At 38.8% G+C, this 1,037,601-nt stretch overlaps 22 protein-coding genes, 6 long non-coding RNA genes, 3 other non-coding genes and 1 pseudogene across 44 annotated transcripts; 16 read left to right on the top strand and 16 right to left on the bottom strand.

Annotated features, from left to right (window-relative positions):
* Positions 1–24,058: 24,058 nt before the first annotated feature.
* On the top strand, positions 24,059–27,805 carry LOC149500393 (uncharacterized). Of its 2 annotated transcripts, none has more exons than XR_016324973.1 (2): positions 24,059–25,064; positions 25,235–27,805. It is a non-coding gene; the product is annotated as an uncharacterized LOC149500393 (long non-coding RNA). The 2 variants fall into 2 exon arrangements; XR_016324974.1 differs by having other exon boundaries at positions 24,059–25,129.
* Positions 27,806–29,676: 1,871 nt separating this feature from the next.
* On the top strand, positions 29,677–43,358 carry LOC114240217 (putative peptidoglycan muropeptide transporter SLC46). Its single transcript, XM_028170688.2, has 7 exons — positions 29,677–30,791; positions 34,650–34,809; positions 35,523–35,624; positions 36,185–36,322; positions 36,781–36,864; positions 41,737–41,893; positions 43,203–43,358. Exons 1-7 carry the CDS (start codon positions 29,952–29,954, stop codon positions 43,273–43,275), a joined length of 1,554 nt encoding a protein of 517 aa, XP_028026489.2. The 5' UTR covers positions 29,677–29,951; the 3' UTR covers positions 43,276–43,358.
* Positions 43,359–43,427: 69 nt separating this feature from the next.
* LOC114240216 (proton-coupled folate transporter) lies at positions 43,428–54,215 on the top strand. Of its 2 annotated transcripts, XM_028170686.2 has the most exons (7): positions 43,440–44,510; positions 48,082–48,241; positions 49,260–49,361; positions 51,177–51,314; positions 51,689–51,772; positions 52,375–52,531; positions 52,760–54,215. In XM_028170686.2, the coding sequence occupies exons 1-7, from the start codon at positions 43,689–43,691 to the stop codon at positions 52,884–52,886; spliced, it is 1,590 nt and encodes a 529-aa protein (XP_028026487.2). In that variant the 5' UTR covers positions 43,440–43,688; the 3' UTR covers positions 52,887–54,215. The 2 variants fall into 2 exon arrangements, with proteins under 2 accessions (XP_028026488.2, XP_028026487.2); XM_028170687.2 differs by lacking the exon at positions 51,177–51,314 and having other exon boundaries at positions 43,428–44,510.
* LOC114240219 (lysosomal proton-coupled steroid conjugate and bile acid symporter SLC46A3) lies at positions 54,149–76,960 on the bottom strand. 4 transcript variants are annotated; one of them, XM_089736657.1, is made up of 9 exons: positions 76,920–76,960; positions 76,602–76,712; positions 63,749–63,788; positions 62,933–63,092; positions 61,760–61,861; positions 60,051–60,188; positions 58,195–58,278; positions 56,881–57,037; positions 54,149–55,665 (listed from the first exon to the last, which is right to left on the bottom strand). In XM_089736657.1, exons 3-9 carry the CDS (start codon positions 63,752–63,754, stop codon positions 55,626–55,628), a joined length of 687 nt encoding a protein of 228 aa, XP_089592783.1. In that variant the 5' UTR covers positions 63,755–63,788; positions 76,602–76,712; positions 76,920–76,960; the 3' UTR covers positions 54,149–55,625. The 4 variants fall into 4 exon arrangements, with proteins under 4 accessions (XP_089592783.1, XP_089592785.1, XP_089592786.1 ...); XM_089736659.1 differs by having other exon boundaries at positions 76,602–76,708; positions 76,920–76,949; XM_089736660.1 differs by lacking the exon at positions 63,749–63,788 and having other exon boundaries at positions 76,920–76,954.
* Positions 76,961–86,740: 9,780 nt separating this feature from the next.
* LOC114240226 (5S ribosomal RNA) lies at positions 86,741–86,859 on the top strand. The gene has a single exon (XR_003624490.1). It is a non-coding gene; the product is annotated as a 5S ribosomal RNA (ribosomal RNA).
* Positions 86,860–88,437: 1,578 nt separating this feature from the next.
* LOC114240220 (putative peptidoglycan muropeptide transporter SLC46) lies at positions 88,438–102,150 on the top strand. The gene is made up of 7 exons (XM_028170690.2): positions 88,438–89,359; positions 89,454–89,613; positions 89,857–89,958; positions 91,556–91,693; positions 100,222–100,305; positions 101,490–101,646; positions 102,031–102,150. The coding sequence occupies exons 1-7, from the start codon at positions 88,541–88,543 to the stop codon at positions 102,098–102,100; spliced, it is 1,530 nt and encodes a 509-aa protein (XP_028026491.2). The 5' UTR covers positions 88,438–88,540; the 3' UTR covers positions 102,101–102,150.
* Positions 102,151–103,001: 851 nt separating this feature from the next.
* LOC114240234 (U5 spliceosomal RNA) lies at positions 103,002–103,116 on the top strand. Its single transcript, XR_003624495.2, has one exon. It is a non-coding gene; the product is annotated as a U5 spliceosomal RNA (small nuclear RNA).
* Positions 103,117–104,844: 1,728 nt separating this feature from the next.
* LOC114240205 (lysosomal proton-coupled steroid conjugate and bile acid symporter SLC46A3-like) lies at positions 104,845–119,188 on the bottom strand. Its single transcript, XM_089736655.1, has 7 exons — positions 118,196–119,188; positions 112,365–112,524; positions 111,302–111,403; positions 108,315–108,452; positions 107,516–107,599; positions 106,043–106,199; positions 104,845–105,594 (listed from the first exon to the last, which is right to left on the bottom strand). Exons 1-7 carry the CDS (start codon positions 118,988–118,990, stop codon positions 105,519–105,521), a joined length of 1,512 nt encoding a protein of 503 aa, XP_089592781.1. The 5' UTR covers positions 118,991–119,188; the 3' UTR covers positions 104,845–105,518.
* A 10,904-nt stretch (positions 119,189–130,092) lies between these two features.
* On the bottom strand, positions 130,093–140,072 carry LOC114240099 (lysosomal proton-coupled steroid conjugate and bile acid symporter SLC46A3-like). Its single transcript, XM_089736995.1, has 6 exons — positions 139,172–140,072; positions 136,947–137,106; positions 136,081–136,182; positions 133,091–133,228; positions 130,745–130,901; positions 130,093–130,296 (listed from the first exon to the last, which is right to left on the bottom strand). Exons 1-6 carry the CDS (start codon positions 139,946–139,948, stop codon positions 130,221–130,223), a joined length of 1,410 nt encoding a protein of 469 aa, XP_089593121.1. The 5' UTR covers positions 139,949–140,072; the 3' UTR covers positions 130,093–130,220.
* Positions 140,073–144,020: 3,948 nt separating this feature from the next.
* LOC114240235 (U5 spliceosomal RNA) lies at positions 144,021–144,132 on the bottom strand. Its single transcript, XR_003624496.2, has one exon. It is a non-coding gene; the product is annotated as a U5 spliceosomal RNA (small nuclear RNA).
* A 2,589-nt stretch (positions 144,133–146,721) lies between these two features.
* On the bottom strand, positions 146,722–175,404 carry LOC114240201 (lysosomal proton-coupled steroid conjugate and bile acid symporter SLC46A3). Of its 2 annotated transcripts, none has more exons than XM_089737002.1 (7): positions 174,499–175,404; positions 155,244–155,403; positions 149,921–150,022; positions 149,167–149,304; positions 148,724–148,807; positions 147,455–147,611; positions 146,722–146,884 (listed from the first exon to the last, which is right to left on the bottom strand). In XM_089737002.1, exons 1-7 carry the CDS (start codon positions 175,276–175,278, stop codon positions 146,812–146,814), a joined length of 1,494 nt encoding a protein of 497 aa, XP_089593128.1. In that variant the 5' UTR covers positions 175,279–175,404; the 3' UTR covers positions 146,722–146,811. The 2 variants fall into 2 exon arrangements, with proteins under 2 accessions (XP_089593128.1, XP_028026473.2); XM_028170672.2 differs by lacking the exon at positions 174,499–175,404 and adding an exon at positions 156,619–157,567.
* A 2,099-nt stretch (positions 175,405–177,503) lies between these two features.
* On the bottom strand, positions 177,504–193,847 carry LOC114240091 (lysosomal proton-coupled steroid conjugate and bile acid symporter SLC46A3). Its single transcript, XM_028170523.2, has 8 exons — positions 193,692–193,847; positions 192,605–193,509; positions 189,494–189,644; positions 187,626–187,727; positions 186,833–186,970; positions 185,934–186,017; positions 185,388–185,544; positions 177,504–183,875 (listed from the first exon to the last, which is right to left on the bottom strand). Exons 2-8 carry the CDS (start codon positions 193,400–193,402, stop codon positions 183,737–183,739), a joined length of 1,569 nt encoding a protein of 522 aa, XP_028026324.2. The 5' UTR covers positions 193,403–193,509; positions 193,692–193,847; the 3' UTR covers positions 177,504–183,736.
* Positions 193,848–208,358: 14,511 nt separating this feature from the next.
* LOC114240141 (proton-coupled folate transporter) lies at positions 208,359–214,717 on the bottom strand. Its single transcript, XM_028170588.2, has 7 exons — positions 213,851–214,717; positions 213,244–213,385; positions 212,825–212,926; positions 211,451–211,588; positions 210,889–210,972; positions 209,609–209,765; positions 208,359–208,848 (listed from the first exon to the last, which is right to left on the bottom strand). The coding sequence occupies exons 1-7, from the start codon at positions 214,658–214,660 to the stop codon at positions 208,776–208,778; spliced, it is 1,506 nt and encodes a 501-aa protein (XP_028026389.2). The 5' UTR covers positions 214,661–214,717; the 3' UTR covers positions 208,359–208,775.
* Positions 214,718–217,683: 2,966 nt separating this feature from the next.
* On the bottom strand, positions 217,684–229,304 carry LOC114240143 (lysosomal proton-coupled steroid conjugate and bile acid symporter SLC46A3). The gene is made up of 7 exons (XM_089736596.1): positions 228,487–229,304; positions 227,015–227,174; positions 226,079–226,180; positions 219,886–220,023; positions 219,409–219,492; positions 218,367–218,523; positions 217,684–217,895 (listed from the first exon to the last, which is right to left on the bottom strand). Exons 1-7 carry the CDS (start codon positions 229,249–229,251, stop codon positions 217,775–217,777), a joined length of 1,527 nt encoding a protein of 508 aa, XP_089592722.1. The 5' UTR covers positions 229,252–229,304; the 3' UTR covers positions 217,684–217,774.
* Positions 229,305–247,572: 18,268 nt separating this feature from the next.
* Positions 247,573–568,681, bottom strand: LOC114240187 (uncharacterized). 3 transcript variants are annotated; one of them, XM_089736651.1, is made up of 10 exons: positions 568,526–568,681; positions 508,997–509,118; positions 446,973–447,181; positions 415,109–415,244; positions 317,728–317,861; positions 300,485–300,652; positions 299,143–299,259; positions 298,395–298,572; positions 252,019–252,085; positions 247,573–250,969 (listed from the first exon to the last, which is right to left on the bottom strand). In XM_089736651.1, the coding sequence occupies exons 2-10, from the start codon at positions 509,046–509,048 to the stop codon at positions 250,954–250,956; spliced, it is 1,077 nt and encodes a 358-aa protein (XP_089592777.1). In that variant the 5' UTR covers positions 509,049–509,118; positions 568,526–568,681; the 3' UTR covers positions 247,573–250,953. The 3 variants fall into 3 exon arrangements, with proteins under 3 accessions (XP_089592777.1, XP_089592779.1, XP_089592778.1); XM_089736653.1 differs by lacking the exon at positions 568,526–568,681 and adding an exon at positions 531,571–531,983; XM_089736652.1 differs by lacking the exon at positions 568,526–568,681 and adding an exon at positions 531,041–531,539.
* On the top strand, positions 363,645–436,689 carry LOC149500391 (uncharacterized). The gene is made up of 2 exons (XR_016324972.1): positions 363,645–363,728; positions 436,628–436,689. It is a non-coding gene; the product is annotated as an uncharacterized LOC149500391 (long non-coding RNA).
* On the top strand, positions 380,810–381,616 carry LOC149500392 (uncharacterized). Its single transcript, XR_016324999.1, has 2 exons — positions 380,810–381,010; positions 381,209–381,616. It is a non-coding gene; the product is annotated as an uncharacterized LOC149500392 (long non-coding RNA).
* LOC149500390 (uncharacterized) lies at positions 515,733–517,057 on the bottom strand (annotated as a pseudogene).
* A 24,789-nt stretch (positions 568,682–593,470) lies between the features above and the next one.
* Positions 593,471–641,634, top strand: Ir40a (Ionotropic receptor 40a). The gene is made up of 15 exons (XM_089736687.1): positions 593,471–594,022; positions 596,386–596,479; positions 605,921–606,016; positions 607,450–607,586; positions 617,061–617,220; positions 618,035–618,141; positions 619,413–619,506; positions 620,410–620,568; positions 627,881–628,034; positions 628,639–628,871; positions 632,251–632,410; positions 635,011–635,107; positions 637,953–638,103; positions 639,523–639,616; positions 639,967–641,634. The coding sequence occupies exons 1-15, from the start codon at positions 593,835–593,837 to the stop codon at positions 640,158–640,160; spliced, it is 2,118 nt and encodes a 705-aa protein (XP_089592813.1). The 5' UTR covers positions 593,471–593,834; the 3' UTR covers positions 640,161–641,634.
* Positions 629,601–631,741, bottom strand: LOC149500389 (uncharacterized). Its single transcript, XM_089736688.1, has 2 exons — positions 631,503–631,741; positions 629,601–631,348 (listed from the first exon to the last, which is right to left on the bottom strand). Exons 1-2 carry the CDS (start codon positions 631,511–631,513, stop codon positions 630,931–630,933), a joined length of 429 nt encoding a protein of 142 aa, XP_089592814.1. The 5' UTR covers positions 631,514–631,741; the 3' UTR covers positions 629,601–630,930.
* An 83,908-nt stretch (positions 641,635–725,542) lies between the features above and the next one.
* Positions 725,543–735,197, bottom strand: LOC114240150 (Kinesin-like protein at 67A). Of its 2 annotated transcripts, none has more exons than XM_028170598.2 (9): positions 734,361–735,197; positions 733,806–734,024; positions 733,434–733,639; positions 732,951–733,110; positions 732,225–732,369; positions 731,654–731,835; positions 730,493–731,408; positions 729,741–729,875; positions 725,543–728,722 (listed from the first exon to the last, which is right to left on the bottom strand). In XM_028170598.2, the coding sequence occupies exons 1-9, from the start codon at positions 734,913–734,915 to the stop codon at positions 728,601–728,603; spliced, it is 2,640 nt and encodes an 879-aa protein (XP_028026399.2). In that variant the 5' UTR covers positions 734,916–735,197; the 3' UTR covers positions 725,543–728,600. The 2 variants fall into 2 exon arrangements, with proteins under 2 accessions (XP_028026399.2, XP_089592776.1); XM_089736650.1 differs by having other exon boundaries at positions 725,543–728,671.
* Positions 735,198–736,905: 1,708 nt separating this feature from the next.
* Positions 736,906–740,633, top strand: Or-36 (olfactory receptor 36). Its single transcript, XM_028170569.2, has 5 exons — positions 736,906–737,983; positions 738,068–738,167; positions 738,520–738,624; positions 739,426–739,581; positions 739,950–740,633. The coding sequence occupies exons 1-5, from the start codon at positions 737,205–737,207 to the stop codon at positions 740,001–740,003; spliced, it is 1,194 nt and encodes a 397-aa protein (XP_028026370.2). The 5' UTR covers positions 736,906–737,204; the 3' UTR covers positions 740,004–740,633.
* Positions 740,634–775,568: 34,935 nt separating this feature from the next.
* Srp72 (signal recognition particle 72) lies at positions 775,569–785,985 on the top strand. Its single transcript, XM_028170610.2, has 13 exons — positions 775,569–775,728; positions 776,061–776,295; positions 776,581–776,725; positions 776,966–777,156; positions 777,612–777,749; positions 778,388–778,520; positions 780,025–780,204; positions 780,906–781,067; positions 782,361–782,576; positions 783,621–783,718; positions 784,799–784,900; positions 785,260–785,364; positions 785,816–785,985. The coding sequence occupies exons 1-13, from the start codon at positions 775,626–775,628 to the stop codon at positions 785,949–785,951; spliced, it is 1,944 nt and encodes a 647-aa protein (XP_028026411.2). The 5' UTR covers positions 775,569–775,625; the 3' UTR covers positions 785,952–785,985.
* A 651-nt stretch (positions 785,986–786,636) lies between these two features.
* On the bottom strand, positions 786,637–790,948 carry LOC114240127 (putative rRNA-processing protein EBP2 homolog). The gene is made up of 5 exons (XM_028170568.2): positions 790,685–790,948; positions 790,397–790,617; positions 789,389–789,547; positions 788,010–788,157; positions 786,637–787,030 (listed from the first exon to the last, which is right to left on the bottom strand). The coding sequence occupies exons 1-5, from the start codon at positions 790,736–790,738 to the stop codon at positions 786,680–786,682; spliced, it is 933 nt and encodes a 310-aa protein (XP_028026369.2). The 5' UTR covers positions 790,739–790,948; the 3' UTR covers positions 786,637–786,679.
* Positions 790,949–801,272: 10,324 nt separating this feature from the next.
* Positions 801,273–819,702, top strand: upSET (SET domain-containing protein upSET). 3 transcript variants are annotated; one of them, XM_089736649.1, is made up of 12 exons: positions 801,273–801,435; positions 802,083–802,202; positions 802,912–804,611; positions 804,689–807,050; positions 807,129–807,307; positions 807,947–808,091; positions 808,704–809,148; positions 809,237–809,325; positions 809,409–810,791; positions 812,294–812,462; positions 815,493–815,618; positions 816,243–819,702. In XM_089736649.1, the coding sequence occupies exons 2-12, from the start codon at positions 802,164–802,166 to the stop codon at positions 816,275–816,277; spliced, it is 6,672 nt and encodes a 2,223-aa protein (XP_089592775.1). In that variant the 5' UTR covers positions 801,273–801,435; positions 802,083–802,163; the 3' UTR covers positions 816,278–819,702. The 3 variants fall into 3 exon arrangements, with proteins under 3 accessions (XP_089592775.1, XP_089592773.1, XP_089592774.1); XM_089736647.1 differs by having other exon boundaries at positions 809,222–809,325; XM_089736648.1 differs by having other exon boundaries at positions 802,005–802,202; positions 809,222–809,325.
* A 109-nt stretch (positions 819,703–819,811) lies between these two features.
* cwo (transcription factor cwo) lies at positions 819,812–867,540 on the bottom strand. Of its 3 annotated transcripts, none has more exons than XM_028170698.2 (10): positions 866,932–867,540; positions 830,427–830,547; positions 830,138–830,240; positions 829,859–830,056; positions 827,991–828,152; positions 827,280–827,474; positions 825,650–825,849; positions 823,673–823,807; positions 823,179–823,269; positions 819,812–822,671 (listed from the first exon to the last, which is right to left on the bottom strand). In XM_028170698.2, exons 1-10 carry the CDS (start codon positions 866,982–866,984, stop codon positions 822,478–822,480), a joined length of 1,452 nt encoding a protein of 483 aa, XP_028026499.2. In that variant the 5' UTR covers positions 866,985–867,540; the 3' UTR covers positions 819,812–822,477. The 3 variants fall into 3 exon arrangements, with proteins under 3 accessions (XP_028026499.2, XP_028026500.2, XP_028026502.2); XM_028170699.2 differs by having other exon boundaries at positions 830,436–830,547; XM_028170701.2 differs by lacking the exon at positions 830,138–830,240 and having other exon boundaries at positions 829,859–830,042; positions 830,436–830,547.
* A 4,693-nt stretch (positions 867,541–872,233) lies between these two features.
* On the top strand, positions 872,234–878,270 carry LOC114240100 (ADP-ribosylation factor-like protein 8). Its single transcript, XM_089736646.1, has 5 exons — positions 872,234–872,455; positions 873,199–873,279; positions 873,822–873,895; positions 874,876–875,037; positions 875,901–878,270. Exons 1-5 carry the CDS (start codon positions 872,333–872,335, stop codon positions 876,022–876,024), a joined length of 564 nt encoding a protein of 187 aa, XP_089592772.1. The 5' UTR covers positions 872,234–872,332; the 3' UTR covers positions 876,025–878,270.
* Positions 878,271–884,790: 6,520 nt separating this feature from the next.
* On the top strand, positions 884,791–894,553 carry Arl8 (ADP-ribosylation factor-like protein 8). The gene is given in 5 exon segments (XM_089736645.1): positions 884,791–885,331; positions 885,942–886,161; positions 892,075–892,749; positions 894,043–894,175; positions 894,178–894,553. Coding segments are annotated over 5 exon segments (1,419 nt in total). The 5' UTR covers positions 884,791–885,176; the 3' UTR covers positions 894,414–894,553.
* On the top strand, positions 887,939–888,920 carry LOC149500388 (uncharacterized). The gene is made up of 3 exons (XR_016324970.1): positions 887,939–888,082; positions 888,166–888,413; positions 888,518–888,920. It is a non-coding gene; the product is annotated as an uncharacterized LOC149500388 (long non-coding RNA).
* Positions 891,149–891,769, bottom strand: LOC149500387 (uncharacterized). Its single transcript, XR_016324971.1, has 2 exons — positions 891,628–891,769; positions 891,149–891,331 (listed from the first exon to the last, which is right to left on the bottom strand). It is a non-coding gene; the product is annotated as an uncharacterized LOC149500387 (long non-coding RNA).
* Positions 894,554–900,783: 6,230 nt separating the features above from the next.
* Positions 900,784–902,320, top strand: LOC149500385 (uncharacterized). The gene is made up of 2 exons (XR_016325042.1): positions 900,784–901,061; positions 902,178–902,320. It is a non-coding gene; the product is annotated as an uncharacterized LOC149500385 (long non-coding RNA).
* A 1,615-nt stretch (positions 902,321–903,935) lies between these two features.
* Positions 903,936–1,037,284, bottom strand: cdi (serine/threonine kinase). The gene is made up of 9 exons (XM_028170537.2): positions 1,036,531–1,037,284; positions 925,711–925,832; positions 918,124–918,325; positions 917,326–917,411; positions 913,486–913,615; positions 912,423–912,548; positions 911,871–911,983; positions 911,265–911,374; positions 903,936–911,095 (listed from the first exon to the last, which is right to left on the bottom strand). Exons 1-9 carry the CDS (start codon positions 1,036,900–1,036,902, stop codon positions 909,777–909,779), a joined length of 2,580 nt encoding a protein of 859 aa, XP_028026338.2. The 5' UTR covers positions 1,036,903–1,037,284; the 3' UTR covers positions 903,936–909,776.
* Between the last annotated feature and the right edge of the window lie 317 nt (positions 1,037,285–1,037,601).

The following is a 1,037,601-nucleotide window of genomic DNA, read 5'->3' as shown; positions in this document are numbered from 1 at the left end:
GATAAATAAATTTAAGTTTAAGGGTAAATATTGACATTGCGAGTCGGGAATTAAGCACTCATAAATGATTTAGAAGAATCCATCTTATCTCGTTTTGTTGCCTTCGAGGTTATTACACGATAGTTCCATCAGATTGTTATTCTACATTTTTTATTCCATCGTAATTGATACTATTTGTAAAAACGAGCTTTAGGAAATTGTGAGTTTTAATTTTAAACGTTGTTTAATGGTGACCGAAGTCCATAGACATCACAACTGAAAGGACGCCACTCAGCTTTCATAACAGCGGCCTCACCCTTCAAACCGAAAAGCAGAAGTAGATTTTACTAAAGTCCTTACCTTTCTTCTGACTTATCTTTCTCTACCCCCTTCTAATATCCATCTTGAGCAAATACAACTAAAGCATCTTAAGGTTGCTGCCATATTCCTACCAAATTCTGCCGCGAAGTAGTCCTAAAATTGGACCATGTCTAAGGGCGCGGTTAGCCACTCTATAGGCCTAGGCGTATCTAATCGATAAAATGTTGTTTGGCGATCCATCCTACCACGACATGTGGGCGATTGAATCACGTTCAAAGCAAGCAATTTGGAAAATGCTCCACTAGGGAACTCGCTACGTAATTCCCCCGAGTACGTGTGGCATAATGTAGCAAGCAGCGATAAAGTAACAGCTTCCGGTCTCTGTTAATGAAGATAATTAATGTATTAATTATTATAATAATAAAAGTAACTACCGGGAACAAATCACGCACGTTCTTCCGGCCCTAATTTAGGATTTTCCTGTGTGATGGGTACCAGAGACTGGGTATATAGAAAAATTATTAGACACAGAGTAAAAAAAACTGTTAATTTTTTTTGTTTATAGCATAGATGGGTTGACGAGCTCACAGGTCAACTGGTGTTAAGTGGTTACCGGAGCCCATAGACATCTACAACGTAAATGCCGCCACCCACCTTGAGATATAAGTTCTAAGGTCTCAATATAGTTACAACGGCTGCCCCGCCCTTCAAACTGAAACGCATTACTGATTGACGGCAGAAATAGGCAGGGTGGTGGTACCTACCCGCGCGGACTCACAAGAGGTCCTACCACCAGTAATTACGCAAACTACAATTTTACGGGTTTGATTTTTACTACACGATGTTGTTTTTTTACCGTGGAAGTCAATCGTGAACATTAAATTTGTTAAGTACGTATTTCACTAGAACAATAATTGGTACCCGCCTGGGATTCGAACACCGCTGCATCGCTCAACACGAATGCACCGGACGCCTTATCCTTTAGGCCACGACGACTTAACATGTTTTGCGACATTGCAGAATGTTTGCCCGATGTGGGAATCGAATCCACGACCCTCAGCACTACAGTCAGGGCCGCTAGCTACTGCACCGCCGTACAAAAGAAGCTTAGATATACAAATAGACCATCATTTAAAAAAAAACACGTGTGGTACTCGGGGACTGCAGCGGTAAAGCTATTGCATAGCATTTTTTAACTTATGCAATTATAATTAGACAATAATAATTTAATATTAAAACAATAATAAAATAAGACCACGCTATGTTTATAAACATTAACAAAAGCAAAACATTAACTGTCTCCTTCACAATCATAAACTAGACCGCGTGAGAGAGAGATGGGCAGGCTTTTCATGATGCGCATGCAGTGCGACGTCACGCCGCGCGCTTATTCACAAAAACTACACAAGCGCAACGTGTGAATGTGTTGAACGTGAGCTACATGGTAGGCGGAGTGGTGGTGTAAGGTTTTATTTTCGTTACGGAATTTCCTGACTCGGTCGCCGTGCTCAAAACCCGCGATAAAAGCTATGCAATAGCTGAAAAATGGTACATCTATTCGACTAGAATTATTGTTTGACGACCGACGTTGGTTAACTTAGTAAAAATTCAAACTTATTTATATATACGTATAATTTATGATATTTATCGATGCAAAAGTATTTTCCATGTGTGTATCAGGTTCAGTGCGGGCACAAACATGAAACAATAGACAAGCGCGCGGTTGAGTTATTGGTGTCAAATTTAGAACAGCCACTGACTCGCTCGTTGAACCAAAGTGAAAACTGCATAGTGAACTAGAATAGACTTAGGTTGTTCAAGTCCGTATTATGTATATATTTTTCAGAGTCTGGGGGGATATTTAAATTATTCCTGTACATCTGAGATCTTTAAATTAACATCAAGATAATCTTTTTTTTATTCATTTGAAACCTCTTTCGTTATAAAGTATATTAACTATTTAGTTTATATTGTTGGTACAGTCGGATTTTATTTGTTTCGTGAATAAGTCGTTAACCCGATTTATGATAAATATTTATCGACAAAGAAAAGATCTTTCATCGAGCGGGTGCAATTTCTCGATATACAAACGGGATGGTCCGAATGCTATTTTTCGGGATTTTATTTATGAAAATTGATCCTGAAAATGTCGTTAGCGCGATTCAGGGATCTGTCCAATATTTTGTGTTCTATAGTAGCTACAGCAGCTAACCCACAAGAACACAAGCTAAGAATACAATAGGTAACTAAGAATTACGTTTACTGGAAATTTATTTTAATTTAATTTACTTAAGAATTACATTTACTGGAAAAGGCAGTACACTGCTGTGTACATTGAAAGATAAGATACCTGATACACACAGTAAACTGATGTGTATTGTCTTTTCCAGTAAATGTATTAGATATGAGGGGCCGGCGTGACCGCAGCAAAGGGACGCTGTTTTGGCGTGCAATTACTGTCGACCGGTGATGCATGCCCATGTCAGTATGAGTAACGGTTTCCGAGTGACTAGGCGGCGAATAGTCCGGACTCGTTCGCTAAGGTTGGGCTCACACGGCATTGTCCTGCACGTTTATTTACAGTATACGTCTTAACGAATGAATAATGGCACATACATTGTTTTTTTTTCAATGCTTATATGGATGGACGAGCTCACCGTCCACCTGGTGTTAAGTGGTTACTGAAGCCCATAGACATCTACAACGTAAATGCGCCACCCACCTTGTGACATAAGTTCTAAGGTCTCAGTATAGTTACAAAGGTTGCCCCGCCCTTCAAACCGAAACGCATTACTGCTTCACGGCAGAAATAGGCAGGGTACCTACCCGCGCGGACTCACAAGAGATCTTACCACCAGCTTAAAACAATTGTACATAGTTTTCGACGTGCATCCTAGCCCATGCATCAGCCCGTTGAGTTTCTCGCCGGATCTTCTCAGCGGGTCGCGATTTCAATGCGGTAGTAGATTCATTCCCGAAGCTCTGCTCTTGAGCTGTTAGTTAGGTCTCCTTTGGAGACGCTCGGGCAGCTGTTAGCAAATCCCACCGCTCCTGGCTGAGCCTTTGCTCGTCTGTCCTGGTGAAACGGGAAATGCCTCCGGGCCACCAGTAATCCATCAATCATAAAAAAAAACATTGTACATAGAACCATTCACACGTAGTGCACCGCTTATGCGTTCAAACGAATACTCAACGGACTTGTCAGCAAATCGAATGAACTTTAGCGTTGCAGTGGCGCATAGTATAGCTCTGTCTCGTTCACACGTTTGTTTTTACACGAATGAAAATATACCGTATGAACCGGGTGACGGTACGTTAAAATAACGAATACAAGGAAAACGTGCAGAACAATGCCGTGTGAGCCCAACCTAAGGGTGCGAGACTGAAGTATTAATTGAAATCAGTGTACCCTCACTATTGTATACATTACGATTTACTTACAGGTTGAGTACGATTTAATTACAGGTACTTGAAGGTACAAAGATGATTGTCTATCCGGTTATTCCCTAGATGATATGGGTACACGTCCCCAGATCTCATTAGCTACTGCTGGTAGGTGCATACCCTTAACTCGTCAGTTAGTGGACACAGTAATAGCAATACTCTCTCAATGACTCTCTCTCCATATACTTATTGCTTTCGATCTCATTTTCTCCCAAATTTAATTATGTTATTGTCAGTTTTCTAAGCACATCCTACTTATTACTGCCGGGCGACCCTGTGAGAGGTATTAAAGCTGTTATGTAATATGATTGCGAATCCGATCCCATGTTTCAAGGTAGGCGGTGTAATTCATTTTGATTATGGGCTCTGGCAACCATTTTGTGTGAGGCATGTGGACTGGCTTGTCAATAATATTCAAAATATTGATTTGGTAATAGTAGATATTGAGCCAGTCAGATAGTAGATATTGAGCCAATAGAGATCTTTCCGTGACTTGGTATCAGCTGTAGTAGCTGGTCAATTTTTATCGGAATTTGAACTGTCTTGCACTTCATACCGACGAAGAGTTCGACGAGCAAACTAACCCATAGACACAGTTCACTGAGTTTCTCGCAGGATCTTCTCAGTGGGTAGCGATTTCGATTCGGTGGCAGATTCTGCCAAGCACTGCTCTTGCTAGGGCTAATGTTAGCAAATTCTCTCAGATTGCGCCCGTGAGCTCACCTACCTGTCCGTGTCGGAGAACACGTGACCCAAGCCGGTGAAGGGCCACGTGAGTATATTTCATCGTGCGGCAATAGATTTATTAGTCTCGAAGACCCTTCTATTTTACTAGTCCTAACTAGATCCGACCGGTGATTGTGAAGCGAAGTCCAAATTGTCTTACAATAGCCAAACAAAAGTATTTTCTAAACCGATATGCATTAAGTTTATTTTAATACATAAACCTCAAAATCAGCTACACCAATATTCAACACCAGAAGAACAAGGTATGGGTATAAGTTTTGAAATTATCAACTTTAACGCGCTCTTGAAATTTTTATTAAATTTTAATAGTTATCATAGGTATATTAAACATTAAAACCAATTACCATCAGATATTCAATTGTTTCCTAATGATTCTTCTCCACCTGATAGTTGTCTGGAAGAGATCTCTCTTAGCGATAAGACTGCCAATTGTACTTTTTTGTATTTAATGTTTCGCATTTTTATTATTATTCTGTGTACAATAAAGCATACTCTCTCGCTCTCTCTCTCTTTCAATTAATATAATATACTTGTTATCTTAGATATTATGACTAGCGTCGTCTTAATATGGTATCATTTGATTGTATGTGTGTGTTCGAGACAACAATTAGGCGGACCGCTTGAGTTAATCAATATTATCAGACGTGGCTTCCTACCTTGTCGGGTGCCCGCAGGAAATGATATATAACATCCTAAATATAGTGGGCGGTAGTGAAATTATCTCGCATCGTCGCTTGCCTGTCTTGGTTGTAGATATATTGTTTTTGACGAGGGATTTTGGGGTAAATAGAATTGGCTTAATGCATTATGATTTACTTACGTTTTGGTACGTAATTGATAGTAAAATTGAGATGACCCATGCCTCATGGTAGGGACTGTAGTCATGTTGTCAGGTCTACGGGTTTCAATGTCCACTTAATAAAAATCGGGTCGTGAGCCGTTTCTTCGAGCGATAGTAAACTTAATTATAATAGGATATGGCTTAATTTACATTATATGGATTAATTTGACTTTTTCGTCTTTTACATCAACTTTAACCTCTTCAGAGATATTGGCACATCATGTACGGTTTTTTTTAAATTATTTATATGTATACATATGCAGAGATATCGTTTTTTCATTATTAGTCAATATCTTTGTTAAATTTTTTTTAGTTATTGAATTGCTTTCAATATAAAGTGAATAAAATACAGTAAAGAATAAATTAAATTAATTTGTTTTATACATAATATAAAAACGTTTTTGAAGAAGTTAATAATTATGTATGATTTTCCTTTTTTGTCAAGCTACTGATTGGAAATGAACCGTCTTCGTTCCAGAGTCGAACTAGCGACGTATCAATTGAGAGGCACGTACAATAGCGTTGGGCTACAAAGCTCCAATGCATCGTTCTCCCAAACAAATTTTTACTTTAACGAACCGTTTTTAAGACTGTCTTTTGAACTCTCTAACTTAATTCTTGGGATCCTTGAGTAATTATGCTGCGAACGGAAAATATTTATAATCTGGAATAAGCTGGCGAGGGACGGTGTTCAACAAAATATGTGGACACAATAAACAACACAATGTTAGCGGTTGGCAGCCTTTGAACAAATAAATAAATCTAAAGTAGTTAAGTGAAATCGCTTTCAGGATAGGAATTGGTTTTTTAATTATTAGTTTTTTTTTCATTTTCATTTTGAGTCTAGCGATTTTTATAGTACTCAAAATCGCCGTGCGCTGTCTGGACATTTATCGATGTCAATAAGTAAAAAAATAACATTTGAATCAATTCTAATAATACTTACTTTCTACTAAAAAAAATTAAAATCTATAAACAAAAGCACAAACGAAGGCTAAGGCAGATATTAAAATATAAACACGTTTATTATTATGGCACGTTTAGTTTATGCACAGGCTTGCATAACATCGTCCAATGAAATGCTAGAGGTCTCTTACGCTCCATATTGCGCACAGGAAATTAAATCCTTTTACCATCCATCCGTCTAGTCTTTTAAGTTCATTTTACTTTGCCTCGTTTTAGACACATGTACTATAGAAATCTACTCTTTAACGCTATTGGTTTATGGGCTATTCTTGATTGTCCGGTCTATTTTTGATTGTTCTGATATCGGAAGAAAGTCCACTGTAACACCTAAGATACGAGATGTCATTGTCCTCTTAAAAAGGTTCCTTAGGGCTGGGCCAGCTTTTTTTAAACAACTTGACTTTTATTGGTGGTCTTTTGAGCCAGCCTGGGTAAACTATGTGAAACCAGAATAAGTCGTCGAGCCTACTGGAGTTAGGTAAGTAGGGTCAGAAAATATTAAAATTTTTTACTAGTAATAGGACGTCTAGTGAGTCCTCCGCACGGGTAGGTACCACCGCGCTGCCTATTTCTGCCGTGAAGCAGTAATGCGTTTCGGTTTGCAGGGTGGGGCAGCCGTTGTACTGTAAGAACTTAGACTTTAGAACTTATATCTTAAGGTGGGTGGCGGCATTTACGTTGTAGATGACTATGGCCTCCTGTAACCACTTAACATCAAATGGGCCGTGAGCTCGTACACCTATCAAAGAAAAAAAATAAAAAAAAACTGTTAAGTCATTATCGATTTTTTTTAAATTTAACGCGAGGTGAGACTCTATTCTCTAACTGTCCTTTTATTCAAAGCGATCCTTATTCCTAATTCCCTATCCTAATAGCAGTATTTATAATGTAGATATACCCACTGAGTTTCGCGCCGGAACTTCTGAGTGGGTCGCGATTCCAATCCGGCGGCAGTGCTCTTTTTAGGGTTCTCTCAAGTTGAGGCCGTGAGCCCACCTAGCGGTCCCTGAGTAGTTGGAATAGCCCCTTAACCTACCGGCGATTAGGTAGGGAGTTTTTTTCTTTTTCTTTCTTAGATGGGTGGGCGAGTTCACAGACCACCTGGTGTTAAGTGGTTACTGGAGCCCATAGACATCTACGATGTAAATGCGCCACCCACCTTGAGATATAAGTTCTAAGGTCTCAAGTATAGTTACAACGGCTGCCCTACCCTACAAACCGAAATGCATTACTGCTTTACGGCAGAAATAAGCAAGATGGTGGTACCTGTCCGCGCGGACTCACTAGAGGTCCTACCACCAGTAAAAAAATGTAGATAGCCGCAAAGCTTAAAAGCTCAGATTCTGATGAAACGACGTTTTAGGAACGGCTCAAAGGGTTACACAGCCGTAAGTTCGAAGACACAATGTGACAACCCTAAGAGTGGCAGGGTCGCATCGACTGACTATATAGGTTCGTATTTCAGTCGAATGCACATTACGTCTCATGGCTATTCTATAAACAACATTAAGGTCTTATCTCCTACCTGTCATTGTACTTTTAAATATTTCATTGTCTGTTCATTACCTAAATGGCGTGGCTATAGTATTATATTATACTATTATGTAAGCTGTGTTATTCATTCACTTTAGTATCGTAATATAATACGCGCAGATATTATATTTAAGATTACCCACTTATCTTTTGTATATATCAGGTATATATTTTATGATTCAAGCTTAATAGTTTCCAGATGTTTTTTTAACAGATCTAAAAGCGTCTTCGTAATATCAACAACCAGCGAGAAGCATATAAAATACTGTATTAATGAAAATACTGTATTCGTTTTTATGAAGAAATTTGCAAGTTTAAAAATAATGTCGGTAATCTCTATTAGTTCTGCGGTTCACGGAGGTCAGATAATGGCCGACATAATTCTAGGATCGAATTTTATGTAATGTTGGGGATGCCGTGTAAATTCTAGAGTGTCTGTGCGGTCTCGACCGTGGCTATTGGTAGCACCCGTGACGCATCGGTGGCCAGGTCGGACTAATGTGGATACTTCTTCACATATTTATTTTCCGGTAACTTATATTGTCTGCAGTTTATGAAGACTAATGGAGCGCTATTTTTTTTCTCTAACTATGCGCTGGTAGCCTAAGAGGCTATTTCAGCTACTCCCGGAGGGGCAGGTAAGCTCACGGGCTCAACCTAAGAGAATTTGCCAACACTAGCCCTAGCAAAGCAGTGTTTCGCAGAATCTACCACCGCATCGGAATCGCGACCCACTGTGAAGATCCAGCGAGAAACTCAGTGGGGGAGCGCTATTAAATATGGCCGCTCCAAGTACACACGTGATCCAGCTGATGCAGTGACCGTCGACGACCTACTCATGTCTGACTCGAGATGTCTTGCAGCTTTTACATTGTAATTTCTACAGGTTCTAGCAACCACTTAAAACTAGGTAAGCTCCTTCGACCAATGCAATAAAAAGGCTTAGTAGCCCATTGACCGCGTCGTTTACTCATTATAAATTGCTGCAAAGGCACTACCACCCACGATGATAAACGTTTAGTAGTAAAAATTTAGTCCCTCCTCTATTCTCAAGGCGGGTGACATTATTCAAGTTGTGATATTCCCAGGTTCCTGCAAGTATATAATATATAAATTCGGGAACAATAGCAAGATAGATAGATGGGCAGCCGCTTAACAAGGCAAGGTAACATTCATAAATTTAGGCAGCGGGTTGGCTCTGTCCCTGGCATTGCTGAAGTCCATGGGCGACGGTAACCACTCACCATCAGGTGGGCCGTAAGCTCATCCGCCTAGAAGGGCAATAAAAAAAAAGATACCTCAAAGTAAATCGTAGTTCAAGTTATCGACAGGCTTTTGAATGTCTTATCTTATGTAACATTTCGCATTATAAGCCTCCATTTTACCTCCAGACATTCTATAATTAGAGGTATCCATGTTAAGTGTTCAGATATCCATCGTAGGTACATCGGCGAAGCGCCACCCCGTCTCATCCCTGCCGCTTCGACCACCAGACATTATTTATACGCCGGCGGCGCCCTAACGTGACATATTTTAAAGCGACCGTTTTAATAAGTCGCCTTTAACCTGCCGCCTCGGATGTAATAAGGAATGGAAGTGACAGATTCCTATTCAGTTTGCCAGAGTTAATAATGCCTTTAGTGATCTACTGTCACTCCCTAAAGAAATATTAATAATTGGGATCATATATCTAACTAACTAGCATCAAACTAAGTACGTTTTAAAAACAATCGCAGTTAATAAAAAACTTTTAGCTGGTAGATGCTTGGGTCTCGCTAACGAGATAATATATTTCAGATATGTTTGGATATAAATATATACAAATTCCTAACCATTGGGACCATCAGTTTACCATGGAAGATCTTCCCTCTGTCGATACCCCTAGAAACTTAATAAAAACTTAAAACTTAATTCATGACACTACAGCAAATACGATGACGTCAGAGGTTTTTTATTATTATTGTTTAGATAGGTGGACGAACTCACAGCCCACCTGGTGTTAAGTGGTTACTGGAGCCCATATACATCTATGACGTAAATGCACCACCCACCTTGAGATATAAGTTTTAAGGTTTCAGTATAGTTACAACGGCTGCCCCACCCTTCAAACCGAAAAGCATTAATGCTTCTCGGCAGAAATAGACAGGGCGGTGGTACCTACCCGTGCGGACTCACAAGAGGTCCTACCACCAATAACAACATAGAAAATAGAGACTAAACGATTTCATGGTTTACGTAGAGTCAGACTGGAAGCCACTGGTGGTAGAGTGTATTTTGAGTATGAACATGTACCACCGTCCTATTTCTACCAAGAAGCAGTCACATGTTTCGGTTTGAAGGAAGAAAGTGTTGTTGCTTAAGACAATTATGAGTTCGACCTCACAATATGTCAAGGTAGGTGAGGGCATTTACGTCTACAGGCCTGAAAATAATAAAACGTAGTTCGCGAGTTCGTTAACTCATCAGTTTCAATTCTGTTCAGACGGAGATTTTTGAAGTTATACTTCTTTAGGCGCGTTATGAAAAATTGATGAGAGTGAAATTTTACGATGCGCGCGCACCGTGACACAAAATTAACAGAAATGAAGTTGCCCACAAGTGCTCCAGTACAATTGAGGTTAACTATCCGTATATATTATTTAGTAATATAAATGACAAAATTATTATTTAATATAATTCATACTAAATATTATTAAATTATTAACGTTAAATATTTATTATTAACTATTTAATATAAAAAAAACGAAATAAATTTAATAAAAATAACGCTTCTTACGCGCGTACATAAGTACACGCACCCTTTTTTTATTACATAGGTGATTTATATCATATACATACGAGTATACGGTATTAAATGTTTGCCGGAGCCCATGGACAACAATTGCTACCTTAAAGGTAGGTTATTCGTTGTATCGTTTATTTGATATTGGTATTCCAATCTTAGTCACTCTCTAGTCTGGTTTTTATCATGCATGTACTGATTTTTTTCCGCCATCTTTTTGTAATGTAATTTCAAGCTTGTTAACTTTAGCAGTTCCTGAAGTCGCACGATTAGATTATCATACAGACTAGATTGGTGAATAAATTTCCGTTCAATACAAGTATCGTCATCATTATCTTGGGCCCTTTGGTACCCACTGCTGGGCACAGGCATCTCCTCTTTTGTGCCACAATGTTCGATCCCCCGCCATTTTGAACCACGTCTGCCGCGGTCCTGACTATATATTATGCAAGTATCACTTTAATGTATTCAAATAATCTCCGGGAGCATATTCTGAAATGAATACCAAATTCATAGTCTCATTTGAAATTGAAAATGCCACGTTATAAAATCGACCCGTTTCTTTTACGGCTATAGATTCTTCGAGTTAAGGTGACTTCTGAAATTGCTTTGGTGCTCACTTGATATTTAGGTACCGTTCCATGGTAGATAAAGGTCTCGCATCCAGTATAACTTTACGTCTTCGTGAGGTCCCTGGTTACGGCGAATAACTTGCCAGGAATTACCCTCGCTGCCTAAAATCTAAAGGTATCTGTGTAGTGGCATCTGCCGCTAATTGATGCGTTATGTTGAGAATAAAAACTGCCCGATTATACGTGAACATTAAAGCTAATAAATGCACGTTCTTCCCGATTTTTGTTTAGTTTGTTTGTGTTTGGGATTTTCATCCTCGTTAGCAACATTGCATTCCCTTTTGTCCTTCAGCACTACATCTTTCCACCTCTTTTTGGGTCGGAGACCTAGAGGTAGACCATTACAAAGAACATTTCCACCTGGACATATTATTATGTATAGTGCTGGAAGACCAGAGGGAATGCAATATTGCTGACGAGGATTTTTTTTATTGCTTAGATGGGTGAACGAGCTCACAGCCCACCTGTGTTAAGTGGTTACTGGAGCCCATAGGCATTTACAACGCAAATGCGCCACCCACCTTGAGATATAAGTTCTAAGGTCTCAAGTATAGTTACAACGGCTGCCCCACCCTTCAAACCGAAACGCATTACTGCTTCACGGCAGAAATAGGCAGGGTGGTGGTACCTACCCGCGCGGACTCACAATAAGTCCTACCAACAGTGAGAAGACAAGTCGAAGACAAAGCGGAGTGCAGGAGTAGAATAGATAAAGCTGACCCCACCACCATGTGGTATAAATAGCTATGAAGAGAGAGAGAGAGCTGTTGGGATTATGACGTAATTTTTAAAAAACAGACTTTTTTTTTTTTGGTCAGGTGGAAATCGCCGGACTTCCGCCCTCCCCTGGGGATGGAAGGCGGGGCATGTCGGAGTCGAACTGACTAAAACCTCCTGTCGCTCAACAACCCGCGTCCGAACCTCGCATGAGACAGAACCCATGAAAAGGCAAAGGGGGGAAAGTGAAGCGTTTAGTGCGGAGCACATCTCTCCCATCACCCTCCCCCTCGGAACGCCGGACCAGCGGTCGTCGGCGCCACGACCACCAGCCCTCTCGGTCGGCAGGCTATCCGGAGCCCGCCTAGATGGCGCCGGTTAGAATGGGTTATCCTACGGAATACTCCGCTGGGTCAGAACCAGCGTGGGTCGAGGATAGCCGGCATTCCATCACCCGGATGCTCTTGCGTAAAACGCGTGCAGAGCAGCTTGCACGTCGTCTTCTTAGGCCCCCTCGCCGGTCCCCAGACCGACATATGAAGGGGACCCGAAATACTTAGAGGGCCAGGGCTTGGGCGAGATCCGCCTCCCTGGCCCCCGCTCGACGGCGGCGGGCTTGCGCGTCTCTCACGCGCCCCGCCGCCTCCTTCTGCGAGATGGTGCACTCACAGAAGTCGAGCATCGCCTTCCAAGACTCGTCGTCGCCGAGCATCGATGCCACAACACTCGGCAACGACAAGTCGTTTCCTATTTTTGCGACGAGGACACGGCGCCACCCCTCCCATGCGGGGCAGGCGACGAGCGTGTGCTCCGCCGTGTCCAAGTCGCAACCACAATGGTGGCACTCTGCCGTCGGCTCGGCTCCGATCCGGTGCAGGAACTCACCGAAGCAACCATGCCCAGTGAGCACCTGCGTGAGCCGGAAAGTGAGGCGTCCTCTGTCACGATTCACCCAATTCACAAGAACTGGGCGAATCGCCTCGACGGTCCTACGACCAGCCGAAGGATCGGCCAGCCGTCTGGACTAACAAACAGACTAGAGTTTTAGTCTCTAAATCGTTTCTAATTCAAAGATTTTTCTTAACGCCCAATTGCATGCTAGGTTAGGTGGATGGCGTCGTTTGCGTTGCTGTTAATGGGCTACATATAAAACCAGACGGTACGATATCTCGTTCAAAAATCACACCAGGAAACACGCAATTAACCCACTTCGCCAGTAATAAGCAGAGCCCAAAATCGCAAATCAGTTTTATTTGTGAATTCTTCGACTTTTAACCTCGAACGGAAATCTTTACGCGGCGAAACGTTTCGTGATTTACAAGGCAATTAAGTTTTTAATTTCAGCCGGAAAAGGTCCATAGTCCGCTGTTATGTTTTTAATAAACGCTGGCGCGGTCGTGAGGTGCGACCGTCGTCGGTTCACAGTGAAATTGAAAAAGTTAAGCGACAAAATCTATCGGTGCGGGATCGCGGTAATACTGCGAACTTTGCTGCGCGGGTGTTGTGACGGCGATATGTTTGTTCTGTAATTGTTTACTGAGTTATTAATTAAAGTATACCTTTGTAGGTTTTTGATAAATAAAAAAACAACTGCATTTACGTAATAATATTTTTCGTTTATCCGAGTTTTTTTATTGCCTTTGTAGACAGACGAGCATACGGCCCACCTCATGGTAAGTGGTTACCGTCGCCCATGGACTTCAGCAATGCCAGGGGCAGAGCCAAGTCGCTGCCTACCGTTAAGTACTCTCCACAAGCCTCGTTTGAAGAAGGATATGTCATAGCGCTCGGGAAACACCGTGGAGGGGAGCTCATTCCATAGCCGGATGGTACGTGGCAAAAAAGATCTCTGGAAACGCACAGTGGATGAACGCAGTGGCTCCAGGTAGTATGGATGAACTCTACTCCGGTGGCGGGCGGTGCGATGGTAAAAACGAGATGATGAAATCAACTCAAACACTTCGACAGAGCACTCCTCATGGAACATACAGTACAAAATACACAGGGAACCGAAGTCCCTCCGCAGACCCAGAGGTTCCAAATTATCCGTGAGAATAGATGTGTAGGTTTGATGTTGCTAATTACAAAGTAAAATTTGTGAACGTTTTTTTTTTGCTTAGCTATTGTTAATCATCTCGAGGGGCTATGCTAGATTAAGCGAACGTGTAGGTGAACTCACGGGGCTCAGCCTGTTATTAAAACGTATGTAAGCGTCAATTTTGTGGACCCGATAATCAAAGTCCGGAATAGCATCCATCGTTTGATTTAAGGGATTGCTTCATTCCAGAAATTAATGGGTACCGCTTGATTTTATGATTGCGAATACTTACCCAGCTCTGGAATATCAGCCCTACCGGTTATGCTGCTGCAACGGATTCGGTTCCGTTTTGAAGAATAAGTAAGAAGGGTAGGATCGTTATACTAAAGCACCCAGAAGTTGGAACCTTGTTCTAATGTCTTAAGGCTCACTCCGCCGTAGCGCTCACTTATACTGTTCATGGATTTGGGTGACAATCAAGTTCGGCTTGACTGCCGATTATATTATAGCTCATAAAATTATATATTTTGACTACTTATAATTATAATAGCAAGATTAATAGTTAATAAATTAACAATGATAAATAGATTTTGCTTTATTATAGATAAATGTTCATACTATATAATTATTACATAACATAATATATTAGTATTGTATTTTAAATGAAGATTCTTAATCAACCAACCAGTTGTAATGTAACTGAAAAAAAAAATATTCAAAGAATTGAATCACATAAATTTTCTATACGGATTATTATATTTGTTCGATTTTGAAATGAACTTTTTTGGTAATTATGAAAAAAATCAGACCTAAGAAAGACAATAAAATCGAAATTCAAAATCATTGATCAATTTAATCTGAAAATAAACTCTACAGCCCGTTCCGATGAGAGCCACAGTCCTGAAAAGAACCAGCAAAGAAAAGTCAGCGTGATTGTACTTGTAAAATAATAAATTCCAGTATAACTAAACAAACAGTGTGTTTACTGTAAGTTCAATGAACTTTAGTAGCACTAGCGGGCAGGTATATGCTGAGGCGGGCACAGATTCCAGTCGAATGCCGCAGGAAGTTAGATGAAGGATAAATCAATAGCAACTAAAGACTTACGGCAACTTCATGAACTTTGATGTTTGTATGGGCATGTCACATCCTCGCTCTATATCCGTGCGAATATAATAAAACTCTAAATGTGATTCAGAATATTTTCGCACTGTTAATCGTAAAAATTGTTTTGATCTGTTACTTATTATAAATTGTTTAAAAGTCTTTTAACGTTTAACCTTAAATTCTTAACAAGTGTTCGAAATGATACTACAAATCTATTTCAGAAAGAAAGAGTCGTTTTTTTTAATATATGTATTGTAACTTTTACCAGGGTTTGGATGATTCACAGGCGCTATTGCTAGACGCGTTTACTTATGGAGGGTGTTGTGAGATGCGACCGTGAATAAGGAATGTTTTTAGAAAAAAATAACGTATACATAAGAAATTATGTACCTAATGTATTTTTCTTAGACATGATTATTGCTACTTGGCATGACATGGCTATGGACATGGCTACTTTTGCAGTTTATTATTTAATTACGGTTTTATTATTATTACAGTTTATCGGTTTTATTTTTGGCGTTTCAAATACTCTACAGTTTTCGTAGTCACCGACGATTGACTAAGGTGGAATTTTTGCTACTTTTTCGTAGTCACCGACGATTGACTAAAGTGTAATTGTTGCTACTGTCTTATAATGTAACACCGAAGTAGATGCGCGTGTGTCGTGGGCTGTTTCAAGTGGATGTTTCAACGGCAGCAATACCGGAAATATTGTCGATAAATCTAAAATAGATCAATTTACACTCTTGTATAATGTAATCCTATGTAATAAATGCTATTATCATTTTCGAAATTATGTTTTAACTGTCTTTATGGTTTTGTATTTAGACAACTAATCGACTGGGAGATTTGAATTACTTCAACACCTATGTTAACTTTTTAAGTAAAAAAAAGATGTGTGGTGTCGTGGGACACCGGATAGGAATGAAGTTCCTTATTATAAAAATATTAATTTTAAGTTCTATTCGTGGTATAAAGAAAATAAAACTAGAGGTTTCGCAACAACCCAGGGTCGTTCGGTAACGTGCGAACTTATTGTGGTACACTTCATTCACGGTTGTTTGTATAAGAGTTTGTATATTGGGCAAACGAACGCTCTGAGATCGTGGGCAATTAATGATAAAAAAATATGTTATTACAACGTTAAGTCGTACACTGTGTGCATTACTAATAAAAATCTTACGTTACGGACGTTTTTTTTTCGGTTAGGCTACCCCTCCGCGTCGTCTCATAAGGAACTTCGTTCCAAAAACGTTTTGCAGTCAAATCGTAATTAATAGTCACCTAATTGTCTCAAAACTAACATAAACATTTGGATTTCCGAAAGGAGTTATCCCACTGTTACATACAACACTGTGGTTCGAAAATTTATGTTAGTATTTCCCTGTAAGCACACGGCAGCAACCTGTATACCTTTTAGCTAAGTGTTTCATGCGGGCCGCGGTAACCATTCCAATATTGAAAACTTTAACTCGCCAATTTTAAATTGGCAACTCTATTTTGTACTGTACAGGTAAGTGATATTGAATTTATGTATGGGCAGTTCAAATTTGTTTTTTCCTAATATTTTACGTGTGTTTTCGCAGTGGACGGGTATACGAAGTTACGAATCATAGATATTAAGTTGTCGCTGGACCAACACAAATGTCAACGCCCACGTTGAGATATGAGGTGATGTTTTGAGATTGGGGCAGCCATATGAAACAATTAAGGCTTTGATCATATCTTTTAAGATGGAAGATGTTCTCGGTATCATAGCTATTGGTTCCGATGACCACTTAGCACCAGGTGGGCTGTAAAGTCGTCTACCCGTGTAAAGAAAACTAATATTAGCGTTTCCGGGATGAGAAAATATTGACAGCATGTGTGGATAATGAATACTTTTATTTATTTATTGCTTAAGTGGGTGGACGAGCTCACGGCCCACCTCGTATTAAGTGGTTACTGTTACTGGAGCCCATAGACATCTAGAACGTGAATGCCGCCACCCACCTTGAGATATGAGTTCTAAGGTCTCAAATGTAGTTACAAAGGCTGCCCCCACCCTTCAAACCGAAACGCATTACTGCTTCACGGCAGAAATAGGCAGGGTGGTGGTACCTACTCGTGCGGACTCACAAGACGTCCTACCGCCAGTAAAAACAAGTCTCTCCGATTCGAACAATATGCAATCATTGTTCGATTGACAATTATTTAAAAATAAGAAACATCAACGTGAAACGTATTTTAGAATTCCGAAAAACGCGATCTCTTATCTATACTAATATTATAAAGAGGAAAGATTTGTTTGTTTGTTTGTTTCGAATAGGCTCGGAAACTACTGGACCGATTTGAAAAATTCTTTTTCCATTAGAAGCCGACATTGTCCCTGATGAACATAGGCTACTTTTTTTTAATTTTTTTTTAATTTTTTTTTTTTGTTTTCATGTGTGTTTTAATGTTTCCGAAGCGAAGCGAGGGCGGGTCGCTAGTCAATATTAATTTGAGAAATTCCATATTCAAGTTCAGAAGGCGTTATCCGTCGGTAATCTCGGCTAATTATTCCTTAAGGACTCAGTTAATCGGTTGATCGAGCCCTCAGGCCAATCACGCGAAGTTCCCTCCTCGAGTTAGCTCTTAACTGCGAGTATATCCGCGTTATGTTCGATAGCCACTTACTATTTAGGAAACAAGATATCCACGGTGCTTAGTAGTTAATGGGTACGAAGTTTGCCCGTTTAAAATTGTAGATTGACTTGTAATCGTATTTGAAATTGTTTATGGGAGATAAATTGATTTTGATGCTCGTAAACGTATAAGATTGGAGCATGCTGGTTAAATTGGTTTCATTCTGATTTAAGCACGTTAGATATAGGATTTTAAGTCATTAATTTTACCGCGTATTATTCGGCGGATTTGGAATGAGCTTTCCTGCACAGTGTGTGTTAGTTCCAGACGCGCAGGTATAATAATTCCACATAATTCTGCCATGAAACAGTCAAGAGTTCCTCTTTCTATTCTACAACTAACTAACTTAGACATTACTAGCCGTACTCGACCGCTTAGCTGGGCATTTAAAATTAACATTATTATTTATTGTCATTATTATTACAGAGTCCGACACTCATATAAATATTAGCTTATCCATTAAGCACATGTATTTTCTACATGGATACCAAGTTTCAAGTCAATCGGTTGCATGGTTCAGTAGTTATAACGGAACATCCGTACAAACCACTGTAGATTTATATATTAGTATAGATATAGATGTTTCAAGGTCGGTGGCGTCATTTCTGGTGCGACTTCTATAAGTTTTGACATCCAACAGTCAAGTAGATCTAATGATTTTGGATTGGTGTCATTGGAGACCCTCTGATATTATAATTTAAAATTTGGCGTGGTATGTTCTATTAACATATTCGTTAACAAATTCATAGTATGATTTCAGATCTGTTTAAGATTTTTTTTTATTGCTTAGATGAGTAGACGAGCTCACAGTCCACCTGATGTTAAGTGGTTACTGGAGCCCATAGACATCTACAACGTAAATGCGCCACCCACCTTGAGATATAAGTTCTAAGGTCTCAAGTATAGTTACAACGGCTGCCCTGTCCTTCAAACCGAAACGCATTACTGCTTCACGGCAGAAATAGGCAGGGTGGTGGTACCTACCCGTGCGGACTCACAAGAGGTCCTACCACCAGTAATAAAGATAAGCAATAAGATTTACGAATAACAATATTCCGGAAAACAATAGTTAACCAGTAGGCCGGTTTTTCCGTTGCCGAAGTACTCCACACAAATAGACTTAAGTTCGTACGTTAAACAAATTGATAGCGTAGTTGTCGCATCCGGAGTCTGTCCCCGAGGGCCATGTCGTTAATGTGATCGTAAATTGCTCTTCCTTGTAAGCTGCTTGGCCTATGGGCCTCAATCCGAACTGTGTAACAAATTTGATGATAATACTTTATATGAATTGGCCTGTTCTTATGTATGGCGGCGAAACATGGGCGGCAACCAAAAGGAACGTGCATACCATTCAAGTTGCTGAAATGAAGAGGCTGAGGTGGATGTGCGGCGTGACTAGGCTCGATAAAATTCGCAACGAGTACGTGCGTGGAAGCCTAAGTGTACGGGACATCGCCGACAAGATGCAGGAGAGTAGGCCGAGATGGTATGGTCACGTGAAAAGGAAGCCGCCTGACTACGTGGGAAATTTGGCGCTACTGCTCGACCTCCCCGGTCGAAGACCTAGAGGTAAACCCAAGACAAGGTGGAGGGACGTAGTGCTGAAGGACAAGAGAGAATGCAATGTTGCTGACGAGGATGTCGAAGACAGAGCGAAGTGGAGGAGTAAAGTCAGGAAAGCTGACCACACCACCATGTGGGACAAATAGCTAGGAAGAGAGAGAGGAAGAGAGACTTTTTATGAATTGAAAAGTATACACCGCCTAGAATAATGTAAATTAAAGAAAAAACCGTGTCATGAGTTTGTCTGATCAGACGAACAATCAGAAGTAAGTGAAGCAGTAATGCGTTTCGGTTTGAAGGGTGGGGCAGCCGTTGTAACTATACTGAGACCTTAGAACTTATATCTCAAGGTGGGCGGCGCATTTACGTTGTAGATGTCTATGGGCTCCAGTAACCACTTTACAACAGGTGGGCTGTGAGCTCGTCCATGCGTCTAAGCAATAAAAAAAAGTAATTTGACCTTCGATTCTATTCTTCCAAATTATTCCCAACTACCGCATCTAGTTTCCCCATTATTTTGGTGATAGAGGGCATTTGCAAGTATTGTTTCCGCTAGAAAAACAGTTTTCGGTTGCGGTCTAATAGCTATGTTATAATTCTACTCAGCCTTCAACCTTATATTTCAAAGAAGAGGCAGGCAGGGGCATTCCCGACCAATCACCCCAAGTGAACGAAAGGCCACTATTCACCACTGAACAACCATGAATCTTGCGTTTATTCCAGGTAACACTAACCGCAACAATTCCTATAGATCAAATCCGTCACATATCTTATTTAGCGCATTAATCCTTTTGCATTCAGCACCAATCTACAGAAGATCCGAGTGTTGCCAAACAAGGGGAAACAGGTAAGCGATCCATTTGCGAGTAAATCCCTTGTAATCCTGAAATGTGTTCAGTGTAGGTGTTGTACTCGAGTTATACCGTGTTACCGGGGTGCTATCTGTAAACCGAATATTGTCGATGAAAATTACGCGCCATTTTCATTTCAGGGAAATTATTATATTCGTTTGATTTCAAAGTTTGGTACACTTATATCTGAGAATTTTGTATCTGACCTAATATCAAAACTGGTGGTAGGACCTCTTGTGAGTCCGCGCGGGTAGGTACCACCGCCCTGCCTATTTCTGCCGTGAAGCAGTAATGCGTTTCAGTTTGAAGGGTAGGGCAGCCGTTGTAACTATAATAGAGACCTTAGAACTTATGTCTCAAGGTGGGTGGCGCATTTACGTCGTAGATGTCTATGGGCTCCACTTAACACCAGGTGGGCTGTGAACCATCTAAGAAATAAATAAATAAATTAACGAATCATACAGATTTTACCACGAATGTCGTCTGGGTACTGTTTAAAATTGACTTCTTGTGAGAGTTCATACAACACTGCGGTACTTGAGTACTCTAAATAGGAATTAGAGAGGAAAGTAAAAAGGTGGGTGAAAAGATAAGACAAAGTAAAGATAAAGGTAACGTAAGATAAAGGTACAGAAGGCTAATGTGTAAGTAGTATGAGGAAGTAGGTGGGTCGTGGTGACATCAAGCTTATTACATCGAAAACAGAGTACGCTGCTTATAGGTGAATGCTGTTGTATGTCATTAACACCTAAACAAGGATCTCAAATTAAGTCCACGTTGAAGTCTAATATATGAACTAAAAGTTCTTTATTGATAAAGGTAAGGGTACCAATCGAATTTTAATGCGTTTTGATTTGTTTATTTTATATAACCAACTAATTCCTATTCTGTTTTGTTAGTGGTAGATCTAGAGCATTCCCCAGGAGAGTTGATGGCCCAATACTTTTCAATTTAATAAGTTAAAAAAAAGGGTGCGTGTACTTATGTACGCGCGTAAGAAGTTATACTTTATTGTTATTAAATTTATTCCTTTTTTTTTAATTTAAAGTTTAATCAATTTGAAAAAAAAAACGATTAAACAACATCCTCAAACACGCATATTGGACATTCCTTTTCTTGACATCATATAAATTCGGTAATTCTCGGTACGGTTCGGAAAGCTGACCTGCGGCTATATTCAAACTCGCCAAGTTACGTCGGTCGTATTGTAATGAGCGATTTAGTGGGCAACTTCATTCTGTTAATTTTGTGTCACGGTACGCGCGCATCGTAAAATTTCACTCTCATCAATTTTTCATAACGCGCCTAAAGAAGTATAACTTCAAAAATATTATTAAAAGAAAATAAGTAACTTTGGCAGTCCTAATCTACGTGAACTTTGAAATCGTTACAAAACAATATCCAACTTCAAATTGTTGAAGTTCAGATCTAGTTGCTTTATTACAAGTCGGGGATTAAAGGTTGAATTAGCCGACCGACGTGGGCAGATTAACAAAAGTGTATATCAAGTAATGCGTCGCCGGGGCACAAGTGAGTGAGCACACGTACAGGCAATTTGAGGAGTCACGGAGTCGCACAGAACTTTTCCGTGAGTAGGGTGGCTATGTGATAAAGAATCCCGGTCATTTTAAGATAATGATGTGCATTTTGAGGATTTTTTTGCTTGAGAAGGCATTAGATAGGTGGTAGGACCTCTTGTGAGTCCGCACGGGTAGGTACCACCACCTCGTCTATTTCTACTGTGAAGCAGTAATGCGTTTCGGTTTGAAGGGTGGGGTAGCCGTTGTAACTATACTGAGACCTTAGAACTTATATCTCAAGGTGGGTGGCGCACTTACATTGTAGATGTCAATGGGCTCCAGTAACCACTTAGCATCAGTTGGGCTGTGAGCTCGTCCATCCATCTAAGCAATAAAAAAATAATAATAATAAATGTTGTGCATTTTCAAGTTTGTTGTTTGAGAAGGCGTTAGATAAGAACGTCAATTTCTTGTCATCTCAAGTGCTAGTGACATCATGGGAAGTGACAAGGTTTGCTAGTGAGGTGTCTTCGATTTACAATCGAAGAAGTAAAGATGAAGGAAGCTTTGGAGCTCGTTTGGAACCTTAAGAGAGACTACGTCTTTATACCGTAAATTCCATGGTGCGTGCTCTTGGAAATTGTTTGATATGGCCTCATTATCTTCTTCTTTACCCGTACCACGCTATCTACCAGCACAGAATTTCTGACAACCTGTAACCACTGGAACCGGATAGCATTACTGCCTCGCTGCAGGAACAGGCCGAGTGTTGGTACCTACCGGGGTCAGCTCATAAGACGCTCTACCATCATTAATGACACAAATTCAAATTTTACAACTTTATTTTACACGACGCTGTTCTTTCTTCTTTGAAATGATTCGTGGAAATGTATTAAGTAAGTGTTTTATTAGAACAACACGCGTATAACCTTATCCCTCACTATTAATGCAAGGGGGGCTTATCCATACCTCTAAAACTACAGCTGACTTTGAAATGTTAGCCTAGAATAACCTAATCCGTACTCTCTCCGTGAGTCTCGTTAAATGTGACTACGAGATATTGCGGAGAACAGACAGCAGCGTTTTCTATATATTAAATCAATTTACTGAATCATAGGATCCGATGGAATCACTCCAGCTCGAAAGGTGGGATTAATTATACAATATTATTGTGACTTCGGTTCTAGATCTAAAGCAGGGTAAGACAGTATTCGGGCCATGATGTCCATGTGCTACGCTTACCACTAAATATTAGATGGACTGTGAGCTTTTCATTCTTACTACACAATTAAAAAAAATACGGGCCTTTTTTTTTCCAGCAACCCTATCAATAGACGGTAACGAACTGTAGCCAATTGCTGATCTTTAAATGCCTTTACGTGAGACTAGACTCGAAGGAGTAACTTCGGAATTGACAGGAATGTCTTGAACTACGAAATAAACATATATAATGCTCTTTTAACAATTATCATTTTCGGAAAAAATATATATTCAGGTCACACCCTTCTTCAATATTCCATAATTCAAGTTGGTTGTAATCTTCTGTATAAATATCGCGTAAAAGCACGACATTACTGGACAATAAACTGAGACAATTTACATAAAAGAATAACGTCCCAATCTATGATTTTTACGGCGGTTTAATGTTGCCATGAATCAGTGATAAAAAACCCTTTTTTATCCGTTGTCCTTTGTAAAGGTGACGTATGACGTTTTGATTTTATTGTAGTACTGTACAGGGTTGCCAGATAACAGAAGTTAAATATACCGTTTTTATATCCATTTTTATGGGAATTTGCGATACGGAATAAAATTAATTGATTTCAGAGAAAAGTAATTCTTATTACGTTTAAAAAAATTATATATACCCATGTCGAGTGTAACTCAGAAAGCTGGGAAGCATGTTTTAAAAATTCAAATTTAGACAAGCAACAATTTAGAATTGAACTGAAATATTTCTTGTAAATTTTTTGTACATTGATAGCTTATCGACGTTGACATTGATCTCATTGAGAGACATACTTTACTGTTGGCTTTAGAAATACAACGAGTTCACCGTTTTATGTAAATAAATATAAATCAATAAAGAAATACCCTGTTTCTTTCGATATTATAATTCATCAAATCTTTTGAAGTTATACTTCTTTAGGCGCGTTATGAAAAATTGATGAGAGTGAAATTTTACGATGCTCGCGCACCGTGACACAAAATTAACAGAAATGAAGTTGCCCACAAGTGCTCCAATACAATTGAGGTTAACTATCCGTATGTATTATTTAGTAATATAAATGACAAAATTATTATTGAATATGACGGCGTTAACGATATTTATGTTATACAGCACGTGCTATTGCACTCACACAAGCGAGGCGCGCCGGCCGTGTCGTTCCACTCGTAAACAACAGCTGCAACAGAAGTGACTCATAAGCCAGCTGCGCCGGCTAGTATAAAAAGGCGGAACGTGCCTTGAAATGAACATTCGTTCGACTGCGTTTGCCCGGTGCACTTACTATATCGTTGTTACGTTGTGTGATTCAGTGACTGTTGTACGTACTGGTTAAAGTTGGACAAGTGTTAAAGTGAATTGTCAAGTTAACATATTGTTGATTAAATCAGAAACCAAAGGTGACTTCGTTTTACTTGGTGTTCAACAAGATAATATCTACCCTCAAGCTTACATCAGAAGTGAGATCAGGACTCTACTCTCACTGGCGTGACGTGTTTGAACATGTTCGAAGTACAGCAAAAAAAACATGATGCAGATCAGAATACTAGTAGTGGTACGCCACAAGAGCGTGAATGCAGCATACGTAAGTCGTGTAATAACGTCTCTGTTACCTCGATGGAAGATCTGAGCCACGAAGAAATCGTCACATCTTACGTTCTGGCTCATGTTGCCCAGTTTGACTGTCGACTTCATCACATGGCATTTACTAACGGAAATACAACACGTAACAAGCTATTGCAAGAAATTAAGGCAAGTGCAAATCTCAAGTGAAACTTCGATCGCAATAATGGATCTGTCATGACGAGTGGGTAGTTCCGACACGAATCGTTTTTAAGCCAATGACTACTGCTAGAGTTACATGGCACTAGTACAGTAAACCAGGACATGAGACTGTGAATTGTCGCTGAAATTTTAGAATCTACTCGATTCAATACCAATAACACTACACGTTCGATGACTTCGGGCTCCAGCAAGCAAGCAAACAAGAAAGCAAGCAAGTTTCCGTGGGGAAGAAAAATTGACACATCTGAAGTCGTCGTGACCTGTAAGATAAGACGTCCGGTGCGTTCGTGTCTGGCGATGCGGCGGTGTTCGGGTTCCGCTGGCGGATGCAGGTTTTTCCGGTGAAGTGCGTGCTTGTGCGTGCTTGACATGTGTTCGCGGTTGGCTTCCTCAGTGTGGGAGTAACATCGTGTAAGAGAGGTGGAACCCGTAAAATTATAGTTTGCGTGGTGGCTGGTAAGATTTGTTGCGGTAAGAAGTTTGCATGGTGGTAAAATGTCTTGTGAGTCTGCACAGGTAGCCGGAGGTGAGACTTCCGCGGTCGCGGCCCACCCAGTCCGCGAGAACCGGGCAGATCGCCTCGACGGTACGGAGGCCGGCTGACGGGTCCGCCAAACGACGAGACCACGCCTCCAGCACGGACTGCCGATATTGGAGCCCCCGCGCTACGGCTGCACTTGCGCTAGGGCGCGCCGCCTCGTAGGAGACTGTGAGGTATCATTGAATAACTGCGATCGCGCGCTGCCGGCGTCGCAGCGCGGCGACGTTCTCGTGGGTAAGGACGTGGCACCAGACGGGTGCTCCGTATAGTGCCATCGACCGCACGGGTACCATCACCCTGCCTATTTCTGCCGTGAAGCAGTGGTGTTTTTCGGTTTGAAGGGTGGGGCAGCGGTTGTAACTATACTGAGACCTTAGAACTTCTATCTCAAGGTGTGTGGTGCGTTTACGCTGTGGATGTCTATGGGTTCCAGTAACCACTTAACACAAGGTGGGCTGTGAGCTCGTCCACACATTAATACGAAGAGCATAATCAAACTAAATTAGATACGAAGTTTAAAGGGCCGTTTAAAGTAGTTGAAGTATTGGATGGTGTCGATTTAATTTTGACTCTCACACATTCGCTTAAGGCTCGAGCTGCTACTTGCCTCACAAAAATACAGCCTGCAAAACCTGAACAACCTCCTCATCCGTGGGCGCCCGGCTCTCGCCTGCAAGTCGGCTGTTACGTGTGCGGTGATGCGAGCCATGTAGCTTCTGGGTGTTCCATGCGCTACAAGAAGAAAAACGACACTGCTCCAGGTGCTGTGGCAGGTCCAACCAGAGACGTCAACGTGTGTTCCAGAGCTTCAGTGTGTTACAGATAAGTGGTTTTGGCTCCCCCTTTATGTTCCATTCAGGGTCAGACTGTAGTCTTATAAAACAAAGCCATAGTAATTTATTCAATGGTAAGCGGTTTCATGAACAAATCACCGTAGTCACCCTAGACACGTCCTTACGGATCCATCAGATCCAATAACTCTTGCATTAGATACCTTCAGCTCTAACACTAGGAGCAGGCTGAGGAACCCCAGTAATCGTACTCGTCGAACTCGACAAAGAGGTCGACGTGCAACCTAACCCATGCATCAGCCCACTGAGTTTCTCGCCGGATCTTCTCAGTGGGTCGCGATTCCGATCCGGTAGTAGATTCATTCGCGAAGCAATTGCTCTTGAGTTGTTAGGTCTCCTGCGGAGGCGCTCGGGCAGTTGTTAGCAAATCCCACCCCTCTTGGCTGAGCCTTTGCTCGCCCACCCGTCCTGGTGAAGCAGGAAAGGCCTCCGGGCCACCAGTAATCTTTCAATCATCTGCAGTTTTGGAAAACGATAGGTATAAGTTGAGATATGTAAATGGTTCTAGTGTACAAAGTTCCCCATGAAAACTTACGCGAAGTACCTCGAGGCCCGTCAGGCCTACTAGAAATTTCTGAAAATTATAGTGACGATGACGTGACGGCGTACACAGATGGGTTAATTAATCTTGTTCGTGAAACTGATCTTAATGATGACGACTCTATCACTGACAATAGAAGCGACATTTTTGTCCGCAAATAGCGATACAGCAAACATAGTCTGTGGGTAGTGATACAATGTCTGTAAGCTCAGGCACCTCAGGTGCAGGTGTTGGAAATGTAGAAAACGATGGTCGGTCTCGCACTATTTCTGAAGAAATTCCGTATAAATGTTCTGGTTTAAGAAATGTTTTAACAAACGCTACCGTACACGCAGATTAAAAAAAAAAAAAAAAAAGAGAATTGTATGTGGCTAGAGAGATGTTAATCCGGACTAGCAAAAAAAAAAAGAGGAAAAAAAAAAAAAAAAAAAGGTGTGAAGTCATTGAAGGGTCTGTCCGGTCCAATGGCTTGGCTATAGGGATTTTCATCCAGATTAGCCACAACAATTAGCTACAGGGATTGCGATTCGGTCTAGCATTATCCGGTCCAGTTCGAAAAACTGAAGGGATAACAATTCCGGTCTAAGTTAAAAGGGACATACTTACATACCTGAAGAGTTTTAAATGAACTGGCCCAGGTATGTAAGCAGTCTGAAGGTTATTTATAGCCAGTATAGGATTTTCTGAAGAATTATGCGAACCGAACCGTACTAGATTGTTAATATCATAGACCACGTTTTAAGTTGCATCCGTTAATGTCAGGATGAACGAACACGTTTGTTGTTCACAGACATACCATAAGAATGCGCGCACGAGGACGAGCGCACGTCAGTATGGCCGTGACGGCGTTAACGATATTTATGTTATACAGCACGTGCTATTGCACTCACACAAGCGAGGCGCGCCGGCCGTGTCGTTCCACTCGTAAACAACAGCTGCAACAGAAGTGACTCATAAGCCAGCTGCGCCGGCTAGTATAAAAAGGCGGAACGTGCCTTGAAATGAACATTCGTTCGACTGCGTTTGCCCGGTGCACTTACTATATCGTTGTTACGTTGTGTGATTCAGTGACTGTTGTACGTACTGGTTAAAGTTGGACAAGTGTTAAAGTGAATTGTCAAGTTAACATATTGTTGATTAAATCAGAAACCAAAGGTGACTTCGTTTTACTTGGTGTTCAACAAGATAATATCTACCCTCAAGCTTACAAATATAATTTATACTAAATATTATTAAATTATTAACGTTAAATATTTATTATTAATTATTTAATGTGGCGGATAGCCATCATACAACGCAAGATAATTGACAGATGCCTGAATCTCGCTTACGACATTTTCAAGATAAAGCGCATATATTATACAAGTTCCGAACAACAACATTCGGACCGTCGGTCTACCGAGCAATATCACCCGCTCGGTGCAAGATCTTCCCTTTGTCGTATATCTCTACAACTGGTGACCTGCGACGAGATGTGAACACGCAACCTTCTGATTCATCATCAGCGCATCAAGAACTTCGGCTACCACAATTCACAGAATGAAGTTGCCCACTAAATCGTTCATTACAATACGACCGACGTAACTTGGCGAGTCTGAATATAGCCGCAGGTGAACTTTCCGAACCGTACCGAGAATTACCGAATTTATACGATGTCAAGAAAAGGGATGTCCAATATGCGTGTTTGAGGATGTTGTTTAATCGATTTTTTTTCAAATTGATTAAAATTTAAATAAAAAATAAGAAATAAATTTAATAAAAATAAAGTATAACTTCTTACGCGCGTACTTAAGTACACGCACCCTTTTTTTTTCATAGATCTTTTGAGTGATAGTAAAAATCTTGCTCGAAACTACTCGAAGTAATATGACCATTTGTTATTTTTTTATTTCTTAGATGGGTGGACAAGCTCACAGTCTACCTTCTATACAAATATGAGTTAACTTTTACGCGATCGAGAAGTTAAAACAACTCGCACTAAGCACACAGTAATACCACGGACAGAGCCAAGCCGCTGCCTACCGTAATTAAAATGTAAAACTAGTTAAATCTTAAAACTAAATAATGTACAATTATTTGCCAATTTTAATACATCACTGATATTCTGTAAGCTGAGTCTCGACGCGGCTCACGTCACGTGACCTTGCGTTGTGTCTACTCATTCGTATTAGATATCAATGCTAATACGACAGACGGAACATTTCCTTGTCTATCAAGTACGACTATAAATATCCTATAATATTATTTACTTTGAAAATCTCAGATAAATAAGACCTATAATTAAGTGTTATGAAATAAATGCCTTTCTATTTCGAGTTTTTTTTTATTGCTTAGATGGGTGGACGAGCTCACAGCCCACCTGCCACCTAAATGCGCCACCCACCTTGAGATACAAGTTCTAAGGTCTCAACTTGAGATTCTCAGTATAGCTACAACGGCTGCCTCACCATTCAAACCGAAACGCATTACTGCTTCACGGCAGAATTAGTCAGGGTGGTGGTACTTACCCGCGCGGACTCACAAGAGGTCCTACCACCAGTAAGTATGGTACCAAAGTAGTAGTGTAGTACCACCAGTGTAGTACTAAATCGAGCGAGGAGTATAATATAGCCTATAGCGACGCGGGCACCATCTCTGTTATCAAATGATTTTTACCTTTATTCTTCCTTAATCTTCCATTGCGTACATTCCATTAAGGCTCCCTTATAAATATCATACAAGAAAATGCCACATCAATATTTGATTCCTCAATGCTTATAAAATCAACATTACAAACTTATTAGGTACAAAATGGCTGTTTTAATAATCATGATTACAGTATTTTAGCAGACATAAGTACACCTTGAGTCGAATCGTTCAAATACTCTTAATCTGTACCAGGACGCATCAAGCGTACCTTGACCGTGTACTAATAGACTCGCACGCGTACCCAGCACGTCAGATCACATCACTCTAATGGGATAATCGGCTACCTACTGCAAGGTTGTGACGCTCCAGGCAGTCCTGTGAGCTCCGGCCGCCCCGCTGCCAGTCGCCTGCCCGACACTACGCCTGCCCAATTGCCGCTAATGACACCATTCGAACGCGTATCCGTTCAATGTACTCCCAAGTCAACAGGGATCATACAGTTTGTGCTCCGACACGATCTGAAACATATCATTAAACCGCTCCGAGAATTTTTTCAAATCAGTGCTATGCCGTGATCCCTGGAGGACGTACCGAAAATGATCGCGGAAAGGTGTGGAGAGACGAGAATGCGCCCCGCGGGAGGACGTGCAAAAAACGGGACGGCTCATTCGAATGATAACTATGATTGATTGGACTTTAACTGTTGAACAACAGCCTAACGTGATGAATGGAATAAACGCATCCGCTGGGAAACCGGCGGCCGTGGAAACGGGGAAAGACGAAGCGAAAATTAAAAGGTCCGGCGTCAGAGAGAAATTGATGCAGATCAGATCGAACATTACGGTGGAACCGATTATTGCGTGTTACATTATGTCTAATGTGTTCTCGGGACTCGCAGTGCAAAATCTGAATTTAGAGAAGGCGTGCCGAGTGAACTTGGGTTATAGCGATGAAGTGTGTTCGGCACTGAACAGACGGCAGACTGAGAATTACACGATGGAGGAAGCAGAGGTCCAGAAACTAACGGCATCCGTGCAAGCGTGGAAGAATATTGTACAAACAGCATTTCCGTGCATTCTCGTGTTATTTGTAGGCTCTTGGAGTGACAAAACTGGAAAGAGAAAAGCGTGCATATTACTCCCAATCGTAGGGGAAGTACTCTGTTGTACTAGTTTTATTTTGAACACGTATTTCTTCTATGAATTACCGTTGGAGATAACGGCCCTATCGGATTTATTTCCGTCATTAACAGGAGGCTGGATAACTGTGTGCGTCGGTGTATTCAGCTACATTGGAGATGTGACTACGAAAGAAATGAGGACATTCAGGGTGGGCGTGGCGAATCTCTGCATGTCCCTGGGGATTCCGCTTGGTATGTCCCTGAGCGGTATACTACTCCAGAAGATTGGTTACTACGGGATATTTTTGATATCAAATTTTCTGTATTTGACCAGTTTCATTTACGGCTGCATTCGGTTAAAAGATCCCGTAATATCAGAAGGGAGGCACACGGTGAGTTCATGTTCAAATTAGCACGGAAATAATTGGATTAAATGTATTTGATAGAAGTTTTACTGGTGGTAAGACCTTTTGTGAGTCCCGTGGGTAGGTACCACCACCCCGCTTATTCCTGCTGTGAAGCAGTAATGCGTTTCGGTTTGAAGGGTGGGGCAGCCGATGTAACTATACTTGAGACCTTAGAACTTATATCTCAAGGTGGGTGGCGCATTTACGTCGTTGATGTGTATGGGCTCCAATAACCACTTCACACCAGGTGGGCTGTGAGCTCGTCCACCCATCAAAGCAATACAAAAATAAAAAATAAAGAACTCGTCCACCCATTCATAAAAAACTACTAAACTCTGTTTGCACTCTATCTATATCTTTAATATTATAAATGTGTTTGTTTGTCCTTCTTTCACGTCGAGGCGAAACAACGGGCATGATTTTTTCAGTGATAGTTAGAAGGATAACATAATACACCGAATCAGCTCATTTCCACGGGAAACTGCATTAACACTTTTCCTGGACCCCGTGAGCGAAGCCGCGGGTGGCAGCTAGTAGATTTTAAGCTCTCAAATCGCAACACCGATATAAAGCATGATAGTCTGCAGTGTGTAGTGTCAAGTCGTTTGTCCATTATGACATTTCTAATAAATAAAAAATACAAAATACAAGAACAAGAGTTCAACATTGATTTAGCATTGTATTGAAATATTAGTTTGATGATCTTTGCCAGCTTATAACTGTTTTACTTTTTCCTAGCCTTCCGTCTGCGGCTGCACCCGTGTTCATTGTAATTCTTAAAATAAGTCGAGCGTATGTTTTTTTTTTTTATTGCTTAGATGAGTGGAGGAGCTCACAGCCCACCTGATGTTAAGTGGTTACTGGAGCCCATAGACATCTACAACGTCAATGCGGCACCCACCTTGAGATATAAGTTCTTAGGTCTCAAGTATAGTTACAACGGCTGCCCCACCCTTCAAACCGAAACGCATTACTGCTTCACGGCCGAAATAGGCAGGGTGGTGGTACCTACCCGTGCGGACTCACAAGAGGTCCTACCACCAGTAAGTCATGCAAGCTTACGAAAACAGTTATTTTTTTATACAAAACCACCATAGCTTCAGCTATTTTATCGACATTATTTACAAATCTATACTACTAATATATAAATCTACAGTGGTTTTTACGGATGTTCCGTTATAACTACTGAACCATGCATCCGATTGGCTTCAAACTTGGTTTCCATGGAGAAAATACATGTACTTAATGGATAGGCTAATATTTGTATGAGCGTTGGACTTCCTACACCAGTTGCCCCCCAACTGGTGTAGGAACTGGTGTAGGTGGCGTTAATGATGAGAATCTTTGTGGGGGTGAGAAATGATAATGTTAATTTTAAATGCCCAGCGAAGCGGACGGGTACAGCTAGTTACATATAAAAACCATCCTTAATTATCGCTCACTCAAATCGGTTGCGTGCTTTAGGATAAGTAAGCGTGTAGACATATAGACACAAACTACGACTACATATTGTAAACAGTATCTAAAGGCATTTCAAATTCGCATCGCATTATAAATAAAATTTGTAAAGAAAATGTATACAGTTATAATAAATCAGTTTTCAATCGGCTTTCGAGTACAGAATAGATGTTATATTGTACAATACTTCAGAGAGATTCGCAGTGGCGTTCAGAGCTAGTTCTGTGTTTAAGTGATAAATTGCTGTGAGCTCGCTACGCAAATTCTAACGAAGGGGAACGTAACGCAATCGTTTTGTGCGAGGATCGGACGAGGTGCCACCTTTTATACCGCCGTAGGGCTTTCGGAGTCACCGAGTCTGTTATCTGTGTATCTAAATCGTCGGATTCACGAAAAAACAGATAGCGAACGTCAATACCCAATTCCCTCACTAATATTGAAGTTTCACTTGAAAATTTAACAACCAAATATGTGTATTCGATAACGGATGTCCTGAACCCCAAAATCGAGACAGACGACACGTAAAAAAAATTAGGTGACCTTTTAGTACAAGCTTCGTTGTGTAATTTTTATCTCAGTTTTTTTTATGGGTACGAATGCATTCGCCGGTCGCGTGTTAGGTGGTCACTTTTTTTCTTACCTATACTGATAGCCTTGGGAGGCTATTTCAGCTTCTCCTTGAGTTGCAGGTGAGCTCACGGGGCTCAAACCTGGAGTGTTGCTAACACTGGCCCTAGCAAGAGCAGTGCTTCGCAGAATCTACCACCGGATCGGAAACGCGACCCACTGAGAAGATCCGGCGAGAAACTTAGTGGGTTGTGTCTATGGTTAATTTACTCGTCAAACCCTTCGTCGCAAGCGACGGGTTCGACCCGTCACCAGTCCTCCAACAGCGATCCGGTGGTAGATTCTGCGAAGCACTGCTCTTGCCAGGGCAAGTGTTAGCAACACTTCCGGTTTAAGCCCCAGAAGCTAACCACCTACGCGTGAGGATAAAGCTGAACTAGCCTTCCAAGGCTATCAGCATAGGTAGTAACAAAACACAAAGTGTACTTAGCACACTTGTCCTGATTAGTTGTGCGCGCATGGCTTACGTTACAAGCCAAATTTTTTACTTGTTTTTATTTATTGTGTATCTTTTCTTCTTTGCTTGCAATGTGTATGGTGTGCCTAATAAATAAATAAATAAATAAATAACGGCTGTCCCATTATTCAAGAGATACGTAGGGTGATGGTACGAACCCGTGTGTGTTTAAAATACGCTTTACCGCCACTAATTAGATTTCTGTATCGAAACTGTGATATAATTTTTTTATCTCAGGTATTATTATTAGTGTTATTAGTGTATAAAGTCTCTCTTCACTCAATAGATAGAAGATGAACTAATCCGTCTATCTAAGCCAATAAAAAAATCCAACAATAGTCCGAAACTGCAGGTTTAAATTTTTTTCTTTATATATTAGGTACACAATACTGGATAAAATGTACATACATTAACAGTTAGCTTTAATAGAAATATGAATACATTGTTCAGTTCACCCTTTTGGGTGTAAAAACAACTTTAATTATAATAATACCATATTATAGATGTCTATGAACATTGGTATCTTGCGCTTACAGCTCAGTCGCTGTTCTTGTAAGATATCGGACTCAGGGCTGGGAATTTCATGTTTTAAACAAATTATAAATACTGTAGTAGCATGTGAATTGCGATAATAATATATTCTCACGTGTATCTTGGTTTGTTTGACGATGTATTTAAAATGTTGTCTACATTTTTAATACTATAAAACGAATATCTACTTGGTCTGCCGATGTGAAACAGTAATAGAATTTAAAGTTTGCGAGTGTTAATGTTGGCTCGTTTTTTTTTAAATTTTATTGCATACTTGGGTGGAGGAGCTGGGCTGTCCACCTGTTATGTGGTTATGTGGTTACCGGAGCCTATAGACATCTACAACGTAAATGCCGCTACCCACCTTGAGATATGAGTTCTAAGGTCACAGTATAGTTACAACGACTGCCCCGCCTTCAAACCAAAACGCATTATTGCTTCACGTCACGAATAGGTCAGGTGATGGTACCTACCCGTGCGGACTCACAAGATGTCCTACCACCAGTAATATTTTTCAAGCGGCAATCTTTAGTTTTTAAATTAAATTTAGTTATTATTTGAAAAATCCTTGTCGGCAGCACCATAGACGAGAGACCCATTCGAAGCTAAGATCTGATCCAGTCCGTCGATATGCAAACTGACAGTTACCACAATGACATTACCTACTCGTGCCGACTCACAACACCTACCACTAGTCCTAGCACCAGTAAAATAAAAATCTAAAAGTTAGGTATTGTCAATGTTGTTGTATTTTTTATTTTAATTTTTAGGAGCAACCGGTTGGTTGTCGCGGATGGATATGTTCATTCTTTGACGCCCGCCACGTGAGGGAGACGTTGACGGTGGCTTTCAGAACCGGCCCACGGCGGAGAAGACTCAGGGTCTCGCTGTTAATTGTTGTCGTATGCGTTATATTCGGACCTTTACACGGTGAGTCCAAGTATGCTTGCTTAGCTATAGGTAGGTTTTTATTATTTTTATTGTGTAGATTATGAAGAGGTCATGGCCCTCGTAGTGTCGTTTGAAGGCTTAAGAAATGAAGCTAGAGTCTCAGCTGGAATGAATGATTTAAAGTCGTCCATAATTGCTGAAGTGTGCAATTTCGGGTATCACTTAAAGCCCAGCGGTACTTTATGCCAGCACGGGTAAATATAATTATGGGGTATTTTGGATGGCTGATGTTCTAATGCTATCATAGGTTATCATTATACAAGTTAGTTCGTCGTTCTATTACTTCAGTGTATTAAGAACATATTTTTGATAATCTATCTATATAATATATATAAAAATGAATTGCCGTTCGTTAGTCTCGCTAAAACTCGAGAACGGCTGGACCGACTTGATTAATTTTGGTCTTGAATTATTTGTGGAAGTCCAGCGATGGTTTAAAAGGTAGATAAATATGAAAATGCTCGGAATTAAATAAAAATAACAATTTTGTTTTCCCTTTGATGTGTCCTCCGTCGGACAGATTTCTTTTGTTAGTTTTAAGGTTATTTTATACAAAAGTTTAGGTCTTTTATTTATCGATTGAGTCACTACGCAGTCTGCCGGGTCAGCTAGTTTTCAAATAAATATTAGTAAAATCACAACGGTGAGTTTTAATGGTTTCGTCACTAATTTTTGTTTTTTTTTTTTTTCAGGAGAAATGAATGTTTTGTATTTATTCATGAGGTACAGGTTTAATTGGGACGAGGTACAATTCAGTATGTTCTGCACGTATAGCATCATCACCAATTTAGTGGGTAAGTGGGAAGTGGCCGTCCAGTATGTGTCAGCCGTCTTCGGTACTATGCGAATCTTATAGCTCTGACATATTAGTTAGACGAACGAAATGAATGATACATAAAAAAAAACACGTGTGGCATTCGGGAACTGCCGCGGTTAAGCTATTGCATAGCTTTTTTTTTTAATCTACTTATGCAATTATAATTAGTTAATAATAATTTAATGTTAAAACAATAATAAAATAAGACCACGCTATATTTATAAACATTAACAAAAGCAAAACATTAACTGTGCCCATCACACTCATAAGCTAGACCGCGCGAGAGAGAGATATACTATACTGAGAACTCAGAACTTATATCTCAAGGTGGGTGGCGCATGTACGTTGTAGATGTCTATGGGCACCAGTAACCACTTAACGCCAGATGGGCTGTGAGCTCGTTCACACATCAAGCAATAAAAAAAAAATAAAAAAAAAGATGGGCGGACTTTTCATGATGCGCATGCAGTGTGACGTTACGTGTTTCGATGTCGAAAACCGGACAAATTAAAGTAACCCCTTTTCATTTGGGTACAGGTACATTGTTCTCAATCAGCATATTCAGTGACTTCATGAAGCTGGACGACACTGTAGTGGGCATCATCTCTTGCACCAGCAAGATCTTTGCGTCTCTAGTCTTCGCTTTCGCCACGACCACTGCTGAGATTTACATAGGTATGTCCCGACATAACGAATACAGACATAAACATTTTTCGACTTCTTTATCCTGTGTTTTTATTTATTACCCTTGTAGTCAGACGAGCATACGGCCCACCTAATGGTGATTGGTTATCATCGCCCATGGACTTCGGCAATGCCAGGGGCACAGCCAAGCCGCTGCCTACCGCGTCTTTATTTAGCATATTTTTTCTAACTTTACTGTTATTATGTTAAAAGGCTATTAGGAATTTGAATTTTAAGGGTAGTCGTTTTTGTGGCGAGAAAATCCTAACAACATAGTTGAGTGTGGACAACCTTTTTCTTAAATAACAGTGTTTTCGTGTCTTCAAAGTTAATATGTATTATTATTGTGTTAATAACAATTGCCCTTATCTAGATAATTTGGGTTAAAGGCAAGAAGAAAAGGCCTTAACATGAAATAGTACGATCTCTTATCTTTTATTCTGTTTTAGCTCCATTGGTAGAGATATTCAATGGTACATCGTTCATCGCAATGCGCTCAATAGCGTCAAAGTTAGTGACGAGCGAGGAGCTGGGTGAGTGACTGTTTCTTAAGCGACTATTGATCTAATTTCACCATCCCGTAAATGTTAATGCGATTTTTTAACTATAGGAAAAATAATTTAAATAATTATTTGAAATTCGAAGATACGAGGATATTAGAGGAAATTCTAGAAAATATAAAAGCATAACATATAATAGTTTCTATTTAGACTCGCCATTAAGGCTTTTTTCTTGCGATAACCGACAGTCTTTCTCATTAAAGCCATGAAAGGAACTTTACGAATGTCAAAAAAAAAAAACCAAGTCCCTCTCTGTACTTAAATTTTATTGAAGAACAAAATGTATTTAACATAAATAATGAATCTGACAAAAAAAAAGTTGTCTGATTATATTTTTTAATTTGCACATTTCTGTTGCTGTTTATGATAGTATTGTAAATATAGATATCGAAGCGCCACGAACAAACTTTATAATCGGCAAACGATAAATATGAAAGCCTAAATAAACAAACAGAAATCGATTACCGTTATTATTATTTACTTTGAAGAATAGATACGTTGATTACAATACTTTGATTCGTTCAAGTTATTACTTTGTTCGTAACAAATAAAAAGTATTTTTTATAAATTAGAAGACGTAACTTCGGTAGATCCTTACGGTCCTTATCGTGCTACGCTATAACTGAAACTGATAAATGAGAATTGAGAGTTTAAAAACACAGATGTGGCTTTAAAATGATGACAGTAAAATTAATAATTTATTTAACGAAAAAGTCTGGTGAATAATTATGTCACCTTTATTTAAGCAATACCTAAAATGAGCATCATCTGAATTTAATTTCATTTAGTTATTCCACAAGGTTATTTGCCACGAGCGAATTAACCCATAACCCACTGAGTTTCTCGCCGGATCTTCTCAGTGGGTCGCGTTTCCGATCCGGTGGTAGATTCTGCGAAGCGCTGCTCTTGCTAGGGCCAGTGTTAGCAATACACCGGTTAGAGCCCCGTGAGCTCACCTACATGTTTGGGCGAAGCTGAAATAGCCTCTCAAGGCTATCAGCATAGGTAGAAAATAAAAAAAAAATATTAAAAATATTAACAATTAACCCAAAATATAGTGGTATTTAAAGTACATATATTTCCGTCTAGTTATTGGAAAATACTGATATTTTGATATATTTTCTTCCAAAATTGTACTGAAAAAGATATGTGTTATGTATAAAAAATACAGGCAAAGGCTTTGTTGTAAATCGTGCTTATATCACAGAAAAAATGTATGAAATGGCTAATCGTATTTATATCACAGAAAAAATGTTTAAAATGACTAACCAAGAAAAGTGTTTCAATTTTGCTATTAAGCTATTCGAAGCTATGTTCAAGCACAGCTTTGTTTAGAAATTTATTAAAACTTAAATTACACTATCTTATTTTAAATGCGTAGGTGCGGTGAGATATTTGGGTTACGTGATAAAATGAACTTGTCAAACCGAAACAGTTCTCAACGTTTTACTTCAAAGAACTAATTCACACAACTAGGTGTAGCTCATTGATGTATTGAAACATTAATTACAGTAATTTACTTGAGACGTAAATTGTTTGTCATTACGAACAACATTTACTTTATTACACAAACAATTAAACGAAATGAATGAGACAAATCACTTTGTACAGATATTAATATACTTTATACGACGTTAGATTACTTAATTATCCCAGAGTCGACTGGTACTGGTGGTAGGACCTCTTGTGAGTCCGCACGGGTAGATACCACCGCGCTACCTATTTCTGTCGTGAAGCAGTGATGCGTTTCGGTTTGAAGGGTGGGGCAGCCGTTGTAACTATACTGAGACCTTAGAACTTATATCTCAAGGTGGGTGGCGCACTTACATTGTAGATGTCCATGGGCTCCAGTAACCACTTAACACCAGGTGGGCTGTGAGCTCGTCCACCCATCTAAACAATAAAAAAAAGATTTGATTGTCTCTTAAAATAGCTCACGATAAATTACACAGACGATGAAAAAGAATACAAATTTTGTTCAGTCACAAGAAAGTATTATAGTTTTATACTAGACTAAAGGTGGACGTAATGTTTTCCAGAAAAACAAAATTGACATCTGATCGTAGCGATACCTACCAGACCCAATTGTAAAATAAAGCCATCGAGGGATCTCAGGTGGCTTTTACAAAATAGGATACTGCAACAATAACATATCGATTTATAAAAAAAACTATCCGTACTCACCCGCTTCGTTGGGCATTTAAAATTAACATTATTATTTATTGTCAATATTATTAGCGAGTCCAATACTCATATAATATTAGCCTATCCATTAAGTACACGTATTTTCTACATGGATACCAAGTTTCAAGTCAAACGGATGCATGGTTCAGTAGTTATAACGGAACATCCATAAAAACCACTGTAGATTTATATGTTAGTATAGATTTGAATTTACTTGTATACTGTTAGATGTTATATGACAAAATAATACGAAAGTACCTCTGTCCGTTTGTTATGCCCAAAACATTGACTTGGTTTTGAGGAGATTCGTTATGAAAATGTGTACTTGCCATTTTCGAAAAAAATTGACCTCCGATTCCACTGTTGGATATTCGACCACATGATATGAAGTATAATCCATGGGGGACGAAGCTTTTTAAGCGAAAATTATCTTCTCTAAGCGAAAATTTTCTTCTTTTTAAGTGTTTGTATGTTACTTTTCTTTGCTTTCCGAAACCATTAGTGATGGTATTTGGTTCTTTTATTCTTGGCGCTCCAAAGAATGTTTTTTATAGTACCATCAATAAGGTACGTGACGCAGGATTAGTTTTAAGAAATCAATTTTTTTACAATTATCGATAATCGCAGCTGAGCGTGACCCGGTTTCATTAGTCAATTATAGGATGTAGTTTTTTTTGTAACGTAATATTCTTATTAGTGATGCACACAGTGTACGACTTAACTTTGTAATAACGTACAAAGAATAACATATTTTTTTATCATTGACCACGATCTCACAAGCGTTCGTTTGCGCAATACACCAACTCTTATGCAATCAACCGTGAATGAAGTGTACCACAATAAGTTCGCACGTTACCGAATGACCGTGGGTTGTTGCCGAACCTCCAATTTTATTTTCTTTGTACCACGAATAGAACTTAAAATTTATATTTTTATAATAAGGAACTTCGTTCCTATTCGGTGTCCCACGACACCACACATATTTTTTAATTTTGTAGGCAGTCGTATATACTGCCTACCTGATGGTAAGTGGTTACTGTCGCCGACGGACATCAGCAATGCCAGGGGCAGAGCCAAGTCGCTACCTACCGTTAAGTACTCTCCACAAGCTTAAATCTGACATAGAACTGAGCCTGTATAATTAATTATTTGTAATAAGACTATAACAGATTATAACTTGATCATTTTGATGACAAGAAGACGACGTTTATACTAGCAAATCCACGAACAATGTAGTTTAATCAAAACAGATTTAGTCTCCGGGGCATTCGTGAGCTCAGTACAGCGCCAGGCCTTTGTGATTTCAAGGAAAATAAGATTGCTATTCATAAATTTTATTGTCTGCGCTTTTTAACACGCGTTTATTAGCTAGGTATGTACTAGTGTGTTCCTTTTTAATACGTTTTTATTAGCTTCAGACGTATGTATGTATGTAACGGAATCTTTGAACATGATTTTGACCCCCTTCAAAACTTCGGATTAACTTGAAATTTGGTATACTTATTAAGGACCGATGACGATTCAATATTAAAAAGAAATTGAAAAAATTGAAATTCAATTAACAAAATGAAAAATAAATAATAGTTTAAAAGACTAACAAAATACGCTTTTATAGAAAATCCAACTAAAAATAGACAATTAATTTTAATAAATCTGAATTAAAAATACTGTAAGAAAAAATGATTTTCCATTTAATTGACTCATTACTTAACGTTCTGAAGCTAGGCCAAATTTAAATAATTACTCAGGGATGTACTGTGCTGACCGTAGCTAATGTTTGTTGTAAAGGCACAAGAAGAAATCTGTGGTTTATAAATATATAAATATAACACGTTTAAAACCAAGCTGCGTGAATATTTTGCGAGATTGTCTACGCACTTTGACGTTGGCATTATAAAACTCAGTACAAGAGTATTATTGGTGTATTAAATGAGAATTGAAAATAGATTTCTTTAATGGCTTCGTTTAAATGTTAATCGTGGAAGATTGCGAATTATACGCGAAAGTGGTTACCGTGATGCGTTAGTATTAGCTTGTCCAACGGCTAAAGTAAATTAGTAAACATAGATATTGTTGTACTCTTATCGATTTTGGCGAGTCGTAGACAAAATTAAAAATAAAATTTCCGATTAAATTTTGAGTTTTTTTTTGTTATTGTATCGTTGCCGACATTTCGAATATTTTAAAGTTTTCCGGGGCCACTGTCGACTAAGGTGTTATTTGGTCTAAATTTGAATATTATGTTGCAGCAGTAAAAGTAGTTTTAATTATCACACATCATCGGCCTATAGCAGACCGCTGTTGGACATAAGCCACTCCATTGAACACGATCTTCGGCTTTTCTCATCCAGCTCTTGCCAGCCACTCCGCATTTCCAATTAAATATGTTCTCGTTACTCCACACATCCATCGAAACATTCACATCTCTGCTGCATGCAATCGCCTTTCATTCGCCACTTAAGCTACTTTAGCACCTTTGTTTATACTAATTTTTTTTATTGCCGTTTTAGGCAGACGAGCATACGGTCCACCTGATGGTGAGCGGTTACCGTCGCCCATGGACTTCAGCAATGCCAGGGGCAGAGCCAAGCCGCTGCCTACCGCTAAAACTGCTACTAACAAACATAGATACTGATGTTCTAAATAAGTTCGTGTATCCAGGCAAGGTGAATTCTCTGTTCGGTCTGGCGGAGGCGATGATGCCGCTGGTTTACGGACCGCTCTACTCCCGCGTCTACATGGCGACGCTCAACGTGCTGCCAGGCGCCGTCTTCCTGCTCGGAGCCGCCATGACCGTACCGGCTGTAGCTATTTTCGGGTATGTATTTTTTTATTTTGGGACGAAGTTCCTTATGAGACGATGCGGAGGGGTACCGTAACCGGGTTAAAACGTCCGTAACGTAAGATTTTTATTAGTAACGCACACAGTGTACGACTTAGCTTTGTAATAACGTACAAATTAGTAATGCACACAGTGTACGACTTAACTTTGTAATAACGTACAAAGAATAACATATTTTTTTATCATTCATTGACCACGATCTCAGGGCGTTCGTTTGCGCAATACACTAACTTTTATGCAAGCAACCGTGAATGAAGTGTACCACAATAAGTTCGCACGTTACCAAATGACCGTGGGTTGTTGCGAAACCTCCAGTTTTATTTTTTTTATACCTCGAATAGAACTTAAAATTAATATTTTTATAATAAGGAACTTTGTTTCTATCCGGTGTCCCACGACGCCTCACATCTTTTTTATTTATTTATTGCTTACGGTGAGTGGTTACCATCGTTCACGTCAGCAACGTCAGGGGCAGAGCTAAGACGCTGTCTACCATTTTTCCGTACTTAATACATAATAAAATATTTAACTAAGTCTTTTTTAGCATTGGACTTCTTAACATCAAGAAACATTCGCTAGTCTTTACATATATTTAATTGGTGTAAAGTTTGGTTGTAAGGTAGAGGCCTCTATGAGCTCCGGTTTCCACTTAAAATCCTGGTAAACTTCCAGAAAATGCAAGTCTAAAACGACACCTACAATACTACTAGTTAATTTCACATACTTTTCGCTGATTCATAATATTTTTATCTAAAGAGTACGTGTTATTATTATGAAATAGCTTATGTACATGTTAAGCCGTACGTAATAAAACAAAATAATTGCTCGTACCTCATATTTACCTCAGTACAGCCGGTGGCAACGTTCTTAAAATAATTTCGAATTTATTTTTTTGTTAATGGTATACAATTCAAAATAAATTTTAGTCTTGTGAATTGTACGAAGAGGATTCGCCATGCTTAGTTTGGCCGTTTTCCGAACGAGGAAATCTCATACTTATTAATTAAGTAGGGAAATAAAAAGACAAAGGATAGTTCTCTTTTAAATAGTTAATATTGTTGTCGTACGATCTGACAGAATTCTCAAAATAAATTAAATCACGTACTATTAAAAATACATTATTAACGATAATGTATTTTCTTAATTGCTTTAAATTTTGGAGACGATTTTCGTGTTAACGATTTTTTTAACATAACCAATCTATTAACTAGGTTCCATAAGTACGTAGTCTCGTTTGCTTTAATAGTAAGTAGTATGTTCACTGCTGTTTCCGCTATCGTTCCAGATGGATGTACTTCGAGCACCAGCTCGACAGCAAACAAGTCGAAGAAATTGACGATGTCAATAAAGACGTTTAGTTATATAACCGGACTATTCAGCATTTATAATTGTGAATGTGCAGTGTGTTTAGAGTGTGACTCAAATAAAGTAATAAAATATTTATTGGATTTTTATTGGTGACTGTACACGTCTAGATCATCTTTGTTTGACGGTTATTTAAATTGAATATCGGCCGTGGCGAGTTTATTTTCGATTTCTCCGAGTGTGTTTGTGGACGCATTACAGCGATATGGCAACATAAGTGTGTTTGCTCACACAAATTCGAACAATAGCGCGCCAGCGGAGTCCCAGAGGCGGCGGCGGCTCAACCGGTAATTCAATATCGAGCGTTTCTGTTAGTGATGCGTACATCGCTCTGACAATTCGATGGGACTTCAAAATCAATTCTACACAATATAACAGAATAAAAAAATTGTGTTACAAACAAAATATGGAAAAGGCAGCGAGAAACGAGACCGCAATAAAAAACGATAATATGAATTCGCAAAAGGAAGAATCGCCTTTAAGGACTGAATCTAAAATAGAGATACAACGAATGAATTTCATGGAGAAAATTAGATATGTAAAATCGAACATAACTGTGGAGCCGGTGTTGGCATTCTTTGTGATGCCGAGTGTATTAGGAACACTTGCCATTCAAAATCTAAATTTAGACAAAGCTTGCCGAGTCAACTTAGACTTTGGCGACGATGCATGCACTGCGTTGCGCCTGAGAAAACGAGCGAACTACACCTACGAAGAGGACGAGGTCCAAAAACTAATAGCCTCGGTGCAAGCTTGGAAGAGCGTGATCCACATGGCGGTGCCCACGCTGCTGATTCTGTTTATAGGAGCTTGGAGCGACAAGACCGGAAAGCGGAAAATTTGTATGTTGATGCCGATCCTTGGGGAATTCGTGACGTGCCTTTTGAACATAATGAACACGTACCTCTTCTACCAAGTCCCGGTGGAGTGGACCGTGTTTATGGAAGTCATTTTGACCTCATGCTCGGGCGGATGGCACACGATGTTCCTTGGCACGTACAGTTATTTGGGTGATATAACTTCGAAGGAGACAAGAACTTTTCGTCTAGGGATCTTGAGTTTGTGCAGTACCGTTGGCTTTCCTATTGGCATGGGGCTTAGCGGCGTGCTGCTGAAGATTCTCGGCTACTACGGAGTCTTCGTGATATCTGCGAGCTTGCAGTTGCTCAATTTTTGTTACGTATTGTTTTTTATCGAGGACCACACTTGGCTGGCGGATACAGAGAAGGTACCTACGTGATTTTATTTATTGCTTATTTAGGAACATCATTTTTTTTCCTTGTCAGTTCGAACCGTGTTGACACCGGTCACATATGTAACGGCATACCTTGTGTGACTTACCTCTTAGTTTCAGTAGTGGTAAATTATGAACACGGTTTCAAATCTTTAGAAAGTATAATAAAAAAGTAAAATTAATTGTATTCGATAGTGCTTAGTTCTTTGTTTTCTTCGACGACTCTTGTCTGAGTGTTTGCATTTGTGGTGATGGCGTTGTATATACGGTGGTTATCCATTTTCTATTTTCGGACGTTAAAGCTCACGATGGCAATATAAATAAAAAACATCCAAGTGATCTTATTACCCATAAGAGTCTTCATGATAGTAGTGATGTGAATTGTAGCAGGCAGCAGCTTGGCTGTGCCCTTGGAGACCCTTGTTGTCCTTGTCAGCAGCACCATAGACGAGAGACCCATTCGACGCTAAGATCCAGTCCGTCGATATGAGTTATCCAAAGTGACAGTTATCACAATGACATTTCCAGTATCGTATTAACGTTATTATTTGTGAAGAACGAGTGATCAATAAATAATACAAGTATAACATTATATGGGTCTTGTGTATCTATGTCGTCGTCGTCGTGCCCTAAGGGATAAGACGTCCGGTGCATTCGTATCTAGCGATGCACCGGTGTTCGAAACCCGCTTGCAAGTACCAAGTTTTTTAATGAAATACGCACTTAACAAATGTTCACGATTGACTTCCACGGTGAAGGAATAATATCGTGTAGTAAAAATCAAACCCGCAAAATTGTGATTTGCGTAATTACAATGGTGGTAGGATCTCTTGTGAGTCCGCACGGGTAGGTACCACCGTCCTGCCTCTTTCTGCCGTGAAGCAGTAATGCGTTTCAGTTTGAAAGGTGGGGCAGGCGTTGTAACTATACTGAGACCTTAGAATTTATTTATAATCTCAAGGTGGGTGGCGCACTTACGTTGTAGATGTCTATGGGCTCCGGTAACCACTTAACACCAGGTGGGCTTTAACCTCGTCCACCCAACTAAGCAGTAAAAAAAAGACTAGTATACCGACCTAAAACTTAAAGTTGTATTTTGATATCAGTGATTCTGATCAGGATTTTAGAGTAAAATAACAAAATCATTTTATTGTCCCTCATGTGTAGACTATATATTTCAAGAAAATCCGTTTATATGACTGTGTATGTCAACCCGTAGAGATTATTTTTATTTATCAATTTTCTAACGATATAACTGAGATACGCATTAAAAGGCAAATTACAATGCAAAATTGCTTGCTAAATAAAACATCAAACAAACCAAATGGTTTACACAACAAGTTTCCAATTGAGGTTCAATACGACAATCATAGTATGTCATTTTTTAAACAGGCCTTTTTATTTACAAACTTCAGAATCTTTTATTTACAAACGGATCGTTTGGAACCTCTGGGTCTGCGGAGGGACTTCGGTTCCCTCTGTATTTTGTACCGTATGTTCCATGGGGAGTGCTCTGAGGTATTGAGATGATACCGGCATCTCGTTTTTACCATCGCACCGCCCGCCACCGGAGTAGAGTTCATCCATACTACCTGGAGCCACTGCGGTCATCCACAGTGCGTTTCCAGAGGTCTTTTTTGCCACGTACCATCCGGTTATGGAATGAGCTCCACTCCATGGTGTTTCCCGAGCGCTATGACATGTCCTTCTTCAAACGAGGCTTGTGGAGAGTATTAAGCGGTAGGCAGCGGCTTGGCTCTGCCCCTGGCATTGATGAAGTCCATGGGCGACGGTAACCACTCACCATCAGGTGGGCCGTATGCTCGTCTGCCTACAAGGGCAATAAAAAAAACTATTCTCATTCTGTAATTCATTTGTTTAAAAACATTTTAACTTTCAATATAGTCATCATACATTTAATATTTTTTAGTCAAATTATACTTTATTAGTAAGAAATCCTTACTAGGATATTTTCCGAAGGCATCCGAAATACTTCTTTTATTTTTGATGGGTGACGAGCTCACAGCCCACCTGGTTTTATGTGGTTACGGCAGCCAAGAGACATATTATTATATAACGTAAATGCCGCCACCCACCTTGAGATATCAGTTCTAAGGTCTCAGTATAGTTACTACTACTCAGACTACTATTAAGACGGCTATGGTTTAATTCATAAGTCACAACGACTTGATTGGTTGTTGACAAGGTCATCGACCATATCAACGGCGGCTCTTACACCCCAACATTTATTTTATTGTTTAGTACAATAATAAGGCTTCATTATCGTCGATTCGATTCCTATTTGAAGCCCTGTTGTGGTACGTATTTTAAGCTTACCCGAGGATGTGCCAATATCCAATGTTCGTCTGGTTGAAGAGTATCCATCGTTATACGATACTACGGAGACTTTTTTTTATTGCCCTTGTAGGCAGACGAGCATACGGCCCACCTGATGGTGAGTGGTTACCGTCGGCCATGGACTTCAGCAATGCCAGGAGCAGAGCCAAGCCGCTGCCTACCGCTTAATACTCCCCACAAGCCTCGTTTGAAGAAGGACATGTCATAGCACTCGGGAAACACCGTGGAGGGGAGCTCATTCCATAGTCGGATGGTACGTGGCAAAAAATACCTCTGGAAACGCACTGTGGATGACCGCAGTGGCTCCAGGTAGTATGGATGAACTGTACTCTGGATAGAGACTTCCGGACCCAGACTTAGGCTGGGCTGGGTGCCGTTTTTATGTTATGATGTCTTTGGGGTTAATCTTAATTCAGATGGACCGTAGGCTCGTCTCGCCATCTAGAGCAAAAACAAATATAGCACAGATTGCGTCCGCCAGCGGTATGGCATGATAGTCATGTCATTGTGAACAAATGCTGATATGTTTTATTTATTTATTACCTAAGCAGGGAAACGAGCATACGGCCCACCTGAAGGGAAGTGGTTACCGTCGCTCATGGACGTCGCAATACCAGGGACAGAGCCAAGCCGCTGCCTACCGCTAAGCACTTTATTACTACTTTCATTTATAATTCCCGCAATTCCCGCATTCGATTCTGCTATTAGACAATACGTAAAATCAAATATTGTAGGATCATATTTTTGGTAAATTTTTTGTAAATTAAAAAGCGGACGGTTAGCGTGGACGTTAGAGTGGATGGATGTGTATGGAAATGGTAGTGCAAGGTAGAGGGAGAAGAGATCGACCGAAGAAGACATGGATGGAGTGTGTGAATGATGATATGAGAGAGACAGGAATGAGTGTTGAGATTACGGCTGATAAAAGAGAACGGAAGAGAAAAATTAGCTGTGCCGATCCCACCTAGTGGCATAAGGTCGAGAAAAAGAAGCAGATATTTTTAGTAACACAACTTGCAAGATGAGCAGTCACTGTAAAACTGAGCAAACGTAAAACGCGTATACTGATCTGAAAAAACAAAAATCCGGCGCCACCAGATTAAGCACGGCATGAATTTAAGCGTCGTCCCCCAGCGAAAAACATGAAATCGGTTCCTGCGTGACCGTGTTAAAATCGAAAGCGGTCTTTAATCAAAATTATTTGCAGGTCAAAAAAACAGGATGTGGCGGTTTCCTGGTGGAATTTTTCGACTTTCGAAGCTTCCGAGAAACATTGGAGATTACTTTCAAGAAGGGGAAAAATAATAGGAGACTAAGAATGTGTTTAATATTGATGGTAGTTTGCTTGAACTTCGGACCAATGTGGGGTATGTAGATGTTGGAATATTTATTGGTAGACGACTTGTTCATGGACCTATGTTCGACAAAAATAGACAGAGTGCGTACGATAGATATGAAAACACCGGTTTTGTTATTTGTTTTATTTGTGACTAGCTGACCCGGCAGACTTCGTAGTGCCTCAATCGATAAATAAAATACCTAACTTTTGTATAAAATAAACTTAAACCGAACAAAAAGAATCCGTCCGACGGGGGACACATCAAAGGAAAACAAAATTGTTATTTTTATTTAATTCCAAGCATTTTCATATTTATCTACCTTTTAAACCTCTGGACTTCCACAAATAATTCAAGACCAAAATTAGCCAAATCGGTTAATCGGTTAATCGGTTCTCGAGTTTTAGCGAGACTAACGAACAGCAATTCATTTTTATATATAGAGGTAAGCTAATACACAGACAGCGTTTCATTACGAAATCGCTACATAAAAACTGCAAAGCCAATAAATAATTCCTCGTTGATAACGCTGTATGTGTTATAGGATAAAGAGATCAGGTAGTAGAAGCACAGGAACAGGCTCTTTGCAAGCTTTATAGTTTTCGAATGTATTATGGATGTCAGAATCACAAAAGAGTTTGTCTTTTGTTCGAGTTCAGACAAGTTCACCCAGAACGAAATGTCAAATACCCCTCAAACGGGGTAGCCGGAATTTGAACGGATCCCGGCGTCAGGGTAACTAACCTCTGACGTGGATATCATTGAGGATCGTGACCCGAAGATACTGGTAATTAAAGGAATATTGTTTGACAAGCATTGGAGTAAATATTGATAATGTTTTGTTTATGTCTGTTTATATTAAGTTTGTTTGATGTATCAAAACACTATTACACTAACATAAGCATGAAACATAAACTTCTATTTTATCAACAGTCGTGTTCCGTAAGGTTACTTAATCTTAATTAATTCGAAGTTATTGTTTCTATTGTTATCTTTCACATGGTGTAAAGTGATTAAACTAAACATTTAAATAATATTTTCATTTTAGGTGAATTAGGCATAACTTACATCTTTACTCGTTACCAATTCAACTGGGATGAAGTGACGTACAGCATTTTCAACACTTACAGCTTGGTCACCCACTCATTAGGTAAGTTCATTAAAAAAAAACTTCTGATAATTAAGTTAAAGTTGAATATCGAATTCGCGGTTTTGTATTGATATGATATTGGGTCTTCTTAATGATGTGTGATAGTTACATATCGCATATACTGTGCGATAACGTCACCCATGCAAATTATATAATTTTTCAGGAGAAACATTGGAAAATTCAACATCTTATTATATATAGTTGTGCTAGACTAATGAATTAAAAACGATAATATTTAAACTACAACTTAAGATTTCATCAGTAAAAGCAAACATCTGACTGATATAACTAATATAACTATTATGAAATGTATTTTCTCATACTCAGTTCAGTTTTAACAAAAATTGCTTAAGTGACTTTATATTACCGTATGTACGATATGTGAGTTATGTGATATGTGTAGGAAATTGGTAAGAAAATAGAACCAAGATCCCGTTCTTTGACGTTCTCGAGTTTTACTTCCTATAGAGGGATTTCAAGATAGGCTTTTTGTCTGGTGGTAGGACCTCTTGTGAGTCCGCACGGGTAGGTACCACCACCCCGCCTATTTCTGCCGTGAAGCAGTAATGCGTTTCGGTTTGAAGGGTGGGGTAGCCGTTGTAACTATACTGAGACCTTAGAACTTATATCTCAAGGTGGGTGGCGCATTTACATTGTAGATGTCTATGGGCTCCAGTAACCACTTAACATCAGGTGGGCTTTGAGCTCGTCCACTCATCTAAGCAATAAAAAAAAAAGGCTATGTATCATAATCCATGGTGTGGTGCACTTCATATATTGTATACCAGCGACCCGCCCTCGCTTCGCTTCGGAAACTGTAATTTATTATTGATTTCTCCACTATTTAATGGATGTTATTATACATATAAGCCTTCCTCTTCAATCACTCTATCTATTAAAACAACTGCATCAAAATCCGTTGCGTAGTTTTAAAGATTTAAGCATACATAGGTATATAGGGACAGAGAGAGCGACTTTGTTTTATACTATGCAGTGATTCAACGTATTTCAAATGCAACCCTTGAATGCCGTCCATAATAATATCCGGTAGATAACATTTTCATGTAACGAACGTCAACTGTATCTTGAAAGCTCTTGACCGAAGTTCGCGAGAACAAACAAGCCGAAAGCTAATAAGCTGCCGTCAAAGCCACTGCTCATGTTTGACGCAACAACACGGCCGCCGGAGGCTGTTTCAATCTGTACTGTTTTGATTTGCATTTATATTAGTTTAATCGTGTTTCAATTGTAATCGATAGAAAATTAAAATATCTCGACTGTCTCATATATACAAAAAAAAAACAATAAAGATTTGCCGTAATTAACGATAATAATCGAATATTTCGTGTTTCTTCCTCCATCCTTTCTTCCTTCTTTTCGCCCGGTAAGGCTGGATCACTAATCAAAGAATTAGTTTCACTCGAGGATAGAATAGAAGTAAATTTCACTCTAAGTATTAATTAAGTGTCAATTAGAGATGACGTCACTACGATAGAAAAATTTTTTTTGAAGTAAACGCAAGAATATTTTTTGTATTAAACTTTTTAAGTTACGCAAGAGACTAATATACTTCTAGAAAGCTTAGTATAATTGGGAGTGAATTACACGATTAGAACACTTCCTCGTTTGATTTACTTCTACTTTCTCTATTCTGTCAATATTGTTGGAGTTGTTAGAAGTCTAGCTTGCCTGTAATATGTGATGGTAGACAGAAAGATTGGTGTAATATAAAATTACATTTTTTATACTCAGCCGACAAAGAGATATCGACCTCTTCTCGAATGTTATTAAGCTTAACTTTGGATGTTTTTTAAGGTACGCTGTTAAGTATAGGCATTATCAGCAAGAAATGGAAGGCGGACGATGCTGTTTTGGGGATAATTTCAACTAGTAGCAAGATTTGTGGAGCACTGGTATTGGCTTTTGCAAGGAATGGTTTTGAAGCATATTTTGGTATGAATTTTATTATAACCTCATTTTCTCATTTTTTAACAACGCCGACATACCATTTTGAGGTTCTCGTGGATCGCTGCACGTTAACCACTGATTAACATACATGGTTTATTACTAAAACTGCCTAGTAAGTTAATCGGGACAGGGTATCATTCCCCTACACCACTAATGAGGTACTATGAATGAAGTTACGGGTAGTGGGTTGTATTAAACTTCTATGGGTATCTACCATTAACTTGTCTATTTTACGATTAACAATGTGTTCCAAAGGTGGCGTAGATGCATTACAACCGGCCTTATGTTCTCGAGTCGCACCAATCCCATATTTGAGGTCCGGTTTAAAATAATAAAGTTAACCTGAAAATTTTTTACAGCACCACTTGTGGAGATTTTAAATGGTACCTCAACTATTGCTTTACGGTCAATCGCATCGAAGTTGGTTTCACATCAAGAACTAGGTGATTCTTTTTTGTTTATTTGATATTTTTGTTCTGTTGGAACTATTTCAACAAAATCTGCTGTATGGTTTATAGGAGCCTATGGCAAAAGGGGAGTATTATCAAAATGGCGATAACGTTAAAGAAAAAAAAAACTTCTTTTCCTGTTATAAACAAAAACAGTGGTCATTTAGTTTTCATTGGTTATTAGTACATTTTATACTTTATGTAGAAAAGAAGCTTTGGTATCTTTTGTGGTGAGTTCGCATAGATTACGTAATATCCTATATACTGCTACCGCAAAGCAATAATACATTCCACTTTGATTTGATCGGTAGGAAACTGCTTACGAATTCCTAAACTTCAGCGGCTTATTAGTGGAGTCCACACCGCGAATTTTACCACCCGCTTTGCGACATTTTGTCGAAGTTTTGATTGGGTTTGACACCGAAACATGTAATGGGTTCTTAGCAGGAGAGTGGTTCTATGCTGACAAAGCACGCTTCCACCAGTAGCTACGCATATAACGACCCAATATCTTATGTTCGATTAAGGAATTTGGTTTTATGGCGCGGAATTTTAATCCACATAAAGAACTCAGTTTGAAATCGCTGTTTTTTCAGGTAAAGTGTTCTCACTCTTCGGGCTAGCGGAGACGACGATGCCATTAATATTTGCGCCTTTATACACCAAGGTGTATGTGTCCACCCTTCATGTGTTGCCGGGAGCCGTTTTTCTACTTAGTGTTCTTTTTACGATACCAGCGTTAGCTATTTTCGGGTAAGTTCCACAAATATACCTTGAACCAATAGAAATTGTTCTTCTGCGTATCTTAAATTTTATCTAAGTATCTTTTTATATGTATGTAAACAGTTTTTGATTATTTTAATTTGATATTACCAAGTAATCTGGGATTTTCTTGGTAGAACTAATTTTAAAGTGCTTTATCGTGGCGTTGATAAAAACCTATTTAAGGTGGAATTGTTTTAATAATTTCTTTCCCCGCAGATGCTTTTACCACCAGCACCGGAAAGAGAAGAAAGAGAAAAGACTAAACTTGAACAGTTTGCCTGCCACAGGAGAAGAGTGCAAGAAGAGCCTAGCTGAGAAGGCAAAAAATATCAATATCGTTTGATGTAGAGACTATAGAAGCTACAAATCTTTTTGTTCCAGTCCATCAATAAACCTAGGCATAGTTTGACTTCGAATTTCGTTTCAAAAACTCGTCGTAATGAAAACTAAAATGCTTTAAATTTTAGCTGATTTTCATAAACGCAATAAAGGTTAATTTTTATTTCTTCAAATAAAAGTTATCGAGTATAGGCCTTTGAAATTGAAAGATATGAATAAGGTTTATTTGATCATTGTATTTTTTCATTCATTATGTATTATCGAGCTGCCTGTTAAAACTGTGCCTTTATAGCTCATGTTGTTACCCGTCTTAAATTAAAGCATTATCCACGTTATATTTAGATTTGGCTGACGGTTTCTGTATTGACTTGTCGTCATTACTTCTCGTAAGCATTTTCGGATTGGCAAACCAGGACAGGTTTTTGGCCCAATATATAAGAAGCCCAGATTTCTTGTATCGGCTCTGCCAACTAATTGATTCCAACAAATACTTACCTATCTATTATAGAAGTCTTACATGCTGAAAAATAATTAACTTAAGGTAATAAAACTGTAATACAAAATTTGGAAAGTATTTAATGCTGGTGTGAGTTCACGGCCGTAGGCAGACGCTACCATAGTTTCTAGTTCTGTTGCGAAGTAGTCGTATATGACACGTGTGGGACAATGCTTATATTGTTTACAATGGAAGACACTATACAAAAAAAATCCCGGGAAGATTAAATTTAATAAGGCAAGCTAATCTAGCCACAGACGTCTGTGCTGTAGTAGAATAAATCCTGAATAATATTTAGTGGTTCATACTCCACATCTAGATTCTCTCAACTCTCAATCTTCAGGTTTTCTTTACAATATTATAAATCGCATTGCTTCCATTGTTTTTGTTGTCACCTTTTTTTTAAGGATTTTTTTATTAAGGATAGCGTTAAATGACATTAGTTAGGTAAATACTACGAGTAAATGTCCTTTTATCAATCAATGATTTCCGTGTCAGGAATTAAATTCAATGTTTGTAGATTTAAGTTTTAACACGAGCGCACACACGAAGAATTTCAATTAGATTTTCGCATCGGAAGTTCCGTGATTCCTAACTTAAACAAAAATGTAATTAGGAATTTTCATTAAATCGAATTGCTACTGATATCATTTGTAAAGTTGGCAGATCCATGTACTTCAAATGTTTCGAAGCTATTCTGAATTTTCTCATAGAGAAACCTAATAAGTGTTTAAACGTGTCATGTGTGCCGTGTTTATAAAAAAGACCTGTTTTGTACTTTGATGATATTTTTATTTTGAAAATGAATACATTGTAATTAAAACTAAATCTCTGGGTCTTAGTGGTTTTCTTTCCTTTTGGTATAATGTTGGGCTATTTCGTAGGTAAGAATGGATACAACCATCTCGCTTATTTTTGCTGCTAAGTAGTCAAGCAGCCATGCGTACTGGTTTAAAAGGTTGGGCAACTACTTGGATATAGCACGCAGTTGAGATTGCGATCTACACTACCTTTACGGTCGCATTTTGTGTATATCTACACAAGTAATGAAGTTTGCCTGTTCCGAAATAATATGGAAAATCGCATGCGCAGTTATAATCCATCGGGTTTGGAATTAATTTCACTCACATTGTAGTATAGCTCGCCGGGTGTCTTGCCTCGTTAGTCTAGTAGTGGACTAGTAGTGGTCTAGTAGTGGTAATAGTGGAATCTGATCGAGACTTAAGTTTGCTTCCTTGTCAGCGTCAACATCTCTTTCGAATGACATTCGAAGTCGTATGCTTTGTGCTTCTCGTACGAGGGATGTTGAATGGGATTGTTTATTATTACTTCACGAGTATTTTCAAATTTTGGGCTTCCGGTAGTCTTCAGCGCCAACCCTTTCTGTCATATCCTTCAACTATAGTCAACTAATGTGTCAGTCTTCTTTTCTGTGAACAGCTGGGTTGACCAGATCTCGGCTCACCTGGTTTCCGACGGTTTTTGGAGCCCATAGGCACCATAGAGTGAGTTTCACTACCTTGATCAGTTGTACGTCACAGTTGCATAGGAATAGCGCTATTCCTACTAACTACCACGCCGCAACTGATAAATACTTCACCGTTCAAAGACAAGACAGTGGTATGAATATTTTCTGTACAGAATCAAACAATGGCAATGCACAGTTGGAAAATAAGGCTAAGACGCTACTACTATAGATGGAAAAAATGTCCGTTTTTGCAGAATATCCGTCGGAGCACCGTCATTTGTTAGGAATGTTAAATTTCATGACAATTTAGACCGAGAACTCATTAGTAAGTATCGCAAGACAGCATCAAAAGGCTTCTTGCAAAAGCACGGCATGTTAACCTTCTAGTCGCAGTCGTCGTAAATTAAGCTCCTGAACAAGATGACGCGTCAGCGAACAATCGTCGTCGCTCTAGAAACGCTCTTTCTGATCCTCTCGATCTATTCTCTGTGATTTTGGGCATTTCCAAAGGTCCAACTCGCTCAGTTTCTCGCCAGATCTTCTCAGTGGGTATGATTCCCCACCTATCATGGTGAAAGCAGAATAGCCTCTACTGGCAGATTGGTAGCCAAAATAGGTAAATAGTAGTAAGTAGAAAATCGAAGAAAGTCCCATACACTGGTAGCTTTCGATATATAAGATCGAGAAAAGTGTTCTGCCTCAATTTCGTGATAATTCGTATTGGAACTGATGAAAGGGATTTAAGAGTGGCATTTTTGTTCTACGTAAGAAGTATTTCATTAGGTGTGTATTTCTTTCCTATGTCGGGAATACAGCCACCTGTAAAGAGAATTTGGCTTATTTTTTTGTTTATATAAATGAAGTTTTAAATAGAAATGATACAAAAGTTTGTGTAACACTAGTCAACCTACATACAGTTCTTAATTGTTTTTTTTTTTTTTTTTTTTGTTGCCTTTGTAGGCAGACGGGCATACGGCCCACCTGATGGTGAGTGGTTACCGTTGCCCATGGACTTCAGCAATGCCAGGAGCAGAGCCAAGCCGCTGCCTACTGCTTAATACTCTCCACAAGCCTCGTTTGAAGAAGGACATGTCATAGCGTTCGGGAAACACCGTGGAGGGGAGCTCATTCCATAGCCGGATGGTACGTGGCAAAAAAGACCTCTGGAAACGCACTGTGGATGACGGCAGTGGCTCCAGGTAGTATGGATGAACTCTACTCCGGTGGCGGGCGGTGCGATGGTAAAAACGAGACGTTGGTATCATCTCGAACAATTCCTCAGAGCACTCCCCATGGAACATGCGGTACAAAATACAGAGGGACCCGAAGTCCCTCCGCAGACCCAGAGGCTCCAAGCGATCCGTGAGAATGGGATTATCGACAATCCGAACGGCTCTCTTCTGTATGGATTTTATTGCAACTGTGTTTTATTGCAACTACTTTGATGTTTCTAAAGCTAATTATAAGTATATAGTGCCCGAAAAACAAAACAACTAATAATCCAAATGAAAAAACAACAATCTATACGAGTATTCTGACTTAATTTGTTTTCATTCTGGTTTTCATTCCTGCCTGTCGTTCGGGTGGTTTATAGATCCCAAAGTCCAAATTATCTGGAGCCATTGAACACACAGACACTGGATTATTCACTGCCTCTTTCGAAGAAGGGATTACTTGAAGTCGCTAACTTATTTACAAGGCTATGTTGCAAGCTTGCATGGGTGTCCCGAGCAGTCACAAACAAGTCAGTGGGTAAACAATTAATTGGCAATTGACCTGCTGTCTTAAACTGGACAATTGCATTAAAATTTCGGTGTCTAAGGATCCAGGTAGTTTACAAAAAATAAACAAAATTAAGGCAAGGCAATCGGTGTGCCCGGTCCGAGGTAGGGCGCCGGGTGTGAGTGGCAGGAGTTTTAAGTGAGGTTCAACTGCCACATAGCCCACCTGCCGCGCTGGTGGGGAACCGGCGATTTTCTCCTGTGGAAAAAAAAGGCAATCGGTGTAAGGCAATCGATCGTTTTTCACACTCACGTGAATACGAAGGCGACAGGAAGAGTGAGTGCCCCTCCAAGCAGGAATACTGCACCCGGCAGAGCGTCCATTGTAGCCGTGTACAGTCGCGTAAACATTGGCACGAACATTATCGGCATCAATACCTCAATCAGGCCGACTATTGAATTTAGTTTACCTTGAAAAATTACAAACATTAGCTGTGTGTGTGTTCAGGGAAAGTTTGGTATTCAAAAACATTTTAATGATACGTTGGTCACTTCGATCTCATGCCGAAAATTGATATGAAACATTTATCTCATGATGTTCATAGGTTCCTATGACTTCTATGCAGCCTTAGAGTTTGCATAACTACGATAATTGCTGTGCCGAGCCAATGTACTTTATTACTTTAAATTCTAAATCAATTTACAATTGTATTTGGATTATCGTGCGTTTTAGTTATGATAAAGACGATAATTTGTAAAAAACTGTACTATATACTGTTGTAACTTACACTGCAGTTTTCACTATATCGTAAAATGCCTTTTTGATGTTCAAAATATTTAATTTGTCCAACGTTCTTGACAAATTTGAAGAAGGCTTTCATTGATGATGAGAAATATGAGATGGTTTGGAGACGAGATGAGATGAGATGGTATAGATTTTTTTATATTTGATTCACTCATTTTTCTGTTTCTCTATATGTGTGAGTTGCACAGATGTAGTATATAGTAGTAGATGAATTTTTATGTAATTTTTAGTGTAGCGTTAAGGATATTCTTGAACTAAAATAGTTTACTGGTAGCGGATCTTAGGGCCTAACTGGAGTTGTCAGTTTTTTATCAGAATGTTCCTTAAATATTCTATTGTAATTTGGAACATTTTGGTAAACAGTTTTGTTACGACAAAAAGTAATTCAGAATATTTTTTCTTTATCGCAGGAAAAAGTTGCTAGACTTTGTTATCTGTATTCAGCTGTTACGGACCAGAGTGAGGCATAAACAACTCCGTATGCCATGAAAAAGAAATGTATTTCATTCTTTCTGAATTACAAATCTAACGCGATTGAAATCATGGCACTAGTATGTAATGAGATATACCTATATATCTAACAAATTAAAAAAATGTGGACTTTGTTTATGTTTTATAACGTTATAAATTTTTAAACGTTGTCCCATGTGTTGTCTTACTCTTGAAGGCGGAACGCTGAGTTGACTCTCAACAAAAATAGGCAGGATGGTAACCGCTACTCGCTATCGGCTTTTGGAATTACCAAATTATGGTTATGTATTTAAAACGCACGTGTGAGCTTATATAATTACATTCGTAATAATAATAATAATAGCATCTCACCTATTTCGTTCGATTCCACCAGTTTCGAGGATATCGATCTTATTACAAGCATTGATGTTGTGCTCAGTATGTCAACAACGGGTGCTGGAAAATATGCACGAATAAATAAGCATCCTTTGTTACATTGTTAAGCAGTTGCATATACAGTTGCATATGCGGTAGGCAACGGTTTGGCTCTGCCCCTCGCCTTTCTGAAGTCCATGGGTGACCACTCACCATCAGGAGGGCCGTATGCTCGTCAGCCTACAAGGACAATAACAGTTACTGGGTTTTTTTATCGAGGGATTACTGGTGGTCCGGACGCCTTTCCGGTTTCACCAGGACGGGTGAGCGAGCAAAGGCTCAGCCAGGAGGGGTGGGGTTTGCTAACAGTTGCCCGAGCGCCTCCGAAGGAGACCTAATAACTCAAGAGCAACTGCTTCGCGAATGAACCTACTACCGGATCGGAATCGCGACCCGCTAAGAAGATCCGCATGGGTTACGTTGCACGTGGACCTCTTTGTTGAGTTCAACGAGTACGGTTACCGAAGTCCCTAAGCCTGCTCCTAAATCACTGGGGTGTAAATGGCACCATCCACATAAAGAAAAAAGTTCGAAGTTCTTATTGCACTGGAAATCTGGTAGCTCGCTGTGGCCGTAGTCATCATAGAACACAAATATTTGACAGATACCTGAATCTCGCTATTAACAGTTGCAAGATAAGTATGAATATAACATACAAGCTCCGAACATTTGGACCATCTAGGGGGCAGTTTTACCCGATCTGTGGAATATCTTCCCTTTACCGTTACCTTAATACCACGAGTTGAAATTAAGCCAAGGTTAAATTAATCTCACAGTGAATAGTCAGATCGGGTGTTCAATTGCACATGTTGTGTAAAACTCAGTGAAAACAAAATGGACAGAGCTGGTTCGCTTTAAGTAAGCAGAAAGAAGAGAAAGAAGAAAGAACAGTATGATATTATTGTTGAATCATTATGCATTCGTGAACTACCAGATAAAACTATAAAAAAATATGTGAATAAATTGAAAACTTCAGTTGTACATTAATGACTAGGCATTGAAATGCAGCTCGACGATAATTTGTTTTATTGATAACTTTTATCTGATAATTAAAATTCAGTTTGAATATCTTATAGGTACATTACTCAGATATTAATTGCAATAAGTCATTTTATATCACTTAAAAAGAAAAGAAATAATGATGTATTTGTTAAGGCGCAACCTACAGCAATTGTGACTGCGACAGTTGTTATCATATCGCTTTGTGAGGTGTAATACCAGGCTCGCAATGCCGCATTTAAAGGATTACTCACAATCTGAGGACCGATTGAAGTGGATGGAATTCTCGCTAACTGTGAAGATTGATAGCCTAGTAATAGCATTAGATTAACCAACACTTCGATAAAGCGGCACGACACGAGAACCCTCTCATCGTGGCCGCCGGTAACTACATTCCCGATCCTACGGAAAGAGTGGAAAGCAGTCGACGTCACCCAAAACACGTCATTTCGGATCCTCCCGATCCACTAACGGTGCTTTTAGGTACCTCAAGCACCGGTCACCGTTCTCGTCGAACCCGTCACTTGCGACGAAGGGCTCGTCGAGTAAATTAACCCTCAGACATAGCCTACTGAGTATCTCGCCGGATCTTCTCAGTGGGTCGCGTTTCCGATCCGGTGGTAGATTCTGTGAAGCACGGCGCTTGCTAGGGTTCGTGTTAGCAACGTCGTCTGGTTTGAGCCCCGCGAGCTCACCTACTAGTTAAGGTTACAAGGTTACGCTGAAATAGCCTCTCAAGGCTATCAGCTTAGGTAGGAAAAAGAAAAAGAAGATTAACCAAATTCGTTACTTACCCACACAAAAGATTTGCACGTTTGGAGCGAAACAATACACGAACGATGAAGTAATTTTACTTGTCGTCGACACGATGCCGAGTAGTGAGTCGTGCCACTTCAAATACTTGCTTAAAACTACAGTGGAGAATATTGTACCTGAAATAATTTCAACACAAAATTCGTATAGTAAATTTTTAATGATATGAATTTTACAATTTAAATGTTTTTGGATTTTTATGGAGCAGACTACGTAGTTTTAAAACTGGTTATGACGATTTTACCGGATAAAATGATTTGGGTTCGCTGCAAGGCGCTTTGAACTTTATTTGCTTTTGTTATAATAGATTCTTGTATACAGTGTTCAACTGAAAATTGATTCATTGTCTTCTATTTTTCAAAATAGCATCATTCTAAGCTTAAAGTAGCCCGATCCAATCTTCCCGTGGGTATCGTAAAAGGCGACTAAGAGATTTAAGGGGTAATGGGCAAAAGCATTGTGTACAGTTCCGATATATTGCGACCGCAAACCAACACTCATTGGTAGCAGAATGTATTGTGACCTTATGTGTAGGTATCACCAATCTCCTATTTGTTCAGCGAAGCAACAATATTAGGACAACTTTTGTTCAATATAATAGAGACTCCAGCTAGTGTGGATGGGTGGCAGTTTATATATTGCCATGTCCATCTATAACGTTTTGAACACGTTCAGTGTCCTTAGTGCGAGTTTTTTAACATTCTCGATAGCGTCAAAGTTAACTTAAATTTGTCTGCAGTAAGAACAGCGCCCCTAACGGCAAACGTAGGCAAATGTTTCAACTCCATACAAATATGAGTTAACTTTTACGCTATCGAGAACGTTAAAAAACTCGCACTAAGCACACGGAAGTACAGACGTAGCGATCTACTATAGTGTAGCGTATATTCGTGTAGGTACATCTCATCTATCTACCGAGAAACTTTGTTGATTTCATTTATAGAAGGAGTATGTTTCAAACACCCTCCATTATGATAACTTGACTATCGCCACGCTGAAAAAGTTACGGGCGTAGCTGTAAATACTTAGCTTATTAGATAAACATTATTACCAGCCGTGTTATTTATTATAGCTGTCTTTATCGCTACATACAAGTCATTTTACAATCTAATCTAATAATGACATTGGCTTTTTAGAAAAATTAAAACCATACATATACATAATAAAATATAGTAAGTATGTAACGTAATACAAAAAACTTTTTTTAATTCTATTTTTGGGTTGAATAATCACAACCCATCTAGTGTGAAGTGGTTATCAGAACCTATAAATAATAGAACATGATGGCTTAAACCTCTCTCTCCCAAGAGTCCGATCCCCTCCGAAGTCAGAACCCGGGCGGGGTAAGTAAGGGGGTAATCACGGTCTACGTTGCAGCCAAACGCGCTCACCGCAAGGTCTCACCTAAGGGCGCCACGCCGAAAAAACATAAAGACCACCAGTCACTCATACGCACGTTTTTTAATTGCCTTTAAAGTGATAAAATTTACCATCCCTCTGATAGTGAGTGGTGTCCGTCATTCATAGATATTCGTGATTAGGGCCTGAGATCTCTGCAGATATGACGGCTTGAATGGAAAAAGAGGACACGCTGCGCTGATCACGCATAGTGTCTGAAGGGCCAGGAGAAGAAGAAGATATTTATATCTGGTAAATATCTGTAGTTGGAACGTGAAACAAAACAACTTACCAACGATTGTGGCAGCAAAGTTAAATGTCTGAAAAAATGAGAACTGCATTTCGTTCCAGTTAAATCTGTATCTTACGAACAGATATAGAACAGCTTTTTCACCTGGAACAAATTTAAATTTAACATTTTTGTCAAACTACTATTTTAACTATATTATATGAATTATTTCAAAAAAACTTCATCGAATTTTTACTGGTGGTAGGACCTCCCGTGAGTCCGCGTGGGTAGGTACCACCACCCCGCCTATTTCTGCCGTGAAGCACTAATGCGTTTCGGCTTGAAGGGCGGGGCAGCCGTTGCAACTATACTTGAGACCTTAGAACTTATATCTCAAGGCGGGTGGCGCATTTACGTCGTAGATGTCTATGGGCTCCAGTAACCACTTTACATCAAGTGGGTTGTGAGCTTGTCCACCCATCTAAGCAATAAAAAAAAGGATTGACTTTGAAAATCTATTGGATCTTGCTTAAAATTAATTTAGATACGAAGCTAATTTAGATCTTTTGTTGTGGTTGTTTGCATTTCGGGACTAATGTTCTCAAACCCTTTCTGTAATTTTTAAAGTATTAGAAAACAAATATTATTGACCAATAAAAGTTGATAATTATATGCAATTTATATTTATTAAGTGACAATGTAAATTTTGAAGTGCGCAAGGTTCCAGTTTGCGTCAGTCCACGATACCACTTCGTCACGTGAACGATAAGTGGGTCTGATCGGTTTTGGATGGTTTGATAGATAGGTATGATATCACGGCATGTCCCAAGAAGGTATTACCATCTTGCGAATTTCTGTCGGGAAGTATTCATACATTTGACTCTGTAGGTTGAATAGTCCTTATAAAATACAATTGAGATTCCGATCTCATATCATCTAACTAAGTAAAACCACCTATATTATAGCCATAGCTTATATTTAGTTCATATTTAGGTATATATCAACATTAAAAAATATTTTATTTTAATATTTAGTCATTTAGTATACTATATTTGCTTTGTGGAACTTCCTTCTTAAATTCCTGTTTAATGAGACTAGGGATTCTCTGAATGCTAGATTTTTTGGTCCACAAAAAGCAATTTCTGCTATTTCTTCGATATAGTTTTTCTTAGTTGCTTTTTCAGTAGGTATTAGTTAATAGAGTTTCAAATTTAATTTATTTAAAATTAAACGTACCTTCAATAAGTCCGTACAGCAAGCAAGCGATCATAAATATAATGGCTAAACAAATGCGACGATTGTCTTTTGTCTTTTTAAATAACACCATGAAGCAATCTGTCACAGCTTTAGGCTTGAAGAAGTCTTTTGCGAATTGGATACAGCCTTTGTTGTCATACTATAATACAAAAGCATTCAAAAGGATTTTAGTGTACGACAAAAGTAAAAATGTTACTCCAATGGGGAGTATCTTTGGGTGACCAAACTAAATTTTCGAAGCTAATATCAGTACAGTTGTTACTCATTATATCAATTGGCTCATTAATATGTGTAATAGTCAAATTAATCCTTAGGATTCTTTTATATTTTCAAAATAATTCTAGTAATTCCCACAGGGGATCACAGGCTTGGAATCATATTTTGATTTATTCAAAGATACTTTGAGCTCATTTCTCAGATTGAGTGGCGAAATTTACGTTGTGATATGTGTGATTTCAAGTCGTGCACCCGTTTAGAGCAATATAAATAACGTATCGATAGGAATACTGTTTTGACCTTAAAGTTAAGATGCCTGCTAGAATCATATCGATAAAATCCCACAGGCAGGTTTTTCTGTATATTCATTAATAATTTTCACAGTGAAAAAAATACATCGATTATCAAAAATCATACACTCAACACAACACAAAAATCATATAATAATTTGTTTAATTTCCGCTGATATATAGATAAGCCAGTGAGAGTGGGTATCGTCCTACATGTTTCTGCAATGAATGATTTTCGTAATCAATAGAAAAAACTACGATGGAGAAGCATAGTAAAATGTTTACTCACCCTCATAATTTGTTCTTTAGTTCTCAACTGATCTTTAATCCTGAATGTCAGATACAAAACATTTGAGAGATGCAAAAATAAAGCTGATCCATAAATAGCATAATACCCGAAATACCTCAAAATTATCCCCGAAAATGCCAAACCTAACGGCATCCCAGAAAATGTAAGCACATTTACAAATCCTAGCCTCTGTGTTCTATTATCCGCGGTTGTTATATCACAAACGTAACTAATCAGAGCTAAGAATATAACAGAAATACCACCAGTAATCCCCGGGAAGAATGTATCAAAAAATATTAGAGCTTCAAGAGGAATTTCGTAGAAGAATATCACATTTAAAAGGTTGCTGATGTTTTGGAAAATTTTCCCGACTAAGGGAACTAGAATGATGGCTTTTCTTCTGCCTGTCTTGTCGCTCCAGCCTCCAGCAAACAGCAGCATAGGGAGCGGTAATACTGACTGCAAAGTACTTTTCCACAATAGCTGAACTGAATAATGCTCCTGGACCATTCTCTCGTAATCAGTGAAGTTATTCGATTGGTTTTGCACTCTCAGTGAATCGCAAATCACATCATCTAGTCTGAGGCTTACTCGGCAAGTTTTCTCTAAGCCTAATGTCTGTGTTGAAATGTCTGATAGTATCATAGCGAACATAAACATGAACGCCACGGGCTCTATAGTAATATTGCTTAGTAAGTATCTAAAGCCTGTTTTCTCCTTAATTTGAACTTTATTTGGAGTGTTAAGTTTTTCAATTACTTGATCTGTTATTACTTCATTCGGTGCTGCGGCCATTTGGATTTATTTTGGTATATTTTTTATTTCTGTTACTATTTCAACATTTAAAATCACAATATTAAAGATCTTGAAAATTCACACGACTATAAAATTGATAATTGTTACAAAATTGCACGTTTTACTTAAATAGCATTTCTAGACTAATAACTATCGCAAATTATCTGATTACAATGATAAATTGTATGATAAAATATCTATGAAGTGTTCATAGCTGCAAATCTTATTCAGGCTAATTTGTAGTTTTCAAAGTAGTTTATTCCCACTGTATAATCATTCTGAGGCGTGAAAAAGGTGGAAGTATCAAATAAATTTTGAACACAGAATACGTTAACAATTAAATCATAACCAAAATACCATACTGAAGATGTAAAAGGTTCTAAATGTGTGGTCAGAATTTATGTTCTCCTTATGATGGCACAAAGGTTAAAATATTTAAAAAAACGTGAATGTAATTGCAATTGTACATGTAAAGACGTGGAAATGTTAAAAACCTTTGAACACTTAAAAATCTTTGTCCAATTTCAAGAAAACTCCAGATGCTATTCGCTTATTATGTATTTTGTGCAAATAAAGATATATACTTTGACCAATAAGTATTTATGTAAATTATTAGAAGGCAGTCAGTACAATATTAAAATTTGACGAAACACTCGTTAGCGGTGATAACGGGAAGTATGCAAAATATCAGATATAAATATATATATATATTTTTATTCTATTCTATCAGCCCATGGACGTCCACTGCTGGACATAGGCCTCCCCCAAGCCTCGCCACAAAGACCGGTCCTGCGCTGCCTGCATCCAGCGGATCCCCGCGAACCTCAATAGGTCGTCGGCCCACCTTGTGGGAGGCCTACCCACGCTATATAAATATCAGATATTAGTAGAATGAAAATGTTAATTCAGTAACCATAAAAGCTTCTCGCCTGATCTTCTCAGTGGGTCGCGATTCCGATCCGCTGGTAGATTTTGCGAAGCACTGCTTTTGCTAGGGCTAGTGTTAGCAAATTCTCTCAGGTTGAGCCCGTGAGCTCACCTACCCGGGCGTAGCTGAAATAGCCTCTTAGGCTACCGGTGAATAGGTAGGAATAAAAACCATAATTGTAGAGGAAACAAAAGTATCTTTTGCACTAAAAGCATGTACTGGTGGTAGGACATCTTGTGAATCCGCACGGGTAGGTAATACCGTCCTGCCTATTTCTGCCGTGAAGCAGTAATGCGTTTCGGATTGAAGGATGAGGTAGCCGTTGTAACTATACAGAGACCTTAGAACTTATATCTTAAGGTGGGTGGCGCATTTATGTTGTAGATGTCTATGGGCTCCAGTAACCAGTTAACACCAGGGGGCTGTGAGCTCGTCCACCCATCTAAGCAATAAAAAAAGTAGATAGTTTTATTCAAATTTATTATATTGATCTATTATTCACTATATTGATCTATTATTGAAAATATTATACAAAAATCATGTTACGTTAATAATGAATGTGCTATCATCGGATATCTGCTAATATTACTCGTACTATGTCACGACAACATAATTAATTTTGAAACATTCTCCGTAGATAACACTAATAGAATTTAGAATAGTTATACTCAAAAGTAATAAATATTATTAACACTGTTTTAATTATTCACGTAATGTATTGCCTATAAAATCTATGTTAAATTTCAATTAAATAATTTAGTGAATTTGAAATACATTTAATTGATATTAAATGGTACGTGAAGACATTTGGGTACAATACACTTTGATAATTAAATGTTTTGTGTTAAAGTCGATTATATTACATGCATAAAATTACAATGAAGCATTGAATAATGAATAGGATAAAGGGGAGTTAACACCGATAAACTCTTTCAGAAATATGTTTATGAATATTTAAAAATGTTTTTATTGCCTTTAGAATCATGTTGAGACGAATAGCCTCATCTTGGCCGTGAAGCAGTAATGCGTTTCGGTTTGAAGTGTGGGGCAGCCATTGTAACTATACTTGAGACCTTAGAGCTTATATCTCAAGGTGGGTGGCGCATTTACGTTGTAGATGTCTATGGGCTCCAGTAACCATTTAACACCAGTTGGGCTGCGAGCTCGTCCACTCATCTAAGCAATAAATAAATAAAACTTCATATATCGAGGTAGGCAGTAGTGCTCAGTTGTGTTGCAATTTAAATCCGCAGAGACTTCAGTAGCCACTAATTATCAGGTGACTTGTGCTATCTCAGAGTGTAATTCAGTTAAAATCATAAATCATAAAACAAGTCTAGTAAACCGCAGATACAATGCCTTACCAAAGACCTTTTTACCGCGTACCACCCGGCTTTGGAATTAACTCTTCTCTTTGGTGTTTCTTGAGGGCTATGTTTAGGGTATGTTAGGGTATGTAGGGCATGTTCTTCTAAAAGCGAGATTTACTAAAAGTACTAAGCAGTAGGCAAGGGAACCGGTGGTCGTGTCGCTGGCGGCCGCCGGTCCGGCGTCTGTGGGACGGCGGGATGGATGTAATGTGCTCTGCGTCAATCCTGTCCCGTAGTCTCAATAGCCCCGACTGGGCTCCGGCCCGGTCCGGGGTAGGACGCCGGCTGTGAGCGGCAGGAGTTTTTAGTGAGTTTCAACTCCCACATACCCCAACTGCCGCGTGGGTGGGGATCCGGCGATTTTCTCCTGTGGAAAAAAAGCAGTAGGCAGCCGCGTGGTAGTATTTTGGCAGCGACTCAGCTCTGCCCCTGGCATTGCTGACGTCCATGAGCGACGATAACCGCTCACCATCATGTGGACCGTACGCTCATCTGCCTAAAAGACCAATAAAAGATACGAAATTAATTCTACCGAACCCAAGGGGATACAGTTTTAGAGTTCAACCGCTTCGAGTTCCTCTCCCCAACGAAACTTTTTAGAAAATTTCGTTTTTAAAGGAATCGAAAGCCCTTGACAGAGAAATGTCTAGACGAAAATAAAATATTTGCACAGCGCGAACGCTAATTACGATTTTCGTTAATTGTTTGTTTTTGATAAGAAAAAATATTTTTACAATAATCCCGATCCACGGTTAACACGATGATAAGAAAAATAAAAAACTAAGTTATATACGCGATATAAGCTGCTTTCACACTACGCTATACTATAGTGTCATATAGTATAGCAATCTATACTTGGCCAATAATATATAGTACAGTACCTACAGTGTGAACGTGTCCATAGCAATGTATGGTGCGCGATATTGTTGTGCTATGAGCTATATACTATATGCTATTATATTATAGCGTAATCTGAAAGCGGTTTTAATCTCGCCGATTTTATAGTCATTACGATATTTTCAATATTTCGAATACTTTAGTTTCTGTGGCCGCGAATGACTGGAATAGAAGAATAGATAGATAGAGAAGAATATATAGTAGCATATATTATTTTCTCTTCCTCTATTATCTCTCCCGGTGAGAATCGGGTACTTTTGTCCCGCGCGCCACGGACTAAAAGCGAACTTTTCATCCTGGTTGAAAAAAATATTGTATAAGCACCTAGGGAGAAAAGTAGAACATCCCTTCGGTGCGTAATTTATTTTTACATGTCAAACTAACGGGAGTTTTCATTATTGTAAATAAAGAATTCACACAATTCGATACGTGAGTTGTAAAAGGAAAAATAATTAATTTCTTCTTCTTCTTCTTTGTCGTTTCCTCATTACTGAGGGTTGTGACCACCTTGGTCCAGTTTTTGCACCAGCTTCCTCCAATGTTGCCTGCATTCGGCCTGCTTATAATAAATTAATAATTAATTGGGTCACTAAAAAAAGCAAAGACACCCGACCTTATAGTTCGCTATTCTGCGATCCATTTTCGCGTATCCGTCACGTGCTTTAAATCAACTACGGTTCCATGGCCATTGATTGATCGGCAACGTCAGATAGCTTTTCAATATTCCGAGGCGGTAAGGGTCGGGGTGGAACAGGAATATGTAGTGAAATTTTCGAAATGCTTTTTTTATACTTTAAATATATTTATATATTTCTATTTAAATATATTTATATATAATACTAGCGACCCGCCCTCGCTTCGCTTCGGAAACTGTAATTTATTATTGATTTCTCTACTATTTAATAGATGTTATCTATACATATAAACCTTTCTCTTCAATCACTCTATTTATTAAAACAAACCGCATCAAAATCCTTTGCTTAGTTTTAAAGATTTAAGCACACATAGGGACAGAGAAAGCGACTTTGTTTTATACTATTTGTAGTGAAATTTTAAAATAAAATATTTAAAATATTTATAAGGTGATTTAGCCCGATGAGTATTATAGTAAGTTGATAATTTTGTTATACAAAATAATATGTGTGTTGGCTTGAGGGTAGATATTATCTTGTTGAACAGCAAGTAAAACGAAGTCACCTTTGGTTTCTGATTTAATCAACAATATGTTAACTTGACAATTCACTTTAACACTTGTCCAACTTTAACCAGTACGTACAACAGTCACTGAATCACACAACGTAACAACGATATAGTAAGTGCACCGGGCAAACGCAGTCGAACGAATCTTCATTTCAAGGCACGTTCCGCCTTTTTATACTAGCCGGCGCAGCTGGCTTATGAGTCACTTCTGTTGCAGCTGTTGTTTACGAGTGGAACGACACGGCCGGCGCACCTTGCTTGTGTGAGTCACTCCTATTGCACGTGCTATATAACATAAATATCGTTAACGCCGTCACGGCCATACTGACGTGCGCTCGTCCTCGTGCGCGCATTCTTATGGTATGTCTGTGAACAACAAACGTGTTCGTTCATCCTGACATTAACGGATGCAACTTAAAACGTGGTCTATGATATTAACAATCTAGTAGGGTTCGGTTCGCATAATTCTTCAGAAAATCCTATACTGGCTATAAATAACCTTCAGACTGCTTACATACCTGGGCCAGTTCATTTAAAACTCTTCAGGTATGTAAGTATGTCCCTTTTAACTTAGACCGGAATTGTTATCCCTTCAGTTTTTCGAACTGGACCGGATAATGCTAGACCGAATCGCAATCCCTGTAGCTAATTGTTGTGGCTAATCTGGATGAAAATCCCTATAGCCAAGCCATTGGACCGGACAGACCCTTCAATGACTTCACACTTTCTTTTTTTTTTTTTTTTTCTCTTTTTTTTTTGCTAGTCCGGATTAACATCTCTCTAGCCACATACAATTCTCTTTTTTTTCTTCTTTTTTTTTTAATCCGCATGTACGGTAGCTTTTGTTAAAACATTTCTTAAACCAGAACATTTATACGGAATTTCTTCAGAAATAGTGCGAGACCGACCATCGTTTTCTACATTTCCAACACCTGCACCTGAGGTGCCTGAGCTTACAGACATTGTATCACTACCCACAGACTATGTTTGCTGTATCGCTATTTGCGGACAAAAATGTCGCTTCTATTGTCAGTGATAGAATCGTCATCATTAAGATCAGTTTCATGAACAAGATTAATTAACCCATCTGTGTACGCCGTCACGTCATCGTCACTATAATTTTCAGAAATTTCTAGTAGGCCTGACGGGCCTCGAGGTATTTCACGTAAGTTTTCATGGGGAAATTTGTACACTCTATTAGAACTATTTACATGTCTCAATTTATACCTATCGTTTTCCAAAACTGCAGTAATGTTGAAGGGACCTTTACATTTTCGGTCAACTTACGAAAACAAAATCCCCAGCGGAAAAGAGGTTGACTTTAGCTTTGCCTCGACTAAACCAAGCTTCTGTTTGTGCCCTTTTTTTTATGTTTTCGCCGGTCTTCGACCGTGCTAAATCAAGATCTAATCTAGAGGGATTATCACTCTGTTGAAATTTTAAGATATTTCAAGTGAACTACCCTGAACGGCAAACGTCTATTCTATTGGAGTAAACCTTGTTACTCGACAACGTGCACTATTAAGGGCGAGTTGAATATCCCCTAAGTGCTCTTACCATCATGATTGGGTCTAAGTTACTTACAGATCAAAGAGTGACTTGTTCATGAAACCGCTTACCATTGAATAAATTACTATGACTTTGTTTTATAAGACTACATTCTGACCCTGAATGGAACATAAAGGGGAAGCCAAAACCACTTATCTGTAACACACTGAAGCTCTGGAACACACGTTGACGTCTCTGGTTGCACCTGCCACAGCACCTGGAGCAGTGTCGTTTTTCTTCTTGTAGCGCATGGAACACCCAGAAGCTACATGACTCGCATCACCGCACACGTAACAGCTGACTTGCAGGCGAGAGCCGGGCGCCCACGGATGAGGAGGTTGTTCAGGTTTTGCTGGAATATCGAAAAAAGTTTGAGAGCAGTATCTGTCGCAACACCCTTCGGCACGATGCCCAGGTTTTCCGCAGAAATGGCAGCTTCCACGGAAAAAAACTTCGAGAGCGTTTTGGTTCTGTATCAGGATCTTCGTTTTTTCTTTTGAGGGTAAGCCACGTAATGTGTGAAATAGACGATTTTTTGTGGTAATAACGACAGAGTTCAATTCCCGACGGATTCTTTCATCACACTGCGACAGTATTGATATAACAAATCCGGTGGCTATTTGTTCTGGCACATTAGCGTCGGGAATCTTCTTTATAAGTTGCCATAGCCGGATACCGGCTTCAGCTGGTCCCTTTTTGCTTTCCATTTCAAATTTAATAACCAGGTCGAAGTGGTCTTGCATCATTAGATAATTTTGTCAGCATCTCTTTAATAGTAGGCCAGGATATCTTACCAGGCTGTATTTTTGCGAGGCAAGTAGCAGCTCGAGCCTTAAGCGAATGTGTGAGAGTCAAAATTAAATCGACACCATCCAATACTTCAACTACTTTAAACGGCCCTTTAAACTTCGTATCTAATTTCGTTTGATTATGCTCTTCGTATTAATGTGTGGACGAGCTCACAGCCCACCTTGTGTTAAGTGGTTACCATAGACATCCACAGCGTAAACGCACCACACACCTTGAGATAGAAGTTCTAAGCTCTCAGTATAGTTACAACCGCTGCCCCACCCTTCAAACCGAAATACACCACTGCTTCACAGCAGAAATAGGCAGGGTGATGGTACCCGTGCGGTCGATGGCACTATACGGAGCACCCGTCTGGTGCCACGTCCTTACCCACGAGAACGTCGCCGCGCTGCGACGCCGGCAGCGCGCGATCGCAGTCAGAGTTATTCAATGATACCTCACAGTCTCCTACGAGGCGGCGCGCCCTAGCGCAAGTGCAGCCGGAGCGCGGGGGCTCCAATATCGGCAGTCCGTGCTGGAGGCGTGGTCTCGTCGTTTGGCGGACCCGTCGGCCGGCCTCCGTACCGTCGAGGCGATCTGCCCGGTTCTCGCGGACTGGGTGGGCCGCGACCGCGGAAGTCTCACCTCCATCTACACGATGTTACTCCCACACTGAGGAAGCCAACCGCGAACACATGTCAAGCACGCACAAGCACGCACTTCACCGGAAAAACCTGCATCCGCCAGCGGAACCCGAACACTGCCGCATCGCCAGACACGAACGCACCGGACGTCTTATTAAGATAGATAAGACCTGTAAGCAGGTCACGACGACTTCAGATGTGTCAATTTTTCTTCCCCACGGAAACTTGCTTGCTTGTTTGCTTGCTTGCTGGAGCCCGAGGTCATCGAACGTGTAGTGTTATTGGTATTGAATCGAGTAGATTCTAAAATTTCGGCGACAATTCACAGTCTCATGTCCTGGTTTACTGTACTAGTGCCATGTAACTCTAGCAGTAGTCATTGGCTTAAAAACGATTCGTGTCGGAACTACCCACTCGTCATGACAGATCCATTATTGCGATCGAAGTTTCACTTGAGATTTGCACTTGCCTTAATTTCTTGCAATAGCTTGTTACGTGTTGTATTTCCGTTAGTAAATGCCATGTGATGAAGTCGACAGTCAAACTGGGCAACATGAGCCAGAACGTAAGATGTGACGATTTCTTCGTGGCTCAGATCTTCCATCGAGGTAACAGAGACGTTATTACACGACTTACGTATGCTGCATTCATGCTCTTGTAGCGTACCACTACTAGTATTCTGATCTGCATCATGTTTTTTTTGCTGTACTTCGAACATGTTCAAACACGTCACGCCAGTGAGAGTAGAGTCCTGATCTCACTTCTGATGTTGGCTTGAGGGTAGATATTATCTTGTTGAACAGCAAGTAAAACGAAGTCACCTTTGGTTTCTGATTTAATCAACAATATGTTAACTTGACAATTCACTTTAACACTTGTCCAACTTTAACCAGTACGTACAACAGTCACTGAATCACACAACGTAACAACGATATAGTAAGTGCACCGGGCAAACGCAGTCGAACGAATCTTCATTTCAAGGCACGTTCCGCCTTTTTATACTAGCCGGCGCAGCTGGCTTATGAGTCACTTCTGTTGCAGCTGTTGTTTACGAGTGGAACGACACGGCCGGCGCACCTTGCTTGTGTGAGTCACTCCTATTGCACGTGCTATATAACATAAATATCGTTAACGCCGTCATGTGCGTATTGTGTTGCTTTAGTTTTTTTTGTAACTTAAATTTCTAAATTTCTCTTCTCTGTTCGCTTTCTACCTATATGTGATTTTGATTGTGGAAACATATTTGGTTATTGTTTTAGCAATTTTTTTCAATATTATATGTTTGTATTGTACTGTTTGTTTCCAAAATAAATACCTAGTCAGGTCACAAATTCTGTCACATGTTTAATGTAAAATAATTGAAGCAAGTTTATTCATTATGTAACCATTCATATACCAAAATGAACTTAACAAAACATAGATTCTTATGACACTAAAGTTTATTCAAAATGACCTCCGTGATTTTGAATCCAGGCATTCAATCTGCGCGGCCAGTCGTCTATCGCAGCACGAACGAGGTCCATGTCAATATCGGCGGCTGCCTTAATCAAGGATGTCTTGAGTGACTCCAAATTGGGATGAGGCTTTGAGCACGCCTTTTCGTCCAAGTGTTGCCATATCTTGTAATCTAACGGATTCAAATCTGGACTGGAGGAGGGCCAGTCTTCGTGCCGGATGAAGTCGATTTCACGCGCCGCCAGCCAGTCTTGTGTGCTCTTCGCTCTATGAGCTGGCGCCGAATCTTGTTGGAATACCCAGTGCCTGTTATTGAACATGGTATGAGAAACAGGTTCCACAAGGTTTGTCAGGACTGTATTTTGATACACAACTGCATTCGTTTTTACACCTTTCTCACAAAAATGTACCTCTGTTAAGCCCCAATAAGAAACTCCCAACCATACCATGAGCGAGGATGGAAAATGACCTCGTTGGACACGCGGAATACGGTTGCTCGCTTCTTCACTAATGTGTGCGTACACCTTATCATTTTGTTTGTTGTAGCTCTCTTCTACGGTAAAAATTTTTTCATCCGAAAAAAGAATTTCCCGATATATTTTTTCCCGCGTACCGCTTCAACAAAGCGCGGCATCTCTTCAGTCTCAGGTCCATTAGACGAGCATTCAAACGATGTCCTGTTTTTCTTCGATATGCCCGAAGCCCTAAGTCTTCATTTAACACCCTTTTCACCGTGGTTCTGCTTAACCCCATCTGAAAGGCCAACAGTTTCTACTTACGTTTGGGATTTCTTTGAATTCGCGCCTTCACAACTTTTATCACTGCTGGAGTCCTAACAGACCGAGGGCGACCACTTCTTGACCTGTCATCTATACTCGAGTCTTCATTGTATCGTTTGATGGTACGATAAACGAATCTTTTGGTTATATTCAAAATTTTCAGTATGTTAAAAATTTGAATTGGCGCGTAACCGCAACGATGCAACGCAATAACTGCAACACGGTCTTCTTTAAGCGACCATTCCATATTTAAAAATGAGTAAAATTCTAAAAGTGTACATTTTTATTTTCATGAACAATTCAAAATTCGAATTCAATAAACTTTTTTGTGGCCAGCATTCTAAAAGAAAAGTTTTTACTGTGTGACAATACTTATGACCTGACTAGTTAAATACATTTTTCACACACATTATCGACAATGTATTCGTTATTTTTTTCGGAATCCAACGAAAGGAATGTTGAAGCGTCCGTTGTCTAATCGTTAAGACGCCCGGTGTTAAAATTTTAATTTAATTGTCGAATTTTGATACCGCTGTCAAAAATAAAGACTCGCACGTTCTTAAAGCGTAATCACAAACAATTTCTAAGATGAAAGAATTTTTTTTTATTGCCCGTGTAGGCAGCCGAGCATACGGCCCACCTGATGGTGAGTGGTTACCGTCGCCCATGGACTTCAGCAATGCCAGGGGCAGAGCCAAGCCGCTGCCTACCGTAATGCCTGTGCTTCGGTATCCGCTTACCAAGAGACGGGTTGGTGGCTCGTTCGGAAACAAAGAAAACTTATTCACACGCAACCCTAACCGGAGAACAGGGAAATTTTGAATAAGTCGATAAATATTTATGTCACTGCTAGTTTTTGAGTTATTGAAACTATGCAGTTGCTATTCATAATAGAAAATTTATAAGCGCTAGAAAGCATCTGTTTTTACAACACGATTTAATGCTTTAGTAAGTAAATTCTAGGAGTTTATTTGGTTTGCTGAAGATGATTAATTTTTTTTTATTGCTTAGGCGGGTGGCCGGCCCACGGAGATCACGGCCTACCTAATGTTAAGTGGTTACCGGAGCCCATGGACATCTACAACGTAAATGCCGCCACCCGCCTTGAGATATGAGTTCTAAGGTCTCAGTATAGTTACAACGGCTGTCCCACCCTTCAAACCGAAACGCATTACTGCTTCACGGCAGAAATAGGCAGGGTGATGGTACCTACCCGTGCGGACTCACAAGAAGTCCTACCACCATTGTTATTTTTCCAGATGATTCCCTTTTTTATCACCGTCTCACTCCACCAGAGGCGATTCCATCCATGTTTTCATCTACAGTACATTTCAAAAGCTCAATGTGCTTCGCCTCTAGAATGAAATCTACGATTTTCCATAATTTTCGCTGCTGCCCAAGAACTTAGCCTAGGTACTAGTGGCTACTGACTAATATACCTTATATTGTTGCCGGTACCATTCTGGCCTATATTTGTCGTATAGAAATCATATAATTTGGCTCAAAATCAATCAGCGTATCAGTGCGAGTAGGAGCCGAGAAATTCCCTTCCACAAGAAACAGCCCGGCCCGAGCTTTGTTCTGTTCAATGAAGTATCAAAATTACCAAGTACCATTTCCTCTTTCGAACACACACATGCTTCCGCCCTTTAACATTGAAACTCCCGAGAACTTGAAACACGAAACTGGATCTCAATCATAATTACATAATAATTAAGTTCTAATAGTAATCTCATTTTATTATAATTAGATTAGTATTCCACGTTCCACGCCTCGTATAAAATCCTAATAATTATATAACTTATAATATATTCGTAAATTATACGAAGTCACGCTGAAGACGAAGTTAATCAGTAAAGATATGGAATTCGAGTTAATTAACTCTCACCCTGAGAATGGGAATAATTGCGTGGTTTTACAGGTGTGCTATCCAACGCTAGCTAGCTGGTAGCTTCTGCTACACAGGCTAACTCTGTCTATTTTCACCATATTCTAGGATACGCATGGTTGTATTGTTTATATTGTGCTCTGAGGAATTGTTTGAGATGATCCTATCATCTTGTTTTTACTATCACACTGCCCGCCACCGGACTAGAGTTCATCCATACTGCCTGGAGCCACTGCGTTCATCCACAGTGCGTTTCCAGCGATCTTTTTTTGCACGTACCACCCGGCTTTGGAATGAGCTCCACGGTGTTTCCCAAGCGCTATGACATGCCCTTCTTCACACGAGGCTTGTGGAAAACATTATACGGTAGGCAGCGGCTTGGCTCTGCCCCTGGCTTTGCTGACGTCCATGGGCGACGGTAACCACTCATTACTCATTTCTCTCTCTCATTTTTCATGACTCTTCATCAACTCATTTTTCATGACAATGGCTGATGATGTGTGATAATTAAAACAACTTTTACTGCTGCAACATAATATTCAAATATTGACAATTAATACCTTTTTTATTGGCCTTGTATGCAGACGTGCATACTGCCTAGCTGATGGTGAGTGATTGCCGTCGCCAATGGACTTCAGCAACACCAAGGGCAGAGCCAAGCCGCTGCCTACCTAGACCAAAAAATTTGTATTTTATTACAAGCTATAGCCGTAAGCAAGTTCCACATCGCTCGCTCGCTTCCGTAGACTCCGGGCTAATTATTTTGAACTTTACAAGACACCCCTAAAAACTCTTGATAAACGGAATGCTTGTAAGTGAAAACCGTTGTTTTGCTCGCACTGATTTCCTTAAATCTAAATAACGGCCGCGTTACGTACAATTATAAATTCGGCCGGATGTTTTGCCGGTTGAATTAATACTGACAAGTTTCGCACCGGATTACGGTAGCTGCGTATGCGTTTACAGGGTTGCCATTTATAGGATTTTCAAACTGCTAAAAAAATAATCAGGCTTGGAATAAACGGTTCAATGTACAGACGAGGTTTCTGTCAAGCTGTGGTATTTTTGTGACAGATACGATGACGATAAAGAGCAGCTGCAGAGTTATTTCTATCGCGCATCACCATTATTTGCCTAAACTTTTTGTTGTAGGTACATATTTTTATTGATAGATCTTGAAAGTAATATTAAACAGAAGGTACCGGTATACTAGAGTACGACTGATCTCCCCTGTTCTCAATCGCGAGGAATCTTTTCATGCTTAATGTGACTATCTATCTCTACGGCACTTATTCTTCCTGATCTTTCTGTAATATTAATAACCGCGCATTGGGTTCTTGATAAGCTATTCCTGATTCTTTATTTCTGTACTGCTGGGAAGGTATATATTGAGTCTATGCAGGTTCGTATCTTGGAAACCAGTTTAGAAGACAGGAATCAGGGATGATCGACCAAGAACAGAATATGCAGATTTTAATTATTGCGGTATCGTATGGTACAGCCGTTATACGAGACTTAGAAGTTATGATTCAACTGGATGGGATGGCTGTATGTTATTCTGTCTATGGGCATTGGGCTCAGGTTTGCCACTGCCCCTGTTAATACCATATATAACTTTAAATAGTTTAAGTAATTAATGATTAAATTACTGCAAAAACCGGCGCGAGGCAGCCCTGAAAACATATTTTGATTTAACGGAAGCGTTACTAAGTAAATCCGAGATTAGATTTTAATTATTGTTTTGGTTTGTGTATCAATGTAATGGGTTTTGAATGACTTAATACTATGGAATTTACGAACGTTTAACAATAATTGCCATTGATTGGGGCGATTTGGTCGGCTCTCTTAGTGACATACACATTGTTGCAGTAAAAGAAACCTCTTTATTATGCTATTTAAGTTTATATCTTATAACTGACGGTATTAAGTAGTGTGATTTTTAAGTTGCGCAGAAGATTTCTTTGTCTACCTCTCCTTGGTTTATGGGTACATCGTAAATGCCACGATCCACTTTCAAATTTTTGTTCAAAAACTCTATTGCATTAGTACGATGGATATGCTCCTTTCAGATGAGAAAGCATGATTATTTCGCAGCAGAAACCGATCGTTACGTGACGTTACGTGACGTTACGCTACCAAACTATGACCGAATCACACCCTTCGCTCCTGCTCTACAAGTCTTATGTTTTCAGGTTCGAAGACCGTGACTCTTTGAATACTGTCATCATGGATTATGTTCTTCCACTTAGTTTTATCAAATACGGCGTAGATAGCGACAGATATGCTTGAGCTCATCAAGGCTTTACAGGTGTGCATCTGCTGATACGTTTTCCTTGCTTTATGCCTTTTACTCAAAATTTCTCGAGCCATTCTTCAACCCTACAAGACATATACAGACTTTTTTTTATTGCTTAGGAGGGTGGACGAGCTCACAGCCCACCTGGTGTTAAGTGGTTTCTGGAGCCCATAGATATCTACAACGTAAATACGCGACCCACCTTGAGATATAAGTTTTAAGGTCTTAGTATAGTTACAACGGCACCCCATCCTTCAAACCGAAACGCATTGCTGCTTCACGGCAGAAATAGGTGGTGGTACCTACCCGTGCAGACTCACAAGAGGAATCTACCACCAGTAAGAGAGGTGTACTTGTTTTGGTGATACTGAAAGATATCACAGCACTGGCTCTGCTGTGACTCGGAAGGATAATCGTTTAGCATTTGATTTGTAGTACATTTATTTTTGACAAATCAAAGCGCTCGTATTAATTTACATTATTTAAATTAATTAATCGACTCGTCAAATAATAATTAGGGTTTTTTTTTTTATGGTAAGTGGTCACCGTCGCTCATGGACGTCAGCAATGCCAGGGGCAGAGCTAAGCCGCTGCCTACCTGTGGTAGCACGGATGTTTGCACGTAAACAAAATTCACCATTCTACAATTCAATTTCCGTTTAACTTTCATTTACTTCTGACGTAGCTTGCTTGTTACTTCGATAAATATTTAAATTCATTACGAAGCTGTCAATCGAAGTATTTACTGAGCACTTTCATTCATACTTGAGCACAAAAGCTCCTATTACGGCCCCGTCTGCAGCCGTAGTTCATACGATCTTAGACGGTTAGGTTCGGTGAGAATTACGGTACTCGATGTCAAATTATGACGTAGTGAAGAAATTTTTTTTAGTGAGTTTATACTCATTTATACTTACTCTATGGTGGGCGCATCACTAAATGTATTAACTACAAGGATCTATTGAAGCTATACGAGAGTATCTGTAGTAGGTTACTGGACGTCATTTCGGATCCTCCTGATCCACTAACTGTGCTTGTCGGTAACCCAAGCAGCGGTCATCGTTCTCGTCGAACCCGTCACTTGCGACGATGGGCTCTGCGAGTAAATTAACCCACAGACACAGCCCACTGAGTTTCTCGCTGGATCTTTTCAGTGAGTCACGTTTCCAACCCGGCGGTAGATTCTGCGAAGCACGGCTCTTGCTAGGGTTCGTGTTAGCAACGTCATCAGGTTTGAGCATCGTGAGCTCACCTACTCGCCCGGTGACGCTGATATCGTCTCTCAAGATGTTCTGTTTAGGTAGGAACAAAAAAAGGTTAATGGTTAGATGAATGGCTTAGGAAGCTATGGAAGACGACATAGAATTGGTGAAGTCAGAATTAACTCTTTCCGAGCTTTGTCTCGATACAGAGATCGGGCGATAAAGCATTTAAGAAAATAAACTAAAATAAAATAAAAAGTACACTTAATTAGTCGGCCGAAATATTTTTTTATATTTACTTAGTAAATATTCACAACTCTGCAACGTTTTTATGGTCGATACGGCATTCCTAGACTTATCGCGAACATTCTCAGGAAGGCTAGTCGTTTCGAAATGTGTTTCCGCCATTTGATAATAGATGGCGTTGCACAACTCGACGGTTCTCGATTTTCCTAGTTATTTTAATATTCGTTTCTGCTATTCGACGATAGATTGCGTTGTTCTTACCGGCGTAACATTATCACGAAAATGCTAATTCACGGTGACCCAAAAATGAGATTTGATCGCGAAACTTTCATTTTTCCTTTATAATGAATTTTAATAACTTCAATGCGTCTTTAAAGAGTGTAATCCTTCTATTTTTATTATTGGTGTACGTTGCACTTATCATCTGTCAAGTATTGACAGCGTGACTCGTGACAACTGTTGAAATGGCGGGCTAGCTATTCAAAATCTATATATATATAAATGATTTGCTGTTCGTTAGTCTCGCTAAAACTCGACAACGGCTGGACCGATTTGGCTAATTTTAGTCTTAAATTATTTGTGGAAGTCCAGAGAAGATTTAAAAGGTAGATAAATATGAAAATGCTCGGAGTTAAATAAAAATAACAATTTTGTTTTTCCTTGTGTCCCCCGTCGGACGGATTCCTTTTGTTTGTTTTAAGTTTATTTTATACAAAAGTCTTTTATTTATCGATTGAGGCACTGCGGAGTCTGCCGGGTCAGCTTGTCAAATATAATGATGACTTACTTCAACGTAAATAATAATAATTAATAATATAACCTAAACGTCAGAGACATATGACAGCAGTAAAAATACGAAAAGTGTCTTCAGTATTCAAATCAAGTAACAGTGATTTTCACGATAAAAAATATCTAGTGATCAAAATATATTTGCTATTTGAAGTGATCGTGGCTTAAAATCGAATCGAGCATTGCGACTGTGCCGGTATTCAAATACCACAGATAAATACCTCTTGTGAAATATGATGACAGATATATTATAATATGACATGACATGATCTGTGCAATAAATAAATAAAAAATATAAACTAGTGAAATAAAAATCAAACCCTCAAAAATTGCAATATGCGAAATAACTAAACAATTGAGACACGGACCTCGAGTCTTAAAATGTGCGACGGCATTCACGTTGTGATATTTATGGGCTCCAATAACATCAAACAGGCCAGAGTTTGTTCACCTGTTTCTACACATTAAAAAAATAAGGAAGTTGTATTGCAAGATTTCTCCGTAATTTTGTTTCGCAAAGATAAGATACGTTTGTTTGCTTGGATGTGAATTGATAGAGTGTTAACATTTTAAAATAATACCAGTGAAAGCTTATGTATCCACTCCAACTGGTTGCTAGAATGTGGCACTCAAACTTTTTTTTAATTTTTTGGTCAGCGTTTCTCAAGTCTAACTTTCACTTTATAGATAATTCAATTATATTTTTTAAGCTGTTTGGTAGTCATGGCCACCTTTACCTGCTTGATGTTGAGGGATTACCGGAGTCTACCGGATGAACTATGAACTAGTCGGATGCCGCCTCCACCTCAACACAGATTAGTAACATTCTCGAATCCACTAAATAACGACTGCATTAAGCTTCAAACGGAATCTATCCTCTTCTACCTACAGATAAAGGCTTATACAGAGTGTATCACTAATTATAGTTTATAATACTAAGTTATCCCCTGGACTGACCAGATCCGTACTACCCTCGACACCACAGTTCACGATGTTCTACACTCGGCGGCAGATAGAGGCAAATGGCGTGAAATGATCCGGAATAAGCTCTTGTTGCGACGAGATGGTCACAACCCTCAGTATTGAAGAAACCCAAGCAAGAAGAATAAGATCCCCGTATTGGAGTTGAAAAATTTCTAATTCCTGACAATAGTTGTCGGCTGCTTCCTTACAACTCTACTGTGTCCCAGAAGCCAACGATGTCGGATCAGACTGACATAAAAGACCGCCATTATTCAACCTAGATCGTTAATTATTTTCAAAACAGTATTTAAAATTTGAAAACCTCATTAAGATACGCACGAACCGGCTCACATAAAGGGTTTTGAAATAATAAAGAAGGTAATTTTCGCTTATTCATTAAATGTAATTAGAAGCGGAGCGATAATGACGGGGCTTGCCTAAATTAATAACATGCAAAATAACAGACGAGTCAGTGGTTGTAATGTGTACGATGCGGAGAGCTTCGTAAGGCTTAACGACCGTGCGTTGGATTTCAGTGGTACTTAAACTGTTCCTTAGCACTGTTTGCTGTAAATAACAGGAGGGACAATGCTAAGAGGATGACTTAAAAAATGGCTCAGTAAAATGTTTACGTCGGCTGTTTCTGCTGAGGCTAACAATGTTAATTTTTTGACCACCTAATAATCAAATCCTTGAGCCATCCTACTTCTTCTGTGTCGTCTGTCCATTGAAGCAGTATCATTACCTATTAAATAGTAAATAGGTAATGCTATCTTGCTTAGACTGGTGGACGATCTCACAGCCCACCTGGTAGTAAGTGGTGACTGGAGCCCATAAACATCTACAGCGTAAATGTGCCACCCACCTTGAGATATAAGTTCTAAGGTCTCGTATAGTTAAAACGGTTGCCCCACCCTTCAAACCGAAACGCATTACTGCTTCACGGCAGAGATAAGCATAGTGGCCCATAGACATCTATAATGTAAATGCCGCCATCTACCTTGAGATATGAGTTCTAAGGTCTCAGTTTTACAGTACAACGGCCGCCCCACCCTTCAAACAGAAACGCATTACTGCTTCATGGCAGAAATAGGCAGGGTGGTGGTACCTACCTGTGCGGAACCACAAGACGTCCATCACCACCACCAGTAATACCCACATTTCCACGGGTTTTCTAACCAAATATTATAAATGCCTCAAATATTAGTGATAAAGCATGTCATGAATCTGCACCGGTAGTATCCACTTTCCTGTTGACGAAAGGTGAGGTTATTTCAAAACGAAATTTGTGTTCTATTAATTTAAATAGCGCGGAATGCGAAACGGCCATTTTGTGTTGCATCAACAATCAGCGATTTGTGTTTGGTTACTGAGAACGCAGCATTTAACGAATTCGGGGACTTAACGATTGGTTACGCTGTTGAGCCGGTTTTTTTTGCCATCGACACTCCTTTATACAAACCGAAAGTCAGACCACCAAAGAAAGGAATTGTTTGAGATGATCCCATCATCTCGTTTTTTACCATCGCACCGCCCGCCACCGGAATAGAGTTCATTCATCCTACCTGGAGCCACTTCATCCACAGGGCATTTCCAGAGATTTTTTTGCCACGTACCATGCGGCTTTGAAATGAGTTCCCCTAAACGGTGTTTCCCGAGGGTTATGATATGTCCTTCTTCAAACGAGGGTTGCGGAGAGTACCTACTCAGGTACACAGCGACTTAGCTCTGTCCTGGGCACTGTTGACATTCACGAGGGACGGTAACCATCTCCGTGACTATCAGGTGGGCCATATGCTCGTCTGCTTATAAGGGCAATAAAAAAAGCAACATGACAGCTGCGACTCAGCCATGGGTTAAGGTATCTTAATCGTAGACAATGAGATATTTTCATGCAAGTGGTTTTTTTTTCAAGTTCAAAATTAAAATTACTTACTCGATAATTTATTTTTAATCTCTAAGTCGATCAGATATTATTTGGATTCGGTAAAAACACAAAGTTTGAGAGCCACATGTCCAGCAATTCCAGTAAGACTGCTGAAATTCCTCGATACAACTTTAAGAACGTAATATGATTTACGATCGGCTGTTTGTTGAATCAAGGCTTTTCGCGACTTTAATAAGTTTTATAATTATCAACTCTATTTTGACATATCGATTGCTATTTAAAACGAGCTGTTTTTTTATTTGTGAGGTTTCAAACATTGCAATCGGTGCGACAAACTTATCGAAACAAGAATTGTTAAGGTTTAATACATACTAATGGTCCTCCGGTAGTCGAAATTCGACTATAATTAATTAAAATTATAAGTTTGTACATTATTATGTTTCTATTGTCAAAGACAATTAATTTATTTCCTATAATCACCGATTTCGCCAAGACTACACTATAGACCAATAATATTAAAGACAAACAATATTAATCTATTCTCAACTTGACCAAAGACTTTAAATAAAAAACTTCAGAGGTGTCAAGGGCCACCCGGATGGAACGAAGTTCCTTTCGATTAATTAGTGAAGGAATTGTAATTTTTTTTTTAAGATATAATAGTAAATTACGGCATTATGAAGAAGAAAAAGACAATACTATGAACTAAATTACTATTGTTGAAACGCTATCTCGAGAAACTGTACTCATTACGCGGACCAATCGGATACGAGCAATGTCACGCGATAAGCGCCTACACGTTGATTGGTCAGAATGACGGATCTAAAAAGTGTCGTGACAACTTTTCGTAAGAATTTTTTCCGTCTAGCCCCCTTTCACAACGCGCGATAAGGAACTTCGTTCCAATAACAAAAGTTTGACAATAAACGAAGAGTATATAACTAGTCAGGTCATAAGTATTGTCACACAGTAAAAACTTTTCTTTTAGAATGCTGGCCACAAAAAAGTTTATTGAATTCGAATTTCGAATTGTTCATGAAAATAAAAATGTATACTTTTAGAATTTTACTCATTTTTAAATATGGAGTGGACGCTTAAAGAAGACCGTGTTGCAGTTATTGCGTTGCATCGTTGCGGTTACGCGCCAATTCAAATTTTTAACATACTGAAAAATTTGAATATAACCAAAAGATTCGTTTATCGTACCATCAAACGATACAATGAAGACTCTAGTGTAGATGACAGGTCAAGAAGTGGTCGCCCTCGGTCTGTTAGGACTCCAGCAGTGATAAAAGCTATGAAGGCGCGAATTCAAAGAAATCCCAAACGTAAGCAGAAACTGTTGGCCCTGCAGATGGGGTTAAGCAGAACCACGGTGAAAAGGGTGTTAAATGAAGACTTAGGGCTTCGGGCATATCGAAGAAAAACAGGACATCGTTTGAATGCTCGTCTAATGGACCTGAGACTGAAGAGATGCCGCGCTTTGTTGAAGCGGTACGCAGGAAAAAAAATATCGGGAAATTATTATTTCGGATGAAAAATTTTTTACCGTAGAAGAGAGCTACAACAAACAAAATGATAAGGTGTACGCACACAGTAGTGAAGAAGCGAGCAACCGTATTCCGCGTGTCCAACGAGGTCATTTTCCATCCTCGCTCATGGTATGGTTGGAAGTTTCTTATTGGGGCTTAACAGAGGTACATTTTTGTGAGAAAGGTGTAAAAACGAATGCAGTTGTGTATCAAAATACAGTCCTGACGAACCTTGTGGAGCCTGTTTCTCATACCATGTTCAATAACAGGCACTGGGTATTCCAACAAGACTCGGCGCCAGCTCATAGAGCGAAGAGCACACAAGACTGGCTGGCGGTGCGTGAAATCGACTTCATCCGGCACGAAGACTGGCCCTCCTCCAGTCCAGATTTGAACCCGTTAGATTACAAGATATGGCAACACTTGGAGGAAAAGGCATGCTCAAAGCCTCATCCCAATTTGGAGTCACTCAAGACATCCTTGATTAAGGCAGCCGCCGATATTGACATGGACCTCGTTCGTGCTGCGATAGACGACTGGCCGCGCTGATTGTAGGCCTGTATTCAAAATCACGGAGGTCATTTTGAATAAACTTTAGTGTCATACGAATCTATGTTTTGTTAAGTTCATTTTGGTATATGAATGGTTACATAATGAATAAACTTGTTTCAATTATTTTACATTAAACATGTGACAGAATTTATGACCTGACTAGGTATGCGTGTGTGTGTGTCAAATACATGGTAGCGTGTGTCATGTTTCTTTTATTGATTTAATGATTTTTTAAAGGCATAATTAAAAAAAAATTGACATTCTGCACTCCTTCTCTATATTCTCTATAAGTGTGAGAATATTCATACTCCTCCGTCCGCGCTATCTAAGTATAAAGAAGCAAAAACTTTGTATCCCTTTTTACGTAAATTGTGCGGACGGAGGTGTATGAAAATTTCCACACTTATAGAGAATATAGAGAAAAAGTGCACAATGCTAATATTTTTTTTAAATAATGCGTAAAAGATACATTAGATCAATAAGGAAAACATTACACACACTACATACTATGTATTTGACGCACACACGCATGAATACTATTTATTGTCAAACTTTTGTTCTTGACGTTTGTGGTCAAATTGAGAATAGATTATATATTGTTTTTGTCTTTATTAATATTTTTTTATAGTGTAGTCTTGGCGAAGTTTGTGATTATAGAAGTATAAAATACAATCATAATAGTATACAAACTTACAATTCCAATTAATTATAGTCGAATTTCGACTACTGCGGGACCTCAGGTTTTCGTAAAAAGGGGTACAAAGTTTTTTCTTCACGTATTAAAACATATATAGATTTACTATATTTAGAAAAGGAAATATGATAAATCAAGGAAGTAAGTTTTACGTTTGTGTTTACAGTTTAAAAATAAAAATACAGTCAAATGAATAAGCAAATCACTTCCAATCCTTACAATATAGAGATTCGATTTTTACAATGTCATTAAGAATGCAGCCATAAATGTTTTACAGGAATTTTTAATCCGTTCTTTAAAACTAGCTTTTCTTTAAATACAGGCTAGAATTAACATTACCAATACTCGTAGTTTCTCGGATAAAGCTGTATGTATAACACGTCATGTAAAATAACTTTTTATCTGATATTGTGTCATTTGTATTCTGATTTAAAAGTGTTATTGAAGTCTAAATAGAATATTATACTTTAATAATAATTTTTATTTTTAATTCAAAAGTTTAACTATATGTAGCCTATTATTTTACCTAGCCATCCAGCTAACGTCCATACCACGTTGAAAACACCGGTTCTCGTCCGATCACCGAAGTCAAGCAACGTCGGGCGCAGTCAGTACTTGGATGGGTGACCGCCTGGGAACACTGCGTGATGTTAGCCTTTTGCTTCTTAAGAAATTCTGAAACTATCACTTCATTGAAATTATCATTAGTTATAATTTCTATTAATATAATACAACAGTTTTGAAATATTTCTGTGCGTGTTGGACTTCCTACAACAGTTGCGGGGGCGTTAATGATGAGAATCTTTGTGAGAGGTGAGAAGTAATAATTTTAACTAGAGGTCCCGCAGTAGTCGAAATTCGACTATAATTAATTGGAATTGTAAGTTTGTACACTATTATGATTGTATTTTATACTTCGTAATCACAAATTTCGCCAAGGCTACACTATAAAAAAATATTAATAAAGACAAACAATATTTAATCTATTCTCAATTTGACCACAGACGTCAAGAACAAAAGTTTGACAATAAATAAATAGTATGCATGCGTGTGTGCGTCAAATACATGGTATGTAGTGTGTGTAATGTTTTCTTTATTGATTTAATGTATATTTTATGCATTATTTAAAAAAAATATTAGCAATGTGTACTTCTTCTCAATATTCTCTATAAGTGTAGAAAATTTCATACTCCTCTGTCCGCACAATTTTCGTAAAAAGGGATACAAAGTTTTTGCTTCACGTATTAATATATAGATTTTAAATGCCCAGCGAAGCGGACGGGTACAGCTAGTTCGTTATAACAATATTGTTAATTCATTATTATTTTTTTCCTACCTAATCTTGTAGCCTTGAGAGGCTATTCCAGTATAACCTTAACTAGTAGGTGAGCTCACGGGGCTCAAACCTGACGACGTTGCTAACACGAACCCTAGCAAGAGCCGTGCTTCGCAGAATCTACCACCGGATCGGAAACGCGACCCACTGAGAAGATCCGGCGAGTAACTCAGTTGGCTGTGTCTTAGAGTTAATTTACTCGTCGAGCCCTTCGTCGCAAGCGACGGGTTCCTAGTAGAAGTACCTAGAAGCACCGTTAGTGGATCGGGAAGATCCGAGATGACGTGTTTTGGGCGACGTCGACTGCTTTCCGTTTTTTCCGCAGGATCGGGAATGTAGTTACCGGCGGCCACGATGAGAGGGTTCTCGTGTCGTGCCGCTTTATCGAAGTGGGTTAATTCATTGTGACTTTAATTTTAACGACAAGGAAACATCACAACAATTAGCGAACCAAAATAGCTTTAAAAATATCTCTCAATAGTTGTTCGGGACATTAAACATTACTAATGATTTTTGTATTACACGCAATGTAAGATAAATATAAATTGAATAATTCAGCGGCCTCATGGTCGGTATTGTTTTCCGTTCGTCACGTAGGTACTTTAGACTAGTAGTTCATTACGGGTTGCTTGGGAATGGTGTTATGTCATGTGATGCCAATCATATGAAAATAATCATGCGTTTTGATATGCTCTATTTATACGAAGCTAAAATTAAGCAACAAATTTTGCACTAAAAAACGGTACATAGTTCCTTTGTTTTCTACAATTATATCATCTTTTGAATACGCCGCATCGCTGCAATCACGTTCAGAAACAAACATCAGTTTTATCTAACTGAGACACTAATACTCCACAAATATTGAGATTTATCGAGTACTATTATATAAAGAACAAGTAAATACGCGAATATAATCATTATAAATGATTGTTCGACAACAGTAACTGTTTGATTCTCATTAAATTCACTATCGACCACAAAAGTATCTATTATGCAATACAATGGCTGTTAAAGACCTGAAAGTTTGTGACGATGAGGAGTGCTCGAAAGGATCCCACGAAACATGCCCGTTGAAATCAGAAAACGTTCGCGAAATAAAAAAGCTTACATTCAAACAACGATTGAAATTAATAAAAAATAACACAACCGTGGAGCCTATAATGGCTTGCTACGTGATGCCCAGTGTTCTGGCCTCACTGGCGGTCCAGAATCTGAGCTTAGACAAGGCTTGTAGAGTCAACCTTAATTACTCAGACGAGGTCTGCACGGCTTTAACATTACGACAAACGGAAAACTACACGGAGGCGGAAGAAACCGTACAAAGACTGATAGCGAGTGTCCAAGTTTGGAAAAACGTTGTGCAAACGGCTATACCAGTATGTGTGATATTATTCGTCGGGGCGTGGAGCGACAAGACTGGTAAAAGAAAAGCGTGCATTTTGCTGCCGATAGTTGGTGAATTTTTATCTTGTTTGGGTTTCATCGTAAACACATATTTCTTTTATGAATTACCTGTTGAAGTGACGGCATTTACTGAATCTATTTTCCCGGCGATCACTGGGGGATGGTTCACGAATTTCATTGGTGCCTTTAGCTATGTAGGTGATATAACTACAGTGGAGAACCGAACTTACAGAGTCGGTTTGGTCAACATGTTTATGTCTCTTGGTTATCCGATCGGCAGTGCTTTAAGTGGGATTCTATTGAATTTGATTGGCTACTACGGCGTTTTTACGTTGTCAGTAATGCTTTACTTGTTCAGTCTGGTCTATGGCTACTACTATTTAGAAGAACCGAATAAAGTTGTCGCAGAGAAAGAGGTAAAAATTTACGAGCCGAGTTATAATTAATTATGTTCAGATGTTTAATTACTTGATGTGATTACTGAATTCGCTACCCTCATTGTGTTTTCAGAGCAAAAAGACTGGTTGCGGAAGTTTCTTAAGAGAATTCTTTGACGTCCGGCTAGTTTTGGAGACTTTTAAGGTGGCATTTAAGAAGGGGCCAGGAAATCGACGATTGCGTGTGGCTTTACTGCTAATAGTGGTCTGTGTCGTATTTGGACCAATGCATGGTAATCTTAACTACAATCGTTACAGACAATATAAGATAGCGTTGTTTTATGCTTCTTTCGCCGCGTCTTGCGTTGATAATTTGGAAGCAAAGGCGCACTGATTTATGGCTAAGCCTCAAAACTCAAGGTGGATAAATACATTTGGCGAAAGACTGTAAATTTCAGTTATGAAGACTTGTAAGCTCGTAAAATTGTCCGAAACTTTGGTCAATGATAATCTTTAACACTAATCTTATATTACAGGTGAGTTCACCGTGATGTATCTGTTCGCGAGATATAGATTCAATTGGAATGAAGTTCAATTCAGTTTTTGGTCTACATACGCTATGCTGACTAATTTAATAGGTAAGGATAACTTTTATATGAGTCTTTGTTTAATTAATGAATTGGCAAGTATAGATCAAAATGGTGGGCCTGCATTTTTAAGGTACCCTCAACTTGCCTATTTCAGTCGCGAAGCAAAAGCCTTACCTTTAAAAGGAATACCCTTTCCTCCAGTTGGACATTTTAAAAATGCCTTTTAAATAAATAACCAAATATTCAATCAACATTTACAATAATAATACATGGTTATGGTCCATGTGGTATTAAGTGGTTACCGAACTCCACAGATATGCGTGATATGCGCACTGAAAGCTTCAAGCCGGAACACATGGCTGCTTTTTTGTTCCTTGGTGACCCTCTATGGGTTTGGTGATGGGCCCAGAGGGCTTAATTAGCACGGAACCTACCAGGAAGGGTCGGATTTGCTAACAGCAGCCCGAGTGCCTCTGCAGGGGGCCTAGTAGCTAAGGGCAAGTGAATCTATTATCCGACCTTTTTTTTATTGCTTAGATGTGTGGACGAGCTAACAGCCCACCTGGTGTTAAGTGGTTATTGGAGCCCATAGACATGTATTTTTTTTTTTTTATTGCCCTTGTAGGCAGACGAGCATACGGCCCACCTGATGGTGAGTGGTTACCGTCGCCCATAGACTTCAGCAATGCCAGGGGCAGAGCCAAGCCGCTGCCTACCGCTTAATACTCTCCACAAGCCTCGTTTGAAGAAGGACATGTCATAGCGCTCGGGAAACACCGTGGAGGGGTGCTCATTCCATAGCCGGATGGTACGTGGCAAAAAAGACCTCTGGAAACGCACTGTGGATGACCGCAGTGGCTCCAGGTAGTATGGATGAACTCTACTCCGGTGGCGGGCGGTGCGATGGTAAAAACGAGATGCCGGTATCATCTCGAACAATTCCTCAGAGCACTCCCCATGGAACATACGGTACAAAATACAGAGGGAACCGAAGTCCCTCCGCAGACCCAGAGGTTCCAAACGATCCGTGAGACCGAGATTATCGACAATCCGAACGGCCCTCCTCTGTATGGAGTCAAATAGAAGAAGCTGGTATTTGGGAGCCCCGGCCCAGAGATGGGAGCAGTACTCCACGCGAGGCCGGACTTGTGCTTTATAAAGCAAAAGCCTTTGTCCAGGCGTGAAGTACCGCTTCGCTCTGTTGAGGACTCCCAGCATTTTGGACGCCAACTTGGCTTTGCCTTGCAAATGACTCCGAAACTGGACATCGTTCGAAATGTCGACCCCAAGTATCCCAATACTCTCGGAAGGTTGCAGGGTTACATCTACAACGTAAATGCGCCACCCACCTTGAGATATAAGTTCTAAGATCTCAGTATAGTTACAACGGCTGTCCCACCCTTCAAACCGAAACGTATTACTGCTTCACGGCAGAAATAGGCAGGGCGGTGGTACCTACCCGCGCGGACTCACAAGAGGTCCTACCACCAGTACCCGCTGAAAAGATCGTAAGAAGCTCTTTGCGCTGATGGTATGAGCTAGGTTTTACGTCATACTGTTCGAGCAGTTCACTGCATAGGTAACTGTTCACAATAAAGCCATTTTATGAGTTAAAACATAAACTTATGGAGTTTCATTTCTTCAGGTACACTGTTCTCGATGAGTCTCTTTAGCAATTACCTGAAAGTAGATGACACAATACTAGGAATAATATCCATTATCAGCAAAATCATGGGAGCTTTCGTATATGCTTTCGCCAGGAACAACTTGGAGATATATATCGGTGAGTAATCATGATACAGGGCCGAGATTAGGGCTGCCGACTTTTGAACGTTTTATAACTATATAATTTGTTAAATATTATTTTCAATTTGTACAGTATTTGATAATAAGTGGCGTAAAATCACACTGACACTTTTCACTTTATAACATATAGACGGGATATCTATATTTTTTTATTTTTAATAACTTTATTTATGTACTTTTTCATTCTTTTGTTTTTCGAAATCGCCGGGCGTCTGTCCAAGCGTTGGGGCGATCAAACCTACTAAAATTCTTTGTGGCTGAACGTTTCGCGTCAGAACTAGGAAGGCAAGCCCTGAGCAAGGGACGCTGTTAGCGTGGTGTGCAAGCTTATCAGCGCCACGACTACCGAGCCACTTGTTGTAGTTTTGACAGAGTAACTTAGGCTTCGCCTACTTGTATATCCTACGCTGGTCCACAAACAGAGTTTGGATTATTATACGATACATAAGATGAATAGATAAGTAGACCTTAGCTCTTTTAATTAAATGCTAAAGTGTGCCAATTAAGTGCCATTTACTACTTCTAGAATTATTGTTCTATTTTTCCGCTCCGCATCCCAAATAGCGAGGGGGTGACCCTAAGTCCGGTATGAGGTCCATTTGTTTCGGAATAGTGCATTCTGTGATTTGTCTTCGTGTCAAGGTGGCCATGATTTAATGCAGTGCAACCGTAGCGACAAATTTACCTAAATTATTTGTAAGCATTGAGATAATAAAAAAATCTGTTTTTATTAACCAAGTGAATGTGTGTGTAGAATTAGGTTGTTATAAATATTAACAGTAGATAAATGAGATTATGGCCTACGCGGTGTAAAGTACATATCCAGTGATTGGAGTCCAGAGACAACTTGAATGTTGCTCCCCATCTTTACAAATGAGGTCAAAGACTCTATCACTTTATATGACGCCTGTCCCGAAATTCGAAGTGAAATGCATAATTATCTTAGCGGCAATAAGCAGGATCATGGTACCTTCCCGTAGGGCTGACACCATACCCTGCCACCAGTAAATGCCGATTGACGATATAACACTCAAAGAACGTTGCTGCACATTCTGCAATGAATCTCCCAGCGTATTTAGCGATACCCAAGGAAAGAGATGGGGTTCCACTCTACGATACCACACTGGTTGCGTACTAGTATACAGGTTCGCGTAGTTGGTCAACTGCTACCAATCTACACAGTTTATTGGTGGTAGGACCTCTTGTGAGTCCGCACGGGTAGGTACCACCACCCAACCTATTTCTGCCGTGAAGCAGTAATGCGTTTCGGTTTGAAGGGTGGGGCAGCCGTTGAAACTATACTTGAGACCTAAGAACTTATATCTGAAGGTGGGTGGCGCATTTACGTCGTAGATGTCTATAGGGTCCAGTAACCACTTAACACCAGATGGGCTGTGAGCACGTCCAATCATCTAAGCGATAAAAAAACACAGGCTGTATAAGAAGTTTCCAGAACGAAAAGGGCAATAAAATATTACAATACGTTCTGTTGAGATTGATTCGACGATGGTTTTAAAAACTTAGGCGAGAATGCATCACGGTCTTTCTTTTTTTATACTGCCCAGGCTAAGTACCGAGCTTCCTTGGACCGTTTTATTGATAATATAATATTGGAAAAAATATTTATTTATATTTCAAATCACTAATTAAATCCTACACGGTGGTTCTAAAAGTTTTTATTTGTAATTTTCACTAGATATGCTATTATAGTATGGTTTCGGATTTTGCTTTAGAAGACAGACAAGCGTACAGTTAAAGTGATGGTTAGTTGTAAATGATGCTTATGGACAACAGCAAAAATAGGGTTCTATAAAGTTCAAGACTTTTGTAATTTTGCGGCTTAATTTTAAATTCTCGATTCGAAATTGCAAAAAATAATTGCAATTTTCAAAATTTTGAACGAACTTGTTTATGTTTAAATCTTTGTCGTAATTGATTCGCCGTCATCTATGAAATAAAATAAAAATAACTAAAAATACTCACGTAACAAAAAAATTAATAGATGAAACAAAAAACCCAAATGGATTAAATATACTTGTCTAATTAAAACGCGAAAAATAATAATTCGAACGTTATGCCGGCCACTCACATGCGCGTGAACATTTGTACATTGTATACGGGCTCTACATTCGCCCGCGAACCGCGGCCGCGAATCACGGCCGCGGTTCACGCATGAACACGACGTGAAAAACATAGCCCTCTACACACGCAACCTTTCGCATTTACGTTCGCGCATTTGACTGAAATGGACGTTGAAGTTGCTGCTGCTCTGAAATTGTGCGCCTTAGCGTGTTACAATTATACGTTTATAAAATCAAAAAAACAAATAAAAAATAAATGGAGGAGAAGAAGGTGGTGGATGACACAAATCCATCGCATCAATCCTTAACTTTTTTTCTATACTTTCTGTAGCTAGACATTAAGGAATCCTTTTTCTTCTTTAAATATGGCACAGGAATTTCCATAATTGCACTAATTCTCAGCCATGCATCATGTACTTTATTTTTGTTTTTATGATCTCCATGTTGAGCTTGCCAAAGCACGGGCTCAGCATGATAACATTCAAGGAACGTTAGTTGCTGATCGTTACTCCATTAGATACTCATGACGTCCGCTTGTCACTGCGTCTCGCACACAACTGCGAACATACCCGGGTGTGGATGCCTTCGCGTTCGCGCTTCGCAGGCCCTTTGTCGCGGGCCAGAAAACCGCCACCGGACGGGGAACGCCGCGAAGCGCGACCGCGAAGTCGCGAAACCATCCACACTCGCGGTTCGCGCCCTTCGCGGACATTCGCGCCGCGAATGTGGAGCCGGCTTTACGAATGTTCGCGCGCATGTGAAGGGCTGTCAGACATTCATTCGCAAACTTAGCGGCTGTGCAAATGGGTTCGGTATTCAATTTGCGTACCCGTTTGGGCTTCCTACTACACTTGTTTACGAATGTCTCACGAATTTCTCGTCTTTTTTAATTCGTCAATAGAACATTGAAGAGAAAAAGAGTTTTTAATTCTTTCTTAGGCGTCATTAACGGTCATTCTGTTGTTATGGGATTTCTTTTGAGGGTCCCATATGGTCGATTCATTTTGCAGGAGTTCAATGAACTCCATCACCTTGGTGTTGTTTCAATCCATGATGAAAGTACGCTACACAGTAGACGTCACGGACTATGAAAATGGCGAAACGTCCGTTACCTTCGCAATCGTGGGCGCAACTGGTCACACGGTTGTGTGGGAGACTACGCGAAGGATCGGGGTTCGCGCGCTTTGATGTCCGTTAAAAACCGAAACAGCTTGGAAAGCCGCGAATGCAGCTATAACTTTGCATAATCATTTGCAAATGTCGTCCTACACTTGTGGGTTTGCGTATTCGTGCGAATGTGAGTGACCGGTATTACTAAAGGTAGTTCCAGCGAAAACGCTTTAATTAAATACAAATATGATTTATTATTTTACTATTGCCTGCAATACGGTCTGCTAGCATTTTACGTATAATTTAATAATTTATTTTACTCTTTAAGTCTATTTCCATTGTGTTGATGTATAATTGAAAAAAAATATTTTCCTGCCTATGTTGATAGTTTTGAGAAGCTATTTCAGCTTCGCCTTGACGTGTAGGTGAGCTCACGGGGTTCAAACCGGGAGTGTTGCTAACACTGGCCCTAGCAAGAATAGTGCTTCGCAGAATCTACCGCCGGATCGGAGACGCGACCCAGTGAGAAACTCAGTGGGCTGTGTCTGTGGGTTAATTTACTCGTCGAGCCCTTCGTCGCAAGCGACGGGCTTGGCGAGGACGGTGACCGGTGCTTGAGGTACCTAACGTGTTTAGGGCATTTTTGTTCGCTGATATGAGCGAAAACAAAAATATCTTATGAGAGCTTATTAAAGTCGGCTACGCGTCATAAGAGACTAACGTTAACAATAAAATATTGAAACGACTCGAGCTCCATCTGTCGTCCACAAAACAACGACCTCGAATTTACAAGGCGATCGGACAAACGACAACCAGCGCATACAAAACAAACAGTGTGCTTAGAGCGAGTTTTTTAACGTTGTCGATAGCGTAAATGTTAACTCAAATTTGTATGCAGTTGGAACAGCGCCCCTAGCGGTAAACGAAGGCAAACTTCCAACTCCATACAAATTTAAGTTAAATTTTACGAACATTAAATAGCTCGCACTAAGCACACTGATCCCAATAACTACATTTTGCGTTTTAAATGTGAGTTTACATCATAAAATTAATAATTGAACAGCGTCTAATCAAATATTTAATAGTGCACATTAAACCCTTTCACACAACAATATCTGCGTAAATAACAATGTAATATCCGGACGAGGGTTCCATCGTAAATAGCAGAGTCGTGTTTGAAAGTTTAGGTAGTTCGTAAGTTTACGTGGCAACTTACACGGGTGTAGGCCGTGCACCGAGTATTGGTTCCACGAAGTAAATCACAACTACTTATGAGGGTTTACACTTTCATTGGCTTCGACGTCCATAGAGTTTTGTAACGTTTAGATTCGTCAAGTGTTATTAGTTCTCTAAACTCATTGTCAAATTCAATCGCTCATATTACGAAATGAAAACATTGGGGTGGGGCGAGCTGAATTCTCTTCAGTTCAACACTTTTATGACACAGTTATGCGAAGAAGGACCCTTTTGTCATGGCGCAGCAATTTATTATATTATATAAGGAGTATCCCTGCAGCTTTCTGCGAGTATAGGGCTTCTGGGGGTCGATGTTTCGAGCGATGTTGAGTATCGGAGTCATTTGGAAGGTAAAGCCAAATTGGCCTCTAAAATGTTGGGAGTCCTCAACAGAGCGAAACGGTATTTCACGCCTGGGCAAAGACTTGTGCTTTACAAAGCACAGGTCCGGTCTCGCGTGAAGTACTGCTCCCACCTCTGAGCAAGAGCAGAAGCGGGCTGTTCGGATCATCGACAGTCCCGTTCTCGCGGATCGCTTGGAACCTCTAGGTTTACGGAGGGACTTCGGTTCTCTCTGTGTTTTGTACTGTATGTTTCATGGGGCATGCTCTGAAGATCCACTCATCTCCTTTTTACCATCACACCTTGGAAGGTGTCCGGAACACCGGTTCATTCATATTATCTGGAACCGTTGCGTTCATCGACATTGCGTTTCCAAAGATCTTTTCTGACACGTACTGTCCAGCTTGGAATGAGCTCCCCTCCACGGTGTTTCTCGAGCGTTATGACATGTACTTCTTCAAAGGAGGCTTGCGGAGAGTACTCAATAGTAGGCAGCGGCTTGGCTCTGCCACTGGCATTGCTGACGTCTCTGAGCGACGGTAACCGCTTGCCATCAGGTGAGCCGTATGCTAGTAGGTAATGATTGTATGTACCTTGAGTACCTGATACCTGAAAATTTGTCATCTAAGCAAGGTAGCAGGTAGGCATGCGTTCTTAGTACATACTAACACTACGCAATCGGCCACATTTCGTTCGTCAGAAAATACGTGACGTCTGGGAGCCCTGGGATCTTGGACTATAAGTACACACAGTGATCGTGAAGCGCGCGTCTACTGCGCAGATAAAGCGATACAGACGCGTTGTGGTCGTAGCTTTTACGTTTTGATCAGATCAGTTTAGTTGTACAAGGGCGCGGGTAGTCGGGGTAGTGCGACGGCGTGAGCGCGCGCCCACCTCTACCCCTACCCCTTTGAACGCAATACAAATGAGCTCCACACTTGCGTTTTTATCGCGTTTTACGCGTGCTTGAATCTATACAAACCCAAAAATCGGCATCTACGGCGCAGATGACGCGCGTTCCTGAAACACGTCTCGTCTGCACGTTTTAAATACGCCGTGTGCTAGGTACCTAACGTCATAAAGAAGAAGAAGAAGTTTTAGAAGTCGTCGTGGCCTAAAGGATAAGACGTCCGGTGCATTCGTATCGAGCGATGCACTGGTGTTCGAATCTCGCTGGCGGGTACCAATTTTTCTAATGAAATACGTACACAACACATGTTCACGATTGACTTCCACTGTGAAGGAATAACACCGTGCAATAAAAATCAAACCCGCAAAATTATAATTTGCGTAATTACTGGTGGTAGGACCTCTTGTGAGTCCGCACGGGTAGGTACCAGCGCCCCGTCTATTTCTGCCGTGAAGCAGTAATGCGTTTCGGTTTGAAGGGTGGGGCAGCCGTTGTGACTATACTGAGACCTTAGAACTATATTTCAAGGTGTGTGGCGCATTTACGTTGTAGATGTCTATGGGCTCCAGTAACCACTTAACACCAGGTGGGCTGTGAGCTCGTCCACACATCTAAGCAATAAAAAAAAAAAAAAGCTAATGAAAAATTTCATACTCATGAATTCAATTGAATTATTATCACGGAATTATCAGTATTTTGTATCTATCTTCTATCAAAGACGGAGATAATTAAAAATATTTTTTTTTTTTCGATTAATTAACGCTTGGGCCGATCGTGCCTCTCTATCGCTTGTTCCGCGCTCTCACTTGCACGCTCAGGCTCAAAAGAACGTGACACTCTTTCATGCGTGCAGCCGGTGTTCATCGATTTAAACAACTTTATCACGTCAACTTCATTAAATTTTCGAAAAACTTGAGCTTTTCGGGGTACTGTTTTTATTTGACGTGAAAACGACTTTTTTTAATGAAATGAAAACAAACCAGCGTTTGAAAACATTACATTTCAATAACTAAATCTTTATTAATATTTCGACCTTTTATCTTCTTCTTTTTCTCCACCTTATTCCACTATGTGGGGTCGGCACAGCTAATTTTTCTCTTCCATTCTCTTCTATCAGCCGTCATCTCAACACTCACTCCTCTCTCTCTCATATCGTCATTCACACACTCCATCCATGTCTTCTTCGGTCGACCTCTTCCCCCTCTACCTTGCACTACCATTTCCATACATCTGCTATTTATAATATTTATTAATATATATAATTTATTAATATTTCGACCTTTTATGTTGTTATTTTATTTATTCTTTATTTGTACACACTGTTAATATAATACAGTAATTGCGATAACATATAAAAAATGGCGAGCTTAACTCAACAATTGTTAAATGGATGTACAAAGGAATATTTAAATTATTTATTTAATTTTAATCAGAATCTTCTTTTAAATTTACTAGAAAACGTAATAAACTTATTAAAACAAATATTGTACTGCAGTATTTGTAGTAGTTCATTTTATTTATCTTAAGCACATAGCAAATATGAATGGCAGTCAAACAAACTGATAATTAAGTACGTAAATTGCAGATAAGAAGTGCATGAGATGTCTGCGATTCTCTAGTTATAAATTTTGTTGTTTATTATACCTACTGGATTTTCAATGGTTCGCAAAATAGCTGAAACAACACGCTTTGTAGAATTACAAAGCGCGTTGTTATTAGTGATGAAGGTAGAGTAAGTTTTATTGTTCACCTTCATGAAAAAAAAGGATAATATTAAATACAGGAGCTAAGTATTAGTTACGAAAGATATTTCATATGGATTTTGCAAGTTGTTTATTGAGAATGTATTTTAGAATGAAATCTCGCTTTGAAATTATTCAAATATTTTTCGGAACAAAGTCGTCTCCATGCCAATGTCGACGGTGAGAATGATGAAGGTGACTTACAAAATCGTCTGCTTACGTAACAGCAAGCGGAATGTTTTCATATCATCTATACTAATATATAAATCTACAGTGGTTTTTACGGATGTTCCGTTATAACTATTGAACCATGCATCCGATTGACTTGAAACTTGGTATCCATGTAGAAAATACATGTACTTAATGGATAGGCTAATATTTTTATAAGTGTTGGACTCCCTAATAATAATAGCAATAAATAATAATGTTCATTTTAAATTCCCAACGAAGCTACGGCTAGTCTTTTATAAAATTTCGTTTCGGGCGCACATGTAACGATGCTGTACAGCCGAATGGAATTACGTACTTGTAGAGTGCGCCCACTGAGTTTCCCGCGGGATCTTCTCAGAGGGTCGCGATTCCGATTCGGTGGTAGACTCAGCGAAGCACTGCTCTTGTCAAGGCTAGTGTCAGCAAAATCTCCTAGGTTGAGTCCATATCGTTTATACCCCTAGGACCACTCTGGGAATCCCTGTTCTAGTACAAATCGGATAGTAAACCTATACTAATATTATAAAGCTGAAGAGTTTGTTTGTTTGAACGCGCTAATCTCAGGAACTACTGGTGCGATTTGAAAAATTCTTTCAGTGTTAGACAGCCCATTTATTGTGGAAGGTTATAGGCTATATAACATCGCTCTAAGACCAATACAGGTGGAGCACCAATAAAGAATGTTTCAAAATAGAGGTTTAAATAGCTCCTTAACATTCTCTATTATTCAAAAATATTTTTACCCTCTACGTAAATGAAGACGCGGGTAAAATTTAGCGTTGTGCCAAAGTAACTATTCCACGCGGACGGAGTCGCGGGCAAAAGCTAGTTATTTATAAAGACAGAAAATTAACAGATTTTCTTTTTCACGCAGCTCCGTTGATGGAAATTTTAAATGGAACATCATTCATAGCGATGCGATCGATCGCAACGAAACTGGTGAGCGGGGAGGAATTTGGTAAGTTAATCAATACAAATAACAGCATTATTAACTTACATTAGGGTAAGATGTGTGCCACAATCCTGCCTATTTCTACTGCGAATCAGTTATACCATTTCATTCTGAAAATCGGGATAACTGTCGCAACAGCATAATCTAGACTATAAGATTAAGTTTCAAGATGGACAATACATCTTACTTTGTGATGACTATTGTCTTGTGGATCTACCGAGAACAATTCATATGCTTAATTTAATAAGTGGTTTCACTAAAAAGAAGATGTAAATTGCATACAGTAATACATAGACACTTAATTTTTGTCCCCAACTGGGCAGCCATAATTAAATGATTAATGGTAATTTATGAACATCTTCGATATCGGGCTCGTGAAAAATTGAAATTCTGATAAAGCTTAGAAGTGAGGATCAGGAGGAATTTTCTTCTGAATCTTACTATAGAAGAAAGCAGTGGCTTACTGTAGTGGGAATGGAGTTTGCTCTGTGGATGATAATTGCTGCGGTTATGAAGAGAAGATAGTGAGATCATCTCAAATAACTCCTCGCAGGACTCTTGAGGTTTTGATTTCATTTAACTACTTCTAAACGACTACTACTAACATCATTATCATTCATTATTATCCTGCCCTTCTCCCAGTCACCTGGGGTCGGCGCAACATGTTTTCTCCTTCTATACTCTTCTATCATATACAGTTTCTTCGCTCACTCTCCTCTTACCCATATCGTCTTTCACACAATCCATCAATTTCTTCTTAGTTCTACCTCTTCCTCTATACCCTTCCACATTTATAATTAACATTCTCTTACCAACCTCATTTTCATTTCGTCTCATCACATGTCGATACTATCCCAAACGCGCTTTTCTCAGCTTATCTGTCACAGGTGACACTTTCAGACTTCCTCTAATATATTCATTCCGTATTCTATCCATTCTCGTTACTCCACACATCCATCGCAACATTCGCATCTCTGTTGCATGCCTTTCATTCGCCACTTTAGCAACTTAGATTACACTATTTTTATTTCAATTGTAGGCAGACCAGCATACGCCCCACCTGATGGTGAGTGATTATCGTCGCCCATGGACTTCAGCAATGCCAGAGGCAGAGGCAAGCCGCTGCCTACCGCTAAAAATACAACTAACAAACATAGATACTGATGTTCTAAATAAGTTCGTGTATCCAGGCAAGGTGAATTCTCTGTTCGGTCTGGCGGAGGCGATGATGCCGCTGGTGTATGGACCTCTCTACTCCCGCGTTTACATGGCGACGCTCAACGTGCTGCCAGGCGCTGTCTTCCTGCTCGGAGCCAGTTTGACTTTACCTGCTATTTTCATATTTGGGTTAGTGTGACTTTCTTTTTGATGTCATAACGGCTGTCTCATCCTTAAAGATGGTACGCGTGATTATTTTGCGGCGGTAATAGGCAGGGTGGTGGACCGCCAGGCTGGATGGTGGTATAATAATATGGTGGATTTCGCGTATCCGTTTACGGAATACAAAATGATATACCGGCTGTACCCTTAGTCACCTTTTAAGACAGTGCAATGAAGTTTTTTTTTACGGTCATCGGCTACCTGCTTTTGAGTGATTATTGATACCCATGGACATTGGCCAAGCCTTTTCCGTATAGATAAGGCTCCCACTTTCGCCAGTTCTTTTTTTTTTAAGAATCTTAAATGTCATATTTGATGACACGAAAAATAATTAAACTTTTTAAATTTCAGGTGGTTGTATTTTGAACATAAAAAAGACGCAAAGAGGAAAGTAAACACAACATGTGATTCGGAAAAATAATAAAATTGTATTAGTTTAAAATTTAGGTTCTAAAATATATCTGATAAGCGTACACTGCTTTTTTATTTCACACAACAGAATCGTTCCTCTAAACTTTGAACCGACCCTAATGGTTCATTTATTTATTATATTTTGTACACACAGCTGTTAGAAGAAACACAACAATAAGGATACAGAGCACAAGGGCACTACTTATTTTAGGTTGAAATCTCTTCCAGTAGACCCGCAGAAGGAAAGGAGAATTAGGAACACAAACTTAGTGCATACAGTAAACATTACATAGTGGATTGATTACAAGATACAAAACAATATATAGACATACAAATAAATACACACACATATACATATTATACTTACTTTATACTACTATTATTATTATTAGCGGTAGGCAGCGGCTTGGCTCTGCCCCTGGCATTGCTGAAGTCCATGGGCGACGGTAACCACTCACCATCAGGTGGGCCGTATGCCCGTCTGCCTACAAAGGCAATAAAAAAAAAAAAAATACATTATACAAATATATACATATATACTTTTATTTAATATGTTATGTTCTTTAACAGATTTCTTGAACGCTGCTATGGTTTTGCACGCACGTATGCTTGGAGGAAGTTAATTCCAAAGTATAACTGCTTGTACAGAAAATGAAATGTGTGTAACATATTATTATAATAGGTAAATCTGCAGTTAAAATAATTGTAGTATTATTGTACTTACCTTCGAGCTTTATATCAACATAAGTTACATTACAATTTACTGCATGTGTAATATCATTTATCACTGTCAGCGTCTGCTTCTTTAAAAGCTCCGAATACCGCCAACAGATGGCATTATTCGGGCTTCTGAATCGCGCATTCATTATTTGTTAAAGGGCATTTAAGTAATTTTTTTAAAATTTGTTAAGCATCTCTGGTTTCCCTTCAGTACGCTTAAATCTTTCGCCTTTTACTAAAGATTTCCGTGGAGGGGAACACTCAAATGAGTCTAACTTATTTTTGATGCCTCACTTTGGTGAGGCTTGTAAATTCCACACAGTCACAAATTTCATACAAGACAAGAATGAAATAACAAACACACTTCAACTTCAATCTTTCATTCGCTCATCAATTCACGATTACATGTCATGAGACAAATGAGCTAGTGATATCTAGTGAGCTAGAACTGAGTTACTGATACATTCGGAGCTAGTGTGAGTTAGTCATACATTCTATCGGTGTGAGTGATATATATCTTTTATATCACTCACTCAGGAACAACACAACTTTAACTTCAAGCGAAGTTCATGTTTATTTTTGAGACGCGAAATATGTGGGTCATAAGGAGCAGGATGTTAGTACGCATCTATGGACTCGCAAAAAACTAATCCTGTAAAAACGAGACCTGAGTAGAAATTTACGTAACACCGGGTAGGTGTTAGGACGAAGTTAGTAATTAATTTTTCGCAAACTACTTTTTTGTTTGCTTTTTCATTTAACTCCCATGTTGAGACAATTATCAGTATTAAAACTGATAGGCGGGATTGAAATAAAGGTAAATTATGATGCAAATATGATCCCAACAGTATTCTGTTTTTTTTTTAATTGCTTACAACGTAAATGCGTCACCCGCCTTGAGATATAAGTTCTAAGGTCTCAATATAATTACAACGGCTACCCCACCCTTCAAACCGAAACGCATTACTGCTTCACGGCAGAAATAGGCAGGGTGGTGGTACCTACCCGTGCGGATTCACAAGAGGTCCTACCACCAGTAGGATTTTACGGATGCCTCTCGCGCAAGATGAATTATTAGAAAAATTCAATTTACGATTTATTCTCAGATTCTGGGGAGCGATAAACGTTGTTACTGGTTTTTTTAATGACCAAATAAAATACAATAATAATTATTAATAATTTTGTCACCAAGCCTAAGTTCTTTTTTTATTAAAACACGAGTGCTCAGTAGCGAGACACCTCCTTGAATGGGGCTTAACTGTTTGAGACACGTTAATGAGGCAAGGTGACGTGTGACGTCACTCCATGAGCGTTTCAGCACCCTCTCGACTCCGTGAATTAAAGCAGCGCTATTTGCAGGATTCTCCGTGAGTTTTGTGTGTCCTGAATTAAATGCATTCTTGACTTGGAGTTTTTCGAGGCCTTTGCTAGACGTAGAAATGATTAAAATTCGTCGTCGTCGGTGACCACGACAATGGTAAGCTTTTAAATATTTAGTTGTTATTATATATGTAACGAAAAACCTTTTTATGTGATTTTTAAATAAAACCATTTTAGTTTAAAAAAGAAGGATTTTTTTTCAGCACATTTTTCTTCATTATACTATCTATGATTGGGACTTTTTGGCGGGAACGCGAGGAGTGAAGTTGTGTGATTTGTTTTATTTTGTCTATTTAGTGTTTCTTCGGGTTTAAATGTGTAATAATGGTGGTTTATTAACAGTTTAATATCTGTGAAAGTGCACAAATGTGGGAAAATGAAACAAAGCCGCTGGACGTAACTTCTTGGGATCCTCCAAAGAGTCCACTGCAAAAATCTTAGTAAATGACCACCATTTTACTGAGATTATATTTCATCCCATTTCATTTCATTTAATTTCATCCCAGTTGATTAATGTCTTAAATTAATTATCTTCATATCATTTCACTCCATAATATCATTTTTCATAAAAATATGAATAAAAATTTAAAATAAGAAATGACTTAAAGGTCTCAGTCACCAAGGTCATAAAATCCCTTAAAAAAAAATCTGTCATTGAGAAAAAAGACGAGTATATTTAATTCAGGAATACTTTGTTAACAATAATTTGTGATAATAAAGGCTTTAAAATATAGTTTTCGTAATATAGTACAGAAAACGCAACTACGTATTTTATTATTGTTTAACCACTTATAGAATATTCCATATCATTATACGTCATCCGAGTGTCTTCGCAGAGTCCTTGAATACTTCGGTCACATTGCACTGAAGGATGGCGGCAATCTCGAGAGGCTCATCGTGACTGGTAATGTAGATGGGAAAAGACCTCGGGGGCGCAGCCCAATACATTGGTCCGACCAGATCCGCACCGCTCTTGATTCCACGTTTCACAATGCCCACCACACCGCAAGAGACAAGAATAAATGGATAAAGATCGTGCGTGCGAAGGTGATTCAAAAGGGTGGTCAAGACCCTCAGCAATGAGGAATACGACGCAAGGAAGAGGAGATACGTATATTTCGTAATTTGTAACATGTGGATTGGAAGGGGCATTTGGGAACTTTTTAATTCTTTTTTAGGTACGGCCCCCTTGAAAAAAAAGAGGGCTGAATCTCATTCGCGCGGTGTATATGAGTCCGGACCACGTCTTGACGGTCCAGTGATTATGTTTACGACACGCGAACACCAAAAAAAATACAGTGAAGATTTATGTGCAGTACATTTTAATCCTACGTAAGAGGTATTTCATTAGCTATTTTAATTTTTTCTTTTTGTACATCTTTCCTGTGACGCCAATACAGCCATCTGGAGAAATAGAAGAAAAAAAAATTAGGGGAATAGTCCCATACGGTCATTTGGTCCCAAATTAGAGTCAAGGAAACCAAACTGGAAACTAGCGACATAAATTTATAAGCATATAAATACTTAAATATCTTTAACCATTTATTATTCATATATATTAAATATACGGTTATAGTATTAATATAATAAATAATTTTTAAATCACATTATTATCGTGATTGGACATCTCAATAAAAAGGCCGGTTTAGTCGTAGGGTGTACGGAAATACGTCATTATTTCCCGGCTCTTTATGACAGGGATTGTCAAAACTTTTTTTTTTCTAGTTACAGAGTATATTGCAACCTATGCGTACTCACGATTGGCAATGGGATCTGATTTATGAGCCATTGCGGCAGCTTACATTAGCGGAAGTTTGAAGTTAACTGAAAGTTTAACGTTTTTCACACTCACATGAATACGAAGATGGAAGGAAGAGTCAGTCCTGCTCCGAGCAGGAATATTGCTCCCGGCAGGACGTCCATAGTAGCCGTATACAATTGCGTAAACATTGTAACGTATATTAACGGCATCATGACTTCAAGTTGACCGACTATTGAATTCAGTTTACCTTTAGAGACAAAAAATATTAATAAGTTTTTTTTTTAATTGCTTAAATCGGTTTACAAGCTCACAGCCCACCTGGTGTTAAGTGGTTACTAGAGCCCATAGACATCTACAACTTAAATGCCGCCACCCAACTTGAGATATGAGTTACAACAGTATAGTTACAACGGCTGGCCCACCCTTCAAACCGAAACGCATTACTGCTTCACCGCAGAAATAGGCAGGGTGGTGATACCTACCCGGGCGAACTCACAAGAGGTCCTACCACCAGTAAAGTAATCACTGTTATACTTTAACGGCTTAATCTCGCGTTTATTTAAACCATAAAAATGGTACTGGTGTTTACGTTCCCGACATTAAAACTGAGAAATAGATTTGAAGATTTTATGATATGCAAAAGGTCTCGTGGCTGCAATCCGATACGCTGGTCTGACCAAATCCGTACAACACTGCATACAATAGTCTACGATGCCGCCGAGAACAGAGGAAGATGGTGACACATCATCCAGAGAAGGATAATGGGAGGAGATAGTCACGACCCTCAGACATGAGGAATGCGATTCAGTGAGGAAGATGATATGCTAATGCTCACGCGCTCATTACTTTGTCTTTGCAGTACCATATCATATGAGGTCGACTCGCCCGGTTACGCTGAGATAACCCCTTTATCAGCCGTCCAGAATTCAAGTTGTTAATGTCCGCTGGTTCCGGTAACCACTTATGTACCGACCAAGTCTAAGTAACGGATAAAATTTGTATTGTAGTAATTATTATGTTTTTGCTGGTGGTAGGACGTCTTGTGAGTCCGCACGGGTAAGTACCACCACCCTGCCTATTTCTGCCGTGAAGCAGTAATGCGTTTGGGTTTGAAGGGTGGGGCAGCCGTTCTAAGTATACAGAGACCTTAGACCTCATATCTCAAGGTAGGTGGCGACATTTACGTTGTAGATGTCTATGGGCTCTAGTAACCCCTTAACACCAGGTGGGTTGTGAGCTCCTTCACCCATCTATGCAATAAAAAAAGGAAAAGAAAAAAATTGTAAGGATCTGACTGAATTGGTTTTGACGTGATAACGTCTTATAAATCGACGAACACCGGCTGCACGCACAAAAAAGTGTCACGTTCTGCGTAAGCCTGAGCGTGCAAGTGAGAGCGCCGAACAAACGATAGAGAGGCACGATCGGCCCAAGCGTTGTCTTGTGACATATGTATCTCTTCTCGCGTGACGTCAGAGCTAGCAGTTCGAATAGTTCTGCTATTGACGTTATCACGTAAAACTATCGTCCGTAAACGGACCTTAAAGACAACCAATTATTTACCTATTTCATTTGACTCGACCAGCTTTGAATACATCGATTTTATTGCGAGCATTGCAGTTCCGTTCAGAATGTCCACAACCGGTGCTGGAAAAGAAATGTTTTTATTTGTGTAGACGTGTAGGTCAGACGGATTCACGGCCCAAGTGGAGTGGTTACTGAGTCTATTGGCTCCACTTATGCTCCTACCGACATTATTTTGGACTATAGCTTCGGAAATGGCTATCCCTCTTTTCATACAACCTTTGACTTCTTCTTATTTATCTGCGGGATTCGAACACCGGCACATTCGCATCGGTTTACGAATGCATTCTCTTATCATTTAGGCCGCGAAGATTTCAAATACAGTAATCCCTGAATTTATTTTTTTACATCAAATATTTATTGAAGTTATACTTCTTTAGGCGCGTTATGAAAAATTGATGAGAGTGAAATTTTACGCTGCGCGCGCACCGTGACACAAAATGAACAGAATGAAGTTGCCCACTAAATCGCTCATTACAATACGACAGACGTAGCTTGGCGAGTCTGAATATAGCCGCAGGTGAACTTTCGCACATGTACACTCGTAAAAAAAAGTGTTATTAGCATTCATTTTATAGTAATATAAATGACAAAATTATTATTTAATATAATTCATACTAAATATTATTAAATTATTAACGTTAAATATTTATTATTAATTATTTAATATTTAAAAAAAAAGAAATAAATTTAATAAAAATAAAGTATAACTTCTTACGCGCATACATAAGTATACGCACCCTTTTTTATATCGGTTAATACCAGATTCTTCACTTACCTATATATAAGATTTGCGCGTTCGGCGCGAAGCAATAGACGAACGATGACGCAATCTTACTTATCGTAGACGTGATTCCCAGCAGGGCGTCGTGCCACTTCAAGTAATTGCTCAACACAACTACAGCGAATATTGTTCCTGGAATCAATTGAAACCTTAAGTGACCTACGGGATAGTAGTTCTTCGAAGTTCAGCTTCGGCCACATAGTCATGTGTTTGTGAACGCATGACCTGCCACTAGGGCAGACTTCATCTCAATTAACTCAAACTGTTGTGTGATACCGCGGCGAATGAACTCTGTGTCCTGAATGTTATTATTTTTTTATTCTTTTCTATTATTTCTATTATCTTATTATTTATTATTCTATTATTTTATTATTATTTTCTGTTTCTTTCTATTATTTTCACACAGCTACAATGATGACAAGTCCAGATCGGAATTCAGAATTGGAATTTATACATGACATTGTCTCCGACCTGATGAGAGCTGCGTAATATTGTATGACTTTAAGGTTCATCTCATCTCCAGATTAAAATTAGACCGTTTTTAATCTAACTAAGTCTTCCTTAGTTAATTATTAATATTAGCATAATTAGGAGTTTGATGACCTTGTTTTCAGCACAACTTGTATGATTAAATTGATGTTATAAAATTTATGTTTTTACTGAATGTATCGCAGGGATCTGAGATAAATTGAATAGAAGATAGATTTTTAAACAATTTCAATATTTACGAGAACGGTTGCTAGATAGAAATATCAGATCATTCAATGCACCGGACAGCAATGGCTTATTCTTGACAAAATCTTAGTACTATATACAGCTCTCAAATACTCGTGTTTGCGACATTAATACCGTCAACAAAAGTTAAATATGACATTAAAATTTACACATCGATACAAAGGCATACGAGGTAATATTGGAGTTTAAAATAGCTTAAATATTGCGGCATAGCGATACATCGGGCATCACTAACCAAAAATTATGAATTCCTCACCATAGAAATCTTCACTACGAGCGGAAGATTTTTAATGGTTGGAACCATCGGGCGAAGCTGAAACAGCTTTATCGGGCAATCAACAACGCTAACTCTCGAGGTGCTTTTAAAGTGTTATAAACAAACAACAATAGCGTGATTTAGATGTAGGCACAGCGCCATCTATTAGCGATATTCGAAATCATTCACCAAAAGTTGTTACCTAGTGACCCTAGTGTCATATTTTATGACCGACGTTATTTTATAATAGGTGAAGTAAAAAGTGTACATAGTTTATAAGTTAAGATATTTTTTTAGTAAATGTTTTATTTATGTATCTATAAAATAAAGATAATCGTAAAGATTTATATCCATATCTATGAGACGAAATTGGATGGAAATACTATTACAACAGAATTAAGGGAATCATTGATTTACAGTTAATTATAAATCAATTACTGTTAAAGCAAGTAAAACTATGTATTCATTTTAATATGTATTATCCTTACGTCAAGTTAATTTAAAATTAAGATTATGTCAAATCTTTTCATGTGTTACTACATAATATTATATACTCTACTTTTACGACATAATAAAATAATAGTTTCTTGTTGTCCTTTGATAAATAACAAACATTAGGTAAGTAATGTTTTTTTTTTATCGCTACATAAATAGACTTCCTATTTCAGTCTACCTATCTCCTAGGTTCCTCGAGGGACTATTCTGGCTGGTTGGCCAGCTCACTGCTAGGCCGGGACATTGCTAACATTTGCCTTACTTCGCATCTACCACCTGATCCGAATCGCGACCCATTGAGTGTTGTGTCAACGGGGATACGAGGTAAACGTCTACGTTGTGCTATTATAACGGGCACCGCATCCTTCAGATCGGAAAGCATGAATGCTACGCACCACCAGTGCAACGCGATAACTAAAATACTGCAGCACTCATAGCAAATTTGAAATCGTACACGAACTCCGATACAAATATTAAAAACACTTTTACTGTTTATTCTTCACAGATTTGGATGATTTCAAAACAGTACACACCAGTTTAGGCTTTCAATTGTTTGCCACTTCGACAAAGCGACACGACACGAGAACCCTCTCATCGTGGCCGTCGGTAACTATATTCCCAATCCTGCGGACAGAATGGGAAGCAGTTGACGTCGTTCAAAACACGTCATTTCGTATCCTCCCGATCTACTGACGGTGCTTTTAGGTACCCCAAGCACCGGTCATCATCCTCGTCGAACCTGTCGCTTGCGACGAAGGGCTCGGCGAGTAAATTAACCCAGAGACATAGCCCACTGAGTTTTTCGCCGGATCTTCTCAGTGGGTCGCGTTTCCGATCCGGTGGTAGATTCTGCGAAGCACGGCTGTTGCTAGGGTTAGTGTTAGCAACGTCGTCAGGTTTGAGCCCCGTGAGCTCACCTACTAGTTAAAGTTACGCTGAAATAGCCTCTCAAGGCTAGGCAGCTTAGGTAGGAAAAAGAAAAGGTTTCAATACACCATTAAAAACAGTAGGAGTATGTCGGTAAAGAGGTTCGGTAGGGTGCGACTTGGCTCTGCCCCTGGCATTGCTGAAGTCCATGGGCGACGGTAACCACTCACCATCAGGTGGGCCGTGTGCTCGTCTGCCTATAAGGGCAATAAAAAAAAATAGACCGCGAGAACGTTGTGGCTCTTTCTCCAGTGGCGCTGCCCCAGGTCACTTGACAGAGCTCTAAAGTCTATTATGGTTTTCGGTTAACTTTTTGAGAAGATCCGGCGAGAAACTCAGTGGGCTGTGTCTATGGGTTAGTTCGCTTGTCGTAATTGACGAGTTCGACGAGGATGGAGGCCGGTGCTTGAGAGACCTAAAAGCACCGAGAGTGAATCCGGGGGATCCGATAAGACGTGTTTCGAAGCGACGGCGGCTTTGCGTTGCCCCGTAGCGGTTGGATCAGCCGCTTCACCTGGGCTATTTTTGCGAAATACATAATATGTATATATTATATGTAAATACATACCAATCATGTTGACAACAAAATTATAAGTCTGGAACAGGGTGAACTGCATCTCGTCCCAGTTAAATCTGTATCTAAGGGACAAGTACAGAACGGAGACTTCACCTGGAATTTGTAAATTATACATTTTCAATTTTCAATGTAGGCAAATAAAATTAACTCGTGGGATCGAATACTGGGAATATGGATTTTAGCTAATTACATTGAGTTTCGAGAGCTTTAATAAGGACATTATTGAAATTCCTGCACAGTTTTTAATCACTAGACAGGCACTAGCTCACAGCATATTTTCTTGTCGAACCCGTATCTTGCGACGAAAGGTTCGGCCGGTAAACTAACCCATAGACACAGGCCACTGAGTTTCTCAATGGGTCGCGTTTCCGATTCGGTACTAGACTTTTTTTAAATTTTTTTTAACGCTTCTATAGGTGGACGAGCTCACGACCCACCTGGTGTTAAATGGTTACTGGAGCCCATAGACATCTACAACGTAAATGCCGCCACCCATCTTGAGACATGAGTTCTAAGGTCTCAGTTTTGACAGTACAAGGGGTGCCCCGCCCTTCAAACCGAAACGCATTACTGCTTCACGGCAGAAATAGGCAGAAATAACCTAAGTGTGCAACACGGCAGAAATAACCTACCAGTGCGGCCTCCCAGGATGTCCTACCACCAGTAATTACGCAAATTATAATTTTGCCAGTTTGATTTTTATTACACGGTGTTATTACTTCACCGTGGAAGTCAATCGTGAACATTTGTTAAGTGCGTATTTCATTGGAAAAAATTGGTACCTCCCGGCAGGATTCGAACACCGGTGCATTCGAATGAACCGGACGTCTTATCCACGTTAAGGCCACTACGACTTCAAAATTTCAAGATTCTAGGGAGCACTGCTCTTGCTAGGGCTAGTGCTAGCAACGCCCCCATGTTAGAGCCCCGAGTGCTCACTTACACGCTCGGTTACGCTAGCATAGCCTCTCAAGGCTATCAGCATAGGTAGAAAAAGAGAAAAAAAAGAAAATATATATATACTAGTATTTTTTTACTTCAACGTTCAACTTACCATATACAGGTCCATACAACAAACAAGCCGTCATAAGTATAACTAGTAAATACAAACGGCGGTTGTGTTCAGTCTTTTTAAATAGCACTTTGAAGGAATCCCTCAATGTTCTAGGGTCGAAGAACTCTTTTAAAAAATGGCAGCAGCCTTTGTTGTCGTACTGAAAGAATTTTTGACAATTTTTTAGTGTATTTCAATCATCCTCCATTAGTTTCTTAGTTACGAACGATTTGACCAGGAATTTGGTAAGTTTTATAAGTTAACCAGCTGACCCTGCAGACTTCGTAGTGCATCAATCGATAAATAAAAGACCTAAACTTTTGTATAAAATAAACTTAAAACAAATAAAAGGAATCCGTCCGACGTGGGATACATCAAAGGGAAAACAAAATTGTTATTGAGCATTTTCATATTTATTTACCTTTTAAACCTTCTCTGGACTTTCACAAATAATTCAAGACCAAAATTAGCTAAATCGGTCGAGCCGTTCTCGAGTTTTAGCGAGACTAACGAACAGCAATTCATTTTATATATATAGACAAAAATATCAAAATATAATTGAAGATAATTGAACTGGTGGTCATGAAGACGGGCAGTCCCGGCAAAAGAGCCCAACGGTCCGATCACAATATTTTTGTTTACAACTGAGGTCTCATATTCATATTATTATCCTAAGAGAGGGACGGCCTGTATTTAAAAAAATATATAATAACTAGTCACGCACGGTTATCGGGCCTCAAATTAGGATTCCCTGTGGTATGGGTACCAGAGACTGACAAAAATACTTAATATATACGTTTAAATAAGTATATACAACACCCAGATGAAGAGCAAACAAAACTGTTCAACACGCGAATGTTTGCCCGATGTGGGAATCGAACCACTGCACCACCGAGGCAGTCAAATTTGAGTAAGAGCTTTTAAAATTTCAAAAGTTACGTTTCGCCTTGTTTTGATGACGTCACTGCTATCTGTATCCGTCACTAGTGGCCCGCCCTGGCTTCGCTCAGTTGTTAAACAACAATTTCAAAATTAAAAAAAATTATAATAACAAACTTGTACATATTTGCGTCAGGTTACTAAAAGAAGAAAATTATAAAGAAAGTTTGTATATTAATGTTTTAATGAACTTTTATTTTTGTATTAATGTTTTTTTATGTTATATTGTTTTTATTTTATTTTTAATAAGTATTATTTCCTTAAAAAGGTCATACATACAAAACAAATGCTATTGAATTTATTGAGTCAGAGCTTTCCTGCAAACGATTTCAGATTATTATTTTTTTTTAAATAAAAGGACACTTATTGTGGCATAAATATAATAGTTAGACATATGATGTGGCGACACTTTTTCTACATAATGATTTGTTCTGCAAAGTCGCATTACATTATTTTATTCTATTATCAATAATTTTTGTGGCGCACGCGATGTAAATAATATTTTGGGTAATCTTTTTACACCTTGTGTTACTTTTATTGGAGTTTTAGTAAGGATATCTAATTTTTTTTAAATTTAATATAGCCTATGTGACTCAGGGCTACACTCAGCTACACTATAGCTTCTCAACAGCGAAAGAATTTTTCAAATTCGCTCAGTAGTTTTGGAGCCTATTCAAACAAACAAACAAACAATCAAATCTTTCCTCTTTATAATACTATTCTTTATAGATCTGTTATAATCAGATACCATTTCATTTGATTTAAAACGTTTTTTGGAGTTAAGCTAATAAAATAGTTCTATAGAAATAATTTGACCTTACTGTTGAATCATTTGTTGATAAAAAGTTTTAAAATTCTATGTTTCTATCTATCGGGCGTGGCATGTTATCTGTCTGAATTATGATTACATTTTGGAGTTTTATCGTTGTAACTTCAATTCGACAAAACGTATTCGTTTCGTAATACGTAAACGTATTCGTAAACTAGCTGAGTCCCGCGATGCTACTCGCGGTTATTGTCGTGCCGCGGGTGAGACCGCGGGGCAAAGCTGGTCTACAAAAGTAGCCTAAGTTATTCCTTATATCATCAGACGAGACTTTCACTGATACGTATCAGTGAAAAACTCGTCAAAATCGGTCCGCCGTTCCAAAGATAAGCCGGAACAAACAGACAGACAGACAGACAGAAATTGTAAAAAATGTTATTTTGCTGTATGTATATATACTTAATCTGGCCATAAATACTGTTACAAAGGAAAACAAAAAAAAATCTATGGCAAATAACATTTATTACTTTTACAGTGTGTTAGTTTAATACATAAGTATAAAACAATTTAAAGTATAAAAAGCTTATTCGAAGTGGTCTCCATTGGCTGCAATACAGTTCTTTAAACGTTGAGGCCAGTTATCAATAGAAGCACGCACTCTTTCCATGGGAAAATTCTTCACTGCCAATCGTACGGATTGTTTTAGGGACTCCAAATTATCATGGCGTTTAGAGCAAGCCGTAGTCTCTAAAACTGATCATAAATCATAATCCAGCGGATTAAGATCGGGACTAGACGACGGCCAGTCTTCAGCTCTGATGAAGTCCGAAATGTTCGTTTCCAACCAAGACTGCGTAGACCGAGCTTTATGATCTGGCGCCGAGTCTTGCTGGAAGGACCATTCTTGATTATTGAACACGGAGTTGTTAAGGGGCTTCACTACCTTCTCAAGAATGGTATCTTGATACACTTGTGGCAATGTTTTGATACCTTTTTCACAAAAGTATGGCTCAGTCACTCCTTCATAGCTAATACCCCACCAAACCATCACTGAAGTCGGATAGTGCCCACGTTGCACTCTGTCGACTAATTGGGAAGCTTCCTTAGAGCTTTGAGCATAAATACGATCATTTTGTTTATTAAAATGTTGCTCAATTGTAAAAATTTTCTCATCCGTAAACAAAATTTTTCTATGGCCTCCCTTTGCGTACCGCTTCAGTAGTTGTTTCGATTTTACCACCCTATTCTCTTTTAAATTATCAGTTAAGAAATGACCAGTACGTCTCTTATAGGCTGCAAATCCTAAGTCATCTTTTAAAATACGCGACATGGTTCTAGGTGCTATCTTCATCTCCCGAGATAAAATCTTTTGTTTTCGGACAGGATTTCTTCGAATTCTTTCCCTTACTGCTTTGACCACCCTTTTCGTACGAACACTACGTGGACGTCCAGATCTTTTTCTGTTACAAATAGAAGAGGTCTCATTGCACCTATTAATAGCCCGGTACACAAACATTTTACTAATACCAAGCGTATGGAGTTTTAAAAATTGCATTTGGCTCCATACCTACTTTGTGTAATGCAATCACAGCGATTCGGTTCTCTTTATCACCCCACTCCATTTTAATATTGCAAAATATTGTACAATTTATTGGCGTCAAAATGAGAAAACTCAATGAGCAATCATATAAAAATGACAGATTCCAAATTCAAATGTAATATTTTGTTTATTTTTAATTGTAACAGTATTTATGGCCAGACTAAGTATTCATTTTTTTTTTTTTTTTTTTTTTTTTATTGCTTAGATGGACGGACGAGCTCACAGCCCACCTGGTGTTAAGTGGTTACTGGAGCCCATAGACATCTACAACGTAAATGCGCCACCCACCTCGAGATATAAGTTCTAAGGTCTCAGTATAGTTACAACGGCTACCCCACCCTTCGAACCGAAACGCATTACTGCTTCACGGCGGAAATAGGCGGGGTGGTGGTACCTACCCGCGCGGACTCACAAGAGGTCCTACCACCAGTGATTACGCAAATTATAATTTTGCGGGTTTGGTTTTTATTACACGATGTTATTCCTTCACCGTGGAAGTCAATATTATGCATGTAGTAAAAAGCGGTTATTTCAATATTACAAACAGACACTCCAATTTTATTTATATGTACAGATATGCATTCTTTAGACTTTAGATATGTCCTGCTGCTATACGACTCATGTCCGTATCTTTAGACGTTTCGTAAAATAGTCCTCCACTCTTAACTCATCCGATGATGCTCGAGAATTCCCTCCAAACTTACTCGAGTTTGGTATTTTTAGTCAACCATTACAATATTCCTCAACTGTCCTCGAGTGAGGTGATAATGATGAAAATTTGATCAAGCTAGCATCAAATCCATAGAGTTCTGTAGTCTATGGTCATTGTTTAATGTCAAAGTCAAGCTGCCGCTGTCTGTTTGACACTAGATGAACTTGTTTGATATTTTGGTTGCTGAGTTATTCGTAAATATGTGTGCGTGTGGTAAATCTGAAAGTGTATTATTTATTTTCTAACCTATTATTATTTTAGATTTCGGATCCGACTTTGTATTTTTATTCGCCGCTTTTGTGTGATTTTGATTGCATCGTGTTGTTGAAGTGCTTTTCCACAACCACCAGTTTATTATTATATAAATAAAACTTATAATCGCATTGATTTTATTTATCAGATAATATATGACTCTTATGTAGGTAAATAAAATAAAGAGTTTCAAATGTCTAACCTCGAACTTAATAAATATTATCAAAATTGAATTATTAATAATGCGCGAATCATGCACAGATCCAGGCCATTGCACAACAATATCATATATTTCCATTTGCGGTCCACATACTATTTGGACATTGATAGAAAACCAGCCTTGAGGAACGTTCAAGGTACGTCGCGACGTACCTTGACTTGACAGTTCGCCTACTTCACCCCGGTTAGGAAAATTTTCCAAGGACGTTTGAGTGGAGTTTATTTTTACGACTAATCATACCAAAACGCGCGTTGGAGGTTGAGTCGAGTCGAGTTAAGCTCGTGTAAACGACTAAAGATACGGGTGTCAGAGTACGTTGCTGCCCATTCTCTGGTGAATCTTTTTAGCGTCTTTCACAACATTGTGGAGACTTGCGAGTGGTGGTCGTATATTAGGCTGACACACATCCAAACGCATTGAAACGACGGCTATCCTACTTAATAGTATCGTTTAATCGGTTCATTGCTTTGCTGCAGAAATAGGCATGATAGGCAGAACTAGTCGCACGACATCTGACTAGAAGAAGCTAGTGTTTTTAACTTTTCCTAGTTATAATTAATTATTAAATTAATTAATTAAATATTATAATGATATGTCCACGTCCACGGTGAAGGAATAACATCGTGTAATAAAAATCAAATCCGCAAAATTATTATTTGTGTAATTACTGGTGGTATGACCTCTAGTGAGTCTACGCGGGTAGGTACCACCACCCTGCCTATTTCTGCCGTGAAGCAGTAATGCGTTTTGTTTTGAAGGGTGGGGCAGCCGTTGTAACTATACTTGAGACCTTAGAACTTATCTCGAGGTGGTGGCGCATTTACGTTGTAGATGTCTATAGACTCCAGTAACCACTTAACACCAAGTGGGCTGTGAGCTCGTCCACACATATAAGCGATAAAAAAATATTATATTTTATATTAATTTATAATTAACTATTTAATTAATTAATAAAATACGTACCTACGGCTTGATTTAGTCAATCTTTGAATAAGTAGGTAAAATACGCAGAAGAGTATGTTTCTTTAACAGTTTTAGCGTCGTGGTTCGGTAGGCACGCGTAGCTTCTATTTAAAATACTGTATATTAGATTTGTAAATTTAGGGCAGACTGATGTCATACGAAAATGGCGACTCATGTATTTCTTGCTAAATGTTAGAGTTAGCATATTTTCCAATACGTACTTTCGATGATGACGCACGACCTTGTGGTCACGGATGGTACTGACGTTAATTGATTTCGTAAATGTGATGTTTGCAGTCCACATCTCTTGTCAGTACTTTCTATCAACCTATTCCAGCGGTATGTTATTAACGAGAAGCGAAAAGAAATAATTACTCACCGTCATAATTTGCTCTTTAGTCCTCAATGGGTCCTTTATCCGGAATGTCACATACAAAACGTTTATAAAGTGCAGAAAAAGAGCTGTTCCATATATGGCATAGTACCCAAGATGCCTCAACATTATCCCGGATAACGCCAAACCTAGCGGCATTCCGGCAAACGTACACAGATTGACGAGTCCCAACCTCTGAGTTCTGTTTTCCGAGGTAGTTATATCGCAGATATAATTGAACAGCGCTAAGAACATTATAGTTGTGCTCCCAGTGATCCCCGAGAAGAATGTATCAAAGAATATCAAAGCCTTAAGCGGGATTTCGTAGAAGAACACCACGTTTAAGATGTTGCTGATGCATTGAAGAGTTTCGCCGATTATGGGAACTAGAATGATGGCTTTTCTTCTGCCTGTCTTGTCGCTCCAGCCTCCAGCAAACAGCAGCATAGGGAGCGGTAATACGGACTGCAAAGCGCTTCTCCACGTTAGTTGAGCAGAATAATGCTCTTGGACTATTCTCTCGTAATCGGTGAAGTTATTCGATTGGTTTTGTGCTCTCAGTGAATCACAGATAGCATCTTCGAGTCTTAGACTCACTCTACAAGCTTTTTCTAAGGCTAAAGTCTGTGTCGACATAGATGACAGTATACTAGCGAACAATACTATGAACGCCACTGGTTCTACTGTAATAATGCCCAGTAAGTATCTAAAGCCAGTTTTCTTCTTGATTTCAACATTATTCGGAGTGTTCAGAGCTTCTGTTTCTTGTATAGATATTTCTTCATTTAGTGTTGTGGCCATTTTGTTTTGCCTTTCCCTGCATTACTATATTTCTATTATGTTTTAAATAATGCCACCTTTTAGTCACACCTTTCAAAAAGTAATTGTATTGTTTACAATTAAAGGTTATTTGCTAATGTAAATACAACATGAAAGTATTGATCAATAACGATTCCATTGTGTTTTAAACAGTAACAGATACGAGATTTCACTGAAGTTATATTTTTTGTAGAACACTAGTGATAAAATACAAGTTATCTGATTATAATAATAAAGTGAAATAAATGTCTATGAAGTTTTTTGTGATATGGATAATTGTATATTTGGTTACTGATTTATGTATTTAATCTCAGCAATTGTATTTTACTCCCGATATTTGTATTTTATTATGTTTTTTAGTTTGAAATGTTTTTTTTGTCGGTAATTTCTGTTTTTTTTTTCTTTTTTTTTTTTCGTTCAATGTTTATTGAACGTTTTTAGTGATGTGGTTGGTAAAAATGAAAAAAATATGTAAAAATACTGAAAACTATTAATACGGTATTTTTTTACGTTTAATGTTAACGTTTTTATTGTCATTACATAGTTTCTGAAGTTTCGAAAACTTTTGTTTTCTTGGTCACAAATAATCTTTGAAACTCAAACAGAGAGTAACATTAAAAAGGCCGGGTTAAACGATAAAAGTACTCTTAACGATTTTTATGTCTTGAGAAAAACGAAAAAACTACAAAAATTTAATTATAAGAGACAGATCGCTCGTAGGATTATCTGGACTTTTTTTATGATTGAAGTATTACTGGTGGCCCTGAGGCCTTTCCAGTTTCACCAGGACAAGTGGGCGAGCAAAGGCTCAGCTAGGAGGGGTAAATGGGAGCAAGGTATCGATACACATACATGCTTATAGATTAATATCCTACCTACATACACACATATATTAAACACCCAGATAAAGATCACACGCATCTGTTCATCACATGACTGTTTTCCCGAAATGGGTACCGAAATTTAAACATTACATACTTATAGGTTTTAGTTATTAAAATAATGTATTTCTTTTGGAACAAAATTCCTTATGGGACGATGCGGAGGGTTACCCTAACCGGGAAACAACGTCCGTATCGTAAGATTTTTATTAGTAATGCACACAGTGTACGACTTAACTTTGTAATAACGTGAAAATTAGTAATGCACACAGTGTACGACTTAACTCTCTAATAACGTACAAAAAATAACATATTTTTTTATCATTCATGGACCACGATCTCAGAGCGTTCGTTTGCGCAATACACTAACTCTTATTCCGTGAATGAAGTGTATAGTCCTCGGCACGTAACTTGGCAAGAGTCGCTGGATGCGCAGAAGTCGTTTTTTAGGTCTCTTTGGTTGTCAAGCGGGACGCGGGGAAAGACGTAGCACCGTTCCGAGCGTGCGATTGGTGAGTCAGCCGACCCTCCCCTCCCGCACCGTGTCCACGTTCCGTTCGCTCCTGGTTACACATGCGCCTACTAAAGTTGTAGGAGCCCTTTGTTTATATTGAGTATTTGTTAGTTGTTGTGCAGGACGGATACAAACAGTAGATGTGAAAGGTAATAGATCTTCAGGCACCTTGTTGAAAATGGGTGTACCTCAGGGTTCCATTTTGGGTCCTTTTTTATTTCTAATATATATAAACGATTTACCTAGTTTTATTGAGTCCCGACACGAGGTCGTATTATTCGCAGATGATACATCTTTATTATTTAAAATTAAACGACAATTACAAGTCTATGACGAAGTGAATGATGCGATTTCGTGTGTGGTTCATTGGTTCCGTATCAATAACCTATTATTGAATAGTAAGAAAACTAAATGTATTAAATTTACTTTAAAATGTATTAAACCATCTTTAAATGTGAGACAAGTGGATAGTGATGTAATTGTTTCTGAGGAATCATTGGAGCTTGTTGAGTCAACCGTATTTCTTGGTATAACAGTGGACTCCAAACTGCAGTGGGGACCTCATATTCATAAATTGGCGAGTAAGCTCAGCTCTGCAGCATACGCAGTAAAAAAAATTAGAATGTTAACAAACGCGGACACGGCTCGTTTAGTTTACTTTAGTTACTTCCACAGTGTCATGTTCTATGGCATTTTGCTATGGGGCAATGCGGCCGATGTAGAAATGATATTTATTCTGCAGAAAAGAGCTATACGTGCTATTTATAACATGCACTCAAGGGAATCCCTGAGGGAGAAATTTAAAGAAATTAAAGTTCTCACTATGCCATCCCAGTACATTTTTGAAAATTTGATGTATGTTCGTAAACATATTGAGGAGTTTCCTAAACAGTCGGATATACATAATAGAAATACTAGGAACAAACACAAGCTTGTTGTGCCGATGAGTAGGTTACATAAGATACGAAATTCATTCGGGTGTTTGTCTGTGCGCCTGTACAACAAAATCCCACATGATGTTCAGAACCTACATATACATAGGTTTAAGAAAACTATTAAAGAACATCTGTGCAATAAAGCTTACTATAAAGTCAATGATTATCTAGAATATTGCACAAAGTGGGTTGCAAGTTGCTCGCTCCAGGCATTTCAATATTGTAGTAATTGTTACGTTATAATACTCAGTGTAAAAAATTCATATTTAAAAAAAAAACTAATATTAAAAAATAAATAAATAATAATTTTATATGTAAAAAAAAAGACATGCCCGCTGAGTTTCTTGCCAATTCTTCTCAGGACGGAGGCTAGTTCTTGTGAATTGGCGGTAGTTTTTTTGACGTTCAACAAGTATGTACTTTCATTTATGTTGAATAAAATTTTTTTGATTTGATTTGATTTGTTATTATTGTTTTAAATTTAGTTTTTGTTACGAGTTTTATTGTTTTAAGTTTGTTTGCAATGCCAGGACCAAATACCAATGACCAATAGTCGATTCAGTCACTGAGCGTTTTATTATTTACGCCAGTGATGACAGCGACTCTTCGTTATGTCGACAATGAGGAGCCAACTCCTTCCACCAGCTCAGGTGCTACCATAAATTTAATCCAAGGGGTAGCACTATTAGAAAATGATAGTGACGACGGTGACACATAATTTTTAATATTAAGTATATTTTTTTAAATAAACTTCTTAACTTTTAATTGTATTTTATTTATAACACCTAATACGTTTCACGAATTCCTCTCTTTTCTTTAACTTTCTTCTAAACACACAGGCTTAAAAATAAATTATGGCAAATAATTTTTTTAATAAAATAAAATTAAATTATATGCGGGCAATAAAAGTAACCATTTTTTTTGTTGCAATGTGCACCATGCGCGACATTACCCCCACTACACCAAAACCTTGCCAATTTACGTGCCGCTTACTATACCACAATAAGTTCGCACGTTACCGAATGACCGTGGGTTGTTTCGAAACCTTCAGTTTTATTTTCTTTATACCTCGAATAGAACTTAAAATTAATATTTTTATTTTGGTGGTCGTTGATGGCGGTTGTAGGGTCACCAGTGCCGGGCGGCACAATAAGGAGTCCGTATTAGGATAGACAGTTTATTACCCAATTCACGGACAGTATAATCTTATACCTTTAAACGAGCAATTCTTGCATATTATATATTAATATATATATATATAATCTGAATCTCGGAAACGGCTCCAACGTTTTTCATAAAATTTAGTATACAGGGGATTTCGGGGACGATAAATCGATCTACCTACGATTTATTTTCAGAAAATGTTGTTTTATTCGTGTTTTCAATAATCAACTCTTCCCGACATCTATTGGCGAATAATAATACTATTTTTCTGGATTGAGGGCAATTAACCAAGATGGTCATCATCTAGTAATATTTAATAGAAGGAGACAGTACGGAGAACAAAAGCACAGATAAAGCAGTAGCAAGTTCAAACACAATAATAGAAAATAGACAAAAGCAATAGATCGCAACAAAGCAAGAGAGTACGCGTAAGTCGAGGAGTGACACAGTCTTAGCGTGGTGTTGATCAAACCCGACTGGCCGCGAGCGACGGCCGAGTCGTGTCGCAGGCGACGACCAGTACGTGCCTAGACTGCCTAGTTCTGTACATAGACTGGGTCTTTGCTGCATACTAGCAGTTGCGCCCGACTATGCTTGTGTAAATAATATAATTTTGAGTAGTGTTGTGAATGTATGGTTGTTTACAATTACAAAAAATTACAATTCCTTCACTAATTAATCGAAAGGAACTTCGTTCCATCCGGGTGCCCTTGACACCTCTGAAGTTTTTTTATTTATTTATTTGGGAAACCAACAGTATAATTCAAACAACACAATTCAGTTATAATATGTATTTAAAAAAATAGCTAAAACAATAACCAAACATGTTTCCACTATCAAAATTACATATAAGTAGAAAGTGAACAAACGAAGAAAAAAAAGAGAAATTTAGAAATTTAAGTTAACACAAAAAACAAAAGCAACACAATATGCACATATTATTATGTACATCAACTTACACTATAAAACTAAGTAATATTTATCGGACAAGCAAAAGATGCCAGCATTAGAGAACTTAGTATCATACAACCACTGAAGTACAAGGTCTATGCATACAACCTACAAGATCTACGGACAAAAGAGTTAGAAGCATATTTCGTTCAGAAAAAATAAAAAAGATAGAAGCATATTTCCTATAGTATACCTAGTGCCAAGGAAATATACAAGACGTTAGAGTTTTCAGAAATCCTCCATAAAATTATGGACACTCTAGCTGGCCACGCAATCAACGAAATAAGTGTTAAAAATGATAAAGATTTAAAATTATTATCTATTGAAGTTTTAGTGGGTTTTTTTACTTCGACTCCGCGATACTATCCGGTTGGTAAAGGGACCGTGAGTCATGGAATATCTTTATGAAGTTTAAGTGATTCATCAACTCTCCGGTGTGACTTCCAGTAATTTTTACCATGGTATGTCAAGAACGTAAATCTTCATGATTACCAATTAGAACCGATACATATTTGAAGACAACGATAAATAGAAAGCTTCTTTGAAAAACCGGTACGTACGTCACGGTAATCCTCTTATTGTGGTTCGTTCCTGATCCTGCGGACCGAATGGTAAACAGTCGACGTCGCCCCAAACACGTCATTTCGGATCCTCCCGATCCACTAACGTTGCTTTTAGGTACCTCAAGCACCGGTCACCGTTCTCGTCGAACCCGTCGCTTGCGATGCAGGACTCGGCGAGTAATCTTCTCAGTGGATCGCGTTTCTAATCCTGTAGTAGATTCTGCAAAGCACGGCTCTTGCTAGGGTTCGTGTTTGCAATAACGTCAGGTTTGAGCCCCGTGAGCTCACCTACTCACCCGGTGACGCCGATATGGTCCCTCAAGACCATCAGCTTAGATAAGAAATAAAAAAAAACATGTTGTTGCGGCTTCTATGCACATTATAATCCACACGACGGGACAACATTTAGCAGCTCTCGTGTCTTGTCGAATCCTCTGGATCAACTCTCGGCTTTTTAGGCTCTTCTAACGTCCAACCTAGTCCACTTTAGGTAGCCGAAGCTGACAGCACGCTGATGATGTAGTATGAAGACTGCAGTTGATCGTGTCGGGATTACCGTTTTGGGATTTAACGATAAAGGGATGATCTTCCACTGAGTGGGTCATATTGTTTGGTATACTGATGTTCCATAATGGGTTTTTTTCCTACCAATGCTCGTAGCCTTGAGGGGTTATACATCAGCTAGCTGAGTTTCTCGTCGGATTTTCTCAGCGGGTCGCGATTCTGATCTGGTAGTGGATTCAGTCGCGAAGCTCGCGAACACTTGAGTTATTAAGTCTCCTTTGGAGGCGCTCGGGCAGCTGTTAGCAAATCCCACCCCTCTTGGCTGAGCCTTTGCTCGCCCACCTGTCCTGGTGAAACTGGAAAGGTCTCTGGGCCAACAGTAATCCTTCAATTCTACAAAAAAAAAACGTGTGGATTGGTAGGGGCATTTGGAAACTTTTTTAGATACGGCCCCCTTGAAAACAAAGAGGGCTGAATCTCATTCGCGCGGTGTATATGAATCGTGACGGTCCGTGATTACCTAACGGACAGTTCGGTGATTATGTTTACGACACCCGAAAACAAAAAAAAAGATGTGTGGTGTCGTGGGACACCGGATGGGAACGAAGTTCCTTACTATAAGAATATTAATTTTAATTTCTATTCGAGGTATAAAGAAAATAAAACTGGAGGTTTCGCAACAACCCACGGTCATTCGGTAACGTGCGAACTTATTGTGGTACACTTCTTTCACGGTTGTTTGCATAAGAGTTAGTGTATTACGCAAACGAACGCTCTGAGATCGTGGTCAATGAGTGATAAAAAAATATGTTATTTTTTGTACGTTATTACAAAGTTGTCTTAAACTGTGTGCATTACTAATGAAACTCTTACGTTACGGACGTTTTTTCCTGGTTAGGGTACCCCTCCGCATCGTCCCATAAGGAACTTCGTTCCAAAAATACAATGAAGATTTATGTGCAGTACATTTTAATTCTACGTAAGAGGTATTTCATTAGTTATTTTAATTTTTTTCTTTATGGATATCTTTCCCGTAACGCCAATACAACCATCTGTAATAATAGAAAAAAAAAATTTTGGGGTATAATCCCATGCGGTCATTTGGTCCCAAATAAGAGTCAATGAAATCAAACTGGGAACTAGCGTCATAAATTTACAAGGATATAAATACTTAAATATCTTTAGCCATTTATTATACATATATATTAAATATACGGATATGGTATTATTACTTAGTCTGGCCATTTACAATTAAAAATAAACAAAATATTACATTTGAATTTGGAATCTGTCATTTTTATGTGATTGCTCATTGGGTTTTCTTATTTTGGCGCCAATACATTGTACAATATTTTGTGATATTAAAATGGAGTGGGGTGATAAAGAGAACCGAATCGCTGTGATTGCATTACACAAAGTAGGTATGGAGCCAAATGCAATTTTTAAACCTCCATACGCTTATATATTAAACACCAAGATAAAGATCACACGCATTTGTTCATCACATGAATGTTTTCCCGAAATGGGTATCGAAATTTAAACATTACATACCTATAGGTTTTAGTTTTTAAAATAATTTATTTATTTTTATTAATTAATTTATTTATTTGGTAAACCAACAGTACAATTCAAATATAATACAATTCAATTATAATATTTTAAAAAATAGCTAAAACAATAACTAAGCTAAAAGTGAACAAAGGAAGAAAAGAAAGAGAAATTTAGAAATTTAGGTTTACACAAAAAAAATAAAAGCAACACAATACACTTTTTACGTTGTAGTTGTCTATGGGCTCCAGTAGCCACTTAACACCAGGTGGGCTGTGAGCTCGTACACACATCAAAGAAACAAAAAAAAAAAAAACGCACATATGATTATGAACATCAACGTACACTATAAAACTAAATAATACTCATCTGACTAAATCACCTTATAAATATTCGAAAATAGCATTTCTATATGCTATAAGTGACAAGCAAAAGCTGTCAGCATTAGAGAACTTAGTATCATACAACCTACAAGATCTACGGACAAAAGAGTTAGAAGCATATTACATTAAGAAAGAAGCAAAAAGTTAGAAGCATATTTCGTATAGTTATATCTAGTGACAAGGAAATAAGATGTTAGAGTTTTCGGAAAAGCCTCCACAAAATTATGGACACTCTAGCTGGCCACGCAATCAACGAAATAATTGTTAAAAATGATAAAATTTTAAATCTATTTCAGTTTTAGTGGGTTTTTTACTTCAACTCAGACACTATATTATTTTATTTATTTTATTTTATTAGGAAGACAAACAGTGAACTTATACTATATAAAATCTAACCTTACAACTAAACACCATTTAAATGTCTCCGCGTTTAAATAACTACAAACGATTGAGGCGTCGCATCGCCTAGAATTAAATAATTAAAGTAAAACGTAAAACAAAAATAACAATAATTTGAGGGAAATAAAACAGAAGAACGTAGTAATTAGAAAATAATTAATTAAATATTTGCATTCAACCATCGACTGACTAATGTTCTCCTAATACTCTTAGTGGAAGTGTTGAAAATGTCCAGTTCAGGGCAGTCAGCTAGAGCATTGAAACTGTTAGCAGCTCTTATAAAGTATGCATTACGTCTGTACTTTGTACCACCACGAGGTACTCCGAGACGAGATGATTGACGGCTCTCACGCATTATGGATCTCTTTTTTTATTGCTTAGATGGGTGGACGAGCTCACAGCCCACCTTGTGTTAAGTGGTTACTGGAGCCCATAGATATCTACAATGTAAATGCGCCACCCACCTTGAGATATAAGTTCTAAGGTCTCAGTATAGTTACAACGGCTGCCCACCGTTTGAACCGAAACGCATTAGTGCTTCACGGCTGAAATAGGCAGGGTGGTGGTACCTATCAGTGCGGGCTCACAAGAGAAGTCGGAGCACGTTGCTAGAATTGGCGAGTGACTAAAGAGCTATTCCTCTGGGAGCCGTGCTTTTTGGTCGCTCGCCAAAGCTGCAGAAGGAAACTTTTGCAGGTCTAGTCTCCCACCACTACGCAAGTCCGATGACAGTCTGGCCCATAGTGCCAAAGAGAAGACTGACCTTCTGGTCAAACTCTTCGCCTCGAACTCGACTGTGGATGACGGGGGTGCCACACCACCGAACATCCCCCGGTGTGATAGTTCCCTGCCGGAGATCTGCTTCACACAGTGTGCAGTCAAGCGGGAACTCCGACTCCTGGACGTTCATAAGTCGAGTGGGCCAAACGGCATCCCTGCAGTGGTTCTAAAAACGTGCGCCCCTGAGCTGACACCTGCGCTAACGCGTTTGTACCGCCTCTCCTATTGCGCTAACAGGGTTCCGTCTTCATGGAAGACCGCCCACGTCCGCCCTATCCCCAACAAGGATGACCGGTCGGACCCATCGAGCTATAGGCCTATCGCGATAACTTCCTTGCTTTCCAAGGTGATGGAGCCAATAATAAATATACAACTCCTGAAGTATGTTGAAGATCGCCAGCTGATCAGTGACCGACAGTACGGTTTCCGTCACGGTCGCTCAGCTGGCGATATTCTTGTATACCTTACTCACAGGTGAACTGAAGCCTTGGAGAGCAAGGGCGAGGCTCTTGCTGTGAACCTTGATATCGCGAGGCCTTCGACAGGGTTTGGCATAGGGCACTTCTGTCGAAGCTACCATCTTACGGAATCCCCGAGGGTCTCTGCCAAGGGATCGCTAGCTTTTTGGATGGGCGAAGCATCACAGTCGTTGTAGACAGTGGCTGTTCTGGTACCATGACCATTAACGCTGGCGTTCCACAAGGTTCGGTGCTCTCCCCCATGCTTTTAATCCTATATATCAATTACATGCTGTCTATTGATAGCATGCATTGCTATGCGGATAACAGCACGGCGGATGCGCGATATTTTTTGCTTTGGTATTTGCTTTATATATTTGATTGAGCGATAATTGCTTTGGTACGTAAACCTCTAGTGTTTTGATAATAAATACTAAGCTTTACATTTGCCATTTGATAAGAATTTTAATACAATAGCTGTTATAAATCGCAATAAGCAATTTTAAATGTAATATTATAAACAATAATAAAGGATAATATAAATTGATTTTAATAAATGTACCAAGGTAATCATTTTTACGACCAAAGTAATTCAGTAAAATAAAACGATATTGTAGAAATAATGAATACCCAAATTCTAAAAGTAATACATATTTTTCTCCTACCTACGCCGAAAGTTCGGTTTTCCTCCCCCTGTACAGGGAAGAAAGTCGAACTTTTCCTCCCGCTGTACAGGGAAGAAAGTCGAACTTTTCCTCCCTGGGTACAAGTGCGCATGCACGTCAGTGTCTGTGTCTGCTCTCACGCACCTAAAATTCTCCGCCATTGTTGTGCTCGGGTAATTTGCAATATTGTGTTTAGTGTAAAAGTGAAATAAACAAAAGGCAATAAAATTTAATAGTGAAGTATTAAACAAAGATGAGTTCATCAGAAAGTTCTTATTCAATTAGTAGTTGTTTATTTAAAACTACTACCAATTGAATTACTAGGACATTTCCTCCCGCGTGTAAAATTTCAAACACGCGGGCAAATGTACTATTTCTGAATTTTACTAACGGTCTCCAGGATCCTGTAGGCTATCGGTGCGCCTCGAAAGATAGAGGTACATCGAGCCAAGTGTTGTAACGCACTCTTGGAGTCAGTCAGTGTTACAAAATTACCGTATTCAAATGACTCGACATAAGACACTGATTCTGCAATTACAATTACAATTATGATACTTTAGCTTTTAATTTAACTTAAATAGAACCTTGCGTCTGCGGGTTGAGCACTGCCAAGCTAGACCCGTCCCCTTCCTGCGATCCATCAGTATAAGTTAAATTGCATGTAGGTACTTTTTTTTAATTTTTTATTGCCCTTGTAGGCAGACGAGCATACGGCCCACCTGATGGTGAGTGGTTACCGTCGCCCATGGACTTCAACAATGCCAGGGGCAGAGCCAAGCCGCTGCCTACCGCTTAATACTCTCCATAAGCCTCGTTTGAATAAGGAGGACATGTCATAGCGTACATTTTACGAAATCACTATTATAATTACGTTTAGCCTTTCCCAAATCATCGATATTAACATTTTTCGCAACAACCCACGGTCATTCGGTAACGTGCGAACTTATTGTGGTACACTTCATTCACAGTTGTTTGCATAAGAGTTAGTCTATTGCGCAAACGATCGCTCTGGTCAATGAATCTGAATATCTTAAAAAGCATGAATTTTATATAAAGCGTGTTTTTTAGTTTTTTTAAACTATTATTTATTTTTCATTTTTTTAGTTGAATTTATAAATATTCAATTTTTATTTTTATTTTTTTTAAATATTGTATTGTCATCGGTCCTCGATAAATCTACAAAGTTTGAATGAAATCTGACCGTTTAAAGTGGGTCAAAATCGCGTCTAAAAATAAAGCGTGTAAAAAATATATTATTTTTTGTACGCTATTACAAAGTTAAGTCGTACACAGTGTGCATTACTAATTTGTACGTTATTAAGAAGTTAAGTCGTACACTGTGTACATTACTAATAAAACTCTTACGTTACGGACGTTTTTTCTCGGTTAGGGTACCCCTCCGCATCGTCCCTTAAGGAACTTCGTTCCAAACATACTATGAAGATTTATGTGCAGTACATTTTAATTCTACGGAAGAGGTATTTCATTAGTTATTTTAATATTTTCTTTATGTACATCTTTCCCGTGACGCCAATACAGCCATCTGCAGTAATAGAAAAAAAAAATTAGGGGAATATTCCCAAACGGTCATTTGGTCCCAAATTAGAGTAATGGAAACCAAACTGGTAACTAGCGACATAAATTTACAAGGATATAAATACTTAAATATATTTAACCATTTATTATACATATAAATATTAAATATGCGAATATGGTATTATTTTAATATACAATTTAAAAATCACATTATTCTCGTGATTAGACATTTCAATAAAAAAAACGGTTTAGTCATAGGGTGTATGGAAATACGGCATCATTTCCCGGCTCTTTATGACAGGGATTGTCAAAACGTTTTTTTTTCTAGTTACAGAGTATATTGCAAGCTATGCGTGCTCACGATTGACAATGGGATCTGATCTATGACCCATTGCGGCAGCTTACATTAGCGGAAGTTTAAAGTTGTATGAGAGTTTAACGTTTTTCACACTCACATGAATACGAAGAGGGCAGGAAGAGTCAGTGCTGCTCCGAGCAGGAATATTGCTCCCGGCAGGACGTCCATAGTAGCCGTATACAATTTTGTAAACATTGTAACGTATAATAATGGCAGCATGAGTTCAAGCTGACCGACTATTGAATTCAGTTTACCTATAGAGACAATAAATATTAATAAGCAATCACTGTTATATTTTAAAGGCTTAATCTCGCGTTTATTTAAGCCATAAAAATGGTACTGATGTTTAACGTCCTCGACATTAAAACTGAGAAATAGATTTAAAGGCATTTTATGATATGCAAAAGGTCTCGTGGTCGCAATCCGATGCGCTGGCCCGACCAAATCCGCACAACTCTGCATACAATAGTCTACGATGCCGCCGAGAACAGAGGAAGATAGCGAAACATCATCCAGAGAAGGATAATGGGAGGAGATAGTCACGACCCTCAGACATGAGGAATGCGATTCAGGGAGGAAGATGATATGCTAATGCTCACGCGCTCATTACTTTGTATTTGCAGTGCCATATAACATGAGGTTGACTCGCCCGGTTTCGCTGAGATAATCCCTTTATCGGCCGTCCAGAAGTCAAGTTGTTAATGTCCGCTGGTTCCGGTAACCCCTTATGTACCTACCGACCATGTCTAGATAACGGATAAAATTTGTATTGTAATTATTAAGTTTTTGCTGGTGGTAGGACGTCTTGTGAGTCCGCACGGGTAAGTCCCCCCACCCTGCCCATTTCTGGCGTGAAGTAGTAATGCGATTCGGTTTGAAGGGTGGGGCAGCCGTTGTAACTATACAGAGACCGTAGAACTCATATCTCAAGGTGGGTGGCGGCATTTACGTTGTTCATGTCTATGGGCTCTAGTAGACAAAAAAAAATTGTAAGGACTCTGACTTTAATTGGTTTTGACGTGATAACGTCTTATAAACCGATGAACACCGGCTGCACGCACAAAAAAGTGTCACGTTCTGCGTAAGCTTGAGCGTGCAAGTGAGAGCGCGGAACAAGCGATAGAGAGGCACGATTGGCCCAAGCGTTGGCTTGAGACATATGTATCTCTTCTCGCGTGACGTCAGAGCTAGCAATTCGAATAGTTCTGCTATTGAAGTTATCACGTAAAACTGTCGTCCGTAAACGGACCTTAAAGACAACCAATTATTTACCTATTTCATTTGACTCGACCAGCTTTGAATACATCGACTTTATTGCGAGCATTGCAGTTCCGTTCAGAATGTCCACAACCGGTGCTGGAAGAGAAATGTTTTTATTTGTGTAGACGTGTAGGTCAGATGGATTCACGGCCCAAGTGGAGTGGTTAATGAGTATATTGGCTCCACTTATGTTCCTTCTGAAAGTATTTTGGACTGTAGCTTCAGAAATGGCTATTCCTACTTTTAATACAACCTTTGACTTCTTCTTTTTTATCTTATCTTCATTGGCCGCATGTATCCCGTGGTAGCGTTCGAGTTAAGAGCCTATAGATATCATATAAGTCTTGGTATAGTTAACCAAGATGTTCATTATTGACCCTGATAGACCGTCAGACTCACAAAGTATGTGATGCAGCTTACATCTTCAAATTATTGAATCGGCTACTATAGCTACCTACCTTCTTTCTATGCTTACTAAATATTGCGAACTGAGATCCACTCTCAAAATAATATATTTTTTTAAATCGTTATTTACCAAAGATTCGATCTCAGTGTGTAGGAAATCGAGAATTATTTTTTCTTTTTCGGATCGGATGCAACAATAACTAATTACTCAACAGATATAAGATAGTAAAAAAAATGTGAGCCGTCACGGGACGCCTGGCAGATGTGAAACATCGACATTATTTTGTAAAAGTAATATGCAGAAAAGAACAGATTGTGATAGGAACTAAATATGTCATAATGATAAACTAAAATATTACGAAAACATAATTTGTTTTCAAGTAAAACACAGTTTATGTGTACTGTAGTAAACAACACTGTATACACTACGGAGTATACTCTATAGGTATCCGAGCTCAGTGTAGCGAGAGAGATGGCTTAGCGCCGGATCGAGTGGGAGAGAATCGCACAGTCGAGGCGACGCGTCGCCACGGCATGCGTCGCCACGGCATGCGTCGCCACGCCAGAAATCGGTTTTACGTGCGGCTATAGATGTTTCACATCAAAAACATTTGTTGCAGTTATGTCGGTTCATATTGCATTCGCGTTCTAGTAAATTGACGCTTGTGTGGCGTAAGTTACTGATTGCAATGTTGAAGATTTCAAATACAGAAATCACTGAATTTATTTTTCATATCTAATATTTATTACATCGGTTAATACAAGATTAGTCGCTTACCTATACATAAGATCTGCGCGTTCGGTGCGAAGCAATAGACATACGATGACGCAATCTTACTTATCGTAGCCGTGATTCCCAGCAGGGCGTCGTGCCACTTCAAGTACTTGCTCAACACAAATGCAGCGAATATTGTTCCTGGAATCAATTGAAACCTTAAGTGACTTACGCGTAGTACTTCTTCGAAGTTCAGTTTCGGCCACATAGTCATTTGTGAACGCATGACCTGGCACTAGGGCAGACTTCATCTCGGCTAACTCATTGTGCCGGACATCGATACTATTCGGCTCAATGACGATTATTCTAAAGATACCGCCGCGAATGAACTCTGTGTCCTGAATATTAAGGCAATATTTCTATTATTTTTTTAAAAAAGATTTGAAGGGCCCACTTCGGTAGAATGTTGCTTTATTTTTCGTTTCGCCGAACCTGATGAAGGCTGCGTAATATTAACTATATATGACTTTAAAGTTTATTTCATCTCTAGACTAAAGTTAGACCGTTTTAATCCAATTAAGTCTTAATTACTTAATTATTAATATTAGTAGAATTACGAGTTTGATGACCTTGTTTTCAGCACAACTTGTATGATTAAATTGATGTTATAAAATTTATATTTTACTGAATGTATCTCAGGGATCTGAGATAAATCGAATCGAAGATAGATTTTTTTAAAAATTCAATCAATCGATCGACCTAAGACATCGTTAGGCGTTTTTATCTGTTTGACGACGATATTCTGAACAATATTTACAGGAACGGTTGCTAGATACAAAATCAGATCATTCAATGCACTGGACAGCAATGACTTCTTGACCAAATCTTAGTTGTTCGGTTTTCAAAACGGTAGTATGTTTGATTGAATACAATCTGTGGCATAGCGATACATCGGGCATCGGGCATCACTAACCAAAAATAAGAATTCCGTTCCACAGAAATCTTTACTACGAGCGCAAGATTTCTGAGGGTTGGAATCATCGTCCGGTGAAGCTGGAATAACCTTACGAGGTAACCAACAGGGCTAAGACTCTCCAGGTGGTCTTAAAGTATTATGAACTAGCGGCCTGCCCCGGCTTCGCTCGGGTCTTTAACAAAAATTTTAAAATAAAAAATTATAATACACATACATGGACATGACGTGGGAGGAGCTAGAACAGACTGCCCAAGACCGATATAAATGGAAAAATTTGATTCGAGCCCTATACCCCAGCAGAGGGTAATAGGAAAGAATGATGATGATGAATACACATACATTAACCCTTATATTTGCGTCAGGTCTCTAAAAATTTAAAATTATAAAGATAGTTTGAATTTTTTTTTTAATAAACTTTTATTTTCATTTATATAATATTTATTTTTATCTATTTTTTTAATATTTTTATATTATCATTTTTCCAATTTTCGTAAAAAGGTCATAAATACAAAACAAAAGCCATTGAGTTTATTGAGTCACAATTTCCTTGTATTGGCTGAGCCCTTGCTCGCCCACCTGTCCTTGTGAAACTGGAAAGGCCTCCGGACCACCAGTAAACCCACAATTATAAAAAAGCTTGCAATTATATAAATTATAAAAAACGATATTTGACGTTGTTTTATTTTTTTTTAAATAAATGAACACTTATTGAGGCATAACTATAATAGTCAGACATATGCTGTCGCTACACTTTTTGCAAATGTGTGTTCTACAAAGTCGTAGTACATTATTTTAATCTATCATCAATAGTTTTCGCAGCGCATGCGATGTAAAGAATATTTTAGAGAATTTTTTTACACTTTGCCTTACATTATTGGAGTTTTAGTAAGGACCCCAATTTTTTTAAACAAATATATAGCCTACGTCACTCAGGGATAGTGCAGCTTCCAAACAGTGAAAGAATTTTTTAAATCGGTTCAGTAGTTTTGGAACCTATTCAATACAAACAAACAAACAAACAAATCTTTCCTCTTTATAATATTATTATTATAGTATAGACAAGCAACGATAGCGTGATTCACATGTAGAAGCTTCGTGTCGTGGCATCGGCTGGCAAGGTTATGGCCTCAATATTTTGGAACACAGAAGGGAGGGATATTGTTGATTGATTACTTGAAGCGTGGAACCACTGTTACAGGCCAATATTATGCAGCTTTAATTCCCAAGTTGAGGAAAGTCATCAAAGAGACAAGGAGAGGGAAACTTCGAAGGGGCGTGCTGTTTCATCACGACAATACCTGCGCACAGGTCGGCTGTTGCGATGGCTGCCATTCGGCAGGTTCGCGTCGAATTGGTTTTTTTCGTACCATAGAGTATGTCGTTTTCAGTACTTTTTGATCCTTTCTCGTACAATACCGCAGTACCCATAGCAGATTCGAAAACGGACGCGAACTCCGATAAGCTCTCCGACAAATATTACACTTTTATTGTTTATTCTTCACTGACTTGGCTCATAATAAAACAGTGCACACCAGCTTAGGCTTTCAATACAGCTTGCGAGAATGCTGTGGCTCTTTCTCCGGTGACGCCCACGGGAAGAGAAGAAGTGGCGTTGCCCCAAGTCACTTTACAGAGCTCTAAGTTCTATTATGGTTTTCGGTTATCTTTTCGAAAAGATCCGGCAAGAAACCCAGTGGGTTCTGTCTATGGGTTAGTTCGCTCGTCGAACTCTTCGTCGTAATTGACAAGTTCGACGAGGATGGAGACCGGTGCTTGAGGGACCTAACAAGCCTCGAGAGTAACTCCGACAAGACACGTTTCGGGCGATGGCGGCTTTGCGTTGCCCCGTCACGGTCGGATAAGAAACGTGTCCAATAGACTGGATCAAACACTAAAAAGACTGCCGCGCCGCTTATCTTCAATGAAGTTAGTTCTTTTTTTCCATTTTCATTTCGTTCTCCCCTGAGCCTGTATCTTCATATCTTCGAGCGATGGCGGCTTTGCGTTGTGCCGTTGCGGTCGGATAAGCCGGTATACCTGGGCTATTTTTGCGTAATACATATATGTAAATACTTACCAATCGCGGTGACAATAAATTTATAAGTCTGGAACAAGCTTAACTGCATCTCGTCCCAGTTAAATCTGTGTCTAAGCGACAAGGGCAGAACTGGGACTTCACCTGGAATTTGTAATTACACATTTTCAATGTAAGCAAATAAAAATAACTCGTGGGATAGTTTCTCAATGGGTCGCGTTTCTGATTCGGTACTAGATTTTTTTTAACTTTTTTATAACGCTTAGATGGGTGGACGAGCTCACGGCCCACCTGGTGTTAAGTGGTTACTAGAGCCCATAGACATCTACAACGTAAATGCCACCACCCACCTCGAGACATGAGTCCAAAGTTTTCAGTTTTGACAGTACAAGGGCTGCCCCGCCTTTCAAACCGAAATGCATTACTGCTTCCCGGCAGAAATAGGCACGGTAGTGGTACCTACCCGTGCAGCCTCTCAAGATGTCCTACCACCACGCACTTTATAAATTTGCGGGTTTGATTTTTATTACACGATGCTATTCCTTCACCGTGGAAGTCAATTGTGAACATTTGCTAAGTACGTATTTCATTGGAAAAATTGGCACCTCCCGGCAGGATTCGAACACCGATGCATACGAATGAACCGGACGTCTTATCCACGTTAAGGCCACTACGACTTCAAAATTTCAAGATTCTGCGGAGCACTGCCCTTGCTAGGGCTAGTGCTAGCAACGCCCCCAACTTACGTCTCAAGGCTACGAGCTTAGGTAGGATTTGATGTTAAGTGGCCTCCGGAGATATCACCTCGTAAAGGCCGCTATTTAATAATCTGATACCAGCTTATTAATATTAATAGTATGAAGTAACAAATACTATTAATTTTTTTTTTACTTCAACGATCAACTTACCAAGTACAGGTCCATACAACAAACAAGCCGTTATAAGTAAAACTATTAAATACAAACGGCGGTTGTCTTCAGTCTTCTTAGATATCAATTTGAAGGAATCATCCATTGTTTTAACATCGAAGAACTCTTTCAAAAAATGGCAGCAGCCTTTGTTGTCGTACTGAAAGAGTTTTTGACAATTGTTTAGTGCATTTCAATGATCCTCCACTAGTACCTCATTTACGAACGAGTTGACCAGGCATTTGTTAAGTTTTATAAGTTAATATCAAAAATCATTGAAGACAATTGAACTGGAGGTCATGAAGACGGGCAGTCTCGGCAAAGCAGCCGATTTAAATTATTTTTTTGTTGCTATATTTATTTCTTTTTTTGATATTTTAATTAGCATTTATTTCCTTTAAAAGGTCATACATACAAAACAAATGCTATTGAATTGATTGAGTCAGAGCTTTCTTGCAAACGATATTTGAAGTTACTTCTTACTTCGGGGGTCGTCGTACCCCCTTACGGGGGCACGGAACGGGCCTCGGGGCGAACCCCACTACCAGGGCAGAAGCTCCCTGCCACACAGAGCAGGGGTGGAGTGTAAGCAAGACGGGATGTGGGGGGGCTGTTCGCAGCGTGTACGGCTGCAGAGCATCGACAAATATATATACATATATATAATACGATGGGCTAGTTTGGTGACGGCATGATGCCCGTGGAGAAGTCACCCCGGCGCCGGCCGCTGTCCTCTGCTTCCTAATGTATTTTTTTTTTTCACTTGGAACTACAGACTAACTAAACTAACTATAACTACTATGTACAATACAGGGACAACAGTCAGCACCGTGGGGCCCGCCACCGGCTCCAGGCCGCGGCCCCACCTCTACAAACCAGAGGGGGGGCCGCGGCACTAGTTAGGCGCTCACCCGCTCAGGGCTCACCAGAAGGGGAAGACCGTCGCGGGGGGGACCGACGTTATAACACTCCCCAGACGGGGGAGTGGTCCATCCACGCGGGTGGTGCAATGGGTCCCCATAGGGGGGCACCCCAACAATGTGGGGGGAAATGACGAGTGTGGACAGCTCAGTCCCATGGGGGCACTCATTATGAGCACTCCCATATCACTCCGGTTATCTTGCAAGGGGTTCTAGTAGCTCCCTTGGTAGCGCCCGACCATCAGGTGGTCTGGCGTGCAAGGGAGCTAAATTGCGGAGATGCCCTTGGGGTCCACCGTCAGCCGAGCGACTCCACATCTAGATTCCGGGCTATTACGTAATTTATGACGTAACTGCCTGCTCCTAGTATCGCGCGAAGACCCAGATTTTGTGGTACCTGCCCGCGCGGACTCTCAAGAGGTCCTACCACCAGTAGTTACGCAAGTTATAATTTTTTCTTTTTGGTCAGGATGAAATCTCGCCGGACTTCCGCCCTTCACTGGGGATGACGGGCGGGGTATGTCAGAGTCGAACTGACTAAAACCTCCTGTCGCTCAACAACCAACGTCCAAACCTCGCATTGTGGAGAGACATGCGAGTGGTGGTCGTATATTAGGCTGACACACATCCAAACGCATTGAAACGACGGCTATCCTACTTAATCGTATCGTTTAAGCGGCTCATTGCCTTTCTGCAGAAATAGGCATGATAGGCAGAACTAGTCGCACGACATCTGACTACAATAAGCTAGGTTTTTTAATTTTTCCTAAATTAATTAATTATATATTATCATTAAACATTATGTCTTATATTAATTTAATTAGCAATTTAATTATTTAGTTAATAAAATACGTACGGCTTGATTTAGTCAATGTTTGAAAGTGTGTGATAAAACTCACGCAAAATACATTATTCCATAGCGAAACTCAACAATAAAAATTACAAGTCTTTGAATAAGTAGGTAAAATACGCAGAAGAGTATGTTTCTTTAACAGTTTTAGCGTCGTGGTTCGGTAGGCACGCGTAGCTTTTAGTTAAAATACTGTATAATAGATTTGTAAATTTAGGGCAGATTGATGTCATACGAAAATGGCGACTCATGTATTTCTTGCTAAATGTTAGAGTTAGCATATTTTCCAATACGTACTTTCGATGATGACGCACGACCTTGTGGTCACGGACGGTACTGACGTTAATTGATTTCGTAAATGTGATGTTTGCAGTCCACATCTCTTGTCAGTACTTTCTATCAACCTATTCCAGCGGTATGTTATTAACGAGAAGCGAAAAGAAATAATTACTCACCGTCATAATTTGCTCTTTAGTCCTCAATGGGTCCTTTATCCTGAATGTCACATACAAAACGTTTATAAAGAGCAAAAAAAGTGCTGTTCCATATATGGCATAGTACCTAAGATCCCTCAACACTATCCCGGATAACGCCAAACCTAGTGGCATTCCGGCAAACGTACCCAAATTGAGGAGTGCCAACCTCTGAGTTCTGTTTTCCGAGCTAGTTATATCGCAGATATAGTTGAACATCTCCAAGAACATTATGGTTGTGCCCCCAGTGATCCCCGAGAAGAATGTATCAAAGAATATGAAAGCCTCAAGCGGGATTTCATAGAAGAATACCACGTTTAAGATGTTGCTGATGCATTGGAGAGTTTCGCCGATTATGGGAACTAGAATGATGGCTTTTCTTCTGCCTGTCTTGTCGCTCCAGCCTCCAGAAAACAGCAGCATAGGAAGCGGTAATACGGACTGCAAAGTGCTTCTCCACGTTAGCTGAGCAGAATAATGCTCCTGGACTATTCTCTCGTAATCAGTGAAGTTATTCGATTGGTTTTGTGCTCTAAGTGAATCACAGATAGCATCTTCGAGTCTTAGACTTACTCTACAAGCTTTTTCTAAGCCTAAAGTCTGTGTCGACATAGATGACAGTATACTAACGAATAATACTATGAACGCCACTGGTTCTATTGTAATAAAGCCAGTTTTCTTTTTGATTGCAACATTATTCGGAGTGTTCTGAGCTTCTGTTTCTTGTATAGATATTTCTTCATTTAGTGTTGTGGCCATTTTGCATTATTATAATATTTCTATTATGTTATAAATAATGCCACCTTTAAGTCACACCTTTCAAAACGTAATTGTATTGTTTATAATTAGAGGTAAATATAAAATGAAAGTATTGATCAATATATTACGGGTCCATTGTATTTTAAACAGTAATAGATACGAGATTTCACTGAAGTTATATTTTCTGTAGAATACTAGTGATCAAGTCCACAAGTTATCTGATTATAATGATAAAGTGGAATAAATGTCTATGAAGTTTTTTGTGATATGGATAATTGTATATGTGGTTACTGATTTATGTATTAAATATCAGCAATTGTATTTTACTCGCGATATTTGCATTTTATTATGTTTTTTTAGTTTGAAATGTTCTTTTTTTTTCGGTAATTTCTGTTTTTTTTTTCGTTCAATGTTTATTGAACGTTTTTAGGGTTGTGGTAAAAATGAAAAAATAAGTAAAAATACTTAAAACTATTAATACGGTTTTTTTTTTACGTTTCCTATTTACGATTTTTTTGTCACTAGGGGTCCCGCAGTAGTCGAAATTCGACTACAATTAATTGAAATTATAAGTTTAAACATTATTATGGTTCTATTGTCAAACACTATTATAATTCGATAATATAAACACAGTATTCGCTAAAACTGCACTATAGATCAATAATATTAAAAATAAACAATATTAATCTATTCTCAATTCGACCACAAAGAAACATAACAAAAGTTTCCCAATTGACAGTAAACAAAGAGTATATTTCTATGTATGTGTTGTGTCAAATACATGGTAGTGTGTGTAATGCTTTCTTTATTGGTTTAAAGTGTTTTTTATGCAAAATATTAGCATTCTGTACTTCTCTATATTCTCAATAAGTATAGGAAATTTCATACTCCTCCGTCCGGGCAATTTTCGTAAAAAGGGGTATAAAGTTTTTGCTTCACGCATTAATGTATAGATTTTATTGTTTCTGAAGTATCGAAAACTTTTGTTTTCGTGGTCGTGGTCATAATGTGACCTACTGAGACTATTTAATAGTCTTTGAAAATCAAACAGAGAGTAATAATAAAAAGGCGGGGCTAAACCATAAAAGTACTTCTAATGATGTCTACAAAAATTAAATTTTAAGAGACAGATCACTCGTAGCATTATCTGGACTATGGGAACAAGGTATCGATACACACACATGCTTATAGATTAATATCGTACCTACTTACACACATATATTAAACACCCAGATAAACATCACACGCATCTGTTCATCACATGAATGTTTTCCCGAAATGGGTATCCAAATTTAAACATTACATACTTATAGGTTTTAGTTTTTAAAATAATTTATTTATTTTAATTAATTTATTTATTTGGGAAACCAAAAGTACAATTCGAACATATAATATTTAAAAAAATTGCTAAAACAATCACCAAACATTTGTTTCGACCATCAAAATTACATATAAGTGTCACACACAAAAAAGTGAACAAAGGAAGAAAAAAATATATTTAAGTTTACACAAAAAACAAAAGCAACACAATACGCACATATTATTATGCACATCAACGTACACTATAAAACTAAGTAATATTCATCGGACTAAATCACCTTATAAATATTCCAAAATAGCATTTCTATATGCTACAAGTGACAAGCAAAAGATGTCAGCATTAGAGAACTTAGTATCATACAACCTACAAGATCTACGGACAAAAGAGTTGAAGCAGGTTAAGAAGCACATTAAGAAAGAAGCAAAAAGTTAGAAGCATATTTCGTATAGTTATATCTAGTGACAAGGAAATATACAAGATTTTAGAGTTTTCTAAAATCCTCCATAAAATTATGGACACTCTAGCCCTCCACGCAATCAATGATCTAAAGTGCTCAAAATGATAAAGATTTGAGATTATTATCTATTGAAGTTTTTGTGGGTTTTTTTTACTTCCGATACTATTCTGTTGATAAATGGACCGTGAGTTATGTAACATCTTTTATTCATCAAGTCTCCGGTGTGACTACCAGTAATTTTTACCGTGGCATGTCAGGAACGTAAATCTTTACGATTACCTCCAATTGGAACCGATACGCAAGTATCTGAAGACAATGTTAGTTTTTTTTTGTTTTTTTTTATTGCCTTTGTAGGCAGACGAGCATACGGCCCACCTGATGGTAAGTGGTCACCGTCGCTCATGGACGTCAGCAATGCCAGGGGCAAAGCCAAGCCGCTGCCTACCATTAATAGATACCATTATAGAAAGATAGAAAGCTTCTTTGAAAAAGCGGTACCTACGTCATGGAAATCCTCTTATTGTGGTTCATTTCCGATCCTGCGGACCGAATGGTAAACAGTCGACGTCGCCCAAAACATATAAATATTTTAATACAAGGTATGAATTTGAGACTATATGTCGAATAAATAACATAGACTTTAAAGATTGCAATGAAATTATAAAAAAATAGGAAACATTTAATAAATTAATCATACATTTAAATGAAATTATTTATAGTCTCAAAAAAATTAATAACACTTACATATAATTCAATGCACTGTGTTTTACATTTACTATACATGTTTTTCTTTTTTTTTTTTAACTCTTTTATTTTCTTTTTACAATTTTACAAAACATTATATTAACCATTTACAAATTTACATGACATCTTAGTTGCTTTCATTTACATATAAATTTATATATTATATTTATATATTGTTCTACTCAAAACCCCCTTATCGTATATTATTTTACCTCTCATTATAATCATTGTATTCAAATATTTAAATACCTATGCATCTTGTTAAATTTCGAAGTAGTCAATAGCGTCGAAATTTAATAAAAGTATCCATCAGCTTTTATAAAATAAAAAAAAACAGTAGTCCTACAGCAGTACTTCGTAGAATCTACCACCGGATGGGAAATGCAACCCATTGAGAAGAACCAGCGAGAAACACAGTGGATTGTGTGATCGAACACAAGATACTTGACAGATGCCTGAATCTCGCTTACGACATTTTCAAGATAAGCTTGCATATATACAAGTTCCGAACAACAACATTCGGACCATCGGTCTACCGAGCAAATGTCACCCGCTCGGTGGAAGATTTTCCCTTTGTCGTATACCTACAGAGTAACCCTAGCAAGAGCAGTTCTCTGCGAGAAACTCAGTGGGCAATCAAACAACGTTCATAAGCCGACATACGTATTGCTATTTTATTACGTGTCACTGAGCTCAGCTTCCGAATATATTTGTTCATAATAATACATAAAGGCGAATTTACATTACGAAGTTAGTGGCATGAAATTAATTTCGTAACATTAGTTTTACCAACAATGGCGCCGTTAGCATCAAAGCTATATTTTGCTATATTCAATGTAGCTAAAGAAATGCCTATAGACCTATAAACTTAAAAAAAGGCTATCAACAAAAAAAAAGTTGGTAGATTCGAGGATGGTCAACAAGAAGGCATTTAGGTGCAATGAAGTTAGTCTCTGAATTAGCAGATGAAGATCCTGAGAGCAATAAAAACTATTTTCGAATGAGTGAATTTTATTTTTTACTGTAGGTGTTTCCGGTCCCATAGACACCCTTGTCGCTGATATTCATTAATAAGATCTATTTTATTTTTCTGTACTCCATCGTTGGTTTGCCATTTTCAACGCTTGAAGCGCGTCCGAACTAATAAAACACACGTCCGCACAGCGCAGGCCCTTTCGCGACATTAGTTTCACGTCGCGTCTACACTATGAAATTAGTTGCATGAACTCACTAATTTCACCAAAAAATCGCGCAGGGCACGAAACTAATTTGCTTGCATGAAATTAATGCATGCATTACGAAAGTATTAAATTACACGTGAAACTGTTGGTAAAACTAATGTCAGGAAATTAGTTTCATGCCACTAATTTCGTAATGTAAATTCGCCTTTAACTCCGCATAACTGTCGATAATTATTGCAAATCTTAACGCAATTGTGCGTTCCGAGGACTTCCTTTCAACCCAACCCAAGGATCATCCTTGGGTTTAGCGAACCTGATCGATCTTTGAAAGATGGTTGGTACGGAAATCGACGGATTAACGTTGTTATAAACCCACCGAGATGGGCACAAAAATATTATAGACTCATTTGAGTGTTCCTCTCCACGGAAATCTTTAGTAAAAGGCGAAAGATTTATACGTGTTGAAGGGAAACCAGAGATGCGAGATTTTAAATTTCTAGAGCTTATAAATAATTTTTGACAAATAACGATAGCGCGATTCAAATGTACATACAGCGCCACCTATTGATACGATTAAAAACTATTAAGCTCCACAATGTCTTGACGTCATCACACATGAAGCAGGTGTACAGAGTATTGCGTATAGCACACGGATGAGTAACTTCACGTCTTTATTTAATATATTCACATATATAGTTTGTCGCGGGGGTCATTGTCTTTTTCCCTATAACTACTGCTCTTTGAGATTTTAGATTGGCCCACAAAACATTGGATAGACAGATTGCAAACGAGATAAATTAACATATTTTCTGTAATAACGCTTTAAATAATATTATTTAAATAGTCGAAGTATTCATAGCGGTATTTGTTTTTGTTTGGTGACTATTCATGTGCTCTAGGGTTATCAACAAAAACATTGGAAACAGTTTCTTTTTTATCACTTTTACGAAAAGAAAGAATTCAATACATGAATCTAAATCTTAAGCTGTCTGTTGTTATGGTCAAATCGATGCCTCCAATGAACACTACTCTAACTCAAAATTTTGAAATTTTCGTTTTTCACGCAAATCGCTTCACTATGTTAAAATTATTACAATTAATCATTATTGATGGCGTTCGAAACAAGAGTAAATCAGCTAGTTACACAAAAAAAAAACCATAAATATATCTGCAATAATAAAGATTTTATCAACTTTTTTCGTTTAAACGCTCCTCCTGTAAATCTACGAATTTGGAGTTAGCGTAGTTTTCCTTGGAGTCATCGAAATTAGGTCGCTAATGATAATTTAACCAAATGACGTGAGTTTTTTGTACACCTAGGCAGCCCTTTGTAGTGTTTCCAGTAACAGATAGTTATATTATTAATTATTCGTCTTCTTCAGAGTCGGTATCTTCATTTCCGAAGGTCGCGTCTAATTTGAGGACTGTTCCGTGTTTATTCGTTGCACAATCTTTTTCCACGTGCCCTATCTTCGGCATTATGTAGTGCTTCAGGTGTAGGAATGCCGGTGAGTGATGCTATCAGTTTTGAATAACGGGCAGGTGATCGACCACCTGGTCTTTTTCCGTAGACACGGTCTACTACTATCTCAGCGGGGTATTCCGGAACACCAGCGGCACCGCCTGGAGCGGCCTGTCCGGCTGCCGTACCGAGACGGCCGACGTAGAATCGTTAAAAACCAACATCTGCAGACCGTCATGTCCCACATACCCCGCGCGTCCCCTAGGCGCGGGGACCTCGTAGGAGGTTCGGCATCCGGCCCAAAAAAAATAAGGTAAATGGCCTACTACTATCAGCTTATCGAGGTTGTCAGGATTTTTGCGAGCAATGTGTCCAAAGTAGTTAAGTATGCAATGCTAACAGATTTAAAAAAAAAGCTAAGGATGCTAAATTGGCACCGGAGTCCATAGACATTATCAAGATAAATGCCACCCCCACCTTGAGACGAGAATCTAAGTTCGTAATAGTACAACGGCATCACGGCTTCTGCCAATGGGCAGGGTGGTGGTACCTGTCCATATAGGCTCAGACGACGCCTCACCACCTGTTAAATATAGTATTAAAAGTAGCACTTAGAGACAGTAGTAGCAGTAGCAATATCAATAGTAGATTGCTGTTTATTTTGATCGGTGAGTCGGCGTTGAGTAATACACTTGTCACTAGGTTTATCGCTCAAAATTTCGACGAACGCCTTATCCTAATCCTGAAGTATTAGCCGATAGCCATCACAGAAATGAGAATGAATGCCTAAATCTCTTTAGTGGTATTTTCAAGAAGATTTCATATATACAAGTTCCGAACAATAAATAACACTCGGACCGTTGGTTTACCCAGCAATTTCACCCGCATGTTAGAAGATTTTCTCTTTGTACTCCCAGGAACTGCTATGACGTAAGATAAATTATATAGATATAATAAAATAGAAGGCGTTTATCTGTCTATCTTTCAGCCTACAGACGACTACAGATGTCCAGTAGCATAGGCTTCCCCCAAGCCTCACCACGACGACCGCCTTCCGCCACTTGTGTCCAGTGGATTCAACAGGTCTTTGGTCTACAGTATGGGAGGTCCACCCACGCTACGTCTTCCGGTACTCAGTAACTACTCGAGAACTTTTCGGCCCCAGCGGTGATCAGTTCTACGAGCAAAGTGTCCTGCCCACTACCACTTCAACCTCGCAATCCTTTGGACTGTGTCGATTATCTGTATTGCGAATGTTCTCATTTCTGATCTAATCTTGCAAAGAAATTCCGAGTCTTGAGAGATAAGGCCCATTGTGAGGCGAACACATTATTTTTTCTTATTTTTTTATTTATTCCTTAGATGGGTGAACGAGCTCACAGCCCACCTGTTGTTAAATGGTTACTGGAGCCCATAGACATCTACAACGTAAATGCGCCACCTACCTTGAGATATAAATAAGTTCTAAGGTCTCAAGATAGTTACAACGGCTACCCCATCCTTCAAACCGAAATGCATTACCCGTGCGGACTCACAAGTGGTCCTGCCACCAGTAAAATTACTTATGTATATATTTACATAGACTCAAATTCGGTACAATCAAACATCTAAAAATATTATAGAGTTTTATTATACAAAAAAATTGCAGATAACATATACAACTAAACATTACTTATAACACTTAAAACTAATATTAAACTAATCAGGAGATTGATTTTCTATTTCGGATTTCGTTTTCCTTAGACTTAGCCTGTGTTCGACAAATAGCCATCTGCAAACGAGAAGAAAGAATAATTTTAAATTGGAAATTATTAAAATTAAAATTAATTGATGTTTTAATTTAAATAGAAAAGTAATATAATTATGATTACGAATACTTTTTTAAATTTGCATTTTTAAGATGATCTGTGTAATTTAGTCTAATTAAATTGGTTAAGCAATTAACCAATTGGAAGAGGAACCAACCAGGAAGAGGTAGACCTAAGAAGAAATGGATAGATTGTGTGAAAGACGATATGGGTAAGAGGGGAGTGAGCGAAGAAATGGTATATGTTAGAAGAGTATTGAAGGAGAAAACATGTTGCGCCGACCCCAGAAGGGCAGGATAATGATGATGATGATAAATTGGTTAAGCAATCGAAATTTCTCTGACATGAACTGAGCTCATTTTCCTGTTGTTTTATATTCGAAGACCCTAATCCCAAGTTACGTGGTATTGATTCTTGTGTCCTTGTTTTCCTGAAGTCCACTCCGAATGGATACTGAATCTCGACGGAGTCAATAGACATAAAATCAACTATTCGACCAAGAAAAATATGAAACGAGAAATTTTTACACTAACATGAAAGCTCCAACAGCTGGTAGAGTCATGAGAGCGCCCATCAGAAACACAGCCCCCGGTAGAACTTCCATTGTGGACGTGTAGACTTTAGTGTAGAGCGGTACGTATAGTAACGGCATCAGATTCTCGGTCAAGCCCACGACTGAGTTCATTTTACCTAAAATGTATTCGTAACATTAAAATACATATTTCAGAAGATTAACAACTATATTTTGGATTCAATGCACCGCCTTTCTTTCTCTTGAGACCGAAGCCATATATTGACTACGAAGGGGAAATGAAATAGTAAGCTAAATGATTACCCAATAAAGGATAAGTGATTGGTGACGTCAGCGACTGATGACGTCAGCCACACCGACTTTATTCTATTCGTTGTTCCTTCCATAGTGACGACAATTAAGACTAACTTTTCAAATGAATTCCATTTATTGCATTGCAAGTGTACAACGATAGCAACAGAAAGCTCCGCAGCGTTCGGCTGCTCGAGTCGGAATGTATTGTGCATGTTTATAGTAGAAAAATGGCGGAAGGTTAGTCATGAATTTTCTTGAATACCGTCTTAAGCAATTGTTTACACGCGTTGAACTTATAATGAGTAACCAACAATATCAACATTAAGGAAATCGTTAACTTTAAATAATCTTAGTTAACTAAATAGTGATGTTGGGCCGACTTAAACATATTATAATAATATAATAATATGTATACAAAGTCTGACAATCGAAAAGAAATAATTTTGGTTTACGTTACCTGAATGACTGAGGTTTGATATAAATTAGGATTTCTAGCTTATAAAAAACTCAAATAATATTATAGTATTCTGCAATGTCTATTAAAGTCTACTAAATGAAAAGCTTACTTTGAGTTATATTGGTTATCTAAATGAAAACCAAATACTCATAGCTGGCCATGTTGGTCTTTAAATTCTTCGTATTAGATTTAATTTTTCCAAGAGTAACGAGTAGAAAAGTTTTCTTAAGTTTTGGAATGAAGTTCCTTATGGGACGATGCGGAGGGGTACCCTAACCGGGAAGAAACGTCCGTAACGTAAGATTTTTATTAGTAACGCACATAATGTACGACTTAACTTTGTAATAACGTACAAACTAGTAATGCACACAGCGTGGTTGCGAAACCTACAGTTTTATTTTCTTTATACCTTGAATAGAACTTAAAATTAATATTTTTATAATATCCGGTGTCCCACGACAGCACACATCTTTTTTTTTACAAAATTAATTTAGAATTTGATAAATCACCGCTTTTTACCGAGTTCATCCGGCTGCACCATCTTGGAGAATATAGACCTCATTGCCAAAAGCGCTGTTCCATTCAATATTTCCACCAGAGGCGCTGAAAATAAAATTTATAAATATACACTAGCTGGTCCGGCAAACGTTGTTTTGCCGTATGAATTATGTCTAGGAAAGATAAATAACCTAGATACCGACTGCAGCGCCATCTGCCGGGCTGATTTGTGAATCTAAACCGTCCAGGATGCCATGCAAACGCATACAAAAAAAATCAATCAAATTGGTCCAGCCGTTTAGGAAAAGGTCAGTGACAAACACACCCACAGATGAAATATATATATAAAGATACATAAATAAGCTAAATTTCAAATAAAATTTTGCAGAGGTAGTTTTTACGTAAAAGTAAAAATATTATTAAAAAAAGATGAATAACGCAATTGGGATAAATACGAAACTTACCAATAAAGAATATTTTATCGTTTGGTGCAAAACAGTAGACGAAAGATCCCGCTATTTTACTGATCGTCGATATTATGCCCAATATTGAGTCGTCCCATTTGAGGTATTTGCTAAAGAATAATATCGAGAAAATTGTACCTGGTAAGAAAGTGGTGGATGTTATTGATATTAACATTATTAGTAGCAGGTGGGTTATAAAGTACGTGATAACGAAGCCCATAAATGCAGCGTCTAGTTGCCGAACTTGAAATTTTAGATTTAAACTTCCTATCCTTATTTATTTAACTTGGTATTTAAAATCGAAACACTAATTGGATCTAGAAAATATCCCTTGATCAGTTCATTAGAAACAAAATTTATAAATATATAATGTTTTAATAAATGGGCTTAAACTTGTTATTTTCTGTAATGGTGACGCAGCTATTTCGAATACTTGTTATATTAACGCTAATACATATAATCCATGGGCTGATAATAGTAGTAGTGAATAAACGATAATTGTGATATAGCTAATCTATTCTATAATATAACTAATCTATTCTATGATATAACTATTCTATACTGTATATACTATACTAATTTATTCTAGTTCTAATACTACATTACCTACCTACCTACCTACATTAAAAGGCTTAACAGAGCACAAAGTCACGTTGTATGATTAAGTTCAATGCAGATCCAAGCAGAAACAAGAACGATTGTCAAAATTTGTTTGTTTGTTTGTTAAACATCAACATTGTGTCTTAAAGCTTACCAACTGTGTGCGTTACAAAGTTGTATGTCTGGAAAATACTGAATTTGATTTCATCCCAGTTGAATCGGTAGCGGGTCGACAAATATATTATAGATACTTCACCTGAAAATAATAATTTTATTTGATTCGATTAAATCATTGTGAAAAACTGCGGACGATAAACGAATGAAAACCTAAATAAGTATGTGTAGGTTCGAAAATCATGTGTGATCAATGATAAAATAAAGAGAAGAGGAGAATGTAAGGAAAAATGGAATAAAAAAGTCATAAAAAAAATATCGTTTATATTTAACGTGAAATTCCAGAAGACATCTAATAGACGTGGATTTTCCCCCAAGATTATATGAGACTTTATTCTGTAAGTTTTGGTGGCCTTTTTTTATTGCACTTTTATGTAACATACTTGAGACCTTAGAACTTATATCTCAAGGTGGGTGGTATTTAAAATATAGATATCTACGGGCTTCGGTGACCTCTTAACACCATGTTTGAAGTCGTCGTGGCCTAAAGGATAAGACGTCCGGTGCATTCGTGTTGAAGCGATGCACCGGTGTTCGAATCCCGCAGGCGGGTACCAATTTTTCTAATGAAATATGTACTCAACAAATGTTCACGATTGACTTCCACGGTGAAGGAATAACATCGTGTAATAAAAATCAAACCCGCAAAATTATAATTTGCGTAATTACTGGTGGTAGGACCTCTTGTGAGTCCGCGCGGATAGGTACCACCGCCCTGCTTATTTCTGCCGTGAAGCAGTAATGCGTTTCGGTTTGAAGGGTGGGGTAGCCGTTGTAACTATACTGAGACTTTAGAACTTGTATCTCAAGGTGGGTGGCGCGTCTACGTTGTAGATGTCTATGGGCTCCAGTAACCACTTAACATCAGGTGGGCTGTGAGCTCGCCCACCCATCTAAGCAATAAAAAAAAAAAAAAAAATGTGGGCCGTGTGCTCGTCCAACCATCTAAGCAATAAAAAGTAAAATAAAAAAACTCACTGGGTGAACGAACTCAAAGTTAGCCAGGTGTTAACCGGTTACCGTGGAACACAAGGCGAAAGCCAAAACCCCCTTTGAGACGATGTCTCTGTTGCTTTTTTTTAAAATATGATTGTAGGATTACTGGTGGTCCGGCGGCCTTTCCAGTTTGGCCTTTCTTTTCCACCAGGACAGATGGGCGAACAAAGGCTCAGCCAGAAGGGGTGGGATTTGTTAACAGCTGCCCGAGCGCCTCTGAAGGAGACCTAACAACTCAAGAGCAACTACTTCGCGAATGAATCTACTACCGGATCGGAATCGCGACTCGCTGAGAAGATCCGGCGAGAAACTCAGCGGGCTAGTCTCAATTGTGTTCTATCACGCCCCATGTGCTACCTACCTACACATTCGCGCTTGCAATGCGCCCTACCATGAGTTCTTATTCAATTTGGTCTGATTCGGTGGTGCAATAGTTAGCTGCCCTGGCTATCGCGTCGAGGATCGTGGGTTCGATTTCCACATCGGTCAGGCATTGTGCGATGAACAGGTCTATTTGCTATTTGTCTAAATATGTATTATCTATATATTCAAACATTTATTTACGATTGTCAGTCTCTTGTACCAATAATACAGGGAATCCTAAATTGGGGCCCGATGACTATGCGTGATTCGTTTCCACTTATTATCTTATACCTTTAAACGAGCAATTCTTGTGTATTATTAAATACTTATAAAATTTGAGTTATTGTTATATAGTAAATTTTACGACTTCATTTTTTATTACACGACTTCATTCCTTCATCGTGGAAACATGCGTGTTTTTTTCGTCCTAATCATGTCTTATAGCGTCCATATCAGAAGGTTGATTCGTAGAGCATATCAATATCGATAAGCCAGATGACGATGCAATATTTTGTTAAGGAAAAAAAAAGAATCTAATCACTGATAAAGTTTGTCTGATATCATAATAGATTAATAGGAGTGTTAACAGTACGTTCGATGCTCTGAAAGCCGTACCCTTAATATTCCGGATACGATTTGTCGATTGGGATGATGCTTCGATTAAAATGCATGCTGATATTTCCAATATTTTAATTAGCCACATTCTATTATTTACTGTATATTTTTAGTGCCGCCAATTGTAAACGAGCAAGTCCCGAATTAAGTTATTAAATCTTTAAATCGAATTAAGTTATTAAATTGAAGTCGTCGTGGCCTAACGGATAAGACGTCCGATGTTTAACGGCCGTCTGGTGTAGCGGTAAGTGACATGGTCACTACACAAGGGGGTCGCGGGTTCGAATCCCGCCAAGGGAAGATATTTGTATGATAAATATAAATGTATTTTCCAGGGTTATGGATGTATATTAAATATATGTATGTGTATAATAAAAATCTTACATTTATATCCGTTATCTGGTACCCGTAACACAAGTTTTTTACGAACTTATCACGGGACCAGTTAACGTGGCGTGATTGTTAGTAAATATTTATTTATTTATTTATTCGTGTTGAGCGATGCACCGGTGTTCGAATCACAGGTGGGTACCAATTTTTCTAATCAAATATATACTTAACAAATGCTCACCATTGACTTCCACGGTGGAGGAATAGCATCGTGTAATAAAAATCAAACCCGTAAAATTATAATCGGCGCGGGTGGGTACCACCACCCTGCCTATTTCTGCCGTGAAGCAGTAATCCGTTTCGGTTTGAAGGGTGGGGCAGCCGTTGTAACTATACTTGAGACTTTTAGAACTTATATCTCAAGGTGGGTGGCGCATTTACGTTGTAAATGTCTATGGGCTCCAGTAACCACTTAACACCAAGTAGGCTGTGAGCTCGTCCACCCATCTAAGCAATAAAAAAAAGATATGAACCTACACAAACAATTTTCTATGTTTATTCAACCAGTATCTAAAATAAACATAACTAGAAGAATTTTAAAATAACAATGCAATACAGTTAAAAATGTCAACTCTTTCATAGTCGTATTCATAAATATCCACGAAGCACTATGTCATATGTACATGTTAAAATACCGCACCACGTAGATTTGTCGTTGTTTAAAAATCAAAGAATGACGAAATGGTAAGGTAATTTTTTTATTTATTTTGTAACTTTAAATTACCATCGTTCCGAATAAGGTGTGAACAACATTAATTTAAAGGCTTATTACGTATATACCTATCTTATCTATAGTTGTTAAAATGCTTTGAAAGATAATATTTAGGTTAAGCGTAATAATTATGTTAAATGTGAATAGTATCTTCTACTGCGATCTGTTTTTTGATAACAATTTTTTTATTGTTTAAGTCAGTGCGTTCATTGACTGCCCATCTGGTGTGAAATGTTTACTAGCGTTTAATAATGCACATGCTTCAAATCGAAACAAATAATTGCTTTGCAGCAGAAACAAGCATGATGGTGATGGTTACAATGAATCAGAGTTATGCCACTAGTAAAAACGCAAATGTCGGATATTATTTTCAAGGATGATAACTGTGATATAGATGACTGATCGTAAACTACATACAAGTATAATCAAATTACAACAGCCACGCTTTCAAAGCTTCACTTCAGCTCAGCTTTAGCTTTAAATTCTACATTTACACTGTTTTAAAAGTAAGAATTTTTAGCTGATTTCGTATTAAATAAATTGTGTTAATATGTCGCTTGATTCTCTTACCGTTTTTAATTTTAACCCTTTAACTGCCATGTCAGTCAGTCACTGGTGTCCTACGCGGCGCACTGGAGTAATTACGTCGATTTCTTTTACTAAGCGCCTGGATTGCCTAACTCTATTGTTCTATTTGCTCTATTGCCTCTATTGTTTGTTAATGTGTATTTTAGTGTTTAGGGTCTCTTAGAAATAAATTCATTCTCAGTATCGTTCGGTATCGTCTTTCCCGGAGTCTACTAGATATCCCGGTGCCTTAGTAAGAAGATCGAAAAGAGAAATCGACATAATTACTTCATGCGCCACGTAGGGCACCGGTGACCTACATGGCAGTCAACGTGATATATCTAAATTCAAGAAGGGAGAATCCAGCGAATTTCTCGCAACAAGAAAATAACTAATAACGTACGTACCACAACATAATTATTGAACTAAAGTTATTTGCTGTTTGACGATTTATCGAGAAGTCGCTTAGTGTAATATTTTATCACTAATTTGTACGAAATTAAGTAACTCAGATAATAAGTTTCATTATTACAACTTTACAAAATTTCTTATCGCATGGTTACGTTGTTCGTTTGCAGCTGACCCAAACATTGGGCCATAAATTCGAAGATTAAATGTAATAGTTTAAAGTTTTGTCAGCGTATTTATTCTATTTACTTTGCATGGTTTGTTTTCTACTACTAATTAGCTTATTGTTTTATATTTAGACGGCGATGGAATGCAACATATCGGTCGAGCAACAATAATAATCAGAAGAAATAACATATTAAATTGGATATTGAAAAGTTAAGTAATATTAAATGGTCGATTAACAAATCGATTAGGCGGAAAAGTATGATAGGTGCACATTTTTGCGTTATATAGACAGACCGAGACGTACAGCCAGTTGTTCTTCCAGTGGCTGTGTCTATACACCAGGGATATTTGTACCTATCAAACTTTTTCGTGCTATTTCATTTAATAATCAACCAATTACTATATAAACTACTCTTTTTTGCATACAGTCGGCTGTCCCAGTTTTGGATGTATGGAATTTAAGGATATGGTGAATATCTAGGGTTGATCCAATGAATTTTTAGAGAGCCGTATTTAACAAGAGAAGTTGAGAATTTTGTGTCGGAGTGTCAAAAGTTCGGGGTGTTAGTTTTAAATTGGTAAAAGGCCTAAGTCTCACCAAGGTATCGAATGACAACAGAAGGAAATAGAGAATATTATTTACTATATTTAGGCATGTTTATATTTTATCCCTTTTTTATAAATCGACAATGGACTATGGTAGTTGATTACAGCTACTAAGAATATTTTTAGCTTTCAGTGTCATCCATTTTACGGTGAAGGAAGTTTGGATCTAAGTTCAGCAAATAAGTTAATTGCTGGAACCAAGACAAATGAGCTTTCTATTGGGTCACCTGAACCTCAAGGTTCAATATTTGCGTTTGGTCGTTGCTGTGGATCTTGCTTCAGGTGCTTTAACGTTGGGATTGATGAGCGGACAATCAACCGAACACTTGTTTTGAATATTGCCCAATTAGTTCAATAATTGGTATAAAGGCTATCTCATACTTCATACGCAGCTAGATCACAATCAAGTAGAAAAGTGACCGGCGTCCCTTTTATCTTACTACCAGTGGAGATAATGTATCATAGACATTGAACTTACCATACATTGGTCCAAATAAAACCGTAACTACTGCCAGAAGAATACAAAGACGGATTCTTCTATTGTTCGGTGCTTTCTTGAAGACAACGCCTACTGTATCCTTAACGTTGGCGAAATCGAAGAATGTTCGAAAAAAGTGGCGTATTCCTTGTTTATCGTGCTGAAAAAATACAATTTAAAGTAACTTCTCGAAGTAAATAATTGCAGTAAAGATTTTGTATCGGAAAACACTAAAGAATCATGAATTACTAAAATTGTTGAAATTAAAATTTATTTAATGCGGAAATAAAATTTAAATGATTTCTCTTAAAACAGCTGATGGGAAAAAATGGGAATACGCATACAGAATATATTCGTTCTTTGATACCTTTAGTAAAGCTTATGGCAGTATTAAGAGGGAAAGTCTGTAGCTTACACATAAAAACTTATCGTCTTAAGAAAAGCTATCACTTAATTGAAAAGAATATGTGATGAGTTTGGAGGCGAACTTATGAAGGCTACTGGACTTAAGCTAGGCGGTTTGCTGTCGCATGTACCACGTGTGTTATCAGAAAATGTTCGTTACTTAATAGCAGTTTACGATTAAATGCGCAGTATAGAATCATATATTAAGTTGTCCACCTAGCTCTTTTCACGCAGTCTAGAAGTGTATTTTAGTGTAACCTCAGCTAATATTGTTTGGCTCAGAATTCACTAGTATAAAACGAAACATCTGTACGTACAACGGTACAAGGATTCTAGACAAAAAAAACACGTCTCCGGGAGGTGGTACGGCGATGTGGACTACATTTAAAATTAGAGTTTTAAATATCTAAAATAAATTTCAGATAAAAGTACAAGAGAGGAAATCGACATAGAAGAGACATTCTTACATAGAAAGAGTGATCAGACTAATCTTGGTGAACGGGGGAACCTGAATTTTACTCCTACAGAAGAAGATAAACTCGTAGTTGCAGAGACAATAATAAAATGTATATGGTTTTAGGTCCATTCTAAAAGGAAGAATTAAATCGAAGAGCGGAAAAAATTCCTGAAAATAGAGAAGCTTCTTGCCCAGTCAAATAGTCAATAGGGAGAATTAAAAGATCATTTGGTTAGATTTGAGGAGGATCGTCCAGACAAGTGGGCGAGCCTCTCCTTTGAAAATGGCTGGAGAGGTGTCACAGAGTTTAAAATCGTTAGATTGATACTGCAAAGGTGGAAATGTGTGATTTTCGAGTCTCTGAGATAGTGTAAGGCTGACTGGTAGTGTTCTGTAATTTCGAAGGCCAGGCAGAAGTAAAGCAACGGCCTAGTCTAAGTCTATATGTGAGCCGTGTTATCGAGTAGTAAGTGTCATTGTAATCAAATTATTGATGACGCTTAGGCAGTTTACCTTCTTTTGCTCTTTATTTCTTTTTGGATCCTTCAATACAAATATGCTGTACATAACATTCAAGCTGTGAATTGCACCAGCTAGTCCGTAAGATCCGTAATAACCGTATTTCTTCAAGAGTATGCCGCTGAGTCCCATACCAACCGGAAATCCAACTGTCATACAGAAGTTTAACAATCCCATTCTGTAAGTACGGTCTTCACCGGATGTAATTGCAGAGATGTATGAAAAGGCAGTTAAGATACCTACACACCAACCACCCGAAAAACTTTCTAAAATAGCTTCACTGAACACGAGAACTTCTACGCTTAGCTCGTGGAAGAAATAAACATTTAACATATTATTAATTGTAATCAAGAATTGCCCAAATATTGAAATTGTCAGAAACACTTTCCTGTGTCCAGTTTTGTCGGACCATGCTCCGACTAATAAGGCGATCACGCATGGTATCGTGGCGGAAATATAAGTTCTTTTAGCCATTACAGACGCTAGCAGTTTCTGAGTCTCTTTTTCATACTGATTCTGACTGTTGACATCTTGCAGCTTTAGGGAGGTGCAGATTTCATCTGAAAAATTTAAGTTCACTCGGCAAGCTTTTTCTAAGCTTAAGTTTTGGGTTGTCAACATTGAAATAAGACTGGACATGATGAGGAATAACAAACTTGCTTCCACTGTCATGTTTTTGATTAGATGGCAGAATTTAGCACATACGCTTGGTTGTGAGACTTCTTTAACATCTTGGCTTCTTAATGGATCGTCTTCAGTGAATTCATCTTCCTGTTTTTCATTTAAATTTTCTTGATTACCGCCTGTCATGTTGTTAATTAATATAATTGAAGACTAACATTCACTTCCGTCTAGAACGACGGCACTGTCTGAACTGATATATTGATATTGTTGGGCATTATAATATAATATGTGCGAATCAAATGATAATGCTAATCGCAAGCTAAGTAGCATTTTTTGTAGTGACGAATTAATTATGTTTAGTGTATATTATACTAAATTCGATAACGTACAAATTATACACGAAAAGGTTCACGTGTTTCTAGTAATCAGCGTTAATAGATAAAAATATATTTATTTGATACATATTGATAAACACAGTTATGTTTATTGTGTTGTTTTTTTCTAAAAATCTATCTTTGAATTTTTGTTATATATTTATTGACTTATAGACTTTGTCTTTGTTCTCTTAATCTAAGTTAATTAGTTCAAGGCGTTAAAGACAAAGCGTCAATTGAAGCAAATAGTATGCTTCAATTTTCTTATCTATAAACATTTTTAAGCAGAGTGTAAATTCTTTATATCGTCTCTCGATATAACGTAAAACTTTCCATAACGTAGAATTTATGTTTATATTAAATTTGGTTGTTTTACTATAATATCAAATAACCACTTAATAACAAAGTCAATGACTTTGATGTGTCGAAATTTTTGAAATGCCTGTGGTCGCATTCACACACAGACAAAGGTAAGGAAACGGAGTAGTAAAGGAAAAGAATTTTACATCGGATAAAGGATAGGATCAGCAGCAAAAGAACAGTAATTAATAAATTAAATCAAATACAATATTAATTATATACATAATTATGTACTTATAATTGTATATTATTTACAGTAAGAAATAAATATAACTTTTTATATACATTATGATTTAAAGATGAAAACAAAACAGGAACAAATGTAGGTAACGGAATACTGGAACAAGGATCAGAGTGATCAAATAAGATGGAGTGGTTATACTGAGGACAGGACAGAATGATATGATTTAAATCACCAATATTCAGACCACACTCACACATTTCATTATCAATAATATGAAATCTGGTAAGATGTGCTGGGGTACACACATGACCCAATCTCATACGAATAAGAGACGATGTTTCCTTTTTATTAAATTTCATTTTAAAAAACCATGGTTTCAGTGGTATTTGTGGGCTGTATGGATAAAAAATATTTACCCTTAATTAAACTGCTCTGAATCCAAAGATCAGCCCATGATTTTCGAAGAAAAGAAACAGGAAGTGAGGCCAAATCATGATAATTATTTTTATACGAATTAGCATTGCCATCTTTAACGGCTTCATTTGCTAGTTGGTCTGCTATGTCGTTACCAAAAATACCAGAATGTCCAGGTATCCAACCAAATGACACAGACAACCCTAATTGCTTACATATATACAGCAAACTCCTAATCTCAATAATGATAGGAAAAATTAATTTGTTTTTTAATGGATATTTTGGAGAGCTTGAACTGCTTCTATTGCTTGCTATTGCTTTCTATAAACCATTCAAGGCGAGTTTTCACCAAATGTTCACAGAGTTTTATCAAGACCGAAGACAATGCAATAAGACGATATGAGTTTGCATCAGAGGAACTCTTATTAGGTTTGAGAATTGGTATAATGATCTGGTTTTTCCAGCGTGGAGGAATAGAACCGGTTAACATGAATGTATTTATCAATTTTAGGATATATTCAAGAGAGTGGTCACCTAAATGAGAGATGAAGGAATATGGGATTCCATCGTCACCAGGAAAAGAGTCTACTACTGAAGATTGTATTTTTAATTTCATACATAGAAAATGGATTAGCGAGACCAGAGGGTTGAATGGCATCAGAGGCATAACCATTTTTTCAGGAACAGTAGTAGGGGCAAGTCTGTCCAGGAATTGATTATTTAATGAAGCCGGGAGAAAACCAGAAGAAGTTTCAGTAAATGCACACCTGAATCTTCTAATATTACGCCATACCACAGAAGGACAGACATTAGGAGAAATAGAGAGACAAAAAAATTTCCAGCTATCTGCTTTTTTCTTTTTGAATAATAAACTAGTGGCCTTAAAAGCATCTGTAACCGGATCAAAATTTTCAGATGTACAATTGTCACAATATTGGAGCTCAACTTGTTTTCTTTTTTTTTTGCATCCGAACATTCTTGATCCACCAAGGTGGAGATGGAATAAAGCCCAGAGCACCATTTTTAAGCGGAAAAGTTTGGTCAGCTACCTTTATAAATAATTTCGTTAGTGCTTCAGCACAAACTGATTCTGAACCATGTGAGATATTAGGAAGAGAAGTCATCTTTTGTTCTATCTAATATATAAAATTCTCGTGTCACAGTTTTCGTTGCCATACTCCTCCGAAACGGCTTGACCGATTTTGATGAAATTTTTTGTGCTTATCCGGTATCTATGAGAATCGGCCAACATCTATTTTTCATCCCCCTAAATGTTAGGGGTAGTCCACCCCTAAATTTTTATTTTTATTTTTTAGACAAAATTTTTAATTTCTATTTTTTTATGATACAGCATACAAAAATACATACAACCCTAAATTTTCACCCTTCTACGATCAACCCTTATTTTTTATTTGCTAATTAAAAACTAAATTTTTTTGCAAGAATTTTGTTTTTATTTTGTCATGACTTAGAATAAAAAAATTCATATTACTCTGAAATTTTCACCCCTCCACGATCAACCCCTATTTTTTATTTGTTAATTATAAATTTTAATTTTTTTGGCAAGATTTTATTTTTTATTTTGTCATGACTTAAAATAAAAAAAAATATATTACTCTCAATTTTCACTCTTATACGATCAACCCCTATTTTTCCATCCCGATTTTTATTTTTTATTTTCTATGCACAGATCCGCAATAAGGTTGCAAGATGGCAATCAAATATTATAATTGTAGTATGATAAATTCTTATTCAGAGTTTATAATTTCAAGTTCCTTTAATTATGATTTTTTTTTAATTCAGTTTGATTTCCTGCCCTCGCCGGTCGACTACTGATCAACTATCAATCGATCAGTTATCCCCGCCAGGTGTCACCACTCATCCAGCAAACATCACGTAGTAGGGATGAGGACGAAGCCGGTCTCCTGTCTTACTCACTATACATTTTTCAGCCATGTTTCTTTGGTTTTATTTGTGTATCAATAGTATGTTCAGTAGGTCTGAGAATCGGCTACTATCTATATTTCATACCCCTAAGTGATAAGGGTTGTTCACCCCAAACATTTTTTTTTTATAATTTTTTTGTTGTTGTTGTAATGAGGTATAGTCCCCGGCACGTAACTTGGCAAGAGCCGCTAGATGCGCAGAAGTCGTTTTTTAGGTCTCTTTGGTTGTCAAGCGGGACGCGGGGAAAGACGTAGCACCGTTCCGTGCGCGCGATTGGTGAGTCAGTCGACTCTCCCCTCCCGTACCGCGTCCACGTTCCGTTCGCTCCCGGTTACACATGTGCCTACTAAAGTTGTAGGAACCCTTTGTTTATATTGAGTTTTTGTTACGAGTTGTTATTATTATTTTAAATTTAGTTTTTGTTACGAGTGTTATTGTTTTAAATTTGTTTGCAATGCCAGGACCAAATACCAATGACCATAATTATAGTCGATTCGGTCACTGAGCGTTTTATTATTTACGCCAGTGACGACAGCGACTCTTCGTTATGTCGACGATGAGGAGCCAACTCCTTCCACCAGCTCAGGTCCTACCATAAATTTAATCCAAGGGGTAGCACTATTAGAAAATGATAGTGACGACGGCGACACATAATTTTTAATATTAAGTATATTTTGTTAAATAAACTTTTTAACTTTTAATTGTATTTTATTTATAACACCTAATACACTTCACGAATTCCTCTCTTTTCTTTAACTTTCTTCTAAACACACAGGCTTAAAAATAAATTATGGCAAATAAAAAATTTAATAAAATAAAATTAACATAATAATATATTATATGCGGGCAGTAAAAGTGACCATTTTTTTGTTGCAATGTACACTATGCGCGACATTACCCCCACTGCACCAAAACCTTGCCAACTTACGTGCCGCTTACTATATTATGTGGTTGAATGAGGTTTTTGAGAATTTTATATATTAGACTAGAATTTCCCTAGAAATCTTATTTAAGGCAACACAACGTTTGCCGGGTCAGCTAGTACTTATATATTATTATTACATATATATTGTTGTGTGGTCGTCGTGGCCTAACGGATAACACTAGAGTTAGAGTTGGCGAGCGATTGAAGAGCTATCCCTCCGGGAGCCGTGCTTTTTGGTCGCTCGCCAAAGCTGCAGAAGGAAACTTTTGCAGGTCTAGTCTCCCACCACTGCGCAAGTCCGATGACAGTCTGGCCCACAGCGCGAAAGAGAAGGCTGACCTTCTGGTCAAACTCTTCGCCTCGAACTCGACTGTGGACGACGGGGGTGCCACACCACCGAACATCCCCCGGTGTGATAGCTCCCTGCCGGATATCTGCTTCACACAGTGTGCAGTCAGGCGGGAGCTCCGACTCCTGGACGTCCATAAGTCGAGTGGGCCAGACGGCATCCCCGCAGTGGTTTTGAAAACGTGCGCCCCTGAGCTGACACCTGCGCTAACGCGTTTGTATCGCCTCTCTTATTGCACTAACAGGGTTCCGTCTTCATGGAAGACCGCCCATGTCCACCCTATCCCCAAGAAGGGTGACCGGTCGGACCCATCGAGCTACAGGCCTATCGCGATAACTTCCTTGCTTTCCAAGGTGATGGAGCGAATTATAAATACACAACTCCTGAAGTATCTTGAAGATCGCCAGCTGATCAGTGACCGACAGTACGGTTTCCGTCACGGTCGCTCAGCTGGCGATCTTCTTGTATACCTTACTCACAGGTGGGCTGAAGCCTTGGAGAGCAAGGGCGAGGCTCTTGCCGTGAGCCTTGATATCGCGAAGGCCTTCGACAGGGTCTGGCATAGGGCACTTCTGTCGAAGTTACCATCTTACGGAATCCCCGAGGGTCTCTGCAAGTGGATCGCTAGCTTTTTGGATGGGCGGAACATCACGGTCGTTGTGGACGGTGATTGTTCTGATACCATGACCATTAACGCTGGCGTTCCACAAGGTTCGGTGCTCTCCCCCACGCTTTTCATCCTGTATATCAATGACATGCTGTCTATTGATGGCATGCATTGCTATGCAGATGATAGCACGGGGGATGCGCGATATATCGGCCATCAGAGTCTCTCTCGGAGCGTGGTGCAAGAGAGACGATCAAAACTTGTGTCTGAAGTGGAGAACTCTCTGGGGCAAGTCTCCGAATGGGGTGAATTGAACTTGGTTCAATTCAACCCTATAAAGACACAAGTTTGCGCGTTCACTGCGAAGAAGGACCCCTTTGTCATGGCGCCGCAATTCCAAGGAGTATCCCTGCAACCTTCCGAGAGTATCGGGGTACTTGGGGTCGACATTTCGAGCGATGTCCAGTTTCGGAGTCATTTGGAAGGCAAAGCCAAGTTGGCGTCCAAAATGCTGGGAGTCCTCAACAGAGCGAAGCGGTACTTCACGCCTGGACAAAGACTTTTGCTTTATAAAGCACAAGTCCGGCCTCGCATGGAGTACTGCTCCCATCTCTGGGCCGGGGCTCCCAAATACCAGCTTCTTCCATTTGACTCCATACAGAGGAGGGCCGTTCGGATTGTCGATAATCCCATTCTCTCGGATCGTTTGGAGCCTCTGGGTTTGCGGAGGGACTTCGGTTCCCTCTGTATTTTATACCGTATGTTCCATGGGGAGTGCTCTGAGGAATTGTTCGAGATGATACCAGCATCTCGTTTTTACCATCGCACCGCCCGCCACCGGAGTAGAGTTCATCCATACTACCTGGAGCCACTGCGGTCATCCACAGTGCGTTTCCAGAGATCTTTTTTGCCACGTACCATCCGGCTATGGAATGAGCTCCCCTCCACGGTGTTTCCCGAGCGCTATGACATGTCCTTCTTCAAACGAGGCTTGTGGAGAGTATTAAGCGGTAGGCAGCGGCTTGGCTCTGCCCCTGGCATTGCTGAAGTCCATGGGCGACGGTAACCACTCACCATCAGGTGGGCCGTATGCCCGTCTGCCTACAAAGGCAATAAAAAAAAAAAAAAAAAAAACGTACGGTGCATTCGTGTTGAAGCCATGCACCTGTGTTCGAATCCCGCAGGCGGGTACCAATTTTTCTAATGAAATAAGTACTCAACAAATGTTCACGATTGACTTCCACGGTGAAGGAATAACATCGTGTAATAAAAATGAAACCCGCAAAATTATAATTTGCGTAATTACTGGTGGTAGGACCTCTTGTGAGTCCGCACGGGTAGGTACCACCGCCCCGCCTATTTCTGCCGTGAAGCAGTAATGCGTTTCTGTTTGAAGGGTGGGGCAGCCGTTGTGACTATACTGAGACCTTAGAACTATATCTCAAGGTGTGTGGCGTATTTACGTTGTAGATGTCTATGGGCTCCAGTAACCACTTAACATCAGGTGGGCTGTGAGCTCGTCCACACAGCTAAGCAATAAAAAAAATAAAATAAAAAAATATATACGGGTTTTAAAGGTATCCCAATCAGCATTATTAAGTCGATATTTCAATCTAGGAGAATGTCTAAATGAAAAATTAATATGAAAAGAAAATCTAAGAAGTAAAGGGAAGTGGTCACTACCATATGAAGAAGAAAGTGTAGACTATGAAATAGTGGAAGCTAAACTAGGAGTACAAATGCTTAAATCAGGGACACTTGAGCCTTCATTGGGAGAGATCCGTCGGGTCACAGAACCATCGTTGAGAAAGCAAAGATTATGGGAGTCTAACAGTTCAATCAATGAAACTCCGTATGTATTGGTTGTTGAACTGCCCCGAGAACTATGTTGACTGCTAAAGTCGCCTAATAAGATAAAAGGCTTAGGAAGAGTAGAAATGATAGAATCAAGTTTGACAAAAATAGAAGAACTTGGATGAGGGATATATATTGAAAAATAGCAGATATAATTTACAATAGCAGCAATAATTGAAAAATCATTACTGTGAGAAGGAAAGTGAGAAAAAGGAAAATGATGTTTGACTAGTAAGGCAACCCCGCCATACCCGTCAATACGATCTTCCCGGAGATAGGTATATCCAGAGTATCTGAAAGGAGCACCTGGTTTTAGCCAAGTCTCCAGTAGAGCGAAGATAAAAGGTTTATATTTATTTATAAGATAAATAATATCACTTTTCTTAGACGAAGTACTTCTACAATTCCACTGTAGAGCTTTGGCTTGCTTGTCCATTATTAATATAATTTGGTAAGTTAACGATAGTGTCAATTAAAGAGGCAGCGTTGGACGGTTGAAGAATATTAGACTGTGATAAAGTATTAATGAGAATTTTAATGAGGTCTGCAATTGATTGTAATGTCGATTCATTATGGTTATTTGAGTTTAATGCACAACCATTTCTGGGTGAGGGCATATCATAGTCGTTAATTAATTCTTGTTGTGTTTTTTTGTCATAACCTTTAGATAGCTTAGAAACAGATTTTGGTTTAAGAAAAACAGTCTTTTTGTAAAAGTTACTGAAAGGTTGTTTATGAGGCTGTTCATATTGAGGAGTACAAATAGTAGAAGCCCCGATATTGGAAGAAGAAAGTAAAGCATCAGCATAAGATATTTTAGAAATGGGTGCATGAATTTTAGATGCTTCAGCGTACGAAATACATACAGCTCTTGGCCATAGTTTCTTTAATGGCTTTTTGGCGCTCAAATTCTAGACATCTTTTACTTGTGGCAAAATGGGAACCTTGGCATAAACAACAGTATGCATCTTCCTCTAGGATAGAGCACTGGTCAGCAGTATGGTCTTGGCCACACTTGAAACACTTTGGTTTTGACCTACATAACGCTTTTACATGACCAAATATGCAACAATACAAAAATGTAAAGATCAACTGGGAGAGCAGTGTAGCAAATAAAAATTCGCTTAGGTAGAATTTCCCCATCAAATGTGAGAACCACAGTTTCAGTAGCCGTAAATTCACTGCCATTACTATGATACGCCGTCTCATTCTTCTTACTTTTAAAATTGGACCGCATCCAACAGGTAAATTAATATTTTCCATAACTTCTTCATCTGACCACTCAGCAGGTATACCTCTTACAACACCCATACGGGTCACACTAACTGTTGGGATAAAAACCATAAACTCGGCTGATTGCAAAGCAGGGCTGTTTAGGAAAGAATTTGCGTCCTGGTAATTATTAAAAGACAGAAACAGTCTATTACGGCCAATTCGTTTTAAGCTTCCGCTAACAATGTTGTGGATAGAATTCCTTTTTAAAAAGCGACCAAAAGCAATATGGTGAACTGTAACATTATCATTCGGAGCTTGCTGCATTCTTTGCACATGAACAACATATGGTGCCGCATCACTTGTCTGATAAGTTAGTCTAGCTACTGATTCTAGTTTTTTGTACTGATTGGAATTCAGTTGCGAGTCAGTGAACTGGGGAGGAGTACTACTTTGGGTGTGCTAGGTTTTACAGATCCATCGGTTTCCATTCCACATTCCTCATTTGAGATTGTTACATTATAACCGACCCCAGGGACTTCTCTGCCCCCAGGGTCATCAGGCAGCTCCATAAGGAGCAAAAGTTAAGAAAAAAAAACTTACCAATAAAACTCCTACTTCAACTCTTAAAAAAAACTTAAACGAATAGAACTTAAAAAAAAAAAAAAAAAAAAAAATATTTCAATACACAAACTATACTAAACTACTGATCCAAATCAAAAAAACAAAATAAAATTATATAAAAGTCGAAAAACGCGTGCGTCTGCAATTGAGTTTCTTGCGCTTCTCCTTATCCATTGTTATTAGTTTACTAGACCACTAGAGATTTACTAGAGCAATGAAAAACATGCAAGGGAAGCTACAGGGAAAGTCTTTCAAAAAATAAGGAAGACAAGGTCATCTCGAGATCAATTGTTAAAACCGTAGCTGAAGAGCTTACCAAATAGGCATTGCCGACTTTAAGCCATAATAAAGTTAGCTGGGAAAGTTTTAACATCGCCATACCGTTAGCGTTACCGGCTAGCGTTAACGGTTAAGTTTATGAAGAGAACCGAGATTCTCATGTCTATACAAGTATTACTAACGACTGGATTTATAAAGCATTCTCGCTCACGACTCGGTCGTGCGCGGACGTGCTTTCCGATCCGTGGCCCGCTTGCGAGCTGCGTCTCTGAACTCACAGTTGTGCTCGACAGTGTAGTGACCGTGAATACATCGTGCTTACAATTCGGTAGTGCGGACGTGCCGATCCGTTGGTCGCTTGCGATTTGCGTCTCGGAGTCCATTTTTGTGCGCTAAAGTTTTGTAACCGCGAACCCACCCTTTACCAACTGCCTTTTTCAAGGCAAAACCAATCGCTACGTTCAGGCTTCCTGTGGCACTCACAGGCTAGCGATTTCCTAACCCTTCCCAAAACAACAGTCTTTTTCAAGACTAGACCCCCGCTCGCGATTCTGCCTGCTGTAGCACTATACAGCCCGAGCGGGTTCCTTTCCTTTTCCCCGCCGATTGCCGTTTTCACGGCATAGGCATTCCCCCCCCTGCTCCTTGCTGTTCTGCAGCACAGGGGGGTTACAAATCCTATCCGGGGCCTCGCCTTTCGGCGAGTTCAACAAAAGTCCCGGGGCCGCCCTCCCCGGGCAAGAAGACCGAAAAATGGAAGAAGATAGTGCTAGTGATATTGTCGGGTTCCTCCGGGATAGGTACCCGTCAATTAGGGCCGAGTACCTAGAGTTTAGGGCCGCCCGTGGCAATCCCTCCCCCCCCGCGTCCGTCGCCGCGTACTTCAAACGTGCCTCGGAGGCACGCCGCGCGCCCCCCGCCGCCGCGTCAAGTTCGAGCGCACGTTTCGACGTAGCGACTCACGAAGCGCCTAACGCTACCCCCACCCCCGCGCCCGCGTCGACTACGTCATCGCGCGTTTCGTCCGTCGCGACCTCGATCGTTTCGAGTTCAGGCTCCGATACAGAATCGGAGATGGATTTCGAATCCGCGTCAAGCCCTCAGCCTGGAACTTCGGATGGGTTCCAAACCGTAACGCGCGGTAAAAAGTGTACTCGCGCCGTGGAGTCCCGGAGCTCCACGACGAAGCAGACTAAATCCGCGACCGCCTCCCGCCCGCAGGTAGTCGTGACACCGGAGTCGGACTCCGCTCGCCGTGTAACCCCACCGCCGCGTCCCAAACCCGCGCCCGCTCCTAAAGTAGCTGCCCCGCCCCCGCTGATTCTCCAGGAAAAAACTGCGTGGAACCGCGTTTCCCAGGCCCTTCAGGCAAATAAAATTAATTATACCCATGCGCGTAACGTCGCGCATGGGATTCAGATAAAGGTCGCAACGCCGGGCGACCATAGGGCCCTCTCTTCATACCTCCGAAAGGAGAACATAGGTTTTCACACCTATGCTCTTCAGGAGGACCGCGAGCTCCGCGTAGTAATACGCGGAGTCCCAAAAGAGCTAGATATCGAGTACATTAAGGAGGATCTCACCGCTCAGTCCCTCCCGCTAGTTAGTGTGCACCGGATGCACAGTGGGCGGGGCAAACAGCCCTACAACATGATTCTAGTAGCGCTAGAACCCACCCCGGAGGCCAAAAAGAAGATCGCATGTCTCACGACAATTTGCGGCCTATCCGGGATCTCAATTGAAGCCCCCCATAGACGTGGCACTCCCGGGCAGTGCTACAGATGCCAGCTTTACGGCCACTCGGCTCGTAATTGCCACGCGCGCCCCCGCTGCGTAAAGTGCCTCGGCGATCACGCCACATTAGATTGCTCGCGAGTTAGGGAAACCGCGACCGAACCTCCAAGCTGTGTCCTATGCCTTAAGCAAGGGCACCCCGCGAACTACCGTGGATGTCCTAGGGCTCCGCGTAAACGTCCGACCCACCCAGCCCCCCGAACCGTCGGCCCAAAGACTTCGGCGCCTTCAGTGCCGAAACCCGCCTTCGTGCCGGCTGCAGTTCCCACGGTCTCGGCGTGGAAAAAGCCGCTGCCGTATACGAAGGCGGGAGCGCAAACCGCACCCCCGCCCCCGCTCGCGACACGCCCCGCGCCCCAGCCCCTGCTCGCACCTCGACCCGCGCCCGCGTTCCTTCCCCCGCAACCCTCTGCCGCCAACGACTTCGCGCTCGTGCGCGACTTCGTCACTGCGGTCAACTTCGACCGTCTGCGATCGTTCGCAGACGCTATCCGTAGGTCGGTAACCCCCGAACAGCGACTCGCGGCCGCGTTCGACCACATGGACGTATACGAGTCCGTGTCCCGCACTTTGTAAACCGTTTACCGGTTTACCGGTAACCAATGGCGCAAAAAGGTAGAGAAAAACCGTATTCCCTTACGTTAGCATTCTTTAATGCTAACGGACTCGCGCGGCAACGCGATCAAATTTTCGAATTCCTCCGCGATAATCTTATAGATATTCTATTAGTGCAGGAAACCTGTCTGAAGCCCTCGCGTCGCGACCCGAAAGTCGTGAATTACGCCATGGTTAGGAATGACAGACTCACCGCCTCCAAAGGCGGGACTGCCATTTACTATAGGCGGGCCCTGCACGTTGTCCCTCTCGATACTCCCTCGCTCTCACATATCGAGGCGTCAGTGTGCCGTATCTCGCTGACGGGACACCAGCCGATCGTCATCGCATCCGTTTATCTCCCCCCGGACAAACCCCTCCTGAGCAGTGACATCGAGTCACTGTTCGGCATGGGAGACTCCGTCATCCTGGCAGGCGATTTAAATTGCCACCACACTAGGTGGAACTGCCATCGTACAAACGTGAACGGTAGGCGTCTCGACGCGTTTATAGACGACCTCACCTTTGAAATAGTCGGTCCCCCAACTCCAACATGTTATCCGTATAACATCGCGCTCCGTCCGAGCACTATAGACCTGGCATTGCTTAGGAACGTAACTCTGCGCTTGCGTTCCATCGAAGCAATGTCAGAGCTCGACTCAGACCACCGACCTGTCGTTATGCAGCTCGGTCGCCTTCACAACCCAGTCACTGTTACGAGGACCATGGTGGATTGGAATAAGCTGGGCACGTGCCTAGCCGACGCCGCTCCGCCAATCCTCCCTTACGGCCCGGATTCGAATCCATCCCCCGAGGACACCGTCGAATCCATAAACATCATTACCGATCACATCTCTTCCGCGATCATTAGATCTTCAAAAGAAGTCGATGTGGAGGACAGCTTCCACCGCATCAGACTGTCCCCCGATCTTAGGAATCTCTTAAGAGTTAGGAACGCGGCAATCCGGGCCTACGATCGTCTTCCCACGCATTCAAACCGGATTCGGATGCGTCGTCTACAACGCGAAGTCCACTCCCGCTTAAGCGACGCGCGTAACGATAATTGGCATAGTTATCTAGAACAACTCGCGCCCTCCCACCAAGCATACTGGCGACTAGCTAGGACTCTCAAATCCGAAACTACCGCTACTATGCCTCCCCTCATACGCCCTTCAGGCCAACCACCGGCATTCGATGACGATGACAAGGCTGAGCTGCTGGCCGATGCACTGCAAGAGCAGTGCACCACCAGCACTCAACACGCGGACCCCGAACACACCGAGTTAGTCGACAGGGAGGTCGAGCGCAGAGCTTCCCTGCCGCCCTCGGACGCGTTACCCCCCATTACCACTGACGAAGTTAGAGACGCGATCCACAACCTCCAACCTAGGAAGGCACCCGGCTCCGACGGCATCCACAACCGCGCGCTAAAACTCTTGCCAGTCCAACTGATAGCAATGTTGGCTACAATTTTAAATGCCGCTATGACGCACTGCATCTTTCCCGCGGTGTGGAAAGAAGCGGACGTTATCGGTATACATAAGCCGGGCAAACCGACAAACGAAACTTCTAGTTACCGTCCGATTAGTCTCCTCTCGACGATAGGAAAAAATTACGAACGGCTCCTTAGGAAACGTCTCTGGGATTTTGTTACCGCGAACAAAATTCTCATAGACGAACAGTTCGGATTCCGCTCTAAACACTCGTGCGTACAACAAGTGCACCGCCTCACGGAGCACATTCTGATAGGACTAAATAGGCGTAAACAAATCCCGACCGGCGCCCTCTTCTTCGACATCGCGAAGGCGTTCGACAAAGTCTGGCACAACGGTTTAATTTATAAACTGTACAACATGGGAGTGCCAGACAGACTCGTGCTCATCATACGAGACTTCTTGTCGAACCGTTCGTTTCGATATCGAGTAGAGGGAACTCGTTCTCGTCCCCGTCAACTGACCGCCGGAGTCCCGCAAGGCTCCGCGCTCTTCCCGTTATTATTTAGTTTGTATATCAATGATATACCCCGGTCTCCGGAGACCCATCTAGCGCTCTTCGCCGATGACACGGCTATCTACTACTCGTGTAGGAAGATGTCGCTGCTTCATCGGCGACTCCAGATCGCAGTAGCCACCATGGGACAGTGGTTCCGGAAGTGGCGAATAGACATCAACCCCACGAAAAGCGCAGCGGTGCTCTTCAAAAGGGGTCGCCCTCCGAACATCACTTCGAGCATCCCACTCCGTAGTAGGCGCGCAAACACCTCCGCCGTTAGTCCCATCACTCTCTTTGGCCAGCCCATACCGTGGGTCTCGAAGGTCAAATATCTAGGCGTCACCCTCGACAGAGGGATGGCATTCCGTCCCCATATAAAAACGGTACGCGACCGCGCCGCGTTTATTCTAGGACGACTCTATCCAATGCTTTGTAGTCGAAGCAAACTGTCCCTCCGTAATAAGGTAACTCTCTACAAAACTTGTATACTCCCCGTCATGACGTATGCAAGCGTAGTGTTCGCTCACGCAGCCCGCACCCACTTGAAATCCCTTCAGGTTATTCAATCACGATTCTGCAGGATAGCCGTCGGAGCGCCTTGGTTCCTTAGGAATGTGGATCTCCACGACGACCTGGAGCTCGACTCTTTTAGTAAGTATCTACAGTCGGCATCGCTGCGCCATTTTGAGAAGGCGGCACGACATGAGAACCCTCTCATCGTAGCCGCTGGAAATTACATACTCGACCCAGTAGACCGAATGGTAAACCGTCGACGTCGCCCAAAGCACGTCATTACGGATCCTCCTGATCCATTAACGGTGCTTTTAGGCACCACAAGCACCGGTCACCGTCCTCGTCGAACCCGTCGCTTGCGACGAAGGGCTCGACGAGCGAACTAACCCATAGACACAGTCCACTGAGTTTCTCGCCGGATCTTCTCAGTGGGTCGCGTTTCCGATCCGGTGGTAGATTCTGCGAAGCACTGCTCTTGCTAGGGTCAGTGTTAGCAACTCTCCGGTTGAGCCCCGCGAGCTCACCTACTAACGTTAGGGTGAAGCTGAAATAGCCTCTCAAGGCTATCAGCATAGGTAGGGAAAAAAAAAAAAAAAATTAATTTATAAAGTCTGGTTTAAATAAAGAAAAAAAATTCTACAAACGAAAATTTTGATGCTGACGAAATGGGACTTATTTCTTTTTAGAGCGTGGACTGTATTTTAGTGTGCTAGTTTCAATAGAAAACTAGATTCAGAGCAAAGGATTTTTATTTCTCGATTTACAATACGTGCACGTACGACCAGAATTTTTTGTACAGCTGCAACTAACTGTGTTGCCATAGTTATTAGTGTATTCCCACATTTAAGAACGAACGTATAAAATTGTATGCATAGGATTGCCCTAAAAATTTTCAACTAACGCCTAATTAGGCGCCTATTGTACTTTAAAAGGCAAAGTATAAAAATGTACCGGAGGAAAACTCTGTAAAGAGCATGCTATCTTGTGTCTGCTAATATCGATGGCACGAAAAAAAAAACATTTATCTCTTGGTCATAGACAAATCGAAAAACTGATCTCTTCTTTTAATAGGAAACTGGCTGACCCGGCAGACTTCGTAGTGCCTCAATCGATAAATAAAAGACCTAAACTTTGTATAAAATAAACTTAAAACAAACAAAAGGAAACCGTCCGACGGGGGACACATCAAAGGAAAAACACAATTGTTATTTTTATTTAATTCCGGCCATTTTAATATTTATCTACCTTTTAAACCTTCTCTGGACTTCCACAAATAATTCAAGATCAAAACTAACTAAATCGTACCGTACCGTAAAGCCGTACTCGAGTTTTAGCAAGAGTTTTAGCAAGACTTCCTTTGTTTGTCCATTTGAATGGCTTTGAATTTTATTATGATGTATTAACACTGTATTGGTGATTGAAAATTGAATAATCACTTATTTTTTTTAATAGTTTTAAGTATTTGATAACTATACCTTTAGATCGAACTTAAAGATATAATTTGTTTATACTCTTACAGTGCCGGCAGTAGCTTTATTAATTGTCATAAGATGTTACTCCAGATGCGTTTTCTTAATATCCCAAAGCTATGGAGCAAACAGTTTAAATTATAATACATTTACATATCTAGTCAAGTAATTGGACAGATCAACTTCAAGACTAGGTAAAGTTAAAGAGTTGCCGAATTCTAATTATAATGTATTGTGAATGTCGCTGCTAATCTTAATATACAAGATTTAATTGGAATTAAAGGAAAGGCTTTTGACCATTCACAATAGTCTTGTGCACCTATTGAGACGCTTATATGAGAATGATACGGCCTAGGTGCGCGCGGATGACGTTCTCTCTGGTAACTTCCATCCAAGTGCTGGGGTTCGCCAAGGTTGCATTGTATCGCCGCTCTTATTCAATGCGTACACAGAGATCATAATGCGCATCACTTTGGAGGACTGGACAGATTGTGTAGCAATTGGGGGGTATAGGATTGCAAACTTGCGATACACAGATGATATATATACCACTTTGTTTGCAACTAATGCGCAATGCTTGGGGCAGTTGCTGTCGAGGATGGAACGTGTGAGCCTTGAGTTTGGATTGAGAATTAACCGCAGTAAGACCAAGGTGATGATTGTCGATCACGCTAAGAATAACTCGCCGGACGTGACTCAAACAGCGGGTTGCGACGTAGTCCAGTCCTACATACATCTTGGGGCTTTAATCTCAAATAATGGCGGATGCGTGGACGAAATCAAAAGGTGCATGGCTGTCACGAGGTCGGCGATGGACGGGCTGAGTATGGAGAAATAGAAACATAACCAAAACCACAAAGATCAGGCTCGTTAGAACACCAATATTCTCAATATTTCTATACGCTGCTGAGATGTGGATCGTTCGAGACGTGGAAAGGAAGAAAATAGACGCTCTGGAAATGTGGTACTGGAGAAGAATGCTTGGAGTTTCGTGGACCGACTTTCGCACAAATATCTCGATACTTCAGGAACTCGGCATTAAGCAGCGTCTATTTGCTATAGTACAGTCTCGAATGGTAGATTTCTTTGGACACGTTTCGCGACGAGATGGCCGGTCCATAGAACGCCTCGTTATACAGGGAAGGGTTAATGGTACAAGACCGCGCGGGAGGTCATAAATGCGGTGGACCGACCAAATTAAAACTGCAGTGGGAAGTCCCCTAAATGAGTGCAGTTGAATGGCCTCAAGCAGGGAGAAATGGCGGGACATCGTGAGATGCATCAAGTCTGCCCCTTCTAACACTACATGACGATCACGACCACCCTGTCAAGAGTGACACGATTGAGAAGAAGAAGAAGCATAAGTTTTGTGGGTTGATTCTTATCACACCATGCTATTCATTGATCGTGGAATTCGTTCGTCAACACGTGTAAAGTACGAATTAAAAATCTGAAATTTGTCTGTGGTATTCGAATACTGGCATATTCTCTTTGCTCGATACTAGTAATTGGGTGTCTTATATTTAGGCCACAACTTTGATTGGACGAATGGACCAACCCACATAACCTTATAAGCGTGTCACCATTAGTCAACCATTATGCACTTTCCAAACTTACCTTGTTTGTAAAAATAAAATTAATTGTTTCAGTCAGAATTTGATATGACCATTCATATTTTTGTGTCAAATGATCTGTTTTACGATATCGAAGTCAATTTGGCAAATTTTAAAATAAAACAAATACAAATGCATGTACTTACATTCACAGAAGGCTTGTAGACATCTTTTAATCTGTACTTTATGTACCACAGATTCACTAGATGAAGTATAGTAGAAATCGTGTAAACTGTTAAATATCCGAAATTCTTCAATACAACACCCGATGTACTCAATCCAATAGGTATACCAACGCATGTGAAAAAATTCACTAAGCCAAGCCGATGCGTCCGATTTTCGTTTGTAGTAACATTACTTATGTAAATAAATAGGATTAGGAACATGCCGCTCCAACCACCACAGATCGCTGGAAAGAATGCGTCGAAAAAAAGAAGAACTTCTACAGGTATATCAAAGAAGATCACATTTATAATGTTACTAAGGCATTGAAGTATCTCGCCGACTACGGGCACCATCATTGGCACTACCCTTCGTCCAGTTTTATCGCACCAGCTGCCGATAAATGGTAATATTACACACGGTAACAGAGATTGTAGGACGCTTCTCCAAGCTAGGCGATCTGCTAGATACTGTTGCACTTGTTTCTCGTAGAAAGTCACGTTTTGTGAATTTTGAAGCCGAATCGCGTCGCATATTGCACTGTCGATTTTGAGACTAACGCGACAAGTTTTTTCCAAGCTTAGCGTCTGCGTTGTGACAGCTGCAAATACACTAGAAGACAATGCAATAAATGCTACGGGTTCCACTGTTATAATATTCTTCAATTCATTAAAACGTTCAACCACAGTCTTCCTTTTGAATTTACCGTTTTTCGAATTCAGTGGTTTGATCTCTGGATCCTCTTCTGTTTGTTGTCCAGCCATTGCTGCTAGATTTACGTTCTTCGAAAAAAAGTAGTAATTTAAAGTAATGCACACAGTCACTTGTTCTTGATATGAATGCGATAGTGCCTTATATCGTAATACATAGATAATTGATAGTATTGTGTGGCCAATGATAACTAAGGACCATAAAATATAAATACTACAATGTAATTCGTTGTCTAGATCAAATACATATAACCTACTTGCTCAATAAAGATCGTTCTGTTTTGATTGGATATGTTAATCAGTCACATTTAATTCACTTGATAAATAATTCCAAATTTGATAAAGTTCATTTATAATTCTGAAACGCAATGTTTGTTATTGTGCTTGAAACGTCAGGTAACTACGAAGGATAGGGCGGGTTTTTCCCATCAGCATGGTTCTGATCTGCTGACGCACTGCCTTTATACGTGGTGGCCCTTTATAGAGCTACCGTATAGGGGGTCTATTGCTGCGTCATTTGAGTCACCTTCTTCAAAGTGACTTGCCTATTGGTAGGGACGCCGCCCTGGAATCGCTATACTTCCATATCCGGAGAACGACATCCGCGTCCCATCTAAAGTCCTAATTTTGGCGATCCGTATTAGCGCCTGGCCAATCTGACGAGAGCACGGTTTCGGGCAGTACTTGCGCCGTATTGGAACTGAGCCGGTAGCAAAGTGCTATATCACTGTGGATGCAAATTGGTGTCACGATCATGATCTACATCGCATGGGCCTCTTTCTGGGCGCCGTGTTCTCGTTATTCAAATCGACGCTGTTTTGAAAAAGATGACAATATATTGTTCTGAAGATGCTTTCTGAAAAAGCTACCGAATTTGTTTTTTTTGCTTAGATGGGTGGACGAGCTCACAGCCCACCTGGTGTTAAGTTGTTACTGGAGCCCATAGATACCTACAACGTAAATGTGCCACCCACCTTGATATATAAGTTCTAAGGTCTCAGTATAGTTACAACGGCTGCCCCACCCTTCAAGCCGAAACGCATTACTGCTTCACGGCAGAAATAGGCGGGGTGGTGGTACCTACCCGTGCGGACTCATAAGAGGTCCTACCATCAGTGAAACCGAGTGACCGCACTCCGCGGCTATTGCCTTAATAATCTTTAGAAATTGCACGAGTCATTTTTCCACCATTCGAGTATAAGCATTTCCAAAAAAATATTCATTCGGTTTGCTTGAAAATATAATTTGAATTGTGAAGGACATGCAAACCTCATAATCGCATGCTCGTAACATGATTTTTGTTCATTGATAATTTAGCGTTCTTTATAACTACTTTATTGAATGCGATCAGATATTCTAAATTATATGGGCCTAATTTTATGGTATTATCATCGATGATACGGATAAATAGCCTTAGAGATACAACTAATCTTTATATCTTTGTGGCTTAAACAATTTTTTTTAAATAAGTTGACATACTTTACCAAGTAGCTTTGTGATGTTGAATAGGTATGTTTTTTTTTTTTTTTGCTTAGATGAGTGGACGAGCTCACAGCCCACCTGGTGTTAAGTGGTTACTGGAGCCCATAGACATCTACAACGTAAACGTAAAACGTAAATTTTCTCACTTTGATATAGGTGGGGTAATACCTAAATTGATTTAGAGGAAATACCTGGGCATTTAAGTGTAGTAAGGCATGCGTCTCGAGTACAATATAGCATTAGTATGTACTTGCAATAAGATATGTACTTTAAAAAAATATTATGTGTTATGGGTGAGAATTTCCTTTCGCATATGTCTTTTGTAAGAGATGGTAGAACAGTGTGTGTGTGTGTGTGTGTGTGCGTTTGCGTGTGCGTGTGCGCGTGTGTGTGTGTGTGTGCGCGTGTGTGTGTGTGTGTGTGTGTGTGCGTGTGTGTGTGTGTGTGTGTGTGTGTGTGTGTGTGTGTGTATTGATCGTAAAGAGGGTCACAATCTAGAACAACTGATGGTGACAGGAAAGGTAGATGGTAAACGTCCCAGAGGACGCAGTCCCACGACATGGCCGGACCAAATACGATCTTCTCTAAGCATCAACTTCCACAATGCCCTTCATGAAGCTGAGGATCGCAGCAGATGGAGGGAAATTGTACGAGAGAAACTGATGCAGCGGGGGAGTCACGACCCTCAGTAACGAGGAAAACGACGTGAGGAGGAGTACCGTGTGGCTGTATTATAAGATTATCTGTGATAGTTACCAAATTATACGTGGACACATTTTTGTAATAAAAATTAAATATCCAGATAACAATATATGTTTTTATTTCATATAATCTCCTTATAAGTAACACAATAATATCTGCTGACGTCACAATTAGTAAGCATAAGATATACAATACTACATATCATTATTTAATCAAACATACAGTACTCCATTCATTGTTTGTTTGCTTGCTCTCTATGCGTTCTTAAGTCATTCATCCGACTGTGATAAAACTTGATACAGCTATTGCTACACAGTATGTGGTGCCCGAGAAGTTACCAGAAACCGATGTTTTTCAACCAATTAGCGTTAATCACCGCGAAACGGACTTTTTTTTCTTACCTAAGCTGATAGATAGCCTTGAGAGGTTATGCGTGACCTAACAAATAGGTAAGATCACGGGGCTCAAACCTGACGATGTTAGTAACACTAATCCCAGCAAGAGAAGTGCTTCGCAGAATCTACCACCGAATTGGAAACGCGACCCACTGAGAAGATCCAACTATTATTTATTAAAGTATCGGGATATACTGGTCATTAGTTATCATAAATCTAATCCAAATAAATTGTATTAAAACCGGTGTAAGGTGGGTAATGAATAGATTGCTATTAATCAAACGAGTGTACCGTTGAAGATATATTGTACGACGGGGGTTGTTGATACACATTATTGTATATCTGGTACTATTATTTTAATAAAATGACCATAGCTGGTATCAAGAAGAAACAAAGTCATATCTGTTATTTTAAACTAGCTGACTCGGCAGACTTCGTAGTGCCTCAATCGATAAACAAAAGACCTAAACTTTTGTATAAAATAAAATAAAAACATACAAAAGGAATCCGTCCCACGGGGGACACATCAAAGGGAAAACAAAATTGTTATTTTTATTTAATTCCGAGCATTTTCATATTTATCTTTACCTTTTAAAACTTTTCTGGACTTCCACAAATAATTCAAGACCAAAATTAGCCCAATCGGTTCAGCCGTTCTCGAGTTTTAGCGAGACTAACGAACAGCAATTCATTTTTATATACCTATATATACCTATATAGTTAGATTAGTTTCATAATCGCAGAACAGATTTCACTACTATAAAACTTATCGAGACTATTGAAATAGCTCATGGATACTAATAAATGGCATTTAATATTAATACGTAAACTTATCAAATGGAAAAGTACAGACTAAGGCTAAAACTAAAAGCAGTTGATCTCTACCACTGACAACATGCAAAAGGAAATTGATTGAAGAATTGCCAACACATGGAAGAGGTATTGGTCCCTTAGTGAAGTTATGAAGGAAAAAGAGATGTCCATAAAAGATAAAAGAAAAATCTTTAACTCATGCATCCTACCCTGTTTGACGTACGGTTGCCAGACATGGGCGTTAACCGAAAAATTAATAAATAAAATACAGGTATGTCAGAACAGCATAGAAAGAAGTGTCACTGGTGTCAAGAGAAGAGACAAAGTAAGATTGTCGGAAATAAAAAGACTTACTAAATTTAAAAACGCAATCCAAATAAGTAGAACGCTGAAGTGGAGATGGACAGGACATATCTTAAGAGAGAAATACGAGAAATGGACGAAAATAATTACAGAGTGGTACCCACGGGATGGCTGTAGAAAAAAAGGAAGACAGCCAAAACGTTGGGAAGATGAAATAAAGAGTGTAGCCGGCCCGCATTGGAGTCGAATGGCCAAAAATCGAGAATATTGGCAATCTTTAGAGGAGGCCTTTGTCGAGAGACAAGCTGTTTTTTAAAACCACACCGAACGCCGAACGGAATAATTAATTATAAGTTGCACTTAAATTTAATTTATTATTAAGTAATGTATTAAGTTAGTAAAACAGCAATAAAGGCTTATTATTATTATATACAAAAGCTTAGGTCTTTTATTTATCCATTGAGGCACCACGAAGTCTGCCGGGTCAGCTAGTAATAAATAATAATATAATATTTGAATAGTTTTTTCGGTGCACTGTTATATTGCAAAATCTTATCGCTATTCAGTTTGGTTAAACTTATAAGCAATAAGCGTTACAGGTTTTTATCAACGCTTAAAGATTGTATCTTAGTCCACTAGTCGGATACAGTTATTAGGATATACACAGGATTAGATTACTCGGGTTTTCACCTTTTATTTTTCATTGGAACGAACCTAATATTGTTATTTTATATTTACTAGAGGTTTTTTTTTTTTTATTGCCTTTGTAGGCAGACGGGCATACGGCCCACCTGATGGTGAGTGGTTACCGTCGCCCATGGACTTCAGCAATGCCAGGGGCAGAGCCAAGCCTCTGCTTACTTTTTTTTTTTTATTTCCCGTAGTAGTCGAAATTCGACTATAATTAATTGGAATTGTAAGTTTGTACACCATTATGATTGTAATTTATACTTCTATAATCACAAATTTCGCCAAGACTACACTATAAATAATAGTAACAAAGACAAATAATATTTAATCTATTCTCAATTTGACAACAGACGTCAAGAACAAAAGCTTGACAATAAATAGTATGCATGCGTGTGTGCGTCAAATACATGGTACGTAGTTGTGTAATGTTTTCTTTATCGATTTAATGTATCTTTAATGCATTATTTTTAAAAAATATTAGCATTGTGCACTTCTTCTCTATATTCTCTATAAGTGTGGAAAATTTCATACTCCTCCGTCCGCGCAATTTTCGTAAAAAGGGATACAAAGTTTTTGCTTCACGTATTAATATATAGATACAGTGATAAAAACCAAAGAATACGAGTATGTATACGCGTTTAGTAACTGTGAAAAGTGTGTCACTATAGACTTTATCTCCAACTCTTTCACGGATAATTCAGGTCACGCTAATCTATACATATATTTTATCCGTATCTTTCTAATTTTAATATCTTTTCGTTATCGACATAAGTGAATAAATACTAAAAATTAAAAAATGAACTTTTTTACTGATTGTTGTGAATATATCATAGATAGGGTTACATGCTTACCCGCTGAGTTTGTTTCGCCGGTTCTTCTCAGGACTGTGGTTTTTTTTGGAACCGGTGGTAGAGTTAACATTGTTATTTATATTTTGACATTCAACAAGTATGTTATACTGACATCTAAGTTGAAATAAATGATTTTGAATTTGAATTTGAATTTTGCTTAATTTTAAAAATGAAGCCTAAACACAATCCTAATGCGATTGTATGGTTATTTATGCATTCTAAACAATATTAATACCAACATGGAGCTAATGCGTTCTGAAATAAAGAAGACCGTTAACTAAATTCAATTTGTATAGGAACAAATCAGATTAGCAAAACTCGTCGAAATATAGACAAAGAATTTTTAAAAGCCTAAAAGCCTGAACAACAAAATTCATTTCTTATTTATGACTAATGAGTCGGATTGGGAATGAAATTTTAAGCAATGTTAATACATAACCCCAGGAATGACCTGATTTTAAAAATGAAATTTAGATAAATTAACTTTTCTGCCGTTCATTAGTTATACAAATTAATATTGGATAAAACTATTATGGCTTTAACAAGAAAACTGTATTTTTACGATCACAGGCATTGTCAATTGATTTTGTTAATTGAACAGCTTGAAAATCGGAAAAGGGAAAGCGTTTGGCACCGTTCCTAAATTCAAAGTAAACTTTGTCTATATTAGATAATAGTGTATCTATTAAATTTCTGACAAGAAAGTATTGTTCTATGGGATTTGGGTTGATTGTTACATTATTTACTTCGGTTTTCGCAAGTCATTGACATAACTAAAACTACTTTTGCAGTTTTATATCGCTTTTAATAATTCAATTTTACTATATCCGTAGTTTCGTGGTTGCAGACAATTGAAGTGTTGTCCTTTGACAGCTAAGAGGGCTATATGGCTAAATAGACATCTGAAGTACTTTCTAAAAGCATCAGTAAAATTATCAGATTTGTTAATGAGCTGGCAGTGCTAGAAAGGAGCGAAAAATGATCGATTTTTATATCCCACGAACGAGTAAACGAGATTACAGCCCACCTGTTGTTAATTGCTCATCTTCTTCTATATCGTTCCCTCACTACTGAGGATCGCGACCACATGCGTTTCGGTCTGAAGGGTAGAGCAGCCGTTGTAACTATACCGAGACCTTAGAACTTATATCTCAAGGTGGGTGGTGCATTTACGTTGTAGATGTCTATGGGCTCCAGTAACCACTTAACACCAGGTGGGCTGTGAGTTCGTCCATCCATCTAAGCAATAAAAAAAATGTGACGTTCTTTTTTTTTTTCTTTTTTTTTTATTGCTTAGGTGGGTTCTTCCTCTGTGTTCGATCATGGGTGGCACGGACCGCATGGTACAGACTCCCACCAAGTGCTTCTCTTACTAGATCTGACCATCTAGTTGGTGTTCTGCCCACAGCGCGTTTGCCCTCTATGCGATTCGCAATTATGATGAGCTTCTCTAATTCATGTCTGGGAGACCGCATGATGTGTCCGAAGAAGCTCATAGCACGTTTCCGGCAGATGGAAGAGAGCCCTTTTCGTATGTTTAGCTCCCTTAGAAGCTAACTAACTTAACTAACTACTGTTTACAACAAATATCGGGTCAATTATATACGCTCACCTTATTAAATGAAGTTGAAGTCTCATTTACATCGCATATTTATTATCTGCTGTCGAGTCCTAAAAACGCCTTAAACGATCCATATTTTTTTCTTAAATAACTAAACAGGAGGCTTTATTATAAAAATAATAACAAGATTATATCGATAGCTTAGTCATAGTATGAAAAATTATATATTTATTTCGTATAAATTTGTAATAATATTCTAAATATATAAAAAAAAAAATTACACCCTATGAAGGGTTTCTCAATTAAGAAAAACAAGGTTCACACTTTCACAAAGTTTTTTCTATCGCTGCATGTGTTTGTGTGTGCACTGTGTGCGAGAGAGATGGCGAGATTCATTCTCAGTGTATACTCATCTCTACTTCCTTCTAAGTAATCGATTTAATTTATATTCATAATTGCAATTTAGTTATTTCGAGTCGTATGATAAAACAGAAAATTCATTAAAAACAACAAAAATGTGTTAAAACATTAAAATGATCCTTAAAAAAAGTTAAGAATTTAATTAAATAAATATTTAACAAATTTACATTGTTTTTCGATTCAATGAAAACAAAATTTAGTTTATTTTGGCCACAGTCTTAATCTGTTTAATAATTACCAGTAAAGTTTTAATTAAAACTTATAAAATTTCGACGTCTGAGACTTTTTTGCTTAAATATGATGGGCGGTTTTAAAATTAGTTCTAAGCTGTGAAATAACTCATGAACACGCTAGATGCTGCACACGCATATCTTGGAAAATAAATACCATTCTATAAAACAAATTACCATCGCCTTTATATATAGGTAAATGAAAAAAATAGGAAACCATTCTATCTCAGATTACCTTCATGTGTACTTGACTATAAAAGAACTGTGAAGATATCATAATAAGTAGTAGATAGGTAGAACTATGATATAATATTTGTGGCTCACTTCTTATCTTTCTCTAATAAACAGAGTTAGAAAGGGATGAGTGATCCCTCAAGTTTCACATAGCTTTTTTTGTTCTTCAAGTAGAGATTAAGTGGAAATTGCATAATCTGGCTAAAAAAATTACGACTGTGATACAAAGTATCCGTTTTTTCCGCTCTGTTGCGTTAAAAAAAACACAAGTTGCCCTAAGCGGATTAATTAATATTAGCCACGTAGGATAGCTCACTTTTAATGAATTTTAAATATTCTGAGAAATACAGACTTAGCACAAACCGTTGATGATCTTACATCTGTCGTCTCTTTTCTCCCTTTTTATAAAATTTTAAACGCTCAGCTGGTCGCACGGCTACCGGACAAGCTGGCACGAGATTCCAAAATTTAAACCCCAAAATAGAACAAGTTGTATTGATATTGCCATTAATATTGCCAGTTGTTAATGAAATTATCGAAAACGGGATAACGTTATAAGAAGAAGAAGAAGATATAGTAAAGAAGAAACTAAGCCACGATGACGTTACAGAACCTGTTTTTACCATTGATGCAACGCAGCGAAGCGATCTATGAAATATATTACAAACTTTTAAGGACTTCGAATATTGAAATTATCTCAGTTATTGTTTTGTTTTATACTCATTTGTAACTTTTGTCGAATTAATTATTAATTATTAAATCGTATCAGTCAAAATCCAATTGAAACAATTAAAATAATTACGCATTCATCTTAAATGATTTGTCATCGTGCTATAGACGAACATTGTTTTCTGGAATATTCGATAGTTCAGATTTATTTTCAATATCTATCGCTTCTTTTTTCTCTTCAGCTTCGAGAGCTCTCTTTCTTGGACTCTTCTTTCCTCTTCTGTGTTGTATATAGAAGAAGCTGGACACAAAAAAAGAGGAATATAAATTTTTGAACCAAATAACATGACTAATTTTATCTATTATATTTTTATATTTGCGATGACGTTCTGTATGATCAAACTATGTAAAATTCAAATAATGTGAAGTAATCTATGACTTTACAGTATTATTGTTTTGATTGCACTAAATATAAATCCTGAATATGAACTTCGTTCTCATAGATTTCCCTAGAGAACAATTCGAAGAGTCTCGTACCTAGCGGGTACCAGTACACCTTAGCAGATATTTCCATGATGTTGATTGACGTCGCAAAATAGAGGACACGGCACGCATATACGTAAAGTAATTCATCTGATTCTCTTCATTCGATCTTCTTCATAATGCATTCATTCATCAACTGAACCAATTTCTCATGTTCCTTTTGGAATATTATTTTTGGAAACAAGTTTAGGGTCAGTAAATATTTAATATAAGTTAATTCAGAAGAAGATTATTAAATAAATAAAAAAAATTACTTCAAGAGTCACGTCAATTAAACTCAGTCAGTTAGTAGGTAGATTAGGTAGTATTAATGTTGAACTTTTGACGGACGGACGGAGATGAAGAACATATGAAGGAATAGAGTCGCATCAGAGCGACAAAATAAAAATAAACTGAATTAATTGGTCACACTACGTGAAAAAACTAATAAGAAAGAAATAAATCTGAATGTAGAACCTGCTATTGCTTTTTTGAAGTCGGTTAACCTTTGGTACAAATTTGTTTCAAACGTTTTTCGTATATATGTGGGCAGTAAATGCTTTACAAATTGTATCGTACATACGATTGATAATTTACATAATATATTCTATGTTTATAAAGTTTCTACGCAAGCAAGAGGCATCTACGAAATTTATCCATTCAATATAACTAATTTACGCCTTATTGTTCAGCGCGGTGGATCAAAAATCGTTAATTATGTTTTTGTAAATGAGATTAGGGTCGACGTGTTTTGAATTCTCTTTGATATACTTGTTATGATTCAATTTAGCTCCATTCATGATTTATAACACGGTTCTGGAATCTTCCAGATTTCATCTTCGTAGAGAGAGAAAGGTTCACGTGCGTCAATTGGTTTTCAAATAGAAGACGCTTTAATTCAAGTTAAACATTAATTTTATGAATTTGATTCATTAATAAATAAAACAGCTGTTAATTAAACTGTGTTCTCTATACTCTATCTATAAGTTACAATATATTGTAACTATAAAATAATTCATTATGAAAAAGAAATAAATGATCCAAATGAAAAAAAATCCCATTTGATTTTCCCGTAGTCACCGTCGCTTCGGGGCATTGACATTACTAGAGATAATAATCAACTATTGCCCAAAATTATTAATTAATTTAGAATCCCTTTGAAATCACGACATTTCAATACATTTTTGAAACGCCGAGAACGGAATTTCACTCTGTATATTTGGTAACAGCCTAAAATAGCATTGTGAAAACCCGTACTAAGGGATTTTTTATTTTTTAAAGTCATACTTACGTGAGGATCATTGAGGGAGGTATAGTAATGATAGCACTGGTCAAGAAGACAGCTCCAGAGAAGACATTTAATGTTACCATGTACAGCCACGAGTAGAACGGTAGGAAGATCAGCGATGCCATAGTCTCAGTCAGAGAAAATATTGAATTCACTTTTGCTGGAATGCGACAAACAACTTTAATTTATAACATATTTAAGACACGACTATTTAAGCTATCAGAAACTCTGCATAAAATATTGTTTATGCGGCATCATTAAAGAAAGAATATGCGCAACGAAAGCACGCAATGGAACGTTAACTTGTAGCATTTGATCAAAATAGTTTTCTTTTATCGGAATGAAGAATTAAAACTTCCCATTTGAATAGGAAACTTCAAAATTCGAAATTTAAAAAGAAATTCTAAATTCAAAATTTTTAGAATCAATTCCATCAACGTACATTTGGATGGCGTTCAAGTCACAAAATAAATTAGGTTTGATACATCAAGCGATACTCATAGCGAAGGCTTTTGACCAGTAAATAAATTCACAACAATCTGGGCTCACCTATTTCTTGTTTTTCCACTATTTTTGATGCAATCGACCTAAGAGATGTAAATGTCGTTGCGTTCAATATTTCAGCTACCGGAACTGAAAAGTGTTATCGGATTGTTAGTTGTTCGAAACTTACGATGCACTTACTAGAGTTTGAGCCAGGGGGGCTGCTGAATGAACAAATATATTCAGATACTGTATCTCTACCACAAAGTTTCCAAACTAGAGCTTTGAATACCATGATTGTATCAGTGTTACCTATGTTAACAATGTTACCTTACTGGATGTAGGACCTCTTGTGAGTCCGTACGGGTAGGTACTACCACCCTGCCTATTTCTGCCGTGAAGCAGTAATGCGTTTGAGTTAGAAGGGTGGGGCAGCTGGTCTACTATACTGAGACCTCAGAACTCATATCTCAGGGTAGATGTCTATGGGCTCCGATAACTAATTAACAACAAGTGGGATGCGAGCTCGTCCACTCATAATTGAAAAAAAAAATGTGATTGACTTAAAATTTTACTACTCAAAGGCATGCACGTTCTGGAATATATGAGCTTCGGTAACAGCTTAACGTCATTTGCCTCATCTGCTCATCATCATCATCAACCTTTATCTGCCCACTGCTGAACGTAGGCCTTCGCCAATGCCTTCCACAGAATGCGATCCTCCGCATAATAAATCAACTCAACATCATTAAAAAAGATCATGATCATTATGTTATATTAAAACTGAACACTATCAAACTTCATTGTTTTCTAGGTTACTTGGTTTTTAGATTCTCTATAATGCAGTTATGCTTGATGTTATTTTCTTCAAAAACATTTTTACATCCTAATGGATTTTTGAAATATATTTTTGTTTAAAAAAAATAATACGACAGAAAAAGTAACATTATTATAGAAAAACTTACTTAAATACATTTCAATATCGCTTTGAATGAACGCAGTCCAGATAGATCCAACGAACTTGCTGATGACAGAGATTAGACAGAGCAACGAATCATCGATCTGTAGCCGCTTACTTAGCACCGTTATGGAGAACATAGCACCTGAAAATAAATAAAGTTTACTTGTGATTACATATACTTTAGCTTCTCTTGTAGGAATTTTTGAATGACAAGCTCATTGTCTATGCTTAGTAATTACTAAATTTCCAGAATAACAACTTGAATAAAATTGGTACTATCCGACTGAAATATCCATGTCTAAATTACACTAGAAGGCATGCTTAAACACCCAACATGAAAATTTGAGGTGAAGCAGTTACACATGACGTTATTCAACCCTAAAAACTGGAAGATATGTTAAATTTGCTACAGACGGAGACTTAGAATTTAATTAGTGATCGCAATAGGCCAACCATAGAGGATATTCAACTACCCTCTAACAAAAACTCGTTTCTTCTCTAAGAGAGCGTATCCTAAAAGGCTGAGGCTTTTATTACTGGTGGTAGGACCTCTTGTAGGTCCGCATAGGTAGGTACCACTACCCACCCTATTTCTGCCGTGAAGCAGTAATGCGTTTCGGCTGGAAGGATGGGGCAGCCGTTGTAACTATACTGATACCTTAAAAGTTATATCTCAAGGTGGGTGGAGCATTTACGTTGTAAATGTCTATGGGCTCCAGTAACCACTTAACACCGGGTGGGCTGAGAGCCCCACCCAGTCCACCCATTTAAGCAATAAATCAAATCTGATGCCTTACCGAAAGAATGTAAGATAATGGAATAGCTGATATAGAGACTGAATTTGACCATGTCCCAATTCAAGCGGTTCCTTACGAATAGATAGAAGACTCCATGCTCCGCTGGAAAAAACAACAACATGACTTAATTACAATAGTTTATACGCTTTTAGATAACAAGACAAGTGGATTCAGTGCTGGCACTTCTGAACACTCACGATAAAATTTCATATCTCTTAAAGAAGGCTGAACACATTTTAATATCTACGCACACTCCACCTGCGACCTTTTGAATCAATGATATTAGGTGAAGTCGTCGTGGCGTAAAGGATAAGACGTCCAGTGCATTCGTATGTAGCGATGCACCGGTGTTCGAATCCCGCAGGTGGGTACCAATTGTTCTAATGAAATACATACTTAACAAATGTTCACGATTGACTTCCACGGTGAAGGAATAGCATCGTGTAATAAAAATCAAACCCGCAAAAATTATAATTTGCGTAATTACTGGTGGTAGGACCTCTTGTGAGTCTGCACGGGTAGGTACCACCTCCCTGCCTATTTCAGCCGTGAAGCAGTAATGCGTTTCGGTTTGAAGGGTGGGGCAGCCGTTGTAATTGTACCTTAGAACTTGTATCTCAAGGTGCGTGGCGCATTTACGTTGTAAATGTCTATGGGCTCCAGTAACCACTTAACACCAGGTGGGTTGTGAGCTCGTCCACTCATCTAAGCAATAAAAAAAAAGGCATACTATGTAATTTTCATAAAAAAAAAAAGGCATACTATGTAATTTTCTGAATACATATTTTACATTAAAATAATATCGGAGTCTTTGAATAAATGTACAAATTAAATTCTAGTGTACATTTAGATCAACTGTACCTCTAAAATATACGGTACCAATACGTATACATACCACATCAACTACAAAAGTATACAACTACAAGATGTATTTTTAAATTGAATCACTTATTGCCTGTATATTATAAAATGTCATCAAAGTTAAATTATATTAAACAATGCCACCGGAATCAAGGGATATAATCTTTTTCACTTTTTTATAAAAGCAAATAAAAAGTAATTTTCAATGGAACTATAACATTAAAAAAATGTTTCGTCACAGCTTTAATGTTATTCTTTAAAAGGTGCGAGTGCGTCGGGCTTATTGGAAACCATCAGTCACTTTATAGTTCTTATAATTTTACTTTTTTTTTTGTAATGAAAGGTTACGGTTCCAATTAAAAAGGTTTTGAAGATGACGATTAAGGAGAATATAACGTTCATAGTGATCGTTATATATTTGAATGCGTTTCCAGCGAATTAATCGCGGAAAGATACGATTCAATAAAAAAACATTTCGAAAACACTACAAAAGGTAAGCTTCACATTTTTGAAGTGAAACTTCTTTAAGCACGTTGAGAGTAAAATTTAACTCGCGACAGATTCGTTACGGCTAGAGAGAAAAGATACAATTTAAAAAGAGCGAGAGTGAGAAAATAGATAGGGCGTCTCGCGAACCACTCGACCGTGGAGAGAGGGAGAAAGGAAGCTAGGTCGTTTCTCTTATACACATTCTGCTTACTAGATGGCTTGTTATTAGTTTCTCATTGCTCCTGTAGATGACAGTAACATTTATTAACTATCTTATTATTTTTTTAATGAAGGACAAAAAAATATTTATTTTTATATAATTTAAAATATATATAAATGGTGAAGAGGTCGTTTTTCTATACACAGCATTCCCTAATACATCCCAAATTTGATTAAGGGTGAAAAATGAAGAAAACCACAATAGTACAACAACGCTAATTTCACTTCTTTCACGTGCACCAAGTTGCACGCGCATCATTTCTTTAACTTAACAAAGATACTTAACAAAGGATACGTACATGAAGTTGGTCCGAATAAAATGAAAACACAGAACAAGGTGAGGAGAACTTTCATCCTTAAATTTGATTCCCGTTTCTTGAATGCCACCATAGCTGTGTCTGTTACGTGCGATATGTCCAGGACAGCAACTTTCTTGCTGTCTCGCTCTATCTGTAAAACATTAAGCATCAATTTTCGCAGCAAACCAATATGGTAAATTAATAGTTATTTTAAAGTTAAATGCCTCTACTGGTATATCATTTAGCTCTAGGGTAGTTGCTGGCCATACAATGATTTGTATGTAATTCCTGCAATTAATCACAGCCAGGACCATAGGTACGCAATGTTTATTGTTTTGTCACCAATTATGAGATATATGAACTCTGTTTAAACGAGTAATATAATTTTATTGTAGTCTATAGAATACACGTTGACATTGGCGAGTATTAAGGACTCTGCTAACTTATCTCTAGATTACGAAAATTATAAAACCAAAAACTGTTCATTCAATTCATATTTGCGTAGTGTTTCTTTTTTCAAATTAATTTGGAAATAACCAATGCTGATTTCGTTATTTGATCGTGTATTAACAACGTGATTATGTTTGGCTTAAGATAAGCTTCAACTCATTTTGTAGCCACCTGTATTTTAAAATATTTAGTGGTAGCAGATATAATTTTTTTTTAGATCCGGAACCACCTGATGTCAGCGTCGGAACGGTACTTCGATAAGGCTATGTGTCATCCGCCGCTGACTCCCCGACTCCTGCCCACGCAACAATCAGCCACCGTCGACGCCCTGGACACGTTCCTACGGAGCCATCAGATCCTATAGCTTTTGCATTAGATGCCTTCAGTTGTAGGAGCAAACTTAGGGACTCTGGTTACCGTACTCGTCGATCTCGACTAGTACGGTTACGGCAAAGAGTTCGATGTGCAACCTAACCCACACATCAGCCCGCTGAGTTTCTCGCCGGATTTTCTCAGCGGGTCGCGATTCCGATCCGGTGGTAGATTATTCGCGAAGAAGTTACCTATTAGTCGTTAGGTCTCCTTTGATGATGATACTCGAAGGGCCTATGACCAGTAACCTTTCCTTAAAAAAATATTTTTATTTGCACAGGCTTAGAATTTGCTCATAATTTGGAATTTTTGCTTTTTGCACAAAAAAAGCAGATGTCAGTATCAGGATAGGCCAAAAGAAATATTTTATAATTTTTTTTTAATAATTCAATTATTTTGTTTATTCAGTCTACATTACTTATCATCATTATTAGAACATAGCTGATATTTACTTTATCACTGTTTACAAATATTTGAAGTTTATTTAAGATTTTTTCATCTGAAAGATGATTGATGTAAGCACTCTAACGAGTTTACGGTCACTTCGTTTGTCCTCCACAACTTTACTACGCTAATATTATTTTAAACTACGTTATGGTCTGTTGATTTTATAATGTTTTGAATCACTACAATAACACGTTATGGTGCCACCACTGTCATGGACTTTGGATATGTGTAGCGTGTATATCTATAATAATACACATACACCAAAATATTGTAAACTATGTTTCACAGTCTCAGCAAGACTTTTACGATGCACTTACTTATTTTAACAAGTTATTTGATGTTGTTTTCGTTCGATTTACGAGCTCACAGACCACTTGGTGTTAAGTGGTAACTGGAACCCATAGACATCCACAAAGTAAATGCGCCACCCACCTTGATATATAAGTTATAAGGTCTCAAGTATAGTTACAACGGCTGCCCCACCCTTCAAACAGAAACGCATTACTGCTTCACGGCAGAAATAGGTAGGGCGGTGGTACCCACCCGCGCGGACTCACAACAGGTCCTTCCAACAGTAACAAGTACCTCCAGAAAATCTCAGAAGAGACACAGTAGGTTGTGTCTCAGGGTTAAAATGCTCGTCGAACTCTTTGCATAAGACAAGTTTAGACGTACACTCATACTGTCTGCACCATTACCCAGTACGGCGACGGATCAGTGCGGAGAGGGAAGAGCTATTCCTCTCTCGTTCCGCCGCGTCCTTCTGCGAGATAGTGAGCTCGCAGAAGTCGAGCATCACCCTCCAGTGTGCTTAATGTAAGTTTTTTTAACGTTCTAGATAGCGTAAAAGTTACCTGAAATTTGTATGCAGATGGAACAGTGCCCTTAGCGGCAGACATAGGCAAACGTTCCAACTCCATATAAATTTGACTTAACTTTTACGCTATCGAGAAAGTTAAAAAACTCGCACTAAGCACACAGGTCGCGTCGCTGCCGTTCATCGTAGCTACGACGGTCGTCAGGACCTCAGCTATGATATGTCTAGGTAGGTAGCTCCGCAGTGTCCTTCTCATCGCGTGTCTACTTTGTACTTGCGGTTTGTCTAATTTGTCACGTTTTTTCTTTATTGTATGTTAAACCCATTTTTAAGCTAAGAAGTATAACGGCTCATAACTTTAATAAATTATGATGCTTTTTTATATACATATTATATTAAGTTTTTGAGGGACTTGCGACATTTCATAATTAAGTATCAATAACAATGGCGAAGAATGTATGCCAACGAATGATAATAATCCTGTTGTTTAATCAAAATTATCTGGGTATTACAAACACTCTGCTGAATAACTACTTACTATATTACGATAGTCGCTATCAGCAAACAAGTGTTGCAAAAGAAGTCGATATACGCGTGTAAGTAATTCAAAGTTTTTACTGGCAAAGTAAAGAAAGTCCAGCCAGAAATTCAGCATGTAGTCAGCAGCAAACTTTAGCCTGTTGGCATCCAAATCTTGCTGTCAATGCTTAAGCATGACAGCATTTTCTTCTTATCTCAAAAATGCTGTCAATGCTTAAGCATGACAGCATTTTTTTCTTTTATATTATAATTAATTTTCAATACAAAAAAGGAATGAACTTTGATCACAAATAATATTAATAAAAATATTATTATAGTTAAACAATCTCTAGGATGTACTGTTAAGATCCACTAAATGGAGTATGACATATGAGCTATATAAGAAATATATGGTTTATTGCAAAATTAAAATGTAGAGTGATATCTGTAATTTTTTTTGCTTGTTATTAATACTTATTTTAAATAAGATGTAAACTTAAACTTACCGGAGGCAAGCCTTTTTCTTGTAGCAGAATATCAGGTTCCTTCAAAACTACGGTCCCATAAATCAGGACAACAGTAAACATGATGCTAGTTGTCGAAAATATGCCATAGTAACCCATTCTTTGTAGTAAAATTCCACTTAGCCCAAGACCTATTGGCAGACCACATGTAAAGCAAAAGTTCACAACTCCAACTCTAAAAGTGCGGGTTTCTTCTGAAGTTATGTCACTGATATAGCTGAATACACCAAGAAACATCGTCACCCAGCCACCAGTTATGGCTGGGAATAAGGTCTCTAAGAACACTGTGACTTCTACTGGGATTTCATAGAAAAAATAAACATTGATTATATTATTGATGGAAGTTAAAATTTCACCGTAAATCGGTAATAGTATGCACAATTTTCGCTTTCCAGTCCGATCGCTCCAAGCTCCCAGAAATATAATTATGATGCACGGTAACACGGTTTGTAAGACGCTCTTCCAGATGTCGATGCTAGATATCAATCTTTGCACTTCTTTTTCATATTCCGAGTAATTGGTGCTTGTTTTTTTTATTAATGCATCACATACTGTGTCGTTGAACTGTAGACTGACTCTACAGGCTTTGTCCAAATTAAAATTGCCCATAGCAAATCTTGATATCACACTCGGTATAATGAGTCCGGCTAACAGAGGCTCCACGGTTATGTTGTCTTTTATATAACTCAATTTCTCTGCAAATGTTTTAATTTGATTTTGAGCTTCATCTTTGTTCAAAGGACGCTCCTCGATAACATGTTTCTGTTTGTTTTCATCCATTTTTCCGTTTTCACTGGATAATATAACATCAAGCTAAGTCCATTGTTTGTAAATAGCCACGACCGGTCCTCACTGTTGTATTGTTTGGTTTGACATCATGTCTGCGCCTGCAAACGATACAGTGATTGAATTTATTGTGTTCCTAGCCGACGTATTTGTTTGATATCAATTATGGCTTGATAACGACGGTCGCGTACAATAGCAATTGATAAAAGGGCTTTTGTTCTGCCTCTAGTGAGATTAACGTGGCTTAAACTGGGGAATGACAATTGCAGTTGACTTAGCTCACCTTCACGTTTCCATTGTCTGCCCATCGGCGGTTGGACATAAACTGAAACCGGCCAAATTAGTCTGCCAATTTAAATAGTGCAGCCTCATATTATGTTGTGGACCGGTCTTATTTGCTCGCGTGTTCGTGGTTTTAGTTACTTACACAGTGGCTCGATCTGGGTAATTCCTATTGATATATATGATGATGTAAGCTAATATTTGAATATTTGGTAAAGAAGTTATTGCTTAGGCGAAAAAAAAAAAAAAACAAACAATGGACTTCCATATATTTTGATAACAGTCCGCTAATTGCAAATCAAATTATACTAACAACAATCGGTGACATGTAAAACATATTTTACTTTAGGATCAGGATATTAATGATATTCAAATATTAAATGAGCCTCAATTTCAATGTTATCAATTAACTTTGTTTTTTTAAATTAATTAATTTATTACATTTAATTGTACACAAAGAATTATCTGGAATGACTTGTATTTTTTTGTTGTTTTTATTACTTAGACTGGTGAACGTAGCCCTGATGGACGTTACCACTGTGTTGGTGTTCAAATCCCGCGGTCCCGCAATCCCGCAGAACTAATTTTTGTAAATTGAATTAGGTACTTAACACATAGTCACGACTGACTCTCATCATGAAGGAATAACAATCTATATGTAAAAAAATGATTTGCTGTTCGTTAGTCTCGCTAAAACTCGAGAGCTGTTGGATCGATTTGGCTAATTTTGGTCTTGAATTATTTGTGGAAGTCCAGAGAAGGCTTAAAAGGTAAAGATAAATATGAAAATGCTCGGGATTAAATAAAAATAACAATTTTGTTTTCCCTTTGATGTGTCCCCCGTCGGATGGTTTCCTTTTGGTTAAGTTTATTTTATACATATCTTTAAGTCTTTTATTTGTCAATTGAGGCACTACGAAGTCTGTCGGGTCAGCTAGTATGTACTAAAATTGAAACCCGGAACAAATATATTTGCGTAATTCATTTTTTACTGGTGGTAGGGCGTCATGTGAGTCCGCACGGGTCCCACCCTTAAATCCGAAGCGCATTGCTACTTTACGATAGATTTCTATCGTAAAGTATCGGGGTGGTGGTACTTACCCGCGCTGGCTCACAAGTTGCCTTACCACCAGTAAATTGATTTTATTGATGATACTTTCGTTAATGAATTAATTTCTACGGGTCAAAATTTTATTTTAGTAACTTTTTTTGTCTTGGAATACTAATATCTACTAAAAGCCTTTAGGCTTGATCACGATCGCACTTCTCCAAAATGAGTCTACTAGTTCTCTTATACAATGAGTAACGGAAATTTCGAATAGACGTTTGAGATGACGTGGGTTACATACCCATATCCTTTGATATCAGCTAGACTATTACATATTAGATTCCATAAGTTATGATCGTTCGGTTTGATAAAATATAGATATACCTATATTTTGTATTATTATTTGGGGTATTAGGCTTAGACAGGAATCCTATTTAGATTACAAACACGAGATTCAATTAATAGCCACATAATACTACGTGTGCATTCATCATATAGATTGACTGATTAACTTGAAACAACTGGTTTCCTCGACTCGACAATTTGCGTGGACATCAATAAACTGTAATTAGACGCACGGAAACGTCATGGTACGTTGAACGATAAAAATGTCGCGAAAAATATATACAATTTGGCTGGAAAATTGCAATAAATTTTCGATAATTTTCAGTGTGGCGTTCATTGTGTTGATTCCGTCACGTGCGTTTTAAAAAACTTAGCCTCTAATTGATAAAGCGCTTAAACTATTGAAGCAATACCAGTAAACAATGAGCTATCTGAGGAATTTTTCGAGATAATCCCTTTTTAGTATATCGCCATATCGACCCTGTAGACATCTAGAATTACTGCATTCAACCACAATATGTTTCCAAAGATCTGTTTTGCCACGTACCATCTGGCTCCAGAATGAATTCCTCGGTGTTTCCTGATGTACACGAGCGGAGGTGACTACATAAGGTGGGCTGCTTGCTCGTATGCCCAAAGAGGCAATAAAAAAAATCCGAGGTGGTCCGAAATGGAAAAAAAACGGCGGTCTTTTAAATACACATACTTAGTCTGGTGAATCTGGAGATCTTGGTGTAAAATTTTATCTGTATCTGTGGCCAAGTACGCCTTTGTCAGTTTAAAATCCTAGCTAGAGACGCATGGATTAATTGCAGTAGATATCAGCAGGGCGGTTATACCAACTGACTAAAATCGTCGCTGACCAATTTTAAATCAAAGTAGAAGTAAATACAGTAAAAAATTCTTTGCACTTTTTCACCATCAGGCGTAGATGTATGTAGGTATACAGAATAATTTTAAAACGTATCTGATGAACAGTCCTTTATAGTCTAAGTACGTACTGATGCTCGCTACATTGATCAATAAACTCGACTATTCTTGACAATACAAAGATACCAATTACCTACTTTAGCCTTAGATTGTCAGATGTCACGTACGTCGATTCCTTGTTGTTTGTTGTTCAAAAATAAAATGTTAAACAGACAAAAGTGGAATTGCGCCACCGCAATTTAGATTCTTTTGCCAAGCTAATAATGATCATAATAAAAATATACTCAATTCATTCTTATTTAATAATCCCGCAGTTTTCTATATAGTTGGTATCTAGCGAAACGGTAACAGCTGTTATTTACATTTAGACCTCATATTTTATGTGTGGTTGGCTATTCTGCTCATGACATCTTGTAACTACTAAACACCAGATGGAATTTTAGATCTTAAGAACCAATCTAAATTGCGAAAGAGCAACACCGTCAAGACGCTTCTTCGAGAAACAAGCTTATATACAGAACAAACACCTAAAGGCTTCTAAGAAATTGAAACAATCAAGAAGTTCGGGATTATCCGAAATCAGTTTGGCAAACTTCCTTTTGATGTGTGGTAGATTAGTACCATCGTTTATTTGGTACAAAACAAAGAGGCAGTCTACATCTCCACCGAGTATGCACTTGTATTGCAAGTGCAGTGTGGGACGGTCACCTACCCGATGGAACCATGACCTGGAGAGAATCGCTGGGTCACGTTGGATGCAGGTGGCAAAGAACCAGCCGCACTGGAGATCAGTTGGAGAGGCCTATGTTCAGCAATGGACAGTGGACGGGCTGAGATGATGATGATGATGATGACACTCGTATTGTTGGCGTTTAAATTTTTTGTACTACATTATTATTATTTTTTATAGCTTAGATGGGTGGACAAGCTCACAGCCCACCTGGTGTTAAGTGGTTACTGGAGCCTATAAACATCTACAACGTAAATGCGCCACCCACCTTGAGATATAAGTTCTAAGGTCTCAGTATAGTTACAACGGCTGCCCCACCCTTCAAACCGAAACGCATTACTGCTTCACGGCAGAAATAGGCAGGGTGGTGGTACCTACCCGTGCGGACTCTCATGAGGTCCTACCACCAGTAATACATACATTGCAGCTTCATTTTTCGTTCCATATTTAAAAATTTTACTACTCTATTACGTACTATTACCCTTTATTTACTTTACCCTTTATTTTCTGATTATCTTGAAGTCATAACCATGTATACACCTTGCGAAATGCAATCACTGGTAATTGTATCCCTTCATAATTTACGTGCGTTACCGTCATTAACCATTAGTAAGCCTTATATACCACATTTCGATAAACACACTAGACATTGTGTAGATTTCAATCAGTAATTACGATTATCTGCTTATAAAGTGTGTGAGTGTGAGTGAGTGTGTGTGTGAGTGAGTGAGTGAGTGAGTGTGTGTGTGTGTGTGTGTGCGTGCGTGTGTGTGTGAGTGTGTGTGTGCGCGTGTGTGTGAGTGTGTGTGTGTGGTGTGTGCGCGTGTGTGACTGTGTGTGTGTGTGTGTGTGTGTGTGATTTAAAGTCGAGTTCAGCATTCTCTTTTATAATAAACATTATAACAGACATGTTTGATTTCCAAAAACGTCAACATCCATTGTAAAGGACTACTTTGTGTAGATAATATTAAGATTGTTGTCAGACAGAGGGCCGTTCGTAAAACTTATGTGAAATCCATATCCAACGTGATTAGAAGACACACTGCGCAGAATGTTGACCATCGGTCTACCGAATATCACCCGCTCGGTGGAAGATCTTTCCTTTCGTCGTATATCTCCAGATTTTCATTGTAAAATATTTTAGGGTGTGTTGTATTAACTTAAGAATATTGGAACGTGAAATCGATAAAGACGAGCCAAAGTATTCTAAATGGTGCTTTTAGTTACCACAAGCACCGGTCACCGTCCTCGTCGAACCCGTTGATTGCCACGAAGGGCTCGAAGAGTGAATTAACCTATAGACACAGCCCACTGAGTTTCACGCCAGATCTTCTCGGTGGGTCGCGTTTCCGATCCGGTGGTAGATTCTGCGATGCACTGCTCTTGCTAGGCCCAGTGTTAGCAACACTCCCGGTTAGAGCCCCGTGAGCTACCTACACGTCAAGGAGAAGCTAAAATAGCCTCGCAACGCTATCAGCATAGGCAGGAGAAAAAAAGCGGTGCAGACTCCATATACTGTGGGATAAGGGCAAGAAGAAAAAGAAGAATACGATTGTTGATAGAACAAATCGAATGTCTCATTCAGCCACGACGCTTGCTTAAAACTTGTCATGAATTATGTTTAAGAGTACTTAAGATTTGCAGCCTATTGGCTACGTATTGTTTATTTGTATGTTTTGTTTGTAATGTTTGATAGTGGAAGACACTCTGCTATCAGGCTAAGCGATTAAATATTAGGTTTTTACTTGTGAAATTACTGTTTAGTACACAGAGATTTCCATTTTTATAAATGTTTTTAAATGGTATCAATGAAAGTATGGACCTATACCATCGACGAATATCTGCCAGTGCATTGGTAATTCAGTGCCCATTCTTGAAGAAGTCCGATTTGCGGTAGCCAGCAAACTCTTCAAAAGCATTTCGAACTGCCTGTACTGGGTATTGATTTTTTTCCTGTGAACGAGTTGTCAAAATTTTTGAAAAAAGTAGAAGTCTGTTGGCGTAAGGTCTGGTGAGTGTAGCGGAAGACACAACACTTCCGACTTTGTTTTCTAATCCGCAGTAACGCTGGTTTCATTTCGTAAGAAGCTGTGATGTATTAAGCCGGTACTAAACTACCAGTGACTATGGGTCTTTTATGGGTAAGTTTTAGTTCGAGACATTGTCTAGATATTAAAACAGGGTCTAACCTAGATGGTGTCCGCTTATGGTGATCAAAAAGATAACACTTTATATCACAAGCGACAATGCCGTTCAAAATCTCTTCGTTTCTTTGTTTCTTTAGCAACAAAAAGCAACCTAAACGCATTCTTCGTCCTGGCGATCTTTGAGCTTGGGCGTTGCCCACTTACCAAGTTTTTTTTAGCTTGTCATGCTTACCCAAATTGACCAATACTGTTTCGATGCTACCATTGTAAGCTGCTACTAACTCAGCGGCAGATTGAGTGTCGTCAGCTTCCACCATCGTTGACTTTGGTTTTCCAGAATCACGGGGTTCATTTTTTGGATCAACATTTCTATGTCGGAACCATTCAAACCAATGACGAGTTGCGCGTTCGTTTGTAGTTATTAACTAAGTACACGTCATCAATGCTGTGAGCCATTTGTGTGTAATTGGTACTGCGACGGAGCCCGTATTCTATATTTACTCGTATTTGTATCGTGTCCAAATTGATGAAAGGTATTTTATCTTTTTACTGGTGGTAGGACCTCTTGTGAGTCCGCGCGGGTAGGTATCACCACCCCGCCTATTTCTGTCGTGAAGCATTAATGCGTTTCGGTTTGAAGGGTGGGGCAGCCGTTGTAACTATACTGAGATCTTAGAACTTATATCTCAAGGTGGGTGGCGCATTTACGTTGTAGATGTCTATGGGCTTCAAGAACCATTTAACACCAGATGGGCTGTGAGCTCATCCACTCATCTAAGCACCAAAAAAAAGGTATACAAATATAGTGATAATAAAACACTAATTAATTAACAAATAACTGAATTTGAAAACAGAATTCCATGTGTTCAAAATAAAAATTCATCGATTACATAACAAATAGCCAGTATTGTAAAATCACAACTTAACAGGTTTATTATTTAAAAAAAAAAAAATTAGGTATATTATTTAAAAAAAAAAAAATTACCTACAAAATGTTGCGAACACCTGGCTTGGCAGTTCAACTTGACCTTATATCAGGCTACTAATATACATAAAAGAGAATATTCGTATTGTGTGTGTGTGTGTATTCGTTACATCTAAGTCTAGATTTAACTTTGAATTTCGCCGACATACGTACGCATAGGCTTTGATATAATTTAATACGTTCTTTATATGTAAAGAGGGCCGCAAAAGTGCTTGGATAGTACAGTGATTTTTTTTGTGCGTAGACAGGGAATGAACTCACATGGTGTTAAGTCGTTACATGAGGTCAATCACGTGTATGACGCCATTTTGAGGCATGAGGTCTAAGCCTATATTAACGGCTGTTCCACCCTTAAAATGGGAACATGACACTTCTTCGCGGCAGCAACGGATAGAGTGCTATGCGCGTTTTCCGAAAGTAGCTACGCGGCCAGTAAATACGCAAATTGTATTTCTACGATCACAATAGATAACGCTCTTCCATTTTCGAATTTCAGTTAAAAAAAAAGGTTTATTTTTATAAAATAAACTTTGACAAACATCACTTGTTAGAAGTTATGATTTTATACAAAAATCATTTTCTATGACGGAATTCGATCGTGAGACTTTTATTTCACGATTTAACTTCTCGAACGCTGCTCGACCATTTTAAAGTATTTATTGGTGGTTGAAACTTGAAATAAGAGACCACTATGAATGAATATTTAAGACTATAATTATCATATTAGCCAAGCTGAATATAAGTGTAAATATTATATCTATACTAATATTATAAAGCTGAAGAGTTTGTTTGTTTGTTTGAACGCGCTAATCTCAGGAACTACTGGTACGATTTGAAAAATTATTTCATTGTTAGATAGCCCATTTATTGAGGAAGGCTATGGGCTATATAACATGTCATCACGGACCAATAAAAGTGGAGCACTGATAAAGAACGTTTCAAAATATTTACTCCCACTACTATTTATTCACTTACTACGTAAATGAAGTGGAGACAAAATTTAGCGTTATGCCAAAGTAACTATTCCACGCGGACGGAGTCGCGGACAAAAACTAGTTATTTATATAAGAAATTTATATATTTTGGAGAAGTAGGCATTTAATACCGCTACGGTACAATGAAAGAGTGGTTAGGTAACAAACACAATTAAATATTTATTGGGTAGCTATCTACTATGCGTGTATCAAATAAACCCACCGCCACCATCTATATCGTTCCCTCACTAAGGATCGCGACCACATGTGCCGTTCCTCCACTGTGTTAGATCATGGGGAGTATGGACCACATGGTACAGACTACTACTAGCTGCTTCTCTCAGACTGGCAGGGAGTTTTTCACTCGGGTAGTGGGGTTCGCCCCGAGGCCCGTCCCGTGCCCCCGTAAGGGGGTACGATGACCCCATCTTACTTCTTACTAGATCTGACTATTTGGCTGGTGTTCTGCCCACGGCGCGCTTGCCTTCTATGCGACCCGCAATTATGAGCTTCTCTAATTCATGTCTGGGAGACCGCATGATGTGTCCGAAGAAGCTTTTTTTTTAAAGGCTTAGATGGGTGGACGAGCTCACAGCCCACCTGATGTTAAGTGGTTACTGGATCCCATAGACATCTAGAACGTAAATGCGCCACCCATCTTGAGATATAAGTTCTAAGATCTCAGTGTAGTTACAACGGCTGCCGCCCCACCATTCAAATCGAAACGCATTACTGCTTCACGGCAGAAATAGGCAGGGCGGTGGTACCTACCCGTGCGGACTCACAAGAGGTCCTACCACCAGTAAAGCTCATAGGACGTTCCCGGCAGATGGCAGAGAGCCTTTTTCACATGTTTAGCTCCCTTAAAATGGACTAGTTAGTTCTCAAGGCAGTCTACGGTATTCGTAACACGCCACCATCTATTATGTTTTTATTAAAATAAATTCAACTGCTTATAGGATTATAAAATTTAAGATATTGTGTAATTCTGCATTCGACTGTACCTAAATTGGGATGAAAGAATGTTGTCAGAATACACGTGGGTCTACGATATTTTTTTTTTTTTTTTTCCTACCTATGCTGATAGCCTTGAGAGGCTATTTCAGCTTCACCCTAACGTTAGTAGGTGAGCTCGCGGGGCTCAACCGGAGAGTTGCTAACACTGACCCTAGCAAGAGCAGTGCTTCGCAGAATCTACCACCGGATCGGAAACGCGACCCACTGAGAAGATCCGGCGAGAAACTCAGTGGGCTGTGTCTATGGGTTAGTTCGCTCGTCGAGCCCTTCGTCGCAAGCGACGGGTTCGACGAGGACGGTGACCGGTGCTTGTGGTGCCTAAAAGCACCGTTAATGGATCAGGAGGATCCGTAATGACGTGCTTTGGGCGACGTCGACGGTTTACCATTCGGTCTACTGGGTCGGGTATGTAATTTCCAGCGGCTACGATGAGAGGGTTCTCATGTCGTGCCGCCTTCTCAAAATGGCGCAGCGATGCCGACTGTAGATACTTACTAAAAGAGTCGAGCTCCAGGTCGTCGTGGAGATCCACATTCCTAAGGAACCAAGGCGCTCCGACGGCTATCCTGCAGAATCGTGATTGAATAACCTGAAGGGATTTCAAGTTGGTGCGGGCTGCGTGAGCGAACACTACGCTTGCATACGTCATGACGGGGCGTATACAAGTTTTTTAGAGAGTTACCTTATTGCGGAGGGACAGTTTGCTTCGACTACAAAGCATTGGATAGAGTCGTCCATTGATATACAAACTAAATAATAACGGGGAGAGCGCGGAGCCTTGCGGGACTCCGGCGGTCAGTTGACGGGGACGAGAACGAGTTCCCTCTACTCGATATCGAAACGAACGTTTCGACAAGAAGTCTCGTATGATGAGCACGAGTCTGTCTGGCACTCCCATGTTGTACAGTTTATAAATTAAACCGTTGTGCCAGACTTTGTCGAACGCCTTCGCGATGTCGAAGAAGAGGGCGCCGGTCGGGATTTGTTTACGCCTATTTAGTCCTATCAGAATGTGCTCCGTGAGGCGGTGCACTTGTTGTACGCACGAGTGTTTAGAGCGGAATCCGAACTGTTCGTCAATGAGAATTTTGTTCGCGGTAACAAAATCCCAGAGGCGTTTCCTAAGGAGCCGTTCGTAAATTTTTCCTATCGTCGAGAGGAGACTAATCGGACGGTAACTAGAAGTTTCGTTTGTCGGTTTGCCCGGCTTATGTATACCGATAACGTCCGCTTCTTTCCACACCGCGGGAAAGATGCAGTGCGTCATAGCGGCATTTAAAATTGTAGCCAACATTGCTATCAGTTGGACTGGCAAAAATTTTAGCGCGCGGTTGTGGATGCCGTCGGAGCCGGGTGCCTTCCTAGGTTGGAGGTTGTGGATCGCGTCTCTAACTTCGTCAGTGGTAATGGGGGGTAACGCGTCCGAGGGCGGCAGGGAAGCTCTGCGCTCGACCTCCCTGTCGACTAACTCGGTGTGTTCGGGGTCCGCGTGTTGAGTGCTGGTGGTGCACTGCTCTTGCAGTGCATCGGCCAGCAGCTCAGCCTTGTCATCGTCATCGAATGCCGGTGGTTGGCCTGAAGGGCGTATGAGGGGAGGCATAGTAGCGGTAGTTTCGGATTTGAGAGTCCTAGCTAGTCGCCAGTATGCTTGGTGGGAGGGCGCGAGTTGTTCTAGATAACTATGCCAATTATCGTTACGCGCGTCGCTTAAGCGGGAGTGGACTTCGCGTTGTAGACGACGCATCCGAATCCGGTTTGAATGCGTGGGAAGACGATCGTAGGCCCGGATTGCCGCGTTCCTAACTCTTAAGAGATTCCTAAGATCGGGGGACAGTCTGATGTGGTGGAAGCTGTCCTCCACATCGACTTCTTTTGAAGATCTAATGATCGCGGAAGAGATGTGATCGGTAATGATGTTTATGGATTCGACGGTGTCCTCGGGGGATGGATTCGAATCCGGGCCGCAAGGGAGGATTGGCGGAGCGGCGTCGGCTAGGCACGTGCCCAGCTTATTCTAATCCACCATGGTCCTCGTAACAGTGACTGGGTTGTGAGGGCGACCGAGCTGCATAACGACAGGTCGGTGGTCTGAGTCGAGCTCTGACATTGCTTCGATGGAACGCAAGCGCAGAGTTACGTTCCTAAGCAATGCCAGGTCTATAGTGCTCGGACGGAGCGCGATGTTATACGGATAACATGTTGGAGTTGGGGGACCGACTATTTCAAAGGTGAGGTCGTCTATAAACGCGTCGAGACGCCTACCGTTGACGTTTGTACGATGGCAGTTCCACCTAGTGTGGTGGCAATTTAGATCGCCTGCCAGGATGACAGAGTCTCCCATGCCGAACAGTGACTCGATGTCACTGCTCAGAAGGGGCTTGTCCGGGGGGAGATAAACGGATGCGATGACGATCGGCTGGTGTCCCGTCAGCGAGATACGGCACACTGACGCCTCGATATGTAAGAGCGAGGGAGTATCGAGAGGGACAACGTGCAGGGCCCGTCTATAGTAAATGGCAGTCCCGCCTTTGGAGGCGGTGAGTCTGTCATTCCTAACCATGACGTAGTTCGCGACTTTCGGGTCGCGACGCGAGGGCTTCAGACAGGTTTCCTGCACTAATAGAATATCTACAAGATTATCGCGGAGGAATTCAAAAATTTGATCGCGTTGCCGCGCGAGTCCGTTAGCATTATAGAATGCTAACGTAAGGGAATACGGTTTTTCTCTACCTTTTTGCGCCATTGATTATCGGTAAAGATTTTATAACGTACGCGACACGGACTCGTAGACGTCCATGTGATCGAAAGCGGCCGCGAGCCGCTGTTCGGGGGTTACCGACCTACGTATCGCGTCTGCGAACGATCGCAGACGGTCGAAGTTGACTGCGGTGACGAAGTCACGCACGAGCGCGAAGTCGTTGACGGCAGAGGGTTGCGGGGGACGGAACGCGGGCGCGGGGCGAGGTGCGAGCAGGGGCTGGGGCGCGGGGCGTGTCACGAGCGGGGGCGGGGGTGCGGTTTCCGTTCCCGCCTTCGTATACGGCAGCGGTTTTTTCCACGCCGACACCGTGGGAACTGCAGCCGGCACGAAGGCGGGTTTCGGCACTGAAGGCGCCGAAGTCTTTGGGCCGACGGTTCGGGGGGCTGGGTGGGTCGGACGTTTTCGCGGAGCCCTAGGACATCCACGGTAGTTCGCGGGGTGCCCTTGCTTAAGGCATAGGACACAGCTTGGAGGTTCGGTCGCGGTTTCCCTAACACGCGAGCAATCTAGTGTGGCGTGGTCGCCGAGGCACTTTACGCAGCGGGGGCGCGCGTGGCAATTACGAGCCGAGTGGCCGTAAAGCTGGCATCTGTAGCACTGCCCGGGAGTGCCACGTCTATGGGGGCTTCAATTGAGATCCCGGATAGGCCGCAAATTGTCGTGAGACATGCGATCTTCTTTTTGGCCTCCGGGGTGGGTTCTAGCGCTACTAGAATCATGTTGTAGGGCTGTTTGCCCCGCCCACTGTGCATCCGGTGCACACTAACTAGCGGGAGGGACTGAGCGGTCAGATCCTCCTTAATGTACTCGATATCTAGCTCTTTTGGGACTCCGCGTATTACTACGCGGAGCTCGCGGTCCTCCTGAAGAGCATAGGTGTGAAAACCTATGTTCTCCTTTCGGAGGTATGAAGAGAGGGCCCTATGGTCGCCCGGCGTTGCGACCTTTATCTGAATCCCATGCGCGACGTTACGCGCATGGGTATAATTAATTTTATTTGCCTGAAGGGCCTGGGAAACGCGGTTCCACGCAGTTTTTTCCTGGAGAATCAGCGGGGGCGGGGCAGCTACTTTAGGAGCGGGCGCGGGTTTGGGACGCGGCGGTGGGGTTACACGGCGAGCGGAGTCCGACTCCGGTGTCACGACTACCTGCGGGCGGGAGGCGGTCGCGGATTTAGTCTGCTTCGTCGTGGAGCTCCGGGACTCCACGGCGCGAGTACGTTTTTTACCGCGCGTTACGGTTTGGAACCCATCCGAAGTTCCAGGCTGAGGGCTTGACGCGGATTCGAAATCCATCTCCGATTCGGTATCGGAGCCTGAACTCGAAACGATCGAGGTCGCGACGGACGAAACGCGCGATGACGTAGTCGACGCGGGCGCGGGGGTGGGGGTAGCGTTAGGCGCTTCGTGAGTCGCTACGTCGGAACGTGCGCTCGAACTTGACGCGGCGGCGGGGGGCGCGCGGCGTGCCTCCGAGGCACGTTTGAAGTACGCGGCGACGGACGCGGGGGGGGAGGGATTGCCACGGGCGGCCCTAAACTCTAGGTACTCGGCCCTAATTGACGGGTACCTATCCCAGAGGAACCCGACAATATCACTAGCACAATCTTCTTCCATTTTTCGGTCTTCTTGCCCGGGGGGGGCGGCCTTTGTTGAACTCGCCGAAAGGCGAGGCCCCGGATAGGATTTGTAACCCCCCTGTGCTGCAGGACAGCAAGGAGCAGGGGGGGGGAATGCCTATGCCGTGAAAACGGCAATCGGCGGGGAAAAGGAAAGGAACCCGCTCGGGCTGTATAGTGCTACAGCAGGCAGAATCGCGAGCGGGGGTCTAGTCTTGAAAAAGACTGTTGTTTTGGGAAGGGTTAGGAAATCGCTAGCCTGTGAGTGCCACAGGAAGCCTGAACGTAGCGATTGGTTTTGCCTTGAAAAAGGCAGTTGGTAAAGGGTGGGTTCGCGGTTACAAAACTTTAGCGCACAAAAATGGACTCCGAGACGCAAATCGCAAGCGACCAACGGATCGGCACGTCCGCACTACCGAATTGTAAGCACGATGTATTCACGGTCACTACACTGTCGAGCACAGCTGTGAGTTCAGAGACGCAGCTCGCAAGCGGGCCACGGATCGGAAAGCACGTCCGCGCACGACCGAGTCGTGAGCGAGAATGGTCTACGATATCAGGCGCACCTGTATATATATATAATATGAGTTCACGAGAAATTTCATCTATTCCATCTTCAACATTCAAATTGTTAGTGAAATTATTATGATTTTTTTTATTGCATATACGACATGGACGAGCTCACAGCCCACCTGCTGTTAAATGATAACCGGAGCCCATAGACATCTATAACGTAAATGCCGCCACCCACCTTGAGATATAAGTTCAAAGGTCTCAGTATATTTAGAACGGCTGCCCCACCCTTCAAGCCGAAAGGCATTACTATTTCACGGCAGAAACAGGCAGGGTGGTGGTACATATCCGTGCGGACTCACAAAGGTCCTACCACCAGTAATTACGCAAATTATAATTTTGCGGGTTTGATTTTTATTACAGGATGTTATTCCTTCACCATGGAAGTCAATCGTGAACATTTGTTAAGTACGTATTTCATTAGAAAAAATGGTACCCGCCTGCGGGATTCGAACACCGGTGCATCGCTAAACACGAATGCACCGGACGTGTTATCCTTTAGGCTACGACGACTGCAAAATGGATGGATTGGGTCCACCGGATTTATTCCTTTTTAAAATACACATACCAGGTTACCAGATGTGCTTACTTAATATTTTGTTCTTGTGGTTAGGTAGACGATCCAGTTTGTATTAAGTAGTATCATAGATTCAAGACAAAGGGAAGACTCTAAGACCCTGTACCAATTTCGTTGAACAGAACTTCCACGCCGAAGTAATTCGAGTCACTAAAAATTAAATTAACGAAGCGGTCACTAAATTACAACCCAACTTAAAAACAAGTTTATTTGGATATCGAGTGATAAAAAAAATGTTTGAACAAAAGCCAGAAATTGAAATATCGGTTTTCTGGAAGTGAAACTGACTTGCAGTTTTTGTGAAAAGTATTATTATGGTTTGAAATTTTGTATATGTCGGAGAAGCCACACTATTAACACCATCGTCAGACATCATAGGGGCGAATAGGGTGTTCGAGCTAAGAGAAATATTCAGTACACCAATCATGGTTGTTGTCTTAAAACAATTTAGAAATCGTACAAACGAAAACAAATGACAGTTGTTAGGACGGATGCACCGCTCTTTAAGAAGGCTGGTTGGTGAGTGTAATGGCGTCTACGCGCCTCCATCGGTTAAGCTCTGTCGAAGCACGAAGTTAGCCAAGTTCCGACGATACCGCAATCGTGCTGCCATCTCTCGGGAATCGTGCTGCGTTTTGTTTAGCTACCAAATTAATGACCGTCTCCGACATTTATGAGGCTACTTTCGTACCGGTCACCCTCCTCGTCGAACCCGTTGCTTGCGAAGAAGGGCTCGACGAGCAAATTAAACCATAGACACATCTCACTGAGTTTCTCGCCGGATCTTCTAAGTGGATCGAGTTTTCGATCCGGTGGTAGATTCTGCGAAGCACTGCTCTTGCTAGGGCCAGTGTTAGCAACATATCCGGTTTGAGCCCTATTAGCTCACCTACATGTTAGGATGAAGCTGAAATTTTAATAGCCTCTTAAGGCTTTCGTCATAAGTAGGAAAAAAAATATTACTAATAACAAAAACATATTTATTGAAGCTATGTTTAAAACTATTAGTGAATGTAATAAAATTTGCCAACTTAAGTGACTCATAAAAAGTAGTATGGCTTATTTCCGATACGATAAAATAATAAAACTGGTCTTAGTAGAAATGTCACTAATAAATTATGCAATGTAAACAATTTTTAATAATAAAAAAATGCAGCTGACTCACGTCTATATAGCAAAGATAGTATCGAGTAAATTAAGTTGCAAAAATGAAATAGCACTTAAGCCTAGCTTAACATAATCAGATATTGCACTTGAGGTTGATTATTGTCGTTTCTGCTTCGAAATCGTCTCCCTTAGCAAAAAATTGTTCCCTATTGTATCTAGCAAGATAGTCGTCTAATAATGTTGATATATGTAGTTTAAGTAGATACGGTATTGTTAGGAGCTATTATTCAGCTCGATTTCTTTCTCGGGATTTCGTAATTCCAGCCTATGTTTTATGAAGATCCATCTGTAAAGAGATTCAATTATTATTTTATGTCAACAATCCAAAAGGAACAAACGTAAACAATGAGATGAAGTCTGAAAGGTACTATGTCATCAGGGCGATGACGTGTCTAAGGAATTAGCCAACCATTCTGAACTACCACGTTAGATTTATTTATATAGAATTGATATATGCAGAATTATGGAATAATAGATTTTTTTTTCAGTAACGCATAGTCTCTTCATCATTAACTTACTCCTAAGTGATAAACCAGTAAAAAATTTGAGAAGTGCAACCTTAACACGTGCAAGCAATGCTCACGATTGACTTCCACGGTGAAGGAATAACATCGTGTAATAAAAATGAAACCCGCAAAATTATAATTTGCGTAATTACTGGTGGTAGGACCTCTTGTGAGTCCGCGCGGGTAGGTACCACCGCGCTGCCTATTTCTGCCGTGAAGCAGTAATGCGTTTCGGTTTGAAGGGTGGGGCAGCCATTGTAACTATACTTGAGACCTTAGAACTTATATCTCAAGGTGGGTGGCACATTTACGTCGTAGATGTCTATGGGCTCCAGTAACCACTTAACACCAGGTAGGCTGTGAGGTCGTCCAACCAAATCTAGCAATAAATAAATAAAAGCAATATTTATTGACTAGTTTAAACAGACAAAGCTAGGATATGCCCTACTTGGGTTAGTGGCTACCGAATTCCACGAAAAAGACTGACGCCACCCACTTTGGGTTCTGGTTTCAACCATTACATCTGGAAACTAGACTTACAGTAAAATGGCTATAGCTGGAATACTCATGAGGGAGCTATAAAGGTATACGGCTCCAGTGAATACTGATACAGTACGCGCGTATATCGTCGAATATGTGGGGTCGAAAACCAGAGCTGCCAATGTCTCCACCAGACTGAACAAAGAGTTCATTTTACCTGAAAATATTTGAAAACGCATTAGTGTTATCATAGCAATAATTTAAAACAGCGCATTGATGAAGTGCATTAATTGAGACCTAACCGCTCACACGTATTTAATTCGATTAAGGTAAAGCTTTATCCAGCTGCCGTTGGACATTGAGAAGCTTTTGCAAAAGTACGAAAGTTTCCGTGCTGGTGACACAGCAGTTTTCTACCACACGGCAGACTATTGAGTGGCAAAATAATGAAATTCATGTTTTTTTTTTGTGTTTGTCGTATCACTCTTGTCTCATGTGTATAACCGCCTTTTTTTAATTGCTTAGATGGGTGGACGAGCTCACAGCCCACGTGGTGTTAAATGGTTATTTAACTTAGGTTGTTAGGAGCCCATAGACATCTACAACGTAATTGTGCCACCAACCTCGAGATATAAGCTCTAAGGTCTCAGTATAGTTACAACGGCTATCCCACCCTTTAAACCGAAACTCATTACTGCTTCACGGCATAAATAGGCGGGGCGGTGGTACCTACCCGTGCGGACTCACAAGAGGTCCTACCACCAGTAAAAAAACTTATCTGCCGATATGACTCGGTCGGTCCATCGCATAGGCAGCCTTCTACGCGGTCTGGTGTCTTCTACTTTGCCCCTGAACGGTAAGGCTCTATGGAGTTATTTTTATCCAAGTAAATTGATAATACGTATAGATAAAAGCAGCTTAAATAGATGATGTAATTGTTCATGGCCCAACGGGGAAAACGATTCACCACCTTTTTTTTCCTACCTATGCTGATAGCCTTGAGAGGCTATTTCAGCTTCACCCTAACGTGTTTAGGTGAGCTCACGGGGCTCAAACCGGAGTGTTGCTAACACTGATCCTAGCAAGAGCAGTGCTTCGCAGAATCTACCACCGGATCGGAAACGCGACCCACTGAGAAGATCCGGCGAGAAACGCAGTGGGCTAAATTCACCACCACCATCATCAACTTATATAGACAAAACATATAACAGCATATTAATTGTTAAAACACTGAAATTTATATCTATTAATACGTACCCTGACATTTATATTTGAATCACGATAACGATAACGATGCGATAACGTTTATCTACAAGTGTAATTTTTTTAATTGTCCTTACCCATCTCTTCGCTAGGAATAAGTTTTGAAGCTAACGATCTCAGTGAAGTATACGTGGTTGCATTCAATATCTCTACAATTGGAACTGCGGACAAAATATATAAGGACCTTAAAACGTTTATATAACATATTTGCATATATGGTTAGTGCAGGCGTTTTATCACCCTATTTTATTGCATAGGCGCTTGCACAAGCCAACACTATGATGATAGATAATTACCAGAACCTATAGATAATACAACGTGAATGCTCTCCTCTACCTTGAGATATGAGGTCGAAATTACAATTATATTACCCAGCAATTTCATACTGTTTCCTACTGGAACGTATGGCTGCCTTACAGTAGGAATAGGTCTTTTTGATTGCACGTTGCTGTCTCTTCATCGTGATCATTATTTATGGATACGTTTTTAAGTACGTAGTTCCTTAAAAAGTTGGCATCTAGCTGTCTGCGGGGTTTGTACACCGGCTTAATTGCATCGCCCGATATGAGAACACGTACAGGCGTCTTTTAGTATAAGTCTCGACCACTTGCGAATTTTTTCTTTAGATTAAATACCTACTCGTGTACATTTGGAAGTCGGTTTGGACGAATATCATGCTAATACTGCCTGCCAATTTGCTTAGGATCGAGATGAGACATAGCACTGAATCGTGGAATCCCCAACGCTTGCTGAAGACACTGATGGAGATAAGTGCCCCTGTAAAAAATATTTCTGTATTATATATTTATATTTTAATTAATATAATGAAAAATTATTTTTAAATACTATTATAGTATTCAATCTTAAGATATTTGAGGACCTGCTATTGTAATAGAAAGATTTAAAACAAGGAAAGGCCAGCAGGGCCTTTTCACTGCAATAGACATAAAAAACAATGAAATATCGTTTCTATTTAATAAAAGGTTGATCTTGTCTAGTCCTATCGCTTATTAATACAAATCTAGTGCTCATTATGTTTTGGGATTCCAGTTTTAGATTAAAACTGCCGTAATTAAATGGTGGGAGATATAGGCAACATAATTGGAATATTACTGTAGGGGCTTACAATAAGCCCAACCACCAGCATTTTGTAACTTTATAAATTTTTCACGTTTGATTTTTGCCATACAATATTTTTATCTTTTTTTTTTCTTTTTTTAACCTACCTATGCTGATAGCCTTAAAGGCTATTTCAGCTTCGGCTCAAACCGGAGTGTCGGTAAAATTGGACCTAGCAAGAGCAGTGCTTTGCAGAATCTAGTACCAGATCGGAAACGCGACCCACTGAGAAGATACGACGAAAAACTCAGTGGTATTTGTCTGTGGGTTAAATTTTTACCATAAAATCAGGGTTTCATACTTTGTGACGGACAGTGTTGAGCTTCTCTGTTAATACCGAGTATATCAACTAATCAATATCAATACGTACAGTAAAACAGTAGATATCGGTGTGTCCTGTATATTGAAGAAACGTAATAATAGTAATAATAGAAAAAAGATAATCGGGGAAGAGTAATAGAACATAAGCAAGGGATATTTATAATCCTTGTTTGTCCCGTTTGTTTGTTAATTATGAAACGGATTTTCTTGTAGTTTTTTGTAGGTAAACCGATATTAAATGCGCGAGAACAGGCTTTGTTTCATTAAAATCGGCTGTCGAAATAAATGTTATCGTATTATGAATTTTACTTTTAAATTGATTTAATTCTCGAAATGATTTATGATTTAAGAAGTAACATGGTAAGTAAATAAAGTCATTATATCAGTGCGATAGTAACGTTTGTTATGCTTTCAAACCGAAACCGCTTAACCGATTTTGATAAGATTCGTTCTTGAAATAGACATTTCAGAAAGAATATACGGTACTTTTCATCCTGCTGCTGACAAGGGTATTTGACCCCGTAATGTACAATGTAAAAAAGTTAGTACAGAATGTTAGAATGGATTACTTACCGAAAGAATGTGTAATGATACTGTAGGTTGAATATAAACTGTATTTAACTGCATCCCATTTTAATTTGTATCTCAAATATAGATACGTAATTATTCTTTCACCTGTAAACAGAAATTTAGAAATTTTAGTGGAATAGTAACTCCTATGTTACTTATTTGATGGGTGAGATAGATTGTTTCAGTGCATTTAATAATGAACTTCGACCTTATAATTTAGTTTTGACGGTCGTATTTGCGTTGCGCAGTTTTTGGGAACTTACATAGTACCAGACCACTTGGAATTTTTGCTATCTATGTCACTCCTATCTATTAGAATTTCTATAATCTCTTCTATAATGTCTCGTATAATCTGCCTTTAAAAATACTTTCCAATAAGACATCTCACGTAAATGCTTCTATAGAGAAGTGAATGTACATACCATGATCGGGTCCATATATTATGGCTACTACTAATAAAGTCAGTATTATTTTTGATCTAAAATTCCCTTGACGTTTCTTGAAAGCGACAGAAACGGTTTCTTTCACTAGCGATATTAGATCAAAACAAGATACCGATTTAGGCTGAAAAGGAAATAAAAAAAAAGTATTAAGAAAGTTAGCTCATTTGTTTATTTTTGAAATAATCCAAATGCAATACAAGTTGTGGTGCAAATTGATAATACGAATGAACAAGTACACGTTTAAACAAGTTCTTTGTGTGATTAAGATTAATGTTGTGAATTAAACGTGATAGAAACCTATACGGTTGCCCTATCCCTAATAGATACTTGGACAGAGATAGACAAGATGGTTGTGCCTTAGACTAATGCCTAGGACTTACACCAATAGTCTATGATCCGTAAATTAGGCAAAAAGTCTGTAAGTGGTTCAATCATATTAGGTATGATTGTATTTATTTAGAAAATAAACTTTAAAACTATTTGAACTACGTTCAAGTTGAATTATTTATTTCGGGCGTCTTATCAATTACACCATGGATGCGTTTAAATTGATATTAAGATGGGATTTATTAAAAATATCTCTTACCTTCTCATCGCTTCCAGTATTAGGTTTCGTGTTACTTTCCAAACAGAAATAGCCGTATAAAAACGTAGCGAAATACAATGAGCCGGATGAAAAGAAAATGCCATAATAGCCCCAGTATTTCAATAAAATTCCACTAAGAGCTGTACCAATAGGAATTCCGGCCGTCAAGCATAGATTCACTAAGCCCACTCGAAACGTTCTCGATTTCTCATCAGTAATATCACTTATGTAGCTGAATACTCCTAAATATACTAAAACCCAACCTCCGGTGATGGCTGGGAATATCGCTTCTAGGAACATTGTCATTTCGACTGGAATCTCATAAAAGAAGTAAGTGCTCAATACATTGCTCACGCAGACCATAAATTCGCCGAAGATTGGGAGGAGTATGCAAATTTTTCTGTTGCCCGTCCTGTCGCTCCAAGCTCCCATGAAGATAACCAGAAGTGTGGGTATGGCGGTCTGTATAATAGTCCTCCATGATTCAATATGTGAAATTATTTGCTGGATCTCGGCTTCTTGAGTTGTGTAATTGCCTTTCCGTTCGATCAGTGCGTCGCAGACAACATCTCCGAACTGTGATTTGACGCGGCATGCTTTGTCTAAATTCAAATTTTGTATCGCCAATCTGGCCAAAGTCGAAGGTATAATTAATCCTGCGAAAATTGGCTCCACTGTTATGTTAGATTTGATTTCGCACAGTTTATCAAAGAAACTCCGATTCTCGAATTCGTCTTTATTGTTCACATTATCTTTTTCATTAATTGGTACTTGTTCGTTGATTTCTTCCTTTGTATTTTCACTTGACATTTTATTGTCTTCGTCTCGAGATAGCTTAGAGTATACTGATACGAGAACATTATCACGCGTGAGAGTTCATTTCACTCTGTGCCTATAAAATAATTTATAGACACATTCACATATAGCTTGTTCCGTTTTATTTGTGATTAATTTTCGTTTCATAATTAATTTCAGACTTTTTTTTTTTATTGCTTAGATGTGTGGACGAGCTCAAAGCCCACCTGATGTTAAGTGGTTACTGGAGCCCATAGACATCTACAACGTAAATGCGGCACCCACCTCGAGATATAAGTTCTACGGTCTCAGTATAGTTACAACGGCTGCCCCGCCCTACGAACCGAAACGCATTTCTGCTTCACGGCGGAAATAGGCGGGGTGGTGGTACCTACCCGTGCAGACTCCCAAGAGGTCCTACCACCAGTGATTACGCTATTGCTAATGTCCATGAGCAACGACAACCACTCACCATCAGGAGAATAATATGGTCCGTTTCCTACAGTGATGATAAATAAAAATATACAAGACTTCTGAAATAAATCGCGTAAGCTACAGTGAAATCCAATCAAAATGTTGTTGTATGGTTTAAAAGAACTAAGCCCACATACGGACAAGTCAGCGATTTTATTTCATGCTATTGAGTTCAGAAAACTAGAGGTCCCGCAGTAGTTGAAATTCGACTATACTTAATTGGAATTGTAAGTTTGTACACTATTATGATTGTATTTTATACTTCTATAATCACAAATTTTGCCAAGACACTATAAAAAATATTAGCAAAGACAAACAATATTTAATCTCAACTTGACAACAGACGTCAAGAACAAAAGTTTGACAATAAATTGTCCTATGCATGCGTGTGTGCGTCAAATACATGGTATGTAGTGTGTGTAATGTTTTCTTTATTGATTTGTTGTAGCTTTTATGCATTATTTAAAAAAATATTAGCATTGTGCACTTCTTCTCTATAGGTATTCTCTATAAGTGTGGAAAATTTCATACTCCTCCGTCCGCGCAATTTTCGTAAAAAGGGATACAAAGTTTTTGCTTTACGTATTAATATATAGATCAACTAAAGAAAAGACACAAAAACGAACAAGAACGACTTAAGAAAATCATAATAAGTAATATAAGCGACGATTATGAAGAACTTAAATTTATTTAAATTTTTATAGCATCCTGCTGTACAAAAAATGTATTTTAATTGAAAATAATTACTTAATGTTTGCGTTCTGTGTTTGGTTAGCTACTGCAATGTGATGTAAAGATAGCGACTGTAAATAAGATATTACAATCAATCCTCGGCATATTTGTTCTTTGATACTCTACTTGCGCACTGTACCGAGGCAAATATTATGTGTCTTTGGAATAATTAAAATTATGTATAGTTTTTCCGCGTTTAAACATAACGTTTTTTTTTTTTTTATTGCTTAATAGGGTGGGTGAGCTCACGGCTCACGTGGTGTTAAGTGGTTATCGGAGCCCATAAACACCTATGACGTAAATGCCGCCACCTACCTCGAGACATAAGATCCGAGTCTCAGTTTTAACAGTACAAAGGCTGCCCTACCCTTCAAACCGAAATGCATTACCGCTTCACGCTAGAAATAGGCAGGGTGGTGGTACCTACCCTGCGGACTCAAGATGTCCTACCACCACCAGTAAAAGATTAGTAAAACCGATTTAAAAAAAAATCCTATTGAATAGGACTCTACTAATGTTAGAAAGTGGTTGGAATTGGACAGACTTTTTAAGTTACTAGATTTTTTGTGTAGTCTATTTTATCAGCAATTACCAAATGTAATACTACGAGTATAAATTAAGATATCAGGTTAAATTACATTAATATCGTGTTTCTTTTATCGGTTTCGTCACAATAGATAATTCTTGCTTTGAATTTAATCAGTCCTTAATTTTATAGGAAATTTCGGAAAACACATAAAATACATATCTATTAACATACATGGATGAACTCTGGAGAGTAGTTGTGATTTCTCTCTCATATAAGATCTGGGCGCCTATACTAGGTTGGCTATAACCTAGATTTTAATTATTATCATCGTCCAAATTGATGTTAATATATTAAGTACATTATTACAGTACAAGTACATTACTGTACTAATTTCAAAGGTCGTGTATGTGAAGAAGAACTAGGAAATCGTTTAATGACTTGACACAAATTATTACGTCAATAAATAAATAAAGAACTTGGAACAAATCACGCACGGTCATCCCAGTCCCAATTTAGTATTCCCTATGTTAGGGGTACCACAGACTGATATACATAATTATACATTTAAATATATGTGTAGATATATAGATAATAAACTGCCAAACAAAGAGTAAACAATCTGTTCATCAGAAGAATGTTTTCCCGATGTGGAAATCGAACCCACGACCCTTGGCGTAACAATCAGGGCCGCTAACTACTGAACCATCAAGTCAGTCGCTTAAACAATACACCTGAAAGTTGTACAGAGAAAATTCGTTCCTCCTCTTCTTTCTCATCCATCCAATCAATAGATTTCGCGATGATTGAAGACATTTTGTAAAACATTGAGATAGAATTTCTAGTGGAAGAGCTCGTTTAGAAAATAAAAATAAAAATCGAATACGGATCATAGATTGGATGGGTATTGATATGTAGTTTGAATATTAATAAATAATATTAGAATTAATAATAAATAATAATATGACGTCATTGAAAATATCATACAAAATGTTAAAGCTACTTTCTTGACTAACCTCATAGTTGGCTATGGCAATATAATATCGGTTGGCTATTGCATAGATAAAAAAAGATATCCTGTACAATCCTTTTTATGTAATCACTTGAGTTATTAAGACGTTTAAACATATAAGAAAAAGCAGTACGGAGACGTATCTAATGACACCTTATTGAAATAAACCAATTGTTTATAAATTATGTAACACATACTAAGGAAATTTTGGTGCAAGGTTAAATTATAATCATCACTTGCCCTTCAGAATTACAACTCAGTTTTTAGTCGCTTTCAGTTAAATAAATAATGCGATTTAACCATGATACTTTACTATATAAATATTTATTACTTTGAATTCTCCAAATCTTATCATTACAAAATTTCTATTTGTAGATTCTGTGTATCATGTGTTCTCATTCTTTGATTTGGTTTTGCCACTGTCAATATCGATTTTCTCTAGCCGCTCAATAATAACGGTACATTTCGTTTTTTGGCAACTCTTTTTATGCTGTAGATAGAACCATCTGTAAATAGAATTTCAAGTTAATGTTTTTTTCTGGATTGAACATAAAAATAAGATTATTATAATTGGTGTGTCTTTTTAGAGTCTTAATGTTTTTGGTATTGGATATTTCACTTCATTATATTATCTATATGTATAAAAAAACGAATTGCTGTTCGTTAGTTTCGCTAAAACTCGTGAACGGCTGGACCCATTTGGCTAATTTTGGTCTTGAATTGTTTGTGGAAGTCCAGAGAAGGTTTAAAAGGTAGATAAATATGAAAATGCTCCGAATTAAATAAAAATAACATTGTTGTTTTCCCTTTGATGTGTCCCCCGTTGGACGGATTGCTTTTGTTTGTTTTAAGTTTATTTTATACAAAAGTTTAGGTATTTTATTTATCGATTGAGGCACCACGAAGTCTGCCGGGTCAACTAGTATTTAATAAAAATGGTTTTTAATGATAAAGATATTTCATTATGCAATACAAACCCGAAAATGATAACAGGTGGCACAGCCAGAATAGTGCTGACGTAATAAATAATACCGGCGTTTATTTTAACGGTGAACATGTAGATCCAAGAGTAAAGCGGACTAAACGTCATGGACGTCAAGACTTCTATAAGATTAAAAACTGAAATCATTTTTCCTGGAAGCAAAAGGGAGCATGTAATTTTAAATAAAGGTAAATTTAAATGACGGAGACATTTAGGACCGGGCATATTATTAAATTGTTATTGTAGATGCTATGGAATACTTTGAGGATTTGCGGTAGGCAGCGGCTCGGCTCTGCCCCTGGCATTGCTGAAGTCCATGGGCGACGGTAACCACTCACCATCAGGTGGGCCGTATGCTCTGCTGTATACAAGGGCAATAAAAATAAAATAAAATAAAGGATATGAGGGTGCGCTAGTATGTCCTTGTTTATATACTGCAGGATATAACAAATAGCTCAGTAAATAAACTTTCATTTTTTGTATCCAAACTATTCTGTCAATCATCTTAGTTCATCTGTCAATGGAATAGTGGGCTGTAGTCAGATGTTTTTATCTAAAGGTATAGGTCATTTTGTCATATTAATATTGGAATTATTTGCAAATAACCGGGTTATTCATTTTAATTACAAAAGAGTTTTGATTCTAATACGCACTTATGCATTGAGACCGCTAGTCTATATTTTATATACTAGTAAGCTATCAATTATGATAGAATTAAATCTATTCCAATATTATAAAGAGGGAAGATTTGTTTGTTTGTTTGTTTCGAATAGGCTCCGAAACTACTGGACCGATTTGAAAAATTATTTTTCCATTAGAAGCCGACATTGTCCCTGATGAACATAGGCTACTTTTTTTATTTTATTTTTTATTTTTTTTGGTTTCATGTGTGTTTTAATGTTTCCGAAGCGAAGCGAGGGCGGGTCGCTAGTAATAAATAAACAAATTAAAACCAGGAGAAAATTATAACCGCCAAAATAAACAAACCTTCGAAATGGCCTTAATAATTAGAAATCATTAAAAAAATCCTTACATACCCAGTTCATCACTTGAGACTAGTTTGGATGAAATAGATCTCATGGCTGTGAAAGAAGTAGCATTGAAAGTTTCTAATGCGACAGCTGAAATTAATTATTGAGATTACTTTCCTTTTCCGTTTACTTAAAAATGACTTGTTTAATATATTGCTTTTTTCTGGGCATGATAGGCTTGAAAAGTTCAAAATCCAACTGGTCACTGGAGTCTGAACATTAAAAAAAAAAAAAAAAACTTGAAATCGGAGTCTCAACCGTACGGAAATAATAGTATCTTTGTTGTAGAAATTGCCGGGGTGCTTTTGGCTAATACAGGCAGGAAAGTATTGAAATTTTGAGATCCTATTAGAATTCTTCCGCGTGTATACTCAGCAGGGTTAAATTTCAGATTGTAATTAATTACGTGTGATTTTCAGACTGAATAAAAATGCCCTAAGCAATTTCAGGACAGTAAAATTAAAGAGTAATTCACAATCTTACCTATATACATTTCTTTGGTGTTTCTAGCGAATCCAGTAGCAAGGCTTCCAATTATTTTACTACAGTTCGAAATCAGTCCTAAAACGGAGTCATTCCATTGCAATCTGCGGCTAAACAGACTTATTGAAATGAATGCACCTGAAAGTTACAGAGATACTTAAATCATTCCGATAGAGGCACCCGTCACATGCGGACGTGCTCATCGTCCACTCGATCGCCCGGTCTTTGTTCGCCCGGCTTTTGTTAGCCCGGCCATTGTTCGCGCGGCCTGTGTTCGTGATACATCTGCCGACCAAGTGTGTTTCCTGGAAGCTTTTATTTGTTTTGTTTTAGTTATTTTTGTGTTCGTGGAACATTTGCCGACAAAGTGTTTTCCTGCAAGTATTTATTTGTTTTGCTTCTTTTTGTAATTTCTGTTTTGTTGTGCTTTTTCTTTGTCCTGTAGTAATCGCGCCGCATTGCCACCTGTGTTCAATAGAACCGCTCAGGTCCGAGAAGTTGGGGCCTCGCCGCAAGGCGAGTGTTTTCAAGACCCAGGGCCGCCCCACCTGGGTACTCAGCGATCATGGACGCTGTATTCGTGGAATTCCTCCGACTTCGTCACCCACAGCTCGCCTCAGAGTTTCTGGCTTTCAAGGCCAATCACACTGCGAGCTCTCTCGAAGACTCCGCCGTGCTCGCTGCTCCTGCGTCGCCTGTACCTGCGTGCAAAGCGTCTACATCGAGCACCGCAGCCTCCGTCGTGCCTGCCGTTCCCGCGTCGCCTATACTGGCGAGTAAAACTACTGCGTCGTCCGCCGTGGCCACCGTTCCAGCAGCGCGATCATCCGCGGCCTCCGTCGCGCCCTCCAAAACTCCTGCTTGTAGGTCATCTGCGCCCGCCTCCTCGTCCTCCGACTCTGACTCGGAGATGGAGGTCGACCTCGCCCCCGCCTCATCGACGGATGGATTCACCCTGGTACAAAAGGGTAAGAAGCGTGCCGCGGAGTCTCGAGCTCTCGCGGCCGCTAAAATTAGCAAAGCCGCGAACGCGTCGCGCCCCCGCCCTCAGACTCCCGTTGCGCCTCCAGCCCGTGCCACTCCGTCGCCGCGACCGGTGGCGCAATCTAAAACTCAGACCCCTCCCCCGGTTATCCTTCAAGAGAAGGCAGCTTGGGACCGAGTTTCCCTGGCCCTTAAGGCCAAAAATATTAATTTTGCCAGCGCCCGTAATCTCGCCAACGGGATTCAAATAAAAGTAACGACACCCGACGACCATAGGGCCCTCTCAAGTTACCTCCGAAAGGAGCGTATAAGTTTCCACACTTATACGCTCCAGGAGGAGCGCGAACTCCGCGTTGTCATACGTGGAATCCCGAAGGAGCTAGATGCCGATCTCGTCAAGGCAGATCTGATAGAACAAGGCCTACCAGTAAATTCCGTGCACCGCATGCACACCGGCCGCGGTAGGGAGCCATACAATATGGTTTTAGTCGCCCTCCAGCCTACCCCCGAGGGTAAGCAAATTTTTAACATTCGGACCGTCTGTAGGCTCTCCGGTATTGCCGTCGAAGTCCCCATAAAAAAGGCACTCCTAGTCAGTGCCATAACTGCCAACTGTACGGGCACTCTTCCCGTAACTGTCACGCGCGCCCCCGATGTGTTAAGTGTTTGGGCGATCACGCCACGGCCCTCTGCGCTCGCGACCAAAAAACCGCGACGGAACCGCCTAGCTGTGTCCTGTGCCGAACACAAGGTCACCCCGCGAACTACCGTGGATGCCCCCGAGCTCCAAAAATAAATCGCCGCGTCGCCCGTCAAAACCGCCTCCGAGCTTCCGGCTCAGACATCAAAGCCACGGTACCCTCTGTGCCGAAGGCTAAGCCTGCTTTCGTGCCGGCGTCGGTGCCCAGCGTCTCGGCTTGGGCTAAACCGTTGCCGTACACGAACACGGCTACAACTCTCTCCCCCGCGACTCGTCCCACCCCCGCGATACGTCCCTCCCCCGCGACCTGCCCTCCGACCGCGTCCGAAAACCTCGCTCTAGCGATCGACTTTTTTCAGTCGATCAACTTTGAGCGTGTTAACGCTTTGGGTGACGCCATTCGCGCCGCCTCCACTGCACAACATTTCATCGCCGTTGTGCAAGAATACGCTGACGTATACGCGTCGTTAAATACGTACGTCCTCCCCTCACTCCGCCGGTAATCAATGGCGTACATTAGTAGAATAAAACCCTTATCCGTAACAATAGGATTTTTTAACGCTTACGGTCTCGCAAATCAACGTGATCAGGTTTGTGATTTTTTGCGTGACCATCAAATTGACATTTTCTTAGTGCAGGAGACCCTACTTAAGCCCGCGCGCCGTGACCCTAAAATCGCGAACTATAACATGGTCAGGAACGACAGGCTCTCTGCCCGTGGTGGTGGTACCGTTATTTACTATAGAAGAGCCCTGCATTGCGTCCCGCTCGATCCTCCCGCGCTCGCTAATATCGAAGCATCAGTGTGCCGAATCTCACTGACGGGACACGCGCCGATCGTTATCGCGTCCGTTTATCTTCCACCGGATAAGATCGTTCTAAGCAGTGATATTGAGGCGCTGCTCGGTATGGGGAGCTCTGTCATTCTGGCGGGCGACCTAAATTGTAAACACATCAGGTGGAACTCACACACCACAACCCCGAATGGCAGGCGGCTTGACGCGTTAGTCGATGATCTCGCCTTCGATATCGTCGCTCCGTTAACCCCGACTCACTACCCGCTAAATATCGCGCATCGCCCGGATATACTCGACATAGCGTTATTAAAAAACGTAACTCTGCGCTTACACTCGATCGAAGTAGTTTCAGAGTTAGATTCAGACCACCGTCCCGTCGTCATGAAGCTCGGTCGCGCTCCCGATTCCGTTCCCGTCACGAGGACTGTGGTGGATTGGCACACGCTGGGCATCAGCCTGGCTGAATCTGATCCACCATCGCTCCCGTTTAACCCGGACTCTACCCCGTCTCCTCAGGATACCGCTGAAGCCATAGACATCTTAACATCACACATCACCTCGACATTAGATAGGTCATCGAAACAAGTTGTAGCGGAGGACTTCCTTCACCGCTTCAAATTGTCCGACGATATTCGGGAACTCTTTAGAGCTAAGAACGCCTCGATACGCGCCTACGACAGGTATCCTACCGCGGAAAATCGTATTCGAATGCGTGCCCTACAACGCGACGTAAAGTCTCGCATCGCCGAAGTCCGAGATGCCAGATGGTCTGATTTCTTAGAAGGACTCGCGCCCTCCCAAAGGTCTTACTACCGCTTAGCTCGTACTCTCAAATCGGATACGGTAGTAACTATGCCCCCCCTCGTAGGCCCCTCAGGCCGACTCGCGGCCTTTGATGATGACGAAAAAGCAGAGCTGCTGGCCGATACATTGCAAACCCAGTGCACGCCCAGCACTCAATCCGTGGACCCTGTTCATGTAGAATTAGTAGACAGTGAGGTAGAACGCAGAGCCTCCTTGCCACCCTCGGATGCGTTACCACCCGTCACCCCGATGGAAGTTAAAGACTTGATCAAAGACCTACGTCCTCGCAAGGCTCCTGGTTCCGACGGTATATCTAACCGCGTTATTAAACTTCTACCCGTCCAACTCATCGTGATGTTGGCATCTATTTTCAATGCCGCTATGGCGAACTGTATCTTTCCCGCGGTGTGGAAAGAAGCGGACGTTATCGGCATACATAAACCCGGTAAACCAAAAAATCATCCGACGAGCTACCGCCCGATTAGCCTCCTCATGTCTCTAGGCAAACTGTATGAGCGTCTGCTCTACAAGCGCCTCAGAGATTTCGTCTCATCCAAGGGCATTCTCATCGATGAACAATTCGGATTCCGTACAAATCACTCATGCGTTCAACAGGTGCACCGCCTCACGGAGCACATTCTTGTGGGGCTTAATCGACCAAAACCGTTATACACGGGAGCTCTCTTCTTCGACGTCGCAAAAGCGTTCGACAAAGTCTGGCACAATGGTTTGATTTTCAAACTATTCAACATGGGCGTGCCGGATAGTCTCGTGCTCATCATACGGGACTTCTTGTCGAACCGCTCTTTTCGATATCGAGTCGAGGGAACCCGCTCCTCCCCACGACCTCTCACAGCTGGAGTCCCGCAAGGCTCTGTCCTCTCACCCCTCTTATTTAGCTTATTCGTCAACGATATTCCCCGGTCGCCGCCGACCCATTTAGCTTTATTCGCCGACGACACGACTGTTTACTATTCTAGTAGAAATAAGTCCCTAATCGCGAAGAAGCTTCAGAGCGCAGCCCTAGCCCTAGGACAGTGGTTCCGAAAATGGCGCATAGACATCAACCCAGCGAAAAGTACTGCGGTGCTATTTCAGAGGGGAAGCTCCACACGGATTTCCTCCCGGATTAGGAGGAGGAATCTCACACCCCCGATTACTCTCTTTAGACAACCCATACCCTGGGCCAGGAAGGTCAAGTACCTGGGCGTTACCCTGGATGCATCGATGACATTCCGCCCGCATATAAAATCAGTCCGTGACCGTGCCGCGTTTATTCTCGGTAGACTCTACCCCATGATCTGTAAGCGGAGTAAAATGTCCCTTCGGAACAAGGTGACACTTTACAAAACTTGCATAAGGCCCGTCATGACTTACGCGAGTGTGGTGTTCGCTCACGCGGCCCGCACACACATAGACACCCTCCAATCCCTACAATCCCGCTTTTGCAGGTTAGCTGTCGGCGCTCCGTGGTTCGTGAGGAACGTTGACCTACACGACGACCTGGGCCTCGAATCAATTCGGAAATACATGAAGTCAGCGTCGGAACGATACTTCGATAAGGCTATGCGTCATGATAATCGCCTTATCGTTGCCGCCGCTGACTACTCCCCGAATCCTGATCATGCAGGAGCCAGTCACCGTCGACGCCCTAGACACGTCCTTACGGATCCATCAGATCCAATAACCTTTGCATTAGATGCCTTCAGCTCTAATACTAGGGGCAGGCTTAGGGACCCCGGTAACCGTACTCGTCGAACTCGACAAAGAGGTCGACGTGCAACCTAACCCATGCATCAGCCCGCTGAGTTTCTCGCCGGATCTTCTCAGCGGGTCGCGATTCCGATCCGGTAGTAGATTCATTCGCGAAACAATTGCTCTTGAGTTGTTAGGTCTCCTTCGGAGGCGCTCGGGCAGTTGTTAGCAAATCCCACCCCTCTTGGCTGAGCCTTTGCTCGCCCACCTGTCCTGGTGAAACTGGAAAGGCCTTCGGGCCACCAGTAAACTTTCAATCATAAAAAAAAAAAAAAAAAAAAAAAAAAAAGATACTTAAATGACAATACTATAATGTTTTACTTACATAGGGTGTCTTTAAGCCTGCACTAGTAGGTACTAACTACCACACTGCCTACTTCTGCCGTGAAATGCCTTTTGGTTTGAAGGATGGGGTAGCCATTGTACCGTAAAACTGAGTCTTAGAACTTCTATCTCAAGGTATGCGGAATTTTCGTTGTTATAGAGCCCATAGACGATGAGCTCCTCAAATTGGTAATATCGGATTAGCTCTTAGCCCTTCTACCCACTTTCTTTTGCTTTAGAGCAAGTATTTATTTTGGTAATCGCATATCAGTTTTCTACTAGCATTGCCATCAATCGTAAGGATCAGAAATTTTATTTTATGTATCTACGTACATACGTCAGAATGAAGATAATTCAGATAGAATTATTCTACTTGAGTACATTGCTAAATTATTAATGTTTCGTTCCAGTTTAAATAATAATCCCCAACACTCACATAATACCACATAGGCCTCTTTATTATTATCTCTTCTTAAATTAGCCACATATTTGAACAGTACTCTGGCCGTCTCGATTTGCTAAAAACCCTGATAATATGCCATTTAATGTTTACGCAAGTGATCTAAACAGATTTAAATTTAATATGTATACATAATAAAACTTTACTGCTAATGCTATTCAAACTCGAGCTAATTGTGCATTTATTGCATCGTATTCCGTAGCTATATTTCCAAATTCTAATTTCGAATTTGTAGCCTAAATATCTAATCGCACCTTAATTAATTCTCAAGTGATTTTAATCGTACCTACGAATGACAAAATCAATAATAAGTGTTTTTGGACATATTGAATTTGATATATCCGTATTTGATTTATTAAAAGGACATACCCAATAAGTGTATGCAGATGTAAAACGTGTTGTAGAAACTGTAGTTCAGAGCATCCCAATTAAATCTGTAGCGACAGAAAAGATATTTCACTGTATTTTCACCTGAAACCATAATAGTGCTATGCCATTATTGTACCTAGGTTGCTTAATGAACTTATTGGTGAGGTTAAGAATAACTAAAAATACGAGCTAAAAGCCTAGTCATTTGTTAATGTTAGTGTAATCACTATGTTTATTATGTCTTAACGATTTCATGGTGATTTCATTTAAAAAAATGTGGCAAGTATAAAGTTTTGTTTTTGATGAAAAAAAGAAATGAATAATTTAGGGAAGAAATAAAATTACTTAGAAAAAGTTTGATGATAAGGATAAGGAGCTTTAATTTGTGCTCATTTAATACGAATAAAATTTTCTAGAATTAAAATTAGTTTTTCCGAAAACAACTACAGAATCAGAACAAGATAATTCATGCACGCCTTTTAGTGTCATTTTTTATTAATATAGATGACACTTATGTTTATTTCTAGTCTCTTTATTTATTTACTAGCGACCCGCCCTCGCTTCGCTTCGGAAACATTAAAACACACATGAAACAAAAAAAAAAAAAAAAAATTAAAAAAAGTAGCCTATGTTCATCAGGGACAATGTCGGCTTCTAATGGAAAAAGAATTTTTCAAATCGGTCCAGTAGTTTCGGAGCCTATTCGAAACAAACAAACAAACAAATATTTCCTCTTTATAATATTAGTATAGATTCTTCTTAACATTTTAACAGCAAAAAGGACAAACTAGCAAAATTGCGTGATTTGGTTATCAATGATAAATAAGTCTATGCGAATGCTACCAAGCTTACTTATGACATTGAGTTAGGATATAACATGTACAATTGTGTATCTCCTTAAATTTTTACATGAATAAAAATAACAATTAAGCCCACCAGTCGAAGATCCATAAATGAAAGCGATCATAGCCAGTATCAAAATAGACTTTGTCCTGCGGTGATTAGGTCCTTTCTTGAATGCGACGTTTAAAGTGTCCTTGACGTGCTTTATGTCGAAGAACGACTTAAGAAAGCCGCACGGGCTCTTAGCTTCTTCCTGGAAGTATTGAAAAGATGCATTGTCCTTCGATTCGACTTAGTATGTATTGAAGTGGAAGGTTTATGGCTTTCTCTCTGAGGAAGTTGGTAATAACGATTAATGATAGTAGGTTCTGTATTATTGGCGCATCGGGGGTTTAGGTCAGTACAAAAAAAATTTTTTGGACAGTAAATGTATTATTTTATAAGTAATATTTTCACATACAACACTAGTTGAATACTAGCTACCTTGTGACATGAAGTCTAATTATTAACTTAAATTAAATCTTTGATTCTATAAAATGGAAGAAGTCGTCGTGGCCAAAAGGATAAGACGTCCGGTGCATTCGTTGTTGCGATGAACCGGTGTTCGAATCTCGCAGGCGGGTACCAATTTTTCGAATGAAATACGTACTTAACAAATGTTCACGATTGACTTCCACGGTGAAGGAATAACATCGTGTAATAAAAATCAAACCCGCAAAATTATAATTTGCGTAATCACTGGTGGTAGGACCTATTGTGAGTCCGCACGGGTAGGTACCACCGCCCTGCCTATTTCTGCCGTGAAGCAGTAATGCGTTTCGGTTTGAAGGGTGGGGTAGCCGTTGTAACTATACTGAGACCTTAGAACTTATATCTCAAGGTGGGTGGCGCATTTACGTTGTAGATGTCTATGGGCTCCAGTAACCACTTAACACCAGGTGGGCTGTGAGCTCGTCCACACATCTAAGCAATAAAAAAAAAAAAAAAAAATTAGCTTTGCAACAGAAATAGGCCAACCCTCCTTTTTAAATATCAAAATATTTATACAATCGATGACGCTGACTGACGTACAACCTTAGGAAAAAAATTGTTAATATTTCTTCATGCAAAGGTAAGATCTTGGACGGAGACTGTGTTTTTTCTCGGAAGATTTTTGATATTTTAAGGTTTTGAAAATGAAGTAACTGCTTAAGCGACTCCACTGTTTATTGTTATAGGATGATGTAATGAATGTGTCTGCTGCTCTCTATCAACTAGGTACTTAGAATTCTCAAATGTTTACTTACAACAGTTAATTGAAATTATACTTATTATCAACGCACATCGTGAATTTTTCATAAGTTTCTGCTACCGCTAAATTATAATGCCCCAAAGAAAATTCAGTAGCGCCAAATTTTTATAGTGATACTTAATTTGAATAGAAAACAAACAGTATTTCTTTTGAACTTAATTTGGGTATATTAAAAAATAATTCAGTTTCTTAAATTTTGCAGAATGAACTAAATATAAATAAACAGATTGTATCCGTAATTGATTATTTCTTTTCGATTACTAATATCACCTACCTTTTCATTTTTCTCCGGCAAACTTTGTACTTTATCTTTTATGTTCACGAAACCATAAATAATACTAATTAAATATAGCAAGCAGCTCAAAGAAAACACTCCGTAGTAGCCAGCGTGTTTCAAAATAATACCACTTAATACTGATCCAATGGGAGAACCAGCCGTCAGACAGAGGTTGGCGATGCCCACTCTAAATGTTCTAGTTTCCTCACTGGACGCATCACTGATATAGCTGAACACTCCCATATAAGTAGCAACCCACCCACCAGTAACAGCAGGTAAGAAAGCTTCAAAGAACGCCATGACTTCTACCGGAAACTCATAAAAGAAATAAGTGTTGACCAAATTGCTGATACATGCGAGAAGTTCTCCTATTATTGGTAAGAGAATACACATTTTTCTCTTTCCCGTTCTGTCACTCCACGCTCCGAGAAAAAGTATTAAGAAACTTGGCATCGCTGTTAATAATACATTTTTCCATGTTTCTATACCAGCTATCAGTTCTTGGATGTCTAATTCTTCTTTTAAGTACTTTGTTCCCTCTCTATTTAGAAGAGCATCACAGATTTCCTCTCCGTAGTTCTTGTTGACTCGACAAGCTTTATCAAGACTAAGATTTTGGCTAGCTAATTTAGTCAGAACACTAGGTATCACGTAGAAAGCTAAAACCGGTTCGACCGTTGCGTTTTCTTTAATGTAAAGGTATTTTTCTTTGAGTGTTTTTTTGTCGGGGACTTCTGCCTTTAGTGGTTCGAGTTCAGCCATTTTCGTTGGAAATGAGATCGTGACTGAATATACGAATTGTCGTCTATTTGTTTCATGTTTGCAATCTAAATATTAACTCGTTTTATTGATAGAACATTTCTGTTATAGCACTTATCAGTATTTCAAAGAAACACGACTGTTGTGCATACAGTGCAGTGTTTGTTTCAGTATTAATTCTGTTCTGCATTAAAAGTCACTGTTGATTGGCTGCCTAACTTGAATAATAAATGAACATCAACGTGTTTCCCATGTTTCGTCAATTTTACTAGAAAAAAATATATTAAATACTCGGGTGTCTGTTAGACCCCCGGTGAAGGTCAAGGGGCGACCTGAGGGGTGAGGCCGCGCGGCGCGCTACCAGCACTCTAGCGCGCTGCCGTGGAGTGAACAGAGCGACCGGTCGACGGTGTATCGCGTCCCGACCCGGCAGGCTGGTTTTGGTCCAGCGGGGTATTCCGGGACACCAGCGGCACCGTCTGGGCGGCCCGACGGGCTGCCGTACCGAGACGGCCGACGTTTCAGAGCCTTCGATTGGCCTCGAAGGCTCCGTCGGCTGGGCGTCCTTGGGGCGAGCCGCGCCGTCTGGTTGTAGTGTAGACCGCAGTAGCCGCCCTACCTCATCCGGGTTCTGACCTCGGAGGGGATAAGACGTCGGGTGTAAGAGTGCAGGCGAGTCGTTTAGTGGGTGGGCCCTAAAATCCTTGGGCCCGCGGTCTGCTCACAACACCATGCAGATCGTTGAGTCTCACATACTCCGCGCGCCCCTTTTGCGCGGGGACCTCGTAGGAGGTTGGCACTAAAAAGGGTGTCGGTTAGAGATCGTTTTCAGCGATAAGTTCGTCCTTTAGTTATAAGTTAAAATTTTCTGATTTACTTTTATGTATTCTGTATTATGTATGTATCTGTATACATTATCGTTATTTTGGTATACCTATGTAAGTGCAATAGTGTTGTTTATTATACATATTCGTTTCCTTACTTATTCCTCTATTCCTTCTCTTCTATTTTTTTGTTCCTACCTATGCTGATAGCCTCGAGAGGCTATATCAGCGTTACCCTGGCGTGTACGTGAGCTCTCGGGGCTCGAACCGGAAGTGTTGCTAGCACTAGCCCTAGCTAAAGCAGTGCTTCGTAGAACCTACCATCGGATCGGAAACGCGACTCACTGAGAAAATCAGGCGAGCAGCTCAGTGGGGTTTTTCCTTCTTCATTAGTTGAGCAAAACATTATTACGAGTTCAGTGACCTATTTAGTTTATCATTTGTGTACTCGAAGAAGATGTCAACTAATCAAAATCATCGAGATTTAGCTGTAGAATGAATAATTTCAAACATTAAATTGTCAATGCTTCAAAACCGTATTTAGAAGAAACTTTGGTTTCTGAAATTTCCCACAAAAACTGTTGTAATTAACTTTGTTGCTTAAATATATGTATTTTTTTTCTACTTATTAGTGTTTGTCCTGTCGAGGTTCGGACGGCATGTCCACCGGCTTTATATGTCCGTACACTATTGTGTTTATGTAGGGTGACAATGCTTTAGAATATCTTCATAGTTATTATTGAATCATAAATATATGTCCATCCTAAATATTACAGTGCTTTTGTATTGATCTTAAAGGTCACATACGTTTTTTTAAGAAAATAAATCAAAAAGATTTGTAAGTTTATTTTATCTGCCATAGTAACACTTACTTTAATGTGCAGTTCGCATACTTCATAACAATTTTTCGTGATGTTTTTTTTAAATTTTGTGGTTTTCCCTTTCTATCATTTATTTATTCCTTTCTATGACACACTGAATTGGAGCAGAGTGCATTCCCTCTATCTAGAACCGCTATGCTCACCAACAGATAATGACAGAACATTTTTCTCACGAACTTTTGTTATGAATATCTCTCCACGGTCCAGCACTGATCATTGTTGAGGGAATTATAAAATTGGATGTAGCGGCTCTATTGTGTCGTATTTCTTTTTTTTACATGGGTTTTTGCTAATATGGGTAGACGAGCTTACAGCCCACCTGGTGTTAAGTGGTTACTAGAGCCCATAGACATCTACAACGTAAATGCGCCACTCACCTTGAGATATAAGTTCTAAAGTCTCAAGTATAGTTACAACGGCTGCCCCACCCTTCAAACCGAAACGCATTACTGCTTCACGGCAGAAACAGGCAGGGCGGTCTTGAACAAAGAGTACCGAGTGAACAAAAACTATTATATTTTATTTGAATCGTATAATTATGTTTATAAAAGCATGGTCACAGTACGATCCATTGAAAAATGCAGCACGGTCTCCGCTTGTGGGGTCCCTCGGCTCCATTGTTTTCTAACTCTAATTTACTGCCGACATATTTTCTCTCTTGAACTTAAATAGTGGGCTTTCGCTATTCTTACACCTGCACAGTATTGTGGAAATGAACAAAGTAATTCGCTCCTTTATGTTCCGGTCGTAATTTCTGTACTGCAAAATTTTATCAGACTTCGTATTATTTCTAAAGCACTAAGTATTCATTTCTTATCATTGTAAATAAACAAGGGTTGATTTGGTAATATATCTGTAAGCTTGAGGGTAGACATTATCTTGTTGAACACCAAGTAAAACGATGTCACTTTTTGATTCCTGATTTAATCAACAATATGTTATCTTAACAATTCACTTTAACACTTGTCCAACTTTAACCAGTACGTACAACAGTCACTGAATCACACAACGTAACAACGATATAGTAAGTGCACCAGGCAAACGCAGTCCAACGAATGTTCATTTCAAGGCATGTTCCGCCTTTTTATACTAGCCGGCGCAGCTGGCTTATGAGTCACTTCTGTTGCAGCTGTTGTTTACGAGTGGAACGACACGGCCGGCGCACCTGGCTTGTGTGAGTCACTCCTATTGCACGTGCTATGTAACATAAATATCGTTAACGCCGTCACGGCCATACTGACGTGCGCTCGTCCTCGTGCGCGCATTCTTATGGTATGTCTGTGAACAACAAATGTGTTCGTTCATCCTGACATGAACGGATGCAACTTAAAACGTGGTCTATGATATTAACAATCTAGTACGGTTCGGTTCGCATAATTCTTCAGAAAATCCTATACTGGCTATAAATAACCTTCAGACTGCTTACATACCTGGGCCAGTTCATTTAAAACTCTTCAGGTATGTAAGTATGTCCCTTTTAACTTAGACCGGAATTGTTATCCCTTCAGTTTTTCGAACTGGACCGGATAATGCTAGACCGAATCGCAATTCCTGTAGCTAATTGTTGTGGCTAATCTGGATGAAAATCCCTATAGCCAAGCCATTGGACCGGACAGACCCTTCAATGACTTCACACTTTTTTTTTTTTTTTTTTTCTCTTTTTTTTTGCTAGTCCGGATTAACATCTCTCTAGCCACATACAATTCTCTCTTTTTTTTTTTTTTTTTTAATCTGCGTGTACGGTAGCGTTTGTTAAAACATTTCTTAAACCAGAACATTTATACGGAATTTCTTCAGAAATAGTGCGAGACCGACCATCGTTTTCTACATTTCCAACCCACAGACTATGTTTGCTGTATCGCTTTTTGCGGACAAAAATGTCGCTTCTATTGTCAGTGATAGAGTCGTCATCATTAAGATCAGTTTCATGAACAAGATTAATTAACCCATCTGTGTACGCCGTCACGTCATCGTCACTATAATTTTCAGAAATTTCTAGTAGGCCTGACGGGCCTCGAGGTACTTCACGTAAGTTTTCATGGGGAAATTTGTACACTCTATTAGAACTATTTACATGTCTCAATTTATACCTATCGTTTTCCAAAACTGCAGTAATGTTGAAGGGACCTTTACATTTTCGGTCAACTTACGAAAACAAAATCCCCAGCGGAAAAGAGGTTGACTTTAGCTTTGCCTCGACTAAACCAAGCTTCTGTTTGTGCCCCTTTTTTTTTATGTTTTCGCCGGTCTTCGACCGTGCTAAATCAAGATCTAATCTAGAGGGATTATCACTCTGTTGAAACTTTAAGATATTTCAAGTGAACTACCCTGAACGGCAAACGTCTATTCTATTGGAGTAAACCTTGTTACTCGACAATGTGCACTATTAAGGGCGAGTTGAATATCCCCTAAGTGCTCTTACCATCATGATTGGTCTAAGTTACTTTCAGATCAAAGAGTGACTTGTTCATGAAACCGCTTACCATTGAATAAATTACTATGACTTTATAAGACTAAATTCTGACCCTGAATGGAACATAAAGGGGAAGCCAAAACCACTTATCTGTAACACACTGAAGCTCTGGAACACACGTTGACGTCTCTGGTTGCACCTGCCACAGCACCTGGAGCAGTGTCGTTTTTCTTCTTGTAGCGCATGGAACACCCAGAAGCTACATGACTCGCATCACCGCACACGTAACAGCTGACTTGCAGGCGAGAGCCGGGCGCCCACGGATGAGGAGGTTGTTCAGGTTTTGCTCACAGTCTCCCACGAGGCGGCGCGCCCTAGCGCAAGTGCAGCCGGAGCGCGGGGGCTCCAATATCGGCAGTCCGTGCTGGAGGCGTGGTCTCGTCGTTTGGCGGACCCGTCGGCTGGCCTCCGTACCGTCGAGGCGATCTGCCCGGTTCTCGCGGACTGGGTGGGCCGCGACCGCGGAAGTCTCACCTCCGGCTACCTGTGCAGACTCACAAGACATTTTACCACCATGCAAACTTCTTACCGCAACAAATCTTACCAGCCACCACGCAAACTACAATTTTACGGGTTCCACCTCTCTTACACGATGTTACTCCCACACTGAGGAAGCCAACCGCGAACACATGTCAAGCACGCACAAGCACGCACTTCACCGGAAAAACCTGCATCCGCCAGCGGAACCCGAACACCGCCGCATCGCCAGACACGAACGCACCGGACGTCTTATCTTACAGGTCACGACGACTTCAGATGTGTCAATTTTTCTTCCCCACGGAAACTTGCTTGCTTTCTTGTTTGCTTGCTTGCTGGAGCCCGAAGTCATCGAACGTGTAGTGTTATTGGTATTGAATCGAGTAGATTCTAAAATTTCAGCGACAATTCACAGTCTCATGTCCTGGTTTACTGTACTAGTGCCATGTAACTCTAGCAGTAGTCATTGGCTTAAAAACGATTCGTGTCGGAACTACCCACTCGTCATGACAGATCCATTATTGCGATCGAAGTATCACTTGAGATTTGCACTTGCCTTAATTTCTTGCAATAGCTTGTTACGTGTTGTATTTCAGTTAGTAAATGCCATGTGATGAAGTCGACAGTCAAACTGGGCAACATGAGCCAGAACGTAAGATGTGACGATTTCTTCGTGGCTCAGATCTTCCATCGAGGTAACAGAGACGTTATTACACGACTTACGTATGCTGCATTCACGCTCTTGTGGCGTACCACTACTAGTATTCTGATCTGCATCATGTTTTTTTTTTGCTGTACTTCGAACATTTCAAACACGTCACGTGAGTCCTGATCCCACTTCTGATGTAAGCTTGAGGGTAGACATTATCTTGTTGAACACCAAGTAAAACGATGTCACTTTTTGATTCCTGATTTAATCAACAATATGTTATCTTAACAATTCACTTTAACACTTGTCCAACTTTAACCAGTACGTACAACAGTCACTGAATCACACAACGTAACAACGATATAGTAAGTGCACCAGGCAAACGCAGTCCAACGAATGTTCATTTCAAGGCATGTTCCGCCTTTTTATACTAGCCGGCGCAGCTGGCTTATGAGTCACTTCTGTTGCAGCTGTTGTTTACGAGTGGAACGACACGGCCGGCGCACCTGGCTTGTGTGAGTCACTCCTATTGCACGTGCTATGTAACATAAATATCGTTAACGCCGTCATATCCAAGGGTTGATTTGGAAAGCTTTGAGGTTTCAGATAACGAATCGATAGGATTCATGGATTTTTCGTAGACAAATCAAAAAGCTCACGTTCCGGTGTTAAGTGATTTCTGGCCATAAGTGGTAACTCTTAGTAATAACACTTTAAATACCGCTGTCCTCCTCCTCAAGACGCTGGCTGGCAAGACGCTGGTTAATAATAATAACTATAATAATAATTGGGCACAAATCACGCCTGGTCATCCGGCCCCAAATTAGGATTCCCTGTGTTATGGGTATCAGAGGCTGACATACATACTTATATACGTTTAAGTATATACATATGTAGATAATAGACATCCAGACAAAGAACAAACAAACCTATTCATCACACGAACTGTTGCCCGATGTGGGAATCGAACCCACGACGGCCGCTGGAAACTACATACCCGATCCTGTAGACCGAATGGTAAACAGTCGACGTCGCCCAAAGCACGTCATTACGGATCCTCTCGATCCATTAACGGTACTTTTAAGCACCACAAGCACCGGTCACCGTCCTCGTCGAAGCCGTCGCTGGCGACGAAGGGCTCGACGAGCGAATTAATAAATAGACACAGCCCACTGAGTATCTCGCCGGATCTTCTCAGTGGGTCGCGTTTCCGATCCGGTGGTAGATTCTGCAGTGTTAGCAACACTCCGGTTTGAGCCCAGTGAGCTCACCTACACACGTTAGGGTGAAGCTGCAATAGCCTCTCAAGGCTATCAGCATAGTAAAAAAAAATTATTATGCCGGAACGCAAGACATCTGTTGTTTGAAGGATGAGAAAGTTCCATATATTGGATATGACCGCTCATCCTTAGTAGACATTTTAATCACGAAGATCTAGCGATTTCTTAAACATCTTGAACGTTTATTTTGCCTCGTGGACGGTAACAAATTTTGTTCAATAAAAAAAAACCGGTGTGCTTGAAATTAAGTGCATTACCGTTGATACCGAAGATAAACTTAAAACTTCGTAATATTTCCATTCATTTCACTAAAAGCCACTCACGACATAGGAAAAGATGTTGAACTCGAAAACGAGTTCACGTGAAGTTTTAAGTTCGAAAGCTGCGCTTCCCTAACTCACGCCAAGGGGAATAACTGGGTTTTATCTTCTCTAAGCTATTTCGAAGATTTTAGCCTTCATGATTCTTATGTTATGCTTGGTGTTTTATGGCGTACCTATTTGTATTTATAGGGATTTTTTTTACCTGGTTGTTGTTTGTTAGAGCTGTCCCGAGATGTATTTTTGTTAAAACACAAACGATAGATGAGCAGAAAAGCGCGCGGCTTCACTTGTTGTCAAGCAGTTACAGAAACCCATCGATATACTAAAAATGTTTGTTACAGAAATTTATGCTAATGTTTATTACAAAAATTTATGCTAATAAATGTTTTTTTTTTTGTGAGTTATGTTTTATTATTGAACAGCTAGTTGTTGAATAAAAGCCCACTGAGTTTCTCGCCGGATCTTCTCAGTGGGTCGCGTTTCCGATCCGGGGGTAGATTTTGCGAAGCACGGCTCTTGCTAGGGTTCGTGTTAGCAACGTCGTCAGGTTTGAGCCCCGTGAGCTCACCTACTAGTTAAGGTTCCGCTGAAATAGCCTCCCAAGGCTATCAGCTTAGGTAGAAAAAAAAAAGTTGAATAACAAAACATTAACAATTGTTTTGGTGCCACAGTGAAACGGCGAACAATAATAATGAAAAAATACCCAGTAATTATTTACTGATTATCATATTATTATCTTGTTCATAAAATTGAATCGATGCTCACAACGTACCGAAATCTTCAATTTCTAATTAAGCAAACAATTCTGATACATCAAACAAATGTTATTCAAGTAAACTTTACCGTTCGTGAAGTTTATTACAAAACTACTGTTATTACAAGAGATAGATCAAAAATGAGAATTTTGTAAACTTTATTGTTCACCAATAAAATCTTACATTATCCGCGCGGAGGGTGGTACAAGACAAAAGTGATAGCGTCTAACTTTAATTAAACAACATAAATAGATTTATCGTACTTAATTTTATACGAATCTTTAATAGGATGGTAGCTTATTAAATCCTCATTAAGTCTGCCACAATGGGTAGTACGCATGCTATCTTTTACACGTGAAAATGTGAGATCCATTCAATACCAGAAGCAGATTCCCAAGGTGGCTACAGGCAATGCCAGGACATAGTTGTTAACTAGAGAGTACATATTATGTATTCATAAGTAGTACAGCATAAATTTTACAAACATCACCTTTCAGATCCTTCATTAAGGAAGTTACTTTAGAACACATACAAAGTACGTATTAACTTAGAAAAGAAGAAAAGATAGCGTAATTGCAACAAGTTTAACTTGATATAATTATACCATGCATCTCATCATTCAAGATACGACGGCCTCATGAACATATCCTTATTATTTTAAATCGAAACATACAAATACTTACCGCTAAATGTCGCTACTGGAATTATGAACCAGATAGACCGAAGACCTATTGAAAATCCGAACGCACTGGATATCGATTGGAGAGACCTATATTCAGCAGTGGTTAGCCTTAGACTGTGAGAGATAGAGAGACTTATCATCTATATATTAATACGTGAAGCAAAAACTTTGTACCCCTTTTTACGAAAATTGCGCGGACGGCGGAGTATGAAATTTCCCACACTTATAGAGAATACCGAGAAGGAGCGCAAAATGATAATATTTTTTTATAATTAAGCATTAATAATACATTAAATCAATAAGAAAACATTACACCCACTACCATGTATTTGACACACACATGCATATATACTCTTTTGTTTATTGTTAAAGTCTGTGGTCAAATTGAGAATAAATTAATATTGTTTATCTTTATTATTATTTGTCTATAGTGTAGTCTTGGCGAAATCTGTGATTATAGAAGTATAATCAATAGTCTGAAAATAGAACCATTATAATGTTCAATAGTCGAATTTCGACCGCGGGACCACTAGTATGGATTAAGAGGTACGCAATTTATCTCAATTGTATTTATATCTGGAAATAAATTTAAATTAACATTTTTTTTTCGTTCGTAACATGCACCGTCACATAAAGGGTGTTCTCACGGCGACGCTATGCGACTGCTCGGCTATACGTGCTTACTGAGCGAAGTCAAAGCATGCCGGGCTCCCGACGACTATGTGACACTTGAAAACTCGAGGTAATGTTCGCGCTTTTAATACTAACAGCTTCAGCCGTCGGGAGTTCATGAGATTTCATTTCGCTTAATGCGATGTGACGTAGGAAATTTGTACTCGAGCATAGAGTGTTTTCACTAATTTTGTAAACTGCTAATTTATTGCTAAAGGTTTTTGTCAGAAGAAACTGTTATTGTAAGGATAAATAATTATAGCAATTAAAGGTGTTTGGATCTTTTTTTATTTATTGCCCTTGTAGGCAGACGAGCGCACTTCAGCAATGCCAGGGACAGAGCCAAGCCGCTGCCTACCGTTGCCTATCTAACTGACAACTGGTGTATTCGGTAAATCGAAATATGCTGATATATGTATGTGTGACTTATACCTCGTTATAAGTGAGCTTAATTAACCAGTTACCGAGTTCCAGTGATAGCACTCGAAAAACCGGATATAACATAGACAGTTTTGTATGCTCCTAACATCCTACCCACGATCTTCAGTCCTCCCGTGAGCATGGCGCACTGTAATATCAGGTACCCATTAAATTTAAAAAATGTGGTAAAATGTCGTTAAACAATAATATGTGTTAATCCCTGCACCATAAAGTCCTATAAATTAGATGACATGACCGTAAGACGTAGTTAAACATAATTGAAATATCACATATATTTATTAAGATATTGCATAGCTTTTATCGCGGGCCTTGAGCGCGCCGACCGAATCATGAAATTCCGTAACGAAAAAAACCTTACACCTCTCACATCGCCTACCATGCATGCTACCAGCATACCATGTAGCTCGCGTTCAACACATTCACACGTTGCGCTTGTGTAGTGTTTGTGAATAACCGCGTGGCGTGACGTCACACTGCATGCGCATCATGACAAGTCTGCCCATCTCTCTCTCGCGCAGTCTAGCTTATGAGTGTAAAGGGGACAGTTAAGGTTTTGCTTTTATTACTGTTTAATATAGCGTGGTCTTGTTTTATTATTGTTTTAATATTAAATTATCATTGTCTAATTATAATTGCATAAGTTGATGAAAAATGCTATGCAATAGCTTTACCGCGGCAGGTTCCGAGTGCCACACGTTTGTTTTTTATTATTTTTAAGATTTCAATTCTATATGTCTGCTTTTAATTAAAATTCGATTTATCGTTTAGATTACGGTCTAAAAATTAAATTTAAATTCTCCGAAAATTTGAATGGATAAATTTATTTGAATAGCATTGAATACGAAATGGGTAATTCGAATATTACGAGAGGCGGCACGAAGTAAAATAGGGATGAAAATATTCGCGTATTTTCGTGTATTCCTTCATTTGTTACGTGACTAACGCTTCTCAAAGGGGCTTATTACGTTTGACAAGATCCGCTGCGTGGTTCCGTATATTTATTTATTTATTTGCTTGGACGACTCGACTGGAGGATCGGTAGACCTGAATTTGTTTTGGTTAGGAATTACTCCTCCCGTTTTTTATCTCTGTGATTTACCGGGAAAGCTTAGTTATTTCATCAGCTTATTCATTTTGAAGTCGTCGTGGCCTAAAGGATAAGACGTCTGGTGCATTCGTATCTAGCGATGCAACGGTGTTCGAATCCCGCAGGCGGGTACCAATTTTTCTAATGAAATACGTACTTAGCAAATGTTCACGATTGACTACCACGGTGAAGGAATAACAATTTGCGTTGGTAATTACTGGTGGTAGGACCTCTTGTGAGTCCGCACGCGTTGGTAGGCCTATTTTGGCCGTGAAGCAGTAATGCGTTTCGGTTTGAAGGGTGGGGCAGCCGTTGTAACTATACTGAGACTTTAGAACTTATATCTCAAGGTTGGTGGCGCATTTACGTTGTAGATGTCTATGGGCTCCAGTAACCACTTAACATCAGGTGGGCTGTGAGCTGATCCACCCATGTAAGCAATAAAAAAAACCACATTCATTATTATCACATATTAATTCCTTCAACTATTGATAGCTATTCTTAGAAAATTACGAGTCAGCGGTTGTTACTTGATCTCATTCAAGAGCCCGTCTCGTTCTGATACTAGAAAATATCAGCTACAACGATATGCCCGTATTGGACTTGTTCTAAATTAGTTTTTTAAATTAGTTGTATTTTTTTTTCTACCTTACTTATTTATTATTTTACTTTATTTTCACTAAGACAATATTTATCTTTATGAAAATTTTACCATTTTCACGACTGTTTATATCGATTCAGATAAGTACATCTTGGCGTCAGGGGCGTCATGGTTTTCATACATAAGATCTATTATAATGAAAATACAATACAATTCTATAAAACATTACTTGTTTATTACAAAAAGCCACGTCTTAGTTTTTACATAATCAGCCATTTTGTGATGGTTATAGCAACTACAACTTCTTTTATACAAACAAACGGAATTACTGTGAAACAATTCATAAAATGTAACTTAATATTCACTATGAATATTTTAGTGATTTTTACATGACTCTGACATTAATTTATTTTACATAAATTATTTTTAACTAATATAAATTAACATTATTATTATCCAGCCTATTAATAAATGGCGACAACGACATTATTTGCATAACAATTACAATACTTAATCAAATTAGTAATGTTAATTATATCATAATTTATGATTAATATTTATGTTTTATTAATATTTGATTATTTATACATTAATTTGTGTTTTTAAACAATAGTATAATCATTAAACATACTCTGAACATTTTCACGTCAAAACAGCGTCTACTAAATATTAGATATGGTAGAATCATCTTGCTAATAATAAATACATAATAACATAGAAGTAGTGGTCCCGCAGTAGTCGAAATTCGACTATAATTAATTGGAATTGTAAGTTTGTACACTAGTATGATTGTATATTATACTTCTATAATCACAAATTTCGCGAAAGCTACACTATAAAAAAATATTAATACAGACAAACAATATTTAATCTATTCTCAATTTGACAACAGACGTCAAGAACAAAAGTTTGACAATAAATAGTATGCATGCGTGTGTGCGTCAAATACATGGTATGTAGTGTGTGTAATGTTTTATTTATTGATTTAATGTATCTTTTATGCATTATTTAAAAAAAATATTATCATTGTGCACTTCTTCTCTATATTCTCTATAAGTGTTGAAAATTTCATACTCCTCCGTCCGCGTAATTTTCGTAAAAAGGGATACAAAGTTTTTGCTTCACGTATTAATATATAGATTAACTAAACTATAAATAATTTTAATTATTGTCAATAGTGGCGTTTGCTTTGCGCCCATATAGACTAATAAATATAAGCGAATAATGATTTTAAAAGGCTAAACAATGTGTTGATTTATAAAAAAAATATCAGCACTCGACGATATAAAATACACCACAAGTTTAGACGCAAGAAACTATAAAACATATAATATGTGTTTTAATTGGGAAAATCATAATTACTCAGAAAAGCATTGAAACTGTTTGAGCTATATTTACCGATTCCATTATCAGCGCACGGCAAATCTTTTAGTTACTAAGCAATTACATAGAACAATAGATGGGCTGGAGTTAATATCTATTTGGAAAATTTTCATTGAAGTTAGAACAACAAATGATGTTTAATATCAAATAATAATCGTAGAATTAATAGCGCTAACAACAAATACAACAGATCAGCGAAAACAAGATTAATATTTATTCTTAGTCACAAAAATTATAAACATTTCAATTTTACGCTAGACAGAGAACGAACTATATTGGAAAATGACGTCAGAACTGCCTCCTAATAATATTAGACCAAGCAATGTTCAGGAAAATTATTTGACGATCCCTTTCACTGCCACTATTCACTTTGATGATTTCTCAGAACCATAAGCTTATTCGAATTATTGCTTTGCATAAAATGTAATGAATAATTAGCTGGGAACAAATCACGCACGTTCATCCGGTCCCAAATTAGGATTCTCTGTGTTATGGGTACCAAAGACTGACATACATACTTACTACGTGTAAATATATGCATATTTAGACAATAAACACCCAGACGAAGCACAAAAAAACTTTTTCATCACACAATGATTGCTGGATGTGGGAATCGAGCCCACGAACCTCATCGCGACAGTCAAAAGCATTGACTACTACACTACCGAGTCAGTCAATTAAAATACATCAATTTAATAGTTTTATAAACTTATAGTGTGTTGTATTACATTGTCTATTATTTTTGTTTTAATAAGAGTGTCGAGATTTTAATCAATATTCGAGCATTGCTTCTCCTGCTGTGTACGAATGTAATTGAATCTTTGATTCAAGCTAGGTAGCCAATATACGTTTTTTTTAAGATGAATATTTACTGGTGGCCCGGAGGCCTTTCCAGTTTCACCAGGACAGGTGGGCGAGCAAAGGCTCAGCCACAAGAGGTAGGATTTGCCCGAGCGCCTCCGAAGGAGACCTTACAACACAAGAGCAACTGCTTCGCGAATGAATCTACTACCGGATCGGAATCGCGACCCGCTGAGAAGATCCGGCGAGAAACTCAGCGATTCATGGGTTAGGTGGCCAATATACGTGTTAAATGTATGTAGTAACGTAGTTTTTTGTAGTTCAATAAAGCAACCCTCTTATTAAGCTTTCTATACCACCCCAAGTTGACTGCTAGGGAATATCTTAGGTATTAAGTCCACCATTTTACCCTTGAGTATAAAGTTAAATAAACAACACAAAATCCATATAAATCATTTACGCTCCCACACTCGTCAGTCATGAAGTCGAACTAATAATTATATGTAGTATATAACGCTGCTTTGTCCCTCAAATCAAACTCGACTATTTCGCTTTAGAAATAAGCGCGTTCAATATATCATTGTAAACATCGTTCTGTCATGTCATATAAAGTTCGTTTTATTGAAAAACATTGATATCTGTCAAAGGTTTTGAGCTCTAGCAGTTGTATCACTCTAGGTATATTAATACGCCTGAGGGTTCTATTCATTAAGTTACGGATACTCTGGTTAAAATCATTGTAATGAAGCCGAAGGCGGAAGATATTTTATAACAATCAAACAATATTTTTAATAATCTTGTTTTGTTACCGTTATGTAATGTAACAATTTTGAAATATACGAAGCGACTTTCAATAGCGATCTCAAACGTTATATTTCAACATAAACAAATACTTCAAACAGCCCTAACCCGTTGTATTTACTTGTGTAATACTTTTGATTACACGGTATCTTAGTATCTGCGCCGTAATACCTTCAAACGTTTCCAGGTAATATTTGCAAGCGGCCGTTTGAACATTAAGCGCCACAATAAAAATTGCTACAGATCATACACATTTTAATATGAAGTAGTGAGTGATCCACGCGGCTTCTATATTCAAATTCGCAGCTTACAGTGAGTCTTAGGTATGGAGCGTGTATACTGAATCCATGTATTCCGGTAGAAGGCATGTGATGGGCACGCAGGGCAGTTTAGGGTAACAGGTTCGGTCACTAGCCGATCTTTTTGGAGTGGCAATTTAGCATATCCTCTTCACATGGTATATAGAAAGCTCAAAGATTTGATTTCTATTTTAAGATGTCATGGTGACGAAAGAATACATGTAACTTTTGTTTTGGATATTGAGTTTCGGCTTATTTCGTAAACGTGGCACCCGAAAACCACAGATAAATAGAATCAGTATAGCGGATGTTCTATCTTTTGAAAAAAAAAAGAAACATGTGTGCAATTCACACGTGTTAGTAGTGAAACCTTCAAAAATTAAAGTACAATTATCCTAAATGTCTAAGTTTAAGTAAGATTTTGTCATTAGTAAATAATTGTAAATCATCTTTTATAGTATGGGGTAGCGCCCTCTGTGAATCGATATTTTAACGTCACGTATAATCCTAAATTGAAATTCACTACATGAGGTTTCATACGCACGTTAGTATTAAAAAATCTCATAGATGGCGCTGTATTAATTTTTTTCGACACTTCCGTTGCATCTGTAAAAATGTCACCCTCATGCGCCTAAAGAAGTTTCACTTCAAAAATGCAGTACTGCTTTGCGGCAAACATAGACAGACAATTTGCACATATCAATTTGGTCTCACATTGTGCTCTACAACCAGAAAAAATTTATTTGGATTTGATTAGGGTTTTAATTGATTAAAACTATGTTTAAGGCTTAATAGTTAAGGTGTAATAGTGCACAATTTACTTGCATTCATTATTTTCATTATATTATTTACGACACTTCGATTACTTTACAATTTTCGTTGTCACGGACCAGATTTGTCAAACGTCGGGAATCTTTATTTATTAGATATTTCTTTCTATATGAGAAGAAACGTAAATGTCAAGATATTTTTTTTTACAAAATTAGATGGCAGTTAACAGGGCATTCATGTATCTGCGATACCTTAGTCATCCGCAGCTCGTAGTCTCATAAGCGTGGGCAAATAAAAAGTGAGCCTTCTGTATTTCTATTTGTTTCGGGACCGCGTAACATTTTGCACAGTGGTACATCTGAGCGAGTTTACGTAGCGTTTAATTGTACCGCGATAATCTACTGAGATTCCGTCATTAGTGGGTTGTCTTACACGGTTATTGTAGTGCCGATGCTTCCTCGAGAATGTCATGTTTGTTTAAAAGGCCTCAACTTAGAAAATATCTTTCGATGGTGTGCCTGCGGAATTTTTAGTTTATCTTTGCGTATGTATATAAATACAAAAATCTAGAAAACTGTACTGTAAACTTAAGTGGTAGGACCTCTTGTGAGTCCGCACGGGTAAGTACCACCACCCCGCCTATTTTTGCTGTGAAGCAACAATGCGTTTCAGTTTGAAGGGTGGGGCAGCCGTTGTGACTGACTACTTGAGACCTTAGAGCTTATATCTCAAGGTGGGTGGCGCATTTACGTTGTAGATGTCTATGGGCTCTGGTAACCACTTGACACCAGGTGGGCTGTGAGCTCATCCACCCATCTAAGCAATAAAAAAAAACATTGATAGTTCAATTACCGAGTAATTATTTACTTTGTCCGAAGCATGCAAAAAGGTTTTAGAATCCAATGACACCTTATTTAATCATACAATTAATAGACTTAAAATTATCACTTTACATATTATGTAATCAGTTCGTCACCACGAACATTTAACATTAGATTGAAGGCATGTGTTCTCTTGTTAATTGTTTAGGTGGATCTAATTAAGTATATCTATCACGCGGAGCAATGAATTTAGGCAGACGGGTAGTGCCGGTTTTGTCTGGGCGATTACCACTGTGAGAGACTTTAAATATGCTTTTAGATTAGAGGTAAGGGCGTTTTGTGAGCCCGCACGGCTTGTTACCACAATCGCGCCTATTTCTGCCGTGAAGCAGCAATGCGTTTCGGTTTGAAGGATGAGGCAACCGTTGTACTATAGAACCGAACTTGATGTCAATGGATTCCGGTAACCACTTAGTGCCAGATGGGCACGTGGGTTTGTCTATCCACTTAAGCAATAACAATAAAACACGTATGGCACTCGGGGACTGTTGCGGTAAAGCTATTGCATAGCATTGCTTATCAACTTATGCAATTATAATATAATTAGACAATGATAACTTTATATTAAAACAATAATAAAATAAGACCACGCTATATTTATAAACATTAACAAAAGCAAAACATTAACTGTCCCCTTCACACTCGTAAGCTAGACAACGCGAGAGAGTGATGGGCAAACTTTCCATGATGCGCATGCAGTACGACGTCACGCCGCGCGCTTAATCACAAACGCTACACAAGCGCAACGTGTGAATGTGTTGAAGGCGAGCTACATGGTAGGCGGAGTGGGAGGGGTGTTAGGTTTTATTTTCGTTACGGAATTTCTGTATTCGGTCGCCACTGTCAAAGCCCGCGATAAAAGCTATGCAATGGCTTAATAAATACTATAAAAGTATCTTTATTTGATCTACATCCTTGGTTACAACTATACGTATGATTTACACGAAGGAAAACGACAAAACAATTGCTTTCACTAAATAAGTATCGTAAAATAAAATTGTATTTGCAATTATAGTGTTGTAGAAACTGAGAAATGTATCTTAATAAGAAATATTGAAGTAACTGCTACCTTCATTTTAGAGCTGCAGACTTTATTCTTGGAATTTCTATTAGTAGGTACATAACTAGGTAGAATTTCAGAGCAAAGTACTCCTAAATTACAAAGAACAATTACAATAGAAGCGCTCTCCTAATGATTTCTTAACAAGAACTTGTATCTTAACTTTAGCATATCGTCCATAAATAACGGGTCTAACTGCTTAAAATATTGAATTGTCATCGGTACGTGATAAGTGCGCCAAATTTCGAGTTAATCCGACGTTTTGAAGGAGATCAAAATCACTGTCAAAGATTCCGTTACATACCTACTAACATATGTATGAAGCTAACAAAAGCGTATAAAAATTTATAGTTAAACTATCTTATTCAAATCTAATTTTAAATGGTGACCAGAATTTATAGATATCACAAATTGAATGCAAACTTTGAGACCGAAACCAGAGACCGATAAACATTCTTAAATACGTTTGAATATATGTATTAAGTTGTTTATGGAAGCAGAAAAAAAAACTAAAATTGTTGCTCTGTAAAAAGTAATTTATTTTGTCAAATGAATGACTTGCAAACACAGCTTACTTCAATACTTAAAATTACTATAGCTGCATATGTATGTACATATATACTAAACTGTAAAGAGAAACAATATTTACAACTTCAATATTTAAGATGTTTTCACAATCTAAAATATTCCTTTTTTATAAAACCATATTGTCTTTTTAATCTATAAAGCCAGAGACAAGTTTCCTATCTATACTAATATTATAAAGAGGAAAGATTTGTTTGTTTGTTTGTTTCGAATAGGCTCCGAAACTACTGGACCGATTTGAAAAATTCTTTTTCCATTAGAAGCCGACATTGTCCCTGATGAACATAGGCTACTTTTTTTTCATTTTTTTTATTTTATTTTTTTGGTTTTATGTGTGTTTTAATGTTTCCGAAGCGAAGCGAGGGCGGGTCGCTAGTATGGAATAAATGTAGTGTCAAATGCTACCACCATAGATAACACTATTATTTCTATAGTCTACATTACACCCAGGCAAAGAAAAAAAATATTTTGTTTATCACGCAAATTTTTGCCCGATGTGGCCATCGAAGCCACGACCCTCGGCTCAGCAGTCAGGGGCACTACTGCTACACCACCGAACCAAAGAGTCCGCCAAAGAGGAAGAAATAATACACAGCAGTTTTATATAATAATTTATTTATACGACATAATAAAAATCAACACACATACATTTGAGCAAAAAAACAAATAACAAGGATTCGTTCGTATAAAAATTTATTGAATACAAAACGAAAAATTCTATTTTACGTCCTTACTACATCTTAAAGTTTCTTAATGTAACACAAAAGTCACTTAAATCTTTTAGACCACTATGCCAATGTGACTTACATACCGTATTTTTAATATTGTCTACATATATTTTTTCGTAATTTTTATTTATTTATTTAATTAGTTTATACATACACAATATTTTAATTGTAAGTAGATGGTTCATTTTGGTTGAATCAGCTTAACATACAATAATGTGGGACTTAGAAGATTGCCAGCAGATGACGTCACAATTTTCAGCAATCGCTTCACATGGTAAAATTGTGATTTCAACATCAAATTTAAATAATAATAAGCGATTTATTTTGATTTTCCCGACTGTTAATAAAACTAACTCGTGTCCTGTAACAAAATTTCTATTTAGAAAACCTCTCCTAGTACAGGCTTGTACGCTTAAAAGGAGACTCCAATCATTGTATTGTTTTGACTCGCTTTTAAAAATAAAGTTTTTTGTTTTTTTGTTTTGTGACCTCAAATTATAAAACCGGCATATTCGTTTCCATTTCAAACCAGCCTTTGAATATATTGAGTACGATCGTTTTTAATCTAAGTAGATAAATTGAAATCTGTTTGGTTCCTACGTCATAATTCCCACATTATATACGATCGAACTTCCCACAAAATCCTATCGCCAATTATTATTAATCCAAGCTCAATCTTTCTTCAAGAAAAATTGATTTTTGACAGCTGGCAGTAGTATAGCTGGTATAGCTACCACATATCCCTAAGCGTCGTAAGGACACAAATCTTCTCATCCAAAACTTGCTTGTTAGGCTAATAATTATTCTACAGAACAGAAACGCAATGAGCATATATCATTTAATCTCAACGTGGTATACGAGGAAGAATTCACATGCTACGAGTGTTCGGGAAGATCCACTCGTTACCTTCTGGTTAATAATTTATCTTACTGGTACTAAATCTTCAAAATCCGGCTCGAAGGACCATGTTCGGGAATTACAGAATTAAAATAATATAAATTGGGATAAAAATTCAAAGCGTATATTTTTAACGTGTCACGCACTGCTCAGATTGCGCGGTAAAAAAAAACCACAGACTATATATATTCAGGCGCCTGAACAACGAGTATATGAATGAAATACTTATACAGCTTAAACTCAAGTTTAATCTTTGCACTTTACGATCGAGTCGAAAATTTTTTTTGGAAGTACATAATTCGACATCTAAAAACGCGTTGTAAAATAGCACAAAAGTTTGAAATTTATGATCCTGGATACCTCATTAAGCGCTTTCTGTACGTTAAGCCTTTTTGCTTATCTCTATATATAGATGTGTCCAGGGTCAATTTCATATGTATTCTTATAACAGTCTAAGGAAAATAATCAGTTTTTTTGGTAAATTTGTTATATTTCTAGGCCGTTTCTTACAAATATATTATATGTACAGAGATAATTAACATTCACTATTAAGTTATTAATGCTTCATACGTAGGTACGATCCGAGGATGTGATGTTTAATTAAAAGATTATTAGGAAATTAAGTGCTATTGAATTTATTGGAGTTAAATGCTCATTCAAGAGTGCTATCAAGATATTATATTACATCATATAGTATAATTTTGTGGCAGCTAATCTGCTGAATTTGTAACAATATCAACGGTTAAGAAATGGAGTCACATCAAGTTGATTAAAAAAAAAAATGTCAATATTAACACACACATATTTTTGCCATAACATACTCATCACATTTATGTTACACAAAATTTTACATAAATATAAATATTAATTAAACTCGATAATTTACAGTACGACCGCTAATTATTTTATTTATTTATTCCTTACTTAGCATTGAATAATAGAAATTGGCATAGAAAGTAGCATTGAATCTTTGAAATCATCAAGTGATATTATCGACATTGTTCCTTCTCTTTATAACGCGTTTGCAGTCGGCAAAGCACAAAATATAGTAGGACAATTGTTAATTTGATTTTGTACCATATTGATTTGACGTTGATAGGTTAGGTGAATTCAGCTCGTGTGATTGTAGGGAGCTTTTAGATATTGCTTTTGATACACAAGATTTACTTAAATGCTTTGATAGAACGTCTTTTCTTGATTCCAAACCGGAAAACTTGTTAGCTTCCCGGCAGGAATAAGCAGTAAATGTTAATATTTGGATTGTATTCATTTTCGTCAGAAGTTTTTATTGTCATTTACAGGGAGTCCAGATCCGTGACAGAAGAAAGGAAAAATAATAATATAATTCAATTTAATAACCAATAAGTGTTTGATTAAAGTATCTTCAAGGCAAACTGAGCAAGAGAAAATTCTATTCCTACACTATAAATAGGCTTATAAATAGTACTTTGAAAGCAAACACAACGAATAATTTAGACATATTCCATTTTCTCAACATCCAATAAACTCCAGAAATTAACGTAATTCACAAGTTTTACTAATGATTACACTACTTTATTTTAGTATTTTTTTATTATACATTTGGCCAACATTGGTCGTTGTGACAGTGACAAACGTTGGATCCAATAACGTGAACCATAAAATATCGTAATACAGAATCGAGATTATCGATTTTAATTATTTCGATTATTTTATGTAATTTTACTCGGCTTCATTTTCAGATGTAAATGCATCAATTTAATTGTAAATTCTAAATGTCAGTATTCAAAATGTTAGTCATAAGTTCATAAAGATAGCTTAATTTGTATATTTCTTAAGCATATGTCAATGAACCACAACCATAAACTTCTAGACGGTCTGTTTTGTTCAATCCACATCGACCAGTGCGGGGACATCCCTATATTATATTCATATCGATTTTTCCTACTATACACTACAGATCACATAATTTAGTAAGAATATTTTTGTTTTGTTATTATATATTTACATATTCGATTAATATTTTAATGTATTTTTTTATTTTTTATTAGATCGTTGTTGTGAATCGATTTTGGGATTACGAAAAATAATTCCGTCTAAAGCCTTTCCTTATAAACAATAAAACGAAACTTATATTTGCAATGAAATCAATCGTCCACCAGTTCGGTGAACTGATGACCATTTTTATACTACATAATTATGAACCAAACCGATTATAATTTACTCGAATGTTCGCGAAAAACTGGTTCCGCATAAACCGATAGTGCCGATTCTTCCAAAACCGTATACATAAAATCTTCCACTATTATTTTCTTCGTGTTTATTTACAATGCTTTCTTGAGCGCCACTCAAAGGGCTCGGTCCGAAGCCAGACATCATCGCAGAACGTGCCTGAAATAAAAAAAAAACATTCTTTAAATTCTAGGGCGCAGAAAACAATTATCATACGATTTTGTGACGCAAACGAATAGTAAAAAATCACGCGAGGAATGAATAATACAAAACTCCACTAAATAACGTCAGATTAAAACTTTACTATGACTTAAAATTACTTTCACAGGTTTCCTGAATAGCTTTTAGGGAATGCTTTGTTGACATCATCGTCATCGTAAGACGAATGCCAAGATTAAATAACTGATCGGAAGACATGTAGTCGGAGGCTAATTTCCATCGCGTTTTGTTTTCTGAACCAAGACTTATTTTTTTAAGGACTGAACGGGTTCTTTCCGGCGGTTGTTACGCATTGATATCTCTGGATTTTCCTTGCTGAGGTAGGTGGTAGGTAGCAGTTCACGGCTGATCTGTTGCTAAGCGGTTCTTTAAGCACAGACGCATCATATTTCAATTTAGGACACGAGATAAAAGCCTCAATAAGATTGTATTATTTTGCGATTGTCAAACTTTCGAAACCAAAATATTGTTGACTGCTTTACGGCAGAAATAGGTTTTATTATATATAATTAGCAGTATCTACCATATCCGGTACAATAAATACATCGATTAATTATATTAGAACAGTTAGTGATACTACCTAAAAACAACATCTTTAAACATAAAAAAGACTGTATCTCTGTATATATGTTCACATAAAATTATCTTACGTAGTTTCTGAACCGTTTTATGGCTTTTATATTTACAAAAATACATTCGATGACGGGCGAAGCCGCGGGTACCGTTACTACAATATAATAATGATATAATATTAAAATCATGATTAAAATCATCATATACGGTAGGCAGCGGCTTGACTCTGCTCTTGGCATTGCTGACGTCCATAAGCGACGGTAACGACTCACCATCAGGTGGGCCATATGCTCGTCTGCATACAGGGGCAATAAAAAAAACGTATAACTCAAGATAATATACTAAAATTGTAATTCAAAGAAGATTCGTTGCAAAATTTCCTTAACAGATTTACTGTCTTCGCACCTAATACGTACCATAAGCTACTTGTAGTGATGGTGACGCAGCAAAACGAGATGAGTACGGACGATGCGGACGCTGGACCTGTTAACAAAGAAGTAATCGTGAGTCTCAACATAAGAACCCCCTTCGTACGGTCAATAATTTGAATCTCGCAGTACAAGAGCAATACGGTAGAGCCTTGTTCCGAATACAATCTGCTAGTAGCAATCTACAAAGCAATGCTCTCGCTAGGGCTAGTGTTAGCAAATTGTCTCAGGTTGAGCCCGTGAGTTCAAATACCCGTCCGCGCGAAGCCGAAATAGCCCCTAAAGCTACCAGCGAATAGGTAGCGGAAAAAACAAGTCCTTGTTTCCCTCTGTGCTTCATACCGTATGTTCCGTAGGCGGTACTCTGGTAAGGCTTTGCTGATATCCTACCATTGTCTACCATCACACCATTGAGATTTGTGACGCTCTATCTAAGTGCATTACGATTCGGTTACGCTACGAATCTTCTGGCATTGAGATAAATTATTTTCTCCATTGTTTGATAAACGCTTTATCACGTATTTCTTCTAAAGAGGCTTGGTAGCAGCGTAGGGCAGACGTTTAGCTGTCTGATTGGTATTACTGGCGTCCATGAGAAGCTAATTAGTCGCTATAGGTATGGCGTATTGAGGACAATAAATAGATCCGAGTCAGAATAATTTTGTTTACGCTAAAAGTTAAATTTTATCGTCATTTATGAACGGTGACTGATAGTAACACGATATAATTATGTCTAACAGACATAATTAATTTTTTCTAAGCGTAGACAGACTTGTTAACTTAGTATCGAGCTTTCGCCAAAAGTTATAGATGGCAAATTACACGAATGCTGTAGGGAGAAGAATTGAGTCTTAAACTCGTTGCAAATATTATTTTTTTATTTTTTTTATTGCTTAGATGGGTGGACGAGCTCACAGCCCACCTGGTCTTAAGTGGTTACTGAAGCCCATAGACATCTATAACGTAAATGCGCCACCCACCTTGAGATATAAGTTCTAAGGGTCTCAGTATAGTTACAACGGCTGCCCCACCCTTAAACCGAAACGCATTACTGCTTCACGGCAGAAATAGGCAGGGTGGTGGTACCTTCCCGCGCGGACTCACAAGAGGTCCTACCACCAGGAAACAAGAGGTCCTACCACCAGGAAGAAATTTCGATTATTTGGAATATTTGAGGCCTTAGCCGAATCGGCCGAATGGATACCCCACTCTTGAAACCAGATTATTAAATGACAAAAATAGGGAGAAACAGACAGAACGGTATTAATATTCGTGTCGCGTGACTGCTATTGGCAGCCTAAATGGCAGTCCACGTTATTCTCAAACTAGTCTGCCAACCACTGAACAGAACATTTCGTTGGTACCCTAAGGGGCTATTTCAACTTCACGTGGACTGGTAGGTGAGCTTACGGGCTCAACCTAAGAGAATTGTTAATACTAGCCCTAGACAGAGCAGTGTTACGATGAATTTACTGTCGAATCGAAATCGCGACCCATTGAGAAGATCCGGCGGGAAAATCTCGTGCATTTAAAGTTGCTAAGGATGCTACGGTGGCTAAAATACATTTTCACATCGAATGAAAGACTACACGAATAAAGATTTGTGCACCACCTGGTTAACTGGAAAATACGATCTTAAAATCAAGTTAGAATTCGTTCAAGTGCTCCGAAATCCCTAACTAAAAAACCGATATAGAAAACGCAACATTATTTCAGTATCTCGAACACATGTTACCACAGAGATCTTTATTTAATAAACTTGATCAAATGAACAATAGATTTGGGTCATAGCATGTACAGTATTAGGAGACGCCCGAGGCTGGACCCGGTGAAATATCGCGGACCTTTGTAAACGTCGTTAGGGCTGATCGATTCCCGGTTATCGATATTATGACTATCGATCTGTGTGGATTTACCCTAGTACGTATGGAGCTAATATTTGCTAGTATATTAGTGTCATTTGTAAACCTTTTGAGCTACTAGCTTTTGGTGTAGAAAAACATTTGGAACTTGTGCGATATTAATGTTGTGCCAGTGCCGGATATAAAGTAATAACTAGCACATTGTAGTTTGTAATTTTAATTATTCTTATATTATCATTTCTTACTCTTCTATGGTCTGGAAAAATAGCTATCTAAGACTACAACCCCTAGGGTCTTTGTTGACATTCCTTTGTATATACTTCGTCTTCAAACACCACTCTCGTTTCCAAGTTCAGATTTATATTTGTTACAGAAATTTTGCATTCATGGCTTAAATAATATACTAATTGTATCCAATGTGTCTGTTGTCAGCATGCGTTACACAACACACTTTAGATTGGGGCCGTGGAATATTTAAAGCATATTTGCTAAAGATACATTAATTAACTTATACAACTTGTGGTCTAGAGATTGTTTAGTGGACACTTTTAATTAGTGCTATTCATTCTTAGACAATGAATATACGAGCAGCCCAATATTTAGTAGTTACCGGAGCTAGAATACACAACAAGAATATCACCATCCAGTTTGAGACATCATCATCGAAATCTCAATTGTTATTTATAGTGCTTGTACAACTTTGGAATCTCGAATGCATGATTGATTTGTGGCGAAAATGGACAGGATGACGCTATCTCCCCGCGTGGGCTTACACTGCGCAGCACCACCACTAAATGAAACTTGGTAATCCCAAGACTGATGGTAGAACTGGTGTTAGGACCTCTTGTTAGTCCGCACGGGTAGGTACCACCACCCCGCCTATTTCTGCCGTGAAGCAGTAATGCGTTTCGGCTTGAAGGGTGGGGCAGCCGTTGTAACTATACTGAGACCTTAGAACTTATATCTCAAGATGGGTGGCGCATTTACGTTGTAGATGTCTATGGGCTCCAGTAACCACTTAGCATCAGGTGGGCTGTGAGCTCGTCCACCGACCTAAGCAATAAAAAATAAATAAAAGAAGACTGTGGTCAGAGAAAGCTGCTGTATTCTCCAGTTAATACCTTAGTCGCTCACAAGAAGATGTGAGGTACTTTAAGCAGCCACCACAAAGCCAACTTCCCTTTGCTTGAACATCAAACAACAAAGTTTCTTGTTCTGAACATATAGTTGTAAAGTCAATACGTGATTGGTTTATAGTGGTATTGCACTCCAATGGCCTCTGAAATACACGAGTCAATTGATCCTGATTAAAACTTTTACATCGCTTTATATATTACTAGCGACCCGCCTTCACTTCGCTTCGGAAACTGTAATTTATTATTGATTTCTCCACTATTTAATGGATGTTACATGTACATATAAACCTTTCTTTTCAATCACTCTATCTATTACAAAAACCGCATCAAAATCCGTTGCGTAGTTTTAAGATTTAAGCATACATAGGGACAGATATAGGGACAGAGAAAGCGACTTTGTTTTATGCTATGTAGTGATTTTACATATCCTTCTTTGTATCGTTGACCACGATCAGATTTCCCAAAGAATATGACATTTTATTCTTTTCTGCGCAGAAAGGACTTCCGGTAGCTTGATATCTATTTTCTCTAATTTAGGGTTTTACGATAAGTGAATTTAAAGCTTTCTTTAATTCTTTTTTTAACGACTTGCAAAAAGCTATCAAAACAATTTGAGTTTCCAACCCATCGATATATTACCACGGTAATGGTATGGTAATGGTAATGGTAATATATCGATGTTCCAACCTCACACATGTATGTCTGACAGCAAGATTGATGATAATTTCTACTTTCTACTGTTAAATTCCGTTATATCTTCCGCAGAATCCTTCTTACTGGTGGTAGGACCTCTTGTGAATCCGCGCGGGTAGCTACCACCACCCTGCCTATTTCTGCTATGAAGCAATAAAGCGTTTCGGTTTGAAGGGCGGGGCGGCAGCCGTTGTAACTATACTGAAATCTTAAAATTGATATCTCAAGGCGGGGGGCGCATTTACGTCGTAGACGTCTATGGGCTCCAGTAACGGGCTGTGAGTTCGTCCAACCAAGCAATAAAAAAAAAGGAATCAATATCCCCTCAACAATTACATTCTCCTTCCCAATATCTTCTTGCACCTCAACAACTCTGTGTAATACATGTAAATGGGAACAATGTCGTCTGTGGTTCATCGATAAGCGGCATTAAAAATAAACGACCCAACCCTACGCGAATCACAATATCGTATATATCGATCCGAAACACTCCAACAATGACCAGTTTTTGTCAACTTCTAAAACAGAATTCTGTAATAAATGACTCGCCAGTTTCACTGTAACTATGTAATTGTAGATTTTCTTGTGGCCTATTTTTGTGATGTTCGACTTTAGTCAAATGTATAATGTAATTGCAATTATATACATATATTTTACTATATATATACTAACTAATACTAGCTGACCCGGCAAACGTTGTGTTGCCATATATAAGATTTCTAGAGAATTTCTAGTGTAGAAAAAAAATTACTGACTTATTGGAAGTGTATAAGGATGTGGAATATTAGTGAAAAAGGCCTGGAGCGCTGTGAACGATGAGGGAATGTTGTTTAAAAATAACGAAACAACAAACATTTAAAAAAATATATATCAAAAAAATAAAAATATTTTTTTTGGTGTGAACACCCCTTATCACTTAAAGGTTAGAAAAATAGATAGTGGCCGATTCTCAGGCTTACTGAATATGCATAAAAAATTTCATGAGAATCGGTCAAGCGGTTTCTGAGGAGTATGGGAACGAACATTGTGACACGAGAATTTTATATATTAGATATAAATCTACAGTGGTTTTTACGGATGTTCCGTTATAACTACTGAACCATGCATCCGATTGACTTGAAACTTGGTATCTATGTAGAAAATACATGTACTTAATGGATAGGCTAATATTTATATGAGTGTTGGACTCCCTAATAATAATGACAATAAATAATAATGTTAATTTTAAATGCCCAGCCAAGCGGGCGAGTACGGCTAGTATGTAATATTAGCCTTTCATTAGTTTATTTTTGAAATAAAAACCATCGTTAAAATTTACGAGCGTGGGTATTGTACCTCAAATTTATAGCTGACCACCAGTTAACCACCCCACCTATTTCTCCCATGAAGCAGCAATGCGTTTTAGTTTGAAGGGTGGGGCAGCCGTTGTAACTATACTGAGACCTTAGAACTTATATCTACAGGTAGGTGGCGCATTTAAGGAAACGCATTATGGGCCCACGGCAGATTTTTTATTTTTATTGCACAGATGGGTGGACGCACTCACAGCCCACCTGATGTTAAGTGGTTACTGGAGCCCATGGACATCTACAATGCGCCACCCACCTTGAGATATAAGTTCTAAGGTCTCAAGTATAGTTATAACGGCTGCCCCACCCTTCAAATCCAAACGCATTACTGCTTTACGGCAGAAATAAGCAGGGCGGTGGTACCTACCCGCGCGGACTCACAAGAGGTCCTACCGCCAGTAATTACGCAAATTATATTTTTGCGGGTTTGATTTTTATTACACGATGTTATTCCTTCACCATATAAACTTAACTTCATATTAGCTCACGGTACACTAAATGAAAGGCGATTATAGCAGCGCACCTTGACCCTTGAGCTCTCTTTGCGTTTTCGTCATGATTACACGACGTTATAATTTCATCGTGAAATACACTCGTGACCATCTGTTAAATGTTTATTATATTTAAAAAAAAATGGGCCTTCCTACGTGATTTGAAAATTGTAATAGCCACATCACTCGATATGAGCACACCGGGCGTCTTATCATTTAGGTCTCAAAGACTTATGAATAATTTAATATACGTAACATTACCAGCTAATTTCGCTTTGGCGTTTTTATGCCCACAAACAGAGTAATTTATTTGAATTATTATCGAAATGAAAAAAGCGTTTCAAATTCCGTTGAGCCTAAACATATGGTATAATCATTAGCTTTAAAAGATAATTTTTAAAACTTTAACTCATATATGAAATCTTCACAAAAACGCTTAAAAACGTTAAAACGATTATCCGGACAATAAAAACAATAACTAGCCGATATCCGACAAATAACGGAACGATGTTTCATCATACAAGTAAATACGCTCAATAGAATAAGCTATAAATATAGCTTTATCTTTATTCCATCCACTGTACAAGCAGTCTCGATAAACAAAGCCGATAGTTTTGATAGAGATGTGACCTTTAAATAACGAGAAGTTTATCGTGAAAACAAAGCCATCGCGAAATGCAAACTTTGCATAATAATATGTGCTATCATAAGAATATCTGTTTTGTCTTTATGTTATACGGAGTAGGGTTCTATATATAGTTTAGTGAGCATTTAAAATTGTAAAAACGTTTTTTGTGAAATTATTTTATTAGCTATAATAGGAAAGTGACCTAACCATCTACTTCGTTTTAGCTCTTTGCTGCAGAAAGTCGAGCGATTTTATTTTGCACAAACAATTTAAGAACGCATAGAATGACAATCTATAGACTGTATGACGTAGAATTTATGATTACACGTAAACATTATTATTTTTATGAAAAACTAGCTGACCCGGCAGACTTCGTAGTACCTCAATCGATAAATAAAGACCTAAGCTTTTCTATAAAAAAAAACTTAAAACAAACAAAAGGAATCCGTCCGACGGGCGACATATCAAAGGGAAAGCTGTTATTTTTATTTAATTCCGAGCATTTTCATATTTATCTACCTTTTAAACCTTCCCTGGACTTCCACGAATAATTCAAGACCAAAAATTAGCCAAATCGGTCCAGCCGTTCTCGAGTTTTAACGAGACTAACGAACAGCAATACATTTTTATATATAGAGAAAATATACATTACGCAGCTAAGTTATATTTCGCTTGCATATCCTATAAATGTCAAAAGCTATACCATAAATAAATGCGCATGTGTTTGTGACCTTTTTTTCCTTCCTCCCTAAGCTGAGATCCTTGAGAGGCTATTTCAGCGTAACCTTAACTAGTAGGTGAGCTCACGGGGCTCAAACCTGACGACGTTGCTAACACGAACCCTAACAAGAGCCGTGCTTCGCAGAATCTACCACCAGATCGGAAACGCGACCCACTGAGAAGATCCGGCGAGAAACTCAGTGGGCTGTGTCTGAGAGTTTATTTATCGTTGAGCGTTCGTCGCAAGCGACGGATTCGACGAGAACGATGACCGGTGCTTGAGGTACCTAAAAGCACCGTTAGTGGATCGGGAGGATCCGAAATGACATGTATGGGGCGACGTCGACTGCTTTCCGTTCTGTCCGCAGGATCGGGAATGATTGTGACCGCTACAGCGAGTTTAGCACGTCAGAGAAATAATTATCTTTGGAGAAATTTCCTTTTAACAAACGACGGTATACTGATTTTATTTCACCATACAAACTGTGCAAACGAAACTCGATAATCTGTCAATGACATCACTAGTCACAAACACAAACACAAATACTTCTTAAAGCATTTGCAAACTACACTTAGGCCATTTGGCCTTATTGTGTGAGTTACGATCTCTGCTTTTTTATGTATGTATGTAATATATTTATTCATAAAAAGTTACACTTACATTCAAAACATGCCCCGCAAAACTGCTTACGCAGTTTGACTGCAGTAACTCGCTTTATACAAACATAGCCTATAAACCATTCAACTAGCTTATACTATAATAACACAATTAATTTACGTAAATGGTTACAACGTATTTAACAAATGTTTTTTTAATAAGCTTTTAAATTTAGCAAGTATAGGCTCACGTCTTATGTCCTCGGGTAAACTATTGAGTAAGTATGGAACACGTTTTTTTAACGTTCTATCTCCATAGTAATTTTGCACCATGGGTATTTCAAATTTTCCCTTGGACATTGACCTTGTGCCAGTTTTATGTTGCACCAAGTTAGTTAAACGATCCTGTTTACTATGATTGTTTACAAGTAGAAGATATTTATGTTTCAGGCTAGCCGGTAAAATTTTACATTATAACGCGACGGGACATTTCCGAACGCACCCTTAATTGAAATCAGCGCGTTCCGAGCGCGTTCCTCGGAACGCGCCTCAACCGGCCGTGATTGGTCCGCGACCGCGCCGCCATCGCAAGCCGCCACTGCGCTTGCGCATTATGGACTGACGCCGACGCGCTAAAACGTTCTCCATTTTTTGTATTATAATTATTATTGTTGTTGCGACTTGTGTGTGCGCGTGCGCTTATAGTAAGATTGATTAAAGTGTTTGTTTTAAAGTTAATCATAATCATTAAACCTCTCGAACGATTATTCGACGTTTTATTCCAAAGTAACCCACGAAACACTCATGAATATTAAAACATATTTTATATAGTTTAGAGTAATCTCCTTTACATTGATTCTTTGTCTTTTTATTTACGAGTAATTTTAAAAATCTTGTTTAGAATTTGCTTAGAATAAATATAGATTTAAATTTAGCATTGTTGCCACAAAACATATTTTATTAGTCAGTATTAGCTTATTTGCGATAGGTGTGTCTTACTGGTGGTAGGACCTCTTCTGAATCCGCAACCTTAGAACTTTTTTTTGTTGTTGCTGAGATGGGTGGACGATCTCACAGCCCACCTGGTGTTAAGTGGTTACCGAAGCCAATAGACATCGAAATGGGTCACCCACCTTGAGACATAAGTTCAAGGTCTCAATGTATTACAACGGCTCGCCCTTCAAACCGAAACGCATTACTGCTTCACGGCAGAAATAGGCAGGGCGGTGGTACCTACCCGTGCGAACTCACAAGAGGTCCTACCACCAGTAATTACGCTATTTCTGAAACATATTTAAATTACTACTGTATAATAAGACGCTCAGGTCTGCTGGTATTTAACTATAAATCAATTTAACTTTAATCAATTTAAAGTGTTGGAAAAGTGAAGCCAATTTGTTTTTAATTCATAGTGCTAACATATAATCAGAATCCAGAGTCACTAATAGCTAGACATCATTGAATCTTCTACGAAGCGCTCCCCTGCTTAAAAAAATCTTAATAATTAATAATAATATCACCTGAGATCCTTTTTTCGTGAAGATGAAAACACAAATCGAAACAAACCGCCAGACCTCAATTTACTATTAGTTCTTTCTGTGAAATGTAATCAACTTAAGAAACGTAATCAATACATAATTTTATATCAAAAAGTCTAAACTAATTTCATATCAAACAATTATGTTGACCGAGACAACTTGAGTTGTCTGTGAGTGACCATGAAAACTGTAAAATATTCGACACGTTGGAAATAATAAAAATTACAATGATTAAGAACTTGTAAATTGTAAAAAAAATTGTCATTCATTTTTCAAAAGTCGTCGTGGCCTAAAGGATAAGACGTCCGGTGCATTCGTGTTGAGCGATGCACCGATGTTCGAATCCCAGGCGGGTACCAATTTTTCTAATGAAATACGTACACAAGTGCTCCTACCACTGGTAAATATCTCTCAAGGTGGGTGGCGCATTGACGTTGTAGATGTCTATGGGCTCCAGTAACCACTTAACACCAGGTAGGCTATGACCTCGTTCATCCATCTAAGCAATAAAAAAAAAGGTGTTTTCGTTTTAAACATTTTTGCTGGCTCGAGAATTACGAGAACAGAAAGCAATTATGTGTACTGCAAGTGGCACTCAAGCTAACCTAACTGTCACCTCTTCACATAAATAATACAGGGCAATAACAAGGCAAGTTAGCTACGGCGTACCGCTGTTATTGCTCGTCCTACCATTAGGGATGATCCTTGAGATATTGTGTCTTACTGTACTTACAAAATTACTTTTTGTAGTTATACTTCTTTAGGCGCGTTATGAAAAATTGATGAGAGTGAAATTTTACGATGCGCGCGCAGCGTGACACGAAATTAACAGAAATGAAGTTGCCCACTAAATCGCTCATTACAATACGACCGACGTAACTTTGCGAGTCTGAATATAGCCGCAGGTGAACTTTCGCGCATGTACACTCGTAAAAAAAAGTGTTACTAGCTTTCATTTTTTAACGTTAAATATTAATTATTTAATATTAAAAAAAAAGAAATAAATTTAATAAAAATAAAGTATAGCTTCTTACATAAGTACACGCACCCTTTTTATTTGTTTTGTTAGAGCATGCTGTTAATTATGGCGCCCCACCGTAAATTAGTTGGAAAAGTTACCAAGCACTATTTGGCTAGTGACACTAAATTTCATGCATAGTCCTTGGGTGTTTTGTGTTATTTGTCTCCAAGATGACAGCCTATTCTAATTTTATATTATCATATCAGCAGTTTACTCTGACGTGCAAAGTGTTTGCATAGATAAATACAAATACGGTTCAACAACACTGCAGACTGTCGATCTCTGAAACATTTATTTATACAAGTCCGTAGAGAGATCTTTAGTTTACAGACAAGACCGTCTATAAAACTTCTTCATAATACTGTCAGGTTTATTAATAGAATCATTCTATTTATTTACATTTGCGACTTCAACCCAACTTAAATGAAGAGTTCAAAGATTAAGATAATCTCCAAAAATTTTTGTCGATGGATCTGATACGACAACTATTTATTTTACGCTAGTACCTAAATGTTTTTAAGTAGCTATTTGAAACAAAGCAGTCGGTGTAGATAGAGATAAGGTCCAAAATACGTTCATCACCAAGGTCTCTTCTTGAGCTTCTTACAGGAAATATTACAAGAATACCTTTAAATGTAAAATAATTTAGACGTAATTATATTTTACCCCCTCTTACTGATGTATAATTATTTTAAAGGTGTTCTTCTTCTATGTTTAGAAAATGAAAGTAGCTTTCTAACTAGTGAAATATTTTAGATTCCCACGTCGCCATAAGTTTTTTGAATACTTTTATATTACTTGTTGGATAAATTAATACATAGTTACTTTTTTTAAGCTTTATGAGTTAGAAAATGAGTATAAATTTTTTTTGTGTTGGTCACTCAATCAAAAGTTTAGCAAGCCGTGCGTCGTACCTATTTATTTTATTGATAAATATCTATGCAAGGTAACTTGCAGTGAGAGTAACTTCAGAGATTAGGGTTGTGCTCTTAGTCTTTTAGTTAAGTAAAACTAGTGGTCCCCCGGTAGTCAAAATCCGATTATAATGAATTGAAATTATAAGTTTGTACACTATTATGATTCTATTGTCAATATACTATTGTTTGCGGTAGGCATCGGCTTGGCTCTGCCCCTGGCATTGCTGAAGTCCATGGGCGACGGTAACCACTCACCATCAGGTGGGCCGTATGCTCGTCTGCCTACAAGGGCAATAAAAAAAAAAAAATACTTCTATAATCACAGATTTCACTAAGACTACAATTTAAACAAATATTAATACAGAAAAACAATATTTAATCTATTCTCAATTTGACCACAGAAATAAGAATGCAATAAGCAAGGCATAAGGCAATAAGAAAAGTTTGACATTAAACAAATAGTATGCATGCATGTGTGTGTCAAATATATGGTAGTGTGTGTAATGATTTTTTAAAATTGATTTCATTTTTTTTTTTCATACGCCTCTATCCGCACAATTGTCATAAAAAGGGGTACAACATTTTTGCTTCACGTATTAATATCTATAAGTAGATTATACATTTATTTATCGAATTACCAAACCGCTAACCAAATCTGTGGTTGTCGAAACAATTCGTGATATTAAAGTTAACCATAATTTTTTTACTGTTAAGATAAGTGAACATTTTCACGGCCTAACTGATATTAAGTGGTTACTGGAACTCATAGTCATCATTACAGGAATGCCACCTCTCACCTTGCTATATGTTAAACCGTTGCTTCGATTCAACCTGAAAGAAGGACAAACAAACAAACACAGGTTCACATTATTAATACTAATATTAATGAAATAATGAGCATGGATTTCATATTTATTTCAGAATACCAGCTTCGCTTGGTTACCCATCGTAGTCTGAATTAATGAAAGTCTTGTTCTTAAGTTGTAGTATTGACTAAAGTGATTGTTTATTAACAGATTACTGTAAGCATAAGCACACAATGCTTCTCAAACTGATCATTTAATATTACGAGAATTCTATTATACAAGTGACTTAAAATATATAATTGTAAGATTTACTGGTGGTAGGACCTCTTGTGAGTCCGCGCGGGTAGGTACCACCATCCTGCCTACTTCCGCCGTGATGCCGCCGCCAGTCATGCGTTTCGGTTTGAAGGGCGAAACAGCCGTTATAACTATACTGAGACCTTAGAACTGATATCTCAAAGTGGATGGCGCATTTACGTCGTAGATGTCTATGGGCTCCAGTAACCACTTAACACCAAGTGGACTGTGAGCTCGTCAACCCTTCTATGCAATAAATAAATAAAACCAGTACGACTGTAATCTTAACGGATTTCACTAAGGCAATTCTTGATTTGTATATGACTACCCGCATTAACAGTCGTGACAAAATCTTCCGCCGAAGTCACGAGACAGCCCTGCTACCACACGAAGCTCCCACGTGCGAGTCAGAAGCCCCTCTCGTACCTAATGCGACATTCTTACGTGACAACGATTTATCCGGCGTGTATTGTGCGCCCTTAATTTATGACACCGCTTAAAACCGGCCCGGACGAAATTATTTTCGCTTATTATTCAAACCGGACGAAAATTCGGGGGCGGAGTTTTTGTGGGTTCGAGAGAATTCTTTTTCTGTTACGGTGATGTACGACTTTAGTGAATTACGTTAAACAAAACCTGCACGCGCGTGTGTGTGTGTGTGTGATTGTAATGTTACAATAAAGGATTATGTGTGGATGTGGATTATTTTACTGGTGGTAGGACCTCTTGAGAGTCCGCGCGGGTAGGTACCACCACCCTGCCTATTTCTGCGCTGAAGCAGTAATGCGTTTCGGTTTGAAGGGTGGGGCAGCCGCTGTAAATATACTTGAGACCTTAGAACTTATATCTCAAGGTGGGTGGCGCATTTGCGTGTGGATGTCTATGGGCTCCAGTAACCACTTGACCCCAGGTGGGCTGTGAGCTCGTCCACCCATATAGGCATCTAAGCAATAAAAAAAATATTGAATTTTTATTGGCGTAAATGGCATAAGTTGTGCTAAGGGCATTTCTGAGTCTGGCATAGTAAAGTAAAAATCACTATATCATCAAATATATTATTGAATGAAGATTCAATTGCGTCCATCCTACAGTCCAAACTGAGTCGGTTAAGTGCCGCCTATCAGAAATTAACGAGACAATCAACTCATTATGTCTCGGGCTGAGTGTCGGCAATGATGTTGTCATGTCAATGAACTCCGTTAATAGATTATCATGAGATTAGCCGTCATATTTACTCACTCCCAACTAAGCCTAAGCATGCAAGTAAAAATATACATAAGTTTGTTTCGAGCCATAAAAAACTATTCCAATTTAATTGCAATATTAATTTAATAAATTCGTAATAAATTAATTAATGCAAAAACGATAACACATGTAGCTACAATTTTAACATTACAAAGAGTCCCACGGTACAAAAGCTCTTCCTAAAAACGAGAAAATAAAGAAAGCATACCCATTAAACAAATTGTGATGTCTATTCTCGTTCCCGGGCAGACATAATTATCCCGGATAAAGGTTGGATATAACATAATTATACCCGGATCGTGACGCCCTCCAAGCCTCTTTTATCTAATGCGTTTCTACAAGCAATTTTTTTTTTATAATTATTCTTTTCGTCATCATGTCTTAATTCAATTGGGCATAGCTTATTCAAGATAACAATGAACCCAATTTGGACTATTTTGGTAACACTTATTTAAATTAGCTGACAATTTATTCGTATTGGTTGGGCTGTATTAATTATCACAATGTGAATGCTGCCTTTTATCCTTAAGTATAAAGTTGAAATTTCGATCAAAATCTCATCTCAAACCATTTAGATGTTTACAACAAAAACAAACTAAGCTCGTTCCATTATAAAGCATCAAAGCAAGCTCACGAGACGCCTTAACACCAGTAGCCTGGCATCTATCTACCTACGCGGATTTATACCGCCAGTGAAATGTTTTGTGACTACGGACGAATGTCGCTAAGTAAAAAAAAAAACGACGAATGTTAAAGAAAACAATTGATTATTCGACGTCATGTCTGTGACCATTGGTAACCAATCAATATAAGGTAGACCCCGAGCTTTTCACGCATCTGGGCTCTAAATTAAACTGGCTAACGACTGCCCCATCCTTCAAACCGGTAAAACTGGCTAAAACTTTTACTGGTGGTAGGACCTCTTGTGAGTCCGCACGGGTAGGTACCACCACCCTGCCTATTTCTGCTATGAAGCAGCAGTAATGCGTTTCGGTTTGAAGGGTGGGGCAGCCGTTGTAACTATACTTGAGACCTTAGAACTTATATCTCAAGGTGGGTGGCGCATTTACGTTGTAGATGTCTATGGGCTCCGGTAACCACTTAACATCGGGTGGGCTGTGAGCTCGTCCACTCATCTAAGCAATAAAAAAAATATGAACAAACGGGTTTCGGTAAAATTGCTGCGAGCTTTTTTCCCCGACTACGCGAATCAAAATTAGCGCATTCAATTAGTGACGTGCTTTTGATTGTCATTTAAAAAATAATAATGATTCATGATTATTAAATGAATGAAAACAATTCTATCGAAGAACATACCGTCTAATGAATCATTGAGTTCCGAGTTTCGGTTTCATTGTAATTTATTATGAAACTTGTTTACGCTTCCCCTGACGGCTCCTTGAAATAATTATTATCGAGATATTTTAGCGTTTACGGAAAACGATCCGACTGCGATGTAAATCTTGTGGATTATGAAAACAATAAGATACTCCGTTGTTATTGTTCAATCGTTTTTGATAGGTTTTCATTACGTTATCGCGTTACCGACGATACGGATTTGGCTTTATTAGTATTATTATAACTCTAATTAATTCCCATTCTTATGTTGGTTATTCGTCAATCGATGGTAAGTTACGGAACCCGTTTTGCGTCCAAAAAAAAAAAACAAAAAAGAGTTTTTTTTATTGCTTATATTATGAGCTCACAGCCCACCTGGTGTTAAGTGGTTACTGGAGCCCATAGACATCTACGACGTAAATGCGCCACCCACCTTGAGGTAGAAGTTCTAAGGTCTCAAGTATATAACTTCGCGGGTTTGATTTTTATTGTTATTTTCCTTCACCGTGGAATCGTGAATATTTGTTAAGTACGTATTTCATTAGAAAAATTAGTACCCGCCTGGGATTCGAACATCGGTGCATCGCTCAACACGAATGCACCGGACGTCTTATCCTTTAGGCCACGACGACTTTTGAAAAATGAATGAAAAAAAATTTTTACAATTTACTGTAAGTTCTTAATCATTGTAATTTTTATTATTTCCAACGTGTCGAATATTTTACAGTTTTCATCGTCACTCACAGACAACTCAAGTTGTCTCGGTCAACATAATTGTTTGAAATTAGTTTAGACTTTTAGATATAAAATTATGTATTGATTACGTTTCTTAAGTTGATTACATTTCACAGAAAGAACTAATAGTAAATTGACGTCTGGCGGTTTGTTTTGATTTGTGTTTTCATCTTCACGAAAAAAGGATCTCAGGTGATATTATTATTAATTATTAAGATTTTTTTAAGCAAGGGAACGCTTCGTAGAGATTCAATGATGTCTAACTATTAGTGACTCTGGATCCTGATTATTTGTTAGCACTATGATTTAAAAACAAATTGGCTTTACTTTTTCAACACATTAAATTGATTTATAGCTAAATTAGACAAAACTCAGCCCTGACTGTCTTATTATAAAGTAGAAATTTAAATATGTTTCATAATTATAATTTGCGTAATTACAAGCAGCAACCCTTGAGCTATTAGCCTGCCTCCGGGGATCCTTTTTTTTATTATTTTTTTCCACAGGAGAAAATCGCCGGATCCCCACCCGCGCGGCAGGTGGGGTATGTGGGAGTTGAACCTCACTAAAAACTCCTGCCGCTCACAACCGGCGCCCTACCTCGGACCGGGCCGGAGCCCAGTCGGGGCTATTGAAACGGCGGGACAGGGTTGACGCAGAGCACATTACATCCATCCCACCGTCCCACGGACGCCGGACCGGTGGCCGCCAGCGACACGACCACCGGTTCCCTCGTTCAGCGGGCCGAGAGCCCGCTTTGATGGCGCCGCGTTACACCTTCCTCCAGAGCGGTCGGGGGAACGCGGTCTACCATCACCCGGCTTCCTATTGCGGGTGAGCGTGCAAAGCACGCCACCCCACGTCTGGGTCTCTCCCCGCACAAAACGGGTGGGACCCTAGCTCTTAGGGGGCCAGGTCACGGATACGACCCCGGTCCCGACCCCCTGCTCGGCGGCGGCGGGTTTCTGCGTAGTGAGGAGAGCTTTCCCTCACTCGCCCCGCCGCTCCGGGGACCCTTGGGTGATTTTCAGAAATTCTCCCCTCCCGGTAAAGCCCTCGAGTTCGACCACCCTTTCTGATTAACCGGCAAGGTCATCAATAACTATTGGTGGCAGGACCTCTTGTGAGTCCGCAAGGGTAGGTACCACCACCCCGCCCATTTCTGCGTGAAGCAGTAATGCGTTTCGATTTGAAAGGCGTTTGGCAGCCGTTGTAACCAACTGTACTGAGACATTAGAACTTATATCTCAAGGTGGGTGGCGCATTTACATTGTAGATGTCTATGGGCTTCAGTAACCACTTAACCTAGGTGGGCTGTGAGCTCGTCCACCCATCCAAGAAATAACAATAAATAAAAAAGATGCTACTGAATTTCGCTTAAACTCGCTAGCCGCACATATGCGGTTAAGTTAAGGCTTAGCGTCCACGAGACACCCGGGGCTAACTTAAAACCGAGATTAAGCGTTGTTTAACTCAACACACGGTACACGTGTCTCGGAATCTTAATAAGCGTTAATTGCCGAGACGCTTCATGGATTCCGAATGCGAGATCCCGAATTAGGTATGGAAGGCAGATTGCTTTGAAGTCGCGAAGAATTCAAACGTATAAATAATTAAAATAATTATGAAGTAACTTGATGTATTAGAATCAAATGTTAATGACTTTCGGATATTACTCCGATTTACAATTCAAAATTTATCTTCATAGGCTAATTTCGTAAAAGAAACGATTTTTTGGGAAACTATGTATGTGTTAGAATTTTTTTTTTACTGCTTACATGGGTGAACGAGTTCACAACCCACTTCTCAACGTAATTGCCGCCATCTACCTTGAGATATGAGTTCTAAAGTCTCAGTATAGTTACAACGGCTGCCCCACCCTTCAAACCGAAACGTACTACTGCTTCACGGCAGAAATAGGCGGGGTGGTAGTACCAACCCGTGCGGGCTCACAAGAGGTCCTACCAACAGTACAAGAGGTTCTGCCACCAATACGAGTGATGACCTTGCCAGTTAATCAGAACGGGTGGTGTGACTCGAGGGCTTAACCGGGAGAGAAGAATTCCCAACAATCATCCAAGGGTCCCGGAGACAGGCTAATAGCTCAAGGTTAGCTGCTACATGAGTGCATTTATCACCGATCTGCAATCGCACGACGATGAGAAGATCCGGCGAGAAATTCAGCGGCCTGATGCTATGGGGTAAGTGCTAACTCTTCGCTTAGTCTGACAAGTACGCTGACTTATGCTTTAATTAATACCTATTACTAGCCTCCAATCACCTTAACACGTTGATTTATCAAGCAAACCTCTAAAAAAAGATGTGTGGTGTCGTGGGACATCGGATAGAAACGAAGTTCTTTATTATAAAAATATTAATTATAAGTTCTATTCGAGGTATAAAGAAAATAAAACTGAAGGTTTCGCAACCATGGTCATTCGGTAACGTGCGAACTTATTGCGGTACACTACATTCACGGTTGTTTGCATAAGAGTTAGTGTATTGTGCAAACGAACGCTCTGAGATCGTGGTCAATGAATGATAAAAAAATATGTAATTTTTTGTACGTTATCACAAAGTTAAGTCGTACACTGTGTGCTTACTAATTTGTACGTTATCACAAAGTTAAGTCGTACACTGTGTGCATTACTAATAAAAATCTTACGTTACGGACGTTTTTTTTTCAATTAGGGAACCCCTCCGCATCGTCCCATAAGGAACTTCGTTCCAAAAAAACCCATTCGACTTATGGTTAAATTAACGTGAGTAACATTATAATCTTTAGAGCAAGCAATTAAATAGCTTCATATACTAAAACATAAATAGCTTGGTACCAGGAAGTTCTTCGAGCTAAGCGTAAGTAGGGATCTTCAAACTTTTCGACCACTCATTCGTAAAGTTGCATGCCGATAAAAAAACACTTAACGTTCAAACAACGAGGGCAAACGGAAAAAGTTAGTTACAGGCAAAGACAAAAAGAAACAGCCTAATGGCTGCAAGTTTGGGAAACACTTTGGCTAAACATTCCCTAATGGAAATGGAAGAGAGCCAGCCAGCAACGGGAATCAGTTGTTTTTTGTGCGAATTGCGTTGCCAAATTGTCGGAGGAGCGTTTTTTCGCCTTGCCAATTTAATATTAGATTGATGTGTTGTTGAATTTTTAAATTACCGGCTGGCGAACGGAGATTAATTGAACAACGGCCTTCTATTTTTGAAAACAGGACGCCGATCGGAACATAGGCGGCAATTCGGGAATTTTAAACGAACCTCACCCATAACACAGACAAACATTAAGCCCACAGTTTTTTTTTATTGCTTATATGGGTGGATGAGTTCACAGCCCATTTGGTGTTAAGTGGTTACTGGAGCCCATAGACATCTACAACGTAAATACGCCACCCACCTTGAGATATAAGTTCTAAGGTCTCAAGTATAGTTACAACGGCTACCCCACCCTTCAAACCGAAACGCGTTACTACTTAACGGCAGAAATAGGCAGAGTGGTGGTACCTACCCGTGCGAACTCACAAGAGGTCCTACTATCAGTAAAAAGTTGCTCATAAGTGACCGACCTTAGCGTGTCTTTGGATCGCGATTGAAATTTTATTTGTAAAATTCATTCACCCGTATGAAACAGTAAAAAAAGTTGCGTAATAAGTCAGACGCGAGCCGCGGGCGATGCAGGTGTTCGCAACGACCTCACTTGATTTACTTGCTAACTCGCTAACGGCTACACCGCTTTATTAGCTGCTAAAATGTTTCGCACCCCCGAAGTTTACAACGAAATTTACGCTATGACGTCATCGGTAAACAATACAAACTTTTTTTGGAAACTCCGTAATCGAACTCGCGAGAAAACCTCCTTTGAACGTTATCGTGGAGCACAGAGATTTTAAAGGACTTTCATAGAATTTCCCGTTGCACTAAGTTAAGTCATTTGTTACAAACATTTTTAATTCTGAACTCGAACATTTTACAAATGGCGGACAGGGTTTTTCGAAAGATTTATCGTATGTTGTCAATGGTTTCTTTGAGATTACATTACATGTAACTATTTAATGTCGCACGATGATTTTACTTTGCAAATACAACTTCAAAATACTGATTTTTAACAACATAATAATGGTTCCCGCGAAAATCAAGGGAAGCTTAAATGCTGACGAGCAGACGGTGAGCCGTTGCTGATATAGACATCAGCTTTAACAAAGGCTACGTTAGGATACAGCTGAGCTAATTGTCTAGGTATGACGGCCGTCTGGTGTAGTGGTAAGTGACATGGTCACTACACAAGGGGGTCGCGGGTTCGAATCCCGCCAAGGGAAGATATTTGTATGATAAATATAAAAATGTCTTTTCCAGGGTTATGGATGTATATTAAATATATGTATGTGTATAATAAAAATATTACATTTATTTCCGTTATCGGGTACCTGTAACACAAGTTCTTTACGAACTTACCACGGGACCAGTTAACGTGGCGTGATTGTTAGTAAATATATTTAAATATTTAAATATATTTAAAATATTTAAATATTTAAATGATCGAAGCCCTTATCGTTACTGCTGGTAGAGCGTCTTGTGTGTCCGCAAGGGTAGGTACCACCACCCTGCCTATTTCTGCCGTGAAGCAGGAATGCGTTTCGGTTTGAAGGGTGGGGCAGCCGTTGTAACTATACTGAGACCTTAGAACTTATATCTCAAGGTGGATGGCGGTATTTACGTTGTAGATGTCTATTGGCTCAGGTGACCATTTAAACACCAGGTGGGCCATGAGATCATCCTTCCATATAAACATTTTAAAAAATCACGGTCCCATTGCAGAAAGGATTAATTGTTCAGGTTAATTTTTTAAATAATTTTGCGTTACGCTCGAAGGAACAAGTGTTATATAACAACACAATAACAAAAAACAGATTAGTAGAATATAGTAAGTAGTCTAGATAAGCTATTCAAAATTCACATGAACCAACAATATTACCAGATAAACATATAGTACGTAACGTTGCCAAAAGCACCAAGAATCACAAGTCAGCGTACACAAGTATCAAGCAGCGCAGTCGGCATATTCAAATACGACAGTCAAGTGAAATATTTACACAAACTGGTAGAACGGGAGCCGATGTAGTTATTGTGTTATTGTTCTGTTAAACGAAAGTGGAACGTAAGCAAACTTCGCCCTTAATTAGTCTATGGTAAAGTTCATGTTTATTCGAGAGCTTTATTTATTTTCCGTCGTAATTTAAAGTTGGCTTCGATGTTTTATAATGGAAAGAGGGTTTAGTTTGTTTTTGTGGTAAACATCTAAATGGTTTGAGATGAGTTTTCAGGGTACGTTCGTTATGAAAGTTTTCTTTGGATCGAAACTAAATATAAAAAAAGAAACGTGTGGCACTCGGGAACTGCCGCGGTAAAGCTATTGCATAGCATTTTTTGTCAACTTATGCAATTATGATTAGACAATCATCAATCATCAACAGCCCACAGTCGTCCACTGCTGGACATAGGCCTCTCCCAATCTACACCACTGAGCCCGGTCTGCTGCTCTCCTCATCCACTTCTTGCCGGCCACCGTGCGGAGGTCATCGCACCATCTAGCCCGGGGGCGTACCACGTTACGTCTTCCGCTGCGCGGTCTCCACTCGAGAACCCGTCTGCTCCAGCGATCGTCAGTCCTACGGCATATATGGCCAGCCCACTGCCACTTCAGCTTGCTGACTCTTTGAGCTATGTCGATGACTTTAGTTCTCTGTCGAATAATCTCATTCCGGATTTTATCCTTCAGAGAAACTCCGAGCATGGCTCTTTCCATGGCTCGCTGAGCGACTTTGAGCTGACGGACCAACCTTACTGTTACCTTACGGCGTTCGGCAAACTGCGTGGAGTCTTTTCATCGCATATACCACAGTGCCTGAAAACGAAAGTTTTTAACCAGTGCGTCCTGCCGGTAATGACTTACGGAGCCGAAACGTGGACACTCACAGTAAGGTTGATTAGACAATAATAATTTAATATTGAAAACAATAATAAAATAAGACCACGCTATAAACATTAACAAAAGCAAACCATTAATGTTCACGATCGACTTCCACAGTGAAGAAATAGCATCGTGTACTAAAAATCAAACCCGCAAAATTATAATTTGCGTAATTACTGGTGGTAGGACCTCTTGTGAGTCCGCGCGGGTGGGTACCACCACCCTGCCTATTTCTGCCGTGAAGCAGTAATGCCTTTCGGTTTGTAGGGTGGGGCAGGCGGTTTACTGTAAAAACTGAGACTTGGAACTCATGTCTCTAGGTGGGTGGCGGCATTTACGTTGTAGATGTCTATAGGCTCCGGTGACCATTTAACATGAGGTGGGCTGTGAGCTCGTCGTCAAGTAGTCAATAAAAAAAAATGAACAAACGAGATTCGTTAATTAGCTAATCAATGTTTTATTAAAAACGTTTCAATGTACATATGAACTGTTTGCTTAGATGCCAACCACGGCAATAAAGATAGACAGACGGCCCGGCCCATAAATAGTATGCGTAGAGAATTTTAATATTCGTACAATTTTTTTTATATTACAATGGACTATCGTAAATAATAAAGCGGCTAATTATTTATATCTCAATGTGATAATACATTATAAAAGTTTGTGACCTAAATTCTAAGATCGACTAAGATACGCATTTTGATGCGACTATTTCTTTGAACTAAACTTATTTCTATTATAATATAATAATGTATATTTATTTATTAAAGTAACAAGGACTCATTATGTTTATACATCTATGCTGTTATTCAAATGCTATCAGGCTGATACCAATTTTTCCAATTAAATGCACCTCAATACTATTACCAACTAAGGGCTAAGTTAGTGAGCACTGTTTATTATTACGCGGTGTCTTAGATTTAATCTGTAAAACCGGTACAGCATCGGTATTTGATTCCGTAACCATTAAACACCGGATTTCCCACGAACTACGTCAACCTATCTGCAGCAGTGAAAACCGGTTACAATCTTGAAAACCGGAACATGAATGTATATTCAGGAATCTTTGTTCCTAATGAAAACGATACGAACTGTTGAAAACAATATTTATTGTAATATTTTTGTATATAATGTACAGAAAACTGCAAATAAAATTTTTATTTTTTAATTTCATTTATATTCGATTTCAATAAGACTGTTATATTTTAATATTAGTGTCGGACAGTGCGCTGTGTGTCCGTGTCGTCGCACGTGAGCCCACTCAACAACAGTGTTATTATTGCGAGTTCTTTAACGTTCTCGATAGCGTAAAAGTTAACTCAAATGTGTATACAGTTGGAACAGCGCCCCTAGCGGCAAACGTTGGCTAACGTTCGAACTCCATACAAAATTTTAGTTAACTTTTACGCTATCGAGAACGTTAAAAAACTCGCACTAAGCACACGTGACTGATTGTTACGTACAGCCAATATCAAGTCAAGTCGAAGCCTGTATTTGCGATGAACGATGAATACGGTTTCCATTGACGTTAATAACTTGTTGAAAAAATCTGTCTTTCAAAGTAAATCTAAGTTCTCATTCAAATTTATTCTGAAAATTAAAAAATATTTGCAAGTGAGAAGAAAAAGTTGGAATCTCTGAAGCCCTTGAAGCGTTTAATTCCCGAGATTCCGATGTAGTGACAAATGTTAGGTTTTTCTCGACCCGTGATTCTTTCTCAGAACGCTTGGAGCCACGAAAACGCAAGGACGATACGCGGTGACTTAGCGGAAGCGATTTATAAGTAATCTAAATCACGCATGTTCAATATCTTTTATTTTAAAGTATTTGTTTTTCTGTAAAAACTAGAGCTATAACAAATATTGTAGGTGCTGTATCACTACATAGTATAAAACAAAGTCGCTTTTTCTGTCCCTATATCCCTATTTATGCTTAAATCTTTAAAACTACGCAGCGGATTTTGATGCGGTTCTTTTTAATAGATAGAGTGATTAAAGAGAAAGGTTTATATGTATAATAACATCCATTATGTAGCGGAGAAATCAATAATAAATTACAGTTTCCGAAGCGAAGCGAGGGCGGGTCGCTAAATCATCACCCTGTATGTCAGTTTAACAAACAAAAATAGTTATTATCGCTACTGAAAATAATTTTAGGAAGTCGCGGATGTTCACTAAAAAAAAAAAACTATGAATTTCATAAAATGTTTGTCAAATAAACCAAAATGTAGGTTTGGAAAATATTCCCAACTTTAAATAAAACAATAAAGGCTTGATGATGATGACAATGATAGTGATTATTTCAGCTTCCATCATCGATTTTCAAATCGGTATCTTACATAGTTCAGTGTCAGCCGATTCGTTATGAAATGCATTAAAATTTTCAAACCGAATCGATGCATAATATGAAAAAAATGTATTAATTTCCCGCCGAGTTTATGGCCCCAGTTACGCACCTCACATAAACCCGATCTCCGGACAAAATTCAAATAGTACAACAGTGAGATTGACGGACGGCGTGTGATAACTCTCAGTACGCTGTTTGTTAAATCGCCAACGTAAAATACTTGATTCTCTTGACGACAGATATATACGAATTTCTGATACTGACGGCCAAACCCCATTAAAAAAAAGCACCATAAGCAGTCATGCATGAAGTAATCTATTTTATTTGTAAAGCTTATGTTCTTTTCTTGGTTTTTGTGCGTTACACAGGTAGATGATAATTTAGCGCGTAATAACTTAGCCTTTCTTAATTAATACATCTAGAAGTTGCAGTCGATTGGTTGAGACCGCGAGCAAAAGTTAAACAAAAAAGACACGATTCGCTTTTTTTTCTTCTTACATGGGTGGACGAGCTCACAGCCCACCTGTTATTAAGTGGTTACTGGAGCCCATAGACATCTACAACGTAAATGCGCCACCCACCTTGAGATATAAGTTCTAAGGTCTCAAGTATAGTTACAACGGCTGCCCCACCCTACAAACCAAAGCGCAAATGCTTCACGGCAGAAACAGGCAAAGTGGTGGTACTCAACCATGCGGACTCACAAGAGGTTCTACCATCATTCGTGCAAAAAGCAAAAAACATTTTCATTGAAAACAGAACATAAATGCGAATTGCGCTTAAAATACGTGTAAGACATAAGATGAAAATTTCATATCCAGTCAATTTTCCAATAACCGTACGTGAGCAAGGTTAATATTGAACGAAACTATTCTAAGGGGTGAGTCTTTTAACGATGAGAGGTATTCTCCGGGGCATTTCAGCAAATTACACAATCCGACTATGTTGTTTCAGTACACGAAGAATTTTCTCTGTCTTTGTTTGAACTTGTCTTAGGCTATGTTTGAGAGGCAGACGCTATACCGCACCCAGATGTATAGTCCTTATAATCCTGCTGTTTAACTTGAAATAATCTTCAAGTATATCTGAACAAGGACTGAGGAATTCCGAAATAAATTTGATTTACATATTTTTGTAAGACGACGTATAAAATTCCATGTGGTAGTTTCTACCGCTTAAAGCGTTTTGGTTTTAAACATGGGATTTTAATTAATTAAAGCCGTTATACTATATTGAGACTTAGATCTCATGCCCTAAGGTGAGTGGCGGCATTCTCGTAGTTACGTCTATGAGCTCCGGTAACCGCTTAACACCGGGCGGGCCGTGAACTCGTTCACCCTTCCAAGCAATGAAAATCTAGTAATTTGACTTTACCGAGTAGATATTTAGAATGAAATAAAAAAGTGATTTCGATGCTGTTGAGTTATCATAGCTATTTCTGTATTTAGGTTAACATGCTCACGTAGTATAAAGTAGTAGTTACCAATACACTAATTTTCTATATTCTCACTCTGACTTGTCTAAAGCTTACATTTCTACAGTAGTTTTCATGAGAATTTTTATTTCTTGAGCTTAATAGCTTTTTTATCTTATACTTTTAAACGAGCAATTCTTGTATATTAATATATTTATATAATTTGAATCTCGGAAACGGCTCCAATGATTTTCATAAAATTTAGTATACAGGGGATTTCGGGGGCGATAAATCTATCTAGGTGCGATTTATTTTCAGAAAATGTTGTTTTATTCGTGTTTTTAATAATCAACTCTTCCTGACATCTATTAGCGAATAATAATACTATTTTTCTTAATTGACGGCAACTAACCGATTTAAAGACACAACAAGATGGCGTTATAAAAAAAACCGGTTATCATCTAGTGTTTACTTTAAGCAACAAATAGAGCTTTTCATCATTCCACATCTGATTGTCTTTTGTAATTAACACCTTTTGTTTTTGTTTTCTATTAAATATCACAGAAAAATAAAACACTAATTAATTCATTAACTTAATCCATCACAACGTGACATCAGCGCAACATGTCCGATTACAAAACTCAACGCATCCGTGATCCGCCGACGAAAAATTAACTTAGGAAACTCAATTATAAATTTATTGAGTTGTGCTAAGCAAACGAATTAAGCTCGGGCTTCGCCCCTCCTAATTAGTTAAGTAAACGAGTGACGAACGCGTGAAAAAAAAATAAACGGAATCCCGACGCCGCGGTTTTGAACCTTTCCCGTTGTGTGTACTTAATGTTTCAACTGGGTATTTTGATACCGAAATTTCTGGACAGAATTCCTTTTGCTGGTGATATTGTGTCACGTGAGCCTGCAATCTGTGCTTAGGTTTGATAGGACGGCCGATGTACTATACAACGGAGAAACCATGTCTCGAGTTCATGTTGATGGCATTTTCGTTATCTGCAGGCTCAGGTAATCACCGTAGGCAGCGGCTTGGCTCTGCCCCTGGTATTGCTGAAGTCCATGGGCGACGGTAATCACTCACCATCAGGCGGGCCGTATGCTAGTCTGCCTACAAGGACAAAAAAAACGTGTGACACTCGGGAACTGCCGCGGTAAAGCTATTGCATAACATTTTTTATCAACTTATTAAATTAAAACTAGACAATGATAATTTAATATTAAAACAATAATAAAACAAGACCACGCTATATTAAACATTAACAAAAGCAAAACATTAACTGTCCCCTTCACACTCTTAGGCTAGACCGCGCGAGAGAGAGATTGGCAGACTTTTCATGATGCGCATGCAGTGTGACGTAACGCCACGCGCTTATTCACAAACACTACACAAGCGCAACGTGTGAATGTGTTGAAAGCGAGCTACATGGTAGGCGGAGTGAGGGGTGTTAGGTTTTTTTCGTTACGGAATTTCATGATTCGGTCGCCGCTCTGAAGGCCCGCGATAAAAGCTATAAGCCAAAGCTTAAAAAAAAAAACTTAACACCAGCCGGGCCATTAGCTCGTTCATTTATCAAAGCTGTGGCAGGTAGCCCTCATACAACGCAACATAATTGACAGATGCCTAAATCTCACTTACGACATTTACATTTAACGCAACCTTGTTGGAAGTCGCATTACAAGTTTCACATCTAAAAAAAAAAGTCTCTGACTTTTCTTGCTCCATATTTCGATCAGCCTTCAATGTAGACTAGAATGTAGACAGAGATGCGCTGTTTAACAAAATTAATTATATTTTACGAAACAAAAAAAATATTCATTACTTTTATTTAAAGGTTACTAGTGAAGCCCGGTCATGCTTTAATATGAAATACATACATAATACATACGATTTTTTAATCGTTTTCGTGTGCCATCTATTGCACGCTAACGGTATTATTCAAGAAACTTTGAATGAAAGGTCAAATCAAATGTATAAATTTATCGTGTAAATTGAGTAAAAGTCATCCACTTTGATAAAGCGGCACGACATGAGAATCCTCTCATCGTGGGCGTCCGCAAACTATATAGCCGATTCTGCGGACCAAATGGTAAGCAGTCGACGTCGCCCAAAACACGTCATTTCGGATCCTCCCGATCCACTAACGGTGCTTTTAGGTACCCCAAGCACTGGTCATCGTTCTCGTCGAACCCGTCGCTTGCGACGAAGGGCTCGGCGAGTAAATTAACACTCAGACACAGCCCACCGAGTTTCTCGCCGGATCTTCTCAGTGTGTTGCGTTTCTGATCTGGTGGTAGATTTTGCAAAGCACGGCTCTTGCTAGGCTTCGTGTTGGCAACATCATCAGGTTTGAGCCCCATAGCTCACCTACTAGTTAAGGTTACGCTGATATGGTCTCTCTAGACCATGAGCTTAGGTAGGAAAAAAAAAGTCCATTGAGTATCGCATATGTGTATGTACGTAGAGCATAAAGAAGCTTCAACTTGAAAGCTGCTACGTGAGACGACGCAGAAGTCTTAATTGGCCCATTGACTCGGCTATGTTATTGGAACGCATAACATTATTATAAAATAGACTAGAATGATCACTGGCAGCGCATAATACGTTTTTTTTACATAATTGCCAGTAGCCTCGGGAGTCTATTCTGGCTTTACCCAGACGAATGAGCGACCTTATGGGCTCAGCTAGAAAGAGTTTAAGAACATTCACAATGCGTCCTAACGCCACTTAGTATTCTCGCTAAAATTGAATTCAAGTTTTTTCGTTTCGACCATTAAAGGGATATAAGAGCAAGCGGGTCAATTACTGCGAAAGTGAATTCTATAATCGAGTTTATACGGGCGATTTAATTTCGTACGATACGTTAAATTATTACGGCGCACCCAAGAACCGTGATTCTATTCGAATCATTCGATTGATCGATTTAATTTTCAATTCTCGAATCGTTAAGCCGAATAATTCACTCGAAGCTCACGTTCTTCACGGGATTAAGTTGAAAAAAGTTGCCATCCATTTGTATCCAATTTAAAAACGTATTAGAAGTAAATACACTTTATATTTTAGCGGATAACGTGGCTCCGGATCGGTAAGATCGCGGAACGCGGTTAAGGAAAATACCCACTTCCCAGCAGGCCGGGAGATTTAGCCCAAATCGAATTCCGTTCCGTCCGGAATGGCCTTAATTTAACGGACGAATTTGTCTAATTCCAATTCTTATGCTGTGACAAATGTAGTGATTTTTATTCAGCCTCCGTCTTGACTACGGAGTCAACAGATTTTTTAGGGTCCCATCAAATTGCTAATAAAGCTTTTGTTGACCGAATACTAAAATGAACCTTTTCCCGACACTCAGATCGGTCTCATTTGACGACGATGTAATTTTAAAACTACATTAAAGTTTATCTTCGGATTAACTCGGATAATTTTTAGATTACGAAATTTTCGCTTTCTCATTTCGTTGTATTAATTTCATAATTATAGATAGTTAACGGCAAACTAGGCGCCTAAAACATGTCATTTCGGATCCTCCCGATCCACTAACTTTGCTTTTAGGTACCTCAAGCACCGGTCATCGTTCTCGTTGAACCCGTCGCTTGCGACGAAGGGCTCAACGAGTAAATTAACCCACAGACACAGCCCACTGAGTTTCTCGCCTCTTCTCAGTGGGTCGCGTTTCCGATCCGGTGGTTGATCGGCCACGGCTCTTGCCAGGGTTCGTGCTAGCAACGTAATCAGGTTTGAGCCCTGCTAGCTCACGTACTAGTTAAGATTACGCTGAAATAGCCTCTCAAGTCTATCAGCTTAGGTAGGAAAAAAAAGGCAATTTATATTGTCTACAAAACGGCTTACATCCCAATTTGTTTCGTTTAAAAACCAGCAATAGGCTCCTGACTTCTTCGAAGATGAAAAAGCCAATTCAAAAACTAGAGAAAACGTTCTGTCAACTGCTGGTATTGTCGAAATTTGTCATTCACGTCAGCCCGTCCCTTAGTGTCAGTTGTTCTCCTCGTACTAGATAAGATTACGTGACAAATAGCGGTGTCTGTCATTCGAGTTTTTATTTGGATCGCTGGTTAGTATAACTTACGAGTTGCTCTACGTCTTGATGTCGTGGTTTTTGTCTGGCGGGTTTTCTAGACGCTTCGCTATCCGAGTTAAGATGATTCGAGTTTTTAGTTGCGTTAATGTATTTCCGCAAATTGCGCGTGAAATGAAAATTTTAACATTAATATGCAGAAATGCAGAATCTTACGTCATACGTTAGTAAATTATAAACATTATAGTGGTATGTTATGTATGGCAATGGGAGTAAATAAATTCGTGAACAAATCTTTGTATTCATTAAAATTACCGGTAAGAATATTTAAATAACCATATTCTTAAAATAAATTTGCAAATATTTTAATATAATATATTGTTACATACATATACAAAAAGAAAGGGCGTGAGTTAGGGCACCAGTATCAAGATTATTAAACCCTTGTTCCTCATAGGGTATACATATTTCTCAGAAACCATTTTAATTACTAACGTTATGTAATTTGCTTTAGTAGTAATTTAATTTATGAGTGATAGTTTTCGAAAATTTTAGGGCGGGGAACAAATAATTTTAATATCTACACAATATGTCAAATAGCATATGAGAAAAAAAAACTAAGAATAAGAAATGTAAACAATTAACTTAATATTTCACTTCAACTGTGCGTAAGGCCTTTTTATTTATTTATTTATTTAATTATTATTTGTGGTCATAGATTAACAAAGATTAATAGGTTAATATTAATAAATGTATCACTATGTCCTGCTAGTAAAGCGTACAAATATTAGGTGTAAGTATAATCTACATAAACATATGAAACTTAAATTATAATTATTTAACTCTAATCTACTTTATTATCTAAATTATCTAATGCTATCGTCTAAATATTCTGACATAGTATAGTAAGCGTTATCTTATAAAAATACTTGCAATACTCGCTTAAAATCATGTAAATCTACCGTCTTCAAAAAGTTTATAGGTAGTTTATTAACCTAGCCTATACGCACTTTGCGATATGCTATTTTTTACAATACTTCTGTAAAGAAGCGAGTGCCCGTTACAAAACTATTTGCCGTTGAAATGTATTGACAATGCCCTCTTCGTACAAAGGGCTTTTCATGTTACGTTTTGCCAGTGTCATTGATTGATTTAGGTATAAGAAACAGAGATACAAAGTGACACTGTCAAGGACATTTGTTCCTTCCGATATGATTCTGTTCGAGGTTCGCAATTATTTGATGATTACGTAAAGGGGATTTTCAATTGATAAATCGTTATTTTGAGATTGACTATATCTACCTGATTTAAACATTACAAATAAACCACTTTCTATACATAAATTACTTCGAAATGATCGGGAAACAATATTCATAGTTATAATAATTTCATATTTAAGAGCTTCAATGTAATACAAATTTTAAAAATGTTCAATGAACTTATTCATTTTTTTTATTTTTTTTATTGCTTACATGGGTGGACGAGCTCACAGCCCACCTGGTGTTCAGTGGTTACTGGAGCCCATAGACATCCACAACGTAAATGCGCCACCCACCCCGAGATAAGTTCTAAGATCTCAAGTATAGTTACAACGGATGCTCCACCCTTCAAACCAAAACGCATTGCTGCTTCACAGTAGAAATAGGTAGGGCGGTGGTACCTACCCGCGCGGACTCAGAAGAGGTCCTGCCACCAGTAAAAATTAAAAATTTTAATTACATGGAATTTTAATTACAGTAAAAACTACATGGATGAGTGAATGAACTCAAGGTCAATTCGGTGTTAAATGATTTGGAGTACTCTATAGATATAGTAACGTTGAAGGCGCTATGAGGTATGTCTCAATTGTTCTGTTTCGTGGCATGATGATGGTAACTACACCCGTTCGAACTTACAATACCTCAAACGTGTCTCGACCAAGTGATTGAACTTACGCTGTGATGTCTATACAATTTGATAGCCCATTTAAAGCATTGAAAAGTATAGCAAATACGGGTTTTTCATGAGAAAAGCTATATCAAAATACGTTTTTCACTGGTGGTAGGACCTCTTATGAGTCAGCACGGGTAGGTACCACCACCCCGCCTATTTCTGCCGTGAAGCAGTAATGCGTTTCGGTTGGAAGGGTGGGGCAGCCGTTGTAACTATACTTGTGACCATAGAACTTATATCTCAAGGTGGGTGGCGCATTTACGTTGTAGATGTCTATGGGATCCAGTAACCACTTAACACCAGGTGAGCTGTGAGCTTGTCCACCCATCTAAGCAATAAAAAAAGAACAAAAAATAAATAAAAAATTAATAAGTTCATTGAACTCGTTTAAAATTTGTATTACATTGAAGCTCTCTAAATATGAGATTATTATAACTATGAATATTGTTTCCCGATCATTTCGAAGTCATTTATGTATAGAAGGTGGTTTATTTGTCCACCCATCTAAGCGATAAAAAATAAAAAACGTTCTCAAATGAAATTTTACAACGAAGCACTTTTAAAGCTATTCGCATTCTCTTTTCCCGTTACCCTCTGAACCTTCCTTGAGCCACTAAATAATTAAAGCATGCATTAGTTTTCGTTTACGGAACTTGCATAAACGATCTTTGCGCGTTTAAGTATTCTTTGAATATTTGAGGACGCCATTAAGACTCGCAAAGTTACGTCGGAGCTCGCATTTCTAAACTACCCACTCGATAAATTGTGCCGTGTTTCGCGAATTCGTTCACGGTCTTGACTCGATTTAGAATTTACAAATCTTCACCCGATAGTTATCTATATATTATATAAAAATGAATTGCTGTTCGTTAGTCTCGCTAAAACTCGAGAACGGCTGGACTGATTTGGCTAATTTTGGTCTTGAATTATTTGTGGAAGTCCAGAGACGGTTTGAAAGGTGAATAAATATGAAATCGCTCGGAATTATATAAAAACAAACAATTTTGTTTTTCCTTTGACCTGTCGGACGGATTCCTTTTGTTTTTTTTTACAATTTTTTATACAAAAGTTTAGATCTTTTATTTATCGATTGCGACACTACGAAGTCTGCCGGGTCTGCACGTTCTAGAGTGAATCGGTATAAAAGTACTTTATATTGGTAATGCTAAAAGTTTTGATTGATCAATTTGTTTTTGTAAATTTAAGATGTTTTTCTTGCCTATTCCGCCGAGTAGATGCAGGAAGAGGTGTTTGAATTTTCTGTTATATCTCTCAATAGACAGACTAATTTAAAATCCACCTAATGTAAAGCGTTTTTTTTATTAGGTTCACATAAATGGATAAAATCTGCACACATAAACATTGAACTTATTTAGAAAAAAATATATACGTTACAGAATCCACCCTCTTGGGTGTGAACACATCTTGCATAAGACTTCATGGACTTCAGCAGGAACACTGTCTAGATATTAAGTCAAAGTCTCGGGTTTTATAGAAGTATATATATACTTATATACTGTCTATTATTTGCTAGTACACGAATTGTTCAGTTTCTATTAACAGCTAACAAGCGTAGCGGTTTTTTTTGTAGGGAAATATAGTGTCTTAACAATTTAAGGTTCCTTGATAAAATGGGTCAGAACGACACATGTCGTGCATACACATACGAGGAAAAAAAACACGTGTTTGGAAAATTTTCTTGACTACAAAACAATGTCACTTCCTCATTCGGCTCGACGTATTTGCTGGTTTTGTTTGTTCTCAACGGGGAAAGACTTTCAATAAATACAATTATTTATTTTAATAAAAATAAACATTATGTTTTATCGCTATTTTACAAGTAACCTGTAACGGCCGTCTGGTGTAGTGGTAAGTGACATGGTCACTACACAAGGGGGTCGCAGGTTCGAATCCCGCCAAGGGAAGATATTTGTATGATAAATATAAATGTATTTTCCAGGTTTATGGATGTATTTAAATATGTGTATGTGTAAAATAAAAATCTTATATTTATTTCCGTTATCTGGTACCTGTAACACAAGTTCTTTACGAACTTATCACGGGACCAGTTAACGTGGCGTGACTGTTAGTAAATATTTATTTATTTGATTGTCAATCTGAATAAATAATATGCATGTTTCAAATTTTAAATCCTTTCGTCTTGTTTAATTTTTCAATGCACTTCTTTTCCGGGGTGTTCCTGACTTCACTCTATATTTCACGACTACCTGGCATACCTAGACTTTTCTAATTGTCACTTTTGACTTCGTAAAACACCCGAAGTATTTATACTGGTTCAGAGTATTTATTTGGCCCAACGAATTTATGTTGGCCCAAAGTTGTTTTGTATATTGGTGTTTGTGTTTCGGCTTTGGGAATAGCTTTTGGCTACCATAGCTCGTAGACACCAGAATATGAGGGGCACCACCAATGACCGAAGGATTAATTGTATGGCATTTTTTAATCCTCAGATACTACTATTTTGAAATGCCATGGAAGGTTGATGAGTCTACGGCTCACATTATTGCAGAGCTATCAGCAATTATGGCGGGGGCTCAATCAAGTTCCTGCCCATCCCAAAGACCGACCGACAGATGTCTAAAGCTGACCCAACTGCCATCCAATAACTTTGAAGATTCATTCTTTGAAAGTGGATTTCATCTTTTAATGCCAGGAAATCATGACGTAAATACCGAATGCATAATGAGGCTGAAAGCCGGTTCATTACCTACGAAAATCGGAAATTAATTCTCGGCCGGTATTCGAATGTTAGTTACACTGTTTGGCTTAACGGTTAGTGCGGTTTAATAGTGCGTTGTCGATGGCTTGCAGTGATAATGTTGGCATTACTGTTTCAATGCAGGGTTGACAACTTAGGAGATTAAATATTCTTTAATAAAAGCAAAGTCTCAAATGAACAATAATTTTATTAGTCTTCATACAGAAGGCTTATAGGCCTTTGTAAAGCTGCGATTATTCATTATGAATAAGACTGTAAGAATTTTTCAAAGACCATAAGCATTGTAATTGATATTTCAGAGACACACCATTGGATTTTATGCGGGAGAGCGTGAAGAGCAAAATCGTGTAAATTGAATTATTTTCTTAACTTGTTTTTTCCGTAGATGGAAATGTTAGTGGCTGATTAGCCGTTTAGTATCTGCAAAAATGCATAAATGGGGGAAAATGAAACAATTTCGTAGAGAGTGCTTCTCGGATTCAAAGACTTTACTCGCGCATTCAAAGACTTTACTAAAGTTTCCCATTTCACTAAGACAATAATCTTATTGCTCCTCGTCTCGTCACATCGCTAATCGATTTCATGCTGTTGTAGTTTTAAACTATTGTATTGCATTAGATGTAGGTTTTTTTTTTTTCTTTTTTTTTATTGCATTGATGGATGGACGAGCTCACAGCCCACCTGGTGTTAAGTGGTTACTGGAGCCCATAGACATCTACAACGTAAATGCGCCACCCACCTCGAGATATAAGTTCTAAGGTCTCAGTATAGTTACAACGGCTACCCCCACCCTTCGAACCGAAACGCATTACTGCTTCACGGCGGAAATAGGCGGAGTGGTGGTACCTACCCGTGCGGACTCCCAAGAGGTCCTACCACCAGTGATTACGCAAATTATAATTTTTGCGGTTTTGATTTTTATTACACGATGTTATTCCTTCACCGTGGAAGTCAATCGTGAACATTTGTTGAGTACGTATTTCATTAGAAAAATTGATACCCGCCTGCGGGATTCGAACACCGGTGCATCGTAACATACGAATGCACCGGACGTCTTATCCTTTAGGCCATGACGTCTTCGAAATCAAATAATTTCAGATAAATCAGTTCCATATCATGTTTGTCTTTGCGTATCATATATCATCTTATACCTTTAAAAGAGCAATTCTTGTATCTATAATCTGAATCTCGGAAGCGGCTCCAACGATTTTCACAAAATTTAGTATACAGGGGATTTCGGGGGCGATAAATCGATCTAGTTACGATTTATTATCAGAAAATGTTGTTTTATTCGTGTTTTCAATAATCAACTTTATCGACAATCAATTTTATGACTCTTCCCGACATCTATTGGCGAATAATTATACTATTTTTCATAATTGAAAGCAACTAACTGCTTTAAAGACACAATAACACTAAAGCTATTTCAGCAGATGGTGTTGTTAAGCCACCCGAAGCCAATGAGCGTTTGGTTTAAAGTTAGACCAAGAAAATGAATTGTTTATTTATATTATTTAACAAACAAAAAAAAATACCGGTCATCATCTAGTAATAATTTAACACAACAACTTTCATGCTAAAGCTCGTGGTTGCTTCGTGATAAAATTTTCAGGTTGCTGGTACTAATCCGCCCGGGCTCTTAACAACAGAATCAACAAATTATCTAAAGAGAACTTTTTTTATTGTCTTTATAGGCAGGCAAGCATACGGTCCACCTAATGGTTAGTGGTTACCGTCGCCCATGGACATCAGCAATGCCAGGGGCAGACCCAAGCCGCTGCCTGCCGCACCGAACATAAAATACTCGTAGTAATTATCTAAAAAAAACCTAACAAGTAATTGACCAGCCAACAATATGAACTGAAACAACACGATCAAAATAATTTAATCATTTATTAATTAACGATTTCGTTATAATCCATTCGGTTAATTAATATACGATGTGTTACAAGTTAATTTGTATACGTCATCCGTCAATTTATCAGTTAATTAATGCATGCTTAATAATACAATGTGGAATGTTTTTCGTTATTCTATAATGAAGCAAACAGTGGATTTCACATAGTATGGACATGCTTACTGGTTCCACATATTTGCTGGTGATAGGACCTCTTTGCCAACACCACATCTCGAACGCTTCTATTTTTTTCCGCTCTGTTGTTCGAATCGTCCACGACTCTGCACCATAGAGGAAAATCGAGAAAACCAACGTCCGGACTAGTCTCATCTTGGTAGCATTGGAGACTTTTCTGTCCTGCCAAATACGTGTAAGCTTGCTCATCGCAGCTTTGGCCTTCTTCCTTCCTTCTGTTGATCTCCCGTTCGCTTCCCCCCTGGTCAGTAAGTAGAGATCCGAGGTAGACAAACTCTCCAACAAATTCTACGTTCGAGAGTCACGCCTGTCCTAATGAGTTGACTGGCCTTATCAATAAGCATGACTTTCGTTTTGGACCTATTGACAGTGAGTCCCACCAGCCCGCTCTTATGCTCCACTCTGCTGAACAGATCGGCGAGCTCCCTCTCCGAAGATGCAAAGATCCGTCGTCCGCATATCTCAGATAACTGATCTTTACTCCGCCTATATACCGTGGACCGCCAAGAGAACAAACAAATCTGTCCTCGAGCAACTTCGTATAGAAACGAGACTGTCGACGATTTGCTACCAGAAGGTTCTTGGTTATTTTGGTCATATTGCTCGGCGGCTACCAGACAACCTTGAAAGATTGATTGTGGTGGGCAAGGTGGAAGGGAAAATACCCGCCGGCCGGCCACCAAACCGTTGGTCGGATCATATAACTGCGATCACTGGACTCTCTGTTGCGAACGTCCTGAGAGAAGCCGAAAACCGAAGCAAATGGAAGCTGAGGGTACAAAGAGCCACGAAGGGCTTTCAAGGACACGACCTTCAGGAATGAAGTATTCGACTAAGAAGAGGACCTCTTGTGAGTCCACACGAGTATCCGCCGTCCTGCCTATTTTGAAGCAGCAATGCATTTCGGTTTGAAGAGTGGGGCAGCCGTTGTAACTATATTGAGACCTTAGAACTCATATCTCAAGGTGCAATAATAAATAAAAAATAATTGTATGAGACCCCGCGATGGTATCAAAGGTATCAGGCAGTCACCAAAGCTTCTAGTCATGACAATATTAACACTGTCATCCACCTTGAAATTACTGTAAATAATCGACGTCGCCCTAAATACGTCATCACCGATCCTCCCGATCCATCAATGATATTTTTAGGTACCGCTGAACCCATCACTGGCGACGAAGGGCTCGCATACTAACACATAGATAGACACAGCCCACTGAGTTTCTCGTCGGATCTTCTCAGTGGGCCGAGTTTCCGATCCAGTGGTAGATTCTACGAAATACTGCTCTTGCTAGAGCCACTGCTAGCCGTACTTCCGTTTTGAGCCCCGAGAGCTCACCTAGACGCTAGGGTAAAACTGAAATAGCCTCTCAAGGCTATCGGCATAGGTAGGTAAAAAGAAACTACTATGAACTACACTTTAAAATTAGAACGCAGTAAATTTCCGTATAAATAGATAGGAGAAAAACTGTTTTCTAATATCAAACAAATACAAACAATCTATCACGATCATTCATTCCACTACCATTCCATTTTAGCTTCATTTAAACGACAGTATAAAATTGTTTGGGTGCCAAATATGAGCATTGACTCAAAAACATCTTTTAAAACTAAGATCGTGTCAAAGGTGAATGGAAAGGAGTATGTTGGGCGTGACACTACAAGACGGCAAAAGAGCAGCAGATATTCAAATTTTCTCGTTGTTTATTTCTGATAGCAATATTTTATCCTACTATCTTTTTACGTAATTTAGAGTATTGTTGCTAGTAAAATATTTTACGTACCGACTTATAATGATATGAATAACAATTTTTTTCAATGGCCAATTTTCCTATTCATCTACTTAATCGTTTTTCTAATTGGACATCTTTTGATGTCTATCATTTAATTTGCTAATATATGTCAAACCATTGTTCAGTATTAGCAATAAAGGCTATACGTTACATAAAATTGTATAACTCTTTAACATTATTGCTTACGTTTAACGCGTCGACGGCGGAAACATATATGTGCATATATGTAATACAAACATTCATGTATTGCGACACATATATTACGAGCGGTAACTATTGTCTGTATTACGAATGGCCGGAACGTGAAAATTGTTTTTTTTTTTTTGTTAAATATTCGTAGAAGCGCTCCGGTAGTCGTTTGGGGGTTAAACGAATTTTTATGGCTTGTAAATCATTTTGGTGATGATATTGTATCGGTGTATAGCTTTTTTTTTTCGGTGTTATATTTGCCGAAATCCGAATAAGCGGTTCAGCACAATCAAATGAAAATGATGTAACATATTTTATGACGAGTTGATCTGTGAGACTTCTCTTTAAACTAGAGGTCCCGCGGTGGTCGAAATTCGACTATAATTAATTGGAATTGTAAGTTTGTACACTATTATGGTTGTATTTTATACTTCTATATTCACGAATTTCACCAAGACTACACTATAAGAAATATTATCAAAGACAAACCATATTCTATTCTCAATTTGACAACAGACGTCAAGAACAAAAGTTTGACAATAAATAGTATGCACGCGTGTGTGCGTCAAATACATGGTATGTAGTGTGTGTAATGTTTTCTTTATTTATTTAATGTATCTTTTATGCATTATTTTAAAAAAATATTAGCATTGTGCACTTCTTCTCTATATTCTCTATAAGTGTGGAAATTTTCATACTCCTCCGTTCGCGCAATTTTCTTAAAAAGGGATACAAAGTTGTTGCTTCACGTATTAATATAAAGATATAAATGCCGTTCATATTGAAATGCCTATTTAAGGTCAGAAGATTTTAATGGTAATTATCTAAGCCTCTAATTATAGACCCATTCAAACTATCCTCTGGCTTGAAGGGTCAGACAGCCATTGTACCTACGTTTCAAATTGGGCAACAGCTTTGTCGCGGTGATGTTTATGGACTCTTACAATTAAATGAAAGTGAGTTTCCTATCGTTGGGTATTGATAAATGAATGAATGATATGTTGATATCTAATGTTAAAAGTAACAGTTTATGGGATTATTTTTAATTTCGCACACAAGGTAAGACCTTGATGTTTCTTTAGTTAATTTTTTATTGTTGTATTATTGGTATTTCACTGTTTTAGTGGCTTAGATGATGAGGCTAGAAAGTGGTATACCCTAAACTTCACTACATGCATATTGTCACTCATTACAAGTTAACATTCATAGTATATTATTTTATAATATTCATAGTACATTTATATATTAATGCGTGAAGCAAAAACTTTATATCCCTTTTTACAAATATTGCGCTAAGGGAGGAGTATGAAATTTACCACACTTATAGAGAACATAGAGAATGAGTGCAGATAATGTTAATATTATTTTTTTAATTAAGCATAAAAATACAAGAAATCAATAAAAAAAACATTACACGGTTTCTTTTTACAATAAAATCATTTTTTCTTACACCATTCTTAATTCAAATTTATTAAAATTTATTTTCTATTTTTTAGTTGGATTTCAACTTTATCTCTTTTTTTTTTTAAATATTGAATTGTCATCGTTCCTCAATAAGCATACCAAATTTCGTTATATACATACGTATGTAGCTAATAAGAGCGTATTAAAACCAATATTGTTAATACATCCAAAATATCATTAATCTTTTTAAAACCCCCATTACAATATGCAGATGCAAACCGTCTAAATCACAATTATATTAAACAATTTATTCGTTAACAAAGGGCTAAATGATATTCATTAACCTAAAACAATGTTAGAATTAGAATAAACGTTACACGGAATGAGTGCCGCCCTCCCAGGTTAATTTCGGAGCGGTTAAATAAGAAATATCTTTATTAAAAAGCTTTGTTTTGTAATTAGGGGGGCGTTTCGGGCCGGCCCAACATTAGCGTAATAGCGCTAATGGGCAAAGAGATGGACCGTAGTGATGGGGTGAATATCTATCGATAAGTTTGTTAGTATCGCTTTGTTTGGTTTGGCGGCCTCGTCGTCCGTGGTTGTAGGATCCTCGTATGTCCTAGATGCCCAGGTAGGCTTTCCTATTGATAAATTAGCACTGCAGCTTACAGACATGGTTACGTGAACGCGGCTATCCATCTTGTGAATAAGTTTACCAGTGAACTAGTTAAAATCAGTTAAACCACAAAACATGCTTCACGAAATTCAGTTTCTCCTACCATTGGGTGTTCATAATTTGCTGTACCACCAAATAATACCACCAAAATAAAATATTTTTAATATCACGAATTAGTTAATTGCTTTGCATGTTTATCGAGTCGACATAGTCGAGTATTATGAAGATTATTGAAGGATATAATTTTTTTCGCGTTTTCAGTTTTCATATTGTGAAAATAGATATTTTAAATAAAAGTTATCGATAGTTAATCGTTAATATCGATACACTTTTTCGCAGCACAAAAAGCTTAAAGCGTCCAAAATTATTTGTCGTAAAGAAACGAAAAGCCATAATTCTCGTTAATTATTGTTTAATTGTTACTTTTCGGTTTTTTTTACGAACATCTTAATACTAATATTTGACTTTATTAATTAATTAACACGTTTTTCTACTCTGTGTAAAAGTAAGATTAATTTTGAAAAATACTCTTATTCTTATATTCATATACTCTTTACGATTCTTGGTCAAAGATTTTCAAAACTCATTTTGTATGGAACCTCAGAATTCATTTGAAACTACAATGTGTAATTAGTGAAAACTGTTTTCTATAATTTTACACGAAGACATTTACCTACGTTCTGAGATCAATTTAAGTTACTACTAAGTTTATTTTAGATTAGCTGAGTCCCGCGATGTTACCCGCGGCTATTTCCGTACCGCGGATGATGCCGTGGGGTGAAGCTAGTCTAAAAAATTGGTTGTCTGCAAAGTCGGTTTACTGAGGATAGTTGTACGTGACAACGTCATAAGAAAATACTGATGGAATGGTTTTATTTTTCACTTTTCACTGAACTTCATACTTGACGAAAAGATGTAAATGTATTATTGTATAGCAGCTGTCCACGCGGATGCATCGCTTACTCAAGTAGGAGAGAGACAGATGTCGAACGCCGCCGAACGTGGAGGCCGATTGTGCCTCTTTGTCGCACGTTGCGCGCTCTCGCTTGCACTTCAAGCCTTAAATGGAACGCTTCAGAGCGAGGTGACGCCGCATGAGTCATGTTTTTTCGTGCGTGCGGCAGGCTGCATCGAATTACCTAGTCAGGTCATAAGTATTGTCACACAGTAAAAACTTTTCTTTTAGAATGCTGGCCACAAAAAAGTTTATTGAATTCGAATTTCGAATTGTTCATGAAAATAAAAATGTATACTTTTAGAATTTTACTCATTTTTAAATATGGAGTGGACGCTTAAAGAAGACCGTGTTGCAGTTATTGCGTTGCATCGTTGCGGTTACGCGCCAATTAAAATTTTTAACATACTGAAAATTTTGAATATAACCAAAAGATTCGTTTATCGTACCATCAAACGATACAATGAAGACTCTAGTGTAGATGACAGGTCAAGAAGTGGTCGCCCTTGGTCTGTTAGGACTCCAGCAGTGATAAAAGCTGTGAAGGCGCGAATTCAAAGAAATCCCAAACGTAAGCAGAAACTGTTGGCCCTTCAGATGGGGTTAAGCAGAACCACGGTGAAAAGGGTGTTAAATGAAGACTTAGGGCTTCAGGCATATTGAAGAAAAACAGGACATCGTTTGAATGCTCGTCTAATGGACCTGAGACTGAAGAGATGCCGCGCTTTGTTGAAGCGGTACGCGGGAAAAAAATATCGGGAAATTCTTTTTTCGGATGAAAAATTTTTACCGTAGAAGAGAGCTACAACAAACAAAATGATAAGGTGTATGCACGTTCCAGAGATTTTTGGTACGAACTTTGAGGTTTTTTTTACCTGATTTCGATTAGGTTTTATTGTGCAATTCGCCCGGTGAGTAATATGGGCTCGAAGATATAAAATAGACGTTATAAAACTGAAATCAAGCTGCGAGGAAAAAGGGCTGAACTATAACGCGACAATAAATGCGGTCTCGCACCTTACTGTATGCTGTCAGAGTTATAATTGCATTCGCCGATTTCTGCCGTAAAGCCGTTTCGGTTTGAAGCCGGTGTAACTATACTGAGACCTTAGAACTTATATCTCAAGATGGGTGGCGCATTTACGTTGTAGATGTCTATGGGCTCCAGTGACCACTTAACACCAGGTGAGTTGTGAGCTCGTCCACCCATCTGAGCATAAAAAAGGCGTATCCATATATTCAATTTGGGACCGAACATTGCACAGCAGGCGTACTGTTTAAGCAAGAGACTTAGAACTTATGTCTCGAGGTAGGTGTCTATGGGCTCCGGTAACCACTTAACACCAGGTGGGCTGTGAGCTCGTCCACCCATCTATCCAATAAAAAATAAAAAACGCGCATACTACCCGCCGTATGTTACTGTTACTGTAACAAAAACCTTTCCTGATGCTGTTTAAGTTTTAAACAATTAAGACAAAAAACAGAAATAAAAACATAAAATATATACACAAGCTAATGAACATTAATCAATTGATTTAGAAAATTGTATCCGATATGCAGTACAGTTTATAATTAATAGGGGTATGTTTATTCAGTGCAATTGCATACAGTATATCGAAACGGTTTGGCTTAGCGATTATTTTCGGCTCACCAGGCAAAGACCTTCACAGTTTGTACACGCGAACAGGTTTCAGTTCGTGACACTAGCTCAGATGCGTTAACTTGGATCTATTTCGGTTCACTGTATTTGAATAAGCATACGATAAATGGTTCGATAACAGTTATATTGCAAATGTAAAAGCGGTCCGTAGCGCATTTGGCGTTAAATAAATACCGTAGTCCATGGACATCATAATGCGAGCGAATAAAAAAATAACTATCTCCATATATTATTTTTGTTCACAAACGAAGGTACGTCATTTTGAAACGGTACGAAACATTCAGTAATATTGATTGTCAAACCCGGCAGAAAACGGTAACATATTGTCTTCTCTATGTTGAGAAGAAAAATCCCGTTAAAAAGTCATCTCATAGCTCGTCAATTGTTACAAAAAAATCGGTTAGTAGAAACAGAAGAGAGACAAATGGTAATTAATTTGTTTGTTGATATTTAAGAGAGAAAAAAACAAACAACAAACAAACAGTTGCTACGAAAAGAAAAAAGAAAATTGGTCGACAAACACTGAGGAAAATGGTAATTAACCGTTTTGTTTATCTTAAACAAAAACAAAGGAAAATCGATTGACAAACCCGGGAGAAAATGGTACTTAACTATTATTTCTTACACAGATTGTAATTATATTTCCTAGCGGTGTTTTAGCCAGAAAATTGGTTTATCAAACCACATTTCCTTTGCCAGGATCTTTTATATTACTGACAGAGATATTACGAGAAAATAGGATCGGCTTAGTAATGAGCCCTGTGAAGATACAATTATACGGGACGTAAACATTAAAGTTTTTTTTTTTTCCTTCCTATGATGGGGTAAGCTCACGGAGATCTAACCTGAGGACGTTGCTAACACTAACCCTAGCAAGAGCAGTGCTTCGCCAAATCTACCGCCGAATCGGAAACGCGACCCACTGAGAAGATTTTTTTTTTTTTTTTTTTTTATTGCTTAGATGAGTGGACGAGCTCACAGCCCACCTGGTGTTAAGTGGTTACTGGAGCCCATAGACATCTACAACGTAAATGCGCCACCCACCTTGAGATAGAAGTTCTAAGGTCTCAATTATAGTTACAACGGCTGCCCCACCCTTCAAACCGAAACGCATTACTGCTTCACGGCAGAAATAGGCAGGGTGGTGGTACCTACCCGTGTGGACTCACAAGAGGTCCTACCACCAGTAATTACGCAAATTATAATTTTGCGGGTTTCATTTCTATTACACGATGTTATTCCTTCACCGTGGAAATCAATCGTGAACATTTGTTGAGTACGTATTTCATTACAAAAATTGGTACCCGCCAGCGGGATTCGAACACCGATGCATCGCTAAACACGAATGTACCGGACGTCTTATCCGTTAGGCCACGACGACTTCGCGAGAAACTCAGTGGGCAGTGTCTGAGGGTATCTTTTTCAAGGTACGGTAATACTACGGAAAATACCATAGTTTTTGTTTTTACCAAGCTACGTACAATGTTTGATAAACACGTATTGTTTTTAAATAGGCTTTCACGATTTGTCCTTACGTTTTTTATTGCTTTTATTGCTATTGTTGGTTGCTTATATGGATGGACGAGTTCACTATCCAGCTTTTTTTTACAGTAGGTACATTTATTTTCTATTTTTAGTTGATTTTCGTCAGTGACAAAAACGCACGAAAAAACATGACTCATGCGGCGTTACCTCGCTCTGAGGCGTGCATGTTTTCGTCAAGTATGAAGTTCAGTGAAAAGTGAATGTGGTGTCAATTGTTTATAGCAACGATAATTACGATAATTGAAAAATGAAACCATTCCATCAGTATTTTCTTCTGACGTTATCACGTTCAACTATCGTCAGTAAACCGACTTTACAGACAACCGATTTTTTTAATCTATTATTTTAAACGGTAAGTACATCATAGCATTTAATTTAATTTTTTTTAAACGAGTGAAATGGTTTGAATTTGTGCCTTAGTACTGTGTTATACAATAAGGCATGCTGCAATAGCTATATTAACATGATTGAAATATAATTCAACACTTTCTTTTCTGAAATCATCTCAAAAAGCCGCAATACCGATTTTCTCTATCTTGAAGACAATATTTATATCCTAAGTTATATATAACTTTCATTTCAAAATGTAATAATAGCAATAGTCGCATCAATATTCGCTTCATTTCGATACTACAGAGATAGCTTTATAAGCACGAAATGCAACTCTAGATGCAACGTTACAAGAATGAAATTTCGATAAACGAAATCCGCAAATAAGTTCTGCAAGCGAAATTCGATTTACCTAAAAGGTCCCCCGTTGAAGCTAAAGTTGTGAATTGCATAACTACATAGTTGGTTGCAGTCAATATTTGCGGTGTTGAGTGGAATCCGTTTGTGATCCTCGCATTGAAGCGATGTTTGTATGAGAATATGAAAATATATTTGTACACGACTGTCCCTGAAGGAGTGTAATGCTTATCGAGTGTTTGCAATATTTATAACTACTGATACCATGCAACCCACGCTTTTTTTTACAATAAATTCATTTTTTTTCTTACACTATTTTTAATACATATTTATAAAAAAAAAATGTTTCTATTTTTTAGTAGGATTTTCTATAAAAGCGTATTTTATTAGTTTTCTTAAACTATTATTTATTTTTTATTTTTTAGTTGAATTTCAGTTTTTTTCAATTATTATTTATTCAATTATTTTTTTAATATTGAATTGCCATCGGTCCTTAATAAGTATACCGACTTTCGAGTTAATCCGACGTTTTGAAGGGGATCAAAATCATGTTCAAAGATTCCGTTACGTACTAACATACTAACACATATGTAACGTCTGAAGCTAATAAAAGCGTATTAAAAATTGAAAATTAGAGAAAGTTAAATTCGTTAATGAAATCGTTACTTTTTTGAACGCAAAATTGAAAACAACCCAAAAATTACTTTATCAACACGCAATGTAATATAAAACACGAAAAATACTTTTAAAAAAAACATGATCAATTTATTGACGCGCGCGAGATCCCTCTGCCGCGTCCCTAAGTATTACCGAATTAACTGAGCCGTGACTATGCTGAAAGCTTTCAGCTCATGATTAACACTGAATCCTCTTTAAATACAACGATAAACGAATATTGCACTTAAAATATAGCTGAATGTATTTTGTTTGGTTTTATTAATTAGCCGTTTTGATGAAGTCCAGTGTTTTTATTGAAAAATTAGAAGTTCAACAACTCACACGGTCGAAGTTTCGTTAATAAGTTTTCGTTTAAAGCATTTAGTATTTTGTAGAGAAATAAAAAAGTTTAGCCACATCAATGTCGTTCAATGCAACTCATAGCCAAAATTGACCAATTTAAAAAATATAAATAGTTCTAGGACTAGCACTAAGTTAATTAAAGACATGTGTCCTATAAAGTTATATTGTTCACTTTTAATTGTTTTCGTAGACAGGCAAGCATACAACCCTACTAGTGGTGGGTGGGAATACAACATTTTATGTAGACTCAAAAAAATCCTTGATTTTTACTAATGGTATGGATGGTGTGCCATAAACTTCAGCCAAGGCATAAAATAATTGATAAGACATTCATTAAAATACTGAAATTATCTGAGAAAATTGTTTGGTTTAAAAAATTGATTAAATATTAACCTTTAAATATTATTATAGAGTTTAAGCTTCAATATGGCAGCCCTATAAAGTCTACTCCATCATTCACACGCTATACCCAAATAAACGGATGATAGTCGTTCACAATGGTTTCCATTTCAACATACCTCCAGCGCTGTCTCTAGTGCCAAGTACAGAAGCTATCTGCGGCCGTTCCTCATTGATGACCAGCTCCGCCTGCTCGCTGTAGACGGAGTGGACGCTGGATATGCAGGTCAACCGTAGTTGGCCTCGCTCGAAGCTATCCGGTCTAACCATGAACGACAGTTGGCTTATTGACGCCACCTGATTGAAGAAGAGACAAATTGAAATTATCGCACACACCGTGAGTGATTGTAACAAAATAAATAATAGTTTAAAAAAACTAACTAAATACGCTTTTATAGAAAATCTAACTAAAAATAGAAAATAAATTTTAATAAATTTGCATGGTATCAGTAGCTATAAATATTTTATGAACAGATATGAGTATAAGGGTTATTTTGATAATATCCTGAAAAGCACCCCACGCTTTTTTACAATAACATAATTTTTTCTTACACTATTTTTAATTCAAATTTATTAAAATTTATTTTCTATTTTTTAGTTGGATTTTCTATAAAAGCGTATTTTGTTAGGTTTTTTAAACTATTAGGTATCTATTTTTAATTTTTTTGTTGTTTTCCAATTTTTATCAATATTTTTTTTAATACCGAATTGTCATCGGTCGTAAATAAGTATACCAAATTTTGAGTTGATCCGACGTTTTGAAGAGGGGCAAAATGATGTTCAAAGATTCCATTACAAACATCCATACGTCTGAAGCTAATAAAGCGTATTAATAAAATCGACTCACAATAAATCACAAAAATATACCTTATTCGAAGTTTGTGTAGTGGGTATTTGATCTCCGGTGTCGTCGTCAAAGGAAATGTCAGAGTGACGAGGCGTCGGTAATACGACGCTGTCTTGACTTGGCAGCAACTCGCCATCCTAAAAAACAAATGAAATGTGAAATTTATAAAAATACGTTTTTAGTGATATCTGCCATCTTTAGAAAATTAGACTTTTGAAGTAATCGTGGCCTGAAAGATAAGATATCCAGTGCATTCGTGTTGAGCGATGCACCCGTGTTCGAATCCCACGCGGGTACCAATTTTTATAATGAAATACGTCTTAACGTTCACGATTGACTTCCAGGGTGAAGGAATAACATCGTGTAATAAAAATCAATCCGCAAAATTATAATTTGCGTAATTACTAGGGCCTCTTGTGAGTCCGCACGGATAGGTACCATTTCTTTCGTGAAGCAGTAATGCGTTTCGGTTTGAAGGGTAGGGCAGCCGTTGTAACTATACTGAGACCTTAGAACTCATATCTCAAGGTGGGTGGCGGCATTTATGTTGAGGATGTCTATGTCACTACCCCCAATACTACTACGTACTACGATAATTATAATTGGAAAATGTCTTTCTTTGTCTCCACCTTATCCCACTAGGTGGGGTAGGCACAGCCATTTTTTTATTTTTCATTCTCTTCTACCAGCCGCCATCTCAACACTCACTCCTATCTCTCTCATATCATTATTCACACACTCCATCGGTGTCTTCTTCGGTCGACCTCTTCCCCCTCTACCTCACATAATATTTCCATACATCTCCTAGTCACATGCATCTCCTCTCTACGCACTACATGTCCATATCACGCTAACCGTCCGATCTTTAATTTGACAATCAGCGGGGCTACTTTCACACTTCCTCTATGTGATTAACGTTCACTCTTCCAATGTAAAAATTTGTAATTTGATTTTTTTTTCTCGATAAGAGGATCCTAAATTTTAAATAAGCAACAACCCTATTCCAAGTTACTTTACGGTAGAAATAGGCAAAATCGTGTTTTTGGTATAATCTAATTGTAATTGCATATACTGGTGGTAGGACGTCTTCTGAGTCTGCGCGGCTATGTACCACCACCCTGCCTATTTCTACCGTGAAGCAGTAATGCGTTTCGGTTTGAAGGGCGGGGCAGACGTTGTAACTATATATGAGACCTTAGAACTTATATCTCAAGGTGGGTGGTGCATTTACGTTGTAGATGTCTATGGGCTCGAGCAACCACTTAACACCGGGTGGGCTGTGAGCTCGTCCAACCATGTAAGCAATAAAAAAAAAATCGTGCCCAAAGAAGAATTAATTATTAATCATGTAACAGATTTTACCTGTATAGTATCCACAAAAGGACCAAACGCTTTCCATGGACTGAATATAATGTTAGTGTTTTCTTCCCCGGCTGGAAGATTTCTGGAAGACTGTGGCGTGTCTATCGAAGGAATCAGAACTACTGGGCTGGGCAGGATTCTCTGTTGAATCACAGGCTTGCCTTGGATCTGTGAAGAAAGAAGATTGAAAATTCAAAATTGAAATATGTGGCTTAACAAATATAGAGCTTCGAACAACGCTCCTAGTCTTAAGATTAGGAACGCATGACTAACCTTTTACTATTTCAAAGTCAATTCTTACAATAATGTATATCTGTACTATTATTCAGGAAGTCATGCAAAATTAATATATAAACATCGCACAGAGTCAGTTTTGTACTTGATAATTTATTTCATTTGTAACTAATTGGTATTTAAAACAATAAACTTCAAATACCAAGCGGCGCAGTTTCGTATTTATCGATAAACACTGAATTAACATAGAAATATATAATAAATAATATTATAAAGAGGAAAGATTTGTTTGTTTGTTTGTTTCGAATAGGCTCCGAAACTACTGGACCGATTTGAAAAATTATTTTTCCATTAGAAGCCGACATTGTCCCTGATGAACATAGGCTACTTTAAAAAAAAAAAAAAAAAATATTTTTTTGGTTTCATGTGTGTTTTAATGTTTCCGAAGCGAAGCGAGGGCGGGTCGCTAGTATATAATAAACGGTTAATGTTGGTTTTAAAAATGGTTTCGTGATTATGTAGACTTGGTCCGGTCTTGTGTTCATCATTATGTTTTTTATTTTTTATTGCCTAGATGTGTGGACGTGCTCACAGCCCACCTGGTGTTAAGTGGTTACTGGAGCCCATAGACATCTACAACGTAAATGCGCCACACACCTTGAGATAGAAGTTCTAAGGTCTCAGTATAGTTACAACGGCTGCCCCATCCTTCAAACCGAAACGCATTACTGCTTCACGGCAGAAATAGGCGGGGCGGTGGTACCTACTCGTGCGGACTCACAAGAAGTCTTACCACCAGTAATTATGCAAATAATAATTTTGTGGGTTTGAGTTTTATTACACGATGTTATTCCTTCACCGTGGAAGGCAATTGTGAACAATTGTTAAGTACGTATTTCATTAGAAAATTGGTACCCGCCTGCGGGATTCGAACACCGTTGCATCGCTACGAATGCACCGGACATCTTATCCTTTAGGCCACGACGACTTCAAAGGTATGTTTCAAAGGTGTTGCTATCAGTTCACAGCTCGACATATTCTGTGTCTCGGTTTGTTATTATTATACTTTACTGATGCTTCGATTTGTATTTCTTATGGAACTAAAAAATATAAACTTTTGACAGACACAATAGAGCTTTCTTTTCTCATATAAAGATAAATATCTTAATATAATTGATCTATATATCGTTATGCTTTACATTTGGTGACTTAAAAATAACTGGGCAAGTGAATTAACTTGAAACCTTAATCTAAATCTAAAAATTCATGACATTTCAAATAAAACTCAAAAATTCCTATAGCATGAATTTAATGATGATTTTATGCTATTCTTTAATTCATTGATTGATGCTTAATGTAAAATTTAATATTCACGACGTTTGCTCGATAATATATTTTAAATATATCACTATCGATACGATTTTAATCGAGTATTGACTTCATCACTAAACGCAAAATCAGTCTCTTGTTAATTATTAACGGAATTATCATCGGATGCCTTATAAATTGAAACAGCTCATAAATCCTTGTTCTTGTACAGAGAGATCTTCTATCGTCCTGCAAATAAGCCGGTTTCACCTAAAATATATTAGCAACTATAGCGGAAATCATACGATCGTCCACGATGAATGGGAATAGGATGTCATTATTCTGGAGTTCGTACAATATTGTGGATTTGTATGAATTAAAAACGCTTTCTAATGTTTCATTATATAGACAAACATTATTCTAATTTAGCGTTAGTTATGTATGTACTTATCTTTAAATTAATACGTGAAGCAAAAACTTTGTACCCCTTTTTATGAAAATTTCACTGACGGAGGAGAATGAAATTTTCCAGTTTTAGAAAATACTATTTATTACAATTATTATATACAATTATTGAGAATATATAGATAGAGAAGAAGTGTAGAATGTTTTTTTTTTTAAATAATGCTTAATAACTAAATCAATAAAAAAACATTACTCCGTACGCACGTACGTACGTAACGTACGTGAGCACGTATTTGACACACACAAGCATATAATCTCTTTTGTTTATTGTTAGTCTGTGGTCAAATTGATAATAACTATAGATTAGTATTGTTCATTGTTAGTATAATTTTTGATATCATTTTTTGTTCCATCCCATTTAAAATTTATTTTTTTCCACTCCAATTAACTTAAATTCAATCCAATAATAATAATAATAATAAAGAAGCATTCAAATTAAAACTGGTTAAAGGTTGTGCCATGATAAAAAGGGGCAGATGTATTAAAAAAAAAAAAATGTGTGCAATTCACACGTGGTAGAAGTGAAACCTTCCAAAATTAAAATACAGTTATCCTAAACGTCTTAAGTATATGTAAAATTTTGTCATTAGTAAATAATTGTAAGGTAGCGCCCTCTGTGAATTGATATTTTAATTTCACATATAATCCTAAATTAAAATTCACTTCAAGAGCTTTCATACACACGTTAGTATTAAAAAATCTCACAGATGGCGCTGTATTAAATAGTATGTATATTTCTGTCTCATTCTTTGCTGGCTTCATCCTACACATTTTTGTATTTGTGTCTCTTACCTGTCGTTTTTTCCGTTGCATCCGGTTTGAAATCACAACGATTCTAAAGAAGTTTTCACTTCAAAAAGTATTGTTTGTCATTAATAAATATTATTTGTCTATAGTATAGCCTTGCCGAAATCTGTGATTATAGAAGTAAAGTATTTGTCAAGAGAACCATAATAATGTTCAAACTTTTTTAATTTAAATTAATAAATACGGTCGAATTTGGACTACTGGGCGACCACTAGCTCATATTCATTCATGACCTATGGTTAAAAGGTGAATTCGTTTCGAGTAATCTAAATGTGGAGGTCAAATCCTGTACCAATCTTTCACCAACTTTGTACAAGTATGTACACGGATCTGAATGATGTATGTACACAAATGACTTTCATGAGCTACCTCATCATGAGCCATCAACCACTCGTTGGGAACTCGGAAGCTATGTCCATTGCTGAAGAAGGAGGAGTAACACACTAGTCAAACACTTTCATTTTGAAACATTAGGTAAGGGTGTACCTACTTAACGAAGGATTAATAGTCTATAATAATATTAAGACTGTACAATTTCTGAGTTATCCATTTGGTCACGGATCCAGAAGTGCAATGCATGGTCAAATAGGCTAATTAATTAAAATTTAAAGAGTAAATCTAGGCAACTCAACGTATTTGTATACAAGCGTATATAAACGCGACGCTGACAAGTATCAAATGGCCGATATTACGATCAACTTATTGTTTCCAATTTCTCTGTCACCGCAAAGGCTCATGACATTATTGTCACACGACATTATGATATTTATCACAACTTTCTCTTCGGAGGACTTTGAAATTGTACGCGATTTGTAAAGTTCATTTACATTTTGTCGTTATTATAGTATTAGTTATGACGGACAGGTATATTATTATAAAGCGACTGTATCCTAAAAATAATTAAGAGGCATTTTTATATATATACCACGTTTGTAAAACCAAAAACACATCATAAAAATCTTTTTTTATTTTTTTTGACGAGCTCACAGCCCCCCTTATGTTAAGTGGTTCCCGGAGCCCATAGACATCCACAACGTAAATGCGCCACCCACCTTGAGATATAAGTTCTAAGGTCTCAAGTATAGTGACAACGGCTGCCCCACCCTTCAATCCGAAACGCATTACTACTTCACGGCAGAAACAGGCTGGGTGGTGGTACCCACCCGCGCGGCCTCACAAGAGGTCCTGCCACCAGTAATTACGCAAATTATAATTTTGCGAGTTTCATTTTTATTACACGATGTTCATTTTTATTACACGATCAATCTTTTTCGAGTCAACAAATTCATAGGAGTCTATGAGAAATTTCCTATCATCCAACAAATAATACTTACAGAGCCACCCGCATTCTGACGTTTCACGTGACGTGACAGCCCGCTTGTCAAACGAAACAAAAGGGGGTAAAACTATTGGATTTATCGCTACACACTGCGAAATGTTTTTTGATTAAAAGTTTTTCCCATTTCCATCTGTCATTCAGGCTTCCGTCGAAACTGTGACTGTTATAAGAGTTTATTTTTAATTGAATGGTTTTTATAAATCTTGTTCGCGTTTCAACAAGTCGAAATCTAAGTTGGTCTATACTTTCGGATGTGTCTGTGAAATGGTTACCGGGTACCATAGACTGCAAAACTTGAATGCCTCCGCTCACGACGAAACTTGTGTCAAATTTCGTTTTTTTTTTTTTTTTTATTGCCCTTGTACTTCGACGAGCATACGGCCCACCTGATGGTGAGTGGTTACCGTCGCCCATGGACTTCAGCAATGCCAGGGGCAGAGCCAAGCCGCTGCCTATATTATTGTGAAATGAATGTCTGTCTCTCTCTTCAAACCTGAACGTATCACTGTTTCGTATTAAAATTGACGGGATATTGCTATCCATCCGTACGGGTTCCAATATCCAAGATAGGATTTAGTGAGCACGGAATTAAGGCGTTGTGTAGGGAATTACAGCCATGACACGAATTTAATACGAATCTATATGCGTGTATGTTTGTGTGTGTTTGTTATATTGTTACGAACCATTTTGCGTTTCAGCACAAAAAAAGTTCCCAAAATTTCTTGACAGTAGGTAGACAGATTACTTGTACACTGTCCAAAGTTTGACAAAGCCATCCCTATCAATACTTGTCGAGAAGTTGTTGTTGTTGTTTGAGGAGAAATTCCTTTTTAGACAATTTTTACATTAAATCCTTCGGGCATAATACAATATCAGCATCTTCTTTGTCAAAACCCGCAATGAATGCCAAAATAAAGTTCCCATTTTTTGTATGCACTGGAAGGTGAATATTATAACGGCAACCATTGCCTCGCCCGAATTTGACCAATGTTCCATCAATAGCAAGCAGTCTACAAGGTACGAACCCAATAATATATTATTTCTCTCAGTACAGCTGGAAACACGGTATCACTCACTCAGTACCAAAATGAGCGTGTAACTACTTTATTAGAACAAATAACCTAACTTAAGACAAGTTTTTGATCCACCTGGTTATGGGAGGAGCCTATTGTTTAAGCCTAAGACCAAATAAATTCCATCAGAAAACCCTAAACAGCCAAAATTGACCAGATATTGCGATGTATTGTTTAGTTTGATACCGCAATATTACGTGAACAGTCGGTACACACAAGAGTCTGTCACGTAGCCCAAACTCGAACTTTTCTTCCTTAAGAAATATATTCCTTAAGAATATATCTTGCAATCATTGAATATCACAACTACCTGAGGCAAAAAGACGACTGTACATAAAAGAATAAGACGAAATTAGCAATACAAAGAACTCGTCGGTTCTTGAATAAATTCTCCCAAGCGCTACGCTTGTATCAACTGAAGTACGGTATTGAAAAATTGCTTCGATTATTATGTAGAAAAAATATCAGTAGAACATTGGTAGTAGAGGAAGTTCTCAAATATGCGCTCATTTTGAGCGTACACTGGTATAAGTAAGCTATGAAAATTGTTTAAGTCCCAATATGAGCACTGTGAAAATGAAATCCTGTCTTCTTGTACTAAGGTGGGTACACCTTTTGCACTGTATAGTATGTTTTTTTTATTGCTTAGAATGGATGGACGAGCTCACAGCCTACATGATGTTAAGTGGTTACTAGAACCCATAGACATCTACAACGTAAATGCGCCACCCACCTCGAGATATAAGTTCTAAGGTCTCAGTATAGTTATAACGGCTACCCCACCCTTCGAACCGAAACGCATTACTGCTTCACGGCGGAAATAGGCGGGGTAGTGGTACGTACCCGTGCGGACTCCCATGAGGTCCTACCACCAGTGATGAATGTGGGTTACGGTTAAACTTTGTTGGAGTACTTATTTAAAAAAAACCTTTTTTTTTTATATCTCGGGCCGGGGGCCGAACCTCCTACGAGGTCCCCGCGCCTACGGGGCGCGCGGGGTATGTGAGACTCAACGATCTGCAGGTGTTGAGAGCAGATCGCGGGCCCAAGGATTTTAGGGCCCACCCACTAAACGACTCCCCTGCACTCTTACACCCGACGTCCGATCTCCGTCCGGGGTCAGAACCCGTTCAGAGTAGGGGGGTTCCCGCGGTCAACACTACAACCAGACACGCGGCGCCACCCCGAGGACGCCCGACTGACGGGTCGTCGAGGCGATAGTCGACGACCAACGACGTCAGTCTCCGCGGTACGGCGGCCCTACCAGGCCGCCCGGGCGGTGCCGCTGGTGTTCCGGGATACCCCGCTGGGCCAGAACCAGCCTGCCGGGTCGGAACGCGATACACCGCCGACCGGGTTGCTCTTCAACAGTATGTTCGGCGACGACAGCGACGACGAAAATGCGGACCGTATCGCAGTCCGCAGCCGCCGACGAGCCGTCCCGTCCTCCTGGTGCCAGCGCGCTAGAGTGACGGTAGCGTGCGGCGCAGCCTCAACCCCCTTAGGTCGCCCCGTGACCATCACCGGGAGGAGACTGCCTCCTCATAGGGGCTGGAGCTGGACAAACGCCCTCCTCCGACCCCCGGCCCGACGGCGGCGGCACGGCGCCGAGAGGGAAGAAGAGCTCTCCCTCTCCCGTTCCGCCGCCTCCTTCTGCGAGATGGTGGACTCGCAGAAGTCGAGCATCGCCTGCCAGGACTCGTCGCTGCCGAGCATCATAGCCACGACGGTCGGAAGTGACAAGTCCGGTCCTATTTTTGCAACGAGGACGCGGCGCTGCTCCGCGAAAGCGGGGCAGTACGCGAGCGTGTGCTCCGCCGTGTCCTCGTTGCAGCCACTGCAGTGGTGGCACTTCGGCGTCGGCTCCCTCCGGGCGACGAGGTGCAGGTAGCGACTGAAACAGCCGTGTCCCGTGAGCACCTCACCCAGTCCGAGAGGACCGGGCGGATCGCCTCGACGGTCCGTCGCCCGTAGGCGGGGTCCGCCAGGCGGCGAGACCACGCCTCGAGCACGAAACGCCGAGATTGAAGCTTCCGCGCTCGAACTTCTGCCGAGCCAGGACGCGGCTCCCCCCTGGAGCGGAGATCGCATCACCACGCGTAATCCGCAGCGAGCGCCTCCGCTTCTTTTTTATTTATTTTTTTTATTTTAAAAAAACCTAAGCCAACTGTTCTTAGAGCATCATGAAATGAGGTTCATTCCAAAGTCGGATGGTAAGTAGTAAAAATGTTATACGCAACGTGGATGAACACAAAGGTTCCGAGTGGTAAGGAAGAGCTTTACTCTAGTAATACAGATATAATGATATAAATAATCGAATATATACAAACACATAGTCGACATCGGTCTTCTTAGTTATAGGTATCGCAACATATCTGGCGTATCTTTTCGAGAATTTCTGTATGTGGAAACGGTTGTGTGTGGTTGTCATATTTATGATGTGCAAATAAAGTGTACTTACTCTACTTTATTCTAATATTTACTGGTGGGACCTCTTGAGAGTCCGCGCGGGTAGGTACCACCACCCTGCTTATTTCTGCCGTGAAGCAGTAATGCGTTTCGGTTTGAAAGGTGGGGCAGCCGCTGTAACTATACTTGAGACCTTATAGAACTTATGTCTCAAAGTGGATGGCGCATTTATGTTGTAGATATCTATGGGCTCCAGTAATCACTTAACACCAGGTGGACTGTGAGCTCGTCCACCCACCTAAGCAATAAAATTATAGACCCCATAGGTTATATGCGAACAGGATTATCACCAATAAAACCCCTTCAATATGGAGTCAATTAGAAGCTAACACTTATGGGCCCGCGAGCTGTTGATACTTGAACCGAATAAACAGATGTAATGACATATTTTTTTACATACATAATATTACAGAGAAAAAAACAGTCCTTAATAAATAATAACCAGTGTATCCATAATTCAAATATTCAACAAATTCTCTGTTTATTGATATATTCCGTTCAATCATTTTCATAATTTCCAATAAAAATACTTTGAGGCTTAATATCATATTATGTTTGATAAATGTAATTGATATTCATGTAAAACTGGATTTGTTTTACATTCACGTTTTTTCTTTGGAAAGGTGTGAAACGTAAACAAGGCAATATTTTACCGAAGAAACTCCTGGAAATAACACATCGAATATATATGTAATTCCTTAAGGCTTACAGTGGCTATGATTTTAGGAAATATATTACAGGACTGTGCGGGATTTGTAGTCGGATTCTTAACTGTTTTTTTTTAACTTCCTTTTCTAGTAAACTCGAGAGGTTATTTTGTAGATTCACCGCATTAGTGGTGAGGTGAGCTCACGGGGCTCAAGCCGGGAGGGTTTAACTGCTAAAAACGTTATAAAGGCTAGGGTATTAAAGCGGTTTTTCGTTGTAAAAATTTTTGCTTGACCTCTCATCAAAACGCTTGATTTTAGTAGCTTAATTATAATTAAAAACACAGTGATTGTGCTCTGTCTTTATAAGTACTAACTGTTTAATTATGTGTTCGATATTTTTTTGTTATTTAACAATTTTATCTTTTGAATAGACAATATTAGTCTATAGCTACATGCAATAAAAGCGTAGAATCCAGTTTTTCCGAAGCCCATAGATATTTACAACGTAAATGCCTCCACCCACCTTGAGATATGGATTCTAAGGTCTCAGTAAAGTTACGACGGCTGCCCCACCCTTCAAACCGAAACGCATTACTGCTTTACGGCAGGAACAGGTAGGGTGGTGGTACCTACCCGTGCGGACTCACAAGAGGTCCTACCACCAGTGTGATACAATAGAAAAGTAGAAAATAGAAAGAGAACCAACAAAGTATTAATCTCTGTCTATATGTATATTATTCATCGGCAGACGGAAATTAATCAAGATCAGAATTAAATATTTTTTATAGATTTAATATATACACGTATTATACAATTTAATATATATTTGTTTAACATTAACTTATAAGTATATCACAAACCAAGTCAGCTTTTAAGACGAGCGAAATCATAAAATCTAAAATATGATCGTGTGTTCAAACACTACACCGTATTATTATACCTACAACAGTTTTTATCTGCATCCTTGAAACATTACATACACAAATAAACGTCCGGTGATCCTGCCTTGCTATTATCTTCTCTATCTTGTTATCTTCTATTACCTGGCTGCTAGAAAAGCACAATTTTGTACTTATTGTTACGCACTGGGGTTCGGGATAAATAAATGTTCCATCAAAGTACAACTTAAAACTGTATGGATCACTTAGAACACTCACAGAATACTTTAAAATTCTTAATTCACTTCTTCCGCTTCGCTTCGGGTAATGCAAAATTCGTTTGCTGTTTCGCTTCGAGTAGTTCCGATTACTCACTGACTGTGTGCCATCTCTGCAACGCTTTTGTAGTCGATATGACATCCCTAAAATCGTCGAGAACATTCCTCAGAAGTCAAGTACCTTCGACGTGTGTTTCCACTATCTGACGATAGATGGCGTTCTCGTTCTCGAGCGATCTAGATGTTACTAGGTCCTTCGATATTCGTTCCGCTATTGGGCGATAGATGGCGTTACTCTTACCGGCGTAACATTACCAAATAAGATTTTTAATCCAAAACATATTCTGACTTGGCTTTAAGCAATTGTTTTCCAAAGCCACATTATCCGAGATGCGTCTCGGCACGGGAAGCCGTATGGAGACACTAACTGAGTAGACGTGTGCCCAAGGGAATGCGGAAATAATGCAAGAAACAAGAGTGCGTCGTGGGAATGCCAAATGGAACAATGGCTCGGTTTTTCAGTTGGGACGCGGCCTTATCGTTTTACTCAGAGATATCTATAAATTCGTTCTGTAATCCGCTTTCGAATGGTGCTTATTCGTATTCGTTAACGTTGTGCTTAAGAGCAAAACATATTTTCTTTGAAGTGATTTAGGACGCGTGTGCTTTAGAATAAAATTTTAGAAGCCGTCGATCGGTTAGAAAATAGTCTGTCTTCTACAAGCTTGAAGTAACCACGAGGTAGACCACCAACATGTAGACAATATTACTTAGCAATATTAAATAGATCGCATAGTATATGCAAAATATGTATATGATGAATGGCTTATAATGTAAGGTTTATACTGAAAACCTTAATCTATACTAATATTATAAAGAGTTTGTTTCTTCCACTGCGTGCGCTGCAGAAACGGTTAAAGTTTCGCTAAAATAATATAATGTAGGACAGAATTGCTCCCCTTTAAAATATCTAAAAAGAAGTCTGCGATAGCACATGTCTATATGTTATGGTTGGCTCACTATAACGTTTCCTATGCTAACCAAATTTGTTCTAAAATAAAGCATTACTTGTGAACTATTCCACGCTGACGAAGTCGCGGGCAAAAGCTAGAATCAAATAATTTGAACTACAAATGTGGCTTGAACACACAAAGCCGCACCCTAAATAACTATTTTCAAAATATTTTCACAACAACAATAAATAAACTACAGTTGTCTAAAGTTTTATTCGTGAGCCGTAGTTTAAGTTAGCTGCTATTAAACGATAACAAAGTTCTGAGACAGTTTCCGAAAGTGCCGTTTTGTGCCCGCTTCGATGTACTTAGAACTGAGTCTAGAATTAGATGGATGACCGGTTGTGGGTTTTATCTAAATATACTACTAGTAGATTGCATTACATTCTACTCATGGTAGGACCACTTGTGAGTCTGCACGGGTAGGTACCACCGCCCTGCCTATTTCTGCCGTGAAGCAGTGATTCGTTTCGGTTTGAAGGGTGGGGCAGCCGTTGTAGATGTCTATGGGCTCCAGCGACCACTGAACACCAGGTGGGCTGTGAGCTCGTCCACCCATCTAAGCAATAAAAAATAAAAATAGTACTTGGTTCAGAAATAGTCAGGATGTAAATTAATTATGATTTTTTCCAGTGAATCAATTTTAAATATATAGATCTCAATCGATTATCATTATTTGCTTTTTCTTAATTTATTTTTAAAAGTTTCGTTAAATCAAAACAAATGAGTATGTGCTCTTAAAGTTACTACAAGTACTTTTATCAATACGTTCATTCATTCATGATGAGGTAAAATAAAATAATAGTACTGTTATTAATATTTAGAGTTAAAATTAGAATTTAAAATAGTAAGAGCTCTTGTGGACAGAAAATTAATAAGTGATTTGTTTTACTTAAGTGCTAACTGACAACGTCCAGAGCTGAAACCCAAAAAATAAGCAATATATACCAAACAATGTTACCACCAAAACACTTATAAAAGTTCCAAAAATCTAATAACGTCCTGACAAATCGTTTCTTATAGATCTCGAATACATTCAGATCTTAAAACAAATCTAATAAAACAAGTCCCCTAAAGTTACCAAGAAATTATAAATATGAATCAAGAACTCGGGTGATACACCAAAACGCCTGAAATGGCCGAGCCCCACCGAGGCTTCTAATGGGCCCGGATAAACCTTTGATCCCCTCACAGAATCTGGCATTTAATTACGTTGCCTACGTTGTTATCCGCGGATAGTATAAATAAGGTTTCCTTGTAATATTTCGTGATGTGGGTGTGTTGTGACAAGTTTGAGGTTATTAGCCAAGGAGCAAAAATTTATTTGGTTAATTATTTTTAGTGAACGCTTAATCTTTGGGGTTAATAAAATTTCATTACTGCAAATAATGAAAACCTTCTTTCGAGATGATGGTAGTGAAATAATATTATTTTTATTTGTGTCGCGCGTCTAACCGTAGTATGGATCATAGTTTGCTTATATCATGAACCGATAGAAATCATACTAACGTAGCCGACCCGTTTGTGACCCAAATCGGTATATAATAAAGTGGCAGAAATAGGAATGAGGTTAGAAACAACCCAAAATAGCTCACTATTATTTGACATAGTAATTGGACAATAAAAAGAGTAGTAAATACCTCAACAAACAATACATAGCGAAAAACACTAGTAGGTAGACCACATCCTAAATCAATATCAGATAAGGCAGACTACTCTAATAAAGGCTAATGGGAAAATATTGGTATTAAAGCCTAATAATAAAACATGTAACACATAAATTTACTAAGAAATACAAAAGACTTTAAACGCATGCCACTTTAATAGATTTGGTTGTCTATTTAATTTTGCGAATAAAAAAATAACCAAGACTTCTGATGAACGCTTCAGGCATGAAACTAAAGGTCCGAAAAATTAGTCCCAAAAATAAATCATTTCAAAGGTAATAAAAACATTTTGTCCCTCAGGGTATGTCAACTGAAATGACAGCCCGTACACAAAGGGACGGTGAGTACGTTTTCCCTGATGTTCACCACAAACCAGACTAGAAAGGGTCATTTAAATATACCCCCGTCGGGAGATAATTTTCTGTCAATTTCGAATTTTAAAATATGGAAATTTGCGGATTAGGGTTTAATTGAATGTACTCAGAATTATTTTAAAATTTGTTTTTTGAAATTTGATTATAAATTTTTAACAGGCTATATTTAAATTTTAGGAAATTGGAAAAATGTTCAATGTTTTAATTTTACGCCCACATCATGGTTTTGGGTTTTTTCGAAAATATAATTTATTTTAATTAAAAGGGTACTTTTCTGACGTTATTGACTAGAATGGAGTTTAACTGCATTTCTGTGTTAAAATATCTGTATAATCGTAACGGAATTTTTACACAGAAATACCAACATACACTACGATTTTCTTAACCTAGTTCAAAGAAGAAGGAGGCTCTCAATTCAGATCGTATACATATTTTTTTACTTCTGTGTGTGTGTGTGTGTGTCTTGTGTTAACTAGGTATTATTGTTTTTAAGTTTAGAACCTGCGTGATTTAAATACTCACAAAGTCGTATCGGTTTATACGCGTATACTGGGCGTCTTATTAAGTTCATTGTCAACGAAAGAATCAAATGTTTCAGTATAATAGTAATAATTTAAGAAATAAATAAGATTATAATTATCATCGTCATAATCCTACCCATTACTGAAAGTACAAAATTCAACTTTCCATAATTTTAACGGTGCCTAGGTGTACACTTCGTTGAAAAGGCAATCGTGGAAGATTTGTTGAACTACTACACTTTTTAAAACTAAAAGAGAAAACGAGAAAACTTTGCATCATAATAGTTTAGCGAATGTATTCGGCGTATTTTGCACGAGGCTTTTAGTGATGCCTCGTTTGTGTGGAAGCGATATTTTAAATGTACCGCCAAGAATACTGATTCTTACGTAGACGGCATTGTTATGTAGACGACAAGTTTTTAAGTGAATACTCTTTGAGCGCTTGACAAAGATCCTAGTATTTTCTATTACAAACAAATTTCACTGGTGACTTTTGCAGTTATGGTTGGCCGGATCGTGTGTTCAATTTCCGTGAAGTATCTGAAGTATGAAGTATTTTGAAGTCGTCTAAATACTTCATATTTTAGAAGATCTTGAGACTTCCGGTGAATTTGCATCTAGAAATGCACCGGTGTCCATTTCCACTGGCAAATTTTGTAACGAAATGTGTACCGAGCAAATGTTAGTATGTGAGTTAGATTGTAAATGTTGACGATTAACTTCCACATGTATCTTTACGCACAGGAAGTCTTTCAGTACCTGTTAGTTACTTGCCGAGCTGCCATGAAACTTATAAAAATACAATTGCTAGTATATCTTAAGATACAAATTAATACATACAAATATTGATAGATACAAATTAAGGCACGAAAGCCGTGATACAAGTTGTTGCGTCGACGCCCTCCCCTAGTGCTCCACCGCTCTACAAAACACGTACGAACGAAAGCTTTGATACACTTTTTTATTTTTTATTTTTTTTTCCTACCTAAGCTGAGAGCCTTGAGAGGCTATATCAGCGTAACCCTAACTTTTGTAGGTGAGCTCACGGGGCTCAAACCTGATGACGTTGCTAACACGAACCCTAGCAAGAGTCGTGCTTCGCAGAATCTACCACCGGATCGGAAACGCGACCCACTGAGAAGATCCGGCGAGAAACTCAGTGGGCTGTGTCTGAGAGTTATCTACACTCAATAGTAGAATTTTGATATCGACATAAAATTAAAATCCCAGCAATCGCATCCCCGAACTTTTTCGTATTGAAAGTATCTGGATACATAAATGCTACTTCCAAAAACAGAATTAAATGCAGCTTCAAAGTACAAACATTAAGCACTTGAGGCAGCAATGAGAAATTTGAAACAGCGAACGAATTATTCAATGAAACTGCCTTTAAAGTCCTCAGTCATAAATCGAATAAAGAAAAAAAAAATTGTGTGTGTGCATGTCACACACAGTAGAAGTGAGACTTATAAAATATAAAAATAATCACAAGGATCAACTACTCCGCAGTGCAATGGAGCAGCCGCACCCCGGGGAACCGCCTGCATGATCACGGTATTCCGACGCCAGGTAGGTATGATTTAGTAAGAGAAATACGAGAACGTCCATCAACTGTGTAACATCTCGTCACCGCGATTCAGGAATTGTTGAATTTACGTACAGCGACATCTGTTGATAACAAACTAAATAGAAATAAAATAAACATGGCGCGTAACGGAAGAAATTAAGATGGCGCGTAACCGAAAAACGTTACATACGTTTTTTCCTCGCTACGTCGATAAAGAAGTTTCACTTCAAAAACTCTGTTATTCTAAATCCGATGATTCGCACGGCCGGTCGCAATGCCAAAACACGTACAGAATGTATTTTTGAAGGCACCGGATCCTGTCCATTTGGAGTGTTTGCACGAGACGATGCCTCCGTCGGAAACTCTAAGCTTGTTTTCGTCGAGTTGAGAGCAAAGTTCTTTGTGTACCGCTCGCTTGAACGTTTAAAATCCGTTGTGAAATATCGGAATGTTTGTTCACCGGTACGTAATGGTCTTAGTCGACAGCCTCGATGTCACATTTTAATTATGTTACGGAATCACTAAAAATCATTTTACTTCTATACTATCATTATCAAGTAAGTTTTCCAGTTGACAAACAATAGGATTCCAAGAAACAGTCCTATTATTTGCATCATTAACCACTACGGTATTTTAACTTCGACATTTCTTAATGACGATTTTCGTAACAGATAGTTTCAATAGTTTTTGGTAACAGAATGGCATTGTATTGCGGCTATTTTTTATTAATATTTATGGCCATTGCTTACTCGATCTATCAACCTAGAGAAAATTTCCTGATATTTTTTAAGAATTATCCTCAGACTTCAGACTCAGATAATAATTGAGACTAAAGCTCCGAAAGTCAAGTAAAATTTTTGTTCCCTTTTCTAATCTTTGTGCACTTGCTCAGATACTAAATGGTAAACAATCCGCCGTTATTATACTCTGAGAGTAAAAGAAGTCACGTACATTTTGTAATCGACTTAAAGTGCATCCATGACTGGTTATAACCCTACATCTTAGGTCTGTGGGGTGATTGTAGCGAACTTTAAATAATCTCTTCCTATTCTAACAATAGTGTATCAATAAGCCACCAGAGCCTCAACTCATTTAACAAAACAAAAAAAAACAAGATAGTCATACCCATTCCTAAGTTTAAAATTTACTAGAAAGATTTACCAGGAATTAATCACATTGTGTAACCACAAGCATTTGATCTACTCGGAAAATAAGATCATGTACAGTCATGATTTCTTATTTACAGTGTGGGGCAGGATCTATACAATTGAGGTTACAACCTCATGTTTTAAAGGGGGTGGTGGCATCGACGCTATGATGCCTTTGTACAACTTCGAAACTTCGACCCGGTATTATTAAGTAGCCATTTTCCAAAACATTATAATGTTTAAATATCAACGATACGATATATCATTTTTGCGATAAACAATTTCAAAACCAACTCTTCAGATTATCATCTAGATATCTGACTTTAAGATCGTAGAATGAGACCGCAAAAAGCCAAAGTATTCATTTATTTCAAAGATGGATCAGTTTCATTAAAATCCATTCTCTTGCAGGATTTGATCCGAACTTTTTCTCGGAAACAATGAGCGAGCCCACTCATTTATCAAGTCGAGACGTCACGTCACTCGCTCCCGAGGGACGCGGATTGTCGTCGGGGGCTGTACAACAACAATGTTCTTGTTTAGATTAAAATCAACTACTTTTTATGATGAATTTTAAAAGCTGTCATACAAATAATAATATGTTTTGATAATTAAATAGAGAATCCCTGTTTTAAGTAGGGAAACGAGCTCATAGACCATACTATCACACCATACTATCTATCTATCTTTATACTATCTATCTTTTTGGTGGCTACAGGAGACCAGTATAGAACACAACAGAACACTGTCTACCTGTCATACTCTTATAACCATGACTCTTGCGGATTCATAATACTTACCACCAGTAAAAAGAATTACTGTTTCCAGTTGTTGTACTAATATTAGGCCAGTTTCGTGTATTTTCAAATCTCGAATTCAATTATAAAATCAATTTATACAAATGGTTTAGCGTAACCATTTATTATTGACACACATATGTATGTCGTTTGATCAGGTTGGTTTTGTTATTGGTGTAGATGTGTTAAGAGGTTTGGGGGCGAGCCTATACCAAAAAATTATTACCATTTCTCAACTTGCTACGTGCATATTGGAATAATAGCTTTTTTGGTTTTTAAATCAATGACCTAATTGATTCGCGATAGGAAAAATTTGAGTCTGAACTCCGAGAGATCCAAGTGACAGTGCTCAGGGTAGATTGCTTATAGAACAGTTGAATGATTGGCCCTTCTGTACACCGGCAGGAGCTGCATAGATACAGTTGAATAAGGCGGACCGACGCCGACGACCTGCTGAAGGGCTGAGGGTTTGTTGGATGTGGGCAACACAGAACCAGTTATTGTTGCGAACCATGGGGTAGATCTATACCCAAATTGAAAACCGACTTCGAGTCATAACATGCCCATAATTATGAAAATTCATAAATTTGCATTATCATATAAATCAGGTTGTGTACCTTCATATTATAACAGTGGGCAGAAACACAGTACTCACATCTCTTCCGTTTAACAGCCAGGTAATATTCGCTGGAGGATCTGCCGGCGGAGACGAACATTGTGCTCGTAGAGAATCTCCAGACGCATACCAGCCTTTCTCAGCTTTGATGATCGGCTTCTCTGGAGGTAATTCTGTGGAAGAAGAGAATTTGTTAATTATATATATACAATTAAAGCTATTATAGTACTAATTTTAATTTTGATATTCGTATAGAATATATAATATACAGGGTTTGCAGAAATGCATTAAGTTCTATAATTATATAAAGACGTGATCCAATTTAATCATTGACTATGCCAGATACCTTGGTTCTTTTGCAAAATTCCTGATCCGATTTCGCAAAGAAACTCCTAGCTTAGCGCTCTTCGTTGCTCTCCTGTAACCTTGATCCTTCTGATAAGCCTAATTTTAATTTAATTACACGATGCTAGTTTTCGTTGCCAAAGTCGTTGTTGTATTAATTTTAGTAATAATATTTATAGCAGTAATCGTTCTAGATCTGTATTTGCATGGAAATATTTAAACTTGTTTGTGGAATTTCATTTTCAAATGACATGACATTTTTAGTTAACCACGTACTAATTAAATCAGCTAAAATTACTTTGAAGAATTTTAAATCAAAATTTTGAGTCGCCCTTTTGATGTAAGAAGGTGAGTGTTTGAGCGAATATTTTTCTGTGTAAATTATCTCATTACTCCAAACGAAATGACAAATTGAGTGTTTTATTATGATTACGTCTGCGAAACGAGGTTTGAACACTCAAAAATTATACCTTTCTCAACCGTTTATTACTTTATTTGAATTTTATAGGAGCAAAGAGACGAGTTTCATATTGTATGTTTTTAAGGTAAATAAAGTTATTCTCTTTTCTTTGTTTAACGTTTTAATGAAGAAAATAAGTTTGGCATTTCACTGGAAGCTTTATTAGACTGTGACTTTAATAATTAGAGTTATTATAGGAATCGCTAATGTGAGTGACTCAAACATTTTAGCAACTGTTGTCGGGTCTGTTCCTTCTAAGCTTTCGATGAATTGATGTTTCAACGTCTCAAAATAGGTTAAAGGTCTAGAAATATATTTTCTCACAGAAAAATGGTTGTAGTGGTAAATATCTTCGTTTATGTGATATGTGTGATAGAGTATCTCGGCCACGTGCTCAGGAACGATCGATACATGCTGCTGCAGCTGATAATTATGGGCAAAGTGGACGGAAAGAGACGTGCTGGGCGAAGAAAAAAGTCATGGCTCCGGAATATCCGGGAGTGGACCGGTATTGCCTCCGTCGAACAGCTGTTCCGGCTGGCTGCTGACAGAAAGGAATACAGAAAGCTAACGGCCAACCTTCAGGATTGAAGAGGCACTGGAAGAAGAAGAAGAAGAATGTGATAGTTACAACAAATATTATATCTGGAAATTAGAACCATTTAACGTAGATTTTTTTTCCAAAAACTCTGATTTAGTGTTTTTTCAAGGTCTACCTAAAAATTTTAAATCAACTACGTAATTAATCGTTTTTCCAACACTGGCCACATGTTTACCTACCTATCTATACATGAGAATTGCAAATTTAAAATTTTAAAAGTTTTAATAATGGATATCCGACCTTCTTGTCGAGATATAACAACAAAAACAAACAGAGAACAATAAAAAACATCCACAAGATTATCACAAAGCGTTTTGGGACACACGACTTGATACAAGACGTACTATTCTAAAAGGGACAGCATCTCTGCGAAGATTTACCTTAAGATAGGGACCGGCCGAAAAATTTTACGCACTCCTCCAAACAACCCCCATAAGCCACCCTTAACCCTGGTCCAAAAGAGCTAACCGTTTACAAATCTACATAATACCATCCTCGTGTTATTGTGGTATTATCAACAGCAGGTACGATTGTAGTGGGATCTTAATTTTTGAGGATACGCGAAATGGAATGATATTAGGATTATAAATTTTCAACAGTATGTCTACCAGTGAATTTGTATCTCACTGTTGCATTAACTTTGTAAAAGATGATGGTATCGATAGTAAAAAAGAATATCCGAACTTGGAATTGTTTAATTCGTGAAGTCGCCGTGATAGGTACCAATTTTCCTAAAAAAATACGTGTTTGATATTATGTCATGTTCACGAATGACTTCCACGAGGAAGGAATAACATCGTGGAATAACAATCAAACCCGCAGAAAATAATATTATAATGTATTTTATTATTGATAGTACGGCGACTTTTGTGCACGTAAGGGTAAGTACCGTCACTCGCCATCATTCTGCTGTGAAGCAGCAATGAGTTTCGGTTTGAAGGGTGGGACAGCCACTGTACTTTAAAACTGAGAATCAAAACTCATGTCTCAAGGTGGGTGGCGGAATTTACGTTGTGAATGTCTATGGGCTTCACTAGCCCTGTGGGCCGTGAGCTCGTCCATCAATCTTATGAATAATATTTCGAACGTTAATTATTAATTTAATTCTACTGCCTGCATGGGTAGGTCCCATTGTCCTGTCTCTGTGCACCCAACACCTACTATTGAGTACTACGTCGAGTTCATAATATATCACAGTGACTTTTGCTTTCAATGGGTAGACAAGTTTACAACTCATCAGATGTAAGTAGTCACAATAACGTGAATGCCCTCGTCCGATGATATATGACGAGTATGCGCGACGACTAGCGTATGCTGGTAATATTATGCGTAATATGGTCAATCTACACTCACCAGCTACTAGTAATTACGCTCTAGTGATTTTGTGGATTTCATTTTAGTACGTATTTTTATTTACTTTTGTATATTTTACTTTTTAAATAAATAATTTTATTAATACATATTAAATACTTAACTAAGACAAATATTTGTATTTTCCCGAAGGTAGAATGATTAGAATGGGCGAATCACCTATTAAAGCTTCATATCTTCTTCTTTCTTCAGTACTCTAATTATTGAAGTTTCGATTCAAAATATTTAATAAAATCATGTATATTTAGATTATTAATCACTGAAAAAGATTATTTTGGTCGAAACATATTTAAAGACAATTACGTGGCCCGAACCGGGACCGCTCCTCCAATTATAATTCGGACCCCTTCTTGTTTATTGGCTGTTAATTTCGTTTAATATCAAATAAGTGTACAATAAAATAAACGCGAATACAAGAGGTTTAATGAATAATACAGCACCCCAGAGCTGCTAAAAGGATTAAAATCTCCAACTCGGCTTTTGAAGGTTTTATTTTCATTACGAACTTTATTTCAGCTGTCTAGACTCAATATTTCATTTAGAACTCCAATAAATCTGGTCCATGTTTCTGTGCTAAAAATTTGCTGTGCTTATTTAACTGAGTGCCAAATTAAATTTCCTATTGCAAAGACCTGATTGATGAGTTGAGCTCTTCAGCATAACAATGCTTACTGAGGTATAAGACAAACATCCAGGTTAACAGGTTCAGGCAGTTCCAAGCCTCCTAGAGATTTATAGAAGAAAAAAAACTTATCTACTAGACTGTATTCGACTATTAGCATTTAATCTACATTAGCAATCAACTAAACGACGTCTTAAATCCACACTACGAGAAATCCGTGAAGCAAACGTTTTTCAATTTACCTCCCAGAATAACTCTGCCTCCAGCCGAAATAATATTTACCATGAGTCCCGGGGCATGTGATGGGCTCGTTAGCGTAGCTTTCCACTTTTGTTGAGTGTATTGACTTTGCCAGTTCGTTGGAGCCAACAAGAGCCAATGTTTTATATTTTTTTCGAGATGTCTGACGAGTGAAGCCAATGGCAGGGCAATTTTTTTTAACACCGCTGTGCTCCAAAGATTCGTTGCATTTTAAAAGGTTGTTAAAGGATTATTGTTATCAGTGTGGTGCTAATTATTATTAGGGTTTGGAGTTGAAACTGAAACGATAGAGGCTGTGGTCCCAAAGGATTAAGCTGTTAGGTATTTGCAATAATTCAAAAATGTATTGATAATGAAAAAAATTTTTGTTTTAAAATGCTGCTGGCGATATCCTTACCTATTTAAAATAGCTTCACTCAATTTACCTGAAACCATAGATATCTGGAAACAGCGTCAAACGGCAAAAGAACAAGGTAAAAGTAAATCTAATTGAAGACGTCGAAGGAATGAAAATATAAATCGTTCTGACGATAAAACAGAAAATCTTTCACACAAAAAACGCAAAATTTTATTTAATGCGATGACATCAAAAGCGTTCGCCTTCTGCGACAATACCTTCCACGTGAATAACTGTTCCGTCATTTTCTGTGCTACCTTTGTTTATCATAAACATTGAGAAGCTATTTTCCTTTGGGGACTGCCTCCTGAGGCGTTCAGATTGACTCGTTACGCACTATAAGATATCATCTAAGAAAAGGCAATGCTACTTTGAAGTATTCTTATTGCGAATATCTTTGCCTTGCGTTCCTTATTGGCTCTAAAATTAAATTCATGCTTCTGACTTTAAGTGGACTTATTTAATATCCATTATTATTTATTGTCGAATCTTATTTTAGATGGAATCTTACAAATTTTTACTATTAATTTTGTGTGTGACGATAGCGAATTTTATACTATCAAAAAATTCGTTTTCAAGAAGGACAATCAAAGGCAAAAGGAACTTAAGGCCTTTTTTTTTTTTTTAACGCTGGGGAATCCATTTACGGATACCCGGTCGAGGGGGGTAACGGACCGGGTTATGTCGGACTCCGGCGCCTCCTGAGAGGAAGAAGGGGAGAAGAGAAGGACCGAGGTCCTTCACCTCCCCCAATTTCTCACAGGAGACTACGCCTCGAAAAAGGCGCGCGAATCACTTGCCCCGCAGAACGACTACCGACTAAACCCCATCGAGCTCCACCACACCGACTACACGAAACTTACGGTACCGCGATGCGCGCCGAAAGTCTCGCCTTAGGCGGTACCCGTACTGATGTTAAGACGGGATTTCATCCCCGGGAAAATCCCGTAGAACCTCGTCTCGGGAAACACACCGTGAGCGGCGCACAGGAGCCACCTTGCACCGCTTCACCACCGGACCAACAGTCGAGTGCCGGGCGCCCCCGCACCCGGCACTCGATAGTCCCTACGAGGGCTGAGCGGCGGCCTCTCGCACGCGCCGTCCACCCCGCCTTCTGCGCTGAGGAGCCGAAGAGGGATCCCATTCCCTTTCGCGCTCCTCAGCCTCACGAAGAGCCATGACCAAGTCACAGAACCCAGCCATGGCCTCCCACGAACTCCGGTCCTCTACCATACGGGCGACGATAGCCCTCAAAGAGAGGTCCTGCCCCAACACCGCGACGAGGTTTCGCCGCGGGTGCTCCCACCGTGGGCACGCTTCTAGCGCGTGCTGGGCGTCATCGTTCGGGTGCCCGCACTGGTGGCAGCCCGGATGTGGCTCCCTTCCGCAGACTCTCCACAGATACCTCCCGAAGCATCCATGCCCCGAAAAGACCTGGGTGAGGCGAAAGGAGAGCTCACCGTGTCGCCGGTCCGACCATGCCTCCAGCACAGGCACCAGTGCCTCGAGCGTGCGCTGACGAGTGGCCGAAGTTCGGCCGAGCTCCTCCAGCAAGCGCTCTCTCCATTTGGCATACGCCAGACCACGCGCAGCACGCCTCCATCGATCGACAACCGACGGGCCGGGTGTCCGTTCCCGAGTCGAGGACTGTGTTCTCCGTCGGTATGTCGCGGCCAAGATTTCGGCCTCGAGGTCCCACGGTAAGGATCCGGCGAGGGCACAGGCCACATCCTGAGAGATGGTACGGTACCCCCTGATGACCCTCACCGCGAGCGCCCGCTGAGCTCTGAGCAGCAGAGCCGCGTTTCGCGCGGTAAGTGCGGGCGACCACACGGGAGCACCGTACAGGGCCATACTGCGCACCACCCCCAGGTACAGTCGCCGGATACCGGCGCTGCATCCACCAGTGTTGGGAAGAAGACGGGTCAGCGCACCCGCCGTCCCCATCAGCCTTGGAACCAGCATTTTGAAATGGTGGTCGAATCTCCATTTGCTGTCCAACACAAGGCCCAAATACTTGAGCTTCGGCTGGACAGCAATGGTGACACCCCCGACTACGAGATTCGCGCCTTGAGGCGGCCCCTCCCGAGCCGAGTGGAAGCACACTGCTTCGGATTTATGAAGGGCCACCTCGTCTCTTTATTCGACTCACCACAGTCGCTACACCTGCTACAGCCAGGATGGCTGCTGACCGGTAGTCGTCTCCGCGGGTCGTCACCAGCGTGTCGTAAGCGTAGCAAACCACTTCGACGCCAGGCAGGTTAGCCCCACGGAGGACCCAGTCGAAGCCTTATATCCCACAGGAGCGGACCCAGTACCGACCCCTGTGGAACTCCCCGCGACACTGTTTTCCGTCCCCACCCACTCCGCTCGGGGAAGATTACAGTCCGCCCTGAGAGATAATCTTCGATCAGATTGCGGAGACCGGTGGGCACGCGGTGAAATCGTAATGACTCCATGATCGTACTCCAGGGGATCGTGTTGAAGGCGTTGGCTATATCGATTGACACAGCCAATAGCACGCCCCCCCCAGAGCACGCCTGGTCGGTAAGGTCACGGACGCGCAAGACCGCGTCCACGGTCGACCGAACTCTCCGAGGAACTTGAGGCCTAACGAAAGATTTCTACATTAGGAGTATTAAATATTTTTACAATAAATTGGAATTTCTACGAAACACTGAAATGTGAAAATGTAAAGTAACGTATCCGGATGAATTAAAAAAAATATGAAATCTGTCTTCTTTGGTAATTTTTTTTTTTTTTTTTGGTCAGGAGGAAATCGCCGGACTTCCGCCCTTTTCTGGGGATACTGGGCGGGGTATGTCAGAGTCGAACTGACTAAAACCTCCTGTCGCTCAACAACCAACGTCCAAACCTCGCATGAGACAGAACTCATGACAAGGCAAAGGGGGGAAAGTGAAGCGTTTAGTGCGGAGCACATCTCTCCCATCACCCTCCCCCTTGGGACGCCGGACTGGCGGTCGTCGGCGCCACGACCACCAGCCCTCTCGGTCGGCAGACTGTCCGAAGCCCGCCTAGATGGCGCCGGTTAGAGTGGGTTACCCTACGGAATACCCCGCTGGGCCAGAACCAGCGTGGGTCGAGGATAGCCGGTCCATCACCCGGATGCTCTTGCGTAAAACGCGTGCAGAGCAGCTTGCACGTCGTCTTCTTAGGCCCCCCTCGACGGTCCTACGACCAGCCGAAGGATCAGCCAGCCGTCTGGACCATGACTCCAGCACGGACCGCCGAGATTGGGCCCTCCGCGCTCTGACCACACTGGGGCTGGGACGCGCCACGCCCCGGGCACGAAGTTCAGCCCGCCACTTATAGTCAGCGGGGAGCGCCTCCGCTTCCAGAACCCAAGGCGGCGTCCCAGCCAGTACACACGCCGCCTCAAAGGAGATGGTGCGATAACCACGGATGACCCTGACCGCGATGGTGCGTTGCGGCCGTTGCAGCAGCTTCGCCACCCCCACGGCCAGGGACTGGCCCCACACGGGCGCCCCGTATAGGGCCATTGATCGCACCACCCCCGTATAGAGACGGCGCGTCACCTGGTCAGGCCCCCCGACGTTGGGTAGAAGCCGGCTTAGCGCGCCGGCCACCCCCAACAAACGAGGGACCAGGTTCTGAAAATGAGCACGGAAGGTCCAACGACTGTCCAGAATGAGGCCGAGGTACTTCAACTGCACCCCGACCCCGATACGGACGCCTCCAACCACGATATGGGCATCGACAGGTGGCACTCTCCGGGGCCTGTGGAACCACATGGCCTCGGATTTACTGAGCGCCACGTCGAGGCCCAATCTCCTAATTTTGCCGACGACATGCGCCACCCCAGCCGTAGCAAGACGGGCAGACTCAGCAAAACTCCCCCCCCGGGCCACGACCAACGTGTCGTCCGCGTAACAGATTACGCTCAGGCCCGGGAGGAGGGCACCTCTCAGCACCCAGTCATACCCGATATTCCACAAAAGGGGGCCGAGCACCGACCCCTGTGGAACACCGCGCACGACTGGGAACTGGTGCAGGATCCCACCGTGTCCGGTACACGTGACCGATCTGTCCTCTAAGTAGGAACCCACCAGCCGGCGAAGGTAGGGGGGCACTCTATGTCGTTCCAGCGCCCCCCCTATCACGGACCAGGGCAGGGTGTTAAATGCATTGGCGATATCGAGCGACACCGCCAAAGCCACCCCACCCCTGGAGACGGCCTCCTCCGAGAGGGCCCGCACGCGAAGGATCGCGTCTACCGTTGAGCGGCCCTCTCGGAAGCCATACTGCTCCGCCGACAGATCGGGTCCCACCCCGACCAGATGCTGGATGATGCGGGCTGCCAGAATGCGTTCCAGCAGCTTGCCCACCTCATCCAGCAACACGATGGGACGGTACCCGGCGGCAGTATCCGCCGGGCGCCCCTCCTTTCTCAACAGCACGAGTCTGCCCGTCCTCCACGATGAAGGAAACCGTCCCGACTTGAGGCAGGAGTTGTAAAGTCTCAAGAGTCGGTCCCCTAGGGCACCAAGAGCCAAGGCCCAAACCCGGCCATGGACGCCATCCGGGCCGGGTGCAGTGTCCTTCGCGCACATTTTGCGAACGGCCACACGGAGCTCCGCCCCCGTTATATGGGGCACCTCAGCAGGGACTTCGCCGTCGTAGTCCGGCGGCGCGTTCATAGCGGGAGCGACAAATCCCTCTCGCTCCTGCGGGAAAAGCACCGAGACGATGTCCCGCAGCTGCTGAGGCTGGAGACGCTCCGTGATCGGGGGGGTCCATGGGCGCATTTTATTGCGCACCATATGATAGGGCCGCCCCCACGGATCCTCATCCAGCGTCTCCAAGAGACCCTCCATGTGTTGGTTCTTGGCTCTTCTGATGGCCAGCTGCAATGCCCTCTGCGCGACGCGGAATACGCCGTGCAGCCGGGCCTCTGCTGCCGCGAACGCAATCGGATCGTTGCGCCGCGGCAGGCGGCGACGGCGATGCCTGGCGCACTCGCGCCTCGCCCGAACGCACTCCACGCGGAGTTGCGCAATTTCGGGCGACCACCAGTACGCCTGGCGATTAGGAAGTCGAGGGCCGATCCGGGGCATCGACGCATCACAAATGCGACGCATCGTGTCCCGGAACCACCCTGCCTCACCCTCGACCTCGACCGGGTGTGGACGCATGGGCGCCCACGCCGCCACCATAGAGGCCTCCATCAGGAGCTCCTTATTCAGGCGCTTCAGTGCCCACTTGGGGAATGACCGGGACGCACTACGGGGGTGGTCCCCGTGGACGTCCGCGACTGCGGAGCGGGCGGAGAGATCAAACCGAATATATCGGTGATCTGACAGCGTCTCCGCCCCCTCCAAAACCTTCCAGTCGCAGATACGGCGTGCGATGGCTGGGCTCGCGAACGTAACGTCCACAATAGACTCACCCTGCCACCGCACGCAGGTCGCAACCGAACCTCTATTCAACAAACAGAGGCCGGCCGCGTTCGCCCACCTCTCCAGTAGCCTACCACGAGCGTCCGAGCGGGGGGAGCCCCATGCGACAGACTTTGCATTGAGATCCCCCGCGAGAATCACTGGACGGGGAGCGAGGCGGCGAGCAATCGCCCCGATCCCGCCCAGGAAATGCCCGAACTCGACAGTAGGCCTGTTCGGAGAGAAGTACGCCCCGATCACGACGGTCCCTTCCAACTGCACCGCGACGAACCCTTGGCCCCTGGTCACCATCGCCAGCGGGGGGGATCGCCGCGTCTCTTCTTATGGCTATGGCCGCCAGGCCGCCATCGTCCCCGAACCAGCAATCATTTGCCGGGGGAACGAAATATGGCTCGGCGACCACAGCCACATCTATAGACCACTCCGCCATACTCTGAGACAGCATTTCCTGAGCTCTGGCGGAGTGGTTCAGGTTTCCTTGGAGGAAGCGATAGGTGCGGTCCATTACTGTTGGACCACATCCATCGCTCCCTCCCCTTCACCGCTGCCCCCACCCTCCGGCACCGGTGCCGCAGCGGGGATTACAGCGTTGGCCAGTGCTCCTCTGGCCAACTTTCTCCTCTGCCGGCGCTTTAACTTCCGGTGCCGGTTGCGTTCGGTGTTATCACCGGACGGGAGGCACGCCTTTCCTCCCGCCCGGTGGTTAGCCCCGCGCCCAGCCGCAGCGCACAGAGCGCAGTGCGGGGCGGCCGCGCAGGACGCCGCTTTATGGCCCGGCTGGCCGCAGCGGAAACACAGACCGCTGCGGTCAATCGAGCTAGTGCACCTGGCGAGACCGTGTCCGGTGCTAAAGCACCGGAGGCATCGCCAGGCGCGTGGTTCAAGCAGGCGCACGTGGGCCGCTATCCAGCCCACGCGCAGCCTGCCTGGATTCCCCGACGGTCCCCCGGGCGGAGGAGCAGCCAGGGAGGCAGCCGTCTCCAACGGGCAACGCACCCACACTGAGCTGGCCCCGTTATAACCACGGCGCAGCTCACCCACGGTTACATTCTCCGGTGCACAGTTGCCCTGGGTAGCGACGGCCGCTCTCACCTCATCCCTGGTGGTGCAGTCGTCCAGGCCGGTCACTCTTAATTCCGCCGTTTTTACCGGCCTGTGCACCCGCACCTCCTCCTCAGGCAAGACCATACGGAGCTTCGCCGCCAGACGCTCCGCGATGCCGGGACTATCGGCACCGGGACACTCTAACAGCTTGGCCCCATTGGCCGTCTGCCTGCTGCGGAGGCCCTCCTCCGCCCCAATCTCGTCCAGGTTGACGGCTTCACGCGCCCGGGCCATCACATCATTATATGTGATGCCCTTGGCCTCAGCGGCAGGCAGTAAAGTTAGAACCACTGCCGCTGATCGCGGCGCCCGCGACGACTTCTTCCCTTTCTTTGTTTTTTTGTTTTTCTTGGCGGCTACAGGTGCTCGACCCTGTTGGGGTGCAGCCTGAGCCGCCATGGCCACTGGCGCTCTACCCATTTGGGGAGCTGCCAGTGAGGCCTTTTTGGCACCCCGCCGGGCCACCACGTTCCACCCCTCGTCCATGTCTGACGGGGGCGGAGGCAGCGGACGGGACTGGGGTGCTTGTGATGGAGGCTTCGCGTTAGCGCCGCCCCCTCGCTTAGTTCGATCCCGTCCCGGGCCCGACCTGGCGGCCGGAGCCCGTACGGGAGCGGAACGGGTGGCCAAAGCACCCGTCACCGCCGGTTGCCTAACGTCGGCCGAAACAGTCACTCTCGCCTCGAGAGCCGCTAGCCTCCCGCCCAGCTTTTCTACTACAGCCTGGACGGTGCGGTTGATGACCTCGTCCAGGCTGAAGGTCTTCGGTTCTGGCGGAGCCAGCATCCGTGGCCCCGCGAGTGCTTGCTGCCGCGCGGCGGCGGTCGTCTCTCTAGAGCGCGGTGACGGGAGACGCGGACGCTCCTGTGCCGCACGCGGTGGTGGCAGCACAGGCCACTGATCACCAGTCAGCGCCGGGAGACGGGAGCTCCGAGGGGCTCCAGCGACCCAGGACGTCGCTGCTCCATCATCGGGCCGTTGCCGAGCTTGGAGCTGTGCTCGAAGTCTCGAATTCTCCGCCATCAGCTGTACCACCTGGTCATTGGCAGAAGCAACTGATGGCAGAACTTTCGAGACCTGCGAGACCACTTCTCGCAGTTTACGACCAGCGGCAAATTTTGGTAAAAAAAAAAATTGGTAAGGTACAATGCTGTTAATGCATTTTTTTTTCCGCAAAACGATTTCGATAACTCCTTGTTTCTGCAAGATTGTGTGGGATTCGCAATTTTATTATCGATTGTTCTTAAAATTTAATGTCAGTAATGCAAATATGGATCGTCTGTATACACGAAAATAGAATCTGTTCAAAAATAAGTCAATAACATTTTAAATTCATTCTAGACAGAGTGCACACTAGTAAATAGTAACGTCAGAATTAGTGTGCACCATAGAGAATCTACACCAATACTCTTTTAGCTAAAAAGAGGAAAGCGTCCACTCTTTGTCCCAACAAAAAACTTGAAGCATTTTAATTATCTTAATAAATCAATTAAGGTTGCCTTTTTCATCAACACTCAATTTGAAATATAATAAAGCGAAAAATTCTTATTGCGTAAATGGGCAAGCCTGCTCTTTACTTTCTGTGAAGCAGCTACTGAAGCCCATAGATATTATAAAGTGAATTCCGACGCTTTTATTGAGAAGCGTCTCAGGCTTGAACCAGTTGTTTTATGACAGAAGTATCTAGAATGGTAACACGTGGTAACACAATGAATTGGAGGCAGAAAGAGTTAGAGCTGGAGTAGGTTGTTAGGAGGACTACAATGTCACTACAACTTGATTCCTGTACGCTAATGAATAACCACAACCTACCATTAGAGTCTCTGAACAGCACTCAAATTTAGGAACAGCTACCATTATACCACCGCCCTGCCTATTTCTGCCGTGAAGCAGTAATGCGTTTCGGTCTGAAGGGTGCGGCAGCCGTTGTAACTATACTGAGATCTTAGAACTTCTAACTCAAGGTGGGTGGCGCATTTACGTTGTAGATAACTATGAGCTTCAGTAACCACTTAACACCAGGTGGGCTGTGAGATCGTCCATCCATCTAAGCAATATAAACAAAAAATTCACCATTTTTTGCATAACATTTGTTATTTAATTGGCATACTAGTTTAAATAAATACGACACGGGTCAACTAACCTCGTTTTTTTAAAAGCGTTTAAATTTTAACTTGAAACCGAAATAATCCCCAAAACAACAATTAACAAAAGTGCTATCTGTAACAAACTACACCAACATTTAACATTCCAAAGCCGTGCTTAAATACGAAACTTTTGACATAATCTGCAAATGAAATATACACTTGAGAGTATAGTTTTAAAAGTAATGCGAAAAGATTAGTTTACTAGTTTGATAAATGAGGTCACCGATGGGACTTTATGCTAATTAAATATTTCACGTGATTAGCATTTTTTGTCTGGTTCGTATTCTCGAAAGAAAACGTGTAACTGATTTCAGCTACTTTCATTAGCTTTTTTTTTTTTCCACAGGAGAAAATCGCCGGATCACCACCCGCGCGGCAGGTGGGGTATGTGGGAGTTGAACCTCACTAAAAACTCCTGCCGCTCACAACTGGCGCCCTACCTCGGACCGGGCCGGAGCCCAGTCGGGGCTATTGAGACGGCGGGACAGGGTTGACGCAGAGCACATTACATCCATCCCACCGTCCCACGGACGCCGGACCGGCGGCCGCCAGCGACACGACCACCGGTTCCCTCGTTCAGCGGGCCGAGAGCCCGCTTTGATGGCACCGCGTTACACCTTCCCCCAGAGCGGTCGGGGGAACGCAGTCTACCATCACCCGGCTTCCTACTGCGGGTGAGCATGCAAAGCACGCCACCCCACGTCTGGGTCTCTCCCCGCAAAAAAGGGGTGGGACCCCTAGCTCTTAGGGGGCCAGGTCACGGATACGACCCCGGTCCCGACCACCTGCTCGGCGGCGGCGGGTTTCTGCGTAGTGAGGAGAGCTTTTGCCTCACTCGCCCGCCGCCTCCTTCTGCGAGATGGTGCACTCGCAGAAGTCGAGCATAGCTTTCCAGGACTCATCGCCGCCAAGCATCGATGCCACGACGCCAGGCAGCGACAAGTCAGGTCCTATCTTTGCGAGGCCTACTTATATCTATCTACCTTCGTAACGGGATATTTCAATGTAATTTTCAATAACTTCAAGGTACCTGATAAGGTTGATAATTTGCACACGTATCAGGGTCCTTTTGCCGAATAGCTTTCACCTAATATCCTATACCTTAATTTGGTTTTTATTCTGAAAACTATATATATTAGAACTGATGTGATTGATTTTCTTCAATTATTCTCCTAAGTCTAGAATCTATGGAACAATCTGTAATCTGTAAGCGTAGGAGTAGTATACCAAACGAAGTTGACCCTGCGCTTTATAAAGCAGAAACTTTTATCTAGACGTCAAGTACAAAGTCCCTTTGTTAATGTTTCCCAACATTTCAATTCAGATTAACACCAACTTCCGAATAGCACTGATTTTGGACACCACTGTCTGTCCAAAGTCTCGACTCCATTCCAATACTATTGGAAAGTTCAGGCATACTATCTGTGACGGATTCTAATTCACAGTGAATAATTATGCAAACTTTTTACTGGTGGTAGGTCCTGTTGTGAGTCCGCCTGGGTAGGTACCACCATCCTACTTATTTCTGCCGTGAAGTATTTCTGCCGAAAAACAAAAAGTCGAAGAAAGAAATAGCATCCTTCAAATACATATTTTGATTTAATCATTCAATCATTTGGTGGCTTCGTATAAAGTAGCCATCTACGGCGCATATTTCGTAAACAAACGTTAATTAAGTCAAGTTGTACCACAAGAGAGATTTAAATTTGACACGTTTGTAAGACGCATTATTAAAGGCAGGACCGGACTCGTAAAGCGGTGTTGGTGGCAGCCACTTAACCAGACTCCTCACTCATATTTCGCGTTTCGCGCGGCCTCGATAAAATAGGGCTGACGGTGAAGGAATAGTAATATTAATTTGTGTAAGCGGACTGTATTGTTGAAATTCAAGAAACTAAATATGAACGATAATATGAATAATTTGGATGCAGGTGGCAACGGACCGGTCGCTCTGGACATCAGTTGGAGAGGCCTATGTTCAGCGGTGGGCAGTAGACAGGCTGAGATGATGATGATGATGAAATATGAACGAAAGTATCATGCAAGATTCTGTCGTATTTGATTTGTAGCTTTCAATAAACAGTTGGCATAGGTGTAATCATCTCAAAAGCGACTAATCCTTTAATTTATAATTTAATACTATCTTAAAAGACTACATAAGTTTGAAGAGTTTTTCTATATATCCTGAAAATTTTATTGAATATTGACCACACTAGGACTATAGCTTCTCAGTAGGACGCGTGTCCGATCCTATGGTAGATTTTGCGAAGCACGGCTCTTGCTAGGGTTCGTGTTAGTAACATCGTCAGCTTTGAACCCCGTGAGCTCATCTACTAGCCCGGCGACGCTGACATGGTCTCTCTAGACCATCAGCTTAGGTAGAAAACAAAAGCATTCTCGAGAGGACTATAAGACATTTTCCAGTAATGTCCAGCACTATCTGACTATTACTCTTTAGGAGAAAAAACAGTATTTTATTGCACCGGCTGAGAAATTTTTGTATTTGTAAAAATAATATAAATTATAATACACTTGAGTGTGAAAAGGAGGTCCATCAGCCCTAGCTACAGTTGAAAGTTATGACGTCACAGGTGGTGTGGTGAAAAGGCGCCAGTCGACTTTGTAATTCAAATCCGTCCCAGTGCTCAGGTAGAGCGTTAAGGCGAAGCAATATTTAAATATTACGGTATAATATATACGTAAAAATATCTGGCATTTAATTTCTAGTCACTTAAAGATTTATGAAACTTCCATGATCTTCTATGTCTGAATTAACTACGTGATTATGTCACAGTTGGATCTTAATACGGCATAACTACTGTAATTGTACTAAGCATTTGTCGTACTTAACCGTTAGATTAGTTTTTTAAATAAGAGCTTGAAAATTTAAGTAATCATTGTTAGAGAGCTTGCATTTGTTAGAGCAGTAGTATACACGGGTCTTTCATGCGTGGTGGGATGTTCAGAGATTGAAACATGACACCACCACGTGGGGTTTTATATATGTATCCTTTTTATTTATGCCATTTCGATTTAAAATATGCTCATTCGATTTTTTTTTACCTTAGATGTAAGCATAGATATGTACTTCTATCTCACTCTTTGTAAGAAATAAACTACTCAAGGAGAATAAAAGCAAACTTCTGCAAAAGTCACTAGCACGGAGAACAAAAAGAGATGGGAGAATAAAATAAAATAATCTATTTAAAAATCTCATCCTACCACGGTGTAAAATTTTGTTGGACCTTGAAAGTTAAGTCCAGGAAAGGTTGAAAGTGTTTTTTTTTTGTTTTTTTACTTTAAATTTAGTTAATTTGCTCAATATACATAATATATTATATAGATAAGACTCTGCGGCCTTAATTTTATATTTAATAGTGAAATTAATGAATCATCGGGATCACAAGAAAGCCATAACCAAGTTGAAGACCACCAGCGTTTTAATAAATATGAAATGTTGTAATTTTTTATCACATACAAAAACCCAAAACTTTCTGCGTGAAGATTTTCTAAGCTCATTATTTCCGATACCCTTACGTTTCTAGAAAAACTTTGAATAATCAAAGAATGATTTTTACGAGCGAATAAATCGGATTAACATATTTTTGTGAAATTTCAATACAAATTGATTTACGAAGTGAATTATGTAAATTAATTCATTGGAGCATAAATTTTGAGCGTGATATTCTGATAATGTTAGTTCTCATGCAGTTATTACAGTTCGAAAACGTTCACACTAATTTTAAGGGTAAAACTGATTTCACATTTGTCATAAGTACATGAAAAGTATACAACAATGATCCTTCTCCTCCTCGCGTCGTTTTCCTCGTTATTGAGGGTCGTCACTCCCCCGCTGCATCAGTTTCTCCCGTACGATTTCCCTCAATCTGCTGCGATCCTTAGCTTCATGAAGGGCACAACAATGATACAATCCTTCAAAAGAGCGTCGTAAAGGATTTAGGAATTTTTAAATATCAAACATTTACAGTCTCACAAAGTTAAATAAATAATTACACTATGATTTTATGCCGCGAATTCACGATATTTTACAGTAATTATTTTAAGTAATGACAAGTACCTACGAGACATTTTTATCCCTACCTAATCGTTGGCAACCTAAGGGGCTATTCCAATTACACGCGGACCGATAGGTGACCTCACGGGCTCAGCTTGAGATTATTGCTAATACTGGCCCTAGCAAGAGCAGCGCTTCGCTGAATCTACTGCCCGATCGGAACTACGATCCATGGTGGTAGGACTTCTTGTGAGTCCGCACGGGTAGGTACCACCACCCCGCCTATTTCTGCCGTGAAGCAGTAATGCGTTTCGGCTTGAATGGTGGAGCAGCCGTTGTAACCATACTGAGACCTTAGAACTTATATCTCAAGCTGGGTAGCGCATTTACGTTATAGATGTCTATGGGTTCCAGTAACCACTTAAGATCAAGTGAGCTGTGAGCTCATTCACCCAATTGAGCAATAAAAAAAATAAAAAAAGCAATAAAAAAAAATGTATTCGTGTTTGTACTAATAATAAGGACTGCCATTTAAATTAACAATATGTTACTTTTTCTTTTTTGTATTGCTTAGGTGGGTGGACGAGCTCACGGTCCACCTGGTGCTAAGCGGTTACCGGAGCCCATAGACACCTACAACGTAAAGAACTTAATTTATGTGTATTATCTATGAAATGCCGCCACCTACCTTGAGATATAAGTTCTAAGGTCTAACTATAGTTACTTATCACTTGAGCTAATATAAATTTTTCAATTTACAATGAATTATAGGAATAAATCACAAAAGTCACTAAGGCAACGAAACTTAATCACTACGATACTCGAATTTGAATGGTTAATATAAAACTTGGGGGTGACAAGAAAAACACATTTGTGGGGTCGAGAACTTTCGATTCAACAATGGGGCGCATTCGGGCACACCGGTTCTTGTACCGAGCTTCGGCCGATATTGAAATCCGTCCCTGGATTAATAGAATTTGCAAGTTAGCGTTGAATATGGCCCGGCTGGAGGGTCGACCGGCGGTATTAAGAAATCTATTATTATCGGGTGGAGAATAAAAATGCGATTAAGTTTTTTTTTTGTATTCAGGTGTTGCGTAAACATTCATAGTTTCGCTTAAGTTTTAACCTTTAGAGCGCGAACCATCGATAGATCGACTCTCTATTAATGCGTATACAGTGCGGAGCGTCGGAATACCGACTAGTACGAAATTTGATTATAGCTATTAGGTATCGACCTGTACGGACGTGTCTTAGCGCGCGCATGTATATTCTAATTATATTTATATTATAAATAACCATTTCAAATAATTTTGCTGTGAATTCAGCATTGATTGTTTGATTTTTGTGTTTTTTTAAGTTAAACTTTTATATAGGGTTTTTTTTTTCAAAAATCCATTAGGCATTTATGCAAAATATGTAAAATTATGTTCAGCACTTATTTATTATTTATGATTTACTCAATTATTTATGAAGTTCTATGGAATGATAGTATGAATATATTTTTTAGTTTGAATTATTGGATAGTAGATTGTGAGGAGTGAATAACTATGCAATTAGTGAATATAGGAATTGATACATAAAAAAAAAACAAAAAATATATACATAGCACTACCGAGTTATTGTAAAATTACTTAGTTATTGTAAAATTATAAATAAAGACGTGGAAAAATAAGTTTTAATTTAATCCGATTTATTTATTTCGTCAAATTAGTATACGAGTATGATCGCTTAGGTATTAGATTTTATCGTGATTAGCCCAAAAAATGTCACTTGTCTCAGTATCCCATTCAAGAAATAGTCACGTGAGATCGATATGACTACACCGAGCATCTTATCTTAATCCGATTAAGTTATTTCGTCAAATTAGTATACGAGTATGAAGGCGTAGTTATTAGATTTTATCGCGATTAGCCCAAAAATGTCACTTGTCTCAGTATCCGATTCAAGGAATAGTCGCGTGAGATCGATATGATTACACCGAGCATCTTATTTTAATCCGATTAAGTTATTTCGTCAAATTAGTATACGAGTATGAAGGCGTAGTTATTAGATTTTATCGCGATTAGCCCAAAAATGTCACTTGTCTCAGTATCCGATTCAAGGAATAGTCGCGTGAGATCGATATGATTACACCGAGCATCTTATTTTAATCCGATTAAGTTATTTCGTCAAATTAGTATACGAGTATGAAGGCGTAGTTATTAGATTTTATCGCGATTAGCCCAAAAATGTCACTTGTCTCAGTATCCGATTCAAGGAATAGTCGCGTGAGATCGATATGATTACACCGAGCATCTTATTTTAATCCGATTAAGTTATTTCGTCAAATTAGTATATGAGTATGAAGGCGTAGGTATTAGATTTTATCGTGATTAGCCCAAAAAATTTCACTTGTCTCAGTATACGTTTCAAAGAATAGTCACGTGAGATAGATATAACTACACCGACATCTTATCTTAATCCGATTAAGTTATTAAGTTAAATTAGTATACGATTCTGAACACGTATTAGGTTTTATCGTGATTATCCCAAAAACGTCACTTGTCTCAGTATCCGATTCAAGGAATAGTCGCGTGAGATCGATATGACTACACCGAGCGTCTTATCCAACGGGCCACGAATGCTTTCTGCTGTTAACCCGACTCGTACAATCAGTTTATAGACTCCTTTGGTCTGCGGAACGATCGATGTAGTTTACACGGTCTAGCATATTCGATTTTAGAATCGAGTGATTTATATCGGCGATCCGCGATCCACCCGCTTCAGCAGACGCGGTAATCGATATCGCTTCACTTTTATTACGTCCCCGCCGGCGTTCCGTAACGATTGCCATTGCAGAATTCGCGCAAATGAATTTTTCGATATTCTCGCTCGAGCTTGTTTTCAAAGTTAAATTTTTTGAAGCGACATTATTTCCTTTGATTTATTGCCGGGTCGTCTCTTGATTAAGTTTTTTTTTTTTCTGTTACACCGTCCGTACCTTCAGACCCGGTTGACTTTTACTTGTTAGACTGAGGCTATTGTAATTTTATAGCAAAATTAGCGGAAACTTTCAGTTTGTGATGAAGTTGTTAAAAATATTATCTCTATATATTTACTGTGACTGAGAATATTGTACATTCGTAATGACTTTTTATGTTTTGGGAAACGAGGAAATTATCAGACGCGATTGAGTCTTACGCGCGATCTTACGCGTTGGGGATTTGATGCAGTTGAGCCAACTAAAGCCCCCTTGTAATCAATAACCCGTATCCAACGGCTTGGATGGAGCAGAATTAATCTGCGGCAGGCTGAGGAAATGGCTCTACGACTACATACCACCGCTAAACCAGTGTGGGTCGAAGAGTACGGTCATGCGTCATCCACTTGTTCTTTTGGAGAATGCGTGTAGACTTATATGTCATATTTTTAGGACTCCGCCACGATCGCCAAAACGAGATACGGTGGGAACCCAAAACACTAGGAGGGCTAGGATTGGGGCAAGATTCCCTTCCCGGCCGCTGACTACTACGTGTTTTTCGGTGAGAAAAGCAAAGAGACAAGAAAGAAGAACAGTTTTTACAACGTCTTCACAAACTTCATGCTCTCGTTTTTACCATCGCACCGCCCGCCGTCGGAGTAGAGTTCACCCATACTATCTGAAGCCACTGCATTCATCCACAGTACGTTTCCAGATATCGTTTTTGCCACGTACCATCCGGCTTTGGAATGAGCGTCCCCTCCACAGTGTTTTCCGAGCGTTAGGACATGTCCTTCTTCAAACGAGGCGTGTGGAGAGTACTTAACGGTAGGCAGCGGCTTGGCTCTGCCCCTGGCATTGCTGACGTCCATGAGCGACGGTAACCACTCACCATCAGGTGGGCCGTAAGCTCTTCTGCCTATACGGCAATTAAAGAAAATGGCATATCGAAGTCACTGAAACCTTTCAAATTCCTATTTCAAACAACAAAACAGACCTACATTAAGTGCGAGGTTTAAAAACGACTGACGAAAGGCGATAACAAAATCGTATTTGTCGAAATAACGTCAACAAGTTCGCGGGCGATATGTCTCGTGCAAAGTTTACGTCGTGGGACCCATAAAATGCAATTTGTAAGGGTTCAAACCTTCTTCAAAACAATTTCTGCCGATATCTTAATACGTCCACATGTGTTTCTGGTAACATATTTTGCTGCTTTTATTTTTGTTCGGCGCAACATAAATAAGGTCAGGAATAACCCTTCGAGTGTCGAAACGCGCGGAGGTTAGATTTCGATTCTTTTTAAGTGTGGCCTTTTTATTTATCCGTAATTTCTTTTTTGGGTTTGTTTTGCTTTTGCTATGACGTTGGAAATATAAAACTATGGGAATGATGTATAAAAAATATTATTGCATAACCATTAGTAGATGGTAAAGAGCGTAATTTTTAGGCCGTATGGTGCATGAAGCAGTTTTCTGAGAATTGTTTTGAGATCACTACGTCATCTTGTTTTTATCATGGCACCACACCCAGTTTTTCTATTTTTTTATTGCTTAAATGGGTAGACAATCTCACAGCCTACCTGGTGTTAAGTGGTTACTGGAGCCCATAGATAGAGATCTACAAGGTAAATGCGCCACCCACCTTGAGATATAAGTTCTAAGGTCTCAGCATAGTTACATGTATAGTTGTATCCATGAAGTTCTTTAACCACTTCATGTCTGGAGAAACATATCCATAGAAATAGTGGCGGTATTATGAGGCAATGAAGCAGTGGTTCCGGCTTATTTCTATCGATAAACGCGGGGTGCACTGAAATCATAGACATCCTAAAGAAATGGCTGTGACAGAACTGAATCCCACTGGAAATCTTAATCGTTATTACCATTATTATAATGCACATATTATACAAGTTTCGAATAACAAAATCGAGACCGCTGTTCAACTGAGTAACAACATCACTAAGTTCAAAATGTGACTTTAGTTAATAAACACAAAATATATACCTGATAAGAATCTGGTAAATTTTATGAGCCCAAATTAAATCTTATACCTTTAAACGAGCAATTCTTGTATATTAATATATACCTATATAATCTGAATCTCGGGAACGGCTCCAACGATTTTCATAATATTTAGTATACAGGAGATTTAGGGGGCGATAAATCGATCTAGCTACGATTTATTTTCAGAAAATGTTGTTTTATTCGTGTTTTCAATAATCAACTCCTCCCGACATCTATTGGCGAATAATAATACTATTTTTCTTAATTGAGGGCAACTAACCGCTTTAAAGACACAACAAGATGGCGTTTTAAAAAAAAACCGTGCAAAGTTCGGTCATCATCTAGTTAACACTATACGACGACAACAAGAAACCGCCTTTCATAATACATCACACCACAACTTCAATGTAATGAAGAAAACGATCTCAACCATCCTCTGGGAAATAAAACCGATGTTGTCTTTTCTTGTGCAGTAATAAAAGATACTATGAGCTACGTTTCGTGATTTCGTTCGTTCTTAGCTGAGAGGTCCAAGGACCCTAATGTCAGGACGTCAATTCCAATGATAATTTTGATACGTGAAAAACATAGGTATGCGAATAAGCTCATGGAGCGCCTAATGTTGAGATATTAACGAAGTCAATAAAAATAACATTGTTAATATCATGCCACGTGAAGTCTTAATTGTGTTGTTTGTTGGCTGCTCCTCACCCTTCAAATAGAAATACATATAATAACAGAATAAATAAACTATCCATATCATTCACAGAATTGGTGACCTGAAATGATAGTAATTTATTTATATTATCATCGAACAAAAGATTTACTTAATTATAAAAAAACACAATACTGACACTATGATAACAATTTTAAATTTAAAGCTTAATAAGATATGCTCGGAAATAATGAATTAAAATAGTGTTACAGCGACATCACAATTTAGGTGCAAGCGTGTTAATGAGATGCTTTCAATACGCTCCTAATTCTCCGTATCTTGTAAATATTATGTTCATAGTTATTATATAACTTACTGTTGCGTATAAAAAAATATTACTAAAAACTATTTAAAACATCTGTACATCTTCGGCAAAATTAAAGCAAAATATGCCTCCAAGAGAAATTTCAATATATATTTTTTAATAAAAACAGTAGGTACATTCGAAGAATTTAATAAAACATTATTTCGGATGGTATTTTTAAAATGAAATCACAAGATGCTATTAAAATATTTAGCCAACATTATTTCCAAGGCGGCCTCGAGGAATGCTCGTACAACATCGCGAGGTGGGGCCCGGTGTTTGTCGGTGTGTGCAACGTTCTCTGGATTAATGGAATTTCTCTTGCGCCATTTGGCAGAGCTACTTACACTCATACCCCCGCGCGATATTGAAAGGTTGCGTAAGGCTTTATAATTCAACGCATTAGTGCAGATATTGCGTGTCATGCATGTGTTGTTTATTTACCTTATTAATAAATCACATCGCTGGGGCCGGCTGTGTGTTCATAACCTCAATTATTTTTTTCAATCTGGTATTAAAAATTAGTCAATTAAACTTAATTTTTTTACCGTAGCTATTTAGATACTTGATCCTTACGACTCTTTGTGTCGCAATTCTAAGTGTTTATTGGAACACATCACACGAGTTAATTTCACAAGACCCTAAAGTCCTAAAGGAACAGAAGCTTGATATTTTGGTCCAAATAAGAGTAGCTTATAAGAGCTTTTTTTATTGCTCTTGTAAGCAGACGAACATACGGCCCACCCGATGGTGAGTGGTTACCATCGCTCATGGACTTCAGCAATGCGACGGGCAGAGCCAAGCCGCTGCCTATAGTTACATATTCTTGCAAGGCCGTCACACTAACGGAGTGACTATAATGTCCCCAACAGATGGTAACTGCTAGAGAGTCTATTGAAAGACTTTTTATACTTTAGCTCCTTTTTTTAATCAATCTTCCCTGTAGTTTACTACATACTATTTCATTTAATCATTAACTAAGCGCATTCTAATAAACCGCCACTTTTGTCTTCAAAGCCAATGGAATTGTAATGAAAGAAGACAATCTTAGTTACCTCGACGGGTCTAAGAGCATTTTGATTCCTATGCTTTTGTTTAGGTGATTAGTTTTAGACCTTTGCGATTTTTACACAGGTACATTAAGAAGAAAATACCAAATTCTGTTGGACTAATATGTATTGCTAACAAGCTGACCCGGCAGACTTTGTAGTGCCTCAATCTATATCTATACTAATATTATAAAGAGGAAAGATTTGTTTGTTTGTTTGTTTCGAATAGGCTCCGAAACTACTGGACCGATTTGAAAAATTCTTTTTCCATTAGAAGCCGACATTGTCCTTGATGAACATAGGCTACTTTTTTTTTTTTTGGTTTCATGTGTATTTTAATGTTTCCGAAGCGAAGCGAGGGCGGGTCGCTAGTCGATAAATAAAAGACCTAAACTTTTGTCTATATCTATACTAATATTATAAAGAGGAAAGATTTGTTTGTTTGTTTGTTTCGAATAGGCTCCGAAACTACTGGACCGATTTGAAAAATTATTTTTCCATTAGAAGCCGACATTGTCCCTGATGAACATAGGCTACTTTTTTTTAATTTTTTTTTTGTTTGTTTCATGTGTGTTTTAATGTTTCCGAAGCGAAGCGAGGGCGGGTCGCTAGTATAAAATAAACTTAAAACAAACAAAAGGAATCACAGGGCAAAGGACACACCAAAGGAAAAACAAAACTGTTATTTTTATTTAATTCTGAGCATTTTCATATTTATCTACCCTTTAAACCTTCTCTGGACTTTTACCAATAATTCAAGACCAAAATTAGCCAAATCGGTCCAGCCGCTCTCGAGTTTTAGCGAGACTAACGAACAGCAATTAATTTTTTTATATATAGAAGAAGAAGAAGAAGAAGAAGATGATATTCAATGTTAGATTATTTAGCCCTTTCGCCTAACAAGACTTCTCTTTGAAAACTTCTATCTTCCCATTCTATCTCTTCTGTCCCATTAAAAGCATCAATTCTTTCAACCATTGGAATTATTGGAGGTATATCCTGAGCTATTGATATATACTATATAAATAACTCAATCCTAAAAGCTACAAATGCACAAGTTTTTGATTTCTTGTTCTCGTACATACCACGAACCTAGTTATTTTACAATTTTTTAAAAGGTGTGATAGCCCTTAAATTTGAATTGAGACATCAATTTCACCTTTTAAGGTTGCAGTAGTTACTTAATACAGTCAGGCTACTACGGCCATTTAGAGCAATAAAAAAAAGAACAAAAGAACTCACTCTCCACCTATATATTAATTTAATCTGACTTGTCTTCGCGAGACGTCGATCAACCGATTCTGCGCCTACAGCTTTTTGTATCAAAGTGGGTTTTAGCTTATCACCGCTGTCAATCAGTATAAAGAGAAGAATGGCCGACTCCGCTTCGGATGGGCGGAGTGTTGACGTACTGACAGACAGACGGATTACATTCAGCGCTGACAAATGCTCCTTTTACGGAATAAGGATTATGGACTTTACGCCGTCGGTTTAGGGCGAAAATTTTGTTTCCGAAGTTTTGAATATCTATCTAGTGTTTTCTTGATACGGATTTTATGAAAATTAATAATGGTCGAGTAAATAATTGGATGGTTTGAATTTTCAAATACATTTTTAATTTAATTTCAATTGGAACTGTAATAATTCTGCAACCTCTCAACTCTAGCTGTTGATTAATTAAGATTTAACGTGGAAACTGTTTCGCATCCATTATAAGTCACTAAAACATATCAGTCATTTTTCAATAATATTTTGATTGAATAAAGTCTCCATCAACCTGGTATGATTAATCAGGTCAAATAGCTACCGGAAATCATAAATATCACAATGTGAATGCCGCTACCCACCATGAGACATGAGAACAAAGTCTCAATTATATAACGACTCTACTACCTTTCAAATTGCGGTAGAAACAGGCAGTATAATACACTAGATAATATTCAAGGCACACAATAAAGTTCAAAACGAAATCATCACTAACAATTATTAAAGCCTAACAAAGGGTTTTAGAAAGAAAAAAAAGATGCGCGTGCAACTTGGTGCACGTGAAAGAAGTGAAACTTCTTTTGCGGTGTGTAGTATTGTAGGTGCAGCTTGTTGTGTAGTATTTTGGTTTTCTTCATTTTTCATCCTTAAATCAAATCTCTCCTGTAATAGGGAATGCTGTGTATAAGAGAAACGACCTAGCTCGCTTTGTTCTTTCCCTCTCTCCACGGTCGAGTGGTTCGCGAGACACTGTATCTATTTTCTCACTCTCGCTCTTCCTAAATTGTATATTTTCTTTCTAGCTTTTCTTTCTGTTGCCAAGTAAAATTTTACTCTCAACGCGCCTAAAGAAGTTTCACTTCAAAAAAAACATATACAGGCACCTACACCAGTCGCAGCCGTTCACGATTCCAGACACGTTCCAGCAATTTAAATCCGAAATATCACTTAGTTATTTACATGTGGCCGGCGCGGCGTTGCGAGAACAGTACTGGGTACACACTGAATTAGCATTGCTAATCTAACTTGCCCGAACCACGACGTGTCACGTGGTTTTTGTTGTCTAAATTACGACGCTAAGATTACTTAATGCATTTAGAACTCTGAGTGCGTTTCCGCTGTTGTTTTTTTTATATAGCGCATCTTTTTTATTTTGTTTTTTTATTGCTTAGATAGGTAGATGAGCTTGCGGCCCATCTGGCGTAAAGTGGTTGCCGGAGCCCATAGACACCTACAACGTAAATGCCGCCACCAACCCTGAGACATGAGTTCTAAGGAGTCAATATAGTTACAACGGCTGCCCCGCCCTTCAAACCGAAACGCATTACTGCTTCACGACAGAAATAAGCAGGGCGGTGGCACCTACCCGTGCGGACTCACTAGACGTCCTACCACCAGTAATTACGCAAACTATAATATAATTTTAAAATGACGTTTCAAAATATACACTTTGAAAAACGTTAAACGACATACACATAATTGAATAGGAAGACCGCAGCTTAATCCAGTAACACTAATGTAGCAATAAAACATTCCGAAAACACATCTCACATGCATTACACCGGGTATCGTCGGTCCCTATAAAAAGCCGCCATAGCGGGCCGAGTGAAATTATTATAAATCTTCACGATATTAACATAGCACGAGACTTTGCTCTCCGAAAGATATTCGGTCGGTAAGTGGGTTGTAAGTCATCTGTGCCCATGTTCCTATACCCCTACTCTTTGTTTACGATGCCTTTCGAGCTGTTAAATTATTCTAGTTTATGAGTTGGGATCGGTTAATGTTTTGTTGTAATGGATGAGTCTTTCATGTGCCTTATAGTAAGTACTAAGTAGCTTTAATGGAAATTGAATGATTAAGTGATTAGGCGTCTACGTGCCTTTAACGTGTTACCCATGCGGTTAGCGTGGTAAGAACAAGTGATGCGTAGAGAGAATATGCATGTGACTAGGAGATGTATGGAAATGGTAGTGCAAGATAGAGGGGGGAAGAAGTCGACCGAAGAAGACATAGATGGAGTGTGTGAATGACAAAATGAGAGAGAGAGAGGAGTGAATGTTGAGGTGACGGCTGATAGAAAAGAATGGAAGAGAAAAATTAGCAGTTCCGACCCCACCTAGTGGGATAAGGTGGAAAAAAAGAAGAAGTGATTAGGTGCCTACTTTTTACGCCTTTATAGAGATAATGATGTTGAAGAATAACAAGCGGAAAGGTCAGTGCCCTCATTACGTTATTTTTAATGAACTAAAAAAATGCATATATCTGCGATACATTTACTAGATGAAGCTATAAGATTTTTTTTTACCGATAGCTCCTTGAAGAGTGTGCATTTTGAAAGACACGCGTTACATTTTTTCGATATTAAGAGCTTTTTATTTCATTCTCTGTTTCATAAATGACTGGTCATTTTGTAAATGCATTTATGTAAAATCAGGAACCAGCAAATGCACTGTCATATTTTTTACAATATACGTCGCAGTCCGATTCATATCATTTAAAATGATAAAAATATATGTATGTATTAATTAATTCAAGGTTATAAACTATGCAAAATTACATCAAAATGCTTTCACCGATTTTTATGCACTCGAATAACAAACATTTAATCATTCAAACTTAGACAACAACAACTATAGATTTATAAAAATATAGATTAATGACTATGTTTTGGAGGAACGCTTTCGTCGTGTTACGCCGCTAAGAGTAACGCCATCTATCGCCGAATACTCAAACTAATATCGAAGGATCTAGAACGCTCGCGAAATACAACGCCATCTCTTGTTAGATAGCGGAAACACAATACTCGACTTGTGTGGAATATTCTCGATAATTCTAGGGATGTGGTTCGGCTATAAAAGCGTTGCAGAGATGGCACGCAGTCAGTCAGTAATCGGAACTATTCGAAGCGAAACAGCGATCGGATCACCTGAAGCGAAGCGGAAGAAGCAAATTGAGAATCTTAAAGTGTTCTGTGTGTGTTCTAAGTGTTCAATACAGTTTTAAATCGTAATTCGGTAGTATTTTTATTTATCCCGAACCCCAGCGCGTAACAGTAGTATTTTTCAAGTGGTTTTCATCTCTATCATACCTGTCTGTATTCTATCCATTTTTGGAGTCAGTATCTTCATTAAATATTTATGAGAAATCATTCCTGAGTGTCGCTCTCGAATACTAGAAAATTCTAAAGATATTAAAGTTTCATTTGTTCATTATCACGCACTGTACATATATAAGGTACGAAGTATTAAGGAGAACAAATCATATCAGCTCTTTACTTGTGGTAGAGCATGTACCACCATGCCATTTTTTCTAGGGGGAAGCAAGCGTTTCGGTTGGAAGGGTGAAACTGTCGTTGAACTAAAGGAATTGAGGCCTAGACCTCATGTCTCAAGACACAGGGCTACATTCATGTAGATGGTGGTTTTTATACCTCCGATAAATAATATAAATACCAGATAGACAATGAGATAATTCAATCGTGAATGCTACAAATATTATAAAATCTCGAACGCAAACGAATGTAATCTTTTATATTTCGATCGAATTGAACTCATGGTAAGGACAAGGGCCGATGCTCGTTGCCAACTATTCCGCAGTAACAACACAGATATAAGTCGAATGGATCCTGCTGAAAGGTAACGACTGGCTTACGCGCGCGATATTTTACATCTTTCAACGCTACTTCACAGCGATATAAATAAGTATAAAAAGAATTAGCGTTCATCTAGCAATGACGTATTAAAGCGTGCGTATGGTTTTTGATGCGATTGTAAAGGGTGTTAATGGCCCTTTATAAATAAAACAAGTTAGTTCCGATTTTGCTCCGTATATTGTCACAAGTGTCTGACGTATCCGGTGGTTTTTTTTTTCTACCTAAGCTGGTAGCCTGGAGCGACTATTCCAGCGTAACCGTGGCTAGTAGGTGAGCTCACGGGGCTCAAACCTGACGACGATGCTAACACGAACCCTAGCAAGAGCCGTGCTTCGCAGAATCTACGACCGGATCGGAAACGCGACCCACTGAGAAGATCCGGCGAGAAACTCAGTGGGCTGTGTCTGAGAGTTAGTTTACTTGTCGAGCCCTTCGTCTCAAGCGCAGGAAATCGGGTGGGCTATGTACGACTGACTATATCAAGCGATGTACAAACCGCATGCGCTACTAAGCCGTGTCCCTACACGTGCACCGAAAATAGAAGATAAAGTATCTTTGGAACTCAATGTAAACAGTAATATGATGTTAGCGATAGAAAAGATTTTTTTTGCTGTGTACTCCACGATATGTATAATAATAGCGGCTATTGACCTGAAACTTATTATTGCTTCGCATTGTATATACAAATGCTGACATTTTCTACCCGAGTCGGATCATATTGCGTCCTCCCACCAGTAAGGTGGGTGGTAGGACCCCTTGTGAGTCGGCACGGGTATGTACCACTACCCTGCCTATTTCTGCCGTGAAGCAGTAATGCGTTTCGGTTTGAAGGGTGGGGCAGCCGTTGTAACTAATCTGAGATCTTAGAACTCATATCTCAAGATGGGTGGTGGCACTTACGTTGTAGATGTCTGTGAGCTCCAGTAACCACTTAACACCAGGTGGGCTGTGTGCTCGTCCATCCATCTAAGCAATAAAAAAGGGAAATTTCAGAGCACGTTGCTGCACCCAAGTTGCCCCAATTTTACCACGGAAAGCTTAAATTATCCGTCCATCCGATCGTTTGTCCGAATACACAGACTTTATCATTTTGAAGCTACTAGAACTAATGCCCCATCTGCAGGTCATAGAATTAGTTTCATTACGTTATTTGCCTATTAAATATCCTATCCCTATCTTTCTTAAACATATAAGTGTAGTTACCAGCAATACCTAGTGGTATAAGTGATAAGTGGTCAAAAATAGAACTGTCCCAAGTTGGTCTTTCATAAACTAATGTTTCAAACGTTATTTATGATATAAGCCATCGATAACGTATTCATCTATGACGGTCAAACCGCAGGCTTAACTGTCACGTAAGCCGTCAGAAAAAAAATTACAAAGTAAAATTTGAAACAAGGTGTATTTACTTTCGTAATTCAATTTCGTCCAGCATTTTCATTGGCTCTAAAATAATACAACCTGAAACTAAACGTTACAGTGTGAACGCGCATTTTTCTATGCAATATTTCTTCGGCGCTACGCTAACGGAGCTGGGCTGGATAACCTAGCTAGTTTAATGAGTTTACTCCATCCACGTCGTCCAGTACTACATAGTGGCGTACTACACTTAGCTATTTAGTGTTATAGCGTTACAGCATACAACGAGAGAACTTTAATGTAATAAAGAAGATTGTATTTAAAATTGAACTTAATAAACTCGTATGTTGAGTACAAAATGAATTGGGTGTTGTTGAAACTGTTGAATCTAATACGTGCTGCTTTTAAAAGAATTAGTATTTGAGGAATGAAGCGACCGTTGTCTTGACATGAAACTGAAATTCAATATTTTCTCTTGTTCGTATGTCGCAGCCATTTTAGGTGTATGAACCGTTATACAACGTTGTACAGAAAAAGGTATATTAGGGGTGGCACTAATAAAAACTGTATGAGATAAAAGAAAAAGAAACGTAAAAAGTAGAGTATAAACTATACCTTCTTATGCCGTATGGATATAAACGCTTATAAACGTAAAAAGTAGAGAAGTATAAGAAGGTTTACAAGTGGATGAGATATGCACTTCTAAGTATCAAGAAGTAGATGCTCCCTTCCCTCATACTTTCCGACCTACAAAGAGAAAGCTTCTGGAAAAATTGCGATAGTACACTAATAAAATTTTCAAAGAAAATTGATTTAATATGCGATATCTTCGCCACCATGTTCCTAGTCCAATTAACCAGCACTACGGCATTTGTGTTCAAAAGAGACTTAAGGCGTGGTTGTGTTTCTGTTATTAACGGTGTCATATGCGAATATAGCCACTAACCATTACGTACATAGGTAACTAATTATATTATCATCTGTCTTCTATGGCTATCAAGAAAATATATTTTGTCAACTTTTTGTTACCGGTTTTATTTCGGAACTTAAGCTAAAAATAATGATTAGTTTGTTAGTTCCAATGAATTTTAATCGATAACGTTTATTCCAGAAGCACTCACATATTTCTTCGTAACCAGTAACACGGTCGGTTCCACTAAGTAAAGTGCTCGATCTTAGCATCAAAACACACTATGTCGACCGCAACGAACATTTATCGGCGCCGCTTCTAATGGACCGGAGCCATTCTCATTAATACATTCGGCTTAGTCACACACTTTAAAACGTAAATACCTTCATTGACTTTAGCTTGATATAGTTTCTTTAAAGGCGTTAATCAATTAACCGATTTTTTTATTTTAAATATGTACACACGTTGGGAACGATAGTGTCCTAAATTGAAGAGCGCCACGATCTGACAGTCGCATACAAAAAAAAATGTGGCACTCGGGGACTGCCGCGGTAAAGCTATTGCATAGCATTTTTTATCAACTTATGCAATTATAATTAGACAACAATAATTTAATATTAAAACAATAATAAAATAAGACCACGCTATTTTATAAACATTAACAAAAGCAAAACATTAACTGTCTCCTTCACAGTCATTAGCTAGATCGCGCGAGAGAGAGATGGACAGACTTTTCATGATATGCATGCAGTGCGACGTCACGCCGCACGCTTATTCACAAGCACTACACAAGCGTAACGTGTGAATGTGTTGAACGCGAGCTACATGGTAGGTGAAGTGGGGGGATGTTAGGTTTTATTTTCGTTACGGAATTTCTTGATTCGGTCACCGCGCTCAAAGCCCGCGATAAAAGCTGTGTAATAGCTTAACAATCTAAATAGCTTTAACACAGGGCCTTTTTTCCCAATTTCATGATCAGGGTGTCAATGAATTTGGCTGAACATATTTATCTAATACACATGCATAGCTTATTGATTTGTTTCTTTAGAGATACGACGACTTTACGAATAACGAAGTCAAGACTAGCTGCAATTATTATACCAACGAAAAGAGCTACTTCTAAAGATTTATATCGAATAAAAATAAGGATTTAGCTATCAGCGAATTTGCTTCGATATTGGGTCAATAATTAGATATAAAAGTACTTTGATGTTTGGCAAATTCGATTTTCTACTCAAGTGTTGCTCTCTTGTATTTAATGTGTCTTGAGTCTCTAGAAAGGTTAAGTGGAAACCCTGAGATTAGGAAGGTACCTTCAGAGAAAGCTTGAAGAGTCCACCTCTGTGAGTGCGTTATAAAAATTCATAGGTTATTGGTTATGCAAAACGTGTTTGTATTTTATTTTCTTACTGGAATTACGGACTCTATATACTATATAGGTAAATGGTCTTATATATCTTAGGTAAGTATAGTTTTTGAAGTAACTAAAATAAATTTTCTGCACCGATTAATAGTGAAGGAACTGATTGCTTTCTTAGAAATACAGAAAGCATTTTTTTATGTAATGAAACCCATGACTTACGCACAGAATGAAATGAAGAAGAGGCTCTGGTTTTCTGATTACCAGACGAAATAATTATCACCTGATCGTGACTCGTCACTAATGGACCACGCCGCACTGACCTCAAGGCACTAACACACCCATGCAGTTGCTCATCTTAAATAACCCTTTTAAAACCTCGACAGAAGAAAGATGTATTAAAGGTTTCTGTTTACAACCAGGAACTACAGCACAGTAAGCGACGAACTTAACTACAGAGGAGAACGCTGAGAAATATTCGTAAGTTATTTAAGAAGCCATTCCAAGTTTTTTTTTCTTGCCATTGTAGACAGACGAGCATACGGCCCACCTGATGGTGAGTGGTTACCGTCGCCCATAGATTTCAGCAATGCCAGGGGTAGAGCCTTTTTTTTTTTATATATTTTTTTTTTATCCTACCTATGCTGATAGATTTGAGAGGCTATTTCAGCTTCACCCTAACGTTAGTAGGTGAGCTCGCGGGGCTCAACCGGAGAGTTGCTAACACTGACCCTAGCAAGAGCAGTGCTTCGCAGAATCTACCACCGGATCGGAAACGCGACCCACTGAGAAGATCCGGCGAGAAACTCAGTGGGCTGTGTCTATGGGTTAGTTCGCTCGTCGAGCCCTTCGTCGCAAGCGACGGGTTCGACGAGGACGGTGACCGGTGCTTGTGGTGCCTAAAAGCACCGTTAATGGATCAGGAGGATCCGTAATGACGTGCTTTGGGCGACGTCGACGGTTTACCATTCGGTCTACTGGGTCGGGTATGTAATTTCCAGCGGCTACGATGAGAGGGTTCTCATGTCGTGCCGCCTTCTCAAAATGGCGCAGCGATGCCGACTGTAGATACTTACTAAAAGAGTCGAGCTCCAGGTCGTCGTGGAGATCCACATTCCTAAGGAACCAAGGCGCTCCGACGGCTATCCTGCAGAATCGTGATTGAATAACCTGAAGGGATTTCAAGTGGGTGCGGGCTGCGTGAGCGAACACTACGCTTGCATACGTCATGACGGGGCGTATACAAGTTTTGTAGAGAGTTACCTTATTACGGAGGGACAGTTTGCTTCGACTACAAAGCATTGGATAGAGTCGTCCTAGAATAAACGCGGCGCGGTCGCGTACCGTTTTTATATGGGGACGGAATGTCATCCCTCTGTCGAGGGTGACGCCTAGATATTTGACCTTCGAGACCCACGGTATGGGCTGGCCAAAGAGAGTGATGGGACTAACGGCGGAGGTGTTTGCGCGCCTACTACGGAGTGGGATGCTCGAAGTGATGTTCGGAGGGCGACCCCTTTTGAAAAGCACCGCTGCGCTTTTCGTGGGGTTGATGTCAATTCGCCACTTCCGGAACCACTGTGCCATGGTGGCTACTGCGATCTGGAGTCGCCGATGAAGCAGCGACATCTTCCTACACGAGTAGTAGATAGCCGTGTCATCGGCGAAGAGCGCTAGATGGGTCTCCGGAGACCGGGGTATATCATTGATATACAAACTAAATAATAACGGGGAGAGCGCGGAGCCTTGCGGGACTCCGGCGGTCAGTTGACGGGGACGAGAACGAGTTCCCTCTACTCGATATCGAAACGAACGGTTCGACAAGAAGTCTCGTATGATGAGCACGAGTCTGTCTGGCACTCCCATGTTGTACAGTTTATAAATTAAACCGTTGTGCCAGACTTTGTCGAACGCCTTCGCGATGTCGAAGAAGAGGGCGCCGGTCGGGATTTGTTTACGCCTATTTAGTCCTATCAGAATGTGCTCCGTGAGGCGGTGCACTTGTTGTACGCACGAGTGTTTAGAGCGGAATCCGAACTGTTCGTCTATGAGAATTTTGTTCGCGGTAACAAAATCCCAGAGGCGTTTCCTAAGGAGCCGTTCGTAAATTTTTCCTATCGTCGAGAGGAGACTAATCGGACGGTAACTAGAAGTTTCGTTTGTCGGTTTGCCCGGCTTATGTATACCGATAACGTCCGCTTCTTTCCACACCGCGGGAAAGATGCAGTGCGTCATAGCGGCATTTAAAATTGTAGCCAACATTGCTATCAGTTGGACTGGCAAGAGTTTTAGCGCGCGGTTGTGGATGCCGTCGGAGCCGGGTGCCTTCCTAGGTTGGAGGTTGTGGATCGCGTCTCTAACTTCGTCAGTGGTAATGGGGGGTAACGCGTCCGAGGGCGGCAGGGAAGCTCTGCGCTCGACCTCCCTGTCGACTAACTCGGTGTGTTCGAGGTCCGCGTGTTGAGTGTTGGTGGTGCACTGCTCTTGCAGTGCATCGGCCAGCAGCTCAGCCTTGTCATCGTCATCGAATGCCGGTGGTTGGCCTGAAGGGCGTATGAGGGGAGGCATAGTAGCGGTAGTTTCGGATTTGAGAGTCCTAGCTAGTCGCCAGTATGCTTGGTGGGAGGGGGGGGTAGAGCCAAGCCGCTGCCTACCGCTTAATACTCTCCACAAGCCTCGTTTGAAGAAGGACATGTCATAGCGCTCGGGGAACACCGTGGAGGAGAGCTCATTCCATAGCCGGATGGTACGTGAGAAAAAGACCTCTGGAAACGCACTATGGATGACCGTAGTGGCTCCAGTTAGTATGGATGAACTCTACTCCGTAAGTTGCTACTCATGATTCCCTTTTAACACGAAGACTGTCCTAAAATGAAAATTCAATGACAACAGAAATTTAATATAAAAATTGCCACTCCGGAAAAGCCTTAATCATTTACAAACTCGTACATAATATATACGTGAGAGTCGTCCTTACGCTGGATATAATGGAAAAAATTCCCTAAGCATTAATATTCATAAGCTGAAACACAGCGTGGGACGACCCTGGGAATGACACTCGGGCCAGAATTGGTGTCGACTCGTTATATGTATTTGTGACGAGGATGGATTTTATTTTCCTTGTTCTCGAAGGAGAGATCACTAATTTTCTTGTGCAGCTCAGTTTTTATTTTTATTTGTTATTTATTGCGCTAAAAGCATTACGCTCACGGTTTACCTTTTGTTGAGGGATTAGCGTAGCACATACAGATCACATAAATGATACTACCAAGCGCGAAACCCAATATCGAAGTCTCATTTTTAATATTCAACGGCTTTCCCACCCTTCAAACTAGAAGATATAGCTTCAGAGCAGAAATAGGCCGGACGGTGCTATCTACATCTTACCACCATTTAATGCCAGTGGCAGTCACAGTTTGCTGGTATAAATCTCAGATAATAGTACTGTCCATTCTGTGTGACTTCCCTAATCGCCTCTTACGTGTGTGAAGAGATGTGGTAATGCTGTTTGTTCTAGACAGACTCTGGTAGCAATATAATTGTATGAACAAGATTTCAGCTCTGATATTACAAAATAAAATTTTAAATATTAGTTGGATTGAATTTACAATTGAATGGCTCTCCCGATATTATTATATAGGTTCAGACTTCAATCATATTAATACTACAGTCAACGAGCGAAATTTGCTGCATGATTATCTTGAGCTTTTGATTGGATCGATAATCGATTTGTCTATCTTGAAATGTATGATTATCTTGAACCCGACTCGATTATCTTGAGCAGTTTTATGGGCTCTAAGTTATGCCATTTATACAAAAAGGTGCCGGTTTAATTTATAATTCGTAATTTGAAGTCGTCGTAGCCTAAAGGATAAGTCGTCTGTTGCATCGTATCTAAGGACGTTTTGTGAGTCTGCACGGGTAGGTGCCACCACCTTGCCTAGTTCTGTCGTAAAGCAGTAATGCGTTTCGGTTTGAAGGGTGGGGCAGCCGTTGTATTATAACATCTAAGCAATAAATAAAATGAAAAATACCCAAATACCAAAAAACCTTTTTGTACTTATTTTCGCTTTTGAAAGCTTTGGTATTTTTCTGGGCAGACACAATGAGAGGCCCTATTTCAGCACTAACCTATTAACTGAATTTGTACCGAAATTTTTAAAATAACAGAATTAAATCACCACGTGCAATATACGTGGGGAACTTAGAATGATGAATTAAACATCTTTTAGGGTTATTAGATCGGCTTTATACGCTTTTAGCAGTGCTGCTATAAATATCAAAATTTAATTATTGATTCTCTTACCATAAACATTTATACTGGGTATAATTATCTGCCCGAACCTTTTTACATGCACGTAAACATATAGGTGGCATCGTAGAATGCTCAAAAGTTCCAATTATATAATTGGTACATTTACATATAAGGGCATTATAATATATAGGACTCATTTAATTTATAAAAAAATCAATGGTCTTATGATGTGGTTATATTAATCGAATTAATTGTAAACATGTTTTAAAAGATAAGGAATACAGAAATGCAGAGCTGTTCGCTTTAAAGGCACCATTTCCAAAGGCAAATCGAGACATAAATACTAACAAATTAGAAATAAACAGAATATGCGATTAATTTACTAGACTAGGCATAAATAATTTACTGGTGGTAGGACCTCTTGAGAGTCCGCGCGGATAGGTACCACCACCCTGCCTATTTCTGCCGTGAAGCAGCAATGCGTTTCGGTTTGAAGGATGGGGCAGCCGTTGTAACTATACTTAAGACTTTCGAACTTATATCTCAAGGTGGGTGGCGCATTTACGTTGTAGATGTCTATGGGCTCCAGTAACCGCTTAACACCAGGTGGGCTGTGAGCTCGTCCACACATCGAAGCAATAAAAAAAAAAATTACTAAGATTCACGTATGTTCAGGAGTGGTAACACGAAGACAGTTGGTAGATGCGGTTCGTGATCCCTCTAGAGAGAATAGCATAATATGTCGATTTTTAGTTGTCATACAATGCGCGCACCACAAAAATGTTACTATGAATATGATAAATCAACTGCCATTTTTAATGTTATTATTCTGTCAAAAATCCTTGGCTCTACTATATATTTTCGTATGTCAACGGTAAGCTACGAACACTCTACGACAAAATGACGTAGCATCACGTAGCCAGAGGCTCTACGCCGTAGATTCTTTCGGAGAAATTATGATTTGTTACAACAACAAAAAATGGGCACTTTATACTAAAGCGTATCTCTGTGTTCACCTTCCCTATCTCTGTGCTTTCGGTGCCTTGAGTATAATAATTTGAAAAATTCTGCGATCTTTACGTAGTATTATAATTTTAAACCAATACACGTATGGCTAATTTTCACATATTTAAAAAAACCTATATTCGTTCAACTCGCCTCTTAATTATGTACCTAAGTAAATACACAAAAAACTAAGAAAGCAAATCAATTATTCAAAATTATTATATTTATATATAATATAAAGCTGAAGAGTTTGTTTGTTTGAACGCGCTAACTTCAGGAACTACTTACTACTGGTCCGATTTGAAAAATTCTTTCAGTGTTAGATAACCCATTTAATGAGAAGGCTATAGGCTATATAACATCACGGTAAGCCCAATACAAGTAGAGTACCAATAAAGAATGTTTCAAAATAGGGGTTTAAATAACTCCTTATCATCCTATAATTCAAAAATATTTTCACATTCTACGTAAATGAAGTGGGAGTAAAATTTAGCGTTATGCCAAAGTAATTATTCCATGCGAACAGAGTCGCGGGCAAAAGCTAGTTTATATATTATATATAACTTAAAATGATTGCAGCGCACATTATCTGTGCTCGAGTTGCTTTTTCGCGAAGCTCATCAGCCTGAAAGTTCAAATCGATTTTGATATCTGTGTCAATTTTGATCCGTTTAAATCCGGAACGCAAAAGTTCCTTTACCGGGTATATTATTAACTTCGTTAACTGCTGCTACTTGCCCGTGCTGGCACAAACTAGATTTAGATTAAACTGAATCTTCGTTCCAAGAATTACGATACGTATTTATATATTTTAAATAAAATACTGTTGTGTTTTTTGTGGTAAACTTTTTAACATTCCCTTGATCTTTGTTCAATTGCTGTTAAAATAATGTGAAAACAAAAAACAAATTTTATACGGTGCACATTATATTTTTCATTATACTATATAAACTAAATTAATACTTAGAAAACATAAAACAAGCCTTTTCTTATATACAATAAAACTATAATAATCTTTATCTGATTAACTGACGATTTCACGAAATGAGAACTTTTCCCGATGAGAATCCAGTAGTTCCTAACTAATATATAACAGCTATATATATGTATATAGATCGTAATATCATGAAATATGAAATATGATCCGGTGCCTAAGCTATAGGTGATGGCTATTCGAATTCATTTTTTATGCGGCTTTGAAACAATACACACTGTACATGCAAAACTTAAGGCCATACTGATATCTTCCTTTATACTATTCCATGTGACAGAAGACCGATTCTCTGTTGGTTTTTAAATAGCGTGACGTTAGACATGCTGACGTCAGGCATGTTGATGTCGGGCATGCTGACGTCACCACCCACATCATAAGGATTGTCGCTCATGCTTGACGAAGTAAAAAATCAAACTTGCTTACTGTTAGCCGTTTATTTCTCTTTTACAATATTCAAGAGGGCGGATCGCTTTTGCGGTTCATAAACTGTATAGTTGGTTTCTTTTCTGTCTAGCTATTGTGAGTAACTCGAATTTCACGCTTAACAAACCCAATGGTCCAAAAATCAACTGAACATTTAAATAATTTAACTATTCATCCTTGCACCAACATACATGTTTATAATTTAAGACCATAGTATTATAATTAAATATAAATATCGGTCCGAAGCCTAAGTACACGAAAAAAAACCTTAGTATCTAAGTCTTAGTATCGGGAACTAATTCATTATAGGAATTGATAAGATGATCCACCATCCCATACTAGCTCATAGTACTACTTCTAAATCGTTCCCTCACTACTGAGGATCGCGACCACAAGTGACGTTCTTCCACTGTGCTCGATCATGGGTGTATCATGATCATGGTACGCTCTACTAATAACGCAAAAATTGCGATGTAAACAAAAATGAGCTGAACTTTGAAACATTGCCAAAGAAGCAAAATCAGAAAATACTAGATAGATTACGTTTTAACTTGTATATTGTGTTGTAGAACAAAACTTGGAATATCGGCAATAAATACACGACGACAGGCCACATCCATATTTCTCAGTCCACAAACTGCGAAAAACGACAGAATTGTTATGATTTATTTGCACGCGAATCGTTCTTTTTATGCTTTCCTTTGTCTTTTATTGGCCTATGAGTTATGGAGCCCTTAAAACATGACTATATGATCCGTTGGAACAACAAGGAAGGAACGATAAAAAGGTTTATTGGAATTAATTGACATGTCGATGTGTGGAAATGTGCGAGGTTTCCAAATAGTTCGCGTTTGGTTTACAAAAAAAACATGTCTGCAGTTTGATATGTACCCAAAATGCTCTATCATGAAACATAAATTATCAAAATAAAAACATTGTTGACAATATTTTTTTGAATGGCATACATTTAATTATATTAATTTAAAATTCCTGGAAATACCGTTAAAAACCGTCTTAATATTTCATTAAAAATCGCACCTTAGTCAAGGCATAGAGTGATCATTATCCACTAACAAATAAACTTTTGTTATAATGGTGGGGCGTATGGGCGCGGGTAAATACCACAATTTTACCATCCTCCATCAAATTACCTGATCTTGACCTTTTTCCAGATGAAATGAAAGGGATCTGTTGTAATAGGACAGTAATATAACTTACGGCTGAACCGATATCTCTGACGTTTATTCGTAAATTGGCAAATAAATCGACACAAAAAGCAATGAAACAAGGAATATCACAAAGTGATAGACATTCTGAAGAATCAGAACATACTGCGAGTGTGAACCACGACGCCGCGATAAGTTACACGCTAGACTAACTTCTGATTGGACACATTTCCTCGTACTTATTTGCGATAACTTGTAAGGCCCCCTCCAAAAGTAAGTTAAGGCACCGAGGGCGCTAGTGTCGTGATCGAAAGATTAGGCACGCAGATATACTGAAAATGGAAGAGACTCTGTCGCGAATAAAGAATAAAAATTAAATCCTTCGTTTAAAAATTAAATCATTGCTTTTTACCGAACTGCATTGTCGGGACGATTGTTATACTGTACAATTAATTAAGTAAGAATGTTAGAATTTGCATATCATGATTCAATTTACGGAGCTCTGATATCAACTTATCTCAAAACTAACTGTAAATATGACCTGCTAAATATGCCAAAGCATCTAGATAGAAATATCCGTGACCCACCTAAAATATCCGACATACTCTTTTAATTTGGAATGGTAACTTTAAATTATTATTATTATTATTTATTGCCTTTGTAGGCAGACGAGCATACGGCCCACCTGATGGTGAGTGGTTACCGTCGCCCATGGACTTTAGCAATGCCAGGGGCAGAGCCAAGCCGCTGCCTACTGCAATAGTGAGTCTTATACGTAATTCGTGTGCTGCATTTCAAATGTTCTTAGATTTCTTTATTGCTAATATTGGTAGACAAGCTGGCGGTAAACTTGGTGTTATATGGTCACTGGAGCCCATAGATATCAACAACCTAAATACCATCATCCACCTCGAGACATGAGTTTTAAGCCTATTTTTTTCAGTACTACCCCACCATTTGATTGTAACCGAAGCTCATTACTGCCTCACTGTAGAAATAGGCAAGGTGGTGGTACCCCAACGGCCTACCACCAATGTCTTTCATGGCATTCGATAATGTTAAACCACAATTGCTTCTACCACATTTGTGATCTTCGAAGCGAAGTCTATTATCGTCAAAGCCACTTCCACTATTTACATATCCGTTGCACTCAGATTCAGTTACTCGTTGAATTTTATTGAAAATTCGTATTTCGTCGCTTTGGTAATGGGCAATCAGGACCGGCGTATTACTTGAGACGTGCTCAATTGAGTGCATAGAGTTCGTCGAACTCAAATCTTAGCATTAAATTTATATTAGGGAGAAAAGAGAGAGAGTTGGATAATTCTTTGTTTACTGTGAATGAAGTAAGAAGAATACAGTGTGCTGTCTAATTTAAAATATGTTTCCAAGGATTTAAAAAAAATTGTATAGCCATCCTAAAGTATCTGCTGTATATATAAGTATTTAAATAGTATGAGTATAGTTATTATAGTTATATCGTAAATCTTATATCTTTAAACGAGCAATTCTTATATATAAATATATAATCTGTATCTCAGAAACGGCTCCAACGATTTTCATTAAATGTAGTATACAGGGGATTTCGGGGGCGATAAATCGATCTAGCTACGATTTATTTTCAGAAAATGTTGTTTTATTCGTGTTTTCAATAATCAACTTTATCAATAATCAACTTAAACATAAAGTTATATTTTTTTATTTAAAGAAAATAACAAATAATATAATACAATTTCAATATGTAATTCGTATTTAAGTATCATTCCTAAAAAACACAATTTATCAACAAAAAAAAAATAATAGGTATATATCGGTCATCCTCTGAGTGATAGTGATATACTTTATATAATATACAAGACGAGCGTTTGACAAGACGTCTACCTGTCAATAGTAAATAAAATATCGCATTATTTAGGGCACACAATAATACACCTGGCTGTTTAAAACGACTCCCGCAAAAACTTCGTCGAAGCGATAAACCTCCCCAGAAGTGCCAACAACAACTGTATAAAGTTTCAACTCCGATGGATAAACAACCCGAGGATTTTATTTAATTATTAAAGTAGTGAAAACGTTATACAATGCGCTGTGACTATAGCGAAATGTTAAATGAAAAAGTTAAATTGTCGAGACGTTTGTTTGAGATGCAACCCAACGTCACCTAACAATAAATGTTATTATTCTGTATTATATACAGTAAGACTTTTTACTGACGGTAGGATGTTTTGGAAGTCCGCACGGGTAGGTACCACCACCCTGCCTATTTCTGCCGTGAAGCATTAATGCGTTTCGGTTTGAAGGGTGGGGCAGCCGTTGTACTGTTAAAGCTGCGACTTGAACTTATGTATCGAGGTGGGTAGCGGCATTTACGTTGCAGATGTCAATGGGCTCCGGTTACCACTTAACACGAGATGGGCCGTGAGCTCTCCTACCCATATCTTCTATTTTGGTCTTGAATTATTTGTGGAAGTCCGGAGAAGATTTAAAAGGTAGATAAATATGAAAATGCTCGGAATTAAATAAAAATAACAAATTTTGTTTTCCCTTTGATGTGTCCCCCGTCGAACGGATTCCTTGTGTTTGTTTTAAGTTTATTTTATACAAAAGTTTAGATCTTTTATTTATCGATTGAGGCACTACGAATTCTGCCGGGCCAGCTAGTAAGCAATAAAAAAAACCAATATTATCACATATTATTTAAGCATATGTCCTAATACCTTTAGCTATTTTTCTAAAGTCATTGTGGCCTACAAGTACTCGTACTAAGCGATGTGAATGTGACCGGGTCAGGTAAGGAAGTGCGCACTTACCAGCCGTTTACGAATGCCATCGAGTAATAAACATCGAACTTAGAACATTCACAAACTTTTGTGGTCATAGGGCGCATTGTAAGCCCGCACGGTTAGGTAACAGAAGACTGCCTATTTCTGCCACGAATCAGTCAAACTTTCGAGATTCGAAATGTGGGAAAACCGTATACATTTTGACTTTGTTTTCATGTCTCAAGATGGGTGATGATGATATGAGGGCTTTAGGCTGCGGTTACCAATTACCACCAATTACCCTGATACCTATTAATGTAATATAAATTGATTTGGTGTCTATCGTAAGTAGTGGTAAGTGTAAGATTTGCTACAAACTGGAGCTAGTAGGTAATCAAGTCTCTATTAGGGATTGATGGTGTATTTTTGAGTCAATGAACATTCTTGAGTCCGGTAATTGGTAAACGTTTCACTCACGATATCATTCAATCAAACTTCAACATCAATAAAATGATAGTCGCGTGTCATTACATCAAACCGTAATTATTATTTTTATTACCCTTGTAAGCAGACGAGCATACGGCCCACCGATGGTGAGTGGTTACCGTCACCCATGGACTTCAGCAATGCCAGGGGCAGAGCCAAGCCGCTGTCTACCAAATGAATATACGAGTATTGTACTTTTGTTTGTAAAAAGTTAAATTTACAAATAATATCATTAAATGGTCCATGTGGTTGTTCATTGCGGTTGTCGAAGCATGATATAGATTGCAGTTAAAGGGGTACCCAATCTAGATCTACTTATTATTATTGTCTATGTGATTCTTAGCACTATAAACATATGACATAAATAAATATTTTATTTCGTTTTTTGATGTTCACTTACCAGTAATAAGGCTTTACGAACATGTTTATTTAAGAGCATATTAATACGTGAAGAAAAATCTTTGTACCCACTTTTAAGGAAAATAGAGCGGACGGAGGAGTATGAAATTTCCCACACTTAAAGAGAATATTATAATAGTGAAGGAGTGCAGACTGTTAATCTTTTCTTTAAATTAGGCATCAATAATACATTAAATCAATAAAAAAACTTTACATACGGTACCATGTATTTGACACACACTCATATATGTAATATATTATTATACTCTTTGGAACCTCTGGGTCTGCGGAGGGACTTCGGTTCCCTCTGTATTTTGTACCGTATGTTCCATGGGGAGTGCTCTGAGGAATTGTTCGAGATAATACCGACATCTCGTTTTTACCATCGCACCGCCCGCCACCGGAGTAGAGTTCATCCATACTACCTGGAGCCACTGCGGTCATCCACAGTGCGTTTCCAGAGATCTTTTTTGCCACGTACCATCCGGCTATGGAATGAGCTCTCCTCCACGGTGTTTCCCGAGCGCTATGACATGTCCTTCTTCCAACGAGGCTTGTAGGCGAGGAGAGTATTAAGCGGTAGGCAGCGGCTTGGCTCTGCCCCTGGCATTGCTGAAGTCCATGGGCGACGGTAACCACTCACCATCAGGTGGGCCGTATGCTCGTCTACCTACAGGGGCAATAAAATAATAATAATAATAATACTCTTCGTTTATTGTCAAACTTTTGTTATTGCTTAAAGTCTGTGGTCAAATTGAGAATAGATTAATATTGTTTATCTTTAATATTATTTATCTATAGAGTAGTCTTGACCAAATCTATAGAAGTATTTGCCAATAGAACCATTGTTCAAACTTATAATTAATTTCAATTAATTATAGTCCAATTTCGACTACTGCGGGACCACTAGTTCAAATAAAATTACCAGAGCATCAGAAGTAATTAAGAGTTATAGTCACTAGAAAATTTATTTAAACGACACTTTCTTGCGAAGTGCTGACAAAGTGTATCTCTTTTGACTGCTGCATTCCTGGTACTCAATCCTGCTTCAATTGTAATTTTACATTGTTGCCTATTTGCAGTGAAGCTGTTTGAATTTAGGTAGCTTACAAAGCAATGTAATAGATGATAGGAAATAAATAATACTTTAAACATTCATCATACTATATGAGAGCGCGACTGGTGCCATGTTGTTTTTATGGGTTGTTGACGTCATCATTTTTGAAATCGAATTGAATTGCAATGCATTTTAATTGCATAACAATAACAACAAAGAGCTCTTTTTCGTTTAGCTGCTCAAGTAGGCGCATAAGGCCACTCGTATTTATAATAGCAAAGTGGGGGTAGTTAGTTCATGAATTCTCTTGAACTAATTTGGGGACTTTTTGGCGGGAACGCGAGGAGTGAAGTTGTGTGATTTGTTTTATTTTGTCTATTTAGTGTTTCTACAGGTTTAAATGTGTAATAATGGTGGTTCATTAACTGTTTAATATCTGTGAAAGTGCACAAATGTGGGAAAATGAAACAAAGCTGCTGGACGTAACTTCTCGGGTTCCTCCAAAAAGTCCACTGAAAAAATCTCAGTAAATGACAACCATTTTACTGCGATTATATTTCATCCCATTTCATTTCATCCCAGTTGATTAATGTCTCAAATTAATCATCTTCATATCATTTCACTCCATAACATCATTTTTCATAAAAATATGAATATAAACTTAAAGGTCTCAGTTACCAGGTCATAAAATCCCTTAAAAAAAGAAATTGAACTAATTTATGTGTATTATCTATGCTCTTGAATACCGTCTTAAACAATTGCTTACAATTTTTTTTTATTGCTTTAATGGGTGAACAAGCTCACAGCCCACCTGGTGTTAAGTGGTTACTGGAGCCCATAATAAGCAATAAAAAAAAAAAAAAAAAAAAAAAAAAAAAAAAAAAAAAAAAAAAAAAAAAAAAAAAAAAAAAAAAAAAAAAAAAAAAGGTATAGTTACAACGGCTGTCCCACCCTTCAAACCGAAACGCACTGCTGCTTCACGGCAAAAATAGGCGGGGTGGTGGTACCTACCCGTGCGGACTCACAAGAGGTCCTACCACCAGTAATGCAGAGTTCAATCTGACGTTTTAACGTGATTAGGCAGACTATATTATGTGCGTATAACCTATCTGATAACCGATTAATATCTAAAACAACGAACACAGCGAATATCGTTCACTATCGAATAAAATGAAACAAACATTTAAAAATGAAGGCAGCTTCGAAAAGAGTTATCCCGACAAATATTTCCACTAACGAGTCGGCTACGAACGAAACTGTTCGGCGTGTAAAGATAAAAACACAAAGAGAATCCCCGCAACGTACAGATGCAACCGTAAGGGGGTACGAACGAACAAATTCTGAATTCTTCAATAACTCGTCGAAGTATCCGAGTGAGGTACCGTACACACTGGATCGAGATTTCACTGCGTTTTTTTTTTGTTTTCTTTATATTTGAATCTATTGAATCATTTTCGGAGCCGATTTTAACTTATTGTATGTAGTTATCGTTGATGATTAGCGACTGATTTTTATATTTTATTTTTTATTTTTATTGCTTAGATTGGTGGACGAGCTCACAGCCCACCTGGTGTTAAGTGGTTACTGGAGCCCATAGACATCTACAACGTAGACGCGCCACCCACCTTGAGATACAAGTTCTAAGGTCTCAGTATAGTTACAACGGCTGCCCCACCCTTCAAACCGAAACGCATTACTGCTTCACGGCAGAAATAGGCAGGGCGGTGGTACCTACCCGCGCAGACTCACAAGTGGTCCTACCACCAGTAAAAATATATTACACCAGTAAAATTATAACAATTTCCGGCAGTGAACGCGGCAATTAGCTTTCACAAATGAATTTTTGATAGTTTGTAATACTGGTAATCTATACTAATATAAAAATCTACAGTGGTCTTTACGCATGTTCCGTTAGAACTACTGAACCATGCATCCAATTGACTTGATCTATACTAATATATAAATGTACAGTGGTATTTACGGATATTCCGTTATAACTACTGAACCATGCATCCGATTGACTTGAAACTTGGTATGCATGTAGAAAATACATGTAATTAATGGATAGGCTAATATATTTATATATGAGTGTTGGACTCGTTAATAATAATGACAATAAATAATAATGTTAATTTTAAATTACCAGCGAAGCGGGCGAGTACGGCTAGTTAATTAATAATATGAAAAAGTTAAACAGTAATGCTATTACAATCCTTTTGCTATTGCTTAAATGGATGAAATGGCATACAGTAAGAACACTTCTTTTAAACTAACCCATCACACACAGCCCACTGAGTTTCTCATCGGATCTTCTCAATGGGTCGCGTTTCCGATCCAGTGGAAGACTCTGCGAAGCACTGCTCTTGCTAGGGCCAGTGTTAGCAACGCCTCCTGGTTTGAGCCCCGAGAGCTTACCTACACGTTAGGGTAACGCTGAGATAGCCTCGCAAGGCTATCAGAACAAAAAAATAAAAACTAACTCATATATATTTCAACGTGAAAGTCATCACAAATCTTCAGACATGAGGTCTAAATTTCAATTGTATAGTATAACGGCTGTTCCATCCTTCAAACCGACACGCATTACTACTTTACGGCAGAAATAGGCAGGCTTGTGGTACGTGCACGTGTGTATTCAAAGGGCTCGACGAGTAAATTAACCCATAGACACAGACCACTGAGTTTCTCGCCAAATCTTCAACGCAACCCGCGTTTCCGATGCGGTGGTAGATTCTGCGAAGCACTGCTAGGGTCAGTGTTAGCATCACTCCAGCTTGAGCCCTGTGAGCTCATCCACTAGTTAAGGTTACGCTGCAATAGCCTCTTAAGGCTATCAGCTTAGGTAGGAAAAAAAAAGAAAAAAAAGATCACCCTGCTGACTTTTACTACACGATATTAATACTTCATCGTGGAAATCATTCGAGAACGAATTTGATTAGAAAAATTGATACCCACTAGCTGGATTTGAACATTTATATGAGTACACCGGACGCCTTATCCTTTAGGCCACGTTGATTTCAGACGACCTGTATGTGTTGAGGCCTTGGGACGTTAGGTATAAAGTTTGATATAAGGTCAAATAAATTATCGTGACCGCTCTGTGCATTTTGTTTTTAAATGAACTAAAAGTACTTAAAGTGTTGTTTTTTTTCTATTCTTTATTAGTTTTGTAAATAAATAAATATTTACTAACAATCACGCCACATTAACTGGTCCCGTGATAAGTTCGTAAAGAACTTGTGTTACAGGTACCAGATAACGGATATAAATGTAAGTTTTTTTATTATACACATACATATATTTAATATACATCCATAACCCTGGAAAAGACATTTATATTTATCATACAAATATCTTCCCTTGGCGGGATTCGAACCCGCGACCCCCTTGTGTAGTGACCATGTCACTTACCACTACACTAGACGGCCGTTTAAAATAATTTAGAGGTGATTAAATGAAAACTCTCTGAAAACCTCTGATGACATTTTTTCTTATTCTAAATTCTTTAAAATATTCATTCTTTATTCTGAAGATTTTCCAAAATTTTCTGAATTTTTCCTGTCATTAGTTTTAAGGTCAGCTACTAAAGAAATCTCACGGCCCAGCTAGCATTAACTAATGGCTTGAAACGTGTAATCAAAGTCTTAAAGGAATATAATTAACTCATTACTAATTTATATTTCATAACAATCGTTTGCACAGTTTTACCTAATGTTTTTACAGTATACATTTATAATTCTAAGTGAAATTCGACTTACGAACATCTAAAAACCCCCCAATAGAAACTCCTTCACTCTGCAAGTGATAAACTACACCAGTGCGTTTAGTGCGAGCTTTTTAACGTTCTCGATAGCGTAAAAGTTAACCTAATTTGTATGCAGTTGGAACATCCCTCCTAGCGGCAAACTGCCTACGTTAGCCGCTAGGTTAACTTTAACGTTATCGAGAACGTTAAAAAACTCGCACTAAGCACACAGAATATAAAAAATTAATTAAACATACTGATGAGAAAGTATTTTTTTTTTTTTTACTAAGCCGATTTATATGCGAAGAAAAGAAGATACACTAAATCGTATACGTCGGAAACGGCAAAGGAACAAACTGAAGTCGGTCAGGAACTTGGTTCTCGTGAAAGCGCGATTACCTATGCAACGTACATTCGAGCACGCAAAGTTTACCTATGAAAAACTTTTTAAGGACTCCGACCGAAAGGATACGTTGCAACTTCGTGTTTTTCACTGAAATTTCGATCGTTACGTACTATCGAGCTTTCGATGAGAACGTGCTATTTGGTTTCACTGCGTTCGAAGCACTTCCGTTGTTGTCATAGTTCGTTGGGAATTCAGATTATTTTTCGAACATCAAACTGGAAAGTGATAAAACGATAGAGCTTCCTGGAATTAGGTACACTTGATTTTTATCACTAAATAATTGTGAAAAGCTCTCAAGTTTCGAGTACCGAAACTGGATATTACCAGGAAACGATGCTTTTTTTTATTGCTTAGACAGGTGGATGAGCTTACAGCCCACTTGGTGTTAAGTGGTTACTGGAGCTCATAGACATCTATGACGTGAATGCGCCCGCCACCCACCTTGAGATATAAGTTCTAAGGTCTCAGTATAGTTACCACGGCTGCCACACCCTTCAAACCGAAACGCATTACTGCTTCACGGCAGAAATAGGCAGGGTGGTGGTTCCTACCCGTGCAAACTCACAAGATGTCCTACCATTATTAATTACGCAAATTATTATATTGCGGGGTTGATTTTTATTAGGCGATGTTATTCCTTCACCGTGGAAATCAATCGTGAACATTTGTTAAGTACGCATTTCATTAGAAAAATTGGTACCCGCCTGGGGGATTCGAACACCGTTGCATCGCTAGATACGAATGCACTGGACGTCTTATCCTTTAGGCCATGACGACTTCCATTTGTAATGCATTAATACAAAGATGAACTCAAATATTTTCTGTTAAGTAGTTATCATAGCCCATAGATACCACAACACAGGTTCCGCCATTCATCATCAAACGAACGAAATCTCCATTTTAGAATAAGAGCTAGCTCACCCTTCAAGCTGGCTTGCCAGATTACTCAGGAAGCTGGAGAATGAAGTGCGTGACTTATGTTGAAAAAAGAAAGATAGCTATATAATCTGCTATAAGTCCACGGAGCACTCCTCACAGAATTAATGGTAGAACCCGCAAAGAACCACACTCCTAAAGTAACATCCTATTTTATTGTGCTATCATTATCATAGTCGGTTGATCTTGGCAGAGCAGTCGTGGTCATGCGGAATTCTTGTTTATTAAAGATGGTTTACAGATGGTTTCCATAGTTGGCGAAATGAGGCTTAGCGCACGCACTCGTTAAGTGGGATTTCAGTAAGGTCTTTCACCTGATCAGTCCAGCGCATGGGGATTCGTCCACGAGATCTCTTACCATTGACCCTACCCTGAACAACAAGATTCTCGATAGACTCTGCTGGCCGTCGCGATACGTGTCCAAAATATCGAAGAATCCTGGATTGCACTGTCGACGACAACCTTTGAGAGATATTTAGTTCTTTTAGGATCGAGGCGTTGGTGCGATGCTCAGTCTAACATATACAGATGTATACGAGCACCTTAATAATCCTAATCGTTCGGCCGAATAAAAAAACAAATACTTTCTAATAACTTCCTCCACTTCTTTTGTTAGCATCGATGACTTGTATACTTTCAATTGGACGATTGTGTCGCTGTGCCTATATCTGCTGTATTCGAACGTTCCGGTCTTCCATTCTGATGGGCCGAGATACTTTTAACTCAATTACAGCCGATACTCCAACTTGATTCCTTAAGGCAGGCGTTCATGTTACGCCGTCAATTGATCACTACTAAATCCTAGATTGAAGTAGTAACCAGATTTCTGGATTTGTATAAACAGACCCAATTACCGCCAACAAAACCGCGTGTTTTGTTAAACCCCATACACCCGATTCAGAGGGACCGCCGAAGCGCTATTCAGTATTCAGTTTTGTATGGTTATAGGAGGGCTGAGAACTCTCGAGCTGGCGTCAATACTCCAGTCTAATGACACAACTACGGCACACGATGATTTGAATAGGGAATTGCGGTTATAGAGAAATCGTAATGTTTTGCTTAAGTGACGTACTCCTGATGAAGAGATGACTTGATTGACACCGCCCGTCTTCCGATACCATGTTCTGCAAGGAATGTTTTCAGATCAGACCATATAGGCTGTTTTGAATTTATATCTGTTTAGATGGATAATAATAATATACTCGTAAAACTAATGTTTGCAATTAGACCAAAATCAGAGTTGAGTTTCGTTAATTTTTTTGTTAATTTCTCAGATAGATGAACGAGCTCACGGTCCACTTGGTGTTAAGTAAGTATCAGAGATCATAGACATCAACAACGTAAATGCCGCTAATCACCTTGAGACAAAAGCTCTAACTTCCAGTTTTTACAATGCAACGATTGTGTTATATTGAAACTAAAACTTATTGAAGTAAAAGTCGACTTAATACAAGTAGATACAAAAGATTATTGAAATTATTATTTTTTACAATTAATTCATGCTTATTTCATACATCTATATATTAATACGTGAAGCAAAAACTTTGTATCCCTTTTTACGAAAATTGCGCGGACGGAGGAGTATGAAATTTTCCACACTTATAGAGAACATAGAGAAGAAGTGCACAATGCTAATATTTTTTTTAAATAATGCATAAAAGATACATTAAAAAAATAAAGAAAACATTACACACATTACATACCACGTATTTGACGCACACACGCATGCATACTATTTATTGTCAAACTTTTGTTCTTGACGTCTGTTGTCAAATTGAGATTAAATATTGTTCGTCTTTGTTAATATTATTTATAGTGTAGTCTTGGCGAAATTTGTGATTATAGAAGTATAAAATACAATCATAATAGTGTACAAACTTACAATTCCAATTAATTATAGTCGAATTTCGACTACTGCGGGACCTCTAGTTATCTTTATTACATTTCAGTAATCTAGGTACGTTAAGTGACTTTTAAAACGCATTATATTTTTATATATCAAATAAAATATATAAGTAGAAAAAATAGAGCAAAATTTTATTTGAGTTAGTATCCTACCAGACAATTCAATATTACTCTGTACTGTATGTAACATAGCTTACCACTAATATCATACTCGTGGATCGACATAAGAAAACTGATCCAATAAAGAATGCAAATCGCCCGTCTCTGACGAAAATATAATATTGGCTCAGACGTTTATCGTGCAAGAGTATTTTGTCAACGTCGAGCGCCTACTTAAACGAGTCTAGATATAAAAGCAATCTAAAGCCTCCATCAACCACATTCCGTCGCTTTTGAACATCGAAATACCGAAAAATTCACGCGGAATATTAAACAAAAAAAATGTGCGTGTGTGCAAGTCACACACGGTAGAAGTGAAACTTATAAAAAATAAGAATAATCGCAATGGTCAACCACCAACCACTCCGCAGGGCAATGGAGCAGCCTCACCCTGGGGGAACCGCCTGCATGACACGGTATCTCTACGCCAGGTAAGTATGATTTAGCAAGAGAAAATTTCCCTTCTGTTATCAACAGATGTCGCTGCACGTAAATTCAACAATTCCTTTTTTTTTTTATTGCTTAGATGGGTGGACGAGCTCACAGCCCACCTGGTGTTAAGTGGTTACTGGAGCCCATAGACATACACAACGTAAATGCACCACCCATCTTGAGATATAAATTCTAAGATCTCAGTATAGTTACAACGCCTGCCCCACCCTTCAAACCGAAACGCATTACTGCTTCACGGCAGAAATAGGCAGGGTGGTGGTACCTACCCGCGCGGACTCACAAGAGGTCCTACCACCAGTAAAAAGTTTCTTTTACGAAAATTGTGTAGACGGAGGAGTATGAAATTTCCCACACTTATAGAGAATATAGAAAAGGAGTGCACAATGCTAATATCGACGCTTGAAAGGCAATCCTGACTAAGCGACAAAAGTAGGCAAAATGAGTTATATACACCATTGGAATCGTCTGATTTTTCTGCGTCGTTTAGTATAGGTTTCATCACTCTGTGACGTGTTTTATGTCGCTTAGATATGGTGTGATTTTCATAAAAATGCAGAGTTTTTTCCTACCAAACGACAAAAAAAAAGTTATTTTAGAGACATCCTGCAGTTAGGACATTTTAATAATTAGGTATTATTTACTTAGTCAGTTATTCATGTTTTTAAATTTTCATTTGTTTGTATTTATTTATTTTTACTTGTTATGAAATTTTTCTTTCAAACCACTTAGTAGATTTTACCTATACAAAGTAGTCGTAATTGGTACAGTTATACAATTTAACTTGAAACAAAATGGAATAATATTGAATCTTAGATAGTTTTACTTGTTTAACATAATACCCCTTTCCATCTGTAAATATTTGTACATGACAACATTTCTAATAACTACGTCGCCTAGATAATTTTACTTGATTAATTTCAATGGTTACTTTTGGCGCTTAGTTATGTTTACCCGTAAACAAAATATAATTTTTTATCGCTAAGGAACTGCGCTAGTTTAAATACGTCGCGTGGGTATGCGCAACTAGTCGCGTACCACGTTTTGGCGGGCTGGTAAAAGGTGACATTCGTAAGCTGGGCGTCGCTTAGTAAAGTCGTTTGTCACATTATTTTGCATTTTGTTCCCATGAGGGAGATGTGAACCACCAAATAAGACCAAAGAAATGACTATAGATTCCGTAAAAAGATTTATCAAAAGTTTACAAAGTCGTGGTGGCCTAAAGGATAAGGCGTCCGGTGCATTCGTATGTAGGGATGCAATGGTGTTCGAATCCCGCAGGCGGGTACCAATTTTTGGAATGAAATACGTACTTAACAAATGTTCACGATTGACTTCCTCGGTCATCGTTCTCGTCGAACCCGTCGCTTGCGACGAAGGGTTCGGCGAGTAAATTAACCCACAGACACAGCCCACTGAGTTTCTCGCCGGATTTTCTCAGTGGGTCGCGTTTCCGATACGGTGGTAGATTCTGCGAAGCACTGCTCTTGCTAGGGCCAGTGTTAGCAACATCGTCAGGTTTGAGTCCCGTGAGTTCACCTACTAGTTAAAGTTACGCTGATACATCTTGTGAGTCTGCACGGGTAGGTACCATCACCCTGCCGTGATTTTTACCGTGAAGCAGTAATGGGTTTCGGTTTGAAGGGTGGGGCAGCCGTTGTAACTATACTGAAAACTTAGAACTCATATCTCAAGGTGGGTGGTGGCATTTACGTTGTAGATGTCTATGGGATTCAGTTACTACTTAACACCAGCTAGGCTGTGAGCTCTTGATCTGAGCACTAAAAATAAAAAAAATACCAGCGGTACCTTCGCATTACTATCGTCAAGATTCGAGCAAAGTTTACTTTTCTGAAGAAATTAGAAATATCTACAACTTATACAAACTATACAAAAAACACAACATGGATCAGGGCATGCATATTGTAAGCGAGAGAATTTTTCGTAAAATATTCCAAGATAATTTCAACATCGCATTTCATGTACCTAAAAAAGTCAAGCGTCTTCACTACGAAAAAAATTAAAAATCCTGAAAAACTAAAGTGAAAAGTAATAACATGAAATAGAAAAAGAAGAAAGCCATACCCGTTTTAGAGCCCACAAAAATATACACCGAGATGATCCGTCATCTCATATGCTAGTTTCGGAAAAAGTACTCAACACGCCTTTTGCACAATCTATGTTTTTGTATTATGCTCGTAGTAGGAAACTAGCCGTATGTAATTTTTGTGTTTATGAAAGTTACTACTGGGATGTTTTTTGTTACTACTGGGATGAAAGTAATGGCAAGCGTGGTGCCAATGAGATTGCAACTATTTTACATAAATATATTCAGTCCAGAAACGTTACGCGATTACTTCTCTATTGCGACTGTTGTCCAGGCCAAAACCGGAACCATACGGTATTAGCAATGTTGCATTCATCATTACAGGAGTGCAAATATATCGATATTATTCAAATAAACTATCTATTGACGGAACACACTTACATGTCGATACCATGCTATTGTAGAGAATGGATCAAAAAATACCACTGTTTACGCATCATCACAATGGTTTACAGTATTTTCAACAGCTAGGCAAGATTCATCGCCTTTTCAGGTGGAAAGACTGAGCTATGAAGATTTTTATAAATGGGATAGTATTAGTGATAAGTACTTCAAAGGCAAGATCCGTGTTATGACTTTCCAAAAATACAAGCAAAGCGTTAAATACAAAACATCTATGAATGCTTCTGCATCATCTTTTGATGTCGAAGTTCAGCCTAAAATCAAGTTATCACTGACATCTTGTTATAGGTCTCAGTTACCCATCTCAAAAGCCAAATATGATGATTTGCTCAAACTTTGCACTGACAAAGTCATTCCTAATTGTCTTAAACAAGAGTTTCTGAGCATTCCACGTGCACGACATTGTACGATATTGAAGATTGTGATCGATTAACAAAAAATAACAAGATCTCATGTCGCATATCTATCGTATGCCTTTGGAGAGTGATTAAATTACAATAGTGTTGTTAAGTTTGGTTATGTTTAATAACAGAATACAATTTATTATTGTTTTTGTTGTTGATTTACTCTGAAAACTAGAGCTTTTATGAGTTTTAATAATTCTCTATTGTTTTTAAGACTGATGAGGCAATAACTAGATTTTGGTATTATATTGGAATACACTACAATCTGTTATGGTTTATTTATTTAATATTGTATATAATATAATAGTAATAGCGTGATTTTGTTACAAAAAAATATATCCCTATTGTCTCTTACAATAAATGTTTATTCATAAATGTCTCGCTCTTTTGGTTTCGCTCTTTTGCATGATTTATCAAAGTAATTTATTACATTTTAGTTCAATTCTTTACACTTTCTACATGCATAAAAAAGTGGAATAGTATTTAGATACATTTACTCGATTTGTTGTGAACTATGGGATCACTTTAGTCCAATATACCCAAAACGAAACTGTAAGCTGTGCGAATTTGTCTAACTTTACATGTTACTGAAAATCTTTCAACGATAGCTCATATTGTTTTACACGTTACTCCAAATCTTTCAATGCTGGCTTAGATAAGTTTACTTGTGACGAGAAAACTTTTATATAAAATTCAGATAATTTTACCTGTTTATCAAATTATGGACAATATATATAAGCGACAATAACTGCTATATACACAAATGATAGGCAATAGCCTTTAAGTATATTCGATGGGCAAAAAAAAACTATATCTAGGTCTGTTAAAATAATTTCAATCCTACAGTTAGATTCGTTAAAATATTTTTTTTTCCAAATATTTCAACTTTAAATTGCTCTACTGTAAAGTTCACGCATTGTCGCTTAGTCATGTTTGCCTTTCAAGCGTCGATATGTTTTTAAAATAATGCATAAAAAATACATTAAATCAATAAAGAAAACATTACACACACTGCCATGTATTTGACACACTCACATATGTAACTAGTCAGGTCATAAGTATTGTCACACAGTAAAAACTTTTCTTTTAGAATGCTGGCCACAAAAAAGTTTATTGAATTCGAATTTCGAATTGTTCATGAAAATAAAAATGTATACTTTTAGAATTTTACTCATTTTTAAATATGGAGTGGACGCTTAAAGAAGACCGTATTGCAGTTATTGCGTTGCATCGTTGCGGTTACGCGCCAATTCAAATTTTTAACATACTGAAAATTTTGAATATAACCAAAAGATTCGTTTATCGTACCATCAAACGATACAATGAAGACTCTAGTGTAGATGACAGGTCAAGAAGTGGTCGCCCTCGGTCTGTTAGGACTCCAGCAGTGATAAAAGCTGTGAAGGCGCGAATTCAAAGAAATCCCAAACGTAAGCAGAAACTGTTGGCCCTTCAGATGGGGTTAAGCAGAACCACGGTGAAAAGGGTGTTAAATGAAGACTTAGGGCTTCGGGCATATCGAAGAAAAACAGGACATCGTTTGAATGCTCGTCTAATGGACCTGAGACTGAAGAGATGCCGCGCTTTGTTGAAGTGGTACGCGGGAAAAGAATATCGGGAAATTCTTTTTTCGGATGAAAAATTTTTTACCGTAGAAGAGAGCTACAACAAACAAAATGATAAGGTGTACGCACACAGTAGTGAAGAAGCGAGCAACCGTATTCCGCGTGTCCAACGAGGTCATTTTCCATCCTCGCTCATGGTATGGTTGGGAGTTTCTTATTGGGGCTTAACAGAGGTACATTTTTGTGAGAAAGGTGTAAAAACGAATGCAGTTGTGTATCAAAATACAGTCCTGACGAACCTTGTGGAACCTGTTTCTCATACCATGTTCAATAACAGGCACTGGGTATTCCAACAAGATTCGGCGCCAGCTCATAGAGCGAAGAGCACACAAGACTGGCTGGCGGCGTGTGAAATCGACTTCATCCGGCACGAAGACTGGCCCTCCTCCAGTCCAGATTTGAATCCGTTAGATTACAAGATATGGCAACACTTGGAGGAAAAGGCGTGCTCAAAGCCTCATCTCAATTGGGAGTCACTCAAGACATCCTTGATTAAGGCAGCCGCCGATATTGACATGGACCTCGTTCGTGCTGCGATAGACGACTGGCCACGCATATTGAAGGCCTGTATTCAAAATCACGGAGGTAATTTTGAATAAACTTTAGTGTCATAAGAATCTATGTTTTGTTAAGTTCATTTTGGTATATGAATGGTTACATAATGAATAAACTTGTTTCAATTATTTTACACTAAACATGTGACAGAATTTATGACCTGACTAGGTATAAATATACTCTTTGTCTATTGTCAAACTTTAGTTAATGCTTAAAGTCTGTGGTCAAATTAAAAAAGGGTGCGTGTAATTATGTACGCGCGTAAGAAGTTATACTTTATTTTTATTTTTTTTAAATATTAAATAATTAATAATAAATATTTAACGTTAATAATTTAATAATATTTAATATGAATTATATTAAATAATAATTTTGTCATTTGTAAAAAATGAATGCTAATAACACTTTTTTTTACGAGTGTACATGCGTGAAAGTTCACCTGCGGCTATATTCGGACTCGCTAAGTTACGTTGGTCGTATTGTAATGAGCGATTTAGTGGGAAACTTCATTTCTGTTAATTTAGAGTCACGGTGCGCGCGCATCGTAAAATTTCACTCTCATCAATTTTTCATAACGCGCCTAAAGAAGTATAACTTCAAAAATAGGTCAATATTGTTTATCTTTAATATTATTTGTCTATAGTGTAGTCTTGGCGAAATCTGTGATTATAGAAGTAAGTCTTTGACCATATAACCACAATAATATTCAAACATATAATTTCAATTAATTATACGACTAGTACCGAAAAATTCACGCGGAATATTAAACAAAAATAGAAATACCCTCACCGGGCCGTCTCCATGCAGTATTCAAAAGGAACATTGTATAGATTTATTTTAGTGCCGAAGTAAAGGTCACTAAACGCCCCCGAGTCGACCGATCAAACGAACTTAAAAACAAATTCACAGTTCCAGAATCGACGCAACTTCGAACTTTATTCGGGACCCGAGGGCGCTAATGGCGGCTGCCTCTAACAAAAACCCGCTTGATTAAAATCGTTTGTCGTAATAAAACGAACACTAAAAAGTTACAACCGTACGAAAACGCGAGAGCGAGCCAGTTAAATCGATCACCAATACTGATCACGGGGACAAAAACTTAACGGACCACGCCCAAGATTACGTACCGTTGCCTAGTTTAATATCATGAAGTACAGTTGAAATATTAAATTGTAGGGCGACTTCAGGCCGGCTCGACCGTCTCGTGCTAAATGAGCCGTGAACTGCTTCCAGTATATTTTATTAGCGCTCCTACCTCCCCCGCCCCCCGCCGAGAAACGTGTACCCGCGCCTACCCTATTTACATTCACGGCTAAGCCAGCGGCGTGTGAAATTTTATTTCTTCGACAATCTGATACGAGATTAGCTGTAAATTGAGTTTATTATGAAATCAAATATGCATGTCTCCCAGTCTGGCCGTCTCGGCAACTCTTACGGTTCAACGGATTCATAAATTCAGTCGATCTTTTATTCTCTCGACCGATTCTTTCATCTAAATGTTCATGTTGATCGACGTTGCCCTAAAATGTAACGTGTATTTTTCTCTCTCTCTATTCTTGCGTAGTAAAATGAATTATTGCTATTTCAAATGAGCAGAAAGAAGTCAATTTGAATTGACTATTGTCGTGGAATTCTCGCGTTATATCGGGCGTAAAGTAGAATTTGTTTTATGCCGACTTTGTTTTCCTCCGGCAAAAAAATGTTATAAAGGGTTGTCAGGGGCAGACTTGTTTTCGCGTAAACAGGTAATTGTAGAGCTTTTGTGCCTGTTTTGCGTTGTTTCCTCGGCGAGCCTTTTGAAGGGTGAAACGGAATGTCGTGCGGCACAAACATGTAACTAGCAGGCTCGTTTGCTATTCTGGTTTATGTACAGTTTCGATTATATTACATAGCATTTGGTGACAATGCGGTGCTATATAAATCCCTAATAAGTAGTTTCCAAAGCAAGAATATTTTATTAATAATATTGAGTTGCGGTCATATTCTACTACAGTTAAAAAAAAACGTGTGGCACTCTGGAACTGCCGCGGTAAAGCTATTGCATAGCATTTTTTATCAACTTATGCAATTATAATTAGACAATGATAATTTAATATTAAAACAATAATAAAACAAGACCACGCTATATTAAACATTAATAAAAGCAACATTAACTGTCCTTTTCATACTCATAAGCTAGACCGCGCGAGAGAGAGACGGGCAGACTTTTCATGATGCGCATGCAGTGTGACGTCACGCCACGCGCTTATTCACAAACACTACACAAGCGCAGCGTGTGAATGTGTTGAACGCGAGCTACATAGTAGGCGTAGTGGGGGTGTCAGGTTATTTACGTTACGGAATTTCTTGATTCAGTCGCCGCGCTCAAAGCCCGCGATAAAATCTATGCAATAACTTAAAATGTCTAAGTTCCTATGAATAAATTATTATTTCTCGAACCAAAATTAATGTATGAATTCTGATGAAATTTCAGAATGCTATATAGAAATTGATTTATTTCCTACTAGTCATATTTATAATTAGTCAACCTGAAGAGATATCCACAACGTCGTTTTTTGTTTTAAACAAAATGTCGGATACATAAGATGTACTAGGATTATTTGCAATGATGAAGACAAGCGGAATTGGTGATGATTTCTGACACGAAATTTACATGTCATAAATTGAGGACATTTAAAATTATATATTTTTAAGCTATTGCATATAGATTTTATTGCGGGCCTTGAGCGCGGCGACCGAATCATGAAATTCCGTAACGAAAAAAACCTTACACCCCTCACTCCGCCTACCATGTAGCTCGCGTTCAACACATTCACACGTTGCGCTTGTGTAGTGTTTGTGAATAGCGCGTGGCGTGACGTCACACTGCATGCGCATAATGAAATAATTGATTTCTTTTTTTTTTGTTTTAGATATTTGATTTTTTTAATGTTTAATAAAGCGTGGTCTTGTTTTGTTTTAATATTAAATTATCATTGTCTAATTATAATTGCATAAGTTGATAAAAAATGCTATGCAATAGCTTTACCGCGGCAGTTCCCGAGTGCCACACGTTTTTTTTATGAGTAGCACGAGACTCATTTACGCACAATTTTATCATTAAAATACGTCGCAAATATGAGAGCAAATTCTGAAAATTTAACACCTAGAAATTATCCAAACAGCGCAAATATATCACGACTTTCATAAATTTGTTTTCATAAATGAAATCGTACTTCCTAAAACTCATTTTTAGCACCTTATAGTGACGCTACGTTACTCAAATATCATAAACAGGGAAACGGTGTAACAGTCCACAGAACAATAACAGTTAACAGCCAAACTGGATATAACCGGATTCATCCGGATATAACAGGTCATTACGGTGGCCAATTAACGCTTTGAGACTTGATGATACATCAAACCGTTTATGTTTGTGTTCTATGTTATTTGAGTGGTGGATCTATTAATTGATGTTATTAAATGTATGGGGAGCGATACGTTTGTATTGGATTATCGAATAAGGCTTTTGTTGTATATAGTAGTGGTTTGGTAATAGACTTAGTTCTGAATTAAGGTTTTTTTTTTTTAAAACAACATAACCCAATCTTTAACGTATCCGACACCCAGTTTATGTGTACGATAACAATATTTTTCAGCGGTAAATTCATTTCAAACCGTTGATGAAATAGTAACATTGTGTAATAAAAATTAAGCTTTTTTTTGAGCACCTTGAGATATAAGTTCTAAGTCTCAGTATAGTTACAACGGCTGCCCTAACCTTCAAACCGAAACGCATTATTGCTTCACGGCAAAAATAGGCACGGCGGTGGTACCTACCCGCGCGGACTCAGAAGAGGTCCTACCACCAGTAAACTCGTAAGATTTATAAAACGTATTTATAGGTGGTAGAACGCGCTGATAGGCTCACAAGGGCAGATGCCACCATCCTACCTTTAACTGCCGCGTTATACGTTCCGGTGAAGGTAAAGATTTCGTATCTCAAGATGGGTGCCAGCGTTTATGTACATCGTGGTTCTAGTAGTGCCGATGAAGAATTAATACCAGATGATCTCTTACTTCGCTCGCCCGTCATTTGCAAAAAAAAAGAGCTAGGGTAATTTGTGATTTGGTTTATACTAGTAACTACTAAAAAACGATTGGATGTACGAGTTAGAGAAAATATTATAAGGTTAAAAAAATTTCAAATAAAAATCTTTGATTAATCATGACCATGGCTTCTTTTTTATACCTTAAATGGGTGATAAAGCTAAAGACATATCTGGTATTCATTGGTTTCCGGATCTCATAGGTATTGTAGAGATATACGACAAAGGGAAGATCTTCCACCGAGCGGGTGATATTGCTCGGTAGACCGACGGTCCAAATGTTGTTGTTCGGAACTTGTATATATGCGCTTTATCTTGAAAATGTCGTAAGCGAGATTCAGGCATCTGTCAATTATCTTGCGTTGTATGATGGCTACCCGCCACAGTATCAAAATGTGAATCCCACCACCCACCTTTAGACATGAAGTCTAAATCTCAATTCTATAGTACATAATAATATAACTATGCACAGACCGTTATGACTGTCGGTACTTGAACCGTTGTACCATGGTTCACTTGCGGACTAAACAATAATAATAATAATAATGGTTGGTTCGAAGTAGGTATCAGTGGAATGGAATATTTGAAAGGTATTCCACTGATAACTACTTTTAATAAATGTATACTTTTTATATGATTGGCTTGGTTAATTTTAAGTTTGTTTCAATGATACTATGTACACATATGGACTTATTGTTGTCTGAAATAAAATAAATCATTCATTCATTGCCGCTGCATGGCTGAAATAGGCCCCACAAATGCCCTACCACAAATAGCCCATAGTTATTGTATATGCCCATTGAAAAACTTAGTCATTTTCAGAAACGATTCGCTCGCTGCCTGATACCTTTATGGCCTTGACCACTGTACCATAGTCAAAGCGTATTTGTTAAAGCTATTTCGAATTTGAGTTAGATACACAGATTCCTATCTCGTACTGTATATCCGGTATATGCAAACATAACTCGGAGCTATTGGATTTAAAACGACTAATTTAAACTAGTGGTCCCGCAGTAGTCGAAATTCGATTATAATTAATTGAAATTAAAATTTTCAAGATTATTATGGTCCTTTTGTTACAGATTTCGGCAAGACTACACTATAGACAAATACTTGTAATATTAAAGATAAACAATACTAACCTATTCTCAATTTGACTACAAACTTTAAGCAATAACAAAAGTTTGACAATAAACAAAGAGTATATTATGTGTGTGTGTCTTCGATCAATAATACTACTAGATTCGCGATTAGCGCTTCAAAAGCGGCCCGAAAAATAAGACCACAAATAAATTTGTGGTCTTATTTCAAATTAGTATGGTCCAATCATAGCCAACACTAAGACGTCAAAACGCTGCAATGCGCGTTCAAAAACTGAGTAAAAAACCACCGTAACACCAAGGTTTTGGAAGGAATATCTTTTTTTGGTAAATTTATATTATTAAGTGTTTTTCATAAAATAAGAAACACAATTATATTGTAAATAAAACACAATTTACGAATATTGTAATTGTTTGGCCAATGTTTGCAACAAGGCACCAACTATTGTAACAAACATCACCTATTCTTGGACAGGGAATGCATAGAGTAGTTTTGTTATTTTATAATGTTATTTTTGTTTGTAGATTTCCTAGTAGCCCCTTGTCGCTGTGCACAATGGATATATATTGTCGCGAAAGAAAGAGAAGAAATATAGAACCCTTATAAAAATTCTAGAATTGTTCAATGGTGGTGGCAAATCAATGCAAAAAAGTATTAAAAAAATTTTATATGTATGTGTAAATATTTTAAGCGTATATGCTGAAAAGGATTTGTTTTCTGGGGGAAACGAACACAGCCATAAAATAAGCCTAAATTAAACTGATTATAGAAAAATTCATTGATATAAGATTACATTATATTTGTAAAAAAGAAACCGCTCATATAAAAATGACTTCTAAAAGACAGCTTTATAACAAACTGAATCTGTTTAAAGGTAATTAAACCTACATTATTGTTTTAATTACTTCTGTATAAAGAATACGTGGAAAACATGTTTCGTGTTTCCTTTCATATTTTTTTTACTTTATTCAATTTTATTTTTTATCACCTATTTGTTGTAATAGCGGCAATGTAAAATATTATCTACTACTTTTTTCAATCGGTCAAAAATAGTTGCGACCATACAAAACAAACCTAAAACAAATATGTATATTCTGCAACTCTATGTCTTTCAATACTTACTGTGTTCTGAGCATTGAAATGTAATACCAAGAACTACATCTAGTTCCACAATACAATAAGCACGAAATTTCAAACAAATATTTTTAACCTTATAAATTAGGCTTTAAGTATCATTTTAGAATAAATATTTTTGTACTGATGACTTTTTATGTTCAAGTGACATTTTAAATTTATTCCATAATATTCTTTTTCTGACGAAAAGACCTAAATACATATATTTTGCAATGGTAATTAAACTTTATTTTTAAGTATTAAGGTTTATAATAAACTGAAGTCGTTAACATTATTAAACTTTTTTCTAAGAAATGAAGATGTTTTCGTGTCGGCAAACGTGGCCACTGGAGCGTCTTATTTTTGTTCCTGATCCTTAATCTAGTACTATTATTGATCGAAGGTGTGTGTCAAATACATGGTAGTGTGTGTAATGTTTTCTTTATTGAATTAATGTATGTTTTATGCATTATTTAAAAAAAAAATATTTGCATTGTGCACTTCTTCTCTATATTCTCTACAAGTGTGGAAAATGTCATACTCCTCCGTCCGCGCAATTTTCGTAAAAAGGGATACAAATTTTTTGCTTCACATATTAATATCTAGATAATATTATTATAATCAATGAATTTGTTAGACTTTCAGCGAAGGTCGGCTTGATAATTGAGAAACTCCCTTTTCCTGAATCAGCTATCACTATAAGCACATTCTCTCATAATACGGCGTATTACTCGAAGCACGAACGTCATAAACCAGGTCTTCGGGCGATAATGCGTAATTCATATTCTATATTATTCCCAAGCTCTGAGAGTTATTACTCTCTTTGTCGGGGAATTTATTAGGAATCGTCTTAAGGTGATTTGAACCGAGAATGTGAAGGATAAAGTTTATTTTCATTTGGCTCAATTTGTATACAGACTCGTTTTTTTTTTTTTTTGATATCGAACGGTTCCCTTCTTACATGCTTTTAGGAATTTCAATAAATCTTATCACACTAACAAGGTACAATCGAAAAATGTTGTTAATGTCACTGTTATCAATTATGAATCATTTTTTGTACTTACTTTTTACGCTGATTGGAATATCCAGATTCCTTTAGGCTTTAGAGCATGATGCAGGCCCATATGGACACATTCCATTAACCCACCTTTTTTCCCTATCTATTTGCTGATAGCTTAAGAGGCTATTCCAACTACGCCTGGACGGGTAGGCGAGCTCACGGGCTCAACCTAAGAGAATATGCTAACACCAGCCACTACCACTGGATCGGAATCGCGATCCACTTAGAAGATGCGAGGAGAAACTCAGTGGGCTTTTTAACCCACCATTTTTGCTACAAAGTGGCCTTTCGCTCCAGTTTAGAGGGTAATCTAAACTGGAGGACTAATCAGTCATGAGAGGGAGAATTCTAAAGTGATATATTGGGGAGCGATTTCTTCCTACCATAACTGTGGTATAACTTAAAAGAATCTAGTACCGGTATTTGAAAATAGCCGAGTTCACGTGCCTATATACAAGTTTTGTATTTATGACAATAGAATACGACTGTCACCTGATACGCCTTCCTTCTGATTCTAATGTGAAAAAATCTTCACAATCAGGAAAATATTCGTGGTCGAAATATTCCCGGCTGTCATCAACAAAGGCTGCAAGTAATTTCCATAAAAACCGGGCAGCATGCACATCACGTCCACACCCGAGGGACAAACGTTAAAGTTGGCCAAATAAATTAAAATTCCCATTGCAAGTCTCGCTGTGAAATCGTGAGGAAATTGGGTGTTCTGTTGCTGCAGCGTTCGCGTTGAGTGGAATTCTGTATCCCTTATTGCATTTTGGTTAATCGAATTTGTATACAAAAGGTATTTAAATGAATTGTTTGATGTGTTTCAAGTGTTTGGGATGTCGAAATTGTTTTGGCGGCGTGAATGAATTTTAAAATGTCTGGAGACTAATATGTCATCCAGCCTATTCGAGTTGAATGAGGACACCTTTTTTTTTAAATCATTCGTACACCGCTTCTTCACACACGTCATCCGTGAAGGACAACTATCGTGCCATAATAATCACATCCACAAAGTTTATGAATTTACCTCAAAATATTGGCAGAAAAAAAAAACTATTGAGAATGAATATATAAGTGAACCAGCTCACAGCCCATCTGGTTCAGCCCATTAATGGTAGGCAACGACTTGCCACTCACCATCAGGTGGGCCGTATGCTCGTCTGTCTACAACAGCAATAAAAAAAAATGTGTTAAATAATCCCCAAAACTCGTAACTATCAATCATAATATTTTTTTTATTCCCTTTGTAGGCAGACGGGCATACGGCCCACCTGATGGTAAGTGGTTACCGTCGCCCATGGACTTCAGCAATGCCAGGGGCAGAGCCAAGCCGCTGCCTACCGAATGACTCCAGCCTGAGACAAAGTCTAAGAAGTCTTAATTGCCCAGAAATAAGCAAGGTACCTTTCAGCGTAAAGAATTCAGGCATATCAGCTTAAAGAATGGGAGAACCGTTTAAAATTTTAAAATATTTCACTGAATAAAACGCTAACTAAAACTTTATAAAGCTTCGATCGAACTAAAAAGTCCTTGAGATTAAATAGGTATAGTGTAACGTGCAAATTAATTGAGCTTCGTATTTATTACCGAATCGACCGCAAGTCAAATGCAAGCACCAAGTAATAGATGCTTGGATTCGGAGATAATTGGTATCCGAGACCACAGGTCGATGGGCGCGGTTCTTGATACCATAATCCTCTTTACATAACTAACTGCATTGGTTGAATTCATTAAAGTAATGGGTCTTGGATCAATGTGGTATTCAAACGATGTGAATTGCATTATATACTCGATGTGAAAAAGATATAGTTACTAAGGTTGGGTTTTTGCCGCATGATAAAAGAGCTTAACAGATAAGAGTGTCAATAGCACTTAAAAAATTAATAGAATGCACTACTCTTTAAACCCCAAGAAATGCTTAGTTTGAGGCAAAAATGTAAATTCCTCACTTTCAAGATATATAAAACGAAAATTATTTGTTTATTTGATAAATTTTGGCAAGAAAATAAGCTATACGCATATATACTTATGAGGGCAACAACAAATGAAAAGTCTTCAACCGAGCAAGTGAAATAGCTCGAATGTTATCGTTGGGAGCTTGTATATATGCAAACTCATACCATCTCGTTAATGAGATTCCATGCTAGCTACATACTGTTAAATAATAATACTCGGCTTTTTTTTTTACGATCCATCACCAAAACCTTACCACCCTAACCTACCTATAGCCACTACCACATAAATACTATCTTTCCATCTTGAAGCCTAACATGGATAAGATGTCCATACAAACGGGCTCATGGAGAATAGACTCATATATTTGTATGTTCAATTATATGTAGGGCAGATTAATAACATATTAGATACTTCGGCTCGATACTAATTCAATAGCTACTAAAAAAATAAAAGGAACGACATCTTCGTTATTTTAAAAATCTACAATTTTATATCGAACATGATTGAATTCCGTTGAATCAATGTCCATTTTCTCTTCTGTAACGTTCGTAAATCGTCCCTTTGTCACATTTCTAGAGACCCATATCAGGGGCACCGTGACATTTCAAATAGGGGTCAACTATCCATATCTTAGGCATCTGCATTTAAAACGTAAAGCCCGTGCCACTGGCTCGGGCATTTTGCCAAATCTGGTCTCCGAGCTTGCCAGTAACCCGCGGGTCAGAAGGGCAAGTATGGTTATTTATTGCCCAGTTAACTCTAATCCTAATCTTTCGGGAGGAATTCCAGAATATTCCGGATACTGTCCTAAAGGTGAGAAGCTACTGTGTAACTACACTTACGTATATTACAGCTAATCGCGAATAACTTTGACTATCCTTATTAATAAAATAGCTACCTTTATATTTTTAATTGTCCTAATCTCGATTAGGCTTATCATTCGTTTTCAAATTAACTTAGATGAATAATGAAAATGTAAAAGGCCCCTCTAGATGCCATTAAGAGGGCTTCGCTGATAAGTATTCAACAGATTTACCTCGACCCGAACCTTGGAACGAAAGTGGCTAATTGACTCATTTTCATTTGACCTATTATAATTTCTTAATATTTGTATATTATGTTCTTATATAGCACTAGCTGTACCCGGCCACTTCGCTGGCCATTTAAAATTAACATTATTATTTCTCACCCCCCCCCAAAGATTCTCATCATTAACGCTCCCGCAACTGGTGTAGGTAGTCCAACACTCATATAGATACTAGTCTATTCATTAAGTACATGTATTTTCTACATGGATACCAAGTTTCAAGTCAATCGAATCCATGGTTCAGTAGTTATAACGGAACATCCGTAAAAACCACTGTAGATTTATATTATACTAGAGATTCCGCAACAGTCGAAATTCGACTATAATTAATTAGAGTTGTAAGTGTGTACACTATTATAATTGTATTTTATACTTCTATAATCACAAATATCGCCAAGGCTACACTATAAAAAAATATCAATAAAGACAAACAATATTTAATCTACTCTCAATTTGACCACAGACGTCAAGAACAAAAGTTTGACAATAAATAGTATGCATGCGTGTGTGCGTCAAATACATGGTATGTAGTGTGTGTAATGTTTTCTTTATTGATTTAATGTATTTTATATACATTATTTAAAAAAAAATTGCATAGTGCACTTCTTCTCTATATTCTCTATAAGTATGGAAAATTTCATACTCCTCCGTCCGCGCAATTTTCGTAAAAAGGGATACAAAGTTTTTGCTTCACGTATTAATATATAGATTAGTATACATTATTAGGGGCCATTGAGATTATTTTATGAGTATTGTATAAATATTTAACAACAAAAATTCACACCTATTTAGTATGCGGTTCAACGTAAATAGCAATATCCCTATTGCGGTGGCTTTAATACGTAAATCACATCGCTTAGCTAATGCAGTTTAAAATAGTTCATTCGAAATATTCCATTCAAACGGGCTTTTCAATTATGTCGTTTCATTTTAAAGCCTACAAAGCTTTGTACGTGGCTCTCTAACGCGAACCGACAATTTTCGAACGTTTTATGCGCATTTTGAAGCAATTGCAGTAATTCTGTGATTATTTTTGATTGTTTTGTTAATTATTTTTGTGGAATTGATATTAAATTTATAATAAGAATTTCATGTTCGTGAACAACGTGAAAAATTTAATTAATTTTGTTACGAGGATCCCGTAGCAATAAATAATATACCAAGGTTTATTTATTAATTTTGGGAAGATTATTGTTAATCATGTTTTTTAATTAAATTTGTTATTGTTATTATTATTATTAATTAACACTTTTTGAAATGATTTTGTTAAGTTGAGAGAAAATTCGTTAGATGTACCGCAGTAGCCCCGAGAGCCATCCACGGATTCGTTGATAGCACATTACTAGTATTACAAAATCGACAATAATGCCAATTACTGGTCAATTACTGGCAATTACTGCTGGTGGGACCTCTTGTGAGTCCGCGCGGGTAGGTACCACCGCCCTGCCTATTTCTTCCGTGAGACAGTAATGCGTTTCGGTTTGAAGGGCCGGGCAGCCGTTGTAACTATACTCGAGACCGTAGAACTTATATCTCAAGCTGTCTATGGGCTTCAGTAACCACTTAACACCAGGTGGGCTGTGAGCTCGCCCAACCACCTAAGCAATAAAAAATTGATGATATACAGCAATAAAAAGAGGACATTGCATTCCAGTCTTAGTTTTGTTAGAACATATTGGGAGTCCGCACTGGTAGGCATTATCTTACTGGTTTTTTCTGTCACAAAGCAGTCCGTGTATAGTTGGAGCTCCTTGGACTCGTGTCTCAAGAATAGTGGCAATTATGTAGTGACGTCTATTCTCTCAGCCATTTTTAAAACTAGTGGACTGTGACAATTTACCCGTAATTATGGTGTAATATTAAAAAGTATCTATATATTAATACGTGAAGCAAAAACTTTGTATCCCTTTTTACGAAAATTGCGCGGACGGAGGAGTATGAAATTTTCCACACTTATAGAGAATATAGAGAAGAAGTGCACAATGCTAATATTTTTTTAAAATAATGCATAAAAGATACTTTAAATAAATAAAGAAAACATTACACACACTACATACCATGTATTTGACGCACACACGCGTGCATACTATTTATTGTCAAACTTTTGTTCTTGGCGTCTGTTGTCAAATTGAGAATAGATTAAATATTGTTTGCCTTTGTTAATACTTTTTATAGTGTAGTCTTGGCGAAATTTGTGATTATAGAAGTATAAAATACAATCATAATAGTGTACAAACTTACAATTACAATTAATTAATAGTCGAATTTCGACTACTGCGAGACCTCTAGTCTAAGCAATTTGGCAATTTTACAATTTACGTTTTCATTTTACGATTTTGTAACAGAAATGTACACAGTAATCCTGAATGCATCGTACCGGTCGTGTGGCGACTTAAATAGAGCGGTCTGCAATCAAGACGGGACACAAAATCCTATTTCGTAAACTGTGGGCCAGGTGGCTGGAGCAGGCAATCTCGTTTGTCTTGCTTCCGTACTGCCACAATACCTAATTGCATGGAAGGTTCATTCCGTAACAGAATTAAGTGAACCTTTCGTTACCATTAGAAATGCAATAAAATTCTTTTGCTTTTGCACTTGGTAAAATAATAGATAATAGTGGCCCCGCGGTAGTCGAAATTCGACTATAATTAATTGGAATTGTAAGTTTTTACACTATTATGATTTTATTTTATACTTCTATAATCACGAATTTCGCCAAGACTACACTATAAATAATATTAACAAAGACAAACAATATTTAATCTCAATTTGACAACAGACGTCAAGAACAAAAGTTTGACAATAAATAGTATGCATGCGTGTGTGCGTTAAATACATGGTATGTAGTTATCTTTTATGCATTATTTTAAAAAAATATTAGCATTGTGCACTTCTTCTCCATATTCTCTATAAGTGTGGAAAATTTCATACTCCTCCGTCCGCGCAATTTTCGTAAAAAGGGATACAAAGTTTTTGCTTCACGTATTAATATATAGATAAGTAATAGTTTTTGAATTGAACTAGTTCAATTAGTTTACATATTATTAGTGAAAATTAAGTGCAGTGCTTGCTGGATTTCACTGATATACGAACGTAATTGTACTTTTAACAAAAATCTGGTGTCTTCGAGTCGTTAAGTAAAAAATAAATTTAAAAATAAAATAATCAATAAATTTAAAAAAATCTACTTTTAACAAAAATCTGATGTCTTCGAGTCGTTAAGTAAAAAATAAATTTAAAAATAAAATAATAGATAATAAATAAATTAAAAAATTTAAAAATAAATAATTGTTTTTAAAAACTTACAAAATACGCTTTTAAAGAAAATCCAACTAAAAATTAGAAAATAAATTTTAATAAAATTGAATTAAAAATTGTGTAAGAAAAAATGATTTTATTGTAAAAAAAAGCGTGCTTCTCAGGATATTATCAAAATAACACTTCGACTCATATCTGTTCATAAAATATTTATAACTACTGATACCATGCACCCTACGCTTTTTTTACAATAAAATTATTAATTAAAGCGTACTTTGTTAGTTTTTTTAAACTATTAATTAATTTTCATTTTTTAGTTGAATTTCAATTTTTGCAATTTTTTGTTTAATATTAAATTGTCATTGATCCTTAATAAGTATACAAAATTTCGAATTAATCCGACGTTTTGAAGGGGGTCAAAATCATGTTCAAAGATTCCGTTACATACTAACATACATACGTCTGAAACTGATAAAAGCGTATTAATAAAAATAAAATCCGCATTAAATAAAATCTAAGCGAGTGTTTTCTCTGGTATTATGGGTACTGAAATATAAGTACGAGAAATTAACAAGAGATGCCGATCTAAATTCATGGTATGATATTCAGAGCTTCTTATTATTAGACCAGCACGGTGTTACTTATTAAGAGTATTAACAATTATTAAAAAAAAAAAACTACAACAATATCCCCCCCCCCCATTCAGAATTCGAACTCGGGTTCCCAGATGGGTTGCGGCAAACTTTACTATCTTCGACCACCGAATCACAAATATCCCACCCGTTCCCCAGGCATGGGAGTCTCGTGGGAGATTCTGCCGACTCGAAAAAAGGGGAGTTCACTACACGATGTCTATGAGTTCTTATAATCAATAGTCGTGAGATCTTTCTCCTAGCGATATAAAAACAACCTTAATCTAAAAAAAAACTTGCGCTTGGTTCCGTATCAATAATCATAACAATCTAATTAAGTTTCATTGTAACATAGGTGCGAACATTCCGTTGCTCTACGACATTGTGGTTATGGTGTCGACCTACCGGATCACTAATTGGAGCATTTGCCCCCGTAATCCAAGTAGCCAATTTAATTTGTGCTACGTCGGGGATACGCACTGTCATTGTTTGTCAGGCCAGACACGTGAGACTATTGCATGTTCCGGCAGTGAAACTATACACGATGACTATAGTTTTGATGTTGTCACGTGTATTGCTACTAAAATAGTAGTAATGTTTTTGTTCATTTGTATTTTAAGGGATGACATCGTACGCACCGTACTACCTGGTAGTGGCGTAAGTTGAGGGAGTAATTGAAGTTGTCGTGGCCTAACGGATAAGACGTCCGGTGCATTCGTGTTGAGCGATGCACCGGTGTTCGAATCTCAGGCGGGTACCAATTTTTCAAATGTTCACGTTTGACTTTCACGGTGAAGGAATAACACCGTGTAATAAAAATCAAACCCGCAAAATTACAATTTGCGTAATTACTGGTGGTAGGACCTCTTGTGTGTCCGCACGGGTAAGCACCACCACCCTGCCTATTTCTGCCGTGAAGCACTAATGTGTTTCGGTTTGAAGGGTGGGGCAGCCGTTGTAACTATACTGAGACCTTAGAACTTATATTTCAAGGTGGGTGGCACATTTACGTTGTAGATGTCTATGGGCTCCAGTAACCACTTAACACAAGGTGGACTGTAAGCTCGTCCACCAATCTAAGCAATAAATAAAAAAAAAACTAAGATAGTAATGTTTTTGTTCATTTTTACTTTATAAGATGAGATCGTATGCACCGTGCCACCTGATCGTAGCGTGAGTAACGTGTTCCAGTTTAAAGAGTAGGAAATCCGATGTGCTACAGTTACTACAGCCAAACTACAGCTACAAGAGTCCAGGAGCTCGTGCTCCAACGTGAACATTCACCGTAAGAACTGAGGTCGAAGACCCAATTATATTGTAGCTAGCTATCGTCTCATGTTCATCATAATTTTTCATGTCATCTTTCAAACCAGAATCCATAATTACTTTAGAACTAAATAAATTAGTGATATTTACACATGTGGTAATCACAATACAAACTTACACTAGTAAAATTTTGAGCAATTTTAGACAACAAATAAGCTGTTAATTTGTAAAACCCTATTAATCAATTGATATATATTATAAAATAGACAAATATAGAATGTCTATTAATTAAAAATAATCATTTTTTACTATCAGTATCTAATTGTATATTAGCTTACATATACGTTTCATTAGGCAATTGTGCCCCTTGGACTACTAATACCAATGAGCGACAGTAACCATCAGATGGGCAGTAGAGTGTCTACAGCGGCAATAAAAAAGCTACTAGGTATTTCAATTACAAGTTCCTATTCTAATGTGTTTTCTGTGCAAAATAAAGCATTACCTATATTTATCTCGACAACTCAAATCAAAAGGCAGCTCACGTGTAAAACTTATTAGCCGTATACTTCCTTACAACATATCCGTGTTATAAGTGAAATAAGGGTGCGTTCCCAGTAACGTAATAAAATGAAACATTCTTACAGGCCATTAATATAATGACTGGTGCGTTTAGTGTTTTTCTTCGTTCGAAAAATATATAGAAACTTGCGCAGATAATAAAACTCGCACTTTCTCATGTCGAAAAATTTGAAAATAGCACGAAATAATACTTAACGATTATTTCTGGTAATGAAGATACCAATGAAGCTGCCCGCTTCGAGAAATAAGATTAGATTTTCAATTGAATTGTAACTGAAGTTATATTCAATTATAATAATTGAAAATTGTAATCTCATTCGTCGTCTGCCCTACTTTTAAAATAGATCGTATAATTATTATTCTGCAAAAATAAATAGGCTATTGGTACGTACATACGAGTATGTAATTGAAAGATGCTCCGCCAATGGTACTTAATTTGGCAACTAAAACGTAAGGCCTTTTATTCTATAAGAAAAAATATGTAGACGTTTGAAATAAAAGTAGCTTGAGACGTCGAGGATACGAAAGATCTTCACCATCTTCATCATCATCATCATCAACGTCCGACCCAACGCGCTCAAACCTGCATCACTCCAGCCTTTTTTTTTTCCGGGCCGAGTGCCGAGCCTCTTACGAGGTCCGAGGCAGTTCACCACCCCTGCCTTGATAGGCAGGGAGTCACGAGCCTGGGCATAGGGAGATCCCCGAGGCCCGTCCCGCGCTCCTGTAAGGAGACGCGACGACCCGAAAGAAGAGGATACAAAAAAAATTCATTTTCAATTCATTCGATGCAGTATGATTCTTACAAAAACATAACACTAAGCACAAGCTCAGCAACAATAAGCACTCACGGCACAACTGATGGTTAACGGACCCGTTAATAATATAATGTGGATGCATCCACATACTACTTTGAAACATTAGATCCATGTCTCAAATGTATTTATAACTGCTGTCCCAACCTTCGGACCGAAAAGCATGACTGCTACGAGGTAGAACAAGGGAGGGAACTGGGATATGCCCGTGCAGGCTTACAATACACCTAACCACTATTCTAGTTTATATGACAAGTGACATGGGATGACATGGACATGTGATGAGACTAAATGACTGTCTGTTAAGACAGTTTTAACTATTAATGTGGAAGGCTTTAGAGGCAGAGGTAGACCTAAGAGAAAATGGATCGATTGCCTGAGAGGCGATATGTGTAAAAGAGGAGTGAACGAAGAAATGATATATTATTATGATTGAGGAGTATGGAAGGAGAAAACATGTTGCGCCGACCACAGGTGACTAGGAGCAGGGCAGGAAAATGACATGACAAGTGATATAAGCCAATCTTAATTTGTCGATAAAGATATCTAAGACTAAGAATTGAGCATATCAATTAATAAAATCGACTCCAGAAATTCTCCTTTTTTATTGCTTAGATGGATGGAAGAGCTCACAGCCCATCTAGTGTTAAGTGGTTACTGGAGCCTATAGACATCTACAACGTAAATGCGCCACCCATCTTGAGATATAAGTTCTAAGGTCTCAGTATAGTTACAACAGCTGCCCTACCCTTCAAACCGAAACGCACTACTGCTTCACGACAGAAGTAGGCGGGGTGGCGGTACCTACCCGTGCGGACTCATAAGACCACCAGTAATATAAGCCTTTCAAATTAAACACAACCAAGATACAATAAAATAGTATCATAATCGCTTTTCGTACAACACTAACGTCGCGCCCTACAGCGGTTTACCCGCATTTGATGTTAAATTAATTGATATTTGTATGTTGGCAATAGGCGCCTAATGAAATGATAACAATCTTGTTTTCGTACGTGGTTCATTTTCGTTGGTTGGTTCTTTTTGATTTGAATTTTTTCTTTAGCTCCATTCTAATTTGAACTTCAGTAGTTAACACGCTAATAAATTTTCCGCGTTCGATTTTTATTATACGATGGTATTCCTTCGCCGTGGAAGACATTCTTGAACATTTCGTCTTCTCGCATTAAAACTGTTTAATCTCAAAACTAAGTTACTAATTTTACAGGAGAATGCTTTAAAGGTTTAATATTTTTAATATTAATCATCATTTGCAGCATTTAATTTTTATTTTTTACCAATTACATTATCAGCATTTTAAAGTAAGATACAACTATGTATTGATTTTGTTAATAATAGTCAAAACATAAGTAAACTAAAAAAAAAACTAAAACTAAGATACGCTCTTTTGACAGTATTTATGAGAAAAATAATGGTGGTACAAAATGTTTACGCATATTATTAACACATGTCGAATATTTTGGAAATTGTACATTTTTAATGCGAAAAGGCGATTTGCTAAGTACGTTTTGCATTAGAACTGTTGGTACATTTTTTACGGTGCCACTGGTGTTCCGGAATAGATTCCCCCTAAACCAGACCAGCCTACCGAGACGGAACGCGATACACTGTCAACTTGTTACTCCGGAGAAGCTCCATAGAACTGCTGTCATGCAGCGCACTAGAACGCAGGTAGTTCACCGCGCTATCTCTCCCCCTCAGATCGCCTCATAGCCTTCACGGGGGGAGAAAAATTGGCACCTGCCTGCGGGATTCGAACATCGGCACGGTCACACGATACGAAAGCACCGGGCGTCTTATCTCGTAGACCACGACGACTTCAAAGCTCACTCACTCGCTTCTCGGCCTTTTGCCTAAGATCATTTTACTGGTGGTAGGACCTCTTGTGCGTCCGCACGGGTAGGTACCACCACCCTGCCTCTTTCTGCCGTGAAGCAGTAATGCGTTTCGGTTTGAAGGGTGGGGTAGCCGTTGTAACTATACTGAGACCTAGAACTCATCTCTCAAAGTAGATAGATGTCTATGGGCTCCGGTAAACATTTAACATCAGATATGCTGTTAGCTCGTCTACCAACCGAAGCAATAAAAAAAAAACTAATTTCTCCCACGAAACAAAATTGCGTGCTCCGATTTGAAACGTAGAACAATAAATCCAAAAATCACATTAAGGCTCTGTAGGTACCGTCAATAAAATATTATTCCAGGCCGCACAACCCTAAATCAGAAATAAATAAAATTGATTTTTCATCCCGCCGAAAAATTATTTACGATCAAAGTTCGGTACACGTCGAACTCTTATAACGCAACGTAATTTCCATTCATCAAAAACGTTCGTATACCGAAGTTCGTGGCCGTAACTAAAATTACTCGATCATAAATCATGAAAACATCTCCGTGCATTAATAACCCGTCAACGGGCTATGTTCGAACTGTGCGGTGATGTCGTAATATAAGCGTACAGCGATACGCGTTAATGGAGCTAAAAATAAAAGGTTATTGCTTATGTAGAGATGACCATTAATTTTGTCTGTTGGAGAGTGAGGTACAGAGATCATGAGGAATTAAATCTTCTTTTTTTTTTCTCCACCTTATCCCACTAAGTGGGGTCGGCACAGCTAATTTTTCTCTTCCATTCTCTTCTATCAGCCGTCATCTCAACACTCACTCCTCTCTCTCTCATATCGTCATTCACACACTCCATCCATGCCTGCTTCGGTCGACCTCTTCCTTGCACTACCATTTCAATACATCATCATAAGGAATTAAATAGTCTCTAATATTCTGCAGGATATGTACGCCTCACGCCACTGAAGTGAAGTTCATCCAAATTGCGTTCATCCACAGTGCGTTTCCAGATATATTTTTGCCACGTACCATTCAGCTTTGGATTGAACTTTCCTCCTCGGTGTTCTCTGAACAATAAGTCATGTCTTTCTTCAAATGAGATTTTCTGAAATTACTCAGCAGTAGGCATTACTTAGCTGTGACTCTGGTATTAGTGACGTACAATAACCACGGAATCCACTCAGCATCAGATAGGTACTTCAAGGACAATAAAAAAAAGGATTGTGTGGTTTTATGAAACCACGGTAAAATGAAACTTTTTTTCACATTATAGACATTTAACTCTGACAAACAACATTTACATTAAATACTGACGAAAACAAAAACAAAATAGCGTGGAGCACTGGCACAAATGAGTAATAGTCTACACACTACACGGTCAGCTGCTGCGAACTTTAGGCGCCACCATATTGGCCTCGGCTGCTCTGACGAGCGCTTTTCACTTTATCCCTACTCCGCGGCCGACCGTCACGTGACATGCAACACACGGACAAAAAAGTTTGAGACGATGTAATAAAAGTTACACAAGTTTAATAAAAAAATCGCATTATATAATCCAAAGCTATTCAAATAGAAGCACGTAAAAAGTAAAAATGTAGCTTAAAGCTAGCATTACACCAATACCCCAGTCCGTGTCCAAGATTGAAGTAACATCTACCTCGCATAGCTGTATTACAAGCTAGTTCAAACAATGACGCGATCCCGTAGTAATTAAGAATACGAGACCGCATTAATGATAATATAAATTGCACCTTAAGCGCTAGCTCTTAAGTGCTAAGTGTGATTGCAGTTATGACGTTTCTCACCCAATACCATTAAATGTACCCCGCCGTAAGCTGAGTAAGCCGCGGCCGAGTGGTTTTATCTTTAATATACTTTAGTAATTATTTTTAAATTGTTTAATTAAATGATGGATATTTTTTTTGGGAAATCATTCGAGCTGTATAACCGCATCTGTTAAGTGGTTTCCAGAGCACATAAACGTTACAGCGTGACCTCAAGAAATTTAAAAGTTCATGGCCTCACCAATTCATCATTAGTTGGGGTGGTGGTAACTACGCATGCCACTTCCAGTATGACTAGAGAAAAAGTTTATGCTATAATACAAAGCGTTTATAAATAACAGGCATTTTCTTCGTACAGCTGATTAAAAAATAATCAAAATTCAGATTCGCAGGTAATACATGAATTAAAAAATCATAATTAGCCGTACGAAGATTTGAATAAGAGACCCTATGTCATATGTGTCTAATACGCTATATGTAGGTATAATCTGCTCATCACATTTATTAAAAAAATCACCCAAAAATCGATAATTATACCAAGATAAACACAACGAAAAAAACTGAAAACTACGATCTTTCTCGAAGTTAATCTTCTGTTAACTTATCCAGGCTTGAGCTTTTTGACGGCAGCTTAGAAAATAAAGGACGAGACCATCCGAAGCAAATCATCTTAAAAGTTAGTCCACTTCAAAACATCGGCATTAACTTTTTGATTTTATTATGATCGCGACGGAGACAATAAACCCTAAGAAACTTTATCCGCTTCTTAAATCCTTTCGAAAGTATATTTAAGTAGCTTTAGATAAGAATCTGAGGGGACTATTTTTAATTTCATTAAATGTTTAACAATATTGTTGAGCCAATTTCGTGCTGTAAGCCTGGATATCACCGCTTTTTAGTCTATTACTTTCAGGTATCGAATGGCACCACTTAAACCAGTCCCAAGGACGTTGCTTAGCACCACTAAAGACTGCAGAATCGGCAGCAGTATTCCAGAATGTTATACCACCACGATGACACTAAATATCACTAATACATTCGGACACGTTCGGTATATTTTAGCTACGTGCACTGCTATCTCCTGGGTTCTTACTGCGGAATAATGTTGCCGATGTTGAATATGTTTTCATTCTACAGAAGAAGGCCATTGATGCGATTTACAATATACACCCGAGGGAACCCTTTAAGGATAAGGAAAGCAAAATTCTATTATAACTTTAATTTTTAAATTATATAATGGTTTTGTTAGTGTCTAGGGTTATTATTTGAACAATATAAATTACTAGCGCTGTGAATACTAGGCTTACTTTACAGACGACTAGGATACGTAAAATAAGCAACTCTTTTATGGGTTTTTGTGTGCGCCTTTACATCCATGAAGAATCCATGAAGAAATATTTGTGCAGTAAATAAGGTATATACTCGTATATGATCAAATCAATCGATCACCAACAAAATAGTACGGTGTGAGAATGAAGGGTCGTTATTTTTTTTATTGCTTAGGTTGATGGACGAGAGCTCACAGGCCACCTGCTGTTGGAGCTCATAGACATCCACAACGTAAATGCGCCACCCACCATGAGAGGTCTCAAGTATAGTTACAGTTACAACGGCTGCCCAACCCTTCAAACCGAAACGCATTAATTACTGCTTCACGACAGAAATAGGCGGGGCGGTGGTACCTACCCGTGCGGACTCACAAGAGGTCCTACCACCAGTAATTACACAAATTATAATTTTGCGGGTTTGATTTTTATTACACGATGTTATTCCTTCGCCATGGAAGTCAATCGTGAACATTTGTTGAGTACGTATTTCATTCGAAAAATTGGTACCCGCCTGCGGGATTCGAACACCGGTGCATCGCTAGATCCGAATGCACTGGACGTCTTATCCTTTAGGCCACGACGACTTAATTTTCTTTTATGTATAATTATTCTTATTTAAGCCTACTAATATACTATTTTTAAAGTAAACTGTAACAGACAAATGGCATTTAGTAATAAAAAAAGATTCGCTCGTGGTTCTTAGGGATGCGGTTTCTTTAGACGCGTTGGTAGACATAACACTTGTTGACATTCAACAAGTATGATTTGTAAGTACGTATGATATTTCAGTTGAAATGAATGATTTATATTTAAAAATAGCCGACCCGCCCTCAGCGAACATTAAATTTTATTATTCATAGCAGAGTCCCACGATGTTACCCGCGGTTATTGTCGTATCGCGTGTGACGCCGCGGGGCGAAGCTAGTCTAAAAAATTCTTATATCATCAGCTACCTATCACTGAAAGTTTCGTCAAAATCGTTCCAGAGATTAGCCGGAACAAACAGAATAGACAGACTGACAAAAATAAAAAATAAAAAAATTTGGTATATGTACTGTGGTATACATACTTACGCATTTAGTAAAAAGTGGTTATTTTATTATTTTTGAAGGCGCGTAAATCCTGCCTACTTCTGCCGTTAGCTGTTAACACAGTTAAGGCTTCGAGCTTATGTCCACACCAAGCTTTCGAACTAGCCCACAGAAAAACTTCTTGAATGCTATTGACAATATATAAAGTTCAAAATTGATAAACGACTAAACGTATTTTTAGAAATATTTAGTTACTAGCTGTTGCCCGCGACTTCGTCCGCGTGGAATAGTTCCCAAATAATGATTTGTTTTAGAACAAATTTGGTTAGCATAAAAAACGTTATGACGCATACGTCGCAACCTTTTTTTAGGTCTTTTAAAAGGGAACAATTCTGTCAAACACTATTTTAGCGAAACTTTAACCATTTCTGCAACGCACGCAGCGGAAGCTCTCAAAAGGGAAAAAAACCCGATTTTGAAACATTACTTATTGGTGCTCCGCTTGTATTAGTCTTAGCGTGATGTTATATAACTTATAACCTTTCTCGAGAAATTGGCTATCTAATACTGAAAGAATTTTTCAAATCGGACCAGTAGTTCCTGAGATTAGCGCGTTCAACCAATCAAAGAAACAAACTCTTCAGCTTTATAATATTAAAAAGTATAGATGAAGAACTGATATTGTTATCTCAAAACGTTTCAAGTTCGTCACACACAAACCATGAAGCTATCGCGGGAAGTCTTTTGTAAGTTACTCAGAAAACAGCGCTTAACTTCCGTCAGAAATTACGTTAAAAGTTAGCTCTCTCGGAAACATTAACACCTCTTCACGAAGAAAAGAAAAGAATGAATAATTCGTGTACACAAAATGCCCAGTTCAGGGTTACTGCAGAATTGAAAATTTATATTTGTATGACTTTAATTGGGAGTGAACTAAAGAAATGTTGATTTTTGGAACGAAGTTCCTTATGGGACGATGCGGAGGGGTACTCTAACCGGGAAAAAACGTCCGTAACGTAAGATTTTTATTAATAATGCACACAGTGTACGACTTAAATTTGTAATAACGTACAAATTAGTAATGCACACAGTGTACGACTTAACTTTGTAATAACGTACAAAAAATAACATATTTTTTTATCATTCGTTGACCACGACCTCAGAGCGTTCGTTTGCGCAATACAATAGCTCTTATGCAAACAACCGTGAATAAAGTGTACCACAATAAGTTCGCACGTTACCGAATGACCGTGGGTTGTTGCGAAACCTCCAGTTTTATTTTCTTCATACTTCGAATAGAACTTAATTTTTTTTTATAATAAGGAACTTCGTTTTTTTTTTTTTTTTTTATTGCTTAGCTGTGTGGACGAGCTCACAGCCCACCTGATGTTAAGTGGTTACTGGAGCCCATAGACATCTACAACGTAAATGCGCCACACACCTTGAGATATAGTTCTAAGGTCTCAGTATAGTCACAACGGCTGCCCCACCCTTCAAACCGAAACGCATTACTGCTTCACGGCAGAAATAGGCAGCGCGGTGGTACCTACCCGTGCGGACTCACAAGAGGTCCTACCACCAGTAATGACGCAAATTATAATTTTGCGGGTTTTATTTTTATTACACGATGTTATTCCTTCACCGTGGAAGTCAATCGTGAACATTTGTTGAGTACGTATTTCATTAGAAAAATTGGTACCCGCCTGCGGGATTCGAACACCGGTGCATCGCTTCAACACGAATGCACCGGACTTCTTATCCGTTAGGCCACGACGACCATAATATCGTTCCTATACGTTCCTATCTGGTGTCCCATTTTTTTTTTTTTCAGTTGTTTGGTTTCATTCAGAGATGATTACACATAACTAGTCAGGTCATAAGTATTGTCACACAGTAGAAACTTTTCTTTTAGAATGCTGGCCACAAAAAAAATTATTGAATTCGAATTTCGAATTGTTCATAAAAATAAAAATGTATACTTTTAGAATTTTACTCATTTTTAAATATGGAGTGGACGCTTAAAGAAGACCGTGTTGCAGTTATTGCGTTGCATCGTTGCGGTTACGCGCCAATTCAAATATTTAACATACTGAAAAATTTGAATATAACCAAAAGATTCGTTTATCGTACCATCAAACGATACAATGAAGACTCTAGTGTAGATGACAGGTCAAGAAGTGGTCGCCCTCGGTCTGTTAGGACTCCAGCAGTGATAAAAGCTGTGAAGGCGCGAATTCAAAGAAATCCCAAACGTAAGCAGAAACTGTTGGCCCTTCAGATGGGGTTAAGCAGAATCACGGTGAAAAGGGTGTTAAATGAAGACTTAGAGCTTCGGGCATATCGAAGAAAAATAGGACATCGTTTGAATGCTCGTCTAATGGACCTGAGACTGAAGAGATGCCGCGCTTTGTTGAAGCGGTACGCGGGAAAAAAATATCGGGAAATTCTTTTTTCGGATGAAAAAATTTTTACCGTAGAAGAGAGCTACAACAAACAAAATAATAAGGTGTATGCACACAGTAGTGAAGAAGCGAGCAACCGTATTCCGCGTGTCCAACGAGGTCATTTTCCATCCTCGCTCATGGTATGGTTGGGAGTTTCTTATTGAGGCTTAACAGAGGTACATTTTTGTGAGAAAGGTGTAAAAACGAATGCAGTTGTGTATCAAAATACAGTCCTGACGAACCTTGTGGAACCTGTTTCTCATACCATGTTCAATAACAGGCACTGGGTATTCCAACAAGATCCGGCGCCAGCTCATAGAGCGAAGAGCACACAAGACTGGCTGGCGGCGCGTGAAATCGACTTCATCCGGCACGAAGACTGGCCCTCCTCCAGTCCAGATTTGAATCCGTTAGATTACAAGATATGGCAACACTTGGAGGAAAAGGCGTGCTCAAAGCCTCATCACAATTTGGAGTCACTCAAGACATCCTTGATTAAGGCAGCCGCCGATATTGACATGGACCTCGTTCGTGCTGCGATAGACGACTGGCCGCGCAGATTGAAGGCCTGTATTCAAAATCACGGAGGTCATTTTGAATAAACTTTAGTGTCATAAGAATCTATGTTTTGTTAAGTTCATTTTGGTATATGAATGGTTACATAATGAATAAACTTGTTTCAATTATTTTACATTAAACATGTGACAGAATTTATGACCTGACTAGGTATTATTTCACGAGTTATAACCTAACTTATAAAGGCGGTACCAAATCAAACTTAGGTTACGTATTATTGGGATGCTGTAGAATTATTTCTATATTTTATTTGACGAAATTCTTTTTTTTCCTCACGACATTTATACTAATATATGTAAGTATGTATGTCCGGATTTTGTTAGTCAATCATTCTCCAAAGTAGTTCAAATCTTCATGGCTTTGGATTCTAAAATTTATTTTTTAGCTTGCCAAACGAGATGTTGGTCAACGTCTAGTATATGTACATATTATTAGGTAATAGCTTTAATATATGACAGTGTGTCCAATGATTAGTGATTTTACGTAAATACGGATTTAGATATCAGCCGATAGTTGACCATTCATCACTCGTATGCTTTGAGCTTTGTGTTCAATTAATATTGCTGTGAAAGTTTTATTTTCCTATCGTCGATTAGCCAGACCTAAACCTTTTTATTATAAGCAGTTATTACCATAAATTCCACCACTAAAGCGCTCTCTTTGAGTTAAGATCTTTCAGTTGAATTTTTCAAATTAGAACCCAGGACTGCTCTGCTTTAGAAATAGAAAGGATCGCGACCACATGTGATTTTCCTCCACAGTATTTGATCATGGGTGGCATGAACCGCATGATATAGACTACCACCAACCGTTTCCTTAACCAGATCTGACCCTCTGTCTGGCGTTCTGCTAGTGTGACACAGAGTGACACAGGCAACTCTTTATCCAAAAAAAATAACACGTGCTCTTTCCGAATTAGAAATATTAAGCTAGGCGGGTCTAGAATGCTAATATTATTATATTTTAAATTAAGCATTTATAATACGTGAAATCAATAAAAAAAATATTACCCACACACACTACTATGTATTTGACACACACACAAATATATTATATATACTCTTTGTTTATTGTCATACCTAGATAATACACTTTTCTTTGTCAAACTTTTATTATTGTCTGTGGTGAAATTAAAAATAGGTTAATATTGTTTTTATATTGTTATATATTGTTATCTTTAATATTATTTGTCTATACTGTAGTCTTGGCGAAATTTGTGACTATATAAGTATAATAGTTTTTGACAATAGAACTTTAATAATATTCAAACTTATAATTTAAATTAGTTATAGTCAAAATTCGACTATTGCGGGACCACTAGTTAATGTTAATGTCTACACGATCCAGTGACCATTTAAAACCGGAAAAGGCGTGAGCTCGTTCACTCGTCTGGGCAATGAAAAAAGAATTACGTCACTGAATCCTCGGGTCTCTATCGATAAAATCATACTTGCGCCATAAAAACGGCCGGAGTTGATGAAAACATTTACCATGAACGATGTCCGTGCATAATATTTTTCTCGCGCTCGAACGCCCCTAGAGGTGTCGACGCAGAGCGGAAGTAGGCCGTTACGGACACTTCCTGAGCCGCGGGCGGCACCTGCCGGCTACTCGACGAGTTACCCTCAACATCCGGCTTGATTTGCACCACCTAGTTCTTTTCATAGCGTAATTGAGTGTTTTAACTCGTACTCTATGGCTTGTTTCGCTAAGGTAAACAATAAAGTTTTTTTTAATTGCTTAGATGGGTGGACGAGCTCACAGCCCACCTGGTGTTAAGTGGTTACTGGAGCCCATAGACATCTACAACGTAAATGCGCCACCCACCTTGAGATATCAGTTGTAAGGTCTCAGTATAGTTACAACGGCTGCCCCGCCCTTCAAACCGAAACGCATTACTGCTTCACGGCAGAAATAGGCAGGGCGGTTTAGGACGAATAATAAATCCCCAGCTGTTTGCTGGTAGCTTGTTGTATGTCGTATGTCGTACCACTCTTGTCAGAGTGGCCATTGTCGTCATCCAGTATCATTGATGTGGACAGATGCTATGCGCCTCACCAGCAATCGCCACTCCTCCCGGTTTGTGGTGAGTCTGGTACACTCATGCAAACAGCCGCCAACTGCCGACTTGATCTGGTCAGTTTATCGCACGGGCAACCTTCCACGCGGTCTGGTACCTTCTACTTTTCCCTGAACGACAAGGCGCTCTATGGAGTCATTTTCTCGCCGGGTAGTTGAGGGTGCTATTAAATTTTAGGGCGAATAATAATTGCCTACCTCTTCGCAAGTAGCTTAGGAGGCTATTCCAACTAAGGTATGACTGATAGGTGAGCTCACGGGTTTCAAGCTGATAGAGCTTGCTAGCTGATCCTAACAAGAACAGTGCTTCGCAAAATCTACCACCGGATCGAAATCGCGTCTCACTAAGAAGATCCGGTGAGAAAATCAGTGTATTGCGTTTAAGGATAGGATAAAATTTATGAAGACTTTGAATAAAGTTTTTAATAAAATCTGGACGTTTGTATATTCGTGCTATACGACTTTGCTTCGAGAATACGCACTTACATACTGCCTAACCTGAAAGTGAAAAACAGTTAATCCAGAGACGAAGCTAAGCCGTTGCCTTATTAGCATATGATTTTAGATTCAGTTTCAACAAAAATGTGTGCATTCCCACTAGTTCGCGATGGTCACAATGGAAACTGAGATTCGGCTAGCTGATACAAATACAATTTATTCAGAATGTTTCTATGAATGTTATTACTAAAGTGATCTTGCTTCAGCAAAAACTGCGAAACGCAATTATATATTATAACTGACCATGCCATCTATTGCGTAAATGGATGAAAGAGCCGATGTCCATCTGGTATTAAGTGGTTACCAGAGTCTATTGACGTCACAATGTAAATGCCCATCTTAAAATAGGTCAATGTCAGGCCTTGAAACAAGTTGAAGCCTTAATTGTATAGGATCACGGCTTAGAGTGGAATGCTTTGAGGCGGAAACAGGTCGGATAGTTGTTACTACCCATGCGGGCTCACAAGACGCCGTACCATTGACCACTCAGCAATATTTAAAAATAATAGTCTTTCACCAGTTATTTAGCAATTAAAATAGCTACGTAGTTTTTTTCTTCTATAATTTACATAATTAAAAACGGCTTATAAAATACATTTGGTTGAAAAATGTCTAAGTGTTAAATGCTTAAAAACAAATTTAAAAAAAACATGTGTTATTTTTCAAACGATATCCACAATTCGAACGCAATTATGCAACAATTATCAAATCTAGTCCGTTCTTTATAAAAAAAACTTTTTTTCAGACGGTACCCACAACTAGAACGCCTTTATGCAACAATTATCAAATACAATCGGTTCTTTTTAAAAAAAACTATTATTTTCAGACGGTACCCACAACTAGAACGCCTTCACGCAACAAAAACACTAAAGTTATAGTCACATCCGCTCACAGAAACTACATATTAAGGCGCAGCGACAACGACCAGCCGACCCGCAAACAATCCACACGTAACTCGAAAACGTTCAAAAGATCGTTATCAAAACGATAATCGGCTCGACCGAATCGATTCCGGTATAATAGTGCCAAGGGACGAAATGAGGAACCCGTAAACAGTCACCATGTCGGATACTCATCAATAATAAATCGGTTCGGTACACGTTTCATGATGCTGTAACCGGCGGGAGTTCGCGAGCGCCCTCCTCCGTCGATGCATGAACGAATATAAATTTACATTATTGATGCGTAATGAGACGACGGGTTTTCGAGTATCGATATTATTTAAGAGAATCGATATCGTTCGAAAGACCAATCGATCGGTTATCGATATCGGTCGAATGACCAATTCGACTATCACGGCTCTATTGGATGTGAGGATATAGATCATATCTAATATTCGTTTCAATTCTATTAATATTTTTTGTAACAATGAAGATCTTTTAATAAATTAACGTTGGCTTTTAATCATTTGACTGCCATGTAGACACCGATGCGGTTGAAGCAATTATTTCGATTTCAAGAGCAGAAGGAGAATGAGATTAACGATTTTAAAATTAACGACTGAGACATCGCCTTTAAAAACAATAAATTTTAACCAAATCACTTCACAAAAAAAACAAATTGCCAATACGTACGAAATTAAACATTCGTTATTTTCACGCAACAAATGTAAATACACAAAAAAAATGTTTTTCTGTTTTGTCGATTATGTAATTTATTTTGCATCACTATTCAACGAGTATCGATAATGTGAGTTTCGTTGGATTCCAGCGCGCATTCTCTGCGGGACTGCAGTAATTTGATGACAAGCAAACTATTGGAGTTGGTATTACGAATAATTAAAAACCAATTATTTGTTAGGGATTAATTCTGATTTATTTTCAAGTTCGTTTTTTTTTAAATTGCTTACATGGGTGGACGATCTCAAAGTCAATCTGGTGTTAAGTGGTTACTGGAGCACTTTGAGATATAAGTTCTATGGTATAGTTAAAACGGCTGCCCCACCCTTCAAACCGAAACGCATTACTGCTTATGAATACTGTTCGGACTGTTCAAGTCCGTTTCATACTATTAACTAATTCAGTTATAGTTCAAGCGTAATTTAATAATACACCAAATTTACCTGAGGCTCCGCCCGCATTTATGGGGTGTCGTATTCTCAAGAAAAACATTTTTTTTTTAAATATTTCCTGAATAAAATTAATTTAGATCGTTCACAGAATTAATTCTTTACCTACCAAAATTACAGTTCGGAAATAGTTTCAGCATACCTTAAGTATAGAGGAGGCCACGACCCTCAGCTTTGAGGATTATCGACGCAAGGAGGACCCTATGTATCGAGATAAGCGATGCTTGTCTATTGAAACTAACTATCTTCCAAAACAATAAAAAATCAAATTTCATAATGATCCTAGCTTTAATATAATTAAATACTCGTTGCAGTTAATCCGAAAAACATTAACTTAAAATATAAATTATGTCACCAATGTCTTTTGAATATTTTATAACTATACTGAGACTTTAGAACTCATATCTTAAGATATATGGGCTTCAGTAACTACATAACACCAGGTGGCCTGTAAGACCATTCTCCCAAAATAGCAATTAAAAAAAATATAACGGCCTTCTGGTGTAGTGGTAAATGACATGGTCACTACACAAGGACGTCGCGGGTTCGAATCCCGCCAAGGGGAGATATTTGTATGATAAATATAAATGTCTTTTCCAGGGTTGTGGATGTCTATTAAATGTGTATGTGTATAATAAAAATCTTACATTTATATCAGTTATCTGGTACCTGTAACACAAGTTCTTTACGAACTTATCACGGGACCAGTTAATGTGGCGTGATTGTTAGTACATATTTATTTATTTATTTTAATAAGCCATATAAAATAGGAACAAATATTCATTGTGTAAGTGCCGTTTATTAGATACCAGTTTTATTGCATTTTCGTTAAAAATATATGTTTGGTTGTCGGTAAACAAAGACGTGATTAAAATAACTTTTACTTTAGACCAACTAGAACAATAAAGTGTATCGCTGCAGTGATTTCAATAGAATTTCGTATTACCCACCCAACGGCTTCACATGAACACTGAATATTGAATCACTGAAATGGATCTCAAAGGATTTTATTGAGAATAAAATAGTCTTAAATTGTATAGGACCTCCAATATATACTGGATAGCCTCTTATCTGCAAACTCAAGTGACACGGTCCCTGTTTCGAGATAAACAATCCGATCACAGCGAAAACAAAATAAAACGGTCAAACAATGTAATGCCTAGAATAGCTCGGTAAACTTTCCTGCTTTTGGATCTTTAGACATAAAGAGTTAAACTGGCTTCGTATCCTCGATCATGCGATAACTACCCTACAAATAATACTCGAGGTAAAAAAACAGAACATTCTCATACTAGTAGTGCTACTCAAAGTGCTTAATTAAATATCAGTCTATATGCATACGGAGTCAGTTCGGGCCAATAAAACAGTAGGTTGCTTCACGCAAATTGGATTTTAATTGCATCTTTATAAAAACGTCTATAATAAAGTACACGTATTTCTAAAGAAGTTAAAATTATCATTGATAGATGGCTTTATCCCTTACATACGAAGATATAGAAGAATTACTGGAGTAGATTACACATTTTTACACATTTTTGGTAATGAGCAATTTATATATTAGGTATTAACACGCATCTACACATACACTCAGACATACACACACACACACACATACACACACACACACACACACACACACACACACACACATACACACACACACACACACACACACACACACACACATACACTAATTGTACTTCTAGATTTTGAAATAATATTGTATTAATTTGATAATTGTATCTAAAATTAATTATTATAATGTGTTTATGAAATATTTAATTTATATGTTATTGTTCCTTGTGTGTAGGGGTTGGCGTTGTTATCTGCAACACAGTCTATGACTACAGCAGATAACATCGTTTCAATATTTGTTATTATGATTAAAATTGTATGTTTTTGTAATAAATAAATAAATAAATAAAATAAATAAAAATAAATAAATAAATAAATAAAACATACAAGTCGTCAATCTTCCGAGTCAGACTATGTGTGTCTTCCGTTCCCGGTCGGCGGTGTATCGCGTTCCGACCCGGCAGGCTGGTTCTGGCCCAGTGGGGAATCCCGGAACACCAGTGGCATCGCCCGGGAGGCCTGGTAGGGCTGCCGTGTCGCGGAAACCGGCGTCGTTGGTTGTCGACTATCGCCTCGACGAACCGTCGGTCGAGCGTCCTCGGGGTGGCGCCGCGAGTCTGGTTGTAGTGTTGTCCTTGGGAACCCTTCTACTCTGACCGGGTTCAGACCCCGAACGGAGATCGGACGTCGGGTGTAAGAGTTCAACAAAAAAGTCTGTCTTCCGTTGCGTCGCGTAACTAACTACCCTCATTTCTTCGCTCAAATATATGGATATATAGTTTTTATGATGATCACGACCACTCTACCTAGAGTGCAAACGACTGAGAAGAAGAATGTTAAATATTCATTCGCCTTCACTCTCCAACCTTCTAATCCGATATCTCTTATCCCTCTCATTGTCATGGTTCATATCTTCCATTCATCCATAAATAAAAAAGAAACAAAATTCGTACCATTCTTTGTTCTGGTAGTCAAGCGATTTTCTTTTCCGTTTCGTAGCTTTTACCTTAGATTTGTTGAATTTTACAAGCATAAATAAATATATAAATTTATTTAAAACTCTCATTTTGATTTGTTATTTATGAATATTAAAATGAACGAGAAATTTTTATACATAATATTAAACTGGAGTTTAAAAAAAAAAGGCCAGCTGTTACATCAACACAACTGACATTGGCTTAAATTATAGCTTTTCGAGATTTTTTAATAAGACTGTCTAAGCTTTTGATGACTGTGACTTGGCTTTACGCATATTTCCACAAATAAAGTTTACGATAACAATTCTATTACTATTAAACAAAATAATATAGTAGCGAACCATATTCTCCCATGAAAACACTGTAGTTGGCTTAAAGGGAATGGAAGCAGTTTTTATTAAAAAAGGATTTCAACAAAAAAAAAATTAATGCACAAAGGCTTCGGTGCTCGTAGCCACTTTGAGCGGGCGTACGAAATTATCTTGTTGCGTTTTAGTGTTGCAAATTTTAGTAATTGCCTCGACGGATTGTTTGCAAATTGTCCACATTGTTTTTTCAGGTTTTAATGAAAATGTAGATGTATGTGCCTTTTTTAATAATTACTGTCTCTCGCATGGCTGCTGCCAGATGCTATTATATATCATACGTACATTAGAATTAAAAAGTTTCAGTTTTTTTTTATTGCTTAAATGGGTGGACGTTTTCACAGCCCACTTGGTGTTAAGTGGTTACTGGAGCCCATAGACATCTACGACGTAAATGCACCACCCACCTTGAGATATCAGTTCTAAGGTCTCAGTATAGTTACAACGGCTGCCCCACCCTTCAAACCGAAACGCATTACTGCTTCACGGCAGAAATAGGCAGGGCGGTAGTACCTACCCGCGCGGACTCACAAGAGACCCCTAGTAATAACGCAAATTATAATTTTGCGGGTTTGATTTTTATTACACGATGTTATTCCTTCACCGTGGAAGTCAATCGTGAACATTTGTTGAGTACGTATTTCATTAGAAAAATTAGTACCCGCCTGGGATTCGAACACCGGTGCATCGCTTCCACACGAATGCACCGGACGTCTTTATCCTTTATCCTCCACGACGACTTAAAATCCTAGCGAAGAGCGTATATTTCATTATATTTATTCACGTCACCAGAGATACAGTCTTTAAGTGCTCACCGGCCGCTCTTGGCCTAAAGTTGACAGTTTAATTTTTTGCCATCGCCCACGCCAGTCGTAACCTACATTTCCCATTAACGAAAATTCATTAAAAAAACTTCACGACCCACAAAAAATCTTATGAAAGCACTGAATACCATCAATTTCATGGGTTCTCTCGTAAAAAATGGCCTAAGCTCGTAAAATACTAAAAAGTCTACGGTTTCTTAGCTAAAAAAATAAATTTTACAACGACATAAATCCGTTCGTTGCTTTTGTATGTAGTAGCAGTGATTCATTTTGTCGGGTCAACCCACGGAATATACCTGTTAAGAGTATTTTTTTGATATTGTATTATTCAAAGCAACAATTGGCAGTGTTATTGCGTGATACTAGCCCACGCTGTAAGGTGTCAATACTCTATTCCTGCCGCGATGTGGGACAGTCGTTAAGCAATGCACGGTGGAATTCACGTTGTTAATGTCTATGGGCTCTATGTATATTTTTAGCCTGTATTGTATATTGTGTCCTTAATCTATATCTAATATATAAAATTCTCGTGTCACAATGTTCGTTCCCATACTCCTCCGAAACCGCTTGACCGATTCTCATGAAATTTTTTATGCATATTCAGTAAGCCTGAGAATCGGCTACTATTTATTTTTTATACCCCTAAGTGATTAGGGTTGTCCACCCCTAATATATTTTTTTTATTTGGACTTTTTTTTTGTTAGAATGAGGTATTATGTGGTTGAATGCGGTTTTGTTATTTTTATTATATATTTCCTCATCGTTCACAGCACTACATACCTCTTTCACTCATTTACCACATCCTTATACACTTACAATAAGTTAGTTTTTTTTTCTACACTAGAAATTCCCTAGAAATCTTATATATGGCAAAACAATGTTTGCCGGGTCAGCTAGTATATATATAAAAATGAATTGCTGTTCGTTAGTCTCGCTGTGCCACTGACCGACATAAGTGGCTAACAATTACAAAAAAAGGTCACAGGCGGGCGCATCACGATGCTCAGCAATGAGCGATAGACTGAAGGAGGAGGAGTCTCGCTAAAACTAGAGAACGGCTTTACCGATTTGGCTAATTTTGGTCTTGAATTATTTGTCAAAGTCCAGAGAAGGTTTAAAAGGTATATAAATATGAAAATTCTCGGAATTAAATAAAGTTTAGATCTTATTTATCGATTGAGGCACTACGAAGTCTGCTGAGTCAGCTAGTAAATAAATAAATAAAACAACGTAAAGCCAGATTGACTTTAAGCTCGCCCAGATAATCATTATGGTACAAAACAATATATTTAAATTAAACTAAACAAAATTTCTATCATTTGGTCACCTGAACTAAACTAACTAATTTAAGTCCAACGGAAAACTTTAATAACGAATGAAACTTAGTTCAATATACACCCACCCGCAAGCCATACACGATCCGATACGCCCGTATTTTCTCAGAAAGCTCGCTTTGAAATTGGCTAAAAAGTACGAACTATAAACATTTCCAACTACACAACATATTTATCTCGGTTCCCCATTCCAAATGTATCCACATAAAAATTCACTCACATTTTTTCCCGTACTAAAGTTTCAGGCTTAAAAACATCCGGTATGGCCACTAAATTAGTTATATTCAAAGGAGATGTTTTACCACGGATACCCGGCAAGTTCGACCGTAAAAAGCCGGGTAAAGTTTGCCCGGATATTTTACCCGGGTTCGGAAAGGAGCGATATAAAATTTGTGCCACTTTCCGAGAGACGATGCTGTATTTTAGTATAATGATTGATATTGGAGATGATCGTTGCTCAGACGTTTATGAGCCGCGGTGGTGTCATTTTTTGACAAATTTATTGAAATAAACCTAAAAATATGTATATAACATTTGTTTTATCTAGACGTAGATATATTGTATCTGCATGGTATTTGATGTCTGAGTATCTAAATCTTGATGCTTTTTTCCTCTTATTAATTAGGATCATAATACTTAATGACATGTCGTGAGGCCGTACTTCTCTTCCCGGTTCAATGTAATTTGACTTTTAAATAATATCACAAAGTTGTCGGCAAAACCTCTACGTTGTGACGTCTACGTGTTATTATATCCACTCAACAGTTTCGTAAGATGATTCTAATTTACTGAACATTTTATTACATTACAGTTTAATAACTGAAGTGTACTCAATAAGTCTGTAATATAAAACAGTAAGTCCCGTCCAAATTCAAAAATTCACAATAATATTTTTTGGGAGCCTGTTCAAGCAATCGTTCTACACTTTGACCCTCGGAATCTTTTCTGCCAGATTACTCTGCTACATACATAGTGGCATGTTCATTTTAATATTCTGGTTTTTTTTTTTAATTAATGACTAATACTGGCGGGACTATTCCAAAATCGTTCAGCTACGTAGCTTTGTTTTCTGCAAACATTTCCAAAACCAGTAATAGTACAGCTCCAATACAGGACTAAGTTCATAGTTTTCTGGCTATAAATATAATTTCCTTTATGCATCATATCTTACATAGAATCGGGCTACTTATCAAAGCAGATGGGTATAAGGAACGACAAAGAGAAGATCCTTCGTAGGGCGACTGATATTGGTCATTTGGCCGATATTGTTCAGAACTCGTCTATTAATATGTGCATGCTTATTTTGTAGTTAGAGTGATTCCCTACTCTATTATATACCTACCTACACGCGATACCAATGCCACTCTGCGCTTCATTATAAATCCATAGTAATATTATGCAATACCTCATTTCTTCTTGTTTGCACTAAACTAATAGTTACTGATCACCTTCTTTATTGTAGTGACGCGTCATTCGTTTTACGGGAATTACTGATGATTTGGGTAACTGCTCACCACAAGTTAGGTCATAACCTCGCCTGCTCATCCAATAAGTTACATTACATTTAACATTGTTGATTTAGCGACGCGGAATTCGTGACTGGTAAAAGGCGAAAGGGATTTAACAGCAACCAATATAATCAAGCCAGTCTTTTTTTTCAACGACATAATGATATTACAAAATTAAATAACCTTTTTTTTTTAAACGTGCAAAAGATATAGGTAAACAGAATAATTTCAAACCAGAAAATTCAATTAATATCCGTTCGAAAAACAAATATGACCATCCCGAATAATATTTATAAAACGGCAACACACATTTCATGTTTTGTTTATACGAACTAAATAATTCAGGCAGACGAGGTTGCCAGGGTTTCCGATACAACAGATACCGAGTATTGATAAAATGCTGGATAGACATGTTTATTATCGGTATCTGTGTAGTGCAGGCGAAGACAGTGGGTTCAAATGCACATGATGAGATTTTGAAAGTAGAGCTACTACGGCTTAGGATTATCATAGTCATAATATCATTATTATTATAGTTATTTGTACTTTCTTCCATTTATCAAATGTGCATCAAAATCAACTGATCAACGACACAATAATTTTCATATAAATATTATATAATTTTATAGACATTGTATGTAATGATTGGATGGATAAATTTCTAGAATGATTGTCGTGTAGAGTCGGTATTGGCTCGAATTGAAAAAATTGGTAATAATATTTTTTTTTAAGTTGACCTGTTATAATTCCGTAGTTATATAAAATATTAAGTAATGTTATATCATACAGAGTAAAATATGTATTACAAAAAATTGACGACTCGACACAAAAAATACTGGTACTATAAAATCATTCGATTATTTTTCTTTTTTGGTCTTATATTACGGAACAAACGCCCGGTGACGCTGATATTATGGTCTCTCTAGACCATCAGCTTAGGTATAAAAAAAGGAGAACAAGTCCCTCATCTATTTGTAATTTTGATAAGCTATTTTTAATAATTAATTTAAAAAGTGCTAGGGACTCATTTAATTATTATGTGTGTAAGCTAGTTATGATAAGTAGCCTTAATCTTGATGAGCACATCGGTAATGATTAGTGCACTGTCTGGTCCTAAGCTGTGCGCTACAGTTTTGTGATGAGACAGCGATATGGCGGATCGATGGACCCGGTTCTGCCATGCAAATCGGTCCCCTGATTCGTTCAGCTTATAGACACTGCCTATGATAATATCGGGCTATTGCTTCTTCGTGGAGAAACACGATTTACTGTGTACTCGATTTATGGAATTTTGTTGTTTGATTACATCTTGTCTAGTACATTTATTTTTGTTATCTTTGTTGAGAATCATATTAGTAATCATAGAAAAGTATACCTACAGTCAGTAATTCGGACAGTTACGTAACTTATTTATAGCGTTTGATATTTGTTGAGATCAGAAACATAAAATCGTTTTCGTGAATGGCCTTCTTTAAGTTATTCTTGTGGTCTCGCTAATAATATTCGTGGCTAATAATATTTCGATGAATTAATCAAACGAAATATCTATATCTATACTAATATTATAAAAAGGAAAGATTTGTTTGTTTGTTTGTTTCGAATAGGCTCCGAAACTACTGGACCGATTTGAAAAATTCTTTTTCCATTAGAAGCCGACATTGTCCCTGATGAACATAGGCTACTTTTTTTTCATGTTTTTTTATTATATTTTTTTGGTTTCATGTGTGTTTTAATGTTTCCGAAGCAAAGCGAGGGCGGGTCGCTATCTTTTATAAAATGGAAGTATCTTTAATATTACAGGCAACAGCGTGGGCCTATACACGTGGGTAATTATCCTATCTATTTCTGCAGTGAAACAACCGGCTTTCACGTTGCGATCTGTCTGAGAGGTTACCTCGATGACAACTAAATTATGAATGGGCACTAAACTTGTCTTTGAATCTGCAACAGTAAAAAATCACCTAATCTCACTAACCCAAGAACTTTAACAACTTATCATCACGGGTTAAAGACTGAAATGAATAGAACAATTGACTGGAGTATCCAAAATTTATACCGGTTTTTATGTTGTCTTGTTCAAATGTGTCTGTGGTTATCCCATTTCGATATCGAATTTTTAGACATCATACATCATAATGTTAATAGTCGTAATAAAATTACATTTATACATCCACCATATTTTAGCCGCAAAAAGTGAACATCGATATATTTATAAAACAGCCGTAGCATTATTTTGGCTCCACCTTGCATCGTATTCCCCAACGCCCCAAGTGAGGGTCGTAAGCAACCTTCTGTATCATTTTCTCACACACGATACTTTCCATCAGTTAATTGGAAATTAAGTTTATAAACTGAACGAAGCTGTAAAAAATTATGAAAGTTATCGTAAAACACTCACCAACAACATGTATATACGCGGAGCGGACTTGAGTGTGGAATGAGGGTGCGTCGGCTGACACTTCACAGCGGTACCTGCCGGCGAGCGCTCGCGTCGCATCGCGTAGCACGACCTGCTGGGACGTCGACCTTGACACCTGCGATAAATTTCACATTTCATATACAGGGTGTTAAACTTGGGAGTAAAATTAATATGCTATTATATTTTTAAAGCGTATCACCGAGCATGAGTAAAACAAAATATAGATAAATAAATGTTTTTCCGATGATCATCTTTTAGTCTATAGCCTAGTAAATAGAGTCCTCAAACTTTTCCACACTATCACACTCATCATAGGGCATATTGTGAGCCATCATGAATCTGTCTAATACTACCACAAATTTACACATTCCGGTTTCAAGGATATGGGATAATCTAATTGAATATGCAATTTCGAAAAGGGCACATGTCGCATATTTTGTCAAATACGTTTTTTCATATACATGTAGTTTTGAGGCTTACCTACACCCATTTTATAATAATTCCAGTAATTTTCAATTGCTAACTAACACTAAAATATATCTCAAAAGTTCATATTTTAAATTTTACACTGCTTTAGAAAATTACCAGTTTTTTTCATTTCCTGAACATTTTACATTTTCGGAGATGTGCCCTTATCGAAATTGCATATTCAATTGAACCTTCAACCTCATAACCCAAGGACAGCGTTTTTTGTAACCAGTCGTCACTGGGCAGATTATCAGAATCTGATCATAATATACAGCACGAAGCCTAGTTAACATTATTCTTTGCATGCATAATACCATACAAGCATAACAGGTTTTGTGTCGCCGTTCGGTCAGTTTCACAGCGCCGCACGTAATTAAAACAAGGTTTTTCCTACCCTGTGTCCGACAATATCCTGTGTCCCACTTTCCTTATTGATCTGATATCGGAAAATAGCACACGATTTTATTACAAAAGGGTTCTGTAGACGAACAGTCGTTGTTTTTATTGAAGAGGAAATGAAAATGAGAACAGTATATATATTTTTTTTCCTTTAATCTATGTTTCCTATTTTTAAATTAGGTTACATGATTTTGCACTAATACAATGTTGACTATTTGGTTCTTTATCAGAGAAAACGAATACCTGATACCACCTTAAGCAATATCCATTACATCATCTATTCAAAATCCTCCGATCCCACGACCCTAACTTCTTACCGATTTTACTATTGGTAAGTTATACCAATTGTAAAATGATAATAACAATACTGAATGAAGACCACGACCGCTCTGACAAGAGTGATGTGACAAAGAAAAAAAGTACTCCCATAAAGGTACCATACTCCCGTAAAGGTACTTTACATACGTTTGCCGTGAACATTTCGCTTTGGAGGAACATTCGTGTATCCGTGAGTTGAGATGCTATTGAGTATTTGTTTCATGTTAAGTCTCGAAACAAATGGGATCAAGTGTTCAATTTGTTTGTCATGTTGTATGTACCTAAATGATAACCGAATAACAAGATTCCAGTCCAGTATTTCTAAAATTTTCTTTTATCGCTCATTATTTTCTATTCTATCATCCGCTTTTCGTCTCAATTCTATTTTCAGCAATGATTATATTAGTTTAGTTAGTAGATGTTTGCTATGACTTAAGGATATAAATATGTATTTAATGGAAGCTATCAAAAGCATTATATTGGATTCAACTATTTTTTCTCTCGCTCAAGCTTCCTTATTCCGCTCGAGATTGAACCACTACAACCAGTAATCATTCTAAAGTTCGATCATATGAGCTTTCTGTCGGCCATCCCGGTCGAAGCCTAGCCAAACCTCCAAGGGTGGTGCCTTTGGCATATTTTCTAACAATTACACTAACTATATTATTATGTTATATAACGAACTATATGACGATCACATGAACTGCAGTGGACAGGCTGAAGAAAATATGGAAAAACAGAAACACCACTGAAGCCTTTACTAAAGCCACCACTAAAACTCTTGTTTTCCCCATATATGTATTTATACGCTGCGGAGACTAAGCGGCAGATCGAAAAAAAGGAGGGCGATGCTCTGGAAATGTGGCGCCGGAGACGAATGCTTGGTATTTCATGGACCGAACTTCGCAAGGTGCTAGGACTTGTGATTAAGGTGGTAGGACCTCTTGTGAGTCCGCGCGGGTAGGTACCACCACCCTGCCTATTTCTGCCGTGAAGCAGTAATGCGTTTCGGTTTGAAGGGCGGGGCAGCCGTTGTAATTATAATGAGACCTTGGAACTTATCTCAAGGTGGATGGCTCATTTACATTATAGATGTCTATGGGCTCCAGTAACCACTTAACATTAGGTGGGCTGTGAGCTCACATCTAAGCAATAAAAAAAACCAATACCTCCATTCTTCAAGAGCTCAGCATAAAGCAACGCCTATCGGCGGTCGTATATGGACGCGTACTATCATCTTTTTAACATATCTCCCGGCGAAGAAATTACTCCATAGAGCGCCTTGTCGTTCAAAGTAGGAGGCACCAGACCGTGTGAAAGGATGCCCATGCGATGGACCGACCAAGTCAACTTGCTAGTTGGCGGTTGTCTATATGAGTGTACCAGGCTCACCATAAACCAGAAGTGGCGAATACTCGTAAGGCACATAACATCCGCCCACAGCAATGATACTGGACGATGACCACGACCACTTTGACAAGAGTGATACGACAAAGTAGAATATATACTAATATTATAAAGCTGAAGAGTTTGTTTGTGTGAACCCGTTACTCTCAGGACTACTGGTCCGATTTGAAAAATTCTTCCAGTGTTAGATAGCCCATTTATCGAGGAATACGTCACGCCAAGACCAATACAAGCGGAGCACCAATAAAGAATGTTTCAAAATCGGGTTTTTTTCCCCTTTTGAGAGCTTCCGCTGCATGCACTGCAGAAACGGTTAAAGTTTCGTTAAAATAATGTATGGCAGAATTGTTCCCCTTCAAAAGATCTAACAAAGAGTCCGCGACAGCATATGTCTATACTTTATGTTAAGGTTGGATCACTATAACGTATTTTATACTAACCAATTTTGTTTTAAAATAAAGCATTACTTGTGAACTATTCGACACGGACGAAGTCTCGGGCAAAAGCTAGTGCTTCATCATCATCATCATTTCAGCCTATCGCTGTCCACTGCTGAACATAGGCCTCTCCAATAGATTTCCAGTGCGACCGGTCCATTGCCACCTGCATCCAACGAGACCCAGCGCTTTTTACTAGGTCGTCGGTCCATCTAGTAAGTGCTAGTGCTTAATAAAGTATTAATAAAAATTCGATAACAAAGATCTCATTATTTCTGTCGTGAATCATTCATGCGTTTTGGCTGTTAGTCAGATAATAATTGGATCCGATAGGTACTCGTTACTCACCAGGCGAACAGTTCCCAAGAATATATATACGCATTCTATAAATAGCTACAGAATGTGTCTTTATTCAAACTTTACTAATAAAAATATATATTAGCCCTGATTTAAAGGTCCAACTTCACACCTCGAGTCAGTACAACAGTACCCTAATAAAATTCTGCGGCGCTCACCCTTGTTTACTGAACACGATCGTTCGCTCATTTTAATTTCTTAGTATACACCCGTATTCTCCCTTTTCTTCGTGTAATAAAAGAGTTGACCGTTATTGCACCTTCTGTTTATAAAATACTTGGAAACAGTAATTAGTAGTGCAGTGTTCATTAAGAAATAGCTTGTTAAGAGAGTTGTTTGACCTTTCTGTTTTTCTTCTTGTGTACGTTTTTTCCATAAATTCGGTTCGAACCAATTTTACATAACATAGGATAGTGTAATAATAATCAAACCCGCAAAATTATAATTTGCGTAAATACTGGTGATAGGACCTCTTGTGAGTCCGCACGGGTAGGTGCCACCGCCCTGCCTATTTCTGCCGTGAAGCAGTAATGCGTTTCGGTTTGAAGGGTGGGGCAGCCGTTATAAATATACTTGATACCTTAGAACTTATATTTCAAGGTGGGTGGAGCATTTACGTTGTAGATGTCTATAGGCTCCAGTAACACCACAACACCAAGTAGGCTGTGAGCTGTTCCATCCACCTAAGCAAAAAAAAAAACCGTGAAAAAACGTCCGTAACGTAGAATTTTTATTAGTAATGCACGCAGTGTACGACTTAACTTTGTAATAAAGTACAAAAAATAACATATTTTTTTATCATTCATTGACCACGATCTCAGAGCGTTTGTTTGCGCAATACACTAAACTCTTATGCAAACAACCGTGAATCAAGTATACCTACCACATTAAGTTCGCACGTTACCGAATGACCGTGGGTTGTTGCGAAACCTCCAGTTTTATTTTCTTTATACCTCGAATTAGAACTTAAAATTAGTATTTTTATAATAAGGAACTTCGTTCCTATCCGGTGTCCCACAACACATCTTAATGTTTAATATATTTTGTCTGAATATTTCAAAAAGCTTATTTATAATCAAGGCTTTTTATATTTTAATTAAGTTTAATATTTCGATCCGGTGGTAGACTCTCCGAAGCACGGCTCGTGTTAGCAATGTCGTCAGGTTTGAGCCTCGTGAGCTCACCAATAGTTAAGGTTACGCTGATATGGTCTCTCTAGACCATCAGCTTAGATGTAGGAAAAAAAAGCTTTTTGTATTTTAATTAGGTTTAAAATGTACGGCACATTTCGCGTCGCGCAGAGGGCTTTGCAGCTGGCCATCAGAAGAGCCAAGAACCAACACATGGAGGGTCTCTTGGAGACGCTGGATGAGGATCCGTGGGGGCGACCCTATCATATGGTGCGCAATAAAATGCGCCCATGGGCCCCCCCAATCACGGAGCGTCTCCAGCCTCAGCAGTTGCGGGACATCGTCTCGGCGCTGTTCCCGCAGGAGCGGAAGGGATTTGTCGCTCCCGCTATGGACGTCCCGTCGGAAAACGGCGGCGACGCCCCTGCTGAGGTGCCCCATATAACGGGGGCGGAGCTCCATGTGGCCGTGCGTAAAATGTGCGCGAAGGACACGGCGCCCGGCCCGGACGGCGTCCATGGCCGGGTTTGGGTCTTGGCTCTTGGTGTCCTGGGGGACCGACTCTTGAGGCTTTACAACTCCTGCCTCGAGTCGGGACGGTTTCCTTCATTCGCCTCACTTTCCGGCTCACGCAGGTGCTCACTGGGCATGGTTGCTTCGGTGAGTTCCTGCACCGGATCAGAGCCGAGCCGTCGGCAGAATGCCACCATTGTGATTGCGACTTGGACACGGCAGAGCATACGCTCGTCGCCTGCCCCGCATGGGAGGGGTGGCGCCGTGTCCTCGTCGCAAAAATAGGAAACGACTTGTCGTTGCCGAGTGTTGTGGCATCGATGCTCGGCGACGACGAGTCGTGGAAGGCGATGCTCGACTTCTGCGAGTGCACCATCTCGCAGAAGGAGGTGGGGGGGCGCGTTAGAGACGCGCAAGCCCGCCGCCGTCGAGCGGGGGCCAGGGAGGCGGATATCGCCCAAGCCCTGGCCCTCTAAGTGTTTCGGGTCCCCCTCATATGTCGGTCTGGGGACCGGCGAGGAGGGTTTTACGCAAGAGCATCCGGGTGATGGAAGGCCGGCTATCCTCAACCCACGCTGGTTCTGACCCAGCGGGGTATTCCGTAGGATAGCTCACTCTCACCGGCGCCATCTAGGCGGGCTCCGGATAGCCTGCCGACCGAGAGGGCTGGTGGTCGTGGCGCCGACGACCGCCAGTCCGGCGTCCCGAGGGGGAGGGTGATGGGAGAGATGTGCTCCGCACTAAACACTTCACTTTCCCCCCTTTGCCTTTTCATGAGTTCTGTCTCATGTGAGGTTTGGACGTTGCTTGTTGAGCGACAGGAGGTTTTAGTCGGTTCGACTCCGACATGCTCCGCCCGCCGTCCTCAGTGAAGGGCGGAAGTCCGGCGATTTCCTCCTGACCAAAAAAAAAATATATATATATCCCCTCCAAGCCTGCCGTAAGGAACTTCGTTCCAACAATACGAATATTTGTACGCTTAATTTTTTTTTAACAAATTAAACGAAATTATAAACAAACATCAAGTGATTTCGCAATTCTCACATTGCTCGTTACAATTCGGCATCAAAGACAACTTTACCGACGAACGCAAAGTCTCTAATAACAATTAGCTATTATATACATTTCTTTCACAAAACATTCTCCGGAATAAACAGTTACTTACTATTTCGGAAGAAGAGGAACAGATTACTTTTATAGTGCAAAATAAAATTTTAGTACGGACTAGTTTCCTTCGAGAAGTTTCGATTTTATACGTATTATTCTTATTCACGTAGCAGGGACTTTGCTCTGGAAATAATAGCTTTGTTGACGTGGAAAATCGTTTGGTGAACTCAACGGATTGATAAGCAATATTGTTGCGAAGTCAGCGCGACTTAGATTATCCTTAAATGACTCAATAAAATATGTGTGAATCGTTCCAACGTTTAGTTAGAATATGTGATAATATTGATGTAGTTCTTTGAAATAGAAAACGGTTTTTTATTACATCCAAGTTCATAGTCTACTTAATTTCGAGTCATTGGAAGAGGGTTGCCAAACTATTTTGAGACCTAATGTAGTCTTAATATAGTCTAAATAATCCAAACGTATAATTGCTTCATGGGTGACTGTATATTTCACTTTCAGCTGTGGTACCTACCAAATTCAACTAATTTTATTTAGGTTTTAGTTCTGAAGTCATCGTGGCCTAAGAGATAAAATGTCCGGTGCATTCGTGTTGAGCGATGTACCGGAATTCAAATCCCAGGCCGGTACCAATTTTTGTAATGAATTACGTACTCAACAAATGTTCACAATTGACTTCCACGGTGAAGGAATAACATCGTGTAATAAAAATGAAACCCGCAAAATAATAATTTGCGTAATTACTGGTGGTAGGACCTCTTGTGAGTCCGTACGGGTAGGTACCACCACTCTGCCTATTTCTGCTGTGAAGCAGTAATGCGTTTCGGTTTGAAGGTTGGGGCAGCCGTTGTAACTATACTGAGATCTCAGAACTTATATCTCAAGGTGGGTAGCGCATTTACGTTGTAGATGTCCATGGGCTCCAATAACCACTTAACACCAGGTGGACTGTGAGCTCGTCCACCCAACTAAGCAATAAAAAAAAATAGGTTTTAGGTATATTTTCGCAACATCGATATAGTGCATCGCAGTACTATTATCATATTTTCTAATATCCCCACTATTTTCCACCAAATATACTTACCGTCTATCTGCGAAGCAGAGTTTGAAGCCTCACTTTCGTTTGAATACCGACGGCTCGCAGCAGAAATAGGCACGGCTTCTCTCTCGTTACTTGTGATTTTGAATTTATATTAACAAAATTCCTAGTGCGGCTTCGTCTCAACTCATTAATATCCCAAATGCACACACAGACATTTTAGCTTTAAAACTCAAACGTTTCGTATGAAAGCTACGTAGCCGTCCGCTTTGGAACCGAAGCTTGGAAAAAGCTCATTACATACCGTTCAGTAGAAACTGAGTGGATTCGGAACAAACAGAAACATTTAAGCTTCCTCTCCCGGCAAATCCCTTTTAGTTATTTCACCTGAATTCTCCTTTTTTTTTTTCTGGACATTCCGACGTCTTCGTTAGATCGTGCAATTCAGAAAGATTATTTTCGTTTTTTCCGAGAAGCGTGCTCATTACGACTGTCTCGCATAGCAATCATTCCGATTTGTAAATTTAGATAATACCAAATACGTGTGTAACAGTGGCCATTTTACGGAATGAATAATTTTTTCTTTCAATTTTTCGTTTTGCATTCTTATCAACTATATCAATAAAAAAGCGTCGACATGAAAACATTGAGAAGAAGTGCGAGTAATACCGCGACACATCAGCGTCTAAATCGAGAATGTGCCGTGGGCAGCTCTTAATTATTATTTTTTGTTTTTTATTGCTTAGATGGGTGGACGAGCTCACAGCCCACCTAGTTTTAAGTGATTACTGGAACCCATAGACATCTACAACGTAAATGCGCCACCCACCTTGAGATATAAGCACTAAAGTCTCAAGTAAGTTACAGCGGCTGCCCCGCCCTTCAAACCAAAACGCATTACTGTTTCACGGCAGAAATAGGCAGGGCGGTGGTACCTACCCGCGTGGACTCACAAGAGGTCCTACCACCAGTGAAAATTATGGATATATCAAGCTGAATGGCTCCAATCAACACCCGGCAGACTCTGAGCATGAGCCTCATTTATTAAAGGTAATTTAGCAGTTTAAGCAGCAGATCGACGTAGAGAAATAGACGTGCTCATATTATTACAAACTTCAAACGCATTCGAGAACAAACAATTTTCTTAGGTAGTTGAATAAAAAAGAACCGCTCCTACGATTCTATTAGTCTTCTTTCCCTAACATTATTATAGCAAATATTTCACATTACATTGCGAAGTAACTCGCGTCCCGACGTCGGCGCGAGGCAACGTTCCTTGCTTGCCAAATCACCGCCATCAACACACCATAGCACCGTATTTGTGGTCAAATAAAAAGCATTACAACGAAAAATACTTTTTTTTTATTTGTATACATTTACATGTGAGTTTTCGCGTGTAGTTATATTAGTGTACATAAAAAAAATGAACTGACTATTTCGGGAATTAATCTTGTATACACTTTATTTGTTTGCTTTATTCGTTGCCTCGGATTCTGAATATTACGTAGTAAATAAGGTTTTCCTGATCAGAATTGTTTTTCAAAAAATACTCATGTTTCTAATATGTAAAAATATCCATTCGAAACAATATAGTGATTGCCTATGTATATAGTTACTTATATTTAACCTCCTATGCTTGTATACAATCGTTAAAATACGAAAACTGTATGTGAAAACAGATAGGCTAGACTTCATAATATTGTCGTTTCAAAATTTAAAAGTCAAAGTTCAAATGGGTTGATTTTCAAATTAACTCTGTCGGCTCCGTCGAGTAATTCGTAATGAATCATCGTCAACTACCATTTATATTTCCATCTCGACTCACATAAACCAATAAAATACATAGCTACCTATATTTTTCAAACTATAAAGGCAACTTACTCAGGTTTACTGGTGGTGGGACCTCTTGTGAGTCCGAGCGGGTAGGTACCACCCTGCCTATTTCTGCCGTAAAGCAGTAATGTGTTTCGGTTTGAAGGGTGGGGCAGCCGTTGTAACTATACTGAGACCTTAGAACTCATATCTCAAGGTGGATGGCGCATTTACGTTGTAGATGTCTATTGGCTCCAGTAACCGCTTAACACCAGGTGGGCTGTGAGCTCGTCCACCCATCTAACCATTAAAAATTAAAAATTAAATCTTAAATAACAATCAATAGGATTTCAATAAAGCCCTAAAATCAAAACAAGAATGAAATGATGACATAAACGCAATTCTACTGTCAATTAACCGAAGAATGCAAGCCTCCCGTTATAATAACACAAATATGTTCCCCATTCCCTCGACCCGAAGGTGAATGAAGCAATTCCGAGGGGCCTAATTGGCGGCGGAAGGTTCCCATCTGACTACCGGCTTTAAGTAAGATTAAGTATGCAGTAGCTTAAGTTATTAAGTTTAAATAATGATTAACGTAAAGACGTGGACTTGGTTTAAAAGCAAATAAGTTATTTTACTTTGTTTTTTTTTTTTTGTAAAGATCATGAATTAATCTTAGCTGTTCCAAAACTTGTGACTATAAATACCTTAGTAATATTGCTTAGTAGAAAACTTTCAAGGTACTAAACTCACCCACTTATGTAATACATATTAATATATACTTACAATAACTTAAATACCCCCAAATATTCTGTTACCATTTTTCTCGTTAAAATTAATAAACTATTTTGATTGTAATATATGTAATATATATTTTGATTATAATATATCACTGGTGGTAGAACCTCTTGCGAGTACGCACGGGTAGGTACCACCACCCCGCCTATTTCCGCCGTGAAGCAGTAATGCGTTTCGGTTCGAAGGGTGGGGTAGCCGTTGTAACTATAGTGAGACCTTAGAACTTATATCTCGAGGTGGTCGGCGCATTTACGTTGTAGATGTCTATGGGCTCCAGTAACCACTTAACATCAGGTGGGCTGTGAGCTCGTCCATCCATCTAAGCAATAAATAAAAAATCATACGGGTATTATTAAATAAAAATAAAACGTAAACGAAGACAGACCGAACAGCTTGTATTTTCTAATACAAAACCACGAAAAAAAAAAACTTTTGCATTTAGCTCCTCCTGTCGCTCAACTACCAACGTCCAAACCTCACATGAGACAGAACTCACGAAAAGGCAAAGGGGGGAAAGTGAAGTGTTTAGTGCGGAGCACATCTCTCCCATCACCCTCCCCCTCGGGACGCCGGACTGGCGGTCGTTGGCGCCACGACCACCAGCCCTCTCGGTCGGCAGGCTATCCGGAGCCCGCCTAGATGGCGCCGGTTAGAGTGAGCTATCCTACGGAATACCCCGCTGGGTCAGAACCAGCGTGGGTCGAGGATAGCCGGCCTTCCATCACCCGGATGCTCTTGCGTAAAACGCGTGCAGAGCAGCTTGCACGACGTCTTCTTAGGTCCCCCTCGCCGGTCCCCAAACCGACATATGAGGGGGACCCGAAACACTTAGAGGGCCAGGGCTTGGGCGAGATCCGCCTCCCTGGCCCTTTGCATTTAGCTAATGTGTTTTTCTACAAATCTATACTTTATTGATATTATAAAGCTGAAGAGTTTGTTTGTTTGAACGCGCTAATCTAAGGAACTACTGGTCCGATTTGAAAAATTCTTCCAGTATTAGATAGCCCATTTATTGAGGAAGGCTATAGGTTAGGCTATAGGATATAACATCACGGTACAACCAATACAAGTGGAACCCCAATAAAGAATGTTTCACTATCGAGGTGTAAATACGTCCTTAACATTCTATAATTAAAAGCTTTTTTCACTTTCTACGTAAATGAAGTAGGGGTAAAATTTAGCGTTATGCCAAAGTAACTATTCCACGCGGACGGAGTCGAGGGCAAAAGCTAGTATATCATAAGTTAATGAACGGGATCTGTGGCATCAAAAGAAGGCGAGAGAGACTGCTGGCCATTCGCATTACGTTGCTGTTCCGAGTTACATTGCGGGTTCACGAATTATAGAACTTAACACACGCATTTTTAAGATTAATTTCGACTTTAAATGCTATTCTTCACGTTCCGAAATGAGTTTATTCCTGCTTCTGCTTCGGCAACGATCTGCCTACATTCTGTAAGTATGTTTCAATACGTATTTTTATCCATCAACGTCCTTACGAGATATTTTTCAGAAATAATATAAATTAAGCGCTTATTCTAAAAAAGTATCCAAATAAAACGCAACTTGTAAACAAGAAGTTCGATATAAAAATTCACAACAAAATGTTTTTGGAACTTTTCCGTTGTCCTTGTTTTGCGAGCGTCAGAGGATAACGAATTTTACCTTGATCGCTATTTTACATTGAACCTTGTTTATACGTGGCACGAAGACTGAAATTTCCGTGTAATTCTTCTCAGAGCGATGACGTATGAATGAAGGATTCATGAAAATATCTGAGCTCAATCATTTACGACTAATTCGCTTGGTTTTTGTTTGACAAGAACGCAACGATTCCCGCGAGCTTACCAGTGCAAATATTTTAAGGGCATAAGAATGTTCATCCTATCCGGGTATAGACGGGTAAGTGTCCCGGGCCACCTCAATTACTACCACTCAGCTCTCATCCCTAGTCCTATCTTATTTTTTGCAAGGCTGGTCATAGATAAGCCCGATACTTCGACCCTTAAGGTTATATGTGACATACCCGAACACTACCGTCAATTTCTAAGCACCGCTCGCGTGAACTTTTACATTCAATTTTTTTTTTTCATCTTTTTTGTATGTTCAATTTCAACAAAAATCCCGGTTGGCAGTGGCAGGCGGGACATATTCTAAGGCTGTACAAGCAATTACTAGCATGTTAAATAATATTATAGAAAAGCAATCATACGATTTGATGGCTTAAAAGGTTACAGTTATCTAAGCTCAATCGAAGCTTCAATTTTGTGTGTGTGCGGTGATAGTCTCTTAATTATCTTTATGACCGTAGCTGCTTAAATCTGCAGCTTAATCTTAGTTAAAAATGGCTTAATAATTAATTGCCCTACACACGTCATTACGGGTCCTCCCGATCCATTAACGGTGCTTTTAGGTACCTCAAGCAGCGGTCACCGTCCTCGCCCAGCCCGTCATTTGCGATGAAGGACTCGGCAAGTAAATTAACCCATAGACAGCCCACTGAGTTTCTCGCCGGATCTTCTCGGTGGATCGTGTTTCCGATCCGGCGGTAAATTCTGCAAAGCACTGCTCTTACTAGGATCAGTGTTAGCAACACTCCCGGTTTGAGCCCTGTGAGATCACCGACTCTTAAGGCCTCTCAAGGCTATCAGCATAGGTAGGAGTATTTTTATTTATTAAATTCACCATCTCTACAATGCTCCTCATGTTCGAAATCCAAAAATTACTTTATTTTCAAAGTATAGAGACAAGATTTGGCTGCATTAAAATAAAAATCATTCTTCATAATATAACGCACATTTTTTCAATGGAAAACAATTTAATACAATTAAAAAAAAAAGCTTAACTATCACACAACCAGAGTTAAATGAACTCTAATCTCGATAATAATAAGGACGGTTCTCAAATGTCACCTGGAGAAGAGTACGAGTCTAACAGAGCGTTAAAGGTGCTACAGGACGCATAAAGATAACGACGGGCGCGGGCGTACCCACTACAAGGGCATACCATTAAAACCAGACTATTATGCGATATAAAGGGTTTACGTGTTTAACAAGGAACAAGAAAATAGAACGCTGGTTTTTTCCCAGCATATATGGACAAACGTATTCAAGTCCAAAAGCAAATGATAAGTGTTGAATCACTCGTGAGTACCAAAGTAGGGGACCTTAGAATATTAAAGACTCGAAAGTCATAATTCTAAAAGGAATCCATAACCAAATATTATTGGTGGTAGGACCTCTTGTGAGTCCGCGCGGGTAGGTCCCCACCGCCCTGCCTATTTCTGCCGTGAAGCAGTAATGCGTTTCGTTTTGAAGGGTAGGGCAGCCGTTGTAACTATACTGAGATCTTAGAACTTATATCTAAAAGTGGGTGACGCATTTACGTTGTAGATGTCTATGGGCTCCAGTAACCGTGGGCTCGGCCATCCATCTAGGCAATAAAACACGGATAGCAGCGAGCAGAACTCTTCAGTGATTTGATTTGATTTCAGTGTTCATAATTGAACATATAAGATCACCACCTACCCAATGTTAGTCTATCACTTAAGTTACGTGCATGCAATGGTAGACCTTAATTCGATGTTATTAAAATATTAAATTTCGAACGGATGGCGGTAATATCATCGTTCTTACGAACCCTTGCTTCAGCATTACGCTGGCTAATTGACAGCATTAATAAAATGGAAACGGTTACATAAAATAATAATTAATTGCAATCACCGAGGTAACCCGACTACGAAAAAAACGCGATCAAATCTAATAAACACGCAATAACGGTTCACGACAATGAAGGTGTTACGATTATCGTTACAATCCGAATCGATCCGATCCGATTTATGGAATGTACAATATTTGTATTGTATTGAGGTCTCGGCTATCGGATTTTTGTTAGTGAAGCACAAACGTTATTATTGAGATTTCGGCTTTTATATACTGCGGTAATCACCTAACGCCAAGTGGCCGTCAAGCTTTTTCAACAATCTACACAAAAAATAGTACATTTTGTTTGCCACTTTTGCCAATTTTGTTTGCGTATTTGCTCATAAAAAAACAATTTAACTGTTTTTTTATTTTTAAATAAACTACTACTAATTTAATAATAATTTTCTGATGAACTCATCTTTGTTTAATACTTCACTATTAAATTTTATTGCCATTTGTTTATTTCACTTTTACACTAAACACAATATTGCAAATTACCCGAGCACAAAAATGGCGGAGAATTTTAGGTGCGTGAGAGCAGACGTAGACACCAACGCGCATGCGCACTTGTCAGTACCCAAGGAGGAAAAGTTACACTTTCTTTCCTGGACAGCGGGAGGAGAAGTTAGACTTTCTTCCCTGTACAGCGGGAGGAAAACCGAACTTTCGGCGTAGGTAAGAGAAAAAAAAACAATTCTGAAGGAGCCCGAATAACACTCAGATGTCATATGCTGGGCGGACGACGTAAGAATATCCTTCAAAGTATCGTCAATCACTGACAAGATTAAAGAAAACAGACTTGATAATATCGCCACACTATGCAACGAGAAGTTAGCTACTTAATTAAAATAGTCCTCAAAATTAACATATAACAAACAGGAAGCAGACCAGCTTCTTTGCGGCTGCTTCAGAGAGAGGCTTAAAAGAAAGAAGTGGACGGTTAACGTGGCATGGACAGGTGATGCGTAGACAGGAGATGCATATGACTATTAAATGTATGGAAATGGCAGTGCAAGGTAGAAGGGGAAGAGGTCGACCGAAGAAGACATTAATGGAGTGTATGTATGACGATATGAGAGAAAGAGGAGTGAGTGTTGAGATGACAGCTGATAGAAGGGAATGGAATAGAACTGGAATGGAAAAACTGGAACTTAAAAGAGCACAATACGTCATCATGGACAACCCCCCCGGGACACCAGTGCGTTCAGGATATCCTTGTGTGTCGTGTGCTGTGCAGAAGTGATCCTACGCGAGAGTGTTTCATCTGGCGTCAGCTGTTTCGGCGCGGTAACGTTCCGAGCAGCACAAACGAGGGACCCGGGAACAGGTGAGTTGATTGACACTATTCTATTCTTAACATTGGTTAATAGCGGGTAGGTGTCGATCAGCCTGTGAAAGCTGCGAAGCCGTTTTATTTGGTAATAAAACTGGTTTTCGTGAGCGCCATCGAGTCTGGCCGCCCGTGTCTGTTCCCAGTCCTCCCCTACCCTTCGGGGTTAGGAGAGGCTGTTTCTAACACCCGAAGGCCAATCCTGTTGCAGGTCGGCGGTGTCGGCGCCCTTACAGGTAGGTCTTAGGCTTAAGTATCTAATGTAAGTTGTGTATAATTGATTCCATTTAGATTTCATTTCATCTTGGTTGTAAAATTCAATTCCTTTTATTCCCTTTCTAATTATTTTCATTATGTTCATAGTTAAATTTCAAGTTTTAATTTAAGTAGTAGTGTCGTCTCGCTCTTAGCGAATAAGAACTAGTGGCTCAATTATATACAATTTGCAGTTCAACGATTTTCATTTCTACCCACATAAACCGTGATATTTTTTCCAAACCATTTAAACATTTTTGTATTAAACTCTATTCAATCTGGCATACCGACCAATACTAATAAGCTGTCCCCGTCGATTTATTATCATCCATTATCATCTATCTTAAGCACCACGGTTGCAGGCTGCGGTTCCCTATCATGTCTCCTTCCTATTGGTATCAGTAATATAATTTAGTGTGGGTTTAAACCTGACGGTTAGAGCCGCTTGTCCGTTGAACCCTGGATTTCCTGATCCAAAACTTGTCCTTTTGGATTTTAAAATCTGGGGCGAACCGAACCTGTGAGCTAGTGGCCGGATGGTCTGTTGTCTGGTCTTTAATTATAATATCGCTTTAACTATACAAATTACCCTTAGTTATACCTAGTTATTACAGGTACGATTTTAATTTTTATTTTCTCTTTATTTTTTATTATTTTCTATTTTCTATTAATCCATTATATTATTTCCTACTTTATTACCTTGTTTTATTACAATTAATAGTTAGTTAGTTATCTAGATAATATTAATATTTGATAGGCGCACGCGGCCGCAGCCGCCCAACGTCTCGTTATCGTAGTTCGTATTTTTACTGTTGTTTACTGTTGTTTATTATTGTTTATTGTAAATTCGGTAGTTTAGATTAGTGTTTTGATTATTCGTAATAGTAATAGTTAATTGTATTAATACTCACCACTTTTATAGTTATAATTAATCGATTAGTTCTCTTGCTTTCGCTTTTTAATTGCTTCTAAGTTTGATTTAATTTAATTTAATTTAACCAAGTGGATGGATCGATAGGGCCAGTACCGGGACCGATCGACCAATAATTCTGGCACTCCTATTCTTAGTGGGGGCGATTCAATGACCGCGTGACTTTTGCTCCAAGGATAGCCAAGCCATGTCTGGTGGGGCTTCTCCCCCCATCGTCAGCACACCCGGCCCGTCCCGGAAGGGACGTCAAGCAATGGACGAATTATACGCCCGTCGCCCAATCCCACGAACCCGACCGGTCCCGATGGACCCCGGTAAGGACGATTCGGCCGGACCTTCGGTCCCGGCCCGGGTCTCCCAGGGGATCGGACCGGGGGAAGGTTCCCTTCCCTTGTCGACCGATTACCCTGGGACTCCTCGGCCGAGAAAGAAGGCCAGGTCTGAGTCCGACCGGGGCTCATCGGAGGACCAAGACAAACGACCGCGACTAGGTCCCTCCTCTAAATCGGAGGGAGAGGACAGCGAGGCCACGTCCTCCTCCCCCTCCTCCTCCCAATCTTCCACTCCTGACTCATCACGATCCTCATCCCCTACTGGGAGTCCCATCCCAGCAGTCAAACCTGTTCCCAAACCGAGGGCCCCCGTCAGGACAGGGGTAGCCCCACGCCTACTTAGATCCCCTCCCCGATCCCCCTCCCCTACCATTTCCCCTATCCTGGTGGATTCGACTCGAGGTGCCCCCGCCCTAAGCGGCACGGCGGGCAATCTGGACTCTACCAGATATATGGACCTCGAGTCCACCAAAGCCCAACAACCCATCCCCTCTACGTCCTACGCGACCATAGCCGCATCACAACCCCCAGTAGGTACACGCCCCAAGCCTACCCAACCGCAAGTTCCCCCACCCCCGAGGCCGAGGGGTCGGGCTCAGGAGGAGCTCCGCCGTCATCCACCTATCATGGTGGAAGCTCTCCCGAACTGGTCTCGCCATATGGCGGCCATTAGGGAGCGCCTCGGTAGGGCTCCTTCTGCCAGACCCCACGGCGCCGGTTTCCGCTTCCTGCCGTCATCGGCGGAGGAGTACAGGGTGATCCAGGACTATCTTTCGAGGGCCTCCGCTGCAGACAAAACCATTAAATGGTTTTGCTACGCGCTGTCGGAGGAAATACCCTCGAAGGTGGCTGTCCGGGGTCTCCCTGCGGACACCGATGCGGCGGAAGTAACGAACGCCCTCAAGGAGCTGGGCTTTCCTGCCCGATATGCCCGGTGCATCCAGGCCAAGAGGGGGAGACAGGGCTGCGTATTTTTCGTGGCTCTGGACCACCTCTCCAAGGGTGACCTCGCCCGGCTGTATACAGTTAACGAACTGTTATACTTGCCGGGGGTGACGGTCGAGGGATGGCGTCCAACCCGGGGACCTGCGCAGTGTCACCGCTGCCAGGCCTTCGGGCACGCGTCCACGAACTGTCACCGTGCGGTCCGCTGCGTTCGATGTGCCGGCGAGCACATTGTGGCGGACTGCCCGAGGCCAAGGGATGGCCCATTATCCTGTGCTAATTGCGGGAAGGACCACGCCGCCATCGATCGGCGGTGTGTGGTCTACCGCAAGAGGGCCAGGATGATGGGAGTAACCATCCCCCCTCCTGTTCCACCGGTGCCACGGCCCAGGAATGTCCCAGCTCCAGCACCTGCTCCTGTCGTCTCTGCACCCATCCCCAAGGGGAAGGGGAAGGGGAAAGGGAAATCCTCCCAAACCCCAGCCCCTCCCCCCCTAGTACCTATCCGTCTGTCTCGGTGGTGGAGGCTGGGCCGTCAGCGGCCACGTTGATGGCGCAGGCCAACCCACCGAGGCAGCCAAATAAACCTACCCCTACTCCTCGTGGCCGAGCTAACATCGCTCGAACAACCGCGATCATGCCCCACCTCAGACTCAGAGCATCGGCAACAAGAAAAAGGAGAAGAATAGGAAAAAGAAACTAAAAAGGAAATTGAGGAAAAAGAAAGAAAGAGAAGAAGTTAACAGGGGTACTGCCGAGCCCATCGTGCCGGATTCCCCACCCGCCCATGCTGAGGCGATGATCATCAATGATCAGCCACCTCCAAGCGTCAGCCCAACACCTGAGGCTCCCTCAATCGAGCCTAATTTAAACACACAGCCCCCTCTCCCCCCCCGCCCTCAGCGCGAGCAGCGCAGCGGTCGGCAGGCCTCACAACCTGCCGGCTTTGCTGCATGGCTTCTCGCGCTCTGGGAGAAATTGTCCGAGGTGGTCTCCGGAGTGATCCGTGAGATCGCCTCGGGAGCCAGCCCTTTCGGGGCTCTCTTGTCGGGGTTCTACCGAATGATTGCGCAGTTCAATGGCTAGCCAGGAACTGCGCATCATTTATTGGAACCCCGGCGGGGTAAAACCCCGCAAGAACGAGCTCTTGGTTCTCGCCCGGGAGTACAACCCTGAGGTTGTGCTCCTGGGCGAGACCAAGCTACGTCCTCGGGATGTGTTCAGGATTCCAAACTACTTCATGTACCGACGTGACGAGGTGAGTCCTGCCGGGACGCCGTTCAGGGGCACTGCGGCGCTCGTCAGGCGAGACGTGGTGCATGATCAGTTGGATTTGCTGGCCTTCACATCGACAAGGTCGATCGGTGTGAGGATCCACACCTCGGGGGGAGATATGCGGGTTTATGCCGCGTATAGACCCCCGGGGCCTGATTTCCACCCCGGGGACATAAGACGGGTCCTGAATTGCGACAGCCGCCCAGCTCTGCTGGTCGGGGACCTCAACGCGAAGCACGTCGCGTGGGGCTCCCGACTTAACTCAGCAGTGGGCAGGCGGCTGTTAGAAGATGCCGATAGGGGCGACTACTCTGTGGTCGGCCCCGACGAACCCACGCACATTCCGACCGCCGCGCAACTCCAGCCCGACGTGTTGGATGTGTGCGTTCATAAGGGGCTACGGTGCCCCTTAACTATTGAGGCACTGTACGACCTGGGTACCCCCCATCTCCCTATCCTGGTCACACTGGGAATGGGGCTCACCCGGGTTGCGACCTCGCCCCTACGACCGAAGGTCGACTGGGAGCTCTTTAAGAGACGCCTAGTCGACCTTCCCGCAATTCAGGACCCCAACACCCCTGAGGGGGTCGACGACGCGGCAGTCCGCCTTGTCGACTCCATCAGGGGAGCGATCGACCAGGCGACGACTCTTGTGCCCAGCGGCGGGCCCAGAGGTATACTCCCGGCCCATCTGAAAGCGATTATTCGCCGGAAGAGGGGCCTGAGGAGGCTCTGGGCGACAACTCGTTGTCCCAGGATCAAGCGCGAGCTTAATGAGCTGGAAGCGGAGTTGGCGGCGAAGATTAGCTCCTATCGGGGCTATGCGTGGGAGGAACGGATCGAGGAGGCCCGTGAGGACCCCTCGTCCGTGTCCCTCCACCGACTTTGCCGCCAGCTCTCAAATCGGCCTGCCCCGACTTGTCCACTCGTGGACGAGAGGGGCAACCGATGTTTCTCGGCTCAGGCCCGCGCCGATGTCCTGGCCGTAATGCTGGAGCGGCAGTTCGCTCCAAATAACTCTGCACCCTCAGAGGCCGCATTCCACCAATCGGTGGAAGAGAGCGTAGCAAGCCTACTCTCCTCCCCGGTGCCACCGTTGGGAGATGGTGATTTCATCACTCCCAGTGAATTGCGCCTCTCCATCAAGCGGATGAAGAGGCGCAAGGCGCCGGGCGAGGACGGTATTCCCTCCCTCGCATTTTTCCACTTCCCCGAAACGGTCGTGTCATTCATGACACGACTGTTCAATTCCATTCTGTCCACAGGACACTTCCCGGGAATTTGGAAATTGGGCAAGGTTATTGCCCTGCCCAAACCCGGCAAGGATAGGAGAAATCCCTCCAGTTATCGTCCGATCACTCTGCTGTCGCATATGGGCAAGTTGTTCGAGCGGCTGCTGCTGAGAAGGGTGTCGCCGCACATCCTTCTCAGACCCGAGCAATTCGGGTTTCGCAGCGGTCACTCGACAACGCTGCAATTGGTCCGCGTTATGCACCACTTGGCGGATCGGTCCAACGCGCGCCAGTACACGGCCGCAGTCTTTCTCGATATCGAGAAGGCCTTCGACCGTGTCTGGCATGCGGGACTGATCTACAAGCTGTTGCAGAACACGGACCTCCAGCACGCCTATGTGCGACTGCTGGGGTCGTACCTGGAGGGAAGATCCTTCCTTGTCGCGGTCGAGGGCGCAAAGTCGTCGGTGCGCCCAGTCACGGCCGGAGTTCCCCAGGGAAGCGTCCTGGCACCAGTCCTCTACGCTCTCTACACCAACGACATTCCCACGCTTGAGGGCAACCTCCAAGCATGGGAAGCCGACGTGAAGTTGGCGCTGTTTGCCGACGACAGCGCCTACTTCTCGTCCTCTAATTTCCCCTCTGCGGCCATTTCGAGGATGCAGAGGCTGTTGGACCTACTGCCCCAGTGGCTGGACCGATGGAGGGTCGCGGTCAACGTGGGGAAGACCGCGGCTATCCTCTTCGGTCCGGTCCGCACAAGAGCCGTCCCAGGACAGCTCAGTCTCCGTGGAGTCAATGTCGAGTTTAGGCCCAGTGTCCGATACCTGGGAGTCAGTATCGACCGGAGTTTGAGGATGACCGCCCACGCCAAGTCGGCGTTGGCGGCCGCCCGCTATGCGAGGTTTCTCCTCCGGCCGGTGTTGGCCTCCGGGTTGCCGACCAGGACTAGACTCGGCATTTACAAGACGTATGTTCGTTCCCGTATCACGTACGCAGCTGCGGCCTGGTATCACCTCATCCCGCAGATCATGCGGGTGAAGTTACAGGCCCAGCAGAATCTGGCTCTTCGCACGATAGTCGGAGCAGGGCGTTACGTCAGAAATGACGTAATCGCCCGGGATCTAGATGTGGAGTCGCTCGAGGAGTTCATTCGGAGGCTAGCTCGTAATATGTACGAGCGGGCTGACGGTGGACCCCACGAGCATCTCCACAATATAGCTCCCTTGCACGCCAGACCACCTGATGGTCAGGCGCTACCAAGGGAGCTACTGGAACCCCCGGCTATGGTAAGATAGTCGGCTTAACCGGAGTGATATGGGAGTGCTCATAATGAGTGCCCCCATGGGACTGAGCTGTCCACACTCGTCATTTCCCCCCACATCGTTGGGGTGCCCCCCTATGGGGACCCATTTTCCACCCCGAGGGTGGACCACTCCCCCTTTTGGGGAGTGTCTTAAGTCGGTCCCTCCCCGCAACGGTCTTCCCCTTCTGGGGAGCCCCTAGCGGGTGAGCGCCAAACCAGTGCCGCGGCTCCTCCTCTGGTTTGTAGAGGTGGGGCCGCGGCATGGGGCCGGTGGCGGGCCCCACGGTGCTGACTGTTGTCCCGCTTTGTATATATTGTAAATAGTAGTAGTTAATAGTTAGTAGTAGTCTAGTATTAGTTAGCTATAGTTAGTAGTTAGGAAAAAAAAAAAAAAAAAAAAAAAAAAAAAAAAAAAAAAAAAAAAAAAAAAAAAAAAATTTAGATTTAGGAAGCAGAGGACAGCAGCCGGCGCCGGGGAGACTCCTCCACGGGCATCACTCCACCCAGGAAAACAAGCCCATCGTATTATATTTAAGTATTTATTTATTTTGTCGATGTAGTGCGCCGAGACGCGCATAACGAACAGCCCCCCCCTAGTATAACATCTTGCATCCACACCACCCCTGCCCTGTGTGGCAGGGAGCTTCGTCCCGGGCAGTGGGGATTGCCCCGAGGCCCGTTCCGTACCCCCGAAAGGGGGTACGACGACCCTTCTTCTTCTTCTTCATGGACAACCCAAGATAGAAGATCCTGAAACAGATGCACGAAAAAGACGCCAAATAGCATTGACAATAAGGCAGATAAAAGAAGGAATAGATTTTACCGTAGTATTTAATTCAGAACTTTACATAAGTCGACCGATAGAAATGCATTCACAAAATATTTCACGGAGAACCTTATCCCCAAAATTAAAATGTTTTATGGAACGGCGACCTAAAATCCAATGCAAATTGCTCTTGTACCTATCATAATCTACACGTGTTGGGTCAAAGGGGCCATAAAGGGATTTTCTGTAAGACAAATATTTGGTCTGACCCTCTGCTCTACCCCGGATTATACACGGATAGTTAGTCGTGCGTTTAAAGTTTAGCAGTTTTGTTGGTACATACATAGCTGCCTTGAATATTTTCAATTTTAAACGTGACAATGGTCAAGATTTTTTATGCGGTCAATTTTGTGTGTTGTACAAATCGTAGCCACTAAATGAAAGTGTGCTTTAATGGTTTAGTCTTAGCGTTTGTTTTCATTATACGCAACGGACCGTGTCGTCCGTGATTATGAAAACTGCTCAGTATTCGAAAAGTCGCAAATACTGTAGTGACATTAAAAAATGCAAATTTAAACCATTTAGATAAGTAGTTTTTGTTTTGTTATTGAAAATATGTAGATGGAAATTTGATGAAAATAAACTCTTTGGCTTCGGAATTGAAGACGTGATACTTTTAGATCATTATGTGTATGAGATTCGTATCCGTCAGCACATTTACCATTGGCTCATCATTTAGATAAAGAAAATGAAATAGTCATCATGAGGTACTCACCTTAAATTGGCTATGATGTATTCGATATACATGATTAGAAAATGATTTGAATTATCCTGAGACCTTAGAACTCATATCTCAAGGCGGGTAGCGGCATTTACGTTGTAGATGTCTATGGGCTCCGGTAACCACTTAACACCAGGTGGGCTGTGAGCTCGTTCACTCATCTACGCAATAAAAAAATAAAAAAAAACTCGTTCACACAAAACATCTCCTTAGTTCAATTATGAAAACAAATCGCCACTCCACGTACTATACCCAAAATAGGCAGCGGCTTGGCTCTGCCCCTGGCATTGCTGAAGTCCATGGGCGACGGTAACCACTCACCATCAGGTGGGCCGTATGCTCGTCTGCCTACAAAGGCAATAAAAAAAAATACTACCACCATTAAACAAACAACATCTTGAAAACTACCTTACATACAAAACCAACTATTCGAATTGTATATATTATTATTATAAATATGTATTTGAATTTTCATCTTCTGTCCCGTTCATATTCATTCTTAAGTATTTCAATTAGAGTGAGATAGATGTATGTATTCAATAAGTTTACATTCCAATCTCGTAGATTATTGAGCACTACAATATTGCGGTGGCTCGGTGCGAACGGAGCCGAGAAGTAGGCAACTTCGCTAATAAGCAAAACAACTTTGAAACTAGCACAGAGCTTCCGAATTTAATACTCGAAAGTTTTTGGTCTGAAACATAGGGCTTTTGTTCAAATTTAGAATAATATTAATTGCTCATACTATAACATACTACGACTGTCTAAGAAGATTGGACGCTGAATTTTTTTTTTATTGCTTAAATAGTTAGACGATCTCACGGCCTACTTGGTGTTAAATGGTTACCGGAGCCCATGGACATCTACAACGTAAATGCTGCCACACACCTTGAGATATGAGTTCTAAGGTCTCAGTATAGTTACAACAGCTGCCCCAACCTTCAAACCGAAAGGCGTTACTGCTTCACGGCATAAATAGGCGGGGTGATGGTACCTATCCGTGCGGACTCACAAGAGGTCCTACCACCAATAACTACGCAAATTATAATTTCAATTTTTATTACACGATGTTATTCCTTCACCGTGTAAGTCAATCATGAACATTTGTTTAGTACGTATTATATTTCACTTATTTTTTTTGGTCAGTAGGAAATCTCCGGACTCCCACCCTCCACTGGGGATGAAGGGCGGGGCATGTAGGAGTCGAACCGACTAAAACCTCCTGTCGCTCAACAACCAGCATCCAAACCTCGCATGAGACAGAGCTCATGAAAAGGCAAAGGGGGGAAAGTGAAGCGTTTAGTGCGAAACACATCTCTACCATCATCCTCCCCCTCGGGACGCCGGACTGGCGGTCGTCGGCGCCACGACCACCAGCCCTCTCGGTCGGCAGGCTGTCCGAAGCCCGCCTAGATGGCCCGGTTAGAATGGTCTATCCTACGGAATACCCCGCTGGGTCAGAACCAGCGTGGGTTGAGGATAGCCGGCCTTTCATCACCCGGATGCTCATGCATAAAACGCGTGCAGAGCAGCTTGCACGTCGTCTTCTTGGGCCCCCTTCGCCATGTGAGGGAGACCCGAAACACTTAGAGGGCCAGGGCTTGGGCGAGATCCGCCTCCCTGGCCCCCGCTCGACGGCGGCGGGCCTGTGCGTCTCTCACGCACCCCGCCGCCTCCTTCTGCGAGATGGTGCACTCGCAGAAGTCGTGCATCGCCTTCCACGACTCGTCGTCACCGAGCATCGATGCCACAACACTCAGCAACGACAAGTCGTTTCCTATTTTTGCGACGAGGACACGGCGCCACCCCTCCCATGCGGGGTAAGCGACGAGCGTATACTCTGCCGCGTCTAAGTCATAACCACAATGGTGGCACTCTGCCGTCGGCTCGGCTCCAATCCGGTGCAGGAACTCACCGAAGCAACCATGCCCAGTGAGTACCTGCGTGAGCCGGAAAGTGAGGCGTCCTCTGTCACGATTCACCCAATTCAAAAGAACCGGGCGAATCGCCTCGACGGTCCTACGACCAGCCGAAGGATCGACCAGCCGTCTTGACCATGACTCCAGCACGGACCGCCGAGATTGGGCCCTCCGCGCTTTGACCACACTGGGGCTGAGATGCGCCACGCCCCGGGCACGAAGGTTAGCCCGCCACTGATAGTCAGCGACGAGCGCCTCCGCCTCCAGGACCCAAGGCAGCGTCCCAGCCAGTACACACGCCGCATCGAAAGAGACGGTGCGATAACCACGGATGACCCTGACCGCGATGGTGCTTTGCGGCCATTGCAGCAACTTCGCTACCCCCACGGCCAGGGATTGGCCCCACACGGGCGCCCCGTATAAGGCCATTGACGGCACCACCCCCGTATAGAGACGGCGCGTCACCTGGTCAGGCCCCCCGATGTTGGGAAGAAGCCGGCTTAACGCGCCGGCCACCCCCAACAAACGAGGAATCAGGTTCTGAAAGTGAACACGGAAGTTCCAACGACTGTCCAGAATGAGATCGAGGTACTTCAACTGCACCCCGACTTCGATACGGACGCCTCCAATCACGACAGGCGGTACTCTCCGGCGGCCTGTGGAACCACATGGCCTCGGATTTACTGAGCGCCAGGTCGAGCCCCAATCTCCTGATTTTGCCGACGACATGCGCCACCCCAACGGTGGCAAGACGAGCAGACTCAGCAAAACTGCCCCCCCCGGGCCTCGACCAGCGTGTCGTCTGCGTAACAGATTACGCTTAGGCCCGGGAGGAGGGCACCCCTGAGTACCCAGTCATACCCGATATTCCACAAAAGGGGGCCGAGCACCGACCCCTGTGGGCCACCGCGCACGACCGGGTACCTGTGCACGATCCCACCGTGTCCGGTACACGTGTCCGATCTGTCCTCCAAGTAGGAACCCACCAGTCGGCGAAGGTAGGGGGGCACTCCGTGTCTTTCCAGCGCCCCCCCTATCACGGACATTATATATACTAGAAAAAATGATACCCGCCTGTACGATTCGAACACCGTTACATCGCTCAACATTAATGCACCAGACGTCTTCTTATCCTTTAGGCCATGACGACTTAAAACCGCGAACTTGATCGTTTTTAAATGTAGTTTAAAAGTAAAATACGTATAATTGATTATTGTCTAACCATCATATACGTAAATTACTATTATAATCTTCCAAACTACCAGGTAGCTGATACTTTAAATATGCACTGCAAATTATACACATTTAAATTTAGCATTTTTTTTAAGTTTTTATTAACATGTAAATACATATCAAGAGCTGAAAGGGTTTTTGGTTTAAGCGACATTTCGCTTAATACGCGACATTTATCTTTGTAATTATTATTAAAGGTACGTTTTGTTTGGTATTGGTATCAATAGTTCGATGTTTTCAATTGAACTTCAATTGAGTTTACTTCATTGAAATAGCTGAAGAAGCTTTTTTGTTATGATATTTGTGTTTCCAAATTTTAAACTTTAAATGACTTTCCTGTGAATTTGCAAAAATGTCGTTTAAATCAAATAGTCTTTCGCCCATCGATATGTAAATCAAGACACATTACGAACTTAGATAAATAGTATTAAAAAAAAACGTCCGCAGTGGCATGATATGTTATTAAAATAACTAGTGGTCCCACAGTAGTCGAAATTCGACTATAATTAATTGAAATTATAAGTTTGAACATTATTATGGTTATATTGTCAAAGACTTATATAATCATTATACTTCTATAATCACAGATTTCGCCAAGACTACACTATAGACAAATAATATTAAAGATAAACAATATTAATCTATTTTCAATTTGACTACAGACTTTAAGGATTAAATAAAGTTTGACAATAAACAAAGAGTACATATACATATGTGTGTGTGTCAAATACATGGTGTGTGTAATGTTTTCTTTAATGATTTAATGCATCTTTTATGCATTATTTAAAAAAAATATTAGCATTGTGCACTCCTTCTCTATATTCTCTATAAGTGTGGGAAATTTCATACTCCTCCGTCTGCGCAATTTTCGTAAAAAGGGGTACAAAGTTTTTGCTTCACGTATTAATATATAGATTTAAATTTAATATTTAATTTTCACCAGCATACATTATTAGTGCGTATTTCAAATCGGAAAGAGGAGGTGTGGCTTGAGGCGGGGAATAGTGGTTCAATGAGATTTCCGCACGCCTCATCGACGCCTCGCGGGATCCTAGGGCTGGCGCGCATTTCGGACAAAGGTTGAGCCTGGCCATTCAAGGGGGAAATGCCGCCAGTCTCATGGGCATGGAATGGCGGGATGGATGTAATGTGCTCTGCGTCAACTCTGTCCCGCCGTCTCAATAGCCCCGACTGGGCTCCCGCCCGGTCCGGGGTAGGACGCTGGTTGTGAGCGGCAGGAGTTTTTAGTTAACTTCCACATACCCCACCTGACGCGCGGGTGGGGATCCACAGATTTTCTCCTGTGGAAAAAAAAAGCCTCTTGGGCAGCCTTTCCTGCGAACGCCGCGATTTGAGGTCGATTTTTTACAGTATCTAGTTTTATTTTTAGTTTGGTATAAGTGTATAGTTTATTTAGTAGTTTTAAACTATTCTGTCAGTATATAGTTGAAACTTCAACATTATGGGTGACGGAATTCATATAGTTATCAATATCAGTAACTATTTTCGACCGATTGGATCATTGGCTCATCCATCCGTGTGAAACACCAAAATAATAAACAATTGTAGCCACTGAAATTAATATATACACGATCGGATATATACTGATACATTAACAAGATTAAATTAAACACATTTTAATTTTAATGTCGGAAACTGCCATAATAATTAATACTCGTATATGGGCCGATAATTTCATCCATTAATATACATACATCTCTATTACATATCTATTAATATACTAGTGGTCCCGCAGTAGTCGAAATTCGACTATGATTAATTGAAATTATAATTTTGAACAGTATTATGGTTCTATTTATTGTCAAGGACTTTACTTCTATAATCCCGAATTTCGTCAAGACTACACTATAGACATATAATATTAAAGATAAACAATATCAATCTATTCTCAATTTGACCACAGACTTTAAGCAATAACAAAAGTTTGAAAATAAACAAAGAGTATCTATCTGCGACTGTGTGTGTGTCAAATACATCGTAGTGTGTGTAAAGTTTTTTTATTGATTGAATGTATTATTAATGCATAATTTACATAAAATATTAGCATTCTGCACTCCTTCTCTATATTCTCTATAAGTGTGGGAAATTTCATACTGTTCCGTCCGCGCAATGTTCGTAAAAAGGGGTACAAGGTTTTTGCTTCACGCAATAATATTATTATATAGATGCGTGAAAATCACACCAAACCATAAAAATGCCGAAGCCAGATTTCGAAGGCTTTTTTTAAACTCAAATATTAAGAAGTTTTCGATGAAAAACATCGAAATCGAAGTGTGCATGACAGAAACAATGTTTGCATAAAAAAATAAAAAAACTAAAGTCGGTAAACAAATTCGCGTACTAAATTCCTTTTTATTATTCAAAGGTAAATATGCAATGGTCCCAAAACCGTAAAAGCTATGAGCCTGTAAAATATAACAAAAATACCGGATCGTAAACGAGGGAACAACATTAACGACGCTAGGTTATTTGTGGCTGATTGGTTCGTGTTTACTGGTCGTATTTACATCTCCGAGACGCACTTTTGGGTTTGAACCACATTTATGTACGATTAGTAAGCTCAAAACGAAAGTCATGCTTATTGATAGGGCCAGTCAACTCATTAGGACGGGCGAACTCTGAACGTAGGATATGTTGGAGAGTTTATTTACCTCGGATCTCTACTTACTGACCAGAAGGGAGGAAGCGAACGGGAGATCAAGAGAAGGACTCAAATGGCCAAAGCTGCGATGAGCAAGCTTACGCGTATTTGGCGGGACAAAAAAGTCCCCAATTCCTGCTCCTAGTGTTAAAGCTGAAGACATCTAATGCAAGAAAAATCTGACTTTGAAAAACAACCAAATATATGTTAAAAGATTATTAATTCGTTACCACGAAAACTGTGAAGTGTTTGAAACGAAGCAAATAATTTAATGACGATAAAAACGCGCAGTGTCAATTATATGAACGAGACGGATTTTTTTTCTTTTATTTTCTTTTATTTAGATTCACATTTATCAAATAATCTATTCATTAAAGGACACAGATTTATAGTTTCAACCGTAAATCGTATCATCTTAACAATGGCTCACAATAAAACGTGAAACTGCGTTAACGACCAATAAACCTGTTTATTGGGAGACGTTAAGTAAAATCGGTTATAGGTATTGAGTCAGGTTGTTTTTCATTATTTTTTTTCAATCTTTGATAGGCTCTTTTGGTTCCAGGGAAACATCTAATTAAAAGGAAGATTTTTTCTGGAAGATTAATTGAATTGGTGAATTAGCTGTCTACGATAACAGTGTAGTCGGTATTATTATTCTTGTTTTTACTATTGAAACATTAAGTTGGTATACCCATCTGTTATCAATTAAATTTTTAATTAAACAGTGTCTCAAAAACTGCTCTTTGACACGAGGTTGAAGCCGTTGAGTTTCGTTTGAAAAATGACCATTCCCATCGTCAATCGTGAACCATACTTAGGTATTTGTTACAATAAAAAAAATTGATCTACCTATAAAAGCACGATTCTAAAATATATGATAAATTAAAACTGAATATGATTTAATATAACACGTTCTAAAATATATAACAAATATTGCCAAACTATTATTTAGCACGTGTATCGACTATCTTATCATTATATTATGAGGCCACATAATCTTAATAAAAACGGAAGCTTCATTTAAAATCGCACGACAACATACGGAAAACGTTTTCAGGAATTCATTATTTACCATTAACCAAATTATCTGGTATTCATTAACATAAGTTTTCCTTGGTATAACGTAATAAGATAAATTCTTATCATTCACAGTTAACTAAATTGACTCCAACTAAAACAATCACCACAAAAAAAAAACAAAAAACAAACTAAAGAATTCCACCCTAATTCCTCACCATAATTCCTTATCGTTTATAGTTAACTAAACTACTATAATCTAACAATATTTTCCTCGTCATACTGTGAAAATATAATTCGTATCCCATAATTCCTGCTGTACAACACTTATTGGGTTTATGAATAACCGAATTGAATTTTTTAAGGCGAGCTCAAAACTTTATCGTTTCTCTTCGTTTTAAGATTTCTTTGAGTTTTATTTTGCTGTCGTTTTTAAAGTTATCCCTTGTTATGATTTTGAGTTCGTAACTTTGCGAACATTGTTGAAAAATTAAAAATTCTCTTTTTACTCTTAGTCTTGTACCATATGCGTATGAGGAGCTGTATCTTCTCTCTCCATCTTATGTCATTGCACCGGTTGCGATTTGCCCTACTGAAACCGCAGCTTTCATTGAAGAAATAAAGTTAAATTGTAGTATTAACATACTTTTTTGAATGAACTATTTTGATATATTACTCATTAATCGTGCATCATTTAGTTATCATTTGGTTTGGTTATTTATTAATGTGAAATTTAATAACACGAGCATAATTTATTACTATCAAACAGTTATAATAATATTTATAAATATAATTTAATAGAAAAATAATGTGTAAATCATATAATTAATTAAGCTAATTAAAACTTCTAATTCGTAGTTCTTTGTTTTGTAATTTGTTATTTTATTAAACAGAGTAAGCTTAAACTGTAAAATAAGTTTTAATTTTGTTTACCGACGACTCGCGAATTTAGATAAAAAGACTAATTCCTCTAATGTATTTAAAAAATATTTTATGTGTATCTCTCAAATACTCTCAATGCATCATCGTAATAAAAGCTATTGCAAACTTATGATCTTAGTGATTTTGAACTTTTTACGGACTGTTGTAATGGCTCTTCAGGGAAAGCTTTTACCATTTAAACATCAACTAGATAACAAGAAGTGACAAGTTACCCCGCGAGTAGTTTCAACAAATACTTTTATTGATCTGTATTTCTTCGACAGCTACATCGAAAAATGGCCAGGAGTCCTAATTACTTAACAAACAATAACTTCTAAAGCTCTAGTCCAGCTTTATAAGCCCATTGTACCCAAGATGAAGATTCTCAGTGAAAAATTGGAAAATCTTCACGATATTAATTAGTAGAAAATTCGAGACGAAATTCAAGGATGCTCAGATTAATTAAGATTTTTACTAAATGTAAGCAAATAGACTAATTAAATTCTTTAATCTCGAATAACCTATAAAATTACAGGATAAATAATTAGATTTTTGTAAGATTGAGGATTCTTCACAGTAATATAAATTGAGAATCTTAATTACAGAAATCTGAAGTCGAGTTTAATTTTAACTAGCTTTCATTAGACTTTTTAGTTTTTTATACTACCAACACATGACTCTTTTCTTGTGGACGAACAAATATCCGTGGATAGAAGATTCCGGAAGAACTGGGTACGCGCCCCTAGACTCCATGAAAAGTCCCCTCACTGTGCTACTTACACTTAATTATTTCAGGGCTCATGCTGCGGTCCTTATTCTTTTTTTAGTAAACAAACCCACGTTCCACCAGTATTAGCCAGGACTCATACAATGACATGACAACGTGATTGTGGTAATCCATCATTGGAGGTTTGTTTGAAATCTCCCTAATTTGTATTACGGTAGTCCCACTAATATAGAACGTATACCTATGGTAGGTAGAAGTAGGTAGGTAGTAGATGCTGATTGTTACATTATTTAACGGCCGTCTGGTGTAGTGGTAAGTGACATGGTCACTGCACAAGAGGGTCGCGGGTTCGAATCCCGCCAAGGGAAGATATTTGTATGATAAATATAAATGTCTTTCCAGGGTTATGGGTGTATATTAATTATATGTATGTGTATAATAAAAATATTATATTTATTTCCGTTATCTGGAACTTGTAACACAAGTTCTTTACGAACTTAGCACAGGACTAGTTAACGTGGCGTGATTGTTAGTAAATATTTATATTTATTTATTTATTATAATATTTATGAGCTTTAGTAACGGCCGGAAGAAACGTAATTCGGATGGACGCTGCTTTTTATGGTCACGAAGCTTGAAGGCCCAAGATTAAGCTATAAACTAAATTTAAATTAAATTTAGAAGAATGTACTCACGTCCACATCTATACCAGGCTGCGCGAAGATCCTCGTGAAGGGATATTCTTTAGGTAAATAGCTGAAGAATTCCTGCCTTCCCCTGTACCATTTTACGCTGTACAAAGTTTCGTTGCCTTCCAAAGTCCATTTGCAACCGAGGAGTACTGTGTCGCCGAGTTTTACAGCAGATGGCGCTATCAGCTGCACGTCTCTTAAGGCGATGGTATCTGCAACAAGCGAAAGTGCATTAAATACTTTTATTTCAATATGAGGAAATGCAGATACTTCCTATACGCCCTCTATACCAATGACATCCTCACCCTGGAGGGCCACCTTCGGGAGTGGGAGGAGGTCGCGAAGTTAACCCTGTTCGCTTATAACTCGGCCTACTACGCGTCCTCTCTGTTCTCCTCTGCAGCCATCATGAGGATGCAGAGGCTTTTGGATTTACTGCCCCAGTAGCTGGACCGTTGGAGAGTCGCGGTCAATGTGGGAAAGACCGTGGCATTACGGTCCGGTCCGTATCAGAGTCGTCCCAAGGAAACTCAGTCTCCGAGATATGAATGTAGAGTTCAGGACCGCGGTCCGGTAGCTCGGATGCGATATCGATCGCTCATGGTCGCGCACGTCAACCGAGTTATCGATCAGACTCGCGCGGCCAGGTTCTTGTTGCGGCCGATACTTGCGTCTGGGTTTGCGATCAGGACCAGGCGTCGCCATTTACAAGACATACGTCCGTTCCTGCCTCACATACGCTGCTGCGGCCTGGTATCACCTGTTATCGCCGTCCCAGCGATCTAGGGTGCAGACCCAGCAGAGTCTTTCCCTCCGTACTATCGTCGGGGCTGGGCGGTACGTCAGAAATGACGTTATCGCCCGAGACCTAGGTTTGGAGTCGCTCAGGGAGTTTGTGACGAAAACGGCCCCCATAGGCATCTCCACAACATAGGCGCGCTGCACGCCAGACAACTTAATGGTAAGGCGTTGCCGCGGAAGCTACTCATCCTTTGATGTTCAATTATAACTTTTAAATGGTTTATAAGTTATTTACTATAACCGAAATATTTATTTTATTTTAACACTAGTTGTACCCGGCAGACTTTGTAGTGCCTCAATCGATAAATAAAAGACCTAAGCTTTTGTATAAAATAAGCTTAAAACAAACAAAAGGAATCCGTCCGACGGAGGACATCTAAGGAAAAACAAAATTGTTATTTTTATTTAATTCCGGATATTTTCATATTTATCTAACTTTTAAACCTTCTCTGGACTTCCACAAATAATTCAAGACCAAAATTAGCCAAATCGGTCCAGCCGTTCTCGAGTTTTAGCGAGACTAACGAACAGCAATTCATTTATATATACCTAAGAAGAAGATAGATTTCATTTTATTATTTGCATCTCAACATAAGTATTTCGTTTTTCGTTAAAGGCTCAAAAACATGGCTTCCTCAATCCTTGTCAATTAAATTCTTTCGTCACACGAAAAAACGTTCAAGCGGAACAATTAAATACATCTGCTCAAAAAAAAAACCCTACGCGTTTCTGAATTCTAAGAATCCGATATTTACGTGGAAAACATGACATGAAAAACATTGGAGGCACCTCCTGTTTGCTCCTCACTTAATCGGGGTTCACGAACTCAATATGAGGGCCGATATACAAACAGTAAATCAATTTCCTAACGTACGGAAACATTAGCCGAAATGTCCTATTTTCATTTTCCTTTCTCGATATAATGCTCTGTGTTTTGGTCCTTGATTGGATGCTTAATGGTAGCGGGAGATATTTATAACAATAGTATTTTGTAAGAGAAATAAAACGCATTTCTATTAATTTTACTGTTGATTGAAGGTACGACGGGGTGGTTGAGTGTATTGTCATTATACAATGTAAAGCAAACTACAACATCTAGCTGCTTAAAATTAAGAGGATTGACAGTTCGTTGGGCCGTATAGACCAAAAAAGACAGTGTAGGATAGTTTCAATCATCTAGCTTACTTTTAAATACTGGCCAAGTCACCATTACTTTATTTATTTATTTCCCTTGTAGGCAGACGAGCATACAGCCTACCTGATCGTGGGTGGTTACCGTCACCCGTGGACTTCAACAATGCCCGGGGTAAAGCCAAGCCGCTGCCTATCATTAAGTACTCTCCACCTGCCTCGTTTGAAGAAGGCATGTCATAGCTTTAAATTATTTCACTATTGGAAATTCACGTTTTACTGGTGGCAGGACTACTTGTGAATCCGCGCAGGTAGGTACTACCGCCCTGCCTATTTCTGCGGTGAATGCGTTTCGGTTTGAAGGGTGGGGCAGCCGTTGTAACTATACTGAGACCCTAGGACTTGCATCTCAAGGTGTGGGTGGCGCGTTTACGTTGTAGATGTCTATGGGCTCCAGTAACCACTTAACACCAGGTGGGCTGTGAGCTCGTCCACCCATCTAAGCAATAAAAAAAAAACATTGTAGGATAGTTTCAATCATATAGCTTACTTGTATATACCGACCAAGTCACGATTACTTTTTTTAATATATGGTGTTTTTTTATTATGTTTTTTTTATTATGATGGTGAGAGGTTACCGTCGCCCATGGCCTTCAGCAATGCCAGAGACAGAGCCAAGCCGCTGCCTACCATTAAGTACTCTCCACAAGCCTCGCATGTCATAGCTTTAAATTATTTCAATATTGGAAATTCCCGCCGCAACTCGGACCACGCACCTTGCGTTTTGACCGCAAACAATTAGATTAGTGTAGACGTCGTCGAATAACGCAATTAGACAGAACGAACCCGCCGCAGATTTATTTATAATTACACCTTCATACAAGTAATTTTCGAAACAGATCCCTTGCTAAACAAAGGCTTTGTTTCTTTGGTATATGTATACAATTGCGTGTGATTTTCAGAGTTATTAAACTCTTAGATATTTATTAGATAGGCTGTAAATATTTTGCTAACGGGTATATTAAAGATTGTTTTCGCTAAAAAGGATTATAGGCTAAATAGGAAAAGGTTTATTTCCTAAGGAGGATTAGAAATTTTACCAACTTTGTATACCCATTCATTAAGTTGGCATTAAATTCAGAATTCACAAATAAGCAATGGCCGTATGCTAATGTAAGCTAAGGGAGAATAGACAGGCTTTTTATGAGTACTATACCAGTTTATTTGTTTACAGTTACGCCAATTGACACTTACTGGTGGTAGGTGTGTACATAGGTCACACCTAGTGATTGGGGTATCCGCGTCGCGGACGGTGTGATAGGGTTGTGGTACCTCAGCTTCGAATTGGTGGATCGTTATAACTTCTGCGCTGATGGCGACGAACTGCTCGCTAACCTGACCCATGTCTAACGTCAGGAGAAGAGAGTACAAGGTAAGGCGCCATCTACATGGGCATGGTGTGGTCGATGGCACTTTACTTGCGGGGGGCGAATTGTGGCACGCCGTGGTTGCTACCGATCATCGTGGTTACAATGCTCGGCAGCGAAGAGTCCTGGGAGGCGATACTCGACTTTTTCGAGTACACTATCTCGCAGAAGGAGACGAGGGAACGAGAGAGGGAGAGTTCACCTCTCTCCGCACCGATCCGTCGCCATTAATTCGGAGACCGGAGAAAGACTTTCGCTTGGCTACGACACTTGTGGAATGCGACCTACTCCGATCTCTCTGATCTGAGGGGGCGTTGGGCCAACGAGTCCCACATATCCGATACGATCTCTAGGCCCAGGAATAGATCTGTATATAGGTGTAGTGGCAAAAAGAAGTACTCCAGTTTTTTTTTTGTTTTGTATAAATATAATATGCCTATATCCTCTTAACATGTACTAACTGTATATACTGACTTATTAATATTATAAATGTTAAAGTGTGTTTGTTTGTTCTACTTTTACGTTGAAACGAACCAACGGATTTACTGGATTTCTTTTAAAGTGATACTTTTAGGTCAGGAGAGTGGCATAAGCTATCTTTTATCCCGAAAAAACATCTCATTGCCTCAGGAAACTGTGTTTTATTTTCTTTAGAAAAATTACCTGAAACTTAGAAAATGTAATTGATACTGTTCCTAAGGTGTGGGCGAAACCGCGAATAGCAACTAGCAGTATTATTAACCTACTGGTAAAGAATGAATTATAAGAGAAATGTCTTGATTATATGTAGATACCACGGTCCTTTGTGTTTGAGCTATGAAGTGGATATTCGTTTCGGTTGGATAATTGGAGTATCTAATTATTATACTACACAATTGAGACATTATCTAAAAGTAGATACCGGTATTGACGTTCTCATGTCTATGCCTCTAGAAACCTTTTAATACCAGATACACCGCAGTCTCATCTACTAATTTAATAGATTAGCTAATTACCTCTGTGACCTTTGTAAGGGATCTCTTTGTAACGGTTAATATAAGTTATGTATTACGGTATAAGATATGTGGTAAATGCGCCGCCATACGAACTACCTACACTATTTAGCCACAAATCAGTCCTACTAAAAAATATATGCATAGATACATATTTATATTATTTAAATATTTTCTGAGTTTTTCGGGGGTCATTATGTTTTTAACGTAAGATCTTTCGTCGAAACTCATACTTCTTTGTATTGTCAACGGGTTCGATTAAGCGCTGAGATCCAAGTGGGTGGTGAGCTCAAAGCCACGTATTTACCCTCAAAACTAAAAAAAAAACACTACCGTCCCACAGACTTTACAACAAGAACATAGTTTTTTTTAAACCTACTTTTTTGCCATTTTTTTAATACAGTGAGTTCTCGATCTTGATGTTTGCAATAGCGTCAAAATATTGAAAACCCGCTAAAACTAAAAATCGTGTTGAGAACCCGTTAAACAGTACAAGGAATACTGACACTTATAGATGTAGACTTAAGCTTGAAGTTGTCGTCTACGTATATCTCTTGAAACCGGAACGCTAAACGATGAACACCAAATTGCTTCGCAGAAAAATATAGCCACGTAACACCTTGTAGTAAACTTGTGTGTATGTTAAAAGTATTTAGGAGGTACGTGTGAGTTAGATGTTTGTGTATTTCAGTAGATAAAGATACAAATCTATTCTCAAAAAACCTTTACTTGGTTATTTTTTATTTCAGAACAAGCAGTAAGGATAATAGAAAGCTAGAAGGAATTAGGTAGGAAAATAGCACACGGTTCCTGCAACTGTTACTACCAATGACAGTTAAGTAGTGGTTGCAGTTGTTAGAGTGTTCAAGTTCAAGTTCATACCCGTAATATCTTATTAAACTGAACAGGATGCTATCAGGTAATGAATGATCTAATAAATTCTAATATAATATATGACATACATTAGAAAATTGAAGGTGCAATTTGTTTTTAGCAGAAATCGGCTATAAATCTTTTTTACTTGCTTTTCTTGATCTGCGGTCTATAACGTACATTCTTTCAGAACGCTTAAACAATTTCCATACAGAATTCCATCAAAATCGGAGTACTGGACTAGCCGTTAAAATGTAACCAATACACAGAGCTACTTTCGTGTTATGTATTTGGTGGAATGCTGCCGTAAGATCCATCGAGAAGCACGTCTTTACACACTATACCTATAAATGATAAACTGAACTCATTCCGCTGTCTAATAAAAAGGTATCTAATAAAATGCTATATTTGTGACTTTACCTCCCCGAAATGAATAGTGTTGGTTAACTGATCGAACTAAAACTTTTATAGTTGTTGGCATTACGGGCAAGCATTACACCAAAATAAGTCAAAAGAAAAAAGGTGGCTCGCGAATACTTTCAATGAAATGGTTTAATTTATATTGTATTTTGCGATATACACAACGGAGCGTCACCGAATTTCAGGTTAATGCAATAAAATTGTGTATCCCGAACTCGAAATTGTAAAGATAAATTGCTTTCGGCCACATTCCGCTGCGTCTCCGTTGAGATTTATAGAAAACATAATTGTTTTAGTATCGCACGACTGGCCTATTCCAGTAATGGACGGGGCCTCTCCTCCTGACTTTATTACGCCGTTCGTACGCGGTGCGTTCGCAACTGGTACCGACAAAAAATAAATGCTGTTTCAATTTCTTGCAATATTATTACGCGTTGAGACTCGGGATAAATAAAACTTTCAGCGAAGTACAAATTAAAGCTCTTTTTAACACTTAAAGAACACTTTACAATTCTCAATTCGCTTCTTCCGCTTCGCTTCGGATGATCCGTTCGCTGTCTCGCTTCGAGTGGACGCTTTTACTAACTGCCTTCATGTCATCTCTGCAACGATTTTATAGTCGACATGACAAGTCTACAATTATCAAGAACATTACTGGTAGAACCAGTCGTTTCGATGTGTGTTTCCGCTATTTGATAATGGATGGCGCTACTCTTCTCGAGTGTTCTCGATATTACTAGTTCTTTTGATATTCGTTTCTGCTATCTCATGACAGATGGCTCTATACTGACCGTCATAACATTACTTTGTAAAATTGCATCGCGTTAACGAGTAAATCGTTAATTATCAAATTTAAGCTCAAACAAACAGATCAAACAAATATAAGATCACAAAATATGTGCTTTGAATTCTATACGTAATTCAAAACTGTCACTGCAAAGTGGGATATGTGAACCCACAAACATGAAGTAAAAAAATTGTCAAAACATTTCAATTTTAAATTTTGCATCATTACCCAGTTTATACATAAAAAAGTAAACATTTTTTATTCTAAAATACAATGTTTTCCAAAGCTTAAGAATAATAATAATATAATATATTGTAAACAGAATAATGAGCACGATGTTTAATCTTAAAATTTGTTTTAATTGTGTTCAAGACTCGCGAAAACTGAAAAAAAATCTAATCATAATCTATCTTTTTCTTTGACACTGTCAATTTGAAACTCGATTGAAGGAATGAAACGCATCAGAATCCAAACTACTTCACGTTTATTGATAAAGCTCTTAGAATACAAGCCACGTATGAGCATTATCACGGTGGGGAGCACACAGGAATCTACGTCTTTGGCGTACATACAGCCAATTTAGTTTCACTTGTATCATTTTGTTCACGAATGACTTCCAAAATTAAGGAATAACATCGTGTAGTAAACAATAAAACTCGCAAAAATTATAATTTGCTCATTTACTGGTTATAAGAACTTGTCTTATGGGACCGCACGGGTAGATATCACCAGCTTGACCATTTTTTGGTACAATACTTCCCAATCTAAACATTCTAGAATTCGTTATTATGATTGTCTTCTTTTAGGAATTACAAAAAGATACTCTTCACCCACTCTCAATCACTACAGAATTAAATAAGGTTAATCTTTTTGTTTACTTACGAATAAATAGACTTATTATTTATTAGTAGCTCTTCACACACAAAACTTATTTACATTAAAAGACTGAAGCAACATGATATAGAGGGAGTTGGTGACTGATGGTGAGGAATGAAGAGTCTGAGAGAATGACAGTCGTCGTGGCCTAAAAGGATAAGACGTCCGATGCATTCGTGTTGAAGCGATGCACCGGTGTTCAAATCCCGCAGGCGGGTACCAATTTTTCTAATGAAATACGTACTCAACAAATGTTCACGATTGACTTCCACGGTGAAGGAATAACATCGTGTAATAAAAATCAAACCCGCAAAATTATAATTTGCGTAATTACTGGTGGTAGGACCTCTTGTGAGTCCGCGCGGGTGGGTACCACCACCCTGCCTATTTCTGCCGTGAAGCAGTAATGCGTTTCGGTTTGAAGGGTGGGGCAGCCGTTGTAACTATACTTGAGACCTTAGAACTTATATCTCAAGGTGGGTGGCGCATTTACGTTCTTGATGTCTATGGGCTCCAGTAACCACTTATCACCAGGTGGGCTGTGAGCTCGTCCACCCATGTAAGCAATAAAAAAATAAAAAAAAAGTCTCCTGCTGAGGAGCGTTTTCGACACGATGGAAGACACAAGACTTGCTTAGTGTTCAGGGCTGATGTCAGATATTTAAGCCGGAAAAAAAAATCTATACCTATAAAGTTGCCGTAATAGCACTGGCCATTTGGAACGTAATTTATGTACGCCAACAATGTTTCGAAATAACTTCTCCACGTTATTTCGGATCCTCCCGATCCACGAACGGTGCTTTTGGTACCTCAAGCAGCGGTCATTGTCTTCGTCGAACCCGTTACTTGCGACGAAGAGTTCGGCTAGTAAATTAACCCACAGACTGAATTTCTCGCCGCATCTTCTCAGTGGGTCGCATTTCCGATCCGGTGGTAGATTCTACGACGCACACAGTCTAGAGCCTCATGAGCTCGCTTACTCACCCGGTGAATCTAGTATGAACCCCTCGAGATCACTAGAATAGCTAGGAATAAAAAAAATCTAATTTCAAATATTACAAAATATGACATTCTATTTTAAAATTTATTTATTTGTTTATTGATTAGTATTTTGTTTTCATTACATTCGTAATAATTTAATTTAAATATACACGTAAAAATACGAGTAATTATGGAATTCTGCTGTCGTAGCAAATTTCATAACTAGACAAAAGTATCAAAGACGCAAGTCTGTTCAATAAATTAATAATGTTTGTTTGTACCAACTTTGAATATTGATAGACATAAAAATGAATAGCTAGTGCTTAACATCTATACTTTATCGGGCATTTTTTTTGTATTTCTCCAGTGATTTCTGAACCATTTATCTGATTGTGATACAACATAATAAATAATTGTAATTCTTTCAGAGTACCATCTAGAGTAGTAGTATTAGTAGATACTAGAAGTAGAGTAGACTGATGATGCTTATTTGTAGTTTCAACAATCGTGGAAGTCGTAATCACATGTACCTAATGTTTGAAGCGTTATCGTTTAGTAAATCGGTACTTACTCTGAAATCAAGCCTCGGCATGATCACTACTAATTCAGTACTACATAGTCCAAGCGCTTCAAATATGACGAAAATTAAATATTGCAAATACTGTCCTAATAGACTTGGCTACAGAATGAAAGCCTTGTTGTAATGCAAATAAAGTCTAAATCGGTAGTGGCTACTGTACGTTAACAATACCAGGAGTATAATAGCCCAACGCTGATGCGAGGCATGAAATAGTGCTCTCCTTAAAAGCCTCTTTCGCGATAAATAACTGGAATGTACTCCACTTAAAATTCACAGGCAGCTTTATTGAATCGAACTACCGGGAGTCTAGTAATACCTCTTTTAATTAACGTCGGTCGCTTTCGAGTTTACGTGCAATAAAACTTTATAATTCCATGTCAGTTTACTTTAGGGGCCTTGACTAGTAGTAAAATGTTTTATTGACGTTTAGAATACTTCCTTGGAATAAATGTTATCATCTTTTTCCGCTTCGCAAATTACGTAAATTTTAGTTTTATTTTGTTCTCGTGGCTTAGTCGTCTACGGTATATTTTCTGGAAGTTTCAATCTAAATTATTTTATTTAAAATTACTTCTATGGTTTAATATCACGTTTTTATTGTGGTTGTATTATTTTTCGACGTTACAACTAATTTAGAGTTTTCGGTCACGGTGATATTAAAACCTAAAAGTAATTTTAATTATATTTACTGGTGGTAGGACCTCTTGTGAGTCCGCGCGGGTGGGTACCACCGCCCTGCCTATTTCCGCCGTGAAGCAGTAATGCGTTTCGGTTTGAAGGGTGGGGCAGCCGTTGTAACTATACTGAGACCTTAGAACTTATATCTCAAGGTGGGTGGCGCATTTACGTTGTGGATGTCTATGGGCTCCAGTAACCACTTAACACCAGGTGGGCTGTGAGCTCGTCCACCCATCTAAGCAATAAAAATAAAAAAAATGGTAGGACCTCTTGGGAGTCCACACGGGTAGGTACCACCACCCCGCCTATTTCCGCCGTGAAGCAGTAATGCGTTTCGGTTTGAAGGGTGGGGCAGCCGTTGTAACTATACTGAGACCTTAGAACTTATATCTCGAGGTGGGTGGCGAATTTACGTTGTAGATGTCTATGAGTTCCAGTAACCACTTAACATCAGGTGGGCTGTGAGCTCGTCCATCCAGCTAAGCAATAAAAAATAATAATAATAATAATACTTCTTTGCCTGACCAATTCTTCAGACTCATGAATATTTAAGGTACTGTCATACCAATTGTCGCCTTGTGGACTACACAAACACCATCTTGAAATTCTTACAAAGCGTTCCGTGCGTCGGGTCTGCAGACTTTACTACTTCCCCATACTATCAAGCTCTTGTTCCAATAACAGTACTCACTCAACACTATGATCTATCAATTTTCAAGCTAGGTTTATGGAAAGTCTGTCTAATGCCGGTGTCCATGATTTGCGATAACCGCTTTCCATCAATTGGGCCTCATGCTTGTCTATCTTTAATAGCAAAAAAGATATTAAGACGTGAAAAAGTAGCGTGGTACTATCTACTACCCTAGCTCCACAAACTACTCTGTAACCAATTAAATGTTTAGAATTCACCACGTATTTCTACACGACTATATTTGGTACATGCTAACTAATAACTATTATTATATGAGTATAACTAAAATCTACCTCGAGCCGATGAAATGAACATAGAATAAATAACTGACAGGCAATCAATACAAATTGAATTCCAATGAACGAAAATATTCACTCGAGATGCCCTCAAAAGATTTAATAGTGAATACCATCCAAGCAGACAAGAGAGGGTTCTTAATTAACCCAAATAAGAGAACCCAAGTGAACAAAGTACCCGATCGAGTCATTCCTACGTAACAGAGTGAACCGCGAACAATTTTGGCAACATTTAGTAATGATAATTTCACTTCTCTTAATTCAACTTTGATCTATTAAAAGATAAAATAAGTATATTTGATGTTATTCTCCCTCTTTTGGCATTGCGCATTCAATCTTTCTTACGAATCCAACATAATCATCCTACAGTTGAATATTTTCCAGAAATGCTGTGAACAAAACAATTTCGAATTTTGTCCCCAGATTGCTCCTTCAAATCTATGCAGGATACAAACATGGCCACTCGGAAAATCCAAATAGACCAAAAACTCGAAACGACTGACTACCGTTAACTGAGCTCTCAAAGCTCGGAGGCAGTATATATCTAGGACCAGTCTATGTTGGTCATCATTCGGTGCCATCAATGGTGCTGTCGCCAGTTTGGCTTGAAGTTTTTAAAATGCAAATTGAAATCTGGTTTCGGTGGCACACGTGTTTTCGGCATTCCTAAATCTAGCACAGCTATTTCGTACGGTTTGAAGTGTTAACTAAATTGCAAAATACATCGATTTGACTTACTGCATACAAAAAGCCTACTCATTTTTCACGGATTATGTATCAATTGAGCAAGTGAGCAATTGGATGTTTTCAAGAAAACGAACTCTTAATTTTACTGAAATTTAATCCAATATTTTTGGTTCGTGAAGTATATACACACACCTTCAAGTAACATAGCGTCCCTACGTAGGGTAGCGTAGAACCTGTTATAGCCAAAACCTGTCATATTAATAATTTGTTCTAAAGGTAGAAGTCAAAGTCGTCGTGGCCCAAAAGATAAGACGCCAGCTATACGAGCGATATGCATCGAGCTATGCGATTATGTCAGTGTTCAAACCTCGCAAGCCGATATCAATTTTGGTAATAGAATATGTATGCAAAATTTATAAATTTTCGTAGTTGTTGTACAATTGGAACATAAACCTCAAGTATTAAGGTGGGTGGCAGCATTCTCGTCGTGGATGTCTATTAGCTCCGTTAACTATTTAATAAGAAAAAAGGATAATAAACACTGAAGAGTGCTCTTCTAAAGTAGAGCATCATGCCAAAATCCATATCACAACATTAGCTTTAACCATCAACGATATCCTGTCCCACTTAAGGTCAACGCCATTTCTCAGTGTGAGAAGTTATACGATTATATATTATATTTTAAAGAAATAAATTTTAATCACTATTTGAACATGTATTGAGGATCTTCTAAATTTACTATTATCTTAAACGTTTCTAAGCCGGTCACGTCAAGGCAAACTCAGTCAATCAACCCGTGCCCGAAAATAATAAGAACGTTAGTATAAAAGTCTTGGACCTTATCGCTGGCTAGCAGCCGTTCTACACAAGGGCCACCCGAATAAATATGGATTAACCAGAGGAATATAAGGACGGCATACAAGTAAACCCTTGTTAGCTATGTCTGAAGGACTGAGGGGCACAATGTTGGCGCCCTTTTTTATAAAACTGCCCCAAGGAAATGCGGGTCTGAAACGTCCCTTGTCAAAGTTTAAAGAATTATTTTTTTTCGTCGAATTTACTGTTTAAAAAATTATTTTGTAGATTTTTTTTAAATAAGAAGTTGACTCCAACGCCTTTGGCATTGATTTTTCCAATTTCAAAGTATGAACAAAAATAACAGATGCTTAAAGAGATTTTTTTTTTACTAAATACAAATAAATTTGATCAGTTTTTTCATACGCGAATCTGTGATTTTAAGAACAGAACAAACAAATATTTATGTTAGACTAACTACTTTAAAGATAAATATTATTAGAGATAAAATATTACACAGAATATTTTAATGTTTAGAATAGACTAAAGTTAAATTTTGTAGATTATAACTTTGCTACATAACTTCTTAAGTGAATGTTGGTAAAACGAATATAAACTTAGAAATTATTCCTTTTAAACTGGCAAACTGCCGTCAAAATAATCACCGGGTCTGTTTGAATTCAAAATACCCACTAAATCACTTACTCACGAACTCAAAATTTAATGTATCACGACAACTGAATATTCCGCAAACATTTCCACAACAACTGACAATAATATGCGTGAAGAACGTCACACTAACCCATTTTCAACTTTGTAACAATCCGAGCATAGTCGAGCTGTAGACTAAAATGTTGCAGTAACTTAGTTCGGAGTTTGACGTCATTGTTTATGTTTGACGTACACCAACCTAGAAGTTTATGTTAATTTGCTTGCTTAATCTCACATTTTGGTTTAGAGGTACATACTACATAAGTAGCATTAAACTATTAATGTATCGTTAACTAATAGTCATACGCGAAACATAAATTCTTATCATTAGTTATTAGGTCGCTATTTTGCAAACCAGTAATGCAAAAAAAAAAAAAATTACTGGTGGTAGGACCTCTTGTGAGTCCGCGCGGGTGGGTACCACCACCCTGCCTATTTCTGCCGTGAAGCAGTAATGCGTTTCGGTTCGAAGGGTGGGGCAGCCGTTGTAACTATACTTGAGACCTTAGAACTTATATCTCAAGGTGGATGGCGCATTTACGTTGTGGATGTCTATAGGTTCCAGTAACCACTTAACACCAGGTGGGCTGTGAGCTAGTCCACCCAACTAAGCAACAAAAAAAAAAAGTAAAGACAGCTTCCTGAGTTCGCCCGAACCTTTGAATCATGCGCCGTTACTTCATTTGCATTTGTGTATCATCATATCATTTCTCCTGATATTAGGAATTATTATTAGTAGTGCCTTAACTTTCACAATACAATATGAAATAAACCTTTTTTTTTTTCTTTTTCAGCTTTTTTCACTTTGTCTATTTCTGCCGCGATATCATGTCTTTCGCTTTGAAGGACAGCCGGTATCTAATACTCAGATATAGAGATTTCTGAAGGTTACTTCCGGCATTGACGTTGTGATATCTATCACGGTTAATCTACCCATCTGAATCAATCATCATCATCATTTCAGCTTATAGCTGTCCACTGTTGACAAATGAAATAAAATGAAAGGCATTTATTTCACGCAATTTAAGCCCATAAAATTTCACATACAATTACATAACATCTAAATCAAAATACATACAATAAAATTAAAATTACAATCTATCAGAATGACTAAAAACAAAAACAAACAAAAATAAAAACCAAATCAAATGAAACCGAATCAAAATTCAAAATCAAAATCAAAATACATAGATATTACGTATAATATAAAAAATATAACATAAAATCTGAATCACTAAATAATCGTAATTGCAATTGCAGCCACACACAGCAGTTGTTCGATTGGATTCGCTGTTAGAAATACAGTTATTAAAATTATTTTGTTTATGTGTAAACAAACGCGTCGTCCATAATATTTTTATACTATTACAGAGCTGTCTAGTTTTGCTCTCCGTAACTAGAACGCGAGTCACTCGACAATCTAATTTAGTACAGAGAGACGATGCCCACGAGGATACAAATGTCGAATGAGAACTGGTAATTACCGTCTCTGATTTAGTATGAATTATTGCGATTAGATTCAAAATAAGTTGTAATAAGATAATTATGTCTAGCGATGAGAAGTTACACGTGTAAGTAAAAAAGGAAAACAGATTATTTATGGCACTAAATGATAAAACAGATAAATAATATTTAAAAAAAAATCAAATGCTTATTCATTAAAGTCGCTTTGTGAACGGAAGGATTGCGATCTTTTGTCTCTTTTTATATCATTTTATTTGTTTTCTTTGTATCAAATAAATTTGCTGCAAAGAAACCCTTAAAGTACTTCGTTCTATATGAAAACCAGTGAACTCGCAAAAAAATATCCCGCCTTCTAAATGTATTTTTTTTCTTTTATTACTTAGATGGTTAAACGAAATCATAGCTCACCTGGTGTTAAGTGGTTACTGGAGCCCATAGACATCTACGACGTAAATGCGCCACCCACCTTGAGATATAAGTTCTAAGGTCTCAAGTATAGTTACAACGGCTGCCCCACCCTTCAAACCATAATTATAATTTTGCGGGTTTGATTTTTATTACACGATGTTATTCCTTCACCATGGACGTCAATCGTGAACATTTCAATTCATGTTAAATAAAACGAATTTTACCTGATAAATTTCTCTCTATTACAAATATTTTTCATCTAATTTTATTTTCCCTTTACACAAATATTTAATTTTCAAGCACGAAACTTAGTAACAAGTCACTAGTACAGGTTTATCAGTACTGAATTACGTTCAGTAAGTTTTGTGAGTGGCAGTATTGTTACTGTCTTTGTCTACAGTTCTAGTCCACAGCGTCAAACTTGCGGCAGGGAAACACTTAACTGTTTTATGCGTACCTAAACTTGTATTGTACGTTCATTAATTCAATTTCTGTGGTTCCTCGCTGAGCCTGAATTACTAAGCTTTGATATTGTCGTTTGTTTGTGGAACTAATCTTAAGATCCATTCCGCTGTAGATGGAATTAGCGACCAGTTCATTTTAGTACTATTCACACACGGTCGATACGAGTAGATGACTAACACAAAGAACAGAATATTTTGAATGCATTTGAATATATAATGAGATGCATAATATTTGGAAGCTAGCTTTCTACATCTTTCTCTTTTCTTCCTAATATGACGGTACTTTGTCTCACCTCACGATGAGTGGTCACCTTTGTTCGTCGACACCAATAATGCGGATTGCACCGAAAAGTTGCTACGACTGAAGAGGCAGTAAGCAGCGGCTTAACAGTGGTCTTAATATTGCTGATAAGCGATGGTGAATACTTTCATATTTTAATTATAATTTAAATAGACGAGCTCGCGGCTTTCCAAGTATTAAGTGCTTGATGCCCATAGACACTATCAACGTAAATGCCGCCACGCAACTTAAGAAATGAGCTCTAAGGTCTGAGTTTTTACAGTACAACGGCTGCTCCGCCCTTCAAACTGAAACATTACTGCTTCACGGCAGAAGTAGGGTGGTATCTACCCGTATGGACTCACAAGTTGTTTTACCACCACTTCCCGTCAAGTAAACCATATGCTTCTCTGTCTACAAACTACAATAGCAACAAAAAGGACTTTTCAAATCTCGATGTCATATTTAAATAGCAGCATCTAAAAATTGACCGCGTATCAAATGCTTCTTTTCTGTCGCTCAGTCCAAAATCAATTTACTAGATTGTTGGCTGAACTCCAAAGCTGTGTGTTTGACGCGACTCTCGTCAAAGGAGCCTTTGACGTTTGTCTCGTGGCGTTGCTTCGACAAGCACTCTTATATTGATAAGAGAAACAATGCTCGAACCGCGATGGACTTCAGGGATAAACGTCGTCATGAAGGCTTATGCATTTTTCGACGCGCCACAAAAGTTCAGCAACTTCAGTGATTTTAATTTAACGATTCTTAACCTTCACCATGTTTTTCGAAATTGGACCGTAATGAGTGACACCTCATGACTTAGATTCAAATTCAGTTATTTCTTTCATACTCTCTTTTGTTGCTTTAGACCTTTTGTTCTAAGAATGAAAAATATATGTTTCCAAAATATTTTTTATTGATCGAGGTACAACTTAACAATAGTTGCCTCAGAAAAAAAATCGGTTGATAAATCGATGAGAAAGCAATAAGTATAATTCAGTAACTGTTTTAAATAAAGAGAAGAAGCATTTTATATTCGCTTTGAATATACCGTAAAGATCGAAAAAGCGTGCTATTAAAAGTATTGTGGTCTCAAATAAGCAGATTAGTATCTGGTTTTAATCAATATAAAGGCTATACGCACATTAATACTGCTGCCAGCCTTTATTTAAGACAAGTCTAAGAATTTTAGGGATCAGTGAGCTGGGTACATAAATAGGCGAGGGTTCTATCACTACTTTAATACTAGACAAGGATGATTAAATTTAAAAAAAAGTTAATCATATTAAACGGCCCCAAGATAAAATCTTCTCCAGTGTGTGTTTAAAGGTATTTAAGCATACTCTCCGTAAGCCCCGCTTGAACAAATAGATGTCATAACACTCGGGAAAGACCGTAGAGGGGAGCTCATTCCAAAGCCGGATGATACGTGGCAGAAAAGATCTCTGGAAACTCACTGTCGATAAACACAGTGGTTCTAGGTAGTATGGGTAAGCTCTACTCCGATGGCGAATGGTTAGATGGTAAAAATGAGATGATGTAATCATCTCAAACAATTCCTCAGAGCACTCCCCATGGAACATGCGGTACAAAATACAGAGAAAACCGAAGTCACGCCTTAGATCTAGAGGCTTCAAAATTTTTTTTGTCTCGATTGTTTCTATTCGCTTTTCCTCGCCATGGAAGCCCTATACAAGCACGCTCCTCCCAACTCGAATAACCGATAACGCAAAAATTGAAATAATGAAAAGATAATAGATTCGTTTGAAATTTATTTTTCGACAGAAATTAAATTTCAATTATAAAATATGGTATGTAGGTCCTTTTTTGTTGCTTAGATGGATGGAAGAACTCATTGTCCGTCCGGTGTTAAGTGGTTACCTGAGCACACAGACATCCACAACGTAAATGCCGCCACCCACCATGAGATATAAGTTCTAAGGTCTCAAGTATAGTTACAGTTACAACGGCTGCCACACCCTTCAAACCGAAACGCATTACTACTTCACGGCAGAAATAGGGAAGGCGGTGGTGCCTACCCGTGCGGATTCACAAGATGTCATTCCTGCCACCAATTTTTATCTTCTTTATATGTTTGTTATTTGAGTTTGTGCGTTCAACGTTAAAAGGCAAAAGTAATCATTCACACTAATGAAATTTGGTTATTTAGAGATCTAACTGTAACAGGAAAGGAACTTGAAGAAATATCATGAATCAAAAAAGCATCGTATGCACCCACAATTAAGGCTCGTTTTCCCAATTTACACGGAAATCAACGGTACAACCATCGGATAAATTACTGAGTTAGGAAACCGTTGGTGATTTATAGAAGACATAATTGGTTCGCATTGGTCAAGGTTGGTTGTGCGCGCCAATGGAAACTAAATATGCGGATATGAGTTCTGCTGTTATTTATAGGATGATTTTATCGAAGTCGTTTATATCAAAGGGTGATTTCAGGACCGGCCCGGTGGTTTTACTGGTTTATAAATCACATTCTTCGTTAGGTCAGAGGTTGGAACGGTAACAGCATTTATCAATTGCTGTCTTAATTATTTCAAACCCTCGAAAAATAATAAAAGAACATAGTGTGAAGATCGAACAATTTAGTAAATCATTTTGAGACACGCTTAGGGCAGGAAACTGCAATATGCACAGATCTTTTAGTAATAGATATATCTCCAGTTCCCAAATTTGAAAACAAATTAGCCATACACCACTGAGCTGACACGATTGAATATAGAAAGGTGATGGTACTCAACTTTGGGAACTCTGTACACGATGTATGTATATTTGCTCATAATGTAAAGCTTATACCTGATTTATAGATAAAATATGATTTATAGATAAAAAATGAATTCTTAATGAACAGGGTGTTCTTCTCATTTCCTTTCAGCCATTTAGTGGAATCAGCGCCTCAAGTGCCCCCTGGCATAACTTTATTCAAATTAAATTTATAGATACCGACATTTTAAATTGGTAAAATTGGCGGTTCAAAAAGGAAACCTTTCTGTTAAATCTATAAATAAGTTTAAACTATAGGCTGATCATAATACCAGACATATTAAATCGAATTAAACCCAAATTAATAAATACACCTCTGTGCGTGTAATTGAAAATTCCAGATACAAATTGATAAACACGTGAACACGTTTACGACTATTTAAGGCATTATGTTCTAGATCGCGCCCTAAAAGGTTTTATCATGAAAATAAGCCCGATACCTGACTCTCTTATTTCAAAGGCAAAAAGGTCATAATCCTAGTTTCCCGCAAAACGTTCTTTTACAACAATATACGGAGACGCGTAAAAAGCGTCGGTTTACACAGAGGTATCATCGCGTTGTCAATGCTCCGAGGTATTAGGGCTGGGCAAATTTTAACTAGTAATTTTTTGGCCAAAATTAATTTAGCTCTACCAAAACAAAGGTTGACTGAGAGTCGCCCAATGGCAATAAAAAAAAGCCTTCATTGGCAAACTGCAACAACACGAACCGAATATTAGGTCACGGGTATAATAAAATATCCGAAATGCAAACTAGTGCGTGCTCCATTCAAATATTATTAGCATAATGATGCTCATGCCGAAATTCGCATTGAATGTGGAAATGGAAATATTATAGTAATGAGGTCAGCGAGCGAGTTCCAATTTCAATTTAATGTGCAACGATATTTTGAACAATGCAGTAATAGTACACTGCTACTTCTGCTGGTAAAAGAAAACCCTTTGACCCATTTGTTTTGCTAATCGAGGAATCTGGAAGGGCGTTAACATTTTTTATAGATACTAATACCTATTAGAGGAATGTAAAATGAGAAACATTATTTAGCGTATTCAAGGGGTCGTTAATTGGATAGATATATAAGATGTTTTGATTTTATTGGAATAATCACAGGCGTAGGGCAAAATCAGTAGAAAAATAGTAGTTTCTGTAATATTATTACGTATCGCCAGCTGATTCCACATTCACATTTAATAGAAATACTACAATCACCTTGTTTAATCTGTGTTAAATAATAAACAAAATTTTAGATTGCTGATAAAAATGAATGCCTTTGAAAACATTATTCTTTTGTGAGAATCGGATAACAAATATAAAAAATGAGCTTACTTTATAATCATAAAACCGGTTAAAAGTGAAGTTTCAGTATTCATTGTACTTGACTTTTTATACTAAAAAAACACACCATTTATTTGTTACACGTATTGTATTTGTACACATTGGTGAGAAGGTATTCTTTGCTAGACAACAAAAGGTAATGCAGCAAAAATAATTGTAGTTTCATCGATACATAATACACCATATATATACACATATTCCAATTAAGGCAACAAATACAGGCATGTAACGCATACATAGAACTACCCACAAAATCCATAAAAACTAGTGAACATAGATTTTTCGTAATATCAAAAGTAACATTCTAATAAGCTCAATAAAAACAAATAACACATAAATTCAAGATGAATCCGCAAATTTTTTCAACATTTAATAAATAGTGAATATTGAAAAAAATCTCGCAAATAACAAAGTGACAACCCTTAACCGAACGTGGGTTCAGAGGCATGTTTAGAGAGACAACAAGCGTTACTGCGCTCGGTTTATAAAATCACTCTTTGTGCGTTAAACGTTGTGTTTTTTCTAACATTCCGTGTTTACCTGTATCATTGAACATTTTCCGAATGTTTACTGGCAGTTGTTTTCGAGATGAAATCGAACATAGGTTTTTGAGGACAAAGGATTTTTTTATTGCAAGCGGTCATCTAACGTTAGTGGCGACGGAGACCATAAAACTCACAACGTGAAAACCTTGAAAAATGTTTTACTGTCTTAACGGGCATATGCTCATGCATACGATCCATTTGTTTGTGATGGTTCATTGATGCTCATGGACGTCAGTAACGTCAAGGGTGCAGCTGAGTCGCTACCAACAATTTTACGAGTACCCACCCCCCTCTTCAAACTGATATGGTTTGTCAGTTTGTGCCTGTGCTCAAAATACACCATACGATTATGCTATTCCAGTAAACATTTAAGCTTAAAACACGCCATCAACATTTGAGCCGACATAGATGGATAATTTTAAATACAGCGTCCATCTTATTTGTTTATCGATTTAAATATCCAGGTTATTTTATTATTGTACATGGATGAGCGAAAGTGCTCACGGCCCACCTGGTGTTGAGTGGTTACCGGAGCCCACAGAGTTCTACAACGTAAATATCACCTACTTTGAGATATGAGTTCTAAGGTCTCAGTATAGCACAACGGCTGCCCCACCCTTCAAACCGAAACGCATTACTGCTTCACGGCAGAAATAGGCAGGGTAATGATACCTACCCGTGCGGACTTACAAGGTGTCCTACCACCAATAACTTAGCTATGATAGCCCATTATTATCACTACTGAAAGTCACTACTCACCTTTCATATCGAAAACATTAGCGCTATCCGACAAAAATGGACAGGAAGGAGCTACATATTCTAGCTAGCTGACACTACCACCGAACACCAGCCATTACGCAAATTTAGCGGGTTTACTTTTTGTTACACGAAGTTTGAATGTGGAAATGGTACATGCAAACATGTTAAGCTCGTACTACCTAAGAAAAATTGATACTTATCTGCACGATTTACGAACCAGCATAATCATTTTTTTTATGATTGAAAGATCACTGGTGGCCCGGAGGCCTTTACAGTTTCACCAGGACAAGTGGGCGAGCAAAGGCTCAACCAGGAGGGGTGGGATTTGCTAAAAGCTATCCGAGCACCTCCGAAGGAGACCTAACAACTCAAGAGCAACTGCTTCGCGAATGAATCTACTACCGGATCGGAATCGCGACCCGCTGAGAAGATCCGACGAGAAACTCAGCGGGCTAATGCATGGGAAAACATAATCATATACTGGGCGCCTTGTCTGAAGTATACAATGACTTCACGAATATTTTTTTTTCTTTATTGCTTAGATGGTTGGACGAGCTCACAGCCCACCTGGTGTTAAGTGTTTACTGGAGCCCATAGACATCTACAACGTAAATGCGCCACCCACCTCGAGATACAAGTTCTAAGGTCTCAAGTATAGTTACAACGGCTACCCCACCCTTCGAACCGAAACGCATTGCTGCTTCACGGCGGAAATAGGCGGGGTGGTGGTACCTACCCGTGCGGACTCCCAAGAGGTCCTACCACCAGTAAATGAATTTATTAACATTATTAGTATTGACGTGGATTTCGTAAAGAAACGTAGTTGTTACTCGATTCACTTTGGCTGAAAATCGTAAAATTTAAATGAAAAAGGTTTTCCTCATACAACGCTACGAATTCTCGTTCAAAAGCTTATCAATTATATGTTTACAGCAATTTTTGTTATCGTGAAATGTTTTCTCTGTAAGGAATTAAATGAGTCGTCGGTATTATTAAAAGTTCGTTAAATAAAATCAGCAATGTATTTCTCGATTCCGTTTGAATTTTACTTTATTTTATTTAGGTAGGTAGGTAGGCATACGATACGTCTGCCAATAAATGCCTATTGGCAATCCCAGTAAATGCCTATTGGCAATCCCAGTAAACCGGCATATTACTCAGAAAATGCCCACTCTCCGGCTAATTATGATACCTACGCATAGAGATGAGTGATGCTATTCTAGCCCAACGACACACAAATACAGCGCTGATAGAACAATATATTTAATTAATCGCAGTAATCGCTTCGTAATCTAAAGATACGTCAGAAAACAAGTTAAAGAAATAAGAAATACAATTCTAAAAACTATTTTCACACCGAATGAACCGGGCGTTTTATTTCGCTAGGAAAATAAAAATAAAACCGAGCTTATAAAACTATTTGTCTGCGTAACGCTAGTTTATCCCGTCTCGTGCGGCGCCTTCAACGTTTTAAATTTGAATCTTAACTCTACTAGGAATGTTATAAAGGATGCCTCGGATTTTTTTGTTTACAAAAGAATTTATTGTTTTATTTAACCAATGATCCAAAGTTATAAAAGTGCTGATGCCGCTACTTACATGCTTAAAAATTTACTAGATATTGATAAATTGTAAATTTTTAGAAATTATATTTAAATTCGAATTACATATTGATAAAATGATGACATATGAATAATGCTTTTCGATCTTACCGACAGAATAATAAAAAAATATGAACTGTTTAGTTAAAAAAAAATCTAAATTATCGATTTAAAGTTGATTATTGAAAACACGAGTAAAACAACATTATCTGAAAATAAATCGTAGCTAGATCGATTTATCGCCCCCGAAATCCCCTGTATACTAAATTTTATGTAAATAGTTGAAGCCGTTTCTGAGATTCAGATTATATATATATTTATATACAAGAATTGCTCGTTTAAAGATATAAGATAAGATAGGGCACTTCAATGCAAGCCGGCACTTAAGTGTCGTATTGCGGGATTCATTCGATTATACCTAATTACAAATAATGTTCAATATTTAATTCCACTAAATATTTTTTATTGCTTAGATTTGTAAACGAGCTCACAGCCCACCCGGTGTTAAGTGGTTACTGGAGCCCATATACATCTACAACGTAAATGCGCCACCCACCTTGAGATATAAGTTCTAAGGTCTCAAGTATAGTTACAACGGCTGCCCCATCCTTCAAGCCGAAACGCATTACTGCTTCACGGCAGAAATAGGCAGGGCGGTGGTACCTACCCGTGCGGACTCATAAGAGGTCCTACCACCAGTTGTTTTATGTGAGCATTTAATATTCTATTTAACTGTTTTCATCTTTAGTATTTAACAATAAAGCAACGCAGCACAGTGCTCTCCGAACTACCCTTGGTCGGCTGATACAGAATCCCTCAGACATTAAGTCCGCCACTATTTTGTACAAAGTTGAATAAATAAACAAATTTGTCTGGCAAAGAATTTATATACCAGTCCTTAAAGGTTTATCCGAGAAAAAAAATACAGCGATGAGTCCTAAAATGATCATTCGTCATAACGGTCTCCGCCGTGACAGCTGTCCACGCACACACGCACACAAGAGAAACATCATAAACATAGCAAACATTCAGAAACAATTACAGCAAATAAAAAAAGATACTTGAAACACAGCCGTAGGGCCTTCGACAAAAACAAGTTCATATTTAGTGACAGGCGACACGTTCGCGCTGGAAGTTTTGGCCGACCCTTTATTGGCTAGACGCTCGCTTGAATACAAAACAGTCGCCAATGACTCGTGCGCTCGTGGAGATGACATATGTACGAGTGGAATTATTGAATTTGTGAAGTTTAGGTACCAGATGATGTGGGAATGTTTCGGCTATTCCAGGGGTTCCCAAACTTACTTTGTCTACTGCCCACTTTGAGAATAAATTATTTTTTAGCTCACCCATTTTTTCAGAGAGCTCAGTCGATGGTAAGAGTCCTCCTAGATGAAATCGCCTCCCAAGCTTCTACACAACGCCCCTTTTTTTTGGTTGTCCATTTAAGCCTGCAGCGCCCACAAGGGGGCGTTATCGCCCACATTGAGAAAGGCTGGGCTAGTCGAACAAAGCTGGCGGGACATTCCAGTTCACAGTTTGAATTATCATTGACTTTGGTTCCTGATTTCCTGAATTAGACATTAGTTTGGCACTAATTCAAAATAAATTTATCGCTATTTTCGCCAACGAACCAACATTGCTACTAAAGTATTTATTCAACGAATTCTACTAGCAATACTGATAGGTTGTACCGAAACTAGTTCTTAAGCGAGATAGTAACAAGCTCGCTAACCTAGCTACCTTTGTCTTGGATGGCAGTAAAAACGGAAAATAAATATCTTACCCGACTGCCCGATAAGGAAACTAAACTTTCAAGTAAACACATTTCGAATGATCTAAAAGTCATAGCCTAAACAGCTTAATGATTACATTTATGTGATGTCTATAGAAACGTAACTCTGAAAGAAGCTTCAGAAATTTTTAATTAAGTACAGCGTCTGTAACTTCGAATTAAAAGGTATTTAATAGATGACATTGAATTGAAATGAATGATATTGAAAAAAAACTAAAAGTATTCAATACAAGCGTAGACTCGGTATGTTAGTAAAAAGATTCACAAAATTCGTGTGTTGGTCTAGTTCTATTCCGAGGTACAAAATAATTTCTCGGCCACACCTTTGTAACTCTTATGTAATCAGTATTTACAGCCAGGGTCGTAAGAATAGGAAGGAACAATGAAATTTAGGCAGCCTTAAGGAAACGGGTGGGTAGTTTTGGAACTTGCCATAATTTAACCGCAATAAATACTGAGGGAAACCATAAAGTGTAGCGAAACAGACTTAGTTCGGTTTTTTTTGTTGCTCTAATCGACTGTAGAAAAAGTGTTTTCCGTTCATAAATTCGTTGACATTTTTGTGTTCAATTAAATTGACAAAGCTTGATCACTAAAATATTGAAATTAACGCTGGATCTTACGGCACGTATGCATGTGACTAGGATATGTATGGAAATGGTAGTGCAAGGTAGGGGGGAAGAGGTCGAACGAAGAAGACATGGATAGAGTGTCTGAATGACGATATGAGAGAGAGAGAGGAGTGAGTGTTGCGATGACGGCTGGTAAAAGAGAATAGAAGAAAAAAAATAGCTGTGCCGACCACACCTAGTGAGATAAGGTCGAGAAAAATAAGAAGATGTTATTACGGCACGTGCTTTCCGTGTGGAAACTTTATGATTCGGTAGACCGCATGCAGCAGTGGGCTAGGCTGTGCCATTGGCAATGACGATGACCGGTCACTATTTATTAACATTAATAACGCCATAGATGTCAGCTATATCTAGGATGCTTCATAATATTCCATCGAAAGATAAGTAGGAAATGCTCTGCTTAATTACTTAGTTCCAGAGGCATACTCTGTAACTAACAAAACTGAGCAAAGCTTAACAGAATTAAAACCTATACAATTTTCTTATCCCGACAGGATCTATTTTGTTAAAATGTTAAAAAATCAAAAAGCCGAGGTCATCTTTGTTGTCTGAAAAATAAAATGAAACTGTGTATATAGTACAAAACTTGAATAAAGGATAAAATGAAATATAAAATTATATTATGAGGTCATTTAAGATCACACCGTAGCTGCGTGAAATGATGCAAGAAAATAAATGTACAACGACAATAACCTCTCGGTTAAACGCAGGGAATTTATTGAGAATTCGATGGATTATAAAGAACTCGAGAAGCAACGTCCAGCAATTCTGTTTCATCTTCCCAAGCTTATACATTGTATTACAAGTTTAAATCCGAAGAAAAACTATAACTAATAATAAACTATAAATAATTAATACGACTTGACACCTAGCACTCCCACTAAAAAGTCCCTAAGCTATAATATTATTTCATTATTCTTCACTAACCATAGACTTAGAACTCGGATGCCTTATGCGAAATATATTTTGTATAGACAGTTTCAAGCCAAACCGAGCACGCAACGGCGTTACCGGATCATAAAAATTACAAAAGTTTAATCAACTTTATCATAATTTATGTCATCATCATTTATAAAAAAAACAGGTATCGTAAAATCTCTTCCTACTTTTTGTTTGATATAAATCAATGAACTATGAAGCTCAATTGATATGAGGGAAAAAGAGAAAGAATTATTTTTATTTCACTCGTTCTGCTGGTCGAATTGTTTTTTTGTGAAAATGTTCTTTGTTCAGCGAATTTAAGACAACCAACGTCCTCTAATCATTGAATATTCGTCGAAAAGAATTGCTCACTCAATTTTCATACCTATTATTACGTTTCCCGTGAAACTCTTTACAATTTATCGATGTTCCACCGTTACGCAAGCCCAGGAGCTCCCCAGTTAAGTTATTTGACCTAAAAGAAGTTATTTTCGTGCAACTTTTAAAAAGACCTTGGGGAATTCAACTTTCAAATATTTAAATTAGTAGAACCCTCGTTATTGATTGAAAGGGAACAAAGCATTTTGAGCTTCAACGACTTTAATGAAGTAGGATAATTTTGAAAATTTCAATTAAGCTCACATTTTACAATACGACAGTACTATGTCTGTGTACTTAACATTTTTAATTCAGAAAAAGGAGATCCTGAATATCCTTCATATAATTCATAATAGAACCGTATTCGAAGAAGAAAATCATACCTTGTTTTGGTTAGAAAAGTAATTTCTTACATTCGTTAAGTGTTTGACGCAAATTGTTTCAGAGTATACCCTCGTATCCTTTAACCACCTCATCAACAGGATCCGCATTTTTTTTATTATTTTCCACATGAAACCATTTTTCGAAATTAACTCTCCTCTTGTGTATTTCCATCGAGCTATTCCTTTCACGCCCATAAAGTATTGATTACTTTTAGTTTGTACATGGCCGTATTTCCAATTCCAATTTGACCATATTTAATTTTCTCAAGGCAAACGGTAGCATTTACATTGGAGTGTTAAGCATGGAAGAAGTAAGTAACCATTTAAGATATCAGGTGGGTTCCGTCTGTGAATACAGGACAATAGCCGACAAGAGACTGGAGATCCGCAGCTAAGATGAAAATTGGAGGTCAATAATATTTCCCGTTTTTACAACATTGCGAAATTGACCACTAGGGGGTATCGTCGTAAGATAAGATTAGACTGGCCTTACTTCGTCCACTACAACCCTACACAAACACGATTACTATTTGCGTTCTTTGTTTACTCAGGGCAAATTACACCACCAAAGGGCAGGTTGCTCCCGTGCGGCCCATCCCAAGATTCCTTAGTTAGGTGGAACAAGCAATTTATATGGAAAACATTTCTAAATGTGTATCGTTTAAGATAAGATCAACTATAGCGGATGGGTCATGAAACCGGCGATAAATGTAGCATCCCATTTATACCTTGGCAATAAAGAATGGGAGGTGGTTAGTTTTAATGGCCCTATTATTTTATTTTGATAATATATTGCCAACAATCACTTTTGGAGGTATTATATTTTGTAATCTAAGAAGCAGAAGAGCAGAAGTGATAATTGTTTATCTTCGAATTTGCTTGACGTTAAGTGCTTCAACTCTACTTCATCTTCTTGCCTAGAACTAATTATGTGGAGTCTGCGCAGCATTTACTCTTTTTCATTTATGCCTATCATACGTCATCTCTGCACCTTTCTTTCGCATTTCTTTTTTCCCACAGTACTGTACTTTACAGTATTTTACTGGTGGTAGAACCTCTTGTGAGTCCGCGGGAGTAGGTACCACCACCCCGTCTATTTCTGCCGTGCAGCAGTAATACGTTTCGGTTTGAAGGGTGGGGCAGCCGTTGTAACTATACTTGAGACCTTAGGACTCATATCTCAAGGTAGGTGGCGCATTTACGTCGTAGATGTCTATGGGCTCCAGTAACCACTTAACACCAGGTGGGCTGTGAGCTCGTCCAACAGACTAAGCAATGAAAAAAAAAAAAAAACTTTAGCACTTCCCCTCTTCACATTACCGTCTAATTACATACCCAAGGTCTTTTGGGCCACAAAAAATTTAGCACTCACAATGAAATAAATTCATTTAATATAAATTCTTTACATTACATTCTCTTCTTAGCGACTGTTGTTTTCTAAAAGTAAACCCTTTTATTGTAAATCATAATAACACAGCTAGCCCGCTAATTTCAAAGCCCACACAATAACAGAGATGAGATTGGTGAAATTCAGCAAATTCCTTAGGTAGGCCCGACGGCAGAGTTCAAATGTTGGAATTGACAACCTATAAATGTAAAACGCCAATTCAACACAAAGCAATATTCGAAACAATTGAATAAAGAACATAAGACACTGATTGACTAAAAAACATATCCCGAATCCACTTGAACTAAATAGTAATTGTGAACTATCTAATAGATACGTAATGTAATGATAGTAGTAGTTAGTAATTTAGTTTTGAAGTTTTGGTTTGAAGGGTGGGGTAGCCGTTGTAACTATACTGAGACCTTAGAACTTATCTCAAGGTGAGTGGCGCATTTACGTTGTAGATGTCTATGGACTCCAGTAACCACTTAACACCAAGTAGGTAGCTCGTCCACCTACCTAAGCAATAAAAAAAATTGTAGTTTAGTATATTACCATCTAAAAGGATCGCCAAAGTACTTTGCCTCAGTCTCCAATGGCAGTTTATCTGTTCAATGAAAATTATTCGAAATGCGGGAAATTATAAATAACTAGCTGACCTGGCAGACTTCGTAGTGCCTTAATCGATAAATAAAAGACCTAAACTTTTGTATAAAATAAACTTAAAACAAACAAAAGGAATCCGTCCGACGGGGGACACATCAGAGTTATTCAAATTTTTATTTATATTTAATTCCAAGCATTTTCATATTTATCTATCTTTTAAACCTTTTCTGGATTTCCACAAATAATTCAAGACCAAAATTAGCCAAATCGGTCCAGCTGTGCCCGAGTTTTACCGAGACTAACGAACAGCAATTCATTTTGATATATATTATATAGATAAGATAAGATAAGATAAGATAAGAAAATTTCGAGACCAAACTATCAAATTGTGTTAAAGTGTTTTTTTTTTGTAATTCTATCCAGATTCAAACCCTGGGTGCTATTTTTGATACACGTGTCTATGAATACAGGATTCGGCAGAGCATAGGAGATATTTTTAGCTTGGGGTCGATAAATTTTGAAGTCGTCGTGGCTTAAAGGTCGAAACGTCTGCTGCATATGTATCAAGCGATGCGACTGTGCCAGTGTTCGAATCCCGCAGGCAGGCACCATTTTTTATAATGAAATACGTTCTTAATAAATATTCACGAACAAGCTCCACGATGAAGGCATAAATAATATAGTGTATTATAAATGAAACCCACAAAAACAAAAGTTGCGTAATTTCTGGTGATAGGGCCTTAATTGTGGTGCACACGAGACTTTTTTAGTTTAAAAATGGAGACTTAGAACGTGTTATGTTGTTGATGCCTATGGGCTCCAGGAACCACTTAACACCAGGTAGGCCGTGAGCTCATCCATCCATATAAGCAGTAATATAATGGTAGAACGTTCAATACGGTCTTATATGTAAAGGACATTTCCTTAACAGCGCTCGAACTTAAAAATAAATAATAAAAAAACTGTTTAAGACATATTGCCACAATTTTTATTTTGTTTTAAAGAGCATTCAATGAGATTATGTATGGAATATAATTTCAGCCAAATGACCGCCACGACTCAGCTGTAGGTAGTGTATCTTGGTGGACCAATTTTGTATGACACTTCACATATGGGGCTCAATTTCAGGAAGAGCGCGAGCTATGTTGGCCTTCAGAGTGGCAATAGACAATAAGTAGACTGTGGTTTGTCTGCATAGAGATTTCACGTAGCCGCACAGAAAGAAGTCGAACGGTGTTAAGTCACACGATCTCGGTGGCCAGTTGATGTCGCCCCCATGCGAGATAACGAAGTCCTTAAACTTCTCATTCAATATATTTAATGTTTTCCGTGTTGTATGGAAAGCGACACCGTCCTTTCGGAACCACATGTTTGTGAGATCCATATCATCTATCCTAGGCCACAAAAACGTCCGATATCGGTCGCCATTGACCATGTGCACATACTTACAGAATCCTGTTTCACTCTCGCGTAATGTGAATTCTATAAAGGTGTTTACTCTCTCTATCTGTCTTTCTCTCTCTCTATTTCATTTTAGTGTTACTTTTTCCTTTCATCAAGTTACAAATCGCAACGGTGCTTAAAAGATTTTCAGTTCAATATCTAGCACATACACTATCTATACACAATCTAATCTCGCACAAAAGGGGGATTACGTTGAGACGCTTTCGGTTCAAACAAGGCACCGCAATTAGCCGACGCCCGACCGAGTAAGGCTTACGCAGTTTTATACAAGCCAGCGATTACCGCTTGTCGTACAGTTTAGCCGCATTTAGCAATGTTTATAGCGGTCATTGACATTAAAAATAGTTTCGAAAACAATTATACCACATGGAACTCGCTTTAGTCTGATTGTGCCCTGGGGGACCGACTCTTGAGGCTTTACAACTCCTGCCTCGAGTCGGGACGGTTTCCTTCATCGTGGAGGACGGGCAGACTCATGCTGTTGAGAAAGGAGGGCGCCCGGCGGATACCGCCGCCGGGTACCGTCCCATCGTGTTGCTGGATGAGGTGGGCAAGCTACTGGAACGTATTCTGGCGGCCCGCACCATCCAGCATCTGGCCGGGGTGGGACCCGATCTGTCGGCGAAACAGTATGGCTTCCGAGAGGGCCGCTCAACCGTAGACGCGATCCTTCGCGTGCGGGCCCTCTCGGAGGAGGTCGTCTCCAGGGGCGGGGTGGCCTTGGTGATGTCGCTCGATATCGCCAATGCGTTCAACACCCTGCCCTGGTCCGTGAAAGGGGGGGCGCTGGAAAGTCACGGAGTGCCCCCCTACCTTCGCCGGCAGATGGGTTCCAACTTAGAGGACAGATCGGTCACGTGTACCGGACATAATGTGATCGTGCACCGATTCCCGGTCGTGCGCGTCGAGATCGGTGCTCGGCCCTCTTTTGTGGAATATCGGATATGACTGGGTGCTAAGGGGTGCCCTCCTCCCGGGCCTGAGTGTAATCTGTAAATTGACATTAAAAATAGTTCCCAAAACGATTATACCTCATAAAACTCGCTTCAGCCCGATTATTGCGTAATTGTGACCCATATTAGTAGAAAAAACGTTATCACTAGTTCACTTTTTTCCCCTACCTATTTTCCGGTAGCCTTAGGGACTATTTTAGCCACGCCCGGACCAGTAGGTGAGCTTCCGGGCTCAACCTGAGAAAATTTGCTAACACTGCAGTACTTCGCAGAATCTACCACCGGATCGGAATTACAATCCACTAAGCAGATCCGACGAGAAACTCCGTGGGCCGTGTCTATGGGTTAGTTCGCTCGACAAGTTCGACGAGGACGATGACCAGTGCTTGAAGAGCCTAAAAGCACTGAGATTGGACCCGGGGATCTGACAGGATATGTCGGATGACACCAGCTTTGCATTGCCCCGTCGCCTAGGTCGGATATGTAATTAGCGACGGTCACGATAAGGGACTTATTGTGTCGCGCCGCTTTTTGAAAGTAGCGCTCTGACGCTTCCTTTAGGTACCTACTTACATATCGGCTTTATATTTAGGTCGTCGTGAAGATCGACATTCCTCACGTACCACGGTGCTCCGACGGTTATCCTGCAGACGAGATCGGAAGACCCGGGGTAAATTTATGGGCATGCAGGCCGCGTGAGTGAACACTACACTTGCATAGGGACGGAAAAGAAAGTATAGTAATTGAGGCTATTTATCTCATATTATAAGGTCGAAGTTCACATTTATTGGGGTGTTCATGATCTCCGCTTAAAAACCAGATAGTTACAAGTAAGCCTATTCAACATGAATTTTTTTTATGCCTTAAGCGACATAGTTCTACTTAAGATGGTTTTTTACACGGTACAGATGTTCAATGTCAATGTAAAAGACACGATTAGTGATCATCACACAGGAAAGGACAAATTGAAAAAAATACATAGCCATTTAACAATTATTTTTGCCATAATCAACCTAATTAATTGGTAAACTTGCAAGTCGAGGCTCTACCTTATGCAGGCATTCGACAATGCATCACAGCTACTAATATCAAATCAAAAATGAAAAAACAGTTTTTGTATTCGTTGGTAATAAAATTGATCACGATCACTATAAATTAAAATTGAAAAGTGATCACGATTTATAATATAAATCGAGGGGTGAAAGGCTTAAGGGAAGTTTAAAATAAAAAAAAATCCAAAAAAACTTCTTCCGCTATTTCAATGAAATTAAACATAATTGAAGTTTAATTAAAAACATCGAATTGTTGATGATAATACCAAACTAAACGGATCTTTAATTACAAAGAGAAATGTCGCGTATTAAGCGAAATGTCGCCTTAACCAAATGCCTCTTTCACCCCTCGATATAAGAAACAAATTATTTCGATATGCTGTTACGTCAGCTATACGTCAAAAACTTCAACCATTCAATGTATTTAAAATACACACCGACTTCACTAAAGAGCCTTCAATGTCTGTTGACTAAGAAATTATCCATAAATCTAAGAAAACAGTTTTCTTAATAAATACATCTACACTCGGTAAACGTTGAGCGTATGAACATTGTAAACGCTCGTAAAATGTATAGTCATTTTCTAACAATATCTCGGATACCGTTCTCCCGACGATTCACCGAAGACCTACATTTGTGGAAACTATCAGTTTACCATGTTTATAAAGCACTGAATTTTCAAACGAAGAGTTGAAATGAATAGAAGACGGACATTTCAATTTTACTTTGTTATTTTTCAAGAAGCCATTTGTTTTCTTTAACGACAATGAAACTTTTAAAAGTACGTGAACTGCTATAAAGTTCTCAAATAGCCTTATCGTGGAAGTAGTTGGTCAAAATGCGTTTGATAGATATATACGTAATAGTTTAGAAACTTTAGGATCTACAAGCGGTAGAGTTTCTTGTGAGTCCGCTCGGGTAGGTACCACCACTCTGTCTCCTTCTGTCGTAAAGCATTAATGTGGTTTGAAGGGTGGAACAGCCATTTTACTGCAAAACTGAGACTTAAAACTTATGTTTCAAGATGGATGACGGCATTTACGCTATTAAGGGCTCGGGTAACAACTAAACGCCAGATGGACCGTAAGCTCGCCCACCCATCTAAGGAATAAAAAAGCTACCCTCAAATCTGTGTTTACCTAAAAAATTCTCGTCTTCAACTCGATCCTAAGCGTCTCACCCAGTCCACCGCTCGGCCACAACCACTGTTACTACTACGCGACTACATAACAATGAAACTTATCTACTTTATCATATATTATTATATATGATACCTACGGAGTTGGATGTGAGGGAACACATCCCACTGAGCTTCTCGCCGGATCTTCTCGCGTTTCCGATCCGGTGGTAGATTCTGCGAAGCATTGCTAAGGCCAGTGTTAGCAACACCTCCAGGCTTGAGCCCCGAAGGTTCACCTACACGTTAGGGTTACGCTGACATAGCCTCTCAAGGCTTAGGTAGGGGAAAAAAGGGCCACGAAACCACAGAAGCAATCTGCGGACTTACTATAACAATGACACGACCTCCAGAGGCAAGTGATCGTCCGACCTATTGTTTTAGTTTTATTCTTAGATTTTCTGCTCGTAGCTTCACCCACGCGTACACAACACTTTAGATTTATACCATACGGCCGGAGACGCGCGCTCAACATTGCTATAAATCTGACCTATATTCTTTTCCGGCATTCAAACTGTTTCCATGCCGAATTTCATCAAAATCGGTTCAGTAGTTTCGGCGTGAAAACGTCACGGACAGGCAGAATTCATTTCGTATTATATAAATTTAAAGGACAGATATTTTTTCAGCGTCCAATTTTCATGAACCAAAGCTTATATTCTGCTCCAGTATGATATTTGTCCACATATAAAAACTGCACTAAAATCTATTCAGCATTTTTTCTATTTGCGTGAGTACACAAAAATATAGACAGATAGAATAGAATTATAAAAATCTTGGTTTTTGTTCGACATCCTCTTTATTTACCTATGCACTGTTTATTATTATTTTAAATAATGTAATAATATACAATAATTAATAATCTACATGATTCTATGGTTTTGTATTATAAATTATATTCAATTTGCTCGTAATTTAAGAGCTGCAGTAAAAATAAATACTCCTCCTATCATAGAATGTTTATTTATTTTCATCAAAAAACCATTTCTCATTTCACTAAAGTAATTATCAATTAATTTGTCTGATTACCATGAAAATAAATTTAATTGCACTCACTTGATCGATTAGTAATAAATTTGGATTACAAAAGAATCTATTTTTTTTTTAATTGAAAAGTGAACGTTCACAGGGCCACCCTGATGTTAAGCGACTACAATAGCCCATACACCTCACAACTGAATGCCACCGATCAGCTTAAGACATGAGACAGATTGTTTGTTTTTTTTTTGTTTTTTTTATTGCTTAGATGGGTGGACGGGCTCACAGCCCACCTGGTGCTAAGTGGTTACTGCCCTACCCTTCAAACCGAAATGCATTACTGCTTCACGGCAGAAATATGAAGGGCGGTGGTACCTACCCGCGCGGACTCACAAGTGATCCTACCACCAATTTGCATTATATTATAACGATTCTCCCACATTTCAAAATGAAACGGATGGCTGCTTCACTGCAGAAATGTGCACAATTATGATATGAATCCGTGCGGGCTTGTTAAACGCCATACCATCAGGAATTATGCAGATTAAAGAAAAGCACCTTCCCAAACGCACAGCCATCATCATCAGCCAGATGGTTCACACAGAGGAATCACTTACCACGACCCGTTGCTGCAACGCTTGTCAGCTAAATACAACTTGTTGTCAATAGGAAAGGTCGTCTCCTTGTCGCACTTAATAGACCTAGCATACTGACGATTCGTCCTACCCTACCACAAGCAATTAGGCGATTTTTTCAACCATCTCTTGAATGTAAAAAATATTTTTAAAGACAAATTCTCCGGAAACAATCTTACCGGTTTAACATAACAATGGTCTCGGGACGACGTGTGGCCCACAAAAGACGTATTGTCCGACAACTGGGAACGACTTGTTGGCTATTCAATTGTGATTTGCTTTCCTGTGTACGGGTTAAATTGTTTAAAACTGTATGTAATGCGGACATGATTTTCCTGTATTATAATTTTAAATACATGACTTTTAATTAATATAATATGTTCATGTACAATTTTTGTTTATAAAAAATCATCTATCTTCCCACATAATATACCAATGGAGGAATCATTGGAGTTAATGTTACAAAATGGTCTCCGTACTACAGAGTCTACAGCGACGATATCGAAAGGGTGCAGAAGAAGTTCCTAAGAATATTAGCCTATCGTCTGCGGCCAGGTCGTTCAGACATAAATTATGAATCCAGACTTGCTCTTTTCCAAGTCCAATCTTTGGAAGCTCGCCATAGGTATTTTAATTTAATATTCTTATACAAAATTTTACACTCCCATATAGATACCATGAAACTGCTGTCGAATATTTCTATCTACATCCACTTCAGAGCCCGGAAATCGCATTTGGTAAACCTCTTTGCGTTACGGACATATCAAAATAATATCATACTATAACCCTATGGTAAGAATGGTCAGGCAATATAATGATTTGGCTAAATGTCACGATAACCTTCATATCTTTGAACCTAGACTCAGGGGATTTGTCAAATGTGTGAAGGATATCCTATTTAACAATGGCTTGTTATCAATATCTGTAATTTCAGTTGTGTTTTCAATAGCCAAATATGCCAATAGCCAGCTATGGACATTAATATGGTTTTGCTGAGTGCAGTTACAATTAAGATTGCAATCCAGATTAGATCGAGGTACTACTTGTACGATTTAGCTAATGTGTACTGTAATTCAATCACGATTCTGCAGGATAGCCGTCGGAGCGCCATGGTTCCTTAGGAATGTGGATCTCCACGATGACCTGGAGCTCGACTATTTTAGTAAGTATCTACAGTCGGCATCGCTGCGCCATTTTGAGAAGGCGGCACGACATGAGAACCCTCTCATCGTAGCCGCTGGAAATTACATACCCGACCCAGTAGACCGAATGGTAAACCGTCGACGTCGCCCCAAGCACGTCATTACGGATCCTCCTGATCCATTAACGGTGCTTTTAGGCACCACTAGCACCGGTCACCGTCCTCGTCGAACCCGTCGCTTGCGACGAAGGGCTCGACGAGCGAACTAACCCATAGACACAGCCCACTGAGTTTCTCGCCGGATCTTCTCAGTGGGTCGCGTTTCCGATCCGGTGGTAGATTCTGCGAAGCACTGCTCTTGCTAGGGTCAGTGTTAGCAACTCTCTGGTTGAGCCCCGCGAGCTCACCTACTAACGTTAGGGTGAAGCTGAAATAGCCTCTCAAGGCTATCAGCATAGGTAGGAAAAAAAAATGTACTGTAATGATTGTAATTTGTTTTGTGCAACAACAAATAAAAAATAAAAAACTAGTGGTAGGAATTATTTCTGCCATGAAGCAGTAATGCATTTCGGTTTGAAATGTGGGGCAGCTGTTGTACTGTACAAACTGAGACCTTAGAACTCACGTTTTGAGGTGGATGGCGGTATTTACGTGGTAGATTTTTATGGGCTCTGGTAACCACGTAACCGTGGGCCGTTAATATTATATAAACTCACGTCCTTACGGATCCATCAGATCCAATAACCTTTGCATTAGACGCCTTCAGCTTTAATACTAGGAGCAGGCTTAGGGACCCCGGTAACCGTACTCGTCGAGCTCGACAAAGAGGTCGACGTGCAACCTAACCCATGCATCAGCCCGCTGAGTTTCTCGCCGGATCTTCTCAGTGGGTCGCGATTCCGATCCGGTAGTAGATTAATTCGCGAAGCAATTGCTCTTGAGTTGTTAGGTCTCCTTCGGAGGCGCTCGAGCAGCTGTTAGCAAATCCGTCCCCTTCTGGCTGAGCCTTTGCTCGCCCACCTGTCCTGGTGAAACTGGAAAGGCCTTCGGGCCACCAGTAATCTTTCAATCATAAAAAAAATATATTTATACTTATTCAAGTAGACTCGCTACAAATATTTGGTGAAAAAATATATATATGTTATAAAACCTTATTTACGTCTTCGCCAAACAGATTACATCTATCTATGCTATGTCATATGTAATTCGACAGCAAAGGGTTCCGAATAAGAACAAAGGAATGGATCTGTTTTACAAAAGGGCTTTCCGTACATTTGGTTTTCTGTGTTCTTTCATATAACAAAACAATTACCATTAAAATAGTAACCTTTCTGTGAAAAACAAAACAACCCGCATTTAACCAAGAAACTCCTTTTGAAGTTTAATACATATTGTAGCAATGAAGTCGGTGGTGAAGAGACATAAAGTCATTATAATGTGTCAATTAACATCGTTATTGAATGTCGAAACTGTACAAGCTCCAACAAGAGTTATTATCTTAAGAACTACCGCAGAAAATACAACGGGCGTGTCTTCTTTATCATTACGATCTTGTTTGATATTTAATATCAACTGAATTAGACACTTTCACTTCGTTGTTTTGAGATGTTAGACAAAAAATACAATTTTATTAAATTTACTGGTGGTAAGATGTCTTGTGAGCCCGCGCGGGTAGGTACCGCCACCCTGCCTATTTCGGCCGTAAAGCAGTAATGCGTTTCGGTTTGAAGGGTGGGGCAGCCGTTGTAACTATACTTGAGACGTTAGAACTTATATCTCAAGGTGGGTGGCGCAATTACGTTGTAGAAGCCTTGAAGTCGTCGTGGCCTAAAGGATAAGATGTCCGGTGCATACGTGTTGAGCGATGCACCGGTGTTCGAATCTCGCAGGCGGGTACCAATTTTTCTAATGAAATACGTACTCAACAAATGCTTACGATTGACTTCCACGGTAAAAGAATAACATCGTGTAATAAAAATGAAACCCGTAAAATTATAATTTGCGTAATTACTGGTGGTGGAACCTCTTGTGAGTCCGCGCGGGTAGGTACCACCGCCCCGCCTATTTCTGTCGTGAAGCAGTAATGCGTTTCGGTCTGAAGGGTAGGGCAGCCGTTGTAACTATACTGAGATCTTAGAACTTATATCTCAAGGTAGGTAACACATTTACGTTTTAGATGTTTATGGGCTCCAGTAACCACTTAACACCAGGTGGGCTGCGAGCTCGTCCACCCACCGGTAATTTAGATTTAACACCTTTGTTTTCACTACCTATTCGCTGGTAGCCTAAGGGGCTATTCCAGCTACGTGCAGACTAGTAGGTGAGCTCACGGGCTCAACAGAAAAGAATTTACTAACACTAACCCTAGCAAGAGCAGTGCTTCCCATAATCTACCACCGGATCGGAATCGCGACTCACTGAGAAAATCCGGCGAGAAATTCAGTGGGCTATGTGTATTAGTTAGTTTGCTCGTCGAACTCTTCCTCGTAATCGACGAGAACGGTAACCGGTACTTGAGAAGCTTAAAAGCACTGATGATCCGGGGGATCAGACAAGACAATATGTTATAGGTGACGGCGACTTTGCGTTGCCCCGTCTCCTGGGTCGGTAATGTTTAGCACCGTTGATAATCTATACCCTTGATAATCTGAGTTAAGAATCGCTTGTCTGTCTGTCTGTATATAATAAAATATCAAGTATTATCGTCAGCAGCGATTTCGAACATAATAAAGTAAAATAAAATAATTTTTACTAACAGATATTAGAGTATAATGGTATGAAAGTACGTAGACGATGACGGTTTTTTTTTTTTGATAAATTCATAAAGATAGAAGAAAAAGAGTCATAAAGTTGATTATTGAAAACACGTATAAAACAACATTTTCTGAAAATAAATCGTAGCTAGATCGATTTATCGCCCCCGAAATCTCCTGTATACAAAATTTTATAAAAATCGTTGGAGCCGTTTCCGAGATTCAGATTATATATAACTAGTCAGTCAGGTCATAAGTATTGTCACACAGTAAAAACTTTTCTTTTAGAATGCTGGCCACAAAAAAGTTTATTGAATTCGAATTTCGAATAGTTCATGAAAATAAAAATGTATACTTTTAGAATTTTATTCATTTTTAAATATGAAGTGGACGCTTAAAGAAGACCGTGTTGCAGTTATTGCGTTGCATCGTTGCGGTTACGCGCCAATTCAAATTTTTAACATACTGAAAAATTTGAATATAACCAAAAGATTCGTTTATCGTACCATCAAACGATACAATGAAGACTCTAGTGTAGATGACAGGTCAAGAAGTGGTCGCCCTCGGTCTGTTAGGACTCCAGCAGTGATAAAAGCTGTGAAGGCGCGAATTCAAAGAAATCCCAAACGTAAGCAGAAACTGTGGGCCCTTCAGATGGGGTTAAGCAGAACCACGGTGAAAAGGGTGTTAAATGAAGACTTAGGGCTTTGGGCATATCGAAGAAAAACAGGACATCGTTTGAATGCTCGTCTAATGGACCTGAGACTGAAGAGATGCCGCGCTTTGTTGAAGCGGTACGCGGGAAAAAAATATCGGGAAATTATTTTTTCGGATGAAAAATTTTTTACCGTAGAAGAGAGCTACAACAAACAAAATGATAAGGTGTACGCACACAGTAGTGAAGAAGCGAGCAACCGTATTCCGCGTGTCCAACGAGGTCATTTTCCATCCTCGCTCATGGTATGGTTGGGAGTTTCTTATTGGGGCTTAACAGAGGTACATTTTTGTGAGAAAGGTGTAAAAACGAATGCAGTTGTGTATCAAAATACAGTCCTGACGAACCTTGTGGAACCTGTTTCTCATACCATGTTCAATAACAGGCACTGGGTATTCCAACAAGATTCGGCGCCAGCTCATAGAGCGAAGAGCACACAAGACTGGCTGGCGGCGCGTGAAATCGACTTCATCCGGCACGAAGACTGGCCCTCCTCCAGTCCAGATTTGAATCCGTTAGATTACAAAATATGGCAACACTTGGAGGAAAAGGCGTGCTCAAAGCCTCATCCCAATTTGGAGTCACTCAAGACATCCTTGATTAAGGCAGCCGCCGATATTGACATGGACCTCGTTCGTGCTGCGATACACGAATGGCCGCGCAGATTGAAGGCCTGTATTCAAAATCACGGAGGTCATTTTGAATAAACTTTAGTGTCATAAGAATCTATGTTTTGTTAAGTTCATTTTGGTATATGAATGGTTACATAATGAATAAACTTGTTTCAATTATTTTACATTAAACATGTGACAGAATTTATGACCTGACTAGGTATATAAAAGAATTGCTCGTTTAAAGGTATAAGATTTATACTAGTACGTAAATACGAAAATATTTCAAAATTTTAGGATTTTTTTAATAAATAGACAATTGACAGCATACAAATGGAACATGCAAAAAGCTTATTTCAAATGAATTTTCGGACGTGAACTTTCCAAGAATCTCTTTTATTGTTTCCGTTGAGGCTTTCAGAATTAAATTAAATGTGGACGCTTTATTTTAATGTGTTTTTATACGAACAAAAAATACTGTAAATTGTAAATGTGTTTCTTGTTGTGTTAAGTACTTCAACTGCTTTTTATATTCATGTTTATTCATTTCTATTAAATACTCTTGGAACTCGGTTACGCTCCGCTGTGACTGTCGCTAATTGTATAGAAAACACCGATTTCCCAACCTTGCAGGGAGAGCAATAAGCAAACTAGCATGGACGGTTCTATATCTTAATAAACTTACATAAAAATATATACTTATAAACACGTGAAAAATAAATACAATATAAGATAGACTTATAAAAAAAAAAAAAAAAAGCCTTTTACTTCGTACAAGTGACATAAAAACAAAAATGAATGCAATACTTAACTAATAAATAATGTATCTGTTGAATAATATTAGGTATTATTTCCCACTTGCAAGAACCCCTCCTCAGGTAAAGGCCTCCTCCAAGAATAGCCAATCTTCTCTGGATTGCGCAATTTTGACCCAGTTTGTAGTTGCTACTTTCTTTATATCGTCTTCCCATCTAGTATATGGTCTTCCCCTCTTTCTTTTTCCTAGTGGACGCATCCATATTGTTATCTTTTTTGTCCATCTCTGGTCCTGAAGGCGTGCAACACTTCCAGCCCATTGCCATTTTAAAGTTAAGGCTTGAACTAGATAGGTAGATGATAGACTTATATACGCTTAACTGCAAATAAACATTAAAAATATGCAAGTAGATCTTCTAATATTAAAAATAGCTTCACGTTATCGCATTCGCTTTTGTGCGTAAATTCAGCTCGAGTGAACATGCATTTATCTGTTTTATATTCTACACGATAATAGTACTTTATAGGTCATCCACATAAAGGGTTTCCGCTCGTTCAACAGTGAAATCTAGTGATAAATCACCTACACATCACTGTTCGACATCCCGGTGAACCGGGTCTGGCGTAAGCGACAAGCAAAAGAATTTGAAACAATTTTTACGGTAGTTTTGGAACAAAGTTCCTTATGGGACGATGCGGGGGTACCTTAACCGGGAAAAAACGTCCGTAACGTAAGATTTTTATTAGTAATGCACACGGTGTACGACTTCACTTTGTAATAACGTACAAAAATAAAACATATTTTTATTATATATTTTTTTAATAAATCATTGTGAATAAAATAAAATTGATAACTTTGTAAAGTAGTTTTTTTTTTATCAATAAAAAAACCATAATAAAAAAGATATACCCGATAATTATTTTCTTTATACCTCGAATAGAACTTAAAATTAATATTTTTATAATAAGGAACTTCGTTCCTATCCGGTGTCCCACGACACCACACATCTTTTTTTTAAAATCTATCTTTGTTGTAGCTAAACGTTAGGCATACGTATCGAGCGTTTAGCATATGATGCGCTGTATTGTACTAAAATAATATTCTGTTCCAAATTAATCTCAGTGTACATGTGAAAAGTAAGTAAAAATCAATTCAGTAGTTCTGTGGATATGCGCCTAAAAAGAAACAATCCTACAAAAGAATAAAAAAATAATCGTTTTTTTATGTTTATATTTCAATAGCCCTTTACTATTTAATATACACACCCGATTTACTTCTTCTTTCTTTTTCTCCACCTTTTCCCACTAGATGGGGTCGCCACAGCTTATTTTTCTCTCTATTCTCTTCTATCAACCGTCATCTCAATACTCACTCCTCTCTCTCTCATATCGTCATTCACACACTCCATCGATGTCTTCTTCGGTCAACTCCTTCACCCCTTTTATCCACACCCGATTTTACTGATTGGTTATGTATAATTTTTCGTTTCATCATTCGCTTCGGTCAAAGCCGTACCTCTTACGCGCGTATACGTATGTACTTCTGTACGATTAAGATCACTGCGATTCGTGATCGCGATCGCTTATGCTTTAAGCTGTCGTCGGATAATAGTCTGCCGGGTGATCACATTGTAGGCTGAATATTAATCGACGATCACCACGCCCCGCCACCTGCTTTAACGCACACACATCAATCTTACTGTCACACGAATTACTGACAATCTCCGTGTCATCTTATATCGGTTTTATACATAAGCCGCAGTAAAATGTCGATATTTACGTTATTTTATTGATTAAAATGTTTGCTATCAGCGTAGATGGCGACAAGTCACTGAACCTTGTTTAAAAAGGTACTTTACTTTCGTAAAGTCGTCGTGGCCTAAAGGATAAGACTCCCGGTGCATTTGTATGTAGCGATGCACCGATGTTCGAATCCCGCAGGCGGGTACCAATTATTTCTAATGAAATACGTACTCAACAAATGTTCACGATTGACTTCCACGGTGAAGGAATAACATCGTGTAATAAAAACCAAACCCGCAAAATTATAATTTGCGTAATCACTGGTGGTAGGACCTCTTGGGAGTCCGCACGGGTAGGTACCACCCTGCCTATTTCCGCCGTGAAGCAGTAATGCGCTTCGGTTCGAAGGGTGGGGTAGCCGTTGTAACTATACTGAGACCTTAGAACTTATATCTCGAGGTGGGTGGCGCATTTACGTTGTAGATGTCTATGGGCTCCAGTAACCACTTAACACCAGGTGGGCTGTGAGTTCGTCCATCCATCTAAGCAATAAAAAAAAAAAAATGAAGTTAAAGTCCCATTTTCTAATAATGTTACCCTGCTCTTCAAAGCGAATAATTCTCTGCGTAAAACTTGTATGAAGAACTCATATACTAACTAGTATATGACACGTATAAGTCCCTTAAGATTCTCATATATATTAATATTAGAAATAGTTTAGATGCTAAACATGATGAATTTTCTATCAAGTTCATAAATAAATTGTCATAATTTAGTGCCGTCTCAGTAACATTTAATCACGAGTGAGCACATAATTTATTTGAACTATTTAGAAGAATATAGAGCATTAAATAAATTTTGTTTGCTAACAAACCGATTAAGCAACCATTTCAAGAGACCTGGCAGAATTTGATTTAATTAAAAATAGTTTCGACTATTTGCCGCTTAGCATTGTACTTTGAAGGTGATTTCCAAAGACGCCCTGTCTGGGTCATTGCTGGTATTGTTATTATTTGAACTAGCTCAGCCAGCTATTGAAGTTAATTCTGTATGAGATTATATCACGTATCTGATGTTTTAGAACGATTTCATGTTTTGAGAACAAACTCGATTTGTTTGCCGAGTAAATTGAGTCAGTAATTATTTCGAGAAATTTTGCGTAACGTGACCATAAAATTCTCAGCTAGAACTGGTTTGTTTGACTTTACCATTAAATCATTTTATGTATCTACTCATTACGAACACAGCGTTTTCTGCAAAGCATGACTTGACGTGCATGTATATTATTATTATTATTAATACTTTATTTCAGTTTTTTTTTTAAACCATAACATTTTGTTAGTAATAATTACTTATAATATAATATGTTATTAACTTAAAAAATCTAACACATAACTATCATTATATACATTTTATACCATTACATTTTTTTTATACTGTAGTGAGTGATGCCACGGTGCCAAGTCGTGTACTTAAAGGCAGATCCCAATTTTTATAAGTAAACTAGCTGTGCCCGCGACTTCATTCACGTGGAATTCAACAAAAAAGAAACGGCCTAAGTGACTCCTTGTTATACCAGCTGTCTGCCAGTGAAAGTCCCGTCGAAATCGGTCCAGCCGTTCCAGAGATTAGTCGGAACAAACAGACAGACAAACAAACAAAAATTATAGAAAATGTCATTTTGGTATACGTGTCGTAGTATATGTACACATATACTTAACGCGCGTTCATACAAAAGAAATTACATTTCGTAATAAAAGTCAAAATAATTATTTTTCTTCTTAATCTTCTCGCTAAATCGGTCGTCTATTCAGAATTATTTAGTAAAACTGTGTGTACTGGGCATGTAGATTTGAGTTTTTCTTATGAGTTTCTGTATACTTCCCATAAAGATCACGATATGAATGCAGTTATGTTTACATTATATAGGAAGCATTATACTGTATACTTGTTGTTTATATAATATGTATGTATTATATTGGTTATATTTATCTGTACGTATTTCCTATACGTATATATATTGTCATTATGTACATTTTAAAGTATTTTTACAATGTCCTTAGACTACGATAGCCTTCCCCTATTTCCAAAACCTTCTCAATCCAAAGGTTGACTGGAAGAGATCGCTTTCAGAGATAAATCCAACCGTTGGATATTATTTTAAATTTAATTTATCTCATTCACTATTTCAGTATATTGTCGTTATTTTGTTATTATACATGAGTACAATAAAGTATTGTAATAAAATAAAAAAGGGTGCGTGTACTTATGTACGCGCGTAAGAAGTTATACTTTATTTTTATTAAATTTATTTCTTTTTTTTTTAATATTAAATAATTCGTAATAAATATTTAACGTTAAAAAATGAATGCTAATAACACTTTTTTTCACGAGTGTACATGCGCGAAGGTTCACCTGCGGCTATATTCAGACTCGCCAAGTTACGTCGGTCGTATTGTAATGAGCGATTTAGTGGGCAACTTCGTTTCTGTTAATTTTGTGTCACGGTGCGCGCGCATCGTAAAATTTCACTCTCATCAATTTTTCATAACGCGCCTAAAGAAGTATAACTTCAAAAACATAAGCAGCCCTTAATGGTGGTTGCGCGTCACAGCCATACAATACCAATCAAATGAAAGCCTTCATTAATCGCATAAGACAAAGCCAGAAGTAACCTTGTCAATTCTTAAAAACATACGCAACACATAAATAAATATAATAATAATAATAAATAATTTTTTTTTTTAGATGGGTGGTCGAGCTCACAGCCCAACTGGTGTTAACTGGTTACTGGAGCCCATAGACATCTACAACGTAAATGCGCCACCCACCTTGAGATACAAGTTCTAAGGCCTCAGTATATTTACAACGGCTGCCCCTCCCTTCAAACCGAAACGCATTACTGCTTCACGGCAGAAATGGGCAGGGCGGTGGTACCTACCCGCGCGGACTCACAAGTGGTCCTGCCACCAGTAAAGCCAGTTTAAATCATATAATATATTTCAAATTGAATTTCTTTCAATTAGTAAGCGCTAAACGTTATTAGTCATGTCAGTATTTATTTGTTAGTTTGATCTAAAACATTCATAATTACACAAAGAGATTTAGGCATCGAAATTTACAGCAGTAAATTTCTTAGCAAACAAAAGAATACCTAATTTCCTTTTATGCATAATATAATTTCATTTGAAAGCGAAATGTATGAGAATACACCGTTAATTTCAGATCAAACGGACCGTCTGCGTAAAGAGGATCTTTGAGGGATGAAAAGTATTTTTTTTACTTATTTCAATGAGGAAAGTTTGACGTTCATTTGTAATATAATGTTTCATGCTATCGAAATCAAAATGTTTTTGCACAAGTAAGCATTGAGAGATGCTTTTAGTTTAAGCCGCTACGGATTTGCCTCTTACGGAATGCGTATTCAACACTGAGAGGAAACGTCATAAGCCTTACTCCTTTCCAGAGACGTATACATCTGATAAAGATGACTACAATGAAAATAAACAAACCTACTGACACAATTTCAAACTAAGCGAAGTATTCGTCATTCATATACTCGCCAGATGTACTGTGAAAACCGGATTTGCTTCGTCCGGTTTGAGCCCCGTGAGCTCATCTACTAGTTCCGTGAATCTAGAATAACCCCTCGAGGTTACTAGGAATAGGTAGGGAAACAACAGCTATTGCAGTTTTATAAGACAAACTAGATTGCTTTGCTCGTTTTTTTTTGATAACGCGATCGTGTTGTGTCTTTAAAGCAGTTAGTTGCTCTCAATAAAAAAAAAAGTATTATTATTCGCCGATAGATGTCGGGAAGAGTTGATTATTAAAAACATGAACAAAACAACATTTTCTGAAAATAAATCGTAACTAGATCAATTTATCGCCCCCGAAATCCCCTGTATACTAAATTTTATGAAAATCGTTGGAGCCGTTTCCGAGATTCAGATTGTATATATATTAATATACAAGAATTGCTCGTTTAAAGGTATAAGATAGAATACTCTTAACGCCTACAGAGCATACCTAAAGACATATTTTTCAGAACTACGTCCGTTTATCTGAATAGGTTCTAAGCTGCTTTTGTAACTTGGTAAGTGAATAATATTTTGCACCAGAGACACAGCCAAGACTGACTGCAGCCGAGGAGTATTTTCAAACCTATGAAATAGATAATAAACGCGAAACAGGAATGATTTCAGGAAATGCATTGTGTATAACGTGTGGACCGCGGTAGTATATATCTCATTCAATAACTAACTTCCAAGTAATTGAAATCGTTACTGGTGGTAGGACGTCTTGTGAGCCCGCATGGGTAAGTACCACCACCCTGTCCATGCGCACCTGGTCCTAAGTGGTCACTAAATGCCGCCACTCATCTCAAGACATGAGCTTTAAGGTCTCAGTTATAACAGTACAACGACTGCCCCACCTTTCAAAACGTGTCGCATTACTGCTTCGCGGCTACTACCGTACCTGCTATTGTGTGCTTACAATATGCCCCACCACTAGCGTTTTAGAGGGGGTTTTGTAAGCAACCACATTAAACCGATACGTACATACTATCCTATGATTTTCGAGTACAAGTAATCTTGCATATTGGTTAGAACAGTTAATATGTGCCAAATTATATTACGTCCTACGATCCTATATGTCCCACTAAACATTAGATTCGCGATGAGCTCTTCAAAACATCACCGAGAATACAACCGGCAATATATAACGGCCGTCTGGTGTAGTGGTAAGTGACATGGTCACTACACAAGGGGGTCGCGGGTTCGAAGCCCGCCAAGGGAAGATATTTGTATGATAAATATAACTGTCTTTTCCAGGGTTATGAATGTATATTAAATATATGTATGTGTATAATAAAAATCTTACATTTATATCCGTTATCTGGTACCTGTAACACAAGTTCTTTACGAACTTATCACGGGACCAGTTAACGTGGCGTTAGTAAATATTTATTTATTTATATATATGGCCGTGTGGTGACGGCATTAGAATACTTTTGTCACCACCCCCATTACCATCCCAGGGGAGTCGTAAGAGGCGACAAAAGGGAAAGCATAACACACAATATTTACTAGTGTGAGAGAAGGAAAACTCGAAATTAAACCCTGTACCAACCCGTCTAGCCAGCGTGGTACCAGTAGGCTAATAAACCTCCAAAATGGTTGCACACCACAGAACCAGGCCCCTAGTCCCCGGCGGCCCCGCTATTCCTGGTTACGGTAGCGGCCATGGTAACGGCGGGGCAAGGGGTGCTAAGAATCCCCGGTAGAGATCCGGCTACCAATCCCCCTTCACAACGACAACTGGCCCTGGTGACATACAACGTGCGCACTTTGAGGTTGGACGAGAAGCTAATAGAGCTAGAAGAAGAAATGAACAAGTTGCGCTGGGATGTTATTGGTTTATCGGAGATCCGAAGAGAGGGGGAGGATACGAAAACCTTACAGTCCGGCCACTTGTTCTACTACCGGGAGGGAGAACAGAAGTCCCAAGGTGGTTTTGGGTTTATCGTCCACAAATCTCTCATAAACAACATTGTGGCCATCGAAAGTGTGTCGAGTAGGGTAGTATACCTTGTCCTCAAAATCTCAAAGCGGTATTCGCTGAAGATTGTACAGGTATACGCCCCATCGACGTCACATCCAGACGATGAAGTGGAAGCTACGTATGAGGACATTAGTAGGGCCATACGTAACTCCCAATCACATTTTACCGTTGTTATGGGAGATTTCAATGCAAAACTGGGCCGTAGAGGCGATGATGAGTTGAAAGTGGGGCCATTTGGATTTGGGCAGCGGAATCCCAGAGGACAGATGCTGGCGGACTTTATGGAGAAGGAAGGACTCTTTATGATGAATTCTTTCTTCAAGAAGCCGCCACAACGGAAATGGACCTGGTTGAGTCCCGACGGTGTAACAAGAAATGAAATTGACTTCATCATGAGCACCAACAGACAGATATTCAACGATGTCTCTGTGATCAACAGTGTTAAAACAGGAAGTGATCACCGAATCGTCAGAGGCATGTTGAATATCAATGTCAGACTGGAAAGATCGCGTCTGATGAAGTCAATGCTTCGACCGTCGAATGCACAAATCCAAAACCCCGAGAGCTTTCAACTCGAATTGGCTAATCGCTTCGAATGGCTAAACAGCTGCGCATCAGTGGACGATGTAAACAGCAGGCTGGTAGAGACTGTCCGTACGGTAGGGTCCAAATTTTTCAAAACCCACCGTAAGAATAGACCTCAGAAACTATCCGACCACACCCGAAACCTCATGGCTAGTCGACGTTTGATGACGCTCCAAACTTCGGAGGACGCTGGGTCATATAGGCAACTCAATAGACATATCATGAAGTCCTTGCGACACGACCTACGCTCCTTTAATACTCAGCGTATCAAAGAGACGATTGAGCGAAACCAAGGCTCTAAAGTGTTCGCAAGAGACGCTTCTATTGGGCAAAGCCAGCTGACGAAGCTGAAGACCGAAGATGGACGTGTAACGTCGAATAAGTCAGAGGTCCTGCGGGAGATAGAGAGGTTCTACGGGCAGCTGTTTACCTCGGTCTCAGCTGAACCGCAAGGTTTAGCTGCAGACCCTAGAGCCAAGCTAACCCGACACTACACCGAAGACATCCCGGACATCAGCCTGTACGAGATTAGGATGGCTCTCAAACAGCTTAAGAATAACAAGGGACCGGGCGAGGATGGAATTACTACGGAGCTTCTGAAAGCGGGCGGGACGCCGGTACTGAAAGTCCTTCAGAAGCTCTTCAACTCCTCTTTGCTCGATGGAAAACCGCCACAGGCATGGAACAGGGGTGTTGTGATCCTGTTCTTCAAAAAAGGTGACAAAACCTTCTTGAAGAACTATAGGCCCATAGCACTGCTGAGCCATGTCTACAAGCTGTTCTCGAGAGTCATCACGAAGCGTCTCGAACGCAGGTTTGATGACTTCCAGCCTACCGAACAAGCCGGTTTCCGAAAAGGCTACAGTACCATAGACCACATACATACGCTGCGGCAGATTGTTCAGAAGACCGAAGAGTACAATCGGCCATTATGCTTAGCGTTTGTGGACTATGAGAAAGCCTTTGATTCCGTCGAAACATGGGCGGTCCTTAGATCTCTCCAGCGGTGCCGTATTAACCACCGGTACATCGAAGTATTGAAGTGTTTGTATAATAACGCCACCATGTCAGTCCGAGTACAGGAGCATTGCACGAAGGAAATCCCTGTAAAGAGAGGAGTGAGACAAGGAGATGTGATATCTCCGAAACTGTTTATCACTGCTCTGGAGGATTCCTTCAAGCTCCTGGAATGGCAAGGACTTGGCATCAATATTAACGGCGAATACATCACTCATCTTCGGTTTGCCGATGACATCGTGGTCATGGCAGAGTCGCTGGAAGGTTTAGGGCGTATGCTCGGTGACCTCAGTAGGGTTTCTCAACAAGTGGGTCTTAAAATGAACATGGACAAAACAAAAATCATGTACAATGTCCATGTTGCACCCACCATAGTTACTGTTGGGAGCTCTACTCTTGAAGTTGTTGACGAATATATATACCTAGGACAGGCAGTCCGATTAGGTAGGTCCAACTTTGAGAGAGAGGTCAGTAGACGGATCCAACTCGGCTGGGCAGCGTTCGGTAAACTGCACAACGTCTTCTCGTCCAAAATACCTCAGTGCCTTAAGACAAAGGCGTACAACCAATGTGTGTTACCAGTGATGACTTACGGCTCGGAGACGTGGTGCTTCACTAGGGATCTTTTTAGAAGGCTCAAAGTCGCGCAGCGAGCTATGGAGAGGGCTATACTCGGCATTTCTCTACGTGATCGAATCCGAAATGAGGAGATCCGTAGAAGAACGAAGGTTGCTGACATAGCCCGTAGAATTAGTGAACTGAAGTGGCAATGGGCCGGCCACATAGCACGAAGAGAGTACGGTCGATGGGGCAGAAAGATCCTGGAGTGGCGACCACGTACTGGCAAGCGCAGTGTGGGACGGCCACCTACTAGATGGACCGACGACCTAGTAAAAAGCGCTGGGTCTCGTTGGATGCAGGTGGCAATGGACCGGTCGCACTGGAAATCTATTGGAGAGGCCTATGTTCAGCAGTGGACGGCGATAGGCTGAAATGATGATGATGATGATATATATATAACCCTGAAAAGCTTTAAAAAATCATGTCATAATTCTACCTGTTGCTTTTACAAAAACTTTTGTTGTTACCGAATCATATTTATTAGAATGAATTATGAAACTGGATATGAATTACGTAGCTGAATTGGGTAACCTCAAATCAACTTCCAAGATCTTTGAACCTTCGTCTTGAAGCTTCACAACGGGTTCCATCTTCAGTTTTCACTTAAGAAAATATGAAAGTGGTACAACGAATCTACCTTTATCCTTGAAACGTCCAATGAAAAGTTGATAACGGGATAATAACATAAAGAGAATGACAAATGGAATTATTTACCGAAACTAAGCCGAATTACAATAAAATACAGACTATTGTATAAGTTTCGACATCAATCTGAACTTTGTATTAGAGTATTTTGTGAATTACAATGAAATAAATATACAGTATTAGAAAATATATATAACAAATATTAACTGATACAATACTAATGTCAAATTAAAGTACTTTTAAGTTTAAAAACTCCAATGCCCATAATATTTTCGACGCTTAGGCCGACGTCGCCCTATACACGTCATTACGGATCCTCCCAATCCATTAATGGTGCTTTTAGGTACCACAAGCACCGGTCACCGTCCTCGTCGAACCCGTCGCATGCGACGAAGGGCTCGACGAGTGGATTAACCCATAGACCCATAACCCACTAAGTTTCTCGCCGGATCTTCTCAATGGGTCGCGTTTTCGATCCGGTGGTAGATTCTGCGAAGCACGGCTCTTGCTAGGGACAGTGCTACCAACACTCCCGGTTTGAGTCCCGTGAACTCACCTACACGTCAAAGAGAAACTGAAATAGCCTCTCAAGGCTATCAGCATACGTAACAAAAAAAAAAGACGCTTACTTAGTTCTTTAAAAATATAGTTTACCAAACTAATATCTTCACCATTATCTTGTTTACAAATAAATAGATGTTTGACAATATCATTCAGCGAAAATATTTCTTTTTATTCATGTAGGCTTTTACTAGTAATTTTTAAATCATCATGTTCTTCCAAGCAGCTCTTCACTTCTAACCAACTTCGAAACAACTTTAAAATAGTAATCATTAAAAAATATTATTAAGCTATTTATTGCATAGCATAATCGCCATTGACATTGATGCCCAGCTTACTCTAGTCCAGAGTCTTGAAGACATCCTCGAGAGCAGCAGTGAACAGTTTCGGTGATATAACGTCACCCTGTCGCACCCCTCTGTGAAGCTCAATCGGGTTTGTCTGCTGGTTTTGAATCTGGACATATTAGACAATAATAATATAATATTAAAACAATAATAAAAGAGAACGACATTAACAAAAGCAAAACCTTAACTGTCCCCTTCACAGTCATAAACTAGACCGCGCGAGAGAGAGATGGGCAGACTTTTCATAATGCGCATACAGTGTGACGTCGCGCCACGCGCTTATTCACAAACACTACACAAGCGCAACGTGTGAATGTGTTAAACGCGAGCTACATGGTAGGCGGAGTGAGGGGTGTAAGGTTTTTTTCGTTACGGAATTTCTTGATTCGGTCGCCGCGCTCAAGGCCCGCGATAAAAGCTATGCAATAGCGTAAAAATCACAAGGCAACGCTTCAAACGTTTCAGCGTAGCCGTTTCAATACACACGAGGACGGTCAATCCCATGTCAAATGTCCGTTCCGCTGCAGAGAACAATGCAGACAATAACGCATACCGCTCTCCGCACTTATTTATGAACTGTGAAGCTCGTATTTTATATCCGTGAAAGCGTACAAATGTATTCGAATTGTTTCGGGGACATTTTTGATGATGGTCCTTTGAATTGGGCCACTAAAATTTTTAGACTGAAAGATAGATAGCTGTCTCATATATAAAGCTGTCTAGTTTTGTTCTTTTTTTTTTAATTGCTTAGGCGGGTGGGCGAGCTCACAGCCCACCTGATGTTAAGTGGTTACTGGAGCCCATAGACATCTACAACGTAAATGCGCCACGCAACTTGAGATATAAGTTCTAAGATCCCAGTATAATTACAACGGCTGCCCTACCCTTAAAACCGAAATGCATTACTGCTTCACGGCAGAAAATAGGCATATAGGGAATAATAGGCATATCTATTAAGTTAAACAAAAGCTTCGTTAGTTCGCGCTGTAACAAACTAATACTATTATTAATATAAGCATTTATAATACTTATTATAACTGTATATGTTATTATAAATTATTATAATTGTATGTTTATTAATAGTTACTGTAATACATGAGCACTGCTTCACATCTCTTACTTAATAAATTAATTTTTATCCACTAATAATAACAAATCGGAGTTGAGCTATTGCAACCGTGACAATAGTTAACTTATATATTTTTTTATTGCCCTTGTAGGCACACGAGCATACGGCCCACCTGATGGTGAGTGGTTACCGTCGCCCATGGACTTCAGCAATTCCAGGGGCAAAGCCAAGCCGCTGCCCACTATGTCATGTCATGTCATATATTTAAGGTTCTCTCAAAACTTTAAAAACATATTTGAATTAAGTAAAAAATATAATTAGGACAAGACATTTAAAAGAAGTGTTAGCATCTTTTATACGCTTTATACATAATAACATAGAATGAGGTTGGTAAGAGAGTGCTAACTATGAATGTGGATGGATACAGAGGAAGAGGTAGATCTAAGAAGAAATGGATGGATTGCGTGAGAGACGAAGAAAGATATGGGTAAGAGGGGAGTGAGCGAAGAAATGGTATATGATAGAAGAGTATGGAAGGAGAAAACATGTTGCGCCGACCCCAGGTGATTGGGAGAAGGGCAGGATGATGACATAATAACAGAGAATAATTCATAATAACACTTTATAGGTACATAATATATAATAATACAACAGAAGGGTTTTTAAAAATACGCACTAATCAATCCTCCAAGTAGTCTTATAATTGTTTTTTTTTTCCATTAAAATCTCGGAAACTGTATAAAGCTGGTCACTCTGCAGGACTTAATTAAAGCTATTCGCAGTCCGCAATTCTCTTTATTCCGAATGAGTAATAGCTGGACATTTTTACAGAATACACCTAAATAAAACGCAACGCGAGACACAATAGGCAGGCTATAGGAAACAATTGGCCCCGTAATTTATGTTGCCACAGCTCGGCGGTATCACCAGGGTTACCACAAATTGAAAACCAAAATCGATATTGATTTAAAATATTCGATTATATCTGATAATAGCTTTTGTTTAATCAGAATCATTATTATTCTTTTGTTAGTAAATGTTGTCTTAGTAAATTTAAATGCTTATTACAATTTTAATATCATTTTATTTTATTAACTAAAATTAGTAACTTAGAATCTTCCCGTTTTTTATAATAAACGTAATTTTACGTACTCCATTTACACAAACAGTGATATGTTTTTTTTTTCTATCTAATCTAATCTAATCTCTCATCTCGCAATCAATCTCTCGTCTAATCTCGAATATCTACCATTGACAACACTAATAGATTAAAAGATTTTAAATCATAGTCCCATACTCGGACTTATACCGCTTGAATAAGGAATACTTATAATACTACAAGGACTAATATACAATCAAGAATCGTGTATCAAGTTAGTTGTATTACTTACCATAAAAACAACTATAAAATTTTAGTATGTATAGTTCTACTAAATCGTATCAATAGGATTATAAGGCAACCCCAAGCTATATAGGCCGCACTCATTGCCTATTTACATACATCATTTTCTGCTGAAGTCAACAGTTCGGTTCGGGGGGACAACGTGACCAATCCATAAACACATTGTACGAGCAATGCTCTTGTTTACAGAAGCTTCCATATTATAATATGAAGTATTTTAAATTGATAAATTTGACGTTTTGCGTGTGCCAAAATTTTTAATAACCAATTGTTTCAATATATTTGTGCCACACAATTACAAACCTAAAAATACATTAATTTTCATGGTAGTATATACAAGATGAAAAACCACTGTTCCTTTTTTATGATTTTGGGTTTACTGGATTCCAGTTTTACAAGGACAGGTGGGCGAGCAACGGCTCAGCTAGAAGGGGCGGGATTTGCTAACAGCTACCCGAGAACTCCCAAGAGAGACGTAACAACTCAAGAGTAGCTGCTTCGCGAATGAATCTACTACCGGATCGGAATCGCGACCCACCGAGAAGATCCGGCGAGAAACTCAACGGGCTGATGTTTAGGTTAGATTTCTATTCTTTGTGCGTGATCATTCCACACCAGACCATAGATAGCCATCTATTCTAATTATTTTAAATCTATTTCGAATCAAAATTTTAGAACGGCATTTGTGAAATTCTAATCCTCACCTTTAACAAGTAACAAGAGCAAATTTCAAATAACATATTTTTAGGGCGATTTTCAGAAATCGAGTCCACCTAAGCACCAATAATTCAATCGATCGCGAACTGAGTTGAACAAGGACTTATACACAATCTCAGAACGTTGTATGTAGGTTCGGAATGCCTGGCAGTATTTCAGTGTGGTCAGGAAGCAATTCGCGTCAGATTTATTACGCGAGCGTCGATTAGACGATCGAGACGTTTGTTTGTACAGAAACCGATGCCAAATTTATGTATGTCGGATTTCGAAGACTTATCGTTTGAATATTTGATTGAAGTGAATATTATTTTAAGTGAATATTATTTTAGTGTCTCCTTTTAAGCTAAACTAATAAGAAGAATAATTTGAACAGTCAAAATGATCAGTAACTCCTCAAGATTTAGGTTCATGTTATCTACTGTCGCTACATTAACAACCTTTCTTAATAAACTGTTTCTCTTTTTTTTTTCACTATCAATAACACTAAATCTCGTCAATAGCTACTAAAGAAAGAAATAGATAGAGAAAAAGTTATCTAATACATGTGTGTTGGTATGTTTTTTTTTATTGCTTAGATGGGTGGACGAGCTCACAGCCCACCTGGTATTAAGTGGTTACTGGAGCCCATAGACATCTACAACGTAAATGTCGCCACCTACCTTGAGATATAAATTTTAAGGTCTCAGTATAGTTAGAACGGCTACGTCACCCTTCAAACCGAAACGCATTTCTGCTTCACGGCAGAAATAGGCGGGGTGGTGGTACCTACCCGTGCGGACTCACAAGAGGTTCTACCACCAGTAATTACGCAAATTTTAATTTTGTGGGTTTCATTTTTATTACACGATGTTATTCCTTCACCGTGGAAGTCAATCGTGAGCATTTGTTAAGTACGTATTTCATTGGAAAAATTGGTACCCGACTGCGGGATGCGAACACCGTTGCATCGCTAGATACGAATGCACCGGACGTCTTATCCTTTAGGCAACGACGACTTCATAATATCTTCTGAATGGGTCGGGTTTTCCCTTCGGCGGTAGTTTCTGTGAGGCACTGCTCTTGCTAGGGCTAGTGTGGGCAAATTCTCTCAGACTGAGCCCGTGAGCTTCTCCTAGCCGTCCGCAAGAAACTGGAATAGCCCCTTAGCTACCATCGAAAAAAATATAACCTTAGAATTTTTAATGCAAATTCAGTGGCTATGATATTATTCCACTTTTGTTCTATTACAATATTAATGCAAAAGTTCTTGGAACAGAACTTCCATAATAAATAAAATAACTATAAGTTACGATTTCTCATTAAACTTATGTATGACTTCTAAGTTAGTTTGACGAAATTCACAGTGAAACCTACAGAGCCTAAATGAGTTTGTTTAAGAAAGTAAGAAAGAAAAAAAAGAGAGAAATTTCGAAAATTACTTTTCAAAGTTTTCAATTACGATTCATTGTTATTCCATAATTTGATGTATTTTACGTATTTTAATGAACTATTGTAATTTACGCTTTGAACAAAAGTGAACATGTACACGATTTTATGAGGGTACCTACATAAACAAATAAACGCACAAGTTGTATTACAAAAGTTTCAAAACAACCTACGCTGAGGTTTTTATGACTGGCTCGGTGGTAGCCTAGTTAGCAACCCCTGACTATTCCGCCAAGGGTCGTGGCTTCGATTCTCACATCGAGCAAACATTGTGTGATGAACATAATTATATAATAACACAGATCTTAAATTGGGGCCCGATAACCGTGCGCGATTTGTTCCCGTTTATTATTATTAGATTAGTTATTAGGTGTCATTCTACAAGCGGGTAAACAAGATCAGTACCCCTATACCATATATACCATAAATCATTAGGATTGTATCTACTCTTACGGACCTTACTATATAACACAAATGATTAGGTAAATCTGTAAATTTTCTAGAAGACATTGTAAATTTTTTTGTTTCATGGAAAAATTCGTTCTTGAACTCATGGTAGGTGCGTATTTCTTATTGATACCTGCTCGATGAGTATCTCAACAATATCGTATATATATCGACACCATAACACCGGACATTACAGCGTTTTTAATAATTAAAAAAACACGTGTGACATTCGGGGACTGCCGCGGTAAAGCTATTGCATAGCATTTTTTATCAACTTATACAATTACTTATATAATTAGATAATAATAATTTAATATTAAAACAATAATAAAATAAGACCACGCTATATTTATGAACATTAACAAAAGCAAAACATTAACTGTTCCCTTCACACTCATAAGCTCGACCGCGCGAGAGAGAGATGGGAAGACATTTCATGATGCGTATGCAGTGCGACCTCACGGCGCGCGCTTATTCACAAACACTACACAAGCGCAACGTGTGAATGTGTTGAACGCGAGCTACATGGAAGGCGGAGAGTGGTGTTAAGTTTTTTATTCGTTACGGAATTTCTTAATTTGGTCGCCGCGATCAAAGCCCGCGATAAAATCTATGCAATAGCTTTAAAAAAACTTTATACGAACTGAACAGTCTAATTAAAAAAGCTCGACTTCAGAAGAATCTGAATTTGAGAATCTGAATTTTATGGTCGTCGTGGCCTAACGGATAAGACGTCCGGTGCATTCGTGTTGAAGCGATGCACCGGTGTTCGAATCCCGCAGGCGGGTACCAATTTTTCTAATGAAATACGTACTCAACAAATGTTCACGATTGACTTCCACGGTGAAGGAATAACATCGTGTAATAAAAATGAAACCCGCAAAATTATAATTTGCGTAATTACTGGTGGTAGGACCTCTTGTGAGTCCGCACGGGTAGGTACCACCGCCCCGCCTATTTCTGCCGTGAAGCAGTAATGCGTTTCGGTTTGAAGGGTGGGGCAGCCGTTGTGACTATACTGAGACCTTAGAACTATATCTCAAGGTGTGTGGCGCATTTACGTTGTAGATGTCTATGGGCTCCAGTAACCACTTAACATCAGGTGGGCTGTGAGCTCGTCCACACAGCTAAGCAATAAAAAAAAAAAAAAAAAAAAAAAAAAGAAAACAATATTCTTTGTGACGCAAAAAATAAAAATTTAGAATCTCAATTTCTTAGGACGAAACGTCTCTCGTAGCTAACGTTCGAACGTTAATATTGAAAGCGAGTATTACTAATAACGGCGTCGGGTCAAAGAGAATTCAGCGGAAACTCTGCAAGAAAAGTTTCATCGGCATAACGAATATTCGATTCTGTGAAGTAAGACAGTAATCAAATCGGACATTCGGTTTGTGAAATCCCTTTTTGTGGGCAAGGACTTGGGCCTGGAAGTTTATTCAAATATTCCTATGATATTCAAATTTTTTTTGACGATTATTGTACTGCAAATTTTTATACATATACTATAATACTTTTTTGCAAATTATTTGTTTGATTTAACTGAAATTTTTTAATTATTTTGGCTGCCATTTTTTTTTTTGTGTTCTACCTATATCGGTAGTCTAGGGCGTTATGCCAGCGTTACTGGGCGAGTATGTGAGCTCACGGGGCTCTAACCTGATGAATTTGCTAACACTAGCCCTAGCAAGAGCTTCGCAGAATCTACCACCGGATGGAAACGCGACCTACTGAGAAGATCCGGCGAGAAACTCAGTGGCTACAGGAAATATTAAGAATAAGTATGCCTAAGCTTCTTGGAGCCTCTGGGTCTGCGGAGGGACTTCGGGTCCCTCTGTATTTTGTACCGCATGTTCCATGGGGAGTGCTCTGAGGAATTGTTCGAGATGATACCAACGTCTCGTTTTTACCATCGCACCGCCCGCCACCGGAGTAGAGTTCATCCATACTACCTGGAGCCACTGCGGTCATCCACAGTGCGTTTCCAGAGGTCTTTTTTGCCACGTACCATCCGGCTATGGAATGAGCTCTCCTCCACGGTGTTTCCCGAACGCTATGACATGTCCTTCTTCAAACGAGGCTTGTGGAGAGTATTAAGCAGTAGGCAGCGGCTTGGCTCTGTTCCTGGCATTGCTGAAGTCCATGGGCGACGGTAACCACTTACCATCAGGTGGGCCGTACGCTCGTCTGCCTACAAAGGCAATAAAAATAAATAAAAAAAAACAATCTTTTTTACTATGGTAATGAATCTATTTGGTATAGTATTCAAAGCTACCAACAAATCTACCTCCCAAGCGAGACTGTTAAAAATATAAAATAAAAAACAAAAAATATATTGTGTATTATTATATATAGGTACATACCTCATCCATACACAGTATTAGTTGTTTAATGTAAATTGCAAGTAAACAATGTAACTAACTTAAAGGGATCGCAATCCGCACTGGACCCATTGACTTTATCTAAGGATTAGCAATGTATCTAAATTGAATGTATATGTGTTTGTTTGTCGATGTGCTCGCGCATGGTTTGCCGGTTGAAGCTTTAGTTCAATTGCTCACGCAGTTGACGATGGTCACAACATATATAATAGCGGAAAAATTAAATAACAAGTCATGTTTGTTTCGCCTGTACTTTTTGTGATCACACTATGAATAAACATATTACATGACATATGAAACAAATAATTTTGAATTTGAAACATCTCTGCCTTCCTACTAGTAAAAACATCTCCGCCTTCCTACTAGTAAAAACATCTCCGCCTTCCTACTAGTAAAAACATCTTCGTTTATCCCAAATTGTATATCTTTATCTTCTAGTTTTTATGGTTTTGTGATATATCTCCTAAGCGTGCACACAAAAAACTATATCCAACGAAAATTCGATATCTGATCGAACAAATTGAATAATATTCAGACAGATCGTGGATATTAAGGGGAATCACATTTTTTACTCGGACACCGATCTTTTTCTTCTCAGCTGGACGCTCGCGACGAAATGAAGGAAAAATTCTGTATGTTTTTCCCTTATCAGTGGCCTAATGTTGATCGATTTTGAATTACTTCAGACGTTATTTATAAAGTCCTCGTGACCATTTTAGATTATTTTTATTACTAGCTGACCCGATAGACTTCGTAGTGCCTCAATCGATAAATGAAAGACCTAAACTTTTGTATAAAATAAACTTAAAACAAACAAAAGGAATCCGTCCGATGGGGGGGACATCAAAGGAAAAACAAAATTGTTATTTTTATTTAATTCTGAGCATTTTCATATTTATCTACCTTTTAAACCTTCTCTGGAATTCCACAAATAATTCAAGACCAAAATTAGCCGAATTGGTCCAGCCGTTTTCGAGTTTTTTAGCGAGACTAACGAACAGCATTTCATTTTTATATATATAGATTATATGTATAAGTCAAAATGTGATGTAATGTTTTCAATATAGAGACTATAATGGATGGATGGTGGCGTATAAGCCGTTTATAAGTCATCTTGTGGTCATAGACAACGCCGACCAATTCAAGAATATCTCTCATTATATTAAAAATAAGTGGTCAAGTATCCACGATTTAAGCCATTCGAATTTTAAATAAAAAATGAACTAATCACAGTATGAAAAGTCGATGCAGCAATTTTTCGGAGAAGGTTTTTTTTTTATAAATAATTAAATAAAAGCTATGAGAGGTTGAGGCAAAACAGAAGCAGACAAATAAATAAATACACGATTTACAGGATTTTAAACGATAAGAACGATGAATTTATATTGAATGATCTGCATTGTTCTTTTTTAAAACTATTTTAATGAAAAGTACCTCAAACCTTGTGTATTTGTTGGTTAAGGTTAAATTTTTAAAAGGAATGTTAAATAGAACTGAATTCAAACTTAGAATAATTTTGAACGAAATACCTTTAAGTTATGAAACAACCTCCAAATGAAACGCAATGATGGATCCATAAGTGATACCGTTTTACTGTTCTGAAGAAAATTTTCTTGTAGCGAATTACGTAACGAAGTGTTCGGAAATATGAGCTGCGGTAGATAAAATGTAGATTATGCCACCAAAGTACGGATCCACACGAAAGAGAGAACCGTTAGATACAGAGTTTATAAGGATATTGGATACAGGTGCAAGGAAAGATAAATACAAAATGGAACGATTGATAACAACGGTCTGTTTGTAGTTACTAATCAGTAACCAATTAATCAATGTTTATATGAAAAATTCGTTTTCGACTTTATGGAATTATCACTTAAGTTGAAACTGCGTTGACGTAGTAAATCTTTGACTATCAACGCGTATTTAATCAGAGATTAACTTAGCTAGCTATCTTTAATTGCATTAAGCTTGATTTACGCTTGGAAGACCTCCAATGCTGGAAGTTAATCAGCTAAAAGCATTTTCACTATAATTAAGAAAGCAGTAGAGTTAGGTTGAAAAAAGAAAAGTTTGCGAATAGTATTGAAGTTTTTTTAAATCTAATGCTTAATTAATAGATTTGCCAACTTAATATACAATTTTTTAGCAAGCGTTTTAAATGCAACTGTTGCCCGTGCCATTAACATTGTCAAAATTAACTGTTGGCAGACTCTTGACTACGAGCAAACATGGAATTTGAAACCTTCACAAATTTAGAACATATTGTAGTTTTAGGTATTTTAGTCGGGTAGAAGAGACAGAGAATCTTCTGATGTTAAATGAATATCTGGGCCTATGAGCATCGTAACGCGGTCCCCTCTCATAGACATAAAGTCTTCATCAGAGTAAAGGTCATTTTACTCTCAGAGAAGAACGCATGACTTTGCCACAGAACTAATCAAGACAATAAAACCTACTTATTCTTTTCCACCTGATTGTTGTCTGGAAGAGATCGCACTGAGCAATAAGACCGCCAATTGTACTTTTTTGTTTTTATTGTTTTGCATTGTTTCTTTGGTTCGTGTATAATAAACAATACTGTCTCTCTTTCTATTTTTTTTTTGCCTTTTATTAAATATGTTAAATTAGTCTAATCTTCAATGCTGCGGGTCGTAGCCTTATGAGGTGCTTTTAGGAAAATAGGTATAGTGGGGTCTCATGTCCTGCCGCGGCTTTGCTTTGGGAGATTTAGTTTTTCGAGGCCTCTGAAGCTTTATTTGGATCCGGCTAAAAAAAGAGAATAAAATAATAAAATGCCGTACCTGATATCCACGCCAAGACGAAAGCGAAAACACATAAGCACGGGAACCCCATTGCTGTTTCAAACAAACTACATTACACTTCACTGGAATCAACGTTCGTCATTATGCTGTCACCGTTGTACCTGAAACAAAAGACAATAGAATAGAATTAAATCTATATATTAATACGTGAAGCAAAAACTTTGTACCCCTTTTTACGAAAATTGTGCGGATAGAGGAGTCTGAAATTTCCCACACTTATAGAGAATATAGAGAAGAAGTGTACAATGCTAATTTTTTTTTTAAATAATGCATAAAAGATACATTAAATCAATAAAGCAAAACTTACACACACTACATACCATGTATTTGACACACACACATAGTCTTTGTTTATTGTCAAACTTTTATTATTGCTTAAAGTCTGTAGTCGAATTGAAAATAAGTTAATATTGTTTATCTTTCTTGGCGAAATCTGTCACTATAGAAATATAATAGTTTTTGACAACAGAACCATAAGAATGTTTAAACTTATGATTTCAATTAATTATAGTCGAAGTTCGACTACTGCAGGACCACTAGTTAAATTAAAAATATTGGAAAAAAATCAAAAATTAAAAAATAACATAAATATGGCTAATTCTTTCAGTGGGGCATTTAAGGTAAATAAATAATTAGACAATTTGGGACGGTATTAATATAGGTAACTAGCTGGCCTGGGAAACGTTGTTTTGCCATATAGATTATTTCTAAGAAAGATAAATAACCTAGATACCGACTGCAGCGCCAACTGCCGGCCTGGTTTGATTATCTAAACCATCCAGGGCGCCACTTAAACGCATACCAAAAAAAACATTCAAATCGGTCCAGCCGTTTAGGAGGAGTTCAGTGACAAACACACGCACAGAAGAAATATTGAATAAATAAAGATAAGTGTTTATGTGAAGTGAACAACCAAGCACAACACAAGTACGCTAGGTACATACATTCATACTTTTTTTTTATTGCTTAGATGGGTGGACGAGCTCACAGTCCACCTGGTGCTAAGTAATTACTGGAGCCCATAGACATCTACAACGTAAATGCGCCACCCACCTTGAGATATAAGTTCTAATGTCTCAGTACAGCTACAACGGCTGCCCCACCCTTCAAACCGAAACGCATAACTGCTTCCCGGTAGAAATGCACACAACTTAGAATACATGTACATAATATAACAATATTTTCTTTTTACCAAAGGGAGTAGACTTGATCCCTACTTCGTAGAACTCCCGCTTTCGCAAATATCTTAATTATCCTGTCATTATTCCTGCGATTGAATTCTAATATCACCCTTTTTCGATGCCACCCTCATACTACAAACTTCTTTTATAATTTAAAGTCGCGCTTTCGCGAAATTTATTCCTGATAACGTATTGGATATCTAATCTATGGAAAATTATCTATAAAATATCTGCAAATAACGTTTTAACAGACTTCAGTTGTACGCTTGTCTCAAAGTATAATTTTTAATATTATATAAAAAAATTCAAAAAAGTTTGCTCTTATTGCAAGTCTGTACATCATCTCAGCCTATCCACTGTCCACTCCTGAACATAGGCCTCGCCAATTGAAGTCCAATGCGGCCAGTCCAATGCCACCTGTATCCAACATGACCCAGCGATTTTCACTAGGTCGTGGGTCCATCTGATAGATGGCCATTCCACACATCAGAAAGAAGAAAATCCGTAGAAGAACCAAAGTAGCTGACATAGCCCGCAGGATTAGCAAATTGAAGTGGCAGTGGGAAGGCCATATAGCGCGAAGATTGGACGGCGAATGCGGCAGAAGGATCCTCGAGTGCAGACCATGTAAGTCTGTATGATGTTACCAATTTGTACAACATTTTAACATACATAATGTTACTCGCTGGGGTTCGAGATAAATAAATGTTCCACCAAAGTACAACTTAAAACTATATTTATCACTTAGAACACTCAGAGAACACTTTAAAATTCTTAATTCACTTCTTCCGCTTCGTTTCAGGTGATCCGTTCGCTGTTTCGCTTCGAGTAGTTACGATTACTAACTGACTGCATGACATCCCTAAAATCGTCGATAACATTCCTCACAAGTCGAGTACCTTCGATGTGTGTTTCCGCTACCGCTGACAATAGATGGCGTTGTACTTCTCGAGCGTTCTAGATATTACTAGATCCTTTGATATTCGTTCGGCTATTCGACGATAGATGGCGTTAATCTTACTGGCGTAATAATACCCAAAAAAAGATAGTAAGCTCTATCGCAGCTATTTTCCACTACCCTTCATTTATTATACACCAATTGATAAATTGTTTTCGTATCAACCTAGTTTTTAATTAACCGGAACACCAAAACATATAAACGATACAAGCGTCAGTAAAAACAAGCTTCCCAATTAGTGCTCTCTCATAATTCAACTTGATAACTCTAAACAGAGAAATAAATTTCTATGCTCAAACATTTGCGGGTGTTGACAAACTAAAGGCTCTGCGTGATTTATGTCCATTACGTGGCCATCAGAATTACTGGCTATATGATATAACGTGACTGGACTATCTGGACCTATTGTTTCTTCTTCCACTTTATATCATAGTAGAAGCATCCTTTGGTTTTATTAAATTTTCATAAACAGTGTTACGTTACGTGTTACGGCATGGTGTTACGTCTTGTTCATTTTACCTTACAAATCTATCGCGCTTTCAAGTCCTACGAAGGGAGATCCTAATGTTTCAACCAAACGGAGACTTTAATTCCATATTTTCTTGGTCAAGTACTGGCGGTTTTAACTGGTGATAGGGCCTCTTGTGAGTCCACACGGGTAGGTACCACCACCCCGCCTATTTCTGCCGTGAAACAGTAATGCGTTTCGGTTTGAAGGGTGTGGCGCCGTTGTAGCTATACTGAGACCTTAGAACTTATATCTCGAGGTGGGTGGCGCATTTATGTTGTAGACGTCCATGGGCTCCAGTAACCACTTAACACCAGGTGGGCTGTGAGCTCGTCCACCCATCCAAGCAATAAAACAAAAATTTAAAAAAGTATAGCGAACCTACACAAGTAAGAACACACTCTATCCAGCCTATTTCTATGTTAGAACAGTCATGCGTTCGGGTTTTAAGTATTGGAGAGCCCTGGTACAATTTTAAGATTTCATGCTCGTGTCTCAGAGTAGACGGCATATAAATTGCACATAAATTTTGTTAAGTCGTCGTGGCCTAAAGGATAAGACGTCCGGTGCATTCGTTGCTGCGATGCACCGGTGTTCGAATCCCGCAGGCGGGTACCAATTTTTCTAATGAAATACGTACTTAACAGATGTTCACGATTGACTTCCACGGTGAAGGAATAACATCGTGTAAGAAAAGTCAAAAACCCGCAAAATTATAATTTGCGTAATCACTGGTGGTAGGACCTCTTGTGATTCCACCCGGGTAGGTACTATCACTCTGCCTATTTCTGCCGCGAAGCAGTGATGCGTTTCGGTTTGAAGGGCGTGGCAGCCGTTGTAACTATACTGAGACCTTAGAACTTATACCTCAAAGTGGGTGGCGCATTTACTTTGTAGATGTCTATGGGCTCCAGTAACCACTTAACACCAGGCGGGCTGTGAGCTCGTCCACCCATCCAAGCAATAAAACAAACATTTAAAAAAGTATAGCGAACCTACCCAAGTAGGAACACACTCTATCCAGCCTATTTGTATGGTGGAACAGTCATGCGTTCCGGTTTTAAGTATTGGAGAGCCCTGGTACAATTTTAAGATTTCATACTCGTGTCTCAAGGTAGACGGCATCCAAATTGCACATAATGCCCGTGGATAAACAAATTTCTCAAGACGGACGGAAGAAACGCGTTAAAGTTTTTATGTGTTCCGATAACATATCTACTTCTAAATGCTAATAAAAACATCCGTCAAACTAGCTTTTCATTTCAACGAGATAAAAATCATCATGACAGAAATATCTGAATGAATTTCCTATTGTTACAGAAATGAACCCGACATATTAAGCTTCTGTCATAGTATTGATTAAAAAACGCTAATTTTTTTTAGAAAACGTACGGTAAATACTGTTGTACTGCTTTCTACTGCAATTTTCCATTCTAGTTTGATGGGACTCCGCTACATACCTCAAAATATTTTATACTTTGAGGTCTCATGGCTTCCGAGGAAATGGCTTTCGTGTTTTGGAGTTTCTTCATGGCTATCATATTATTATGGCACAAAGCACAAAATATTACAATAATCATACAATAAATACATTTAAATTAAATATTACATATCGACGCTTGAAAGGCAAACGTGCCTAAGCGACAATAACTGCTTTGTACATAAATGATAGGCAACAACCATATTCGGTGCGAAAAAAAAAAATATTTCTAGGTCTATTAAAATAATTCCAATCCTACCGCTAGATTTGTTAAATTTTTTTCCAGGTATTTCAACTTTAAATTAGTCTACTGTAAAGTTCACGCATTGTCGCTTAGTCACGTTTGCCTTTCAAGCGTCGATATGTTTGTTCTTTGAATGTTGTACGTGAATTTCTCCGGTAATACTTTTATCGTTAAATCTCTATATATGAAAACACACTTTCAATGATGACACCCGCATTTCTTAGAACTGAATAAGCTAATATACCGGGAACAATCAATTACGGGACGTCTCATAACTCTTCTTCTACGTAAAAAACCTCAGTCGGTCCGGTGCAATCGAACCGCACATAACAAGCGCGACCCAACTCAATCCGGGCTTTTGACAAAGAATCCTGACCGGTCCGTGATCCGGCGACAATAAACCGGCCGATATTGAGCGCGGACAATAACCGTCAGAGCATAAAAACCGGATATAAAATGTTAGTAATGCCCGGAAAAGTTAATTAAATAGATCCGGTATATTTTTATGTAAGGAGAGCGCACGTTGTGTCCGTGGTATGGAAGTCGGTCGTTGATCGGGATCTGTGGTTGACTCACATATAATTATCTATATGATTACTTTTGGAGCATAAATAACGTACATATTTATTTTGTACCAGCTTTTGCCCGCGACTTCGTCCGCGTGGAATAGTTTACAAATAATTGTTTATTTTATAACAAATTTGGTTAGCATAAAAAACGTTATAGTGATCCAACCTTCACGTATAGACATATGCTGTCGCGGACTTTTTTTTTTACATATTTTAAAAGGGAACAATTCTGTCATACATTATTTTAGCGAAACTTTAACCATTTCTGCAGCGCATGCAGCGGAAGCTCTCAAAAGGAAAACAAACCTCGATTTTGAAACATTATTTATTGGTGCTCCGTTTATAGTAGTCTTAGCGTGATGTTATATAGCCCATAGCCTTCCTCAACAAATGGGCTATCTAATACTGAAATAATTTTTCTAATCGAACCAATAGTTCCTGAGATTAGCGCGTTCAAACAAACAAACTCTTCAGCTTTATAATATTAGTATAGATTAATTAGTAAAGTGTTTACGAATGACTACCAAGATAAAGACATGCGTGTTAAAACAAAGTATCTGGGATCGCCAAACAAAATACGTATCTATATAATGTTTTATCTATTGTAGTTCCATGTATTATGTATTGTAGGAAGTATTATGTATTGTAGGAAGTATCAGTGAAGTCGTCGTGGCCTAAAGATAAGACGTCCGGTGCATTCGTGTTGAAGCGATGCACCGGTGTTCGAATCCCGCAGGCGGGTACCAATTTTTCTAATGAAATACGTACTCAACAAATGTTCACGATTGACTTCCACGGTGAAGGAATAACATCGTGTAATAAAAACCAAACCCGCAAAATTATAATTTGCGTAATCACTGGTGGTAGGACCTCTTGTGAGTCCACACGGGTAGGTACCACCACCCCGCCTATTTCCGCCGTGAAGCAGTAATGTGTTTCGGTTCGAAGGGTGGGGTAGCCGTTGTAACTATACTGAGACCTTAGAACTTATATCTCGAGGTGGGTGGCGCATTTACGTTGTAGATGTCTATGGGCTCCAGTAACCACTTAACACCAGGTGGGCTGTGAGCTCGTCCATCCATCTAAGCAATAAAAATATATATATATATGTCGCATCCGGGTCAATAGTTCGGAATATCAACGATACACAAACGTCAAAGTGACAGAATGGCCGTGTCGTGGTTGACGACTTTTAGTAATATTAAGACGGTGGTTTTGATTATTATTTTAAATGATGAAATGTTGTTTTGATAAATATCACAAAATGAAGGGTAGACTCCGTAACGCCACAGTTATAAAATGGCGGTACGTGGACAGAGTCGTGGTATTCGTGTCAGACAGTGATTCCGTCCGTTTCAGTCAGTCAGTCAGTCAGTCGGTCTGTCGGTATGTGCAACGAAACTGTCGGTTTATCCTGTCATTGTGAAAGTTGTGTGTGTTGAGTTTCAATAATTATTATTCAAAAGGTTTTATTGACTTTTTATAAACTGAGTTCAATCAAATACGAGTGATGACGGAAGCTACCGCTCAGCCATCCCTGGTGCCGCCGACGACATCAGAAGTGGGATCAGGACTCTACTCTCACTGGCGTGACGTGTTTGAACATGTTCGAAGTACAGCAAAAAAAAAACATGATGCAGATCAGAATACTAGTAGTGGTACGCCACAAGAGCGTGAATGCAGCATACGTAAGTCGTGTAATAACGTCTCTATTACCTCGAGGGAAGGTCTGAGCCACGAAGAAATCGTCACATCTTACGTTCATGTTGCCCAGTTGACTCTCGATTTATCACATGGCATTTACTAGCGGAAATACGACACGTAACAAGCTGTTGCAAGAAATTAAGGCAAGTGCAAGTCTCAAGTGAAACTTCGATCGCAATAATGGATCTGTCATGACGAGTGGGTAGTTCCGACACGAATAGTTTTTAAGCCAATGACTACTGCTAGAGTTACATGGCACTAGTGCAGTAAACCAAGATATGAGACGGTGAATTGTCGCTGAAACTTTAGAATCTACTAGATTCAATACCAATAACACTACACGTTCGATGACTTCGGGCTCCAGCAAGCAAACAAGAAAGCAAGCAAGTTTCCGTGGGGAAGAAAAATTGACACATCTGAAGTCGTCGTGACCTGTAAGATAAGACGCCCGGTGCGTTCGTGTCTGGCGATGCGGCGGTGTTCGGGTCCCGCTGGCGGATGCAAGTTTTTCTGGTGAAGTGCGTGCTTGTGCGTGCTTGACAAGTGTTTGCGGTTGGCTTCCGCAGTGTGGGAGTAACATCGTGTAGGAGAGGTGGAACCCGCAAAATTGTAGTTTGCGTGGTGGCTGGTAAGATTTGCTGTGGTAAAAAGTTTTCGTGGTGGTAAAATGTCTTGTGAGTCTGTACAGGTAGCTGGAGTGAGTCTTCCGCGGTCGCGGCCTACCCAGTCCGCGAGAACCGGGCAGATCACCTCAACGGTACGGAGGCCGGCCGACGGGTCCGCCAAACGACGAGACCACGCCTCCAGCACGGACTGCCGAGATTGGAGCCCCCGCGCTCCGGCTACACTTGCGCTAGGGCGCGCCGCCTCGTAGGAGACTGTGAGGTATCCTTGAATAACTCTGACTGTGATCGCGCGCTGCTGGCGTCGCAGCGCGGCGACGTTCTCGTGGGTAAGGACGTGGCACCAGACGGGTGCTCCGTATAGTGCCATCGACCGCACGGGTACCATCACCCTGCCTATTTCTGCCGTGAGGCAATGTGTATTTCGGTTTGAATGGTGGGGCAGCGGTTGTAGCTATGCTAAGACCTTGGAACTTGTATCTCGGGGTGGATGACGCGTTTGCGTTGAGGATATCTGTGGGGTCCAATAACTACATAGCACCGGATGGGCTGTGAGCTCGTGCATAGTCCACCCATGTAAGCAAAAACATTGCCACGAGTTGCCGCCGAGGCAAATTGATGGCGCGATGTCATCGACGGCTGCGAGCAACGCAGCAGCGGAGCGACGCCGTGACGTGCCGGTAGCTGCGTAACATCGGTTATTTTGGTAAATGAGAAAAATCTGGTGAGTCGTTTTATTTTTATTTGGAATCTGGTGCCGAATGTTCTCTTGTCGAGAAATCTATTAATAGTAGCTTCATAATTCAGCAATTTTATACGATGGTTCTCATAAAAGGTTACTGTCGATTAGAGTCACAGGGATGACTGTCGATTAGAGTCACAGGGATGACTGTCGATTAGAGTCACATGGATGACTGTCGATTAGAGTCACATGGATGACTGTCGATTAGAGTCACATGGATGACTGTCGATTAGAGTCACAGGGATGACTGTCGATTAGAGTCACAGGGATGACTGTCGATTAGAGTCACAGGGATGACTGTCGATTAGAGTCACAGGGATGACTGTCGATTAGAGTCACAGGGATGACTGTCGATTAGAGTCACAGGGATGACTGTCGATTAGAGTCACAGGGATGACTGTCGATTAGAGTCACAGGGATGACTGTCGATTAGAGTCACAGGGATGACTGTCGATTAGAGTCACAGGGATGACTGTCGATTAGAGTCACAGGGATGACTGTCGATTAGAGTCACAGGGATGACTGTCGATTAGAGTCACAGGGATGACTGTCGATTAGAGTCACAGGGATGACTGTCGATTAGAGTCACAGGGATGACTGTCGATTAGAGTCACAGGGATGACTGTCGATTAGAGTCACAGGGATGACTGTCGATTAGAGTCACAGGGATGACTGTCGATTAGAGTCACAGGGATGACTGTCGATTAGAGTCACAGGGATGACTGTCGATTAGAGTCACAGGGATGACTGTCGATTAGAGTCACAGGGATGACTGTCGATTAGAGTCACAGGGATGACTGTCGATTAGAGTCACAGGGATGACTGTCGATTAGAGTCACAGGGATGACTGTTGATTAGTCACAGGGATGACTGTTGATTAGAGTCACAGGGATGACTGTTGATTAGAGTCACAGGGATGACTGTTGATTAGAGTCACAGGGATGACTGTTGATTAGAGTCACAGGGATGACTGTTGATTACAGTCACAGGGATGACTGTTGATTAGAGTCACAGGGATGACTGTTGATTAGAGTCACAGGGATGACTGTTGATTAGAGTCACAGGGATGACTGTTGATTAGAGTCACAGGGATGACTGTTGATTAGAGTCACAGGGATGACTGTTGATTAGAGTCACAGGGATGACTGTTGATTAGAGTCACAGGGATGACTGTTGATTAGAGTCACAGGGATGACTGTTGATTAGAGTCACAGGGATGACTGTTGATTAGAGTCACAGGGATGACTGTTGATTAGAGTCACAGGGATGACTGTTGATTAGAGTCACAGGGATGACTATCATTGAACACTTGTAGTCACAGGGATGACTATCATTGAACACTTGTAGTCACAGGGATGACTATCATTGAACACTTGTAGTCACAGGGATGACTATCATTGAACACTTGTAGTCACAGGGATGACTACCATTGAACACTTGTAGTCACAGGGATGACTATTATTGAACACTTTGAACACTTGTAGTCACAGGGATGACTATTATTGAACACTTTGAACATTTGTAGTCACAGGGATGACTATCATTGAACACTTGTAGTCACAGGGATGACTATCATTGAACACTTGTAGTCACAGGGATGACTATCATTGAACACTTGTAGTCACAGGGATGACTATCATTGAACACTTGTAGTCACAGGGATGACTTAGTTACTGTGTACATGAATTGTATGGGGAGAACTTGCAGCAGTAGTAAATCACTTATTTTCGTTTGTGTAATCTTTCAATGTCGTTATAGAATTTGTGATGACACAAGACTTTTATTTAGTAGAGTGGTCAGATATGGCCGAGCGTGAATGATACTGTGCGGTATTGGCTTTTGTTTCAGATTAACACACGAGGACGTGTGTAACACAGGATGGCCGTGTCGCATCCGGGTCAATAGTTCGGAATATCAACGATACACAAACGTCAAAGTGACAGAATGGCCGTGTCGTGGTTGACGACTTTTAGTAATATTAAGACGGTGGTTTTGATTATTATTTTAAATGATGAAATGTTGTTTTGATAAATATCACAAAATGAAGGGTAGACTCCGTAACGCCACAGTTATAAAATGGCGGTACGTGGACAGAGTCGTGGCATTCGTGTCAGACAGTGATTCCGTCCGTTTCAGTCAGTCAGTCAGTCAGTCGGTCTGTCGGTATGTGCAACGAAACGGTCGGTTTATCCTGTCATTGTGAAAGTTGTGTGTGTTGAGTTTCAATAATTATTATTCAAAAGGTTTTATTGACTTTTTATAAACTGAGTTCAATCAAATACGAGTGATGACGGAAGCTACCGCTCAGCCATCCCTGGTGCCGCCGACGACATATATATATATATATATTATGTAAATATGTTATATAACGGATATTAAGTCTATTTTTTATTGTTGTAAGAATTAATTGATTCATTTTTAAATACGTTCGTTTAAATTCTGAAACTATTACTCATTCAAGAAAATAAAGCAATTGAAATACTACTATTAAAATTTAAATAGTTCATAAAATAAAAATTAGTCAAGTAAAGAAATAAATTGTTTTCCTAAACATATCGAAAATTGCACAAGACAGTACAGTACTTCGGTGTAAATAGTAATATTTCTTTAGAATAAGCATATCTTGATATGTTTTCGAACTAAGTAAGATACTGAACTTTTTATCCCAACGATGATTGGGTTGGTTAGTGGGGATTGATTTATGCGCAACGTCAGTTGTTAGTTAAACAAAAATAGTTAAAGTTAACTATTTACTTACTTGCTACTTTTTGCTTACTTACTTATTTACTTATTCTTAATGTTACGTATCTCAACATAACGGTATTCAAGAGAAGCCATAACTATATTACCCCCACTTTCTACTATAAATCCGAATGAAATGTAATGAATGGAATTGATTGAAAAACTGAGTCTTACTTACTGTCACTATGGAAGGCTAATTATAATCATAAAAGAATGGTTTCAGCAACGCTGACGTCATTGTTTTAAAAACGCCATGGAACCAACGGTATCCATCATATATATTCTAATTTAATGTAACAAAACTTTTCAACGCGGTATTCAAAGTTGTTCCTAAATTATTCTCATAGCAACTCACCTCTGTATTCACCGAATTAAAAACCATTGGAGAAAACTTTGCTAAATGACGTTTCGGAGTACTAGTAACCAAGAGGTTCATGGCCATCATATATTATGCCTAGACGCCGTAAGCTTAACCCGAGTGATTTCCGTTAAAGCTTAACATTAGATAAATCAAGACCACATCTCTATGATTTTAGCTTTTAAAGCTTTCTTCAAATTGAATTACTTTTCAAATTAACTAAAATGGTCGTGACCTAAATGTTAGGCTTCCGGTGTACTCATATCGAGCGATGCGACAGTGCCGGTGCTCAAATCCCGCAGATAGATACCAAACTTTCTAAGGAAGTAAATATATTATTATGTGTATATTATATATCTATTTTTATTGCTTAGATAGGTGGACGAGCGAACGACCCTCCTGATGTTAAGTGGTTACCGGAGCCCATAGACATCTACAACGTAAATGCCGCCACCCATCTTGAGACATGAGTTCTAAGGTCTAAGTATAGTTACAACGACTGCCCCGCCCTTCAAACCGAAACGCATTACTGCTTCACGGCAGAATTAGGCAGGGTAGTGGTACCTAGCCGTGCGAACCCACAAGACATCCTACCAGAAGTACATATATATATACCTTACAGATTTTATTGATCAATTAAAATAGTCAGATTTTATAAATTTGACCTGTTTTAGACGGGAAACAATCATGCGTTCTGGTTTTGAAGACTGGGATCGTTATTACACAGTAACACCACTTAAAGATCTTGAAACGAGTACATTGGACGTCTAGCATTTAGGACCCTAACCACTACAAAATTATATCAATAACGCCATTATTACAAGACAAATATTCTAAAGCTCATTCGATTTTAAAATTTCGTTGTAAAACGCCACGCTTGTAGTAAGTTCGAGATATTAATTAGACAATATTTATTTATTCAACTTCATGCACAAAGGTATAATGGCGGAATTAATGCCTGAGGCATTCTCTTCCAGTCAACCAAAGGTGGTGTAGAGTCCTTTTTTTCCAACCTATACTGATAGCCTTCAGAGGCTATTTCAGCTTCTCTTTGACGTGTAGTTGAGCTCACGAGGCTCAAACCGGGAGTATTGCTAACACTGGTCTTAGGAAGAGCAGTGCTTCGCAGAATCTACCACCGGATGGGAAACGCGACCCACTGAGAAAACCCGGCAAGAAACTCAGTGGGCAGTAGAGTCCTATGATAGGTGCATTACTCATTGCGAAAATAACAAAATAGATAATAATATTACATACATATATAAACACATACACGATATACATATATATATATCATCACACACAACAGCGTACGCAATATTATATCATGATAATAATATGAAATTTACATCATAATTACATTAAAATAGTGACGGCTATTTTCGTTACGCGACGATTTCTATGAAACCCCTGCTAACTTCCAAAACCACCAAAAGTAATGGTTTTTAATTTAAGAATTAGAGCCTATGCGGAAACTCCGTAATCCGACAAAAATGATCTTCAAAATAAATCTGTAAGTCCTTTATTAAACCCGAGTCAACTTAAACGTCACGATCCGAGATTCCTATCTGAATGGCTTTTAATCTGTTCAATAAACTTGAAGATTAACGATAAAAAAAAACATTATCACAGTCATATTTCAAGTGGATACCGGTCTTGTCCAGCCCCTGGGCCTGTCATAATGGATCACTCTTCTTAACTGATGGATTTTAATTTGCCCCCCCCCCACTCTCAAAGGGGGAGGGAACAACAGACCGAGCGATCGTTTTAAAAGCTATTTCGGAGTTTATTTTTGCAATGGCTTTTAAAATATTACTGATTGGTCGTTGAGATTTTTTCGAATACAATGTTAAATCACATTATGTCATTGGATACAATAGGCTTGTTAATGCGACACATATTTCGGAGAATGCGGTTGTGTTTCCGTAGTTTATCGTCACTATTACTCACTATTATCGTTACGCAGTGGAACAGAAAAATAAAATGGTCTAATAACAGTCAACAAACCAACTGTTCTTAATTGAAATTTATTTAGTAAGTTTAGCCTGGGTAGAAATTATTTTATAATCAATCATCATTCTGGGGTCGGCGCAACATGGTTTCTCCTTCCATACCTCTCTATGATATACAATTTCTTCGCTCACTCCCTTCTTACGCATATCGTCTTTCACGCAATACATCCATTTCTTCTTAGGTCTACCTCTTCCTCTATATCCTTCCGCATTCATAGTTAACACTCTCTTACCAACCTAATTTTCATTTCCATCAGTTTTCCATCAATAAATTAAAAAACAAAACGACGAAATTTAAAAACACTACTACATTTCGAATTTCCAGTCAAACAAACCGTAATAGAAGAACTAAATAAAACTTTATCTGGTTGAAATGAACCTAAGAACAACTCGAACAAAGGAAATGTAGCGACAAAACACAAAAGCCGCGAACTCGAGTTGCGTTCGGACAATCGAGGCGACATCGCGACGAGATATACGCGCATTAAGTCCCGATTGCAATCTTTTAGATGTTTTTTTTTTTATATATATTATAAAATACTTAAAGAATAAAAACATTTTACTAGCTATATACTTTACCTTCGAAGGCAAACAAGCATATGGCGGGCCTAATTGTGAGCTGCCAAGTGAGTGACTACAACAGAGGACTCTTTCATCTATACTAATATTATAAATAGGAAAGATTTGTTTGTTTGTTTGTTTCGAATAGGCTCCGAAACTACTGGACCGATTTGAAAAATTATTTTTCCATTAGAAGCCGACATTGTCCCTGATGAACATAGGCTACTTTTTTTAATATTTTTTTTATATATTTTTTTTGGTTTCATGTGTGTTTTAATGTTTCCGAAGCGAAGCGAGGGCGGGTCGCTAGTCTTTCAATAAAAAGGATGTTTCATAGCTCTTCCCACATACGTAATTTTTGATTCAGAAGTCGTCGTGGCCTAAAGGATAAGATGTCCGGTGCATTCATATCTAGCGAAGCACCGGTGTTCGAACCCCGCTGACAAGTACCAATTTTTGTAATTAAATACTTACTTAACAAAATTAAATGTTCTCGATTGTTCCACGGTGAAGGAATAACATATTGTAATAAAATCAAACCCGCAAAAATTATAATATAATTTGCGTAATTGCTGGTGGTAGGACCTCTTGTGAGTCCGCACGGGTAGGTACCACCGCCCTGCTTATTTCTGCCGTGAAGCAGTAATGCGTTTCGGTTTGAAGGGTGGGACAGCCTTTATAACTATACTCAGACCTTGGAACTCATATCTCAAGGTGGGTTGCGGCATTTACGTTGTAGATGTCTATGGGCTTCGGTAACCACTTAACATCAGGCGGGCCGTGAACTCATCCACAAACCTAAGCAATAAAAAAGTATTTGTAGAGTTGGAAATAGTTTAACAAAGATCTTTCCTGGCAATTATTTGTCAAATACATCACAACCTGAAAACTTGTAGACAAAAATGAGGCATTAAGTCGAGTTCTCAATCGTAAGCAGGTGTATCTCCAAACCAGAAGTGGTTTCGCAATTGAAGTAGGATTACTCTCCTGCCCATGTGGGCTCGCAAAATATCCTACCACTAAAAATTACACAAAAAATATGTATATATTATTATTTTAGTTTTTTTTGGACGGGTCATAGACCATACTTATCTAGGCGTTACCTTGGTACCTTGGCATCTTGGTACCTAGGTTATCTTGGTACCTAGACAGGTACCAAGATAACGCGTTAGGTACCAAAATAACGCGTAGATAAGTCTGGTCCGTATGATCCGTCTTAGATAATTTAGCCAAATTTCCGTAACAGTACATAGATAGTCTCATAAGTATTTCATGATAATCCACAGCTTCTTCAAACAGTAGAACATACAAACAGAAATAATTTATGATATTCAAAAGCAGAATGACGTCACCGCCTACGAGCAATACACAGTTCACGCAACAAAATTCTATTCAAAATAAGAGAACAAAAATTCCCTCAACCCACAAAATCTGGCCAAACACAGCCCACAGTTTCAAAACTACAGCGTGCATAATTTGGCACGCCCCAAAGCTCCCGGCGCAACGATTGCTACTGACAGTATCTACCTTCCAGTTTTAAATGCACACACCGAATTACTACTGTTTCACCTACCTTTTGTTTTTCGGTTAATATTTTCAAAATATGCACCTGACTTTATCTGCGTATTACGTGTTGGAGATCGTACGTAGTAGGATGACATGCAAAAACGGGTTGCTCTTGTATGCCCCGAAAAAGGCAATTTAAAGAATAATTTTTGCTTTAATAAATTAGTGCAGCATAAACGTAATTTAAAATCCCGTTAGCTAATTTCGACTTAGTGCCAAACATATTATTATGATGAGTGTAGTTGAGTGTAGTCGTCGTGGCCTAACGGATAAGACGTCCGGTGCATTCGTGTTGAGCGATGCACCGGTGTTCGAATCCCGCAGGCGGGTACCAATTTTTCAAATGAAATATGTACTCAACAAATGTTCACGATTGACTTCCACGGTGAAGGAATAACATCGTGTAATAAAAATGAAACCCGCAAAATTATAATTTGCGTAATTACTGGTGGTAGGACCTCTTGTGAGTCCGCGCGGGTGGGTACCACCACCCTGCCTATTTCTGCCGTGAAGCAGTAATGCGTTTCGGTTTGAAGGGTGGGGCAGCCGTCGTTACTATACTTGAGACCTTAGAACTTGTATCTCAAGGTGGGTGGCGCATTTACGTTGTGGATGTCTATGGGCTCCAGTAACCACTCAACATCAGGTGGGCTGTGAGCTCGTCCACCCATCTAAGCAATAAAAAAAAAAAAAAAAAAAAAAAAAAAGAATTGGAAAGAAAAAAAAAACAATACTGATAAATCAGTTTATAACAAACAAACGACTAGCTGAAGCGTATGAAAAGAAACCCATTAAAAACGAGTTAATAAGTAAATAGCTTATTAGAATCAAATTTAACGTTGGTAAGCCTTAAGTATAACTCCTGACCAAAGATGCAGCTATGTATGCCGCTACTCCATAACATTTTTTTCGAGGAAATACAAATGTCTTTAATACGTGTTCCACTAAAATCATAATTTATATGTATAATTTATCATGTTAGTATGGACATATTGTAAGCTCACAAGGGTGAGTACCAGTATCCTGCCTATTTCTACCGTAGAGCAATCACGCAATCCGGTTTGAAAGATGGGAAAGCCGTTATACAATATAATTGAGTCTTTGAGTTCTCATGTAATAATGTGTCAAGAAGCAGCATTTACGCTGGGATTGCTTTTGGCTCGAATTGACTCTGACTCTGACTGTATATTATAAAAAAACCCAACACAAGCCCAAACATGTACCATCAGCCCATTGCATACTCATACTTCAATGTACTAGAAATCTTTGAGAAAACATCATCTTACCGATACGATAACGCTGCCAAAGTTTCTGAAATTACGAACGACACCGTAAATGTAAAAAATTAAGGAAATATCAGCTATTTATTCGTCGCTGGAAAGTTACCATCAGATACAAATCCAACGATAACTTTCCCCGAACTCTGGCCAACTTCGACGAGGGGCGTTGACGGAATATTCTCAAGGGAATTACGTAATTTTTTGTGCCTTCATCGGGGGGTCGAAATTTTCTTGAGTCTGCCCTCGACTGTGGTAGATTTCGTCCTAATTAAAATAAATATCCTTCGTGAATTTCGAATTAATCATATTTCATTTTAACGAATCTGTGGACCTTCCTGATGCCTACTTAAGGTTCGGTATTGATTATCCATTTAATCTTGACTTGAATTGGCAACTTAAACTCCACTTATGACCGAAATGGTGTTTCTGAAAAGGCGGTAAAGTAATTAGAATTGGGAAATGCCTGAAAAGTTCTACTCGAATAAAAATTACCTGCTTTGATTTTGCTTGACATGTCCTGCTTTAAGCGAGGGTATAAATAGATTTCTGCGATAGACATTGAGATTGCTAGTGTTCATAAGCAATGGCAACAGTAAGTACTCACCATCACACTAAAATTCGAAAACGCGTAAAAAACTGTGGCGGGTAGCCATCATACAACGCAAGATAATTGACAGATGCCTGAATCTCGCTTACGACATTTTCAAGATAAAGCGCATATATACAAGTTCCGAACAACAACATTCGGACCGTCGGTCTACCGAGCAATATCATCCGCTCGGTGGAAGATCTTCCCTTTGTCGTATATATGTAGGATGGCGGAATAACGAGAAATGGATCTCACCTTATTTATTTTTATTTTTTACACAAAGAAACAACAACATATCACTTTTACATCTTACCACCACCACACACCCTAATCTTTTTTTTTCTGACTACCTACTGACTTTGACAGCCCATCCACAAATTGGGGTTGTCAGATTTAAATAAAATTAAATTCTAAAAAATACTCCACACGGCCGTCCTGGTTAATCATCTGACCCAGATGAATAATTTTCTTCCGACGTAACCCATGGTTTCATGAAATCAGCAGAAGAAGTCGTGTTGATTGGACCTTCTGTATTTCCAACTTTCTTCACAACATATCGGTCATTTCCTTTGTTTTTTAAGATTTCGTAAGGTCCTAGGTACTTAGGAAATAATTTACTGCCTTGAGAGAACTGCGTTTTCTTGATTGCTACTAAATCGCCAACTTTGTAAGACGTCGCTTCTTTTCTCTTTCTGTTATAATTTTTTATGTTTTCTTCTTGTATCTTCAGTAGCGATTCTTTAGCTTTTTCTCTCAGCTCTTGTCTTTTTTCTTTAAACATTTGTATTTCTTCTTCCTCTAGTAACTTCTTAAGTTCATCATCGTCTTTATCTTTTATTTTAGTGCCAAAAAGTAGTTCAAATGGCGTCATTCCTATGCTTCTTTGGTAGGTACCATTCAGACAGCGTTGTACTACAGACACACGGCGGTACCATTTGGTCGGATCATCAGCGCTGAGCTTGCTCAACACGGCAATGATAATCTGATGAATCCTTTCGACCTGGCCATTTCCTCTGGGTTGTCCTGTAGTAATCGTATAGTGTGTAATATTTTCATTACGGCAATACTCTTGAAATTCATTTGCAGTAAATGCGGCGTTTCGATCAGTAATAATCCTTTCTGGTGACCCGAAAGTTTGCTGTTGCAGTCTTAACTTTTCTACCGTCTCTAGAGCGGTAAGAGTCTTAACAGGGTAAATCCAGGTAAATTTGGTATAAGCGTCAACAACGGTGAGGATATACTTGTAATTTTTATGAGTAGATGTCAAAGGTCCGAGATGATCAATGTGGTATGTTGATAATGGAACATTGCCTTTGTCTATCGGGTGTAATAGTCCTTCCCTTTTACCTCTCTTGTGCGATATGAGAATGCATTCAACGCAGTTATCTATAACTTTTCTTATCTTATCTTGTAAATTCTCAATATAATATTCTCTGTTGATTAATTCTTCTGTTTTTGTAATACCAAAGTGTCCTCTCTCATGGTTTTTACGAATGACCTCGTACTGCATTTTCTTAGGTATAACAATCAGTCTATTTCCTTCCTTCTCTTTGTAAAGTATGTCTTGCTGTATAATGTAGTCTTGATAATTTTCTTTCTCTAAAATTGTTTTTATTAGTCTTATTCGTTCATCTTCATTCTGTGCTTTCCTCAAACGAGCCATCGTTTCAGTGAGAATCAAACAAACTGGATGTCTACTCAAAGCGTCAGCGTGCTTCATTCTGGATCCTGGCCTGTGTTCAATTTCATAATCGTATTCTTCGAGGAGCAGAGCCCAACGGGCGACTCTCGGTGGCAGATCCTTTTTTTGCAAAGTAATTGTTAGGGCAGAACAATCGGTTACTATTTTAAAATGTATTCCCAAAACGTAAACTCGGAACTTCTTAATAGCAGCAACTATAGCTAAAATTTCTAAATAATAGCTGTGATATTTCCTCTCAGCTGGAGTCGTTTTCTTACTCATATAATAAACAGGGTGCATTAGATTGTCTTTAGGGCATTTCTGTAATAGGACAGCTCCGTATCCATCCATGCTTGCGTCTGTATGAATTTCTGTTTCATAATCGGGGTTGAAAATTTGGAGAACTGGCGATCCACATAGTATTTTCTTTAGTTCAATAAAAGCCTTTTCACATTCATCGTCAAAATTGAACTCGGCATCATTCTTCAAAAGATTCGTTAATGGTTTTGCGATCAAAGAGTAGTTTCTTACAAACTTTCTAAAATATCCAGTGAGTCCGAGAAATGATTGTAGTAATTTTACATTGTGTGGTATTTTAAATTTAGACACCGCGGCAATTTTTTCTTTTGATGGCCGAACCTCATTATCTTTAATGACATAGCCCAGATACTCTATTTCTTTTTTCATGAAATGGCATTTCTTGTAATTAAATTGTAAACCAAATTCTGCAGCTCTTTTAAATACCTTTTCTAATTTTATCAGTCCTTCTTCTTCTGTCTTTGCTGGAACAATAAGATCATCGAGATATGCCAGGACAGTGCTATCTGAGATAAGATCTTGAAAGATGTTATTGATGAATCTTTGAAATACAGATGGTGCTGTGCAGAGACCGAAAGGCATTTTAAGAAATTCGTACTGGCCTTGGGGCGTAACAAACGACGTATACTTCCTGCTATCTTTATGGACGTTAACGTGCATGAATCCATTTTTCAAATCTAGCGTCGAGTACACTTTCGCTTCCTTTAGTTTGTCTATTTGGTCTTCAATCAGTGGTAATGGGAACCGGTCTTTTATTATCTTCTTATTCAGTCTTCGGTAGTCTACGCATAGTCGGTAAGTTCCATCTTTCTTATTAGCTAGTACCACAGGGCTTGCGTAGTCAGATTTGCTTGGTTGTATTATCTCTTGTTCTATCCATTCTTTTATCTGTTCATTAACCGTCTTCATTTCCAGGGGTGAAAGTCGTCGCGGATTTTGATGTATTGGTTCGTCGTCGGTAAGTATAATCTTCATTTCAACGTTACTTTCTCTCTTTACTTTGTTAGGTTTATATTCTTCTATTATTTTTCTAATTTTCTCTGAATTTTCTGATTTAATTGTATCATTTTCATTGTAGATATTTTTCTCTTCAGTTAATAGCGTGAGATATACAATTTTTTCAACAAAAATCCCATTCGCAGTAAAATTAACTTCAAATTCTCTCAATATAGGGTTTCCCAAAATCACATTTACAGGTATGTTATTATCTTGGACAATGTAGAATGTTATATCAGCGTAACAATCATCTATTTGTATTCTTGCATTAAAGACTCCTTTTGTGTATACCTCCTTTTCAGCTATACCTGTCAAGCATATCTTAGAGTTATTTTGATTATTCAGTGCGTCTTTCGTAATCCTTTCAGCTTCAGTCATCCTAATCAAATTAACATCGCTTCCTGTGTCTATTAGCGCTATCATTTCTGTTTCATTAATCTTTATCTTCTTGTAGGGAACTTTCTCTTCTTCACTTTTATTTAGAATGTTCAGAGTCTTCTTGATTTTATTACTTGTACAGTCTGTAGATTTGTGGCCAAATTCGTTACATTTAAAACATTTGATTCCTTTTGGACAGGCAGGTGCTTGATGGTCCAAGTCGCCACAGTTGAAACACCTTTTCACATGAGTCTTCTTATGGGTTATGTGACTTGCAGACGACTGGCCAGAATGAGAAGGTCTAGCAGACATCTTCTTTCTAAATTCACTATAGATGTCCAACTTCTTTCGAAATTCTTTTATGTCTGTTACACCGTACAGAATTGCTTTATTGGCTTCAATGTCACGAATGCCATCTATGACGTATTCTATTAGCGCAGCGTCCTCAACTTTACCATGTAGGGCTAACTCTTTCATCGACAAGAAGTATTGTTGATATGTCTCGTCATTCTTCATTTTACGCGAAGCAAGTTTTTTGTGTACAACCGCGCTGTTAATTTTGGGACCGAACTCTTCTTTAAGAGCATTCTTCAAGGTTGCGTAGTCTTTTATCCTTCCCATAGATCGTAAGAAAAGCTTGGCAGTTCCATCTAAGAGTCTTTTTGCGTAAATCAATTTTTCGACTTTAGTCCAATTCATGATCTGTGCCACGTCTTCGAATTCGTCAAGAAATGTCTCAATCGGGTAGGTGTCATCTCCGGTAAATATGTTCATCGACTTCTCCAAGTCTTTGAATGAAATATGCACGTCTACTTCCTGTTCCTCACCTTCGGCATCTTGTAAGTCTTTTTTCGGCGGCATCGTGATGCTTGTATTAATCTTAGACTTCTTTAGGGATCTACTTCTAATCTTAGGGCAAAACGATGGTCTTCCTGGACTTATTAAAGTTTTATTATATCTTCAACATCAGAAAATGGACGAAAATTATCACATCAACACATCCTCAAAAACTATAATTTCCGTATTTTTTTTGTAATGTGGCAACATTTTTCACCAGTGTCGGTAAAACAATTCTTCACCTTAAGTTATCAACTTTGAATGATTCAACGTTTTTCGTCTTCAGTCTTCGATCCACTTCAAATCAATATTTTAGCCAATCCCGGACGAGCCCCCAAAAGATGTAGGATGGCGGAATAACGAGAAATGGATCTCACCTTATTTATTTTTATTTTTTACACAAAGAAACAACAACATATCACTTTTACATCTTACCACCACCACACACCCTAATCTTTTTTTTTCTGACTACCTACTGACTTTGACAGCCCATCCACAAATTGGGGTTGTCAGATTTAAATAAAATTAAATTCTAAAAAATACTCCACATATATATCCCCAAAAAACCTATATCTTTACGTACTTTTAAATAAAATAATGTATTTGAATGTACTTAATTAAAACTTTCCACGTCGCCTTACGAAAATAATTCTTAAGTGATATTGTAAAAGGTTTTAAATTTTTAGCATAACTTACCAATTGTTGTCGGTCCAACTTGTAAGAGGCCTATCCACTTTTTTTCCCCTACCTATGCGAATAGCGTTGAGAGGCTATTTCAGCTTCTCCTTGACGTGTAGGTGAGCGCACGGGGCTCAAACCGGGTGTGTTGCTAACACTGGTCCTAGCAAGAGCTTCGCAGAATCTACCACCGAATCGGAAACGCAACCCACTTAGAAGGTTTGGCGAGAAACTCAGTGGACTTCCGTGACGCGGTCTCCAAACTATACAAACCATACAACAATAGCCACCATTTATTCTACCAGCCATGTGTCATACATACCCACGTCCCGTTAACAAGTGTTTCCAATTATATGTGTTTTAGTCAAAATCCTAGCGCTCCCGAGTTTGCCTAACTAATCCTTAGGTTAGGAGGATCAGTCAAAGGCCGAAACTAATTTGTTATCCGGCTTTAGAACTTACGATTGCTTAATTCGGTTAATTAAACATCAAAATTGAATTTAATGAAATTGATCTTTGGCTAGTCAAATTCTATTACAGGGACTTACATTTTTCTTGCACTAACATAGATGCGTAGACGGTCTAACTGATGTTAAGCAGCTACCAGCAGAACCTAGAAAACACCGTAACGTGAAAACCGGATCTTGCACACTAGCCAACGCGTGTTTTACATTACTTAGGTCCATAGACATCTACAACGTAAATGCCGTCTGCTTGATATATGAGTTCTAAAGTCCCAGTACAGTACAACGGCTACCCCACCCTTCAAACCGAAACGCGTTACTGCTTCACGGCAGAAATACGTAGGGTGTTGGTATCAATCCGTGCAGACTCACAAGACGTCCTACGGTCAGTAAGTGTCAAAACAACACATTAACCAAACTTTTCGACATAAAACTACATTTAACATAACATGAATTAATTGGGATCAAACCCAGACTCTCTTATAACACATATAAGCACGTGACGATCGCTTGAAGCCGGTATGATAACTGGACGTGTCGCAAATAACAGACTTGTCAGATCATATAATTGAATACAAAATTGGTACAATTTGGCGCTTCGACGGATCTGTACCATTCGCGTAGAAGATTGCAGATATAAAATTTTAATGTCAAATGAACTGCGAAAATTAAACTAACAATTTTATTGGATTTCGTTTACCACTAAACTATTTATTTATGCCAGGAATTTCCGCGTTCTGGTTTGAATTTGATACAATATATTTCAGACTTCGAGTTCATGTACCAAAGCGGTATTTGATGTCTATGGGCTTCAAGAACCATTTCACACCAGGTGCACCGTTTGCTCCTTCACTCATCCTTTTTCATTATTATTATTATTATTTTTTAATTGTAACATGTTTTTTCCTTTATTGTAAATATTTTTATTTATTTAAAAAAAAGAAAATATTTAAGAAAAAACAAAAGAAAAAAAAGCCCGCTGAGTTTGTTTCGCCGTTTCTTCTCAGGACTGGACTTTTGGAACCGGTGGTAGAGTTAACATTGTTATTTGTATTTTGACATTCAACAAGTGTGTCATACTGACATCTAAGTTGAAATAAATGATTTTGAATTTGAATTTGAATTCATCTTCTTTTTATTGTTATTACCGTCATCCCACATCACGTGGATCGGAACAGCATGTCCTCATATCACGCTACATAGGGATTTGCCGTGAGTTTTACGATGGGCCGACTACCTGACGGCTAACATATTATATATATCTACCTAATATATCCATTGCATCGTGTCATAGAGATGGACATTTTCGATTTCGTCTTTTGGTGTTTATTTTACTTCATTTGTTTCTATACCATAAAATTAAAATATTACATTATTCGATTCTCAGTATTTTCATAATTGTATCTAAATTACATTATTAAGAAAATTTATTCTACTTTCACTAATGTAGGCAATAAATAAAAATATTATTTTACACTTCCAATTCTTAAACATCAATGTGAGTCAATTTAAAAATCAAATGACGTGCTGATTGCATGCTATCAATTTAAGCTTGGAGACTTTTGCCACTCGCTTCTGCCTTACATTACGTATTCTTTTCTTTTTTTATTGCTTAGATGGGTGGATGAGCTCACAGCCCACCTGGTGTTAAGTGGTTACTGGAGCTCATAGACATCTACGACGTAAATGCGCCACCCACCTTGAGATATGAGCTCTACAGTCTCAAGTATAATTACAACGGCTGCCTCACCTTTCAAACCGAAACGCATTATTACTTCACGGCAGAAATAGGCAGGGTGGTGGTACCTACCCGCGCGGACTCACAAGAGGTCCTACCGCCAGTAATTACGTAAATTATAATTTTGCGGGTTTGATTTTTATTACACGATGCTATTCCTTCACCGTGGAAGTCAATCGTGAATGTAAATTCAATGTAAATAAATTAAGCTTAGCACCCTATAAGTATAGTGTTCTCGTTTATTATAATGTAAATTCGTTAACTTCACTTTTAAATGCATTTGGAATACACAAATATGATATCATCAAAATCGCACCAAAATTTGGTTACTAACAAAATTTACGAGTCACGAATGAACGAATCAGTGGCAATACGAACAATACTATATAAATCTTCGGAGCAATTTCAGATGCGATCTCGCGAGCACGGTACCTTCCTTGTTATCGTTGAGATGTGTATTCTTAATAAAACTGTTTATTTTGTTCGCTCCTCGATAAATATTTTATGTGGTCACGTTTGTAGCGGCGATATTGGCTTTTCGCACGTTTTTGATCTTGACTAGTTTTCGTTCGGTGACTTTTATTGTAGAGTTGATGATTGACTATTACGCTGGTTCGTTTTGATCGTTGACAGATTCTTTAACTCGCACTTGTAGATATGTAAATATTTAAATCTATACCTATTTTTAAAGTGAAACTTTTATTACATCATCTCAAACTTTTTCGTATGTGTGTTGCATGTCGCGTGACGGTCGGCCGCGGAGTAGGGATAAAGTGAAAGGCGCTCGTCAGAGCAGCCAAGGCCAATATGGCGGCGTCTATAGCTCGTAGCAGCTGACCGTGTAGTGTATCTTACTCATTTGTGCCAGTGCTCTACGCTATTTTGTTTGTTTTTGTCAGTGTTTAATATAAATGTGGTTTGCCAGAGTTAAATGTCTGTAATGTGAAAAAAAGTTTCACTTTTACCGGAGTTTCATAAAACCACACAATCCTTTTTTTAATTAATAGTACGTGTTATTCGCAACTGTAGACCCGTCTGACGGTGAGTGGTCACAATCGCTTATGACAGCCACGAATACCAGGGCCATATCCAACCCAACAGCTTAACAACAAACAATTACCTACAAAAATATTTCACTGGTGAGAATCATTGATTCTTTAAAAATTTCCATTCAGTTCCGACGTGACTATGCCAGCCCCGACTATTTTAATGGTAGTCCACCAATCGACTGTGGAGGAATTCGTTCGGAATTCGCTTTGTAAATCCACGAAAACGTCCAATATCGATGGACGCTGAAAACTGGATACAAATTCGTTCGTTCCGTCGAGGCTGCCGCAATAAATAGCGCACTAACGTTCTGCGAATGAACCATTTGGTTTTTTGGTATTTAACGATAGGCTTTTTTTTTTGTATTAAAGCGTTATTCATTTCGAAATGTGACGTAGCTTGGATGCAGTTAACTAAAGTTAAACTATGTGAATGAAGCATTCGATTTTTAAAGATAATTGAACAGGCCACAACAGGTAAATTCCCGAAATACGCTGCAATAATAATTATTGTAAATAAACATGCCTTAACAAAAACCGACTTCAAATAGAAAAAAAAGATGTTCCAAAACAAATTAATATACACTAAAAACAATAATCATCGAAATCGGTTGGCGTGATATTGAGTTATTGAATTATACATCAATTTGTTGCGCACGTACTTAATGCAAATTTAAGACTTATATGATTTTCTCATGGATACCATTATCAGAACTAGACTAAATTAAAATGGGACCACATGGGAAGCTTTCTAATAAAAAAAGAATCATTAAAATCGATTCACCCAGTTAAAAGCTATGAGGTAACAAACATAAAAAAATATACAGTCGAATTGAGAACCTCCTCTTTTTTTTAAGTCAGTTAAAAATGGACAAGCACATTTTACTCACAACGTATTATAGCTTAAATGCAAGAATCACAAGAATCATTCCACTGCACTAAACAAAAGGGAGACTACGAGCCAGTTTCAATGAAAATAATTTAAGAAACTTCTCATACGCGACTCCAAAGTTGTTATTATAAAGTGGGCCACTTGAAATACGAAGGCGTAAAGTCACAAGTCCACTTAAGCTGGCGCCGAGCGACTAGTCAGATAAAACGATGTTACATGAGTAATGGTTTCTAACGCTGTAACGAAAGACTTGAATTATAACCGTATTGAGAACGGATGTTTTTTCTATTGTTGCAAAAGTTCTGTGGGGCCGTGAAAGTGTAATGAAGTTGTTTGATGAATTTCATAATTCATTACCTTCGTCTGTAGTAAGAATGCGCAGCGTGCGTGAATGAATGAAGTGTGTCTACTGGTGGATATAGTGGATATAGCACGCACACTTTCCTTAATAATGGCGTGGAAACAGTAGAGCTTTATTTAAAAATACGAAGAGGGTTCGTTTCTTTTTCGGTTCCATCAGCATTTTGACCGGATAGGTTTGGTATCAATCAAGATAAATGAACAAGATCGATGATACTGAGATGTGAATTTTGTTAATTATTATATTTTAAGTTCAAAGATTCATCGCTAATTTTTAGAATAAGATGAGTGACAGAGGCAGAAATCCAGTGCGCTGGTCGGACCAAATACGCTCCACTCTCAATACCTCAGTCCACGTTGCTATCCACACAGCCGAGGACAGGCAGGGATGGCGCAAGATGATGCAGGAGAAAGTGATTAGAGGAGGCCACGACCATCAGCACTGAGGATTATCGACGCAAGGAGGAGGAGGAGTGACAATTGCGATTTATCAGCTCGCTTGAGCTTAATCTAATTAAAATGAAGAAAAAAACGTATCTCTTAACGTATTCATTACACAATTAATAATCCAGTATATTCTAATATTTTCACATCACAATCCAGCTATGGATTTTATTGCGAAATTAAGCGCGTAACATAGAAAAATGGTTTTTATAACAAAACCGTAAATCACAAATCAAATAATTTAAATCGAATACAAAAACGCGAAGTAAACACATTAATCAAACAACCAGAATTAATCACGCTTTAACGGATAGTCCGACAATCGTATAAATTTAACTTTTGTTCGCTAAACGTCGCTAACAAATTGGCTAAGCGTTGTTTGTCAGCCACGCGGCTGGCCATAATTCTTGATTAGCTACCGGCGACAATTAGCCGAATGCCTTATTTAGTGTTAATGCCTGCAACATTTCACGCGGAGTCGATTTTCGGCGTTCGATGCTTCTTAGATTTATGAGCTAAATTTCGGCGAGTTTTTTTTGGAGGCACCAAATTTTCACGCAATCTTACTGCTGATTTGGAGTTTACCATTAATTAAGAGTTTCCAGGAATGACGAAAGCAAAGGTTTTTTTTTGTTTGTTTTTAATGGTTCTCTAAGCCCTGATGATAATTCTTTTTAACAAAGCTAAACCAAATCCACAATTAGGAAGATATTGCTTATAAAAAACCAAAAGCTACATATGACGTCGCGTTGATTCTAATGCGCGCGTGCGACGGAGATAGAAAGATAATATTACACTTTTCTAATGTTCCAAATTTCGCTGTTTTTATAAAATATCACTTCAATAGTACTTATCGTCCGTGTAGGATAACTGAATTAAATTTAAATTTAAATTCGCGAAAATGAAACACTAGAAATTGTATGTCTCGGAATAGTTACTTTCACGATGATCTAAAAGTATCGTTGGTGAAAAAAAAATCTGTCATCATAATCAGCACTTGCCAAATTCACTCTACGACAAACTTTAACAGTCAAATGAAAGTCGAGATTCTTTTCAGCATCTAACGACACAAAATCGACTTCTCAAACAAGATTCCGTGTCATTATGAAAACGCCTTCACAAAGTCAAAAGGTCAACGGTCGCGGATAAAGGCCGAACAAGGGGCGAGCGTGCGATACAAAATAGTTTTTTCATTCCATTACCTTTTTTATCTGATAGTCGTTAAGCTGATTACTGTTGCATCCGCCATGGATGGCGTACAGAGCGCCACGGACGGTGCCACTCCTCTCTTGCTGGACGTGAGCAGTAGGTTTTTTAATAAGATTGTTAAACAAGCCCCTCGATAACACTTCAATTAAAAAGCCCTAACTGAATGGTTTTAATTCGAAATTCATTTCCCTTTAATGTTCGTTTGGGAATCTTAATTTTTTTATTTCTTTGCAGCTGAATCAGTTTTAATTTCGTTACGAAAACGAAGAATCGGAGAAATGACGGCTCTCACTCTCATAGTGTAAAGTTCGGTGCTTTTTCAATTACGCTAATAGGACTCTACAAAGCGAACATTTTCGCGATACAAACTCATACTTTTTCATTCGATTTTCTTTAATGAAGTTGAAATGTAACTGAAAACACTTTTGCAATATCAAGTTTCTTGGACACATTTTCAGTAATACAATTTTGGCTGTGCGGCTACGGCCTAAGCCTCGTCTCTTCCCTTGAGTGGCTTAAAAGGCAACCAAAGGATTCATCGAGTCAACGTTTTTTGAGTAGGTTAAGCCGACACGGATTGGTACCTGCCTATTTCTGCCGTGAAGCAGTAACCCGTACCGGTTTGAATAGTGGTGTTGCCGTTATACTGTAAAAGTTCCTCCCCGTCGCTTGCAATGAAGGGTTCGGCGAGTAAACTAACCCATAGACACAGCCCACTGAGTTTCTCGCCGGATCTTCTCAGTGGGTCACGTTTCCGATCCAGTGGTAGATTCTGCGAAGCACTGCTCTTGCTAGGGCCAGTATTAGCAACACTTCCTGGTTTGAACCCCGAGAGCTCACCTACACGCTAGGGTAACGCTGATATAGATACAGTAAATAAATAAATAAAAGTAAAAGTATTGACGTACTGGCTCCGATAACCGCTTAACACCAGGTGGGCTATCAGCTCGTCCACTCATTCCAAGCTATAAAAACCCAAAATACCAGCAAATTTCAGTTTGTCTATTACCCACTGCACGAATAGATTAGCAAGGAACACTTTTAGAGAGCTGTGATTACAAAATTCGATAAGATATCGAACTTCTTCTTCTTCTTCCTCGTTTTCTCATTACTGAGGATCGCGATCACATGAATGTAAGTCTTTCGATGAAGATCGATCCGCTGCGAAGTTGGCTGCCTGTCGGATACAGCCTCCAACACCAACTTTTTTTTTGTAATGAAATACTTACTTCAAATGTTCACGATTGACTTCCACGATGAAGGAATAAATAACATCGTGTAATGAAAACCAAACCCGCAAAAGTGTAACTTTTGTAATTACTGGTGGTAAGGAGGTTTTGTGAGTCCGTACGAGTAGGTACCACCACCCTGCTTATTCCTGCCGTGAAGTAGTAATGCGTTTCGGTTTGAAGGGTGGGGTAGCCGTTGTTACTATACTGAGACCTTAGAAATCATATTATAATCACAAGGTGGGTGGCAGCATTTACGTTGTAGATGTCTATGGGCTCCACTAGCCACTTAATATCAGGTGGGCTGTGAGCTCGTCCACCCAAACAGTCAGCGCTATAAAGTAAAACATAAACATCAAATTTTAAACAATTCATACATAACTAAGATTATAACTACAATAAACTATCACGAAAGCTCCGTCAACTCGTCAAAAGCTCGTAACGATTAATGAATACAGTCAAGTGTCATCGGTAGGGCCGGTCGGTATTTTCAGCTAGAATGAGGAAACAAAACAGCTCGACCCTCGATCGTATCTCTGATATCAAATAAAACGTACCCAATCATAGTGTGACCATGAGTTTTTAATCCAAGACATGATGGATGTTTCTAGATTTGAATCGCACATTATCCTATTAGCCAGTATTGGGTTACAATCGAAGATAAGTAGACGGAATGGGTTATAGATTTAGGAGACTTACTTCGCCCTGCTGCGAACCTCTACTATGTAGATTAAATGATCTTAATTATTAAGAAATCTTACGTCTGTATTTGACTATCTATATATGAATATGGAGAAGGAGTGTAGAATACTAATTTTTTTTTTTAATTATGCATGAAAATTACAATAAAACAAAAAACAACATTACACACACTACCATTTATTTGACAGAACACACATATATATACTCTTTGTTTATTGTATAAACTTTTGTTATTGCTTAAAGTCTGTGGTCAAATTGAGAATACATTAATATTGTTTATCTTTACTATTATTTTTCTATAGTGTAGTTTTGGCGAAATCTGTTGACCATAGAACCATAATAATGTTCAAACGTATAATTTCAATTAATTATAATCGAATTTCGACTACTGCGGGATCACTAGTAATAATATAAATACATACATATGATTACAAATATAGTAAAAAAAGACACACATATTTATCGTATTATCGTTTCGTATTATGTATACATATAGAATATATAGAAATTTTAATGTACTTCTTTAAAATGAAACGCATTACTACCAAATTTAGAAGTATTCAAACAAACTTCGAAAACGTTCAATGAAAAACAAAAACCAATGCTACCCTACAAGCGTATTTACGTCGTAACTCCATTCAAAAATCAACTTTATTCCGTTGATTTTAACTCCATTTCCGAAGGCCGGATCTCGATGCTTGCATCGTTTACATCAAAGATAACTTCGTAAGTGAGTTTTAGATCGAATGAGGTCTGTGCTTACCCTTATATTAGATATCAAGTCACGGCCTCCTCAGTGAGAATTGGCCTTACCAGGCTAGGAATGTTAATATGAAGGAGAGAATAGTTGACAAAATAGGGTCCGAAATATTGGCTATTGTGTCAAAACAGTACTGATTTATTTGCGATATGGCGTATTTTGTTACCCTTTGTTTTAAAGGTAATTTAATGGTTTGCATTATTTACCGACGACAAAGGTGTTCGCCATTATCATTCTACATAATCAATACCTAGATTGAATCATTCGTGATTATATAATATACTATCCATGGTCTTTGTAAATAAGACACATTTTAATGAAGTTATCGGGATGATTTTGTGAATGGCGTTTGAAACTGACTCATAGATACCAATGATTGGCCCTTTGTCGCTTTGCTAGGATCTGGAGAGCTCAGCCAGAAGTCAAAATCCGGTGTGTGGCATCAACTGTGGTTTTGTTGCAGTGAAATGATACCCACCAATCACAATTTTATATTTAATTAAAGAGCGATCAATTACAAATGTTAATAGCGGAGCACCCAGCGTATATCTATCTCGAACTCAACCGAATTTTTTTTTTAAGGGATTTTATGACATGGTAACTTAGACCTTTAAGTCATGTCTTATTTTAATTTATATTCATATTTTTATGAAAAATGATATTATGGAGTGAAATGAAATGAAGATGATTAATTTGAGACATTAATCAACTGGGATGAAATTAAATGAGATATTACGGGATGAAATATAATCTCAGTAAAATGGTGGTCATTTACTAAGATTTTTTTCAGTGGACTTTTTGGAGGATCCCGAGAAGTTACGTCCAGTGGCTTTATTTCATTTTCCCACATTTGTGTACTTTCACAGATATTAAACAGTTAATAAACCACCATTATTACACATTTAAACCCGAAGAAACACTAAATAGACAAAATAAAACAAATCACACAACTTCACTCGTCGCGTTCCCGCCAAAAAGTCCAACTCAAGCGAATGAATACATTTTGCGAGTACCGTCGAATATTATATACCTATATAGTGCGATGCTCCAGCGCAAGACCGTAATCAGCGCAGGGCCGCACTCAGGCTCGTTATAGGTGTAAATAACGGTAGGCAGCGTCTTGGATTTGCCCTTGGAATTACTGACGTCTATGAGTGACGGTAACCACTCAACATCAGGTGGGCGGTATGCTCGCCTGCTTAAACGGGAAACAAAAAAAAAACTTAGAAGCTTCCATTACCTAATAGATAGTCTGGGTATACGTGCATACCGCGGTATGAGTAAATCGGAACTACACAATCCCGGAGTCTAATAAATAATTTAAAATGAATACATGCTCGATGCGAACATTCCTGTTTTATTATCAGCATTTTTCTTTTATCTAATACTATAATTCTATTACACGCATTTACAAACGATTTTACCGTTAACAAGATATTTTTTTAATAAAGTATACTCACTATGTGAGTATTTCTTATTAAAAAAGTAGAGTGAGTAGAAAATTTGTAATAAAGTATCAAATTGGCTGATGTTTGCCAATAGAGGTAAATCTGAATGGTCATATATTATATATACTATACTAGCTATTTCTACCGGGAAACCTCTGCTTTCCGCTTTAAATAGTAGAATATCCTAGTAATATTTTCGCCGTACAGTAACTCATGTCTCAAAAGGAGTGGTTCACATTTCAAGGTCCGTTGGCCATCAACCGGTAAACCTCAAAAATAGAAGAAGAATTTTGTTTACGAATCGCGAAGACCTAATTAAACAAAAATGAATTGCTGTTCGTTAGTCTCGCTAAAACTCGAAAACGGCTGGACCGATTTGGCTAATTTTGGTCTAAAATTCTTTGTGGATGTCCAGAGAAGGCTTAAAAGGTAGATAAATATGAAAATGCTTTTATTTAAATGCTTGCTGAAATGCTTTTATTTATCGATTGAGGCACTACGAATTCTGCCGGGTCAGCTAGTTAAATTAATAAATTCCAAGCCTCTCGAAACTAACGTTTTGATAAACCACAATAATATCGTCCACGACTGATCGCATCCAATTGCTAAGCCTAAAAACACCATCCTAACTAATTCTTCCAAATTATATTTTTCATGCTTACTTCGTAAAGAAAAAGATCTCGCGAGAGAACAAACAAACACTATTTTTTGTTTCTTACGATGCAAATAAACATAAAAGTTATACAACCTCCGAGAAGGTTAAAACGTAGCCGCTGGAGAACTACAGGAAATCTTTTCTTTTGCCCTCGAACAACAAACACGGCAATTAAATAACAAAAAGTATTTCCTGGTTTCGTTCAAAAACAGTATTCGTTTTACGAAGTTTGAGCCCGGGAAACATGGAGCATATTTTTGTTAGTTGTTAAAAAAAAGGATAATTGTTTTTTAGTATAAGACTATTTTATTCAATCTAATTATGCTGTGATTTGAAAAAAAGCCTACACCAATTAAGTAGCTTCAGACACATTCGTTACATGTCATATTTAAGTATTTAGAAATGGAAAAAATGTGTGCAATTCACACGTGGTAGAAGTGAAACCTTCAAAAATTAAAATACAACTATCCTAAATGTCTAAGTATATGGAAAATTTTGTCATTAGTAAGTAATTGTAAATCATCTTTTATAGTATGAGGTAGCGCCCTCTGTGAATTTATATTTTAACTTCGCGTATAATGTGTTCTATCTCATTCTCTCGCCGGCTGAATCCTATACATTTATGTGTTTGTGTCTCTATGGACTTATTTTTTCGTTTCATCGAGTTTGAAATCACAACGATTCTAAAGAAGTTTCACTTCAACAAAGGTATTCTTCACGTTTCCCTTAATTGAAATATAGTAAATGAAATGTAATTCTCTATGCAATTATGCAGACGTATTCTAGAAGTTGCACGAAATTTCTAGACGTCTGTTAATTTGGTGCCGTGTTGTGTTACCGGCTGCGCACTCAAATAGGGCACTCCAATTAGCATATTTCGTATGAATTAAAAGTTAGAACAACATTTCCGTTTACATGTGCTTTTATGTATTATTTTACAGAACGGGCTTAGTATACCTAACCTATTTAAAAAAAACACACACACAAAAACTTACACAATTTATGGACCACCTTTGGTAGTTCTTCATCATTTCAATACTCAATATTTCGCCTATAAATCATCACTTCATATCCTACATACAGTAGGCAGAGGTAATTATGTTGTGGTGCTAGTGAACTGTAAAAACTTCTTATTATCAAGAGAACTGTTAGTACGACCCTTCTGCCAAAAAAAAACGTGGTACAAATTCTCAAAAAAAAACCAAACCCAATGACAGCCAAGTAAAATAATAAATAATCTATACTAGGTTAAAATATATTTTAAATTAAACGGATATTTGATTCATTCAACTACCAAACATGTACAACTACGTAATATAACCCTTAAACAATTTTACTGATGGTCACAATTTGCAAGAAAATATTTGACAATTTAAAAATCATACAAGGTTCGTTTAAATATATTGCGACATTGTTAATATGCTTTCAAGTAAAATACTAGTTTGATATAATAGAATAAAATTATAACGATCTATCGTTACTGCGCTGATTTCAACGCGAATCTGATGACGTAGATATTTAAGTGCGCCTGCACTTTGCAGAATTGATTGAAAGCGTACTCTAATTTGAATATTTCAGGTTAATTTCTAAGTTTTACTATTTCGATTTTTTTTTTCAGCATCTCTATAGTATATAACAAAAATCACATGCCTTATGGTTTGCCTAAATGAGCAGACGGCTGGATATTTCGTGTAAATCAGCTCGGTAATAGGAGGCTGTTGAGTCTACTGTGTAACAGTTGAGTCTACGACTGATATTTTCTTTTCATTTTATTTTTTATTTTTTTATTTGCATATATCGATGGTCGATCGAGGTCACAGCCCCCCTGGTTTTATAAGTGGTTAACGGAGCCTATAAGCATCTACAACGTAAATGCCGCCACCCACCTTGAGATATGAGTTCTAAGGTCTCAGTATAATTACAACGGCTGCCCTACCCTTCAAACCGAAACGTATTACTGCTTCACGGCAGAAACAGGCAGGGAGGTGGTTGGTACCTACCCGTGCGGACTCACAAGAAGTCCTACCACTAGTAGATATATTTATTTGTAGATATATTTATAAGAACAACATTGTTATTTTAAATAAACTATATATACTATATATATATAGTATAGTTTATTATATAATTAAAATTAAAATAACAATGTTGTTCTTGAGTCAAGTACGTCACGAATTTTCAGAAAAGCTACTGACCTTAACGATCATTGCCCGAAGCGGCTATTCTCGCTCAATTTTGTTTTGATTGTATAAGCCTGAAGTTAAATTAAAAAAAAAAACTTAATTAACAAAACTCCGTTAGTTGTAAGTTTAATAGAACGGTATTTTTGTGACTTGTTATTTTTTCTTAATATTTAAGCTATTGCATAGCTTTTATCGCGGGCTTTGAGTGCAGCGACTGAACCAAGAAATTCCGTAACGAAAATATAACCTAACACCCCCACTCCGCCTACCATGTAGCTCGCGTTCAAGCATTCACACGTTGCGCTTGTGTAGTGTTTGTGAATAAGCGCGTGGCGTGACGTCACACTGCATGCGCATCATGAAAAGTCTGCCCATCTCTCTCTCGCGCGGTCTAGCTTATGAGTGTGAAGGGGACAGTTAAGGTTTTGCTTTTATTAATGTTTAATATAGCGTGGTCTAGTTCTATTATTGTTTTAATATTAAATTATCATTGTCTAATTATAATTGCATAAGTTAATAAAAAATGCTATGCAATAGCTTTACCGCGGCAGTTCCCGAGTGCCACACGTTTTTTTATTTTATTTTAATACTATTTTATTAAATCCAATTATGCTGTGATTTGAAAATAGCCTACACAAATTAAGTAGCGTCGGACACATTCGTTACGTGTGAAATTGAAGTATTTAGTATGGAACAAAGATACTATTCTGCGCGTTTCTCTTTATTGAAATATAGTTAATGCAAGTAATTCTCTATGTAATTAATAATTATATAGATAGGTAATTCTTTATGCAATTTATAAAAATTACATAATTAACAAAACTCATTTGATTGTAAGATTAATAGAATGATATTTTTGTCATTAAATTAATTACAATCAAGTTCAGCTAACCACAAAGACTGCAGCATTTTATTTCACGTTAAATACATTAATTTAAATGGCAGTCAATCTTGTAGACTCTCAGAACTGAATCTTAAAATGCGATACTATTGGTATGGTTTTTTCAGCGTCATCATAAAATAACGCAGCAAAAAAAGGTCCAAATTTAAATGCAATATAATTATAGAACCGAACATGTACGACATCTAATAATATTTTTATTTATCGCTTATATGTGTGGACAAGCTGACGGCTCACTTGATTTTAAGTGGAGCCCATAGATATGTACAACGTAAATGCCGCCACCCACCTTGAGAAATGAGTTGTAAGTTCCCGGCTGCCCCGCCCTTCAAACCGAAACGAATTACTGCTTCACGACAGAAATAGGCAGGGTGGTGGTACCTCCCTGCGGGCTGTCGTCGCCCGCATGTTAGAGGATCAGGGCTCGTGGGAGGCCATGGCCAGGTTTTGTGACCTGGTAATGACGTCCCGTGAGGATGAGGAGCGTGAAAGGGAGTGGGATCCCTCTTCAGCACCTCAGCGCAGAAGGCGGAGTGGGCGGCGCGGGCGTGAAGCTCCCGCTCAGCCCCCGTAGGGACTATCAGGTGGCGGGTGCGGGGGCGCTCGGTACTCGATTGTCAGTCCGGTGGTGGGGCGGTGCAAGGTGGTTCCTGTGCGCCGCCCACGGTGTATCTCCCGAAATGACGTCCTTCGGGATTTTCCCGGAGATGAAATCCCGTCTTATCATCAGGACGGGTACCGGCGAAGGCGGACTTTCGGCACGCACTGCGGTACCGTAGGTCTGGTGTAGCCGGTGTGGTGGATCTCGATGGGGCTTAGTCGGTAGTCGTTCTGCGGGGCAAGTGCTTCGCGCGCCTTTTTCAAGGCGTAGTCTCCTGCGAGGAATTCGGAGAGGTGGAGGACCTTGGCCCTCCACGTCCCCCTCTTCCTCTCAGGAGGCGCCGGAGCCCGACATAATCCGGTTCGTAAACCCCCCCGGACCGGGTATCCGTAAATGGATTCCCCAGCGTTAAAAAAAAAAAAAAGGGTGGTAGTACCTGCCCGTGCGGACTCACAAGACGTCCTATCGCCAGTAAAAACCATTTAGGCTACCTTAATAATATTCATGTGCTATAAATAAAAAATCTGTATCTGCGATTTTGGAATGACGGCTACCTTCAAGCACTTTCCGTCAAATATTTTCTATTTCAACATAGCTACCGCTACAAGCTTAGCCCTTCGTTTTTAGGGTTCCCATACAAAATTTATTGTAACTTTTTTAATTGCACTTTTTTAATGGGTAACATTGTTGCAAACGGTGTAACTAACGGTGGTAAACGCGTTCTTGAGTGAAGACTGAAGAATTGGCAAACGCAGTGCAGTGAAGTGATGATCAATGCAGGGTGGCTGGCAGGAACTAGATGAGAGAAGCCGAGGACCATGCTCAGTAGCTAGCAATTGGAGAGGCCTTTGTCCAGCAGTGGACTGCTATTGTCTAGTGGCTGATGATGATGGGCATTGTTGACAGACGATTTGGAAGTTTTTTTTTTATTGCTTAGATGGGTGGACGAGCTCACATCCCTCCTGATGTTAAGTGGTTACTGGAGCCCATAGATATCTACAACGTAAATGCGCCAACTACCTTGAGATATAAGTTCTAAGGTCTCAAGTATAGTTACAACGGCTACCCCACCCTTCAAACCGAAACGCATTACTGCTTCGCGGCAGAAATAGGCGGGGTGGTGGTACCTACTCGTGCGGACTCACAAGTGGTCCTACCACCAGTAATTACGCAAATTAAAATTTTGCGGGTTTCATTTTTTATTACACGATGTTATTCCTTCACCGTGGAAGTCAATCGAGAACATTAAAATTTGTTGAGTACGTATTTCATTACAAAAATTGGTACCCGCCTGGGATTCGAACACCGGTGCATCGCTCAACTCGAATGCACCGGACGTCTTATCCTCTAGGCCACGACGACTTCTTACTTAATTGTTCTTACGTAATTACTACTCATTAGAACTCACAATGCGTCCTATTGCCACAAATTACGCATAAAGCAAAATCGCGTTGTAGACTCCTATATATGTACATCTTCTAATCTCATTAAGTTCAGTTATCTTAATTTCATCCAACTAATCTCAAAACGAAACCGCATTGTATTAACGAAGCCTCCCACCCCGACTCCACCATAAAACCATTTATTTTCAGACTCGCTTCCGTTGAGAATTCCTCCGCAATCTTAATATAAACGCTCACTCATTCCGTTCTGATGCTCGGAACTTCGTTTGAAACCAGTTAGGATACAAGTTTTGATGAAAACACACACACACAGACCATACTAGAATGAATAACACAAGCGGACGGGTCAAACACGTGTTAGACAAGAGCTCCACCTCATTTCTCAAAGTGAGTGATGGCGTACAGGTTTTGATGTCGATGAACTCCCAGATAAACTGTATATTTTTTTTTTTTTTATTGCTTAGATGGGTGGACGAGCTCACAGCCCACCTGGTGTTAAGTGGTTACCGGAGCCCATAGATATCTACAACGTAAATGCGCCACCCACCTTGAGATATGAGTTCTAAGGTTCTACCAGCAGTAAAAATATATATAATATAATATAATAGTATAATAACCTAAACCTAAACAAAAATGCAATGCAGCAATGAAATTTCCCATTTTAGCTTAGTTGCGGCAGCTATTAGCAGCTTAGTTGGTATGTATGTATATTTGTTTGCGTCTAAGGTAATCTTTAAACCTCATTTTCAACGAATTCAAGACGTCCAATTAACTTGAATATTTCCATGAGTATCAAAAACCGATGATAGTACAATTATTTTGGTAACTTCGCTGTAATATCCTGAACAATATCAACGGGATATACAAAAAGATGAATTTAATTCTTAGTTTGGTTCACTATTTAAACGTATTTTTTTGTTATGTTTTTTAAGCCCAAAATCTTATATCTTTAAACAAGCAATTCTTGTTTATAAATACATATATATAATCTGAATCTCGGAAACGGCTCCAACTATTTTCATTAAATTTAGTATACAGGGGATTTCGGGGGCGATAAATCGATCTAGCTACGATTTATTTTCAGAAAATGTTGTTTTATTCGTGTTTTCAATAATCGACTTAATCGATAATCAACTTAAACATTAACTTTTTTTTTTATTGAAAAAAAAATATATATATAATATAATATCAATATATAATTCGTATTTAAATATAATTTCTATGAAACACAATTTATCAAGGTCATCCTCTAGTATTATTGAAATTAATTATTTTTTAGAATTTGTTATAATTAAAATTTCATATCTCAAAACGGATCACATAAAATCAGTTAAGACAACACGTCTGTTCATTCACTACAAACAATATAATAGCGCCACTATGAAAAGAAAAAGAAAAAGAAACTAAAAGCATTCGTATGATTTTCAATTATAAACTTTACACGAATGAAACCGCAAGACTTTTTTAGTTAACATTGCAAAATAACTTGTTTCCAGCGAATAAAATTAAATGAAAACGCAGTGTTTAATCCCAACAAAGGTTATGGGTTTGGCTATAAATTTCGAACGCCGCTTAGCACTAGGTGTGCTTTAAGCTCAACTACGCTTTACAGACTAATTAAAGTGGCATTATAGAATTTGCACCGAAACACTAATCCCACTTTAACTTAACATTGCACCTAAAAGATTAAGATGGATAGCTTACCCCGAACTTAGGTGAACATTCAGAATTGAATTAAGCTACGCGCTGCCAACTTAGAGCTTAGTAATCTCGAGTCAAACTTGCTTACAAGTTACAATTAGCGGGCGCGGGTAATTTAATTTCAACTAATGCATTCCGCTTGTATTTCGATAGATATCTAAAGTGCACTTTAAGACGTACGAATAAAGTTTAATTATAATTTGCGTAATTACTGGTGGTAGGAGCTCTTGTGAGTCCGCACGTGTAGGTATCACCGCCCCGCCTATTTCTGCCGTGAAGCAGTAATGCGTTTCGGTTTGAAGGGTGGGGCAGCCGTTGTAACTATACTGTATGGGTTTCAGTAACCACTTAACACCAGGAGGGCTGTGAGCTCGTCAACTCATCTACGCAATAAAAAAAACAGCTAGATTACGTGGTTACGATGTAAACATACCAATTAATTATGTAGAAGATATTATGCTTAATACAAATATTAATAAACATATGTATACACATTCAAAGTTATCAAAAGACAAGACGTATAATTATTCTAATGAATAGCCCAGTAATTCACGACTGTTTCACAATAATTTTACGAACAAACACATGTACAGCAAATTGTCACGTCCGCTCAATAAATTCCAGGTAACTTTGTGATATGTGTGAGCACACCGGCGACTTTAGCGCCGCGACTTTGCCACTCAATATATTGTGAATACAATTACGAACGAGTCAAAATCGTGAAATATTTTATATGGGAACTAGCTTTTTTTGCCCGCGACTTCGTCCGCGTGGAATAGTTCACAAATAATACTTTATTTTAGAACAAATTTGGTTAGCATAAAACACGTTATAGTGAGCCAACCTTAACATATAGAGATATGCTGTTGCGGACTTTTTTTTAGATCTTTTAAAGGGGAACATTATTTTAGCGAGACTTTAACCATTTCTGCAGCGCACGCAGTGGAAGCTCTCAAAAACGAAAAAAACTCCGATTTTGAAACATTCTTTATGCTCCGCTTGTATTGGTTTTAGCGTGATGTTATATAGCCTATAGCCTTCCTCAATAAATGGGCTATAACACTGAAAGATTTTTTCAAATCGGACCAGTAGTTACTGAGATTAGCGTGTTCAAACAAACAAACTCTTCAGCTTTATAATATTAGTATAGATGGTAATGTGAGTTCTCGTCGGCAGTAGAATTCATCAAGGATGAATATGTCGTCTAACGAGAGATCAGAACATATAAATAGCCATTATACAAACATAGACATAAAACCTATTAACATATTCGTCTAAGGAAACCTATTCCAGCTACGCTTTGACTGGTAGGAGAGAGCTCTCGGGGCTCAATCTGAGAGCGTTTGCTAATATTGGCCCTAGCAAGAGCAGTGCTTCGCAAAATCTACCTCCGGATAGGGATCTCCATTTTAATTGCCGTAACTGGATAGCCCATGGCGCGGCTTAACTCTAAACAATCACACGGACATGAAACCTGAGTGCTATCCGATTTTCAGGCCGTCACGTAAGGGATAAGAAGCTCTGTGTACTCACATCGCGCGATACGACTATAGCAATGCTCAAATCCCGCAGGCAGATACACCAATTTTCCTAATGAAATACGTACTTACCACATGTTGATGTCTTCCACGACGAAGGAATAACTTCGGGTAATAATATGAAACCGGATAAAATTTATAAATTTGCATGATTACTGTTTTTTGCTTATTGCGTGGCTGGGTGAATGAACTCATAAGCCAACTGATCTTAAGTGGATACCGGAGCCCATGGGCATAACAACGTGAATGCCACCACCCACCTTGGAACTTGAGGTCTATGTCTCAACGTGGAAGTAATTCATAAGCATATGTTATTAGAATAAATTGGTACTCAATAAGTAATACACCGGACGTGTCTTAATTTCATAGGGTGTATATAAATCTTTACGGGTAGGTATCGCCATCATATCCTATATCTTTCACGAAGCTACTAGCATGCGAACGATAGGATAGCCGTTATGCAATTCAGTCTTAGAACTCCTCTCTCAAGGGGGGTTATATTCACATTACGATATATATGGGATGTGATAACAACGGCATCGGATAAATCGTGAGGACGTTACCATCGAAATAAAAATATAAAAAAATTAAAAATAAATACTTTGAGAGGCTTTCATCTCATACGCGCTGGAACAGCTTTAGTTTTCAATCATATAGAGATGGTATTCAGGGCAGAAATAGGAAAGACGATGGCTCTTATTCGTGCAGGGCTAGAGCAGTTGTATCATTACTAATTCTCAGCTCGATGCTATTTTCTAAACATTGACTTTACTGCACGATAACATAATCAAAGCTACATACTATTAGACATCAACCATGTTGATGCCGCAGCCCATTTTTGAGTTCTAAGCCTCAGTTTTTAGAACACAATGACTGCGCCACCTTTTAAACTGAAACGCGATTTTTTTTGCCTACCTATGCTGATAGCCTTGAGAGGCTATTTCAGCTTCTCCTTAACGTGTAGGTGAGCTCACGGGGCTCAAGCCGGAGTGTTGCTAACACTGGCCCTGGCAAGAGCAGTGCTTCGCAGAATCTACCACCGAATCGGAAACGCAACCCACTGAGAAGATCCCGCGAGAAACTCAGTGGGATGTGTCTATGGGAAACGCGTTACTGATTCCTACCTAGGCACACAAGATACCCTACCACCAGTAATTACGCAAATTATAATTTTTGCGGGTTTGTTTGTTATTCTTTGATCGTACAAGTCATTGGCGAACATTTGTTAAATACGAATTTCATTAGAAAAATTGTTACCTGTCTGCAGGATTCGAACATCGGCACAGCCGTATCGCTCGATACGAATCTTCCGGTCGTCTTATCTTTTAGGCAACGATGGCTTCATTTATTTGTCATTTTGTATTTTTCATTTTGTACGTTCGGTATCTACCCGATATTAGCATATCGATATACAACGTCGTTATTTCGAGACACACCGCAAAATCTATCGTCCTTAATGAACTTGTCTAATTATAAGTACTGAAGTTTATATTCTACAAAACTATATAAGTGTCTCGTCTGCAACTCGCCGACACTAGCTCGTTCTGTTTAATACGAGACAATAGGTCAGGAGGCACAATAGCCAAGTTCGAGCACAAAACCAATGTAGACATCTCGCTGTCCTTTGTGACTGCGAATCGTTAGGAAACTATTCACGCTGAGACTGAAATTTTAAACCGCTCGTATAATAAGGATTCGAAAGTTCTCCGCTTTTTGTATTAATTGTTTAACGATGTTAGCGTAACTTTAATTTCATGCACGGATTCATCTTGTTAACTCAATATTTAATTCGCTTCATGATAAAAAATGGAAATATTTTTTATTGGTAATTTTTTTTTTTATTGCTTAGATCGGTGGACGAGCTCACAAACCACCTGGTGTTAAGTGGTTACTGGAGTCCGTAGATATCTACAGAGATCCCACAAGCTCTAAATATTATTTGCCAATTTATATAGAGATGTGTGATTATGGCTTCTTGAGATATAAGATATGAATTTTATTTTATTCAGTTGTCTAGAACTTTGCTCCTTTTGCTTTAAAGTTCTCGACATAAATAAGTAGGGGGGTGTACCTTTCAGAGAGGGCTTACAATAACGCCCTATCACCAGTAAATTCTAATTCTTTTTTATTTATTTTATTTATTGCTTAGATGGGTGGACGAGCTCACAGCCTACCTGGTGTTAAGTGGTTACTGGAGCCCATAGACATCTACAACATAAATGCGCCATCCACCTTGAGATATAAGTTGTAAGGTCTCAGTATAGTTACAACGGCTGCCCCACCCTTCAGACCGGAACGCATTACTGCTTCACATCAATTTCATTCAATTCAATCGCACAATGTTGGTAAGATACACAGAGAACACAATTGACTATGATTCGTTGAATTAATTATTTACGACACCCGTAGGAAGAGATAGGGTAATGGTATTAAAGACCGACAGATATTACATTCACTTAAATCGCATTGCGCATCCATACTTAACATTGTTTTTTTTTTTTTTTGCTTTTGATGTGTGGACTAGCCCACCTGGTGTTAAGTGGTTACTGGAGCCCATAGACATCTACAACGTAAATGCGCAACACACCTTGAGTTATAAGTTCTAAGGTCTCAGTATAGTTACAACGGCTGCCCCACGTTTCAAACCGAAACGCATTACTGCTTCACGGCAGAAATAGGCGGGGCGGTGGTACCTACCCGTGCGGACTCACAAGAGGTCCTACCACCAGTAAAGACTTGTAATTGTATTACCTATTACCAGTAAATGTATTACCTATCACTTTTAAGTGATACACACTCGTATATATATGATAGTTCATTTTCCACCTTGATATTGCGACTTTCTTATTATAAAAATGGCAACTAGATGAGAATATAATATTATTTTATTAAATCAATATTCTTTCGTTAGAAATTTTAAAAATTCCGTGCACGTGGAAAGGTTCCAAAAATTTTCGATCCTTTTTTGGTTTAAAACGCTTTTACGATGCTTCCGATAGAATTATAGTCCATTGCTTTTATTGTCGCTCAGTGTCGAATGAAAACGAAATAAAAACTAGCGTTGGACATAAAATAACGATTTCAAACTGTCTTCCCTTATCACCGTATTTCGACGCTCGTAAAACTAAGTTTCAGAAATGATTGCGTAATTTATTGCATTCGATAAAAGCTTCTCAACTTTAATTCTCTTACGGTTTCAGTCTCTTTCAGTTTGCTGAAACATTTTTTTTTTGTTTTAAAGATAAAATAAACGAATATTGAAACATTCAAGTATTTCGGCTGTGTGGTATTTGGATGGTTGATCTAGAATACCCTTCCGTCTTACCCATAGGTGTCCTTAAGCAGGGACTAAGGGAGGATTTATCAGAGAAACAAGATACTACGATGAGTTCGCACGATTGAATACCGGAGGCGCTCGGGTAGCTGTTAGCAAATCCCACCCCTCCTGGCTGAGCCTTTGCTCGCCCACCTGTCCTGGTGAAACTGGAAAGGCCTCCGGGCCACCAGTAATCCTTCAATCATAAAAAAAAAAAAAACTATTGGATACCACTATCCCACCGATTTTTACTGCGAAGCGATTCGTTCTTCTTTTTTTACCTACCTTTGCTGACAGCCTCGAGAAGCTATTCAGCTTCTCCTCAGCTCAAACTGGAGTGTTGCTAACACTGGCCCTAGCAAGAGCAGTGCTTTGCCGAATCTACCAACGGATCGAAAACGTGACCGATTGAGAAGATCCGGCGAGAAACTCAGTGGGCTAAATGCGTTCACGCTTGAAGAGCCGTTATGCAAGCCAATTAAGACCTCGAGTTCAAGTCGAAGTTTGATGACGTCATTCATGGTACCATATCCATAACCATTTAATATCAGATGGGCCGTAAATAAAAGAATATATTATTAAACACATTTCATACTCTAGTGAATGGTTAAAGGTGATCTGAAGACTTATATAAATCTATTATTCATACTATCTATGCTTATATTATTATGACCAGACGTCCCTCGGAACGAGGTGATCAAAATCTTGCCTCCTTTTCTTACACATCTTCTGCCTCAACGGAAGTTAGGCGTTTAGAGAGAGAGAGAGAGAGAGAGAGTATTCTTTATTGTACACCAAAAAAACAAATAAACAGTGCGATACATTAAACACAAAAAAGTACAATTAGGTGATTCGACGAAATTTTAATTCGGATGCGAAGCGCTGCTACCCTAACAATAACACTGTGACCTATAACTAAAGTGAAATAGTTACATGTAAAATCATGGAACCATCTATATACATATAAATAAAATTAGAGTGTCTGTTTGTAATATTGAAATAACAGCTTTTTATTACATGCATATGAATATACTAGCGACCCGCCCTCGCTTCACTTCGGAAACTGTTTTTAATTTTTTTATTGATTTCTCCACTATTTAATGGATATTATTATACATATAAACCTTCCTCTTCAATCACTCTATCTATTAAAAAAAAACACATCAAAATCCATTGCGTAGTTTTAAAGATTTAAGCATACATAGGGACAGACAGATATAGGGACAGAGAAAGCGACTTTGTTTTATACTATGTAGTGATATACGGTACATACACCAAAATAATATTTTTTACAATTTTTGTCTGTCTGTCTTTTTGTTCCGGCTAATCTCTGGAACGGCTGGACCGATTTTGACGGGACTTTCACTGACAGATAGCTGATGATATAAGGAGTAACATAGGCTACTTTTTAGACTAGATTCGCACCGGCTTCACCCGCGGTACAACAATAACCGCGGGTAACATCGCGAGACTCAACATCCATAATAAAATTTAATGTTTCCGAAGCGAAGCGAGGGCGGGTCGCTAGTCAATAATAAATTCGTAGTTTAGATTATTATAGTGAGAATTCAAAAATGGACAAACTCAAAGCGAACTCTCTTTTGTCGACTGTATCGACTGCATCAAGAGCGTTCCGCCTTTTGTGATCTTCCACCGGAAAAACTTATTCAACTGAAAATGCATCACCTTTTATCTACGGAGCGCCGTGCAATTGTCAATTTTAGCACTCTATATTCTTCACTACACCTACAGTATGAGTTTATTGATATAAGAATAATATATATTTTTTTATTGCTTAGATGGGTGGACGAGCTCACAGCCCACCTGGTGTTAAGTAGTTACTGGAGCCCATAGACATCTACAACGTAAAATGCGCCACCCACCTTAAGATATAAGTTCTAAGGTCTCAAGTATAGTTACAACGGCTGCCCCACCCTTCAAACCGAAACGCATTACTGCTTCACGGCAGAAATAGGCAGGGTGGTGGTACCTATCCCCTACCTAAAAAAAGTTCGAAGTTTTACGTAACATTTTATTTTGCTTTCGTTAAAGTGACTTTCTCTGTCAATGCGATTGTTGATGTATTTTGTTTGCGAAAGTAACGGATACTAAATAATGACAGTCAAACATTGCCGATAATTGATTTAATTTCATTTGATAATTGATTAACGAATCGATTTAAAAAGAAATGTAAAAAAAGATCATGGTGTCAAACCACTTTATTTATATGTAGTTAAAATACACCGCAATGCTTATTGAGTGATATGACATGTCCTTGTTGGGACTATGTGACCTTTATGATAGGCAGTGGCTTGGCATTGATGATGTCCATAAAATAACCGAGTTGCCATCAAGCGTTCTCATCCTTCATTCCACATAATCAAAAACACAATAAAATCCAATAGATTTTGCATTCTTCCTCATCAAGTCTACAAAAAAATACATCCCATATCTTAATTATTTCACAGCGAGGCGTCTCACTTAAGGCGTGTCTGTACTTGACTCAGTTCTCCGTTAAGAGTTCATAGAAGTAGCGGGTGAACAGCTTTTAAGTTGAAAATTCCCGGAAACAACCATTGAGTGTGTGTGGTTCTTTTGTAGGAGTTAACGTGTCTCGGGAATGATTTTCCTGGAAAATGTTTAACTTGAGGAATTTTTTATACCGAATAAATATCATAATGGGATAATAGAATCATCGCACATAGCCGCAATTGTATATCGGCTTACGTTTGGATCAATCCATGGGATATCTATATATATAAAAATGAATTGCTGTTCGTTAGTCTCGCTAAAACTCGAGAACGGCTGGACCGATTTAGCTAATTTCGGTCTTGAATTATTTGTGCAAGTCCAGAGAAGGCTTGAAAGGTGGATAAATATGAAAATGCTCGGAATTAAATAAAAATAACAATTTTGTTTTTCCTTTGATGTGTCCCCCGTCGGACGGGTTCCTTTTGTTTGTTTTAAGTTTATTTTATACAAAAGTTTAGGTCTTTTATTTATCGATTGAGGCATTACGAAGTTTGCCGGGTCAGCTAGTTTCTTAATACTATTTAATTTTTTTTATTCCTTAACTGGACTGGACGATTGTAAGCTCCATAGAGATTAACAACGTAAATGACGTCATCCACTTTGAGACATGAGCTTTGCGTCTCAATTCCACAGTACAAAGCTGAAACGCATTACTGCAGAAAGAGGCAGGGTCATGGTGCCTACCCGTGCGGGCTCATAAGACGCCCTACCAATGAAAGATTCGTAGTCAACCCTTAAGAGCTATTGAGCTTTTGAACATAAAATCACCTCAGTATTTTCTTAGGTTTCGCTGTTTGTAAACAAGATTAAAATCGCTTTAAACTCTTCTAAGGATATTGTGTTTCTTACACAATTTTCGGATACTTCGTTTTACTAATGTAACGCAATGTTACAACAAAATTGTAAAGTAAAATTGTTTAGTGAATTATTTGAAGATTTGTGAACAATAAACGATTAAAACTACTTTTACCGTTTATTCTTGGGTTTTTTATGTTATTTTTATTATTATTTCCGATGTTTCGAATTATTTAATGATTAATATCTATTATTCGATGATTAATGTATCTATTATTCGTCGACATTCGAATATTGTGCTAACTACCGTATGTTTTCTTTTTTTTTATTGCTTAGATGTGTGGACGAGGTCTCGGCCCACCTGGTGTTAAGTGGTTACCGGAGCCCATAGACATCTACAACGTAAATGCCACCACACACCTTGAGACATGAGTTGACGCCGTGATGTGTATCGTGTTGCGAACTCACCGAATGCGAATTGTTAAATCGTTACTTAGATTGGCGAATCGATATAGTTTTCTGACCATATTAGTACACAATTTCATTATTACTGTTTCGATTTTTTTATTAATCCACTTTAACAAAAAAATAAATATATGCTACATAATAGAACTTACCGAAAAACTGACTGACTGACTCCTGGTAAAATAAACTCAATACACAATTCTACAAATTCAATATCTCGGGGATGTTTGGTGGGAGACGTATTTTTTTTATTCAGTTTCTGAAAAGGGACCGATCTTCTAAATACACGCTTAGAGCTAGAAAATTTTCTTATTTTGTTTGATTAACATAAAATGTAACTTGTATTGAAACAAAAAAAAAGGTTGAATTTATTCTGCTTCATTTTAATATTATTTCACGTTACATTAGCAGCAAAAAGTTTAACAAAGACGTAGAGAAGACAACACAGGCTATAAGGTATAGATGAGCAGATAAGCTGCCAGCTGCGACCAGACGAGCATCTAAACCATCTAATGGTGAGGTATCTCAGTCGCCCAGGAATATAGGCAAAGTTCAAGGTGCGTGGAATAGTCATGCTCTCCGAATCGAGAGATGGGAGAGCATCTGGAGAATAATATTTATTCATTTGTCTCAAGTCTTAATGTAGGCAGTGGTATTCCAGTCATGACTTCTATGATCCTCGGTACATAATACACTAACTTTCTCTTTGAGGCTCAGATAGATATTTGCTCAAACATTGATCGTATGAGTTTCGCAATATTGCTAAGGGATATTACCTGTCGCTAAATAGGTATTAGAACTAGTAGGTTAGAAAACATGATCATAGACAAAATCTTGCCTGCCCATGTTTTTTTTGCCATCAACTCTTAGACAAAATTTATTATACTGTTTATTTTTCTCGTTTAGTACCAAAAAAAAAACAGTTTGTCTTGTAACGCAATTTCCCATGCCGCAGTAAGACAAAGCTTTCCTTATCTAAAGTAATTATATCAGGACGAGACAATGGCTGGCGTCCACTTTCAGAAGTATTCCCCTCGTGTCCCTCGCAAATGTAACTCTTAGGTTACGTCACCAACGACCGAAACTATACTATTTTAATGTCGTTTTAATGAAGAAAACATTGAAAGAATATAAATTACGCCACTATTTTTTTTTGTTTGTACGCATAGAGCTTACTCCATAAGTGACACTGCGAGTGAACTTCGAATTTTCGCGACTCTACTTTCGACTATATCCCAAAAGTAACACTAATTTACTGGTGGTAGGACGTCTTGTGAGTCCGGACGGGTAGGTACCACTAACGCGCCTATTTCTGCTGTGAAGCAGTAGTGCGTTTCGGCTTGAAGGGTGGGGCAGCCGTTGTAACTGATACTGACACTGATAGCCGTTGTAACTAATACTGATACTGATACTGAGACCTTAGAACTTATAAATCAAGGTGGGTGGCCCATTTACGTTGTAGATGTCTGTGGGCTCCAGTAACCACTTAACACCAGGTGGTCTGTGAGCACGTCTATCCATGTTACCAATAAAAAAAATAAAAAAATATCACATGCAACTTTCATAAGGAATATATTTTTAATATGAAACTATTTTGTTCGCCTTTTAGTTTAGTCCGCAGATTTTAAGTTTTTTCTAGAACAGTTATATAACAGCTATATAAGGTACAGCTATAGATTTTGCAGAACTAACTTGTCCTTAGTCGTTGTTGCCCACTGAGTTTCTCGCCGGATCTTCTCAGTGGGTCACGTTTCCGGTGGTAGATTCTGCGACGCACTACTGTTGCTAGGGCCAGTGTTTACAACACTCCGGTTCGAGCCCCGTGAGTTCACCTACACGTTAGGGTGAAGCTGAAATAGCCTCTCGAGGCTATCAGCATAGGTAGAAAAAAAATCGGTTGTCTGTAAAATCGGTTTACTAACGACAGTTGAACGTGACAACGTCATAAGAAAATACTGATGGAATGGTTTCATTTTTCAATTATCGCAATTATCGTTGCTATAAACAATTGACACCACATTCACTTTTCACTGAACTTCATACTTGACGAAAACATGTACGCCTCAGAGCGAGGTAACGCCGCATGAGTCATGTTTTTTCGTGCGTGCAGCCGGCTTCATCGAATTATAAGACGTTGTCATGTCAAAAAGTCGTTGTTCATGGAAAAATAATATACATTTTGAATACATTACTTTTTGGAGAATCGCCGGAAGCTATTCGACTCACGTGCTCTGTGTCACACGCGGGATGCTTCAATTGATGTAAGCTATGACTTACCTATATACATACACAAATTACAAAGCATTTATTTTTTTGCAGAAAACAAAACAATTAAGTACTAATTTCTTGTGGGCGTGTCAACTGAATTTCTTTTCTTTTGTTTTTATTAACAATTGACGAGTTTTGAAAAAAAGTCGGTAACAGATTTTTTAAATGCTAATAACAAAATCAAAAAGCAAGTATAATTACATCCAAATATTTAGATGTCAGTCATTATAGTCGCATTTCTATTATTTTACGAACATTAGTTTAAATGAATAGAAAACAAACTTGACCAGAAACCCGCAAAAAGTGGACTAGTAAAAAATTTGGTAATACATACATATAAAGTCGAACACAAAACTTTCATATTTCTATGTTTTTAGACTTCAATTCGAATGTATTCCAGCAATGTATCGATGAATCTTCTTCTATAAGTGCCTATATTCACGAGCAAAAATGACCAGAAAATTAAGCTAGTTAGAAGCTCGTTTACCTACCACATCATAAACCTGGATACATGTCGAACCACCATGAAGGGAGGCGTAACAAAACAACTGCTCATTTTGATTCAAGAGGTCTAAATCTGAATTTTACTGTAAAACTTATATGAAATTATCTGTTGAAAGCATAACTGCATCACTTCAGGTGAAGGCAGGATGACACCTATCCATGCCCGTTCACAATGCGACCTGCCACCACTATGCTATTTATAATTACGCAGATTAAAAAAAAAAATCAATTGCGATTTTTTTACACTCAACACTAGATGATGGTGGGATGTGTTGCTATTTCTTTTTCAGCCCACACACGTCCAATTCTGGACATTGGCGAACCCCAAAGTTCGCCATCAAGACCGGTTCTGCGCAGTCCGTATTCACCGTACTTAATAGCTTACCTTGTGGGAGGCTTACCCACTCTGCGTTTTCCGGTTCGAGGTCACCTGTCAAGATTTTTTTGGCCCTGGTGGCTATCTGTTCTTCGAGCAAAATGCCTTGGCTACTACCACTTCAACCTCGTAATCCTTCAAGCTATATCGGCTTAAACAGTTATGGTGTGGTTTACGTATGCAAAAAGAAATCGCAGCGTATAACTTCTGCGATCGTCTAGCTGACCAAGCGACGAAGAAGAATGTAACAGGATCGAAAATCTCGATCCTGTTACATTCTTCTTCGTCGCTTTCTTCATTACTGAAGGTCGTGTCCTTGAAACTTGACCGTGATCTGTCCCGTGAGCTATTGCCGCCTCGTCCAGTCCTCAGCTTCTTGTAAATCGGTTGCGACTGGCATCCCAGTTCATTAGTGGTAATTTGGTCACATCAATGGCTAGATTATCGGCCACGGGATCTCTTTCCTTCCACTTTGCCGGTCACAATCACTTTGTCTAAGTTATCCGGCTTTCGGCGGGCAATGTGACCGAAGTAGCTGAGAACTCTCTGGTAGATCTGCTTGACGATATTCTTGTAGTGTCATGTAATGTTTAGTCAGGCTCTCATGATTAAACATTACATGACACTACAAGAATATCGTCAAGCAGAAATGCTTTTCGTTTTATGTAGCCGTTTTATTAAATTACCTTCAATCATCGGTCTTTTACCGAATCACTGGGAAAAAAAAAAAAAAAAAACAATTTTATATCAACAGCTCTGTAGTTTTAAACGAGTATACGAAATTAAATATGTGACTGGCTCAAGGAAGCTCTAAGCCAGACGGGAGTATCTTTATTCGTCTTTCTATACGCAATGTAAAATCTTCATAGCAGCATTCAAACGCACTACGAATGTTTCTTCTTAGTATATTAAGATCAACAAACTGATCATACAAACTTCACCAAACACAGGAACAATGAAAAACGTATAGCCATGTAATACAATAGCAACAGTTCTATTATCGCTTTCATATTGGACTGTAGGACATCCTTAATCAAAGACATTTCATGAAAACAATAGCTTTCTGATGTTTGATAGAACACACGGTCGTCTTATCGAGAATCTTTAATATTAGTTTATTGAGTGTACCCAGGTTATCTTTCTCCCTTTGAATTGAAACAACATAGGTCCGTACATAATTAATACGGAGCAGGTAAGTTAAATTAACCGAAGTATTTGAGCGGAATTAACATCGGGTAGACACCACTATCCTATCTATATCTCTATCGTCTATACCTCCGGTTTCAAGAGTGGGGCAACCATGAGATACTGCATTCGTGGAATAATACAACATCTTTAAATCATATGGTGATTTCATATTGTGTTTAAAGGTATATATCTATTTATTGTATGTACGTATTTCCTTTAATAATGTGTTGTTAATAGTACACCGCAAAATAGCTGCTGTATCTTTATCTGTCCAGAATTTCGGGTAATTAAACGCCTAATATACAAACTTATCTGCTTGTTGACTGTTTTTTGATATAAGTTGTGTTTTAGTGTGCAATAAAGTATGTTCTCTCTCTAACTATATATACAGCCGTCAACCTCAAAATTGCTGGATAGTAAAAAATCAAAAACATTTTTTTGTTTTTTAGTGAATTGGCTGATTGTACTAGACTTTTAACTACATGCAGTTTGCTGTTGCGAGTATAATAATACTCAAAGACAGATCTAACGTAATGCAGTACATTGAAGTTAAAATACGGCCAGTTTTATTACTTGTATTAGTCAGGTCAATTTTACAAACCGCAATTAATAAAATAACAACAACTAAACACTAAAAATTAATTATCAATAATAATAATTTGATCCTGGCACTGTTTTCTATTAAATAAATAAAGGAAAGGCTGATGACCGTAAAACAAAAGGTACAGTGCCGGCCATCTTGGAGGGCGGTGCGTAACACAATAGACGCACCGTTGGTCATCTTGAAAATGTCATCTTTGAACTAGTTATAAGCGGTTATACCGGCATTTGTCACAGATAGGTCTGTAAGAAAATAAGGCGATATGACGTAAGCGTCATACGATGTGGAGCTGCTTAGAGATAGGTACTTACCTACTCGCTACACTGTAATGCAGTAATTTCGTATAAAATAAAATAAGCATCGTGTTTTATTTTCATATTTTGAAAATTGACATACTCATCGAAAACTTATAGTATACTGCACGGAAACGTTTATTATATTATATTAAAACTCGTAATCGAAGCTCAGTGGGCGTCCATGAAAACAACAAATCTAATATTTATGATCGAACATGAAACAAAGACTGAGAGAACAAATTAATTAGCGCCTACAACTTGAACGCACTTCATTCGCATTGACGTAACGCTTGCGTTTGACAGTTGACAATACACAAACGTCAGATCATAATTGTGATCTTGACGTTTCGAATTTCGATAGCGATACCAGTCGGAACGTAACGTTTGAATGACAGGAGTGTATCAATGAGCGCTGAAATAGTTTTACTAGGTACACCCAGTAATTTGTAGGCAGAATTAATCATTGTTTTTAGAATGAAGTTCTTTATGGGACGATACGGATGGGTACCCTAACCGGGAAAAAACTTCCGTAACGTAAGATTTTTATTAGTAATGCACACAGTGTACGACTTAACTTTGTAATAACGTTAAAAAAAAACATTTTTTATCATTCATTGACCACGATTTCAGAGCGTTCGTTTGCGCAATACACTGACTCTTATGCAAACAACCGTGAATGAAGTGTACCACAATAAGTTCGCACGTTACCGGATGACCGTGGGTTGTTGCGAAACCTCCAGTTTTATTTTCTTTATGCCTCGAATAGAACTTAAAATTACTATTTCTCTAATAAGAAACTTCGTTCCTATCCGGTGTCTCACGACACCACACATCTTTTTTTAGCAAATGTTTCATATTTAACAGCCTTAACACGCTAACTGCTATGTAGGTCACCGGTGCCCTACGTGGGGCACTGAAGTAATTATGTCGATTTCTCTCTTCGATCTTCTTGCTAAGGCATCGGAATATCTAGTAGACTCTGGGAAAGACGAATCTGAAGATACTGAGAATGAATCTATTTCAAAGAGACTTACAGACTAAAACATAGCTACATTAACAAATAATAGAAGGCAAAGCTAGGCAATCAGGGTCCTTAGTAACAGAAACCGACACAATTACTTCAGAGCGCCGCGTAGGTCACCGGTGACCTACACGGCAGTCAACGTGTTAAGTTAAGAATATTAATTATTATTTATTTTATAATCAAAATTCAAGGTAGTTTAATAACCTAAAAGTACATATTATTATCGGCAACACGCTTCGTCAGATTATAGAAACAGAACTATCAGCAACATGCTTCGTCAAAAAGTACAATACTTATTTTCAGCTACAAGCGTTGTCATAAGTAACATATAGGTCCACGCTAACAGCAATGCGCGCGTAGGCATCGGCTAGTCAAACAAGCCACTCTGGATCGCACCTGGCCCGAAAGTACCCATTACGCTAGCAGCATTGCCACGCTGTATGGCAATGGATAATCTCTGGACCAGGTACGACCCAGGCCGAGGGTCGTGGCCTTTCTCCCTGAGGCGGTGTCCAATTGCGACAAGTTAAGAATGTTAGTTGTGTTATTAGCGCGAGAAATACGTATACGAGACATCGACAGAGTTATAGACCCGCATGGCAAATGGCTTCAATAAAGGTGAAATAAATTGTGCATCCAATACATTTTACTCTGTTTGCTTATCAAGTTAACGAATTATATTTTTTTATTTGAAATCCCTGAATCGGTATTATTTGCGACAGAACACAGATTCGCGACTGACAACACTAAATTCGTTTTATCAATTATACACACAAATGTATATTCAAAAGCCAAGGAGATGAAATAACCACTTTATAAGCATACTAGCGACCCGCCCTCGCTTCGCTTCGGAAACTGCAATTTATTATTGATTTCTCCACTATTTAATGGATGTTATTATACATATAAACTTTCCTCTTCAATCACTCTATCCATTAAAAAAACCGCATCAAAATCCGTTGCGTAGTTTTAAAGATTTAAGCGTACATATGGACAGACAGATATAGGGACAGAGAAAGCGACTTTGTTTTATACTATGTAGTAATTAACTCATTGTCTGCCGTGCTAATTAATGGACCATAATACCAATAGAGTCACAAGTCAAAGGCCATAAGACATATTAACAACAAAATAAGGTTAACCGTATTTTATGGTACAATAAAACATACTACATACTACCAATACCATTGGATTAAATTTAACTTAGATAATTGTTCGAAGATCTTATGGCTCAAAGCGATATGTTTCAGACATCCTATAACTGGCTAAAAATAGTGATAATTGATAGCGCACTTACGGTAATTAAGAAAATTTTATTAGACCCGGTAGACTTCGTAGTGCCTCAATCAATAAATAAAAGACACATCAAGGGAAAAACAAAATTGTTTGTTTTTATATAATTCCGAGCTTTTTTATATTTTCTCAAATCTTTTAAACCTTCCCTGGACTTCCACGAATCATTCAAGACCAAAATTAGCCAAATCGGTCCAGCCGTTCTCGAGTTTTAGCGAGACTAACGAACAGCAATTCATTTTTATATATAGAGATTAATAGCAATGATGTATTTTACCAAAAAAACATTTAAATTTAATTAATTGAAATGATTTTTTAAATTTTATTTAAAGCAAAGCTTAATCTTTCAATAAAGTTAGAACTGAATATAATTTAAACAAGAGTCAGAAAAATAATTAGAAACGTGACTCCGAAATTACGTAAAACGTAATCACCGACTTTGGAAATAATATTTATTTAATCTCATTATAATATCAAATGTATGTACGAACAAACTTGATGCTATTTTATATATATATAAATATAATATATGTTTTATATAACATGCACGTGTATCATGAATACCATAAATAAAAAGCTATGTTCATCCTTCATTTATCAAACCGGTCCAAAAAATGAATACTGCGATTTAAGAAAAAAAAGTTGACATTAATTATAATGTAGCTTTGATTCCGATATCTTTATGATTTAGCGGATGGAACACAATCTATTTGACAGATACCTGAATCGCGCGAACGATATTTTCAAGAAAAGTTTACATGTCTTAAAGTTCCGAGTAATAACTATCGGACAATTTCCCAGGTTGGTTGATGATCCTCCCTTCTCGATTCTTTTAAGTAGCTATATTCTTGGAGACCTTTTTTTATTGCTTAGATGGTTGGACGAGCTCACAGCCCACCTGGTGTAAAGTGGTTACTGGAGCCCATAGACATCTACAACATAAATGCGCCACCCACTTTGAGATATAAATTCTAAGGTCTCAGTATAGTTACAACGGCTGCCCCACCCTTCAAGCCGAAACGCATCACTGCTTCACGGCAGATTTAACGGGGTGGTGGTACCTACCCGTGCTGACTCACAAGAGTTCCTACCACCAGTACACAGTCTAGTCACATCGTTCAGTACAAGACCACGGACTTGTCTACGTCGGACTTATCTATTAGGCCACGACAACTTCTTAAGTTCTTCACTGTACTGTTGTTAAATACGTTGAAAATAAACTAAAGAGAGAAAGACGACAGCTGAACTTAATCCGTCATCCCTCTTCACATCTAATTAAATAAATACACGTTGTATTTTACTTTTATTTATAAAAACATCTCAGACGCCATTACCACGCTTAGACTCCAGCGTATTTATCACTATGTTTTTCTTTCTTTCTCATTTCCTTTTCCAACAAAGCGTTTTGTTAAAGTTTTTTTTTTTTAAACTCTAGTAATTTATCTTTAAGTCCGAGATAAAAAGCAAAGAAACCTAAACCCTTTCCATCCAAGTTCTGTTTGCGGAACGACCTCAAAACACGCGCTTGCTTAGGCCCACGACACACTCGCATGATTAATCGTCAGACCGGCGCTATGTTTACCTGAGCATTAGAACTCGCATCAATCAAGTTTTAACTTAGCGAACGAATTTCGGTATGTTTTCCTTTGTCCGAGAGCTTACTAGAAATTTGTTCACGGCATTGTTTGAGGTGCAAAGTGATGGGTAACGTCGAGATTACGACACGGGAATGGAAATAGTAATTAATCGATTCGAATTTGTTTGCTTATTGAATCCGTTTGTAGCGATTGTATCGATGTTGGTGACTCGATCGAAGCCAGTGGCTTCGTCGAAGATATTCGATGTTCGGAAACTATTCACGTCTCGAATATGTTTCCACTGCTCATTAGATACGAGATAATCTAGTTATATGTGCGTTATATTTTGTACATTAATAATTACCACAGTAATAATCAAATATAAATAGTAATTGTGGATAAGATAAGCATTTTTGTACATATACATGAATTGTATAATTATTGATGTTCACTTAATTGGTTTATTATTAGCTATTTAATACCTAATTAATGTAGTTGTCATTATTTTAATTATTTTCTGTTGGAAAACTTCTCTCTCCATTTCCCACCTCATATCTCGCTACTTGTCTCTACTGGTTTCTCGCTAAGTTATTAAATGATTGTATCACCATCGATCCTTAATGCGTGTGCCGATTTTCAAGGTAATCAAACGTTTTAAAGTCGATGAAAATTTCGTTAAAAAATTACGTTAAATACCAAGCCAATAAAAACGGGTTACAAAAGAATTCATTTAGGTTACATAAAAATTAGTTGACTCTCATTAGAAAAAACAGTAATTGTCAATTTACTAGTAGTAGCCATGATTATCATCGGAAGCTCAGTCAAGTAATCGTCTATTGAAACGAATTCTATTAAAATGAATATCGGTTTTTTTTTCAAACGTAGCTGAGTATACGTCTAATTATTTCCTCAAGCAACAATTTTATTAAAGGAATTCCAGGGACCCACACTCTTAATCTTTTGAAATTGTGTGGCTTTCTTTGAAACGCATTAAATACGAGTAATATATTACTTTTTTTTCATCCTACCCACACACGTAAAAATTTGTTATGTATATAGCTTAAACATAAATATATCTTTTGTTTTTGTTTTATTGCGTTTATTATAATAGTGTACCTAATGTATTATAATATTCTGAGTATATCACAATTGTTTTAAGCGTAGTTGCATCTCGCGTTTCTGTTGAGATGTACTGCGAGTGCTAATATGTATATAAATTAATTAAAAAAAATGTAATAAAATAAAAATAAAAATTATGAAAAATATATTTTACAAATATTGTATATAGCTCTTGTTTAGACTGAATAAAACAATACAATAATATGATAGTCATTCGCTGATTTCGGTATTCTTGTCATTTTAAAATACTATTTTATTTATTTATTTCGGCAAAGTAATAATATATAAATAATGATAAAATAGTTCAGCTACCTGTTTTCTTTTTTTGAGATGGTTAATATCAGTTTAGTAATAGACAGATAATTTTTAAAAAATAACTAAATTGTTGTCATTAAAATCTATATCCAAAAATCGAGTTATTCGATCGATTCTAGCTCAGTTAATTGCTTATTTTCTAATATGACTATACTTACTATAATAATATATACATAAAACACTACTATTAATTTCACGTGTTCTATCTGACTATAAACAATTCATTTTAGATTTTTAACTGACATGAATTAGTACAATTACCACCTCTTCTTTCTGGCGATAAATTATAATTCTTAATTTTCCTACTATTAAATTAATTTTGATGAGAAGAGTATAATAATAAATTGAGGAAAGCATAGTAATTGAAAAGAGAAATTATCAACGAATCGTGAAATTTTAATTTTACAAAACATTTATAGTATTAATTCGAATCAAAACACGCGACTACAAAGCAAAAAATAAATAAACAAATAAGTAGTAACAGTAGCTGCTGGAGAAAAGGAACGAACTCATAATTCTATATAAGAACATATTTATTTAATAAATACACAAAAACTTACCGTGATACACACACTTATATCACGACTGACCACAGCACTGCACTTATGCGTATCACAGGAACGTCACTAGAACTTGTACGTAGTACGCGGTGTTACGCGCGCTCGTAGCTACAGAGATGCGCTACGAAGCGTAGCACTAGCTACGACCGACTCGGCAACACTGAGCTACGTCGCCGAACGCTGCTACTACAACCCGGCGCGCGCATCTTAACGAAAACGCTAATTCAAACACATTTATCAGGCTAATTCAGCAAATTGGACTAAATAATGACGTTACACAGCCTTCCCCCTGTTTGTTGAGCCAGTCAATGGTGTTAATAATATCGTCTTCTGTTCATAAATTAGTTTAAAGTTGATTCACTTGGTGTTCCGCTGTTTCGTGATTTATACGGGGTCCAGTTCGGAAGCGGATTACGCGATTTGTGAAGCCCTAAATCTCGCTTAGATTGTGTACGGATTCATTACAGAGCTCGCTGCGCGTAGAGCCTCACTAGTATGAGTCTTAGAAAAATTTTATAAATACCTGATTTCGGTAAAATATTCCATTTACGATTACAAACGTGATTTTATACCGACAACATTTGTTTTGACGAATAAACGACCAAATAAAATTGCTCGTAATTACCAAGATAAACGAATTATGCTCGCGCGAAATTGGATACCGTTGGCACATAAATTCGTGGATTCAGCGAAAAGATGAAATACTACGTAATGTTTTTTCGTGATTCTCATTATCAACTTTTTAATTGCATTACGAAATTTTGGTTCGACAAAAGCTTTCGCCCACGGTTTTACGAGCGAGGATTAGGGGTTAAATCGCTTGACCCCTTCAAACTTTTCTTGGTTAAAATGTTTGATCGTTGTCTTCATGCAAAACTCTGTCGGATTAATATAAAGCATTATACTCGTTGGATTGCGCTATCAAATTGACCAACAAAAAAAATCAATCTGACACTTCTAAATTGGTTAGTGCTGCCTAGAATTGCCTGTCGGTATCCGAGAGCATCCGGGTGATGGAAGGCTGGCTGTCCTCGACCCACGCTGGTTCTGGTCCAGCGGGGTATTCCGTAGGATAGCTCACTCTAACCGGCGCCATCTAGGCGGGCTTCGGATAGCCTGCCGACCGAGAGGGCTGGTGGTCGTGGCGCCGACGACCGCCGGTCCGGCGTCCCGAGGGGGAGGGTGATGGGAGAGATGTGCTCCGCACTAACGCTTCACTTTCCTCCCTTTGCCTCTTCATGAGTTCTGTCTCATGCAAGGTTTGGATGTTGGTTGTTGAGCGACAGGAGGTTTTAGTCAGTTCGACTCTGACATGCTCCGCCCTCCATCCCCAGTGGAGGGCGGAAGTCCGGCGATTTCCTCCTCACCAAAAAAAAAACAAAAAAAAATAAAAAAATGCAACAGTATTGTTGTACTGTAATAGTAACAAAGATAGGACGCATTAGGTACCATATAAGCTCCATCATTTTGGCTACTTCTCACTCGTTGCTATCAAAGTCAGCTTAATGGGCGGGACGGTCATTAAATGACGCTTGTCCATGAACAGCAACTACTTAATACCATATGGGCACAGCGGTACTTCGGGCAAACCAAAATAAAACGATTATTAATACAATACATTCCAATTCATTGTAAACGGGTTCTACGATACACGAATCACGAAGATGAAAATACAAAACTATTAAATGCCACATCCATTTTTTTTATGTTACGATAAAAAGTCAATCTCGTACGAACTGATCTACATAGTTCATTTCAGGACCGCCATCATGTTATACCGCCGCACTTTTCGCGTGAGGTTTTTTTTCTACTAACGCTTTGCACTGACATTTACTCTAAATTATATATATATAAGAAATTACTACAAAGGAATGGTCTATGGAAAGGGCATTATTGCACGGTTTTTTTATTTATTTATTTTATACCTATTCTAGTGACCTCGAGGGGATAAATCTAGTATGAACAATGGGAATCTAGTATGAACTATTTTCCGCCATGAAGCAGTAATGCGCTTCGGTTCGAAGGGTGGGGTAGCCATTGTAACTATACTGAGACCTTAGAACTTATATCTCGAGGTGGGTGGCGCATTTACGTTGTAGATGTCTATGGCCTCCAGTAACCACTTAACACCAGGTGGGCTGTGAGCTCGTCCATCCATTTAAGAAATAATAAAAAAAAAAATAGATTCACCGGGCGAGTAAGTGAGCTCACGGGGCTCTAAACTGACGTTTGCTAACACTAGCCCTAGCAAGAGCAGTGCTTCGCTGAATCTACTACCGGATCGGAAATGCGACCCACTGAGAAGATAGCACGATAGACTGACGGCTTATACATATATGCAATTTCTTGACATTTTCGGTAAGGCGATTCCAATTTTTTCCGGATTTCTTCTTTACTATATCACTCACTTCTAAACTTAAGATTATTAAGTATAATAGTGTTCGTATTCTGATTAGCTATAAGTGCCAGTGCCGCTTGAGGTCTGCGATGAGTCGGCACTGCACTTTAATGCGTCAGTTCCAAGAATTGTCTATGCAGTCCAAAATACGAATCACTTACTCGCACCAAGTAAATCTCACCTATTAGCGCGTCAATACAACTTAGAACTTACAGAGAAATCCTTATCTTTCCCCTTTGAAAATGCAATATAAATTTTGTGCAACACCAAAGGAGCTACCCACGTGAAATCCATCCGGAGTCAGGTGCTAAAACACAATGATAAACTGACCTAAACCGGGTGGCGTATTCGCAAAGCGCCTCAGCCATAAACCGAACCTGTTTCGATATGAACTATACCTTTTCACGACGCCAATAAAATGCTCTAAAATACATTTTTGTGCACTACCAAATGCTAGTCTTCGTGGTTATGAGACAGTCATAAATGTTGTACGGGACATTGTAAAACATGAACTGATAGGTAATATTATTTTGCGGATAGACTCAGATTGCTTCGGATATTTGATTATGAGGTTTACTGGAGTACTGCAGTGGAGATGCTCCTACGTGCATCTCTCTATACTTTTAATATATTTGATTGACCGTATCGATTTCTATCTCAAGAATCTCTACAGAACCAGGGGGAGGGCAGCTGAGAATCTTAGTGAAAATTGTTTTTTTTCCTTTTGGTCACCTCATGAGTCTTACTGGTGGTAGGACCCCTTGTGAGTCCGCGCGGGTAGGTACCACCACCCTACCTATTTCTGCCGAGAAGCAGTCGAGGGCAGCCGTTGTAACAATACTTGAGACCTTAGAACTTATATCTCAAGATGGGTGGCGCATTAACTTTGTAGATGTCTATGGGCTCCAGTAACCATTTAACACCAGGTGAGCTGTGAGCTCGTCCACCCATCTAAGCAATAAAAAAATTATCATGATAATCGGTGTCGTCGCTGACTACTTTCGGACTCCGGACTCACATTGAAGCCAGTCACCGTCAACGCCCTAGACACGTCCTGACGGATCCACTTGATCCACAAACCCTATTAGACGCCTGCAGCTCTATCAATAGTAGCGGGGTCCCTAGACCCTGGTAGCCGTACTCGTCGAACTCTCGACTATCTTTGTAGTAGATATTTGATTTTCATGATCCAGTTTGTTCCTATTTCATACAAGTGTGTCTATTTCTGACGTGTTTCAGTCATGCGTTTCAATTTGAAGTTTTTTTTGTTGTCGTTGTTTAGATGTGTGTACGAGCTCACAGCCCATCTGGTGTTAAGTGGTTACTGGAGCCCATAGACATCTACAACTTAAATGCCGCCACCCACCTTGAGATATGAGTTGTAAGGTCTCAATATAATTACAACGGCTGCTCCACCCTTCAAACCGAAACGCATTACTGCTTACCGCAGAAATAGGCGGAGTGGTGGTACCTACCGGTGCAGACTCGCAAGAGGTCCTACCACCAATAATTACGTAAATTATAATTTTGCTGGTGTTCATTTTTATTACACGATGTTATTTCTTCACCGTGGAAGTCAATCGTGAGCATTTGTTAAGTACGTATTACATTAGAAATATCGGTACCCGCCTGCGGACGTCCGGTGCATTCGTATCTAGCGATGCGATCTAGCTTATCCTTTAAGCCACGACGACTTCAAGGGTGGGTAGTATAGCCGATAATAGAATTGAGGTTTTGACTTCTTGTCTCAAGGCAGTGTCTTTCACGTTGCATCTTTGTGATTGCGTAATCCACGTCACGCCAGACGTCTACTACACTAATACATGATTTATTAAAAAAAAACCGCAATCGCTAGAAAAACAAACCAATTAAAATCACTAAAGAAACAGAATCCGCAATTTCGTTAAATCATATTTCATCATTTTTTATCGAAACAATTTAAATAGAATACACAAATAAAGCTTCTATAGAACCAATTTAAAAGCATATCCGTTTTTAATTAAAACTGCTCGTACTTTTATGATTTAATCGCGCGTTTATTAATATGTTTTAAATATTAAAGTCGTTTAATGTATAATTTTTTTTTCATGTTTTTTTTTCCATGTTAGCTTTTTACACAAGTGACGAAATTCTGTGATAGTAAACAATTAATAAACTGCAATCGTCTCGTGAACCTTCTTTTTTGAAGTCGGTTTAAAAACATCAATATAGTAAGCATAATTTAATAAGTTTTAACTGGCGTAGTTATTCGCATGGGCAGACGTTGCTGACGACCCAATTAGTATTTAGTGGTCACCGAAGCCCATAGATATTATATATCAACACAATCTTATGTCTCAAGGTAACGGGTAGCCTCCATCTACCTTGAGAGAAAAGATCGAAGTTAATTGTATACACGAGTATTCACAACAGACTCTTCATATCACATAATTACTTCGCCATATAAGTATTCAAATTACATTCGATATTCGAACAATCATATTGCTAATCATGAATAGGAAAAAATATACCGGTTGTGTACCATATTATATTATGTTTGTCAGCCAATTTTTTTTTTAGATTATATTGTTAATAGCTATTTACTAAAAAACGGTCACGAAAACTGCAAAATACAAAATCTAAATATCAATAATTTTAAGTCATACTTTATATAAGATTTTATTATACATTATTATGAAGCCGAAATAAGTACCTACGCACTTTGTAAATACGCGACCAGAAGTCAAAAGCACTGGAGACTAGACTTAGTGTCGCAAACTCGGTCGAAGGAAGCTTTTAAGCCTTACATTATACTGAACTGCGCAGTAGAGTTACGTTTTATTTATGAATTTATCATCAAAATTATAATATTATTTTTGAGAAATGTTAAGACTTATTTTTAGCAATTTTAAATTTGCTAAAAATAAGTCTTAACATTTTAAGTTGTTAAAATTTAAAAAAAAAATCTACATATCGCCTAGTTAATATAATAACAACACGGTTTCATTGCGACTGTTAGGTTCGAATGGTGGTAGGACCTATTGTGAGTACGCACGGGTAGGTACCACCAGCCTGTCTATTTCTGCCGTGAAGCAGCAACGCGTTTCGGTTTGAAGGGTGGGGCAACCGTTGTAACTATACTTGAGACCTTAGAACTTATATCTCAAGATGGGTGGCGCATTAACGTTGTAGATGTCTATGGGCTCTAGTAACTATTTAACACCAGGTGAGCTGTGAGCTCGTCCACCCATCTAAGCAATAAATACAAAAAAAATGAGCTTGTGTGAACTGAGTAGATTTGCCCTGTTCAGATTGAGCCAATTTCAACTTTAAGAAATTAAGTTGGGCTGAGATGTAAACGGAAGCATCCATTTTATCATGTCTACAGGCTTCGGAAATCGCTCATCGTTAATGCTGCGAGACCTTCATAAACACTGATTATTCATTAAATAAAAAATAAAAAACGTTGTTGTTTATTTATTTATTTGGAAAACCAACAATACAATACAAACATATAATATATTAAAAACAGGTAAACAAAAAGCTAAACAAGTTTCCACCATCAATAGCACTTATGTATGAGTAGAAAGTGAACAAAGAAAAAAGACATTTACACATTTAAGTTTACAAAAAAAGCAACACAATACGCATACATACATAATATGTCCATCGACTTATATTTTATGTATACATACATGTGTATGTGTAATGTGTGTAAACTAACTAATACACATCGGAACTAGCTCTATGGATAAGAGTATATTAAAGGTTTTAAAGTCCACAAAATAAAAATTTCATAGGCATTCTTTAATTAAAAAATCCGTACATTATTATGACAACAAAAGTACAGAAACATATTTGAAAAGCCGCAGTCAAATCTAAATGGGATAATGTAGAATTTGTTTTTTTTTTCTTCATAATAAGTATGAAATATCTTTGTTTAGGAAATAAATAAATAGGTAAAACTCAAAAAAATATGTAAATATTAATATTCTTCTAGGGAACTGAGCTCTTTATCCACTTCGTTTTAATGATGCTGTAAAGAATAATTTATGTTACATCATTAGTCAATGTAAGCTAACAGAGATCTTTAATAACATTAGGTATTTTATTGAAAGATATTCTGATGGTAGATTGAATTAAAATGTTTTCCTAAGCGAAAAACAGGCTTACCTCGAGCATGACTGCTCTCGCTGCCCTATCCACCAACGTTGCAAAATAACCAAGATAAATGTGGCGCTATATTTCTTGGCAATGATGTGAGATTTTGAGGGACTAGTCCATCCTCAAATATGCTTTCCGGTTTGAATACTGAGACTTCAAAATTAGGCCTCAAGTTGAGTGACGGTGTTCGCGTTATGATGATAAAAATTATTTTTATAAATTTACTAGCTGACCCGGCAGACTTCGTAGTGCCTCAATCGATATATCAAAGACTTAAACTTTTGTATAAAATAAACTTAAAGCAAACAAAAGGTATCCGTCCGATCGGGGGACACATCAAAGGAAAAACAAAATTGTTATTTTTATTTAATTCCGAGCATTTTCATATTTATCTACCTTTTAAACCTTCTCTAGACTTTCACAATTAATTCAAGACCAAAATTACACAAATCGGTCCAGCCGTTCTCGAGTTTTAGCGAGACTACCGAACAGCAATTCATTATTACATACATATATTATAGACTATAACTTAGTGATAAGTGAAGGGGCTTGGTTATAAAAACTTGTTTGTGAATGTTCCATTATATGGAACGGCTGTATAAATTTCGCAACAGAACGCAAAACAGCTTCAAGTCAAAAATAGTCAAAACAGTGCAATCCGAGCAAGTTGGCAATACCCGTAATGGTAACAGATAATACGCGCTAATTAATAAATTTTACGTGTTTCCTCTTTTTTTTTGTTGCTTAGATGGGTGGACGAGCTCACAGCCCACCTGGTGTTAAGTGGTTACTGGAGCCCATAGACATCTACAACGTAAATGCGTCACCCACCTTGAGATATAAGTTCTAAGGTCTCAGCATAGTTACAACGGCTGCCCTCCCCTCAAACCGAAACACATTACTGCTTCACGGCAGAAATAGGCGGGGTGGTGGTACCTACCCGTGCGGACTCACAAGAGGTCCTACCACCAGTAACTTATTCCGGGACATTGTTCATTAATTTGGAGATTACTCGTATTAGCTACGTATTCGGTAATAAAAATTAGGTACACTGCAGCATTTGAAATCCGGCGTAGTCACATCCGATACCGGAAATTCGTATAGGATTCTTCTTCTTGCATCGGTTTCCTCAATACTGAGGGTCGTGACCAACTCCTCGCAACAGGAGCTTATTACGGACCATTCCACACCATTTGCCTCTATCTGCCGCCGAGTGTAGAGCATCGTGAACTGTGGTGTCGAGGATTTTTTTATTTATTGCTTAGATATGTGGACGAGCTCACAGCCCACCTGATGTTAAGTGGTTACTGGAGCCCATAGACATCTACAACGTAAATGCGCCACCCACCTTGAGATATAAGTTGTAAGGTCTCAGTATAGTTACAACGGCTGCCCCACCCTTCAAACCGAAACGCATTACTGCTTCACGGCAGAAATAGGCAGGGCGGCGGTACCTACCCGCGCGGACTCACAACAGGTCCTACCACCAGTACGGATCTGGTCAGTCCAACGTGTCGGGCCTCTACCTCGTGGTCTCCTTCCACTTATAGGATACGAACTCCAAAAAAATGCAACTTTATTTAACTTTTCGTATCGGGGCCATAAATAATGAGTGCCGGTGCGCCGAGTGGTCGCGCTCTCCGTTGATAAATACGGTAACGCGAAATTTACGCCCCTGGGACGCATTACACTATAATTACAAGGAATTATGGCGCGTTATCATCAAGCTTTGCGGCTGAAGCGGCGACAGAGATATCCGTTTATTGCCCGCTTCGAGTTTGTATGTGAATGTTGTTGCTTTAGAAATGCTCGGGTTCTAAGTTTAGGAATATATGTATAAAGCTTTCCGTCGGATAAAGATTCGTGGAACAGGAAAGTCATGGTGATGTGGAATTATGACCGGAGATTTTTGAGCCGTAATGTACAGCTGAATTGTATTTATCATTTCGTAAATAATAATATAATGAATAATAATATGATTAATAATTAATATAATATTAAAAGTACTATAATCTACAAATATATACATACAAATATTTACTAATTCATTATATTATAATTATTCAATTTTGTTATAATGAATATTGCCGGTGTTTGGTAGAATTTATTATTTATTATTGCTATTCAATTAAACTATATATACTTTGAAAAAAATTATAAAGAATTTAACACGTTGACTACGATGTAGGTCGCCGATGCCCTACGTAGCGCAATAAAATAGTTATGTCGATTATAAGATAATTATAAGCTGAAATTGTAAATTGTAAACATTTTATAATACAATCTACGTCCCTAAACTGGTATTTTCTTTATGCTATCGGTTAACTGTATATGTGTAATATATATCTTCAAAAAGCAAACACAGACTGAGAATGGAATCCAAACACTGACAAAATTCAACTCAAGAACAATGAGAAAATCTACATGATATATTATATATATTTTTTTTTCTACTTTTTATTGCTTAGATGCGTGGACGATCTCACAGCCCACCTGGTGTTAAATGGCTACTGCAGCCATACACATCTACAGCGTAAATGCGCCACCCACCTTGGGATATAAGTTCTAAGGTCTCAGTATAGTTACAACGGCTGCCCCACCCTCCACACCGAAACGCAGTACTGCTTCACGGCAGAAATAGGCAGGGTGGTGTTACCTAACCGCGCGGTGGTTCGCGTCACCTTAACAAATATGCCATTCAGTCTGAAATTTAATACAGTTTTCATAATCTACAAAAATTGGGGCAAACTGGATAATACGTATCCAGTTACCGCCACGACTAACAACATCACAAGCCCCCGACAAATGTTAACGTATATATCAAAGCGTGTACATGTCAATTTGTTATGGTCTATGAAAACATTATCAACATTCTATTCGGATAATGCGGATGCTATTCCGAGCTCCTAGAGCACTTTATCTCAGTCTTATTTTTTTCCTTATTTTTGTGTGTATTCGTTTGGTTTTTTTTTTTCAATTTGTATACACTTAAAAAAAATCCAGATAGGTTTCCTCAACGGTCTTACTGAAAGAGATTTCAATTCAGGGTTTTCTATTATGAAAATTCTTTGTCTCGATAGATAGTTTTACAAATCAAAATTATTAAGATATAACCAAAGGTTTTTTTTTTTAAATCTAATAGCAGCGTCACCTACCCAGTCTAATTGTAAATACATCAAATGGAAATCTAAAGATAAATTTATCAAGCTGATATCCAATATCAAAAACTCAATCACTACATAGTATAAAACAAAGTCGCTTTCTCTGTCCGTATATCCCTATGTATGCTTAAATCTTTAAAACTACGCAACGGATTTTGATGCGGTTTTTTTTAACAGATAGAGTGATTGAATATTAAGGTTTATATGTGTAATAACATCCATTAAATAGTGGAGAAATCAATAACAAATTACAGTTTCCGAAGCGAAGCGAGGGCGGGTCGCTAGTAAAAGCTACAAACCAAAGATGAATTAATATTCGTTTTCAAAATTTTTTTAAGTAAAAACAAGACACCGTTTTGCGATTTTTATAAAGTAGCTGTAAAATAAAATCCTCAATTTATATACTGGTTCGACCTCGCAGGATCGAACCTCATCTCTTAAAAGGTTTCCCCGATCGAGCCCCTTCACCGGGTACTGCCAGCTCTCCAGAAACTTGTAAACCCTCCATGCGATCTTGCACTCGACTGCGGAGCTTTTCAAAACGAACCCCTAATGTGTTTAATTTCAAAAACATTGTATTCTGCGAACTCTTTTAAGACTTCATAATTATATTCTTGAATTTCTTTTGTGATTTTTTTTTATTTATATTCAAAATGGCTTCTTATTAACCTTGGTCAACAGGTCCAGATTCTAAAGCAGTAAGTGGAAAGCAGTAAGCTTGGAAACGTACACAGAACTTTCTGATATTTGAGAGCAAAAATAACCATCAAATAGTTGGTGGACAGTAAAATTGTCTCCCCTGTTACAATATAACATAATAGTTAACATTTGTCCAAGTATAAAAAACATTATTTTATGAAAATCACCCCAGCATAAGTTTTTGGCCGATACCCAAATAAACCTGATGGACTGGTGGTACGACCTCTTTTGAGTTCGCACGGGTAGGTACCACCACCCTGTCCATTTCTGCCGTGAAGCAGTAATGCGTTCCGGTTTGAAGGGCGGCGCAGCCATTTTACTGTTAAAAGTGAGACCTTAGAACTCGTGTCTCAAGGTGGGTGGCGGCATTAACGTTTTAGATGTCTATGGGCTCTGGTAACCACTTAACGCCAAGTGGGCCGTGAGCTCGTTCACCTATCTAAGCAATAAAATAAACCAACCGACAACAAATTTAAAAATATTTAAATAGGATCGTAACTCATTTCTTGTAACAGCATTGAATACTACTGACTCACTTTTATTAGTCTTTTTATTTTGGTGGTATTGAGGGTGAGTATTGCCAGTCATTTTAGTTTGAAGTGTGGGACAACTTTATGCAATCCTTAACCTCGGATCAAGACAGGTGACGGTATTCGCGTTGTAATATAAAATAAGTGAAAATCAAGCTCTCTACACTATTTTAATATATTTGGTACTAGCGACCCGCCCTAGCTTCGCTTCGGAAACATTAAATTTTATTATTGATAGATGAGTCGCGCGATGTTACCCGCGGTTATTGTCGTACCGCAGGTGACGCCGCGGGGCGAAGCTAGTCTTAAAAAAGTAGCCTAAGTTACTGCTTATATCATCAGCTATCAGTGAAAGTCTCGTCAAAATCAGTCCAGCCGTTCTAGAGATTAGCCGGAACAAACAGACAAAAATGTTATTTTGGTGTATGTACCATATATATACATATGGATGTAGTAAAAAGCGGTTATTTCAATATCACAAACAGACACTCCAATTTTATTCATATGTATAGATGAAATGTTAGAATTGAATTTCAACAATGGATTTCATTTTTTGACAGGTTTAAAAAAATTAAAATGTTTTAGGTGAATTTAAGTTAGATTAATTTAGATTTAGTAAAAAGTTTTTAGTTTTGAAAAGCGCCTATGATTCTGTTCTATTAAGTTAAATTCTGAATATTTTAAATGTTCTTTTTTGTGTGAATATGTGAAGTTCGTTACAAACATTCTATCTCAATTTACAGCATCAAATAACATAGTTTAATAATGAGAAAACTCATTTATTTTGAAAGGTTTCATATTAAAGTTTAGTTTTGCTAAAATTCACGCGTCGCGCTAAGTATTTGAAAAAGCAGGGCACATTTCTCGAAAAAAAATCTCACACAAACTCTGTCCTGATAATTGAAATTAGGTCTAGGATAGTCGTCTCATTTTCGACGAGTAGATAATTGTGGGCAATATTCCCCGAGATTACTCTTTGTATAGCTTTCATATTAGATTGATAATGTGTAGATGAAAATATTCATAGAGGGGACATTTCAATGAACTTTTACTTGATTTATTTTTATTTTTTATTGCTTAGATGCGTGGACGAGCTCACAGACCACCTGCTGTTAAGTGGTTACTGGAGCCCATAGACATCTACAACGTAAATGCGCCACCCACCTTGAGATATAAGTTCAAAGGTCTCAGTATAGTTACAACGGCTGCCCCACCCTTCAAGCCGAAACGCATTGTTGCTTGACGGCAGAAATAGGCAGGACGGTGGTACCTACCCGTGCGGACTCACAAGAGGTCCTACCACCAGTAAATAGTCAACCAAATAGGTTATCAAATTGTGCTCCCCATAAGTCAGTAAATAACATTCTATCCAACGTAACTTTAAAACAGACATGCACTTATAGTAATGAAACAGCCAATGCCCGTTCGTCCAGTATCGTGCAACAAATAACCGGCGACTTGTAATGCATACCGCGTGCTAAAACAATTTTAACTTGATGGAATTTAATCGTAAACTTCTTGTGGTCTGTAGTACGTTATACTTTGGCTGCGTAAGCTCCTCGCGTGGTTTTGTTCAGACGCTCAATTGGTTGAGTGGCATTAATTACATACAAAATTATAACTGCCAAATAAAATAACTAAAATTTAGGTACATATTAGTGAAATGGTGCTCGAATTTTGCGATAAGACTACTTCGGTAATGAGTTTTTGATTAATTGTTCATAGTTTCAGAACATTAGGTATGACTTGGAAAAATAGTTTCGTTGATTAACAAGTGTGCATGGAGCATATATGTGTTTGCCGTAAAAATATGTTCGGTAGTGCTTGGGATGAATTTTCTATTACAGTTTATTATAATATGTTGTATTATATATTATTGGATTTGTCTTTAAAAAATAAACCCAAAGACAAATGCCGCCGGTGCTCGCGTGATCATCACTGGAAATAAAAATGGCGTGTTATCCTATTACGCAAATACGGATTAGTCGCACACCACTAACAAAAAAAACTTATTTTTTTTATCTAAAGCATTCTTTTTTAAATAGCAGAACTCTAGATACTTAATCTGTCTTGAGGTTTTTCCAACCTCTGGTGGTTAGGTGCATCGTAAACCCACATTGACAGATACCACTATCCTGATTACTTCTGTCTTGAATCAGTTACGCATTCCGGTTTGTAAGGTAAGATTAAATGCTATTGAGTCTTCGACCTCAAATCTCAAGGTCCATAACGGTACACTTGATGTCTATAGGCGTCGGCAACTATTTATCACCGAATGGGTTATGATCATGTTCACTTAAAAATCCGATTTACAAAAAGCCAAACTTCCGCAAAAGAACTAAACAAGTGTATCACATTCGTTTGCTATATCGGGTTCGACGACCGTATGTATGTACATATTGGTGTCCGCTTAATACAAAGTAAATCAAGAACAGACAGAGTCAGTCCTTGACCTAAAAAAGACTAAAAGAAAGTATAGTTGCAATACTTTCCTCCGTAGTCTTCATAATGAAGAAAATAATTTTTTGATCAATCGCTGGACAAATTAAGTGAAATGTAGTGGTTTTTTTTTGGCCATAACCTAAAAGCATTGGTCAGAAATGTGAGTTATTTATAATCAACCGGGATGACAGACATGGGCCTCGTCGTGGTTCGACCAGCGGCGACTTGCCCGAGGGCAGACCCCCCAACCGAACCAACAAACTATGACCCGGTTCACTAATTGTGTAGATTTAATTTCGCGTATTTCCAGACACATTGTTGTGTGTTTCGGATTTACTCTTCGTTTCATTTTGTCAACTTAATTGTTTTTGAAGTGAAACTTTTTTAGAATCGTTGTGATTTCAAACTCAATGAAACGAAAAAATAAGTCCATAGAGACACAAACACATAAATGTATAGGATTCAGCCGGCGAGAGAATGAGATAGAACACATTATACGTGAAGTTAAAATATCAATTCACAGAGGGTGCTATAAAAGATGGTGAGATGTTACACAGTTGATAGACGTTCTCGTATTTCTCTTGCTAAATTATACTTACCTGGCGTAGGGAGACCGTGATCATCCAGGCGGTTCCCCCAGGGCGAGGCTGCTCCATTGCACTGCGGAGTGGTTGGTGGTTGACCCTTGCGATTAGTTTATTTTTTATAAGTCACATACGGTAGAAGGTATGTGACTTGCACACACACACACTTTTTTTTATCCGTAGACATTTACAGGAATGTTGAAGAATAAATTTGCTAAGTGGAATTGATTGGTCATAAGTTCAATTTTATAGTGCTTATTAAATTTAACTTAATAATTACAGTTGAATTAATTATGTAAATAGAACTATTGTTTTTAAACAGGGTTTTTTAAACAACGCAACTTATCTTCAAATCATAAATTGGCATTTTGAATGCTGACGGTTTCATATAACATGATTATCAAAAATTCTAAGACTTACACGATTTTTTTGTACCGAGCTATACCAAGGAGAATCTTGAAGGAATTTAATCATTACACAGATTCGTGGTAAATGTGATAACAATTGTGCATTGGCGGCTTCCAAACTTTATCATTATCTTATATTGAAGGGTCGGCCCAATATATATTTTTTTTATTACATAGGCAAGTGAACGAGCTCACATCCCACCTAGTCTTAAGAGGCTACCGCAGTCCATATATCATATTATGCATGCCTCGACCCTGCTTGAGACTTGAGGTCAAGCTGTATGTATAATGATTCCAATAATTATAATTTTTCCGAGTTTGTATTGTTACGCCGGTAAGAGTATCGCCATCTATCGCCGAATAGCCGAAACGAATATAAAAGGATCTAGTATCATCTAGAACGCTGGAGAAGTACATTGCCATCTATTGTCGGATAGCGAATACTCGACTTGTGAGGAATGTTCTCGATATATCTAGGGATGTCGTCTCGACTATAAAAGCGTTGTAGAGATGGCACAAAGCAGTTAGAAATCGGAACTACTCGAAGCGAAACAGCGAACGGATCACCTGAAGCGAAGCGGAAGAAGTAAATTAAGAATTTTAGAGTGTTCTGTGAGTGTTGTAAGTACTAATACAGTTTTAATTTGTACTTTGGTGGAACTTTTTGTTTATCCCGAACCCCAGCGTGTAACAGTTAATTACACGATATTGTTCCTTGATCGAGGAAGTAATCCAAGAAAGTGTATTCAGTACGTATATATTTCATAAAAAAATTGTTGTATCTGCCCCGCAGATCACTCTCGATAAGAGTACAACGGCGCCTTATCCTTTAGGCCATGACACCTTTAAATTTACTTCGAAAAATAAGCATTCCAAACTATATACTTTCAATGATTGAAGTCACGAACGATTTGAAACTATAAGCTTGCGCCTTATTATATTTAATACGCTACTTAATATATTACTATAAACTTGTTCAACACTAGGAATGCCTCCTAGAGAAATAAACTAAATAAAAGAAAGCGTAAAAAAATAATTAAATTAATCAAGAATTTGCGTAATTGCTGGTGATAGGACCTCTTGTGGTCCACACGGGTCGGTACCACCACCCCGCCTATTTCTGCCGTGAGAACAATGCGTTTCGGTTTGAAGAGTGGGGTAGCCGTTGTAACTATACTTAGAACTTAGATCTTATGTCTCAAGATGGGTGACGCATTTACGTTGTAGATGTCTATGGGCTCCAGTAACCACTTAACATCAGGTGGGCTTTGAGCGCGTCCAACCATCTAAGCAACAAAAAAAAAAAACAGGTTAGCTTATTTTGTTTGTAGCGCAGTTTTTGGCGAACCTCTTTCTTTGAAATCTACAACGAATATTTAAAAAAGAGCCTATAATTTTATTTCTATTTTGGCAGAAGTTTAAGCATCTACGAACTTCTAAATATTGGTAAGCAGTTACATATTTCCAGCCAGCCATAATTCTAGAAGAGTATATCATATCAAAGCATTCATTAATCATTACACATATTAACTTTCAAGATTACCGTCAAAATTTATAAGTAAAATCTACCTACTCCTTACCTAGCCAGCCTCAGGAGCTACGAGCGATAAATGATTTTATACTTTAAGTTGTGAACGTAAGCTCCATTTTATGTTGTTTGATTTCAACGTCGGTACAAAGTATAAGCTTTAACGAATATTCTAAAGTTAATTCTATATTAGCACGGTAATAATTTCCCAACTCAATTTTATCGACTTCAAAAATATAATTTATTTTAAAAAGCATAATTATTAATATAGGAACGTAATTATATATTACCGTCACATTCGTTTTTTTGGACGCTGGAGAATCACAATTTACATATACCCGACCCTAGTCTGACCTGTGCCTGATGGAGGCAGTAGGTCCATCGGAGTTGTCCCGCCTGATTGGTTTCGCTCAGTTGCAGAGGCTGCGGTCGCGGGTACAGTCACATCCTCCCTCCTCGTTCTTCTCAGGGACCTAACGCAGGCCTTGCCTCCCGATGTGTGGTCCGCTGTTTTCCGACGGAGGCGCAGACGTCGCAGCGCAGAGCTGACATTCGTTCCGATGCCACGTGGCTGGTCTGACCGCACTGGTAGCAGTAGTAACATTACCGTCATATCCCTACATCACATTGTATCAACGACGTCACCTCGCCAAATGAGATAAAACTCTCAGCAATATAGAAATAACGCCTAGTTTTCCATCTAAACCGAGTCACTGGCGATGTTGGTAATTCACCACATACATCGATCGATAGGATTAAGGATTTCTGCAAACACAAATCATTAACAAAGTACATTAAAAAAGGAATACCTTTCAGTTTAAAAAGGTTTGAAGGTAGGGGTTGTAACTATGCTGAGACCTTAGAACTTATATCTCAAGGTGGGGTGGCACATTTACGTTGTATAGGTAGATTTCTATGGGCTCCAATAACTACTTTTTTACTGATGGTAGGGCCTCTTGTGAGTCCGCGCGGGTAGGTACCACCACCCTGCCTATTTCTGCCGTGAAGTAGTAATGCGTTTCGGTTTGAAGGGTAGGGCAGCCGTTGTAACTATACTTGAGACCTTAGAACTTATATCTCAAGGTGGGTGGCGCATTGACGTTGTAGATGCAGTAACCACTTAACACCAGGTGGGCTGTGAGCTCGTCCACACTTCTAAGCAATTAAAAAAAAAGAAATAAAAAAAATTAAATCGTCTTTTTCGAGAGCGATTCTACTCTAAGTAATGGTTAAATAGCATTTCACCATGCAGTTTCATTATAACATACAAACAATTGTATTAGTCCCCGAATAAATTAGTAAAACTATGGATAATGTTTCTACACGAATCATCTTCTTAGATTAAGTATAAAAACTCACTAAACGCTATCGCTTGTCGATTACAACGTATTAGGTCTAAGACAAAACAAGGTAGTGTCACCACGGGGATCTAGGTGTAGTATTTCCTGCACTCTGTCAATACGACCCGGGATGGAGCAAGGTAATACCCGGTGCCGAGACAGCTTTGTGCAATATTGCAGATGATACTTAATTAATTATGAAGTCTGCGGATCGTAATAATGGTAGGTATGCAGGAAGGATGACTAGATCACGCTAATGGCAATCTTCATGAATATGAGAAAATACTCGCACAGAATAATATTTTTGCATCTATACTAATATTATAAAGAGGAAAGATTTGTTTGTTTGTTTGTTTCGAATAGGCTCCGAAACTACTGGACCGATTTGAAAAATTATTTTTCCATTAGAAGCCGACATTGTCCCTGATGAGCATAGGCTACTTTTTTATTTATTTTTTTATTTTTTTATTTTTGGTTTCATGTGTGTTTTAATGTTTCCGAAGCGAAGCGAGGGCGGGTCGCTAGTATTATTATAAAAATAAACAAATATTATATTATAATTTTGATATATTATATTATAATTCGGTTGTATATTAAATTTAGAAGGTTATGCTATTTACATGTGCGAAAATTGTATTCGAGACGTTGAAAAATATTAACTATACGTGTGATATGTCAGTAGAGGAAACTAATTTGCTTTTGATGCTTCAATTTATTTATTTTAGTTCTTTTTTTATTGCCCGTATAGGCAGACGAGCGTACGGCGATCATTATGTTATCTTGATGTTCCGAACAATTGTAGCATCGGATGGTATTCTTCAAGTATTTATATGTACTAGAGGTCCTCCGGTTGTCGAAATTCGACTATAATTAATTAAAATTATAAGTTTGTATACTATTATGATTCTATTCTCAAATACTTATTATACTTCTATAATCATAAATTTCGCTAAGACAAATATTAACAAAGACAAACAATATTTAATCTATTCTCAATTTGACCACAGACTGTAAGCATTAAGAAAAGTTGTGGAAAAGTTTGACAATAGACAAATAGTATGCATGCGCGTGTGCGTCAAATACATGGTTGGTAGTGTGTGTAATGATTTTTTTATTGGTTTAATGTATTTTTTATGCATAATTTAAAAAAATATTAACATTCTGCCTACATCTATATTAACATCCTTCTCTATATTCTCTATAAGTGTGGAAAATTTCATACTCCTCCGTCCGCGCAATTTTCGTAAAAAGAGATACAAAGTTTTTGCTTCACTTAATAATATATATAAGTACATAATAGATAAAAATGTTGACTAGTAATAATTGGCATCCTGCAAAAGGATTCATTTAGAAGCAATTACGCATCGAATTGGTAGATTTTTTCGATTGAGGAATCGTGGGGGCGTGTTCATCAATGCTGCGAAAGAAAACGAGGTTGTGTTTGTTGGTGGTTTAAATTACTGCATGTGCGTTTCATGAGTAGCTTATTATCAGATTTGCAAATTACGTTATTTTTTTTATTGCCCTTGTAGGAAGACGAGCATGCGGTCCGCCTGATGGTGAGTGGTTACCGTCGCTCACAGACATCAACAATACCAGGGGCAGAGCCAAGCCGCTGCCTATCGTTTAGTGTTGAAAGTTTACTTTTGTCATTGTGACGTGATTTAATTACGATTTTAATTCTTTGTATTTGTATTCATTCATATGATTTGTATAAATCAATAAATAAAATCAAATATATAAATCTTGACCACAAAACTCTAATGGCGTAAATATACGGCAAAATTTGTAACATAGAAACCTTTAGAAGATAATATATGTACTTTGTTTTTCTCTTCCTTAGTAACGATCCACCGGCAGCAAAAATTACGATATTAAAAAATAAGTAATCTTATACTTAAATTATTTAAATCTTTAATACACGCATCAGAACCAAAGTACAAATTGTATAATTTAAAGCGTTAATATCTGACCTTATTCCTCTCGCGAGATTAATAAGGAAACATATTTGCAGCGGCCAAATACGTTGGTTAAATTATTAATTCCATGATAGCTGCACTAAATATTTATGGAAAATTAAATGAGTATGGTATTTCGTGTCGATAAATAATTCACGTGCTTTTGAAACTCTGACAGCTTTCGTGTCTATCAACAATTACATGATACACTTATAAATCATCCATTATGTTATTATGAACGAAATGAAAAATATATCAGTAAAAGCCATAATGAGTTTAAAACCAGAAAATTAAATATATAAAATGTACCAAAACCATTTGCTTTTGACTGGAACAACACGTATGGTTAAACATGAGTGCCATTACCACTTTGATGACATGAGGTCGATGTCTCAATGCTAACGCATAGCGACGGCACGACCAAGTATTCTAAGTAAGATGGCAGTAACTACCCGTTACTAAGGGATGCATTATGCCCCATTATACCATAATATTGTGGAATCTTACCCATTAGGCTAAGGTCATTCATTTGATAATTCACAATGTGACTATTGTTTTAACACTGCACCTTATTACTCCTCTTTGAATCGATAATCCTCAATGCTAAGGCTCGTGGTCTCTCTGAATTACTCTCTTTTAGACTATTTTTCGCCAGCTCTGTCTATCCTCGGCCGCGTGGGTAGCATCGCATACTGAGGTGTTGAGGGGTTGTTACTATCGTCCGTTATATATTTATTGGGATTGCCCATGTCGACAAGGAATAGAAAGGTTACAAATAAACTATTCCCTACCATTTAATCTCGTTCGCAAAAGTACATTGCGCTCCAGTAATACCATAGATCATTTATTCATCTTATGTCCACACCTAAAATAAATCCGCATTTCATAACTCGTTTTACGTCAACCCTAACATTACGTATTATTAATAGTCTGAAGTGAAACGAAGGTGTTCCGCCAAAGCAACACGGCAATGCTTTCAAGCGATCGGTCACCGGGACCCCGCCAATGAAAAGTAGCCACTTAAGTCGTCAAACGCCAATCCAATGCGCGCCTACTACGGGGGTTATAGTTCACTGCACGGTCTCAAAGATTAAATACTCGATGTAGATGTATCGGAGACGTTGAAACTTAATGATTTAACTAGATGATGACCGAGCTTTGCTCGGCTTTTTTTTTTTATAACGCCATTTTATTGTGTCTTTAAAGCAGTAAAAATAGTATTATTATTCGCCAATAGATGTCGGGAAGAATCATAAAGTTGAGTATCGATAAAGTTGATTATTGAAAACACGAATAAAACAACATTTTCTGAAAATAAATCGTAGCTAGATCGATCTAACGCCCCCGAAATCCCCTGTATACTAAATTTTATGAAAATCGTTGGAGCCGTTTCCGTTTTTCAGATTTTATATATATATAGGTACAATAATTGCTCGTTTAAAGGTATAAGATGTATTTTGTTTTTCTATATTAATGCCACTGGTGTTGTTAGAGCCGCCGGTATTATAGACTTCTTATATGAGGCAAAATGAGCAGGACTACATGACCAGTGTTCTTAGTGCGACTTTTTTAACGTTCTCGATAGCGTTAGCGAGTTAACTCAAATTTGTATAGAGTTAGAACGTTTGCCTATGTTTGCCGCTAGGGGCGCTGTGCCAACTGTTAACTTTTACGCTATCGAGAACGTTAAAAAGCTCGCACTAAGCACACTTATGAGATTCACGACAATTATCACTTCGAAACACAATTTAATTTATATTTTCCTTTAAATTATATAACTTCTTCTCGGCAAAATAGGTGGAATGGAACCTACCCGTGCGGATAATTGTGTAAATTAATAAATTTGGAAATGTTATTTTTATTACACAAAGGTGGTGTGGTATAAAATATTTGTGGAACTTCAACAGTAAGTTTACTAAGCACTTGTGTTACCTACATCGAAGTGCAAAGCTTCGTTTAATTACCGCCTACAATTGGGCTTACGATGACAATAGCTTGCATGAAGCGTGCGTTAATGAAGAAAACATATGAGGCCTTCTTTCCGTATAAAAGTACATATCTTCTGAAACCCGTAAAGCGTGTTTATGATCACCTAGAATAATCTACTGGAATACGTTTGCTAGATTTCACATTCTACTTCTAACATATTTTGAAGTGACTTAGCGACTTATATTTTAAATATGAGTGTGAGTACTGCTCATCAACAAATAATGATAATCAGGGAATCAAGTAACACAGGATCATCTAGACCCTAACTAGGAGTCCCTGTGCGTGACCAAGTACCGAAATGCATACTTACGTACGCTTTTTTTTAAATAAATACATGTTTTCAAATTTAACATGCAGACAATAAGCACACAAACCTGTTCATCATACGAATGCTTTCCCGACGTGGGAATCGAACACGTGACCTTTGGCATAGCAGTCAGGGCGCTAACTACTGCACCGCTGAGTTATTCAGTAGTAGCAAATCCACATATTCTCTTTCGGGAAATTCATTAACGTCACGAAACCCAATGTAGGTATTTGTTTAATTAACATTGCTTTGAAAAGTTTGGCACATACAAGTCTCTGAATGGAATGAATTCATTCTATATGATAGTCCATCCAACATTGATTCAACATCGTTTTGGCTGTGTAGTCTCGGCCATAAGAGTACCACCATAACTGTTTCAATGGATTTCTTAAGAGGTGACCCATGAAAATTTTGATCATCCCATCAGTAATGCCATCGCCAATTGGTAGCAACTGACGGTATAACGTATAGTAAGCCCGCACGGTTGGGTACCATCATTCTATGTAATTCTGTCGCGAAGCAATGGGATAGCCGTTGTACAATCCAACCGAGGTTTCGCAATTATGTCTCAAGGTGGATAAAATTACACTTCGTTTTAATCACACGAAACTTGGATCTGTTGTTCGCCAATGCTGCCTTGCGGAGGAAATGATATAAACTAATTAGAAAATGCTGAAAAGTTGTCTTCTTCCGCCGATATGGTTATTTGGTCTCCGAGCTGAGGTGCTCGATGAAGTTGATGAAATGATGATTAATTAATATATTTAAAAAAGAAATGATAGGTTGGGGAAAAAGTATTTTCGTATTATAGTATGTATGAACTTGTAATAAAATCTCTTTGGCTATAACTATTTGTATCTGGCTGAATTTAAATCATTTAACGTTAAATTTTAAAGAAGATAATTCCAAATTCAAATTAGGAAAATGTGTGATTTTTATTTATTTTGCGTACTGTCAAGATGAGTGAATCTAATGAAGGAAATCGATAAATTTTAAAATTTTACTAAAAAAAACCCGACAATTTTAAAAAGTTATCGAACAAAATGTTATCTATATACTTTAGTTAAATGTAAATAAACTATATTAAAAAATGTTGTGAATTTTCGTAAAAAATGCGAAGAAGCTTTTCCCCAACCGTATACAATTTCTAAGCCAAGTTAAAATTTTGTGTACTCAGGTTCCTCTAGCCATGAATTCGTTATGTAGTCACTAATATTATTATATCTCATGCAAATATATGTATGTGTATAATGTAATATTCATATTAATTTACATGTATATTACATTAAGTAATCACTAATATTTCACTAAAATCTCCTCCCAAATAACATAACATACCATCGGAACAATGCTAACAACATCACAACTAACAAACTCACCTAACCAAAAGTTTATGCATTAACATAATTCTCAAATACAATTCATAGCTCGGTCCACCGAAACATGATTCTGTTTGTATATTAATTATGATAACAAGAACTTTCACGATCGCATTTAAGCACGTGGGTCATCTGGTATACTATAAAAAAAGGAAATTTCTAGAAAAAAGATATATATTAACGAACCACGCTTAAAGGTAACAACACACAACATAATTTTTTTTAGTGTCCAAGGACTACTTCAATCGCTAACTTTTCTGATTAACAACACTAGATGATGACCGAGCTTTGCTCGTTTTTTTTTTTTGATAACGCCATCTTGGTTATTTGCCCTCAATTAAGAAAAATAGTATTATTATTTGCCAATAGATGTCGGGAAGAGTTGATTATTAAAAACACGAATAAAACAACATTTTCTGAAAATAAATCGTAGCTAGATCGATTTATCGCCCCCGAAATCCCTTGTATACTAAATTTTATGAAAATCGTTGAAGCAGTTTTCGAGATTCAGATTATATATATATTAATATACAAGAATTGCTCGTTTAAAGGTATAAGATAAAAAATCGCTAGTTTTCGATACTTTCATAAGAGTTTATCTCATTACCTAGTCAGGTCATAAGTATTGTCACACAGTAAAAACTTTTCTTTTAGAATGCTGGCCACAAAAAAGTTTATTGAATTCGAATTTTGAATTGTTCATGAAAATAAAAATAGTATACATTTAGAATTTTACTCATTTTTAAATATGGAGTGGACGCTTAAAGAAGACCGTGTTGCAGTTATTGCGTTGCATCGTTGCGGTTACGCGCCAATTCAAATTTTTAACATACTGAAAAATTTTAATATAACCAAAAGTTTCGTTTATCGTACCATCAAACGATACAATGAAGACTCTAGTGTAGATGAGAGGTCAAGAAGTGGTCGCCCTCGGTCTGTTAGGACTCCAGCAGTAATAAAAGCTGTGAAGGCGCGAATTCAAAGAAATCCCAAACGTAAGCAGAAACTGTTGGCCCTTCAGATGGGGTTAAGCAGAACCACGGTGAAAAGGGTCATAAATGAAGACTTAGGGCTTCGGCCATATCGAAGAAAAACAGGACATCGTTTGAATGCTCGTCTAATGGATCTGAGACTGAAGAGATGCCGCGCTTTGTTGAAGCGGTACGCGGGAAAAAAAAATCGGGAAATTCTTTTTTCGGATGAAAAAATTTTTACCGTAGAAGAGAGCTACAACAAACAAAATGATAAGGTGTACGCACACAGTAGTGAAGAAGCGACAACCGTATTCCGCGTGTCCAACGAGGTCATTTTCCATCCTCGCTCATGGTATGGTTGGGAGTTTCTTATTAGGGCTTAACAGAGGTACATTTTTGTGAGAAAGGTGTGACAACGAATGCAGTTGTGTATCAAAATACAGTCCTGACGAACCTTGTGGAACCTGTTTCTCATACCATGTTCAATAACAGGCACTGGGTATTCCAACAAGATCCGGCGCCAGCTCATAGAGCGAAGAGCACACAAGACTGGCTGGCGGCGCGTGAAATCGACTTCATCCGGCACGAAGACTGGCCCTCCTCCAGTCCAGATTTGAATCCGTTAGATTACAAGATATGGCAACACTTGGAGGAAAAGGCGTGCTCAAAGCCTCATCCCAATTTGGAGTCACTCAAGACATCCTTGATTAAGGCAGCCGCCGATATTGACATGGACCTCGTTCGTGCTGCGATAGACGACTGGCCGCGCAGATTGAAGGCCTGTATTCAAAATCACGGAGATCATTTTGAATAAACTTTAGTGTCATAAGAATCTATGTTTTGTTAAGTTCATTTTGGTATATGAATGGTTACATAATGAATAAACTTGTTTCAATTATTTTACATTAAACATGTGACAGAATTTATGACCTGACTAGGTATTATTCGATATAGACGCTCATAAATTTCTGACAAACACTGTTAAAGTTAATATTTTGTTTGACCTCGGTAAAATTAAATTAAATTAAATTAAATTAAAAGACTTACTGTTGGTAGGACCGCTTTAATCCGCGCTTGTAGGTACCACCACCCTGCTTATTTCTGCCGTGAAGCAGTAATGCGTTTCGGTTTGAAGGGTGGAGCAGCCGTTGTAACTATACTGAGACCTTAGAACTTATATCTCAAGGTGGGAGGCGCATTTACGTTGTAGATGTCTATGGGCTCCAGTAACCACTTAACACCAGGTGGGCTATGAGCTCGTCCACCTACCTAAGCAATAAAAAATAAAAATAAAACAAGTAAAACTTCATTGAAATGTCCCCTCTATTAATATTTTCATCTACACATTATTAATCTAATATGAAAGTTATATAAAGAGTAATCTCGGGGAATATTGCCCACAATTATCTACCCGTCGAAAATGAGACGACTATCCTAGACCTAATTTCCAAATAAGTGTGTGAACGAAAAATGAAGCCGTTTTTTCTCATGCTGTTCTTGCTGTTGACAGATGCTGATTGTTTTTTTGATATAAAAGAAATAATCTCGGATAAAATGACGAAATTACCGAAAGATTTCAATGTAGCTATAAAAGATATAGCCGAAAGCTTACCTTCTAAAGAAATGACTGTGGTGAGAGGGAATTCGACAAATATTAGGTGAGTTTCCACAAAATATCACTGTGGCCTGATTAATTATTAAACATTAAAATTAAAATTAATAAAAAAGTGCGCGTGCAACTTGGTGCACGTGAATGAAGTGAAACTTCTTTTTCGATGTGTAGTATTGCGGTTTTCTTCATTTTTCATTCTTAAATCTGATTGCTCTTGTAATAGGGAATGCTGTGTAAAAGGAATGCAACATCTTCAATATTTATATTATATATTTTTTAAATTATAAAGAGAAAAATAAATATATATATTTTTTTAAATACTTAATTAAAATATTGGACGCTAATCGTTACTAACGCTCGCGCTGGCCTGTAACAGATATACTACCCGCATGTGTTCGAGTGCCACGCATTCACTCGCTCTGTCTCTTTCTATTCCATGGTACCGTTAAACGTTTAACGCAACCTTGTTAGAAGTCGCATTAGTAGTTTCACTTCAATTATAACAACAATTGAACACAAATCACACACGGTCATTCGGCCTCAAATTCGTATTCCCGGTGCTATGGGTACCGGATACTGACATACATACTTATATACGTTTAAATATACACAAATATAGATAACAAACACCCTTACAAAGAGTAACTAATCTGTTCATTACACGAATGTCTGCCCGATGCGGGAATCGAACCCAAGACCCTGGGCACATCAGTCAGAATCGCTAACTACTGCACCACGGAGTCAGTCAATATAATAGATGATAGATATAGATCTATACTAATATTATAAAGAGGAAAGATTTGTTTGTTTGTTTGTTTCGAATAGGCTCCGAAACTACTGGACCGATTTGAAAAATTCTTTTTCCATTAAAAGCCGACATTGTCCCTGATGAACATAGGCTACTTTTTTAATTTTTTTTTTAATAATTTTTTTTTTGTTTCATGTGTGTTTTAATGTTTCCGAAGCGAAGCGAGGGCGGGTCGCTAGTAATAGATGATTTTGAAGTCATCGTGGCCTAAAGGATAAGACGTCCGGTGCATTCGTGTTGAGCGATTCACCGGTGTTCGAATCCCGCAGGCGGGTACCAATTTTTCTAATGAAATACGTACTCAACAAATGTTCTCGATTGACTTCCACGGTGAAGGAATAACGTCGTGTTATAAAATTTAAAACCAGCAAAATTATAATTTGCGTAATTACTGATGATAGGACCTCTTGTGAGTCCGCGCGGGTAGGTACCAACCACCACCCTGCCTATTTCTGCCGTGAAGCAGTAATGCGTTTCGGTTTGAAGGGTGCGGCAGCCGTTGTAGATGTCTATGGGCTCAAGTAACCACTTAACACCAGGTGAGCTGTGAGCTCTTCCAACCATCTAAGCAATAAAAAATGCCATGAGCTAATAGTGTGGTGTTTGGATGGTTTTATGAACTAACATGGTCGGGTTTTTTTCGCTGCAAAGTAATCATACATTTTTGACGTGACAACGTCTTATAATTCGATGCAGGTGGCTGCACGCACGAAAAAACATGCGGCGTTACCTCGCTCTGAGGCGTTCATGTTTTCGTCAAGTATGAAGTTCAGTGAAAGCTTCTTCCATTTGACTCCATACAGAAGAGGGCCGTTCGGATTGTCGATAATCCTATTCTCACGGTTCGTTTGGAACCTCTAGGTCTGCGGAGTGACTTCGGTTCCCTCTGTATTCTGTACCGTATGTTCCATGGGGAGTGCTCTGAGGAATTGTTCGAAATGATACCGACATCTCGTTTTTACCATCGCACCGCCCGCCACCGGAGTAGAGTTCATCCATACAACCTGGAGCCACAACGTTCATCCACAGTGCGTTTCCAGAGATCTTTTTTGCCACGTACCATCCGGCTATGGAATGAGCTCCCCTCTACGGTGTTTCCCGAGCGCTATGACCTGTCCTTCTTCAAACAAGACTTGTGGAGAGTATTAAACGGTAGGCAGCGGCTTGGCTCTGCTCCTGGCATTGCTGACGTCCATGAGCGACGGTAACCGCTCATGAACGTCCCACCATCAGGTGGGCCGTATGCTTGTCTGCCTATACGGCAATAAAAAAATTAAAAAAGTGAATGTGGTGTCAATTGTTTATAGCAATGATAATTGCGATAATTGAAAAATGAAACCACTCCATCAGTATTTTCTTATGACGTTGTCACGTTCAACTATCGTCAGTAAACCGACTTTACAGGCAACCGATTTCTTTTCCGTTGGGCAAGATTCTCTAGTAATAGAGAGTTCAAAAACCAATTTCTCTAGTAGAGTTTCAGTGACCCCTCTAAACCAGAAACATCATCTGTTGTATTTCGATGACAACAAGAACCAGGACCCTGAACTCATCGCGACGTCAATAAAAATCATTTATTTAGATAACATTATCCTTTCCAGATCCCAAGATATATTTGAGTTACTACGTTTGCTCTGCCAACATAACATTCAGGTTGTTAACCTTGATATAGCGGCTATGGAAAATAAGGAAATGGTATGAATAGTACGCATATCTAATATTTAAAATAAAATTTAACCTTAATAAAGCTACTTTTACGGATTAATTTCGAAAATACGTGGGAAAACGCGATATACTATGTACTAGCGGTCCCCCGGTAGTCGAATTTCGGCTACAATTAATTGAAATTATAAGTTATAAAGCCTATTATTATACTTCTTATAATCACAGATATCGTCAAGGACAAACAATATTAATCTATTCTCAATTTGACCACAAACTTGGAACAATAATTAAATTTTGACAATGAACGAAGAGTATATATGCGTGTATGTGTCAAATACATGGTGGTGTGTGTCATGTTTCTTTTATTGATTTAATGTACTATTTAGGCATAATTCATGAAAAAATTAGCATTCTTCACTCCTTCTCTACATTCTTTATACTTATAAAGGGAAATTTCATACTCCTCCGTCTGCGGAATTTTCGTAAAAAGAGGTACAAAGTTTCTGCTTCAGGTATTAATATATAGATAAACAGTAAAATAACTTTTAATTATGTTTATCATTTTATTTTACATATATTTGGTAGATTTGCTGACATTGACCAAGCTGTTTGCCATCTATTTATTTATAATTTATTTTTATGAAAATGCTGTCTTCATTGTATCAAATAAACAGTATCTTCAGAGACCATTTTAGCGCATGACATCCCGCTCTGGAATGAACTCCCATCCATTCTAGAGCCAGAGCACTATGACCAAATCTTTTGCTCGTGTAGTTTAACTGTTATTCAGAAGGTCACTATAGGTTCTAGTCTTTTTCTTTTTTTTTTTTTTTCGGGTAGAGGGCCGAACCTCCTACGAGGTCCCCGCGCAAAAGGGGCGCGCGGGGTATGTGAGACTCAACGATCTGCATGGTGTTGTGAGCAGACCGCGGGCCCAAGGATTTTAGAGCCCACCCACTAAACGACTCCTCTGCACTCTTACACCCGACGTCCGATCCCCTCCGAGGTCAGAACCCGGATGAGGTAGGGGGGCTACCGCGGTCAACACTACAACCAGACGGCGCGGCTCACCCCAAGGACGCCCAGCCGACGGAGCCTTCGAGGCGAATCGAAGGCTCTAAAACGTCAGCCGTCTCGGTACGGCAGCCCGTCGGGCCGCCCAGACGGTGCCGCTGGTGTCCCGGAATACCCCGCTGGACCAGAACCAGCCTGCCGGGTCGGGACGCGATACACCGTCGACCGGTCGCTCTATTCACTCCACGGCAGCGCGCTAGAGTGCTGGTAGCGCGCCGCGCGGCCTCACCCCCTCAGGTCGCCCCTTGACCTTCACCGGGGGGAGGCCGCCACCTACAGGGGCCGGGACGTACGGGCGTATTCCCGCCTCCGGCCCCCGGCTCGACGGCGACGGATCGGTGCGGAAAGGGAAGAGCTCTCCCTCTCTCGCTCCGCCGCCTCCTTCTGCGAGATGGTGGACTCGCAGAAGTCGAGCATCGCCTTCCAGGACGCGTCGCTGCCGAGCATCGTAGCCACGACGCGCGGCAGCGAGAGGTCCTCTCCAATGACCGCGACGAGGGCGGCGCGTTGCTCGTCGAATCCAGAGCAACGCGCCAGCGTGTGTTCCGCTGTATCTTCCTCGTCGCGGTCCGCGCAGTGGTGGCACTGCGCCGTCGGTTCCCTTCCGGCTATCTTGTGCAAGTACCGGCCGAAACAACCATGGCCGGTAAGCATCTGCGTTAGCCGGAAGGTGAGGCATCCGCGGTCGCGGCCCACCCAGTCCGCGAGAACCGGGCGGACCGCCTCGACGGTACGGAGGCCGGCCGACGGGTCCGCCAAGCGGCGAGACCACGCCTCCAGCACGGACCGCCGAGATTGGAGCCTCCGCGCTCGAACTACTCCTTCGCCGGGGCGCCCTTCCCCCCTAGAGCGGAGGTCGCTACGCCACCGGTAATCGGCAGCGAGCGCCTCCGCCTCCAGGTCCCAGGGTGGCGCCCCGGCGAGCAAGCACGCCGCCTCGAAGGAGACGGTGCGGTATCCTCGGATCGCCCTGACCGCGATCGCGCGCTGCGGACGTCGCAGCGCGGCGACGTTCTGGCGGGTCAGGGCGTGGCACCATACGGGCGCGCCGTATAGTGCCATCGACCGCACCACCCCCATGTAGAGGCGGCGCGCCACCTGATCGGGACCCCCGACGTTTGGAAGGAGCCGGCTCAAAGAGCCGGCCGTTGCCATCAGCCGAGGGCCCAACTTCTCAAAGTGAGCGCGGAAGTTCCACCGACCGTCCAGTTCGAGGCCGAGGTACCGAAGACCGGTCACCCCGACCCCGACGCGGACGCCTCCGATCACGAGGTGGGCACCCACAGGCGGCGCTCGTCCCGGCCCGTGAAACATCAGGGCCTGGGTTTTGTCGAGCGCCACCTCGAGCCCCAACCGTCGGATCCTAGTGACGACGTGTGCCACGCCTGCGCACGCCAGACGGGCAGACTCCCGGTAGTCCCTCCCCGGAGCCACGACCAACGTGTCGTCGGCGTAACAGATTACGCTCAGCCCGGGGAGGGGTCCCCGAATGACGCCCCGCAGGACCCAGTAGTAGCCGATGTTCCACAGCAGGGGGCCCAGGACGGACCCCTGCGGAACACCGCGCTCGACGGGGAAGCGGTACATCGCCCCACCGTGTCCGATGCACTGGATCGACCTGCCCTCGAGATAGGAGCCGACCAGTCGGCGGAGGTATGCGGGGACGCCGTGATACTCCAGCGCCCCCGCGATCACCGACCAGGGCAGGGTGTTGAAGGCGTTCCTTACATCTAAGGATAACGCCATCGCCACCCCGCCCCGGGATACGGCTTCATCGGAGAGGGCCCGCACGCGCAGAATTGCGTCGATAGTCGAGCGGCCCTCTCTGAAGCCGTATTGCTCCGCCGAAAGATCGGGACCCGTCTCGGTCAGGTGCCGGACGATGCGGGCCGCGACGATCCTCTCGAGCATCTTGCCCGCTTCGTCCAGCAACACGATGGGGCGATAGCCCGCGGGTGAGTCCGCGGGGCGCCCGTCCTTCCGCAGAAGGACCAGTCTGCCCGTCTTCCATTTCGACGGGAACCGTCCCGACTCGAGGCACGCTTCAAAAAGCCCCCCGAGCCGGTCCCCTAGGGCCTCGAAGGCCAAGCTCCAGACCCGGCCGTGAACGCCGTCAGGGCCAGGGGCCGTGTCCTTCGCTCTCATTTTGGACACGGCCGCATGGATCTCCGCCCCCGTGATAGGGGGAGGGGGCTCCTCGGCAGCGGGAACGCTGGGGCGACGTGGAGGCGTGCCCCACGTGGCGTCCATCTGGGGGGGCTCAAAGTCCCCCCCCGCTGCCGGCGGGAAGAGTGCCGCAACAATTTCCCGCAGCTGCCGAGGCTGGAGCCGCTCGGTCACCGGGAGCGCCCACGGTTGCAGTTTCCTGCGAACCATCTTGTATGGGCGCCCCCAGGGATCTTCGTCGAGCGACTCCAGGAGAGTCTTCATGCTCTGCTTCTTGGCCTCGCTGATGGCCAGCTGCAGCGCCGTCTGCTTTTGACGACAGTCAGCGTGCAGCTGGGCCGCCGTCTCCGCGAACGCAGCGTCGCGACGACGGCGGCGGCGGTGGCGTGCGCTCCGGCGGCGCGCCCTCACGCACTCCTCTCGGAGTCTTGCGATCTCGGGCGACCACCAGAACGCACCCCCACGTGGTGCTCGGGGGCCGACCCGGGGCATGGCGGCATCACAAATGTTTGCCATGCTGCTCCGGAACCAGTCGACCTCCGCATCCACGTCCGCGAGCCGCGCGGGTTTTGGCGCCCACGCAGCAACAGCGGCCGCCTCCATCAGCAACTCCTTGTTCATCCGTTTCAAGGCCCACCTGGGGAACGAACGGGGCGCACCTTGCGGGAGCTCCTCCTCGCCGCGGGCGCCCGCGGCTGACGACGATGACAAGGAGGAGGCGGAGAGCTCGAATCGGACGTATCTGTGGTCCGAGAGCGTCTCCGCCCCCTCGAGTACGCGCCAGCCGCGGGTGCGGCGCACGGCGGACGGGGACGCGAACGTCACGTCCACGTGAGATTCCCCGTTCCACCGCACGCAAGTCGCGACCGTGCCTCTGTTTAGGAGACAGAGGCCGGTCGCGATCGCCCACTCCGAAAGGGCCTCGCCTCGCGCATCCGTGCGGGGGGAACCCCAAGCCGTGCACTTGGCATTGAAGTCCCCCGCGACGATGACAGGGCGGGACCCGAGGCGGTGTAAAAGCGCCTCGAGCCCGCCCAGAAACCGCTCGAACTCGGCGAGGCTCCTGTTCGGAGAAAAGTACGCCCCGATCACAACGGTCCCGTCGATCCTAGCCGCGACGTACCCGGGTCCCCTGGCCACCATTTCCAAGGGGGGTAACGCCGCGGACTGTCTCAACACAATGGCCACGGAGCCGTCGACGTCCCCCATCCAGCAGTCCTGGTCGGTGGGGACGAAGTACGGCTCCGCAGCGACAGCGACGTCGATTGACCACTCCGCCATGGTGTGGACGAGGAGATCCTGTGCCCTGGCGGAGTGGTTCAAATTACTTTGAAGGAAGCGATGGACACAACCCATTACGGGGCTACGTCCATCGCTCCCTCGTCTGTCCCGCCCTGCGGCTCGACAACAGCCGCGGCGGGAACTGACTCGCCGGCTGCCCTTGTTGCAGCCGGCTTCTTTTTCTTTCCGCCCCTCCTCGTTTTTGTAGAGGAGGGGGTGGACTTGCAGGCCGGGCCCCCGGCCCGGTGGTCGGCCTTCCTTTTAGCCGCGTCGCACAAGACGCAGTGCGGCGCGGCTGCGGTGCAGGAGGCTGCCTTGTGCCCCGGTTGGCCGCAGCGGAAGCACAGGTTGCTGCGGTCCACTGTCGAGGGGCACTTGGCGAGGCCGTGGCCGGTGCCGAAGCACCGAAGACAGCGCCACGGCCTGCTCTCCTGCAGTTGCACGTGGGCCACAACCCAGCCCACGCGCAGCCATCCTGGGCTATCTGAAGGCCAACCCTGTGGAGGGGTGGCCAGGAGGTTCGCCGTTGCGATGGGGCAACGCGCCCACGCCGTCCGGGTACCGGAGTAGGTTGCCCGGAGCTCCCCGACTTTGACGTCGGCGAGGGCGCAGTTGCCCTGCGACGCGATGGCCGCGGCGACCTCCTCCTTCGTGGCGCACTCGTCGAGGCCCGTAATCTTCACCTCCGCCATTTTTACGGGCCGCGCGATGCGCACCACCTCGGGGTCCGGCAGGATCTCCCTCAGCCGGGCCGCCAATTTTTCGGCCGCGGCGTTGGTGTTCGGGCCGGGGCACTCTACCAGGCGGGCCCCGTTGGCCGTCTGCCGGACCTTCAGGCCACCCTCCACGCCGAGGGCGTCCACATTCACGCCACCGCGCGCCCGGGTCATCACCTCGTGATAGGTGATGCCCTTTTCTTTTGCGGCCGGCAGCAGCTCTACGACCACTGCAGCAGACCGCGGGGCGCGCGGCCTTCTTCGTCCAGTTCGACCCCTCGGCTCCGCTCGACCCTGTTGGCGGGGAGCGGTGGCCGCAGGGGCGGGCTTGGGGCGCGGCGCGGCAGGCGCCGCTACCTTTTTGGGCCCTCGCCGCACTACCGTCGTCCAGGCCTCATCCATGTTGGCCGGGGCGGGGGGCAGTGGGCGGGGCTGGGGGGTCAGTGCCGGTTTGGCGGCGTTGACGCCTCCCTTCTTCTTTGTCCGGCTCCTGCCGGGCCCTGCCTTCACAGGCTGGGGCGGAGCAGGAGCGGACGCCGGTTTTCTTGCAGGGGCCGTGGGTGCCGGCACCCCCGCAGCCGCGGGTATAGGTGCAGCCGCAGTGGGAGCTCGCGCGGGTGTCGCTTTCTTCCCGCTGTATGTCTTTACAGCGGGGCGCCGGCACAGGCGCACTGCCTTTCGCCTCATGGGCGAGGGGCGGCCGCGCACGCTCCACCTTCGAGCTGCGCGCCTCCTGTATAAGGAGCTGCCGCCTCAACTCTTCGGCCTCGCTGAGGCCTTCCACTTCGGGCGGAGGAGGGACAGGGGCCGAGCTGCGTTGCCGCTCGATGAGGTCGGCAACCATCGTTCGCAACTCGGCCATGTCCACTTTAAGTTGCCCATTCTCCGACTGAAGATGCGCATTCTCAGTCGACACTTGCTCAAGGCGGGCGTGCAGTAGGGCCACTTCCTGCCGCAAACCCGCCGTCTCGGCGTTTGTGGTGCGGTCCACGACGTCCTGCAACCTTTCCTCTAGTGTGGCGGCCGCCGATTTCATTGCCGACACTTCGGAGCCCTTGAGGCCTGCAGTTGATTTGGCCGCTATGGTCGTAACTATTTCTCCGACTATTTGACAAGATCGGAGGGGGTCAGAGGGACCCACCAACGTCAGGGACCGCTGAAGGCGCTCGATCTCTCCGATTTTGTTTTTTTTATTTTTTGTCTCACTGCAGGCGGCCCTGGACTGCGCCGAGGAGGCAGCGTCCAGTCCGCAAGACGACGGCTTGTCAAAATCAAATCCTGTGGCGGGCGACGCCGCAGCAGTCGCCGGCCCTTCCGCCAACGCCATATATTTGGCACTGGCAGGCTCGCCCTCCGAGGAATCGGACGGAGCGGAGGACGCCGGCTGTCGAGCCGACTTCCGCTTCCGCCGAGTCCGCTGCCGAACACAATCGGCAAACAGCGCCGGTGTCTCCCTCCCACTGGACACGTCGCCCCTCACGGAGCTTCGCGCCGAGTGTAGTGAGATGAGGCTGTCGCACCTCTCCAGCAGCACGGTGGGGACTCTGTCCCTTACGCGACCCGTGTTGTCGCCCCCTTCGTCGTGGCAGTGTTTGCCCCCCCCAGAAACGGTGGGGCAGCGTGCGGCCGATCGCTCGACCGCACGGAGGGATTCTCCCCCCGCGGAGCGGGAGGTACCCTCCTGGGGTAATAAATTTTTAACAGGTGCCATTTTTTTCATGTTTCCTTTTTGATTAACCAGGGGTCGGTCCCCTGGGGTCTGGTTGGTACCCTCGGGACTGGACTCCCTCCAGCCATTCATCCCATCGCCGGGCACCAGAGCTTAGGATTGGGGCATTTTTTAAAGAGGTTTACGTCCTCGCGGCCCCGTGCCTCGCGGCAGCGGCCCCCGTCCCCCACGCGGTGAGGATTACGGGTTGGCCGGCGGCCCGCCGAGTGCAACGAGCAACACGACAGACCACCGCCCGACGCTCAAAAGAGCAACAACCACGAAGCCACGCCGGTATACCGGTACCCCCCTCTGGAGGGCGTGCCCCTGTAGCCGAAGCCGGGGACATGGCGACCAGCGGCCGGAAGATGCATAAGCAACGCCGGCTCACTACTCCATCAAAAGGCAGGCCAAAAGTGGCCCACCATCTCCCATGGGTTACGTCCGAAACGGGTCGGACGTGACCCAAAAACAAAAAAAGGGGAAGAAGGGGGAAGAGAGAGGGAGCCTGAGCGTCTCCAGGAGGAACACCCTTCAGCGAGTGAAGGGCGTGGAGAGCCCGCAACTCCCCCTGCTGGTTTTGGTCCGCGTCATCCGATCTCTTTCGTTGCAAAGCCTAACTAGGCTACCCTACACCTACACCTAACCTACCTCCCTAACACCTAAGAATCCTTGCAACGAAAAAGATCGGACGATACCCCTGGGAGTGGGACTGTTCCCAGAGGATCCCGTTATCCGCCACCTACGGACGCGCCCGGTGGAAGTCCAGCAAAACTCCCCCACAGACGGAGCCCCCGGCCACGCAGAGTGCGCGCCGGGGGGCCCGCCCAGGTCCCTCGGGACTATAGGTTCTAGTCTGCATTATCCTTTTTTTTCGGTTAGGGGGCCGAACCTCCTACGAGGTCCCCGCGCAAAAGGGGCGCGCGGGGTATGTGAGACTCAACGATCTGCATGGTGTTGTGAGCAGCACCACATTTATGAAATGACCTTTTTTTATGATTGAAGTATTACTGGTGGCCCGGAGGCCTTTCCAGTTTCACCAGGACAGATGGACGAACAAGGCTCAGCCAGGAGGGGCGGGATTTGCTAACAGCTGCCCGAGGGCCTTCGAAGAAGACTTAACAACTCAAGAGTAGTTGCTTCGCGAATTAATCTACTACTGAATCAGAATTGCGAGAAACTCGGCGGGCTGATGCATGGGTTAGGTTGCACGTCGAACTCTTTGCCGAGTTCGATGAGTACGGTTACCGGGATCCCTAAGCCTGCTCGTAGTGTTAGAGCTGAAGGTATCTAAAGCAAGAGTTATTGGATCTGATGAATCCGTAACGGCCATGACAGTGACTTGCTCTTGAATTACTCCCCTATGAGGATTCGAGGAGTAGTTATCGTTGCCGCCGCTAACTACTCCCGAAATCCTGATCACGCATGAAATGACCTATATACTACTTACTAAAGTTTGTTTCTTTCGATGTTGTTGTCGCCGAAAGAGCTAGAATTCCGCAAATGGTCAATGCGACGACAACTAGATATCTCGTATCTATAATAAATACTACAATGCGTTCGCCGGCAAGCAAGCTGAAGTGGCAGTGGGCTGGCCATATATGCAGTAGGACTGACGATCGCTGGAGCAGACGGGTTCTCGAGTGGAGACTGCGCAGCGGAAGACGTAACGTGGGACGCCCCCTGGCTAGGTGGTGCTATGACCTCCGAACGGTGGCCGGCAAAAAGTGGATGAGGAGAGCCGCAGACCGGGCTCAGTGGTGTGGATTGGCAGAGGCCTATGTCTAGCAGTGGACGACTGTAGGCTGTTGATGATGATGATGATGATGATGTCCGCCGGTTCGTTATTTTATGTTTCAACGGATTTACAAAGGGGCTTATAGTTTATAGATCAGAGTGACGGAAACAACTGTCCATCCCGGGAAAATGCAACGTGTTTCATTCTTTTCAAATAAGCACCAGTGAAATCGCAGGACATGTGCCGTGTGCGACATACATAAATAAATCAAATAATATTTATGAACATCTGTGATATTATAACCGCCGAGGTCAGGAAGACGTGGGGAAGCATATTGCATCGAGTGATCAACATTTCCAACCAATGAAAAGACTCCAACCAAAGAAAGAAGATGATATTATTTGTAGACATTTACAGATGTTTTACTGGTGGTAGGACGGTAGGATGGTAGTCCGCACGGGTAGGTACCACCACCCTGCCTATTTCTGCCGTGAAGCAGTGATGCGTTTCGGTTTGAAGGGTGGAGTAGCCGTTGTAACTATACTTGAGACCTTAGAACTTATATCTCAAGGTGGGTGGCGCATTTACGTTTTACATGTCTATGGGCTCCAGTAACCACTTAACAACAGGTGGGCTGTGAGCTCGTCCACCCATCTAAGCAATAAATAAATAAATAAAATTTTCACAACTTATATTTTAATTTTTTCGCACAGGATCTTAGCATCGCCTTTACCAAGTAGAAAGTATTTTTCGTAACTGTATATTATTAATGTAATTCCTTTTTTCAGTATTACGGGTACCTGAAAAAAGCTTTAGACGTCTCGGACGAAAGCACTAACTTAATTTTGTGCGAACCGTATGAATGTGAGAACTTGCTTCTTGAGGTAATTGGTTTGTTATTAAATTATATTACTGCTTACATAAATAGTAAAACTTTGGCGGATAAATAAGATGCCTATTGAAACGAATAAAGGTGCTTTATGTAGAACAGTGAATGACACCACCACCACCACACAGCATCTTGAGTTCTCATCAGTCACATTATTCGTCTTTTCTCATCGAAGTCAAATATTACAGCTATATCTGTCTCAAAGCAGAATATTTCAGTCTCGAGAATGAGATAGCTGTTATTTATTTATTTGGGAAATCAACAGTACAATACAAACATATGATATTAAAAAAAATTGCTAAAACAATAATCAAACATTTTCCACCATCAAAATCATATATAAGTAGAAAGTGAACAAAGGTAGAAAAAAAAGATGATAAATTTAGAAATTTAAGTTTACACACAAAACAAAAGGAACACACATATTAATATGTACATGAACTTACACTATAAAACTAAGTAATACTCATGTATGTAATACATTTGAAACTTTGACTTCACGTGATAAGGTTTGTGGCGACATATACGGTAGGCAGCAGCTTGGTACGGTAGGCAGCGGCTTGGCTCTGCCCCTGGCATTGCTGATGCCCATGAGCAACTGTAACTACTCACCATTAGATCCACCACCGCCCAACACCACTCACCACCGTATGTATACTTATCTGCCTACAAGGGCAAAAAAAAAAAAAAAAACCTTTCGTTATGTCTCTGGATTCGGGTACTCACCAAACTCCAAGTATAGCAATATAACAAAAAAGTAGACCTACTTCCTAGACTCTACCTCAACTATAGTCAAAAACTATCAATCGTTCTAAGTAAATTAAATTAATTAAATTAAATAAAATTATTTATCATAGAGGAAAGAAAATTTTCGTTAAGGCGATAGTTTTAAACATTTTTTGTTCAGTTTAAAAAGTCATACTGCAATATTTAAATTATGCTAATTTCAAATTTTAAATAACACTGGAATCTGTTTAGTTCAATTCAAACAGTATCCATTGAGAGTTTCAAATCGATTTGTTGCAAACTCATTCCTCTTTCTTTGCCTTATAAATAACTCGGTTGGTTCTTGCAATCTTACGAAATTGTTCAATACTCTCGGAATAAATAACAGTAAAAAAAGAAATCTCATTTTCTCTATATGTTTATCTGGAAACCAAGTAAATAATGCAAAAGTTATTTACATAAGTATAGAAAAAAGTTGTTTTTAGATGCGACTTTCCTCGCGTAAATATAGTTTTTTTTTTATTTTGTGGATGAAAGATTTTTTTTTATGTATACATTTTTTTTGTAACAATTTAAATGATTTTCATTGAAGGTCAATGCGCTATTGAAACCGCAACCTTGTATTTCAAAATGGGAGATAACATTCAACTTGTGATTTGTATGAGTCCCGGTACTAAAAACATTTGAATTTTACTTTTTTAGTTGAGGGAGAACAACTTGATTCATCGAACGATACTTTACATATTTTTCTGGCCATACGGATCGGTTAGCGACAGATTCCTGAACTCGATGGTGGAAGCAATGAGAGTGGCCGTCATCACAAATCCCAGGGAGAGCGTGTAAGATTACATTCTGTTTTTCTTTAGGAGCATTGTTTAAAATTTTTGGCGGTTGACGATCTTACGTCTCACCTGGTGCTAAATCCTTGCCGTCGTCAATGTACCTCAGCTATATCAATAGCATGGTCAAGCTGTTTTCCACTGCGAAGGGCTTTTTTAAATACGGTTTAAAAATGAATACGTTAGGCGATTCACACATTGGCGACGCGACCAGGCGAGGAGGCGGGGGCCAGTTTTTTTTTAATTTTTAAACCTAAGCTGATAGCCTTGAGAGGCTATTTCAGCGTAACCGTGGCTAGTAGATAAGCTCACGGGGCTCAAACCTGACGACGATGCTAACACGAACCCTAGCAAGAGCCGTGCTTCGCAGAATCTACCACCGGGTCGGAAACGCGACCCACTGAGAAGATCCGGCGAGAAACTCGGTGGGCTGTGTCTGAGAGTTGATGGGTGGCAGTAGATTCCGCGCGTGGCAACGAAGCTAATCTGCCTCTTCGAGCATATTTTACCGCACCTCCGCACCTGATCGCTTTGTACGCGGTCCAAATTAAAGGTTACTTTCCATTTGGTCGTCGTAGTGTTAGTTATTTTACAATGGGCAATACTGAACTCATCCAAGACGTTCAATTTCGTATATAAATCTACCCGCGGACGTACTCCCGCGCGCTGCGCGATTTCGGTGTATTGGACCTGGCGCGTTTTCTATGCTAATTGATGTACTTGCATAGTTGCATACAATATTAAAGTCTGCCACTCCGCGCCAAGCGACGGAGCGCGGAGCAGTGTCTGAATCGCCTTATAGATCTCAAGGCATATCGCAAAAGAATAAAATAAATAATAAGATCTTAATTTGCTTTTGCAAAATGTAGTATTTTATTTATTTCTGTAACCCACTCAAAGAGAATGATTTTTAAACGTAGACGTAAGCGTACCTTGAATAGTTCTGTCCAACAATTCATTCTATTTGAATTATTTCTGTGATCGTTGCCAATTCTACACGTGAAAGAAAAGATACAGTAAGTACTAATATTATTATTTTTTTTAATTGTATTTAAAATTAGCAACGGGCCAATTCTAGTACTACATATTTATATATACGCCTTCAAAGTTAGCATAAATATGCTAACAGAATTCGCCTCTATGTTTTTTTTACTACAGTACACTGTGTACAGAAAAATATATATATATATGTCGTAGGCGGCGGGGCCAGGGATGGCTAAGCGGTAGTTTCGTCATCACTCGTATTCGATTGAACTCAGTTTAGTCAATAAAACCTTTCAATAATAATTAGTGAAACTCAACACACAACTTTCACAATGACAGGATAAACCGACAGTTTCGTTGCACATACCGACAGACCGACTGACTGACTGACTGACTGAAACGGACGGAATCACTGTCTAACACGAATGCCACGACTCTGTCCACGTACTGCCATTTTATAACTGTGGCGTTACGGAGTCTACCCTTCATTTTGTGATATTTATCAAAACAACATTTCATCATTTAAAATAATAATCAAAACCACCGTCTTAATATTACTAAAAGTCGTCAACCACGACACGGCCATTCTGTCACTTTGACGTTTGTGTATCGTTGATATTCCGAACTATTGACCCGGATGCGACACGGCCATCCTGTGTTACACACGTCCTCGTGTGTTAATCTGAAACAAAAGCCAATACCGCACAGTATCATTCACGCTCGGCCATATCTGACCACTCTACTAAAGTAAAAGTAGTGATTTACTACTGCTGCAAGTTCTCCCCGTACAATTCATGTACACAGTAACTAAGTCATCCCTGTGACTACAAGTGTTCAATGATAGTCATCCCTGTGACTACAAGTGTTCAATGATAGTCATCCCTGTGACTACAAGTGTTCAATGATAGTCATCCCTGTGACTACAAGTGTTCAATGATAGTCATCCCTGTGACTACAAGTGTTCAATGATAGTCATCCCTGTGACTATCAAGTGTTCAATGATAGTCATCCCTGTGACTACAAGTGTTCAATGATAGTTATCCCTGTGACTACAAGTGTTCAATGATAGTTATCCCTGTGACTACAAGTGTTCAATGATAGTCATCCCTGTGACTACAAGTGTTCAATGATAGTCATCCCTGTGACTACAAGTGTTCAATGATAGTCATCCCTGTGACTACAAGTGTTCAATGATAGTCATCCCTGTGACTACAAGTGTTCAATGATAGTCATCCCTGTGACTACAAGTGTTCAATGATATCATCCCTGTGACTACAAGTGTTCAATGATAGTCATCCCTGTGACTACAAGTGTTCAATGATATCATCCCTGTGACTCACATATCAACAGTCATCCCTGTGACTCACATATCAACAGTCATCCCTGTGACTCTAATCAACAGTCATCCCTGTGACTCTAATCAACAGACCTTTTATGAGAACCATCGCATATAGATTTCTCGACAAGAGAACATTCGGCACCAAAATCCAAATAAAAAAAATACGACTCACCAGATTGTTCTCATTTACCAAAAATACTCGATATTACACAGCTACCGGCATTCGCTCCGCTCGGCCGGTGAATAGTTGACCCATCGAGCGCCGACAGACGGCGCTTGCGTCCCATATCTCGTATTGGCTGCAGCAATCACGTGTTGATTGCGACACGGTCTTCCTGACTGTACACGTCCTCGTGTGATGGTTAACCTACAATCAAAAACATCCACGAGAACACAAGTCATCAAAGCTTTAAACTGTTTTTAACCAAATAAAACAATAGGGTATACAAAGTTCACTATTCAGCAGCCAGAGCACGTACCACAGTCGTTCATCAAACCTCAAATTTACTCTGTACAAATCAGGCATAGCTTACAGGAACTCAGATCAAAGAAAACTTCCGAGTAAAAATATCTAACGCCACGGCTCTCCAGCCGACCAGCAATCGCAATTGCCCTCATGATGCGCATCCACAGCGTGGATCGCCCGTGTGCATCACCCGCTGACTACACACGATGGTCTTTACAGACCCCGACCTCCGCCAGAGCCAAACGCGCACCGCGCACCCACGGACTACTTGAGTTGCCTCAAGAGACACCGATTTCTACCGGGCTACGACTACGTAATAGCTACTGGTACGGTCGAACACAATACGGCCGATAGACTATCCTTACTCGAGTTTTCACCACAATTTAAGCTTGCTCTTCATCATCATCATTTACATCAACCTCGACTGGTATGTGTCATGCTGGCATTTTTCTTAGCCTATCATGTGGGTATTTGTAAGTACGTTTTGAATTTAAAGCTTTCAATGTGTAACGGTCACCATCCAATACTTCAACTACTTTAAACGGCCCTTTAAACTTCGTATCTAATTTCGTTTGATTACGCTCTTCGTTTTAATGTATGGACGAGCTCACAGCCCACCTTGTGTTAAGTGGTTACTGGAACCCATAGACATCCACAGCGTAAACGCACCATACACCTTGAGATAGAAGTTCTAAGGTCTCAGTATAGTTATAACCGCTGTCCCACCCTTCAAACCGAAATACACCACTGCTTCACGGCAGAAATAGGCAGGGTGATGGTACCCGTGCGGTCGATGGCACTATACGGAGCACCCGTCTGGTGCCACATCCTTACCCACGAGAACGTCGCCGCGCTGTGACGCCGGCAGCGCGCGATCGCAGTCATAGTTATTCAAGGATACCTCACAGTCTCCTACGACGAGGCGCGCCCTAGCGCAAGTGTAGCCGGAGCGCGGGGACTCCAATCTCGGCAGTCCGTGCTAGAGGCGTGGTCTCGTCGTTTGGCGGACCCGTCGGCCGGCCTCCGTACCGTCGAGGCGATCTGCCCGGTTCTCGCGGACTGGGTGGGCCGCGACCGCGGAAGTCTCACCTCCAGTTACCTGTGCAGACTCATAAGACATTTTACCACCACGCAAACTTTTTACCACAGCAAATCTTACCAGCCACCACACAAACTACAATTTGCGGGTTCCACCTCTCCTACACGATGTTACTCCCACACTGCGGAAGCCAACCGCAAACACTTGTCAAGCACGCACAAGCACGCACTTCACCAGAAAAACTTGCATCCGCCAGCGGGACTCGAACACCGCCGCATCGCCAGACACGAACGCACCGGACGTCTTATCTTACAGGTCACGACGACTTCAGATGTGTCAATTTTTCTTCCCCACGGAAACTTGCTTGCTTTCTTGTTTGCTTGCTTGCTGGAGCCCGAAGTCATCGAACGTGTAGTGTTATTGGTATTGAATCTAGTAGATTCTAAAATTTCAGCGACAATTCACAGTCTCATGTCCTGGTTTACTACACTAGTGCCATGTAACTTTAGCAGAAGTCAGCCGCTTAAAATAATTCTTGTCGGAACTACCCACTGGTCATGACAGATCCATTATTGCGATCGAAGTTTAACTTGAGATTTGCACTTGCCTTAATTTCTTGCAATAGCTTGTTACGTGTTGTATTTCCGCTAGTAAATGCCATGTGATGAAGTCGACAGTCAAACTGGGCAACATGAGCCAGAACGTAAGATGTGACGATTTCTTCGTGGTCAGATCTTCCATCGAGGTAATAGAGACGTTATTACACGACTTACGTATGCTGCATTCACGCTCTTGTGGCGTATCACTACTAGTATTCTGATCTGCATAATGTTTTTCTGCTGTACTTCGAACCTGTTCAAACACGTCACGCCAGTGAGACTAGAGTCCTGATCTCACTTCTGATGTCGTAGGCGGCGGGGCCAGGGATGGCTAAGCGGTAGTTTCGTCATCACTCGTATTCGATTGAACTCAGTTTAGTCAATAAAACCTTTCAATAATAATTAGTGAAACTCAACACACACAACTTTCACAATGACAGGATAAACCGACAGTTTCGTTGCACATACCGACAGACCGACTGACTGACTGACTGACTGAAACGGACGGAATCACTGTCTAACACGAATGCCACGACTCTGTCCACGTACTGCCATTTTATAACTGTGGCGTTACGGAGTCTACCCTTCATTTTGTAATATTTATCAAAACAACATTTCATCATTTAAAATAATAATCAAAACCACCGTCTTAATATTACTAAAAGTCGTCAACCACGACACGGCCATTCTGTCACTTTGACGTTTGTGTATCGTTGATATTCCGAACTATTGACCCGGATGCGACATATATATATTTGTTAATTCGTCACAAAATATATCCAACGAGTTGAATTTGTGTGGCGTATTAATTAAACAGCATTAATCAGATGAAATGCAAACCTCGACGCGGTTAAAGCAAACAGTGCAATGCGCGACGGAGTTTCACCATTTATTATGGAAGCTTGTTGTTTTTTTTTTAAATCTGTATAGCTCGATTTAATTAAGAGAAACAGATTTCCGTAAAACAATATATATATACATACAGGTAGGTACCATCACCCTGCCTATTTCGGCCTTACTGGTGGCAGGACCTCTTGTGAGTCCGCGCGGGTAGGTACCATCACCTTGCCTATTTCTGCCGTGAAGCTGTAATGCGTTTCGGTTTGAAGGGTGGGGCAGCCGTTGTAACTATACTGAGATCTTAGAACTTATATCTCAAGGTGGGTGGCGCATTTACGTTGTAGATGTCTATGGGCTCCAGTAACCACTCAACACCAGGTGGGCTGTGAGCTCGTCCACCCATCTAAGCAATAAAAAAAAAAACAAGAGTTCATCTTTCCCTTGTTATAGACTATGAAGTACAAACTATACATAGCCTTGGTGTGAGTTTAGTTTGATAATTAACTTAAACTTTCAAGCTAACGTCTACTTGAAATTGGTATGAAAAGCGCTCCAAGAAAAGCGTCGAGGATTTGTTTTATGCGATTGTGAGTTTTTTCGTAAACTTTGGGATATTTTTATAAGCTTTGGCTGTGTGGTGCTGAAAACCCAAAAGCTCTTGCCGTGGATGTTTTAAGTCCTGGAAGTCCACTAAGGTGAACTGGAGAATGGACAGCGACGTTATCTGGGTATTTTTTTTATTGCTTGGTGGTAGATTATGGGAAGCACTGCTCTTGCTAGGGTTAGTGTTAGTAAATTCTTTTCTGTTGAGCCCGTGAGCTCACCTACTAGTCTGCACGTAGCTGGAATAGCCCCTTAGGCTACCAGCGAATAGGTAGTGAAAACAAAGGTGTTAAATCTAAATTACCGGTGGGTGGACGAGCTCACAGCCCACCTGCTGTTAAGTGGTTACTAGAGCCCATAGACATCTACAACGTAAATGCGCCACCCACCTTGAGTTATAAGTTCTAAGGTCTCAAGTATAGTTACAACGGCTGGCCCACCCTTCAAACCGAAACGCATAACTGCTTCACGGCAGAAATAGGCAGGGTGGTGGTACCTAGCCAAGCGGACTCACAAGAGGTCCTACCACCAGTAAAAACCAAACCGCGATCACCAACATGCGTCTACTAGTAGGACATATTGTAAACTGGCACGTGTAGACACTTCCATCCCGCCTATTTCTACAGCTAAGCAAAATGCAATATAATTGACGCCTCATATCTTAAGTGTGCATTTATGTTGTGGGTAAGTTCACTCGTTATTTAAAAACCCCAAAATAACTGTCAACATAACTGTTTCTCTTAATAGCCCAATTGTTGATGGTAAAATGATTTTTACCTATCTTGATGTCCGCGGTCTTTTCTATGTACAAGCTCATCTGTATAACGATAACCAATAATATTTGGGCACATAACTGTTCCATATTTCTAATTACAATTGAAATGAAGCCTTAAAATGTCTATTCAATTTACATAAGCGGTAGATTGAGAGTCTCTTCTTTCAATTTTATTACAAGTCGGTTATAAAAATAATCTTCTATAGCTTGACTAGAGGTATCGGCTGATTTCACGACAAAGCACCACTCGCCTTAGGGTATTTCTAAAAATTACTTTCCTCCCCCGTCTCGCCCCTCGTCAGGGGCACAAGAATACAAAGCTCTCCACGATCACGTACTTAGTAATTCGATTGAACAGAACGACGATTGGGAACTGGCCGAAACATATTTTAGTAGCGCCAAAATAAATATTTATTCCGTGATATCGAATTGTTTTATATTAAATTTTCTATTTTTATTCAACTTGATTTATCGACGGAAACGCAAAACTTTATAACGGTAAAAACAATCACAATGGTATTTTTATATCTTTATATTTTTATATCTTCTTATAATAATTAGATTATGGAGGCTGTGAAGAAATTGTGAAAATGCCGAGAAAGGAGAGGTACTCGTGACTTGCTAAATGAAAAAATCGGGATAGTAAATATACTATTTATGAAAGATATGCTATCATATATATTTTTTATTGCTTAGATGGGTGGACGAGCTCATAGCTCATGTGAAGAAACTTTAATAAATACGAAACATAATTATGACTGACACTTCTAACACAGCAGTGGTGATTACCTAGTCAGTCTTGATTAGATAATGGCCCTAATGTCTAAAACAGCACATGTATTGTTACTGGTAAAAATAGAAAGTTAAGGCTTGAGCTTGAGGCTTGGGTTGGTTGTGATAAAGATTTTTTCTACAGTGACATTTTTGATATGGATTTATAGAAAATTTGAAACATCCAAATAATCCCGAAAGGTTGGGATTTGCAAAATTGATAATAAGAATAAAGTAGAAAAGCCTAATAGCAGTTCTAGGAATTTTTTTGGTAATATTTAACATACCTCCATTATTCCGAGTTCATTTTACTAATCCAATAGCGATTATCAATCTTATTGAATAAACGGAAAAAAATATAGCTTAAGAATATTTTGTTTCATACGGGTTTTTTAATTTTTTTTTATTGCCTTTGTAGGCAGACGAGCATACGGCCCACCTGATGGTGAGTGGTTACCGTCGCCCATGGACTTCAGCAATGCCAAGGGCAGAGCCAAGCCGCTGCCTACCGCAGTTAAGTGGATTTTCATCACACAAGTCTAATATTAATCACACCAATACATTTTTAGTGTGAATCACCACTATAGTTACAGGACCATCTTTGTGTTTCCTATAAGCTTAATCATTAATTCCTTTTGTTACTAAGTATTTTCATTCATGTTTATTTTCATAAGCATCGTAAATTTACGCTTTAAGCGACGTTTATTTATAACGAATTAACGTTTTTACGAAATAAACGTTTTCCTGGAAATCATTCAAGGAGTAGATATTCTAAGAACTACTTCGTTACTCGCTCAATGTTATTTGTGAAAGAGAAATTGGGGAGAATTCATTGGAATCGCAAAAATAAATGAAACAAAGCCGTTAGTTATAGCTTTGGCAGCGTGGGATCATCCACCTCAACATTGTTTGTCGTTTTTTGTGCAATTAAAGTAGTATTGTGTCTAGGAAAACGGATGATGGATTTTGCCGAGCGTTGAATGTCATTGGTTTATCTATACCTTCTATACTAATATATAAATGCTATTCGTTCGTGAATGTTTGTTATTGTTGCTGTTAGCTCGGACAGTATCTTCGTTCTCCTAATTTTTTAAGCTTACGTTCCGATTCAAAGGATTGCAGCTGAAGTAGCGAGACTCGTACTGTAGTTTCGAAGCCCTTAAAGAACGTGGTCGTCCTGTAATAAGCACAACAAAACGGCCAGATCTTCTCCCTCTAAATTAATCAAACTTTCCAACGGTATCTATACTAATATATAAATCTACAATGGCTTTTACGGATGTTCCTTTATAACTACTGAACCGTGCATCCGATTGACTTGAAACTTGGTATCCATGTAGAAAATACATGTACTTAATGGATAGGCTAATGTTTATATGAGTGTTGGACTACCTAATAATAATGAGAATAAATAATAATGCTAATTTTAAAGGCTCAGCGAAGCGGGCGAGTACGGCTAGTTGTCATATAAAATTAATAAATTCGTGTATTGGACTAACCCGTACCTACTATGTTGACTATTTGTGCGACAAATCTGGCATACGTTTCAATTTGAATAATAACTGTTACTATATTTTATATTTCAACCGCATGTCTCAGGTTGGTGGCATATATGTAACCACCAGTCTGCTAGCGGCCCGTAGGTCTGTCCACCTATCAAGTGTAATATATTTACAGTTCACAATGTTGACTATTTTTTCCCACAGCTATTCTTATCGTTTAAGTGTACTGTCTTATTTTTCTACATTTGGGAACTACCCATCTAATACCTGTCAACAGAGAAACTCAATATTGACAGCTGGTGGTAGGACCTCTTGTGAGTCCGCACGGATAGGTGGTACCACCGCCCTGCCTATTTCTGCCGTGAAGCAGTAATGCGTTTCGGTTTGAAGGGTGGGGCAGCTGTTGTAACTATACTGAGACCTTAGAACTTATATCAAGGTGGGTGGCGCATTTACGTTGTAGATGTCTATGGGTCCCAGTAACACCAGATAGGCTGTGAGCTCATCCACCCATCGTAAACTACTTATCAATGCTCTCAGTGTCAATGTTTTTTAGGTTCCGAATATACTACAACCAAGCGACTCCCAACAGACTGAATCATCTATCTTTGGTCAATTGGTGGGCTTTACGTTTATACAAGTCACCTCTTTTGCCTTCTGCTGATAAAGTCTACAAGAACTTCAGAGAACGAGTTTTTGATGTACCCGTTCTCCACGTAAGTCGTAATCAATTAGTCTATCCAATACTTTTGTAACCTCAACCAGCTAAACCATCAACGTAATGCTTATCTCAAACCTCTACACAAATCTCCAATTATAAATTAGCAATTTTCCGTGGTCTATACAACTAAAATTGAATTTATGCACCATCTAACAGCCACATAACGGGAGATGTGTGATATGTGAGATAACCTTTTGTTATTCTGCAAGCAAAAAAAAACCTATAGAAAATCATTTTTAATTCGTTGCGCCAGACAAAGGATTTTAGAAAATAGTAAAAATGCTCATACATTTTATTGATAAAAGTATTTTAATATGCATTTAAAAAGTACTAGTGGCCCCGCAGCAGTCGAGATTCGACTATAATTAATTGAAATTATAAGTATAAACATTATTATGGTTCTATTGTCAAACACTATTATATTTCGATAATATTATCACAGTATTTGACAAAACTACACTATAGATCAATAATATTAAAGACAACCAATATTAATCTATTCAATTCGACCACAGACTTTAAGCAATAACAAAAGTTTCCCAATTGACAGTAAACAAAGAGTATATTTTTATGTATGTGTTGTGTCAAATACATGGTAGTGTGCGTAATGTTTTCTTTATTGATTTAATGTATCTTTGGTGTATTATTTAAAAAAAAAATTGTATTGTGCACTTCTTCTCTATATTCTCTATAAGTGTGGAAAATTTCATACTCCTCCGTCCGCGCAATTTTCGTAAAAAGGGATACAAAGTTTTTGCTTCACTTATTAATATATAGATTAAATTATTTATATTGAAAAATTATTGTAGGCTCCGCCGTGGCACTTCGTGAAATACAACAACGACTCTTCCATCAACGTGACAGGCGGACGCGATGACAAACTACTCAAATTGATAGCTAATAAATTGAACTTCAGGTAGGTAGGAACGTGAAACGTCACGTAAAACATCACGTTCGTCACGATATCGCGTTGCTGTGTCATCAAATTAGTTGTAAAATAATAGCATCAACTTTAAACTATAGTTGTAGTCAGTACATCTGTAGAATATCTCCCCATTAACGGTAATTACATAAAAATACTAGCTGACCCGGCAAACGTTGTTTTGCCATATATAAGATGTCTAGGGAATTTCTAGTGTAGAAAAAAAAACCTCATTCAACCACATAGTGCCTCATTATAACAAAAAAAAATGTCCAAAAAATAAAAAATAAATGTTAGGGGTGGACAAACCTTATCACTTAGGGCTATGAAAAATAGATAGTACCCGATTCTCATATGATTTTTTTTTATTTTAAGTCATGACAAAATAAAATAAAACTTGCCAAAAAAATTTAAGTTTATAATTAACAAATAAAAAATAGGGGAAGGGGGTGAAAATTTACGGTTGTGTGTATTTTTGTATGTTGTATCATAAAAAAATGAAAACAAAAAAATTTGTCTAAAAAATAAAATTTTGGGGTGGACCGGACCACCCTTAACATTTAGGGAGATGAAAAATATTTGTTGTCCGATTCTCCACCCTGGCCGATATGCACGCTAAGATTCACAAAAATCGGTCGAACCGTTTCGGAGGAGTTCAATCACGCACACCGTGACACGAGAATTTGATATATTAGATTGTCCAAAAAACTACAAGTTTAATATTAACATTGGATTGACGAACATGACACAAACTATTGTATTCTTTCTTCATTTTATAAGTTGACGAAGCTACTGCAAATATCGGCATAATAATCAACCCATTTTTCAATTTAAATCATATAGAAAGCTACCTTAAAAATATATTCTTTTTCACTCTACGTTTAAACATAGTGTTGCAATTCGCGTCCAATACCCTAAATGTGTTCATAGACGTTTTGCACAATGAGAAATAATATCGTGTAAATACAATGAAACTTAATAATAATGCGTAATTCCTGATAGAAATCACTGTGAGATCGCATCACTAATTTCTACCATCACCTTTCTCCTCATTTCTTCTTCATTCTTAAATTTTCACTTCACACTTATATTACACTTTCTTTATATGATGTCTATGTCACTAACATGGGCTGAGAGCTCGTTTAACTATCTATGTAATAAAAATAAATCCAAATCCTAACACAGCTAGTAAATTTTTGTGCGTGTGTCAGCTCATGTATCTTGTTACTTCTGCATACAAGTTCTGGTTACTTCATTACCTATAGGTACAGATATTATGATCCCCCGGACCGAAGTCAGGGATCTGGCATAATTGGGAATGGAACTTTCAAAGGAACTCTCGGTCTTATTTGGAAACGGGTAAGAACTTGTGCATCATTCATAACACACAAACAAACTTCTTATTTCTTTGCATTACGATCATTGCCAGTTTGAAAATATTTTACGTTTTGCTTCCAGAGTTATCTAAGTTTTAATGAAGACTGTTCTGTCTCTTCTGTTTTTGATTGATATTGTAGAAACGATAAAATCTAAAGTTCTAATAAATGAGCAACTGATATAGCTCTGTTTGAGTGTTTTCTGGTAGATCTTTATTTGTTGTTTTACTTAAATTAATATATAGTATTATATAATAATAAATATTAAACGCAATCACGCAAAAATATGTTGAATGGATTTAAATGAAATTTCACACAAAGTTTATTTATAACTTTATAACCGGGATTAAAACTGAGTACTTTTGTTCTTAAATGACGTTACCCAGGCAGTACAAGGTATTATAAATACGACAGTGTGATTACTGATTCATATTTTTACGTATCTACAAATAAACCTATCTACAAATTGACTATGAACCAGAGAGTATAACAATAACCCTTCATCCCGAGAAAATATGGCGTGTGTTATTATCAAGTTTCGAATCACATCTTTACTAATATATAAATCTACAGTAGTTTTTACGGATGTACCGTTATAACTACTGAACCATGCATCCGATTGACTTGAAACTTGGTATCCATGTAGAAAATACATGTATTTAATGGATAGGCTAATATTTATATGAGTGTTGGACTCACTACACCAGTTGCAGGGGCGTTAATGATGAGAATGTTTGTGGGGGTGAGAAATAATAATGTTAATTTGAAATGCCCAGTAAAGCGGGCGGTTACAGCTAGTCTTATATAAAATTTATATGAAACCCAGAAACAGTACATATCTATGATGCTGAAGAAAACACATTAATCATCTTAAATTACGACATAGCAAGCGGATTTCTTCTTGGGGGACGTGACAATGACTTGGGAGCGACTGCAGGCTGTCGAATTTTCATTCTTGACACTCGCAGATTCTGGTGCCTTCTTAACCCATGCCCCGGCCAAGCTAAGCGAGACCTTAGCCATCATTAGACCTTTTCGTTGGGAGGTAAGAACGTGGAAACAATGGAACTATGTAGTTTAATTTCAGAAGAGAGGGTCTTATTTCCTTTTTTAATCTCATTGTGAGAGTTTGGTAAGATTTTGTTATTATTTCTTAGTTCCTGTAAGTTTTTGTCTTGTCTTGTATCTACTACTGTATGTAGTAGTATCTACTGGAAGACTCTAATTTCTAGATGAATGAAAAATAATATTCCAACTACTTACGAAATAAATATGTATGAAAAAATATAATGATTATGTCCAGGGGTAAAAGGATCCCGGTCGTGGACGAGCTTGCAGCGCGCACTCTGCGTGCTGTGGGTCTCGTCTGCGGGGGAGTTGCTGGACTTCGACCGGGCGCGTCCGTAGGTGGCGGATCACGGGCCTCTGGGCAATAGTCACAGGGGCATCGCTCCTTCTCTCTCGTTGTGTTACGGCGGGAGAGATTGAGCGACGCGGACCAAAACCAGCATCGGGGGTTACACGCTCTCCTCCCCCTTCACTTGCTGAAGGGTGGTTCTCCTGGAGATGCGAGGGCCTCCACTTTTTCCCTCTTTTCCTTGTTGTTTTATTGTTTTGTTCACACTGTCCTTTGGTTATTTTTATTTATTTATTAATTTAATTTAAGTTTCAATCTGTCTCTTTCTCTTCTTTTGTTTCCGTTCATTGTTTTATTTTACACGATTTTCTATTCTTCTTCTCCTGTGGTTTTATTTTGATTTTATTTGGTTTTATTTTTATCTTCTTTCCTTTTATACCCAATTCTAAGCTCTGACACCCGGCGAGAGAATGAATGGCTGGTGGGCGACCAGTCGCTAGGGTGTCCCAGGGAACCGAACCCTGGGTTAAAAAATATATAAAAAAGATATAAATGTAATGGCTAGTTTTAAAAAGATACTACCCCAGGAGGGTACCTCCCGCTCCGCGGGGGGAGAATCCCTCCGTGCGGCCGACTCGTCGGACGCACGCTGCCCCACGTACTCTGGGGGGGGCAAAAACTGCCTAGACGTCAGGTCCGGGAAGGACGGAGTTCAGAGGAAGATGTCCGAGAAGGACCTTGAAGTAAGCTCCTTAAGAGCCAATGTCGTGTCAGACGATGACATGGCCACAGTCGGTTCGGCCCAATCGTCGACCCGCTCGTCGCCGACACGACGACAGCGGAAAAGGGTCCTTAATATAAGCTCAGACGGGTTGAGCAGCAGCTCCGGTTCGGAGGCTCAGGGCCCGTCAGTTGCGAAGCCCAGAGCCGTGACGCCATCAAAGCGTGGAAGGGGACGCCCTCCGACCACGAGGCAGTGCGTTAGCATGGCTGCTGCCAGGAAGGCGTGCCTTAGGGCCCATAGAGAGGAGAGGGAGTTCACAGAGAGCGCGCGCACCACGCGCCAGAAGAAGAGAGCGGCTGAGGGATCTGTCCCTAAGCCTGATGCCGAGCGTAGGCTCCATCAGAGTGCTGAGGTGGCTCTGACGGTGGCCGCCAAATCTAGTAGCCCGAAGGGCACGTATGTGCGTGCATTGAAGGAGTTGGCGGCCACCGTCAAGGAGGCCACGGAGGACCTTGTGGGCCGCACCGCAACTGAAGAGGCTGAAAGACTGCGTGCGATCAACGCCAAGCAGGAGCAGGAGATCCTACAGCTTCGCAAGGAGCTTGATGAAATTAGGAGGGAGCTGGCTACGGTCTCGCAGGTGCTAGGAAATGCACCAGCCGCAGCCCCGGCCCCAAACACCGAAGAAGAAGAGGAGGAGTTGCGCCTCCAGCGCATTATGCGAGCTGTCGGCACGATGCTCGACGCTCGCTTTGCGGGGCTGGAGGGACGGCTTCTACCGGAGCCGCGAATGCGACCATCGCTAGCGGCGGACAGGCGGAAGAGCCGCGAAAAATCACCGGACCCTCCTATGGTCGTAGACGCTACACTGAATTCGGCACCATTATTGAAACCAGTGCCACCTACAACATCGGCGAAAAAGAGGATACGAGGCCCCAGAAGAAAAGCCACTGCGCAAGTGGCTCCACCTGGAACGCCCACCCTCCTCCCGGCTCCAGCTTCCTTGATCGAGAGCTGGTCAACGGTCACCCGTAGGGGCACTCGGCCGAGGGAGGGAGCAGTGAGGACGGTTCCAGTGGTAGCACCCGCTGAAGCGGGAAAGAAAAACCCGTCCTCTGCAAAGAGGAAAGAGAAAAAGCTGCGTCCTCCGCGCTCTCAAGCTGTTGTGCTCAAGCTGCAGCCGGAGGCTGTAGAAAGAGGACTCACATACCGCAGCGTACTCGCCGAAGCGAGAGCCAAGGTGGACCCCGGGGCACTCGGAATCCCCATCCAGCGCATCCGGTCTGCAGTGACTGGGGCCAAGGTGTTGGTAGTGGAAGGTGCTGATCAGAGCGCCAAGGCTGATCTCCTGGCCCAAAAGCTTCGTGAGGTTCTGTCCGCGGAGGGGGTCATCGTGACCCGGCCAGTGACGACTGCAGCCATCCGCATCAGCGGGCTGGATGACTCCTTGACGCCGGAGGAAGTAGCCGCTGAGCTCGCCCGGATTGGCGAATGCACTCTTGAAGCGGTGAAGATCGGAGAGATCAAGTCTGGCCCAAGTGGGATGGGTCAGGTGTTGGTTCGGTTGCCCGTCGCTGCCGCGACGAAGGTCCTCGCCATACCGAAATTGAGGGTCGGTTGGAGCGTGCTCCGCGCTCATCTACTAGAGGCTAAGAAGCTACAGTGCTTCCGATGCCATGAGCTAGGGCACGTGAGCGCTCGATGTCCGTCGTCGGTCGACCGCAGCCGTGATTGTTACCGGTGCGGCCAGACCGGCCACGTAGCGTCCGGCTGCTCTCTGGCGCCACACTGTGCTGTATGTGCCTCTGCCGGCAGACCGGCGGATCACGTCTCCGGGAGCAAGGCTTGTGCCAAGTCCCCGAGACCGAGACCTAGAAGAGGAGCTTCCGCTGCGCTTGAGAATGCGCGGAGGCAGCCCGGTACGGCTATGGAGACATCGAATGACGCCCTGTTATGACAGGTGTCCTTCGATTCCTGCAGGGGAATCTCAATCACTCTGCCAGAGCTCAGGACCTTTTGTTCCAGAGCATGGCAGAGGGGTTGACCCATCTTGCGGTGGTCGCCGAGCCGTATCGGGTTCCTTCGAGCCCCGATTGGGCAGCCGATTTGGAGGGCCGAGTGGCTATCATCCGACGTTGTTGTGTAGGTGCTCCGCCCAGGTTCGACGTTGTCGAGAGAGGTTGCGGCTTTGTTGCTGTCCTCTGGGCCGAGGTATTCATATTGGGAGTGTACTTCTCCCCAAACAGGACGCTCGCCGAGTTTGAGGTTTTTCTCAGCGAGCTCAGCCGCGTCGTTGGGAGGTCGCACTCCCAACGGATACTCGTTCTCGGGGACCTTAACGCCAAGTCATTGGCTTGGGGATCCTCGAGGACGTGCCCCAGAGGTAGGGCGGTGGAGGAGTGGCTAGTCGGAAGCGGTCTTCTCGTCGTCAATCGTGGCGCAGAACTCACGTGCGTGCGACGTTTGGGCGGGTCCGTGGTTGACGTTACATTTGCCACGCCCGACGTGGCGAATCGCGTACGCGGTTGGGCCGTGATGGTCGGCGAGGACACGCTCTCCGACCACCGCTACATTCGTTTCGGTGTCGCAGTGCCTCCGGCGGAGTCTATCCAGGGCTCTTCCTTGCTCGGCGGTGGCGGCGCGGGGGGTCCTCGTTGGGCCCAGAAGCGCCTCAACGTCGAGAGGTTGTGTGAGGCGGCTGTAGTCCAGGCATGGCGTCTTGACTCGCTTGGTGAGCCAGCGGACGTGTGCGAGGGGGTGGAGCATCTGCGCGAGGCGATGTCGCGGGTGTGCGACGCCGCTATGCCTCGCATTAGAGCTCTCGCTCCTAAACGCAGAGTCCACTGGTGGACTGAGGAGATCGCTAGCCAGCGCCGGTTGTGCGACGTCAGTCGTCGCGCATACCAACGGTATCGACGTCGAAGAACGCACCGGGACCCCGATGAGGAGGACCGACTGTACGAGGTGTACAGGATGGCCATAAGGGCCCTGCGCGTGGCTATCGGGGAGGCGAAGGAGGCTGCTTGGAACGACCTACTAACTTCGCTCGACTGTGATCCGTGGGGGCGGCCCTACAGGCTGGCGCGCAATGTGCTCCGCCCTTGGGCCCCCCCCGCAACCAGCACCCTGCCGCCGGAGACATTGCAGCGGGTAGTCGGGGGTCTGTTTCCGGATTTTACCGGGACGGCCTTCGTCCCCCTGTGATGACGACGATGCGGGTTGCTGATGGCGGGGAGCCTGCGGACGTTTCGCAGGCGGAGTTTGAATCGGCTGTGCAGAGGATGCGGGCGAAGCGCACGGCTCCCGGTCCCGATGGGATCTCGTCCCGAGCGTGGGCGCTCGCCTTGACGGGCGATGGTTTGGGGCCTGCTCTCCGAAGGCTGTTCAGCCGGTGCCTCCGTGAGGGCAGGTTCCCAGAGCCATGGAGGACTGGTCGGCTCGTCCTTATTCCTAAGGAGGGTCGGCCACGTGACGAACCGAACGGGTACCGCCCAATCGTCGTGCTGGACGAGGCCGGTAAGCTCTTCGAGCGCGTCATCGCTAATCGCCTTGTCCAGCACCTGGAAAACGTTGGGCCTGATTTGGCTCCTAACCAATACGGTTTCCGGAGGGGTCGCTCGACCGTGGACGCGGTCTTGCGTGTCCGCCATCTCTCCGATTGTGCGTGCTCCGAGGGGGGCGTGTTGTTGGCTGTGTCGATTGACATCGCCAACGCCTTCAACACGATCCCCTGGAGCACGATCGTGGAATCACTTCGGTTTCACCGCATCCCCAATAGTCTCCGCACCCTGATAGAGGACTACCTCTCAGGGCGGAGCGTGATTTTCCCCGAGAGAAGAGGATGGGGACGAAAAACGGTGTCGTGCGGGGTCCCACAGGGGTCGGTATTGGGACCACTCCTGTGGGACATCGGTTTCGACTGGGTCCTCCGCGGTGCTGGCCTGCGTGGCGTCGACGTGGTGTGCTATGCCGACGACACGTTGGTGACTCGCGGAGCTGACTACAGGACCGCAGCGATCCTTGCAACGGCGGCGGTCTCCACCGTCGTTAGCCGCATTCGGAGACTAGGCCTTGAGGTGGCCCTCCACAAGTCTGAGGCCGTATGCTTTCACCCGGTTCGGAGAGGACCCCCTCCGGGCGCGACGCTCATAGTCGGTGGAGTATCGATCGCTGTCCAGCCGAAGCTCAAATATTTGGGCATCGTGCTGGACAGTCGATGGCGCTTCGACCACCATTTTGGTGAGTTGATTCCGAGGCTACTGGGCATGGCAGGTGCGTTAGTCCGTCTTCTGCCCAACGTTGGTGGTTGCAGCGTCGGTGTCCGACGCCTGTACCTGGGGGTCGTGCGCAGTATGGCCTTGTATGGCGCTCCCGTGTGGTCGCCCACACTCTCCGCACGCAATGCGGCGCTGCTGCTCCGAGCTCAGCGGGCGCTCGCGGTGAGGGTCATCAGGGGGTACCGTACGATCTCCCGAGAGGTCGCCTGCGCCCTCGCTGGTTCCCTTCCTTGGGATCTCGAAGCCGAGGTATTGGCTACGGTATACCGGCGCAGGACACAGTCCCTGGGTCGGGGACGGATACCCGGCCTGTCGGCTGTCAGTCGGTGGAGGCGTGCTGCGCGTCATCTGGCGTACGCTAAATGGAGGGAGCGGTTGCTGGAGGAACTTCATCAAACCTCAGCCACCCGCCGGCGCACTCTCAAGGCCCTGGTGCCCGTGCTGGAGACATGGTCAGATCGGCGACACGGCGTGCTCTCCTTCCGCCTTACGCAGGTCCTCTCGGGGCATGGCTGCTTCGGGAGGTACCTGTGGAGGGTTTGCAGGAGAGAGCCACATCCGGGTTGTCACCAGTGCGGGCATCCGGATGATGACGCTCAGCACGCACTCGAAGCGTGCCCGCGTTGGGAGCACCCGCGGCGAGATCTCATCGCGGTGCTGGGGAGGGACCTCTCCTTGCGGGCTGTCATTGCCCGCATGCTAGAGGACGAGAGTTCGTGGGAGGCCATGGCCAGATTTTGCGACCTGGTCATGGCCTTCCGCGAGGCTGAGGAGCGCGAAAGGGAGTGGAATCCCTCTTCGGCTCCTCAGCGAAGAAGGCGGGGTGGGCGACGCGGGCACGATGCTCCCGTTAATCTCCCGTAGGGACTGTTGGGTACTGGGTGCGGGGGCGCCCGGTGCTCTGCTGTCGGTTCCGTGGTGAGGCGGCGCAAGGTGGCTCCTATGCGCCACTCACGGTGTCTCCTGAGACGACGTCCTGCGGGATCTTCCCGGGGATTGGATCCCGTCCTAATGTCAGGATGGGTACCGGCGACGGCGAGCCTGCGGCGCGCATTGTGCGGTACCGTAGGTTTCGTGGAGTCGGAGTGGTGGAGCTCGATGGGGTTTAGTCGGTAGTCGGTTTTGCGGGGCGGGTCCTGCGTGGTAGACGCCGCGCAGCGCCTCGCGCGCCTTTCTCAAGGCGTAGTCTCCAGGTAGGAATTGGAAGAAGAGGAGGACTTTGGTCTTCCTCTTCTCCCTCTTCTTCTCTGGAGGCGCCGGAGTCCGACATAACCCGGTCTATTACCCCTCTCGACCGGGTATCCGTAAATGGATTCCCCAGCGTTAAAAAAAAAAAAAAAGGGGTAAAAGGATATTTGGTTTCAGCCATATTTTTGCAACTTTACAAGAGAGCCATTTAAAGTTTAAATTTTGGAAAAAAAAATAACAAAAAACTTATTCATCCATTTTATAGAAGTAAACTTAATTGAAGTTCAATTAAAAACATCAACTGTTGATGCTAATGTCAAATAAAAGGCACCTTTAATTACAGAGACAAATGCGCATATTAAGCAAAATATCTCTTAAACTAAAAAGGGTTTCACCCTTAGAATTACGTATTATAGATTCGACGAATTATAGTTATTACCTACATTAATCCATTCAGAATATTGAAATTATGAAAATTCGACCTTGAGCTTCTGATGTTGAGAAACAATTTTACTGAGACAAAAATTATATTTTAGATATATGAATGTTTCACGGGACCAATTCACTACATTACACCTAACATAACAAAGTGACTTTTGTAATGAAATATATAATAATAATGTAAGAAAAAATATTTATATTTGCATCTGATTATTTATATCTGATGATATATTTAACAGATGAGGAGCACCATGCTCATTTAATCCTTTAGGCTATTCTGCATTCCGATCTCGATCCGCAATTTGACTACAAAAAAATGGTACTCACAATTATTTCACAAATGTTCTCCCTTTTTTTATACAATATTCAGGTTTGGCCATTAGTATGTGCGACTCTATTCATCACGGGCCCCGCGCTCTGGATTGTGATAGCAGCACCGTCGCTATGGCAACGGAAAAAACGTGATCAGATGGGACTACTTAACAACTGCTGTTGGTTCACAGTCACCCTGTTTTTGAGGCAATGTAAGTGAGTCGGATGATTAATTTTTGGCCAACTTCAAAAAAGGTGGAGATTCACAGTCGACTGTAACTTTTTATATGTGTTCGCTCGGAACTTTTATCTATGTGAACCGATATTAATGATTTTTTTTTTATTTGGCAGCTGATTTGGTCCCATATTATAAAGATCTGACTCGTAGATTATCCTTAATAATAGATACTCGACTTCGGCCACATTGATGATATTTCTATTTTATGTCGTGAAAACCCATTTTCAATTATGTTTAAATTTTGCATTATATACAAGCTATTGAGAAATTGTAGTAATTAAAGCTGTAATAGACTGCTAAGTTAAATTGAGCTTGAAAAAATATTCATTACCAAGCGTGAATACGTAGAAAATTCAAATATCGCGACTACTTCACGCGTCACGCTGTGAGGGTTTTTCTGTATTTTCGTTTCTTTCAAAAAATATTAGCCAGTACAAATATCTAGTAATATCTAGTAATCTAGTAATTTCCAATACCAATAGGTACTAAACAAACATTTCCTCTCTATCTACGTTATCATATTCAAAGTACCCCATAATTATTTTAATTTCTCCATACTGAATATTTTAAATCAACAGCTTCGACCAAGGAACCGTCTAGCACCCACAAGGCACGCCTGGTAACCGTCCTCATTTCGCTCGGTGCCACGTACGTGATCGGCGACATGTACTCAGCCAACCTCACTAGTTTACTGGCCAGGCCAGCTAAGGAACCACCCATAGGGACTTTGCCCGCTTTGGAGGAGGCGATGAGAGAACACGGATATGAACTGGTGGTGGAAAGTCATAGTTCTTCATTGAGTATTTTGGAGGTGAGCTTCAGACTATGAGTTCAGACTATTAAGCTAACCGTACTCGTCGAACTCGACAAAGAGGTCGACGTGCAGCCTAACCCATGCATCAGTCCGCTGAGTTTCTCGACGGATCTTCTCAGTGGGTCGCGATTCCGATCCGGTAGTAGATTCATTCGCGAAGCAACTGCTCTTGAGTTGTTAGGTCTCCTTGGGAGGCGCTCGGGCAGTTGTTAGCAAATCCCACCCCTCCTGGCTGAGCCTTTGCTCGCCCACCTGTCCTGGTGAAGCTGGAAAGGCCTCCGGGCCACCAGTAATCTCTCAATCATTAATAAAAATAAATTAATAAAACTATTAAGTTTGACGCCAATATGAAGTCCCATAAACGTAATATGAATATTATTTACTTAGAACTTAATAAAGAATTATGTGTGGCCAATATGAGAAAATATGAGCACAGAAACAGAGAATTAACTAGTCTATGTAGACCTAAAGCTTCTCAATAATCAATTATGATAAGATATCGAAAATTCTTAGAATTCTCAATTCTACTTTTACAATTACAAACACGTTGATTTCACCGTATTCTGATTTGTTTCTTCTCTGAAGCCAAAGGCATTTGTGATCGGGTCAAGATTTTTCTACAGCCAGTGTCTAACTGAAATAGCTCCTTAGAGTACCACCGAAAAAGCCTTGCATGAGTTAGGGTGCGGGGAAGTGCAACATGCTTTTTTAAAGAAACGACAGAGCTACCGTTTTAGGCAGAGGAAATTAGGGACTGATTTATTCATAAAGTTCTTATGCTTATATTACAAACATGGGGTTTACATTATTCTATTTCCTGATATTTAATACAGTGAACTTTATGCATGTTGTCTAATCCTAATTACTAAATTAAACAGTGATGATGTTGTGAACGTTATCTGGTTACAAAGCGCTATAGTCTAATAGGCTGGTTATGACTACATAACTCCTCCCCCATTAATGGAGGCATATTGACAGGAGCTGTTCTTCCTCAACTTCGAGTTGCTGCTGTATCAGGAGACGCGCCGACCTGGGTTTCCACCAGTCCTTGAGAATGGCTGCCCCAATTACTACCAAGTGTATTATAATGCATAGGAGTATTGATTGCCAGCTGTGTGTTCTGGGGACGCGAATGGTGTCTGTTTCCGGGATTTCAATCTTCTCTGACTGTGTCAGAGCATTCTGCGATTTATCCAGCTCTACATTATCTAAGCTTATTGTTTAGGTGAAATTTGTTTATTATGGTGTGCTATTGTTTCTTTGAAATTGATGTACCGCTGATGCGTCTTTAATATTTTGTCTACTATTTGTACATTACAGTTGTTATTAGCGGTGATCAAGAAGATTCCTTTGCTCCTTTGTTACTGAACGTCGTTAATACAAACTGTTTTCACGACTTCTTCTTGTTAAAACAAATCTATGAATTACTATCTAACTATTTAATATCTTTGATTTGTTGCACAAAGGTCTTTTTATAGGTCGCTATAGCGTAGATGCAGTTATGACACTTTTGGTGTTGTTTCAACTGGGCATTGCAATTGTTTAAGTGTAGCAAAGTTTACCACTCCAGATGTCTGCAAACGACCGCATCTTCTGTGATCTCGAGGCATGGCTCATGGGGATAGGCCAATTCGTTATTTCCCAAGATAAGTAGGTTATTTTTAGGAAGAAGTATTCGGGATGCAGTAAAGGTGAAGTAGGTTATAGGGTTGTTCTGCAACTAGTGGGATATGCATTATCTATTTAATTTTTTTTTCAATTTACTTTAGATGTTGCAACCATATTACATTCATTGATAATAAGATTTCACATAAAGAATAAAAAAAAAACAACAATTTCGGAATAAAATATAAAATATCTTAATTTAAAACTCAATCAGAAGAATCATTGTTGTTTTGCTACCATAAGACGGCCTGTTCTAGATTTTCTACATTTTTAAGTTTAATAAAAATGACTGTAATTGGATTTAGTTTGTCTAGGAATATTTCCAAAGATATTTTCTCATAGTAATCGTATTTTTCCGGATTTTTGGATATTAGTGCATACATAAGTAGTCTTATTTTTTGCCAAACTGGTCTATTGAATTATTATTTCTGGAGACTTGCATTAGTTCTTGCACAAGTTGCATTTCGGTTCTAAGTTCACCGAATTTTTTATACAATTCTTCTTTTATATCTATCCCGGTTTTTGCACCTGGGCTTTGTGACAAAGCTTCAACAACTTTATCACTTAATTTATTTCTAATAAGAAAAGTTATACTAGGGTCTTCGCTATTAGCTATTAAATTTAGTACATTATCCACATTTTCACTATCGATGTAAAATACGAGCGTTCTGCTGCTACCATCGTAGCTTGGTAACAGTTTAGAGAACGTGGAATAATCGGTAGACACCGCTGGTTTATGCTCAGTAAAGGTTTTATCATTCTGAGTCCCTTTGTCGCAAGACATTTTAATAGAGCGAGGTTCGAGATCGCTAAAAAAGAAAAAAAATCCACACTAATTATGTGTATTTACACAATGTATGTTTATAACAATACCAATTCATACTAAGAACACCACAAAGTTGTGTATGGAGAATTAGGGAGAATGGTAGAAAATCTCGGGAATTAACAGAATTATATGCTTACCCCACGAGCATTGCCGAATTTTAGACTGGAGATTGTGGTGAATGTAACTAACTGCCTCTGCCTCTGCTACTGCCCAAAGACTTCTTGTCTACTAGCTACTAGCGTACTTTTTACTGAATTTATTTTATAAGTTCTATACAAATATATACGACTTCCTGATTGCACCAGTTATAATGCGGGGCAATGAACCGGCTTTAAAAAAAACGACAAAGCTAACGTTCAACGCAGAGGATGATTAAGGACTGATTTATTAATAAAGATCTTATGCTTATATACTATTACAAACAAGGGGCTCTCATTATTCTATTTCCTGGTATCGAATACAGTGAACAGTATGCGTGTTATCTAAGCCCAATTATGAAATTAAACAATGATGACGTTGTGAGCGTTATCTGGTTACAAAGCGCTATTTTGTAACAAACCGATTGTGAGTACATAACTCATTTCTTTCATAAAAACAAGATGCAATGTATCCCATAGTGTACGGTTTTTTTCTTCTTTAATTGATATAATAGTGATGTACAACATATTATAGCATAAGATATTGTTGATATATTTAAATTTGCTACGCCTAAATAGTTACCAAACGTCATAGATATCAGAGAACGTAGCTACCTCAGCGGCGACGTAAATTCGAAATCCCAATGACACAACCTTGACCCGACTTTCAAACCAGAATTTTGCACCACCATAAAACCACTACCACCACTACCAGCACCCATAAAATTAATTTCAAGAGTTAATCTAGAACGGAACCGGAGTATACGGTCGTCTTGCTAAACTGATGAAAAGACAAAGGGTCCAGCGAGTTCACAACGTGGAAGCCGGAGTCAGACTCGTACTCAACAGGAGACGGGTCGCGGTGCTCGGCGGGCGGGAGACCCTTTACTATGATACTGAAAGATTCGGTGAGAACGAAACCCAAGCATTTATTATAGAGTAATTCTAATAGTGGACTAAAAGGACGTTATAGATTGTACAAAGATAATCGCGGGACGCGTTTTTTTTTATAGCTTTGATTTGTTGGATGGGCTCAGAGACCACCTGGTGTTTTTTTTTTTAATTGCCCTTGTAGGCAGACGAGCATACGGCACACCTGATGGTGAGTGGTTACCGTCGCCCATGGACTTCAGCAATGCCAGGGGCAGAGCCAAGCCGCTGCCTACCGCTTAATACTCTCCACAAGCCTCGTTTGAAGAAGGACATATCATAGCGCTCGGGAAACACCGTGGAGGGGAACTCATTCCATAGCCGGATAGTACGTGGCAAAAAAGACCTCTGGAAACGCACTGTGGTGGCTGCAGGTAGTATGAATGAATCTACTCCGGTGGCGGGCGGTGCGATGGTAAAAATTAGATACCGGTATCATCTCGAACAATTCCTCAGAGCACTTAAGTGGTTACTGGAGCCCATAGACATTTACAACGCAAATGCGCCACCCACCTTGAGATGTAAGTTCTAAGGTCTCCGTATAGTTAGTTACAACAGCTGCCCCGCCCTTCAAACCGAAACGCATTACTGCTTCACGGCATAAATAGGCAGGGCGGTGGTACCTACCCGTGCAAACTTACAAGAGGTCCTACCCACCAGTAAGCGTTTTTTAGCACTATCGAAGACACAGTACAATACGGCCTAATGGTCTTAAGTAGTCACTATCATAGATAAAAGTGATTGTAGGGGCACAATCGAGTCACTGGTTACAGCTTTTATTATATATTTTTTTTCAGTCATTAATTTGCTCAATTACAATCATTGACACAATTAGTGAAATTTTCAAATAGTTTAGTCAAGAATATTTAATTATTGAAATTGTTGCGGCCTAAAAAATAAGAGGCTGAGGAGTGTACTCCTGTCGTAGTATGTGACTTTGCCGCTATTCAAATCTGATACACAGGCACTATTTTATCTATTGATATATGTACTGAACACGCACTGAAGTATGATTTCCATGATATCTATATACCTAGTCAGGTCATAAATTCTGTCACATGTTCAATGTAAAATAATTGAAACAAGTTTATTCATTATGTAACCATTCATATACCAAAATGAACTTAACAAAACATAGATTCTTATGACACTAAAGTTTATTCAAAATGACCTCCGTGATTTTGAATACAGGCCTACAATCTGCGCGGCCAGTCGTCTATCGCAGCACGAACGAGGTCCATGTCAATATCGGCGGCTGCCTTAATCAAGGATGTCTTGAGTGACTCCAAATTGGGATGAGGCTTTGAGCACGCCTTTTCCTCCAAGTGTTGCCATATCTTGTAATCTAACGGATTCAAATCTGGACTGGAGGAGGGCCAGTCTTCGTGCCGGATGAAGTCGATTTCACGCGCCGCCAGCCAGTCTTGTGTGCTCTTCGCTCTATGAGCTGGCGCCGAATCTTGTTGGAATACCCAGTGCCTGTTATTGACATGGTATGAGAAACAGGTTCCACAAGGTTCGTCAGGACTGTATTTTGATACACAACTGCATTCGTTTTTACACCTTTCTCACAAAAATGTACCTCTCTTAAGCCCCAATAAGAAACTCCCAACCATACCATGAGCGAGGATGGAAAATGACCTCGTTGGACACGCGGAATACGGTTGCTCGCTTCTTCACTACTCTGTGCGTACACCTTATCATTTTGTTTGTTGTAGCTCTCTTCTCCGGTAAAAATTTTTTCATCCGAAAAAAGAATTTCCCGATTTTTTTTTCCCGCGTACCGCTTCAACAAAGTGCGGCATCTCTTCAGTCTCAGGTCCATTAGACGAGCATTCAAACGATGTCCTGTTTTTCTACGATATGCCCGAAGCCCTAAGTCTTCATTTAACACCCTTTTCACCGTGGTTCTGCTTAACCCCATCTGAAGGGCCAACAGTTTCTGCTTACGTTTCTATTTCTTTGAATTCGCGCCTTCACAGCTTTTATCACTGCTGGAGTCCTAACAGACCGAGGGCGACCACTTCTTGACCCGTCATCTACACTAGAGTCTTCATTGTATCGTTTGATGGTACGATAAACGAATCTTTTGGTTATATTCAAATTTTTCAGTATGTTAAAAATTTGAATTGGCGCGTAACCGCAACGATGCAACGCAATAACTGCAACACGGTCTTCTTTAAGCGTCCACTCCATATTTAAAAATGAGTAAAATTCTAAAAGTATACATTTTTATTTTCATGAACAATTCGAAATTCGAATTCAATAAACTTTTTTGTGGCCAGCATTCTAAAAGAAAAGTTTTTACTGTGTGACAATACTTATGACCTGACTAGTTATAGTAGCACATCGCGTGATAAAAATATTAAAGAAAAAATCATAAACTTTTCGTAATAGCTGGTGCATTTTTATTATTCCCGTTGTAGACAGACAATCATTCGGCTCACTTTATGGTAAGTAGTTGCGGTCTCTCACGGACATTAGCTATGGTAGGGGCAATGCCTAGCCGCTGCCTACGACACGACACGACACGACATATCACCTGCCAAATCCCAGGCAAAACATTTACTTTTTTCAGGTTCACATAATTTTCACCTGAGTGAGAAGCTGTATACGAGATACTCCGCCATCGCCTTTCAAATAGGCAGTCCGTATTTGGAGACTATTAACAATGTGTAAGTACATCTATATATTAATACGCGAAGCAAAAACGCTGTACTCCTTTTTACGAAAATAGCGCGGACGGAGAAGTATGAAAGGGGATTGCCCACTCTCCATAGTGTGCTAGGCCCAAGATGGACATCAAATATTACTATAAAAATGTACTGATTCAAATTCTTAAATGTATTGGATATCTAAAAAATATATTGAAATTGACGCCACTATTATAAAAAATATAATAAAAATAAAAACTCGTTTTGAGGTTAATTTTCTATATAAATAAGTGTCGGATTGTGAGATACTTCAAGAACTTTTCTTTTCTTAATGTTTAAGATGTTCCTAATTTATTTTTATCCAATAGGGTATAAAAACACACTTAATTCTTTAAATATCTATATTTTCTTCATCTTCATACACAATTAGTATCATCTAAAAATAGCAAAGGAGAGCATATACACGGTTTTAAATCTCGGTCAGGGTAAAACCACAATTCACACAATGTTTTTTCGTCGTAGTATGAAACGTTATTGATAAAAGTAAAATAAATCGAAGAAAAATCAAAACACATCCATTTTGTACGCAAGCACAACACCACAAGCAGCAAGCGAAGTGTCAGTCAGTCAGATTAAATTCAGTGTTGTCAGTATAAAGAAAAATAATTACATGAAATTCATATATCGATTATTTTTTTAAATAACCGATAATTGATTTATATCTTAATATTTTTTTACGAGTACACATTATTTTTTATGTTTTTGTTTTAGTTGTACATATTTAAATAACAATACTAGTAAAGTTTTTTTATTGCTTAGATGGGTGGGCGAGCTCACAGCCACCCTGGTGTTGCTAAGTGGTTACTGGAGCCCACATACATCTACAACGTAAATGCGCCACCCACCTTGAGATATAAGTTCTAAGGTCTCAAGTATAGTTACAAGTTAAAGTCCAATGGGTATGTCTTCGATGTTATTTTATGTGCATAAAATCCATTAAAATCGTTTGATTAATGATAATACTTAAAATGATTTATTTATATGTTTTATTTATATACTCAAAATATTTACTTCATACGTAAAAGGATTTGAAGCTGGCAATATTTTTCCCGCAAAAATAAAAATCCTTGTTTTTTCAATAGAGTTACTTTTTTTAAACTACTTATTGTAAACTATAGTGGCGCTTATTTGCAAGAAAGTAAATGCATATTTATTTATGACAAAATTAATGCACTAAGTATTTTTTCTATAATCTATTGTCCGCTTTGGGCCGAAAATGGGCCATCCCCTTTCCCACACTTATAGAGAATATAGAGAAGGTTATTTTTTTTAAATTATGCATAAAAAATACATTAATTCAATAAAAAAACATTACACACACTACCATGTATTTGACACACATACACATATATTATACCTATACTCTTTGTTTACTGTCAAACTTTTGATATTGTTTATAATCTGTGGTCAAATTGAGAATAGCATAATATTATTTATCTTTAATATTATTTGTCTATAGTGTAGTCTTGGCGAAATCTGTGATTATAGAAGCTTAATAGTCTTTGACAATAGAACCGTAATAATGTTAAAACATATAATATCAATTATTGAATTTCGACTCTTGCGAGACCACTAGTTTTAATTATTGTTTGAAGAGATATATAGAAAATGTAGAAGGGAAATAATGATTTTTTTTTCTTTTCTTTCTAATGTCTTAAAACACAAATCAGAGTCCATCTCATTTATTAGTGGTAACCGCTGTTCATGAACACGATCTATGCCAGGAAACAGCTCAGCCACTGTTCACCGTGTATACCATAAAAAACAGTTTTATTCATTCAAACGTTTCATCGAAACCGATATCTGTGGCCCATTGATGAACCACCTGGCAGATACGGGATGGTAAACCCTGTCCCGCCGTCTCAATAACTCCGACTGGCAGGAGTTTTTAGTGAAGTTCAACTCCCACATACGGAATCGGGATACGGGATCCGGCGATTTTCGCCTATGGAAGAAGAAACCTCGCAGATAGCTTGAAAGGTCCTGTTTCGTCTAGAAAACATTATCCTGAATACATATTATTGTTTTATTTGACACAAAGTTTACGAGGAAGCTACTATATGACGCCTGCCCTTCTAGAATAAGAAAGGGAACTGGTAGGAAGGTTAAGATATGAGGTATAACTACTACAGATTATTGAGGAATTCGAGGAGACTGATGTAGCATTTACGCTACTACTATCTACTGGTGTACTATCATCATCATCAACCCACAGTCGTCCACTGGACAACTGGACATAAGCATCTCCCAATCTACACCACTGAGCGTTGAATAGTTGGACTAAATATATCGTAACAATTTTTGGTAGATAACGCTTGACTAAGCACTTGACATGGCTTATCTATAAACGGCTAATACCAATCATCGTCAAACAGGGCATAAGCAAGTTTAAGCAGTAACAAGTTTAAACTAATACAATTCAACGAATAATTAAATATATATCAGTGTTGTCATGATAGCCTGAAAAAATGTTATCATAACTACAGATTAATTCCGGTCGTTAAAGAAATTGAGAAGTCATTTTATTTTTGCTTAATGCTATACCTCGTCCATTAATATTCTGACAATAACTAAAAATTCTTAGTAAAATAATAAAAGGTTAATCAAATAACAACAATTTTATTAATTACCTAAAATATATTTACTGATAAATTTTAAGCTTTGTAATGGCAACTCCCTGGTCTTTACGATCAATCAACTTATACACATTTTTTATCTGAAAGTAGTGTCATAATAACTGTAAACTTGTAACATACACAAAATTTTGTTATTGTTGTACAAACTCATCGGAGATTATCGTTTCCAGAGTAATGACGTTATTCGAAGCAGGCATCCTCGGCAAAATGACGACAGACGAATACAAGAATCTTCCAGAACAATCCAGAAGATCCGAACCAGTAACTGAGAGTGAAAACTTAAGCACCGAAAAAACTGGAGAAACTGCTGCAGTCACTCAGGTATCTCATCACATTCCCCACATTTTAACTTCATTTTAGAGAAGGGGCTATCCATAAATTACGTCACACGAATTTCAGAACTTTTTAACATCTCTCGTGCTTGTCACATTTTCGCCAAAATGTCAATTTTTTTCTTATAAGCTATTGCATACATTTTATCGCGGTCTTTGAGCGCGGCGACCGAATAAAGAAATTCCGTAACGAAAATAAAACCTAAAACCCCCGCCACTCCGCCTACCATGTAGCTTGCGCTCAACACATTCACACGTTGCGCTTGTGTAGTGTTTGTGAATAAACGCGCGGCGTGACATCGCACTGCATGCGCATCATGAAAAGTCTGCCCATCTCTCTCCCGCGCGGTCTAGCTTATGAGTGTGAAGGGGACAGTCAATGTTTTGCTTTTGTTAATGTTTATAAATATAGCGTGGTCTTATTTTATTATTGTTTTAATATTCAATTATTATTGTCTAATTATAATTGCATAAGTTGATAAAAAACGCTTTACAATAGCTTTACCGTGGCAGTCCCCGAGTGCCACGCGTGTTTTTTTTTATTAAATAACCCTTAATAAAATCACACTCTAAGAGCACTCCCCAAGTAAAACTTATTTAAACCCTTAACATTGCGAAGTCTCGTGAGTTTTAGTGTCTCACTTGCATTCAACGTAGTAACTAATATTAATCTGTGCTGCTAGTGTGCTTACAATGCCACACTTGAAGTTGAATGTGCGTGCCAGATAATTTCATAGCCAGAACGCTAAAGTAATAAATAAAGATCGAGTTCGTAACTTTTTAAAGATTTTTATTCATATATAAATTTCGCGTTTTAATGTTTTAAATTTTCTTGTGACGTCACCACAAATATTTTGTCACATTCCGGTAATACCCTCCCTCCCATTAATGTGTGACGTGATAGATCAGCCGGCGCTAGCTTCCTTAGGGTTCATACATAGATGTATGAACCCTAAGGAAGCTAGCGCCGGCCCTGACAATCTGGAACCCAGAATCAACATAAAGTTAATAGCTCCACATACATACGGCAACCCTAAGTATAAAAGTTTTTGGATACACGATCCACCCTTTATAACGCATAAATTCTTCGTTACAACTTCGTCGATCTGGTGATAGAACGTCTCGTGATTTCGCACGGGTAGGTACCATCACCCTGTCTATTTCTGCCGTGAAGCAATAATGCGTTTCGGTTTCAAGGGCGGGGCAGCCATTCTACACCTTAGAACTCATATCTCGAGATGGGTGGCGGCATTTAAGTTGTAGATGTCTATAGGCTCCGGCAATCACTTAACACCAGGTAGGCCGTGAGCTCGTTCGCCCATCTAAGCAATAAAGTACCATCTCGCATGAGCCTCACTCCAGAAAACATGCTACAACCGGCTATAAAATCTTATTAAAAAAATTTCAGATCCAAAATGAAACTTCGAAAGGTTTAGAACCAGTGTCTTTGACAATGCTACGTGGCGCCTTCTGTCTTCTTGGCATTGGTCATCTTCTCGCCGGTAATTAATTAATTTTAATAACAAAGTAACCTAATCAATCCATTTAACTCTGGTCAATTACTTTTAAAACTATTTAAAATGATAATTATCCGTGAACCAATTGAACGCTGCTATTTGTGCGTTACAGTTTTATTTTTATTTTACCATCTTTGTAGACAGACGTGCTAATAACCCACCGTGAGTAGTCACTGTTGCTCATGGACAAGCCCAGCGGCAAGCCAAGACTCTGCCTACTAAATTATTGTATTAGATATTTCAATGTTACATTCCAAAATGAGCCACATCATTTTTACTGACCACATTCGTAAGAAAACATACGTTTAATAATTTGCTAACCATCACTGATTCAGGCGTGACTCTCCTCATTGAAATTCAGCTCTATCGTCGCGCAAGAAAAAGGGCATTACCACCACAAACTCGGAATCCAACGAACACTTTCAAGGTAAAAGCAAAAAAGTGCATCCTAAGAGGCTGGAGAAGAATCAAGACTGCCGCCATTTTAGCGATCGATAGAGCTTTGGCCCTTGATCGTGGCATTGATTAAAGTGTTTAAGAAGACAAAGAAGAAAGATGAAATAAAAAGGGAACGCGACTTTTACCTTGTCTAGCTATCCTCTGAGTTTCCCAAACCTTGATGTAAGTCCTCACACGCGTGGTGTGTCTGTTATCTTAGTGGCCTTGTTTACCACAAAGAGGTAATTGAATTGAAGGTAGATATATCCAAATATAATACATAGAGACTTCAAAGGGCCATGGCATTTTATTTAACAAAAGGCACTAAGTCAGTTCATTTTAGTTAAAACCATATTTGAAACACGGGAATAGAAGGCACATAAACATTGAAATTAAATGTCATCGCCCACCTAAAGACATCATGATCTTAGCTTAGTTCGCTTCGCTTCTAATACTGCGATTATACGGATATTAGTCAAGATTTAATCAGTCTTAATTTCATTCATTACAGATTACCTTAACTTGAAAGTCTCATTGTTTAATACCAATTATTGTATTTTATTTGAACATAGTCCATTTACTTTAATTAATTGTAATTAATTTTACAATTAAATTTCTTTTGTATTGTTACTTGCAAAACGTTGCCTGTATAACCTTTCTTTTAACCTTACCTGTAAAAGTTTTCGTAAAGCTTAACGTAATAAGCATGTTGTGTGCGACTGTGCAATGCGAATTTTGTGCAATTAGTTACAATTACTTCGAAGTATTAAACGCTAGTTATTAATAGCTTAAACGAAAGCTTAATTGAGGACGTTAATTAAAAAAAAAGAGTTATTAGAATTTAATTAAATAGTTATTAAGCAAACTGAAAACGCAATACTAGTTAGTAGCAAAAATAACTTTGTAACAATGAATAAAACATGAAATAATCATTCCAGTAGTACCTACGCACATTTTACCGCCATTTAAAAAGTCTTAAACCGAGACGGATCACCAACCGTTAGATTAACCGTTAGAAAACAAAGATTTCGACAATATTAAAAGTATAACCAATAAATAACATCTCACATTATAAATAAAAAGCCATTTAGTTCAATTAAGTCAAGCTAAATATTATTACTCGAAAAGGCAGTCCAACAACACTGCTAGACTCGCGTTCCGCAAAGCAAATCTTCATGGTCTGTATTTTTAATACAAAATGCTCAAACTAAGCAGCTTAATTTAAATAACACGATTCAAAGTAATGTCCAAGTAAATGAGGGCATAAAAGCCAAAACAAGAGCCTCTAATTCTCGGGGCTGATCCGTCGAGGACAAACAATAAAATAAATGTTCTATTATAATAAAACACAAGAATAATATGGCACTAACGTTTCTACACACAGTTGTGGTCTGTACAAGATGAACTTTGCGTAGTTTTAATGTTTAATTTCAAAACATAGATTGTTAAGTGTCAGAATGTCTGGATGATGTTTTTAGAATAGATACCGAAACCATTAAACTCGTAAAAACAAATATTTTGTATTATTATTATTTACGAGATATAAACATGAACAATTTATATAAATAAACATGCACAAAGTCTTAGAAAACATGCACAAAGTCTTAGAAAAAATACAAAATACCATCGTATACTTTAAGCTGCGATGACTCTTTGTTTTTTTTTGGCGTAGATTGATGCACGAGCTTACAACCCACCTGCCGATAAGCTACTGCCGGAGCCCATAGATATCACTGCGTGAACATCGCCACCCATCTTAACTCATGAGGTCGGAGTCTCAAAAGTATTCTATCACGGCTGCTCTGCCAAATTTCCACCCTTCAAACTGGAGCGCATGAATTCGCGCAAAAAATAGTTGTAGGATGATTGTACCTATCCCTGTCGGTTCAGTGTGTTTCACACTCACTATAATCCCAGTAGATCCACAGCCCGCTGGCTGTCCCAGTACCCTGGTGCTCGGATAATGGTGCATCCCATTCTCCGGATAATCCCATAGTTGTCTTTTATAACACCCACGGGAAGAGATGAAAACCGAATTTTTTCTTGATTAATAAATACTAACTAGTGGCCCCGCAGTAGTCGAGATTCGACTATAATTAATTGAAATTATAAGTTTAAACATTATTATGGTTCTATTGTCAAACACTATTTTTATATTTCGATAATATAATCACAGTATTCGCCAAAACTGCACTATAGATCAATAATATTAAAGACAAACAATATTAATCTATTTTCAATTCGACCACAGATTTTAAACAATAACAAAAGTTTCCCAATTGACAGTAAATAAAGAGTATACCTAGTCAGGTCATAAATTCTGTCACATGTTTAATGTAAAATAATTGAAACAAGTTTATTCATTATGTAACCATTCATATACCAAAATGAACTTAACAAAACATAGATTCTTATGACACTAAAGTTTATTCAAAATGACCTCCGTGATTTTGAATACAGGCCTTCAATCTGCGCGGCCAGTCGTCTATCGCAGCACGAACGAGGTCCATGTCAATATCGGCGGCTGCCTTAATCAAGGATGTCTTGAGTGACTCCAAATTGGGATGAGGCTTTGAGCACGCCTTTTCCTCCAAGTGTTGCCATATCTTGTAATCTAACGGATTCAAATCTGGACTGGAGGAGGGCCAGTCTTCGTGCCGGATGAAGTCGATTTCACGCGCCGCCAGCCAGTCTTGTGGGCTCTTCGCTCTATGAGCTGGCGCCGAATCTTGTTGGAATACCCAGTGCCTGTTATTGAACATGGTATGAGAAACAGGTTCCACAAGGTTCGTCAGGACTGTATTTTGATACACAACTGCATTCGTTTTTACACCTTTCTCACAAAAATGTACCTCTGTTAAGCCCCAATAAGAAACTCCCAACCATACCATGAGCGAGGATGGAAAATGATCTCGTTGGACACGCGGAATACGGTTGCTCGGTTCTTCACTACTGTGTGCGTACACCTTATCATTTTGTTTGTTGTAGCTCTCTTCTACGGTAAAAATTTTTTCATCCGAAAAAAGAATTTCCCGATATTTTTTTCCCGCGTACCGCTTCAACAAAGCGCGGCATCTCTTCAGTCTCAGGTCCATTAGACGAGCATTCAAACGATGTCCTGTTTTTCTTCGATATGCCCGAAGCCCTAAGTCTTCATTTAACACCCTTTTCACCATGGTTCTGTTTAACCCCATCTGAAGGGCCAACAGTTTCTGCTTACGTTTGGGATTTCTTTGAATTCGCGCCTTCACAGCTTTTATCACTGCTGGAGTCCTAACAGACCGAGAGCGACCACTTCTTGACCTGTCATCTACACTAGAGTCTTCATTGTATCGTTTGATGGTACGATAAACGAATCTTTTGGTTATATTCAAATTTTTCAGTATGTTAAAAATTTGAATTGGTGCGTAACCGCAACGATGCAACGCAATAACTGCAACACGGTCTTCTTTAAGCGTCCACTCCATATTTAAAAATGAGTAAAATTCTAAAAGTATACATTTTTATTTTCATGAACAATTCGAAATTCGAATTCAACAAACTTTTTTGTGGCCAGCATTCTAAAAGAAAAGTTTTTACTGTGTGACAATACTTATGACCTGACTAGTTATTTTTATGTACCTATGTGTTGTGTCAAATACATGGCAGTGTATTTAATGTTTTCTTTATTGATTTAAAATATCTAATATGCATGATTTAAAAAAAATATTAGCATTGTGCGCTCCTTCTCTATATTCTCTATAAGTGTGAGAAATTTTATACTCCTCCGTCCGCGTAATTTTAGTAAAAAGGGGTACAAAGTTTTTGCTTCACGTATTAATATATTATAGATAAAAATAGTATTTAAAAATATTCTGTTCGTCTTCGTCGCTACTAAATCAGTGGCGCGAATCAGGATTGCAATCTGCGACCTTGGTAGCTCTATGATGTTGAACAACGGCCGTGTTACTCGTAAGCAAGTCCGTAACATGCTCACACGAGAACATGTGATGTAAACACGATACGCTACCGATAATGAGATGTTAAATATACGAATAATAACAATGAAGTACTACGTCTACCTTCCTGATTTCTCACTACATACACTACATACATGTAGTACACGTATGTAGTGTATGTAGGCAGGCATGAATCAGGAAGGAATGTATGTCAGGTTTGAGCCCCGTGACCTCACCTACTAGTTAAGGTTACGCTGAAATACGCCTCTCAAGGCTCTCAGCTTAGGAAGGAAGAAAAAAAATCATGTAATAACTATAAAAAACGTCGAGATTAAATCGCAATGGTAATTTTTATATTCTGTTAAAATAAGATTACGGTTCATCTTTTATTTATTTATTCAATAAGCAGATGAGCCCAAAGCGCACGTAGACACTAAATAGTATTAATATCGACATTTTATAAGAATATGCAATATGACTAACAATCCCTATATCGACTGGTCTCATGTTACAACCATCATTCTCCTGCCCTTCTCCCAGTCACCTGGGGTCGGCGCAACATGTTTTCTCCTTCCATACTCCTCTATCATATAACATTTCTCCGCTCACTCCCCTCTTTTTTTTTTATTGCCCTTGTAGGCAGACGAGCGTACGGCTCACTTGATGGTGAGGGGTTACCGTCGCCCATGGACTTCAGCAATGGCAGGGGCAGAGCCAAGCCGCTGCCTACCGCTTAATACTCTCCACAAGCCTCGTTTGAAGAAGGGCATGTCATAGCGCTCGGGAAACACTGTGGAGGGGAGCTCATTCCATAGCCGGATGGTACGAGGCAAAAAATATCTCTGGAAACGCACTGTGGATAACCGCAGTGGCTCCAGTTAGTATGGATAAACTGTACTCCGGTGGCGGGCGGTGCGATGGGAAAAACATCATGGTAAAAACCTCTTACACATATCGTCTTTTACGCAATCCATCCATTTCTTCTTAGGTTTACCTCTCCTTCCACAGGATCAGGATAAGGATATAGATCCTTCCACATTCATAGTTCATTTTCATTTCGTCTCGTCACATGTCCTTACCATCCCAAGCGCGCACTTGTCAATTTTTCTGTCACAGGTGCCACTTTCAGACTTCCTCTAACATATTATAATATAATACAATATTAAATGAATGCATACATACATCTCATATGACAATATTTACAATATTAAATGAAATTAAGCAATAGCATAACACACGTCCCGCATGTTAATTAAAGAGTTCAAAAATTACGACGGTCTTGTATTGGTAGTCGAGAAGCGAAATCCAAATATATCGACGAGAGGTGCAGCTGCCTCATAGTTCGCAACTTGTACGGACACCGCTTTGCGGTTTGGTCTCGGTTACAAGCGAAAGCGGAAACGTAGCTTCGATTATTAAAAAATATTACGCCAAATTAATTTAACAATGAAAAACCTGTAGCAGTGTCCTGATGTGACCAAAGGGTCATTTCCTTTGAAATATTTCCAAATATTAAACCGACTTGATTGATTATTGATAAGTTTCTGTCAATGGCTTAAGGTAAAGGAAGATGAAGAGCAAGAGTCGAATCTCTATTTTAAAATAATAAAGCGTAATATGATTGTTTCAGATAATCACATCACCTCCTTTCTCATATCATTAATTACCTAATAATAGTATAGGTATATTAATAATAATAGTATAGGTATACTACCCAAAATGGTTGTGGCCTTCCTCCACAGTGCCTTTACATGTTGCCAAATACCATTGGGATCTGAAATGAAGTCCCCTCTACCATATTTCTTGAGCATGACATGTCCTTCTTCAAACAAGGTTTGAACGGAATCCTTGGCTATAGCTAACTTGGCTAAGTCCAATTTTTTTTTTTTTTTATTGCTTATATGGGTGGACGAGCTCACAGCCCACCTGGTGTTAAGTGGTTACTGGAGCCCATAGACATCTACAACGTAAATGCGCCACCCACAATGAGATATAAGTTCTAAGGTCTCAGTATAGTTACAACGGCTACCCCATCCTTCGAACCGAAACGCATTACTGCTTCACGGCAGAAATAGGCGGGGCGGTGGTACCTACCCGTGCGGACTCCCAAGAGGTCCTACCACCAGTGATTACGCAAATTATAATTTTGCGGGTTTGATTTTTATTACACGATGTTATTTCTTCACCGTGGAAGTCAATCGTGAACATTTGTTGAGTACGTATTTCATTAGAAAAATTGGTATCCGTCTGCGGGATTTGAACACGCACGAATGCACCGGATGTCTTATCCTTTAGGCCACGACGACTTCCCGACCGTCCCATTGTTGATATCCATTAGCATCAGCATCTACTGACCATCTGGAGGACCACTTCGCCGTTTGCATATGTAAACAATAAAAAAAAATAACATGTTTTTGTTTGTTAGTTACGAAATTGAATGTTTTATGCGGAATAGTGAACAATGTTTAATGCCGCTACGAAATCTATAATATCGATGACGGACCTAGAGTTCTAGTGAAATACAAATACTTAATGAATTTTCAATTAGATCAAAATTTATGTCAACTAGCAAATCTTATTTACCCCGAACAACAAAAGAAAAGTGAAAAGAAAAGAAAAAAAAAGTATATGAAAAACACAAACCTCTTTTGAATTACACGGGTCGGTAACAGCTGCACATTAAGCTTAGGGCCAAATGTTTCCAAATTCAAAGTTTATTAGGGACTCTAGCAAAGGACGGTCATACGTACTTTAATAATATTCCACTATCTACATTATATTAACAATACAGTGTGTGGGCAGAGAGTCAATTCATGTCGAAAACTTAAATTTCATTTAGTTCTAGACTTCAATTAAGACTATCATAGTAAATTTGTTAGAGCCAATGCAGTAATTACTATGTAAACATATTTTTGGGTGATTAAAAATGCGTCATCGGTCAGATGAGAACTAATTTATTCATTAACAGAAACATTAATTTTCCTCAATTCTTTTTTTACTATAAGCTTATTGAAGGCCGAATTCCACATTGAAACGTTATGGTTTGAATACGAAAGCCATTATTATATTATAACTAGCCGTACTCGCCCGCTTCGTCGGGCATTTAAAATTAACATTATTATTTATTGTCATTATTATTAGAGAGTCCACTCATATAAATATTAGTCTATCCATTAAGTACATGTATTTTCTACATGGATACCAAGTTTCAAGTCAATGGGATGAATGGTTCAGTAGTTATAAAGGAACATCCGTAAAAACCACTGTAGATTTATATCTTAGTATAGATACCGTTGGAATGTTTGATTAATTTAGAGGGAGAAGATCTGGCCGTTTTATTGTGCTTATTACAGGACGACCACGTCCTTTAAGGGCTTCGAAACTACAGTATGAGTCTCGCTACTTCAGCTGCAATCCTTTGAATCGGAACGTAAGCTTAAAAAATTAGGAGAACGAAGATACTGTCCAAGCTAACAATAACAAACATTCACGAACGAATAGCAAAAACAATCTGGAGAAACGCACTGTGGTCTGTGGTTAATAAGCACAGGCTTAAGAAAAAAAAATGTGATAAGAAAATCAATTGTAATCCCACAAATTAAGTGCGAATGAACAATGAATCACATCAACATTTTAATTAACGGATTCATGAATCTCGAAATATTTCGGCTGAGACATTTTCTTAATTAATTAACTGAGATCATTATGTTTGAGCCTTCAAACGATAATACACAATAGGTAATCTCGTAATGAGGGATTCGTATTTTACACGAGTTAATGGCTTCCGGAATTTAAGATAACAATTAACGGTTAATTCGAGTAATATCTAGAAGTTCGAAATAAAACAATATTTTTTTTTGACAAGTTGAACAAAAAATTGGATTGTCACGATGGTCAGGTTTTCAGCGCTCGTATTGCGGATGCAAGAGTGGGGGGTAAGCAGAAATCGTACGGACTGAATCCTCCACTGTCGTTCAACAATCTGCCGCTGAACTTCAGAAGAGATTGAACTCAACCGCCGCATGTGAGGGACAAGGTGACACGTCTAAGACGGAGTGTGTCTTTCTTCGCCACCCTAAAGAGAATGCCGAATCGCGGTGAACGTTGATGCCACATGCTCTAGGCCTCTCTGTGGATAAACTATCTAAAACCTGTCTAGATTTCATGGTGCCTAAAGGATAAGACATGATAGACACTTCATAAACTCATATCCAGCGATTAAATGTTCGCTAATTACTTCCAGGATGAATAAATAGCACAGTGCTATAAAAATTAAATTCGCAAAAATGATCATTTAGGCACGTAATTTTTACACAATTGATACATAGACCTGAAGTCTTCAAAGTGGGCGGCGGTATTCACGTTTTGATGTCTATGGGTTCCACCACTTGACATCAGGTGGACGTGAGCTCGTTCAGTCATCGTATATGCAAAAAAAGTATGCCACGGTGTTCTACGCGGGCTTCGTATGATAGCTCATAATTCCATAGAACATTTTAAGTCATTTCCTTAGGTCTGCCCATATAACTTTGTACCATGGGTACTGTCACCCACCTTGAGGCCATCTCAGTTGCATAACAATAACAGCCATTATCATCTTAATTTTGTAAAAATCTAAAAACAAATAACCAATTTAAAAGCAGACAAGCGTACACTGAATATGTCAATCAGAAGTATTTTTTATGATTGAAGGATTACCGGTGGCCCGAAGACCTTTTCAGTTTCACTAGGACAGGTGGGCGAGCAAAGACTCAGCCAAAAGGGGTGAGATTTGCTAACAACTGAACGAGCGCCCGCGAATCGCGACCCGCTGTGAAGATCCGGCGAGAAATTCAGCGGGCTGATGCATGGGCTACGTTGCACGTCGACCCCTTTGTCGAGTTCAACAAGTACAATCAGAACTCACCGACGCTTCGGCTCTACAAGAATTGTAAATATCAACAAACATACAAACGCTGCAAATGAGACCCCACCTCAAATCGTTTTTGGTTAAATTACAAAAGACATCGCTCCTAACATAATAATGAAACTCCTAATAAATAATTATTAATTCAATTTAGTTATTTTAATTTCAATTTGAAATGTATGCGGACTTTAAATAAATCGATTTCTGCACATGTCCTACAGTATTCCCTTACGCTTTGCTGCGATCAAAACAGTGTATTTGTTCAAGATTTTTGGTTATTTTCGAAAAAGAATGAAAACATGCTCAGATAGAGCACAAATAAAGGGAACGAAGACTTGTCATTTAAGGGAACATGACTGTATTAAGGTTTTTTTTAGTAAAAAATCTATTGAGTAAAACTTGTCTTGTATTTTTTTTTGGCATCGGTATATGTGATTGACGTATGTTATTACAATAGTCCCATATTTCGTTGAAGAAGTAAACATGCGTTTCTATTTGAAAGCCGTCTACAAATATTTCTATTAAAATTGAGACATTATATTTCGAGGTAGTAAGTACTCATAGTAGGTACGCCCTTACATCTATTTTTTATTTACTTTACTTACTATTGTATTTCATAATGATTCTACAATTAAACATTTAAAATAATAATCAAACTCAAACACCATTTGAACAATACAGTATACGCACATTAAGCTTTTTACGAAATCCATTCAATTTGAAGTCGTCGTGGCCTAAAGGACGTCCGGTGCATTCATATGTAGCGATGCAACGGTGTTCGTATCCCGCAGGCGGGCACTAATTTTTCCAATGAAATACGTACTAACAAATGTTCACGATTGACTTCCACGGGGAAGGTACAACATCGTAACATAAAAATCAAACCCGCAAAATTATAATTTGCGTAATTACTAGTGGTAGGAGGACCTCTTGTGAGTCCGCTCGGGTAGGTACCACCACCCCGTCTATTTCTGCCGTGAAGCAGTAATGCGTTTCGGTTTGAAGGGTGGGGCAGCCGTTGTAACTATACTGAGACCTTAGAACTTATATCTCAAGGTGGGTGGCGCATTTACGTTGTAGATGTCTATGGGCTCCAGTAACCACTTAAAACCAGGTGGGCTGTGAGCTCGTCCACCCATCTAAGCAATAAAAAAAAATTCATTCGATAAAAAATATGTACCTACAGTTTGTTGGATTACTATATCATAGTTTGTACTTCTAAAATAATACCAACCAGACTTGTGACTGTTTCAATGTAAGTGACAAAGTCAAACAGCAATGTTTTGAGCGGTTCATTGAACCGAATAATAAGCGAATTATAATTCAAATTTCATCTTTATTCACAGAATAAAATTCGAAATACAAAGGCACTGCAGTAAACAAAACAATCGAATACCGCTCGGTACATAAGTCTTCACGGAAAATTCGACCTTCTGATCAAAGTCAAAGGTCGAAAGCATTTTGATCAATTTTATCGTCATGTAAACATTTACACAGACATATATTACGTCGAAATTGTTTTTTATGAGCCTTATATTTATGAGTTTACGAGCAAATAAAGAACAAAATACTATTTTTATGACTGTTTACTGATAGTGAACAATATCCACTGACCACAAAGAACGAATCGTATTGCGAACATAAACATGGAAATAAACAAAATAGCATGTATTTTTTTTATATAATGTATGTTGTGGACAAAATGGAAGACTTATAGAAATTGTTAAGTATCTCAATGATGATTATTTGAACTTAATTTATTCAATACAAAAAATATGTAAGATAAATATAAATGCGTACCTATTTAAATATTCTTAAACTCTTATAACCTTAGCAAATTAAAAAAAATTATTTTAACAATGCCTATCCATTGCTTACGGTAACGCGTAGAAAATTCTCGACAACTTAAATCACAACAAGATGAAGCCGCGTCTCCATATACATAATATGTTATTTTATATACAACAAAATAAAATACATATAAACAAAACAAGAAAATCGACTTCACTGAAATAAAATGATGAATTTCATAAATAATGGTCGATGACCATTAAGGATGCATTATTAAGGATAACTCATTTAAACTACCGGTCAGATTTAGATAAAAAAATTAACGTATAAACATGAGAAGTAGCAGTTTTTAAATGAAAAAATACTAATCAAAATCTATTAATCTAGAAAAATGTAGTCCAATTGAGAAACTCCTTTTTGTGTAGTCGATTACAAAATCACATCGATACATCTTGCAATAAGATTCTTACTTTTCTTCAATGTACAGACACACCAGATTCTACTGTTTTTTTATGTGTATTGATAAGTAGTTCAGATACTTTTTCCCGAATAAACATTAAATCAGAGTGGTTTTCGTGAGATTATCACGGAATCCTTATCAGTATACTGCGCGATGTAATTAATCAACCTTCACAAGTCGTCGGGCCACTCTGTATGTATTAGTTTTGTACAACGATATGTCACTATAATAAAACACTGGAAGAGCTCTTAGTATAGTTTTATGATCTTCAAGAAAATATTAGTGGTGATAAATTTTAGTTTTATAGGTTGTGATATTCTGCGGTAATTACTGGCGATCAGAAGTGTATTCCTACGGTAAAACGTATTGTGAGCACACTAATAGGATTCTGCTTAGATCTGCCATTATATGTAACAGAATTAAGACGTCATCTTTTTTTATCGATGGGAGGACGAACGCACAACCCATCTGGTGTTGAGTGGTTACTGGGGACCATAGACATCTACGACGTAAATGCGCCCCCCACTTTGAGATATAAGTTACAAGGTCTCAAGTATAGTTGCAACGACTGCTTCACTCTTCAAACCGAAACGCATTACTACTTCACGGCAGAAATAGGTAGAGTGGTGGTACCTACCCGCGCGAACTCACAAGAGGTCCTACCACCAGTAAAATATACTTTTTTATCCCTACTTAATCGTTGGTCGGGCTAAATTCGATCTTACCTGAACATCAAGTTCCAGGATGCCCTCCACGAAGCCAAAGATCGCAGCAGATGGAGGGAAATTATCCATAAGAGAATGATGCAGCAGAGGAGTCACGACCTTCAGTAGTGAGGTAAACGACGCAGGGAAATTCGTCTTCCCTGTGCCTTCGTTGGTATACGGCTAAGCCTAAGAGGCTATTCCAACTACGCGTGGAGCGACTTCATCCTTATTTCTCAAGATGAATAGCGACGTGCAAACTGTGATATTCAGAAAACCATTTCAGACCAGGTGAACTTTGATCTTAACATACAAAGCAACAAAAATAAGGTGTCAATTTGAATAACATTAGAAAATATGTGTAAGTATGCAGTATAAATATATCTATCCCACTCTGTCGCAGGCTAAATCCTATAAATGTATATGTTTGTCTTTTTTTAGTTTCTTTTCTGAGTGGAAAAGAAACCTTCAGAAGTATTCGGCGTGGTAGGCCGCGTTCCCCCGACCGCTCCGGAGGAAGGTGTAGCGCGGCGCCATTAATGCGGGCTCTTGGCATGTTGACCGAGGGAACCGGCGGTCGTGTCACTGGCGGCCGCCGGTCCGGCGTCTGGGGGACGGCGGGATGCTCTGCGTAAACCCTGCCCCGCCGTCTCAATAGCTACGGCTGGGTTCCCGCCCGGTCCGGGGTAGGGCGCCGGCTGTGAGCGGCAGGAGTTTTTGGTGAGGTTCGACTCACACATACCCCACCTGCCGTGCGGGTGGGGATCAGGCGATTTTCTCTTGTGAAAAAAAAAATCTCATTCCATGGCAGGCTAAAAATCGTTTTGATGTAAATTTATGTCGCTTTTCGATTGTCATTATCAAATAATAGTGTTACAGATTACATAAGAAGTATTCACTTCAAGATTTAAGTGCGAATTCCGAGCTTTGAGAGTAAATGCTCACCAAGTAGCAAATCTTCGCATTGCTATAAGACACGTACACAAGTACATTAGACACTGTATAGCCATCATACTAAGACTACATAAATAATAAAAATCTTACGTTACGGACTTTTTTCCCAGTTAGGGTACCCCTCCGCATCGTCCCATAGGGAACTTCGTTCCAAGATACTAATGTAACTCCCTTTGTTCTTCATTATGTCTCTTCTGGTCGCATGACATCCCCGTTACTCCACACCTGACTTTATACGGAGTAGACAGCTCGTTAATTTCTCGGAGACATTAATATTGCATTACTCAGCCACAATACGATGAACGAACTTCACTATGTATGTAAAATACATGTACATATTATGTTTAATTTATCAGGTAATATTTCGTACACTGCGGCTCTACATTCGTTAAATGTTTAACATATAGAAGACTCGATTCATTTGACGAAATCTGATCCATTGCTTATGATTATCAGCGATAACAACCTGTTTACCCCTGAGATGTACCTCAGATGTGAGTGTGTAACGATTTATAAAAAACAGCAAAAACCTGAATCGCCCTAACAATAACTTTAAAAAAAACTAACCTTAATATATTCCTTATCGCCATAATATGTTGGTTGGCATACAAACGTCGCGGAAATTAGTAGTCACAGTCACTTATGGACAGCCAAACAGCTGCCTACCATACTAAGGCTAGACACGCCCACAAATACCATAATTACTTGGGCTCGGAGGCCTTTCTAGTTACACCAGGACAGGTGGGCGAGCAAAGGCTCAGCCAGGAGGGGTGGGATTTGCTCACAGCTACCCGAGCGCCTCCGAAGGAGTCCTAACAACTCAAGAATCGCGACCCGCTGAGAAGATCCGGGGAGAAACTCAGCGAACTGATGCATGGGTTAGGTTGCACGTCGAACACTTTGTCGAGTTCGACGACTACGGTTACCGGGGTCCCTACGCCTGCTCCTAGTGTTAGAGTTGAAGGCGTCCAAGGCAAAGTTTATTGAATCTGAGGCATCCGTAAAGACGTGTCTGGGGCGTCAATATCTTATACATGGACCGTTCGTTCGATTACATTTTATAATAATTTAAGTTTAATTATAAATCGTCAACTAAAGTTTAAGCCAACCGAACCGATATACATTTTTGGCACACAGAAACCGAAATGATTTGGGTATTTGGCGTAATTATTCCACATAAATTGAAAACAATTAATAGACAGATCTAGTTTTTGTTCCGAAATAATTTTACAAGCTGCATTAAATTTCAGTATTTAAATGATATGGACTAAAAAATCTTAACCGGACTTTCGTGTGTTATATTTACTATCGTTATATAGACGAAACACATACATATGTTTTGTAATTTGGTAACACCATCTAGTCACGCTATTGATATAGACTATCAACATATAAATCCTTATTTGAGACCACTGCATCGCAATGTGTATGTCGAATAAAATGAGGTTATGGGTGTAAATAAAAGGGAAGACGTGATTTCAATGTATGTAATTTACATGAAATACAAACCACTAAATCGTGGCTTGGAAGGAAGGTATGCAAATGAATTTTACTAATGAGAAGTAAGTCATAATTATTTCACAACTTTTAATTTTGAACTCACAAGAATTACCTAGTTAAACATTTTTAAATGCAAACCGACATAGATTGTACTCACAATGTTTCCTTTCCGAGAGCTGGAGCAAAAGTGCCGGTGTGACGCAGGTCACTCCCTTTTTATACCATTTGTTCAACACCATAACATTTAGAGTTACCCACAATATTTTTACAAAATAATTATTAAGGTAATCGATGCAGTTTTACTTTGTTAAATTGATTTGATTTTATTACAATTGATTTTAAAATATTAGCACTAAAATAATCTATCAGCGAAAGTAATTCATGTCTTAGATTTGACCAATCACAATAAATGTGACTACCACCATTTTAACAAAAATGGAAGTAGTTAAAGGAATTCGGCCTCGTAGTAAAACATCGCCTAATTATTAACGACATTGACATTGCGACATTGTTCACAAATCAACAAATCGTCATTAAATAATTTAAACAATAATTTTATAATGAATAAACTTAAAATCAAGTTTCTAAAAATCGTTGCGGCGACATTCTAAAAATCGTTGCGGCGACATGTATAATCTGAGATATTATTAAAATTGCCGCGAAAAGAAACTTTTTGGCGAGAACGCGAGGAGTGAAGTTGTGTGATTTGTTTTATTTTGTCTATTTAGTATTTCTTCAGGTTTAAATGTGTAATAACAGTGGTTTATTAACTGTTTATAATCTGTGAAAGTGCACAAATGTCGGAAAATGAAACAAAGCCTCTGGACGTAACTTCTCGGGATCCTCCAAAAAGTTCACTGACAAAATCTCAGTAAATGACCACCATTTTACTGATATTATATTTCATCCCTTATCATCTCATTTCATTTCATTTCATCCCAGTTGATTAATGTCTCAAACTAATCACCTTTATTGCATTTTATTTCACAACATATTATAATTTTTAATAAAAATAAGAATATAAATTAAAATAAGACATGTCTTAAAGTTCTTAGTTACCAGGTCAAAAAATCCGCTGGATAAAATATGTATAGTTAATTATACGCAAATTAGTAGTCTCATATATTGAGGGCTAGCTGAAAAATAGCAGACATCCGCATTCTGGTACGCGATCACCATTATAGCCGAGAATTTTCGAATTGTGAAGAGAAAAAAAATCCACGTCCACGAAGAAAATGCTGGACAGATTAGTGTACTTGTCTCTTGTCTTATAATTTTAATTCCATAGAGAGAAATAGGTCAAGCTAAATAGCCCAGATTCGACTACACTTCGTATTGATGGTAAAAAGTTAACACAATAACAAAACGGGCATAACTATGGACATAATGTAATTTTTTCGATAGCGCGTTTAATGCAAAATGTTCAAAGTATTTCAGTTATAAGGATTCCGAGTGGAAAGTTCGATTTCTCACCAGAGATTAATTGTTCGGATTTTTCCTATTGTCCGAAACTTCTTGTTGACGCTCCGAGCCCCCTTTTTATGAAATTCACCGCGCATTGTTTCGACCGGATTTATAAAAACGGTCAAAAAAAATTGTTATTATAAAACCAAAAACGTTTTCATACTGTAATCAAGTTTTCAAAGGATTTTGTTCTTTATTGCCACCGAATAAAACTCATCTTCATTTATTTGACTGTAAACATAAATGTGTTAATGAAACGACGAGGTCGCGTAGGATTTTGTTTTTCGTCGGTCATTTAAAACTTTCATTAGTGAATTCGCGTTTTAAAATGTTCACTTTACATTTTGTCTTTTAATTTCTTTAGAATGTATTTAAATACTTTAAGAACTGTTTTATTTGAAACTACATAAATGTTTTTCTATAGTTAACCTTTAAGCGTCTACATTTAAACAATCTTATACTTAAAAGTATTCTCATTTGTATGACAATATTCCGAATTTCATAGCATTAGGGCAATTTAGACTTCCTGCATATTTAATAGACATCCAATAGCAATATCGATTTAATGCTAAAGACAACGTCTTCTTTCATATATAATAATACACAGGGAATTGTGACCATAGAGAGATTTAACGAGCAAAAATACCGGTCCGCAGTGGTTCGAATGTTGTTGCTTAAAACTTAATGATCTTCATTGCATATTATAACTAAGGACAATCAAAAAGACATATCCAAATCAAACAACTGACAACTTATTAAACTTTTAATATAAACAGTTTTTTGACGTGACAACGTCTTATAATTCGATGGAGCCGGCTGCACGCATGAAAAAACATGACTCGTGCGGCGTTACCTCGCTCTGAGGCGATGTGAGCGATGCATCGGCGTGGACAGCTGCTATACAATAATACATTTACATGTTTTCATCAAGTATGAAGTTCAGTGAAAAGTGAATGTGGTGTCAATTGTTTATAGCAACGATAATTCCGATAATTGAAAAATGAAACCATTTCATCAGTATTTTCTTATGACGTTGTCACGTTCAACTATCGTTAGTAAACCGACTTTACAGACAACCGATTTTTTTATGATTGATGGATTACTGGTGGCCCGGAGGCCTTTCCAGTTTCACCAGGACAGATGGGCGAACAATGGCTCAGCCAGAAGGGGCGGGATTTGCTAACAGCTGCCCGAGCGCCTCCGAAGGAAACCTAACAACTCAAGAGCAGCTGCTTCGCGACTGAATCTACTACCGAATCGGAATCGCGACCCGCTGAGAAGATCCGGCGAGAAACTCAGCGTGCTGATTCATGGGTTAGGTTGCACGTCGAACTCTTTGTCGAGTTCAACGAGTACGGTTACCAGGGTCTCTAAGCCTGCTCCTAGTGTTAGAGCTGAAGGCGTCAGATAAACAGTTCAAAAGACGAGAGAACGTGAAAACATAAAAAATAACTGAAGAACTCAAAAGCCAAAAAGAAAATTGTAAATGAACACCGAGATACATTTTGTAAATCGCAACCGATCGGGTACTCTGAATATATTCGTCCCACATATAAGTTAGCCAATTTGTTATGCTAAAGCCGGCAGCCTCCATCAGCGGACCCTACTCCGATTGGGCCTACGGGCTCGTGCAGGGCCGCAAGTAGATGCAGTTAGATAACCTAAAAAATTTACGTTCATAATTAAATTTTGATTCTTTTTATTCAATTAATACCGGAGTCGCAGAAGACGTTAATCCTTCCACCCACCTCGATACCTCAACTCGAAGTCTAATATATAATATTCGAATCTAAAAGTTGAATAGTATTGTGGTCCAACTCTTTAGTCCATGGCAAGCAGCATGGTAAGTAGGCAGCGGCTTGGCTCTGCCCCTGGCATTGCTGAAGTATATGGGCGACGGTAACCACTCACCATCAGGTGGGCCGTATGCTCATCTGCCTACAAGGCCAATAACAAATAAATAAAAGAAAGTATGACTCATTCCCGATAAAAATATAATAGATACCGTAAATATGAGGTTAATAATACCTACACGAGCGGCCTTGCAATTGATCCTACCAACTAGTAAGAATCCTATTTGCAAATTTCGATGATTTATTTTGTTTTACGATGTGATCTATTCAACGTCTAAGTACTTTGTGAATACATTGTTGAGTATTCAGAAAAAATATTAATTGCCTTGAAAATTTAAACTACGGTATAGTCGCATCTCATCTCTCTTGCAGCAAAATTATCAACATTTAGGCCTCGATGATTTGAAGCTTGGTCCGTACACGGAGTTTCAAAACACCACTGTGTGCTTAGTGCGAGTTTTTTGACGTTCTCTATAGCGGAAAAGTTAACTCAAATTTGTATGCAGTTTGAACAGCGCCTCTAGCGGCAAACGGAGACATACTTTGCAACTCCCATCAAACTTGAGTTAACTTTTACGCTATCGAGAACGTTAAAAAACTCGCACTGAGCACACTGCATATATAAAATAAATTTACATGTTCATCGCGTTGACAGAAAGCCCTCGTCTATATCTCCTGAGTACAACCCTGGCTGTGATGGATCAAACTAAAATACACAGCCCGCACTCGTCCATCCACGAATGGTTTACAAAAAACGACGTTTAGGATCCCGTGATATGTAAAAAGCCCACAAATGGGAATGAAAGTAATCTCCACATGTCATTTTCTAGACAATCCTAACGCCTCCCTAGGTGATAAAATACCGAACTACATAATACTCGTAGATTCGGCTAGAATTTCGATTATTGGCAACAAATTCGTGTGTTAGAGTCTCATTATGGGTAATGAGGTTGGCGGTGACAGCAACAGATTCCCTACTAGTCATCATAAGTACTAGAAAATGTTGAAAACATTATGAAATTGTATTTTCTTCGTTTCGCGAGACGTTTAAATATAATTTAAACTACTTTTACGTTTGTCCGTCTACTGTGACCACTGTAAGGTATTGGAAAAGTCAGCGGTAAATTTAATGACAATAAAAATGGGATATTAAACCGTAATGGTAGTTTAGTTTATTATTGTAAAATCTGCTTAAAAAGCCGAGGTTAAAGGAAGGAACCGAAGATCGGGTTCAGTGGCGAGCTTTGGGGGAGGCCTATGTCCAGCAGTGGACTGCCGCAGGCTGATGATGATGATGACTGAGGTTGTCTAATCGTTGACACTAATAACATTTATACTATTAGTCTAAAAAAAATTCTTAGTTTTGCCGACCGTTCTGTATAATTAAGTGTTACAACTGCCAAGTAAATATATTTAACTGATTCCGAACCCTGAGGTTAAGCAGTCTTATAGCTTAGATAAATATTTCAATAATAATTAAACAGTTTTTCTATTGACTGTACGCAGACAAGAAAACAATATCAGAACAATGTACATATTACTTTTATTATTGTTTTTATGGCAAAAGTTTTTAACCTTTCAAAGGATCTTTCCAGTGAATGTCACAACTAAGCATGTATGAATCCTCACCTGTTTGATGGATTCACTAGGGAACACGCTGTGTTTACAGCCTTTTTTGAGCAGGCCGGCAAACGTTCGGAAAATCGTTTCATTTATATCAAATATGAAGTGGGTAAGATTTAAAGGCTTTCGGCTCTTGTTAGTTTACGTCCTTTGAAGTAAAAGGCTGTAAGGTCGGCACTAAACCTGGAGCCTTCTAATTTCGTTTGATTCGAAGAGCTACTCTTGTTTAGTCTTGGCGGAAAATGTTTTATGTAAAGAACACGTGCTTTCGTTTTTCGTACTCCATCTCAAGGTTAAAAGGGTTTTACTTCACAAGACATCGTAAATCAAAATGGTACTAGAAGCTAAAAATAAAGATTATTTTCTTATCTTAAATGTTAACTTATGTACCTAGTCTTGCCATAAATACTGAGACAAAGGAAAAAAAAAATTCTATTGCAAATAACATTTATTACTTTTACAGTGTGTTAGTTTAATACATAAATATAAAACAATTTAAAGTATAAAAAGCTTATTCGAAGTGGTCTCCATTGGCTGCAATACAGTCCTTTAAACGTTGAGGCCAGTTATCAATAGAAGCACGTACTCTTTCCATGGGCAAATTTTTCACTGCCAATCGTACGGATTGTTTCGTAGGTAGCGGCTTGGCTCTGCTCCTGGCATTGCTGAAGTCCATGGGCGACGGGCGACGGTAACCACTCACCATCAGGTGGGCCGTATGCTCGTCATCCAACAAAGGCAAAAAAAAAAAAGGGACTCCTAATTATTATATTAATGTAATATGTTGTTTATTTTTAATTGTAACAGTATTTATGGCCAGACTAAGTATTATTGTTATATTTTTTATACAGATTTTTAAAAGCAGACGAGCTCATAAATCTCGTATTGTATGTATTAAGCTGTTATCAAAGCATTTAGACTCCATTGCGAAAATTCATTATATCACCATAGTCTATTAAGCACGTATTGATTTTCCATGTGGTAGGGAGAAATTGTAAGTTCACAGCAGTGATGCTCGATTTTGAGTTGTTTTCACTGCAACTGTGCCAATTAAGAACAGAACCTCATGTCTCTGGGTGATGTTCGGCGAATGAAATTATCAGTTTGAAAAACTTCAACTCGGAAGGTTTTATGATTACATCCCAACCGTTTTGAGACAGATGTGGAGAGAGATTAATCAAGGTTGGAGCCAACACATTAAGGAAGTTTCGATGAATTTAACCCCATCGCTTGGGGCCAGAAAAAAAGATTTCTTTACATTGCCAATTTTTTTTAAAATACTATTACGCTCGTATTTTATTAGATGTTTTAGGAATACTAGAGGTCCCGCAGTAGTCGAAATTCGACTATAATTAATTGGAATTGTAAGTTTGTACACTATTATGATTGCATTTTATACTTCTATAATCACAAATTTCGCCAATACTACACCATAAAAAATATTAACAAAGACAAACAATATTTAATCTATTCTCAATTTGACCACAAACGTCAAGAACAATAAATAGTACCTATGCATGCGTGTGTGCGTCAAATACATGGTATGTAGTGTGTGTAATGTTTTCTTTATTGATTTAACGTATCTTTTGTGCATTATTTTTAATAAAATATTAGCATTGTGCACTTCTTCTCTATATTCTCTATAAGTGTGGAAAATTTCATACTCCTCCGTCCGCGCAATTTACGTAAAAAGGGGTACAAAGTTTTTGCTTCACGTGTTAATATATAGATAGCGATGGCACGGCGGCATTTAGTAATTTGAACTACTCGAAGCGAAACAGCGAACGGATCATCTGAAGCGAAGCGAAAGAAGTGAATTACGAGTTGTAGTGCTCTGTGGGTCTTCTAAGTGTTAATACAATTTTAATTTGTGCTTTGGTCGAACTTTTATTTATCCCGAGCCCCATTGCGTAACAATACTATAAACCCCACTAACAGTAACTACGCAAGGTGATAATTTTTTTCGGGTTACACTGTATTACATTGTTACTCCTACATAGCGGAACTAATGCATGACCACATGTGTGCCTTTTTATTAGTAAATACTATGATTAATATAGATGTGAAACATTATAATAAATCCCAATACATATATACTTCAGATAAAGATGAAAGTTTTGCGACACAACAAATATGAAAAAAGAACCACTTCAACGAAATCAAATGAGAATGTAATCTATGTAGTCAAAGTTAATTAAATATGGTAATTAAGGACAACTCAAAAAGTACTAGTCAGATTTTGTTAAAAGGCACTTAGCGGTAGCTTTCAAATAAGAGAAGAATAATCAAACTCACTAAATGTAGAAAAAAGGTCTAAGGCAACACACATATCAAAATACAGTAAAATTTAAAATTTCCTTCCTCCTTTTTTTAAAATTTGTTAAAAGATACCCGTCTGAAGGGTTTCTCAAAAACATTTTATTTAAAAAAGTATCTATCTATAGTGTTAATAGTTCTGTTACCTATTTTAAAAAAAATATTCACGGAATGAGTTTTCGTGGCCACCCACAGAAACGAGCGTCTTAAAACATTTAACGTAGCTCTCGAGCCATCCTTAACAAGAACCGAACATTGTGTCCGACATGTTTGTACCCAGGGTCATCCCGCCCGCCCAGGGTCAACCCAATTAATAGGGCCACTTTAAATAACACTGTCTTACTTCACTCGCAACCTCACAACTCGTTAAACATGAACTTTGATCCTTTTAGTGGCGTCGTATACGTTAAGTATATACCAAGTTTTCCTTTATAGCTTGTCAGTTAAGGAGTTGAAATGCATAAGTCGATTTAAAGGTTAAGCTGCTAGGTCCTTCTGACGTACTTACTGGGTTATTTTTAGTATCCTTTATTTAAATAACAAGAAAGACAGAAAAAATGGTATTGACAATTAGTCATGTCATGGTTGGTTGTCTCGTATTTCTACCTAAGCTAATAGTCTTAAGAGGCTTTGTCAGCGTAACCTAACAAGTAGGTGAGCTCACTGGGCTCAAGCCTGACGACGTTGCTAACACTAAGCTTAGCAAGAGCAGTGCGTCGCAGAGTCTACCACTGGATCGGAAACGCGACCCTCTCAGAAGATCTGGCGAAAAACTCAGTGGGCTAATTTTATTACGATATGTATTAGGAAAATGTGATGTGATATGAATTAATTGTTCTTGCGATGGAACAAACCCGAGCTTCCTTCAAGTTACTTAGCATCGTACGTCAAGTAGTCATGTATATTTATTTTTTATTTATTGCGTAGACAGGTGACCGAGCTCACGGCCCTCCTGGTGTTAAGTAGCTACCGGAGCTCATAGACATCAACAATGTAAATGCCGCCATCTATTTTAAGACATAAGATTTATGCCTCAATCGCTAATGACGCTGTTTATATTTCTTGTGTCTAATTTTTTATTAGACTACAAGTATGTTATTCCTTCATCGTGGAAGCTCGTACACTCGTCTATGCAATAAAAAAAAAATCCAAAGAAAGATAATGGAAGGAGATGGTCACGACCCTCAGACATGAGGATTGCGACTCAGAGAGGACGATGGAAGAAATCTTAGACCAATTAGCACTTACATCATGCTATAAGCCATAGAGGTAATACGCGTTCCGGCGTGACAAAGCCACGTTGTGAAAATAAATGATTTCTTACGTAGGGCCTTTTATTCCCATGAGTATTTATCTTTTTTTTTTATTGCTTAGATGGGTGGACGAGCTCACAGCCTACCTGGTTTTAAGTGGTTACTGGAGCCCATAGACATCTACAACGTAAATGCGCCACCCACCTTGACATATAAGTTCTAAGATCTCAGTATAGTTACAACGGCTGCCCCACCCTTCAAACCGAAACGCATTACTGCTTCACGGCAGAATTAGGCGGGGTGGTGGTACCTACCCGTGCGGATTCACAAGAGGTCCTACCACCAGTAATTTCGCAAATTATAATTTTGCAATTAAAGTATACAATCGCTTGAAATATTATTTCTGTGATTAGAAAGCCAGTTGAAGTTTTGTTAAAACGTAAACACCCATTATTATCCTCCATTCTCGCGATTCGTGTAGACATAAATAAAATTACTATTACAGTTTGACCACGATCATATTATAATGATAATAAAAACGCGAGATTTAAATGTAAAAACTCTTTTAATTATTTCATTAGGGATTTCCAAAAAAAAAAAAGAAAGATAAAGGTGGTTTAAGCTTTGCAGTTACCAAAACGAATTATGCGACTGAATGTAAACTAGAAAAATACATTTGAGTACATGCGCGACCGCCGCGCCGGTGCGGGGCTAATTCAATTTAATAAAACGCGACGAGTTTAATTCGTTATTTCTCGTAATTTTTTGACTGTGTTATTGTCTGGTTCAATTATAAATGCAACTGAAATTTTGAATAATGTAGTTCCTGAAATACGTTAAGTACGGTCATGGTGGTTTTTTTCATTGCTCTTCTAGTTAGACGAGCATACGGCCCATCTTATGATGAGTACTGACTGTTTAGGGCAATCCTAAACATAGAATTTTATATGATTGTTTTTAAATGTTTTGAAGTCGTCGTGGCCTAAAGGATAAGACGCCCGATGTATTCGTATCTAGCGATGCACCGGTGTCTCGAATCCCGCAGGCGGATACCAATTTTTCTAATGAAATACGTACTTAGCAAATGTTCACGATTGACTTCGACGGTGAAGGAATAACATCGTGTAGTAAAATCAAACCCGCAAAATTATAGTTTGCGTAATTACTGGTGGTAGGACCTCTTGTGAGTCCGCACGGGTAGGTACCACTGCCCTGCCTATTTCTGCCGTGAAGCAGTAATGCCTTTCGGTTTGAAGGGTGGGGCAGCCGTTGTGACTATACTGAGACCTTAAGAATTTACGAGTATATTTCTAGGTGGGCGGCGCATTTGTCTATGGGTTCCAGCAACCACTTAACACCAGGTGTGTTGTGAGCTCATCCAACCATCTAAGCAAAAAAAAAAGAAAAAAAAAGTGGGAACACACTAATAAGTATGGCAACACAGTTAGTTGCAGTTACAAAAAATTCTGGTCCTACGTGCCCGTGCTGTACATCAAAAAATAAAAATCCTTCGCTCTGAATCTAGTTTTTATTGAAGCTACTCGTAGCACCAAAATACCGTCCACGCTCTAAACAATCACCGTCGCTCATGTCGTCAGTAATACCAGCGGCAGAGCCAAGCCGCTGTCGGGAAAACACCGTAAAGGGGCGCTCATTCTAAAGCCAGGTGGTACGTGGCAAAAAAAGATATCTTTGGGGGCGCATTATAGAGAACGCAATAGTTCTGGGTAATTTGGCTGTATTCTACTCGGTGGCGAGCGGTGCGATGGTAAAAACGAGATGACGGGATCACCTCAAACAATTCCTCACAGCACTCCCAATGGAATACAAAAAGACCCGAAGTCCGTCCGTAGACCTTAAGTTTCCAAACGATCCGTGAGTACGGTATTATTGTTGCCACCCTACCGCCTGTATCTGCTACGAAGTTGACATGGGCTCCGATTTGAAAGATGAGAAAGTCGTTAAACTGTAGATACAATCAGGATGTTGACTACAAGCCGCCATGTATTGAGCATTTGATATTGACATTGACATGTTGACTTTCTGATATCTCCCTCTGTAACCGATCGCTTGATACCATTCTAGTCGCGATCTCGTCCACCGAACTAATAAAAACTCAATACTGTTCCGCTACAAGCTCTCCGTACTCCAAAGCTTCTTAACACGAACCGAGACGATGTTTTTATTCACGCGATGACTAAAACATTCGCTACACAGCGCCGCACTTATTTACATAGTTCTCATTCAGAGTCAATTTAAAATACCGGATATTGAAAAACCGACAATCTGCGGCATCGTAAAATAACAAAAGGTAGCGGAAATTAGATCCCGCTCAAACGCCACCCGGCCTCTTGTTCGAGACCCGGGTAATCCATTAAGATTCATTAATGAAGATCATTATAAAATTAACAAAGTAGCTAAGGAGTTTTGCGTAAAAACATTTGAAAGAACTTAGTTGGCCCGTTAAAGATTTGGAACGTGATGGGATTTATTTAGAGCTAATCCTGTTATCTAAGAGTATGCGCTCGGAGTTAGTTAATTAATGTTGAAAGGTAAGTTACTCTCACCTTTTCTGAGGAGGATAATGTAATAGCAGAAATAGGTGTGATGATACTTGCGTGCTCACAATATGTTCAAACTTGATGGTGTGTTTTTTTGTTGATTTTCATAACATGACTTCTGTTCCTTCGCAGTGAAAGCCGTCGGTGAGCGCGTCTTAGGTACATATTAGCTGTTTCTTTAATTGATTACGAAGCAATATGACCATACTGTCTATTTGACGATCCAAGCCGCTGCCCAGAGCTACTAAATTAAATACTAAAATACGAGCTACTATAATTAATCTTTTTACACCCAAATTGCAATAATAGTTTTTTTTTTGTTGTCTCAGGTGTCACTCACAGGAAGTTCCAATAAAGTTTTCTAGGAAATCAAATCATGACAGAACAGAACGCGAAAAACGGTCCTACTGGTGATAGGACCTCTTGTGAGTCCGCACGAGTTGGTACCACCGCCCCGCTTATTTCTGCCGTGAAGCAGTAATGCGTTTCGGTTTGAAGGGTGGGGCAGCCGTTGTAACTATACTGAGACCTTAGAACTTATATCTCAAGGTGTGTGGCGCATTTACATTGTAGATGTCTATGGGTTCCAGTAACCACTTAACACCAGGTGGGCTGTGAGCTCGTCCACACACCAAGGCAACAAAAAAAAAAAAAAATTATAAGAGAAAACAAAACTAAAAATAATAAACCTCTTTAGTTTGAGTCGGGTCAAAAGAAAACCCTTAAATAATACTGCATCTCAAAAAAGCAATGCGAGTACAGAAACCACAGAATTTATTCTATTTTCAGGTGTGTCACGCGGAAACGGGAGCACGAACACATGCATTTTCTCAGCTAAAGAATTCAGTAACGCGTGTATACGAATGAATAATATAAGGAAATTCCCCGAGAAAACGTTCTCGGCGGTGTATTTAAAATTTTAGGAGCGTAGGTCGACGCCAGAACGGCCGCTTAATCAGAAATAACGGAGTAACAAAATTCAATAAGAGAGATTCGTGAAATACGTTAAAATGAAAAATATTAAATTCAGGAGACAAAAAAAAACGGTATACATTTTATTCGCTGAGGGGAGAATAAATAATTTGATTTAAAAACTTGCGACTTGGCGGGCGAGGCGAACATTTCACGAGTTAAAATTGAATAAATCAGTGCCTTATGACATAATCAACATTCCTGCGGTATTAAAAATCTCATATAAAGCCACGCGTCACGTTTGTAATAACTGAGGATACAGAGTTATGAAAAAAGATTACGCGAAAAGTCTTTTGTCGGGAGCTACATGTGAAATGATAAGTTGACTTATTGCGTATACAGCTCTCGACGGCAAAATTAGTTTGAAAATTTGTAATGAAAAAAATGAAAATCGTGCGTTAACCCAAGGTCTCTTTCTCATACATACTTGTGTACTAAACCCGCGTTAAACTCTCGTATATATATCTAAAAGTATTGCTTTTTGACGTGACAACCTCTTATAATTCGATGGAGCCGGCTGCACGCACGAAAAAACATGACTCATGCGGCGCTACCTCGCTCTGAGGCGTTCCATTTAAGGCTTGAAGTGCAAGCGAGAGCGCGCAACGAGCGACAAAGAGGCAAAATCAGCCTCCGCGAATAAAAATTAAAAAAATTTGAAAAATGAAACCATTCCATCAATATTTTCTTATGACGTTGTCACGTTCAACTATCGACAGTAAACAGACTTTACAGATAACCGATTTTTTTTATCGTCACTATAGGCTGACACACATGGGCCACCTAACGATAAGTGATAACGGTCCTGGAATGACCAGTGCCAGGGAAATAGCCAAGCTGCGGCCTCTTTATTATTGATAATGATTTTGTATTAGTAGCATTTATAAATCTGTTATAACACATTTACATATATTGTCAATATATGTATTAGGTATGCTATTTTTATATACATACGTTATATTATTGAGTATGCAATGTATATATTATGTCCCGTACTGCATTTACGTAAGTATTTTAGTAATTTATAAGATATAGTAATAATGTTAATTCAATTGCAAATTGCATAGAATTCTAATTACCACACTCTCGCTTTTTTTTTCTGCCTATGCTGGTAGCCTTGAGAGGCTATTTCAGCTTCACCCTTACATGTAGGTGAACTCACGGGGCTCAAAACAGAAGTGTTGCTAACATTGGTCCTGGCAAGAGCAGTGCTTCGCAAAATCTAACACCGGATCGGAAACGCGACCCACTGAGAAGATCCGGCGAGCAACTCAGTGGGCTGTGTCTATGTATTAATTCGCTCGTCGAGCCCTTCGTCGCAAGCGACGGGTTCGACGAGGACGGTGACCGGTGCTTGTAGTACCTAAAAGCACCGTTAATGGATCGGGAGGATCCGTAATGACGTGACTCTCGCTTCTACCAATTTTTTAAGTGAAACTGACCGTCTGTTTTTTTATTACATTCGTGATGTATTAGCCTCTTGGTGTGCAATAAACTACATTGAACCCTATTCTATAGTTATTTTAATAAATTAAATGAATAAAATCAATATGCTGATTCTTAGTCGAAATCAGAGACGAAACGATCTTTGGCTTCGACGATAGAAATAACTAGAACGCATTACTGGATAAAAAATCACAACGGCGGATAAGGGTACCAAATTAAAACGTTCACCAGCAGCCCGTATTTACAAGTTGAAAACCACAAAAACGTCGCGGAGCCATAAAACCCGACGTAAAGCAGTGTTCACTAAAACCGCTGTAACGTATACGTGCGAGAAACGTAAATAATCCAATTTTCCACGACGTTGCAGCTCGCCAAAACAGCTAGTTCGGTAGTTTTTTTTTTTTTTATTCCCGCAAAAACAAACGCTCATTTAGGGTAACAACTGTTTTTGAGTTTAGACTCTTTTATTGCCAACGAACAAAGCGGTTTACGTTATTTCCTATTTTATGGCCCTACATGGCATTAGATGGGTAAACTGGTGTTAAGTTCACTGGTGGTAGGACCTCCTGTGAGTCCGCACGGGTAGGTACCACCACCCCTGCCTATTTCTGCCGTGAAGCAGTTTTAGCAGGTAAACATTAGTACATTTTGAATTTAGTGATGGTTGATACCTAGGCTGCACTAAAAGTATCGGGAATGGAATATTTCTACTGTTCCTGTCATATTAAAATCTTTTTAATTGAAAACTCCTTGGTTTTAAAAATCGAATACCATTTATTTATTTAAAAAAAGATTCTCGGTCTTGTCACGAGGTTTTGTCAAACTTGTTTAGTCGTTAAGAAAATGGAATTGACTCGAGAAAATTCAAGAACGATGATTTATTATGACTTTCGAAGTGGTTTAACACAAAAACAGTGTGTTGACCGGATAATTTCTGCATTTGGTGATGAAGCCCCATCCAAAACCACAATTTATCGCTGGTTTGCTGAGTTTCAACGTGGACGTGTCAAGCTCAGTGATGATCCCCGTCAAGGTCGTCCAAAAACTGCAGTCACCCAAGAAAACGTTGATGCTGTGCGTAAGCTGATTGAGGAAGATCGATATGTGACATACCGCGAAATTCAGGCAACTTTAGACATTGGCATGAGTCAAATACAAATAATCTTGCATGAACAATTAGGTGTAAAAAAATTTGTTTTCCCGATGGATACCGCATTCGCTCTGTGAAGAGCAAAAAGCGGCTCGCGTTACTTGGTGCGTCAGAACTCTCGAAAGATTCCACGCAGAATCCTCAAATGCTGTATACAACATTGTATCAGGTGACGAATCCTGGATATACGCGTACGAACCCGAAACAAAAAACCAGTCACGAGTTTGGGTGTTCGAAAATGAGTTAAAGCCAACAAAAATTGTTCGTTCACGGAGTGTTGCAAAAAAAATGGTGGCCACGTTTGTCTCCAAAACCGGCCATGTTACGACTATTCCTCTTGAGGGACAAAGAACGGTTAATGCAGAATGGTATGCTAGCATTTGTTTGCTACAGGTCGTTTCTGAACTCCGTAAAGAGAACTGCAACCGCCGCAACATCCTCCATCACGACAATGCGAGTTCTCACACCGCGCACAGAACAAAAGAGTTTTTAGAGCAAGAAAACATAGAATTATTAGACCATCCGCCGTACAGCCCCGACCTAAGCCCTAATGATTTCTATACTTTCCCTAAAATAAAGAATAAATTGCGTGGACAGAGATTTTCATCACCTGAAGAAGCTGTGGACGCCTACAAAACGGCCATTTTGGAGACCCCAACTTCCGAATGGAATGGTTGCTTCAATGATTGGTTCCATCGTATGGAAAAATGTGTCAAATTTCGCGGAGAATACTTCGAAAAGCAATAAATACATTTTTAAATAGTAATGTTGTGTCACTTCGTTAATTCCCGAAATTTTCAGTGCCGCCCTCGTACCTTAATAGCAGTTATATTGGGTCTCTATACATTTAAAATATTTACAAACATCAATTATATTTATATCTTTTTTCAGATAGCAGATATCAGAGATAGCAGAGATCAGATGAAGCAGATTTTTCATAAGGCGGAACAGAGGTTTCTACAATACTTCTGAGGCTTCAACCTATCTTGGTAGGTTGTGGCATACAGATTCTAGTGTCAATTGGTTTAAAGCAGTCACGTATGCGCGTATCCCATTTGTGCTTACGCGAAGGTGTGCTTATAATGCTTATCTATATATATAAAAATGAAACCCGTTTTCCGTTGTCACGACATAACATGAAAACGGCTTGACCGATTTGGCTAATTTTGGTCTTGAATTATTTGTGGAAGTCCAGAGAAGGTTTAAAAGGTAAATAAATATGAAAATGCTCGGAATTAAATAAAAATAACAATTTTGTTTTCCCTTTGATGTGTCCCCCGTCGGACGGATTCCTTTTGTTTGTTTTAAGTTTATTTTATACAAAAGTTTAGGTCTTTTATTTGTCGATTGAGGCACTACGAAGTCTGCCGGGTCAGCTTGTTATTAAATAAAAACACAACCAAAACAAGCGCACATTCTGTTCACCCTGTTTTTTCCAACTCCTAAAACCGTCACTAGAGAGCGCTGTAATACGCAAATCCGTTGTCATGATACCCTTGTCATAAGTGACACGGTATCCTAGATTATTGATTTTTTACTTTAATATACAAGTTTTTCTAATCCAAGTTTATTTTAATAATCATCCCTCGGAAAGTCGAACATGGTCCAATACGAGCCGGATAAGAAAACGACCAAAGATATTTAAGGCAAAGATTAATTTCAAAAGGTCACCTGCGTCTAGAATAACAAAGGAATATATCGAAACGAGATTGCAATTATTGGAACAACACTGGTTAGTTTGAAGAAAATCACCAGAATGTTATATTGGGATGCGAAAATAACGATTATAGCTATTAAACAAAAGGTACAATAACAAACGTTACATCGCGAACAGCATTCTGGCCAGGCTGGTGGGCCAAAGGGCTTTATCTTCAGAGTCATCCAACGGTGTTAAACAAATACTCGATACGACAAATGATTACTTGCACGCTTTATCTAACCTTGGTATACCTGTATCGACATGGGACATCTTGATTATATATCTCATCACAATAAAATTGGATAATGAATCCCAGAAACAATGGGAACAAAAACTAAGCGAACAGGCTGATCGATTGCCTACACTAAGCGAGTTCCAATCATTCCTGGAATCAAGATATCGAGCACTCGAGTTTTTAGAACCAAACCAAAGAAGAGAGTTTAGAGGCAAAGATGCAGCGGATAAACCGAAGGTATTCAGCGTGACGACGTCTGTATCCTGCCCATTCTGTTCGGGACATCACTTGCTTTATCAATGCAAGAAATTTGTACAAGAAGCCATCGGGAATCGCCGGGACTTCATCCAGAAGAGAAAACTGTGTTTCAATTGCTTCGGAGCTAACCATTCGGTAACACAGTGCAAACGACGCACGGCTTGTCGGTGCTGTGGCCAACGTCATCACTCGCTGCTGCACCAGGAAGGCGGCACTCACAATCCGACCCTGGCGGGTCCTAGTCAGCCCACTAATCAACAGCGGGAGCCAGCACAAGAACCGCAGGCAGCGGATCACGTGGAGCGTGTTGTCAGCCATTTTTCTAACAGTGAAATGAGATCAAGTAGTCAAGTAATGTTAGCTAGCGCATTAGTTTATGTATCCAACAAGGGTATGTATCACACACTTAGGGCATTGTTGGATCAGGGCTCTCAAGCCTCGTTTATTAGTGAACACGCAGTTTAACTTTTGCAGCTTTGAAGGTTGCCAGTTCTAAGTACCATATCTGGTTTAGGAGGAGAAAAATCTAGTATTTCAGTAAAACATATGGTTCAATTTAAAGTACAGTCCACATATAACTCTTTTAGCTATCCCGTTCAAGCCTATTTTTTAAACTGCCTAACATCCACTCTTCCTTCACAGAAAATTCAATTACAGGATTGGCCGGAATTGTTGCAATTGCAGATGGCTGATCCAGGATATGGTACACCAAGCAATATAGATCTTCTACTGGGCGCTGATGTGTATGGTCAGGTTTTGTCAGAAGGCATATTGAGAAATCCACCTGGAACCTTGACAGCTCAAAATACACAGCTGGGATGGATCCTGTCGGGACGAGTTTAAGTTAGTGGGGATACTCCTTACATTATTAGCGCACATACCCATGACAACTCAATCAATGATTTGCTGCGTCAGTTCTGGGAGATTGAAACTGACTAGCATCATCCACTTTTATCCAAGGAAGAAGAATCCTGTGAAAGATACTTTGAATCCACTACAACTAGGGACAGTTTGGGTCGTTATGTTGTAGGTCTTCCTTTTCGCGACAACAATCCACTTGCTCAAGAAGAAACTTGAAAATAATCCATTCTTGAAGCAAGAATAATCCAAGGTAATAAATGTAGCCACCTGGCTATGAATCATATAGAAGTAATTAATGACAAACAAGAAGCTGCTAAGCCAGGATGCGTTTATCTACCTCATCATGCAGTTGGTTGTTCGCGAGGATAAAAGTACAACGAAGGTCGGCGTTGTTTTCGACGCTTCGTGTAAGGGTACCAGCGGCAAGTCATTGAACAATGATTTATTGGTAGGTCCAAGGTTTCAACCAGAGTTACGACACATAATTATGAAATGGCGTACTTATCCTATATGTTTCGCAGCGGACATAGTTAAGATGTATCGAATGGTCAAGGTCGTACCAGAGCATACTGACTTCCAGATAATGTCACAAGGGTACTATCAAATGTAAGAAATCTAAAATTGTAAGACCAGTCTCCAAACTTTGCATTTTGCCTATCGCTTTTTAACATTACTTACCTGAATAACTGTAGATATTTCATGCAATGTATGTAACTTAAATGTATCTTTGGATGCATCAGCTATTAAGTATTTTGTTATTGTTTAATTGTAAGTAAGTACGAACTGTTTAAAAGCAACCCTTGACTGAACTTTGTCGTTATTATGGTTTCTTTAATGCGTAAGTTTATATTTAGTTCATGTTGAGCAGTTCTTTATTGATTACTATTAGGTTAAAATGTTACGGTTTCATGGAGATGTTAATTGTACATGTAAAATTTGATGGCCTCATTGTTGGCTATGAACTTTTGTAGTTCATGGTGGGCGGAATGTTCACCCTGTTTTTTCCAACTCCTAAAACCGTCACTAGAGAGCGCTGTAATACGCAAATCCGTTGTCATGATACCCTTGTCATAAGTGACACGGTATCCTAGATTATTGATTTTTTACTTTAATATACAAGTTTTTCTAATCCAAGTTTATTTTAATAATCATCCCTCGGAAAGTCGAACACATTCAGAAGCCGCAACTCCCCATCGTACAAGTTCGCAAGTGTCAAACCGCAATCCCAAACGTTCCTTAGACGGTACGGACCTGCCAATCGCAATATTAGATTGATGTTCAACGGAAGCCCGGGGGACCGCGTTCCGGGCTCGCGCGTACACTCCACGACTTCCCTAATATATGTGGGGAAAATGTTTATTTCTATTCAAGTTTACTTCGCTTGATACGAACGCGAAACTGGTATTAGTTATACGTATTTTTTTTTGGAACGAAAATGTATCGCATCCTCTTAGTTCACTGATGAAGTGTTTTTGTTTTTTTATTTCTATTGTAGAAATCTACTTCTTGGCGAAATATTAGTTTAAATAAATAATAGTTTTAAAAAAACTAAAAAACACGCTTTATATAAAATTCAACTAAAAAATAGAAAATAAATTTTAATAAATTTAAATTGAAAATAGTATAAAAAAAAGATATTTTATTGTAAAGTGTGGGGTGCTTTTTAAGATATTATTGAAATAATAATTCTTCTACTCATATCTGTCAGAATATTATTTATAACTAATAACACCATGCACCACACTCTTATCAATTTAAATTTATTAAAATTTATTTTCTATTTTTAGTTGAATTTTATACAAAGTTTGTTTTTTCGTTTTTTTAAACTATTATTTATTTTTCATTTTTTAGTTGAATTTCAATTTTTTTTGATATTCAATTGTCAGCGGTCCTCGATAAATCTACAAAGTTTGAATGACATCTGGCCGTTTAAAGTGGGTCAAAATCGCGTCTAAAGGAGTCAGTTACAAATATACAAAGATACATACAAGTGAAGTTAATATAAAGCGTGTAAAAAGGTAGACCTTTTCAATTTTACGACATTTATGATCTATACGTTGAGCTCAAGAAGAAGACAAAAAAACTACCCACGAATCCATCGAAACAATATTTTCAACACAAAGTCAGTTCGAAGTCATCCTGGTCTAATGATAAAATACCCGGTCTTACCGAGAGATGTGACTTTGCCGGTAATCACATCCCGGAGGTAGATCGCAATATTTCTAACGAGATACCTACTTGATATGACATATGGTCAAGACTGACTTCCACAATGATGGAGTAATACAAATGAAAACACAAAAATTATTATTTGTACAATTACCATAACAATTGAGGCGATAGATCTCGAGTCCCAAGGTAAGTAGCGGTAGTCATTTTGTTTTGTCAAAGGGTTCCGTTAACTATTTAACATCGGATGGGTCGTGAACTCTGAACGAGTAATAATAATAAAACTTGCAGATTTACTGAACCTCTCTTAAATTCTTTACATCAAATTAGGCACAAATAGGCGTAATCTTTTAAAAATACACATCGCAGCCAAAAACACTAACTGTATATAGGTACCCAAACTACTGTACAGCTCAAGCGTATAAACCTTAGACCAACCTACTGGTGGTAGGACCTCTTGTGAGTCCGCGCGGGTAGGTACCACCGCCCTGCCTATTTATGCCGTGAAGCAGTAATGCGTTTCGGTTTGAAGGGTGGGGCAGCCGTTGTAACTATACCTGAGACCTTGGAACTTATGTCTCAAGGTGGGTGGCGCATTTACGTTGTAGATGTCTATGGGCTCCAGTAACCACTTAACACCGGATGGGCTGTGAGCTCGTCCACCCATATAAGCAATAAAAAAACGCGTAATCTCTTAAATACACATCGCAGCCAAAAACACAAACTGTATACACCCAAACTACTATAGAGCTCAAGCGTATAAACCTTAGACGTCCGACACACGTAAAGTACCGGAGATTTGACGAGTCTCACCTCGAAGAAAAAAAGCCGGTCATAAAACTGTTCAATGTCGGTCAGTGGACACACAGAAGCGGTTTACGATCCGTCCAGGTGACGCAGATACCGTTACGTTTCCGAACGTAAAATTGATCTCGTCGCCGTGATGTACTCGTAAAAAGTTGAAAGCAAAACCGTTTTCGCGGATCTCGGGGCCCGTAGGTTGATTCAAGAGCGATAAGGCAGTTGATAACTGTGTCAATTTTTTTTCAGCATGTCGTTTTGAGTGAGCAGTTACGTCGATATGTTGGAGTGGCGATTTCAGGCTTGCGACCACCCGCTATGGGCTCGACGATGAAACCCATACGAGAAAGTAATGTTCTTGATATTTAGAGATTGGGACAATAATAAGATTTAGAATTTACGACAACAATAGGATAGAGCACAGTCAGATTGACACTTTTATTTCACTCTATTCCATTGTTAGTTGTCGTGGCCTAAAGGATAAGACGTCCGGTGCATTCGTGTTGAGCTATGCACCGGTTTTTTGATCCCAGGCGGGTACAAATTTTTCTAATGAAATACGCACTCAACAAGTGTTCACGATTGACTTCCACGGTGAAGGAATAACATCGTGTAATAAAAATCAAACCCGCAAAATTATAATTTGCGTAATTACTGGCGGTAGGACCTCTTGTGAGTCCGCGCAGGTAGGTACCACCACCCTGCCTATTTCTGCCGTGAAGCAGTAATGCGTTTCGGCTTGAAGGGTGGGGCAGCCGTTGTAACTATACTGAGACTTTACAACTTGTATCTCAAGGTGGGTGGCGCATTTACGTTGTAGATGTCTATGGGCTCCAGTAACCACTTAACACCAGATGGGCTGTGAGCTCGTCCACCCATCTAAGCAATAAAAAAAAACCCCTAGACTCTGTGTACGATTACAATGAATTTTACAAATATGAATTACTTAAATGCGAAAAATATTTCTTTCATTACCCTGAAATACGCCGACGAATTGGAATGGCTAAAACAGCTATGACGCAGTTGAGCAAAGTTTGGAAAGATCTTAATATTTCGAATAGGACCAAAATACATCTTGTGCACTCACTGGTCTTTCCAATCGCTCTCTATGGAGCAGAAACATGGACCATAAAAGCAGCTGACCGAAACAGAGTTGATGCTTTTGAAATGTGGTGCTGGCGCCGCCTATTAAGGATTCCATGGACAGCCCAACGCACGAACATCTCGGTCCTACATCAGCTTAAAATGGAGAACGCTCAACGCCTGTCTGCCACCTGTCTGCAACGCATAATGCGCTACTCTCCCCACGTTGCCCGCAGAGGTGTAGACAACTTGGAACGTCTGATGGTCACTGGGAAAGTAGAAGGAAAACGTCCTAGAGGCCGGAGCCCCAAACGTTGGTCCGACCAGATCTCCGAGCAAACCAGCGGACCACTTAGCGCTGCACTACACCAGGCAACTGACCGGAACCGACGGAGGCTGACAGTAGACAGGCTAAAACGAAGTCACGATCCTCAGCAATGAGGGAGCGATGGAGAAGAAGAAGACCCTGCAGATATAATTCTCTAGAGATAATGGAATATAAGGTCTCCTTACCACTTTTAACGTTGAAACCGAAATACACTTGAGCTAATGTTATCGAAAACAAACAACGAATATAACCCGAACATTAAAATTAAACAATCAAAATATTAGAATTATTTCAATTTCAATCTGTAGTATCATGCAAATATTTCCGAATCTAAATTTCTCGTATTCATACTATGTATATTTCACCTTTTCAATTGTTCAGGAAGTTGGGAAACTATTCGATAGAGCAAAATTCCTAATGGAAGAAAGTCTCAAGACTCCGAGAGCTTTATACGGCCTACTTAACGTTATCTTTTAATGTGAACAACAAATAGACTTCACGAATTAATTATTAATGAATTATCCTGAGTTTTACTATAATTCTTGGACTTCTTGATACACAATATAATCGTACAAGAGACGCCCTATTTGTCATACGCCACAATAGTGTATTCTGCATATGGAGATATTATTTTATTACCAAAATAAACAAATGCGTATACGAGGAACCTAATCAAGATTGGCTACCTTCCCTGGGGAACGTTAGCAGTGCCGGAGTACAGTCATAGTGATATCCTAGTTCCGATATATGTACATACATTAGACTCTGGAACCCATTCCAACTGCCGGACTCTTCTTTCGTCAACATACGCTTCTTAGTGAAATTTAAAATTAACATTATTATTTCTCACCCCCACAAAGATTCTCATCATTGACGCCCCCACAACTGGTGTAGGGAGTCCAACACTCATATAAATATTAGCCTATCCATTAAGTACATGTATTTTCTACATGGATACCAAGTTTCAAGTCAATCGGATGCATGGTTCAGTAGTAATAAACGGAACATCCGTAAAAACCACTGTAGTTTTATATATTAGTATAGATTTTAAAAAAATAGCAAAGCAAACCAATTCGTATTATTTGTTTGTAGTAAAATCGCTTGATAACTAACGCTAACCTATTTCATAATGTTCTCGAAATTTTTTAATATGATTACTCTCTATATATATAAGTTTAATTAATTAATAATTTTACGTATTTCAATAGTCTGGACAAATATCTACCAAAAGCTCAATAATTTATTTTCAAAAACGTTAAGCATACGTGAAATATGCAAATAAACTTGCTACCAATCGCATGACGCTCAAAAGGTACGTTCTTTCTCATTTCGGCTGTAGCACAAGAATTTATTTGGTCTTATTTTTCTCCTGTGCCGAGATCCAAAGTAATTTATTTATAAAAAAAATCAGACCCACCAAGTGACTTGAAATTGACATTGCTGACCCGAAATATCTTATTTCTAATAATATTTTTTTAGCCAGCACAATATATTTTAGTCTCACACGATCTTGTTCGTAATTTCCGATTTACTTTTCAATTATGATATCGAATGGCGCGCACTTTAAATTATTTCTTATTTTGTTAAATACAATTTATGAGTATATTTATAAGATGCTTTAATTTGTTTTCTGACAGCAAAAGGAAACATGCCCGCTAAGTTTCTCACCGCTGGTTCTTCTTAGCGGATTGCAATTCCGATCCAGCATTAGATGCAATTGCGACTCATCTGCCTGAAAGGCCCTCTCTGGGGGCGCTCGGCGAGTTGTTAATAAATCTTCGCCTTTCGGCTGAGCCTTCGACTTCGCCCATCCGTCTTGACTGAGCGTATAAGGCTCAGGACAACGAGGGCCCTATACTACAAAAACCATACCAAGAAACATACCATGTGTTGTGGAAACATGGATTTTTATTTTTATTAATCATTTATTATACATCGATCTAGATGGACGAACTCACGGTCCACCTGGTGTGAAATGATTACCGGAGCCCATAGGTATCAACAATGAATATTCCGCTATCCATATTGAGCCATGAGTTCTAGGACTCAATTTTATAGTACAACGGCTGCCCAGCCCTTCAAACTGAAACGCATTATTGCTTCATGGCAGAAGTAGGCAGCGGGGTGGTACATACCTACCCGTGCAGTAAGATGCCATCGGTACTCTCCGGTATACCAAATGCAACTCAAACAGATACATATGCTCTAATAACTTGTTTGAGATGATAAAATGATGCTTGAGAACCATTCCTTTTTACCATCGAACCACTCCTCACCGAACTATTAGTTGAAACCACTGAATTCACTTACAGTGCATTTCCAGATAATTTTTACCATTCAGGGCTCTGAACTTAATTTTCTATCGTAGTGATTCCATGACAACTAATTCTATAATCAAAATCAGGAGACTCCTAGCGCCTAACTGTTGGGGGTGGTAACACTAGATTTTCATGACTTGCCGAAATTATTTAAAGTACTTTTACTGATAACTCGCGCATTTATTTATAATCATTATTATTATAAAAACGAATTATCATGATTAATATCAGATTATATATTTTTATTTATTATAATACTAGCGGCTCGCTACGGCTCCGCTCGGGTCTTTAATAAAAATTTCAACGATATTTGACGTTGTTTTATTTTTTGAAATAAAAGACCACTTATTGAGGCATAGCTATAATAGTTAGACAAATGCTGTCACGACACTTTTTGTAAATCATAATGTGCTCTACAAAGTCGTAGTACATTATTTTATTCTATCACCAATAATTTTCGCAGGGCACGCGATGTAAAGAATATTTTAGGTAATTTTTTTTTACACCTTGTGTTACCTTATTGGAGTTTTAGTAAGAATCCCTAATTTTTTTTCAAAAAAGATTATAGCCTATGTCACTCGGGAATAGTGTAACTTCCAAACAGTGAAAGAATTTTCCAAATCTGTTCAGTAGTTTCGGAGCCTATTCAATACAAACAAACAAACAAATCTTTCCTCTTTATAATATTAGTATAGATATAATATATTTTTATTTATTATTTAATATATTTAATATATTATTTAACATATTTATTTAATATAATATATTTTCACACGTCACGGACGATTCAGTTGTTTGTTGTACGTCGAAATTGAATATTGCTTTAACTGTCTACAGTCTCACAATTTATGAAAAATGTTTAACCTTTATGTTTGTTTGTACACAGAAATAATTCAGGCGTGTTTAAAACTTCAATGTTAAAAGACAGACAGGTCTAAAGACGCCTTTTGCTTGGGTGTATTTAAAATAATAATAATTATAAACTTTAACGTTCGGATCGTTTTAAAATGCCATATTTCGAATTTATGGATTAGATTATGATTACGATTAAATGAGATATGAATTAGCTGTAGTGCAAATATCCTTCAACTTTTGCACCCCAGCTAAATAATCTAATGATTTGGTTAATTAAGTTCCTTTTTTTGTTTCATGTTACATTCAATAACGGGTTTCAATAACGCCCGACACACAAGTCCCACTTTTGATCTTATAACGATAACTTCCATGTGTGTATCACTTTTTATATGTATTATCTGACCCATCCATCCACAAAACAATACTAATGACATGCGCAATGGAACTATACAGTATAAAAAAAAAAAAAAAAAAAAAAAATATATATATATATATAGATGTGTGTACATAACGTTATAGTTGTACTATGTTAGCAAATACGATTACTCAATGTAATGCTATAAAGCAGTTAATTCACATATTTCATTACCAAGCTAAATATTTTCTTGAAAAGAGAACTGTAAACAATACACACGAGTAAAATATTATTTTATTTATTCAATCAAAATGCAAGGTAGTTTAATAACCTAAAAGTACATAACATTATTATCCGCAACACGCTTCGTCAGATTATAGAAACAGAGTTATCGGCAACATGCTTCGTCAAAAAGTACAATACTGTTACGCCGGTAAGAGTAACGCCATCTATCGCCGAATAGTCGAACGAATATCGAAGGATCCAGAATGCTCGAGAATTACAACGCCATCTATTTTCAGATAGCGGGAACTACGACTAGAGATGTGTGGAATATTCTCGATGATTCTAGGGATGAGGTATCGGCTATAAAAGCGTTGTAGGGATGGCCGCCAGGCAGTAATCTAAACTACTCGAAGCGAAACAGCGAAATGATCACCTGAAGCGAAGCGGAATAAGCGAATTAAGAGTTTTAAGGTGTTTGTGAAGTGTTTTAGTGTTTTAATTGCTGAATACAGTTTTTAAGTCGTACTTTGGTGAAATTTTATTTATCCCGAACCCCTAGCGCGTAACAATACTTACGATACTAGTAAATAATACGAGTAAAATAAAAGTTTGGCTCTTTGACTACGAGGCCAGGTGTCGGGATATCGCTTAAAAGACGTGGCAGTTTTAATTACGCGAGTCTATTGGCATTCCGGTCGGTATCCAGTAGCCGGATTGCGTCCGATCAGTGCTGGAATCCGTTCCATTAGCCAGCTCGGCAACTCGCCGGATTCTTTAGCTATTCGGCTGCAGGGGCTGTTGATTTTCTTATTAATGGCTCGTTGGACCCTTTATTTGATTCAGGTAATCGGTTCGAATTTGAATTCCTACGATGAAAGTTTCGTTTGACGGGCTTTAATTCAAGATAAGATGTTCGATTCAACAACAAATAAGGTTTTATTTCGTAGATCGGGAACGAGTTAATCGCCCAATCGATGTCAAGTGTTTACGGGAGTCCATATAAAAGACAATGTGTATATCGACAGCCACCCTCAAACATGAGGTCCAAGTCTAAATGTATATACCTATAGTACGTTCTCCTTCAAACAAGATTGAAGAAAAGTCCTCAGCAGATGGCAACGGCTTGGCTGTGGCTGTATCATGGGCAATATTCACGGAACATGGTGATTATTCTGTCTACGCAATGTTATAATTTTTTATGATTTTTGTGACACGGTGTTTTTCCGCAATCGTGCGAAATTTAATTAAAATATTAGCAAGTTTCTCCGAGATTTGAATTGAATATATGTAGTACAGCTGAACTATGTAATAAAAATTGTTTATGTCTTTTAAAACAGACACAAATAAATAAAGGAATAAAATAGAAAAAAAAACAAGGAGCTCGGCTAATTCTGTCCGAAAGATATATTCCGAGCAACGCTGATTCAGTGTGTTATATGTATAATTATCCTTATTCACTGCGTAATAAGAATTTCAAATGTTGAATCTGAAATTGTTGATATACGACTTTATTCCCCTAATGTCATCAACATACATGGATCGTATGCTTCCTCAACTCATATGCAATTTAATTTTTTAATACTGCTAACACGTTTGGCACATAGACAATACACATCTCGTATTATCGTCGGGCAATTTCGAAACATTTCAACTAATAAAAGTTCACGCCCGGCGAGCACGTTGATACCGGTGATAGCTTGGACGCAATTTCAAAACACGCAGCACGGTTAACGTACAGATTTGTTCCGGAAATTTCTATTAAACTTCGCTTATGTTTCGATTCAAAAATACCCCTGAATTTATTTATTGTACTACAGAATTTTATCAGAAAAAAGACACAAAGAGGCGAACGAAAGCTAAACTCATTTAAATTTGTAAACATTATTTTTATGTGAATTTTTTAGAACTGATAAACTAGCTGACCCGGCAGACTTCGTAGTGCCTCAATCGATAAATAAAAGACCTAAACTTTTGTATAAAATAAACTTAAAACAAAAAAAAGGAATCCGTCCGACGGGGGACACATCAAAGGAAAAACAAAATTGTTATTTTTATTTAATTCCGAGCATTTTCATATTTATCTACCGTTTAAACCTTCTCTGGACTTTCACATATAATTCAAGACTTAAATTAGCCAAATCGGTCGAATCGGAGACTATCGAACAGCATTTCATTTATATATATGTCGTGGATAACGACTTTTAGTTGTCGTGGATAACGACTTTTAGTAATATTAAGACGGTGGTTTTGATTATTATTTTAAATGATGAGATGTTGTTTTGATAAATATCACAAAATGAAGGGTAGACTACGTAACGCCACAGTATAAAATGGCGGTACGTGGACAGAGTCGTGGCATTCCGTGTCAGACAGTCATGCAGGCCATATCGGACGGTCGGTCCGTCTCAGTCAGTAAGTCTCTGACAGTCAGTCAGTCGGTCTGTCGGTATGTGCAACGAAACTGTCGGTTTATCCTGTCATTGTGAAAGTTGTGTGTGTTGAGTTTCAATAATTATTATTCAAAAGGTTTTATTGACTTTTTATAAACTGTGTTCAACCAAATACGAGTGATGGCGAAACTACCGCTCAGCCATCCCTGACGTGAGCCGACATCAGAAGTGAGATCAGGACTCTACTCTCACTGGCGTGACGTGTTTGAACATGTTCGAAGTACAGCAAAAAAAACATGATGCAGATCAGAATACTAGTAGTGGTACGCCACAAGAGTGTGAATGCAGCATACGTAAGTCGTGTAATAACGTCTCTGTTACCTCGATGGAAGATCTGACCACGAAGAAATCGTCACATCTTACGTTCTGGCTCATGTTGCCCAGTTTGACTGTCGACTTCATCACATGGCATTTACTAGCGGAAATACAACACGTAACAAGCTATTGCAAGAAATTAAGGCAAGTGCAAATCTCAAGTGAAAACTTCGATCGCAATAATGGATCTGTCATGACGAGTGGGTAGTTCCGACAAGAATTATTTTAAGCGGCTGACTTCTGCTAGAGTTACATGGCACTAGTGTAGTAAACCAGGACATGAGACTGTGAATTGTCGCTGAAATTTTAGAATCTAGTAGATTCAATACCAATAACACTACACGTTCGATGACTTCGGGCTCCAGCAAGCAAGCAAACAAGAAAGCAAGCAAGTTTCCGTGGGGAAGAAAAATTGACACATCTGAAGTCGTCGTGACCTGTAAAATAAGACGTCCGGTGCGTTCGTGTCTGGCGATGCGGCGGTGTTCGGGTTCCACTGGCGGATGCAGGTTTTTCCGGTGAAGTGCGTGCTTGTGCGTGCTTGACAAGTGTTCGCGGTTGGCTTCCTCAGTGTAGGAGTAACATCGTGTAGGAGAGGTGGAACCCGTAAAATTGTAGTTTGCGTGGTGGCTGGTAAGATTTGTTGCGGTAAGAAGTTTGCATGGTGGTAAAATGTCTTGTGAGTCTGTACAGGTAACCGGAGGTGAGACTTCCGCGGTCGCGGCCCACCCAGTCCGCGAGAACCGGGCAGATCGCCTCGACGGTACGGAGGCCGGCCGACGGGTCCGTCAAAGGACGAGACCACGCCTCCAGCACGGACTGCCGAGATTGGAGCCTCCGCGCTCCAGCCGCACTTGCGCTAGGGTGCGCCGCCTCGTAGGAGACTGTGAGGTATCCTTGAATAACTCTGACTGCGATCGCGCGCTGCCGGCGTCGCAGCGCGGCGACGTTCTCGTGGGTAAGGACGTGGCACCAGACGGGTGCTCCCTATAGTGCCATCGACCGCACGGGTACCATCACCCTGCCTATTTCTGCCGTGAAGCAGTGGTGTATTTCGGTTTGAAGGGTGGGGCAGCGGTTGTAACTATACTGAGACCTTAGGACTTCTATCTCAAGGTGTGTGGTGCGTTTACGCTGTGGATGTCTATGGGTTCCAGTAACCACTTAACACAAGGTGGGCTGTGAGCTCGTCCACACATTAAATCGAAGAGCGTAATCAAACGAAATTAGATACGAAATTTAAAGGGCCGTTTAAAGTAGTTGAAATGTTCGATGGTGACCGTTACACATTGAAAGCTTTAAATTCATGATAGGCTAAGAAAAACGCCAGCAGGTCACATACCAGTCGAGGTTAATGTAAATGATGATGATGAAGAGCAAGCTTAAATTGTGGTGAAGCTATTACGTAGTCGTAGCCCGGTAGAAATCGGTGTCTCTTGAGGAAACTCAAGTAGTCCGTGGGTGCGCGGTGCGCGTTTGGCTCTGGCGGAGGTCGGGGTCTGTAAAGACCATCGTGTGTAGTCAGCGGGTGATGCACACGGGCGATCCATGCTGTGGATGCGCATCATGAGGGCAATTGCGATTGCTGGTCGTCTGGAGAGCCGTGGCGTTAGATATTTTTACTCGGAAGTTTTCTTTGATCTGAGTTCCTGTAAGCTATGCCTGATTTGTACAGAGTAAATTTGAAGTTTGATGAACGACTGTGGTACGTGCTCTGGCTGCTGAATAGTGAACTTTGTATACCCTATTGTTTGATTTGGTTTAAACGGTATTAAAACAGCTTAAAGCTTTGATGACTTTAAATTTTCCGATAAGTCGTAAAGTGTAGTCAGGAGTGATCGAGCGGAACAAGTGTTCTCGTGGATGTTTTTGATTGTAGGTTAACCATCACACGAGGACGTGTACAGTCAGGAAGGCCGTGTCGCAATCAACACGTGATTGCTGCAGCCAGTACGAGATATGGGACGCAAGCGCCGTCTGTCGGCGCTCGATGGGTCAACTATTCACCGGCCGAGCGGAGCGACGTGCCGGTAGCTGCGTAATATCGGGCAATTTTGGTAAATAAGAACAAAATGGTGAGTCGTATTATTTTTATTTGGAATCTGGTGCCGAATGTTCTCTTGTCGAGAAATCTGTTAGTAGTAGCTTCATAATTCAGAAATTTCATGCGAAGGTTCTCATAAAGAGTCTGTTGTTTTGACCAAAACTGTACGAAACAAATCCTTTGCGATGGTTTATTGCTTACTCATTTTTATGTCATGTACTACCCGATAGTTGTTTTAATCGGTTCAGTGAGACTGAGCATTCAACGAAATAAGCACTTAAATCTAGTGTGTCCTTATTCGAAGCCCACACTTGCGTTATTGATGACCAAACTCGCGATGAGCTCATGGAATTGTTCTTGACAAGAAGTGCTAGAAGCCGTACATCTTTTTTAAATTGTTCTACCATAAATTAACAGAAGCAAGCCCCTTGTTCGCGTGCCATATCCCAAAAGATTTTTACTTAAAATGATACTGAAAGTAAGAGATTAACTTTGACGAGACCAGAACATTGGAAAGTTAGTAAAATTCGATGTTGAAATGAAGATAGATGGCTTTAACTGGTAATAGAACCTATGATTACATAAGGTTGCCTCTAAGTAGTACTACTGACGAGACTGATCAGTGAGGTGAGAGTATCTCCATCGATTGGTACAGCGGAGACCTGGGTCTCAATGGAGACTATTGTTGTGTTGGTCTACTAATGACCTTGACTCTATATTGTGAAGTGATGTGTATTGGTTTTATCATTTGTTTTAATGATAATGTGGATGGCAATGTTACTAGCTGCGCCGGCAGCCAGGCCAGGAGCGTTCTATACGATTTTGTTGACACTAGTGATGTAGAAGATGTAGGATCAAATGACCACGATACAACTGACTGATTAAAGTAAGGATTTTGTTGTCCTATTTTGTGTGATTAGTAAAGAACAGTATTCAGTATTATTTATGACTGGTAATTGAACACCTCGCTCGATTTAGGTGATATGTTCGTTTTATTGCCGGATGGAGGCATTGCGATGTGTTTTATGGTTGAAGTGGGTACTGGATGAAAGTTCCACTTGCGTGCCGGATGGAGGCATTAGTGTTTTGTGTTGAAGTTGGATACCGGATGGAGGTCCCACTTATTTGCCGGATGGAGGCAATAAATAGTCAAGAGCTACTCGATATAGGTGGCACTTGAATTGTGTTATCGTCACTCGATGTAGGTGGCATGAGTTACTCTCACTAGATGGAAGTAATTGTAACGATAGTTTGTGGTTGGTGAAATACTGCTCAGATTGAGTTGTTTTGTAATAACTCGGGTTTCTAATGCTTATTGAGCATTAATGAAATTTTTCAGTTGTAGTATCACTAATAATTGGGTAATTAAGTTATTTACTCACACAGGTTAACATGGTCTGTTAAAGATCTTGTTGAGAGCTAACGTTATGGTTTGTAATGAAAGGAATCCCAATCCTCAATCGTGAATGTATCAGGATTGGCCGAGACGAAACCTGTTTGATATTGCAAAAGGTTGTTTTTCTTGCAGGAGCGTCACACAGGGACGTGTGACATGTCAGAATGGCCGTGTCGTGGATAACGACTTTTAGTTGTCGTGGATAACGACTTTTAGTAATATTAAGACGGTGGTTTTGATTATTATTTTAAATGATGAGATGTTGTTTTGATAAATATCACAAAATGAAGGGTAGACTACGTAACGCCACAGTATAAAATGGCGGTACGTGGACAGAGTCGTGGCATTCCGTGTCAGACAGTCATGCAGGCCATATCGGACGGTCGGTCCGTCTCAGTCAGTAAGTCTCTGACAGTCAGTCAGTCAGTCAGTCAGTCGGTCTGTCGGTATGTGCAACGAAACTGTCGGTTTATCCTGTCATTGTGAAAGTTGTGTGTGTTGAGTTTCAATAATTATTATTCAAAAGGTTTTATTGACTTTTTATAAACTGTGTTCAACCAAATACGAGTGATGGCGAAACTACCGCTCAGCCATCCCTGACGTGAGCCGACATATATATATAGATAGATAAAGAATACACGTCCGCAATGATGACGTCATGTTCACGTGCATCATACAGCGTTCGCTTTGCGGGCAAGAGTCGGAGAAACAAATCTCCATAACCATTAACTTTAAATGCTTTCGCCTCAGAATTTTATTAGCCCATTTAAATTATTTCCTTCGAGGTGAATTTTATATATGATTAAATGTCACACTCTGCCCCATGAAGAGTACGAAACAGCTTTTAATAATAAACGCCGAGGGATGAAATAAATCTTATATCTATAAAAGAGCAATTCTTGTATATATAAATAAATTATAAATGTTGTATAAATACATATTTAATCTGAATCTCGGACAGCTCCAACAATTTTCATAAAATTTAGTATACAGGAGATTTTGGGAGCGGTAAATCGATCTAGCTACGATTTATTTTTAGAAAATATTGTTTTATTCGTGTTTTCAATAATCAACTTTATCGATATTTTTTACTTTTTCTTTAAATAACCAGTACATATTTTTTTTATTATTCTGTCGGTAAGATCGAAAAATATTGTATTACTGGTGGTAGGACCTCTTGTGAGTCCGCGCGGGTAGGTACCACCGCCCTGCCTATTTGTACCGTGAAGCAGTAATGCGTTTCGGTTTGACGGGCAGGGAAGACTATACTGAAACCGTAGAACTTATGTCTCAAGGTGGGTGGCGCATTTACGTCGTAGATGTCTATGGGCTCCAGTAACCACTTAACACCAGGTAGGCTGTGAGCTCGTCCACCCATCTAAGCAATAAACAAAAAATATAGCGTAATAAATAGCATAACGTCATATACGAGTATATAGATAAGGTAATAAATATAGCATGTCATGCCAACGTTACTTGCTCTTTTCTCATATGCATGTTGCGTATGCATCGCACACGTGATATAGGTCAACGATATTAGTCAACTAATGGTACTAGTATTCATACTTTTGTTCTGTTACCGACATTCGAAAAAACAAATTGACTATTTCCAATTTTTATCTATATCTATACTAATATTATAAAGAGGAAAGATTTGTTTGTTTGTTTGTTTCGAATAGGCTCCGAAACTACTGGACCGATTTGAAAAATTATTTTTCCATTAGAAGCCGACATTGTCCCTGATGAACATAGGCTACTTTTTTATTTATTTATTTATTTTTGTTTCATGTGTGTTTTAATGTTTCCGAAGCGAAGCGAGGGCGGGTCGCTAGTATATCAATAAAACTATAGCTACTAAAGTATTTTTAGCGTTTTAAACTCTTTTTTTTAATATAAATATAGTTCATTCTCATTGGAGATAACAAAAAAAATCACAAAATAATTAATTCACAACTTTTATACGGTTTCTTTTTTAAAAATTTAGATCTTTATAAAAAACAATGAAACGTTGAGTATTTAAGCTGTGAGTGACAGGTTCGTAACTTCACAAAGTAACTAAAACAAATAATAAGATTGAATTTCTAAGCTCCTAACTAATACTGATTATAATTAAAAAGAACAGCTACTTCAATTCGTATAACTTTAGAGGTCAGCATACCTCGAACTCAGTGGCGGATTAAAGGTCCAGAGCGCCCTAGGCAATAACTTTATCGGCGCCCCTGTACCGGCCATAAATGGCCATCATAATACTATAAATTTTAACTAGTTGTTGTTGCAATTACGATGACGTTGTATCATCAAGCCCTAGACTTTAGTAGACCAGGACCCTTGTACTTACGCTAATGCGCGAATGAAATATGACGTTATAACTGTGAAGAAATCAAGAGGGACGACAGAACGAACATCGAAATTCATGATTCCTCTCTGCTCTGGGAAATAGGCCAAATAGGAATAATCTATTATAAATCAGCATTTAGTTCTTAATCGTCGATATGTTATTTTCTTCATTTATTTAAAAATTCTGAGCTTGCGCGCCCCTTGTAACTACACGCCCCTAGGCACGTGCCTAGTTTGCCTTACGGATACTCCGCCTCTGCTCGAACTTATATTTAATCAAACAAATCTTTCAAACATTACGTTGCCTTATTGCGGTACGTATTCTAAATAAAATTAGTGCTGTTATAATATGTAATAATTAAAAATAAAATACACAGAGTGCAATTTTTACAAATTTTATTTATTTATTGCTTAAATGAGTGGACGAACTCACAGCCCACTTGGTGTTAAATGGTTACTGGAGCCCATAGAAATCTACAACGTAAATGCGTCACCCACCTTGAGATGTAATTTCTAAGGTCTCAAGTATAGTTACAACGGCTGCCCCACTCTTCAAACCGAAACGCATAACTGCTTCACGGCAGAAATAGGCAGGGTGGTAGTACCTACCCGTGCGGACTCACAAGAGGTCCTACCACCATTAATACAAGTTTCTGTTTTGGCGGGTTTTTTGTGTCTACCACAGATAACATCGCTGTGAAGCAATGAACGCTGCCAGTGGATATAGACATATCTATATTTTATTCAATATTTCAATAATTGTAACGTTATAATACTCATTGTAAATATGATTATTTAAAAAAAAAAATTTTAAGAGAAAAAAAATATATATTAAAAAAAAAAGTCATGCCCGCTGAGATTCTTCCCAGTTCTTCTCAGGACGGGGGCTAGTTTTTGTGAATTAGCGGTAGTTTTTTTGACGTTCAACAAGAATGTACTTTCATTTATGTCGAAAACAATTTTTTAATTTGATTTGATTTACTACTGTAGCTTACCACAAAGTTTGTGACTTTCAAACGGGTTCTTTGATTTTCATATCTTTACCATTGTAAGTAAATAAAAATTTAATGCCAAAGTTTAGTGTACCTTTCCCTATTCTAATAAGCTTTTATTATTATAGCTTGGTATTTATGTATGTATGTTTGTTCGTTTGTATGTAACAGAGTTTTTGAATGTAATTTCAAGACATGCGCTTAACTTGGAAATTTTTACACGCACAACGACTGATAATGAGAATATTAAAACTAACTTCGGTAAAGAAAAAATTGTTATTTTTACTTCGGTTTGTTAATGAAACTATTATACATTTGTATTAGTTGTAATAGATTTTCACAATGAGCTTTAGTTTATTACGTGACGTTTCATCTTAAACCTTTAAACAAGCAATTCTTGTATATATTTATATATATATATATATATATAATCTGAATCTCGGAAACGACTCCAACGATTTTCATAAAATTTAGTATACAGGGGATTTCGGGGGCGATAAATCGATCTAGCTACGATTTATTTTAAGAAAATGTTGTTTTATTCGTGTTTTGAATAATCAACTCTTCCCGACATCTGTTGGCGAATAACAATACTATTATTCTTAATTGAGGGCAACTAACCGCTTTAAATATGGCGTTATCAAAAAAAAACCGAGCAAAGCTCGGTCATTATCTAGTATTTAATAATTGGAACAAACACAGATGAAAATAATTATAGCTGTCAAATTTCAATGCGGCCACTCGTACGAAAAAAAATACACTAAATTAAAATACTACACTCACTTAGACATCTATTACAAAACGACTTTATTGAAATTTTAAATCATTTCTGTTTTTGCCCGACCCTAAAAGAAGCCCAAGGAATTCCTTTGACGGGTATTTTTAAAGTTTTATTCTAGTAGCTTACATTAAGCTTAGAGGCTGAAGCATAGCAGCAAGCTTTAATGAAAGCTGCGCTAAAGCTAATCACCGTACTATCCGGCGGCCAACCTTTGTACCTAGTATCCGGAACACCGATGTTTTCCTTTAAGCAGTTGATTAATCCGGTAACTACCAAATGAGCAAGGATTTTAAGCTAAAAAATATTTATCTAGACGAGCCAAGAATGCTGTCGACACAACGGTCGATATTTATTTTTTTATTGCTTAGATGTGTGGACGATCTCACAGCCCACCTGGTGTTAGGTGGTTACTGGAGCCCATAGACATCTACAACGTAAATGCGCCACCCACCTTGAGATATAAGTTCTAAGGTCTCAGTGTAGTTACAACGGCTGCCCCACCCTTCAAACCGAAACGCATTACTGCTTCACGGCAGAAATAGGCGGGGCGGTGGTACCTTTTTTTTTTTTTTTTTTTTTTAACGCTGGGGAATCCATTTACGGATACCCGGTCGAGAGGGGTAATAGACCGGGTTATGTCGGACTCCGGCGCCTCCAGAGAAGAAGAGGGAGAAGAGGAAGACCAAAGTCCTCCTCTTCTTCCAATTCCTACCCGGAGACTACGCCTTGAGAAAGGCGCGCGAGGCGCTGCGCGGCGTCTACCACGCAGGACCCGCCCCGCAAAACCGACTACCGACTAAACCCCATCGAGCTCCACCACTCCGACTCCACGAAACCTACGGTACCGCACAATGCGCGCCGCAGGCTCGCCGTCGCCGGTACCCATCCTGACAATAGGACGGGATCCAATCCCCGGGAAGATCCCGCAGGACGTCGTCTCAGGAGACACCGTGAGTGGCGCATAGGAGCCACCTTGCGCCGCCTCACCACGGAACCGACAGCAGAGCACCGGGCGCCCCCGCACCCAGTACCCAACAGTCCCTACGGGAGATTAACGGGAGCATCGTGCCCGCGTCGCCCACCCCGCCTTCTTCGCTGAGGAGCCGAAGATGGATTCCACTCCCTTTCGCGCTCCTCAGCCTCGCGGAAGGCCATGACCAGGTCGCAAAATCTGGCCATGGCCTCCCACGAACTCTCGTCCTCTAGCATGCGGGCAATGACAGCCCGCAAGGAGAGGTCCCTCCCCAGCACCGCGATGAGATCTCGCCGCGGGTGCTCCCAACGCGGGCACGCTTCGAGTGCGTGCTGAGCGTCATCATCCGGATGCCCGCACTGGTGACAACCCGGATGTGGCTCTCTCCTGCAAACCCTCCACAGGTACCTCCCGAAGCAGCCATGCCCCGAGAGGACCTGCGTAAGGCGGAAGGAGAGCACGCCGTGTCGCCGATCTGACCATGTCTCCAGCACGGGCACCAGGGCCTCGAGAGTGCGCCGGCGGGTGGCTGAGGTTTGATGAAGTTCCTCCAGCAACCGCTCCCTCCATTTAGCGTACGCCAGATGACGCGCAGCACGCCTCCACCGACTGACAGCCGACAGGCCGGGTATCCGTCCCCGACCCAGGGACTGTGTCCTGCGCCGGTATACCGTAGCCAATACCTCGGCCTCGAGATCCCAAGGAAGGGAACCAGCGAGGGCGCAGGCGACCTCTCGGGAGATCGTACGGTACCCCCTGATGACCCTCACCGCGAGCGCCCGCTGAGCTCGGAGCAGCAGCGCCGCATTGCGTGCGGAGAGTGTGGGCGACCACACGGGAGCGCCATACAAGGCCATACTGCGCACGACCCCCAGGTACAGGCGTCGGACACCGACGCTGCAACCACCAACGTTGGGCAGAAGACGGACTAACGCACCTGCCATGCCCAGTAGCCTCGGAATCAACTCACCAAAATGGTGGTCGAAGCGCCATCGACTGTCCAGCACGATGCCCAAATATTTGAGCTTCGGCTGGACAGCGATCGATACTCCACCGACTATGAGCGTCGCGCCCGGAGGGGGTCCTCTCCGAACCGGGTGAAAGCATACGGCCTCAGACTTGTGGAGGGCCACCTCAAGGCCTAGTCTCCGAATGCGGCTAACGACGGTGGAGACCGCCGCCGTTGCAAGGATCGCTGCGGTCCTGTAGTCAGCTCCGCGAGCCGTCACCAACGTGTCGTCGGCATAGCACACCACGTCGACGCCACGCAGGCCAGCACCGCGGAGGACCCAGTCGAAACCGATGTCCCACAGGAGTGGTCCCAATACCGACCCCTGTGGGACCCCGCACGACACCGTTTTTCGTCCCCATCCTCTTCTCTCGGGGAAAATCACGCTCCGCCCTGAGAGGTAGTCCTCTATCAGGGTGCGGAGACTATTGGGGATGCGGTGAAACCGAAGTGATTCCACGATCGCGCTCCAGGGGACCGTGTTGAAGGCGTTGGCGATGTCAATCGACACAGCCAACAACACGCCCCCCTCGGAGCACGCACAATCGGAGAGATGGCGGACACGCAAGACCGCGTCCACGGTCGAGCGACCCCTCCGGAAACCGTATTGGTTAGGAGCCAAATCAGGCCCAACGTTTTCCAGGTGCTGGACAAGGCGATTAGCGATGACGCGCTCGAAGAGCTTACCGGCCTCGTCCAGCACGACGATTGGGCGGTACCCGTTCGGTTCGTCACGTGGCCGACCCTCCTTAGGAATAAGGACGAGCCGACCAGTCCTCCATGGCTCTGGGAACCTGCCCTCACGGAGGCACCGGCTGAACAGCCTTCGGAGAGCAGGCCCCAAACCATCGCCCGTCAAGGCGAGCGCCCACGCTCGGGACGAGATCCCATCGGGACCGGGAGCCGTGCGCTTCGCCCGCATCCTCTGCACAGCCGATTCAAACTCCGCCTGCGAAACGTCCGCAGGCTCCCCGCCATCAGCAACCCGCATCGTCGTCATCACAGGGGGGACGAAGGCCGTCCCGGTAAAATCCGGAAACAGACCCCCGACTACCCGCTGCAATGTCTCCGGCGGCAGGGTGCTGGTTGCGGGGGGGGGCCCAAGGGCGGAGCACATTGCGCGCCAGCCTGTAGGGCCGCCCCCACGGATCACAGTCGAGCGAAGTTAGTAGGTCGTTCCAAGCAGCCTCCTTCGCCTCCCCGATAGCCACGCGCAGGGCCCTTATGGCCATCCTGTACACCTCGTACAGTCGGTCCTCCTCATCGGGGTCCCGGTGCGTTCTTCGACGTCGATACCGTTGGTATGCGCGACGACTGACGTCGCACAACCGGCGCTGGCTAGCGATCTCCTCAGTCCACCAGTGGACTCTGCGTTTAGGAGCGAGAGCTCTAATGCGAGGCATAGCGGCGTCGCACACCCGCGACATCGCCTCGCGCAGATGCTCCACCCCCTCGCACACGTCCGCTGGCTCACCAAGCGAGTCAAGACGCCATGCCTGGACTACAGCCGCCTCACACAACCTCTCGACGTTGAGGCGCTTCTGGGCCCAACGAGGACCCCCCGCGCCGCCACCGCCGAGCAAGGAAGAGCCCTGGATAGACTCCGCCGGAGGCACTGCGACACCGAAACGAATGTAGCGGTGGTCGGAGAGCGTCTCCTCGCCGACCATCACGGCCCAACCGCGTACGCGATTCGCCACGTCGGGCGTGGCAAATGTAACGTCAACCACGGACCCGCCCAAACGTCGCACGCACGTGAGTTCTGCGCCACGATTGACGACGAGAAGACCGCTTCCGACCAGCCACTCCTCCACCGCCCTACCTCTGGGGCACGTCCTCGAGGATCCCCAAGCCAATGACTTGGCGTTAAGGTCCCCGAGAACGAGTATCCGTTGGGAGTGCGACCTCCCAACGACGCGGCTGAGCTCGCTGAGAAAAACCTCAAACTCGGCGAGCGTCCTGTTTGGGGAGAAGTACACTCCCAATATGAATACCTCGGCCCAGAGGACAGCAACAAAGCCGCAACCTCTCTCGACAACGTCGAACCTGGGCGGAGCACCTACACAACAACGTCGGATGATAGCCACTCGGCCCTCCAAATCGGCTGCCCAATCGGGGCTCGAAGGAACCCGATACGGCTCGGCGACCACCGCAAGATGGGTCAACCCCTCTGCCATGCTCTGGAACAAAAGGTCCTGAGCTCTGGCAGAGTGATTGAGATTCCCCTGCAGGAATCGAAGGACACCTGTCATAACAGGGCGTCATTCGATGTCTCCATAGCCGTACCGGGCTGCCTCCGCGCATTCTCAAGCGCAGCGGAAGCTCCTCTTCTAGGTCTCGGTCTCGGGGACTTGGCACAAGCCTTGCTCCCGGAGACGTGATCCGCCGGTCTGCCGGCAGAGGCACATACAGCACAGTGTGGCGCCAGAGAGCAGCCGGACGCTACGTGGCCGGTCTGGCCGCACCGGTAACAATCACGGCTGCGGTCGACCGACGACGGACATCGAGCGCTCACGTGCCCTAGCTCATGGCATCGGAAGCACTGTAGCTTCTTAGCCTCTAGTAGATGAGCGCGGAGCACGCTCCAACCGACCCTCAATTTCGGTACGGCGAGGACCTTCGTCGCGGCAGCGACGGGCAACCGAACCAACACCTGACCCATCCCACTTGGGCCAGACTTGATCTCTCCGATCTTCACCGCTTCAAGAGTGCATTCGCCAATCCGGGCGAGCTCAGCGGCTACTTCCTCCGGCGTCAAGGAGTCATCCAGCCCGCTGATGCGGATGGCTGCAGTCGTCACTGGCCGGGTCACGATGACCCCCTCCGCGGACAGAACCTCACGAAGCTTTTGGGCCAGGAGATCAGCCTTGGCGCTCTGATCAGCACCTTCCACTACCAACACCTTGGCCCCAGTCACTGCAGACCGGATGCGCTGGATGGGGATTCCGAGTGCCCCGGGGTCCACCTTGGCTCTCGCTTCGGCGAGTACGCTGCGGTATGTGAGTCCTCTTTCTACAGCCTCCGGCTGCAGCTTGAGCACAACAGCTTGAGAGCGCGGAGGACGCAGCTTTTTCTCTTTCCTCTTTGCAGAGGACGGGTTTTTCTTTCCCGCTTCAGCGGGTGCTACCACTGGAACCGTCCTCACTGCTCCCTCCCTCGGCCGAGTGCCCCTACGGGTGACCGTTGACCAGCTCTCGATCAAGGAAGCTGGAGCCGGGAGGAGGGTGGGCGTTCCAGGTGGAGCCACTTGCGCAGTGGCTTTTCTTCTGGGGCCTCGTATCCTCTTTTTCGCCGATGTTGTAGGTGGCACTGGTTTCAATAATGGTGCCGAATTCAGTGTAGCGTCTACGACCATAGGAGGGTCCGGTGATTTTTCGCGGCTCTTCCGCCTGTCCGCCGCTAGCGATGGTCGCATTCGCGGCTCCGGTAGAAGCCGTCCCTCCAGCCCCGCAAAGCGAGCGTCGAGCATCGTGCCGACAGCTCGCATAATGCGCTGGAGGCGCAACTCCTCCTCTTCTTCTTCGGTGTTTGGGGCCGGGGCTGCGGCTGGTGCATTTCCTAGCACCTGCAAGACCGTAGCCAGCTCCCTCCTAATTTCATCAAGCTCCTTGCGAAGCTGTAGGATCTCCTGCTCCTGCTTGGCGTTGATCGCACGCAGTCTTTCAGCCTCTTCAGTTGCGGTGCGGCCCACAAGGTCCTCCGTGGCCTCCTTGACGGTGGCCGCCAACTCCTTCAATGCACGCACATACGTGCCCTTCGGGCTACTAGATTTGGCGGCCACCGTCAGAGCCACCTCAGCACTCTGATGGAGCCTACGCTCGGCATCAGGCTTAGGGACAGATCCCTCAGCCGCTCTCTTCTTCTGGCGCGTGGTGCGCGCGCTCTCTGTGAACTCCCTCTCCTCTCTATGGGCCCTAAGGCACGCCTTCCTGGCAGCAGCCATGCTAACGCACTGCCTCGTGGTCGGAGGGCGTCCCCTTCCACGCTTTGATGGCGTCACGGCTCTGGGCTTCGCAACTGACGGGCCCTGAGCCTCCGAACCGGAGCTGCTGCTCAACCCGTCTGAGCTTATATTAAGGACCCTTTTCCGCTGTCGTCGTGTCGGCGACGAGCGGGTCGACGATTGGGCCGAACCGACTGTGGCCATGTCATCGTCTGACACGACATTGGCTCTTAAGGAGCTTACTTCAAGGTCCTTCTCGGACATCTTCCTCTGAACTCCGTCCTTCCCGGACCTGACGTCTAGGCAGTTTTTGCCCCCCCCAGAGTACGTGGGGCAGCGTGCGTCCGACGAGTCGGCCGCACGGAGGGATTCTCCCCCGCGGAGCGGGAGGTACCCTCCTGGGGTAGTATCTTTTTAAAACTAGCCATTACATTTATATCTTTTTTATATATTTTTTAACCCAGGGTTCGGTTCCCTGGGACACCCTAGCGACTGGTCGCCCACCAGCCATTCATTCTCTCGCCGGGTGTCAGAGCTTAGAATTGGGTATAAAAGGAAAGAAGATAAAAATAAAACCAAATAAAATCAAAATAAAACCACAGGAGAAGAAGAATAGAAAATCGTGTAAAATAAAACAATGAACGGAAACAAAAGAAGAGAAAGAGACAGATTGAAACTTAAATTAAATTAATAAATAAATAAAAATAACCAAAGGACAGTGTGAACAAAACAATAAAACAACAAGGAAAAGAGGGAAAAAGTGGAGGCCCTCGCATCTCCAGGAGAACCACCCTTCAGCAAGTGAAGGGGGAGGAGAGCGTGTAACCCCCGATGCTGGTTTTGGTCCGCGTCGCTCAATCTCTCCCGCCGTAACACAACGAGAGAGAAGGAGCGATGCCCCTGTGACTATTGCCCAGAGGCCCGTGATCCGCCACCTACGGACGCGCCCGGTCGAAGTCCAGCAACTCCCCCGCAGACGAGACCCACAGCACGCAGAGTGCGCGCTGCAAGCTCGTCCACGACCGGGGGGGCGGTGGTACCTACCCGCGCGTACTCACAAGAGGTCCTACCACCAGTAATGTAGTATATCTATATTAATGCAAGTTTGTACAATTTCAGCATATTTGTACAATTTCAGTTGACTGTCTTTTTTTAATATTTAATACATGGTTTACCTCAAAATTTACACGTACGGTTTTTAAGAACATTATTTGATTATCAAAAAGCTTTAATCTTCAATTTTAGTAATAATATTATTTATGTTCTACACATGAAACCTATCTATACTAATATGTAAATCTACAGTGATTTATACGGATGTTCCGTTATAACTACTGAATCATGCATCTGATTGACTTGAAACTTGGTATCCATGTAGAAAATACATATACTTAATGGATAGGCTAATATTTATGTGAATGTTGGACTCCCTAATAATAATGACAATAAATAATAATGTTAATTTTAAATGCCCAGCGAAGCGGGCGAGTACGGCTAGTATAATTATATAAATTGTTAAATTGAAATGTACTGGAAGAAACTTACGTATAACTTCAGTGCAACCATTGATATGTAACCTGTATATACATATATATATGCCGTATTGTGGACCAAAAACAATAGATAAAAATACTGTCTATATATTAATACGTGAAGCAAAAACTTTGTACCCCCTTTTTACGAAAATTGAGCTGACGGAGGAGTATGAAATTTTCCATAGTTATAGAGAATATAGAGAAGAAGTGCACAATGATAATTTTTTTTTAAATAATGCATAGAAGATACATTAAATCAATAAAGAAAACATTTTACACACTACCATGTATTTAACACACACATAGACTCTTTGTTTATTGTCAAACTTTTGTTATTGCTTAAAGTTTGTGCTCAAATTGAGAATAGGTTAATATTGTTTATCTTTATTAATATTCGTCTATAGTGTAGTCTTGGCTACATCTATGACAATAGAACCATAATAATGTTTAAACATAAAATTTAAATTGATTAAAGTCGAATTTCGACTTCTGCCGGACCACTAGTAAATTTTAAATGAGAATAGTGGCTTCCGTAGTCAATTAACCGTCACCGAATCGACTTCTGTCTACCCCGTAACGAAATTAGAGATTTCCCAGAACGTACCTATATATCAGAAAAACTTCTCCCAAGTCTCCGAGCAGTGGAATCACTAATGCTTTTGTTAATGATCCAAGTTAGAACTTGGACTGTGCTTAATTAACTCGATTTGTTATCGACTGCGTACAACGTCGAAGTCATGCAATCTGGTAGTGGGAAATGGATATTTCTTGATCATTAGCTCCACGTCCTGTTTAATAAAGGCGCAAATAACGTCAACGGCCTAACTTTTATTGGTGGTAGAATGTCTTGTGAATCCGCACGAGTAGGTACCACTGTCTATTTATGCCGTGAAGCAGTAATGTGTTTTTTTTAATTGCCCTTGTAGGCAGACGAGTATACGGCACAACTAATGGTGGGTTACCGTCGCCCATGGAGTTCAGCAATGCCAGGGCAGAGCCAAGCCGCTGCCTACAAGGGAAGGGCTTCGGGAAGAGTGGGACAGCTGTTGTAAAGTGTTGTACTGTAAAAACTGAAACCTTAGAACTTATATCTCAAGGTAGATAGTGGCATTTACGTTATTGATGTCTATAGGCTCCGGTAACCATTTAACATCAGATGGGCGGTAACCTTGTCCTCCCATCTAAGCAATAAAAAAAAAAAAAAGGAACAACAAAGTCTCGCCTCACTTGAAATATGATTGAGTAATGGCAGGAATGTATAGGACGGTGGTAATTTCTCATGTTATGTAATCCATTTGGTACGTAATAATTTTGTTGTAACACAATATGGTTGCATGCGACAACCTTGGGTAACATCACACCATGAATATCATAAAAGATCACATCGAAATTCGCCGGATTATGGAGTGTAACCGTCTCTGAGTATATACAAATTTATCAGACTATTCATTGAAATCACTAACGTAATTAGGTTTTTCAATCGACAAAACGACCAAAACAAAGACAAAAAAAAAAAAAACCGACGAATTTTAGTCTATTCACGTCCATCTTTACGCTTTCATTAGTTTAATTTACAAATGTAATTGTAGTAAATCTTGGTTAAATAAAAAGACCGACCGCGTTGTATTTTTAAGCAGCAAAAGGTAAAGAAAGATAAGACTCCCTTTGTGGCGTTCGGTTGATTCGAATGCGTGTGTGTGACTCGGATTCTTAAAGCCGTTTTTATTACGGCGTAATAAACGTTAAATAAATAAAAGATTTTTATTTATTTCGTGATTTATATTATACGTGCCGCCTTTATTTCATTTCTGTACAAAAACTTGAGGTTTTTTTATAAATCTACTTTTTTTTTTATTGCTTAGTTGGGTGGACGAGCTCACAGCCCACCTGGTGTTAAGTGGTTACTGGAGCCCATAGACATCTATAACGTAAGTACGCCACGGTTTTTTTTTTGTTGCTAGATGAGTGGACGAACTCACAGCCCACCTAGTGTTAAGTGGTTACTGGAGCCCATAGACATCTACAACGTAAATACGCCACCTACCTTGAGATAGCTCTAAGGTCTCAAGTATAGTTACAACGGCTGCCCCACCCTTCAAACCGAAACGCATTACTGCTTTACGGCAGAAATAGGCAGCGTGGTGGTACCAACCCGTGCGGACTCACAAGAGTTCCTACCACCAGTAAAAATAGTTTTGTTTACGATAGTTACTAGACGTATACGCTAACTGGTTGTCCATTGAGTTTCTCGCCGGATTTTCTCAGTGGGTCGCGATTCCGATCCCATGGTAGATTCTACGAAACACTGCTCTTGCTAGGGCTAGTGCTAGCTTTTTCTCTCAGGTTGAGCCCGTGAGCTCACCTACCCGTCCGGACGTAACTGGTATAGCCTCTTAGGCTACCAGCGAATAGGTGGAAAAAATCTGGTTACTAATGAAGTATTCCAGATGGTCTGTGTTACAATTACGGCACAATCGTATTTATAGTAAAAACCAAAACTATATCTATAACTATAACTTATAGTCCATAATAATTTGCGCAGGAGTTGCCGCCCCTTTTAACATGTCCTCCGCCTGAAGAACAATAGATGAAAGCGTGGCCATCTTGTGTCTTTACCACTTCGACAAATAAGATGCGCCGGCGACATGTTGCAGGGGGCGTGGTTTAACAGTCTTTGCACACGGCACTCGGATCACCTGATGTGACGTAAAATCGTATGATTTCGGTGCTGCGTTGAGATGTGCGAGTTGACTTGCTCACTCGCCACACGAAAAACCCGGACTTCGAATGCACTCTCGGAATGCTGGAGAAAATAAGCTGCTTAATGCTAAAAGTTTTGATTTTTATTGTCCTTGTAGGCAGACGAGCATACGGCCCACCCGATGGTGAGTAGTTACCGTGGCCCTTGGACTTCAACAATACCAGGGTCAGAGCCAAGCCGCTGTCTACCGACTAAGTATACAGGTCATATACGTCCTATTTTTGATAGACTGAACTGTATTTGTGCCGGCCACAAGAGACAAAGAACGGATTAAACGCTTTTAGCCTGTTTGGATTAAAACACGAAAATGTGTAACGGAAAAGTGACTAATAAAATTAGACAACAACAGAAGAGATAGGATAGAAATAAATATGTAGTACAAAACGTGTATATAATGTATAGCTGTGGCAATATCAAATGTCAAGTATATAAGAGTGTTTGATTAAAGAGGCTCTTTATAAAGGGTCATTAAGTTAAGACTATTACGACTATAGAATCATGTTCCGAAGAGTCGTTTTGAGGCTAAAATTCCAATTTAATTTTGAAATTTTTTTGTTTAATTCAGAGCGTGTCTTGACCTGAGACCGTCTATGTACCTATGTATGTACATCATTATCGGCCTATAGATGTCCACTGCTGGACATATGCCTAGCGCCACAATACCTATAAGTTTATTATTAAATCACAAAATCGTCATATCGTCCCAATTAGGTCAGTTTCCAAGCCATTTATGTCTAGACGGCAGTGATCATGTGAATTAAAATACTGTCTGCCCTTTAACAATTTTGTATTCACTAACTTGCTCCTACTCCATTTTACACGTGTATCATTGAATTTGAAATTAAAACTATTTATCGATGAAATTAGCATACGGAAGCATTTCCGTGGCCTGCCAACTTCCCGACAGATTATAAACTTCGTTTCAAAACAGGCTCGCAACTTGAAAACACCCCGCAGCTATCGGCCAAACAATAACACTATAACTCCACGGAACACGGACGGGCAATTCGAAATTCATCACGGATTATTATTTAAGCAACAAATCTATTAATCCGGGCCTTCGGGAGCGGAATACATAAATCAATTAACCCATACAAGACGGGTCGTGTCGAGACCTGGAGCCCATTTCGGGGTACGGTACCCTATTTTAGCGACAGCGTACCCCCGGGCCGTCTCAATCGTCTCCGGTTTAATTCAAATATTACTTGCGGAATTGAAGTCCGATGTTGGCCATTAAAATAACGTGAGCGTTAATGGAATGGCGATTGAAATAATACTACTACCCAAATGAATTTGGAGTAATTGTTCTTTGATTTTTAGAATTGTATAAAATGTTATTGTACAAACCGAGCTAAAGTTTCGGTATGCGTGGACACATTATAAGACGCCCAGCATACTCGTATCAATCTGCTGCTGCAGATACAAATTCTTCTAAAGCGATACCTACGTAACATATTTATATTCACGAATGACATTTATATCTTTGTATACAATTTGCGTTGCCCTCGACATATCGCTAGCTTGCTGGCCCCCAGGAAATCGCGGCTCTTTATATATTTACATAAAACCAATTACAGCGGTGACCGTCACGCTTTACGGCACTCGGCACTATACGACGGATATAATTCAATTGTTTATTACCTAATAGTAATCTGTGTCAACCTTGAAGATAGCGTTTCGTTCTTTAACTTCTACGGTACTTACTGTAATTAAAAAATCAAACCCATCTGTCAAGCCAAAACACTTTTTTTCCTACCTATGCTGATAGCCTTGAGAGACTATTTCAGCTTCGCCTTGACGTGTAGGTGAGCTCACAGGGCTCAAACCGGGAGTGTTGCTAAGACTGGTCCTAGCAAGAGCAGTGCTTAGCAGAATCTACCACCGGATCGAAAACACGACCCACTGAGAAGTACGGCGAGAAACTCAGTGGGCTGTGATTATAGGGTTAATTTAACTACTCGTCGAGCCCTTCGTCGAAAGCGACGGATTCAACGAAAACGGTGACCGGTGCTTGAAGTACCTAAAAGCACCGTTGATGGATCGGGCAGATCCGTAATGACGTGCGACGGGCGACGTCGACTGTTTACCATTCGGTCCAAGGGATCGGGTATGGTCAAAACACAAGACGTCACTGGAAACATGTATAGAGCTGCCTTCATATTACGCATCACTAGTGATTACGCAAATTGCGTATTTCAATTCTATTATTGTAATTTTGGAATATTTCGATACTAATACATCGAACGCCATTAAAAAAACCAACGCTTCTCTTAATTTATCAATTACTAAAAGACTTGTAAAGAATTAAAATTGTAATTCAGAAAGAATAAAACATGTTGCAATTTCCCAGGATAAAGTTGCTTCTGTCACTCTCTAGTTCATACGCGACTAATCGATTTGTGTATAGGCTACCAACAAACATACTGTCGTATTTATAACAGTAGATTTACCCAGGGCAGCCCGCTTCAAATAATTTACCACGATAAAAAGTATTCTGCGCGTTAATCCGGGTTATAAAATATTTTTGGGGATATTCCATCCGAATCTGTCATTGCGTGATAGAGTAACAAAAATGCAAAATATACAAACTTTCATCTCGTTTTTTTAATGGATTTTATGACCTGGTAACTAAGACCTTTAGGTCAAGTCTTATTTTAATTTTAATGACGTAACTTTTTTATATGAAAATGATATTATGAAATGAAATGAAGTTGATTATTATGAAACATGGCATGAAGTGAAATGAAAACGAAATGAAATGAGATGAAATGGGATGAAGTATAGTCTCAATAAAATGGTGGTCATTTACTGAGACTTTTTCAGTGGACTTTTTGGAAGATCCCGAGAAGTTACGTTCTGTGGCTTTGTTTCATTTTCCCACACTTGTGCACTTTCACAGATACTAAACAGTTAATAAACCACCGTTATTACACATTTAAATCTGAAGAAACACTAACTAGACAAAATAAAACAAATAACACAACTTCACTCCTCGCGTTCCCGCCAAAAAGTCCCCAAACTTTCATCTTTATACTATTATCACAGATTACAATTCAATATATTATCATAAAATATCATCTGTTCTTTTGTCTATGCAATAACATAGAAATGACCTTCAGCATCCAAGGTGAGTTTAATCATAGATAATACACATAGTATAATATCGAGGAGTAAAAGGCTGTTTGGTTTAAGCGTCATTTTTCCAACTTTACAGGAGAGCCGTTTAAAATTAAAAATTTAGAAACACTAACTTCTTCATCTATTTGAATAAACTTAATTGAAGTTCAACTAAAAACATGGAACTGTCGAAGCTAATCTATACTTCTATACTAATATATAAATATACAGTGGTATTTACGGATGTTCCGTTATAACTACTGAACCGTGCATCCGATTGACTTGAAACTTGGTATCCATGTAGAAAATACATGTGCTTAATGGATAGGCTAATATTTATATGAGTGTTGGACTCTCTAATAATAATGACAATAAATAATAATGTTATTTTTTTTAATTTCCCTTGTAGGCCGACGAGCATACGGCCCACCTGATGGTGAGTGGTTACCGTCGCCCATAGACTTCAGCAATGCCAGGGGCAGAGCCAAGTCGCTGCCTACAATTTTCAATGCCCAGCGCAGCGGGCCAGTACGGCTAGTACCAAATAAAACGCAACTATTATTAATTACAAAGATAAATGTCGCGTATCAAGCGAAATGTCGCTTAGCCTTTCACCCCTCGATATGACAAAATTAAATTAAACACAACCACAATTTAGTCCGAAGATGTGAAAACAGATATTTAATACGCGAGAAAAACCGACGCAGAAATACTATGCTCATTAATTACTCGTGAAAATTAAGTGAATGAAAGACAACGACGTGGTTCGAGTAACAAGCCAGGCCCGGCCGGTTTCTGCGATCAATGTTAAAGCAAGCATTAATTTAATCATTCGTTTAACTAGAGATTAACGAGACCGTTACTTAAAATTACAAGCGTTCGATTATAGAACCGGAAGGCTCGTACAAAAATTGACGAATTTTACAATTTTTTTATTAATACGCTTTATTTAGCTTCAGACTTATGTATGTTTGTAACGGAATCTTTTAACGTGATTTTGACTCCCTTTAAAAAGTCGGATTAATTCGAAATTTGGTATACTTATCAAGGACCGATGACAATTTAATATTTAAAAAAATATGAAAAAAATAATTTAAAAAATTGAAATTCTACTAAAAAATTTCAAAAAAAAATATTTTATTGTAAAAAATGCGCGGGGTGCATGGTATCAGTAGTTATAAATATTTTATGAACAGATATGAGTAAAAGGGTTATTTTGATAATATCCTAAAAGGCACCGTAAAGGTCACGAGCCTCAGCACTGAGGAACCCGATGCAAGGAGGGCGTATAGTAAACCTTCACGGGTAGATACCACCATTCTTTTTTTTATCGCTGGGGAAGCCATACCCGGCCATACCGAACCAATACCCGGTCGAGGGCGGTAACGAACCAGACTATGTCGGACTCCAGCGCCTCCAGAGAGGAAGAGGGAAACGAGGAAGGCCAAAGTTTCTTCCCCCAATACCTCGTAGGAGACTACGCCTAGAAAAAAATGTGCCAGCTGTTCGCCCCGCAAAACCAACTACCGACTAAGCCCCATTGAGCTCCACCACACCGGCTACAAGATACCACCATACTGCCTATTTCTGGTGTTGACCAGCCATGCGTTCCAGTTTGAAAGGTGGGACAGCCGTTATATATACAATTGAGATTTCCAACCTCATTTGTCCAAGTGGGTGATGTCTATGTGCTCCAATAACCACCGAGACATAAGCTCGTTGATCCATCAAGTCAATAAAACAATACTGTTGAGCATTTTCCAAAATTATCCTTTTCATTTATTCGGTATTCCTTTTTGTATTTTGTAATATAAAATTGTTAATGAAAACCGAACGTGTAATACAAAGACAAGCCAGCTAAGTTTTATTTCGCCTGGTTTTTTTTCGGTACTGTTGCTCTTTTTGGGCGCGGTCGGTATACGTTTTATAATATAATACAAAAAATATATCATGAAGACATTTAAGTTCTAACAAATTTAATTTCATTTTGTATCACCCTTAAACGAGGAGAAAACAAATATATTTCCTCAGCTGAATATTTTCTGAATTATCTTGGTAGAGCCGATTGCGTTCTCAGGGCTTCACAGTTGCCTGCTTTGTTTGGCTACGCACTCAACTATGCTGCCGTATTCAAATGCTTTCTGTCTAAAAAACATAAAAAGCGAAATTTTAGTGTAATGAGATAAGTAGAATTGAAGTGAATTTGTGAATCGAATCGAACGGTAACCCCAGATGACGGATACTTATCAATAAAGACATTACCAGAAAGTAGGTGAATAAAATTACGATCATTGGTAAAAGCTATGTCGCACATTTTAATTATAATAATGTTTTTCGTTTGTCTCAAAGCCTTGTTTACGTTAAAATTCGCCCTCACAACCGAATGGCGATACCAATACGGTTTACCATCAGTATTGGTATACCTAGGACACTAGAACATCGAGCATAGTTTCACTGTTGAAAAATCGACAATAGCACAAATTTCTCGGAATTAATAAAGACTAAATATACCCGTTTTTTTTCTATATAAAATGTCTGTGAGTTGCGGAAATTAAAAACAGAAAGGTTAGGCAGTAGAGATTGGCTGGGGCGCTGAGATAGAGTAAACTGGATCTAAAGATAACCTGGCTTTGCTGCCAATCAAATCGGTCGATAAAAAACATTCATTGATAATGCTGTGAGCACGCACTCGCTCAGCTCTAACACTAGGAGCAGGCTTAGGGACCTCGATAACCGTACTCGTCGAACTCGACAAAGAGGTCGACGGGCAACCTAACCCATGCATCAGCCCGCTGAGTTTCTCGCCGAATCTTCTCAGCGGGTCGCGATTACGATCCGGTAGTAGATCCATTCGCGAAGCAGTTGCAGTTGAGTTGTTAGGTCTCCTTCGGAGACGCTCGGGCAACTGTTAGCAAATCCCACCCCTCCTGGCTGAGCCTTTGCTCGCCCACCTGTCCTGGTGAAACTGGAAAGGCCTCCGGACCACCAGTAATCCTTCAATCATAAAAAAAGCACGCACTAGTTTCAAATAAAAAATCCCTAACCTCGCCTATGTTCGAAAAATGTTTTTAATCATTCCTACAAAATTCCCGGAAGCTACTTTGTGTTGCGTCATTAGTTTTCGCCTTTACGTCCGGATGACCGGATTGACGAAAATCGGATTAGATCGTTAAAAGTTTTATAAAGTTGAATTACATTTATTAATAAAATAACGTAGGAAACCGTTTACAATCAACTTACCAGTAAGTTATTTATTTAAAATCAGTGAATCCCCAATTATTAAGCTATCGCATAGATTTTATCGCGGGCCTTGAGCACGGCTTGAGAGCGGAATCATGGAATTCCGTAATGAAAAAAACCTTCCACCCCTCACTACGCCTACTATGTAGCTCACGTTCAACATATTCACACGTTGCGCTTGTGTAGTGTTTAAAATAAGAAGTCTAAACACAGATTTATGTGCTATCAAAATATGTGATATAGCGACTAGGGATGTAAACCGGTTCGAAGAATACCGGAGAAAAACCGGTTTTTATACATACCGATAAGTACCGGTTTTTATTTAAGAATACCGGTTTTTTACGCTTTACATTCACAGTTCACACCAGTGCTACCAGATCAAATATACAAGCTACAAATTAAAAAAAAACCGTGTGTCAGAATCAAATTACCGTGCATTACATTTAAAAACTACAGTGCAATTACCACAATCTGGTTGGTAGACTTTTAGCGTACGAAATGAGGACCGTGACCCAAATATCCATATATCTGCACCCAACACTCAGAAATGGCTTTCGCCAACCAGAGCACATGTTGTCTGCAAAAGAGATGGTGCATCGTGAACTGGGGAATCTTCTTGAAGAATTTTGAACTCTCGCTTTATCATCGGAACAGCCAGAAAAAACCACAAACAATTTTAAAAAGTCTGGTATTCTGGATTTTTTGCATTCGCGAAAACGGGATATTCCGAACGCCACGGCGGCCGCAGTGAATATAGTGTGAATATATTGAGACTGAAGCCGCCACAGTAAACCACACCGAAATTGCTGGCACGTGCTAACATCCAGAAGGAGCAGGCTTCTGAATGACGCAGTGGACCAACTATGCCTCTTGCATCAAAATTTTGATTTAATACAATAGTATTAAATCAAAAATAAAAAGCTTTTTATTGGATAATATATATGATCATTAAAAGGCTGTATAAAATATGCTCACCCAATTAATTGTATGAAGAAAACCCTTCGTTTGTACGTAAATTTGTTTTATTTAGTGATTATTTAGCCTTTATAGAAAAAACCTAAAAATACCTAAAAAAACCGGTTTTTTGAGAAAAAAACCGGTAATAAACCGGAGCCAGAAATTGTAATCGGTTCACATCGCTAATAGCGACCCGCCCTCGCTTCGCTTCGGAAACATTAAAACACAGCTGAAACCAAAAAAAATAAATAAAAAAAAAAAAAAAAAGTAGCCTATGTTCATCAGGGACAATGTCGGCTTCTAATGGAAAAAGAATTTTTCAAATCGGTCCAGTAGTTTCGGAGCCTATTAGAAACAAACAAACAAACAAATCTTTCCTCTTTATAATAATAGTATAGAAGTATAGATAATTTCGTGGATAACACAACGATAGCGCGATCCAGCTTTTGCGTCAAGCGCCATCTATCGGCGACAAACGGAATTGTAAAATAGAAAATTATATCACATTACAATTCGTTGGGCGTGCCATTTTCTATCGCTTAGTCGAAGAATTTTATTACTACTCCTACTACTCATTCAGTGATTGGAGTGGCATTAAAAATAAAATAGCTAAACCGTTGATTCTGGGCGAATGAGAGTTAGAACCAGCATCCAAAGGCGTGTCTCTATTCCATGTAGCGCCCTCTAGTGAGTGCGCGGTCAAAATGGAATACTCACAATGTAGCAGATTCATTGAAAGTTAGCCCACTGAGTTTCTCGCCGGATCTTATTTTATTGTTGTTTTAATATTAAATTATTATTGTCGATTTATAATTGCATAAGTTGATAAAAAATGCTATGCAATAGCTTTACCGCGGCAGTCTCCGAGTGCCACACGTCTTTTTTTTACATCAATTGTATCTACTCACTCTCCACTCTATCTTTACTATGGTATTCCACGATAACTGTAAAAACTAATATATTAAAAAAAAATTAAACTACTGTTTTTAATCGTCACTGCCACAGTACAACCCACCAACGTACGATGATAAGAAGGAGCAAAAAGCTAGCTGGTATCACTAATGAATCGGACACAATCGTCTTAGACCGACATCGTTAGGCCGAGCCTTGTTTAATTCGACAGATCCGAGGATCCCTTTGATTGAGAAAAAAAAAAAGATTAACGTCACATCAAATGAAGGATTTCGGCTGATTCTTGCGGATCGCACGAATTCTGTGGCTACTTATTAGATTTGACGGGGTCTTTTATCTCGCGGCATCTACTAAATTTATTTAATATCCATTTGATGTTTTGAATAATGACAAATGGATCAGGAAGACATTATTTATATACGACGACATTCCGTTATACATAGCCTCAGAATTGCGAATTTTTCTTATTCTAAATTTTGATCTTTATTTAAAACTAGCTGTACCCGTCCACTTTGCTGGGCATTTAAAATTAACATTATTATTTCTCACCCCCACAAAGATTCTCATCATTAACGCCCCCGCAACTGGTATAGGGAGTCCAACACTCATATAAATATTAGCCTATCCATTAAGTACATGTATTTTCTACATGGATACCAAGTTTCAAGTCAATCTATCTATATCTGGATCGGTTCCCAGATGTACCGTAAGCGTACAGCAAAACCACTGTAGATTTATATATTAGTATCCTAGTATAGTAGATTAATTTTAAATAATAACAGTTTCGTATTTATTGGAATGAAGTTTTGGAACGAAGTTCCTTATTGCGCGTTGTGAAAGGGGGCTAGACGGAAAAAATTCTTACGAAAAGTTGTCACGACACTTTTTAGATCCGTCATTCTGACCAATTAACGTGTAGGCGCTTATCGCGTGACATTGCTCGTATCCGATTGGTCCGCGTAATGAGTACAGTTTCTCGAGATAGCGTTTCAACAATAGTAAATTAGGTCATAGTATTGTTTTTTTCTTCTTCATAATGCCGTAATTTATTATTATAACTTTAAAAAAAAAATTAAAATTCCTTCACTAATTAACCGAAAGGAACTTCGTTCCATCCGGGTGTCCCTTGACACCTCTGAATTTGAAAAAAGTTAGGGATCCTTACTAAAATTCCAATAATGTAACCCAAGGTGTAGAAAAATCACCTAAAATATTCTTTACATCGCGTGCCCTGCGAAAACTATTGATGAAAGAATAAAGTAATCTATACTTCTATAATAATATTATAAAGAGGAAATATTTTTTGTTCAAACTTCGCACACTAGCTTGGTCCCTTAAATATTAACATACTTAAATGAATAAAGTTTACCCAAGATTTTTTGTAATCCTCTATCCATTACCTAGTCTCGTTTCTATATATAGCATAGCAATAAATTAATTCGATTTCTCATTAGAAGTCGTTCGGTAGCGAGGCGATTATCCCAACGTTGGAGCTAATGGATGAAGTAGCAACAAGTAGACCCGGCTTTATTAGATAGTGAATCACACTTGATTACTATAATAAATATGATCGCCCAAAAATGTATGCGGCAAGTTTACTTTTTTAAAACACTTTAAGACACATTACCTTCTCCTACTCTATCTACCTTTGGCTTTTATTTGATCACTGAAATAACAACAAGAGTACACATCTATACTTTTTTTTTATATTATAAAGCTGAAGAGTTTGTTTGTTTCTTTGAACGCGCTCATCTCAGGAACTACTGGTCCAGTTTGAAAAATTCTTTCAGTGTTAGATAGCCCATATATCGAGGAAGGCTATATAGGCTATATAACATCACGCTAAGACCGATACAAGTGGAGCCCCAACAAATAATGTTTCAAAATAGGGGTTTAAATAGCTCCTTAACATTCTATAATTCAAAAATATTTTCATTAAATGAAAAGCGGGGTAAAATTTAGCGTTATGCCAAAGTAACTATTCTACGCGGACCGAGTCGCGGGCAAAAGCTAGCACGAAATAAAATACATACGAAGGTATTTTTAGATCAAAGACAGAAAGATTTCTCACGATCTTCGGAATACCGTGCCAAGTTTGAATCAAGTGAAAAATTAGTTTTATAAAGCAACGACACACGAGAGAAAATAAGAAAAAAAAATCGAATGTTGACGCCTCCGTTCGCGCGCCAATGGGCCTCAGTCAAGCGAGCTGACTTATCGACAGCTAGTGTCGCCTGTGCCGTTTATATGTAGCACCGTTATAACGAACCTCGATTTAACGTAACATGACATTGATTTTGATTAAACATAATATGTTTAATTAAAATATAATTTTATAATATACCTAACTAATTAATATAAATAAATGCTTGTGATAAAGGCAACAACTTTTAATGGTTGTTATATCTAGGTTTTTTTTTATTGCTTAGATGGGCGGAAGAGCTCACAGACCACCTGGAGTTAAGTGGTTACTGGAGCCCATAGACATCTACAACGTAAATGCGCCACCCACCTTGGGATATAAGTTCTAAGGTCTCAGTATAGTTACAACAGCTACCTCACCCTTCAAACCGAAACGCATTACTGCTTCACGGCAGAAATAGGCAGGGTGGTGGTACCTACCCGTGCGGACTCCAAGAGGCCCTACCACCAGTACAAAAGCGGTGTGGTACACACATTAAATAGTGGAATTACAAAAACCTGGTACTAAAATTAATATCCGTAAGTATAGGAATGTCGGTGTCACCAATCAGGACGGGCTGGCATCCACTGCAATGACAAATTCGATATTACGAAGTTCGTTAATACGCGTCAGTTCTGTTCACTCTACGAGTCGTACTTTCAAACGCTTCAGTGTATTTACATGTATTGAATACACATAGTCTAGTGATTTCGAACAATATTTGGTCTTCGCCCGCGCTCTCTCGTGTGGAAAACGAACAATCGCTCCTATTTATTATACTATGTTCGGTTGAGACGAATTTACTTTTATGGATGAAAAAGATTTTGGATTCGTTAGCCGACCTTAAGGCTTCAAGTGAAATTCAATGGGTTCTTTTTTCTTAGTTGTTCGCATTTTCATTGCATAAATAAATAAAATTTATTTTTTCGTTTTTATTAAATTATATACATACGTATAGTATTTAGGTTATTTTGGAGCGATTTTGATGAAAATGCAATTTGTAATAACTGGATGGCAGATTTGAACTTTGAAAATACTATACTGTTTCAATTTATAGCTATAACTAGCTGACCCGGCAGACTTCGTAGTGCCTCAGTCGATAAATAAAAGACTTAAGCTTTTGTATAAAATAAACTTAAAACAAGCAAAAGAAATCCGTCCGACGGGGGACACATTCAAGGAAAAATATATTTTTTCTTTTTATTTCATTCCGAGTATTTTCATATTTATTTACCTTTTAAACCTTCTCTCGACTTCTTCAAATCATTCAAGACCAAAATTAGCCAAATCGGTCCAGCCGTTCTCGAGTTTTAGCGAGACTAACGAACAGCAATTTCTTTTTATATATATAGATAGAAGATAGATAGATAGATAACACTGGGGAGAATGCGCAATATGATATATTTTGATATGTTGCATTGCCAAGCTGGCTCCTATTTTCCATCTTATACTGGGTAATTGTCCATCACTTGTATCCATTGTCCATTTATAATTCAATTTTTACGGCATAGAACAAAAAAGGCAAATAATGGCAAATAGAAATGGCATTAATCCGTTCCAGTTCCCAAAAAACCAACTCAGTCGTTTTTGTTAAGTCAGCGCACCTTAAAATATGACGCCGAATTATCTGTTGTATTCGAGTAAGTCACCGAATGTGAATCGAGAAACCGCAGCACTAGCAAACTATTCAAACACATTTAAAAAAGTAAAACAAATTGGCTATTTTATTTTTAAATTCACTAAAGAACAACAAAGAGTAATCCCGTAGCTGTAATGAAATGAAACAAGTAAATCCTACAAGTAGGTACACTAAGTTTCATACCGAATGGGACGGACTTGCGCTTAAATTATTAAAAATAATTATCTTCTGGAATATACAATATGTAACATACAATCGAAAACACCAAGCCTTTGTAAATTATAGGGGTCGATCTCATTGAATCGATCGAGTCGAACGAGTGGAATTCACGACGTGGTGAATTGAGGTCATGGTCTAAGTGTAAAACACGCGGTGCATTCGTATCGAGCGATGCGACTGTGCCGGTGTTCGAATCCCACAGCAGCACCTTTTTTTTCTTGTTTAGATCGGTGGACGAGCTCACCGCCCACCTGGTGTTAAGTGGTTACTGGTGCTCATAGACAACGTAAATGCGCCACCCACCTTGAGACATAAGTTCTAAGGTCTCAATATAGTTACAACCGGTGCCCCGCCCTTCAAACCGAAACGCATTACTGCTTCACGGCAGAAATAGGCAAGCCGGTGGTACCTACCCGCGCGGACTCACAAGAGGTTCTACCACCAGTAATGACGCAAATTATAATTTTTATTACACAATGTTATTCCTTCACCGTGGAAGTCAATCGTGAACATTTGTTGAGTACATATTTGATTAGAAAAATTAGTACCCGCCTGAGATTCGAACACCGGTGCATCGCTCAACACGAATGCACCGGACGTCTTATCCTTTAGGCCACGACGACTTCTAAAATTTCGACCATTTCGAGAAGGCGGCACGACACGAGAACCCTCTCATCGTGGCCACCGGTAACTACATTCCCGTTCCTACCAACCGAATGGTAAACAGTCGACGTTGCCCTAAACACGTCATTTCGGATCCTCCTGATCCACTGACGGTGCTTTTAAGTGCCACAAACACTGGGTAATCGCTCTCGTCGAACCCATCGCTTGCGACTAAGGGCTCGGCGAGTAAATTTACCCACAGACACAGCCCACTGAGTTTTTCGCCGGAACTTCTCAGTAGGTCGCGTTTCCGATCCGGTGGTAGATTCTGCGAAGCACTGCTTTTGCTAGGGTTAGTGTTAGCAACGACGTCAGGTTCTAACGCCGTGAGCTCACCCACTAGTTCGGTGAATCTAGAGTAACCCCTCGAGATCACTAGAATAGGTAGGAAATCAAACCTGCAAGAATTATAATTTGCTTGATTACTGATAGCGTCTTACAAGCCCGCACGGGTAGGTACCACCACACTGCCTTTTCTACGGCGAATTAATGCGTTACAGTTTCAAGCGTTATACTATAGAGTTGCGAACTCATATCTGAAGGTAGATGACTGCATTTAAGTTATTGATGTCTAGTGATCACTAACACCAAGTGGACCTTGAACTCGTTCACCGGTCTATTCAATATAAAAAGGCGTGCTGATGTCCAAAGGCTCTGGTAACCGCTGAAGACCGCTATTAGATCGAGTACCCATCCCATGCAGAGGAAAGCTTTTACAATAAAATCTTCGTTGAAATTAAGTTAGCTACTCTGCGGTCAACCCCCCAAGTTAGCCAGCTCGTTACAACCCCCAAAAGCCATTGTTAGTTTGAAACAATGAGAGCTGAAACAAAGGAAGGCGGTGCCAGTGGCCACGACACCCTTATCTGCGTTCACCAATGTTGTCGGCGACTAATCCACTTGTTACTGGAAATCAATGAAAAGAGTTCCCGTTCAAAATGGCGTTCAGAGTATCACGCATTTTATTTTTTCTTCAGTATCTGTACTTTTGGCATCATTAAGATGTGGTCTAAGGGAGTTTACTTTTAACTGTTAAGAATTTTATTTATCAAATTTCCAAATGACAATATAACTGACCGTAGCAGATACCGATCTCATATTTCGAATCATTGACCCAGCACGCGCGGCTTCGCTGAGCCCCAGCTGGTAATGACAATCTCTATGAGTTTTAGGGAACAGTCAACATTGTCAGCGTGAAGCAAATGCATGTATGCCTTTGAATCAATCAAATAGTTTTATCATCCCCCCTATTAGTAGTTTTCTGATATGTCTTTTCAGATATTTCTTAAATATTCTTCATATAAATCAACCTACTGTTTTTTAAATATTGTTCTGTAATATGTATTTACATTGGTATCTTGATCCATAGAATATTGATGGACGCTTCAATGTTCCCGTCAATGGCGGTACTTTTAAACAACCTCCGATTCCCTGTTTAATTCCACACACACACACACTCCCAAAGCGGTTTCACATTATTGGGCCAAGGCGATTGTCATACACATGTCAAGCATGTCATATTTTTGCGTGGTCAATTCTAGGCAGGCAACAAATGAGGTGGACGATTATCGTTAGATCTGTGGGCTAAAACCGGCTTTATATGGCCCAAGACAGTAGAAGGAACACCAAACTCTAGATTGGCTGGCTTATTAAAGAAGAAGATATAATTTTAACTGTGGGTAAGAAGTTCGTCGTGATGCAGACATTTCATTAATGATGACCACTGCTGTGTCATCGCTGCGTTTTCCTTTGAGAGTAAGAAAGAAAACATCCCTTTTCCTTCGTTTCTTTCGATACTAATTCTACTGTCAATAAAGAAGATGCCATCGACTTCAGGTTATACAAAGTTCAGTGACATTTTCATAAAGTCGTCGTGGCCTAAAGGACAAGACGTCCGGTGCATTCGTGTTAAGCGATGTACCGGTGTTCGAATCTCAGGCGGATACCAATTTTTCTAATGCAATACGTACTCAACAAATGCTCACGATTGACTTCCACGGTGAAGAAATAACATCGTGTAATAAAAATCAAACCCGCAAAATTAAAATTTGCATAATTACTGGTGGTAGGACCTCTTGTGAGTCCGCACGGGTGGGTACCACCACACTGCCTATTTCTACCGTGATGCGTTTCGGTTTGAAGGGTGGGGCAGCCGTTGTAACTATACTTGAGACCTTAGAACCTATATCTCAAGGTGGGTGGCGCAATTACGTTGTAGATGTCTATGGGCTCCAGTAACCACTTAACACCAGGTGGGCTGTGAGCTCGTCCACCCATCTAAGCAATAAATAAAAACCAAAAAGCATTTTAGTGCTAGCAAGCTTTTAAATGCAACATCAAAGGCACTGTCGTATGGCCAAGTCTGGCTTTAGAAAACGCCAAGTTTGGAAAAACACGAAATTTATAAGCGAAGTTAAACGTTCCTTACCTGTCTCTATAGTTACCGAAACTACGCTCAGCGCCCGTATATCCGCCTGTTACGAAAGTAAATAACTTCCACACACGAGAAAAAAACGAAACCCGAACAAAGACAAGTTTTGCGAGGAGCTAGATGCTCCGGAAAATATTTTATGTTTCAGTAAAGTATGTGCGAAATGTATGGATGAATGAAACAAATATGGAGTGTGACTGAGTGAGAGAGATAGGAGAGGTAAAAGAGACGGCGGCGGTGAATGAATGTTTGACATATAAATTTATTTTAAGCGAGAGGAGGAATTAGGGTATATATAATAATATAGTTACCCGATGCAACGGTGTACAGACGGAGTGTAATTTTTTTTTTAGGAAGGCTGGATTACTGGTTTTCTGTTGGTCTTTCCAGTTTCACCAGTACAGGTAGGCGAGCAAAGGCTCAGACAGGAGGGATGGGATTTCCTAACAGCTGCCCGAGCACTTCCAAAGGAGACCTGACAACTCAAGAGCAGCAGCAGCTGCTTTGTAAATTAATCTACTACCGGATTGGAATCACAGCCCGCTGAGAAGATGCGGCGAGAAATTCAGCGGGCCGATGTATGGGTTAGGTTGCACGTCGAACTCTTTGACGAGTACGGTTACTGGGTTCCCTAAGCCTGCTCCTAGTATTAGAACTAAAGGCGTCTAGGGCTGAGGGTTATGGAACTGGTGGATCCGTAAGGACGTGCTTAGGGCGGTGTAGCTCTGAAGGCGAAAGACGTGTATATTTTATTTACTTTGCTGTACTTAATAAAAACGGAATTAACATCAATTTTGTGTGAAGAACTGTCGATTCGAATCGATCAGAGACAATCGAATGGAGGATCCCACATGTACCTATGTATATTATAAAATAAAATGTATTTCAAATTGTAATTGAGCATAAAATTTACATTTAAATATGAGCAGCTTTCCGTGGGCAGTTGTTCTCGCGTGGACTACAATTTACATCACGTGGGCGGACACCTATTCATTCATTCCCCCGGCAGGGCGAAGAAAATGTAGTCTTGAACTATCGTATAATCATATTTTCCAGAGTTTAAACTATTTGCATAACAAGTTTGTTTAGTTGTTTGGGCGTGAACAAAAACAGAGTTAATTCTGTATTTTTTATATATTAATACGTGAAGCAAAAACTTTGTATCCCTTTTTACGAAAATTGCGCGGACGGAGGAGTATTAAATTTTACACACTTATAGAGAATATAGAGAAGAAGTGCACAATGCTAATATTTTTTTAAAATAATGCATAAAAGATACATTAAATCAATAAAGAAAACATTACACACACTACATACCATGTATTTGACGCACACACGCATGCATACTATTTATTGTAAAACTTTTGTTCTTGACGTCTGTTGTCAAATTGAGATTAATATTGTTTGTCTTTGTCTTTGTTCATATTTTTTATAGTGTAGTCTTGGCGAAATTTGTGATTATAAAATACAATAGTGTACAAACTTACAATTCCAATTAATTATAGTCGAATTTCGACTACTGCGGGACCTCTAGTTTATAATAATAACATAAAATTTCATTCGTTACTTAATTATTTTAAACTACGTCACGATCGCATCAATCGAAAGGATACTATAATACTCCGGGGCAAAACCTTAAGCTAGAAGTTATTTGGAGCCTATAAATATCACGATTCTCTTAACTTCGAGCGCAAAATTTCATACTGAATTGGATAATGCATTGAGATAAATTCTCCTCGGCAAGCATGAGATTAGTAAAAAATCTAGGGAATAATGTATAAACGGATCCTCAGGGTGGCGGTGACAATTGAGACAATTTACATCCACACGAAATAATATATTCTCTTTAGTACACGTTATGGTGGGTAGAATACGAATGCCACAGAGATATGCTAACCGCCGGTATTTATACAATCATCTTGACCTATTTTAATACAAACTTTGTAGGTAATATTAAACATTGTTCATCTTAATTATTCTGCTGATTATTTACGTACAATTATTATTTAATAATATCGAATTATGTAACATAAATAACATTAAGGCTTATTGCGCCGTAAGGTTTATTGCGCCGGAAGCTATCAAGCGGAAGGCGCCAATAAAATATTATAAGTATAAAGAAATATGGATGAACTATTTACTTGATTATGAAATTACTAATTATATTATAAGACAATATAATTAGTTCTATATATTTCCTTAGTTCGTAAATAATTTATTATGTGAGGCCGGAAGTGCTGCTCGGTAACAAATGAAATGATTAGGTAGTGGGAAACTTTATTGTGTTACATTAACGTTGATTCTATGATGATAATAATAGTTAGCTCTTAGACTAGAAAAGTACTTGTAATCGCAGAGCCCCCAAACTCGGCATCTCCGGTGGACTGTGAACTCTCTAACTGCCCCACCGGGACACAGACGACGCACTCCACGTTGAACGGGCTCTATCCCAAATTAATTTATATCTCAAATACTTTTTACTGAAGATAAACACGGAGATAATAATGATTTAGAAAAGTCGCAATATATTTGGCATGTACCTACAGCGGACATGACGTTTTTAAAAGTAGATATTTATGCAGTAGTACTATCTACTAATATTTATATTGCCCGCGAAACATTAACACGAGGATTAGAATACATTGTTTTTTATTGGTTTTATTCTAAACTAGCTGACCGGCAGACTTCGTAGTCCCTCAATCGATAAATAAAAGACCTAAACTTTTGTATAAAATAAACTTAAAACAAACAAAAGGAATCCGTCCGACGGGGGACACGTCAAAGAAAAAACAAAATTGTTATTTTTATTTAATTCCGAGCATTTTCATATTTATCTACCTTTTAAACCTTCTCTGGACTTCTGCAAATAATTCAAGACCAAAATTAGCCAAATCGGTCCAGCCGTTCTCGAGTTTTAGCGAGACTAACGAACAGCAATTCATTTTTATATATAACTAGTCAGGTCATAAGTATTGTCACACAGTAAAAACTTTTCTTTTAGAATGCTGGCCACAAGCACAAAGTTTATTGAATTCGAATTTCGAATTGTTCATGAAAATAAAAATGTATACTTTTAGAATTTTACTCATTTTTAAATATGAAGTGGACGCTTAAAGAAGACCGTGTTGCAGTTATTGCGTTGCATCGTTGCGGTTACGCGCCAATTCAAATTTTTAACATACTGAAAAATTTGAATATAACCAAAAGATTCGTTTATCGTACCATCAAACGATACAATAAAGACTCTAGTGTAGATGGCAGGTCAAGAAGTGGTCGCCTTCGGTCTGTTAGGACTCCAGCAGTGATAAAAGCTGTGAAGGCGCGAATTCAAAGAAATCCCAAACGTAAGCAGAAACTGTTGGCCCTTCAGATGAGGTTAAGCAGAACCACGGTGAAAAGGGTGTTAAATGAAGACTTAGGGCTTCGGGCATATCGAAGAAAAACAGGACATCGTTTGAATGCTCGTCTAATGGACCTGAGACTGAAGAGATGCCGCGCTTTGTTGAAGCGGTACGCGGGAAAAATATATCGGGAAATTCTTTTTTCGGATGAAAAAATTTTTACCGTAGAAGAGAGAGAGCTACAACAAACAAAATGATAAGGTGTACGCACACAGTAGTGAAGAAGCGAGCAACCGTATTTCGCGTGTCCAACGAGGTCATTTTCCATCCTCGCTCATGGTATGGTTGGGAATTTCTTATTGGGGCTTAACAGAGGTACATTTTTGTGAGAAAGGTGTAAAAACGAATGTAGTTGTGTATCAAAATACAGTCCTGACGAACCTTGTGGAACCTGTTTCTCATACCATGTTCAATACCGGGCACTGGGTATTCCAACAAGATTCGGCGCCAGCTCATAGAGCGAAGAGCACACAAGACTGACTGGCGGCGCGTGAAATCGACTTCATCCGGCACGAAGACTGGCCCTCCTCCAGTCCAGATTTGAATCCGTTAGATTACAAGATATGGCAACACTTGGAGGAAAAGGCGTGCTCAAAGCCTCATCCCAATTTATAGTCACTCAAGACATCCTTGATTAAGGCAGCCGCCGATATTGACATGGACTTCGTTCGTGCTGCAATAGACGACTGGCCGCGCAGATTGAAGGCCTGTATTCAAAATCACGGAGGTCATTTTGAATAAACTTTAGTATCATAAGAATCTATTTTTGTTAAGTTCATTTTGGTATATGAATGGTTACATAATGAATAAACTTGTTTCAATTATTTTACATTAAACATGTGACAAAATTTATGACCTGACTAGGTATAGATATAGATTTCACTTAATTGACTTCAATATGTTGTGTTCAATGCTGGTAGTTTTATGGATATTTTGTTCATCATATTAACTTTTAGATCTTCATAAGTGAGTACCATTGTGAATTTGAAAAAAACAAGTAAACGAATGGTCTCTTTGTTTGCTTAATTGGATACAGAGTCTTAAGTTTTTTTTTTTGTTTTTTTTTTCTGCCTATTTACTGGTAGGTTAATAGGCTATTCTAGCTAAGTGGCGTTCACCTTTTAACACGTCAATAAAAAAGTTCTTTAACCGCCGAACTAGTTACATGAGGAGACCAAAGAAATTTTATTAAACTTTGACATCGATGAACCGGCCTATGTCTAGACATTCGACGGGTATGCAATTTAAATACGAAATCCTGTTTTCGGTGGATCTATAATAATTTTTTGCAACCACAGCTTTATTACCATCGAGACTTGTCAACAAAGCGACTTTGCAAACACTCGTATACAAGGTAATTAGTTTTATGCAAATAAACCCCGCCCGTTCAATCCCGAGCTGCGGTTGTCCCCCGAATTACGTTCAACTTTTACAAATTACAAATTGAAACAATCGACAGCGAAGCTATATTTTCTACACAGACCGACTTTATCTAGAGGGAACACGCGCTCCGACATTTTATCACCTATGGCACCTAATTACCAATTTTCCGGTTAACTGAACGATGGGACCAAATGATTGACCGGTTTAATCGGACTTGGAGTGAATGAGTATACGGAGTTCGACCGAAGAACGAAAAACGAAGGGAAATTGATTAGCTTGAACCAATCGGTTTCCTTAATCGGTTAACACCTTTCCTTCTCGTGTGCCCGCGTGGAGTTAAATTTGAGGTATTTTTCAAGGCAGTCCTTTCATGTCCTTTTTAAGATCGCACCACCAGCCAGGACGGCGAAATTCATCCATACTATCGGAAATTACTGTGTTCATTCACAGTGCGATTTCAGATATATTTTTTGGTACGTAGGTACCTAATATACTAATAACTTCGAACCTATCAAAACTGCTAGCGTCACTCCCCAGCATGCCTATAGGTACCTGAAACACTAAATACCTATACTGCCGAAAATTTAGACTCGCGGAGAATGATTGTGTAACGAAGGGTCAGTGAACAGTCTTCAAACTAGACTTAACCTTCAGAAATTACGACCCAAACTTAGAAGAAAACCTACAATCCGGTTTAGAATGAATTCCCCTCCGCGGTATTTCCTGAGTGCCGTGATAAGTCCTGAAAAGGAAGCTTGAAGAGGAGAGTCCTCAGCATTAGACAGCGCCTTAGCTGTACCCCTGTCATTGATAATGTCCATACGCGACGGTGACCACTTACTAAGGATATAGTTAAATATTGATCCGCGAAAATATTTCGAATTTTTCAAAGTTCTCAATTACTAATGTTATAATGTCAGTGGCCTTTTTTCATCTAGTACCTAACCTTCCAACTATTTGTATAAATTGCTGTGTAAAGCGAATTTATTTGTGTTTAAAACTTTAACGATTTTCAAAGCGTCTTCAGATGGCAGTCTTCGCACGACTTTCCCAATTTCCAGCGCGACCCCACGTAAGATCTTCTGCAGTTTCTCCTTATAACTTGAATGTTTGAACTAAAAAAGTATTTTTTGAAAGGGCTACGAAAATAAGCTTAACAGTAGGTATGTAGAAAAAAATCTGTCGGTAAAAATTACTACAGTAAAATTACTTACAGTACTGGACTAACAAATAAAACAAAATTTCTGTGCGAAGTGCACTAATTGCCGACGAATTCCTATGATCCCAAACAAACATATTTTTATGAGTCCCACATATACGCAGCAAGTACTAGAATGATACCCCGAATATCAAACATCGTTAGCAAAGATATTAAGGAATTAAATTCCGTGGAAAAGTATTTGATCTTAAACCCAACTAAATAGTTCGGAATATTTAACTAAAATATAAAACTAAAGGCTAAAACATTTCAAAGGACCACAATTCCTACGACTCCCGCCAAAACAATAAATTAAAACTCCATTAAAATTTTAAATTAAAACCAAAAACAGAACTACATAAAACTAGGATAATCAGTTGTTATACTACTCGACCACTTCACAAACTCATTCTAAAGCAAAACAGGATACCTCATTCAGTAAACAACGGGGACTATTTTCGTGAACATTCGATATTTTCACTTTTTTTTTAAATGTATTTTTATAATTTTATGCTTACGTATTTCTTGTATACTAGTGGTCACTCTGTAGTCGAAATTCGATTATAATTAATTGAAATTATAAGTTTGAACATTATTAAGGTTCTATTGTCAAAGACTAATCATTCTTCTATAATAACAGATATTAATATATAGATAATGTATTTTCCGTTGACGTACAATAACACAGTACACAATACTACAGTGAAGTGTTTACCTACATTGTAGTCTTTAGTTTACAGAGGGAACATTATTCTTGTATTAAAACGTCTAGCATTCTAGTGACGAGACTCAAAGATAAGATCTCGAAAGATAATTGAATAGAACACTATCAAATAGATACTTCGACTATAATCCCGCGATTGTCTCCTTCAAGATTACTTATGAAATAATCCATGAATAAATGTTGAAAAAATACCTCGTTCTAATTGTTTTAGGTATATCAATGTGCTTATGTTACTTAAATTAAAATGGTTTTTAAATTCACACAAGAAATAAATTATGTACTTTTAAAACTTAATACTAAGACTCACATATTACCGTTTTTTCTACTAAAAATAAACAACAAATACTAAGTACAAATATTTTTTACTGGTGGTAGGACCTCTTGTGAGTCCGCGCGGGTAGATACCACCCCGCTTATTTCTGAAGTGAAGCAGAACGCGTTTCGGTTTGAAGGATGTGGCAGCCGTTGTAACTGATCTTAGAACTAATATCTCAAGGTGGGTGGCGCATTTACGTTGTAGATTAATGTAGATGTCTATGGGCTCGAGTGACAATTACTAAACTAATTTATGTGTATTATCTATGACACCAAATTTTGACCTTGTATTAAATCACCGCGATAAATCTGTTACACAATAGAAACGTATAAGCAAACGACCAAGTGACGACCTTCCTCCGACGGATTATTATTGTTTGGTAGACCGACGAACCTATTTCTCGGAACTTAAATATCTTTGCGTGATATAAACACATCTATAATAATCTATATATTAATACGTGAAGCAAAAATGCTGTATCCTTTTTTACGAAAATTGCGCGGACGGAGGAGTATGAAATTTTCCACACTTATAGAGAATATAGAGAAGAAGTGCACAATGCTAATATTTTTTTAAATAATGCATAAAAGCTACAATAAATCAATAAAGAAAACATTACACAAACTACCATGTATTTGACGCACACACGCATACTATTTATTTACAAACTTTTGTTCTTAACGTCTAGGCGTCTGTTGTCAAATTGAGAATAAATTAAATATTGTTTGTCTTTAATAATATATGTCTATAGTGTAGTCTTGGCGAAATTCGTGATTATAGGAGTATAATAGTCTTTGAAAATAGAATCTTAATAGTTTACAAACTTATAATTTCGATTAATTTATAGTCGAATTTCGACTACCGGGCGATCACTAGTACATATAATTCATCCAACCAATAGTATCTATGAGACCAGTATAAACGACGTAAATAAAACAAGGGTATTCCGTAAACACTCAGAATACATTCCTCCCTGCACTACGAGAGCACAAGTGCATGAGGGGTGCATTTCAAAGCCTTCAATTTGTCCTGGCCGTAATTAGATACGACACTCTCACAGCGCCGTACCCTGAGATGAATTAAGTAAATTTAATTAAAACGTATGCCCGTCGTATGACCTGCTTCAAGCGGCAAATAATGAAAATGAAAAATCTTAAATTGAATATTTCGCTTTAAAAGGCACCGATACATATTGATTTTATTTTCACAAACCTCTCGTGGTCGTAAAGTTTGATCGGGTTAAAATTTTACCACCGGTTTGACGTCTAACTCTCTTTAGCTATTATAGGACTTGCATTGGAAAACCTAGACAAAAATTAATAGGACGATTAAACTTGTTTAATAATTCTATCATCAAGCACGGAAGGTACTAAGGGTGATTTATCCTTTACTTTTCTCAACAAAAGTAGGGCAGTTAGAGAGTTCACAGTCCACCGGAGATGCCGAGTTTGGGGGCTCAGCGATAACAAGTACTTTTATACTCTAAGAGCTAATTATTATTATCATCATATTATAATCTACGTTAATGTAACACAATAAAGCTTCCCACTATCTAATCATTACATTATTCCCTTGATTTTTTACTAATCCCAGGCTTGCAGAGGAGAATTTATTTCAAAGCATTATCCAATTCAGTATGAGATTTTGCTTTCGTGTCCTATTGCTCAAGATGCTCGGCGTACGATAACACCGGTATACATATATGTATACATATATGTGGTGCAGTATTTTTGCAAAATAGATTAACATGCTTTGCCGCGAGACTAAACCAGACATCGCAGAAATAATTAATTTGTGTTTCGTTTTGAACAATAGTGTCAATGTCATTTAAAGCCAGGGCCTAAAATTAAAGAGTTTTTGCTGGACAGGTGGAACTTACCTTAAAGTTGTCTTTTTTTTTCCACAGGAGAAAATCGTCGGATCCCCATCCGCGCAGCGGGTGGGATATGTGGGAGTTGAACCTCACTAAAAACTCCTGCCGCTCACAGCCGGCGCCCTACCCCGGACCGGACCGGAGCCTAGTCGGAGTTATTGAGACGGCGGGACAGGGTTTACGCAGAGCATATTACATCTATCTAGCCGTCCCCCAGACGCCGGACCGGCGGCCGCCGGCGACACGATCACCGGTTCCCACGGTCGACGGGCCGGGAGCCCACCTTGATGGCGCCACGCTGCACCTTCCCCTAGAGCGGTCGTGGGTAAAGTTGTATCTGGCCTCTCTTAGCATTTTCAAAATTTACCTGCAAAGGATACTCACGAACTTCGTGTCTCATACAATAGCCTCAGGTAAGTAACAAGGTTTTTCAAAAAATTTTAAATTGTAAAAAAACAATCGTTGTAATCGGTGCGTTTAAGTTTTTGTTATTTTAAGGTACGTACTATTACGTACAAAACGTGAGTGACCAGTTTCAACAATTAATAAACTATTTCATGACAGAACTTGGATGAATTTTACTAATAAATTAAAATACCAAAACGAATATTTACAAAATTTAATACTTTCACACGAATTACATACACAATCTCATATCAAAAACTTGCATAAATTATATTCTTATTATAAAACATACTTAAAACACTTCAGTCATTTTATTCAATATAGTTAATAAACACACACACAACTGTCAAAACTGGCACTTTAGTGCACAACTATACTAGCATAGAAAAATATATCTACTTCGTTCCTTAGTGCAAGTTATTGTTAATCAATTCATATTAGTGGCGTGTCTTACACTAGACTGTTCTAGAATATAAGTAAGGTACATACAAATGTTTAATAAAAATACATTGCAATTATAAAGACAGTATTCAATTACACAGAAGTTTGCTTGTATACAAGATAAAAGATATCAAATAACGTTAGTAAACGCTAGAAAAGGATGTATGTAATATGATGTCTGCAGATAATCTAGTAAGAATACTATATGCTTTCCAGTGCATTTTGGAAATCTTCTTACAAAGTGTGAAATTTGTATTTTTGGCAAACTAGAGACTGATATTGCTGACAAGCTGTCAATAGATATTGCTGACAAAATATGACTCGTGAACACTGATAAATAAAAGTTACGTTGCTTTAATGAGCAACTCCAATAAAATGCTTTATTTATTTATTTGTGTGTATTTTGCATCTCTATAATAGGAAAAACGTTTGAGTATTAAATTCAATCCACGGTCATAAATATACTCTTCATACTTTTCTGGATGGTTTGACAGTTAGATGTAAGAAAGTGATTCTTTTATCTTGCTACACAATTACACAATCATATTTTTTTTATCAAAAAATAACTACGAAACAGGTTGTTGCCGCGTTAAAAAAACAAGTTACAAATTATTGAAACTCTGAATTATAAAGTTTAAAGCCATCATAAAAATTACAATATAATATTTAAAAAAAAAAATGTTTTACTTTATAACTAACAATAATGAATACCTAATTAAGTATTTTGTATTATTTTCGGTGACATACAAAAACAGTTTTAGTTCTCGGTCTTCGATTCTTTGAGACAAACTTGACGCAAAGTGGATGTCCAATTTTGCATATTTTTTTTATTAGGTTAGATGGGTGGACGAGCTCACAGCCCACCTGGTGTTAAATGGTTACTGAAGCACATAGACATCTACAACGTAATTGCGGTCACCCATCTTGAGATATTCTTGAGATATAAGTTCTAAGGTCTCAAGTATAGTTACAAGATACGACGTGCGCGTCAAGTAACGACAAAATCAGACATCGAGTAAATTAAACTGGGGTACACGTCCAAACGTGTTTATGGGGCGCAAGGAAACCGCTCACAAGAAAGAGAATGCTATGACAGTACTGATAATCCTGAGACGGTAATATAATATTTCTGCGATCAGCTGACGCTCGAGGTCAACGACCGTGCGTTAACCTAGCGTGAAGCGTCACACGAGCGGACGGCACTTCAATTTAACGGTCTTATTCATTATTAGATATCCGAGCTTTGTAAGCTCGTCCTATGAGTATGGACCGGGTCGAATTATCCGTATGATTTTATACATTTAAATAACAAACTACCGAAGCTCGGTCACGCCCCGTTGTGCCTACCGCTGATTGCTATAAAAAACTGATTTCTTAAAAGTATTCCCAGGTCACCTGTCATTCGTTGATGGTACTGTGAAGGAAACATTTCAACAGTAATTTTCCAAGTTTCGTGGCAATCGCATGAATATTTTTGAAACGCATAGAGGACAAACCAATATACAAATAATTATTAAGTTTTATTTATAGTACTAGAAGACAGATAACGCTTTTTCACACGATTTTTACAACGGGTTTATAAAGCTCTTAAAACACATTATGAGTAAGAGTTTATAGACCTCAAAGTTTTGTTCGATTGTATATTATTCAAAATTACTCAAAATGATAAGTTTTGCTTTGGAATAACAAATGAAATTTCGGTTTTCTTATCGTCTCAAAACACGGCCTTGATAAAACTAAGTATCGAAGCGTATTTTGAGTACAACAAACTTTCTCCATTAAATTAATATTTAGTGTGAAAATGAATAACATTGTTTTAAGTCACTTTTTCATTAAAAAAAACGTTAAAGTATACAAGATTTAATATTTGTTAATCAAAATGATTGTTTTTCAGAGCTGAAATGAAGCTTCTCAATTTACTGAAGATAGGATGTGCCACGGAAACTACCCGAGAATATACTGCTGTCCTCCACACGCTCCGGTCGCGAGGCAGTGGGAGGGTCCAGTCGCGAGGGCAGGGCAGGCGCCTACTTCGACAAAGCGGCGCGACGTAATGATCCTCGTATCGTGGTTTTGTTTTTATTGCTCGTGTAGACGAGAATACGACCCACCTGATGGTGAGTGGTTGGTGCGAACTGGTTGATCCGGTAACAAAATTGTTTTTCACTTCACTTCCGTAATAAAATAAATATTACAAATCGAATACACATAAAAACAATAATTAATGTACGTTTGTCCGAATCCACTGGATTGCATTGAAAAGTTTCAACATCAACATTCAGGATAGGTCTCACCGTCTCAGTACCATCAACGAATTCGTTTACTACAATCGTTTACTACTAACTAACCTTTTAAGAGTCATCGCTTTGTTTTCGAGTCATTCCCTTACAAAATGTTTTGAGGTAAGTTTTTGTGAAATAAATAATAGTTTAAAAATACTAACAAAATACGTTTTTATAGAAAATTGAACTAAAAAATAGAAAAAAAAAAATTTCATTTTTTAGTTGAATTTCAATTTTTTCAAGTTTTTTTTTTCAATTTTTTTTTTAATATTGATTTGTCAACGGTCCTTAATAAGTATACCAAATTTCGAGTTAATCCGACGTTTTGAAGGGGGTCAAAATCATGTTCAAAGATTCCGTTACAAACATACATACGTCTGAAGCTAATAAAAGCGCATTAAAAAGAACTGCCAATATATGGTTTTCTATATGATTCGACTCAAAAACTCAACGTGTTAAGGCAGTTTAGTAATTACACAATTAACATACAACACATACACAGTACAACGTCTTCATTATACCGTGGTGCTCCGTTCACTTCCTGGCGGCGAGGGCGGGCGGCCTGGAGTAGGGGTGGTTCTGCACGCGCTCCCTCGCGCGGACGGCTTTGAAACCAACTGACTTTTGAGTGACATTCGTCTTTGTACGAGACGCGTCTGTTAGTTTGTTAGTCGACGGCACACGACGGCACAGTGGGACACACGACGGCACAGGACACACGACGGCACAGAGCACACGACGGCACAGCAGGGCACAGCAGGACACAAGACGGCACAGCAGGACACAAGACGGCACAGGAGAACACAGGACGGCACAGAACAACACAAACATGAAAAACAAATGGTTAGTTGTCATTAGATTTTACGTTCAGTCGCGTCAAACAGTTTCGTAAGCTTTCAAACGAGCATTAGAATTCAAAAGAGTATCTTAATTAATTAATAGCATTTTAAGAGTGTGTTCATTATGTGAGAGACGGTCATGTAAAAACATTTTACTACTCCTGTAGTGAGTTAATTTGCATCTATTTTTATTAGGTCTACCCACAAATTATATAAAAAAAATTTTTTAATAAAATGTTTAAATGAAAATTAAAATTTAACTAATGAAATGTTCCTGATATTAACATATAATTTTTTTTTTATTGCTTAGATGGTTGGACGAGCTCGCAGCCCACCTGGTGTTAAGTGGTTACTGGAGCCCATAGACATCTACAACGTAAATGCGCCACTGGTGGTAGGACCACTTGTGAGTCCGCACGGGTAGGTACCACCCCCCTGCCTATTTCTGCCGTGAAGCAATAATGCGTTTCGGTTTGAAGGGTGGGGCAGCCGTTGTAACTATACTGAGACTTTAGAACTTGTATCTCAAGGTGGGTGGCGCGTCTACGTTGTGTCTGTGAGCTCGTCCACCCATCTAAGCCCTAAAAAAAAAAAAACCCCTTGAGATAAGTTCTAAGGTCTCAGTATAGTTACAAGGGCTGCCCCACCCTTCAAACCGAAACGCATTACTGCTTCACGGCAGAAATAAGCGGGGCGGTGGTACCTACACACGCGAACTCACAAGAGGTCCTACCACCAACAAAAACTATACTATCATTTTATAGAAATTAACCTAGCCGTACTATCCAGGTTAAACACAATGACCGAAATCTTCGTCATTTATTTTAACATTTACCTTGCACGTTCCTCTGCAGCGGAGTTCCGTCGCGGGACAGGCTGGACCCGAAGCCGGGCCCCCGCGGCGCGCCGGGCTGCGGGCCGGGCCGCCGGAACGGTATCGCTTTACCCACTACGGGTTTCACTAGCTTAGCTGCTGACAGACATTACCATTTTACTCTGTTTTTACTAGTCCACGTTTTAAAATAGAATTCATAATAACTTTGTAACTCGAAAAAATATTAGATTCATTAAATATACATAATTCAAAAACAATGCTAAAATAAATATCAAGAAAAAGTCTTATAGTACTGTTACGTCGGTAAGAGTAACGCCATCTATCGCGGAATAGCCGAAACGAATATCAAAGGATCTAGTAAAAACTAGAACGCTCGAGATGTACAACGCCATCTCTTGTCAGATAGTGGAAACGCACATCGGGAATACTCGACTTGTATGACTAGGAATGTTCTCGATAAATTTAGGGATGTCGTATCGACTATAAAAGCGTTGCAGATATGGCACGAGTTATTTAGTAATCGGAACTACTCGGAGCGAAACAGTGAACGGATCACCCGAAGCGAAGCGGAAGAAGTGAATTAAGAATTTTAAAGTGTTCTGTGAGTGTTCTAAGTGATAAATATAGTTTTAAGTTGTACTCTGGTGGAACATTTATTTATCCCGAAACGCAGCGTGCAACAGTTCTTGCGGATACTTGCGAACAACAGATGTTCGCAGAGTCATAACTCATAAAAAAACTTGTCATCTCACCCTTATCACCGAAGTTAATTGTCCTTTGTATAGTATTGGTCCTATCCACGAGTCCTCTCTTGACTGGTTGTACTTCCACTTTCGATTCGGTCTTGATTGGTTTCCTCAATGCGTCCATTTTACCCGCCAACACAAAGGTAGAATTCAAATCGTTAGGATCTACTACGTTGTAGTTTTCAATATCAGGAGCAATGTCAAATTCTTTCTCCCTTTTGATTTTCTTGGCTGAGTTAAGATTTCTGGTCGCATCCAAACTTTCAAAGGAGTCATTAATTAATATGGTTTCATTATTTGGCAGTTTAATTGGCGTCCCTTTACGTTTAAGAACTTTAATCGGCTCTCTGTTTTCAATGTCGGTCAAATCATCACTGTCTGTCATTATGTCTATGGTCATGTTGCCTTCATCCTTCTTGTCGTAGTCTATGGCGGTTGTTGGCTTCTGTATATCTAGGCTCGATATGAATTTGAAATTAGAATCGATTTCACTGTCTTTGTCAGACCATGTGATGGCCTTAGCTAATTTCGCTTTTTTCATTATTTCTATATATTCAGCAGTCAAAGCCGGGGGTGCTTTGTCATAGCCTTTTAATGTTAGATATAATTTCTTAAGCATGCTTGGCATTTCGCTCATATATTCAGTGAAGGCATTGATTTCTTCATTTTCAATGGACAATAATTTGTATCTGAGGTTATCTCTAGCCTTTATATGTCTAAGTTCACTCTTTAAATGTATGTTTTCCACGAAATCGGCTAATTCAGTGAAGTCAGATACAGCTTGATTGCATACTACATGTAGTCTCTTGCGACCGTCATCCCATTTAGTCCAAGTTGACATTATCTGAGAATCTAAGTGCACAGTTTGTTTTATGTAACTTTCAGCTGCTCTTTCTTGCCTCGGTATATCTTCATTGCAAACCTGAATTAATAAATTTGTATTGAAGCTGAATCAAAACGGAAATACCTAAGGAATACCAGCATAAGTCTAGTTAAGCGCTTACAATATAGAATTTTGAAAATTTGAACAAATTTTTAAAAAGAACATTATTACTTTGGGCTTCTTTTTCAAAATGTCATTTAGGTTTAGGATTTGAGGAATTCTATGGCCCATTCCAGTTTCCCAAATTATATGATGTTAATGATATTGTATCCATTTGTTTTTACCTGTTCCATTGCCTCGTAGGAGGATCGATGCGCTAGATCGGCGACATGCGAGAATGCTCTGGTCCTTAAACGCTGTCGCAAGGCCAGCACCCGTTGTCTCGACATCAAGTTCAGTAATTCGGTCTCCAATGAAGCATGGACTGAATCGCAGTCAATGATGCGACGCCGCCATTCTTTTATCGCTGTATTTTTAATATAACAAATTAAATTATAAAATTAAACATGCCACAAACTATTATTTTTATTCATTTAGCTTGAGCCTGAGAGTTTGCAGCTTGCAGCCTCTCAGCTGTTAGGTGATTACTTACGCTCACATTCAACAGAATGTGAATGCAACTATATGGTCTGATATTTGATGAAATCTCAGTTGCCTAAGCCCAAATATTACATACTGATTACATATTCGGTAGGCAGCGGCTTAGATCTGCCTCTAGCATTGCTGAAGTCCATAGGCGACGGTATCCACTCACCATCAGGTGGGCCGTTTGCTCGTCTGCATACAAGGACAATAAAAAAAAATTAAAAAATTTTTTTTTTACTATGAATGAAATAAAATATTTCTCATTTTTACCTTTCTCCTTCACCATGTCAGGTTCTTTTGACACATTCTTAACGCTAGACAAAGACAACTTGGCTTCCAACTCTTTTACTTTCTTTTTCAATTCTTCATTAATCTTCACATATTGTGACAAGCGCATGTCACCGTCAACAATGTTCTGGTTAGAAAAGAAAAATACTTTTTAAAACACTTATGAATTATGGCTAAGGCTATACAAGAAGCGGTAAAATAGCTAGGAGAATAACGGACGACAGAATTTCTAAAAGATATGTATAACATATCAATCAAAACTAATGAACAATAACACATTATTATTTTAAAGTTTGATCAAAGATATATTCTAGATAAGAATGAATTTAGGACCTGAAACAGTCCAAGAATATTGGGTGGAATCAATAGACGGGTGCACCAGCTCCCAGCCCACCTGGTGGTACCTACCTGTGCAGATTAATAAAACGCCCTACCACCAGTTATGCAAGCTATAATTCTGTGGGTTTGATTTTTATTACAGTATGTTATTCCTCAATTGTGGCAATCAGTCATGAACATTTGTTAAGTACGTATTTCATTAGAAAAGTTGGTACATGCCTGCGGTTTAGAACAATGGTACAGTCACATCGCTTCATACTAATGCACTGAGAGTCTTAACCTTTAGGCTACTATGACTTCAATTCTTATAAAATATATGGGCTTTATCAAATATGAAGGGAATACAGATGTAGGGTAAAAAATATTTACCTTCTTAATACTGAGCTGAATCTTATTAGCTCTAGCTGCATACTTGAGAGTATTGTATGTATCTTCGTAACTGACACTTGACGGAGATACATTTGCTATCATCACCGTTTTACAGTTACCACCTAGGCTGTCCTTTAGCAACCGAGTTAATTTTGAGTCTCTAAAAAAGATAATTATTTAAACTCGACTCATGTTGATCAACTATCCTAAAGGAACAACCAAATTTGCAATGTATAATCAGCAAATTCAGAAATAAAGTATCAGCATTCCTATGTATTTCTAATAATGAATCTGCCTTCAATTATGGGGTCACCACATTTCTACTCAACAAAAATAGGGGATTCAGTGCATTACAGTGTCTTTTGGGCTTCTTTTATTATTGTAAGTTTTTGGCCTAATTTTGGCCAACTGACTCTAATGGCATGAAATCAAATGTAAAGTAAGAGTACAATTTTGAGTTATAAACAACTAATTATAATCTACCTGTACGGAATATAGTTGCTTCCATCAGCTAGTTTATTAATACAATTGCCTAACGATAGCAAACTCTTGTTGATATTGGCACCTTCTTTGAACCTCTCTCCCACGCAACCTGTAGCAGAAGCTCGCTCACTTCCAGCCAAATCAATCATTGATAGCTTAACAAGACGTAGTTGACTGCTAGTTTTGTATCTCATTTTTACATATACCTAATGACAAAATGAGAAATATTAAAAACACAAATTTACATTCACACTGTGAAATTGAAAAAAAATATATAACAATTATATATAATTGAGTTATGTACAAATTTACTAGCCCACATTTTGTAACATGTTACTAATGCAAACAAAGGCCATTAAACAATCAGTTCACCTGAAAAACAGCATGACTTCTTGAGCTCTCAGCGTTTGCATCTGTAGGATGCTGGGTCCTGTTCTTGTTTCCATTTTCAAGCATGTTAAGGAGTTCCCTAGCTGTTTTAATATTGTTCAGTGTCAGACCGGCAACCATAACTCCATACTTTGAGTCCTCTCGAAGTTGCAAAGGAGTTTTTGAAGGTTTAAGGAGATCATATACATTTTCATTGTATACCTAAAATTCATGTAATTATGTCTTAAACTTAATTAGAAAACAGTTATAATACAATATTTAAGAAGTTAACATTTTAACTAGATGATAATTTAGTGATTATTGATTTTAATTTAATTTATATATTTAAATTGTGCATTTACAACAAAAGAGCACAATTTCCATTTTGATAAAGAAAGAGTAAAGGAAGAAAACATCAACAGTAAATAAAAAGAATTTGCTCAAGACTGACTTCAAAAAAAAGTAGTTCACTAATATTCCAAAGAACAACCAATATTAAGTTTTTTGCCCAGACAAGATAATACTGATAACTTTGTAAGTGGTATTTTCAAAACTTACTTCAATATAAGAGACTCCTATATCGAATTCCCTCTCCTTTTCAAACTGATTAATAGTATAGAACAGATGTTCCATGGTCAGGTAAGTTATGCCAGGGTGCTCATTACTGCCGATCATAGTGAATGTCTTCCCTGCACCAGTAGCGCCATACACAAATACTGAACAATTGTAGCCTTCCATCAGAGCCGCAAGCATATCTTTCGTTGTAGTTTCAAAAACGTCCTTATTCGATGCTTCTTGACCACAAACATTATCAAAAACAAACTTCAACTCTTTATTGGCACGTTTTAAAAAGTTTTTGTTCGGTTGCTGTACACCCTGATAGAAGAATGGCCTGATCTCTTCCTTAGGGTCAAACACTAACATTTTGTCATCTACGACGTCTACAACAACGCGACTGTTGAGATCCAACTCTTTCTCGTTCAAAGGACGTACTCTCACTACAACTTTGATGTTCGCAGCCATGTTTTGTGTAGAACCGCATTTAGACGGCACTATTCCACCACCAGAGCCTTTAAAACCCGTAGCGACGGGCCGCTTCTCTATTTTCACCATAATTCCAACGCACTTTATAACTTTATCATGAAATGAGATTACACTTCTAGCAATCCACACGAGTACAATCAACCGCCACTCAAACAATAACGACTTTTCTGCATCACATTCGCTCAATTGGACGAATTATTTAATTAATTTTTGACTATTTCTTCACAAACAGAAACGAAGTTTTATTAAAATTCAAAATTCTAACCGTCGAAATTTTGAATTGACATATCTGTTCTACACATTACACTAGCGCATTTTTTATTTGATACTTCTGCCTGAGCAAGCAAACGGAACTTAGTTCATTCGGTCTTGTCATTTAAAACTGCAATGAAGTTTTAAAAAAAAGTAAAATTAAACTAAAATAAATTATAGTCAAATATAATTAATAGTGATAAGACAAAATAAAGTAATAGTCTCATGTAGTATTAATAAAATTTGCATTTGCTTGTTTTTACATTGTCTATCTCTTCGGCTCAGGAATAAAAATCTGTAGGAAACTCAATGAATTTAATTATATTCTAGACCTTCTCTCAAATCACATAATTCCATGTCTTTTTTACAATTTAATTTTATTATTATATTAATATTAATAAATTTGATTTCATTCCGGTTCTAAGTACTCTGAAAAAGTATACGGTGCAAAATCAAAGAATGATTGGTTCCTATTTAAGTATCTCTTTTTAACCGATTTCAAATAAAGGAGGAGGTTCTCAATTCGACTGTATTTTTTTTTAGGTTTGTTACCTCATAACTTTTGAGTGGTTGAATCGATTTTGATGATTCTTTTTTTATTAGAAAGCTGACGCTTCCCGTGTGGTCCCATTTCAGTCCAGTCCTGATAATGATATCCATAAGAAAACCATATAAGTCTTAAATTTGTATTAAGTACATGCGCGACGTATAGATGAATAACTCAATTACTCAATATCACGCCAACAGATTTCGATGATTATTGTTTTTAGTGTAGGTATATTAATTTGTTTCGGAATATCTTTTTTTTTTTCTATTTGCAGTCGGTTTTTGTTACAGCATGTCTATTTACAATTATATTAATATAAAAAATAAACAATGTGACAAATTCACTGCCTGGAATTTTTAGTCCTGACACTTATCTTAGTTACATATGTTTGATGCTGTACAATATACAAAACCTTATCGTGATCACTTTGCTTTATTGCATACACCAAATTCTTAACCATAAATAAAAAAGGCTTTCCGCCTACGTGTGAGAGGCAGTAAGCAGTGTATTAACGTTTACCTACGTTTGCCGCCAGGAGCGCTGTTCCAACTGCATACCAATTTGAGTTAACTTTTACGCTATCGAGAACGTTAAAAAACTCGCACTAAGCACACAGACCATGTTAGAATGAAGTGAACCTCCCTCCGCCAAAGAATACTGAGCCTATGCCACCGAGGTATTGAACTACAGAAGTTTGAACTACCTACTCTACCACTTCATCATTTATCGACATAAACCTAAAAAAGAGACAAAATCGAAAGAACAACACTGAAGTTAATAGGATTTTATATAGATTCATATATACATCGCCCTCGGCTAGATAGGCACGATGTAGTCTTTATTACGACGCCATCCCTGTATAAGAAACAAATACAATTTCCTCTTAATTTCCGCTCTCGATCTTATCTGGACATAACGACAGGCTTAGCATTCAGCCGACACTCTTACTAAAACTTCGGAAATAGGAACAATTCCATTATGATTATTTGTCAGTATTCACTTTTATGTTTATTTTAAGTATTCATAAACGATGAAAGTGTAAAGATTACTATCTTATTCTGAGGTTAATCTGTTATTACAGTTAATCATCTTATTTCTATGCCTTTGGCACATTTTATGTGCACGTGACACACAGATAAATATAATTAATAATGTTAGAATGACTTATGAACGAGGTACACGGAAGTTTAAAACTAAACAGCGTGATAACACAATCAACTGATGTCATACATTATTTTTGGGTAGGTACTTCTATCTAGGATGTTTCTGTCAGATGTTAGAAAAAAAACTTAATCTTTTTCTTTTTCAAAATGCCTAAAAACAAAATACAATTTCATGACATCAATATTAATTTGTATTGGGTATTTAATTTTTGCAATATACATACGTAATAAATCCTTCTCCAATTATTAGTTCGAATTTTAAATCACCACGCTATTCCGATCATATAATTACACGTGGAATATTGCAATTACCTTCATAATTAATTCCGGTAGCTCGTTGATTTTTACCTTATATTTCATAACGAATTGTCAAAGGGAACGCTCGTTATAGGTACAATGGTGTTCAATTCGAAGAAAAATAAAATATGTCCGTCACTTTTCTCGCTTCCGGAACATTCTAGACACCCTTCAGTCGGTCCTCATCTACGACTGCTCAGCTTAACTGGAATTTGGTACCCGAATTCAAAGAATAATATAACGCTTTTGAAACGTGCTTGTTTCTATGTCATCGTGTTATTTTTCGTCAGCCAGTACCTAAAATGTATTATCAAATTTAAAATCGACTCGTTGCAGCTAATTTTAGAGTACGCGCCATTTCACATGGGCATTGTGAAGACATGCTTCTTCCAAAAAGACTACAACGTCTGGCAGGAACTCGTTTTTTTTATTTCGAAAACCGAACGAGATCAAATAGCAAAGAAAGATCCAAAAAGTATTAAAACAATGCAGAGCTACATCACTCGTAATCGTAAAATAACATATTCGTTTTGGGCCCTAGCGTTCATCGCAAACATTGGTGTTTTTAGTAAGCCATATCAAAATAATCAGAGCGACGTTAACGGCACTATTACCTACAATCACCTTTTCGATGGCTATACACCATTCTCAGAAGAACCACCGGGGTATTATTTTTCCATGGGAATCGAAACTATACTGGGTCATGTCGTAAGCTTCTATGTCTTGGGCTGGGACACTCTGGTTGTGTCCATAATGATATTCTTCGCCGGTCAAATGCAAATGTCTCGACTGCAATGCTCGAGGATGATAAATGGAAGCCCGGAGCGGACTCATAAAAATATAATTAAATGTCATAAATTTCACACGGATTTGATCAAGCAAGTATAATATCAAGATATACGCGTTCTTGTGTAGCACTTCAAAAACATATTAACCTTGCTAAAGTCTGTTATTTTTTTCAGATACCAAAAACAATTTAATTCGCTTATATCCCCGGTGATGTTTGTTTATTTATTCGTAAGCTCCATCAATCTTAGCGTTTGCATCGTTCAGATTGCAGAGGTATACAACATTTCACTCTCTTGATTTGAAAAAAATTAATGTACAAATTCCTGGTAAATGATTATGTTATTAAAATTAATCATATACAACCATCATCACTATCACATCTCCCGCCACCGGAACAGATTTCACCGATACTACCTGAAACCGCAGCCTCCATCTACAGTATTCGTCCAGAGATATTTTTCCCTGTACCATTTGGCTCTGAATCCCCTCCACAATATTTCCAGAGGGCTAGACAGACTATGTAGGCTCGTCTGCCTACAAAGGCAAGCAAAAAAATGCATGAAAATACTTTCGTTTCGTCTCGCGCAACTATAGACTACAGAAATTACATTTCGTGTATTTTTAGATAGAAGACGATTTCGCCACAGTATTATCTAGTTTCATCTTCTTGCTGGCATGTCTAATACAGCTGCTACTATTCTACTGGCATAGCAATGAAGTTACGGTTCAAGTAAGTAAAAAAACACTGAATGTTCTTAAATTTGAATTGATGAATAGTGATGTTATAATCCATCCAGCCGTCGTAATTAGTGTCAATAACAACACAAAATAACACATTTCGAATGAACTCTTCTGATTCAATAACATCGTTACCGGGATAAGGTAAATATTTATAAACGTCAATATTAAGTAATTATAATACTTCCATGTTTACTTTGCGAAAATTTAATATGATATTAAAGCATGGTTATATATCTACAGTGCTGCCGACATCCTTGAATGACAGGTTTTCTCGTCGGTCGTCACAGATTCTGATCAAACACATTTTAGACAATTTATAATGCTACGCGATGGGGTTCGGGATAAATAAAATTCCACCAAAGTACTGTATTCAAATAGTACTGTAAAACTGTATTCAAAACTTAGAACAATTAAAACACTCAACAAACACTTTAAAACTCTCAATTCGCTTTTTCCGCTTCGCTTCAGGTGATCCGTTCGCTGTTTCGCTTCAAGTAGTTCCGATTACAAACTGCATACCATCTCTGCAACGCTTTTATAGCCGATACCACATCTCTAGAATTATCGAGAATATTCCACACGTTTCTAGTATTGTGTTTCCGCTATCTGACAATAGATGGCGTTGTGCTTCTCGAGCGTTCTAGGTGCTACGAGATCCTTCAATATTCGTTCGACTATTCGGCGATAGATGGCGTTACTCTTACCGGCGTAACAATAACAACAACTTTTATAGGTTTCAATACATTTTTAAGTACCTTTTTCGAAAACCTTTTTTTTCTACTTCACACAGAGCGAACTAGTAAGCTACAGTACTTTTGAAAGTAACTGGACATCCACACAGAATAAACTACAGAAAGAAGTGGCCCTACTAGGTCTCACAACGTCCAAAACGCTGGTCTTCACAGCTGGTTCCTTCAACCATATGACCTTAGCGACTTTCATATCTGTGAGTCTAACTTTTGAACTTTTTGAACTAATTGATGTAGATCGACAATCCAGCACTGCGACCATGATTGATTTTGCAGTCCATAGACACCATAACTTGAATACCACCGTTCTCGTCATTGTAACACAACTAAATTAACAGCTGACGCACGAGTTCAACAACCTCGTATAAAGGTAGCCGCCGTCTCTGGGTAGCTGACGTCTCTTTGGAATGCATAATACAAGAATAAGCAACGACATGTTGAATATTACTAAACGAATGTTTCTTGTCCTGGTTTTCCACTTGTTTTGAGGTAAATACATTTTTGTATTTGCAACACCGTGAACGTCGTTTGTATGTATCATGGAAAATCTAATTTATCTTTTCAGATCATAAGAGCAAGCTACAGTTTCTACGCTTTACTGAATAGTACCAAATATTAACAATCACAAATAGGCTGTTTTAATAGGAATAATAATATTTTATTATTTTTCACACCCTTGGTATGTTCCATCTAATGATCTAATACGATTGAGTCTCTAAAAAAACCAGAGCTGGCAGAATTGTTACCTACTCAAAACGAAGGCAGCTGGAAGCGCTGGTGTTTCCTGATATTGATGATAGCATTTAAAAAATCGCCACTTTATTATAAAACTTTATTATACTACCTATTTTCTCTGCATGTATTGCGACATGCACTGACAAACATAATCTATCGTGACTTAAGTGTATAATCTATGATCGTGACGGCATCAACTGCGTTGTCTGCCATGAACTCTTTAAAAAAATTAGATGAGTGTAGATTATGAGTTCTTGAATTAAGAGATCACAAAACGATTTTTATTTATCGTCTCGGTCATGTAACCGTACTTTAAAATCTGTATTCCAGTGCCCATAGCCATTTAAGTGTTTTATCCATAGATTATACACTTAATATATTATAGGTTTTATCTGTGCTGTGCTCATAGCAAAGGGGAGTAGGAGTTAATTGTTTTTTATGTGTTTGTTTAGTAATTCACGCTTATTCTTGAAAAAGTAAGTTTTTATTGATAATACGCTTTTATTAGCTTCAGACGTATGTATGTTTGTAACAGAATCTTTGAACATGATTTTGACCCCCTTCAAAATGTCGGATTAACTCAAAATTTGGTATACTTATTAAGGACCGATACCAATTCAATATTTAAAAAAAAATTTGAAATGAATTTCATTAGTTGAAACTAAAAAATGAAAAATAAATAATAGTTTAAAAAAACTAACAAAATACGCTTTTATAAAAAAACCAACTAAAAAATAGAAAATAAATTTTAATAAATTTGAATTAAAAACAGTGTAAGAAGAAATGATGTTATTGTAAAAAAGGTTAGGTATTTTATTTATTTCCTCACTCTTAGTCTAATAGCAGCAAACTGTAGTTATTTATTCCCCTACGGTTTGTGACACAATTGAATTTTAAACCATGCTATCTATACTAATATTATAAAGAGGAAAGATTTGTTTGTTTGTTTGTTTCGAATAGGCTCCGAAACTACTGGACCGATTTGAAAAATTCTTTTTCCATTAGAAGCCGACATTGTCCCTGATGAACATAGGCTACTTTTTTTAATTTTTATTTTATTTTTATTTTTTGGTTTCATGTGTGTTTTAATGTTTCCGAAGCGAAGCGAGGGCGGGTCGCTAGTAATATATAAACAAGCACTTTTTTTTCCTTCCTACCTATGTTGATAGCCTTGAGAGGCTATTTCACTTCGCTTCTCCTTGACGTGTGGGTGAGCTCACGGGGCTCAAATCGGGAGTGTTGCTAACACTGACCCTAGCAAGAGCAGTGCTTCGCAGAATCTACCACCGGATCGGAAACGCGACTCACTGAGAAGATCCGGCGAGAAACTCAGTGGGCTCTGTCTATGGGTTAATACAAACACACGATCACTTCGTAGCTACGAACTGATTTTAATCTAAACATCAAGAGAAAAGATTCATGACATGTTAAACAAAATTAATAGCATATATAGCATAGTAGTGATTAGCTAAGTATTAACTAACGGCAGGACTTTGAGAGCCACCATCCTTAACGGTGTTCTAGACTAAACCGATTACGTATGAAATTTCTGAGTCAATCAAAATTCTCATTCAGCATTCGATTGCTGTGCACGTGCTGAATTTGATTCGATTGAAGAATTGTGATTGTGTGTTATGTACCATAAATATTGGGAGTTATGGTGGTAATGATTTCTGTCTGAAATCCTCTTACATCCTCAATTGAGCAGCCGAATAATTAGTGATAGAAAGAAGCCATTTTTTCTCTATATACCTAAACAAGCTCATAATCCACTTAGTCTTAAATAAAATTAAAATTACTTTTATCTTTAATCTCGGGCTTTATTATTATTACTAGCGACCCGCCCTCGCTTCGCTTCGGAAACATTAAAACACACATGAAACCAAAAAATAAAAAATAAAAAATAAAATAAAAAAAGTAGCCTATGTTCATCAGGGACAATGTCGGCTTCTAATGGAAAAATAATTTTTCAAATCGGTCCAGTAGTTTCGGAGCCTATTCGAAACAAACAAACAAACAAATATTTCCTCTTTATAATATTAAGTATAGATTATTATTTTTATTGCCCTTGTAGGCAGACGAGCATACGGCCCACCTGATGGTGAGTGGTTACCGTCGCCCATGGGCTTCAGCAATGCCAGGGGCAGAGCCAAGCCGCTGCCTACCGCAAAAGTAGTAGTATTAGTGTAATTAATTATATTATTTCCGACATTTCGGTTCAATTTAGTTTTCGGGTCACGGGCAACCTTAGAGTGTACATAAACTACGGGCAACTAAGTTGTTATTCGTCGTCATTTGGGTATTGTCAGTACCAGTGACGAGTACAATATTGGACTGGCGACTACTTTTCGACTCACGAAAACCGAAGAATATACTAGTCTTAAGTAGGAATCGAAGTCGTATTGTATAGCGGTAACACTTCAAACTAGAATGCATGGTTACGTCACGAAAGAAATAGGCCGGATGCTTTTATGTCGGTACCCACACGGGCTCCACATACGGCATACTGCAAATAACTCTGATATAACCATTACAAGATGCTCTTCAATTAACAAGCGTACAACAATATTAGCAAAATTTCAAAGCTTAAAGTCATAGTAATGAATTTGTAGTTGAATTAAAACCATACAATGAAGCCTGGGAATGATTTATTTATTAGGCTCACAATACACATTACAAGCTAAAAAGATACATAAAAACACAAGTAAAAATAAACAAAATCTGGCATGCAACATATTATGTTATGTGCGCACGACAAAACAAGACATAGTGCTGAATTTGTACAACAACGTTCCTTACAATTATACGACAAAACAACACGACAAAGAAAACTAATCTAACTTATAATGTAAGGAAATAATTTTATTCACAATATAAAATAAAACAATTACACTACTAACCTATTACTAACGTGGAGGATGCCCTTGATCATTTTTATAAACGTAACTAATAGAATACCACCGACACTAATAATCTTGAAAACCCCAATTTTATCGAGAATATTCCAATGGCCCCGATAAAGACGAGTCCAGAACATTCTCGAATGTTCCAATTGCTTCGAAGGTGTTCTAGGTTTTCTACTTTTCTACATAGGCAAGGAGTATTTAGAGCATTCGTGTATGATCTAGTTCTATCGGGAATGTTCTGGTTACTTGTAGACATAGTCGAAACGACTATAAAAGCGTGACACATAGCCCACTGAGTTTCTCGCCGGATCTTCTCAGTGGGTCGCGTTTCCGATCCGGTGGTAGATTCTGCGAAGCACGGCTCTTGCCAGGGTTCGTGCTAGCAACGTCGTCAGGTTTGAGCCCCGTGAGCTCTCCTACTAGTTAAGGTTCCGCTGAAGTAGCCTCTCAAGGCTATCAGCTAAGGTAGGAAAAAAAATTTATGATGGCACTTCTATTCGAAACGAAGCGACGAACGTTTCGAAGTATTTCGGTGAAGAGTTTCCATTTATCCCGAGGCCTAGCTCGTAACACGATACAACCTATTGTTCATCCCTACAAATTTTAAACCTCCTAATTAACAGAAACCTAGCTCGCAATCCGAGCTCAATTAATTCGACAACTCGTCAACATATACCATTAATTTTCTAGCTTATAGTGAGTTGATAATTCATACGTACAGACAAGAGAGAACGAATTAACATATAAATTGTTTTGAAACCGACGACTACAACCCGTTAAATTATTTCGCGAACTTCACGAAATTTACATGGTAATTGGTAAAACTCAAGATTTGTTGAATAGCAGCTAAATGTGGATGCGGGACTAACTTTTGCGATTGGCAGGTGCGTGGTTGCAAAGGTCAAAGGATAAGCGAACACAAAATATATAAATGCTTATTTATGGTTATGTTCAAACCTAAAATATATTTGGATTCGTATGTAAACGATTTCGTTTGATCAATGAAACAAGACACAAAACCTCCGGTCGACAATCACAGGTTCTTCTTCGTATTCAGAAATATAATGAAATAATATTGTAATACAAATTGAAAATGTTATTTTTCGATTAACTTGGTATATAATATTATGTTGGACTATTTCAAATTATTTTGATGTAAAAAGTAATTTACCAAATTCATAGCTGAAGAATATTATTAATAATGTAAATTAACACTGGATATCAAAATATAAAAGGTGAAAAAGAACCTCAGAAGTCTTAATGTTCAGATTTCTGTGAAGATCTTGTGGTCCCGCAGTAGTCGAAATTCGGCTATGATTAACTGAAATAAGTTTGAACATTATTATGGTTCTATTGTCAAAGACAGCAGCTTGGCTAGGCAGCGGCTTGGCTCTGCCTCTGGCATTGCTGACGTCCATGAGCGACGGTAACCACTCACCATCAGGTGGGCCGTATGCTCGTCTGACTATATTATATTTTTACGCGCTGGGGTTCGGGATAAATAAAATTCCACCAAAGTACAACTAAAAACTGTATTCAACACTTAGAACACTTAAACACTTCCCAAACACTTTAAAATCCTCAATTCGCTTCTTCCGCTTCGCTTCAGGTGATCCGTTCGCTGTGTCGCTTCGAGTAGTTCAGATTACTGACTGCGCACCATCCCTATAACGCTTTTATAGCTGATACCTCATCCCTAGAATTATCGAGAATATGCAACACATCTCTAGTAATGTTTCCGCTATCTAACAATATATGGCGTTGTACTTCTCGAGCATTCTAGGTGCTACTGATCCTTCGATATTCGTTCGATTATTCGGCGATAGATGGCGTTACTCTTCCGGCGTAGCAATATTATATTTCTATAATCACAGATTCCGCCAAAATTACACTATAGAAAAACACGATTAAAAATAAACAATATTAACCTATTCTTAATTTGACCACATTAACAAATAACAAACGTTTGACAACAAACAAAGAGTTTATATTGTGTGTGTCTGTCAAATAAATGGTAGTGTGTGTAATGTTTTTTTTTTATTGCTTTAATGTATTATTAATGCATACTTTAAAAAAAATATTAGCATTCTGCACTCCTCTATATTCTCTGTTAGTGTGGGAAACATACTCCTTCGTCCGTGTAATTTTCGTAAAAAGGGATACAAAGATCACGTACGTATTAATTTATAGAAGATGTCGATGTCGAAACCGAAATCGCAACAACCTACTTACTACATTAACCAAAAATAATAAAGATATAGGTTCAACACTAAGCTTTAATATAGAGTATATAAAACCCAATGAATAATATAATAATAATAGTGGAACTTGTTATTTCTAAGGTTTCTCTTCAATCTGACTCCTATCCTATCAGACTTGTAACATTTCATGATTAATTTCTTTCGTTTTTATTTTGTATTGTTTTGGTACAAAATCACACAACTGGTTACATTACCTAATAATGTAGTTGTTAGCGGACATATTTAAGCATGTAATAAAATTAGTTCTAAGTAAGTTTCATCGTATTTCAATGTACATAGGTTGATAGTACCTACTAGTGTAGTCTAACACAATAAAAACAAAAGCTTAAAAAGCACGCTTTAATAGCAAACCAAAGCCTAAAAGGCACGGCCCAAAGCAGGGGTCGGCAACCTTTTAAGTCGGAAGAGCCAAAAATTAAAATTTTCAAAATTTGAAAGTTTTTAAATAGCCGCAAAATTTTTCCATGCCAACAATAAATAGTTCTTGCATAAACAAATATTTTGATAAGAAAACGAATCTAATTATTCATAAGAAAAATATCTATTTATTATTATTTAAGTAGTGTTTTTTTTACAACAAATTAGATAATATATATCGTATTATTAGATAATCACTTATTATTTAAGTAAAAAATTAAAACAATTAAACATTTACTTACAACAATGGGCTGAGAGATAGAAGGGGTACCGAATCCTCGTTACTCGATTAGGAACAATTTTTAAAAGTTTTTTTTTTAAATAAAATAAATAATATTTGCGTATAGAATTGAAGAGCCGCATTTTTATAAATATCCAAAGAGCCACAGGTTGCCGACCCCTGGCCCAAAGGATAAGACGTCCCATGAATTCGTATGTAACGATGCACCAGTACCCGAATCCCGCCCGCGGGTACCAATTTTTCTAATTAACGTACTTGACAAATGTTCACGATTAACTTCCACGTAATTACTGGTGGTAGGACCTCTTGTGAGTCCGCACGGGTAGGTACCACCAAGCCGACTATTTCTGCCGTGAAGCAGTAATGCGTTTCAATTTGAAAGGTGGGGCAGACGTTGTAACTATACTGAGACCTTAGAATTCATATCTCAAGGTGGGTGGTGGTGTTTACGTTTTAGATGTCTAAGGCTCCATTAACCACTTCACGCCAGGTGAGCTCTGAGCTCGTCGACCTATCTAAGCAAAAAAAAAAGATGACATCTATATTTTCAAGCTTTGCGTGAAATTATTACTGTGAATTCATTCGAATATTTAAACGGTTTGGGTTAAAATTATCTAACATAGATATTTTAAACACTACTAATCCGGCTCAGAAGCTTTCCTAACCACAAGAGGATGAAACAAAACTGAAAATTACAATTTAAACTCCATTACACTTGAGCTCCCAAAAGAGCTATCAACACAGTTACGAAGCCAAGTTTCACTGATCTAAAATGTATTAAAAGCTCCGCGGGAACCGCTAAATCGATTTTACTGAACGCGTGTGTAAATCTAGAAATTTCACCTCGAAACTAGTTTTAAGGCGAATTAATTTTAAGTTACGGGGTTTTCAAGACGGTGTCTCCCTTGTAAAACTTCATACTTCATTTTGAACTACACCTATGTTTTTGCTACAAAGGCGAATAAAACAATTGGCAGTGCCGGATTTAATGATTATTTTTAGGCGAAGTATTATTAACCAACATTTTCTGAGGCAGAATATCTTCTATAACTAGTCAGGTCATAAGTATTGTCACACAGTAAAAACTTTTCTTTTAGAATGCTGGCCACAAAAAAGTTTATTGAATTCGAATTTCGAATTGTTCATGAAAATAAAAATGTATACTTTTAGAATTTTACTCATTTTTAAATATGGAGTGGACGCTTAAAGAAGACCGTGTTGCAGTTATTGCGTTGCATCGTTGCGGTTACTCGCCAATTCAAATTTTTTAAATACTGAAAAATTTGAATTTAATAAAAAGATTCGTTTATCGTACCATCAAACAATACAATGAAGACTCTAGTATAGATGACAGGTCAAAAAGTGGTCGCCCTCGGTCTGTTAGGACTCCAGCAGTCATAAAGGCTGTGAAGGCGCGAATTCAAAGAAATCCCAAACGTAAGCAGAAACTGTTGGCCCTTCAGATGGGGTTAAGCAGAACCACGGTGAAAAGGGTGTTAAATGAAGACTTAGGGCTTCGGGCATATCGAAGAATAACAGGACATCGTTTGAATGCTCGTCTAATGGACCTGAGACTGAAGAGATGCCGCGCTTTGTTGAAGCGGTACGCGGGAAAAAAATATCGGGAAATTCTTTTTTCGGATGAAAAAATTTTTACTTTAGAAGAGAGCTACAACAAACAAAATGATAAGGTGTACGCACACAGTAGTGAAGAAGCGAGCAACCGTATTCCGCGTGTCCAACGAGGTCATTTTCCATCCTCGGTCATGGTATGGTTGGGAGTTTCTTATTGAGGCTTAACAGAGGTACATTTTTGTGAGAAAGGTGTAAAAACGAATGCAGTTGTGTATCAAAATACAGTCCTGACGAACCTTGTGGAACCTGTTTCTCATACCATGTTCAATAACAGGCACTGGGTATTCCAACTAGATTCGGCGCTAGCTCATAGAGCGAAGAGCACACAAGACTGGCTGGCGGCGCGTGAAATCGACTTCATCCGGCACGAAGACTGGCCCTCCTCCAGTCCAAATTTGAATCCGTTAGATTACAAGATATGGCAACACTTGGAGGAAAAGGCGTGCTCAAAGCCTCATCCCAATTTGGAGTCACTCAAGACATCCTTGATTAAGGCAGCCGCCGATATTGACATGGACCTCTTTCGTGCTGCGATAGACGACTGGCCGCGCAGATTGAAGGCCTGTATTCAAAATCACGGAGGTCATTTTGAATAAACTTTAGTGTCATAAGAATCTATGTTTTGTTAAGTTCATTTTGGTATATGAATGGTTACATAATGAATAAACTTATTTCAATTATTTTACGTTAAACATGTGACAGAATTTATGACCTGACTAGGTATATATAAAAATGAATTGCCGTTCATTAGTTTCGCTAAAACTCGAGAACGGCTGGTCCGATTTGGCTAATTTTGGTCTTGAATTATTTGTGGAAGTCCAGAGAAAGTTTAAAAGGTAAGATAAATATGAAAAAGCTCGGAATTAAATAAAAATAACAATTTTGTTTTTCCTTTGATGTGTTTGATATGTGTCGGATTTCTTTTGTTTGTTTTAAGTTTATCTTATATAAAAGTTTAGGTCTTTTATTTATCGATTGAGGCACTACGAAGTCTGCCGGGTCAGCTAGTCTTAACATATTTTTTCATTATCTTACTCAATTGCAACCTTTTATAGAGTTTAAAATCGGATCGCAGCAACACGACCTTGTAAAGCTAAAAAGTTACAGCCAAACCAATAAAGGCCTCATTTAAAAAGTCAGAGTATTAAGAGGTTACGGTTATTAATCCCTCCTCCTAACCTTAGTCGGTTTGTCATTGCTGAAGGTCGTGTCTAGGTTGAAGTGTTCGATCGCTCGATGCACTATGCTTCTCCACGTCTTTCTGTCATCAGCAGTACTTATTGCATCGGTTATCGGACAGCCGATTAGCGTCTTCACGGTGATTATCAAAAGTGCAACAAAAATAAACTCCCGAAAAATACAGCACCCCATCATATTCGTCTGGTTCATCATCTTGTAATTTCAAATCAAAATGACCGAAGTAAACTTATTACAAATCAAAATTGAACAAAGGTGATGTAAATTTTTAGACACAAAAGTCTCAATTAATAATCCGTATAAATCAAAGCTTTAAATTTTTTGTGAATTCTTACATTTTGTTGAGATTTATTCAACGCTTAATAAAGTGGCCCGATATTTACTTGAAACATCGACTTTATCCAAAACTGAACTTTGCATAGGGTCGTCCTTAAATTACTTCAAAATGTTAAGATTTAAAATATTAAAACGCATAATTTATATTTGAATAAAAGACTTTAAGAATTAACGAACTCGATCTACATTTATTAATACTTTAGCCCTCTGGCTATTAGTCTGGAGTAATTATCTCTCACGCAGCCACATTCAACTTCGTTGTAATGCAAGTGAGACACTAAAATTCACAAGGGCTCCGAATGGTAAGGCTTTAAATAGGTTTAAGTAGTCGGCGAGTGCTCTCAGAGAATTATTGTATTAAAAGTTAATAAAAATAAGAAAAAAATGAAAATATTTTTTTTTATTTTTCATTATTTTTTTCTATCTATTCAATTTTGGTTATCTGTGGCGCTTGTTTGATTACCTATTCTTTTTATCTGAATGACAGTGTATTTTTTTTTCTTATCTATACTAATATTATAAAGCTGAAGAGTTTGTTTATTTGAACGCGCTAATCTCAGGAAATACTGGTCCGATTTGAAAAATTCTTTCAGTGTTAGATAACCCATTTATTGAGAAAGGCTATAAACGATATAACATCACGGTAAGGCCAATACAAGTAGAGCACCAATAAAGAATGTTTCAAAATAGGGGTTTAAATAGCTCCTTAACATTTTATGATTCAAAAATATTTTCACTTTCTACGTAAATGAAGTGGAGGTAAAATTTAGCGTTATGCCAAAGTAACTATTCCACGTGTACGGAGTCGCGGGCTAAAGCTAGTCGAATAATATATTAAAAAAAAGTTTTTTGTAATATCTATTTGGTATTCAATTATTACTTTTTCCAGGGGTTAACGCTAGATATTAAATCATCGAACATACATAAAGAATCATATATACAAAAAGTACAAGATGACCGCTAAATTTTATACACGCAGCAATACTTCAATTTCGTTTCCAACATAATTGAGTTAATACAATTTGCGTGGGGGAGCCGAAATAGAAAATACGGACCGTGTTCGAACATTACGAAAACAATCAAAAGGAAACCAATCACCTATCAAACCAGGACAATCTAAAATAAACGTAAAGGGAAGGTCGGAAGAGCCCCTCCCTCGCAATTATCGGTCAATTCGGAGTCTTTGTATTCGTTCATAAAAGGCTCTCGGTCAAAACGTGAATCCGTCAACACTATATATATACGTACTTATTATATCTATATATTAACACGTGAAGCAAAAACTTGGTATCCCTTTTTACGTAAATTGCGCGGACGGAGGAGTATGAAATTTTCCACACTTATAGAGAATATAGAGAAGATATACACAATGCTAATATTTTTTTTAAATAATGCATAAAAGATACATTAAATCAATAAAGAAAACATTACACACACTACGTAACATGTATTTGACGCACACACGCATGATTACTATTTATTGTCAAACTTTTGTTCTTGACGTTTGTGGTCAAATTGAGAATAGATTAAATATTGTTCGTCTTTATTAATATTTTGTTATAGTGTAGCCTTGGCGAAATTTGTGATTATAGAAGTATAAAATACAATCATAATAGTGTACAAACTTACAATTCCAATTAATTATAGTCGAATTTCGACTACTGCGGGACCTAAAGTAGTGAAATTATTTTCTAAAAATAAAAATGACATGACATGAATGACATGATGACATGAATACTTGATTCTTACTTCTGTCTCGGAGAGCAAAAAAAAAAAAAACTTCCTTTTGATACCATTATTTGTTTTTCCTTTGGATTTTTTCCACGCAATCAGTAGAAGCTTTGTTTCTTTAATAAGCGAAAGTTACGATGTGAAAGTCTCTTAGCTAAGTTAAGATAATTGACGTCAATAAAAATAAAGACATTCTTCTGTATTCGTTAGGGGCTGTTTAAATCTGTCAGAATCACGTTACATTGGAAATCATAGGGGCCCATAATTTAGTAATAATAATAATTACATTTATTTACTCCACAATACAAATAATTTTTCAATTAATATGACATAAAAATTATAATTCTAAACAATATTACAACATATTAATTATACTGACACAGTAAAGACAAAAAGGCCGCGGCTTAGCTTTGTGATAGCTGAAACTATCGCTGTTCTGCCGCTGCCTGTAATCTTAATCTATAAACTAATCTAACCTCTATAGTTACTGCTTCTACATCCCGACCTCATCCATCTGTAGTTGCAGATCCCTCAAATTAGTTTACAACATAATTACCCAATTAAATCTAGCTTTTAGGTCTTGCGTTTCCCAAGAGTGTTTACGGGCCCACGAGAAATGAGCCGCATTCACATAAACTTTATTTGTAGATAAATCCAAATCAGATTCACAAATCAACATTCAAGTTAATGTAACCAACTTAATAGCATTAACATAATTTTTTTTTATTACCTGTGTAGGCAGACGAGCATACGGCCCATCTGATGGTGAGTGGTTACCGTCGCCCATGGACTTCAGCAATGCTAGAGGCAGAGCCGAGCCGCTGCCTACCGTAAATACTAAAATAATATAGCAGTGTATCCAACCACTTCTTATGTACGTGTTACAACAACATACACATAAAACATACGTTCACAAAAAAAAATACTGAGAGAGAAAATTCCACTGTCACGAAGACAAGTCACATTATTATATAGAATCTGCCCGAGTGAAGTAGGTATTCCAAGAATGGTGTTGTTCTAATACTAAATCACTTATTAGATTACGTTACGCCGTCCAAGTAACACGGCGGCAAATTAAATTTCTTTTGCGAGACCTGGATGGTGACAGCTGACGAAGGTCCGTATTATTTTTTTAGGGTTCCGTAGACGGGATCCGATACGATCCATCACTAGTGCTGTGCTTATGAATAAAAAATACGTGTAAATATAACAGGTAAGCTAAAAAGCTTTTTTTTGTTTGAGACGTTTCGGGGATTTTACCAGCGTCGAATAATGTTTGTTTATTCTTAATTCGGAACAAGATAAGGACGTTTTCTTAAAAGGGATCTTCCAACATCTAATCCATGTTATTAGTTGAAGATTGAATTTATAGACAAATTTATGTTGTGACCTAAAGGGATAAGAAATAAGAAGCACGGTGTCTCCCGCATCGAAAGGCGCGACCAAGTCGATGGTCAAATCCCGCAGGCAGGTACCATTTTTACTAATGAAAAATATAATTACGAAATATGTAGCTCATATTCAAGGTTTTTTTTCCTACCTATGCTGATAGCCTTGAGAGGCTATTTCAGCTTTACCCTAACGTTTGTAGGTGAGCTTACGGGGCTCAAACCGGAGAGTTGCTAACACTGACCCTAGCAAGAGCAGTGCTTTGCTTTGGAAACGCGACCCACTGAGAAGATTCGGCGAGAAACTCAGTGGGCTGTGTCTATGGGTTAATTCGCTCGTCGAGCCCTTCGTCGCAAGCGACGGGTTCGACGAGGACGGTGACCGGTGCTTGTGGTGCCTAAAAGCACCGTTAATGGATCAGGAGGATCCGTAATGACGTTCATATTCAACAATAACTTCCACGATAAAGGAACAACACGGTTTTATAAAAAAACGAAGCCCGAAAATTGCAACTATTCTTATACAGTTGAGATATAGACTAAATAGGTGATCTGAATAATATATAGAACAAATGTACACGTTATACCAGAGCTAATAATAAAATTAAAATTTAACCGACCTTATGAGTTTAGACGTGTAGTATAAACCGTGCGAAAGGCTTGTACATAATAACATTGTATATAATATACACTAGCAGACCCGACAGACGTTGTCCTGCAAAAATTCAGTCAACTCGATCCAGCCGTTTAGTTGCAGTATAGATAAATAACCTTGATACCGATTGCAGCGCTATCTGCCGGGCTGATCTCTGAATCTAAACCATCCAGTCACCCAAATGCCTACAAAAAAAATCATTCAAATCGGTCCAGCCGTTTAAGAGGAGCTTAGTGATATACACGCATACAGTAGAATTATCTGTATATTAATACGTGAAGCAAAAACTTTGTATCCCTTTTTACGAAAATTGCGCCGACAGAGGAGTATGAAATTTTCCATACTTATAGAGAATATAGAGAAGAAGTGCACAATGCTAATATATTTTTTAAAATAATGCATAAAAGATACATTTAATCAATAAAGAAAACATTACACACACTACATACCATGTATTTGACGCACACACGCATGCATACTATTTACTGTCAAACTTTTGTTCTTGACGTCTGCGGTCAAATTGAGAATAGATTAAATATTGTGTGTCTGTATTAATATTTTTTTATAGTGTAGCCTTGGCGAAATTTGTGATTATAGAAGTATATAATATATATATATATATATATATATATATATATATATATATATATTGTACATAACTTACTATTCCAATTAATTATAGTCGAATTTCGACTACTGCGGGACCTCTACTATATATAAAGATATTATGTCTTAGACTGTATCCCGCAATGTACTGTAAACTTGACAGATCACTGATCATGTACTAATACGTAAAATAGTGTAGTAAATAATTTGCCGGATGAGCGCGAACCTCTATAACGGGAACCCGGACTATAGCAAATCTGTGAATCAATAATACGAGTATACTCATTTAACGGTAGGCAGCGGCTTGGCTCTGCCCCTGACGTTGCTGAACTCCATGGGCGACGGTAACCACTCACCATCGAGTGGGCCGTATGCTCGTCTGCCTACAAGTACAATAAAAAAAAAAACAAAAAAAAACGCAGACGTTTTCCTTTATCAAGTTGATATCCGTTGATGCTTTTATAATTGAATTCAATTAATTTGCCCCTGAAAGTGTTACTTAAATAGCACAAGAAATCAATATATGCAACCAACTGGAGATTTTCATTACTGCCTAAAAACCTATGGTTGCTGTTGTTCTTTTGAGTTAATGAAACCAGAAACTTCTTGCTACAGTTGGCGAAAGCATTTAATAGTCTATAGACTGAATAAATTAATATTTTAAATGGGACGTTTGTTCGTTTGTTTGACACGTCTTAACCATTGAATCTCTCGTCATTAAATTTTGCAAGCACGTTGTCTGAGATACAGAAAAATATATAAATAACTATTAAGCAAAAAGAATGGTACTTATTCCTGAGGAATAGACTTTTTATTTTCTTCGATTTTCGCGACTCGTAAACATAATTAATAATAGTAACAACTGGGAACAAATCATACATGATCATCTGGTGTCTATTTAGAATTCCCTCTGTTATGGGTACAAGAGACTGACAGACATACTTATAAACGTTTAAATATATACATATATAGATAATAAACACCCAAATAAAGATCAAACAAACCTGTTCACCACGCAATGTTTGCCCGATGCGGGAATCGAACCGGCGACCCTCGGCGCGACAGTCAGGTGCCCTAGCTACTGCACCACCGAGTCGACAATACTACTCTCATTTTACGGTTTAATCTCGCGTTACTTTCATGGTTACTTTTATTAGTCGACAATTGAATGAACTTAGTTGTCCGTACTACCTGAACTACAAAGCATGCGAAACTTCGGAAATAATTTAATGACATTAAGAAAGACGAGATTAAACCGTAATTTTATAATTAATAACATATTTTTCTACAGTAAAGCGCGCTATGAGATGTCCTTCTTCAAACGAGGCTCGTGGAGAGTATTAAGCGGTAGGCAGCGGCTTGGCTCTGCCCCTGCCATTGCTGAAGTCCATGGGTGACGGTAACCACTCACCCTCAGGTGGGCCGTATGCTCGTCTGCCTACAAGGGCAATAAAAAAAATGCTGCATGGAAGCTATTAGGTTTTTACTCAAATATATATGACAAAAAAAAAAATATACACAAAGTAAACAAAATTTTTATAAACGGAACCAGTACTAATATTCGAATCTCAATCTTGTTCGAGACATTTCCAGAATGCTTCCTGTCCACGTGATTGTGGTCACCCGAACTGCAGGTTACAAGGGTCGACGGGAACCTAAATACCGCGCCAGGTTTCCTGGGAAACTTTTATTGAGTCAGGACGCAATTCCTTTTACTCTTGATTACGGCTAAAGAATTGCAGTTGTGATTGTGTGCGACTACAAAAATATATCTATGTATATGAGTTTAATTTGCTTACTTTTAAGTTTGTTTTGTTGTTCATTTACGAAAAATAAACTCTACAAAGATTGTATCATAAAATACTAAGCTCGTCATAATAGCCTTATCGTTGCCACCGCTGACTACTCCCCGAATCCTGATCACGCAGGAGCCAGTCACCGTCGACGCCCTAGACACGTCCTTACGGATCCATCAGATCCAATAATCTTTGCCTTAGACGCCTTCAGTTCTAACACTAGGAGCAGGCTTAGGGACCCCGGTAACCGTACTCGACAAAGATTTCGCCGTGCAATCTAATCCATGCATCAGCTCGCTGAGTTTCTCGCCGGATCTTTTCAGCGGGTCGCGATTCCGATCCGGTAGCAGATTCATTCGCGAAGTAGCTACTCTTGAGTTGTTGGGTCTCCTTCAGAGGCTCTCGGACAGCTGTTAGCAAATCCTACCCCTGGTGAAACTGGAAAGGCCTCCGGGTCACCAGTAAACGAAATAAGAACGTTAAATTTACCGGTCGTTGTGGCATTGCTTGGGGGGGCCTATGTCCAGCAGTGGACATCTGTGGGCTGAAAGACAGATAGATAAATTTACTTGTGTTGGTTGGTTCTAAAATATAAACTAAATTTTCAAATGACACACAAAAGAATCCGCTGATTGGTAACAATCTAATCACAACTCCAGAAATTAGCGTCTCGAAGCCAATCTATGTACCGTTACCGTTATGACATAATTAGGAAACTTCTGAAATGATTGTACAGTCTCACACAATAAGGGCCTTTATTGAAATTCCGATATTTATCAGTTAAGAGTGTGGTTCTCATTAACTGGGATTACTAAATTTGTGTCAAATATTAAAGCAATTGATTAATTAGTCTTATGTAAAAAAAATAGATTTGTTATCGAACGCTTCATAGCTAACGCTAATTAGAACATAAGAATAGTATAGTATATAGTATATAACAGCTGTATATTAGTGTAGCGGGAAGCTGACGGAGTTTCGGGCCGAAGCTAATTACGTAAAGTATAATCCCTAATTAAAATAGTTACATAGGTACATTATAATTCAGTGCATTTCCATTGCATTCCATTTATAAATAAAATTTTACGTTTTAGCATTTAATTAAAATATTTGTTAATGGATATTCATATTAAAATCGCATTGCATTTAATTGAAAAGTTTTCCTGTGCTTCGTGAATACAGCGCGTTTTCGAATCGAGCCCGCGAAACTCTACGCCGTCGCGAAATACCTAATACATCAAGACCTGTCTGTCTGGCGTCGTCTAATCTGTGGTCTAATCAACCTACTTTAATGAGTTTCTGGTCTACTCTTCTGTACTTATGTTTAACACAGGATTTTCTGACATCTATTCGAGCAGTGTTGTTTTAGAAGTGTCACTGAATTCGAAATTAATTAATTATTAGATTCAATTCGCAGATTAAGTTCGTTAATGGTTGAATATACACACATATATATTTTTTTATTGCATATTCGGATGGACGAGCTCACGGTCCACTTAGTCCTCATAGACATCTACAACGTAAATGCCGCCACCCACCTAGAGATATGGATTCTAAGGTCTCAGTTTTTACAGTACAACGGCTGCCCCACCCTTCAAGCCGAAACGCATTACTGCTTCACGGCAGAAGTAGGCAGGGTGGTGGTACCTACTCGTACGGACTCGCAAAACGTCCTACCAATTGTCTAGTAATTAGGCGAATTATAATATTTGATTTTTATTACATGATGCCATTCCTTAATCGTGGAAGTTATTCGTAAACAGAAGCTAAGTACGTAATCCATTAGAAAAATTGATACTTACTTGCGGGATTTGAACACCGGCTCAGTAGCATCGCTCGATACGAATACACCGGGCGTCTTATCTCTTAGGCCACATAACTTTAACTTAGATAGCAGCAAAATTTGACCAAATACACAATCGTGACTTTAATTCATAAAACTATTTAATTTTTACATAAATCAAAGCTTTACTGGTGGTAGGACCTCGCGTGAGTCCGCACGGGTAGGTACCACCACGCTGCCTATTTCTGCCGTGAAGTAATGCGTTTCGGTTTAAAGGGTGGGGCAGCCGTTGTAACTATACTGAGATTTTAGAACTCATATCTCAAGGTGGGTGGCGGCATTTACGTTATAGATGTCTATGGGCTCCAGTAACCACTTAACACCAGGTGGGCTGTGAGCTCGTCCACCCATCTAAGCAATAAATAAAAAACTTATCATTCGTTACAAACTCAACTTACTAAGCCAAGAATATGTTAGCACAAACTCCATTACCTTCATTCAATTCTCTGTTACCTGTTAGCAAGAGGCAAGAAATCTCAATTCGATGGCCAATAATTGGAAAGTCGACGAACCCTGTCGGTAAATGCATCGCACCGGTGATATCCTCATTGGAATCGAGCCTAGTTCAATTATAGTCGGATCGGCTTTAGCTTGAGTTCTTGATCGCCTACATCTAGATTTGATTCGTTCTAACTAGACATCACAATCCGTTTACCGCATTCAACTATTGAATTCGATCTACAATGGACGCATTTCTTTGCCTTTTTTATTTATTTATTTATTTAACTTGAAATACAAAAATGTTATTATTTATATACATATATACTTCAATCTGTAGTGCTATTTTAATAACATACGTAGTAGTTAATTATCATTTTGTAAACAATACATTTTAAAATAATTTGTACAATTTCAGCAATGGAAGCGATTTTAATAGTTTAAAACTATTTCCGTTGGATTTTGGTTGGTCCTAACAATGATTGAGCCGCCCCGACAGCAATCACATCGGGAAAATTACTACAACTAAATAAGCTAGGAACTTTGTGAATATTTATACTCAATGAATGAATAAATTAATGAAATACGCTCTCATAAGCAACTAAATGTTAATTAGTTAGTGGGTCATTTTATATATTACATTTTCTCTTTTGTTATGTTATTGATGTTTGATTAAAAAATCTAATTCTAAAATAGGTAGGTACCTACCTACTAAACATAAAGAAACAGTTGACAAAAAAAGGAGAAAATGATACTTAATTATTTTTTTCCTTATTTATACATTATGTGATCTCTCTCAACCCACAGACGCCCATTGCTTGACACAGGCCTCCTCAAGGCTCGAGTCGCTTAGTGCGGTAGGGCCCTAAAACGCCCTCGGGCCCGCGGTCTGCTCCCAACATCTGCAGATCGTCAAGTCCCACATGCCTCACGTACACCCAGGAGATACGGTCCCCGGCCAGAAAAAAGGCCTCCCCCAATGCTCACCACAACGCCCGGCCTGCGCTGCCTCCATTCCGCAGGTTCCCGCACCATCAACAGGCCGGCGATCCAAGGCTTGTGCAAGGCGTACCCACGCTACATCTTTCGGTACGCCACTCAATAACTTTTTAGGGCAATCCTGTAGGCTATGTCGGCTATCATGGATCTTCTACGAATCTTCTCATTCCTAATTTATATATAACCTTCTCCATTCCTCTTTGAGTAGCCTTCTAATAAAGCCCATTGTGAGCGACCACGTTTCAGTGCCAGTGCGTTTCCAGAGATCTTTTTTGCCACGTACCATCCGGCTATGGAATGAGCTCCCCTCCACGGTGTTTCCCGAGCGCTATGACATGTCCTTCTTCAAACGAGGCTTATGGAGAGTATTAAGCGGTAGGCAGCGGCTTGGCTCTGCCCCTGGCATTGCTGAAGTCCATGGGCGACGGTAACCACTCACCATCAGGTGGGCCGTATGCCCGTATGTCTACAAAGGCAATAAAAAAAAAAAAAAAAAAAATGTCATCACTGGCAACATACATGGGTCAAAAACTTTCGTCTTGAGACTGCAATATTTGTGATGAGAAGATTCTATGGAGTTTTACGAACACTGCCCATCCGAGTTGAATTCGACGATTAGATCATTTAGACAATTTATGTTGTCAACAGTTCTGAATTTCAACTGTTTTTTTCCCTACCTATACTGATAGCCTTGAGAGGCTATTTCAGCTTCTCCTTGACGTGTAGGTGAGCTCACGGGGCTCAAACCATGTGTGTTGCTAACACTGGCCCTAGCAAGAGCAGTGCTTCGCAGAATCTACCACTGGATCGGAAACGCGATCCACTGAGAAGATCCGGCGAGAAACTCAGTGGGCTGTGTCTATGCATTAATTCAACCGTCGAGCCCTTCGTCGCAAGCGACGAGTTCGACGAGAACGATGACCGGTGCTTGTGGTACCTAAAAGCACCGTTAATGGATCGGAAGGATCCGTAATGACGTGCTTAGGGCGACGTCGACTGCTTACCATTCGGTCTACAGGATCGGGTAAATTTCAATTGAAACAAAATAAATTACAATTTAAAGAAATTAATCGTGTACATTGTAGAACGTTCCGTGTGGGTTAATTTGGCCAACATTGGCGTTGCCGCGGTGCTAGGCGCGCATCGTTCGCGACTCGATCGCACGGAAAATTCGTTTCCAACTCCATTCGATTACGTATCAAGATCCCTTGCGAGAATTGGTCTCGCCTGAGTGAAATATAAATTGGACAATATGGTATTCTTAAACGGAGAATTAGTTTTTCGTATTATTTCCGAACGGAAAAGATTTAATCAAAATGTTTGTATTAGTTTTGTACAGTATTATTTACTTATGTTCAATAATATCGTTACCTGACTGACTCGACGGTGCGGTAATTAAGGGTCCTAACTGCAGGGAAAAGGTTCGTGAGTTCGACAACCACATTGGGCAAACATTGATGTGATAAATAGTCTTGTTGATCTTTATTTGGCTGTTGAATATCTATATATGTCTATATTCAAATGTATATAATTATGTCTATCAAAAACTCTAATTCACATAGATTAATAATCCTACTTTGGGGCATCCGCATGTGAGCTGTCACCGGTTACGAGTATTACCTGATAATAGTTAAGACAAAGTTTTAGATCGAGACTAGAGACAGTGTTTCCCGAGCGCTATGACATGTCCTTCTTCAAACGAGGCTTGTGGAGAGTATTAAGCGGTAGGCAGCGGCATGGTTCTGCTCCTGGCATTGCTGAAGTCCATAGGCGACGATAACCACTTACCATCAGGTGGGCCGTATGCTCGTGTGCCTACAAAGGCAATAAAAAAAGTCTAGACCTGCTACTACTGATATTATCTTTGTAGCAAATACTGCTGAGAAGGTCGGGACGAAAGTTAGCAATGACAGGGTTAAAAAATCAAACCATAACGCTTTCTTAATTAAATTAAAACTAACTTAATACAATAAACCGGATGAAGCCCAAAACATTTTTATATGTTTGTCCAATCCTAAATTCGAAAAAATACTTCTATATAAACTATTCAAAAAAGAATTTATTCCAGAGTTTGACCGAAAACCGTGGGTCGGTTACCGGTTAAGCCGCCAAAAGTTGACATATGCAGATCTGATTTTAACTGCAAAATTCTCCAATATATCTAAAACCAAGCCCTATAAATTTATATAAATCTTTTTTTGGGATTTTTAATGCTCAATAGATTAACAGTTTTTATTATTATTTCGAAAATACTATTTATATTATTCTTGTCTTTATCTCACTTGCCGGGTTGGGTATATGTTCAACATGTATATCACATACATGTGTTTGATTTTTAACAGAAGAAGAATAATATATTTCTATTAAGGAGGGAATTCTTATAATGTTGTATCTTCCCATTATATCCGAAAAGAGCGTTTCTTCTGAGCCTTAATCTCTATGGATCACAAAAACCACGACACGATCACGACAGTCACACGACCTACTCAGCCACGCCAGTGAAATTAAGCTGCAATCAATCTTCCACTTCATCAAAATATGCCAATCAATCATCGAAAATTCATTTTAATGAAATTGTGACCTAAATATTCAATTAAAATCGTTGTCGTGTAGTTCGCATGTCGATAGGCTTTTAAACAGGGATTTAATTAAATAAAACGTTGAGGCCTTTCAGGGCTTAAATTGCTTTCAATCAATTATACGACGGCGCTGCTGGTCCATCTCACACGTTTCACCTCGATAACGGTTCAACGGGATTTATACGGGATTCCTGTGCCGTTTTACAAAAGTTTTTAATGTATCGTTTTAATGCGGCTCAATGTTTTAAAAACTGTTTGCCTTTATAAATCGATTTTTTTTCTTTTTTCTTTTGTCATATTTTTTTTTGTTTGTTTGTTTTTGTTGTGTTGTGTTTGTAGAGTAAAGATTTCGACTAAATTAACGTGATTATCATGCAAAACAGATTTACTGTCACGTACGATTTTTTATTGCCTTTGTAGACATACCAGGAAACAACTCACTTGGTGATGAGTAGTTATTGTGGTTCATGGACATCGGTAACGCCATGGGCACATTAAATTCGCTACCTCCTACTTAGTATATTAATTAAATACGAAAAATATCTCAAAATAATTTAAAATGAAACTAATCAATAGTTTAAATTCCGTGAACCCAAAACGCTTTAAGTGTTAACTATAGATGTAGTGATTAATTAAGACATTATAAATATTACATAATAAATACGAATAAAACTTTCCGTATGCATTTATTAATAAAACTTTTTAAATACTTAAAATACAACGAAATTCTCTAAAAATAATCGGTTTATTTATTTTGCGGCACCGTTAATTTATTCGGCCACGCGCCCACGTTGTTTCGTGGGGCCGAGGTTCCAATCGTAATTGAACTGTGAATTGTGAACACGTTTTGGTACCTTTCCATGAGATTTTAGTCTAGTATTCGCTCACGCGGTCCGTGTGTGTAAATTTAGAACCGATATGTAAAGTAGCGGTATACGAAAGGTAGCGTTAGATCCCTACTTCCACAAAGCGGCGCGACACGATAATCTTCTTATCGGGGCAGCCGCTTATTACTTGTCCGACCCAGACAATGGGGTAACGCAAAGCCGCCGTCAACCGTAACATCTCCCGGAACCACTCTCGGTGCTTTTAGGCCTCACAAGCACCATGTCCGTCGATTATGACGAAAAATTCGACGAGCGAACTAACCCAAAGACACAGCCCACTGAGTTTCTCGCCGGAACTTTTTAGTGGGTCGCGATTCCGATTCGATAGTAGATTCTGCGAAGCACTGCTCTTGCTAGAGATGGTGAACGGTCGATTCGTTCTTTTGTCGTCTGTTTTATGTACATAATATGAGAACGGTCAATTCGTTCCTTGTCGTCTGGTTCGTGTCCGTCTTTTAGGAAACAATTAAAAGTACTGCCTGCCGTTAGTCACGTCCGCTTTCGTTCCATTTCTCTTTTTGTTTCTTTTCAAATTCTTGTCAAGTCTCTGTCTTAGTCTATGTCTAGTCGTTGTAGGTCTTATGTCCTGTCAAAGAGGTTGCACGCCACGAGAGATAGAGTAAATGTTATTATTAGCTATTCCCTCAGGTTGAGCTCGTGAGCTCATATACCTGTCAGAGCGTAGCCGGAATTGCCCTCTAGGCTACCGGCGAATAGTTAGAGAAAAATATTTTATTTGCGGCATAAACGATTCGCTTGACACGGATGTACCTGGCGTCTTATCATTTAAACCACGACGTATGTAAATCGTACGTGAACATTACTTTATGTACCCAAGTGGATCGGGCAACATAACATCGTCACCATCATCAACGAACCATAGAATAAAACTGACGAGCACCAGACATTTCCAAATAAAATACGTCGATAGACCCGTAAAGAACGTATATAGCATTAATAATTCTCTCATATTTCGCCTGCCGTTACCAGGGTCTCGCACTCGACCGAACCTGGAGCAATTTGTTCTCAAGAACCCATAAGTGTGCCCTTACATCTTCCTAATGTAAGCTTTTAAACTTGGCTTCAGTACATATATGGGTGTATACGTATTTCATCTCGTCAAAATGAAAAGACGAAAATCACGTCACGTTTTTTTTATTTATTGCTTAGATAGTTGAACGAGCTCACAGCCCATCTGGTGTTAAGTGGTTTCTGGAGCCCATAGACATTTACAACGTAAATGCGCCACCCACCTTGAGATATATGTTCTAAGATCTCAGTATAGTTAAAACGGCTGCCCTACCCTTCATACCGAAACGCATTACTGCTTCACGGCAGAAATAGGCAGGGCGGTGGCACCTACCCGCGCGGACTCAGAAGAGGTCCTACCACCAGTAAAAAAGAGATGACATTGAAATCCCAGTTTTTCAGTACAGTCCCAGTTTTTATTACATGATGCTTTTGTTTCACCGTGGAAAAACAATCATGAACATTTGTTACGTACGTATTTCATTAGAAAAATTGGTAACCGCCGCGCCTGCGGGATTCAAACACCGTTGTGTCGCTAGATACGAATGCGCCGGACGTCTTATTCTTTAGGCCACGACGACTTCTAAAACAGAATCAACAGTAGCTTGAAGCAGCTTGGTTATGCCTGTGGCATTGGCACTGGCAGATCCTACTGTTTTGTATAGTACATTTCCGAATACATGAACATTACTTAAGTTCCTTTCTTTAAACTCATTTTTTTGTACTACCCTCCAGGCTATTTTTGCCACGGGACAATCACGCAGCTGTGTATAAATGTCGAATAAGATGTGCCATCATTTTCCTCTTAACGCTAGTTGAAATCCCTGAGATGCATCTTAAGAAGACCACGTAAACTGTAAGGTATTCCGAAACGTTGAAAATCATATAATTACTATAAAAAATATGAGATTAAGCGGTAAAAGTACTTTTAATTATATGTCTACGACTCGCTGAGACTATCGAAAGGAATACTAGAAACCGCTGATTTGTAGATAGAATTATGTATACCTTACATTATCCGATTTATGATTGATTAGGTACAGATATTTTCCACGTCTAATTTTCATATACACACTACTAGATAATGACCTAGGTTTTTTTTTTTTATAACGCCATCTTGTTGTGTCTTTAAAGCAGCTAGTTGCCCTCAATTAAGAAAAATAGTATTATTATTCGCCAATAGATGTCGGGAAGAGTTAATTATTGAAAACACGAATAAAACAACATTTTCTGATAATAAATCGTAGCTAGATCGATTAATCGCCTCCGAAATCCCTTGTATACTAAATTTTATGATAATCGTTGGAGCCGTTTCCGAGATTTATATTATATATATATACAAGAATTGCTCGTTTAAAGGTATAAGATAAGATTACTACATTTCAAAGCAAATCGACAAAAAAAAAATTAATACGTCAAATTAAATAAGATATTTCAGAGAGGAATCACGTATTCGCTGGTGGAGGTACCCTCAACGACACTCAAGATTCGAACTCGTTAACTGGAGTACTGACGACGGCATCTTCAGTAGCTCATCCTCGAATGCTGACACCTGTCCAATTTGCGTCACGTCATCAGCAACCTGCATCCGACGTCGCTTAATCTGTTATAATGAGGTGTATACGCGTTTATCGGGGTTCGGGATTAATTTGTTCTGACGTTCTACGAAGCTATTTTGGGAGAACGCTTTCATGAGTAAGCAAATATTTGCCGGTTGATATACTTATTTGGCTCTCAAGTAAGAGTTATACTTAGCTTTTACTGTAAGAGCTCGATTAGATTATTTTCCGCAATAACATTTTATAGATATATATAATCAGAGTTTAGAAATATATATATGTATAATGAAATATTTTGTTTATATCAAAATACAGTTTAGCTTCGTAAAACTATAGCACTTATATTTTAATATTTCAAAAATGCTTTTATATTTCTACTGTTCCTTCTAATGTTCTAATGTTTCAATATTCGAAATTCTATTTATGTCATCTAAAGATGAATGTTATAAATAACATATTAACCTCTTTTAAGATTAATCGTATAGAGGTTACATATACATTTTTTTTTATTAAGCACTTCTCAAAAAACAACCCACAAAAACTATTTTATATTCAATCGGACACTTCTACACATAAACCAATATTTAAAGCATTGCCATCCTAAAGTATTTACCAACTTTTCTAGTTTAATAAACTTGTTCAATTGAGTTTTCGCAAACATAGATCTTGATCCATTAAAAATTTATAACACCAACTATCCACGTGGCAAAAAGCAAATAAAAACCAGTGGTATACACCATAAATAACTGGTCTTGGGCTTAAAATTACTTTCAGGCAATTTGTCAGGAAAAAAGTGTCCCCTCGGTCTAACAAATGGGTCAACCTTTTTTGGTCTAACGGAAATACCTAATCTGTTATCTCGTGTGGGTTGCACGGAATTAGCCGTCGAAATGGTTTTTTAATTTACCTCCGTAATATTTTAGGTTAGATCCGTGAAATATGAATGGAAATATAATACGTAGATAAGTTGCAAGTTTACGAGAGGACTTAAGAGTTATCTATTTCTATTTGTATAAAGGTGATATCTGTGTATGTTCCCTATAGAATTCGAAACGGCTGGACCGATTTGAATGAAATTTTCAAATAATCTTCAGATTGGTATAGCGGGTGATCCTTCCTGTGAAGTTTGATTTTTTTTTCCTACCTGATAGCTTTGAGGGGCTATTTCAGCTTCACCCTAACATGTAGGTAAGCTCACGGGGCTCAAACCGGGAAGTGTTTGATATTGATCGGATCAAAGTCAAATCAGCAAAGAATACTTGGATATTCCTAGTATAATATATGTACATCCATACCTTACTATAGACGATACCATAGTATTAATCGAAAAACACCATTATGCACGGGTAGGTACCACCACCCCGCCTATTTCTGCCGTGAAGCAGTAATGCGTTTCGGTTTGAAGTGTGGAGCAGCCGTTGTAACTATACTTGAGAACTTATATCTCCAAGTGGGTGGCGCACTTACGTTGTAAATGTGTATGGGCTCCAGTAACCACTTAACACCATGTGAGCTGTGAGCTCGTCCACCCATCTAAGCAATAAAAAAAAAGAAAAAGAAAAAAAAATGTTGATCTTTTGCAATTAAAAACCCTTCCTTTCGGGCCAGGGGCCCGGCCGGTACTCCTACGAGGTCCCCGCGCGCCCTCTTAGCGCGGGTACCTCGTATGTGGGACTTGACGATCTGCTGATGTTGGGAGCAAACCGCGGGCCCAAGGATTTTTACCCTACCGAGGGCCCTACCGCACTAAGAGACAAGAATAGAACGAAAGAGATAGTTATAGGAGGGGTTTTTAATTTAACTAGTGACCCCGCAGTAGTCGAGATTCGACTATAATTAATTGAAATTAAAAGTTTAAACTTTATTATGGTTCTATTGTCAAACACTATTATATTTCGATAATATAATCACAGTATTCGCCAAAACTGCAGTATAGATCAATAATATTAAAGGCAAAGAATATTAATCTATTTTCAATTCGATATATTCTCTATAAGTGTGAGAAATTTCATACTCCTCCATCCGCGCAATTTTCGTAAAAAGACGTACAAAGTTTTTGCTTCACGTATTAATATATAGATGTTGCAATTACAAACCCCTCCTTTAACTGTCTACTGTTCGTTCTATCTCTTATACCGATCAATTTCATAAACATCTCGTATAAAACTTATGTCTCTAGACCTCAATAGTGGTCATAAAGCATCGCTTAATATTCCAATAGGTATGCTCGTCTCCAGATAAAGTCGAGCATCAAACAAACAACCATTATGCATTTATACGATCGTAAACGGGCCTTAACCTTTATAGCGTTTCTTTCCCTGTTATTTCCATAAAGTTCAAACGACGCTAAAAGTATCTCGTGTTATTAAATCATAAATGTTTCGCTACTCTGTTGTTAATTGAAGAGCTTTAATTGAATTTTGACTTAACCAAATTTCAATAATCGAACCCATATTATATCTTCTATGATTTTCTAAGCGGGCTGAAATTTTGTACATCGTCAGAACTCGCAATCCTCCCAATTTCCTATAAAGGAAGCGGAATAGGAACTGGCTGATTCTTCTTCTTCTCCATCGCTCATTGCTGAGGATCGTGACTCCGTTTCAGCATGTCGACTGCCAGTCTCCATCGGTTCCGGTCAGTTGCCTGGTGTAGTGCTGCGCTAAGTGGTCCGCTAGTTTGCACGGAGATCTGGTCGGGCCAACGTTTACTGAATGAAACTGATAAGGCATTCGAAAATCTAAAATACAAAGTGTAACATGAACGTCCAGAAAAAGGTGAAACTTTATGTTCATTTTGTGTAGGACCGTAGATGCAATGCCACTCGAATCACGAACACACCATCGACCCAAGACCAACGGTTTTATTGAAAAGGCAACGGACACGATATTTCAATTGGCCAGTGAAGCGACAGAGTTTATAGGCTACCGAGTGACATTTGTAATAGGGACAAACATTACCCTTTTAAATTGAATTTCGCGCAATTTATCAGACGGCTCCAGATAAAATACGATGCGCTCTCAAAACAATTTAATCAAAGAGATATGTGGATGATACAACATTAATATAAAATAAGCATTTTAAATGAATGATTTATATTTCTGTAGCTCTAAATCTACTACTATATATAATCTTATGTTATTTTTTTATCAAAGCATGTCTAAGAATCATGACTTCACCAACGGGCGAGAAACTTTACTTAAATTGACTACACATTTTTCTATATTAAAACTAGCTGACATTTTGAACCCATAGACAACAAAACGTAAATGTCACCGCCCACCATGGGATGTTTGGTCGAAATTATTCGATCAACAGTCAATTTCAATAGCACTAGACCAATGGCTACCATAACCAACAAAAAAACTAAGCTATTTTGTTCTAAAGAACACAAAACTCTTATCTTAACACATATACATAAGTATCTATCAACTGTTAACGTCTGCTCATCGTAGCTATAGATATAAACTATTTAACATCTGTTTTGTATAAACAACTGACATTAATGCTTTAAACAAAATGACGTATCAAAAAATTTAAAGCATTGACACGAAACTTTGGTAACTAATTTGGTCATAGGAACCAGATAATGCTAGATACTAAAGTAGAATTTCCTGTGAGTCAATTCCAGCTAAAATAGATGGTAGAAAGATGCTATATATTTTTTTTTTAAACGAGCTGCGACATTAGAGCTGGTGAAGCGAATAACAGTCTCAGGAGACCGATACATTCGTAGAACTTAGGTAATTACATAGATCTATAAATATGCACTGTATATTTTTATATTCACAAAGATAAATTTATGTTCATTTATTCGTATATGTGTGGGTTACGTTACAATTTTGAATCTTGTCAGAAACATTTGCAACATTAAAATTAAATGAGATATAATGCTATTTATCAGTGTAATATATCACGCCAATCACGGCTAGTATTGATTAAAAGAATCTACGCATTATTATGTTTAAAGAGATATTTCTTGTTTTACTGAACGCCCGACCTGAGATCCTTGAGGAAGAGGTGCCTCAGTTCTTTCATCAGAGAAAATGGACGTCCCTAGAACCTTACTCATTATTTTCGATGTATGGATCAAAGCTTATTTTTTTGGATAATATTTGTGCTTATGTTGAATCAAGTATTGTGTAGTTTATATATATGTAAAGATTTGTCTATGACTTCTGTTTGTCTGTATTCAATAACAACGTTTGAGTGGGAGGTGTTTACTTAATTTTTATATTTATTTTCCTCCTATATTAGGATTACTGTTATTATTACAAAAATACAATATAACGTATAACCTATTGTTTACACTAAAATACGTTTTACTGTTATTAAAACATTTTTCATAAATAAAGCTTTTACACGCAATTACTATAATAAAAAAAAGATATCCAAGTTAATATTATCTGAACATCGAAACATTTCCGACTTGTTACACATTTCCTTAAATTTCTAAAAGAAAAATAATTTCCGAACGATCCGAAACTTAGTCAAAGAGGCAGCAAGCACCGACCGGTGCCGAGCAACTTTGATGAGTTCGACACACGCGGTAAGCGGGCAACGACATCGGTCGACACAATGCCAGTTTCTTCAAGTTTCGTCTTTGTTAAAAACTTTAACTTCGCTGTCGTTTATTTGGCCTTGAAGTTTTGGGCTATGTTCGACGGCTCCTTTTCATACAGAAATTTTATTTTATTATTTACTTTCAGAGGATCTATAATGGTAGAGCTCCAACCTGATTACTTTTTTAACAGGGATGGGGGAATTTGTTAACAGCTGCCCGAACACCTGCGATAGAGACCTAATAGTTCAAGTATAGCTGCTTCGCGATTGCATGTACTAGCGGATCGAAATCGCGACCCGCTGAATAGCTCCGGCGAGAAACTCAGCTGACTAATGTATTTTAGGTTAGGTTTCAAGTTGGAAACTTGACGAGTTCGAGAGTGACGAGTACGGCTACCCAGGTCCCTAAGCTTTCTCCTAGTGTTAGGACTGCAGGCGTCTAACGAAAATGTGAAGTAAATCGGATGAGATCCGTAAGGACGAGTATAGGGCGTCGACGGTGACTGACTTGTGCGTGAACCGGAGTCGGGAAAGGTCAACGGTGTCTCAATCGATCCCATTCTGTAGCTTGGTGAAGTGCATCGCTGACAGGTATTTTTAGTTCCTCCGCTATTTGGTCCGATCATCGTTTGGGACCTCAACCCCTAGGCCTTTTCCCCTCGATTTTATCGGTCAGCACAAGGCGTTCCAAATAGCTGGTTTCCCTGCGTGCAACATGACCAAAATACCGCAATATTCTTTGTACGCAGGTTTTGGATAGACGTTGAATCTTTTATGTTTTTAAGTGCTTGAAAGTAGAGATGTTGGTGCGGCGGGCCGTCCAAGGTATTCGTAGCATACGTCGCCAGCACCACATCTCAAAAGCGTCGATTCTCTGCCCATCTGCGGCTTTGAGTGTCCATGTCTCTGCACTGTATAGAGCAATGGAGAAGACAAGGGTGCGGACCAGATGTATTTTAGTCCGGTGGGTAATATTATGGTCTCTCCAAATTTTGCTTTTTCTCTTTTTCTTTGTCTCAACATCAAAAGAAAAATAATTTGAACACAGAATAAATTCGCATACGTATTGATGTTTCCGTTTCCTTTCCTTGCACTTTTAGATTGTGAGAAATGTAAGATAGCAATGTAAGGAAAAACAAGTTTAATACCCATTATCGAAAAATCTGTGCGCGTGATGTTTAGTGTGATCGCATTGACAATTTGTATTAATAAAGAAGAAAAACAATAAATTTGCCTAAGTTAAGCCTAATTTTTGTTTTTACAGTGAACATTATAGATTTTTTTTAATTATGCCTCAAACCTTCATTCAAATTATGCATACGTAAGCAATTTCGTTCCGGTAAGTTTTCGATCCGGTGGTAGATTCTGCGAAGCTCTTTGTAGGGTTCGTGTTAACAATGTCGTCAGGTTTGAGCCCCGTGTAAAAACACAATGGAAATAGCCAGATCCATCATATATACCTAATTAAATTTTAATAACAAGGTCAACTGACCCCAAATTAAGATTCCCTGTACTGTGGAAACTAATGACTGATATACATACCCAAATTTTTCATTTCGTACGTTTTGGATTTGGTCATGATGACGGCTAGACCCCAATAACACACTTAGAAACATATATCACTAGAAATTTCTCACATTCTTTTAATTTACTTTTCGCTTTAAACCATAATAGACACCATAAAAAACTTAATTTATGTATTTTAGACCTAGACACCTCTCTACACTTTTTTGTGCGTTCATTTATTCATCTAATCTACTTTGAAGTTATCGAGGCTTGCACATCTTATTGTGTATTCAACATCGATTAAAACATAATCATTATGTAGAATAAAATAAAGTTAGCATGTACTTAAGTATGTAATGGATCTCATAAAAAAAATTTAAGTGACAAGTGTCGCAACTAGGTTTCATATTACAGTCACTTTCAGTGGTCGCGGCGGCTCAATGTGTTCAACATCCCATTTTGACATGTTTAATTTACACTAGTTTTAAAAGTACTAATACTTTCAACTTACATGCTCTTTAATTCAAATAACGCATACATAATAATTCTAATTAAGATTTTTTTTTTTTTTTTTTTTTTTTTTTTTTTTTTTTTTTTTTTATGATTGAAAGTTTACTGGTGGCCCGAAGGCCTTTCCAGTTTCACCAGGACAGGTGGGCGAGCAAAGGCTCAGCCAAGAGGGGTGGGATTTGCTAACAACTGCCCGAGCGCCTCCGAAGGAGACCTAACAACTCAAGAGCAATTGTTTCGCGAATGAATCTACTACCGGATCGGAATCGCGACCCGCTGAGAAGATCCGGCGAGAAACTTAGCGGGCTGATGCATGGGTTAGGTTGCACGTCGACCTCTTTGTCGAGTTCGACGAGTACGGTTACCGGGGTCCCTAAGCCTGCCCCTAGTATTAGAGCTGAAGGCATCTAATGCAAAGGTTATTGGATCTGATGGATCCGTAAGGACGTGTCTAGGGCGTCGACGGTGACTGGCTCCTGCATGATCAGGATTCGGAGAGTAGTCAGCGGCGGCAACGATAAGGCGATTATCATGACGCATAGCCTTATCGAAGTATCGTTCCGACGCTGACTTCATGTATTTCCGAATTGATTCGAGGCCCAGGTCGTCGTGTAGGTCAACGTTCCTCACGAACCACGGAGCGCCGACAGCTAACCTGCAAAAGCGGGATTGTAGGGATTGGAGGGTGTCTATGTGTGTGCGGGCCGCGTGAGCGAACACCACACTCGCGTAAGTCATGACGGGCCTTATGCAAGTTTTGTAAAGTGTCACCTTGTTCCGAAGGGACATTTTACTCCGCTTACAGATCATGGGGTAGAGTCTACCGAGAATAAACGCGGCACGGTCACGGACTGATTTTATATGCGGGCGGAATGTCATCGATGCATCCAGGGTAACGCCCAGGTACTTGACCTTCCTGGCCCAGGGTATGGGTTGTCTAAAGAGAGTAATCGGGGGTGTGAGATTCCTCCTCCTAATCCGGGAGGAAATCCGTGTGGAGCTTCCCCTCTGAAATAGCACCGCAGTACTTTTCGCTGGGTTGATGTCTATGCGCCATTTTCGGAACCACTGTCCTAGGGCTAGGGCTGCGCTCTGAAGCTTCTTCGCGATTAGGGACTTATTTCTACTAGAATAGTAAACAGTCGTGTCGTCGGCGAATAAAGCTAAATGGGTCGGCGGCGACCGGGGAATATCGTTGACGAATAAGCTAAATAGGAGGGGTGAGAGGACAGAGCCTTGCGGGACTCCAGCTGTGAGAGGTCGTGGGGAGGAGCGGGTTCCCTCGACTCGATATCGAAAAGAGCGGTTCGACAAGAAGTCCCGTATGATGAGCACGAGACTATCCGGCACGCCCATGTTGAATAGTTTGAAAATCAAACCATTGTGCCAGACTTTGTCGAACGCTTTTGCGACGTCGAAGAAGAGAGCTCCCGTGTATAACGGTTTTGGTCGATTAAGCCCCACAAGAATGTGCTCCGTGAGGCGGTGCACCTGTTGAACGCATGAGTGATTTGTACGGAATCCGAATTGTTCATCGATGAGAATGCCCTTGGATGAGACGAAATCTCTGAGGCGCTTGTAGAGCAGACGCTCATACAGTTTGCCTAGAGACATGAGGAGGCTAATCGGGCGGTAGCTCGTCGGATGATTTTTTGGTTTACCGGGTTTATGTATGCCGATAACGTCCGCTTCTTTCCACACCGCGGGAAAGATACAGTTCGCCATAGCGGCATTGAAAATAGATGCCAACATCACGATGAGTTGGACGGGTAGAAGTTTAATAACGCGGTTAGATATACCGTCGGAACCGGGAGCCTTGCGAGGACGTAGGTCTTTGATCAAGTCTTTAACTTCCATCGGGGTGACGGGTGGTAACGCATCCGAGGGTGGCAAGGAGGCTCTGCATTCTACCTCACTGTCTACAAATTCTACATGAACAGGGTCCACGGATTGAGTGCTGGGCGTGCACTGGGTTTGCAATGTATCGGCCAGCAGCTCTGCTTTTTCGTCATCATCAAAGGCCGCGAGTCGGCCTGAGGGGCCTACAAGGGGGGCATAGTTACTACCGTATCCGATTTGAGAGTACGAGCTAAGCGGTAGTAAGACCTTTGGGAGGGCGCGAGTCCTTCTAAGAAATCAGACCATCTGGCATCTCGGACTTCGGCGATGCGAGACTTTACGTCGCGTTGTAGGGCACGCATTCGAATACGATTTTCCGCGGTAGGATACCTGTCGTAGGCGCGTATCGAGGCGTTCTTAGCTCTAAGGAGTTCCCTAATATCATCGGACAATTTGAAGCGGTGAAGGAAGTCCTCCGCTACAACTTGTTTCGATGACCTATCTAATGTCGAGGTGATGTGTGATGTTAAGATGTCTATGGCTTCAGCGGTATCCTGAGGAGACGGGGTAGAGTCCGGGTTAAACGGGAGCGATGGTGGATCAGATTCAGCCAGGCTGATGCCCAGCGTGTGCCAATCCACCACAGTCCTCGTGACGGGAACGGAATCGGGAGCGCGACCGAGCTTCATGACGACGGGACGGTGGTCTGAATCTAACTCTGAAACTACTTCGATCGAGTGTAAGCGCAGAGTTACGTTTTTTAATAACGCTATGTCGAGTATATCCGGGCGATGCGCGATATTTAGCGGGTAGTGAGTCGGGGTTAACGGAGCGACGATATCGAAGGCGAGATCATCGACTAACGCGTCAAGCCGCCTGCCATTCGGGGTTGTGGTGTGTGAGTTCCACCTGATGTGTTTACAATTTAGGTCGCCCGCCAGAATGACAGAGCTCCCCATACCGAGCAGCGCCTCAATATCACTGCTTAGAACGATCTTATCCGGTGGAAGATAAACGGACGCGATAACGATCGGCGCGTGTCCCGTCAGTGAGATTCGGCACACTGATGCTTCAATATTAGCGAGCGCGGGAGGATCGAGCGGGACGCAATGCAGGGCTCTTCTATAGTAAATAACGGTACCACCACCACGGGCAGAGAGCCTGTCGTTCCTGACCATGTTATAGTTCGCGATTTTAGGGTCACGGCGCGCGGGCTTAAGTAGGGTCTCCTGCACTAAGAAAATGTCAATTTGATGGTCACGCAAAAAATCACAAACCTGATCACGTTGATTTGCGAGACCGTAAGCGTTAAAAAATCCTATTGTTACGGATAAGGGTTTTATTCTACTAATGTACGCCATTGATTACCGGCGGAGTGAGGGGAGGACGTACGTATTTAACGACGCGTATACGTCAGCGTATTCTTGCACAACGGCGATGAAATGTTGTGCAGTGGAGGCGGCGCGAATGGCGTCACCCAAAGCGTTAACACGCTCAAAGTTGATCGACTGGAAAAAGTCGATCGCTAGAGCGAGATTTTCGGACGCGGTCGGAGGGCAGGTCGCGGGGGAGGGACGTATCGCGGGGGTGGGACGAGTCGCGGGGGAGAGAGCTGTAGCCGTGTTCGTGTACGGCAACGGTTTAGCCCAAGCCGAGACGCTGGGCACCGACGCCGGCACGAAAGCAGGCTTAGCCTTCGGCACAGAGGGTACCGTGGCTTTGATGTCTGGGCCGGAAGCTCGGAGGCGGTTTTGACGGGCGACGCGGCGATTTATTTTTGGAGCTCGGGGGCATCCACGGTAGTTCGCGGGGTGACCTTGTGTTCGGCACAGGACACAGCTAGGCGGTTCCGTCGCGGTTTTTTGGTCGCGAGCGCAGAGGGCCGTGGCGTGATCGCCCAAACACTTAACACATCGGGGGCGCGCGTGACAGTTACGGGAAGAGTGCCCGTACAGTTGGCAGTTATGGCACTGACTAGGAGTGCCTTTTTTATGGGGGACTTCGACGGCAATACCGGAGAGCCTACAGACAGTCCGAATGTTAAAAATTTGCTTACCCTCGGGGGTAGGCTGGAGGGCGACTAAAACCATATTGTATGGCTCCCTACCGCGGCCGGTGTGCATGCGGTGCACGGAATTTACTGGTAGGCCTTGTTCTATCAGATCTGCCTTGACGAGATCGGCATCTAGCTCCTTCGGGATTCCACGTATGACAACGCGGAGTTCGCGCTCCTCCTGGAGCGTATAAGTGTGGAAACTTATACGCTCCTTTCGGAGGTAACTTGAGAGGGCCCTATGGTCGTCGGGTGTCGTTACTTTTATTTGAATCCCGTTGGCGAGATTACGGGCGCTGGCAAAATTAATATTTTTGGCCTTAAGGGCCAGGGAAACTCGGTCCCAAGCTGCCTTCTCTTGAAGGATAACCGGGGGAGGGGTCTGAGTTTTAGATTGCGCCACCGGTCGTCTAATTAAGATGTGATTTAATGCTGACACAAATAGCGACTTATCACTCAGAAAAAACAAAACGCACCCAAATCAGAACAGGTTGACACTTCAGAAGTGACGTTTCTTTGCACTGTTGTCAAAAAAATGTCAGCCAACAAGGAGAATAACCTTGTTCAGGCTTATCTTGAATTAAATAAATTTTGCCAGAGCAGTGACTATGAAAGAGCTTTAAAAGCTGCAGGGAAAAGTAAGTTATATTCGTTTAATAGAACATAAGATCTATGCGGCTAAACTAGTTAAAAACCAAGAATCAAACCTGTCCTCTCAACCCCTCCAACATCACTATTACATTATTACATTAATGTTGAATTATCAATTGGAAACGACTCATACTCTTTATCTGAAAGGACCAGTGCGGATTCAGGTGAATAATGTTAACTTCCAGCACATTCAATTCATATTGTCACTATTGTAACTTCAAATTCTATAATCTTATTTCTCAAGAAAATAGCATATACACAAGATACATATAATATAAAAGAACTTTAAAACTTGATTGCACGCATTAATATGTTCCAGTACTGCAGATAGCACCAAATGAGCAGAAAGCATTTCATTGCAAAGTGGTATGCTTTCTCCAACTCCACAACTTCAAGGAGGCTCTAGCGACATTAACCAATGCCAAGAACTCAGCGTTAGCAGCAGACCTGCTCTTTGAGAAGGCATACGCTCAATACCGTCTCAACTCACCTAAAGAAGCACTACAAACTGTTGATAGTGCCTCTGAGTTGACACCCGCTTTAAAGGAATTAAGGTCAGTATTCAATCCAGTAAACATCAATCAATAACTTTAAAATTTAACAACACATGAGATTCAAATATTGATTCATTTCAAACTACTGTAATGATGTTATCTTGAATTTGTATGGTTCAATTATGAAGAATTGATATTATAAATTATAACTGAACTTTTTATTAACATTCACATGAATTGTAAAGCAATAATACCATAATGTCTAAAATTGACAGACAATTTATTATAATAAGTACAATAAGTGATTGTGAAAGACACCAAACATTAAATAAATTTCAATAACAGGGCTCAAATTTTATACCGCTTAGAGCAATACCAAGACTGCTACAATTTATACCGTGATCTACTGAAGAACACCACTGATGAGTATGAAGATGAGAGGAAAGCCAACATGGCCGCTGTTGTGGCTAACTTGGCAGCACTTAACCCTGTAAGTAAGAAGTGTTTATTAAAAATAGGATGATCCTTTGTGCTACAATGTGTTCAAAAACACAAAGCCCATTTCAGTTCTGTTTATTATTCTACAAGAAATATGTCTTGTGAAAATGTAATCCAAGCAGTTAATATGCACTATGTACCTAACCTGCCATTAGTTCTCTAGTAGACGAAAAATTAAGTAACTTTGAAGACATACACATCACTGTTTATTATCCTTAAATTTTACTTGTAGACGTCAGAGCTGCCGCAGTTTGATGAAAACACATACGAATTGGCATATAACTCGGGCAGCACTTTGGCAATGCGGGGGAAGTATAATGAAGCTTTGTCAGTCTTAAAGAGAGCCGAACAAGCCTGTTCTGAGAGTGTAATAGATGATGGGGGCACTGAGGAAGAAGCTAAAGAAGAAGCTGCCATTATAAGGTAATGTAAAAGTGATATTTGAAGTCAGTGACAATATTATACAATCACTGCTTTAGAATAGTAATTGACATCATGGTTGAACTTAACCATTTAGGTTTATAGCAGACCTTGCCAATCATGTAGGAATTTGTAAATTTTTACATCAAAATGATTATATGACTGTTTCTTAATAAGAAAATAATGTCTACTCAGCATAGCCTGTTAAAATGTAAACCATTGGTCTGAATATTATTCTGAAAACCTATAGATGAAACTTGCTAAAAATTTTGTGGGGTGAATCAAATGACTGATAAACTTCATTACTACATGTTTACTATTTAGTTTTTTTTTAAATAATTATTTATGAAACTAGCATGTGGTAAGTGAATTATATTATAGTGGCATAAGTTCATGCTCCATCATACATGGAAATGGTCTAAAATTTCTTAAAACTAAACATAGAATGTGCTTTCCAGGGTCCAACAAGCTTATTGTCTTCAGCAAATAAACAGGGAGAAAGAAGCGGCTACTATTTACCAGAACATTCTGAAGGACAAACCCAGCGATCAGGCATTAGTCGCGATTGCTAGCAATAATATCATTGTTATAAACAGGTATGTTGTTTACACAGCATCAGATCCAAGCACATTCATATAAGTAATACACATGGGTATACATTTAATTGTTTTAATAAATTACTGACTTTTAATTGAATGCTTCGCACAAAGCCAATTCATAATTGAGATATTTCAATAAAAATATCCAGTATTGTTTATAATAATGATTAGAAGTATTTGATAGATGCTGGGATTCAGGATAAATAAAAATTCTACCGGAGTACAACTTAAAACTGTATTAGTACTTAGAACACTTAAAACACTTCAAAAACACTTTAAAATTCTCAATTCACTTTTTCCGCTTCGGTTCTGGTGATCTGTTCGCTATTTCGCTTCGAGTAGTTCAGATTACTGACTGACTGCGTGTCATCCCTTCAACGCTTTTATAGTCGATACGACATCCCTAAAATCGTCGAGAACATTCCTGACAAGTCGAGTACCTTCGATGTGTGTTTCCGCTATCTGACAATAGATGGCGTTGTACTCCTCGGGCGTTCTAGATGTTACTGGATTCTTCGATATTCGTTCGGCTATTCAACGATAGATGGCGTCACTCTTACCGGCATAACACATTAAAAAACAAATAATTGAATCGATGGTGTATTGTTTATTCATGTTTTATTCTTTCTTTTTAGGGACACGAACGTGTTCGATTCTCGTAAACGCATGAAGGCGGCCACTGCGGATGGACTAGAACACAAACTAAACTCCCGTCAACGAGCTGTCATCACTTATAATCAAGCCATACTCTCTATTTACTCTAATCAAGTAAGCTCTTCCCTTTTTTATGTATGACAATTGGATTCTTACCGGTATAATAGCCGGCAAACTTCTTGAGCATTTGTTGACGTAGTGGGGGTAAGTTCGCGCATGGTACACTCACGTGCAAAAACATTACTTACTCTGCGTCATAATGCTATTAAATTATTAAAATCAACATATGTATTTATTTATATATTTATTAGAACATCAACAAAACATATAGGTTAATAATTGTAATAATTTAATCTTGGGGTAAAATAGATATTCCTTCTATTAAGTCAAAACTAGAGCTGTTGCCAGGTCTTGGTTCAGTTGAAGCGAAGCTGGTATTTGTAATTTTTTTTTTCGTTATCATAATCTTGACCATCATCATCATCACTGTTTTCATCACCCGAGTCGCTATCATCGTGATGAGTCGACATAGGGCTCATCGGTGTAGTTTACAACTCGGTCGATTCGGTCTTCTTTTTTGTCTATAATTAATTATTTTTTGAAGATATTCGATTCGTAGTAATCGAATGCTACTTTTTTCAATTACCAGCTTCCGATTATTTTCTGTTCTTTTTTTCCATCTAAAGCCTAGCTCTTTCATAATACGTCGTAAGCTTCATTCCGAGCCATTAAAATTTATATCTTCTTTAAATTTTTCGAAGCCTTTCTACGGTACGGAGTTTCGCTGCTTGTTATGTAGTTATTATGATTACATCTTTTTATTACAGATTGAACGAAACTATCCATTCCGGTAACTTTCTTCTTCCCTGATCTTTTCTTACCCGGAGTCCGAAACACGGCGAGCAAGCCAGAGCCTTTAGCTTCCTTAATAATGCACCTAACAGTACTCACTGATGGTTTTGTTACTTCCGAAGTCTGTTTTAATTTTTCCATATCATTCTTCCCCTGTTTTATAATGAAGCAATATACGTCGTACACAATTTTTCTACCCTTTCTTTTGAATACTACACCGGTTTGTCGCGGCATAGTGTATGTTTTATAAAAAATCAACAAACACTCAACAAATAGCAATGGCAACAAAGTCCACAAGCAATTATAACAAATAACTTAACGATTAATAACGATAGACTTTCCACTGTACGCAAGCGTACTTTTGGGAGCAAGCGGAACGAGGGCGCAGTGCGGGACGCAAGGTTCGACTGATCTACCAATAACGCGCTCGATACGCTTTCCCCTGCCGTCGGGCCTCACCCTCACCACCAAAGTGATCTAAAATTCGGTTCTGCGCAGTCAAGGTCATTTGCTCAAGAAGTTTGCCGGTTACTATACCATTGTTGCCAGTGTTGAGTTCATAGAATTTTCCAGTTATTATTTCTTTTTTTTGTGAATATCTACGACCAGGCCTAGATTGTGAGTAGATTTGTTGTATGTTCCATGTCGTGTCAAAGAGGCTCCTCAGCAGGAAATTCTTCATCTATCACCAACTCAAAATTTGACACTGTATTTTTATTTATTTCGGATGCTTAATAAATTGACAAACCGTTTTCATTTTCAACAGCCGGACTTCTGCAAGCAGTGCTGTGTGAAGCTGGTCCGTGACTTCGGCGAGGATCGTCGCGCCGCCATTGTGGAGGCGTCCTCGCTCGTCAAGGAAGGAAAGGCATCGCAGGCAGTCAGCTTGCTGCTCAAACACGGAGGGACATTGACATTGGCAGCCGTACAGATACTACTCGTTAATGTATGGAAACCTTTATTATTATTAGTGTAGACGGTGCCCGTTCAGTGGTGTTGTTTCTGCATAGTGTGTCCAATCGCAGAACTTTCCCTCCCTTCATACAATATTACAACCAAAATCACCAGTGGTTAATTATTTTAATCGCTATTTTTGTTTGCCCCTCCGTTGCAATCAGCCAGTTAATGGACCAATAATTACCCATCGGTTCAGCCGAAGTCAACATAGAAGCCATCATCATCATCATCATTCTGTTGTCTAATTTGATCCTAATTGATATATATTTCTTCCAACAAAGAGAATCTTCAATATTAACTTTCTATTACTATTTTTATTTATTATTATTAAAAAACAAGTCTCAATGAAATTGCGTTCTACCACATTTCATAAAAACGATGGGCCGATTTTGAACAATAAACTTTTTTTCCTACCTAAGCTGAAAGCCTTGAGGGGCTATTTCAGCGTAACCTTAACTAGTAGGTGAGCTCACGGGGCTCAAACCTGACGACGTCGCTAACACGAACCCTAGCAAGAGTCGTGTTGCGCAGAATCTACCACCGGATCGGAAACGCGACTCACTGAGAAGATCCGGCGAGAAACTCAGTGGGCTGTGTCTGTGGGTTAATTTACTCGTCGAGCCCTTCGACGCAAGCGGCGGGTTCGACGAGAACGATGACCTGTTAGTATTACATTTAATGTTGTTGCAGGGTGACCGTAAAGCAGCGATCAAGCTGTTACAAGAGAGCGAGTACAAGCATCGTCCCGGAGTCGTGGGAGTGCTGTGCACGCTGCTCTGTGCCGACAACGAGCTGGAGAAGGCCTCGCTGATGTTCGATGAACTATACGAGCACGTCAAGAACGATGCAGAGGTAAGATGAACACTCTTTTACTGGTGGTAGGACCTCTTGTGAGTCCGCGCGGGTAGGTACCACCACCCTGCCTATTTTGCCGTGAAGCCGTTGTAACTATACTGAGACCTTAGAACTTATATCTCAAGGTGGGTTGCGCATTTACGTTGTAGACGTCTATGGGCTCCAGTAACTACTTAAAACCAGGTGGGCTGTGAGCTCGTCCACCCATCTAGGAAATAAAAAATAAAAAAACTTTTTGGCGGAAACGCGAGTAGTGAAGTTGTGTGATTTGTTTTATTTTGTCTATTTAGTGTTTCTTCAAGCTTAAATGTGTAATAACGGTGATCTATTAACTGTTTTATATCTGTAAAAGTGCACAAATGTGGGAAAATGAAACAAAGCCGCTGGACGTCACTTCTCGGGATCCTCCAATAAATCCAATGAAAAAGTCTCAGTAAATGACCACCATTTTACTGAGATTATATTTCATCCCATATCATCTTATCTCATTTCATTTAATTTCATGCCAATTGATTAAGTTTCCTTCGTTTTTTATTATTCATAAACTGTAAATAATTAAGACGGCGAATTATAAAAATCTTATTACTTGATGCTGGCTTAACCCAACTTTAAGCCGCTTTCAGACTACGCTATAATATAATAGCATATAGCTCATAGCACAACAATATCGCGCACCATACATTGTAATGGACACGTTCAAACTGTACTGTACTATAAATTATTGGCTAAGTACAGGCTGCTATACTATATGGCACTATAGTGTAGCCAGTGGCTGATTAAAGGTCTAGAGCGCCCTAGGCAATCACTTTATCGGCGCCCCTGTAATGGCCATAAATGGTCATCATAATACTATAAATTTTAATTAGTTGTTTTTGCAATTACGATGACGTTATATCATCAAACCCTAGACTTTAGTAGACCAGGACCCTTGTACTTACGCTAATGCGCGAATGAAATATGACGTTATAACTGTGAAGAAATCAAGAGGGACGACAGAACGAACATCGAAATTCATGATTCCTCTCTGCTCTGGGAAATAGGCCAAATAGGAATAATTTATTATAAATCAGCATTTAGTTCTTAATCGTCGATATGTTATTTTCTTTATTTATTTAAAAATTCTGAGCTCGCGCGCCCCTTGTAACTACACGATCCCTAAGCACGTGCCTAGTTTGCCTTACGGATAATTCGCCTTTAAGTATAGCGTAGTCTGAAAGCAGCTTTAGAGGTAGTATGTACTATGTTTCGGCTCGGTTGAAGCAAGTTTCGTCCTTACCCCCGTGCGAACAGAGGATGAAGCTGTACCGCGGGGCGTGGCGGGGCGCGGCGCGGTGCCACGGGCGGGCGGGGCGCGCGGGGGCGGCGGCGCGCGCGCACGAGGCGCTGGCGGCGGGGGAGCCGCGGGACGCGCGCAGCCTGGCGCGGCTGGTGAAGGCGCTGGCGGCCGCCGACCCGCCCCGCGCCCGGAGCCTGGCCGAACAGCTGCCGCCCTTGGACCAGCTCGAGGTCAGTCGATCGTCTCGCAACCTTACTCTATTGTACACCTGGACCAATTTCAGCTTCAAATAATTATTTTATTATACTGAGTGTTCGACGACCGCTTCCGAGAACGAAGACAGACGAACAGACGACGGTACTAATGACACCTTTGATTATGGGTAGGGAAAAAAATCGATCCTGATTTAATAAAAAAACGCAGTTATAAAACGTTTTATTAGCATTATTTACGCTCCATCGTATTAGTACAGCTAAATGAAATGATGTTTTCATAAAAAATACATTACTTTACTAAAAAAAAACCAGCAATGAAACAGAAAATTCGATCGTTTTTTTTTCGTCCCATCATTAAAGATGTTATTAGTACCATCGCCTGTTTTCGTTTTCGGAAGCGGACTCCTAACGCCCAGTATTGGCGACAAAAATATAAAAACCCCACCTTTTAATATGTACTCGGTATTTTAAAAACATAAGTTTAAAACAATTGATAGAGGATATCTAAAGTATTATTTAAGTAGATATCACCGATACTTATTGCTTGCACTTATGTAAGTATGTTCTGTATTACAATACGTAAACTCCGCAAACCTAAGACATAAAGTCTAAATTTCTTTAAGATAACAATCATGCTTCGTGAGTCGTTAATTAAAATCACTTTACCAGTTCAATCGCGTTTCTTTATTGTCATTATATTATTTCCGATGCTCCCAATACCAAGTTATAATGATCGTAAGAGACAAAAAAACGCGAGAAATATGTGTTAGGACATCGTGTACCGTTACCACCACCCTGCCTATTTTTGCCGTGAAGCAACAATGCGTTTCGGTTTGGAGGGCGGGGCAGCCGTTTTAACTACACTGAAACTCGGAACTCATATCTCAAGGTGGGTGGCGGCATTTACATTGTTGATGTCTACGGGCTCCGGTGACCACTTGACACCAAGCCAACCGCAAGCTCGTCCACACATCTTAGCCATAAATAAAAAAATAACGAAATACATAGTAGATTTCATTAAATTTATCGAAATTTCCATCGAATGATTTGTTATTGCAGACGAAAATCGATATTGACGCCCTGGAATCGTCGAAGTGGATGATGGGAGCTAAAGTCGTCAAGAAGACTGTTCAAAGCAAGCAGGAACAATCCCCCGGGTACGGACCTCGCTCAGTGGCATAAGTACAAGTTTGACGTTTACAGCCGCCAGGGAACAGCTCGTAGAAAACGTTTAAGGTTTAGAATATTAGGACGAAGTTATACAATTATTATTTTGTCATCGGTCCTTGATACGCGCGCGAATGTTTCAAATCGATCGGACGTATTCGTGCTTGTTCTCGTAGAACGCGCGGGTGCGGCGGCGGGTGCGGGCGCGGTAGACGTAGCGAGTTCGTGTTCACATTGGTCGCCAGGCGTTTGCTTGAGCTTGACTGTTTTCAGAGATTGAAAACATGGATGACGATCTTTTATAATTTTTAACCGAAAATTCGTACGTAATATGTACCTAAAGTGGAAGATGATAAAAATTTTAATCGATGTGCATGAAATTAATAAAGAAAGAACGGTATGGTGAATTTCACACTTTATTCATATTTCTTTTGTATTTAAAGACATGATATCGTTTCTAGCGACAAGTTCATACTGGTTGAACTCACCTGACGTCGCGAGGGAATCGCGCGCTTCGCCGCTAGTTTTTTTTTTTATTGCTAGATGTGTGGACGAGCTCACAGCCCACCTGGTGTTAAGTGGTTACTGGAGCCCATAGACATCCACAACGTAAATGCGCCACCCACCTTGAGATATAAGTTCTAAGGTCTCAGTATAGTTACAACGGCTGCCCTACCCTTCAAACCGAAACGCATTACTGCTTCACGGCAGAAATAGGCGGGGTGGTGGTACCTACCCGCGCGGACTCACAAGAGGTTCTACCACCAGTAAAAAGTTCGACGTGAACACATCCATACAACTAGCGCGTTTGATATAGCCGCGAGCGCCAGTCGCTAGCTTGCCCGCTACTTATATTAGACCGCGCGTGCGTTTCGTACGTGAACACTTGTATATTACGCCATATGTTTGATATTTCGTGACCGCGCCCGTCACCCCGCCCGCAGCCGCGCCCGCGTGTCAACGTGTATGAAGACTTCAAGCCGCGGAATATGACGTTCAAATTATTCCGTTCTTAACCGAGCTAGTAAAATCGTATCGTAAAATAATATAAAACATCTATCTGCCAACAGAACTCCCGGCTCTGAGTTGGGACAGAAGAAGAAAACGAAACGCAAGCGCAACAGCAAACTCCCGCCGAACGCAGACCTCTCCAAACCTCCCGATCCGGAAAGGTAATTAATTATATGCTATAATTATACTATTTACATATTTGTTCTATTATCACTACAGGCAGGTCCCCTCCAGTGGCGTAGCGAGGGGGGGGGTCAAGGGGGATATCATGCCTCGGGTCTTACAAAAATACTGGATATAATTTTTTATTTACTATAATCGATTTCACGAAAATATATTTTAAATTTAGTGCCAGCGCAATATAATAAATATTAATTCGTAAATAAAAAGAAAAAAAAGGACCACTAATAGTCTAAATAGGGGCGGTAAAAAGACACATTACCGGACGCTCAGAAAAATTAGTGACTTACGTTTTCATAACACCCTGTATTTAAGAATATTATTAAATTTTGTTTTGCAGGTGGTTGCCAAAGTACGAGCGAACCGCGTACAGAAAGCGACGAGGCATTAGACGTGACGTCATCAAGGGTAGCCAAGGAATGTCCACCACTGCCACGGATCAATAGTAAGTCAACTTGTATTATCATAGGGATCACAAACCCACCCACCCAAACCCGCACACACACACGCGCACGCACGCACACACACACACACAACACGCACACCCACACACGCACGCACGCACGCACGCACACACACACACACACACACACACACAAACACACACACACACACACACAAACACACACGCACGCACACAAACACCCACACGTTTAGACATAAGGTTGAAGTCTAAATTGCCACAGGATCAAGATAAAGTAATTTCCTCGGATAGCGAGTTGGTGAACACGTTTGGTATGTAAATTTATTAAAATTAATATTGATATCAGTACCAGGATTGAACTGCGAGCAAAATTGTTAAGAAAATTAGATCATTCATAATCCATTAATAAAATGAATGTAATTAAACAAAAACTGGAAACTATTGGAAAATAAATACGATTATTATTTTTTAGTGACATGAGTAAACAGCAGACCACGCCTACCCCGGCGACCTCTGCGAAGAGTCCCCGGGTCGAAGTCAAGCAGACCGAGAGCGCTTGGCAACGCAAGCAACAGCAGAAGAAGAAAGGCAAGGGACGTAAATGGTAGTAGCGCCGTAATAAATGTCATTTTTACTTGATAATATTGTTTTATTTATGACCTCTAATACCTACTATTTTTCTATTATATTTTTTAAATCGCGCACTGTCATGCCGCTTCAATTTAGGATTCCCTGTTATGGGTACCAGTACCAGGTACAGTACATTACTAGTGGCAGGACCTCTTGTGAGTCCGCACGGGTAGGTACCACCACCCCGCCTATTCTGCCGTGCAGCAATAATGCGTTTCGGTTTGAAGCGTGGGGCAGCCGTTGTAACTATACTTAGACCTAGAGCTTATATCTCAAGATAGGTGGCGCATTTACGTTGTAGATGTCTGCGGGCTCCAGTAACCACTTAACACCATGTGGGCTGAGAGCTATAAAAATCAAGCAATAAAAAAGTCCGAGTTTTTTTACGTTCTCGATAGCGTATAAGTTAACTGAAAGTATGCAATTGGAACAGCGCCCCTAGCGGCAGACGTAGGCAAACGTTCCTACTCCAACATACAAGCTTTATTAAAAATGTGAAAAGTGAAAATGAAACTTCACAATATAATAATTTATAACTCATAAATGAATATTTTGAACAAAAATAACGGTATGGCGCAAGTTGTTTCAGGTTTTTTTTTTTCGTACGGTCTGCAATTAATTAGGAAAAAAACAGGATTCTCATTACATTAAAATACAACAATACACTTATATGATTTATTAAAAATAGCCTTAAAATATATTGTCACTATCGCTTATTTTTTCGTTTAGATTTGCCTGGCCTTTGGTTTTTCTTCTTCGTATTGAAAGTTTTATTTTTGAAATTAACCGATTTTTTGGAGGCTTTGTTAAAACCGTCCATATTGTGAGTAGATTCTCTTGTATTCAATTTGGACCCTTTCTTCTTACCACCGAAACCAAACTTTTTGTTTTTGAGATCCCTTTTTTTGGATATTTTATCCTGGACTCCTTTTCCTTTGCTATTTTTGCTTTTTTTGTCGTCCAAAAAGTCTAAATCTGAGGCTTTTCCTTTCCTTACACGTTTTAATTGTTCCAACATCTGCTTCTTTTCAGCGGCTTGTTTCAATTTCGTGTCAATCTAAAAAAAATATATAAAAAATGGAGGTTAGGTTAAAATTAATAAATAAGGAATATTTTCTAAAACTTCTGTAATTACAATAATAAAACGAAAATGACTAATAAATTGGCTTAAACATGTTAGTCCATATGGAATTCAATTTTGCTTATGAGTTATACGTTGCTTTAATACATTTAAAAGAATACATTTTAATTTTAGCATTTTCTATCTGTTCTACTAATATAATAACTGTTTCATCATGATACGAGAATATGTATTGATTATTGTTTCCAAAAGATAAAATTGGAACCAAAAAATAGGTCCAGGTTGTAAGGGAAGAAAGTACAAAGAACAGAAAATTAAAAGCTGAAATATTCCAATAAAGCACAACACTTATGGTGGGATGTATTCTGAGCCTGCATGGGTAAACACCACCATCCTGCCCTATTTCCAATGTACAGTTCAGTTTTAAGAATTCGTGACAAATGTTACAGAAAACAATTTAAACTTTGACTTGTTCTATCTCTCTACTTCTACAACTAAAATAACACAAATAGCCATTTTCGTCACAAGTACTACTATGTTCTAGTTCAAAGATGAAACAACCAACAATACATTTGAATTTGGTTCCAGTATTCACTTAACATTAAAAACAAAATAAGGCAGAGTTAGGCAATCCAGACACTTATAAACAGAAATAGACTTATTTACCTCACCGGTGCACCACGTAGTGCACCGGTGACTTACGTGGCAGTCATTGTGTTAACGCCTTTAGCATGATAGCTGAAGTGTCAGTATGATATAATGATTTTAACTTTAAAATTGACCATATCAAAATTAGAATGATTTCCAATTTACTATCCGTTCTAATTTGAACAAGATATTACTTTGGATAACATAATAGTAGAATTTGCGCATAAAGAATTATGTGAATGAGCTTCTAGTAAAATTATATGTATTATGTAAAAATATTTTTTTGGTTGTACTGTTTATAACTAACCTGTACTCTCTTAGCAATCTTCTTCTGTTCTCTTAACTGTCGAACTTTCTCGACGCGCGACTGTGCTGCTTGCTTGGCCATCAAATTCTTACGTACTTTCTGCATGTGCTCATCTGTCTTAGCCATTTCAGCAAAATAATCATCAGGTCTAAAAAATTAAAGAGTTTGTAATTTCTATATGTATTTGAATAGGCTAATGGATAAGACACCTAGTGTAAACATATACAGGTATGCAATATAATTGAGACTTTGACATGTCCAAAGATAAGTAGTGGAATAACTGTGATGTCTACAGACCATGGAAACTCAGACCTCATATGGTAATTAACATTGAAGTCTTAAATGTTATTAGTGCACATGTGTTAGATGTGCAGCAACTTGACTGTGCACCTAGCATCGCTGTAGTCCACATGCAACAGAAACCACTCATCAAGCCTGTTACAGTCAATCAAATTACAAATAGAAGCAGGCCCATCCATCTCGATAAAAATACATCAGCAACATTAGGGAAAACTTGGAAGCATGGAAAGTTTATGTTCTACTTTTTCTGTTTTAGCTAAATGAATTCCAAAAATTTTTTACTTTCACGTAAATGTTGACAAATTAAATTAAAATGCCAAGAAAATTATTAAGATTGTAACTACAGTCAAAACCGTTTACTGCGACATCGTTTAGAACAACATGCCATTTATAATAACCTAGAACAAAGGTCCCGGCTGAATGCTATATGACCGCCTTATTATAAACATTGCTTTATAAGACATGGCTAATAATGACATACCTCATAAAATGACCACATTTAACTAATATTGGATTATTTTAACTAATATTGGAATATTGGAATATTGGATATTTGGAGAATTAGATCTGTTAGAACAACCGGCTAAGCTGTATTGTAAACAATTTGAATAGGTATCCACATTTGTCTTCAATGGCTATTAAAATCAGGAAAGAAAACAATAGGATTTAGTTTATTGTAGGGTCTTTTCTAATTCTTAGAAACAAAACACGTGCATGCAGTAGTCAAAGCCCGCTTCTTCATGTCTTCAGTTAGTTTGTTACTTATCTATACACAAGACGCACCAAAACTTTGTGGAGCTACTCATGAAACTTTCAAAATGTCACAGAGAAAAAGAAAACAAATTAATATTGAAGAAAAATCGCATATTATGTAAATATATTTTTCCAATAATTCCCTATCGATTTGTTTGTACTTGCACAATACACACTAAACAGCACCGGTTGTTACGACTATCGGTTTTTACAACTGAATATGAGCAGTCCCTTCGATGTTGTTATAACAGATTTTGACTGTAATTAATTTTGAACAAACAAAATACTAACATTCAAAAGAAGTTGATATTTTAGATACAACTTACCTTCTAGTGGCAATACCAAGTTCTTTGAGCTTTTTAAGTCCTTCTACTACAGCAGCTTGTGCCTGTCGGTGGATTAAATTCTCACGCTTAAACTCATTCAATACTGGATCTTGAGTAGGATCATACTGAATATTACCCTTACTATTTTCTTTCAGATTCCTGTTGATGCATAAAAAGAGTGATACTATCTAATAAATTTGAAAAAATTGTGTTTAATATAACAAATACATAGAATTCGCAGCAAAATATTTAAAATACTTATAAATATATTGTTTGGATTCTACTTTGTTGTTTCTGGGACCACTAAATGCCAGGTGAACTAACAGCCTTCAAATAAGTGTTTACTGGACTCCAGAGACCTCAGAACAGAATGCTGACAACCTTGTGTTATACAACACCTATCCAATTTTCTTAAACCAGGTGGCAAGACATGACAAAAAATTCTACTTGACCAATACAGGTTATTAGTACATTTAATAAAATCTAGGTAAATCTATTGGAATGTCATAGTAAGTTACTCAAAGAAAATAGAAAAATTAGTATTAATAGTCCAAATCTTTAAAATTATACAATCTTATTAAAACATACATATTTATTTAAATTCAACGGGGGCAGCTGTTGTAACTAACTATACTGAGATTTTAAAACTCATATCTCAAGGTGGGTGGCGGCATTTACGTCGTAAATGTCTATGGGATCCGGTTACCACTTAACACCAGGTGTGTCATGAGCTAGTCCACCCATCAATACAATAAAAAAAACCCTTATTTAGAGGTAATTTTTTACATGGAAAATAGTACTAAGCTAAGTATTTATTTTTGTGTTTTATATGCTATAGAATGTCGAATAGGAGAAAAGGAACCGCCTTTTTTGTGACGAAATTATTATTCTGATATTCATAACATTATGCTTCAACCAACATGGTTCATTATATTCTCAAAATGAGATCAGTCTAGGACAATAACTACACTACAGTTTACGAAACTTAGTTACATGCCATGTACTAACTTCCTTCTCTGTGCTGTTTCTTGCATTTGTAACGCAACGTCTGGAGCCATAGGCGCGATTGTTGTAACCAGATCCAGCTTCTCCACCCATGGCAGATTTAATTTTATCTCGGTTAACTTGACTTTTAAGTCCGCAACGTTATTAGTGTATTTCTTTTCAATCTTTTCTATTTCTTCGTTGAGACCCGGTTTTATTAGACCCTTCGCGAATGCTTCTTGTAACTGTAGCAGAATTTAGAGTTAGACAATTGGAAATGATGTCACAGTTTGAGAATCTTTTTTTACTTGCCTCTTCATCTGAATCTAAATCCGACTCGCTGTCATTGACAATAAAATCAGTCATTTTGACTATTTGGTTAAAGAAGTGGTTTAACAAAAATTTTGCAAACCAGTTAAAAATACTTGAGTCAATGTTAGTAATCCGTAGAAGTGTTAATCACAAGATGTATTTTTGTCTTGTTAATGATAACTTAACCTACGAGACACAAGAAACGTGCACTTGACAGTCGGTACCATATACCATAGATTTCTTTTTGGTACATATTTCCTTATTGGGAAAGGCAAAGGGATCTAAGGCCATTCAGCGTTATCTGTTCTATATGCTATATATGGCCGTTTTCCAATTACAGCACAAGAGCGCATTATGCGGCATAATGCTCAACTAAGCTTCAGCATAATTCGGCATTGTGTGACACTGAGTCGCATTATGGTCTGTAATTAACCATTATTTAATGGTAGTTTTCCAATTACAGAGCCTCCAACACGATGGACCGACCTCATAAAATCTGTGACTCAACATAAACGATTGCTCTCAGTCTGTGAAACACCGTGCCACATGGCGTCGCATCGCGAGAGCATCGGTATCGCAGGATCCAACTGATGCATGACCACGACCACTCTGTCAAGAGTGTACGAATAGGAAGAAAGTACTATATAATTTCTAAAATAAAAATTTCAATAAGGCCGAAGCCAAGTCTTATATATATTCCAACCCTTGTAAAATGGCAAATCCGAGTTTTGCTGTCAAATCCAAATCGGCTTTTTAAAACTTAATTGAAATAAAAAATTCAAGAAACAAAATATCATAATGTTATGAACAGGGCCATAACTTCGTCAAATCCTTGTAATCGCATTTTTAGATATGTCCAACTGTTGAATTTATAAATTCACAAATTGGCTTAAAACTTTCTTGATTTCTTAATAATAGCTGAAGAGTACGCGGGACGTCCTCAGCATTTTCATAACAGCAGACGGTCAATAAACACTAATCTATCCAGTGAGAAAGCAGAACAACTACGGTACCATAGATAATACACCGTACTTCACCGTAAATATTTAAGAGTCATACAAGGGAAAATGAAATAATTTCGCTCGATGTGGCTTCCTGGGACTTTTCAAAAAGTCCATTGAATTCATAATAGACTCTCAATATTAAGAAGGGGTTATTTCATTAAATCTTAACCAATATCTACTAGGTGTGAATTCATCTCACCTCTTTAATTTCATATAAGTGGGTTACCACCTTTGATTTCTGAGGTGAATGAAGTTAGCCCCTCAAAAAAATTTTTTTTTCCTATTTTATACTTATTTTCTATTAATTCGTTTGTTCATCATTTGTTTATGATTGTTCACTGTTAATAATTGTTTGTTCTGCATTTATTTATTTAAAAAAAATATTTAAAAATGTACCTACAAGTTAGCCCCTCTTTTTTTTTTTTTTTTTTTTTTTTGGTCAGGAGGAAATCGCCGGACTTCCGCCCTTTTCTGGGGATACTGGGCGGGGTATGTCAGAGTCGAACTGACTAAAACCTCCTGTCGCTCAACAACCAACGTCCAAACCTCGCATGAGACAGAACTCATGACAAGGCAAAGGGGGGAAAGTGAAGCGTTTAGTGCGGAGCACATCTCTCCCATCACCCTCCCCCTCGGGACGCCGGACTGGCGGTCGTCGGCGCCACGACCACCAGCCCTCTCGGTCGGCAGACTGTCCGAAGCCCGCCTAGATGGCGCCGGTTAGAGTGGGTTACCCTACGGAATACCCCGCTGGGCCAGAACCAGCGTGGGTCGAGGATAGCCGGCCTTCCATCACCCGGATGCTCTTGCGTAAAACGCGTGCAGAGCAGCTTGCACGTCGTCTTCTTAGGCCCCCCTCGCCGGTCCCCAGACCGACATGTGAGGGGGACCCGAAACACTTAGAGGGCCAGGGCTTGGGCGAAATCCGCCTCCCTGGCCCCCGCTCGACGGCGGCGGGATTGTGCGTCTCTCACGCGCCCCGCCGCCTCCTTCTGCGAGATGGTGCACTCGCAGAAGTCGAGCATCGCCTTCCACGACTCGTCGTCGCCGAGCATCGATGCCACAACACTCGGCAACGACAAGTCGGTTCCTATTTTTGCGACGAGGACACGGCGCCACCCCTCCCATGCGGGGCAGGCGACGAGCGTATGCTCTGCCGTGTCCAAGTCGCAACCACAATGGTGGCACTCTGCCGTCGGCTCGGCTGTGATCCGGTGCAGGAACTCACCGAAACAACCATGCCCAGTGAGCACCTGCGTAAGCCGGAAAGTGAGGCGTCCTCTGTCACGATTCACCCAATCCACAAGGACCGGGCGAATCGCCTCGACGGTCCTACGACCAGCCGAAGGATCAGCCAGCCGTCTGGACCACGACTCCAGCACGGACCGCCGAGATTGGGCCCTCCGTGCTCTGACCACACTGGGGCTGGGACGCGCCACGCCCCGGGCACGAAGTTCAGCCCGCCACCTATAGTCAGCGGCGAGCGCCTCCGCTTCCAGAACCCAAGGCGGCGTCCCAGCCAGTACACACGCCGCCTCAAAGGAGATGGTGCGATAACCACGGATGACCCTGACCGCGATGGTGCGTTGCGGCCGTTGCAGCAGCTTCGCCACCCCCACGGCCAGGGACTGGCCCCACACGGGCGCCCCGTATAGGGCCATTGATCGCACCACCCCCGTATAGAGACGGCGCGTCACCTGGTCAGGCCCCCCGACGTTGGGCAGAAGCCGGCTTAGCGCGCCGGCCACCCCCAACAAACGAGGGACCAGGTTCTGAAAGTGAGCACGGAAGGTACAAGTTAGCCCCTCTAATGCAATTTTTAATATTTTTTCATCCTTAATGACTCGTAAATATTCATTTTCGATTGTTCTTATATAAAACACGTTTGTTCTCTTTCGAAATTACTCGTTTTTTGTTTAATTTACTATTTTTATTAGTTGAATAAATGTATGCAAAATATGTGTACTGCGCATGCGTCAACTATAATGCCTAAACTTTCTACGCGGTTTTAATCGTGAAAAAAAAAAACAAATATAAATCCTGAAGGAGCAATTAATTGGTATACAGTTTAATTAAAAAAATTAAAAAATAAATAAATGAAATAATGTGCATTGGCGTTAAGTTAGACCAAATACATTTTTTCCATCCTCTTACCTATCGTATTAAAATGTTATTTTACTAATGTTAGGAATATAATTTCGACTGTGTAAAAAAGTTATTATAATGTATACCTATATTATCTCTTGAAAGATAAATAATGAACATATTTACTTATTTGTTTATATTACCTATGTGAACTCCCTATCTTTTTTATACCTTCATAACGATAAGTAGGAGGATGGAAAAAATGTATTTGGTCTAACTTAACGCCAATGCACATTATTTCATTTATTTATTTTTTAATTTTTTTAATTAAACTGTATACCAATTAATTGCTCCTTCAGGATTTATATTTGTTTTTTTTTTTCACGATTAAAACCGCGTAGAAAGTTTAGGCATTATAGTTGACGCATGCGCAGTACACATATTTTGCATACATTTATTCAACTAATAAAAATAGTAAATTAAACAAAAAACGAGTAATTTCGAAAGAGAACAAACGTGTTTTATATAAGAACAATCGAAAATGAATATTTACGAGTCATTAAGGATGAAAAAATATTAAAAATTGCATTAGAGGGGCTAACTTGTAGGTATATTTTTAAATATTTTTTTAAAATAAATAACTGCAGAACAAACAATTATTAACAGTGAACAATCATGAACAAATGATGAACAAACGAATTAATAGAAAATAAGTATAAAATAGGAAAAAAAAATTTTTTTGAGGGGCTAACTTCATTCACCTTGATTTCTGTCAATCAATTTAATTCCATTTCATTTAGCTTTTCATACTACAGACATGAATAAAGTACTTTTAAATAAAATATTTGGCTTGTAGACTTTGTCCCTTTTGCCTTTCCGATTCAAACAAAAAAATTAAACAAAAGTGCAAAGTACCATAGATATTTTTTTTGGTACAATTTTTCCTTATTAGAAAAGGCAAGGGGATCTACGCCCATACAGACTTGTCTGTTCTCTATAATTTTTGAAATGAATTTTCAAAAAGGCCAAAGCCAGATCTTGTATGATTTATATTATATCCTGAAATAAAAATTTCATTAAGGCCGAAGCCAAATCCTTTATAATTTCTTCCTGAAATAAAAAAAATCATTAAGGCCGAAGGTACCATAGATACTTCACTTGGAGACCAACTGACATGCACTTAATATTTATGACCAACTTATGAAGTATGGAGTGTAGAAGTAAGGAGGACCGTTTTGTTTAAGGAACAAGATGAAAAAGTGTTCACCTGTAAACAGCAAGTTATTGTTGAAAGACTCATCGAAATAGTGCTAGTATAGGAAATGGAAATAGTAGATTTGTGTGGTTCTTTCCTTCTTAATTTAGTATCCAGCTATAATACTTTTCGGCTCAGTTTTATAAATCTTTGCACTTGCTACTACGGCACACCTGAATTGGCTCCCATTCAGCTAATACTTTCTTTAATACATTAAGCTGGTCCTTCTTACTTCTACCCTTCATAAGATAAAGTACGCTAGTATCTTTTGCTAGTCTGCTGGTGCTGTAAGGTTTCTATGAGAAATTAAATTTTAATTTTAATAAAACGTGGAAAATATTTGTTACTTTCTACGCTAATTACAAATGTGGCAAATTTTAACAGGTTATCACAGTCCCGATAAATATATTAATAACATACTGTTATTAGGGCCTTTTCTAAGCCTATATAGTTAGGAGTGTCTGCCAATTTCTATACGTTCTGGCTTGAAGGGTCGAATCAGCCATTTTACCATATATCCGGGAGTTCTAACTCATTTCTCAACAACATTGGATTTGATATATAATTTTAACCTTCTTTTTTCGTTTCGTCGTAATGGCTCATATTAAAACAAAACTTCACGAGTAACTTCGTGTATTTTTACAAGCAGCGTAAAGAGTCCAAGAGAGGTCCGAACTGTTCGGTGGTTCGAACACGAATGCTTGACGTTGAACATTGCATGTGTGCCGGCGGCCCGCGCCGACAAAGGGTGCCGGTGCGCTCTGTGATCAAAGCCACCTTTTATTTATTTATTTTCCTTTTTTTCCCTACCTATGCTGATAGCCTTGAGAGGCTATTTCAGCTTCACCCTAACGTGTGTAGGTGAACTCATGGGACTCAAACCGGAGTGTTGCTAACACTGACCCTAGCAAGAACAGTGCTTCGCAGAATCTACCATCAGATCGGAAACGCGACCCACTGAGAAGATCCGGCGAGAAACTCAGTGGGCTGTGTCTATTGGTTAAGTCGCTCGTCGAGCCCTTTGTCGCAAGCGACGGGATCGACGAGGACGGTGACCGGTGCATGTAGTGCCTAAAAGCACCGTTAATGGATCGGGAGGATCCGTAACGACGTGATAAAGCCGCCTGCCATCAAATGTTGCAAGTGTGCCGACAGCCCGCGCCGACAAAGTGTGCGGGTGCGCTCTGTGATCAAAGGCACCTGCTGTCGAACGTTTCAAGAGGGCCGCCAGCCCACGCCGACAAAGGGTGCGGGTGCGCTCTGTGATCCAAGCCGCCCCCGACATATATGATCATATTTATGAAGATTAAAAATAAATCGAATGCAGTTATTAAGAAGACGATCAAGTTTATTAAGAAGGTCTGCATTCAGGTCAAAATAACACACATCACCATCATCAATTATAGGGAAGATCAAGGCTTGTACTAGCATAGTCTTAGTCGCTGATGGTAAGAAATTCTTAAGACGATACAGAGCACGAAGAATTCCAGAGGTCCTTTGTCCAAAGTAAGATACTTGAGCTTTCCAGTCGAGTGTAGAGTCTATGTAAAGGCCTAGGTTCTTAACCACGAAGCTTAGGGGAATCACTGTACCATTATAGAATATTGATAGGAGTGACATAGTAGTTAAACGTTGGACCACACGAGGACTACCCACAATAATGGCTTGGCATTTCGTTGGATTCACGGTTAAGCCAAGCTTAGTTGATCACCTACTTATGTAGTCCAGGTCCCAATTTAACTGGTTTATAGCCTCAAAAATAGACTACACGCTCATCTGTCTATAAAGTTGCAAGTCATCAGCATATAGATGATATGCACACTGAAGATTATGTGTTAAGAAATTTATAAAAATAGAAAATAATAATGGAGTAAAAATACCGCCCTGGGGCACGCCAGAGTCGACACTACACCAACATGAGGAGGTGCCATCACTACGAGTAGACTGCTGGCGTCCCCGAAGATATGATTAAAACCATTCCAGCGCTGTAGAAGAGATCATAATTTTGGACAAAATAGATAGAAGGATATCGTGATTGAACGCATTTGAAAAATCAATTAGTACCAGTATGACTTTAGTATCTTGCGTACCTGCCCTAATGTCGCCAACCACTTTAAGGAGAGCGGAAATGGTGCTGTGACCTGATAGAAAATCAGACTGGTAAGGGCTCAAAAGGTTGTTCCGCAAAATAAACAGCGACAATTATTTGTGTACGCAGGCCTCGATCACCTTGGATATGAAGGGAAGAATAGATATAGGTCTAAAATGATTTGGAAGGGAAGGGTTAGGAATTTTAGGTAAAGGAATAACATACGCCACAGTGACGGAAAAGAGCTTGAAGATAAGGAGAAATTTGTGATGTGCCCTAAAGCTGGCAGAAGATGATCCAGGATTGTGACGACTTATATTATCACAACCCACGGCGTTCGGCTTAAAAAAAGTTTTTATTGCCTTTGTAGGCAGACGAGCGTACGGCCCACCTGATGGTAAGTGGTTACCGTCACCCATGGATTTCAGAAATGCCAGGAGCAGAGCCAAGCCGCTGCCTACTACTTAATACTCTCCACAAGCCTCGTTTGAAGAAGGACATGTCATAGCGCTCGGGAAACACCGTGAGCTCCCCGCTCATTCCATAGCTGGATGGTACGTGGCAAAAATGACCTCTGGAAACGCACTGTGGATGACCGCAGTGGCTTCAGGTAGTATGGAGTATGGTAGTATTAAATACTTTTTGGATAGAAATTAAATATGAAAGTAGCCATATAACTGCAAAGATACAATGCTTTAAATTGTTATAATATTGTTTTTGTTTTATTGCTGAGATGGGTGGACGAGCTCACGTGCCAGCTGGTTTTAAGTGGCTTCCGGTAGGATGTTAAGTGGTTACCAGTAAACGTAAATATCACCCACGCTGAGACAAGAGCTCTAAGGTCTCAGTTTTTACAGTACAATGGTTGCCCCACTCTCACAAACTGAAACGCAGTACTACTTCTCAGCAGAAATAGGCAGAGTGGTGGTACCTACCCCTGCGAGCTCACAAGACGTGCTAATACCAGTAGCGGTCACATCAGTTTAATAAACAGGATGACGATGTTGAGTAAAGATTTTAAAGGTTAGTGATTTTGTTAATAAATTCATAATAGGTATAAGCCTAGTATAAGCCCTTCAAAATAATCTTGAAAACACATTTTATAAATACGTAATCTGTAGAATATCTGTAGTTGTAGAAAACATAATCTGTAGAATATTTTCTTCGATTTTCTTCTTCTTTTTAGCGGATTTATAGTGAACTATAGTTGGGTAGTCCTTCGACAAAGCGGCGCGCACTAAAGTCCTCTTATTGTGGCTGCCGGTAATAACTTATTCGACCGCGACGGCGAAACACGTCATAATGGAACTTTCGGATTCACTCGGTGCTTTTAGGTCCCTCAAGCATCGGTCAATATCCAGTCACCGTCCTCGTCGAACTCTTCTTCATAATCGACGAACTAACTCATAAGCCCACAGCCACCGGGCCCACAGCTCCCTGAGTTTCTCGCCGGATCTTCTTAGTGGGTCGCGAATAATAGCAAAGGAAAAAAAAAATAGTTGGGTTGGCGGTTTTAGGTTGAGCTATATGTATGAGTAGAATAGTTACTATTCTGATCCAAATCCGCGCCTTCTGTAGGCAATGTTTCCTTTAAAAATAAATTGCGTGATTGTTCTGCATTGTATTGAAATTCATTAATGTTAATATATGTTGAGCATCCATAATATAAAGGGTACAGGTAAGGAGAACGGTCTCATATGGGAGAAGCTTGAAAAAGTGTCCTACTTTCAGCACTAATTAACAGTTCAAAAATCCTCCAGAATGGCGCTAGCATAGGCACAGGGTATGATATGATTGCGCAGTTGTTAGCTGATTGAAGTATGCTGAGTTAGAAAATTTATATATTTATTGACTAGAGTAGTTAGTGACAGTGTAATATACAAGACCTCACATGTTTACGTAGTCCAAACTAATTTCGTCAATATAACCTAAAATATTGCTCTGGTAAAACGTGGAGACATCAATTGCATTTTCTTATAAGCTTTAAATAAAATACTTTTTTTGATTTTGTAGTGCTTACAGTTCTTTCGACTTTTTTTAATTCTCTATCTTATTCTAATAATTTTCAGCGCCTTTTTTTAAATGTACCCGGTTGCTACTGTAGCGCTACCCTTATTTAGCAGATTTTAACGGACACTTTTCACATACAGAGACGGTTCTCCTTACCTCTATCCTCCATAATCCAAATTCAAAATCATTTAATTTAACTTAGATGTCAGTATGACACTTGTTGAATGTCAAAATATAAATAACAATGTTAACTCTACCACCGGTTCCAAAAAAAGCCACAGTCCTGAGAAGAACCGGTGAAACAAACTAAGCGGGCTTTTTTTTTTTGTTTTTTCTCAAATATTTTTTTTTTTTTTTAATAAATAAAAATATTTACAATAAAGGAAAAAACAAGTCAAAAAATACAATTAAAAAAAATTTAATGAAAAATGAAAAGGCCAGGAGCGAGCGCTTCATTCCCACGTAGTGCCATCTAGTAAATAATCCTTAATTATGCCTTGTTGCACAAACGTTCCTTGACAGTTTTCTTAAATCTATGAACAGGTAGTAATTGAACGCTTAGTGGGATCTTGTTGAAAACACCCAGCCCCCTAAAAGAGTTGCTTATTTTCTTAATTCAAGCCGCCGGCAACGCAAGCCTATGTTTGTTCCTAGTGTTCACATTGTGCAAATCGCAGACTGGGGAATTCTTCAATGTTTTTACGCACGTACAATAAATTTTCAAAAATGTATTGGGACGCTAAAGTTAGAATTTTGATTTCCTTAAACTTGTCCCTCAAGGATTCCCTCAGGTGCATATTCGGCAGCATTGCCCCCTAGCAAAATGCCATAGGACATAACAATATGAAAATAATTAAAATAAACCAGACGTGCCGTATCTTCATTAGTATACGTTCGTATTTTTTTGTACCGCAAATGCTGCAGATCTAAGTCTACTCGCTAACTTGCATATGTGAGGACCCCACTGCAGCTTAGAATCAACTGTTATACCAAGAAAAACTGTCGAATCCACAAGCTCCAGTGTCTCTCCACTTACAGTAATATTAGTGTCTACTTGTCTAACATTAGGTGTGGTAAATTTTATACATTTTGTTTTATTGTTATTTAATAACAGATTATTAACACTAAACCAATGTACCACGCGCGAGATAGCATCATTAACATCGTCATAATCTTCCAAATGTCGTTTAATTTTAAACAATAATGATGTATCGTCAGCGAATAATACGACCTCGTGACGAGTTTCAATAAACTTTGGTAAATCATTGATATATACAAGAAATAGGAAGGGACCCAATATGGAACCCTGAGGAACACCCATATTAAGTAAGAAACCGGAAGATGTCGTTCCTTTAACGTCTACCTTTTGGATTCTTCCACATATAGTATTTAATTAAATCCATCAAAATTATTGTTAATATACAATCATGAAAAAAAATGTTTTAGACTGTTACAGCATTCTCCAGCTCCGTTAACAAATTTCACTTTTATTTTCATTATGTACGAATCTATACTTAATAATATTATAAAGAGGAAAGATTTGTTTGTTTGTTTGTTTCGAATAGGCTCCGAAACTACTGGACCGATTTGAAAAATTATTTTTCCATTAGAAGCCGACATTGTCCCTGATGAACATAGGCTACTTTTTTTTTGGTTTCATGTGTGTTTTAATGTTTCCGAAGCGAAGCGAGGGCGGGTCGCTAGTAAAGTCAATAAATGCAAAGCATAATTGTAAAAATAGAATGAAAATAAATAGTTCTTTTTCCTTGATTAATGTACTAGTTTCATGCTTCTTTTTAATTTTGGCCTCTGTATCCAAAACTGAGTTTTTCTCATCAGTCTATTGCCTATGAATTACCGAAATTGTCTATAGTTAAAAAAAAGATACGGTACAACAGAAATATTTGTCGTTGAACTCTATCCATTAACAAGATAAATCAGTTGCACTACTAGTAATATTTCCATCTTCTACTTTGTCATAAAAGGTATTTTATTCTATCTACAGATAAGATTTAAAATAATATAAATTAATTATTGTATTTTATAACCCTTTTTTTTAAATAAATTAGCGATGGTACCTCCCGTTCTAAAAAAAAAATATTGTAACCGGAAGTACTAAAGTACTTTAACATGTTCCATGAAACCCTGTTGTTTTGTATCACGAAAATGCAATGGCCGCCATCTTCGAGTCTTGTGAATGTTTTGGTCGTAGTTTCGGACTTTGAGGCTTTTTTCACATGTGCTATGCGATTATTTGATGGAAATAGTTTCGCTGCATCATAGGAATAGTATTTTTTTTTATTAAAAGGTTAGTACCATTTTTACTTAGTTATTTCTCCAAAACTGTTTACATCTGGATTTCACACAGCTCTGCTTTTGTGATGTTGTCACTATCCATAAATATTTATTAACGTTCCGGCGTAAATTTTGATTGTTATGATTAATTATTGTACACATTAATATCATTTTATGTTGTAGATAAAGATATATAAACCTCATTTTCGTACGCAGGTACCTAAATTTCACCGTCTCTTTGTTGCTAAGCGGGGTATGACTTCCAATAAACATTGAAACTATCAAATAATAAATAAATTCTATACATATTCTGCTTAATTCCTCCGTTTAAGACAGTGTTTACTTTTTTGATGTTTATTAATGAGACATTTCAGTTTCCGTGCTACAATAATGGCGGCAGTGGATTAACCTATCAACTTATATTATGCTTTTATCGTGATCCTGTCGTATTTAAGACTAAATATTTCAGCGTGATACCTATTATTTTTTCGTAACGAACAAAATAAAATGGCTTTCGAATACGTTTGTGGAACAATGACCTCGATGGTCAAATCCTATTTGTGGACTATGAATATTTTACAGAGAGCATTATGGTGTGCACCGTGCATGTTTTTACCGATTTCGAAGATATATGGGTAAAGAATCGGTTTTCGATTGCAGTCACATGAAATAATATTTGGAGGCCGAGGGGCACTCCAAGGCGTCATCTCGGGTCTAACCCAAGATGATAGTATACGCAGCATGTCAGCTTCGTCAGAATATGAACCTTCGGCCCGGCAAGTGAGTACAAAGCTATCATTTCGACAGTACTATGTCCACGCCATAAAAATCATACTCAAGGTATACCCATGAATTTGTAAACATAATTCCAAAACAAACCTCTAGAAACGCGATTTCCCAGTTAAGTTTGTGACTAAATTTCTTAATATGTATCTAATATTGATACTAAATAGGTTTCCCACATTTGGTTAAGTCATATCAACAGTAAAAATAAGTTGGCATAACGTTATTCTGTTTGTTCAGATGTATAACACATTGAAGGTGCTATTGATGTCTAACATTCTCACTTTCAGGTCAAAATTTTTGTAAATAAAGTATTTAACTAAATAGTGTATTCATTGAAACCCTTCCTAATCTATTAATAATACAAGTGTTCATGCGGTAAGTAGTGGTTGTCATTAATCTTAAAGAAGCTACACAATAAATGTTCTTTCTTTTTTCTTTCTGGCTATAGTTACTTTAATTTAAGTACAACTTTGCCAAGTCTGAGTACATAGTGGAGGTATCAAAATAATTATATTAAAACATTTACATTACATATAAGGCATGAACTGAAAATAAAGAGTGATTTGTTGAAATGCGTAGGATGTCTACTGATTACAGTGCTATAAAATTTATCAAACCCTAAATTTTGTCAGTGTCCATGTTTAGGCAACAAGAATCATTGCTTTCTGCGTATCATACTTATGTATTTAATTTTTTATTTCAGGATTACGGGCCGGCCGCCTCCAGTGAAAATGTCTTTGAAAATGTATTGGATCACAATCTGATAAATATGAATGTACCTAGCATAAGGACTCCTGTTCTGAGGACTGTACCTGTATCTCCCACTCAAAGGGACCCGGAACCGGATTCCACTAATCCTGAAAGCATTATTCGTTCTATACACCAAGTAGATAAGGAAATTGACTATCACATTTCTGAGAAAAGGTGCGATTCCGAAATGTCTGTTGAGACGTTATCTGGTATTGTAAGAATAGAAGAGAATATAGATAATGTAGGCCACATTGCTTACCCAGTTTTGCAAGAAGCAGATGAATCTAGTGACGGTCACTATGTTGAAAACTCTACAGCTCTTATTCAAGCTCCAATCAGCACTGCCATAGTACAGAATGTCACTAAACTACCACAGAATTTTACAATCAATGTTGATGCAGCCGTTGGAAATATCACAACAATACAGAATGTAGCCCAAGATGTGGCTGGCAGTCCAACATTGTGGTTGCCAACAATACTCACAACTAGTGCTGCTCCTCCGGATTTGAAAGACGATGAAAGACCCCAGGCTGGTGTGTCACAAATCATTATTACCAGTGAAAGCTATGTTAATGAGCTCAACCATGCCGGCCGAAGAGGTAATATTATAGCCGAAACAGGTTACATTAACCGTCCCAAAAGTTCTAAAGTGCAAATTCTAAGTAACATATCTATTCCTAAGAATACTACTTATTCTCAACAGTATATTCCATCTTGTAAAGAGGTGTCTACACCAGTTTATGCAACTCAAAACCATGTATACAAACTCAATACGAACTTGCAGAAGCATTTAAATAGTTCAGTTCTCTGCAGTAAACCATCAAAGAATCAGTCTTTAATTGGTTGTGCATCGCTAACCCCAACAGTGATCAACAACAGTCCAATAAAAAATGTATCATACAGTCATACATTTACCAAGAATGCAAGTCTTAGTAAAACTATAAATAAAGTAAACAATGGTGCTAACCTGAATGCGATGGTGGCATCATCTACTGGAAACGCGCCGTGCCACATTCTTTCGCGTGTCGTGTCTGCTCCGAATAAAATGTCTGTACATTCGGGGAGAAAATTAAACACTTTGAAAGGATCTAAAAGCTCGCAGGTATCGAGCCAAAAGAACCAATCGAGGCCAATTAAAATAATACAGCAAACGGGATCATCGACACACAAATCCGAAGCGAAGACTTGGCCCGTCGCCAGTGTCACGTATAAAAGTCAACAGCCGACGTTCGGAGTGGTAGACTCGAATACTTCCAAGATCATTCAGAAAGTCGGCAGTCCGACCCACAAGAACCAATCTATACCACTAACAAAATTTCCTGCAAAAGGCGAGCGATTAATTCTTCAATCCCCGTGCGGCCCAGTGTTGATATCAACGGCCCCTATCAGTACGAGCTTACCCAAAACACCTCATTACGTACAGTCAGGCGCTACTCCGAATTTGCGCTATGTGCAAACTTTTAGTTCGACAGAAAACCAGTCTATGACTTCACAAGTAACTGCCAATCAACAGTTGACTGCTCAAATTCTTCATTCCCTATCCCAACCTAAGCTGATGTTACAGCAAAGCTCACCCACAAATCACACTTTATCTCCAATGCTTCTTGAAGAACCTGTAGAATTAAAACCGGTCAATCAAAAACGGATAGTATTGTAAGTTAAAATTTAACTAGATATATTTTTTTGTATTTTGCAAATGAATCCTTCATGATACAGTATTTTTCTTTCAGCGGGGACAAATCGACTTTACTCACAGTAGAAGACATAGTCGGAGTAGAAGAGAGACCAAATTTGTCTGAAGAATTGCGACGATATTCTTTCCAATCATTGGCCTTCGTGATGCTAGATCACACATACTCATTACCAGCTCAAAAATTAGCCACCAGTAGTACTTCCACGACGCCCGTGGCCACCGCTCCCCCGCCCACCGTGGCCACCCCGCCCGCGGCTGCGCCGCCTCCCCCTAGCCCCACGAAGCGCACGTCTCCCGTTATCGTGTCCACGGCCACGTACGAACCCGCGGTCGCCCCGCCCTCCCCCGCCACCGTCCCGCCGCCCCCCGCGGCCCCCGCTCCTCCCGTCGAGGCCGCAGCGCTGCCCGATGACGACGCCGCGTCTGTCATATCCTCCCTGGACGGCGACCGGCGCCCCGAAGCGGGCGGCAGCGACACGGAGACCGCTCCCGAAGGCGAAGAAGAAGGTAAGACGCGATGCATCTGCGACTTCACCCACGACGACGGGTACATGATATGTTGTGATCGTTGCGGCGAATGGCAGCACGTCGACTGCATGGGCATCGACCGCCAGAACATTCCCGACGCATACATGTGCGAGCTGTGCCAGCCGCGTCCCATTGATCGTCGCCACGCTCGCGCAATCCAGATGAGGAAAAGGGAAGAACTGAACGCCCTAGGAGCGTCCGACTCTGACTCGTCTGAATGTCTGAGACAATCCGGTCAGCGGAGGAAGCGGTTGCTCACTGTCACAACTTACACGAACACTAGCGGGTCCAGCGTGACTACGTATAATTCTGCCGCACCTGCCGCGCCGACTGCGCTGCCGACCTTGCCGACGTCAACTCTACCGCCTGTAGCCAAGCGCGGCCCCAAGAAACCGAAAAAGCCAGATGTGATGCGAAAAGGTGCCAAACGAAAACTTTCGGAAAAAAGGGTGAAACGCAAAAAAGAAATGTTATTGAATCGAACCAAATACAGTTCCGGATTATCGAATCAGTCGCATTGGCAAGATTCCTACGAACTCGCCGTCACGAATCATTACAGTCCAGAGTTGCGGGCTAAGATAATGAAATACAGCAATAAGCTAGGTAACACACCGAACATGGGATATTCGTTGAATGCGCATTTATGTACAACGGTGCCGCACGCCGGCGGTAAAATATTAATTGCGACGAAAGACTTGAAAGAAAATTCCCCCGTGATCGAGCTCAGAGGCAAATATATGTTATCGAATCAGCATCGGCCCCAACAGCAGAATTCGGTGAGAGCTGGAAGTCAGAAACCGGGTCCTTTTGTATTCTTCTACAGGCTACCGAAGGACAATATTCAGATCTGCATTGATACGAGAACATACGGGAACGAAGCTCGGTTTGTCAGAAGGTCGTGTAAGCCTAACGCCGAACTACAGCACTGTATCGTCAAGGGAACGCTACATGTTTATTTAGTTACAATATCTGTGATACAATCAAACACTGAAATTACAGTTGGTCATGACGCAGATGGAACTAAACAACCTTGCGCCTGCGGGAATCCCAAGCATTGCAAAATGAATGGAATGAACACATTGGCAAGTCGTAAAATTATAGAATATCCTTCTAGGGAAAAACGCAGTAGAAACAGATGTTACAGTGCTTCGTCGCCCGTCTCGCCTCCTGCGGCACCAGTACTGACGCCCGTTAAAGAGAATCCACCACCATTTATAAAGGAAGATAAATTTTCTCCTTTTAAACACGAAAAATTGTCGCCTTTGAAACAAGAAAAGTTGTCTCCTTTTAAACAAGAAAAATTGTCCCCTATCAAAGATGAATATCCGATGTCGCCGGTTAAAACGGCAGCTATAACTCTTGACTTTGATGAACCTATGAAATTGGAACCGTTAATGGAAGACAAACCCGAGATAGATTTAACAGCCAAAGAAGAAATGAAACCTGAGGATTTAGATGAACCGGATTTTATTAAAACCGAGTCTACTCTTGAAGAAAAAATAGAAGAAGCAAAAAACGAGCCTGAGGAAGAAGAAGAAGAAGAAACGCACGAACCGATAAAAGAAGTATTTGAAGATGAGAAAATTTTAGAAGATAAAATTGAGAAACCATTGTCGCCTGCACCTCAGACAGAGCTCGTATCCTCAGACGACGAGAAACTGGAGACATTGGAAGAGAAGACACCCAAAGAGGAACTAACTATGGAAGACGAAAAGACGCTTAAAGAAATTACGGCGAAATCTGCTTGTCATGACAGATCCTCGAGGTCTAGTAGAACTGTTTGTTCTAATCACGACTCTCTTGATGATAAAACGGATGACTCTCAAGATAGAATACAAACAAGAATTAAAGAGAAGGATAAGAAAAAAATGGTAGGTCCTATAGTGCCTTAAATATTCTACAAAAACCTAAATGTAAAAATAATAATAATACATGTGCGTTTATTTCAGACTCGAGAGGAACGTAAAATGGAAGCCATAATGAAAGCTTTTGAAAGAATGGAAAAAGCTCAACAAAGGAAACAGGAAGTTAAAGAGCGACAAAAACGAAGGGAATCAGATCCACACCCAAATTCATTTGATAAAGATGATGAAGACGAAATTCATGTTTCTACAAAGAAAAGAAAGAGGTCAGCATGTTAAACCTTTCTTAAAAAAAACTAAATCCTAAAAGAACAATTGAAAAAATAAGTTAATGTTTAATATTGACAGAGAGTTTGGTTTAACGTCTCGAAAGTCATTTTTGGCATTCTGTAGTTTGCAAAGGTTCTTGTCTTGAAAGCTTAAACATTGTCTATTATATTACTAAGGTTATTATTGTCTATTATAGTCTATTATATTAAACAGTACGAGTTTTAAAGCAGAAAATGGGAAAATAAATATTAGATGTAACAAAATAGAAATATATCCTGCAGGCTGGTACCAATTTTTCTAATGGAATATGTACTTAAGAAATCTTCACGATTGACTTCGACATGTAATAAAAAATCAAACTCACAAAATTGTAATTTGCGTAATTACTGATGATAGGACCTTTTGTGAGTCCGCACGGATAGGTACCACCACCCCGCCTATTTTTGTCGTGAAGCAGGCCTAATGCGTTTCGGTCTGAAGGGTGGGGCAGCTGTTGTAACTATACTGAAATCTTAAATCTCAAGGCGTGTGGTGGCATTTACGTTGTAGATGTCTATGGGCTCCAGTAACCACTTAACACCAGGTGGGCTCTGAGGTCGTCCACACATTTATACAATAAAAATGGTTTTGTGCAGACGCAAGGGCCGCGCCCGCACCACGTCGCAGTCGGCGCGACGGAGACTCAACTCTGCCGACAGCGACCTCGCCACTTCCGCAGACGAAGCCGCCCACGTCGCCGGGAACAACGAGCACGACAAACCTGGAGAACAAGTCTCAGAGGTACTAGTTAATCCTTTACACCGTTGTCGCCGCTGCAGTGACTTGACCCTGGTTTGGTGAAATTTAAACTAAATATTCGTATTTATACGTAAATCCCCTGAGTTGATTTTCTTAAAAACCTATTGAGTAAATAGGTCAGTGGTAGAAGCAATATTTTTTCTTTGGTAGGTGCTCGGGTAGTTATTAGCGAATCTCTCCTGCCGGAACGCATATTCGCCTATCCTGTACTATTGAATCTAGGAAGGCCTCTGAGCTTCCAGCACTGACTGATTCTAAAAAAATAATAAAGTCTAATTAAATCTAAGTAAAGTGTAATTAAACTTGATAATGTCTATAAGGGACCGGACCAGTGTCCAAACACTTATTCCGCTCTAATAATTAATCTATACTAATATTATAAAGAGGAAAGATTTGTTTGTTTGTTTGTTTCGAATAGGCTCCGAAACTACTGGACCGATTTGAAAAATTATTTTTCCATTAGAAGCCGACATTGTCCCTGATGAACATAGGCTACTTTTTTTATTTATTTTTTTTGGTTTCATGTGTGTTTTAATGTTTCCGAAGCGAAGCGAGGGCGGGTCGCTAGTGATTAATATATTTTAACGGTCACAGGATTTGGGGTTGAGTTCTGCTTGTTTGCTGGTCGAAGCCGCGGTCGGTTCTGTCGAGTCTGCTTTCAAGCTGCCCAAAACCAAGAAAACAATAGCGACGGAATGGATAGGGCGCTCCCCGGAACGAACGCCATCTCCATACCGCTCGCCGTACAGACCGACGCTCGTGTCGGCGCCGTCGCTGGAGAGCTTAGTGCGAGTGGCGAGCACCATGATCGGCGACCTCAGTGGCGGCCAGGACCTCGACAATGAAGAGAACGCGAGGTCGTCTCCGCCCCGTACGCCGGCGCGGGACAGGAATCGACCCCCTAAGAAATCCAAGAGGATCACTAGAAGTACGCCACCCGAAGTGCCTGAAGCTCCTCCGCCCATATTACCGCAACACAGCGCTAAAAAACGATGGCTGCGACAAGCCATCAGCGAAGAGAGCGATTTCCCTTGTGCAGGTATGTACCAATTTAAATAATTCCTTGCTTTGTTATTATTCATAAAAATAGTTGGTATTATGTTGAAATCAAGATGTTTTTGTTCCAGAGTCTCCTCCGAACGAAATGGTGACTCCGCTTAAGAAGCGTCGGCTCGCAAGGGAATCTTTATCGTGCGAACAGAATACCATTGTGCCTGTAAGCTTATCATCAGAATATACAAACATTTTTCTACATTATATTTAGGATTTAAATTTTATTGTTTCTTTTTTTATTTGCAGTGTAATGATGATACCTCGCCAGTTTTAACGTCAGAAGATTCCCCAGTTAAAGACGATTCTGCGTTATCGCGGCAGTATAAAGTGCGTAATATAATGGACAGTATTTATGGTAGGGACCGGACGCGATCAGACAGTGGTCAAGGTTCTGATGATCAGTGCAATATGGAACATGACGTGTTAAATGTTAATCTAAAAGGACCTCACGATAGTGAAAACATTAGAAGGATTATAGGAGTACCCACGCCAGAATACGAAGAACCGCCGGATATAACGAGACCAGAAGATATCAAAATTAATAATAATAATGTTGATTTAGAAGAGAATAATTACAATAAGGTAGTGCCGATGGAGATCGACAATACTATGCCACAGCCAAAGATACAAGAGTCGATAGAGAACATGGATTCAAAATCGATAGGTAGCCCCGGCGAAAAGCCAAACAGTTGTCAGTCGGCCGACACGAGCGGCAACTCCTCACCGCAACGCGACGAGATGGACGACATTCAGAAAAAAATACACTCATTCCACACGGAAAATATTTTAATGCTAAAAAGTAGAAATAAGAAACCAAAAGAGAAACGGAAGAAAGTCAATTTAAATTTTGACTTGAGCATGGTGGACGACCAGATCAGTATTCAACTACGCACAGACGCCGAGAACGGGGGTAAGGCTATGGACATCAACGGAGACTTACTCGATGACGTTAGCAATTCAGTGAATGAAGATGGCAAGTATAGTATTTCACCAGAAAATATACCTCTGCCGCCGTCTGAATCTGTTACAATTCTCTCGCCAGAAAATATACCCTTACCAAAAGATCCTAGTCCAGAGCTAGTTATGCCGCTTCTAGAAACAATACCCCTTCCAGAAGAAGAACCCACGGAACCGGTCAAAACCATACTGCAAATTGGTCCCGTGGAAAAAGAAGAAAAAAATGCTCCAATCGAGAGGCCCTTAGTGTTAGACAACAACACCACGCTACCGTTTACTTCGCGTTTCAGCTCAACCGGACTCTTCTCTGGTATATTCAGTAACATGTCGCAATCGTTCAATGTGGACAGTCAAGCTAACGAGAACGTTCCGAACATGTCGATAATAAAAAGTGCTATAGATAGGACTACAAGTTTAGACAGTGGTTTATTTGATAAAGAAAGTATTACGCCTGCCGATGAACTGAAAAGTGTCCAGGAAATACTGACCCGTGTTAACAATATGGATTCAAATAACAGTGTGATATTGTCGGGAGTGTTAAAGAGCTCTAACAAAGCTGGGCTGATGGCGCCGTCGCCTGCCAAGTCCGACGCCAAGCCTTACTGCCCTGGGAGCAACGACCCCAGGCTCAACCCCCCGCCCATAGAGAAACCAAAACCTGTTAGAAGGAAGGTGAGTAACATTGCATTGACACACATACAGTATGCACTTCCGGCATTTTTGTACTTGGTCCTGCTAACAAACTTGCTAGTTTTCATTTATCAGATATGTTTGAAAGGAACCAGCACAAGGTTCGTGATTAGATAATGGGAATAATCATTTGCATGCATGCACTTTAATGATGGCCTCGTTAATTATGAGTTATCACAGCTTAATGAGACCATTATGTATAATATGAAGGTTGAAAAGTGTTACATTTTCACAAGAAAATTTTTTTTTTTTTTTTTAACAATCACGCCACGTTAACTGGTCCCGTGATAAGTTCGTAAAGAACTTGGGTTACAGGTACCAGATAACGGAAATAAATGTAAGATTTTTATTATACACATACATATATTTAATATACATCCATAACCCTGGAAAAGACATTTATATTTATCATACAAATATCTTTCCTTGGCGGGATTCGAACCCGCGACCCCCTTGTGTAGTGACCATGTCACTTACCACTACACCAGACGGCCGTTAAATTATTATACTGTATTATGTATATACAAATATTATATATAGTTTATAATAAAATAATATAAGGCTCTAGGAACTCATTAGAATAACATCATAATTTATACACAGGCCCCTTAGAGCTTGCTTATTGATATATTGAAATACAGAAGTTTTCATACAAATTTAGTTATCAAGCTTACCTAATGCGACTAATGATTTCAAAAGGCAATCATCAACATCAGCAATAATCATATTGAAATTTAGACAAAACATGTAAATTTAAATGAATCATTTTGCAGTTGGCCACACCATGTCTATGCTAAATATTATTTCAATAATGTAACTTCATATGTCAACACAGACACTGCAGTGCTGTTGTGTGTAACTAAGTAATCCTCACTATAGTGCTAAATGCCAATAATTGAACTTGAATAAAGATCTGCTCACGAATTATAGGTTATTGGGTATGCGTTTTAAATTTATTTATTTCAAATATGGATTTTCTTTTTACAGCTCTTCATACTCGTTTATCTAACAACTTATTTGCTGTAAAAATAAGTTGTACAAATGTATGTTATACTTCATTGGTGGTCGTTTCTGTGAAGCATTGCTCTTGGTAGGACCAGTGTTAGCAAATTCTCTCGAGTTGAGTCTGCGAGCTGGATAGCCCAGCCATACTGGTGGTAGGACCTCTTGTGAGTCCGCGCGGGTAGATACTACCGCCCTGCCTATTTCTACCGTGAAGCAGTAATGCGTTTCGGTTTGAAGGGTGGGGCAGCCGTTGTAACTATACTTGAGACCTTAGAACTTATATCTCAAGGTGGGTGGCGCATTGACGTTGTGGATGTCATGAGCTCCAGTAACCACTTAAACCAGGTGGGTTGTGAGCTTGTCCACCCATCTAAGCAATAAAAAAAAAGGAGCATAGCTGGAATAGCACCTTAGGTAACCAGCCAGACCTAAAGACCTAACCGAATACTTAAGCGTTATATTTGTATGTTCACACACAGCTCTCTATAAGCGAGTACCGCAAAAGGCTCGCGGGGGCGGGCGGGGAGGAGCCGGTCCGCGAGGGGGGCGCGTCCTCCTCGTCGTCGGCCGGGGACCTCTCCCCGCGGCCCCTCGACGAGCTCGACCAGCGTCTGCACAAGGACATCGGCGCCGAACAGCCGCACAAAGGTATGATCACTCCCAATAACCAACACTTAGAGCGATACGCAGCTTATTTATCTATACTAATATATAAATCTACAGTGGTTTTTACGGATGTTCCGTTATAACTACTGAACCGTGCATCCGATTGACTTAAAACTTGGTATCCATGTAGAAAATACATGTACTTAATGGATAGGCTAATATTTATATGAGTGTTGGACTCCCTAATAATAATGACAATAAAGAAAATGTAAATTTTAAATGCCCAGCGAAGCGGGCGAGTACGGCTAGTATATATCGTCTTTTCGCATTAAAAGTGTACAATTTCCAAAAATATTCGAAATGGAGTTAATATGCGGAATCATTTGTTATCATCAGTATTTTTCTCTTAAATACTGTCAAAAGAGCGTAGTTTTGTTTTAGTTTTCTTTTTTAGTTTACCTATGTTTGACTACTATTAAAAAAATTAATACATAATTTTATCTTACTTTAAAAGACAGATAATGTAACTTCTTTACATTATGCTTATAAAAAGAAATGAAAAAACGCTAAACTGTTTCGCTCTCAGACATATTGGTACCTATTCGATGTGAACACGCCGTCTTCATTCTTCGACTCGTGACGTCGCGTCGCCGCGTTGTATGAAATCGGTAGAGAAAAATACTGCGCAGTATTACGCTCTGATAATAAATACTTCAAGTTGAAACTAATTACGCTATAGTATAAGCACGATTACATACAAAAAAAAAGTACAAAACACGTGCAGTGGGTAAAGATGTACTATAGTCGGCAAATCTATTATTGTTACTTCTACAATATAGGTAGCATTGATATACCGGAAAAAAAATGGTATTTCATACAGAATGTATGTTTTGGAATACTGTACCACCCTAATACTAATGAAATTAATTTGAAATTATAAGTTAAATAAATTTCAAGTTATTCGATTGGTGATTCTTCTAGATTCTAGAACAATCCCTTACCGTACTCCTCCTTATAACATACGCTACAAAACACTGCACTAGAGTGAAATTTGAAAGATACGCTTCTAATCGTGCACGAAATAAATTAAGTCCCCAAATATCCATCGTGTAATCTAATGGTAAATTTGATGACTTTCTTACAAAATTATAAGTATTTAAAAATGTCCGTTATCAAATTAAAAAACAAAAGTTGCACATAATTTGACGATGAACTGCATTGAAAATAAATCATTCCTATTACGTACATTACATTACATATTACGTACAAAATTGTCAATCAGTTTGTGCAATTTATGCTACAGATAAAATATGATGGTTTTATATTATCATAAATTACAAATCTTTTCTATTGTAATTCGACATTCGACAAAAACACTAGTAAACTAATTTTCACATTAAGTAAATAATATTCTTAAAGCATTAAAAAAACTTCTTAGCAAAATTCTAGAGTGCTGTGTATTATTAATTTTAATACAAAAAGACTTTTTATTTTGTATATTAATCGCAAAATTCTGTGTCTGTTTCGAATACAAAAATGTATGCACGGTCGCCTTCGGTAGAGTGAACGGCCTTGACGTGCCTAGTGTACCAACGCATTGGTGTTGTGAATTCAAAACTAATACATATATTCATACGGTACATTTTTGCATCCGCATACATGCTTCTGCAATGAGATAATAATCTTTAGCGTTTTGTCGAAGCGATATCCGTCTTATGGCTACTACGTAAAGTTGATAATCGCTTGGCGGTTTCGAGAAGTGTTCGAATCTGCAGCGCGTTTATTTTTAGTGTCCGCCACCGTTTACTGGCGTGTTTTATTATTCCGGTCGAATTTACAATTTGTGTGTCACGATGTTTCCTTCGTTCGCTGTCGGTAACCTTTTTTTTATGAGGGAAAAGCCTAGAAGGCTCTGAATGAATAAATCAACAAAAACATTGTTGCACGGGTCGATTCACAGCAATATTTGCTGCGCAGTTGTGTGGATTGCATTCTAATGTTGCTGGATGGATCTCTGTCTGTGAACGACCATTGTTTCGATAGTACTTAGTTGAGTCCTTTACTGGTGGTAGGACCTCTTGTGAGTCCGCACGGGTAGGGACCACCGCCCTGCCTATTTCTGCCGTGAATCACTAATGCGTTTCGGTTTAAAGGGTGGGCAGCCGTTGTAACTACTGAGACCTTAGAACTTATATCTCAAGGTGGGTGCCGCATTTACGTTGTAGATGTCTATGGGCTCCAGTAACCACTTAAAACCAGGTTGGCTGTGAACTCGTCCACCCTACCTACCTGGTGGTCCTACCACCAGTAAAAATAATAGTATATAGTATATATAGTAGTAATAGTATATATAGTCCAAATAATAGTCTATTAAAATAATGAAAGAAGAATAATTTAAAGTGTTGATGAAACACACAAATGGAACAACATCATCCTTAATAATTATTAATTTGTAATCTATATAATTTAAGAAGCAATTCAATCGGCTAAAATACAATGAATACTTTTGTTTTTACATGCGGCTAGAGCCTAAAGCCGCTTTCAGACTACGCCATAATATAATAGCATATAGTATATAGCTCATAGCACAACAATATCGCGCACCATACATTGTTATGGACACGTTCATACTGTACTGTACTATATTGGCTAAGTATAGGCTGCTATACTATTGTATAGCGTAGTCTGAAAGCAGCTTTATGAAATAAGAAAAATCATAGGTTGATATTTGACGATCGTCATTACGGATCCTCCCGATCCATTAACGGTGCTTTTAGGTACCACAAGCACCGGTCACCGTCCTCATCGAACCCGTCGCTTGCGACGAAGGGCTCGACGAGTGAATTAACTCACAGACACAGCCCACTGAGTTTCTCGCAGGATCTTCTCAGTGGGTCGCGTTTCCGATCCGGTGGTAGATTCTGCGAAGCACTGCTCTTGCTAGGGCCAGTGTTAGCAACACTCCGGTTTGAGCCCCGTGAGCTCACCTATATGTTAGGGTGAAGCTGAAATAGCCTCTCAAGGCTATCAGCATAGGTAGGAACAAACAAAAAAATGCTTCGGCTTGCGCAGGTGCCTTCGACGTGCAGCCGACCGCCTCCGAGAGGCAGCGGGAGAACCTGAGCTCGCGGCTGCGGCGGGAGATCGGCCTCGCGCTGGCCGACGACGAGGAGGCGCGCCCGCCCACCGACCTCTCCGGTACGTCTGTGCTCACGGGGGATCACGGTAGCCGCGTCCACTCAGCCTCACACGGTACCGGCGCCGGGACCGAGACGCTTGAGACAATTGAGACATCTAAATGAAGTGGTTATTGTAGCCCATAGACATCTACAACGTAAATGCGCCACCCACCTTGAGATATAAGTTCTAAGATCTCAGTATAGTTACAATGGCTGCCCCACCCTTCAGACCGAAACGCATTACTGCTTCACGGCAGAAATAGGCAGGGCGGTGGTACCTACCCGTGCAGACTCACAAGAGGTCCTACCACCAGTAATGCAGAAATAGGCTATGTATACAAGCTTGAACCGGGAGCGAAGGAACTGAAAGAGCTTTGCCGGGGAAAGTTTTAGCTTGCGCCCGTCCGCCGGCGACATGCCGCGCTTGTCGCGACGTGACGCTCAGACGGACGTCGAACAAAAATAAAGAGGCTTTGGAGGTGTGTAAAAAGCTTGCAAATAACAATAGCCATTGGATCTAATTAGAATCGCAGTCGTTAGATTTAGGACTGTAACGCATGTGTAGTTTTTGAAATTATCATTTAAACTGTAAACTTTTAATTTGGTGTTAACTTTAATTATAATGATTGACCTTGTCCGACAGATGGCGCCGGCGCGACGAAGCGGTGCGACAGGTAGAGGCGACGTCGTCCTTGTCCTAATATAAATAAGACATATTTTTGTAAATCTCAGATGTACGTCGACAAATCGCTCTTGTATTATATTAATTATAAATAAATTTAATATAAGAATTGGAAGGATACGCGTTAGGGGGCGCTCGGGCGCTTGTTGTGTATATTTTCAGTTTCAATTCCTTTATGATTTTCACGATTTCTCTGCAAGTACAAATTGTTTTTATTTCTCTCTGTACATATTGTATATAGGAGATTAATTAAGGACGCCAGTTCGGTACTTATGTATAATGGTAAAGAGACAAGAGATTTTTTATATATATATGTATGTACAATGTTTATGTATCTTATTAATATATTTATTTATTATCGATTTATCGATCGCTCGTTTAGCGAATGACGGCTAAGATTTTTGTACGCATAATGTTTAAGTAAATTATAGTTGTTTTTGTTGTTTTACGGTTTATTTTATAATTTTTTTAGTGTAAAAAATATCTCGGAGATCATTGAAGTTTAAAGTTCGCCGGTCTCCGCCTTAGAGTTAGAATAGAATTCACATGTAACTTTGTAAAGTTTCGATAAAACATTATAGACATTGATATAGAGGTTGGAACTGTGTTATGATTGAAGTGGTCACGTGACACATGCGGGACGACCGGTCTTGTCACACGACGCAATGGAAGCCTCACAGAAACGTGAACATACATATTCAAATGAGGTCGTCAGCGTAAAAGTGACCTAACCCAAAAATTTTCATAATCATGCTTATATGTATATTGCAATTTATTTAAAATATATAATAAATTTTGATGCAATACCGGCCTATCCATAGTTTCACCCGTCGCCAACAGATGGCTTTGTAGACATTATTTTTGTGCGCGTATTGTTTTTTTTTCTACTCAAATTCAAATTCATGAAAACATAAACCTCATAGCTCCATAATAACTATGGTAAGCTTGGCCACTTGTGCGCTGGCCGCCTCATATATACTCGTATAGACGTTATCGTTTTTTTAATGCATTTATTTCAAAAACAAAAAAACGAAAGTGGACGTGTAAAGAGAAATAAATTATTCATTTCGTAAGCCACGTTATAGTTTTCAAATCGCAATCATTTATTTTCGCCGGAATAAATTCGTCGTTTTAACGAAAATCCCAAGAGATATTGGCAGACTGGGTTTGCTGTATAGTTGAAAAACAGATTTCATTTGTAACAAATTGATGATGATATTGATTGTTGTTTATCACAGTGAATCGTTTCGTGTGTCACAAGAGCGTCGTTTAATTTGTGCTGTGCTATACTGTACTGTACTGTATCGAACTGTATTGTACTGTATCGAACTGTACTGAACTGTATTGTGCTGTGCTGTGCTGTGCCGTGCCCGCGGAACTCTGATTACAACGAATAAATGTTGTGAATTATATAAAAAGTCGGAACTCGTTTCGACCGTTAATCCAGTTAATTGTAAATGTATCATATTATAATTGGGAACAGGCAAAATATTCTATTCGTTATGTCTGCGTAGATTTTAAATTATTGTCTCATTAATAATTGTCTCAGTAAAAATGTACGTGACGGAAATATATTTTGGACATTTACGAAGGTTTCGATTTAATTGTACTAATGAACAGTCAAGCCGTTATGATTGATTTGTAAATTTCAAAAAGTAAAATAGTTTTGTTTGCCTTTCGCTATAAAATTAAAGTATGTAATTTTTATTGATTTTCAATATTCTAATGATTGATTACTCGATGTTCGTTTAATATTTAACCCCCCTAAAGCCATTATTATTTTGTGTCGTATCTAATCGAATATCGTAGCTAATTTCTTAACTACTTAAACATTTTCTGGTAAATATAACGCGAGGCCTAACATTATATGTATATACATACATACATGTATATATATTATTTTTTTGAAACCACGATGATTATATAATTTATGTGTTCGTATTTTGCTAAACATAAAATGACATCAAAAAAACTTACTAAATACCAGTAGTTAAACTACGATTCAACAATTCAATCGAACGAAGCAAAAAGTCAATTACGTAATGTAGTAGTGTAAAATTAACTGATTTTTTATTATTATTTTATTATTGTATTACTGTTATTATTTATTTTGTATTAAATGAATGTTCGAAGAGCTTAATATAGTTTGTTACAGCCCAGTGAATGATGTCGCTCCCTCCAAATTTTTGCTCAATGAACTTAAAATAACTCTCAATTTGGATAAAATTTATGCTCTTTCTCGATTAGAGAATCGACCTAAAACGTTGGCTGCTTTTATTTTAATAATATTTCAAACTAAAAATAAATGTGTATTTTACTTTTTTTTTCACTTAGTGAAGCTTACGTTGGTCGTCCACGACATGTACCAACTTAATAATAAGAGCGTCTTAGATAATAATGAAATTATTGATTACCATTTCGCAGTTTTTCGAGTGCAATTTTTTACAAGCCATAAGCAATAAGCTACATCACATTATTATTTTTTTAAGTCGTGGATGATTGAACTCACGGCACATAATACTTAAACTCACATGTTTTGTCAGAGATATGCATAATTTTATTAAGGTATCTAGTATGTAGTTAATACGTTGCAATAATAATAAGCCTACAAGGCACGCGTTAGTTGTAGAAGAAAATATTCGAGAAAAAAAAAGATTTTTAACAACTTACATATTTAATTCACGATTTTTAGAAAGTATTTTTGTAATTTGTAAAAAGGGAGAATAGTGTTTTTTGTGTAACCGATTTTATGGAAAGTATTAGCAGCCAGTCTATCAAGAGATATAATGTATATGTAAATATTTTGATCTGTTTTTTTTAAATAATAGACTGTAAATTTGCTTCTCTTGTTAAGGTGCATTTTGATGTGACTAAAATTTTACGATAAAGTAACGAACGCAATAATCTAGGCTGTAATAATAAATGGACGTAGTAGATTATTAAAAAGAAAACGCCTTATATCTGTTGTCACAACTAAATGTACTTTGACTGTTTCGGTAGTGTAGTGAAATTTTTATGTGATAATATTTCTTATATATTATTATTATTATTATCATCAAGTAGTTGACATGTATATGTTATATATGTACACGTTACGTATAAGTGAAAAGCTATATTTTGTTATTGTAAACAAAAAGCGTGCACTATTATCGTTTGCCATACATTAATTATTTTATTTCCTTTATTTTTTTCCTTCGTAACTTCACCCACCTTGCTATTCTAATATCTTGGTAAGTCATTCGATGTAACAATGGAATATTTTGCAATGTATTTTTTTTTTGTGAACGCTAAGTGGATCGATTCCGTGCAGCCTGTGTATTATTATCCTGATGTTAATTTTTTTTCTGTCAATGTTTGAACTAAGCATGTAAAATTTAAATAATATAGAATAAAAAATGTTATGATAATAATTACATAAAAACTTGTTTGATTGAGCGCCATACCTCCCTGCCGGTTTCGAAGTCAAGAGAGTGGAACGCACCAAAATCCGCTATCGGATGCTTTTGCAAGGATTGTCAATAAAACAAATGTTACATACATAACAAATATTTATTTGTCTTAAACTATTTGTTTTCAGTTCTTATAAAAACGTTCTTTCTTTACATTCATTTACATAGCTACTTAGTGTATTTATCTTATTTTACCCGCCGATCCTCATATCTCGTAATCTTTCATTGGTCCTTAAAACTTAGACTAGGTTTTTTTAATTATTATATATACATTTCTTTCATACACGATTCGCGTGAAAATTCATTATTATATTTTCCTGATAATACCGTGTAATATTTGAAAAGAAACTAGAGTTCCCTTTATATTTTAAAAATCTGAGCAAACCGTATTTCTTAAAAAAATATTTTGACTTAGGAACATGAACATCGGTTTCATATTGTGACAGTTACAAATTTTACATAAGTTGCTTATCAAAACGTACTCAAAATTCTTTAAGAAACATTAAAGTCTGATACGAAAATATGTTACGATTACGATATCTTCAGTTAAATAAAATCTCAGTCTTAAAACTGTCCGATAGACTTCATATTATATTGATTATTTCTGCCCTAAATCCCAACTTTCTTATGTTACTTTTTAGTAATATATGGCATCTAGACGTTATATAGAAAATCTAAGATTGAATGCCTAATGTATATTATATACATTTATTTATCTATTCTATTTTTAAAACAAATTTTTGGAGTTTACTCCTTATGAATCGATTTCATTCATAGCTCTCTCGTATTTGAATTTGATAGGTGACAGTAAAACCAAGCGATAAGAAAAAAACGTTTTGATATGACACTTAAATAACAAATCATATTGTAATCAATTGGCATGATTATCTAACGTCATATTTATAAATTTTTTAAAAGAAACGACATAAAATAATGACGGCCATTTTTAAAAAACATGTCTATTATCAATCTGTAGTAATGTCTAAAATTGAAATTATATTTTAGATCTGTTCAGAGTTATATTAACGGTTTATCGGTTTACCTCACGTATAACCGTATTCTCGAAAATATTAAATAATAATGAAGAGTCATTTATGTTAACTTTATTAGTCTTAAATTAGTAAGTTAATATTCTGTTAGCGCTATTTAAGCAGAATGTTTCAAAATTTATTAACTCTTAACATAGCGATATATTATTATGTATCTGACAAGATTGCAGCACTTCTAAAGGGTAAACTCCGGTCTCACGTCGGAACTGATACAATGTTTTTCTCAGTATTGTATGTTGGGTACATACATTTTTAATCAATCTACCTATGACATTAACTTATCGTCGTTGTCAAACCAAAATCTACTATATGCACTTTTTGAGATTTTTACTTTTTGACCTTTTACGTGTGATTCACACCCCTATCTACCGTATAAAAAAACTGTTATGTGTCTGTATCTTTAATATTTATCTATAGCTTTCATTTGATGTAGTTCTTAAAAATTCATACTCATATAAAATTTTATACGAAAATGTTTTTACTCGTTAATTCTTGCACATAACAGATTTAGGTTTGACAGCGACATTATGCAAAATGTACAAAATTAGTTTCATGATGCATACAGTTCGTTCTGCATTCATATGATTCAAATTACTTTATAAGAAAAAGTTTCGTAAATGTACATTAAAATCCATCTGTACATCTTAGCTCAGAGCCATTTTTGGACGTTTGTAATTTGAACACTGCTACGCTTACATATTCAATTTAAAGTATCTTATACTCTTAAGCCTATTCTCCATCATGCAAATAATGGAGAGCAGTTATTTAAGCACATATTAATAAATTCTATGCCAAATACATAACAAAAAAAAATACATTTGTAACTTAATATTTGTACAATACAGACTACTTTTGTTCCCGTAAGGTATAATCTGAACTAGCTGCACATTTTAAACAATTTCTCAAATGTATGGAATAACAAAGTATTTCAATATAAAATCCTTTATAACGAACTATTGTTAAAAAAATGTTTTTTTTTTCTATTTCAGAAGCAATATATATGAAGACACCGTTAAATCTATTTATTAGTCTACATTCTGTACGTTTATATCACAGCCGTATCTAAGACCACTGAATCGCTCGACTCCAAGAAACTCGACCCCCTATCAATGCAGTAAAAGTCTATCGATTATCTAGTATTTCTAAAAAATAATATTTACCGACAAAATAGACAAATACGCGAACACAACTTAAAATTTCGATAGCATATATTAATACACATTTGGCACCGATTTCATATAAATAAATGAATTAGACTGGAAACAGAGTCGATGTTTTAGATAAGTTAAAAAAATAAAAAGCAATAACAACAATTGTAGGTATTTAGTTTATAACAATTTTTAAATCTTGACTAGACTAACCAAATTGCAAATGTATTTCCATTTATATATACCATGTAATTTCACAGGAATGTTCATGGTTCAACAGGGAAACCATAAGTAACGTTCACAAACAAATCAAACCGTTTATCGATTTTATATAAATAATATGACGCTTCATTCAACGTTACATAACAAAATCTTAACACTAAAACGTAACATTACTTTATTATAGAACAATATAAACGCGTTTTCAACGGAGCAGGCGGATAACTGCACTAAAAAATATATTTTAAATTTCCCGCCAACATTCACGTCAAAGTCTTCGTCACTCGGCAAAGGTAATTGAACCAAACAGTCTAGTGTTCAGAACCTTCGTTTAAGTATGGCGCCACTCGCGTTCGGCTGGTTCTCGCTTGACGTGATAGTTTAGGCACGGTTGGAAGTTGACGTGGATGGTAACAGGATGCAACGGAGCCGAGAGATGTACCGCGCGAGCGTCTAGTACATCATATGGCCCGAGGTGACGCGCCAAGCATGCGTAGTCTACACTCAGTGGAACGTAATATTTTCCTGTAAGAATATTTTTTATAAGAAAAATTGTATTTAATGTCTCGTTGGTTTAGTGGACAGCGACTATTCTACGGAAAACGTATTAAAATAATTACAAGAATTTAAAATGTAATTACAAGAATAATTACAAGAATTCCTTGTGTACTAACTTCCGATCTCGTCTATAACAACGGTAATATCACTGTTCATAAGGTAAATTAAAACTTACTTAATTCTATTTTAGACAAGTTTAAGGAATTATCATTTAAGGACTCATTGAGTAAACAGGGTTACCAGCTCAATTAAAATTTTCCTATATTTCTTTAAATCCGTCATAATAATAAAATTTCACCTTAAAATAACACCCTTAAATTAGACACATGTTGAAGAAATGTTGGTACACATCGTATAAAACTTGTTTATATTTACACAGGTACCAGTAAAATAATTATTGGAACAATTACATAGACCAGCGGTTATAATAAAAAAAAATTAGAGTATTGTTGCAATTTACGATTGAATAATTACCTAAAGCATTCAATGCGAATACCGGAACGTATTGCGTCGGAGGCGGAGGTTTCTCGTAATGGTGATGATGTGGCGAATCACTAGACGTGTCCTGAATTAAACAGAGATATCGTTAAACTTGATTACAACACACTCGATTAGTTTACAGGACCACTTGTTAGTGAATCTACCGGAAACACATTATGTGACATATCAAGATACAGTAGGGTAACGTCTCGTGATGTAGACAGACGACACAAAGTGGCCGCAGACACACTAGCGTCTATTAACTCCGGTAGCTCCCGAAGGTCGAGGTTAAGTTCCCCTTTTCACTGGTAAGGGATAACTTAAGCTTGCACGGGTAGAGTTCACATGCGGTAATACTTAAGCCTTCAGACATACTCTTAACTCGTTCTCTCTCAGGCATATATGTATATTTCTGTCTCTTTTTAGTGTCACTTATCGAATGTGCGGAATATGTTTTCGGTTACAATACTAAATCCCGTTCGGTTTACCTGCGGCGATGTGTCCCGGGCTTCTTCGGTGGAGCCGGACGCGGATGTGGAGGTGGAGGGCGCGGGCTTGGCGGCGCGACGGCGCTTGTGCGAGTACACGCGGCCGTGACCGATGCGCACCGCTTGCTCGGCTGCCTGTAACGCAATAATACTCTCGGTACAATAGCAATAAATGTGGTTTTAGTGTGCGCACCGGTCGACCTCGATAAGTATATGAGGCTCTGTTTTCGACCGCACTGGGGTACACCGGTGGTGTCTTATAAAACAAAAGAGTGAACTGTAATACGATAGGTGTGATATTTGGTCAATTTATGAAAGAGAATAACAATCAAGTGTCGCTGCACGAAGTGACGCAGCGCACGGTGTCGTGCGATCGTCGATGTCCGTGCATCGACAGGCTCTAAGTCAGCCTTTTCCAAAGTGAGCGGTAAGATCCCCTTGTGGGCGCTGCAGGCCTAAAGGGGGGCGGTAAGAGACTCAGAAAAAAAAGGGGGCGTTGTGTAGAGAGTTGGGAGGCGATTTGTAATTTCATCTAGGAGGACTTTTAGACACCGACTGAGCTCTCGCTATAGTGGTCATTAAGTAGCTGAAAAAATGGAGGCGCTAAAAAATAGTTTATTCTCCAAGTGGGCAGTAAAAAAAATAAGTTTGGGAGCCCCTGCAACTAAGTAATCAAAAAGCTACTAAAGCAAAACGGTGTCAATGACCTCGTGTGTTGTGGGGGCGTGTGACGGTTGTCACGTTAAAAGCGGGTACTTTATCAAGCTTAGCAAATGTAGGTAATGTTAATAGCGAGGTACTTTATATGCCTCGTGAGAAGCATAAAGTCGGATCTAGCATGCTAGACGTTTTATAAGAAAATTCCTTGACGCGACTTGCAGTAGGGGGTCGACAAATAGAAATCGCTGCGTAACGTTGTGTTGCTAGACTTAACCACAAACAAATGTGACCTTTGAACATGGTTACATAAAGTCCAAACTCCGATGCACTATTCACAGTGACGTTCATGACGAAAAAAAAAAAGAATGCATTTCAACTCTTCCAAATGATACATTCGAAATTTTTATCTTTTCTTAGGATCTCGATCTCAACCCAGATCAAAATCTTAAGTTAGACTGTTTAAAAAAATTATATGACAATAATGGTTGCATAGGTATGAAATAAATTCATTAAAAATAATTTGAAACAACTGTTAAACAACTTAACACCTTTATTATTGAACGCCAACAACGCCTACCCCACCCTTCAAACCGAATCGCGTTACTGCTTTACGGCAGAAATAGGCAGGGAGGTGATACCTACCGGTGCGGACTCACAAGTGGTCCTACCACCAGTAATTACGCAAATTATAATTATGCGAGTTTGATTTTTATTACACGATGTTATTCCTTCACCGTGGAAGTCGATCGTGAACATATTTTGTTAAGTACGTATTTCATCAGAAAATTGGTACCCGCCTGCGGGATTCGAACACCGGTGCATCGCTAGATACGAATGCACCGGACGTCTTATCCTTTAGGCCACGACGACTTCAATAATAAACTATAAAAATAATTTTCTTCTCCCTGTTAGTCAATAAATCAATCATGTATTTTTTTATGAAAATTAGGAGTGTTGGGGAGTGTTCCGAGGAGTTGTTCAATTTAATAGAAGCCGCTGATTTTCGCAACCGATCATCTCGCCGGAACTATCATCCGCACCATCTGGATGGTAGGCGTTCCACTACAATGCGTTTTAAAAATAGTTTTATGCCACGCACAGTAAATCTCTGGAATTCGTTGCCATCAGCGGTCTTTCCCAACAACTGCGACATTGGGTTATTCAAGAAAAGAGCATATTCATTCCTGAAGGGTGGGAAACGCACTGGCGTAAACGCTGGTGACCGTGGGCGGCGGTGAATCACTTACCATCAGGTGACCCGTCTTGCTCGTTTGCATCTTAGTTGTTATAAAAAAAAAAAAGTAACTGAGCTCTCACCTCATCCTGCGATCTCGAAAATCGCCTTTCAATAGAATTCTTGAATTTGTATGAGTGTAGATAGTCTTCTGTGTGTTCCGGCTTCCTGATAGCCCGTAGTGTGGGCTCGCACTTGCGGCGGGGGTCCGCAGTCACCAGCTCCGCGTCCCGACCCTCCCGAGCTGCCTCACCCTCGGCACCAGACACTTGGTTCACTGGAACTGAGACCAACATTCCACTTAATACACGACGGTTATCTGGAGTGGTGATTATATCGAAGTCTTTGTCAAGATTATTGGTGTGGCCGCACCGAATTGCCGAGAGCGCCATCTATTGCCTCGAGTAGATGAACGAAATCAAATAGTCGAAAAGCTCTAAGAAATTTGTACGGGGCAGTTCGAGAATGTTCTACTCTATTCCGTGCGGGTCGTAAAAACGCGAACAAGCCTTTGCTCTGTATTTAATTCTCACAAAACATGTTTTCTTGTAAATACAATTTTTATAGCCGGATGTAAACATTGATCGATGATAAAAATTTGTGTACCCTCTGTCTGGCATGAAGTTGTGACGCTTGTAACTACTTCATTTTTGAAGAGGACTTTATATTGTATTCGTCGATCGAATGTATAAAATTTACGTTAAGTAAACTTTTTAATAACAAAATCTAAATCATATCATATGTAGTGTTGTGTGTTTCTTCTTAGAAGTAGAAGCAATCACAGTTACGACTTTTAAAGCACTAAATGGCGCCAAAATTATACGAAGAGTGAAATTACAACCATAGAGCCACAGTGTTCTCTATTTGAATTTGAATAAAAAAAAAAAATATTCAGCGTTCTTAACTATGTAACCAGCCGGTAAGGCTCAGATCTAATGTATAACGTTTATCTATTTATGTTTTAGCAAATTGCGTATATCAACACATATACTGCTGGGAACGCGAGGAGTGAAGTTGTGTGATTTGTTTTATTTTGTCCATTTAGTGTTTCTTCGGGTTTAAATATGTAATAACGGTGGTTTATTAACTGTTTAATATCTGTGTAAGTGCACAAATGTGAGAAAATGAAACAAAGCGGCTGGACGTAACTTCTCGGGATCCTTCAAAAAGTCCACTGAAAAAATCTCAGTAAATGACCACCATTTTACTGAAGTTTTTTTTTATTGCCTAGATGTGTGGACGAGCTCACAGCCCACCTGGTGTTATGTGGACACTGGAACCCATAGACATCTACGGCGTAAATGCGCCACACACCTTGAGATATAAGTTCTAAGGTCTCAGTATAGTTACAACGGCTGCCCCACCCTTCTAACCGAAACGCATTACTGCTTCACCGCAGAAATAGGCGGGGTGGTGGTACCTACCCGTGCAGACTAACAAGAGGTCCTACCACCAGTAATTACGCAAATTGTAATTTTGCGGGTTTAATTTTTATTACACGATGTTATTCCTTCACCGTGGAAGGTAATCATGAACATTTGATAAGTACGTATTTCATTAGAAAAATTGGTACCCGCCAGCGGGATTCGAACACCGGTGCATCGCTAGATCCTTATCCTTTGGGCCACGACGACTTCAAAAGTACATAAGACCTGATGTAGACTTTGTTAGTTGTTTTATAGCGTGGTAATACTGGCAGTGGATTGACAGTACCTCTATCGCAGTCCATAGAGTAAGGTCCCGGAGGTCGTTCGTCGTAGGGCTCCTGCGTGAAGGTGGGCGGCGCTGGCGGCGGCGCGCTGGCTATGACCTTCACCGCGTACCCGTGGGAGCTGCTTGATGAGCTGGCTGTCTCCGAGGACGAGCCCCCGGGATGTGACCGGCTCTTCTCTCGATGCACCGGTTCGCCTGTTTTAACAAGTTTTTACAATAAATCGATTGAATATCGATACAGTAAATAATAATAACTAGTGGTCCCGCAGTAGTCGAACTTCGACTATTATTAATGGAAATCATAAGTTTGAATATTATTATGGTTTTATGGTCAAAGACTACTATATTTCTATAGTTACTATACTGAACTATACTTGAGACCTTACAACTTATATCTCAAGATGGGTGGCGCATTTACGTTGTGGATGTCTATGGGCTCCAGTAACCACTTAACACCAGGTGGGCTGTGAGCTCGTCCACCCATCTAAGCAATAAAAAAAACTTTTTTCTTCCTGATCGTAGCTTAGTTTAGATCGAAGATATCACTGTCAATCTGATATTTGGTGTGTGATTTGTTTTATTTTGTCTATTTAGTTTTTCTTCAGATCTAAATGTGTAATAACGGTGGTTTATTAACTGTTTAGTAATAATAATAAAAAAACATCTCTTACTATTAAGACATTTTTATCTATTGTGAAGAAAAAAAGATACCTTTAGTAATGGCTTCGCAATGCCTCTGCAGATGCGACGCCATGGACACGGAAAGACCATCCCCCGGTCCGTATCCCTGGACTTCGACGAGGAACCTCACGGCTTCAGCCACGGCCTCCTGGTAACCAGCCCTGTACTCCTCGCCGGACGTCCGTTCAGCAGCTAAAACACAACCCACGCGAAGATGGAGCATCTTCTAGTGGGGACTTGCAATAACATTAGCATCCTTCAGTTGCAACCCTTGCGATTCGGTCGATTTGTAAACTTTCAACGGACGATTTTTGCAGCACGAGTCAGTGTAGGAAAGGACTGATCAAGGTATTGAGGCAAATGATAAGCGTTTTGATGTTTTTGCAATGAATCTAACCAGTAGAGTTTTGTATAACAGTTCCGGTCAAGTTTTTAATGGTACAATGGATTGATAAAACTGTTCTATACCTATTGGATGGTGCGTTATAAAACGCATAGAAGGAATTCACTGCCAGCGCCAATGTATATACAGATAAAAGTTTACAAACACGTGAAAGAAACGATTTAGGGTACTTTAAAATTCTAAGATAATGTAGGTATAAATTTGTATTTAGGAGAAAATCCAATTCAGTGATTACAATTCACTTTTATTGCCAACATTAACCCGAAAATGTTTAAAGTTTCTGAAGAAAACTATGTCATTGTAGTCCTTTGATATTCCTGCCTAGCGAGAGGTATTAGGGGAATTTGCCAATTGACAGCAAAATCGATGCAATGAGAGAGAGAGAGAGAGAGAATACACTTTATTGCACACCAAAACACAATTTACATTCAAAAAAACAATCAAAAAACAGATAAATTTGTACAATAGGCGGTAATGAATTGTCACTTTCAGACAAATTAGTATTTATTTGAAAATTTACGGGCCCTAATTCAAATTTAAAAATCATGACTGCTTGGTCGATGATTAGTGGGAGCATAAAAGATCGTATGGTGGGGGGATTTTTTTATAAAAGAAATTGTTCGAAAGAGTTGTTGAAGTTCACAGAGTTAAAGTTTTATTTCTTTGAAGCTAACGATAAATCAAAGGATTGCTTTAATTAAATAATCAGAATTAGTAGCCTAATTCAAAGAAAATCAGCCAATTAAAATAATAAAAAAAACGCATCACAATAGATACTAGTTGTAATTTATTTCAATATTAATTTTGTATAAATAAAAAGTAAGCAATATATCGTGCTTTTTTATAATCGATGATAAATCACACGCGGTCATTTCATCTCACTCTAAACTACTGGACAGACCGACAGGAATCAAACAGTCTCATCATCATCATCAGCCCACAGACGTCCACTGCTGGATATAGACCCTCTCTAAGGTTGGGCACAATGACCAGACATTTTAAATAAATACCTGCATATCGTCGTTGTCAAACCAAAATCTATGTGCACTATTTGAGATTTTTACTTTTTGACCTTTTCGTATAGTTCACAGCCCTATCTACCGTATAAAAAAAAACTGTTATGTGTCTATAGCTTTAATATTTATCTATAGTTTTCATTTGATATAGTTCTTAAAAGTTCAGCTTCATATAAAATTTTATACGAAAATGTTTTTACTCGTTAATTCAAAATAGAGTTTTTGCACATAACAGATTTTGGTTTGACAGCGACGATATACAGTTATTAAGCAGCCAAACAAAAAGCAATCAAACTTGTTCGTCAGTTGAACGTTCATCTGACGTGGGAACTAACTGCCAGGAGGGCGCTATTTACTGTGCCCTTAAGTAAGACCAAGCATCAATATTTAAGTCGATGAAGATTCGTCATAATCGAATTAATTACTCTGTAAACTTCGGCAACAAATTCGAACTACGAAACGATTCTCGCTGTACAAACCATTGACCCGCTCTTGCAGGTACTTGAGGTGCCTGATCGCCATCTCTATGATCTCGGTCTTCTCGACGCGACCGCGGCCCTTCTTCAGGTACTCAGGAGGAATCAGCCTCGACAGGTCCGCGAGGCAGTTGTTCATCCGATCGCGGCGTCTCTTCTCAATGATCCGGTGCGACATCGGATCTTGCTGTGGGCGAACAGCTAATATTAATCGTAGAATACTTGAAAGCTTTGACCGTCTTCGCTTTCGGTTACAAGCCCTGACAGGCCACTCCATAGTACCTGGCAATCGGTTCGGCCACAAAGCGTCTATCTCCCGCTTTAGAGCAGCGAAGTGGAGTATGCTCTGCATCGCTTCGGGATTCGAATTGACCCGAGTCCCAAACTAAAACGTGTTTTCTTTCAATTTATTGTTTTTGTATAATTATAAAATGGGACAATTTACGGTAGCAACAATAACAAATATTGGCTCTTTAGAGGCCTTAACGCTTTTGTGTTTATAGTTATTTGTTAATGTTAAAGTTACAGCCGTGTGTAATGAGATAAAACGGGCATATTCAGTGTGACTTGCCCTTGAGACCTTCCCCTTCTTGAGGTAGGAGCCGGGCGGGTACTCGGCTTCGTCCTCGGAGGGCGCCGCGAAGCTGAGCTGCTCTCCCGACACACGACCGAAACCATCGTTAGAGTTGTAACTGAAAAAAAAATTTTTTTATTTATATTTGCTTTGATTTTGCACGAGTTTTAGACATAATTTAAAAATATACTTTTACTATAAATAGTAAATAAAAATAGAATTAGATTATAGAATAGAGATAGATAGAGAGAGATAGAATAAAGATTTATTGTCATTGTCATTGTTATTGTCATTGCGAGTATATTAATTCCGACATTTCGAATATTAAAAAAGTTATTTTTTTGTTTCTTCTAAAAAAAATATGCATGATAGTTCAAATTTTATTCCCTTATCAACGAATAATAAATAACTTTGTCTCATCCCTGACGAGGAGAAATGAAAAATATTCAAAACGTCTACTAATGACAATAAAAAAGGCTAGAGATTAAACCTTAAACGACAAAATCTCATTTTGATTTTTTGCTTTATTAGCGAAAGATGCGACTTAGTATTTATGTATGAGCCAAATTCGAGCGGTAATGAAGAACCATTTTATTGCTGCGCAGGGATGAACCGGCTTACGATCCACCTGGCGAGTGATTTCAAACCGAGTGCCCCCCCACCAATCTTGAGACGTAAATTCGAAGAGGATTGTGTATTACAACGGCTGTGCGAACATTAAAACCGGAACACGCTGATACTTCATGACTCAGTTGCATGTGTTGTCATATATCCATTAGGATTTGTTGTACAAAACACAGATAAATCTGAATTTTTCCCCACAGACACAAGTATTCCAAATGAACCGATAATTAATTGTAAGATTAAAGCGACAGCCCTACGTCTTAACCCTGATTGATATTATATTGATTCACAATTACATATTTTGGAATTGGTTTTAATTTATACAGGGTTATGATAAAACAAAACTTATTATATTGCAAAATGTTCATTACTTTCCATAGATTGGTGGATTATTTTTTGTTAATTAATATTTGTTAAAGTCAGTGAAGGTTGACAAACGGCCTCATTACGGCACGACCTGGCTATGCCAGTGCCAACATTGACCTTACCTTTCCTACAATTTTTTTGCCTACCTAAACTGTCGCCGAAAACTAAAGTCAATAAATACAAATTAAAGGCTATAGTAGAAGCTGACGGTACTCAATTCACCGCTGAGTTAGCAGCAGCTTACAACGTTAGCGTCAAAACAATAACGGTCAAGGTGTTTAGCAACATGCTAACTTTACTTTACTTTTACTGATGGTAGGACCTCTTGTGAGTCAGCGCGGGTAGGTACCACCGCCTTACCTATTTCTGCCGCGAAGCAGTGCGTTTCGGTTTGAAGGGTGGGGCAGCCGTTGTAACTATACTGAGATCTTAGAACTTATATCTAAAGGTGGGTGGCGCATTTACGTTGTAGATGTCCATGGGCTCCAGTAACCACTTAACACCAGGTGGGCTGTGAGCTCGTCCACCCATCTAAGCAATAAAAAAAATAAAAAAATTGTCGAAACGAACTTATCCCTGTGTTGTGCCAAACGAAATCCTGCAAACGATCGTACACAAACCCCAAACGAGCACATAATTGTGTTACATCACTAATATACGTCAGTTAAGTTAAGCCACGCGACCCTAGTAGCTACTAAATATTTACGAACAAACATGTCCACCGTGTTCGTAGGAGCAACGTGACGATTTCGGTCAGTTTCGTCGTCGTATAAATTCAAGGTTCTTTCAGCGACATGTGATACTAATATTATAAAGAGGAAAGATTTGTTTGTTTGTTTGTATTGAATAGGCTCCGAAACTACTGAACCGATTTCAAAAATTCTTTCATTGTTTGGAAGCTACACTATTCCCGAGTGACATAGGCTATTATAACCTTTTTTGAAAGAAAAAAAAATAGGGGTCCTTACTAAAACTCCAATAATGTAACCCAAGGTGTACAAAAATTACTTCAAATATTATTTACGTCGCGTGCCCTGCGAAAACTATTGATGATAGAATAAAATAACGTACTACGACTTTGTAGAACACCTTATTATTTACAAAAAGTGTCGCGACAGCATATGTCTAACTATTATAGTTATGCCGCAATAAGTGTTCTTTTATTTAAAAAAAAAAAACGTCAAATATCATTGAAATTTTTGTCGACTCGAGCGGAGCCAGAGCGGGCCTCTAGTTACAAATAAATACAATATAACTATCACGTGTACAAATGTTAGATGCAATGACGTTTTCAAAGATGATGACACCGAATTGATTTTGTGCGTTTTATCATACTCTTTTTTTTTTAATTCTGAATGATCGCTACCGTTTATTTTAATTCTGAAGACGGCCAGCTCTAGGTTTTTATATCGTTATCCGCATAGCATCGCATCGCATCACATATGTTACAACTTGTGATATGGGGGCGAAAAGTTAATCGAATTGAATTAATGGCGACTATAATTGAATATGCAATTTCGAAAAGGGCACATGTCGCATATTTTGTCAAATACGTTTTTTCATATACATGTAGTTTTGAGGCTTACCTACACACATTTTATAATAATTCCAGTAATTTTCAATTGCTAATTAACACTAAAATATATCTCAAAAGTAAAATATATTTTTTACGCTGCTTTAGAAAATAATCAGTTTTTTTCATTTCCTGAACATTTTACGTTTTCAGAGATGTGCCCTTTTCGAAATTGCATAATATTCAATTATATCAAATTATATATGAAATTGAATTATATATCTAATATATAAAATTCTCGTGTCACAATGTTCGTTCCCATGCTCCTCCGAAACCGCTTGACCGATTCTCATGAAATTTTTTATGCATATTCAGTAAGCCTGAGAATCGGCTACTATCTATTTTTCATACCCCTAAGTGATTAGGGTTGTCCACCCCTAACATATTTTTTTTTATTTGGACATATTTTTTTTATAATGAGGTATTATGTCGTTGAATGAGGTTTTGTTATTTTTATTATATATTCCCTCATCGTTCACAGCACTACATACCTCTTTCACTCATTTACCACATCCTTACACACTTACAATAAGTTAGTTTTTTTTTCTACACTAGAAATTCCCTAGAAATCTTATATTATTATATGGCAAAACAATGTTTGCCGGGTCAGCTAGTGATATATGAAAATTTCTCAACGGTTCACTTGGTAAGGGCGAAAACAGAGGATTCACAGGCCTGTATAATTTTATCACGAAGCATTATACATTGCGGTTTGGACGGAACAGACGTTATACAATTGAGACTTAGATCTCATGTCTGAAGATAGAGGTAGATAGGACTTTATGATGTCTGGTAGCTCCGGTAAGCACTTAACACAATATAGAAACAGCCTAACCTATCTACCGATTCTGAAAGAACTTTCTTTGGCAGTTAGAATTTTTTTTCGAAGTACATTACAGGCTGCGTTAGAAAGAATATATTCTTATAAACGTGTTAAAATGAAAATACGCGAAAATTAAATGGTCCTTTCAAAATTTGTTATATAAGGAGTTTCACCGAAATCAGTCCGAATAATTTCGCTTGAAACTGGAAGGATTACCAAAAATACACAGAAAATGTAAATCTAAAACTAATATACCTACCTACCTGTATAGAAACTTTTTAAAATTTTCAAACATCAAGCACAATTCACTTACGCTTTTACAACGGCATAATATACTCGTATAGACAACAATAGAAAAGTTAAAAAAGTTGAATATATTTCGGAAGTTAATAAAAGATTGACTGTAGAAGTCATCGTGGCCTAGAGAATAAGACGTCCGGTGCAATCGTATCAAGCGATGCACCCGTGTTCGAACTCCGGAGGCAGGTACCAATTTTTGTAAAGAAATATATTATTACGTATTTGACAATTTTTCACTATTGACTCTCGCGGTGAAGGAATAACATCGTGTAATAAAAATCAAATCCGAAAAAATTTAATTTGCGTAATTACTGGTGGTAGGATCTCGTATGAGTCCGCACGGGTAGGTACGACCACCCTGTCTATTTCGACGTCAAGCAGTAATGCGTTTCGGTTTAAAGGGTGGGGCAGCCGTTGTACTGTAAAAACTGAGACCTAAGAACTCATGTCTCGAGGTGGGTGGTAGCATTTACGTTGTAGTTGTCTATGGGCTCCGGTAACCACTTAAAACTAGGTGGGCCGTGAGCTCGTCCACCCATATAAGGAATTAAAAAAATTATAAAAAAATATACAAATACCAACTTATTTAATTTTATTCGTAGCAAATACCCCTCTATTTATAAAATACATATAACCTCAACCTCACGTGTTAGAAATGTGTTTTTTTTTTAGTTCAAAGCTAATATGATTAGGTTTCCAAATTAGCACACATGTGTGCCTACACGTTTTTCTGTTTACCGTCGAACAGATACGTGGTTACTTAAAATACAGACAATATTTTATTCATACACAATTGACACATCGACAACGTTCACGTGTTTATCGGCATGTGGTTGTTCGTATCATAAAAATACGAGGTAAAGTTACATTTTGTTTTTTCAATAAAATGTTTTTATCGAAATCATGTAACGCATTGTTGCTTCGTGGCAGAAACAGGCGTGATAGTGGTTACTACCCGAGCGGGCTCACAAGACGCCCTACCACCGGCAATTACGCAAATAATAATTTATCCCGGTTTCTTTTTTGCTAAACGATGTTATTCCTTCATCTTGGAAGTATTTGGTGAACATGTATTAAGGCGTGTTTCATTAGACATTTCCCAGTAATGACCTATGCAAGTATAGGTAGTTTTCCAATTACAGCACAAGAGCGCATTATGCGGCATAATGCTCAACGTTGAATGTTCCAACTACAGCAACGCTTCGCACAATCGAGCACTCTCAATAGTACTGCTCTCGCGTGATGCGTGCAATCGATACCGACTCAGTGACAGAAAATTGACAAGTGTTTTTTCTTTAAGTTGGCACTGATCGAAATTTTGTTTATATTATCGTTAGTAATAATATTTAATGTTGAAAAAAAATTGTAAGGCTTTCGTTTCGTCGTAGTTTCTTAGAAATAATCAATGTTAATTAAAACTGTGCTAACTTAGCGCACTCTGCTGATTCATTTGAAAACTAATTCACGTTCCAATGAAGCTTCAGCATAATTCGGCATTGTGTGCCACTGAGTCGCATTATGCTCTGTAATTGGAAAACTACCACAGTGTTCGCTCACGCAGCCCGCACTAACTTGCAACCCTTTCAAATCATTAAATCCCATTTTTGCAGGATAGCACCGTGGTATGTAAGAAACGATGACATGGACTTTGAGTCCATCAGTAATTATTTACAGTCGGCATCAGAGCGCCATTTCGAGAAAGCGGCACGACACAAAACCCTTTCGTTACTGGAACCCATAGAAATCTACAACGTAAATGCGCCACCCACCTTGAGATATAAGTTCTTAGATCTCAAGTATAGTTACAACGGCTGCCCCACCCTTCAAACCGAAACGCATTATTGCTTCACGGTAGAAATAGGCAGGGTGGTGTTACCTACCCGTGCGGACTCCCAAGAGATCCTACCACCAGTAATTATCATCACACCATCAACTACCAGAGCACAGATTATCGCTTCTAGCTTCCTTCTTCGTCTGCTTTCTAAGGCATTATTTTTAGTCGATTTAAATGTAATGTATTGTATCGGCTGTTGCAAGTATAACAAGTTTGTAGCACTAAACGTTCAGTTCCACGTGATCTTTACACGTGCGCACGAGTTTTTCAACATCGCTAGGGATTAATTCGAATATATCCAACCAGACGTGACGTCCTTGGGCGGATTAGTCCGATACTTTATGTTCAGGGTCTCTTTTTATATTCCAGTACTTTTATTTCTTCACAGTTAGGGTTTAAATTGGCTTGCACTCGTAGACCCGTGGGAATTGTATTTTTATTTATGGTTACGAGACTCTTTTGTATTCTTGTTGCTGTGTCAGTTGCAAGGATCTTGAATATTGGATGTTGAATGTATTTTTTTGTTAGTAACATAGCGTATGTGGAAAACAGGTCTTGCTATTAGAAAACGGTACTATTTGCTAAGCTATATAATTAATAAGTTACTTACGTTTTGATAATATTATTATGTTTATAAGAATTTCGTGAACATGCCGCGCAAACTATAGTGAAACTGGCGGAGAGCCCAGAATACACGAGAATGTTCGTTTTGCATTGCGCTGGATAAAAACTTAGTAATTCTCGGTTTGATTGCGATCATTTTATTGTTTTCTTATTCGGATATTGTTTTGTTTTCGGGAACACGAACTGCACTCAATGCTGTGTTAGTCCCAAGAGTTTCTCGCCGGATCCCAGCAAGTCGCGATTTCGGTCCGGTGGTAGATTCTGCGAAGCACTGCTCTTGCTAGGGCTAGAGTTGGCAAATTCTCTCTGAGCCCGTGAGCTCACCTACCCGTCAGGCCGCAGTTGGAATGGTTCTTTAGGCTACCAACGAATGGGTAGGGAAAAAAGGAAGCAGTATGTAAGCCACAATTTTGAGAGAACCACGCACCACCGACATGGATTATTGAATACCATTCTTATCAAGTGTTGGGTGGTGTAATTGAATAGGTGGGATCAAGCAATTCCTCTCTACGAAATATCGAATGTGGTACCTCTTTTTTATGAATGAAGCATTTACTGGTGGCCGGAGGTCTCTCCAGTTTCACCAGGACAAGTGGGCGAGCAAAGGCCCAGCCAAGAGGGGTGGGATTTGCTAACAGCTGCCCGAGCGCCTCCAAAGAAGACGTAACAACTCAAAAGCAGCTACTTCGCGAGTTAATTTACTACCGGATCGGAATCGCGACCCGCTGAGAAGATCCGGTGAGATGTGGTACCTGTGGTACATGCCTATCCGTGGCGGAACAGTAGGCTATTCAAATTATGCCGCCTATACGAACCAATACTCCTCGATACTCCAGTTCACAAATTTTGTCTAACTAATGAAATATATGTTGAATTGTTTATGTGGTATATAAATCTTTTCTGTGAGACGTAAAAAAAATGTTGACCCAAAATTTTCCGCCCCTAAAAAAACTGCCGCCATAAGCTCCGATCTACTCGGTCTATTGGTGAGCCCGTCACTGGTGCCTATCCAATATCTCCAGCTCGTCAATGCTTGGTTTAACAAAGCACACGAAACCATTGAACCACGAGCGCTCTGTAAGCATCACATGTTACGAAACGTGACTTCGCTTTTACGTATCTCGAATATACATTTAAATGTTTTCGAAACTAATCGAGCTGTCAGCTCGTAAGAGATAAAAAGCCGGCCAAGGTTCGTGAATGGATACATACGATGAAACCTTCCGAAGTCGCGGTCAGAATTTCACGGGAATCCGCTCGGGAACGTGGAGTCGGTGATCGTTGCACGGCTTCCAAAACGTTGTTGTTAGAACGGCGGACCGATCCCTCGATTGTGATATGCGTGTAAGGACTAGTGAGACATATCGGGTGACCGAGAACCCTTCGGCTTCAGAATGGGGCAGGTGTTTACAGCGCACGCATGCTTGGTACAAATGCACATTGTCTGGGAGCCGGATAGTGCCGTTATATACAACATTTAATGAAGTGCCATAAAATCTTGTTGTTCAAATAAAGCTGTTGACAAATCTCAATTTATTTGTATGTAAAATAAGTATTGGATTTTTTTTTTAATTATTTTTTGTGAAACTTTTTTTAAGAGTAACCTGTCAACTAAACAGGGATTCGGCTGGGTAGTGTCGGACCGGTGCAGCGGTGCCTCCGTAGGGGTTAGCCAACCTTATTTATTATATTTTTATTATTTCTATACACGATAATTATTAATTATAATACTCGAATTATGTACTTTATATAATAAAACTAGCTAGTAAATTTGTATTGTATTGTTTAAATAATCTCTCGGTAAACTGACCGTTGTTATTACACATATAAATTAACGAAGCGGATGAATAGTATTTAATTTTTAGACCATTTTGGAATAATTTATAGACGGCACGATAAGTTTTTTGAAAGGTTTAAAAAAAATCTTCAAAACTGGTTTATTCTGTTACCAGGCCAACGGGGCAAACTTGATAATATTATCTTGGTTTTCTATGAGATAATGTTATTTGTATGTAAAGATAGCAAATAGCTCGGAGATGTCAGCCGCAATGTATATAGAACATGTGAGAAATCGCTGATTCGCTGGCCAAGTTCTATTTGATACTTCACAGTGGTGGCATTCAAGTTAGCACCACTTTATGGGGGGGGCGTGAGCCCTTTCACCCACTTCTTCATCTTCTTTCTCTTATCCCACATTATGTAAGGTGTACGCAGCATGTTCTCATTTTCCATTATTAACTATCATACGTCATCTCTGCGCCCACGCCTTTCCATGCATATCCTCTTCCACATATATCCACTATACTGGTGGTAGGACCTCTTGTGAATCCGCACGGGTAGGTACCATCGCCCTGCCTATTTCTCCCGTGAAGCATTAATGCGTTTCGGTTTGAAGGGTGGGGTATCCGTTGTAGTTGTACCTATACTGAGAACTTAGAACTTATATCTCAAGGTGGGTGGCGCATTTACGTTGTAGATGTCTATGGGCTCCAGTAACCACTTAACACCAGGTGGGCTGTGAGCTCGTCCAGCCATCTAAGCAATAAAAAAAATAAAAAAAACATATTCATTCAAGTCTTTTTAGGGCACCCCCTCCTCACACTACTGTCTACTTTACCCGAGATATTTTTGGCCACAAGATCAACCGTCTCTTCGTATAACACGCCCATAATACCATAACCATAACCTTTTTTTTAAACCAAGATTATCATACTGATAGTCTTGAGAGGTTATATCAGCGTTACCCTAGCGTGTAGGTGAGCTCACGGGGCTCAAACCAGTGTTGCTAACACTGGCCCTAGCCAGAGCCGTGCTTCGCAGAATCTACCACCGGATCGGAAACGCGACCCACTGAGAAGATCCGGCGAGAAACTCAGTGGGCTGTGTCTGTTGATTGATTTACTCGCCGAACCCGTCGCTCGCAACGAACGGTGACCGGAACCATAACCTTCCACTGTTTATTTTCCCCGCCCGTTACTGACGCTACTTTCAGCCTTCTATACTCATCTCATATCATATCACTCTGTGAGTTAGTTAGTTCATTTACGCGATAAATAAAAAGTCAAAATACAAAAGACCGGAACGCCAACAAGACACGTGCTAAGCGTGGTGATAATAGCCGCCGACATCCGTGCGTAATAATAAGAAACAGCGAAGTATTATCGTTCACGTGACACGGCCCGTGCAATGATAAAAATGTATTTATAATTTCATAATAGCCTGACGATAGCTCCCTCGTTACGTTCGAAATCTTGTTCTATTTAGTTATTTTTGGTTTGATTGAAACTGATTTGATGTTTTATTCCTACCTATTATAGTAACCTCGAGAGGTTATTCTAGATTCGCCGAATCTGTAGGTGAGCTCACGTGGCTCAAACGAACTTTGTTTTTAAAACTTGGCATGGGAACTAGCTCGCTAATCCACCTGGTGATCAACGGTTACCGGAAACCATAGACATCAACAACCTTAATCCGCGACCTACCTTGACACTTGAGTTCTAAGTCTAAGCTCTGTAGAACAAAGGGTGCCCTACCACTCTAATTAGAAACCATGACTGCTTCACGGCAGAAATATACCGGGTGGTGGTAGTTACCCGTGTAACTCACAAGACGTCATACCACCAGTAGGTGTGTTTCTTAGTATGCCGCGAAAATTCTGCTCTTTTCTCATAGATGTTTAGATTTTATTCACGAAAGGAACTCTTTGGGGTCAGGCAGTTATTTCGAATGAGTGGGATCATATATGTTTGCCTTTACGACTGTTTCTATAAAATAAAAATAAAAAGTCCCATGCAACCTTTTCAGAAATATACTATTGTTCGAAAATATAACACCATTTCCCGCAGTCAGTGGTAGCCTTAAGATTTAATTATCTCACTGAGAAACAGGTGATTATTGCCTAGGACGCGAAACACGTGTTTAATAAAAATGATAAACCTGAATAATAAACTTTACTTAATAGGGATGTTCAAAAAAATAGTCGCTAATAAAACTATATTCTCCTAATACATACCTACTCACCGACACCACTATGTCGTTTTAGCATTAATTACATTAATAATTTTTTTTTAAACTTTAATTTCAATTATGTCGATATCAATATAAATACAATTTGTATACAGCACTATCGGAACACGTGACTTGATACAAACGTTTTGTGAGTCAATTCTTTTTCGTGTTTTTTTTTGTTGTATTATCCTTTTGTTTTTACCCATCCCTGGCTATTCAATAGAGGAGCTCGCTTATTAAATGTTTTCACACATGATCTTTACTCAGATGCGAAATAGTGGTCATGCTGTTTTCTCAGCCGCCTTTCGGAGACAAGTGCCATTTGATTGTCTCAGCGCCAATGATAAATTGTATAGCTGAATTTTCAAATATACAATATACAAAAAATTATTAGACAAAAATTAAACTGAAATTCATAGATTGCATAAAAATTTAACACTGACTGTTTAATAAATACTTTGATAATTTAGACACATTTACATGCAAAGCAAAGCATATCCGTCACACTGCCATATTTAATAATGATATGTAATTGTGGCCACCGGCGGTGTTTTGGTATGGTCTGTGGCGGACACAAAAAACCCGCCAAAACTAAAAACGTAAAATTTTACTCTAAATATTTTAATTGTAAATTTCGCATTGTCAATTCAGTTCAAACACAACTGAATGTTTGCCTGCATGATTTTATTATACATCTTCATGTAGAAGATACGTAGATTCCCAAATTTAATCGGTATCATCTAGTCTAGTGGCTGGCCTACGATTTATGAGTGTTCGTTTCCGTATTACGTTTACTATTACATTTAAGTATTACGTTTTCCGATCCTGCGGACCGAATGATAGCAGTCGACGTATCGCCCAAAACACGTCATTTCGGATCCTCCCGATCGACTAACGGTGCTTTTAGGTACCTCAAGCACTGGTCATTCTCGTCGAACCCGTCGCGTGCGACGAAGGGCTCGGCGAATAAATTAACCCACAGACACAGTCCAGAGTTTCGCGCCGGATCTTCTCAGTGGTTCGCGTTTCCGATCCAGTGGTAGATTCTGCGAAGCACTGCTCTTGCTAGGTTCGTGTTAGCAACGTCAAGTTTGAGCCCCGCGAGCTCACCTACTAGTGCGGTGAATCTAGAATAATCCCTCGAGGTTACTAGAATAGGTAAGAAAAAAAGGGCACACACTTTGACTTTCATCTACGACGACACATTTTACCATTCTTAATTGCTACCTAGTACCTACTATATATTTTTTATTACCAAAATTATTATATATTTATAAACTAGCCCAGTAATATGTAGCTCAAAACACAATTATATTTTAAATATAGAACGAAATTATTCATGTTATTTCGAACAAGAAAATTCCACTAATAATACATCTGTTTCCGAGCGCGTCACGTGTAGCACCGTTTTCCATTTCGAAAAGGCCTCAACCGACACCTCTGCGGGCATAACATTACTTGCCTTAAAATTACATGACAAAGAGGTTAATGTCTGTTGCACCGCAGTCTCGTGATGTGGCGCAATATTAACCGGCGAAGGATAAACGGAACACGCGTGACTTCTTTTTAGAACTAGTGTGGTGTCAATAACGTTCTTAATGCAGTTTCAAACATATTATCGATAATATTCTTAAGATAAAGTAATTGCATTATAATTTTGTTAGTCCATGTGTCTTAAAAAAAATCTCAATTTGTCAATATGTGCCTGTTTTAAAGATTCACTCAGATTTGCCTTGCTGATATAGTGTCTTACGTGAATAGGATCCTATTTGGAAAAAAATTAATAGGCTGAGAATTCCAGTGTGTCGAAAGCGTATGTAAATGAAATAGTGCGTACTTTGTAGTAAGCAAAGTCAGTAGATTAACAGAGTTTATGCCATATTATAAAAAATGATTCTCAAGAATATATTAATATTAATTTTAATTTAAAAAATAATATTCTTATTAAATTTTTCGTGGTCATGAAATCGCAAAAATAATCTAAAGCTGAAAAAGAATAACGAGTTTAATTGAACCTTAACAGTAGGTGCTTACGTATACAACTCTGGAAAGGCGAAGAAAATACTAAATTATTATTATACATTGAAAGAGCAGTTTTTAAAATTTTAATTTTATTGTTATGTTAGCGAAATTAGGAACCCATCTCAATATTAATCTTTAAATTTACCACGATTACGTTATTATAAATAAATAAAAATATTTGCCGATGAGGATGATCATCAACGATATTTGTCACGCGGTAGGTCTGTTCGAAAAATGTGCATAGCGTGAGTCATTCAAACACGTGTACTTTACTTACGTATTTAATAGGTGTTTTGTTCAGCCCACTGAGTTTCTTGCCGGATCTTCTCAGTGGGTCGCGATTCCGATCCGGTAGTACATTCTGCGAAGCGTTACTCTTGCTAGTGCTAGTATTAGCAAATTCTCTCCGGTTGAGCCCGTGAGCTCACTTACCGGTCCGGGTATAGCTTGAATAGCCCCCTAGGCTACTAGCGAATAGGTAGGAATAAAAAAAAAGTGTTTTGTTTCAAGTAAATGTAACTGCCTACTTTAATGCTATCCTTAATGTAAATATATTTTTTATGCAATATAATAGCTGGAAACATACAAATACATATATATTTAAATGGATAAACAATATTAGTGATGTTATTAATAATTGAGTCGATTATCAAAGGTGGCAATCTGTGCATTTAGACAAAAAAATGTTATTGATATGTCAATACAGATTGATTTGAATATAATCGTCTCCTTCAAAGAATACGGTTCAAAACCTGCATTAAATAAAAGTTAATACTTAACCTGTTATTTATCTAAGATGTCGTTCAGAAGAGTTTTGTGACTGCCAATGGAATACAAAGTCAATAATTCGTTTTTCTGATTTACCAATAATTGTCCAAAAGTCACATTGCCGGCTTTGATAATAGTCGACTCAATTATACAGTTCGTATTTCGAAAAATGTCAATTTGACAGTTGCCAACTACATAACTATAATGAGATAATTATCGTTAAAATTCCCCGACAGACTACTTTTGTGATTGTTTAGGTGAAGGTAATCTGTAATTTTCAAAGATTCCCAATAAAAATTTAACCAATATTCCGACATCGCATTTTGATACGTAATTATTGAAACTGGCCGTAGTCTAAGCTGCCTTGAGAGAGGTTCATTCACCCTTGAAATTGTTTTCCACCACGTGACGCGATTGAAACGTGACCAAAAATATTACTTTGTTTCTTTTCAAACGAAATAGCTATTGGGTGAATCGATTATAGCATTATTTTTGTTCCGGAAACCGCATTTTTCACATCTCTGGGCGAGAGCAGAGGGCGCGCGGCGTATGAGGGCCGCTTTCCTGCCGATACGGAGGGCGTCACCGCAGGTTGTAATTTAAGGAACCTGCTAAACGCTTCCCCTGGACTCTACTTTTAAACTCGAACCCTGCCTGAGGCAGGACTGGCAGAGGTAGGAAACGCGGTCCAAGGACGCCAAACCCAGATAGACATCGCCGAAAACGTGATATCTGTGGGTGGCCAGCCACGTTTCACTAGGGTTCAAGCAAAATATGTATGGTTACCAATAATTCGTTTAGAAAAGGATTTAGTTGCAACCCGAAGCGTCCTGAGAGCATGTAGTATTGAATATGGGGATAACCGCTTCTTTTCAAAACTGAATAACCATTCACATGTCGATTGCATACTCCTGATCAAATACTGTCTCCATTGGAGGTCCTTAAAAACGGTCCTGATTTATGAAAAGCCTTTTGTGGCTTTATTTCTTCTGGTCTGCTTTTCATATTTGAAGAAGAAAAGAGTTCAACCACAATTTGATCAATATCCAATGTATTTGATAAGTACAAAATTTCATGAAACAGAAGCCAAACAAATGTTGATAAAAACAATAATAATAGCCGGGGAGAAGTCACACACGGTCATATAATACCAAATTAAGATTCCCTGTAACTATGGAAGTGTCTGAATGTAGGCACATTACAATGATCTTAATTTAATTTAGTATTAAATAATAAATCTGCTTGGATATTGATTTAACTAACCAGCGAAGATGAGACCTCAAATGCTTTGATTAGCTCAAGATCTTGGTTCCGATATAAACTTACACACTCCAATGTTGGCCATAATGCGTGTTTTTGAGCGAGTGTGTAACTATGTACCTACCAATTTATTATCGATTATTGCACAACATTACATGTATATCATAGACACGCATTGTAAACTTGACAAATAATTTCGATTAGAGGCCATAAGTAAGTACAGGCCATCAAAAAATTCCATTAAGGAAAAAAATAAAGATAATAAACCGAAGAAAAAAAAAACTTTTGCTACAAATACGAACAAACAAGACAACATCCCACAAATATTCAATATGAACGACATTATAATATCAATGTCACAAAATAAAAAAATAAAACATTATTCTATTTATGTAACGAAATTCAATTAACAGATAGGTATACACACGGAGACACGTGTCGCGAACATGTGAACAGAAAAAGGCCAAGAGAGATAATATAAAGACGCGGTAAAAATTTTGATTTGATTTCTTTTATATTGAATATTTCAATAATTATTAAAAACGAATAAGGATACCACTTATTTGATAAATTACGATTGATTTAAGTAATTTTGTAACCCGATCGAAGTGCCATTGATTTTAGAACATCAATCATTTTGGGTAATCTTTAAAAGTGAAATAAAAAGTGTGCATTGGTGTTAAAAAATAGGTATCTAATAATTTAAAATTATGCTACCGGAATTGTAATTTAAAAATCTAATATCTAATATTTTCCTTTAATCGTAATCTAGAACACTGCGTGTTTGCCTAAACACAGTACAAAAACACACGTCTTGTTGATAATTAATTCGAATTACGGCGATTTATAAAAAGATTTGCTCGTGATGGAAATGGATAAAGGTCGTACAGACACGTGACTTGAAACGTGTGATACCCGAGAACGGCGGCGCTCATGTTTTTTCTTTTATTTTCTAAAATAGCCTCTGATGTCGTTAACAATAAATGCTATTTTCGTTTGCTCGATTGTTTTTCATACTCAAAGATTCTAAAAGAAATGTTGGAGCATTTTTTTCCGCACCTAATCGTTGGTAGCGTAAGGGGCTATTCCAACTTCGCACGGACCAATAGGTGAGCTCACGGGCTCAACCTCAGAGAATTAATTGCTAATACTAGCCCTTTTTTTTCCACAGGAGAAAACCGCCGGATTCCCACCCGCACGGCAGGTGGGGTATGTGGGAGTTGAACTCCACTAAAAACTCCTGCCGCTCACAGCCGGCGCCCTACCCCGGACCGGGTGGGAACCCAGTCGGAGCTATTGAGACGGCGGGACAGGGTTTACGCAGAGCATATTACATAGCAAGAGCAGAGCTTCGTTGAATCTACTACCGGATCTAAATCGCGACACACTGAGAAGATCCGACCAGAAACTCAGTGGGCTGTGTCTGTGGGTTAATTTACTCGCCAGTCGCCGCGGCGCCGAGCCCTTCGTTGCAAGCGGCGACGGGTTCGCTTCGCAAGCGTTTCCGATCCAGTGGTAGATTCTGCGAAGCACTGCTCTTGCTAGGGTTCGTGTTAGCAACGTCGTCAGGTTTGAGCCCCGTGAGCTCACCTACTAGTTCGGTGAATATCAAATTACTTTTTTAATAATCGGTTTAAGCGCTTAGCATGACTTTTAACGAGACTCACTAACGTACACAAAGACAGAAGATCAATCATATATAAGTATTAAGATTATTATTATACTGATGTTATTCAACTCAGCCGAAAGGTGAGAGGCGAGCGCCTTTGAAATGTGCTTAATCGTTTTAGCGCTTATTTCCTGAATGTATCTAGCTCCGGTTCGGAATTGCGACCCGCTTAGAAGAACTCTTCGACGAGTTCGGTGACCTGTGTGCTTAGTGCGAGTTTCTTAACGTTTTCGATATCGTAAAAGTTAAGCCCATTTTTTAAGCAGTTTGAACAGCGCCCCTAGCGGCAAATGTACGCAAACGATCCCATTCCATACAAATATGAGCTAACTTTTACGCTATCGAGAACGTTAAAAAACTCGCACTAAGCACACTGTTCTGCATCAAAACTATTAGCGCCAACAGAACCGAAAGTAGATCCATAGTGACCTACTATGTTTCTAGTTTGCCCTCCCAACCGAAGCCTAGTGAAAAAATATGGAACGTTTAAGAATATTACGAATACAAGCAAATAGATGAGATAAAAGTTAGAAGGTGTATCATGTGACTGCTTCGACACGTTTTACTTTTATTTTTAAACACACACAGACAGTCTAAACGAATTCAACAAATACAATAACTTGCAATAATTGCAACTCAATAAAATAACTGTACACTGCTGATTCAACTTTTTTTTTTGTTATGGCTACAGTGCTATTTATAAATAATTATTACGAATCGACTCATAGTAATTGTAGAGTTTTGTACACAAACGATTTTTTTTTATGATTGAAAGATTACTGGTGGCCCGGAGGCCTTTCCAGTTTCACCAGGACAGGTGGGCGAGCAAAGGCTCAGCCAGGAGGGGTGGGATTTGCTAACAGCTACCCGAGCGCCTCCGAAGGAGACCTAACAACTCAAGAGCAATTGCTTCGCGAATGAATCTACTACCGGATCGGAATCGCGACCCGCTGAGAAGATCCGGCGCGAAACTCAGCGGGCTGATGCATGGGTTATGTTGCACGTCGAACTCTTCGTCGAGTTCGACGAGTACGGTTACCGGGGTCCCTAAGCCTACTCCTAGTGTCAGAGCTGAAGACGTCTAATGCAAAGGTAATTGGATCTGATGGATCCGTAAGGACGTGTCTAGGGCAAATGTTAAATGGTTACCGAAGCGCAATGTATGCAGTTGGAACGTTTGCCTACTTTTGCCGTTAGGGGCGCTGTTTAATTATAAGTACTGTTACGGTTCAATCAGTAGCAACCACGAAAACTGTATAGTATTCTGCACAAAATAATATGATGACAGTAGCAAAACACAAAATTAAACTGTAACAATAGTTTTAATTTTGTCCACGACTCGTGAAAATCGTAGAAAATACTACACGGTTAATTTCATTCAGAAATCTCCAACAGTAAACCCACAACAGTGGAGTATTAGAATTATAATCAAGAGCAACGAACGTCTAATTACGTAATTCAGTTCCGAGAAAACGATAAAGCCAGGTTTTTATTTTCGTCTGTTATCAGACAAGTTTGGAAAGCGCTGGCTAATCTCACAATTCAACAAAAGCCTTCTAGACTGTATTGTTTCAAGTGACGTAATTACGTAATTTAGTAAAAGAAAAGTGCTGCGGTTGGAGTCGGTAAGCAAAGTAATGAATATATGAACCCAATTTTTAATAATTTAGCATTCAATAAAAAAGTTTTTTTTTATTGCTTAGATGGTTGGACGAGCTCACAGCCCACCTGGTGTTAAGTGGTTACTGGAGCCCATAGACATCTACAACGTAAATGCGCCACCCACCTTGAGATATAAGTTCTAAGGGTCTCAGTATAGTTACAACGGCTGCCCCACCCTTCAAACCTAAACGCATTACTGCTTCACGGCAGAAATAGGCAGGGTGGTGGTACCTATCCGCGCGGACTCACAACAGGTCCTACCACCAGTAAAAATTTATAGTATTAGTTTAAAGACCCAAAAAAAGTTTTTAACAGCAAACCGAGCTAACAGGTTACGATATTGAAACGAAGTTACATTCTATTGTAAAATTATCGTATTGTCGTTGGTGTTTTTAGCGTGTGTTAATTTTGCAGGTTATTCGAACTTCGGTGAAAATTTCGTGTCAAAATACGAACAAACTTACTGTAAAGCCGGTAAGAGTAACGCCATCTGTCGTCGAATAGCAGATACACACATCGAAACGACTCGCTCTATCGGGAATGTTCTCGATAATTGTAGAGTTGTCGTGTCCAGCATAAAAGCGTTGCAGATACGAAGGCAGTTAGTAATCAGATCTACTCGAAGCGAAACAGCAAACGGAAAGGTTATCCTAGTAAATTGCATTGATTCACTTTTCAATCAATCTAAACACTTATAAAATGCTTACAATGTGCATTATCTATGACTAAATGCCGTTTATTTAATAACTGGTATCATTTTGTAAACAAAAAGAACGATTATGATGATAACCTTTCGTTTCTCAAAACTAGAAATTTTGCTCTCAGTTTTGAAACAATAACACTTGTAAGGTATAAAGACATTGGTTTAGTGGAATGAGGCAAATTTGAAATAAATTTAATTAAGTTTCGAATGTCTTCACATTGATCATTAGAATGACATAAATATTGTCCGAGAGTTATAGAAATATCAATCAGTCAAGGATCCAAGTCAGGTCCATAAAATTAAATAATGTCTGTAATTTATTAACACTACATGAATATAATGATACGATACATTAAATTTAATTAGGCAGGGGTTTGGCTGCGCCTGGCGTTGCTGATGTCCACCGACGACTTATAATTAACATCACGTTGGCCGTATTCTCATTGGGTTACGATGACAATTAAAAAAAAACTCACAACATTATTATTTGATTGAGTGGTCGCTATTCAATTTTGGAAAGAATTAGCAAATATAATTATTAATAGTAGATTTCAATTAACGAAATTATACCGCCCGTATTGGGACGTGCTGGTGTCAATATGTCAGTGCCTGCAACTTTAATAAATTACCTATTGAATCCCGAAACGAGGCTGAGAGGTCTTATTAATACTACTACACTGTTGTTTCATACTTAAATTGAATAAAGCTAATTACGCTCATGAAAAGTCACAAATTTCGCCAAATTTCCATTACATATATCTCTCTTCTCGCGTGACGTCGCGCTAGCAGTGGGAACAGTTCTGCTACTGACGTTATCACGTAAAACTATCGTCCGTAATTCGATTTTGCAGAAAACCAATATTTTTTCCCTCATTTTCCCATTGCTCTTAGAGCGAAAATTACAAAAGAGAGAAGCTAACTTTAATAATTACACAAACCTACATGATAAATCTAAGTTCGAGATATTGATTCTCTTCAAGAATGAATAGAAAACGAACGAAAAACAATCTACGCGAAATCAATGACACTTGCTTTGAATGAAATCATTTGCAGTCACGTGCGCCAAAGCAACCTAGACCTAGTCAACATAACCTCATTTCAAATGTGAATTGCGCAGAGAGAAACTCACTACACGTGGCGCAGTAATACGCGTGCCAGTAATTATCACTATGATATCCACTATACGGTTTGTATGCAGTGGAATATTCCGGATGAAACGTACTACAGATAACATGCCGATCGTTAGAGAAGCAACGGAAAACTGAAATAAACTGCCACATGATGTATCCAATCGGGTTAAATGGGCATCGGTGACGTCAAATAAAATCTTTTAAATATTATTTTGTTTATTTTAAAAATTAAATATTCTATTTTTTTACTAGTAGATTTTTTAAACGTATGCGTTTAGTGTGTACTATTTATTACTTTATATTCTATGTTAATTTACGAAGGTAGATGTCTATTAATTAATCGACAGTGGCGTAGTTAGAGCTTTTTTTTTTTTTTTTGGTATCGATGGGGAATCCTAGTCTTTACGGATACCCTGCCGACGGGGGTCGGATCGGGTTATGTCGGACTCCGCGCCTCCGGTGGAAGAAAGAGGAAGAAGTCGCGAACGGAGGTCCGCACCCTCAACCAATTGGTCCACGGAGACTACGCCTTTAGAAAGGCGCGCTGGGCTAAGTTCAGCTCTCGCCAAACCCGCCCAGCTTAACGACTACCGACTAAACCCCAACGAGCTCCTCCACTCCGGCTGGACGGGGACCCAGGTACCGCCATGTGCGCGCCATAGGCCCGCCTTCGCCGGCTCCCACCCCAATGTTACGTTGGGCGGGATCTGCCACCGAGGACTTCTTCCCCCTCTCATCTCCACGACTCGTGAGGGGCGCACCGGAGCCACAGCGCACCACCACCCCACAGGACCTTAGTGCCGAGCACCGGGCGCCCCGCACCCAGCAATCGACGGCCCCTGTAGGAGCCGGGTGGGAGCTTTCTGCCCGCACCACCCGCTCCCCCTTCACTGCCTACGAACCGAGGTCCACGACCTCCTCCTCGGTTCATCGGCATGCCCGGTTCTTCATAAAGCCCCGGTCTTCCTTGTGCCCGACGGAGGCTGGACGTCCATCGGAGTCGTCGTCTCGCCGAGTTGACTTCGGTCTGCAGCAACGGGTGCGGCCGCGGGTGCAGCGACGTCCTCTCTCTTCGGTTTTCTCGGGGGCCTTGCACAGGCCTTGCCTCCTGAAGTGTGGTCCGCTGGTTTCCCGGCGGAGGCGCAGACGGCGCATCGCGGTGCCAGTGTGCATCCGAATGCCACGTGGCCGGTCTGTCCGCACCGGTAGCAGTCGTGGCTGCGGTCGACCGACGACGGGCACCGCGCACCCACATGGCCCAACGCGTGGCAGCGGAAGCATTGTAGCCTCCGCGCCTCCAGCAGGTGGACGCGAACAACGCTCCACCCGAGGCGTAGTTAGAGCTACGGAAACAATAAGGGTGGCCCTTTCACGGTGACTAAATTAAGTCCATTGCCCATAAAAGTAATGAGATTATTAAAAATATTTTTAACAAATTTAACTAGTTTTGAGTATTGTAAAGTATATTTTCGGCTGATGTAATTTGTGTTTAGATTTGATTATCTTTGAATTTGTTTGTTCCTCGGATGGAAATTGGTTCTCGGAACCTATAAACTGCACGATACAAAATGCTGGTACCCCTGAAGGTATATTTCTTCGGGATATCAAGAGGTACCCATCGAGCGGACTTACAACTTACTGCCTTACTACATTACCAATAGCTGATACTACTACTGCTGCGAACTGATAGTGTTGGAGTGGTAATAGCTTGACACCGTAGTTATATCTTCGTGTTTTCTGTCATAGAACCGGAGAGATAGAGAACGCTATTCTATAGAGCCCTATGACACATTATTCACGTCCAACAAATTCTTACAATTGTTTAACTTTAAAAAAAAAAAGACTACCATACTCTTTTGATAAACAAATTAAGAAACCCGAATAAAATTCCGATCGTAATGTTAAAGAGGGCACACAGGTCACTAACGATCAGCTGCGGCTTCGAGCATACGGCTAAGCCCACACTGGAGCCTCTAAATCCAGCATGGAGGGCCACGTGTTGTCACAAGTCACGTTGCGAACCACGAGGCCGTTACGCAAACAGTAGAGGAACGTTCCGAACGCCGTAGACGTGACGTAACGAATGATAATGCGGCGACCGAACGAACATTTCGCCTCTTAGAAATATACACTTTATTTCATATACAATTAAGACTATAATCAATGAAAGCGCTATAGGAGATATTTGTGTTACGCCATTGACTGAAATGGCTTCTGATCTCAATGGATTTTCAATTTCTATATCGTATGTCGTATGTAGTTAGGCATCAATTCGGTTGACGTATTTTTTTTTTATCAATAAGTGTTTAAGTTGTTGTTTACGTGATTTTTCTGTTACTTCGGATATTAGATTGTGTTTCTATCAATCTCATATTGTTATGTACATAGATTCCGTTTTTGCAGGATAGCCGTCGGAGCCCCGTGGTTCGTCAGGAACGTCGACCTCCATGACGACCTGGACTTAGAGTCCACCAGTAAGTATATGCAGTCGGCGTCGATGCGCCACTTCGATAAAGCGGCACGACACGAGAACCCTCTCATCGTGGCCGCCGGTGACTACATTCCCGATCCTGCGGAAAGAATGGAAAGCAGTCGACGTCGCCCAAAACACGTCATATCGGATCCTCCCGATCCACTAACGGTGCTTCTAGGTATTTCAAGCACTGGTCACCGTTCTCGTCGAACCCGTCGCTTGCGACGAAGGGCTCGACGAGTAAATTAACTCTCAGACACAGCCCACTGAGTTTCTCGCCGGATCTTCTCAGTGGGTCGCGTTTCCGATCTAGTGGTAGATTCTGCGAAGCACGACTCTTGCTAGGGTTCTTGTTAGCATCGTCGTCACGTTTGAGCCCCGTGAGCTCACCTACTAGTTAAGGTTCCGCTGGAATAGCCTCTCTAGGCTACCGGCTTAGGTAGGAAAAAAAAAACATAGATTACAGATAACGTACAGATATATTTTTGATACTGATACGCGATCCTAGAGTATTCGAGGTTCTATCCTTTCCCTGTAATTCATCCGTAATTATAAGTAATATTATAATTTTCTTATCTAATTTTTATGGCCCAGATTAAAATAGTTTTTTACATTTATCTGAACAAATGTTTGTAGCAAGGATTTGTAGTCCAGGAGATTCTAGAATACTGGTGTACACATTCTCTTTCCAAGTTTGCAGTTCCAATATTCTCATTTACTGTTTCCCCTTTAAGTTCTGCCTCATCTCTACTCTCCCGTGAATCTTTTTAGTGGTACTCCGGACTGATACTAGAGGTGGGCCCTAAATAAGTTCCGATCTGAAGAGTAGCACAGCCGTATTAGAATACTATTGAATCCTCCAAATTACGCCTTAAATGGAGCGCTTTTACCGATTTAAAGCAGAAAAAAGCGTCAACATTTTTTGGTATAGTTTTAATTTCAATGATGATAAGACTTGGGTTGATAGTATTGAATTGAATCTCAATGTGATTTTTAATCCACGATTGAGATTCGAGTTCTCATTGCCGTACACCGTGACCAAGTGGTACAAAAATTTTGAAAATTAATTCACTTTTACTAAGATTTTTTTGTTATGACGCACACAATAAATAATACAGTATATTCTGCGTCGACGCATATCTAGAGACTAGACCGAAATACCGTTTCCCGAAAATCAAACTTACGATTATTATGATGTTCCATATTATATGAAATGTTAGTATACATTTATTTATACCTTTCGAGTCTATACCTAAAAGAAGCCTAACACTATTTAGATTTACCGTGTACCTAGTACGTCATACGCGTTGATATGTTCCGTGTAAGATACTAGATACGCGTATTTTAAATTTTAATAATGAAATAATTGCTCTCCCTCTTCTTAATAGTTTCGCTCTTGACCGTAATCCTTATGTAGCCTTGGAGGGGCAGAATTGACGTTTCTCACGACCGACCTTCCGCCATCTCTCCCTTTTCGAAGCCATTCTAAATCTAATATTCAGTTAGGAGACCACTCACTGTAATCTTGATTTGGCAGGTACTAAAATATTCTAATCTGTCAGGGTTATATCAAGTCAATAAGCGTTATTACAAGGCATTTAAACGCGCAACATTTCGCCTCGTCACCTTTACAATAGATTTAATAGCATTCAAACATTTATATCATTTCAATTATATCTATGTAGAACAAATTCATAAATTTCAAATCCAAAATAATCGATAGCAGACAGGCATAGACAGGTTTTTAAATTGCTTAACACAAATTTTACGAAACACGTGTCTAAACTATGAATTCAAAATAAATAATAGGTTAAGTATATAACCGCAGGTCATAACATTAATATAGAATAGAATAGATAAGGATAGAAAAACAACGTCATTAGTGAGGAACGAATCGTTCGTCGTTTGTAACTAATCCCTATAATATTTACGAGGGCATATACCTCCACGACGACATGGACCTAGAGTCCATCAGTAAGTATCTACAGTCAGCATCAATGCGCCACTTCGATAAAGCGGCACGACACGAGAATCCTCTCATCGTGGCCGCCGGAAACTACATTCCCGATCCTACGGACTAAATGGTAAACAGTCGACATCGCCCTAAGCACGTCATTTTTTTTATTTTTATTTTTTATTGCCCTTGTAGGCAGACGAGCATACGGCCCACCTAATGGTGAGTGGTTACCGTCGCCCATGGACTTCAGCAATGCCAGGGGCAGATCCAAGTCGCTGCCTACCGCTTAATACTCTCTACTAGCCTCGTTTGAAGAAGGACATGTCATAGCGCGGAAACACCGTGGAGGGGAGCTCATTCCATAGCCGGATGGTACGTGGCAAAAAAGATCTCTGGAAACGCACTGTGGAGCCACCGCAGTGGCTCCAGGTAGTATGGATGAACTCTACTCCGGTGGCGGGTGGTGCGATGGTAAAAACGAGATGCCGGTATCATCTCGAACAATTCCTCAGAGCACTCCCCATGGAACGTACGGTACAAAATACAGAGGGAACCGAAGTCCCTCCGCAGACCCAGAGGTTCCAAACGATCCGTGAGAATGGGATTATCGACAATCCGAACGGATCCTCCCAATCCACTAAAGGTGCTTTTAGGTACCTCAAGCACCGGTCATCGTTCTCGTCGAACCCGTCGCTTGTGATGTACGGCTCGACGAGTAAATTAAACCACAGACACAGCCCACTGAGTTTTTCGCCGGATCTTTTTAATGGGTCGCGTTTCCGATCCGGTGGTAGATTCTGCGAAACACTGCTCTTGCTAGGATTAGTGGTAGCAACGACGTCATGTTTGAGCCCCGTGAGCTCACCTACTAGTTCGGTTAATCTAGAATAACACCTCGAGGTTAATCGAACAAATAAGAAAAAAAATTTAGGGTGTTCAATAAATAGTGATAACGCGATGCATTCTCCTTGGAAAGAAAAAAAAATACTGGAAGGTCCAGAAATTCGATATAATGATAATAAAAAAGAAATCAATTATTCATTTATTAATTATTAATTATCAATTATATTTTTTTTAATAGGAGCCACTTGTTTGCGTTGCCTCGAGACGTGTTCTTAAAAATCTCTTAAATTTTCTTTATCAACCAATCAATCAGAAAAAGTGATTGCGTGTTCGTTTAGGTTATTATTATTTTTCTCCGTTTTATTATGCTCTAAATTAATATATTATTAGAGGCGACTCCCTCTTAAGTCAAAGTCGATGGGCGGAGCCATTGACGACGAGCACTCACGTGGACTCGTGACGTCATCTGGAAGGGCAACTCGTCATCTGGAGGGGCAACCGACCGACCAGCGGGGACATCACGCCACCTCGGATCACTTTTGCTGGAAGCGCGCGCAGCGTTCACTTGTCTTAGATTTAATATTCTGTGTCGATCGTTCCTACCCACTTTTGTATTTTTTTTATTTATTTAAATTATTAAGCCGTTGCTAAAATCAGAAGTGGGATAGGGCTTGTGCCCTATCCGCTTTTGGGTTATCCTGGCGTACAGTTATTTTTAAAATTTGCATTAAATTAACAACGTAATGACCGATATACGTGTAACTGGAAGCAGGGTAGGAGGACGCTCGCATTCGCCGAATGTTCGAGACCAATATTGGAGAATAATATTGGCGCGTTTAATTGCTTAAAACTCAAATGTGAACGTTGCGCGTGAGTCGAGCCCGCTAGGGTCGCAGATAGAAGACGCACGTCCGTCGACCGCGGACGGCGGTGGCGCCGGACCCGTGGTGGCGTTGGGAATCACATCACCGCCGCCGTCAGAGTCCCGCGCGTACGACGCTACAGACAGGATCATCGGAGCATTAAGTGCACTGTCCAAAGTAAGGTCGAACCATTTTTATATTTCTAATTTTGACCCCAGCGTTAATGATATCGATTCTTGGTGCGAAGTAGATTTTTTTTGTCGGATACCCTCTTATGAAATGTAATAAATCACCAAGTAACTAGCTCAACGACTTTATCACAACCGACCTTACGGTCTATTTTTATTGACGCGATAGAACATGCTCGAGACTGAATGCTCAGTTTCGATGGGTGGAAATAACATTCGAAGGGTTCAAAATGTTACTAGTCGGCACACTCCATCAATACGTCAATTAGACAACAGTCCGACTGTCCAGGTCGGTGATCATGCAAACGGGACGCCGTGTTGTTCCATCGCCGTGTCAATTGTACCCGCGTTTGAGAATAGATGTAAAATAGTTCCACCACGCGTTGTGACAATAAAAAGGCAACTACCACATCAGCACGGAAGTTAACCGAATCCATTAGATTCGTAAATTCAGATCGAGCTCATGGTTACTTTATTTCTAAGTTTTACCCTGCCGTGCAATACATAGACACATTGTGTAAGGAAGTAGAATGGACTAGATCCTTAACTGGGAAGGCAATGAGTATTTGTCACGAGTTTTGGGCTGTCTTAAGAGTGATGAGCGTACTTGGTTACACGTGTGATTGTCTAGTGACCGGACGTGGGGTAACTTCGTAAAAGACTTTAAGCCGTTGTGTCCGCGAAAGTTAGAGTATGCCAATATTCTTTATAATGCTATGCAATTAGCATCAGATTGCTTTGCCTCATACGTCGAGTGCGCTAGGAGATCGTTGCTCTGTATTAAGATGGTCAGAGGTCTGACTGACAAACTCGGAACTTTAATAATGATACGGGGCATAATGGGCCCTCTGGTTGACTCGCGAACGCTAGTCTACAGATTCACGAGTTGATTTAATTTTTGGTGGAGGTCAGGTTAGGCCGAGTCCTCGTAGGGTTCAGGCACTAGTTGAGTCACCAGTGACGCGTAATGTCAAACATTCTTGGGGTTGACTGCATGCTTCCAGAGATTTACGTGGTAACATAGTTCACGTAGATGTTGTACCGTGGTAACATAGTTCACGTAGAGATTTACGTGGTAACATAGTTCACGTAGATGTTGTAACGTGGTAACATAGTTCACGCAGAGATTTACGTGGTAACATAGTTCACGTAGATGTTGTAACGTGGTAACATAGTTCACGCAGAGATTTACGTGGTAACATAGTTCACGTAGATGTTGTAACGTGGTAACATAGTTCACGCAGAGATTTACGTGGTAACATAGTTCACGTAGATGTTGTAACGTGGTAACATAGTTCACGCAGAGATTTACGTGGTAACATAGTTCACGTAGATGTTGTACCGTGGTAACATAGTTCACGTATATGTTATGACGTGGTAACAAAGTTCACGTAAAGGTGTGACGTGGTAACGCAGTTCACGTTACGAGTGTATTAGCTTGACATGTTAACTTGGCCATGTCAACCAGACTTTACTCTCACAGTATATTATACACCCGATATGGTAACAGTGCCGTGTCGTCAGTACATCTAACGTAACTCAACAAGAGCCTACTATACATGAACACACTGAAATGTGATGTAAAATGCTCACAAAAACTACTAACTTTTACTAATGGTTCATGGTACCAAAATCATGATTGTAATGCAAACAATCTATTTCTATGACGATATCATAGAACACCCCGATAGCAACGCTGTGCACACAGTGAGTCCTGCATCGTCAGAGATTGAAGACGGTCATGACATCGAGGTGAACGTGGACGTCCACCAGTCAGGAGAGGCCGTATTAGAGGCGACTCCCTCTTAAGTCAAAGTCGATGGGCGGAGCCATTGACGACGAGCACTCACGTGGACTCGTGACGTCATCTGGAAGGGCAACTCGTCATCTGGAGGGGCAACCGACCGACCAGCGGGGACATCACGCCACCTCGGATCACTTTTGCTGGAAGCGCGCGCAGCGTTCACTTGTCTTAGATTTAATATTCTGTGTCGATCGTTCCTACCCACTTTTGTATTTTTTTTATTTATTTAAATTATTAAGCCGTTGCTAAAAATATCTTATTTATATTTATGCTTGTACGGTAGTAGGGATAGAAACAAATGGAGAAAAATCGTGCAAGAGAAAGTAATGCAGAAGGGTGGTCACGACCCTCAGAATTGAGGTATACGACGCACGACGAGGTGTAGTACGATACAATGAAAATTAGCCCTAATTGGCAAATTAGGGTTGCCACCTTTTTTTGCAGATAAAGTACATTGGTATATTATAAGTAGGAAATAAAAAAAACATAGTATTAAAATAAAGTACAATTTTTTTTTTCATTATTTATATATCAAATCAAATTAGTTAGTTACGTTGCTTTTTTTGTCCTTGGAACGTATAGAGAACCACATAGATTAATTATTCTTGTATAATCTTATTACATTATAATGGCATATAAACTTCAGTCCAATTAAAAAAAGAAATTTGCACATTGATCACCCATCATTGAGATGAACCACAGAATTATCTCAATACGGAAGTAAAGAATTATATTAAAATAGCTTAACATTAATTCATTATTTAATTTACCTAAATTAACTTAACATTTTTTTATAATTAAATAATCTCCAACCATGGGCGTCACATTGATATAACACCACAAGGGTGTAGCAAACGGCTAGCCTAGCCGGACAGTGTACTTGAATGTATTGAGCATATATATAATCGTTAAAATATAATTAAAATAATTTATTTATACATCGCTTCATTAATATAATAAACAATTTATCGCTGATGTGATAATGTCTTATAAATCGATGAACACCGGCTGCCCGCACGAAAAAGTGTCACGTTCCGCCTGAACCCAAGCGGGTAAGCGAGAGCGCGGAACAAGCGATAGAGGGGCACGATCGGCCAAGCGTTGGCTTGTGACACGTTTATCTCTTTTCTCGCGTGACGTCAGAGCTATCAGTTTGAATAGTTTTGCTATTGACGTTATCATGTAAAGCTATCGTCTATAAACCGAATATACAGACAACCAATTAATATTGTATTATAATGCTTTTGAAGGCCAACATTCCCTTCTCAAATTAATGAGCGTTCACTGATGCTCGCGGGCACCAGAACTATCAAGGGTAAAGAATGAGAAGCAGATGTTCATCTGTTTACCGCTTAGGATTATTTTTCTAAGTTCGTTCAAGGATCGTGTGATGGTAATTTGAAGATAACGGGATCGAGCAATAGCTCACAGCGCTGGTCATGTTACATTTCGTACAAAACAATCAGCCAAACCAAAGTCCTAGAAGTAGACATAGTATTTTCAAACAACTCAGATGCGACACAGTGAAAAGTAAATACGTCAAAAGTTTTATTTTTAACTTACACTAATTAATATTCAATATAGCGCCAAGTCTCTCAACGGTTGACGTTAGAATTTTAACATTGTTTTATTAGTTTGGAATGTATATACATATTTACATAAATGTGTATGTTTGTTTGTATGCAATAACTCGCGTTTGACGGAATCTTTGAACGTCATTTTCACATGCTTCATGAAGGATGACATTCCAATAAATTTATAACTTCGCTCTAATATCCTGAGCAGTATCAATGGGATAAAAAATATGATATTAACTGTCATTTCGGTTTGCTATTTAAACGTGTTTTTTTAGCTTTTAAACTACATAGATATTTTATTTATTCATTTTATATCTTGATTTTTAAGTGTGTGTTTAATTGCGCCATTTTGAGGTATTTTATTGTTGAGTCTGCTGACGGCAGACGCTCAAACCTAGAGAGGCGAATCAGCAAACGATCTTAATTAATAACAGAAACCGAATGCTAACATCTCACAGATTAGGTCGAAGGTCCTTTAACGCGAACGCGTGAATGTTTCCCCGGTAGAAATAGATAGCTCGCGTGGACAATAGTATTTACTCTACACGTCTATTAGTTCTATCAATCTATCAGTTCTATCAGTTCTTTACTGGTGGTACGACCTCTTGTGAGTCCGCGCGGGTGAGTACCACCACCCTGCCTATTTCTGCCGTGAAGCAGTAATGCGTTTCGGTTTGAAGGGTGGGGCAGCCGTTGTAACTATACTGAGATCTTAGAACTTATATCTCAAGGTGGGTGGCGCATTTACGTTGTAGATGTCCATGGGCTCCAGTAACCACTTAACACCAGGTGGACTGTGAGTTCGTCCACCCATATAAGAAATAAAAAAATAAATAAAAAAAAACAGATAAAAAAAATCTCTTCATTGTTAGTATATTGGAATAGTAACAAAACCGCAATGATATTTTAACTAACCACAGGCAATAGCCAGGTAGTTAAAGACGAATTGAGAACACCTTTAAATTTTTGAAGTTGGCTATTTACTTGTTACATTGTGACACAATTAATAATCAGTATAATTAAGCGCAATTAGTTTACGTTCGATAATAAGCACTAATAACACATAGGAATCAACCTAGGCCGGTTATTATTAAGGTGAGACGTTATTAAAACTTATATCTCAAGGTGGGTGGCGCATTTATGTTGCAGATGTCTATGGGCTCCTATGGTAGGTGAGCTCAACCAGAGAGAATTTGCTAACACTAACCCTAAAAAGAGCAGTGCTTCGCAGAATCTACCACTGACGTAGCGACCCACTGAGTAGATCCGGTGAGAAACTCAGTGGGCTGCGAACTTTGTACACGTAGACAAGTCTGTTCAAAACAATATTGGCTTAGTCATTTAGACCAAGGATGAGCAACAGGCGACCCGTCATGCATTTCTAAAATTGAATGTATTTTATCGACTTCTCGTTTCTGTTCGTTTTTATCTTGCACTAATACTTGTATAATATGAAATCTTTATTATTTTTTTACTTTTATATTTCTTTATTCCAATATTTATTATAAATAAAGTTTCGTAAATCTATACTAATATTATAAAGCTGAAGAGTTTGTTTGAACGCGCTAAACTCAGGAGCTGCTGGTCCGATTTGAAAAATTCTTTCAGTGTTAGATAGCCCATTTATCGAGGAAGGCTATAGGCTATATAACATCACGCCAAGACCAATACAAGCGGAGCACCAATAAAGAATGTTTTAATATCGGCGTTTTTTTCTTTTCTTTTGAGAGTTTCCGCTGCGTGCGCTGCAGAAACGGTTAAAGTTTCGCTAAAATAATGTACGACAGAATTGTTCCCCTTTAAAAGATCTGCAAAAATAAAAATCTATATGTTAAAGTCTATATGTTGGCTCACTATAACATTTTTCACGCTAACCAAATTTGTTCTAAAATAAATCATTATTTGTGAACTATTCCACAAGGATGAAGTCGCGGGCAAAAGCTAGTTATTAATAAGAGTGAGCTTATATGCGGCCCGCCAAAAAAAATTTAAATTTAAATTGGCCCATGTATGGCTCTAATAAAGAATAAAAAAAAAAGAAAATTGGCCCATAGATTAAAAAGGTTGCTCTGCTCACCCCTGATTTAGACGAACTATAGAAATACCTCAAAATACTGATAGTAACGCTAATTGATTAAGAGAACTAGATATTAGCTTCAATTATTATTTTTAATCTGGTAGGTTTCTTTCAAATACGTAAAAAGTTATCTAACGTTATGCCTGATATTGATTTCAATATGTACACGTGTGTGCAACATTGTTTAGGGTGCAACGACACCTCAAGGTCCTATCTACACGAGTAGACGATAACGCCTTCGTACTAAAGCATGTATCCACGCAAATATTGTTTTATGTGTATGTGTATATACATAATTAAATATTAATTTATAATCAAATAGATCTGATCAATATATTATATTTTATTACGATTATTTTTCTTCTAATTATCGCATTGGATATCTGATTGATAATTCTCATTTGTCGATTTTGATTTTTTTGAGTGTTACATCGATTTATTTTGGGTCTTTCGTGATTATTAAAATTGTTTATAGATTATTTGGTTAAATTAAAATAATTAGGAGGTTTTCTTAATGCGATATTTTTGGAAAATACAACCTTACTTACATCCATAAATAGAATTACTGGTTAAACTTCATCTTCATTATTTCCAGTTACGGATACTTTTAAACGCGAGTTAAAACCGTAAAAGTAGTTTTAATTCTTTTTTACGATTTGCGAAAACCAAACAGAATACTTTTTTTTTGACTACGTAGGCAAATTACATACTCGATGGTAAGTGGTCATCTTCGCCCATGGACATCAGCAATACCAGAAACAGACAACTTGCTGCGTACTGCAAATATGTACCTACTTCCTAGGAAGGCGCCAATTTCGTAGATTTCAATTAAGTATATACAAAATTTTAATTCGGAATAAACCATTATTAGACTTAAATTTCTAATCATTTTTATTTTTAAGTTTAATTAAAATTTTATTAAGTAATACTAAAATTTAAAATAAAAACATTTCATTTTTCTTTTTCTTTTCTTAATACGTGTTTAATTATGTACAGTAATAGAATTTATGAAATTATTAAATCGAAACAGTTCTGTTACGATTTAATATTCAGTGAATTCGATACTGCTCATTGCTACCAAATATCAATATGTCTATTTTATGCATAAATTTAAAATTTTCATTAGAACGCAAAAAGTTTTGATACCCTACCAATTAATGTCACAAATCATTATTCCATGGTTTGAAACAACTAAAGGTTTTTTTTTATGACAAATACTGTAATAATACTATCTATACTAATATTATAAAGAGGAAAGATTTGTTTGTTTGTTTGTTTCGAATAGGCTCCGAAACTACTGGACCGATTTGAAAAATTCTTTTTCCATTAGAAGCCGACATTGTTCCTGATGAACATAGGCTACCTATTAAATTTTTTTTTAAATTTTTTTTTTTGTTTCATTTGTGTTTTAATGTTTCCGAAGCGAAGCGAGGGCGGGTCGCTAGTAATATTATACAACACGGCAATTCATACCCAAATAACTATGTAATTTGTTTTAGAAATTTAAACCGGAGTGTTGCTAACACTGGCCCTAGCAAGAGCAGTGCTTCGCAGAATCTACCACCGGATCACAAAGGCGACCCATTGAGAAGATTCGGCGCGAAACTCAGTGGCCTAATAATATTATGCAACACGCCACTTCATACCCGAATATGTCACTATATAATTTGTTTTAGAAATTTTCAGTACTTATTATTTCATAAATACTTACCGTCTCGACCAATAGTAGAACAATTTAAATACGATAAGAACGTGAGTTACGTAGCTCGTGCTAGTGGCGGGTACGCGTGTGTGTGCCGGCTGCGTGTGTGTGCGCGCGCGGTCACGTTTCGCTCGGCGTGTGGAGGCCGCGGCTGCCGTGACGCGTGCGGCGTTCGCGCCCTCGCGACTCCGGCCATACTCACGTGTACGACAAGATGTTTGTTATTTTTGATTCGCTTTCGCTGCTTATAATCGTTATTGAATTGTTCCATTTTTGGTTACATTTAAAAAAAAAACTTTTTTATTATTATTGCATAAATGGGTGTACGAGCGGACAGCCAATTTGGTGTTAATTGGTTACGGGAGCTAATAGACATCTACAACGAGATCTAAGGTCTCTGTGTAGTTACAACGGCTGCCCCACCCTTCAAACCGCATTACTGCTTCAAGGCAGAAATAGGCAAGGTGGTGGTACCTACCCATGCGGACTCACAAGAGGTCCTACCACCAGTAAATAAGTTTCATAATAACTATTATAACAATAATAAAAGTTTACGTTTATTTAATAAATAAAAACATCTTAAGAATGAATAATATTTAAGCGAGATTTACAAATAACGTAGAGTATGTGTGACGTGATAGATGACACGTTTACGGTTTGAAAATAATAAAAAAAGCAATGATTTTTATAGCTTGTAAAGACACCGCGGTAACTAACATTTTAATTACATATCCAGTTTTTTGGAGAATAATGAACATCACTATGTAATTAATATAAAGATTAAAGACACACACAAACGTGATGATGTAACTTATAAAACAATTAGGAATATCTAAAAAGTAAAACTATCCGTTTCTTTAACGGAAATTATTTCAAAAGTTTTCATTTTTGTTGTAGCTACGTATCGATAATTTCGATGGCTCCAATGAACACTACACTAACTCAAAATTTTGAAATTTTCGTTTTTCACGCAAATCGCTTCACTATTTTAAAAGTATTACAAATTATTATTGATGGGGTTCGAAGCAAGAGTAAATCAGCTAGTTACACAAGAAAAAACCATAAATATATCTGCAATAACAAAGATTTTATCAACTTTTTTCATTTAAACGCTCCTCCTGTAAACCTACGAATTTGGAGTTAGCGTAGTGTTCATTGGAGGCAATGATTTTACTTTAAACGATTATTTTCGATATTATTATTGATCGATATTGAATATTACATTATACAATTTGTAAGATACCTTTATTAACAGAATATTGATCGAAGTTAATCGATATTTAATGACGGAAAATTTTGAGAAATTTAGTGGATTTAAAACCTAAATGAAAATTGAAAAAAGTACATAGAGTTCCTTTTTTAAATATTGTATATTATCGGCTATAGGCTGTTAGGATTTATCGATTTTTTAGTAGTGGCTAGGGCCCATTTCCAATAATTCCTGCTCTTGCCCAATTTTAAATATTATGACGTTTAGGATAAGATTCTCTCGGTCGGTTTAAAAAAATCTATTTAATAATTATTTCTACGGAACATTAGATACAATTAAATAGATTATACCGTAGGTAATCTTAGTCTTGCGAGTGACCTACTGTCATTGTCTCTATTTATTTGCCGATTATTAGCTTGCTTGAAAATTGGTCGGTAAAAATCTGCAAAAGTACACATTACAGGTATTGGTTTTACAATGGCGATACTCAATATGTCTGTAATAAACGAATCTTTGTCCGGGGCTAAAGACATACTATTTTATATTAACGAAGAAAGCTGTAGTTTTTCGAAGAATATTGGGCGGCTTTTGTGGGTAAAGCACAGAAATAATACAAATTTCTTTGGGGTAAACGGTACTAGGACGATCTTACTGGCTTTGATAATATTCTACGAATACCAGCGTTCAATTTTTAGTCTGTTGCATTCGATCTGCCACAGGCCTACAGATTGCCAGATATCATGAATTGCCGTGACAGTAGAAGTTTAGTTCTCAAAGTCATCGACAAAAATGTACGAATTAAGTGGCGATAGCACACCTCTTTGAGGACAGCCTCACGTTGCTTTGATCTCAACCTCACGGCTACCCTCCTAAGTATGACGTCATGGTTTCGCCTTTATAATAGACATCGTGTTTGTTAAGACTTTGGATATTTTTTCCCCTACTAATTCGCTAGTAGCATAAGGGGCTATTCCAGTCTGTCGCAGACGGGATTAGCGTTAGGAAGTACATATAATGTACATCAGAGTTTTTATCCGAAAATAAGTACAGGTAATAGGCCCCTAGAATTTAGGGTAGGACGTTAAGTATTTAGGCCAGGATTAGTCGTTATTGCCAGTATTAGGGATATAGGCTATCATACGATAGACCAGTACTGTGGTATAAATCCCTATGCAAAACGTCCTCTGAATATTTTAAGAAAAATAAAATTGGAAGTAATTATTTATGTACTGTTTTCTTTTATTAATATAACAAACAAACAGTATTACAATAGTACGTACATTTATCCTTAGTAAATTTTGTTTGTTGGACAAAAACAAGTACATATATAATTATAGAATTATTTCTATATAGGTACATAATGGCACTTATGTACGAACGTAAGTAAACACTTATTATAATAAAATTATACCTACTCGCGGCGTATCGTAATTAATAAGAATAACTTATTGCTAGTAAATATTATTACCTAAATAACAATATATTGAATCAAATAAATAATTACATTTGCGTTTTAATAAGTATTTTTTTATTGCTTAGATGGGTGGACGACGAGCTCACAGCCCACCTGATGTTAAGTGGTTACTGGAGCCCATAGACATCTACAATGTAAATACCCAACCATTTGAGACGTTAGTTCTAAAGTTTAACTTTTAACAGTACAACGCCAGAAATAGGCAAGATGGTGGTACCTACCCGTGCGGACTCACAAGACGTCCTACCACCAATAACAAGTACATGTGCAAATACAATTATAAAAATAAAATTTTGTTATGATTAAGTTATATTCTTCTATCGGTCAATGCTAAAGATGGTACCAATCAAGACTAGGTAGTTAACTTTTTTTTTATTTATTGCTTAGATGGGTGGACGAGCTCACAGCCCACCTGGTGTTAAGTGGTTACTGGAGCCCATAGCAATCTACAACGTAAATGCGCCACCCATCTTGAGATATAAGTTCTAAGGTCTCAGGTATAAGTAGGTAGTCGTTTTGGTTAAAGTTTGTGATAAAACTTAAGCATTTTTTTCTATAGATAGGTACTCATTGAAACTAATCACGCAATCTGGAGTTCGAGTGAGAGTCAAGAAAATTATTCAACGAGTCTCAATGAAATTTGTCACGAAAACTAGGTATAAAAAATTGTTTGATAGGTAACCACAGAAGGTAGGTATCCTTAATTTGCAATTGAATTAATTATGCCCATTACAAACATAAATAATACAACCAAAACAAAACCAACACTACCATGATACCTAATTAAAAAAAAGGTTACTTTTAAACTGTTGTAAACTTCCATACGCATGGCTTTCATCTTCGAACAACTCCTCTCAATCAGATATGTCCAGTTTCAAGCAATTAGTTTTGTATTTCAAGGCCTCTGGCACATAATTTTAATATCACCACAACATCTTTAAAATTAATTAATTGAGTATTCCACTTACTTGTCGTATTTAACGGCATGTCCGTTTTCCTCCCAATAATGTCGTGTTTCCATATTCACTTTGTATCACAACAAAAACAAAAAACACTCACTGTTCTATTTTTTTACAAAATCAACACTCACTTGTTAATTTAATATTCGAAAACTTTATCACATTTCCGCCGAAGCAAATAAAACACTATAGCAGACACTTAGTTATGTTAAATCTTTGCAATCCATTTTCAATTGATGCGAACAATACGATTATAAATTGTTGTTTTGGTCGTATTCAACTGCATAAAGAATAAAGTAGTGCACACGTCATCACAGCGAGCGCTTTGCAGCCATTCTGATGAATTCTGCGCGGCGCGATAGAATGCCGGCCGGTGCGAGTCATGTGACTCCGATCAAAGCGTCAAAATATGACACGGGGCTGTTTGAGCACATTATTCAGCCCGTGCCTCGGGATTTTCCTTGAAAACTTTCTGAGAGTCTAACCTAATAGACTTATACGTAATGTCGTGTTACTTAGAACTATGTTCGTACGGTAAGCAGGGCGGGCGACTTATACATACATTTAATTTAATGTTTGAGAGCCGCTGTGTTAGACCACGCTCAGACGCACGTGACCACTATGACGTGACTCGTGTCGCGCCGCAGCCCGGCTTTCGATCTGTCTCTTATATTATTGTAACCAATTTAAGTTTTCAGGTTACCTTTGTAGTTTGCAAATAATTTATTGCCTATCAAGGTTTTGTTGACTTGATTTTTGGACTTTCAGATCTGGACATGGCTTAAGCTGTAGTAACACAGCGAGATGAAATGCATTCCGCGTGGTGTATTATTATTATTGCCTAGTAAAACTCATCAGAAAAGTTATAATTAACTTTTCCGCTTCAACTTGAAGCGGAAAGGTTAAATTAGTAAGGACAATCTGTATAAACTGCGTTTTGATGCGACGACGGTCAGTGGTAAGATGATAAAAAAGATCATCTCAAATAATTTCTTAGAGCATTCCGGAACGTACGGTATGAAGCCCGAAGACAAGTTTTGCCCTTAGAAATAAGGTGGCACTCTACAAAACTTGCATACACCCCGCTATGACCTATGCAAACGTAGTGTTTGTTCGCTCACGCGGCCCGCACTACCTTAAAATCATTCCAAGTCATTCAATCCCGTTTTTGCAGGATAGCCGTCGGAGCTCCGTGGTACGTCAGGAACGTCGACCTCCATGATGACCTGGACTTAGAGTCCATCAGTAAGTATCTTCAGTCGGCGTCGATGCGCCACATCGATAAAGCGGCACAACACGAGAACCCTCTCATCGTGGCCGCCGGTAACTACATTCCCGATCCTGTGGACAGAATAGAAATACAACGTAAATGCCGCCCCCACTCTTGAGTTATGAATTCTAAGGTATGAGTACAGCACAACGGCTACCCCACCCTTCAAACCGAAACGCATTACTGCTTCACGGCAGATATAGGCGGGGTGGTGGCACCTACCCGTGCGGACTCACATGACGTCCTACCACCAGTAATTACGCAAATTATGATTTATTGCGGGCTTGATTTTTATTACACGATGTTATTCCTTCACCATGGCAGTCAATCGTGAACATTTGCTAAGAATGTATTTCATTAGAAAAATTGGTACCTGTGCATCGCAAGATACGAATGCACCGGACGTCTTATCCTTTAGGCCACGACGACTTCAAAATATATCCTCCGCATTATCATTATTGACGTCAATTCGAAAACGGTGGACGGGCGAAGTAACGAGGTAACAAGCGGGAAAGAATTTGCGAATTACGAAAGCGTTGATCGTCGCGGTGGGAAAGTCAATTTCGACATACTGAAGACCATTTCCAGGATTTTATGCCACTAGCTTCAATAATCTTTACTCCAAACTTCCGACAATTAGTTCGCAACAAAAATGTAATTTTTCTCAATAATATTATGTAAAAAAATATCTTAGTCATTTCTGTAATTACATTGATTTAATAAATAAATAAATCTATACTAAGTTGCGCGTACCACAATGGTCATTTAATTTCTTAAAACGGACCCCGAGCGAAACTAATTGATGACCCTCGGTATAAAGGTACAGTTAATTTAAATCTTTCATGGATATAGCCTAGCCTATTGCATAGATATTATTTTACATTGTAGTAAACGATGCGACAAAAAACCAGTAGCGTAACGACAAGTTCTTTTATTTGTGCGAGAAAGCAGAAAGCGGATAGAATATTTTTTTAATCCTACCTAAGCTGAGAGCCTTGAGAGGCTATTTTAGGGTAACCTTAACTAGTAGGTGAGCTCACGGAGCTCAAACCTGACGACATTACTAACACGAACCCTAGCAAGAGCCGTGCTTCGCAGAATCTACCACCGGATCGGAAACGCGACCCACTGAGAAGATCCGGCGAGAAACTCAGTGGGCCGGGTAGAAATGCCTGGCAAGGCTTGTTTTATTAACACTAACCCCCCTTCGTTGGCTTTGGCTAGTGGCAATTGCGGAAGGGGGCGTGTTAATACGTAGCTTGGCAGCATGGCTGGCGGCAGGGCATGGCAGATGACGTCACGTCCGTTACAACATGATAGTTAAAAATAAAATCTGCTGGCTAGGCTGATGCCGTCAGAACAAAAATACAATATAATTTCGATATCTAAATTCAAGCCTATCCTGGTGCTAAAACCACAGAGAAAGCCATAAGATAAATATCTATCCGATGATTTGCAAGCGAAGTAAATTGTCCCTTAGAAATAAGGTGATAGGTACTCTACAAAACTTGCATACACCCCGTCATGACCTATGCAAGTGTAGTGTTCGCTCACGTGGCTCGCTATAGCTTGAAACCCCTCAAACTATTCAATCCCGTTTTTGCAGGATAGCCGTCGGAGCGGTGGCGTAGCGTGGGTGTCAGCCGCCCGGGGCGGAAGACAATTTTGCCGCCCTTTTATTTAGGTATTTCACTTTGATGTATACTATACATTAATTCTAGTTTTTTTTTGGCAAGAGCAGTCATCATTATTTTGCATTATAAAGATTTTAAATAAAAAAGTTTATCTAAGTGTTACAATCGCGTTTATTAATACAAAAAATATTCTATTCCATTGACCTATAAACATGAATTTTGACAGGAATCTCGGTAGGTATATCTTACAGCACATCTATCTATAGAGAAAAATCTGAAAACCGTAAATATTTATACGGAACCGTGAGTACGCGAGTGTAAACCTCGCACTTGGCCGTTTTATTTTATTTTAATAATAATTTATTGCTTATATAAGTTTCCTTTTAGATTTCGCCAATGTCAAGTGTATTTAATACTCTGCTTTCTATAGCGGGCTTCGTGAACGAGCAAGGTCACAGGTATTCACTAAGAATTAAGTGAGTAGCTAAGAATGAAGCGTAACATAAATTACGATCCGTTAATGTGAAATGGATAACTGACAATCCATCAATAAAACTTTCTTTGAATTGTCAAAGCACACGTACTACCTTTAATTATAACTTACGGGGAATCCTCGCGAGTCAGTATAGACAGTTTTGCCAGTTCAATCGGTCCAAATTTGTAGTTGCGATAAAAATATGAAATGGTTCAAATATTTTTATTATTTATTGTGATATTTTGCCGCCCTCTAAAAAGTGCCGCCTGGGGCTAGCCGCCTCCCCACCACGCTACGTCACTGCGTCGGAGCCCCATGGTTCGTCAGGTATATCGACTGCACGACGACCTGGACCTAGAGTCCATCAGTAAGTATCTCCAGTCGGCATCAATGCGCCACTTCGATAAAGCGGCACGGCACGAGAATCCTCTCATCGTGGCCGCCAGGAACTACATAGCCAATCTTGCGGATCAAAAGGTAAACAGTCGAAGTCGTCCAAAACACGTCATTTCGGATCCTCCCGATCCACTAACGGTGCCTTTAGGTACCCCCAGAAAGAAAGGTGTAATACTTAAATGTCAATTGTTATTTGTCAACAACTTGTTGTTGCTTGAACGACATAAGTTTAAAACGTAATAATATAATCCAAACAATACGGCTTTTAATCAATGACACGCTTATTTCCTACTCTCATCAATGTTTACGGCCGTCATGCGAAAAATACTTTAAGCTCCCATATAACGGGCCTAGTTATGCATAGGTATTGTTATTGTATTACTCTACAATCTGGAACGTGAGATTGTTTTGCGGTAGGAATAGACAGGATGGTGGGGGCTTATACGCTCCACTACCAGAAAAATCTGCATCAATCTGTCGTCAAACTGCAATACCTACATGAACGGAGTCTCCAAAAGCAGACTTGGGACCTGCCGAAGTCGAACACAGGGCTATAGTTATTCGTTTAATGGGATGGAAGGTAATCGAGGGCCTTTCAAGCTTCGCCAGCTTATGTGGGTAGCACGGTTCAGCCAGGAGGAGTTATATTTGTTTACAGTAGTCCGAGTACCTGCGAAGGAGGCCCTACAGCTCGCGAAACAGTTCCGGGGAGGAGCTCACCGGGCTGATGATATGTGCTAGATTACAAGCTGAACTCTTCGATGAGTTCGACTAGTACGGATACTAGTGTGATGCCTGATCCTGGCATCAGAGCTGTAAGCAGACGCAGATTTTTAGACAAAAATAGTGTGTCGATCCGTAAGTATGTGTATCGGGCGTCAACGGTGACTGGCATTTGCATGAGCTGAATTAAGGCTCTCAGGATACAAGCTGATAAGGGGTTTGGGGAGAGGGTTTCTCCTTGTGTTTGTATTTATATAGTAAATAATTAAATGAGTATCATAATATTTTTTTGAAGTGAAACTTCTTTAGGCGCTTGGGTGTAAAATTTTTACAGAACGTCACGCAGGTATGCAACGGAAGTGACATTAAACTACTATTGAAATTAAGTACCTGTCAAATGTCAGTAGTAGTAGTTGTTGTATTTTTCCAACTGGAAAGACAAATGTATTATATCATACAAAATAATTAAGTTATTTAAATTGATTATCAGAAATCAGAAGAAAATGTTACATTAAACGCAATAGAAAAATTTAATATACAGTTTTTTCTTTTCTCTTCACTCTTTATTTAATCTGAAACCTGCTTAAACCTTCCGTACTGACAACTAAAACTTACTATTTACGCTTATATCTGGAAAGTGATGCGCTAATCATAAAATATTTGCTGGTGTTTTAAGAATGTAAAATAGTATTTTTAAAATAGGTGTTCATAAGTATGCACGTATTTTAACGTTTAATTGCACGTTTAAACGAAAAGATCTTGCCTTTGTGATGCATTAGTATTAGCAAAACGCCGTTTGAAAGTTTTGAAATGTCAAACGTCAATGCAACGTCAATCACAGCAGATTTTCAGAAGAGGCGTAAATTTTTTGGAAAAGTAATTTCGATTGAATTTGGATTTTAATCATTCAAAATGCTTGCTTTAATCAATCGCATCTTAGATTGGATTAAAAGCTTGTTTTGGAAGGAGGAAATGGAGCTTACACTGGTGGGCTTGCAGTATTCGGGCAAAACAACTTTTGTTAACGTCATTGCTGTAAGTGTAATCTGAAAACAATATTTCTTTTGTTGATTAATCTTCATTATTTGTTTTTATTTTTATCTGAAGAGCAAAAGTCGCACTTTGTTTTTAATGATCAAATTTAAAATTTTCGCAAAATAATCGATGACTTTTTGCATGTCGTTGGTATATAATATCGAGTAATTTGTTCATTAGCTCATTAAACTACCCGTATGCTTTGATAGATTAGCACCACGGATAAATGAAAATATTTTTATCGGTTTTTGTTCTCAAACTGTATGTACATGGTATGTTGCTTAGGTAGGTTTATGTACATATTAATTTAAAAAACCTTAATTAAAAGTTGGTTTTTATTTAATAAAACGAACATAAAAATTTAACTCTTCAAAATGTAGATTTTGAAATGTAACTAAGTAAATGGAGCTTCCATTTATAAAAAATCCCAAAGTGACTTCTAATTATTCTTTTTTTATTTATGTTAATGTTACCTGTTTGAAATGTTTTGAATAGCAACCCAAAAAAGTCATTGTGATTATAACTACACAGTTTTTATACATTTTTGTATTTTTTTGTTTCTTTATTTGTTGATGTTATTGGATGGATTGAAAAAAAAACATTCATCAAATATCATTACTGTTCACTTGTAACTTTTAAAAACCACCACGGCTGTGTTAGCTGTGTAGTAGCACATATATTTTTTAAATACAAATATTTATTTGTTATAGTAATGTTGTATTGATTTCAAATTTTTTTAACAGTCGGGCCAGTTTAGTGAAGACATGATTCCAACAGTCGGTTTCAACATGCGCAAAGTAACCAAAGGAAACGTAACTATCAAGGTAAACATTATCGATCTCAGTTTATTATTATAAACGTTATCAGTCTCAGTTTTTACAGTACAACGGCTGCCCCACCCTTTCAACCGAAATGCATTAGTGCTTCACTGCAGAAATAGGCAGAGCGGTGGTACCTACCCATACAGAGTCACAAAACTATACTGAGATCTTAGAACTTATATTTCAAGGTGGGTGGCGCATTTACGTTGTAAATGTCTATGGGCTGCAGTAACCACTTAACACCAGGTGGGCTGTGAGCTCGTCCACCAATCTAAGCAATAAAAAAAAAACAGTTACAACAAAGTAGTAACCAAAGCTGAGGGAGCTTGTATGTCGTACAATATGTCATATCCTCTGCCTTAAATACCAAATTCAGAGTGAAAGAGTCATAAACACTTGATGTTTTAATCTGAAATTAATTGGGTCACTATTTTTTTTAGTTTGAGGAGCGGTTCTCTGGCTAAATATGCTATGCAACTTTTAGTGATCTTGATGTGATTTTACTCATAATCTTAAAAATAATAATTAAACTATATTTTTTTTAGGTATGGGATATTGGTGGCCAACCTAGATTCCGTTCAATGTGGGAGCGTTATTGCAGAGGGGTCAATGCTATTGTGTACGTAAACTATTATGGCAAATTTAATTTAATTTAATACTGTTACTTATTGATCTGTGGTGTGAACTTTATCATATTCTAGCACAGTGCTAGAATTTTCTTAAAGGATCTTAATACTAGGTAAGGTATTGTTGAATTTTGTCAGTTGTACCCAAAAAAGAATCTATATTCTGGTCTAACTCTTAAAAAAATTATGCATATTTGATAGTTTTTTTTTTGCCTTTGTAGGCAGACGAGCATACGACCTGATGGTAAATGGTTACTGTCGGTCACGGACGTCAGCAGATAAAGTCAAGCTGCTGCCTACCGTAACAATGTGGTATTAGCCTTTCAACATCATTTAGCATCATGTTGTGCCTAACTTATAAATATGTAATAATGGAAATAATGTATAAGGTTAGATAATTTCACCAATCTTTAGACCGGTGGCCCATATCAATGCCATATCATAACTATTCTGCTATCTTGATACATGAAGGTAAAGCTTACATTTTATTGGAATAACTGTAAGCCCTTAAACTGGAATTGTCAGACGGAACAATAGTGGTACTAACCCAAGGAGATTTTCAATGAGGCTAACTACCAGAGTTCTTCATGTTGTAATAGTGCAGCAGTGCAGACTAGTGTAAGGGTAACATAACCAGAACACAGATTAACGAACAACAAATTTATATCAGTTAATAAATAAGAAATTGAGACAGATTTTGTACTAACCGTCGCTCTGTAAACACCAGCATCGCCGTGACTAAAGACAGCAATAGTTTAGACTGTTTAGAGTGAGAGCGCATGATCGCCGCCGTCATTTTAGATTCGTTTCTTTATTGGCGCGGCTTATATATAAAATTTTAAGCCAGCTCAAGCTCAATTTTCTTGGTTTTACCCTTAGAAAAACCATTGAAAATTTGTGTTGGATTTGGAAAGGGTCTCGATCCCGCCCCAATCTACCTACGGTAGTATTAGTTTGTCGGTTTATCTAACAGGTACATGGTGGACGCGGCCGACCCTGATAAGATCGAGGCGTCGCGTAACGAGCTTCACAGCCTGCTGGAGAAGCAGCAGCTCACCGGCATCCCCGTGCTGGTGCTCGGCAACAAGCGCGACCTGCCGCAAGCTCTCGACGAACACGGACTCATTGAGAGAATGTAAGTGTGCATATATATTTTTTTAAAGGGATTTTATGACCTGGTAACAGAGACTTCTAAGTCATGTCGTATTTTAATTTCTATTCTTATTTTTATGAAAAATGACAATATGGAGTGAAATGAAATGAAGATTAATTTGAGACATTAATGAACTGGGATGTATAATCTTAGTAAAATGGTGGTCATTTATTGAGATTATTTCAGTGGACTTTTTGGAGGATCCCAAGAAATTACGTCCAGCGGCTTTGTTTCATTTTCCCACATTTGTGCATTTTCACAGATATTAAACAGTTAATAAACCACCGTTATTACATTTTACATTTAAACCCGAAGAAACACTAAATAGACAAAATAAAACAAATCACACAACTTCACTCCTCGCGTTTCCGCCAAAAAGTCTGTGAGTGTTCAGCGGTGGTCAATTCTACTTATTACTGTTCTTCTTCTGCAACCTTTATCTATTCCAACGCAGCCGCTTTGACTTATGTCACACTTTGAAAATCTGCGTCGGAACATGATGTTTTTTTTCCTACCTATGCTGATAGCCTTGAGAGGCTATTTCAGTTTCACCCTAACGTGTGTAGGTGAGCTCACGGGGCTCAAACCAGAGTGTTGCTAACACGAACCCTAGCAAGAGCCGTGCTTCGCAGAATCTACCACCGAATCGGAAACGCGACCCACTGAAAAGATCCGGCGAGAAACTCAGTGGGCTGTGTCTATGGGTCGTATATTCGCTCGTCGAGCCCTTCGTCGCAAGCGACGGGTTCGGCGAGGACGGTGACCGGTGCTTGTGGTGCCTAAAAGCACCGTTAATGGATCGGGGCGTGACGATGATAATCAACAATTGACGTTTCTAATTTAAGGAACCTGTCAGCGATCCAGGACCGCGAGATTTGCTGTTATTCCATATCGTGCAAGGAGAAAGACAACATCGACATAACTCTCCAGTGGCTGATCGCGCACAGTAAGTCTGGTAGCGCGCATTAACTCGGTACGGATTACATTAGCAAGATTCTGTTGTATTAACCACGCGTATATGGAATTAATCGCCACCAAGTTCTGTTTGATTACTTTAATTATTGTTTATAAATTAACTAATGAATGCCAATTTGACTAGTTCAATGTAATAGGTGGTTTTTTTGTTTACAATTTAAATGAAAATATTGTTAAACCAATCATGGATGATTTTGACTGCTCGCTCCACAAGAAATTCCATTGAGCAGAAAGACGTAGCAATAAAATATAATTCTGGCGACGTTAAATTTCTCATATTTCGTTTATAAACAGTAATCATCGAGATGAGTTCAGTTTTTGTGTTATCGATATCCTTTATCGATACTGATCACGCATAAATATCGATCACGACGTGATCACTAGGGGCCGTAACGAAATTCAACATTTGATAGTTAAAATTAATTAGATGAGACGATTTAATTAGCCTAATTAATAATATTTTTGAATGAGCAATACAGGCTACATATAGGTAGATGATTTTCAAATTTCACAAAATAAATTTTGTCGACAAGGTAATTAATTTATTCACATTAATAATAATAATTGACAGTAAAATATTTAAGAATCACCTCCCAATTTGTTAGTTCTTTAAATTGTAATTCATTTCATTCCATTAGCATCGTTTTATTTGGGTACCGCTGTGCAATGATGCATCTTAATGATCTCTGATATTTTAAACTTGATTTTCCGACTACAAAAACGGGGGAGTGACTCAATTCGTCGGTGTTCCTTTATTTCGATAGGCACGTTTAAAACTATATATATGCGTCACAGCCCGATTAATCGTTAGAGAGTGAGTTTATCGATATACAAAACAGGCGAGGGGCATATCAGTTTATTGGTCAAACATTAAAACTGAATTCGCATTATTTACGCGGCCAGTTCGTAGCCTCTTCCTACGTTTGTTTAATTCAGTATCTGAAGCACCTCTGGCGGTGACGGATCAATGAGCAATCTCAGATTTCACTATTCATTAAATGATGATCATGATAATCAATATCGCTTGGCGTTGAAAACGAAAATAATTAAAAAAGTTTTTTTTTTTCATAATTAATTAATTGAATGTATAGAACAATCAATCGGCTGTTATAGGTACTAAATAAAAAAAAATTCAAGTACAACTAGCTCGCGTGTCACAATATCAAATTTCTTTAGATAATGAACTGTTGTGATGGCACACAATAATGATTTCAATAATCTTTTCTAATTTTAATTGCAATAAAAGACGTTTTACAATTTTTTTATTTAATCACAAGTAAATTCGATGTTTTGAAGTTTACGAAAATTACGTTAAAAGATTCCGTCACACATTCACCATTCATAAAGCCAGAGCCGCAAATGGCAATTAAAAAAAAAACGAATTGACCGCTATAATTGACTAACGTTAAGACCGGATTACACGTGAACATTATGCAATTCAGTATGACGCATCATTGCATAACGATAGGTACCTAAATACGTCATTAATTGGTTCTCTCTATATTGTAAATTATCGAAAATATATTTGTGGATCTTCTTGATGATATGCCAAATACGTTTTGGCGTTTTTCGAGATACTAGTTAGTAGCTTAAAGAAGATATCATGTTTGATGTGGTTAAGAATTATTTTTACACAATTCAAGTTAATCCTTCTGTAATAAGATTTCGTCTATAAATAATAATGACCATTGCCGGTTTGGATTACATTGCGCGGTGATTATTTAAGTTTGTCTCTTGTGGAATTCTGACCTGAAGACCATTTAAAAACGTATTTTTCATTATTTTTTTTTACAGTATTGACTATTTAGAATTGTTAATAAAACGGTTTAAGTGCTTATTTAAAATATTATAATAAAAGTGATGCGGCCAGTTAAACGTTTAAATTAGAACAATTTCACATTCATGGATAATTTTAAGTTAAGAATTTAGTTTTTGCGTAAAAGTTTTTTTTTGTACGAATATGTAAAGTCAACAGTACATCAACCTTGGGCCATCACAAACAACACTCGGGAACATATCAGTTTAGTTTCCATAATATATACCTAAACAATCAGGTTGCTGTACTGTTGAAGCTTATAACTATGCTAGGAAATATTTACAACTGAATAGTGTTATAATAATTATTATTATTACTAATATACGTATCTCATATTATTGCGTATGTTAGCTAAAATGCCTACAGTGAGACTAATTTTGTTTAATAATAAGTAATAAAATTAATATTAAAAAAAATAAAAAAACTATATATTATAATCGTTTAAGAGTTGATAGCTGTTATTTCAATTATTAATTTTAATTACAACACGTATACATATATAAATAAAACATTATGTACATGTATAGAGCAAAATTAGACTCACCGGGTTATTTCTGTTTATAAATTAGAAGTCACTAGGTGCATTATTAATGAAAAAAAAAACATAATTTAATAAAATTGTATGTATATTTGCTTAGACTGCACATAATGTTTGTTACAAAAAAAAAAACAATTGAAGTATAGTTATTGTATTATAAGAATTTAGGCTGTGGCATTACAAGATTGAACTGACCTCAAAGTTATCGGTGTCAGGAATTGGAAGGAGAAAGCCTTGAACAGAGCAGTCTGGAGAGACATACTGGGCCAGGCTAAGGCTCACCCTGGGCTGTAAGGCCTAAGATGATGATTATTACAAGATTGAGTTCTTGTTGGGATTTTGATGTTGAAATATTGTGGTTTTGTTTTAGACAGTACCAAAGTGATGGTTCGGAAACTTCGTCAAGAGATTCTAATTCAGATTGTTTTAAAGTTTTGCCTTTAACTGAATTATACACATTACTATTGAACTGGTTCTTGCCACGTTTTCACATTTCACATTTCTCAGTCTACCCCTTTCTAGCAACAGCGACTAGATATTGGGAACTTAAGAAAAGTGAATGTCGTTGTTAAACTCCATTCAATAATAATGTGTATATTATTGAATGGGCTTTAGATAATTTTATTGCGATTGTTTCTGAATCTTCTAATCAAAGTATATGATATTTAACACTAAACATACCATAACAAAAGTTCAAATGACCGATTTTGAACTTTCGCATAGAAAATGCACGTGTATCACCTTTTTGCCTTTGCACATTTGACTTCAAGACTTTTTCTTACCAATGAATCTATAGTTATCATATTTTTTGTTTTTGTTTTGTTTAGTTTATTTTGAGTAATACTTGTCGTATACCGTTAACTACCCGCTATGATAGAAATAGGTACCAGTAAGTGTTGGTATGATTAGTGTGAAATGTAATTTATGGTTTGCCAAAACGAACCGAAATACCGAAACTGTTTCTAATGGTTCTGTACCACATTCCGCCACGAATTTTTCAGTAGGATTCAGAGGCATGTTGTACAAACTCGTATTTTCCGCCTACCCTCAAACTTCGATGACACGCTCAATCTTGTAGTGCTTTAGACGCGAAAACGATTAAGATAAAAAGAGCGTTTTTTTATTTAGTATTTGTGTTAAAATGAAGAGTGTAGAGATTTTAAGATTAAAAAAAATTCTCAAGAAATGCTACCTTAAACTAGAATGCTAATGACGATGTTATTGGCACGATTGGTATTGACGGGTTGACTTTGTTGAGGGACATGACCATCCAAGACTCTTCAACCGGCTCTTACGTGAGGGGACACCTAGCGCGCGACTGTAGCTATTCTGTTGACTTACTATTCTATTCGTAAGATAACATACGTTTTGTAGGCGTGTCAATATAAACTCCATATTCGTTCTCAATTTTGTTAACTTCATTTAACTTAACTGAGCAGTGATTTTAATGTTTTGTTATCCACTCAAATGTTCTTGAAACTTGACTTTTTCTCATAATACACTTATGATAATTAGGTAGAAGAAATCGTGAATTTTCAATATTCGTTTTAAAAAATAATTAAATAGAAGAAAAAATGTGTTTATTAATACAACACGAAACAAATTAAAAAGAAATATTTGTACGAATAAAATAATTCAGTTGTATATTGGATCAGATTATAATTAACTTGGACAATCAGCTTGTGATTGAAAAATCAACCTTATCTCAAAAGGAACGAGAGCTATTTCCGTTTAGATTCTGATAAAGAATTATATTTTTCGAGAAGCCAAACACGGATTCCACTAGGCTTTGAAGTTATAAGCTATACTAGATGATGATTTTTTTTTGATAACGCCATCTTGTGTCTTTAAAGCGGTTAGTTGCCCTCAATTAAGAAAAATAGTACTATTATTCGCCAATAGATGTCGGGAAGAGTTGATTATTGAAAACACGAATAAAACAACATTTTCTGAAAATAAATCGTAGCTAGATCGATTTATCGCCCCCGAAATCCCCTGTATACTAAATTTAATGAAAATCGTTGGAGCCGTTTCCGAGATTCAGATTATATATATACAAGAATTCCAAGAAGTTGAAAGGTATAAGAGAAGATACTGTCAGTGAGAATATGGTCGTAATGTTTCGACGAATGCTTCAGCCCACCAAGGATCCTGCGAATTCCATTGAGTTGGAATAGTCGGTCGAGTTCACGTTACTCTCAATACTTCGTGTCAGACATTACCATAAGTTTGCGTACACCAAGCCCGGGATTAATTTACGCTTAACACGAATCACAAAGTTATTAAAATTACTATAAAAAAGATTATTAAAAGAAAAATAGTTTTTTTTTTGTTTACGTACTTAATCTTTTTCTATTTTTACACATTTTAGATATCGTCTTCTTGTATTAAAACTGTATAATCTCAAAAGATACAAAACTTTACAGGAGAGTGTTTTAAAGGTTTAACATGTGATATTTTTAATATTAATCATCTTTGCAACATTTATTTTTTATTTTTTACCAGTTACATTATCTGTCTTTTAAAGTAAGGTAAAATTATGTATTAATTTTGTCAATAGTAGTCAAAATATAGGTAAATAAAAAAAAAAAACTAAAACTAAACTACGCTCTTTTGACAGTATTTATGAGAAAAATACTGGTGATACCAAATGATTCCACCACATATTAACTCAATTTCGAATATTTTAGGAAATTGTACGTTTTTAATGCGAAAAGACGATATCGCTTTTAATACAGTATGAGTTCTGCGAATAAAGGAGAATACGGTTGGCAGCGGAAGGCTTAGAAGTCACCACTGCGGATAGTGTTTACCATTAACTCCCGACCCACGAGCGGGAGGTCCTGATAAACTATATCTTTTGTTTCCTTCGATTAGCGGTCTGTTGCCGTCGTTAAGTGGTTCTTGCCGAAACTACATCGAAACCCAATGAGCGATAGAAAGCTTCCCAATGAATTTAATAGCTTACACTTGTTATTCTGTTGTTCAAAATCAAGTCTCTAATCTTTTTGGCTATTTCCTGATTGAGATAGAAGACCGCGCAGAGCGAGGATCGTATAGCTCTGCTTAAAATGTTCAGGGAAAATCCGAAAGAAAAATCAATTTCGTTTTGTTTTTTTTTCAGAATACTTTATCACGAAAGATTTAACCAACCGCTTTTCCTCGCTTTATCATACAAATGAATAAATTTTCTTTTAATAAGTATACATTGACAATTAATGATGGACCAGATTCCTGTACGCTTTTAAGAACTTTTATCTAAATTCGAAGGTTTAATTAAAAAGGTCGTAAGCTTGAGTGATTATCCATTTACTCTTTTCAGTTTTTCTGACGTCTCATTGAACTTATCACTGGATGCTGTTAGCTTAAACTTCTCTCGTAAACCTTAGTACCATATTAACAATAATACTTACCTAAACAGCAGCAAGGTCCTTTTTGTTGGTCATAAAGTTTTTTCTCAAATATTTTTCGTTTCAATTGTTTAGGTTTTATTTATTTTTATAATAAAATCTTTATTGTAATAAGGTAGCATTCCAAAGATAACATGTTCGAGGCGCAAGCTCTTGTATTTTTCGTTAGAAAATTTCGTAACACTCATAAACATTTTGTTCTTTTTATAATGGTGCGTTTGTATATTTACGGCTGTAAAATAATTCTCTATATAGAATAAAATTTCGAAGTAAAAATCTTTTTATTTCTTCTCGATGAGTGGAGTTTTCATGCATTTCGGCGAATTTGTTAAAGTACAAAATATACCCCGAGAACGGATTCAGCAAAACTCAGTAACATATCGTAAGCGTACGGTGCATGGTCCAGGCGGCTGGCCGATCCTTCGGCTGATCGTAGGACCGTCGAGGCGATTCGCCCGGTCCTTGTGGATTGGGTGAATCGTGACAGAGGACGCCTCACTTTCCGGCTCACCCAGGTGCTCACTGGGCATGGTTGCTTCGGTGAGTTCCTGCACCGGATCACAGCCAGGCTGACGGCAGAGTGCCACCATTCTGGTTGCGACTTGGACATGGCGGAGCACACGCTCGTTCCCTGCCCCGCATAGGAGGGGTGGCGCCGTGCCCTCGTCGCAAAAATAGGAAACGACTTGTCGTTGCCGAGTGTTGTGGCATCGATGCTCGATAACGTCATGTTGTGGAAGGCGATGCTCGACTTCTGTGAGTGCACCATCTCGCAGAAGGAGGCGGCAGGGCGCGTGAGAGACGCACTAACCCGCCGCCGTCGAGCGGGGGCCAGGGAGGCGGATCTTGCCCTAGCCTTGGCCCTCTAAGTGTTTCGGGTCCCCTTCATATGTCGGTCTGGGGCCCGGCGGAGGGGGCCTAAGAAGACGACGTGCGAGCTGCTCTGCACGCGTTTTACGCAAGAGCATCCGGGTTATGGAAGGCCGGCTATCCTCGACCCACGCTGGTTCTGACCCAGCGGGGTATTCCGTAGGATAATTAACTCTAACCGGCGCCATCTAGGCGGGCTTCGGACAGCCTGCCGACCGAGAGGGTTGGTGGTCGTGGCGCCGACGACCGCCGGTCCGGCGTCCCGAGGGGGAGGGTGATGGGAGAGATGTGCTCCACACTAAACGCTTCACTCTCCCCCCTTTGCCTTTTCATGAGTTCTGTCTCATGAGAGGCTCGGACGTGGGTTGTTGAGCGACAGGAGGTTTTAGTCGGTTTACCCCGCCCGCCATCCCCAGTGGAGGGTGGGAGTCCGGCGATATCCTCCTGACCAAAAAAAAAGCGTACGGTAAGTTTGTTCAAGATTATTATTGCTTTTATTGAAAGATGGGTAAATGCGCTCGGCCTATTACTATAGTTTTTTAACGTTCTCGATAGCGTAAAAGTTAGCCCAATTTTGTATGCAGTTGGAATAGCGCCCCTAGCGGCAAACGTAGGCAAACGATCCCATTTCATACAAATATGAGCTAATTTTTACGCTATCGAAAACGTTAAAAAACTCGCACTAAGAACACAGATTGCATCTGATGGGTGACACACACTTTAGAACATATTATAAACACGAATGAAGAAGAAAGTGTACTGATTTCATGATTTTAACCGAATAACAATTAATAAATCTCTCAGATTTTACAGATCACAAAAATTCTACACTAACTAGTGACAATAGTGACTGCGGTGTGATTATGGAAGGTAAGGAGAACCGTCTTTATGTGTGAAAAAGTGTCCGTTATAATCTGCTAAATAATGGTGGCGCTACAGTAGCAACCGGGTAAATTTTATATTTTATATAGATATTTTGAGTAAATATTTTGGACTATTTTTTACTTACATTTTTTGCCTCTCTGGCTCTCTAATAAGCGTGCGGTTAAATGGAATAGATACAAATGCAACAGGTTTATTGAAAGTGCCAACGCCAACGCCCTGTAACACAGATGCGTCCGTATGCACACCCTGCACCATAATAAGGTTATTACACAATTCAGACGCTACTGAATTCAGTGAAGTGTAATAGCATTAAGTAAGTTAGTCTACTGAATTCAGTAGCAAGGATGGTTTCTGACTGACTGAATCATTTAGAAGCCTAATTAGAAACGCATTTAGGAAGGTGTAATCGTATTTAGTTACTGATGGCTTCAGTCGGCCCATAGTTCTCCGTGCGTGAGGACGTTTTAGTTTGTTTTTTGCTTCCGAATAAAAAGTATTAATTTCGGTCGCCTTTATTTAATGTGCCAGACATTTACAAATAGCCCGACATGTTTCAGGGATATTTTTTGTCATGAGGGTTTGGGATATTGAAGAACTAAATTTTAAATCTTGATACGAATTTCCTGTTGCAAGAAATCTTAATGTTACAACTAATCTTTCTTTTGGACTTATACTATCGTAGAATTAGATATGTAATAGTTATATAATAGATATATAATAGACTATCGTAGGATAGTATCCTGCTTTTGAATAAACGGTGTCACAAGGTTTAATATTAGGTCAAACGAGATCGGATCCATTAATAAATAATTTCTGAAGTCTGCTTCTAAATCCCTCATAATGTTCATATTTGTTAACATTCCGCACAGCAATAAATATTTCTTCACCGATATTCTTGTCTTTCTTTTTTTGATTTTGAGAAATTGAAACAAAACAAAAACAAAAAAATTGTTGTTGTATAACAATACTGGGGCCTCCTCTTACGCACACGACACGTCTTACTTCGTCAACTTTAAACTGACAATTGATTCAGTAACTGAATTTAGAACAGTGTAATCAGAAGCTTCCGAATTCAGACTACTAAATTCAGCTAAATGTAATAAGCCTTTAAACCAAGCTATCCCTAGCCAACAGTGATGTTACTCAAAATAGTTGTCTTTGTGGGCTACGTTTTCTTTGCCTTACTAGTTGAATTGAATGCACTAATGATATCTATGGTACGGGACGGAACCGAAAACAATATTTTGAAGTGCAACAAATAACAATCCGTACAGCATTACCACACGCTCCAATTTGATCTGGCAATTGGAATCGAATTTTGGTCTTGTACAGTACAACCATAGATAATATTCTCAAATATGAAGTGTATTATTTATATTTATGAACAACCTGCGCTTAGGGTCAGGCAAATTTTAGGGACTTTACCTTAGGCATTGCACTGCCTCAGCTTCCGTGGCTAATTTCGCTGATGTACTATAAATACGGAGCTTACAATCCTTTACCTACGCCATTTACTCCAAAAATTCAAGTGATTAGGTGAATAGTGATAGATGATAACGTTATCCGTTATTGAATAATTCTTAATTATTTGAAAGGTTTTTTACGCTAACTACGTTTTTAATGCGAAATGAATAACCCAAATCAAAATACGAATAATACTGAATCGTTGCTCCGATCTTTCATCAACATTTTGGGAGCAATATTATCAACCTCATCACAACCGCAGCGTCCGCAAGAACAACCAACGCAAAAAGAGAAAACGGGCTTCAATAGAAGCAGCAGGTAAATACAAGCTAATTCGACTTTCGACTCGTAACAAGAGCTTTGAGAGACTTCAGAGGATTCACAAAAAAAATTGATTGAAAGATTGTTCGTGTCTGGTCTTGGCAGCTAATCTATTTGATTTTCCCCTATTTTACAGCCGAGATCTCTAATTTGTAACTTTGTTTTCATACATTCAGTAAGAGTTTCCATACTAAACCATGATATATTTTGAAAAAAAAAAAGTCATTTTAAGAAATTTTTGTTTTTGTGTGTCAAACATATTTAGTGACATAAACATAGGTAATTAAAACAATTTTCATGGTTTCTTGTCACTTTTTAATTGCCATTATTTCCAACATTTGAAATACTGCATTCTTCACACATTTCATTTCAAATACTTTCGTTTCACATGCAACTAGGTTTTAATTATGAATTTTAGTTCATAATTTTCATTTTTATTACTCTATTGACTCTACAAATTAAAGATATAATTTAGTAGAAGCAGAAAACACTTTTTTTTTTTACAATAGAATGTTTAAGTCAATCAAATTTTAATAAAAAAAAGTATTGTTAACGGTAACATATTATAATTGTATAAGAATATTTAAATTGCCTTTTTTTTCAATAGGGCTCCAGAGTCGAAATACAAAGAAGGGATTAGCGACAAAGTACCCTACAATCCAAAAATTACTAATTTAGAGTCTCTGCTAGCTGACATATCAGTGAGATATATACAACTCAAGGAAAGTGATTTTGAACTACATTACAAAGTGCTAGATACAATATTCCAAAATCTTCACAAGAAAATGAAAGAAATAGATCCATACTACAACAGATATTCGAGCACGGTGTGTATTTTTTTTTAATAGCATTAATGGGCAGATTATCTCACGACTCAATTGTTGTCAAGTGCTTCTTGGTATCTAAAGATTATTTCACAAGCAAAATAAGAAGAAATAACATTCACAACTGTAGTTTTACCTCTAATGAATGCGGGATATCATCCTTGCTGGTCCTAATAGCTTTAAATTTTGTTTCTTTAGTGCTATGACACCTCAAACAAGGTTTTTAAAGTACTTTACAGTAGCTAACAGCTTGGATGTGTCCCTGACACTATTAATGTCTATGTTCAACAGTACCAGGCGGACTGTATGCTTGTTGTGTAATGGAATTAATAATAAAATTTTCATGCACCTTAACTACCAAGAATGCTTACTTTAATTTCAAAAACATTGCTATAATTTCACATTCTAGTGTCTGGGAAACCCATTTTACTGTCTTTCACATCATGGTAAATATACTGCCTCTGGCTACTAAATACGGGGCCAAAATTTTTATTGTGTGAAAGAATGGTTGTTCCATTGATGAAACTGAAATGCTTGCAGCAGGGAGTGGCTTGGTTGTGCTTCTGGCGTTGATGATGTCCATTAGTTACAGCTTTTATTATCAAGGCCTGATTCTGATCTTTCTAAAAACCTAACTATTGTATTTCTGTAAAACAATTAAATTTTTGTGCAGATATTTAAGACTGTCCACTTGAAATAACGACTCAGTAGAGGCACATAGACATCATCACAAACTCCATATTGCCTAGTGTCATCACTTTTTCCAGGAAAACAATTGTAAGATAATGTCTTGTACTTCAATATTTTGTTATTTATTGTATTATTGTTGCTGTTAGATGTAGATTTTTTTTGTTTGTTTTTATATTCCAAATCTTGAGTGGCGAATTGCGGATCTCTACTAATGCTATTCACAAAATTAAACAAATACTTGTAGTTTTCATAAGTTCACTTATTTCGTTGACCGGCAATGTAACTCGAAACGCGTTCTCACGAGGTCGTTAACCCCCGTGCGTCAGTTGATATTCGGTCGCGTTTTGCATACTATATAATAAAATCTAGCAAAACATATAATTATAATACGAATATGATATTTTTAGTGCTGCGAATCATCAACATATTTGTTATGCTTAGTATATGCATCATCATTTTAAATATACGTGCATATTAAAGAGCAGTGGCAGATTTGCAGTCGCCCTAGGCCCCAAGCCATCGGCCGCCCCTTTCTCAATAAACAAACAAACAAGCAAGCAAGCAAACAGGCGAAACTAATAAAAGCGTGTTAAAAAACAGAAGAGTATTTAAGGATGCGGTATAGATTGCACCATGCAGTGCAGCCCGCCCGCCATACGTTATAATAAGTTTTTTGACACGACTGCCCCTAGCGGCCGTTTTCAATAACGTATCTGAGTTTTCGGATAGATAGCTATCTCCGAATATCAGCAAGAGCGTATCTATCCTTAGTTTGCGTTTCACAATTACGGATAAGTGCTATCTCTCTTTAACCAACAGTAGATAGCTTCTTCCCTCCGATTTATCCGAGCCTCTTGATACGTTTCGTTCTACTACAAATACGAAACAACATCAGGATCAAGACTTATTTTATTTTATTCTAAATTATAACTATAATTTAACCAGCATATTGTAGACTATCATAAACACATTTGTTTATAACAAAAAGTAATAAAAACATATGTAGATTTTTTTAAATTGGACGTATTGCTATTTTTATCCTAGTCGAAATTATGAAACGAAACGTTTTGACAGTCCGTTTGCCAATAAGCAGTGATCAGTTTCTTTTGTTTGTTTTTCTATTGTTTACCTACTATATTAGATGATGACTTACCTCCAAAACGCTTTAAAACTTTCGTTTATAATTCTAAGTGTGTTTATAATTAAAGAGCTACAGTGAAATAAAATGAATTCTGTAAGTATCTATGAACTACATTGATAATAATAATTTTACTTTGAAAACTTTGAGTTCAAGTTTAGATAATATATCTTTTTCAGTCAAGAAAGGCAGCACCCATGACAAAAGATGAGACGATGATTCTAGCAGAACTTGTGGCGGCGAAAAAACATTTCAATAATAAGGCAACAAATGCCACAAACAATAAATTGAAGGAGCAGGCTTGGCAAACCCTTGTAAATGATTTTAATTCGTCGATTCGTCGTTTCCCACGAACTCCATCGCAGCTTCGACTAAAATGGGAAAACTTAAAGAACGCTACGGCAACATAAGAAACAACCTTAGTAAGGTTAGTATAATTAGTTGATTGTTTGTCTCTAATAACACATTGATAAACATGATTTTTTCTTCAGGTTGCCGTAGTATTTGAAATAATTATGCTCTTTGTTACAGGCTGGAGGTGGTAAGGATTGCAGATGAAATTTTGGATAAAGCATGCACATTGTTGTAGGTCACATATAATATTTTTAACACTTTTACAGCCAAGCGGAAACAAGATGGAAGAAAAGAAATGCAAGGCTAGCATAGGGACAATGCATTAGCAGAATATCTAATAGCAAAAAAGAGACTTGACTTGGAAAATAAAGAAAAGGGTAGCAAAAGTTAAGTTAGATTTAGATAATTTAAAAAATTAAAAATTACTTAAAAGGAATATTAAATTTCATAAATTAAGTAGGCAATAATAATTTTATGTTAGATAGTTTTTTAAGTATATGTACAAATTCTAAATTAAATATCTTGCATGTACTAACTACCATGTAATTATCATTTTGGAAAATAAAAAATAGTCAAATTATCTTTTGAGTTTATTTTATAAATTATCTTTGGAAGCAATTATTTATAAGTACATAGTTGTATTTCAGATGTAAGTTTTGAAAAATTGTTATGAACAATTATATTATTTTCCTGTAATGTATCTGCGACTGAAATTTCTGATTCTAATTCTTCTAAATTCATACTTCTGACGATATTATGCAGCATGGCAACTATAATAACAGCTTGCATATTTTCTAGTTTTAATCTACTTTTCAATGATATACAGGGAGTCTTCTTTTACAAACACCAATGCATCTGAAAATTATACATTATTCGCTTAAATTATTTTACAATACAGTATAACAAGCTCTTAACTAAAAAAAAGATTACCTCTCTATAGTATTTCTTGTTTTAATATGTGATTCATTTTAAATCGTTCCGATTGAGTATGTGGGTTAATTAATCACCTTAAAAGATAGGGTTGTGGGGATAGCCTCTATCGGCAAGCAAATAGCAATTTCCAAGTCCACCTTGTTATCAATGTTCTCTTGATATGTAGATAATTTATTATAATAGTGTCATATTAAATTCATATAAACACCTAAATATATAATATAAATAAATAGAAATATAATAATAATATAAATAAGGTAATATAAATAAGAAATACCTTTTCAATCGGAATGGTTATTTATAGTTGTATCATGAGTAGACCCAGGCCATCAAGCAACAACATTTTGAAACATCAATGATGCATTGCACACAAATTACACATTCAAAATACTCTTTTTCTATTTCTAAATTCCTCTCCTATATTTGAATCTGTAACACAAATATAAAATGTAGAGGTATTAGTGTGTAATAAGAATGAAGGTAAATAGCCTACCAGGTTATTGTATTAGTATATGAATGTCATTTAGGGCATCATGGGAATCCAGCAGTATTATAGAATTCCTGTTGAGTGTGATTTTGTAACACAACAAAAATTAGGTATAATTTTGCTATTGCTATAAACAAATATAAGTTGTAATAACGAGTACTTTTATGGTTAAAATTTATCTTACCTTTTTGACGTTACACTCAAATATGGTCTCATTAAATTAATCAATTCATTCACAACACCTTTGCTCAGAAATCTATAGTCAAATTCGTAATTATTGATCTTCGCCATGTAATTCAGACGATCTTTATTTTCCTAACCATATGATATCGGCCTCACTATCACTATCTGCATCAAAATCCATTATCATTTGAAATAATTCAATATCACTATCATCACTGCTACAATATGCCAATATGAAGAGAAACAATTATTAAATTATAGCGATTTACTTTCGAAAGATAAACATGTAACCGGCCGATTTTGACAGATAAGCGAATGCCCATACTAGAGATAGCGCCGCCTACCGGAGAGTTACTTAAAACTCATATTGAAACGGAAGTAAGCACGATTTGTATGAGCGTTCTATCTTTAGCAGGTTATCCGTCCTCCCGACGATGGATAGATAAATCCGATAGGAACTGCTGCCCGTCGATAGGTTATTGGAACGTAAGTAAGGACAAAAATATAGATTTGTCTATCTTTAGTAACCGAAACTAGGGATAGATAGGTTATTGAAAACGGCCGTAGATCTGTGTGCTTAGGCGAGTTTTTTAACGTTCTCGCTTCGATCAACAATAGTAACTAGATAAAGGGATACGTACAAAATTAAAGCAAAAACTGTCCGCGTGAATATATACTTATATAGCTACATTCGTTTACTAACAAACGGAGAAAAAAGTTTTGAAACACTTTTACTTTCAAACTAATAACAACTATGGCACCTAGTAATAAAGGCACAAATCTCCAAAACATTATCTAATACTTACGATCATTCGTCACATAAAACGAGCAAAGCAATAAATTATTCCTGTCACCTACCAATAAAAAGACATATTTTAAACAACTTTTAATGTCAAATCAATCTTAAGGTGCAACAAATAAAGTAACTTTTCCCTTAATTGCTCTGAGAACTAACATCGTTTTGCTTTATTTATTTTTGCTTCTTGAAATGCCGATTTCTATTTACTACAGGAGGTAAGGGAGTCGCGCTTAACACTAAAATAATTTATTAATGAATTAAAGTAAAAGTTTAGTTGTTTACTTTTTATGTTTTGGAAATGTATGTTTGTTAGTATCTATACATTACTTATTATTTTAGTAGCGTTACGTTTTTGTGTAATATATATTTTTAAGTTTTCGCGACCAGTGCACATAATAAAACAACGTTTAAACGGTTTCAAGCGTGGTATTTTTATTACAATGTTTCGGCCACATTTCAGTAGCCGTGAGCACGGAAGGCAAAGATGTCCAGTGTCAATAAGCGGAGTTCTTAGCTGGCTTATAAAAGTCATCTCTTGTTTCTCTGGCGACAATCGAGATCCATTCTGCACACGTGATTGCTAGGAAAGCTAAAATAAAAATGGAAAGCTAAGTATCTAATGAGAGTCCAACAAACAGACACAAAAGCAGCATTAACCAATTTTAACCAACTAATTTTGAAGTGCTGCTAACAAATTTAAAAAAATTATTACAACACAAATCTACTCCATGCATTTACTGTTCTGTTAAGCAAAAGTTTGTCCATGTGTTGGTCGAGCCTTGGCCAACATTTGTAGCGGTGGTTAAAAATCGGTAATTTTGTTCAAAATTTAATATTATTTATAAGTTTAAAGCTTATAATATAGTTTATACTTCATGTACTTACCGAAAGTAAGATACTCCGGCCGTTAAATTGCTTTTTCGGGCCTTATTTTTGCAACTTTTGAATACACACTGCGGTATTGTGAGACGGGTTGACATTGGCTGTGTTTGAAGTGAACTAAACAAAATAAGAGCTCACATTTCAAGTGCGCTGTTATTTGACGAGACGGATTTTATGCACCGACCCGAAATCTAGTTACTATGGTTGATCGAAGCGTTCTCGATAGCGTAAAAGCTAACCCAATTTTGTATGCAGTTGGAACAGCGCCCCTAGCGGCAAACGTACGCAAACGATCCCATTCCATACAAATATGAGCTAACTTTTACGCTATCGAGAACGTTAAAAAACTCGCACTAAGCACAGTGGTAGCCCTAGGCCCGGGCCTACGGGGCCTGTCGGTAAATCCGCCACTGTTAAAGAGTAATGTTGAAGGTAAATATCGCATTACAGGTACATCATGCCGGGAGTCACTACGACAATGTGCGTATAAACAAACCCGATGAATTCGACATGGTTATCGAAATAGGTGTGCCTCTTTGCTTCCACGAGAAAACAAATAATCCAAACGAGAGCGATATAAAATTTGAACCCAGACATGCCGGCTATGTTCAACTGAAAATGGGCCCTCAGTTCCAAAACCTACCGATGAGGGACGGAGTCGATTGGCAGATCAACAAAACTGCTTATCTGTGGAAAGACGAATCCAATTTTTTGTTATCCACCAAATTTTTGGATTGGTTTAAAAGCGTAGTCAAAAGGGCCCTCAACAAGTTCGATACAGAAAACGGCCAGTCTGTATACAACGTGGGAGGCGTTAAGTACGTCATAGCCCATTCTCAGTCCGGTCCTGCGGAGACGCTGATCATTACGAATAAATCGAAAGGATTTAGCTTAAGCGTGGACTTGGTGCCGGCGCTGAAGTTTCCGGAAAATCGATGGCCGATCACGAAGCAGTACCGACAAATACCCTCGAATTGCCGCAAAGGTACCTGGCAGCTTGTCGGCAAACCGAATAAGGAGGCCGCCAACAAAACCGACGAAGTCCGGTCGTGGCGCATATCCATGCAGAACCAGGAGAGGCTCTTGATGCACAAGACCAATAATCTGCGACCAGCCTTGCGACTGGTGAGGATTTTTTAATATTATTTTTTTAAAGTGAAACTATATTACATCGTCTCAAACTTTTTCGTCTGTGTGTTGCATGTCGCGTGACGGTCGGCCGCGGAGTAGGGATAAAGTGAAAGGCACTCGTCAGAGCAGCGAAGGCCCATATGGCGGCGCCTATATTTCGCAGCAGCTGGCCGTGTAGTGTATAGATTATTACTCATTTGTGCCAGTGCTCCACGCTATTTTGTTTGTTTTTGTCAGAGTTAAATGTCTATAATGTGAAAAAAGTTTCACTTTTACCGTGGTTTCATAAAACCACACAACTACTACATTGGTGTATGATTACATAACTGATAAATGAGGTTCATTCATTCAATGAATGTAAACAAATACTGGGTTTGTTTAAATATTAATCTTATCTTAAACTAACAGGAAAGAGCATTGACGGGATCTAAGGAAACCGCGCAGTGAATTGCCACCTTTTTTGATATCATGATTTATTAAACATTTTGTTTTATTGCTTGTGTGGGTAGTTGAGCTCACAGCCAACCTGGTGTTAAGTGGTTTCCGAAGATGTCAGTAGCTTGAGACATGAGTTCGACAGTGTTGTAAACACACAAAACTACTCAGGATATGGTTTAGATAAAATATAATCTGAAACTTCAAATTGCACGTAATCACAAAACCACAACTTTATACAGCAAGGGCGAGCAACCTTTTTAATGAACGGGCCAATTTAAATATTTTTTTTTTTGGCGGGCGGCATATATATAACTCTTATTAATAATTTATTATACTTTATTTAATAAAACCAAACAAGAAGAGAACAGAATAACGAATTGATGGGAGAAAGTCAATAAAATAAATTTATTTTAAAAATGCTTGGCGGGCCGCGTGTTGCTCATCCTTGATATACAGTTTTACTCGCAATTTAATTAAACACTTCTACAGACTTAGTCACTTTTGTATTTAATAGTTTTTTTTATTGCTTAGATGGGTGGACGAGCTCACGGCCCACCTGGTGTTAAGTGGTTACTGGAGCCCATATACATCTACAACGTAAATGCGCCACCCACCTTGAGATACAAGTTCTAAGATCTCAGTATAGTTACAACGGCTGCCCCACCCTTCAGACCGAAACGCGTTACGACTTCACGGCAGAAATAGGCAGGGCGGTGGTACCTACCCGCGCGGACTTACAACAGTTCCTATCACCAGTAATTACGCAAAATAAATTTAAACTCTATCAGATTTCTAATTATTATGCAGCTTTATTGTAATGATTGATTGATTGATCGGTTTTATTAACAGATGAAGAAGTTGAGAGACGCGCAGGGTATGAACGCGATCGCCAGTTACTTCATCAAAACATTGTTTCTGTTTGAAATAGTCAAAGTTGACGACATCACGTTTTGGAGCAAGAACAGTCCTTCGAAACTGTTCAAGTTATGGTGTCTCGCCTGCACGAGGTCCTCGTTAGCGGGAAACTCCCTTATTTCTGGAACCGAGAGCACAATCTCCTTTGGAACGTCAGACGCAATGTATTGAACAGTTACGCGGCGAAGTTGAAGCCCTTAATCGCGATCCTGCAGCAGCCGGATGACTATCTTCTGGTAGCGGGCTATCTCTTAACGAATTCGGAGCTAAAGGAATATAAGGAGAAGATTCTCTCACGACTTTGAGAGCGATCGTGCTTTAGGAGGAGACGAGAGACTATGAGACTTATGTTTTTTTTTTATTTTTTTTTATTGCGTAGATGGGTGGACGAGCTCACAGCCCACCTGGCGTTAAGTGGTTACTGGAGCCCATAGACATCTACAACGTAAATGCGCCACGCACCTTGAGATATAAGTTCTAAGGTCTCACGTATAGTTGCCACCAGTAAAAATTGTCACAATATATTGTTTGCTGCGTGACTATTTTGATTTTCAATATGTTTTATTTTTTTCGTTTGTATGAAAATATGATTTCTTATTGATACAGTGAATTTATCTGTTATCTGATGCATTTATTTTAATAAACTTAATATACATAGTGTAATCGTTTATTTGTGTATAATTTTTGCGTCCTACACTTCGATCAACAAGTCCTACAGATATTTCCCGAAATAACACAAAATATCATTCGGATATAAAACAAAATTAGAGAGAATTTAGTTCTTATTCTTTTAAAAGGGATAACTTCTAAATAACATTTACAATATAATTTAAACATTTTATTTATTTAAATGTTTAAATAAATATTATTTAAGTTGGTAATTGAGCTGACTGCTCACTTGATGCTAAGCGGTCATTGAATCCCATTGACAATGATAACGTGATGCCGCCACCAACTTTCAGACATGAGGTTTAAGTCCCTCTCTTTAAACCGCAAAGTTTTTCTGTTTCGTGGTATAAATAGGCAGAGTTGTGGTACAACCCGCGCGAGCTAAGAAGGCACCCACCGTCCTATGTACCAGAACAATTAGTCCACTGTGACTTAGGTCAGTTGAATTGTCTAGTCTAGTCTAGTCTAGTCTAGTGTAATTGAGATTACGCTGAATAGTAAAAAAAAATCGGGAAAAAATGAAGCACAATTGCTCAAACTTAGTACCTACTTAAATTCGCCTGCTTGAACTTGTCGCCTCAATATTTTTCTGTCATATTTTTTGTAAGAGAATCTACAAATCTTTATGAATTTTTGGACTTCAGCGGACTTTTCATCCAGAAACTACTATTTCCCGACCAGGTGGAACCTGAGATCCTTCACCCATATTAAATCTTTGAATGTAATTTTAAACGACTTCAAGAAGTCTAACTTGAAAATTTTCACACGCACTAAGGCCCGATGACGGTATAATAATTTGGTAACTTCGATCTAATTTCCCGAGTAGTCCAGTTTTTAAACAATTTATACATATAAATAAAATTTATTTATTTATTTATTTATTTAATGGATCACCAACAAATGAAACACTGGCTTAAACATAGGGTACAAAAATATCAAAACATGACATGTGCTCACTTAATTATAGGTAATCACAACTGACATCTAGTTCTAGTACCAAATGATTATAAAATTAATTAAATCTGAAAGAAAAAACAAAAAATACAAGGAACAAAAATAAAACAGATAAAATTTTTAAGAAGAAAAAATCCATCAATAAACTACATAAAAACAAATAACATGAGAACGATTAACATGGTTTAGGAGCTAAATAGTTTCTAATTTTTTTCTTAAAACTAAACAAGTTTTGATCAAATATGTCCAGATCCAATATACGATGGAGGTCGTTATATAACTTACACATTCGAGTCAAGGGTGCATTAAGGCCTAGATTGGTTTTATATCGACGCAGAGTGAACAGTTTGTAGACACTTAAGCGTGGCAACCTACTTGGGGTAGAAATTTGGATTCTTGACAAGAGTTCAGGACAATCTATATTATTGTTTAAAATATTATATAAAAAGGAAAGATCAAGATATTTGCGTCTATTGCTTAAGGATATCAAATTAAAATAAGCAAGGCGATCGTTATATGATTTCAGTGATCTATGCATTTTCATATTGTATGTAAGAATATTAAGGAATCTCTTGTGAGTTCTTTCAAGCCTTATTTTGTGTACCTCGTAATGTGGGGACCATACTTGAGAGCAAAAAATTTGAGTGTCTGTTTGTAGTATTGAAATAACCGCTTATCGGTTTGAAGGGTGGGGCAGCCGTTGTAACTATACGTGAGACCTTAGAACCTATATCTCAAGGTGGGTGGCGCATTTACGTTGTGGATGTCTATGGGCTCCAGTAACCACTTAACACCAGGTGGGCTGTGAGCTCGTCCACCCATCTAAGCAAAAAAAAAAAAAAAAACATGCATATGAATATAATAATATATACAGTACATATGTTAACGGAAATGTATGTAATCCGTCATTGTATACAATTCCTAGGAAATGTATGTAATTCCTAAAATCGCACGGAAATGTGTGAAATAAATTATATTATACTTACACATTACACATTTCCTAGGAAATCTATACATTTCCTAAATAGCAATCGGAAATGTAAAACATTTAAGATATTGGTGGGTACGCGGGGACAGCGGGACGAGTCTTGCACTACGGTCAGTTGCCAACTTGCAATCCACTGGAACCGGCCAGGGATTTAAGAAGTGCCTTTGCAAGAAAAACTGTGCTACATCAAGATGTCTGTGTTTAAAAAATAAAGTATTATGTACTTCCAAATGCCATTCGAGCTTACCCTGCAAAAATAAATAGCTATATGGACTGACAAAGTATTATAATATAAAGATTTACTTTTATACTTTGACATTTATAATTACTTAATTATCAGACTGATTACTTGCCAAATGAAAATTTTATTTTATAAGAATAAATATAAGTTGATTTTGTGATACGTTAAAAGTTAATAGATAGTTGATTTTAGAAGTTTTAATTAGTAAGATAATATGAATATATTATTATTATTTAACGGTATGACTGTTACCCGATTGTCTCAATAAGTGTTATAATAAAAAAATATTATTAACAACGTGTTTTATTACAGAAAGCATTTACTTTATACATTTCCTAATACGATATTGGAATTATATACAATTCCGAGGAAATTTATACATTTCCTAGGATATCTATGCATTAAATAGTTTTTCAAACAATATTTTATACATTTCCTAAATAGTATCGGAATTGTACACATTTCCTAGGATTTGTATACAATTCCTTGATTTCATACATTTCCGGTAACACATACACCAAAATAACATTTTTTTCAATTTTTGTCTGTCTGTCTGTTTGTTCCGGCTAATCTCTGAAACGGCTGGACAGATTTTCATGAGACTTTCACTAATAGGTAGCTGATGATATAAGGAGTAACTTAGGCTACTTTTTTTAGACTAGCTTCGCCCCGCGGCTTCACCCGCATTTATTGTCGTTCCGCGCGCAACATGGCGGGCTTCACCTATCAATAATAAAATTTAATGTTTCCGAAGCGAAGCGAGGGCGGGTCGCTAGTTATGAATGTAATTTTGAACGACTTCAAGAAGTCCGATTAACTTAAAAAAATTCACACGCACTAAGACCCGATGACAGTATAATAATTTTGGTAGCTTCGATCTAATTTCCTGGGTAGTAACAGTTTTTAACCAATATACACTAATATATTAAGTGTATAATCTATGAATATACATAAAAGCCTTTGTATAAGAAACATTCTAACCATAAACAACGTAGTAGCACATAAAAACTGGACATAATTGACAAAACATAATACACTTCAGAATATCAACATTATTCTTTCACAAAAACGTCAAAAAAAGCACACGATGCGAATAAATTATTAAGTAAAATAACTTCTGATGTTATTATGAGTGACAGGGATGGAAATAACTGGGTGCCTATCGCAGCAGGCGTTGTCCTGGGAGCTGGACTGCTAACATTGATATATAAGATGTTCTTCACCGGCTGCAGAGAATCTCAGAAACAGCAATACACCAACCAGCAGATAGGAGTCCCTTTTCAGTGCACTTGCAAGAAAGGAGGCCCCGCTCCGGTATAAAAATTATTTAATGTTTAAAATCGTGTTCAAAATCGTTTATTTCATTAGCGCTTGTCACAAGCCGTTTCGATAGTGCGTTTGATACTCAATATATTTTTACATTTTTATTTATTAATTTTTTTAATTGCTTAGATGGTTGGACGAGCTCACAGCCCACCTGGTGTTAAGTGGTTACTGGAGCCCATAGACATCCACAACGTAAATGCGCCACCCACCTTGAGATATAAGTTCTAAGGTCTCACGTATAGTTACAACGGCTGCCCCACCCTTCAAACCGAAACGCATTACTGCTTCACGGCAGAAATAGGCAGGGTGGTGGTACCCACCCACGCGGACTCACAAGAGGTCCTACCACCAGTAATTACGCAAATTATAATTTTGCGGGTTTCATTTTTATTACACGATGTTATTCCTTCACCGTGGAAGTCAATCGTGAACATTTGTTGAGTACGTATTTCATTAGAAAAATTGGTACCCGCTTGAGATTCGAACACCGGTGCAGCGCTCAACACGAATGCACCGGACGTCTTATCCGTTAGGCCACGACGACTTCAAATTGCATTGTACTTAGCTGCGTTTATCCCATCTATCGCCCAGCTATGTTAAATAATATAAAATCAACCAAATATGAAGATGAAATGAGAGTTCTTACAGAACGCTATCGTCTTTCTTTAAATAATATGGAACTTTTCACCTTGTCTTTAAGAGTTACGTTGGTATATACAAACATTTGCAATTTGCTACAGTTATCATCTGTGTCAAGCCAAAAAGTACTTAATCTAATCTACGACCTACAAATAAGAGTTATTATTCGTAAATGCTTATAGATTTCAAAACAAAAGACCATTAGCCGTACTATTTGTACATACTTTTTGTTGTACTTATGAATTTCGACTCTTATGTTTGCAAAATACTCTTTGCACCACGGGGGAATGTTTAGTGTGCACTAAGAACTGTTGAAAGCGGAAATCTCCAATCCAATGAGCACCTTTTGGTCCTATCGTTGCCGCCGCTGACTACTCTCCGAATCCAGATTACGCAGGAACCAGTCACCATCGACGCCCTAGACACGTGCCTATGGAACCATCAGATCCAATTACCATTGCATTAGACGCGTTCAGCTCTAACACTAGGAGCAGACTTAGGTACCCCGGTGACCGTACCTACTCGTCGAACTCTGCAAAAAGCAACCTTACCTAATCTAAACATCAGCCCCCTAAATTTCTCGCCGGATCTTCTCAGCGGGTTGCGATTCCGATCTGGTAGTAGATTCATTAGCGAAGCAGCTTCCCTAGAGTTGTTGGGTCTCCTTCGGAGGCGCTCGGGCAGCTGTTAGCAAATCCCACCCCTCTTGGCTGAGCCTTTGTTCGCTCACCTGTCCTGGTGAAACTGAAGAGGCCTCCGGGCCACCAGTAGTACATCATTCATAAAAAAAAACCTTTTGGTCCATCGTAAAATTCTGAAGTTTTCGTAAAATTTAGCCTAAGCCAAGCAAAAAAAGCCAATTTCCATAATTTCTATAATGAAATGTGTGCTTAACACGTATTCACGAGTCTTTCACGATGAAGGAATACCGTCGTCGTGTAATAAAACGCAAACCCGTAAAATATATACATTATTATTATGACTGGGTACCTTATGAGCCCGCAGAGGTCACAAGACACGACAACCCTACCTTTTTCTAGCGAGAACCACAATTATTTCCGGATTTAAGGGTGCCATAGCCGTTGTTACACTATACAATTGAGGCTTAGATTTCATTTCTCAAAATGGGTGCGGAATTCGCGTTGCGAGTATATTGGTTCTGCGAACTAAACAATAAGAAAGCCGCGAAATCGTTCACCTGAAATTCATTCAAAAAAATTCTTAATTTTCAGTGTCAAATACATAAAGCAAAATGTTAATACTTCTTCGATTGATGGTTGGAAATCTCATTCAAAAATGTCAAAGCTGACATTATTTCAAAATGGAAAACACGCAATACTTTTAGAATTTCAAAATGAATTCAATAGATAATGAACTTTAAATTAATTACTGTTGGACTAAGCTATGTGCGATTGGTTAGTATCTTTATGTACCTTGAACATGTTTGGAAAGTTAAAATAATAGTAGATTTATCGAATAACAATAGGAAACATAGAAATGTATAATATGTAATAGGTAGAATCATTTAAAAACAAATTAAAAAATGGTATGCATTTGACTACATAGAAGATTTTTTACAGCGCATTCACTTTGGACTAAACTGAACCAGAAATATAAAATAAATAATTTGATAAGTTTTAATTTTATTATAATTGCTTAGTGGGTGGACGAGCTCACGGCCCACCTGATGTTAAGTGGTTACCGGAGCCCATAGACATCTACAACCTAAATTCCGCCACTCACCTTGAGATATGAGTTTTAAGTTCTCAGTTTTTACAGCATAACGGCTGCCCCCCCTTCAAACCGAAACGCATTACTGCTTCACGGCAGAAATAGACAGGATAGTGGTACCTACCTACCCGTGGGGACTCACTACCACGTCGTCCTACCACGAGTAACTTTCGGGTACATTTTTCCAGTGCTGAGGAAGAGAGGAGACGAAAAGCCATCAGACATAGTAATGCTTCACCAAGTCCGCAACCCTCTCCCCCAGCCTGGAGCTTTCCTGAAGATTCCAATTGGCTTCGAGTCCTCGGCGGTTCCACTTTAGTACTAGCATTTATCGGATTTATGTACAAAAAGTTTGGTAGTTGGATGTTTGGCAAAGGTTGCCATCGGACACAAAATCTTACAAAGGTCTGTGACGTTTCTTTATCGCAGTTGTTCAGCTAAACAAGATAAAGTTTGTTGCGCAAATACAGTGAATGTTATGTTCGTAGTATAGTGTTCTATATGTTTTTTTCAGAAAAATCATTTTTCAAGTCTGATTCTATTTTGGTACAATGATTAGATTCTATTGTACTGGGATCACATGGTTCGATCCATGGTCGGAGTCTAGTTAGGAGTCAAATTAAATGTAAAATCTATGCCCAAATTTTGTATAGACTATTAACGAATAGCTCGTTCGTCTAAGGAAAGAGACCGAAACAAATTTAATCAAACAAATAGTAATTTCGAAGAGAATGGGGTGCATTCGAAGACACCTATACTCGGCATTGGATAGACACGGGTTGAAGAAGAGTAATTTCGAAAAGAAAAATAACCGTAATAATAATGCGTTACGGTTTGAAGGGTGGGGCAGCCGTTGTAACTAGACTTGAGACTTTAGAACTTATATTTCAAGGTGAGTGGCGCATTTACGTTGTAGATGTCTATGGGCTCCAGTAACCACTTAACACCAAGTGGGCTGTGAGCTCGTCCACCCGTCTAAGCAATAAAAAAAAAACAAATGAAGGCGTTCGTTGGAAATCATCAAAGTATTATGATTTCTGAAAGTACTTTTATTCTTGTGTTGTAGAAATGAATGTCAAGATGGGGTAGACTTTCATCTTATTTAATAATTTTGCAGCGCAAATGAAAAATAATAATTCGATTCACTCTGTGGGACGTACAAAGACATTGTATTTCCTTACTTTAGGCTGTGTGTGATTAAATGAATGTTGAAAAGTAGGTCTAGAGAGCTTATAAAATTTTCAGCAATTTTAATCAGGTTAATAGTGTCCGTAGTTTTTTTCGTTCGAGATCGATTTAATTTTTTTTCCGTACCTATTCGCTGGTAGCTGATTCGATCGATTTCATTGATTCCCGACTTGTACTGCAGAAATATTTTATTAAGAGGCTTTGAAATACCTATCGGTGAACAAGCTTTTGTCTTGTACGTTTCTGGTATTAAAATAGTAGTAAACATAAAAATCTTGGGGCCCTATGATTCAGATGCTGTAATAATTATGTAATGATTTTTCTAAATTACAGAAACCTCAAAACGAGTTAAAGAAAAGTACCTGTCAATGCTGATTATGCTTTAGTTCACAAAGCGGTTTGAATTGAAGGCATATTAAATGATTTACATATGCCTGATTGCATGATTTTTTGAAATTAAATTTTATGTTTTGGAATGCTGTTTTTTTGTGTAATTGTGTTGTAACATTGTGTAAAATTGTGTAGCTGTGTTAGTGTTATAAATTTAAGTAATAATAAAGTATAAGTCGGAAATTTAAAAAATGAAAAACATCTATATCTAAATGATAAAAAACTGAAACGATACGGTCAGATTGTAGAAGACGTCATGTTCCAATTTGTTAGATATCGAATATAGGGAATCCCGGGTAGATGTTGGTTCGTTATATTTTAACCAATCGTTACTGCGGATTTTCGACAAGAAGACAATAAAAATGCACCGTAATAATAAAAATAGGTCAAAATATGGTAAATAAATATACATATTATAGATTCTTAAAATTTTCTACCCCATTAGCTAGGTAAGCCCATTCTAAAAGGTTTCACTCGTTTGATTGTAAACGGACCATAGAATAATGTTGCATTAATCTTTATTTCTTTAATTCGCTTCGAACACGTGTGTTCAACTTGTTAAGAGACCATATCGAAAACTTAGCGTAAAAATGTAAAAATGTCTTCGTTTGCCGCTAGGGGCGCTTTTCCAACTGCATTCAAATTTGAGTTAGCTTTTACGCTATCGAGAACGTTAAAAAACTTACACTAAGCACACTAAAGAGTACGATTGAGAAGATGAATACATTTATCGTATATGATTTTGCGCGTGTCGCTGGATGTTCTTGTGAAATACAACGCAAGCTTAGACATTCGAGAACGTTCTGATCTATTTCTGTTTTAATTAATTACACTATTTTTGGTTGGTGGACTATTTTCAACATGACCATCTACTGCAATATGGAATACTAGAGGACATAGTACACTCCTAGGTTGAGCTAAGTAAATTTTAGTTACAAACGTCTTTGTTGTTTATTCCCGGAAAACTATCTTATCAACGAAAATATGTATGGGTGCTGTGTTTAATCCTCGTCAATAATTATGAATCAGTTCATTGATATTATCAGTTTCAAACTAGATATATTTTTCGATAATGTTTAAGATTACGGACGTAATTATTTAGTTTGACAGTAGCATCATGACGCGACCGACTGCGTTGTTGTGCAATAACAAAAATGGCCGCAACATGAAACGGAAATTGTTATCTTATACAACTTCCTAAACAGGAGGGAAGTATGCCATTACAATACGCGATATCAAAAAATTCAAATAAATTTTTTTTAGCCACGTTTGCGCTATCCAAATTATGCGCGTGCAACTCGGCGCACGTGAATAAAGTGAAACTTCTTTTTCGATGTGTAGTATTTTGATTTTCTTCATTTTTCATCCTTAAATCATATTGCTCTTGCGATTGGGAATGCTGTGTATAAGAGATGCGACATCTTCAATATTTATATTATATATCTTTGAAATTATAGACAGAAAAATAAATATATGTATTTTTTTAAATACTTCATTAAAATATTGGACACTACCTACTCGTTGCTAACGCTCGCACTGGCCTGTATATAACAGGCATACTACGCGCATGCGTTCGAGTGCCACGCATTCACTCTCGCTCTGTCTCTTTCTATTCCATGGTAGATATTAAGCGTTTAACGCAACCTTGTTAGAAGTCGCATCAGAAGAATCACTTCAATAATTTTATAAATAAAACAACTGTTATGAAACAAAATATATTTAATACCGCCTTTCATTTTACAAATTATTTTCCATAAACCGCCTCATGCGGCAAACAACTTAACATAAACATTTCCTGGGAACTTACACAACCATACCTATGTACCGAAATGCTCTAAAGTTAGTTACTTTAAAGGAGGAAGGTTAACGAACTATATATATATACTTCCAAAAGAAAAGTTTAATTGTCGTGAGCACAAGCGTCTGTCTTATAATAGGAAATTTATAGGAGACCGTGTTTCAAAGAATGCACTTATTATTGTTAAAACTATAACCTTAGAAAAAACACACAAGTCCTAACACCAACCATTGTTTCTACAATGTTTCATTGATGATGAATAATTTTCAAATATCTCTAGTTTCTTTATTATTTATATATATTTTTATATAGATTTTAGACAGACCTTAATGTCGATTTTTTTATATTTCTATGTGGTACTAGAATTATACGTTGAGTTTGATAACATTCATGAAAATGTGTTTTGAAATCGATAAGAGAGAATTTCAAACGCTTGTGAACACGCAGCGGCGTGGGTTGCCATTATACATTCATTTGATTAAAATCAAGACACCTCAGTGGTTTCTGAATTGGAAAACGATTCAACAAATACGTAATATAATGCGAGATATATGCTTTTATATAACACAATCCATGATCTCCATTATTCAGAACATTTATTATCCGATACAATGTTTGGTCATTTTGTAATATTATCGAGTAGCTACACATTTAATGAAATTCAGATTTTCGTTTGATATGAATTAATGCAATTCAGAAACCGCTGGTAATCAAATAAAATACCTAGTTCAGTTACTGATGCTTTTAATAATTATACTCGAAATTAATACCGATAACGCATCATTAGAGTCTGAAATAACTAAACACTAACGTATTTTTATTAATTAAACAATTCAACTATATATTAGTTCGTCTATAAAATGATATGCTCGTAGTGTTGCCATACTAGAAAACAAGTGTTGAAATATTTTAAAATTAAAAACACCACCTGTAACGGATTAAATAATTTTAATATTTCGATCGGCAACACTGAAAAGTAGGGTTGCCATATTGAGATTAATGGACGGATGTTTGTAATGTTTTAGAGATATTATTAAGTTGAGAAAAAATCTTAATGTTTCAACACTCGCGTTTCTTGTAAACGATACGGTATTCATAAATAATTTTGGCACTGTTTGAATTTATTTGCGTCGGTTTTAGACTTCGCAAGACCCATGACAAGGACACGTCAAGCGATTGCGAATTCAAAACCTAACTAGCATCATGTCAGCAACTGAATAACTATGAAACGTTTACCGCGGTGATGTTTGAATTGAATTCGAAGCAATGCACAAGAACAATGAAATTGTGACATGGATATCAACATTGAAACGTCATAATTTACGGTTTATTTTGACTTAAAAAAATTGAAATAACAACCGATTAATATAACCATTTCAAATAAAAGACGACGTTTCCTTTTTATTAAATTTAAAATATTTACGACATAGCAGACCAACTAGCAAATGAAGCCGTTAAAGATGGCGACGCTAATTCGTATAAAAATTATTATTCTGATTTGGCCTCACTTCCTGTTTCTTTTCTTCGAAAATCTTGGGCTGATCTTTGGATTCAGAGCAGTTTAATTAAGGGTAAATATGTTTCATCCATACAGCCCACAATACCACTGAAACCATGTTTTTTAAAAATGAAATTTCAAATAAATAAAAAACGTATATCATTGTTCACTATTAATGATATCATTGTCTCATAAGTTTCCAAATTCAATTCAGCCATCGACTTCCTCTACAATTACAAAGGAACTATTTACAACAACCGATTTTGCCGCGATCACGTTCACTTCGAACGAAATGTGAATACGTCGTATAGTTATTTTACTATTATTATCATCATTATTAACCTTTAATTTACTCATTTATACCCTGAATATAACAATAACCGTAAAACCAAGTTAAAGATACATATAAATGTATATTGATAAATATATTTTTTTTATTAATATTAAATACGCATCTAATACTGTATTTACAGAAACATTAGTTTGGATATTCGTGTCAATATCGATTGTTACGATTTAATTCAAGTGACAGACTGCTCAAGTAGGGGTTTCAACGTGAACTGACACTTATGTGCAAACGTTATTAGGTCGTTTTTCGTTTGTGCGTTCAATTCCCGCCCGAGCCATTTTCTAATTATAGTTTCGGTGGTTAAAGAACTTCCTCAAAAGTTAGTCAAAGAGAAATAGGCTAAGGAATCATCAGCAAAGTGATTCAGAATACATTTTTGGATGATGGCACGACGTGCTTCAGAAAATTTATTAACGGCTTTCCGATGCGTCAGTAGGCGTCCCACACGAACGGACAATAACGGTCGCGGTTTGTGACCAGCCTTAGGTCTCCGGGCCGATGATCATCGTTTCCATTTACGTACTTATTTAATATTTACTTGACGTTAAAAATATAAACGCATATGAATATATTACGGAAATCGGTACTCTTAGTTGGTAAAATCAATAAGCGACCGTAAGAGGTACGTTAGAAATTACATTGACGCAATGCTTGCTTTATTTAGGTTTACAGAATTATTCCAGTACTGTATATACTATATTTATTTTCCAACCTCTAAGATCGACAATGTCAAGAACGAAAACTAGGAATACCGTTTTCAAAGGCTCCTCGAGGTGTTCATCAATATTAGCCTCGACTGAGTCGAGGTCGAGGAGGTTTAGAGTCTTCGAGCTGTTTGAGTATTTATACCTTACGATAAAGCATCACGCAAAATTGTAAACGAAACAAAACTGATAATTAAATTTAAAAGTATGTTTTAATGAGATTATTACTTATTTCTATCGGCAGTTCCGTGTGTTTTCGATAAATAGTAACTCCATAACAATTTCTTACTGATACCAATACTGACGCACGGGAAGGGAACTATTAATTTCGACTTTTGCAACTGTATAAACGTTTTTCGAAAACAATCGATATTCTCAATACAAAAGAGTTTTATTATTTAACACAATTGAGGTTTTTTTGACACATATTTGTACACAGCTATGTTTGAGGTCGATTTGTCTCGCGGGCGGTATTAGCGGACGCTCAAGGTACTTGCCGCAGACAGAGACGTTCAATATGGTCTGGGGTCGTTTATTTACCAAATCTAGGTATAAAACAATTTATTTTTAACCCGACGACCCAGTCGGTATGAGATACTTTACTGGTGGTAAGACCTCTTGAGTCCGCACGGGTAGGTACCATCACCCCGCCTATTTCTGCCCTGAAGCAGTAACGCGTTTCGGTTTGAAGGGTGGGGCAGCCGTTGTAACTATACTTGAGACCTTAGAACTTATATCTCAAGGTGAGTGGCGCATTTACCTTGTAGACGTCTATGGGCTCCAGTAACCACTAAACATCAGGTGGGCTGTGAGCTCGTTCACCCATCTAAGCTTAAAAAAAAAAGATACAAAGTAGTTTATACAACGGCTGCCGCGTTTATCAAACCGTAACGCACGTTTGCTTCGTGGCAGAAACGCGCAGGTCCAAGGTACCCGTCCTCGCGGACTCACAATACGCTATTCATCTACCGCCCGTAACACCGCGATCATATAAATATTACAAGACGTATTTATTTAATTTAAGTCACGAAAACCTATCGTCACGTAAGTAGAATTTATTTACGGCCTCATGAAAAAATCAAAATCGACGGCCTCATGTGCGGAAAATCGCGTTTTAAAAGACTAGCAACGCCTTCCGCACGCGAACCTCATGTGTCCGTACCGAATTGACTGTTTCGTATAAATCTAGATTCCAAACGCGGAGATACCGCAACGTAACTATTTATATATAGTATATATCGAGGAGCGAAAGGCTATTTAATTTAAGCGACATTCCGCTTAAAACGCGATGCTTCGCTTAATACGCGACGTTTATCTTTTAAAGGTGTGCTTTATTTGGTATTAGCATCAACAGTCCCATATTTTTAAATGAACTTCAATTAAGTTTACTCAATTCAAATAGCTGAATATGTTGTTTTGTTACGATATTTTTTACAAATTTTAAACGGCTCGCGTGTAAAGTTGCAAAAATTTCGTTTAAACCAAATATCATTTTACATCCTCGATATAACGAAGCGACGCTTTCAAAGAATACATTCCCTCTCCGTTTTCGCCGAATTTCAAAACTCTTTAGGACGATATATTAGGTTCGTCAATAAACGAACGCGACAATTATTAGCCTATTCTAAACGCATCTCTATATTATTATCCTTTTGATACAGTAATGTTCTCATCGTAAAGCCCGTGGGTAGATGAATTTTTTCGTCAAAATAAACTAATGTGAATTGACGTCATTATTTATTAATCGATCAATAGAGTTCTGAGACGTGACCGTGACGGACTGAGGCGGCTCGCTCCGTCTCTTTCCCGCAAGGCGCGTTGTACAATTCGAACGACGGGCGTAAACAATGACGTCACTATTCGAATATTGCGTTATCTTTCCAGTCTAAGATTAAAACGCTCTCACAGCCCACTCACTTCTGAAATGATATTAATTTTGTCTCTTTTCTTTCAATATCTTGATGTTTTTCTCTTGTTAGTAAATAAAATTCAACAAACGCGCTGATTATCAAAATTAGTGTGCGGTTGGGTTGTTTGAATTTTTTCAGCTTTGTACTTTTACGTTTGACATAATTATTTTCGTTGCGCTCGTACGAGTAACGCCATCTGTCACCAAATAGCAGAAACGGACATAAAACAACTAGTACTATTCGGAGCGTTCGAGAAGTGTAACGCCATCTATTGTTGAATAGCGAATTTCGTACAACTCCTTTGAAGATGATAAATCGTCACAGATGACATTAACATTGTTTTTACACCGCTGACAGGTTGATTAGTCCAATCAGCGATGTCCGATTCTTAACAAAACCCTTATAGACTAATCTCCGCGTCGTTCCAGACTCTAATCGAATGATCTAGAAGACGATTGAGATTTGCTAAAACTATATTCCAATAACATGTCCTTCATAAAAGTACAATATGACCGCGAATCAAAATTTTCCTTTTTTTTTATTGATTATGTAAACTGTATTTAATGCACTTTTAGTTAAATTTTATTCACATAACTATGTAAGTGATCGTCAATATATACTGGAATATGACATCAAAGATTTATGAAAAAAAAAAATCATTTCAGTATTTCAGAAACATAATATTTGTATAAAACCAATTCTATTAATTATTTAATTAAGTTTACGTGATTCCTGAAACATGTTTTATTGTTATCAGACACTAATATAAACTGTCACTTGAACGACGATATTAAATTGTTGATTTAGAGAAGAAAATATATAACTTTTATTTATAGATACGAAATTTGTAGAAAGAAAAAAAAAAAACATATTTACACTCTTAAATATCGCAAACTGGCAAGTTGTATCTGAAGTTGTATATAATAAATATTGAAAAACTATTTTTTTTTTGTAGTAATAAAATAATTATTTACAGTTTTACAAATAGAGGAAGGGTTCACATGAAACGAATTAAATTTAAATATATTTAACCTACACTCGACTAAAGTCGCTTCGTACTACCACGGGGGGGTTTAGGCCGCGCAGTTACAACCCGGACATTGACTAAACGTTACAACCATTATTCTCATCTCGCAACCAGAGACGAGTCCTTACACTTATTCAGTCGTAAATATATTTGATTACAATATGTACGCGTCAAAATAACTATCGACATTATACAACGCCGAGCCTCCGTCGGCGGGGGGAGGGGGCGCGGTGCGTGACGTCACGCGCGGGGGGCGCTACGACTTCTTGTCGAACAGCGGCAGCTTGGACTTGACGGCGCCCTCGCAGATCATCAGCCGCTGCTGCGCGGGACACTTGCGGCCGCCGCTCTCCTCCCCCCCCGCGCGGCGCCGCACGTCCAGCCCCCCGCCGCCCCCGCTCATGCGGTACCGGGACTGGCCCCGGCCGGTCCGCTCGCACGTGAAGTCGGCGCCCTTCCGCTCGAAGTACTCCACGATCTTCGAGATCTGCGCCGAGCGCGCCTGCCGCGGGTACCGCTCGTCGCAGTACAGACTGTCCGAGCCGGCCAGCGACGCCACGTCCTCCGAGCTGTCCGTGTACACGCTGGAGGTGCGCTTGCAGGAGGACAGCGCCAGCGGGGCGGGGCGCGGCGCCTCGTCCTCGTCCAGCCGCCGGTCCGCGCAGCAGCACCGGGACAGGATGTGGTACTCGCGGGGTCCGTCCGCCTCCCAGTCGGGCTCCGCGCGCGTGGCGGCCGGCCTGCCGCACAGGAAGGGCGAGGGCGGGTCGCCGGCCTCGTCCAGGTCGTCCAGGCTGCGCAGCGAGCTGAGCGTGGTGCCGGAGAGCGCGGAGTCGTCGAGCGGGGCGGAGGGGCGGGGCCGCGGGGGGCGCGCGTCCAGGGCGCGGTCGTACGTGACCACGCACGCGCAGCACATGCGCGCGCGGGGCTCGCCGCCCGACTCGCCCTCCGCCTCCTCGAGCTCGTCGGAGCGATCCGATGCGTCGCGGCGCCACCACCAGCAGCGATGGCAGCCGACAAGCGAGCACGGACACACGGCGCCGTACGGGCAGCCGGCACCGACACGCTGCCCGCACAGCTCCTCGTTGGCGACGGAGAAGATTCCTGATTCACACGAGCGCACGCGCGGCAGCGGCAGGCGCGGGGGGCGGGGCGCCGGCGGAGGTGGAGTGTCGAAGCTGCCCCGACGGGAGAGCGCCGGGGACGAGGGTAGTGAGGCTGCACGCGGCTCGTCGTCAGAGAGGGTCGAGTCCAGTGTAGCGTCGGCGCGCAGCAGCGGGCTCGGCAGTTCGGCGCAGGATGAGAATCCAGTCGCGCGGGAGTGCGGCGGCTCCAGGATCTTCTTGACTCCCCGGAAGGTGTCGAGGGGTCGGCGTGCGGGGTGCGGTGCGGCGTGCGCGTCCCGCAGTAGCATGATATGTGCGAGGCGGTGCAGGCGCGCGAGGCGGGGCGGCGGAGGGGGGGCGCGACGTTCGCCGGCGAGGGCGGAGGCGGAGCGGTGGGAGGCGCCCGCTCCACCCTGCCCTTCGCACCCCGCCATCCACTCTAACTCCGACATCGACCGTCGATGTTGAACTATAAAAAGAAATGTTCAATAAATAAGTTGGTCTTCGTCTGTAAAACATTAAATTTTTACTTTACTTAATGTATTTAAAACTAGCATGACTATGACTATGAAATACGTTTAAATATTTTTCTTTGTACAAAACAAAATGTTGTGATTCATATTGTTTAGTGGACTCACGCTGGTCGTGGTCGCGCGCGCGCGGTCCCCCCTCCGAGCGGTGTCGCTGCGGCCGCCTCCACCCGTACAGTCCGGGGCAGGAGCGCGGTCCCGACGAGTCCGCCTCCTCACTACGAACACGAACGAACATTAGTTCATAGATTCTTCTTCTCAATCGTGTCACTCTTGACAGAATGGTAGTGATCGTCGTGTAGTGGAGTTTATAGATAATACACATAAATTATAATAGTTATAGATAAGCAACTCAAGCACTCAACAAAAATGTTTACGGGCGTCGGCCGCTAGATGGCGTCGCTTCGATTAGTTTCTCGTTGCTTCTGTAGATGGCAGTAACATATTACCTATATAATATTTTATTTTTAATAAAGGATTTTGTAAATTTTCAAAAACCACAAATTGATAAGATTTAATCAATTTGTCTATAACAGATACTTTTTTTCTGTGTTATTTATACAATAATTAAATGCCTTAACTTAACAACATATAAGTTTAGAGGCATCCGCTACAAGATGTCGATAGTTTCCCTACAAAAATTTTTTTTGTCTTAGTTTACATTAAACATTATGATTATGAACACAGTGTCTATAGCGGCTGGTACTGACTGACCTCTCGAGCGAGTTGTTGGAGTGCAGGCTCCAAGCGGCGTCGTCGAGGCCCTCCTTCACCTCGGCTAGCTTTGTCACTATTTCCGGGAATAGCGGACGCGCTTTCGGCTCGTACTGTAATCATTTATTTATTTGAAATTTAATAAAAGAAAAGAAAACAGAAAAAGTTTTGTTAAAAAAAAAAACCAATTGTGTATGACGTCATTTGGGGCCAAAATTAACAATAAGCTGATACATTTTCAAAATTATTCACTTGAAGTTGGTTGTCATATAATATAGTTATTGAACGACCAGTTAGTAACAGTGTGTTCAAAAATAGCCACAGACCCGAGCTTATGTAATATATAATGGTTAGCCACATATGAAGTCAGGTTTTAGTAGTAACTTTTTTTATTACATTGACGGTATCCTATGCAATAGGATGACAGTTGAGACCTCATGTATCCAGGTTTGTGGCAGAATTTAGTAGTGATATTAATCGTCCACCCATATAAGCATTAATAGAGAGTCGATTTATTGACGGTTCGCTCTCGAAGCGGTTAAAAGAACTCACAATGCAGCAGTTGAACGCAAGCCTCAGGAAGTCAGGTACGGTGTATTCATCGCAGAGCTCTACGAACGCCATGTAGTTGAGGCCGAAGTTGTCAGTGCGCGGCAGCACGTCCGGATCGGCGTCAACCTGACGCCAAAAAACGGAATTCAAACAAAATGCACCTACGAGAGAGAGAGAGAGAGAGAGAGAGAGAGGGAGAGCGAGAGAGAGGGAGAGAGAGAGAGAGAGGAAGGGGGGTACTAATGTTTTAAGTTTTGCGATTGGTGTCCAGAAGAAGTTTACTACCCCTTTCCTTCACACCGAGTTCTGGTACAAAAATTGTATGACAGAGGTGAACAGTGACGTCATTATATACTATACTTCCTGTTAAATTAACACGCTTAGAAAATTCTTATTCCTTAGTTCTTTAAGAGGTCTTAATTCAATAAAGTGATTATGACTGATGCCTTAATATTCTCTCTCTCTCTCTAAATGTTCTCGTTTGTTGAGTTGTTGATTTTTTTTTGTAAGGTGCGTTTAAAAAAAACATGTTTTAGTTTATTCATATCAATAAACCAAGTTCGATTAACGAACGGAGCATTAAATATGTAATGTAAAATGTATATGTAATATATGTAGTATTAGCTTTTGCTCGCGACTGCGTCCGCGTGGAATTAATAGTTCACAAATAATGCTTTATTTTAGAACAAATTTGGTTAGCATAAAAAACGTTATAGTGAGCCAACCTTAACATATAGACATATGCTGTCGGACTTTTTTTTAGATCTTTTAAAGGGGAACAATTCTGTCATATATTATTTTAGCGAAACTTTAACCGTTTCCGCAGCGCACGCAGCGGAAGCTCTCAAAAAGGAAAAAGACCCGATTTTGAAACATTATTTATTGGTGCTCCGCTTGTATCGGTCTTAGTGTGATGTTATATAGCCTATAGCCTTCCTCAATAAATGGGCTATCTAACACTGAAAGAATTTTTCAAATCGGACCAGTAGTTCCTGAGATTAGCACGTTCAAACAAACAAACTCTTCAGCTTTATAATATTACTAGTATAGATAAATAGCTCACCCTGGCGATAAGTTGGCACAATATGATTCCGTATGAGAATATATCGGACCGGTTGTCGTACCATCGGCCGCGTAGGCACTCCGGCGACATCCACCACGGCGAACCGACGCTCGGCAATCGGTAGCCGTTTCTGAAATAAACCATTTTTTTATATTATAGCGTTGTGGGGAGGCTTAAACGACCAAAAGGAAAGATTTTCCACCGAGCGGGTGATATTTAGTCGGTAGACCGACGGTCCGAATGTTGTTTTTTTTTTCTTCCCTAGCTGAGAGCCTATTTCAGCGTAACCTTAACTAGTAGGTGAGCTCACGGGGCTCAAACCTGACGAAGTTGCTAACACGAACCCTAGCAAGAGCCGTGCTTCGCAGAATCTACCACCGGATCGAAAACGCGACCCACTGAGAAGAACCGGCGAGAAACTCAGTGGGCTGTGTCTGAGGGTTAATTTACTCGTCGAGCCCTTCGTCACACGCGCCGGGTTCGACGAGAATGATGACCGGTACTTGAAGTACCTAAAAGCACCGTTAGTGGATCGGGAGGATCCGCAATGACGTGACGAATGTTGTTGTACGGAATTTGTATATATGCAAGCTTGTCTTGATAATGTCGTAAGCGAGATTCAGGCGTTTGTCAAATATCTTGCGTTATATGATGACACGCGCCACACCGTTGTGTTCCACATAAAAACTCTTTCATTGTTTACCAGCACTCTGTTTTGTCTCTCTTCGAACGAAGTTTAAGTGTTTTGTAATAGGTAATCGATGTTATAAATCAAAATTAATTAATCCTTTAAGTAAGCTGAGCTTATTTTCACATATTTTGCAGAAATCGTTAAAGGGTTTATGAAAAGTATACCTTATAAATATAAACTTTAAAAATACACTTAAAACATATTCACAACAAAATAATATTAAATGATTATTTATAATTGTTATTAGTCGTCGTGGTCTAAAGGATAAGACGTCCGGTGCATTCATATCTAGCGATGCAACGGTATTCGAATTCCGCAGGCGGGTACCAATTTTTCTAAAGAAATACGTACTTAACAAATGTTCACGATTGACTTCCACGGTGAAGGAATAACATCGTGTAATAAAACTCAAATCCGCAAAATTATAATTTGCGTAATTACTGGTGGTAGGACCTCTTGTGAGTTCGCACGGGTAGGTACCACCGCCCTGCCTATTTCTGCCGTGAAGCTGTAATGCATTTCGGTTTGAAGGGCGGGGCAGCCGTTGTGACTATACTGAGACCTTAGAACTTATATCTCAAGGCGGGTGGCGCATTTACGTTGTAGAAGATGTTTATGGGCTCCAGTAACCACTTAACACCAGGTGGGCTGTGAGCTCGTCCACCTATCTAAGCAATAAAAAAAATGTTTTTAACGTTGACGTTATGACGTTGACGTTATTAACAAATGACCCGTGACTATCCAATGTGCGAAACACACGCCAGGTTGCGTGCGAAACCGGCGTGCGTATAACGTGACGCCTCGTTGAAAATATTTTGTAAATTCGTAGATCTGTGAACGCGTTCACGGCACGCCTGGTGTATGTGTGGGTATCGCAGAGACATCGTAGTGTTAAAAGATCGTACGCCGGTTGCATTTGAGACATTTAAGAACTAAGCGCTGGTTTTTACGGATGTTCCGTTATAACTACTGAATCGTGCATTCGATTGACTTCAAACTTGGTATCCATGTAGAGAATACATGTACTTAATGGATACGCTCATATTTATATGAGTGTTGGACTCACCACACCAGTTGCGGGGGCGTTAATGATGAGAATCTTTGTGGGGGTGAGAAATAATAATGTTAATTTTAAATGCCCAGCGAAGCGGACGAGTATAGCTAGTTTATTTCTAACTTTATATACTTAACAGTATAAAGGCGGACTTAATGCCATAGGCATTCTCTGACAGTCTACCTTAGGGGAGTACAGAGATGAACCTTTGAGAGTTGTATTAAACATTTTCGTAAAACACTACTATATTTTGTTTTTATATTCGTCATATACAATATAAAGCGTTTTCGCGGGGCCGCCGGCGTACAACCTGTTAATAGTGTTGAGATACGTGGTCTAGGTTTTTAATGTATAAGAACTGTTGCACCCTTTACATTGGAACGCACGACTGCTTCGCGACAGCAATAGGCTTTTTTTTGTTTTTTTCATACCTAAGCTAATTTGGGGAAGCTTAACGACAGAGGGAAGATCTTCCACCGAGCGGTTAATATTGCTCGGTAGACCGACGGTCCGAATGTTGTTGTTCGGAACTTGTATATATGCGCTTTATCTTGAAAATGTCGTAAGCGAGATTCAGGTATCTGTCAATTATCTTGCGTTGTATGATGGCTACCCGCCACACTAATAGCCTTGAGAGGATATTACTTTAACTAGTAGGTGAGTTCGCGGGGCTCAAATCTGACGACATTGCTAACATGAACCCCAGCAAGAGCCGTGCTTCGCAGAATCTACCACCGGATCGGAAACGCGACCCACTGAGAAGATCCGGAGAGAAACTCAGTGCGCTGTATCTGTGGGTTAATTTAGTGCATCGGGAGGATCCGAAATGACGTGTAGCAATAGGCAAGATAGTAGTTCCTAACCAGAAATTTGGTCCATTCGATTTTGTAAAAGCCGAATGTGCGATATCATCTATTCGATAACACATTAGCAAGAAGACAGAAGCAGAGTTACAACTCTAAGAGAACGACATTCTTTTCGCCTTGACTGTGTTTTTGAAGTATTCTCTTGTCTCAAGAGAACAGAAGTGTTTACTGAACGCGTAATCACACTGATCCAGCATTTCATTGCGCACGCAATCACATCTTAATTTGTGTTATTATTGAGCAATTTTACTCATTTACCAGAAACATTGGTTTTCTCTTTTGGATAATTTCACTAACCTAGTTCAAGGTGAAAAATTATTTGAATACTATAGTTTCTCTATGGAAAGCTAATAATTATGCTGCAATATGTCGAGTTAAATATTGTCGTTAAGCATAAATGAAAACCAAACATCACTAGCTGATCTCTCTCTGGGCAGAGTGGGAATGGAATCCGAATTCAAACCCCCACGTAATTACTTAGCCAACTGTCGAATCCTACCCAGACAAAGTTCGATTAGGGAAAAGGGAGCGTAATCGCAGGTATTTATCGAATGGACTTTTTTCCGTGACTCTTTATACATACCTATACCGTCCTTTAAATTAAAAAAACAGACTTTTAATTACAATCCTCATTCACCCAAAAAAACAAATAAATAAAAGGATAATAACGTCAAAAAAACTATTACTAATTTGGTATTTTTCACTCGACTGCAGAAGTGGAGTAATGTTTTGCGAGGGTATGTGTACATATGTATCTACATATCTAATTCTTTGGCACGTTCTATCTACGTCTGGACCTTATGACGGATTTCAACACGTTATTTATGAGGTTTCATTAGTTTCGCCTCAGTTGTGTAGCTGAGGTAGGGTATAAAAAAAGAAGGATTGCTAAAATACAACGGCGACACAATTTCACATGTTACATCGAAATTAAGGAAATACAAACGTATCTCACTCGAAATCGTAACGGTCCCACGACGGCCATATTGCTATGAGATTATTTTTTGTATTTTCTCGATGCTTAAAAAATTACTGAGCTATTTTAAAAGGGTATTGAAATTACAACATAAATGTCGTGTTATTTTTTTTTATTTGTCGAACTATCTTGATGATTCTACAGTTTATATTTTTGACCTTTTCTTAAATACTTATCGATACATATCACGAGCAAAAAAACAAAACGCGTATGCTCTTGAAATTAAAGAAATTCATTATCAAAATGAACTTACACTGGATGAGGTATTTTGGCGGCGAGACCGAAGTCAGCGACGACGGCCATATAGTCTCCTTCTCCATACCTTCTTAATAATACATTCTGCAAATAAAACAAAACCGATCGTGAGCATTCATGAACACAATTTATACGAATCCATACCTTCGTCGTGCTTATTTCCGCCGAAGAGGGTTTCAGTTTGAAGGATAGGACGGCTGGTAAATAAACAATGCGATTGTGATTTCACTCATATCTCAAAATGGGTAAAAGCGTTCATTTTTTGAGGTTTATGGGCTTCGGTACCCGAATAACAGCAAACGAGACGGAAGCTTGATAAAAACCAGTTTTATCAAAAAAAATCTTTAACGAGCTATGACATGTTCTTCTTCAAACGAGGCTTGCGGAGAGTTCTCAATGGTAGGCAGCGACATGGCTGTGCCCCTGGGATTGCAGCCGTCCATGAGCGACGGTAACCATTTACCAGTAGGTGGGCCGTATACTCGTCTGCCAACATAGGCAATAAAAAAAAAGTGTGATGTCGTGGGACACCGGATAGGAACGAAGTTCCTTATTATAAAAATATTAATTTTAAGTTCTATTCGAGATATAAAGAAAATAATTATTCGGGTATACATTTTTTATTGATAAAAATAAATTAAAAAATATGTTTATTTTTTGTACGTTATTACAAAGTTAAGTCGTACACTGTGTGCATTACTAATAAAAATCTTACGTTATGGACGTTTTTTCCCGGTTCGTCCCATAAGAAACTTCGTTCCAAAACAGACGCACATGTCGTAACCAAGCAATTTACCTTAGTAGTAAGATCCCTATGGAAGACACCGAGGGAATGCAGGTACTTCATGCCGTCCGCCACGTCAGCCGCCAGGGATATCCGAAGCGGCTGGGGCAACGGTTCCAGAGGTCGACCCAGAATCAGCTGTTCCAGGGAACCGCCCTCCATGTATTCTGTCAGCGCGTGGAGCTGACCTTCGTGAACGCACACGCCCATAAAACTGGAAAAAAAACGTATACAAATATTAATGACATTTTAAAATAAACAGGATATACGTAATCGTTTGGTGAATTATCATCGTAACAGGGCAAAGAATAATCTATACATATAAAATAAAATTAGAGTCTGTTTGTAGTATTGAAATAACCGTTTTTTACTACATGCTTAAGATGAATATACACACATACGGTACATACACCAAAATAACATTTTTTACAATTTTTGTCTGTCTGTCTGTTTGTTCCGCCTAAATTCTGGAACGGCTGGACTGATTTTGATGAGACTTTCACTAATAGGTAGTTGTGATATAAGGAATAACTTAGGCTACTTTTTTTAGACTAGCTTCGCCCCGCGGCGTCACCCGCAGTTATTGTCGTACCGCGCGCAACATGGCGGGTTTTGCCTATCAATAATAAAATTTAATGTTTCCGAAGCGAAGCGAGGGCGGCTCGCTAGTATATTGAATAAATTAAGAAGATCGCATTTTTTCTTTCGTTATTGTTATTATATTATTTTCGACGGTCACCAAGAACACTGTAAAGAATTCGAAACATCAAAAAGATTTACAATTGAAACGGGGACCTCAAGGTATCTTATGATATCTCTTACCTAAAATAAATTATTAATTACCAGACTTTTGCTTAAAAAAAGGTTTCATCACATAATTTTATTACGATTTTTATTTTTATTTTTTTTAATTTCGCTTACCTGTCTTAGTGTTATAATGAATTTATTTTGTAAGTATAATGTCTACGAAATGCTTTAGCGAGATTAGTTCATTATAAGTTACTATCGAGTAAAAATAAAACATTCTTTTATTTCGTCTACCTACAAAATTGCACTTCGATTAATCTATAATATTACTAACTAATAACGTCACTTAATACCGTGGTACAGCAAAGAATCTTGTCTCATTACAGAAAGTGAAGCAATACATCATTCTGGAATAAAGGGTGGGGTCAGACGATGAAAAGCCCGGGGAACGCGATTAGCCTATACAAGCCACACTACAGATACCGTCCAAACGCAATCACTCAAGAATTATTGCGCCACGACAATCTACCGAATGATGAATTCAGTAAAAATTGTTATTACATTAATTACAGCTTCGTTCAAGGTTTCGCATGACCTGCCTTCTCTTAATCTGTAGACGATAGTGAATACGATTCTAATTCAAATCGTAATCTTCTCAACAAATATCAAGGTTGATTGAGATTTAAAAAGTCGATTGCATTAATGAAGAGAACCAAATGTAGCCGCGCTTGAAACTAATTGGGAAAAATATTGCGGTACCGTAACGACTCCCGATGGGACGATCACAATGGATGATGGATCCATTGAATGCATTGAAGTTTTCAACTTGTCAGATCTTATCGTAGACCGATTCGATCTAGTTTTAAAATTATGTTTCCCATTATGGGAGCTCAATAACGAAGCCGCAACCACAACCTACCGACAGAGACCAATCTATTTTTACAGCGCAGCTTACGTGCGGTCAACATGTTGTCGTTTTGCCAGAGGACATCAAGAATCTTCCAGAGATTCAACCTCGAGATTTTATCGCCGTTGTCGAAATGAATTATTTGTATGCTATTTCGCTACGTTTTTTTACATTCTCAAATTACAACGAGGTAAAGTAATAAAATTTGTAGATGTCGCGAAGATCACGCGAACGACGATGTCAAGGTTTCATAGTCATCTTGCAATCAACGGGACGGTCAATTACGAATTAATTCCTTCTGCGAAAGACCATCGCATGTAATAAAACCCGCTAACGAAGAGCTACGGTACGAAAAAAAAAAAAAAGAAATATTCCACCACCTCGGTAAATTATATTTGTTACCACATTATAAATAACAGCTACAGTGCTCTCTCGTAAAATTGCACGAAGAAATCATTATTACTCTTAAGAAATATTTCAATAAAATTCAAGCGTTAAAGTTAATTGACATGTTTGCATTATTAGTGTCCATTTAATCATAAAATTTCCTCGATCGTAGTGAGTCTTTGGTAAAAAAAACTTCGGACGGTGTTTAATTGATCGTTTTTGCGTGATTATTGACTCAATGTTGGGTTTATCAAAATATTTCAAATCATTTCAACATTTTATAGGTGTGGTTTTTATTGTTGTTTCTGATTATGCTGGAGATAAATGAGTACCAAGTGGTTTGGGCTTGCTCGTATATTCGCAGCACCATTTATCCGATCTACTATCAGCTGGAAATCAATCTTGACGCCTCTGTTAGAATCAAAAATATTCGTTCCCACCCACGATCAGGCCGTTCCCATATTACGCGGTGTTGTTGCAATTATCATGACTCGCCACACGTGGATAGCTGATTCCAATGTAATTCAGATTGTGGCATTGTGAATAAGTTATATTTAAATTAACAGCAATATGTCGCCCTAGAAATCTAACAACAACTGGCCGTTGTTCATTTTCGGCATTAACGTTAACAAGTAATGTTTAGTTTTAGGTCAATTAGTTAGGATTTTGTAGCAACTACCGTTTGTCATCGTTGGTCAATAAAAATGATCAATCAATATGAAAGCTTCTTTTTTTTTTTAAGCCGACGAAGAAAAAGGATCTCCAAAAGCATTGCAGATAAACGAGAAACGACAAACAATCGGAAACAGAGGAGGCATTGTTTTCGTTTGCGCTGATAAGCGAACAGGAAGCGCACGGAATGAGGGTGAGAGGGGGTCTGTGGTATCCATTGTTCGGATCATCGTTTTCATTTCGTAACACATTACGCAAATTCACGATTCCGATTCAGGAAGTATACATACATATAAAAATGTCATTATTCGGGGGCAGACAATTGAAATACAAAAGGCTGTGTGCGAAGCGAAAAACCGGGTCGCTTTATCAAGGATACAACTGAGCTGAGCCTGATTTTTTAACATCTAGATTTTTCTGATTTCATCCAAACGAAATTTTAATTTATAATTAGATTGTGTAAAAAGATTTATTGTTTTATTAAAATTTGAGATTGGCTAATTTTGAAGAATTTTAGCAAGAAACATAGTAGATATATTTTAAATTTAGCAATTCTATAGTATTATCTTATAATCTTGTTTCTGTATAAACGGTATCAGATAAATTATGTTTAAATATCGGATAGACCGATAAAGGATTCATTTAAATATTATTTTGGTCATGTTTTATATCGTAGTTTCTTTCCAATAATTTATTAATAAAATAAGCGGTCTACAGCGGCAGACAGTGGTTTGGCTGGGCCCCTGACACTGACTGATGTGCAGGAGCGACGGTGGCCAATTTCCACCAGGTGAACCACATCGAGGTTGCCTTCTGAGGAGGGTTTTTTGTTAACACTGTTAGCTCCGAATAAAGACTCATTACCACGACCATTGTTTTGCCTTTTCCTACACACAGGAACAATTCTAATTACTGAAGATATCTCCAAATTTGATTGAAAAATCTATGTGACACTTTATGTGTAAGCATTCTTTGTTCATTATTTTCCATAATTCCATTTCATAATAAAAATCTAGAAAAAATCACGTTAAATACGGTATGTGATGACACAACCCTGAAAAATGTAGTAAACAAACCTACCCAGGTTGTTTGGTCAACACAAACACTAAGAACAAAGGGGAAACCATACCGTCGGCGACCTAATACGGGCAATACATATTTGCGAACTTGTTAAAGATACGTAAATTATTATACATATTGTTTGAATGAGTCATTGATAACCGGCCGTGTATTTTTTTGCTGAAATGCAATGTTTTCTTCATTATAACCGAACTATGAAATTTGTTGACTATTTATTGTTTCCTCAATAGTAAGCCAAAGTGGCTGAAAAGTGGCCCGGTTCCATTGTTTTTTGACAGTCGTAGCAAACAGCCACGCTAAGAAACGCTAAAAGTGACACAACGCTATTACTTAAATAATTAAAACAATCGCGTTGCGAACGAAAATTTTGGCAAAACACGTTTCATCTCACAAACATCAGGTGGTTTATTTGAAGATTCTTAATTCGGTGCCAAAGTAAATTGTTCGACATCAAAAACAACAGAATTCATTCGAATATCAAATTATGTGTCTAATGCCAAACATTCCTTAGAGGATTACGTTTAGTATAATACTTTTTTTTGCTGTATCTTTTGCAAAATCAGATATCAAGTACTTTTTTTTTTTTTTTTTTATTGCTTACATGGGTGGACGAGCTCACAGCCCACCTGGTTTTAAGTGGTTACTGAAGCCCATAGACATCTACAACGTAAATGCGCCACCCATCTTGAGATATAAGTTCTAAGGTCTCAGTATAGTTACAGCGGCTACCCCACCCTTCAAACCGAAACGCATTACTGCTTCACGGCAGAAATAGGCAGGGCGGTGGTACCTACCCGTGCGGACTCACAAGAGGTCCTACCACCAGTGATTACGCAAATTATAATTTTGCGGGTTTTTGACTTTTATTACACGATGTTATTCCTTCACCGTGGAAGTCAATCGTAAACATTTGTTAAGTACGTATTTCATTAGAAAAATTGGTACCCGCCTGCGGGATTCGAACACCGGTGCATCGCAACAACGAATGCACCGGACGACTTATCCTTTAGGCCACGACTACTTCAGACTTATCCTTTAGGCCACGACATAAAGTCTAAAGACAAGCATCTCCCAAGTTTCAACACAGAAGGTTGTTCGTATCCAGTAGATTCCCGAGACCTTCAACAGGTCGTCGATCTAGGACTTTTTAGCCCCAGTAGCCATTTATTTCTGGGTGCAATGTGCTTTACCCATTTCGGCCTCGGAATCCTTTGGGGCTGTACTTGGTTTTCAGGGTTCTCCCGTGAATATCCTCATTCCAAAATCGATCTCGAACGGAAAAATCCAAGGATAGCCTTCGATATTGCTTTTTCGGTGACTTTGGGCTTTCTGATAACGCCCATTTTCAGACCACTTCTCAGTAGCGGTATTTGCGGGATGCGATTTTGGATTCCTTACATTCCTGGATATTCTAATTATTATAGACATACTAATACTAATTGTACTCTTTTCATGATAGAAAAATGATCCAATTCTTTGTTCAACAAAAAAACGCGAAGCAATCATGGTTTGTTCGGTGGATCAGAAATCTGTTATACCGAAGCAATTGAATTTTGAATATTATTCTCGAATCCATATTTCAATTTCGATTTGGCATCATAGCTCCAGTCTAATTACACATATCGCATCATCTTAGCGATTCGGAGCCGAGCAGTGGCCGGGGTGCAATCAACTCTGCACACATGACCCGTTGACGTCGTTATTAACAGCGTACCTATTGTCTATACGAATTGATGACGTCAAACTCACAGTTAATTTATTCTTATAGTATTATCATTGCTGAAACACTGCAACCGTTTAATCTCGAGATTATTTTGATTATTTTACGATCTCCTCCGATGTTTCGAATGATTTTCGTTTGCGGTAAAGATTGATATTTTTAACTCGTAAATAATTACTCAACCATTACAAACATCCAAATCTAAAAGCATGAAAAATAAAAATATTTTTTTAACAATATTATTTTAATTCTTCGAATAATGATTTGCATCGAAAATATCAAGGCAACATAAATTGATATTCATGCAACAGATAGAATTAATTTATGATATATGTAGATAGGTATAAACAATCGTTATAGGATATTCGCTAATATTACAAAACTAATTTAAATAAATTATTATGAAAAGAATATTAAACCATTAAACAAACGTAAATAAAATATTATTGGGCTGCAAATGCTCATTGACGCAATATGAACGTTGCCACCCACATTGAGACATCAAAGTCTCTATGTATTGAGATGATAATTGATAATATCCCGTCAACTTAATTTGTGATTTTAAAAATCATTTTTTTTGTATAAGCGTAATATTCTAGCCAGCATTCGCCCAGTAGTCAAAATTAGACTTAGATTCATCTTCTATTTTGTTTTGTTATTAAAATGTTTTCGTATAAAGGTGAGAAAGTGTTTACACGTGTGTAAATTGTTAATTTAATTGGACACGTTGTAGTTTTCAAATTACATTGAAAGATTCCGTTACATAAATCGGTAGATATACAGGTCAAGCTAATGAAACCACTATTTATTACGCTTTAGTGTGCTTCTGCGGCCTACAGAACTACTAGGCAGGGCAATACATGCGACATTACGCTAAGCTTTTGTGGTCAGCGTTGGCCAACATTTTATTATTATTATATTTATAATAACTTATGACATTTGAAGACGAATTCCTGATCTAAATGTTAATGACGACCCAGAAATATATGTTCATTAAAATGTAGATGAAAATCAGTTTCGTATCCGCTTGATAATTAACATTATGTATAGGTGTCTTCATATTTTGTAATTAGTATCAATTAACTATGAACGTTGGTTGCTCAGCACATTTAATTTTACATTTTTGTCTGGATCACATTCGCACATTATTTTTTGGATTTTTATAGTTATATAATTGTTAATGTGTTTTTTTGTTTGTTATTGTCTACTTTTTTTTTCCTACCGAAGCTGATAGCCTTGTGAGGCTATTTCAGCGTAACCTTAGCTAGTAGGTGAGCTCACGGGGCTCAAGCCGTAGTGATGCTAACACTGACCTAGCAAGAGCAGTGCTTCACAGAAACTACCAACGGATCGGAAACGCGACCCACTGAGAAGATCCGGCGAGAAACTCAGTCTGTGTTTATGGGATTGTCTACATATGAAAAGTACTTTGGATAGCATTTGAGTAATCCCTATTAACCGCTATTGGCAACGATTGCACAAGAAGGGTAGCGGTACGCGAGGCATGGCGACGTCTTGTGAAGCTTACCACTACCCGAACTGATGACCACGGCCGGACTTTTTGGCGGGAACGCGAGCAGTTAAGGTATGTGATTTGTTTTATTTTGTCTATTTAGTGTTTCTTCAGGTTTAAATGTGTAATAACTGTGGTTTATTAACTGTTTATCTGTGAAAGTGCACAAATGTGGGAAAATGAAACAAAGCCACTGGACGTAACTTCTCGGTATCCTCCAAAAAGTCCACTGAAAAAATCACAGTAAATGACCATCATTTCACTGAGATTATATTTCATCCCATATCATCTCATTTCATTTAATTTCATCCCAGTTGATTAATGCCCCAAATTAATCATCTTCATTTCATTTCAATACACTCCATATAATCATTTTTCATAAAAATAAGAATATAAATTTTAATAAGACATGACTTAAAGATTTTAGTTACCAGGTCACAAAATCCCTTAAAAAAAAACCTGACCACGGCCACTCTGCCAAGAGTGCCCGACGACTGAGAAGAAGAATCCCTGTTGCTATTGATATCTCTCTGTATAGAGATATCACCAACTCTGTATAGAGATATCACTCACCCAAGTATATTCGGATGTTTCAACTTGTTCATGAGCTGCACTTCTCGGAGCATGTTCGGTCTGTTAGCCCGTTGCTGGTTCATTTTCAACACCATGACCTTCGCTGATGTTTTGTGGGTTACCTGTAACAACGTTCATGTAATTTTTATTTACGGTAAATTGTCATTTTTTGTGTCAGATAAGTCACGATAATACTCTAAAGTGTCATAAAAGGGAATTATTTAGTTTCCAAAATCCGAGAAAGTACGTGTCGGATTCAGACATAATAATAATAATAATAATTTTTTTATTTATTGCTTAGATGGATGGACGAGCTCACAGCCCACCTGGTGTTAAGTGGTTACTGAAGCCCATAGACATCCACAACGCAAATGCGCCACCCACCTTGAGATATTAGTTCTAAGGTCTCAGTATAGTTACAACGGCTGCCCCACCCTTCAAACCGAAACGCATTACTGCTTCACGGCAGAAATAGGCAGGGCGGTGGTACCCACCCGCGCGGACTCACAAGAGGTCCTACCACCAGTAATATTGCCTTTCACATTAAATAAAATAAAATTCAAATAAAAGAAAAGAAAAAAAGAGAAAAAGGCAAAAGGAGGTGGCTCAGCTAACGCTGTTCAAAGTCGATAAATCGAACAGCGCTGATTTTCAGTCACCCCCGTTCCCCTTTGGTTCTTTGCGGGAACGAAGGCTAGGTACGTATGTATATGACAACATCAGATGAAGCTTTTAATTATGTAACAGTTTTCCCGCTCTTCAAGCAGGAGATTTAATGTATCACGATAGAAACAGGTAAAACCGCAGCACCAACCCTTAGAATCTGATTCCCTTGTTATTAGCGACATTTATCAATTTAATTCCAGCCCAGTTCCGCTTAGTGCGAGTTTTAACGTTCTCGATAGCGTAAAAGTTAACTTCAAAATTTGTATGCAGTTCGAACAGCGCCCTTAGCGGCAAACGTGGGCAAACGTTCCAACTCCATACAAATTTGACGTTAACTTTTACGCGATCGAGAACGTTAAAAAACTCGCACTAAGCACACTGAACTACTTACATTTACGAGATTCTATTAAATCGTATTAAGTTCAATTATCGTGAGTGTAATTTCTAAAATAAATTAAGCTTTCGTTCGGGATCCAAACTATGTAGGTCACGATGTATACGTGATTAGATCTAGATTTCTAGACAACGGCTCGTATTAGCTGTGGCGCACTGTTTGTTACGATCGCAGTGCACGTTTTGTAGAACTATAAATTCCGAATGTTTACGTTCACACAAAACTAATTTGTTTATTGAATTTAGAATGTACTTGATTAGAATTTGAAATTGTTTCGTACTTTGTATGTTCAATTAGTATTAAAAAAATAATTGTATCTGTTTTTTTTTTTATTGCTTAGACGGATGGACGAGCTCACAGCCCACCTGATATTAAGTGGTTACTGGAGCCCATAGACATCTACAACGTAAATGCGCCACCCACCTTGAGATAAGTTCTAAGGTCTCAGTATAGTTACAACGGCTGTCCCACCCTTCAAACCGAAACGCATTACTGCTTCACGGCAGAAATAGGCGGGGCGGTGGTACCTACCCGTGCGGACTCACAAGAGGTCCTACCACCAGTAATTACGCAAAATTGTTCTAAGTATTGGTCTATAAAGTTTCTAGGTGTCACGGAAGAAATTAGTTTTAAATTTCACTATCTGTAGGGTACAAAAAAAAAGATCGAGACTGTCTAAAAAAACAAAAGCAAATACCCATAACAATAATATTATATTATGAAAACAGCAACGAAATTAGTTTCAAATTTACATAACAACAAAAATTTTAAGAGATATTAATAATAATAATTAATAGACTATCTATTTTGAATTTCGATCGTGTTTCTATCACTTTCGTATATCTGAATTTTAATGGTGGTGACATCATATTTTTTGTTTGTTTAACAATAACGTTTCCTATCGGACTGGATATGTCTCTAATTTAGTAGTTACAAAACATATACAAAAGTAACGAAAAAATAAAATTAAGTACTTTTAAATTATTTAATACCGCCGAGGACAGGACAACGTGGGGGGGGGGAGGGGAAGCGCAGTGCATCGAGTGGTCAACAATTCAAACTAGACACGACCTCCAGCAACGAAGAGACCGACTCAGAAGAAAGAAGAAAATTATTTTAAAGCCAACGCACTCAATTATTTGTATAGATCGTTTATAAATAGAACAATGTAACAAACTCGTGACCGTATCAAAGATTTCTTCACCTACACGTCGTCGGATCTAGTCGTACAACGTATTAGTATCACACGGCACACGGGCGCTGTTTGTACAAGCAGGTTTAAGTGTTTCACTGGGTGTCATAACGTTGGCCTTGAAAAATACTTTCTTTAAATATTAGCTATCCGAGTACGAGCAGCAGAAGTATAATTTTAGCAGAATGTGTTTCTACTGCTCCCTCCCACCTGGTTGATAAGACTATATGGCTGGGTGTGACATAGTATATACAGGTTTTGTATATAGATTTCGTAAGGAACCGCATCCAGTGTGTACCTGCCCCTTACCTCCGATAATGTGCTCCTTTTAAGAAAACAAATATACATGTTCATAGCTCACAAGTACTCAAAATTATATATATTGTCAAACTGAACGACGATCGAGTTTATCACAAAAACGTTCTAAAATTAAAAGCGTTACATAGTAATTTCAAACACCAGGGCTGCCATCCAAAAAGGATGAGATCCATCCACTTGTGTTCGAGCGTAAGATCCTAAGACGGATATTCAGTGCTGTGCAGGAAAACGATATATGGAGGACGCGCTATAACCACGAGTTGTATGATATTTAAAAGGATCCTAATATGGAATGGAGGAGACCAGAATGCCAAGACAACTACTCTATGGCAAACCAGAGGGCCGCAGAAGTGGCAGACCCAAACTTCGATGGTTAGATGACGCAGAGCACGACCTCAAAGTTAACGGTGTCAGGAACTGGAAGGAGAAAGCCCTGAACAGAGCAGTCTGGAGAGACCTATTGGACCAGGCTAAGGCCCACCCTGGGCTGTAAGGCTTAAGATGATGATGATAGCAATATCAACTAAGGGCTTAATGAATTCCTAAATAACAACAACCTCCCTTTTTGATTGTGAATCACTGATCTCTTAACTGAATGATATTTGTTATATATAGTTTAGAAACATTTGATTATCAGATCAAATGTCAGACCTTAATGCCTTAGCTAATGCTGCTAATTTCTGCTGCCAAGCAATAATGCTACAAGCCATCCCCAAAAATTCATCCTCAGTATTTTATTCATATATCCGCAGATTAACTGTTCGATGAAAATCTCCATCCTCAATTATGATGTTTTCTTTATAATCAAATTCACCTTTGGACTTGTCATCAGAAGGATTCTCTGACCAAATTAAAGCCAATTATATTATAGATTTACACCCAAAAAATAAGATGCATCTCTTTCACGATGCGACCACGGGTCTTTCTATTGCGCCTTCTACAATGAAAAGGTGTACAGGGAGACCTGGCCTAGCGTCACCTTACGTAGCCTATACGTTCACAGACTAAGGCAGCAATAGTATCGCCGCCTTTTAAATAATGTGATGTAACCAGCTGTTTTCGAGCGCACGTGTAAATGAATGTATCGTAACTTCGTAACGTATAATGTAACGTGAGCCGTTTCGTCAGGGGTGTGAAACAAGGGTCACGGACATCATGTACCTACTAGCTACTTACTTGCAACTATTGTTTACGTTTCAAAGGTTTCAATGGGATTCGTAAACATAGCACGTGTTCATGTAATTAAAATGGCGGAAATTTTTAACCTTTTCCCGACGATCTATTACCCTCACGCGAGGCACATTAATGCAAGTATTTGATACACATATCGATTCTTCAGTTGCTTGATTTTAGAAGAGACAGTTTGGACCCAAAACAATATTACCGTCACTAAGGTAAGATGTATGAGGTATGCATCAAACGGCTTAACAAGAAACTGAAATTCAAAATTTACTGGTGTTCATTCTGTAACGCGCAAACTATTCAAGAGATAAAGGTGTCAACGGCTCAGTTTGCGACCGAGTCTAATCGCGCATTCCGATCGTATCGCCCTCAACTAGTACGTAACCACCAGAGGTTTTAATAAATAGTTTCAGACTCCCACAGCCTCATAAACACGCGAAAAGCAAATACCTGTTTAATTCCAAACTCAAACACTTTTTTATTCCGAGAGCCGTCCACTAACAGCACTCGACGCCTACGAGTCCCTTCTATTGACTTTTCTGCAGTCAGCATTGCTCGTAACATGCACGCCGAGCAGTACTAATTTCAACCTTGTCTCTGGGTGGAAACGATCAATTTAGTGTGCTCATTTTAAAGAATGAATCCTCATTCGTGTAGCGAACCGTTCGTATCGGCGGCCGGCCACTTGACACGACCTCGCTAACGAACTGATGATGAACCTTTAACTCAACTTTAAAGGGATAACGAGCAAAGCTCTCTGGAATACCGTGAGATCGATGATTCAGATACTTTATTTTGTTGAAAACACAAAGTGAAACGTGCGAAATGTGAAACTCATTAAAACATTTATAGCCGGAAAGGTAAGACATGGCTGCACTGAAGAAGGACAAAAATTTAAACACAGCCTATTCGCATTAAGATATAAATGGAGATATATAAATTTAATATGAATTCCCAAATTCAGAGTTAAAAAAATACCTATTTTTTTATTGCTTGGATGGGCGGACGAGCTCACAGCCCACCTGGTGTTAAGTGGTTACTGGAGCCCATAGACATTTACAACGTAAATGCGCCACCCACATTGAGATATAAGTTCTAAGGTCTCAGTATAGTTACAGCGGCTGCGCTACCCTTCAAACCGAAACGCATTACTGCTTCACGGCAGAAATAGGGGGGGTGGTGCTACCTACCCGTATGGACTCACAAGAGATCCTACCACCAGTATGTATATATTAATACGTGAAGAAAAAACTTTGTATACCTTTTTACGAAAATTGCGCGGACGGAGGAGAATGAAATTTCCCACACTTATAGAGAATATAGAGAAGGAGTGCAGAATGTTAATATTTTTTTAAATTATGCCTAAAACATATATTAAATCAATAAAAAAACATTACACACACTAACATGTATTTGACGCACACACGCGTGTATACTATTTGTTTATTTTTAACTTTTCTTTGCGGTCTGTCAGTTAGTCTGTCAAATTGAGAATAGATTAAATATTGTTTTCTCTTTATTTATTTATTAATATTTGTCTAAAGTGTAGTTTTGACGAAATCTGTGATTAAAGGAGTATTTAATAGTCTTTGACTGAACATGCATACAAAATTTTATAAAAATCGGTCAAACCGTTTCAGAGGACTATGGTAACTAACATTGTGACACGAGAATTTTATATACAAGATATTTCATAACAAGAAGATCCAACACCACTAAGTCGCAAGTTACAAAAAAAACAGGTTATAAAAATAAAGCTACTATAGACGCGCGTACCGCGACTAAATGCACTGCTGCATCCAGAGCATTAAGTAACCACATAGACGTACGTCAAGGTAAGATAAAAATCCGCAATGCGCTTGACGGCTCATATGAATTATAGTTTGCTAAAAATAATTTTATCAGTGGAAACGCGTAGGGAATACGCATACGCATTATTCAGTTGTCTAGAGAATATAGCTTTTGGCTCGGGCTTCTGTTTTACGTGAGACAATATAGAATGCGATAACTATCAATCGTTATGTATTTTTAGTTCTCATTTTGTATACACGTAAGTAATATGAAGACGTATTCAATAAATGAAAATAAAACAACATTCTCGATTCGAAGGTAAATAAATAAAGACCCTTCAGCTGGTTTATAGTGTGTTGATGTTAAAAGCTAATTTACATTTCCCGATATTTATGCGGTCTTCAATTTTAGTGTGTACGTTTCTTTCCGAAAACAACGCTGTGAGATAACTTTATTATGAGGTAAATATATTAATGCTTTATCTAATTTACTGGTGGTAGGACCTCTTGTGAGTCCGCGCGGGTAGGTACCCGGCTTATTTCTGTCGTGAAGCACTAATGCGTTTCGGTTTGAAGGGTGGAGCAACCGTTGTAACTATACTTGAGGCCGTAGAACTTATATCTCAAGATGGGTGGCGCGTTTACGTTGTAGATGTCTAATGGCTCCAGTAATCACTTAGCATCAGGTGGGCTGTGAGCTCGTCCACCCATTTAAGCAATACAAATAAAATAAAAACTTTCAAACGACATTGTACGTGTATCGTAACGTATGCAGAATATGTATTATCATTCCAGAATCCGTGGTCCGCATTATGCAGTTTGTGTGATGAAGTAACGGTCTTGGCCGGCATCCAAGCTACATAAAGCCGAGTAATGCATATCTCTCGCAGTGTTTAATGTGCATTGTGAACGAGAACCAATACGTCTTGTGGTAACAACGGACGGTCTACTTCGATAACACCAGCGCCATATCGATTAGAATGCTCGCGATATGAACAGAAACAGCGAACAGTGTGTGCTTAGTGAGAGTTTTTTAACGTTCTCGATAGCGTGAAAGTTAGCTCATATTTGTATGGAATGGGATCGTTTGCGTACGTTTGCCGCTAGGGGCGCTGTTACAATTTAACTTTTACGCTATCGAGAACGTTAAGAAACTCTCACTAAGCACACTGGACTAAATTTTGTGTTCATTGTACAGCGATTATGAGACTTTTGGATATAGTTTTTTTTTTTTTAATTATATGTACAAAGACTGGCCAGGCTGAAGCGCTCAAGTCGGACAGCTCGTTGGCTATTTGTGACCGTTGTATATAGGTCACTTGTTCCCCCATTAAACGTAAGGAAATATCTCGACATCAAAGTTTAAAAAAACCTAAACCCAAATTTTTCATGTGAACATTTCAAATTGTTCTTTAATCGGATTTGTTATAGATATGCGAACATTGCTATGTTTTTTTTTTTTATAAACTAAAATATGGAGAGGTAATTGCAATTCCGTATAAAGGCATTTTTTTAATAAAGCAGCAGCAGTAAGCAAACATAGGGTCAGATGTTTTCACTAAATAAATAAAACTTTAATAAAAATTTTGTTTTTTTGTTCAATATATATATCACGTAAACGTATCAAACATAATCTGCTAAAACAATAAACAGCGTACGCTTCCTTAAAAGCAGTTAAATGGGTAGGTAGGTAGGCACGACCACCATATCTATCTCTGCCGTCAAGCAGTATTGCGTTTCGGTTTGAAGATTGGGAGAACCTTTGTACTGTAAAAATCGAGACCTTAGAACTCCGGTATCAAGGTGGATAGTCTATAGGTTTTGGTAACCACTTAACACTAGACGGGCCTTACGCTCGTCCAGCCATCTAAGAAATGAAATGAAAAAGAACAAAAAATATAAGTACAAATTATCCAAAAATAACTACAAAAATTAATAATAATAATAGTGACTCCGTTCGGTTGAATTAATATTACAAGTAAATTATAAAATTAAACTCTTATGAGGGCTTTAGAGCTATAAGCCTGAAAAGTAACAAGCTCGGTCAGAACATAACAAGGGTACACTCTGACCCTAAGCTCGCAGCGCTTCGTAATACCGTGCACAAATATGGACAATGAGAGATTCTATCTAAGCTTTCGCACGGTCGCGAATCAAAGACGATTTACCGCTGCAATTCCGGACGAGGTTTATTATTACGAATGAATTATGATGAATAGAGACGGACCTAAATCTAATCGCTTAACAATAATGGATGATGCTTTGTTATTGCACACAAAAAATAGTAGGAGATTGCGGGTGCAATTGTAAGGTAGGTAGGCAAGTCGCGAGCCTGCGCGGGTTGATGTCATCGTTTGCCTATTTTTTCAGTATGAGAAACGGTATAGCGGGTATTCAACGTCAGTGAAAATTATATCTAATGTCAGTGGATTTAACTTTGCGATATGTATGGGCTCCCATCAAATGTATTTTGAAGTCATTGTGGCCTAAAGGATAAGACGTCCGGTGCACTCGTATGTAGCGATGCACCGGTGTTCGAATCCCGCAGGCCGTACCAATTTTTCTAATGAAATACGTACTCAGCAAATGTTCACGATTGACTTCCACGGTGAAGGAATAACATCGTGTAATAAAAATCAAAACCCGCAATATTATAATTTGCGTAATCACTGGTGGTACCACTAACCCGCCTAATTTCCGCCGTGAAGCAGTAATGCGTTTCAGTTCGAAGGGTGGGGTAGCCGTTGTAACTATATTGAGATCTTAGAACTTGTATCTCGAGGTGGGTGGTGCATTTACGTTGTAAATGTCTATGGGCTCCAGTAACCACTTAACACCAGGTGGGCTGTGAGCTCGTCCATCCATCTAAGCAATTAAAAAAAAATGATTTTGCTAACAACAATCTAAGTGTAATAAAGTAAAATAAATATACCCTAAGGTTGAATTTAGCAAATTTTCAGATATGCATGTTCTAATTTGAGACGTATTTGTGAAACAATGAGACGTGTTTCCATTTATGAAATGGCGTGGACATTTTTAGGGCATTAAATGGATAATTCGTGGCGTACCAAATCGAACGGACCCAACAACAGACTTAGATTGTTTCTCAAGGACTTGGATATCTTTGATAAAAAGATAAAAATATATGTATATATTTGCAGTCGTTTTACAACGCTACAGTGATCGTGGGTGGGCTACTGAATTGGCATATTTTCTCTTATCAATGACTAGGCATGTATAAGTCTTAGAACACAGAGTTTTTCACCGGATCTTCTCAGTGGGTCGTAATTCCGATTCGGTGGTATTTTCTACGAATCATTGTTCTTGCTAGGGCCAGTACACATAGCATATTATTTGAGGTTGAGCTCGTTAGCTACTTAGCTACCTATCTGGGCGTAGCTGGAAATAGCTCCTTAGGATACCAGCGAACAGGTAAGGGAAAAATATATGTTTAGGTATAATTACAATGACAAATGCATGTTCGTTCGTGGTTTCCTTTCGCTGGCTTTGTTTTTGATAGCTCCAATGCTTATTAATAACCATTCGTGTGTTAATGACATTCGTGCGATATGATATCAGAAGAAATAACGACAGTGTATTTCAACAGTAAAAACATTACGCACATTCCGACACGGTATTTTATGAAATAATAAGAAATTAACTTCGAAGAAGATTTTATTTTAGCACGTTCACTTATTTATGTTTATAGCTAGGCGACGGTAAATAATTTTCCGTAAGCAATGAAAATCGCCACTACTAAATGTACACCTACGCCATGATATTGGTGAGTCCGCACAGATACGTACCAACACCCTGTCTATTTCTGCCGTGAAGCAGTAATGCCTTTCGGTTTGAAGGGTGGGGCAGCCGTTTGTAACTATACTGAGACCTTAGAACTCATATCTCAAGGTGGGTGGCGGCATTTACGTGTCTATGGGCTCCAGTAACCACTTAACACCAGGTGGGCTGTGAGCTCATTGTAGTCTACAGAAAAGGCTGTTTTTGGATATCCTTTGTAATAATAACAAGGCCAGAGAGCTCAATCAGATATTCTATGTAGATGGTAACTAAAACATAATTTGGCATCAAAATCTTCATATTGTGTACTTTTCTTTCGACGCTTACAATGATAATGAACTTAGTTTGAAGCAACGAATCAAAAATCAACTTAGATTAATGAGAGTCACCGCCTCCATTACAAATGAAGTATTGAGAGAACATATTTCCGGGTGACGGTAAAGGCTATTATAAACAATGCCAGTATAAACCCCACAATTCTATGAGCATTCCTTACGGTTTTCTGTCAATCAAATATCGTGTTGTCTTAACTCCAAATAAGATTACGGGCGTAAAGACATGGCCGCACGTAAAAGGGAATGCGGTAATTTGGTTCTGAAGTTGAAGATCCTTATGCGCGGTGCTAGTCGCAAACATGTCTATACCTTATACGGAAGAACGGTCTCCAGACATTGCACGCCTGGATATTTCCCATATTTCACTTAAATTTATGGGATCATCGGTTTTGTTTTGCGAAACCGGATTCTAAGTTTTTAGTACTTTAGCGTAGCAGCATGGGCATAATAAATGTCCTAGTACTCCCTTTGTAATAAAACAATATGGCGTCATGGAATAAACATCGAAGTCACGTTATGAATAATCGAAGTTATTATTCTTCGTCGTTTGAATGTGACGAAGGAAGCATCGTTTTTGTCCTTTCTTAAGCTGATAGCTTTGAGAGACTAAATCAGCGTAGCCCCTAGCTTGTAGGTGAGCTCTCGGGGCTCAAACCAGGAGGTGTTACTAACACTGGCCCTAGCAAGAGCAGTGCTTCGCAAAATCTACCACCGAATCGGAAACGCGACCCACTGAGAAGATCCGGCAAGAAACTCAGTGGGCTGGAAGCATCTGTCCTATCTATCTGCGGTATATATATATTTTTTGTCCAAACTTATTTGGCTAGAAATATTGTTGTACTGGACGTCGTAACGTGGGTAGATAACCAAATTGATGGACTGACGACTTGGTCTAAACAGCTGATAGGAACTGGATGCAAAAGGTAAGAGACCGAAAAGAATGGAATGTATTTGAAGAGTCCTACCTTAGAGTATACTAGTTTATGTATACTCTAAGAGTCCTACACTCAGCATTGGGTGGACACGGGTTGATGAAGAAGATTGTTGTACACCTCTACTACACTTTTATATCTTTTAATTTCGTGTGAATACATCAGTCGCTCGTTCCCAAGGTTCGACGCATCTAACGGATGTCATCTCTTGATGTACGATAAGATGTCCCGTCTCGTTCCGTAAAATTCGATAGAAGCACGTTTTTCTTTGCCCCTACGAGTTGTAACCGGAATAAATTACATGCCACTGAACATTCGGTTAGTTGAACGATTTCCGAGAAGATATAATTCAAGTAAAACATGGAATTATGATAGAAACAAATGAATCGTGCCATGCTTATTTTGTCTGGTTGTAATCTTAAAAGCTATTTAATTAATAAGTCGAATACCCAATTGCTTCTTTTAAATATGAACAGTTTTGTTTTTGTGAGCTGAAGATATTCCTATAGTTTTCTTTCAAGCTATATTTCTAAAACATGAATTATTAGGTTTCCTTTTCGTTTGCGCAAAAAAAAAAACAACTTGATAATAAAATCATCACCATCATAGAACAGTGGACATAGTATTCAAAATGTTCTTCTTTAAACGGGGCTTTTGGAGAGTAGTACTTGACTATAGGCATCGGTTTGGCTGTCCCTGGCATTGCTGACGTCCATGGGCGACAATAATCCCGCACCATCAGGTGAGCCGTATGCTCGTCTGCCTACAAGGGCAAAATATTTTTTAAGTAATACTCAACCGTATACTACTAATATATCTAAGAAATAAATCAGTATTTTTCCCTATTAAATAACCCTTCCGTTCGTGACTATAAAGGTGTCGATTCAGCACGGTCGGGAGAGACACGCATCGCGCTATTTCTAGACATACTAAAAATAAGCGGCACAGTACCTACACGGCGCCGAAGTGGATGCAGTTTTTATGCACCTCGCCTGTTGTTTTATTGCCATCTTCGTACATTCCACGGATGAATTAAGACTGAAGGTAATTTTTATTGAATAATTAAAGTGTTATAGAAATGTTGTTTTTTTTTGGAAATTGACAAAAGAACTCTAAAATAAGCGTCTGAAGATCGCAAAACTCAAGCAAGGACAATTCCATTACGTTGCATTGTAAATCCTAGTGTTGTGTTTTTCTCTATCTTCACTAATAATCATATAAAAAGTATCGAACTGATTGGAAAAATTGAATGTTTGAGGTACGCTAAAAAAAAATTGCATAAACGCAACGACGAACGAACTCAATCGAGCTCTTAAAATTCCAATCATACCATAAAAACCCATTCACGAAATACTTGCAAAACTTCGTATTCTTAATTAAAAAAAAAAAAACAAACGGCTTTCGGAATAACCGAAGGCCATTAAAGTATTTAACCGAAAGCACGGCACACATTTACCTCAAGTTATTTATCACGAGATTGGTGTTTAAAAATTCGCAATGCTATCTCTGTAGTCGGCCTAGAAATCTCGCATTCGACAAGGCACATTCTACAGACGCATAATTTCCGATGAACACACTAACAACAGCTAAATATAACTTTTATCAACAGAATGGTTGGATGAATTACATACCTAAAACAATTTATCTATGAATTCCAAGATAGAGTAACCTTATAGGTTTAAATGATATACCGACAACATATTTTTAGTACATTAGATTTATGGAAGGTAGGTCGCTTTCAAGGAATTTTGCGATTCCGATTTGGTTTTGTGGATCTGCAAACCGAAACCGCAAAGCAATCATCTCATTGTGTTTTGGTTTGAGAAGATAGCTCTGCAATTGAGATTACAACTTTAAGTTTCACGGTCGGAACTGGAAAATAGTTAGTCATTCATGTTCTATAGTTTTTGGAGTATATGGGACATCACGACCGAAGACACGGAAATCGTCATTTAAAAAAGAATTTATTCATGTATGAGGTTTGAAATATGCGGGAAACGATTTGAAATTTAGAAAGAATATTTTGCGGTATTACTGGATTTTTTTAAAATACTTGTATCTTCGCACTGTCAACGCCTACCCAAAACAATCAAGTGTAGGTAATCAAAATTTAAAAAACATTTTTATGGCTAGGCAACATGGGACAAGAACAAAAAGGTCCTACGGGTCGCATCGCATATTCTATCTGTTGATTTTAGATTCCGATTAACGCGAATGGTTACATTCAATTAGGCAATACATTCGTTATCTTCAAAAGTTGCTGAGCCGTATCAAGATTGTATTTCAGTAAGGAGATTCGAATTTTATTTATTTGTATTCAGATTATCGTATTTAAAGTTGCGAAAATACTACAACAGATGACTACAACAGATGACTACAACCGATGACTACAACCGATGTAATTACAAAAGATTACGAAAATCTGATCGCTGTGAAGAGCTATTCTTTATTGAGATTCGAGTTATTTGTTATTTATTTTGTACTAGCTTTTGCCCACGCCTTCGTCCGCGTGGAATAGTTCACAAATAAATATGCAAAATTAAATGGATATTTTTCAATATTTCTGAGAGATTTTCTTAATATTTGTTTCCGTAAGAACCTTGTACAGAGTATTAGAAAACAACAAAAAAAAAATAAGCCAAATCGGTCAAGCCGTTTTCATGTTATGTCGTGACAACGGAAAACGGGTTTCATTTTTATATATATAGATAATATAAATAGATTTGATAGACTTTAAGGTGAACATGAATGATTTAGTATTACAACTGCTACGTTTTCCGAGGTTCAATATTATCAAGTGTCGTTCTCAATCAAAGAATCGTAGGTTCGTAGATTGGGTACATTATTGTCATGTCGACGGTCTGGTTAACCCTAGTCAATTTGGGTTATGATAAAGACTATAACAGTAAACTACATAACAGTTCTTTGCTTTGGTATAAGATGCAGACTGCTCACAAAAGTATTTACAATAGTCTCGATCACGACGGATCTTTTAGGTGCCAAAAGCCTCATTCCGCGTCGAGACATCGGATACTTGATTGAAAGCTTCACTGTTACCCCCTAAGAGTATCTCGAACATCCCCCTCTTGCCGCTGTGGTGAGAGGAAGCACAATCAACGGCTTTTCCTCGTGTGTTCAAACGGTTTGGTTTACAACAAAAAGCCACTTTCCTGTTTGTCAGACAAGACAGAAGAAAAAAAAAAAAATTGAATAAACGGAATATCTCCGCTCATGTCGTACCGGTACATTTCTTGCTCCATTATGCAAGTACTTCGAAGTTCGCGTGTTCAAGTTACATAAAACCAGAGATTAACCGAGAATTTGCTTCGTGCGAGAAATACTTGGCGCTTCATTGAATCAGCGATATACCTTTAACTAGTCGAAACCGTTTTGAGCATCTGAATGAGGAATTAGACACGATTTACAGTATTTTTAATAGGGTTATGCACGGTCTATCATCTATAACCGAACTGGTTACGTCAGCTGATCCACCATGGACTATAGACATTTTACTTCGATATGTAGTTTTTTTTTCTTCTACCTATGCTGGTAACCTCAAGGGTTTATGCCAGCTTCATTGAGCGAGTAGGTAGGCAGGAAGCGATGCTTCGCAGAATCTACTACCAGATCGGAAACGCGACCCATTGAGAAGATCCGGCGAGGAACTCAGTGTGCCGTGTCTGAGGGTTAATTTGCTCGCCAAGCCTTTCGTTGCAAGCGGCGGGTTCGACGAGAACGGTGACCGGTACTTGAGGTACTAAAAAGCACCGATAGTGGATCGGGAGGATATTACGTGTAGTTATGTGGATGACCAAGCAACCAAAAACCTAAATACATTCATATCAAAAGGGCCGAATTCCTGAAATCCTACGACATTAAAAGACTGAAGAATCGTGAGTTACTTGTCCAGTCTTCAACCTGGCCCGTGTCGCGTTTGAGAATAGTAAACCTTCATCTATCTAACCTCCGGTGGAATCGAATATGACATCACACAACTATGAACGGTTATTGAGAATCCATCTCGGTTAAAATCCCGTTGTGCATTCACGATTCTAGAGGCTCGCGACACAGACTCGCGCACATACCGACATAACATGGAATGCTGTGATTGTGGTAAGTAATCACTAATGGATTATAGCTGGATAGTTCTCTGTTACTGGACAGGTGTTACGGGTTTTTATTTCATTATATTGGATTAGTAGACGATCACGCTAGCTCTGTCTTAAGTAGTTACCGGAGCCTTTATTAGCTCGTGAATGTATGATGACATAAATTCTATGTAATAAAAATCAAAAGCAAAATGCATAGATACTGGTGTGGGTGTAAATCAAGCCCGCGCCAGATAGGTTACATGCCGCAGGGGAACATTGATGCATTCTGGATTAAATTCTGGGACAGCCATTATTATATTGTATAATTACGACTTAGACTTCATGTTTGAAGGTTGCGTGGCGATTTTTACATTGCGTTATCTATGGGCTCCCCTGACAACTTATCGCCGGGTGGTCTTTGAGCTGGTTCATCCGTCTGTGGTAAACTCAACTTAAATGTATAAAATTTGGCAGATAAAAAAGCTAGTTTCTTCTTTTTAATACTTTAGTCCCACAAAGAACTAGTCGGTCTAATAGCAAATTCCAATTTTATAACAGTAGTTTGCGCATCTGCAACTTTTATGGTCGTGCCGCTTTTGTTTTTCGTTTTGCAAGCTTTTGCATACGCTCTATATTCCTCGCACAATTCGAGTTTAAGATACGCACGCGTGAAGGAATGGACTAGGACCACGAGATTACACAAATCGCTTACGTGACATTTGAAAAGCTTGACATTCCGATGTTCTTAAGTCTCGATATTGCATTTTTTTAAATTCTTTTTAATAGATATTCAATATAGAAGCTTGATAGAGAAATTAAATTTAAAACCCAGACAGAGCAGGTAGGTTTTAATTATTAACGATATATGTTTTCATTTCAGAGCTTGTGGGATGACCTACACGACGACCTGGGCCTCGAATCTATCCAGAAATATATGAAGTCAGCATCGACACGGTACTTCGATAAGGAAATTCGTCATGATAATCGCCTTATCGTTGCCGCCGCTGACTACTCCCCGAATCCTGATCACGCAGGAGCCAGTCACCGTCGACGCCCTAGACACGTCCTTACGGATCCATCAGATCCAATAACCTTTGCATTAGACGCCTTCAGCTCTAACACTAGGAGCAAGCTTAGGGACCCCGGTAACCGTACTCGTCGAACTCGACAAAGAGTTCGCCGTGCAACCTAACCCATGAATCAGCTCGTTGAGTTTCTCGCCGGATCTTCTGAGCGGGTCGCGATTCCGATCCGGTAGTACTCATTCGTGAAGCAGCTCCTATTGAGTTGTTAGGTCTCCTTCGGAGGCGCTCGGGTAGCTGTTAGCAAATCCCACCCCTCCTGGCTGAGCCTTTGCTCGCCCACCTGTCCTGGTGAAACTGGAAAGGCCTCCGGGCCACCAGCAATCCTTCAATCCTAATTTTTAAAAAAAAGCTTGTGAGATATCAAACCAATTCCTATGAAAGAGCTTATGGTCCGGGGGTGAGCGACGACTATGATTGTGCATTTTATCATTATTAACGGTGCAAGAGAACGTGGCGTGAAGCATTTCCCGAGCGCGAGAAGTGCAATCGCGAAAATGACACGAATGCGTCTTCCGTTAGAATTCATCGGGGGCGATAAATCCCGCCGCCGGCTCTAATTTCAGCTGAACGGTATTCGACTCGGGCTGTTCAACACGGAACGAGCGGTTACAGCTAACTGTCAAAGAATCTGTACCAAGGCCGACCGTTTGGATATTTCCGTCGATACATATTCGCGAAAACGAACAGAATTGAAGGGGCCACATGTTGAAGACGAACTTGAAGCATCGATGTCGTATCTATGTATTAATACGTGAAGGAAAAACTTTGTATCCCTTTTTACGCAAATTGCGCGGACGGAGGAGTATGAAATTTCCCACACTTATAGAGAATATAGAAAAGGAGTGCATAATGCTAATATTTTATTTAAATTATGCATTAATAATACATTAAATCAATAAAAATAAAACATTACGCACACTACCGTGTATTTGACACACACACACATTCACAGATAAATACTCTTTGTTTATTGTCAAACTTTTGTTATTGCTTAAAGTCTGTGGTCAAATTAAGAATAGATTAAATATTGTTTTTCTTTATTATTATTTTTCTATAGTGTAGTTTTGACGAAATTTGAGATTATAGAAGTAAAGTCTGACAATAGAACCATAATAATGTTCAAAATTATAGTTTTAATTAATTATAGTCGAATTTCGACTGCTGACAATTCAATTATTATTTTTCAAAAGAACTAATAGGGGTGTTATGAAATTACTAGCTGTACCCGTCCGCTTTGCTGACAATTTAAAATTAACAATAATATTCCTCACCCCCACAAAGATCCCCTCATCATTACCGCCCCCACAACTGGTGTAGGGAGTTCAACACTCGTATAAATATTAGCCTATCCATTAAGTACATCTATTTTCTACATGGATACCAAGTTTCAAGTCAACCGGATGCATGGTTCAGTAGTTATAACGGAACATCCGTAAAAACCACTGTAGATTTATATATTAGTATAGAGTATAGATATAGATTTTTATTTTATTTTTTTCAATCGGAAAATTTCCAGTTGTATTGCAAGTGTGTGAATGTGCACACGAAGACACACGAAGAGGTCGCATGGGACGAAACTGAATCGTAATACCGTTTAAATGAATTACAATTTTACGGTATCATACGGAGAAGTGATCAGAATCTAGCATGGTCGATTAAAAGCAATATACCTCTATACATGATCGGTTTCTCGTGGGAGATATGTCTCGTAGAAAGTTATTGCTACATTTCTTAATGATCGCGATGACATTTTTAGCAAAACTTCGGTCACGAGTAACGCCCTGGCTTGAAATTTGAATCATTAGACATGTCCGTCGGGTATTATTCGGACATTATCGAAAGTGGGTTAACAATGATGAATAGACGACGGGAGATGTTCTTCGTGTTTTCAAAAGATACATTCTGTACTGACATCGCTTTGCGTGGGCTGAGAGATACATAGTCGAATTAATTACGTACGTAATCAGATGAAAACATTTTACTGGAAACAGGTCATTATAATTTTATTTAAAGCTAAAGTTTATAACGCTCACAATTTTCAAATTCGATATTTATGTTTTCTTTTTATTGCTCAGATGGGTGGACGAGCTCACAGCCCACATGGTGTTAAGTGGTTACTGGAGCCCATGGACATTCACAACGGCTGCCCCACCCTTCAAACCGAAACGCATTACTGCTTCACGGCAGAAATAGGCAGGGCGGTGGTACCTACCCGCGCGGACTCACAAGAGGTCCTACCACCAGTAAAAATTAGCTTATGTTAGCATATGAGGACGGAGAAACGTAAATAAAACACAATACACTTCGTGTGCTTTTATTTAAGTAAGTTTCGGCTGTATTATTTGATCTAGAATAACACCCCACCCATCTCTTCCCAAGAATTTCGTAAATAGCGACAACCTTATCAGAGTTGCCCACCGAGTTTCTCGCCGGATCTTCTCAGTGGGTCGCGTTTCCGATCCGGTGGTAGATTCTGCGAAGCACTGCTCTTGCTAGGGCCAGTGCTAGCAACACTCCGGTTTGAGCCCCGTGAGCTCATCTACATGTTAGGGCGAAGCTGAAATAGTCTCTCAAGGTTATCAGCATAGGTAGGAAAAAAGAAAAAAAGTCATAGTATTATACCAGGGTATTACGGTCACAAACCGGCATTAACAGTTTTTTAATTGGCCCTTATTGGCAGATGACCATATGGCCCACCTGATGGTGAGTGGTTACCGTCGCTCATGGACGTCAGCAATACCAAGGCAGAGCCAAGTAGCTGCCTACCTGTAGTACTGAAAGTACTGGTAGGACGTCTTTTGCGTCAGCACGAGTAGTTTGAAGAGTGGAATAGATGTTATACTATAGAATTCAGTCTTCAACCTTTTGTCGAATTGCGAGTGGCAGTATTCACGTTGTTATGTCTAAGAGCGTCGATATTTTACAGCAAATAGGCCGGGAGCTTGTACATACATCGAAAACAAAAAGTAGACTTTTCGTAGACTTTTCAAGAGTTTGTTGACAGCCGTTAAAGAACACAATTGAGACTTCGAACTCACAATTCAGGAAGGATGTCATAAATTTCAGCCATGTATGCATTAAAATAGAATGTTTAAACACCAAGGCTTGCACTTTCTACTTAGAATCGCTTCATATAATTTTTCATTTTCATACCTCTGTAATGCATATCAGATAGCAAAATACGAATTAAGTCAGTTTTATTTTTCAATAAAGCCTACATAATTTAATTTGTAGCTAATAATATGATGATGATAAATCATGTTATCTTATTTTAATTCCGAGTGGCGACAGCGCGGAATATCTGCATTAATCCTTTACAAATAAACACAGCTCACGGTGTTGTCATCACCAATCATTCGAGATACTCCTTTTTAATCGAGATGCCTTTCTATTGTAAATACTAGCGTTGTTATCGCGGAACGTCTTCAAACATTAAACAATAAACAACAAACAATCGATTGTATTGATTGATTTTCGTGAGCAATTTCGCTCGTTACCGCATCTTGTTCTACTCGAATATCAATAAGGAGTCTTTGGTTACATTACGTAAACAATCTTTGTTCTGTTGATAACAATTCTGTTTGCATAACATTAAACTGCACAGTGTTTACTTTAGAAAGGGTACGCGGATAAATATTTTGAAACTTTGACATTTAAGTATCAATATTTTTTTTTTTTAATGTTTTCGAAATCGTCGTGGCCTAAAGGATAAGACGTCCGGTGCATTTGTATCTAGCGATGCACCGGTGTCCGAATCCCGCTGGCAAGTACTAGTTTTTCTAATGAAATACGTACTTTACAAATTTTCACGATTGACTTCTACGGTGAAGGAATAACATCGTGTAATAAAAACCAACCTGCAAAATTATAATATAATTAGCCTTTTTACTGGTGATAGGACCTCTTGCGAGTCCGCACGGGTAGATACCACCCTGCCTATTTCTGCCGTGAAGCAGTAATGCATTTCGGTTTAAAAGGTGGGACAGCCCTTGGACTATACTGAGACGTTAGAACTCATGTTCAAGATAGGTGGCGCATTTACGTTGTAGATGTCTATAGGCTCCGGTAACCACTTAACATCAGTAACAAAAAATTTTGAACACTATTCTAAAGAAAAAAAAAAGAACAGTTTGATTCCGATTCATATGAAAGTTATTTTCGTTGTCACTAAACGGATTCAGCGGCTTGAATGCTCTCTCACATTCTACATGTCATCGCTGGCAAGGGTTTATTAATGAATGCCTACCAAATTTGGAACTTTTTCGTTACGTGGGCGAAGACAAAACGAGTCCTGAATTTCATTTGCGAAAGAATAACTTCGAAAAGACACATTTTATACACGAAGAAACATTCGTCACTTTTACGCGGTACACACATTTTGGTTTTCAACCAAAGCGAGTGAAATAATTCATTGGGAACTAACTACCCACTCGGTCGCGACATCGGATGTATGAACAAAAAAAAACAGTTTTTCCGTCGCTGCGTTGTCTAATTCCAATCAGAAATGACTTTTGTACTCGCTCACCCGCCTTAGTATAAATTTAGAAGAAAATAAAATCGGTTTAATTAGGCACTTTGACGCTGCAATTTTTTTTATTTTTGCGTCCTTCTTAAACCAAGTACTAATGCATCATAGATTACATACTCAAATAAGACTGCAACTATGTTGCCGAGCTATCTACTTTTGTTTACGTATTTTCTACGGTCACGGTAATTATTTTCAACAAACATTTAGATTAAAGCGTATCAATAATAAGCCTTGTTTTTTACGTGCACATATTTTATTACAATCGTTTATTTTTTTATTTTATTGCTTAGATGGATGGACGAGCTCACAGCCCACCTGGTGTTAAGTGGTTACTGGAGCCCATAGACATCTACAACGTAAATGCGCCACCCACCTTGAGATATAAGTTCTTAGGTCTCAGTATAGTTACAACGGCTGCCACACCCTTCAAACCGAAACGCATTACCGCTTCACGGCAGAAATAGGCGGGGTGGTGGTGCCTACCCGTGCGGACTCACAAGAGGTCCTACCACCAGTAAATACGCAAATTATAATTTTGCGGGTTTGATTTTTATTACACGATGTTATTCCTTCACCGTTGAAGTCAATCGTGAACAATTGTTAAGTACATATTTCATTAGAAAAATTGGTACCCGCAATTCGAACATCGGTGCATCGCCTCAACACGTATGCACCGGACGTCTTATTTATTCTTTAGGCCACGACGACTTCAAATTCTGCAAAGCACTGATCTTGTTAGGGCTAGTGTTAATAAATTCTCTCGAGGTTGAGCCCATGAACTGACCTACCCGCCCGCGGTTGCAATAGCCCTTTAGACTACTAGATAATAGGTAGGGAAACAAAAAAAATTATCAGTAAGAGCGCTGTGTTACATTCTAACAATTTTAATTCGAGTACACAAAATACGTAACGTTCTCCAAAAATAAAGAGTTGCTTGTTTTTGTCACTCTTTGATTCATAAGCTAGATCAATAGATCTCTTGGTAAGTAAAATCATAAACCAGCGTAAACTCCATTATATTTATTATACGAAAATATTACCGACTTTGCCGAGATCATGTAATATGTAATGGCTTATCATATGTTAATCAATCATTGGACTTCATGTTACAGCGGGATTTGCGGCGTTTGATGTTAATTGATCTATAAGTTGCATAAATATGTGCTAAATTAGGTTATAAATTGTTTTTCGGTCCAGATCCGATTTACAATTTTTGCGTGATTGAACAAAAACATACAAACACACAAACTATCACATTTATATTATTTACATTGAATTATAAATGCAAAAGTATGTTTGTTCGCGCAGTTCTTTCGCGCAACCATAGAGAGACGGGCTCACAAAACAAATTCCAAAAATACTTTAACCGGATAGTAAGAAGCACAGGGTACTTTTTACCCCGTAAAATGATATTTGAAATTACACATTTTATTTTCATTGCCGCAAGCAAACACAGAACGTTTTCAACGCGACAATGGCACTGACGATGCAAATACATGTAGGATTGGTAAGAAAGGAATGTATAAAAAGATTAGAAGTATGGAAACGGAAGAAGAAGTATGGAAACGGAAAGAAAGGGAAAAGAGAATGACAGACAGAATGACAGAATGGAAGATGGCGAAGACGGTTAAAAAATGAAAAAGGCTTAATAAAAGTCTTAATTAATTTTTAAATTATTATTATAACAGAAGATTTTGGAACAGCGGGAGTTTTATTTTATGCGCTGCGATCCCTATTCTACATACATTAAGAGGCTGAAAACGGTGATAGTGTTATAATCAAACTAGAGACGACAGATGTGAAAGGTGACAAGTGTAACTTATAATCAGAGAATAAACGTTCCGAATTCCAAATTATAAACGGACTTGTACTGCAAACGATTGCATTGAGCGTAACACTTTGGGATCGGGCCCGTGCGTCAGCGCCGGCGCATCCTGCCCGTCCCGACAATTCGTCCTTCGCGTCTTGTTAATGGCCCTTTATAATTAGATTAAGAGGTTTGTCATGCATCATTTTAGTTTTTGGAATTCGAACTACCACATTCAATTCGATCTGGCATGAGATCGTTCTAATGAAATTTTAACGAGGGAATCTTAACGTTATAGAGTATACGTTCAGTTCGATAAAGTGGTACGACACAAGAACCCTCTCATCGTGGCCACCGTTAACTCCATTCCCAATCCTGCGGATAGAATGGAAAGCAGTCGACGTCGCCCCAAACACGCCATTTCGGATCCTCCCTATTCACTAACGGTGCTTTTAGGTACCTCAAGCACCGGTCATCGTTCTCGTCGAACCCGTCGCTTGCGACGAAGGGCTCGACGAGTAAATTAACGCTCAGACACAGCCCACTGAGTTTCTCACCGGATCTTCTTGGTGAGTCGCGTTTCCCATCTGGTGGTAGATTCTGCGAAGCACGGCTCTTGCTAGGGTTCGTGTTAGCAACGTCGTCAGGTTTGAGCCCCGTGAGCTCACCTACTAGTTAAGGTTACGCTGATATAGCCTCTCAAGGCTCTCTGCTTAGGTAGGTAAAAAAAAAAGAGTACACGCTGAAGACTTACACTTGGATACGTAGTCGGTTCCTTGAAACTTACCTGAAAAATAATTAAAAAATTAGTTAATAATATATATCATACCAGTCAATGTGAAATTGTGGAGTTAATGCAAATTTATAATCGAATTAATCCAATTCATTTGGCTCTAACATCATTAAGCTCGTTGCTCAATGTAAATTAGATCGTAAAAACACGAACGCATAGTTCAGAACATATCAATCATGTTAATCGCTGTCAATTTCACAACATTCCAATCTATAATTAGTTAGCACCTAGATTAAGAGCACTTCTGTTTCATGTATCTTTTATTGATTTAAAGAAATTAGATACGATCAAACATGTGTATAATCCGATGAACGACTAATATACATTTTTATAATGATAATAAACATGTACGAAAACGACCAAACTCTCCCCAGCACCATTCAAATTGCGATATATCTTTTATTTATTGATAGACTAGCTGACCCGGCAGACTTAGTAGTGCCTCAGTCGATAAATAAAAGATCTAAACTTTTGTATAAAATAAACTTAAAATAAACAAAAGGAATCCGTCCGACGGAGAACACATCAAAGGAAAAACAAGATTGTTATTTTTATTTAATTCCGAGCATTTTCATATTTATCTACCTGTTAAACCTTCTGTGGATCCACACATAATTCAAGACCAAAATTAACCAAACCGTTCTCCAGTTTTAGCGAGACTAACGAACAGCAATTCATTTTTATATATATAGAAGATATTTTTGTTGGTTTCGATCAATCGGCGAGCTTCTGGCTTATCAGATGTTAATCAATCATGAAACTTCATGTTACAGCGGGATTGGTGGCGTTTGATATTAATCGATCTATAAGTTGCATTAGAATGATGCCTATTCTAAAAACGTATTGCATCAGGTTTCATACTCTTGGTAGAAATAGGCAGGGAGATAAAGTGCGGAGAATACTACGGCAACTACTTTTTACTGGTGATAGGACCTCTTGCGAGTCCGCACGGGTAGATACCACCCTGCCTATTTCTGCCGTGAAGCAGTAATGCGTTTCGGTTTGAAGGGTGGGGCAGCCGTTGTAACTATACTGAGACCTTAGAACTTATTCTCAAGGTGGGTGGTGCATTTACATTGTAGATGTCCACGGGCTTCAGTAACCACTTAACACAAGGTGGGCTGTAAGCTCATCCACCCATCTAAGCAATAAAAAAAAGCCATGATGGGCAGCATGTAAATAATACCTAAGTACCGACTCGCGCGAAATTGCAAACTTGCCTTACATCCAATAAAACTATTGATATCTGACGACGGACTGGTATCCCCATCTTGATGATTGAGCATCTTCTTTGCATTAAAAATTTTGAAGGGCCATTGTCCTCTGATACCAAATTTGGAACGAACGTGGGCATCTTACAGCGGCAAGGTGATTCTTATGCAACTTCCTATGCGCCCACTGCGCAAACGAAATATAAAATATGCTTCATCTAAGTTATCGAAAATGTTCAAACCAATCACCAGTTTCTTAATGCGTTTTGTAATATATTAACTACATGGACATTTTGTGTTAATTACGTTTAATTTTTTTTTTATTGCTTATATGGGTGGACGAGCTCACAGCCTACCTGGTGTTAAGTGGTTACTGGAGCCCATAGACATCTACAACGTAAATGCGCCACCCACCTTGAGATATAAGGTCTAAGGTCTCAAGTATAGTTACAACGGCTGCCCCAGCCTTCAAACCGAAACACATTACTGCTTTACGGCAGAAATAGGCAGGGCGGTGGTACCTACCCGGGCGGACTCACGAGAGGTCCTACCACCAGTAATTACGCAAATTATAATTTTGCGGGTTTCATTTTTATTACACGATGTTATTCCTTCACCGTGGAAGTCAATCGTGAACATTTGTTGAGTACCTATTTCATTAGAAATATAGACATTTATAATAAGATTCTCGAAAATGAACTAAAGATTGTTAAGTTTCTTGTATGTACGGAATTAATTTCAATAATTATTAAACATATAGAGATATAAGATATTCGATTCGAAATTTCCTAATTACAACATTTAAACAACTTCTTGTTCCTTGCTATCCACGCAATAATATTAAACTTACAAGTGAAACAAAACATGAAATAAACCCCAACGCCGCAGATGAAGGTACCGGTTAATCATTCCACGACCGAACGATTACTTCACACTACCGTTATTAATGAACAAGCAATTAAACTTTGGCCCTTCAGATTTTACTTTCGTTACTAGCAAGCGCACCTGTGCTTTTCCATTAAAAATTACAGTCAATGATGCGCGTCGACTCAACATTACATGACCGGTAATAAAACGTATGCCATCTTAGTTAGTCAGGGCCGAGTGTAATGTTGGTAATACAGGATTAACATTGCACTCTTGAAACTGCGGAAAAATTGCTTTGTGAAATATCCATTCAATTTCTTAATATTAACAACACGCGTTTAAATTTTTAGGATGACAGGGACAGGTTTGATCATATCAAATATCAAATCAATTTGATTTTTTTATATTTCGTTTGTCGTATAAGAACAAGATATCAAGATTTGCGGTCAGTGGTTGGTGATTAAGTAGTTGGTGACGTCCAAATTAAACTTGCATTTCTGGCGTAAAACAATTTGAAACGAAGGGTGTATGAGAGAAATGTAGAGTGGATTTCTCTGATTATCCGATACATGTTAGGCCGTGGACTTCGTCTATACTAAAGTATTTTGTTTAAGCTTAAATAACATTTTATCTATTCGTTATTATGTCATAAATTGTAATATAATTTTATAGTGCAAAATTCTAATTAATAATTTAAAGATTATAAAAAAGTTAAACAAATTTGTTTGATTTATAGCGTTTATCGACACATCATTACAATCTTTTAATATCTCGTTTCGAACTATTAATTTACTAAAATTAGGGTAGATTGAAAATTCCATAAGTTAGAATGACACGAGTCGATAAAACTATACACATTTTTATATAATGTTTTTTTTTTGTTCATATAGTAACTTTTTTTTCTCCATCTTATCCCCCTAGGTGGGGTCGGTACAGCTAATTTTTCTCTTCCATTCTCTTCTATCAGCTGTCATCTTAACACTAACTTCTCTCTCTCTCATATCGTACGATATCATTCACACACTCCATCCAGGTCTATTGAAGATTAGAAAATGTGCGACATTCAGGCAATAAACGTTACTAATATCAACATGTCCAAAGATTTTAGCTGTGGATCAGCCAGTGAAGATTCAGATGCAAAAGATTTTGAATTTGAACTTTTCATTACAAATAATTCTGCCATTGCGAATATTTTTTAAATGACTCACATCAACGTTTCTGTATCATTAATCGTGTCAACTTTGAAAATCTCGCAAGTCGATGTTAGTGGACCAAGAACGAAGGTGGATTAAATGAAATGTGTCAAATGTTTTTAAAACGACTTGATTACGGTTATAATGCTATTTTCAAATAGGTTTACAAGTCTACTTGGCAACCGTAACGAGATGGGGTATTTTATTAGAAGAAAGATGGAAAATAAAAATTAATTTTTGGCCAGACCATAATGAGAGTGGCTTTGAATGGTTATTAGCTGGGCTGGTATTAATTTGTTTTAATTTTGGAGGTACCTACATTACGATATTATTAATATTTTCATAATTAAATTTTCATCTTTAATTCCTCGCCTTTTTGTTAGGTGCGTTATCGTTAAAGGTTTAATTAATACGTCTGTTGCATGGTAAAAGATTAATTAAAAATGTTTCTATGAAATCCACTTTCTACACAATTGTTCTTTCTCTCAATCATCAGATGCTATTTCCGTTTCCGCTGTTAATTTTTGAGGCTGATTTTGGTACGGTACGTGCCGTGGGAATTATGTTATCGGTTCACATAATAATTATACTCTGAACATTTCGTGAACGGGTACCACATTACATCAAAATCAATAATGAAACAAAATAAGGATCAATTAAAATATCAATCAGAATGTAAATAAAAAAATTGCTACAAGTCCTATTATTAAGAATTTAGAATAAAATTTGTAATAGAAATTGTCGTAGATTCATTTTTTTGGAAATTTACAAATAATTCCAGCAAATAGAAAAACACTTAACTTAATTAGCCGAAGTTTGAGGCGAATTGTCATTTATTGTTGCAAACGAATTTCTACCTTTATTCGTGGTGGTAGCTATCACACAACACAAGATATTCGACAGAATGCCTGGATCGCGCTTACGACATTTTCAAGATAAGATTGCTATATACAAGTTCCGAACAACAACATTAGGACCGACTGTCTACAAAGCAATATCACATCACCTGCTCGATGGAAGATCTTCCCTCCGTCGTTAAGCATTACAAAATATTAGCATATCTTATCTTTAAAATACATTGTACCCAATTTAGCCGTATTATTGTATTCGCACAAAATATGCACGACAGTCGTACTAACCAACAATTTGTTAGTCAAACACTTCATTACGCTCAACGTTATTATTATCTGAGCTACTGATTAGTGTTGCGCAGTTAATTAAAGTGATAATTTATTATATCATATCCGCTGGCCCATTTTCATTCAGTCGTTCAGATACCCGCTTAACTATAAAATCTAATTTGCAATTTCAAAAGTTGGTAAGCATCCAAACCCAATTTTCTTGTTTAGATATGTGGACAAAATTCACCGCCCACCTGGCGTTAAATGATCACAGGTGCTCGCTCATAGAGAACAACAACGTAACTGCTGTCACTCATCCTCAAACATGAGTTCGGAGTCTCAGTCAGTACAACGACTGCCCCACCCTTCAAACTGAAACGCATTACTGCTTCTAGGCACAAATAGGCCTGTCCTAGCGGGCTCACTACCGCGACCAAAAATTTTGTCACAGCTTAGCTTAACTGTACGGAGCATATAGTTTCTGATGCTTTCGAAGTAGAAAATTAATTTTAATGGATAATTTCGTTGCGCAATAGCAAGGAAAGCGCTTATCAATCCCTAAATCATCACTGGTGGTAGGACCTCTTGGGAGTCCGCACGGGTAGGTACAACCACCCCGCCTAATTCCGCCGTGAAGTAGTAATGCGTTTCGGTTCGAAGGGTGGGGTAGCCGTTGTAACTATACTGAGACCTTAGAACTTATATCTCAAGATGGGTGGCGCATTTACGTTGTAGATGTCTATAGGCTCCAGTAACCACTTAACATCAGGTGGGCTGTGAGCTCGTCCATCCATCTAAACAATAAAAAAAAATACATCGTTAATGAGTTGAGTACTGTTATATAGTCGTTTACGTTTTAATGAATGTAAATCGTTATCCTAGTTATTCGCAGTGCCCGTAAAGCCAAAGTGAAAATAAAAACAATAACTATTCCAACAAGAACTATTTATATTACGACATTCAATTGATAATAATGGTAAGCAGTTTAAATTATTTATTTTTTCCCTGAAATCGTTTCGATATAAAATAAAATGGTCTCCATTTCCATTCTTACTGGGATTGTTCTTCTCATGTAATTACTAAGTACTAAAATATTTAAAGGTCCATAAAATTTCACGACACAGTCCTCCTAGAGGCGTACCGACTGACGATTGTAACGGGTCGAACTGTGTCGCAATAAAACCGATCGGAGGCGTTGATGGCGCCATACGCCTACGGTTCCGTAGGTACCAGAACTGTGCCCTAAGAACGAGGTGAACTAAGCCACTTACAAACTCAATCTATACTTAATATATAAATCTACAGTGGTTTTTACGGATGTTCCGTTATAACTACTCAACCATGCATCCGATTGACTTGAAACTTGGTATCCATGTAGAAAATACATGTACTTAATGGATAGGCTAATATTTATATGAGTGTTGGACTCCCTACACCAGTTGCGGGGGCGTTAATGATGAGAATCTTTGTGGGGGTGGGAAATAATAATGTTAATTTTAAATGCCCAGCGAAGCGAACGGGTTTAGCAGCTAGTATCTTTATAAACGTAAAATTTAATTTGATTTCATAACGTAATTTTGAAGATAAAGCTTAGATGTCATTTACAAAATGCGTTATTTATTTTGGTGGATTCATCCATAGACGAAAAATGGCCGCCGCTGTGAAACCGTTTTTTTTTTAATTGCCATTATAGTCAAACGGCCCGCCTGACGGTAAGTAGCCACCATCTTTCATGATCATCAGCAATACCAGTGCCACAGCCGAGTTGCTGTCTACTGCTAAATTACTTGATTATCTGAATACAACTAGAGTAATACTGTAATGGACTTCCTTCTTGGCTCTTCCACAAATGATACTAATATCGCTCTACATGGCATTGGTAACACAACAAAGGTTTCATCGAAATTACTGTATTGAGAAGCCCTTGAATAATTGTCATGATGTTGCTTCGGAAACAGGATTTCGTAATTACTATACGATAGAGACATAAGCCTCATGACTCTAAGTGCGTGGCGGGGATTACACTGTGATGTCTATGGACTCCGACGACCTTGAGCTCGTTCAAACGACTATGCTATAAAAAAAGTGTGTGTGTCCGCTCCGACGCACGACTGGAGTTTACTGGATATAAAAAATTAAACGAAACAATACGAGAAATAGTTCTATATTACGACAACACGATACACTACAGATTATTAACAAATTAACGAGACACAAAACAAACGACTAACAAATATATGAAAATACAATAATGAGAGAAACGCGCGATCAGTACGAGGCTTTGTGGCGGACTGCCGGCGCAGCAGCCCGGCGCGCATTTCGTGTGACATGCGCATAACGCATTTCGTGTGACATGCTAGTACGATTTTGGTCCCCATAATTTTCATACCCCGGGCCTATATATGTAAATCGATTCTAAAGGAGTAAACTCCAAAAAAAAAATTTTTTTATAGCATAGTTTAAAAAAACGGTCTTCTTTAGATATCTTGAAAATTTCAGAATAATACGTATATACAGCTGCGTACAGCTAAGTGCGCTATTTATTCATATAGTAATACATTCGGTAAAGCTAGTATAAACCCTAGGGGTTAATAGCAGTAAGTAGGCAAACACAAAAAAAAACACACTATTAATATTATCTGACTTTGAGTTCACATTCAACAAATTTATGCTGAACTAAAGTGCTTTTAATATTTCACATTCAGAAGACAAGATAAAGACAATGATTGCAGTTTATCATTGGGAATGCGATCTTAGAATGTATAAATGTGTTTTAACCACGATGAAGTAAGCCAAATTAATCAATGTGGCATAACAGCTACGTGTATGTATACCTACAATAGTGTTGTTGCTAAGATTAAATGACGTCACGACGTTTCGGTTAGCGTCACTTAGTTCTAATTACTACAGACTGGACGAACTGAGCCTTCGCGGTAAGAAGCCTAAATGTTACGATTCACGCAGAATAATCAGTAAAATAAAACGTAAAATTCTAGGAATAATTTGACTAGAACAATAGACGGTCGTTAGTGCAACATTAACTCTACCGGTACCCTAGCCCGGATAAGAAATGAGGAGGGTTGTGTTGGAGTTCGACCGTTCCACCGTAAAACAGTCAACGCCGAATGTCTGGCGGCGGTTAATTAGCCGAACCCAAATAAGGCTTCAGCGGCCTCGAAGAACTAAATCTCTTCCAAAAGCACTACGGTGGATGGACGCGGAACCCAACCATGTGTATTTTCCCTAGAAAGCCTATGAAGTCACGACCCTCACACAGCATGAGGATTGTCGACGCAAAGAGGAGTGCAACGTTCACATGTCGACGAATAATACCTTTTTTTTTCTACCTAAGCTGAGAGCCCTGAAAGGCTGTTTCAGCGTAACCTTAACTAGTAGGTGAGCTCACGGGGCTCTAAACTGACGATGTTGCTAACACGAACCCTAGCAAGAGCCGTGCTTCGCAGAATCTACCACCGGATCGGAAACGCGACCCACTGAGAAGATCCGGCGAGAAACTCAGTGGGCTGTGTCTGGGGGTATATTATTCGTCTGTGGTAACCACGAAAACTGTAAAGTATACGTAAAGTCGGTAATAATTAAAAAAGGTAAAATTAAACCGTCAATGTAGTTTGGTTATGTCCACGAATTGCGCGATAACCTTAGCAAATACTATACTGGGGGTAGGTATTAATTACCTATACGTGTTGAATAATGACTTTCATTATCAATAGCTTGATGAATTACATAAGAATGGCGGTTTTAAATTTGCTTATTTTTTTAAATATTTTTTTATAGCTTAGATGGGTGGACGAGCTCAGAGCCCACCTGATGTTAAATGGTTACTGGAGCCCATGGACATCTACAATGTAAATGCGCCACCCACCTTGAGATATAAGTTCTAAGATCTCAGTATAGTTACAACGGCTGCCCCACCCTTCAAACCGAAACCTACCGGTACCTATCCGCGCGGACTCACAAGAGGTCCTACCACCAGTAATATACGTGTTCAACAATGACTTTCATTATCAATAACGTGATGAATTACATAAGAATGGCTGTTTTAAATTTGCTTATTTAGTGGATAGTGCGTTAAATAATTACTTGATACTTTTGTAACAGCATACGAGCTAAACAATGCGCATGAACAAACGACTTATTCATAGATAATACAGTTCATCAATAAGCTGGGTATATATCGGATAGATAGTGTCAATACTTTTTGAAAGCGATATGAATTCGATACGATAACGTTATCGTATTATTGTATCGTTTTATCGAGTGAGGTTATTGAATTCCAAAACGATTAACGGGAGAAAGTTAGTTATTTTTGGACGCACTCAATACTTATACACGACTAATTACAATAATTATATTTGAAGGATTGAAAAGACAAGATAAGGATAAGAGACTAACCAATGGATGCCGTCAATGATTTTAATTTAGTTTGGAAACCGTATCGAGAAACGAAAATTGGCCGTTTTTAACTATACGATTAGTTATTTGCGATAATTCGGATTTCTTTTCAACACAATCGTAACTGTTCATAGAAATCTCCCTATAGTGCTTAATTATCCCCGTTGTAAGCCGGATTACGAAATTTCGCTGCTACCAAATAAAAATCTCATCATTAATTGGCTATTTTTAACAACACATCAACTCAACCGTGATCATGACAAGTGACATTTATTCGAAAGATCAATAAGTTTCAATTGTGTATTACGGCCGAGATTGGAATGACTTTAATAAAGGCTTTAAGTCGGATACAAAAACAAAAAAACAGTTCATCTATCGTGACGCGACGGTGATAGCGAGACAACTGTTTGTGTTCGTAATAAAAATTAATAGAAAGCGTGTGAGGAGTCATCGGCATTTGGTTCTGGGCCAATTTGCGGCAAGGTCACGAGATTGTTTGATAATACCGCGATTACGTATTTCAGTGTGTGTGTTTACGTTTGAGTTTTCCACTTGTAATAATAAGCAGGCAGGTCAGTACTGCACGATTTCGTAAAGATTAATTATTTGAATCATGTTCTGTGACAAACGATTCATATCATAATAAAGGAGCATAGAGAAATTCTGAGCCGTAGTATGAAGGTAGCGTGTATTACTGAATATCTTTTGACAGTGGAAAGTGAGCTCGTAAAAGTTAGAAATAAGTAATGACTAAGAAAATCTGTTTTTATTAACCTCCTATTGCATAGAAATTCTTTTGTTTTAATATTAGCAAAATTATTGTTTCATTTAAAAAAAACAACAAACTAATAAAACTTTGTACAGCTGATTCAATACAACGATTAGTCCCAGACTGATTCAATGTTTATGGGTAATCATAGGTTTTCACTTAGCTGGCTCACATATTGTGCGTATGCGCTGGTTTGGTAATGCAAGCATTAGAAAAGAATGAACGATCCATCAATTATCTCACGGAATTCGTGGTCTAGGTCACGGTATCCGTGTATGACCTGCAAGCTGCATTGATCGGCACGTTGGACAACGGCCGGACCAGCACAAGCTTACGATATGCGTTGAATTTAATTTATTGTAAGGTGTTCCAGGTGGCTCGGAGGACTTTCAGGTTTCACCAGGACAGGTGGGCGAGCAAGGGCTCAGACAGACGGGGTGTTATTTGTTAACAGCTACTCGAGCGCCTCCAAAAGAGACTTAAATACTCAAGAAATCTGCTTCGTGAACGAATCTACTACGGGATCAGAATCGCGACCCATTGAGAAGATCCGTCAGGACGTGTCGACGGTGACTGGCTCCTGCGTAATCAGGATTCGGGGAGTAGTCAACGACGGTAACGATAAGGCGATTATCATGACGCATATATCGTCTTATCGAAGTACCATTCCGAGGTTGACTTCGCGTTTTTCCGGATTGATTTGAGGCCCAGGTCGTCGTGTAGGTCAACGTTCTTCACGAACCACGGAGCTCCAACGGCTAACTTGCAAAAGCGGGATTGTAAGGATTGGAGGGTGTCTATGTGTGTGCAGGGCGCGTGAGCGAACACCACACTCGCCTAAGTCACAACGGGAATATAGAATCTAAGGAAAATGAAAACGAAGAATGTCGACCTTAAGTAGTTACTAGCGTTACACGGTCACGCCAATAAATAAACAAGATGGAAAATCGCGAACAAAATCAATAAAATTTTCATTATCGCAACAGTTTCCTAAAATGGAATCGGTGAATACACCATAAGATGCACAGCGGTGTCCTCAGAGTACTAAGACCAGTATATCGCCATCGTTAGCCCGCATTTTCGGTGAACACATATTTTGAGCCCACACGAGAAACTAAGTACAACAATTCCGCATATTTCCGCTTCAAAGCAGTTAGTTATACGTTCGAAGGGCACGGCCGTTAGACAATACAATTGAGACTTAGATCTCAAGCCACAAAACGAGTACCAACACTCTCTTTGTTGCCTAACTTACAGGTCTATATAATAAAACTAATGTTTGTATGCGTGTGTGTTTGCGGTCCTCTAAGCCGGTGGGGCGATTGTGATGAAACTTAGTGCAGGGAAATTTCCGTTATAGCAAAGGCAGGTTCAAAGGAAGACAGGTGGCGAGCGAGTTGATTCAAGAAATTGATGCTTTTCTTGCAATTGGTGAGAGTGACAGCGGAGCGTGACCGGGTTTCATTAGTAAAATATAAAAATCCTAAAAAGATTCCAGTCGATTCATTTTATCGTGCTTGTTCGTACAATCTGATAAACCTTACAACTGGAATACGCCTATGGATACTACAATTCTGTCATCTCTTTATTTTTTATGGGATTTTAGGACCTGGTAACTAAGACCTTTAAGTCATGTCTTATTTTAATTCATATTCTTGTTTTTATGAAAAATGATGAAATGGAGATGATTAATTTGAGACATTAATCAACTGGGACGAAATTAAATGAAATTAAATGAGATGATATGGGATGAAATATAATCTCAGTAAAATGGTGGTCATTTACTAAGATTTTTTCAGTGGACTTTTTGGAGGATCCCGAGAAATTACGTCCAGCGGCTTTGTTTCATTTTCCCATATTTGTGCACTTTCACAGATATTAAACAGTTAATAAACCACTATTATTACACATTTAAACCCGAAGAAACACTAATTAGACAAAATAAAATAAATCACACAACTTCACTCCTCGCGTTCCCGCCAAAAAGTCCTCTGTCATCTCTAGTGCAGCCTGTTAACCCTACACTAACACTGTTAATATCATAGGGACGACTGTTATTAGTTCGTCAAAGTTAAAGAAAGTACATTAGAATACACAGTGTGTGCAGTAAGCATTTAATACCCTTAATGGCTCAATTGAAGAACTATTAAACTACATCAACATAAAATTATGTATTATATGCGGGTACTTGTAAAATAAAAACGATCGTATCGTCTCAGTACAAACTTAGTTGACTCGTTAATATTCTTACTAACACAAAGAAAGCGAGTTAAGAAAGTTTTAAAATTATACACGTTTACATTTTACGTTATGACTATATAGGTTTTTTTTTCTTATGGCACTGACGAGTACGCCAGTTTACGACTCGACCTGAAACAGTTCTTTGAATTTCGTATAAACTTATTAAATTTATTTTACGTAATAATAATAAAAAAGGAAGCGTAATTAAAATAATCGCGGCTCTTTACGACCACGCTTCTTCCATATCCCCAACTGTACAAGTAAAAACATTATAATATGTTTACGGTTTAAAATTAAATAATACTTTATGGATCGTAATTTTCATTCCGGTTCCTTACCAGAGAATACGTGTACGTTGAGTAGTATGGTCGTCTTTTATTTTCTTAGCAGCCTTTGACGATGCAAGTTATAATTACGGCCTCAAGTTTTGTATAGTATATATACATTATTCAAAGTGAGTTTTGACACTCAGTTTGATATGTGTACAGGCTCCGGTAATCATGTAGCATCAGCCGGACTTTATGGCACACGCGTTCAATTATAGACTTGGAAAATTTATTGCCTGATTTTTAAACGTATGGACAATACAAACCTAAATATTATATTTTTAAAACCACATTCCTGGAAAGAGTGATAAGATAAGGTGTATAATTATGGCACATCGACTCATATTATCTGGGAAAATTTTGACACTATAGACTACGCAAATTGCCAGAAATCACCATTCCATCCATGTGACATTCTACAGGAAATTAAGCAATTAAAAAAAACTTATCGATTACAACGTATCAAACGATCAGTTAGTTAATGACCTTATCGAAACGGCTTAAAGTCGAAAATCATTTTCCAAATAACGAATTGTAATTCGAACGAATCTGCTTAATCATCTTGAAACGAGAGATGCCTGTCACATTCGTATTCCTTATGCACAATAATATATTTATACCCTTTAAACGAGCAATTCTTGTATATATATAATCTGAATTTCGGAAACGGCTCCAACGATTTTCATAAAATTTAGTATACAGGGGATTTCGGGGGCGATAAATCGATCTAGCTACGATTTATTTTCAGAAAATGTTGTTTTATTCGTGTTTTCAATAATCAACTCTTCCCGACATCTATCGGCGAATAATAATACTATTTTTCTTAATTGAGGGCAACTAACCGCTTTAAAGACACAACAAGATGGCGTTATCAAAAAAAAAACTTTGTTCGGTCATCATCTAGTATATATTAAGCTATTAGATTAAAATCGTTTGCGTTACAAACGAGATGCGTAGTTAAAAACGTACTCATTCAAATTGGTCGACGTTACACTTTCACGTTTTATGTAATCACGCGCTTCTTGACTCGGCCGTCCGTCGTACTGGTGGCTCGTTATCTCGATCTTGAAGTATGAAAGTGTACATATCTGCTCTTCTTTGTAGAAGAAACGAGATAACAGCGGCCGCGATACGTAGTGATGTTTCTTTTTAACGTAGAGGTTGAGTCTTATCAAAAACAAACAAATACTTTCAACACCCTTTGTTATTTGCATTTACTATTTTATGCTGTTGTTTTTATTAATCTATACTTAATATTATAAAGAGGAAAGATTTGTTCGTTTGTTTCGTCTTGAATAGGCTCCGAAACTACTGAACCGATTTGAAAAATTCTTTCACTGTTTGGAAGCTACACTATTCCCGAGTGACATAGGCTATAACTTTTTTAAAAAAAAATAGGGATCCTTACTAAAACTCCAACAATGTAACCCAAGGTGTAAAAAAATTATCTAAAATATTATTTACCTCGCTTGCCCTGCGAAAACTATTGATGATAGAATAAAATAATGTTCTACGACTTTGTAGACCACATTATTATTTACAAAAAGTATCGCGACAGCATATGTCTAACTGTTATAGTTACGCCGCAATAAGTGTTCTTTTATTTAAAAAAATAAAACAACGCCGTTGAAATTTTTGTTAAAGACCCGAGCAGAGCCGGAGCGGGCCGCTAATTTATTATATATTGCTTCCGTAACACGTGAACACACATCCGATGACCGTACGGGAAAGAGACCTCGGAAACGTGCATTTATTACGGCGTTCTTGAAGACTTCTGGACGGTACATGTACTCAGGGAAAAACGTGACTTAAATTTAAAGTATATCTGATGACCCGGTACCAAGGTCCTAGTTATTATCGTCGATTTTGGTACTTATGACTACGACGCGTTCGCTTTAGTGAATGTTATATCAACTCTGCCTCAATGGCGGTCCCAAGCCCGGATGAGAAAAGAGTAGGGTTGAGTTGGAGTTCGACCTTTTCACGGTAAAACAGTCAACGCCGAATGTCTGGCGGCGGTTAATTAGCCGGACCCAAATAAGGCTTCAGCGGCCTCGAAGAACTAAATCTCTTCCAAAAGCACTACAGTGGAAGGATGCGGGAACCCACCATGTGTATTTTCCCAAGAAAGCCTCATGAGGCCACGACCCTCAGGATTGAGGATTATCGACGCAAGGATAGGATATTAAGATTACTAATATAGTTTTTTTAACTCTAAACAGTTTCTATATAACGATAAATCTAAATTACTCAATAATCTTCAGACAGACAGTTCTAATGAGAGACGTATTTCATTTAAGATAAAAGATAAACAATTATTGAATACGAACTAAATAAAATTCTAGTCCTGTGAAGATACAATCAGAATTCAATTTCATTTATTTGTGTCTCGACACGCTAATGCGAAACCAAATAGTATTTATTACCTACACACAAGATAATGAGAATAATAATTTGGGCTTACGTCAAGATTGACTGTGAAATGTCGTAGAATGAAAACGATACAAATCTGCACGCAATCGGATTACAGCGCATTAAGAGCGGTGAAGCCTTTTTAGTTAACCAACGAGACTGGGTCAAATGTGTGTTTATTTTTTTTTTTTTGTTGACTCTGCAAACTGATATGGACAGTAAAGAAAGAATCGTTGATAATTATTTCTTTCTTTTTTTTTTTAATTTTCGGCGAACTGTCTCATGGATCACCTGATTTTAGGTGATCACCGTAGACAATAAACAATAAAATTTAATGTCGCGATCCACATTGAGATTCGAATCAACTTGAGGTCCGATTTTTCCAAACCGGAACGCATGACTAATTCGCGGCAGAAATGAGGAGGGTGGTGGTACCTGTGCTGGCTTATAATTCGCTCTGGCATTATTATTATTATTATTTTCTTTTTTTGCTTAGATGGGTGGACGAGCTCACAGTCCATCTGGTGTTAAGTGGTTACTGGAGCCCATAGACATCTGCAACGTAAATGTGCCACCCACCTTGAGATATAAGTTCTAAGGTAAAGTTACAACGGCTGCCCCACCCTTCAAACCGAACCGCATTACTGCTTCACGGCAGAAATAGGCAGGGTGGTGGTATCTAGCCGCGCGGACTCACAAGAGGTCCTACTACCAGTATTATTTGGTATTGCCTCATCATAAGCAAGCAAAGCAAACGAGCCGATATTCTAATACTATTAAAGAGAAATAAAACATTGCTTTATCGATCCAGAAATCCTCAACAGCCATGAAATTAAAAGGTTTGAAACACAAATAACTTTATCATTTATGTTTAATATTAAATTAGGCGTATTAAATGTAGTTATTATTACAATCGAAGACGTTACTCATGCGGCTGTTTATACGGAGCATTTTCTCAATGTTAAGTTTATTCCTTCCTTGTTTATTTTTGGGCAGCGTATTTGAATTGTTACATTGAAATGACTGGTGCGCGACCTCACTATGTTTGGATGGCCTTTTCTTAATACCGTACACGTTACGTCTCATTGATTGAATATCGTTCGATATTTATTTGGAACATCTGTTTTTTACTTGTTCATTGACTGTGGAATGTTTATCCGGAAAGTAAAGTTTGTATGTACCCATGCTGTGTAGCCTAATAGATTGATATTGTAAATAGATTGATATAGGTCTACTAAACTATAAGGTATTGATAAATTTTTTCTTAATTTTAAGTAACTTTTAATCTATTATCGTACGAGAATTGTGAATCACGAGATAAAATGATGTTGCAATAATAGCCTGGAGGAAATATAATGAAGACCAGTGAATGTCCAATGAAAGCGAACGTTTCAAGATTGACAATTTATTTATTTACTTCATTACATAATGTATACATCGTAATAATACGTACAAAACAAATGTTCACGATTGACTTCCACGGTGAAGGAATAACATCATGTAATAAAAATGAAACCCGCAACATTATAATTTGCGTACTTACTGGTGGTAGGACCTCTTGTAAGTCCGCAGGGTAGGTACCACTACCCTGCCTATTTCTGCTGTGAAGCAGTAATGCGTTTCGGTTTGAAGAGTGAGGCAGCCGTTGTAACTACACTTGAGACCTTAGAACTTATATCTCAAGATGGGTGACGCATTTTTATTACACGAAGTTATTCCTTCACCGCGGAAGTCAATCGTGAACATTTGTTGAGTACGGATTTCATTAGAAAAATTCGTATAGTATCGTCGTATAGTGATTGTTCTAATTCTAGTGTCATTATTATTATCGGTGAGCCTCACGATGCGAAACCCGACAGATAGACCGACGACAGTTATAACTGATAAAACAAATAAATAAGATCGGTCAATGTCAATTAGTTACGGAGGAGCGGCCCCACGACGACTTCCGATCACTCAAAACATCAATTTATTTGTCGATAATAAATAACGTGGGGCATTGTTTCAACTCGAAATAATTCCTGTTATAAAAGTCAGTCAAGCGTAACTTCTGGCGTCATCAAAACAAAGTGCCTGCATAAAACCTCTTTTTTTTTCGTAACTCCACAATAACGTCCGAGTAAATTACCTACTGTTTTAAATTTATTATATGTATGCTGTAAAAAAAAACACGACACCAGAAGCATAACGTCGGATCTTCGTTTAGAGAGAATCGGTTATCTGTCACAATAGCGTATAGTTTCTTTCTCATCGTTTCTTGTGGTTTACATTAAACTTTTTAATCAAATACTTTTAGCTTAAATGATTTCGATCAAGTTCGGTCTCAGATCTTAGACTACACAGTTACTACTCAGAGTCATTATACTAACGAGACGATTGGTTAACACTAATCATACTAACACTTACTGGTACCTATTTCTTTTATAGCGGGTAGATAACAGTATACTACAAGTATTACTCAAAATAAAAAAAAAACAAAAAACAAAAAAATCTGTTGATTAATTGGTAAGAAAAGTCACGAAGTCAAGTGTGCAAAAGCAATAAGATGACACATATATTTTTAATACAAAAGTTCAAAATTGGTCATTGGAACCGTTATGGTATGTTCAGTGTTACAACAACAAATGACAAGAATGATGACGCAAATAATTCAAGAGATATGTTCTATTTTTGTGTATACGATAAGCACTGAGTCGACCTTCGAGGTTGTCGAAGTATCAAGTGCACTTACTGTATTCATAAACCGAAATCTCATCGATATTATCTCGTTCCGAAATCAGAATCGTCACGGTTTTACCATCGCACCATTCAATTGTTTGGAGCCGCTACGTTCTTCCACACAGTGTTTCCCGAGATCATTCGGCATTAAATTTCCCGCCGTATTCCTTGAGCGCTTTGGCAAGTCGAGCTCATAATTCAGCTGGTGTTAAGTTATTACCATGATACATGAGCTCTAAGTCCCAGTTTTACGATACAATGGCTAGTGCAGCTTTCAAACCGAAGCGCGTTATTGTTTCACGGCATAAATAGGCAGAGCTGTGGTACATACCTACCTATGCGGGCTCACAAAACGCCAAACCACCATTAAGCGGCAGCAGACGACGTTGATCTCAGACTAACAGGTGTGCAAAAGTTGCATCTGTCTTCGAACGCAATAAAAAAAAGACAAAATGAAATATTATATCGCCTCTTGTTTTATTATGGAATAACGGATTTACAGTTGTGATTGGAAGAAAAAAACCACTACGATTGATCGATCTATAGTCGAGATTCACACGTGTTTATATTTCTTTAAAGTTATATTTAGAAGAGATAAAGAAATGATATCATGACAGACATCAGAAGCATGACAAATATATTACATATTAATAATACCTTCGATAAAGATTCTTTGTTTAGATTCGAACAGGTCGTATTTCTAATAAAATGCTATATTTTATGCGCGTCTCATCTATACTTGTCATTATACAATAAAACGAATACACAAAGAGATATTTTACATAATATAATATCGTGGTGAAATTTATACGAGAATAGGTAGGTATTGCTTTTTCTAAATTCCGGTTTTCTTGTTCTGTGTGGACGAAATACAAAAGGATTTTAAGACGCATTTAGGAACTATTGAGGAAACATAACATTATAATAACACGTTACAGTTATTGTCATCTCAAATGCTTTGCTCGGGCAAAAATAAACTTTAGCACTGTAAACACAGTGATTAAGTACCTAATTATGGCGACAGTGCGACTAGCGAATGCAACTAACCCAAAAACACTGTAACAAACTTGATTATAAACATTTCGATTGACACAACAAAGACACGGAAGAATTTTAAATGCAATAATAGATAAGGACGACGCATGACATACGTGTTAAAATTATAACTAATAAACAATTAAGAATCATTAGAATACTAGCTAAAAAAATCACAAGATATTACTCTGACTTACTAATAATAATAAATAATATGCTTTTATAGAAAATCTAATTAAAAAATAGAAAAGAAATTTTTATAAATTAGCGTAGGGTGAATGGTATTAGTAGTTATAACTATTTTATGAATAGATATGAGTAGAAGGGTTATTTTGATAATATTCTGAAAAGCAATACACGCTTTTTTTTACAATAAAGTCAATTTTTCTTACACTATTTTTAATTCAAATTAATTAAAATTTATTTTCTATTTTTTAGTTGAATTTCATTTTTTTTTTGTATTTTTTTTTTTTAAATATTGAATTGTCATTGGTCCTTAATAAGTATACCAAATTTCGAGTTAATCTGACGTTTTGAAGGGAATCAAAATCATGTTCAAAGATTCCGTTACACACTAACATACATACATACGTCTGAAGCTAATAAAAGCGTATTAAAAATATTTAGGGGTATCCTTACTATTTATATTACTTTTCTTCAATGTACAGACACTGGATTTTCCGATTTATTATACGCATGTTTATATATGGAGAGCAAAACAGTGATAAAGACGGGTCTTTTTTGTTCATTCCTTTTATTAAATAAATATATTAAATAATCCTATACTGACTCGAGCAGTGGCTTTAAATAATAACACGTAACACATTCGAAGCAAATCTCAACAATAGATACGTACTGGACAACAAAAATTAATACACCAATCCGTAAGCAAGTTTTCAAAATATTCCCAATGATTATTCTCGTAATGTAGAAATATATAGATGTTTATGTAACAAATATATATAAAGTAAAAAAAAATGTGTCAGTACACACACGTTGACTTCGTACACTAGTTATCTGATCATCGACCTAGGTAATCTACTATAAGTGGATATAGCATGCACGTAATCAGAGAACGCAAAAATTCATAAATATTCAAATTCAAAATAAACAATTCTATTCGATACTTATTTTCAAAAGTTTTGTCATGCAGTTCAGTCGCATCTGATTAGATAACTAAAGATTCTTGTGTGTTTCTTTTTTATGCTGGTATTATGCTATATGTATTAATATATTCTATGTATTTGGTCGAAATAAATATCAAATTTCGGTTTTTATCAATGGTTGAGCTTCCCTTGGTGAATTGTCAGACGAAGCCCAATTTATTAGCAAGGTTCATACGTTCATCGCGTAGACTGTTCCAGAAACCTAAAAAGTACCTATATCTTTATTTAAATTTAACTACCATTATCACGCCTATTTCTATCGCAAAGTAATAACGCTTTTCGAATTGAAAAAAAACTCAAGGCGTCATTCATATTGTGACTGGGTTAAAATCAGATGGGACATGAAATAGTTTGTTTATCCAGGGCGATAAACAATCGTTTTGATTTTAACTAATCTCATGTTAGTAATTCTGTGTGGACATACTGCATCGGTTCCATTAGATTGTGAACGATTGTAATTTTCAGATTTCATGTGTGGCGGTAGTTATCCATACAACACAAGATATTTGACAGATACCCAAATCTCGCTTACGACATTTTCAAGATAAGCTTGCTTATATACAAGTTCCGAAATACAACATTCGGACCGTCGGTCTACCGAGCAACATCAACTGCTCGATGGAAGATCTTCCCTCCGTCGTTAAACCTCCCAAAGATGTTCGTTAAATACAGCTTAAGCTTCAGTTTTAGAAGTGTTTCTCTGTATCGTCATTTGGCAAATAAGAGGATATTCCTTGCGTCTTGACTTGTGACCACATTTTATAATAATTATTGAAGGGTGTGGTAGCCGTTGTAACTATACTTGAGACCTTAGATCTCAAAGTAGGTAGCGCATTTACGTTATAGATATCTTGGGCTCCAGTAACCACTTAACACCAGGTGGGCTGTGAGCTCGTCCACCCATCTAAGTAATAAAAAAAAAGAAAGAAAGCTTTCTGTGGAAATCATTATCGTAAACAAAAATTACGCCCTTAAATACATGAGAAATAATTGTGTAAATTGCGCTATAAGCTTAGTACAGGTAAGTACTGTAATTAATACAACATATAGATATAAATAAGGCACAGTTGGCGCCGTGTGGCCGACCCTGCCATCTGTCACGAAGCAGCTTGTATTACTAGGACATCGGACGGAGTAAATCTAGCGAATCGAATCCTTTTGTGGAAAACATTATTCACTTAATGAGAATGTGCCTGGTTTTATAAGGTTCATTTTGAGACACGATTATGCAAAGGAATGACAGGGTTATAAATAAAGTAGGTTCTAAATACGAATAGTTTTAAATCTGATTGATAAGAGAATCGATTTTTCAATGCAATAGGGAATTGAAACGAGGTGCTTATCAAAACAAGATTATAATAAATAATAGTTTAAAAAAACGAAAAAACACGCTTTATATAAAATTCAACTAAAAAATTGAAAATGAATTTTAATAAATTTAAATTGAAATTAGCGTAGTAAAAAAAGCGTGGGGTGCTTTTTAAGATATTATTGAAATAATAATTCTTCTACTCATATCTGTCAGAAAAATATTTATAACTAATAACACCATGTACCCCACTCTTTTTTTACAATAAAATATTTTTTTTACACTATTTTCAATTTAAATTTATTAAAATTATTAATATTATTTATCTTTTAGTTGAATTTTATATAAAGCGTGTTTTTTAATTTTTTTAAACTATTATTATTTGTTTTTCATTTTTTAGTTTAAATTTTTACAATGTTGTTTTAATTTTTTTTTAAATATTGAATTGTCATCGGTCCTCAATAAATCTACAAATTTTGAATGAAATCTGGCCGTTTAAAATGGGTAAAAATCGCGTCTAAAGGACTCAGTTACAAACATACATACAACTGAAGCTAATATTAAGCGTGTAAAAATTATAAATCGAAGCCCATGAAAACTACGAGCTTCAATGTAGCATGAATGAGTTTTTCATTTCAAAACGAATCAGTACTTACAAATTTTCTGTTGTTTGCTTTCGTTATTTTTTAAAGAGAAAACTACAAATATTGAAGTTTCATATTTACTATTATGATTTTAAGTTTCAGATTATGTTGCTTTAATTTAAACAAAAAAGATAAAGCCGTCTAGACCAAGGTGATTTCGGTGCTAATAAAACCGGCGAAACTGAGAAAAGCAAAATATTATTTTTAAAAGAATTACTAGAGCTACGTAGGTAGGTATGTAAGCTGGGTACAGTCGTGAACACACAAATACAAAATAATATTTTAAGAAGGTATAATATCAATTTACGTACCAATGCGATTTAAGAATTGTTTTTTTTTTAATTAAGCCGTTTCGTTTTTTTCTATCTCCTTCTTATATTTGCATAACGAGCAAGCTTGAAAAGTCTATGATTAGTTTCTTTCTACTCAGCAATAATAATGTCCAATGCGCTTTCGTTCTGCAGATAGCTGGAAACGGTGGAAGGGCACGCCTGGTCACATACGACATTGGAGGTAAATGCGGTCACCGATATGCTATACCTTACATAATGTTAACCACATAATGGTCATTTTGTACAGTTTTATAATTTTTAAATGCGTTTTATTATGAACGAAGCCAGTCACGGGCTTTGATTTTTTTTATTTATTTCTTAGGTGGATGGACGAGCTCACAGCCCACCTGGTGTTTAGTGGTTACTGGAGCCCATAGACATCTACAACGTAAATGCGCCACTCACCTCGAGATATAAGTTCTAAAGTCTTAAGTATAGTTACAACGGCTACCCCACCCTTCGAACTGAAACGCATTACTGCTTCACGGCGGAAAATAGGCGGGGTGGTGGTACCTACCCGTGCGGACTCCTAAGAGGTCCTACTACCAGTGAATGATAAATACACTACAAACAAACAAAGCTACATTTCCAGCAGATTCATTTATTAAGATAACTAGATTTTCTCCGCGACTCCGTCCGCATGGAATAGTTACTTTGGCATAACGCTAAATTTTACCCCCACTTCATTTACGTAGGAAGTGAAAATATTTTTGAATTAAAGAATCTTAAGGAGCTATTTAAGCCCCTATTTAGAAACATTCTTTATTGATGCTCCACTTGTATTGGTCTTACCGTGATGTTATATAGCCTTATAGCCTTCCTCAATAAATGGGCTATCTAATACTGAAAGAATTTTTCAAATCGGACCAGTAGTTCCTGAGATTAGCGCGTTCAAACAAACAAACTCTTCAGCTTTATAATATTATAAAGTATAGATAACAATAAAAATATTCTGCCTTGGTCTCCAAATAAATTAGTTACGGCATTTAGACTGAAGCGTTTTCATATACAAACGCGATTTTAGATTAAAATGCTAATTTTCTTGGTCGTTAAAACAGAAACGATTAATTAACCGAACGAGTTTTCGGTAATTGGAGATCGCCTTGACCGATATTGATAAATGGGACAAGCGTACGCATTTTCTTGTTTTTTAATTTAGCATATACGGATTTTGCCTGCTCATTTAATATTAATGATTGTAAAAAAACACTTTTTTAATTAAAAAAATCAGTCGTTTCTGTTATAAATTATACGTGATGATTTTATATATCAGTAGGTGCTTTTGCGGCGGCAGATAAGATGCTAATGGCGTGGAATGGTCCGTAATAAACTCTTGTTGCGAGGAGGTGGTCACGACCCTCAGTATTGAGGAAACCGACGCAAGAAGAAGGTGCTTTTAATGTTTAATCCTCGCTTGGATAGATAGTTTGTTGTAATTATACAAGATGATCCAAAAAATAGTTTATCGATACAATGGACTTAATGAAAAAAGTTATACACCTGTTTTGAGGATTGTTTTGCTAGATTTGCTAGTGTTAGCCAATTCTCTCAGGTTGAGCCCGTGAGCTCACCTACCCGCCCGCGCGTAGCTGGAATGCCCCTAAGACTACCAATGAGTATGTAGGGGGAAAAGGAGAATTTAAGTCAATAAAAGCGACAGTTCAATAATTGTAACGTCACCCTTAGCTTAAATTAGAAAAAACAAAACAAAGTATACTGTTATTGAACAGACGTGTGAACGATTCACGTGCTGTTAAGTGGCTACCGGAGATATAAACATCACAGCGTCAATTCGCCCACCCTCTCAAGAATTGAGATCTAAATATAATTATAGTATAACTAATACGATTTTTTTTATTGCTTAGATGGCTGGACGAGCTCACAGCCCACCTGGTGTTAAGTGGTTACTGGAGACCATAGGCATCTACGACGTAAATGCGCCACTCACCTTGAGATATAAGTTCTAAGGTCTCAGTATAGTTACAACGGCTGCCCCACCCTTCAAACCGAAACGCATTACTACTGCTTCACGGTAGAAATAGAAAAGGTGTTTTTTTTTTAGTTCGGTTTTTTTTACAGGTCGTGATTACCTTCATCGTGGAAGTCAGTCCGCGAATGCATCGTATCCTTAATCTGACTTGAATACTTGTAAGAGAAGCCATTAAAATATTTGATACAGACCATAAAAACATATTACATAAAGTGGCGATTCGCTTGATTGTAATGCAAATGATCGATCGATTTTTATGACTTAAATTCTTGAATACCATCTGCTGATTGCGTCCATGTCAAAACAGCTGGTTAGTTATTCAACGTTGCACCGTTAAGCCGGTAGGTCGTTTCGTATTACCAGTTTTGTTATCTTTACTACTTCAGAGCTAGACAATGATGGTACTGTAAACTGTAAATATTGAAGTCTGTCAAGTTCGAACTGATTTTGATAGAGCATATGATTGGAAACTGTATATAGTGGAAGACATGAGTGGATGAAAGGGATATTATAGAAGTTGTTAATTTTGAGAAAACGGGCAACAAAGCTTTTGTTACTTGTACCTTTTCTTCATAGGTAACATTACTGCTTCATCACAAGCAATTTCTAAAAATAACCTTTAATTCCGTTAAGTTTTAAGGTCTAATACGGTTTATAGGTACATAACACTTTCATTCAATGTAAATACTCAAAAATCTTAAAAATGGCACTTAGCCCCTTCATCCACTCATGTCTTCAATTTATAATAGCATTCATATTTTTAGCATAATTATTACAGCACTAACAATAAAACGTTGACATATTTATTAAATCAAATTTAAACGCGAGCAGAATCGCGTACCTTTCCGAGTATCCAATGCGATGTTGGCGTGACTGTCATTAAAATATGAAAAGGACCAATTACCGGAGACACCTTGCGCATCACGTCTCGTAATTCAACAGTGACGGACACTTTGGTGCCAACAATTGACTACATAGCTTCATGAAGAGCGAATGAATGGTAACGGAAAATACATCTCTTCTTGTGGCTGTCGCAAAAGAGGACTAAGGGATTCGTTGGAGAATGGACAACAGTACTCTCTCTCTAAGTACTGCGTTAATCAACCTGCAGTTACTGGTGGTAGGTAGGCTAATAATAAAAATAGTACCAACATTACAACAAATAAACAACTTTATAAATATTCATCGATATATCGAATTTCATTATGCAACGCATGTATAATATTAGGATAGCAAATACGCTGTCAGATTATTTCTCGAATTATAATAATGAAACTAACATCAGTATTTAAATAACAAAAACGTGATCAAAAGCTTTTTCAAATTAGTGTTACAAAGCTTAAAGTTTCTATTCAGGATCAGAGTGAAGATCGTATTATTATCCTAAGTAATATTTTCCAAATAATACGTATTTATAGTATTAGTTTGGCCAAAACTGTTTACTTTACGCTTTTTAATCATTTGCTCCAATAGAAGATGATTCTTAAACGCGGGTAGACTAGAAATTTAAGCTGTTATATTAATAAGAATTGGTTTAATTGTAAGCGTAAAATTTTATGGTATTTGATACTACGGTTGAATTTAATAAAGTTTAATTAGTTCGTAGTTTTTTTAGCGTAAATACTCCGAAAATACTATTGAAGAGGAATTTGAGCCCGTAGACAATGACAATGACAGAGATCGTCGTTTAACTATCCTTCAACTGAAACAATTGACTGTCTTTTTCATTTTATTGCTTAGCTGGGTGAACGAGCTCACAGCCCACCTGGTGTTAAGTGGTTACCGGAGCCCATAGATATCTACTACGTAAATGCGCCACTCACCTTGAGATATAAGTTCTAAGGTCTCAGTATAGTTACAACGGCTGCCCCACCCTACAAACCGAATGGCATCACTGCTTCACGGCGGAAATAGGCAGGGTGGTGGTACCTACCCGTGCGGACTTACAAGAGGTACCTACCACACAAACGCGCGGGTAGGTGGTGGTCGTTCGAGATTTCATTACGATTATAATTAGAAAAAGAATTAGCAGGCTATATTTATGGCACAGCAATATTTTGGTTTGGTATATGCAAAATTTTTACAATTTCAAATTGGAATTCTTCACAAGTGTTTATGGCTCCAATTTTCAAACGCCCACCGTTATATTTGCTATTAATATCAGAGAATGGAGGATTATTATCTGAACGAAAGTTCACAGACCCATAATTTGTGGATGTTATTAGCGATAATGCTGACGTTTTACTTTCATTAATGCGCAAATAATTTAAATATTACGTAACAATTGTATTGGTAGTTTTGTATTAGATTTGCAAAGATATGAAAACGAAGCTATTAAATATTATTTATGTGTCGGAATTCAGAATTATAATGGATGATTGAGACGTCTTTGAGAGTTTAAATTATGTATTACGTGGTGAATCAGTGATGCTATTTAAAAATACGTAACATTTTTTTAATACCTAAGCGCACTATATTACTTTTAAAAGATATATATTCAGCTCCTTAAGATGTAAAATCAATAGTACTATAAGTTAGCAAGGTTTGATCGATAAAAATGCTTATGAACAAAAGGGGCACAATACAGAAAATCGAAAGTCTATGACCGGGGGGAGTTACACTCCAAGATAAGGCACACAAAAAACACATCCTAGGGAACTTCAAGGTTAAGAAATTGCGGATTAAAATAAATGGTATGCTCATATACGAAGATCAGACTATAATATCATGAAAATGTGCTTTTAATGTCTACAAACAAGAACGGTAAAGCAAGACCGCAAATCACAGAGATTACGAATGTCCAAAAGGACATAAGGGAGACAGGTATTACGAAATATGACGCACAAGAGTAAAGCAAATGATGTCGCACGATTGGAAAAGCCTGTGTGTAACAACAGTCCATGAAATAAAGTGTTTATGACTAATATAGACTTTCCTCCGTTTTGTTTCCACTATTATTGTCTGTTTGTTTAATTTAAATGTTACTGGTGGTAGGACCTCTTGAGAGTCCGCGCGGGTAGGTACCACCACTCCGCCTATTTCTGCCGTGAAGCAGTAATGCGTTTCGGTTTGAAGGGTGGGACAGCCGCTGTAACTATACTGAGACCTTAGAATATCTCTAATTAATATTGTCCAATGAAATAATTACCCACGCCGGTAGCTATTGAGGGTGCTTTTATTTCTGACAGATTTTATTTCCAATCGTAGTCTTGAGCGTATTTTACGAGAACTATGGCCTATGAGTGAAACTTAGTGTATCGAGAGGTAAAAGGCTATTTGGTTTAAGCAACATTCCAACATAAAGGTTGGTTTTATTTGTTATTAGCATCAACAGTTCGATGTTTTTAGTTATGGTATTTTTTTCGAAATTTTCAAACTTTAAATAACTCCCATGTAAAGTTGCAAAAATGTCGTTTAAACCAAATTTCACTTCTCGTAATGTAAGTATAGTTTTAATATAAAAAAACATTACGAGCGTCGAAATTAATTCAATGCTACTATGACTGTAAGTGGGAAGCGTCTCGTGTACGTTATATAGTTTGTGTATAGTGAAAACGGAAGCGAGTTCATCACACTACGGACGTTCTGTCGTGAATCTACGAATGCGGAGATTGGACCGTTCATATTGGATGGAGCAGCTCGGTAATTCATTTTAGGGTTAAGGGTTGTACCATTTTCAATTGGAAACAAATCTTTTATCGTTTAAATATTGTACTCGACAGTAAATTATTTCCATGTGTATCAAGATTAGGCCTATGGTGAACATCTTTTAATTTTAATACTGAGTTATTTAATTTTGTTATAAAAACTGCTATTACTATTATATTTCATCAGAACTTTTGAAATATGATTACGTAAATCATCAATACATACATTATGTGTAAATGTTCCTAGAGTTTCTTAAAAGACTATACTATGTACTTTGATTTTTACCAATGCTTCCTCGGCCTGAGGCTGGGGAAAAGTGTCTTGTTATTTTAAATGGAGGAAATTTTATAGAACTGAATAAGAATATCGATCAGTTAAGGAAATCACGAGGTAGTCGTGGAATACCGATATAAAACTGTCTCTGAAACTATACGATTGCGACAAGAGCGTTGACGGCCCAGAATAAATAACTTCAAGAGCCGTATTTTGTCCGCAACTGATCTGTCTAGCATATCCTAATTTTTCGTCACTCCACGTCAAAATCGGACGGCGGGCGACGATCTATTTTAGCTCGATGTTAACCCACATTCAACTTGTCGGTAACAACAAATTAAATATCTTCACACGCGCACCAACCAGTCTTATTACTATTAGCTATAAATAGCAAAATACCAAGCGCCGAAACGGTATATGGGACGACAGTTTTCCATCTCAGAACGAGGCGGTTATTGACTGGCTCATGTGTTGTGCGTATTATTAACACATCAAAGTGATTGCGAATTCGCGAAAATCTTCCGAGCAAACATTCTATTTTCGTATCGTTATGTAGAATAATTGGCGTTAAATTATATGAGACTTATAATGATCAAAAGATTTTCTAAGCACTTTTCGACTCACTATTTATATTATTCCGTATTGGTATTTGTTATGTAACAAAACATAAGCTGCGTTAAAAAATATCAGGTTTGTAATAAGCAGATGTGCCTTATACAAATTTCTAAATATTAAAAAAAAGCGTATTTAAATCTGCTACTTAAAATTTTTACATACATAATTCGTGAAAAAGAGAGCATTTCGAAATACTTTCTAGATAATTTAAAGTAAAGAAAGAACGCAATTCATCTAGATATATTTTTTGTTCTTATTAATTTAGACAGGCAGACGTGTTCGTGACCAACTCGATATTAAGTGGTCACCGCGTCGTGACCTTTACATGTAGTAAAACGTTTTTTACATATTTTAATCCCATAATAAAAACTAGGCTCTGAAAAACTAAAAGACATCAAATTTGCTATGTTGTCGCATAACCTCTGATACAGGATTAAGATAAATTGAAAGACATTCATTTGTCAGAATAGGCTCTATCTAGTACATTTAGAAGGATAATAAAAAAAGCTGCGCATAAGCATATCTCTACATATAAATAAACTGTTACAAAAATCTTCGGTTAAAATTGCGTTAGTTGAAAAAAGCCGTCTTTTCTTACAGGATACAATCGTGTTCCTGAAAAAATATTCAATAAATTACTTAAATGTTTAAGCTTTTTTTATTAAATTTTGGCCTTAGTTATATTTAAACAATATTATTATTAGTAGTATAGGTAATTATATTTTATATGGCGTTTCTTTCGAGTATACACGAAGCAAACTTACTGCTCAGATTTTGTAAAATCAACGAAAGGATATCTTTAGACACCGTTGCCAAAAATCACACATGATATTAGTACGCACGACTGTCAATCAGAACACTGACCCGTTCTCGAAGAACAACCACAACAATCATTGTATTTTGTACCGTATGTTCCATGGGGAGTGCTCTGAGGAATTGTTCGAGATGATACCAGCATCTCCTTTTTACCTTCGCACCGCCCGCCACCGGAGTAGAGTTCATCCATACTACCTGGAGCCACTGCGGTCATCCACAGTGCGTTTCCAAAGGTCTTTTTGCCACGTACCATCCGGCTATAGAATGAGCTCCTTTCCACAGTGTTTCCCGAGCGCTATGACATGTCCTTCTTCAAACGAGATTTGTGGAGAGTATTAAACGGTAGGCAGCGGCTTGGCTCTGCCCCTGGCATTGCTGACGTCTATGAGCGACGGTAACCACTCACCATCAAATCAATGTCCGAAACTGATTGATTGATTGTTTACAACACAAGTCTGAATAAAATTATACGATACGAATTACGAATAGCCGAAAAATAAAAATAAAAACCTATTACGTAATAACGAAGAAGAAATAATTGCATTTTTCTACCCGATCATTTGTAAACGACCCGCGTTACCGTATTCGGAAATGAAAGTATTTGAAGAAACTGTGACATAAGAGGAAGTGAATCGCTTTTGTGCGAGGCGGCTGCACTCTGTACTCCGTTCGAGATAAGAATTTAATGGAAAGTGTTCATAGTTGTAAGCAGGAAATTATCAATTCAATAGCTGTATACGGCGGAGGGCGTGCTTGGGTGGTATTTATTACAATATGCCAATATCGAAATAGATAATCGAATAGGTAGGTCGAATAGGTTTTTTACTGGTGGTAGGACCTCTTATGAGTCCGCGCGGGTGGGTACCACCACCCTTCCTATTTCTACCCTGAAGCAGTAATGCGTTTCGGTTTGAAGGGTGGGGCAGCCGTTGTAACTATACTTGAGACCTTAGAACTTATATCTCAAGATAGGTGGCGCATTTACGTTGTGGATGTCTATGGGCTCCAGTAAACACTTAACACCAGGTGGGCTGTGAGCTCGTCCACCTATCCAAGCAATAAAAAAAAGAAGGTAAGTTCTAGTGCACGACAAAAAAAAAATTTATGGGAGCGTCCGAATGTCTTTTCAATTTTAACAGTTGGGCGAGCACGGGAACAGCCGAGAGGAGTGGGATTTGGTAAGAGCTGCCCGAGAAACTCGATTTTGCCAATGCATCTACTACCGGATTAGAATCGCGATCCACGGAGAAGATCCTCCGTGATATCATATGAGTTAGGTTTCGCGTCGAGCTTTTTGACGTATTCGCCGTTTTTTTTTATTGCCTTCGTAGCCAGAAGAGCATACGGCCCACCTGATGATAAGTGGTCACCGTCGCTCATGGACGTCAGCAATGCCAGGGGCCAAACCGCTGCCTACTAGTATCAGATGCCTACGCCTACCCTAGTCCCTATCTATCTCTATCCCTATCCCTACTCGTAGTGCTATAGCTGCAAGCGTGTAATGACGGTCTTAGCGTGTCAGATAGGTCCAACAAGAAGTGTAAATCAAAATAGTAGTATCAGATCCCTACGCTTACCCTAGTCCCTATCTATCCCTATCCCTACTCGTAGTGCTATAGCTGCAAGCGTGTAATGACGGTCTTAGCGTGTCAGATAGATCCAACAAGAAGTGTAAATCAAAATAGTAGTATCAGATCCCTACGCCTACCCTAGTCCCTATCTATCCCTATCCCTACTCGTAGTGCTATAGCTGCAAGCGTGTAATGACGGTCTTAGCGCGTCAGATAGTTCCGACAAGACGTGTAAATCAAAATAGTAATCTTTACCGTTAAACGATCACATCTTCTATAGTACACTTAGTCTAAGCCGCGATCGTCATCCAAACTATTATTAGTAATCACAATAGCATTGCTTTCAGCGTCAAAATAAATACGGGTGACCCCGAAACACTTCAGGTTACAATTGTATTCTGAACGAACATCGACCTTCCTTCGTACTTGGGAGTAATTTCGTTTCATCTAAAGAACGAATAAAGATTCTTAATGATAATATAATACTTGTTTCTTAATTTATTTGCTACTAGCGGCCCGCTGCGGCTCCGCTCGGGTCTTTACCAAAAATTTCAACGATATTTCACGTTGTTTTATTTTTTTTAAATAAAAAGAACACTTATTGCGGCATAACTATAATAGTTAGACATATGCTGCCGCGACACTTTTTGTAAATAATAATGTACTCTACAAAGTCGTAGTACATTATTTTATTCTATCATCAATAGTTTTCGCAGGGCACGCGATGTAAAGAATATTTTAGATGATTTTTTTACACCTTAGGTTACATTATTGGAGTTTTAGTAAGGATCCCTAATTTTTTTCAAAAATGATTATAGCCTATGTCACTCAGGAATAGTGTAGTTTCCAAATAGTGAAAGAATTTTTCAAATCAGTAGTTTCGGAGCCTATTCAATACAAACAAACAAACAAATCTTTCCTCTTTATAATATTAGTATAGATTAAAATCAAACGCGTTCAATCGAGAGTTACGCACGAAGTTTGTACAAAAAAAAACACAGACACACACTACATGATAATTAAACGCAATGCGATTTCTATAACGTTGTTCTCTACATAAGGTAAATAAGTCCAATTAAACAAGTGCCGCGGCCATATTCAGCACTAGTATCACTAAAGATAGATTATAAGAAAGTGATTACATTCACAATGACCCGTGTTGCAGGTGCCAAGAGTTGTATGGTCTATTTATAGAAAGTCGTAGAGTATGCATATCTAGAATTGTCTACAAGGCGATACATTTTTATTCAAAATGACTTGGTTGTCTTTTTCGATGAAGTTAATTAAATATTTTTCGAAAACAATCGATTCAGATCTAGTAGTGTAGTCATAGTTGTGACGCAGCAAATTGGAGGTACCTGTTTAAAGAAAAGGTCTATGGACATCACTATTAACAGTATTTTGTTATTATAAATATTTTCAATAACGTATTTGAATGGAATTTGAATTTCGCACGATGTTTATGAAGCCATTTATCGGTAGTAACTGAGTGAAATTTAGACTGATAGATCATTGTTTGTTTTTAGCTTCGCCTGATGAAAGACTCATTGTAAATAAGCTGCTAGCTTTGTGGGAATATATTTTATAAAAATCTTTGTAACGTTTTCATATCGACAAGCGTTTTTTTAAAAAAAATTGAAAACATATATTTATGAAAGCAGGGCGGAAAGATGCTTATATTGGATCGAAAGTAATTATGTTTCATAAAAGTATGGATGCATTTTTTTGCTGTGCAATATTATAGTTAATTTTTTTTAATTGTTGCTCTTTTTCTCTCTCTCTGTCTCTTTCTTTCTCTCTCTCTCTCTCTTCCTAACAATATTATTGTGCAAGAACGAATTACGTTTTCACGGGTCTTCTGAAGATAGTCATGAAAACTCCACCAGATTAATCAGACTACAAATTTTATAACTAAACGAATATATTTAAAAAAAAGACGGTATTTATCAAAATATTCAAATATCAACTAAAAACATCTTAGTCGTCCGTGACCAAGAAAACGACAGAGCATTCGAAATATCGGAAACAAACAAATTAAAATAGCAAACGCGATATTAAACCGTAGTAGTATCGGACCAATGTATAAACAAAAACGGTTAAAAGATGAATGAGATTCGGCACTAAATAGAAAAGAAATTTTATGTCTTGCTTAATAATACAATTTTTTTTATTGCCGTATAGGCAGACGAGCATACGACCCACATGATGGTGAGTGGTTACCGTCGCTCATGGACGTCAGCAATGCCAGGGGCAGAGCCATTTAAAACTCTCCACAAGCCTCGTTTGAAGAAGGACATGTCATAGCGCTCGGGAAACACCGGGAGGGGAGTTCATTCCATAGCCAGATGGTACGTGGCAAAAAAGATCTTTGGAAACGCACTGTGGATCAACGTAGTGGCTCCAGGTAGTATGGATGAACTCTACTCCCGTGGCGGGCGGTGCGATGGTAAAAGCGAGATGTCGATATCATCTCAAACAATTCCTCAGAGCACTCCCCATGGAACATAAATTAGATTATCAATTATTATGTATTCGTTTCCACAATGCTGTGGGGTTATTTAATTGCGCAAGAGAAAGACGCGTGTCGTGCGCACGCGACTCCGACCGGAAACGATGGTTTTTTTTATATAAGCCATGGAGACCGTTACAATCGAAATATTTTTAACGGTCGTGACTCGACTCTTTTTGTCCAAGTTTTTACGCGTAAGCGAGATACATATTAATTTGTTGGGCGCTTATGTTTTTTTTATAAGCTAACTAGCGACCCGCCCTCGCTTCGCTTCGGAAACTGTAATTTATTATTGATTTCTTCATTATTTAATGGATGTTATTATACATATAAACCTTCCTCTTTAATCACTCTATTTATTAAACCGCAAAAAAACCGCATCAAAATCCGTTGCGTAGTTTTAAATATTTAAGCATACATATGGACAGACAGATATAGGGACAGAGAAAGCGACTTTGTTTTATACTGTGTAGTGAGTGATAAACGATTGAAGCGTGCCGTTGACGTATAACAATACGACTTGTATTGATAACAAATTTGTAAACAAATGAGCCGGCTTGTCGGTACGTTGTGTACGTTTAGAGGCTCAGCAGTTGTACCGATTTGGATGTGATTGTGGAGTTACTTAAATGTATATAAATCAGTTGACAAATCTATACTAATATATAAATCTACAGTGGTTTTTACGGATGTTTCGTTACAACTACTGAACCATACCTCCGATTGACTTGAAACTTGGTATCCATGTAGAAAATACACGTACTTAATGGACAGGCTAATATTTATATGAGTGTTGGACTCCCTAGTAATAATGACAATAAATAATAATGTTAATTGTAATTTCCAGAGAAGCGGGCGAGTAAAGCTAGTATAAATAAATATGATGTGATAATAATAATGAATATGATGATAAGTATGATGCGTGGATGACGCATGTTTGCGTGTGTACAACCGTTGGAGCAGTTTGTTGGCAATATTTAAGTTGAACTACAATAAGTTTCACGATTGGAAATCGTTGAGAGAAAAAAAAGGTGATTCTAGATTCGAATCTGCAGCGCCTTGATAGATATCAACACACGTTGGACCACAAGTTTTGATACTGCTGTCGTAACAGTTTTAAGGCAATCTTAATGACAGTATCTTGCTGATAAATAATACGACATCAGTCTGTCATCTTCGTTCAAGATTAGGCAATTTTAGATGTTTAATATAAGTTAATTAATAATCAAGAGTGAGTTTCTTAAATAATGCAAGACTATGTGCACTCCATATGATTGCCGCCTTTAAACTTTTTACATCATAAAAAAATTATGGTTAGCTTTAAGGTATTCAAACGTCAGATGAATACGCCAAATAAGGATGATGGAAATCTTAGGGAAGGTTTTTTTTAAATCGCATCTACAATTCGTTAAGTTCGTAATTCAAACGATGAGAAAAACTCGCGATCGTAGGGCGAAAATTGATATGATATGAAATGCCATTTGCACTTAAAGCATTAGAAATACTAGTCTAATCCGTCGAACATAAAATTCATAATGTATGTTAACCCTTTGCGGTTCTAAGACTAATTGAGACTAAGCTAATGTGTCCAATACGCGCAGACTCTGGACTTCAAAAGGTTAAAATTAACCATGAACACAGTTTCTTGATATTCTCATTGTCAGTTCTCGAAAAACTTTTTGTGTTATTAAAATTATACAGTGACAAATTATGCTTAGGAAACTAGAGAGTCAGTGGTTTACACATACGTAAGTTCGTGTTTGATAGTGGTAAATTAATACATGAAGCAAAAACTTTGTATCCCTTTTTACGAAAATTGCGCGGACGGAGGAGTATGAAATTTTCCACACTTATAGAGAAGAACAGACAGAAAAAGAAAACATTACACACACTACATGCCGTGCATTTGACGCACACACGCATGCATACTATTTATTTGTTGTCAAACTCTTGTTCTTGACGTCTGTTGTCTTTATTAATATTTTTTTATAGTGTAGCCTTGGCGAAATTTGTGATTATAGTATGTGTACAAGCTTACAATTCCAATTAATTATAGTCGAATTTCGACTACTGCGGAACCTCTTGTAGTGGTAAATTCGCTAACCGAGTGCAGTTTTTTTCATATGTAATTGTTTATGTTTCATATGCATACATGTCAGTGTTTATATCGACGCTTGAAAGGGCAACGTGACTAAGCGACAATGCGTAAACTTTACAGTAGACTAATTTAAAGTTGAAATTAATTTAAAACATACCTGAGAAATACCTGAAAAAAATTCTACTTTAACGAATCTAGCTGTAAGATTGAAATGATTTTAATAGATCTGATCTAATAGATCACTGGTGGTAGGACCTCTTGTGAGTCCGCACGGGTAGGTACCACCACCCCGCTTATTTCTGCCGTGAAGCAGTAATGCGTTTCGGTTTGAAGGGTGGGGCAGCCGTTGTAACTATACTGAGACCTTAGAACTTATATCTCAAGGTGTGTGGCGCATTTACGTTGTAGATGTCTATGGGTTCCAGTAACCACTTAACACCAGGTGGGCTGTGAGTTCGTCCACACATCTAGGCAATAAAAAAAAAAAATAATAATATGTGTGGTGTCGTGGGACACCGGATAGGAACGAAGTTCAATATAATTACAAAATAGAGAGAGAAGGGATGAGAGAACGAAAAGAAAGAGGGAGAAAGAGAAAGGTATTATACACTACTCGCTTCTGTATACGACTGTCGCGCCTGCGCACGTCTCATTTAGCGGTTTTATTCCACGCACTTTTTTCCACGGATTTTTTCTTACGGTTTTACTATCACATTTTCAGTTCGGTCGCGCAGCAAAATCCCTATCCCCTCCAAGCCTGCCGTAAGGAACTTCGTTCCAAAAAGATCTAGAAATGTATTTTTTTTTGCGCATCGAATATGGTTATTACCTATCATTTATGTACAATGCAGTTATTGTCGCTTAGTCACGTTTGCCTTTCAAGCGTCGATATATAAATATTTTTATATTGAACCTATTAATGTCATTGTCCGTGTTCATTGTTTTGAAGTCGTCGTGGCCTAAAGGATAAGACGTCCGATGCATTAGTATGTAGCGATGCACCGGTGTTCGAATCCCGCAGGTGGGTACCAATTTTTCTAATGAAATACGTACTCAACAAATGTTCACGATTCACTTCCATGGTAAAGGAATAACATCGTGCAATAAAAATCAAACCCGCAAAATTATAATTTGCGTAATCACTGGTGGTAGGACCTCTTGGGAGTCCGCACGGGTAGGTACCACCACCCCGCCTATTTCCGCCGTGAAGCAGTAATGCGTTTCGGTTCCAAGGGTGGGGTAGCCGTTGTAACATACTGAGACCTTAGAACTTATATCTCGAGGTGGGTTGCGCATTTACGTTGTAGATGTCTATGGGCTCCAGTAACCACTTAACACCAGGTGGGCTGTGTTGTATGTAACGTTGTATGTAACGGAATCTTCGAACATGATTTTGAACCCCTTCAAAACGTCGAATTAACTCGAAATTTGATATACCTATTAAGGACCGATGACAATGCAACATTAAAAAAAAAGTAAAAAATTGAAATTCAACTAAAAAATGAAAAATAAATAATAGTTTAAAAAAACCAACAAAATGTGCTTTTATAGAAAATCCAACTAAAAAATAGAAAATAAATTTTAATAAATTTGTAATAAAAATAGTGTAAGAAAAAATGATTTTATTGTAAAAAAAAAGCGTGGGGTGCATGGTACCAATTCAAATCGGTTCAGTAGTTTCGGAGTCTATTCAATACAAACAAATAAACATTTCCTCTTTATAATATTACTAAAGTAATAAAGTATATATTTATGTATATGTATTTATTTAAGTACGAGTATTTGTATCTATAAATATTATGTATGTTATATATACACATATGTTTAAGTAATATCACCTTCACACTACACCTACCAAGGTTCATCTCTGCACTCCCCTAAGGTAGACTGTTAGAGAATGCCTATGGCATTAAGTCCGCCTTTATACTTTCCAGTATAAGAAGTTATAAATAAAGTAAAGAGTAAAGATAAAGATACATAGGTACTATTTTTATGGATATCTTTTCGTTCCCTATTATTCATTCGAAGATCGTACGTTGGTATAACGAGGAGGAAACGTTTCGTAAAATAATTACTATCGCGCGTAAACTAACAAAATCGATGACTACCCGGAAGGTTTTTTGTTTAACTTTCAATACGATTTTAAATTGTTTTATGATAAACTATTCTACCGTCAATTTGCGTGTAGGTATTGGTTCCTCACCGTAGAGTTTGCCTGGACGTCGCTTCAAGAAGTACATAGCCATCACCCACCTGTGACCTGAGGTTGTATAAAGATTGTCTCCCAGACTTCAAAACGAAATGTATGGTTCGCGGCAGAAACTGATAAAATGACTTAGAATACACCCTATTTATAGTAGGTACGCATGTTGAGCTCTGTTTGTAAAAGCTATCGACACTAAAATGATTTTCAGCGCTTTCTATAGATTCGAGCTAATGTTAAATCGTATACTCTGCTCATTTAATTCGTTCACGTTAAACTAAAATGAAGCAAAACAAACGCATTTACCGCCCAGGTCATCTCGGATCCCCCCGATCCACTAACGGTGCTTTTAGGTACCTCAAGCACCGGTCACCGTTCTGGTCGAACCCGTCGCTTGCGACGAAGGGCTCGACGTGTAAATTAACCCTCAGACACAGCCCACTGAGTTTCTCGCCGGATCTTCTCAGTGGGTCGCGTTTCCGATCCGTTGGTAGATTCTGCGAAGCACGGCTCTTGCTAGGGTTCGTGTTAGAAACGTCGTCAGGTTTGAGCCCCGTGAGCTCACTTACTAGTTAAGGTTACGCTGGAATAGACTCTCAAGGCTACCAGCTTAGATAGGAAAAAAAAAAAGCATTTACCGGTGTTATTGATTAAAATTCAAACATTGTACTAATTAGAAGGAATAAATGTTCAATAGTACATTGGAATCTAAGCCAAAAAAAGGGTGGATCTTTGTTCATTACGAAACGTTTTTGAGTTCAAAGCACTAATTACATCGCGGCACAGGAATCTAAGCGTTATTCTGTCTCGGAACGCCTGTCGGCTATTAGCAATGCACCTGCCCGACGGGATCGCAGACGTATTTTTATAGTCGCCTCTATTTTGCCATTTCTTTTTACCTTTTAAACTCTGCAGGAGGTATGCGATTCAAATATCGCAATTCACTGATTGCATTATGGTCTTTTAATTAACCGAAGAGGCACAACTAGCATCGAGATAACAAAACAAAAACATCGAACAGAAATTCTCAGTTCAGAAGCAAAAGGTTTAATTATTATTATTTTTTTCCTTTTGATCGTTTGTATATATTACTTTAGCGCCAGTAATTTGTTTGTCCTTGGATGCGTCACGAGTGTCCCCACACGTAGACTAGAACAATAATTGTTTTATGATTATAAACATTTCCAACAGTGGTCGCAAAAATATCTAGAATAAAATGGAAAAAAGAAACAAAAATTATAAAAGATATATCATCATAAATATACTAATGGCTATTTGTGTAAACTTGTTATTGTTCCTTAACTACTGCCGATTCTGTTTCTACAATCAAGCTATATAGTTATTAATTTTCCGAGAACTCACAAAAAATGATTCTTGTTTTTCCCTTCCTATGCTGATAGCCTTGAGAGGCTATTTCAGCTTCGCCTTAATACGTGAGCTCACGGGGCTCAAACCGAAGTGTTGTGTTGCTAACACTGGCCCTAATAGGCATATAAGTAAAATATAAGGGAATTAAAGTATAAGTATAAGAAGGGAACAGAAACGAATATTATATAATTATGGAAAACGAAACATAAATCCAACATTACAAATAGTAAAAAAAAGATAATTGGAAAAATAGCAAAATAGTCTAAAAAATGTCCCTGACAATTACTCGTCAGGGGAACGCGCAATATATTAAAAAAAAAAAAACACTGGTCCTAGCAAGAGCAGTGCTTCGTAGAATCTACCGATCCGATATCCGATGATAAGATCCAGCGAGAAACTCAGTAGGCTGTGTCTGAAGGAATTGGTTCTAACGTACGTAATAGACATTAGGACCTTTATTTTAAATTATATAAACAAGTGCGTACGTAAGTACATAGCTGGCAAAATATAATCTAAATCCTTCAGTGACGATGCATTCATTATCCACGACATTATCGACGATCCATTAACGTACGAGGGGGCTTGACTTAACATACTAATTTAAAAAAATATAAATATCTTTTAGTTCACAAATATTGTTATCTAATTAAAATTACACACTTTACTTACTATACATGTGTATGTATGTTTATATAATCAGCAGTTTCTGCTGACTGCATAGACAGTAACGTCCAACCTACAAATCAATTGACTAGGACGATAAATTAATTAATTCGTTGTTTATCTCAAGGCCGTTATTAAAGAGGTTCAATAATATCAAATCAAATAAAAAGAAAAAATTCACATGAAAGTACATACTTGTTGAACGTCAAAAGAACTACCGCCAATTCACAAGAATTAGCCTCCGTACTGAGAAGAATTGGCAAGAAACTCAGCTGTCTTTTTTTTTTAAATATTAAATATTATTTTTTAATATTAGATTTTTTTTTGAAATAAACTGTATTGATAGTAGTTAATGAAACTGATCTATAAGACGGAATCGTTTAAAATACATTAGGACCAATGTTCGGTTGTTATCGTTGATTCGTGGTTAATTGATTTTTGTGGTGTTTGACTTATTTACTTATTGAATTTAGTATTTATTTTTGTATTATACTAGCGACCCGCCCTCGCTTCGCTTATTGATTTTATTGAATTTTCTTTTAAACAAATCTAATCTCTGTAGCACGCATTCCGTCAATATTATATTTCAAACGCCATAAGGTTACATTACAAAAGTTAATATGATGGTTAAAATTTCTTAAATTTTCTAATTTTCCGCGCAATTTTCTTAATTTTTTTTCATGCGATCCTTCTCCTGATAAAACACAACAAAAAAAAGAATTATCTAATTTGTAGCCGGCGTTCTGAAGTTACGCGCGTACATACATTACGCAGATTCATTTTTAGATATATAGAAGATTTATTATTACCTATTGCGTAGAACGAGTCAATGACATCACGGTGCTCTTAGCATCAACCTACCCACCCTAGTGGTTACCGGAACGTATGAACATCATAACATGAACGCGGCTGCCCAGCTTGAGACATGAGGTCGCAGTCTCAATTGTATTTTTTAACGGTTATCCCACACTTCTCGTAGCGTCGACCATACATTCAAGGTGAGTGGCGCAGCAACATCTACGGTTTTCGGTAACCAATTAACACCAAGCGGGCTGTCAACTCATTCATCCTCGAATACACGATACATTACATACCAAGCAATTCATTCAATTATACAAGAAAAAATTAAACTCCAATGCGAACAAACAACAATTGGTGATTACTGTTTACAATAAAAGATTTACACTCGCTTATGGCATGGGTACATGCTGTAAAATTTATGGCAACTCACTTTCTACGCGTTCTCAAACAGGGTTGACCAAATATTTTTTTTTATTTTTTTCTGTCATCGTCAACTTTGAATCTTTCGGTATTTTAACCATAAAAAAATATTTTGAGTTAATACCTGACAACTTTCTGATATAGTACATTTTTTGCTCTAGCAACACGATAAAAACGCTCGGGAGATTCGACACTCCCCCAAAATGACTACACATGGCGCACAGCAAAAGAGTATAGTGCAGAATTAATGCCTAAAGCATTTTCTACCCGTCAACCAAAGTTGGTATAGATCAGGGGCGGCCAACCGGTAGATCCCGATCGACCGGCCGATCGTGGCTATTAGTTCAATCGATCGTAGCAAGACAAAAAATATAAACACATAGAACAAAATGCGCAACGTAATCAACAATTGCTGAACGCATCATCTTCATTTTGTATCATTTGTAATGACCATTTACATTACATTATTTATCCTCTCTTCCACACAATATTTCTGTTTTAATGTATAATTTCAGCTTTACGTGTTAATCTTTTCAATAAACTACTTATTTGAATATTGAACTACATTGTTTCACTAAATTTCAAGAAATGTCATTAGTAGATTGTAGTGTTACGTCAGTAAACAGTAGATCTTGGTTCCAATCAAGTTGGCGACCCCCGGTATAGATATTGCTGTGGTAGGTGCAGGAACGTCTTAAATTAGGCTGGGGTCCTTGGGCACACAAGAATTTGAGGCCCTTTTGGAAAGTAAAAAAGCGAATAATAATAACATTTTTTAATTGAGTATGACCATTTATTATAGGTAATAAAATACGGTATGATATAATATGTCATTAATGATATTAGAATACTGCTGGTTTTTTGGTTACGATCACGATAACGGAAACCGAATAAATGTGTGAGAGAAATTGTCGGTCCTTAGGGGCCCCCTGAGAATGGGGGCCCTGGGCACGGGCCCCGTGTGCCCTTATGGTAAAGACGGTACTGGGTAGGTGCATTGCTTTATTGAAAACAATATTATATGTATATACAAAATACACACAGCATGCATAAACATAATAACATGACACAGCGCCGTACAATTCAGTCTCTCATATTTGCGTATGTTACTCGATTTCTCCGAAAATGTTGGCTTCGTTTGCGTAATATATTTTTTATTTATTTCGCTGGTGGAAATTTTTGAGTAGCACATAAAAATAATTACGTATGGTCGAGTGGTTTTTTGCAATTAAACCATTTAAAGTTGGTTTTTTAACCGACTTCAAAAAAAGGGGGTGGTTCTCAATTCGACTGTTTTTTTGTATGTTTGTTACCTCAAAACTTTTTACTGGGTGAATCTATTTTGATGATCCTTTTTTTATTAGAAAGCTGACGCTTCCCGTTTGGTCCCATTTCAATTTAGTCCAATTCTGATAATGGTATCCATGAGGAAACCACATAAGTCTTAAATTTGCATTAAGTACGTGCGCGACAAATAGATGAATAACTCAATAACTCAATATCACGCCAACTGATTTCGATGATTATTGTTTTTAGTGTATATTAATTTCTTTTGGAATATCTTTTTTTTTCTATTCGAAGTCGGTTTTTGTTAAAGCGTGTCTATTTACAATTATTAGTTCAAAAGTTTTACTTGAATTAAACATACACTTGTTAAAACCCTATTGATCCTGTTTTATTATTGTTCATTTGAAAATAGTTAATTAATTTTTGAATTTTTTTAAAGTTTGATTTGAGCCAGATACCATTTCTAATCCCATTACTGCTTAAGCATATTGCTTCAACAAAATCAATCAAACCTGATATCAGAGCAGGCGTCTTCGTCAGGTATTAATTTAATATCCGTGTTTTGTAGTACACACACAATACAAAGCCGGTTAAAAATATCATCTTGAATCCTCAGGAAATTCTTGTCGAACTTATTCGATACCGTCCCTGTTTTACATAAGAACGCTCTTAAAAAGCAACAATGTTGAAGAAAGAACGAATTTTCTTTGTTTATTATTATTGAGAAGCAAATTACATTGTCTTACGCTTCGAATGAATACGACATTGCGTGTCATTAAAAGTATACCGCGAACTGTTACTTTGTTAAAACGTAAATATCTAATATATAAAATTCTCGTGTCACAATGTTCGTTCCCATACTCCTCCGAAACCGCTTGACCGATTCTCATGAAATTTTTTATGCATATTCAGTAAGCCTGAGAATCGGCTACTATCTATTTTTCATACCCCTAAGTGATTAGGGTTGTCCGCCCCCAAATTTTTTATTTTATTTGGACATATTTTTTTTGTTATAATGAGGTATTATGTGGGTGAATGAGGTTTTGTTATTTTTATTATATATTCCCTCATCGTTCACAGCACTACATACCTCTTTCACTCATTTACCACATCCTTACACACTTACAATAAGTTAGTTTTTTTTTCTACACTAGAAATTCCCTAGAAATCTTATATATGGCAAAACAATGTTTACCGGGTCAGCTAGTATCTTAATAAAATACTAAGTTGACTCCGCAGCGGCATCTGTATTGAATTTGAATCAAATATTATTAATTTAATTAAAATTGATAGCCTCCTTACATCGGTTATGTCTTTGGTTCTGTTAACGTAAATGAAAAAAAAACACTTACTAGTTTTGAGTGAGCTTTAAAAACAAAATCGAACCATTAGTCTAAAAAGGGACTGCTCAAACAAACAAACAAACAAAAATCAATATGGTGTTTCCGGGGCTGGTGTCTGTCTAAACTTCTATACCAAATCTTTTCAATGTTAATATCAATATCAGAGTTTTATTTCTGTGTAATTTTATAATTTAATACTATTATGGCAATCGATGTAAATATACTCTTTTCAACGATATACCTACACATCACATTTCGTCAAAATATACAAACAGTTCATTTGAAAATTATTCTATTTATTATTATTCTTAACACAGACTTTACATAGACTCTTTAGATGTTATATTGTCGTGATTCGTTTACCATAACGACTATGGTTAATATATTCTATACAACGAATAGTGATTCATTTGTTTTAAATTTAAAATAAATTCACAAAAGTACTTGTATGAATTAGGCATAAGGTCAATTTAAACTCGGTTTAAACAAGCAATAGTTAAGGAGCTGATTGCCAACCTTCAATAATGGAGTGGCACTTGAATAGATAGAACATGATATTCGTATTCATAAGTACTGTCAGTCAGTGTGTTGTCAAATTCGTTGCAATACTTTTATTTTCCAATTCACCCAGAATAATTTGTGTGCTGCATTCTTTTTAATATAAAATAATACTTTTTTGTGACAACATCACTAATATTGTGAATTGACGTAGCTATTGATGTTTTAGAGATGCAAACGTCACATTTATTTTCTCTAACATCCGAAATACGCGAGCTACATAGTAGGCGTAGTGGGGGTGTCAGGTTATTTTCGTTACGGAATTTCTTGATTCAGTCGCCGCGCTCAAGGCCCGCGATAGAAGCAATAGCTTAAAAATTGATGACGTAAGTACCTACTTAAATGCAATGTCCAAATTATATATTTCATTAGTAAAAATCGAGTTGACATCCCTATCATACTCAATGCAACACATTCAAAAACATTCCAATTCGACGCGTTAGATCAAAACACACGTATCAGTATGTGCATTCAACGACAATGTATGTGGTAACAATGTTACGTAGGTATGGTATTTTCGCGCGGCCTGAATTGTAATCAATGAATGATTCATACAGATTAGTTTGGGTGATTCACGTTTAGTTTATTAACCCGTTCGTGACTGAACCGCGGTTGTCATGCGTACGTACTGTCGTGCGCTCAAGTGTTATATTAATTTGTTTAGAACCTTTTTAATAAATCAACGCGATGATGTTCGTTAGAAGTGTTTAGAAATGTTTCTTTATCAACATTGAGTTTTACTCCGCGGACTTTATTTATAAGTCGTAGCTATGATGTATTACAGTATATTTTCATTCATAACTAGCTGATCCAGCAGACTTCGTAGTGCCTCAATTGATAAATAAAAGACCTAAACTTTTGTATACAATAAACTTAAAACAAACAAAAGGAATCCGTCCGACGGGGAACACATCAAATGGAAAACAAAATTTTTAGTTTTATTTAATTCTGAGCATTTTCATAATTATCTATCTTTTAAACCTACTCTGGACTTCCACAAATAATTCAAGACCAAAATTAGCCAAATCGTTCTCGAGTTTTAGCGAGACTAACGAACAGCAATTCATCTATATATATTATATAGATAACGACAGTGTTAAAAACGTACACTTCGTTACATAAAAACTGTCTTTTTTTTGGCAACTTTTTACAAATATTTGTATCTCAGTCGGCATAAAATTGTTTGACTCTACGTACTTAATTAAGTTACATGACGTCATCCATCGTATTCCTGGTACCTTGTACAAGCGGTATGCCCTTTTTGTGGGTGGGCACACTGCACATATCGCGACTAGTTTCTCATTCTTAAATATAAAGAGAAAATCACATTAGATGCGTTCGTTCTGATTATAGTACATGCTATCAGTACAGCAAATATAATAAAATTTTATTAATATCAACGCGCTGTCAATTGTCCCGTTAAAAAAATTATGTTTCGGGAAAACAATTGCTCACATTGATACCACCAACTATCTACAACGCGTTCGTCAGACCTGAGTGACGACAACTAGGCCAAGAGCGCGCACCGTACTCATCATCGTTGACAGGATTTAAAAAGCTTTAAGTCAATACGCGCGTGGCGTGTGACATGTGACATTTAGAACCGAATCACGCGTACGAAGACAGGATCACAAGCACGTAATCCGGTTTTCATAAATTAAATTACTGGTTGTTAATTGGCCATTTCTGTGTTTTATTTCGAACGTGTATTTTCGGATCGAACTAGAAAATTATTACCTAAACTTGGCAAGCTTCGATGTTTCTATAAGGCAGCGGTCGGGGAACTTTTTTAATTATTACCCCAAAATATTTTTGTGTAAGTTGATATTACCCCGTGGCGAAGAACAAAAAAAAAACGAAATCGCTTCTTTTTAGCGTTCATATGACATGACAATTTTGAAAAGAAAATATTAACAAAAAATTATATTAAACATCATTTTTTCAATTTATTAATAACCTAGTAATACATAACGGTAATAATAGTAATATATGTAATATACAGTTGAGGAAAAAAAAATCGCCCCCACAGAAAATATAAGTAAATGATAATTTCTTGTTATTTTAAAATTCATATGATATTTTATATCACAAAAGTTTCATTGTTACCCCCAAAATTTAATTTTACCCCATTTGGGGTAATATACCCCGACCGCTGCTATAAGGCAATAACTACATAACATACAATTAATTCTGTTTGATAACTACCCTGCTATGATCCTAGTCTCAATTGATCTGACAGACTACACTGTTCCTGCCTGTCTACTTCTATCACAAAGCAGTCATGCCTTCCCATTTGAAGATTTCGACCTCATGTCTCAAAGTGCTTTGCGGTATTCACGGTGTGAGATCTACGGGGTCTGGTGCCCATTTGAAATCAGATAGGCCATCAGATCTTCGACATAAATAAGCAATAAAAATCACTAGAAAGCTTTAAGATGGAGAAATATTTTTCCATATACGTTGTGGGACCCATCAACCAATAATGTTTCTTTGAAAACAACTGTGATCAACCTGGTGCATCAGAACTTACAAGGTTTGATGGGTAAAGAACTTGAAATTGATTTGTTCCTAGATTTTAATAAAGTCAATGTTCTATGTGTAACTGAACATTGGCTTAAAAAATATGAATTAAATTGTAATTTTAAAAATCACCAGGTTGTGAGTTCCTTCTGCAGAGAGAATGCTATACGAGGTGGCTCACTGATCATTGTTAATAAAGATTATAAATGTAAGGAACGTAGAGACATTGTGAGCCTCTCTGTGGAACGGATTATTGAAATGGCCTGTGTAGAGCTTGAGCGATTCATTGTTGTGAGTGTGTACAGACCTCCTGATGCGTTATATGATTCTTTTGAAAATATTTTGGAAAATGTATTGCTAAAGCTTTCTGTCTCTAATAAACAAATTTTTGTATGTGGTGATTATAATATCAATCTTTTAGAAAACACAAATACCACTATTAGATTCAGAACATTGTTAAAGTCATATAACCTCCCAAACTTATTTCTAGAGCCTACTAGGACAACGACCACATCGGCAACATGTTTAGATAACATATTTACAAATGTAACACCGATTAACAAAAAAATTATTAATCAATTAACATCAGACCATAGTGGACAATTTGTGTCTTTTGAATCTATTATGAATTCTAAAGATAAAAATACTCTTGTGATTGTTCCTATTAATAAAAAACGAATTGAGAAGTTTAGAAATAATATTAAGCAAGAACATTCAGAAATTATTTATAACAAAAACCCAAATTTATCATACCAGAATATGTTTGAGAGAATTAATATGGTCTTTACTGATGTATTTATTCCTAAAACTGTAACATTAAAAAACAAAACGGTGTTCAGCGAGTGGGCCACCACCGGAGTGTACAAAAGTAGAAAAAAATTGTATGATCTGTACTCTGAAAAAGCTTATAATAATGATGAAACATTTCATCAATATGTCAGGAACTATTCCAAACTATTTAGAAAAGTTTGTTTAGCGGCAAAATCTTTACATTTAAGTGATTTAATCAAAAATGCCCCTGACAAGATAAAGATGACTTGGAACATCATTGGTAGAGAAAGTGGAAAAGTCAGAAATAGCCATCAAGAATTCTCGTTAAAAATAGACGATAAATTGGTAACTAGTCATGAAGATGTGGCTAATGCTTTTGAAAAGTTTTTCTCTGACATTCCAGTTTCAACTACCACATCTCTAAATTCATCCCCCACAGCAGCTGAAATATTATTGCATAACCATGTCAAGAAATGCAATGAAATTTTTAAATTTAAGAAAATTAATTCAAACAATATAATAAAAAGTTTTAATAGCCTTAATGTAAAAAATACAGCTGACTTGTGGGGAATATCAGTAAAGGTTTTGAAGTCTGTAATAGACATTATTGCTTCTCATCTTGTTAGTATTTTTAATGATTGTATTAAGTGTGGTGTATTTCCTGACTTAATGAAACATAGTAAAGTGATTCCTCTTTTTAAATCTGGTAGTACTGATGACCCCTCTAACTATAGACCTATTTCAGTACTCCCTACGTTGAGTAAAATCTTTGAAAAAATTATTTTGACACAACTTTTAGAACATTTCAATTCAAATAACCTGCTTCATAATAAACAATTCGGGTTTACAAGGGGTCGCTCTACAACTGATGCAGGTGCTTATCTAATCAAAAATATATTTCAATCTTGGGAGGAATCGCATGATTGTCTTGGAATTTTCTGTGACTTATCCAAAGCATTTGACTGTGTTGAACATGAAACATTGGTGAGGAAACTACATCACTATGGTATTAGGGATGGTGCATTGGAACTTATTACTTCCTATTTATCAGGAAGGATACAAACAGTAGATGTGAAAGGAAATAGATCTTCAGGCACCACGTTGAAAATGGGTGTACCTCAGGGTTCCATTTTGGGTCCTTTTTTATTTCTAATATATATAAACGATTTGCCTAGTTTTATTGAGTCCCGACACGAGGTCGTATTATTCGCAGATGATACATCTTTATTATTTAAAATTAAACGACAATTACAAGTCTATGACGAAGTGAATGATGCGATTTCGTGTGTGGTTCATTGGTTCCGTATCAATAACCTATTATTGAATAGTAAGAAAACGAAATGTATTAAATTTACTTTAAAATGTATTAAATCATCTTTAAATGTGAGACAAGTAGATAGTAATGTAATTGTTTCTGAGGAATCATTGGAGCTTGTTGAGTCAACCGTATTTCTTGGTATAACAGTGGACTCCAAACTGCAGTGGGGACCTCATATTCATAAATTGGCGAGTAAGCTTAGCTCTGCAGCATACGCAGTAAAAAAAATTAGAATGTTAACAAATGCGGACACGGCTCGTTTAGTTTACTTTAGTTACTTCCACAGTGTCATGTCCTATGGCATTTTGCTATGGGGCAATGCGGCCGATGTAGAAATGATATTTATTCTGCAGAAAAGAGCTATACGTGCTATTTATAACATGCACTCAAGGGAATCCCTGAGGGAAAAATTTAAAGAAATTAAAGTTCTCACTATGCCATCCCAGTACATCTTTGAAAATTTGATGTATGTTCGTAAACATATTGAGGAGTTTCCTAAGATGTCGGACATACATAATAAAAATACTAGGAACAAACACAAGCTTGTTGTGCCGATGAGTAGGTTACATAAGATACGAAATTCATTCGGGTGTTTGTCTGTGCGCCTGTACAACAAAATCCCACAAGATGTTCAGAACCTACATATACATAGGTTTAAGAAAACTATTAAAGAACATCTGTGCAATAAAGCTTACTATAAAGTCAATGATTATCTAGAAGATTGCACAAAGTGGGAATGAGTTGCTCGCTCCGGGAATTTCAATATTGTAAAATTGTTATGTTATAATTACTTATTGTAATATGAATATTTAAAAAAATAATAATATTTAAAATAAAAATAAAAATCTAATATTTAAAAAAAAAAAAAAAACATGCCCGCTGAGTTTCTTGCCAATTCTTCTCAGGACGGAGGCTAATTCTTGTGAATTGGCGGTAATTCTTTTGACGTTCAACAAGTATGTACTTTCATTTATGTTGAATAAAACTTTTTTGATTTGATTTGATTTGATTTGGACGTATTCTTTATGACTATAGAATACATTTAAAATAATTACCATTTAGTACCGTATCAATTGAAGTAATAATTCACACTGATTGCAGGTGATATATTGCGTTACATAAAAAGAAAAAAAAAACCGTACCTACACATGTGCGTAACAACATAAGATATTATGAATGCTATTACAGAATAACTAGTTTTGTTGATGTCGGGAATGCACGAAATCTCCACTACGGAACGTACGGTATTAAAGTCTTCTGTTGAAGGATTATCAGGGTGGCGGCGATAATTAGACACGAAGATAATAAGTTCTCTTTAATGCACGTTGCGACGGGTAGAGTACAAAAAGGGGTTGAAATATGCTAACCGCCGGTATTTATACAATCCGTTTTGACCTACTTTAATACAATACAATCCGTTTTGACCTACTTTAATACAAACTTAATAGGTAATATTAAATATTGTTTATCTTAATTATTCTGTTGATTATTTACGTACAATTATTACTTATTACTTAATAATATCAAGTTATATAATTTTATAACATTAAAGGTTTATTACGCCGTGGCGCCGGAAGCTGTCAAGCGGAAGGCGCCATAAAATATAAGTATAAAGAAATATGAATCAACTATTTTCTTGATTACAAAATTACTATTTATAAAACAAAAATAAGTTCTATATATTACCTAATCATTAGGATGTACCTGAACTAGTTTGTAAATAATGGCTCACATATTAAGTATGTGAGGCCGGAAGTGTTACTTGATAACAAAAATAATAATATAATTGTACAACTTAAATAACAAAAGGGCTTATTGCGCCGGTATGAATCAATTATTCACTTGATTATAAAATCACTAATTATATTATAAAACAATAATTAAATAATGGTTCACATATTATGTGAGGCCGGAAGTGTTACTCGATAACATTCGGCCATCCTGTGTATGCAGTGTCCCACGGCGATCAGCGCTGCTAATGGTGTCTGGGTTGTTGCTGGTGTATGGCACCTGGAATTGACATGTTTAAGCAGTAATTAAATCTTATATTGTCTAATTTATACGACTTTTATTAATCCTAGATCACACAATTTTTATTTAGCCTACTTCACACAGATTGTATGTCTTAAATTATTTTGTCTTGGCTCACACAGCTTTTATTTGTTATATATCACACAGCTTTAATTTTTTTCTATATCACACAGCTTTTATTTGTTACACATCACACAGCTTTTATTTGTTACACATCACACAGCTTTTATTTGTTACACATCACACAGCTTTTATTTGTTACACATCACACAGCTTTTATTTGTTACACATCACACAGCTTTTATTTGTTACACATCACACAGCTTTTATTTGTTACACATCACACAGCTTTAATTTGTTCTATATCACATAGCTTTTATTGTAACTTATGCAGCTTCTATCCTGAAGTAGTTTGATTTTGTTTTATCTGATATCTGATACTAAATATTAATAGAACGAATGAATACATATTTTGTTCAACAGTTTATTTCTGAATACAATATTTGTTTCGTACACTTTTGATCTATTACTATACTTTCATAGCTTTGTATTAATTACTTAATACTTAACATCCTTATTAATTGACCAACATTATTTATTATTTTACTATCAACTCTCTAATAAGTCTATCAAATCATCTCTATCAACCTCATGGTCACTGCCACTGCTATCGTCGGAAATGGAAGATTTGTAAGGTCGGAGGACTTCACCGCGAACAACAGCAGTAAATTTTCGATAACCTTTCATGCCTTTAATACTACATATAGTATAGCGATCTAACGACTGTTCTGCTTTGCATACCCTATAGGGTCCTGTATACAACCCGTTAAGTTTCCTAGTTATATTAGCGCTTTCTCTGGTTATTCCCCCTTTCCAAAGTACCAGTTGTCCCACCGAGTACTTAATGCATTTTTTATGAGATCGATCAAACCTATCCTTCATAAGTGTCATACGTTTGTCAATACTCAATTTAGCCGCGTTTCGCCTTTCTTCTAACGCTTTCGCTTGACTTTCGAAGTCATTGGGTTCTCCAGTAGGGTATGCCGGTAAGCGCGAATTGGGATGCCCAAATAATAACTTAAAAGGAGCAAAACCAGTAATTGCGTGAGGAGTGTTATTAATGCCCCAAACTATATCAATTAGGTGATCATCCCAGGTGCATTCGCTATTAGACATAGTGTTCAATCCGTTAATCAAAGTTCGATTTACCCGTTCTACTTGGCCATTCGACCTAGGACTGGCAATGGCATTCAAAATATGTTTAAATTGCATTTCTTCTGAAAATTGTTTGAAATACCGGCTAGTAAACGCTTTGCCTCTATCTGTAATAATCCTGTTAGGATTTCCAAACTGCGAAATGATATCTTTCAATTGTTTTATAGTTTCCATGGAGCTACAACTTTTGACAGGTTTTGCAAATACAAACTTTGTGAACGAATCTATAACAACTAGTATATACGCGTTTCCTTTACGTGTTTTTACAAATGGGCCTAAATGGTCAACATGTAACGTATGCATCGGGATGGCCACCTTCTCGATCGGATGTAGTTCTCCCTGTAATTTACCGTGCTCTCCTTTGCCGTAAGCACATTGAAGACATGACTTAATATATTTCCGAATAAATCTAGTCATGCCCTCGAACCAAAACTGTGCCTTAATAGTTTTTTCGCACTTATCAAAACCAACGTGTCCTATTTGGTCATGAAATTTTTGTAATAATCCCCATTTTGCCAATTTAGGTATAACAAAACGGTCCCCGTTAATTGTTTTTCTATAGAGGATGTTATCCTTTATAGCATAGTTAGAAATAATGTTTTGATTGTCTGTACCATTCCGTAGCTGAGTTAAAAGAGATTGAATACTTTCGTCTTGTAATTGTAATGTCACCAGCCAATCAGAGTTATCAATGAATAGGACAGAGTCCTGTACTGGATTTCTACTTAGGGCGTCTACGTGTCTCATTCGACTGCCAGATCGATACTCAATTTGCAGATCATAATCTTGAATTGACAGCCACCAGCGAGCTATACGGGGAATGAGGTCTTTTTTTACTAGAGTTGTCCGTAATGCGGCGCAATCTGTCACTACAGTTACCGGAACACCTACGAGATATACTCTAAAGCGCTTCAAGGAATCTACAACTGCCAATGTCTCAAGCTCATAACTATGATAAAACTGTTCTTCTTTACTTGTAACCCTACTGAAGTATGCAATTGGTTTCAAAACACCATCGCTTTGGTATTGCAAAAGGATACCTCCCAGCCCTAGCTTACTAGCGTCAGTATGAAGCTCAGTGCGAGCATTCCTATCGTATATACCTAATACTGGTCTCTCGACAAGACGCTCTTTTAACGTTTGAAATGAAGTTTCTTGGGCAGAGCCCCACGTCCATTGAACATCCTTTTTTGTCAACTGTGTGAGAGGTCTAGCTATTTCAGCAAACCCGCGAATAAATTTCCTAAAATAAGATGATAGCCCAATAAACTGTCTTATTTCATGCACGTTTCGAGGTCTTCTATATTCAGATACGCAACTAATCTTAGCCTGTCCTGGTCGAACTGTGCCTGCAGTTATCTCATGACCTAAGTAATTAACACTTCTCTTAAGAAACGAACATTTGCTAAGGTTTAATTTCAAATTTGCTTCCGATAAGAGCTTTAATACATTATCTAGTAATTTAAGACCGTCATCAACAGAAGTTGTAGGTAACATGACGTCATCGAGATAAGTAGCTACGTCATTACCTAAGCTACCTAGAACGATTTTGATAAGACGTGAAAATACAGCTGGTGCATTCGCTAAACCAAATGGCATTTTTAAAAATTCATATTGCCCAGAAGGCGTAACAAATGCAGTTTTATGAATAGAGTCTTTAGATAAGTTAATTTGATAGTAACTTTGTGCTAGGTCTAAAGTTGTAAAGAAAGATTTACCAGAGAGGCGGGATACCTGATCGTCTATATGAGGCAGAGGATATCGATCTTTAATAGTGCGTGCATTAAGGGCTCTGTAGTCTATACATAGCCTATAATCACCACCTTTTTTCTTTACAAGGACCACTGGACTTGCATAATCAGACATGGAGTTCCGTATTACACCTGCATCAATAAGATCTTGAACCTTTTCATTTACAATTTCATTTTCTTTGTGAGAGAGTCGATAAGGCTTGCAAAAGACAGGCTGCTCAGTTTTGGTCTGAATATGCATCTCAAGTATGTCTGTACATCCCAAATCTTTTGTATTTTTCGCAAACAAATGTCTGTATTTATTCAGTAACCGTAACAGTCGACTGCAATCATTCCTTTCTAAATCTCCTATATCTATATCAGATAAATGCAATTCCTCGTCGGTAGATTGGTCAAGTATCATAACATTCGTACTACTTTGTATACTCTCCTTTTTATTAGTAACAATTTCTGCGCGTGCTATTAATCTATTCTGTTTCCATTCAATTACTTTGTCTCCGATATTAATTAGTTTTAAAAAGCAATCTTTCGACCTTACAAGTCCACCCAAAATTATATAAGACATACAGCCCAACTCAAAATATACAGAATTCACAAGAAATGTATCATTAGTATTAATATTGAGATAAACTTGTACCATAGCAACACTTTGTTGTGGTATTATACAGCTGTGTTTTAAATACACTGGAAATTTGGTTATAAAGTCTGTGTCATGTAATTTTATATCACTAAGAGTACTATCAAAAGTTTCAGAACTACCCACAAACTTAACAAAATTTTGTGATACAATTAAACCGATATTAGGTTTATTTATCATTGATTGTCCGATTATTAAATCTATATCAGCCATATCGTAATTAGTTATTTCCACAAATCCACTCAAAATAATATTGTCAATGTGAACATTCACGTAGGACGTTCCTAAAGAGGGCGAATATGCGCCTCCAAAACCTCTCATTGTAACCACGGAAGGCTTAATCTTTAATTTTAACTTATAAGCATATGCCACAGTGATAATATTTAATTTGCTGCCCGTGTCTATGTATGCAATCAGATTACAACCATTAATTACCACTATCTTTTTGTACAAATCTACATATATGTTGTATGTTGTAAATAAGACATTACTCACTTTTGGGTGTGAAGAGCTGGCCGCATACCAGCAGCTGGCCGACGTGTGTCCCGGGCGATGGCACACCTCGCAGCGCGGCACTTTGCAGTCCTTTGCTTCATGACCTTCTCTTCGGCAGGCGTAACATTTCTTAGGTTTAAAGTCGGTCCCTCTTGCAATTGGAGTAACGGCGCCGCCTCTTCTCCAGGTGGTAGCTGGTCGCGAATGGCTAGCTTCAACTTGTTTGTAGTTTTCCAGCGACGACAAATATCCGTAGTACAGTTGCTGTGGTGTATCGCACTGGAAAGCCTTTGCGTTAGCTCTTATCTCCGTGGGTAGACCGCGAATTATACACGAAATTGCAGGCTCGCCAACGATATTACATTTTTTTAATAAAGAGACCTTGTCGTGGAAATACTTTGTCATACTTTCAGAATTCATTTTCTTTCTAGCGAGCATAGATTCAAGTAGATCTACATAGTCAGTAGAACGTGGGAACGCGGTCTCTAGAGCGTCCTTCCACCCCTTCCACGTGAAATCGTAGTCGTCCAGATCGTCATACCACTCTCTAGCTGACCCACGAAGACGTATCTGCATGATAAACTGGCGGTCTTTGTTGTTCCATCCATATACGTCGCCCAACTGGTCGATCTTGTGCAGCCATCCCTTGACGTTGCTAGATTTTTCATCCGGCCGGAACGTTGGAATAACCTCCGCATCGGTTTGGGTGACACGTCGCTTTTTGTATCGTCTGTGTTTCTCAGCGGTCTCTTCGTGATCGGACGAAGAAAAAAAATTCGATGATTCGTCGCTGTCGGGTGCAGCATTCTCGCAGCTTCTTTTTTTCGTACCAAGTCCGTCAATATATGGGCCTGACATAATCCCACTTCTGAAGTGTTGAAGGATTATCAGGGTGGCGGCGATAATTAGACACGAAGATAATAAGTTCTCTTTAATGCACGTTGCGACGGGTAGAGTACAAAAAGGGGTTGAAATATGCTAACCGCCGGTATTTATACAATCCGTTTTGACCTACTTTAATACAATACAATCCGTTTTGACCTACTTTAATACAAACTTAATAGGTAATATTAAATATTGTTTATCTTAATTATTCTGTTGATTATTTACGTACAATTATTACTTATTACTTAATAATATCAAGTTATATAATTTTATAACATTAAAGGTTTATTACGCCGTGGCGCCGGAAGCTGTCAAGCGGAAGGCGCCATAAAATATAAGTATAAAGAAATATGAATCAACTATTTTCTTGATTACAAAATTACTATTTATAAAACAAAAATAAGTTCTATATATTACCTAATCATTAGGATGTACCTGAACTAGTTTGTAAATAATGGCTCACATATTAAGTATGTGAGGCCGGAAGTGTTACTTGATAACAAAAATAATAATATAATTGTACAACTTAAATAACAAAAGGGCTTATTGCGCCGGTATGAATCAATTATTCACTTGATTATAAAATCACTAATTATATTATAAAACAATAATTAAATAATGGTTCACATATTATGTGAGGCCGGAAGTGTTACTCGATAACACTTCAGATAAAGTCGAGACAGACAAATGGCTAATTGAAAAAAAAAACTGTTCACAATTAAAACGTGGGTAGTTTAAATGTCAAATACTAAATGTTATTTTGAACCGTAGCAGAATATGAAATAAAACGGCAGGAATTAAGTCGATTTTCATGGCAAGCGTCAGATGTTTGAGTTTGTTTTATTGCCCTTGTAGGCAGACTAGCATACGGCTCACTGTCATTATGTTATTTAAGACTTTACAAATATAATGCAATATATAATGCAGTTTTCGTGGTCACCGAGTCTTCCGTAAACGTAGTCTTAATTTAGCATAAACGTAAAGTCTTACGTTATTAGAACAATGAAATTGTAACATGTAAGTCGTACTGAATATATTTTATTTTACTGCCGTATACGCAAACGAGCATACGGCCTACCTGATGGTGAGTGGTTACCGTCGCCCATGGACTTCGGCAATGCCAGGGGCAGAGCCAAGCCGCTGCCTACTGTTAAGTATTGATATTTTCGATTTTCGTTATCGTTCGTTTGATGGACTATGTAAAAAAAGGATAAGTGACAGAATATGTAGAGATGACAGGCCTTAATTGAAAAAGAGGACATGTAGCGCCGACCTCCTATACTGGGATAAGGATAACAAGAGAACAGTTGAAAACGATAGCGTTCCAGAAGCTAAGAGTTAACTTTGCGTCATTGTTGACTTCCATTAGCGATGGTAACCACCCGCCATCAGGTGGCCCGTGTGTACTAGTCTCCCTACAAAAGTAATTAAAAAAAAAACAACTAAAATATTTACGTTTAACGTTCTCACTGATCATAATAACAACACGTGCGATTACACCACTGTTACCTGTTCGCCTGAATATTATATAACGTTTCACACACAAGATTCTTGTACTTAATTACGTACGATGCGGAAACAATGAGCCAAACTTTTATTTATACACACTCGTGACGGGTCACGTGTGAAAATTAAAACGAGACTCGTTGGGAAATCGAAAAGCAGGTACTTACTTACTAATTATTCGAGAACGTTACTATTTAAGTATTCACGTAGTTGCATAAGAAATGGATTAAAGATTTTGTAAAGACACGAATATTAATTAAAAAGTTAAGCAGGTGGGTTTTGTCCATTTTGAGCGCGGATACAGAGCGATGTAATTTTTCGTGGATATGGTTTATTGACCTTTTTTTTTTCCTACCTAAGCTGATAGCCTTGAGAGGCTATTTCAGCGTAACCTTAACTAGTAGGTGAGCTCACGGGGCTCAAACCGGAGTGGTGCTAACACTGACCCTAGCTAGAGCAGTGCTTCGCAGAATCTACCACCGGATCGGAAACGCGACCCACTGAGAAGATCCGGCGAGAAACTCAGTGAGCTGTGTCTATGGGTTAATTCGCTCGTCGAGCCCTTCGTCGCAAGTGACGGGTTCGACAAGAACGGTGACGGGTACTTGTGGTCTCTAAAAGCACCGTTAATGGATCGGGAGGATCCGTAATGACGTGTTTTGGCCGAAGTCGACTGTTTACCATTCGGTCTACAGGATCAGGTATGAATATGGACCAGAGAGTGATTTACTAGACTAATAGCAGTAGACTTATTGTTGCCAAAAAAGTTTAACACAATATGTGTCTTGGATGGAGAGAGGCTGCCCATAGATTACATTCGCGTTCTGGTCTGGGCAAGACCTTTCATCTCAGTCGTAGTTGACTATACCTCTCCGATCGCTTTCGATATTCAACTGTCTAAAATGTCTTTTTACAAAGATTTTGGGTGATTCATAATACCCCATATTCCAGTAATTGTTTTAGCTGTTACATTAGAGTTACGAATATAGAAAAAAGTTCTACAAAAATAGTTTTATTTGAGATGATTGATGATGATGATTAATAAAGCATCGCGACTTCTTACACGAAAGCCTTGTCGTCGGAAAAAATTCGTAAAGCGAGGAAGCAACTTCATTAATTTTAATGAGACAAAGAAAGTTCCCTCCCGGAATGGCTTCCAGAAATAAATACGATGCCAATTATATTCTCGTTTCAGATACCGAAACGCTAAAAATGCTTTAAGGTTCGGACACACGGAATTCCTCGTGGCTTATACACACCGAAATTCATGCGAACGAACGATAAAAAGGAACGCGCTTTTGGACCAGCGGGCGGTATTAAGAACGTGCGGTGTGCTCACGAGTGTTCACGGTTGGAAGTCTGTAGGTTGCTGCGAGGTTAACGTGTAAAATAAACAAAAATGTAAAAAAGAAATAGATTAAAACAAAAATCGGACATCTTCAGCATTTTAAAAACATTAACGGAGATCATACGAAGTGTTGTTAAACTATATTGGACTATGTTTTTAAAAAGTTTCAAAGTAAACAAAAACATTTACTTAGAATTATAATCATTGTAATCAATTTATAAACAAATAATGCTCTGTAACGATAATTTGACGGCCTTGTCGAACTGATAGTGTGCCGATGGCTTTATTGACCATCTCTGCCACCGGGTCCGATTCCGGTTGATTCGATAACGTTTGCATTCCAGTCGTTCGACTCTCGTTTTCGTTGGAGACGGAATGTCGCCGACCAAGTCCATAAGATCAACTTGACCGGACAGAAACCAGCAAGTCGTAAGTGTGAATTGATTAATGGGATTTTGAGAGATAATTATCTAAAACCGCAACATTATTGGAATATCTGTAGGCGCACGTAAATTCAAAGGAATTCTTTCACTTTTATTTTCTAGTGACTTTACCAGAGGCAAGCAATCCAATTAAAATTTATATCATAAGCATATTAAATGTTGGCCAAAAATTTTAATAGTCTTTGGCGACATTGATTTCAGTGAAACTGGTCACCGTAATAATTACCGAATTAAATTTCACTGTATGACCTGAATAAACATACACCAGCATACACCAGCAATATGACCTTGTCTTGAAATCAACAAAATAAAAACTTCAATAGTAATTCAGAAACATGTTATGACGTAACGAGTCTACTAAACAAGCATTTTTTTTTTCAAAGCCGCACGCAATAAATCAAACGAGACCTTTTGATTACATGCCTGTGATAAATCGTGAACCGCCTTAAAGCAATTGATATGTCTCAATGTAAGCGTGGGCTTGTGCTAGATGCTGGTGCATTCCTGACGCTGGAACCAGTTCGGAGGCGGTGATTAACCTGTTGGACGTAGGGACACCGCTCCATTGTGAGCACTGACTGGATCTTCAGTTATATTCGAATTTATTGCGAAATCGTTAGTTTTAAATTTATTGATTGCTAACGTTTTACATCTATGGTAGTATTCTAAGGAGAATCTTACAAAGTGATTAATAAGGCGCCATATGTGATTGATTTAAAATATAATATTATGTTTTTGCTTAGCTAAGACTGGCAAACGACTGAGCGCACGTGATCATCGTAATCTCGCGGATGCAACATAATATTGAAGTCTAAATCTCAAATGACACAACCGGTGAAGCTGAAAAGACGCGTACCCGACCGCACAGCAAAACTTCAAAAACATATAAAAAAAATATTGCCCTATATTCCTTAGCCGCATATACTACATGCACTACCCATTAAGTAGGATCCTGGTAAAATGAACGTATAATAAAGCCGGATGCCTTCCGACAGGTCGACGTGTTTAGAATCGCATACCGGATAAACTAAGATCCTCCACAAGTCGATATTGAGTACGACCTACATGTTACAATTTCATAGTCATAATAACGAAAAACTCTGTGACCTCTGTGTGAACTCTGAAAAACTGTGAAATGTTCGGAAAGTCTTAAATAACATAATGGCAGTAAAGAACGCGATATTTAACCATTTTAAGTTGCTTTAATTGTTTGACTGGCAAAAAGGGAAAAAATACCAAATGCATTTGTTTTTCCGACTACCCCCCTACGACGAACTACGACGACTATAATGCCAATAGTGGTAGCCTAAGCAGCGTAAAGGATTAGTATGTGGGATTTTACAAGGGTCATCTTAATCGCGGGAATGGTACAAGGAAGGTAGGTAATTGAAAGAATATTCGGTAAATTTTTCAACGAACACGCATGATGATAATGAGAATAAAAAAAAAACAAATATCTGGCCGAGGAAGTTTACAGCTGCCGTCATCGATTTATCGTGTCAAGATCAGTCGAAATTTGTACGTTAATAGTTACACCGTCTTTCCCCTATTAGCGAGTTTGGAAGATTTTTTTTATATTTGTACTATGTTATTTTTTACACTTTCTATGGATTATGAGTTAGAACCTATATTTAAAGATAGGTACAATCCAATTATGGGTGGTAGTGGTAAGTCGTATGCGTTTATAATTTTTAATTTTCTTAGATCAACAGACGAGCTTACGGTCCAAATGGTGTTAAGTGGTTACCGAGGCGGATAGGGATCGCAACGTGAACCGCGTTTCGCCACCTTGAGTCATGAGGGCGTCTCAAATTATATTGTATTACGGCTATCGCTTCACAACGCAGAAAGGCAGAATTATGGTAATACATACGAATTCACCATAAAGGTCTAACAAAACTAAAATAATTCCAAATTCGATTAAAAAAATAAACCAATTTACTAAATATATAAAAACTTTCGTTCTTCTAAGCGTAAGCTTTGTCATACCCGTCAAATGATTACGTAATGACACAATCGAATACAATCATTGTTTTCATACAAGTTCAATAGCATTAATTAATTAATTACTTAAATAGCACAATTTGGAGGTCGATAAATTTACTATAGACAAAAGTATGCGCGTACTTAGAGCGCAGCGCCTATGTTGATTGAGTATTTAAAAAATTAAAACATTCCATTCAACATTATGTTAATTTGTTTTGATTCTTAATGCAAGTTCCTATGCGTTGTTTGTCTAACGGATGGCTTTAAACACACCACCAATCACACATGATTATGAATTTTATCACGAGGCGTTAAATATGATTTTCCTTTGTAGCAAGCTCCTTTTTTATTGATCGCTAAATTTAACACTCTATAATAAAATGAGTAACGTGAAATATCCTAAGCCAAACGAAACCTTGTGATAGTAGATGCATAATCTGAAAGTACTTGACGTTAGAAGCAATAAATTACCACCAACGAGGTGCTAGGAGTCTCCGAGCCGCTTTGTCCAGAGGTCGTCGACCCCATCTGGATCCGAGGGGACAAAAGTATCAAATCAAGCGCTCGGCTCAGGGGCCCATTTTACTCTTAAATTCGATGCCGAATTCCAACGACCTACATTCTAAATTTTAGTTTTTGTTTAATGCCCATCACTACTTACTTGCATATAAAATTTGTCCAACACAGACTTCAGTTCCAGGTCTCATACATCAATTACTACTGTTAGACACTGAGCATTCGGTTGCAAATAAATAATTGGGAAGCACTATAATGGGAAATTGGTTAGATTTTTTATTATTCATTTGCCTCGAAGACTTTTCCAACGGGACTGAAAACCAATTCAGTACGCGTATCGTCACATAAATTATACACTAATAATACTAATATACAAGAATTGGAAAGATATTAATAATGCTCTTGAATTGTGATTGGTATTTGTTTAGCTTCACATGAACAGAAAACAAATGTTTATTAGTTTCTATTAGTTTGACTTGCGTCTATGCACATTTTGCACCTACTTCACGTCCGATTAACTTGAAAATTTGCACACGTATTTAAACTACATATATTTATTATTTAGTGATTTTAAATCGTTTATATGTGACAAATATAGTTATTGAATAATCGTTTTAAGCGACATTCTCTTTGAATAGTTTTTTGTTGATTTTGAACACTCAACCGTAGCTGTACACTTTCTCAGTGAACGAATCTATCTTGCAAACATTCCTTTAACGAATTTCATAGCACGTGTCATTTTATTATACGATTTAATATAAACTCTGTGCTGTATATTCAAAATCAAATACTTACGTATCCGTGATCTTGTCTTTCGGTTTTATCTATCTATTATTATTGTCATTATGTCATTTCCAACGTTTTGAATATTCTCGAATACGAATACCAATACTTACGAATACTTCCTTTTTTCTTGGCCACGAACGACCACGTGTCATATATAAACGCGATATATTATATGACCTAAGAAGAAATGGATGGATGGATTGTGTGAAAGACGATATGGGAGTGAGCGAAGAAATGGTATATGATAGAAGAGTATGGAAGGAGAAAACATGTTGCGCCGACTTCAGGTGACTGGGAGAAGGGCAGGAAATAATGATGATTAAATAAATCTTAAAGTAGTTTTGTGTCTACCGACTCGGTAATATACCACAGAAATTCTCTTTATATGTATTATTCCTTAATACGTGCTATGCTTTAATAAGCAATTAATTACGTTCACCTATACTTCAATTCCGAATATTAAGGGTCTACCGTAATCTAGTTTTAGAGAAATCGTTGTTCGCACAAAAAAATTCAATCAAAGTATGTTTTATTATTGGACATTAAAAAAAAATTACCGAGTTCGTATCTGTTTGAAGGGACAAACTAGACGTAAAGAAGGAGCTTGGATAAATAGCGGAACATTGATTTAAGAGATCTTTCGGTTTGTTTCATTAGTTTTAAGGGCTTCCGGCTTTTCGCCTGTGCTCTATTTAAAAAACAAAGTTTATTTACGTGTTCCGTATCGAAACAGATGATTTTCACATTTGAACTTTGCTGTGTGATAAACAAAAAACGTTATTATAATTCTTGGAATATGCAAAATATCTCTCACAGACACAACAAAATTATTTCTATAACTTCTTAATACCAATTATAAACCAATGTAATAAAGTTGATCATTATCATATTTAGTTTTAAAACTAGAATCGGTGACTACCTGAAGACCTGAAACATCTAAGTTATTCAGGTCACTCAAACAGTTAAATAATACTGTGTATCTTATCATATCTTCGTAATTGGGGCGACGTTTCGTGGGTCGTTCACACAGCCGGTTTCGCGGCGACAATAAATTTCTTAATGCCTACATTACTCGTATTACTTTTCACTGTTGACGTATCCATTTCAGTATTAAAGTTGTGTGAAAACAATCTAAAATCGCTTTAAGCAGTATGAAGCGAGTAGCGTACGGTTAGTTAAAATGTTCTTTGATTAAAATTGAAAACAGATTTTACCGCATTATTATTTGTCGACCTGGATGTTGGATATTGGATTTTTTTAATTCAATTTTCATGATTTATACTATATATTTAATCTAATTTATCTTTAACGTATGGAATGTCGCGTACATACTTTAGGTTTAGTTTATGACAGATAGACAGACAGACATCCGGCTATGGAATGAGCTCTCCTCCACGGTGTTTCCCGAGCGCTATGACATGTCCTTCTTCAATTCTTCATCGAAAGTTTAAAAAAAATCAGTGGAGACATAAAGAGGTCGGACTTGTCGATTAAATAACGGTAGGGAGCGGCTTGGCTCTGCCCCTGGCATTGCTGAAGTCCATGGGCGATGGTAGCCACTCACCATCAGGTGGGCCGTATGACCGTCTGCCTACAAGGGCAATAAATGATACGAGTATAATAATTAGGAGTAGTACTAACTGGTTTCCGCGGTTTCAAATTTGTAATGTCATACTTTCTAGTAACAACACGACTATATTGACACTTATATTACCGTAATTGCCGATTATAATGGGCACTAATGTAATAATAATATTTATTTAGTTTTTTTGTTATCTAATCAAATTGTTTCGTCTGGTGCCTGCCTACTCATGTGAAGCGATATGACTATGCTGGTATTGAAGTCCGATCTGCACCGATTTTCCTAACATAATGAGTAATTAGGACGTGTTCACCAAAACTACTAAATTATAACTGGTGGTAGGACCTCTTATGAGTCCACACAGGTAGGTACCACCACCCCGCCTATTTCTGCCGTGAAGCAGTAATGCGTTTCGGTTTGAAGGGTGGGGTAGCCGTTGTAACTATACTGATACCTTAGAACTTATATCTCAAGGTGGGTGACGCATTTACGCTGTAGATATCTATGGGCTCCAGTAACCACTTCACACCAGGTGAGCTGTGAGTTCGTCTACCCTTCTAAGCAATAAAAAAAATAGTTCCACGAGGAATAACATCGTGTATAGCAAGCAATTCCAGTTTGAAGAGCGGTACAGCCATTATACAATTCAAACTTTGACCACATATCTCAAAGCGTATCAAACCTGCGGCAAAACAACTTCATCTACAAAAAAGATCAACTTCCCATTTTAATCGCACCATACTATTAATAAGCAAAAGTACATACACGGAGCCGGATTTTTAGATAAAGGGAGTCCGCTCTTGACTTACTATACAATACCTAATAAGCAGATCGGTTTAAGGAACGTGCTTTAACCCGTGGTAGGGGTCAGCGGCCCGCGGTGTAGGCGCCGGCGCAGGCAGTATTATTGTCTATGTCGGCGTATGTACTACGTAGATTAGACGCGGCTCCGCACTCAAGGCCAAACACAATTACAAGTTTTGCTCGTGTCTTTTCGAGGAAGCAATCGAAAATTAATATCGGCCATAAATTACGATTCGCCGGCAGTTTTGCGAAACACAATAATATATTTTTAGTTCCTCTATCAACGTGTCTGTCAGGTTGATTTTTGGGGTTTGGGAGTGGTAATTAATTTTTTGCAAATGTAATTTAATCGTGTGGATTAATTATATATTTTAATACGACATTTTCTTTAGCTTTCGCGTGTCGCGAGACATAATTACACCAACTTTTACGGTTTAATCTTGCATTTTTTTGGTCATTATTTCCAATGTTTCGAATAGGTACTTTACAGCTTTTGTAGTGACAGACGACAGATATCTAATTTTTTTTTTATTACTTAGGTATGTGGACGAGCTCACAGCTCACCTGGTGTCAAGTGGTTACTGGAGCCCATAGACATCTACAACGTAAATGCGCCACCCACCTTGAGATATAAGTTCTAAGGTCTCAAGTATAGTTACAACGGCTGCCCCACCCTTCAAACCGAAACGCATTACTGGTTCACGGCAGAAATGGGCAGAGTGGTGGTACCTACCCGTGCGGACTCGCAAGAGGTCCTACCACCAGTAAGTGTAGAAATTGTTATAGTTATATTATAGATCTAAACTGCGGCGTATAGAACTACAAAGTAAAGAAAATCCGTACGTTAAGAATACAAAGTATCGGCTTCAGCAAAGTTAAGTGACAAAAAGTTGAACAACAAATTAACTTAACCCGTTCTAACATTATTCTAGACATTCCGGGTACTGAGGAGGTCAATAAACTTAAAACAGTTTTCTTCCATGCGGCATCCATACAGAATCTTTTATATCTCGAAACATTAGATTGCAATCTGTTACTGCTTAACAACAATGCGTACGCTAATTTCGTCACGTACACAAATGAGATAACGTTATAATATGAATACATGAATGGCAAGGAAATTAAAACTTCTAATTTCGGATTCGTTCCAAGATCGTGGCAGATGACAGCAAGCCTCAGTTAGGCGTAAGAATCTGAGATGTGTAAGCACCGTGGTATTCTATATCTATAAATATAATTGGTAATAAAAACAAAATAAAAGAACCGATGCTAGCAAATTTGTTATCACGTGAGAAAAATTCTATACCTAATTGAAATAATATTGACGCGGACCGTACTAAAAATTCGAGATGAATCTCACTCAAATGTTAATAAGTGCTAACACAAAAACAAGACAAAGAAACAAAAATTACTTGGACTTCGTTATATTCGCGTTCAACGTGAAGAATATGGTTGTTATCTTTTACGTGAACGATTTGAGTAATTTGGTTAATTCTTAACTCGTCACTAATGACAGTCATGGTCAATAATATATTAACAAGAAGGCGGTATAACTAGCGTGACCGTACGTGCCGCTTTGGGCGGGATTGTCCCGCTTTCAGGCTGCCCATCCCGCTGTCCCCAACGAGAACAAAAATGTCCCGCTTTCATGTATCTGTTGTGCATGTGTTTATTAGAAACTTACCTATCCCAGATCCTTATCGTATTATTACAAAATACATACTAAAGTAACTAATTTTGCTGTAGAAAAGTAGTTTTTGTTGCAAAATTATTTATAAATATTATTTTAAGGGCAAGTTGGTGTAAGAATTAAGATGTCAGTGAGGGTAAGAAAGATACCATAATAAACTATTTCCAGTCATCTTTTAAACCATATTTTTTATTTTGCACTTCAATATTACATCTTACGCCGACGTATATACCCTATATATGTTTTTATTTATATACGAAATTCCGTAGGCGTCCCGCTTCGACACGAAAAAAAAAATGGTCACGTTAAGTATAACATAATATTAAGATTTAGGAAGTATTCACACTAAAATCGAAACAAATCAATTTCGTACTTTCCGTATGAAGAGTTTCGAAAACATCACCTATCAGATTATGAGCATCTAATTTACGATAACCGAAGTTTCTAAGCAAATACGTATACTTAATGGAAATTTTATATTTAACAAAAAATTATAATCTATCAAATTTCCCGGTAATGATTATATTTCAATTATAATAATTTCAGTTATAGATATGTAATTGTTAAGATATGTGTAATAATATCTTATTTTTCGTATTGATAACTTCAACAACAAAGAAATACATATGTACAAGGAGTTGTGTAGTCGTGTTAACATTAAAGTGACACTCTATGAATTGTAGATATAGGAGTATGTACATATGTTTGAAAATGATATATGTAGAATACATTGTTTATTTCCGATTTCTAAATTAAAAATTTGATTAAAAATTTGTATTTGGATTTTCTCAGTGGGTCGCGTTTCCGATCCGGTAGTAGATACTGCGAAGCACGGCTCTTTGCTAGGGTTCGTGTTAGCAACGTCGTCAGGTTTAAGCCTCGTGAGCTCACCTACTAGTTAAGTTTACGCTGAAATAGCCTCTCAAGGCTATCAGCTCAAGTAGAAAAAAAAGATCGTCTTTAGAAAGAAAAAAAAGTTGCATTCAGAAACATTTATAACAAAACGAATTACAAAAACTTAATGCAACAAACTGCGTCTTGGAAATTCACGCACGATCGAAACGAACAAGCGGCGGCCTCATAGCAATTCGTATGATGCTCTTTTGTTCGAGACCCAACAAAAATGTCCTTTTAGTTTACACCTTCAACAAAGCTCAGTAACTAAAATAAACATAAAACAAATGGTACGAATTCCGATCGAAACGAAAATGTCCGAATACAATACATTAATGCAGCAGGTTGGACAAAAACAAACGACGCATTCATTGTCCGGGCGGGACTTTGTATAAAACATTACGCCGACCTTTTGAAAACTTCGATTCATTTGTTATAACTGATCTGCAAATAATAATTATAATCGTTACCGATATTGTTTGTGAAATAAATTCATTACAATTTCGATTTATTTTATTATCGACGGAGGCAAACGATTCCCAGAGAAATGAGACGCGAAAGACGGATAAACATTTTTTTCTTACATATACGATGGTAGCCTGCGGGGCTATTCCAGCTGACGCACGTACTGACGGATAGTCGACCTGACGGGCTCAACCTGAGAGAATTTTTGAATACCAAGCCCTAGCAAGAGCAGTGCTTGGCAAAATCTACCACCGGATCGGAATCGCGACCCACTGAGAAAATCAGTGGGCTGTGTTTATGGGTTCGTTCGCCTGTCGCACTCTTCGTCGTAATCGACGAATTCGACGAGGACCGTGACCAGTGCTTGAGAAGTCTAAAAGCACCAAGAATGGATCTGGGGGATGAACAAGACATGTTCGGGGGAATCCGGCTTTGCGTTGCCCTGTCGCCTGGCTATTGAATAATCCCATGGTTAGTCGTGCAAACATGTATTTGCATTCGTGATATTTCCATGAACACCTGTTTTATTTGCATTTGAAATATCCATGTGTGGATACCAAGGTAAGATACGTGAGTATACTTCGGAAAAACAACTTGTTATCCCGCTTTAAAATAGACCATTTAAAGATAATGAGACGGCACGTGAATGACAATTACGATTCTTTTGAATTGTTATTTCCTCGAGATAAATCTCCGTTGAACACATTACTCATAATGTATACGAATTTCAAATTCACATAATTTAGTTTGAAAACGAGACAATTGTTCTAATGCTTTGATAAAATTAGCATTTAAACTGCTCAAGATCGTCGACCGTAGCAAAATTAGTTATGGCTATCGCTTATTTACAGAAATGCCGAGGGGTTCCTAGTGACAGTAGATTGAGGGAAAATCGACTGGGTCTATGCAGAAGGTGCGGCGTCGCGTCGTGTTAGAAAGCGTGGGCGATCCGATCGACAATTAACGGCAATCGAAACCATTCGAGATCAGCTTCTTGCTTCTTCGCTATTGTTCTACAGAGCAAGTTTAATTACGAGCGAAAGTCGTGTGAAAGTCTCGGGGTCCCACGTGCCCATGTGAATACTACCGCCACAATCGTAGTTAGGATGTGCCGTAATTGTTTCTCGTTTGTCGGTGTGTTATTTTTCGAAATTATGCAATCCTGTTACGAAATCCCTAAGTGTTTCAGGTCACAATGAAAACTTTTGTTTGTTTAGATCGAGATGTTTGATAAAAAATTATTTAATTTCATTATACGAAAGTGGAACTCGAACTAGATTACGTGTTAGTTTTATTATTAAATCAACTTTATCATTCCTACGATATTATTCTAATAATTTAATAGATAGACTGCCGATAAGATATCCAATTAAAATTCAAATTGTAGTTATTTAAATTTATAAGGTGTGTGGCGCATTTACGTTGTAGATGTCTATGGGTTCCAGTAACCACTTAACAACAGGTGGGCTGTGAGCTCGTCCACATACCTAGGCAATAAATAAAAAAAAATGGTCTTTTTTTTCTTGCCTTTTGAGGCATCAGTGACAGCTACCCTCAAAATTGGAAAACATGACGGCTCCGCAGTAGAAATGTGCAGGATGTATGGAACTACACTTGCGGACTCCACAAGACGTCCAGCAAAACATTTTCATCCTTGTACAATAAAGAGAACGTACTATTGTTTACTGTTGTCTGTGGAAGAAAATCCGCATTGTACAAATCCGCATTTTATCTTTAGGGAGCGATGACAGTTACAAGGCTCGGTCGTTGTTTTCAACACGCTTATAGAATTGACGAAATCCAATAAATATTTATTGAAAGTAGCATCCAACGAAACCGCGACGCGGTTTACTGCTTCACTTTTCTTCCCCGCAAGGATTCCTTGCTCAACGAGCGATTTCTTACGAAAACACACGTTTTATCATCATCTTAGCCTGTCCACTGTCCACTGCTGAACATAGGCCTCTCCAAGTGACCTCCTTTCCATGGAGGTATTAAGCCTCCTGTACCACGCTGGCTAGACGGGTCGGTACAGAGTTCAATTTCGAGTTTTCCTTCTCTTGCACTGATGTCTTGTGCACATCCTCTTAGTCGGTTCTCACGACTCCATGGGGTAGTATAGGGGTGGTGACACATTGTATTCTTACTCCGTCACCACACGGATGACGTCACCACACGTTTGATTAAACGCAAACGATATAAGTGCTCACAACACGTCGTGTTTGCGCAAGAACTATTGAAATCTGATGCTATACATTCGAAAGTTGCAAGTACATTTGAGTTATCTGTTGATTGTTCTCGCTTACTATCACCACTCGATTCGACCTGCGACAGTTAATAATTAAAAATATCTTCACATTAATATAGTTGAAGAATGTTTTTTATATAAAATTCTTTTGCTCTGCTCGAAAAGTCAGGCAGTTTGAATGTTAGAAAATATTTTGCTACCTCTAGGCCTATGTTGAAGTATGTTGATGAGTAAATAGCGCATTCGTAACCCCAGTTGCTAGGCGACTCCCTAGTACTTTACGGGAACTCTTAATGTAGAATTCTTGGTGGGAAGTGTACGCTAAAGTCTTATCATGGTAGTCATTATGTGTAGTTTTTTTTTGTTGCATATACGGCTGGACGAGCTCACAGCCCACCTGGTGTTAAATAGTTACCGGAACCCATGGACATCTACAACGTAAATGGCGACACCCACCTTAAGATATGAGTTCTAAGGTCTCAATTTTAGTTACAACGGCTGCTCCGTCCTTCAAACCGAAACGCATTACTGCTTCACGGCAGTTTTATATGCATGAATATATCCGCTGACAACAACGAAAACAACATCTTACAATAAGTGTTTGAACAGCACAATCTTGCGTAATGCTTGTTTAGCCAACGGATCTAACAAGCGAATGTACTAGTAATTGACGAAATGATTGGCAGATACCGGTTCCTAACCGTAAGCCGTTATTAAATTAATGCAAGTCAGTTAAGGCGAAGATGAAAGCCACTACGGTAGATGACACGCACGGCTCAGTCAGTACAACTAACTAGTTCATTAATGCTTGATAGTTTGAAATCCAATTTAACGGTTGTTGTGAATTTCTTAAAGAACAATAGCTTTTTGTAATGGAGATTAGTTTTTATAAGCGAAAGGTATTAAAAGCCTTGACACACTCGTGTTGTGCATGCGATGTAAATATGCGATGTTGCTAATACAATTCTTCATTGGGAAAGTTGAAATATTAATTTGATGAACTGTTCAGATGTTACAATATTTTTTTACGTACGTACTTCGGGTTCGGAATTCAAGAACAAATATCACAACTATGAACATTTTACAGTTTTAAAATAAATGTATTTTTTTTTAAATAATCACAGACGAGTGTGCGCCTCATCTGATCAAGAATTTGGGGCATTGCGTGCGTCAAGGATAACCGGGTACAAGAGTCTGCAGTTTGTCAACATGCCTCGGAAAGTGGTGCCAACAATCCTACAAGATTTCACAAAATCCAAATACTCGCTAAAGAAAACAATTTAATTCCAAGCATCGTCCGCAAGGCTATAGAAAAAAAAATTACCCAACTTTAATAGAGACGATGATTGCGGTTATTTACGAGATCCTTTTATCCTGAAGATAAATTAGTTGGTTTCGAGTTAAATGAAACGTAAAATTCTAGAAGTAATGTTTATAGAAATAAAGACGGTAGTTCGCAAAATATTCGAATAAAACATTAGTTGGACTTTTTGGCGGAAACGCGTGGAGTGAAGTTGTGTGATTTGTTTTATTTTGTCTATTTAGTGTTTCTTCGGGTTTAAATGCGTAATAATGGTGGTTTATTAACCGTTTAATATCTGTGAAAGTGCACAAATGTGGGAAAATGAAACAAAGGCGCTGGACGTAACTTCTCGGGATCCTCCAAAAAGTCCACTGAAAAAATCTTAGTAAATGACCACCATTTTACTGAGATTAGATTTCATCTCATATCATCTCATTTAATTTCATCCCAGTTGATTAATGTCTCAAATTAATCATTTTCATTTCATTTCACTCCATAACATCATTTTTCATAAAATTACGAATATACATTAAAATAAGACATGACTTAAAGGTCTCAGTTACCAGGTCATAAAATCTCTTAAAAAAAAAAAAAAACATTGGTCGATCGTGAGCACGAAGACTATAAAGTATTCGAAATGACGGGAATAATATTATGCAAGATGCAACATTAAAATGCAACATTGCAAAGAAACATTAAAAAATGCAAGTTTAAACCGTAAAGTGTAATAGTTTTAATTATTATTTATTATTTATACACTTATTAACAATAAGCCGTCAGCCGTATTAGAATATATCTGGCTATCATAAAACAGCTTATTAATAAGTCAGTCTTAATACTAAACACACCATAACGGGTCAAATGACCCATTTTGAATTTTTCTTGCATTGAAAATGCACGTATCCTCTTATTGCTTTTGCACATTTGACTTCATGACTTTTTCTTACCAATTGATCTACAGTTATTATACTATTTTTGTTTTGTTTTGTTTATTTTGAGTAATACTTTTCGTATACCGTTATCTATCCGCAATGGTAGAAATAAGTACCAGTAAGTGTTGGTATGATTAGTGTTAATAAGACGTTAGAATATCTAATAGCTTATGTTTAATTTTCGCACGAAATCACCGTTTCATAACAAGAGCCGCAATTTTAATTGACAAAAATAAAGGAATAATTCAAAAGATGTCATTCACAATTGTAATTAGTTGGTTAATAATAGTGGTAACGAAGATTGCCATTGTTATTACGTTCTCACGGATAAACGTCGAGTCCGGTTCTTTTGGTCTCGTTCCGATGTAATGATACATAAAAAGGAGTTAATTTTATCTCAACAATTTCAGTTTAGTTGATGCATCAAATGTAATGATTTCCGCATTTTTGAAAATGGAATATTCATACAATACAACGATGAGATGGGCATAAATCTACACGGTTATATAAACGAGAGGTATTATAATTTGACGACACGATTTGAATACTAAACACCGTGAAAAAGAATTGTATGTAATGAAAATGAAATTATTTAAAAGAGCAAATGATATTTTGTGGCCGGTACTAAGGAAACAGAAATTTATTGTAATTGTTACTGTGGATTGAAAATATTTATTTGCGATAATAAAAAAAAAGGTTAAGATAATAAATAAGTTTTAAGATTAATATTTTAACCCTTAGGTAACGCTTTTGATTATTACAAAAAAGTCATATTACTGTTTCCTTGAATTTTTAAGGTAGTCGAAAAAAAAATGCATACCTACAGTTTTTTCTTCCATTATCGCGATTCGTAGATATAAATAAAACTAATTTTACTTAAAATCTCACGTTTTTTATTATCATTATATCATTTCAGACATTTCGATAACAGTTTTCGTGGTCACACGGACGATTAAGGTGCTATTTGTCTACATTTGATTATTCAGGTGACTACCGTCTATTTCTCTATAAAACTTCATTACACTTACCCCAGTGTTCGAACCGGGACACGATTCGAGTACATTAGGCTTCTTGATTGAATTAAACAAGCGAAGAGCCCCCTCGTTTCTGTCTGTTTGGCGGCCTCTATGTATGTGCAGCGAACACACATCAATTTAGTTAATTGAATGAACTCCGACTGCTGGGTGACTAAGATTTTGTTTATTCGTAGCTGCGACTTTGTGGAGAAACGATTTTCTTTTTTTTTTTATTGCTTATATGGGTGGACGAGCTTCAGCCCACCTGGTGTTAAGTGGTTACTGGATGCCATAGACATCTACAACGTAAATACGCCACCCACCTTGAGATATAAGTTCTAAGGTCACAAGTATAGTTACAACGGCTGCCCCACCCTTCAAACCGAAACGCATTACTGGTTCACGGCAGAAATGGGCAGGGTGGTGGTACCTACCCGTGCGGACTCGCAAGAGGTCCTACCACCAGTAAGTGTAGAAATAGTTATAGTTATATGATAGATCTAAACTGCGGCGTATAGAACTACAAAGTAAAGAAAATCCGTACGTTAAGAATACAAAGTATCGGCTTCAGCAAAGTTAAGTGACAAAAAGTTGAGCAACAAATTACACGATATCGAAACGACTCTAATCTATAACGTGCAAGTATCCCATATCATGGTACACATGGTACGAACTCTTAGGGGTAGGTAAACCTTAGTAAATTCCCAATAAGTCCACCACGCGTTTTGATATAACCAGTCAGTACCAAATGAAATGTCAACACACCTGCACCAAAATTACATTTAAAGCAATATCGCATAAGTGTTCTTAAAAGAAAAAAACACGGAACATCTGCAACGAAGACGTAACGAGTTGAATAATTCCACTTCACGTATTGAATACTAAAACAGAAAGATACAGATCATTCTCATACATTATACACAGAAGCGTAACGATCTTACGATCTAGGTAATACGGAAAACTTCGAACATTAAGATTGTTACTTTCACTTATTTTCATCACTACACTTTCCCAATACAAATGTGTTAAGGCACGGTGACTCTCTTTTTGTATATGCATTGAACGTCATGCAAAGTCATCGTCTTATCGGGAAAGCGTCGGTGCAACCACGCGAACTCGATCGTCGACTGATTTGTTTTTTACTCGATTATATTTGTCGAAACATTATTTGTTCCGCTTTTACTTTCGAAAATAATTTAATATGATGATTTGATGTTCGCCGTTTATGTTACAAGTAGTAGTTGCCGGAATAGGTTTTTTAATTAATTTGGGAAGTCTAAGCTGATTGAATGTTTCTCTTTTATTTTCTTGAGATCAACTGATAATACTGTCTTTTAAATAAAATATACTACGTCAATCAATAAATATAAGTTACCAGGCGAATAAAACAAATTGAGGAATTTAAAAGATAATTGTTTGTTATAGATAGGCCAATTGAAATGTTATGTAAATTATGGTAAGGAATACAGTCCTAAAGGATTGCGAGGTTCAAGTGGCAGTAGCCAGGGCGCATTGCTCCTAAATTAGATAACTGCTGGTGCCAAAAAGTATTCAAGTCACGACCGCGCACCGGAAGACGCAGCGTGGGTAGGCCTCCCACAAGGTGGACCGATCACTGTACTGGATGCAAGCATCACAGGACCGGTCATTGTGAGCCTTGAGGCCTATATCCAATAGTGGGTGTTCGTAGGCTGACGATAATGATGTAATGATAATCACTTCTACGTTTATTAACGACTATACCGTGAATACATTTACCATCAACTAATTCATAGTAATCGCATTAGTTATTAATGTGAGAAAGATCCAAAGGCAAAATCGAGTTTCATTAGTATGAAACTAAAGTTGTTTATTTGATTGTAAGATTAAAACAGCAGATGGGAAAATAAAGAGTGAAACTACGCAGTTAATACGTTGCTTCGAGATGGGTTGCTTAATTAATTACATGACACGTTTCGTTACGTCTGCAATAATAATTCTTGTAGGTACACTTTCAAGCTCATTACAAGGCATTATTTGGTTTCAAGGAAAAATAGATGAGATATGTAAAGTCAGACAAAACTCCTCTGCTTCTGACCCAGCGGGGTATCCGGGAATACCAGTGGTATCCCCGGGTAGGCCTGACGGGCTGCCGCGCCCTACCACGGTGACCGGGGCCGTTGGACGTCAACGATCACCTCGAAGACCTACCAGTCGGGCATCCTCGGGGTCTGATTGTAGAGTTGACTGCGGGAACACCCCTACTCTGCCAGGGCTTGGACCCAGAGAGTGTAAGAGGAGTCGTTTATTGTACGGTATTGCATATCTATCAACACATAAACTACATTAGAACATAACATTATGATGAAATGTTTTTAAGAAAAACTATTACATTATAATGTTGCAAAACGTTTATGTACATTTCAAGCTAAATATAAATTAGATAATATACAATTAATTTAAATTAGTTAAAACGACTGAACCACTTTCGAAAATTAACGAATAATAATTCAAATATCATAATGGAGTTAGCAAAACCGCGTGTGTAATAAAATGATTGGCCTGTAAAAAATAATTGGAAAACTGATTTCTGTACATGAAAAGGCAAGCAAACAAAGCCTTGCGAATGGAATGAATAAAATCGTATTTTTATAAACTTTCCAAAACCAAATTGTTAGTCAGAGAGAAGTACCTAATGACATAACTTGCCTACTCCAGAAGACATTCCGAAGTCTCTAAAACAAACACAAACAATTCCCAGTGCAATCGTTGCAGCCATTTAGGACTTCAGTAACACACGTACATAACAATTATAATTATAAAGATTACATTAGCGCTGGTAAAATAAGTGACAGAGCGTCTAGACTAGGATAATATCAAGGGTTATTCCTAGAATCAGAGATTAACAATTAAATACACAGTCTTAGTTGTAAATTAACTGGTTTAACATGTGCTTTAAGCACGTCGCTGGCATTTCAGGTTGAGGCATCGTAAGCTCAAGAGCTGTCTGGATTTATTACTTATATTCTGGAATATATTTAAGGCGTATTAAATAGCAGAGAAGTTTTCATAGAAGTTTTCGTCCTTATTATCACGTGCGATAGATACAAGATTTATTACGTTGCTTGCCACATTTCTAAATTGACAACGATTTTGTTAACAAAAAACCATTTCTCGTTTTTTCAGGCCAAAATCAATCACAAAGATATTTGGACACCTTTGTTTCGACACTCATTATTGTTTATGTTACGTGTAGTATACGGCTAGTAGTTATGAGGTATGACGTGTAGAGCTCACAGCTCCCCTGATGTTAAGCGGTTATCGGGACCCATGGACACCAGAAAGAAAATGCTGAACTATCAATTGTAATAGTACTTTTTTTTAATTGCTTAGGTGGGTGGACGAGCTCACAGCCACCTGGAGTTAAGTGGTTATTGGAGCCCATAGACAATCAAAACGCATTACTGCTTCACGGCAGAAATAGGCAGGGTAGTTGTACCTACCGGCGCGGACTCACAAGAGGTCCTACCAACAGTAGTACAACGGCCTAAGGTGCTTAACCTTTATTCCACTCAGCTGACGAGAAGCGGTTACGCCTAGTGTCAATTACATTACCTATGGATATTGGTAATACTGAAGTCCCAATCGTGATGTAGCCTCAACCTCGTTTAAATAAAGATAAGCACTTCACATATTTTCGTAGATCGAATTAAAACCAAAGGGGCACGCAAAATTATTGTTTGAATGTATGGATAATTTTTTTTATATTGCTTAGATGTGTGGACGAGCTCACAGCCCAACTGGTGTTAATTGGTTACGGGAGCCCATAGACATCTACAACGTAAACGCGCCACCCTCCTTGAGATATAAGTTGTACGGTCTCAGTATAGTTACAACGGCTGCCCAACCCCTCAAACCGAAACGCATTACTGCTTCACGGCAGAAATAGGCGGGGCGGTGGTACCTACCCGTGCGGACTCACAAGAGGTCCTACCACCAGTAATTACGCAAATTATAAATTTGCGGGTTTGATTTTTATTACACGATGTTATTCCTTCACCGTGGAAGTCAATCGTGAATATTTGTTAAGTACGTATTTCATTAGAAAAATTGGTACCCGCCTGCGGGATTCGAACACCGGTGCATCGGTAGATACGAATGCACCGGACTTATCCTTTAGGCCACGACGACTTAAATATTGGAAGCTGTGTGGAGGTCGACGACTTTATCATTTTAACACACATGTATTTATGTAGATTTAAAATGCATTCGTTATATTTACGAAAACAAAACGATAACAAAGCGACCTTGCCGTGAAGGTTGTCACTTAACGAAAAAATACATTAACCTAAAAATAATAAATACGAATCTTATGCATTAATGTTTAACGTGCAGTTTTGAAAATTTTGCTTGTATTTACATTGTATTGCGTAAAAACTGGGAATAAATTTTATTGTGACCCCGTACAGTTAAGTGCAAGCATCTTATCTATTTATGCCCCTAAGCAATCATATGTTCCAATAGACATGTTTTTTTTTTATTGCCCTTGTAGGCAGACGAGCACACGGCCCACCTGATGGTAAGTGGTTACCGTCGCCCATGGACTTCAGCAATGTCAGGAGCAGAGCCAAGCCGCTGCCTACCGTTACATGTTCTTGGATATGCCTCTGTCATTGTTAGTCCATGAGCTTTTTTCCCTAGCTATGCTGTTAGCCTTGAAAGGCTACATCAGCGTTACCCTAGCGTATGGGTGAGCTCTTGCGGCCCAAAATGGAGGTATTCCTAACACTAGCCATAACAAGAGCAGTGCTACGCAGAATCTACCACCGGTTCGGAAACGCGACCCACTGAAAATGAGCGACGTCGACCACTTGCCATCAGGTGTACCGTATGCAGGACATAAACAAGGTTTACAATAGTATAGCTGTCATACATAAGAAACATCGATCTCACTTATCAAATTCTCAAAACAAAAATCAGTGTCGTCAAATTTCAATTAACAAATGAAAATAGACTTAGAGATAGATAGATAGCTGGTGTGAGAACGCGTAGAAGTGTCCATAAACATTCTCGAGACATACGCACATACATTAAAACGTTAACTGTTGTTTCGCGTGTCCGCGCTAACTGACCGCTCAATGTACGTACCTACTTCCGCAAATTAGAATTGTTTTAATGTCCAAACATTAAACAGAATTGCGAGTGCGCGAATATTTTTAGTTTACTAAATAATTATATTAGGCTGCTGTATGAACGAATATTGAATTTAATTTTTTTGTTTTATTGCTTAGATGGGTGGACGAGATCACAGCCAACGTGGTGTTAATTGGTTACTGGAGCCCATAGACATCTACAACGTAAATGCGCCACCCTCCTTGAGATATAAGTTGTACGGTCTCAGTATAGTTACAACGGCTGCCCCACCCTTCAAACAGAAACGCATTACTGCTTCACGGCAGAAAATAGGTGATGGTACCTGCCCGTGCGGACTCAGAAGAGGTCCAGTAAAGTTACTTTTAATACGTCGATAAAATAGAATCCGTAGTTTCCACGCTACATCATAAAAACAATGAAATACTTACGTGAATTCTTTCCTAACCTATTCCTGTTACGTCGCATGTACGTAATATGTATGACCTGTGCTACTCTTGTAGACTGATAGTGAGACGAAACAGCACTTTTGCATCTACTCGAAGATTTATGGCAAGAAAAAAATGAAAACTTTTATGCGACAGGATAACTAGGAGTAGTACGCAATAATAAACGAATCTGAAAATTTAAAAGTATTATCTTATTCAATGAAAAAAATTTTTATTGTGTAGCGAAAATAATTCTTTTCAAGGTCTCGGGAATTTCGAATAATTTGTAACATCCAATACAGCTCACCTCACGTAATTTAGTAAGGGGCTAAAATACATTAGACTATGTATTTCAACTGTAACCACTAGCTTATTGGATGTGGGAGCGGCGTGGGGGTGGCGGAAAGCCTCGCCCTGTTCCACTACAGACGGCTTTTACCCTACGGCGAAAACAAAAAGCAGTCGAAAACCGTTGGAAAGTTAATTATTATGAAAGCATTCACCGATGAAAGTTTTATTATTTGCACAGATATAATTATACCGGTAGAGAATAATGTGCAATTGAAGTGTGATTTTCTTTTTGATTAATAATACCAATTAAGTAAGTAATTTGATTATAATCACTGATTATATTCTCATCATTTTGACTTCATATAACACGGGAGCTTTATTAATGCGTAATTTTTCAAAGGTTGAACTGATGTCAGATTCTGAAGTTATTTTCATTATCCTTTCCTTATTCGGTTTCCTTATAGTGTTCCGAATCTACGATCAGTTCACAAAGTCTAATCTAAGCCGAGAAATCGGCGTTCATATTATTTTTACGTGACAACTTGCGGCTTTCTTCATACTCTTTTATTAAAGAAAGATCTGCTAAAAAAAAACAATTTTTAAGCCATAGACCTCTCTTTCTCACAACGTAGTTGCTAAACTCGAGATACGAGTCGAAATTATTTAATTTAAAAAATAAAAATAAAAACAATCTAAACGAGCTTTTATTTGCATGGCTTTAGCACATCCTACAAGTAATTACTTCCAGCCACAAATTATCCTCAGGGACCTTCGCAACAGCTTATGACGTTAATCAAATTAGAAGCCATATTATTATGTAGGTTCACACTAGCCAACCGAACATAACCGTTCGTGCCGAGTAATAGAACGATTAAAAATCAGTAAGTGAGCCTTGTTAGCGAATGCGAAGGTTACATCCTGTATCAAGTGAATCACTTCCTCGATGCCAGGGAAATAGTAATAGTTTTATACGTACGTATAATTTTTTTTATTTACTATATTTATTACTTATTTTTTAACAATCACGCCACGTTAACTGGTCCCTTACTAAGTTCGTAAAGAACTTGAGCTACAGGTACCAGAGAACGGAAATAAATGTAAGGTTTTTATTATACACATACATATATTTAATATACATTCATAACCCTGGCAAAGACATTTTATATTTAAGTATCATACAAATATCTTTCCTTGGCGGGATTCGAACCCGCGACCCCCTTGTGTAGTGACCATGTCACCACTACACCAGAAGCCGTTTATATAGTTGTATTGTATGATTTAGCCTTAAGAAGAAATATTAACGGTAAGATAACATTATCAATTTAACATTTTGTATGTAGTTCTAGTAATAATCCTGTATTTATGTTGTTTTCGGTTTTTTTTTTTCGATTTACTTACTATATCGTTTGTGGCATCGAACCATGTTTCGTTATTTCACGATAACTGTAACTTTAGATAGGTCATCACGAATGACTTTCAAAAATAAGGAATAGCATAATAATGATTGTTTAAAAATAATTAGATTGGCAATAGTATATTTAAAGTAGATCGTTTTTTTCCACAATTTAAGTTAAATATCTTAGTTTTCGTGGTCATAGGTGATACATGCTCTGTACATACATTTTTGTTTACATTGAGCGCTATTTGGCGTAATTAGTTTTACTAGTGATATTTCATAACAGCAGTCGTCTACCTTGAGACACGAGAAACCAGAGTACTTGAAGAAGACAACTAAGTTGGGAAACCCGTTTGGTTATTCGCATTTTAAATAAACAATGTTATCAACCTTAGAGTTCAGTTTGAAATATACAAATTTTAAATGTCACTGAATGTCATTCATTCTGTTATCTGACCAACGGGTTTTTTTATGTAACGATAAAATATTATCGTGAGATTTGTCCATAATGAATGGACAAAATTGAGTGAAGCGCGGTTTGATGAAGAGTTGTTGCCGCTATCCATTAGTATCAGGAATACTAGATACTCTGCTCAAACCTCGTTTAAAGATACGTTTCATAGATCTCGGGGTATAACGAAAAGGGGACTTCCTTTCATAGTTTTATGGTTCGAGCAATGCACGGAAGGAATTGGTTAAAAGCAAAAAGCATCAACTTTCCTCCGGTGTCCGATGGAAGGGTGGTAGTTTTTTTTATATTGCTTAGATGAGTGGACGAGCTCACAGCTCACCTGGTGTTAAGTGGTTACTGGAGCCCATAGATATCTTTAACGTAAATGCGCCACAACCTTGAGATATAAGTTGTAAGGTCCCAGTATAGTTACAACGGCTGCCCCGCCCTTCAAACCGAAACGCATTACTGCTTCATGGCTGAAATAGGCAGGGTAGTGGTACCGACCCGCGCGGACTCACTAGAGGTCCTACCACCAGTAAATTCGAAGAACGTGACCCTTTTACTAGTGCGGTCGTGTAAAAATAACGATACCATTTAAATTACGTGGCTGTGTTTACAAACATTCATGAGTCAGACCGAGTCGAACGGTTCAGCTCTGAGCAAGTTAAGTATCGTAAGGAACCAACCCCATTTCCGTTTCTCGTCTATTCTAAACGCACACTTACCTACAGGAAATAAAAATATCCTGAATCACATATATATTTTTTTACGATAAACGACCTCATGTTTGTGTGTTTGGCGATAATGTTTCTTTCGTTAGATTAAAACGAGTGTTTGGGTCTTCGATATCTTTATCATTATTTCCGAGAAATATTATTTTGTAGAATTTGATGAATACGTACAAACAATGAGTGGCGTCAGCGTCATCGAGTTAGTAGGCGAGTTCACGGGGCTCAAACCTGACGATGTTGCTAACACGAACCCTAGCAAGAGCAGTGCTTCGCAGAATCTACCACCGGATCGGAAATGCGACCCACTGAGAAGATCCGACAAGAAACTCAGCGTGCTGTGTCTGTGGGTTAATTTACTCGCCGAGCCCTTCGTCGCAAGCGACGGGTTCGACGAGAACGATGACCGGTGCTTGGGGTACCTAAAAGCACCCTTAGTGGATTGGGAGGATTCGATATGACGTGTTTTGGGCGATGTCGACTGTTTATCATTTGGTCCGCAGGATCGGCTATGACGGTTTACATGATGTCTAACCTTTATTCATCAGTAGGTAAGTGTCCGCGATTATGTTTTTTATATTGTTACTATCGCGAGCTCCCCTCATTATTCCGGGTCGTAATACTTCCCCATCTACTTTTCTATCATAAGTAAGCATTGGCAAAAAAACATAAAATTCATAAGCTTCCTATATTAGTGTTAAAATCATTATTCAGAATTCAAAACTATTTATTAGATCGAAGTAAAATGTTCCGATGTCGAATCAATTGAATTAGTGAGTTAATTAGAAACATCGGACTTGCGTAGACACTAATTGGTTTAAATCCAGGGTCTAGACTTATACCAAATACCGAGTCGATACACGACTGTGTGAGTTACGCCTTTGAGGTTATCGTATCTTTAAACATTTTTACTGTTCTGTTTATTTAATAATTTATTGTTTTTATTATCATTCAGATTTAATAACATATTGGGTTATCAGAAAACGAAAGTATGGTATGTTTTGATAGGCTGAAATATGTATCCTATCTATATGATTACCGCTTCAGATCGGAAGAATGACAAAAAAAAACAAAGTGACTTCATTCAAAATTCTTGTTTTTTATTAAGCGCCAAAAATGTACCTAATCGAAGAATTGTAATTTTTGAGGTCCTTGATTTTAATACTTTAAGATATGACGCTTGATTATGAAAAGAGTACGTTTGTCCTTTCTAGACTAAAACATACTGTTTAATTTTATAAACTGATAGAATACATATTTATAAATCGTTCGAAATATAAAACTAATTTTCATAAAATAGTTTAGTAAGGCCACTTAAATACTAAATGTGCCATGTGTCAACAGATGCAACAACAAAAGACATAAACACATAAATTCCTCCATAAATATGAAAAATTAACGTAATGATGTCAGTTTAAAAAAATTTCATCGTATTCGAACGGCGCCATTTGTGCTAACAATGAATTACTTATTGCAATCGCCGTGTTGCGTACCGTATCGTTCAAAGACACACAAAGACATTGTTCCGTTTTACGTTAAAACAATTAATTTTGTATTAAAACAATAAATACGTGTCGGATGCCGTCATTTGTCTTGCAGTTGAGCTTCAGTCAGTTCAGTTAAGTGGTAACTCCACCCATAGACATTTACAACGTAAATGCGCCACCCACCTTGAGATATAAGTTCTAAGGTCTCAGTATAGTTAAAACAGCTGCCCCGCCCTTCAAACCGAAACGCATTACTGCTTCACGCCAGAAATAGGCAGGGCGGCGGTACCTACCCGTGCGGACTCACAAGAGGCCGAACCTACTTATACCTACCTACCTGTCCTACCACCAGCCGAAGCCGTTTTGTTCAGTCGATTTTAACATACGGGCCTAAAATTCACTTTGCTTCTATTATCGCTGGTGTACACGAGCGATAGTCACCTTTAACCAACTAGTACTGAACTTAAAACTGAAACAGAAGAGACTACGTTAGGAAAAAGGCATTAGAAAATTTCAATATTTTATCACAAACAAAATCGTTAACATTGTGAGCACAATCTTTTCCAATAAAGTGAGCACAAGTGAGTGAAGTCGTCATGGCCTAAGGGATAAGACATCCGGTGCATTCGTGTTGAGCGATGCACCGGTGTTAGAATCCCAGGCGGGTACCAATTTTTCTAATGAATTACGTACTCAACAAATATTCACGATTTATTTCCACGGTGAAGGAATGACATCGTGTAATAAAAATGAAACCCGCAAAATTATAATTTGCGTTAATTACTGGTGGTAGGACCTCTTGTGAGTCCGCGCGGGTAGGTACCACCGACCTGCCTATTTCTGCCGTGAAGCAGTAATGCGTTTCGGTTTGAAGGGTGGGGCAGCCGTTGTAACTATACTTGAGACCTTAGAACTTATATCTCAAGGTGGGTGGCGGCATTTACATTGTAGACGACTATGTGCTCCAGTAACCACTTAACACCAGGTGGGCTGTGAGCTCGTCCACCGATCTAAGCAATAAAAAAAAAAAACAAAAAAAACACGTGATCACACTTAAAGTTACGTTCATGACATTCCAAAGAAACAGGAAAGCATAAAATTTCGTGTACATTTTCTTGTTCCAGTCGTGCTACTAACATCAATATGTTAGATAATAAATTTTATTAAATTTGATAAGATAAGTATTGATTATCTGGAAATTCGAAGCCTAATCAAATTTTAAACACAAAACAATAATAATATAATAGCACACTTTAAATACGAGAATGATCTTATATTCTTCAATTATACATACATATATAAATAAGATAGGAAGGATAGCTGTGCAGTTTAACAACAATTACAGAGGCGATTTCGTCTATAATAGCAATAATTTAGTATTGTATTGAACGCGGCAAGTCACGGATGAGGAGACAGGCGCCTTATCAATGCGCTTAAGTAACAGAATGCCGAAGGATTTCGTAATACATTCAATCGTTATTGCGACACGTAATGTAGGCCTTTTAGTGTTTGCATAATACTTGAATTATCGTAAACAAGTACGACCTTTGTTCTTTTCGCTGGAAGGTTCTTGTAACAGATTAAATAATGAAAGTCTTTAACGATACAGGAATTTCGTTCGGAAAGACGGAGACGTATTGAGTCGACTATTATCAAAGGCGGCAATCTGACTTTTGGACAATGATTGGTAAATCAGAAAAACGAATTTTTGACTTTGTATTCCATCGGCAGTCACAAAACTCTTCGGAACGACATCTTAGATAAATAACAGGTTAACTATTAACCTTTATTTAATGCAGGTTTTGAACCGTATTCTTTGAAGGAGACGATTATATTCAAATAAATCTGTATTGACATATCAATAAAATTTTGTTGTCCAAATGCACAGATTGCCGCCTTTGATAATAGACGACTCTATTATAGTATATGTGAATATTGGTTAGTAGTGTCTAGACAGTCTAGAAATACCTTGACAAGACGCGTTAACTTTACCTTTCAAGCTCCATAATATAACGTAACATATGCAGCGGTAAATCGGACATTTTCAGAGACCCATACGAATCCGAATGATGCATTTATGAACTAAAATGTTCATAATGCTTTATCATCGAGGTATTTTCGAATCGCGTTGTAAAGTTTAAAATAGATATTTAAATGTCCACGATTGACTTCCACGGTGAAGGAATAACATCGTGTAATAAAGTTATAATTTGCGTAATCACTGGTGGTAGGGCCTCTTGGGAGTCCGCACGGGTAGGTACCACCACCCCGCCTATTTCCGCCGTGAAACAGTAATGCGTTTCGGTTTGAAGGGTGGGGCAACCGTTGTAACTATACTAAGACCTTAGAACTTATATTTCAAGGTGGGTGGCACATTTACGTTGTAGATGTCTATGGGCTCCAGTAACCACTTAACACCAGGTGGGCTGTGAGCTCGTCCATCAATCTAAGCAGTAAATAAAAAAAAGATACGAATTCCGCGTTTCCCCTCATTAGATATGCTTTATGTTCTTCGACGTTGAACACGCAGGGCATCCGACGTGATTGCACTGAAGCGAAGGTCACTGCCAAGGCCACGGGAAACCGAAGCGCTCATGCGACAAACAATCAATCGACTAGCGAAACCTTTGCGGTTTAATACTTTAATTTATTATTCCGTCAATGATTTATTCGTTGTGTTGCTGAATAATAATGACATTCCGTGTGTGTCGATCGTCATTGCGGAAAACGAAAGGAATTGTTTATTATTTTGTGATCGCCCTAGCGATCGACGAAGATGTATCATAAAAATCGATCGACTGGGACTAATGGTTCGTGAGCTCGACTAGTATTCCACAGTATTCCGAGTTTCTTAAGAGTACATTTAGGACAGATTCCTACATCTTTAGGCTTTGATTCAAAAACATCGCATGACGACAAACCATGGGAACGGTGTTCAACAAAAACGAAATATAACTATTTTTGGCGTAAGTCTTAATTATATTTAGGAAACAGCTACAAATCAGACGAATTAATTAAAACCTTTAAATATACAAACGCAGCAAAATAATTAAGTCATCAATATTGCGTTATTCTAGTTTTGTAATTTTAGCATATTATATTTTTTATTTTCAATTCACTGTTTTATGGATGATTGCCTAACTTTTTGTAATTTATGGAGGCAATAATCATAGCTCTTCCGACCAGAATGCATGACTGCTTCGCGATATACTATCAGCGAGGAGGCGCGAACTAGGTAGCAACCTTATGTGTAAATAGTGTGAATGGATGATATGGGTGTATATTAATATCTTGCGGGGAGCCTAAGTGGATTAAATTTAAAACGCAAAATTGCTGAACAAATCTGTCATTAGGTAAGAATCACTGACAATATTTGTATTAATATAATTAAGTAAATTTATATAGAAAGTGAGTCTGGATACTTTTGTGCTAAATTGCTAAATTCATAACAAGCAAAAAAATTTTTTTTTCATATTTTTAGATTAGAATTAGTCTAATAATTACATAAAGCTACAAATTAAGTAAGTACGATAGAGTGCACTCTATTGTTTGGAGTAAGTAATTTTATTTATTTACATCATACTACATGGGTGTATAACCCTTAAGAACTTTAAAAATATGTAGTTGAGAAGTGAATGTACATAATATTTTTATGCAATTCTAATATATTCGCATACATAATTGATTTATTAACAGAAAAGTACTTATAGTTATAGAATTTTATAATAATCTACAACTGTGGACAAAAATTTTTAACGAATAATAACAAAGGCAAATTTATTAGATAATCTTAGTTTTAAACTCATTATATGTTAAAAGTCTGTTTGTTAGCAATAAATTATGCAATTTTTAAATATTTATTTAATTTTTCATTATATTGAATGCAAAAAAAATTTTTTAATCAAAGCTTATATGAATACACCAAAAATCATTTTGAAATATTGTGAATCTTAGGATTAAAGACAAGTCTGTTTACAACTTTATTCTAAATGAAGATCATTTCCAGACTCTTTAGCATTTATACAAAGAATAGTTTCAACTGTGTTTCAATATTACTTGTGTTTTTAAAGATGTATTCAAATCATCATAATGTAGATTTGCTAAACAAATAACTCCATGTTACCACTATAGATAACATTCTTTCTAAATTCAAAATAACTACTAATACTATAAATGTATTTTTTTTAAATACTTTGTTTACATCAGAAAAACTTTAAAATACATTTATTACACAAAACGTTAAAACGTTATGGTAGCCAGTTCTTAGGATTATTTTTAATTCTTGTAAAATGACTGAATTTCTATTTGAACATAAACATTATCAACACATTTTTACTACATTACTCATAGTAATGAAAACAATTCTTGAATATTGTTTTTAGCAGACTTGTAATTTTTATTTATTTATAACTTGCAAGTGTGTGGTCTCAATAATAATTCAATGATGTGGTACTATCGAGCTGCTCTGATAATAGGAGTTTAGGAGTTAGATAATAGGATAATAGGAGAGGGGCGTGCCCTATAGAAACCCTTAAATAATACTAGTCAGTGCAATTTTTGTTCTATAATTTTTTCAGTCAGTATCATATCTGTTTATATACTACCATCTAAGAATTATTACAAGATGCTGACAAACTTTTGATAGTATAAATTGTGTTATGTGAAATATGAATTTGTCTTTACAACACACTATTTGTTAATTATACTTGTTGTCTGAGTGATTAATTTATTGTAACAAACTCTTTGTGCCTAGTTTATTAGTAAGAAATTAGGACTGTTCAATTTGAAATAAAATTTATAATTTAACAAATAAGCATATCAGATAACAAGATAAAGGAATATGATCTAATAGATTTGTTGAAAAGTGTTTTGATCTTAGAATAAAAATTGCCACAATTTTTATGATACATAGTTAGTACAAAGCGATACTCACTTTGAAAACTTCAGAGAAGAATCCAGTGCCGATTTTCTCCAGCACGAAGTCATCAAACGGGTACAGAGCTGCCACAGCCGTTCTCAGAGCTGTGCAAGAGGAGCCGGTCACTCTGCGGTCACCGAGTCTTTCACCATCTTCACTCACACCTGACTCCTTATCACATTCATCATCACAGCACACTACACCGCGTTTAGTCCTCTCCTGTCCGTCGCGATACCTACGCCCTATCTTCGAGTGCGGACCTCTTACAAATCGTCCAGCCTTCGCAGTCTCATCCAAGTTCGTGAAGCTTTCTGCTATCTTTAGCACTTTGGTCGGCTTCCGCCTCTCGAACTTACTCCTAAATCCTTCTGTACACTCGCGTTGCATTATCACTGATGCTACGTTCACCCCGCTTCAAACATCATATTAATCAGGTGTCTACCACGATACGCGAATAGTACTCTGCGTGCAGCATTTTTCAAGTCCACTACACTTACGAACGGACGGTACTTGTAAATATGCGAAATAACATTATATTCACACAAAAAAAAACGTTGACTGTCACTTTCACAATAGATTTAGGTTTATTGGCACGGTATGAGACTTAAGTTTATTGATAACGTAAAACCGGTTTTGTGGCTTTAATTTCTATCTTATGCGGTAAAATATTTTTTAGTTAAGTGGACCGAATGTCTATCGACGCGCGTTCAAGCAAAGTAAAGAAAGCGGAAAGCAAGCAAGCCAAGCAACATCAACACATGACATAGCATTTGGGAATGTTGGTAGCGCTGGCGCATTCACCGTTTCATAATGTTGACAGCTCTGAGTTTTGGACGCGTTCAGTTTACATCAATGAATAGAAAAAATATTTAGACAGCAGGGTTGTCGTTACTCGTTACCATATTGATTGGATACCTATTGTTGCATTATTAATAAATAATAATTAGATGCATTTTATATCGAACGACTTTTTTTAAATGTATTTAAAAATACTCGTACACTTTAAATTAAATTGAAACAACTATTTTGGCATAAGTGAATATTACGAAATGTATCATCGATGAGTTCCTTGTGATAGGAACATAC

The sequence above is a fragment of the Bombyx mandarina genome, chromosome 22 (assembly GCF_030267445.1).
Source record: "Bombyx mandarina strain Sakado chromosome 22, ASM3026744v2".
Lineage (NCBI taxonomy): Eukaryota > Metazoa > Arthropoda > Insecta > Lepidoptera > Bombycidae > Bombyx > Bombyx mandarina.
Note: the sequence above shows the minus strand (reverse complement) of the source record. Positions and strands in the feature narration are given on the sequence as shown.

Coding starts and splice junctions, on each gene's coding strand:
- LOC114240217 (XM_028170688.2), top strand. CDS start 29,952: ATGATAACTATGATTGATTGGACTTTAACTGTTGAACAACAGCCTAAC. Junction 34,810..35,522: donor TATATTCGGACCTTTACACG/GTGAGTCCAAGT, acceptor TTTTTTTTTCAG/GAGAAATGAATGTTTTGTAT. Junction 36,323..36,780: donor CACTGCTGAGATTTACATAG/GTATGTCCCGAC, acceptor ATTCTGTTTTAG/CTCCATTGGTAGAGATATTC.
- LOC114240216 (XM_028170686.2), top strand. CDS start 43,689: ATGGAAAAGGCAGCGAGAAACGAGACCGCAATAAAAAACGATAATATG. Junction 49,362..51,176: donor CTTGGTCACCCACTCATTAG/GTAAGTTCATTA, acceptor ATGTTTTTTAAG/GTACGCTGTTAAGTATAGGC. Junction 51,315..51,688: donor TGGTTTTGAAGCATATTTTG/GTATGAATTTTA, acceptor AATTTTTTACAG/CACCACTTGTGGAGATTTTA.
- LOC114240219 (XM_089736656.1), bottom strand. CDS start 64,543: ATGGCCGCAGCACCGAATGAAGTAATAACAGATCAAGTAATTGAAAAA. Junction 63,093..63,748: donor CTAAAGAACAAATTATGAGG/GTGAGTAAACAT, acceptor TTTGTATTATAG/TATGACAACAAAGGCTGTAT. Junction 61,862..62,932: donor GCTGTACGGACTTATTGAAG/GTACGTTTAATT, acceptor AATTTGTTCCAG/GTGAAAAAGCTGTTCTATAT.
- LOC114240220 (XM_028170690.2), top strand. CDS start 88,541: ATGGCTGTTAAAGACCTGAAAGTTTGTGACGATGAGGAGTGCTCGAAA. Junction 89,360..89,453: donor AAGTTGTCGCAGAGAAAGAG/GTAAAAATTTAC, acceptor TTGTGTTTTCAG/AGCAAAAAGACTGGTTGCGG. Junction 89,959..91,555: donor TATGCTGACTAATTTAATAG/GTAAGGATAACT, acceptor TCATTTCTTCAG/GTACACTGTTCTCGATGAGT.
- LOC114240205 (XM_089736655.1), bottom strand. CDS start 118,990: ATGGCCACAACACTAAATGAAGAAATATCTATACAAGAAACAGAAGCT. Junction 107,600..108,314: donor CGCGCAAATCTTATATATAG/GTAAGTGAAGAA, acceptor TTTCTTTTCCAG/CACCGGTTGTGGACATTCTG. Junction 106,200..107,515: donor GGTCGAGTCAAATGAAATAG/GTAAATAATTGG, acceptor TTGTCTCTAAAG/GTAAACTGAATTCAATAGTC.
- LOC114240099 (XM_089736995.1), bottom strand. CDS start 139,948: ATGGCCACAACACTAAATGAAGAAATATCTATACAAGAAACAGAAGCT. Junction 137,107..139,171: donor CTAAAGAGCAAATTATGACG/GTGAGTAATTAT, acceptor AAACTCTTTCAG/TACGACAACAAAGGCTGCTG. Junction 136,183..136,946: donor GTTGTATGGACCTGTACTTG/GTAAGTTGATCG, acceptor TACAAATTCCAG/GTGAAGTCCCAGTTCTGCCC.
- LOC114240201 (XM_028170672.2), bottom strand. CDS start 157,434: ATGACAGGCGGTAATCAAGAAAATTTAAATGAAAAACAGGAAGATGAA. Junction 149,305..149,920: donor CTTTGTAACGCACACAGTTG/GTAAGCTTTAAG, acceptor CTTTCTTACCAG/GTACAATTTTCTCGATATTA. Junction 148,808..149,166: donor CGATAAAATATTCTTTATTG/GTAAGTTTCGTA, acceptor TTTTATTTTCAG/CGCCTCTGGTGGAAATATTG.
- LOC114240091 (XM_028170523.2), bottom strand. CDS start 193,402: ATGGATGAAAACAAACAGAAACATGTTATCGAGGAGCGTCCTTTGAAC. Junction 189,645..192,604: donor AAGAAAAAGGCTTGCCTCCG/GTAAGTTTAAGT, acceptor AATGTTTTACAG/ATAGAGCGAGACAGCAAGAA. Junction 183,876..185,387: donor CCTCCCTCAATGATCCTCAC/GTAAGTATGACT, acceptor TTTTGTGTCCAG/CTTCTTCTATATACAACACA.
- LOC114240141 (XM_028170588.2), bottom strand. CDS start 214,660: ATGTCAAGTGAAAATACAAAGGAAGAAATCAACGAACAAGTACCAATT. Junction 212,927..213,243: donor AATATATGGACCCGATCATG/GTATGTACATTC, acceptor TTCTGTTTACAG/GTGAAAGAATAATTACGTAT. Junction 211,589..212,824: donor TATCATTACACATTCTTTCG/GTAAGTAATCCA, acceptor TATTTTTTACAG/GGGCACTTATCTCCATCAGT.
- LOC114240143 (XM_089736596.1), bottom strand. CDS start 229,251: ATGGCTGAACTCGAACCACTAAAGGCAGAAGTCCCCGACAAAAAAACA. Junction 226,181..227,014: donor CATTTATGGATCTTCGACTG/GTGGGCTTAATT, acceptor TTATGGTTTCAG/GTGAAAATACAGTGAAATAT. Junction 219,493..219,885: donor CACCAAAGAAATGTATATAG/GTAAGATTGTGA, acceptor AATTAATTTCAG/CTGTCGCATTAGAAACTTTC.
- LOC114240187 (XM_089736651.1), bottom strand. CDS start 509,048: ATGGGGTTCCCGTGCTTATGTGTTTTCGCTTTCGTCTTGGCGTGGATA. Junction 300,653..317,727: donor GGCTGTTAAACGGAAGAGAT/GTGAGTACTGTG, acceptor CTTTCTTCACAG/ATCCAAGGCAAGCCTGTGAT. Junction 299,260..300,484: donor CTTTTGTGGATACTATACAG/GTAAAATCTGTT, acceptor TTTGTTTTTTAG/GATGGCGAGTTGCTGCCAAG.
- Ir40a (XM_089736687.1), top strand. CDS start 593,835: ATGAAGCCGTTTTTTCTCATGCTGTTCTTGCTGTTGACAGATGCTGAT. Junction 606,017..607,449: donor GTGAGAACTTGCTTCTTGAG/GTAATTGGTTTG, acceptor TTACTTTTTTAG/TTGAGGGAGAACAACTTGAT. Junction 607,587..617,060: donor ACAAATCCCAGGGAGAGCGT/GTAAGATTACAT, acceptor AATGTTTTTTAG/GTTCCGAATATACTACAACC.
- LOC114240150 (XM_028170598.2), bottom strand. CDS start 734,915: ATGGTGAAAATAGAGAAGCGGCCCGTCGCTACGGGTTTTAAAGGCTCT. Junction 734,025..734,360: donor TAGGAGTCTCTTATATTGAA/GTAAGTTTTGAA, acceptor CATGAATTTTAG/GTATACAATGAAAATGTATA. Junction 732,370..732,950: donor TTCAGCTCAGTATTAAGAAG/GTAAATATTTTT, acceptor TTTTCTAACCAG/AACATTGTTGACGGTGACAT.
- Or-36 (XM_028170569.2), top strand. CDS start 737,205: ATGGTGTTCAATTCGAAGAAAAATAAAATATGTCCGTCACTTTTCTCG. Junction 737,984..738,067: donor TTTCACACGGATTTGATCAA/GCAAGTATAATA, acceptor TATTTTTTTCAG/ATACCAAAAACAATTTAATT. Junction 739,582..739,949: donor CCTTAGCGACTTTCATATCT/GTGAGTCTAACT, acceptor TTATCTTTTCAG/ATCATAAGAGCAAGCTACAG.
- Srp72 (XM_028170610.2), top strand. CDS start 775,626: ATGTCAGCCAACAAGGAGAATAACCTTGTTCAGGCTTATCTTGAATTA. Junction 778,521..780,024: donor TCTCTATTTACTCTAATCAA/GTAAGCTCTTCC, acceptor CATTTTCAACAG/CCGGACTTCTGCAAGCAGTG. Junction 782,577..783,620: donor CGCCCTTGGACCAGCTCGAG/GTCAGTCGATCG, acceptor TTGTTATTGCAG/ACGAAAATCGATATTGACGC.
- LOC114240127 (XM_028170568.2), bottom strand. CDS start 790,738: ATGACTGATTTTATTGTCAATGACAGCGAGTCGGATTTAGATTCAGAT. Junction 789,548..790,396: donor GAAACAGCACAGAGAAGGAA/GTTAGTACATGG, acceptor ATGCATCAACAG/GAATCTGAAAGAAAATAGTA. Junction 787,031..788,009: donor AGATTGCTAAGAGAGTACAG/GTTAGTTATAAA, acceptor TATTTTTTTTAG/ATTGACACGAAATTGAAACA.
- upSET (XM_089736647.1), top strand. CDS start 802,164: ATGTCAGCTTCGTCAGAATATGAACCTTCGGCCCGGCAA. Junction 808,092..808,703: donor CTGGAGAACAAGTCTCAGAG/GTACTAGTTAAT, acceptor TAACGGTCACAG/GATTTGGGGTTGAGTTCTGC. Junction 815,619..816,242: donor CCCGCCCACCGACCTCTCCG/GTACGTCTGTGC, acceptor CTTGTCCGACAG/ATGGCGCCGGCGCGACGAAG.
- cwo (XM_028170698.2), bottom strand. CDS start 866,984: ATGGAAACACGACATTATTGGGAGGAAAACGGACATGCCGTTAAATAC. Junction 823,808..825,649: donor TTTCGAGATCGCAGGATGAG/GTGAGAGCTCAG, acceptor ATTGCGTTACAG/GCAGCCGAGCAAGCGGTGCG. Junction 823,270..823,672: donor CCCGGGACACATCGCCGCAG/GTAAACCGAACG, acceptor TGTTTAATTCAG/GACACGTCTAGTGATTCGCC.
- LOC114240100 (XM_089736646.1), top strand. CDS start 872,333: ATGCTTGCTTTAATCAATCGCATCTTAGATTGGATTAAAAGCTTGTTT. Junction 872,456..873,198: donor CTTTTGTTAACGTCATTGCT/GTAAGTGTAATC, acceptor TTTTTTTAACAG/TCGGGCCAGTTTAGTGAAGA. Junction 873,896..874,875: donor AGAGGGGTCAATGCTATTGT/GTACGTAAACTA, acceptor TTTATCTAACAG/GTACATGGTGGACGCGGCCG.
- cdi (XM_028170537.2), bottom strand. CDS start 1,036,902: ATGCAACGCGAGTGTACAGAAGGATTTAGGAGTAAGTTCGAGAGGCGG. Junction 918,326..925,710: donor AAACATCCGAATATACTTGG/GTGAGTGATATC, acceptor TTTTTTTTCCAG/TTTTATGGGCGTGTGCGTTC. Junction 911,984..912,422: donor TTGCGTTCAACTGCTGCATT/GTGAGTTCTTTT, acceptor AAATGATTACAG/TACGAGCCGAAAGCGCGTCC.